The following is a 1,049,215-nucleotide window of genomic DNA, read 5'->3' on the forward strand; positions in this document are numbered from 1 at the left end:
CAAGTGTCAAGTGTCCTTTCTCATCAAGATTGTGCTTCTGTTTGTCGTTCCGCCATACCCTAGCTGCACATTTCCTTTGCCATCTTGGCTCTCGAAAGCCGCTGATTTTTCCTGTCTACCTCTAAGCCTTAGGACACGCTTAAATGAAAGAACAAAGAGCTGTTTGGCTCCAATTATCCTGGGCCTGCAGCTTGGGACATGCACGCATCTGGGGAAATTTAATTATCCTCCTAGAGAGGGACGGTGCTTTTACTGTTGAAGGAAAAAAAAAAAAAACCCGAAGAGCATATCGAATACATCTGTATAAATGGTGCCTGAATCTGGAGGGTTACAGAGCCTGGCAGCAGGGCTGAGGCGGGGGAGTGGAGACCCAGACTGTTAACGGATATGCGCTCCTTAAGGCGAAGGATCTGCCCCTCCTTCCCTCAGTCCCTTGTACTTTGAGAGAATTAAATATAATCCCAATTATGAAGTAAATAACACGTCCCTAAGAAAGCCAGTAACAATAGAATTGTCTGTATTTTGATATTTGTTTCAGATACTGTTGGTTGGCCATTTTCCTTTCCATTTCAATTATATGTAGGTTTAGCCTAACTGAGATTTGCAAGTTTAGGTTCACTCCCCAAACAGCAATTATTTTGGGAATGTGTTTATATTTTAATTGTCCTCTAGAAAAAGGCTTTTATCGAATCATCGTTTCGGTAAGAATTTTCATTTTTTTAATTGGACACTTTCTCTACGACTTGGGAAAATTCAAATATGGCAAGTATGGGTCTCATGGTGAATTCAGCATCGCAGAAGGGAAGGAACCAGAACTTTCTATTTGACCTTTCTGAAATAGAGCAACTTCCAGCAGACTCATTTTTCCTAAAAGTGAAGGAAATATAAGAATGCTTTACCTCTTGGTGGTTTTATCGATATGTGTCTTGAGAGCATATACTGTTAATTTTTAAGTTTGGGAAAAAGGAAACTGCAAAGAAAGCATCCAATTATCTTGAATTAAAGATCACCATATGCAAATCAAATCTTTAACTGTCTTATTAAACTAGTATCTCACTACAGTTGCATTACAGATATAAAAATTCAGAAAGAAACATTGGGGAAACTTCTAAAGAGAGAAATAAGCTTGTCCTAGAAGTTTTTCTTTCCAGAGCCTCCACACCTTCTTAAAAAGGAGAACAATTTTAATTGTGCTTGCTGTTGGAATGATGGGTAATAACACAGCCACTCACGCAGTGCTGTCCAGCTTTCTGCTGGAAACAAAATGATAAAACTATACTTAGCGTATTTGGCTATAATATATATTAAGCCCCTATTATGCATTCTCCAAGCACTGCGCTAAGCGTTCACGTTTAGTATTTCCATTAATCTTCACGAAAGCTAAGGAGTGTGAGTTACTATCTCCATTTTACAGATGAATGAACTGAAGAACAGAGGATAAGGCACGTGACTGACCGCCAACGGCAGAGCTGGGGTTTGAACCCAGGTGGATCTGATCTCCCGAGCCTATCACCTGAGCGAGAGGCACATGCTGTCCCCGCTTACTGCTATGGCTTTCTGTCCCGTGATTCCTATGTGTTAAGAAAAAGGACAGCAAAAGCGTGTTTCTGTCCCCGGCCACCCCTTCCTCTTCCGTGAGCAGGAAGCAGGGTCCCGGGTCTCCTGGTCTCTCGTTTCCCTAGTGCCTGCCTCATAACGAGATCGCAAAGGCTCGGAGTTAGAGATGCGGCTCAGAGTTAGAGATGCGTACTTCACTTGGTGTGTTTCTTTATTCTCATTCCTTTCCTGAAGGGATGTGGAGCTACCTGAAGAGCAAAGGCACAGAAATCATAAAACCGAACGTACCAACACAACTCCAAAAGACCCAGTGGGTTTGGAAGAACTCCATTAGAAAGGCAAGCTAATAGAGAATGTTGGAAACCCCAAATGGCTCTGAGCTTCCAGGCAGCCAAGGAAGGCAAAGAGGGGCAAAGTAGCGTCTACAATTCCTGGAGCTACCTTGGAGATGGGGGGAGCTCCCAGACTCAGGATTTTGCAAGACAGCTTCTGACATTTACTGAAGATCCCGTTGCTGGAAGAAATGAAAGGACCGCCCTGGCCAGAAGCTAAAGCAGCTCAGCACCTCCGTTCTTAATACATCAATTTTACGAGTCCTCTATTACCCAGGAGGCCGAACCATCCAAGCCAACAAGCAAGGCTCACCCCTTTCCCTCCCAGAAACTGCTTTGTGATTCCCCGCTGAGAGAGGCTTCCCCTCACAGGTAAAACATTTCCAAGGCCATTTGAAACACAAAACTGATGATATTTTCGAGAAGAGGTTAAACTTGTGTTTGAATATGGGGGGAAATCAGTAGTTGGTCAGTAGAGGCAAGATTGACATTGAAGGTCGATGAGTCATGATGTGTGTTCAGGGGAGTAAACAAGATCTTTCTATTAGTTGAGTTTTTCATGTTTAGAGCACAAGACATGAAGTTCTCTTGAATATGGATGAGTTGAAACAAATCTTTTAAAAAAAATGTTCTCAGAGAAAATATTTAGGAGGAGAGAGAGAGAGAGAGAGAGAGAGAGAGAGATGATCTTCATGTACCTGGAAAAATGACCTGAACCAGCAGGAAGCCATCCCAGGAGAAACAGTACTGGCCTTAAAGTGACAGCTGCTGGGTTTGACCGGGGGGTCTTGCTAAACTGAGCTGGTGTGCCACCAGCTCTCAGGTTAGAGACACAAGTCAAACAGTCCTCTTTCTTCCTTCTCAACACCTAGTGTCAGAGCAGCCCCCACCATGCTGCTGTGATTCCCATCACTGGCAATGTGGCACAGGCCTCTTGGAGTTGTGCAGTGCACAACCTATGTACCCATACACGGCAGCCCTGAGGGAGAGGAATCTCTTTGGCTTTTGGAAAGTTCCTCTTTCTGTTTTCTGGTCTGCTGGATGGACAAGTACAAAAATATAGAGCCAATGACTTGGACAAATATTTTGATGTGTTTCGCTTTAACCCAAAAAAGGATTGCCGAGTAGGTGAATATAGAATTGGGTTTTTAAACTAATTTAAGATACAGAAAAGGAGTCAGCTGTCTTAAGAAATCCTGTGGTGAATTTTTTCATAAAGAGAGGAAGCCTTTCACCAAGTAAATAATCATCCCATATAATTCGAACATCTTGGATTTCCTTGCCTTTGTTTTGCTTCAAATAAAGTATGTTGAAATGAAGAACATTGATCTGGAATGTGACTTGGGCTGTGGAATTTTTAAAAGATCCCAGGTGATGCTAATGTCCAGACAGATGTCAAAACCACTGGGGTAGTCCAGTTCTCCCCCCTTCTCTAGACAAACCTCTCCTAGGAGAGATCCTTACTGGATTAGAACACAGACAAAAGCTTAGCCATCAAGTCTGTTTTCTTTCACATCCTTGTGTGTTTCACATACTACATCTTGAAACTTTTGGTTGAACCACATTTCATTTTACGTCAAATAATTTTGAACATCTACTCTGCATTAGGCACTTAAAAAAAAAACCCAACTGATATTTCAAATATCAGATCATTGTTTGAGAGAAGATGCGTTCTTAATTTAGCCACTAGATGGCAGGAATTTGTAAATTAAAGTGAACATATACCCAAAGCCCACCCTAAATCAAAGCATTTTTTACTACAAAAGCAAACAAATGCCCCTAGGTAAGGATGGGACAGCCTTAGGTAGTGTTTTAAGGGAAGTGCAATTTATCTCTGATGCCTCTAGAGTTCCCTTTCCCCCACCTGCTTCGGCTCTGCCCGCATTGGGTACTGCCCGGCCCCACGCTGGTGTGTGATCTCCAGGTCTGCTCCTCCTGCTGGGAGCACCATGTCTCCTGGTGATCAGGATGGGATGGGAGAGCCAACCAGGTGGCTAAGGTGGGGCACAGTGAGTTTTGATCTTTTCCCAGTCTATAGTGGCTTCTGGGGGACAATGCAACTGGTAGAGCTGGGATGGAAATGTGGGCACAGGATCCAGGATGCCTGCTGACCCAATCCATGGAGGCCACAGGCCGGTGGAACCCTAGGCAAGCGGGTGTGCTGGCCTGGATGACACCCCCCTGTAGTTGGGATTAGGACTGTCCCCATGTTTAAACGATGACGGAGAAGCCAAAGAAGGGTAGTCTGCTCTATGCCGCACTCTGACCTGTCAGCGCTAGCAGATGGATAAGGCTGTTTCTGCTTTAGTCTGTTTAGCCTCAGACTAGGTAGGCGCTCTCCCACGGTCTGAGTCCTTGCAGAGACAATGTCCTTTTTAAGGCTCAGCTAAAATCCCCACCTACTAATTTTCAGCTACCCAAGTTATAGAATGAAACTGCTCATCTATAGCAATGACTGAGTGCTTTTGACAGTCAGGCGGGACAAAAGAAGCCTGTAGAACACCCATCTGGGGGCACTTGGGTGGCGGGGTCAGCTGAGCATCCAACTCTTGATTTTGGTTCGGGTCATGATCTCAGGGTCCCAGGATCAAACCCTGTGTCAGGCTCTGCACTCGGTGCTGACTCTGCTTCGTTTTCTCTCTCTCCCTCTCCGTCTGCCCTTTCCCCTGCTCATGCTCCCCACCCCCTCTGTCTCTAAATAAAGAAATAAATAAAATATTTTTTTAAAACAACCACATCCACCTGACTCATTTCCACTTTCCAGTGGAGGAAAGATATAAGCAGTAACAAGGGAATCTTGCTTTATAAGTACTTTTGGGCAATAATAACATCTTTAGCAAGAGGAATGGGGAAGACCACCAAAATCCACCTGCTCCTTCACGGGCCCATGGCCACACACGTGAAAAGTCGGAGAAAAACCTACTGAGCATGTGATTTGGAATGGTATCTAAAATATCGCTGTAAAGTAAGTCTGTCCTGTGTTTCCTGGTATTTCAGGTATGTGCAAATTTCCCAGTTGCCTTTGCAGTTAGGGGCGGGCTGGTGGCTGAGTTCTAGCCAGTGGAACTAGAGCAGAAATGATATGGAGCTCCACAGCCTCCCCCATGGCCTTCCTCACTCCGTGCTGGCTTCGGGGGGACCACTGCAGTGTGCCTGGAAGCCTCTGCTGAAGATGGCAGAGCTGCCATCAGCCTGGGACCCTGAGCCACTGTGTGGAGCAGAGCCCCTCCCTTCCCTCTCCCCACCAACCTTGCCCACTGCACCCCACTCCCATCCTGTAAGGACCTATTTAGCAAGAGGATTTCATTCAAGTTAAACTGTCCCTGCTCCCCTTCCCCCAGGGTATTCACTTGAAAACAAGTCCCGGAAACCAGCTCCAGGTAACAAAGCCCAGATACAAGGGTGGGTCAGGCCAGGAGACACCGGATCACTGGACACAGGAGACACTGATCGGAGACACCGATCAGTGGGGGGTTGCATACTGTCTCCCTAGCTACCAAGGAGTATGGGCCCCCGCCCTTTGGGAGCCTTTTGGGCGCCAATTCTGACCAAGGTGTGATAGGCTGGTTCAAATGCCTACTAGGGTAAATGGTAACTCAATTGGTCACCTAGCATCACTGTGGAGTTTCCTGTGTGTGTTACAATCTCATTGGCCACCTGTGTGTGGCCAGGCCCGACCACATGGCCTTTGCCCTTAAAAGCTAGTCTGTGAAACAGAGAAGCGTCGCCCTCTCTTGTAAGAGGCGGGTCCCCGAACGTTCGGTTAGATTCTTGATGCTTGGCGCGAAATAAAGCTTTGCTTGATCTTCGCTTTATATCAGTCTCACTCCTTTAATCACGGACCCATTATTGGGGCATAACACATCCCTCTACTGGGGAGATTATAGGCCCCCAGTTGGCAAAAGCATACCTTGCACCAATAAAATCACTGCCAACAAGCTAGAGGAAGACATCACAGTAGAAGGCAACTGCAAATCACACTCTGGGCATCTCACTTCCCTGGGAGCTGTAGGGCTCTGGCCCTCACTGCAGGATGCCAGACTAGATCACCCCACAAACCCTGGTCACGTGCTCTTTTCGTTCACGAGCCCTTACTCTAGTGGCTTTTTAATGCCCCACCTCGATGGAAAGCCCCTTAAAGCCAATGGTAGATGAGGGGACGATAGCAGCGTGGAGGTAGACACAGGGCTGGGGGGAGGGGAGGGACCAGGGCCTGGAGAAAGATGCAAGGTCCCCCCCCCACCCAGGACCCCCGACAAGCTGTCCACCCCTCGCCCCACCCCCACCCCCGCGCACACCTGTCTCCTCCCTCATGAACAGTACACCTGCCCGTTGTCTCTTCCAGCGCTAACATTTTTAGGATTCTGTCGACATTCAGTTTTGGGGGGGGGTATATTTTTGCTTTTCTTTCATTTAGTTTTTATTCTGATAAACACCGACTTGATAAATTTTTCATTGGCTAATCCCTGCCATCAATATTGTATTGGTTTCAGGTGTAGAAACGCGGATCGTTTAAAACGGGGGTTGGCAAACTTCTTCTGTAAAGAGCCAGATGGTAAATATTTTAGGCTCTGTGGGCCTCGGGGACCCTCCCCCCGCCCCCACCCAAAGACTCCCAGACTTATTCTGCCCTTGTCATGGGAAAGCGGCCAGCAAAGGCAAGCCCGCAAATAGGCGGGATTGTGCGCCAGGAAAACTTCATTTACTGCAATAGGCGGCTGCTTCCCAGCCCCCATGCACCCCGGCCCCTCCCCCCACCCCCCATCCCCCGTGTTTCTGCCGCAGGTACCACGGCTTGCGAACGCCCCATTTCTCCCCTCATTAACCTCGGTAGCTCTCCAAAATATGTACGCACAATAGTTACTGCCCAGGAAGCTTACACTGTCTCAACTAAGCCTCCAGCTGATTTAAGTTCAAGTTGGAGACCCCTGCTCCAGAGGATGTTTTCTGTTGTTATTGCAAATGTATGTAAAACAGCGCTTAAAAATACGTTTGCTTTTCTCTTAAGCCCAGTCCTCCTGTTACTAGCCTCGCCTTTATCATCTCCTCTTTCTTTGAGACTCACTCCCTCCTTTGGGGGTGGGGGTGGGGGAGGGAGCCTGTCTTCCAGTAGCTTCCCGAGCAATAATGCATAGGAAATAAATTTTTTGCAGTTCTGCAAGTCTGAAAATGTCTTCAGCATACATCATTCCCACAACTCCAAGCTTGGATGGCTGCAGAACTCTTAATTGGAAATTGTTTTCTCCCAATATTTTAAAGGTTTCCTTCTATAAACAGTAGTCCCCCTTATCCGTAGGGAATTCATTCCAGAACCTCCGATGGATGCCTGAAACCCCAGCTAGTACCGCAGGCTACATGCCATGTTTTGTCCTATACACACAGACAGGGTTTCATCTATAAATTGGGCACAGTAAGAGATTAACAGCAATAATAATAGAACAGTTATAACGATGTGCTGTAATAAAAAGGCAAATGTGGCCTCTCTCTCTCAAGACACCACATTGCGCTGTACTCACCCTTTTTCTTGGGATGAGGTGACCTGAAGAAACGCCTGCGTGATGAGATGAAGTGCGGTGATGGTCACAGGCACTGTCACACAGCATTAGGCTACCCTTGACCTTCTAAGGAGACGTCAGGAGGAGGAGCATCTGCTTCCCAACAGCAGTTGACTTTGGGTAACCCCAACCACGGAAAGAGGAACAGCAACAGCGGATAAGCGGGACGGCCCTAGTTCTTCCAGCTTCTTTTCTGTTGAGAAACTCAGAGCCTTTCAACTTTTAGAAAAAAAGAAAAGAAAAAAAAAAGCCTTTCAACTTCTGATTTTTGGCACGAGATTGTTTCTTCCCCACTTTCCCTCTGGAAGCATTCCTCTGCAATCTCCACGCCCCCACCACCCGGGCTTTTCCCCTAATTTTAACATCAGAAGATTCCCTTTGATGATAATAATATCACATAATAAAAGCTAACATTTTTATGGCACTTACAGTCTGGCAGAAACTCTTTCAAGCACTTTACACATATGAACTCACTTAATCTTAACATTCCTAAATGCAAGGGGTTATCAGAGATGAGGACACCCGAGGCTCAGATGTCTCAACCTTGGGCTAGTATTTAAGACACGGCACCAAAGAGAGGAGCAGAAACCGTGTACCAGGGAATGGGGCTGGTCAACCAGGGGTTCCACGGAGAGTGATGGAGACATCGGTGACAAGCGGAATAATGGCCCCTAAAGATGTCCTCGTCCTCAGCTCTGGAACCTGAGAAAATCTTGGTCATTAAATTGATAATTTAATGTTTCAACAAAAATGTAGAGAAATGGAAAATGTGAAATTCCGATTTTTTCAAAACTTACCCAGGGTCCTTTGCAAATAAGTCAGATTCGCTACAGTACAGTATATTTTAAGCACGTTAATGAATATACTGGCAGATTTTTGAATTAGCACCAAATCTCTGTATTTGAACGAACTTCCTTGAGGTCTACATAGTAAATGATGGATTCGTGCTAATTATCTGAAAAACGCGTGCTGAGAAAGCGTTGAAATGTTTTCAGCGCCAATTAAATGACCAGGGAAGTGCATTTTGTATTTTATTCATTCTCCCAAGTCCATCAAAGTGATGTTGCTCATAAAGCTAGAATATTCTTAGAGACAGCGGTGAGGTTCTTGTATGGACTAAGCCCTGAGGAGACGGAGGTTTCAAACAATTTTCAGCCCAAACAGCTTCTTTTCCATGCTGTTTGACAGCACCTTTAGGGCCTTCGACGTTTTTCAAAGATCCCAAGTCCTCAGCTGAGAAAAATTCCCACTCCTTCTAGAATAGGCCCCACTGTTTCCCACTTTGCATGGAGTAAATTGATTTCCCATGTAGCTGCAAATAAAGTGCTCCTTCTCTCTCAAATCTCACATCCAGGGTGGGTCACAAACTTAAAACATATTTTAGAATACAGACCTTTACAGGTGACTCTTAAGAGTAGTGGTTCTCGGGGCGCCGGGGTGGCTTAGTGCGTTAAGCCTCTGCCTTCGGCTCAGGCCCTGATCTCAGGGTCCTGGGATCAAGCCCCGCATCGGGCTCTCTGCTCAGCAATGAGCCTGCTTCCTCCTCTCTCTCTGCCTGCCTCTCTGCCTGCTTGTGATCTCTGTCTGTCAAATAAATAAATAAAATCTTACAAAAAAAAAAAAAAGAGTAGTGGTTCTCTGGGCACCCGGAGGGCTCTGTTGGGCGAACGCGTGACTCTAGATCTCAGTGCTGTGAGTTCGAGCCGCAGGCTGGGTGTAGAGATCACCTAAAAATAAAATCTTCAAAAAAAAAAAGAGCGGTGGTTCTCCAAGTGTGGGCCCTGGTCCCACCCAATGTTAATATCACCTGGGAACATGGTAAAAATGCAAATTATTGGGGCCCGTCACAGACCTAGTGAATTGGAAACCCTAGAGATGGGCCCAGAGTGTTAACTAGCCCCCCAGGGGATTGCTTCGAGGACTGGCTTCGAGGACTCTAGGATGAACTACAATTTTAGCAGCTGGTGCCGTGTTAACATCCTGAGGATACTCAATAAATTTTTCAGTGAAGGAACCTAAGAAAGACTCACTTAAGACACCTAATATTGGAAGAGACAGCTAATGGGCATAGTATATCTTTAATCTTTATAAAGGATCAATAGAAGAATCCATCATGCAGGCAGCCAGTGACTCTTACGTAACTGTAGTTAAAGGTGTTGTGTCGACTTTGTGACCAAGTGTCCTTTACTCAATACCGTGCTGTGATAAATGAGCTTACTTTAGGAAAAAAGTTTGTTTCTGAAGAATTTAAAAAAAAAAAATTCATAAGCCAAGGTCCGCCTTTTCGGCTTTGTGGTCCAGAAGCTTAGAGCCGCGAGAGCCTTCTCTGCTCTCTTTGTCACTGGGTCTCTTTATTTTCTCTTTACCCTGTTGTGCCTTTTGCAAGCTCACGGGAGTAGCCTCAAAGCCTTTGGAAAAGGCAGAGTATAGGTTTGAGATAAGAAGGTGCCCGAAGGGCTACAGGTAGCCCCGAGGCCAGGGCCAGCTAGCAGAAACCAGGCTGTAAAGGTGACCTTGATCACAGAGGACAAAGTAGCAGCCTGCACCTGAGAACAGGCTGAAGACTCTGGAACAGGGGAAGACACTCTGGAACTTTTGGCAGGATGGGGGGTGCATCTAAGAGAATGTGAAAAACCCTAAGGGAATGGCAAACAGGAATTTCTGGAAATCACACCCTGAGCTCCTCCTCTCTTTGATCAGCTGGGTGACTTGGGGGAAGATCAAGTTTAATGAAACTTGTCCTTCCAGTTGGGGGCATGCGTGGGCTCCTTCTGGGGGTACTTTGCTCACAGATCTTCTCTATCTTGTAACTATACTGAAGGAACTTGTATCCTTGGCCTAGAATCTTTCCAGCAATTGTATCCTTGCCCTGTTGTGACAACCAAGCAGTAGTTTATAAGTCAAAACCCCTACCCCTAAATGTGATGGTATTAGGAGGTGGGATTTTTTTTTTAAATTTCTTTATTTATTTGACAGAGAGAGAAATCACAAGTAGGCAGAGAGGCAGGCAGAGAGAGAAGGGGAAGCAGGCTCGCCACTGAGCAGAGAGCCTGATGTGGGGCTCGATCCCAGGACCCTGGGATCATGACCTGAGCCGAAGGCAGAGGCTTTAACCCACTGAGCCACCCAGGCACCCCCAAGCGGTAGTTTAAAACAGAAACAACTGTGGGGCACCTGGCCAGCTCGGTCAGTGGGGCCTGTGACTCTGATCTCGGGGTCATGAGCTAGAGTCCCGCGTTGGGTGCAGAGATTACTTGAAAACATAAAAAATAAATAAAATAAAAACGACTGAGATGGGGTGGTCTTAACGTGCCCAGAAATCCTTGGCCTTGGCTCCCATCAAGAGCTGCTGAATACAGGTGGGCCTCCGTCGCACCTGTATGAGAACGCAGCTTCATGGAGGGAGACGCTTTGTGACTTCTGAGGCAAGGTCATCAAAAGTGATGTGAGGGTGGGAGAGGCGAGGCTGCTGGGGCACAGCCGCAGGGAGGAGCCACGGCTGGAAGACCACCGCACTACAGAATGACCTTGGAGGGGGACTCCGCGGCTCCCCGCTCCAGCTGTTTGCATCTGCCCAGCCCACCCGCAGACCAGGGACTGAGGAGCCTTGAGACAACTGCAGCCTCGGCCATCAGCTGACTAGTCACATGGGAAACCCCAAGCCAGCGCCTACTTCGTGGCTCCCCTTCCCAATCCCGTCATGGGCTCTTCCCCTCCCGGCAGTCTCTCAGGTGACTTGCTTCCTCGAGATCCCATCCCCTTCTCTTTCCATTCTTTGACCTTTCCTTGGATAGCAGCACCCCCATTACTCCCATGACCTCAATTTGGGGCGGGAATAGTGGCAGGTGCTGGTGACAGCCAGCCCACCAGCCATGGCGCTGCTGATACAAGAGGGACACGTTCAGGTCTCTGGTGGCGACCCCTGATCTCATCCCCAGCACCAGGGGATGAATCATGATTGGTCTAAATTAACATGGGGGTCTCGTTCCCTTTGACCATTGATTGGTTTGGGGGTGAGCATTTCTTCCAGGGCTGGTAATGAGCTGACAGGGGAAGTTTGCTTGGGAGTTTGCCTTCCCACATAAAAAAACTACAAGAACGTACAAGTTGGCAGGGAGGGACCTTCTGACCATCATCCTTTCCCACGTCCTCCTGCTTGAAACATGAATGTTACGTCCAGAGATGCAGCAGCTTCTCGACCTCTACAGCAAGAAGCCAACAGGCTGGGGAAGGAGCAACCACAGGACAGAAAGCGTTTGGTTTCTCGGGAGCATTACCATCCCCCGATCTCACTCTTCCAACTTCCTCCCTCTGCGTTTTTTGTGGAGGGAGGAAAATCACATGGAGCCCTTAGCGTTCTGCACGAATTTCCTTGGATAGGCTTTCCTGGTTGCGAGGGCTACTTCTCCAGTCTTGGCGCGCGTTGCTTCTAACCGTTCACGCTAGTGACCTGGAGTTCTACCGCCGGGCAACTGGGTCCAAGGCAGCTTTCAGGGGGAGATGTCACAGCACACAGCCTTCTTGGGCAGCCGTAGCCAACGACCTATGGGGATAGAGCTTCGAGACCCAAACTCCTTCTTCTTAAAGTGAAACACCCCAGAGCCCCTCCAGGATCCCAGTGACTAAGGAACGAGGATGAGAGTCAGACCCCAGGCAGTCTTGTCCCCCAGGTCAGAACTCTGTTCTTTTTGAACTCTTGATCACACTCTATTTTTTTTTTTTAAAGATTATTTATTTATTTATTTATTTGACAGAGAGGGATCACAATTAGGCAGAGAGGCAGGCAGAGAGAGAGAGGGAAGCAGGATCTCTGCCGAGCAGAGAACCCGATGCGGGCCTCGATCCCAGGACCCTGAGATCATGACCTGAGCCGAAGGCAGCGGCTTAACCCACTGAGCCACCCAGGCGCCCTCGATCACACTCTATTGAAATAACAGAAATCCCAGAGCAAAAGGGCTCACAGCTCAGTTAGGATTACATTCGTGTTTTCACGTGCCCTATTGCTTTCTAGTTCTTCTCAGTCTGTATATTCAATTTTTATATGTTTGCAATAACATTTTTTATAGCATTTTATGTTTGATGAGTCCCTGTATTACCAGATGCATTCTTTTCCATCTGCTGGTCTTCTGTCCCCAAGCCCTGCTCTGCAAACCTTTCTGCCCTGGCCCTTTCTCCACCTGTCATGAAGACAACTAGTTTTAAGAACCGGTAGAATGATGTAAATGTGAGAACACCAGAATTTGGCTTTGCTCCTTGTGGGTTGTGTGATCGCAGGCATCTTTTGTCATTTCTTTGTGCCTCATTTCCTCATCTGTAATACTGGGATCATAACACAAGGATTTCCCTCCTAGGGTTGTTGGGAGGCTGAAACGGATATTATCTATCCTTGCCCACAGAGTCCCTAGAGCACAGGAAGCGCTCAGCGCACTCTTGAGTTAAATTTCGCACACCTGTTGCTATGTGTATTTCCGCCTGGCAGGTCAAGACAATCCTGGCCGGATATTGGGTTCTTCAACTGCAATTCTTTTTTCTCTATTGTGTATGGATGTCATTCACATCCTTCTAGTTTTTTTTGTTTTGTTTTGTTTTGTTTTTTTGAGAAGGAAGGGACAGGAGGAGGGGCAGAGGGAGAGGGAGAGAGAGAGAGAGGGAGAGAGAGAATCCCAAGCAAGCTCCACACCCAGCACGGAGCCCAATGCAGGGCTTGATCTCATGACCCCAAAATTATGACCTGAGCAGAAATCAAGAATTGGACGCTTAGCCAACTGAGCCCCCCAGGCGCCCCAGGTCCTTCTAATTTTAAATGTTGTTTATGAGAAGTCTGATGGCTGCCTGATTATTCTGCCTTCCTAAGTAATCCATGATTTTCATATGAACAATGCTTATAAGATTGAGTCTGGGGGCACCTGGGGGGCTCAGTGGGTTAAGCCTCTGCCTTTGGCTCAGCCCATGATCTCAGGGTCCTGGGATTGAGCCCCGCATCGGGCTCTCTGCTCAGCAGGGAGCCTGCTTCCCCCGCACCCCTTCTCTGCCTGCCTCTCTACCTACTTGTGATCTCTCTCTCTGTCAAATAAATAAATAAAATAAAATAAAAAAAGATTGTCTCTGTACCTCTGGAACTCAGGAATATCATCAAGACACTGCAAGGCCAGGGACTTTGATTTCCATTAATCTTACCTGGATCTCGGTGGGCCCTTCTGGTCTGCGGCCTTGTCTTTTCTTCAGAACAGGAAAATCATTCTTTTATTATCTCTTTAATTATTCACCTCCCTTTTGTTCTTTTCCTGCTTCCAGAACTCCTGTTACTTACATATTACAGTCCCTGACCTCTTGTCTTCGTGTATCCTATCTTGTTCTTCCTAAATTCTGCTTTGGCAATTTTTCTCTAGAACTTTTTCATCTTCCCAAACAGAAACTTTATGCCCATTAAACAATTCTCCCCCGCCCCAGCCCCCATCACCATTCTATTTTCTGTCTCTATGAATGGGACTATTTTGCATATGTCACAAAAAATTTTTTTTTAATTTTTTTTTTTAAAGAGAGGGGCACCTGGCTGGCTCAGTCAGTGGAGCCTGTGACTCTTGATCTCAGGGTCGGGATTTGAAGCCCCATGTCTGGTGCAGAGTTAACCTAAAAGAAAAAAAGATTAGATATCTCACATTGAGTAGAATCATATAGTAGTTGTCCCTTTGTGCCCGGCTGATTTCAATTAGCATAATGTCCTCGAGGTTCACCCACATCCTAGTAGGTGTCAGGATTTCCTTTCTTTTTTAGGCTGAGTAATATTCCATCGTATGGATGGGCCACACCCTGGTTATACGTTTTCCTGTCGGTGGAGATCTGGGTTGTCGCCATCTCTGAACTACCGTGAATGCTGCTGTTCTGAACACCGGGGTGCACAAGTCTGCTCAAGCCCTCGTTTATTTGGGGGGGTATATGCAGCGGTGGAATCGCCGGGTCTTAGGATAACTCGGTTCCATTCCGGGAGGAGCCATCACACTGCCTTCCACGGTGACTGCTCCATGTCACGATCCCAGCGACAATGCAGAAGGATTTCCCTTTTATCCATGTGCTCGCTAAAACAGTCAGCACAGCAATTCTCCCACCTGTGAGGTAAAGTATCTCCAGGAAGGCGTCTCTTTGTCTAATTTGCACAAAGGTATCCTATGGACTAATGGCAACGTTTTTGGCTGTGGGGTTAATGAACGCTGCCAGCTCTTTCTGCCATCAGCTTCCCAGCTCCGGCCTCTGGCCCGTCCCCCAAACACACTGTTCCTCTGAAAGTGTAGAGTGTAGTGTCCAATCCCACTAAGTTATTTGGTAACCATTTACCGAGGCTCCCCTGGGGGGCGGGCCCAGGGTCCTACTGGGTTGGCCTGCCTATTCTCGAAGGCACGAGTGCACTCCCTGGCAAGGGGGCCCCAGGCAGCTGAGGGAAAGCCTATCAGATGCCTGCCTTCTCCACAATCCCTTGCTTTCAAGGCAATAAAACCCGGAAAATAGCATAACTGGGATTTGAACTCACGTCTGTGTGACTACCCTGACTACAGTTCCCAGGTTCACTGGTCCCTGACAAAACATGACTGTCTCTCTCCTGCATCTGTCAAGGAGGCATCTGGCTTCTTCTCCCAGCTGACTAAGGAGCAGAGCTGGTAGTCTGGTCCTCTGACCACCATTCACCCAGAACGGGAGCAAGCCTTCTAGCAAGTGCCCACAAGATTTAATGCGCCACCGAATGACTGGATTGTTAAAACTGGTAAACAGAAATCTGGTGCTCACAGATTCACAAAAACACATAAATTTCATAGAAAGTTCTGTACTTTTGAAAACAACCTATAAATTAGATTTTCTTCTTCATGACATCCCCGAGTGTTTATGAAAAGAGCCAAGAAATTATAAGCAAAGGCTGATTGAACGATTACTCACGACTAATTTCAAAAGTGAGCGATGAAAACTGTGTCATTCTAAATATACGTTCAGTGTGGGATACGGGTGATTTGTTAACATCTTATTTCCCAACTTCTTACTGTGAAAATTTTCAAATATATACGGAAGTTGAAAACAACAGTGCAGCCACCACCAGACAGCGGTCACCTAAATTCCACAGCGACCCTGTTTTACCGCATTGGCTTTGCTTATCCAGCAACCTGGCTTTACTTTTGCTGAATCTCTTGAAAGCTACAGGTGCTATCACAGATCACATATCTCCTCAAAACAAGGATGTATTTTTTATGATCATAATAACTTCTCACACTTAAGGAAGTAATAATGTCCTCATAGCACATAATAATCCAGTCCCTATTTGAATTGCCATCATCGTTCCCCGCAAATGTTCTCAATGGCCGTGTACCCAACACCCGAAGCCTTGCTCGGTGCTTTCCTACAACAGTCCTCCCCCTAGCTCACCGGCCCCACTGTTTGCTCTGCTGCCCGGGCTCAGCTGAGCACTTCTGGCTTCTGTTGGGTTCTCTCGCTCAGCTCCGCACCGCAGCCGGTCAGCGGGGCTGTTCTGGTCCTGGAGGCTGCCTGGCTATCAGCCGGGGTGTTGGGGGCAACTGAGCCCCATGTCTTTCCCCACTGAGAAGGCTTGTCTGAGGTTTCCCACACGCTAGCGGTGTAGTCTGTAGGCCACAGCCTTCTCGAGGGTCCCAGCTCTCTCCTGGGCTTCCACCCCTGTTTTCCCATTAGCTTCACCTTCTCTTCCTTACCTCAATTAGCCACCATGGCAACACCTTGACTCTGAAAAACAGTTCTGGCTTGCTGGGTGTAGCGTTTTCGGGCAATCTGGGCTTCTAGCTCATTTTCCTGCCTTTGTTTGCCTCTGTCCTTTTTGGCCACTGTTCCTGGCCTTTAGCCATGCAACCACGGGAGGCAGTGCTCCTAACGACGGCAGCCAACCCCGCCTAAGCAACCCCACCAGTGCAGCCGAAGCCCCAGCCTGTGGGCTCTTAAGGCCACCTGCTTCCCCTTAATCTGTGGGGCTCAGACTGACTAGGAGAGTAACTGAAACCACCCCCTTTCATCCTTCATTCCCTTCTGCCCAGCCTGCTTTCCGGATGTTTCTCTCCCCTCCGCCCACCTGCGCTTCCTGCACTCAGGATACCCTTCCGGTGGGAGGCAACCTCGACTCCACAGCCGAGAGAATAGCGGGGGAGTTGCTGGTGGAGTCACGTGAGCGGGCCTGGTCACTCGGCATTTGCGGCGATCTCTAGGACTTAGCTCGTGCAATGGAAGCGTTATACTTCTTCAAAAGCTGCCCATTCGCCCTCTCCCCAGCTCCTGGCAATCACCATTCTGCTTTCTGCTTCTCTGAGCTCGACCACTGTAGAACCCTCATATAAGTGGAATCATGCCACATTTATCCTTCTGCGATTGGCTTATTTTGCTTTGCAAAATGTCCACCAGGTTCATCCATGTTTTTGCGGATGGTGGGACTTCTTTTTGATGGCTGAACATTATTCCAGTGTATGCCTATCACATGTAATGATCTCTATATAATGCATTATATATAAAATGCCTAAATTGGAATAAATATCTTAATAGATATATATAATGCATTATACATAGATGTGTAAAATGCATTTTCTTGATGTAGTCATCTGTCAGTGCACATTCAGGTAGCTTCGGCATCTTGGCTGTTGTGAACAGGGCCGCTGTGAACATGGGGACGCAGATCTCATGAACCATTGAGCCATGGAGAACTAGGAAGAGCCAGGCTTGGATTAGCGCCGTGTCTGAAGCCAGCAGCAAAGCGAGGGGCTCTCGCCGCTGAAGGGTATGGGGGAGGCTCACCTTGGTCTGCAGTCAGGAGAGCGACCCAAACCAGACCCTTTCGGGGCTCTGGATCTGGGTGGGGGAAACATCACCTCTGGCTATGGTTAGAAAGGCCACACCTTCCTCCAAATGTGTTTGGTTTTGGTCACTCTTAAAATAATAAGAGCGAACATTTATTAGGCCTTGTTATATGTCAGACAGTCTCCTAAAGACATTAACTCATGTATTTCTTCTGCAAGCCATATGGCAGGAGCTGTTCTTTTGTTCCGGGAAGCAAATTCAGGCTCAGAGACTGACTTTGTCTTGACCAGTAATTTATTTAACACAGGTTTATTTACTGCGGAAATCTTAGAAGCCAATAGCGCACAGGATAATGTCTCTTAATAAGCCAATAAAGAACGTAGTCCAAACCAACAATAGATTAATCACACCATTGTTCCAGGCAAGGGGAGATGAAAGGAATAAAGTCCAAATTTAGTTGAGGTGTTCTTTCCTCCGAGCTGGTGGCGGATCCCACTCAGCCAGCCCCGAGCCCCGACTCCACCCCGTTGCTAGGGCGCGTTGCTAGGGAACGCGGGCGCTGGAGGCGACTGCAAGAGGGTCGCCTACCCCGTGCGGCCCAGACTGGTGTCGCTGCCGGAAAGAGTGGCTTGAAATGCCCCAGGGTCTTGGGAGCGCTTTGCAGATCAGCAAAGAGCCGCCTTGTCCAAATCCAGCTCCGGCGGGGCCCCTCCGTGCTTCTCAGTGACCACGGGTGAGGGGACGCCATCCCGTCTCAGCTGACTTCACTTTTCCAGCAAAACAACTTTACTCATGAAAACAACTCCATTTTGGTCATACACAAGTGGATTTGAAATCCTATCAAACCAATGTACAACAGCTGTTTTTTAGTGTTTTTTTTTTTTTTAAGTAATCTCTACACCCGAGGTGGGACTCGAACTCACAACCCCGGCATGCTCTACGCACCGAGCCAATCCGCGCCGCACCCCCTCACCCCCACCCCCACCCCCCGCACACACAAGAGCTGTTTTATCCTCGTCTTACAGATAAGAAAACCGAGGCCCATCCATATGAGCGCCTCACCCAAAAGTCACAGCTGGGACACGGCAGGGTTGGGGAAAAAGAGGAATATGGATTTGTCACTCTATTAACCAGAAAAGTGTTTCTAACTAAAAAATAACTTCTAAAATCGAAAAAAACAAACACCTAAGTGCAAAAAGATTTCTTTTATTAATGAAAACTTTTACAGTAATAAAAGCCCTAGTTTATTTATAAAAGCAAGGCCCTGTAGGAAAACTTTTCTTACTAAAGCTCGTGATAAAGAGCGGCAGTAAAAATACTTGCCTGCGAAAATAATTCTATGTATCATTAAATCTGAAAATTAAAAAAAAAATCATTTATAGCTCAGCAACCACGGATTTGTCCCAGGAGAGTCGTATTCGGCATTGAATTATAAGTCTCTCGTTCCCAGTGCTACTTGGTGGGGCATCCCATTCCAGCGATAGTTCAAAGCAGCTAAAATTAGAGAATTAGCATAAAGCCAGGACCTAAAGGGCCATTTGGAGCCCAGGGTTTATTACTTTTATTCATTCAATAGCAAACATTTAATGAGTACCTGCTCTTTGCCAGGGGTATTCTGCGCTTGAAAATAAATAGAAATAAAACTCATCTCTGTCCTCAAGGAATGCAGAGTCTTTTCGTTGAACTAGAGAACCAGACCCACCATGGTACTGCTCGAGGATGAAGGTCGGAATGGGGGAGTTCCGGTGGGTCGGCAGAGTGGGGCTTACAGCAGCTAAGTGTTGAAGTACAGATAGAGAGATTGAGGCTTGGGGAGGTTCAGAATTTCCCAAGGGGATGTAAATTACAGCTTCAAGACCCAGAACTGGAGGCCAGGATTGGAGCCGAAGTGGGGACGAATCTCTAATATTGCGGGCCACCAACTCACTGTCACGTGACCGGTGGTGTTGACGTGCTCCGATCTGTTCCTCTAACATCACCTGTGTGAATGATTGGATTCCGACCATTATGGATGGATTGGTCATTGATTACCATGGTTTCAAGGTGACATTTAGAGCAATGGTTCCCAAAGTGTGGTCCCTGGACCAGGCAACATCAGCCTCACCTGAGAGCTTGTTAGGAATGCAAAGTCCCTAGCCCCACCAGGACTCAACGGAATTTGGAGCCCTGGGTCCTGGGCCCAGCTAGATTCTTGCTACTTCCTGTATTGGCTGGTGGATCAAAAACTCTGCATCACCTGGGAACTTGTTAGAAAGCAGACCCTCAGCCTTACCCCAGGCCTCCTAAGCCGTTTTCTGTATCTTAGCAAATGCCCAGGTGATTTACATGTACGTTAAAACTTATGTCAATACATAAAGAAGGTCCTTGGCATTTCAGTTCACTCTTTAAAAAAAAAAAAAAAGGCATTGGGGCGCCTGGGTGGCTCAGTGGGTTAAGCCTCTGCTTTCGGCTCAGGTCATGATCTCAGGGTCCTGGGATGGAGTCCCGCATCGGGCTCTCTGCTCAGCAGGGAGCCTGCTTCCCCCTGCCTCTCTGCCTACTTGTGATCTTTCTCTCTGTCAAATAAAATCTTTTTTTTAAAAAGGTATTTATTTATCTTTTCTTTTTAAGAAATCTCTACACCCAGTGTGGGGTTCGAATTCACGATCCCAAGATCAAGAGTCACATGCTCCCCCACTGAGGCGGCCAGGCACCCTAAAAAAAAAAACCCTTTACAATGGAGCGTGCTATACTCCGGGTACAGTTCAAAGCACCGGGAATACAAATATGAGTAAGAAGCAGGTATTTCCCTAAGCAGAACAGATTAAAAAATGAAACAGTAATAATAATAATAATAATACTGTGTGAGTAATGTGGGGAGTTTGACTCTTGAGTAGGGTTAGATGGCCAATCACAGAGGGCTGTCCGGGGAGGTGACCTCTGAGGTGTGATTTGAAAAACAAATAGGACTTCATTAGTTGGATAAAGCAGAGAAAGGACTTCAAGTTGGAGAGTTATTTTCCTTGGAAAAAGGTCACTTCAAATGATAATTACGAATTCAAGAAGTATTTTTCAAAAATCAATCATTATTATACTCTCATCTGTACTTATTCCCTGTGTTTCCCCAGGCACCTGTGACCTCTACTCTGCCTTCTGTTCTGTATTCTCAAAGACAGATAAAAATGTCTTCCTGAATTTAGTTATTTTTTCCATTATGCTATTTTATTTAAGATACATTTAAGGGTGATTTAGTGATATTTTTACATGATTAAATGTTATAATTATAATGTCTTATTTCATATCCATTTGCCTTTAACAGTATAAATACTGTATAATAGAAAAAGAATTCTAAAACATAGAGTCATTCTTCACTCATAACAACATGAATGGGAGACATATACAGCCTTGGTTTCAAGAATAAAAATTGTTTTCTTTTCGAAGTGCAATTTACTCCCAGGAATGTAATTCTTATTTAATGAACCTGAAAATAAATGGTAGTTTCACCCCACCACACAGTAGAGAATGCAGTTGACATACATTGTTCTATTTCCCCGACTCCATCAACTGTGTGGTTATAGAAGGGATTGACTTAATAGCAATAAACCATAGCTTGGCTGTTCTCGTGCCTACCTAATAATGCAGGACTTTTCTTTCCTGTTAACGTCTTACCCAGTTTCTCCCGGGACATCTTGATGGTACCTCACATGAGTTGACCAACAGTTCTGCCCAGAACTTGGGACATCTGCCATGTTCTTCAGCTTTAGTTCATCCTTGTTGTGATCTGCACCCCTATAAGCGGGTGGGGAGCGCCTCAGTTTTTCCCCAAGCCACTTCACCACAATGGAATCTGTGTCATGGCCAAGGGTGTTCCCTCCAAAGATTTCCAAGCAGACCGGAGGCAGAATGTGTGTAAGTTAGAAGCGATACAAATCACCATCCCCAACCTGTCCACACTTGGCCACCTAAGCCTCGACATATGCTGCTTGTCTCACAGGATCTGGTCAGCGATTTGATGTAGAGGAAATGGTCTACATCTATGGGGAAGAGTAAAAGTAGATTCCTACTTGACTCATAGAAAAAAGTGGATTTCGAATGGATTAAAGACCTACATAGGAATGGAGGAACTATAAAGCAAAGAGAAGAGGAGGCATACATCATATGGTCAAAGATTGGTGGACTTGATTATTTCCAAACTAAGGCTTTCTGTTTTCGAAAGGAAACTATGGACGAAGGTCACAAGTGATGGATTGGGAAAAGATACTTGCAATGTCCCAAGCCAATGAGTGCCTCATATAGAAATACATAAAAAACATCTGTAAATCAACATTGAAAAATAGAAAACTGAAAATTGGGCAAAGGACATAAAAGGAAATTAAAAGAAAAAGAACCCAAATGGTCAATGACCACATGAAGAGAAGGTCAAACCCTTTATCAATCCCAGAATGCAAATTAAAATAACAAAGAAATATAAGTCCATCAAATAGGCAAAGTCAGAAAGCTGGATAATGCACACTGTGGGTGGGATACATCAGTCAAAACCCTGTGGGACTGTAGACAGGTGCCATCATTTTGGTCACATTAACTTTCCCTTGTGATCCAGTATACGTGTGTGTGTGTGTGTGTGTGTGTGTGTGTCTTGTTGCTCCTGTCTCAGAAATCCGGGGAGTACTAAGTCCGATTCAATGAAAGTCTGATTCAATGACATAGCTTTATATAGCTCTGGAAAATCAAGGGAGAGGAAAAAAGGGTCACAGAATCTAGAAGGAAATGAGCCCTGTTTTATATTCATCTCTGTTGGAACCCACATGGAGGAAGCAGCATCCTTTCAGGGCACTCTGGCCAGGAGTTCCAAGTGGGACATGGTGGGGTGTTGAATTTGAATGAGTGGACTCCACCTCCAGCTGAATCACTTAGAACCAAGCAACCTGACTTGACTCATCCCCCTTCTCATAAATACTTGAGAAGGCATGGTTATGCTGGTTAAAGTTTGGCATCTTTAATAATCCATCTGCTGGTTGAATTATGTGATCTAAGCTGATCTTGAAGTCATAACTTGACTCTAAAATGAGTGCAGTGAAAAAAGTCATATTGCCACAGGAAGCTCACCTATGGTCTTAGCGCTAATAAAATTCTGACCTGCACAGGTCAGTACATCATAATTATTGGCATTTGCAGCCAGAGCAACTTGGCCTATTAACAGGGAAATATGTCTGGAGAATGGGCCTGGGCCAGGGCAGAGAAAGCTGAAGGCTGCCTGTCCTGAAGCTCTTTCAAGTCTATATTTCAAGTGTTTACACTATTTCTTCTGTCCAGAGGAGTATTTCATCTGTCGAGTTTGCAGCTGAGGGAAGAGCCTTAGAGGGCATGGTGGACAGACCCTAAAGTGATCCCCCACAATTCCCATTTCCTAGTATTTACACCCCAAGCAGCCCTCACCGCTTGAGTGTGGGCAGAACCTGTGACATGCTTCTAAGTGACAGAGTGTGGCAACCGTGATATAATATTTGGAGATGCACTTACGGTCCCAACTCAGTTAATCTTTTTTTTTTTTTTTAATTTTTCTCTTAAGTAATCTCTATACCCAACGTGGGGCTCAAACCCACAACCCTGAGACTGAGTCTCATGCCCCACCGACTGAGATAGCCAGGCATCCCCCAACACAGTTAACTTTGAATTAATCAAAAGGGAGATTATCCTAACTGGGCTGACTTAATCAGGTGAAACCCATAAAAGAGAGACTGGACCTTCCCTGAGGTCAGAGCTTCTCCTTGTGGACTTGATAAAATAAGGAGCCATGTTGGAGATGCCCCTGTAGCAAGGAACCATGGACAGCCTCTGTGACCCGTGGGCAGCCTCCAGACTCCAGCAGCAAAATACCAGGGCTACTCGCTAGTCATATAGCTGCAAGAAATTGAATTATTTTAACAATCTGAATGAACCTGGAAGCAGATTCATCCCCAGCCGAGCCTTCAATGAGACTGCAGCCCAGCCAAAACCTTGGTTTTAACTTTGTGACACCCTGAGCAAATGACCCAGGTAAGCTGTGCCCAGACTCCTGAGCTCTAGAAACTGTGAGATAATAAATGCACCATTACATTTGTGTTCACTCATTAAACAGCAACATAAAACCAATACAGAGGGTGGGGTGGGGGGTGGGGGGAGATTAGGAGGGGAAAGTAAAGGGAAGAAATAATAGTTAGTGGCGATTAAATTTAAATTGGCTTTCATCAAACTCTGGGCTCACATCTTCCTTTATTCCTAACCCTATGTATATTTTAGACCACAGAATGTACTGGTCGCATCTGAGTGGGCTTGGGTGCAGGCTTGGAACCACACCAAGAAGGAAGCTGGGCCCGAGAACTGGTAGAGAGATCAGGAAAAACAGAGGAAAGTTCCAGCTCTGGGCTAAGGGCTGGTATGGAGTCAGACTGCGTTGGGAAGGACACCTTTTAGGGAACAGACTGCTCATGCTGGCTATTAGATCAATATTTGCCACACTTCCCATGCCCCAGTGCAGCTGTCAGTCATTCACGAACTAATGTGCACTCAACAGCTGATTTTCAGATCTTGGGGAGGAAATATTTATCCATGCAAATCACACATCATCATCCTTGAAGGCACCCAAAGGCTAAGAACAAGTGTGTGTGCATGTGTCTGTGTGTGTAATTGCATTATTCAGGGGGTACTCAGTTGTCTTTTGACCTGGGACTTAGGAAAGGATTTGGATAAGTCAGAGCCCACATCTAATGAGGGAGGGTCTTTATCTGCTACTGTCTCTAATGCATATACCATTTAAATATCTTTAGTGGGGTCTGTGTGAAATGGGGGTCATGTACCAACCGATCAGAGCTGGCTCCTTCGTTCCAAACCTAGACAAAGTCTTGACTTATTTATAGTTCCTTCCTCAGCAGACTATGAATTTCCCTCTTAGAACTTATTGAAATCTGTCATTATTCTGTTTATTTTACTCTTCTTTGCTTGCCCCCAGACCTGCACTTCCCCACTAGACCTCCGTGTGCCACTAGCCACAGGTGGGTTTTAAATTTAAATGAATTAAAGTACATTGACTTCAAGATTCTGTTGCTTTGTCATTCTGGCCTCACTGAACATCCACCACAGCCACGTATGGCTATTTGCTACAATATTGTGCATCACAGATTTGGAAAATGTCCATGACAGCAGGAAATCTTATTGGACAGTGCTGAACACTACCCATTCAGCTATTTTCACCACTGGCTTCAGACCCTTTAAACATTAGTGTCCAGGCAGTTCTCATTCTGCATGGGTCTGATATGCATGAATTTCAGTTACCATGGTTTTACTAAATACCCGTCCCCCAACAACATGGTTTAAACCTCAGTTACCATGGTATGCTAACTGTGAATCATTGCACAAAGTCCAAACTTCGTGATTACCTCTTCAATCCAAAAATCACTGTATAAATAAAAGAGGTGCATGATGATCAGTGACCAATTGTATCACTTCTTCCAACGTCCATTGGTATGGGCTGCCAAGCTTCTGCTATTCAGCTCAGGCACAGACAGCAAAGGATGTAGTTGTGCTGTCTTCTTTTTCCCCCTACCAAATGATAAAGCCACATAACATTTAGTAAAAATGGATGACTGAAAGAGGGAACAGGCCAACAAAGATGAAAGTGCAATAGAGAAACAAACAAACAAAAAAGAGTCACTGATTATGGGAATGCAAACACGGCCTTCCTTTGAGACTGGACATAGGCAGCCAGAGGACGGCAGTGAAGGTGAATTCATTGACATAAGCAAGGAGGGTGGCTGTGATGAAAAGGGTGAAGCTGTCCCAGAGGAAGTAACACTGAAAAAGAAACCCACCTACATTAAAGGAACTCTTGGAGACGTTTCACAACATTGGAAGCACGAACGATAAAATATGCGAAGCCGATCCAAATTTAGAAAGCAGTATGACAATTTGCCAAAGCATAGAAAAGATGCTCCTTCCAGATTATAAGCCAAATGGTGAAAAAAAGAAGACAAACACTGTTCACACTACCCTCTATGAGGCTTTACCAAAAAGGCCCACTTTAATTCTCACAGTTTCTAATGTTTTAAATCACTGTGTACCAAATAAGTATCCGGTTTACTCTATTTTTTCATGTCCCTATATATTTAAAATTGACAGTAAGATAGTAATGTTTTCACAAAAATTTTTATAGGTCATGGAACAATTGTAATTTTTTCCTCACTGTCTATTAAGATCATTTTGCACGTTTCTGGCTGGCTTGGTTATCTTTGAGGGCCTGCGATCTCATGCAAAGTGAAAACTGCCTGCAATGCTCACTTACTCTGAGCCCCTCCTTTCTTGAGGAATGGCCCATTCTAGAATGGGTGCTCCATTTTTGGCAAGGACCATGTCAATCATTCACCATCACGTCCCACCTCCAGCACCTAGCAGTGTTTGCCCAGATTAGGAATGAATGAACGGACTCATCTTGACTCTTTAAGTGGGTGACAGAAAGGAGTATTGGATCGTTCAGTGAAAGGGCAAGACATGCAAAAGGTACTAATCAAAGTGAAAACAGATACATTACTTGGTTGGAGGTTAGCAAGAAGGCTCAGCTTCTCAAATCCCACATACCTCCACTGCCAAAGCTAATTCCCCTAAAGTTGTGAATGACAATGCCGCAAACAAAATTTTGGTCCAGGCTGTGGAGTAGAAAATGAGAATTAATAGGGAGAATGAAAAAACCCCAAAGAAACCCACAAACAACTCAATGCTTTGAGGTGAATGTGTAACAGAAAATTGAGATGCAATCATAAATACAGAGGCAAGATTGGACAAAGTTTAGCTGAAGGCAGGAGGTTAAGCTACGTGGGATAAGTGGCTATCTACTTATTTCAGTGACCCAGGATTTAATTCATTCCATTATTTTCTGCAGCAGAAACACTTGATAAAGATATGGATTTCCTATGTATAGGCTTTGAAATTAAAAAGTGAGTCGGGTAGGCCAGAGAACAGGGAGATAATGAAAAAGTATCCAGCTTATTGATGTTCAAGATCTTATGAATAAAAATTCAGTTCAAAAGGTTAGATTCCAACTCTGATCTTTCAAAGCAGGGAAGCTATCTCTGCAATGTTAACTTTAAAGAAAGATTTGGGAATGTTATACAGAGAACGTTTTATCATAATTTTTGGACTGCCACAGGGGAAACCAGCCCTGGAATCCATAAAACCAAACTGAAAACTAGTCTTACCCTCCCACCCACCCACACAGAGCTCCTCAGACATCTCCCACCTCTAAGCACCCCTCCAGCCCCCAAAATGTGGAAACAAAGTCAGATTAGAGAGAAACAATGTAATATATATATTTTGATCCTTATGAAAATTTCTAAATGTTTGTTTAAAGATAAGGAATCATGCAAACAGAGCCGATTTGCTCATTTTCCAATTTAAAAATCAGTTAACACAATTATGAATGGTAAACAAAAGAGAGTAGATTTCTCCCATTGCCAAACCAAGAGTAATCCAGGAGAAATAAATTAGAGTAATACCCAGAGTAGCTCAGAAGTATCATTCAGAGAGTAACTGGCATTTGGAAATACATGAAAAAGGAACATAAATGAAGACTGTCTTTCTTAAGACAGATCATCATGGAAGATGAAATTCCTAGCAAAAGGAATTGATCCCTTGCAGTATTGCTGTACTGGTCATTCCAATATTTGTTAGTCTTTCTTTTCTGGAAAGTAATTTATTTTGCTATTAGACTGATTGCAGTTGGGCCTAGGGAGTCTGTGTTAATTTCAGTGTTTGAAGCAATTGCACTAGTTGTTGGATGTTACTAGAAGCCTAATGCTGTGGGGTTCATCTTTCTTATTTCATCTTATTCTTTCCACGTCCATCGTACCCCTTCTGGCCAATCTACTTACATAAAGTATGCTGGAATGGGGACGCAGCTAGAAGGGCACTTGCAGTCAGACCAACTCTGAGTCAAATGTTAAACTCACAAACCCAGACAATAATATATACATACATATATATGTTAAGTTGAAAGAAGGTGCCCTAAATTGTTGACAAGGACTGTCTCTGGGGGTTGGGTTTATAGGAATTTTCACTTTCTTCTCTAATATTTACTTGATAACATTAAGAAATTATTGATTTTTAGAAGTGTGAAAATGGCATTGTGGTTATGTTTAAAAGTCACCTGTAAGAAGTTCTTACGAAATGAATTGGTGTGTGAGAAGTACACACGATTCATTATATGACTGTGTCTACTTTTGTGTATGTTTCAAAGCCTCAGAATAAAAAATTAATAGTGACACACTTGGAAAACCAGGCTGAGGACTTCAGTATAAAGGACCACGGGTACAGGGGCACCTGGGTGGCGCAGTCTAACCGACCCCTGGTTTCGGCTCAGGTCATGATCTCAGGGTTCTGGGATAGAGCCCCACGATGGGCTCTGTGCTCAGTGGGGAGTCTGCTTTTCTCTCCCTCTGCCTCTCCTGCCACCCACGCGTGCTCTCCCCCCTTTCTGAAATAAATAAATCTTTAAAAAAAAAAAAAGGACCTGGAGTTACAAGGAAGTTTTATTCTCTGGTTCAGTGGTCTCCTAACTCGTGTGAATGCGACCCTACCTGTGACAAGATTTTTGCATACATGCACCAGGCATATGCTTATTAATTGATTTATTTATTTAAAATGATGTACATACACCACCATACTATTATGCCATTATAAAACATACACAAACATAAAAAAGGCTAGATAAAAATAAACACAAGGATCATTCGAACATGTTCTTCCTACACTCTAGTGGACCTGGACCCCACTCAGGAGCCCCATGTGTAGTGAATTGGGTGGGTGGGTGGGGGCTTCAGGTTTTCAAAGTACTAAAGAGTTTGTAAGAAACAGAAATGGACCAGAGCACCCATAGGTAATGGGAGATGATCTGGAAAGACCCAGAGCTGCTTCACAGAGGCCTCTCAAAGAACTGGAATGGACTGAAAGCTGTTCTAACTGGACAGGATTTGAACAAGGATCACCGCTTCCTTGTATGCTCCTTTTAGACACATGCAACGCACAGAATGTGTCCTGACCGTACAGGCAGGAGACAATATGCAGATAAAGCAAACACCCCGCCCCCCATCAGGTTGGGCGATATATCTGACATAATGACTATGACGAAATTATCTTAACATTAAGTATTTACTCTGCTGGGTAATGCAGTAAAACTTTCACACACGTGATTATACTTAAAAGTCATGACAATCCTATGGAAAGAGATTTTCGTTTTCCTCTAAGGAAATCGAGATTTAGAAAACACAGATTAACTTTCCCAAGATGAAAGGGGTAGAAAATGGCAGAGTCCAAATGTAAATCAAGAAGGTTCTGACCCCAGGCCCCATGTCCTTAACGATTAAACCATATTGCCTCCATAGGGAATTAACAAGTGTCCAAACCATAAGATTGTTGTGATGGTTAAATATATGTGATATGTTCAGCACATTGTCTGACAAAGAACACACATCCTATTAATGTTAGCATTTTAGTACACAGAATATTTACCAAAAGTTTCCACAGTAAACACCATTAATATTGATCAATATCAAACACCAATATTTATAATTATAAGAAAATAATGTTGTATTATTTAAACATTATTTATAATAACACACACCTAAACTCCTTTTGTTTGCTACCATCTAGAAATATGTGTGACTTTTGGGATGGAGTCTCTATGAAACGACTGATGAGAAGAGATAGCGACTACAGACTGTTACGCCTTCTGCCCAGTAGGCTACAAAAATGAAGTATTTGCACCTGGCATACTCCTGTCATCTTTTAAGGAGCCGTCTACACAAACAGGAGTAGGTGGAGCTTGAGCACTAAATGACCCATTAAGTACATATGTACATTTCAATTTTATTTGACAGTTGCAGCTTGCGTCCTTTTGCTTTGACCCAAAGATACATTTGTAGACAGAGGACGGTTCTGAAAACTTCTTTACATTCTATCAGTTTCCCCAAAAGTGGTCAAATTTACCACTTGTTTGTTTTTTTTTACCCCCCAGCTTTCCTATTTCTATCTACTGATCCAAATGAGAACTTCTCCTAAACACTTTGTTGATCATGGCTTCTGTAATAGAGGAGCCATCTCTCCCTGATTTTCTGGAACACTCCGGATTTGAAACTGTCCCGATGTTAGGCTGGGATTCCAAATTTGGTTGGAAACATTGGCCCCTGTCGAGGTGATGCACGGAGCTCTAGGTAGAGCGCTGTGCCTCACAGGCTGGCGTCCCGTCCGCTTTATGGGACTGGATCTGCATGGACTCCGATGATCACTGATTGTTGCTTTTGGTAATTTTGCAAATACTTCACTCAATGTTCTGTCACTCTTAATGGAATTCTAAGTTTCGCAGTTGAGTTGGGGTGGGAAGGAAGATGACGTCTTTGGTTTATATATTTTGACATTAAATCAAAGGAGATCTCTCTTTTCATCAAAAGTTTAATTTTGATATTATTAATTGCTTTCACTTTATGTAACTAGATAATCTCTAACTCTAGGTATTACCTAGGAACCTGCCCATCGTTAGCTCTCTTCTCCTATTTGGGAAGTATTTTAATTATAGAAACAACGTGATGAGCGTTTGTAGGGACACAATAGAATCCACCCCCATCCCGTTTCGAGTCCAAACGGCATAAGCCAAAATTAAATTTCATGTAGGATTCTTGGACGAAAGCATCAGATAACCAAACACTAGGAGCAAAAAATTAAAATTAATTATATATATTCTCTATTAATTCATAATAGCTTCTTGGATTTTAAAGATCTTCTTTGCTATTGCCAATGCTTAAAAATCGTAATTTTAAAATGTAAGTACTATTTTATATACACTGTGATTTCTTTCTCTTTCTCTCTTTCTGTTTTAACTTCTAAGTATGAATGATATGGTCTCCAAGTGTCCGCTTGGAGGGAGAGGGGATAGGATTCATTGTTTTGCTCTAACACGGTAAAATTTAAAACTTCACGTCATTTAACTGGAGTTTCAACTATATGAAAAATAGCCAAATGTCATCACTTGGTTGGATATTTCTTTTTTGTGTGTATATATATGTATAATATAAACAGAATACATCTGATTAGTACATTTCAACATTTCATCAGTGTGACTTTCATCTCCTATTTTATATAAAATAACAAAATATACAGAGAGAAGAAAGGAGACATCTGTTCATCGTACACATAAAGTAAATAAACGTTCACGTATGGCTTTGCAAAGGTAGATTATGATGTGACTTTCATACTTTATTTATTTAAAAGCATCTTGAGAGAACGCGTTAGTGTGCTTACGAGGGCGGCCATGGTGGTTGAATGTCGCGCCGAGAGTCCAACATTAGGATCCCCACTCGTCTTTCCCGTGGCTGCCTCTGCAGCTTTCAGGAGACAAATGTAGTTTATGACCACTTCGTTGATCTTCGCTACGATTTCCTGCCGCTGTGTTTCTGAGTTCACGACTTTAACTAATCGCATGCAAGCTTCCGTTAGGCAACAGAGCACTTGAAAGCTGGAAGTCATGGCTAGGAGCATCTCCTCTGGGCTCTTCTCGGCCATCGCCAGTTTCCTACAGGCACTTCCCAACTGTCTGGACTCGATGGACAACAGTTGCTTGTACTGAGAAAGCGTAAGGTCATATGCTTCCGGGCGTGACTCCTCTCTCTTCCCCTTTGTCGCCCTGACAAGGCAGAGCAGCTCATTGGCATCGTTTTGGGCTGCGAGGAACCCATCAGGCATGGCGTACGTGCTCTCTTTTAGGGCACTGATTCTTGCAATCCGGGCATCGAAGGCCAGGTTGCTAAAGTCCGCATCCTCTGGGCCAGGCAGGTCTTCTGCCCAGACCTTCAGCACTGACGCTCTGGTCAGCTCCCCTCCTTGCTTCTGAATCCCAACAGCCAGAGGCGGACTGATGGGTTCTGGCATGGCTTGAGTCATCTGTGGTCGAAAGAGGCAAGAGACCTGGTGGGTGGCCTCTTCCTCCTCTTCATCCTCATCACCCTCTTCATCCTGCCCTCGGTTCAGGAAGCAGTAGCTGAAAGGTCCCCGGCATCTCCAGTTGCTGCCTTCCAGCTTGCGCAAGGGTAATGTCCTATACAGCTTGGAGTCTTTGTGAGCCACCGGGGACCTTTTGTGACCCTTCCCTTCGGAGCTAAAGAACATCGAGCTTTGGGAAAAGCTTTTGGTGAGCTTCTTCCCCAGGGGGAGTTCTGCTCGCCTTTCCGAACTGGCCTCCTGTGCTTCCGTGATACCCGGACACTTTAAGCTGACCGCACCCTTGGTTCTCTCCTGGAAGGTCTCCAAACCTACAGATCCCAAGAGGATACTGCTGCTACATCCCAGAGCCCTCTGGCTGGGGGGTGTTCCGAGGCTCCCCCCTCTCAGATCCAGTGGCCGCCAGTTCACAGCCTCTCCATATGCCAGATTTGCTTGGGAGAAATCATTAGGGTCTTGATTTGGATTTGGCACCTTTGATTCCGAGTGAAGGTTTGATGGTAGCAGGATGGGATCAGCTTCAGGATGTTGAGACCAAGCTGAAGGCATGCCTCCTCGTCTCTCCTTCCCAGGCTCTGTCAAAGCTACACTAGGGGTAGCAGAGAAACAGAGAGAATCATTAAGCATCTCATGGGTGGTCATTTTCACTCAATCTCTATGTGCTGTTTGTCACTTTCCGAGGATGTACTCTAGAAGGGCCGCGTTTGTCAGGGTCGGCCCCCTTTTCAATGGCTACCCCCTGAGATCTCATCAGATTTCCATTTCAAAACATTTCAAGAAAGACAGGGAATCTGTTATTTCTGAAACTACGGTTTTCTTTGGAATCACAATTATTTTCGGAGACCATGGTGTTTCATGACTTGCCTTGTCCCCCACATTTATCTATTGGCATTTAGACATGTAATTAGAAAACACACACCCTAGATCTTGACTATGCAAACATATTTAGGACATTGAAGTTCCATTCCAAGAGAGTTAGGTTAATCCTGGCATCAGTTATCTTTTTTTTTTTTTTTCCAAGGTGGTCTAATTTAATGAATGCAAAGTAAATAAGGTCAACTTTTCAAGAGAACCCCACTAGGTCTGTCTGGCACTGGGTTTGAAGCAGAGACCCTGGGCGAGTTGCCCAACTTCTCTCAAAAAAGTTGTCACATGAATTTAAGTTTAAAAAAAAAAGTTGTCATGTGAAGAAAATATTCCCGCCTCACAGAATTTTTGTGAGAAGAGGGACGCCAGGGGAAAAGCTCTTGGTAAACCATGAAAGAGTAAACAGCATGCCTGAACTGGAGGTCAAGATGCTAGTGGAGTCATGAGTTAAGGAACATTCATAGACGGGTTTCCCAAGGCGGGTGGTGCCAACGGTGGGTTTGCGAAAGGAGATCATCTTAAAATGGCATGAATGGAGAACCAAGGTAAGCTCTCCCTACCATCTACTGACCTAGGATGGAAGAGATAATTGCTGATATACTTTGATATTTGAGAGTGTGAAAGAACATCGGTTTTTGCCATGTGATGGCTGGCCAAGTAGATTGGTGAGAGGACTATGTGCCCACTGGGTGGCAGAATGGTGAGGGTGGGTGCAGAAGGTGTCCGTGTTCTTGTTTCTACCTGTGCCCCTATTTTATTCTTTGGGGGAAAATGAAGCAGCTCGTCATGCGTACCCCCGGAGCCTTCCTGACCCCAAGGTGTGCCAGATACTTTAGGACACGTGTCTAAGAAAGTCTTACAGAGTAGGTTGGGATGGTAAGTACTAGTGAAGGGCAAATGATCTTCCCTAACCCCTTCGACCTCCCCACTACCCTGCTCTATTAGTCTTCCTTGCCCCTCAATAAGAAATGGCAAAAACAGAAATTCGAGGTCTTGAGATGGACATCAGACTCTTGGGGCTCTACATCATACTGTCTCATAACCAAAAGTCCTGCTGAATGCTGCTAAAAATCCCCATTTAGAATTTAGAAAAAAAAAATGTATTGCTCCCCCACATTTTGGAAACAGGCACAGAACAAGAGTCCAAACAGCAAATGCTATTCCCACTCTTGATCCAGATCCAGAAACTTCAGTGTTCACCGAACACTGGGGGTGGGGGGGTGGGGGGAGGGGAGGATCCATGATCGCTACTTAGCCTTGCCATAGTTTTGCAGCCTTTAAAAAAAAAACCAAAAACCAAAAACAAAAACCCAAAACCCCCTAAGCTGTCCTTTACTTCCAGACTTTGTATTTTTCGGTTTGTCGTAAATCTGGTTTACGTGTTTTGGGCGCATAACGCAAAGCACTAAATCCATCATTGCTGTACCTGTGGTTTCCTTAATCTTGGGGAGTCGATGACATCCATCTCGCAAAGTGCCAAACAGGGGTTCCGCGTTAATAGCTGTGTGCAGGGCGGGCACTGCCATGCGCGGACACATCCCTTCTGCCTGTGGGTGTAATTCCTTAAAGGTGGTTCCGTGGGGGGGCAGCCCAGAGGCTCTCTCCTCGGAGGGAACATAACTCATGCCCTTCCCCGAAGTCTCGGGAATCAGGTGCTTGCCCATGGTGGGGCAGAGTGGGGACTCCACGGGTGTGGCACTCGTGCTGCTGCTGCCCGTGCCACAGCCCGCGTCCACCGACGAGCCTTGAGAGCTCTGCAGAGAAAAATGGCACTCGCTTTGTAACGAGGACATCCGCTTGGCCAAGTGGTAGTCACAAAGGCGGGCCACGCTGTCTTCCGCCTCAGGAAGCTTGGAAGGATGGTCACAGGTAGACGGGTCGGTGTCGTCGGGGTTATCTAAGTCTTTGGCTGAAGATACACAGGTCACGTCCGTTAAGAAGTGATCCCGTTGGCCAAGCGCTGAAACCTCACTGGCTTGTCCGTCAGGAGCCCCTTCAACCTTCTCTTCTGCCTCCCTGGTCCCCAGACCAGAAGCTCTCGGGAATGGGATCCGTGTTGCCGCTTCCAGGCCACTTTTCTGGGCCACCGCCCCGTCAGCGGCCACGTACCAGCTTTGGCTGTCCTTGCGAAAGGCAGTGCTTTCCAGGTTAAAAGTGCTTAGGTGTTGGCTGTCCCTTGAAGACACGGTACCAAATTTACCTTTGGCTTCCTCTTCTGCCTCGGCTGTTTTGGTGCCCTGCTGTTTTTTCCCGGGCAGGTTCGCACTAGGGGGAGCCTTCCCCTCCCCGTCGGCCAGCTTGCTTTTCCTTTTGCTGGTGCAGGAATACACCACCGATCCCATGTGCAGTTTGCTAAAATAGTCAGTGACCGACTTGGTCTCCATGGTTTCGGGCTCCATCTCCATAGGGTCTGGGGGAAGGATCTGCTTGGAAGGCACAACTTTGGGCGGGAGGTCAGTCACGGGGCGGGCAGCCAGGGCGTGGGGGGACTTGGGAGGCAAGCCCCCGGCGGGGGTTCTGGAGGTGGGGAACTCGGTCTGCTCCTCCGCCAGCGGGTGGTAGCCTTCGTGAGTGGCCAAGAACATGCGGGAGAGGCTTTCTGACTGCTTCTGTGCTGCGGCCAGTTCAGAGCTCTCAGTCATTTCAGAAGAGTTAGTCTCATTGCCCGAGTCTGACGAAGACTCGGGACTATAAGCCCGCAAGATGGCTACACCTGCATGCCGTAAAAGACAAGAACCGATTATTGGATGCATCAGAGGCACTAGGAGACACGTAAGGAAATGGGACTCGTTATTACTAAAACAACAACAACAAAAAACAAACAAAAAAAACAAGGTTTTCCCTTTGCAGTGAGGACTCTGAGTTTATTGCACAATTGTTCCAGAAATGAGGAAAAATACATGCCACATATTAAAAAAAAAAACAAAAAAAAAAAACAAAGGAAATCATATACACAAAAAACCCACAATGGTTGTTTCAACGCACTTATGAAACGGGACATGCGTGAAATGGAGAACAGCAGGTAACAGGACTCCGGGGGTAAATGGCTTGAGAGGACGAAATGCACGGTTATCAGTGAATAAATGTAACAATCGTGAAAGAACCTGAATTGTCACTGGTCTGCTGTTCTTCTGACACGGACAGAGCTTCTAGAGCTTCCAGAGTGGAAACGACGGTGTTATCCAGACCCTTCTCGCACTTCCCCTCGGCGCTGGTGGGCACCGCGTCAATGAGGGACACGGGGATCTCATCACCTTGCAGACCTCTGCCTGGCTCCTTGTCCTCGAGGAAGGAGGCTGCCTGGCTCTGAGAGTCCTCCTCATCTGAACTATCTCGAAAGCCAGGTGGGGGTGCAGCGATGGCCATGTTCAAGGAACGCAGCAGGAAGTCATCCTCATTGTCGTCCCCTTCCGGAGGGGGCAGGGACGTGAGGTCAATGATGTCATCGCTTGACCCAGACAGGTTGAGGATGGCCGGCTGGTTCATCTCTCCCACCACGAGGTCCTCCTCACAGCTCACCTCGTCCTCGTCCTCCGCGTCGTCGGTGTTTTCTGCGTAACAGATGTCATGCAGGAGGGGCTCCTCTATGCCCTCGGCAGCCTCGAAGTTCTTCACGTCGCCTATGTTTGCATAAACGGAATTTGCCACAAACTGGATGCTCTCGGGATCCGGAGCGAGATCCAGGCCCTTCATGTCGTTGGCACTGGCCATGTAGAGACTCCTCTGCTTCTCCAGCAGTTCCGGGCTCTCCTCCAACAGTCTTTCGTAGCCGAGAGTCGGGGGATTCACGCCATCATCCAAGGCGAGATCTCCGAAAATAAAGGACACTTTAGCTCCTCTTGGAGACTCCTGTGCTTTCTTCAGTGTTTCTGGTCCTGAGAGGGTCAACAGGGACCGCTGAGCTAGAGTCCTGTAGTCGGCCTCACACGGAGCGTCTCCCGGCTGGGTGAGCGGCTGGTTGAGTTCATCCGGATTATAGGTGTTGTCTAGATACAGGTGCCGGTGGTCTTTGGGACACAAGGTGCCATCTGAAATATCGACTGTCTTCTGCTTTGAATCTATATATGTGATTTGGGCTTCCTGTTCCCCTTCGCCAATGAAGGTGGTCATCTGGGGTATACAGTTCCAGTCGGGGCCAAGGAGGTTATGTTTTCCTTTATTTTCAGTTCCTAAGGAGAAAGAATCATGCAAAGACAAGGTTACTGGGAGGCCTGGTTTCTTAATTTCATGGCTTGTAGTATCACTTTTGGAAATACGGTCATGCAGCTTTCCAGATAGCGAACCAGTCGATGGAGGCTTCAGGTATCAGGCTTTCCTGGTTAGGAGAACTGACCTTAACAAAATCGAGCCTGCACAAAATATAATTGCCATTTGATTTAAAAAAAAAAAAAAAAGAATACCATCTGAGAATAGGGAACTAGAGCTTAACTCCATGTGACCCTTGGTTCTATTATTAGAGGACCTCATTTCCGCCTATGAATGGGAATATACAACACGCCTTTCAAATTCCTTAAAGGCCATAGTCCAATCAGCTGTCATTCTAGAAAATAGATCCCCCTTTTCTCAGTAAAGCAAGCGCTGACATTCCCCACCTTGTGGAAGAAGATGTTGGACTTTTTCCTCACTGAGTTAAGAGAAAGTCTTATATTTTCACCACATATTTTAGGAAATATTGTAGTGATAATATAATAATGTCACAGTAAAAATAATCTAAGACATACATACATAAGAATAGGATAATATTGTAATGAGAACACAAAAACTGCTATCTTCAGTCTTTGTATATCCTAGTGGGTGTTAAGATTTTCACGCATAAAGGTCAGGATGGAAGCCCGTGTGTGTGCGCGTGTGCGCACGTGTACGATTGTGTAAGGTGGACTGCATTACAGGTAACGTACTTCTACGATTTCTTTTCTTTTCTTTTTCCCTCTCTGCTGTTTCCAAGCGTAGTTAACAGTTTGGCTAATTTCAATGGTTATTGGTATCAGGAGAACTCCTGAGGGTTTGTTTGATGTTCCTCATGAATTAAAATCGCAAAACCCTAATTTAAAAATCATTGTTTGGGCTGTTCCTCAAGGGTCTTCCAAGAGGGAATTCTGATGTGGAGATTTTGCTCTGACATTTAACAAGACAAGGCAGGGTGTCATTCTGTCAATATTGCTTTGTAGATTCCAGAGGAAACATTCTGGGGAAATGTTGGGGCCACACATTCTCCCATTTGTGCCCTCAAATTGCCCCTGGGCCTAAGACTGGATAATACTGACATCAGCTGTACAACACATACGGGGAGAAAAAAATCAGTTTTATGGAAGATGTGTTTGCTTCCCCCAAATGGTACACATTAAACTCAATGCTGAACGTTGTTCCAAGTCCTTTTGTTAAATGCATGTATTTTTGCGAGTAGCAAGTAAAGATATAATTTTGAAGACACTGAGCTACTCCACGAGAACCATATTTACATGTTACCTGATGATAAACAGACGTATGGGGGTTCAGCACTGTTTTATGAACAATTTTGATGACGACTGGCTGTGTGTGGGGCGGTGTGTGGGGGGATTGAATTGCTGGAAGACGGAGAGGGGTTTAGCAAAGCTGTGACAGAGCTCTGGGTTTAAACTAGTGGCTGGCAAATTCTTCCTACAAAGGGAGGGCTAGATGGTAGACATTTTAGATTTTGTGGGTCGACTGTTCGGTCAAGCAACCACTCAACTCTGGTCCTCTCCCACGAAAGTAGCCACGGCCGCCACACAAAGACGTGCATGCAATGGGCTGAACAGGGGCCTCTTCAAAAGACAGGTCCGCTCTGTGAATATGACCTTATTTGAAAAAAGAGCATTTGCAAGGATAATTCAGTTATGGCTCTTGAGATGAGTTCATCCGGATTATCCGTGTGGGCCTTAAATCCAACAATCAGTGTCCTCATGGAGGAAAGCAGAGGGAAATATGGGGCCCCACAGAAAAGTGGGGAAGGCGATGCAGAGATCAGAGTCATGCAGCCATAAGGAATGCTGCTGGCCCCTGGAAGTTGGGAGAGGCAAGAAAAGGTTCTCCCCTTGAGCCTGTGGAAGAAGTACGGCCCTGCTGCTGCCTAGATTTTGGACCTGTAGCCACCAAAACTATGAGAGAGTAAGTTCCTGTTACGTTAAGCCTCAGGGTTTGCGATACCCTGGCATGGCAGCCCTAGGAAACAAGTAAAATGTGCACGGCCGAGTGCCAATAAAACTTTATTTACAAGAACAAGATCTGACCCGTCAGCCATCTTTTGCCAACTTCTGGTTTAGAACAACATGAAAGCTGAACAGAGCGGTGGCTAAAACGGTTGATTGATATTTACTCAGCTCCTCCTAATGCTCAGAGGTCATAGCTATGTGGGTTCAGGGATTCTGAAAGTAACTGAAGGTTAGTTTTCAGGATAGGGAAGAAATGGGAGCTTGCTGTTCCTTATTAGAGATCTTGACTAAGGTCTCTGATCAATTTGAGGTAAGAAGAAAATACACACTCAATCTTGGCTTCCTTCCAAAAGGGTGTACTGGCTTGGCTTTTGGAATGATTTTAGAGACACAGAAGGATGTGGGTTAGGAACTGCGGTCTACACCATGGCCTAATCTTGTGGGAAGACAGTGTGGACCAGCGATGAGCTGGTCTAAACAGGCTTTACCCTCCATGCTTCTTGGGTCTCGGAGGGTCACATGACATTGTAAGTCACTATCGAAAGGACAGAATGGAGGCCCTTATTGCTGTGACTGTTGCTGAAATGGTAGGTTTCGTCTTCTAAACACACCTGTACAATCTCAACAGTCTATGGGGAAAAAAGGTTCCATTTTCAAGATCAACTTCAAGATTTGAAAATTAAAAAGCAAAAAATCAGTTCTCCAACTTGAAAGGGTTGTGTTACACTACAGAACCGATCTTTGGAATTTCCTAGGCCGGGGCGAAGTTGTTCAAAATCTCCTAGCTCGAAAACATGTGATCCCACAAATGTTCACCACCAGAGCTGGCGTACCCTTGCCACCGCCTTCTTGTTCCTTAGCTGTTTATTTTTGATCATTTGCGTGTCTCAGGGTCTTCCCTTGCCTTATGTCTGTCTTCCGTTCTTTTCTCCATTTCTGTCACTTTTGTTCTCAAGTTCTCCCACTCCTGCTTCCCTGTCCCTTGTTGACAGAAGTTCTGGGCATCCTTTTAGGTGTTGTACACAAATTCCTTTTGTACCCTTCCCTTGCCCACTAGCTTCTTGGTTCCGATTTTACAAATGAGAAAACCGAAACTCAGAGAAATGGAAACAAGACGCTTCCAGGTGGGGCTGGATCACGTCCAGTTGTAATTCCAAGCTGCCTTCTGGCATGCCTTGGCCATCGCCCTCATTTTCTCTCAGGTTCCCCTTCTTTCTGTGACCACTGCTTTCCCCTCCCCAGCCATCATCATCAGCTGTGCGTGAGCTGTGTGGTTGTGCGCGTCTACAAGTAACAAGATATTTAGGGAGTAACGATTTACGTTTTCTACTAAGTCGGAAAGTGAGAGGATTTTTCTCTCCTGGGCCCCTTTCAGAAATGGTGACAATGGAATTTGTTCTTAAGATTTTCCCTTTAAGAGAAACCCTGATTTCAGAATGCCCCGTGATGATTTGTTCATGGGTCAGCAGCTCTGGCTTGAGTGCTAGTGTCTGTCCATCAGCCACATTTACCGAGTGTCCCCAGTAGATGGAAGAAAATAATCAAACACTAAAGAAAAGAAATTCTAAAGCAAATCAAAACCACCCACTCTCAGAGAAGCTGTTAACACCGCAGTCCTCCTTGTCCCCACTTGGGAACTATCTTGTCCTGTCAAGTGGCTGAACTGGTTGGTTGTCTTTGCCATATCAGTGCTCCCACTACAGAGCTAAGATGGCTGTTGGGGTTCTTTCTAGAGGCCCAAGTCCAAGTACTGGGTGATCCCTAAGTCCTCCAGTGGGTCTTAGAGCTCCCAGAATCCTGGATATAAGTCGGATATAGGAGGAGGTACCCAGACATCTAGGCCTAGGGCCCCTTAAGGAGGGAAAAGCCCTAAGCAGGGTGGGGGGTTGGGGGGGCGGGGGGCCTTACAAGTCCTACTGTGCATTCCATCATTATTTCTCCCCATCCTGAGTTCTGGAAGAGCAAGGCAATAAAAACTCAGTCACGAAGACTGATGCTTACTACCTTCAGAATAAGAAAATCACTCCCTTTGAAACATGTTCAGCATTTCCAAGGGACGAGTAAACACCACTCCCTTTGAAACACCACCATTTCCAAGGGACGAGTAAAACAGGATGGAAAAAATCAATATTTTCATTTAAAAAATAGACCATATCAGAATTATTTGAAGGCTTTTAGATTACATTTGGACACTAGATTTTTGCATGAGCACAATTTTAACTTTTAAAGAAACCTTCTTATTGTCGTCAGGTAAGGCAGGGGGTGGGTAGTGCTTCATGAGTTTAGGAAGAGAATACCTGTTTCCTGGGTCCCTGTATTTTTCTTGTTGGCCATGTTAAATATTGACCTCCTGGAATCCACAAGTAGCCGGTAGTAGCCAGCAGTTAAGCAGGCCAGGTTCATGGCATCTGATGATTCCATCAGGAGTGTGATGGGCTACACAAAAGAGAATATTTTGGTTAAAGCTATTCCTCCTTAATGAGTTCCCTCAGGCTGACAACAGTTGCATTGGTGCTTATGAAATATAACAAAGAAAGTTACTGGGCAACCATTTCATTGGAGAAATACAGAAGGTCAGAAGTAACACCAAGAGCCTTGCTGAAAAACATTTCTGTGACACCATCTTGAAAGCGGAGACATTTTGAATCTTCCCAGGTAATATTGGGATGGGAGAAAAAACAACAACACTGGTTTTGTTTCCAAATAGTTAACATTTTTAAAAAGTGACAATTAAGGGGTCAGTTACCAAATGTGAACCTGTGATCTAAAAAATCACGGGAAGATGAAGTTGGGGTTCATAGTGCAAATTAGTGTTGAAAAGAAGTAAAAATTCCAGTGGAAATTACATCTAAGACCGAATGCAAAGTGTTAAAAAACATCCAGGATGGGCTGCTTGTAAAAGAAATTGTAAATTCACAGGAGAACAAACCAGAGATGGGAGCTAAGAAAATGCCTTGGTAAAACTTTCTGGAAAGAGTGAGGCTAGCATATAATTGGAGACAAGGCTTGGGCATATAGGGAAGAGGTGGTTAGCTGAAGCAATTATTCTCTTGGAATTAGTAAGGGTGGACTGGCTGGTGGATTCTTGGTGAGAGAGACTGAAAACTTGACAGGAATAAGGGAGCAATACGAAAGCAGACACCCAGAGAGGCACAGAAACATCAAGGTGATGAGCTCTTGCTTTCAGTTCAAGGTATAGGACCGTGGCCACGTTTGATGGCCCTGGCTAATGGAATCTACCATTCCACCCAAAGCCCCCATACTACTTGATAACCTGCCTTTTCTTTCCCTTTCAACTGAGGGCTTCCCTCAAAGCACCCCACAATTCTTTCGTTATAGGAAAGCAGGAGACCACCCATAGGGTCTTGCCACCTACTTCCGTTGGGTCGGATCATCCTGTTATCAGGTGTGTGATGACTGCCTCCAATTCAACCTTTCCCCTGCTCTTTCTGTGAGGGGGCCACTGTTGTTAGCATCTCTGCCCACAGAGTGGGCCAGATGTCCCAAGTCTGTTCTTGCACTTGCATTGCCACGAAGTCAACCAGAGGCCCTGGATTCAGCCCACGAACGCCACCAGCTGTGGCCGCCATGTCTGAGCACCATACTCTCCAGTCCACAGTCACTGTTTCCCACTATAGAGGCTTTTCGATTTGTTGTGTAGACAGAACCCTCGCCTGTTCTCAGAGCACTCCTCCTGACTGACACGGCTTCCTTTTCTCCATGGAAACATCTGGCCCCAAACCAATGACTCATCCACTACTAGGACAAGAAGGTAGGTAGAGGGGACCTGGATTATTTCCTGTCAACTTCTGCTTCGGGAGTTGAGTTCTGCCCTTTGAGGACAATGTCAGATTGTTGTTTTAAATGGAATGGCCATGACATTCATAGGGGCCAGCCGTTCAGTCAGTACTAACGGCTATAGCAGATAAAGGCTAACTGACAGAAATGCTTAGCTTTTCCCAAAGAATAAACACATGGGCCAAATGGCCGTTCTAAACAAAGTTGGAAAAATATCCTTGACTCTCTGGACAGGAATATTCTAGAAGGCTAGCAGGGAAAAACCTTCCCACTCTCTCTCTCTATGATTCATGCACTCAGGAGCTACAGAGGACCTTAGAAATGAACTCGTTTGCTTTCCTGTGTACAGATGAAGTGGTCAAACAACTCGTCCCCAGATCACACAGCTCTTTAGGGAGGACCGGAGGCCTCGGCCCGGACATGGGTGGATTTTTCTCTGTACCTCGTCCCATCTCTGATCCTCTGCCCACCATGCAATGTCGACGGCTTTGCAAATAATATTGGTGTTACCACAAACGAGCTTTTCAGATCAAGGTGCCAGGTCAACAGCTGAAAGATTTACCTTCACATCCAGCACGTGCAACTCTACCCGTACCAAGCTGTCCTCCTCGGTAAACATCTCGATTCTGTTGACGTGGCTGAAGTCGGCTAAAAGAGCCACTAGGTTTGTCTTGGTGTTTATGACGTGGCTTATGCCATATCGGGGCCCAACCAGGAGAGTCACTTCCGAGCGCTTTTCCGCCTGCTGAGAGAGAAGGACAAATCCTAAAAATCCTAGACCTCTAAAACACCATGCAGACTTGAGCCTGACAGTCTGTTCTTATAAGATCACATTTTCTTTAGCAAGTATTCCTCGATTATATTGTATTAAATCAACCAGTTAGAAGAACCAAACATTACGATTGCATCGAGGCGCATCAATCATAAATAATGTAGAAAGTAACTATTATCCCAGCACATACATTCATAATCATGAGACACTCTTAGAAATGAGGATTTTTGGGTTTTGTTTTGTTGTTTCTTTTTTAACATGAAAGCAACTTATGGCCCAATGATTTAAAAGAAGGCCATTGTTAGAGCACATCGATGCTCTTGGTTCATCATATTCCTTTTTCTAGGGCATTCGACAGTGGCGTTATCTAGTTTAACATTTCTTCTGATATTTCCAGACTGCGCTGCAGTCGCTTAGAAATGAAGGCTGGAAAAGATTCACAGCTGATTTGCTCTTGTCAAAGGCAGCTCATTCAAGACAGCCTATGGCAATGCTATTTTGCAGGTCTCCGTGGCTCCCAAGAGAAAGCAAAAAAAAAAAAAAAAAAAGAAACCAAAAAACAAACAAAAAAATCCCACCAAAAACCAAAAAGCAATTACCACTAATGTTGCCTTGAACACACGACCCCCATACAGTCGAAGGTCACTGAGGAACTTGAGATAATGGACCTTGGCTTGCAGCGCAGACAGCTGAGGAGAGAAAAGAAACCTCAGGTGTTAATTGCAGTGGGTGTGGCCGGGTTTCTGCCGGAGACCAGCGGAACAACTGGGCGAACTGGGGGGCACGACAAGGAGTCTGAATGAAGAGTCAAAGTAAATTGCTATGTGTTGGGTTTCAGGATAAAGGGCTGCAGTAAGGGATCCAGATGAAAACCTGTTTATTTGGGGGGAAATGTATGGGAGTGGGTGGGTCACAGACATGGATATGCTGGGCCAGGGCACTCAACAAATGAGAACAAGATGGTAAGCTATTCCACTGAAATGTCTGCTTATCGGAGACTCCAAGAGTCGAGTGGTGCTCTCTGATCGCGAGTAGGGACGAAGTGGGCCGTGTACAGGAAACTCACCTACACAGATTTCCTGAGAGCTGTTTTGAACACACACTGGCCATCTACCTACAGCCGGTGAAAGAGGCTCTCCAAGCTTATCTCAAGTTTCCTCCGGCCTTTGTAAGTTTTGGGGCGTGGGTAGACTTTCTGTGCTCCAATCGCTGAGGAAATATTGGAGCTTGCCGGAAGTCCCTGCTTGAATAGTTCAACTCAAGCACCTTTTGAGTTTCGTGAAGGATATTAAAAAAAAAAAAACTTTATCCAGATAAAAGTTATCTTTTAAAGATTTAAAAATGGAGATTCCCACCTCTTAAAAGGAGTCCTTGATTGTTAACTCTGCCTAAACACATTGATAGTGAGCACTGTTCAGCCGTCCTCCTCCTTTCGAAAACCAGGAGCACTTTGCAAATTGATTTGAAAGCAAACTACTCACTGTTGGCTAGAAAAACCGACCTTCAGAGAAAAACAGTGATAGATAGATCCTAGAGCAGTTAAGCCGATTATTACAAAATCAGTGGGCCATGCTTGAAAAAAATCCTATTGAGCCAACCGAAAGAAATTAACTTTGGGCCAATCAGAACCGAAATTGAAAAAAAAAAAGAAAAACTTTTTGTTTTTTTAAAGTTTATTTATTTAAGTAATCTTTACACCCAACGCAGGGCTCAAAATCATGACCACGAGATCAAGAGTTGCACGCTCTACCCACTGAGCCAGCCAGGTGCCCCTATAAAATTTTGATCCCTGATATCCCGTTGGATTTCTGTGAGCTGAATGCTTACAGAAATGAGGAAGTAAGGCAACAGTGGCTAGAGGGTGTCAAACCTGATTTTACATTTGAAAGAGCCATGGGGTGAGGAAGGAATAGTAATAAGTATGTTTTGGCCAGTAAAAATGACTTATAACCCAATACCAAGACCAAAGAATTACCCACATAAACAGTGATTTGTATTAGAGCCGCCCAAGTTTCTATGGCCAATATCAATTGTTAAGTGTACTTGGGCTGTTACACTGCTTTCAACTTTATAGGTCCTGTATTTTTAGGTTCCTCTTTCTGGTTCTTGAAACCCTTTGCTTTTTAGTACCTATACACGTAACTCTCTATTCTGACCCACAATCTATTTTAAAATGTCCTTTCTGTTTCTTCTGATAAAAAAAAAATAAGGGAGACTTTAACACTAACGATGGTGAATGGTAGAGATCATTTTATCTTCCCTTCCAAAGTAAGATTTAATTCAGTGGTTGTCAACCAGGGCTGATTTTGCTCTCCGGGGCCCATTTGGCAGTGTCTGAAGATATTTTTCTATGTCACGATCGAGGGCATCTTGTAGGTAGAGACCAGGGATTTCGCTAAATACCACACAATGCACAAGAGGGCCTCCCTCCCCCCAGCAAAGAATGATTGCAAATGTCAACAGTGGGGAGGCAGAAACCCTGGTTTAAATAATGGGATAGCTGGTTTGCGAGGACCCTTGCTGGCTGCTACGCATTGAAGATGGCACGATGGAAATGTACAACTGTCTCGCAATTCTGTTCTCTGATCACAAGGTCTCGGTGGCTATGCAAGGTTCTCTCGCACACACAGGTGCACACGTGCACACATGCACACTCCATATAATAACTCTATAGCTTACAAGAAATAAATAAGTTTCCGTAAGAACACTGACTTGTCATTAGCCTTAGAAACAGGTTGATAGTGGAAAAAAAAGGGGGAGGGGGTTGGGGTTACACAGTTATTGCCTCTGAAAGTTCGGTGCTTGCTAAGTATTTTATTCATGCACTAATTTTAGGCATTTTTTTTTTTTTTTTTTTTTTTTTTTTTTAAGATTTTATTTATTTATTTGACAGAGAGAAATCACAAGCAGAGAGGCAGGCAGAGAGAGAGGAGGAAGCAGGCTCCCTGCTGAGCAGAAAGCCCGATGTGGGGCTCGAACCCAGGACCTGGGATCATGACCTGAGCCGAAGGCAGCGGCTTAACCCACTGAGCCACCCAGGCGCCCCAATTTTAGGCATTTTTAAAAATGCACACAAGCCTTTCTCTTTAAAATCCATTTTCTATTAAGATGCAAATGTGATACCTTTTTACCCGGTGGTACCAAGTTTTGATTTGCTTTGACAAGGTGTGAAAGTGCTTTCTTTATGTTCTTCTCCTTCATGCTTTGCAGCACAGCAGAGGGAAGGAAAGTCTCTAATCCCCATTCTTTTCTGCAATAAAGAGCATATCTTTAATTTCACAATCTTGTGATGATTAGTTATCTAAGACAAAATGGCGCTCTGATGTTGGTTGGAACAAACGAACTATGAAGAAGTCAGGAAATGGAGGTAGGTCCCCAATTAGTGAGGCAACTTTGAATTTACACTTGGGAAACCTACTATCTGATCGGTAATACATCTGGTTGCATTTTCAAGGAAACACGTTCTTCCCTCTCCAGGGGGAATGCCTTTGGGACCAATGTGAATTGAAGAGACAATTTATCCAACCCACCGCCGAGTCCCATTGAGTTCATTTATGTGTCTGAGTATGTATTTCCAACACAATTTCTCCCAGTTCCTTTGTTTATTGCCATAGTTACTATCCCCCCCCCGTCAGCCCACATGGTCTTTCTCTCTTCACTGAGAAGGGCCTGGGGAACTCCTTCGTTCTCCCAAAGCCATTCTTCCCTTCCCTTCCCTTCCTCCTCCCCAGTGGCTGCTTCGCTAGAAATACACACTTGTCTTCTCTGCCAGCAAGATGATGTCTGTCAAGGTCCTTCAAGCAACATTTCTACCTGGTGTGTGTGCATGCGTGTGTTTGTGTGTGTGTGTGTGTGTGTGTGTGTGTGTGTGTGTGAGGAGTGCTGCTGGTGTGCAATCAGCATGGGGTTCATGACCCCTAAGGATGTATGACACTGATGGGGAAGTGTGAACGTCACCAATAGGTGGCACACAAGAGAAAGAGACAGAGAGGACTGCGTTAATACAGGTTTGCCGAAGGCCCATGTCCCCAGCGACGGCTACAACCCTATCCCAACAATGCTCCATATTTTGAAATCTATGAACTCTACCCTGATTGGCCAGGTGCCCAACCAGTGTCTCCTAAATACTGTAAAGACCGCCAGGATTTGGTCATTTCTCCTATGCCAGATCCTCTCCAAAGAAGGGTAGGGAGACGGCCTTCCCCCCCACTTGACCACCCACGCCACTGCTAGTTATGATGGGGTTTTTCATGATCACCATGTCCTCCTCCTCCTCTACGAGCTCCTATTTCTACCCATTGTCTTGCCCTCCTTACGGGCTGCCTGGTAATTCTACTTGTATCAGTATTTTAAATCATATCTATCTTTTTTTTGAGATTTCATTTATTTGTTTGAGAGGGAGCACACGCATGTGCACAAGCAAGGGGAGGGGAAGAGGGAGAGGGAGAAGCAGGCTCCCTGCTGAGGGGGGAGCCAAAGCAGGATCCCCAGATCACAACCTGAGCTGAAGTCAGATGCTCAACCAACTGAACCATCCTGGCACCCCTCGTATCTTTACAATTGGATCACAAGTCCTTTATGCTTATTTGTACTTTCTGCTGGCCTACCGTGAATCCCACATAAAATGCTCAGTGAACGGGTGAGTAAATTAATTAATGAGGACATTATCATAGACTGTAAGAGTTTTACTCAAGTGAGTCATCTCTGGGAGGTTTCTGACGGTACCATATTCCAACTAGCTGAACGTGGGGACGGACAATAAGAACAGAAATGCATTTTAATGGTCTGAAAACCATGGCAGGTTGCTCAGGCCGCCTTTTCACACAGAGGCCCATTATCATCCGTGCCCAGGAACACACGAAAGGGGAACGGATGAGGGAGCGAGTGTGTCCGACTGAGTGTAAGACCCCTCTGGGAGCTGAGTCTCTCTGAGGTGACACTCACAGCCTGTGTGGCAAGAAAGACATGAGCCATCTGTGAGAAAGAGTGAGCCGAGAACTAAAAGCCCGAGGTTCTCAAATTGTACATGAGGATTTGTCCCTCGGTGTAGATGGGAGAACCGAGAGTTGTGAGACTAGGGGCCTCGGAGTCAGCAACCTGGAGCTCTCACCGTCCCCCACACAGGCTCACGAACTCTGTTGAGAAGAAGTGATTTTATTCCCTGGTGGGTCAACCCGACATGCAGGAGTTTAGAAAGGCTTTACACGCAGCCCCCGGGAAGCTTCTCTGGAAGGAAGGATTTCATGTAGCTTGCCCACCCCTCGTGCACATGGGGAGGGCTCTACGGCCTTATTGTTCCATGGAGATGTGGCTCCTGTCCTGCCATAAACTTTGAAATACGAACAATCATCAGAGCTACCAAGATTAAGGGAGGGGTGGCAGCCTGAACACAGGTGCTTCCACCGATCACACGGACCATAGCAGAAGGTGGAACCCCCGCCCACCCCGCACCGGACCTGGGTTCGAATCCTGAGCCCTCTAGCAAGTAGCCCCCGCACTCAGCCAAAGCCTTTTGTCCTACTGTGCCTGGGTTGGCTCATCTGTAAAATACAGCAAAAAGGCTAGTTCTCTCCCAGGGACGTCATGAGAATTAAAGACCTTCATGCCTGAAAAGCACGGAGACCAAAGCTTGGCTTAGAATCAAGTCCATTCGGGACTTTGAGAACCGACGCTTCATGTGACATCCGATCCTCTGTACCACAATTCGCTAAAGGCGGCTTATGGAAGAAGTGGGTCTCTCCCCCCGCAAAACGGACGCGATGTGCGGTCGCGGTGCCCCTGTTGAACGAACGCCCCGCCGCAAACGACATCAATGTTGGAAACAGAGACAGACGTCAAAAATACCCTTGGCGTTACGGAGGCAGCATCCCTGGGCCTGAATCGCCTCCGAGGCTCAACACTTACTCGATGTACTTGAGGGAGATTTTCTGCGTTTGCTTGGTGGTCACAGTAGCGATGTACATTTGCAAAGCCGCCAGCCGCAGGGCTATGTCGTACTTCAGCTCTGGCCCAAACCGCTCCTGCACCACGTCGTTGCAGCTCTGCAACAGACACCAGCAGAGGGCGCCACGGGTCAAAGAATGGGCCGCCGCGCGCTGCCTCGGGGACAGGTGACAGCCCTTCCCCAAGGAGGCTAAAGGTGCAAACCTTTCCACCAGGCCGCTTGCAACCCGGTCGGAGCTGGACTGCACGCACACAGACACAGAGACCACGCGCAACATGCCACATTCACTGACAAGTGAGCTGCTATTTAACTGTCGAGCGTTTTGTAAGAATAATTAGGAATTTAGGTCGGTCTCCTAATACAGGGGCTACAAAAGAACACGAAAAACACATGTGGCTTCTGCTGAGGTTGGAATCCTGGGTTCGAATCCTATTCCTCCACTACAGAGGGGAGGGCACTTGGGCATGCAACCTAAATGTTCCGTGCCTCAGTTTCCTCTTTTGTAAATTGGGGACAATACTGCTCCCCATTTACAGGGTTACGGTGAGGATTAACTGAGGTAACAAGTCAAGCCCTTAGGGCTCTACCTGGTAGGTTTTGAGTGTTTGGAGGCATACACAGCTGTCATCAGGAACATCTTTAACTTCCTCTTCGCTGTGTAGAGCAGCTTTGGGGAGGTGGAGTTAGCAAGGTGATGGACAGTAGCAGCTCTGGACACACCCTCCCCACCCCTGCGTGCCCCGCCACCCGCCTGCTTCAGAATCCTGGCTTTGCCAATGCCCCCCTGCACACATAACTTCAACCACTTTACTCTTGCAGCCTCAGTTTACTCATCTGTGCAACGGGGATTTGTGCTAACGACCTCACTGGGGGTTGTGCGAAGACTGTGAGAGCTACACATCAAAGCCATGCATTGGTGCGCTCAGTAAAGGGTTGCTATGGAAATCCTTGGTTCATTCCAGTGCTGACCACCCCTGCTGGGGCTCTGAGAGCATCATCTCATATCCCCCGGCCTCAGTTTGCTCATCTGTAAGAGGGAAATGCCTACATCACAGGGTGATGAGGGGCAAACTGAACAGTGGCCGAGAAATGTGCTAAGTTTTTTTTTTTTAACAATTTTATTTCTGTATTTGACACAGAGAGAGCACAAGCAGGGGGAGTGGCAGGCAGAGGGAGAGGGAGAAGCAGGCTCCCTGCTGAGCAGAGAGCCCGATGTGGAGCTCGATCCTAGGACCCTGGGATCATGATCTGAGCCAAAGGCAGTGGCTTATCTGACTGAGTCACCCAGGTGCCCTGAAAGGTGCCAAGTCCACTGGGACCACAGTGACTGGCTTTCTAGTGGTGTGCTCAGTCGTCAAGAGCAGGGCACAGGGCTACACATCACCGGGAAGCACGGTATTGCTTCATTATATCCTGCATATGTGTGCACATGCATTTTTCTGAAAAACTAGGCTAGCTCCTTCTTCCTTGTTTGTCTTGTTCTGAGATTTCAAGGGCAAAATGGTCTCAGAAACTGTGGCTCTTTTCCAAGAAAAGCACATCCGTGACCCCTTCCTATATTGATTTGACTCAGTGGGAACATGTACCACTGTACAGTTTCTGTGCAGAATATTTACCTTTCAAATACTTACCTATGCCCTAGTGGGGTCATACAACGCATGCTCTGTCCCTATGCTCTATGTTTGTGCCTCTCGGCTTATCCCTTCACCCCTAAGAGGGAAGTCCCGTTCTAACCCTGCCTCCATCCTAAGGCCTAAGGGGTGTCCATTAAGGGGCACCATGGGGTGGAACATCACCTTACAGTCTCGTGAAGGGTGACGGTGAGGAAGGCACGGGGCCCAGTGCAAGGCCATCATAAGCCCGTGATGCTTGCTGGTCAATCGTGTCACTGACTGGCTTTCTTCTAGGACTGCTACTGCAGGTCACGTGTGAACCAGGATTTTAGCACAGGACTGAGAGATGAAAGCTTTGATCCCACTGAGTGAAGGACCTCAGATGTGCATTTCATCTCTCAAGCCTGTTTTATTACCTGGAAAGTGGGCTAACTCTCAAGGTTGTTGGCACACCTCTTAAGGATGTTGCATACATTGGAATGTGTTTTATTAGGTTGAGTCACCGCCATCATTTCTCCAAGGAGTTGTGACTGGGACCACTGCTTCCCGTCCCTTTCGTACCCTGTGTTTAACCAGATTTCTGGGTGAGGTTTTTGTCAAGGTGATTAGTCACTTAATTACATTACATAATGAATTCAGACTGACCCTGGAGAATCACCGAGAAGTCTGACGTATATTCGTGTGGGACAGATCATGCTTTTATAACTCATAACTACAGGACTTCAAGGACAGTTCACACAAGCAAACGGTGGGCACGGATGTGCTGTAGCGGTCCTCACAGGCTCTACTCTAGGCTTAAAACAGTTCATTTACAATAGACACATTGGGTATTAAAAAGGAAACCAACGCTGCGCCGAGACAGCCGACAGGAAATTATGAATTACACCTGTCTGAAGGGTTAGGGTTTTCTGTTACTATATATGCTAAAATCTGTAAGATACTTCATGGCCCATTAGCGAGTGGGAGGTTAGCAGAGAGTGCCTCTATTTTCATTGTCATGGTTCATCTAGAGTCAACGGCTGTTGTCCTCCACAGACACCCACTAAGCTGAACGGACTTCGGGCTTTGTCATACGAGCGATAGCACTTTTGCTTACTCTTCTATTCTCTAGGCTAATTTTCCTGTATCCTTGTAGTGCCTTAGAATCGACACTGGCACCCAGCACCATTTGCAGACCCACTGACTTCTGTTAGATAAGTTATCTTAGACGTACCTCACATGCTGCGAGACCCAGGCTGATGCCAGGACATTCTCATTTCCTATTCTTGGTGGCGGACATAGGAGATGACGGTAGCTTAGTTTCAGTCCACCACACGTGGCTTCCCACCTCCTTCCCTCCCTCCACTGGCTACTCCTTGAAGAGCTGACTGGCTGGTCCATCAGCCAAGCAGCAGCCAAGGCGGGAAAGCAGAAACATCATCTGTGATTTTTTCAAGTCCCCAAGCAAGATCCCCAGGCAGGGACAATGGTTTGGAAGCATCCTCTTGTGAATGGAAGGAGTACATAATTATAGAGAATGACAAGTGCATACATCTGTCTATACCAGTGCTCTGACTAGCACCTGTAACTATCTCCTTACAACTAACAAGATTAAAAAAAAAACTAGTGTATCCTCTGAGCTGCTGTGGCAAAGCCCAGGGTTGGGTCTTAACAGAAATGAGGGGGATGAGGCAGTCACATCTGGGTTCTTCGGCTGGCGGGGGGGGGGGGGGGGGAACAGGGGTCCAGGCGACCGAACTGGAACATTTAAAAAACCCAGGTCTTGACAGTTTCGCGTTTCTTGATGAATAGGGCACGCTGAATTGGACTTGGCTTTTCCAAATGACTCAGGGTTATCTTCAGGAACATTAATCATCCTACTGAGCCGGAAGTGGCACAGTCTCTTCCAAAGACCACGGAGGTGGGGGAATGTTTAAGCGGGCCTTGCCCTTAGTGCCCCATCTGCTGGAATGTTCTAGTACACATTCTGCTTGCTTTTTTTTTTAATCCTTCAACTTAATTTCTGTGCTCTAGGGCTTATTGCCACTTTAATTTATGTCACCATTCCTAACCTCTGGCATTTATCTTGTCTAGGTCTCTCTGCCATCTTCTACTGGTTTTCTTTATCCACTCAACTTTTTAAAGACCACAGAAGTTTTGAAATAAACAAGAAAATACTGAGAATAGGAAAACAAAAACCAGAGTATTAACTACCTAGAATTAACAAAGGTTTCTTTTTCTTTTTTTTCCTTTTTCTAACTTTTTTGTTTTTTTATTTCTTGCAGCTCCAGAAATCCTTGCCTTATACAGGTATGCTCAGCCAAAGGGAGCACGTCTTTGGGGGGTTTTTTGGGCCTCGTTTTGGTATTTTCTTTTCTTTTTTTTTTTTTTTTTTTTGGTGCCAGGGGAGGTTACATTTAGGTTTACAATCTCTTTGAGTAGATCTAATGTGAGATGCTTAAACTTCAGGTAAACGGGCTCTTACTGTTTAATGTGATTGTACTGGGAATTTAAGTGAGAGTAATGGGAAGCAGTTACGGAAAAATACAGGAATATCTCCTAAATGTCAAATGAGTAAATTCCCTCTGGGGCAAACTAGCAAAGATTTTCATCTCTTGAAACCTTGTTTTTTGAGAATTGTAACCCAGAATCGGAGATAGTCTGCAAAAGATACTATTTTCACAAAGTCTTGTTGCTTTGAAATTAATTATTCCATTATAAGGAATATCACATTTCAGAACAATTGAAGCACCAAATAAATGAATGAATGGAGTAAAGAAAGGAGAAAGAATAGAAAATATTTTTTATAGTAGAATGCCAATTAATAAATGAAGAAGAAATAGTGGAATTAGAAAAATCATCATTTTGAACCATTGCAGTAATAATGGATTCGGGCAAGAACCATCAGGGAATACTAAAACCAGTAAGTGAAAGGGTATTAAGAAAGTTGCAAGTGCCTCTCCACAAATTACTTATTAATTATAAAAAAATAATAACTTCTCAATGGATAAGTTTGGAGAACATCGCCGTAACCAAGAGTCAAAGTCAACCTCATCATTATGGGGACAAATGGACATCATCTACCCCCCAATGTGGTGCACTAAGGATGACATGAAGTCACGCATGTCTTTCTTCTGCCCAAATGACATAACCTAAACCTTATCAGGAGAAATTTGAGAAAAATGAGAGGTTGCTACAACTGACCTGTACTCCTCAAAACTGTTACGGTGTCAAAAGTCAAAGAAAGGCTGAGGAATATTCTGGACTTAAGGAGCTGAAGTGACACGACAATTAGATGCAAAAATGGGATCCTGGCATGGATCCTATTATAGAAAAAATGGGTTTCTAGAAGAAAAAGGCTATTTGGGGGATAGTAGGCAAAATCTGGGTATAGACTGTACACCAGGATGGAAATGTATCTGTTAAACTTTCTTATTTTGTTAATTGTGCCACAATTATGTAAGAAAAGGCCCTTGTTACTAGGAAATACACACAGAAGTAGTTGGGGTAAATGAGCAGGATTTGGTAAATGACATTCGTGTGGTTTAGAAAAATAACGTGTGTGTGCGTGAGCATGTGCAGGCATCGCAATGCGCAAAGGGGGAATGCGTTCTCACTAAAGTATGGTAAAATGCGAAAACTGGTGAATCTGGGTGAAAATTATCAAAATTCTTTTACAACTCTTGTAACTTAACTATGAAATGATTTCAAAATCAAAAGGGAAAATTTTAAAAAGCACCATGGAATCATTTCACAGCGCATGAAGCTTGGGGTGGGGGACAAAGAGAAAGATCCCAAAGAAAAGAATTTAGGGGCAAAACCCCACATTAATTTATCCCCCAATATTAATACAAAATGTGCTCAAATTCTCACATACCTGGACATAGAGATACTCAAAAGCAACTGGATCTCTCCTTAAAAGGTCAATTGGATCCTTTGGGACGAAGCTAATTCGGAAAAGACACCTCATCTTATGGGAGCTCGGCCGCTGTGTCACCTAGAAGATCAGACCAAACATAAGACTCCTTCACTGCTGGCAGAGGGACACGGAAGCACAGGCAGCTTTGTTTCAACACCAAGGAAGAGTGGTCAAAGTTCTTTTACAATGTCTCCCAGATACCGACTCCCCAAAAACTGCACATATCCTATGTTGTGTTCCCCAGAAGCTAACCCTGAGATAAGGGACCTGCTGAGGAACTGCTCCAGGGAGAGGTTGGTAAGGGAGTCGGGGGAGCAGGTCAGGCAGGAGAGGAGCCAACCAAGGGCATAGTGTGCAGAGGTGGGTAGCTACAGCCTAACCCACAGGGGACTCAGGAGGATTACCTACACCACAGAGCCATGGGAACCTGAGCCAAAGGACCACAGATCAGCCATTGGTTTCAGGCTGTCCCAAGGGGGTGTGAATTTCCAGGTGTGAAGAGAATGGGCGACCGCAGTCTATGGGCAGTCCTCTGAAGATCAGAAGATGCTGGTGCAGGAAGTGATAGCGCACCAAAACTAGGGTGGGGTTGGGGGGTCAAAAAGGGGATCTGGAGGGAGACCACAGAGACTGATTATTGTATGACACGGCTATGGGTTTTTTTTTTTTTTTTCAATGAGACTCCAGACTGACTGCAGCAGGGAAAGCAGGAAAATGTCACCCTTGGATAACAATGCTTTGGAAAGTCAGAAGACAAAAGTTTTGGCCTGAGCACTAAATCTGGAGTCCATGAGTTTCCAAACTACCCCAAACTTTCCATAATGGGACACTTGTTCAAGGGAGTTCAAGGGAGTTGAGAATATAAGTTGTTCAAGGGAGCTTAGAATACACCACAGGTTCTTTAGGGCTAAGGACCATGGATTGTTTGGTTTTCCTCTTTTATAGCACAGCATATGCCAACTATTAAGTGTTAAGTTTCTTAATTCCTTTTGCAACTGAAGGGAATCAGCCAATGTAATAGTAGGTGCTTCATAAACAGCCGAACGAATACAAGATACTGGACTCCAAGGAAGAAGGTAAAAGCTCTTTGATTTCCCTTAAAGAGGTCAACACGATGCACCTGAACCATGCACCACGAACCAACAGTTGCTCTACTTGTAGTTTCATATACTTGTGTGTGCTTTTCTATGTATCTGTACGTAGCTTCATGGCCTTGTAACTCCTTCGTTACAGAGGACAAATCTGGCAAAATAAAAATGTTTGTGAATGGCAATTGAAAATTCAAAATAAAAATAACAATAGCTTTATTGAACACCATGTTGTGTGCATGCGCACACATTCTTCCAGTCGCCATCCCTACTTTTGTTGAGCTGACGAATTTCAATGGGAAAACAGTCCTTTTAAAGGAATAAGGCATCCTGAGAAGCAGTAACACTGACCCAGCTTTCTGGCTGTGGGTGGGATTACAGAGCTGACTGGACTCACCAGCCCATGGGCTGGCGGCTGGCTCTTCACCAGCTGAAGGTCAAGCAAACCAGGAAGAAGAAAATGTGGGAACTCCAAGAGGCTGGAAGCACTGCTCAGGCCTGCTGTGGGGTTGTAAGGTGAGGTCATAGGGTATTTTGTCAGAAGGTCTGGGCTGAGATTAGAAAGTTGGATTATCATTTCAGTACTGGTTAGAATCTATCTTTCTCAAATTTTCCACAAGCGATCTTGAGTCTACTTTTATCATCAGGAGGTTTTTTGAGAAATCATGTAATGCAAAAAAAAGTGCTTCAGACTCATTAGAAAATGCAGTTCCTAAAAAGAACAATCCCTAAAACAAACAAGAAAACAATTTCCTGGAAATTTGCAGTAGTATGTAAATAGACAATAATATTTTGTATGTAAAGTTTAGTTATAAACTGCCAGAAATTCGGAGCTGTTTAAAAGTTCTTTTGGGGGTTCTCACCAAAATGGAATATTTTCAATGATTAATTTAAAGATTTTTTTTTTTTATTGATTTGACAGAGAGAGATCACAAGTAGACAGAGAGGCAGGCAGAGAGAGAGAGAGGGAAGCAGGCTCCCTGCCGAGCAGAGAGCCCGATGCGGGACTCGATCCCAGTACCCTGAGATCATGACCTGAGCCGAAGGCAGTGGCTTAACCCACTGAGCCACCCAGGCGCCCCTCAATGATTAATTTAAATGATTTTTGTTATTAGACACATTTCTTATACTTACTCTCCCTTTCTGCCATGCCTATAAATATTTTGGTGATCGAACCTTTCATATGCAATGACTTGCAAAAGGCATATAGCTGGTTAGTCTCAGGATATTTAAATCAACCAATTTTCCTTCTAGAGAGTATACTTAAAGTTTTAACACTTTGCTTTTAGTTCTGGCTAAACACGAAACAAAGCCTCTTTTAGAAAGATAAGGGAAGAATCAGGGTTAGGGGCTTTTTGTTTCCTTTTAAGATTCGAGTGGAAATTTAATAACTGGAAATCAATCCGGAATGAGAAATTATGTGTACCTAGCACCAAGAGAGACTGAAAAAATCTCTCTCCAGCTAAATCAGCAAGCAGTTTTCCCATGAAGGCTACGCAATAGATAGAAGTTCAGAGGGATAGTCTAACTGCAAATATCAGAAAATTGTGGGAGGTTTCATTAGGCTCATAGCAACTGGCTGTATGCCCATATACCCTTGACATTTACTGCTCCCAGCTGAAGGCTGCTCACTGTAAACACTTGTGACCATAGGCCAGCGCCCGACAACCCTGCACAGCCAGGGAGTGACTGCCCTCAGGAGCAGCCCACCACCGCCACCACCAAGGGACAAATGCCCCCGCACCCCATCCCTTAGGTGGGATACCTCTGCAGCATGTTCTCCGCTGGCTTGCAGTGTTTCCCGGTAGGACCGAGCTCCAGCTGCCCACAGAGGAAACTGGCTCATTACCTTGCTGTCTACTGGCACCCCCATTTTTCCCATTTCCCTTCCTCTTCCTCTCCCATCATTTCCCGATATCGCCTCCCAGTAAACCACCTGCCCCCAAACCCTTGTCTTAAGTCCAGCATCTGGAGGAACTCCAAGCCGAACTCCTTTCACATGGGGGAATTCTGATTATCAGGGCCTGTTCCCCTAGAACAAATTATAAAAGAAGGCCTCTGTTTCCAAGGGACTTTTGGCACAGGTTAATAAACAACATGTGACGCGATTTCAAATATTATAGGTTGATTTAAACCTCATAAAGAGAGGTCAAGTGGAGGGAGAGGGCTATAAATGAAAACCGGTGAGAACTTTGTCACTCATTCCCTGCACTGAGTCGGACCGAATCAAGAGATTTAGGGATACTGTGGGAGCAAACTTTCTGCTAATCCATCCAGCTGGGGGCACCTTGACTCCTTGCTTCTCCTCCTGGTCTTCCCGCGTGTCTCCCTCTCTCCCTAAAGTCCCCTTATCACTGAGCTCTCCTACAGAAAGGCAACTTGTTGAAGTCCCTTATACTTCCAGCAAACACCCAGCTTGTGTCGAATCACAAGAGAAGTCAGGGTGCCACACTGAATTCAGCAGCCAAGCAGCCTACTTGTCTCCCAACAGAACAGATGGGGGTGGCATTTTGGTAAGCAGGAACTGGGACACACTGGCAGATCACATGTTTACAGTGGGCAGCCCTGGGGCAGGGATTTCAAGCTTCCACAAATAGTCACCAGTATGCACCCAGAACTTAAGACAACGAAATATGATATTGGCTTCATTTGAGTAATCGCAGGAGCTGGTTTCTTTTTAACAGTTTCAGGAGATCAACGGTCAAAACAGGTGAGCAAGTCATTTCCCATAATATAAAATATGACCGACGGAGGCACATTCCCAGTGAGTAGCTGCTGAGTCTTTGATAATTCTGGATGTGACACCGACTGACAGTCTATGAGAAATTGACAAAAAGGGAAAACATTACCTTGAGATGTGAAACACATTATGAATGCCAGGGCATTCGTTAGTGGAGATACCCGGGGCTGCAGTGAGCAAATTTAAAGGATTCGAGAGGACAGGGGATTTCTGGGGCCGGGTAGCCTCTGCTCTCACCGGCGGGTGTAATTTCTGCTCTCACCTGGGGGGTGTAATTTCACACACCTGAGTTAGAGTCTCCTGTTCATGAAGCAAGAGCAGCTTGGTTCCGGCCCCTTCTGTCCTCTGCTCCAGCATGAGGGAGAAGTGTTCGATGCCTTTGATGGAAAGCTTTTCTTGAAGAGTCAAGATGACATCCTTATAGAGGAAACATGGACAAGATGCCATCAGGATGGGCAGAGCTCTCTCGCAGAGTTTACCGGGACGGAAAAGGTTGCACAGATGGGCTTCAGGTGTCTGAACTGTGTACCTTTGGTTCATTCCGAAGCCTGAGGCTCCTCTTCCTGACCTCACCCACCACCCCAAATCACTATGGAGCTCAGAAACAGGGAGGCAACAGGTTGATCTAGCTGGAGGAGGTGCTTACTTGACCCACAGAGCTGATCAATCCACGGCGGAGGGGAGAGGGTTCAGGTCCCCTTGCTTCCCAATGGGGTGGTGATCAAACCACTTCATAAAGTGGTCTACCCTCGGGGGGTGGGCGAAATACCCCCTACATGCCAAATCCAGCCCACCACCTGTTTGTTTGTGTAAATAAAGTTTTATTGAAACACAGTCACGCTCATCTGTTTCTGTACTGCCTATGGCTGCTCTTGCCCCTTGCATTGGCAAGAGAGACTGTGTGGTCTGTGAAGCCCAAGATATTTGCTGTCTGGTCGTGTACAGAGAGAGTTTGCTGACCCTTAGTCTATACTTTGGGTTTTTTGTTTTTGCTTTTGTTTTTGAGAGAGAGAGAGCACAAGCTGGGGAGAGGGTGAGGGGAGGGGCAGAGGGAGAGAGAGAATCTTAAGCAGACTTCACACTCAGCATGGAGCCTCACAGGGGGCTCGATCCCACAATTCTGAGATCATGACCTGAGCTAAAATCAAGAGTCGGAGGCGGGGGCGCCTGGGTGGCTCAGTCGGTTAGGCGTCTGCCTTTGTCTCAGGTCACGATCCCAGGGTGCTGGAATCAAGCCCCTAGTTGGGCTCCCTGCTCAGTGGGGAGCCTGCTTCTGCCACTTCCTTTGAGGCTCCCCCTGCTTGTGCTGTCTCACTCTAGCACTCTCTGTCTCAAATAAATAAATAAATAAAATCTTAAAATAATTTTTTAAAAAAGTCAGATGCTTAACCCACTAAGCCACCCAGGCAGCCAGAGTCTCTCCTTCTGGTAAGGGCATGTGGTAGTGGTCAGGAATGTGGGCTCTGGAAATGTGGGCTCTACTCCCAGCTCGACTTCACGGTAGCTGTGCAGCTTAAGGCAAGTTATTTAACTTCTAAGTGTCTTCATGTCCCTGTCTACCAATACCTGCCTCAGAAAAGATGTAAGGACTAAATGAGTTCACACAGAGAACACATTTACTGTAGCACTATTTGATATAGAGGTGGGGGGCTATAACAATACGCACACATTCGCTTTTACTTCACATCCCTGGGGAAAGTAGAAGGAGCAGGCTTTGTTAGCAATCTTTGGCAGGATTAAACATTTATGATGAGGTGGGTGTTCTATACATAAGCACTTGTTTACTGCAGTGCAAAACAGATGTCTTTGAAAATGAAAAAAGAAACACCATTTTTTTCCCCCACATACTTGAAAACTCGTAAATGATCTCTCTTCAGGATGATTTATACTCAGATGCTAAAAATGCCAAGGAGCAGTGCTATTCCAGCCCAGGGCAATTCTACCTCACAGCAATTGGTAATTCCTGGAGACATCTGTGATGGTCACAAGGGGACTGGGGCTGCTCTCAAAACTGAGGGATACAGCTAAGAATCTTACAATACACAGGACATGCCCCACCATAAAGAGTTACCTGGTCCCAAGTACCAACAGTGTCAAGATAGGAAAACCCTGCAATACCTACAGATTTGTTTTGTTTTGTTTTGTTTTAAACTCATCTTTTTGAAATTTTGTTTCTTCCCTGTAGACCTTTCTCAATTTCTTCAGGCCCCTTTAATGGTTGTTTTGCTGTTGTTTATTTTTTGTTATTAAGTAAACGCCACCCCAGTGTAGGGCTTGAACTCACAACTCCAAGATCAAGAGTGGCGTGCCCTACCGACTGAGCCAGCCCGGCGCCCTTCTCCAGGCCCCTTTAAAACAAGGACCCTCGCACCTAATCACCACCTCAGACATCATTCAACAGAAATGCCTTGACTATATATTGAATTTCATAAAAAAAGATTCTCTGTGTCATAAGTTTTGTTCAAGGGCCAGAAAAGAACAAACAAACCAGCCTCTGTGTGGCAACAGATACTTTATAAAAGAGTCTCCTCAAACACCAGGGAGGACAGTGGAAAATCGATAGCAATAGTTTTTCCTCGCCGCGATTCTCTAGCAAGAATTCTGGCAATTTTTATTAACCAGTGTCGTATTCCTTTCATACCTCTACTCCTTCTCTTTTACACCTCCCAACCAACGTCTGCGGCGATAGTAAAGCTGTTAGGTACAAGCACAGTGAGCTTGAACTTGCTGTCCTCTGTCTTCTCGGTGCCGTTCACCACCCTCAGGGAAATCAAACTCACTCACTCTAGTGTGGGTTCCCAAGACAAAGGCCAGAGGGAATTAGCAACAGGACTCTCTTTGAAATCGAGAGGGATTTCGATTAAGGAATGTATTCAAATCTTGACCTATATCTTCCTGACCATGTGGTATCATAGACCAAGCCGCGGTGGCACAGGGAGATCTAATAATGCGGGCCTATGGGTTACCTTGGGGATCTGCAAAAAAACGATGGCCTGGCCCGAGCATTTAAGCTGGCCACGCCCATTCATTTACATATTGTCTGAGTAGGAAAGGAGTGGTCTTGCCCAAAGAAACATTTGACTCTCTGTTCCTGGCTCTTCAGGGGAGTGTCTGTCCACCTGGGAGCCGGACAGACAGCAGAGAGCCTGTGCCCACGACGTGGGGGCCTTGGGCCGAGTGTTTGCAGCGCAACGTCTGGAGGAGCGGGATACTACAGTCAGGCCCACGGGGGCTCAGCTTGTCTATGTGGCCAACCTCGGACAAAAACTCTGAACACCGAGGCTCACTGGAGCCTCCCTGGTTGGCAGTCCCACACCCGTGCTGTTACGTGTGATTGCTGGGAGAACAAGCACGAAGGTGTTGGGAAATTGTAAGCTGGGAAACTCTCCTGCCCTCTGCACCTACGCCCACTGGTGATTTTAACCTGGATCCTCTTGCTGTGATGGAATGCTACTGTGAGGGCGCCTGGGTGGCTCAGTCCGTTAAGCCTCGGCCTTTGGTTTAGGTCACGGTCCCCAGGTCCTGGGATCGAGTCCCGCATTGGGCTCCCTGCTCAGTGGGGAGTCTACTGCTCCCTCTCGCTCTGTGATCTCTCGCTTTCACTCTCTCACAAATAAATAAATAAATAAAATCTTTAAAAAACAAAACAAAACCAAACCCCGTAACTGTGCTTATAACAATTTGTCCTTCAAGTCAATCATGGAACCAGAGGGCAGACTTAAGGACCTCTGGAGCCCACCGTCTATGGCTGCTTTGCTGACACAACAGAACAGAGTAGTTTCAAGGGAGATCAAATAGGCCACAGAGCTGGAAATACTTAATCTCCTTCCAGAAGTCTGCCCACCTCTAGGCTAGCAGATCAATAATAAGAGTAACACGTTGCCATCCACGGATTTTGAGTAGGAATAAAGGAAAAGGACTTTGTCAGTCACCCCCATTTAAAATGAGTGGTCTCGCACACAGGTGATGGTTCAATGTGGAAGGATTTGAGGACGGCTTATACACTCCATCATCAATCTCGAATACTGTGTTCTCTATCACCTGCTACATCGGCACCTAGTTTAAGCACTTCCAAACAGGCTGCTTGTTGGTATCACGGCAATAAGGGAATGGGCGTCTGCAGAAATGCTTCTGCTTATACGGTCTATGCTGACTAATTTACAAAACTGAGAATGAGGGGTTGACTATTGACAGACATTTTTAACACAGACTTGATAGTCTCTTGATACATTGTTGTACAGATCATCACTAGGGACTTTTTTTAAAACCTCCATAAAAATCTCTTTTATTGTGCCATTTGAAGAAAGCTTATTTTAGGCTGCTGGAACATTAGGGAGCAATCAATTTCTGCACACACTTTTCTCCAATAAAAAAGAGAATATGCACTTTTTTTCCCCAGGAAGAAAGCACGGGGGAAAAGAACCCATCTGCTTTGTTCTAATACCCTTTTTGTACAACTTACCTATGGCTCCACAGTAATAGGACTGCTCTGTGACTCTTCCTTTTTTACCCCTTCTCCTAAGAAGCATGCCTTATTTCTTTCTTTTTAGGCATTAATTTTATGAAATTGGTTACGGCATTTAATGTTTTATTTTTTTTTTAAGATTTTATTTATTTATTTGACAGAGAGCGAGAGAGAGATCACAAGTAGGCAGAGAGGCAGGCAGAGAGAGGAGGAAGCAGGCTCCCCGCCGAGCAGAGAGCCCGATGCGGGGCTCGATCCCAGGACCCTGAAATCATGACCTAAGCCGAAGGCAGAGGCTTAACCCACTGAGCCACCCAGGCGCCCCTGGTTACGGCATTTAAAAGTAAATGTTATCTTTATATCATCCTACCCCTTGTTTTTGCTGGACAGCAAAGAAGCAGATATTCAATTAACAGCTAGCGTCTTAATCTTCCTGGGGGCTGACATTGCTAAGAAATTTTAGGCAGGGTGCCAAGCCTTCTTGGGGACCGTTATACTCTTTTAATTAAACCGGAGTTGCATAAAAATAACTAGCCCTAGTGGTTGGTCTCTCACACACACACACACACACACACACACACACACACACACACAGCAGAACCTTCTTAGTTTAAGCTTTTTTTTCTCAGTTTGTTTTTAAGTATTCACACACTATATTTGGAAGCAACCAAAAAAATCTCAGAAAGGAACAGTTCGGCAAGAAGGTGTGGCCACGTCAGGCTGACCGTGGGACTTTCAGGCCACACCTGCCAGTGTCCAGGTGGAGATCAGGGGGTCCGCTTACCTTTATGGAGGTGCTGCCGTCAAAGCGAAATGATTTGGTCTGTCCATTTTCCAGATACACTTTCAAAACATTTGGCATAAAAAGAAGTGAATTATCCTTAACAGTTTCCTGTTTAATGACAGCAACAAATAAGAAGGTCAAATGAGCATTCTGCCCTTTGCAGAAGCAGTATCTATCTACAATGTATTCTAATCCCAACATGAAAAAAAAGTGTGGGGGGGGGGACTCTCTAAGGCTAAAAGCTGTCCCTCCCGAGATATCTGAGTTCAGTTGTTCATAGCAGAACTCTTCTTCTCCAGCTACAAATAACTCAGTTGATGCAAATAAAAGAATTTTTTTTTCCCATCTGAAAATAAATCCGATGAATGTTTTTTAAAAGTCAAGGTTTCCCATCGGAAAACCCAATGAAGGAAATAATTCCTTTGTAATTGAGCTACAGTGCTCAGGACAGCAAGGCCAGACTTTGCAGAGCAGCCTATCTTGAAAAGAACGGGGACCAGCAATGATAATCTTTGATGTGGTACCTTTGGCACCTGGCAGAGCTCATGCAAAGTGAGTAATAAGGAAGAACACGCTTGAAGTATACAGTTGTTTCAGGAAACAATTATTTTTAAGTAGGCTCCATGCTCAATGTGGGGCTTCAACTCATGACCTGGAGAGATCAAGAGTTGCATGCCCCCCCAACTGACTCAGGAAGGTGGAACAATTTTTAACCCATTTAGAAATGTTCCTTAAACTCAAAGGGGACATTTAAGGAATGGATGAGCATGTTAAAGGTTAAAACACTGAGTCTGTAACAAACATTTTAACTCAAAAATAATTCAAGAAGAAATGCTTGGAACATGACCAGAAATGAACAAGAGAAACGTATTCCTTTCAATTTTCTCTTTAACTGAAAGTAGGGAGAGATGGCAGGGGAAGAAAGAAGGCACGTGGGATGCGTTCTGCCAATCCTTTCTCCCTGGTCATGGGATCAAAGAAGCCAAGTGGAACTCAGCAGTCATGAAACTCTATGTCTCTTATTTTACCGATGAAGGAACTAAAGACAAGATGTCCAGAGATGGGCTAATGTCCTACAGATAACCCATGAGAATTCAATCCCTGGGTATTTCTGTAAGAGACTTTGTGCCTTTCACTTTCTGCTCCTTTCTCTGAGTTTCCTCTCTCTCCTTTCCCCTCCTGTGGACTTGACACCTAGCTCCTTGCTACCCAATTCGCATGAAGAGATATGCAGTGACTCAGTAGAGCAAGAGTAGGCTGGACATGAAGATGGTCCCAAAGGTTGAGGAACAGACACGTGAGTGAATGTTCCTGCCACACACAGGCCTGTGGGGAGACAGTGGGGGGGCTGCAGGTGATGACTGACCCCCAGAGCTGTCCTCACACACCAGCTGCCTTGAATGGGCCCTATTATATCCAGGACGGAGTGAGACTGCCATAGCAGCTTCTAGAATCACATTCTCTCTAAAGATACATAAACTGATCGCCCAATCTCATGCTTGGAAGCTTGAAAAAAGATGGGCTAAGGGTGGCCTTCTGTGGTAGTGTGATTCCTCTGTGACTGGAACCTTGCAGCTTTGTCTTATAAGATGCTAACGGATGCTAACTACATCCAGAGGGACAGGGATACACTGTGGTGGGTGGAACAGCGTGAGGTGAATGGGGGCAGAGGAGATGGGGTGGGAGATGGTGATTGGGAAGACAGGGGCCACAGATGAAATGCTCCCAGGGCAGCACAGTGACAGCCCGAGGCCCCTCCCACAAGCATCCCATAGTTGAACAGATTGGCCATCCGACCCCTGGACTCCAAGTGGGGTAGACATAGGTCATCGAGTTTTGACAAGCACACACTTGGACCAGGAGGGCCTTGCTCAGGATGTGCAGGCCCACACCTTCAAATTCAGACCCAGGACCTCAGGGAAGACTTTGTGACCTGTCACAAGCAAGTCATGGATGAGATTTTGTCCTCGTGAGTTCATTTAAACACCGCCACCAGCAACAACATAACCTCGACCACAAAAGCTGGTATTTCAGAGGCCCAAAAATGATTAGTGCCTTACATGACTGCATTCGAAAAACTAAAAACATGAGGCTAGATTTTCTTGGAGAAAAAAATGGAAACTCAACCTCCTATTGATGTGTGCACTATTCATTTAGAAGATGAATTATGTGCCTGGGCAATCGTGATTTCCATCAAGACCTATGGATGAAGATTCAGGCTGTATATGTTCACTTCTGCTGGCATATATGACTCTTTCCCTGCATCTTCACTTCTTTCCCTTTTTTTTTTTAAGTTTTTTTTTAAATTTTTATTTATTTATTTATTTGACAGAGAGAGATCACAAGCAGGCAGAGAGGCAGGCAGAGAGACAGGAGGAAGCAGGCTCCCCGCTGAGCAGAGAGCCCGATGCAGGACTCGATCCCAGGACCCTGAGATCATGACCCGAGCCGAAGGCAGCGGCTCAACCCACTGAGCCACCCAGGCGCCCCACTTCTTTCCCTTTTGATCAGTGAAAAGAAATAGAGACATTTAATTCTGAATAAGGAAAAACGTAGGGGAAGCCTTTCTCAAAATATATAATGGAAGCGTGCTCACTTGGCACAATGGAAAGAAGCATGTGGAAGGTTCAGAGGCCTATTTTACTCAACTTGGGGTGATGCCAGAGATCACAGACCAATCAACTCCTCTGCAATGTAGTGAGGTCTCTAACATTGGAAGCGTTCGAAGAAACACGGGACTACATATTCTGGATACTATAGAGGGAACCCATCAGGTGCAACATAGTCATCTCTCAAGCCCTTTGCAATTCTGAGATTCAGCAGCCCTGTGAAATCCAACCACGAATTCTCTATTGAGCATTCCAGAGGGGCGACTGGCTGTGCTTTGGGCAAAGCCCTTATTTCAGCCACTCTCTCTGAGCTGCAAGCAGGCAACGGTCAACTCACCGATACTTGGCCATTGATGATGACCTCCTCGGAGAACCGCACTTTGACCGGATTGGACTTTAATCTTGCCTTTTTGGCAGCACTAATAAATGCTGACTTGGGAGACTAGAAAAGAGAAAACACTGGGTATGATTATTGGGAACATAGAGCAAACCCTGGAGCAGTTGTTTTCTAGCTTTCTCCTCTCATATATGCAATATTTCTGCTAAAAAGTACGTTTGGTACATGTCCAATTCGAGGATGAAACACAAATCATGGAAGCAATCAAAACCCTGTCATGCTCATAAAGTAGGAGGTTTGATTTAGTCAGCAGACCAGAACTGCAAACAGCGCGTTCTATGTTCTTGCTGAGCACGTTCCCAAGGATCTTCTTATTTTTCTTTTTTTGAGAGGAGAGAGGGAGAAAGAGAGCAGGGGCAGAGGAAGAGGGAGAATCTTAAGCAGGCTGTTTGCTCGGCGCAGAGCCCAACACAGGGCTCATTCTCACAACCCTGAGATGACGGCCCGAGCCGAAATCAAGAGTCTGACGTTCAACCGACTGAGCCACCTGGATGCCCCACTCAAGGATCATTTAAAATAATGCCTGCGAAAGTCACAAACCGTGCTTTGAATACAGAGCTTTGAGCGCAACATGGAAGTGTCGCATTGATCCCTCATTATTTTTAAGAGGTGGAGAAGATTCACTAATAGTACTAAGGTGATCGATAGTCCCACTGTTATTCACATGAAGGGTTTAAGGGTGTGTGAACAGACAAGCATGCACACACACAAAACACACCCACTTTATGTGCCCCAAACTTGAATTTCAGCCTCTTGTGGTAATCTGTCATCCGGGGTTCTTGCAGGATGGGGCAGAGACCACTTTGGCTAACAACTGAATGTTGGCTTCATATTCTGTCTCATTGTAAAGGTTCTTCGTAGAGTTGACCCTTCAACAACATAGGGTCCACTTACATGTGGATTTTGGGGGGAAAGTACAGTACAATATCATAAATGTATTTTCCTTTTAAAAATTTATATTTATTTTATTATTTCTTTAAGTAATCTCGACACCCGACGTGGGGCTCAAACCCACGACCCCAAGATCAACAGTCAGATGCTCTACTGACCGAACCAGCCAGACACACCAACATAGTTCCCTTATGATTTTCTTAATAAAATTTTCTTTTCCATAGCTTGCTTTATTCTAAGAATACAGTATATAATACATCGAACATACAAAATACGTGATTATGTTATCGGTAAGACTTCTGGTCGACCGTGGGCCATCAGCAGTTAAGTTTTGGGGGAGTCAAAAGTTACATGCAGGTGTTTGACTGCATGGGAGTTGGTGTTCCCAACACCCACGTTGTTGGAGGGTCAATTGTACTGTCTTGTATTGGAAAGGAGCTGAGTGACTCAAGTTTTCTTCCTCAGAAACTAAATGTGCAAGACGGAAAGTTGCTCAGAAGTGTACTACGATCCAGAGCGAACTCCTGCTGCACAGTTCACTCCATCTGAGAATCATCCCTGTTGCAGAATTTTAATGAAGCCAGAGGAGAAGGGAACTCATATTGAGGAGGTGTCTACTATGTTGCAGGCACCATTTGTTTATTTTAAAAAGGACCACATTCTCTACTGAATCTAAAAAACAGGTAAATTTTTAGTTTGAATCATGAAATTGCTACTTGATAGATTAAAATTGTCAAGCACTGCAAATTGCAAATTGCAAATTGCAAATTGTCCAACCTAATCGTTTTCGTGGTATGTGGTCCTAAGAGGTTCAGGCTGTTGTGGAAAGAATCCTAGTAATTGACTCTAGAACAAACATAGAGGCTCGACTTTCTGTGCACTGTATTAATCTCAGGGCACAAAAGCCAATTAGGGGGTCCCATACTTTGAATTTTGAGTAAAAATGAAAAAGGTTCCCATCTTTGTCAAATGCAAGTGTACTTGGGATCAATTAAAACAATATGATAAAATGGAGAAATGAAATGACAAATCCATACAATGGAATATTAGTCAGCCATAAAATGTAATGACGTTCTGGTTCGTGCTTCAACATGGATAAACCTCAGGGACATTATGTTGAGTGAAAGAAACCAGACACAAAAGGCCATGTATTGTAGCATTTGACTCCATTTCCATGAACATTCTGGAAGAGGCAAATCCATATAGATGGAAGGTAGAATAGTGGTTACCCCGGGCAGGCAAGGAGAATGGGGAGTGACTAACATCTGCGGGGGTTGATTTCCTTTTGGGGTCATGAAAAGGTTCTGGAACAAGACAGCAGCGTCTATTGAACAAGATGGTGGACACACTTAACGTCCCCGATTTGAACGCTTTAAAATAGTGAAAATGGTAGATTTATGTTATGTGCATCTTCCTGTAAAAAGATAAAATCGCTGTTGGCTCTGTGTGTGCCTGTTCCAGGGAGGAGTTTTGCTTGAATACTGGACAAAATCCTGTTATCTTAAGTTTCCCTCCACACCCATCCCATCCTCTGCGCTCACCCGTGTCTTAGGGGACTGGATGGATGAATGGATGGTTTGGCCACCAGAGCTTTAATTTCCCTATTTATGCAAGATGTTTACAGAGAAGGCTGACCTCTTGGAACACAACAAAAGAAAACAAAACCAAGAACTCAAAGCTCTAAAGAACATGTTGATCACGTTCAACATGACTTTTAAAAGCCCCACTCCAGGGGCGCCTGGCCAGCTCAGTCTGTGGGGCTTGTGCTTCTTGATCTCCGGGTTGGGAGTTCTGAGTCCCATGTTGAGTGTAGAGATTACTAAAAAATAAAATAAAATAAACTGAAAAAAAAAGTCCTACTATAGAGCTTAAGGGATGGGACGGTGGTGTTCTCCTCGGTATCGCTGTAATTATAGGCTGAGTTTGGTAATGATTAACGAACAAATCGTACAGTAGTGAGTTCTTTTGCTTTCGATATGCCACTTTTTAGCTGAAGGGAAAACATTATTTTCTCTTAATGATTTTAGGCAGGCGATACTTACACTGGCACCATGGGTTTCGCACAAAGGGAGTGGGCTGTCAGAAAGCTACCGAGAACAGAAGCTACTAATTAGATAAGGGGCTTGAGCTTTGATGCCCCCCCTCCCCCACCAACCACTGCCGCCTGGGGCTCTAGCATCCTTTATTTATGAAGGCTCTCACGTGTGCTCAACATGCCAGATACAGAGGTTGATTCTCCTGTGCATCTGAATCTTTTAATATAACACTTTGCCACGTTTTCCTGAAATGATCTATGTCACTCATTGCCTCAATAAAAAAGCACTTCACAGGGGCGCCTGGGTGGCTCAGTGGGTTAAGCCTCTGCCTTCAGCTCAGGTCATGATATTGGGATCCTGGGATAGAGCCCCGCGTCGGGGGGGGGGTCCCTGCCCAGTGGGGAGCCTGCTTTCCCCTCTCTCTGCCTGCCTCTCTGCCACTTGCAATCTCTGTCAAATAAATAAATAAAATCTTAAAAAAAAAAAAGCACTTCACAAGGACGCTTGGGTGGTTCAGTTGGCTCAGCATCTGCCTTCAGCTCAGGTCATGATCCCAGGGTCCTGGGATTGAGCCCCACATCTGGCTCCCTGCTCAGCGGGGAGCCTGCTTCTCCCTTTACCCTCTTGTCTCCTCCCCAGATTTATCTGCCCTGCCCTAACCACAAACCTGATGAACGAGGAGAACCAGCCAGGAACTAGATAGCTAAGGGAGTTAAGTAAATACTATTCTATGTGTATTTTGAAGCCAACAGACTTGGGATAAAAGGCCGAAAATTCAGGCCAGGGCATTTTTCTTATTCTGGATTTGCGACTATTTTATGTATTTGATGTATGTTTCAAAAATTCTTTTGGGGACGCCTGGGTGGCTCAGTTGGTTAAGCTGCTGCCTTCGGCTCAGGTCATGATCCCAGCATCCTGGGATCGAGTCCCACATCGGGCTCCTTGCTCAGCGGGAGCCTGCTTCTCCCTCTGCCTCTGCCTGCCTCTCTGTCTGCCTGTGCTCACTCTGACAAATAAATAAATAAAATCTTTAAAAAAATTACTTTTGGATAATAAAAACATAAGCTCCTCAAGTCTGAAGGTTACCGAATTAGAGTCAACAAAATAGTGGCTTATTCCACTGGCTGGAGTTACGTGTGGCATGCGGGGTATGCAATCCCATCACGACTGCGGTTTACACTCTGATCTCCTTTTGCAGCTCAAAAAACATACAACTTACACCCCTCAGAACCTGACGAGTTAATTCTGAGCAACCTGCAGGCCCGTAGGTGCTGATCACAAGCACTTCCTATCCTGTAGTGGAAATGACGAGTGATTACCATTTAAAATAATCAGATTCCCCTGCTGTTAATTAATTTACGATTAGAAGGGCTCTAATCAACGTCTGCCCCTCTTTCCAAATCTGCTGTTGCTAAGGTGGCCAGAGTAGATGTGTGCCATGCTCTTGGGGCTTTTAGAGGCTCAGAAGTCACTAGAACGTCGTTTGGAAAAAAATTACCTAAATAAGATAAAATTTCTGAAAGTAAAGCATAAGGTCTTAAATTTGCAACTCCTGTATGTCTATAGTACTCTGTACGTGGAAGGTGGGCATGGAGTAAGTATGTGGTGAAGTCTGAGTTAGCCCACAGTTATCACCGGGTCACTTAGCGTGGAGTTCCCCCAGAGCAGCACCTAAGACAAGGACTGACAAGCAGGAAGCTGAATGGGAGGCGCTCCCAGGAAACATGCACGGATGAGCAGGAGGAAGGAAGAGTGACCCAATGAAGCATCCTACAAGCCCGAAACTGGGCCGGCATGCTTGGCATGACACACGGCAGGAGGAACTGGTCTGGATTCTGGGACCATCTAACACATGGAGGCTCCCACAAGGAGATAGGTAGCCTCTCTCAGGTGTGTGGAACGTAGTAAAAGTTGGGTAGGAAGGAGAAGCAGGAAAGCAGGTCCCTCAGCTCTTGGGTCCAGAAAAAAGCCGAGTGAATGAAAATCATGATAGCACCAGCCCACAGAATGGACAGTGACTTATTCCAAGTGCCACGGAGCCAGCACTGTGTAATGGGAGGGAATCGAAGACTTTTAACAGTCTGTATCTCAAGCCCCATTAGACTAGGAAGTTCTGGAAGTTCCAGATTTGGGAATGTGGGAGGTGGAGTCAAAGGAAAGGAGGAGGGAGCTATCAAGAAAGCCCTGGAATAAAAAACAGTAAGAGTGCAAGGAAAGAAGATGGTACAAAAGACGGAATAAAATTCACAAGAGACCCAGAAATTTCTTCTTGAGAATGTCATCATAATGGAAGGGGGGAACTTCTCACTAGATACAGATGAAGACTTCTACACAATGGTGTTGCGTGCAGAATTAGAAGGGAAGACCACTGAGGTCAGTATGAGAGGCTTAATAAGAGGGTGTTGGCTAAATAAATCTTGGTTCCACGTAATGCTTTCCAGCCACGCATACGATGCTGATAAAGAATTCTCGATGGTATGAAACCATGTTTATGACAGACTAAGTGAAAGCAGAATAAACTGTATGTCCAAGATCTCCACTAGTGACAAGGCATCTATCACATGACTGGAAGGAACCAGGCCGATTGTTTACACTGCTTGTCTCTGAGGAAAAGATGTGCTGACATATATTTTTTTGCTCTCGTGTGTTTCCTTCTATACTTCCACAATTTTTCTCTAAGAAATAAAGGAAACATGGCGGAAGGGGAGAGCCATCTATAACACTTCAAAAACAAGGTAGAAGCCTGTGAAGAATGACTCCTCTAAAGCCTCAGGAATTTCCACAGCGGGGCTCACTGTGGGGGAGCCCCGGGACCGTGTGGAGTGATGTAAGAAGGGGCGGACACCGGCTCTCTGTCTTGACTGGGCCTTACTAGGCAGAAGAAATACAACATAACAAATGCTGGCCGGCAGGTTACAGAATAAATTAAAATGCTAATTTTTACTATCTGCAATAAAAGCAGAATTTATACACGTTCTTTTGGCCTGGGGGCTCTTCTGTTTCAGGATGCCAATCCTGGCTGCCGAGACAAATGGTCAGCAAGAAGGGTTTGGCTAGGCCGAGGAAGCACTGGGGTGGGATATGTGCTGGGCTTTTCAGGAAGGAGGGCTAATCCAGGGAAGTCAAAGACGAGGATGCCACCCTGTGACCGAGCAGGGAGAAAGTGCTGCGAGGCGCAGAGGCGCGGCTATTGGCCAGAAGAACACACAACACTCGCTCCTGAAGGTTGTGGTCAAATGTTGACTTTCATTATAGCACAAGAGCAACAGCCACCTGAACTCCTGGAAAGTTCCAGATGATCTATTATAGGAAGTTCCATGAATCACTGGTAAGAATGAGGATTCATATGAATAACCAGTCACGCGCTCTCGAAACCAGAAGCAAAGCCACAAGACACAACCCTTAACTTAAATGCCAAACTCCTTGTTCTTTCTCCAAGTCTACTGCCTGGGGTAAAACATTACCTCACATTGCAAAAATAACCTGGTTTGGAATACAATGGTCCTGATCTCGCATGTCTAACAGGTTAAAAAGTGAGAAGAGGTAAGCCAGGAGACACAAGGTGAACCTGAAGTTCCATTAGGAATTTACAGTTGGCCAACCACTCAGTTTTTTGTAGGCATTTCTGCTGGCTTCACTCAACCTATTTGTCCCCTGCAAAGAATGAGGAAACATGGATAGATTTGAAGTGAGTGTGAATGACACTCTCGTTAACAGAAACCGTGTAGCTGTTCTTTCTCTGGAAGGAAGCATGGAATCATGAGATGGCAGAGCAGGGAAGCCCTTGGATGTGAGTCAGTGTGAGATGCGAGACAGATTCGGAAGTCCGAGCAGGTGCGGGACTGACCTGTTCTATTGCCGGGAACTAGATCTCAAATCTCAGTTCTCTTACATCCCGTTGTCTCCTTGGTTTTCAAATCCAGACATGCGTGTGCAGTTGTGGCACACAGAGGGACCACGAGCAACAGTCCGTAGTAAACTAAGTTTTTATTATAAGTAGCAATGTCCCGGATAGCACAGTTTGTTGTCTTGCTTAGTTCTATTTGTCATTGTATCACAATCTGGAACACATTTTTTTTTCCCTGCCTGAAATGCTTAGGCCACAGTGCTTACAAGGAAGATGCTGGGACAGGGGAGAGGAAGAGTTTGGTCAGGAGACGGAGAATGACCCTTAGGAGAGCCTCCAACTCCACGGGGAAGAAAATAGAAGTGTAAACAGTTGGGAATCTCTGCCAAACCCTGCGAAGGCCATGCAAGGTACTGATGATAAACGCTTGGGGGAAAATCTGAAGGACTTTGCCTTGGTATTTTTGAGCTCAACTCCCAATGTACGGACTTTACAAGCGACAGCAAATCTATAGAAATGGACAACCAGTTGTTGCCTGGGATTGCGGGTGGAAAGGGGGTATTCACTGTAAATGGGAATGAGGGATCTCGATGGGCTGAAGGAAGTGTTCTGGAGCCAGATGGTGGTGATGGCTGCATGCCTCAGTAAATTTTATACAGAGCATTGACTTGTATGCTTGAAATGGGTAGATTTTAGGATATACAAATTATACCGTGATAGAGTTGTTAAAAAAAAAAAATCATGGCAACCCAAGGCAGTACTCCCCACCCTCCTGACCAAGGCTGCTGAAATCGAATTCTGACAGCCGCGTCTCCTCCAATAGCCGCCTTTAAGTGTGTGTGTGTGTGGGGGGGGCTCCCTGAAATATCTACCAAAATAATTAGAAAGGAATATGGAAAAGAATTATGTTAGAACACCCTACAATTAAACATTCCCATTCCATTTGTGATTCTCAAGCTAGAAACCATAAGAAAGTCTTGAGTCTTGTGTGATTTCCAGATGTGAGTGCCATAGACTGAGAGCTGGTTTTCAAGATATATAGAAAAGGCGTTACTTTCCTTTCTCGCTGTGAATGGTTTTGCTACCATGGTGCGTAAAACACAAATAATGAAGATTTCTGAACTCATATTGTGAGTGCATGCCATTTTTCTCTGCTGTTAATTCATTGTCACGGTTTCCCCGGACTGGGAGGAGGGGGAGACTGGAATCCTGGGATCTTACAGCGGCACTTTTACTCACAGGACACTTACAGGGTAAGGCTGAATGACAGTGAGAAGTATCGATTCTTTGCAGCTTCTGAAAGAGAAGAAAAACAAACATATTTATGAAATGCGCAGAGGCCAGGCTCTCTATGACAGCGTTCTTTTGAAATGCAACGTGTGATGTGTTGGCGAACATTTCTGGGGCTCTCAGGCGGAGTAAATCAAAAAGCTCAAAAATGGGCTTTCAGGCCTCAGAGAAAACCAAAATCAAGTGTTCACCCAGTGTAACAAACAGCCTGATTGAAAGCTTCCCATGCGGTTTATGTTGGGTGTTATCATCTGTGATGCCAAACAGCAGGGCTTTGAAATAACACTCGCCCAGGGAAGGACTGTTGCAGAAGCCTGGACTCCATCAGTTTCTGTACTTCCCGCTACCCTCCACATTGATTCTCCCCCTTTGATTTTAATTTTCTAGAAAAAGAATTGATTTTTAAAAAATTAGTAACATCGTTATCTGCTCAGGGTCAGCAGCACAAAAGCGAAGTGTCAGTGTGGGTTTCTTATGTGCAAACAGCACCCCGCAAACATCACTTCCCCGCGCCGCGAGGCCCCCTGGGTCCACGGTGACAATGCTCAGGATGTTGGGGTGCGAGCTATTTCAGACGGGCGCTCGCTGGGAAACAGTGTTCCGGATAGGGGATACCTTGTAGCAGAAAGCAGAACAAGGCAATATCATGGTTTATTTAATTTCCCCCAAATAACCCCATCCTGATAAATAACTCAACTCCTCAGGGAAAATCATGCTGTGGGTGTAACAGTTTTCCTTCCTTCCCTTTCCATCCGGAGTACGAGGAAGGTCTGTTGCCACTTTGTGGAGGAGATGTGGACTTCTTACTTCAGGTTTTAATGAACGACCTACTTTTGTGATTTACTGTCCATGTGAATAAAGTAAAGGGAATCCGTGGCAAGGCTGTTCCCTGGAAGAAGCCACGGCAGATGTATTTCCAGCAATCTTTGCGCTGTAGTGGGCACCCTCCCCGCCAAGCTAGTTCGGGACACTGGCCACAGCAGCGCTGGGTGGGGGCTGGGAAGTGGGGAGTGCAGTGGGGGAGGAGAGCAAAACACAGCAGAGAAGGGAGGGATAGAAGTCAAGAAACTCGAAGAAGTATCAGAACATTTCAGATGACAGTAAAGCTGGAGGACCGGCAGCTCCGCCCGTGGGCTCCCACGAGTTCCCAGTTGCCAAGGGTGGGTGGAAAGCTCCAGCACCACGTACGGCAGCCAGAATCGCCATTAGATGGAGAAACAGAGTCACGGCACGCCCACAGCACAGTGCCACAGAAACAGGGAGTGGTCGCGCGTCGCGGCTGGCTGTGTGGACAGGGGTAGTCCTCCCGCCAGGCCTTGTGGCATCACTAGGCAAACCTCAGTGTTACATGCACTATGACCTCAGCCTTTCCACTCTGGTTTAGGTCCCAAAGAAATTCTGCCGCTGGACTTTAAGGGCTGGGGGAGTTGGGGATGTTGCCGGGGTGGGGAGGTGAAAGGCTAGAGAGCAGTTAGGGCTCCAGCCGCAGGAGAGTGGCCGCGGACGTGCGTGGATGGCCAGCACCCAAGGACGGGGCGAGAAGAAGCAGGAGCTTAGCTGCGCTTGGTAACTCCGGCGATGGTGCTTCAAACGCAGGAGAAGAAACCGGACTCGGTGCGCAACAGAATACCGTTGGCAAAAGCGCAAAACACACGCACATACTAAAGGACACACTAAACGCGTTCGAAGGGATCTCTGTCGGGCGAGAGAGAGAGGGCAGGCGTGAAATAAATAAGCAACATCTGGGCGCCTGGGTGGCTCAGTGGGTTAAGCTGCTGCCTTCGGCTCAGGTCACGATCCCAGGTCCTGGGTTCAAGCCCCACATCGGGCTTTCTGCTCAGCAGGGAGCCTGCTTCCTCCTCTTTCTCTGCCTGCCTCTCTGCCTACTTGTGATTTCTCTCTGTCAAATAAATAAATAAAATCTTAAAAAAAATTAAAAAAAATAAATAAGCAACATCAGAGGAGAGGGGCCTTCCGTGGGTCTCTGATGATGCTTTCTAGCCTGAACGGACGAGTTTGATGAAGTCCACTGTCTGCACGTATGGTTTCATAAAGAACTCGCAATTTGGAAGAGGATGAAGAAATGTGGGGGTAGACGTACGTAAGCAAACTCGCGAACTGCTGAAGGGGAGGTGGCTCATGGAGCTTTTTGAAGTAATCCCTCATTTGCTCACCAAGACACCAGAGGACCCACTGTCCAGCTCTTTTGGGGCCGTCCCAAGGCAGGGGACCTAACCCCATCGCCCAGCCCCCACTGTTTCCATACAGGTGTGTGCGTGAGAGGAACACTCAGAAGGCAACACAAATATTGCTTCTCAGCTCTCACTCGAGTTCCTCTTGTTCGAAGGGGCCAAGGAACACCCAGCAGATGAGAGAAAGGATCCAGTTGACCGAAGCCTTTGCGCACACGGCCACCGGGGTAGTGGGCGTGCCCTGCCCAAGGCCCGCCCCCAGGGCCCTCGGGAGCCGTCGCTGGGCCCAGGGATCCGTGCTCAGGGCACAGCTGATTGGACCCAGAGGTTGGAGAGAGCCAATCAGATTTCCTCTCTGCAGGATCGGAACTAAGGCACCCAAGACTCCCAACAGGGAGCTGAGGGTCAGTAATGGCTGAGCAAGAGGGGAGGTGACAGGGGCGAGTCCTCCCCTGTGCAGTTCTGGCTCCCACTGTCTTATTAGAAAGAAAACAATTGATAGGAAAATCTCAATCGAACTATTATCAGCTCTGGGAACGGCCTTTCATTTCTGTGTCCTTTCATCTACAAGTACTTAATTATCCCCTGTCAGACATGAATAATGAACTCCATAGCGCTTTGGGTCCCGTAGGGTTCCTCACTTGGTCCTGTCAGGGGTGAAACGGCAGCAGCAGCAGTCACAAGGCGCCCTCTGGGCTCATGAGTTACAGGAGGCCACGACGGCTGAGGGAGAGCCAGCCGAGGCCTTGTGTCAAAAGACATTGCTCACCTTTGCGCACCAAAGCAAGGTGCCGCAGACCTTTGAAGGAGGTACTAAAAGCCAGGGCTTAGGGCCTGTAACACTGTATGCGCCTGGGAGCCGGACACATTACTTAATGAAAACCAACAACAAAAGGCAACTGGGAGAGTTTGGTGGAAGCAACATAACCCCTAAGAATAGAGATGTTTTCAAAATCCCTACCCTTCCACTGAGGCAGGCCTACAGGATGCAATTCCTGGGGCCAGTATGTGGAAGACACAGTAGAAATGGTACCCTGGGGTCACTGAATAAAGGCGTCTGGCGCATCTGAGCCTCTATAGGGGTGACAGTGCCTGGACAGGGGCAGAGGTGCACGGACAGAGCCAGCCTCTGGGTTCTCTCTGACTCCAGGTGCTGTGGTTGGAGCCACACAACAGAGAAGTCTTCCAGGAATCCACAAACATGTCCACAAGGGAAAGAGTCAACTTTTTTTTTTTTTAAGGTCCTATTTATTTATCTGAGAGAGACCTTGAGCATGAGCAGGGGGAGGGGCAGAGGGAGAGGCAGACTCCCCACTGGGCAGGGAGCCTGACATGGGGCTCGATCCGGGGACCTGGAGTTCATCACCTGAGCCGAAGGCAGCTGCTTAACTGACTGAGCCACCCAGGAGCCAAAAAGTGAATTTGCATTATCCTCCGTAGGTAAGAGGACACCAATGCCAGATGACATTGGTGCCAATCAAGTGAGGACTCTCCTGCTTTCTACTTCACTGTCCTGGTCCCATTCCCATATGGAAGGAGCCAAAGCTAGAGAAGAAGGTTAAGGAATGCCCCTTAGCCCACTGCAGGCATCCCAGGTGCAAAACAGGGGCAAGGAAGGTGTTTGTAGAGCTGGGAGTCTCGATTCTTATGTGACAACTGAGTGTTTCAACTACCAATTACAAGCTGTTGTGATTATGAGTGTACAAGACACTGGAGAATTTCCTTAAACCTGCTTGAGACACGGATGGGGCCTGCCTGAGGCTTTGTGGGGGGCTAAGGAAGAGCGGGCTCTGGCGAGCTGTCGTGAATGGGCAGTGGGGAGGAAGAACCACAGTTGCTGGAAGATTCCACTCTGAGACTCGTTGGCTACACTCCTCTCCAACTTCTCCTTCCTCCAACTGACTTGAGTAGATAGTGTTCTTTGAGTCCAAACAATCCTTGACTGAGGGCTCAGAGCTCTAAGGAAAAAACAATACAAAGGAAAACACAACAGTGAGGGACAGGAGGCGCTGGGACAGGCAGGAGGGGGGATGGGCACACAAGGCTGTGGGAAAAATGCTAATTTCCTCCAGAGCGATGCCCGGTGGCCCATATTCATTTGTTTACTTCTGGAAAGGGAAGCAGATATTCCCAGCTCTGGTGCATCTGTTAGGAGCAGACAAATGCCTGGAGATGCAACTCGTTAAGCATCTCAGATGCTAACTAAGCAAATAACCACAGAAATGGGATTAGCTCCGTATCGCTGCTGTGATAAATAACCACGTATTTAGTGGCTTAAAACAACACAAATTTATTATCTTATAATGGAGGCCCAAAGTCTGAAATGGGCCTCACTGGGCTAAAGTCAAGGTGTCAGCTGGGCTGCACTCATTCTGGGAAATGTTCTAGCTTCTAGAGCCTTCCTGTATTCCTTGACTCATAGCCCTTTCTTCCATCTTCAAAACCAGCAGCATAGCGCCTTCCAGTTTCTCTCTGACTCTCTTGCCTTCTTTCAGTTATAAAGACCCTTCTGATGGCAATGGGTCCACCTGGATAATCCAGGACAATCACCCCATTCTTAATGGAATCACAGGTACAGTCACAGGCTCTAGGGATTAGGTTGTGCACATCTTTGGTGGCTGGCTGGCTGGCTCAGTTGGTTAAGCATCTGCCTTTGGCTCAGGTCAGGATCTCAGGGTTCTGGGATCAAGCCCTGCATCGGGCTCCCTGCACAATGGGAAGTCTGCTTCTCCCTCACCCCTGCCTCCCCGCTCCCATTTGCTCACTCTTGTTTTCTCAAATAAGTAAATAAATAAAATCTTGAAAAAAAATTTTTTTTTCTCACGACACTGTCATCAAAGTGATGCCCAGGGCTGAGGTCTCATCCGAAATCTCAATTGGGAAGGCCCACTCCCAAGCACACTCTGTGGTTTGGGGCAGGATTAAATTATTTTTTGAGATATTGGACCAAGGACCTCTGTTCCTTGCTTGCAGTTGGCTAGAGGTCACCCTTCGTTCCTTGCCACATGGGCCCCTCCGACATGGTAACTAGCTTCAGCAAAACCAGCAAAGGAGAGTTTGCTAGCAAGATGGAAGTTACAATGTTATATAATATAATCACAGAAGTGACATCCCATCACCTTTGCCGTATTCTATTGGTGAGAAGCACATCAAAGATCCCACCCATACTAAAAGAGAGTGGAATACACAACACTATGCATATCCAGAGCGAGGATTATTGGGCCCATGTTGGATTCTGTCCGCCGCACTAACAGAAAGATTCATAACCAAGTAACTGTAAGTATCTGAAAGTGGTCTCTGCCCATGAATTCATCTCACATGAGATTTTTTTTTTTTCATGGTAAGAAACATCAGCAAAAAAGCATTGTTCAGTACACTCAGTTAATTTAAAAAATGGGAAACATTTTTCAAAATATGTCTATTACATTTAAAGTTTTTGTGCCTGGAGTGCCTGGGTAGCTAGTTGGTTAAGCATTTGTGTTCAGCTCATGTCATGATCCCTGAGTCCTGGGATCAAGTCCTGCATTGGGCTCCCTGCACGGCAGGGAGCCTCCTTCTCCCACTCCCTCTACCCACCCACCTTGTGCTCTTTCTCACTCTCTTGCAAATAAATAAAATCTTAAGAAATCTTTGTGCTTGAAGTAACTCTCTGTAAAGTGCCTGAAACACAACCTAGCTTGATTTTAACTTTACCGATTAATGAAAGATGAAGTTATTTAAATTGAAATAAAATATTACAGTATGTTATTTGTCATCCAGACTGGAAATGTGCTTTTCTTCTGTTTTTCTCACCTATAATTATTTCATTATAACCTGCCAGACAATTAACTTCATAATGTTTTAGATCTTTTAGAATTCCTAACCCCAAGACCCTGGCTGGGGGTTGGGGAAATCTAAGCCATTTTAAAATTGCTTCAACAGAAAGATTAGAATGGAGAATGGAAGATGCCACATTCCAGTAAAGCAGGTAACTTCCTTTTATGGAGGTCTGAAACAGCTAGGAATGTTAAAAAAAATACAGTTAGGGGCATGTATAGAGAAGTATTATTTCATAATAAATTCCAAGTGAATCTTCCACTTTTAAAGAATAGTTTCAAAGGGCAGTACCGATAGTTTTGAAATAGTTGAGTTTGTTAAAAACATCATTTAAATCCCTGAATCACAGCGCTGACCTGTGGTGGAAAATAGAGTCTGCCCTCCCCTAAACTGCTCCTATCAAATTTGCCTTTGATTCTTCCACAAAAGTGTCTTATCCGTTTTTGAGGGAGTCCCTTGAAACACATCTGGGACATCTGGCATCAGTGGTCGCAGGTCACGCTTTGGCAACACATCCCATTTGTAAACTTCCCTGGCTGGGATTTCTGCTGCAGCAAGCAAAGTGACCTGAGGGAGAGCTAGGATTCTAATGAGGCTTTCCGCATTACAATCTTTTCCAACAATGCAGCTAAAGCTGATGTGGTCTTTTTTTTTTTTTAGAGCAGCATAGCTTGGTACCTTTCCTCAACTGCCTTTCTCATTCCATATTTACACGAATTTACTGTCGCCATATGTAGTAATGTTGGCTATATTTCCTTCTGCACCAAAGAAATAGATCCCTTGATCAACTCAGAAATTGAGACCGATGTAACAGAGCTTTGAAGAACACTGCGATTTCCTCAGAGATGGGGAAAATGAAACAAAACCAAGCCCAAATAACTAAAATATATAGCAAGATACTTTATGTTAAAATTCAAGAGTCCTGCAAAAAAAAAAAATATGGTCCAAACAAGTTAACTCACTATAAAGTTTTAGACTTCAAAAATGAAGTAAAGAATCAATCCATGAAGGCTGACAGTTTTGGCTACGGGAAGGCAAAATAAAGAGGAAATTTAAGGCTACATATGATTTGGTAAACTGTAACGTGACATTTTAACATGATGCGAGGGACTGATGTGCAGTATTTTTAATTGAAAGGAAAGGTGCTGAGGCACAGAGAAAGGGCATTGGAACTCTCACTTCTAAGGTAAATGCACACACACATCAGATTCTTTCTTCTTGCACTTCAGCGTTCTTTGGCGAGATTAGCAAAACACTTTTTTCTGCAAGCTCACGTGTGCACCTCGGCCCTTAAACTCTCTGCTGGTGGACAGCCGCTGATGAAGGAAATCAGAAGTGATTATAACAGCATTTCTCCAGCGACTCTTCGCTCAGAAGAGCCTTTCTGCAATCCTAGGATGTTGGTATCCCAGTGGCTTCCTTTCTATTTCTTCTTTCTATCTAAACCCAGAGATGTGAAAAGAACATTAAGATTTTTATGATCTGAGAACCAGCCATAACATGGTGCACCTGGTCAATTGCTGGAAAAGCTGAAGGAAATAATGCTGCCCTTCACTTTTAGAAAAGTTGCCATAGGACTACTTAGATTGGCGGTTTAATGCTTCATCTAGTTGACCTTTCCAACACTCTGGAGAGAGACACTAATGATCCATTGTATCAATTCCTAACATGTACTGAAGTTGGAAGAGAATGGAAACAGCTAGCAAATGACTAAGCATTCAAACCAGATCAACACATTAAGGCTAAGTGTGATCTGTCACAGACATTAGGAAACATTAACGCTCTACGCATTGTTGCTGAACCGTGTCTTTACTTCGATAACTGCAAAGAATGGGATTATTTGTCATTTCTCAGTTATGGTCAGGGGAGGCTGGCAAAGAAAATGTACTTAATGAAGCCACCATAGTCATCAGGGAAGCAAACATAGAAGAGAAGGATCAAAGAATTCACTTGTCCGGGAGCACCGGCTTGGCAGCTACTAATTCCACAGTGTCTATCCCAGGACCATTTTATCCTTGAGATAGGGGTTATACTGTTGAGCAAAAAAACCCCACCAGGTTGGTGGCCAATGGGGAAAATGAAGAGAATTTAAGACAAGATCCTTATTAAGCAGGAGGTTAAAGACTGAAAAACCGAAAAAACTAAAAGACTGAAAGAATTTTAGGTTTAGAATTAAATTCTTATATAGAGCCAAGGACTATAAATACAATTGAACTGTTCATCTTTTCCCATCTGAGCTACAGAGGCCCCAGAGATGGACCTCAAGGAATCACAGCTTTTGGTGTCTAGATCTTGTGTAGTCTTCTCCCCTTGAATCTGGGCTACTTCCATGAGTTACTTTTGACAAACAGAAATAGTGTGGAAGGGATACTGCATGACTCCCAGGCCTTGGTTAGAAGAATCGGAGGAAGCCTTGCAGAGACCCATTCCATGGCTATCTTCTGACTGAGAAGCCAGCCACCAGGTGAGAAGGCCAACAACCCTGAGACCACTGTGTTGGGAGAAGGCTGGCCATGTGGAGAAGCACCGTGGAGAGAGGGGGACCTGCTTGGCCAGTCGCACCTGTATCGGCTGCCCAGGTCCAGGCAACAATGCAGGAATGAAGGGGCCACCTGGGATGTCCAGCCCAAACAAGCCTGTATGTGGTTACAGCTCTGGTTGGCCCTTAACAGCAGCCACATGAAAGACACGGAATTATTTTATTATTTTATTAAGCCCTTAATTAAGCCCTTAAATTTGTTATGCAGCAAAAGAAAACTGGACCATCATCTGTCCATAAAGACTTTGAAAACTATGTTTTTAGGGGCACCTGGGTGGCTCAGCCTGTTAGGTGTCCGACTCTCGGTTTCAGCTCAGGTCATGACCTCAGGGGTTGTGAGATGGAGCCCCACATTGGCCTCTGCACTCAGTACAGAGTCAGCTTGGGATTCTCTCCCTCTGCCCCCTCCCTCCCCCACCCCCCCCACTTTCTCACTCACACTCAATAAATAAATAAATAAAAATCTTAAAAAAAGAAGAAAACCTATGTTTTTAAAAGGCAGTCATCAAAGGGGTCAAATGATCTTGAAATAGAACATATCTCCCTTCTCAAAGAAAAGACAATGTCCAATTTAATGGCTCCCCAGAATACGGTGACACAGACTCACATTTAAATACAAAATGTCAGTCCTATACACCGAGGTGGAAATGGCGACAAGGATGCTCTAAATGCTGGAAGTGAGTAGAACACAAGTACAACAATTACACACTTTGGAGACCGGGGTGGAGGAAAAAGAACCAATAAATTCTGAGTCGTGGACTAAAAGTATTTCACTACAAAGAGGAGTTTCGAGGGCACCACTGGCGCATTATTGGGTAGATATTTGAACTTTGCAGAGCAAGGATTAAAGTACATTGTAATTTTAGGCTTAGAATTAAATACTTATATACAGCCAAGGACTATAAACACAAACGTAGGGAGAAACCACAGTTCTTTGCAAAATCTAATTCACATTTTAATGAATGTATTTAAGGCTTAGGCTGGGCTTTTCTTTGTGGAGAATATTAGGTCATTAGGTTAAAATCACATAAATGATGCAGTGATTATCAAAATTAACATTTAAATGAAATCGGCTAATTTGAAGCACTTTATTTTATTGTACTTTTTAAACCGTTGCAGTGAAATTTCAGGTTAGGTGCTCAGAATGTGGAAACCGCTGTCAAGAGTGTTTTATTTGTATGTGATGTTTGTTTTTGGCCTGACCTAAATTGTTTGTCTATTTAATTTATTTTCAGCTGAATGAATGTTGTCTTTCGCCTTTGAACCACTTACCTTTAACTAATGGATGAAACCGGTACTTAGATTTAAGATTCGTAAAGGACAGCAGGAGCCCTTGAGATAAAAATTCAATTGTTTCACACACATGTGTGATACTAAATAGCTCTCTCCTCATTCAATTCTTTAATAGGTGTTTACTGAGTATCTCGTAGTGCCCAGCATTTGAGATACATCGATGGTTCTCAATGGGGAGTGATTCTGCCCCACAGAGGGCATTTGGCAATGACTGGAGACATTTATGGTTATCACAACAACGGGGAAACTACTGGCATCTAGTAGGTAGAGGATAGGGCCACTGCTCAGTGTCCCACAGGGCACTCATGTCTCAGAAGACAAAGGATTTTCAGCCCAAACTGTCAGTAGTGTCCGGACCCAGAGACCTTGGGCTATATCAGACATAACCCTTGGGAATAATCACTACCCTGAGTTCATTCTTCTATTCTTTCTCTCTTTCTGTTCTTCCTTCCTCCCTCCCTCCCTTCCTTTGTATTTTTTTTTCTTAAGAGAAAGAGAGGACAGAGCAGAGGGGCAGAGGGAGAGAGGGAGAGAATCTTAAACAGGCTCCATGCCCAGCACAGAGCCTGCTGCGAGGCTCTGTCTCATGACCTTGAGAACACAACCTGACCCTAAAACCGAGAGTCCAACACTTAACCGACTGCACCACCCAGGTACTCCCTTCCTTATCTTGACTTCTAACACCACAGGATGGTCTACTAACTAATGGACATTTGGGTGGTTTTCAAACTGGAGCTGTAAGCTGGGACTGCTATTATTATTTTCAAAGATGTCTTTTGGTGAACGAGCGTACACAGTTCTGTTTGGCATGTACCTAGGAGTGGGGCTGATAGGTCATGGCGCATGCAGGTGTTCAGGTAAAGACGGTGTTTTATTTGACTATGCCATTCCTTCATGGTCCTGTGACGTGGATACCTCTTTAATATGATGAACTCTACTAGCTTTCCTTGACCTTGTTCTTTTACTCTTCTTGGTGTCTAAGTTCCAAGAATATCTTAAACTTACTCACACACAGTTAAAGCTCCGTCCACTGAGAGAGGGGTGCAAAAAGGTATGAGTGTACAATATTCAACTCATCCCAACTAAATACCACAAACTGTATCAAAATTATTGGGAAGCCCACAGATTTCCAGCTGTGCTCCATGCAACCCTTCTGAGACAAGGACACAGGCCAGTAGGAAGAGTCTTGGACATGCTGTTCATTTTCTCCTTTTTTTAAAATTAATTTTTAAGAGATTTTTTAAAAAGATTTTTTTTATTTATTTGACAGAGATCACAAGTAGGCAGAGAGGTAGGCAGAGAGAGGAGGATGCAGGCTCCCTGCTGAGCAGAGAGCCCAATGTGGGGCTCGATCCCAGGACCCTGGGATCATGACCTGAGCCGAAGGCAGAGGCTTTAACCCACTGAGCCACCCAGGCGCCCCAATTTTTAAGAGTTTTTATCATTTATTTGAGAGAGAGGGATCACATAAGCACGGAAAGGGGCAGAGGGAGAGGGAGAAGCAGGCTCCATCCCAGGACCAGGGATCATGATCTGAACTAAAAGCAGACGCTTAAGCAACTGAGCCACGTAGGCGTCCCCTGTTGCACATTTTCAACCAGAGACTCTCCAGGGCTTTACCCATTGGATTGTGGTTAGTTGTCTGTTGAAGAAAGGGTTCTACTGCTAAAAGCAAATAAGAAAACCAGTGGAGAGAAAGATTGTGATTGGTTCATCAAATTCCAATTGGCCTTAGTGTGCAATTCTAAATCTCGTTCTGAATTTCCATGAAGCTGTCCAGCATCCTCTTCTAACTTTAACTTCCACTCCTCAACAAAAAGGTTTTAAAAAATAATTGGAGGGCGCCTGGGTGGCTCAGTGGGTTAAAGCCTCTGCCTTCAGCTCAGGTCATGATCCCAGGGTCCTGGGATCGAGCCCGGAATCGGGCTCTCCGCTCAGCAGGGAGCCTGCCTCCCCCTCTCTCTGCCTACCTGTGATCTCTGTCAAATAAATAAATAAAATCTTTAAAATATAACTTGAAAAAAGTAAAGTTTTGGTGGATTAGGTTGCTTTTCTACTCTTTACATTTTAAGAACAACAATAATATTGTTTGCTATTTCACATGGCAAATGTAGAGAATTGTGGTAATTGTCACAACACTCTAGAAGATCGGAAAAACTATTATCCCATTTTTATCAATAAGAAAATGAGGCTCGGAAAGGTCACAATGACATTTACTTTCCTGACCTGAGGCTTTGGGCTTGGCCATGACTTGCTGTGGCCAATGGAAGAGGGAAAGGAGTGAAGGCGCACCAGACCACAGCCCACATTTTTGGAGGCCTTAGGTGTTCTCACTTGTCCATTCCTGACTGTACTCTAAGCCAGCTCCCTGGCCCAAGGAGGATGAGGTCCCTGTGTAGAGGACCAGCCCCTTACCTGTAGCTTCTGGGAGAGCTCGGCCAAGATCAGCAGAACCACCCCAACCAGTTTTCAGATGCATGAGAAAGAAATGCTTATTTCTAGACACAAAAGGACAAACATTGTAAGAGTCCACCTATGAAATCTCTGGACTAGGCCGAGTCATAGAGTCAGATGGTAGATTAAAGTTTACTGGGGGACTAGGAGGAACGGGGGATGGAGACGCTTTGCTGAATGGGTACGGAGTTCTGTTTGGGGTGACGCACAATTATTTGGAAACAGTCAGCAGTGATGGCTGTACAACACTCTGAGTGTAATTAATGTCTCTGAGTTGTACCTGTCAAAGTGGTGAAAATGGCAAATTTAACGCTATGTGATATTACTGCCGTCATGAAAAAGAAAACGTGTGTTGTCACAAGGCACTGAGACCTTGTGGTTATTTGTTATGAAGCAATATGGCCCCTAAGCCAACAGTAGGGCCAATGTTCTATAAAGAGAAGAATGAGAATTTGATGGAATGCTGAATATGAGTACGAGGTGAAGAAAGAGGGGGAAAATGTCAGAGTCAACATCTGGTCTGCTGAATAAAATCTCTCCATGGTAAAAATAAATTAGGTCGCTGGCCAAGGAAGGGACTGATGGTTGGGACCATTAAAAGAGACCATTTGGAAGTGGCTCATACCATTTTCAGCGTCATTCCCATGGAGGCAATGCTGCCGTGGAGCGTACAGAATGACAAGCAAAATTCAGGGAGTTGGAAACATTAAAAAATTGGAAGCCAATACAAATTTTGAGCCTGAAAGAATGGGAGAGATCAGAAGGAGACAGGTAGTGTCATCTGCTAAGCTGAAGCTGTTGGAAAGAACAGTTCGCATCCTGAGTGGATTCTTTAAAAAAAAAAAAAAATTAAAAAATAAATCACAATGTTATGCAATTCAAATCAATTTGCCCTGACAGTTGCTTTCCCTTTCTGTCTTAGTTCAGAGGAATTTTATGTGTGATTCTGCCCTCTTTCAGGGCTTACAGCACCTTCTATTCACCAGTCCTGCAGTGCATTCACAATACAGGGATTTAATATATTTTTAAATGATAAAATTAAACAGAAGGCCAGAGACTGTAACGGAATACGTGGCACAATGGCAAATGGGACATGGCAGTAGAAGCCAAGGGACGAACATTGTTCAAGAAATGAGGTGTTGTTGGCCAAAAGTCTCAGCAGCGAGAGATGTGCCCACAAAATGGAAATAATAACAGTAATAATAATAACAGGCCTGTTCAGGGGATTGTTGGGAGGAGGACAAATTATAGATGGTTGAAGTGCTTTTAGTATCTTGGCAGAAAGGTATTATGTAAATTTCATTTCTTTTTCTTTTCATTATTTTTCCTTGAAGACTGCCAAAAAAAAAAAAAAAAAGATCCTAGTGGGTGGATGAGAATGGGGATTGAGGGAGGAAGGGGAGAAAATATATTTCAGAGAAGCAAGTAATAGAGAGAAGTACTTCTTGGCCATTGTGTTTGCATTAATAAACTTCATCTACTTAGGCATGCGGCTATGGAGGGTACAGAGTGTCTGCAGGATTCCATCCCCCTACCCCACCCTTGCCCAGAAGTAAAGTAAAATCATAGATTTTATGGTCATTTTGCTAAAAGGATCCTCTCCATCTTGTTGACACGGCTATTGCCTTCACTTCCAACATTGTGCTTCTGTGTTTTAGGAGTGTCTTCCGCAGGCGACTGACTATAAGTGCCCAGTCCCAAGGGCAGACACTGACACTCCATGTTCTAGGCTCTAGGGCAGGTGCATGCAAAGGCCAGTAAGAGCAATTCTTGTTTTAAATGGAATATTCTGGAAGGCAGGGCTGAAAGTCAGCACGTTGCAATTTGTAGTGAGAGAAATTAAATTCTAATCTTGGACTCCACGGATGTATTTGACGCCGTCAGGTGAGATGATAATAAGACCCGGCTTTCAGATAGCCAATACATGGCTTAGCCTTCAGGTTCATTCACTTCATCAGCATACTTGGAAAAAAATCGCTTCTCTATCAAGAAGTGGAATGCCTCCTGTCTCCTTTCTCTCTGGTCTATTTGGAAGCAATCTGAACCATCTTCCTGAGCTAATATGTTGATCTTACCACTTCCCTTTGCAAAACACTATAATGATTTCCAACTGCATCTTATCTCATGTAGGATTCTTAATCTCTGCCTGCCAGGGGAGGACATCCCTTGCAGCTCTCCACTTAACATTTCAACTTTAAAAATCACTGGAATTCATGGAATAAATGTTTGACAAGCCCCTACTATGCATCAAAGACTCTTCTGGGCTATATGGATACATCAGTGACCCAAACACAAAGTCATCCCTGCTCGCCAGCGGTTGCCATTCTATGTAATCATCTAGAACTTGGACATTGAGCAGGGGATGCCCTAGCTGGGTGGCAGTGGGCCTCAGCGAGCCCCTTATGCCTCTGGCCATTTGTGTTCTCATCCCGAAGATGCAGAAACTGGAAGGAATCTCCACGTCCATGGCTTTCTCCCATGGTGCTGCTTACTCTTCCAGTTCCCAACATTAGGCTTGGTTCAACGTCTTTGACCTAAAACTGCCCGAAATGTCTTCTCTGACTACAAATAACACCCTATCCTCTTTCCTCAGACCACTCTCCAAGAATCACTCCCTCCAAGTCTTCCCAGATTACCGCATCTGTCTTCAAATCTACTGCTGTCCATGGTAACCTTTCAACATTCAGAGACAGCTCGGAAGGGGCAGATGGGAGGAAAGATGGACTCTCCTTAACGGAAAGAGGGAACAAATTGGGGAAAGAGAGAAACGGGTTGCTTGGCTACCTGGAGTCACATGCCGTGGACTGGTTTTATGAAAAGGCTACTGCACACAAGTTTCCAGTGTAGATAGGAATGAGAGATGGTCAGGATCTATGTGGGGCCAACTGGCAACATTCTGAGACCTAGTACAAGTGAGCATTTATTTCACACCTACTGCATGCTAGGGACAGTGCAAAGCACTTCATACCCAATATTTCCCAGGTATTCCCTTCAAGTAAATTAGGAATTAAGCGTTATTATTTTCCATTTAGAGATGAAGATACAGAGGCTCTGAAGATGAAAATACTTTGAACCCAGGTGCCAGATGTTGAAAAAAAAAAATCCTCATTTATCAAAGCTTACCCACTCTTGCTGTCCTGCTGGAGGAAGGTCCTCACTACAAACCCAGTCACAGGCTCACCCCTGGGGCAGAATCTGGGTCACGAGTGGCAGGATTAAGTACGGATAAGGTATGAGAGAGGTATTGCACACGACCCTGACCCATATGTCTTTGTTGTTGTCATTTCAACCACGATTGTTTTTATGATCATTAATGCCTCTCTCCAGAGCCCAGAGGGAGAACATTCTAGAAGATACAGAGGAGAGTGTGTAGCCCAGTGACAGAGTTGCTCATTTCACTGCAACATAAAAATCGCTCTTCCCCGACCAGGCAGGCTGCACGGTCTTTGAGCTTCTATCTCAGCTCACCATCCCTGAGGTTCTGAGAATTCCTGCAGGAGGTGACGGGAGGCTCGAGATTCGTTCTCACCTGTGACTTGGAGAAACCTGGGAGGGTGCTGATTGGCCAGGTAGGTTTCTAAAGCAGGAACCTGACACTCATCCCGGTCGGCAGCCTCCTAAGATGGGACTTAGCCTCTTGGGTGTGACAAACACTTTCTCAGGCCTCGCCCAGTCCCATAACACTGCATGTTGCCTGGGATGTGTGTCCCTGCTGGTATGGTCCATGTAGGAGATGACAAGCAACACTGCAAAGCAGCCGAGTTCAAGACATCACAGCTCTGCCAGCTTCTGTTCATTATTCAACACCGACTGCACCAGGCCTGCCTCAAGCTGCCTGACCCTCATCATCTCCTACCTTTAAAATAACTCTGCAAGATGTTTTTCATTATTTCTGCCCCCACGCCAGAAAACAGGCTCTTTGCAGAGGCTAAGCATCTTGTCCAAGGCAGCGCTGCTCCTGAGAAGGGGAGCCAGTAATCCCATGAGGGCCACGCCTCGCAGTATTCTTTGCCTCTGTCCATGGTAGTCATTATCCACATTCAGAGCGCCCGCATCCTGAAGTTTTACCCAGGACAGCTGCCTAATAAAGATACATGTTGTGTTTATCTTATAGGCCCCAAAGCCTGTTCCCATAGCATTTCTCTGTATTTCCACAATGCTAGTGATAATTAAGGATCGAGTTCTCCATTTCGTAGTTGACTACACTGTGGTGTGGAGAGGCTCATGTTCTGCTGGATGGGAGTGCTTCACCTAGTAGGGAAGGGTTTGGCAGCTATAACGCCGAGGGGTGGAGGGGCAAAGAAAGGATCTTAAGCAAGCTCCACTCTCAGCGAAGAACCCGATGTGGGGCTTGATCTCACGACCATGCGATCACAATCCGAGGAAAATCAAGAGTCGGGATCCTTAATGGGCTGAGTCACCCACACACCCCAGTGAAAACAGTTCCATAGGCAGGAATGCTTTGGGGCTGGTTAGGGAATAGTGCATCTCCAAGCATAACTAGGACACAAGATGGGTAAGTTGCTCTTGAGAGAGAAAAGGCTGAAAAGGAAGCCTGAGAACAGGTGAGGAAGATCCAGTTGAGGCAAAGAGTCCTGATGAGAACCACCCTTCAGTAGCTGAATCATTACTCAATGAGAAGTAGGTGGCAGAAATTATCACGTGTGTTGGAAAGCAAATGGAGTTACAGGTGCACATTTAAATGTATGGGTGCAACTTGGGTTTTTAGTGGGTGTCATACAACAAGGAAAGCCGGGGAACACTTGTTGCCACTATTAGAATCTAGAAGAAATGCATTAATGTTTTCAGAAGGAAGCCAGATGCAAGCATAAAGGTTCCCAAAACCACCCAGCCAAATCTGGATCTCATTCATTCATATACTCATTCATTCATTCAGTAAACATTTACATACCTGGAAGCATGCTAGGCAACAGGGATATGATGAACTTAAGAGTTTTCTGGTCCTCAAGAAGCCCACGGTCCAGACTCACAGATAAATATAACCGTAACAAAAGTGCCATGTAGGAGCGTATATGGGAACATATGCTGGCATGAAGGGGGAGGGGTCAATTCATTCCCCGGTACATGTGAGGAAGGTTACACTCAGGGAGGCATTCACAAAGAAACAGATGCTTCAACTGGTCTTTAGGGATGGAGGAAGAGTGTACCAGATGATCAAGGGGGAAAAAAAAAAAAGGAAATTTCAGGCAGTTGGGATAACAAGTCCAAAAGAAACAGGGTCAGAGAGAACAGGGTACATGTGGGGGCTGCTGGAAATGTGCTCTGCCATATGAGAGCACAGAGAGGATACAAGGCTGAGCAGGAGTGTGGGTCTAATGACAGCACGTCTTGAATTGATGTAAGCAGTGTGTACCTTATCTCAGATGACAGTGACCACGAGATGGCTTCTTTAAGCTGGGGACTGATATAATCAGCTTTTTTTTTTTTTAACTTGTTGTTTAAATTCCAGTTAGTCAACATAGACAATCAGGTTTATTTTTCCAAAGGTTCACTCAGCCCACAGCGCAAGCAAATGTCAGGGGCATAGGGAGAAGGTGACTCAGGGATGAAGCTCTTGCCATGTTCCAGGTGAAGGGGAATGATGACTTAAAGAGGCAGAAAGGGTGACGAGGAAGGGATCTATAAGGACGATTTAGAGGAAACTTGTGTCCAGAGGCCTCACAATGTGAATAGTGTTCAAGAATGAAAAGGTGAGGGGCGCCTGGGTGGCTCAGTGGGTTAACCCTCTGCCTTCGGCTCAGGTCATGATCTCAGGGTCCTGGGATCGAGCCCCGCACTGGGCTCTCTGCTCAGCAGGGAGCCTGCTTTCTCCTCCTCTCTCCCTGCCTGCCTCTCTGCCTTCTTGTGATCTCTCTCTCTGTGTTAAATAAATAAATTTTAAAAAAAATTAAAAAAAAAAAAAAAGAATGAAAAGGTGAAAGGCACTGTTGGAGTTCATGGAATGGAATGTGCGGATAAGGTTGTTCCAGTGCCAGAAGAAGCTGGGGCTTGCAGGTGTGCCTAGGGGTTAATGACCATAGCCACTAACTCCCAATCTACATGAATTGGAGCTATAACCACGTGGAGCTCTATGGGGGTTGAACTTGTGCTTGAATATTAATAAGGCAATGGTAGTCTCTGAACTCTAGTGCCAGTTGGTAACTTTCACATGCATGTCAGTGAACAGGGGGCACGTGTAAGGAGAAAAATACTATTTTTAATGTTGGCAAGGAAAAGAGGTGAGCCCGAAGGAGAAGCTGTAATTCTCAGACGCCACATACAGAGAGTACTTGGAAAAAGCAAGACAGACTCTACCTTCCTGCTAGGAGGAGAAATCGGGTTAAGGAAGCACAGGTACAAAGCACAAATGGCTATCCTGAAACAACGTCCCAGATGTCAGAAAACCTAGCAGTGCCCAAATTCCTTCTAAAAGTTGACAGATTTTCAGTCAACCATGATCATGTTTCACTGATGGCAAGAGTTTGTGGGATTTACACTAAACTTTTGAAGTGCACCCGCCACGTCTGAATTTAGCACCAACCGAAGAAAACTATTTATAAATTAATCCATGGCAAGACAGAGAGAAATCTTGTTTTCCTGTCTATTGGGAAATAACTGCTTTGAACGTGAACTTCACTGCACTAACCTTGCAACTGAATTCTGAGACCTTTCTGCTTTGTATTAATAGGGTTTGTGATCTACATTTGGGCTGATGATATGTAAAAAGAAGGTGTTTCATTCTCAAAGGTATCTAATTACTACATGAAGAATCCTATGAAGATTACTTTTCAAAAGCAGGTATCTGTGGGGTTTAAAAACAAACAGCAAACAAACATAAGTAGTGAAACAACTTCCTTCCTATAGACCCTAAGAGCGTGGTTTAGATCATTTTTCAGCGCATCCCCAATATAGTAAGAGATAGAGATTCAGCAGAACTGCCTTTTTCCACTTTCAAGGCCATTAAGAACAGAGGGTGTGGCTGGTGATTTCCATTCGTAATCATCCTGGACTTTTTATTCCTGCCACCATATGGAAGCGTATCCATAGCCAAAGACAACTCAGAAGGATGCAAGTCAAAGCGTATGTAACAATCTTAAAAATATGAACCAATTTTTGTCTTTTACACTATTTTTTCCCTCGAGTTTCAGTAATGTCCAAGGAACACCAATATTCAGCTAGGTGAAATAGAAAAAAAGCCCCACAGGGTGATGAGGAGGTAAGAAAAGGCGAATATAAAAAACTGAGTTAAATAGCGAGTTTTCAAAATTGCCCATTGCATAATACAAAATAACATGCATAGAAAAACAGTTTGAAATAAAATCCAACAAGGTCTGAATGAATCATAACATGTTGGAAACAATGGTAAGGGATTAGCAGGAAATATAAAATAGGTAGGAAACTACTGCTCTGTGAGTACTGTTTTCAGAAGATGCTGAAGTCTTATTTTTTATATTTGATGAACAGGAGCAACATTAAAAATACCAGGAGACACGATTATACAAACACACATTAGGAGTTCTTTTAAAAAATGCATTTTCTTCGCCCAAATGAGACATTAATAGCTCCTTTGAAACTCATGTAATGTATCATATGAATAGGTCTTTAAACATATGCCCTATAAAACTCTTAGGAGGAAGTCTGAACAGAGCTGGTGAAGTCGTCCATTTGCATAGTCAGTAAGTCACTGTTCACATGCTTTGCTCTTATCCACATGCCGTTTCTCCATGTAGAGGAATTGCTATTCATTCAAAGAAGAGGAAACAAAAGTCCCCTATATAGATCCCCAGAAACTAATTATGTGTGAGCGGTAGTTTGAGCTTGAGTTTGAAACGCGGGCAGCCTGGTCATCCTTCAGCTTCCAAGGTGAGCCAGGTTCTAACCTGGGCCAGGTCTGCTGCTTAAGAAGATGTGGGTGGAAGTACCACGGGGCTTAAACTTCCATTCTACCTGAGGGGAGCCACGAAGCCACCAAGATAGACACCTTACTACCCTCCTAGCTGTCGAGGTGGGAAGAGGAGACAGATGTGCGCAGTCTCTCGTTCAGGTTTGAAGCCCTCAGAGCTACTCCTGGCCAGTCTATGGCTAAGCACAATTCTAGAATCTCCTGATTTTGAGAAAGGACCTGAGAAATGTGAGTGAGGGGATCTCCCACGGCTGTCACAGACACATGTTACAGTGACAAGGACCCCACAAGTATTTTGAATCCTATGCTGTATGTTCTCCAAGATGCTCTCTGCATGGTGTATGTGGGTACATATATAATCCACAACTGAAAGATTTTAATCAATGGTCTGAAATGTTTTTTTTTTAAAAGATGAAGCTCAAAATTAGCTCCTGCTTATGCATAATATAAATTATACAGAAACTCTGTCAAGCCTAAAGACAAGGTCACACAATTACAGGCATATCTGTCTAAACCAGATCACTCTGACCATATCTTTGTGGCTCGATTACACAATCACCCCAAATACCAGCAGAGGAAAGATTTATTGTTCGTGATCTGAAGTCAAAGGTGCGCACTCCACTGAGAGTTAAACCCCTGCAATGGCTCCTATGGAAGACCACATTGCTTATCGGAAAACCATGATGAGTTGGTCTCCCCTGCAGGCTTGGTTGATGCAAGAGCACGGAACCCTGAGCAACTTGAACTTACTTACTCGCCTAAATACTTCTGCCAGCTCCTGTTGGCTTATCTCACGGCCCGGCACCATCATTCACCCACAGCTCGAGCTGGAAATTCGGGACTTACCCTCCATTCTTTCTTGTCTTTCAATCTCTATCAAATATGCCACCAAGTCCTGTCAATCTATTCTTCTTCTATGACACAGCTTTTATGACTCTCGAGGACTACCCTGGGCCAGGTCTCTAGCTGTTATTTCTCACCTGGACTCTTCTAAGACCTTCTAATGGCTTCGCTGTTTCTACTTGTGCCTCTCATATTCCATTCGCCACACAGAGCAGCCAGAGTAAAATTGTAAAAATACAAACCGGTTTATTTTACTCCATTGCTGAAAACCCGTTAGCGGTCCCCTCTCTCCTACAGAATAAAATCCAGACTTTTTTTCATAGTCTACATCAAAGGTCAGCATACTTTTTCGGTAAAGGGCCAGACAGTAAATATTTTAGGCTTTGTGGGCCACACGGCCTCTCGCCACCACCCTCATCTGTAGTCATAGCACAAAGACAATATGTAAATGCGTGGTCGAGGCTATGTTCCAAAAAAAACCCCTTGATTTACAAAAACAAGCGAAGGGCCACATTTGGCCCTTGGGCCACAATGAACTAACCCTACTCTAGAAGGCCCTCCAATGCTCAGTTCCCGTCTCTCTCTCTCTGAGTCTTTTCATACCACGTTTCCTTTCACCGGCCAAGGACAGCCACATGGTGCTATTTTTCTCCCCCAAAAGAAAGCTTTTTTCTTCCCTCCACTCTGCCTGGTTGACTTCTCCCATACTCTTAGGAACAACTTCAACATCACCTCCTCATTTAGGATTTCCCTGAGTCTCCTACTCCTATACCATCATTCTCCCTTTCATTCACCCTAACCGTACTCACCTATGTATTGGCTTGTTTCACTGCTTACTGTCCCTCTTCCTCATGAGACCACATGCTCGAGGAAGGCAGGGACAGGGTCTGTAACCAGTACCCCATAGCCAGCAACTACCCCCAGGCCTAGCACACAGCAGGCACCAAAATATTTATCAAATGAATACATTTCGTTCCTTTGAGTCCTAGATCCCTCACGTCGAGAATGGCCGTAACAATATGCCTGGCCCCTTCGGCTTGTGTCAGAACTGCTGTGTTGACTAAGTATTTCAAGCACCCCAGGGGCAGGCATGCTCAGACTTGGACATTTTCCTTGTATTTGGCTCTCTTCAGCACAGATACAGTTAACGGATAAGATTGTTTGTTTAAAAACCCATCCATTCTCTCAAGTGGCATTCAAGGAGTCGGGGAGTCGTCATGCCAGTCAGGATATTCAAGCTACTTCAGTTGCGGATTTATCATGTGAGTTAAAGATTAGAAAAGCATATTTTCCTTTTTATAGCAGATGTTTTTTCTACTTCAATTAATTCACTCTCAAGTCCTTTTTCTAGAGATATTTGCCAGTAAACATGGAATGTTGGGCTAGAAACAAATGTTGGATTGGGGCAGGTGGTCTCTGATGGTCGATGTGTTTCTAGAAAACACAGCTGAACTTGAATGTCTTATGCACCTCTGCCTGCTCAAGATGCCCATGGGAACTCTAGGATTTGTTGGGGGAAGCAGCTAGAACACATCACGCACACGTAAGGAGCGGAGCGAAAGCACCACAGGCAGTCAGTGTACAGCGCCTATGCTGAGCCCAACAGCTTTTATTACTGTCACCTGGACTTGATGCTGTTCAAGAAATACCCTCAGTGCTGTGGAGTTGGCCATTGCCTCAGAGTATGGAAGGTGCACTAGAGGGAACTTAAATGCCCCAGGGGACAGACCTAACCAGTGACTGTCTTGTGGTGGAGAAGGACCACAAATGTCTCTGATGGGACAACTACTAGGTGTGATGGAGAAGTTACCCAGAAATCCCTTGTGGATTGAGCCAAAGATACCCATTTGGAATATGGTCTTATATGGCATCTTGTTTGGCCTCTTTTTCTTCCAGGTCTGACTTCCCTATTCCCCTATTTAGTTTTCGAGAGAACTCTTCCTTTGAAGTCACTTGCACATGAATCCGCATCTCAGGGTGAGCTTTTGGTAGCCTGACCTATGACAGTGACTAAGCACTTAATGATGAAACACTGGTATTCCCGCTATAAACCGTCATTTCAATTCCACATCTCAGTGGTCATGATTTGGGCAAACGTTTTGTAGAAGGGATACATAGACAAGTCCAGCTTACTTGGAAAGTTGAAATAAACACCGTTCAACAATTTCGGGACTAGAAAGAGTAGAAGAAGAAAACTCAAAGTGTGTAGAGCTGGGAAGTAAATATGCAACACAAACAACCACAATTAAAAGTAAAACCTCCCAAGTCAAGGCCATTCTGGGAGCATTTTCTTCCATCAAAACATATTGAAATAAGTATGATTAATAAAGATCATTCTTTTAAGAGGATGACTGGAAATGTTCTTTTAAACCAGAGATGCCAATCTGCATTAGTCTTACATAAAGATTTCTCTGAGCAAAGAGGTAATTACAGCCTGACAGATGCCTAAAATAGCCTCAATGCTGTGTTTCTTTTTCAATTCAGAGGTGGGCAGAAACCACCCTAGAGCCTCTCTGAATTATAGCTTACAAAACTTGGGAGAAAAAAAATGATATCTATTGAACTGCAATGTTTAGACTACCCAAGACTTTCAAAAGGCTTCTCCTACGCCCTCCTCTCCTCACCATCCTAGAAGCAAATGAGCAGTCTAAGTTCTCTTGTCCGATGGAAACTGTTCGATTGCCTTCTTGTGTTGAAAATGGCACTTCGAGCTTTCTGCACATTCTGGCATGATGGTTCTCCACCTCTGTTTCCCTCAGCAGCCGTGTTTGGCTCTGGGCTCTGCTATTTATTGGCTGCACAACTGCAAGAAAATACTCTGCTCCTCTCGAGCCTCTATAACCTCATTCACAGAATGACGGCAATCTTTGCTATGACACTACTGTTTTGTGAAGGTGAACAGTACCCTTTACTCATATATGTCGATCACGGAAGAACATATAGTAGGAAAATAATACTGGCAGAGGCGATGCCTTCACTGGATTGACTATTTCCCACGCTACTTTACAAGTAGATGCTTTACAGCGCAGGAAGTCAATTTTTAAAATCTATGCTTTGTTCGATGTCCCCAAGTGTAACAGTCTCAACATTTAAACTTCAGATGGCAAATTTCACAAGTACCATAAAAACTGGTCTGCTATTCACTTCTAAGGAAAAAGGAAAACATTGAACCATTTTGTTTTCAACAGAAGAGCTAGGTTTTTTTCCTTCTACCATAAGAGAGGATTACTTCTTCTTTATTAAAAAGAGCTGGACTTGACCTGAACCTACGATCATTGCCATTTGATTATATTTGTTGGCTGGGACTGCAAGAGAATTACTCAAATGAAAGTACTACGTGCCCATAAGAGATACTAAATATTTGTAAATAGTTCTTCGTATGTGAAGCTTTTCAGTAAAATCTGCAGCCATTGGAGGATTAGGTGAAACTGGTGAACCAGTGTTGAGTTGGCCTATAAAAAGAGAGAGAGCAGCTAGGAGAGCAAAGCTCCAAACCCATGACACCAGCCCAGCAAAACTGCATGTGAGGTATCTCCACGGCAGCTACATTGGAGCTGGTGAAGACAGGCCACCAAAGTATCCGTGTGGGAGGACCTGAAGGGAAGGGAGAGGGGCCTCTGATCACTCAGAGAGCAGAGAAACCTTGGAATTACCAACAGGTCCCCCCCAAAAGTGGGAGATTCCCATCCAGGAAGAGCAAAGCACATACTTCCTTGGAGAACTACTGCTCTGATATTCGAAGGGCAACAGGGAGCATCTGTGTTAATTCCATTCTGACGAATGGATGTAGTATATCCATGTAAAAATGGCTGGATAGGGGCACCTGGGTGGCTCAGTGGGTTAAGCATCTGCCTTCGGCTCAGGTCATGATCCCGGGGTCCTGGGATCAAGTCCCTCATTGGGTTCCCTGCCCAGTGGGGAGCCTGCTTCTCCCTCTCCCTCTGCATCTCCCCCTCTCTGTCAAAAAAAATAAATAAAATCTTTTTAAAAAATGGGTGGAAGAAAAGGAAAACTGACCAAGAGCAGAGGTAGGTAGACACTTGCCTTATAGATAATACGAATTGTGAGTATAAAGATAATAGTTCAAATTCAGTGTTCAAGGGGATGGCAAGAAGGACAAAGAGGAGGTTATTTGTTAACTTCAAAAATGTTCAGAGTAGGAAACCATTAGATAATAGCCTGAAATAAAAAACCGTGGGTAGGTGTGTGTGTGGGGAGATGGCCATTATGTAAAGACACCAGTCTAATGACAACCACCTGACCAAAAACAGCTGTCTTCCTAATTACGATGAGTCATCTACAAACACACACACGTGTGTGTAAGAAATATGATGATATGATGTAGTGATCCGTAGGATATACAGTTAAGTGAAAAAAGTATGTCTCATTTACTGCTATTTCTAAGAATGGAGACAAATTGGAGTATGTGCTCATATTAAATAATGGAAGAAAGAACCACAGTATAAAATAAAAAATAAGTGTTACATATCAGGGAAGAAATAGAGAGGGGAGCACAGGGACAGAATTTACACTTCCTTGAACATACATTTTGTAGATTTGACTTGGGAATCATGTAAATAGACATAATTATAAAACACAACTAAATAAAATCCCCAAATATTGCTTTTTTAAAATGAAATAAGGAACCCACGTATCCTGTTGAAGGAATAGTTATAGCTGTGCATAATTTTAAAACAAAATTAAACAAAGGAGCCATCCTAGCAATTTTAAGTAAGATGAAATAATTGTACCTGTGAATCCAGTTAGAGGCAGAGTGACAAAGAGAGGAACTGTCCCAAGTGATTTTAAAACAGCATTTTGAACATCCTTGTAAGGCATGTCAGGAAGACAAAAAGAACTGCAACAAAATGTTCTTAAAATGCAATGGGTAACCAGGTTATTTGTGTTGTTATTCCGAGGCGGGAATATGGGTGGTGTGGGATCAAGCTAGAAGTCATGATACGGTCCCCAAGAATAGGGATTTAGTTTGAGAAAAGGGAGATAAAGATGAAAGATATATGGGGTCATGTAAAAACGTTTTGTCCTGAACTTGAATCAGACATATCAATATCTCCTCATGATGTAGTTCACCTTTAAAAAATGTACACAAATGTTGTAGTTCTATCCATCTCAATGAGCACACCAACATTCAGATTACCAAACACCATTTCCCACTAGAAGCAATCACAGCTCCTTGGAGGAATGACTGATTCCAGATCTGGAGTGACAAACACACGAGCCAAACCTTGAGCATCCTGTCTTATCAGAAAGTCGAGACACTAATACAGACCCTTAGGGTCATGTCACGAGGACTCGATAGCCCACTGCAACAGGCTCCAACTTACCAAAGATGAGACGAGTTGAGCTTTAACAAGAATACCAATGGATTTAGATAATCAAACATACCTAAATCCATGAGTTCAAAATAACATTAAAAAAAAAAGTTTTTGGGAGAAAAGCCAGTGAAACAACTCATTCTGAAATCTGGTTTTGGAAAGCGGAAAACGAAGGGACAGAATCAAATATTTACCCTGCCTTCCATAGGAATCGTTCCTTGGGTAACCAAATTTATTTTCTCTCCAGAGTCGTTCAGCGAATGGGTTCCATGCTAGTCATGGAACATACTCATAAGTAAGTAAGTAAGTAACTAAATAAATTTATTCAGCTAATAACTGAGCAAGAAATAATAGAATTAGTGTATCACTTTGTTACAATCACTAATGAAATGAGAGATTTGGCCAACATTATCAACAGTTGCTTACATTATACAAAGAGACACAACCAGCTCTCATGCACCCCTGGAGATGGAAGGTACGCAGCATCCTCCATAAGGAAGCAAATCCGATTCTTACAGGAAATCAGAGAGGATCATGGGACATGACATCCAGGGATACAGTTGGCAAATTCAGGGTCCAGGATTCTCTATAGGACAAATAACTTTTTTTTTTAAATATAGGTATGTTGTTTTGGAAGATAATTTAAAAAAGAAAGGGAAGGAGAAAGTATAGTTTAGAAGAGTCATGGGATGCCTGGATGGCTCAGTTGGTGAAGCATCTGCCTTTGGCTCAGGTCATGATCCTGGGATCCTAGGATGGAGTCTTACATTGGGCTCCCTGCTCTGTGGAGAGTCTGCTTCTCCCTCTGCATGTCCCCCTGCTCTGCCTGTCCCCCTGCTGGCACTCTCTCTCAAATAAATAAATAAAATCTTGAAAAGTAAAAATAAAAAAGTCTTAAATGACATATGAACAACTCATATTATATGGACTCTATGGGGCTCTTGATTCAAATACACTGTAATAAGAAATTATTTTCTGAGGCCATGGAAGAGATACAAATACTGGGACTATCTGATTACATTGTATACTATAAGGTATAATGCTATGAAGTGTTTTTAATTTTTATAAGGAATACTGATCTCTTAGAGGTACATACTGAATTACTACAGATGAAATGATATGATACGTTGGGGTTTGCTTCAATGTCATGAACAGTAGAGGGTGTCCTGGGGTATGGATGACTGACTGGCCATGAGTGAGAATGGTGGAAACTGGGTGAGGGCAACATATGTTGACTACACTTATTCTCAACACTTATGATCTTTTTCAAGATTTTCCATCATAAAATGTTTCCCAAAAAACCCACAGCCATGACGGACTCATAATGTCAGCAGTGGTTTCTTTGGCTTGACCAGGATTCAGTCCACTCTTCTAGTAATGGCCACCAGATGTCCTTTGCAGAGCCAACCTCTCCAACTCTCAGGCCCTAAAACTCCAGGCAGGGATGATCCCATCTTCATCACATGACCCAGACCTGCCCCCCTCCCAGCCCCCAGGGCACAGTCTTCTCCCAAGCACCAGTAATTTATTTAGGGGTAGACAGTCACCATACTGGGCCAGTAAATGCCCTGTCTGGGAAGGTGGCTTAGATATTTGGGGAAAATGGTGGGTCCTCACCCTCTTGAGTTGTTAAGCTGGTGGCTTGCAAGCCTAGAGGTCTGGTTTAGCCTCACCACTACTTGGAGAGAGCTCTCCTAGAGAAGTGAACACAGGAAAGTGGGCCAAGGCCAAAGATGGTGGACAAAGGACTCCTGTCACCATTGGGTTTCAACACCTGACTTCTCTTAAGCCTGACCAGCTGCACCATCGATCTGTTTGGAGTTCCACCAGTCACTAGATTCATTTTTTTTTTGCTTAAGCCTGTTTGAATTACATTCCACATCTGCCTGAAAGGCTCTTATTAATCACAGCTATGCTATTCTTAAGAACTACCGTATATTTGCAAGACCAAGGAAAGGGACTTCATGGAGAAAAGAAAACAAATTACAGAGGAAGGCCACCCCTAAGGGCCTCCCACGTATTGTATAACTTCGTAAAATAGTGGAAACTGGTACCTCACTATGTGAGACACATAACAGATGCAGGAAATTAAAGGGCGAGAAGTGTGAGTCTTCAAAAAAAATGGTCACATTTCTAGAAGCTTTCCCCAAACTTGGTATGTTTTATTGTAAACCCTGAGAGAGGCTGATTTTGTTACTGTGTTCGGTTATTCAGTTTTGAAATTACCAAGGTCCCAGTCACCCAGACACCCTGAAGTGCTCTATGAGAAAGAACGTTCCCTGTTATTTCCAGAATTCAAAGCGAGCTGATACTGTTGATTGGGTTCAATGAGGAACAGTCTGTTCCACCTCTAATATCCTTGATTTAACATTAAATATAAATGAAAACACCCTGGGGCAGAGTTTCAGAGCGTGTGATGAAAATTCAGCTCTGACATGCTTCTTATAAAAACCCAAGAATGCTCAGCCGATAGAGCAGTCCCATTTATTAGACACAGAGATACAGACTATTTTGTGCATAAATATATAAATAGATAGCAGCAAGGAGGTAAAAGGAAAAGAAGGATGTCTAATAGTGATAAATTCTCATATGGGGGAAACTAACAAATCTTATGCTTTCTGGGTCCTTTATTATTTGATCTAGAATCAGCAATGAATTTTGCCTTGGTTGTTTAAATGGGAGATACTCAGGATACGAGAAAGCAAAGATGTGGAAATAGAAATCTAGTTTAGAATAATAATATATTACACAGGCTGCTGTCAAAATGACAAGATTCATAATTTTTTCTTGGTACTTTTCTGTCTAAACATATGTAACTTACAGAGTAAATGAGCTTATATTTCATCTTTTAAGTTGTAATCAAATGGCTTATTAACTGCTTTTTAATGTCTACTATGTGCTGGCACATAATTTGCTTAACAAAGACTGATTTATAATATACAGGATACTGAGAAGCCAAAATGTTGAAATAAAAGCTGCTTTGAAAGATTTTTTTTTATAATTTATTGGACAGAGACAGAGAGAACACATGCGTGAGCGTGGGCAAGGGGCAGAAGGAAAGGGAGGAGGAGAGGATCCCGTGCAGATTCCCTGCTGAGGACAGAGTTAACATGGGGCTTGATCCCACAACCTTGAGATCATGATCTGAGCCAAAACCAAGAGCAGGATGCTTAGCTGACTGAACCTCCCAGATGCCCCAGTTGCTGATTTGACAGACATAAGCTCGTATGTTTGCACGTGGAATCAAAACGCATTTCAGAGTGGACAAATGGCCTTCAAGAAAGTCTTCCTTTTCCTTGCGTGTGCATTTTGTCCAATGTAAGAAAAAGACTAGGTAGCAGGTACAAAATTTTAACCCCATAACACTAGCTGTAAAAAACATCCTTTAAAAAAAATTATTTCGACTCAATGTATCCCTACTCTGAACTCCTGCCCAGTAGCCTGGTGGGAGACATATTCTTAGTTGTGTCTGGGAAGAGCTACCTTCTTGCCCAGGTCACGCAAGCGTCCTGGAGATGTCACTCGGCTCTCACCATTCAGGACGGGTGCTCTGGTGCTAATCCACATAGCCACCAGAGATGGGTCTGCTCAGGGTTCAAGGGTCCCCCAGACGCCAAGTGACGGATGGAGTAAGGGATGGTACATACCATAGATGGACACAGGACTGACTTCCCGGCTTCATCAAGTATTTCTCAACTGACGTTGAGCAAATCATGGAATTCCGCTAGCATAGCATCGAGCCCAGCAGACACTCAGCATGAGTTGAACCCTGTTTTCTTAACTAGAAAGGAGTCTGATTACTCCCAGTCCCAGAGAAGTGCTAGGATTTGGTGTGTGGGGCCCAGAGGTGGGGTTAATAAATGGTGGTGGCTTCACGTTTCCTTGTTTGAAAAACTGCGGTTCAAGGACCTCTTTCAGTGGTTTTCGTTTGCTTGAAAAAACAAGCAAGCCAGAGTGGCAAGGGAGTACAAAATCTCTCCTTGCATCTTACTTGGGCGAAGAATCCTTTTCTGCCTGAGATTTACAAGCCAATACATTTTTTATAGATCCTATTTATAACAAAAATTCATGGTCTCACCATTTAGTTTATGAACATAGGGTCTCTGCTACCACACCATCTGGACTCCCAGCAGGGAGAGGGTGGCTTTTGATGACTGCTGCCTCCCTGCTCTGCGCTCTGTTGCCTGGGAACAGGGATAGGACTTGCCTCGTTACCTCCCCTCCTCTCTTCCCAACCATTTCATGTATATTTCCCCATCTTTGGACATTCCCACTCACTGGGGAACCATTCACCTGTGGGAATGGGAAATGACACCCTCTTGAGAGAAAGGGGAGAGGTGTCTACTACTGATCACAGCATGTTTAATGTGGCCAAGATTTCATAACTCTCACCTTCAGTGGTCTTCAATGGGGCAAGGACATCCCCAGTCATTGGGGAGCACCACCGGGGTTTAGTGGATGAGGCGCCAGATGTCAAATGTCCTTCCATTCAAGGACAGACCTTGACAACGAAGAACGGTCTCACACACAATAACTACGATCCTCCCTCACAAACTTTTGGAGCTGCAGCATGCCCAGATTTACAGGGCTGGTTGGGAGATGCCTGGGGAAGAACCCCGATCTTCTCTGTCCCCCACACAGGTCGATCTCACACTCCTACGCTCGGCATCTTCAGACCAGGGGGCATGGGAAGATTACACAGCGCCAATGCCAATTCAATGAGGAAGGGAGGAGGTTTACCTGTCGGCTCACATGTAAGCAACGCATGTCTGGCTCAAATAAAACCTTTAAAAGGCCACACTGCGTTTTAGAGAAAAGAGAAGTTTAATGTCCACCAGTGGGCATCTTCAGTATGGGCATAAATGTAACTCTGGTCATGCTGAGTATGGGATCTGACACCACCTTCAGGCCAACGGAAAGTTTAATTCCAGAATGGTAACTTGAACCACTTACTAAATACCCCACTTCTAATCTATGAGCAGAGGCCAAGGTGATACGAAGAGGCTGAGACCAGTGAAGTCAGGAAAAGTGAGGTAGACAGAGATAGGACAATGAGCTGAGCTGGGGAATTATGCGGGCGTTTGGAACACAGGTGTCCAGACTAAAATCAACATGTATGCAAAGGCATGAGACAAACCAGGGACCTGCTTCGGACACGACTGCTGAAAAGCTTAAGAACTTGTTTAGATTTGATCAAAGGAATAATGAAACGGATTGTATGTAATCATGTAAAAGGCAGCTCCACATTAAATCCCCTTACAGAGGACTTCCTGGAAACATTTACTTCTATCAGCCACACGGCTGGACCGCACACCCAGCTCCCCACATGGGGACAGTCACCCATGTGGCTGACTTCCTACCAAAGCGAGGGGAGTGCAAGCTCTGTATACCCCCAACCCCTTCCTTCCAGGCCTGGCCTGGCCAACCCTCCCATGGACCCTTCCAAACTCTTTCCTCTCTGCCATATGACAAGGACAAAGCCACGCAGCATGCTGGAGACGGCAGTCACAGACCACGTGGTGTCTGGGTTGCGTCCCTGGATTTCGGCCCCGCCCAGCGGGCAGGGGAGCTGTCCACCAATCAGGAGCGCTCATTATGGACTTTATGTCATTTACAAATCCCCATTGTGACTGAAGCATGGTATGATTTGGGTTTTGTTACAGCAGCCAGTGTTCTCCTAATCCGGGTCCTTGTCACTAAGAAATACAGACTCATGACAGAGACCAGCAAGTTCACAAATATGGCTAACCTTGGGTGGTATAGATTATAATAAAATCTCTGTACATTTCAGCAGCTCAAGATATGGGAGTAATTAACTTTGGGGGCTGACTGGGGAGGATAAGGGAAAGCAATACAGAAATCTGTGATGTTTATCTGTTTGCTTGTTGCTTTTTTTTTTTTTTTTTGCCATGACTCCACTTTCCAAAAAGGATTTTAGGTTGCCACAGAGTTCATCATATTGGTGTTATCTTTACTATTTTTGCTAGCAAAACAACGACAACAAAAAACACCCAGCACCCTCTGCTTTATTGCTCTGCCTCTCTAGTCCCCTTATCTTCAAAACAGGTCTCAAAGTTTCATTGGTTTAAGTCAGGGGCCAGTAGACAACAGCCTCGGGGCTAAATTCGTCCTTCTCTGTTTCTGTAAACAAAGTTTTACTGGAACCCAGCCACACTCATTTGTTTACATATTATTTATGGCTGCTTCTGTGCTACAATGGCAGAACAGGGTTGTTGTGACAGCGACCATATGGCCCACAAAGCCTAAAATATGTACAACCTGGTCCTTTGCAGAAAACGCTTACCGACCCCTGGTTCAGGTCGTTCCTAACCTAGTCATAACCTCAGCAGGACACATGCCAAGAGCTCCCAGATCTGCCCACACCCCCTTCATCCATATGACATGACACTGAATCCCTCTTGTTCCAGCCACCACCTCATTGCCCTGCTGCACACCTGTGTGAATGCCCGTGTCAAGTTCACTGATCAACATTGCTGGGTTCTAGCGCTCTAGGGCTGAGCCTTGGCTAGCTCTGCCAACAAACCCCGGGGGCCTTCTGGGCTTTTTCATCATTCCTCAAGTTTTCTTCATCCTAAAAGACTAAATTTCTAAACAAAACAAAACAAAACAAAACTCAATTTCTGCTAAGGTTCCTCTCTTTGGTTTTGACTGCATATCTGGATTGTGCTCCAATCTCTTGCTCTGCAATTTCATGAGCATTAATGACAACATGTGACACAACGACCTGCCTGATTAGAAGTCACCAAGTACTCTCGCATACGTGATGTCATTCTGGCTTAGCTAGCTCTCACGACTGTATGAGACAGATATCCATTTTATGGCTCAAGAGACAGGCTTATGTAAATAAAGTCCTTGCCCAACGTTGGACACAGTGAATCCATTTCGGATGTAGCCTTTGAATTCACCTTTTTCTGATTTCTCTGCCACATGAATTTTCATCAGGTAGCAGGAGAGTATTCTGAAATATCCACCAGTGTCCCCTCTCCCCTTCATGCCTTCTCCACTCATTTCTTGGCTCTGCTGGATCCACTCTATCCCTTTGCCCATGTGGTCAGTCAGACCACACACCCATCATACCCCCTGGACAGGGTTATGACAGAAGTAGAAAAAATACCTAGGTCCTAGGAACTGAGGGTAAAAAATAAGGCTAGGAAGGACATTCAACAAAGCAGAGAAAAGCTTACTCTTCTCTGGCATGGGGACTGGTCAGAGGATGGGGAGACAGAGTGAATCTTAGGGCACTTAGAAGAGTACCAAACTGGGGGTGCCTGTGAAAGAGCACACATCATTCCCCTCTTTTCAGAAGCTTATCCTTCAGGAAGATCCCATTGGGAACCCCCAAATAGTTTGGTGGAATGAAACAGTACAATGACCTGTATATCTTCTTGTAGTCAGAACCCTGGGAAGGTGACAAGACCCTGAAGGTAATGAGCCCTAGAGAGGAGTCCATGTCCCAATATGGCACAGGAGGGGCAAGTGTACCCAAGATGGCAGACAGGTGGCTGAGGAAGTACTGACAGCAGTGAACAAGAGACGCCATAGTAGCTCCCAGCCAAGGTGAATGAACGCAGGCAGACCAGATGGGCACAAAGGTATCTCAGCAAATTCTAGCAAATTCTGCTTCGCCTCCCCCAAGCTTCCTCCTGTTCAAGCAACCCGCCCAACAGAGATGCAGCACTGTGGAAAATGGGACAAACTGACCATACCCTAGGATAGGAACTAGGAATAATTTGGATTGTTATATACAATAGATAAATAACGGTACACTTCTGGGGAGCCAGGCTGGCTGAGTCGGGAGAGCATGTGACTCCTGATCTCGGGATTGTGAGTTTAAGTCCCATGTTGGGTATAGAGATTACTTAAAAAAAAAATGGGCTTCTTGGCCATCTGAGCATGTGGCCTGAGATTCTTGCTCACCCACTGTGTTGGCTGTAGAGATAAGTTCAAGTGTTAAGCTCCTGAGATCTTCTATTAAAATCTCTAGGAAACGGGGCTTCTATTTGGTTCTGGGTACGTTCTGACTGTGGGCTCGCTGGGATGTGTTTTTCGTTTTTGTCTTTTCAGCTACTTCTAGAAAGTTTGTGGAATAATTTATCTCAAAGATCAACAGAACATAGCATAGGGCCAATAATCATCTTCTATCATTTTTTCTTCAGGTAGATAAGATGTAAAGACGTTCAGTAGTGTCAACTGTAGATCACCGAAAATATGCCCTAGTTGAAAACTTGCTCCCTATTCTTCAATCTCCGACATTCATTCGCCATCCATGAGTTGCACAAAAGGATACAGAGTAATGGAGAGATCTAGTGAGAGACGAGGAGATGCTCATCAACAAGATATAAGGCACGCTGCAATAATGCAGATGAAACCACTTTTCTTATTAATTCTCATTATAACCCTTATGAACTACGGACTCAAATCACTTTTTTACTTTGTCCTTATTAGAAGGTTTTCCCACACATCCCATTCTCTAGAATCACTGACCTCTCTCCCCCCAGGCTCTGTAATTTGCAAATGCCAGGATATGTGTGCACTGCAAGTGTGTATTTGGTGAGTCTACAATGTGCTGTGTCAGCATACCGAGGGGCTGTTCTTTTCTGTTTTTCACTGAAATTGCTTGCCAGTCTTCCTCTAATAAGGTCTTATTATATCCTACATCATCATGCATATTTTATATGCCTGATGCTCGGTGGCTGCTCTCTGCTTTGTTATTTCACTAAGCAGCATCATGATGCATCTAAGCCCAGCTGAAATGAGACAGAAAGGTGACCCTCCATACAGATTCCTTTGTAGACGCTGTGCCCATGGAACATGATCTGATTTGACTTTCCATTATAATTTTGGCGAGGAGAGCCTGATCAAAAGACAGAGAGGCCGAGATCTGATCTTGTAGATGGGTCCCTTCTAAATGGTTACTTGCCGTCAAGCTCTTGCCAATCTCCCACCAAGGGCAGCGAGGAGGTACTCCTGAGTACTTCCTGCAAAAATCCAACCAGAGCCTTGGGAAACCTGGGGTAGGAGATGGGCTCTGTGAGTATAATTCAAGAACGGAGGTGCTCAGACCCACGATCTCAGGGCCAAATCCAGCTCTGTTGTTGGATGGGCCCACCAAGTGAGGACTTGGTAACTAGACTTGGCCCTGTGTGAACCGACAGGTCCTGGTAATTCCTACTGGCTTCTTCTACCCCCGCTGAATGCCTCCCTACTTGCTCTGAGCAACTGTTTTAACTTCTTTAAGCTCCCTCTTCCAGGCTTTAACAGGGGTACAAGAAGCAATACTTGCTCCTAGGGCTGTCGCAAGAAATACGAGCAGAACAGGTAAAGCGCGGTCACTAAGGAGGCAGACTGCATTTCACTCCACCGCTGACTAGCTAAGGGATCTTTGCGCACATTCCTAACCTTTTTGCACTTTGGGCTCCCCACCTGTAAATCAGAGGTTACCCCTGGGCCCAGGAACCATCGTGAGGACTGAATCAGTTAATATATTAAATGTACACGGGACAGGGTATATAGTGAGCGCAGTGCGAGTATTATCTGGTCTGAATACTAAGGAATGAAAGAGTTTAGCATACGATAAGGACTTGCTCCATGTTAACTCTCTTAGTTGGGATGCGACCCATCACATTTTCTTTTTATCTCCTGAGGGTCAAAAATGTTACCCTTAACAGTGAGTTATACACAAAGCTCTGGCTTCGACTGTGGACATGAGTTGGCTCGCTTGCTGTATCAGCGTCCTGGTTGTAATTGTTGGGATGATCATCCTGGCCTTAGAAAGAAATGTGTACATCGCCTGGCATGTGTTTATACATATTAGTTACTTAGGCAAAAGGAATGTCGCTAAAAATTCGTGTTTGTCCTTCGTGAATTAAAGTGATGATGCGTCACTTTTCATCTATTCGTATTCGTATTCTAGTTACTTATCGGGAAGAAGCCTAATGCTCCCCAGAAAAGCTGTCCAGTCACAGGACATTAGTACAGAAGGGATGACGTGTCTGATAGATGTGGACAATCTTCTCTAGATGTGGCTGGAACTCTAGCACAGTTCATTAATTAGATCAGCAGGCATAATCAGACTAGGCAGTGTGAGGAGACAGATGGAGGGATGGTCAGCAGGGGATGGGAGAAGGGGAACTAGTTTCCAGTTTGACCCTCGTGCCTTCTCATCATGGGGTGGGCTGCCCTCGGCTTTCACTGCCCTGATGGGAAGGGGTAAGACTGAGCTGCTCACATGCCTGGCTCTTCATGTTGCCTTCTGATGGAGACAAAGGGAAAGGATGGGAGCCCACACCTTCAGAATATGCTGCCAGGGCTCTAAAACCGGGATTGGCATCCGGGGATGGGGGCCGAGAAACATTCTGACACTAAAGGCAAAACCGTGTGTGCCCGTGGATGCTTCTGGTTGGAGGCGCAGGTCCACGCTATTCACCCAATTTTCAGATGGGTCCTGACTCCCCAAATGCCTCCAGGCCAACCCAAGCCAGGAGCTCTGTTGCTGCCTTAAAGGGGTGACAGCAGGAAGGCAGGACCAAACTTTGACGTCACGGTTTAGGATGGCCATGAGGGCAATGGATATTTCTCTCTCTGCACGTGGGAAAGTAAGTGTCCATCAGGAGGGTCTGGGGTTTCCAGGTACGAACCAAGATGTATTTGACAAGCCTCTCTCCAGCCATGAACCTGCTCTTCCACTCAGGGTTCACAGCTACACAATGCCACTTCATTACACTCTTCTACATCCCCATCCAACCTCGTCAAACATTCCTTCCAAACACTACCCTCCGCTGCAGCCTTGCAACACTCATAAATACAGGGAAATTAGCTGGACGTCTCCTGAAGGGCAAGAATCATGTCTTTCGTATTTATACATGGCCAGCACCCGCCCCATCGTCTGCTACCTAGTTAATGCTCAGTAATCGTTTGTTGAAGTGAAACGAGTTGACTTGGGTTGGTTAGCCTTGAGGGATGGGGCAGGATTCATGATGTCTATGAGCAATTATACTCCTTAGTTTTCAAAAATAAAATTTTGGAAATTGTTTCAAGTTAATTCGTCTAATTATGAAAAGCCAGGGGAAATTATCCGCGGCTACTTCTAAAGAAGAAAGATATGGTAATTTGCAAAGGGCAAGAATGCTGCAAAGATTTTGCTCCTCGGCCGCTATAAAGTATGAGATCGAGTTAAGAACTTAGAAAACTGTGAAATGAACAGAACTCGTCTAATTTCAGCGCAGCAATTATAGCTCTATCTGAGGACACATGAAAAAAACCCAAATGTGGTTACTATAGTAGTAAATTGGTCTCTAAGAAACTCCTTCATTTTCTCTAGAAAAATAAATAATTTTCTATCATAGAGCAACCAAATGACAAGAAAAATAACCCACAAAGAAACATAAATGTATCTGGAAAGAAGAAAAAGAAGAAGAAGAAAAAAAAAAGATCCGCAAGCAAATGCCGCGATGGGAGAAAAAAGAACAAAACAAGATGAAACCATTTAGGCGAGTGGTGAGTGGATACCAATTTTTAAAGAGCGAATTTTACAGGGTTATTAAAGTGATGAGTGTTTTTCTGAATTTCCTTAGTGGCAAAGAAAATGGGGTATTTTATTAAAGAGAGAGGGAATTTTTTTTTTAAGATTTTTATTTATTTATTTGACAGAGAGAGAGCACAAGCAGGCAGAGAGGCAGGCAGAGAGAGAGAAGGAAGCAGGCTCCCTGCTGAGCAGAGAGCCCAATGCGGGGCTCGATCCCAGGACCCTGAGACCACGACCTGAGCCGAAGGCAGCGGCTTAACCCACTGAGCCACCCAGGCGCCCCGAGAGAGGGAATTTATCTTGTGTAAGACACAGACTTAAAACACGTATTGGCTGAGAAGCCCAGGGATGATGTTACGCGAGCCCCATTTTTAAAGGTTCGTACACATATGGCAGACCGAGGACTAAGCTGATGGGAAGGCACGGGGAAGATTTTTCTAATACTTGAACTCTTTCATTAGCGAGAAATGCGTTATTTCCGAATTCTGGTTTAATGAATTTAATTTAATTTTGAAGGTATCAGCCACAATAGGAACTCGGCGACCAAGTGCATCTCACCTCCGTGCACTGCACCGTGTTATTATTGCACGAGACTTTCTCTGGTTAAAAGAAAGCACCTTGTTACTTTTATTGCAGATAAATGGATTGCACGGAGATGAAAGGGAGCAACCTTGAGGGTTGTGGGACATGTTCATCATCTCAATGGCATCCATGGCCAATGCGTTTTTCTCACTAGCAGTATCCCTTCAAATCCGACAAAACTCCCCCAAGGGTTCGATGTGGGGTCTTGTCTCGAGGAGGTCCGTCCTGAAGGCTTCAAGAACTGTCCGCTCCCCGAGGGCTGGGCGCCGTCTCATCCCGCCCGGTGTCTGGTACCTTCCCTCTGTGTCCCGCGTACACAGTGGCTGCCTGATCAAACACGGGTTTCCTGAGAGGTGGACCCCTTAGCTGACATTCATGCTTGTAGAACTTGAACTGAAGGAGGGGCTGGGGGAAACCATGGCAATTGGGAGCTTTCACAAAGCGCTCTCCAGAGCCCACCCACTCACTCAACGCACGGTCACTGAGCACCTCCTACGTGCCCGGCTTTGGAGCAGGTCATGGGGACACAGAAGGGGACAACACAGACAAGGTCTCTTCTCTCACGGGATGTAGGATCCAGGTCACCTGTTTCCACCACATCCAGCTGCATTCTGGATTTAAACCATGTCCTTGTTACACAGCAGTGGGACACCCATAAAGAGACTCAGACCACATTCCGAAGGGAGCTACAAACAAGTGGGACCCCCCAGAACTTTCTAGAAAGAGGCACCATGGGATCTGCTACTGCCAGCCAGCACCTCTTCCTCCCCTTTCCTCCTCCAGCCCACATAAGGAGTTGAAAGCGGGACCTTTGGTGTTGTCAGAAGGGCTGAGATCTAGGGAGAGGTGACTTCTTGTCCTCTGTGATGGGGTCAAGCAGACAACTTGAAGGGTAGCTGGTCTTTCTGGTGCCAGGCCCCCGTGCACGTGGGATGGCTCCTCAGGATGTGTCCCTTCCTGCCTCCAGAGCCTTCAAGGGTGAGCCTCAGGAGACAGCCAGCTTGTAGGGACCAATGCCACCAAGAGAGCTGACAGCCAGTGCCAGTCAGAGGAGCAGCCCCCACTGACCAAGGGGGGCTCTGACTGCAGGCAGTTTGGCAAGAAGACCTCGGCTCTCACCTATTGCCCTCTGACCTCTGACCCTAGGGTTCGGCCTTGACAGGGGAACGGGAGTTTAGGCACCCGAAGTATTTCATAATGTTTAAAAAGCATACATGCTTTCCATTTCAAACACAACCTCGTGATCAAGTATGCAGGCATGTTGCAGGGATCTGTGGCGAAAATGCCATTAGTTCCTTTACTCTCTCCTGCCAGAGGGACTGACAACATTTTCCTCTCAAGGGCCAGATGGGTGTCGGTCACAAGTACCCAGCTCTGCTACCGTAGGGAGAAAACCCTCTGAGACGACGCATAGAATGGTGGCATGCGACTGTTGGCATGTTATTTATGGACTCTGGAAACTTGCATTTCACATGGAATGCATGTGTCACAAAATATTCTTCTTGTACTTTTTTTTTCCCCAGCCATTTAAAAATGGTACAAACCATTCTTAGCTCATGGGCTGTGCGGAGACAGGTGGCAGGCTGGGTGTGGACCACGAACTGTCATTCATTTAGTCAACACAACTACGCTGGGCCCTGGTACACAGAAAGTTCTCTAGAGACTTTGTTTAAGGTGAGGTCATTTTCTCCCAAACATGTTAAGGCAGAAGGAAACCGTTTTTTGGAAAACCTCTTTCAAGAGGTCCCGTTAGGACTGCTGGGAGATAATCACACTTTCAGACCCTGGTTGCCATGTCTCTGTCCTGCAGCGAGCCAGCCAGTCCCAGCACACCCACAGAGCCGTCTTCGTTCTCCTACCATCCTCCGGGGACACAGGGCAACAGAGCTGATTACGGAAGGGTGTGCCCAGGGGGGTACCAAAGAAGCCCGTGGGCTGCCATCAGGCCTGAACAAGACACTCCAGGATGCAGGCGACATAAGGCTTGGAGCCTGCCTGGACGACACCTGTCCCCGCTGACAACCACAAGCATCTCAAGAGACAAATGGCTCCAAATGACAACACTGCAGCTCCCTCCCTGGGGTTTGACAATACAGAGTCACCCCCAGATTCTTGCATTCCTGGCCCCCAGGAAAATGGGAGGTGTTGCCAGGTCTCACTCCTGATGCACGATGGGATCTAACATGAACCTCAGTGCCTGTTCACAAGGAGGAACCCTTCAGAGATGTGGATGCCCCTTGCAGACTTGGCCAGCCAGTTGCAAAGGCTCTATGCCCCTGGGTCTACACGGAAAAGTAGGGTGGCCGACCCTTCTAGTACTGTGAGGTTGCCCAGGAGGTGGGCCTTGCTGGGCTCAAACTGGAAATGTTGCTCACCCTAAAAGTAAGCGGCCTCTATTTCTATTTCTCTGTCTTCTTACCCCTCTCCCAGTCCTTCCAAGGACTGACAGGACCCTCCAGTGCTTCTCTGTGAAGCAGAAGCTGCAGAACTTGGGAAAGAAACTTTCTCTGGAAAACCCCTGAGACGCTCCACTTAATGCCTTTCCAAAGTACAGATGTACATTTTGTAACGAAAGAGTATCAATGTTAGAAGATCCCCTTCTCAGTTTAAAATGTTCTGATAGCTTTAGCTACTGCTTCAATATTGTTTGGAAACAAAAAATCGGTTTGTAAAAGACAAGTGTCACACACCCATTATCCCTTAACACCCCCGGAGCACACGCGGATCTGCTCAGACAATAGACATAGTTTCATTTCTAACTTCTAATGACCCCTTTTTGCCCTAAGTACGCTGTGGGAGAGGAATTCCAGTGGGCTTCAAGGATCTCTTGACTAATATTTTAACATCACATAAAACAGATTTTCTGGTGCTCCACTAAGACTATCATACAACGAATTATTTACATCGATGATCAAGCTAAGCCAATACACTAAAAGCACATTTTTAAACTGTCACAGCTTTGACCTAACTATCCTTTTGCTTCGGTTGATGCTTTCACAATTCAGTAATGCATCACTCAGTCAAGTATGAAAAATCAGTGAGCTCTGTGTTTGCATATCCATGGGATTATATAAAATTACTCTTCACTTATATGGAATTTGGGTATTGCATTTTGACCTCCTCAATTAGGCAATATCAATGTGTCAGTGAGGCTGGAAGGGGAAAAAATGCAACCTTTGGATATAGCAATGAAAGTAAGAGCCAAAGAACACTCCAGCTGAAGCAAAGGCACCTTGGCAGTTAACAGAGAATGGGCGATTGGGTGTTCGGTGCTTAGGGGGCATGCGTTTTTCGGTTAGAGGTCAGTGTCGCCAGCACCATCAAGGTGAACACGTGGGCTCGTGTTACTGCCCTTCATTGGCTCACAGGAAGCCATTCCTCCACAGGAGGAGGTCTCAGAGCTGCGTATCAGCCCTCGCAGCAGAACAGGGCCCAGGGGAGGGAGTCACTCACCTGACCAGGTCGATGACCCGCTCCCTCGGCGCAGCGCTGACCGGCTCATCGTTAATCATTACAATCTGATCTCCCGGGATCAGCTTGCCTTCAGAGGGGCCACCTGGAGACAAAGGAGAGCGAAGCGCAGGTGAGAAGACCATCGCCAATCCATCCTTGTCCTCCTCGCCCCGTCACGGCTCATCGTCAGCACCTGGCGCTGTCCGCCAAAACAAAACCCAACCCAGGGTTAGAGTTAGAGAGACCTGGGGAGGGGTGCCTGGCCGGTTTGGTCGGTGGAACACGTGAATCTTGGTCTCAGGGTCATGAGATCAAGCCCCATGTTGGGAGTAGAGCTTATTTAAAAAGAGAGAGAGAGAGAGAATGAACTGGGGAGTTCTGGATAAACTCCAGAGGCTCAGGCTACACCCCGGCCAATTAAATCAGAATTGTTGGAGGTGGGAAGCAGGCACTGGCATTTCTCTAGCACTTTCCCGGCAGGCTTGAGACACAGCGGCCTAGGAAAACCGCACACTTGAACGGACACGCGCAAGGCCGGGGACCGTGGCACCCTGCAAGCTGATTCTGTAGATTCGGAGTAGCGACGGGGAGGTAAAGCGCTTCTCACCAGCTCCCAAGGGCTCCAAACACTGCTGGTCAACTGAGTATACTGGTGAGGAAGCCCCGAAAAGGTGTTGCCCCAAAGGGATGGCCACCCATGTGCAGATGGCCTGCAGCCAAAGTACCGGGGCACACAGGGACCTGAACAAAGTTGCATTTACTTACTCAGTCCAACTAGGGAGGCCCCATACTGTCGGCAACCGGGAGGCAGCAAGCCCGTCGGAAGAAGGACTGACAGGATGGGGCCTGTGTTATGTGCTTCTGGGGAGGCTCAAGAAGTGGGGGCATCTTCGTGATTCTTGTCTAAAAGGTGGGGGCAAGGAAGCAGAGCTAAAGCTGGGATTGTTCAGAAAGCAGCAGACAGTCGTATCAGCTGGGGGGTGAGGTCATTTGGTCCCTTCTGTGGCTGGGACCGTGGCAGGGACCGAGCCTGGGTGCATGTGCCCGTGCTCGCCCGAGATGACAGAGGACTCTTGGGTTTGTCTTGGTCCATCATAGTCTTTTCCATTGGTTTTTGCAAGGAGGCAGGGAGCTAATATTTGCTGAGCATTTATTACATACCATTTATTACATTTATTACATACCAAGGGCCTAGCTGCCTTGCCTAGAATCCCAATGACACTTACAAACCCTTTCATGGAATGAGAGGCCCCAGGCTCACACAGGTTGAAGAAATGGCTTAAAGGATAGAGCCCGGCTGCAGCTTAGGTCTGTGGACTTGGTCAAGTTCAGGGTGACCCGCATCTCTTTTGAACTTGTTCCTATAATTGAAAAACTGGTCACTGCCAGGTCTCCTGACATAAACTTAAAGCCACAACTGCAGAAAGCATACATCAGTATCAGATAAAACCTATAAATGAATATTTCAACTACCTCCATGTCTAATGTAATTACCTCCCAAATATTGATAGGGTACTATAATTTTCATTTTACTTCCAGGTCTGTCACTAGGTCATAGGTGCAGCTGAAAGATGATCTCTCAAATATTATTGCGATGACTTTATTCAGTAATTGAAATGAGCACTTCGCAGCCAGAGACGGGATCTCAAAGGAATTCAGATGCTTCCCTCCCACCCCGACACTTGGCATATGTGTCACTGAAGCTGGAGCATAAATGAATCTTCTTTCTGGGTAGTAAAAAAGTAGAGAAAACCTTAATATTTCCTCATATCGTGATAGAAAAATATTCATTTCAAGATGTGGGAACTGAGAATTTAGTGTTTGCACACATAAGAAATTCTGAAAATCACAAGAGAGTTTATAGAACCGTTGGATTATCTGCAAACATTCGCTCAAATTCAGTCCAACAAATGGTTAGAAATCAGATGCTGATCAAATACTGAAAAATGTTCACACAGATTGGCTGATGGACGTTAACTACTTTCCTGCGAAAACCACTTGCCGATTAATAGGCAATATTTTTACATCTGACCCAGGCTTTTTGGCCAAATGGAAATATTCTCGTTTAATCAAGCAACTTAAACAAGAATTTCAGAGGGAAGCAAGACACAGCTCCTTTCAGAGAACTGTTTCGTGCCCCATACTCTGAAGGCTGGAGTGTCTGGTACAGAAAATCTAGTTAAGCCACAGAAATCATCTGAGACCTCAGCAGAGTCATTTTTATGAAAGCCACAATTTATTGGACCACTATTTTCACACCCCAAAATGATCGGAAATGGTAATCTTTGACCTGTTCCACTTTTGTCCACTGTTCTCAAAATTGTCGAAAATGAAGGGTCGATGTCTGACTCAGGAGAGTCAAGGGCAAAGAAGGGAAGAGGTTAAAGGAACGATGAAGCAATATAGGAAAACCTAGAACAACACTCAGATCTCCTGCCTGCTCTGGGGAGGACTCCTCTTTAAGAGAATCTCAGAACCAGAGATGTTAGTGTCCCTCTATCAGAAAGCAGCAGCTCAATGTCACCCCACTCAGGAAAGGATGTGTGCACACACACCTACCCTACATTATATAGCTCATACGTATGACATATAATGTACGCACCCTCATACACAGACTTGTCTACTCTACATACACAATAATGGTTCGCCCTAGGGGCGCCTGGGTGGCTCAGTCATTAAGTGTCTGCCTTTGGCTCAGGTCATGATCCCAGGGTCCTGGAATCGAGCCCCACATTGGGCTCCCTGCTCAGCGGGAAGCCTGTTTCTCCCTCTCCCACTTCCTGTGCTTGTGTTCTCTCTCGCACGGTCTCTTTCTCTTTCTCTAATAAATAAATAAAATCTTAAAAAAAAAAATGGCTCGCCCTGAGTAGTAGGAGCTCAGATGATTCTGTTTTTTTAACTTTCTCCTCTATATGATCTATATTGTATGTTTTTCACAATGCAGGTGTATTATTTTGTTATCACAGTAGGCGACAAATCTCTTTCATTTTAGTAATACAATTCTCAGCCGCGTCAAGCTCAACGATGCCATACAGAGAACTGAGGTAGGACCTACAGCTAAGAAAAGAGGAAGCTAGGGGCACCTGGGTGGCTCAGTGGGTTAAAGCCTCTGCCTTCGGCTCAGGTCATGATCTCAGGGTCCTGGGATCGAGCCCCGCATTGGGCTCTCTGCTCAGCAGGGAGCCTGCTTCCCCCTCTCTCTCTGCCTGCCTCTCTGCCTACTTGTGATCTCTCTCTCCCTGTCAAATAAATGAATAAAAAATAAAAAAAAAAGAAAAGAGGAAGCTTGGCAAACAGGAACAGGTTGTGTGGTGAGGCAGTGGTGGGAGAGAAAAGGAAGCCGATTCTTCTCTGTACGAGTCTGTAAGGTGGTTGACTGTGGTCACAGGGCTTACCCTGGACTATATGATGTCAAAAAAATGAAAAATGCAATCAACTTTTGAGACCTCTACTGCACACTAGATGCCTTTCATTCTCTTTAACTGGCAGACTCAGTAGCCCAAATATTTTAAGAGTTTAGTAATAATAACAATAAATATCTTTGAAATGAGAAGGAGGTACCTGGCGTTCTTTTATGTATTTATTTACTTTTTGAGCTTTTAAAATTTTAATACAGTTCCAATCAGTGTACCAGCTTCATTTTGGCTTCTTCACTGCCAAACCTGGGGACAGGGACAGCGTCACGTGGCTGCCTTCTCTTTGTCTGGGATGACCAGGGTATAAAGGTTTCTGCTGCACTGGACTTTGAACTTCACATGATCCTTATTTTTCTTGATCTTGACAGGTTTGGCATCCTTTTCCCTGGCTAAGAGCAAAGTCCCCGATTCCTTCAATTTCGTGAGGCATGGTGACCAGGGACGCAGGGGCGCTGGTGGCCGGAACGGTAAGCATAAAGATGCAGGGACGGAGAAAAGCTACCTGCACTCTTAGAATGTGTTTCATTCTGTCCCGAGCCCTTGAAGATAGATATGAGCATGAGCCCCATTATCCAGAGGACGCAGAGAAGTGTCCATCAAACTGAAATGCGAGGAATTAACATGGAAGCTCAACACGTCTAACAGGGGCAGAGGTGAGCTCCAAACCCGTCAAACCTGGGCAGTCCGTTGCCAGAGGCTGTGCTCCTCACCACAGGACTGTTCTCCTGAGCTCTGTCCATGATTTGCCAAATCCTGAGGAGGAATAGTATGGAAGGCAATTTCCTTTTGTGTGAAAACAAATCCAATACAAGTCCATTAAGATAAACTCATAAATACATATCATGAAAAAAGAAATCAGTCAAAGAGCCTTGTTTCTAGAAAGGCCAGGGCGGCCCACTTCAGGTAATTGCCTCCTAAGGGCATTATTTTCAACTGTGTGGATGTCGGACATCTGTAGAGTCTAATAAGAAAGCCTGAGGCAGAGGACATTAATGACTGGCTCCTACTGAGGGATGCTGGGAATTGTCCCATTGGTGATCAGTCAGCCATTACTGGATGACGAACTAGTGTCCAATTCAGTAGGCTGTCTGATGGTCACTTCTTCTCGGGCTATGGGCCTTTCGGGTGAGCACAGATGGGCTGAAAAGGTAAGAGCCTCTTGAGGGAAACTCTCCTGCCACTCCCATGACAGAAATCCAATAGAGAAGGTCAACAGTACAAGCACTTGTCAAGCCTCTGAGTGTCATCTCTGCTAATAGGCCGTTGGCCAAAGTCAGCAACCTGGTCCAGCCTGGCAACAGCGGGGTAGAGAACTATATTCCGCAGCCAGTGGGGGGAGAAGAGCACATCCTCAGAACACAATCCAAGCGCTCCGACGACTAAAATCCTTCTGTGACTTCATTCCACTTTCTGCTTTTGTTCACTAAGGAGTTTAATCGTGAACTTACCGAAATACAGCACAGCGCCTGTCTCTTTTGATGTGCATTCATACTTTAAGAAGTAGGTCATTTCCATGGTTACAAATGATAGATCCGTGTTTTCCGAAGTCAAAAGATATGATGCATTTGGCAGTTGAAACCCAGTCTACAGAGCCCTTTGTGTCCCTCTGGCGGTCTGACTCTAGCCCGATGTTGGAAAAACTCCACAAGGCTCCACAGCTCCACGTGGAATGGTATGAAACCTATGGGACTCAGTGACAGTCGCTGGTGCAGGGTGTGGTAGGTGACCCCAGGAGACCGGGAGCGGGCCGGGTGCTTACCTGGTGTTACGGAGCGAACGACCACTGGCTTCTCACTCCCGGCCACGAAACCAAACCCCAGTACAGGGTCCCTCCTCATCTCCACCCTCCGAGGGGCCGGAGGGAGGATCTGGCAGGTCTCCAACCGAGGGTCGTCAAATGGGATGCCCTGCGTCATGTGACTGTGGGAAAAGCACACACAATGGAAAAAAGGTGTTAGTGTAAGTGTTTAGCAATGGCTTGGTAATCATATTCTCCCTCTCTTGAAAACACCAGACCCATTTCAGCATTAGGCTATTGCACTGGCTGTTCCCCCAAGCGGAAATGCTGATCCTACCACTCTGTGGGTGTGGATCCCCCTACCCGCTCTCTGGTCTGCTCAGGTGTGACCCTCTAGCCACATACACCACAAGCCTGGTCCCCCACACCCACAACCCCTTTACCCTCTTCTACATTTTTTTAAAAGATTTTATTTATTTATTTAACAAGCAGGTGGGGGGGTGGGCGGGGAGCATGCTCCCCACTGAGCAGAGCCCGATGCGGGGCTCGATCTCAGGACCCTGAGATCATGACCTGAGTGGAAGGCAGAGGCTTTAATCCACTGAGCCACCCAGGCACCCTCCTCTTCTACATTTTCACTCATAGCACTAATCACTTGCTAATGAGCTATAGAACACACTTTTTAAAAAAAATTGTTTTGCTGTCCACACTCCTAGAGTGGAAGCTCCACAAGGACAAGGAAGTTTGTTTTGTTAACTGACTCATCCCCGCTGCCTAGAGCAGCCGCTGTCACAGAGCGGATTCACGATCAATCACTGAATGAATATGTAGAGAGAGAACTGTCTGCGGAACACTATCGAATTATAACTGATATGCCGAGAAAGAAGCTCAGAAGATTATGGATATTCAATAAGTAGCATCTACGGCTTCTGGCTCCCGTGAAACTGAAGGGATGGGAATCATATGGGTGGTGATAGGTTATTCTGGTGTCGAACACATTTCCCCTTTCCAAAAAAGATGGGAAACTAACTCCTGGCATTTATATTCTGGAGAAATTTTCAACTGATTTAAATGAATCTCTTTGTTCACACCCAACTTCAGAAGTTTTATCAATAATTTAAACTCAAGGGGCGCCTGGGTGGCTCAGCGAATTAAGTGTCTGTCTTCGGCTCCGGTCATGATCCCGGGGTCCTGGGGTGGAGCCCCGTGATGGGCTCCCTGCTCAGCAGGGAGCCTGCTTCTTCCTCTCCCTGTGCCCCTCCCCACCACTTGCGGTCTCTTTCTCTCTCTCCCTCTGTCAAATGGATAAATAAAATCTTTAAAAAAACATCATTTAAACTCAAAATAGGTATGGCATTCAAAAATTTTCAAAATGCATCCACAAGTATCGTATTTGATGCACCAAACGATCTGGGAATAAAGAGGCCGGTGTTACCATCTGCATTATCCAAGGAAGGAAGCCGAAGTCAATAGCGGCTTATTGGCTCCCAGGGCCCACGCCTCATATGCCGGAGTGTTGGGTCAAACCCCAACTCCCCGGACTCTCCATGAAGGCTTCGCTCACAGGCTATAGCCAGTGTAGCCTTTTGTGAGCGAAGAGCTATTAGTCTGAACACCAGCGCCCTCCTGTAAGGAATGCAGGCACTGTTATTTCAATGACGTGGACTTCATTCAATTTTTTTGTTCTCTAATGTTCGATAAGGAAAAGAAGATCATTTTGAAATACCTCGAAAGATGCTATCCTATATGCCATGTGGACAACATATTGTTCAAATGGGGAAAAAAAAAGAAGATTGAGAAGGACGAATTCTGTGGTCCTTTTGTGTAATTAATAAGAGTTGAGAAGAACAAATGGAAACCCTCCAGGATCTGTCCTCTAGGCATGTACCACCAACTAAGAAAATAAAAGTTTAAAATTCCCCTTTACTCAGAAAGGACGCATCTTCGATTTAGCAACTCGCAGTCTGAAAGGCTCAGAAAAAGAGAAATGTTCGTCGAGAGCTAACGTGTTATGTGTTGCACGCTGACACTCATCTGTTACCCGATTTTATCTTCAGAACACCCCACAGGAACGGCAGTTTGACCCCACGACCTCCTCAGTGCAAACGCCAAACACAGAAGAGTAACTGGGTCAAGGTCACACGATTCTCAGAGGTAAGCCAGGTGCGATTCACACCAGGTCTCCTAAGTGTCACACGCTTGACCAGCTACATAATCTGCACTGACAGTGCAAAATCAAAATGCAGACACTGTCACCCAAACCTAATTCAGAACTTTAAGACAGCAGAATGTGAAACCCAGGTCAGGGCCCCGTGTTACTGCCTGGGTCATGCACCCAAGAAACTGGACTTGGTGGTGTCCCATCCCAACGTCCCACCGCCATCCTAGACGTGTGCGGGCTCAGAGTGACTGCATCGTAGGGTCAACGGGGAGGGGCGGTCTCTCTGGACCCAGAGTTTAGATGTGCCTACAAGGGCAGGTCACACATTTGGGATGAAGGGAGGTGGGAGCTGCAGGCAGAGGGGGAAGCAGGCTCCCTACTGAGCAGGGAGCCCGATCCGGGACTCTATCCCGGGACTCCGGGATCATGACTTGAGCCAAAGGCAGACCTTTGATGGACTGAGCCACCCAGGCATCCCTCAGAGCACGCTGTTCTTAGGCTACCTTTGTAAATGGGGCTCTCCTGCTAGCCCCAGATGGAATAATGGGGAAAAAAGGGACGGGAATACCCATAGTTTTAGGGTCTGGCCTTAAGCGAGTCATTTGCACCATAAGCCACAGAAGACATATTCTAAATGAAGAAGGTGGTGGAAGTGAACTGACCTGCTCATGGTCTCCCGTGTTGCAGAACAGAGACCTGGACCCCGGCTGGCCGAACTTCCCGTTCCAAGTGTAGAAAGGGACAGGGGAAAGCTTTTCCCCGTGCCACTGCCAGTCTGTGAAAAGCTTCTGGCACGGGTTCCCAACCTTGGCTGCACATCAGAATCACCCGGAGAGGATTCAAAAGTCCTAATGCCCAGGTTTCCCTCCAGACCAATCATATCAGAATATCTGAGGGTACGAGGCAGGATTAATCTTGAAAGAATCCCCTGGTGATTCCAAAGTGTACCGAGGACTGAGGACCACTTCCTGCTCAGGGAAATGTGGCATCTAGCTCTCCTTCTTCTTCTTCTTTTTTTTTTTTTAAAGATTTTATTTATTTATTTGACAGACAGAGATCACAAGTAGGCAGAGCAGCAGGCAGAGAGAGAGGGGGAAGCAGGCTCCCCGCTGAGCAGAGAGCCCGATGTGGGGCTCGATCCCAGGACCCTGGGATCACGACCTGAGCCGAAGGCAGAGGCTTAACCCACTGAGCCACCCAGGCGCCCCTCTAGCTCTCCTTCTAGGTAGTAGGACAAGGGAGCACAAATGATGCCCCAGACCACCTCCTCCAGCCTCTACTGCAAATGTAAGTTAGGATATTTAAAGCATTTATAACTTGATTATCCTCTTTCCACCGCATGATAAAGTAATAGTCTCCAATTTTTAATTCATCATTCATTCAATAACTCTAATATTATTATCTTATGAATACCTGACATTTATTAAACACTAATTTCATGCTAAGCAATTTTTGAAATTATTTCCATATGTTAGTTCATTTAATTCTCTGAAACAACTCCATAATGCATTCATTTAGTCAACAAATACTTATTGAACGCCCACAGGCTTCTCGCTTCCAGGGATACAATAGGAATCAAAGCCGAATAAAAATAATAAAATGTTCACTCTGGTATTCAGAGACAGAAAATGAGCTAAGAAATTAGTAAAATGTATCGCATATCAGGCCTTTATAAGCATGTGGAGAAAAATAATGCCGGAAGGGGACACTTTGGGCTTCTAGTGGGGGTCGGATAAATATCTGGGGGAGGAGGAGTATTTCAGGGACAGGGACCTCTAGGGGCAAAGGTCCTGAGACAGGCTGTGCCTGGGGAGAGTGTGCCTAAGGGACAGTGGGGAAGCCAGTGGTAGGACGATGGGGAGGTGCTGAGGGACTCAGAGGTAGATAAAGGACCTGTGTGTGTGTGTGTGTGTGTGTGTGACACAGGCTCTTGGAGGGGCTTTGTGTTTTGTGCTGAGTGAAACAGGCAGCCTTTGGAAGGTTACGAATAGAGAAGTGATTGCGAGCGGCCCTTACTGAGAACAGACAGGAGGAGGCTGGGCAGGGCAGGCGGCAGGGAGAGCTTTACAGGGCCCATGGCGTCCATCCTGACAAAATAAGTGGGGGCCTGGACCAGAGTGAGAGCGGCGGGGATGGCAAGAAACCGCTGGGTTTTTAACACATTTGAAGCCCACTTCAACAGGGCTGGGATTCCTATTCTGAAACCCTCCTTCCTGCTCACAGAGGACACTGAAGTGAGGAAGGACATATCAGCACATCATCTAGTGCAACTCTTACGTCCCGATGTGTGCAAATCGCAGGAGCCATTTTGGTTGCGAACGGCTAGCCCTTTATGGTTTCCACAAGAAACACACAAATGTTCCTGCCCAAGTACAGGGCAAGTGCGAGACTGATAGGGTCCTTTGCGGGCAGATTTTGTAGCTGGACTCTCTGAAGCTCAACCCTACAGCTCCCGCCCCCACTTCCTAGCAGTGCGACGTGTAAGAACTACTTCCTGACTCTGTGCCTCAGTTTCTCCATCTGCGTAATAGCAATATGAGCAGTCACCATGGCTTAGGACAGCTGCAAAGATGAAATGAATGAATAGAAGTGAAGCATTTAGCAAAATGCCTGGCATGGGGCGCCTGGATGGCTCAGTGGGTTAAGCCTCTGCCTTCGACTCAGGTCATGATCTCAGGGTCCTGGGATCGAGCCCCACATCGGGCTCTCTGCTCAGTGCAGAGCCTGCTTCTCTCTCTCTCTCTCTCTGCCTGCCTCTCTGCCTACTTGTGATCTCTGTCTGTCAAATAAATAAATAAAATCTTTAAAAAAAAATGTCGGCATGTAATCAGCATTCAACAAGTGATGTGTTGGGCACCTGGTGGCTCAGTCAGTTAAGCATCTGCCTTGGGCTCGGGTCATGATCCCGGGGTCCGGGGATCGAGCCCCACATTGGGCTCCCCATTCAGCAGGGAGCCTGCTTCTCCCTCTGCCTGCTGTTCCTCCTGCTTGTGCTTTCCCTCTCTTTCTCTCTCTGTCAAATAAATAAATAAATAAGTAAAATCTTAAAAAAAAAAAAAAAAAAAAAAGCAATGTGGGGGCGCCTGGGTGGCTCAGTGGGTTAAGCCTCTGCCTTCGGCTCAGGTCATGATCCCAAGGTCCTGGGATCGAGCCCCACATCAGGCTCTCTGCTCGGCAGGGAGCCTGCTTACCCCTCTCTCTCTGCCTGCCTCTCTGCCTACTTGTGATCTCTGTCTGTCAAATAAATAAAATCTTAAAAAAAAAAAGAGATGTGTTATTTTCATCTCTCGAGGTCAATGAATAGAAAGGAATAGATTTCAGATATTATGAACACATTCACTCTTAAAATATGAACATAAACCCAGTATCATTTCAAATGTCGATAGCCCAACGCCCAATGAAATGTCTCACCAAATCGTAGCTAAGCTCTGAGAACTTTCATTTGAAAAATCTTATCACGTGCGATGACACAAAAAACACAAGTATAAGTTGATACACACAAGGCAGTCCTATGCCAGAATACAGACCAAAAAAGAAAAAATAAAATCCAGGCTCTCTAAGGACTGAATCAGTAAATTTTCCTTGGCCATGTTTCTAGAACTCTAAGTGAACATGCAGTCCAGGGCTGGGAAGGAACCCATGTTATGGGGAAAATGAGAAGCACCACTCAAGTTCTAAGGGACAGAGGAGATGGAGATGCTGCCACCAGCTGTGCCCACAGAGAGTGTGACATCGGTCTACATCCCTTCATTGTTCTTTCCCTGTCCAAGTAACATTGAGACCCACAACCGAAAGTGTATTTTGTGGTCGGTGTTTGCTGCAGCATTTTCATTTTTGTTTCTGATGTTGCATTCCTCTTGTTTTGTTTGCACTTGAGGATAACCTTCCAATGGCATTATAATTCTTGTGCAACAGGTGGTATTTTCAGAATAAATTATCTAAAAATAATCAACCTGTCTTTTTTCCAGCAGGAACGGCTCTATACAAAAATGTGCCCCCATGAAACATCATTTGGTGGTTTGGATTAAGGTAAGCATGTTTTTGGCTCTCACCTTGCAGTATTTTTCAAAAAGATGCTTGAGTCCTTTCACAATGAGCTGAGAAAGCAACATCTTTTTTACCTGCTCGACATGCTTCAGTGAATTCTCATGCTAACGCTGCAGAAGACAACTGATGAGCTCCACAACCTTCCAGTCCCAGCCCCCAACCTTCTGCAACACACACACACACACACACACACACACACACACACACACAGGCCAGGAATCAGAGACCTAAAAATCCAGGCTCTGTTAATTGAGATGGAAAACGTGCCCACTGAGATTCAATGAATAATCACCCTGTTCCTGACAGATTCATTTTAAAGGAATGATGGTGATCTTGCTGTCCAACCCCCACCCCATAACAAAAGGAAAGGGCTTTCCTAAAATGTTGGGAGACTTTCTTCCTCCACAGAAGTCAAAGACGGATACACTCAGCATATCACAAGATCTTACTTTGACTGGTAGATAGAATGCTATAAGAAAATCCAAAGTGATTCATTTTTATATGCACTTATTAGAGACAGTGACGTCCTTTTATGGAATATGTGTGGAAAGGAAAGATCCTGGTGGGAAAAACTAAATTTGGAAGTTATTACTTGTGTTGTAAAATTAAAAACTGTAGGAACATGGTGGCACGTCGGACACATGGGTAGGTAAGACTGGAACGAAAAGAAGTATGAATGAGCAGATGTGCCCAAGTTTTACTCGAGAAGGCCATTGTCAGTGTGACTTTGCTGGGATCACGTGATAGCATTACGCGTCAAGATATTCCATGCTCACCTCGCTAGTACTGGTCTCTGTGATCGACTAAATTCTTCTTCATTTGCAGCCCAGGATGTGACTGGTCACCCTACGCCACATGCCTTTCAGAGCCTCCCACTGCACGCAGTGCACATTTCCCTGTCCCTTGACTCGGCTAACACCTCACTGCGCAAAGCGGGCACACGGCGGAGCCCAGGTGTGACAAACAAAAAACACCTTTGTAGCTGGTCTTGTGCTCTTGCTCCTTTATCGTCACCACGCACGTGGAACAAACCAGAGCTGGCAGCTCAGGAAGGAGCCAAGTGGAGCGGAGCTTCCCAGCACCCCCAGCCTAGAGCAGCTGGCCAAATACGAGTTAGTAAGTAATGACGGCGTGACACCGAATTTGGGGGATGCTTGTTAGGCACCAAAAGCTCACTCATATAATCATTACACAGTGATTTCTATTGGTTAAAACCCCTGGAATTCCAGAGTTCGCCGTGGATTCTACCAACCCTATTGTCCATACCATTTATGACCCGATGTTAACATTTCACAAACACGACAGACACTTCCAAAGGAAACTGTCCCTAATCCCCGCCTCATTATCGCAGTTGACATGACATCCACAGGAACGCTATAATCTCTTCTTTATGACTTTCTCATACTCCTGATTGCACATGGGTAGCAGTGCAAGGGTAAAAATTCCTAAGCCCTCCTGTGGCCTGTGAGGGAGCCTAATAAGAAAAGTTCTGAACAAAAGTTCTAAGTTAGGCAAACCAGAATTCCCTAGAACAAGAAGAATGAAGGAAAAAAAAAAAAACCCACAACAACTCAGAAGTATGGGTTATTCAAGTCAACAGATGACAATTGAGGGAGCTCCGGAAGTAGATGAGACCACAGGATAGGTTTTCAACAGGTCCAGATTACAGTGATGTGTGTGTACCAAAGTGACATCCTGAAAAAAGTGTTTGCTGGCTTCTCATTGAGTTTGTTCCTCTACGGGGTCTAATGAAGAAGACAGGCTGGTGACCATCCCTGAGCAACTCCGCTCAGGAGGCAACGGCAAACGGTCCTGTGAGGTGGTAGAAACTTAGGGTATTGGTGCTATGTCTAGCAAAACACCAAGATCCACAGGTTGGGTCTAAAGAAATGGCAGCCCGTGAACTTCAGGGACCTCCTCAGTCTTGGGCAAGGTACCTTGGAGCAGGACTGTGCACTGAAGACCAGAGAGGTCTACTCAGATCTCAACTTGGCACACATCCAGAGGACGTGTGATTATGTTCAAATTGCCAACCAGCAGGAGTGTAATATGATATTCACACGTGATTTTCTTGATTTTCTTTCAACACATGACTACTATGTGCTGTGTGAGGGAACAGAAACTGCGAGTAAACAGAAGCTCTGAGAGGAAGGAGAGAGGAGAACGGGAAGAGCAGTGACTAAGCCTGGAGATAAACCATCCTGAGCAGTTACATCACGCTAGGAGATCTGGGAACTCCTGCTAATACGGATCGAAACTCCCCTGAATCGAGAACGTCCAGGGCTTTCTACCCCTTTCACAATCTATGGATTTTTACACTCAAAACCCATTTTTTGAAAGCAAATCTGGGCAAGCATCTGACCTCAGGGATCAAAAAGGCTCAACCATACGCCACCACTGAAGAGGAGTTAAATTTAATATAAAAGTAAATAACTGTTCATAATGTATTTCCAGCTCACATAACATACTGGGTCTCATGCTTTCTGCCTTCATGAATATTCATACTGTGGGTTCAGAAGAGCTCAACCTTCACTAATCAATTCCACAGGCCACTGTCACTCAATTCCACAACACGGCAGGAGCATTTAAAGATTTCCAACTGTTTAGTCAAGCTTGGAAGCTTACACAGTACTCGTGAAGCTAACAGAATCCCGAATGCTTAACTGAGAAGACACAAACTGTTTAGAAGAATCCTGGAGAATTTTATGAGGGTTTGAAATAAATGGGACTTCCTAATGGGTAGACTAAATTTGAAAATCTCGGCTCTCTTTAAGCTAATTTACAGATTTAATGCCATTCAATAAGGATATCTCAACAGTCCATTTTAAAGAATTCAACAAAGAGAACTCTGAATTTTGTATGATCGTAAAGAAGAACACTTTGAACAAGAAAAACACTGTTGCCGAGCCGACAGGATACCAGACCCTATTAGAAAATGACAATTCTTAGGATGCTCTGATCCTGGCACAAACAGAGAAAACTATAAACTGGCGGAGTCGATGCTCCAACTGGAACAAACAAGGCTTCCAGGTACATTTAGAGATGCCTGCCCTCTGGAAAGAACTGAACGCAAGCCAAGGAACCAAAGAAACCGAAGTGCTTTAGCATGTCAATAAAATGGTTGGTTTTGAACCAAAGCCTTTAAATCTTCTGTCCTTCAGAGGTTGTCTCTTTGGAGTAAAGGAGCTATCAGAATAATGAAGGAGAAAATAACTCCAATTTTAAAAGAAATCTGGGTGTGTGTTAAGAATGCAGGGAAACAGATGTTTAAAAATGATGCTACCATTATGTGCTTGTTTTATTGAAAATTATGCAAATACATATCTATAAAAACAGCAGCCTTTGAAAACCCAGAAATGAATTTTTCCAACCCTTTCAAAAATCCTCAAGTGAAGCATTTCAGTGGCGTGCAAACTCATTTGTTAAATATAATACCATGTAACATCTCCCATTTGGTTTGTGAGAACAGCTGAGGGACAACAAGGAACGTGGAAGCTTTCTGGCCACATCTCAGCAAACTGACTTGCAGAGATGAGAATGGAAAACAGTAAGCAAGCTGGTGAGACGTTCTGTCCTGTTGCCTCTTGATAGGTTTCTGCTTCCGATGACTGTGAGTGAAACCAAGTAAAGTCATAAGTGGAACTTGCAAACAGACCCTCAATTTTTTTTTTAAATTTATTTGACAGTCAGATCACAAGTAGGCAGAGAGGCAGGCAGAGAGAGAGAGAGGAGGAAGCAGGCTCCCCGCTGAGCAGAGAGCCCGATGTGGGGCTCGATCCCAGGACCCCGGGATCATGACCTGAGCCAAAGGCAGAGGCTTAACCCGCTGAGCCACCCAGGCACCCCAGACCCTCAAAATTTTATTCAACGACGTGGTAAACGACGGTGCTCAAAAATAAATAAGCATCCTCAATCACGCTGCTGTCATGAAAATATTACAGAATTTGGAATGCAGCAAAAACAGCATGTTTACAAGTGATTAAAAAATATACCCCATCTTCATCTCATCTCATGTTAACATTCCATTTTAATACCTTTTTCACATGTGCTTCATGCTTTCCATAACATACTCTTTACAGTGGCGTGGGTGTACATATAAATTACATATAAATTAACACATATTCGGAGTTTACATGTTCAAAGCCTTTTTTGGTAATAGGAATAGAGGGCGCCTGGGTGGCTCAGATGGTTAAGGTGAAGCGTCAACCTTTGGCTCTGGTCATGGTCCCAGGGTCCTGGGAGCGAGCCCTGCATCGGGATCTCTGCTCAGCAGGAAGTCTGCTTTTCCCTCTGCCTTCTCCCTGCCCCGCCCCCACTCATGCCTGTGCTCTTCTCTCTCTCTCTCTCTGAAATAAATAAATAAAATCTATAATGGGAATGGAGTACAAAAGCAAAAAATGTGGAGATTTCTGTTCTGTATAATCTGATTTATGGTGTGAGCCCAAAAAGTGTTTTACATATGCAAACATGACAGACAGAATCATGGATATTACAAAGCTCAGCACAGCTCTTAAAAAAAGCCCAGCTCTCACGTTCCAATCTATTCTGAATCAAGTTTAGAAACCTACAAATGAAGTTAACATGCTGATGGGAAATGGTACATTTCATTCTGCTTGTCTAATCCTTGTGAATCCCAGCAAGCGAGATGAAACAGAGTGGCCCCAGGTTTGGGTCAGACAAATTGATGGTTATTACACGTGTTCCTGCTTTGGGCTCCAAAAGACTGAACCTTTAGAGGCTGGAAACCTAACCACTCCAAATCTTTCTAAGTTTCAATTGGTATCTGTCGTTTACAGAGCATAACGAATTACAGGGCAGGGCAGGGCAGGGCAGACCATTCCATCTTGAATGATTACCCTTATTTTTTTTTTAAAGATTTTATTTATTTATTTGACAGAGAGAAATCACAAGTAAGCAGAGAGGCAGGCAGAGAGAGAGGAGGAAGCAGGCTCCCTGCTGAGCAGAAAGCCCGATGTGGGGCTCGAACCCAGGACCTGGGATCATGACCTGAGCCGAAGGCAGCGGCTTAACCCACTGAGCCACCCAGGCGCCCCTGATTACCCTTATTTTTTTGTACCTACACGAAAATCCACTTTTGAACAAAAGACTTGATAACAACGAGTGAAGCCTTTCTCAAACTGTTAAAATCATCACTTTAGGCCTGAAAATTTGTTTGCATCAAAAGTGTGGAGTCTATCCACACTTTAGAGCAGGAGATGGGGGAAGCAGAGGGTTGAAGATGCAGTGGATGCCCCTCCCCCACCCCCAGGGGCTGCTGTATAGATCTCTGTGATTAATGTGTATTCTTTGAAAATTTCTATTATAGTTTTATATTTGGAAAGTGAAAACAATCCCATGGGTTTGTAAATTCCAAATATGAGTTGTGAGAAACCATGACCTAAGATAATATTGAAAAACATGAACTGATTGGGGGCATGCGGCCGGCTTACTTGACAGAGCAGATGACTCTTGATCTCGGGGTTGTGAGTTCAAGCCCCACGTTGGGTGTAGAGTTTATGAAAAATAATTAAATAGATACAGTGTGGAAATATTTAAAAAAAAACATGAACTGATTTTTAAAAAGGACATACTTTTAGAGAGATGATTAGCCACACTTAGTAAATTTCAAGATTTTATAATCTTTATACAAAGGATTTGAAAAAGTGATTAGGCGGTAAGAGTCCCTTGATGACCAAGAACTTTTTCTTTTTTTTAAAGGTTTTATTTATTTATTTGAGAGAGAGAGGGAGAGAGAACGAGCATGTGAGTGGGGAAGGGGCAGGAGAGGGGGAACATCTCAAGGGCACTCCCCGCTGAGCACAGAGCCCCGTGCAGGAGCTTGATCTCATGACCCAGAGATCAAGACCTGAGCCAAAATCATGAGCTGGATGCTTAACCGACTGAGCCACCCAGGCGCCCCTGATGACTGAGAATGTCTGACAGAAGTTAAAAGAAGCTGGCAAAGAAATCACAGAATTAAAGGTTTCAGCTAACGGTTCTATTTTAATCAAGAAATTGTGGTCTCCTGGGGCGCCTAGGTGGCTCAGTCAGTTAAGCATCTGCCTTCAGCTCAGGTCAAGATCTCAGGGTCCTGGGATTGAGCCCTGCATCGGGGGCTCCCTGCTCAGCAGGGAGCCTGCTTCTCCCTCTCCCTTTGTCCCTTCCCCTGCTTCTGCTCTCTCTCAAATAAATAAATCTTTAAAAAATTAAAAAAGAAATTGTGATCTCCTAATCTTTTCTGCATTAAAATAATTGTTCTTAGCCCCTACCTAGAGTAAATTCAGTTTCCTTAGATATCGAACTATGTTACAGCCCAAGGTTCCACACCTTTCCTGCTTTGAGTTTTGTTTGTTTGCTTCATTTTCCCCTCTTTTAAGCTCCATGCACACGAACTCAACCGCTCTGCCTGAGGTCCCAGATCCAGGCCTGCTTCCTTCTCTGCCTGCTCTGTGCGATGGGTGCTTCAGTCCCTGCAGGCGACAGCATGTAGTGGTGCTGTCCCAGGTGCTACTAGTCGGTAGTCCCTGGGTGCCTCAGTGGGACTCACTGATTTCTTTATCTGTGCCTCCATCTATCCATTCTCTCTGCCAGGATTCAACCACACCATCCCTCTCTCCAATGTAGACACCTGCTGAGTCCTAGGAATCACACCCTTGGCAATGACACTGATGAGGAACGTCCTCATCCAGACTCCAATGGAAAAATAGGATTAGAACTTCTGTTCTAACGCTTAGCCAAGAGCAATAAGCATTTCTGCACTGAGAGCAATACTGAGATCAATTATTCAATTAATATCTATTTATAATACATCAACCATACCTATATTTACACCAACAGTTCTTAAAGCACAAACAAATCCCAAATACCTATTAAATAAATACTTTTTTCTGGATGCAATGCATTTTCCACATATAAACCTTTAAATACAATGAAGACTTGAGCTTCCTGGATTGACTGCCATAGAATTCATTTCTAACTGCCTAATTTAAATGTAAAGCAATCTCCTTTTGTCCTAAGTGAAGCATTTTCTCTGGTTGTCTCTGTAGAAGTTCTCAGTAAACTTCTATCTTTGGTCAGTATTACCCACTTACCAGCCATTTTCATGACTTAGAGGAATCAACAGGCTAGCCGGAAGATTTTTTGTCTATCCTTTCCTCCCAGGCTAACAGCCACTGACTTTGCAAATTCAGTCAAAATCAGGCTCTTCTGTTATTTAATTCAACAACTATTTCGTGGAACCTTTCTCTGTGTCTGGTACCCGGATATGGCTGTGATTCAGACCTACAAGCTTCTCTTCTAGCTCAGGTGGCAGCAAACTGTAGCCCATGGGCCAAATCTGGCCTCTGGCTGCTTTAATAAATAATGCTTTATTGGAGCAAAGCCATGCCCTTCTATTTATATATTGTGGTTGTTCTCACGCTACCAAGGCAGCAGTTCTAATGGTGACAGAAGCTTTCTGGCCCACAAAGCCTGAAATATTTCCTACCTGGTCCTTTACAAAAAAAGGTTTGCCGGCCCCTCTTCTAGTGGAGAGACGGAGGTGATAAAAATCAAACATAAACCATATCTCATATTATTGGTGGCTGATATGATTTTATGTAAAAAAAAAAATACAGCAGGATCTAGTGTGAAAGGGGGTGGATGGGTTGCAAGGGAGGGAGCGGAGGCCTCTCCGAGGAGGTAACTTTTGAGACCTGGATGAAGTGAGGAATTCAGCTGGGAGGCTAGCCATGGAGAAGATCCCAGGCAGAGGGAAGAGAGGTAGAATGGTCTTGAGAGAATAGTTTCCCTGCCATTGGTCTACTCATACATTCATTCCTTTATTGAAAAAAGTTGTAGTTCAATAGACTGTGAAGTTCTCCATGGTTCTATGCCCTGAAGGAAATTCCAGTCCAGTAGGAGGAGCTACAGATATAAACATCTGAGTCCAACAGATTGCTGGAGGCAGGTGCCAAGGAAGGATATACGCCATACTCTGGGGGCACATTTCATGGGGGTAGTCAGCCTATGCCAAGGGCAGTCAGGGGGACCAGGAAGGACCTCACAGAGAAGATGACCATGAGAAGAGTCTAGAGATATGAGGAGGTAAATACCAGGTGGATAAGGAAGGAAATTACATTCCAATCCAAGGGAAGAGCAGGCAAAGCCACAGAGACATTAAAGAGACTGGTGTTTGGGACAACTGTACGTGTTACTTGCTGGGTAATAAGGGAGAATGTTTAGGAGAGTGAGCGGTATCAAGGACAAATGAGGTTAAAGAAGAAAACCATTAGCCATGTTAGAAGGCTGCCCTATACCACCCCCAGACCCTTTATGTAAGCAAGAATACATCCTTCCTGCAAAGGTCGGAGGCTCTAAAATCTACCACTTGCATAGGAGCTGGGATACACTGGGTTGGGAAAAGAAAAATCCTGAAATTCTCTCCACGTTCTAGGAGATGAAAGTAGAATATCTTAGAAAAGAAGGTTAATACAGTTCTTAAATATTAACTTGAATGCACACACTATTAATTTTACTTATGAATCAGTAATATTCATTTCGAGGGTTATAGTTCAAAGGACTACACAGTTTAAACAGAACCCAGACAGATACATTTTTCTCGTCATGCCTTCAGCTTTAGCAAATGAGATGCAATAAATGAAGGACCTATTAGGGCTGGTACAAATTCACGTCCAGAAGAGGGTCCATTAATTCATGATCAACTTCATCTTTCAAGGACTTAGTTCTATTTGTCAATACCACTATTGAAAACCATTTCAACAATTAGTCTTTATCAACAGCCAGTTCATCTACCCAGATTTTTATCATCGTTAAAGATGATGAATTCAGCGCCTGCAGAATGCTTATTGACTGTGCCTTATGAATTTAATTGTAGGATCTAAAAGGGCAAAAATGTTTGTCAGTTTCCCTAAAGCTGCAAAATCCCTACAGCTAGGCTGGTAATCAATTACATTAATTGAGTTCAGTTCAATGTGTTTAAGAGATGACTTTTATGTTAATGACACTCTAATGTGTCAGAGGCAATAATAATCAAGTCACATCCTTAGGTTGATTGAGGGGCTCAGCAGAGCTGGTAGTTCTCAACCTCACCTCATACCATCAAGCCAGATAGGCATGACTCCTAAGGAACCTGAGATTGAGATTTATTGGTGATTACTCATTTCAAAGACAGGTAATATAGGAAGGTAGCCACACAATAAATGCTCAGAATCATATGCTTGACAGTAATCTGTATAAACAGTGTGCCATTTGGGTAAGTGTAAGTCAGTGTGAATTGAATTTGAGCCGAGGCTATACAACATTTCGGATACCACGAGGCATAGCTCTTCCTGGAGACTACTTTGGAATAACCATGTTAGAAAAGGATGTAGCAGTAAGCCCAACCTTGTAATTGTCAACCCTGACTTCTGAGCTATTGGATAGGACCCAGAGGTAGGGATCTTCAGAGCACGCCAGTGGTCCTCCCATGACACTTGGTAGGTAGTCCTAAGGTTTGAAGGGTGCACCCAGCAGAATAGAGGAGCTGGCGAGCAAGAGGACAAGTGGACTGGGAAGAAACCAGATGATTTCCTTGTTCTGATTCCAATCAAGAGGGAGGGTGATCAATTTCAGCAGGAAGAAGAGAATCGTCACTGAGAGAATGGCCACTATCTTCCAAGACAATGACTATCCTAACACTGGGCTCCATTTTAGAACAAAACTATGAGGGTACCTGGGTGGCTCAGTGGGTTAAGCCTCTGCCTTTGGCTCAGGTCATGATCTCAGAGTCCTGGGATCAAGCCCTGCATCGGGCTCTCTGCTCAGCAGGGAGCCTGCTTCCCCCTCCCCCTCTACCTGCCTCTCTGCCTACTTGTTCTCTCTCTCTCTGTGTCAAATAAATAAATAAAATCTTAAAAAAATAAAACAAAATAATTAAAGAAAGTACAATACTCTGATATTTTCCATGTCTACTTTAATGCTATTTGCTTAAAATGCTTTCATTTTTCAGACACAATTCAGCTGATAACCTAAATCACACTTCAATTCATCCCATTAGTTAATGTAGCATTAGCCAGGAAACTGTGCTTTTAAAGGCCATTCCAGGGGATTCTGGTGCAAAGCATTGGGTCAGTGGGAGACATCCAAGGAGGGAGCTCAAGAGACGGAAGAGACAGCCAGCCTCCTTATACCTGGTACTCTGCAGCTATGCCTGCCCACAGCTTGCCTCGGTGACAACCTCTGATGTACCACCTGCTTCCCTGGGACCATCTTGAGAATCTGAGTTTCCAGATGGAGAAGCATGGAAGGGAGGCAACAGGAATTCTTGATGATAAACAACTTCATGGCTTGGATACAACAGTTGTCATTATTTTAGCACGAACCCAGGACAGTCTCGAGGATTGAAAAACATACAGATTAGAGGCACACAGCTCAGCCTCTAGTGTATATCGCCCTGTTGAGAACTGGTGTACCATCAGTGACAGGACAAAGGAAACCGCTTTTCATTGTTTTATTTTATTTTATCGTGCTGATCCAACACAGATTGCATCTGATGAGACTTGAAAAAATTACCACCTGAACATCTGGAGTGTAAACCAAGTATCTTTTATGGACCCTTGGCTATAGCAATTTCCATTTCCCTTTCGTCTTATTAAGGGAACTTCGGGAAAAATTTTACTTCATTTCCTATCATTAAGATTCATTTGGATTAAAAAAAATTCATTTGGATAAACTCAGAATAGCTCAAACCTTGAGAGGACATGCGCACTTAAAAGCATACTGAAACTTAAAATTAAAAAAAAATTTTTTTAAGATTTTATTTATTCATTTATTTGTCAGAGGCAGAAAAAGAGAGAGAGTGAGTATGAGTAGGGGGACCAGCAGGCAGAAGGAGAAGCAGGCTCCCCGCTGAGTAAGGAGCCCGATGCGGGGCTCTGTCCCAGGACTTGGGGATCATATGAGCTGAAGGCAGATGCTTAACTGACTGAGCCACCCAGGCATCCCTGCATATGGAAACTTTAAAAGAACTCAATTATTTTAAAAAATAATTAACATGTATCAGCAGTATCCATTCTACAAGATGCAGATTTCTTATGATCATAATTGATGTTTAACAAAACATGAAAGACAGGCATTTTCAATGACATATTTAGCAATTTTATGTATGCCTAATTAACTTGTTACAATAACATTCATTTAACTCAATTTAAGGGCTAAAAAGTATTTTTAGCTTTTATTAGTGTGACACTTATATTCTGGGCCACGTAAATCATGGGGGTAAACAAATCAAAGACAAAGGACGAAACTGGGAGATTTTGCCTCAATCCTTCTTCACCTTTACGAAAGGGCATTAGAACTTCCTGCTCTTCTCTCTTCATCACAGGGAGTTGCCCTTCCCTTCAATACTTTATACTTATTCATCTACTTTTTACATCAGTCTTTTAATCAGGCATTGAGCTAGGCCCTGAAAAAAAAAGAATCATTACCATAAAAGCAGCAGATACTGCGAACAGGCCCGAGCTTGCCAAGTACTTCTGTTGACAATACACTTGCATTGTCACATTCATTCTCACAACAAACCTACTAGCTGGGTAATATTTTCACCATTTATACTTGAGAGTGCAGAGGAACTGAGCGGCCGCATTTAAGTTATGAAAGTACTAGAGGGGTGCCTGGGTGGCTCAGTGGGTTAAAGCCTCTGCCTTCAGCTCAGGTGGTGATCCCAGGGTCCTGGGATCAAGCCCCATGTCCGGCTCTCTGCTCAGCAGGGAGCCTGCTTCCCTTCCTCTCTCTCTGCCTGCCTCTCTGCCTACTTGTGATCTCTGTCTTTCAAATAAACAAATAAAATCTTAAAAAAAAAAAGAAAGTACTAGAATAAAATACTTCTTAAAAAAAGAAACGACAAGCTCCAAATGGAGTCACTTGTGCTAAGCCCCAGATCAGCAAACCAAGACTGAATACAGAACCTTAATGCAGTTCCAGCCTCTTCCAGGATTGTAACCTTCGCACTCAATTTGAAATTACCATCAGCACTAGTGGGGGTAATCTATCTCATAGACCCTGCCTTAGGAAGGAAGCTTTGTCTGCAACAACCAACTCTTTGCTAGAAATTTCTTTTTCCTGCCCCCTTCTTTCCATAAAAGCCTTTCATTTTGTGCAGCTCTTTGGAGTTCCTTTCTATTTGGTGGATGGAGTGCTGCCTGATTCATGAGTCACTGAATAAGGCCAATTAGATCTTCAAATTTACTCAGTTGAATTTTGTTGTTGTTATTGTTGTTGTTTTCCTTCTTAACATACTACAGAATACATCTAGAGTCTTGTGGCAGGAAGGGAATTTCCAAGTATAATGTGAAATCTAAAGCTACAAAGGAAAAGACAAATAGGTTCAACTCCATAGTAATTTAAGAGGGCAAAAGCATAAGCCAAGTTATAAGAGAAAATGCTGGAAGATGTGTGCAACGTAGACAATGGACAAATGTATGAATACGTAATAAATAAAGAGTTTGTACAATTCAAAAACCAAAGATAATCCAGTAAAAAATGGTGACTTATATGATCAGGGACATAGATGAAAATAATACAAATGGCTAATAATGTTCTGAAAGTCCCTCCTTCTCATTGAGAAATGCAAAGTGAAATACTGATATGCCACTTTTCCCCCCTTGAAGTAAAAATATAAGCTGGTGCAACCTGTTTCTGAAGGGCCCTCATGAGCTTCCAGAATTTACATGCACATATTATGTGTCTCAGCAGTATTGGTTCTAGGCCTGTATCCTATAAGATAGCTGGGGAAAGCCGTGTACCCAAGGATGCCCACTGTGGCACTTTATCGAAAACAGAAATACGGAGGGAATACGAGAGCGAGAAAGTGCTCTTGAAAAGTAAATATATACTTTCATATTGAATTCAACAGAAAGCTTGAAGGATACATTTTTAAAAAACCCTTCAGACATCTGAATAACAAGACAAGGTGTTAGAAATATAAAGGAAACCAAAGAAGATTACATATGATCAATTCAGGAAAGCTAATACAAAATTGGTAAGAATTTCTAAAACCAAAAAGTGCAAACAACAGGGAGAAAGGAATCACCAAAGAAATGATTCTGAACAGTCTTTGCGCTGAAGGACCCAGAGAACTTAGCTGAAGAGCCTTTAGCCTGACCATAAAAGTACCTTTCCACCTGGATGCATCATAATGAAATTTTAACACACCAAGTATAAAGAAATGATCTTTAAAGCTACAAGAAGAAAAGATACTTTGAGGATGAAGGAATGTGAATCAGAGCATTATCTTGGTGCAGGACTGGTGGCCTGAAGGCAACGCAGTCGGAATCAAAACCTTCCCGGAAAAATAATTTTCAACCCAGATTTCTATGTCGAGTGTGAGGGCAAAACAAAGACAGGTCCAGAAATGCAAAGATCTAGAAGGTTTACTTCCCACACATCTTCTCTAAGAAAATGATCAGAGGATGGGCTCCAATCAAATCAAGAGAGAGAAAGGCATGAGATCAAGATAACCTTGGCTCCAACACAGGCAACAAGGCAGCAAAGTCCCAAGATGACATTTTGCTGGTGGCTCAGGAAGTCAGCAGTCAAGATTAGAACAGCAGGAGGCATTCAGGAGGGACAGGCTTGGGAAAGAAGGTGCTTCCATAGATGGGCACAAAAGTGTTCAAGACAGAACATGCAAGGGGGAACATGAAAACACAGAACCTGCTAGAAAAACAAAAATTTTAAAGTAGTGGCAATATAACCAGCACTAATTAGTAATACAATGAATACTCTTTTTTATTAATAAAAATTAAAACTCTTCAGTGAGCTTGAAAATTTAGAACCAACCTATAGGTAGGGCCCCAAAGACTCTGTAATGATTACCAGGCAACTGTAAAAGCTTTCAACTTTTGTGATATTAAAGATAAAACATGCAAAACAGAACATGGGAAAGAAGAGGGTAAGGAGAAGCCAGCAAGGGCGCCAGAATTGTATTTTCACCTCACTGAGTGGAAATTACTAGTATTAGGACATGTTGCTTATAGTAGAAGGAAAAAGAAACAAAGGTGTGATCTATCAATTAGAATTGTAAAGTGGCAGTAACTGAACTACCTGGAGAAAAAAGGAGCATTAGGAGAGGTAGGGAATGGTGCCACTCATCTAGGTTTTATCCAGAGTGAGCAACAGCAAATAAGGTCTGAAATTGGTAATCTTAGAAATTACCAGTTTAAGCATAATATTCAGAACAGAAGTTGGCAGGTAGTTTTCTGTAAGGGGCCAGGCGGCAACTATTTTAGACTTTTCGGTCATATGGTCTTGATCACAAATAGTCAACTTTGCTGTTGTAGCACAAAACTTGCCATAAACAAATGTATAAGGAATGAACAGGACTGTGTTACAATAAAACTTTATTTACAAAAACAAGTAAAGGGCCATCTTTGACCCAGGAGCCATAATCTGCTGAGCCCAGATCCAAATGTACATATGAAATCATCATATTACAAAAACCATAGAGGAAGATTTTAAAAATTACCATTAGAGAGATATTGAAGCCAAACACTTACATTTACCTTTCAGCTCCTAGGAGGACTTCTCTTCTTTGATTCTTAAAGTCATGTCAAGAGCAGAAATGCTCTACTAATACTAAACAATTGGTAGCCTTTTCCCAAACGTCATGACAGGAATGGTCAAGACCAAAATGTACCTAAATTTAAGGTTTATTCCAGTATTTGTTTTGGTAAATACTACTAGGTTCCAAACTCCTTGAAAGCTGTGTAATGTCTCTAATTTCAGTCTCTTCCATTGTGTATGGGATATAGTTGATGTGTAAAGCATACTTGGAAAATGCAGATATAACTTAGCAAAACTCCCCTATTCAGTTACTTTAAATTTAATTTGATAATATATCATGATGTTTCCCAAAGAATTCCAGAGATGTTACTCCTCACATGAAGTCTTCGAATCATTGTTTTAATTTTCAACTTTGGATGGTCAGCATTGTTTTTATCTGGTCAGAAGAAACAGAAAGACTATAAAACGAGATGATGAACCAGGGTTAGAAACTTGGGCAAGGTTCATTTCAGGGCTTAGAGCTGCCTGATGAATAACGGGCCTTTTTTTTTTTTTTTTTTTTTAAAGATTTTATTTATTTATTTGTCATAGAGAGAGAAGCGAGAGTGAGCACAGGCAGACAGAGTGGCAGGCAGAGGCAGAGGGAGAAGCAGGCTCGCTGCCAAGCAAGGAGCCCGATGTGGGACTCGATCCCACGACGCTGGGATCATGACCTGAGCCGAAGGCAGCCGCTTAACCAACTGAGCCACCCAGGCGTCCCAATAACGGGCCTTTTTGTATAGGTATTTCCAAAGTTATCATAAAAACTTTAAAAAAACATTTTCAAGGCAAAACTCAAAATTTAATGGTGATGATAAGCACATTCTAAAGTTTGAGAGTAATATCTATTAATGTTGAAGAGGCAATCATTTTCAAGTTTCCAGTTATTTCTCAATTCAAGAAATTGCCTTCTCTCCCGAAAATTAAAAAGGTTCCCACGGGGACTTAAACTGTGTTGGAAATGAATTGCTTGTTTATATTACGCCCCCGTTCCCAACACCAAATGAAAGTTAAAGCAAAGAAATAAAACTTCTGTGATTTTAGTTCACATAAAGCCTTGTCTATACACTGGAGCAAAACCACATTTCATCATTTAATTATAGATAGTCTCACATGATAATTATGCAAAGTAGACTTTCATTATGTCTCAAATTGAGCCCTGAAAAATGTGGATTCTGTGGGTGGAAGGAATCAGCTGATGAATTTTTGCTATGGAGCTTTGCCCCAATAATCACAACCATGAAACTGGGAGTGTAGGGTGACGGGAAGAAAAAAAGAAAATGTTTGGTAGAAACATCTGGAAATAAATCTAACTCCCCTTTTCAGAGAAAGGATGTCTTTGAAATGTTATGGCTATAAATATTATTTTATGGGCATTATAAAGTCATGCACAATTAAGAAACAAATTAAGCATGGAAAGGCCACAATTCACTTTTCAGAGGCCTGTCTTCAGAAGTGTTTAATGATAACAGCGTATGAAAAAAGGAGGTTATGGAGACAAAGAGTTGAAACACTTGTTCTCTGGTCATATCAAATTTAGGGGTTTGTAGAGGATAACAGGAAAATTGCTGGGACTTTTTAGCTTACCTGGGCTACAAAAAAAGATAAACATGTTCACTGTGCTAGGATTACTGTAAAACAGAATGTAACACCTTCTGTATTCAGTTTCAGATTTGTTAAAATCTGAGACTTTTCACACCCGTGTAAGCCTGGGTTTCCCTCCTCACAGTGTTTTCCTTGAATTTGGACAATTTGTTAAGAAGTGGCTGGATGCATAGTGAGGGGTTAGATCTCTGGAAAGACACATGCACTAAGCGTTCATCAATATCATCAACAAACAATCAAGGCTTCAAATGAAACACCTGCTTTGGCCCCAAGGGAAAAGATCAGGTTAGCCATTAGCTCAACTGAAAACACAGTGGATTAAAATTTTCTCAAAGATTCTAAGACTCAAGCCTATTGAAGATCAGTGAACCTAAAACGCCTAGGTCTACATTATGAAAACAATCTAACACACTCAGTAAATAGTCTGAATTATTTCAATATGCCTTCGACCAAATATTTGGATAATATCAACTAGGGACAATCCTCGATCTACTAAAAGCTGGTGATAAATAATGATACCCCAAGATCCTTACACAATACCAAAGAGCATTGCAGACATTGTATTTTTTAGGAATGTTGATGGTTGTCCATAAAAAATTATGTATATATACAGACCTATGCATACACACACATTTGAAACGAGCTGAAAAATCGTTCAAAATAAGATACATTTGAAATATACTGGTAAGCAACTGAATGTTCTGAGCAAAATGACATTAGCTGTGGGCTGGAGATCTCCTTACAAACTAAGTACACCGAATTGGAAAGAGATTGACTTGCCTACATCACGGAGCACCATCTGGCTTACTTTTAGCAGGGAGAGAAAGCAAACCGAAATGGGAAATATTGTCGGGGTGGAGGCGGGGAGGCTGGGGATCCTTACTGCTAATTCGCGTCTCTGATAGAGCAACCACATATGCCCAGGTGTCTCCTACAGCCTGTTCTCTAGCTCCTCGGAAGTGGCATCACCTTCACTTATTTCTGAGGTGAACATAAAGATACTCAATTTTCAATTCAGACACCCACAGCCAGGCACAACCGGGTCTGATGGCTGAGAGCAGAGGAGGGTACATGACACGGCATGTACTACACTCTTGTTTTACACCCAAAGGCAGGAAATCCTGGGTCTTAACACTTGGCACTTCACATTTCAGTCATTTCAGTGCACAATTCTCTTAATTATGGTCTTTTATCTATCCCTGAATTCAAAGTAAAGATACAAGCATTCTACATACCAGGCCACAGTGGATTTGAAAACGGCACGAAATATGGCGGTTGACCAGTAAGTTAAACACAGAGACTGCATATAACTCTGCAATTCGTCTCCTAGATATGTACCAGAGTTTCTAGGTGAGTGGACAGAGCTTTTAGGTGGGTTTGTAGCTCTTTTAATATCTACCCGAAAGAAAACTGAAAACGAGTGTTAAAGAATTGCACATAAAATGTGTATAGCATCACCATTCGTGATATATCCATTTTTCTGGACATTTGGGTTGTTAACACTTTTTGGCTATCATGAACAGGGTTGCTATACACATATATACATACATATATAGTGGAACATTATTCAGCCATGAAAACCAATGAATGCTACAACGTGGACAAACCTCACAAACATGATGTAGAAATGAAAGAAAGCCAGACAAAAACGCCACACGGAACAGAAATAGAGCAAGGAAGCTCCATGGTCTTTCCCCAGTCCTGACTCTACATCTCCTTCGTCTGGCTGTTCTTGAGTCTTGCTCTTTTATCATAATCTGGTGATCTAGTAAGTAAAATGTTCCTCTCAGTTCCGTGAGCTGCTTCAGCAAATTAATCAGACATAAGGAGCGGACACGGCAGAGAGGTTGTTTAGAAGCCCAGGTTACAATGGCCCAAGCGATCGGCCTCTGAAGTTGGGTGGATGGGGAGAACACTTAGGAAACCAAGCGCTTAAACTACAGAATGGGATGATAGCTCCAGGTAGAATCGAGCTGAGGACACCCAGCAGGTGTCAGAGAACTGCTTGGTGGTGCGGGAAATACTCACACCCTGGAATTCAGAGCAGAATCATAGCTGTTCATATTATGAAGGTACAAATGTCCCTAACAGTAAATTTTAGGTTAAGGGTATTTTACCACAATAAGAAAAAGCACTAAAGTATTTCCTTTCAAGGGGCTAATTTTCTCCCTGAATCTGCCTTGTTCCCTTCAATGCTCCCATGGGAGAGTGCCTGGGACTAGGGATAATACGAAAAAGAAATGACAGTTCTCGGGCGCCTGGGTGGCTCAGTGGGTTGGGCCGCTGCCTTCGGCTCAGGTCATGATCCCAGGTCCTGGGTTCGAGCCCCACATCGGGCTCTCTGCTCGGCGGGGAGCCTGCTTCCTCCTCTCTCTCTGCCTGCCTCTCTGCCTACTTGTGATCTCCGTCTGTCAAATCAATAAATAAAATCTTTAAAAAGAAAAAAAAGAAATGACAGTTCTCTTGCCATTCAATTTCCTGAAACATGATTCATAGGATTTTCTTCTAAGGAAGGGAATGGGGAGAGTCGGAGAGGGGGAGGGTATTTGCGAAGGAACAGTCTGAAAGAGAAGACCCAATGGGTCCTACCTGGTAGCGGAGGGTTCTACAATCATGTTTGGGCAGGTTCCTGGTCTGGTACATGGGGTTTCGGATTCCGAGCAGGAGATTCACAGGATGGACTGCTGTGGAATTAGCTTCTGGTACTCACGCTTCCTGTGTGTCAATGAGTGAGCTGGGACAGCTAAGGCTATGTCTGTACCGTCTGGTTAGTAACGTCAATAGCTAAATTTAAGAGGGTAGACCACTGCTCCAGGCCAACCTTGCAGTGGGTAACCAGCACTGAAGAGTGTTTCACTGCAGAAAAAATGAACAGCATTCAAAGAGGGGCCAAGACACAAACACCAGCTAAGAAAGATGTCCCTTTTTTTGAGGAACCCAGAGCCTATGATCGCTTTGGCATCAGAACCCTACTTTCTGTGTTTACAGAAAGTGAAGAGTAAGCTTTGAGAGTGGTTAAGACGGAAAGTTGACTGTTCTGAAACCAGTAGAGGCTGGCAGTTTCTAGGTGAGTGGACATAGCTTCTAGGTGGGTTTGTAGGTCTTTTAATATGTACCCGAAGCTACTTCTCCAGTATTTAATCAATTCTTGCCTCTAGCAACAAGGTCCCAATATGCAGTGTGAGGGGACTTGGCTGTGTTCCTCACTACTGAAAGCTTACAGTTTCACTTTCCATAATACAGCAAATATTTCTTGAATGCCTCTAATGTACAAGAGAGTGTAACAGGCACTTCCTGAAGTACAAAGATACAAGAATATATTAATGATCTATTTCAAGAGTCTCCTATGGACCAGGCACTGAACACACATTAATTCTAGTTTTTGCAACCTTGGAGAGTTTAATATTTCCAATTTTCAGAAGACATAGGTAGAGTTGAGAAAGCAAATTATTCTTATGCTAAGTTTGCAGTCCGGTGAATGCTGGCAAATCTATTCATAATTTTAACATACAGGAATATTGTAAGTCACAGAATCAGAGAAGTCTTGCCCTAGGAGGGATTTGAGTGGCCAGACTGCAAACCCTTGACAGATGAGTAATTGGACACAATGATTTCTCCAAAGACAAATAGCAATTCTGTGTCAGAGGTAGGGGCGGACCCCAAGGTCAAGACAATAATGAGGGGTCACAAGAATGAGAGTGCCGTGAGGTTCTGGGACCCAGGAAAAGCTTGACCGAGAAGGTAGCAGAGGATATCAGTCTTAAAATGTGGGTAAATATGGAAGGAGAGAGGGCAAGGCAGGCGGAGTGTAACCAAAGAGTAGTGAGAATAAGGGTAAAATGGCGGCAGATGTTGGCAGTGTTCCATGGTCTGTATTCCTAGAATCCACTGAGCATTTCCTTACATCCTCTCTCCAGATACTTTCTTTCCCAAGAGCTAGCATCCTGTCTCTTGGTTGGCAGACAGCACCAGGCCACCAGAGCCGGTCTTGCCTCTGCTCAGAGAGAGCCAGAAACAATTTTACAATGAAGGGAGAGGAGCCTGAAGGTATACTGGGGTAGAGTTACTCGGGCTCCTTGTCCCAACAGTGTAGACAACTCTGGAGATGTTAACTTAATTGTCCACAGTGCTCCCCTGTAGGGCTGGACAAAGACTGCCATCCTTCCCTGTGACTGTCTGGATGTTGCCACCTGGCTCAGCCTCCTTCCCTTCCCTGTCCTCCACTTCCTGTCCCACACACGGGGGTTTTCCTGTGAAGCGTTCCAATAACTCGCTTCACCAGAAACCCTGGTCTCAGGTTTTACCCCTAGAGATGCCACCTAAGGCAACGGCCATACCACAGATCCTTGAATAATAGGATGTGAGACACATTCTTAATTTATTGGCGGGGGCGCGGGGGGCTGGGTAGGCAAGTTTTCAAGCTTTGGAAAATGAACTGGTTACTGACACGGACGGCATGAAGAAAATGGAGAGATTTTCATCAGGCAGTCATCGCTGACTTAATCACCACAAACTCATCCAATTCCCCTCCATTTATATGTATTTTCTGACTCAAAAAGAAACCAAGGCAGAGAGATCTTGCTTTCCTCTAGGATCTACTTGAATACCTCCCATTCTGTCAGGGGCAGACAGTGAAAGTATGGCAATCAATTCATGATTATAATATGTGGCACAAGGAGATAGAAAAAGGTCCTTCAGTCCTTCATGCACTTCATGAATATTTTTAACAAGCTACTCCATGCCCAGCTCTGTTCTAAGAACTGCAGAGATAGCAGATAGCAAACAAAGGTCTCTGCATTCAGGGAGCCTACATTCTGGGGAAACAGACAATACAATATGGAAATGAACAATACATAAGGTGAGAGGCTAATAAGCGGTATGGAGAAAACAAAAAACAGGAAATGGGTTATAAAAAGTGTCAGGAGGCAGAGGTGAGAAAGGTCTCCTTGAAATAACAGAGTTCCAGGAAGAATCTGAAGGAGCAGAGGGAGTGAGTCATGTGGCTTCCTGGGGGAAGGGCATTTTGGGCAGAGGGAACTACACATGAAAAAGCCATAGGCTGGAGGGTGCCCAGCATATTCCAAGAATCCCAGGCAGGCACTGGCCTGAAGGGGGATGGGCTGTCCTCTAGTCCATAGGCAGACAGGTGGAGCGGACCAATCACACAGGGATAGTAAGGCTTTTCCCTTATTCGTTGGGTCAGCAGATACTTGACCTCACGGTGAGTCCTGGGGGCGCCCTTCCAGGCCCGGGAGCTCCAAGGTCTGCCGGCACCCTGCTTGTTCATGCTTCCCTACCTTGACCTGGAAAGCTTTTCCTTCCTCTTAACTATTTGCTAATGCTTCCTTCTCTCTCGGCTCCATTCAGTTACCACATTTGTTAAGAAATCTTCATTGGCTACCTCTATCCCAGGCCAAATTAGGGGACTGCCCTCAATGTCCACTTCCTTGCCAAACTCAGGTATAAAAGGGACTATTTCCAACTCCACTATTCATTCGGGGTTCTGCGGTCAACTCTTAATCCTGCAAGAGGGTCCATGACAATTTCCCAGATCACTGTCTCATGGGAGACAGGAATTTACTCCAGGCTAGGTCAGAATAAGGACTTAGACCTAGAAACATTAGTCTCAGCGCCTGCCCCATTCACAGTTCTCTCTAAGGCATACCACCATGCCTAAATTCCCTGAACCATGTCACCCCCATTCTACCACTGGGCCACATCTAACTGGACAAGGACAGAGTCCTAATACAAGGCAAGTCAATTCATAGGCTGACCACTGGACCTGTGATTTGGCTCAGCAGCAAAAGATGAGCTGGGCTAAACAGTGTGTCTGCTGCAACAGAAACTGGGAGACTGTATCTCCTCGCAAGCAAGCTATACCCAGATAACCAGTCAATAACCACACACCTCTGGAGTATCCCATCTCTAGAGGCGAAGGAGAATTCACATATTTCTCTTCAGTTGATGCTGTGGGGTTCTTGGATTAAAAAAAAAAAAAATCAGTACAGCAAGTCTTATTGTCCACACAAATGAAAGATGGGAAGAAAATAATCCATTGTTGAGTAGTAACAATTCATAGGTACATTATACCAATTTTTGTCCTGCTCAAAAATTGTAATAACTTGGACATAGGTTAGACCAAGCTTGTTACTGTACTCTACGAAAAACAAAAGAGATGTAAGAAACAATTAGTGAACAATAAAAGATTGCATAAGGGAGCACCTGCATGGCTCAGTTGTTAAGCATTGGCCTTTGGCTCAGGTCATGATCCCAGGGTCCTGGGATCGAGCCCCGCATCGGGCTCCCTGCTCAGCAGGAAGCCTGCTTCTCCCTCTCCCACTCACCCCTGCTTGTGTTCCCTCTCTCGCTGTCTCTCTGTCAAATAAATAAATAAAATCTTTAAAAAAAAAAGATTGCAGAAGATCTTTTAGTCTTTTCTTAAAACTTTAGACACCACCTTGGTGTAATATATATACTAAAAATTCTCAAGCAGGCTACAAATGACTGGTGGCTGTTATTAAAGCAAGAGTTCTTGACAATTTATCTGGCACTAGTATATATTATTATATAAAACTTAAAATAATTGTACTCTACTGACTTTTCAGATATCACATTTTTCAATTCTATAACTTCCTTTTTTTTTTTTTTAATGGATTCTAGTTCTCTGCTAAGATTTCCAAGCTTGGTTTTGCTCATCCGCATCATCAATACTGGTCTCTATTGATTGTCTTTTTTTAAAAGAATGATTCACATTGGGGTGCCTGGGTGGCTCAGTCGGTGAAACGACTGCCTTCAGCTTAGGTCATGATCCCAAGGTCCTGGGATCGAGCCTTGCATCGGGCTCCCTGCTCAGCGGGAAGCCAGCTTCTCCTTCTCCCTCTTCTACTACTTCTACATGTGCGCGCTCTCTCTCTCTCTCTCTCTCTCAAATAAATAAAATCTTAAAAAGAAAAAATGATTCACATTTTTGGGGTGCCTGGGTTGGCTCAGTCAATTGAGGATCTGCCTTTGGCTCAGGTCATAATCCCATAAAAACTGGCAAACCTATCCTGCAATTCCTTTTCTCCAAGGGTCAATGCCACTCCAGAATGTTTTTACCTTTGTTAATTTTCCAGTGTCTGCGGTAGGTGTTGCAATTTTTTTTTCCCTATCATGTTCAGAGTTTATAATTATTGTATAGAAGAGAATCAGTCTCTCAGGAGTTTCTGTGGCCATACTGGTAACGGAACCCCATTTTTATTTTAAATAATTCTGAAATGTGGACGTGTCACCCATTTCAATAACTTTCCCTCTCATGCAATGAAGTTTGCTTTTATTTTCCAAAGACATTTTATCTCTCGTTTCAACATCTTTTTCTTTCGACCTCAATTTTTCTAAGCCCCAGAACAAGGAAGCGTTTTGAGTTTTATTTTGCTTACTGGGAGTATTTTTGAACTGCAGTGAAGCATTCGCGAGAGGAACTAGATTTAACTTCTCTGTCCCATACCCATTTCAAGTAGGCACTAGATAATTAGCTCCTGATGGATTAAAACAGATTTTTGTCCATAAAAATCCATAGATTTTTAAAAATAAAATATCCAAAGCATTATTAGGTAATGATGAATAACGTTAAGGCTGAATGTTGGCTGCGCGGTTGAACGGGCACTCTCAGCCGCTCCGTGCCTCGTGATCACCGCACGTGGGCTCCACTGGGGACCTACAGGACTTGAGACAAGGTCAACAAGCAGCTGCCCCTGAAGCTGCAATTCATCAGACAACACATAACGGATCTGCTGGGGTAACTCTCCTCTGTAGATCGCTCTGCGGTGTGTCCCCGATGATATTAGAATGGGCAGTCTGATCCAATTAAGAAAACGAAGACGGATCTCAAGGGCCATCAACAACTGAACTGCATGGTAACAAGTAGGAGACAACGGCTGCATTATCATCAGATTGGAAGGGTGCTCTGAAGGGTGTCTAGAAACAGCAGAGTGGAAAAAAGACTTTGAAAATTCATTCAGCATGCTCGATGAGACAGCAATATTTTATACATTGCAGAGTTCAAACTGTTTTTTTTTTTTTTGCTAACATATGATTTTATATGTTAAGAGTGAGGGATAGTTCATCAGGTGTTTCTATACCTTGGAATGAAATTACTTTGCACAACTACCCACATTACTTTCTTTGGCATAATCGTCTTCAGGCACTCTTTTCTCCTGCCCTCCGCACCCCCACTTCCGTTTTCCTGGTAGGTGGCTGGAAGGTGGGAATGTTCGATCGTTTGGGAGGTAACATTTTCCACTGTGAATGAATCAGCAACGTCTGATTTGGTTTCCTAACTCTTGTGCAATAAGGTAACACACAAATGACGACATGTGCGCACACATGTTATGTATTCTCAGGAGGCGTGGTATCGCTTCCCAGGGGGTGGAAATTGGCTCTTAAGAGGCAAAAATCTTTCTCTTTTTATATATAAAGCACAGATATACACACAGTACATAAACACCCATGTTATTTTTATTTTTTTTAAAGCTTTTATTTATTTATTTATTTGACAGAAAGAGAGACAGCGAGAGAGGGAACACAAGCAAGCAGTGCGAGAGGGAGAAGCAGGCTTCCCGCTGAGCAGGGAGCCCAATGTGGGGCTCAATCCCAGGACCCCGGGATCATGACCTGAGCCGAAGGCAGATGCTTAATGACTGAGCCACCCCGTGCTTCCAATACCTGTGTTATTAAATGAAGGGGCGATTAGGAAAAAAATTGTTAGATTGTTGAAAAAAGCTTCTTCTCCTTGGTAGGAAATAATTGAGAAAACAACTGGGAAACATGGACATAAGCCAACACACACACGGGTATCTCAGAATACTCATTAGGTATAGACAATTATAACAGATAGCTAAATAGATATAGATTTTATATCTAGAACTTTCTTTATATCATTTGGGGGTTTTGTGTGAGTCTGTCAGCTTAATATGATTGTCTCAGAAGCTATGTATGCCCCAACCTACGTCTGATAATCACCACTTCCCACAGTGGATAAAAAAACACACAAGACTAGTCACTAAGGCCCGTCCTGGGCAGGGCTCAGCACATCTCATATCAACTACAACAGCCAAGTGTAGGCAGCCCATGCCTCAATTCAAGCTGCCCTCTTATGTTCTACTGAAGTTAAGTGCCTAGTAACTCCTTCCCCCTCTCCCATCTGGGCACGTCAGCTTTGGCCAAGCCTGAGGGCTTCAGGTCCCCCATACTCTCTCATCACTGCCCAAGGCTGTACACACTTCTTTCACACGAAGATGGCGGCCAAACAGAAGGTCTTGGCCGCCATCTTCGTGTGAAATAAAATCCTGCAGACTCCACCAACCAACTCAGAGTCTCTTCCCCCAAACCTGCCTAAGCCTCACTCTGGAAATAATGCCTCCCAGGCCCACAAGCCCCACCATCCCGCCGTCCTTGGCCTTGTTTCTGCTTCTCCAATGACACTTCTCTGATTTGGCTCCCATGACAGCTGTCTGCATGAGTGTCTTCTCTCTTCCACTGAGGTGTGGCCTTCTCCAGGAGAGAAGGTGGCTTTGGGGAGATTTATTTCAGAAATACAGAGCACCTAACACAAGGCCTGGAAGGAATAAACAGCTGGGGATTAAGACCCACCTGTCATCTCTCCCGGGTGAGTAATAAGCTTTTACTGAACACCCACTATGAATGAGGGAGAGATGATGAGATGGGATTCTTTTCCTCAGGGGTCTTAGAATTCAGGAGGGATCCTAAGACAAGTTCATGGATTTACAGTTTAACAGAAATCAAAGAGGCTTCAAGTGACAGCTATCATGGGCTTCAGGCGTCTCTGTCCCTTAAAGACCTTTGGCCAGCCCAAATGACAGACACAGCACATTAAGCCGGCCTCGGAGTGAACACCCACGCCTACACATTTTCTTACTAGAGACAGAAAGTGGCTAAAAAGTGACGAAGCCTTCAAGTGAAAGGATCTCACTTTCCTTTTCAGATTCCAAACAAGATTTCTGAGATTTGTGACATGACACATGTGGCAGTGGGCTGCCATGGGGTCAGGCAGGAGCAACCCCCCCAACCCGTGGCACCCCAGGACACCTCCTAGAAGGTTCCCTCCATTCATTTCCTATTGCCAGGACAAAGCCAGCCTCCTACAACCTTGAGAACGGGTTTGTTTTTCTCACTCAGATTCCCACGAGAGTGCCCGAGGGTGCTGCTGTGAAGGAAGGGACTGACAGCTTTCCAGATTCACAAACTGTCTCCTGCAGGCCTGCAGCGGCTGAAAACACACTAGGATAAAAAGCAAAGTCCCCCGGATCGATGAACCGCGTCAGGAGACCTTGCAGGCCCGGACACCCTCAGAGCGTGCATTCCTGTGGGCTCTGTTCGCAGCAGGAATCTTTTTCACGGTCCCTCCCCAAATTCAGCATGATTCATTCACAACCAGAAATGAACCTCTTTTTCTGATTTTGAAGGTAAAGCCCTTATTTTGATGAGAAGCACATACAACCAGCTCATTTTAACTGTGAACTTGGCTGTGGATGAGAAGGCAGGGGGTTAGATCCCACGGCTAGCCACAAATGACACTGGGGAACGCACCATGGGGTCATGGCCTGGGGAGAGGCCTCCTCCACCAGAACTGTACCCAGAGCTGGGCACGTGGGCATGGCTGTACACGGTCCGGTTTCCCACGGGTGCTGTGACCAGTTGTCACAGGTTCCAACCAACATGAATTTATGATTTTATAGTTCTGGAGCCAGAAGTCTGCAATGGGGCTCACTGAGGTAAAATCAAAGTGTCTGCTAGGGCTGGTTCCTATCTATCTGGAGGGCTCCTGAAGAAAGCCCATTTCTCGGCCTTTGCCTACATTCCTTGGCTTGTGGCCTCCTTCTGTTTTCAGTCAGAAATGCCAGTCAATTCTTCCTCATGTTCCGTCACTCGGAGGCTCACCCTTTTGTTTCCCCCTTGCTCATTCAGTGGGCCTTGTGACCATGGTGGGCCCCCCTGAAAGAGTGAGGCCCACCTCCCTATTTTAAGGTCAGCTGATGAGAACACCTTGATTTCACCTGCAACCAAGATCCCTCCTTTGCCATTTTCGGTAACGTATTTACAGATTCTGGGGAATGAGGGCATAAAACTCTTTGGGGGGCCCTTATTCTGCCTACCAAATGTATTTTTCAGGGGGAAAGGTTTACCAGCTGTGAAAAGATCCTCAAAGGGTGACGTTAAGAGGCAACAGGTTCAGAGCTAAAAGGTTTCTTGAAATGCGAACACAGCTCGAGGTTAAGAATGTTACCGACCTGCTGTGTGTTCCAAGGTAAAGGATTTCAGCTCCCCCATCTCGGCCTCAACTTGATGGGAATGAAGGACAGAGACGGTCACAAGAGACAGAAGACACACTGTTGAAAGTCTAGGTCTTTAAGTGTAAAAATTAATTTACAGCTTCCTTTTTAGCCCATCAGGAAACAAAGTTTTTTGGCTGGTTTTTATAACCTACTTAACCAATGTGGGGGTGGGGGTTGCGATTGGGGGGCGGGGGGTAAAGAGAGGAGAGATTCCTGGGAAGACAGACAGATAAGCCCGATGATCCAGGCTAATGTGGGCCTTCTGGGTTTTTTCCCCCCATGAATTTAAATAATTGTGCACAGTTCTCCACGAACGGCAAGCATCATTTGCGGGACCTCCTTGGTCGGTCACTTCCAGGAAGGAACAACGGACTGGGCGGAGAGGACAACCAGACAGCCGAAGGACCTGTGTTCCCTCTTGTGAGATCGGCGCTTCTCTTTATGAGTTAGTAGAAGGTGAAGATGATGCGAACGCCGTCAGGAAGGAGGCTCATTTTATTGATCTTCCTGTTTAATGAGTGCCCTCAGGAGATAGGAGAGTGTCAGAAGAGAAACCTGATTTTTAATGGGGTATTTTATTGGGTTGAAGATGTTAATGAATCCCAGCCCTGGGACTTGAAACTACCTTTCAGTGTGTATTTAAAATGCTCCCCCGTGCTACCGGCTCCTTTGAGTTTAGTCTTATGTTTCCCTGTCCACGCACACCCACCCAACAGAATATTCTCGTTCTCTAGCACAGTCCTTAAACTCTTGGACACAGCACCCGTTTTTCTCTACCCATGAATTGCTGGGGAACCTCAGAGAACTTTCATTTAGATGGTTGAAATCTACTGATCTTCACCATGTTGGAAATAAAAACCGTGAAAACCTGTTAATACTTATTAATATACTGGAGCACCTGGGGGGTACAGTCTGTCAAGCGTCCAACTCTTGGTTTCAGCTTGGGTCGTGATCTCAGGGTCATGAGACCTGGCCCAGCACTGGGTTCCATGTTCAGCTCAGAGTCTGCTTGGAATTCTCTCTCTCTCTCTGTCCCCACGTCTGCCCACCCCCGACCCATGCTCTCTCTCTGAACTAAATAAATCTATAAAAAACAAAGAAGTACTTATTAATATATTAAAATAATAAACCTATGTATTGTAACACAACATATTTATAAAATGCAACTGTTTCACAAACAAGAACAATTAGTGAGTAGAGCACGATCGCGTTCCATTTTCATAAATCTCTGTGATGTCTGGTTTAGCACAAGACAGCTCGTTGCTCATCTCGACTTCCTTACTGCATCTCGTGTAAGATCACACGTACCGCAAACGCCACTGTGTCCTTGTGACAGACTGAGATGGAAACGAGCAACTAAAATCCCAGCATTATTATGCAAATCGTTTCAATATCGCGGACCCCCGGATGGGTCTTCCAAATTCGCCAGGGTCCTGAGAGCACACTTCGAGAGCCACTGCTCTTCGTGGTTTGCCCCAGGCGGTTAGTGCCATATGGGCCCCTGATCAGTAGTAAACGTACGGGATGCCGGGAATACGGGCTGGAGCTGAATCCGAGAAAGCCCGTGTTAAATAGTGAAGTTTTGTTCTAGGAGTCCAGGTCACCACTGCAAATGAGTTTAGAATTTTTTTTTTAAGTAGTCTGGACACCAAACGAGGGGTTCGAACACAGGATCCCAAGATCGGGGGTCTCACACTCCACCGACTGAACCAGCCAGGTGCCCCTGAATTTAGTTTTAAAACTACGAGAAGCAGGAAGAGTTTTGGGGAGTCCGGCCACCCACCAAGTCTCTGGTGGGGGGGGAAGGGCTGTCCTACCGGCTGTTCTCTAACCTGCCCTCTACAGAGCTGGTCGAGTTGTTATCCTTCTTTGGCTTCCGAGATTTTTTGCAGCTGGCAATTTTTTTTTAAAGATTTTATTTAATTATTTGACAGAGATCACAGGCAGAGAGAGAGGAGGAAGCATGCCCCCCGCTGAGCAGAGAGCCCGATGTGGGGCTTGATCCCAGGACCCTGGGATCATGACCTGAGCTGAAGGCAGAGGCTTTAACCCACTGAGCCTCCCACGTGCCCCTCATCTGGCAATTTTGAAGCGTCGTTTCACCAGTGATCTACCAACAAAAGCAGACTGTCTTTTAAGTCCCCTTTGGTCACTACGACGGGTGGAGCACTGTTATGCTTTAAAGGTATAAAACCAAAGCACTGGATTAGGGTTGTCTTTGGAGATCTCCTGGCCTTACTTCTCTCAGTTATACTAAGCAAGTAACTTCAGATGTTTTCTTTGGTTCCACCTTAAATATTAGATATTGCCGGAAGGGAGCAAGTTACATTTTGAGCAACTTGGAATAGTCCACGTGGAAAGGAACTGGTGCCTATCCACTGTTAGGGAGCTCTAAGGCAGCTGCTCCCGAACGCGGCAGTCTGGCCCCCTGGTGCGCCTCTGCCAGTTGGGAAGACTTTTCTGGCTGTCCCAGCTGGGGATGGGAGGGACTCCCAGCCTCTAGTGGTCCAGCCCAGGGGTGCGGCTTCAACTCCTACAGCTGCAGCCCCCCACTCTGGCAAAGGAGCATCTGGCCTTCAATGTCAATAGTACCCCAACTGCGAAGCCGAGCTATACACGATGACTTTATCTTTCATTTTCATCTTAGAACAAGGGCAAGTCTTTTCCTAAAAGCAACATGTATTTTGCTCTCGTCAATGAGACCCTAATCACCCCTCCTTTGAGCATGCCTTTTAAGGAGTTTCTGGAACCCTAGTATGATGAACTTAGAATGTATATGATAAGATCTGAAAATGTTTGAGTGCATTCTAAGCTCCCTTCAACATGGGAGGGTCTCACAGTTATCTGGAGACAACGTATCCATCTAAGCTGGAAAAAGTAAGAGTAAACTAAATGAGGTTTGCTGCTGCAAGAATCATTAGAGACTTTTAAAGTCCAAAACACACTGTGGGGGTGCCTGGGTGTCTCAGCCGGTTGAGACGTTGCCCTGGGCTCAAGTCAAGATTCCAGGACCCTGGGATTGAGCCCCGCATTGGGGGGAGGGTGTCCCTGCTCACTGGGGAGCCTGCTTCTCCCTCTCCCTCTGCCACTCCCCCTGCTTGTGTTCTCTTGCTCTCTCTCTCAAATAAATAAATAAAATCTTAAAAAGAAAAAACACAACACACTGTGAACCTCAAAAATCAGTATATCCTTTGGGGCACCTGGGTGGCTCAGAGGGTTAAAGCCTCTGCCTTGGGCTCGGGTCATGATCCCAGGGTCCTGGGATCGAGCCCCGTATCGGGCTCTCTGGTCAGCAGAGAGCCTGCTTCCTCCTCTCTCTCTGCCTGCCTCTCTGCCTACTTGTGATCTCTTTCTGTCCAATAAATAAATAAAATCTTAAAAAAAAAATCAGTATATCCTGCATGTCATTTTGGGGAACATGGACTCCTTTCTTTAGGGAGCCCTTTCAGTGGGAGTATCTGAGCAACATTTGGAATAACTGTGAAGACAAGGCAAATCGTTTCAGAATTTTCTATACGTGACGTGAAAAAGCTCACGAAGCTTATAAATTTTTTTCTTGCTGTTTTCTTCAATTTCGAAAATACTGCCTTTGTTTAAGAGAAAGAGAAATCAAATCGCAATTACTCTACCCGGAGGTTCACTGCTGACCACACAAAATAACCCTAGTGGAAGCAAATGAAAGTTTTGGCGACCTTGTGATTAGCCGAGCATAGCTTTAGAGCTAGGGAATTTTCAGTCATGTGACCAACAGTAATTCGGCAATTCTCGTCAAAGTTCCCAGGATTTGAGAGGACTTCTCACCCCACCTAACTGGAGACACAATCATTCAGATGGCGAAGAGGCGGAGACGGAGGCTTGCCCGGAAGGGTAGGAAGAGCGGGCTGGGATGCTCTAACGGAGCACCCCAGCAATGCCAGGACATGGCCTGACTATTGCCAATTACAAAGGGGAATGAAAATTGATCATCTACAATTATGAGACAGAATGACAGTTCTGAGCTGTTCATCACAATAGAAAGCCTGAAGTGGCTGGGGCGAGAAGAAACAGGCAGGAAAGGAAAGGGGCAAACCTACTTCAAACTCTACTTCTCATTAAGCCACTGCCACGTTCAATGTCCCACAAATGCATACTCGAAAGAAATTACGCAAGACCCATACCTACCTCGTGTGCCACCTGTTCAAAAATTAAGAAACAAATTGTTTCCATAGCAAAAGCTATCTGTAAACAGCACAAATATATTTTATATGCAAGTTAATAAGGGTTTTCTTAGGATCGTTTGTGCGGTTTTCATTTAATTAATTCACAGGCATGCTTGGCTAAAGAGTGAATTATTCATTATGGGAGAAGAGAGCTCAGGAGTTCAATAAACGAAGGTCAGGCTTAACGATTGGGGAGAGAATCTTGACCTGAGAGTTTAGATTTGGATGCGGGTTACTTTGAGACATTCGAAACAAAAATGACATTTAGTGTTCCTTACTGAGATAACAGTATTTCTGCGGTTCATACTGCGGTGCTGCGGCGGGGAAACGCTGAAGGCAGATGCCGGTTCGGTGGTGAAGGTCGGGGGAGCCAAGGTCTACCTTGTCTGGCAGGTGGCAGCAGTGGTGGGAATGGCTACCATTTACCAGGAGATGCCCTGGGCGGAAATCTGAGTCCTGCCTAAGGCAAGCGTCTTCACCTCCTGGCAACTCTTGGGAAATACACATGGACCCACGATAACAACGTAAAAACAACTATGAAGTGTTATTCGATTTTCCAAAGTGAAACAAACCAGGAGGAGTATACAGCAAGAGGGTAAGGCCGACACACGACCAGAGGGTAATGGAAGCAATTTAAATTAAACTCAGCGCATATCTGTGACCCAGAAATGAGCTCCTTTTAAGACACAGGGTGGCAGCTCAGTGTCGGGGGCTGGAACACAGCACTGCAGGGGAGTGGCTGGATTTCCACGTGGAAAGGAAAGGATGTCGGGAAGGGAGAGAGATTATTTATGCCCATCAGTAGACATGGAATCCTCCTGAACGATCTGTTGGGAGGCGGTGGGACACCTTTGTGTCTTTCCTTCAAGGGAGCATGTTACGAGGAGGGGAGCGCATCTCCAAGACTGACTTAGCTGCCCTCCCCAACCAAGGGACAGGAAATTCTGTGTGTTGCTTCAAGATCATTCTCTTTGGAGACAGGGGAGAGCAAAGGAGAAGCGGCTGCAAAAAGGAGTCCCAGAGAGGTAAGAAGAGGTTCTGGGAGGCCCAGGGGCTTCAGCTGAGTGGGCATGCTAGGCGGGAGGGAAAGGACTTTGAACTGCCCTGTAGGCACTCAGGGAGAGGCCCGTAGGCCCAGAGAGGCTCTCCAGGGGAGGGCCGAGGAGGAAAAAGAGCCCAGAGTGACAAAGTTGGAAAGAACTTGAAAGGCCACACGACAAGCTGGTGCGGAACACTGAGCCATTTGGGGATGTGGGAGGGTGCCTGCAGGTGGGCTAGGAAGGAGACTCCTTCAGGCAAAAACAAACAGCTCTGAAATCAGCCAAACCTGGATGGCAACCCCGACGACCGGCTACGTGATCTACATCTAGATCAATTAAAAAAAAAAAAAAATCAGTGGGGTGGGAACCTGTACTTCAGTGGAAAAAACATTACCCAGAACACATCATTCCCAATTACCTGATTCTACGGTGGTTATTTTACAACTATTTAAATCATGGATAATGGATAGCAATGGAAAAATCATTCCTGCCCAGAGACAGATGCGCAAATTCCACCCTAGAAGGCCAGGGATTTGTGCAAGCTGATTTTGCCTCCATTTGCATATTTATATAAATATTCCTGATCTGCATGGGTATCTGTTCTTGGATTCTCCTTTGGAGTAGTTGTAACATCACAGCACTTTCCAAATTAATGAGTTAAATGAAATCTATTACACAGGTTAGTTTTAAATCTGTATAAGAGTAGGGGTGCCTGGGTGGCTCAGTCATTGGGCGGCTGCCTTCGGCTCAGGTCATGATCTCATGGTCCTGTGACAGAGTCCCCGCATCAGGCTCTCTGCTCAACGGGGAGCCAGCTTCCCCCTCTCCCTCTTCCCCCACTAGTGCTCTTGCTCTCTTTCTAGGGCTCTCGCTCTCTCAAATAAATACAATCTTTTAAAAATAAATAAATAAATAAGTCTGTATGAGAGTCATGCTATTCTCTTGTTTTGAAAATTACCTTTAATGGGTAATGATTAAGTAACTACTAATACGTCTAATGCTGTACCAGGTAGTGCTGTAGATATATGAATATGTTATATTAGTTCTGAACTTAAGGCTTTTAGTTCCAGAGTGAACCATCAAAACTAATTTCTACAATATCTCTGATTTAAGCGCATTTACTCTTGCTCATTTCCTTCCATTGACATATATTGTGTTTTTAAGCTGTATTCCCAGGTTGCTAGACCAAGAGAAAAAAAAAATCAGAATTAAATGTTATTTTACCAATACAAACGGAGTAAAAAACTAACAGTAGGAAACAGAAAGTTAGGAATCTGTTCTTTTAAAATCCTTTTCTTCAAGTTTCTACCTGAATTTCTTAGACTTTAAGTCTTGGGTAAAAAAATGTTGGTTTCCCACTGATACGTGTGGATACAATCATTCCCATTCTGCTTACTGATAACCTGTGGTGGGGAGAAGAAAATACCTTAATATTTTATTCTCTCTATATTTGTAATGTCTTATTATATGATGAATGCCTCAATCAAGAGAGAAATTTTACACTGTGAATCTGACTTACAGCTTAAAACTATTTGAATACAAACTTGCATTAGCATCACTAGTTTTCTTTACCACAATTCAGTTTACCTCTAATGTTCACTTGCCATACCCTAAATTTCACTCTCAAGGAACTTCTTTGGTATTTGAAATTTAGATGTGATTTTTGTAGACCATGTAACTCTGAAATGTCCATCTTGTTTGTACGCCAACCGCATTAAATTGTCTACATCATGGACTGGGGAGCATGTTCCAATTTAAAATCCTAGCCTGGCTTTCTAAAATGATAAAAGTAAAACCTGCTTTAGGAGAAAAATTCACATAGTACAGAAGAGTATAAGATGAAAAATATGGACCTTGCCCCAGTTCCTCAGATCCCAGCCCAATGCCCAGGAGACATCATTACTAACGATTTCTAGTGTACCTTCGAAAAAAAATTGTAATGATACACAAAATTCACATAAAATGGACTTCTATGTAGCATTTTAAAAAAGACTTATTATCTTAGAGATGAAGAGCGCTCAGAAGCAGAGAGGAGAGGCAAGAGGGAGAGAATCTCAAGCAGACTCCCTGCTGAGCAAAGAGCATGACATGGGACTTGATCTCATAACCCAGAGATCCTGAGTTGAAACCAAGAGCCAGATGCCATCCAGGCATCCCTCTGTGTAGCATTTAAAAAGGACCAGAGAGGGGAACCTCGGTGGCTCAGTGGGTTAGGTGGCTGCCTTCAGCTTAGGTCATGACCTAAGGGAACTGGGACCGAGCCCCAAGTTGGGCTCCCTGCTCACCAGGGAGTCTGCTTCTCCCTCTCCCTCTGCAATTTCCCTCTTCCTTTGTGATCTCACATAAATAAAATCTTTCAAAAATAAAAGAAAAGAAAAAGGATGAGAGAGGTATATGGAAAATATCAAGATGTATTAATTTAGGGGCACCTGGTGGCTCAGTGGGTTAAGACTTTGCCTTCGCCTCAGGTCATGATCTCAGGGTCCCGGGATGGAGCCCCGCATCGGGCTCTCTGCTCAGCAGGGAGCCTGCTTCCCCATCCCCCACCTGCTGCTCTGCCTACTTGTGATCTCTCTCTTTCTCTGTCAAATAAATAAATAAAATCTTTAAAAAAAGAGATGTATTAATTTAGCCTTTTATTAATCATATGCGAGGCAAATGTTTTCCCAGTTGGCCTTTTAAACTTGTTGTGGTATTTGATCCTTAATCTATTTAAATATTGAAAAAATTATTGTTAAGTGCAATTAACAGCTAATGTTTCTAAAGCATGACCCTTAGATAAATAAAGTAGGCTGGAAAATTATTTGAACTACAAAACTTAAAGTCCAAAGATTTCGAAATGCAAGGAATTACCAATACCAGATAGTACCTGTCTTGACTGAGTTTCCATTCCAGCTGCTATACATTAATCTGGTTATCTGAAACTTTCCCAAATGCCAATATTTTTCTTTCTAAACAAAATGAAGTGTGATGCAGACGCAAATTAATTTCTCAAAAGGCACTGAGCCCTAGTGGCCTCTAGAGGGCAGCAAAGAGGCCTCTCCATTTTGTGGCTGTCATTAGGAGATTTATTTTTTAGACCTTCTTTCTAGAACTGTTGATAATGCTTTGAATACACATAATTGGGTCGTTCTCAAAACAGTCAAAGATATGAAGAACATTATTATACACCGAGACTATCTATGCTATAGGAACCTCTATTGGTTCACAATCCGTAGAGGAAAAGTCCAGTGTCTTTCGGGTAGTAAACCTAGCTCTTCAGAACCTGTCTTCAGGGGTACCCGGGTAGCTCAGCTGGTTAAGCACCTGACTTCAGCTCTGGTCACGATCCAGGGGTCCTGGGATCAAGCCCCATGTCAGGCTCCCTGCTCAGTGGGGAGCCTGCTTCTCCCTCTCCCTCTGCTGTTCCCCTCCCGACTTGTGCTCTCTATCAAATAAATAAAATATTAAAATTAAAAAAAAAAAAAAGAACCTGCCTCAAACTGTGCTCTCCACGAAAGTCTGGCATGGCACCTCCCTAAAATCCAGGGACACTGATTCCAGCATAGTGAACACGTAAATCGTGTCAGGGGCCCAACAGTCCATGCTAACTCCCTCTTTCCCCAAAGTTCAAGGCTTATCTACAGGAGAACTCGCGCTCATCATATGTACATCATCTCATCTACTCAAACCTTCTCCAGTTGTAGTCATTTTTGGGGTTTGGCACTGGCCACATTGTATGGCGATCATCTTCTTACAGGATGCTGAGTCCCTCCGTGAAATAGTAAAGTCTTCCGTGTAGGGCCCCTTGGTTTATTCACTTCGTAATCCCAACGCACAGTAGCCACCAAGTGTTTAAGGAATGGACAAGTGCACACACGTGTGTGTGTGTGCAGGAATGAATGGTTAGAGGGAGCAAGGAATTTTAGATTCTATTTTCCTAGAAATATCAATTCTATGTCCCAGAAACATCACAAAGAGACAGAGATATTTCACTTCAAATAAAACCCTTATCTTAAATCGAAATGGCTCCAGGACAACCAGCAGTGGAGGGCTGCTGGAAGAGGTCTATTATACAAATCTTTGACCTTTGAAGCCTGAGGTAGCAGAAGTCCACCTTCCTCAGAAACCCAGAACAGTAAGAATACAGTTTTTTATTATAACTTTGACAATGGAAATCACCTGCAGTTTCGAATGTGTCTGTGGGTGACAGAGCTAGCTGAGGGAGAATTTAGTGAAGAAGAAAAAAATTGTTTCCTTTTAAATCTAGGACAAAGAGGAAAATGTCTGATGGCTAGGCTTACCTGTCTTTGTAGGAAGAATATACCGAAATGAAAGGGAGGAAATCAGCATCAATTCCTATTTTCTGTGAGTAAACTTCGGTTTAGAGCCAAGATTATAATGAAGGATGTTTATATCGCAAGGGAGAAAAGAAAGTTAGCTTTCTCACTACAGAGAGCTAAGTGAGAACGCTGGCTTAGGGTGTGATCTGGGGGAAAAGTTTCTGCCATTTTTTAAATGATTCCCAAATACTTAATACTTCTCAAATAAGAGTCAATTCCTAAATCCAAAGAACAGTGAGCAGTTATTAATACGATCTGCTGTGGAAAAAATCCCACCCTCCCACCTCAAGAGAAAGGTGAAATAAAGATGTTAGATTAAGTAATTTCTTACTCACTCTTACTCCTTCAAATTTTAGAAAATAAAATAAATAAAAATTTACAGCTGCTGCTTTTTTGGCAGTCTTGAAATTCCATGGGGAAAATGGATTTTTCCTTCATTTCTTTTGTCTTGATGAAAACAATCACACAATAAAACAATACATACATATAGACATACACATGTACATATTATGATATTGAGTTGCCTGTGATTTTTTTTGAAGTGAATTCTTTTTGTAAGAACAAAATAAGCATGTGAATTTTGAGTATTCAGGAGGGAGTTACTGTGGTACGATTAGAAAGCATATATAGAAAACAAAAGGCCTGGTGTCAAGAATTTTAGAATTATTTGAAAAACAGGAGTCTTCTCTAGGGTTTGCAGGAGATTGGGAGTGGACGAAGTCAAGCAAAGGCGTGAAGCCGACCGCCATCTTGGAGGCCTCATGCCTGATACAAATCCTTTGCACACTTGGCCGCATTGCATTTCCTGGAGATTTCAAGGCCCCGTTGTAGTCTCATTTATCACCTATGGAATTCTATTCTGATTCTCTTGCTAGCTGACATGCTTTGTAAGACTCTGGGTCGAGACACAGGAGACGGTTTTCAGTCCCTGGCTTGTAGGTTCTCAGCTCTTAGGCCTTCATGACTGCTTGACTTTGACCCTATTCCCCGGACCCTCTAGTTCGTACACCATTATCATTGTCTGCGATGGCTCAACGGCCTTCCTCAGGAATGACTGATCTGATCAAGGCTGTGTTTCAGATTCACAGGTTCAAGTTTCACTCCATCATTTCAAGACGTTTTGTACTTCGGAAACATTTTAGATTTGCAGAAAAGTTGCAAAGATAGCCCAGAGAGTTCCATTTTACCCCTCACCATTTCCCCCATTTTCACAGCTAAGAAACCTACAGTGGTATGTTCCTATTAACCAAACCCTGGGCTTTATTTGGATTTCTCAAGTTTTCCCATTACTGTTTTCTTTCTGTTCCCTGGGATGCATTTGGGGGTACTCCATTATGTTCAGTTGTCACATCTCTTTTAGTCTCCTCTGGTCTGTGACAGCTCCTCAGTCCTTCCTTATTTTTCATGACCTTGACAGTCTTGAGGAGTACTGGTCCGGTATTTGATCAAGTGTCTCAAGAATTGGGTTGGTCTGACATTTTTTTTCATGATTAGACTAGGTTATGGATTTTTAGAAAGAACATCACTGTGGTGATACGCTTTTCTTATTACATTATGTCAGCGGTACCTGCTCTGGACTGGACTTATGGCTGCTGATACTAACCTTGATCACCTGGTTTAGTGGTGCTTGCCAAGGTTTGCTTTTTCTTCCTCTTACTCAACTCTTTGGCAGCAAGTCACAACTCGCAGCATATATGCCAGTAAAGGGGGTGGGGGGAGGGGGCTAAGCTCCACCACCTGGGGGGAAGAGTCACAGAAATTAATCGGCATTCCTTTGTAAGGCAGATTTGTCTCCTTTCTCATTAATTTATTTCTTGAATTGTACATTTATTTCAGTTATTTATGTCTATGTTTGTTTATGTCTATTCATGTTTACCTTGGGTGGCAAGATAATACTACACTATTATCTTGTCACTGAAATTGTCCGGGTTTGGCCCTTGGGTGCCCTGTAAGGTCCGCCGCTCCTGTGTTCCTCTGATTTGGCTTCATTTATTTTTTTTAAAACGTTTCCGAACCTTCCAGCACAAGATGCTGTAGGCTCATCTTGCATTTTCCCATTTCGGGTCCCCAAATCACCATTTCTCCAAGGAACCCTGCTTCCTTTTACTGGAAAATTGTATAATTCTTTCAGTTGATGCAGGCCCTCATAAGAGTCACGTGCCTTAACCCATCTTGATCTACTTATTGATTCCAATGATGGCTTATTGTATATAAAATTCGTTTACCACACTAAGTACCTGCTTAGTAAAATTAAATATTAAACTGTGAAACTGCAGGTTTGGACAAGACCCATGTTGGGAAATCATTGCATCTATATATAGCAGTAGCACTTAAAATTAAATAGTCTTTGATGAGGGAGCAGAAAGCAAGCTGACATCCCTAAGTGCGCCCCCCATGCCCCCCAACTCCAAGGTGGGATATGGGAGACATTCCTCAGGCACTCCTGGCTCCCCTAAAGATAAGGGAAGGAAAAAAACCAAATGGTTAAACTAACAGAGATCACAGTCTAGCAAGACATGAGTCTTCCTCAGTTTACAAACGTCTTAGTGATTTACAAGAAAAAAAGCATTCTTATCAATAACCTAACTCCCAGAAGGAAACTCCCAAGTGTCTTACCCTTATCGCTTTACTAGAGGGAAAAACAACTTTAACTTGACAATGGCAAGGCCTAAAATATCTTGTAGCACATAAAAATTTTCTTGAAAAATTTTTTGAAAATTCTTTAGCATACAATAATTCTTTTGAAAAACTCCCTTTTCCTACCCTCCAATTCCCAAGTATAGAATCAGTCACCCCCTCACAAGCCCAGTAGTGAGCTCCTTCTGCCCACTGGTCCTGTCCCCGCGCTTTAATAAAACCACTGTTTTGCACCACAGACATTTTAAGAATTCTTCCTTGGTCGTCGGCTCTGGACCCCACCAACCTCATCTATGTTCAAAAAAAAATCACCTTCGCACAGTAACACAGAAGAATTTCATTTTGACAGATGGAATAAAGTCAATCAACGCATGTTTTATCTTTTGTTATGATTTTACCATAAAATAGAAACCTGTGCCATCCGGGTTACAAAATTTACCCAGTTACACTCAGGTTCTCTAACTGTGTTAATCAGCACACCTATTCCAGTCTGGAAGTCATTTAAAGGAATCTCCAGGAATGGGAAGTCAAGTTCCCTGCGATTTCCGTGACGCAGTTCAAGTACATCAAAACCCAACTCTCCACAAGTATTTTCATGTTTCGGGATGGTCAAGGCTTACTCGGAAAACAGCAATGGCACCTGGTTTAAAGGATAACTGAATAGCAACCTGAGGGATGGAAGGACTGAGGCCTCCCTAATGACAAAGTCCCCAGTAGGCCCGGGGCCCTGTGCTTCCATTCCACAGTGGTCAAGTGCGGACGGCTGCCTCCTCTCCCCGCGGGGATTGTCTACGTATCAGAGTGATGAACTCCTCTCTCTCTAGAGAGAAGAATGGATAGATGTATCCGCAGTTCCTATATTAGCTCTGGGGTTCATAATTCTGGAATTCTTCTCCTGTGTTGGCAAGCTTCGACACACAGCTAGATGCATTTACTGAGTTGCCCTCTGAGAACTAGAGCTCTGGATGCGTGTGTGTGGATGTGTATAAACATATAATGGTGAGAGGCTGATTTGTTAGTCTGAGAATAACATTTTAGACACCTCGCTGTTTCAGACTCAACAGTGAGCACAAACACCCCCAGGAAACTGGGATGTGTTTCCATAGGCACCCCTTGGTCTGGCGATAAGATGGCATTGTTGACAGGGATCTCCCCTCATTTCTCTGTCCATTCTATAAATGCTGGGAAAATATTTTGAATATCACCCATGATGAGAAACACCACACATGTAAGCTCCAAAGCTTCACCTGGGAAAAATGTCTTTACTTCAGCACATGGGAACAGAAAGGGCAGGCCAAGATTTCCTTCTGCCCAGACAGGCTGCGCGACACATTTTCGCCAAATCTGGTCTTTCAGTGGTTTTTCACTCCAGGTCTCAGCATGCAAGGGCAATTCACAGAGGGTGTGTTTATGTGAATTTTCAACTCAATTTCCTGTCTTTATTTTGTTTCATCTTTCAACTAACACCACTGAAAAAGAATAAAAGAATTAATCATAACACTTTGTACTTCTTTTGCACATTTTTTCCTCCTGAGGAGATGATAGGACCTCACACTGAGTTTCACAGAGATGGAGAAAGAACTCTGTGAGGTAGAGAGATCGCGAGTATTTTCATAATTGTCCACATGAAGGGAATGGAGCTAGAGAGGGATTGCTATGGCCGATACTGGGAAGCGGCAACGTGGGTTTCTTTCCTGGCTGTCGGAGTACGCGATAGTCACAAGTTTGATGAGATCATTTGAGTTAGGCAGCTCTTCATAAACCAGTAAGAGGAAATCCCCCAAAGAAGACAGAACCTTAAGAAAATAATACTTTCAAGTTATAGAAGGATTATCATTTATTGTCAGACCTTCCTGGGAAATAACTCACCCCATACACAGATAGGTTCATATAAGCCTGAGATGGTTTTTTAAACCCAAATCGTGTATATTAAACTAATAAAAAATGAACTAGAATTCCTTGAACAAATTTGTTCCGCTTAAAGAGCCTGAACTGGTCTTAGGTAGCATGCGATAACTGTACGCAGGATGGGTATGTGACTTGGGTTGGCTGATGTCCAACAGACAAAAAATTATCTTCCCAGTTTCAATATACCTACTACAATTAGGGACATGGACTCACCCTTTTGGCTTGATGGTTGCATGATACCTAATTTCATCTAGCCAGCGAGAACTTTCTTTTTTCTTAAAGAGATACTCAGGGCACCTGGATGGCTCAGTGGGTTAAGCGTCTGACTGCTCAGGTCATGATCTCAGGGTCTTGGGATTGAGCTGTGGGGAGTCTGCTTCTCCCTCTCCCTCTGTCCCTCCCCCTGCTCGTGTGCAAATGTGCTCTCTCTCTCTCTCTCAAATAAATTCTTTAAAAAGAGAGAGAGAGAGATGGGGTGCCTGGGTGGCTCAGTTGGTTAAGCGTCTGACTTTGGCTCAGCTCTTGATCCCACTGGGCTCCCTGCTCAGCGGGGATCCTGCCTTTCTCTCTCTCCCTCTGCCTCTCCCCCAGCTTGGGCTCTCTCTCTCTCAAATAAATAAATAAAATCTTAAAATCTTAAAAAAATATATATATATGTATATGTATATATATATATATATAAACATTTGCTTCTTTAAAAAAAGAGAATGCTATTAATTTCGACTTTTATTAAAATAATAAAAATAAATAAAAGATAACCTCTGTGAACATTAAAAAAAAGAGAGAGAGAGAGATGGAGAGATAATCACAGAGCCACAGCCATCTTCACTTTTTTCTTCCTTTCAAATATAATGTGCCATATTTTCCTTTTACTTCCTATCATTATTGTTTATCACATCAAGGTTAATCTTCAAAATAACCATTTCCTGTGGCTCACAAAATGAGCTGCAGTAGAATGCTCTGAGAGCCAGGGAAGAGTCATTGTTTTGCTCCATGAGTTCAAGTTCATTGTTGTCACGGGAAACCAACCTGGTGCCTACAGCTTTAGCGGGGAATGTATGAATCTGTAAAATAATATGCACAATTTTGTGTATGTATTATCTAGGAGCAGGTTCATTACTGTCATCAGATTCTCCAAAAGTATCTGGGACCCAAATTAAGAAGCCATGTTTGTCAACCTTCCTTTCTCTTTAGACAGTTTTCCTAATAGACCCCTGCCCTCACGTGAAATTTCATCAAAGATTTATTTAAATTGTTTACGTACTATATTCGTATCTGTGCTTTATACAAGAAAAGAATAAAAGGCTTTTGTCTCGAAGAAGCAATTTTTGCCCAGGCTGGAGTGGTATCAGCCACCACTGAGAATGCCTGGTTCACAGGGTCACAACCAAATCCCTCTATCTGGTTCACGAGCTGCTTCTTCTGCTCCTCCCAGCACCAACCAAGCCCAAGCTGGTGGTTTCCAGCCTATAATCCACTCGCACAGCCGTATATTTCACTCGTCCAGCAACTCCACGAAGTTCATATTAGATGCTTGAACTTACTCTTCCTCCAAACACCTAAAAGTACTTCCGTCTTAACGATTTGTTCTTGGCGTCATCAACTTTGGTCTGTTTGTCTTTTCTCTTTGGAAATCTCCTTTTCTCCCATGACACAGAGCAGGAAAATATATACTAGAAGCATATGGCATCATTTTTGTGTTTGTTTTAGATAGCAGGCAGTCTTGGCCCACCATTAGTAGGTATCCAATTTTGAATAATGGTGATTAAAAAAATGTTTATTCAGCAGACAGCTAATTGACTTTGCCAGGCATTTTCCTCCTGCTCAAAAGTTTTCCTCTGAAAAACCAGTTGCTACCCCTTTAACCCATGTCTTTGTTGAGGTGACCCCAAAAATCGGGATCCTGCACTAGTCACACGATGTAGTCTAGACAACAATTGCATCCCAGCAGGACCAGTGACATAATTTGTGGGATGCGGTTTATTATTTTTTAAGATTTATTTATTTATTTGAAAGAGAGTGTGCACAATCACACGCAAGCAGGGAGAGGGGCAGAGAGAGGGGGAGACAAGAAGACTCCCCACTGAGCCCACTCCATCATGTCCTGAGCTGAATTCAAGGGTCAGCTGCTCAATAGACTGAGCCACCCAGGCAATCCCATGCTATGCAGTTTAAAATGAAAATACGGGGTGCTTGGCTGCCTCAGTTGGAATAATACACAAATCTCGATCTCAGGGTTACAAGTTCGAGCCCCACATTCGGAATAGAGATTACTCAAAAAAATAAAATGAAAATGGAGGACTCCTTGTTCAAAAATTAATACTAATTTCAATGTAGTAGAGGATAAGAGCAAGCATGGGGCCCTTCTAAGTGCAGGGTCCCGCGTGACCACACAGATTGCACGCGTAAGGAGTGGGCCCTGCTTCACATGCTTCCTGCCACAGTTAATGGTTCAGGAATGGATATAAAAGAAATCAAGGTTGTTAGTATACTTTGTGGGACTCAGAAAGAGAAACACTCTAGCTGCCGGATCCAAAGTTTGCAACAAATATCCCTGAAAAGGGTGGTGGTCCAGAGAATTGGCCTGAATATGAAGCCAGGACAGAGGGCAACTCAAGTGGGAGAAAGGAAAGATACCGAGTCCTGGTAACACTGCTGGAGCCCCTGAATCCAGACCTACCACTGTAAATGAGTCACCAGAACCCTCTTTGTTCTCAAAGCACTTTGAATTGGAATTTCTGAACCTTGCAACCGGAAGAGGCTTGACTAACAAAAAACCTATGTTTTAGGGCAGTAGGTGGATAGAATTAACATGGTACGGGGATCAGATAAATATTAGCTGCTATAATTAGAATGATTGATACGTCAAACTCTGAAAACACTGCCAATCTTCTCAACTTGTAATCCATCACTACTTTATAGTGTTGATTTAGGTCTATGACAACCACATTTAAAGCTTTTTGAGAATACAGGATATTTTGGAAAATATTTCATAAAACCTTGACTTGAATGGGAAAGATAAACTGCTAAGTATGTCAATACGTTTGTGTTGAAATATGACGCAAATTGATTCCTAATTTAGCAACCTGGAGGAAAATTAAATATAGATAAGAGTGTTTACAATATGTGATTTCATTTGACAGAAGCAGAAAATTCTCTGAGGTGCAACACAAAATTTGTGAAGTTTCTAATTTATTATGACTTGTAGCAAAGGTTCTATTCCAGGAAATTTACATCCCTTGGGAATATGAGATTGAACAGGAAAATATGTTTTAACCTATTTATATATTTGTGTGAAAAATTATTTCAATCATGAATGTTACATTGAATCATTGTAGTCTTCAATTAATTAAAAAAGGAGAATATCTGTAGATTTTTAGACACTGAGACTTACAAATTTCCTGAAGGCCATGAAAAGTAAAAGTAGGTAAAAGCAATATTCACATTTTCCATTTGACTGAGAAATTAATGGCAGAGCTGTCAAAAAAGATAAGGGAAGCTGTAAACACTGGGGAGAACTGCTACTCTCAGATGTTGGGATGGTACAAAACTATATACACACCAATTACTGTCCAGACACTTGTCATGTCAAATTGATAAAAATACAGCAAGACTGTATTGAGAATCATTGCACATAATAAATATTTGCTGCTAATGCAACCAAATTGTGTTAGTTCCAAAACTTAATTGCCTTGTTATTCTTAGCAGGATTTTTAAAAATTTACATCAGAGCTTTTTTGTGTTCTTCAAGAAACCATGGGCTATTCACATTTTTTCTTACAATTAAGAGTCCCTGTTATGAAGTCAAAATAGTGTCTAGTTGATATCCCTCCTTTGAGGTCCTTCAGTAGATGTGGGTTTATTTTGGTTCCTTCTTAAGTTCCCTCTTGCTGCCTGTCCTTTTCCTCCATCAATCCAGGCTGCTTCTCTTTGTATGTCCACAAGATTTCACCCCTCTTACATGTCTTATATGTGGTTTTGGCAACTCTAAAACAAACGAACTTCGGGTAAGAAAACACAACCATATATTTGAATACCGATTTTGACAAGGGAAAAATATTAATTACCAAAATCACAGGCCTTTGTATTTAAAGGGGAACAGTTCCCACCTGGGCATATATTGCCTATTCTTTTATTGTCAGAGTTAAATCAATGTTTTCATCAGTGGAGTTTGAAAAAAGTCCTGTGAATTGTTAGTTAATAAATTTTGTCACTTCCTAACTCAATAAAAGATCTCTTTGAATGCACTGTAATTACAATGCACTTCTAAAAGAAAACTCTGTTTTCTCTCTGAACTAGATCTTGGGTTTACTGCACTGAAAACAGGAAGGGCATATCGAAAATAGAAGAGATGTTTTTATTCTTCCGAGAACAATATCTAATTTGAACACATCAGCTTTCTCTTCCCCAAACTTAAAATTTAAAATAATTGCTCAACCAAGCAAGTCACAAGTGCCCGACACTGTATGAGTTTCTGTAACTAAATGTTTGTTTGAGGAAGGTAGTTTTGCCACTTTTCCAAACCTCCTTACTCTTGCTTATTTTCCATTTTACCTACCCATTTCTATAAGTAATTCTTTCCACTCCACCACGATTTCTCTTTTGCTTTTATTTTCTCAAACATACTACTGATATGCTAGAAGGTATGTTTATTACTTACTTAGTTAACCAATAAACCATTTCTCTCAACCCAAATCTGGCAGGGTATCAGATATGCGGCCCAAATGGCTTTTCTGTGCTTTAGAATTATCTTGGATATTGGACAGGCAAATTTTGTCGGCTTCCAAATTGAAAATCCTCTTGGCTCCAATCCAGAGGCCAATATAAAATTCGAGAATAAAATCTATAAAGTAGTACTGAAGAGGTTCAAAGAATCTCTAAAAAATTGTGTCCCTTTGGCATGAGGAATATTTTCAGCTGAAGGCAATTGGGACCCTAGGGGCCAAGCACAAACTTCTGCCCCTCCCTTGACAACCTGGAAAAATCTAAATTGGGGTCCTTTGATTATCAGAGTTACCTTTTATCTGAGTGACCCGTCTGTATGGAAGGGCAAACGTGAATTACCACACACCTGCTCCTCTTCTCCCCGCTGAAGCACCAGGCTCCCATCCTATTGCTTAGTTCCAGATGGCACTGATACTTCATTGTACATTTCTGTCATTGAACCTCTCAAATTTGAGGGGCTCCTGTATGAATGAAATTATATTTGACTTTCTCAAGTTAATCTGTCTCATGTCAATTTAGTTGCAGACCAGCTGGAAAAACCTTTGCACGGTAGAGGAAATTTCTTCCTCCCCAGCCTTCTCATGCCCTGAACTTACTTCTTTTCATTTTGGGAGGGGATTTTAATGCTGTTCTTATTTGAATCAATCCATTTAATAACTAAGGCTACTGTTTCCCAAAAGTCATTACTTTTGCTTAGCCTTATATGTAAGGGAAAAGAACTGTATGCATTTTATCTGCTATCTCCTATTGAAGAAAATTGGCATGTATCATGCTGTAACAGGTATCGTTTAGCAAAAAATAATTTCTATTTTAAAGGCAGATAACTTCCTGAGGATGTCTTGAATTAAAAACACAAGATGTCTGGTTTTTCATTATAACCTTATACTTGCAGAGACAGATTAACCATGTTGCTATTGCTCTGTTTACAAAACAACAAGGATGGTCATCTAAATGTCTGAAGGCCATTTTCTTTTCTCCTTATTATCGAGTCATTGATAATAAGGCAGGAACCTATTGCTGTTCCCTTCCAGATTATGTACTTTCAACTTTATTTAAGGGGACAGCACAGGACAGTTTTGCATGATCAATCAGCCTTGTGAGAGCAAATGCAGTGCATACAGGTTAATTGCAACCCATGAAGGAATGTACAAACAGCAGGCATTATTGTCACTCGTGAATGGTTTAGTTAGTGACTTTGGGGAAGAATATGCAAAGTTTGACATCCTGTTCATCTATATTTATACCATGTGGTAGCAAAAGACTGGCTTTTTGGTATCTTTCAGACTAAGGACAGAGTAAAAAGATGATGTTAAGTATATGTCTTTGGTTGACTTCATCTCCTTGAGACTATTGTTGGTCTCATTCCCAAAAAGGGGGAAAATAATGCCTAATCCAGGGGTGCCTGGGTGGCTCAGTCAGTTAGGCATCTACCTTCAGCTCGAGTCATGATCCCAGGGTCCTGGGATGGAGCCCCACATTGGGCTCCCCCCTCAACAGGGAGTGTGCTTCTCCCTCTCCCTCTGCCTGCTGCTCCCCCTGCTGTGCGCACTGTCAAGTAAGTAAATGAAATCTTAAAAAATAAAATAAAATGCAACTTAAAACAAAATAATGCCTAATCTAGAAGATGCTGATTAAAATTAAGTGAGTTTACCGAATATTACAGAACTTGATCCATAGAAGGTTTCTAATACTGATTTATCATCTCCTACAAGCTCTAGCTCCCCCCAGCTTTTAAAAATATTTACTTATTTTAGAGAGAGCATGAGTAGGAGGGGCAGAGGAACAGGGAATCCCAAGCCAACTTCCGGCTGAGCCCCAATGTGGGGTTCGATCTCACAACCCTGAGATCATGACCTGAGCGGAAACCAAGAGTCAGACACTTAACCAATGGCGCCACCCAGGCACCCCTTATTGTGCTTATGTCTTATCACACTTCCTTGAGGCACTGATGAGGGTGTTTTGCAATGACGGGTTACAATCCAACCATCAGATCTGAAAAGCCCTGATATCAATGGAATGTATTGATGACCACACCCCACAAGCCCTTTCCCTGCCCAAGATTAAGGGCTGAACACATACTGACCCACCACCCCACCACCACGACCTGCTCCCCGCCTGCACTGAGGGCCCTGAAGTTTTCCTATACAACTCCAGTTGTCGGTCTTGCAGGCGGAGAAGTTAGCTGTTAAGGCCTGAGCCTGCCACCTCCCAAGACACAGACACCCGAAATTAATCTCTGGCTTTCTCTCTTCCCAACCTCATTTCTTGAGTTATTGGCTTCTCTTAGGACAGATATATTTGGCGACTCTGTTGGCAAACCCACCCAGGGTCTATGCTTTCGAATTGTCTAGGCCTTTCGGGATCCCCAGGGACACAGCAACTCACCGAGGCAGCTACAGGGTTCATCAAACCAATTCCAGTTCCTAAATTAGCAGCTGTGATAGATCATTCCACAACAAATGGAGTTCAAGAGGAGTTCAAGAGTTACTAAACCGCCAAAGCTACGATTTGAAAAACAATGACCCCTTTGTTAATCTTTTCTTTGCATATGAACCACCAAAGTCCGCATTGAGGCAGTGCCGGAAAACAGTAGGGGGCCTTCCGTTGGAGATTAGCTCCTCCTGGAATCCAAAAAACACACCTCTAGAGCCTATCTCATTTGTCAAAGATGTGAGTTAAAGAAATGTTTGTTCGGAACCAACATTTACATAAAATACCCTATTACACCTGGGCAGAATTTCCTAGATCATATTTTTGATATGAAAATAAACACAAGTTAAAATATAGCATTAAATATAAACATACATATAGATATTTCTGACAGGTGTTACATTTTTTTAAAGTAGAGTTAACTACTTGCCCACTTCTAAAACACGGATATGTCTCTTAGTATGTTCTTTGATGTCTAAATACACAAAGGAAAGCACAAACTCATGAAAACACCCCAAAGATGACTACTTTATCCCCCCTTCTAAGGCCTCTGAGGTTCCTGACATATATTTTTTCAATATAAAAGCCCCAACCCCACAGCATTAAAGGTCAGGTGATGATTTTTTTGGAATCCCCTCAAAATGTCATCACTATAGAGAAATACACTTTACAGGACATTGGAAAGCTGCAAGTCAGATACATTTTTCAAGGGCACTGATGTTTGTAAACATCCTTTTAAATGGAATAACAAGATATATTTGCATATGTCCTCCTAGAATACTGACAAGGCCAGGATACAAAATGGGAGTTTGGCAGTAAGACTTGGGCTTCGCAGAACTAGAATTACTTGACATTTTAAAAAACTATGTTTACCATAATACTGATTTTTTATTTTTTATTTTATTTTTTTTTAAGATTTTATTTATTTATTTGTCAGAGAGAGAGAGGGAGAGAGAGCAAGCACAGGCAGACAGAGTGGCAGACAGAGGCAGAGGGACAAGCAGGCTCCCTGCCAAGCAAGGAGCCCGATGCGGGACTCGATCCCAGGACGCTGGGATCATGACCTGAGCCGAAGGCAGCTGCTTAACCAACTGAGCCACCCAGGCGTCCCAATACTGATTTTTTAAAAAATTTCACTTAATAAAGGAGGAAAATACAGTCATGCAGTTTTATATATTGCTGAGTGGGTCATAAATTAGGCCCTAAACTTGGGAGGGAAATCTAGACAACTCATGGTGTCTACAAGACAAAACTAACAGCATTTAAAAGAGGCACAGCTATTTTTTTTTTAAATTTTAAAGATTTTATTTACTTATTTGACAGAGAGACACAACCAGAGAGAGGACACAAGCAGGGGCAGGCTTTCCACTCAGCAGGGAGCCCCATGTGGTGCTGGATCCCAGGATCCAGGTATCCTGACCTGACCTGAAGGCATTCTCGAAATGGCTGCGCCCCTCAGGCGCCCGGTAGCACAGCTAGTTAAAATACTTAAATGAGATACGTGTTTCTCCTGAAACGCTTCTTCATGAAAGATAATGGAAACAGCAAAGACTCCAGCTTTCTTGGACCTAGTCATTAATTTAACAGGATGTGGGCCCGTGAGTTCAGTGCCGACTACAGTTTTGGAGAGTTTGTGTAAAGACCTGTGGTTCTGGGACACCTGGGTGGCTCAGTAGGTTGAGCATCTGCCTTCGGCTCAGGTCACGATCCTGGAGTCTTGGGATCGAGTCCCGCATCGGGCTCCCTGCTTGGTGGGGAGCCTGTTTCTCCCTCTGCCTGCTCTTCTCTCTTTCCCGCTCTCTGACAAATAGATAAATAAAATATTTTTTTAAAAATGAAAAAAGACCTGGGGTACTGGGTAAGGAGCAATGATGTAGGTAAAAATAGAGGACTAGATGTATTATTTTGGAATATGGAAAAATGTTGCAAAGTTAGTGTGTTCTTTGTAGTAGGACAAAACTAGAACTAACCCAAATGTCCATTAATATTGTCTGCAGTTGCAAACGAGAGCAAGGACTGCTTCTGTATTTCTCCAGGGAGCTATCTCCAGAATGTAAGGTTAAGTGCAAATCATGGTGGAACAAAGCATGATTAGTATGCTATTGTTTATTTTAAAACCAAAGATGGGTGTTAAATGAATGAAACAAAGAGGTCATTAGACTAGCCTGGCTTGAATTCCAAGGTGGCCCACTTGAGCAAACTGAAATCTAAGCCTTTAAATGCCGGAAGTTGATAAAATCAAAACACTAGGAACAATCAAACACAAAGAGCCACTGGACTCTTTCATACAGCCAATCAATCATTTCTTTACTTTGCTTCTGCCTTTTGTCTAGAAGTCTTTGCCCAGCGCCCCTCACTGGAGTGTTCCTAACAACTCCAGGTTTGGTACTGCCCAACTGGAATCGATTTTTGCTAAAATCAGCTCAAAATTGTTCATCTGCCTTAGTTTATCCTTAATCAAAGGATGGAATACAAACCAGAAAAAAGTAAAACATTACCTCTGAGGGAGAGACAGAAGAAGGTGGAATGGACAGAGAGAAAATTTCATCTTTGAATACCATTTTAGAGATTGCGTACTGGGACCAGGTATGGGTTTTAAATACTTGTAGAATTTACAAGTATTTAATCAAGTATCTACAAGAAATACTTGTAGATTGAATTTTAAAAAGAACTTTTATAAATAAAAGCAAAGTGAAAGTAAAGAACACAACTGTGAATTGGGTTGGTGACTAAGTGTAAAGAAAGGAAACATTTCAATTAAATTTAAAACACAGAAATGTAACTAAACATCTCTAGTCATTCCCTAGGACAGGGCAAAATAAAAAAAATATATATATATTCACAAAAACACATATGCAGATGATGTATATATATGAAAAATGGAATCCACTACTATATAAGTATATGGGATTATATATACTATTTCATATATATTACACTCACTATGAAGGAGAATATCTACGCACAGAGAAAGAAAGATATGCATATGAGCATGCATATGGGGGGGCATTATGTGAATCAAGAACGATTAATGTTCTATGAATTGAGGAGTATTATAAAATCAATCTTCCTCACCCAAGGACCAAAAGGAAAAAAAAAAAAGGCTGGGTATATACGGAGAACATTTTTTTTTTTTTTTTTGCTACATCATTTGACTCTGAAAATGAATACTCCTTAACAAATGGGTTGGAAAACTACATTCAAAGTTGAAGCTGCAAACACAGTACTGTGGCTCTTGCACTTGGACTTGGCAATACCACAGTGAATCCCAAATAAATCATTCTACTCTTGCCTGTGGAAAAATAGCAAATAGAATGCTCTTGTTTATTTTATTTGTATGAGCTTTACATCTTCAAGTAAGATGCGACCTTCAAGGTCATTATGTGTGAGTCTAGTCCAGGAATTTGAGCTTGGTTAGGTCCTACACCTCACATAGAACTCCACCTTAGAACTTAAATAGAACTAACTGTCCATTGATAGCAGAGATTTTAATTATGGCTTGAAAAACTCAGAAGTCTGAAAGCTCCACTATATACACCTGTCACTTTCTAACGTGCTAGACCTCCTCCCTGTTGGAAAAGTATCTCCCCGACTTCCAAAATGCTCGCTCTATTTTAAAAAGGCATAAATGCGATTTCTAACTAAAGTCGACCCTGTCACATTGAAGCTAGGATCACAAAAATTTATACCTTCTCAGGTTAAGAGATGTAAATCTCACTGCATTATTGCCCTCATTGCTATTCTGGTGAACTCATCATGGCTCAGGGAGTAATTATGGGTACAACTACCAAAAAAGGTGGGGGGTGGGCTTCCTGAGGTTCAAAGGATTGGGAAAATGCAGGGTTGAAGGGCGTGAAAGGGATTTCTTTATTCAGAACATATAAAGCTATGGGGTATTATGATTCTCCAAAAAAGGCAGGAAAGTGAGGCAGAGTTTCTAAACTTCTATTCCTTGGAAGCCTTTGCTTTCAGACTTTTGTTGAACCAGTGTTCAGTGAACCACAGTCTGGGAAATGCTGGCATATTGGCCGGGGCTACTGCCAACAGTAGGTGCTGAGGTCTAGCAGCATGGAGCCTATCAAATCTTTTTTGTAGTTCTAACTCAGAATCAAATGCAGAGGCTGGCAAATTTTGTAAAGATAAATAAGTCCTTCTCCAAAGACACATCCTGGGCTTTTGGATTAAAATGACCTTCTACAAAGTACAAAATTTGTAGGAATTAATTAAGAAAATGAGGCTTAATATGTAGCTATAGAATACAAATGAAAAAGAGCTATAATTTGACTAATCTAAATTAATGGAAAATAAAAATTAGCTAACATTATATAAGAAACAGAATTTTGAAATCGGATTATAGGAATCAGATTTGTGAAATAAATGCCATTTTTTTTTTCTTCTCAGAATCTTCCAAAGAGGAGGCTGGGTTGTTAGTGGCTGTGGGCTCACCTAGGAGAAGAACGCTATGGGGCAAGGCTGGGGGTTGGGGGGATAGGAGGTAGCACCTACAACTCCTTGAGGTCCTCACCCCCAACAGACACAAAACAACCTGTGGAATTCCTACTACTACGGCTAGAAGTGATGCTTTTTATTTTATCTTTTTAAATTTTATTTATTTTAAAGATTTTATTTATTTATTTGACAGAGATCACAAGTAGGCGGAGAAGCAGGCAGAGAGAGAGGAGGAAGCAGGCTCCCCACTGAGCAGAAAGCCCGATGCAGGGCTCGATTCCAGGACCCTGGGATCATGACCTGAGCTGAAGGCAGAGGCTTTAACCCACTGAGCCACCCAGGCGCCCCGATGCTTTTTAAAATCTGATAATCTGGGGACCTTTTGCTAGCTGCAGCTCTATCCTCCCCGTGCTGCTTATGAAATCCCTGAGCACAGAGGCCAAAACAGGAAGTTTTTGAAAGAAGTCAAACTTTTGCAAAAAGAAAAAAAAAAAATTAAGCTGGAACTCCAAGGAAGGCAGTCTCCTACAAACCTTCCCAGGGCAGGGCACTATCCATGGTTCTGATCTACCTCCACAGGAAACTCCAAATGAAGAGTCAAGCCCCTGAGCTGGGCGGTCGGGGGCCTCACTTGCTTTCATTACCAGTCTCATTTTTGCTTCTCAGAAACGGATTAGCTAACCACTTTCCAGACCCATGCCTTCCTTACAATGACGAAAACCTACATCTTCTGCCTGGCCTGATCAGAAAAGACTGTCTACTATAAACTGTTGGTAGCTTGTCTCCCGTCCATTCAACTGTTGACTGTACGCCACGCTTTAGACTAGCTGCCCAAGTCCCTACAGGTTCCTGTTAGGTTACTGCTCATTCAAGCAGTCCACAGAGAGGTGGAGAAACTACCGGACAAGGAAGCCATAACGGACTGACACTCTCTAATGAGAACCAAAGGACAGTATAGGGTAGAATTCACTGCAGTTACACTAGATGTCATCATGATGGCACGTGGCCAAAATGGGTGAAATGCACATTTTCCACAGAACTGGACAGGACTGCAGACTGTAGCATTCTGCAGCTCCATGACTTTGGGCAAGTCAGCTTTCCTGAGGTTCAAATTCCAAGAAAGCATTAAACCGCAATATTGTAATAACTGAATGACATGAGGCGGGAATGCGTAACCCGGAGAGCTGGATGAGTAAAATACTCAAAGGTCCTCTTTAGAGTTATAACACCCGTTATAAAATCCTTTTCATTTAAACTCATCTTTTTTTTCCTGTTTTACAATGCCCAGGTATCAATGAGATAGCTTCACTGTTAGCGATCTCTTTTGACACCTTCAATTTCAATAATAATAATATAGAGCAGCAGTACATCCAATGGGGCAAAATTTTCTTTTCAGGATAATCATGTTAAGAAGTTGACTAAAGATGAAACAAACAGAATCTTAAGGTCTACATTTCCCCCTATTTTAAAATTAATAAGGATATATATAGAAACTAAAGATACTTAGAAGTATATAAAGATCATACTTGTGAATGTGTCATTTAAAATTCTTGTACTGAAAAAGGGTGTGTGACTGGCTTACTCAGTAGAGCTTGCCACTCTCAATGCCAGGGTCACGAGTTCAAGCCCCATGATGGCTTCAGAGATCACTTCCAAGAAATACAATAAAACAAAACAAAAGTAAATAAATAAAACACAATTCTCGTAATGAAAGAAAAATTCTTGGAATGTAGTTTTGGTGATTTTTAATCCCTGAGAAGTGATTTACACCTAGAGGCTATTAAAATGGAAGAGGTACAGTTAGAAACTTTGATCCCACAGTCCTTTGTTCAAGAACTACGTGTTTTTGTCATTGATACTTTCTTTTATTCTTTGATAAATTAACTTACCCTGTGCTAACCTACTTAATTCTTGAGGTTCACACTGTTATTGCAAAAGCCATACCTGATCACTGGAGAGAAGGCAGAAAAGGTAGATTTAAGAAAAAAAAAAAATCACACCTAATTCTATACTCCAGTGTTAATGTTTTAGTAGATCTTCCCATGTATTTTCTATTTTTACTCTATTTTTCCACTATTTTCTGTTTAAACGTTTTATATGAATTAGTGGGACCATACTTCCTATTATACTTTTTTATCCCTTATCACTATGCCATAAAGCTTTTGTCATATTCAAAATTCTTTATAACAATAATTTCAGTGGTTGAAAAATAGCTTGTAATATGTCTAGCACACATTTATTTAATGTTTACTGTACTGTTGGGTATTAAGGTTGCTTTCCATTTACTCTAGTATAAAAATCATCCCCCAGACTATTTTTATATATAAATCATTTCTACGTTCATAATTATATCCAAAGGCCAGTAGCCCTGAAGTAGTTCTACTGGGCCAAAGGAAATAATTTTTTTTTCAATTACTTGTATCATTTACAGTACTATAACAGTAATTTTAGACCAAAAGATTTTCAAAAACCCTTAATAAGCGACTTATAAATCGTAACTCCATAGAAATTGACTTAATCTGTTTACTTTGACTTCAGGTTTTCAAAAACGTTGATCTCAGAGGGCACACCAAAGAGCAGCAAGGGTCAGGTGACATCGGACCTCAAATTTCACTGTGCTAAGTTTTATTGGGAATGCCAGTGTTTAGAGGCGTGGGGGTGTAGAGAATCGAGCCCTCTGTGTGAGAGCAGAGACTCGGGTGACCTAGGCATCCTCTTGGTCACCACTGAGCGGAGGTGCAGGGAAATGTCATCGCTGCCTCGGCTGGGGCGACAGGGAACTGAACGTCGACACTCCACCATGGACCCGGGCATTCAACCTGAAGTGTTTAATACTTTCTGCCTAAGAAAAAGTTCTTCTGGCAACAGTGCTGCCTCAGCCTGAGAAATAATTGGCAAGGTGTTCATGCTTCCAAGCAGTTATCCTTCCATCAGGGATAATAACCATGGATGTCTGCCCCCCAGTTGGCTGGCTCTAGAGTTCCCCAGAGGAGGACAGAGCCCGCAGGAGCTAGGTATCTGATAATGGATCTTCTGCGGACTGTCTTCCCTGTGCGCATGCGCATATCTGGGTAGGGGGAGGAGGAAGAGAGAACACGATCGAATTCTTTCTTAACCTATCAACTGAGTAAAGATTTGAGAAGAACATTAAAGATTTTATTTATTTATTTGACAGAGATCGTAAGTAGGCAGAGAGGCAGGCAGAGAGAGAGGAAGGGAAGAGGGCTCCTTGCTGAGCAGAGAGCCGATGTGGGACTCGATCCCAGAACCCTGGGATCATGACCTGAGCCGAAGGCAGAGGCTTTAACCCACTGAGCCACCCAGGTGCCCTTATTTATTTACTTGACAGAGAGACCGAGAGAGCACAAGCAGGGGGAACAGTAGAGCAAGAGGGAGAAGCAGGCTCTCCACTGAGCAGGGAGCCTGATGTGGAACTCGACGGAGCCTGATGTGGAACTCGATCCCAGAACCCCGGGATCATGACCAGAACCAAAGGCAGACGCTTAACTGACTGAGCCACCCAGGCAGCCCTGCTCTGGATATTTTTGTACAATCTCTTAATATACATTTGCAAGAACCTCTCACTACTAAATACTTCGGCTGCATGTTAAATTCCTCAGTTACAGAAAGTACATTCCTACAGGCTGGGGAGGTACACTCTGCTTAGGAATGGATCCGTAGTGTCCCTTCCTGTCAATACCTTAAGCCTCTCCCAGGCAGCTGGATTTGGGGTCCCTCTAGTCCCCCAGAAGTTCCCTTTGGTCTTCCTGGAGCTCTCCTGCCTAATGGGCCACCAGTGAATAGGTCTTAAGAACCGTTGGGGCAACAAGACAAAAAAACCTCAAGATCAAAGCCTTTGAGAGACCCTTGACATTGGAAACCAGTGGGGACTTGCAAGGAGGTGCGGTCACCAGGGTCCTGAAACTGGGGATTGGGCCGTCTGGCATCTTCTGAATGGGAGAACCCTGTGCACTAGCTCTAGCAATGGGAGGGAGACAAAATTGTTTTTTCAAAATGTCAATATTTACCAAGGATTCATAATAACATAGACATAGGGCCCGAAAGCTTTTCAGGCACTACAGCAGAGACTGGCAAGCTTCCGGAAAAGGTCCAGATAATATTTTAAGCTCTATAGGCAACAGGGTCACAACTACTTAATTTTCCTATTCTGGCCCCAAAGCAGCTAGAGACGATATATACATGAATAGGTATGGGCTGTGTTCCGGCGGCTGGGTTCCTACATGAAAACAGGAAATTCTATTTCATATCATTTTCACATGTCACACAATATTCCTCTTCACCCCTCCCAACCCTTTACAAAACCATTTTTTGCCCCAGCGCCCCACAGTAAGAGACAGTGCACCCAAGTTGGCGGACCACAGCACTAAAGCAACCAGGAGCACTGGGCCCAAAGCTAGACCACTTGCGATTCAATTGGTTCAGCTGCCTGAGAGCTCCATGACCTCGCACAAGTTACTGGACATTTTTGTGCTTCAGTTCCTCACCGGAAATGGAGAAGTAGCACCGCTCTGTAGGATGGTCGTAAGGGTGATGGGATCAGTGACGGATGCATAATAAACATTTAATAAACAGTAACTTCCTATTATTGCTCTTGTCATATTTAATGATTTTTTAAAAAGATTTTGTTTATGTATTTGACAGAGAGAGACAGCGAGAGAGGGAACACAAGCAGGGGGAGTGGGAGAGGGAGAAGCAGGCTTCCCGCCAAGCAGGGAGCCTGATGTGGGGCTCGATCCCAGGACTCTGAGATCATGACCTGAGTGGAGGGCAGACGCTTAAGCGACTGAGCCACCCAGGCCCTCCTTGCTCTTGTCATATTTACAGGTAAACACAAGCAAAATCATACAAGCCAGATACCAGTGTTTCAGTGGAGGATAAGGTCAGTGGAAGGTCAAGGCTCAGCTGGATTCAGCTCTGAGGTTTTTCCTGGATGGACTCATCTGCCACGTCTGCCCCGGGGCGGGGGGGGGGGGGGGGCGTGGTGCAGAGAGCTGAAATGAATGGACCATGCTACAGTGCCGCGTGGGGAAAATATGGGGAAAAGATTCCATAATCCCAAATACAGCTAAATTATATTTTAACTAAGTACCTTTTGTTGGCTAGCCTGGAATGTTGCCATCATTTTTAACATGATTTTACAGAAAATTACATTCCACCTTCCAATCTGAGGCTTACAAACCACTAATTGGAAAACATTCCGGTAATAAGGACACACTGTAATAGAGCTGCCTATGGGCTACTGAGAAGAGGAAGAAAGGCAGTTGGCACAAAGGAAAGGGCTCACGATTTAGGATACAGTATCTTTTATAAAATGATGGCTGGTATAAAAGTAACATTCATTAGGAAACACGATGCAAACATCTGGACAACTCTTATTGACATATTGCAACTGGGGCTCCACCCGAGGCCTCGAAATGACATTTCTCCTGAAACCATTCTTTCAGCTGTTTCTAGCATGGCTTTTAAAGCAGACCAGCTAACTGTTGGACAATAAAGATAAGTAAAGGGGCTAACTGACAATTAGGGAATTCTCAGCCCTGCTTTCGAGATCTGGCACTGGCTCGAACTCGTCTTTATTTTTTTTAATTTTCCTTGGGCTGTGGAGCCCTAAACTGGAAAAGATATTTTAATAAAGCGTTGGCCCGTCCATTAAAGTACAGAAAGATTACTCCATACTATTTTCCCCTCCTCCTGGCCTATCCCCTTGCAGTTTATTGCTAAACATCATTACCTTGATCCTTAAACTAAGCCTCATTACGGAAGTCTGCAGCCTAGACAAGTCCATAGAAATTGACTGGATCGAACAGGGAAAAAAAAAAAAAAAAGGCACAGACAGCCCATTCCCCCCCAACCTGGCAGAGTGTGCGAACCACCTTCCAAATGAGTTATGCCCATCTGAATTATTTTTGGAAGTCTCGGGGGTTTATACTTTTTATAAGTTGTTCGCAGTGACTGCCCTAGGGCTCACAGCATCCAGGGAGACTTTCATGTATCTTACACTTTGGTCCTGATGACAGGAAGACAAATGAGAAAACTGCTTATTCCACAGCACACCCAAAGGGAATGAATGGCTGAGTTTGAAGGAGCAGAGGAGAAGGATTCTAGAATCAACAAAATTCTATTATTCGATATGCTAATATGAGAGCCTCAGGAGTTTTGGTGACAGGCTAGGTGGCAGGGTAGAGAATTCAACAGGATCAGATTTCAAAATCCAAGAACCTGGTGGGTGCTGAGAATATAAAAGAGGCACTATTTTGCCCCCAGTTCAAAAATCCTCCAATTACACACAAAGGGCATTTACGCTTACATAGTGGCAAAACTATGCGAATTCCAATCGAGTGGATTAAACTGGGTGGGATCTACGTGTTCTTGGAGAAGAAAGGACTAGGTCTTGTATGTGATTCAGCTGCAGGGATCTGGGCTGCCTGACCACACCCCTAGAAAGCCCTGGGCTCCCCAACATCCCCCAGGAGGAGAGGGATAGCACAACACATGAGGATTCCTCACAAGGAGCTGCTGAGGTCCTGGGCTGAGACGGCTTGTTGTTCAAAATTTTCAGGAAGCTCAGAAGGCAACCCCCAGATTTCATGGGACAATACAGTAGTCTGCATGAAAACAATCATCTTGGATGTGTTGAAATCACGCATCAAAAGTCATGTCAGAAACAGACACTCTGTTTGACTTGCTATGTGCAAAGGCATCTTTAAAATCTGGGAAGGTGGGGCACCCTGGGTGGCTCAGTCGTTAAGCGTCTGCCTTCGGCTCAGGTCAAGATCCCGGGTCCTAGGATGGAGCCTCACATCGGGCTCCCTTCTCGGCGGGGAGTCTGCTTCTCCCTCTCCCACTCCCCCTGCTTGTGCTCCCTCTCACTGTGTCTCTCTCTGTCAAATAAATAAAATCTCAAAAATAAAAAAAGATAAAATCTGGGAGGGTTTAGAACTCAAAAGAGAAATAACAGAGAGACTGAAAACCACCATATTAATATTTCTTGGTGAGAGCATCTGCACAAATTTGGTGTGGAATAGTCTTATAATAGTTAAAAGAATTTGATCTATTAAGATAAATGTATTTTTTAAAGATTTTATTTATTTATTTGACAGACAGAGATCACAAGTAGGCAGAGAGAGAGGGGGAAGCAGGCTCCCTGCCGAGCAGAGAGCCTGATGCGGGGCTTGATCCTAGGACCCTGAGATCATGACCTGAGCCGAAGGCAGAGGCTTAACCCACTGAGCCACCCAGGCGCCCAAGATAAATTTTCATTTAAAATTGAACTCTAAATAAATTTATTTCCAGTTTTAAAGCATTGAATGATGATTATTTGAACCAAACAAGCCCCAGAAGAGTCGCTGCTGTGAATCAAAGCTCCCACGAGACCAAAAAAGATCTGCTAGCAACAAGTGGAAGGTGACAAAAATCCAATTAAGTGGCTCAGTGTGGATCCAGCAATGAGCTAAATCTTTCGGCGCAGTGTCTGTCCCTCTATCCTCACAGCTATATACTAAGTAAGCATCAAACAAAGTTGTTCTGAGAAAGGACAGATGGTAAATATTTTGGGGACTGTGGGCTACAGGCTCCGTGTTGTAACCAAACTCTGCCATTCGGAGGTAGAAGCAGACATGGATACCACGTAAATGAATGGGCATGGACTGTGTTGCAATAAAACTTCGAGGACAAAAACAGGCTACAGGTTCTATGTGGCCAATCGGCCCCAGTTTGCTGACTCTGGGTGAAGGACAATTTTATACATCTTATAAATGAGAAAACTGATTCCAAGATGCTATGGTCTGAATGGTTGTATCTCCCCAAATTCCGTATGTGGAATCCAAACCCCTTAATGGATGGGATTATGAGGCAGGACCTTTGGAAACGGATTAGGTCAGGAGGGTGGGGTCCTCATGACTGGGATTAGTGCCCATCTGAAAGAGGCCACAAGGAATAGACATTTTTCTTCTACAATGCTCAGCACAAAACTAGAAGGTATACACTGTCTATGAACCAAAAAATGGGTTCTAACCAGACACCCAAACCGCCAGTGCCTTCATCTTGGGCTTCAAAGTCTCCAGAAGTTTGGAAAATAAACTTCTGTTTTCAAGCCAGCCAGTCTCTAGTGGTTTGTTGTAGGGGCCCAAAGGTGCTAAGACAAAGACAATGAAAATGCTTTGAGCCAAGTCCCTCCCATAAGCTGTATGGCTGGAGTAGGCCCTTGAACCTTATCTTATTCCAGGGTGTCAGGCTACCTTGCGAATCTTGAATCAGGTAGTCGAGCTACAGTTGAGAGGTCTACGAACTGAAAGATCTGAATCCAGGTGATGTCTACTCTCTCCTTTAACCTATTTTGTGCCATATTTTGTGCCACCCCTATGAGACTCTTCAAAGAACCAAGTGCATAAAGGCATAAAATAAAATACACAGGATTACAAAGGCAATTAATTATACTAAAATATAGTTATCATAATTTTTTTTAAAAAACCTAAAGCAGGCCTCTCAGTCGCAGCACTACAGAAATTTGGGACTGGATGATTCTTTCTACTAAGGGGACTGTCTTGTGCATTTTTGGATATTCAGCGGACTCCTTGGCCTCCATGACTACCCAGATGTCAATAAAACTTCCTCTCCTCGTAGAAACAATCAAAAATGTCTCTGTACCTTGTGAAATGTGACTCGTGAGGCAAAAACTTCCCCTATTGACAAATGTGCCTATGGGAATGGATACGCCTCTTCGTTACTGAGTTCAATGAGAAGAGGGAGAAGGTCTAAGAAGCTCCAAAACGTTGACTTAGCAGCAAATACCCTGACATTTTGATAGCCCCAAACCTGTCCTGTGACATCAAATACACTTGTGTTTTCTACTGGTGACAAAGTTACACATTGCAAATACTCTTGTAGTTTGTCATTTATACTCCTGATTAAGGAAAATGCTCACTGACAGCCAGAGGGCAGTGGAAGTAAAAATAGAATTCCATACACCTCCTCCCCAGCGAATCAAGGTTCATGGACTCTCTGACTTCTACTGACAGAGTTCTTGTGGAGATCTATGAACCTCATGTTAGGAAACTCTCCTTTACTTAGACACATCAGGAGGAGATGAGGCTCAGTCAGCCACTAGGTAATCAATTTTAACAGACCACAGAGGATCATTTAAATTTAATGTACTATTTTATAACCAACAAAACGTTGGCTCAGGAAGGGTAAGCGATTTCCTCAAGGTCATGTAATTGTTTAGCATAAAGGTGGAGACTAGGGCTGCCTTATTTTGAGCTAAACCAGCATTCCCTAGTAACCAAGGAGGACTGCTTTACTGCTTTGTTTTTGTCATCCACAATGCTGACCTCCTCAAGACTGCAAGTGATGGGATCCCAAATTCTTACTTAAAAAGGGGACTAGGTCCCTGACCTCTGAACCTTCATTGATTGTGCCCCTTTGAAGACTTTCACGAAGAGGAGACGGAAGACTAAATCTAGGGACTGGAAACAAAGCATTCAGGTAAGAAATGGTGCGGGAAAGTGGAGGGAGAGGGGAGGTCAGCTTTGACAGCTTCACTAAGGATCTGGAGGAAGGTAAAGACAGCAGGCAGGAGCTATCCTCACATATTAGCATGAAGCTGGATGAACTAGGAGCATCAGGGAAGGGATAGATAATAAAAATTCACACAGGGAGGCTATGAGCAATGGCAGGAGGTAAATGAAATTATGCGTTGAAAGGCAGCTTGCAACTTGACTGTGTCACCAAAAATAGAGGATGTCAGCCAAGTCACCAATAGTGAATGGTAGCTTACCATCCTGGGCATTCAAAGGGTGATCCGGGGATCAGCAGTGTTAGAAATGTCTGGAAGCTTGTTAGGAAAAGAAGACTGCCAAGCCCCAGCTCAGACCTCAAAGTCGGACTTCACATTTTAACTAGATCACTAGATGATGCACTTCAAAGTGTGAGAAGTGCTATCTGAGAAGATATGATGTCCAAGAAGCCTGAAAATTCCCAAGAAGTATGGTTATGTCAGGGATAGAAAATTAAAAGTAAGAAGAGTGGTGTAGGATAGGAAGAGAAACTTTTGATTTGAGTTTCTGGAAACATTTTTTTCAATGTTCCTATGTCCCTTACTAAAATTATAGAGATGCTAAATGGCACCAGTCACCAGACTGGTAGTTGCTTTGCATGTTTAGAATACAGTGCTGAGAAAGTTAACAGGTTTCCAAGATGTTCATACGATCTGCCTAAAGAGTTTGGTTTTCTAAGGAAACTGTTCTTTCCTAAAATTTGTAGAAGCAGATGGAATAACAAATTCTTGATGAAAACTAGGAAAGCAGGGATTAACATAAAGAAGAAACATGGGTTAGTTTTCTAATTGCTCTCCTAAATCTTTCCACTGTCACTTTAGCCATCTGAAGTTCTTACTACTACTTTCTATGCATTTCCTTATATATCCCCCAAACTGATTTCTCTACTGTGTTCCCTTGGAAGTTCAACAACACCATCAATAGACCTGAGCCACCCATCCATCCATCCAACATACATCATCTACTCATCTGTCAACCCGCCGACTGCCAACATTCACCTACCAGGCACCATTAGAATATTGAGATTCGGGGCGCCTGGGTGGCTCACTGGGTTAAGCCACTGCCTTCGGCTCAGGTCATGATCTCAGGGTCCTGGGATCAAGCCCCACATCGGGCTCTCTGCTCAGCCGGGAGCCTGCTTTCCCCTCTCTCTCTGCCTGCCTCTCTGCCTACTTGTGATCTCTCTCTCTGTCACATAAAAAAAAAAAAATTTAAATTAAAAAAAAAAAGAATATTGAGATTCTGTTATCAAATAAGACATGTTTCCTCTTCTTAGAGGCTTTTATTCTCTTAAAATAGAAATTCCATAGAAATCCTTGGCTCTTCCATATCCCTCCCTCACTCCTAATAACTCTTGCTTGAATCTGGCAATACTGTCAACTCCGGTCCTGAAACAATGCCTAATTTTGACCACTCCATTTCCACGGCCTTCTTTTTTCTCTATCTTATTTTACATCATCACCCAACTCTCCTTGGAATATTAACTTTTCTTCTTTTATCTAATATCTCCAGCAAACACTCAGTCTTCCCCCCCATAGTTCATTTCTAAGGCATCTATCTCAGCACATAATTCTACTAATTGCAGAACATCGCTGGCACTCTGCTTTCTATATGCTAAAGCCCACAGCCCATGTTATAGCACTCAAGTTCTCTTTCCTATAACCACACTTCATATTTGCAGACATATTTTATGCCATTAATAACTCCCCTTCCCTAAACATACTCCCAACATTCTAGCCATATTGGAAATTCCATTGTTCCTGGAAGGTGTCAAATCACACCATCTCTCCATGCCTTTCATTGTGCTAGTGGAAAGCCACTCCTACCTACTTGGTTTTGTAACAATAATCCCTGAAAAGTTAACTCTTTTCAGAGTTAGGCTGGGGAGAAAGAGTAGTATTAGAGAAAGTTCCACAGAAAAAGTGACAGCATGTTTATTTAGAACTGTGAGAGAAACTGGGAGTCTCATGGTGGGCTCAAACATGAACAAAGCCATCCTTCTTTTCCATATGCTCATTGGGTTTTGAACTTGATTTTAGTGTAACATATTCCAAGTTAAAGTTAGAGGTTAACATGCTCATGTTTATGAGTCAATTGTGAAATACTTGAGGGCAAAGGCTACTTATGATCCAGGTTGCACCCTAGTGGTGACATGGATGAATGATAAGAGTTTGCTAAATGAAATCATCACAGATCTGATTTCTAAGAGATGTCTGCAAACACACTCTCCCTCTTGGTATTGACTGCCTTGCATAATCTCCTCGCTCTGAGGAAACTGTTTCTATATAAGAGAATATGCAATGCTCAGGAGATACGATGGTTGTGATTAGATTGTACAAATTATTATTTCCATCTTGCTAGCAGCCTGTCTCTATGGCCTTCCTGGATGGGACGTTACGATGAAGTGAGCAGTTCTGCTAGAGAGGCCTACATGGCAAGCAGCTGCGGACGGCCTCTCAGGTCCAACAGCCAGTGAGGAACTGAGACATTCAGCCAATCAAAAGTGAAGGAAGTGGATCTGTCGATAATCACGAAGTGGGTCAGGAAGTGCCCCCTTCCCCACTCCACGTTTCACATAAAACCCCAGGCATCAGCCAAGTTCTGGAGTGCGGCCTACTGAGAACTCTGGGGGAAAGGAACAACCTTAGCCACATCCAAAGTGCTGACCCACAGAAACTGCGAGAAAATAAATGCGTGTTGTTTTAAGCCACAATGTCTTGGGATTATCCATTATGGCAGCAAGGGTAACCAATGCAAAGAGAATACCACTCTGGGTGGGTTGATTAATAATCATGATTCAAGGATAGTTACAGGGGATCGTGGATGCTGGGTTAAACAGGAGTATGAAAAAAGAGTCTTTGGAAGGTGAGATATACTCAAGGAATCCCGATGCTGGATTTTCATACACTATGCATCTACGCTGTAAAGAATTATGCCTTGGAGCAAAGGTTAAGATGCGTCGAAGAACAGACGGCCACTTAGCAGCGCCGCTATCCTTCTTCTCATCATGGCAAGTATTTGTAATGTGAGGAACCCGGTACCGACAAGGTCAGGTCAGGGAGGCTCAGCAGTCACGTCAGAAGTGAAAGAAGTCACCAGAAGATTGGCTATTAAGAGGGAGATAAAGCGTTCTGCCAGCTACTTCCTCCTGGAGGCTCTGTGCTCTCTGATCTACTGCACCGAGCTCTTATACACAGTATGCTTATTTGGCCTCAACTAACTTATGTGTCTGACACATACTGGGTGTTTAATAAACATTCGTAAAACGAATAAACAAATAGATGAACAAACTGGGGCTCCTTGAAACCAGGGCAACATTTTGTATTTTTTCCTATTTCCTAACACATCGCTTGGCATGCAGTGATGGTTCAATATATTCATGGTGATTAACTGGTTGATGGATAACACATAACGTTTTTAAAATGCCAACAGTGATAACATGAGAAAATATTTCAATTTCCCCACTAAGCCAAAAGCTTTTCCTAGGCTTGCACATTATAGTGGGATGAATATTTGAGACGCCTCATCTAAATACCTTAGGAGAAATTTCAACCATGGCATCTCCGTGCTCTAAGTAAACTTTCCTAGTAGAATAAATGAATGTAGCACAGGCATCATGGGGGGTGGTGCTCACTTCCAGATGGTTAGAAACGAAAACATTGCATAGGTGTTTCACGTATGGTGACATAATTCCAAGTGGGACTGTGTGTATACATTTTATTGCTATCCAGATGATGGTTAAGATGGGAAAAGGGTCATTTTGTTGATTGGAGGAGTGCTCAGAAATGCAAAGCCAACTGAACCAACACGCCAACAATAAAAACAAACAAACAAACAAAAAAAATCCGCTTTCCAAGGAGGGTGATTTGCTTCTGGTCGACAAAGAGGGAAGTCAAAACAACAAACTGTGACTCAGATCTCTGAGGCTGGGTAAGGGCCAATTAATATCGCAAGCCCTAAGACTAAAAGATTAACAAGGATCTCTTAGAGTAACAGAAGCAGGGCCAACAAAATAGACAGAAATGTACACTAACAGGGGAAGAAATGAAGCCACATAGCAGGCGACAGAAGACTAAACACTTCTAGGTGTGGACACAGGTGGAAAGATGTCATTTCCCTGTCATTTTCCAGGAAGTAAAAAATCAGTAACAGCTTTAATGAAGCACTGTGAGGTATGTGCGTTCATGTGGTTCCCCAACTGGTATCCAGCTCTCAGGAGACACACTGATAGTGAGTTCACAACTAAAAAAAAAAAATACACACACAAACATATACATACATATATACATACACATACATACACACACACTAAGGCCATTATTTTCTTCAGGGATCACTTTACTAATTTTTTTGAACTTCCCCCAAATTTTATCTCAGTTATATGAGAACCCATGAAACTAACTGGATGTCGCAAATGAAGACTGACCATAGGTGAGAAGGACCATTCTTCCTTGTTTTTTGATCTAATTCTTTGACCGGTCCTCCTGGGAGTCTGAGGAGGGGCACTTACAACTTAATGTGTTGCAAAAGACGAGGAATTTAACAAGTTCCCGATGCAAGTAATTCCTCTTCCTGTATGTATGCTGATGTGCGCACGAGACAAGATTATTTTAAAGCATAAGAAATCCTTCTGCCTTAGTGGAAAATCAGACCGTTTTCCCGGATAATTTCTTCTCGAAATTGAAAACTTTTCTGTTGTCGCCCACCAATGATCTCGCTGGGAAACCCAAGATGCTTCACGAGCGCACAATTCCACAATGCTGTCAAAGGCACTTCCCATGCACATCTGACCACCAGATGGCCGAGGCTCGCGCGAGAACAAGATTTAGAGACACTGTTATGAAGGTTGGCACTGGAGGGCAAAGGGAAAAGGATGCAGAGGGAGACAAGTGGCGAGGGGAGCTGACATTAGGATTCCTCTCAAGTCCTTTAGAAATGGACTTCTTAGCAGTCAGCAGTATATGCAGTCCTCTACTGGGCTGCAAACAGCGCGCTTGCCCCCAAGGGGCTCGTGGTAAATGAACAGCAAACCTGTGCATGTATTAAGAATGATGCACCAGGCAAAGAGCTCATTAAGGGCTCCTGTCACTCTGGCTGCGAGCAAACACGAAGACCGAAGGTGACTAAAATTAAAATTCAGAGCAGATGACGGCTAATGTGAGACCCAGCTCTTGCTTTTGGGAGACTGACACAGACAAACTCCACTTTGATGAGCCGGTCCCACCGAGGGAACAGAACCAGCTGGGGAGAGTCTGCAGATGGCTTATGTGCTTGTGGGAATTGTTAATCAGTGCTGCACCTATAAGGAGGTACTGTGAAGGCCTGGGAAATTTAAACCGCCTCACTGGTAGCACTCCCAGACGGAGAAAAATTTATTACAAAATGTTTCAGGAAATAAAAACAGAGGTTTTCTCCTGAATAGATGAAAAACCCTTACAACTCATTCAGACGAACATTTTGAGATCCCACTTAAAAATGGGTAAAAGATTTGAATAGGTATTTCTCCAGAAAAGATGGGCAAATGGACACAAAGCATTGAGGAAGACACTCCATATCAAGAATCATCAAGAAAATACAAATCAAAACAATAATGAGCGGGCGCCTGGGTGGCTCAGTGGGTTAAGCCTCTGCCTTCAGCTCACGTCATGATCCGGGTGTTCTGGGATCAAGCCCCGAATTGGGCTCTCTGCTCAGCAGGGAGCCTGCTTCCCCCTCTCTCTCTGCCTGCCTCTCTGCCTACTTGTGATCTCTGCCAAATAAATAAATTAAATATTTTAATAAAAAAAAACAAATAATGAGCTAGCACTTCCATCCACGAGGATGGCTGTATTTAAAAACAGAGATAGTCACAAGTATTGGTGAGGATATATAAAGAGAAAACAATTGGTAGTTTCCCTAAAAGTTAAACAGACTTAACATATGATCCAGTAATTCCACCCCTGGTAATCCACCAAGAGAAATGAAATCATATGTTCACAGACAAAGACTTGTGCATGAACGCTCAAACGCTGGAAGGAACCCAAGCGTCCATCATGTAGCAGGCAAACAAAATGTGAAATATCCATACGATGGAATGGTATTCAGCCACAAAAAGGAATAGGATATTGACACTGGTACCAATATGGACGGAACATAAAAACGTTGTGCAAAGTGAACGAAGCGAGGCACAATGGATCGTATGTTAGAGGATTCTATTTACAGGACATGTCCAGAAAAAGCAAACTCACACAGACAAAAAGCAGAATAGTGGATGTCCGAAGGTTGATGGTGAGAACAGGGAGTAACTGCAAATGGGCACAGAATTATTTTGGGAGTGGTAAAAATGTGCTAAAATTAGATCGTGGTAACAGCTGCGCAACTGCTACTTTGCTAAAAGGCGTTGAGTTGTACACTCAAAATAAGTCAATGTTACGGAATGTAAGTTACATTTAAAGAACAGAAAAGAAAGACATCTCTTCTAGGTGTACCTATCCACAGTCAGGTATCCTTTAGCAACCTGTTTTCCCATTCAACATTCTATTTGAGATATGTTAATGTTGATATGTTAGAACTTGTAAACTCTACCAGATGCTTTGACTCTGTATTGAATCGATTATCACCATTTCCATATGATGGTTTCCATTTCCCAAAAGCATTAATTAATGTACTTAAAAGTGTCTACTACATTTAATACCTTGGTGAAGGCAGTTCATTGGGGAAATTGGGCCAGGCTCTAGTGGGTTCAGTAACACAGAGCGGGGTGAAGGGGGAGACAGCAGAGTGATCTCTTCAGTGATTTTATGTACAGAGAGAAAGTGAAGCTATAGGTACAAAGCAGGTTGTGAGGGAAAAGCGGTTTTGTTTTATCGTATTTTAAATTTTATAATATATTAACTTCTGCATACTTAGATACTGATCTGAGGGTTGCCTGGGTGGGTCAGGGGGTTAAACGTCCAACTCCTGATTTCGTCAGGTCATGAGCACAGGGTTGTGAGATCCAGCCCAGTGTCAGGCTCACGCACTTGGCATGGAGCCTGCTTAAGATTCTCGCTCTCCCTCCCTCTCCCTTGAGAACTCCCCAACCCCTTTCTGACCCTCTCTTAAAAATCAATAAATCAGGGGTGCCTGGGTGGCTCAGTTCGTTAACTATCTGCCTTCCGCTCTGGCCATGATCCCAGGGTCCTGAGATGGAGCCCTGTGTCTAGCTCCCTGCTCGGCAGGGAGTCTGCTTGTCTCTGTCCTTCTGCTCCTCCCCTAGATTCTGTGCTCTCTCTTGCTCTCAAATAAATAAAGTCTTTTAAAAATCAATCAATCAGTCGATCAACCAATCCTGATGTGAAGTTGCCTGGATCATAGATACTAAACATTAAGCAAAGAGATGGCATGAGAGAGGAAATCAGGTTCCAAAGATGGTAGCAGGGTTTACATCATGGGACTGAAAATCATCTGGGTCTGATGAACAGGGGTTTCCTCTCTATTACAATGAAGAGACCAACGTGGGTGAGCAATGATAAGAATGTGTCTATGTGTAGTAAAAGGTAGTAGGGAGGTCATTGACACCAAAACTTTCACTATTAGGTTTAATTCTACGGTTAAAGACACTTACCCTTAATAAAATGCCAGCAGCCCTGGGAAACACTATTACACTGGATTCTCAGTACTTCAGATGCTAATATGGCCAGCTCTATTACGTGCATTCCCTACTGAAGGTTCTTCTTCCCTTCTATATTTTAAAATATGTTCCTTTATTTTCCTTAAAGACTTTATATATTTATTTGGCAGAGAGAGAGAGAGAGACAGTGAGAGACGGAACACAAGGAGAGGGAGAGGGAGAAGCAGGCCTCCCGCCGAGCAGGGAGCCCAATGTGGGGCTCGATCCCAGGACCCTGGGATCATGACCTGAGCCGAAGGCAGACAGTTAACCACTGAGCCACCCAGGTGCCCCTAAATACGTTCCTTTTTAAATTTTTTCTTTTAAAACACATACCACACGATGATTTGAGAAACATTCACATTGTGAAATTATTGCCACAATCATGTTAATTAATGCATAAATAACCTCACATAGTTACCATTTTGTGCGGGCGTGGGAAGATGGATAAGAACAAATGAGAACTTCTCTTCATGAATTTCAAATAGATAACACTGTGTTATTAACTACAATGACAGTGCTTATGTTACATACCCAGAACCTACTCATCTCAAAACTGAAAGCTCGTAACATTTCACCAACACTTCCCCATTTCTAACCCAAACTCTGGCAACCACCAATTTACTCTATTTTGAGAGTTTGACTTTTTCTGATTCCACATATACTGAGATCATAAACTATTTGTCTTTCTCTGTTTTGCTTATTAAATTTAAAATACTGACCTCTAAGTTTATCCAGGCTGTCATAAATAGCAAGATTTCCTTTTTTATTACGGCTGAATAATATTCCATCGTATACATAAACCACATCTTCATTCATGTATCCCTCAACGGACACTTTTGATTGTTTCTCTGATTTTGATTACTGTGAATAATGTTCCGATGAACAAGGGAGTACACATATGTCTTGAAGAATCTAATTTAATTTCCTTTGGCTACATAACCACAAGTGGGGTGGCTGTGTCATATGGTGGTTCTATTTTTAATTTCTGAGGAACCTCCATAGGGTTTCCAACAGTAGCTGTAGCAGTCTGCATTCTGACCAACCACGCACGAGGGTTCCCCTTAGTCACATGCTCACCAACAGTTCGCTCTCTTTTTATAATAGTCATTTGGACAGGTGTGTGGATATCTCACTGCAGTTTTGATTTGAATTTCCCTGATGATTAGTGATTTAATATACTGGTTTGTTATTTGTATGCCTTTGAGAAAAGGATGGCGTCCATTTTCAATCAGGTTATTTCAATTTTTAAAAAAGATTTTATTTATTTATGTGAGAGAGAGAGACAGAGACAGTGCCAGAGACAGTGAGAGAGAGCACAAGCAGGCAGGAGAGGGAGAAGCAGGCTCCCCTCTGAGCAGAGAGCCTGATGAGGGGCTGGATCCCAAGACCCTGAGATCAAGACCTGAGCTGAAGCCAGATGCTTCACTGACTGAGCCACCTAGGTGCCCCAGGTTATTTCAATTCTTGATATTGAGTTGTACAAATTACTTATACATTTTATTTATTTAAAAAATATTTTATTTATTTATTTGACGAAGAGAGAGAGACCACAAGTAGGCAGAGAGGCAGGCAGAAAGAGAGAGGGAAGCAGGCTCCCCGCTGTACAGGGAGCCTGATGTGGGACTCAATCCTAGGACCCTCAGATCATGACCTGAGTCAAAGGCAGAGGCTTAACCCACTGAGCCACCCAGGTGCCCTACTTATATATTTTAAATATTAAACCATTATCAGATATAAGGTTTACAAGTACTTCTCCCCATTCTAGAGGTTGAAATTTTACTGTTTCCTTTGGTATATAGAAGCTCCTAAGTTTAATGCAGACTCACTTATTTATTTTTGCTTTTGTTGCCTGTGTCTTTGGTGTCATATCCAAAAAATTACTGAGAATACCAGTGTCAAGGAGTATTTTTTCTTTGTGTTATCTACTAGAAATTTTATGGATTCAGGGATTACATTTAAGTATTTAGTCCATATTGAGTTAATTTTCATGTATGGTGAAGGACCCAATTTCACTCTTCTGCATATACATATCCTTTTCCCACACCATTTATTAGAGACATAATGCTTTCCCTATTGTAAATTCTTACTTACTTATATATTTATTTGAGAGAGAAGGAGAAGCAGATTCCCAGCAGGGATCAGCAATCAGGGAGCCTGATATGGGACTCTATGCCAGGATCCTGAGATCATGACCTGAGCCGAAGGCAGACACATAACCTAAAGAGCCACCCAGCGGCCCACCCCGACACTGTAAATTCTTGATGCTCTTGTCAAACATTATCGGACCAAATAAACATGGGTTCATTTCTGGGCTCACCATTCTGTTCCATTTGTTTATAGGTCTGTTTTCATGCTAGTACTATAGGGTTTTAATCATTAGAGCGTTACGATACAGTTTCAAATCAATAACGGCGAAGCCTCTACCTTGATTCCTCCTTCTGAAGATTGCTTTGACTTATTTTGGTGGGTTTTATAATTCCACACAAATTGGAGGATTGATTTTTCTACTCAGATGAAAAAATGCCATGTGAATTTTGATAGGAATTGCAGCAAATTTGTAGATTGCTTTGGGTAGCATGGACACTCAAACAACATTAACTATTCCAATTGATAAACAGCATCTATATTACATTTGTGTCTTCTTCAATATCGTTAATCAAAGCATTAATAGTTTTGACTGTACAGATTTTTTACCTCCTTGGATAAATTTATTCCCAAGTTTTTTTTATTCTTTTCGATGCTTTTGTAAAGGGCACAGTATACTTAGTAGTTTTTCAGATGGTTTATATTTTGTATTTTTTTTAAAGATTATTTATTTGTCAGAGGGAGAGAGAGTAGAAGCAGAGGGAGTGGCAGGCAGAGCAGATAGAGGGAGGAGCAGGCTCCCTGTTGAGGAGGGAGCCCAATGTGGGGCTCAATCCCAGGACCCTGGGACCATGACCGGAGCCAAAGGCAGACGCTTAACCAACTGAGCCACCCAGGCATCCCTCAGATGGTTTATCTTTAGTGTATAGAAATACAACTGATTTTATGTATTGACCTTTTTTCTACAACTTTACTGAAAACATTTATTCTAACAGTTCTTATTGGGGTGTGTGTGTGTGTGTGTAGTGTTTTCTATATGTAAGATCCCATCATCCACAAACACAGACAAATTAACTTCTTTTCCAAATTGGATACCATTTATTTCTTGCTCTTGCCTAACTACTATGGCCAGAACATTCAACATTATGTTGAATAGGAGTAGTGAGATTAGGCACATTTGTCTCATTCCTAATTTAGAGGAAAATCTTTCAGCTTTTCATCATCGAGTGTGAGGTTAGCTGTGAGTTTGTCATTATGGGCTCTGTCATGTTAAAGTACATTCATTCTGTATGTAACTTGTTGAGAGCTTTTATCATGAAAGAATGCTGAATTCTATAAATGTTTTTTCATCCATCTATTGGGTTGATCATATGATTCTTATTATTACTCTGTTACTGTGGTGTATTATGTTTATTTGTGGCTATTAAACCATCCTTGCATTCACAGATAAATCTTACTTGGTCACAGTGCATAAGCTTATCAATGTGCTTAAATGGGATGTTTTCTTAATTTCAGTTACAGATAAATCATGGTGTAAAAAAAAGTAATTCATTTTTGCATACTACTTTTGTGCAGTTTCCTGATGTGCAGTTAAATTAGATTTGTAAGAATTTTCTTGAGGATTTTTGTATGTCTGTAGTTATATTCGTCACTTGTAGTGTTCTTTTTTTTTAAGATTTTATTTATCTATCTATTTATTTATTTTTTAGAGATTTTATTTATTTATTTGACAGAGATCACAAGTAGGCAGAGAGGCAGGCAGAGAGAGGAGGAAGCAGTCTCCCTGCTAAGCAGAGAGCCCAATGTGGGGCTCAATCCCAGGTCCCTGAGATCATGACCTGAGCCAAAGGCAGAGGCTTTAACCCGCTCAGTCACCTAGGCACTCCAAGATTTTATTTATTTGACAGAAAGAGAGGGTTCAAGCAGGGGGAGCAGCAGGCAGAGGGAGAGGGAGAAGCAGACTCCCCACTTGAGCAGGGAGTCCGATGTGGGGCTCAGTCCCAGGACCTGGAGATCATGACCTGAGCCAAATGCAGACGCTTAACCGACTGAGCCACTCAGGTGTCCCTCTTGTAGTGTTTATATCTGGCTTTGGTATGAGGGTAGTGTCGGCCTCGTAAAATGAGTCTGGAAGTGTTCCCTCGTGTTCAATTTTTGGAAAAATTTGAAAAGGATTCAAATTAATTTTTCTTTAAATACTTGGTAGAATCGATCCATAAAGCCATCTGGTCCTGGACTTTTCTTTTTGTTGGGAAGTTCTGAATTCTTTTGTAGTCTCATTCTCATCATTTCCTATTCAGATTTTTTTATTTCTTGATGATCGTCCTGGCAGGCTGTGTGTTTCTACCCACATGTTCTACAGCATCCAGTTCACTGGTGTATAAATGGTCATAGTAGTCTCTTATAATCCTCTATGCCTCTGTGGTTATCAGGTGCAATGTCCCATATTTATTCATTATTTTATTCACTTAAGTTTACTCTCTTGGTCTTTTGGTTATTCTAGCTAAAGCTTTCTCAATTCTGTCCATCCTTCCAAAAAACAAAGGCCCAGCTTTGTTGATTCTATCTACTGTCTCTCTAGTCTCCATTACACTTATCTCAACTCTAGTCTTTACCATCTCCCTGCCTCTGCGAAACCTTTGCCCAGCCCACTCTTCTTCCTCAGCTGGGTTGCCTCACTGAGACATTCCTTTTTTCTTAACAAAGGCACTTATTGTTATAAACTTCCCTCTTTGAAGAGCCTTTGCTGCATCCCACAAGTTCTGTCATCTTGTGTTTCCATTTCCATCTATCTCAAAATACATTCATCTCGCCCTGTTGATTTCTTCACTGACTGATTGGCCATCCATGAGTGTGCACACATTTTCCAGACATTTGTGAATTTCCCATGTTCCTTTGCTACTGATTTCTAGTTTCATACCATTCTGTCTGGGAAAGACAGTAGATATAAATTCAAACTTTCCAAATTGAACAAGACATGTACCCAAGTCCAACTTCTGATCCATCCTGGAAAATGCTCCAAGCGTGCCTGAGAAGAACACGTTCTCTGCTGCTGCTGGAAGGAACACACTGCACATGTCTGTTAGGTGCGCTGGTCCACGGTGTTATTGAAGACCACTATTTCCCCATTAATCACGTGGCTGCTTAATCCATCCACTGGTGAAAGTAGGGTATTACAGTCCTCTACTATCATCGCATTTTTGTTAAGTTTCTCCCTTGAGCTCTGCTCATTTTATGTCATCTGCACTGGCCGAAGACATGCCCAGATACCTGCTAAAACATTATGTCCAGGTATGTCTTTGTGGATGTTTCCAGATGAGATTACCATTTCAGTTGGGAGACTGCATAAACAAAAACACTCTAACCAATGTATGTAGGCATTTTCCAATCCCCTGAGGGCCTGAACAGAACAAACAGAAGACTAATGGGCAAACTGGCTGACTGGTTGAGCTGGAACATCCATCTCGCTCTTCTCCTCTTCTAGGAAATCGGCGTTCTGGAATCCCAGGCCTTAAGACTCAGACACGTACAAACAAAATTGATGCAGTTTGATATGGACTGAAATTATACCACGGCTTTCTGGCGTCTCCTTTTAGATAACAGATCATGGGACTTCTCAGTCTTCTTAATCACAAGAGCCAATCACTCAAAACAAATCTCTCTCTTTTTTTTTAAAGATTTATTTATTTGTCAGAGAGAGCGAGCACAAGCAGGCAGAGTGGCAGGCAGAGGCAGAGAGAGAAGCAGGCTCCCTACTGAGCAAGGAGCCCGATATGGGACTCGAACCCAGGACCCTGGGATCATGACCTGAGCGGAAGGCAGCTGCTTAACCAACTGAGCCACCCAGGTATCCCAACAAATCTCTTTCTATATCTCTGTATATATCCTACGGGTTCTTATTTTCTGTAGAATGCTAATATACCTTACTAATATAATGCTTTCTTTACAAGTATATTTATTTCAAAACAGACAGGGATTAGAAAAGAAAAGCACACATCAGATGCCTCAAGACATCATTCCCAGTGACGATATTTAACTTGATATCTGTAGAGAGAGTGTGCTTCCTTACTTTTTCTACAACTCGATCAGTGACCAATGGAAATAATGATGATGATGCTGCTTGAATGTTTACTGTTCTTAACACATAACATGAATAAGGCATCTAACACTCTTAAAATTCAATGAAATACGAGCTACTATTATGCCCTTTCGACAGATGACTAAAAGAAGACAGAGAATGATTAGGTATCTTGTCCAACATCAGATAAGCAGAAAATGAAATATTCAAAGCCAGGCAGCCTAACTGTAGAGCTTGCATTCATAACCACCAAGATTTCCTCCACCTTAGCTTTTTTTGCACAAATAATAAAAACACTAAATAAGAACACTGTTTATAAGTCACTTTCTTATAAATGCAGTTATTTGGAATACAAAAATCAAGAATTGGAAAGGATGTGGGTGATGTAAACCTAAAGACTATTTGAACAGAAGAAGGAGATACAAGCGACCTTACCACGAAAATTGTCTCTTTCTTTTCCTGAGAGTCCATAAGGATCTTGCTTAGAGACTATTAACTTTTAATTTCTTTATAATTCTACCAACCCCAAACAAATGCTTTCCTAGTCATTATGAGATTATAGAGTATAAATTAAAAGGGAGTTATGCCATAGGATAATTGAGGGAGGACCTACTATTAGGGGACACATTTATTTAAATATTTATTTTACATATTTTATTTATATACTTGACAGAGAGAGAGAGAGATCACAAGTAGGCAGAGAGGCAGGCAGAAGGAGAGGGAGAAGCAGGCTCCCCACTGAGCAGGGAGCCCCATGCGGGGCTTGATTCCAGGACCCTGGGATCATGAAGGCAGACGCTTAAGTGACTGAGCCACCCAGCTTCTCCAGAAGGCACATTTGAAGATGAAACTTGTGTCACCATGTAAGGCAGGAATCCTCCAATTTAGAAATTAAAAAGAAGGTAAAGAAAAATGCAACAACAAGGCTAGAGAAAACAGAAAATCAGCAAAACTATCCTGGAAACGCTTAGATTTTGGATCTAAATTAACACTCTCTACTTTCCTTTTCTCATCATGGAGGCTCCAGAGAGCTTGAAAGGAGGTACTGAACACTATTCACAGGGAAATGTTCCTGTTTGAGCAACTGCTAGAATAAAATTCTGCAGTTTGTACTATTAATGTGTTGGTATTAGACCAAGTAAGCTCTGTGAGGAGCTACACAGTTAAATCTCAATTTGATACATACATTATCATCAATGCATGCAAACCGCACCTAGCCCTTCACCGTCCTGTCCCCTAAGTGGCCTTTTGACCCTGTCTGAAAATCACACCTGGGAAACGACTATTAAGAGGACTGCCACCCAGTTAGTATCTTTGAGCATGACCCATCTCGAACTCAGGGCCCTGCCACTGAAGCATGGCCCAAGAGCTAAATTGCGATTGAAATCTAACCTCACAGGGCCCCGAAAACCTTGAATAATATCAAAAAGATGCCACAAACTGGTACACAAGATTCCAAGCGCCGTGCCATTTTAATTCAAATCGAGAGCTCCAAAAATGAGTTGAGGCTCGCATTTTTTTTTTTTTAGAAGTAGGAGGTCCATACAGAGTGAACAAATTTAAAAAGTCATTATATGTGCTAAAGTATTTGGACAACAATTCAAAGGCTGCCAAAACACATTTGACCAAATCATTCCATGGTTGCCAATTTTCGTTTTAAAACAGATCATTGCCCTCCCACAGCACCAAGCTATTCCCATGAAGTTTGCTTTCTCCCAAACCTGTTTTCTTTTCATCTTCCTCCAGAGATCCTGCCAAACTCTCCCCCTGTAGGAAATTAAAAGCTTCCTTGACTTTATTCTTCCTCTGCTCCATTCTGTTGAACTCCAGCTCTAATTCCCCTCTCTCCAGGATCACCCTCTGACACTAAAGATCCTGAAACCCACATTTTGACTACTCACTTCAATCATTTACATAATGGCGCTCTGATCAATGGCTGGAAAATAAACCTATGAAGAAACAGATCTTTCTGAGGACTGTTTTAGTCTAATAAATATTTAAGACAGACAAAAGGACCTGAGGGTAAGTCAACAACAATAGGAGAAAAATTGCATTGTAACACAACAGTTTAAACCTAAGTCAGTTCATCATGCCTGCGGATTTGAAGGTATCTCTTTTTTCCACTCACAGTAGAGAAGAGTCATGATCTCTAATATTTAACAGTACGCTGCCCTGCGTGTGCAGAGTGTTGTCCTGTGGCAACCAAGGAATTATGACAATTCAGCACACAAGGGGAAAGGGAAAGAGATCGCACGACCTTCCAAACGCTTTGTTGCAACTCAGACACAAATGCCTCTTTCAGGAGCTAAAAGGCATTTGGACGGATTATCTTGAACAGGGAATCTGCAAACTGCTGTCTATGGGCCAAATCCTACCCGCCATCTGTGAGCTGAGATGGTTTTACATTTTTAAATGGTTAAGAAAAAACAAAGTAAGGATGACATTTCATGATAGATGAAATTATATGAAATCCAAGTTTGAGTATCTGTAAAGTTCTGCTGGAATGCAGCCACATTCCCTTATTTAAGGTCTCCGGCTGTTCTCACGCTACAACTGCAGAGATTAATAGCTACAGTGGAAACCATATATGACCCACAAAGGAAAAATATTGAGAATATAGCCCAATACAAAAGTCTGCTGATGCCTGGTGTGAAAACGACCTCTCTCTCAAGTGGTAAGGCAAGGATTGATTTTGACTTGCATTTTTCAGGGTAAGCCCTGTTCGTTTCAGGTCAGCCAACATTTCCCGTATGTCCAAGCGTGGCGATTTGTTGAAGCTAGGGGTATATGGCCTATGCACGGGGAATGCTGGGAGGCTGCTTATCTCTCATGCCAATGATGACTGCAAGAAAGGGCAGGATTGCATTCATGAGGCATGAAACTGGAGAGTGAAGGCGGAACAGCGAGAATCCAGAGACAGGGAGAAAAGCTCTGATGACCTTGGGTGCCCTTGAAACCTCTTCTGAAACTGGGTGCTAGTTCTGTGTATGTGTGTGTATATGTGTGTGTGTGTGTGTGTGTGTGTGTGTGTGTATTTATCAGAGTGAAAAACACATATCTTAAAATGTTCCCTCTTCAACATCTTAAAGTGCACAATTCACTAGTGTTACGTTCCATTACATTGTTGTGAATCATTTCCAGGATCGAGACTGTTCAGACCCAAAACTTTATCCTTATTAAACAACAACATTCTGTTCTTACCGCAGACACTAGTAAACACTATTTGACACATATATAGATATATGTATGTATGAATGGAATCTTTCAGTACGTTTTAAGACTGGCTCATTTTACAAGCTTGATTTCCTCAAGGCTCTTTCATGTAGTGTGCCACAGGATTTCCTTCCTTTTAAAGGCTACATATTGTATCACTATAAGTATTTACCATATTTTGTGTGTCTATCCATCCATCAATGGACTTTTGGGCTGTTGGCACTTCTTGTTTTGGGAAGGCTGTTGGGATGAACTTGGGTATGAAACTATCTTTGAGACTCTGCTTTCAGCTCTTTTGGAAATACACCCAAAAGTGGGATTGCTAGATCATACATTACTTCTACTCTTAATTATTTAAGGAATCAATATGCTGTGTTCCATAGTGCTTACACCATTTTATAATACTAGCAACAATGTGCAAAGATTCCCTTTTTTCCTGCATCCTTGCCAACAATTCTTATATTTGTTTTCTTGATAATAATCGCCCCAATGAATGTGATATTTGTGGATTTGGTTTTCATATTCCTAATTATTAAGGATACTTGTCATATTTTAATCTAATTGTTTGGGCCATTCATATATCATCTGTGGAGAAATGTTAAGTCTTCGCCCATTTACCAAATTTACTGACAAAATTTTTTTGTTTGATTTTTAAGTATTTTCTGCCATTCCTTAGGTCATCTGTTCACTATGTTATTACTGTCATTTGATGCACAAAAGACTTTAAGTGTGATGTAGTCCAGTTTCTCTGTTTTCCAACCTGGTTGTCCATGCCTTTGGTGTCATATCTAAGAAATCATTGCCTACTCCAATATTATAGTCTTTTGGAAATTTATACTTTTCCATCTTTAGTTCAGGTCTTTAACTTATTTTTTAATTTTAATATATGGTTTAAGATCAGGTTGAAGTTCCTTATTTTCTCTGGGAGTACACAATTTTTCAACACTGTATGTAGAATTCTGCGTGATCTTGGCACCCTTATCAAATCATTTAGTTCAATACACAAAGGTTTATTTCTTTACTTTTTTAAAAAGACTTTATTTATTTATTTATTTATTTGAGAGGGAGAAAGAGAGTGAGGAGGAATAGGGAGAGGGAGAAGCAGACTCCCCACTGAGCAGGGAACCTGATGCAGGACTCGATCCCAGGACCCTGGGATCATGACCTGAGCCGAAGGCAGATGCTTAATAGATTGAGCCCCCCAGGGGCCCCTGTTTATTTCTTTTCTGTGTCACTGGTTTAGAAGTCTATTTTGATACTAGTGCCATACTGTTTTCATTCCTTTATCTTTATAATATAAAGAGTTTTGAAATCAGGAAGTGATTACTAGAGCTGTCTGCTGCTTTTTGAAAAATCTTGACTATTCAGGGTTCATTGAGATTATATATGAATTTTGGGATATTTTTGTTTTTTCATAATCTCTGTGCCCAAACTGGGGTTTGAACTCATGACCTTGAGATCAAGAATCCCATGCTGTACTGACTGAGCCAGCTAGGTGCCCCTAGGATGATATTTTTCCATTTTCCCCTAGGATGATATTTTTCTATTTCCACAAAAAAAGGCCATGAGAATGTTGATAGGGATTGAGTTAAATCTGCAGATCACTTTGGGTATTACTGATATCTTAATAATATTATATGTGCCAACTCATGAACCTACGTTATCTTTGCATTTTTTTGTGTCTTCCTTAATTTCTTTCAGCAATGTTTTGTAGATTACAGTATACATGGCATACTGTATACTTTCACCTACTTGGTTAGGTTCATTCTAAAAATATTTTTTTGATGCAGTCGTAAACAGAATTATTTTTTTAACTTCCTTATTCAATTGTTCATTAAAAGGATATAAAAACATAATAGATCGTTCTATGTGGATTTTATATCATGCAACTTTAATGAGTATATTTACTAGTCCAAGCTTTATTACGATTTTTTCTTCTTTTAATTTTCTTTTTTTCTGTGTGTAGAATCTTTAGTATTTTCTCAATATGACATAACGTAATCTGAACAGAGATAATTTTATTTTATTTTTTTCCAACTGGGAAGTCTTGTATTTCTTTCTCTTGGTCAATTACTCTGGCTGGGATTTCCAACATGACAATCATTAGAAGCATTGAGAGCAGACATGCTTTCTTGTTCCTTATAATAGAGGAAAACCTTTAAGGTTCTAACCACTGAGAGTGATGTTACATGTGGCCTTTATTACGTTGAAGTCATACAGTTTTATTCAAAGCTTATTGAGTGTTTCTGTCATCAAAGGGTGTTGAATACTGTCATATGCTTTTTCCTCAATCGATTGACATGATCATGTCGATTTTCCCATAATTCTCCAAATGTGGTGTATTATACATTACTTGAATTCCATATGTTGAGGCATCCTTACATTTTAGGAAAAAAATATCACTAATTCATTATATATAAAGATATTAAGAGGCTGTTGAATTTACAATGCTAGTATTCTGTTGGGGGATTTGGGGATCAATAGTCATCAAGGGTATTTGTATTTTTCATCTGTTTGTCTGGATTTCATATCAGGTTAATGCCACCCTCATATAAAGAGATTGTTAAGTGCCACCTGATATTCAATCATTTGGAAGAGTTTAGGAGGATTGATATTACTTCTTCAAGTGTTTAGTATCACTCTCCAATGAAGTCAACCAGTCCTTGACTTTTTGTTAAAAGGTTTTTGAATACTGATCCAATCTCCTTATTAGCAACTATCCTGTTCAGATTTTTTTATTACTTCATGATTCGGTATTGGTAAGGCTCTGTGTTTCTAAGAATTTACCATTTCCTCTGTTACTCAATTTGTTGGCATACATTTGTTTAAAGTATACTCTAATATTCCTTTTAATTTCTGTGACCCTGATTCTAATGAAATCACTTTCATTTCTGAGTTTAGATACTGAAGGCTTCTCTCCTTTTTCTTTTCTTTTTTTAAGATTTTATTCATCTACATGACAGAGAGACAGAGAGGGAACACAAGCAGCAGGAGTGGGAAAGGAGGAACAGGCTTCCCACTGAGCAGGGAGGTCGATTTCATATGACCCCAGGTGAAGGCAGACACTTAACAACTAAGCCACCCAGGTGCCCCTTCTCTCCTTTTTCTTAAACAAGATAATAGCTTGCCAATGATTTTGATCTTTTCAAAAAACCACAGCTTTGGTTTTATTGAATTTTGTCTCTTGCTTTACAATTTTCCATTTCATTAATTTGAGCACTCATCTTTATTATTGCACTTATCTTTATTATTTCCTTCCTTTGGCTAGCTTTAGGATTAATTTGTTCACGTTTTTCTAGCTTGAGGTGTAAACGTAGCTTGTAGATTCCAGAAAGTTTTCTTTTGTACATTTTGAAGCTACAAACTTCCCTCTTAGGTCTGATTTCAATGCGTCTCCAAATTTTAATATGTTGAGCTTTCATATTCATTTCTCACAAGATAGTTTATAATTTCCCTTGATACATTTTCTTTGACCAGTTTGTAGGTGAAGTGCATCCTTAAATTTTTACATATTCATTAGTCTCCCGCTTTTCCTTCTTCTGTTGACTTCTAGTTCCATTGCAATTTAATCCAAACGGAGATTTTGAATAATTTCACACTTTCAAATTTGCCGAGACTTCTCTTAGGGCCTAACCTGTATCTATCTTGGACGATGTTGGAAAGGCTCCTTGAGAAGAATGTATATTGTGTTGTTATCTGGTACAGAATTCTGTATATGACTTCTAGGTGCAATTAATCTATTTCCTGATTTATCTTCTTTCTCTTTTATCCACAGTTGAAGTGGGCTATTGGAAGTCTCTATCACTGTGTTGCTGTATCTTTCTTGAAATCTGTCAATATTTGCTTTATATATTTAGGAGTTTAGTATGTTTGTTGTATGAATATTTATAATGATTATGTCTTCTTGGTGAATTGTCATTTTATCATAATAGAACATCTTCCTTTGTCTCTCGAAATAGTTTTTGATTGAAGAACGATTTTGGGAATGCCCCGCTGGCTCAGTCGGTTAAGCGTCTGCCTTGGGCTCAGGTCATGATCCCAGGGTGCTGGGACTGAGCCCCACATTGGGCTCCCTGCTCAGTGGGGAGCCTGCTTCTCCCTCTACCCCTCCCCCTGCTCATGCTCTCTCTCCCTCAAATAAATAAATTTTTTAAAAATCTAAAATAAATAAATAAATAATAAATAAATAAATGAAACAATACATAAAATTGATTTTTGTCTGATATTAGCATAGCCACTCCTTGGCTCTTTTGGTTACCATTTAAATGTAATTTCCCCCATATTTTCACATTGATTGTTGTGAAATCAAAAGTGAGTTTCTTATACAGAGTATATAGTCCGAGTCTGTGTCTCTATAATACTTTCTTACTCTGTGTTTTGATTGGGGAGTTTAATCTATTTGTACTTCAAGTAATTACTGATACAGCAGAACATACTCTTGCTACTTAAATTGTATCTTTATGTCCAGCCCTCCCTCTATTACCACCTTCCTTTGTGTTTCATTGGTTTTTTTTGTACTGACATACTTTCATTCCCTTCTCATTCCATTTTTCTTCTCTTTTATAGATAATTTCTTTGTGACTATCATTACAATTACATAAAACAGTGTAATATTATACCATTCTATTTCAAACAGATTAAAAACTTAATTTCAATTGCATACAAAAACCACTCAGAGAGTTCTACCCTCCCCGGCACATTACGTTACTGATGTCACAAATTGCATCTTTAAATATCATATACTCATTTTCATTATTTACATTATTTTTCAATGTTTTTATCATTTAAATTCTATATAGGAATTAAAACTGAATTGATACATGGAGATTCTATTAAGAGAAGAGGCTATTTTTGTCAATATACTTAGTTTTATCAGAGAACTTTATAATTTCATTTGATTTTGCATTAGGGTTTCTCTCATCTTAAAGTTAGACTCCTTTGACCATTTCTTAAAGAACTTCCCTTAGCATATCTTAATTTCTTCATTTATGAAGGACAGTTTTCCTAGACATATTATTCTTGGTTGAAAATTGTTTTTTATTTCAGCAGTTTGAATATATCGTCTCACTCATTGTAGTCTACAATGTTTTTGCAGAGAAATCCACTCATAACCTTATATAAACTCCCTTGTATGTGATGGGTTGTTTTTCTCTTCCTGTCAAAGATTTTCCCTTTGCTTCAACTTTCACAGTTTGATTATCATCTCACTGATTGGGTGTCTTTTTGGGTTTATCCTGAATTATGCTATTTGAGTTTAGTTTCTTCAATTACTGTGTATATTTCTTTCCTCAAATTTGGGAAGTTTCCACTGCTACTTATTCAAATAATGTTTATGCCCAGTTCTGACCCTCTTCTCTCTTTGGCCTTCCCTAAATTGATACAATGTTGATTCGTATCTCTAAGGCTCTCTTTGTTTTTCTTCTTACTACTTTTCTTTTTGCTCCTTTGACTTCACCATTTCAAATGACCAGTCTTCAATTTCACGTGTTTTTTTTTTCTTTTTTCTACCTTATCGACTCTGCTGTAAACTCCTCTAGTGTACCTTTCTTTTCAACCCCAGCACTTCCACTTGGGGTGTTTTATAATTTACACCTCCTTCTTGAAATTCTCATTTTGTTCATGCATTGTTTTCCTTATTTTGTTTAGTTTCTAGCTCTGTTCTCATTTAGCTCAATGAGCTTTTTCATGACTGGACTGACATGTGAAACAAAGCTATGCACATGGATATGTATCACATTAGAGTCCACTTCAAGCATTTAATTTTGTTACTTTGCTTGGCCCATGTTTCCTTGTTTCTTACTATGCCACAATTTTTTGCTATTGTTGAGACTTGGGCATTGGAGGGAAAAAAAAAATTATCTCTTCCAGCCTTTATATGCTGGCATTATTAGAGAAATACTTCACTGATCAGCCCAGACAGGGATCCTAGGACGTTTCAAACATTTTCTGAGGATTTTTCTTCTTCAGATTTGTGCGTACGATTTTAGTAATTTTAAATTCATTGGGCAGCTTATTCCTACTTCTTCTTGGAACCCCATGGTCTCTTATTCCTCCTGACACCAGCCATGGGAACTGTAGTTCTAATAAGATACCATAGCCATACCATCTGGTGTCAGCAGCTTCCAAATAATACTTTTAGTCTGATCAGCACTCCATGACAAGTAAGACAGATTACAGTCCCTGAGGGAGCCCCCAAACTAGCTAGAACATTGGGTGCATGATATATGCTCAATTGTTTGTGTCCTGAACATGAATCTTTGGCGTAGGAGGTTATCTTCCTAGTCGCACCATGGTAGGTCACATAGGGGGAGGAACATGGCCAAGGATATAAGAACACAAGAATTTAACAAACCCAGTTACTGGAATTCTTTGTCTTACACTGGGTAGGGTACTATTACTTATTAATTTGTCTCTAGAACTCTCACAAAGGTATTTTGCTCCGCACAGAAACACAGTGTCTACATGGCAGAGTGAAGTTCTAAAGCTTCTTGGACTGTAATCTTGCTGCTATCCTGCCACTTTGAGTATTTCTTACATCCAAACTATTTTAGAACACTTGTACAGTTATAGAAAACTACATAGTTCCCATTCATCTGGCATTCAGTTTTGACTAATGTTAACATCTTACATTAGCGTGGTAAATTTGTCACAGCCAGTGAACCAATACTGATACATTATTAGTAATTAAAGTTCATATTTCATTCAGGTTCCCTTAGGTTCTACACCTAATGTCATTGATCTGTTTTAGAATGCTATCCAGGAGATTATATCACATTTAGTGCTCCTACCTTCTTGGGCTCCTCTAGATTATATGAGTGTTTTACCACTACATTTGAGTGATATAAACCAAAAAATTCGGTTCATAGTCAAAGCCAAATTTGTTAAGAATTTTCTGTTGCTTGGAACTCACTAGATTACCAAACGATACTGTTTTCTAGTTCAAACACACTATTTTATAATGATAAATGTAAGGCCAGGCCCACAGTATCCAAATGATTACCCACCATTACATAACTAGTACTGAGAAGAACCAGGATCTTAGCCCAAGAATTTTTAGTTTTTACCATCCAATTTCTGCCCTTTACAGTGTAACTACATTACCCCAGAAATTCACCTTCATTACATCCTGAATACCATCCAATTTCTGCCCTTTACAGTGTAACTACATTACCCCAGAAATTCACCTTCATTACATCCTGAATTTTGAACAGCCAATAGACAAGCATAATAAGATATGAATTAGTGACAAGGATGTGATGATTTTTCAATTTCTCAAGGTTTTATTAGGAAATATGTGCTTTATCAATGTGCTCAAATTCTGTTAGTGAAATTCCTAAAGCAGAAAGTTCACAGGTGATCATATTAAGTCACTGACTTATCGATCATCATTTTTTCTAACAATTTACTGAATATATTGCTTCAGAAATAGTTCTATTCATGTATCCATTACTTCATCCATCCATCTACTCATATCTACATACACCTGAAGATTTTTATAACAAAGATTTATTAACCATCTACTATTGCCCAGAAAATATTCCGGGCAGTGATAACCAACACTGATTAATCTCCTGGAGAGGAACAGTCATGAGTTTTCTGGAATTTTTTGGACTGAAATTAAATGGTATCAATATAATGAAATTAATAAGTCCATTTAACTTTTTGTAAGATCTAAGTAGAAATGTAGGTTTAATAATGTGGGAAACTGAATTTTAATCACTGAACTAAAGAATAGGAACTAGCTGAGGAGAAAAGAGAAGGAGTGAGTTTGGAGAAAAAGAAGGGGGTGGTATCACAGAAGCCAGGAGAATAACTTAGACCAGAACATCACCAGAAATGAATTGGGGACTTTTATTTGGGAGCTTTATAAAATTCCCCCATAAAATGAGTAGTATTACTTCAAAACACTATGGACAATTAACTTTTTCAAAGTACAATGGGGCTGTTTCTCTGTAGACCACTGGTGACAACAAGTTGCTATGTAATTTTCACATCCCTAATAATTATTTGCACTTGCATTTGGCATTCCATTGTGACTGGGTTTTATGTTGCTATTGTTGCTCCCCCTTCAACCCCTCCCACAAAGGTGCTGGATGTTGGTGGGAGCAGCTGCATGCCCCATGATCAGCAGATTCCTCTCCCTCAGTCCCCATCACAAGGGAGGGGGGAGTCATGATATTCTCACAGTGAAGGTTTTACTTCTCTGTTGACTTTTGATGATGTTAACCCTACAACACTCTTTAGAGGTAGATATTGGTTGTTAGAGCTGTGCAACAAGTTCCTGCTGACAGCAGATGCACCACAGAAGTTGGCTTTGCTCACAGTACAACCTAAGAAAACACACTTTACCGACGTCTAAGCTAATTTCCGTCATACATAAAACTAATGGCAACTTCCCATCTCATGGGAGGGTTTTATAAATTTATCAGACAGTGAAACAGAAATACAAGAATGGGGTCAAATGCAAGATATTCTAGAGTAAGGTTTGGAAAACAATTACATCCCATAGGACAAAGTTGGCCTGCAGTTTCTTTTTGTAAATAAAGTTTTATTGGAATACAACCACATCCATTTATTTGCATATTTCCTATAGCTGCATTCACACTACAGTGGCAGAGTTGCCATGATCATTGTCAACTGCTTTCAGTTGTGACCAAGACCATATTACTTCCAAAGCCTAGAATATTTACTATGTGCCCTCTTACAGAAAAAAGTTTGCTGACTTGGCCTACAGAAAAAAAGGCTAAGAGTGGAGGAAGAAAATTATGTATCTTTTGGTGAGAAAACCCATCCATAACAGGGCAAAGAGAAGACTTTCTGAGAGAGTCGAGAGCTAAAAGCAACCTGTCCTCTTTCCTAGGCCTTTATTGAAAATGCCACATGAAAAAAATTATAAGAAAGAAATCAGGAGGTGAGATTGGGAGGTGAGGTGTGAAGGCTAATCAGTCTTTAGCATTTATAGCCTTCTAAGAAATAAGAGTGAATGAACAATCCTGTCATATCCTTTCTGACTTGTCTTCTTTCCCTATATTGGCCATCAACCTACGGAAAATGATGACAGAGAAGGAAAGGGCAAGATAGGACCCTTTCCTTGCAATTTTACTATGGTCAACAGCAAGCCAAAAGTAGGTAGAGTGTGCTCACACCGAGAAGTAAAATAAAAACCGTTAAATTATTTTTGTGTACCATTTCGACTTTTGGGGTTGGAATGAAATACGTATAGAGGTATAAGCTATGAAATACAAATTGTGCCATTTCACTGATTCTGCACAGAGGGCAAAGCTCCCATGTTTGCATATAAAGCTCACTTTGCATCATCGAAGGATCATCAGTAATATTCATGCTAATAAATTAAAACTTTTAATTTTACCTTAATGAGAATGGTGATAAAAGGCAAATAAACAATTATGAAATATTGACAGACCACAAAAGGAAGGGAAACCCTGTAGATTTTTAGTGTATTTGTCTTGCTCCTTTTTTTTCTTTTTCTCCTCTTTTTTATCTTGCTCCTTGAGGAAGGGGACACTTGTTTTCATTTTGCAATGGGTGCTAACAATTAAGGGGCTGGCCCCGTGCACTGACCAACACCCTTTCAGATCGACTTGTCTGCTTAGAGAGTGTCTCCTAGCCATCACAGCCTGAGCTTCTATGGCCAACAGCAATGGAGTGACATGCCTACTTGCGACTCAGGCTGATCCGTGTGTCCACTGGCACAAAAGAGCAGTGCCACTTCTCATCAGCTTTGCGATGGAAGAGACTCCTCTCCAGAAAGTGGCCATTGCCAACAAGGTTTTATTCAGGCTGTGAGAGGCAAGAGAGGACAAGGGCTCGGCAGGGAGCATGGTCCCCGACCCCTGGGGGACCACAGCGAGGCACTGTATATCCAGCCCTCCTCTCCTCTGCTGCGGGGGTGCAGACAATCATGAAAGGACACCTGCCACAAAAGTGATACCATGTCCTCTTAAGTTCAGTCGATTTATTTGGCAAAAACACCCACACCCGCCAGTTGGCACTTGGCACCGGCCAGAATTTCCTGCCTGTGTCCCAGCCTTAGGCGAGGACATCAAAATTGCTCTCTGCAAGGGTTGGCTCAAGCCAGAAAGAAGGGCTCCAAAGGCCACTCAAAAGAATCGAGAGGTGGTAGCAGCCTCAAGCTACTATTTCAATTACAGGCTGTGACAGAAACCTGGTCACCCAGGTGCTTCTGCTTTTCACAGTTTGGCTGTCCCTGTGATCCTGAATGGCCTTTGTGACCCACTTCGTGTACATCCCTAGAGGGTGCTAAAAAATGGAAAAAATGAGAAAAAAAAATAAGGAGAAGAAAGAACCAATCCTGATCATCACCGAACCGGCTGTCTACAGCTCTGCTTGCCATGCGTGTCCCAACTCTTTGTCACTAAGTGGCCCAAGGTAATTCAGGTAATTACCAAACCTTCAGCTCTGTCGGCTTCCTGGACAAAAAAAGCCAGGAGAGTTTGAGGGACTGATGCAAGAGAGATGGACCGGCTATGTGAACCCGCCACATTTCGAGAACAAACGCCCAAGATGGGAACAGGCGCTGATATAGGCGAAGACTGCGTTGCATCGTCCTTTCCACCACATGCCAAGTTAGAGCCGGAATGACAGAGTCGTTTCCAAAGCCTTACTTTTCAAAGGGGCTCCGGCAACTCTGCGGACTCCCATGCTAGCTGGGAGGAGTAATTATCAACTCAGCAGATAGGTGCTCTGTCGGATATGAAAGAAAACAAACCTGCTTCAGTGAAGGGAATAAACAGCCCCCGATGTTCAGCCAGGGAAGCTTGTGCGCTGACAGGACGTAATTACCTTTCATTGCATGTAATGATATTATCATTTTTACTTTGTTCCTCCAATTCCAAAATTATAATATACCTCCCTCGCTTAAGTGGATGCTTGGGTTCCTTGGGAACTCATTTAACTCAACGGCATTTGCTCTTGCCATGAGGCAATTATTTGCATTTGGGGAAGAATTCACTGTGTGTCCTCGGAAGCGGGATGTTTAAGTGTTCTTCATCACAAACACCAAAACACGAGGCAAACCACCTTTTTTCTAACATAATGCCGATTTGTAACTCTTTCAACAGTTAAAAAGTCACAAAATAATACGGCAACCCAGCTCAAATAATCTCTCCTATTTCCATCCTTGTCACACCTTCCAGTTTCCACAAAGAAACTTTGGTATTTCATTCCCAGAATCAAAAGGTAACAACGTACGTAATCGCTCAGATCCATTTGTCCTTTGTTGGATGCTGGTTAATAATGTCGGATTAATGAAGTAGGAAATGGATGTACCATTTTGAATATGAAAATAATACAGGGGATGGTGGGGGCTACCACAGTATCCAAATCCAGCTTTACAACTTTAAATTTTTAGAAAAGGAAAACATTAAAAGAACTCATGAAACGGAACAAATGAAGGGACTGATCCACAGAATATGAGCCAGACTCTCCTCTGTAATCTTGGGGTAAAAGCAAAGGAAAAAAACACCCCAAGAATAACCCTCTTGGGGACATACGAGGTAAAGCCCAGGGGAACTACTTGGGGGCTCAAACTTAAGGATGAAGTAAGGGTTTGCTGTTTCTATTTCCATGATGACAACAACAAAATTCTATCACAGTGACTTGACAATTCTGCGGGGTTAACAAAACGGGGATGTGGGACCCACATGCTGCTTGCATTTCCTCGGATGATTCTTTCCTGGAGCTAGAGAAGTCAAAAATACCTTTCACACTGACTATGGAACTGACTGGCAGGTGGGAATGGCTAGACTTCTCCCACGATGGGCAATGTCCATCCTGGAGAATAGAGTGGAAGTTTCCACATCTCATTATAAATTTCCACTATTCAGGTTTCAGGATTGAACCCTCTTGCACTCAGAAGATAGTGACTCGGTTTAATTGCCCACCATGGGAATTGCTGGCAGAGTAACAGAATAGTATGTCTTGTCCAATAAGCATGCAGAGCTACTTTTCGTAGGCTTACAGAAGAAGATGACGAAGATGAAGATGAAGAAGAAAGAGGAGGAGAAGGAGAAGAGGAGGAGGAGCAGCAAGTCTTTCAAATGCAGAACTTGAAAATGAGGGCATGTATTTTTGCAATGACCCTCCCGTCTCCTTCCCACCTGCAATTGCTATCCCTAGACTCCAACTGGGCTGGCTCTTCATTAACAGCGATCTTGCCAACAAGTGCTCTAATATTAATTTTGACCATGTTTTAATTTTTCTTTCAATCTTCAGAAGCCAAAGTTTCAAATTCATGAAGGATATTTCTTCTTTTGTATTAACCCTCCCGACCCGCAAAGTCCAACCAGAGTGTTTTTACTGTTTAACGAAGAAATGGGATATTAGGAACTCGCTGCTCCCTATTCTCTAGGAAATGTATTATATGTCTCTAAGGAAGTAAAACAGATCTTGCACAGTTGAGAATGACTGCAGGCCTATCACTTCCACTGTACTCTAAGATCATGGAAGGTAGGACATTGTCTTACTAATCTTGGTATCTTCAGCATATACTCATGTTCAATAATGTTTGGTGGGTGTATGCTGGGTGGGCCAAGGAGTGCTTTTAAAGGAAGCACATGACCAGACCACCCGGCGGATGGGCCATTTCTAAAGATGCTGAATGGGGAGGGTAAGCCAGGGAAAGGTGGTGGTGAGCGTGTAGGGCTGCGTGGTCACGGGGGTGGTGATTAAGGCTATGGAATATAGGGGGCATAGCATGCATTAGACTCCATTACAAAGCCAAAACAACTGAGGCTTTATATTCTGATGATGAGGAAGAAATGCTAGTCTGACTACACAGAGGATGTGGCAATGCCCAGTCCTGGGGAGCCTCACCTTCTCCCCAAAAAGTAGATTCCTCACTGTAGCTCACTATCTCCCCGGTCAGTTGTCAAGGTTTAATGAAATCTTTGGTCTCGCAAGAATTTTCTGAACTTGCTTTATCTAAATCAGATCACATTAAGAGCCAAAAGAGGTGCTGTCCGTAATTATGTCAGAACGATACTCATAAACCAGGACACTCACTTCTGGGCAGACAGGGTTACACGCCTCTATCTGCACTTCTCTATATGCACACATATGATCTATATCTATATCATCTATATCTATATGCTATATCCTTTTATAACTATATCCACAACTACACGTGTATCTGAATCAAGAGCTCTGTTGATATCTACATTTCTATCTACAACTGTATCTAAGCTTTATGCATCCTGATTCACAACCACACGGACATCTGTTATTTATGGATGCTGTTCTTAGAGCAAACATCTCAGAGGGCCTCAAACTCGCTATAATTCTTACTTTCTCTTACCTTCCATTTCTCCCTTTCTCACCCCTTTCTTAAAAGGACACTCTTTCCTGAGAGTCATTCCTTCAAGTTCCAGTTTCTCTCTTCCCGTCTAACTGTCTCACTTCCCCTACTTACATGGTAATAACAGGAAACTGACAAACTCTTCCTCTACATCTCCCATGTTTCGTAAACAATATTTGCTGTTGCTCAAACACATATATTTCCTGTTTTTCTGACAATAGTAACAAAAGTTGTCCTTTTCTAATGCAGAGTTGGGTGTATTTGACCAGGTACATGAGTAGACATTTGGAAAACCATTTGATGAATCTGAGTCTCACTTTTCTCATCCAGAAATAAGATCAATATTTCATTAATTAAATAAGGGAAAATGCAATGGGGCAGCTGCCAGTCCTGGGGAGGAGAACCTGAAACTATTTCTTGGCTCTACCCAAGATCCAGGGTATTCACTGAACATGTGTGTTCCTCTAAAATCCATTTGTTCAAACCCTAATCCCCAGAATGATGGTATTTGGAGGTGGGGCTATTGGGGGGAGGATGGTAATTAGGCCACGAGGGTAGAGCCCACATGATAAAATTAGGGAACTTCTAAGAAGAGACCTAGAGATACGATCCCTCTCTCTGTGTGTCATGTCAAGGTACAGAGAAAAGACAACCACCTCAAGCCAAGAAGAGGGCCCTCACCAAGAATCCAGGCTTGCTAGCACACTGATTGTTGATTTCTCAGACTCTATAACTGTTGAGAAATAAAGTTCTGTATTTCAGCCACCCACTCTTTCAGAGTTTATTATAAACCCCCAAAAGACTAAGACAACCAGCCATCAGGATTTTTTACCATTCCTGACCCTACTTCAAAGTGCAGCGAACACTGATAACCAGTGGTCTACTGTCTATATAATGTTATATAAGTGTTCATTAATATGTGTGTAATGGCATTAATTTTTTTTATCCTATGCATTACCAGCTTTTTTTTATAAAATTTAAGGTATTGGTTTCACTCTAAATAATTGGGGATGGGAAAAGGAACACGAAATTTGAACACATTTAACTACCGTGGGCTGTGTTCTGAAGGACTCATCAAGATAGAATTAGCTCATTATTGAGCTAGAAGACTCTAACTTTGAACATGGGAAGCCTGGATCTTCCCATAGCTTCATTAATAACTTGAAAGTAGTTGTACCACCATCAAAACCAATTGTATGATTTGGGATATCATTTGGATCCTATGACAAGATAAAAAAAGGAGACATCTAACATCTTTCAAAGAGAATATGTAAAAGAGTAAGAAATTAAATGCAAAGGTGCTAATTACTAGCCACAGCTTAATTTTCAAATTGTTCTTTTAACATACAAAACTAATGAGCAGAGATATACTCCACATTGCAAACCAGAGGTCGACAGAAACTTGAGTAATTAGAGTATTGCTTTGTAATGGAGGGAACTCAGTAGATAAGGAAAAAACCCCACCGGAATGATTCTCATTTATAAAACCCACTAGGGATAAAGAACAAACACCTTTGAAATCAGGTACTTGTTCTTCACATCTGAAAACAATGAGTCTGAGAGAGCTTTGAAAACTTAACTTTTCCAATAAAAAAATCCTACAGATTCAGTGGCTCCATAGGTTGAGAGGCCAACTCTTGATTTCTGCTCATGTCATGATCTTGGGGCTCTGAGATCGAGCCTGGTATTGGGCTCTGGGCTCAGCAGGGAGTCTGCCTGAGATCCTCTCCCTCTCCCAGCTTGGGCGCATGAGCATGCGCACCCATGTGCACGCTCTGTATTTCTCTCTCTCGAGTAAATAAATAAAATCTTAAAAAAAAAAAAAAAAACCTATCTTACAGATTGGGAAAAGTGACACGGGTGGCATTCGTTTTTAATGTTGCTATTTAGAGATCAGTGCAGGTTTCTCTATGAAGTTGCTGATTTACTCTTAACAGGTTTTAACAGCTGGCAGTAGGCCAGGGTAAATGTTACATTCACACGTGGCCTTGCCCTTAAAAATGTCAAGGACACGAAGCAAAATGCACGTGGCTCAAGTTAGCTGGGATTCTATGACCAACCAACATGCCTTGGTTTGTGTTTCCATCTAATTAACTGGCTTGGAAAGCACAGGAGCCCAAATCTGACAAGGAAACAGAAAAATCCATTTTCCTTGGTAAAGTCTAAGATATACCTCCATAAATTTATAATCTGAATCTTTTAGAAAGTACATTTCTTTGGCAGAAATTCTTTTTGTTTTGAGTTAAAGCATCTAGGCAAGCTCAACTGAGCCAATTACATGAATTCATAATGATGTTACAAAATAGATAGCACAATGTAATCTGACAAAATATCATCTTTTCAGCAATATAAAGCACTTGGGTAAACTATGAAATGAACAACTCTAGGGTATAAGCAGAATTGTTGGTCTTTCTTCCAGTCTTTGTGCTTTCTGGGAGATTCTACTCCCATGGCCAATTCCAGTGCAGTTCCTATGGTAGGGCACCCTCAAGAAAGCCTTGAAGAGCCAAAGGACCACTGCCCACAGGCTCCCTTGAAACTTCCCAGAAGGCCAGGCCCTCAAGAATGAATTGTACTCTGAAGAGAGCTGCTCTCTCCTTTGCAGGAAATTCAAGAAAGAGGGGAGACTTGGGCCGCAAAGACTGAAATCTGACCATAACGTTCATATGTTTCTTGCATAGATAGCCTCCCATAATCACCTGGAGGTGCTGGGCTGTGCAAAGATCAAATCCCCAAAAACAATCGTTTAAGAAAGATTTTTTATCTTTATAAACATGATTCCCCCACCTCACCGTGACCCTGTCTGCTCATCAGTCCACAGTCAGATTGACAAGAACAAAGAAATGCTGCCTGTAGTCTGAAAAATGCTTCTGTTGGCATCCAGTCTCAACTCAATTTCTTCGGTTAGGATCAAACATGCTTACTGATCTAAAATGTATTTTATTTTATTTTTTAAAGATTTTATTTATTTATTTGAGAGAGAGAGAGTGTGCATAAGCAGGGGGAGCAGCAGAGGGAGAGGAAGAAGCAGGATCCCTGCTGAGCAGGGAGCCCAACATGGGGATGGGTCCTAGGACCCTGGCATCATGACCTGAGCCGAAGACAGATGTTTAACCAACTGAGCTACCCAGGTGCCCCTAAAATTTATTTTAAATATTCTCATACTTAAGAATGCTGCACATAGCTTGTAAAAGAAAGCAGGATGGGCCCTTGTTTTTTGATAAGTGCAGTAGGAAAACTTATCTCATACAATTGCAAAATACCAGAGAACTACAGCTACTGATTGCTCCAAAATTCTTTGGTGGTTCCCTCCAAAAGGTAAACATAGAATTATCTTATGATCCAGTGAGTACAATGCTAGGATATATCCACAAGAATTGCAAGCAGGGACCCATACAGATACTTATGAAGCACTAGCCACAGCAGCATTATTCCTAAGATCCAAAAAGTGCAGACGACCCACATTTCCAATGACAGAAGAATGGTTAAACAAACAAGGTTATCCGTAAAATGGATTGTGTACAATGGAACATTATTCAGTCCTGAAAAGGAATGAAATTGTTATATATTCCATGCCATGGAAGAAACACTGAGGACATTACACTAAGTGAAACGAGCTATACACAGAAAAACAAATACTTTATGATTTCACTTATACGAGATATCTACAATAGGCAGATTCATAGAGAAAGAAAGTAAAATAGAGCTTACCAGAGGGAGGAGGGGGAATGGGAAGTTATTTTTTAATGAGTACAGAGTTTCTGTTGGGCATGATGATGATAAAGTTCTAGAAATGGACAGTGGCTAATGGCTGTACAATGTTCTGAATGTACTTAAATGTCACAGAATTGTACACCCCAGAATGTTAAAATTTTTTAAAAATTTACCTTTATGCTATATACATTTTAGCGCATTAAAAAAAAAAAAAGTCCAAAATCTTAGGCAGTGTCAGCGAGAGGAACACATATAATTCTGTTAGCTCATGTTTTTCATTACGAATAACCCAGTAACATTTCTATCTTGACCAATTCTACAAAGCAATGGAAATTGTTAAACTTTAGTTCTAGCCTCAGACAGTGGGTACAACTGGCCTTGGATATACTAAAGAACACTTTCACTCTTTCCCAGAATGACCTTACAATGTCCCGACAATTATCAGCCTAACATGGCAGATGACCAACTATGAAGCAACTGCATGTCACAAGACATAGAAGACAGAGAAGATTAAGCAGCTTGACTGATGGCCTCCAAATGTCTATGAGTCCCAAATGGAGGCACGCTAATTCTGAGTCAAGGCTGGAAGTAGAGACAAAGAACAGGTAGAAGATTCCACACAGTTCAAGCCATCAGTTCTACCTACTTGATGAAGCAGTCTCGGCCATCCCGGTTCGCAGTCATCTCCCATCCATAGGGTGGCACCTGGTTCAAGCCCCAGGTGCCCGAGGGAGGTGGCCAGCCAGAAGACTTCGTCCTGTGGCTAGGGAAAAAAAAAGAGAGAGAGAGAGAAAAAGAAAAGCATCATTACACCTGACTCTTAAACATTTCTTCTGAGATAAACACCAGAAGGAGCATGGGATTTGCTCTTCTCAACTGTGGGCTACATGCTCAGCTGATTAAATGAATAAATACAATGAGTGATTTTACAGTAGGTACCATGCTCATTAGTTCTCCTTACACTATCTTCCTTCCTGAGGTAAGCACATATATTCCTTTACACATATTCCATTTCACAGATGAGGAAACAACGAATGGCTCAGAAAGATTAAGTAACATTGTTCAGGACACGTTATCCATTTTAAACAAAATTTTTGCACAAATTTTGCAATGGCATCATTGCACTACGCTTCCTGACCCCAGACATCAGGAAGTGTGGCAGATAGGTATTGCATGCCATATCAACACATATATGTAAACATTGTTTTTATGGATATGAAGCAAATAATTGGAAGCTACAATTTCCTGGCCTCCCCTGACCCAAGCATAACATTTCCATTATATTATCCACATTCCTGTCAAAGTGAGCTATAGCCCAGAGACAAACTCTCCGTTTAAGTTGCAGAGAAAATCTATACATTTGCTTTTATACTTGCAATTCAAATCCTGAATCTCAATCATCAGCAAAAGGGAAGGGTAGGCTACGGAGAATTTTCTAGAATCCGGCCCTCCCAAGAGCAAGAGGAAAGGTGAAGTAATTGCACGTGACAAGCAACTGGGACAGGCAGGGCGGCACAGTCACTATCTCCAACCAGAGGCCAAAGCCCACGTCCTGGAGCGTGGCTGGGTCCTGGCCACTCCTCTCCACCAAGGACCTCCAGAACTTCCACCATTTGCTCAACAACACTGAAAATTGCTTCAGAGCAAAATCACAAGAGGAAATACCAAGTGCCGTTTTTGGATCAGCCAACATCCTTCATTGTTTGGTCTACCCACACCACGTGAATTTCTGGATGGCCTTGGAGATCTTCCAGGCACTTGCAGATTGCAAACTGGGGTCCAAACGACGTGGCGGGGGTTGGGGAAGCAGGGCTCACATTTCGGGGGCCTCATGCTCAGCATCTGAGTAGAGCACCAGGGAGCCTCTGACAGGGCCCCAGGGACCACACGCACAAGGTGTACAACTCTGTGTGGGCGGCCGTCCAAAGCCAGCAGCACCCCCCCCCCCCCACAGCAAGCATCCAAGGACAGGGTGTCATCGTTTCTGAAAGGAGGCACCTCTGAATCCCCCAGAACACAGGGCAACTCACCCCCACCTCACAGCCAACGCACACATTTGATCAGAACCCAACGCTTCCCTGCAGGTTAAACAAGCCCATTTCCAGTACGACTTCTAGACAGGAAGGATCTCGCAACATTTAAACCACCTCTGCTGCTGTTTTTTAAACTTCCTTGCAGGTTTCCCACATCCTTCATGAAGTGTGGTGAGCAAAGGTCACAAATGTAAAGCAGGGCTGGCGGATTTAAAATCCCACCACCGGAGCCTTTCTTGCCCCTAGACTATTAAAATACAAGACAAGGGCAACAGTTTCTGTTCCTCTTCTTCGCACGAAAGTCAGCAGGGGCAGTTTCCTCTGGAGGTTTTATAAGAATGGGCTGCTTCCCCACAGTTGGAGAACCCATGAATTTGCCATCCCGTGGAAAAAAAAAAATAAACACCAATTTCTCCCAAGTAGCAGAGAATACATGTGGAGAGCTTCCTAAGACTGAACCAAGGACACAAGCCCTTAGGCAGGTGAACAGAGCATATCCTGCTGTTAAAAAGTGTTCCAAAAGCAATAGTACAGTAAGAAGTAACACAAGGAATACTCGAGCAAAAGACTATTCATGTAGAGAATGCAACTATTTACACTAGATGACTAAATGAGGGCCTGCATCAGAACGTTAATCATGACCAGAGAGGGCTACCTTACTGAAAACGGACTCTCTCTTCTTTTCAGTATTTCTTTCACCGGCCACAGCCACCAATGTCCAAATCACTCAAAGAAAGACACAGGCTTCCTAATGTAACTGCCATGTGAAATATGGTATCAGTAGGACCGAATTTTGTTATAAAGTACATTCTGTCCTGTACAGTATGGTCTGAAAGCAGAAAACAGCACTTCATGACGATGTTTTCCAGTGAAGACTTTTGTCATGAAACACCCAATGAAGTGCAAATACTAGACACGTTTACGAATGCTAATTTAATACTTCCCTTCCAGGACATTGTTTGATATAAAAAAACTGAATAATTAAAATCAGTTATGTCTATATGTCTGTTAATGTGTTGTCATATGTGGGTTGGAAAGGAATTAATGCAATTTAGCAAATTAAAATGCTCAAAGAACAAAAAAATAACACCCTAAATATCTAAACCTAAGAGTCTTAAGACTCAAGGACAAGGGTCATAACTATGGAAGGATTTGGTTCCTGCTTCTATGAGTGGAATTGCTGGAGGTCCATCCAACAATATGTGGCCGTATAAGCTGATTGTTTGGTCTCCCTTTTTCTAGGCACCTCCGTTCCTGGCTCCATCCTCCGTGTCTTCACCAAACCCTCCAAATTGGCCCATACCAGAACTACTGGGAGACATAGTCTTTTCCACCAGGAATGCAAGAGTTAGCATCTTACAGAGCGTAGATGGGGCTAGTGCTTATAAAAGTAGAGATCACTTACTGATGTGTACCAGAAGCCTCTCTGATTCAGATATTCTACCACTGCTGACAAGAGTTCTGTGCCCAACTCCTCATGTTTGGAAAAAATGCTGACTCTGGGTCCCAGTGTGAGATGCGCACCCTTTATATACCCCAATCTCCCAAAGAGTCCATTCAGAGTTCCTAGGCAGTCTTCCCGAGCACTGACACCTTTGGTATTTCTCCTCTTAGAAGGAGGTCTTACTTTTCTTTCTTTTTTTTTTTTAAAGATTTATTTATTTATTTATTTGACAGACAGAGATCACAAGTAGGCAGAGAGGTAGGCAGAGAGAGAGGGGGGAAGCAGGCTCCCCGCTGAGCAGAGAGCCCGATGCAGGGCTCTATCCCAAGACCCTGAGATCATGACCTGAGCCGAAGGCAGAGGCTTTAACCCACTGAGCCACCGAGGTGCCCCAGGTCTTACTTTTCTTGTCCAAGTTCCTATTAGCCTCTGAGTTGCTCTGACCACTTCCATGGAGAACAAAGACTATTCTGTAAGTAGGAACCTGCAGTGCTGCTCAGGAGCCAGCAGGACTGAGGATGGTAAGCAGGCTGGCCCCACTGAGATCATTTCTAGAATGTTCTCCAGCCTAGGGTTGCCAGATTTGCCAACTGTAAATACAGGACATCAAGTTCAATGTGAATTTCGTATAAACAACATTTTTTTTTCTTTGCATCAGAAGATCTCACATAATATTCGGGCATTACATATACTAAAAAATGCATTCATCATTTATGTGAATTTCAAATTTGACAAGACATCCTGTGTTTTATTTGCAAACTCAACATTAGCACCTTAAATAATCGAATACTCAGATTCTCTTCCACAATCAAAAAAGGCAGCTTTTCTACAGAACTAAAATATCATAGCCCAGAATTCTTAAGACTTACCCTCACCTAATCGTGGGACCAAATACTACTCTCACAGAGTCTATGATGTGATAAGAAGCACCCTCAGCTCCCGGACTAGCTTCAAACCAAAGTATACCCTCCTAACATGTCTGTGGGAATAACAGGGGGATTACAAGCAGTCATGAGCTAGGCGTTGATCTATTTCTCAAATTTAGCTTGCAAGAATCACCTCACATTGTTCAATAACTATAAAGATAACTAGACCCTAGAAATTATGATTTAGCAGGTCTGGGTTAGAACTAGGAATCTATGAGTGAGAGAATGAGGGTGTGTTTGCTGAAACCAGCAATTCACATAATTCTCTTTTGAATAGGATTGCTAAATTTACCAGTCCAAATGAAACAAAAGAAAACAAGAATGCCCACGTCAACTGAATTTCCAATACACGGTGAATAATTTTTAGTGTAAGGATGACCCATGCAATATTAGGAAATACTGATTTTAAAAAACCATCCAGATTCAACCAGACATCCTATATTTTATACAGGAGGCATGGGGTTTGGAGAACACTAGTCCATGTTCGTGTGGCAACACAACAGCATTAGAATCTACTGGGTTGTTGGCATGACGTGAAATCTGCATTTTGTCAAGATCCCCAAGTGATTTCCAAATACATTCAAGTTTTCTAACCACAGCCCAAATGGGTGATTCCCAACGTGAAGCCTTGCAGCAGGATGGAATCAGGTGATGAAACTTGTTAAGTCCAACTGCCCGGGATGGAGGCCAAGCCACTGGAGTCTGATTCCCTGAGGGTGAAGCCTAGGCATTGGTATTTCACCCCAAGATGGCCACCCACCAGTCAAAGTCATTTTATATTTGTTTTCGAGCTGATTGAATCAGAGCAGCCTGCTGTGGCGCTCAAGAGCCTGTTCTCTAAGCGTGGCCCCGGGGACAGCAGGGGTGCCACCAAGGCGTACATATCACCCCAGACCTACCAAAACATAAAACACTCAAGTGACAGGGCTGACCAAGCAATTTCTGTTTAAAGGGCCTACAGGCAAGGCTGGGGCCCACTCAACTTCGCTAACCACTGAGTTCGAATCAGACTCCCTTTAATCCAAGCTCTGCCATTTCTTTTCCACAATCTTCAACAAGTTCTTCAACCTCTAACCCACTTGGTCCCAGCTACTCCTCTATAAACGCTGGTAAGAGGACCAGGTCCTCAGAACAATATTAAATTAGTTTTGGAGGTCATTTCATACCATATGTGCTAAAAAGTCTCTGCTAAATAAATCTCAACTGAACACCGGAGACAATAAGGGATTTGGGGGTAAGGCAGGCATAGGTGTCTCTACTCGTTCTCAAAGTGTTAGAAGGGTGAATGTGTCAGCAAGAGCAGGGTGAAAAGGGCCTGAATCAAGCCAGGTTATACCTTCTTCCCAGGTCACAAGTAGAGTTCAGCTGTTCCGAAAGCAGAGGAAAACATAAGAAAATCGGGCCCGGGAACCAGTAACCCCAGCTGTGTGTGTGATCCCCGGTAGAGAGGCCAATTTCCACGGTTCTCAGGCCCCACCTTGAAACTGCCTGCGACCGCGGGTTCCGTCACTGCAGCCCGAGATCACGGTCGTGCGAACCACTTTCAAACACTTAGCTCAGCCTTCAAAATAGCGACCTACATTGCCAGGGCTATTTCAGTCATTCCAGAAATTCCCGGCCGCTTGACTGAACTGCTTTGCAATGCTGTGCTTTCTCACATCTATTGTTTGCAACAGATCGAAGAGGCCTGGACAGAAAAGATCTTCAGACACGAGATGAAGCGAGAGCAGCCAGGAAGTGGAGGGGTAGAGCTGCGACACTAGCAGCATTGGGACTGGTGGTGGAAGCCACGCCCCGTTTCCGCCCGTGGGCCCGCCTCTAAGTCCCGGACCCAATCCGGAGGCCAATCTACCCGGGAGAAGGCGGGCTCTTAGAAAACAGGGGCAGGCCAGGACAGTGACCTGGGGGGCTAGAAACACAACTCAGGAGGAGAGAAGGACAGTGAGTGAGGTCCGGTTCCACAATCCTGAACAAACACATTCAAATGCTGTCCCAAACGAGCTTTGTGACCCCAAATTCTAAACGCGCCCTACTTAATTTTCATCACTTGTAAGAGTGACTTAGTCTGTCTCAATGGTTCTCACCTGCGGGGTGGAGGGTGGGGGTTGCTACCAGGAAGACACTGGTTTTGGAGACCCGTGAGGTGGTCCCAAAAGGAGCGAGGGGAGACACTTCAGGCACTTAGTGGGTACAAGGCATGGATGCTGCCACACATCCCCTGGGACACAAGTCACTTCCAACACAGACACAGAACGACATCAGTGCCCCTGCTCAGCACCTAAAGCTGCCCTGAGAAAGAAACAGAAGGAAGAACACACGGTTCCGACCACTTTCCTTGATGGAGACTTGGGGCTCAAAACATTTTGGTTGAAAACAAACACACAAGACACCCCGCAATTGCTCAAAGTTTGCACTGAAACCTGAATTCAGATAAGCAAAATCGATCTTTCCATCACAATGCAAGAGTTCAAAACCCAGGTTTGCCACTGAAACCTTCAAACTTTACCCAAATGATTTGGGTAAATCATTTGGCCTCTCAGAGTTTTAGTCCTATGGGTAAAAATAAAAACACCAACATCCGCTCTCAGGGATGTTCTGCAGATAAATAATACGTGCCAAGAACCAAGGTCCAGTATTTGACTCACTGAGAACAGTCTCATCAAACGCTCTTGTGTTAGAAGTGGTTATCGTAATGAAGGTAATTTTAGTATTTGACCTCATAGATTAAACACCACTTCTACATACAGAATTTCTTTTGATGCAAAGTCAGCTTCATCATGGAACAAAATGTCTGCTAAAGCATTCATGGTTTTGTTTTAAAGATGCAGAAATGGAACTCAGAGAGAGAGTATAATTTACCCCATAGCCAATGGAGGTACCATATTGGCCTCACTGGAGGGAAACAAGGGCAGCCATGGACTTGGACTAGAAGACCACATGTTGTGGCAGGCACTGTGTGTTTCATGGATTGTACTAGGGATGGAAATGGTGGGGAAGAAGTTACAGCCTCTGAAAAATCTCCCCATGCACACATCCTACTGCTGCGACACAGCTAGTTAGGAGAATGTCCAAAACAAATCCACAGCCTCCGACCCTAAATTCCTCTTACTTACACAGCACCATTATGAAGTGTGACTTCAACATATAGGTTTATTTAGATACCTGGTAATATTTTGGATGACTAACCAGAATTAACATGCATGATTTGAAAACTGGTATTGAGAAAGAAGCTCTTATATGCATTTCAGATATGGTAAAACCTAAGCCACGTCTCTTCAGTTAACTCATCCCGGACATACAATGCACTTACAAATCCAACCAAATCCAATTCTTTCCCAGATTTTGACCATCCTTATCTCTTTGGACTCACAGAGATTATTTTCAGAATACCCCAAGGTTATATAGTGTTACAGATGATGCTACAAAATGTAAAACATGTTCTCATTTGTATTGCTCTAAGTGGTGACAGGATTACAGTATCCAAAATTCTGCAAGAATGCCTAAGGTCACACAATATATAAGCGGGTGATATATAAAGTATCTGGTAGGTTGAATGGCCTTTTGGTTTAAGGTAAAGGAATTAGAGAGGGATTGAGACAAATAAATAAAGAATGCTTTCAAGGGCATCTGGGTGGCTCAGTGGTTGAAGCATCTTGATTTTGGCTCAGGGTCCTGGGATCAGTTCCCAGGTCAGGCTCCTCACTCAGTGAGGAGTTTTCTTGAGATTCTTTCTCTCCCTCTTCTTTGTCCGTCAACCCCGCTAGTATGCTCTCTATCAATCTCTCTATAAAATAAATCAATAAATCTTAAAAAACAAAACAAAACAAAACATAAAGGATGTTCTGGATGAATTCAAAAAGCTCCATGATTAGTGGCAGCCTTGTTTCTATGATGACCACCTCTCTGAGCCTCAGCTGGATGAGAAGGGTTCCATTGCTACAAAGTTTCGGGTCTCCAGGGATTAGGGAGGAATTGACTGGCTAAGTCTTTTGGCTCCAGTAAAATCATGCTATTGACACAAAGACACATCTTAAATCAGCTGCATTGTGTTGTCTCAGAATATAACTCTCTGCCTTCAATTCAGCTGTAGTCACAGTATGTCAATCTCACTCAGGAAGCAACAGCTTTCTATCCAACTACCCTTTATTAGACACATTAAGGTCAAGTGCATGTGCAGAAAGCTCAATTGGAGAGAAGAATAATATCAAAGCCATAGACAGAAGTAAAAATCATCCAACCAATTATTTATAAGATTTCACTTCTCTTTTAACAGGAAATACAAAAAAAGTACTGTAAAAGGGGAATCGCAGTTAGTTAAAAAACTCATATGAATATGACTGACATATTGCACAAATGCAAACGGTATATACATTCCAAAGTCATTAGACTCAAACAAAAATGTATTATTAATCAAGAGTTTAAAAAGACATCTGGGGGCACCTGGGTGGTTCAGTGGGTTAAGCCTCTGCCTTCGGCTCAGGTCATGATCCCAGGGTCCTGGGATTGAGCCCCACATCGGGTTCTCTGCTCAGCGGGGAGCCTGCTCCCCCCTTCTCTCTGCCTGCCTCTCTGCCTACTTGTGATCTCTCTCTCTCTCTGTTAAATAAATAAATAAAATCTTTAAAATAAAAATATATCTGGATATAATTTTAATAACCAAATTTAAAGATTTTTCTGGTTGCTGCGACACAGCTAGTTAGGAGAATGTCCATTTGCTTTCTATACCAAGAATCCCGAAACATTGTACACAGTGCTGGCCATTAGTGACAGATGAAGTTTTGCCTTAAACTGAACTTTTGTTTTTTGCAAAGTGCATTTGTACGTATTAGCTGGCTGAACTCTCTTATTCTGTGAATGAAGAAGGACAATTATGATTAGCCCTGTAGTATGCAAAATAAGATAAGAGACTAGACACAGTAGCCAAGGATTCCCAGAAAGGCAATACAGAGCTCTACATCTGAACATTCACTCAACCAAGGGTGCATCCACCTTAGCTGGAAAGCTGTTGAACTACTCCAGGGTTCACAGTCCTGTCTCCCAGGTGACCACATGATGTCAACTTGGTATGCTAAGCTGGGCACACGCCTGTGACAAGGGTCTTCTTCACCCTTATACTCTATTATTCGCAATAGTATCTAGCACATAAGTGATAGTCAGTGTGAATTGAATTAATAAAGGAAACCAAGGTACAAGATGCTAGTCACACAGAATCATAGGCATTAAAACTGTGGCTTCCTGCCTTTGGGCATTTAACAGTCCGTGAGAGGAAGAGGGCGAGATAATGAGATTAATAAATGCTATTAGGCAGGAACCATTCTAGGAACTTTCATAGGTTATTTCTTTTTAAATCTCATGACAGGTGAAAAAGGGAGCCTGGTTGTCACCATGATGGCTAATCCAACAATGGATACCATTCAGCCAAAAACCCAAATGGTACTGATTGCTATAAGATTTACAATTCAATGAACAAAACTGGTTACAAGAGGAGTGACCTCAGCATGATCGACTATGTAAAAGGAAAAGGCTATGTACACAGGCATAACAAAGCTGTATGAGGGAGGGATCCAAAGTCACCCTCCATCAGTTATGGGATCGAGGTGGGTTTTTTTTTGGGGGGGGTGGTTTTCAGTGTGATTTTTATCTTTCCTTATATCCTATGAAAAAAATGTATTACTTTTGTAAATAAAATTTTATTTTAAACAGAAGAAACAGATAGGATTCCATATGGATTTCTGGTGGATTCACTGGAGAAATTGTCAAAAGGCAGTACTGAAAATCTGAAAACAAGGTGTCAAAGAGGCTGTAAGGAAATACGCATTATAATATACTGCTCAGAGTTCATTTCAACGGTCCCCTATGGAGAACAATCTAGCAGTTTCTATCCAAATGGCAAATGTGGATACCCTCTGAGACCCAATTGGTATGAGATGGATTAAATAAACTATGACACAAACATGCAGTAAGATAGCAGGCACCTATAAAAAAAGGACTGCAGATCTGCTTTGTTTACAGATTTATGAAGACCCTAAAGTGAAAAAAACAAAAAAAACCCACACATGATAAAGAAACGTGGACAGCCATCTACCATTTCATGAATATCAGGAAGTAAAAAACTCCACAAAAGACAAACCCATAGAATCTAGATTTAGACAGAGCAACGACATTGAACATTGGATGGAAAACTTAGCCGGTTCCTTTTCCTTCCCGAAACATCAGCATTATCTTCTGAAAGCTAAGGCTAATACAACCAGCTTGCCAGGACTATTGTGAGGAGTGAAATGATTAATTGTAAAAATGAAATACTATTGTTATAGCTTGTACATATTAATGCAAAAACTAGTATTGATCGAGTACACAGTCAGTAGATGCCACAGGCTGTTCAAGGGGTGGCAACGCACCAGTGAACAAAAGAGATGCTGAAAATAAGACTCATGAACACAGGAAATAAACACCCCCATCATCTGAACCAACCCCCCCTTTTTTTTGGTAACCTAGCATCACACTCACTTTACACATGCTTCTAATGCGATGGCCTCTGGCTAAAACACACTTCTTCCTCCATTCCAAACCCTCCTACCTCTACATAACTGTAAAACTTGACCCATGCTCCAAAACTCATTGCAAATGCGACTACGTGCATAAAGGAGTCCCTGAACAGCCCTACTCTAAGATGATTACCTCACTTGCCCATAATGTTTGGAAATGATGGATTGCACTATGGAGGTAGCATCTACGTTATGTAATTAACGTAGGACATGTCTTCCTAGATTATAAGATCCTGAGAGTTCATACAATTAAAAAAAATCAAATATTTGCATGTTCATATACTTAGGGCAGCTTGAAATCGGCTCATTTGCCTTGCCGCCTTGAACGGGAATTATCTCTTATTTATCTGTTATACTGCAGAGCCAGTTCTGACTTTCAGAAGGTCGGGGGTGAATCTCCTTCATCTTTCCATCCCTGGAATTCACACAGTACTTGGCAATGATAGCTGCGTGATAACGTACTGTGTGTTCAATGAGCTGATACAGAAACTGTCTTGCTATGGTTGGTTTAGTAAAGGCCTCGAAATTGCACAGAAATGGGAATTTTAGCTATTGCTTTTGGAGGGGAGATCTAAACACATGAAAGCAGTAACCTAACTTCTTCAAATTGCCTTCTATTGTTGAATGGCCAGGTAGATGTATCTGTGCTTGATGAGAACGTACAGACAGGGGATTCATGGAACTCCTAGGCCAACAACGCTCACCTCTCTGATCAGCCACAGCCACCAAGCCCAGTATGCAAATCCACGACCTCTCCTTACATAAGTATTCAGTGCATAAACTGGCACATGGAAACCATTTTATAACAGGATTTCTTTAAATAAATGAATGAATGAATAGCAGTCAACTCTGTAGCATCCTCCAAAATGAGCACAGTGATGGTGCATGCTTGGGTCAAGGATTACAAGCAATGGACGCTACAGCCAGGAAGAGAACGCCATATAATCAACAGCATCCTCCTACCCTGGGATTCTGGAAAGACCCATGTTTTCTTATAAAGACAACATTGCAACTCAGAGGACCCAAATGGATTAAATATAAACTTAATGATGTTAAATTATCAAGCCTTGATGAGTTTCATTGATATAAGCTTGTTTCTTGATCTTTATCAGATCAAGGATCCGGAGGTAGGAAATGGCTCTTCATTGATGGTGAGCTCATAGCCACAACAATGACTATATCCCTGACTGACCATTCTGAGAAAGTTCAATCACACAGAAAAGTTGAAAGAGTACACCAACCATCCATTTGGCAATCTTCTAGAGCAGTGGTTCTCAACGAGAGATGATTTTGCCCCCCAGTGGACATTTGACAACATCTAGAGACATTTTTGTCACAACAACTGGGGGTGGTGGAATGCTACTGGCATCTAGTGGGTAGAGACCGTGGATGCTGTTAGAGTGCCCAGGACAGGCCCACAGCAAAAAACAACTGGATCCCAAATGTCAGTAGTGTGGAGGCTGAGAAACACTGGCCGAGGTTTACCAATGATTTCTAGTTGGCAACATTTTCCAATTTCTTCTCTCTCTCTTTCCGAATTTGAAGTATTTATTTCAATCATCTGATAGGTACTAATGGCTGTTATGTTCTAAGGGACATGAGGACACTTCCCCCGAAAATTGTACAGAATCTATCACTTAAGAAAAAAAACATACTCCTATATAATCATAATACCATATCACAGTAAAACTTAATATTTATACAATATTGCATAGAATCCATATCTAAATTTCCCCCAAGGATACAACTACCTTTAAGGGTTTTTTTGGGTGTGATTCAGTATCCAAACAAGCTCTATGTGCCTTGCATTTAGTCATGCTGTCTCTTTATTAAACACTCATTTAAGGAGGCAAAGTAATCATAAAAATTAGGCAAGGAAGTATGATGCCACCTCAACCCCGCCCCCAAGACACAATGATGACCAATATTTGTAAATGACACGACAGACTCTATATGGGACTCCTAGGGTTCGCAAAGTGCCTAGCAATTCTAGTTGCCCAGGGCTAACACACAAGTTGTTAGAAGCTATCCCGCAACACTCTGATACTAGTGGGAGTTTGGGACAAGGTAGAAAGGGCCCCAAAGAATCCTAAAATTTCTCAAAAGCAGAATTCAAGATGACAACATAATGTATCAACTTGTGAACAAACAGAAGGCAAGACCACAAGTTTCCAATGATTTATAATGAGGAAACTGAACAGGTACCAGAGGCTCCGACATTTTGCAAGGCAAGAAAGGCATATAAAAAAGAGAGGCAACAGCAGCCAGAAGAGGGGTCTGAAATCAGACAAATTTCTGCCTCAACAAGAAGGCCCTCACAGACCTCTTCATGTGCAACGAGTCCAGTGCACGGGAAGACCAGGCTGCTTACATTTTCTGAGGAATGCAGACACTTAGCTATCCCTCTTGTCCTTCCTCGTCCATTCAAGGATCTGAGATGACAAAATAATCTTTCAGAAGGACAATGAAGAGTTTGGTTTACCTGATGACTTGGGGAGAGACTTGTCAATCTGGATTACCAGAAAATTCAGAGTGGAAACACGCGGCCTAAGATGAGCTAAGCCTCTACACATAGAGGGAATTCCAGACAGTCAATGACCATTCATTGTATCCACTCTTTTCCGCAAGATTCTGGTCCCCTGTGTGCAAAATATAGCAACCCTATGATACGCAGTTCCTACTCTCTGGGTTATAAGGTAGTCTACATGACTGTTTTCTGTTTCAGGCAGCTAGTGCCCTTATGACACTAAATTGATTCCCTCAATCATTTAAAACATTTTATTGCGGAATTTCAAGGCATTTGTTGTATGGGACTGGAGCTTTGATAAGCAGATAGGACGCCTGCCCTCTTGGAATTGATAACACTGCCAACCTAGACAAGCAGGAGAACATCTCACCTAACTTCCCCAGGGTACAAGCTCTGGGTTGCTCCACGCCCACTAAACGTTCAGTGAAACTTGGCAGGTAGGAGTGCCATGCCAGGGAAGTCAATCATCAGGGGACAAGGAACTCTTCCTTATGCCCCTCAATTAGCCCACAGGACAACTATTTCAACCATACTGAAAATTAAATAAATTGTTCCTCCTTCGTCTAAGGTTAGTCCTCTTCTCTCGCTTGTAATATGGAAGCTGAAAATGCTCTGAGGACCCACCAAATGCACTGTCATAGAACTTGACAGTGATGATAAAATAAATAAAACCCAACATCGACAAAATCTGCCAAATGGCCTAAGGTAATTTTCCAAGGTGTTGTTAAAACGCTTCTGCAAAGATTCATCATTTTGAGAGGCCAATTCATGTTCACATTTGACTTTTTAATAGATGACTCATAAGCTGATATCGCTACTCACCAAGCTTAGCCAAATCCAATTGGCTTCCCATTAAATGTCCTCATGAACTGTATATGAAAACTTCAAACATTTCCCAAGTTAGCTAGTGAAAGTTATATTTTCATTGCTGGTTGAGGATACCCCGTATCTTCACGTTTATGAATTATCATATAAAGTATTTGCTCTTAAAGATTGTAGTTTTCTTTACCTTCTTAGCGTCTTTTTAGGACTTTCAGCATGGTACGTTAAACGTAGATCCCTTAGCTAAGCAATCTCCCATTCCACTGAGGTTTTTCAAACATTTCTTGGGAAGGTAATAAAGTATTATTTAAAAATTATCCTCACTTTGAAATAAAAAGGAAGAGATCACTAAAAAGAAGAAAGCGGAGAGACAATGGCAGGAACTGATAGGACTGTATGTGTACCTTTTGTGAATTCAAAGTAAGAAAGAATATAAATGGAAGACTACTAGCGGAAGGCCAGAAAGTTCTATACAGGTGACTGACGAGCAAACTTTCATGTAAAGAGACAGGAAATAAATATTTTCAGCTTTAAGGGTCAGATGGTAACTGGGTTTAAGGTAGAGAACTCTACCATTGCATCAATGTAGCCACACAATATGGAAACTAACAGAAAGGGCTGTATTCCAATAAAACTTTATTTAGAAAATAAAGACTTGACATTTGGCACATGGGCCAGTTTGCTGATCTTACAGTGACACTATGGAAAAGTCATTTATACTTCTGTGCCTCACTTTTCTTATTCAAAAATAACAGTGCTGACCTACATGATATTTGAGGCTCCATTAAAATTCAAAATATTCACCTTCAAAAACTAAATAGGTCTCTTTTCAAAGGCCATAATCTTTAACAGAATTATAAAAGACCCAAGTAGACAAATTCTGCAAAAACTATTTTTCCACAGAGATATCAGTTTGACAGTCAAAAATAGTGAACAAGATTCCTATTTTTTTTTTAATTTTGTTAATAGATTTATTTATTTGAGAGAGAGAGAGAGAGTAGAAGTGGAGGGGCAGAGTGAGAGAGAGAAGGAGGCTCCCCGCTGATCAGGAAGCCAGACAGAGGGCTGAATCCAAGGACTTGGTGACCATGCCCTGAGCCCAAGTCAGAGGCTTAATCCAATGGGCCACCCAGGTACCCCAAGATTCCGATTTTAAACAGCATTTGAGCCAAGGATAAAAATATTACACTTCAATCCATCACATACCTGAATATTTATGGGGAGTTTTAAATCTCTGAACCATTTATCTTGTCTTATAAATAGGACCGCTATCTGGGTGAATAGTATTTCAAATACGTAATATGTAGGCAGTCTAAAACCAAAATGAGAAAACTCACTCTAGTGGTTGCATTCCAGAATTCAAATAAAGATTCTTTTTGGCTTAAATAAACAGTATCACAAGCTGATTGTTTAAGAGTTTTCAAATGTGAGGTTCGAAGGTGGTTTTAATACCAAATAGTATGATGCCTAATAACATAACCATGACTTTATCCTCATTCATATATTCTAAACAACCAAAGGGCATTGATCTTACAAGCTATAATGAGTCTATTTTCAATCAAAAACATGCCTGACTTTGGTTTGCTATGTCCAAGTCTGCTGGGGACTTCTTTATTTATGGCTGAATTATAATCCCTGAAGAACAGGTGTTTCTAGGACACCTGCTGACATCTTTAACAAGCTAAGACAGAATGTTACAGTCAGTATATGTAAGTACACTGACACACTAAAATGTGTCGTCTGGCTTCATTCCCCAGAGTTAGACTGCGTTTGCAATGTTGTTAATGGGTTATTTACAATATAAACAAAACACATCAACCTAGTGTTACTTTATTTTTATCTAACTTCAGGAAGATTTCTTATGGCTTTTCATTTAGAGTCACTTAATACAGAGATTCCGGGCTTTGTTCCTGCATTTACATAACTGTTGCCAGTCCCCATCACAACCCTGAATTCATCATGCATTTCCAAGGCTTCTCTTCATTTTTGAAACGATTAACATAGACGCAACAAATGGGCATGTGAGGCTAAGCGCAGAAAATTAAAATTATTTCATTAACATGCCGCCTAGATAACAAATGGGAATACATTATGTCACTAGATTTCTCAGTATCGGCTCACCGCCAAGGCCACTGAAAATGTATGAGAATCGAAAGCACAAAAGCCTCAGAGGAGATATAAACACATACATTTAAAAATACCTATCTACCCTCAGGGCCTCCCCTGCCACTTTTTGTGGCAAGGGGGGGCGGTTCTTTAAACAACTGGGAAGATCAAAGGGAGAAAATGTAAGCTAAGGATGAAGAGAGAAATTTCTGGTAATATTTTATGGACCTTACTCATATTTCTTTTGGTTCTGTACCTTCCAAATTGCTTTTAATAAGCACCACTGTATGGGGAGAACTGCGACAGAGGAAGATGATAGAACACTGTCTTCAAAAAACCCACAATATAATAAAAAATAGAGAAAGGACAAGGAGATCCTGAGCACAGGCTTAAAAACCCAAGCAGGAGGTCACCAGAACGAACGTGGGGAAACCGCAATGATCATTTATGTGCTGGAAAGTCTCTGAGTCAACCTGAAACCCAGGGGAAAGGAAGGACATATATGTATTGAAGAATTATCAGCATTTCCCTTCCTACCTTCATATTTTCATGACAGTTTGGATAACAATTATATTTATCATGAATATTATAATAAAAACTCTCAAAGTTAAATGGTGCCATTACTAAAATAATCAGATCCTTAGTTTTCCCCCATTTTTTCCAGTTTCCATTTGGCATTCATTCATGCTTTTCATTCCAACTGTTCCTAATATAAGTAAATTAACTCTGAACAGAAGGAAAGATCCAGAAATTCCCGGTCCCAGCTCAAGTGAAACACACAAGTAGACTCTGCTACCTTCTTATGTGCTGCCATAGTATCATTTTAGGAATCAAGACAAAAATCATCATGACATTTCCCTAAGAGGTGTTATAGAGAAGAAAGCACATGAAACAGGGGAAAGGCTGTGAGCTCTGAATAGTGTTACATCATGGGGTATCCACTTCCACAGTAAGAAAGATATTTACTTACAAAGTGTGCAGACTTACAAATTATTGGAAAGCGCAATATTGGAAGCAAGCGCGACATGCTAAGTTTTTATGAGAAAAGTACTGAAAATTTGTCCTTTTTTCTTTTTAAAGATTTTATTCATTCGTTTGAGAGAGCACAAGCAGAGGCGGGGTGGGGGACACGGGGAGAGGGAGAGGCAGAGGGAGAGGGAGAAGCAGACTCCCCGCTGAGCTGGGAGCCCAACATGGGGCTTGATTCCAGGACTCGAGATCATGACCTGAGCAGAGGGCAGATACTTAGCCATCTGAGCCACCCAGGTGCCCAGAAAATCTGCTCTTCTGATAATGATAATATATACTACAACTGATAATATCTCTAGGAAAGATATTAGCAACTACATGATACATGCGTACATATTAGCCAAACATCTTATTAAAAGACAGGTTCAGATTCATTAAGTGTACATTGGTGCTCAATTTCCAAAACCTCCCAGGTGGTGGTGATGGTGCTGGTCCAAGGGACGCAACTTGAGTAGCAGACTTAAACGTGTTTGGAAAACAGAAAGCAAACTATCACAGCTAGACTTGGGACTCCCAGTCAAATAGTTTCAAAGGTTTCTCTGAATCCATCCAGGCTGGCCTGGCAGGTATTTGGAAGGATAGAAGTCAATACCTAGTCTTCCCCTGACACTGACCTTGGCAGACCCAGGATAACTGATTTGAATAAGGAAAAGAAAAGGAAACAAAAGTATGTCTCATGAATAATAGTGGCAGTTCATGGTCATGGTTATCTTACATTTAATATATGAGCATGGTGAGCAAGCATTAAATGGAGCACTAGGAAATTACAGAGCCTGATGTACATTCTAGATTCAAAGGATTCACTTACCCAGCCAAGATTCTGGAGTAAGTGTCTAACTTAGAAGGTCTATCAGCATCCCCAATTATAGAGAAAGTACATAAGACATGGCGGGGCCCTCAGCTTTGGCAGTTGCTTTGGTTCCTTAGCACAATAACGATTCAGCACTCTGGGAAACTTTCCTTAAAGACCCTATCCTACTACTCTTGACACGAATTTATCAAACACTTATTGTATTGTGCAACTTAACTAAACTGCTTAAGACCACAGACTGATGACCTGGTCTCCATTCGCAGAAAACATGTACAAAAGCTGATGAGAGGAGCGCCAGGGGTGCTCAGTGGGTTAAAGCCTCTGCCTTCGGCTGAGGTCATGATTCTAGGGCCCTGGGATCGAGCCCCACATTGGGCTCTCTGCTCAGCAGGGAGCCTGCTTCCTCCTCTCTGCCTGCCTCTCTGCCCACTTGTGATCTCTGTCTGTCAAATAAATAAATAAAATCTAAAAAGAAAAAAAAAGCTGATGAGAGGTTAACTACTATACAGAACATTATTTGAGAACATCAAAGAATAAGATAGATAGAAAATCCCTACAAAAATGTTAGATGTCCAAGGAGGACCATTTCTTGTACTACGTCCTTCACAAAGGCTTAAAATTGGGTGTAGTTGATAGTTTCTCCCCACTATTCCACAGAGCACTGAACAGCAAACTACAGGCCATGGATTTGGATCACCACCCGCTTTTTTGTGAATACAACTTTATTGGAATATGGCCATGCCCATTGATTTTAGGATAGCATATGGCTGCTCGTTCGAGAAAAATGGCAGAGTTGAATAATGTGGAAGAATCCAACTGAACAGCCTGCAAAGGCTAAAGTATTCACTATCTAGATCTTTACAGAAAGACTTTGCCAATCCATAATCTAGACTAATGATTAATCACCATCCTGACAACACTTCGATTTCGTCTTGTATTACAGTCCACCCAAGATAGGGTTGGAGGGAAGGCGAGAGAGAGAGAGAGAAACACAGACAGAGAGAAAAAGGATAGGGAGCGAGTGAGAACCAGGCAGGTGCACAAGCTCAGGGGACATGATGACTCATGCTATGTCCCGAGCGAGTCTGTATCCTGCAGGCTTGCAGTTCTCCTAAAGGTTCTGAAGCCCCTGTATCCGAGTAAGTTGGAGATGACCAGCATGAGGGTTTGCCTAAACATAGAGCTCAATGACTCTAGGTGACTGAAAGTAAACTAGAGTTTTTCTAGGGTACAACTAAAGCTGTGACATTTAGGATGGCGAAATGCCTGAGAGCAGTAAGCAAGCATCCAATTATACCTGCAACTCAATTAACAGAAACCAAATGGTGCTTTTGGCAGCTCTGTAAGAGCCATTTTCATTCACAGGGATTTTCAAGAGGTTCTATAATGAATTGCAGCCATAAAATACTTAATATTATTAGCACTACCGATCTACGGTGAATCTTCAAAGCCATAGCAGAGATAAAGAACACGGTCTGCCCTTTGCAATGCAAACAACCCAGGGGCTCAGCCATGGCCATGCTGCTTTATGGGCTGTGTACTTCTCCTTCTGTTCCAGCACCCCCATTCATCTGTTACTTCACAATCTTAGCTGGGCTCCAAGGACCAGTAGGAAGACAAGGCGGTAACTATACTTTGTAAGCAATTAACTTTTTTCTTCCTTTGAACATTTACTCCTTTATGTTCATCAATTCTTAAGAACGAAACAAAAACATACACCTTCTGTCATTGCCACTGGAAAGACGATTAAATGTAATCTTGGCCAAATTACTGTATGTGTTCAGCGTTTCATTCATTTACTGTCATTCTTTTTTTGTTTTTAAATATTTTATTTATTTATTTGACAGACAGAGATCACACGTAGGCAGAGAGGCAGGCAGAGAGAGAGAGAGGGAGAAGCAGGCTCCCCGCTGAACAGAGAGCCTGATATGGGGCTCGATCCCAGGACCCTGAGATCATGACCTGAGCTGAAGGCAGAGGCTTTAACTGAGCCAGCCAGGCGCCCCATTTACTGTCATTCTACAAGTCCAACAGATTCCACACTTGGACAATTCTGAGTGCCGTGATCCACACAAGTACTGCTAGTCACAAATATCCTGAAGCAAAAGGGTTCCCAAGATGGTGTTGGCTTTTTCTAATTTAATATAAATTTATTTATTTAAAGTCAATATTTATGGACAAAGCATGCTGTTTCATTGTTGTTCCCCCATTAAAAAAACCAACAAAATTAAATTTTCTCACCCCCAGATTCTATACCATAACATAATACATACGAGCCACTGACTTTTCTATTCGTAGAGCATGCAAGTCTTGATTTCAGGGTTGTAAGTTCAAGGCCCACTATGAGTGTACAGATTCCTTAAAAATAAAATCTTTAAAGGAAAAAAGAAGGGGACGCCTGGGTGGCACAGCCGGTTAAGCATCTGCCTTCAGCTCAGGTCAAGATCTTGGGGCCCTGGGATCGAGTCCCGTATTGGGCTCCCTGCTCAGCGGGGAGCCTGCTTCTCTCTCTCCTGAGCTCTCTCTCTCTGTGTCAAATAAATATATAAAATCTTTGAAAAAAAGGACATACTCTTTAAAAAAAGGAAAAATGAGTTACTATATAAACTTAGAAAAATATTTTTTAAACTTAGAAACAATTTGGATAGAAAAGATCAGTAGGTATGGTGCTTAATTTTTTTTTAAATAAGCTCACGACCAACTCAGGACCCTTAGATCAAGAGTCACATGCCCCAAGGACTGAGCCAATGAGATGCCCCAGTACGATGCATAAATTTAATTTACTTCATGCAGGCATGGAAGAAAAAAATTACACCGTAAAAACTAAACATTTATGTAAAAGAACTTGCCTATTAACATAAAATGTATAAAATTCCACTGAAGGAAACAAAATGGGTCTTCATTTCATGAAGGACTAGAATATAAATATTGCAGTTAAAGATCTGGCATCCTATATCCAAATGTCATTCTACCATAACAAGAAACCCCAACTTTAGGGGTACCTGGGTGGCTCAGTGGGTTAAAGCCTCTGCCTTTGGCTTGGGTCATGATCCCAGGGTCCTGGGATGGAGCCCCCAGTTGGGCTCTCTGCTCAGCAGGGAGCCTGCTTCCCCCTCTCTCTCTGCCTGCCTCTCTGCCTACTTGTGATCTCTGTCTGTCAAATAAATAAATAAAATGTTTAAGAAAAAAAAAGAAACCCCAACTTTATTTGTAGAAAATAATGAGGCATGAATGATACATTCCAAAGTGGTCAACATAAACTGTTCATGGTTCACATAACTAACTTTGCTTCTCTGCAGGGAACAGGAAAAACTAAGAACTCAGTGGAACCCACACTATTCTGTAGGGTAAATGGCATCGGCTCTACCCACACTTGAAAATGCTGTAAAATTCTCCCCTCCCTGAAGCTTCTTTACTCTACTCAATACACACTGAACTCTCCAAATTCCCATACTTCTGATCATCTCACCTCTCAACTTGGTCACCCACAGGGTGGGTATCAAATTCAATACATCCAAACGTACTTTCCCTCCCACCTGCTCCTCTACCTAATAACCCCATTTGGAAAAATGGCAACCCTTGTCCCCCAAGAGAGGCTACAATGAATTTCATGTAGTTCTTGGAAGACGCCTACCTTCTCTTTCCTTTGAGTGTCGAAAGTTTCTAACTCCTCAAGCAGAGAAGCATTCTCCAAGGCTCCCACTGCCATTCTCCCAAATGACCAAAGCCTAATGGTTCATCCTCCAAGGAACATTCTGTCAACCTGGTTCACCCAATATGGAAACCACACGTCACATACAGGTCTTTTCATTTAAAAGATTTTATATTGAAGTAACAACACTCGACATGGGACTGGAACTGACAACCCCAAGATCAAGAGTGCAATGTTCTCCCGACTGAGCCCGCCAGGCAATCACACAATATATAGTAACTGAACACAGCAAATGTGGCGAGCGCAAACTGAGATGTGCTCTGTGTGTAAAATACACAGATTTCAAAGACTTAATAGGAAAACAGAACAAAATATCCCCTGAACTATTTACACACTGATTATATATTGAAACAAGGCTATTTTGCATATATATGGGGTATAGTAAAAATCTATTACTCAAGTTAATTTCACCAGCTCCTTTTTATTTTTAAAATATGGCTGGCAGAAAAATTCAAATAACACACATGGCTCAGATTATTATTGGACTACGCTGCTCTAGATTATTGGGGGAGGGTCAGTGATCCTCTGACAGATTCCTTTACATCTCCCAGTCTTTCTCTTAATTTACCCGGTGGCTTGTGGGTCTTTTCTGCGTGCTGCTAGCTGCTGAAGCATGGACCTTGTTCTCCTGATCAGGACGCCACCCACAGCTGACCCACAGAAGACCTCCACATATGTTCTCTGAATACCAAGAACCACATTAGGAATCAGGAACTGCTGTCACGTTGTCCTCCTAGGTCATGAGTACTGAAGGATTAGCATACATTATCTCCACCAGCCCTCTGACATCCATGGACGGAGATGTCTATCACGGACTTGTACCAGACCGTTGTTTTCTTCTGATATTTAGATCTTTCCCCCAAAATGCCTTGTTTTGTTATCTTTCACAAGACGCAGTAAAGGCTGATACCTGGAAAGTAAATATCAATTCAACAAATAGTAAGCTAAACTTTTTTACAAGTTCTGCAGGGCGGGTCTGCTGTAGAAGAAGTGCTGAGATGGGCAGGACCCCTTCAATCGGCCACACATGTGGAATCTCTGTCCCGGGAGCAGGGAGGCTAAGCTCAGGGCTTGGGGGCACTAGTAGGCCAAGGGGGGGGGGTGGGGAGTACAAGAGGCACGCACCGCAGGCTCGGAGACCTCCACAAGTCACTTGTGCAAATTCCCCGTTCCCCGCACACACCTGAAAGAGCCAGTATGCAGGAAGGGCTGCTTCCAGGGACTCAGCCTCTCTCCTACCTCATCCCCTGGACAGTAAGGAGCAAGGAAGAAGTAGTGCCCTGAAGGTTTTCTAAATTACTGCCCGAGTGATCTACCTTGCCCTGGAAGGGTGTCTTGAGACCCCAGATCAACTCTTCTTCGCAGCGCACGATGCTTTCTGGTAGAAATAGACAAATTTAATTCACATTACAACAAGCAAGAACACAACTGAACAACTGCAAGGATTATTTAATGAAAACAGCCACATCAGAACATATGTTTGTTCTAAGGCTTTTTTTTAAAAGGAAGCTTGGAAGCCGGCTGTCCAATCCGTCATTATTGACAGGCTCGCAGTCTCTGTTAGCTCCGCCGCTGTGATGAACGCTTCTGATGAGGGGTCCCAGAGTCATTAAGATCATTTCCTTTATTCACGCAAAGCATGCCAGCCATCGATCATGACTCCGAAGACAAAGTGATAACGGCCAATCGCGCTGTAGCAGAAAGAAGCAAACCGAAAGTAGCTTTCCCGAGAATACAGGCGAAGGACTTGAAAAAGAAGAAACTCGGCAAACAAGAAACTTCTTCATAAACTGTACAAACCCTAATTCCTAATTATGTACCGTAGGAGTCTGGGTGCGTGTCTCCCATTGATACCCAGGATCTTATGACAGAAAACTCTTTTCGGAGAGATAAAGGAATCAAAGATGCAAAAGGGAAATTGGAAATTTTCCTATCCCACTTTCATTTCTTTTTCTTTTTGAATGTAGCCTACCGGAAGCTTCTATTCTCAAAACTCTCTGATCACCACTGGAGAATTCGACATTCGAACTCTCAAAGGTTTTTTGTTTTTTGTTGTGTGTTTCTCCAAACACAGCGTCTGCCTTCCTCCAGTTCTGGGATTTTGGCCATGTGTCCTTGAAGCCAGTCTCTGTTTATGTAATTGTTCTAATTTCTTTCCTGCAATTACTTTTCTGTTCTTTTTTTCCCCAAAATCTCACCCTTCGTTCCATTTCTTTTTCATCTCTTGCCCTAGGAAATTTCACTTTCTGGCAGGCTCCTCTTGTTCTCTTTGGCAGTATTTCACACAGGCACGAATAGTCGTGATGATCAAAATGTGCACAGGGAAAGGGGGCCTCACCCAGGAGCCGAGGCCACTCATCAGACTTATCTCATCATTCTGCCCTCTACTCTGCAAATTAGGACCTATTTCCCAGTAGACAAAGTGGAGGGTAGAGACAGCTGCTTTTTTAGACTTAACAGAACCAGGAAGGGACAGAAACTCATTTACATCACATTAGGCCTCATTACCTTACTTCTCTCTACCTTTCCTGCCAGTCTCATCCTTCACTGTTTCCCCAACACAAAAGGGGGACTCATTCCCTGAGACTAACATCTTATTGTATATGTACTTAATAATCTCCTGCTGTTCCCTGTTGTAGAGGCACAAAGGGGAAGAAACCTAAGTGTGGTTTCTTTGTTTATTTATTTATTTGTTAACTTATTTATGTATTTAAAAGTAATCAGTACGCCCAACAGAAGGGCTCAATCTCAGGAGGCCAAGATCAAGATTCGAATGCTCTAGCAAACGAATGAGCCCTCAGACCCATTCACTTTGCTCTTGGTGTCACAGGCTTTCCTGGTTCCTTGGACAGCTCTGCAACCATCCCACTTCTTCCACTTCTGTATTATTACATTTTACTGACATTTCATCAGTACTGTTTATTTTATTTTTTTAAAAAGATTATTTATTTATTTATTTGACAGAGAGATCACAAGTAGGCAGAGAAACAGGCAGAGAGAGAGAGAGGAGGAAGCAGGCTTCCCGCTGAGCAGAGAGCCTGATGCGGGGCTCGATCCCAGGACCCCGAGATCATGACTTGAGCCGAAGGCAGAGGCTTTAACCCACCGAGCCCCCCAGGCGCCCCTCGTCAGTACAGTTCAAGAACGTGAAAAGAGGGGCGCCTCTGGCACAATCAGTTAAGCGTCAAAGTCTTGCTTTGGCTCAGCTTATGATCTCAGGATCCAGAGACCAGAGCCCCTGATGAGCCCTGCATAGGCTCCCCAGTGAGCCCGGAGTCCCCTTGGATTCTCTCTCCCTCTGCCCCTTCCCCCCTCTCTAAAAAATAAGTAAATCTTAAGGAAAAAAAGAAAAGAACTTTATAAAGAAAACCCTTTCAGGGGCACCTGGGTGGCTCAGTCATTGGGCGTCTGCCTTTGGCTCAGGTCCTGATCACAGGGTCCTGGGATCGAGCCCAGCATTGGGCACCCTGCTTGGGGGAAAGCTTACTTCTTCCTCTCCCACACCCCCTGCTTGTGTTCCTGCTCTCACTGTCTCTGTGTGTCAAATAAATAAAATCTTAAAAAAAAAAAAAGAAAGAAAAACCTTTCAGCCACACACCATGTTCCTCCCCACCCACAGTGATTAATGGGGCAAAAGGTTCTGACAAATTCAAAGATCTGAGCAGTTTGGAGGAGTGTCCAATGTAGCTACATTAGTGAAGGCTTCAGGTTTGTGGTCAACACTTTTATTCATTTTACAGCACAGTATAACAATCATTGTTTTTAATTATATCAATAGTGCTATAATGTCATTATTCCTATTCTGGTTCCACAGACAAAGAAAGATGGTGGAGCCCAAATTTCAACCCAGGTTTGTCTCACTGAAAGCCAGGGTGCCTACTCTTTTGTGTTCAACTACACCATTCTTGTCAAGTCAAAGAACCAGATCACCTCCCCCTCACAACCACCTTCACCAAGGTTTGGCAGGGCGTGACCTGACTAGCCATTCCCTGAATTTGGAATGGTCTCTTCGGGTGAAGCAACAGCTCGTCGAATGTAGACTGCCAGCCCCTGTGAATGGAAGATGCTGGCCAAGGACACGCAGAGCTTATCATTTTCTTTGAGACTTGAAATATTAGTCCCTGAGAGGCAAGATAGTTTTGCCTGCTAATGCGTTCTTAGACAAGTGTTTCCTAGGACACAGGGAAGTTAAGAGCTTGGGAACATGCTCCTGGGCCTCCTGTCCCTATTTAACCACAGGCAGTTGAGTGCTCCAAACTGTCAGGGGGTCCCCAGGGCAGAAACTCTGAAATTATTCCAGCTTTCTAAAGGAGGCAAAAAATGTAGTGTTTTTCTTTGTTTGTTTGTTTTTTTAACATGTTTCTGCTTGGAGATAGGAAAAACAAAGAAAATGCTACAAGTACCTTAAGGTGGTTTTTGGCCCTTATAATCTATAAACACATGCCCCTTCAGGCACACCCATTTGTTCGTGTAAAATTTTAGATTATACATTGCGTCACCATAAACAAGAGATGGGCAATAATCAGTAACAAAGCGTCAAAAAGGGAAATGTGTAAGTGTGCAAAGCTTTCAGATCATTTTAAAAAGCGTAAAAAGAAAGAAACATGGCTTCCCTACTGATCTAATTATCTCATCTTCCAACCTCTCCTGGAACTGGAATTATCTGCAAAGGCAATATTCCCTGAAAGACTGAAAAACACGATCATTAGAGATGGTTAGGTTGGCCAGGAGAAAGAATGGCACGAAATCGTGTCTTCCTCAATGCAAGCTCTCCGCCAGCATTCAACGGCTGTGAGATTAAGATTTTATTTACTTATTTGACAGAGATCACAAGTACGCAGATGCAGGCAGAGAGAGAGAGAGGAGGAAGCACGGTCCCGACTGAGCAGAGAGCCCGATGTGGGGCTCGATCCCAGGACCCTGAGATCATGACCTGAGCCGAAGGCAGAAGCTTAACCCACTGAGCCACCCGGACACCCTCAACGGCTGTGAGTTTAGAACATTGCCGAGGAGAGGGCGAGCGCAGTATTTTAGAGAACTTTGAAACCGAGTGAATGACAGTCATTGGAGCATAGAGCTAATACTCTTTTCCAGTCTGCAGAAGGGCCCTCGAGATAGCACCAAAAGGGACCGGAAACTAAACAAGACAAGTCGTGCTTTCTAGGGCTGCGTCCTAGAGCCCTATAACCGTCTAATTACCCTGTGCTGATATGAGCAAACACAATTAAGATCCAAGATTAATGAGGGGTTTTCCTGTTGAAAATTGCTTTTAAGAGCTTACCTATTTTATGATTCAAGCCACATATTGTACCCATACTAGGGGTGGAAACACATGCACGTTCTTGTGGTGTGCGTGTATTGGGTGGGATTCCAATGACTGAGCGAGTCTCCCAGACTTCAGGCCACATGGGTCATTATATGTGGCAAATTCTATATAGCAGAAGTGGGACTGGATTCGAATGATGTGACGTTCTAGAGTTGGGGCAACCATCTTCCTAATTATTTTTTTTAAATACCCTACAAACTCTATTTTTGCCTATTACCACAAAAGCAATACGAAAACTTTTGAGGCTAACTAAAGAAATAATCATGATGGTTAATAGCTACATACACCCATCGGAGTATTCTCTTTCTATATAACAAGGGCTGAATATTTGTCAACAAATGACTGCGATACCATCTCATCTATTGCTAATTATGAGTTATGCTTCTTAATAACCCCCCTGTGTCGAACACATGGCCCTATTCTCAAGGAGCTTTCAATGTTTGCAATTGGAGTTTGTATTCAATGAGGCAGCTGGAAGGGACCCAGCTGAAAATACCGATGTCTACCCAGCAGTTTGCTCACGCTCCCAGCATGGCGAGGCTTCTGAATGATTTATGGCAAAAGCAACAGCTTCTTAAATTCTATGCAGGTAAAAACCCAGGATAACCCTTCGCAATGAAGGGCTCCATAATGAGGGTTCTCAGGCTCTATGCTGCCCTCACACAACACATACTGTACTGGAAATAATGCTTCTTTTAATAGTACTTCCATGTTATAAACATCATGTTTGCACAAAAAAACCTGGGTGATTGCTTTAAAAATTAAAGCTTGTACAAACTTGCATTCTCTTGAGTGTGGCTAAAGCTGGGAGAATAAAAGCTCATGGGAAACACTGCAAAACTCTTCCATTATTCTGGAACAATATTTTTTTAAGGAGGGACACTTTTGCTTACACTTGTTTGTCTGCTCCACTCACCTGGGGGATGCTTGCCAATTTCTGGAAAGATTTTTGATCGTCACAAACTGGGGGTGGGGGGTGGGGGTGACTACTACTAGCAGCTAGCGGGTAAAGGCCAGAGGTGTTGCTCAGCATCCCACAGTGGACAAGACAGATGGACAAGATGGAGTAGCCAGCTCTAGGGATGGATGGAGGGGTTGGAAGTGAGGTTGAGTCTGGGCTCTGTTGTGGCAAATAATTCAGCATCAGTGTCCCTTTGTAACATGAAAACTATATTCTCATTTGCTTGGAGGTAAATTAAGTGAGTTAATGAATGCCAAAGACAGAGTTCAGTGTCCTTCCATCTTGATGGTGGGTGAAACCACAAGAGTGAGTCTTCAGCTCTGTGCGGGGCCACCTACAACTTCCCACGATTGTGGTGATAACAAATAGGGGATGGGCACTATTCTCCTTAATGAAAGGCCAAAGAGGAGCACCACAAACTCAACAACACAAATCTCCCTATCAACTGTGAGGCAATTATTCTCTCCACGTTTGTGCTTCTGACGATGGTTGATCTCTCACTCGTGCATAAAAATGGCCAAATCAAATCTGCCCTCACCCTTACCATCCTAAACCCAGCAATGCCATCCAGCTACGAGGCTCTTCTGATAAGTTCCTGAAGGCCATCTCCTGAATTCCTGATAAAAAACAATTCTGTGAATGATACTAAAGTTCTTTAAAACTGGATTATTTTCACTTCGGATATCCTCTGTGAGAGTATTTTAGGTGTTTCTCTTTCTCATTATATTTATTCTTGCTCCAGTAGTCATAACCTGCTTAAATGGTTTTGTGCTCCTTATTTCTTGAGCATCTCTTCTTGGGTGAAATTTACTTTGTTGCAAAGTGACTCCTTGTGTGAAGCCCCTCTTCTCATATCAGCGAGGTCAAAACTGACATGGGTCGTGGGGCGCCTGGGTGGCTCAGTGGGTTAAGCCTCTGCCTTCAGCTCAGGTCATGATCTCAGGGTCCTGGGATCGAGCCCCGCACCGGACTCTCTGCTCAGCAGGGACCCTGCCTCCACCTCTCTCTCTGCCTGCCTCTCTGCCTACTTGTGATCTCTGTCTGTCAAATAAATAAATAAAATCTTTAAAAAGAAAAAAAAAATTCACATGGGTCACGAACTATTGGCCTACCCACGCAAACCTGGAAAGACAAGGTGAGGAGCAAATTTGTTAAGGTCCAGGTGCTGATTTGAATGGTAGACGTGAGAAAAATGGCAGCTGCATTAATTAGATGAACAGGGGAAAAGTTTCCATGAAGAAAGCACCAATAGAAAGAGTCCTTAAACTAGGGTCTTTGAAAGGATCTAGTAAAAGACATCATATGCTAAATAAATATGTGTTGCTTGGATGGATGGATGGATGGATGGATGGACACACATATAAGAGTGGTAAACAATGAAGGGATGTGAAGCATAGAGCTAGGTTTCTGAATTAGTTTCCAACAGAAACAGTGAGATACTAAAAGATTTCGATAAAGAAGACCTACTTAACATGACATGCAGAGAAGATACATAGAAATGCCGTCAGCAAGGGACATCTGACTTAGACACCTGATTATACCAACGTGATCTAAGAAAAGAGATAATACAGTTTTCCCAAAGGAATTTTGGAGACAGTTTTCTAATACATTGGTTTTGTATTGTATTTCAAATAAACACAAATAATTATGATACCAGAAATAATTACTCGATGTTTAGCATGTGTGAGCCTAACCACAAGGACATCAGGCCATTCTATCTTTGTTGCTGGAAAGAAACCATCATAGTTATTGTAGTCAACCAACAATGTTAATGAACAATTCATTTCTTTGCTACGCGACAGTAATTTAATGAATGGGGTCATACAGAAGAACCGGGTCTTACACATTCCCCAGGGGTGGGGGCATCAATGGCTGTAAGTATATTTATTTATTCTGAATATAATGCCATTTGATCATTAGTTAGATGGTTATTACACTGGAAGAAAAGAAAGAATATATATCTGTTAAACCAGTTTCCAACTATGTTTAAATAGAAAGAGAGCCTAAGAATCCCATCTTCTTAGAGATAATGATTTTTACTAGTCCCTCAGTGATCCTGAAAGGAAGGGTTTTTTACTCAGTACTGCCCTGGTTTTCCATGAGATTTCATTGTGATTGGCTCAGGACTGGATTTCACAGTAAGGTCACATTTGTATTCAATGCCGACATAAATATATAAAACTCTCTCTACAAAACACGGAATGCACATATGCTGTCGATAATCATGACATGAATATCCTGAATCACAGCTTTTCCTTTAAAACGTATTTCACACCTGCCATTTCATCTGACCCTAACTATAGGAGCACGGAGGGTGAAAATCTGCCAAAGTAAATAGCATAGAGTTTCGCAGCCAAGTTCAGCAATGCTCACACTATTTTAGGTTAACTACTTGAAAAACTACACTCCCAGTAGTAGGTCAGGTCAGACATTACTGGTTATTTTTACTTAATGGATGACTTCTTATTTCTCTGCATACATTACCCAATGATAAGCTGAAAATGGATAATTAATTTGAAAGAAGTTCAAATATTTTCAACTCCTCATCCATCATATTTAAAAGCTGAGATCTTCATCACCTTGCTTCTGAGTATTGGCCAGTGCTTAGCTTTTAAAAAGGTAATTATAACAGCCGATCTACCTCAACCTGAATTATAATGACCCCAGTGAAAAACAATTTATTCCTGAAGAGATAGTTTGCCAAGATAATTTAAAAAAAGGAAAGCCAAGAAGAACAGATAAAAAGGAGAAGGGAGGGTGGGCAGGAGAGAACAGAGGAAAGTAAGAAAGACAGAAGGCAAAAATGAATCTATGTGAGATCAAAATGACCAAATTATTAAGCTCTACTTCCTAAAGTCCCACAGAATGTTCGCTATAGTTCTACATTTGGAATACTAAACCAACTGTCCAGGTCATTCTAAGCGAATGGTATGACTCAATAATTTTAACATGAGAAACAACAACAATAAGTCACATTCAAAATGGACATTTCACTAAACAGCCAAGGCACTGGTTTTCCCTTCTCCAAATTTGCTTGACGGTTTTCATTAGGATGTAGCAAATATTTGGCTTCAGGACTCAGATTTGGCCACGCTAACCCAAGAGTGTGGATCAGAGTTAGACGTATGTTTCTAAAGCACTCTTCCCTGTAAGATCACGGAGTGTTTTTAGGACATTTCATTCCCTATGAACATCACCAGGAATTTCCATAGCATCATCAAGGTAATGAAAGATCACTTATCTTCTTAGTATAGGATTTCCAGGTGACTTGTGGGTCCCCCGTTAGGTGGGTAAAAATATGGATAGAATATTCTCTTCATTTGGGTCCCATTTGGGGCCCGTCTGCCACTTATAATCCTCAAGTCAGGCACACACAACAACAAACAAGGAGTTTTTGAGAATTCAGTGGATTCACCCAAATGAACTATTTCTTTTCTGTAGAAGCGGCCAACACCGTGATTCTTCACAGCGCCTGAACACAGACATTTGATAAAGCTCTGAGTATCAGGTGACATAAATGTGGCTCATAAAAGGCGCAAAGGCAGGACTAATGAGAAACAGGATGCCTCCCTGTTCCTGTTAAATGTTCACTGTATGCATGATTGCTTTTGCCACCATTGGAAAAAATACCTTTTGTGTTCTCTTGAAAGACACCATTTAAAAGCATCGTTTCTTCTAGTGCTTTAATGCTATCTCAAGTAGATACAGGTGGGACCAAACCCTTATTTATTCATGACCAAAAACTGATGCACGATTGCCACAAATGAAATGAGGAAAATGCTCCTTCAACGCTTTAATGGCACCGAGATAAAATTCATACACAGCCCAAAAGGCAGCTGTCACGTGCGGGGGTAATGGAAGTAAAAGGGATTTCTGGGTAATTGACAAAAAGTCACAAACTTGTACAAAATCACTGACTCACACCTCCAATTATTTAGATCATTCCATTTTCTGTCTTAACTGTCACTTGTTACTCTGTGCCCTGAGTAACTCCGAGACTTCCAAGAAAAAACAGGACAAGTACATTAGTACTTTGTAGGACAGCAGCGGTAAATTAGACACTGTTGTCTTGCAAGCATGATGAACACAAAAGACTCTGGACTCTTGGACTCTGGATATGGACTTTTACTTATGGTAGCTCTGATTTGGTGTCATGTGCTGTAAAACCAAATCCCTCAATAAGGCATTACCCATAGAAAGGAGTTTTACAGAACACCAGGCAAGTCGGCCTTCCCCCTTGTTTGCATTACACTGGAATGGATTGACAATGATGCAGGACAATCAGTGCCCTGTCATCTTAATTAAAAGGTAGAAGTGTTGTATCTTTTGGCTGAAACTCACCAAGCACTTTTCATTTCTTAAAATGAAAACAGATCATTTCTCCTGATGGCTCATAGGCTCGAATTTCATCTCAATCTATTTTGCTATGTCGGACCAGGCACACTCGTGCTCGGAAACCAGCACCGTATCACGTGCGAATCAAGCCTGGACATTTTCACCATCACCCAGGACGGGGGCTCCTCCAATAGGGACAGGCAATGACAATGTCCATCAGGGTGGGCCGCTACTAGGATGTAAAGGCACAACTGTCGGGAAATGAACACTTTTTTGAGGAGACCCCACATACTGCTATTCCCTATCAAAGAAAGGACTGTGAGTTTGGCTCAATGAGCCTCTGAACCTGAAGTGAAATGCCGTGTCTGGCATAAAGGGAAAACATGATGGAAATTTGATTAACCAGATAGACTGATTGCAGCACACAAGTTGGCCTGTTTCAATGGAGCCTGTGTTGGGGGGGATGCTCTCTTGCACGTTCTTCAACTGGGGAAGGACTGTGTATGCCAACTACTTCTGTTTTGTTATCCAGAGCATATGGACAGACAGCTTAGGTGTCTGCTCACTGATATTCGCAAAAACTACCTTAGAGCAGCACAATTAGCATTCCTGAGCAAGCAGTCAAACACGCACTCGTGGAATGGGCACACGGTGAATTTTCTATAGCAACAGAAGCACGCGTGCACGCGCTGAATGTGCTCCGTTATTGGAGACGAACGCAATTCTAAGTACAGAAGAAGAAAGGGTTCGAAGCCAACCACAACTCTCCCAAAATGAGCTCATTGGAATACATCAAGGCTGGTAAAAAATACATGTTGGTTCTCCTTAAATGGGATTCCACCCTTCCCAAGATGCCCGCCAAGTTCAGTCTCGCACAACTCTGACCATTCCTTCCAGGGCTATTTATCAGTTGAGGAGGATGGAAACAGCTCTGCACAGTGATTTAGAGCTCCCTGTACATTCCCTGAAGCACCGTCTTCAGGCAGCTGCAAAACAATTTTTTTTCTATGACCCTCACTAATAGGGCTTCTTGTTTACTTCCTGTCTTCCTCTGTGATTTGAAGACAGCAGGCATTCAAAAATGGAAGTTTTTTTTGCACATGTTCTAAAAAACAACAACGCAATACCCCCAATGTGTTCACAGGCCATAGAAGATCAAGAACAGAGGATAGGAAAAAAAAAATTGGGTGATTGGAAATCAAAACGAAAACCAAGAACATCTCCATTAGGCTTAGGGAGTGAACACCATGACTTTATTTGCAAAGAAAAAAAGAGTTTCTTAATCACAGGGCTTAGAAGTATGATCTTCATCTCTTATTTCTTTTCTTTTTTAAAAGATTTTATTTATTTGACAGACAGAGATCACAAGTAGGCAGAAAGGCAGGCAGAGGTGGGGGGGTGGAGCAGACTCCTTGCTGAGCAAAGAGCCCTATGTGGGGCTCAATCCCAGGACCCTGAGATCATGACCTGAGCCGAAGGCAGAGGCTTAACCCACTGAGTCACCCAGGCGCCCCTCTTATTTCTTTTCATTGCAGGCAATTTTGAGGGGATCAAACAACACCGTGAAGAATGTTAAACTATGCTCTTTCCTGGTCAAACATTTTGTTTGCCTGTTTAGTCCCACATGGAATGCTGGGAAGGCAAATCAAAAAAGCTCATTCTCAGAAAAAGAGTTCCAGTCCCCCTGCTAGTGCTCCATTTCTGTTGAAGGGATTGATAATGATAAATCTAAGAATATTCAGACTGGAAATCCCCTGTCATCATTTTACCTTCTCCCCCACACCCCCACAAGTTTGAAATATAGTCACCATCTCACTTGGGAACAAAATTCAAAAAGTCCAATGTAGAATCTAATTTAAACATGTTTATAAATACCGACGACCTGTTAGGAAGAAAATACAACTGAAGGAAGAAAATGCAACTGAACGCTGTTTCTCCGCAGGAAGAAAGAGGGCATGAGGTAGGAACTCTATGCTTCAACCAACCCACGGACTCCATGGGGGCAAACTAACAGCAAAAAACATCCATCTTCTGTGTCATTTCTACATTTCCAAGGAGATGTGGTAAATACCGTATGACTGTCAGAGGTTGTTTTTTTACATGAAACACGAAATCCTTATTTTGACATGTTATCAATAATACCTACAACCAGCAATAATTGTACAATTGAGGTACCACATTTATTTCTTAAACTCCCCTCTGCTTAACCTTACAATTCACAACTCGTAAGCAAACGCTTATTCAATACTACGCCTTCAAATATAAGAAGTACGGCATCAAAGAAGATAAATAGAACTTCTAGAACCCAACTGAAACCCAACAAAGCATTCATGTTCAGGCACGGACGACAGTGAAAACCTGTGTTTTCTGAGTAATGGGATGCAATATTCATACCAGGTTCGGGGAAGGATTCTACTCTAGATTATTTTATGTAAAATAAAGCCTCATTGATGTTGTGTGGAAAAAAAAACATTCAGCCCAAGTATTATTGGGCTGGGATCTTTGACAAGAACCCATCAAGCAACGTACAGTCAGGGACAATTTTACCGGACCTTTTCTTTCAATGATTGATCCCAAGAGTGGAAACAATGCCTAGTTGGGGAATAGGTATTTTCAAAACCAATGACATTTTGTTTCTCCTATACCATTAAGTCATGGGGACACTGATCAAAAAATTAACACCTTCAACCTCCTAGGCTGTGATCAACCACTAGAATTAGAGTAGATAAGTTGCTCCTGGGAAGTAATGTTTGAGTATGTAACAGCCCCACTCACTGTAGCTTCCTCAAGATCTGTCTCCTATTTTTTGAAGAGGCAGTCACTTAAAAGTATTGCTATGCATATAGGTTCAAAATGTTCTCTACTGCAAAATATATATTATATTTTATGAAATGACTGGTTATTACTTATAGCAGATGATATGTAGAAGAAATCATTGGCCATAAACTCTCCCTTGGGATGATGTTAAATGAGGGGGTTCCATTTCATAAAATTCACCTTCGGTTTGCCATCTTGCACCATTGCTTTGCTACTCAAAATCGGTCCCTCTATTTTTAGTCCCAGAGCGGCACGGCAGCACCTAAACCACCCGTAATTCTTATATAATCCAACTCCAAAGTATCTCTTCATGGGAATATGGCAGGTGTTAGTTTTGTACATAATTGTGGATAATGAGCATCGCAAGCAACCTCAAACAGAAAATTGTTCTTCTAGGAGAAATTCCGCTCCATAGAGCTTGCCCTTGTTGTCAGGCACATGCATTATTTAGAAGCTATCTGTTGGACAGGGGCTCCTGTCAGCTCTGTCCCTTAGTCTGTGACAATGAATATAATTCCAGCTTCGTCAAACTGTCTAGTTTATTTTACAAAATTACTTTCAAAAAAACCCCTGAAGGCCACACGTATATGCAAACATACTCACACAACTACCATTTGAAAATGAGATATCTATGATAGCCAGAATGTTCTGAACGATGGTAAAGGAAACGCAACGTTTTTGTGGATCAAATAAGTACAAATGTTGGTGGGTGAGAAAAAGCTAATCTTTGCAAAATAACGGCATTACGACAGCTGGTTTGAAAGCCTATAGGGGAGCTGTGGTAGACAATTCTAGGTCCAGTGGTGGTCTCACTTCAAGGATGTTCGCTTAATGACCACTGCAATTTTCTGTCTCAAAGCTTTCATTTCAGTTCTTTAAATGCACTTCATCTAATGGTGAGAAAAACTCTTGGCTTATTGGAAGGGTTCAGTGAATACCTACCCTATTTTTGCCTTTCAGAAGGTCAAGTTGGAGATAAGTTCTGCCCCAGGGGTCAGCAAACTTTTGCAGGGCTGACCCAAATATTTTTAGGTACTCTTAGACGTTTTAAGCCACATGATCTCTATCACATATACTCAACTCCTTCACCGGGGCACAAAAACAGCCCAAGTCCTAATGTACACAAATGCATATGGCGGCATGCCAATAAAACCTATTTACAAAAAGCCAGTCAGGTTGAGCCCACCACATGTCATTAGTTGCCTTCTGTTCTATAGGACTCCTTGGAAATTCCCCATCGGTTTGGGCCTCAGATACCCACACTGCCAACCTATCGCACTCCTCTGGTTTTTGATTTCTTCTATCACTCTCACATTTTCCCCACTAACCTAACAGAAACAACTTCCTGCCTCCTAGAATAACCTTCCAAATAAACTATTTACTTGCATGTTTGTCTCTCAAGCAACAGGCACAGGCAACTACTCAGTGTCTATTAACAGAAGTAATGGAGGGAGCACCCAAGCGCAAATGCGGACAGCCATTGTACAGCGGCTGTGGTAAAAATGGCTGCTTCCCAGGAGGTGGCCATTAAGATCAAACAGCACCATAGGACCAAGGCTTGTTCTAGAATGGGAGTAAACTGAATCACCTTTATATGCTGTATCCCATACTCATCATTTACTTAATGGCAAGGTATGACAGGGGAACAAGGCTGGTTCATGCACGACTCCAGAACAGGACAAAGAACGCTGGCTCATACGTCAGTGTTGACAAAATGGCCCTGGCGAGGACGGCAAACCGGATGCTTTTCAGGCAGTTTTCCAAAACCCTGCTAAGACCTAGTCTATCCACCCTCTCCCAGAATATAGTGAACATGAACCACAGGTGGGGATCCCTGCTAAAAACAAGGCAACCAGGAGATGGAAGCCTTTTAATGGCCTCTACGATCATTTTTTTTGTTAATCAAATTCTTAGAATGTACTTTTTTTGCTGCTTTTCATGGATGGAGTGGGCTTTCGGTTTCAGCCCTATCCACCATCTCTTAGATTACAATAGCGATAAAAAAATCGAGCATTCTTCCTTCGGTAAAATGGTTAAATATGACCTTAATAGTAACTTGATTTACTAATAGCTGTAGACTTAAATTAACCATGTCCCTCACTGAAACCTAGATGTGACAGCGGACTGACTAAATGCCACTTTAGGAGAGTGCTTTTGTCTATTTAGGTTTATTGAATAATGCAAATATGGAAAGTGGGCAAATATTTAACCATTTTCCATAAGGGCTTAAAGGACTGTATGAAGTCGGTAATGATAAGTGACTAATCTCACAGTCAAATACAAGGATCTCAACCACAGTGGAGCCCATAAATTCCCAACGGGTTCAGTGCTTAAGGTTCCACCTCAAATAATTTTAAAAATACGTCATATCCATTGTGTTCTCCCTTCCTCTATAAAACAATCACCTGTTTCAATGTTCGATGGCTGATGGGCCTATATTGTTTCTTATTTCCTTCTCATTCTTCTCCATTTCTTGCCTGCATGCTCTTCATTCATTCACAAAATAAGAAAATACAGTTAACCCTTGAACACCATTGGTCCATTTATACAGGGATTTTTTTCCAATAAATACAGCATAATGCTATAAATGTACTTTCTTTTTCTTATGGTTCTCTTAAAAACATTTTCTTTTTTCGAGCCTATTTTATTGTATGAACACAATACATACTACCTTGAACATACAAAATATGTGTTCAGGGACTATTTATGTTATTGATAAAGTTTCCAGTGAACGATAGGCTACAGGGCGATACATTTCCAGAGTCAGCCCTTGAAATTTGAATTGCTTAAAAGTGAAATATAGATATTATCTACCAAACCACAGAAGGTGATTTGGAACACCATATTCAATGTCTTTTCCTAGAGCCAGATGTATCTGCTCACCCCACTGAAGCCGGGCTTACACAACTGACTTTCTTTGGCCAATAAAATATGAGTACACGTGATTAAACACTTTTTACTAAAAATCCCTAAGAACAATCAGGTTGCTCTACCTTCCATTCCATTTTAGCTGGTTCCAAAATAATGGTAGCATGGCAGACAGCAAGCCAGTAACAATTATTCTAATATATGTTGTGAGTTGGGAATAAGGGAGATGTTTAAGAACACGACTGTCAGATTTAGAGAGCCCAGGTTGGTAATACCCTGTTGCTTATAAGTTGAGCTAATGTACACAAATAATTTAACCTGAGACATACAAATATAGCTTTAAAAAAAAAAAGATTTATTTATTTATTTGATACAGAGAGACACCAAGAGAACACGAGTGGCAGGGGCAGAGGGAGGAGGAGAGAATCTCAAGCAAACTCCACTCTGAGTGTGGAGTCCAATGCAGGGCTCGACCTCAGGACCCTGAAATCATGACCTGAACTGAAACTGAGAGTCAGAAACCGAACCTACTGCACCACCCAGGCACCTCTAAAAATATAGTTCTTAACTTGCTCGGTTGGTGTAAGGAATAATGGGATTGTATTACCTATTGTACAGAAGGAAACAAGATAGTTTGAACAAAGTAAGTGCTCCACCCAATCTGTGGACAATTCAAAGCTATTTAAGGGAACTCAGCATAACACTGAGGGACTTTCAATGGCCAAGAGATTTTTACAACTTATTTCTCTAATGACCTTGAAGTAATTGTTCACCATATAACAAGACAATGTGTGTTGTGTCTTAAGAGCCGGTATCAACCCTATGAAATTGGTAAGTTACTAATACTTCATTGAAAAGATAAGGAAGTTGTGACTTCTTGAAGTTTACTCCAATGGGTAGAGCTAACACAAAACCTTACTTAATTCCAAATCGTATGCTTTCTTAAAACTCATCTAACCCTGCTGTCTCTGAAAAAAAGGATTTCCCATTATAGTGGATAGATCAACTAAGAGAAATGGATTGATATTTATCCCTAATAAGCTGCAACAAAGCTCCAAATCTATGTTGCCTTACAACCCACCACCAATACGTCTAGAAAATCTCTGCTCACATGAGGTTGCAGCTCCCTTTTTGTTATAAAACTATGCTCGCAGAACTGGTCTTGATCATCAAAAAGGTCATTTTCCTTTACAAAATCTCCCTCCAGCCATTCTTTGACATTTAATATTCTCTGCAGTCCATGATCATGTGATGATTCTTAATTGCATTGCAGAATTGTACAGTATCGTGGAGTGCTTCCAGAAATCTCATTGTGTTCAATGCACACATGACTTTTAGAAGTGATTATAGAGCAAGAAAAGTCGTCTTAGCTTAGAAAATAGGAATTTGTCATGCAAAAGTCACCTACCCACATTCTAGGAGAAATATGTTATCAACCCAAATCTCTAAAGCCTCACTGAATTCAGGAAAATAAAAAATTCAGCACTTGAGGTTGTATCACTGAAATTTTACAAAAAAGAGAAGCTTATTCAGAACTTCTCTGTTGTGTTCTGGAAATACAACTTCTTTAGAATGTCAGTATTCAAACAAACATATGCATCTGAAGAAAAATGCTTAGCTAACTCACCAGTAATGTACACTTCGAATATTCTCAAAAGTCATAATGAAGATACTTTTCGGGGGCAACTGTGTGTTACATTGGCTAAGCACATGACTTTTGACATCAGTCATGATCATGGGGACCTGGAATCTAGCCGCTGGACAGGCTCCTCCATCAGTAGGGAGTCTGCTTCTCCCTTTCCATCTCCCTCCTCCTGCCTCTCCCCCCACCTTGCTCACTCTCTCTGAAATGAATAAAATCTTTAAAAAAAAAAGAGAGTGAGAGATTATTTTTCATCTGCTTTAAAAAAAGAAATTCTTGAACAAAAACGAAATCTATTCATGACCAAAGAATTACTTTACCATATGTCTTTCATTGCTATTATTGAAACATAAGAAACATAAATAACAAGACTTTATGATAATACAGAGGAATAAAATTTGAAAAGATATGACTGGCTCAGTATATTGATAGGCTAGCTAGAGGAGCTGGGAAACATTAAAGTATAGGACAGAGATTCACTATGGTACACTAAAATCAAGATATATTTTTACATTATTCTGTAACATACACATGGTTAAACTGTGGTTCTAAATCACTGAAAAAATAATGATAGGACTTGGTGATGACCTTTTTCAGGTGGCAAACCCAAACTTCCTATAACCTACCCAAGGTAATGGACATTGATATCATTCAGAATGGATTTGGAAGGATGATACTTAAACCAAGGAACCCATGGTCCTAAGGTTATAGTTTTACTCCCACTGACAACATAAAGCAACACTACCTCAGAATTAAGAGGGAAGATTTTCATTCCTACTAGAAGAAATCAATAAAGGAACCAAGTAAACTGTTACCTTCAAAAGTAAATAAAGTCAAGGACAAACACAAAATGGAAGCTAAACAGAAAGGGAACTCAGGCACCCTATTATGAACATAGACTTTCTAGGGGAGCCTGGTTGGATCAATGGGCAGGGGATGTAAATCTTGATCTCAGGGTGGAGAGTTGCACACCATGTTGGGTACAGAGATTACGTAAAAAAAAACTAAAACAAACTTCCATAGCTACTTTGTTTTACAAGTGTATCTTCTTCTTCTTCTTTTTTTTTTTTAACATTTATTTATTTATTTGAGAGAGTGAGAGAGGGAGCATGAGCGGGGGAGAGGTGGAGGGAGAAAGAAAAGGAGAAGCAGGCTCGTCACTGAACAGGGAGCCTGATGTGGGGCTCGATTCCAGGACTCTGGGATCATGACCTGAGATGAAGGCAGACACTTAACCGACTGAGCCACCCAGGTGCCCCACCAGTGTATCTTATTTTCCAGCCGGAGAACATCTTACAGTTTGAATGATTATCAAGGCCTGACTCTCTCCTATATTTTCTTAATTTGTTCCACACAAAGTAGGAACTTTGTAAACGCACAGGAGATAAAAGAAGATCTCACAAGGGGCAACAAAACAGAACACAACCATTTACGAGAACATCTTACAGTTTGAATGATTATCAAGGCCCGACTCTCTCCTATATTTTCTTAATTTGTTCCACACAAAGTAGGAACTTTGTAAACGCACAGGAGATAAAAGAAGATCTTATAAGGGGCAACAAAACAGAACACAACCATTTACGAGTGCCATGCTCCTCAAATCTTAAGAAACAATGAAAAATATATATTTGATTATATTTAAGTAATGAGAACCACCTGATATAATTACACTTTTTGAACACAACTGTACCTTCTGTAGTCCAAATCAAAAGTAGCAATAATTATGTCCCTGCTGGGCCGGAAGACTGGCCTTGCCATTCGGAGCACCAGGACAGCAGCCAGCAGGCATTCATCAGGTCTGACCGGACGGTGGGAGCAACTAGTATGGCAGTTTGGAGGTAGTAATTCAGAGAACTACAGGAAGCCCTCACAGCAGTACATCTTAAGAACTAGCAATTTTAGCCTCATCAGTGGTAATTTACAAGTGATTTAATGGACCTGAATCATGGGCCTATTTTGACATTTATGAGTGGACATAAAAAGTTATGATAATTTGACATTACAAAATGAATATTAATATTAAAAATAGGCTTGGCTCTCAACCAATATTCCATGTCTGAGATATTTCGCTTTTCAGGGTGTTTTTTTCCATATATATAAACATGTATATATTCATTGTATATATGTATACCTTAAAACACAGGTACCAGAGGACACAGATGGCAGTGGCTGACACAGAACAGAAAAAGAGAAGAAGCAGGGCACTGACAATGAAGACAACCACCATGATGAGAAAGTGACATTTTCCTGATAACAGCTGTTTTTTGTGTGATATGGCACAGTTTTATATTCGCTGCTCCTTGCTCTCCTCATCTAGTTGTTTGAAAAAAAAAAAAAAAAAACAAAAACAACGCGATAGGGCCATGAATATGCTGTAAATATTATAGAGATATTCTATACATGATAATGAAATGCACTACAAAGTGGGTGTACATGAAACTGCATCTGTATGTCACATTTTTGATTACAAGTTATAATAAATTGCTTTTGAAAAACGGTTGAAATTACCACTCATCCGCAAGTAACAATTTAAATGAGAGAATTTGCACAAATAAGCTTTTCGTATTTGTTCGTACAGATACAGAGATTTTCTTGTCTGGGCCATGTGGTCAGATACGGCAGCACTTACTGATCTTAGTTTTGCAATTTAGGGGCTGATTTTCACTGACAATTATCGTTGTAAATGAGCCAAAGGACGTAGCGGACGAGAGGATATCCAGCTGAGAAAATTATATGACATTAGGTCTGATCGCATTCCTACAGAGTCTCTTGCTATAACTGCAGAAAGAAGGTAGGAGACCAGGAGGAAAAGAAGAGAAGAAGGAATGGAGCAGTGGTAAATATTGCAGAGGAGGAGAAACACTCCAGAAAACATAAACAAGTTAACTCGTGAGTCAGGACACTGAGAATAATATGGAGAATTTATGCAATATGTTAAAGACTTGTTGCTCACGTAAGAGTGGAAAGGAGAAAAGCAAAGAGAATTCACACTCAGGCACACATGCAGAGACACACACATCACGGAAGCTACCAACAGTAGGAAGCTATAAGGGATATGTTGTGTGAAAACAGTATTTTACAACAAAAACTAAAAATTGAAGGGAAAACAGTCTTAAACATTAGATAAAAAGACATTACGTATTTAAGTAGACTTTTCCCTTGGTTTCATCCCATGAGTCTAATTGTATATACATAGAAATAGGTATTAGCCAAAATTAGTGACACTGATGCCATTTTAGTCCCTGTCCTTTAAGGACACGCTCTCTGTGAAATTCCTCTCTCGCCCTTCTCAACGAAATGGGTGGGGAAATCATCTCATGTAAAGAAAAAATTACTGCACCAAAGCAGGTTCTTGGCCCATTTTGCAAACACAATCTGAAAAAAGGCAAAGTGCTGTCACTTAATTCTTTTATGAGGAATGGAACACAATGAAGAAAAGTCAGCATTCCGCGACCTCTAGATCAAGGTAGAGTAACAGTTCTGATACCCAATTACACTGTGGGCTGGAACAGAGGGCCACTCCAACAAGCAATTTTCCCACACCAGCTGGATATCCTAGACCTCAACCCAATTCTGTCACCATCTACCAGAAGACAGCATCTGATTCCAAAGCTTGAGGGCGGAGTCCCACGAGATTGCCTACTCCTTGCCCATTTCAGATGCCACAGGCAAGCCCAAGTTGTCATCTGTGCCTCTCACCAGCTGTAGATCTGGGGTTCCAAAAACCACCAGCTTGGATCTGATTAATTTGCTGGAGCAAGACACACAACTCAGAGAAACATTTTACTTACTTGATTACCAATTAATTATAACAGGATATGACTCAGGAACAGCCCCACTAAAGACATACAGGGCAAGGCCTCAGGAGAGTACTCTGGGCATCCACGCCCTCTCCAGACCATGCCTATCCCTGGATATCCACTTATTCACTGGCACGGGAGCTTTCCAAACACCGCCTCTGCTTTTTTTGGAGTTGAGGGAGGCTTCCTTACATAGACATGACAGATTAAATAATTGGCCATCAAACTCAACCTCCAGCCTTCTGCCCTCACTGGAGGTCAGGAAGATGGCACTGCAAGTGCAACCCTTCCTAGAGGGGGGTGGGGGGATGGGCAAAAGAGGTGATGGAGTGCACCTGTCCTGGTGAGCATCAGGTGATGGCTGGAAGTGCTGAATCACTATAGTGTACACCTGAAACTACTATTACACTGCCTGTTGACTAAATGCAATTTACATAAAAACTTAAAATTTAAAAAAAAAGCGCAACCCTCTAATTCCATGGTTGGGCCACTTGACAACTAGCACTCATCTTTAGGTGCTTTCTAAAATGGATACATTAACATAAAGAGAAAATTTCATGTCTTCTACAAAGAGTTTTACAAGCTCTATGACAGAATGGGAGATGAAGACCAAATATTTTATATATATATAATATATATATATATACATATGTATATATATGTATATATAAAATATATACTATATATATATTTTAGAAATTTTATTTATTTATTTGAGCAAGAGAGAGAACAAGAGAGAGAGAACATGAGCAGGGGAGAGGGGTGGAAGGAGAGGGAGAAGCAGACTCCCTTGCTGAGCAGGGATCTGATGTGGGACTCGATCCCAGGAGCCCTGGGGTCATGACTCTAGCCAAAAGCAGACGCTTAACCAACTGAGCCACCTACATGCCCCAGAATATATATTTCTATCTATAAATCATAATATAACAATAGGTTTTACTAAAAAAAGAAATTTGAGGAAAGGCTTGAAGGATGAAAAGGAATGAAGGAAGCAGGTCCCGAGGAAACATTTCAGTCCCAGTGGAGCAGGCAGGGTGCATATCCTAAGGCAGACACCTGCTTAGTAGGTTCAAGGTTACCATATCTGAAATAGAATGAGCAGGAGGGGATGTAACAGACCATTTCGTGGAGGGCCATCTCCATTTGTCATTTTAAGGACTTTGACTTTTGCACTGAGGTGAATAGCCATTCGCTTAATGTACTTTCTTCGTTTATATAGATCCTTAACTTAGATAAATTTTACAGCATTGAGTCCAAAACAAAGGTAGATGATTTCATTGCCTTCATGGGAATTACTAAGGGCAACAAAATCCCCCTCAAACATTTTATCTCCATTAAACGGAGTGTAATTTATGCAGGGGAAAGTATGGCAGATTCTGCTTCCCGATAGGAACTTTCCCTTCTCACACTGTAAAATAATCCCTCTTGAATTCATCTGTAACATGTGCACCAAGAAAACCACATGTCTAGCTCCAGAATTTGTTGAGGCCATGTGGTTACGTTCTGGCCAATGGGATTGGGGGGAAGTATTGAGTGGGATTTCCCAGAAACATAGGGGAAGCTGGGAGGTGCATCCCATCTGCACTTCCTTACTCCTCTCTCCATCCGTCTTCTCCTCGCTGGAGAGCAGAGGTCATGGTGCTCAGATCCCAGGACATCTGAGCACATCAAATAAACTTGAGATTTATTAGAACATCAGGTGAACTTCAGATTAAGACCAAATCACTGCCAGGGCAGAATGAAAGGCTGAAGCACACAGGATCTCATAGGGACTGTGTTGTCCACCCAAACCTCGTGCTACCAAATGTGAACAGGTGAGGCAGACTCATACCTTCTTACACGCCTGTTTGATAACTACTGATCTCCTATTACATGCAATGGACCCAAATTCAAACAGCTTCCATATTTTAGTCTCCTGTCTTTGGCTCCAATTTTTCATTTTTTTAAAGCCATTCCTTTGGATTTAAAATAATACATCCGTCTCTCCCCCAAAATAACTACCACGAATTTAGAAAATCTATTCACAGGGGAAAAGAGTGCCAGATCAAATAAACAGCACTGCCTATAATTAAGGACACGGAGTAGTGAACCATTGAAGTCGACTCCAAGAAAAGACCAGACACTAATTGGCAGAACTACATGGAGACTCACTGAGTGGTCAGTACACGGGATGCCTGTAAGAAGGCCGTGAACATTGTTCAAATTAATGCAGCAGGCAGAAGCAGCCACACCCACTGGAACAACACACCAAACATGTCACCAAGTATAGGGAAAATTACTCAATGTAAACTTCTTCCCCAATTCCCTCCTCTTAAAATATATGCCAAAGTGTTCAAATTTTAGCACTATATGGAATACTAATAAGTATTTCATGCTCCTCTGACAAGCCTAAACTCTGATGCAATAAAAATGATAAACATATCGTCACTTCAGGCATGACACACAGCAGGTGCTTAATAAATGTTCATTGAGATTTCTCCATTATAGCCCCAGTTTATGTCATCGGTGCCACTTTTATTTCATTAGTCAAACTTGACCAAATATAATCTCCTAATATTTTCACAGGACTGTGAGAATCACAGGAAATAATAGGTATGGAAGCCATATAAATAAATGAGTAGCACTGTTATTGGTACTTGTACGATTTATGTCAGTATTATATTTTCATTAGATTACAAAATATATTTATGGTTCATTCCACAGGTCTAGCCATTCTTATAACACAATTTCAATTACTAAGAAATGACAGTATTATCTTTTATGTTGAGATGGATGGCTGTTGCGAATATGTATAATATGCAAATACAGAGCAGTTAAAATGGTTACTCTCTCTTAACTGAGGACAGGGAGGATTACACAGTTCAAGCAGCTGGTACAAAGCTACTCAATTGGGAAGGGAGTACGGAAGTTTTAGATGAGAGTCTTGTGGATACAAAATCCAGTGTACTCTTTTAATCCCATAGTTAATCTCTGCAAAATGATTCCCAGAGAGCACGAGGATGACCACAATCCATTTGGCTAGAAGAGGTTAAAATCACTTCGCTAAGAAATTCAAATAGCAGAGTCCACCAATGTATCCTTGCATATGTGAATAGCTCAAGCAAATGCAAAAGGGTCAGATAATTAGTTCCTTTAAGTGTTGCACACACACTGCCTGGCCATTGGAGAGACAAGATTTCTGGACGGAGGAGGGATGTTCAGAATCGGATGTGTGGAACAGAGCAGAGTGTAACTCTAAACCCGGTAGACATGGAGAGCCGGGTAGGGTATCTCTTGGGCCAGTAGTGGCGCTATTCTGGAAAATACTGTTTTTGAGATCAGGTCTACCTTCCACCACTCATGTCATCAGGAGATGTTTACTCTTCAACATATCACTTAACTTCAAAACAAATCTACAAATGTTGACTATACGAAATAGAAATTCAATCATTTCAGTGTGAGCGATCTCTGATCCCTGTATTTTCACGAACAAAGCAATAATTCTTATCAATCTTTCTTACATTAAAAAGAAAAAAATGGAAACTCTTGTGAACTATACTGGAAATTACCTGAGTGGTACGATCGGTTTAGCAGCCAACACTTGGTTTGGACTGAGCTCAGGACTTCAGGGTCATGTGGTTGAACCCCCAATGGGCTCTGTCCTCAGTGTGGAGTCTGCTTGAGATTCTCTGTCCCTCTCCCTAGGCCTCCCACCCACCCCCCTGCTCTGACCCTCTCTCTTGCTCAAATAAATAACTCATTTTTTTAAAAAAAGACTTAATAGAAAAAATAAGCAAACCCATTTATCTGAATAATTTAATATTTCTCAGGCATCTATCAGAAATATTATTTACTTTCCACCCCACGCTATCTTAAGGTTTGGCACAAATAATAAAATTCACAAAGAATAAAACCGAATTGATTGGTTGAATTTGCCGAGACTACAAAACACATTTTACCAATGTTTATTTAAACTAATGGTTCCATTTTATTTATTGAAGTGTTTCTGAGCCAAGAATTAGGTAGGTTTTTTTCTTCATTACTTCTTATAAATGCTCTCATCTTCTTATTGACCAATAACATGAATTCTAAAGGACAAACTTCTATTATTCTCGGCTTGAAATATAGTTGCCATTAAAACAGAGAACAAAGTTCTCACAAATGCATAGATCATTTCATTTATCGGGAGCAGCAACACTCAATTAATAAATTTGAAGAGAAGCTTGTTTAATTTGGAAGCAAGACACTTCCACTTTGATTAACCGAGTACACAAATACTCCATCATTCCCTAGATGTGCACAGTCAGTGGATTCTAAAAACATTCCTGCAATATTTGTTTTATGCAATTAATTACCATCCTGTAAATACTGCCTTTGTAAAACAAGGACAGTTATCACCATTGTTACCTAAACCTGAATTATACTTCCCAGAAGTGGGAATCTCCTGGGGAGGACAGATCTACATTGCAAATGCAAACATTTAAAGGCAATACTACATTTAGTTTGGTGAAATAAAATAGAACATAAACAAATGAAGAAAGGTGAGAATCTAGTAAACACCACAGGGAAGATGCCTATTTTTTTAAGGATGTTGATTGGAAAATACTTGCAAATAGGCCTTAGCCTTACACGTCAGCAAGTGTCTTTGTTCCTTCAGATGAGATACCACCAGGAACTGATGCAGACCGCAATTTCCATCTTTATTCTACATCTAAGTAAACAGAGTAAACCCCTGGATATATGATGCAGGTAAGCTGGAAAACGATCAGTTATCCTCCTATGAGCCAGAGACATAGGAGAAGAATAGCAAGCATTACCCGCCTCACTCTCTAGATGATCGAGGAACCCTGATGTTCTGGTTCTATGGAGACGTGATATCCTCCTAGAGCACGGAGGGATTTGACCTTCTTTCTTTCTTAGACATCACATTAAATCTTGTTGTCACAAACAGTTCACCATAGAAGGTATAGGAAATAAGATTCTGGGGGAAAGAGAAAAAAGTATTAGCACTTTGCCCTTTACCAAGGTTTCTCAGTGACGCAGAAGAGTTACAGGAGGAGACAGCCTTGTACTTGGCATGCCAAGTGTGAACTCCCTCTACTTGCATGCGACTGATTTTAAAAGCAGTCTTGGGTTCTCCTTATTAGACAAGTGGTCTTTAACAAGGGTGACATTGCCCTCCGGGGGCAGATAGTCAGACTTATAAAGATTTGTTTAAAGATTTATTTCTTAATTTTAGACACAGAGAAAGAGAGAGGCGAGTGGGAGGTGGGGAAGGGCAGAGGGAGAGGGAGGGAAAAACTCAAGCAGACTCCCCGCTGGGCATCAAGCACAAATCAGGGCTGGAGCTTACAGCCCTGAGATCAGAATCCGAGCTGAAATCAAGAGTCAGACGCTTAACTGAATGAGCGACCAGAAGCCCCTGTTTATATTTTTGATTGTCACAGGTTGGGTGAGGAAGGCAGTGCTAAAGACATCTAAATTCAAGGCCAGGGAATCTGCAAAGCGCTCTCCATTGCAAAGAGCAGCTCCCAGAACACAGAATTCTCTCTCCAAATGTTAAGAAATTCCACCTTGCTCGTCCCTGCTGCTCCCGTCCTGGCTCTCCTTCTATCCCTAAATTAGGAGTGGGTTGTTAAATTTAGGAATTTAAAACAACAGGAGCCTAGCTCAAAGACACCCTCAGATTTAGTCTTTGTTTTGGTAATGTCCTACTCCCTGGGGGACCAGGCTTTCCTGTTGGCAATGAAATGCCCAAGGCAAGTTTGGCAAGAAAACCCCTGCTGGGACGCACTGCCCCATACTCCTCTCACGTCAACATCTCCGCCCACCAGTTCTTCCCAAATGCCCTTGAAAAGAACAGAAACGTACCACGTGGGGAAGAACTTGAACATCTCCTTACTACCTACAGTTGTGAACTTCCAAAGCCTCAATGAAGGGCTTTGGGAACCAGAATCTACTCTTTCCAATCAATTTCAGCACCGCTGGTTCTCTTCTTCACATCTGAATAACATTCACTGTCTATGCCACGTACATGAAGCACCTTAGGTCACCTAAAAATGTGTGCTGTCCACACTGCTTTATATATTGCAATATTCTCAACATTGCCATGTAGTTGCTGGTTAGTGGAATGCTGAATCATTATAGTGGGTGGTGGATAACATTAAAAAATAGCAAACTGCACAGTCCATCACACATATAAACCAAAGTATCTGTCTTCTGCACTTCTGGTTGTTTTGTAAACATGTCCGGAAATTTATATCCTCAAATGTACAGCAAACTGCATTTCCAATGAGGAGCCTTGCTTTTTTTTTTTTTTAACTTGTTTGTTTGTTTTTAAAGATTTTGCATTACTTATTTGAGTGACAGAGCGCATGAGGGCATGAGGGGGGCAGAGGGAGAGGGAGAAGCAGACTCCCCGTTGAGCAGGGAGCGGAAGGCAGATGCTTAACCAATTGACCCACCCAGGGGCCCCTCCAACAAGGAGACCAAGAGATCTTCAAGCCACTGATCTATACCAACTGTCCTCTCAGATCCCTTCTGAGTTCCAGAGACTGACACTACTTCTTTCTCTCTCTCTCTCCCCTCCCCCATTACCTCACTCAACCTTGGGAACAAAGACCTTGTCACATTACCAGCAACAAGCCCATTCCATTAAAGAACCCTCATAATAAACCATCACTCATTTTCCTGTTCAAACGAGATGCCATTAAATGTAAGAACACATGATATCAGTACAAACTTGCCTTCTTTACTACAACTGGAAAATCCTTTTGGCAAAGTGCTACATACACAAGTAGAAAAAAAGCTGGAAATGCTATGCCATCAATCAACTCTTCATAATACAAAACAAAATGACAACAACACTCACTCACCAGGAGCTCACTACTTACACGCTACTATACCTTGCTGGACTGAGCAAGTGAACTCAGCTGAACTCAACTCTAATTTCAGTGCCAACTCATATCACCAGTTAAAGGGGCACAGATTACTTATCCTCTTGGAATAACTATTTCTTTAGTTATAGAGAAGGGCTATAAAAGGATATCTACCCCCAAACTTTCACATATGCTAAGACTGGAGAGAATGGATGGAAAAGGTGTGGGAAGACTGTCTTCCACATCATAGGTTTTCAACGAATGATTCAGTATCTTAAAATCTCTATCAACATAGCGTTGCTCTACTTCTGCTATTGAAACCTTGTCAAACTAGAGTTTCCCCACTATTTCACTGCTATTTATTTTTCAAGTCCCTCAGATGGAGCAGAAGATGATATACCCATAGGATCAAATGCTGAATATCAGCATTCTCAAATGTAAGCATACATGGCAATCACAAGAAGGACGGCTGCTTAACACACAATTCCTAAAGAAACAGATCTTTGGGGCCCTGAAGTTTTCATTTCCCCCTATTTTCCAAGTGTGATGGATGAGCTCTTTCCCATGTTCCAGGACCACTGATCTATGTGGACTCTTGAGGACAAATGCAGCCACTGGTCACACCACACCCGCCAGGAAAGGACTGGAAGGAGTTAACCTGAGCCCAAGTAAGGTCAGGACACTTACTCCTAGAATAAGGGGAACACAAACTAGTAAAAGACAGTAATAAGGTAAAAAGCTTGTCCTCAAGTCCCCAGAATGTCAATGTCCAGGAACAAACCCCAAAACACTGTGTCTCCATTTCTAGATTAAGTAACAAGCATCCATCCATTCCCAGGCTCCTAAGCCACTGACCTAGGCACTGTTGTTCGAGGTTCTGAGAGTAACTTACCACCCCTTTATTCCCAGCTGTCAACACCAACACACACTGAAAAAATTAATGACGGACCTACTTCTGCTTTTATTTGGGCAAGAATTTTCCTTTCGCAACCTTTTATTCCTAGCATTAGAAATTCTCCACTTTGGGAAAGAGAGCAGAGTCCCCACAGGTTATTTTTTCCCTTTCTCTGTTTCACAAATAGCCCCTGGGTCACACCACAGGATATTGAAAATCCTGTGTCTCTCACAAATTAGGGGATAAGCAGAATAACATACAGGGAGTTGAGATGTATTCTGTGCACCACTGATCGGGTAGGAGGGCATCAAAGCCACCAGAGGGACAGAAAATCGGAAATTGCGAAATCAAGTTTCCAAGTGGAGTTAGTGCAGAGATGAGCGTTAGGCCCATTTTTAAAAAAATGGGGGGAACTGAGGCAAATGACATGAAACCTTGAAGCTCTTCAAAGAAAGCAAACTCGCCCCGTGGCGGGGCAAAGCTAATCTGGAATACCAGAATATAAATGGGAATGGAGTCGGTTGCGAGCTGTGGGGTTGCTATTTTCCTTCACGAGCAAAAACATCTGCGTCCCACATTCATTTTGGAGGCCATAACAGATAGTGCTAGAAGTTACAAACAAGCTGGCCCTAAGAATACAAAAAAACCAATGAAATCATGCTTTTATCTGCTTCCGCTCAAACCAAGATCCCACAGTAGCTGAGGATACTTGGGCCTTCTGATGTAACCTCATTACACAGACCACACACAAGCCTGAAATAAACAGCGGTGAGTGACCATTAGCAAGGTTCACACTCACCACCGCAGGGGCCACAGGTCTCATGTGACACTCGAGTCTTTCAAATGGGGGTGAGTGTGCATTGACTGGTCCTTGGGAATCTATAATCCAAACTGGACTTTTAATACGATGGTACAAGGACATGAATATAAAGTGCTTTGCTAGTTTCAGAAATATTGATGGATGTTGACATAGCATGTTGGACAAATTAAGTAAAATAGATTCAATTATTAAAATTATTTACACCTGTTTCATTTGACCTCCCTTAATGTATGATAAAAATTTATACTTATGTATGTGGCTTCCATTTTATATACGTGTAAGACACATTACTGATACCATTCGCATACCATAAAATCCCACCTTTAACATGGACAAGGGAGTGCTTTTTAGTATGTTAATGGAGTTCTGTAATCATTGCCGCTGGCTATTTTTATTTATTTTTATTTATTTATTTTTTTTTTTAAGATTTTATTTATTTATTTGACAGAGATCACAAGTAGGCAGAGAGACAGGCAGAGAGAGGAGGAAGCAGGCTCCCTGCGGAGCAGAGAGCCCGATGCGGGGCTCGATCCCAGGACCCCGGGATCATGACCTGAGCCGAAGGCAGAGGCTTTAACCCACTGAGCCACCCAGGCGCCCCAGCCGCTGGCTATTTTTAGAACATTCTCACCACCCTCCATAATACCCCTGTGCCCGTTAACACGCCTTCCCCAGGATGCTGCTCTGGGGCTGCTGGAAACAACTCATATACTTCCTGTCTCTAAGGCTTTGCCCATGGTAGACATCTTGGATACATAACATCACACAACGTGTCACCTTTTACAACTGGCTATCTTCAGTTCTGACCACGTTCCCTAGGTCCATCCAAGCTGAAGCTTGTAATGGTAGTTCATCCCTTTTCATGGCCAAAAAATATTCCATGGTAGGGATAAACCACAGTTAGTGTAACCATACTTCATTTGACAGACGTCTGTGCTATTGCCACACGTTGGCTTTCATGAAGACCGTTGTGATGAACATTCACGTGAGTGTCCACGTGTCTTCTTTTCACGTGCGGTACAGGGAGGAGGGGAAATTCCTGGGTCATGTGGTCATACTATGTTTCATACTTCCGGGAACTTACATTTGACTTTGAAAACAGCCCCACGGTTTTCTACTTCCACCAGCAGCGTGTGAGGGTGGAAATAACCCCAGATCATCATGAAAATCTGTCTTTACGGAACTTGGTCGTGTCCGGGAACCCAAGCAAGGCAAAGTAGTAGGTCATTGTATAGTCATTCCCACTATATATTCCTCACCCAGTGCCAGGTGAGATGGGATCTGAAAGAGCCACAAGAGCTTCCATGTGTCAAATGTGCATTCACCAGTTCGGTTCACTTGGATTCTTGATGTTAATTTCCTGTCTCCTGGCTTCTCCTCCAACCTAAAAATCCACACGTCTCCACGGCAGACTTTATAATCACGCTGTGCTCAGTGAGCAGAGGTACCATGACAAATAGAGCGAGTATTAATAATTATGCTGACACTGCAGGCATAAACAAAAAGCGTCCCGGCAAACGGTGACATACGATCACCCTACTTATAGCCCACTTGTGGCACACTGGTTGGTAAGCTTGCTCTAGAAAGCTCTGCCGCTCTGTAATGAGTTTATTGCAGAAACACCTGAAGCAAAGGAATCAAGGAGCTATGTATTCCCTAACCATTTTGTAGCAAAATGCTACCAGTGGATCAGTTTCAAATAATCATCTCCACAGAGGCCCTGGTGGTTGGTAATACTTCTGCATTGAGCTGGAAGACCCCGTTCTGTGGTTTGTTCCTACCAAGTTCATTTTCAGCCTAAACACTCAGATACCAAAAATCAATCTCCCACATGCCTTGCCAAAGATTCTTGACCTCTTCCATCTGCAACACCATTTTTTCCCATTTGCCTCTAAAGAAGGCACAAGGCTGGGGCAAAATGCCCTCCCCAAGAGCCAATCATTTTGGGACCTTCGAGTCTCACATTTGAGTGTAAGGGAGTGGGGATTCTATTAGAGTATCCCTTTGTTGTGAAGGTGTTATTGGAAGGGAAGAGAAGAGGCAAAAAAACAAACCAAATAAAATAATGATTTTCATACACATTTTCTTTTCCACTCCCATAGTAAGCAATTTTTAATTCCAATGTTGATTTTTATGGGCCAAGCAAAGCACACAGTATCCTGGGAAGAGTTCCTCAAAATTACAGGGTCTTAATGTGCAATTTGGGCATCGGTTTATGGCCATTCAACTTCTCGTCACGGTTGTTCACACAAAGCCATGTAACACTTCATGGACTTGCAAATGATGCCCTGTAATCCCCCCATGAGATGCCCCTTCATGGGTTGTAGATTGCATGTTTATACTCGTCTCCAGCTGGGCTTTCAATACCGCAGTAAGTAGGAGGCTGTTCCTCTTGGATTCAAGGAATGCTTGCTCATTTTTTTTTCAGTTGCGTACAAATAAAATAGAGAAGAGATACTATTCAATGTCTTAAATGAGTGGGATGATGGGAGAAAAAAACTGTCCATACAATTTGGACCCTGATCTATGGGGGAGAAAAGTCCTCCAGCACTTCGGGTTGTTAGGGTTGGAGGGGTTGTGCCCTACCCTCCCAATTTGTTCGCTGAAATCCTAACCCTTAATGTGGTGGTATTAGCAGGTGGGGCCTCAGGAATGAGATTTATGTCCAGAAGGTGAAGCCCGATGATGGCATTACTGCCCTTGTGTAACAGGCTCCAGAAAGCTGTCTTGTCCTTCCATCACGTGAGGATGCAATGAGAAGACAGGTGTCCATGAACCATTAAGCATGATCTCACCATGCATTGAATCTGCTTCTCACCTTGATTATGGACTTCCAGACTTCAAATCTCTGAGAAAAAAATTTTTATTATTTATCAGCTACCTAGGCTATGGTCTCCTATTACAGCAGCATGAACAAAATAAGACCATTTTTTATAAATTTTTAAAAATTTTTTTAAAAATTTATTTATTTTGGAGAGGGAGAAGCAGACTCCACACTGAGCAGGGAGCCTGATGCAGGGCTTGATCTCAGGACCCTAAGATCCTGACCGGAGCCGAATGCAGATACTTAACCAACTGAGCCACCCAGGCACCCCAATAGGACCATTTCTTAACTGAATCTAGTTTCCCATTTTCCTTCAATCTGTTGATACAGACCACTCATGGTATTCTGTAGTTTCTACAGCTGTGTCCTGCACGCTGCTGAATGTCTTCCAGGGAAGAAGTGCTTAATAAACCACCTGACCAGGGGCGCCTGGGTGGCTCAGTGGGTTAAACCTCTGCCTTCGGTTCAGATCATGATCTCAGGGTCCTGGGATTGAGCCTCATATCGGGTCTCTGCTCAGCAGAGAGAGCCCCCATATCGGGCTCTCTGCTTCCCCTCCTCTCTCTCTCCCTGCCTCTCTGCCTCCTTGTGATCTCTGCCTGTCAAATCAATAAATAAAATCTTTAAAAAAAATAATAAACCACCTGAACAGAAATCAGGTCAGGGTTGATTTAATATATGAATTATCTGTCTATAGGGCTGCGAATAAAATACAGGATACCAAATTAAAATTGAATTTGAGTTACACAGCCACTGAGTTAGTGTATGTCACATGCATATCTGTGACATACTAATACTAAACAGTTATTTGAAATTCAAATACAACTGGGCAAACAGTATTTTTACACAGTAAATCTGGCATCCTTTTCAAATAGACCCTCATAGGAACACATTAAAATGATGATTACCATTTATCAGATTAGAAAATAAAGCTTTGAGAATTTTACTGACTTCCCAAATGTCAAAAAGGAGTTTGCAGTTTTCTGGCTCCTATGTGGGAATTCTTTCTGCCTTGTTCCATCATCTCGTTTTCTTAAAATTCTGCACTCTTCAACTTCCATATTGGAAAAGGAAACTTGGCAAACCAATTAAAATTAAGGTTCCAATGGCTAATAACCACTTGGTGTGTTGAACCAACTGAGAATATGCATTTAAACAAACAATGCCTTAATTAGAAAATGTGGACTATTCACAATGGAAACATCTTGTCAGCTTACAGGTGACATTGGCCCACTCCTCATACATTGTCAGTGACCCATTTCCTAGGCCTCTGAATCAGGCTGGATAGAATCGAAAGCATTATAATAGAGAATGAAATGAGGTCTGGACTTGATCCATTCAGAGTGCAGTAATAAAGCAATTTTAGATACATAATGGGCTCTCGCTGAGATTATTCCTGCCTATTTTCACGTGAACAAGTACAAAGCAGAATTTCAGGCGCTTTGGCTCTAAGGTTCATTGCACATGGGTTCAAAGCCCACTACTCTCTAGCAAGATGATTTCGACTGTTCCAAAGCTTTACGAACTGTGGAAGGGCAGAGATTTAACTCTCCCAGCAAGGTAATGGGTTAGTTGGGTACATTGTCATATTTCCTTGCACAAGACACTAGACAGTTGGGGCAAAAATAAAAAGAATTTCTTACTAACAGGTATAGCAACAGCCAGAGTGCCACCATTTGTGCAGTTGTATACCCTAAATCTCAGTCTCTTGTGTCTCTCAGGAGACACAAAGGGATCAAATGATACTTGCACATAATTCCTTATAGAACAGGGACACCAAATGTAGGGAACTTGAATCTTTTATAATGGACAGTAAAGACTTTCTGATCTTGCCCAGGAGGGAACTATTATCTTTAATCGTGATAATCAATAAGACACAAATCTATCTCTACTCCATTTGGAGTCACTGCCCTGTTGTCCAAGTTTCTTCTCTATACAAACAATCTTGTAAGTGTATTTTATAAAACGGTTACTCAGTGTCTCTGGTCGAAAGGTGATGTAGGAAGGTGAGAGATAGAAAGAGAATTGTCTCTCCAACTAAGATTATGCTTCCTTATTTGTACATGGGGAAAAAATAGTTTCTACTTCATTGAATTTCTCTTCACCTTTTATTTAGTAAAGCTCCTTTATGTGGACAAATTCTGATTCTTGGCTCCTCCAAACCAGTCGTATAAGGGCATATAACTGAATATATTTGAGAAGGCAGAAAGTGCCTTAGGTTTTAGTAACAGAATCCCCATCACCCACTCCTTAAGCAGATACAGTTAAGATCCTACCACTGACAAGTCTTTGTGATGTTCTAGATTAAACCCAGGGTGTGGGGCTTTATCCAACAACTCTTATCGGACAGAGAATCTGAATCTTTCCGAGGCTTCCTTCTGTCTCAAATAGGAAAATCTTCACTTTGTCCATAGCCTCATTAGGAATCATGAGCATATAAATCTATAAATCTATTATTGCCCAAAATTTATTAAAGGGCTAGCATATATTAATGACCAAGGAGATAGAACAATTTCATATAGAATCTGAAACGGCATGAAGGATGACAGAGAAAGAAAGACCACTTCATTGATATTCTGTTCTTGGATTTCTCATTTCACCATATTTTGGTGCTGGGTCTGTTTAAAATGACTTATGTAACTTTCTTCAAAGAGTGGGGATAATTTTAGTCATAAGTTCGTCTCAAAATCTTTTATGGATAGGTTTCCTGATATTATCAGTTGTTAAATAATATAGTTGCCTATAAGCCAGAGATTTTAATTCTTTTTAAAGCTGGCAAATCACTAGATAATAAATCTGAAAAGGCAAGAGGAAGCATTGATTTATCTATTTCTATCCCTTATTTTCAAGATTCGGTAAAAGATTGATGGAGGTAATCTCACATCATTTTTAATCAATAAATTTTCATCCTGGATTTTGAACAGAACTCACAGAACAAACTCCGATTCTAATTTCTAATTATAGGTAACCAATGGCTGTTGAGAGCATAATGTAGACTAGTTCCACAGTGAACCGCAAGAAAAGAATAAAGTGTATAAACTCGTAGGCAAAGATCACTTGAGTCTGAGAGACTTCATACCAAAACTCCACAAAATCAAGTGGAATGATAGCATCATGAATGGAAAAGAGGCAAAGGCTGGTTAGTCGTGACACACAAATGGATGCAGACCACATTCGAGAACACAACGGAGTAATATTGTTAATGAACTTACTACACAGAAAGTCCAGGAAGGGAAGAAACCCAGAAGCCAAAACCATCATTCAAAAATAAGTATGAAAGAAAGACATTTTCAGACACAGTAAACCTCAAAAAGTTTTAAACTGATAATCCCAACCATAAGGGCAGAATATAAGAACTGAGGCCAAGATGCCTTAAATTCATAAAAGGCGGGCAGAAATGGGCGGTCCATACATGAAGAAAAAAGGATAAGCGAAAATAAATTCTTCAGATTAAATAAATACTACTTGAAATATAAGTGTGAAAATGTGTATCTGTGTGCTTGTGAGTAAAATAATAATTTGCAAAGAAAATTCTAGACTCAAAGTAGTATTATTTAGGGAGTTGAGAGTAGATTCTGGATTGGGAAAACAAACACAAACTAAAGTGTCTTGTTTGAGAGAACAAATACTGAGTATGCTTAGATTTTAATAAAAACAATCAAAGTGTGTTTGCTAATTATTAAAAAAATAAGCACAGATAATAAAAATGTAATTCATAGCTTCCAAACATTTAAAAAGGAACAAAAATATACAATCAAACCATAGAAATCAGAAAATAAAAAAACAGAAAGATACCATTACAACCAAAGAAGGCAAGATATCTCAGTACACTAAAAAATATGGATCAGTTCAGCTCATCTACTAAAGTCAGATATTCAGATTTTAAGAAAATCATCTATGTTTTAGGACAAATAACTCCCTCTTGATGTCAAATATTTGATGTCCTACTGCCCATAACCGGTCATCACAATGCAACAGATAAAAAATACTTCAATTTCCAAATATTTTAAGACAAAAATATATGTCTTGGGGGGCCTGGGTGGCTGAGCAGTTTAAAGCCTCTGCCTTAAGCTCAGGTCATGATCCCAGGGTCCTGGGATCGAGCCCTGCGTCCGGCTCTCTGCTCAGCAGGGAGCCTGCTTCCTCCTCTCTCTCTGCCTGCCTCTCCGCCTACTTGTGATCTCTGTCTGTCAAATAAATAAATAAAATATTAAAAAAAATATATATATATACATGTCTAAATAATTCATAATTAAAGATGAATGAGAAAAATATTATATAAAATATAGAGGGGAATTTAGGTGAAAATCAGTCTAGGTTGAAATTAGCCAGATAAACTAAAACAGCAAATAAATATTGGTATGTCTTTTAAAAAAGAGAAAAAGGAAAAATAAATGAAGTGATCAACTGTTAAAGCTAGAAAACGCCAAATGGAGCCAAAACAAGAAGATGAAAGGCGACAAAAGATATAATGGAAAATAAAAAACAACTGATTCCCCACAGATCAATGAATCTAATATTGGTTCTATGAAAATGTAATGAAACACATAAATATCTCCAAAGAGGGGGGAAAAAAACCCACCAGAGTACACAAAAATAATAATATTAAAAATAAAGGGCATAACTACAGATGTTATAGTGATTTCAGAAATCATTACAAAACACAATTACACAAATTTAAGCCAAAAAAATATAAAATCAAGGACATAAATTTCTACAAAGAAAGATTTAATGGAGGAGCAAACATAAAAGCAATTAAATCGGGAATACAAATTCGGACAAAAACTCCAACTAAGCCTGGTGATTTTACAGGACAGAGACTCAACTTCTACTAAATTCATTCCTTTCTTAGAATAACTTTGCTTTCTAGCAGTCAAAAGATGTCAAGGCTATCACCTTGTATCAAGAGGCTAGCATACCTATGAAACATAACTAAAGAAAAGTAACAGAAAAAAATATTTAAAAATTTATTTATGAATTCTGATGTAATAATAATCATAATCAAAGTGATAAGAGAATATGGTATAATTTAATACCAATTCATAATGAAAATTTGTAATGAACAATTAAAGAAAGAATTCTCCTATGTCAATAAATGGGTGTACACTAAAAAGGAACAGAAAAAAACCAACTCTGTAGTTATATTTAAGATGAATTACTGTGAATATCCAGATAGAGCAGAAAATCTCCCTGCCAGCATATAGTCCACACTTAGGCAACATTGTATAAGACATTCTACCAAGCAAAGTGATTTTTTAAAAGAGTAAGAGGTTTTTTTTTTTTTTTTAAAGATTTTATTCATTTATTTGACAGACAGAGATCACAAGTAGACAGAGAGGCAGGCAGAGAGAGAGAGAGAGAAAGAAGCAGGCTCCCTGCTGAGCAGAGAGCCCGATGTGGGACTCGATCCCAGGACCCTGAGATCATGACTGAGCCGAAGGCAGCGGCTTAAACCACTGAGCCACCCAGGCGCCCCAAGAGTAAGAGGTTTGAGAATTATAAAGTACGGGACAAAATTTTCATTACCTAAGGATAACACATTAGTCAAGGTAATCAATGCATAATTATGATTTATATGAGAATTGGGCAGGAGCCTAGGGACAAGATTAACCTACAACCATCAGTAAGACCTCAAATGCCTCAAATACAGCATTCTAACCAGTTAGAATATGTAATAGAAAACGAAATCCTATTTCCAGGAGCTACTAATACTATAAAATATCTTCGCATGGATCTAATGAAATCATTCCAGAAGAACCAACTATGAATAAAAGTTTAACAGGTTAACAGAAATTAAGAGACCAGAGTAGTAGGGAAGAGTAGGATAAAATCTCCGCTGAGGGTCAATTCTGCTCTTACTTTAATTAAATTTTTTTCAACGTCTGGAAAAGACTTACAATGGCACTTAACTAAAAGTTCCTGAAATTATGGGGCGCCTGGGTGGCTCAATGGGTTAAGCCTCTGCCTTTGGCTCAGGTCATGGTCTCAGGGTCCTGGGATTGAGCCCCGTGTCAGGCACTCTGCTTGGCAGGGAGCCTGCTTCCCCCTCTCTCTCTGCCTGCCTCTCTGCCTACTTGTGCTCTCTCTCTCTGTCAAATAAATAAATAAAATCTTAAACGAATAAATAAATAGATAATAAAATTTCCTAAAATTCACACGGAGGAGGGACTATGCAAGCACAGCAAAGATGGTTTATAAATGCAAACTTTGTATATTAAGTTCTACATTTGTACCACAGTTAAACCACGAATACTTGGACCTGTGGTTTTCTCAAACACCCCTTCCAACCCTGCACTGACCAACTACCATGTGCCAGTCGAACGCCAAGGATGGCCAAGAGTGATTAAGATCCATCAAGTCCGGACCAAGACTCCCAAGGGAATGTGGTTTCAAAAGCAAAGCCTCAGCCAGTCAAGCTATGGCATTTCTAGTCTGACAGAAGATGATTCAGGAAAGGGTCTATGACATGATTCAGATCCAGGAGGCTGTAGGGAAACATCCCTGGGTGCTGCTGCTGCTGCTTCTTCTTCTTCTTTTAAGATTTTATTTATATATGTGAGAGAGAGATAGAGATAGAGAGAGAGACACACACACACACATCGAGAGGGAACACAAGCACAGGGAGTGGGAGAGGGTGAAGCAGGCTTCCCGCAGAGCAGGGAGCCCAACTCAGGGCTCGATCCCAGGACCCCAGGATCATGACCTGAGCTGAAGGCAGACGCTTAACGACTGAGCCACCCAGGCGCCCCATCCCTGGGTGCTTCTTGAAGGAATAAAATACCCTAAGAGTTAAATACACCATGCATTCCCTTACTTTGATGTTCTGTAGCACGGGGAAGCAAAAGGTATGCAGCCAGCATCTTGAAATCGGCACAAGGTGGGAGCTAGGACTGAGAGGAAAGGAGTAGAGAAACACAGGGAAATAGAGTCACAGGCACTAGGTCAAGCCAACCAGGAGACCCTCGTAACAATTTCTGGTTTTGTAAATTTACAAACTTCTTTTCCTGAAGAGGGTGAGAGTTAAGTACTCGACACAGGGTCTCCCCAGACAGCAAAACTCATGGGGCCTTCAAAACACAGCTCAGTTGGTGTAAATGAGCACACAAGCAAAGAAGGAAGAGCAACAAGGAAGAGACAGGGCAGAAGAGAAGGTGGCCTGAGGAGAACAGATCTTTCATGAACTTGAGGGCTTTTCTGCAAGTCAGGCCCAACAAGCATTCTCGAATATTCTTTTTCTCCTTCCACATAAAGCTTCTCTGCTCTTGAGCCCATTTTCCATTGTCTCACAAACAAGCTTCTAAATAAATGTAGGCGATCCTACTGTCTAGGAAGGTCCCCAACCACCTCCCCTACACATTCATCTTCCTCTTGAAAACCCAGCTGAGACGGTCACTCCCAGCGAGCAGCTGCCTGCCTTCTGTTCAGTCTGAAATCACCAGGTTGGCAATTAAAGTTGTATTTCCACGCGATCTCTTGTGCTCCTGCAAAGATCCCTTAAGGTTCAACTTTTCAAATACTTGCCTTCTTTCCAAATACATTGTAACCTACTTGAGAATAAGAGTAAGTCCAACTTTAATGTTCCCTTATACTTTGAACATACAAAGCTTCTAGAAAATATTGTTGATAGAATTGGGCTTCTGGAGTCCCGCTGTTTGGAACACCGTCATTCTCACTAGATTCTCCTTGCCACTCCATTTCTTCGAGCCGGATTTCATTTGCGGTTGCCATTACCTTGCCTCTAACTTGTAGAACTTGCTCACTCCCCTTTGATCACTTAACTCGGAAGACATAACTATGAATTCTGGCTAACCTCTCCAGACTATCTCCCCAGCAGCAAGAGGCCAATTCAATCTCCACAATTTCAGACCCTGGGAAATCATTTGTACCTTGGGGCACTGTTGTGTCCAGGGAGGAGAGGAGATGACAATCCCTGGGCTTAATCCTATTTATCTCCTTTCCAAGGCAGCAGAAACAGATTGCTTTTTACTCTGCTCTGTTCTGTGCTGCCCAGGACTTCATTTACAAAAACAAACTGAAAGATAATGAACTCTTTCCTTGCTCCTGAAAGCTTAGCTAGGTGCTTGACATTTTTTTTTTTTTTAACAATGACGATTATCAGAAGTCAAAAGTTCACCAGTGAAACTTGTAAGAAGTCAGGATGCCTGATTATATTAATGACGCACACACTTATCTTGAAATCTCCCTTTTTGAAACATTGTTTTCTCAACCCTCTGTGGCTGATTGTCAAATCACACCGCAGAAAAATGCAGTTAACTTTCTATATATGAAACTGTTAATTACCATTAGTTATCAGTTAACTTAAACCAGAGCTGATAAAGGCTGACTTAAATCGTACTTAAGCATACCAGCGCATGTACCCACCAGGCAACCGAGGATGTGATTAAATGAATTAAAAGACGACTTTAAATTTTCATTCACAAAATGTATCACATGTGCAAATGTGCTTTATTGAATATGTAGGGATTTGACTATATTGTTATCGAAGGGTCACAAACTTTCTATTGTGGGATGCAAAAAAACCGGAGCATGAAGCCTCATGTTAAAAGAGGGGAAAGATGACCAATTATTCTCGCGCAGTGCTTCTCACCTGTAGACTACTTTGCCCACTTAATCCTGTCCAGGGACATCTGTCAATACCTGGAAGCAATTTTCATTACTGGGAGAAAAATGGGTTGTTAACCAGCATCTGTTAAGTAAAGACGGGAAATGTTGAACAGGCTACAATTCGCCGGGCAGCCTGCTCCTGCCACATCATTGCTATCCCCTCCCTGAGTGAATAGTGTCAGCTTTGCGAACTCCTACCTAGAAGGCAAGAATAAAGAAAAATCACTCTAAATGTAAAGAAAACAAGTGAAAATATATGTTCATGGTGAGGAGCTTAGTATATATGCAAGAGAATATATTTGAAGAAAAAAAAGGACTAATACATTTGTCAGGATGAAAATTGAATGGCTTTCATATCAAAACATAATAAAGGGGCACCTGGGTGGCACAGTTGGTTTACAGTCTGACTCTTGGCTTCTGCTTGGATTATGATCTCATGGGTCTAGGGATTTAGACCCACGTGGGGCTCTGTGATCAGCACAGTTCTCCTTAAGACTCCCTCAGCTCGGGGCACCTGGGTGGCTCAGTGGGTTAAAGCCTCTGCCTTCGGCTCAAGTCATGGTCTCAGGGTCCTGGGATCGAGCCCCACATCGGGCTCTCTGCTCAGCGGGGAGCCTGCTTTCTCCTCTCTCTCTCTGCCTGCCTCTCTACTTGTGATCTTTGTCTGTCAAATAAATAAAATCCTTAAAAGAAAAAAAAAAGACTCCCTCAGCTCCTGCCCACCTGTACACCTGTGCATGTGCTCTCTCTAAAATAAAAAAATAAATCTTAAAAAAAAAAAAACCAATAGGGGCGCCTGGGTGGCTCAGTGGGTTAAGCCGCTGCCTTCGGCTCAGGTCATGATCCCAGGTCCTGGGTTCGAGCCCCACATCGGGCTCTCTGCTCAGCAGGGAGCCTGCTTCCTCCTCTCTCTCTGCCTGCCTCTCTGCTTACTTGTGATTTCTCTCTGTCAAATAAATAAATAAAATCTTTAAAAAAAAAAACCAATAAAGAAGATACAAAAATCTGTGACAAACCGGGATAAGCTAATGGTACCAAATATTGGCAATACAGAATGGATTCCATAATATAAAAAGAATGCTTACAAATCAATATTAAAAAAGGCTACCACCCCCCCAACTAAAAACAATCATCGTGAAATGAACTCTGACTCACAAGACAACAAAATATGAATATATGATAAACACATGAAAACGAGTCATTCTCAGTGAGGACCAAATTTGAATTTATCAAGCTAGAAAACCCTACAAAGATAATACTACATACTGCTGACTATGGAAATGTAAGTGAGATAGATAGTAGATCAAGAACATATAATTTAGCATAGCACAGTTTGCTAATTGGGCTCAGGAATTTTTAATATGGACAAAGCATTAAACTCTGAAGTATCATTTCAAAGAAATTACTAAGAGAGAATAAGGAAATATAGGTTAATAATTTCTAATGATTGACAGTTATAATTGATAACAGAAAACAAAAAATGTATCTCCAAAAGTCAGGTAAGGAAATGATGCTACTTCTTAAAATAACATAAGGGAACAAGAGATGTGAGATGGGGAAAAAAAGGGAAAACTCCTATAAGACACTCTTCTGGAAAGGCTAGTTCAATTAGTATCCTTAAAATAATCAAGTTAAGTGTCAACGGATACTCAGTGTATGAATAAACAACAAAAAGATTAAGCATATTATCTCAAGATTCATAGATATAGATAAAGGAATGGAAGACATACCTCTAACTAGTTTGGGAACAAGAGAATTTTCAATGAGGAATTTGTTCCTGTGAAGATTCAGGTATAAAACTATAGTACGATGGAAGAACTGAAGTTCCACATGGCTAAGGATTGGAATGCCGAAAAGGATTAGTATGGGGGGTAGGGGGGGAAAGAGATCCAAGAAGTTATTAGTGAGCATCAGTTTGTTTCAGAAGAAGGATGCAGTGCTGTAGAGTAAACATTGAGAAAAATTATACTAACATTAATCTCAAAAAACTCCTTTATTTTGGGACACCCGGGTGGCTCAGATGATTAAGTGTCTGCCTTCGGCTCAGGTCATGATCCCAGGGTCCTGGGATGGAGCATCGGGTTCCCTACTCAAGGGGAAGTCTGTTTCTCCCTCTCCCACACATCTCCTTGTATTCCATCTCTTGCTGTCTCTCTCTCTGTGTCAAATAAATAAATAAAATCTTTAACACAAAAAACCAAAAAACCCCCACTTCCTTTATTTTATAAAATGCAACAATCAACAAATACCCATTGGATTTCCCTACATTTCCGGAGCTATAGAGACTCACCAGTGAGCATAACAGGCAAACTGCCAGCGCGGCTCCATGAGTTTATATTTTGGTTTCTGGAGGTGAAGATGTAAAATAATTAATATAAGGCATGTAGTTGGTATTCTTCTAAGATGGCCACCAATAATTTTTACCTCCAACATGATTATAGTCCATGTCCTTGGGAAATCCACAATCCCAGAGTGTGGACAAGACTAGAGACTTTCTTATGATAGAATTCAATGAAAGCGCTAGGATTTTTTTTTTTTTTTAAAGATTTTATTTATTTATTTGACAGAGAGAGATCACAAGTAGATGGAGAGGCAGGCAGAGAGAGAGAGAGGGAAGCAGGATCTCCGCCGAGCAGAGAACCCGATGCGGGACTCGATCCCAGGACCCTGAGATCATGACCTGAGCTGAAGGCAGCGGCTTAACCCACTGAGCCACCCAGGCACCCAGAAAGCGCTAGGATTTTACTTTTGAGATGAGCTTTTAAGAAAATTACAGCCTCGGGGCGCCTGGGTGGCTCAATGAGTTAAGCCGCTGCCTTCGGCTCAGGTCATGATCTCAGGGTCCTGGGATCGAGTCCCGCATCGGGTTCTCTGCTCGGCGGAGATCCTGCTTCCCTCTCTCTCTCTCTGCCTGCCTCTCCATCTACTTGTGATCTCTCTCTGTCAAATAAATAAATAAAATCTTTAAAAAAAAAGAATAAATATTGGCTGTTCTCAAGTACAAGATTTTAGGATGATTCGTTATGTAACAATGGATCACTAAGGCAGAATATTTGGGGGGTTCACTACAATGGATAAAGAGTTTAAGAGATGCTGAAGAGGAACTTGCCTCCTGGTTTGTTTAGAAGTGATCAGTGACAGACTCTGAGGAAACACTTTAGTGTAGAGCTGAAAAGAGTGTAGCTTTAGGTCATGGTCAAATCTCAAGAAAGTGCTTTCTAGAAAAAGGGAACAGGTTCACAAGTCCGAGTTAGACATAGGTTTCAATGTCCAATTCTGACAAAGATCAATCTAAATTAAATTTAGAACCCTGAGTTAAGGAGTACAGAGAGGGGGCTACCAGTGCTGGCCCTCCCTGTTCTCCCCATAAGTGGACCTTGTGCCTGTTAGGTCTTCCTTACCTTGAGGTAAACATTCTTATTTTTTTTTTAAGATTTTATTTATTTATTTGGCAGAGAGAGAGAGGGAGAATATGCACAAGCAGGGGAAGCGGCAGAGTGAGAGGGAGAAGCAGGCTCCCCACTGAGCTCGGAGACAGACTTGGGGCTTGATCCCTGGACCCTGGGATCCTGACCTGAGCCAAAGGCAGACGCTTAAATGACTGAGCCACCCAAGCGTCCCATAAACAGACATTCTTTTGCAAAATTTGAATGCTCAGTAAGAAGAAAATGTCACACCAGATAAGGGACCAAAGGTATTATTTTTCTGTGCTTCAAATGATGTGCTATGAATAAGAATAAATAAAAATGCTTCCTATACCAAGAAAGAAATTTAGCACAAGAGGCAAATGTAACATAAAGCCAAAACTATCTATCATGCAGTTTGTGAGGGATGATCTTTGGTACAACAATCAGGGATTGCCACTCCTCAGTGTGCTAAAACTTAATAACCACTTCAAAAGGACCAAAGGACCCTCTACTCCAGATTCTGAACAGACCTTGGAGATAACACAAAGCTCCATGGAATGGAAGTAAATGGAAAATTCCAACCATTCCTATTTACCTACTATGTTCCCTGTATGCTGTTTTAAATATCAAAGCAAGGGGCTCAGGGGTGGTTCAGTGGGTTAAGCCTCTTCCTTCTACTCAAGTCACGATCTCAGGGTCCTGGGATCCAGCCCCACATTGAGCTCTCTGCTCATCAGGGAGCCTGCTTCCCCCTCTTTCTCTGCCTGCCTACTTGTGATCTCTCTCTCTCTTTGTGAAATAAATAAATAAAATCTTTAAAAACTATATCAAAGCAAACTCATGTTACCAGTTTTATTCGGTATGTGTAAACATTGGGACTCTCACCCAGTATACATTAAGTAGTCCATAAGTGCTTGATGGATCATAATCTAAATCTCACGTGAACAGATTCGCATTTATGGTGTTATTTAAAAACTTGTTGAGAGTAACAAGATTACCTTTTTCCTCTTTATGGAAGCTCAGTCATCAGAAATCCCACTTCTGTCCTTTTACACTGGTGTCATGAACCATTATATATTCAGATGGGATGCATTGTATTTTGCTTATAAATTATGGCTTTTTTCACCCCAGAACTCCTTAGGAACAGCGAACATATCTTATTTCTATATGCATACCTAAAGCCCCAAACTTGCTCGACTCATAATAGTTTTCAATAAATGTTTGCATAAATGAATGAATAAACGGATTGAAGATATGTTCCTAAAAGCCAAAATTGAAAGCTATGTCTCTCTTAAATATAATATTTAAGATGCAATTTGATTTGTAAGTCAAGGATAAGAATGAATTTCTATGTGCAATTTGAATATAAATACTCTTCTGAACCCTGAATGTTATGGAAATATTGTTCTGGAAAACTAACAGCAGCAGTTAAATGCTTGGGTGAATGTTTTTCATCTAAAGCAGACTGCAATAATGCCATTTTTTCCCCCCGAAAGACAGAGCTATGTCTATCTGAGAGATGTGAGAAAATAATGTTTAAAATGCTTAACAATTTAAAGATCAAAAAGAAAGGATGAGGGCACCTGGGTGGCTCAGTCGGTCAAGCATCTGCCTTTGGCTCAGGTGATGATTTTGAGGTCCTGGGATCAAGCCCCATATGTTGGGGGCGGAGGGGGGATTTGTGCTCAGCCGGAGCCTGTCTCTCCCTTTCCCTCTGCTCTGCCATCCACTTGTGCTCTCTGTCTCTCAAATAAATAAATAAAATCTTTTTTTTTTTTTAAAGGAAAGGTTGAGTAAAAAACGATTAGTGATGAAACAAAGCTACGAAAAAACAAACGTGAAACTCGGACAGTTAGTTCATTCATCAGATGAACGATCCAACAACAACTTCTCCCCATTCTCATAATCTCATTTCCCTCATTTAGAACATTTAGAACAGACATTGGGATCAGAACAGACCAATCCAGACAATAAGATCGTGGCGGTCTTCGTCTTTTAGTTATCATCCTAAATCATCCTAAAGTTAGCATCCTAAAGTAACAGCCTTCATCCGTGCATTGAACATATATGAAATGAGCACCTCCTATAAGCAAGGAACTGTGTAGTCACCGAAGATTCACAGATAAATAAATGAAATGATGTCTCTCCCTCCAGCAGTTCTGGAGACCGATGTGTAAACCAGCCGTGGGATTGAAGAGAAGACAAGACTAACCTCGAAGAGTTAACACTATTCAAGACAAGAAACAAAGACGTAGATCTTCTCATGAAAGTCACATTTAGTACCTGTTTTCCTTGAGCTCTGACAGTGAACGGCAATGAATGGTAAATGGTTTCATAAGGAAAGACCACGGAATTTATTAGGATAGAATTGAGGGAAATGAGATTATGAGAACAAACTTTAGTTTTGTTACAAATCACTCTGGTCTGGTAATGGAGCCCTATGAGGCGGATGCTAGACAACTCTTACCAACCGGAAGTCAGGATGCACAAAACGGCATCCAACTCATATTTTCCAGATGGAAGAGGAAAGACATTACACATAGTACCTTTGACAAAACAGGGAAAATCTCACGGCAGCAACTAAATCCCAAATTACAGAAATCAAACTGGAGGAAAGCATAATGAACTTGGCAGAGAGGAAAAAAATCGAAGCTAGGTACTTTGGTGAAGAGTTAGAGTGCAAATAATAGAAGCAAGTGCTCTCCTTCCTCAGAACGCCCAAGAGTTTGAATAATCAGAGACACAGATTACAGTGGAAAGAAGGGTGAGGCAACTGTCCATGAAAAGATCCCTTGATTGATGATCGATAGACACAGCTTCACTCACCTAGGTTTGTGACCCCACTGAAGAAACCAGCTGTCCTCAACCAATGGACAAGCCAGGAGGTTTGGCCATAGTAAAAACAGAATCCCAAGCAGAGCTGAACTTGCACTTAAAGTCTCTAAGAAGTAGGAGAAGGTATTACAGCCAAACTCCCTTTCATAGAGAAATAACGGAGGATAGGCTCTATCAGAGGGAGTAAGCCTAGGCGGAAATAACAAGGGCTTCAAAAGAAAGAGATTCAAGCAGCAGTGAAAGAAATAATGAAAATTTATAGGAAGGTACAATGGAAACGTAAGACCCCACTTAAAAAGAAAGCTTCAGAGTCCGCCATAGGAGAGGATGCCCAAGATTGGTGGAGGTGAGAGGGGGAAAAAATAAACACAGACCAATTATCTATCCTCCTGGACCCTAAGGAAAACTGTGTTGAGAGGTAGTTTTAGGAATTCTTATGGGCAAGTGAAGACTTTTCCAGATGATTAAAAAAGAAACAAACCAAAGCAATTGTAAAAAATCAAATCAATTCTTCAAGAAAAGGAAATGTACAAGGGATACGTAGCTTAGGACAGAACAGGATTTAAATGAACATCATAATGAAACTCTCCCTGTGGATTTAACAAGAAGTAAAGATGGGTGGTAAAAATCTGTCAGAATGAAAAGCAAGAGGATAACAACTGAACCTGGATGAATAAAACAGAGAGCAATTCATGCATTCCGATAAAAAAATATACTTCTAATTCACAGAGTAAATAAGCCTTGTTAGATGAATTTGCTTCAGGGGAGGAGGGCAGAGCAGGGGATAGGAGGGAACAGACTTTGGAGTCATCTCATAAGCAATTTACAATAACTGGCCTTTTAAAATTATTGCTAAGTAAAACTGTGATTCAAAGTAGAATAAACAGCATCTTTTACAAAACAGAGAGTGACACAAACCACACTTTTTGGCATGGGCAACCGACACGGGCGACTGGAGAAAGCACCTGGGTGGGGGTGGCTTCAGCCAGAGGTGCGGGCAAAGCCATCGGTCTTGTCCCAGGACACCATCACCATCTTTCTTTGCTTTCTCTGGTTTATTCCGCACTCCGCGGCCAAAAGAGACAGACCTAGGGCTTGCTTCCTTTCACTCTTACACCAAGACATTATTTTCCTAGTGTCTCTACACCCTGTACTCTCCCTGTCACTCAGAAACTCATCTGGGACACGTAGCCGGAGGTCAATGAACTGACCTAACCCAGACACAATAAGTATGCGCTGGCTTGTGTCTTGGTTTCAGCCAGCAACATGCTGACTGCTTGATGGTGGCCTTGTTTTGACAGGAAGGATGGAGTAAGGAGACAACTGGAGGAAAAACAGGGCTCACTACAGATATAACCTGTTGTATGAAGGACAGCAAACATTCTTAAATGGGCAATGATACAGCCCCAGAAAAGGTGTTTCAAAAGCAATTCATTATCTTTACATCAAAACAAAATTCAGTACTAAGGTGTAGACACTGAAGTCAGTTTCTCTATATACACATGATCATGATAGCTAATGTTTATATTGTGCTTATAACGTGTTGGACATTGTCTTAAAGAGTTGACATACATTCGTTGAGCTAATCATCACCATCCCATATACAAAGTACTGGCTGTTATTATGTTCATTTTCAGCGAGATTAGGCACAGAGAGGTTCTAAAACGTACCTGAAGTCACATAGCAGGTGACAGCCAGGAGGATAACCCACTTGAAAAACACTGAACTCCACAGCTAGGTGCCCAAGCAATAGACACAAGCCTGAGAGTATTTGGTTTTTAAGGGCCAAGAGGCTCTGAAATCACTCCTTTTATTTTCCTCACATTCTGAGATTTTTGTTTCTTAGTCTTGTTTCTTCGTTTGTGGCGACGGGAACGCAGATTATTATTCACGGGCGCCTTCAGTAAGGACCACTAAAGTAGAGACACGGGAGTGGCCTACAGAGGTCTGTGAGAGGGTTAGCAACTCAGATGAAAAATGATAAAAAGAGCAATTGCAAACAAAACTTGTCCATATTGGCTTAAATTAGGTCACTGATTTCAGGCCTCAGCCTTTGCTTTATATAATCTCGCTACAGTTTCCGTGGATAACAGTGGCTGGCTGCCAGCAGGAGTCTCCAGAGTGAGGGGCTGGTCAAGCCTGTTCACCCCGGGGCAGGGGAAGACTCTGGGAACACTGGCACGAAGGTTGCCCACTTTGTCCGCGGGCACCGAGGATGAATGAGATTCAGAAGGACTTAGCTTGTCTCCACGCTGAATGTGTCCGCGAGCCCCATTAGCAATACTTGGCCAGAAATAGGGAGCGTATCCTGGAGCCAGGGGGAACCTGGTCTTTCTTAAGGGGTAGTTAAACCAACATTTATTTCTGAATAAATATGCTCAAATGAAAGTGGCACAATACTCCTGATTTGAAAAAGAAATGAATGAAATGTTTAATGGTTTCGTATATATAGACATATTCTGGTGTTGAGAACATAAAAAAAAAAATCCTGGTCACAAACCATAGCAAAATGTGAAAAAGGATCCAATTTCGCTGACAAACAATATACACACAATTCTTGATTATCTAATGTGAATTGCCGGGATAACATCCTCACACAGCCAAACAAGTAGGCAACACTATATCAAATAACAATAAACCAGGGTTTCTCACCCTTGTCACATGTGACACTGAAGTTCAAATTATTCTCTGTTGCGGGAAACTGTGCCACACATTGTGGACTATTTCACAACATCCCTGACCTTGACCCCCAGGAAGTCAGCAACCCTCACCCACCCTCAGTCCTACCCAGGGTCCCCCTGAGAGCCAAACTGTCATGCCCAAGGCCTGTGATTTACCACTGTCAGGGACACAAGAATTTATCAGGTATTATCAAGAAACTATTAAATTCAGATTTTAATTTGTATTACTTTTTGGACCACAAATTATTCTCTATCTAAAATATATGCTCACAGATTCCTTAAGCAGAGAACAGGGAGCACGGTTTAGACAGCACAGAGCTCTAAGAAAACCTAAGAGAAGTACCTTTTTACATGTAATTTTTATCTGCTTTCTATTCTGTATCAGTAATGAGAAGGAATAAAAATACAGCTTGGGATTACTGGCCGTTTCTAAAAACTCTGAAAGTTGTTCTGCCAAAGTACACAGAAGAACATTGTGAAAGGCAAAGCTAAAACACTAAACAGAAGAACGTTGGCATTTCTTTGAGGAATGTGGTCTAACCAAATAGAAGCACTGGGAAAAAACAAAAAACCAAAAACAAAAAACGAGCTAAGCGTAAACCCAAGCTCAGAATATATGCGTCTTCAGCCAAGAAGACAAGGTTCTAGCTGACTCTTCCTTGTTTTGTCTTTGTAAGTGATAGCACAAGTGACTACTTAGCTAATAAGGAAGGATTTCTTTTGTTTTTAATAAAGAATTATTTATTTTTAGAGAGAGACAGAGAGAGTGAGAACAGGGGGAGAGGCAAAGGGAGAGGGAGAAAATCCTGAAGCAGACTCTGGGCTGAGTCTGCGGAGTCCAACTCAGGACTCGATACCAGGACCCTAGGATCATGCCCTAAGCTGAAATCAAGAGTCTGTTGCTTAAGCAACTGAGCCAGCCAGGCGCCCCGGGAAGGACTTCTTTAGAGCTGTTTAGGAATCTTTTTCAAAGAGGGACTTCACATATTCAACCTATAAAAGTCTTCCTTTGCTATATTAGTCACCTTGCACTGATATAACAAAATATCCTACACTGTGAGGCTTTAGCAACAGACATTTATTTCTCAGAGTGCTGGGGCCTGCAAAGTACAAGTTCAAGGTCTCAGTAGATTCAATACCTGGTGAGAATGATTTTCAAGCCTTCAGAAAGCCAATGAGGCAGGAAGAGAGAGAAATCTGGTGTCTCCTGCTCTTCTTATAAAGACGCTAATCCCATCCTATGTACTCAATTCATGATCTCATCGCTACCTACTCACCTCCCCAGCGTCCCCCACCAAGTCCCATCATGTTAGAGGTTAGGGCTTCAACCTCTGAATTTTGAAAAGCCAAGAACATTCAGTTCCCAACATGTGGGAAAAATTAGAACTGAGTTATGGAGAGATTTGTTCTAAGAGGAAGGCCTGTCTTTGAGAACACCAAAGCATTACATAAATAACACTGCCTTGATCCAAGACAGAGTAAATATGAAATTATAATCTTTACTTACAATTCAGGTAGCATTTGCAAATCACATGACCAGAAATGGTTCGAATAAGTCAAAATTTGTTAGGAGTGTTCATATTTTCATGATGTGACAATGTAACTTTTCCCAGACAGAAAGACATCAGGGGGATACACACTCACTTCTTGTGTATGTTGAGACTAAGCTGGAAACTGAACGGAACTTCAAACTTGGACTTCAACCTTACTTCTCACATTGTGATCAGTGGACTGACATTATTAGCATCACCAAGGAGCTCATAAGAACCAAAAAATCTAAAAAAAATAAAAATAAAAAAACCCAAAAACCAAAAAAATCTCAGTACCTGACCAAGATATATTTAATCAGAATCTGCATTTTGACAACATAACAAGGTAATAATCACACTCACTGAAGTTTGAAAAGCCCTGCTCTAGAGAATTCAATTTTATCATTTAGGATCGAATTGTACAAAACCTTTTGTGCTAACCAAGACAAATATTTTTTTCAAAATGGTCTTTTTAGAACTTTGTGGAATATATGAAAAAAATTCTTTAAAGACCTTGTGATTTTCCGGGAATAATATATTGTATTGAAAATACAAGAATAGATTGCATGGAGCACTGGGTGTGGTGCAAAAACAAGGAATATGTTATGCTGGAAAAAAAATTAAATTAAAAAAAAAAGAAAATACAAGAATAGAAAACAAAATAAATGTAACTAGTAAAACGATGACTAAGCTCATCATTTATTGTGGATGTTTTCAAAGACAGGTTATTCTGATTGAATTCAACAAGGGCCATGCTTCAAGCTCTAAATAGAACCTACTCTCTGACCAATTACTGTACCCACATTGGATACTCCCCATCATTTCTTACCGGTCACAGATTCTGGTTCTTCCCCACAAACATAGAAAAAGCTATGTTATTACTAACAAGAAAATAAAACAGTTATTAAAAACTTTTGGCCAGGGGCACCTGGGTGGCTCAGTGGGTTAAAGCCTCTACCTTCAGCTCAGGTCATGAACCCAGGGTCCCTGGATCGAGCCCCGAATCGGGCTCTCTGCTCGGCAGGGAGCCTGTTTCCTCCTCCTCTCTCTCTCTGCCTGCCTCTCTGCCTGCTTGTGAGCTCTCTCTGTCAAGTAAATGAATAAAATCTTAAAAAAAAAAAAACAAAAAAAAAACCTTTTGGCCAAAGACTAGAATGCAGTTTATTTTGAAAGCTTCCCTTTCTTTCTTTCACCTAATCTTCCTTCCCCTTCCCTTCTTTCTCTCTTTTTTGCTTAAGAGTTTAAGATAACAGGTGTCATTCATTACCAACAGCTGACCAGACTTTGTGATCTCGGCCACTGAGTGCTTTTGAAACGTCTGAGACGGGGAGATCTGGGGAAAAGTCTTGGCAAAAGATCTTGGCAAAAGTCCCCCCACACCAACCCCAGTGGTTAACACTGGCTCTTCTTTTAAAATGATAAGCAAGGCTCAAAGCACAAGATTAAAGAACATCAATAAATAGCAGGCAATTAGTTCAATAAATGAAAAACGATCTCATGTAATTAAAAAGCAATTATAAAAATCTTTTAAAAAATGAAATAAAATTAAACTCAGCCACTGAACTGTAGACAAAGACATTTCGGGTACATTGAAGGGGTTCATTTGGCTCAGCAGCATTTTTATTCCCCGACTCAGAGAACAATAATACTGAAACAGGAAATATGTCAAAAAGGTGGAAGATTAGAAGCTTAAAGCCCATAATCCTTGTGGTGGCAGCCAAAAACATCATTAAGGAGGAACACTCATTTATGTTTCCATTCTTTTCCAAACCTAATCTTGCTTTTTTTTTTTCAGGACCTCCGGAAGGAACAACAATTGGGGGTCAACGTTTGAACAGTGTTAGATGACTGCTTCTTGGACCCAATGACCTCACTCAGAATGAGATTGCAGGAGTAGGAATTTTGAAAAAGATATTTGTCTCTTTCAAAGCTGGAAAAGTCATCCTTCTGAAGAAGAATGCTGGGAACACTAGGGTGTTGGCTCTAGAGTTTGCTTTGGGAAACCTCCTGGCATTCCACAGGGAGGATGGAAGACACTCAGCTGTCAGGGAAAGCTTTGCCCTCAACATCTCAGCTCACTGTATACAGTAACAATCTCCATAAGCCTATTGTCCTCCCAAGCCTTGCAAAAAACATCAGCTCTAAACAAAATGTCGCATCTTTCCCATTTCTGGTCCTCTCCTGCCTTTCTACAGGGCCAAGCAAGCAGAAAATAACAAACCCCAAGGACTAGCCACTCAAGTCTGGGCAGTTGATCACCTTCATAAATATTAGACAAAACCAAAGAGCAAGAATACTCATTTTAGAGAGATATGAGCGTAATTTTTTCCCACAACTATGAACGCAGATTTCCTCATTTGTTTCTCCATTATCTATATATTACACTCCTTCTGGAAGCAAAACATTTCTTTCTAGCTTACTTTGGAATCCCAGGGAATCTCTTGGGATCTCTCATTATCTTGCTCATAAGGCCATTATTTCCTGAGTTCCGCCTCTATGCCAGGCACTGAAATAGTCACTTAATGGACTTCACCTAATTTACTTTTTTTTTTTTTAAGATTTTATATATTTATTTGACAGAGAGAGACACAACGAGAGAGGGAACAGAAGCAGAGGGAGTAGGAGAGGGAGAAGCAGGCTTCCCGCTGAGGAGGGAGCCCGATGCGGGGCTCAATCCCAGGACCCTGGGATCATGACCTGAGCCGAAGGCAGAGGCTTAACCCACTGAGCCACCCAGACATCCCCCCCCCAATTTACTTCTTAATGTACTTCTGAAAAATGGGGAAAATGATTCTTCCCCATTCTTTTCAGAAGAAGAAAGTTGGACTGGAGGAAGTGAAGGTAATTACAATAAAAACTCCACTGACCAGGTTTTGTTTTTTTTTTTAATATTTTATATATTTATTTGACAGAGACCGAGAGAGCACAAACAGCAGGCGCAACAGGGGGAGAGGGAGAAGCAGGCTCCCACTGCGCGGGGACTAAGCCACCCAGGCACCCTCTTCTAAGCAGGTTTTAGACACCAAAGGTGATGGCGTGTGGTCTATCCTCAGCATCTGACACGAAGTCTTTCTGGAAGACTGCCAATAAATATTTGTCCCACTGAAGAGATTTGAAGAGAAAGGGCTTCACTCATTAGATAAGGAGGCAGGTCCTCCAAGAGAAACGTATCAGGCAAGAGAAAAGGAGCTGGTGGTCATAAGCAGCAAACTCAAGGCCATAATCATTTATAAATTCCAAGATCAATCACCTAAACTTATAATACTGGAAGGAAACGCTTTATAAACAAACCTTAATTTCAAAGAATCAAAAATAGTGGACATAAACGTCTTAAGTGTTTATGACTTAAAGTAAAGGAAGGGCTGCTGAGTTGCCCACAATACTGGAAATAAAATGAAAAGGGCGAGAGAATGGAAAGAAAGAAGTTGAACAAAGCAGGAACCCGAATGCCCTGGTGACATGGTCTAGCTTTAAATCAACTTAGTGTCTTCCGGGATGGACTAGAGATTATATAGAGTTCTATGAAAAATACAGATGAAAAAACCATTTTACCTCTTTTCCAAATATTTTACTTCCTCCGAAACCCAAAGGTAGCATGGACGTATTTTTTCCCTCAGGTGTCCTAACCTACCAGATTAACATTTATGTAGGGCTTATCTCCCGTGATGAATTGTAGAGTTTCATTTTTCACCTTCGTGATAGAACAGTTTTAAAGAAAGTCACCATGTTTATATTTAGGGGTTTTATAATTTAAAGACATTTGGGGAAAGAAGAAAAACAATGGGATTGGTTTTGTGACAGGCTCATCTCAATGTTTTTACCAGATCCTCAATGACTACAAGCACCTTCCTATGTTCCAGTTGAAGTTCTGAACCCGGTCGCCATGCTGCCACCTCCGATTTCCACCCCAGCACATCAGTATTCTTTCTTAGATCTGCCCTGTGGGTGGTAGATGAAATTATACCCATGCTGGTTTGGGGAAACCATGAATCGTGTATTTGTAAATTCTGAAATCACTGCTATTCTGTGCTCAAGGCATTCTATGATTGCTTGAAAATTGAAAATCATTGAAATCACTGCACCTTTCAAGGAAAAAAATAATTTTAAAAATATATGAACATGGGACGCCTGGGTGGCTCAGTTGGTTAAGCGGCTGCCTTCAGCTCAGGTCATGATTCCAGCGTCCTGGGATCGAGTCCCGCATCGGGCTCCTTGCTCAGCAGGAGCCTGCTTCTCCCTCTGCCTCTGCCTGCCATTCTGTCTGCCTGTGCTCGCTCGCTCTCCTCTCTCTCTGACAAATAAATAAAATCTTTAAAAAATATATATATGAACATCCTCACTCGAGAAGTAGGTACTGAGAATTTCTGGTGAGATTGCAAATGCTTCCAGGATCCAAAGACAAATAAGACAAGTGAGCTTGCTGGCCTCCTACCGTTCCCATCACACAAGCGATTATATCAGTGGATTGACAGATGCCATAGCAGAGCACTTAGGGCTCTATGGAGGCTCTGACAAAGGACAGGATGTGGTCAAGGAAAGGCTCGCTTGGGGAAGAAGGTTTACTCTAGAAAACAAAGGACAGAGATGGAGTTAGTGAGAACAGCATGCACTTGAGGGGGAAAAGATGCAGGTGGAGGGGCCGTGTGAAAGAAAAGGAGGCATGCAGGACCAGAACAGGGAGAACACAACCACATCAAAGCTCTTCCGGGTAGCACGGGATGAGCCAGAGAAGATGAGAGAAGCAGCAGCTGATGTGACCGGAGACAGATGATCAAGACTGTTGAGGAAATACTGACTGGTGACATGTGGGTCGTGGGGGGTGGTGTGGGCAGGAGACCTGTGGCACTGTGGAGAGTAACTGAGGAGCCAGCTGGATCTTTGCAGGCACTCAGAGCAGAGACCATGGGGATGAGGGCAGGGCATGAATACAAATTAGAGATGGAGGGATGGTTTTGAGGATGGAGGACCTGGGTGACCTAGACCTTGGATATTGTGAGGGATGTTGAGGGCTCAGTAAAAAATAAATCATCAAGAATTGTTGGGGCGCCTGGGTGGCTCAGTGGGTTAAGCTGCTGCCTTCAGCTCAGGTCATGATCTCAGAGTCCTGGGATCGAGCCCCGCATCGGGCTCTCTGCTCAGCAGGGAGCCTGCTTCCTCCTCTCTCTCTGCCTGCCTCTCTGCCTACTTGTGATCTCTCTGTCAAATAAATAAATACAATCTTTAAAAAAAAAGAATTGTTTCCGAACTTCTGGATGGAGCGACTCCATGGAAGATGGATGAAGGAAAGACAAATTAAGGAGCCATTGTGGTGGTGACATGGTAAGTTCCATTCATGACATATTAAAATGCAGGTACCGGTGGGAGATCCAAGTATTGGTATTTCAGCAAGCTGTTTAATACTGGGGTCCAAAGAGTGGGGATAAAGGCATAAAGGGATCAAATCAAGGCTTTCATCAAACCAGAGATGGTAACTGCAAACAGTGAAGCAATGAGGATGTTCAGGGAGCATGGAAGGAAGCCAGATCCCCAAGGGTCACTTACCTTTACGAGAGGTAACAGAAAAGGAAGCACAAGAAGGAGATAGAGGAGATGGAATGGGAGGGACAGGAGGAACACCAAGAGTGGGCTTGGCTCCTCTCTTGACTACCTTGAGTCAATATAAAGGCATTTCCAGAAAATAGGGGTGGAAGCCACATGAGACTGGCTCGCAGAGTGGAACATTGGGGAAGAAACTGCTCCCTAAGGGTAAGCCAAGAAGAGCACTTCTCAAACGATCTGGCCTCTTGACACCTGTATGCTGCCAAACATGACTAATGAGCCATCCAGAACACTTGCTTTCATGTTGTTCACATGCGTTGATTAAAATGCACTGTTGGGGCACCTGCGGGCTGAGTCAGTTAAGTGTCCTATTCCTGGATTCAGCTCAGTTCAGGAAGTCAGGGTTGGAGGATCAAGCCCCGAGATCAGAATGGAGTCACCTTCCCCTCTCTGTCCCCAGCTCCCACTTGCTCTCTCTTGTTCCCTCTCTAGAATAAATAAGCAAATCTTTAAAAAAAAAAAAACTGCAGTGGAAGCTAAAAGTGGAAAATGATCCAAATATTTATTCATTAATTAAAAACAACAATAACTCCATTAACAAGTACTATATTTTTAACAATATAACTATATTTTCCCAAAAAAAGCATGTGGTCAGAAGAGTATCTTTTCATGTTTCCAGATACAACACAATATACACCTTAGTGAATGAAAATGGGTCTCCCCCATTCCTCTCTACTCCTGGATGCAATTTGTAGCAATATTATAACAAACAGGACATAAGACAGAAAGTCCTCCTTCCCTTCAAACAGGAGAAAAAACTAACTTCCCTTTCATTGCAACGAGGGCAAGGAGGCAATTTTGGGTGTGGATTTAAGTAAAAGAACAGGTTTTGAGGCAGGAGAATGAGGGACTTTTCAAACAGTAGGTCGTACTTTCCCAAATATAGGATCATGATGCAGTGAAATGAGAGAACAAAAATTTGAAAAGCGTAGAGAATATCTAAGTAGAAATACTCAAGTGACCCTTTCTTCTCATGAAACCCACAGGATAGATCTCCTCTGAAAAACGCACATGAAATACCACAAAAGGTATTTGCATTCATTGAGAAATTCGTGAAACTAAAATTCATGACAAAAGGTTTTAGAAGAAACAATGCAAGAAATGCAACATCACTGGCCCTTCTGGAGAAAAGTCGAGAATGTGGTGGCTGTTTTCAGCTTTTTGTAGACTAGCAATATGGTATTATCGTGCAATAGAACAGGAGAGTAACATGATGATGTCTGACGCAATACCATTGTTCTTCTGTGCATTATCTCAACCATGTCACAGAGAAACAAATGTTGTTTATAAATAGAAACACTGATAGAAGCTTAAATCCAATAGGCATCAGCTAGACTAGAAACATCCCAGAGTCAACCAACCTCTGCTCTTCTCTGCACCCATGAAAATCCAAAAACCCTCTCCAGAATAATGATAAGAGAATCAGTCAATGACTAAGATGACGGCCAGCGCAAGGGCACATTAAACCATCCCCTCAAACGTCACTGAAGTGCCTTTAACTTCTGGAACATGCTGTTCCATTAGAGGCTCTTAACCTTTCCTAGGAAACAAGCTCCTTTCCTAGTCTGCTGAAGCCTCAGACTCTGCAAAAACAGTGTTGTAAAGGCATAAAATAAAATAATTAGAACTGGAATTTAAAACTGATTTTATAATATAGAAAAATGCATGCGTCAGTTACCACCTTCCATAGAGACATCTAGCACTATTTTTATGACCTAGTTGTGTCACAAATATCCAATGTGAGGGGGACTGCTAGCAACATAAACAGTAGTTTACAGCCTAATGGGAAGGCAAACCTATAAAGAGATAAATTGAATAGATTGAAGAAATATTAAGGTAGTGGACACACTCGAGGAATTCGATACAGAGGACGGTCTCTTAGTTTCCAGGAGGAGATGCTATCTGAGCTGAGCCCTTAGGTCATGAAGATTTTATCCTTATCTATAAATTAAGCAAACAAATTTTTCAATTAAGTAAGGGTAGTCTCTGGATGACTATGGAAAGAGATTATGCAAAAATGAGATGAAACCTCAAAAACTTTTTAGCAGGGTTTCAAAAACAAAGGATTTTAAACAAAGATGGAAAAAACATATAATATTAGCAACTTCTTTTGTAAAGGCGCTCAAGCCTCTAGATCTACTTTCCATGGCCCTAGAGCAAGTATCAGATGGAAAAAGCCAGATACCTTTTAATTATTTCCTTTGCCCATAAAGCAAAAAACAAAAAACAAAAAATGAAAAAAAAGAAACCCAAAACCCCAACTATTATCATATGTCTCATCTCCAAAGAGGCAAAAAGGGTTAACAAAGGAGTCATAAGACACCAGTTAAAAGATCCTCTCACCACATGAATTTTTTATTTAAAAATCAGAAACTAGAATTTAGTCCCATGAAAATTTACCTTTAAAGAGTGCCAACCAAGGTTATAAGCGTAATAAGAACTTATACAAATCTAAAGGGGATTGATGATCAAGACTGTAATTTGAGAAATATGAATCCGAGTTTGAGAAAACCTCCAGGCCTTCAAAGAGTACATCATACAAGGTGTTGACAGCCATGTCTGTGGTGTCTTCCCACACCAGGCGTGGAAGGGGAAAGTGATGGCCAGTGATGGACACCAGGCGAAAATGTGTGGAGAAGGAGATACACCGACACCACTCCAAGAACTGATCTTGTCAGACAGACAGACAGAAAACCAGAAAGACACAGAAAAAGAGAGAGAAGGGAGGAAAGCAGGGAGCTAGAGACCACAGAAAACACTTATAAACAATACATTTACAATTGCTTAATAAATGCTAGCATTTCCTAATAGCACTTCAGCATTTAACACAAGATGGACAAGTTCTTTCCCTTTGACATTAGATACGTTACCCAAAGGGCTGTAAGTTTCTTCTTACGTTTGTGAAGAATTCTAAAAAACCAGCAAATTTCCAGAAAGCTCAGTGTCCACGGGCTGCAGTAAATATGCTAAGGGACAATGACCTTGAAATGATCACAGTCACAGGTAAACAACAGTGTTACAAAACATATTTCAAAGGGAAAGTCCGGTAGATTTTCAGGAGATAATAAGCAGCTCTTCTCTCAATCATGACCATTCGTAAACAGCAGGTTTTGCTACATGAGCAAAAGACCATGAAGAGTTCAAATACATCCACATTCAAAATTAACTGCAGAAAAGAGTTAATTTCAAATATCGACCTATATATCTCTAACTATATATACTTATAGATATATATAAACATATATAGATATATAACATATATTATATATATGAATGTATATATATTCATAATATGTAAATGGCAGCTGGGGGCTAGTCAGGACATTTTAGTAATGGTAGGAGCCCGAGGAATCAATCATATCCCCTTCTAATTGTAGTGAAAACAAGAAGGAGGAAAGGAAATAGAAAAACCTAAAGTCGCATTTCACCTACTTCTGAATTCTGCTCTTGAAGAGCCCAGGAACTTTCATTTTACTGAATTCCTAGGGGGAAAGTCTACAGTCACTGTTGTCTGGTAGCCCATTATTCCCCCAAGAGGAACCCATATATCTCCCTCCTTCAGACTCACTTCCGGCATTCATGCTGTGTGCTGGGGCAGGTGGTGGTGGTGGTAAGAAAAACAAACAAACAAACAAAAAAAACCCTTTTGTTAAAATATCTACCTGAAAATAACATATGAAAATAGGTTAAATAGAAGATTGAGTTGATGGGGCGAAAGGGGTGTTAGTAGAGGAATTTTTTTTTAAAGATTTTTAAAAATTTATTTATTTGACAGGCAGAGATCACAAGTAGGCAGAGAGGCAGGCAGAGAGAGAGAGGAGGAAGCAGGCTCCCTGCTGAGCGGAGAGCCTGATGTGGGGCTCGATCCCAGGGCCCTGGGATCATGACCTGAGCTGAAGGCAGAGGCTTTAACCCACTGAGCCACCCAGGTGCCCAGTAGAGGAATATTGATAGAAAATCTTTTCAGCACGTTTCTCCAAATACACTAGATCAATAAGACAGTTTTGTTCACACCAAAGATGAAAGAGATGAGAATGTTCAGCTGGGGAGAAAAGAATGAATGAAGAAGGTGAGGGTTGCAAGTCTCAGAACTATCTCCACGAAAGTCACGCATATTGTCCAACAACATTATTTCTCTGGAGAAAGGGGGGGCCAACCTAAGATGCTCGGTGTGGCTGTACTTGTAATTCAGACATGTTATTCTCAGGTTTCAGGTGTGTCCAATGATTCCAATGGGAGACATCCCATCCAAGCAGCATTCTGCTGTCAAAATAGAACATGGGTAAACCAGGATCATATGTGCCATTTAGAATGGCTAATAGAACAGTGGGGACCACAAATGGATTCACAATGCTTTCCCAGGCTCTCCACATCCTCCTTAACTTTTTAATGTTCACCATCTAAATGAAATATCTAGAAATACACTGAAATTCAGGCACTTGCCCTCATAACGTCATAGAAGAGATCCCCACCAAAAGCCTACAAAATTCCATGCATCCAAAAACCAAAGAAATCTACCATGTAGCATGAAGGGTTTCAACACCATCTGCTAATGATGTATGGAAAAAGAAGTGTGGAACCAGACCTGTTGTTGAAGAACCCAAAGGTCTCACCGGTATGATCATGAACCTGGGAAAATAACTTACTCGCTTTCTGGTTTAAGATAAAAGGAAGAGGGGCGCCTGGGTGGCTCAGTGGGTTAAAGCCTCTGCCTTCGGCTCAGGTCATGATCCCAGGGTCCTGGGATCGAGCCCCGCATTAGGCTCTCTGCTCAGCAGCAAGCCTGCTTCCCTTCCTCTCTCTCTGCCTGCCTCTCTGCCTATTTGTGATCTCTGTCTGTCAAATAAATAATAAAAATAAAATCTTTAAAAAAAAAGATAAAAGGAAGAGACATGTAAAGCATGACGGTAAGGCGATGAACAAAATGCTTTCTTAATAAATGCTAGGTCCTACCATTATTGGACATTCCCCTTCACTGATTTTGCGTTCCCTCTTCTTGAACATTCTACCACGTGACAAAAGCATTCATGTTGTCCATACACTGACCAAGCTTCAACACCTGAGAGAAGCAGAATCTGGGGTTCCAGAATTCCATACTACTTTGTGACTGGGAAATATAGAATACATATCCCATGACTCTCTGTGCCGATGCAAAGTATTTCAAGGATGTTATCGTTGATTAAATTGAGAGGGAACAAGTAACAAAACTATTTACACTACAAAACAACAACTTTTTCAACACATAAAAGGCTTTTGAAGTAATTCAAATACATCTTTGACAAATAAAACTTCAAGCCAAATCAATGATACACCTTTTCAACTATAATCTAAAAGAAATGAGATAATCCAACACTTGAAATCAGGCAGTTAAAAGTTACACTGACAGGAATTGGTTAATGAATTATGGTGTCTTATATGGGAAGGATTAGCAAAGCACTATTTGAATTACCAAATGGAGATATTAATATAGAAGGTAGAAGCAACACGTATTAACTCATCACTAAGTATTATTACATGAAGTCTTTGTGGCAATAACTTTTTAATTCCTTTTCACTTAGCCAAGATATACTCCTATAAAACCACCAAAACTCTTATTTATTGTCACACTGACCAACGTTAATTTAACAGTGAAAGTCACCATTGCACAAACAGTAAATCCATAGCCCTATAAGATTTAATTAAAAGACATTTATCATCCAGACACTAAGAGAGTGGAAGGAAATAAAAGACAAAAACATCACCTTCTGGATTGCTGACAACTATGGTGAGTTTTTGGCTGGGAGAGCTGAACATCCACGAAATAGGAACTGATTTAAAATCAACGCTCTAAGGAGGTTGATTGGTGGAAACACCAGATCCCCAAAAACTAGAGTTTGCCCATTTAAAGACTGCTAAGAAATGTTCAAGGAACCAAGTCATAAATACAAGAGTCTACAACACACACTTCACATGAGACCACATATTTTTGCATTGGAAATGTAACTAAATCTACAGTCTCTAAGCAATTGCTTTTCTATCTGATCAGCACCTCCACTTGCTAGAAAATTCTCTACACTGCTTTGTTTAGCTGATGTTGCATTTCTTTTGTGTACCTAGAAATCTGTCTATGAATCCAGACTTTTTGAGTCATAGATGGCCCCCCTCTGACATTTCCCTTACTTCTTTTTGTTTCAGTTTCCAGGTTTCTAAAATTAATGAAATACCATGACCGAATAAACAGGGCTGATATTAATATTTATCTCAGTTTGGAATTCCCACAAAGTAGATCCCCAGACAAATATTGTACTGCAAAGCAGGAGAAGCTATAATGTGAAGGGAGAGAGCTTAATAAACAAGGTATCATACTACAAGCTCCACAGTGGGTCATGGTAGCTTAATCCTAACAGGAAATTCTGAAAGCAGTGGAAAACCTCCATCCCTGAAATACCGCTTCTGAGGAGCAAGGGAACCGGGGTATTTATATACCAACTCTTGTCAGTCATTTCTGAAACACTCCTGGACAAAAGTAAAGCAGCAAAAACAGGCCCAGGAAAATATCTCAGCCACGGAGATTCAGATATGGGCTACTGGGAGTCCTCTAATACACAGTGACATGGTATGATACAAGAGATATGAGTGGGTTGGGTGTATTACTGTACATAAGATGCCCAGAACCGTATAGAGGAGATGGAAAGCGTTCCATAAATGTCACTTACCATTACAGTCAGGATTATTAGTATTGGTAGCGAGGAGGCATTGGACAAGCTACCCAGTATTGATGTCAATGTCCTGCTACCAGGAAGCCAGTTCAGTTCCCCAGCAGAATAGCTATTTCAAAACATGTAATGATCATCAATATGCTGATTGTCATTCAACTAGAGGTTCATGCTGAACAACAGGGTGTCAGTTGCTTTTGTGCACTTATAAATCTATGACAAGAGAACATGTACCAACAATGGCCAACCCAATACACGAAGTCCTCCTCCAAGAACTACTTAGTCTTTCTCCCCCAAATCCACGGCCTCTGCCTTCGCTTCCATTTTCAGGCATGACTCCAAAAATCTCATGACAGGTTGTAGCTGGTTTTCTTCATTCTCAGTGCTATGGAAATGCCTGACCCAGAACAGAGGCCGACCACAACATGGATTCAATTTTCACAAAGGACATAAACAAACACTAAGTATTTCCTCTTTGTAAGCTGTTGCATTTACTAAATTCCTTATGGACTCGTTTTTTTTTTTTTTTTAAGTATATGTGCTGCCGAAGCGAGCACCCTTATGGACTCAAATAGGGAAACTCAAACACCAAATCAGCTGGAAGCAGCAAACACTAATCCAGGCCACTGAAACCAGATGATACCAAACCCACAGATGGAGCATTTGTTGCGTGAAAGTGAATTTGGACCCTGGGCAGCCAGGTGGGAGGTGGGGTGAGACAGGTGACTATGATGGAGGAGACAGGTCCGCAGCCTCATTAGGCAGAAGTGGTAGAGCCACACAAAATAGCAATTATCACAGATATGCTTATTTTAAACTGAATATTATGGTGAGAAAGAAATCTTAAGATTTGTCATCAGGCATTACACGCTGAACTGTCCTCTGATTCAAAGTAGCCTGAAGTGGGCTGTCAGTCAGGGTGCATGGGGAGTGCACCTTTCAAAATGCTCTCATTATCCTTTGTCTCCTCTAATAGAAACACCCCAATTTGTTCCCACAGTTAAACGTGTCCAGATAAAACCCCATTTTCCTAGCCAACCTCTTTTTCAGATATATGCATCCAATGAGTTGTGTATCCTTGGCTTTGGGTCCTTTCAGACTTTCTTCTCTGACTGGAGCCAACAAACTCCTTATGCATCCTACAGTCAGTCACCTTGACATTGGAAACAAAGTTGTAAGATTGTGACAGCAGATGACAGGGACCTACATTCACTGATGGACGATGAAGGTACCATATTGAATTTTTAGTACCTACCTCTTAACAAGTCTTATAGAAAATGTACATTTTTCACACTTTAACATTTTAAAAAATGGGATGAGAATTACACTTGATGGTGTTTCAAATTGTGAGCGATCAAGTCATAGTGGTTTGTCCCGCTTATGTTTGAAAGATGCACTCATAGCTACTTATATGGAATTATGTCTAGTGTTGATGCCACTCCTGTTAAGTTTAAATGCCACATAAAATGTCTTCCAAAAGACACTATGATTCAATATTGAAATTGAAATTTGCTGGCACATAAAAAGACTTTTCAACTATGCAACAGAACTATGCAACTATTCAACAGTGCAACAGGCCATGAATTCGGTATTAGAAAAACAAATATTCACTTTTGAAGAAGTGAACACGTTGTCACAACTTCTGGCAAAACAACAAATGAATTCAGGACCACACAAGTAGATGAAGCTGTGTTATACTGTGCTATCAAAATACTCATGAAACTATTACCTCTTCCACACCCAATAAGAAAAACTCCAATGTTAAAATTTGCAGTGTGGGTTTTGGGAATTTGGGGGAAAAAAAATCTCACATAATAGTGGAGCTTGCTACAAAACATAATAGATGGCACAAAGGAAAATACTGGATGAACGACAGTTGGCATCAGTGATTCTCAAACAGGCATCCAAAGGGGGTGATGAACAGCAAAAACTTTAAGGAATATCTTAACCAATATATTTTGATTCGATGTTCTTTTTTATTTTTATTTTTTTAATATTTTATTTATTTATTTGACAGAGATCACAAGTAGGCAGAGAGGCAGGCAGAGAGAGAGAGGGAAGCAGGCTCCCTGCCGAGCAGAGAGCCTGATGTGGGGCTCGATCCCAGGACCTTGGGATCATGACCTGAGCCGAAGGCAGAGGCTTTAACCCACCGAGCCACCCGGGCGCCCCACTATGTTCTTTTTTAAATATATGTTCCAGGGTGATACAAGAGAAAAACTCTAAGACTAAAAGATGGCAAAATATAAAAGGGACAGGTAGACACAAAGGCCAGTTCAGACACCATTTCCCAATGTCGGTAACACGAAAGGAGCCTAATACAACTCATTAGGAGGGAATGGTAACCACTTAAAACTTGATATTTAAATGGTCTTTAGAACACTTAACTGCCTCACCAAAATTATAACCTTGGAAGAATTTAGGAAAGCTTGGGGATTCAGAGATTTTTCTTCTACGGAATTGAAAGCAAGAACATTTTCATGGGTTGTGGGAAGGATCAGTTTTGAGGGACCTGAAATTGACATTTTAAGTGCTATTCACAGCTAGTAGCTTTTCCTTTCATTACACTTTTATGACTCCGTAATAAAAGGGGCAAAGGCAGAACTACAAGTAACTAGTGTAGAGTGACTCTATCTCAAAAACCAAGATGTCTGCATACCACAAAACATTATGTGGTATTTAGAAAAAATAACAGATTAGAAGTATACAAGGCAGAAGTATACAGAAATAGTATAAACATCTTCAAATACCAAGTCTCAGAAAATACAAACAGTGATATTTAACTCAATAAACTTTATGCAAATTGAAGAGTGTATGTAAAACAATAACATTCATTTGCAAAAATAAAAGCATACAAAAAGATCTACAATAAACTCAGTAGAATTACCTGTGTATGTAAATCATGATGGCCTAGAGAAAGGAAAATGAAGGATTTCTTCTTTAACAACATGAAGGAGTCTAATTATCACAGATGATAATGTGTTCAGAAACTGATAAAAGCATTAACTCAATCTGATATGCCCACATTAAATAAAGTTCCATCTTCAATTAAAAGTTCAAATACAGACTGACATAAAGTTTCCATAAGATATTTTAAAGCCCAATTCTCCTAAAATTTAGAAGAGAGAAGAAGGGGTGCCATTTACAGGTTGTGAAACTATTATACACTTAAGAAGGAAAGGAGTTGAAATGTTTTGTGAACACCAATGAACATACGGACTTTTTCTCCCATCCAAAAATAGTCACTGAAATCCCATTCTATCCAGGAATTTTTGCATGGAATAATTCCCTTAGCGATACTGAAAAACATACAACTGATTCTTTATCAATGAACCTATTTTAAAATCTTTTCCATTTTGAACCACAGTTAGGTAGAAATAAAAGTGGCACGTTCAAGTCCACTAGAGAACAAGCATTGTGACAAACTAGTTTCATCAGTGCTGCATCAACCACAGTGAGTACTTTCTCATGCTACTGTATTCCAGAGGTCTTCAAGGAGAAGCCCAGCAACCACAACAATGAAACAACAAGAACCAGCTCTGGAGAGAGAACTGCATGGTCTGCTAACTCCTCCTTCTAATAAGCACCTAATTTTTTTCCTTGATGACAAACATTCCCCATTAGTCACACTGAGGATGAGGCTTGGAGGCCAAGGTGTCCCACTCTCAATGGGCCTTGGAATGTACAATCTGTCTCTGAGAAAAAAAAAAAAATAGCAACTGTCATTCATCTACCTAAAGAATCCTTGAAAATCCCTCCTGATCACTGCGCATCTGATACCGGGAAGCTGACCAAATTTTGATCCTTTCTAGTACTTATCTTCCTGGAGTTCCCTGAGAGTCCACTCTATCTTACTTCTAATTTCCAATTTTTTTTTTTTTAAAGATTTTATTTATTTATTTGACAGAGAGAGATCACAAGTAGGCAGAGAGGCAGGCAGAGAGAGAGAGAGGAGGAAGCAGGCTCCCTGCAGAGCAGAGAGCCCGATGCGGGGCTCGATCCCAGGACCCTGGGATCATGACCTGAGCCGAAGGCAGCAGCTTTAACCCACTGAGCCACCCAGGTGCCCCTAATTTCCAATTTTGACTACATTAGCCAGTTCGGAATTTTACTGCTGCCAAGCAAAGGACCCAAATGATCAACGATGATTGACTGGGCTTAATCATGGCCTGGGCGTTGTGCTAATGGTCTGTAATAGGTTCCCTACTCCTACTCAGGAGATGCGGATCTTGCTCGCGCCCAGGATAAGACAGGCCCTACTCATGGATGGGGAAATAGAAACAGGGACATGGAGCTTTTTCATTCAGCTTACCAGGATCATCCGGAGCAAAGAATTTTAAAAATCAAATGCCTAGGCCTTGCCCCCAGAGAATCTGACCCAATTTGGTTGAGGTGGGGGCTGAGAACGATCCATTCTTTCCCAAAAGCAGTGTCAGATTCTTGCTATGAACAAGGCAGTAACCATGGACACTTAATCTGAAATCAGGTGTGGAAAAATAAGCGAAATTATATCTTTTAATTAGAAACAAAAAAACCTGAAAATGTCAGGTGGTACTGTTATCATGGTTAAAAAGTTCTTCAGGAGACACCAATAATGTAGCTTGGGTTGAATCCTGCTATTCTAGACTAGGGATTGGCCAACTATGACCTGTACATGCCAAATCCACCATGCTGACAGCCTTTAAAAATCAAGTTTTATTGGGAAGCAGCCACATCAATTCATTTACATATTCTCTGTAGCTACTTATATAACATTTTAAATGTTGAAAAGTTGTGACAGAAACTGCCTTGTTGTAACGCCAAAAATGTTTACTATGTGGCTCCTTACAGAAAAGTCAGCTGACCTGTCAAGTCTTTTGTTTAGTCCTCTTCACAGCTAAGGTATATTGAACAATTATTATGAGTGAGGGGTTACACATACTACTATGAGTTCGTTACTTCCTTTACAGCCTGCAACAACAGTCCTACCAAGTAGATACTGGAATGCCAATTTAGAGACAGGGAAACTGAGGCAAGTTGAAGTAACTTTCCTTTATCCACAAAGCTAAAAGATTGGGGAGCCAGTGTAAGAATTCAGAATCTATCTCTGTGTAGTACAAATAAATTATGTGACCAACTGACACCATATTTGGCAACCTTAAAGCTAAGGTAGGCAGAATAATGGCGCCCAAAGATATTGATGTTCTAATCTCATGGCTTACAAATACATTACATATCAAAAAGGACTTTGTTACAGTAATCAAGGTTAAGATCTTGAGATAGTTACTGAATACCAGATAATCCATGGGTCTAATGTAATCACAAGATCCTGATAATGGAAAGAAGAAGACACCAGAGGCATTGAGAGAATACATGATGATGGACTCAAAGCCAAAAAGTTTGTGGTCATTTGTTTTTACATCACCCACAGGAAATGAAAACACAAGCCTTGTTTTCCTCTCTTGAGCCACACTTTACTATATACCAAATGGCAGCAATAGAAGAACTTACTTGAAATCAGACGAATGGTTGATCATTCACAGAGCATCCATCTGCAAAATTACATGGGGTTACAGTTGATAAATAAATATGGGGATAAAGAAATACCTAGAAAACCCAAAGGAAGAATTGAGAGATTGACTCCCCATATAATAACACTGATTTCAGCATATCTAACTAACTAACCTACTTAGTTGCTAGGTGGAAATGGGGATGGGGGCAGGGGTAGGGGGGATTATTATAGGTAGCTAGAGAGAGAACGAAAGCAAGCTTTGGCAAGAGCTGAATTGTTCCATGGTCGAGACATATGATGAGGAATTCTTTGTTATAGGAGCAGGACTTCTTCTAACATGATTTTTTCTTTCTAGCATCCAAAAGCAAACTTCCTGATAACTAGATCTATTAATGCCACAGCCCTCAACTTTATTAAAAGCTATCATTGTGATTTCAGAGGTTATTACAAATTTGACCTATGAGGATAATACTTTAAGTACTCCTTAAAACACCAGGCAAAAATTTTCCCTAAAGGCAGTATGTCTGATTATATTAGAATACTCCAGTGTGTCACAGGCATGGGTCTACTGACATTTAGGACCAAACAGTTCAATGTGGTGGTGCTGTCCTGTGGATTGTTCCGGGCTTAACGGCGTCTCTGCCCACCTTTGCCGGTAGCACCAGGACCAGTCATAGCAAACAAACAAACAAACAAGCAAAAACCTGTTTCTACACATTGCTAAATGTCCCTTAAGGAACCAAATCTCCCCTTGTTGAAAACCACCACAATGGCGGACAGCCCCCCCGCTTTTAACATTATGTAATTATAACTCCCTATTATGTATGTATACAAATCTCACCACTGCTGAAAAGCTTCACTAATCAAACATAAATAAAAGAACCAGTGGCACCAGGGAAATATTAAGAGAATTAATTCAGAATTAGCACACAGAACTTAACCCATTGTCTCTGCATTGTTTCTTAAGTACCAGATTTTTATTTTCAATTTGCTTAAAAAAAAAAAAACAACCCTGAGATCGAAGTAAATATAATGTAAATATTCACTTGCTTTTTGTTGTTGATATACCAATTCCAGAAGAGTAGGATAATGACAACGTGGAAATGAACAAAGTCTACTGGAAATGGGACTTAATTCTTCATTCTACTTCTGATGTCAACATCAGCCAGGGAGACGGGACTTCTGAGAAATTAGACAAGGGACGGCTACAGTATTTGCACAAAACTAAACCTATTCAGCACTCAAGGATGTCTCCAATGGAACAATCTAGAGAAACTTTTCTGGTGCCCCATTCTTTCTTTAGATGGGCTACTGCCCCTTGTTCTTTGACAATTATTTAACGAGGGTTTCTATTAGACTTACTTGTTCACATGCCCATCTGTTTCACCTTGTGTCTTTGTATTCCTTCTCTCTAGTGGGGATAACGCCCTTTAAACCAGGGGTTTTCAACAATATCTACACACTGAAGTTAACATAGAGAGCTTTTTGAAATAACAGTGAAGCAACAGTACCTCTCATTACTGGTGGGAATACAAAATAATAGACACTTTGGAATAGCCTGGCGATTTCTTACAAAGTCAATCATCCTCTGACCATATGATCCAAAGCTTGCGCAATGCGGTATTTATTAGAAGGAGTTGACAACGTACATTCACACAAAAACTTTAGCGTGGATGTCTACAGCATTTTTATTCATAATTGAAAACAACCAAGACATGTGAAGGGTTAAATAAAGTGGTGAAGGGTAGTGAAGGGTTAAATAAAGTGTGTTACACCCAGACAGGAGAGTAGTATTTAGTGCTAAAAAGAAGCGAGCTATAAAGCCATGAAAAGAAACACTGGGAACTCAAATACATATTAACAAGTCAAACAAGCCAACATGAGAAGGGTACATACCTCAGAATATTCTGGAAAAAGCGAAACGGTGGAGATAGTAAAATGATCAGAGAAGACAAGACTTAGAGGGAGAGAGGGATGAGGAGGTGGAGCACAGAGGATTCCTGGAGGAGGGAAACTATTCCATGTAATACTAAATAGTACATACATGCCATTATACATTTGTCCAAAGACACAGAGTGTACAACACTGAGTGTGAACTATAATTTTATCTAAACTATGGACACCAGACGATTATGACGGGTCAATGTAGGTTCATCGATCCTAACAAATATACCGCTCTGATAGGGAATGATGCTAATGAGGGAGGCTTGTATTAGTGGGGACAGGGGATATTTGGAAAATCTCTGGACAGTTCCCTTAACTTTGCTGTAAAACTTAAAGTGCTCTACGAAATAAACTCTTAAAACACAATCAAATTCCTGTCAAGGCCCTAGCCCCTGAGATGAAGACTTAACTGATTTTTGGCGGTGGGGTGGGGAATATGGAGAGGGGGTGTGGTGCACTGACATCAGTATTTTTTAATACTCTTCAAGTGTTATTAATGGCCTAGGCTGAACACCTATATTTAAACAAGGAGGGAACATACAAGAACATGCAAGCCAGTTCTACGAGCCACCTACCATTGTAAATGAAGTTTTATTGGAATACACCCATATTCATTTGTTTACATATTATCTATAGCTACACTCATGGCCTAATAGTAAACAAGGACTTTCCGGATGCCAAAGTTGAAATTGTTTTTGACCTGGTCCTTTACTGAAACAGCTTCTGAACATTGCTTTAAATGATTGATGCTAAGAGAGGAATAGCTTAAGAAGAAAAGTCTATTTACCCCACAGATTCTTGGCTGATTCTAAGAAGAAGCAGAGGAAAGAAGGACCTAGGTTTCATCCCCAGCACCCAATAGTAGAACAAAGACAAATTGTGTTCACCCAGATGGAATGTCCACAAGATGTAATACCAACAACATGCTTTATGGCAACCTTCCCAAACTTTGAACTTCACTCAGACCTTTACTTGTAATTTTCCATAACAGAAATTATAGATGATAAGAGGAAACGTTAAACAAAACTACAACAAAGCAATTTTCCAGATCGTGAAATGAGATATGCCACGGGACAGGACTTCTTCCACCACATTGATTAAACAAAAGGCAGGCAGTTAGTCTACATGAATGAGAACCTAGACATGGGGGCCACTACTGGATGCGAGTTAACCATGTATTTGGGGGACAACTGAGAAAAGCTGAATACAATCTGGGGATTACATGATTTGAAGGCAGTATGTGCTATGCTGTATACATAAGCAAATATATTTGTTGAAGGTACAGGCTGAAGCATGTGCAGTATATAATCATGATTTCTGCCATTTCTTTTAAAATCCTTCTTCCAAATCAAGCGCAGATAGAGCAAAACCTTAATGATTCTTATATCTACGTGATAAAAAGATGAGGAAGGTGCTGAGGTGTCATTGTACCATTCTCTGGGCCTTTTTCTGTATTAGAAATATTCTTAATTAAAGATATAGGGCGCCTGGGTGGCTCAGTCGGTTAAGCATCTCCCTTCAGCTCAGGTCATGATCTCCGAGTCTCAGGATCGAGTCCCGTGTCAGGCTCCCTGCTCAGCGGCGAGTTTACTTCTCCCTCTGGCCCTCCCCCATCTCATTCTCTTTCTCTCTCAAACAAATAAAGAAAAATCTTAAAAAAAAAAAAATCTAAGAAAGGTGACACCTGGTCATATCCGCAACACAAATAGTAGGTCAGGCTGGTAAAAGCATCCTGACGCACGGGCATCAAACTCAGCGTGCCAACACACTCAAAAAATAGGCCAACATCATGAACTCACTGAAGAGAAGATATAGCAACACAGGAAGAGGAGGGAGATTGAATTTCCCAGAGATGAAGGCCGAAGAAGAACCAGTAAGGAGTAGACAGCACCCATGCGTGAGGACACCATCGTGCGCATGTGTGGCTGGGACCTGTGTCGCTCCTCTAGTCAACATGAATTCCCTAAGTGCTCAGGTCCTATTTAAATGCTGGAGAGACAGCGATTCACAGGATAGGCAGGGCTCACAGGATATTCCACCCTTAGGAGCAGTGGAGGGGACATAGGAGGAGTGATAAATAAGGAAAATGACAAACGCAAATGTCTAAGATCCTAAAAGCCACCTAGAAACCAAAGCGAGGAGATGGGATAGCATGGAAAGAGTAGAAAGGGGGAGCTACTTAAGATGGAGTGTCAGGACACTCAGGCCTTTTCTCAGGAGACCGGAGTACGAAGATCTGAGGAAATAAAACATTGTAAGAGGAGACACAGGATATAGGAACTCTGAAAAAGGAAGAAAGTGGATGGGTTATAAAACAAAGAATAGCAAGTAGGAGCAGTGCGAAACGGGGGGGTCGGGGAGGCCTGATCCGCAAGTAGGAAGGACTGGGAGGCAGGGCAAGCTTAGCACAACCATGTGGGACCTGAAGAGGATTTGAGAGTCGATTTTTGGTGCAGTGGGAAGACACTAGTGCATTCAGAGCAGGGGCTTAACAGGATCAAGGCGTGTCCTTGAAAGAACTTTCTGGCTGCACCATAAAGAACAATAGCAAAAGGGGAAGAATGCAAGCAAGAAGGGCGATAAAGAACCAGGTGAAGTGACACAGGTGAGTTTTGAAGGCGGACCTTCCTGAAAAATTGTAGGGAGCAAACAAAAGGGGCAAATTCCAGAATCGAGTCAACACATGGGATGTGGAGAGATTAGTGAGGGGGGCAGAGGAAGCAGGGATCACTGTGGCATTTCACGGGAGTGTCTGCAATGATGAAATTTACTGAGACAGGGAAATTCTCTTCATCTTACAAGCAATTAGTTTTCTTTCTGGAACACCTGAAGCTTTATTCTCACTCAAAGTCATTAGATTTCTCTTCCCTCTTCCCAGAACATTTCTTCCCTCAGATCTCACATGTAGAGTCACATGTAATCCAAGAAGCCACATTCACACAGAATACTGTTCCTGATTACTCTGCCTTAAATAGGATGGGAAGCAGTAGGGACTGGAGAGTACTAACTGGCTTTAATGGAGAAAGCCAGGATTACAAAGGATGTGAGAGGTGGTACGGGGTCCATCTCACCAAAAGTAGGCATGACAATGTCAAAATACTGGTTGCATACTAGGGTCTTCCTCCTCCTTTACCTTTGCTTCCTCTTCTTCTTGACAACCTTGAGAATCAAGGCTGTCACTTCCCTAAGACAGGCCAAGATGCCATGGGTTTCACCTCAGAGCACACAAGCAGTTATGGCCACCAACCCACAATGGCCCAAAATGGCCTCATTCTCATCCTCTAGGACCATGCCTACCTAAAGTGTAACTTGACTTTCTGGAAAAAAACTGCACCTGTGCTCACCTCTACACTTGTTCCTCATCTCTGCATGAGAGGACAGCAGCTCTGACTATCTTTGCTCTCCCAAGGCACCCAGTACATTACTTTGTACATGAATAAATTAGCAATACTTTGCACTAATTTGCAAATAAACTATTTGTGGAATGAATGAATCTGTAACTATTGGAAACAGGAGCCTTCAGATCTCTTACAGTATCACATAAATCCTTATTATATCTAAGAAATATCCATATGATCATATTTCTAAAGGCCAATTAACTGTATAAAACCAATATTCCTTAATTATTATCTGTGCCAAATTAACTAACACATCCAACTTATGTTAGATATTTACTCCTCTTTACTTATTTCCACATTTATCTCTGGCACATTTGGTCCTCCAGAGACAGGGAGGGTGTTGGGGGATAAGAATAACAAGGAAAATCTGGAACATAAGAAAGACCTGAAATGAGGATTAATATAAGCCAAAAACTCTTAGAAGCAAGTGTCCTCAGAATGTCACTCAGCCTGCCATGAGCTGCTGAAATAGGCCAACATTCCCATGAACATTTCTATTTGTATAGATGGAGAATAATATTTTCCAGAGAGGAAAAAATGAAAGAGAGAGAGAGAAAAGAGAGAGGAGGGATGAAATTAATTTGCTGTTTGAGACTGACCAACATTGAAGGTTGCAATTGATTTCAACTATGTTTAAGTTATCCATTTTTCTACTAAAAAATTAAATGGACATGTAACAGGAACATTAGATTTCCCGTTAAAGACAGATTTTCTTCCGTGAAGATCTAGCTTAAGCTGAGGGCTATGCAATTTAATTATATTCTAACAAAACATGAGAATTAATCCTTTCTATGAGACTTACTAAAATGGGAATTAGGAGATTTTTAGCTTCAGGATTCTGTGTCCTTTTCATTCTAGGTTAGAACATAACTTCCAAATATTCTCTTAACATGAGGGTTATCACAAAATCTTTCCTGCCCTTAAACTATCAAAACAGGAACAGTAATAAAACAAACTGTACTTCAAAATGATGAAACGCTTTGGTAATCCTGACATTTGGCCACAACTTATTTGCAAACCCAGCTGGAAATCAAACTGAAAAGGTATAAAAGTTATATAAATCAGAGTGGTGGTTTGGCATGCATCTTAGGTGGAAAAGGACACTAATAATACCAAGATAGGAGTAGAAAATGCAGAAAAGTAATGTCCACAAAATCACACTTTATAGTTGTGAAATGACGATGATTAATGTCACTCGCCTTTACACCAAATGAACTTGATCCGCATAGGTGACGGAGCTTGCTGCATTCAAACATGTAGTGACATCCAAGGTAGGGACCATTAGAACAAATACTCCTCCAATTATTTTATGCTCTGCACTCTGTCACTTGGCGTTTCCTCTCTGCTTTCAGCAGATTTCCCAAAAGGATGCGATGTTTGCCCATTTTCTAATCAAAAAGCTATCGTGGTGAATTAAATATGACAAATATGAAGAAGCAGATGGTTAAACGTACTTTCTAAAAACCTCACGGAAGGTTAATGCTACTAATTATTTTACATGGACTTAATTTCACCTCAGTATGGGGGCAGAACACTGCTATACACTCAAGAAAAGGGGTTTATTAATAAATGTACTCTGGGCAGAACGCCTCTGTCAAATTCCCCATGTAAGGAATTAGAAGCATGAGCAAATAGCAGCATTGATTTCCTTCTAAGGCTATTTTGCCAAAAAATACCTTTCAGATGAAGATTTAAGAAACCAATACGGGCCAACATTATCATACCTAAGGAATATCCACAAAAGCTTATGTTCCAGAACAAATAAAAACCGAAGTGGACTGTTACAGCATAAATATTTGGGACAAAGCTTCAGTGTCCACACTGTGTTGATATTTAGGGGCCTTGAGGAACTCATAAGATGCTGTTATTGAAAAACAATCTAGGGGCATCTGGGGGGGGCTCAGTCGGTGAAGCCGCTGCCTTAGGCTCAGGTCATGATCTCAGGGGCCTGGGATCGAGTCCCACATCAGGATCCACGTTCAGTGGGGAGCCTGCTTCTCCCTCTCCCTCTGGCTGCTGCTCCCCCTGCTTGTGCTCTCTCCCTTTCCCTCTCTCTCTCTCTGACAAATAATTAACTAAAATCTTTTAAAAAAAATTAAAATAAAAAAAATCTCTATATCAAATATCTACAACTCTATCTCCGTCTCCACCCCCAACAGCATGCCTTTATTTACATACATGTCATCGACAAGATAGAAACTCCTGAGTGCCCCAAACATGCACCAGTGAAGCAGGTAGACTGGAACCTTCCTCAGGGACCCTGCTGCCTAGAGGGCGGTGCAACATCGTTTCATGAGCACTCAAGTGCCAGCAGGCGCAGAACTCTGGAGACTCCCTTAAACTAGCTGCTACGTCAGGCTGAGAGGCCAAGGAAGGACAGGGGCTTTGCGGCTCACTGGACTGCCTTGTGCACCTGAGTCCTGATACGATGTTGAGGCAGGTCCCCAGATATGTTTGAAATCACTATCAGCCTACTGTAGAAAGTACTGTAATACACAGGACAATCGGGGCACAAAAGACGAAAACAGTATCACTGTTGTCACATGTAAAATGATTACAGCCAAAGAGATAGCTGCAGATTTCCTTGCAAAGGAGTTACTGCAAATAAGCCAAACTCATTTGTGGGGATGAGTTCTCTTTCCCCTTATTTTGTCATACTGTTACTTCCTCCTTGGTAATTCCTTATAAAGTGAATGAGCATGTTGGACCTCCTCTCACTTTAAAAACAATGGCGAAGAGGGGCGCCTGAGTGGCTCAGTCTGTTAGGCATCTACCTCTAGATTTCAGCTCAGGTCATGATCTTGGGATCCTGGGATCCAGCCCCACTTCCAGGCTCCCTGCTCAGCACAGACTCTGCCTGAGATTCGTTCTCCGTCTCTTCCTCTGCCCCTCCCCCTGCGCTCTGTCTCTCTCTCTTGAAATAAATGCATAAAATCGTTAAATAAAACGGAAATCATAATTTAGGACTGACTAACATGACCTTGTAGCCCTGTAATTGTCATGGTCACCACATCCTCCAAACAGAAGGATGTCCCAGGTTGGAGGAATAATATTGTCCAGCCAGGAAGAACAAAAAGAACAAAAATAATTGAAGTTATTATTATAACATGGAACTCTCCCAGCCAAGGACTTAGAACCACACCGTACAGAGAAGCTAGTCAGGATCACTGCTGCTAACCCCTAAAGCCAGGTATAGGCGTCACCCTTTCCTCTGGAAGCCAGGGGGAGGAGCTTGCCTACGACCACAGAAGTCACAACCTAACAAACATGGCCGGAAAACGTAGGTATGTAAGAAAGCAAAACTATTACCTCCCTTACTGAGACATATTCTATTTCATATCTTTGGTTTCAACAAAAAACAGGACTTCTTGATCCATTTTCCAAAACTGTATGGCTTGAAACACTGGAATCTATTCTTCTATGGTCATTTGAAATCACTTGAACCTGCTCACTTAATCTCCACATGTAATCTTCCTCTGTCACTTACACTGCTTAAACACCACCTGTATACTCCTGCCCATTGTTATCACACAGTGTGTGTTTCCCAAAACTTGTGCCACACACAGAATGCTACTTCCAAGAGATGTAATTTTGTTTATAAATTTGTGGGGGTTTTGGAATAAAAAAATTCTGAAAAACACGGGAAATCCTTCACTCCTGCTGACCCAGGTTAGAGAGTTGTTACCCAAGTCTGGGGTCCTAGAACACTCACTCAGATTCTGCTCTATCTTGAGGACAGTGAGTTTGGTTGTGTGAAGAGTGAGAGACCAAAGACCATCTTTTTCTCTAAAAATCAAGGTTTGGTTGGGGAGACGGGTCATGGGAATGCGTCCTAGGACTGTCCTGCTCAACACATTTCATGGATATGGGCCCCAGAACTCAACACAGCCAGCACTGGGCTGGGCTCCTCACTTCCTGGGAAATAACTCTTGTGTAATTTATGAGCATATTCCTAAGACACATTGAAATTGACTTAGGAAGCAAAAAAACAGGGGTGCCTGGATGGCTCAGTAGGTTAAGAGACCACTTTCAGTTCAGGACATGATCTCTGGGCCCTGGGATCAAGTCCCGCATCAGGCTCCCTCTGCCCCTCACCCTGCCCATGCTTGCATGTTCTCTCTCTCTCAAATAAATAAATAAATAAATAAAATCTAAACAACAACAACAAAACAAGAAAATCACCAAATGATTCGACTGCTAGTAAAAGAGAAATGGATCACAATGAGGCGATTTTCTTTTCAAATTAATAAAGATGCAAAACACAATGTTGGTAAGGAGGTGGGTACAAAAAAACCTCTTACAAGTTGATTTTAGGAGTGGAAGCACAGAAACTCCTTACACAATAACATGAAGAGAGGCACTTGCAAACACACACGTACACACACACGACATAAAGTTGTAATTATGGTTTCAGGGTGAATAAAGTTTTCTTTAAAAAATCTCCAAACCAGGACAGATGCGAGGCAAGAAGCGTACCAATGACAAACACTCAGACAATCGGACTTGTAGCTTAATGTTCTCCTCACTCCTTCTCTCTCTGTATTTCTATGTTGTTGTGACTTCATTAATGGGCACCAATTTTCCTGAAGGATAATAGTAAGTATTTATATTTCATAGGGTTCCTGAGTCCACCAGCCACGCATGTCTGCATGCCAGTACAACCTAACAGCAGTTCCTAAGAAGACATGTGGAGAGTAGAGATGATATGGCTAAACCAGAAAACACCAAGCATTAGGAAGTTATCAACCAGACATCAGGGAAAATCACATGCCAGTTTTTACTATCATAAATAGGGTTTCTCATAAACGATTTACGTGAAAGATGGCTAGCTGTCTACCCATTCTCCAGGGTCCTTCCACACCACGGACATTGCTGAGATCGATCCAGCCGGCCCTCCAGGGACAATGTTTTCCGGCCTCCCTTATTTCTAAGAAAGAGCTGGAAACACACACTGGGCAATGGAATGTGGGTACAATCAGGTCGGTCCCTTCCACACCTGCCCATTAAAATGGGCAAGTGTCCATGCTTTCTCTTTCCACATCTGTCGGCTGACGATCAAGGTCCAAGGCAACCCCAGAAACGCCATGTTTGGAAGAGAGCAAAGTTGCCCCCAGCTTTGGTGATTGAATGACCGAATCCAGGAGAAGATTTACCCCCCACCAGGCCCTGACACTGACTGGGCTTTGTTGTATTTGTTGAGACCAAGATTTCTATGATTTTAGGACTGGATGATGAGCATCACAGCCACCCACATTATCCTAAGTCACAGTAAAAACTGCCATGAACCCATCCAAAATGCTTGCATTCCCTTGTACTCCTTACATAGTAGGACATCATACTATGGGGGCGCCTGGGGGGCTCAGTCGGTTAAGCATCTGCCTTCTGCTCAGGTCCTGATCTCATGGTCCTGGGATCGAGTCCAGAATCCAGCTCCCTGCTCCACAGGGAGCCTGCTTCTCCCTCTCCTTTTGCTCCTCACCCCTGCTTGTGCTCTCTAACTCATCTCTCTCTCACTCTCTATCGAATAAACAAATAAAATCTTTTTTTAAAGGGTATCATACCATGAGACTAAAACTGAATATGTTCTAATAGATGAAAATTGCAAAAAAAAAAAAAAAAAAGGTGGTATAAACTAAAACTGAAAAACTGTTTACCTTCAGGGAGCTCTGAAATCTTTCACCTTTCTCTAATCTGTAAGGTTACACGTTATTTCCAAAACAGTAATCACTCAGCCCAGTTGAAAGCACTATTAAACTGTATATAGACATTCAGTAAAATATACACTCAAAATGACAACCGACTTAAAGAAAGGTCTCCAGAGCCCCAAATAAGGTTTCAAGGGAAAATACATCAAGGAACCGTAGATAGAAATAACTTTGATATTTTCCAGGTAATGTGAATGAACCACCTATTAATAACATCCGTATAAAAATTTTAAAGATGTAATATATTCATCCATAATTAGAAGAGGAACTGGAAACAAATTTGCAAGTTACTTTTGTGAAAACTTGTTAGTTTGTAAAATAAAATATAGTACATATCATAATCTTTGTGGGAAGAAACCCAAATAAGAGAGGGGTCAATTTGATGCCTTTTATATCCTCAAAGGAACTCCTTTTAATTCTCCAAGTCAAACCGGCCCTAAGAAAAGGTTTGCTTGTAGGCCTAATTAACTTCCATTCCATGACCACCCAGTTTTCCAAGGAAGCCACAAGGAACTAATTAATCAACTAGTGTGCCTATCAACAGAGCTTAACTAAGTCTGCCTGGTGCCTCACAGGAAAGGTACAGAGCTATAATTGCTATTGGTCAGTGCCCAACACCTACACCAACAGATGTCTGTTAGTTAAATTTGTCAACACAACCAAATAACTAGGGAATTTCATGCTTCAAATGAGACAAGCTGGACCCAGGCTTCTCTGAACCCAGGAATTGCCCACCAAGAATATGCTGGAAGCACAAGGACATGCATGAAAATCTCATTCATCTGCACCACATGGTGTGCAAAAATGATGCAACGCCTGAGTGCAACATCCCGCCGAAATCTTCATAACGAAGTATTCTGCAGTGTGCGAATTCCACGGATGAGCATTTTGAGTCAGGTCACAAGTAAATCCAAACATGGGGATTAAAAAAAGAATCTACTGCAAGTTTGCACGGTGGTGCCATGTTATGCATTAGTGACCCAACAAATGACATTTTCCCTACCAAAGCAAAGGAAAGAAGGAAGGAAGGGAGGGAGGGAGGAAGGAAGGAAGGAAGGAAAACAAAGGAGGGAGGCAGGGAGGGAAGGAGGAAGGAAGGGAGAGAGAACATAACCGCTGACTCCCATTAGTTGCCCACAGGAGAATTTTTCAATTGGTGGCCTAGGTACAACTGATACCATTTGAAACCATTTATGCGAAGGATAATTTTTTTTTTTTTTTTTAGAATATAACTACAGGGGTGCCTGGGTGGCTCAGGTGGTTAAGCATTTTTGGCTCCAGTAATGATCTCAAGGGTCCAGAGCTGGGAGTCTTGCAAGGAACTCCACCCTCATTTGGGACTCTGCTTGGGATCCTTTCCCTAAGCCACTGGCCCAACAATGTGTTTGCTTATTCTCTAGCTCTCTAAAATAATAATAATAATAATAATAAATTAATTTGAGGAAAGAAAGAAAGAAAAAGAAAAGAAGGAAGGAAGGAAAATGCAAATAAAGCAATACCTAAATGAGAAATGACAAGTGCAAGAAAGAAGAAACTTGTAACAGGGTAAAGGTAAAAACAAATTCCATTTGTCAGTTGGCCTTGAAAAGGAACAACGATTCTCTTTCACCATCCTACATACTTTATTTTATTTTAAAAGATTTTATTTATTTATTTGACACAGAGAGAGAGATCACAAGTAGGCAGAGAGGCAGGCAGAGAGAGGGGGGAATCAGGCTCCCCACTCAGCAGAGAGCCCGATGCGGGGCTCGATCCCAGGACTCTGAGATCATGACCTGAGCCGAAGGCAGAGGCTTAACCCACTGAGCCACCCAGGCGCCCCCATACTTATTTTAAAATTCCCACATTCCACCATCTCTCAGCTTCAGCACGGAGACATGTGGTTCTTTCTCAGCATTAAGTTCTAGCAGTCCACCATGATTCTGTCCTCCTTCAATGGTTTTTCTTTTTGTTTTGACAACCATCACTCAATGGCAGCAAAATGAATAAGTCATGACATTTCCATGTGGATGTCAACAATATCGCCTGTTCTTATTATCACACACAAAACGTGATTTCACATAAAGTTTACACAATGGGCATAGATGCTTATTTTCCATAAGTTGTCAAGCAGCTAAGATTTTTTTTAAAAGCTCTGATGTTTCAAAATGTGTCTTGTAGAGCTGTACTAAAATATTTCATTACCTTCTACTCCCTCAGGGGTGAAAATGCTATCCTGTCAGCCGCATTACTTGAGAAAAATTACGTGCAAATTCTCAACCTTCTTGGAGACAGACATTACTCAAAAGCAATGTAATCTTCAGTAATTCTTCATGAAAACTCAGTATATTGATTCAAAAAATATCAACAAAACAAAAAATGCTCTTGCTTTAAAAAAGAAGTGATCAGTAGTTTGGCTATTTTCAAAATGAGGCCTGTAAACATGTAAACAATTTAGAATGGATATTAATGAAATACAATGACTCCTTAGAATTCATACTTCAGTTCAATACCTACTTAATTCTCTTACAGACAATTAAGAGATAAGCCAAGCCAATCTTAATTTAGATTAATCATGTGTCTTTTTAAAAAATTACCTCTCTACATAAGGAAATCCTATTAGGGAATTGTTCATTTTTTAATTTATTCTTAAAGATTCATTCATTTATTTGAGAGAGAGAGAGAGACTTAGCCAAGGAGTAGAGGGAGGGGCAGAGAGAATCTTCCAGCAGACTCCCTGTTCAGCACAGGAGCCTGAGGCAGGGCTCCATCTGAGGGTCCAAGAGATAGGACCCGAGCAGAAACCAAAAGTCAGAAGCTTAATGTACTGAGCCACCCAGGATCCCCTCTATTAGGGAACTATGAATGAAGGGGAAAAAAAGATAATGGAAATTTACATAAGAATTTTTTCCAACTTATTCCTTTCTCCTTGAAGAAACAGAAAGAAATAAAAACACACACAAGTTGGTGCAGCCAATCTGGAAAACAGTGTGGAGATTCCTTCAGAAACTAAAAATAGAGCTTCCCTATGACCCTGCAATTGCACTACTGGGTATTTACCCCAAAGATACAGATGTAGTGAAAAGAGGGGCCATATGCACCCCAGTGTTCATAGCAGCAATGGCCACGGTCGCCAAACTGTGGAAAGAACCAAGATGCCCTTCAACGGACGAATGGATAAGGAAGATGTGGTCCATATACACTATGGGGTATGAGGCCTCCATCAGAAAGGATGAATCCCCAACTTTTGTAGCAACATGGACGGGACTGGAAGAGATTATGCTGAGTGAAATAAGTCAAGCAGAGAGAGTCAATTATCATATGGTTTTGCTTACTGGTGGCACATAAGGAATAACACAGAGGACATGGGGAGATGGAGAGAAGTGAGTTGGGAGAAATCGGAGGGGGAGGCGAACCATGAGAGACTGTGGACTCTTGAGAAATGGACTGAGGGTTTTGGAGGGGAGGGGGGTGAGGGTTTGGGTGAGCATGGTGGTGGGTATTGAGGAGGGCACATATTGCATGGAGCACTGGGTGTGGTGCATAAACAATGAATTCTGGAACACTGAAAAGAAATTTAAAAAATAATTAAAATTTAAAAAAAGAAATAAAAACACAGAAAAAATGCTTTCAGAATGCCCAATAATAAGTTTACCAGGAAAATACAAAATACTCAATTAGAACTGAATCTCAGATAAACATGCAAACCATTGCCTATTATTATTTATATAATATAGAAACATTAATTATTTATTACATAAATCTGGCAACTTTACAAGTCATCCTTTATTTCTTAAGAACTAGGGATATTGAGGCAAGAATCATAGACACATAAGACACAGAAAAGAAAGTGCCAAAACTTGAAAACTGGATTTGCATTCCCTGTCAGCCAGACCACTGATGTAAACAGTTCACATCTTCTCTATCAACCTTTCAAAAGTGGATAGATAGAAAATGATGTTTTGTTTTGTTTTTTTTAAAGATTTTATTTATTTATTTGACAGACAGAGATCACAGTAGGCAGAGAGGCAGGCAGAGAGAGAGGAGGAAGCAGGCTCCCTGCTGAGCAGAGAGCCCGATGTGGGACTCGATCCCAGGACCCTGAGATCATGACCTGAGCCGAAGGCAGAGACTTAACCCACTGAGCCACCCAGGCGCCCCAGAAAATGATGTTTTAATGAATCTAGACATATTTTAAAATAAATGGCATGCTTTGTGGGGCGCCCGAGTGGCTCAACTGGTTAGGCGTCCAACTCTTGATTTCGGCTCAGGTCATGATCTCGGGGTCATCAGATCAATCCTGGCATGGGGCTCTGCGCTCGGTGGAGAGTCGGCTTGTGACTCTCTCTCCCTCTCTGATAAACAAATAAAATCTTGAAAAATAAAATAAGATAAATAAAATAAAATAGAAGATATGCTTTTATCTCCCGGATATGGGGAGGAAAAGGAAAGTAATGGAGTCACTTTGATCTCATTTGGAAAATGGTAGACAAAGGCAGAAAGAGTTTGTGTCCAAGACTCCAGCTCGTAGGCACATGTGGCTCTTTATTTTTAGATTAATTAAAATTAAATTAAATAGAAAACATAGTTCTAAACTCTCGATTTCAAGCACGGAGTGGCCACATATGGCCATGATCATAGATTTTTGCCATTGCAGGAAGTTGTGTTGGACAAGGTGGGCTAAGACCCCTGTAAGGCCCTACTTAGCAGAGGCTGGCATTTCTGTTGGGCTGATAACGGAGGTAGCAGAAGCAAGTACTCACTAAGCACCCAGCCTCAAGGTGCAGTCCTATCATGGGTGGGGCCCTATGGTCCTACTCTACCCAGATGCTCTCCACGCCTCCTTCAGGAGCCTCAAGCAACAGCATTTTCAGCATTTTACCCTGTGGTAAGGTTACTCCAGGGAGGACAGAGCCCTGGGGCAGGAGTCAGGAGTCTGAGAACCTGGCTTCAGAGTCAACTTTCTGGCCTCTAGTAAGTTCCATTCCTTCACTGTACTGTCACTTCCTCATTTCCAAAGTGAGGGCCAGAAAAGGGCTGATTGCTACCAGCTGCTCTGGCTCTCCGATGCCATGATGGGATGAGCCCCTGGCACTGAGACGGGAGACCCAGGGAGCAGGAGCAAATCGAGAGGATAACCAGAAATGCAGCTTGCCTAATTTGCTTCCAGCCATCACAGAAGCAGGGCGAGTTCTCCAAGGACAGCGCACCATGCTGGGGATTCATTATTCATACATGTCTGCAGGTAGCAATAACTTCTGTTCAAACTGTCGCCCCTGGAGAAGCTCCCTGTCTCCTTCTTGACAAACTAAAGACTCGAAATGTCAATAGTCTGATTTGTATTATTCTGCTCTCCCCTTCCCAATTTTAATCATGTAAATAAGGGCGGGAGGTGGGGAGCGGGGATAACCAGTGACTGCGCAGTAAGGATTATCATTATCTTTAAGGAATTTTGCTTATTAAAAAAATTCAAAACATTTCTCTAAAGAAGCAGTCTGTGAGATGTCTACGACTCCAAGTTTCAGATGGTCTCACTCTCTAAGGTAAGGGAATTCGAAGGAGCATCTCTTACAAGCCTTGTGCTCCACAAGGCCGACTCTGTCAAGGACCACTACTTTTTTCCATGCCTTTCCAGAAACCTCAGAGATTCTGATACACAGTGAACTTGCTGAGACAAAAGGGGGAATGAATTTACATTCGATTTCCATCCACATGCTCTTGGTGACATTTTTAAAGGACCTCTTGAGCCCTTAGGGTGATATCAGATATCTATCAGAGGAAAGCTAACAGGAGACGATTTCCGAAAGAAAGAAAGACCCAAGAAATTCCGGAAGTCCACATAACTTGTGAGAAACATTGTAAGTAATTCATTTGAGACTTCCCTTCATCATCACTGAGCAGCTTAGCCAAAAGAAAAAAACACCCTACTGAACACCTATTCCCAGCCACTTCTGAAGTCAGAGGGTCCCAAATGTGATCTCTAGGGACCCAGTCCCATTGAACGATTCTGACATTTTAGGGGTAAAGACAAAGGGAATCTGAAAGTGAAGCTGTGCTCCTTTGTTGCATTATCTAGGAATACCAAACATCCTGGAGAGCACAAGTAATGCAGATTAAACACTGTGCAAAAATCTGCACTTTCATTAGAGGGAAAAGAATTGACAAAGTAACCATCCCTCAAAGATGTGGTATAAACTGGAGCTTTCGAGAAAACTCCACGAAGGTAAAAAGTGGTCATGACTCAAGTAAAGAGAAAAACTTCACCTGTTCATTGTTTACAAACAATTTTATTTCTATTTCATTGAGTTTTCCGTTCTTCTTAATTTTTAAACATACACAATTTATACTCTCCCTTGCATGTGAATGACAGATTGAATCCTTGGACCAAAACAAACTTAAACAGCAGTGGCCCTGGGTTTTGGTAAGCTACCTTTGATTCCTACAACACGTTATTCCCCCTTCACAAAACTAAAGTTTAGTATCAGAGTCTGGGGGACGCCTAGGTGGCTCAGTTGGTTGAGCAGCTGCCTTCGGCTCAGGTCATGATCCCGGCGTCCTGGGATCGAGTCCCACGTCGGGCTCCTTGCTCGGCGGGTGGCCTGCTTCTCCCTCTGCCTCTGCTGCCACTCGGCCTGCCTGTGCTCGCTCACTCTCTCACTCTCTCTGGCAAATAAATAAATAAAATCTCTAAAAAAATATATCAGAGCCTGGTACTTAAGTTAGCTGCATGGGGGAATATTCTAGAAAGACTAGAAATGACAACAATCAAAGCTAATAATTTATGAGACCATTTTCAGATTGCTTTCTACCACAGTCACAATTTCAGTATCTCCTCCAGTAGACCTGGAGTGAATTAAATCTGGGGTTAAAACTTGGCACAGTCCTGCTTGGGAGCTACCTGACAGCCAACAGTGAACATTCCTGGAGGCGATATATAAAATGGGAATGGGAAATGGGAGATGAGGAAACATATGGGAAGTTTGATGGAGAGTCTCTGCTAACATTACTAATTATACAAAATAAAACTCTAGTCACAATTCAGAACTTCTCTTCCTTAAGAGAAAGTAAAGTAAAGTCTTCTGTACATTCACAAGAATGCATCTCAGGATCAAATGTGTGATAAGTTTTATACATTTTGTCACTGAAGTCTAACATATATAATACATAAATCTTTTTTTTAAGATTTTATTCATTAACTTGATAGAGAGAGACACAGCGAGATAGGGAGCACAAGCAGGGGGAGTGGGAGAGGGAGAAGCAGGGTCCCTGCTGAGCCAGGAGCCCGACGCGGGGCTCGATCCCAGGACCCCAGAATCATGACCTGAGCTGAAGGCAGACACCTAACAACTGAGCCACCCAGGCGCCTCACAATAGATAAACCTTAAGTGTATAGCTGAGTTTGTCTGTATGTATGTACCCACACAGCCAACACCCATGCCAAGATACAGTTCAGCACCCAGATGTCTGTGTCCTATCCAAACCTAGTCATTATCCACCTGGCACCTAGCGCTAATCCCTTGTGTGACTTGTATCACTGTACATTACCTGAACCTGTTTTTATTCATCGTCTCAATGGAATCGCGCAGAGTACAAATTTTGATCTGGCTTCCTTCACTCAAACACTATGTCCCTATGACAGTAGCTGGTTCATCGCATCGCTGTATACTGATTTCATTGTTGAACTAAACCACTATCTGATAGAGGGCAAGGGGGCCCGATACTCCAGAAGTAATGTAAAGCAATGAAAGAATCGTCACAATGACAACTGAGGTGATCAGTAGATCGTGACACCACGGTTGGACGTGGACACTGGCTTTCAGCCCAATGAAGACCACAAGTGAGCCAGACCGACCAATTGTATGAGGAGGAAGGGAAGGGGAAAGTAGGGGCAAAAAGTTCCAGATGATCTCAGGATTTGTTTCCTGTCATACCATTCTACTCCTTTGGTGCTCACACACTGGTTTTACAAAAAAAAAAAACACAAAAGTTCCTGAAGTGATACAAGTACATCAAATTAGGAAAAGTAAGACTATTAATATAATTTTTATTAAATCCCATAAACAAGAGAGATTTCCAACAAGATGTTGATGCATGATTAATTCATTTTAATTATGTTTTTCTTATTTACCTGATTTAAAGTTCTCTCTTCAATCATGCCATGTTATTAAAAAGGTGTCTTCATAGACATAACTTTCCTTCCGCAATCTTCCTGTCTCTGAGTGAGATTCATTTCACTTTATAATCAATAAGCCTTGTGTTCCATTGTGCCTCCTTCAGCCGGCTGCTTTCACATTATTTAATCTGCCTTAGCGATTCCTAGGGGCTTAGAGATTTAATGTCGTAAAATAGAAATGAACAGTCTTTAATCACCAGGTTTGCCAGAAATGGTGTTAACCCAAGTTTAACGTCCCTGTGTCCCAAGGGAACGTTCGCAGGCTCCAAAACAGTGAAAAATATTTTTCACGCTTTCATTGCAAATTTTCGGAGTAAAATGCTTGCTCACATCATTAGATATTCGTCTCACATGGACACAAACAATGGATGGCTTCCCTATTGTTTTACAATATTCTTAACCTGGTAGTTCCCGGAATGGTGCAAGTCCATAAACACATACTCAAAATGAACACATACTTAAAACAAAATACAGCAGAGAAAAATAGCCAACAACAAAACCAAAGAATCTTTGCTTTCTGTCTTGTTTGCCAATAATTGCATGTTTTGATTCCTTTCTGGTATAACTGCAAAATGTTAACCAAATGTTTGTCTCCCGATATGAATAATTAGCACAAAAACACAAACTTTCCATAATGATTCTTAAGGAGGAGGCTGTGCACCACCCCCACCCCCCCAAGAATAGCCATAGTTCTTTAGTAAAATTCCGTTTTCAATAGTGAGTTCTCTGCCCTTTCATCTCTTAACCTCCATCACCATTCACTCCTCTTGCCTAAACAACAACTCTTGTCCCCTGAGCTCTGCCTCAGTTCCTCACTAGCACCTCCACTTAGCCTGGGACAAACAGAGAGCAGCGCCCGAGGCATTTCCATGCAGACACCATGAGTTGGCCACTAGAAGCAGAGGATTCACTGGGGTTCTTTTTCTTTCCTCAAAGCCTACAAAATGGGTAAAGTCTGTACCTAGTGAATGAGCAGTCAGCCATGATGCGCACGCTCTGAGAGGGCTGGGAAGACCCCAAAATGATCTGAGGAGCCCATTTATCAAACTCAAGGCTGAGGCGTGAAAATTAGAAAAAGTGCCCCCCATCAATCTATCCACGCATCTTTGTCCTTGGGTGCTCACAGATTTCCCTGCGCTCCCTCGCGGCATCAACCGTTCAGTCTATATTTGGGTGCCAACCTTCCCACGCGTCCCCCCTCACAGAATTTGCCATGGAAATGGCTTGTTGCTTTACACTACATCATGGGAGATGGTTATTTCACACGGTGGAAATTTTGGCTGCACTGAGATCCTTCCAGATGTGAGGAGATTGAATGCAGAAGACATAATTTCACTATGAAGAGCTAGAATCTGTTTCAAATCAAGAGACAGATATTTGTGTTCCTCATGTGATCCCCCAACTAACAAGGTTTGGATCATGGTGAACTTGAATGTCCCTCAAGTTCAGTGAAGAGAAGCAAGAGGGGAGCCAACTCCAACTCACATGAAAGCAAAGGGTCCTTATTCTGCATACCTTTAAACTTGCTACATTTCTGAAAATATTGCCAATAGGATAGTTCTAAAGGCCTTGGGTTACCATTAAAAGGAAATTTGAGAGGAACACAAGGTAATATTTTAAGCTTCCTTAGACAGCTTTTGGAAATAATACTACCTCATTTTCTTTGAACTACTCTTCGGGTAGGATCAGGTGCAGATTTTTTTTTTTTTAAAGATTTTATTTATTTATTTGACAGACAGAGATCACAAGTAGGCAGAGAGGCAGAGAGAAAGTGGGGGGAGCAGGCTCCCTGCTGAGCAGAGAGCCCGATGCGGGGCTTGATCCCAGGACCCTGGGATCATGACCTGAGCCGAAGGCAGAGGCTTAACCAACTGAGCCACCCAGGCGCCCCCAGGTGCAGATTTTTATCTATCATTTAGCTCCATGCCAATCTAGATGATTCTTAGAAGCTCTAGGACTCTCCTTTATCACTCTTCTTGAATCCATGCTATTTTCCTTTTGGTAAATTCACCAAAGGCTCTTATGGTAAACATTTCTGTGCAACACGCACTTTCTGATGAGCTCCAATTCACTGTATAAAACGCGCTCCGTACAGGGCCGAGTTTGTGTGGTGTTATTGTAAATACAAGTCGATTTAAATATTAACCTTGTGACACTCATGTAAAATATAGGCTTATACTAATTATCCAAACACAAAATAGAAAATATAAAAAATACTAGGCCTACTGTCTCCCCTCAACACATTCAAACTCCCCATGTGACTGTCTTCAAAATCACTGATAACCAACTAAATGACAACTGACTTGCTAAGGCAACATGGTCTCATGTCCAACCCAGGGTCTTCCTGCACGACAAGGCTTCAGTACATACCGATTTCTCTGAGACTGGGCTCACAAACGACTCTCTTAAACCTTGGCTTGGAACTGGGAAACCTACTGTGAGAAACAGAATATACCAAGGCAACATACTTTGGCTGGTTTTTCAAAAAGATATGAGGAATGGGGAGCAGGGGAGCAAACATGGGCCATTCTAAAGTCTACCAGAAAGTCCCTCTGGGGGTAACTAGGTGGCTCAGTTGGTTAAGTGTCTGCCTTCGGCTCAGGTCATGATCCCAAGGTCCTGGGATCGAGCCCCACATCGGGCTCCCTCCTCAGGGGGGAGCCTGCTTCTCCCTCTCCCTCTCCTCATCTCCCTACTTGTGTTGTCTCTCTCTGTCAAATAAATAAATAAAATCTTTTTAAAAGAATCCCTCTGAACCCTAAGCTGTCCCGACACATTTCTGTCAATTATATAGAGAGCTGAGGTAGCACAGTATTTTTCAAGCTGTATTCAGAGGACCACTGATAGGGTAATATAAATGATCTCCCACTTGGTGAGCAGGACGGGAGTCACGTACTGAAGGACGTTCTTGGAGAAGTAGACCAGAGAGGAAAACCTCGGAGGCATCCTTCTACACACATACCTGCTTCTATTTGTTTACCGTTGCATTTTCTAAATTTATCTGACCACATAACCCTGCTTTCGTGTAATAGATTCTGCAAATAATATTTCCTTTAGGAAAGTCTCGTATAGTGAAGAGCACAGAATGGAGAGCCCCACCGCCCCTTTCTGGGACTCTGGATAAAGCTCCTGACACCTGCGCCCCCCAAACTTACTCCTCTCCAGAATGCAGGAGATTTACAGCATTTTCTTGAGCCCTAATACTCCATTATTTTAACCTCTGTATTAATAAAAATAACGAGCACATTAGTTTAAGGTCAAATTCTACAATGCCATAGAGATGGGATTTTTATGTTTCACATTCAATACTGCATTGGGGTGTCGCTTTATCTCGTCATTAAAAGCAATTTGTTGTGCCAAGTTTTAATCAGGCTGATATACCGGCATAATGAAGACGTACCAAGACTAAGAGCTCGAAACCATTCCTCTCTTGCTTCTGCCGTTTACCTGTGAGAACTTAAGTGAGTCATTTCACATGCCTGGATTTCAAATTCCTTGCTTCACTTGGATTTAAGACTGCTGGAATGGATGAGCCCTCTAATCCCCTTCGCAGCTAATATTCCACGACCCGAAGCACTGTGACCGTCTTAAATGGAGACATAAAGTGTGCTGCTGCAAATCTGCTTGTACACCCTGAACTTGACCCTACTGATTACTTCCTGTGGAGGCCTTATGAGAAATGCTTGTTTCTAATGGTAATGATGTTCCAAAGATAATACTGGAGCATCCCTTTTTTTTTTTTTTTTTAAAGATGTCATTACTCTCCATTCATTCATTGGTTAAACTGTTATTTATTAAATGGCTGATATATGCCAGGTGCTCTCAACTGGGGGGGCACAAACATGCGTCAGACTGCCACCCACAAGTGGCGTTTAATGACAAACACGCGCACATGGGAATTATCATAAAGGTTCTAGTTTAAATCAGGGCTTCTCAGCTTCAGTGTTATTGACATCTGGGGTCAGCTGACTCTCTTTGGACTGTTGTGCCGTGCACTGCTGCATGTTCTCTGGGCTTTATCCACTAGATGCCAGCAGCACACCCCTCCGACCACCAGATGGGACAACAACACTGTCTCCAGACATTTCCAAGTATCTACTGGTGAGAGAGGAGCAAAATTACCCTTATTTGATGAGCACTGGTTTATTTCTTTGTTTTTATTTTATTTATTTATTTGAGAGAGAGAGTGTGTGTGTGTGTGAGTGGAGGGAGCAGCAGACGGAGAGGGAGAGAGAGGGAATCTTCAAGTTGACGCTGCGCTGAGCAGGGAGCCCAACCAGGGGCTCGATCCCAGGACCTGAGATCACGACCTGAGCCAAAATCAAGAGTTAGATGACTGAGCCACCCAGGTGCCCCGACAAACACTGATTTAACTCTATCCTTTTATTTCCTGAGAATTTTCCATCTGTGTGCCATGCTCTAAGGGATTCTGACTATAAAATTCTAAGGATGACAATCCTATCCTATTTTTATTGCTGTAATTTCAATTTTATAATTATTTATCAAGTGCCGCTGCAAGTGTAAGGGGCTATCCTATTCACGAGAGGCCTTTAAAAAATTAGGATAACATAATTATCTGCCCTCAAAGGTTTACCATCTTGTCTGGGAGAGTGATCGGAACACAGAACATCTCCGGTAACAGTCAGGTGGGACAAGTGCCAGATGGGGCTAAAAATAAATGAATAAGGAACAAGTCATTTATTCCACTAACATTTCCTATGATGTTAGTGCCTCGGCTTTGGGCTCTAGGGAGGAAACAGTAAACAAGATAGATCATTGCTACCAGAATGGAGCCTCCATTCTAGTGTTCACAGGAAAGACAGTCCTTTCTCCCCCATTTTCCCAAGGCACCTCTTTTTCCTGGAGCTTTTAAAATTGACATATGAGGATCCTTTATTTATTTATTTATTTTTTAAGCTTTTATCTCTTTATTTGACAGAAGGAGAGAGAGCACAAGCAGGGCGAGCAGCAGCAGAGGGGGAGGGAGAAGCAGGCTTCCCACTGAGCTGGGAGCCCAACACGGGGCTCAATCCCAGGACCCTGGGATTATGACCTGAGCCTAAGGCAGACGTTTAATGGACTGAGCCACCCAGGTGCTTCCACCAGGGTCCATTATGTTCTGTTCTCAGAAATTCTCTTGCATCACAACAGCCTTCTCACTATGGTAGCAAAGAGCCAGGTTCCCTGTTGGCCTTCAGGATTCCGTCCCTAACTGCCTGTACCAGGGTCAGTCTGAATCCTCTGGGTTTCTTCAACCTCCACTGGACCTTGTTCTTCCCCCTTCATTTGGTCTCCCCTCCTGCTGGGAAAGCCTTTTCAGGACTTGTCAGCTCTTCATGGGGTTTCTAGGCTGTTTGTGGTTTCACTTTGTTTCTGGCTGCATCCCTCCATTTGGGGCACCCCTCCCCCTCTCAGATGTGCACCTAGCAAGGGACAGTGCTATGTGGTTCCAGTCCAAGGTTAAGGTGGGTTATTCTATCAAATTGCCCTATTACTAGTTCCTCCGTTTCGCAGAACATTCTCCTAGCCTCCATCTGCCCTAGTCCGCCACTGGATGACGTTATCAGTCGTGCGTTTTTCAATCTGTGCATAGGCAGGACAGTCTCTACTTGTAACGGTCTGTAAAGTCCTTGCCTTGTCTTTCACATGTTTGTGAATCTAAATGACAGACCAAGTACCAACTGCTGATGTGCTTATTTCTATACTGAAATCATACCAAAAAATTCAGGACAGACATAACTTCTTTATCCGTGATATCATTTTCTTATCTGATAACAGGGACATAGCTCCATCTAGAATAACCACTTCATAGAGTAGGAAAGAAAAAGAATACACTGTTCATGAGTGCATGCAAACAATTTTTTATCTAATAACTCAATGATTTTAACTCAACTTTGAGCAAGCTTGGCCTGCCTTAGTGCCGAAAAGCTGAAACACCAAAAGAAGTGTGTTTCCTGACTGTCATTTTTTGGGTTCATGTATCAAGGAAGTCAACTCTTTTCAACTCTAAACATTGGGTAAATGTCCTGTCTATGTCCTGTTGCTTTCTGCATTGGTTGTAAAGACCTCTGGTGACATCGGTTCGTTTTGCCACCCCACAAGTCTGTCCTCCAGGGCTTCCATTCCATTTGGCCATCACAGATTTCAGAGAGATCAGTGGGACCCTACAATCACAAAATGGAAGCTGTTCCTCTTGAGCTCAGGAACCATGGGTGCGCACTGACAGCCAGCCGGTCAGATAACATGATCGCAGAGGCAAAAGGTGCCCAGACCCAACCACCAAGCTCATGTTGGGTCACCATTTCCGAGCTAGATGTCAGTGTTTTTCTGAATCATCTTTGAAAATTACTCTACCTATCGGTCCATCTACAGTCTCACCTGTAGAACAGAGATAGCATGAGCTCATTCACTGTGGCATTCTCATCATCAGAGTATGTCCCCAATACACTGAGCTCTTCACAACAGGCTGGTCTGTAAATATAAGACAATCAAAACTGCTTTGATAAATCACTCCAGGATAGAAATCAAGCACAGACATTCCTGACTTCCAGAGTCATAGAACTCTTCTTGTCTGTTTCAACAAGTCCAGGTTGGACCCTCCAATAAATGAACAGTGCAAGAAGATTTGGTGCCAATGAGATTTTGGACACTGTTCTTCAATGGATCAGACACTTGCTTTTGTTCAAGGAAAACAGTCCACAGAACAAAAACTCTGCTCGTCTATACTGGCTGAAATATTCTAGAATATAGGCCCAGCAGGCTGTCCCGATTTTCTACTTTTACACAGCTCTACATTCACTAATTAAAGGCATTAAGATAACAAAATTTAAATACCAATTGCAACTGAAGAGAAACTGATAGGCTCTCTCCTACCCTAGGCTCCTACATCGTGCCCTTTTCTAAACTCAGTAGCCATTACTCAAAACTATTTCTCAGAAATTTAGTAACTTCTCTTTTCTAACATCTTTGCTTTTCACATGGACATGTTCCTTTAAAATATTCTATAAACCTCATATTTATACCTTTACAAACCCAAGAAAAAGGTACTGGAAAAATCTGACACCTTAAATAAGAAATCCAATGAATAAAACAAGAGTGGTAAAGATAGTTTCATAGGCTTCAAAGGATGAAGCAGCTACCAACGATCAAAACTGGTTTTCCTATGATGTCACCATAGAGTTGATCCCTGTGTTAGCATGGACACATCTAGAAGCTACTATACTGCTTCCAATACCAATTTCCCCCAAAGACATTGAACCCTTTCTCTTACTCTTTCCCCTTTCCCTATCCTTGCATCCTCCAATGAGATGTGCGCTTTCTGGTATAGAAACCAGGATCTACACACCATAGCACAAGGAATCCCTGGGTAATCACCAGCACTGTTTCTACAGTCGTGTACCAACAGATGAATAGTTGAGCAGACCCCATATTTATATGCCAAGAATGCTTTACTCTCCTCCATGCCTTTTAACTCTGCTACTGGCCAATTCTATTTCCCCCAGTCTAATCATTTGAACAAAATCTTCTTAGAGGTACATATAATGCACATGCACACATATATAAGGGACTTCCTATCAATGATACACACACACACACACACACACACATATGGATAAAAAATGGGCATGCATATACGATAACACAAATTACATTATGTGTTTATAAACATCTGAGTGTTAATTGAAACTGATAGTCACTTCTGTGGGATGGTAAAACAAAAAAACAAAAAACCAAAAAAAAACCCTCAAAGATCTAAAGGGTAGCAGTCTGATTTTAAAATTGCAACATATATGACCAGTCTCTTAAACATGAGAGAATCCCATGACACATGCCCACATAACTGCATTTCAGCTCCCTAGGCTCAAATATAATGCATAATTTAATTACAATTTCAACCTTGTATTTTTCATGCACCTTGTAAAAGAGATCAAAGAGCTGGCCAGGAGATTTACTGGGCACAAGCTATGTTTAAAGTAAAAAAACTTACCGTGAACTTGGTCTGAACATGCACTGCTAAGAGATAGTGTTTACTTCACAGTCTTAATATACAGCCAACACGTGCAAGAATGATTTACAATAAACAATACTAACTTGCACCGAGCAGACGACATGCTTTGACTTAGAACTTCAGCCACCCACCCGTACTCTCCCTAAGGGATTACGGTAACCACACACACCTTTAGGAACAAACCTGAGCTAAATGTGAAGTTTCCCAGTCTGTCTGTGTCTCTGAAAGCTATTTCTTAACAGGTTTAGGAAAAACAAACAGAGCCACTCGATAGAAATAAAACAACCAAGTGAATCCCAAAGATTTCACCTTAAAAAAAAGAGAACCGAAGAGTGCCCTTCCATTTCCATGGCGACAACTTTACTTCTACCCAGGTTCCTACCGACAATACTCCTGTCTCAAGGACAGAAGTCCTGTACAGTTCTGAGTGCTCGGGGACAAGAAGAGTCCAGCAGCATGTGGGAACGTCGGGATCATACTACACTCTAAGTCTACAGCAAGTTGCAATTCTCCCCTTCTTCTTCTGCTCCGCCGGCAATAAAATCTAGGAACGTATCATTCCAAACAAAATGAAACAAGTCCCTCTTTGCCCATGCATTCCCCCTCAGCCCGTATTTCCTACACAGAGCCCACATTTCATGCTTTACCTTTTAATTACCGGATTCTGTCAAGGGCTCTTCCTACGATATCCAGCAGGAACGCAAGTTGATGCGTGTAGTTCACCCCCGAGTGGCATTTGACTCCACTCTATGCAATCCCTCTATACAGTATGGATGAACGGGCCAAGTTCAGGTTCACCGCCCTACAGTGTCTTTATTCCTCACAGCACAAGACTAGAGAGCAAGCAAGCCGTTGCTGCCGGTGATGCTCCGCTCCTGTGAAACCTAATGGAAAAAGGCTTTTTACAGGCTCGCTCTCCTCACTCTCGCTGTGCCAAACTTAAAGCTGGAACACTGATAAAGAAGAACAAAAGAGAGGGGAAAAAAAAAAACCCAAAAACCAATACAAACTGCCCCCTCTGGAGGAGCTTTGTCTTCCAGCCAAACATTACCCACGCCAGGCTTGGGCACAACAGATGAAGCCACGTATGAAGCCTTGAACTTTATTACCCAGAAGAGTCCGGCCAGAATCGCCTGGATGCCTGAGCCGAGCAGGCATCAGTCTGCCCAGCGCTGCCTCTTTGCAACGTGCATGGAGTGTGCAAAGGAGAGCAAATAAACGCCCAATAAACAACAGAGAACGCAGCCAGCAGCTTGACCTTGCTCCCGCCTTCACAAACGCCAGACTGCTCTGTTCGCTCGGGACTCTCCTTTTACCTACATTCAATTTGAATGAGCCGGTGTGAACGCACGGCCCCTCCGCTCCTGAGAACAGGATGCATTTATGTGAAACACGAGGAGCATGCCTAATGCCCAGGCATCCTGTGCATTCCCAGGAGATTTTATTACACGGCGAGCTTCCATTTCACGGCTGAACCCCTGCCAACACCCATCACACTCCTGCAGCCGCCCTGCCTCCCAGCCACACGCGCTCCCGTGCACCTGACACGTGGTGACGTCCTGCGCGAGGAGAAGCACCTTTTTGCAAGCTGCTGCCGTGCGCACCCAGGGGTGCAGGGGGGCATGGAAGTGTTGCCCGGCATCGCCTTTCTCTTTTAATCAGCAACTTTCAAGACGGGGAGAAAATGGGTAGCTGATGAACTGTGGAGTGTCGGCTTTATCCTGACAAGTAACTGCTCTGTGGGCCGTTATTAGAAACGGATTCATGAACACAGACCACCCTGGCTTTAATCCTTCTGTGATAGGTAACATTAAATACAAGCTTAATAAAAACCCACTGTACAAAAAGCGCATGATGTCCTAGAACATAAGAACGCGTGCCTACCAGGCCACGGCCAGCATCCCATTTGATTAAAACGACCTGCTACCAGCAGTGATGGAAAGCCAGTCTGCTTGGTACATTTAATTTTACATGTCCCCCTCATGTATAGCTCATAATTGATTGAGCGGAGAAGACACTATGATCACACTGCTCATTTTTCTTCCTCCAAATTGCCCCCACTGTACAGCATGGTTTGAGGAGGAAATGTGGATGGCTGCCTATTATGGGGGCTTTTGTGCCCAGGCCTTCAGGACAGTGTGTCCTGACAGGGACTTTCCTGAACCTTCTTTGGGACCTCTGCATTTGGGGAACACACATTTGGATGAAGCAGGGAGGTTTTCCGTGACTCTCATTCTAAGAGCTGAGATGACGGACGCTGCCAGACACGCCAGGAGGTGGCAAGCTCCCCATCGGGAGGAAACAGTTTGGATCTTGAGCAATATTTCACAGGGAATGCTGAGTAGATGCCACGGTGATCCAAGAAATTCTCTAATCCGCACGTCAAGACACTATTTGGTCACTGGACCGAGGGCTTCTGCACGTCTCTGGAATGTCATGCTAATCCCACTCTTGAGACAATGATGTATAAAACAGATGTTAATTTATGAAGTATAATTCACCCAATAAATAATGTATGACAAAAATCAATGTTTTTCTGATGACCAGAATTTTCACATCGACCCATCAAGCTTGAATCAACTCTGTGTTTTCTCGTAGATTCAGGTACCTAGGACCTGGGTTAATATGATTATTTGGGATTTCTGTTGCATAGAATGACCTTTTTGAAACAGAAAGAAAAAAGAAATCTAGTACAAAACCTAGCATAAGATTTGGTACAGGGCGACATTACCTTCTATGAGTGTTTCTTTGAAGCTACAGCCTATTTGCCCTCCAGGGATTAATAAAACATTTGTTCAGGTGAGTGCGTGCGTGCGTGCATGCGTGTGTGAGCGCGTGCGTGTGCGTGCACTGATGTCATGGGAATAAATACCAAGCGATGTCAGTCTCACCCTTTAAGTAAATCAGAACTTAAAAGTATCCTTAAGAGATTTTTTTCAACAAATAGTTAATAAATGCCTAACTTAAAGTAAAATGTAGTGGCTCCTTAGAGTTAATAGGCCGAAGTATACGGATTCAATTTCTAATCCTGGCACAGATACTCAAAACCATTAGCGTAAGACGGGGAGGCAGGAGTGGTGAGGCAGAGGAGACAGAGATGCACAGGTTAGCGTCAATGACTAGGGAAGGACATTTTCAGGCAAATATCCCAACCCACTTTCTGAAAAGGTACTTATGATAATGATTGCTCACACATAGCCTGGAAAATCAGAGGATGCCTTCCAATGTGTGGGCGCGCACGGAAACAGCTGTTGGGAAATGATGACTACCTATATCTGTTCAAAAATAGCAGTTCTATCACTTGGTAGAAGATTCTCAGGATTGATCAATTCATTTATCCATTCATTTCTTCACAGCAGCCTTTCCAGATTGCCTCCCATGGCCCAGATTCCAGGCTGCCCATCAGGGGACACGGAAATGAGTAACAGATCATTCCTCCAGACCAGATGGGGCTCATGTTCTTAGAATCGAGGATGTCTTTCCTTATTTCCCAAAGGAATACCTCAGCCAAAATCCCACAACATGACATTGCAGGACTTGACGAGAGGGACGTCAGACCCATCAGGAATATCCTGGGGCTTCTTAACACATGAGCCCAATCTTCCCAAACACCTTAGGGAGAGAATCTGAGGAAACACCAAAGATGACGGGCAGAGACTGCAAACAACCGACTGACTCCCATGACCTTCACCTTCTGCTCTCTGACTGGGGCTTCCGTAGGTAGCCAAAAGCGACACTGTAGATGTAAGTGCAGTAAGGTAACGAAGGTAAGGTGACTCATGAGCTGGCCTTACACTAGGAAGGTTATCCTACATGGCCCCAATGGGTCCAGTGGAATGACATAAGCACTGACGGCCAAAGGAGAAGGTCGAAGAGGAAGTCAGAGCCCGGAAGCCTGAAGGAGATGCGGTGTGCCATTGTTGGCTTGAAGATGGAGGAAACACAAGTTGGGGACATGGATACCTCTGTCCTACAGATGCGAGGGACGGACTTCTGCCCACAAACAGGAAGCTTGAAGCAGCCCCCAAGCTCTATAGGCTGCGGGTCACAGTCCTGGCGGATACCTTGAATTTAGCCACGTGAGACCCTCAGCAGAAAATCGAGCCATCCCACGCAGGACTTCTGACCCGAAAGAGTTGTGAGCGAATATGTGAGTCCTGATGACGTCACTAAGTTAGTTGCAATCTCTTCCACAGCAGACCTCTGACGAGCCAGCAAGGCAGGTGGCCTAGGTGGGTGATCTATGAACCCATCAATCATCTTGGCAGATTTTCTCCTTTCTTTGGCTCCTCCCAGAGGAGAGTAAGCCCTACCACAGCCACAGATGCCACTGGATAGAAAAGCCAAGCCCAGAAAGACGTGAGGTCAACACAGGAACGCCCAAAGGCAGGGCACATGATTGTAGGCCAGACAGAGCGGAGGGGAAATGGCAGTACAAGAAGTGCTGGACACAGTGTTAGTTTCGGGGGATTCCGAGGCAAGGAAGGCAAGATCTTTGTCTTCAAGGGTGTTAGAATATAGCGAAGGAGTTGAGGCAACTCAGGGAAAGAAAACCAAGAACAGAGATGCCGGGAGCAGAGAATAACGTCATCTCTTCTATTCAGAGGAAGGGGGTTGGGAGGTGGGGGGCCCTGAGCCACAGACGGTATGAAAACCAAGCTGCCACTTCTCCACAGATGCCATACACCAAGAAAAAAGATTGATGACTATCAAAATCTAAACATTTTCTCTCTTTCTTTCTCTCTCACAGACTGTCTCCAACCCTCCACGTGCATGACCCTATCTCACCTCCCCATTGTCCCAGCCACACCAGATTCTGTATTTAAAATAGCGAGAGTCTGGGGTGCCTGGGTGGCTCAGTGGGTTAAGCCTCTGTCTTCAGCCCAGGTCATGATCTCAGCGTCCTGGGATCGAGCCCCACATCAGGCTCTCTGCTCAGCAGGAAGCCTGCTTCCCCCTCTCTCTCTGCCTGCCTCTCTGCCTACTTGTGATCTCTCTCTCTGTCAAATAAATAAATAAAATTTTAAAAAAATGAAATAAAATAGCGAGAGTTTGATTTCCGTGTGAACTTCAGCTTTCTTATTCCGGACCAAGACGAACACCTCTCTCACTTCTATCTAGTCTCAGAGTGAAGTCCACGATTCTTATCTTTCCAAAGATTGAGAAATGCTCACCTTGATTTTCTGGATGACTAGTCAAGGGATTAATCTACTTTCCTGTGAAATTAGAATAATTTCTTGCCAAAAATTTCCAGAGTTCCCCTTATGGAACTCCAACACAACTATAAAGAAACTTGAACTGAATGTAAAGCTATCGGTAAATTCAGGGACAGCAAAATCACAGTTTTTCTGCATTCGGAGCATAATGAGGTCGATCTGCTTGTCCACGTTCATGCAGATGGTAACGTGGGTCGCCCGAACCACCAGCTGACCGGCGTGTCGAGGTTACCCGGTGAACACAGAACTCTCTGTTTCTCCTTTGAAGCATTGCCGCCTTTGTGGGCTTCATTTTCTGCTTTAATAAAAGGAAAACGGAGCCACAAAATGGTGCTCAAAGGGAACTCTTGAGTTTCCCAGTGGCCGACTTCATATTTAATTGTATCATTTTTACAATAAGGAGGAATCTTTTCCTCTCAAGTTCTAAAAATAGCGGGAGACCACACAGTTTCAGCTTTGGATTATCGACAGAACAATTTGTTCCATTGGCTTTTTGACTTTGTTTAGTTGGGAGATATTATTTTATTGTCAGGTTGATGTGGGTTCCTTCTAGCTGTGAGTGGGCTTAACACAAAAGGTGTTCTCAGGGCCAATTTAAACCAGCAGGTAGAAATTGTTACACCTCTGAATCAAAATAGAGAGGAAAAGTATACACCACTTGCTTTGATAAACTCCCACCATTTATTAGATGGGACTGAGGTTTTTAAAATCAAACACTTTGTAGAGTTTAAGCAATCAGTATCTGATTAGTACTCAATGACTGATCTCTCTTAAAGGCTCCACTTTCATTAAAATGCAAAGAAGGCCACAGAATATCTTGAGAATTTACATTTTTAAATACCCAGGTTAAAGTTATATACCTGGTCCCTGCCAAGGCATATGAAACACTCTCTCTAAAAAATGAACTATTTTCTTTCTACTAGGCAATCGGTTACAAACTCCAATACTTCGGCAGAACATACAGGGAAGTGGTTGAGTCAACCTGCCCACAGAAAACAAACATATTGCGATTACACACTTGACTTTACAAATCCAGGGCTAACTTGGGCTTTTCCAACCTGAGGACTATCCAAACCAAATGGAAGTGTCCCGTAACTATAGAAGCATCTGGTGAGGCAGCAGCAGGCGCTCCCTCAGCAGGACTGGTTCCCAAAGTTCTAAAGTGCATCTCTGCTCCATCAGGGACCTCATGGCCACGGGTGGGGGTCTTTGAGCCCCTGGTTCTCCTGGAAACCTTCCCAGATGGTACCAAGGCCCTGTAGTACTCCAGGACTGATGTCACTATTTATTCAGTCATGGACATTTTCTATATCTGAACTCACTTTCCTTCTCTAAGGGCCTCAAACATTACTGAAAAGAAGGGCAGCTCTATCAGTGTGGGACAAAAAGGGAAAATGCCCTGGACCTTCTTAGGAGCCTTTTCCAAATTCATTAACAGTGTGTGGGCCCAAGATGTACAACCTAGAGTAAAAGGCAATGGTCTAACCTAGACAGAGTGCTAGGAGAACCCAACACACCCACTTTGCAACTGCAGAAGGTGACAGATACAGATGGCTGGATGAACTCAGGATGGAACCAGAAAGCCGAGGCAAGAAACAATGGAGAAAGGGTTAGAAGGTGGTGACATCCTTGCATTAGGGCCAAGCATTACAGGGGGCCCGTGAGCCAAGCAGAGGGGTCCCATCCCAGGTGATGCATTGGAATCATGCAGGAAGCATTAAGAATACTTATGCCTTGGGGCCGCCTGGGTGGCTCAGTGGGTTAAGCGTCTGCCTTTGGCTCAGGTCATGATCCCAGGATTCTGGGATAGAGACCCACATCCCTGCTCAGCAGAGAGCCTGTTTCTCCCTCTCCCTCTGTCTGCTGCTACCCTTGCTTGCGCTCTCTCTCTGTGTGTCAAATAAATAAATAAAATCTTAAAAAAAAAAAAAAAAAAAAGAACAACACTCATGCCTTTTCCCACCCAAGAGATACTGACATAATTGGTCTAGGCTGGGACCAGGGTATCAGGACTTCTGAAAGACCCTCATGTGGGATTCTCTCTTTCTTTCACTCCCTGCCCCACTCCCAAATCAATAAATAAAAATCTTTAAAAGATCCTCAGGTACTACTAACATTCAGACAAGGTTGAGAAGCACCACTGTAAGGCTCACAGGTATTCAGCAATTTCCAAACGTTACCATAGGTCAAATACCGAGAGGCTGCCCATGATGGAGGTGATCTAAGCAAAGAGACAGGAGATCCCAATAAAATGAAGAAACTGAGGGAATTCAGGCTTCTCACGGGTCAGCACAAGAGACACGGAGTGGCTGAGCCTTCTGCACAGAGAAGCAGAGCTGTTTCTAGAAGCATTTCAAGCACTTATCCCAGGCAACCACTCTGCCCGTTATTCTGATTTGGGATTGCATGATGGGATACAGAAGGCTCGCCTACGTACGGTACTTATTGTTGAACTGAGAAGGTTTTAGCATATCTCCCAAATAATGCATGGATAATACTCTTTGGTATAAATATTTCCCAAATATTGCATGGGTCATACTATGCTAAAAAGAATTATTTGTTGTTTATCTGAAATTCAATTTCACTGAGCAGCCTGTAATTTTATTCACTACATCAGGGCCCGGGATGCCTATTTACTCTTTGCTGCCATCATAAGAATATATATTGATCTCACGTGCCAGCCACTGTGCTAAGCACTGAGCTTATGCTTCCTCTTCCCAGAAACCACATGTGAGGACTGAGCTCGGAAGTTCTCTTTGTCTGAAGGTGGGAGAGTTCTTCCCCACCACCCCTCCCGCGGAGTAAGTGGAGGTAAATTGTGGGGTGTGCACCAAGGCATGCAGACCCACTCAGGCACCTCCTTGCACCTTGTGGCAAATAATGGAGCCTTTCTTAGCCCCAGTTCCCCGCTAAACAGGGGCTTTCTTGTGGATTCTATGGAGAATCAAGAACTCTGCAAAGCGGGAATCCCAGTGTTTGGCATATAAATGCTTGTAATCATGGTGATCATGACTTCCTAACAAGTTGATGTCACTGAGCTCTTTGACATACCAATTTTAAAAATGGAACCAAAAGAAACTCTTAATAGAGGAATTTCAGGCTTGATTCTTTAAGCAACAAGTAAGTTAATTTAGAAAATCCCGTTTAATTAGGGACACGTTTCTCGTTGACTTCCTATGCTTCTGCCCCTTCTTGTCATTACAACCTGCCTCTCAAATGTGTCACCCTGTCCACCGTAAGCCCTGGATGTAACCATCACCGTATGATCTGGATGTGACTTGGTGGGGACAGGGGACATGAAGCAATGGGATATGGGGAACTAATTCTTCGTTATACATATCCGCAATCCACATGTTACTGAGATGACATATACAAAGAACCAACAATCCTACGAAAACACTGCTATAGGTATAAAAGTACGAAAATTCTGCCTGCTTGTGATCTCTCTCTGTCAAATAAATAAATAAATACATAAAATCTTTAAAAAAAAAAAAGTACAAAAATTCAAATAAAAGGAAAGGATATCGTTTTACAAGAAAACCTAAACTGAAGACCACTATGGCAATCCAGTGTAACAGGGCCCTGAAGCCGAGGTCAAAAGGGACACATAATCTATCACTGAGTTACCTGTCTCATGACCACCAACACACTTTCCTAGGAGAGAGAACTTCCTCCTGGCAATAATACTCATATGCCCTCTGGCTCCCAGACCATACAGTAGCCTGGCTCTATTTTTGTATTTCCCTAAACATACAGCAGCATTCTGGGTTCCAAACATTTTTTTTTTTAAGATTTTATTGGGGCACCTGGGTGGCTCAGTGGGTTAAAGCTTCTGCTTTCGGCTCAGGTCATGATCCCAGGGTCCTGGGATAGAGTCCTGGGATTGAGCCCCGCATCGGGCTCTGCTCGGCGGGGAGCCTGCTTCCCCCTCTCTCTCTCTGCCTGCCTCTCTGCCTACTTGTGATCTCGGTCTGTCAAATAAATAAGTAAATAATCTTTAAAAAAAAAGATTTTATTTATTTATTTGATAAACACACAGCAAGAGAGGGAACACAAGCACAGGGAGTGGGGAGGGAGAAGCAGGCTTCCCGCCGAGCAAGGAGCTGGATGTGGGACTGGATCCCAGGACCCTGGGATCATGAACTGAGCCAGAGGCAGACGCTTAACGACTGAGCCACCCAGGCACCCCAGTTCCAAATATTCTTAAGGATATGATATCCCCAAACATGAAGCAATCAAGAAACATATTACAAATATGTTTCCGGAAAAACTTTGGGTTCGTGCAATTGTAGAAATGACCGGCTCACCGGCTGAACAAACTGGACGATTTCTGATTACAGCCCAAGGTTCGCAGGAAACTTCCCTTATTCTCGCCAAATCCCTTTGTCTTTAAGACACTTGTAACATCTTGCAGGAATCTTCCAGAACCCTTACCTGTTCCCAAGATATTTTCTAGGAACGGCGGGGGCGGGGGGGGGAAGGGCAGTACACTGGGATGCCACAGAGACCTGCCACCTGGGGCTACCCTGGGAGCTCCCAGCAAAGCCTCTGCAGCACATTCTCCTGATCCCAGCAGGGGCTCCTGCCTCCACAGGGTCAAACTCAAGGGCAGAGAGGCCCTGAGCTCTGGAACTACTGATGGGAGCTTCCAGGGTTGAAATTGCTAGAAAAACTCCCAACCCATTCGGCTTTTTGGTCGCTTTTCTTCATCGACTTCTCCAGTTCAGAATCTATGAATAAAGGCACCGATGTGAAGCAAATTCCCTGTGGACACGTGAATTATGTTACTGTGGAACAGTATAGATTTTTTTTTTCCTTTTAAACAGGAACATTATAGGGAGAGAAAGAGCATTTGCTCAATACTAGGAAACTCTTTGACAAGCAAAAGTTCAAGCCAACCCAAAATAGACCCATTAAGTCTTACAAAGGAGGCAAAAATTATATATTATATAAAATGCAGGAGGAGAATCAATACTCTGAATTGATTATTTAGATGGTGACAACGACTGAGACTAAACTCTTTAGCATAGTAACAAGGCCTGTTGGAATTTGCCCTTAACCCTCCTCACTGATCAGCACTCAGGCTCCATGAAATCATTTCCTTGAAAACAACGGGCATTTTAAGGGTAGGCTTTCCATTTCCTATTTCTCTCCAACTATCGAACTGCTAGGTATTTCTCTTTCAATGCCACCTCCTCCTTGCAGCCACCCCAGAATGCCACAGACCAGGTACTTGGCCAGCCTTGCATTTTACAGGCACACTCGTCGTGTAGCATAATTACACATTTGAATCCACTTCCCACCCTCCCTTGCACAAGCGCCATTGTGATTTCCTCGTCTTTGTGTCGAGACAGCACCAAACCCAAGCAGACATGTTGAATTTGAAATCAACTCACACAAAAAGGAGGCCCAAAATAATGACGTGATATCACTCGTGCTCCAAAATACTGTTTCGTGAGAATGGCGTAGAGACAGACCAGTGTGATTCCAAATACACGCATGATTTCATGAATTTAAAAAAGGTCAAAATGAAACTTTGAGTTTAATTTTCAAATGCCCTTACATAGACCAGAGTGTGCCCTCAAAGTGCCAAAAGTACAGAATGCAAACTCTCTACAATACCACAAAGTTCAGTTTTCTAGGGCTAATTTCTAAAGAAGGGTGCGTGGAGGGAGGGAGAGGGAAAGAGAGCCACAGAAGAGGCAGAAGACATTTAAATTCAGTCGGAATTTATCCTATACTTTTTGTAAATTGGGTGTTAACTTATAGCTTTTCCTACACATCATCTTGTTTTTAGAGAACAGGTTGTGTTTAAATGATTCTAATCTACTGACGAGCAAAATCAACAACAAAACAACAACAAATACCAGAAAACGTAAAACATGTTCCCTCACTGGCTAGTACTCCGCAAACCTCTCTTTGGTACTGTTTTTCTTTTCTTAGGTTGCAACTGGCCTTCCTGTTCTTTGAAAACAACATGGCACGTAGAGCTCGTGCTAGCTGATTCTGCTGCCTTCGCGGGCACCTTGCATTCAGCCTTTTTTTTTTTTTTTTTTTTTCTTTTTTCCTTCCCTCATAACATTAGCTCTTGTACACAGGCTCATATCCAGCTCCCCAGAAAGGTAAAGGCTTAAGCACTGGGCTGCAAGGTCTCCGTTCTATATACTGCACTTCTTCTTCTTTTTTTTTTTTTTTAAATTTTATTTATTTGAGAGACAGAGCATGAAACGGGCGAGGGGCGGAGGGAAAAGCCGGATCCCTGACGGGCAGAGGGTCTGATGTGGGACTTGATTCTGGGACTCCAGGATCATGACCTGAGCCGAAGGCAGTCACTTAACCAACTGAGCCACCCAGGTGCTCTATATACTGCACTTCTGTGAGTGCCTGCCTCCAGGCTTGTGGCAGGGAGGGAAACTGAGGCATGGAGATGTAGCCACTATCTCTAGCCCAGGGGCCTGGCACCTAACCACCATTATAACCAACCCCTCAGCTAAGCTCTGGCCTGTGCCAGGAGGAGAAAGTGTCTGGCCTGGATCGGCAGTTCAAGGTCAATGCCCTGGCGATGGCATCAGCGTGGCAGCTCAAGTCAAGTAGGAGGCTGAGTGGGGGAGGGGCTGTGGGCGCAAGTGAAGGTCTGAGGGTGTCAGTGAGAAGAGGAAGCAGGTGTCAGGGGACAAGAACGTCCTAAGAGGAATAGTTGGCTTTGATTTTTATTATTATTATTATTATTATTTATTTAGTCAGAGAAAGAGAGAGAGAGAGAGCAAGATGGGGACGGCGTCACTGCCACTGCAGTTGGATTTTCCTAATGTAATCCGGTCTAGTTTTCCCCCTTGCACAATCCTACCCAGTGCCAGTGGCCTTCAGTATACAGTTCGAGTCCCCGATTACACTGCTTGAGATCCTCCACTGCGCGGCCTCCGCTTTGGGTCACGAGCCTGGGTCCCGCCGTAAGTCTACCTTCACTACCTTCTATGAACCTTACAAGGCTGGACATAACCTTTGCCTTGATAGAAACCTCCTCACCTCCCTTCTTAACCTGGCAAACCCCTCTGGAGCCTTGCAGGCCCAGTGCAATAGTTCTGGGGGCCCATGCTTTCCTGAAATGCGGGGCCAAGTTAGTAGCGCCCCGCGCTGATTCTCTATAATTCTCTCGTGCAAGAGCAAGAAAGACCATTACTTATATATTTGCAACTCTGAGCTTTGGAGGGCGGGAGAGCGGTTATTTATCTGTCTATCTCCAGTAACGGGAGGAGCCTGCCGCATGGGCCTATTGAATGAATGAGTGAGTGCGCAAATGAAAAACAGGAATGACTTAGGGAGGAGGAAATGTAGCAGAAAATAAGAAAATGAAGCAGAAAATAATGCAGCAGAAAATAAGACAGGGCAGAGGCAAGATGGAAGTGGTGGAAAGCTTCATAAAAAGACCCTAAAACACCAAGTTCTCTCCTTCCCACGTCCTCAGCTCTCATGGCTGCCAGCCCCTTCCCTGAGCTGGCACAGGCAGCCACCCCCCCACCCCCCATCTGGGATCGACTCATGGAACGGGGTCAAGCCCGGTGAACTATTAAGGATGGAGGAGGGGGAGGACATATATGGGCCAAGAACTTGTGGAAGTACACAGCGTGGCCTCTCCCCAAAGAGGCCCCCACAGAGGATGGCAGGAAAGCCCAGAACCCAGGAAAGAGCCTAGGAATGGAAGAAAAGCAGGAGCAAAATGAAAGCCGTGTGGGCTGAAAACAAACTCACGATTTCACGGCCACCATAGGCTCTACTACCGTGGAGCCAGGAACCAAAGCCAAGAAAGACAGGACTAGATCTCTGGCTTCATGGCAAAACCATTGCCCAAAACACCTCATCAACCCCTCCTCTGTGCCCCACCGTCTCACACATTTCAGAGCTGCAAGACCCAAGGCCCAGAGACACGTCTTGTCCAAGGCCCTGCTGAACAAAGCTGTAGGGCTCAGACTGGATTCTAGGCCTTCTGACTCAAATGTCGGGCTTCTTTTACCCCATAAATTCTCCCACAAAAAGTCTCCACATTCAGAAGCCGCAGAGAAGGCAAAGAACCTTCATTCACCCCATGCAGGTGTTTCAAGTTGGCCACCATCGACGGGCTTCCGCTCGCTGTCTACCCTCCCCAGCTGCGTCTAGAGGAAGCAAGCCCACGATCTGTTGTCACATGGGCTGTTTGCCATGATACAGACTCACAATAAAGGTCCCATCTTAGGAGAACACCTGCTGGATGTGAGGGGCCTCTAGACCAGGGCTAGCGAGCTGAAAGCCTGCCCCAAGTACAGCTCCCTTGCCTGGTGTGGCAGAGAGAAGGGGAGGGAGGAAGAACCAGCCAATCCATGAGGATCTCTATACTCAGATAGTCTTTAAGCAGTGAAAGTACTAGGAACCTCTCCAGGCCAGGCTGCTGCCTTGTCATGGAGGCATGGAGGGTTCAAACTGGGTTCCCACTTTTGGACGAGAACTTTTGATAACATTGCAAGTGTATGTGTATTAGCCATGTTTCTAGGTTCTGGAAAACTGATGCCTTACCATCTCCCCTACATACATAAGCCAGACACTCCTTGACAGGAGCTAGACAAAGAGCGCTATCCAGGACTGACCATGCCTCAGCCCTCTTCCTCCCTCATGGTCTGTAATTCCTCGAAGGGCTCCCCTGGCAGGCGGCATGCTTCTCAAATGCAAAGCGACCCAAACAGGACCCTCACCCTTAACCACGCCTGTTATCTGACTCTCCCACACTAGGCCATTATTCTCTTCCCATAACCACTCCCAGGGTGACAAAGGAGAAAACTAGGGACAACCTCTATGTACCAAAACAGACTGCAAGTAACCAAATTTGCCAGTCCTAAGCTCACTGGCTGGCCTCGGCCATTCCTTCCTAGGAAGACCACAATAGAGGCTCTGGCCACAGTTGGCCTCTTCTTTCCACCTCGTGACCCTCCCTGTTGCCCCTCAAAAGGCAGGGCGGGGCCCTTTCTACTTATAAACATGGAGTCATAAAGTATCTGCTCAAAGTCAATCATCTCCTGATCAATTAGCCTTAATATACCTCAAATTCTCTACTGATCTGACTACATTTTAGTAAGGGGGTGAGGGAGTACGTGTGGTGGACGATCTAATTGGGGATAACTGGGGAGTTATCTTGAGGGAAAATGAAGGTTTCATTTTTCGCTTGATATGAGAACATCCAAGTTTCCGACACCGAGTACACGCCAAATATGAACAAATGAAACTTCTAGGATATAATGAACCAGTGACAGATATCTGAATGGAACTTAGGAGTCGGCTGACCTCATTCCAAGTGCTCTCTATCACCTGATATGCTCTCAGCGTCTACACATGTGGAGCAAAGGCCAAGGGCATCACCTTCCTCTCCACTTGTGAGACGTCACTTTCTAGGCTGTCATGCTGACAACCTGTCACTTCCCTCCCCAAAGAAGCTGTCAAGTTCTGCTTTAGAAAACACACCACAACAATGGAATGAACCACCTCACAGTGACTCAAACTTCGGCCGTCGGGGTAGTTTCATGGGCCAGATGATGGCAATGACAGATAACCACAGTCGCAGCTGGGGTGGGTTCCGGATGGTGCAGTGCAGCCTTGAGGGGGTGTGAGCCCCTCAGGTACCTGACTAGGACTTCCACAGTCTGACATGTGGTCCCTGCTAATTCCTACGTCCTTGGAGCCCTGGATATCCCCGGACTCAAAGAGAATTGCAAATATTTAGCTAGTACTTGCACAGTACCTGTACTACTATATCATTCCAACAAGGCAAGTATTTTGAAAGAATCAGATATTCTGGGGCGCCTGGGTGGCTCAGTCAATTGAGCACCTGCCTTCAACTCAGGTCATGATCTCAGGGTCCTGGGATCGAGCCCAGCATGGGGCTCTCTGCTCTCTCACTCTCCCTCTGTGCTCTCTCTCCGTCAAATAAATACATAAAATCTTTTATTAAAAATAATATATTCTACTAAAAGAAATGTAGTTTAGAATTATAAGAGACTGTAAGTTAGGATGAAGAAGGTCGCCAGATGATACACTTTCCTGGGAATATTTTCAGAGACCTGGAGAAGATTAAGATTGACTACATGAACAGGACAAAAATAAACAGACAGATTTCTACTAAATACTAATTTAATCGACTCTCCTTTGCTCTGTCCAGTGGGTTGAAATGTGACCCTCCCAAGAAAGATAAAAGTCCCAATTCCTAGTAACCATGATGGGGAGCTTACTCGAAAGAGGGGTTTTTGAGATAATTATACCTAATCTCAAGATGGGAAAATCCTGGATTAACAGAGCGGGCCCTAAATTTTGTGACAAGTGTCCTTAAAAAGAAGAGGAGGCAGAGACAGGAAAAACACACAGGACAAGGGCATGTAGAAGACAGAGGCAGAAACTGGAGTCGTGTTTACAAAAGGCAATCATACCTGGAGCCCTCATGATAAGGAAGAAGCATGGCAGGATTTGCACCTAGAACCTTCACAGGGAGAATACACCTGCCAACGTCTTGATTCTGGACTTAAGCCCTCCAGAATTGTGAGCAAATACTCCGCTCTTATTTTAACCTAACCAGCAATCATAGTACACTCATACTCTATCACATGTACATCCAATGTCCCCGAGGCCCAAATAACAATCCAAAAATGTGTCACTGGATAAAAATAATTGAAAATCACTGTGTTCAAAGATTGCATCTAGCTCTTTCCCCTACAAACAGGAAAAGCTAAAGGTTCAGATCTTCTGAGACACCAAAGAGAAAGACAGGACCAGTGTTCCCAGGAAAGCTTCGTGTTTCATCTGCGCGCTCTACTGCACAAAGGAAGGCCTGTCCCTGTGATTTCTAAACTATCACACAGAGGTGATGTCAAGATCGGCCTGGAATCCTTCCAGAGCCATCAAGCCCATCATTCTCCATGACAATTTTATGCTACTGCTTATAGATCATATAGGAAAGATGTCCTTAATATCCCAACTGAACGTTCATTGCTCTGGCTGTTTGTTAAAAGCCATCTCTTAAGCAATACATAAATATTCTTTACAATTACCTTACATGTGAGAGTCAGAAAAATGCAACGCCAGGATCGCAGTCTCAAAGAGTTCAAGAAAAAGCTGATTTCCATTATTTGGTAAGATAAGGTCATTAAACTCAACCATTCCATCACATTAGTTTTTTTTTTTTCCTTTTTTTTCAGAGAAATTCCACGTTCCTTTAAATCACTTGGAGGTAACAAAACAAGAGTATGTTTCAGTACTTTGGTGATCCTTCTCCAAAAGCTCAGAGCTCCACGTAGGTCTGCAGACTTCAAAATACTTACCAATTTCTTTGTTCTATAATTTAAGATGTGAGCAACAGATGCATGGAGCACAAGCTGCCCCAGATATCTCTGTTACCCCCTAATGATTAGGGAAATAAGAACACAAAAGGCAGAACTATCAGGAAAAAAACAGAACAAAACAAAAAACAAACCTACATTGCCTGAGGAATAAATTACTTCTTAAATACACTTATTTCTTAAAATTGTGGTATGAAGTTGTGATCACCTTCTCCATGGAACATGTACCATGTCTAAATTTCTGGCAATCAACTGGTTTTTAACTACTAAAGAAATGTCAGGAATTACCCCGAGCATGATGACGATATAGGACCTTTTAGTCTGTGGGAAGGTAAAAAGGAATTTCTCTCAGTTGGCCAACATGACTACTCTTCCCACGTCCCCCCACCTCCACTGGGATCTAATTAATAATTTGTGACCACACTGAACAGCTAAAAATATGGGCGACTGACAGTGATCAACACATGTTCAGAATTGGAATTTGTAGAAATGGGTGATGGATGACACAGGAATCTTTTTTCCTTCATTTGTTTTCCCTACATGTTTAATTTTAACATACAAAGTAAGATTGAAAACACTGGGCTTGCCAGCGTACATACATGGATGGTTGCCCTCCATGAAACCATCCCCATATGTCCAAATAGACCATATGGTTTTGTTCACCCAACTCAACTCACAGAGTGGGCCAATCTTTCGTGAAATGTCATAGCAATTGGAATTTGGTCTCAACGCCCCTTAATCCTAATCACATTCAGAATAAAATCACATGAACTCATTCCCACTTGAGGCCCGAATAGCTGATATAATTTAATTGAGTACATATCTAAAATATTCAATTCTTTAAAGATCAACTGCTACTGGTATGGTATATACTTAGACCATTATTTTTTTTTACAACTTTTGCCAGGTAAGCCTGCCAGAGACATAAAAATAAAAGCAAAAGCAAAAGAAACCTTGAATTGACAAAACGCATTACTTAAGTATAGAAAAGTAGCATTATATCTAAACATAAGTATCAGAAGGGGCAGCTAAGGGCCTGGAAAGTCCAATGTGGTCATCGAAACAGTAAGTGGAGACACTGATGTAAGATAAAGAGACTGGGGTCCAGCCTTGCCCCAGAAGCATGGACTAGAACCAACTGAAGAAGCAGGAGAGGACCAAGAAGCACAGTGCCCCCTCTACTTCCTGCCCTCCAGCATAAAGGTGACATAACAATGGCTTTTTGTAAACAAACAAATGGTGGGAAGATGAGAATAATGACATCTACAAGATTTCTTCCTTTCAATCAGATTAACTTCAAAGTAATGTTTATATTCTCGAATGGTCTGATGACAAAATACAAATTTATGTATACACACACACACACTTATTTAAATTTACGCCTTCAAATACAATATGCTACATATTCATGAGAAAAGATTGTCAAGTGCCCTGGATTTCCTTCAGTTCATTTTGGTCATCTCCATTTTTATAGAGCTTCTTTAATTTCACAAGTCCAAGGTCAAAAATCAACTCTGAGCTATTAATAGATCTACCAGCAATCACATTTGCAGCATCATGGAAACAGACATCACATTCTCTCCATCGAACATTGATGATAGCTTCCAGCATTCTGTACCCTTGTTAAAAAAATTTTTTTTTTCTACAGGCAGTCGTTCCCTTCAGGGCAAGCTTTGCAACATATTTTGCAATATTGTTGAAGTTAGAGAAGTAGTGTCTATCTAGATATCCAGTTAAAAGTCATTAGGAATGGCACATTGAAGGAGGCAAAAAATCAAATTATTTAAAAAAAGAAAAGAAAAAAATCCAGAACAAGCCCGGGACACCTGCCTTCTGAACATTTTTAGTACCCACTTATTCTCATAGACATGCAGCACTTTTGAAGCCATCCTTTTCTGCTTTGAAACTATAATTAAATCATCTTTCTCTACATTTCACAATTTATTGCCTCCTTGAATTTCAATTATGGTATGGAAAGACTGCTCTCAGAGGCTCCCAATGACTGAACTCTACAATTAATTATCGAAGGGAGGGATGTAGAAATGATGAGTAAAACAACTCTGAGAACTACGATTTGGGAGTCTTCAGGAAGAATTATGAAGTCTACGTAAGTGACAAACTGTGGGGTTGGCAAGATGAATGCCCTTACAGGACAATCCTGGGAAATGGATACATGCAGCCAACAATATAGAAAATACTGTATTTCCATTGTCAACAAATAGCACAGAAAAATATACAACATAATGCAGTCATTGTTCCAAATGTGTAAGCCCTTTGACCTTAGAATCCAAGAGACCTGGAGTTTTACTCAAAAGTCATTTTATCCAGGCAAGAGAGCTTCCTGCTGGTCTTAGTGGGGGGGAGGGGGTACTCTGTTTAGTCCTCATCCACACACAGGTGTGGGGGATAGGGAGAGGCTTATGAGAGAAATGAGAGGTCAGGTACTAATCACATCATCTGGTAAGTAGTAGTAAGTTAAAATCATCGTAGCAGAACTATTACTACAACCCAGAAAAATGGAAACAACACACATATTCATTCAGTGGATAATGGATCAACAAACTGTGGTATGACCATTCAGTGGAATGTGGCTCGGCTGTAAAAAAAAAAAAAAAAAACAAACAAACAACCAAAACCAAGTGCTGATACACATTACAGCATGTATCAACCTCCAAAACATTACGCTGTGTGAAAGAAGGCAGTCATAAAGGACACCCTGTATGGTCCTATTTACAAAAACTTTTCAGAAAAAGTTTAAACCTACAGAGACAGAAAGGAGAACAGCACTTGCCAACACTACACATGGGGACAGGGAGTGACGGTAAATGCACAAGAGATCCTAATATGAATTATGGTGATGGGCTCAATACGTTCTTTAAAAACCCACTGACTGGGGTGCCTGGGTGGCTCAGTTGGTTGAGCAACTGCCTTCAGCTCAGGTCATGATCCCGGACTTCCAGGATCGAGTCCCGCATCGGGCTCCCAGCTCCTTGGGGAGCCTGCTTCTCCCTCTGACCTTCTCCTCTCTCATGCTCTCTCTCACTCATTCTCCCTCAAATAAATAAATAAAATCTTTAAAAAATAAAAAAATAAAAAAATAAAAAATAAAATTAAGGAAAGCTATGAAATTAAAAAAAAAACAAAACCCACTGACTGATATACTAACAAGGGGTGAACTGTACAGTTTGCAAATTACACCTAAATAATGTCATTAAAAAACAAAACAAAACAATGAGAGTCCACTCCAATGTAGTGGAGCACTGGAGCTCCACTCCATTCCTCCAATGGAGTGGGGCAAAGCCATTAAGAAATAAGACAGGCTACACATGCCTCTTCAAGTTCTCCTTCCCTGAGAGCCTGCCTTCAGAGATCAGGATGTTCACATCAGGTCCTAAAATACAGTTCCATCCAATGCCATGGCCAGCTCTCCCGGATGTGGGTAACCTAGACCAATATCTGACTCAAAGACATTTATAATTGAGACCATAGATGTTCAAGATCATGTTCCAGTTAACATTTGTCAAGAAAAGAAGATAATAGTACCTACCCAACAGAGCTGTCAGGATTAAATGAAGTACCACATGTATAGTACTTACTTGCCAAGGCCTGGAAAACAGACCTCGTTCAATATGTCAGTTACTGATTACTCTGCCCCTTGGGTAAAGCTAAATAACTCTTGAAAAAAAAATTTTTTAAGATTTTTATTTCTTTATTTGACAGAGAGAAAGATAGCCAAGAGAAAGAACACAAGCAGGAGGAGTGGGAGAGGGAAAAGCAGACTCCCCACTAAGCAGGGAGCCCGATGCAGGGTTCGATCCCAGGACCCTGTAGCCAAAGGCAGATGCTCAATGACTGAGCCCCCAAGGCGCCCTAATTTTTGAAATGATAAGACCTCTTTTTTTTTCAATGAAAATTAGATGATTTTTGCCCATGACATAAGATAATTTCTCAAATCCATTATTGGAAATGTACCTACTAATTTATTCAACATCACTGGAATTCCTTTTTCAAATGAATAAAAAATTATGGAAAAAATAAAACAAAAATCATTATGTACATCATGCCTGGTATGCTACTGAATTGAATGAGAAAAATAATGGCATGGGGCCCATGGCTGGCTCAGTCAGTAGAGCACATGACTCGTAAGCTCGGAGGGACTAGTTCAAGCATATTCAGTTATATAATCGCTTTTTAGTGACATGAGTGAGCTTTTCAAGTACAGAGACATTATATCTTAAAGCAGTTTTAGGTTCACAGTGAAACAGAAGGAAAGAGGCGAAGATAGCACTATGCTTTCCTCCAGCCCCTGGCCAGCCTCGTCATCACCAACGTCCTGAAGCAGAGTGCTACATTGCATGTGATCAATGACCCAACACTAATACATCGTTATTAAACCACGTACAAATTAACACGAGAGATGAATCCTTACGTTGCACATTCTATGGATTTTCGCAAATGTATATTGTCATATATCTACCATGGAAGTATCACACAAATAATATCGCTGACCTAAAAATCCCCTGAACTCCACCTATCCACCTCTCTCTCACCGTCCATAACCAATGATCATTTGAATCTCTCCACAGTCTTGTCTTTTCCAGAATGTCATATAACCAGAATCATACAGGATGTAGCCTTTTCGACTTTGCTTCTTTCTCTCGGCCAGATCCATTTGAGAAGGGGCGCCTGGGTGGCTCAGTGGGTAAAGCCTCTGCCTTCGGCTCAGGTCATGATCTCAGGGTCTTGGGATCGAGCCCCGCATCGAGCTCTCTGCTCAGTGGGGAGACTGCTTCCCTCTCTCTCTCTCTCTCTCTCTCTCTCTCTGCTTGCCTCTCTGCCTACTTGTGATCTCTCTGTCAAATAAATAAATAAAATCTTGAAAAAAAAAAGATCCATTTGAGTTTCCTCCCTGTCATTTCACAGAATGAATTTGTAGGTGTCCACTAACAATATTTCCTTAGAATGAGGTTATTTACAAAATTAGTCCTGAACGAAATTAAAATTTTATGTATCTTCAAAAATCAATCAATCACAGTGGAGTCAGTATTACCTTTGGATTATCTAGATGTTTTGAGGTCTACAGAGATAGTAAGTCGGTGTTTTCTCATTCTGGCAGAGCTGCTAAAGATAAGATCGGGACATTTTAACAGAAATGATATCCTTCCTGGCCATGGCTTGAGAGAACAAGAATGTGGCCTAAGCCTTCGAGATAGTCACATGAACATACCTTGGAACAAAAGGAAAGAGACATGTAAATCATTAGAATGGTAATAGGTCTAATTTAAATAAAGTCCAAGTGTCCTTTACTGGGATGAAATTTGTTTTCTCTAGCAATATCTCACAAAGGAAATATACAAAGATCCCAAGGAAAATTTCAAAAATCAGAAGAGTTGAAGAAATAGATGGTGGGGAAGAAAACAATTTCTTTCCCACAGAGATTCTGAGAAGAATGTTATTAGAGCTGAACAAGCCTTATAGATGATTTCAGAACTGTCATTTCAGCAAATGCACATGCGTGGCAGTAGAGACAAGGAAAGGACTGTGGAGAGAAGCCCGGATGATACCATGAGAACCTATTATCTGTAAAACAGTGTTTTCTATACTGAGGAGTGCTGCCCAGTAGAGACTCCTGAGGTGACAGGGAGAGTTCTGTATCTCTTCTGTCAAATATAATAGTCACTAAACACATATAAACATTTTCGTTAATAAACAATTCTATAGTATTTGTGTAAATTAAAAGGTATTTGCATAGAAAACAACAACATACTTGACAGTTACCTATGTTTAAACAACTTTACTTCATATCTTTTTTTTTTTTTAAGATGTAAGGATCCATGCACTTTGTAACTTCTTTTTTTTTTTTTAAGATTTTATTTATTTATTTGACAGACAGAGATCACAAGTAGGCAGAGAGGCAGGCAGAGAGAGAGAGGAAGGGAAGCAGGCTCCCTGCTGAGCAGAGAGCCCGATGCGGGACTCGATCCCAGGACCCTGGGATCATGACCTGAGCCGAAGGCAGCGGCTTAACCCACTGAGCCACCCAGGCGCCCTTTACTTCATATCTTTATGGAGATATAATTCATATACCATAAAGTTAGTGGGCTGAGTGGTGTTTTTATATTCATAAGGTCGTGAAAGTAATCACCATTAATTCCAGAACATTCTCAGCACCCCACCAGCAACCACATATCCATTAATAGTCACTCCCCATTCTCCCTTCCCCCCAGCCTTAGACCATCACTAATCTAGTTCCTGTCTCTATGGATTTGCCTATTATGGGCATTTCATACAAATGGATTCCTACAATGTGGTATGTTGTGCCTGGCTTCCTTCACATAGGATAGTATTTTCAAGGTTCAATCCAGTCATGCATGTATCAATGCTTTATGACTTTTGATGGAATAATAATATTCCATTATATAAATAGAACAAGGTTTTGTATCCATTAATCAGCTAATGGAATTTATTGCTAACAATCATTTGAAATATGCCTAGTGCAACTGATTATTCCTTTTCTTTCACTTTAATCAACTTACATTTCAATATCCCTTATCTCTAAAGACTACCACACTGAAGCCCTATTCTGGAGCTTCAAGAAAGGCTGCAAACACCATCTTGATTACCTGGAGAACCACTCCTGTGGCACAAAAGCTCCCCTACCTATTGTTGTTTGTCCAGAATCTACACTTCATCGCATACGTCTTGGGGTGCCCAGGAGACTCCAGGAACCAACATGCTAAGCCAAGCATTAAAGTCAACGTCGCTACTGATGACTCTGGCTTTCGGGCTCTTCAAGGTATCTCTCTCATGTTAAAATTTTGGTATTCCCTCTCCAAAACTCCCCAAGGCAAAGCAGCTAGGAATGACTATTAAGCTAAGCACATCGAGGACTCTTGTGTGTGTGGGTGCTACTGTTGCAAAATGCATATAACATAAAATTTACCATTTGAAATGTATTAAGTGTTCAATCCTGTGCCACTTAAGTACACTCACATTGCTGGGCAACCACTAACACCATGCATTTTTTAATCATTCAGAAACCTCAGCTCCATAACCACTAAACAGTAACTCCCTGCTGCTGCCTTTTCCCAGCCCTCGGCAACCACTTCGCTATTTTCTCTATGAATTGAAGGACTCTAGGCATCCCTCGAAAGTGGAATTAGACAATATTTGTCCATCTGTGACTGGCTTATTTCACGTGTCATTAATGTCTTGGAGGTAGAGCGAGGTTGTGTCAGACACTCACTCATTAAGCTGAAACAATGTATTTCGTTGCATGCAAATATCACGTGTTGTTTATTGCCGTTCAACTGTCCCCGAACCCATGGGTTGTCTTCACCTTTCGTTGCTTTTAAAATGGGTTCTCTCTTTTGAGTGTCTGCTCTCGTTTCCTTGGGTGAGTGTACCTGAAAGTGCAATGGCTGTGTTGTGTGGCAATTCTAGGTTTAATTCTTTGAGGAATAAGAAACCCATTTACACAAAACGGCACAACTTCCCATTTACACCAGCAGTGCACGTGGTCCCAGTTTCCTAATGGGTGTGAAGCGGTAACTCGTTGTGGTTTAGATTTACATTGGCCAAATGGTAGTGATGTTGAGCATCTTTTCCCATGACTACTGGCCCTATGTGCATCCTCTTTGGTTCAATCGAAATTCTGGATTACAATCTCTAATCAGATATAAGCTATGCAAGTATTTTTCTCCCATTCTGGAGGTTGACTTTCCACCCTTCAAATAACATCTTGGATACAAAAAGAAATTTTTAATGTTGATCAAGGCCAACTTATCTGTTTTCCTTTTGTTGCCTGTCAACCACTTTTATAGGTTAAGAAAATGGAATTTTTTTCCTTGAAATTAAAAGATAATAAAAAATAACAATTAATAACACCACCCCTGATTAGACTAACAAGTGAGAGTTTCTGATGGGTGAACAGGTTTCAAGTACGTCAGATACTGCTAGCTCCACGCTGTTTAACAATGTGGAAAGGGAGTATGTGACTCACGCACGGTCAAACACATCCTATAGCTCATATTATGCTCAAGGACTCTCAGGCCAAGGATTTTTCTCCTCTGCCCCATTCTTTATAGTAGCTTTGATTGTGCTAACTTTTGCATTAAATGCACAAAACTAATATGAAATGCACAATTTTCTGCCTCTTACAAGGAAACTACAATCCTACTCCAAAAGAGGAATGGAGAGGAGGAGTCAAATCATTCACCTACCCACATTCACCTGGAAAATGTCTTTCATTCTGAAGGAAGAAAATTCACTGATATGTTCCACTTGTCCCATTTCCTACTATAATAAAATTTGCCATTTGCCATACTTTTATTAAAACTTTGCAGCTACTTCGAGAGCTGTAAAATATGCTTTAAGTACATATGGAAATGCCTGAATTTTAAAGAAGGCTTTAAACTTTTAACTGTTTAAAGTAGTAACCCACGAATATTAGAATATCGCAGGTGCAAACATCAGTGCTCAAGATATATCCGAAATAGGCTAAGAGGACACTGAATTCCCAGGAAGGAAATCTGTCCCATCACATCTAGTTTAGAGGAACTACCATCCTATCGTTACCGAATGTTTTCCGAATCGCTTTTTCATTCACACACATTAAATCCACGTGTATTATATCAAGAAAAAATGAACTGAGAAACCTACCATAAGTGAAAATTACACACATACAGTGAGATTTGGTGATATTCCCCCCCAAACATCTTTCATCTCACTACATTTTTTAAAGACTTTATTTATTTGACACAGAGAGAGAGAGAGCACAAGCAGGGGGAGCAGCAGGGAGAGGGAGATGGAGAAGCAGGCCCCCTGCAGAGTGGGGACCCTGACTCGGGACTCGATCCCAGGACCCCGGGATCATGACCTGAGCGGAAGGCAATCACTTAACCAACTGAGCCACCCAGGCACCCATCTCACTACATTTTAATTCCCATTCCTTCAGAAGGAAAACAAAAACAAAAACACAAAAAAACAGGCAATGACATTTGACAGTGTTACTGGACGCCCATGGATAGATTTTATAGTTCTGGTCAGACTCCCTTTGCATCGTTTAATGTGCTCTTCAGCAAGTAGATTTACATCAGTGATCATTCAGCTACTTAAAAAACATTGACAATGCCCTAAATATTTGAAAGGTCTAAATTATCAGTAGTAGTATCTGATTTGGGTCTACAAAGCCGGGAATGTTTTTCATTAAGAAGCAAAGGAATAAAATCTTAGCCCAAAGCCAAAGCTCAAGACTAACCCTCCACGGTCCTAGAGTGCAAAATCTTTGGCAGAACCGAATACAATGGGAAAGACAGTTAAGACTATGGGCATGACCGCAGTGTGGTTCAGGTTTTCCAGGAGCCGTGTTTTCCATTCTTGTCAAAGTGTGCATGGAGGTTGCCCCCTCGGGCTGCAGGCCCATCCGCCAATCCCCAGGGGGGCAGCCATGCTCACCTTCAGAAATCAAGGCAGACGGGGATTCTGGCTCACCTGTTCTTTTTTCTAAATGATTTTATTTATTTATTTACTTGAGAAAGTGAGAGCGAGAACTTGGGGAGGAGACAGGGAGGCAGAGAGACTCTGAGGCAGGCCCATGCTAAGCCCCATGTGGGGTTCGATCTCACAAACCTGAGACCGTGACCTGAGTGGAAACGGAAGAGTCAGATGACCCTTCACCAACTGCCACCCAGGCGCCCCCTGACTCACCTGTCTTTAAGTTTTATCCTCCACGTGAAAATGGTTGATGTTCCATGGCAACATCCTCCCTGTTTTAGAGGACTCATCGGAGAACATGGCCTTGCATGCCAAGAACTGGGTGAGACATAGTTATTTCGCAATAGAGAACATGCTTCCTTGGCAACTAGAAACAATACTGGGTGTCCTTATGAATACGTTCCATGTTTTCAGTGGGTCTGAGATACGAAATCATTTCAATGTTATAGTAATTATTAATGTAAGCCCAGTGCCCTGGCAATACCACTATTTAGATATGAGTCCTTGGCAAATCCTTTCCAATGTGACAAAAATGAGCGTGTGTCCCCAGAGCACCGTGAATGTGAAATGAAATCCAGCACGGGCTAGCACGGAGCACAAAATGAGCGCTCGGCAAAGAGTGACCAGTGTTCTCATTCACCAAAAACCACTTCACAATTCATTGCAGCATTCGACCACTAAGACCCCTTAGCCCTATTTGAATTCCCAAGTGACTGGCCAATGGCAAAAGAAAATAAAGTAAGAACTAAAACAAAATTTAATAACCGAGCAACATGCCAGACAGCAGATGCCTGCTTCCTTTCCATGTCTTGTGGGATCGGAGGATTAGCCCATTTGGTTGGGGCTGCCCGAAGAGTGAGCATCTGAAATTAGATACAGAATCTTATATGGAGCCCATGCGGCGAAAAGCTGTGAAGCTTACGAGTGGGCAAACTCACAGTAAATTTGTCCTCACACAACTTGCTGGTGAGCGCCCCACATGTTTGGAGTTTCAGCTGGCGAGTCGAGCCTGATTGGTTTCTAGCCACAAGGCAGAAGTCACTCTACTGCGAAGAATGTCATGCGGATGGGTAAAAATAGGACTCCGAAGCAGATGTTAAGTGATGAGCTAAAATGACACGACCCGAGGCAGGGAGAGAAAAGGGCCCGCATGATCAAATGCCACCTCTAGAATTAGTTAGATGCATTGTTTCTGAAGGCCAGTCTGTGCACGTGTGTTGATCACTGGCAAGCACTTTACTGGTTCCGGGATGCATGTGAGACCTATTTCTGTTGAGGCTGGTGGGTCCAGGTCAGAGCAACATCCTCTCCCCGAGCCAGTGCAATCAGGACGTGCGCACTGGGCGCCCTTTCTCTGGTCCCAAGTCTCCACTCACAGGGCTCTAACGAAAGAACCATAGCATAATCACTCATTCTGGGCCAAAAGGTTCTTCCTCATTTTGTGCTTTTATTTTGGGCACATCTAGCTCTATCATGATAAATCCTCCACCAAGAATTTTAACGACACTCATTCTGGAAGAACTGTCCTTGGACCTTCGTCCACTGAGATTTTCTTTGCTCACCTCCAGGTTTCATTTCCTGTCTCTTGACCTGCTTTTAACTTATTACAAAGTTAATCCGAAATGTCTAACCTTATTCACCATACAGTTCTTATCAAGGTAGTTTTAATCAAAAAGACGTTGAAAATTTAATTAGATAGGAGACAGTTCATCTCTACCCACTATTGTGGGTCCAAAACCACTTTCATTTGCAATAAAGATGAGGTCACAATGACAGGGGTAGAATCTGGCCCCTGTAAACGATTCTCACATGTGAATCTGGAGGTTCATCTACTGAAATCTAGCAAAGAGAATAATGCAGAAAATTTACACTTGGAAAACAATTAATACAGCCATTAATGCAAATTTGGAATTTGAAGACTGGAAAAAAATATTGCCTGATTTTTTATAAACAATAATAATAAAATAGCCCCACGATACTAACACATAAAACTAGAAATCAAAGCCTACAGCATAAAGGGGATATGGAACAAAAGGAAAAGTGCATTAACCTCTGTCTTTTACCACACTCCAACTCATACAGCTTCAACACTCTTGGTGTATGCTCTTTATTGGTTGCCTTTATTTTATATATTCAAACATTGGTTTCATGCATTACTAACCTCACATGGGGAGATAAACTATCAAGTCGAAGAGAAATGAATGCATGCACACTTCTTCCTAACTTCCCTCCTTGCTCCACTAGAAAATTTTGATGTTATGTTATGATTTTGGTTCCTCTAGAAAAGTATCGTCGTATTTTTATTTATTTATTTATTTATTTATTAAGTATGTTTTATGATTGAGCCTATTGATTTTGGTTCTTCTACTGGTTATCTTTGTACTCTTATTTTATTCTACTAAGTAGTTAATTATTTAATTAATTTTCAGTAGGCTCCAGCCTAGCGAAGAACCCAACACGGGACTTGAACTCACAATGCTGAGATCAAGACCTGAGCTGAGAACGAGTGGGACGCTTAACTGACCAAAACACCCAGGCACCCCTCTTTCTACTTTTAAACAATACTTTTATAATTTAAGCCTCTATTGCTGAATTTATTCATTCTAGGTAGTATCTTTTTACCGCTGCCTATGAATCATGAGGAAATACACCCCAGAAACTTCTCCAACATTCTAGCCAGCTATGAATTTTTACCCATTAAGTTAAATAATTTAAATTAATGATCCATTAGGAAGATATAAAACATTGGCATTCTCTTCCAGATCCTTAATTGCCATAATTATTTATATATTTCTACTGAAATGGACTTACTACTCATTTCAGCATTTCTGTTAATTCCTAGTTAAGGAAATCTCTACATTTTCTGTTTCAAGATGAGCAAACAGATGTCATAAGCACTAACATGTTCAAAACTGTCTCTCTTTTGGTGAAACATCTGACTCTTGGTTTTTGACTCAGGCGAGGATCTCAGGGTCCTGGAATTGAGGACCGCATCGGGCTCTTCGCTAAGCAAGGAGTCTTCGCTAAGCAAAGACTCTCTCCCTCCGCTCATCCTCTTTCTCTCAAATAAATAAAAACTTTAAAAAAAAATCTCTCTTTTACCTTTATACCTGATTCTTGGCTTTCCCTGTCTTCCTGACACTAATATTGTAGGTATCAGGCAACCTTGAGACTGAGCTTAGCTATGGAAAATTCTGGGGGAAGCCTTACCACAAGACCCTGATAGGGACTCCTAACAAGGTGACTTGCTTGCCTGAAGGAGGGCTGATTAGGAGTCTTTATCCTACTTACCAATTTCTAGGCAAACAAAAGGTCTGTAAATGCCATGCAGGGAAGCCCTGTATGTCTTGTTTCTATGTATTTGTGGTGATTACAAGTTTTAAAATTTATTTATGTGTCTTTGAGATTAGCTGCTATAAAGCTGACTAATGCCCAGCATCTATCCTTCATCAAGCCACTATTTGAGTTAACCTACCTCATACTTTGGTCCCTGAGAGGGACAGGAGTCACCCAGGCACCTAGTCCTCAACTATGATAGACATTACTGGTGCTTTCAAACATGCCTTCCCCATGTATGAGGAGCACCCTTCTTTAAGATGTTTTGTCTTCTCTAGAGGGCCCCTTCGATTTAGGTGAATTCCCTGTGGAAATCAGCTGTCATGATTGGTTTGTTTCACAAACTTTCATAGCTTGCTTCTTTGATGTCATCAAAGATAGAGTATTCTTCTCAGTTTAGATTTCTTGTTTTTCCATAGTTTATGCGAGGATAGCTGGGATCAGAACACCCAAATTCTGACATCCTAAAGCATATTTCTCCATTATTCCATTTAGAAAAGCAGTGAAGTCAGTCAAATGGGACCCAGGCTTAGCCTGGACAATACGGATCCTTCAGTTCACTCCACAGTCTAAGTTTTGGCGGCCATCTGGAGCAAATACTCATTCAAGGCCAACTTCTTTCTGAAAGAATTAACCTTAGCCTTTGCTGATTGGAACAGGGAGACTCTGGGTATGTATCTTCAGGTCTCACTCCAGAAAGGGATGAGAAACACTTGCTTCTTCCTGATTCCTCTACCTTGCGTTCGGACTGGAATTCCTGGGGATCTCCATTTCCATTGCTCCCTCCTAGCTTGACAAGTACTTCCCTCTTACTCATGGAAATATGGGAAATTCGGGTGCATTGTCTTAGATTTTTCTTTGTCAGAGGTCAACATTAGTAGATGGAGAGTCCCAGCTAGATACAGAGATAGGTTCATAAGCTGATTGAAAAGAACACTTCATCTATATAAAATCTACAAGGTATTTTTAACTTGGGTTCATCGTTAAAATTAGGTACTACCCATGCAATGTAAGGGCCTATAAAAATTTTTAAATGACTATCAAGCAATAATTTATATTACCAGCCTGAACTAAGTTAATTAGGTAAAATCTATCCTTAATATTCAAATTTTTTTCTAAATAAGTATTCATAAAATATATTGTCACAGCAGAAACTAAGAGTCAAATGTGCATGCCCTAATTTAGGAATATACTAAATGAAAATTGATGGTATTAATTTTTTTTAAGATTTTATTTATTTATTTGACAGAGAGAGAGATCACAAGTAGGCAGAGAGAGGGGGGGGAAGCAGGCTCTCTGCTGAGCAGAGAGCCGGATGCAGGGCTCAATCCCAGGACCCTGAGATCACGACCTGAGCTGAAGGCAGAGGCTTTAACCCACTGAGCCACCCATGTGTCCCAGATTTAATATTTTGAAACTTCTATAAAATAATGAGGAAAACAGAAATTCTATTATCTACTATTTATTTATTTCTTCTCAAAAATAATCCTCTGTAATTTTGTATATCTAATGAAACTAATTAGGGGTGAAATTTTTATAATAAGTTTTCTTTTTAAATTCCAAATTATTTTACTTTATTTATTAATTATTTTTATTTTATTTTACACTTATTTTATTGTATTTTGCAACATTAAACTTATTTATTTTGGTGGGAGACGGAGAGAATGAGCAAGGGGAAGGGCAGAGGGAGAGGGAGGGAAACACACAGAACCGGCAAACTCCAAGCTGAGCACAGAGTCTGAAACGGATCTGGATCCCAAACCCCGAGATCATGACCCTGGCCAAAATCAAGAATTGCACACCCAACTGACTGAGACACCCAGGCACCCCTAATTCTAGCTTTTAAAAGGAGATAAATCATCCAGAATTTTTATAAAATATGGCCATGGAAAAGACTAAATATATAAAATAGTAAAGGCATATTTTCAAGAAAGGGAATATGTTCCAGAAGAAATATCAAATGTACCCAGCCTGCATTCCTATGCCCAAATCGAGAGAAAGCAGCTTTTCCTCAATCGGATTATGTGACTTAACAGAATATTCCTAACTAGGCTGAATCACTGTATTATCACAAATACCCCCAATTAATTACATAAAAAGAAAATTATATAACCACTTTGAGACAGTGAAAAACATTACTTATGTTAACTACTTGTCTCAGAATATTGGATAATAGAACCCACATAATTTCACATCCAATTTTCAAATGCCACTTCTACTAGTAAGATTTAATGAAAAAGTCTCTTTAAGATTTAAGAGAGTAAGACAATCTTTCTTAACAGAAGGGTATATTACTATATTATTCAAGATAATAAAGCAAATATCCATCTGATTCACTAAAAATTGTGATTAAAAAAAATCTCTAAACAAAAGAAGGAAAACTATCAAGGAATCGGTACTCTCTCTCAACAAATAAAAAGACAAAATAAGAAGGTGAATGGAAAATATTTTAAAATTCATATCCCAAGGCACCTAGGTAGCACAGGTGGTCAAGGGTCTGAGACTTGGTTTCTGCTCCTGTCCTTGTCCAGGGTCCTGATCTCAGAATGGTGAGACCCAGCCCCATGTTATTCCTCCACAATCAGGGAGAGTGTGCTTAAGACTCTCTCTCCCCCTCCCTCTGCCCCTACCCACTGCAGCCCTTAGCTTTCTGTCTCACTCGCAAATAAATAAAATCTTTTAAAAAAAAAAATGCATATTCCGTTTTTGCCAAAACTAGGAAGCAATTTTCGGAAGAAGGTATTATTTTGCCAATTTTACAGATATGGAAATCCAGGCAAAGAAATCACATAATTTTGCCAAGGTTTCGGCAGGAATCAGTGAGAGAGATATCTGACCGGGAACTCACTTCTGAGCTATCATGCTTGAGTTTTGTAAAAAACTGGTAATCCCCAAATACAACAATTTCAGACTGGGCACTGCCCTTTTGGCCCTTTATTTACATAATCTCAGCGCAACCTAATTTTGTTATTGCAAAACTTGACCTTCCCAAGAAAGCCTTTCCATTCCTTCCTTGGTGAGCCATAATAGATAATTCATTAATGTTAACATTCAATGCACCATCAATTTGCCATCCCAAAGACATATGAATATATTTGCTTACTCATTTGTTTTTCCACAATTAGCTTCACAATTGCGAGTAATTCAATTACACTAATCTTTAGTGAGCATTTACCTTTAACTACACATTCCTTAAAATTGAGATATTTTTAAAATTCTGATGAAAAAGTGTATTTCTTTTTTTTTTTTAAAGATTTTATTTATTTATTTGACAGAGAGATCACAAGCAGGCAGAGAGGCAGGCAGAGAGAGAGGAGGAAGCAGGCTCCCTGCTGAGCAGAGAGCCCGATGTGGGGCTCGATCCCAGGACTCTGAGATCATGACCTGAGCCGAAGGCAGCGGCTTAACCCACTGAGCCACCCAGGCGCCCGAAAAAGTGTATTTCAAAGACAAAACTGACTTCTGAGGTTTAAGACAGATGATTCCTTTTCTTTTTCATTATTGATTTCTAGTTCGGAAAGTAGCTTAACTAATGCTTTTCATAAATTCAGAGAAAAAATATTTCTGGGCTCTTTGTCAAGTTTGTATGCCTTAAGCACATCATATATTGTTGTATTTTTAAGAGCTAGAGAGATTACCAATGTTTTATAACATGAGAGTAGATTTAGTGTTCAATAAAGTACGGAATTAATAGGATTGAACTAAATTGGCTAAATTAGAAACAGATTAGATTTTGCTACCATTCCTCCCAGCCTCCTGATATACCACAAATCATGAATCCATATGACAAAATGTAGGCTTATCCACCAGGAAACCAGCAGGGAGAAATACATCTCAGCAACATTAAGGAATTGAAAAGGTCCCTGAATTCTCCAAGAATTCAATGTCAATAACCTTGGTTCACAGTTCATAATTCTATGAATGGAAAGCTTAGGTCTACCATTCATTGGTCCTGGGTCTTTGGAAAACTTATTCAGCCTTCCTAAAATGGGTGGGAAAAGGGCGAGAGGAGCAACTGCTAGATGAAATGGACAGGAATTCTTTTGTTTTTTTTTTTTAAGATTTTATTTATTTGACAGACAGAGATCACAAGTAGGCAGAGAGGTAGGCAGAGAGAGAGGGAAAAGCAGACTCCCTGCTGAGCAGAGAGCCGGATGTGGGGCTCAATTCCAGGACCCTGAGATCATGACCTGAGCTGAAGGCAGAGGCTTAACCCACTCAGCCACCCAGGTACCCCTGGACAGGAATTCTTGAACTGATGCTAAACAGGTCTGAAGTGCAAACTCAAATACATTCATAACCAGACCATACACATCCACTCACTTCTCGCATGAAAGGAGAGGAAACACCTCCATTCACACATTCTGTCCATCTATCTCTCCATTCATCAGTCTTCTATCATCAGTCCACATACCCACTCTCCATCCACCTACTCTTCTAACCACCTGCTCATCCATCCACCAACCACCATCCTCCATCCACCCATCCACCTGCCTACCCATCCATCTGTCCATCTGTCCATCTGAATGTCCTCCATTCACCAATCCACTAATCTATCCACCCATCCAATATCCTCCATCCATCCATCCATTCATCAGTCCAACCAACCCCCATTACCCATCTAGCCAGTGACTGCCTACTGGGATGATACCAAGATTTGCATTTGTTCATTAGTAACACAGTTTAATTTGTATTTTAAAACAGACAAGAAACATGGAAGGCATTTCAATGACTTTTTTTTTTCCTGCCATGTGTGTCCTGAGGGAGGGGTCAAAGGAGAATTTCAATGTTAGATTTTCCTGCCCCTGCCTCCTGCCCAGCAGTCGTAGGCATAAGGAGGTTTATAAACACTTGGTACATTTAGCACCTGCCATCTACTGAAGCCTTAGGGGAAAAACAAACAAACAAAAAACAAAAAACAAACAAAAAAAAAACTTGAACTGAGAAACAGAATTCAAAGGCAGTCAACAACACCTGTCTGCAAAGTTCAGCAAAATCAGACTCAAGTCCAAAGACGCAAATGCTCTTCGACTATGAATCCACTGTACACAATTTATTGACCGTGGCTCAGTTCTATTTCAATAATTAGCTTGATACAATTACCATTGGCATTTCCATTCCTCCTCCCCTACCTCCTAATGATGATAAATAATAACAAGAAAGCACTAGTTTGAACAAGGGCTCCAAGTGGACATGCAAAGGAGGACACAGAGAGGAGGTTTAGATTAAGTGTCCTCAGACTATAACGTGAGCAAGGCCATGCTACCAGGGGGACAGAAGAGAGAAGTAGAGGGGGAACGAGAACATTGCTGACAGGAGAGGGAGATGGGAAAGAGAAGGACACCATGGGAATTTGGGGGAACTTTGCAGGGAGCTGTGATGTCCCAACATCCCACACATTCATGTCCTTGGGATAACCAGCAAGGACCTTAATACTGTCAGGTTTCCTGAGGTAGCGTTTGTTTCTTAGGAAGTCCCAGCCTGCTGAGGTAAGCCATGAGATGAGGACGGGCAGGTGAGATAGACATCAGTGATGCATCTACCTAAGGCCTTTTGGGCAAAAATCCAGAATGGCACTAACAGAAGAAATTCAAAGATCATTGCCGAAATTTGTGACTTGGGGCAATGGCTCCTCAAAACACCTTTAACCCCACACTGCATTTTGGCATCCCAAACTTCAATTAACTTAATTTAATTAACAGAATAAAAGCATTAACAAACAGCCACCATAATTTCACCGGCAACACATGATGCCCCCTAGAAAAGGAAAGGACTTTGGGATATCAAGAGTGAAAATATTTGAGTCAAATACACAACAATTAAACATTTTTCAAAATTAAAAAAAAAATTTTAATAGATAAGTAATCCCGAAAACAAGAAAAAGAAGGAAAAGAAGTGTGAATGGAAGACCTGATTTCAGGTTCTGAGTGTGTATTTAGTAAGTATGAGGCTGCGGTGGTCATGCTGCTGAAGAGATTTCATGCAAAGAAATAGCAAATGTAGAGACCAATAAAGCAGGGTCATTAGAGCTTGAACCCTCAAACTCATAAGGGATCCCAAGAAGACACAAAACCAAGATGGCAGGAAAGAGAGCAGCCAGAGCTTCACATCTCAAGAACGACGGGAACTATGGAAGAAGGTATCTAGAAAACTGAAAGGGGCTCCCGGGCACCTGCTTCTCATCCTGACCTGTTCTCTGGAGGAGGCATGAGGGCTCCCCCCGCCCTCCATCCTCTCAACCCTCTGCTCATCCCCACTAAAGCAATTTCAATGGGCACATCCCTGGAGGGGCCCCCTGAGTCCATTCAGGGTCCTGATGGCTTTGATCTGAGTTGGAGATGCAGATTTCCAACTGACTCAGTGGTATGGCCAGATGGGTGGCCTGAAGAGACCTTACAATCAGCTGAACCAAAATGGAATTAATTCCCCCAACTCTGATGCATTTACCACTCTGTGAATGAGCAAATCGAAGCAGAGAGGTTCATCCACAAACCCAAGGAAGGGCACGGCCAAAATTCCTACTTAGAACTCTTACTTCCAGACCCTAAGCCAACCTCACTAATCTCTCTGACCTCACACATGTTTTCATTGCTAGTCACCTCCAGAGACACTGAGTGCCACCGAGGCGGAGCACAACAGGAACCTCAGTGGGCCTCTCCATCCCTACTCACTCACCTTTCCGTTCCAATCTTCCCTATTTTTCAGGTCCTCCATTGGGGTCATGAATCCAATGGCATCACTCCACTTCTTAGTAACACCTAGGGCCACACCACAGTTAAAATCATGCTTTCTGGAACCACATTCCCTCAACTGGAATCCCAGCTCTAGCTCTTACTAGTTATGTCATGTTGGGCAAGTTTATCTTTGTGTAGGCCTTGTTGCGTTGTGTGTGAGATGAGAATGGTTATGATAACACAGTGGCTCCTTATGAGGAAAACAGGACTTAAGGCAGTAAGTGGACACATGGTCAGGTCTTTTTAAGGGTTGGCTACTTTTTCAGATAGTTGGGCCGTGCCGACCTCTACAAACTGACGCTCACCCACTGATCGGCCACACCACTTCACGTACAGGGTATTCCTAACCAGGTTGACTGCTTCAGACATTTTCTTCTGACTTTGCCCACCTCTGTTATTTTACAAATGTTTCCTCAGGTTGGCGCTCCCTTTCCATCCCCACTGAATCCAGAGGGCAAGTGTGAACTAGCCAATCACACCCAAGCTCCAAAGTTCTCTCCTGCGGTTCACCACACCCACCAATGTCCCCATTTAGGGTACAAGTTTGGGGTCATCCAGCCTCATCTGAAGCTCTTCTCTTCCCCTAGTATTTCTGTGACCCTGGGCAAGTCATTTAAACTCCTTGGGCCTCAATGTCTTCCTCAAATATAAAATGGTAATTACAAGAGCACCTTCTTTATAAGTCCGTGCCCACTGTGTGAGATAATGTTCCTGGCTCAGAAGAACATTCCATAAGTACTACGATTTTAGAAATATGCCTATGGGATTTCATATGCGTCTCCCACTTTTAGAGTGTGAAAGCCTACAAACGCTTGTGAATTCCTTTTGCCATGCCTTGCTCCAGATCTAGCTCTGAGAAGATGCCCCCCAAACAAAGTGTCTGTAAAATGAATGAGTACCAATCGGTCAGTTCACCTGCATTTGTAGTTCAAGTACAGCCAATGTGTGGGTCAGGTTCACAAATCTGAATCCTTCTCCTGCACTGAATATCAATTACTAAAGATACAAGATATCTGGCAAACTCCAGAGACAAAAATCAATAGATTGTTAATGAAATATTTTCTTTCCAATTACCCTTTAAAAAAGTTTCCCTATAGGACTGGTGCACAAAGCAATTCTACCGGAGCTTCCAGCTCCATTTAATTATGGTGCCCCAGGACGTTTTGAATTTTAATTCCGAGAGCAATGGAAATATCTGAACAGAGGACTTTGTTAAAAGTTCCTTGGCTCAAAGATGGTTCATCCAGTTTGTTAGGATATAAAACTCTGTGTGACACGCAGAGTCAACCAGCAAAAAGTCAAATAGAGCAGAAAAAAGCTCTACAAAAGCTCACAGTTTTGGGACATAGGGACAGTCTTAAATCAGTCACTTGCCAGCTGTGTGACCTTATGAAACTGATTGCTTTGTGCCTCAGTTTCTTAGTAAAACTAAAACACTACAAACTGTCCTGCAAAACAGCAGAGAGGCTGAAATGTAAACACTCTTTAAATGGTACGTGCGAGGAGTGCCTGGGTAGCTTAGTCGTTGAGCATCTGCCTTTGGTTCAGGTCACGATCCTGTGGTCCTGGGATCAAGCCCTACAACGGGCTCCCTGCTCAGTAGGAAGCCTGCTTCTCCCTCTCCCACTCTCTCTGCTTGTGTTCCCTCTCTTGCTGTCTCTCTCTCTCTGTGTCAAATAAATAAACAAAATCTTTAAAAAGATAAAAATAAACAAATGAATTGTATGTGTCAATAAAAATACCAATGACTCAATTATAATAATTGAGAAAACAAATTGGTCCTGTCCTCTCAAATCAGTAATCAGGATACAAAATTTCCCATGAGGGGCACCCAGGTGGCACACTCAGCTGGGCGTCCCACTCTTGAATTCCATTCAGGTCCTGATCTCAGGGTCCTGAGACCGAGATCTATCTTTGACCAGGGTCTGCTTTAAATTCTCTCTTCCTCTCCCTCTGCCCCTCCTGTTTATGCTCTCTCTCTCTCAAATAAATAAATAATTCTTAAAAAAAAAAAAGTTCTCATGAATTAAACAACAATTAGTTTGGGCTCACCAATTGGGTTCTAATAAAATCAGTAACCTAGCCATAAAGAAAAAACACAAATTGTTCAATATGCTTCCCCTTCTTCCACCATTACTTTCTGATCAAGGTTTTAGATTCATTTTCTAAAATGATGTGATTATGAGAGATTATTTCATGGCCGAAGATAAAGGGAAACACTCTGGCAAGCAAGTCTTCATGAAAAATGGTCCTAGGCACAGAATCCAAGGCTCAAAGAACTTGAAATATCACAGCCATAAGCTCAGTATTTTTTTTTAAGATTTTATTTATTTATTTGACAGAGATCACAAGTAGGCAGAGAGGCAGGCAGAGAGAGATGGGGAAGCAGGCTCCCTGCTGAGCAGAGAGCCCGATGTGGGGTTAGATCCCAGGACCCGGGGATCATGACCTGAGCAGAAGGCAGAGAGGCTTTAACCCACTGAGCCACCCAGGCACCCCAGGCACAGCATTTTAAAAAATCCCCCAAAAGTGTGTGAATTCTTCCAGTTAAGAGAATGTTTTATCTACCTTTAGTACTTGTATTACATGAAACAAACATGGTACATAGTAGGTGTTCAATCAATGCTACAACAGGAACTCAAAAAATGTTTACTGAGTGAATGGACCGTAAGATGAATAATATAGATGGCTCTCTTCAGTCACAGGCAAGGTCAAACGCAAATTTATACAAATAATATGCTAATCCCCTTTAAACCTGCTTTTTATCTTCCTTGTCTGTAGAGCTATATGCTGTCTAGGACACCTATCAATGATTAAGACACTTTTCACCTTATGAGTAGATACCTCTTTTTTTCTTTAGGTTTCTAAGTCCAATCCAAAAATGTAGAATAAAATACTACTATGCTTTATAAAGACATTTTCATCATTATGGTAGGACATGATAAATTAATAATAAACCAAATAACCATATAAAAGAAGTATTTTCACCCATTACCTCTTCTCAAACTATTAATCTTCCTCAACATTCATTCTGCAAAGCCGCAACTGACCTTAAAACCCACTCCGAGTACAGTATAAATCACTCTCTCAAAGAAGGGATACTATCTTAGACTCAACGGGGACTCAGTTATCAGAACATCTACTAAGGAAAACAGTAGCCCCTGACAGTGTCTTTCCTTCATGTTGTCAAGAAAGTTTATAATAGTGGATCTCGTTAACTCAAACACAAATCACAAACAAATTCCATGAACAGGACATGTAAAAATATTGCACAGCATACTGCTAGAATGTATGTGCCTTCCTTAAAACCCTAACCGAGGGGCGCCTGAGTGACTCAGTCAGTTAATCATCTGCCTTCAGCTCAGGTTATGATGCCAGGGTCCTGGGATAGAGCCCCGCATCAGGCTCCTTGCTCAGTGGAAGACCTGCTTCTCCCTCTCTCTCTGCCCCTCTGCCCACTCGAGCTAATTCAAATAAATAAATAAATAAAATCTTTTAAAAAATTAAAACAGGGGCGCCTGGGTGGCTCAGTGGGTTAAGCCGCTGCCTTCGGCTCAGGTCATGATCCCGGGGTCCTGGGATCGAGTCCCGCATCGGGCTCGCTGCTCAGCAGGGAGCCTGCTTCCCTTCCTCTCTCTCTGCCTGCCTCTCTGCCTACTTGTGATCTCTCTGTGTCAAATAAATAAATAAAATCTTTAAAAAAAATAAATAAAATAAAAAATTAAAAGCAAAGCCTAACTGATTTGTTTCTAGTCAGGTACACTGAATCTCTCTCAGGATCCTCAATTAACAATTCTAAAGAGCCCCATGTTCTAGAACAAAGGGAAGAATGATAATTTTTTATCTCATTTTTGCAATTAAAAAGATATTGAACTAATAAATAAACGTAAAAGTCTCATAATGAATACATGCCTCCAAAAAGATCATATTTAATTCTGTTACTAATCATAAGGCAAGGAATATATACCATGTGGACCGGAGGATAATTTTTGGTTGAGTTTGAATTGCTGTAATTGTTCTCCAGTTGGATCAATGTCACCCAGATTTTCATCCTTCAGTATGTTCTGCAATCCCAACCCCTTAAAACTTAACCTTCTCTCCGTTTCCCACTTAGCTGTCCTATCACACACAAACCTGAACCAACTTTTAGCGTTTTCCGAATGCAATCAGCATAGCGGCGACTAACTCACCACTCATACCTGCTGCTCCCCCCGGTTTATCCTCCTGGTTCAGTCCACTGCTACTTACTATCAAAACCTCACAGCCCTCCAGAACACTGCTCACCTTCTCAAACCTCCTTTCCTATGCTTGAAGTAGAAGGGAAAGGCCTGATGTTGAAATTGGACATTTTTCCTGGACCAGCTGCGTGACCTTTCAGGCCCAGCATGGGCCTAGTTTGTTCAGCAAAATCCAAAACCGTTTTTAAAAGTCCGTAATGGGGGAGCGCCTGGGTCGCTCAGTGGGTTAAGCCTCTGCCTTCGGCTCAAGTCATGATCTCAGGGTCCTGGGATAAAGCCCTGCATCCGCTCTCAGCTCAGCAGGGAGCCTGCTTCCCTCTCTCTCTCTGCCTGCCTCTGCCTACTTGTGATCTCTCTCTCTGTCAAATAAATAAATGAAATCTCTAAAATAAAATAAAATAAATAAAAAGTCCATAAGGGATTTTCCAGGGAAAGATCCTCTGGCCTTTCTGCCAAGATAAGCTTTCCTGCGTGAGATGTTAGAGTTCTGTAAACAATATCGGTGATGCCTGCTGACCCAGGTCCCGTCAGGAACCAGCCACATGCCAGGCACCACTCTTATGCCCCGATTTAGGGAAAGATGGATCTGACTCCTGAAACCAGTATTTACTATGTTTTAACTAACTACATTTTTTTTAACATTTTATTTTTTTATTTATTTGACTGAGAGAGGGAGATCACAAGCAGGCAGAGAGGCAGGCAGAGAGAGAGGGGGAAGCAGGCTCCCCGCTGAGCAGAGAGCCCGATGCGGGACTCGATCCCAGGACCCTGAGATCATGACCTGAGCTGAAGGCAGAGGATCAACCCACTGAGCCACTCAGGTGCCCCAACTAACTACATTTTAACTAAAAATTTGAAACAAACAAACCAACCCCCAACAGAATGAAAGGTTTCCCTGTCTTGCCCTCCCCTACACCTCCTGAGGGGACACGTCAGGGACCACAGTGCCGACATTCAGCTCTCTGGGTCCCACACCCGATGAGGCCCCACAAGTCACCTAAGGAGAAAAAATCCTCCCGGCCCAAGGCTACCACGTTGAGCATTGGCAAAGCCGTGGCTAATGCTAACATTCAGATCTCAGTGAAAACCTATGCGAGCTGCTGGATACGAAGAATTTCTGAAGCCCCAATAATTTTCCATTTTGTACTAGGCCGTGAAACAGTTTGTGTTCAACTTGTGTCCTCTAAACTGTAAACATTGTCAAGAACATCTCGGAGGTAGCTAAAGGGAGATGCCGAGAAAGCGGGTCCTTGGGGCGCCTGGGTGGCTCAGTGGGTTAAGCCTCTGCCTTGGGCTCAGGTTATGATCTCAGGGTCCTGGGCTCGAGCCTCTCCTCGGGCTCTCTGCTCAGCGGGGAGCCTGCTTCTCCCTCTCTCTGCCTGCCTCTCTGCCTACTTGTGATCTCCGTCTGTCAAATAAATAAAGTCTTAAAAAAAAAAAAAAAAAGAAAGCAGGTCCTTATTCTCTCAGTCCTCAAACCTGGTGATGCGCTCAGCCTGACTGTAACGAAAAATGGCCATCTCTCTCTCCTTTATAACAGCAAAAAAGTAAATTTCGAAACTGAGGAAATTCACCTCCTTAAAGTAGTTCACGCACAGAGAAATCATGTTATATGCTGAGATAGAAGGCTTTGCGTTGAGAACCCCAACCAGGCCGACTCAAGCACCAAGAATGAACATTAAAGTGAGTCCTTCTGTTCTTTTCAAGAGACACAGTGCAGGGCTTTGTGCAAATGAGAGTTACAAGTGAGGTGACAGAAAAACAAAAAAACAAAAAAACAAAACTATGGTATTGTCACAGCTGATGGCAGTGGAAGCTAATCACTCTACAGGAAGCCACATTCCTCCTCGGGAGAGAGGGGAGAGAGCAAAGTCTTTGGGGAAAATCCCTTAATGGAGGGCTCGATGCAAAACCCAGCTTCCCTTTGAAGCTGTGGGGAGGCTGACAGAAAGGACAGGAAATGTGCCCCGCAGGAACAGGTAAGGAGATCCCCCGTTATCCATCTGGTAGAAACTGGAGTTTGAGGGTCCTGGAGGAAGGAGAAGAGAGTTGATGGTAGAAGAGTCTCAGAGGGGAGAAAAATGGCCCCAGAAAATGAGCGGATAATGCACACAGAGTCCAAGAAGGGAGATGCCCGTCATAGATCCCTTGCATTGGGGAAGGGGCGACATATCATTTTAAACAGCATTATTGGACAAAACCAAAACAGCTTTATGAAGAGTCCGAAAGTTAAGGAGGTGGTGCTGAACTAGCACAACCCTGAATGCCGAAGCACCGCCCTTCCACGGGAAAATGGCAAACCAACATCTCCCGAGATACGGTCCCGGTCCTGAGTGAAGCAAGCACGCAAATAGGTGAATTTCATAGTGTTATTTAGCCCCAGTTGTATCATCTGACAATGGGACAATAAACCTTAGTGTTACTCTGCAGGTTAACCGGCGTATGATACGTCCAGGGCTCAGAACAGCACCTGATGACCATGAAAAGCACTTCATGTTAGCAGGTAAGTCCTAGTAACTGGATTTGCTCTCTGAGGGCATGTTTGGGTCTCTTTCCTTTTGCAACTTACGAGCTCCGTGGGGCGGGGGCTATGTGCCGTCCAGCCTCACACTACAGCTGGCACACACAGGTGCACAATGTGTCCCGAATTGAACTGAAACAATTAAAACTGTCGCTATGTATCCGCAAGGGCCACAATACCTCTTCTAGCTACCTAGTACATAAATTCTCTAACTTATCAATGAATACAGTTCCATAAATGTCATACTTATTTATAGGGAGGAAGGGAGAAGAGGCTTAACAATTTAGCCGGTATGGAAACTTCCTCATTTCCTAAGAACGGATGCCTTTTTATGAAGGTCACATTTACAATGAGTCTGCATAGCACTCAGCTCTTGTCCTTGGCCTTGACTTGTCAGATCCACTGATTTCTCGGTGGAGGCCTCACTACCTAGCTACTGAGGCAGATCCTTGAGCAAGAGAAGGTTTCCAGCACCAGACAGATAGATGGTCTGCACCTAACACAAATCCAAGAAAGAAAACTAAAAATAAGAAACAGAGGAGAGGGGCCACCTGGGTGGCTCAGTGGGTTAAAGCCTCTGCCTTAGGCTCAGGTCATGATCCCAGGGTCCTGGGATCTAGCCCCTCATCGGGCTCTCGGCTCAGCAGGGAGCCTGCTTCCCTTCCTCTCTCTCTGCCTGCCTCTCTGCCTACTTGTGATCTCTGCCTGTCAAATAAATAAATAAAATCTTTAAAAAAAAAAAAAAGAAAAGAAAAGAAACAGAGGAGAATGGGAAAATTTAAAAAAGGAAAAAAGAAGAAACCAAGGGTCTAAGGCTGTGTGATTTGCATGCAAATTGAGTAAGGAGGGGACGCCTGGATGGCTCAGTGGGGAAACCTATTTATTACCTATACCTCACGCACATATGTTCTAGCAAGTGGACACTACTCTGGTTTTTTGACCCAAAAGAAAACAATTTGGAGATAATCACAACAATAAAAAGTTACCTACCTGACTGTTTCTTCCAGCAAAGTGAATACATGATTTCTATATAAATTAGGTGGAATATTGGAAAGGCTCCCCGGTTTCCATTAAACCGTACCCACAAATATTGGTTGTTTGGCTATAGTTAAATACAAAGGGGATGATCTTGTTTCTAATCATTGGTTGAAAAAGTTATGTTTACAAGTTTACTTCACTTGACATCATAGACAACACAGATTTATAATTTCTCAGAAATTATAAAGTACAACTGTACTAATCTATAGTGCAGATTTTAACAAGTGAGAACATAGCCCAGGTTCCATAGCATCCTCTGACTTTTTTCCTTTTCTGGTTAACTATTAAGAATGAGTATTCAGGGTGCCTGGGTGGCTCAGTGGGTTAAAGCCTCTGCCTTCAGCTCAGGTCATGATCCCAGAGTCCTAGGGTCGAGCCCCGCATCGGGCTCTCTGCTCCTCGAGAGCCTGCTTCCTCCTCTCTCTTTGCCTGCCTCTCTGCCTACTTGTAATCTCTGTCAAATAAATAAATAAAATCTTTAAAAAAAAAAAAAAGAATAAGTATTCAGGGGCGCCTGGGTGGCTTGGTGGGTTGCGCCTCTGCCTTCAGCTCAGGTCATTATCTCAGGGTCCTGGGATCAAGCTCCATATTGGGCTCTCTGCTTGGCAGGGAGCCTGCTTCCCCCTCTCTCTCTGCCTGCCTCTCTGCCTACTTGTGATCTCTCAAATCAATGAATAAAATCTTAAAAAAAAAAAAAAGAATAAGTATTCATTTTTGAAGCTACCATAGGTGGCCATCATAATTCTTTTTTCATAAACGTAAGCAAATTTCAGTGACCTTTATCATGTCCAATCTCTGTAACTATGTGTTCACTAACAAAAAAATAAATAAATAAAAGAATATTCCCTAGTGGCTGTCTTTGTACAAAAACATTCCAAATGCAAAAAATACTCAGTGTGCATTAGGTAATGAATCATATGTGGTTGCAAAATTTCAAGCACATAATTGCCTGTCCATGATAATTTTTGAAAATCAGCCCATTTCTAGAGTGAGTGCATATGGCCCACAAAACGTGTCACTTTTTCTATGACTCATAGCCTTTATACCAATTTTAAGGCAGATGTTTATATTTAAATGGGGTAGAAAAATATAACACCTTAAAAACTTAGGCTACGTTTATTATGGTAAAAAATGGCTAACATCTGCAGTTAGGAAAAATATAGTAGACTGTTCTAGTCCTATGGGAAACCACAAATTAAGGGTTGACAAGTTGCAGGTCTTTAAAATGTCTGGCTATATTGCCATTCCATATAAAATACCGAGTTTAATCGGGATTATATTTACTCTGCCCATATGTTGTTTTCAGAATGCAAGGGCACCTTGCTTACCGATGCAGTATTTTTAGTGTGAACTCTTCAAGAGGAAAGAATAAACAATATAGTGGACTTATTAGTTGAAAATTTAAATTATGTTGCTAGGCAATTAGAAAATTCTACTTTCTAAAAATGCCAGGGTGGGTACCTAATTCAGGATTAATAATCAACCCGTGAACCTACTATCTTAAGTATTATTATTAGTTCCAGTTCAAGTCTGGGTGAAAATAAGTAAATGACAATTTATCTGTTTCCTGAAAGAAAATAAATTCCAACTTAAATATTGAAGTAATCTAGAAAACACTCTTCATTTAATCAGACTTTTGTCTAAGTATTCACATTTCAACGACTTATTGTGTATCCAAAGACCACACTTAATCAACTCACTTGTTCCCTTAGATTTAGATTTCATGATGCTATTGTTTCTATATACTGGCAGTTTTGAAAACAGGGAAAATAAAATTGTGAGCATAAAGCAATTAAACTCTTTGCCCAATAAAAGTTTTACTTTAAAAAACAAAATGCCAACCTTTCAAGGTCTGTCCATATATAAAATTCCATTTTGTGTGTGTGTATGTGTGTGTGTGTGTGTGTGTGTGTGTGTGTGTATACACACACACACAGACATATATATAATTGTTTCAAAGGGGAAATCAAATGTTAGCTAAGAATGGCACCAGGCAACCAAAATTTTTCAATCATCCCTTTATTCTCCTTACTTATACTCATAGGTGTTTCAAAAGTGACATCCAGAGCCTGAATGGCTCAGTAGGTTAAGCATCTGACTTTTGCTTTCAGCTCAGATCAGGATCTCAGGGTCATGGGATCGAGCCCTCCATTAGGCTCCACCCTCAGCAGGGAGTCTGCTGGAGACTCTGACTCCTTCTCTCTCTGCCCCTGCCCCCCCAATCTCACTCATAAATAAAGAAACAAACAAATAAGTAAAGTGACATCCCAACTTAAGAGTCTCTAGTAGTGAAAACTCACTCATGACCAGTGGTTCATGGACTACAATGAAGCCCCAACACCAAGGGCACCAAAAAAGGTATTTGCTCTGTGATGTCCAGATTTTCAATCCCAAGTTTCTCAACCCTCTTGCCTATACCTCAAGCCTTCGTTGGTTCACTGGCTCTCTGAGATCTGCCTACTAGGTTATTCACATAATTATTGTACTACCCCTTCAGAAGTAGGAATAAATAAGAAATTTCTCCAGCTTTTCTACCCACTAGATGCTAACCTGCTCGAACAAATGATAACATAAGGGCTCTCTTAGTTGGGTTTTCAGACATCGGTTCAACGGACAGCATGCATAACATCATTAGAGAAGGGGACTGCCCTGATCATATGAGGAAACCAAGGCCCAGGTGGCTGAGGTGCTGTGTCGAAGGTCACACCGCCGGAATTCCATTCCTGATGCCCAACTGAGTGTTTTTTGTTTAATTAGCATCCATATTTTTGAGTGTTTATCAAGTTGCAGACACTTGTAAAAAAGGATTCTACACGAATCATGTCCTACAAATCTCAGCAATCCTATTAAAAGGTTCCTAAGTAATTCCATTTTCCAAATGAGCAAACAGAGGCAGTGAAGATGGAAGAGATTTACACCTGGAAGGGAAAGCTCCCATTAATCTCCGAGGATGGGCAATGGCTGACTTTTGACGCCTGCCCAAGATAAGGATTAAAAGCGTATTTTTTTATGCTTTGACACTCCCGTGGTCACCTTCCTTATTGAGCATTTACAACTACCCTAACTAGTTGGAAGAACCTCGCTGGATTATGACCAAGAGGATTTAGAAGCGCTGTGTGCTGAGAGGGACTCTGAGCTGTTTCTAGGCCAAGATCAGTCACTCAGATCTTGGTTCTTCAGCCAATGACTGAATATAGGCCTGGGTGCTCCAAGAAAAGGGCGCCGGAGAGTATGGATGGTTGGAATGGGTCTCAAAGTCCAATGTGTGCCCACACCTGCTTCTCTACCTTGCAGCACCTTACCTGTCACCTCTAAACAAAAGCTTCCTGTGAATTATTTCTGGTACCACCGAGGACTTCCATGCATCCAAACGTGGGAAAGCAATAGAGAGAACAATAGAGACCGTGTTCCCTCCTGAGATCACAAGCCTTCCCTGTATGTGAGCCTAGAGTGAGGTCTAGCTCTAGCTGACTCTGGAGTTCACGGCTACTCCTTCCAACTGTGAGTGCCGTGACCGTGCATAAGGAAACCCGAGGGAGGAAGAGGGTCTACTTTGGAAATGTCGTGTCAGAATAAGGGTGCCATTATCTGACTCATGCACCCCTAGGGATATGTTTCCCCGAATCCCACTTTTAATGATCTTTCCCTAGAGAGCACATCATCCCAAATTTATGTTTTTATTTTTTTAAAGATTTTATTTATTTATTTGACAGAGAGAGAGACAGCGAGAGGGGGAACACAAGCAGGGGGAGTGGGAGAGGGAGAAGCAGGCCTCCTGCTAAGCAGGGAGCCTGATGCGGGGCTCGATCCCCGGACCCTGGGACCACGACCTGAGCCAAAGGCAGACACTTAACGATTGAACCACCGAGGTGCCCCACATTTATGTTTTTAAAGATTTTATTTATGTATTTGCGATAGAAAGAGAAAGAGGGCACAAGCGAGGGGGAGGAACGGAGGGAGAAGCAGACTGTGCATAGAGCAGGGAGCCGGACCAGGACCTGAGCAGAAGGTAACCGCTTAACCAACGGAGCCACCCAGGTGCCCCTCATCATCCCACATTTAGAGGCTGAAAACAACAACTACATATCACAACTCCACAAGTTGGCAGTTGAACTGGGTTCAGCTAGGCACATCTGTCTTCAGCTGGGATAGCTTCTGTCTGTCCCACGGGGTCTATCATCTTCCAGCACTCTACTCTGGCTTATTCTCATGGGAGTTGGGCAGGGTCCCAAAACAAAGACAGATGTGCAGGAAATCTTAGGGACTTGGCTGAGAACAGGCGTGTCATTACTGCACCTGCATTCCAAGCAAGGCAAAAGAACATCCCTCACTCAACGGGAGAAGAAATAAGACTCCAACTAACTGATGCGAACATCTGAAAAGTCATTGTGCGAGGCACATGGATGGAACCAATGTCGCGATCAATCCAGGATATTCACAAAGGCGCAGTATGTACTGACAGGAGCAGTGGTCTAGATGTAATCATTCCTTTCTCTTTGGGAAATGCTTAAATACCCAGATGAGACTATAAATCAGATCTGCCAGGCAGGACTTTCATCCCGGGCGGTACACGAAAGTCAGTCCTCTGGCTGCCCCAGACTAACTCCTTCTGGTAAGCGTTATTGCCGTCAATTGAATCAACTACAAATTTGCATACCACAGCTTCCGGAAATAACCAAATAGAAAATAAAGTTCAATATTTGGAAACTTAATATTTTAATCACTGCATAATACCAAGTGACTTTTTTTTTACAGGAGTAAATGACTTAGGCTTAATCACATTGGGAAGGTTTCCTGAGGGCCATCATTACTCACACGGAACTGAGCAAATGCCGGCTTTCTTCCTCAGAAATAATAGTCCTATTACTAGCCGAACGTGTGATGAGCCTGTCAAGGAAACCAGCTACACAATTTAAGACATTTGATGATGATTTTGTAAAATGCACTATAGAGATGAATGGACCACATAATGAACACTAAGCAATAGCCAATTTCTAATTTGAATGAAAATTCCTAAACCATGAGAATCAAGTTGTTTTATAGATTATGAGGAGAGACTCCAGCTCCAAATGCCGGAGAGACAATACATATTTATGTCTTTTCCCACTTGACATTCTTTAAAGCAACTCTAAAGACACAAAAGGATCTAGAACTGAAAGGAAGAGAACAGGAAAGAGGACAATAGGTGGGCAGCTGAGGGAGGCCAAGCGTGGGAAGGATGAGGAGCTGATGGAGAAGCAGGGCCCGGGCAGGGGGGCGAGGCAGGGCTAGGGGGCTTCCCTAACTCTTCATTTCATGACTCACATGGCAAGCAAACAACATCATCATGCCGCACCGGATGAACACAGAGAATGTTCGAGCCTGGAGGGTAATGTCCAGGGCCTCTGGCAGCACCTATAGCGTGCAGGAAGGCAGTTCTTTCTCAGCATTCCTGTGACTCAGTGGTTCTCCGTGAGGGGCAATTTTGTCCCACAAAGCACAGTTAGCCACGCTGGGCATCATTTCAGGGCATCACAACTGGAGAGGCTAATGAGGGGACTGATGCCGTCTAACGAGAAGAAGCAGGGATGGTGCCGAACACCTTACAAGGCACAGGGAGGCCCCCAACACAACGAAAAATCTGACCCCAAATGGCACTAAAGTGAAGGCTGAGAACCCTCATGGTAAGCCGTCCATTTGTGGCCCAGTCCCAGAGGCTGGGAAGCTTAGATACGCTCAGAGGGATCCATGGATAGGAAAGTGGATCTGGCTGAAAAGAAGACAGAAAGGTTGGGATGTAGAAATGCCAAGTACAGAACTGGCTGAAGTGAGGCCTGACAGAAAACAGAAGGAAACGTCAACATCTGTACGCAAAATCAATCACCACACTGAATCTTGTGGAGGCCGAGAAAATTAAGGCCATCCCACTTCAAGTTTAGCTGATGTGGGAAACAGAGGCAGAAGAAAATCATTAAAATTCCTCACCTACTGACAAGCCCTTGAAACAGACAGAGTGGCTCTCCCCTGGGGACTCGACTGCCCTCACCTTGAGGTTTTGCTAAGGACAATCCTAGCCTGACCGACCCCCTACCCCGACAGGTCCGACCAGGATCCTGTAAGTCTACTTTAACAATTCCTTTAGGAAACTTTATCTCTAAACCTCCAAGATAGTGTCGAGAATCATTCCCAAGCATATGGCCCACTGATATACATCTAAAGGATCTCACGAGAAGATTCTTATTATTGGTAATAAATAACCTCTCTCCCAACAATAGCTTGCCCCTCAAGGTCCTGGAGACCTTGCTTCTGAAAGTCCTTGGAGACTTACATCATCCATAATCCCCTTTGTCCTCCCCCACCGCTGAGGCCACCCCCTAATCTGCCTTTAAAAACTCTGACTATAATCTGGTTCAGGGTCCAAGTCCCTACTCCGCTGTGCCGGGTATACTTGGGCCCAAGCTTAAGCTTGTCAAATAAACCCTCGTGTGATTGCATCGGTGCTTGGCTCCTTGGTGGTCTCTCGGACGCAAAAACTCGGGCATAACAATCTCTCTCATGCAAAAGTGCCTAAAGCTCTTCCTGAGAAATGAGGTGAACCATGCGAAAATATCTAAGGCAGAAAGTGGGAGGTTACTTGTGTCCCATAAAAAGATCTCCATATTCTAGCTTCATATTCTAGAAGTCCACAGCGAAACATCTAGCTCCCTACCCACTCAGCCTACTAGAAAGCCACTCACAACACTGATTCCCTTCACAGATCTTCCTCAGGAGCTACTCTGGCTTCTCTCTGAAGAGCCAGTAGGCCAATGGCTCTTCCAACTTTGAGAAGATCTTATTAAATATAGATTCTGGGGGCGCCTGGGTGGCTCAGTGGGTTAAGCCGCTGCCTTCGGCTCAGGTCATGATCTCAGGGTCCTGGGATCGAGTCCCGCATCAGGTTCTCTGCTCGGCAGAGATCCTGCTTCCCTCTCTCTCTCTCTCTGCCTGCCTCTCCATCTACTTGTGATCTCTCTCTGTCAAATAAATAAAATAAAATCTTTAAAAAAAAATATAGATTCTGATTCAGGACTGAGGTGGGGTCTGATAATCTGAATTTTAAGGAGTCTCGGGCAACACTGACATTCCAAGCAGGTGGACTCTTCATTGCATGACAAGGATTTGAAGAAGCTGGCAAACCAGGAATGGGCCAAACGTGGCCTTAAACCTGTTTTTGTAAATAAAGTTTTATTGGAACATAGCCACATCCATTTGTTTACATCGTATCTATGGCTGATTTTACACTACAGGGCAGAGGTTCATAGTTGCCACAGAGACCACATGGTCTGCAAAAGCAATGATTCTAAATGCTAGAATTACTGGGCAGGAAAGCAAAACATTCGATAGTAAGATGACTTTCTGGGAATGCAGTACGTACCTACATAATTCTAATGGTGCATCTGGGGCAGCCTGGGTCCTGGGATCCAGCCCCACTTGGAGCCCCGTGTTGGGCTCCAATCTCAGGGCAGAGTTCGCTTGTCCCTTTCTCTCCCCCTGTTCCTTGCAAGCGTGCATGCTGTCTCTCTCTCTCGCTAAATTAATTAAATAAATCTTTAAAAAAAATAAATCCTAATAATGCATCTGAATTGCAATTTCTATAAAAGACAGCAAGTAGTGTTGACTTACTCTCTTCAAAGTAAAAACTGCATCGAAGTGACTGGAGTTAATCAGCTCAGACAGGTCTCAGTCACCTAGAATTAGACTGTATGTCTTGAGAATACATCAAACAACATTTCCTTAAAACATATACTATACAGGAGTCCAGTATTGTTTTTAAAAATTCAAAATACTATATGAAACTGTGATGTATTTTACAACAAATACTACTTTTCCAGAGTAGAAAATGGAGAACAAACTAGATCAATTTAAAATATTTCCCTCTTTGGGGCGCCTGGGTGGCTCAGTGGGTTAAAGCCTCTGCTTTCGGCTCAGGTCATGATCCCAGGGTCCTGGGATCGAGCCCCGCATCGGGCTCTCTGCTCAGCAGGGAGCCTGCTTCCTCCTCTTTCTCTCTGCCTGCCTCTCTGCCTACTTGTGATCTCTGTCTGTCAAATGAAATGAATAAAATCTTTAGAAAAAAAATAAAATAAAATAAAATAAAATATTTCCCTCTTCTGTCATATTTTAATTTGTGTTTTGGGTATGGGAAACACCATAAAAATAAAAACAAACTGAATTGAGATTACATTAAATAACTTACAGCTTTGACAAAGCATCAAACCAAATTGTTTTCTGTCCTCACAGAATTTTATTGAATACGTAGAACCATTTCTTGTCATCCAAATATTAAAAGACAATAAAATACCAGGTTCTGCTGGGTAAAGGTCTATTCTGGGGAGAAAAAAAAAATCCATATCCATTATCTTACTTAATTAGAAAGTATATTAGTAATACCAATTGCTTTCTAAATATACTGACCAAGGAGAAGGTAATTCATTTGTATGCATCAACATATCTATTTATGAATACATAGTCTGCCAGTAAAAAGAGAAGTGAAATAACTTAAGAACTTAACATTTAAGGACATAAAACAGTCCATTTGTTATAGATAAGCCAAAATAACAAATAAATTAGGAAAAGTTCATTGTCACATTGTTTATTTTTAAACTGCCATTTAGGTAACTGGCAACTTCTGTTTTGTAATACATTAAAATGGCAGTTTCTCTTCATAATGCATTAAAATTATGTTTACAAACCATAACATTTATCCTAGAGAACAATGAGCAAGCACAAGCGAAATGTGTCACTTTGTCAAGCTCATGAAATACCCTTTCATGTTGTAAAGCCTAGCCATAAGGGCAGAAGCTATAGTCTGAATGAAAAATTCAATGAAAAACAAATTATCACATGCTAATTTACTCATCCTGGGTAGCCTTCAGCAATTTGATTAATTTTAGTCATCATCTGCTGACAACTAATAAAGGGCCTATTTTGTAGTACATGTTTGAAGATGGTATGCGATGACTAAATTCAGTTCCTTGGGAAAAGGTTACACAACTTGAACTACACATCATCAGAATGCTGAAAAGATAGTTCTTTGTTCCCTCTTCCTGTCTACATCAGAGAAATGAAGATACGCTTTCACCAGACAGAACTTGGAGAGGAGGAAAAAAAAAAAAAAAGCACATGTCTTTACTTCCAAGGCAAGACAACACAGATACTGATGTCATCCTTCTACTGCTTGGTTCAAACCACCTGTGGTCATTTGCATACCTTCCAGTTATTTCCAGCCTCTCCTGAGGTAAGCTATGATTCCAGACAAGACATTCCTCCCCCTCCTTAAACCAAATGACCTACCTCAGAGGCTCCATAGTGCCTTTAAAGGAACTGAAGTCAGATATGCGCGGATGGTATTTACCTAAGTCCAACTCAACAGTGCGGGATTCTAGTCGCCCTTGCTTCAGGAACAGCCTGGGCCTGGCTTCCATTTAGTTCCAGGAACCCAGTCCCCCAACCTTAGACTCCCAAAGCACAGTCAGGCAGGATCTCTCCCCGAACACACTCTACCTAGGTAATACGTTAGAAGATGTCAGTGAGACACCCATGCAAAGAAGAAACAGTGAACAAGCCACGTGCTGGTTCTGGATGAGAAGGAGACAAACAGAGGACCCCAGTGAAGGCAACTGCCCCCTCCTCCTCCTGAGGCTGGCTCTCCAGTGTGACAGGCTGTGTGCCCCATGCATCGTGAGGGGGCTTGCACATTGGTCCCCCACAATCCTTGTCTTGGTAAAAGCTAAAGTCGGTCTTCATTCCTGCTGATTTCCCAACCAGTGCATGGTGCTAGGAACACCCCCAAGCCCTGTGAACTCATGGGCTCCCTTTGTCCATTGGGCAACCTCCCCTGACATTTAGTTGTCAAAGCTTAAGTCTGTTGGTCTGAATGCGCTCATCTGATACAGTTAGACTGAGAAACAACTGTATTTGCTTTTATCTCCTCTGAAGAGCCCCACAGAGGATGGGAACGTCCCATTTTACTTGGTTTTCGACTTCCCTTGGGCTACCGCAAACTTGCAAACCACTCACTGGGGCTCTAGAAGTAAAGTACTGTGACTCACAGTTAGAAATAAATATTGGGAAAAAATAGAAAGAAAGGAAGGAAGGAAGAGAGGGAGGGAGGAAGGTTACATAGCAACCTACTTCACACGTGCATCTCTAAAACATTTATACCATATTTCATCAACCAGTCACATCATTGACCATGAGACCCACCATGATTTTAGAAGAGAGGTCCAAAATGGAAAAACGTACACTCAATATAAAGGAAATATTAAAACAAATGTTTCATGAAACAGGGGTGCCTGGGTGGCTCAGTTGGTTAAGCAACAACTTCAGCTCAGGTCATGACCTTGGGGTCCTCCGATGGAGTCCTGCATCTGGCTCCATGTGCAATGGGGTCTGCTTGTCATTCCTCCCTCTGCCCCTCTCCCCGCTGGTGCTCTTCCTCTCTCCCTCTCAAATAAAAAATAAATAAAACCTTAAAAAGAGTTTTATGAAATACTCACTATAGTATATACAAGGCAGTCTCATAGTTTCTAGTTTCAGTATTTAAAAGTTGTACTGTGACCAGCTAAATTGATTGATTTATCCACTGCCTGGCTAGAAGACAGACTGAAAACGCAGAAGGCCCCCAGAGCACTTCCCATCTTACTTCTGGAACGGGCCTAATCCAGGCCCCTCATGGCCCGATTCCTGCAAATCCCGAACTTGGCCTACCTCCCTGTTCATCCATGATTGGCCCACTTCCCCCAGCCACCTCCCTGCTCGCTCATGATTAGCCCGTCTCCCCCTTACCCCCTCCCTGCTCGCTCATGATTGGCCCACCCCCCCCCCACCGCCCATCCTTCTTGAGGTCCCCCGAACACAGCGGGCTCTTCGCCCACCTCACAGTGTCCTCTCTCAACGTGCCCTTCCAAACTTACTCCTATCATTTGCTCTTCTCTGTGTCAGCTCTAAGTTTGGCTCCCTTCTCTCTGACACCTTTGAAACTGCTTCTATCACAGTACCTCACATCCAGGCTGGGAGGTAATACAGGTGTATCTGCACATCTTCTCAGTCAAGGGTACCAAGAGCTCTGTCCAAGGATGCTTGGAAAGCAAACAGGCTGGAAGCTACATTTAGGAGAGCCCTGGCTCAGATTTGTTTCCCGAACAAGTCAGAGAAGCCCAACCTCCCCGTCCTGATCCTCCACATACTCTGAGGTATTAGAGGATTGGAAAGTCTCCCTCTCTCGCCAGAGAAGATCTGCTCAGCTTCCGGGCTGATAAAGGGAATCTGTTAGAAGGGAGGACGGGCAGGTTGGCTTCTGTATTGGTTATAATTTGGGAGTTTCCTAAGCTCTGTGGTTTCTGAACCGAGACACAAATTTACAACGTGCCCAGCATCTACCTAGAACCTTCCATCCGCATCACCCTGTAGAACACAGGAGGCAAGGTAACCAAGGAGAACCTGCTGTGTCCAGACTAGTAACTGTGTAAAACCATTTGGGCTCCTTGGTTCCTTACAGATCAAATTTATGTAAGTGTGAAACCCAGCCTAGCAGTCCGCGGCCTCTTGCAGGCTGCTCAATGCGGGTCGACAGCATTACCCCCAGCGGGACTTCCTGCTTTTATTCTCCGCTTATGGCCAAACTCTACCCCACCCACCTCCCACGCCACTGGAACCCTCATGTGGACAAAGATCAAGTCATAGTAAAAGCGTTAATTAAATGTTTACCTCTAGCCATCAAGTTAATAATTTACAGCTGCTACAATGTACTTCTTTATCCAGATAAGCCACAGCTGTAGAAACTCTTAGACATCCTATTAGTGGACAAAAAGGTCTCATTATTATCTCAAGCAAGACTTGGCTTGAGATAATAAATACTTAGAGTTGGAGACACAGATAAAGCATCAAAAAAATAATCTCGATCTATGAGAGTTCTTGGTGAATAAACATGGTTTAGCCATGGTTACGGAATATTTTTGACAATTTAAAAAATTTATTCTGTTGCCTTAGAAAGTACAGAGAGACAAGTGAATCTTGTTTGATAATTCAGTGTACTGCTTTTCCTCAGGGTCATTGCCATGAATATTAAACATGATTCCATGGTACAGAAAGAGGTTCTCCAATGGAACTTAGTCTAGAAATTAAAATTTTTAATAAACTAACAAGGACTGTTTTTTCAATGTTTAATTCTTTCCAGATACCGTAAAGTTGGGAAAATTTCTATTTATCTTCTGTTCTGGCTAATCAAGTTTCTGCAGTACCTTTTTAAAAGCATTCTAAATGAAATAAACAGCACAAGCAAATGCTAAATCACACCATTGAGAAAACATAGCACTGGTTATCACCTTCTCCTATAGAACATTGGTAGCATTAATTCACAACTGCTGGGGAGAGTACACTACCTATCTTGAGTCCCTGGTTTCATTTTAAAAAGCAAAATGTCGGTTTCTCGAAGGATCTATTTGTATTTATGCCTTTCCAAATTTGAAGAAGTTTTTCTTAAGGCAAGAGCAGAGATTTGGTCCTGTGTTTTACTACAAAAGCATCTGCTGGGGTTGCTTTGTATTCAGGGAGGATGTAGACCAAGAGGGCTTTATCACAGTCCAGCAGTGGAGGAAACCAGTGGATGAGGGATGGGGACCTTGAGCTCTGGGTCTCCAATGGCCCCTCCTTGAGGCATGTCCTTGAGGAAGTCCCCTGTCCTCATTCCATCTCCCCATTTTAAAAATAAGAATACTACCTGTCAGTGTGAATTAACTAACTAATCAATTTTTTTAAAGATTTTATTTATTTATTTGACAGACAGCAAGAGAGGGAACACAAGCAGGGGGAGTGGGAGAGGAGAAGCAGACTTCCCATTGAGCAGGGAGCTCGATGCAGGGCTCGATTCCAGGACCGTGGGATCATGACCTGAGCCGAAGGCAACCGCCTAACTGACTGAGCCACCCAGGAGTCCCTAACCATAACCAATCAATTTAAATGGCTAAGATAAAAGTGTTTTAGACTCCAAAGCCTTTTTTTTTTTTTTGACAGATGGAGATCACAAGTAGGCAGAGAGTCAGGCAAAGAGAGAGGAGGAAGTAGGCTCCCTGCTGAGCAGAGAGCCCGAAGCGGGGCTCGATTCCAGGACCCTGAGATCATGACCTGAGCCGAAAGCAGAGGCTTTAACCTACTGAGCCACCCAGGTGCCCCTCAAAAGCCATTTTATAGGATGTAACCTACTTGCTTCCCAATACTCCATATGTGCCACTCTATCAAGCTAAAGAAAACAAACAACAAAACAGTGTTTTCACAGCAAATTATATTAAGTGCTTTATAAATTCCAGAGGCAACTGCTGATAAAGGTTCTAGAAACAGTGTTTACAAGGACAGCCATGCACAGAGCTACAAAATAACATTATGTGGCAGGCATTCAGAAATAGGCTTATTTCCAAAATAATCCTTAGTTTCTAAACCATGCAGAAAAGAAATCGATCATGTCCAAACTTCTAGAACTTCAGCTCGTCTTCCACTGACATGTGAAAGGAAGATAACTACCAGGAGCACTGCCAACAGAATTTCTTTGTTCAGTGGTAAAAATAGGCACCAGAGGGCCAAGGAAACACTGAAAAAAGGAGACAATAGAAGTCCTTGGGTTTTATGTTATAATGAAGTCTGAAGAATCTCAATCTACTTTCTTCTTGCCATAACCCCCAGAAGTTTGAAGATCCCCTATGGGTCCCCAAACTGTCCTCATCCTACCTAATGTGGGGACATTTCACCTTGGGCCCTAGTTAGCTAGAATACGCAGGCCAGAATGGCTCCGGTCATGCTACTCAGGGGCGGCTTGAACCTGCAGAGAGAAATTTCCCTCCCATCAAGGAGTGTCCAGCACCAACAGGCAGTGGTTCCCAAGCTGGACTGCACATGACGTTCCGATGTTGGGCTTTTAAACATCCTGGTGTCCAGGTCCTACCCCTACTAGTTACAACAGAATCCCTGCACATGCGTGGGGAGGGGGTGGGGTGCAGCTAGCAATATATATATTTTTTAGGATTTATTTATTGATTTGAGAGAGAGAGAGAGAGACAGAGAGAGAAAGTGGAAGCGCAGAGGGAAAAGGAAAGACACTCCCGCAGACTCCCCTTCTGAGTTTGGGGCAGGAAGCAGGGCTTGATCTCAGGACCCTGAGATAATGACCCGAGCCCAAATCAAGACTCAAATGCGCTACCTGCTTAGCCACCCAGGTGCCCCAGGCGTCAGTATTGTTTCCAACCACCACAGTGTGCAGCCGGATATGAGAAGCAGTACAACTAGGCATTCTAAACGGTATTAACGGAATGAAAGACCGGGCAGAGCTTCTCTTCCCCATTGTTGCCTTATTAACCTCCACCAAGGGTCTGACAAATGTCTGTAAAAGGCCAGATTCTGAACACGTTCATCTTTGCAGACCACGCAGTCTCTGTGGCAACCACTCATCTCAGTTTCTAATCCAAAAAGCAGCCATAGGCAATATGTAAATTCGGAGGCACCAGGTCACTTTGAACAAGTGAGTCTTCTTTTGCTGGCCCCTGACCTAGTCTAGCCCAAACTATTTATCCAGCTCACAGTAACAATGCTATTCACATTATAAAACATGCTCAAATGACAATTTTCAATGGACATAATAGATGTATCGTTAACTATGTGTTTTATTATGAATAGTACAGAATGTGCTGTTCTGGAATTATTCCTAACAGTTTTTATGGAGAGCAATTCATTTACAAATGCTTAATTAATTTTGAAAAATTTCGTTTCATACTCCATGATACAGCAATCTAAAGGACTGGCACGAACTTCGTTGTCAAACTTGCATCGGTGGCTCTCAGACTGGCAGACAACCTTGCCAGAGTTATGTTGGCCGAAATGCTGACTACCTGAATTTTCCAGCTCATGACGCTTAGTTTTCAACCATGCCCATCAACCAGGCCATTGTTTCTATTGAACCTCTGGCAGTAAATGTCCATCTTCCCCAGCAACTTGCCCTAGAATCTAACTGGCACCTGTTTATTTTCCATATTTTTAATACATAATGTCAGAACCCAGTGAAACCTTCAGTCTAGAAGCTTTGTTTAAACTGGGTTGGAGAAGTCTGTCCCTATGGCTGACTCTTGGTTTCAGTTCAGGACATTATCTCAGGGTCCTGGGATTGAGCCCCACATCAGGCCTCCCGCTCAGTGGGGAGTTTGCTTGAGTTTCTCTCCCTCTCCTTCTGCCCCTCACCCTGCTCTCCTGTGCTCTCTCTAAGTAAATAAATCTTTTTTTTTTTTTTTTTAATTTACGTGACAGAGAGCGACACAGTGAGGGGGGAACACAAGCAGAAGGAGTGGGAGAGGGAGAAGTAGGCTTCCCGCTGATCAGGGAGCCCAACACGGGGCTCGATCATAGGACCCCCGGGATCATGACCCTAGCCGAAGGCAGACACTTAACGACTGAGCCACCCGGGTGCCTCATAAATAAATAAATCTTAAAAAAGAAAAAAAAAAAGTCTGTCCCCCAAGGATTTTCACCAAGTAGCTATGAATGTGGATAGGTAATACTCATCATTTTCATACACAATATATATTCATTTAAGAATGCATAACAATGGAAACGTTTACAAGTATCCATTTGCAAAATGGTCCAGAATTTCAAACATATTTCTCTTACAAAGCAGTTAATTGCTTGTTCATTGTATACTTCTTTTTCTGAAAATAACAGACAAAATGTCTCCAAAAAGACTACTAGATAGTATACCCTCCTGACTTACTGGGAAAATAAATTTTGTAAAACAAAAAGTGACACTTTAAATTTGAGAACATTATTAAGAAGTATTTTGCAATGAGATAAGATGCAAGCCTCTGCAGAAATCAAAAGAGTTTCATGGCTGTGTTCCATCTCATTACCAAGAACAGTAAAGCATCAACTATTTAAAGGTATGTTTTTATTTGTTTAATGTCTATATTAGTGCTACACCCAAAGAGGGACTTGATCTCACGACCACGGGATCAAAACTCACATGCTCTACCAAATGAGCCAGCTAGGCGCCCTTACCGCTGTTTTAATTAAACTAGCAACACTACTGCCAACCCGGAGGATGTCTGTGGCGACACATTACAGAACACCAACATCCCAACATCCCGCTTGCCAATAGGGTGCGAAAGTACAGTTAACAACTCCTTCAGATCAGAAAACTGCTACGTTTATGACCTGACAGACACATGATCACACATGAAACATGAACACAAAATGATGTGGCGATGCTGGGGTATAGAGCAAACGGTCAAGAAAGAACTAATTCTTGACACATCTTCAATGCAAAAAGCATGGGGACAGACCTGTGGGCAGAAAGAGCTCCACTGGGGTTGTCTGGGGGACTGATCATATACGTTCAAGTTGGGAGGGGGTTAGGGAGAGCATTAAATCTCTAAGGAATCTTGGAAGCAAGGTATCCAGGATCTTGAGGAGACAAGTTATTTTTTGGAAAAGGTCATTTATTACTGTCTAATGAAATCTTACTCAGGACAACCTTCAGATGTATATCAGGGGGCCATAAGCTTTGGAGGATGATTGCTAGCACATATCTTGGAGTAGTGACGATAAAGGAAGTTTCCAAAGGAATTTTTTTCCCCTTAGATTTTATTTATTTATTTATTTGACAGAGAGAGAGGGATCACAAGTAGGCACAGAGGCAGGCAGAGACAGAGGGGGAAGCAGGCTCCCTGCTGAGCAGAGAGCCCCAAGTGGAGCTGGATCCCAGGATCCTGAGATCATGACCTGAGCTGAAGGCAGAGGCTTAACCCATGGAGCCACTCAGGCGCCCCTCCAAAGGAATTTCTATTTATTAAAGTAGAATCACAGGATCCTGGAGGTCAGGCTAATATTGTCTTTTGCCCTTCGCCAAGTGTCAATATCGAGGCAGCTAAACTCCCAGAGAAATGTCACTGCCTGTTTCAAGGACTTGTCATGGACTTACGGCTCAAGTAGTAGGAGATTTAATTTTTTCCTTTTGCCTTTCTTACCCATATCAATTACACTAACATGAAACCACGTATATTACAGAAGTTTTTAATAAAAAAAAGCAAATATAATTCTCCACTCCAAATCAACAAAAAAAGCAAATATCATTCTCCACTCCGAATCAACACGCTGCACTCTTAGACTGGTAGTCGAGTGCTGAAGAGGGGCTTAGTAAGGCCAGTCATTGCATGGTATGAACACCAACACCCTCCGTTCTGACGCCAGCAGCAGACAATGCAAATCAATCACCATGCTTCTAAGCCTCTAGGACTCCAAGGCCCCAAATACCAATACCAAATAGTCAGGCAGTGACATGAAATCCGTCTTCTTATTTTGCATGTAGGTTAGAAGGCACGGTTTATGATTTAGGGAAACTTACAGAGACATTGCATTCTCATCCCAAGCAACTATAGGAACAAAACGGTCAAGACACTCCCCCAAATTACAATTTTCAACTTGTCATTTCCCCTACATATTCTTATCATTTTTCCCTACATTCTCATCAAAACAAAACAGAATAAAGGAAGTAGGTTTATTAGTGGCAAGGAAACATATAAGTCGTTTCCATTTACTTGAAATTCACTTTATGCAGCTCAAAATGAGCAGAATATGTGACCCCAAAATATGGCTCTTCGGCACAAGGATAATTGTAAAATGGTTTTTTTTAAAGGATTTTATTTATTGATTTGACAGAAAGAGACGTAGCGAGAGAGGGAACACAAGCGGGGGGGGGGGGTTGGAGCGGGAGAAGCAAGCTTCCTGCTGAGCAGGGAGCCTGACATGGGGCTTGATCCCAGGATCCCAGGATCCCGGGATCATGACCTGAGCTGAAGGCAAACACTCAGCCACGCAGGCACCCCTAAAATGGTTACTTTTAAGAAACTAGAGACAACTGAGAAGCTCTAAAAATTGGTATAAGTTACCCTTTTGCTTAAGAGACATTTGCATTTATAAGGAAAATCTCTATTTGTAATGGGGTCTCCTACAGTGTACCAGAAAAATGGCCAAGACCAAATCTCTTCAAATCTGCATAACAATTCTACCCGTGTTTACCTTGCTTTGCCGGATACCCTCCCGGAACGGACTCTGCACCCCCAAAATCTTGTCTTTAGCTGAAGATGGTATTTAGGGTAATGGTTGTGGCCAAATCAGGGTGTTATCTCAAGATTTCTAGGGTTTCTCCCACATATACAAGAAGTATACATGTGATCAAACTTCTGTTTAGCTCCTGTTAATCTTTCTTTTATTACAGGTTGGTCTCAGCAAAGAAACAAGAAGGGTAGAGGGTAAACTTTTTTCCCTCCCCCACAGACATCAAAGACCTTAAAATTCAAATGACTGCTATACTGAGATCTTAAAAAACCAATAAAGGAAGTTCCGGAAATGAGAACTACACATTCTTCAGTGAATATGAATTTTAACAATTTTAGCAACATTAAAAAATGCAAAATTGTACATGCCATTTTCAATCATAATCCCCGTAACTATAAAAGATTTTTTTTTCCTTCCAAACCAGACAATGTGATCGGTACATTCTGGCAGTTATATGCCTGTCTTTAAAGCAAGCTTTGTAATGTAAAAGAAATGCCAGAGAACCTTGGAGGATTTTTATGACACTCTTTGTAATGCTAAAAGCAAGCTGTGGATTTACCTGGATACCTTTGTGAAGGAATACATTTCATAAGTGGGTCTAAAACAATAAGAAAAGGGAAATGTGAAAACTATCCACAAAACTGATTATCTATGATAAGAAATAAGTAGTCCCCCCTTTATCCACGATTTTGTTTCCCTGTTTCAGGTAGCCATGATCAATGGCGGACAAGAGCAGATTATCCTGTTTCTGATGAATAATCAGAAGGTTAATGGTAGCCTTCTGCTCAGCCACAATGCCTCCATTATTCCCCTCACTTCATCTCATCCCCCGGTCATTTTATCTTCCCCCATCATCGCAAGGGTGAGTACAGGAAACTAAGATGTGTTGAGAGATCACATTCACATAATTTTTATTATAGTATACTGTGATAATTGTTCTATTTTATTATTAGTTATTGTTGTCTTTCTATGATGATTAATTTATAAGTTAATCTTTATCATAGGTATTTATGTATAGAAAAAAAACACATAGTATATACAAAGGGTTCAATACTATCCATGGTTGAAAGCACCCACGGGGGGTCTTGGAAGGTATCAGCTGCGGCTAAGGCAGAACTATTATACATAAGTATTCAGCTGAATTTAATAAAAGCTACCATAGGGGAGCAAATTTTCTAACCCCAAGGCATACTGATTACTTAGCTGATTATTTTTAAGAAACTACGAACACAAGAGAAGCTCTAAAACCCGAGTAAAGCTACTCCTCCTAGAATTTACAAGTATAAGGAAAATCTCCCGCTGTAAGGGTGTCCAAGGGTGTCCCCCTGGGTTGTACCAGGAAGAGGGGGTTGACTCTGAATCTCTAGAAACTGTTATCAGTGAAGAAGCCAACTTCTAAAATCTTCATCCCGACCAAGGACCCTTATTCATTGTGCTTTTCCTGGTAAGGGGCCAAAACTGACTCCTGGCATCCAACATCTTTTCTCCTTAGTTCCAGAAGGTATTCTGGCCGTTCCCTAAGAGGCCTCACTCAGTTTTCTTGGGTGTCTCTCAAGTAGACTGGAGGTACACATATTTTTAAACTTTGCTAATCTGTCTCATGTCAATTTGATTCTTAGAGCAGCTAGGAGAACCTTAAGGACAGCAATGTTTTTTGCCTAACACTATTATAGTTATATAATCCTCAAATACTCAATGGTTGAGAATCTTTTTAATTTTGTGTTGCTCTCCTGAGTTGAGATCATGCAGTTACCTCTGAAGATATTGCCCTTAAGTTTCCTAAACCAAACCTGGCATTTGAGACCTGTGCATACCTTCAGTACCACCTTGTGTCCTGCCATCTCATTAGCTATGGAGAGTGGATTCTCATTGTCCACACAGTTGATATTTGGGGCCAGATAATTCTCTAGTGTGGGGGTCGCCCTGTGCTCTGGGGGAGGTTTAGCGGTCTCCATGGAGTCTACCCACTACAAGCCAATAGCAACTCCCCTTCCGTCCCGATCTTGACCATCAGGACATGCTACCAAATGTTCCCTGGATGACAGATGTCCCCTGATTGAGAACCTCTGGTACACCTATCAAGCTTAACTGACAAGATATGTTTTTTGGGTGCCTAGCTCTGATTCTCATCCACCTATCAGGAATCCTGCCTTTTCCCTTGCTCTGGGCTTTGCAAAGGAAGCCTTGGATATGTCTTACCTACTTCATCCTTGCGATCTACCTTGTTTTGTTTTGTTTTAAGATCATTTATTTATTTATTTATTTGACAGAGAGACAGCGAGAGAGGGAGCACAAGCAGAGGGGGTGGGAGAGGGAGAAGCAGGCTTCTGACGCAGGGCTCGATCCCGGGATCCCAGGACCCCAGGATCATGACCCAGGGTGAAGGCAGACACCTAACACCTAATGACTGAGCCACCCAGGCACCCTAAGATCTGCCTAGTTTTAATCCATGCCTTGCCCTTGTAAGGGCCTATTTAGCTAGAGCAGCTCCATCCCGTTAAACAGTGATTTTGTTGTTTATGCAGTAAAACTTAAACTGTCCCTACCTCCATTCTCCCCAGGGGACTTACTTAAAAACAAGTCCCAGAAACTAGTCTCAGGTAACAAAGCCCAAATACAAGGGTGGGTCAGGCCAGGTGGAGGTATTCAATCAGTGGGGGTGCATACTGTCTTCCTAGCTACCAAGGAGTATGGCCCCCCCCCCCTTTGGGTGCCAATTCTGACCAAGGTGATAGGCTGGTTCAAATATCTACTATAGCGTTAAATTGTAATTCAATTGGCCACCCGTGTGTGACCTTGCATGATTGTGCAGCTTTCTCTGTGTTACAATCTCATTGGTCACCTGTGCGTGGCCAGGCCCAACCACATGGCCTTTGCCCTTAAAAGCTAGTCTGTAAGGCAGAGAGAGGTCGCCTCTTTGCAAGAGATGGCCCTGGCCGGTCAGTTTGATTCTCGATGCTTGGCGTGAAATAAAGCTTTGCTTGACCTTCGCTTTGTATCTGTCTCGCTCCTTTGATTACAGACCCAACACCCTCCTTATTCCAGCCACCTAAGGATCACCAGCTGGTTTTCACAGGCTAGTCACTGCCGCTGGGTCTTCCCTCTCTGTTCCTTCTGCCAAATCCACCAATTTCTGTATAGGAGACAATGTTGCTGGGGCTCAGGACACATGACGCAAAATATGGTTCCTTGGCATATCGAATACTTTAAGTTGAAGGAATTTGAGAAACATGAGGCTCAGGAAGGACTCTCTGACATCCTACTTTTCCTCTGGGATAGGTCAGAATTCCTTCAAGTAAAACACGCCGTTCCAATAACTGGAAGAAAGAAGCATCTTTATGACTGAAAATGGATCCCTGCTGAAAGGAATGTGTGAATAAGCCTTGCTACGTTTGCTCTAATTTGCTACTCTTACCTCAGAGTCTTTGTCCTATGACACTTTTCAGTGGCATTGCACACCTCAACAAACCTAGTATAAAAATGCTTAGACTGGGGCACCAGGGTGGCTCCGTCACTTCAGTGTCTGACTTTGGCTCAGGTCCTGAACCCAGGGTTCGGCTTAGCGGGAAGTCTGATTCTCCCTCTCCTCCCCATTTGTGCTCTCTCCGGCTATCTCTCTTGTCTCTCTCTCTCAAATAAATAAATATAATCTTAAAAAGAAAGGGAGGGGGTGGGTCCTGGGATCAAGCCCTGTGTCAGGATCCCTGCCGGGAGCCTGCTTCTCCCTCTTCCTCTCCTGCTCCCCCTGCCTGTGCCCTCTCTCTCTGTCAGATAAATAAAATTAAAAAAAAAAAAAAAATCCTTAGACTGAACTCTTTCTCTGAGTCCTCATTTCCTTGTGAAGGCTCTCCTATCACATAAAACTTTCATTAAATAAATTTGAATGCCGTTCTCTTATAAATCTGTCTTTTGTCAGTCCCATTCACATGGCCCTAACTACAGCACCTGGGAGAGAGAAGAAAAAAAGAATTTCTTCCTCCCCTACCTTATGAGATTGTCCGGGGAATGTTGTTATTTAATTCATATTTGTCAACATATTGGTGTAAGTGGTCAATGAACAAATATCACTGCGCTCATTTCAAAACAACAAAAGGGAAGATTAACCCCAAACATTTATACAAGAAAAAAAAAATCCCGTTGTTTGCAATACTAAAATGAAATGAGTTTTCCAGCTTGCTGTTTGAAAAGAAAATGAAATTCATTTTAACGGTCTTTAGCCAAATTTTCTGGCAAGCAAACTCAAAACTTAATCACACAAGACATTAAATAGTATATTAGTCACTCGACGCAAGTTAAATTTATAACTGTTAAATTAAGAAAGCCATAATCAGAGAAAGTACTGAATATCTAAAGTATAAGTAGTAACACCGACTAATAAATATGACATGCAAAATGTTAGCTATAGAAATCGCTGATCCACGGTATTTACTGAAATGCCTGCACATTAAAGATAAAGCTTTTCTCCTTCCTTTAAGAATGCACTAATTGTGGTGCATTTGTGTTTCTTCAGGCAACCCAGCAGCTGTGGTTCCAAACATGAGCCTTTGAGAAATACATTTAAATGAATATTTATAAACTTTTCTCTGGCAATTATATTTAGCAACTGTAGCAGATGCCTCCGCTTTCACAGTGTTCACTGTGTCACTAATTACAGCCCCTCTCTAATCCTGCTGTCCCCCGGTCACTTGTCTCTTCCGTGGACCACACCACGTCGAGAAGGAGACACACAGAGGTGTAACAAGTTTATTGCCAAGTTTTCAAAAAAACGCTCATAAAAATGTGCATAAACCATAGGCACTGAGTGTGCATAACCTCAGATTCTCCCCCAAGCAACTATAGGACCATTTGAAATTGAGATTTTTATCTCTTGAGCATCTCAATAGGATATTAGCTCAAGTAATGCCAGATAACCTCCCTGCATCCTTTACGGCCCATCTGCCTCGGTGTAGGGGCCACAGACCACCGGGCCAAAACCACGCAGAATCCTCAGATTTACTCCTAAAGCTGATCTTGAAGATCGGGGAGGAGTCTGGATATGCTCTGTTTTTCTTCCGGTGTGCTTAAGTTTGCAAAGTACAGCTTCTAAAGCTTCTAAACGGTTCAGGTACAACCTCTCCAGGAACCCTGCTCGAAAACTCTCGAAGCTGGCGTACAAACATCCATCTTTTGTATTTCCAAGGAGCCCTGAGCACTCTTATTGTCACAGCTCTTAACTATCTCTAGTGGAACAGGTTCCTTCGTTTCTTCCCTAACCCTCGCAAATAACTGAAGAGATTGTCTTAGACTTACTGGCTTCTGCACGCCCAGTGGATGGGAGGCAATTAGTAATTGCTTGACTCAGTAAACACTTTCAGCTTTCTGCTACTGAGAGTTATGTTTTAATGTCTCGGGTGTCAGCGTGAATTCCAGAAATATTCACCCACTTTGAACCCTACAGCAGCTTTAACATAGCTTCCAGATACAATATTTATAGCCGTGTTTTATTCTTTGGTCTTGATTTCCATTTTGTAATTTACTGCACTTAACATTACACTACAGACATTACACTCATTAGGATTCACCACACACGTTACAATCGATTTTGGAGAAGATCCATTTAAACCTTTGAAGCCAGAGGAATTCTGAAAAATTGGGGGGAAAGAGTACAGCTACAATGAGAGGGAAAACACAGAAGTAAAAAACAACAGAAAGCTCAAGTCAGGAAATAGATATACACAACAAGAATGAAACTATCCACTCTTCAAGATTATTAACAGCAGGGGCGCCTGGGTGGCCTAGTAGGTTAAGCCTCTGCCTTCGGCTCGGGTCACGGTCTCAGGGTTCTGGGATCGAGCCCCACATGGGGCTCTCTGCTCAGCAGGGAGCCTGCTTCCCCCTCTCTCTCTGCCTGCCTGTCTGCCTACTTGTGATCTCTCTCTGTCAAATAAATAAATAAAATCTTAAAAAAAAAAAAAAAAAAAGATTATTAACAGCAGCCAGTTAGAAAGATAAAAGAAGTGGGGAAAAGAACTCGCAAAGCCTTACTCCTTCAAAAGGATGGGATTTTTCCACTTCCTGGCTGTTTTACATTACAAGGAGATGGAGATCTCTGGACATTGGTCAAAAGCCCTCTCAACACTCCTACTTCTCAATTTCAAGTTTTGGTCCACCCATTCATCTCTTTCTGTCTTGCATGTTTAGTGACTGAGAGCAAATTCTAACTCCTTCAAGGCTGAACTTTTCCCCAGCTTCCACATCCTGCTCCCTTTACCAACTCTCCCACTATGACCTTCAGCCTTTCCCCTCCAATTTTCCCTAAGAATTTGCCTAAAAACAAAACAAAACAAACAAGCAGAACTTGACTCCTTTTGGGTCACAAACTCCCTTTGGGGTCCACAAACATCTGTGAAGAGCCAGATAGTAAATAATTTTTGCTTTGTGTGTCATGCAATCTGTTGCAACTACTCAACTTTTCTATAGACAGTAGGTTTTTTTTTTAAATTTTTAGAGATTTTATTTTTTTATTTGACAGAGAGAGATCACAAGTCGGCAGAGAGACAGGCAGAGAGTGGGGGTGGGGAAGCAGGCTCCCCGCCGAGCAGAGAGCCCGATGTGGGGCTCGGGCCCAGGACCCTGGGATCATGACCTGAGCCAAAGGCAGAGGCTTTAACCCACTGAGCCATCCAGGCGCCCCTAGACAATAGGTTTAAAAGAAAAAAATGGGCAGAGCTACATTCCAATAAAACCTTATTTCCAAAGCAGACAACCAGCTAGATTTGGCTGGCGGGCCATGGTTCCCCAAAGCTTGAGGCCATCTCCATAAGTGCAACCAGGCCCCATAGGGTTAATGAGGTCCAAATGACCAGAAAATTTAAAACTGGTTTCTCAGAGAACTGTTTCTCTCTAATCAGCTACTGTTTCTTTGCAGACCCCACTAAAAACCCACTAGCTGTTGTCATTAGAAGCCTGGACTCCAAGTGAACTGACACCGTTCCAGCCTATGATACAAGCAAAGCCTTGCATTTCTCACTGAGTAAGGAGCCCAAGACCCCATCCAGTTTACACAGGTTCTCCATCACCGCCCATAGGCTCCTCTCCGTAACCCCTGTTGACGTCAGGGGCTGAAGTTGGCTTTTTTCTCGTGCTAAGTCTCCAGCCCAGAGTGAACATGGGATGTATGTTACATATATTTGCTTGCTGCGCATGTTCCATTGTCCCTCATGAATAGTCATAAACTTCCCTGCCCTTTTCATCAATATGTATGTAATCTCAACCCCTGTGATTATAAAAAAAAATGTTCTCTTCCCCTTCAGGGAGACAGATTTGAAGCTTGCCCTCCAGCCTCCTCGTTTGGCTGCCTCTCAATTAACCCTTTCCCTCGCTGCATACCTGACGTCTCAGTGTTTGACTTTGAATGCACCAGATTGGGCGGTGGGGGGTGGGGGGTGGGTGGGGGTGTTCAGTGACGAAAGTGCTTCTCGTGGTTCCAGTTCTTCAACTATAAATCCTCCATCATGTTACTACCCATGATCACAGCAGTCCAGACTTCCACCTACCAATGCGGAAATTGTTCTCACAAAGGTCATCAATGACCACCCAACTGCCCGATCACATTCCCTGTTGGCCTGTTTCACTATTAACTTTCTCAGGTTTAAAACCAGCCCCTACTTCCCAGGAAGCCCAGCTCCACTAGCCTTCTGATTTTTAAATAGTACTTCTCAAAGTCTTCTTGGTCCCTTTTTCTTCCACCTCACCCAAAAACTATAAAGATTTTCCAGACTTGGTCTTTCCCTTTTCTTTAGGGACATGTGATCAAATTCATCCTTCATCCATCACTCCCCAAGAGAATCTGCCCTGCCAAGGCTCTGGGCTTCCTCTTTGTTCCCCCACTGCACCGTGGGTGCATACTGAATTATTATTGATGGTTTCTTGGCCTACTATCCCACAGTGTAATGAGGGCAGGGAATGGTTGTCAGTTCACAGAGGAAGCCCGCCTTAAGAAAATACGTGATCTTTTAAAAGAGGTAATTTATACTTGCAGTGAGTCTGTGATTCAGATGATGAAATCAAGTATTTCAGGATGCTGTCTCCCAAAACAGGAGAAAGAATGCCTGAAGCAAGGGTATCCAGGTTCCAGTAATGAGAAGTTTAATTATTTGCATCAGTCTATCTAGATGAGAACAACTGAAAAAGGACAAACATAAATAATAAACACCATGTGAAATCTACAAGGAACAGTAAACTATACAGAGCAATGAAGCAGACTGAAAAAAGAAACAACTAGAAATTACACAAATGAGAATACAAAAGCTAAGTTTAAAAACTCAGTGGATAGGAGTGCCTGGGTGGCTCAGTGGGTTAAGCTGCTGCCTTCGGCTTGGGTCATGATCTCAGGGTCCTGGGATCGAGTCCCGCATCGGGTTCTCTGCTCGGCAGCGATCCTGCTTCCCTCTCTCTCTCTCTGCCTGCCTCTCCATCTACTTGTGATCTCTCTCTGTCAAATAAATAAATAAAATCTTTAAAAAAACAAACAAACAAAAAAAACTCAGTGGATAGGTCTAACAGAAAATCAGACAAAGCTGAGAAAAGAATTAGTGAACTGGAAGATAAATAAGATGTAATTATTCAGAATGCAACAGAGAGAGAAAACACATTGGTAAAAACAGGAGAGGGTACAAGATCCACAGCATCTATCTACCCTTCGATAGGCCTTAGAAGGCCTGACCTACATTGGTAAGAGTACTGCAGAGAAGTGATATCTGAAGAGATCATAACTGAGAAAGTAACAGTCCAGGGGCGCCTGGGGGGCTGGATCCATTGAGAGTCTGATCTTGGTTTAGTTCAGGTCATGATCTCCTTCCTTCCTGATCTCTAGGTCCTGGGATTGAGTAACACCCCCCACCTAGGGCTCCCAGGGAGCCTGCCTGCTGGTGTGTTCTCTCCCTTGTACGTGCTCTTGCTCTAATGAAGAAATAAATCTTAAAAAAAAAAAAAAGAAAGAAAGAAAAGTAATAGTCCACAGTTCCAAGAAACACCCCCCAAATTATCAAAGATAAAATTTGAAAAATGCACACCAAGAAATGCATAGATCATAAAAAAGAGAGACTGTCTTCAAAAGAGTTACATAAGAATTATCAAGAACAATGAAAGTTCCAAGAAAGTAGAATAATACCCTTAATGCACTGAGAGGAAATAATTTCTACCCTAGAATAATATACACAACAAAAATACCTTTCAAGAATAAAAACAAAATAAATACATTTTTAGCCAGATGAAAATAGTTAACCACCAACAGAGCCACTCAAAATGAAATTCTGAAGCATGTACCATCAACCAAAAAAAAGAGAACAGATGCCAGAAGAAATTTATAAGATACAGAAAGAAAAGAAGAGCACAGAAAGTAGTATTTGGTTAACTCTAAACAAACAGTGAGTGTATCAAGCAAAATTCATCTTATTTTGTGGGATAAGTTAAAATACATAGTCACAATAATGGCATATATGTTTATAAGGAAAAGAGCGAGCAAATGGAGTTTAAATATTCTTGTTAGTCCATAGGAAGGATAAAATATTAACTTCAGACTTTGAGAGCTAAAAATTCACGTTTTCCCCGCTATGGTAACAACTAATAGGATCAAAACCTGCCAAATCATCTAACCCCGGAAATGGACGGCAGTGGACGGTCACACCCAAGCCCAGCCTTCCCGTCAATATATGGTGGGAAGAAGGGCTTTACGTTAGTAAGCCCAGATCCCACCCCTCCTTCAAAAAAAAATAAGACAAGAAAAAATAACCAAAGATCACAGAATCATTGTGACAAATACAAAGTACAAAATTAGGTGGTGGATTTAAATCTTTGCACATAAATATGTATAATTACACTACATGTAAATGAAGTAAATGCTCAAGTTAAAGGATAAAAATCAGATTGAATATTTCAAAATTTCAACTTCATGCCAGGCATAAGACACATGAACTTTAAGACTACAGAGAAAAGTTAGAGGATAAATAGAGCATGAGGAAATCGAGAGAGGAACATCTACCTACTAGCAGAAATAGAGTAGAAAATGTAAACTAATTATTGATCTTCCCTGCTGGGCAGATAAGGATTTCTGGTTATATTAGGGTACGCTACTACTCAGGTTGAAAATAGTTACCCATTATGACCAACTTCTCAAATTAAGTAAACCTAGCTGCATTGGCTGGGGGATAATATAGCTTTACAAGCAGTCACTCCTTCTTCTTTGCCCCACATGGATGCTACTTTATGTGGGATATACAAGAAAAACTACTGATTTCATTTAATGACAATGATATCTGTTCATTAGAGAGAAGATAGGAAACTGGACTGTTGATGGTTTCTGAATTTTCTTTTCACATCCTGCCTTCCTTTTTACCGTGGGGATGAACTAGGACTAAGACCAGTAAAGACTTATGTTGACGATGTTCAGCTCATGAGGCCGGAAGGACAGTGCTCAAGAACGCAAATGAGCAGAATCCAATCTTCGGGGACCAGTTAGTTTTGCTCCTGCACAAGCACAGATGTCCTTTCTAATCCAATCAGCAACTCTTACACCGGGGGGATCAGCAAGACTGTGTCAACAGAGCAGAGCAAATCAGGAACACCACAACACAAAGCAAGGATACCCTGCCGAAGGCTGCTCCCAGACTTCATCTGAGGACAGCCTGTTTTGTGCACAGGAATTGTATCATAGCCATTTGCTTCCAAAATAAATATTCCAAAACATCAGACAATCCGGTCTGCATTCCCCATTCCTTAGTTCTTTCTACACCCACCCCTTAATTCCTTTATTTTGCGCCTGTGATAGGTATACGGTGTTTAGTGAAGAAGACGGTCTCTATCATCCTGGTGTACACAGCTTAGATAATGATCACATTGTCTTATTCTTATAAAACAATGTCTCACTTCCCAAAACAAATTTAATTACTATTATGTAGTGCAGACAAAGGTTCAAGGGCTTTAAAGTCATCTGGTGCTGCTGTTCTACCAGGCAAAAACACGGCTGGTTTCAAGAATTCCCACACTGTGTTTTTGAATCATTTTCCATCAGTGATTTAAATTTTAACCCCTAACCAATGAGAGGTAACTTTCTAGGTGTCTCTCAGACACAACTCGATGTAGACCAACTTCCCACATTTTAGTAGCAGCACGAAGACACAGAATTTAATACAGTGTCTCACAGAACCTGGCTCTGAGCATGCTCCTAGAGCAGGGGTTGGCAAACGACAGCCCACAAGCAAAATCTCACAGCCATTTATTTTTAAAAATAATGTCTGACTGGAATAGAGCCTTGCTCATTCATTTATGTATAGACTACGGCATACGCCATGTTGGAACAGCAGAGCTGAGCGGCTGCAACAGCGATCATATAGACCTCAGAGCCAGACATACCTACTGTGTGCTCCAAAAGGACAAGTTGGCTCTAGGCAGAATCCAGGGAGGGATGTTGGACAGCCGGGGGGAAAAGCCCCATTCAGCAGCTAGTAGACACCCACAAAGCTGGCTTTGTAGAGTTGGCTAGGCGGTTATTGAATAAAGACCCCTATTAAAACAAAACACTTACCTCCATGTGATGAAGCCTAGCCTACCTTGCTTCCTTAACAAATGCTAACAGGGCAGCCGGGCTACCTCAACTGCGTCGGTGAGCCAGGATCAGAGCAGGTCTCCAAAGAGCCCAAGTCGTTCCCAATTGTTCTGAATGTGACTGCCTTCCTGTGAACGCCTGGTGTCTTTGTCATCCAGCCTCCAGTGCCTGGCATGGTGCTCTCTGCTGGTTCATCAGAGAGCCCCCAACTCCTCCCAGGACAGTGGCTTCTTCAAAAACTTCCTGTTCAATTCAAATTCACAGGCCCCAAACACGGCTAATTGGCCATGCGTGAAGCCCAATCCCCATTTCTCCAGGGCCCAGCTGTACACACAGAAATGAACAGACAGGAAGAGGCAGTGCATATTCATGGCCTCTTTCTGCGGTTGCCCAGACAGAATCCAAGTACCCTCTGCAAACTGGCTACGGAGCATCAAAATTTCTCCGTCATGGGGACCCTGAAAAGACAAAGCTTCCTCTAAGTGCAAGCTGCAGAATCTTCCGGATCTGGTGTGGTTTCTGTGTAAGTGTTACAGTAAACTTAGCGAGACAACTTCTAACGGACTCAGAGTGAACGGAGGCTCCATACGTAATACAAGGTGAATGGTAATGAGATGCAGAGGCTCATGGAATGTGAAGGACCCCCAGGGAGTCCTGTTTCTACAGATGGAAACAAAGGGAACAGAAGCAAGCCAGGATATGCTAGGACCTTGGAGCCAAGGGAAATGCTGTCCAGGCTTGCAGAGGTAATGAAAATCTAAAGGTCACCCTGGCTATATGATACCTAACACCATGGACATCCCACATTTTTAGTTGCTAAGGCAACATGCAGGCAGGCGTTCATGCATAAGTACGCACGTGTGCGCGCACACACTTACGTTGATGTTAACCTACCCCTGAAAACTTCAATGCCCACTTACACTCCTCTCCCTTCTCTGAGTCCGCATTCCAAGGGTTTGGCAAGCCCAGGGCTCTGCCGGCCTCATAAGCACCGTACCATTTAGCTCTTGTCATTGACCTCAACTTCAGGCCCCTTCCCTTCCACAAAACTGTTACACTGGTTTTCCTTCATCCTATCTCTTATTTTTCCTTTATTCTAGGTTTGATTGTTTCATTGTTTCATTCCATGCCTCTGGAATGGATTTTTCCCTATATGGATGTGCTCATGTGTACATACCTCCAGTACCTGAGAAGACCTCCTCGCGTGTTTCCTCTGTCAATACCCGTCTCAAAGGCAAACACTATTCTGATGGCTCCCGCCAGAGAGTCATTTGGCCTATGTTTAAATTTCATACGAATGGAATGATTTGTGATGGCTTCTTTGCTCAACACTGGTCTACGAGATTCATCCAAGTTGAGGCGTGTAGTGACGATGCGTTCTTTCTTCATCGTGGTATTTTCCTACCACAGGCCACTATATGACAACGTCTTCACCTGATTTTACCACTGATGGACATCGAAGCTGTTTGCAGTTCAGGGCTATGATGGATAAAGCCTGAAGCGGTCCTTTATTAGTCTGACTCCCAGGCTCTTGCCCATCACTGGATCTTGCACAAACAGCCACATTTATTACTCTCACAGCCAGGCTTCCATAATAGGACTCCACAGCATGCCAATTACCAATGGCTTCTCATTGGCTTTCTCAATAAAAACTGTCTCCTCATTCTAGCATTCAACAGCTTCTGCTACTGCATTTGATTTACCGTCCAGCCTCTGTGGCCCATCTCTGCCATCCATGTTTGTGTTCTTTCAGACAAATTCTCAACCAGTGCAAAAGCACACCCTGCTCACATTCCCACTCGGGGGCCTTTGTTTTTGCAGTGGCTTGGGCAGTGGAGGTCCCCCTCCCTACTACACTCGCTTATGCCTATAGGAACCATGCATAGCTTTCTAGGCCCATATAAAAATGACAGCTCATCCAAAAAGTTTTGAGAAAACTTCATATCTTCCTGTTTAGAAGACTGTAACACCTGAATATTCTCTAACAATTCCCATGGCTAGTAGTGATAATGAGAGCGACTTCCTCATAACAATTATGTGGAGGACAGAATGGAACGGAGGGTCAGTTATTTTCAAACTTCTGATGCTACTTATACCAGACTCCTATGGACAGCCTTTTGGGCTTACTGGAATTCCATTCAGCAAGTAAATATTCAGATTAATGATTTAATCACTTAAGCAGTAGGTGATCTGAGCAAGTGAATTAGTCAATGGGTTGCATGTTATTCTGTTTTTGGTTAATTTTAATAAAATAAGACTCTAAAAGACATTGATTTTTGTGGGCATAATAAAAGAAAGAAAAGAACTAACAGAAAAGGATCGCTGGTTATATTCAGTCTGCAATCTCATAAGGGATATCCATTCCTTCCTCTTTTCCTACATAGTGACCACAGCAAAGCCCTGCGCTGGGAGCTGGGTGGGGTGCGGGGAGGGGAGACCGCAAACCTTACCCAAGAATTGCACATTCCATGGAGGAAAACAAAAAGGATAATAATAGGCTAAGCACTAGAAATATTGTGTTTGGAAAATCTTCAGAGCAAATAGAAAGCACATAAGGAAAGCTTTTTGAGACCAATGAAAAAGAAATACAATCAGCATTTCTGGTTGTGCCAAGACTTTCCGTACAAAGAGCCAATGTCAATTGAGAACCCATGCTGACACATTATCAGCGAACTTCCCTGGGGTGAGGCTTTTGGGGGATTTTTAAAGCACAGAGTAAGTCTGTAAAATTAATGACCAAAATTTCCTGCAAAACTATAAAATGGAAATCCAGCTCGGGTGCCTATTAGGGACTCAATTTTGCATCTAGTCACTCTTGGAACTTTTTAGAATAGCCCAGAAGATAGTCATTATGGCTTTGTCTAGTGATCCTGTGCAGAAATTGCAAAGATGACTCTACAAAGAACTATGGAGAGATGTCAGTCATTAAACCCTTTAAATGTTTTGCTGCCTAAGACACTTCAGTGCCTTTAGGAAGATCTCCAAAACAGACTTTTAGCTGTGTGTCGCTACCATTTGGCCCCCTGAGGATAATTTCAGGATTCTAACTTTTCCCTGGTCAGTGGGTCTCCGCGGCCACTTGTCTGCCCCGAGAGAACTCAGTTCTCGGTCAGTTGTGGAAGAACTTTGAAGGCCACTCACCTAGTCTTTCTAGAGTCTTCTCCAACTCACAGAATGTTCCGTTTCCTGACCCGACAGTGGGCACATGCTAACTGGTGGGGCACTGGCCAGCAGGATCGCTGGGACAATGTCGTCCGCGCCTGTCCTCCACACTTGGCCTCCCCTCCTCCACCCACCTGACTCCTCACTGTATACAGCTGAGTTGAGGAAGTTAAAAGTGCCTATGATGTCACCTCGGCGCATAAAGGTGGTGAAAAATCCTTATGAAGATGGCTTCCTCCTGAGGAGTTATCTTTGAGACAGGGTATGCACAGAACTTTTTCTCATCAGTCATGCTTCATAATTTCTAGGTTTGAATCATCCTTACCCATAATGTTGCATTGGGCTGTAACTAATTGGTAAAATGGCGGAGTCAAATCTGACCTACAATGTTCATATTTTATTGATAGTCACCCAATTAATAAGGTTCTCTATGGCATATTGTTCTACAATAGATTGTATCATGTCTTCGTCATAAATAATTCATGTCACATGATACGCATCAACTCTAAATTCAAACTCATGCACAAGGAATCTATATTTTATAATTGATGATAAAATAAAAATTTTCCCAGGGTGCCTTCCACCTCCAGAGAATGAATGAGGGATGGAAGGGGCTGCCTGACGTCAGGTCCACTGGGCAGAGACAGCCAGGGAAGCCGCTCTGTCTCCACTCGTAAAGAACACTGATGGGAACTCTCGACCTCCAGGGGCTCATCACCAACTTAGTTTCTGACTTTCTATTATCTTAAGACTTAGAGGAAGGTATAGGTTGTATTATTAGAGGTTTACTATAATGCAGTGGTTTTCAACCACACATAATTTTGCTCCCCATCGGACATTAGGCAACATCTGCAGAAACATTAGCTGCTTGTCTTTGGCGGACTGAGGGTACTGGCATCTAGTAGGTCACGATCAAGCATGCTGCTAAGCATTTGACCATGTACAAGACAGACACTCAAAAGACAAAGAGTTATCAGGCCTCAAATGGCAACAGTGCAAAGGTTAAGACACCCTATTTTAACATCGTGTTACCACGTTAATTGTGCAAGGCTTTTGGGTAACGGGCCCCAAATTACTCCTTAGTATCTCATTATTAGAATCGGCAACCAAGGACAGAGTATATGGGAGATGATATTTGGGACTAACCTTTGGAAATTGGCATCACGACTTTTATTGTGCACACATATAAATAAATATGTCATGTCATTTTCCGAGAAAGAAACCTCCTGGTTGTATGTGTAGTGAATTTCCCTGCACCCGCTTAGGTACCAACAATTGAGATCAGTCCTACCTGCTGCATAAAAGCTTCTTCCTCAGAGTGCGCGGTCCACCTTGGCAAGTTCTCAAGTCGGACACATTAGATTGACGTTGACATGAATGCAGAGCTTGCTCTTAACCTTTTAGACTGCTGGTGCAAAGGAAGTTTTCCTTTGACTTTAGTCTTCTCTGTGTCTAAAATCTGCTTTTCCTTCACAGTGACCATAGCATTTGGCCTTTCAAAGCTTCATTTTTATGAGGGGTCCACCCCATATGGCCACCATCAGCCTAACTTATCAATGGACAAATTCCACACTCTATTTTCCTTTTTAACTCTTGTTTTCCTCATTTGGATGATTTCCATTAATCCAAATAATAAAGGACTAAATAACATTTCCCAAAACACTGTGATGTAATACATCTACGGGATACTGGTTAAAATGACAAATCGATCTTATATATAAGTGTATATAGAAGTCAAACATTCTGTAAGATTATAATCTTTTTTCTATATTCTGAATTTACTATTACAAGTTCATTTATCTTTTAACTGAGATGGTTAATGAGAAATAAAGCAAACATACGCTTTTTCTTTCCAGTTAAATCTCAATGTGATTGTTATTATAACTGATTAATTTTACCCTCCTTCATCTACTTTATCTGACCTGCCCAAAATCAAACTTTCATTTTATTTCTTTATTTAAAGCTTGTGGGAAAGGATCTTACATTCCATTTTCAGTGTAAATTGTATACTCAGATTTTATCCCATTTAAAGATTCTTCTGGGGTGCCTGGGTGGCTCAGCTGGTTGGGTGATTGCCTTTGGCTTAGGTCATGATCCTGGAGCCCTGGGAACCAGTCCCATATAGGGCTCCCTACTCAGCGGGGAGTCTGCTTCTCCCTCTGATCCTCCTCTCCCCCCCTTGTGCTTTCTCTCTCTCAAATAAATAAATAAATAAAATCTTTAAAAAATAATAAAAATAAAAACAAAGATTCTTCTTGGATTAACATTTCACTGTTAACATTGAGCAACAAGATTCAAATTCATTAGAAGAGCCTACATGTTGGCAACCCCATACTCTTGGGAATCTGTGAGTTGATTCCAGCAAAAGCAGTTGAGGAGACACATGCCTCCCACTCCTAATGACCCACTGGGCCCTGTACCTCCTTCCCTTCCTGAACATCCACCAGTTTATTCCATTGGGGCTATTTGAAAGCTTTGACTAAAAGGCACCTACACTACGTGTTCCATTTACCAGCTTGCGCACATACCTAATGCTTGGTCCTCGCACAGGATGTGTCCAAAAGCTGTACCTAGTAATCACATTAAATTATATATTTTGCTGGAAAATTTGAATTTGTATAGATTTTTGTGTCCTGTTTGCTTCTAAAATGCCTAGCAAAAAAATAAGAATAAAAGTTTGAGTTTTTTAAAAAGATCTTACTTATTTGTTTGAGAGAGCATAAGAGAGAAAAAGAGAGCAAAACAGAGAGACCATGAGCAGGGGGAAAGGGCAGAAGCAGACTCCCCACTGAGCAGGGAGCCCTATGTGGGGACTCTCCCCCTGGACCCTGAGATCAGGACCTAAGCCACAGGTGGACACTTAAATGAGTGAGCCACCCAGGAGCCCCAATTATAAGTTTTTAAAAATTTATTAATAATATGAGAGTTGGGGGGGGGGTCTTCCTAACCTTTTTTTTTCTTTTTTTTTTTTTTTTTTGGTTAAACTAAGATTTTATACTAAGAAAGTTCTTCAGGTAATAGCAACCAGTGCTAAGCTTAGTAGAAGTGAGGCAACAAATGACCTAAGCCTTAGAAATTGGGTTTCTGGGGTGCCTGGGTGGCTCAGTGGGTTAAGGCCTCTGCCTTTGGCTCAGGTCATGATCCCAGGGTCCTGGGATTGAGCCCCGCATGGGGCTCTCTGCTCAGCGGAGCGCCTGCTTCCTCCTATCTCTCTGCCTGCCTCTCTGCCTACTTGTGATCTCTGTCTGTCAAATAAATAATCTTAAAAAAAAAAAAAGAAATTGGGGTTTTTTCTCAAGAGGGGTCATGATAACCTCAGGGAAGTGTTATTGGCATCAGAGAACAAGACTGTCATCTCAGTCTCTGGCCAGGTTGAGCTGAGGATGGGATGGGCTTCTCTAGGGAAATCTCACTTAGTATTTCTTTGCCTCTAATAGAATCCTAATGACAGTAATTCCTCAGAAAATTATGACGAGCATTAGGACTATTAAATACAATACTGCATGCTATGTGCTTGATAGTACCTCACACATAGTAGACAGTTAATAAAGAACTATAATAATAAATTATCTAATATCTAAGAATTATCTGATAATTCGTGTAGTTTCGGGGGAAAAATGAAACTGACGTTTGGGAGGAGTGGAATTCACAAGCAACAGACTAGAGTGAAAATTTCCAATGTGTATTTCAAATATCAAGGCAGTTCGCGGGGGGGCTAAAGAGGCAGTACAAGGAGGGAAACAGCCCAGGGAGGGCAGAGTGACTCCCACCCCCACAGCATACTCGGCTTAGTTTACCCCAAGGCAGTGTATTGCTGCCCGAGCCCAGAGGAACAGGCGGCCTCCTCTGCTAAAGCGGTAGTCCTGAGACTAAGATAGGGGTGCCTCCAGGGCTGTTCTCACTTTTTCTTTCCAGCGTCTTTGATTTTGCTCACGTTAGTAAAGGCAGGGAGGCATCCAGAGAGCCAAAACTACTTTGCTACATATGGAGGGAAAGCCCAGAGATACAAACACCACAGAGTAAACACAGAGATGCTTCTTGTTTTATAAATTGTCATGATGAAGCCTGGCTTCGTTTATCATATCCTTAAACGTCTGCTTCTCTGGATTTTACTCCAAGGTCAAAAGGCTCACACTGAGCTTCCATTATAAACTACGATGTGGTGTCTGGCACTTACTAAAGGTTTTGGAAAAGTTAGCTGATTTTGATTTTGATTTTGATCTTGAATAAATACTCACTGGACATCTACTGTATGGTAAGCACCGTATTAGCCAGACGCCGGGTTCCTTGGCAAGTAAAATAAATGAAACTAACAGATAAGGATGTACAATGCTGCTTTTGATTTTTATAAGATCCACGTGTCAAGGGAACAAAGAAATTACAGGTACTATATTGCCTTTGGGGAGCCCTGGTGAGTGTTTTTGGAGAAGCTGATGTTCAGGTTGAGTCTTGCACGACAGACCACAATGGGAAGAAGGAGAAGAAAGAAAACCCAAAGAAGACCCTGGGATAAGACACAACAGAATGGGGGTGGTTGAGTGTCCGACTCTTGGTTTCAGCTCGGGTCATGATCTAGTGGTCACAGGATCGAGCCCCGTGTCAGGCTCCACTCTTAGTACAAAGTCCGCTTGGGATTCTTGCTCTCCCTTGTGCATGGGCCACGTACTCTCTCAAATAAATAAAAAGATAAAATCCTCTTTCATAAAAGTTAAAAAGAAAAAAAAGACATAGAGCAGAATATCTGTGGTTTAGGGACAGTGTGGAGGGCTGGTATGTTCATGGGGTCTAGAAGAAGGGGCAGGAGGGAAAGGAATGCAAGTAGGTCCATTGGAGACACGAAAAGGTGGAGCGCCCTGCAGGACAGAGAGGCACGGGACAGTGGAAATGCTCACGGCTTCTATGGAACCCTAGAACCCACTCGCGTGCTCCAAGCCAAAACTTGTCCCCTTTCCCTCCCGCCTCGGAAGCCTACCAGGTGCCGCCCTGGTTGTGCGGGGCCCTGTGGCTGCCAGTCCAACGGGCACGTGGATCGCTCTCGGTCCCAGAACACTGTGCCTGCCTTCCGTTGTCTTCCTTCTTGGCCTTTACAGTGGAGTCACTGCCACACTGAAATCTTCATCAGCACCCCGGGGCCCATGTCAGGGAATCCAAACACCTTGGCCTCTAAGATCTGAACCCCACTTGGCTTTTCACATGCATCTACACTGATGTCCCCCTCCCCATCCTCCCGACCCCTCCTACCTGCCAGTCCTTGCATGTAGGCCCTGTCTCACCTCTGTCCTTTGTGTTCGTTTTCACACTGCTTCCTTCAATTCAATGCTGTGAGCTTTCATTTTTTTAATTTTCAATAAAAAAATTTTCTTAGTAATCTCTACACCCATTGTGTGCCTCGAACTCACGACCCAAAATCAAGAGTCACATGCTCCACCAACTGAGCTGGCCAAGCACACCTTCATTTTTTTTTTTTTTACCTTCAAATATATGTACTATTGTCCCAGGTCAATCTCAATTACCTCGGTTGAGAAACCTTTCCTTCCTTTTGCTTTGGGTGTAGTCTCATAATTGACTTGTCGAATCTAATTACCTTAGATTCTTGCCTTGGCCTGGGTTCCAATAGCATTTTATTCCCATTCTTACACACCATCTATCACCAACATGATTTACTTTTGTTTCCTACAACCTTAAAAGTTAGTATAGGGCAGGGACTATATTTTGTTCCTTTTTCCCATTTCTCTTGGCCCATGAATATTTGATTGTTGACTAAAACTGAAATGACCAATCCTAATCATACACTAGGAGTCCTAAAAAGGTTGAGTGTTGGGAGAACCAAGTGTTTTGAATTAGACTGCATTTTTTGGTCATTTTTAGCCAGAAAACAAAAACCACAACGTCCCAGATCTGCCAGGAATGGACTGGGCAGATAGGTGGCCTTATAGGCTTCTGTGGACTGGCAGGGTAGGAGAGGACCTGAAAGGGGTCAGCGGAGAGCAGAAGGGTTTTGGTTAGGTGACTGGTCAGGAAGGAGCATACATGGCAAGGCCAAAACTCAAGAGCATGGCCCTACTGGAGAGACAGAGCCCAGAGGGTCATAGTATGTTGTATCTCTTCCATGGTATGTCTTATCTCCCACCATGCTTTCTTTTTACTTACAAAGCTCTGTTTCCTCTCAAAATTACCTATTCTTTCCCATAATCCTCCCTTCTGTCACAAAACTCAACTTATTTCTTCCAATTCCCCATTTGATCCCAAGATCCTCCACTGATCCCACAATCTTTGTTCTTTCTCGCTATTCCCTCTTCCTCAATCTCCATTCTTTCCCACAATTCCTTGTTTCACCCACAATTCTATTCTCTCGCTCAGCTCCTCATTCTCTCCCATAATTATGTCCTTCAATGTCTACTTGTCTTGCCTGCCTAAGAGGTTTCTGAAGTCTAAAGTATTTCTTAAGTGTTTATCCTGTATACATGTTAAACATCAGCAGCGTTCGCTTCACACAACACACTCCCCGTCGTGGTCACGCTTACCTGAGCTTTTTCCCTGAGTGCGAACCTCACGGCTCACCCCTGGACAACTCACTGATTCCTTTATGCCTCCCATACCTGCTCACTGGCTGCTTCAATGACTGTCTTTTTGTACACCGGGAATGAAGCGACAGAGGACGGTCCCACTCCAGTGCCACGGTCCAACCCGAGATAAGCAACTTGTTCTAGACTGCCAAACTAGTATAGCACTAAGCACGGTGTTTAATTCAGATGATTTTTTTCCATAGCGAAACTTTCCTGGTTAAAGAATCTGCTGTTTTCCTTTGTTGGGCCAGCTCATCATCGCACTGTTCCTCAAAAATAGAGATATTGTTGGTGGCTCTGATTTCCTCTGGAATGAAGCAGTAAATGCCACTCTCAGATTAGTGGCAAGTTATTAAAATTAATGCTAGTGCCCTTCCCTCTCACGTATTTTTCCTGGGAAAATCTGAGAAATACAGAAAGATAATGAAGACGTGAACACCATTAATGGGCAATATTTCCTCTAGGATAGAGATTTTCAACAAGGGATAATCATGACCGCCAGGGGACCTTTGGCAATGTCTAGAGAGAGCTTTGGCTGTCGTAACTGGGGGAGGGGCATGTTACTGGCTTCGAGCGGGTAGAAGCCCGGGATGCTGCTCAAACATTCTACAATATACAGGACAGTCACCACAACAAACAATGATCCATCCCCAAATTCTAACCCAAACATCATTAAGGCTGGCTCTAAAGATTTTTTTTCTCTTTTTTAAGGCTACAGTTCATTCAACTCATTTAAACAATAAATGTTTATTAAATACCCAGTAGGTACCTTACAAAGAAAGCTTATGCCATGTGATCCTCACAAAAATTTTATGAGGTTATTACTGTTATAAGAAAGAGATCTTTCTCGAAGGCAGACCATAGCACAGACCATACACACAGTGGCTAGAAGAGACAGGCTCCCTCCACACCAACCAAATACCCTTTTCCTGATCACTTGTCTAGAACTAGAAGAACCTAATGCAATTACACAACCCACTGACATCACGCACAACCCCTATTCGGATTCCAGTCTCGACGAAGTGATGTTTTAATAATTTGGTTTCTCCTGTCAATTCTCAGTAAGGAAAGATTGAGCAGATCAAGCTGACATGAACCTCCAGTTGACTCAAAGGAACTCATTACTTTGATGAATCTGGAAGTCTGATTTTAAGCTAACTTATCACAAGCACTACTGCATGGAAGGAAGGTAGGTACGGACATGAGAAAATGAATATTCTGGTCTGTTTGAGAATTGTATTTCCTTCTCATGATAGAGTCATACATTAACATTTCAACAGGAGAAACATATTTTAAATATGTATATATGTATGTGTATATAATATCTGGTATTTACATACATAAATGAAATATGTAAATTTATATGGTGAATCTATAAAACTGACTAATAGGATTCCATCTGATTATCCTTCAGAGGCCAATTTATACCCAGTATGAGAACAAATTCTGACTCCCAAGCTATACATCTGAAGACCAGTTTGACCATCAGGGTTATCACCTGGCCTTCTGAATGTAGTTACTCATTTAATAGGGATAACTAGGCAGAGAGCCCTCCTCTAGTGGGAGAGGCCCCAACCTTATCAGTGACCTTTTAGAAATTAGATCAAAGAGGTCTCTGAAAAGATCATACACCATATACAGAAATCGCTATGGCATATTACGTGACATCTGAGGCAGCACCTTGGTTACATAGATTTGATTTAACTGCTACATACCAAACACAAGCACACCACATTACAAAGGGGTATGTGTGGGGGTGTGGGGGGGTATGCACATGAGCACACGACTATGTGTGTGTTTACAGCTATGGGTTTATGGCCCTGTTTTCTAAAGTGTTTACTATTCACATAGTGTTTCAAATACTTCCTTTGATGAGCAAATTTAATTACTTTGATCTCATGGTTCATCTTCTAACTCCTTTTGCACTTCATATATATATGTTCCCTGTTGGTTTACATTTCTTGCTGCCACAACAAACATTAGCTTTTCAACATGCGGAGCAGAGTCTTGACACCTTATTCGAAGTGCTTTCAGAGCTCTAAGAACACCCTTCAGAGCCACGTGGGCAGACCAAGAGCCTTCGTGAATCTCACTAACGGCCTTCCTTACAAAAGCACCTTGGTACTATATCTTGTTTGGAAAGCAGATTCTGAAAGAATCTGAACAAAGAAGAAAGGGATTTATACCAAATACTGATGTAGACCAGAAACTAGAGTTCAAAGGCCTCCGTCTCAAACTCTGTTTTCAGCACCTAATCCCCATCTTAGACCAGTGAGTACCCAGAAAATATTTCCTGCCTCAGGCCTCTATTCTTTCTGTAAGTATAATACACTGCTCTGAGGGCTCCGCTATTATTCTTGGTCAAAGATACCATTAATGAAAACTAAACTTAAGGACATACGTAAACTATTTAATCAGCTTTATGTGTTGAAAAAGAGCAGGGTTTGTAAAATCATTCCTACGTTGAGTAATATACGATCGTATGCAACTGAAGGACAAAAGTAGAAATGTTTAGTTCACAGCACAATTGATACTAAAGTGCTAGATAATATTTAAAACACACTGCCACCTGAATTCTACCGCTGATTAATACCTGAAAATCACCACAGCTGACTTGGACTAAATTCAAGCAAAATTACCTAATAATATTCATTCCAAAGTCAGTGGCATTGTCTTATGCAATACAAGTCTGTCGATCTTCATTCATTAGTCTCTCTCGTACAACAGTGCGCAACCATTGCAACAAGAATCATTTAAGGGAAGGCAACGAGCAAATTAATGTAGAAAGAATCCAATGCTTCTCTAAGAATTAAAATGGACAGTGACACCACAAGTGAATTAAGGTATAAGTCTTTCTGGCTATTTCAAAGAATGGAACAATTTGCATATTTATTCTCTGCTGTTGGGTTTCAAATTGTTCCCCCTCTCCAGGCAATGATGTCCATCGCGGAGCAATGTAACACTGCAAATGGACTCCCCTGAGATAAATCTATTTGCCAGATCTGATCTCTTTCTGCAACATAATTCTTAGTATTCTTTTCCCAAGCCCTGCTTTCGACAATTCTATACTCTTATTATTAGCTGCTAACTTATCCTTCTAGCTGCAAAGTTCTGCAAGTACGTATATGATTCAGCCCCCAGTTCGCTGAAATTTTCCTAACAACAGACCAGTCACTGAACATTAACAATCTGCAGGGTGACGGACAGAACAAAAATGCAGCCACGATTACAATCAAATATCCATTTTAAAAATCCATATTCTGTATTCATAGAAGAATATTAAAATGTGCATATGTGCCCGTGTGAACGGACCCATACATCCAAAGCTTTTATACTTGAATTAGGTTCACTGAAGAGATCCAGCATTTGGCTCCGTTTTCTCAGTTAGGCTCCAAGATAATAGAATGACTGAGATCATTCACTATTTTCCCTAATGCCAGTCAGGAGATTTCACAACCTGGGTAGCATGGTTTGAATGGAATAATGCATATGGAAAAGTTGTCATGTAAACTGACATATTCCGTGTGGAAAACACTGAATCACGTATGCTTAGACGCTGGTTCAATTTTTTTGAGTGGGATCATGAGCAGACCAGCTAAGGACTTCACACTTATATCCTCCTCTACAAACGGGGGTTGAAAAGAATTAGCTTCTATTGTCCTGAATCTGAGTCACATAATGAACTCACAAGTGCTTCACACTGAAAAGAAATATATAAACACAGAATATTTAGTCTACCATTTTGTGGGCCAGGCACTGAATTCATTATGAAAACACCGTTAAAGCAACAATCAAAATGGGAAATGTAGGGGCTAAGGGCAGGCCACCCCAAAATGTGCCACGGTGGGATACTGATTATTTCAAATAAAAGTTACAGAAGAAAATAACCAGGTACACAAGGACACTCAGACCCTCTTCCACCCCCCTGATATCAGGAAAGAAACCTTCCGGGATGAAAGTACTCTCCCTATACCCAGAGGGAAAAAGAGCTCATCTCGGGAAATGGCAACTTTATAGCCAAGAAATCTGAAAGAAACAATCCTTGAACCTTTATAACTGATCTACCACCACAGAACAAATTCTGTTTAAAATTCCTAGTTAAAAATGCCAAATATCTGTTGACTTTTTCCTGTCAATTCTTCAAAAATAAGTTGTCTCTTAGACAAAGTACAAAAACTACCTGCCGTGGTCATTTTTTTAGGTCTTTTTAATCTCAATAGTGGGCCTCAATACATGTGTGATTACACTTTTTTTTTTCTCCTATCTCATGTAAATTTAATTTTGAGATCAGCTGAAAGACCCTGGAAGGGCAGAGAATTTTTTCTTCCCTATACAGCGACACTGCCCCAAGGCCCCACCACCACCCAAAATAACAATTGGTAACACTTGTCATTTACTATGACTCTAAGCACTTAGCACATATACCCCCACAACACTTCCGGGTGAGGGCTACTATTATTTTTATTTAACAAAGAAGCAAACTGAGGAAGGTAAAGGTTAAGAAACTGGCTCAAAGGTGTACAGGTGGCAGGTTATTCATGGGGGAAGGGAGACTCCAACATACTACATACACGGCAAGGTAGGAAGGGCCATCACAGAGCTCTGCTCAGGAGGAAACTCTTGATGATTCTGTATTTTCCAGCCAGAAGTATAAGAGCTATAATCAGGGTCTGTGTCCAGAAAAGGCCGACAGCTGAATGGCAAGAAACGTCTTGGCATGGTTAAGAAAACTCGGAGACTTTCAGTGTGGCAAAAACAGCAAAGCACTAAGAACAGTAGGAGCAAGTGGGAGAGTGTGGGTCAAGGATGGAGAAGTCTAGAGAGCCCCACTGGAACCAGAGAGTCACGTGCAGGAAAAGACATCTGGGCCCCAGGGAGAATTTCCTATGAGCACTTTCAGACCATCGACATCACACAGAGCCACTCTGTGACCCATCAGGGCAGAAACAAGGGCTTCCTGGAATTACGTCTGTAAACAGACAAAACGAGAACATTGTCCAAACCACAGAGATGGCCAAACATCACTAGCTCGGCTAGTAAGAATGACCGCTGCTTCGGGGCACCTGGGTGGCTCAGTCGGCTGGGCATCTGCCTTCCTTTCAGGTCATGATCCCGGAATCCTGCAATCGAGTCCTGCATCGGGTTCCCCCACTCAGAGGGGAGTCTGCTTCTGCCTCTGACCCTCTCCCCCTCTCATACATTCTCTCTTTCCCTCTTGCTCTCTCTCAAATAAACAAAATCTTTAAAAGAAAAAAGAGTGACTGCTGCTTCTTCACTAATGTAAGCCTCCACTATTCCTTCTCCTCATGCTTCTGATTTCTAGATCCAGTTTGTTACTCCTACCTAGACTTTGAGAATTGGCCCTGCTTCTGAAGCATCCGATACAGAGCAGTCCTATTTCTCTGAAAATCCCCCAAATCCTACCACTAGCACAATCCTACAGTGCACCCTTCCTCATACTCCCACACAGATGCCACAAGGTTCCCCACAGTGTACATTATCCCTCGTTGCAGTGGGCAATACATCCAACTTGTACGACTGCAGGGGTGTTCCTGGCGGTCAACATCTGAAAAGCATCTTTTTGCCAGGTATAAACCTCTGCGTTTTTAATCCCTAGGCAACAGAGAGCAAAGAAGAAGCTTCTAGGCAGAAAGTGAAATGAAAAGTACCGTTTAGGAAACTCACTCTTAAGTAATGTGACCATGAACTGAACAGGGAAGAAGTTGGTGGAATGAAGACTGAGTAGGAAACAATGACTCTAGTAGAGTTGATGAGGATAAGACAAAGTCAATGAGTGCCGTTACGAGGAAAGGAGACTACACTCGCGACACATGTCCAAGATAGAACTAAGAAAGGACCCAGGACAAAGAACCGAGTATAAAGATGGCTTTTAGAGCCCTCTCTGGAAACACTGTATTGATCAGGATGTCATGAGTGGTCTTGGCCGATGGCTCCAGTACTCCTACACTGGCAAAAACTCATTGGGCAGGGCGCCTGGGTGGCTCAGTGGGTTGAGCCTCTGCCTTCGGCTCAGGTCATGATCCCAGGCTCTTGGGATCAAGCCCCTCATTGGGCTCCCTGCTCACTGGGGAGCCTGCTTGTCCCTCTCCTCTTGCTCCCCTCCACCACTCGTGCTCTCTCTGTCAAATAAATAAATAAAAGTCTTTAAAAAAAAAAGAGTAAAAAAGGCAAGACAAGCAATCATCAAGAATGGCACATTCCAACAGAATTTTCAGGAATGATGCAGACATTCTCACCAAATTTTTCAGCAAGAAGGCCACTAGCTAAAGGTTCATCTTGAGTATGGAGTTGTGGCTAGTGCAACAGAGGAACACAATTTTTATTTTATTTCTTTAAGTTTGTTTAATTTTTTTAGTAATCTCTACACCGAATGCCCGGCTTGATCTCAAGACCATGAGAACAAGAGTTGCATGGTCTCCTGACCCAGCCAGCCAGGCACCCCAGGGACATATTTTTAAATTTTGTTTAGTGTTATTATCATATCATTTTGGTAGCTGCACATAGGCTAGTAACTTTCATATTTGAGATCAGAATGCAGTGTAAACAGCAAATGGCTCAATTCCAATGATAAACAGAAAAAAAAAAACGAGGCAAATGGGGAAAAAGTCAAAAAGCTTGTTTTTTGACAAAAAAGAGAGCAAATAACAACACTAACATTTGGGGTTTTTTTGTTTTTGTTTTTAACACTAACATATTTTAAACCCTTTCTGGTGAGGCTGGCATTCATTCATTCATTCATTCGTTTATTTATTTATTTTAAAGATTTTATTTTTTAACTAATTTCTATACCCAACGTGGGCCTCAAACTTACAACCCTGAGATCAAGAGTCACATGTTCCCCCTACTGGGCCAGGAGGCTGGCATTTAAAAACTAGACCAGGGCAGCTGGCTGGCTCACTGCATGGAACATGAGACTCTCTATGTTGGGGTTGTGGCTTCGAGGCCCATACTGGATACAGAGATTACTTAAAAATAAGATCTTAAAAAAACTAAAATAAGACAAAGCTGAAGAAGAATAAGTAAGAAGTGAGGTGAAGTGCAGACAAATCCAAGGAATGGAAACTTCATGGGAGGGAGACAAAGAGGGGAATAAAGACCAAGAAAAAAAGGAAGAAGACAGTAAGGTATAAACCACTGCCTCTCTCCCACACAACTTTTACTCAGAAAACTAGGTAAATAAATGAATGCATCAGGAAAATCATCATCTTCTGAGCTCATCCTAGCACTATGCTCTGTTAATGCCTCTCCCAATACACCTGGGGGGCAGGACCTATTATTAGCCTGGTTTCATACACAGCCAGTGAGACACTGCCCTCTCACCATGCCAAGAGGAAATCATGCATCGTATTGGTTAACATGTGCTCATGCCTTCCCTGAAGATTCACAGCCAGATCTGAGTATGTGAATAAAAATTTGTAATAAATAACAAATCATCAAAGCACTTTTTTCAAAAGGAGGAATAAATACCATTTACTGCTCAATTCAGTTAGGGAATAGCACTATTCCAAGCCAAAGGATAAAGCAGAACATATTTGCCCTAAGATCATAGCTCATTGATCACCAAGAGAAGGCCGGTCTGGAATGAACAGGAGATGCAAAAATTCTAAAAGAATAGGGCCATAAGATTCGGTACAAAATTAAAATGATATGATAAATTTAGAGAGTAGGAAGTGTAATTTCTCCAGGGCACTGAAGCTTTCACCTTTCTTCTATCGGGTACCAGTGAAAATTCAAATTCTGTATCTCTGTAATATCGCTCAGCTAAGATGGGCATACCCAAACCCCACTCATTATGCCTGAAAACTAGCATTTATTAAAAAACAGTTTGGGTGGAGATACTGGTTAGAGATGAACAGGTGAGATTTTCTTTATTGGTTTTTAGTGCACACGACTTTAAGCCACTCTACTTCTCTGGTTGACGATCACTAATAGTTTTGGAATACTATGTTGGTATTCTTTACCAGCAGCCAAACTATGGCTCCCCCACAACAATGTCATACTTATTATTTAGCAGTAAAATATTATCTTTCAGTCTCTACCCTGATCTAAGCCTTTAGTGGCTCTTGAATTGATCCTTCTATACAATCTGTAACAAAACTTAAGGCATCACCACATCTGTCCTAGAAGACTTGGATCAAACAAACAAACTCAACACTTGGTTCAGTGTTTCTAAACCTTGGTCTAAATTAAAAAATGGCCTTTTTCTGTCTTAAAATCTTCCACTGTCTCCTAACTACCATCCAGCTAAAATCCAAACTCCTTGCCAGGTACTGAAAAGTCCTCCATGATCGGGCCCTTGATGGCCTCCAGCAGAGCCTCTTGCTGCTGTCACTCTTCCAAGGCTCTGAAATGTGCCATGGTCATCTTTGTTTCCACTTCTTGTCCTACAGTTCTGAACTTGTCTTCCAGTTCTGATCCTACCTCTAACCCCCCACTGGGCATAACCCCTTCCTGGGCCATGGGACTCAACTCTGTGACTAGTCCCACTAAAAAGGAAGTCTTCTAGACCAACTGGGTCCTGGTTTAGCTGTCCCTCTTAGGGACTCCCACTTCATACTATTCTTCCTTTAACTTTACAATTGTGTACTTACTTGTCTTCTCCCAATCCCTCCACCCACAACACAATTATCTCCCAAAGGGCAAACACTTAGCCTTGCTTTGTCGCAGTATCTCCAGCACCTACACAGAGCCAAGAACATAACTGAAATTCTTTACATGAGCAATACTGAATGAGCGTATGAACGGATGGATGCTCTTTCACCTCCGGCCTCAACTGTGAATCAATAAAGATACCACAAGGGATTGACCCATCCTCCCAAGTGTTCATGACTTCTGCAGATTCAAAGTTCCTGAAGGCCAAGTACACTCCAGCTGTGAAATGCAGCAAATGGTCCTATTACTTTCATTTCTGCACTGGCTATAATGAGGGGGAAAAAAAAAATCAATGGACCATTTTTTTTTCATTCTTTAGAGGGCATCAAAATGTCATGCACTTGACTCTCTTAAATCTCTACATTCTTCAGCTTTCTGAACAGCTCTCTATTGTCTACACAATGACAAATGAGGCCCCTACAGTCTATCACAAGATATAATTCTCCACTCAGTCTATGACAAATTTTATCAAGTCTATAATGATATTGACATCCCCATAAGACACAGAAAGCAGAGGGTTCTGTGTGCACATTCCCATATTCTGGCAATCACAAAATTGCAATATAATATGTGAAACTTTCTCAAAGCCCAAGTGTGTGTTTCATAAATTTCATTAACGAGCCATAGAAATCATAGAGTTCAAAGCGATCTTCCAGATTGCCCAATTCAGTGCCACAAATTCAAGGTATATTGCACTGCCAATACCATTCACATCATAGCAGGGGTCCTGCTCCCATTATAGATGACGAAATCAGGCTGCACTTACAATACGTAACTTTATATATACTGGGAGGGTTCAGCATTAAGGGGAAACGGATAGCAAGATCTTTCCGCTGAAACCCAAATCCTTCCAGAATGCAAATAATCACCCCAAAATTCATCTGTCAAGTATAGTTATGTGTCTGCATATGCGTGCCTGTGGGGGAAGGGGGAACACTCTACAACACATTAAAATGTTACCTTTACCTACTTTGTCTTCTTTAGGAGGCACTGGCGTGTATACAAAAGGTATTTTGCTCATGAAATGGCAAGCTCCATCGGTGAAGAAATAGGCTATTATTTCCTGCTGATGCTGGATGTGGTGAAAATGGGATGTGTCACAACACACTCGACTAACAGGGAAATTTCCCGCACGCTCCTCCATTTACTCCGCTATCGGGTAGAACACCCAAACCAGGAAATTTCTGAGGTCAGATCCATCTGTCCACAGAATTTCCCTAAATCTGAGTATATGTAAGTGGGTTACAGGAGATTTATCATCTGGTAAGAGCAACCCATATGCATTTAGTCCTCAGATACACCTGGCATCTCTGTTGCTGAGTGCTGGACTTCTAGAAGAAGTGTAGCAGGAGAAAGTTCTTCTGAGAAGAGAAAAAAAAAGCAAGAGAGTATTAAATGTTCCTCCACAATCTTTCTCCAGAGTCCGATTAGAGGATCCCTTATTTAAAATATTTGGGTCATCTGGGGCACCTGCATGTCTCAGTGGGTTAAGCCTCTACCTTCAGCTCAGGTCATGATCTCAGGGTCCTGGGATCGAGCCCCGCATCGGGCTCTCTGCTCAGTGGAGAGCCTGCTTCCTCCTCTCTCTCTCTCTGCCTGCCTCTCTGCCTACACGTGATCTCTGTCAAATAAATAAGTAAAATCTTTAAAAAATAAAATAAAATAAAATATTTGGGTCATCAACAGCCTGAAGAACCCGTTTAACCTTTCGAACTCCAGACTGGCCCTTTCCGTCCTGGCTTACTTCACACCATGGTCTCCAACCTGCCCACCCCTTCTCTCCTGTCCTCACCTATATGCGATGCCTCAGCTGCACACACAGACACCCATCAAATTCCCTGCCTCGGTTTCCTCAAACATATCATACACATCACTATGGGTTTGCTCATCTCCTTTTTTCTGCTCTTAAGCTCGTCCATGACATCTCAGAGCATAAAATGGCAAATAACAGGCCCGGATTTTCCCAGACGATTCTGACACTCATTCCTGCCTCACCATAAGAAGCACTGATCTAAGATAATCCATTGTTAACAATCGTTACATTTGATGAAATCCTCCTTGTTCCTTGGGAACAAGACAGAACCATGTGTGTTAGAAGAAGTACTGAAGATTTCTAGCCTGATGAACGGCCAAGCTCAAAGGGGGCTGAACAATGATTAGGCCTCCCATCACCCACCCAGGCAGCAGCCCAGAGTGGAAAGTCAAATACTCCCCCAAGCCCACCCCCATGCAGGACTTGGGCTACCAACTAGAATGTGGATAGAAATAGAAACCTGGTCAAACGTAAAGCGGGTGAAAAGGAAGGACGGCTGAATTCATTTATCAAAGGTCAAGCCTGAAATAATACTAGTAAGCACCTTACTTATCACCTACTGCAAAGCCCTCTCTCCTACTCTGGTCAGGTTACAAAAGGAAATGTTTCTTGTCACGAGGGGAAACCAAACCAGTCACTATCCAGGGAACAATGAGAGTGTGAGGGGATAAGAAGGTAATCTGTCTGGCACCCAGGGTACTTTACACAAGGAATGTCTTATATAACGGAAAATTCCAAGCTGGGGGTGCCTACTGCAGACGAGGCTGTGAAAAGCAGCAGCAGACCTCATGAGTTTGTCTGGAGGCTCATACTCTATCTCCGAAGTTTCAGGAAATAACACTAACATGCTATTCAAGGACTTGCAGAAGGGGTGACTTGTAACCAACGAAATGGAAGAAAAGCCATAGATCATCTTCAATAGACTTATTTATTACAAACTATTAGATTCATGTGCAGTGCTTACCACACTAATTCTTCACTTTTTCTGAAAACCCGTCATCATGGCTCAAGACACAGAGGGGTACCTCGAAGCACAGTCTGCAGAAATGTGTGGTGATATAATGAACTACAAGATTTAGTTCCTGGGCTGCATATACATCAAAGGCTAGTAATAATTTGTTTCTAAGGGCACCTGGGTGGCTCAGTCGGTTAAGCACCCAACTCTTGATTTCAGCTCAGCTGGTGATCTCAGGGTCCTGGGATCAAGTCCCACATTGGGCTCCCTGCTCAGCGGGGTGTCTGCTTCTCCCTCTCCCTCTGCTGGTGCTCTCTCTCTCCCTCTCCCTCTCAAATACATAAATAAAGTCTTTTTAAAAAATTGTTTCCATTCAAACAGATTTTTCAGAATTTCTTAAATTTATGTTCTACGACTATTAGAAACAAGAGTCTTAAGAAACACACAAATATTCTAGGTGAACGTATGGATCTGCCTGAGGTGTTATTCCTTGTTTCTCTGTGCGGGCTGGTAAACGGATGTGAGAACAAGTACCAGCAATGAAAAAAACAATTATTCATGTACTTACAGAGGAATCCAATGTATCTTATATGCTAATTACTTAGGCAACTGAAACTCTGAAAACTCAATTGAAATAAAATGTTTACTAGAGAAAACGATAGTCCCACTAAAAACTCATTAATTAAGAGCCCATCCATTTAGCACGTACCGCCATGTGACCCCGCCGAGCCGAAATGTATGTGCACTGCGAAGCTTGCGTTCATCAGCTCGAGGGCACAAATGAGATTTCCAAAGACGGGCTGAATTTGCCCACGAGAGCAAAATGATCTCAAGGACTTGAAAAGCACTCACTTAGAGCTAACGACAGAACTGACCGCAAATCGTTCCTATCTTTTTCATTCACCAGGCATGCCTACTTACTTGGTTTTCCACGTGGCCTCCTCCCTGAAATGCGGGACCCTGACAGCAACAGACAGAACTTTGCAAAAGCGGCACCGACACCAGCCTAAACGAGACTGGGTAGCCTGGGGTTCCTTCTCTGCAGGGTCTGGGACTTAAGAGTTTGCTCCTGGAAAACCACGACACCAGTCCCCTTACAAAAGCTTGCAGTACAGTTTCTAGATCAGCACCGTCTAACACAACTTTCTACGCTGATGGGACCGCTCTGTATCTGCACCATCCGATAGGTAGCCCCTGGCTGCAATTAAAATGTGCCAGTGTAGGTCAGCACCTGGGTGTCGCAGTTGGTTAAGCCTCGAACTCTTCATTTCGGCTCAGGTCATCATCTCAGGGTCACGGAATCAAGGCAAGCCTAGGGTTCATGCCCAGGGCTGCCTGAGATTCTCCCTCTCCCTCTGTTCCTCCCCACCCCCATGCTCATGTGCACTCTTGCTCTTGCTCTCTCACAAATAAATGAATGAATGAATGAATGAAGTGGCAGTAGATATTTTTACGTATAAAAATATAATCTTTGGGCACCTGGGTGGCTCAGTTGGTTAAGCGGCTGCCTTCAGCTCAGGTCGTGATCCTGGAGTCCCAGGATCGAGTCCCACATAGGGCTCCCAGCTCCTTGGGGAGTCTGCTTCTCCCTCTGACCTTCTCCCCTCTCATGCTCTCTCTCTCTCAAATAAATAAATAAAATCTTTTAAAAAATATATAATCTTTAATTATACTCCATTTGAATTAAGTTTAAACTTCATTAGCCACACGGGGCTGCTGGCTCTGTGTTGGACAGAGCAGGTATAGACAGTGGACAATTTCTGAGCCTCCCCACCGGACACATGTCCTGACAATGGGTGCCCATTGGCCCTGTAGAACTTCCGCAGAGCTCGTGGGGCTAACTGGTCAACCCAAGAGTAAGCTGATGGGAGGCCGCAGAGGTAGCTCCAACACGACAAAGCCCCTTCTCTCCTCGACGGTTCTAATTTCCTTTAGTTTTGCAGATGACCAATTGCTGCTGTTACCCTGTCACTTTATGACAGTTTTGAGCTTCTCCAAGCCCAGCCTCAGGATAGTTCAAATGCCCATAAAGCCTTTAAGATAGTACAACTAGATTTGCATGAAGCTGGTTTGTGCTTCAAGCTTTGGTTTCGGTTGCCATGTGCCACGTCAGTTTCCAGGGGCGCAAGGCACTTTTCCTTTCGCCTTTGTGCACCCTTAAGCCATAAAAAAGTTATAAAAAACAATATTGTATAACTATATTGGTAGAAAGATTTCAAATATATTAATATCATATATTCAAATATTTTCTTTGACCTACAAATCTTTTCTTTGACCTGCACATTTTTTTGGACTGTTTAAAAGAATGCCAAATGCAATGGTCCTTTAGCCCTGTGCCTGATGGGGAAGTTGGCCTTGCCTTCCTGTCGTGATCCCTTGCCTGGGCCTAGGCCTCCAGTTTACAAAGATCTGTGACTTTCTGTGGGGCCTTTTAGCAGGTGAAAAGTCTGTGGGTCAGGGAAGGGGTGAGGGCCTCACAATGCAGGAACCATCACATAGTTAGCCTGGGCATAAATTCCATATTGGTGACATCTGAGTCATCTGTTTTCGAATTTCTTCTCGAACAATGAAAGGATAGCCTAGAGAGTTCCCTCAGGCTTCTTCATTTGTGATGGCATCAGTACCAACAGTCCATTAACAACCGCTTCCTAGGAAACAGGATGCCTATTAATCAAACTACAGAACTTGCTGGTACCTACAGGGTGAGTGGGGAGAGAATCTCAGATCAACGCCATATAGGCTTTGGAATCTCATTATTTCAGATTTAAATCCTGGGTCTACTGCTAACACTGACCTTGGGAATGTTAATTAATATCTTTGAATCCCAATTTTCAAATGACTCACGGAAACAAAGTAATATCTACCTGACCAGATTGTGATGACAATTAAATAAGATAATTATCTGCGAAGCACAATGTCTCTCATGAAATAAATCCCGGTACTAATATTAAAATTAACAAAAAATGACAAAAGTTTGCTGCACTGGAGAGATTTTTTAATAAAGATTCAAAGGGTGAGGAATTCTTAGCTTTGAAATCTTACTTCATGTGAATCATGGTAGATTCCCTATTTTTTTTTAATCTAATTCTTTTGCTTGGGAGATGAAATTCCATAAGAAAGGAAATTGTACTTCAGCCTAACATTCTGTGGAAATTTATTATTTTATTGTGTCTTATTTTGATTGCAGTATGATTAACATGAAGCGAAATACGAGTTTCAGGTGTACAATATAGTGACTCGACACGTCCACACATCCCCCACGCTCATCACGATAAATTCACTCCTTCATCCCCGTCACCTACCTCACCCATCCCATCCCCCACCACCCTCCCACCGCCCCCCCACCCCCTGTGGAAAGTGCCACAGAGAATGGGAAAAGGGAAAGTTGTTCTACTGTCATTGGAAGTTCCCTGCCCCCCTGGGGTGGGTGATCAGCACTCACTACAGAAAACAAAGCAGAGGCTGGCTTTTTGTTTTCCCGGGTGTTCTTTTACTTCTTTCCTCATCATCCCTGGGGCTTCTTTTACTTTCCTCCAAGAAATGGAAGACAGAATCAAAGGAAAAACATCCGTAGAAGCTGAGACGGGACCGTGAGCAAGCAGTATGTGGGCAGGCCTCGGGTGCTTCCAGAAAGGAGCCGGTCATGAGAGCAGAAGGACTCGGCATTTTGATACAGCAGGCCTGCCAAGAATCTGACAGTGGGACTCTGGTGATGGCGGGGTCTCCAGTTTGCAGGTGACCAGATTGAGTGGTAGAGAAAGAGAGCCGTTCTTAAGTCATGGCTAGTGAGTGGGAAGGCTGGGACAGAGGAAGGGAAGATTGTCAGAGGACATCGAACTCTGTAGGCAGCAGCATGGAAGGTTTGCCCTCCCAGCAGCCTGGCAGCATTTCTCCCCTGAGGGAATGGGGACTTTAAGGTATGTGAACAGTCACCATCCTCAGGCTTATTATGGCTCGGATGAAGTAAACGGACTTTTTCTGTGGAGTAACACTCTTTACTAAACAGCAGGCCCCAAATGGTTACCAGGAGGGAGCGGTCTGGCTCTCAGGGATGGCAGAGGTGCTCCTCCTTGTTCCAGATGGCAGCTCAAGTCCAAGGAACTGAACCTGAAATCCAGTCCCCACCTTCCCTGACCAGTGTGGCCAGCAAATAACCTGGGTCTTCACAACAGAGCCGCCTTTGATTCAACATTTATACTACAGAGGTGTTCCTTTGAAAAGCTCTCTTTTTTTCTTCTAAGCTTGGTTTTATTCTCTCTCTCTTTTTTTTTTATAGCAGTTTTACTAAATATGAAGCACTGAGAACAGAAGCTTAGACCAGAAACCTGAAGCAATTAAGGCCATTTTTTCCCAGTGATTTATTTATTCCTTGCAAGAGAGAGTCGTGAGCATCAGTGGGTGATGGAAGAGGGCGAGGGAGCAGCAGGCTCCCTGCTGAACGTGGAGCCCGAACCGGGGCTCCGATCCCAAGACCCTGAGACCAAGACCTGAGATAAAGTCGGACACTCCACTGACTGAGCCACCCGGGTTCCCCATTTAAAATTACTCTTTACCTCTAGGTTGTGTGTTAGTGTATCTGAGACTCAAGGGTGGGTGTGTATGAAAGTGTGTATGCGTGTGCATTCATGTGTGCTAAATAAGAAGGCAACGGTGTGCCTGCGCACAGCACATTTTACACGGGTAACCTCAGTTAATCTTCCTGACAACCCTACAAGGTGAGTCACGTGATTATCCTCATTTCGTAAATATGGGAACTGAGGCACAGAGGGGCCTTGGGTCTTCTGCCAGCAAGTGACGGAGCATGGATTGGAGCCCAAGCAGTCTGGTTCCATCCAGAGTATGTGTCTGGGTCACTGTGCTCTTCGGCTGGACCCGCCAGCCTGCCCAGAGAAGCATGGCATCTCTGCACCTGGGAACGTCTGGGAGCAAAGGGGAAAGAGGATGTTGCATTCCCCGGGACGTCACAATGTGGAGTGAGGAAATCCCCCGGGATGTTAAAGCAGGCCTGGGGACAGCTAGGGCCTCACAGGGAAAAGGACTGAGAAATGGAACACTCTTTTCAGAGGAGATCCACGGCAAGGTCCGGAGGAAACTACCCGCCCTGGCTGGAGAGGAACCTGCGGGGAATGGCCACCATGCATGAGCCCGCACGAGGTGGCCCTGAAGAGAGATCGAGACCCCGCTCGCTGAAAGACTAGAAAAACCACTGCTCTACCTGAAAACAAGTCACCTTCTGTGCTTGGAAAAGGAAACCTCGAGCAGCCCCGAGCACCCAGGCGAGCAGGGGAATAGCAGATGCTGTGCTGCCGTGAACCAGACGAGGCCAAGATGGCAGCAGCTGCATGAGTGACGGCCAGGGGAAGGTTTGGTCCACCAAGGAGAATACGAGCTCCATCCCCGGGTGCTGCTGGAAAGATAAAGGATGGGACAGACAGGTCTTGGAACTCTCAGTAGTACACTGGAGCCACTGCGAACCTGAGACCAATGTGTATGCAGAGATTTGGTGAAAACACTTGATCTGTGAGATGGTTCCAGAAGTTCTGATATAAAGAGCAGGGACGTGAAAGGGAAGGCAAGGAGAGGAGTGTTGATCACAAGTGAGTGCTGTGGGTGACTGGAACTCAGTCCTGATGGGCACCCCTGGGAGACTCTGTAGACCACGCTTCGTGGTGATTCTACCCGAGGAGGAAGGAGCTGGGATATTTACACTCCAAGTCCCAGAGGTCATTAGATGAGGACCGCTCTCAGAAATACCAACCCTCTATAGCACTTTTGACTTACCCCAGGGAAGAGCAAAACAGCGTTTTCACACAGTGAATCCCGGGTGCTTCCCACAGGGAGCCCTCAGCCCGCGCAGGTACAGGGAGTGTGCAGGGTTTCCTGTGGAGCCCTAAAAGAATTTGCTGTACCATGTCATCTAGGTAATATGGAAAAACAAGACACTGTAGAGCCCCCTTGCAGCTTTTTCCTTCCACTTCCGCTCTAATCTGAGAGGAGTATCTTCTCTATCTCCTTATTTTCCCCTTAGGAGTTAAGCTGCGGGCTAAATGAATTGATGTGCTGTTTTTTGCTTTTAGAATTAGATTTGGAAATCATGCCCGTGACTTTTTCTTCCTGGCTGCATGTGGACAAAGCTTTTCAGACTGAATGGGCTTAATAAATGAGTGATAGCTGGAATCTGTTTTGCCAGTATCAAAACAAATGGGAAGCCAGTTGGGAAAAGAATATATTCAGAGAACAGGTGGCTGGGAGCATTTGTGACCAGAAGCAGCAGCTGAAATGGGTAAAAATCCAGCAAGAGCTGGAAAAAAACAATCATTCCCGGGTGTTTCCTGTCAGAAAATAAACTTGGTACTTCTTTGGACTAGGGGAGGCAGGGTGGGGATGGGGGACACACTTATTTGTTAATAATAACCCTAAGTTTTAGGTGGGATCATTTTTATTAAGAAAAGGCACTACCTTCTGAGACTTGAGACCTAAGCAGAGCCCCCATCGGGATTTCTAACTGGAGAATAATAAGTAGGATTCTACGTTTCACACAAAGGGCTGACTTTGGGGACATTTATTCAGTTATTTCTTGCAATTCCTAATACTAGCTACATCGGCCAAAAGTAAGACTGATTAGAATGTGAAACGCCAAATGAAAAATTCAGAAATCTCCTTTTTTTTCTTTTAAAGATTGTATTTATTTATTTGACAGAGAGACACAGCGAGAGAGGGAACACAAGCAGATGGGAGTGGGAGAGGGAGAGGCAGGCTCTCCGCCAAGCAGGGAGCCTGATGCGGGGCTCAATCTCAGGACCCTGAGATCATGACCTGAGCCGAAGGCAGATGCTTAATGTCTGAGCCACCCAGTGGTCCCCAGAAATCTTCTTTTAAACCTTAGTCTAAAGCTTTCTATCTGGGCACCTAGATGGTTCAGATGGTTAAGCATCTGCCTTTGGCTCAGGTCATGATCCTGGAGTCCAGGGATAAAGCCCGAAGTTGGGCTCCCCGCTCAGCAGGGGGGCCTGCTTCTCCCTCTCCTCCCAGTTCATGCTGTCTCTATCTCTGTCGCTATCTCTCTCTCTCTCTCTCAAATAAATAAAATCTTAAAAAACTAAAAATTAAATAAAAAAAACAGTAAAATGTCTTAATGATACTTTTTACATTGATCACACATTGAAATGATCATTTTCTAGATCTTTTGGGTTAAGTCAAGTACGTTATTAAAATCAATTGCACCATTTGTAACTTTTTTTAGTATGACCACTGGGAAATTTTTAACTTCTTACACATCTTGTTTCTATCAGATAGTGCTACTTTGTGTAAAAAAAATACCTTGAAAATTGGTTTATGATCAATCAAATATCTGATATTTTAGCTAACCATAAGTTTTATCTTATTCCTTTCCACCTCTACCATGCCATAGGGAGGGGAAAGGTTTTTGTGAATCAAGTTATAGGACTGGAGGGGCGCCTGGCTGGCTCAATCGGTAGAGTATGTGACTCTTGATCTCGGGGCCATGAGCTGAAGACCTACACACGGCGTAGAACTAACTTGAAAAAAGAAAAAAGTTATACGGCTATTGATCTTGACCCATAATGTCTTGGTGGCAAGAAGGAAACATTGTCTATCTAGAGACCAAGGTTGACTCCCTAGTTCACTCTGTGGCCTTGACAAGTCGCTGCCCCTCCTGGGTCCAAGTTTACTCATCAGTTAAGTCAAGGGGCTAAGCTAAACTCACCTCCAAATCACCCAAATACCATCAATTACTCTTCCTCAAAGGTTCTGGTCACTTCCAATTCCATCTTCTTCATGAGCTTCCCATTACCCACTCCACAAAAGGACAATTCCCCCCAACCCCGCTAGCTGTCCAGGGAGGGGACTCCTTTCCGACTTCTGCTCTCTCTCCCTGCGTTTCTGTCTCAAGGAGCTGGCCTCGTGCCCTTCCCTCCTCTGAGACTTGTATCAAGTCCTCTGGAATCCTGCTGAAATCCTGTTTTGCCACATCCCCACACCTTCAAATGTCACCCGTCAATCAAAGTCGTGCTGAAATGTTACCTTTCTGGGAGAGCTTGTATTTCCTCAGCTGGCAGTTATCTTAGCTCTCCCGGGTTCCTGTAACACCATGTCTCACTGCTGCCTTCTGAAAAGGAAACGTACCCTATCCTGGGCAATGGTTATTTATGTGCGCGTCTCCTCTCCAGAACTCGAAGCTGAAAAGCCAGGGTCATCTTGGGATCCCGGTGGAGCGAGCATATAGACCCGGAAGGCAGAAAAGCCACAGCCAGGCCCCCTGCTGCCTTCCTGGCCCTAACTCCCCCTCCAGAAACAAATCCTCCAGAAGGAATAGATGCAACAAATGAAGGCCACGCTCAGTGGATGACTTGGCTGCTGACATAAGCTATAAAACTCAATCATGTTGTTTCTTTGCTTTATTGTTCTCTCGGTGCTATCTCCTTTTTACAGAAGTGTAAGAATGAACATGCGCTTGGTCAGAGTGGAGTGGCCCGTTTTCACTCCGAAGAGGATCGACTAAGAGGCTAATGACATCTCCGTTTAAAGGCCCTAATTGCGCAGCTCCTCGCGGAGGCTCCGGGCACAGTTCTGCCAATTTGTATTCATAATTTTGGATTATTCTTCCCAAAGAGGGCTTTTCATAATATAACAGCTTCTGGCTGCACAAAAACTGGATCTGTGCCTGATTTTAGTTCTCTTTTAATTTTTAACTGGAAAGAGCAAATACCAAGCCTATACTTTTTCAATCTTAAATATATATATTTTCATATATATATATTTTTTCATATATATATATTTTTTCATATATATATAGAGAGAGAGAGAGAGGATATATATGTTAGGATATATATATATATATGACATACATGTTAGTATGCGTATATAGGATATATATATTAGGATATGTATATCCTAATGGCCACTGAGGGGTCCCCAAACCCATGGGAATATGTTGACCCCACATTCTGTTCTCGTAGTAGGTCTCCCCTTCCGCACGTGAAAGACTCATGACTTACTGACTCGGAGAATCGATCAATAAATAACTATGTGAATTAATATATGGGTGAAATGTTGTGATGTCATAATCTCCCATAATAAGTAAAGAGAAACAAAGTGCAGGGGACAACCCAGTAAAAAAATACTTTAGTCAAGGATGCAAATGAAATCACAGGCATTTTTATACCCAGAAATGCCGATGTACTACAAAAAGCAAAGTTTCCCCAACGAATTCTCTGTAGACAAAGCAGAAAAAAGCCACATAGACTTTCATCCTCTCATCAAGGCATAGACACAGCAAGAGCAAAACATGCAAATTAACATTAATCACAAGCACTATATACTCTAGTAGGTGCCTACTAAAATCCCCTCTACCCTATCCCGCCCCAGGAGACTGGCACTGCAAAGAACCAGAAGCTTCTATAAACTAAGAGCATGCTATCATTTTAGTATATCATATGATTAAACCCTACATTGACACAAACCATTATTTATATCCGTTTCAATTTTTTTAATTCATGATATGATCTGTATTTGGAAAACAAATCTATACCACCTTTTATGCTTGAAAAATTTGTGGTGTCTCTGAATGTGTGTGATTTGAAAGCTAAATTACCCTAAGTGCAAAAAACATGTCATACGGTACTTTGGCAAAAAATATAAATTACAAGCAAATTGAGTAAAATGGACAGGAACCTTCTTTTTTAACAATTTCAGGCATTTACCTAATACTTTCAGAATGTCATGTTCCTAGCATTTTCTAAATGCTTTTGACCCAAGTTCATTTTGTAAAACAAAAACAAACAAAATATACCTACTATTCCATAAAGTCATCTTTATCTAGAAGAAGAAGACCACAGCTGGCAGGGGCATGAGCTGGATTTTATTGAAAGACTAAGTGGGCACGTCTGTAGCACTGGTAACTAAAATGACAGGAGTTTTTCTTCTCTTAGGTTGTGGTTTCATGCAAGAATTGTGTTTTCTTTTAAAAATACCTTGAGTATGACGTTTATTTTCCACCTTGACTTATTCCTCTACAAGCTAGCTACTAATTACCAGCTAAGAACTGTTACAGATTTCAAATAGGCCAAGGTTCAATGTTCAAACATTGACATCAGATGATCTAGAAAGAAGATGAATCAAAAGTCCTACAAACTGCCACTTTGACAAGTCGTCCTAAACCCAACCACCCAATCATTTATTTCATCAGGGCCTTGCTCACATATCAAGAGCCTACACTCTCACTGCTTACAAGATTCCAACCACTGCCCTGCCACTGATCTGACTCTGGGTACTGCAGCACTGCCCGTGCCTTCACGACGCCCATCCCAATCCAAATGCCAAGACTGAACTCTAGCCTCAACACTTCTCCCAGAAATACCTACGGACCCACCTAGAAAGCCAAATGGTTACTAGTTTAGTGTCAGTGATTGACAGACTATTGCCAACTGCCCAGGCAACTGACTGATGAAGATGACCTTTACTGAGTACTGACTATGCCGGGCACTGCTGGAAGCACTTCCCATGTATGGTATCATTCAGTCCTCACAAAACCCTGCTATGGGGATGCCTGGGTGGCTCAGTCAGTTAAGCATCCAACTCTTGATTTCAGCTCAGGTCATGATCTCAAGGTTGTGAGATCGAGCCCTATGTCAGACTCCGCGAGGAGCATGAGACCTGCCTGGGAATCTCTCTCTTTGTCTGCCCTTCCCCAGCCCACTCTCTTTCCCTCTCTAAAAACAAAACAAAAGAAAACAAACAAACGAACGAAAACCTGCTATGACAGCTCCCCCCAGGACAGATGCATAAACTGAAGCAGAGAACTATTAGGAAAGTTACTCGATGTCCATGGATATATGGCAGAACAAGGATTTGAATCTGGACAATCTGGCCCAAGCCCCTGATGTCAACCATCACATAGCGCCACCCCGGTTATAAGATAATGTCTACATTATTGTATTATAATAGCGTCGTACGGTGACGATGGGAGCTACACTTGTGGTGAGCACAGCATAACGTATAAGCTTCTTAAATCTCTCCATTGTACACCTGAAACTAATGTAACATTGTGTTTCAACTATAATCACATGGAAGGAAGGGAAGGGAACGAAGGAAGGAACCAAGGAAGGTAGGTAGGAAGGAAAGGAAGGAGGGAGGGAGGGAGGGCGGGAATGTCTACATCAATGTGGTCCTTGTACCCACTGCATCAGTATCGGGGGAGGAGCTTGGTAGAAATAAATGCAGAATCCACAACTCAACCAAACACCTACAGCATGAGAATCCGCATTTCAAGGAGATCCCCAGGAGAGTCAGATGCTCACAACCTTTGACTTGTATTTGTCTAAGAGCTCATTAATGACAAAAGATGCAGTACTGACTTCTTGTTACCATGCAAAAACCTCACTTTCACCTAAATAAAGGCTCCTACTCTTATCTTAAAATGACATGCAGAAGCTATAACTTAAGTTCTAAAATTAAGGAGAACCTGGGGTACCCAACCCTATTGAAGCTCAGCTGGCACAGGTAAATGGCAGAGAAGAGATCGAGGGCAGCTCTCTGCACGTGGTGTCAGAACGGAAACCTCTCAGCTGAGCAGCACACACCCCGCCTGCTAATATGTGCTGGACCCACGTCTCTCTCCGGGTAGAAGATGTGAGACGCTTGAAATTTCACTAGACCAAAGTTAGAAAGTGTTAAAGCTAATCTATAGTACCAAAGGCAGGATATGGGTTAACCTTGGCAAGGGCGGGGTCCACTTAGGGATTGAGGGGGTGGGGATGGTGGTGGCCCTGGGTGTTGGTCATAATCCAGTCCTGATCTGGGTGCCCATGCCATGAGTGTGTCCAATTCATGAACACTCACTAGCTGTGGACTTGAGATTTCTGAGTGCATCTGATATGTTGACAAAAGTTTACATGAAAGAAATTACTATTTCTATAACATAGTTTCACTAATTCACAGATGCAACATAATAGTGTTTATAACTGAGTGTTAGGAATCACATAGTACATGTGGGAGTATTATTACATTTTCTGACAAAAAAGCAAGGTGTGCTCTCTTTTTAGGAAAACTATTTATATGTTTTTACTGTTGGAAGCAGGAACACCATCCTAGTCGTTTTGATTTTAACATCTTGTTTTAGACTCACAAAAAACTGCAAAAAATAATAGACAGCTACCATGTACCCTTCACCCAGCTTCTCTGAATGCTAACTTAATCTTCCCTAACCATACTGTATTGTCAAAGCCCGGAAATTGACATTGGCACAATACCACTTACTACAGACGCTATTGAGATTTCAGCAGTATCAACATTCTGCCTTGGCTTGCAAAGTCATACCTTGTGGCCCCCTCATAGAGTTACAAAAGAAACAATGATGCATAAAGGAATACTGCAAAGTAACTTTCCCTGTTCATGACATTGTCATGTAACTTGATCTTAATCATTTGATCCCACAACTTACCCAACCGCAATACCGGGATGGCTCTGTATCTGCTCCCCTCTCACAGTTCCTTAGGTGAAACTAATACACAGATTTATTACAGGAGTTATCAGGAGTTACGAATCAACCAGATGGTCAGAGAATTTTAAGAGAATAGAAAAATATTGGACATGTGGCTCAGGTACGCAGTTCATGCAAAACAAACCAAGAAAGATATTTTTTTAGAGCTTTTATTTTTATTATTATTATTTTTTTGAGGGGGGGGACACAATGGCATTCATCATGCTAACTGCTACTCCTCACCAAAATGATACAAAGAATTGTTAGAAGCACGTGGGCATTTCTGCATCCGGAAGTTCTCTCTGAAGCATCCAGGAATCTGCAATTTCACCAGCGAGAACTTCCTACAAGTCCATTAGCACTTTGGGAATTAAATGTTACCAAATCCAGGGGCGCCTGGATGGTTCAGTTGGTTACGAGGCTGACCCTCGATCTAGGCTCATTTCATGATCTCAGGGTCCTGGAGATTCTCTCCCTCTGCCCCTCCCTCTGCTCATATGGGCGCTCTCGCTCTAAGTAAATAAATCTTTAAACTAAATAAATAAGTAAATGTTACCAAATCCAAGTACGTGATTTTGAGGGACATCTTCTCACTCTTCCCTGTATTTCTCCCTCCCCTCATCTGTCCACGCCGAATTCTAAGTTACACGTGGTTCAAAAAAATACCCACTTCCTCCTCAACCTGCCTCCCCTTATCCCAAAGGCACAACGCTGGAGGATTTGAGTCTCCACCTTCTGCGTTAAATTCCAAGTTCCTCAGACTCAGCAGTATTGACATCTGGAGGCAAGAACTCTTTGCTACGGAAGGGGTGGGGTGGGGGCATCCTGTGCCCTTTGGGGGCGGGGCAGCCTCCCTGGCCTCGGCCCGCCAGATGCCAATAGCACCCCACTCAGACGTGACAACCAAAAATGTCTCCAGACACTAGAAGCATCTGTTGGAGGGGAGGAGGCAAACCTACCACAGCTAAATGTGGCCCACCTCAATGCACCTTCGAAGAAAAATCCGTCCGTTCAACAATACACTAGAAATACGGTGAAATGACTAGAAATAGTATCTATCACTAACTTGAGTAGACCCCAAAAACATCCTAAGTTTTCCATTCCAGCACTAAAACACTGTTTCCCTCCCTTGCCAGTCAACCGATATATATAATAGAGTCTATAACTGGAAGGCTTAAGAGCTTCAAAGAGGACTAACTTTTTATTTTCTTAATTAACACACTGAGGCCCTCTGAGAATGTAAGCAGTTTTCCGCAATCACCCAACCAGCCAAGCCGTGTGGTTTCTAGTCCAGTTACCCTGGAGGGTCTCCTTGGCTTCTCCCACACTCTCATTCACATACTTTAACAGCTAAACGCTTTACAGCTAGGTAACCATGCATTACCTATTTATGGGCTATGAAGCCACAGCCCCAGTCTTCCATACTGGTAAGCAATAGTGCAAAATCAAAATAATAATACCACAATATAAAAAATGGCAACAGAACCAAAGCTAACAGTCAAATTTCACTCCAGGGCAGGTCAGGGCCCAACTGGCAGTGGAAGGAAGGAACTGCGGACTGTTTCTAGAAGAAAAGGGAATTATGAAGACTCTCGAAGACAATTTCAATAAGGAGGTCATGCTCAGATTGGTGTTTCTATCAAAAGTCCATCAGTAGTGCAGTTAGGGCCCCTGAATTCTGAACTCCTTGAGCTCCTTGTAAAGGCTGTACCCCCTAAGGAACTAACGTGCTACTCTCATCAATGAAATGGAAAACTTTTATTTGGAAAAGCGAGTCACAGAAAGGCAATTACAGGCTATGCCTAGCCCTGTGCAAGGGACTGTAGAACACAAGAGAAAGATGATACTTCCCAAGTAATTTCCCAAGTGCTGGGTGGTCCTTTGACCCTCGTCTTCATAGGGAAACTAATGAGGAATGAAGCCCTAACTATGAGTGGGTGCGGAGCTGGGTCCGGAACCCAGTTTCCCTGCTGGGAAGCCCGCCGCTCTCGGCGCTACACCTCAACTGCCTCTACAGGTAGGCTACAGTCGTACTCCCAAAACCCTCCTGTCCGAGGCTACGGAGGAGCCTGCTACAGCTCTGGGATTTGCTTTCTCCTCTTCTTCTTTCCGCAAGGCTAGGTTTTTCAGCCCTCTTTTTAGCTGGCCATGGCTGTGTGATAAACTCTGGCCACAGCAATCAAAGTGAATGTGCTAGTCCCAAATCTGGTCAACTGAAAGTCCCACGTAGGGGCCTCACTCTTTTAACCCACTCTACTAGCTTAATGGAGACTCTACAGATCTACGGAAAGGCGGAGCCACCAGACGGAAGGAGGCAGGATTCCTGAATGACCATGTAGAGCTGGGCCGTCCCCATCCAGAATGTGCCGGCTAGGGATGTGAGCAAGGAATAAACTGTGACTGTATGAACAGCTTCTGGGGGTTCAGCCCATAGAAGGGTGATATAGACATTCTCTGTAGATTCCCAAGTACAGTGTCTGGCTTGTGTGGGGAAATTCAGCAGGCTGGAATGGAGGATCAGAAAGCCTTTCTACCTCCGCTCAAAGAGTTCACTGGCCAAGGGCTTTCTTGCTAGGCTCCTCTTTGACGACACTCCTAGTGAGAGCGGACATTGAGGCAATAAAGACTAGCTTTGCCTCACAAAACTATGGAAGACCCCATGATACCCAAGGGAACGCCTATTCCCACACATTTTCCATGCGGAAGAATACATGTAAACCAACAAGATAAGTAACACCTTATCATCACTCTGCCAACAGTGGTAACCCAAAAGTGAACCAATAATTTGTTGCTGAATTTATCAGTAACTCACACTAATAACCATGCTTCAAGATTGCACTTCCAAGCTTCCCATCTGTCTTAGGAAGAAGAAGAAGCTATTTGTAGCACTACACACTTTTTTTATATCGTAAAGGGGGGAAAATAACCAAGTGAAATTACCAGTACTTAGTATTCTGGAAGAAATTTTGGAAAATTACAAGGTGCTTTTAAAGTCATGCTTGAAATATTTTTTTCGTCTAAATAGGTAAGACCTATGGTGTGCAGAAAGAGGGCCAGCGGTTAATTATATAGCCATCAAATTCAGTCTCGCAAATCGGCCTTAGGCCACTCGAAACATAATATCACAGGAAATGCATCTCCCATGTCATTTCCAGAGCAAAGGATAAAACATGAAAACATGCGTGGACTTTATTTCCAAGTTTTAAATACATCTACAGAAGTCTTCTAATTAAGCAGAACCCATGCGAACACAGAAGACTCTTAGGACACTTCCTGGGCCGTTTTCCCCTTCTAACAACAGGCTTTGGTGACTATACCTTCACTGTTGTGGCGCCTGGGTGGCTCAGTCAGTTAAGCGACGGACTCTTGATTTTGGCTCAGATGGTGATCTCAGGGTCCTGGGATGGAGCCCCTGCCTTGGGCTCAGGACTTAGTACAGAGTCTGCTTGAGATTCTCTCCTTCTCCCTCTCCTTCTTGCTCCCTGCCTGCCCTGCCCCACACATGCATGCGTTCTCTGACTCTCTCAAATAAATAAAGTCTTAAGAAAAAAAAAAAAAAACACCTCAATGTTGATGGACCAGTAAAACACAGAAGAACCTGTTCTGGACCAGAGGTTCTCTGATTTGGTGGCACATTATAATCACCTCAGGAGACTAAAAATCTCCTATGGCCCAGGTACCACCCTGGACCAACTAGGCCACAGTACTGGGAGCACGCCCAGGTATTTTTCAAGTCCCCAGATGATGGCAACGTGTGGCCAAGGCAGAGAACTACTTCGCCCCCGATGACTCGTACAGGCGGAAACCAAAACACGGGTGATCCAAGCTCTTCCACTCAGACGAAATCAACAAGGGAACCTTTTCTTCTCCTGAAATATTTAGCCTGGTACCGTGACGCACCGGGCCTTGCTTTGCCCCACAGCAGCTCAGCCCAAGCTTATTTAGATGGAGGGAGGGGAACAGCTCATTTCCCTCATAGATCTCACAGTAGAAACTAGGCTTAATACAACCCAACTGCGTCTTTTCCCATCTCCATTTCCCCAATTCAGAACAATTTAAAATAACTGTCTCTGGAAAATTAGTAAAAGAATGCTTTTAAATCAACCCAACAGTAGCTTTAGGCATTCTTCAAGAACTATGGCATAATGAACCATCTCCTGAGATTCAAAAATTTGCTTTGTTAAACTAATAGATAAACTCATTAAAGTCTTGTGGGAAAACAAACATACGGTAGCCCACACTTACACCTCACTTAATTCCAATCAACACCTGTTGTGGGAGATGGATTTATTATCACACTGAATTTTTAGGCCCATTAATACAGGACAGAATTGGAATAAAATGTTTGTGGGAAGCAGCTGTGGTGTGAAACAGCCACCCCCATCACGAACTGAGAGCCTGGGGAACGTCTTGAGTCCCCGTGGCAACACACAGGCCAGTCCTCTCTTCCGAACCCCCTACGTAACACTCCCACTTGCATTTCAAACAGTTACCTCCTTCTTGACCCCTGAACCTTCCCTTTCAAACGCTGTTCCTCTCAGTCTCCGTTAATGGTCTTTTTCTCCTTTGTGTAACTCAGGACAAAAGCTCACGAGTCACCCAGAATCCCACCACCTCTCACAGATGCGGCGACCTCGCCTTTAGCCTGAGCCAATGTTAGGAGTCAGACAGTTAGGGAGACAGGGCCAGGGTCATATGGAAGGGAGGGCCAGAAAATATGGAGTCAGGGCAGCGGAGATCAAACAGCAGTGACATCCTGTTTCTTGCAGCTTAGACAGGACCACACGAACATTCTGCTTTGCAGAAATCACTTCTGCAAAAAGTCTTAAAATAAAATAATGAACCACAAAGCATTTGTCACCATTACAGGCAAGGGGCAGTTAAGACTAGACCCTCAAAGGTCAGGGGAAAAAAAAAAAACCATCCACACATGGACATGACCCTAATAGGTAGACAGATCCAATTGGCACAACTGGTTTGCACGACTCTGATTGGCACGACTCAGCACACAGTGTTTGCTTATGATAGTTCCACAAAAAGAGTCCATAAAACCCCCTAAACTTAGAAACTCAATGGCAACCCTCTGGGGTTCCCTCCCTCTCAGGGAGATTTGGACCCTCGCTCCATAAACTCTGCTTCGCTGCCCATCACTGTTCATCTGGTCTACCTCTTCATTCTTCAAGCAGCGTGTCTAAGAACTGGGAGAACTAAAGGCAGAGAAATCCTGCCATTCCAACAACGTCCTGGATCCTGAATCAAGATGGTAGCTTCTCCCAGTGAGCAAGGAAAGGGTTAAGATGTAGGCAGGGAGAGACAGGAGGCCCCTGACTCCCCGGAGGAGGCTCACAGCAATCCCAACTGTGGAGAAATGCTGAGGCGTACAAAACCAGGGATGAGGGAACAGACTGGTCCACCTGGCCCTGGATGTTAGGGAATTGGGTTTTGTTTTGGTTTGGTTTTTTGCCAGCTACACTGTAACTACAGAAAATGGCCAGACCTCAAAGATAAAGTCTGTCACTAAGGGTGTTATCGATTGTCCCTGCTCGAACCAAGACAGCACCAGAATCTCAAGGCCACAAGCTTCCTGGTCAGTTCCCAACAAAAGACCGCCAGTGACAGCTGCGCCCCCCCCTCCCACTGTGGCAACCCATTGGGGACCCCTCTCCCTCTAGAGAGCTCTTTGCTTTCCTTTCTGCTCTCACCTTCACTTCATAAACTTTCACTTCACTTCACCCTTTTGTGTCTGAGAGGGTCATTCTTCGACTCCGTGAGACAGAACCCTGCGATCCTGTAACACCAGCTACTTTAAGCTTTAGCCGAGCTGCTGTCGTCCCAAGCCTAGGTCACTCTAGGACTTCCCAAATTGCTTTCCTGCTTCTGTCTTGGCTCTCTCTGCGACTCTCAAAAGAGAAACCAGCATGGGCCTTCACTAAGAGACATCAACGCATGTCACTCCAATGCCAACCGCCCACGGCCTGCCTTCCACTCCAAGTCAAAGAAGCCAGTCCTCAAAATGCTGACAAGGCCCTAAGGCTTCTGCTGCCCCCACCACACGTGTCTGCTCGCTGATCTATGCCAGGCGCACTCTTGCCCGTAAGATCACCAACATCCGGGTCTACAGGGAACCGAGAAGTTTGCTAGGATGCAGGACCTTCAGTGCTATATACCAGTAAGGGCTGGCCAAACCGGGGCACCCTCTCTCTCCCACTCCCAGACACCCTCGCTGGCGTGCTTCTTCCCTCCTGCTAGGTTAGCACGCTACCTGGATCTGGATGGAAAACGGACTCCTTCCCCCCTCCCCCATCCCTCTCCTATCTTCTTGCTTCCTTTTCATCGGAGACCTTCCATCATCAACTACCATGCTCCACATTTATTTATGGAACTTCATTTCTGACTCCCTCCAACAGAAGATAAGCCCATGAGGGCTGTTTTTACATGCTGCTGTATTCCCAGAACTTAGAACCGTGCCTGGCACACAGTAGATGCTCCGTAATTATTTCCTGAATGAGATATTTGTTTATACTATAGAATACCGTGTTCCAGGGAATCGTCACAATCCAAGATGACAGTATTGTATCTAGAGGACAATCCTGGATCAGTGCTATTCTTTAGTGATATTGTCAAGACTATAATTGGAAAGATTAGAAAAATCCAGGGCACGTATGAAGTTTAATGATTGTGGGAGAGAAGAGACTTAAAATTTGAGCCGAAGTCTACCTAGAAAGAACGGACTAAAAGGTAGGCATTTAATGTGACATTAAGTGCATTTTGCTATTTGTTCTTGCATTTAGATGACTTAAAATCCATTTCTGAAAAGCACATGGAGATTTTTGTCCAAGTGTAATATAAATTATTATAATCTCTTCACCAACAACATCCTAATGATAACAACCCATCCAAGCAGGAGGAAGACGGAGAAGACATTTTATTTTCATTAAAGACCAGTAGAATATCAGGTACACCACCTAGGAGAAGCCACAATCACCTCATTTCACCCACAACTGGTTTCATAAGCAAATTTATTTTATTGCAAGGATATACTGACAGAGTCTGTATTCCTCCCAAATAAATATCTCATTTTAAGAGGCAAATGTTTACTTCATGAAGATAAATGGGAACATTCCTAACAGCTTTCTTTTTTTCTGCCCTGTTATGAATATTGGCTTTGATTTCACCTTCTGGATGTATTTTTCAATCAAGCATTTGAGATGTAAAATTCAGGGCACGTGCCACTCATTAAGCAGCACACCAGCTCGCAGTGAGCACTATCGAGCTCCTTCCACGACAGCGCGTGTGCAATTGCTCTCCCGGCCACCGGGTCCTGCAGCCCGGGGCTCCCTGAAGCAGCCCATGTTTCTGCGGTGCAGACCATAATCTGATTCACAACATCTACAGAAGAATGGTAATCAAGCCCCCATTCTGCTCAGAACAGAGACTCAAACAATCCTAAGCTAGCATTTCCAGTGCCAGCATTGTCAAAATCTGTGTTCTAAAGCTTGTTTTGAATCTATCTGTAAACTTCCACGGAGGGGTACGTACCTCCCCGTGCAGTCTGGAGGGGCAGCACCTTGTGTTAAAAGCAAATGTCCTTGTGTTAAAAGCAAACGTACAGGGGCGCCTGGGTGGCTCATCGGTTAAGTATCTGACTGACTCTTGGATGCAGCTCAGGTCATGATCTCAGGATCCTGGGACTGAGCCGCTGTGTCAGGCTCCCTGCTCAGTGAGGATTCTGTGTGAGGAGTCTGCTTGAGATTCCCTCTCCCTCTGCCCCTCCACTCGTGCTCTTCCCTGCTCTCTAAAATAAATGAATAATTCTTTAAAAAAGGGGAGTCCGGGATGGCTTAGTCTTTAAGCATCTGCCTTCGGCTCAGGTCGTGATCCCAGGATCCTGGGATCGAGCCCCGCTTTGGGCTCCCTGCTCAGTGGCAAGCCTTCTTCTCCCTCTTCCACTCCCCCTGCTGTGTTCCTCTCTGTCAAATAAATAAATAAAATCTTAAAAAATAAAAAAAAAGAGCAAATGTACAAACTGACTACCCAGGTTTATACATCAGTCTCGTGATCTGTTCAAGAGGGAGGAGCTCACTCTTGGAGAAATAACAAAATTCAGATCCTAGACCTTCACAGCTGAGGCCTAGACTCTGAACTGTAGTAAATTAATCAAGATTTAGACTATTACCCCAGGAAGTCTCGAGGGCCTGCCGGCCAGATCTCTGCAAGAATCCAGGTGCCCGGTACCTCCGTGCAAGAGAGAAGAGCTGCAGAAACACACTAACAGCAGCGGCCCCGGCTCCTGAGCCTTTGGCAGGTTCCAAGACTTTGTTGACTTCATTCCTTCTAACAGTCTCACAGCGAGGGAACTAATTATCGCCCTTTCGCAGATACAGAAACTGGCTTGGCCAGAATAAGTTGCTTCCTCCATTCCTAAGAGGCACACCGGCATCTTGAAGCCCACGGGTTTGCGGGGCCTCCAGCAGGACCACCGCGTCGCCAACAGTACTGGTAATGGTCACTAGGACAAAGCTAACAGTACTTACCGGGGGCCAAAGCGCCTCCCGAGTATTCCCCTGTGTTTCAACTCTTGGGCTCCTCAAAACAACCCCAGAAGTTAGAGACTTTTCACTTCTATATATAGAATATTAAATTGTCTCAAAGAGATTAAGTGACTCATCTAAGGGCCCATGGGTGATAAGAGGAAGCTTCTACACTAAGATAGAGGTTGTCAAACTTTATCTGTAAAGAGACCGACAGAAAATGTCTTAGGCTTCATGGGACATATAATCTGTGACAAATAGCCCACTGTGGCCCTGTCACCCAAGAGCAGCCACAGACGTTACACAAATGCAAGGGGACGGCTATGTTCCAATAACACTTTATTTTCAAACACAGGCAGGGGCCACATTTGGTCCACGGGTTGGTGTAGACTTGGCTCTTACTCTAAACCACTATACCGAAGTTCTTCCTGAAACAATTTAAAAGTGGATATAATATCATTCACAGGAGCACCGATTATTTCTCTGAGGTTTTTTGGGCCACATTTTATTAAGTAAACTAGACTGAAAAAAAAAAAAAAAAACCCAAGTAAGTTAAACTGCTACAATTCAAAAGAACAACAATCTATACATATCTATATATTTATTTGGTATTTATGGTATTATTAATTGATGATGGAACTCTTTTTCACCTAGGTATATTGGCCTTGTCACTTCTGAATATAAACAAATGAAAGCCACAACTTTACCACAGAAGAAAAACTGGGGGAATGGCAAATGCCTAGGTATACAGATGATTCAGAAAAGGCAGAATGTTGATCATGGCTTGGGAAGGGCTGTTCTGCTCTTCTGTTTACTTTAGGCATGTCCCAAATGTTCTTAATAAAGAGTTAAAATCATGAAAACCTTACTTATTGTTAAAGACGTGCACATAGTACCCAAAGTTCCTTGGGTGGGGGCGCTCCTTGGCTTCTGACAGCCTCTCTCCTAAATGTCAAGTCCTGCGGGTAGGCACTTGGGCAGGAAAGATGCACTGGTGGCATTTCAACAGGATGCAAATCACCAGCTTTTTGAAGTCCAAAGTTCTACAAATCTCAAAACAAAGTTCCCTTGCTTTTCCCTTAAATCAATAAAACCCAAAGAATCAGACAGAACTTAGAGCTGGTGTATTTTGCATTCTGTGCGTGTCATCTTTAATGATTCTGTAATGCAGTTTTCATGGATTTCTATGGAGTAAGGCATCTTTTTTCTCCTTTGGGGTGTGAGGGCGACCAACCATCATCTGTGGTCCTGTCCAGGCTCCAAATCTCTATCCAGGTCCTCGGCAAGAAGCTCAGCTCCAATGAGCAAATATTTACTCAGCATCTATTATGCTCCAAAACCGAACACGTCAGGTCCCAGGATGTGCTTCTCGGCCCTCAGGGAACCAACTCTTGGCAGCAGACACATAAAGAGGGATTGTGTGTACCACTGTAAGCTCCAAGAGAGGGAGAAGCCCAGGCTGTTGAGTAGAGCCCAGAGGAGAGAGAGCAACTTGAGCCAAGCTTACAGGCATTGTAAGAACAGACTCCTGAGTTGCCTAAAAGCCTAAGAGGAGCAAGTTCCATGCAGGAAAGAGCAAAGGGCATCTAGGGAGACGCACCAGCTTTGGCGAAGGCATAGAGGAGTGAAACAGCATGGCATAGTAGGAGAAGAGCTGTTTGTTAGCACTAGGGCATAAAAGGCAGCACTAAGGGGTGGAGAGAGAGGTCATTCATAGCCTTCCTGGCCACACTAAGGAGCTCACATCAGTATAGTAAGGGGTCACTGGTGAGGGAATAGGGAACCAGTGCACACAACCAGCATTTCAACTAGAACATTCTACTACCGGTGTGGATAATGGATTCGAAGGAGGCAAGACTAACAGTGAGAACATCAAAAATCTCCTGAAATCAAATCCAGTGAGGAATACCGAGACAGAACTGGCCAGTGGGTGGTCAGAAGTCGAGAGAGCTCATTTCAAGTTATATAGATGGGAGTGCCTGGGGGGCTCAGTCGGAGAAGTGTCTGCCTTCAGCTCAGGGCATGGTCCCAGGGTCCTGGGATCGAACCCTGCATCAGGCTCCTTGCTCAGTGGGGAGTCTGCTTCTCCCTCTGCCTGCCACTCTCCCTGCTTGTGCGCTCTGTGTGTATATCAAATAAATAAATAAAATCTTAAAAAATATTTAAAGTTGTACAGATCGGGTAACTAGCAATGGTCAAAGGAGCCACAAGAATTGATGGTTACCACCAGTTTTCTGTTGTGAGTGACTGGGTGGTGTCACCTACTGTGAGAATACAGAAGGAAGGAAATTCTTAGGATGAAATTGCAGAGGTACCTTTTGGGACAGGTTGAGTTTTAGGTACGTGGGATATATACACCAGGCACCTGAATTTAACATTCTGCAGCTCAGGTGTGGGGAGTTAGATTTTGGAGTCATCAACATACAGGAGCAGGTAAAGGCTGAGGTCATTGAGGGAATGCACGTTGACTAAGGATAAAAAGCCAAGGTCACAGCCAAGAAACCCCCAAATCCAAGACACAGATATGAGAAGAACCTACAAGAGTACAAAGATTCCACATCGAAGTGTGATCCTATGGTACTTATCTTTCTCTGACTAGATTCACGCAACATATTACCCTCTAGGTCCACTCATGTTGTTGCAAATGGCAAGATCGTATTCCATTTTTTGAATGGCTGTGGAATATTCTATTGTATATACACACCGCATCTTCTTTACCTATTCCTCTATCAATGGACACTTAAGTTGTTTCCGTATCTTCGCTATTGTAAATAACGCTTCAATAAGCAAAGGGGGCATAAATCTTTTAGAATTAGTATTTTCATTTTCTTTGGGTAAATACCCAGTGGGGTGGGGGGGGTAGGTGGGGTAGAAATGTCCAAGATAGGAGAAGGAGATTAAGAGGTATAAAATTCTCATTATAGGGGCGCCTGGGTGGGTCAGTTGGTTAAGCAACTGCCTTCGGCTCAGGTCATGGTCCTGGAGTCCCAGGATCGAGTCCCACATTGGGCTCCCTGCTTGGCAGGGAGTCTGCTTCTCCCGCTGACCTTTCTCCTCTCATGCTCTCTCTCTCTCAAATAAATAAATAAAATCTTTAAAAAAAATAAAATTCTCGGGGCGCCTGGGTGGCTCAGTGGTTAAAGCCTCTGCCTTCGGCTCAGGTCATGATCCCAGGGTTCTGGGATCGAGCCTCACATCGGGCTCTCTGCTCAGCAGGGAGCCTGCCTCCTCCTCCTCTCTCCTTCTGCCTGCCTCTGTGCCTACTTGTGATCTGTCAAATAAATAAAAATCTTTAAAAAAAAAAAAGAAAAAAAAATAAATAAAATTCTCATTATTAAATAAAGCGCAGGGATAAAAACACAGCATAGAGAATATAGTGAATAATAGTGTAGTAACACTATATGGTGACAGATGGTGACTACCCTAACGGCAGGGAGCACTGTGTAGCATGTAGAATTGTCAGATCACAATGTTGTGCACCTGAAACTAACACAACACTCGATGGCACTTCAATAATAATAAAAACCTTTTTTTAAAAAGAGTAACAAAGAAGCAGTACTCAGAGATGAATACTGAATAGTAAAAACTCATTTCTCCTTTGTGTCTCCCCTTAGGTCTCACGCTACTGCCACACTTAGAATACTTCTGACACGAGACGAGTGGGGCCTTTGCCCCATCGAGCGATTCAATGCCAACTGTGCGTCCTACAATTTCACTCAAATCCAATACTATCTATCCGGAGATGGCATCAGATCGCACAGGTTAAGACTCAAAGACTGCCCCTGACCTGACAGATCAGAGGTTCCCATGAACCCCTCCCTCAGGTTTGATGAACCAACTGGAGGGCCTCACAGAGCCCAGGCAAACAGTTTACTTACCACATTACCAGTTTTCTAATAAAAGGATACAACTCAGAAACGGCCAAATGGAAGGGACGAAGAGGACAAAGCCTGTGGGAAGGGTTCTTTCCTTCTTCCACATGCGCCACTCTCCCTGCTCCTCCATGTGTCCGCTGACCTGGAAGATCCCCCACCTCTTACTTCTGAGACTTTTCTGGAAGCTTCAGCATGTAGCTGTATCAATCATTCACACAACGTGCAGCCTCTACACAGAGAACGCGGAATAGGGCTGACAATTCCAAAACTTCTAATCATGTCTTCATGTTTCTTGTGACAGTCGCCATCCAGTAGCCCACCAAGAGTCACCTCATTAGAATAAGAAACATTCCAATCACCCGGGAAATTCCAAGGGATTTAGGGGCTTGGTGCTGGAAGCAGGGACAAACATCAATGTATACGTTATCTATTATTTCACAGAAACCCAAGAGAGTGAGGCAGGGGCACAGAAACAAAATGAATTGAGCTGCAGGGAGGGGGTCATGTGATCAGAGACAATAAGTCCTCCTTTGGGGAGCTGTTGTGAGAGAGTCTGAGGTAACGAGTATGAAGCTCGCTGCCCCGGAAGGGACTCAAAACTGGAAGCCACCATCCTCCATGTCCTCATCGACATCAAGACCCTGGAGAAGGTGAGAGCGCATGCAGTGAGGAATAGAGAAGGAGGGGTAACTTCCACAAGGGAAGGGACCCCTTCTCTGAAACTGAGGGAAGCATAGATGGAGGTTTTTCGAAGCAGAAAAGATCACAAGAGTGTAACAACAACCACTGACATCTATTACGGTCACTAGCACAGGGCAAGAGAATTCCGAGTGTTTTTTCACGTACTCCTTAAAATAGTTCTCCAAGGTACATGAAGCAAGCATTAGGATTTCCTTTGTTTCAGGTGAAGAAATGACTCAGAGCCCAAGTTCTTTTTCCAGGTCATAAAGTTAACAAATAGGCAAGTCAAGACCAGAACCCAGGTTCATTTCGCCAAAAAATAAGAACAAAATCTCATGTTCTTTCTAACACACCTGGTAGATTAGAGGGGCCTTCTCACCTAATTTTGTTGACCCTGACGCTTCTCCTGCTTCAATGGGCAAAAACCAGAAGAAGAAAAAATATATCAAAGCAAATGAAAGATTTATTCTGACTTCCATGAAGCTGGAAGTAGCAAGATAATGAAATAACAAGGAAAGTCTCTGGCCTCAAGCATCAATACATTGAAAATGATTCAAGAATCAAAGCATGATCCCTTGTTTTGGTGTTAGGAGGCCCAAGAAGGTGTAAATCACATGCCTAGAATTTGTAAGGTGGTAGAAAAGGGGGAAAATAACCCAAAACAAAACAGAAACCACAAATGTGATAGAACCTAAAATAATATTTTCAACCTAGAAACCGCCCTCATCTAGGCACCCGGGTCTTGAGGATTTGCAAAGAAAGGTCATAAAGCCAAGTGTTGGTGAAACAGAATGACTCGTAAGCACCAAACAATTATAGCATAAAGAAAACGAAAATGTTGACAAGAGACACCTTGGCAGTAAAACCGCGTAAGAAACATCTACGATGAGGAGTCATTTCGAGTAGCATGATAATTAAAATTTAAATGAGAAACCGGATGGTATTTCTAACACTTGGCAGTGAACATCTTTTCTGGGAAATATTTTTAAAGAGTTGCCACACCACGGTCATTAAATAAACGAGAACACGGAGATAACAATTTGATTTCATCAACAAAGATACAGGGAATTAGGAAGAATTGCGGGATAACCTACAATATCAAAGGACACTGGTGTGCCATGAAAGGGTTGTAAGTATGTGGAGGTATTTAACTGGAGATGCTTTTAAGATTTTATTTATTTACTTAAGAGAGAGCAAGAGCAAGAGAGAGAGCACAGAGGGAGAGGGAGAAGCGGACTCCCACTGGGCAGGGAGCCCGATGTGGGGTTCGATCGCAGAACCTAGAGATCATGACATGTGCTGAAGGCAGACCCTTAACTGACCGAACCATGCAGGCGCCCCTTAACTGGGGATTCTTAACCAGATTTTTCACCAGAAGAAGTGGCCTAGGACAGTCAGCCGCTAGGTCTGTATCTTCTGCCACAAATAAGCTCACCGCATTACTAGATTCTGCATTGGTCATGACATAAAAAGGCTCGAAGTACTGACGTATAAACAAATAGAGGTGTCGACTTTATGAACAGGCCACGTTCACAGGACCTACTTAGGACTGTTTACTGGTCATAGGCCTTTGAGATCATCCCAACGACAAGGTTAATCAAGAACACCTGCCACGAGGGCCCAAGGCTTACAGTCACTCGGTCACACTTGATTCAGTACAGACCTTGGCCTCACCCCCCCAGGTAGCCATGAGCACTGTTCCTGGTCACCTGCCCATGGACCTAACGAGTGTACAGGAAATCCTGGCTGGATTCCTGGGGCATAGGTTCTAGCTGTGTGTTGCTGGTGATATGTGGGCCTATCATCTTAGGTCCTCCCTTCCTCTCCTTTTTCTGGGGAAGGGGACTGGCCTGGGCAGTGACATCTCTGGGTGAAACATGGCAAGCATCTGAGACTCTGTGCAGCCAACATCCCTGTGGAGCTTGTTAAGGAGCACCGTAGGGGTTTGGGTGAGAAATCCACCTCGGAAATCTCACACTGATCATCCGCCCACATTTCATCCCAGGGGGGTTCCCTGTAGCGTGATGATCAAGCACACGTGAAGATAACTGGCCACCTGGCCTTGGTATTGGCATCCGACCTCTAGACCTAGCCTGTGGAGATGTCAGGTTGGTGATCCGGCCTACGAGGACAGGACTCGGCTTTCAGCATTAAGAAGCAAGTCCCCACAACATGGGCAAGGCCTGGACTAGTACCACTGCCCATGGCTTTGCCCTGTATCCAGCCCTCTGCGTCCATCTCACAAAATAAAAAAATCAACAGGATAAACACCCATGTGCAGCCCGGCCACTCTGATGGACACCAAAGCAAGAAAGAGACGCCTTTCCTCTATCTACAAACCTGTGACCTTGATGAACAGGCATTCACTTGCATGGCCAAATTCTCCCTTTTAGCTAGACTGAATAACATCTCATTTTGCATACCTAAATATTAGAATTTAATTTTTTAACTTACACAGTACTTAAAAACAGAGACAGGATAATTATACATCCATCGAATATCTGAATTCTTCAAAGAAAAGCCTGCATTATCACAGAAATCCAACTGAAGTGCTTCACAAAATACTGCCTGCGCTCTAATAACAGAGATGATACGGCAGTTGATAAATCATGGCCTATAATCAGACAATATTTCTTCCTAAAGATTCTAACCATGCAGTTGTCCTATGCCCCCCTTTCTCGTGCCACCCCCACATCAGGTTCTCTTGGCAAATATGACTTGGGCCTAAAAATTGCTCCATCTTTTTCCCCTTTTGAAAGATGAGCAGAAAACTCTGACAAGTGTCCTTTGTCCCTCTGTCTTGTGCCTAGATGCCATCCCCTGGCCCAGCCATGCCCCTTTTTGTGACCCGTGTGCTGATCATCCCAAATCTTATCCCTAGTCCCACTTTCTTTTCTGGATTCATAACCCAATGTTTGATGGAAAACGAGTTACTAAACATCAACACTGTGGCTTACTTCTGCCTTATTTTATTTCAAGGAGACAATGAAGCGCTTTCGGCTCCATCCCAAGAAGGACAATGCTGAAAACTGCACGCGTGAAGCCGTCCATGGCTGGAGCAGGACGCCCTGGCTCTCCATGCAGGGGAAGCTACTGGAGAGTCTTGGGAACGGTAAGAGTGAGGACGGAGCTGAAAGTACCGTGGTGGGCTGGCTCAGCCAGTAGACTCTTGATCTTAGGGTTGCGGGTTTGAGCCCCACGTTGGGTGTAGAGGGCACTTAAAAATAATAAAATTTAAAAAGTAAATATATTTTAAAAAATGAAAGTACTGTGATGTATGGAGTGCAGCGAACTGACTCCCAGAGGAGTCTGCAGGAAGGATCTAGAAAACAGTGGCAGAAAGGGTCTTGAGGAAGAAAGACATGGCTGACTCATCTGGCAGGAAGGCAGAAAAACAAGGGGGTTAGAAAGATCTACCTTCAAGTTTGCTAAATAAATGTCTTGCATAAGTAATTATTGTTGATGTTATCAATAAAGTGGGACTCTCTTCCACACTTGAGAACACACAGAAGAGGAGGAATACAGCACACAAAGACAAGGAGACAATCACCCTCTTGAACGAATTAAGCAGAAGCAGAAATTCAGACCGAGATGAACACAACACAATTTGCATGCCTGCCCCCCTACCACCACAGTCCTGCCATCAGGAATCCCAGGCACTGGGAGGGCGCTGGCCTCCAACTGGGTGTTAATTCAGGTCCCACATAATTTCATCTGGATCCCAAAAGTGAGTTGCCTCAAGGGCCTTCCACGCTGTTCCACTGCCCACTGGACATCTTCACCCAATGCCTCACAGACACGCATCTTGTCATCAGTCTCAGAACTAAACTAATGATCTTGTCCCTAAGCCTGTTTCCTGTCTTGCTAAAAGGCACCAACAGGTATCTTCCTAGGTGCTCATCAGGGCCTCCTGGCCAGAATTTCCCTCTTCACATCTTGTTAAGTTTAAGAGTTCCGTCAATTCTAGCATTTTGTTTCTCTACTTTCTGTACTTCTCTTCCTCCCAAACCTAAATAATTTCTACAAACCTACAACCTGGCTCTCTACCAGCCCCTGCTGCCTTGGCCCAATCTAATCTTTTCCAAGAAAAATGTCACCAGCACATTTTCTATATTGTGTCTATACATTCAATAGATTGTATCCATGTATTATGTGTATGCATGTATATATATGTGTGTGTGTGTGTGTATAGATACAATATAGAAACTATTATATACTTTATAGAACACACACATATAGATACAAGATAAAAACTATTATATTCAATATAGAACGCACACATATACATCCTGACTGCACCCATAACACTGACTGATAGGGCACCGGAACTTAGTCCTTCATGGTGAACTTTCCTCTCTGGAGAAAGGTTGGAGGGGACTTATTCATATGCTCTCCTGAGAATATCACCTTGTTCCCATAGTACACTCCCTAGTTATGATCTCCTAGTAGAAAATCTCTTGTGTTTTGTTTACTGGGGAAAGATCTTTTACTTCAACCCATCCTTGTAAAAGTGTTTCTGGACATAATTATTGGTATGGAGTGCCTCCCTCTCTCCGTCTGTCTCTCCCCCCACAAGCACTCAGAAGATATTATTACACTATACACACATGTTCCAATTACTTTAACTAAAAATATGCTTGGAATAATTCTGTCCATTTGAAAAAAGATCATCTTCATTTTTATAGGAGAAGTAGCATCAATAATTAATATCCATTGCTTTTAGTAGAGGGTAATGACATTATACGTGGTATATTTGACTTCAAGACACAGCTTCTTAACTAGGCTCGTAGAAATCACAAGGGTATAAAATTCATGACACTTTAAAAATATCTTATTAAGAACATTGACTATGTTTTAATTATAAGGACCACAAATGATTATGAAAATTAAAATGAAATATTCATAGCAGTCAGGGAAAGTCAGAACTTACCCAAAGCTTTCTACAGTATCTTTGCTAAGTGGGAAACACCTCTAGTGATGGACAACCCTCTCGCTGTTTGCAGCTGAGCTGGAAGACAGCGCCTTTTCAGGTCACCTCACTGTGACTCTCCCTCCTCTGATTTCTGTTCTACCTTCTAGAAGTCCCAGCTAGAAGCCTCCACCCCCACCTTCATCCAGATCATAACCCTCTCAGTCCTGGAAGAACATTCCCATACTGCCAAGTGTCTTGTTTGTATCTGCACTTCGCCTCAAACAAACAAAGAATGGAGACCCCTTTCTTTTTTTTTTTTTTTTAAAGATTTTATTTATTTATTTGACAGACAGAGATCACAAGTAGGCAGAGAGGCAGGCAGAGAGAGAGGAAGGGAAGCAGGCTCCCTGCTGAGCAGAGAGCCCGATGCGGGGCTCGATCCCAGGACCCTGAGATCATGACCTGAGCCGAAGGCAGCGGCTTAACCCACTGAGCCACCCAGGCGCCCTGGAGACCCCTTTCTTAACAGGACATTACTCTGTATCTTTCCCGCTCCAGCTGTTCTGTCCTCTGCATGCTCTCATAGACAGCTGAAGTCTCTCAGATCTGGCAGCCTTAAGCCCTCCAGGAATCTCAAATATAATTTGAAGTCCTTTATATATTATTCAAAGTCCTATTTATAAATAGATTCCCTACCCTTGAACGCCCTCCCTAATCTAGTGAGGTGCAGTCACTTTCTCTCTGTCATCCATTAAACACTTGACTCATACATGCCCTCCAACATCAGTCTGACCAGGTGAGATTTCTGTGCTTTGATACACTGAACACACCTGAGTTTTTTTCCTCCCAGTACATATGCTTTTCCATATGTCTGATCTTAATTTCTTTGGGAGTAATTAACACATACATAAATTCAATCATATGTAAATTTATGCACATGACCTTCACATTTTCCATGTGACATTTTCAAATTCACAGATTCAAGAGCTTTTGCGAACACCATCATCTAAAATCTCCTTCATTTCCTCTCCCTAAGGTAGAAGAATCAATACCAGAGATTGGAATCATTTGAAATGAAGAGAGTCTCATCTATTGAAATATTATTCCTCGTGGCATTCAGAGAATACTTAGGGGATACACTCTTACTGTGTTCGTCTTCCTTTATCTTACACCTCCTTCCTTAGTAACAGACTATTTCTCATTGCTCAAAATCTCATGTCCGTTTTCATACACAGGATCCAATGTACTCAATGGTTCAAGCAAACCCATTTCCCAAATGTCAGGCCACTGGATGCCTAAAGGTTCTGTGTACCCAGACAAAACGGTGCCCTGCTAGTCCAGATCCCAGGGTCTGAGTCACAGACCACAGCAAACCATACTTCACACACAGTCACTGACTTTTCTGAGTGTGTGTGCTTACCTACAAAACGAGTAGACGTATTGCTGTGTTGCTCTCTCTCGGGAAGCTTCTGACTCACGCTAGAGAGAATTATCTGAACTTCTGGACTCCTCTGAATCTTAAGAACAGGGTTTTCTACAGAGCTCACATTTACTGAGGGTCTGGTATGTGCCACGAACCAATGTTTTTGAGCATGATTTCTTTTAAGCTTCACACCAACTTTATTAGTTTGCTCTATTTCTCCTCCACTTGGCAATGAAAGTGAAGCTCAGAGAGGTTAGCCATTTTGCCTGACGTTCCACAGTTAACAAAGGAAAAGCTGGGAGTGCAATCAAGGATTCTAGTTTATAGCTTCTGCTCTTACCGTTAGCCGCATAGCCACATGAACTTGGAGTTGTTGGCGTTGGTGCTCATTAGCTTAGTCCCCAGACATATGTGCCGACCGGCTATCTTCATCCACGTCCTCCAGAAACAAACACCAAAAGGAGGGCTTCCATACCTGTGACCAGATTGGCACTACTCCCACGGAAGGGTTGGCGAAGAGGGAGGAGGAGTAGCCCAGGGAAGGGCAGGAAGCCGAGAAGGGCAGGACAGCCCCCAGGAGAGGTAATCACAGGTAACTTCTGCCTGAATCCCACAAGGAACTCTGCAGCATGAGCTACACCCACCAGCTAGTCATTGGTCAAGAGCTACACGTTTGTGTATAGGCCATGCGGCCAGGGGCATGAACTCCCAGGTGCTCCCAGCTTCCTATTCAATCAAGCCAAGCACGTTCAAAGTGGGTCCTAGGGCTCAAGAGAAAATCACCAACGAAGGGTTAAAGGAGGGGCACCTGGTTGGCTCAGCTAGCACAGTGTGTGACTCTTGATCTCAGGGATGTGAGTTCAAGCCCCATGTTGGGTATAGAGTACTTTGAAAAGAAAGGAAGGAAGGAGGGAGGGAGGGAAGAAAAGGAGAGAGAGAAAGAAAGAGGAGCGCTTGGGTGGCTCAGTCAGTTAAGCATCTGCCTTCAGCTCAGGTCATGATCCCAGGTCCTGGGATCCAGTCCCATGTTAGGCTTCTTGCTCCGTCTGCTTCTGCCTCTGCCTGCCACTCCCCACCTGTGCTCTCTCTCTCTGATAAATAAATAAACCTTTTTTTTTTTAAAAAAAAAAAGGGAAAAAAGAAAGGAAAGAGAGAAGGAGAGGGAGGAAAGAAAGGGTTAAAGGAGGGCACAAACACAGTGAACAGTCTATGAAGGGGCCAGGCTGACCCTGACATTGTCTGTCCTACCTGGAACCACGGGGAACCACGGACCGCTTTCCCAGCTTCCCTGTGGATGACACCTGCTCCTAGTTCTGTCATCGGTTGGGTCTCCTCGGTCTTCAAGGGAACTGACAGAGACTGTGACTCATTAAAGGGTATTTCAGAACATCAGGCAATTTTACCCCATCTTAAATGCCATTAGTAATGTTTGGGATTATTCTTTTCATGGCAGATCTGCACTCACAGTGAGGCCAGTTTTAAACGGGAACAGCAAAACTGCAGTTTTGGTGCTTTGTGCTTTTTTGTCGTCTTTTGTGTAGTTTTGGTACTTTGGTGTCCAGCATAAGACAGTGGGAGGGTCGGCCTGGAGTCTAGCTGGAGTCTCCAGGAGCAAGAGAACAGAAGGGTGAAGGTCAAGGGGCCAACACAGGTCTAAGAGGGGGATTTCTGACCTGAAGCATGAACTAGATGCACCATACACTTTCCGGATTCTCCCTCTGCAGTTCCACAACGCTGACACGAGGGGCGCTGCTTCATCACCCTCCTACTTGGATTTTTCTTAATGTTTTGTTTTCTTTTTTAAGTAGTCTCCACTCCCAACGTGGAGCCTTAACTCGTGACCCTGAGATCAAGATCTAAGCTGAGATCAAGAGTCAGATGCTTAACCGACTGAGCCACCCAGGTGCCTCGAGACTTTTTTTTTTTCTTAATTAAGGCAAAAAACACTTTGGCCTGTGGACGAACTGGCAGGACCATTTGCATGAAAAACTGGGGAGCAAAAGTTTGTATTTGTGTTTTTTTAGTACTGATCTCTCTTTTTAATAGCAGTTCTATGCCGAAGTAAAACTTTGACAGCATAAGGACACTAAATTAATTTCAGGGAATTTTCATTTTCACTATACTTTAGTGAAATCTTAATTTTCTTTCTCTAGGGTACTCAGTTTGACTCATAGAGAAACTATCTACTTAAGAGATTTCTATATTGTGCTTTCTTCTTTTTTTAAAGATTTTATTTATTTGGCAGAAAGAGCAAGCAGGGGGAGTGGGAGAGGGAGAAACAGGCTCCCCACTGAGCAGGGAGCCCGATGCAAGGCTTGATCCCAGGACCCTGAGATCGTGACCTGAGCTGAAGGCAGCCGCTTAACCGAAAGAGCTACCCAGGTGTGCCATATATTATGCTTTCTACTATGAAATTAATTCTATAATATGCCCCACAACCTCCCCAAGGATATATTCCCTTTCCAGCGTGCATCAGCAGTGAATCCTGCCAAAGAAACTTCTAGTCAAACCTGGAAATCTGATTTTTATAGTGAAGTACTCACATATGGTATTCTCAAGAAAAGTACCTTAAGAATTCCTAAGATGTTATAACCTACTCATTAGAAGTTGAGATACGTCTGGTGATCACATTAGTCTATTTTGCTGTGAAAATAATCACTGCCAAATGAAAATGTTAAGAAAAACAACTCTCAAACCTCATTTAGGGATGGCAGAGGACATGGGTAAATGCCCAATTATAATTCGCTCCATGGACAAACAGCTTCCAGTTGGTATCACAGTGTGTTCTTGTAAATTAAGTCACTAAGCAAACCTCCCCCAGAATAACATCACAAGGGACCATTAGCAAACCAAAAAAAAAAAAAAAAAAAAATCCTCTTACGCCTTTCATACCTACTATATTTAAAATTTTGAGCAGAAAGATGGAATTCATATATATAACAATAAATAAGACCAAAACAAAATAAGCTCAAACATGGGTACTCTGCCCAATAAAAATTATTTTCAAAACTCCATCCTACAAAATGAGCAGACTGATTCCACAAGGGGATCAGCAGATCGATATTCATTATATACAGTTCTGCAAAATGCGACCTGACTGGTGTTGGGGTTTTGTGTCCTAAAATTAACATACCCATTTTTTTAAAGATTTTATTCATTTATTTGACAGAGAGAGACAGCGCGAAAGGGAACGCAAGTAGTAGGGAGTGGGAGAGGGGAAGCAGGCTTCCCGCTGAACAGGGAGCCTGATGCGGGGTTCAATCCCAGGACCCTGGGCTCATGACCTGAGCTGAAGGCAGAGGCTTAACCCACTGAGCCACCCAGGCGCCCCTAACATATCCATTTTAACCACCATTAAATAACTCAGTAATACCTTTTTTTGTCTTCTGATAATTTAGGAAAGTTTTCGAGGGAATGATTAGGACGTAAGTCTCTAAAAACTGCCCAAATGCTCTTTCTCTCTCAATACACTTCCAGTTATTAAGCAGACACTTTCAAATGCATCCCACTTGTCCTGGAGGTCCACCGAACAGAGAAAACAGTCAGTCAATGTGTGTTGCGGTGGGGCTTCGGGCCCCAACAAGCATCATTAAGTAGCGAGCAAATCTCTCCTCCCCTCACCTCTCCATCCAGCTGCTGCTCCAGGCACCAAGGCCCAGCAATGGCCCCAGGAAACAGGAGCTCATCTTTTCTTGGGTTATCCTTCCTCCTATTAACTGTTCCTGACTTTGCTACAGTACAATTACAAAAAGAGTAAATTTTTCATAGTAATTTCATAGCTGTTCAACAGAACAGACATGACCCTTAACAACTTCTCCCAGATTTTGGAAGGCAGCCAATATGTAACAGAATCCATTTGCATTTCCACAAACCAAGAAATCAGTTACCAGGTTAGTCAACTGGACTCTGCGAGGACCAACGTCACGGTAGCTCTTGTAGAAAGCGCTATGGCAAGAGCATATGTGACGGTGAATATGTCACGATCTCCTGTAACAGGAGTACGAAGAGCTTGTTTGGGGGGTTTTTTGCAGTATGTGAAGCTTGAAACTGCAAGGAGATGCCTATAATGAAAATTACTGAGTGTCAGCACAGCTGGAATGATTATACTTGTATTATCACCACTGAACGGCGATAAAGCTGAAATTGACAAAGCTCAGTTTCTTAGAATTTCACTGTTTTTGTGACTTACGCAGAACACTACATGCACAAAAGACGACGTCTTTCTGTGCCAGGTGGCAGGTAGAGAAGGAAAGGTATTAGCGATCACATGGGGCAGTTGGGAGCAACTAGGACGCTCTTGACATTCCGCAATACCTTGAACACCAGGCTACAATCCAAGAGACCACAATGGCATTTCTGTGTGATCTTGTTCAAGTTACATAATCTTCCTGATGTCTCCATTTCCTCCTCCATAACCTTACCTATTGGAGAAAATTCCTGTAAGTCTCAAAAAAAGACTAAGTGATGAACAGTAATGCTATAAATGGCCTCTTATTTTATATATATATATATATATATATATATATATATATATTTTACTGATCAGACATTTAACAAGCTCCTCTTCTATTAAAATGCAGTACGTTGAGGGGTGCCTGTGGGGTTCAGTCAGTTGAGCCTCCAGCTGGTAAGTACAGCTCAGGTCATGATCTCCTGGGTGATCTCCAGGCTGGTGGGGGGTGGGGGGCATTGTCTGCTGGAGATTCTCTCCCTCTGCCCTTCCCCCAACTCGCTCTCTCGCTCATAAATAAATAAATCTTTTTAAAAATGCCGTAGGGGGGGCACCTGGGTGGCTCAGTGGGTTAAAGCCCCTGCCTTCGGCTCAGGTCATGATCCCAGGGTCCTGGGATTGAGCCCCACATTGGGCTCTCTGCTCAGCAGGAAGCCTGCTTCCCTCTCTCTCTCTGCCTGCCTCTCTGCCTACTTGTGATCTCTGTCTGTCAAATAAATAAATAAAATCTTTTAAAAAACAAAATAAATAAATAATAAATAAAAATGCAGTAGGGGCACCCGGGTGGCTCAGTCAGTTAAGCGTCTGCCTTCAGCTCCGGTCATGATCCCAGAGTCCTGGGATGGAGTCCCACATTGGACACCCTGCTCAGCAGGGAGCCTGCTTCTCTCTCTCCCACTCTCCCTACTTGATCTCTCTGTGTGTGTGTGTCAAATAAATAAATAAAATCTTAAAAAAATAAATAAATAAAATGCAGTATGTTGGTCTGAGTTCAGCCCATGACACATTCATGGAATAGTGTGAACCGCTTAAAACAGGTGACCAATCACACCCTTTTCCATGTAGGTCAGGGCTTAGTGGGGAAAGAACAAGAGTGTGGAGCATGCGTGTTCCAGAGGGGTCACTGGGAGATGGGTCGCCAGTTCAGAACTCCAGAAGGTAGCATGGAGTACCTGGGTGACTGGAAGCCGTTAGAGAAGTTCTCAACCAGAAAGGATTCCACTCCACTTCCCCAGGGAACATCTAATAATGTCTGGAGACATTTTTGGTTATCATTAACTGGGAGAGGATCCCACTGACAGCTAGTAGGTAGAAACCAGGGAAGCTACTAACCAGCCTACCATATACCAGAGAGCCACAGCAACCACAAGCAAACCTGCCCTGAACGTCACCAGTGCTGAGGTTGAAAATCCCTGCTCTGGAGACAAGGAAGTGGGGAAAGAAAGAGCGAGGCAGGAAAAACCTAATTTCACCTCCTCTGCTAATCCCCTCGGGAGTCCAGTTGGCACCAGGGGCTGGTCCTTTCGACCAAAAACTTTTCTCCTAGACTTAGGAGTCGCCAACACTTCTAGTTTGAAATCACAGACTTAGGGTGATAGAAATCTGGTTTCTCAGTTTTTCATCTCCTCCTTTTAAAATTATAAGAACCCCATCTGTTGGCAGACATAACGGTGCCCTACTGACCATCACATTAAGGGAAAGTGAGACCTTAATTTTAAGGTGTCTGGGAAAGATTATACGAAAATGTGCTCAGAAAAAAAAATGCTAAACTGACTCAGATATCTCATATAATATGCATCTACTTTTGTCTGCACTACTTCTTATCAGCAGGAAAAAAAGAACAGAAATCGTAAGAATCATGCAAAGAAAAATGTGGTTTTTTCCAATGACTCTAAGTGGTTTAGCAGCATTATCAGAGAATGTGAAAAATATATCCTGAAAAATGACCTCATAGCCAGTCTCCTTTCAATTTAAGGAAGCAGACACTGAAAAGCCTGAGGAAAATAATGGGTTCACCTTGGACGTCACAGTGGCTCTGTAGCAGGTGACCGTACCCTGGACCATTGGTGAAGAAATGATGCCAGGAGCTGAATAATCCTACCAGTCTCTTTCGACCACCTTAGTGTTTTGTCTGCTAAGAGGCAGAGAAATGTAACCTCTACAGATCAAAGATGGAGGGGTCTGAAACTCTTCATTTCAGTCAAGCGAGTGCAGAGTCAGCTTTTAGAAAGAGGAGGACGGGTCACCTCATTTTGATGCAATGTGAACGAGACTTCTCTTTTAACAGAGCAGCAATCAGAGTGTGAAGCCTTCTTTTCAGTACCCCCGTGGGGTCCAGGGTTCAGTAATTCCAAGGAAATAAATCACAAGCAGCAATCGTGAGCTGTCAAAACATCTGTTTGCAAAGCCCAAGGGGCAAAGAACAGTATCAGAAGGTACTGGGACTGCATTTCTGTCCAGGCAGTTCCGCAGCAACCTCCCCACAGTGACTGTACCTGGACAGACTCTACCGAACGGAGCCAAGAAGCTGGGGAAAGGAAAGATCGGTGTGTGAGCAAGGAGACAGGATTGGAAAGAGAGGCTGAGTGGGCCGTCTCAATCACTACTGCTTGGGATGAAGACATAGTGAATACTGGCAGTTAACAAAAGACCTACTGGTACTTCTCAGCCCTTGGGATCTCTTCCCCCTTGACAAGAAATTAATGGGCTTCACGAACCTCAGGGCTGGTCACAGACACAGTTCTTGAGTGAGGGAAGAATCCCGCCCCACCGTTGTCCCTGCTTTATCATCTCAGGGCACAGTTCCATTAAAAGGCAGGCAGGGTCAGATTAAAGGGTGCGTGAGTCAGGAACCACCTCCCCAAGTACACGAGTGCCTCTAGCCCTCTTCGGGGGGCAGGCTCATCCTCAACATCCACCAGGCTGGGCAAGAACAGAACTAGAACCCCCCATACCACACGTCTATGGATATAGAAGTTCCAAACTGAGCTACTAATCTGTTAAGTCAAGTCCATGTTTTATCCTCCTAATTTGACAAATGTCCTTTGATAACAACACGTAATAAGAGGCACATTTTCCAATTTGTAACTTGTAGACTTCTCAGAGTCCCACCCCACAACGTGGTGTCAAGGAGACAGCACTCACAGGGGCTGGATCCCATCTCTCTTCCCCACTCATGCTCAGGCTCACACCTGAGCCCACATACATCACCTCTGTCCTTCTCGTTTGCCATCAGCCACATCTGACTATTCCTTGGTGGGGCCCTACCCTTCGGATCCTGGAAGCAGGCTCAGGAGTATTGGGGCAAGGAATTCCAAGGTCCCAGATGCCCAAAACACCGGTCTAAAGCAGAAGCTGGTCACTGTGTTCTGTAAAATGCCTGTTTTTTGAGCCGGTACTTTAGGCATTCCAGTCCACACTCTCTCTGCCACAGCTACTGAGTGCAAACAGTCATAGATAATACCTAAATGAATGACTGTGGCTGTGTTCCCCAGAAAACTTTAATTTACAAACGTAGGCCATGGGCCAGAGGCCACCGTTTGCTGGTGCCTGGTGTAGGAGGCAGGAGGGAATGGGCTGAGGAAGACACATCCCCTTGGACTTGCACATGCCCTGAAGCATGGAAAGAGGAGTGCCTAGAGGAGAACCAGAGTGGGCCCTCTGGAACAGTCCAGTACTGGAGCCACCAGCCACACATGGCAACGGAACACGTAAGATGTGGTGGCTGGCCCAAACTGAGATGGGCTCGACATGCAAAACACACAAGACTTCAAAAAGTAATGGACATGCCCAAAGGTCTGCAGCCAGGCAATATTGACTTGCTAATCCACACATACCTCTGCCTCCCACCCTCCATGCAACTGTGATTTTCCCAAAGCCCTCCAAGAACTCTTACAGACCCAATGCTGACTGCACAAAAGTGACCCACCTGGACAAGGTCGGAGACAGTCCCGTTCCAGTTTGAAGCCCAAACAGAAAAATCTCCAGAATTTTATAAAACTCCAGTCTATATACCACCTTTGGTGTAACTGATACATCATTGTAATTTCTCTTTCTGCTGGCTTTTTACAAATTATTTCTGATGTCAGAAAATTCCCAAGAACCCAAAAAAATTAAGTATCCTCTCGGGTTTTATTAAGAAAGTTCTCCCTTTAGAAATACAAAACTCTGATTGCTGTATTCGTGTTGTCTCTTTCTTCTGTCTTAAAAGAAAAATCTGGCTGATCATAGTCTTTGAATTTATAGGACCTTCTACTCTCACATGAAATTTACACTCCAATGAAACATTACCCTTTGGGAAGGTGCCCATTTGACAATAATTCACAAACATCAGCAGCTGCAATCGGACCAAAAAGAAAGACAACAGGATCCAGAAAAATAAAACATGGCTTTGATCGATATTTCAAACACCTATTGCATGACTAGTTCAGTAAATACACAAATGAGCCTGTCAAACCCAGTTCAATTATTGGACACCCCTGCTGTTTTCAACACATTGCTCACGTTGATCTTTAAAAAAAAAAAAAAAAAAGGAAGAAGAAGAAAAACGAAAGAAAAAAAATCCAGAAACAAAGAAACAATCTTTCATTTTGCGAAGACGGACGTTGAGGAAGTAAAGTGTGATGAGCTGAAATAATGACAGCGTGCAGAGGGGAAATGAAAGAGCTCAAGCCTTTGTAAAAACTTCCAATCAGGTGAAGTCAGAGTTGAGGCCAAGGTTCGAGAAGGAGACTATAGAAAAAAACATTTTTCATATAAAATGGCAGACATTGACAGTTGTCCAGTAACATCTGTGTTCTCTCTTCCATGGCACTTTGCTAGACCTCATGTTCCAGCCTCCCTCGCAGGGACTGGGGACACATTCGTGTGGTGGCCAGTTGCATAGGCAGAGCCATGGGCTACCACCTTACCCAGAAACTTCTAGCAAGTTCCGCCAGGCTCCCTCTCTTCTCTCTGCAGTGGGGATACTATGAGACTCCAGAAGATGATCAAGCCCATAGACCAGGAGTTGCCAAACTCTTCTATCAAGGGCAGATAGAACATATTTAGACTTCGCAGGCCACATGCTCTCAGTCATAAAAACTCAACCTGCCATCATAGAAAGCAGCCACGGACCCTAAGTAAACAAATGAGTCTGGCTATGTCCTAATCAAACCATGAATGATGGACACAGAAACTTGAGTTGTGTATGATTTTCATGTGTCACAGGACACCTGAGTGACTCAGTCACTAAGCGTCTGCCTTTGGCTCTGGTCATGATCCCAGGGTCCGGGGATCCAGTCCCGCATCGGGCTCCCTGCTCAGCGGGGAGCCTGCTTCTCCCTCTCCCTCTGCCCCTCCCGCTGCTTATGCATGCTCTCACTCTCTCAAATAAATAAATAAAATCTTTTTTTTAAAAAAATGTCACGTGTCACAAGGTATTACTCTTTTATTATTTTTAAACCATTTAAACATGAGAAAAATATAGAAACTGTGCTTGGCCCCGCTAGACTGAAACGACCAGGTAGGGGCCCCTGGAAGCCCGTGTGGAGACGTTTCTCTGTCAACCCCACACTCCCGCCATCGCACAGTGGCAGGAGTTAAGAAACGGGTTTTCTTGTGGGAGGTCTCGGAGCCTCTTGCAGTACCGTGACTGATACATAAGTAATTGCAGAATCTTGACCATCGAGAAAAGAACAGATACCATACAAGCTGTTTCAAAACGGAATAAAGGCTTTCCTTGGAGAAGCACACATGTCCCCACCCGGGTCCTTGGGAGAAACTTCAACATCCAGATTTTCCTGAATATAAAGCCTGTTTACAATTTTTAAGCAGGCAGTTGCTTTCTTTGTCTGTCTCCTGCTTCTTCTCCTTCCCCTTTTTAATATGTGGTGAGGATAATCTGGGAGGACACCTCCCCCAGGTGTTTTTGAGACAAATCCTACCAGCGACCGATTTCAAAATGACAGATACCTAAGAACAGAGATGGTACTCATCTAAAACAGAGAAGGTACAAGTGCATTCTCGGCGATGGCGTCAATTCTGACCTAACGTGATATACAGATGCCACAGAATTCAGTTTTAATAACATACAATAAGTCAGTTTCTTTTCTGCAGAGAGAACCACAAAAGAGACCATTTTATGCAATTTGGAAAATCCTGTTCCTAAAAGCATTATTATTCCAACATCGAAAAACTACTCAGAAAAGACACTGAAATTAGGTCCTCTAGCATTCCTCATTTTACAGTCTATAACTGCCTGGCTCATGTTAAAGGGACTATTTAAGGACAGTAAAAGTGGACAGAAAAGATTAATTAATAAAATTATTTATAGTCAGTCTGAAGGCTATAGACTATGTTATCTGAGAGCACAGTTTTCCTAAGAGGAATTCTTTTTAGGAAATGTGAATGACTTTATTATATTGATTTTTTTTTAATACATAAACTTTTTCCATTTGAGAGGTAAAGAGATATGAAGGTAACTTTAGGATGATAAAGCACAAATATATCACGGCCAAATAATGATCATACTTTTAAATTATATATTGTGACAGATAATAAAGGACAGTTAACCTTTTTTAGAAAAACTTTACCCACAGTTTATAGCAGACTACAGATCACCTTTTTTTTCTTTTAAAGGCCTAACCGAGGGGCACCTGGGTGGCTCAGTTAGTTAAGGGTCCGACCCTTAATCTCAGCTCAGGTCATGATCTCAAGGTTCTGGGATCAAGCCCCACAAGGGCTCTGCATTCGGTCTAGAGTCGGCACGAGATTCTTCCTCTTCATCTCTGCCCCTCCTCCTGCCTGGACTCTACCTCTCTTTCAAGAATAAATAAATGAAATCTTTTAAAAATAAAACAGGGGCACCTGAGTGGCTCAGTCATCATTAAGCGTCTACCTTTGGCTCAGGTCATGATCCCAGGGTTCCAGAATCGAGTCCCGCATGGGGCTCCCTGTTCAGTGGGGAGCCTGCTTCTCCCTCTGCCACTCCCCTTGCTTGTGTTCCCTCTCTCCGTCTCTCTCTCTCTGTCAAATAGATAAAATCTTTAAAAAATAATAAAATAAAAAATTAAATTAAATTAAAAAAATAAAATAAAAGGGCTAAACTTGAGGGGGCCTGGCTGGCCTGTTCAATGGAACACAGCAACTCCTGAATCCAAGGTCATGAGTTTGAACCCCACATTGAGCATAGAGCCTACTTTAAAAAATTAAAATAAAAGGCGTAACCTTTCCTACTAGGGTTGGCAAGCCTTTTTTTTTTTTTTTTCTTTTTTAAGGCTACATAGTAAACAGTTTTAGCCTTGTGGGCCACTGTATCTATCCCTGTGGCAGCTGCTGGCATCTGCTATTACTAGGCGAGAGCAACCACAGGCAGTGTTAGGCTGCGTGCCTGTGGCTATGGGCCAATAAAACTTGATTTACAAAAACAGGCCCCTGCCCCCGCTACAGTCTATCAACTCCTGTTGCACTGATCCCCAGTGGTAACCTAAAAGCCTATATTAAGAAAGTAGTTGTCTTGGGGCGCCTGCGTGGCTCAGTCGTTAAGCGACTGCCTCCGGCTCGGGTCCTGGGATCGAGCCCCGCATGGAGCTTGCTGCTCCACGGGGAGCTCTCGCTGTGTCTCTCTGTCATATAAATAACTAAAATCCTTAAAACACACACACACACACACACACAAACCAGGAGAATGGTTTTTCCGTCTCAATTTTAACTTTAAGAGAATGGTTTTTCCGTCTCGATTTTAACTTTAAGAGTAAATGATGTCTTGATTCAACTATCAATTTCCAGGAAATACAAAGAACAAAGAAACTGTTAGGCCCTGCCGTGGAATTGAATCAGCAAACTCCAGAATGAGTAGAAATTCTACAGGACAAATGACCCAGCTTCTTAAAAAAACACATCATAAGAAAATAGGAGAGATGGGGAAACCTATAGATTAAAATAAACTTTAGAGGCCTATCAATAACTTATAGCGGTAGACCTTATTTGGATTCTCATTCAAATGAACAAGTTACAAAATAGTTGAAACGATTCTACTTAGAATCAAGCAAAGAAACAAAAACCAAGAGGACTGTTGAGAACTAGATCAGGGTTAAGTAAAAAAACATCAAGGAGAAAGCAGTAGTAGAAAATACGGAAAATTTTCCAGAAATCCTCAAGGTTAGTATCTAAATGTAGCCTCTTTTTTTGGAATTTATCAAGTATGAAATTCATAACACAAAAAGTACATAAAATATGTTGACACCAAGAAATGAAATAGAATTTAATAGGCAATGTCTTTGTAAACTTCCCTCCCCACAAATATGGAAGATACTTGTTCAAATGCTAAGAACACTCCTAGAACAGAGCAAGACTAATGGCCAAAATCAAACACGGCAAGAAATGATCTTTTTCTGGCAGCCATTTCATTCATGACCAGGATGAATGGAGCATGTCTGAACACGCCGTGATCATCTATTTTTTGACACAGGTGCAAAGCACATAGGAAAAACAGAACATAGGCTAGAAAACTTTGATGTATACCCCCGAAAAAATGGTGCAAAACCGAATTTCTTAGATGTAAAGACAAAATTCTAAACATATTTTTGTTCTATCAAACACAGTGCATTATTATTAAAAGAAAAACTCTGCCTAAGGAATGTCCACATATATATTCATTTTAGGAAATAAATTTAAACCCTGTTCTTTTGTGTAGTTGGAGATCTCTCAGCCTCGGCACCGTTCACCTTTGGGGACAGGTAATTCCTTGTTGTGGAGGCTGCCGTGTGTATTGTAGGATATGTGGTAGGATCCCCCGGCCTTTGCTTCCTAGATCCCAGGAGCAATACCCTTGTGCCAACTGTGACAACCCAAAAGGTCTCCAGGAATGGCCAAGTGGGGGCAAAATCATCCCCAACTGAAATCAAATGATAGATCAATTCATGTTCTAACATCCAAGAGAAATAAGCATCCCTTAACACCGCAATAAGCTCGGACCTCCAGACTTACAGGAACGCATGGAGTTCCTAAGCCATGACCAGGACAAGGCATTCAGAGCTCAGATTTCTGGTGTATATATCTAAGCTCGCTGTCAAGCCTTCTTTCTGATCAGATTGGCACATATGTAATTTGGGAGTTATCTCAGGCTGCAGCGGTACCAGTCAGTGAGAACCAAAAGCTCCTCAAAAATGTGGATTTCATTTGGTCAAACATTCCATTTACGGAAAAACACATCGGCAAGACAAGGGCAGCAGTGTCTCCAATGTGTTTCATGAAAAAAAAAATCTTCATAAAGTGCCCAAGAAGATGACTGGAAATGCTCCTTTTCCTTTCTTTTCCTTTTTTTCATTTCTTAAAAGCTACTTGCTCTGGGACGCCTGGGTGGCTCAGTTAAATGTCCAACTCAGTTTTGGTTCGGGTCTGATTTTGGCTCAGGTCATGATTTCAGGGTCATGAGATCAAGACCCGTGTCAGGGCTCCACACTCAGTGGGAAGCCCACTTGAGATTCTCTCCCTCTGCCCCTCCCCCCTACACATGCTCACATGGCTCTCTCTCTCTCTAAAATAAAAATAAATCTTTAAAAAATATAAATTATAATTTTGGTTACGATTCATGATTTTTTTTAAGGTTTTATTTTTAATTAGTCTCTGCACCCAATGTGGGGCTCGAACCTACAACCTAGATCAAGAGTCTCATGCTTCCCAGGTACCCTAGGATTCACAAATTAAATTTAAAGCACTTTTCCAATGAAAGTATTTCAAATAATACATGAATTATTATATATGATATATAAATTATATATCTAGGGGCGCCTGGGTGGCTCAGTGGGTTAAGCCGCTGCCTTCGGCTCAGGTCATGATCTCAGGGTCCTGGGATCGAGCCCCGCATCGGGCTCTCTGCTCAGCAGGGAGCCTGCTTCCTCCTCTCTCTCTGCCTGCTTCTCTGCCTGCTTGTGATCTCTGTCTGTCAAATAAATAAATAAAATCTTTTAAATAAATAAATAAATTATATATCTATAAAATAATTCCAGTGAAATAATATTTTCATTGTAATTTTCTATAGAAAAATATAGAAGCTATATCTGTGGAGGGTTTCTTTTGGTGTCTAATTTTCAGATGCAAAAATTACTTTTGAATTAGCTCTCCTTTCATTTCTATTGATTTGTTTTTAAACTTCGCTCTATCACTTTCGTAGTAGGATTAGAAAAGTACACATACATGAGTTGTGGGTACATGGCTGTGTGTTGTTTCATTCTTCACACTTGAACCACATTTGAAAATATCCTTACTGAGTTATTTAAATAAAATAATTTTTAAAAAATAGGCACACATCTACTCTTAGTGCCATAGTTTTTCTTCTTGTTTGTCTATTTCTGATAAAAAGCCATGGGCCTTCTATGCCTGTACTCTGACTTTCAAATATACGTGTTCAGTAATGGCTCTACATAAATACAATACTGGGTAAAAAGTACAATACTGGATATAATATACTACACTGAAACCTAAACACTGTCCTTTAATTTATACTTACTTTCATAATTACTGATGGTTTAATCTTCTAAAGCAGCTTAATAGTACTAATTACCTCATTAGTTATGCATGCCAAAAATTGTTCCCTTTTCTCTGGTACAGAAAAAGCATGAATTTTTATCTTAAAAAAAAATGTCTTAGAGGACAAGAGTCAGAATCTGTTTAGAAGCCCAGAGTGAGAAGTCTCTCCAGGATACGTGGGTAGGGGATTAGCTGGTTGGGATTTGGAGAGACTAACAACGGACACGTGGAAGGATGGTCAACCCCCGAAGCAACAGTCAATGATGTAAGTGTGGAGAATGTCACATGAGAAATGAATTTAAATCCAGAGATCCAATTACATGCAGAGTATGTGGATGCAGCATTATGTACTTTGAAGGACTATAAAACTGGTGGGGTTTGATGCTTGATGAAACACAGAATTCAGAGGATTATCTTTGCTTATATTCGGATTTGCTGTGAATGTTGTATAGCTTTTTTTTTTAAGATTTTATTTTTTTAATATTTTACTTATCGATTAGAGAGAGAGAGAGAGCCAGAGCAGGAGGAGTAGAGGGAGAGGGAGAAGCAGACTCCCCGTTGAGCAGGGCCTCGATCCCAGGACCCTGGGATCATGACCTGAGCCAAGGGCAGTCACTTAACCCACTGAGCCACCCAGGTGCCCAATATTGTATAGCTTTTTTTTTTTTTCTTTTTAAGATTTTATTTATTTATTGTAGAGAATGGGGAGGGGCAGAGGGAGACAGCGAACCTCAGGCAGACTCCACGATGAGCGTGGAGCCTGATGCAGGGCTTGCTCTCCCAACCCCAAGATCATGACCTGGGTGGAAATGAAGAGTCACACACTTAATGGACTGAGCCATCCAGCCACCCCGTTGCACAGCTTCTGATTTGTGTGCTCATCTTTACGGTCACAAGTACACACCCATGATTTCATTTTAAAATCCATATTTAAAATCATTTAAAATTGTATTTAGCATCAACTAATAGTTTATATAAAGGAAACGTTATTGCTCAATTAAAAATTTTTCTTTAAATAAAAGAAAAAGTTTAGTTATCGGATGGTCAATCAAAAACCAGATCACCTAAAATCTTCAGTAACCCTGGCCCCTATTTTGGTGGAAGGCCTCTCTTCCCACAGCAAAGTCATGGGGAAAGTCAGCTGCTATTAACCACAATTAAATTTAGTCTGTAAAAGGAGAGAACATTTCATTCTGTCTTTTCTCCTTGCTTTACCCTAATTTGTCCTTCAAGTCAGAACATATTATTTCATTCTCAAAGCCATTACCATCCTTATCTTCCCCAAAGGGATGTGTAGCACCGAGCACATTTGGGCTCTCCATGGTCACCATTGGATGAGCTCTTCGAATTGGATGCTCTGATGCTACACCCTCTGCCCACCTTCCAGTAGAGGGAGGACAGTGTTTGCAGGTGGAATGGCAATATGGGGATGTTCAAAGAACCCACTCGAACCCATCCTTTGTGTTATTAAGCCTACTGTTCAGCACAGAGCACACAAAGGAAGAAGGAATGACTGAATCACAAGCAAATAATCAAAATCAGATAACACCAGGGCAAGTCATTCTGCAGATGGCATTTCAAACAAGAAGAGTGATGAATTCCCAGGAATTTGATTAAAGCTAAAGGTAGTTCTATTCCCCGTTTCTAGCTCTTCCCCAAGCAGGGTCCAATCCATCAGCAAGGTGTTAGCATGTTTTGTGGTTCTGTTTTGTTTTTTTCTTTCCAACGTTGTAATTGCTACTCCATTGCTTGGTTTGGTTTTCTAACACCCAATCCCACTGCTCCTCAGTGTTATATATATATAATTGCATTTTAAATGACAGTGAATTTATTTTAATTTTGTTTTGGATATTTCTTAACACCCCTGGAGGTGGCTGGCAACATGCCAGGACGCTGAAAATCAGAGTCGCCAGAAAGTGCAGTTGGAGGAAAACCAAGAATGTTGCCAAGTAGAATCATCTCTGGGTGGTATTTACGCACCTCTCTGCTCAAGCCAGAGCAAACGCTCAACAACCTGCTACACAAACTTGTCTCGAACACTGGGTCATTTCTCACCTTCAGAACTGACTTTGGCTCATTTTGTAATGAATGTCGAAGGTCCTAACGTAAGTTTTATATTGTAAACTGCCAACACAGCGATCTATCTCTCGCATGGGGCTCACACTCTCTGTCTCTTTACAAGCACAAACACACCCTCACATTCAACCCTAATGCTAAAAGGCGTCCTCTGCCTAGCTTGGCTGACCACCCAGCCTACCAATCCATTCTTGCTCATACTGCTTCTTTTGCTGAACCCCACGGGGCCATTCACAAACTTCAATAAGAGAAGCGCATATGTGCAGGAGCCAGCTAAGAAATAAATTAGCCAAGTATTTCATCTCCTAGTGGATTACACAGAAGGAAAAAAAAAAATCAGAAGATAGCCCCTTGGACGAGGTAATTTAATACCAAATATTTGAATAGTTACTACATGCAAGAACAAGTTTCCCTGCCTTGTATACATGGCCACAGCTGTCACTCTCCATTTCCAAATCTACCCCTGGTCCTGGTCCTGGTCCTGCTCTACTTAGCTCCAGCCACTGACTGCCTTCCCTAGAAGTTTTAGTAAAGCCACACTGTTTATAGGTGCAAGGCAACTGCACACACTTGAACCTGGACTTTCCATTCAGTAACTTCACTGTTCACTCCCACTCATCACAGTGATCTCTGTATCTGAGTCCTGAACTATAGTAGGAATAAATAATGGTTTTTGAGAAAATGAAAGGAAATAATCCCATGGTGGGACCTGGGTAGGGCTATGGTTATAAAAATGACCAAATCAGAATTCCAGGAAGTTTCAAAACACAGCTCTTCAAGTATGTAGGGTTGCCAGATAAAAATATAGAATACCCAGTTAAATTTGAATCTCAGATAAACAATGAATGTATTTTAGTATAAGTATATCCCAAATACTGCAGGAGACATACTCTTAGTAAAAAGAGATACTGTTCACTGTTTACCTGAAATTCAAATTTAACTGAGCATCTTTTGTATTTTTATTTGTTAAATCTGACGTTACAAATATACCCTTTTGAGAATCATTTGGATGCTCATACCCTCCTATCAATTATTTTATTTTTTAAAGTTTTATTTAAGTAATCTCTACCCCCAACGTGGGGTCAAACTCACCCCAAGGTTAAGAGGGGCATGCCCAGGGCACCTGGGTGGCTCAGTGAGTTAAGCCTCTGCATTCTGCTGGGGTCATGGTCCCGGAGTCCTGTGATCGAGCCCCTCATCGGGCTCTCTACTCCGCGGGGAGCCTGCTTCCCTTCCTTCTCGCTCTGCCTGCCTCTCTGCTTACTTGTGATCTCTGTCAAATGAATAAATAAAATCTTTAAAAAAGAATTTTTAAAAAGAGGGGCATGCCCTTCGGACTGAGCCAGCCAGGTGCTCCTCCTCCTATCAATTATTTTAAACAGTCCTTACCGTGCATTAATGTCCTCAGAAAACTGGCTTTGTGCTTGCCAGGCTGGCTCAGTCAGTGGAGCATGCTACTCTCGATCTTGGGGTTTTGAGTTCAAGCCCAACGTTGGGTGTAGAGATTACCTAAATAACTAGATATTTTTTTAAAAAAAGAAAATTGGATTTGTGAACAGGAACGAGAGATAGCCTAGGAGAATTTAGAGCTTGACGCATTGGTATCCTTACCACCGGGTAGGAAGGCTACATAGAATTTAGGATCACAAAACACATTCAGGGCCCCGCCCCCTTTGGGCTGCGGGCGCTTAGAGACCTACCTTCTCTAGGCTGCTGCTGTAGGGTGTGGTAGGGCTCGAGAACGCGCAAGGAGCGCGCTCTCAAGCGTCGGGGGCGGCCATTGCGGTGCGCACTCCCGAGTCTGAAGTGACCCTTGAAAGGCGCGCTCTTGAGCTGCCAACGCGACGGCTGAACGGCACGTTCTCGAGTTTCCAAGGCGACCGCTGAACGGCGCGTTCTCGAGCTTCCAAGGCGACCGTTGAACGGCGCGTTCTCGAGCTTCCAACGTGACGGTTGAACGGCGCGTTCTCGAGCTTCCAAGGCGACCGTTGAACGGCGCGCTCTCGAGAGGCGACTGTTAAAAGGCGCGCCCTCGAGCGTCCCAGGCGACCACCGAGGGGCACACTTTCGAGAGGCGGCGGCGGCCCGGCGTGTCCCGTAGGTGTCGCGGCGCTCGTGCTGGAGCCAGGGCCGGGGCCGGCTCCGGGAAGAGGTGGCGGCGACGGCTGGGCGCGTCTGAGCCTCGAGCCGGGGTGTGAGGCACAGCGTCCGCCTCCAGAGATGATGCGCCAGTGTCCGGCGGCCTTACCTCCCAGAGCGGCGATGTGTAACCCGTCCCAGAGGGTGCCCTACCTGGCCGGCACGACCGTGCCCAACAGCGACTTGGCGAGCCTTTTCGAGTGTCCAGTGTGCTTCGACTATGTGCTGCCCCCCATTCTTCAGTGTCACAGCGGCCATCTCGTGTGCAGCACCTGCCGCCCGAAGCTCAGCTGCTGCCCGACGTGCCGCGGGCCGCTGGCGTCCATTCGCAACCTGGCCATGGAGAAGGTGGCCAACTCCGTCCTGTTCCCGTGCAAGTACGCGGCCACCGGCTGCTGGCTAGCCTTGCGTCACACCGAGAAGGCCGAGCACGAAGAGATGTGCGAGTTCCGCCCGTACGTGTGCCCGTGCCCCGGTGCGCTCTGTAAATGGCAAGGCTCGCTGGAGGCCGTGATGCCGCACCTGATGCACCAGCACGAGTCCATCACCACGCTGCAGGGCGAAGACATCGTGTTCCTGGCGACCGACATTAACCTCCCCGGCGCCGTGGACTGGGTGATGACGCAGTCCTGCTTCGGCGTCCACTTCATGCTCGTCCTGGAGAAACAGGAGAAGTTCCACGGGCACCAGTTCTTCGCCATCGTCCAGCTGATAGGAACGCACAAGCAGGCCGAGAACTTCGCCTACCGTCTGGAGCTGAACGGCCACCGGCGCCGGCTGACCTGGGAGGCGACCCCGCGCTCCATTCACGAGGGAATCGCCACCGCCATCAGGAACAGCGACTGCCTCGTCTTCGACACCCGCATGGCGCAGCTCTTTGCAGAAAACGGCAACCTGGGCATCAACGTAACGATCTCCATGTGTTAAAACGGCAGGCCCGCGGCTTTCCGACCGCGGCCGAAAACCCTCATGCTCAAGTTCCCGGAGAACAAGGCACCCATGTTAGCCCGTCAACCTGAACTTTTGAGAGGTCTAGACACACGAGGTAAATAAAAGGAAAGGCTGTTAAATACAGGAAACAGCTGCATGTAGTTACACTAATATATTTAAAAATAAGTCAACAGTAAATTATATAAATTATATAAAATTATAAATTATATAAATTATAAAATTATAAAAAATTATAAATTATATAAATTATAAATTATATAAAATTATAAAAATTATATATTGCGCACACACACACACACAACACACCCAGCATGGGCATCTCTTGTATTAAGAAAGGGAGCATTGTTAAAAAAAAATTATGAATTTGTGTTGCAGATTGAGTGTACTGTTCAAAAATACATACTGGGTTTTTGTTTTGTGTGTTTGTGCCCCAGAGCTAGTGTGTATGGGGCATGGGGGGAGGGTGTTTTCTTCCTAACCAATAAGCCATGTTGAGTGCTCTTGGACCACTGTTTTTTTCCCTTTGTGGGTCAACACACAGTGCTGCTGTGTGTGTATATTTTGTGTGTGAGTATTTGCTAATTCTTATTAATTCTAGTTTTTCATTAAATTTGACTTTCTTTTCTGTAATTCAGGTTTTTCCTCACCTTTTTTGGGTACCTTTTTAAAGTTAGTGTCTTTCTGATACGCATAGTTTATGATAAACCTTATACATAGGTACTCAATACATATTTCCTTTTCCCCCATTAATGAGTTCATTACAAATATTTTAGGCAGCAGCTCTTTCTGCCCACGGGTCCTGTCCCCGTGTTTTAATAAAACCACCATTTTGCACCAGAAATAAAAGAAAACAACAACAACAACAACAAAATGAATAAATAAAAAAAGAACAAATACGAAAAAAAGAAAAAACAAATATTTTACATTCAAGTCTTTTGAGAAAGGAAAGTTCCAGAAAGGAAAGATAACAGCAGAATTATCAGAAGCTATTTAAAGCAGCTATAAGATGGTCTCTATCTGTCTGTCTGTCTCTCTTTTTCTCCAGTTGACTCATACCTTTGAATTTATTATTTGGAAGGTTAAGGAATACTGATTTTTTTTTTTTAAAATACCAGAAAAAATTTGTCCCCCCCCCCAAGATATCTTGGACAAATCACATGTTTAAAATTTGTTCTTGGGGTGCCTGGGTGGCTCAGTAGGTTAAGCATTCAGCTCCAGTGGCGATCCCAGCATCCTGGGATTGAGTCCTGCATCGGGATCCAGCCGTATATCGAGATCCATTCCCGCATCGGGATCCAGTCCTGCGTCGGGATCCAGCCCTGCGTCGGGATCCAGCCCTGCGTCGGGATCCAGCCCTGCATTGGGATCTAGCCCTCCATCGGGATCCAGTCCTCCATCGGGATCCAGCCCTGCATCAGGATCCAGCCCTGCATCGAGATCCAGTCCTCCATTGGGATCCAGCCCTGCATCGAGATCCAGTCCTCCATCGGGATCCAGTCCTCCATCGGGATCCAGCCCTCCATCGAGATCCAGTCCTCCATCGGGATCCAGTCCTCCATCGGGATCCAGCCCTGCATCGGGATCCAGCCCTGCATTGGGATCCTTGCCCAGCAGGGAGCCTGCTTCTCCCTCTGCCTGCTGCTTCCCCCAACCAAAATAAATAAAATACTTAAAAAAATAAAATAAAATTTGTTCTTGTATTTATTGGTTTTGCAGAAGAAGGCATCATCTTACACATTATTTATAATCAAAAGCAAATCATGTTTTAAAAAGGCAGTTTGCAAAAAAAAAGTTTTTGTTCTTTTATAATTCTCGTTAAGACTATCTGGCAAATTGAAAAACACACACACATTCAGAAAGTAAAAGTGGGCCACTGAAAGTAAAAGAAATAGGAGAAACTGGGAAACAATGGAGCATTTTGGTGAGGTTCCTGGTAGTGGCTCGGGTCCAGTTGAATATTATTTCTGAGTTTACGTGGATTCCCTGCAACATGTGAAACTGCATTTTTTTCTGAAAGAAACCTAGACTTAACTTCACACAGTATTTGAATGGCTGGTGCCCTCACTTATACTTCCTACTATACCATTAGCTCCATGAAGGCAAGAAATCTTTTATTCTGGTGTTCCAGGGCCCAGCTCATCCCCATTTCTATGGTGGGTGAGCATAAATATTTACTCCCTCTTGTGGTTGACTGAGTTGATATATCTGGATTTAATTCAAAGGCTGCACAGCTCAACATAGTCTAGTTCACAGATCATTCCAACATTGTTCCCTCCCTGCCCCAATCCCACTGAACAGTGGTGTTTGCCAATCTAATCTCCCTATGTTCCCATGGGTGCCAAATAAAGTATCAGTAAAGAGAGAGAAGCAGAAAAAAAAAAAAAAAAAAAGGCAGATCTACTCCCATGTGACCTTCTTCAATGGCTTTTCCTCTCGTTAATCTCTCTGTTTTGACTTATGGGTGACCATAGAGCCCTGTTTGCTTGGGACAACTCTGGTTTATGTCTGTTGTCTCAGGGTAATTATTAATGGCCCCCCTTTCCCTCTCAGAAGTGTCCTGGACTGGAGGGTCACCCCACTCACGACACTCAAGAACTCATGGTAAGTAGGAAGGTGTTATAGAAATAACCAATAGAGCACACAAATGTTTGTCCTCAGAATGGCCATGACAAAGACATTCACACCGGTTAATGTGCTCTACTCAAGAACTAGAAACCAGAATTAACAGACTCGTAAGGTGGGCAGTGCTGGGGTTTTTAATCTCATCTGTTGGCTCTCAGTGCTGGTGAAAAGCCTAGCTGCACAGAAGAATCACTTAGGCTCCAGGAGCTTTCAAAGCACACAGAATGACATTCCTCGCCCTACACGAGGAGGTTCTTACCTAGCAAATCTGGGGAGGGCTAAGGAATCTATATTTTTTTAAAGCTCATCCGAATGAGTCTTCCGGAAACTGAGGCTCATAAATATTAAGTAAGTTTCTACGGCGGCCTCGAGATTGAAACAGAAACCTCCCTATCTCCCTGACTTGAATGCATGATAAAACAGAAAAGGGAAATATGTTACCAGGGGAAAAAACTTATCCACATCACAATTTTAGCTACTGTGACATTAATCACAATATCCCATGTGATTATGTGATAGCTCTTGCCGGAATACCTCCTACCAATTCCACCAGCTTGGTCTTATCTCACTTCCTGTTTAAGAGATAACTTCAAAAGGAGCAGCTGTCAAGCATAAAATTTGAGATGATTTATGCAAACAAGAGATAAAAAACTAATTTATCTTCCACTAAACATAATGAAAAACACCCCATAAATCCACCAATTGCTCCAGCTTTCTGAACACGAAAACCAAGGCTACTCTCCAAGTCTTAACTACATCCTTAATATTTTACCTGGCAACAAAGACAACCTAAGAAAAAACCCCACAGATCCAAGAAAAAAGGCGGTCTTATCCAATGGTGACCAACCTTGTGTCCCACACAGGCAAGGAAGTCACAAATGACTGTCAAACAAGTTTTAATATTCCATAAACCTATTGTAAAAATGGGAGTGTACCCCAATAAGGCCGCTCAAGCTCTATGAAAGGCCAAGCATGTTTGCTTTCACCAGAAGCCTATCAACTCAATGTGTTAACGGTGGCTTCTTCAAAGTTCCAATGAGCTTCTCGTGTCACTATCAGAAATTGAACATCATGTCTGATGGACCAGAGCTGCTCACTAGCGAGGATTACAATGCAGTGCAAGAACAGGAAGAGTTTAAGTTTGCAAATGACCTTAGTTAGATACAAGCAACAAGTGTTAACAACAGGCATTGCTGAAAAGCTCGTAAATAACCTGAATGTTTCCTTTATTATTTATCACTACTTCAACTGTGACAGCGCTATCATGTTACTATAAAGCAGTCTCTGGGATGTGCTCTCCCAAACATTAGTGCCATGAGATTTTAGGTTGGTTTTCGTTTGTTTGTTTGCTTGTTTAATTTTATTTATTTATTTGACCCAGAGAGAGCACAAGCAGGTGGAGTAGCAGGCAGAGGGAGAGGGAGAAGCAGGCTCGCTGCTGAGCAAGGAGCCTGACACGGGGCTTGATCCCAGGACCCCGGGATCATGACCTGAGCTGAAGGCAGTTGCTTAACCAATTGAGCCACTCAGGCACCCCGGTGCCATGAAATTTTTGTGCATGTTATGCAAAAAGAGGATTCTGTGATCAGGTGAGTGTAGCAAAAGTTGGTTTAAATGAAGTTCAAGAGCATCCTTAAAGGCAGGATAACCAAAGAGTCTTTAATATGTTTTTGTGAAGTATAAATCCCCAAGAGGTAAGGGTATAATATTCAGCATTTTCAAAATGAATTTGGCCAAAGGTTTTCTTCTGTAGTGTAACCGGAGGAATATCCTGGGGTACCCCAAAATATATTTGGGGAGCACTGAAACAATTGATAGTTACACATCATTGATAAAATCTGGACCAGAAACAAATCAGAAAACCAGTGGACCTGGGTAAATCAATCTGACTGTGTCACTTCCTCATTACTGTTTATTTTTTTCTTATCAAATTAACATTTCTACACACGAATCGACACACCATAGTAATTAGTCTTTTAAATCGGAAGTAGTAGAAGCCCTTCTCCATCTAACGTGTGTTCTGCTGCATCTCACTTCCCCAAACTGTTGGGAAGCCTACAGTTCCTTATAGAGCTGCCTCCCTTGCTTCTAGACCCCTCAACAAACGCCGAAAGGCTCTTGAGTAATTCCTGTTTGTCCTTAAGAATTTCTACCACGTACTCCTCCCTTGGCTGCACATCCGTGTAGAGATCCCTCCTCAGGGCCTTCCAAGGCCATGAAGGAGCTGCTTCCCATGGGGTTCCATTGACGCCACCGTCAAGTACCACCACCTCCAGAATCACCAAGGGACAAGTGCCACCAAACCCCGATAACACCGTCCTTGAAATGCCACGTGTGCTTTGGAGTCATTAATGTGCCGTAGCTACGCTCTCCCTTTCTTGGTCACATAGGACATCAAGGCAACGTTCCTTTGCACCCTTCCCTATCTTCCAATATAAACACAGCTTCCAGATTTACTGTCAGAAAGCAACTTCTCATGGGCCGCTCCCCTATCTACACATCCTTCCGGTGGAGGCCCTGACTGCCTTCTGCCTCGGACTAATTTTTCAAAGATGTCTATACAGGGAACAGACTTCGAAGATCTAGGGCTTCCCTCCTTCCCTCCAAGCAAAGGGCAGGAACGCTTGCTGCGTAGGTAGAGACCGCTCCCGCCTTCGGAGCAAAGGGTACACGTGATTACTGTCCCCTCGAAGAGACTGGGACTCTCTAAGCTCAGGGCTCCTTTCCTGCAATGGAGACCACCGCTCCTCTCCATGTTGCCGCATGGGCACAGGCACTCAGAACAGACACAAAAGCTGATACTCTGCTTGCTGCGAGCGGTAAGCTGGCTATGGTCTCCGATAAGGGTGTTGCGTCTTCCTTCTGTCAGCATCCACGAAGCTGCAGCAGGCTATCTTCTTAGCTTGCAGGTAAGGAAAAAGAAGATTTCTGACCCCCATTGGACACAATGGGGGATGGGCATGGGGGATGGGTACCTGGCTGGCTCAGTAGAAGAGCACGTGACCCTTGATCTCAAGGTCTTAAGTTCGAGCCCCATGCTGGGTGTAGCAATTACTAAAAAAATAGAAACTTAAAAACAAAAAAAAGCTCACATCTTAAAAATCTCCAACCCCTCACAGATCTTGACACTTATATTTAGGAAACTTTTGTCTGGAATTAAGATCTAAAAGCAGATTTGGGGGAAGCCTGGGTGGCTCAGTTGGTTGAGCATCTCTTTGTTTCGGCTTGGGTCGCAGGATGGAGCCTTGTGTGGGGCTCCATGGTCAGTGGAGCACCTTCCTCAGATGATGCGCGCGCGCTCTCTCTCTCTCTCTCTCGCCCTAATATAAATAAATCTTTAAGAAAAATAAATGCAGAGGCGCCTGGGTGGCTCAGTGGGTTAAAGCCTCTGCCTTGGGCTCAGGTCGTGATCCCAGGGTTCTGGATCGAGCCCCGCATCGGGCTCCCTGCTCTGCGGGAAGCCTGCTTCTCTCTCTCTCTCTACCCCCCTCTCTGCCTACTTGTGATCTCTGCCTGTCAAATAAATAAGTAAAATCTTTTAAAAAAAAAAAAAAGAAAGAAATGCAGATTTTGGAACTAAACTAGAAAAAAATCCAACAGTAACATATACTTGTGCCAGATACTGATCTTTTCATTTAACGCTGACAACATCCCTAGGAGGCGGTCACTACGATTCCCTCCCGGGCTGGCTGATGCCATCGGTAATGCAACGGGCCCACTACCCTACGTGCCCTGGGCCCAGAGACAGCACACCACTTCGGGCCAGCCAGGTTTCTTCTTCATTTGCCATTCCTCTTGCTTATGAGATGTTACAGGTTGCTATAATACTCACTCCGAGCAAGAGAGCAAGGTTCTTCCTTGTCCGACTGTCTTCAAGTCGACTGTCTTCAACTCCAGAGAATTCCAGCCCCTGAAAGGTTGCTAGCTCTGTATGAATGAAGCCCAGCTGTCATAGCCCGGCTTCTCGTTCGTGACAAAGCTACATCTGCGATACTTCTGTTGTTCCATTTGCAGTTAGGCAGAAGGGCAAGAAAGACTTTCCGTTCGGTCCCGAATTACATCAGGATTTTAGAGCACACAGAGCCCTTAGAGAAAGTCACTGCTGATTGATTGGCTTCACTGTTACGTAAAGCGCCATCTATCCTTCCTTAGTTTTGGTTAAACAATTTTGGGCCAATTTAAAGATGAACAGTGAAACAGTTCTGCCCTCATCTTATTTGCCATAATCGCTCCTTCTATTTCCTATTCCCTTGGGTCCATTAGTGCTCACTTATACACACAACCTTGCTGTTAATAAAAAAGATTTATGTGCCAAGTAAGATTTTATTCCTTCCATCAAATGTTTACTTAAGGAGGCTTTATTGCATAAAATACTATCCTTACTCAGTGCACAACCAGATTTATCTTTCTAAACCCATTTCCTTTCTTTCCATACTTCAATCTTAATCTGTTGTGGGGATTTTATTTAGCTCTAGAATTCTGACTTAGCATATTGTTTGTTTCATATATAGGAGCTTCAAGAAAAGAGAAGTTATTACTGTTACTGTTAAAAACTTGCAAACTGGCACAGCGGCTTCCCCAAGATGCGCAGAAAAGACGGTTTAGTCAAAGACTATCTTTGGTACAGCAGGGCCCATACAGATGGGAAATGGACATTTCCTAACTGGTCCACATTTAGAAAACAAAGAGGTAATATATATTACAATGAATTTCAAACCTTAGGTCCTTTCTGCTAGTAATACTATTCAGAGATATTCATCCCAGGAAAGTAATTCCAAATAAGAACAATAAAAACCATCTCAACAGAGCACACCGAAAGGCTGAACTTGAGAATACGAAATCAGAGCCAAACTCAATCACCAAAGGCATCTGCAGTCCCCCACTTACCAACAGAGACTTTTGGATAAAGATCAGAAGGAAACGCAAGAAAGGAAATTACACTGCTGTCAGGATGGTGAAGAAACAGAATATACAGATGACCCTTATGCAACACAGGTTTGAACTGCGTGGGTCTACTTATATATGGATTTTTTTTTCGTAAATACAGTACTGTAAATGTATTTTTTCTACCATGCGATTTTAATAACATTTTCTTCTCTCTCGCTTATCTTAAGAATACAGTATATAATACATATCACATACAAAATAGTGTTAACTGGCTGCTTATGTCATTGGTAAGTCTTCTGGCCAACAGCAGGCTATTAGATTTTGGGGGGAGTCCACTAAGGTAGACAAGGGCACCTGATGGCTCTGTCGGAGGAGTAGGGGACTCTTGATCTCAGGGTTGTGAGTTCTAGTCCATACAAAGACTCTGATGCCCATGTACATAGTTACCTTTATTTGTAATAGGTGATCCCTGAAAACAATTCCACTGTCAAATACCTGGCGAGTCAGCAAAATGTTAATACATCCCTACAACAGAATACTACTAAGCAATAAGAAGGAAAACACTTATATGTGAAACAACATAGCTGACCACCAAGTGATTAATGAGTAAGCTTAAGGGTTGCGAAAGATTAGAAAGACAACTACCAACTTCAAATGTCAAAGAGCTTTGGTTAAGAAAGAAAGCCAAGCAGAGACATTTATCTTATGATCTAAAGACACAACTAGTGCACACCTGGACATTCTTCAGGATCCCAGAACCCATCAGGATTAATTAATATTGTCTATGGTATTCGGGACAGGTTTGACAAACGAGTTGTCCCCAGAAGTTCACGTTATTTTTACCTTCTCTAAATTGCCAGCCATCCACAACTCCATCTAACAGTATTCAAGTAATCATTAACTTAAATATATATCTATTTGGGAATGAATGTAATTTCTAAAGAAAATTAAATAAAAGATAAAGAAAAAAGAAGAGTTAAGTTAAAAGGTATGTAAGCTTTTGGGGCACCTGGCTGGCTCAGTCATGTGACTGAGCGTGTGACTCTCGATCCTGGGTACAGAGATTACTTAAAATCTTTAAGAAAGGAGGAAAGCAAGCAAGCTTTTATTTAATCTGCCACACCTGTAGATACGCATAGAAAGTATCATTATTTGGACCATGAGATTATATTCTAGATTATAAATTTAACTATGATAGAGAAAATATTACGTTAACCACACCAATTCACTTCCTGGAAACACAGGACACATTTCCCAGTACCCTTTACAGTTAGGCTGAGGTCCACATGTCATCGTTCTAACCAATGGAATGTGGCAGAAAGACAGTTAAGCTACTTCTAAACCTGGAGCGCCTGAGTGACTCAGTCGGCTGGGCCGCTGCCCTCAGCCGGGGTCATGACCCTGGGTTCCTGGGATCAAGCCCCACTGCCGACTCCCTCCCAGCTCAGTGTGAGACTGCTTCTCCCTATCCTTCTGCTGCTCCTCCTGCTTGTGCACTCTCACGCTCTCTCTTTCCCTGTCAAATAAATAAATGGAATCTTAAAAAAAAAAAAAGAAAGAAAAAAGAAAACAAAACAAAAACAAAACGCCCTGGTGGTGGGTATTAAGGAGGGCACGCATTGCATGGAGCACTGGGTGTGATGCATAAACAATGAATCTTGGAACACTGAAAGAATAAAATAAAGTTTAACAACACACACACACACACACACACAAACACAAATGCTAGTTCCAAACCTGAACTCAGAAAAACCCTATATGTTAGGGTGCCTGGCTGGCTCAGTCAGTGGAAACTCTTGATCTTGGGGTTGTGGGTTGAGCCCCACAATGGGTGTAGAGGTTACTTAAAAAACAAAACAAAATCTTAAAAAACATATATCCCATGTGCCAGCTACACTTCCTGGGGATGGGGTGGATAAAAGGCTGGAAAAGGAAACAAAATGTGTGCTTTAAGCTCGGTTTCTTGATCGGGCTGGTTAAAAGGTTGTGCTCAGTGGTAACAACCCATTCAGCTGCACACTCGTGATGGTGCTTCTCTCTCTGTGTTTGTTACAGTCCAGTAACAAATTCACGGAACATGATTTTACATGCCTCTTCCTCTTCCATGGCCACTTGGGGCACCACCTGTTTTTGATGACCAAGTCGCAGGACAGCCACAGTCTCAGTAGAATGCCAGTAATGAGGTTGGTCCCTTCCTGCAGCACAGGACTAATGTCATTTACCTGGGTGGCAGTTCGCCTCCAAGGAGGGCACGGTACCAAAGAATACTAGTTCTGGTGGCCTTCAAGATAACAACCCCAGAGCTTTATGACAGTGGGTTTTAAACAATGGTGCATGGACCATTGCATCGGAAGCATCCAGGATGTTTGATTAAAATCCAGATATTCCACAGCAGAATTTCTAAGAAGGATCAATGGGAAACTGATTTTTTTTATACTGTGCTCCCCCAGGTGATTATTATGCATACAAAAACTTGAGAACTATTATTATAGTGTGATGACAAAGGTCACAATAGCTGATAAATACTAAACTATTGTTTTAATACCCTTAAATAAGGGTATTAAAAATACAAAGGCTTACCCTTTTGTCTCAGTGGATTAAGGCATGGGAGTCAGCTCCTCCTCGTTATAGAATCCTAGATAAAAGCCCTTGATTGAGCACAAAAGAGCTAGATGCTGAGGGCAACCCTACTCTAATTCTCCGCCTGAGCCAGGTGAACTCACCCACACTGTGGCCGCCGCTGCAGGTTCTCCATCTGCAAAATTTGAAGAGCTCCCCTAGGATCTATGGTTTCAAAACATTTTACTAAAAACTACTCCTATAGCAAATCTCGTGTGCAAGGCAGTACATGGAAAATAGAAGCAACAGCTTGTTTCGGTTGGAAGGAGAGGGAGCAACACTGAACCACCCCCGAGCCTCCAAATGCAAGGACCCCTGTGGGTGCCCCAGAGAAGCTACAGAACCACAGACCGAGGAGCAGAGTTCAAAGTCTCCGGTCTAGGGGGCACCTGCGTGGCTTAGTCAGTTAAGCATCCAGCTTCGGCTCAGGTCATGATCTCAGGTCCTGGGATCGGACCCTAGAGCGGGCTCTCGACTCAGTGGGGAGTCTGCTTGTCCCCCTACCCCCTCCACCTACCCTCCACTAGGGTGTGTGTGGTGTGTGTGTGTGTGTGTGTGTGTGTCTCAAATAAATAAAATCTTAAAAAAAATCTTTGGTCTAACTCATAGCTTAGCCTCCTTTTATTTGGAAATTCTGACAGTCATGATTATGACCCTAAAAACTCTTTAATTAAAGTCACCTCTACCATTTTCCTATGTTTAGAGCGGACTTTTTTCCACTACTCCCAGCTGGAGGAGAGGGCAGGTTAAGCTAGGAAGGGAGAAAAACCGATTCCAGAGATCTACGAACCCTGATGATGAATTCTATGAACTCCCATAACTAAATTCTCAGACAACTTTGTGTTCTTTGACTAGGAAGATTTCTGTCCTTCTTTGAGTACAGTCCACAGATGCTAGCCTCTCCTTCCCAGCACGTCTGGCCCGTGTGGCGCTTCCTATGATCAACCGGCGCTATCCGTACGCGACCGAATATTCTGTCCTTAACGGCAAGGACTCGAGCTACAGCAGCCATTCCGGAAAGTAAGTGGAAATCGCTCCACAAATTTTTTCGAACCAAATATCATTGTACATTAATAGGATGTTACTAATAATTGCTTTTTCTAAAGAGTTCATTCCCTAGATTCCTAGCATCTTGTCTTGACCTCTTATTTTGATCTCATTAATTCTTTTAAAATTTTTTTAAAAATTAAGGATGTGAACGAACACTTAAGACTACATTCCTTTTTTAGAGAGGTTATTTCTCAGGTCCAATCAGACAAGTACCAAAATGAAGAGGTATCTTGATTTCTCTGGTACCTTTATACAGTCTAAATACATAATTCAGTTTCAGGTTAAATATAACCTAACTAAAATTTGCCGTGTGATTGATTCACTGTATTAGCTGACAACTAAATGGAAAAATAGATGTACAGTATTCGTTCAAGTGGCAACATTATGTTTTGCGGCAGCAAATGTTTTCTTTTTTTTAAGTTTTTTTTTTTTTTTAAGATGTTATTTATTTATTTGACAGACAGAGATCACAAGTAGGCAGAGAGGCAGGCAGAGAGAGAGGAAGAGAAGCAGGCTCCCCGCTGAGCAAAGAGCCTGATGCGGGGCTCGATCCTAGGATCCTGGGATCATGACCTGAGCCGAAGGCAGAGGCTTTAACCCACTGAGCCACCCAGGCGCCCCAAATGTTTTCTGTAAATGTGCGGAGAGGAAATATTTTGCCTTGCAGACCATATGATCTCCCTCACGAGTGCTCAGTCCTGTCACTGTAGTGTGAAAGCAACCGAACACAACATGCCAGTGAATGGGCTGGACTGAGTTCCACTAAAACTTTACTTACAAAAACAGGAGGAGGGCTAGATGCTGCCAGTAGGCTAGTCTGCTGACCCCTGGGACTTAGGCGGAAAATTTTATAAGGGGTGGAAAATCATAACCACGGTATTATTTCCTGAGATGAACTGTAATGACTATCCAGTCTGCCAAATGAAAGTCTCATTCAAGCTTATTACCCCAAGAACATATGTGGTAGAACATTGAAAGGTCATTTCCTGCTATTCTACCTTTATTTTTTTTTTAATTCATTTAAACAACAAAGGAAAGTTTTGTTTTTTTCTACTACCTATTGAAGGCTTCGCTAGAAGACCAACAAGAAGGAAGGATTCTGGATGTACTTTCTAACTTTCTTTTTACCTTTCCCTTTCTTTTGGTAAATCTCAAAGGAACCCTGCAGAGCCTACCTCCCCAAAGACCATGAAAAATTACACCTGGCAAAGAGGTTAGTTCAAACATAAGGAAGTCAGTAGCAGAACCAAAGCACGACATAGAGACATCAAGGCCACCACCCACAATCTCTTTTTAATACTGTCCATTGACTATCCTTAGTTGTGTGTGAGATACACATTCATTTTCAAGACAAGTGTCCTGGTCCCCTACCAAATACACATTTCACATCATCTGAGTGGTCAGGTGCACCCCTTTTAATTCTGCAGACCCCAGAAAGGTATAATGAATATTTTAAACTTAGGGCAGAGCAGAGGCCTTGCTTAGGCACAGGGAGGAAATGCAGTCACTTCCAGACTTTAGGATTTGATTCTGACTCAGAGAAACAAACAAACTGATCATTAACACACATAAAAAGAACAGAGTTAGAGGCTGGGAGTAATCCTCAGGGTTTAGATTAAGATTTTACTATTATTTGGGTTCTGGGACCCGATTTCAATGGGGGGGGGGGTCCCCACACCAGCAAGCAATCCTTGGACACCACCTGGATCTCCTACAATTCAACTCAATTCTGACACTATGCAGAAAAGCATCAGATCCTACAGGTTAAAAGGTCAACGTTATAAAACTGCCCCCCCAACCAGATTTCTGAGGCCAAGTGCAAGTCCAAGTTCTCACCTGGCTTCTGATAACCAGCTATAAATCAGATTCCCACAACCCTCTCCTTGGGTTCTATTAATTTGTTAGATTGGCTCACAGAACTCAGAAACCAGAGATACATTTGACTTACTAGATCACTGGGCAGAACTCAGAAACAGCCAAAGGGAAGAGCTGCATAGGACAAGGGATAGCTAGGGAAAGAGCGTGTAGCCTCCATGGCTCTCCAGGCCCGCCACTTCACCACATCTCCATGTGGTCTCCATCCCGGAAGCTCTCAGAGTGCCATCCTTCTGGGTTTTATGGAGGCTTCATTACATAGACGTGATTGATTAAATCACTGACCGTTGGTAATTGGTTCAGCCTCTAGCAAACCCCTCCTTTCCCCGCCCGGAAATCGAGGGGTGGGACTGATAGTTTCAACCCTTTATTCAAAGTTGGTTCCCCCAGCAACCAGCCCCTCTCCTTAGGTGTTTTCCAAAACTCACCTCATTAACATAAACCCCATTGTGGTGGAAAGGGGCTTATTATGAATAACAAGATACTCATTACACCTTTCAGGCTCTGAAGCGATTTCAGAAACTGAGGACAGGAGAGGCGATATTATAACAAAAGATGCTCTTATCACTCAGGAAATGCCAAGGGTTTTGGGAGCTGTGAGCCAGGAACCACGGATGAAGACCAAATATATATATAAGAAATAAATACTGGTCATACGCATGACCAAAATATGTTTTTATAAATCATAACACCGCAGGTGTTTTCTACTGACAGGGGATAGGGAAACAATGAACATGACTTCCACCTACAAAGACGAGTGAAGGTTTTTAGAGGAGGTAGCACATGCAGATTTGTTAGCCTAGGACCCTAAATGATGTCGCTGTTGAGGGCCACAGGGATACTGTGATGTCTAGAGTTAAAGACAGGTAGGCGGGTGGTGGTGGTACTTTCATATTCCAGACCCAGTCACAGCCTCATGCGCTTCAACAACTGGACATCAACACCCTCCCACTGAGAGGCGACACTTGTATTTTGTCCGTTTGACCGGGAGTGGCTCCTTGTGACGGCTTTGACCCACGGAACAGAGGGCAGTGGCACTGTGCGACTTGCCAGACTTGTCAGAAAAGGTGGGACAGCTTCCATCTCTCTCTCTCTCTCGATGCACACACTGGGAAGCTTGAGCTACTCTGTCAGAGGTCTGGAGGACTGGCACAGCCAAGCTGGAGAGAGCGTGGTAGGAGAGCACGCAGGGCTAGGGAGTGAGGCCAGTGGGGAACTGTGGCGCCCTGTGGGGATTCCTGATGCACGGAATCCATGAGCGTGGTAAGTGGTGATTTCTATACCGCTGGGATTTGGAGTAATTATTACCCAGTAACTGGAATAGTTGGATCTACAAACTGTATTTTAGACCAGGGGTCAGCAAACTTCTTTAAAGAACAAAACGGTAGAAATATACAAGGCTTTGCAGGCGCCGTGGTCTGCGTCACAGCGGCTCAAGTCCGCCGCTGTGCTGGGAAAGCAGCCAGGCAGTATGTTAATGACCAGGCGGGACTAGGTTCCAATAAAACTTTATTTACAAAACCAGGCCTGGTGTGTGATGTGGGAAACAAAGGTAAAACAAAAAGTATCAAATGTCCTTACTACCTACAGCCCACTGACAAGTCCTTGAAACAGGCAGAGTGATTTTCCTCTGAGGACTCAGCTGCCTCGATGTTACGACTTTGCTAAGGACAAAAGGCAACCTTAGCCCAACTCCCGGGATCCTGTAAGTCTACTTGAACATATAAAAATGGCTTTGGGAAAAAAAAAATTGCTTTGGAGAGACGCCTGGGTGGCTCAGTTGGTTAAGTGTCTACCTCTAGTTTAGGTCATGATCTCGGGGTCCTAGTATCCAGCCATCGTCCCCACCGCCACCCCCTCCATCAGGCTCCATGCTCAGTGGGGAGCCTGCTTCTCCCTCTCAGTCTGCCCCTCCCCCTCCTCATGCTCTCTCCCTGACAAATAAGTAAAATCTTTTTTTTTTTTAAGATTTTATTTATTTATTTGACAGAAAAAGAGAGAGACAGCAAGAGAGAGAACACAAGCAGGGAGAGTGGGAAAGGGAGAAGAAGGCTTCCTGTCGAGTAGGGAACCTGATGTAGGGCTCGATCCCAGGACCCTGGAATTGTGACCTGAGCCAAAGGCAAGTACTCAACAACTGAGCCACCCAGGCGTCCCAAATGAGTAAAATCTTAAAAAATAAAAAATAAAAATAAATAAAAATTCCTTTGGAATATTTAAAATAAAATAAAAAATTAGGGCGCCTGGGTGGCTCAGTGGGTTAAGCCGCTGCCTTCGGCTCAGGTCATGATCTCAGGGTCCTGGGATCGAGTCCCGCATCGGGCTCTCTGCTCAGCAGGAAGCCTGCTTCCCTCTCTCTCTCTCTCTCTCTCTCTCTCTGCCTGCCTCTCCGTCTACTTGTGATCTCTCTCTGTCAAATAAATAAATAAAAAATCTTTAAAAAAAAAAATTTAAAATAAAAAATTAAACAAAATAAAATAAAAACAAAAATTCCTTTGGAAATTTCCTTTATTTCTATCCTCCAAGCATATGGCCCACCAACATACATCTGAAGGGTCTCATGACTCAGGTTTTATTAGACAGTAATAAATGACCCTTTCCCAACACCAGCTAGCCCCCTCCAGGTCCCGGACACCTTGCTCCCAAAATTCCTTAGAGACTACACGCTCTCCCTAACCCCTCCCAACTTGAAAGTATATAATGGGCCACTTCTTCGTGACCCCAATGCAGCTCTTTCTGCCCACGGTTCCTGTTCCTGTGCTTTAAGAAAACCACCTTTTCGCACCAAAGTTGTCTCAATAATTCACTCTTGGCTGTCCGCTTCGAACTCTAATGTCTCTCCTACATCAGTGGGGAGCAGACGAGGACAGATCTGGTCTATAGTACACAGCTTGCTGACCCCTATTCTAGGCAAAGAAAGAAACCTGACATTAGGCCCAGAGGCAGAAATGTGGCTGTTTGTTCTAGAAATTACAGAAACTACCCTGGAGGCAAAATAAGGTACTTACAGATCACAACAGTTTGGTAATTCAGGACATGGCCTCTGGATCCAGATTACCTCTTGCCAAGCCACTTACCCTCAGTTTTGTCACCTCATCTTAAAATGGGAATGATGATACTATCTACCTCTTGGGTTGCTATATGTGACCTTGGATGACATATATGGGCCTTACAGCAGTGCCTGGCCCATAACAAGCACTACTTAAATTCCTGCTGCTATTTCTATTGTGGTTACCTAGGGAAGAAGCTATAGAAAGAGAGAGGAGGACACAAACATGAGAAATATGGCAGAAGAGGGGCAACTGGGTGGCTCAGACTAAGGGAAGATAATATTTTACCTGCAAATGTTAACTTACGTGTAATTACAAATTAAATATTCCTAACATTTTTTATATTTGATAATTACTATGTATAAAGGAGTGATACAAATATATATACCAAAATTATAGGTTACATATTTATCTATGTATCGGTTTTTTACTTAAACATGATTTCTTGAGCATCTTCTCATAAAATTAAGGTGAGTTTTATAAAAAGGTTTTTTTTTTAAGATTTTATTTATTTATTTGAGAGAGAGAAAGCACAAGTGCGGGGAGAGACAGGGGGAGAGGGAGAAGCAGACTCCTCGCTGAGCAGGGAGCTGACCCTGGTGGAGCTTGATGACCTGAGCCGAAGGCAGCCGCTTAACCGACTGAGCAACCCGAGTGTCCCTATAAAAGGATTTTTAACAAAGGGTGCTTACTAATCCATCTACTCGTGACTGTAGGAGACATACATTGCCATACGCAGCCCAATAGCATTCATATGAAGATGTGGCCAATACTTCCTAAGGGATCTCTACTATGACATGATGCTCTACTGAAAAGGTGACATTGGTGTTCTAGAGCCCTATTTGTCCAAAATCATTCTTTGCCCTGAGGTTTCTTTTAACTCTTTCCCACAAACAAGCAATACATTTTATATTCTGCTTTTAGCTGTGAGTCATTGGTCATTAGTAAGTTGATCTACAACAGGGTATAAATCATAGCAGATAAAAAAAATATATGTATAAATTGAGTTTCAGTTAAAACTAAATTCCAACTTATCCCTAGTCTGCAATGTGGGATCCTGTCGAGCTAAGTGACACCAGACTTTAAATGGAAAATAATAGGGGTGCCTCGGTAGCTCAGTTGGCTGAGCCTCTGCCTTTGGCTCAGGTCATGATCTCAGGGTCCTGGGACCGAGCCCCGCATTGGGTTCCCTGCTCAGGCGGAGCCTGCTTCCCCCCCCCTCCCTGTCAAATAAATAAAATCTTTTTTAAAAAAAAGGGAAAATATTATGTATCTAACGGCAAGAGAATATCTTACTGCATAAAGCTTGCACTCCTTAAATTTATCTGGTATTTGTAAAGGTCAATAATCAGGAACAAGCTACTTCAAAAATGCCAATTGCTAAGAAAAAATACATATAGAAAGAAAAACTTCAACCATTCATACTGCTAGAAAGCTTTTATTTTTAATTAACTTCAAACTTAATGAAGAACTTAATAAATGATTATCATTAATATAACATGACAACCAGGAAAATATTTGAAATGTGTTATAATAGTCCCTTAAATTTTAATATTCCAAAATCAAATAGCTACAGATTCTCAATAAACATTTCTAACTCCATTTGAAGTATCAATGTGATTTGACTTATTATTTTTTTTAAGTAGGCTCTATCCCCAACGTGGGGCTCAAATTCAGACCCTGAGATCAGGAGTCACACACTCTACCAACTGAGCCGGTCAAGTGCTCCCCTAACCCCACTTTCGACTAGATTTTAAAAACATGTGTCCCAAAGGCAAGTCAAATAAATGTACCAAGAGATATGCACTCTTTGATATATGCCTACCTTAGTAAGACAAAGGTTTTTGTTTTTTTTTTTAAATTTTTTAATTTTTTTATAAACATACAATGTATTATTAGCCCCAGGGGTACAGGTCTGTGAATCGCCAGGTTTACACACTTCACAGCACTCACCATAGCACATACCCTCCCCAATGTCCATAACCCCACCACCCTCTCCCTACCCACCTCCCCCCGGCCACCCTCAGTTTGTTTTGTGACATTAAGAGTCTCTTATGGTTTAAGACAAAGGTTTTAAAGCCACTACATGAAACAAGTCACTGAGGACCAACACTTAAAACGCCATTTTCAGTTTCATAAACAATATGAGAAGTCTCCTGGGCAGAATTTGGTGAAGCCATCCTTTTTACCCTTTCTCATTTTCCACAAAGGAAGGAAAGCATCCTGAGATTGCAAGTAAAAAGGAACACATAAGGGGCGCCTGGGTGGTTCAGTGGGTTAAGCCTCTGCCTTCAGCTCAGGTCATGATCTCAGGATCCTGGGATAGAGCCCCACATCGGGCTCTCTGCACAGCAGGGAGCCTGCCTCCCTATCTCTCTTTCTGCCTGCCTCTTTGCCTACTTGTGATCTCCGTCTGTTGAATAAATAAAGAAAAAATCTTTATTAAAAAAAAAGGAACACATGAAATCTTCTCCAAATATGTAAAGCCCACACTCTGAAAATTGAGATGCAAGTCATTTTGAAGGTACTCAGTAAGTACACAGCCAACAAGAACCTCAACTAGAAAACACGCATCAAACAAAACTGATGAAATTCCCATCCATCCTTTAGAACTTACAGCAAAAATCGGGCCACTCAAGGAAAGTACTCTCAGGGGTTCAATTCCTCTTTTGAAGAAAATGTGTCCCAGCTTTGTGACAAAACATTTTCCATAAATTCTAGATGCTTTCTACCCTTCAACTTTTATGTGTGAAGAGACCAATTAATTCCGGCAAAATACATTTATATTGTACAATTTTATTTTTTTAAGTCTGGCGATGAGAAGTGTCACCAAAAATTACGCCTTTATTCTAATTTTCAAAAGCACAGGGAGTAAGAGAATTAACATCTATGAAGTTTCTGCTATGTCCCAGGTACTTCGTCAGAAAGCGGGCCATATCACCGAATGAAGACATGAAGGTAGATTCCATTTTGGAAGGAACCTGGCAAAGGGAAGCCAGAGCTCTAGAGCCTGAGAAGTCAGAGCAGGTTATCAAAACTGAAGGTCAAAAACACAGGAGCCAGGAAGAAAGGCAGCTGTGGCCGTGGCCTCTACCAGTCAGACACTGGGTCTGAGGAAGAAGGCAGTAAGGGAGACTTGATAGAGGGCCTTAAGGGTAGAGTCCCAGTGTCTTTCCTGCCTCACATGGAGGCTGCTTTTAGGCAGCAGGATTGGGTAATGAAAATGTGATTGAGGCAAAAGGGCCACACTGACCACTGAGCTGACGCAAACAGGCTCATTAGCCAATCCACCTGAAATAACCATAGGTCCTAACTAACCAGTCACAACCGGGCACAGTTCCTAAGATTACCAAAAAAGGGGAAATTCCATATGTTCCCATACTCCCTTGCTCCCTCTATAACTGTGGCCCCTTACCACCGCCATCTCCTGGCAGACAGTCTCTCCTCTGCTGTCCTGCCTGCCACTCCCATGAAGTGTATGTAATAAACTTCTCTCTCTTTTGTTCTACCCGGGGGTGGTGGGGAGTGTGGGGGGGAGTTCTTTTGCTGCCCAAACCGCCAGCCTCCACCCAATTGGGTCGCCGGAGCACCCCACACCTCAGGTCACAATTTATAACAGAAGGTTCAAGGATCCACGTGTCCTCACACACAAACAGCCCTGCCTTCCTAAAAGAAACCAGCCAAACAACCAAACACCCAAAACAAGACCCCAGAACAGTGTCATTGGGACGTTCTTCCCCAAATGGCCCCTTGTCCAACATGGGGCTTGAACTCAGGATCCCGAAATCAAGGATCACATGCTCTACTGACTGAGCCAGCCAAGCACCCCAATGTCATTAGAATTTCTAAGAAACTATAAAGAGAATTTAAAAATCCAGTAAGGGGCACCTAGATGTCTCAGTCGGTTAAACACCTGCCTTCAGCTCAGGTCATGATCTCAGGATCCTGGAATCAGTCCCTTATTGGGCTCCCCGCTCAGTGGGGAGCCTGCTTCTCCCTCTCCCCTCCCCCACTCATGTTCACACTCACACACGCTCTCTCTCTCTCTCTCTCTCTCGCTCTCACTCTCTCCCTAACAAAATCTTTAAGAAAATAAAATAAAATAATAAAACTCCAATGAAATAGCATTAAAATTTCTGTACATCTAGGTCAGGAATGCAGGATTTTATCATGAAAATGAGGAAAAGATAAAAGCGATTAGCAATTACTAAAGAACTAGTTAATTTTAATGACAACCATAATGTGATTATGAACTTTTGACTCACTAACTTGAGATCCCTTGGGTTATGAAATCTGTCCCCTTGAAAATGGATTAGTTCAAAAATAGATTTGGCTTCAGGTTATAGTGACATCAACCGGAGAGAAATTTACTTTTCTCTCCCATCTAAGGCTAGGCTGGTGTGTCAACACTCTTCTGTGAGTTGTGGGAGTGTTACAGCGTCACATGGTCCCATGGGGTCTACCTCCTTTCCTCTAGACACTCTGCCAACCCTGCCATGCTGTCCTGGACCACTGGGCCAAGATGGTGCACCACTAAGTCTGTATTCTAATCCAAAGGAAAGAGGACAGAAATTAATCTTGCCTATCTACAAGGAGTCTGGGAAATGTGTACCCCTAAAAAAATATCTCTACACCCAACATGGAGCTCAAACTTACAACCCCAACATCAAGAGTTGCACATTCCTTGGACTGAGCCTGGCAAGTGCCCTGAAAATTTCTTTGCTTAGGGGTGCCTGCCTGGTCTAGCATGTGACTCTTAATCTCAGGGTCATGAGTTCAAGCCCCACCTTGGGCGTAGAGTTTACATAAAAATAAATAAATAAATAAATAACAGGGGGTCAACAAACTCCAACTCACAGACCAAATTCAGCCCACCGTGTTTTTACAGCCAGAGGGTTAAGAATGGTTTTCACATTTTTCTTTTAAAGATTTTTATTTATTTATTTGAGAGTATGTGTATGCATGCACACGAGAGAGAGAGAGAGAGAGAGAGAGAGAGAGAGAGAGGGCACACTCATGAGCAGGGGGAGGAGCAGAGGGAGGAAGATAAGCAGGCTCCCCATTAAGCAAGGAGCCAGATGCGGAGACCCAAAGACATGGGTCTTGATCCCAGGACCCTCGGATCATGCCCTGAGCCGAAGGCAAATGCTTAACTGACTGAGCCACCCAGGCGCCCCAAGAATGGTTTTCACATTTTTAAATGGTTGTTGAAAAGAGAAAGAAAGAAAAAAAGATAATTGTGACAGAGGCTTGTGTGGTCCACAAAGCCTAAAAAATTTACTATCTGGCCTTGCACAAAAAAAGTTCACTAATGCCTGTTAGAGAGGGAAGGAATATAAGATATAGGAGAGAAACTGGAAGTTTCTGCCACAGTGGCAAGCGTCTTTTCAGCTTTGGGAATATTTAGAATTAAGTAAACAACTGAAACCACACAGTGTCATACAATTTGTATTTTTTAGTAAATTTTATGAACAGCCTGCATTTGTTATATAAGCGATTTAAGAAACTCCAACATATTTGCCTTTCCATTTTAAGCTGAAAAGAGTAAGAAAATTGATATTTTTAAACAGAATTCGAACATTTCACAGAGGTTGTTTGCTCTATAAGTTTAATGTATTATAAGAGCCATTTTAAGTGCTTGGAAGGCTTTTGATCGTTTGCACATCAAGTTGTCCTGTCAGTCACTGGAAACACTTTGAAGAAAAATATAACATATTAAATGCATAATAGCAGTGTAAAACATTCGAAGGCATTCAATGAACTACCTTCGAAAATGGCTCTGATTATTTAGATAAGTTATCATTTGCTTGACATGAATTCATGAAATATTAGTTCAAGAAACTACCAAGGTGATTGTCCTTCTTTTACTAGTTTTAAAAATGGATTAATAAGATTGATTCCCTGAGGTTCAAAACACAAGAAAAACTAGAATTTTCGCAAGTGTAACTGCAGTAAAGTAAATATGAAGTGAAAACCAGTTACTGTCAATAATCCTTTCCATACACACAGGCTTCCCTCCGACATCAAAGAGCTCATGGGCTGGTAAGCAGATCTGTAAGCCAAGTGGAGCAAAAGGGGGAGAGGGGTTGGCAACTAGAGCAGGAGGAAGCAGGAGACACAGTCCAAGTCTAGAGAAGATGCCGCCGCTTTAGCCAATCCTACGTTCCACCGTTTCTTGCCAGAGTCCCTCCTGTAGTGGCTTATCAAAGAAAATTCGAGTATAGCCAGAAGCTCAAGCAACCCACACCATTCGTCTTGGTGGATTCAATCCTGTTAACGAGAACTGCAAAAATGCCAGTCATTCCAACTCTGCCATAGTCCGAGAAGCTGTTCTCTCCCGGGTCCTTGCTGAGAACGTAAAGTAAATGCCAGAGCGACCCCAACAATCACCCGCTGAAATCGAACACTTTGATTTTAACAAAAGTACCTTTCAGAAAGATAGCCTATTTCAGTTTGTCATTTGGAAATTACAGCTGTGGAATTTCTTTCTTTCTTCCTTTCTTTTTTAATGCCTAGTTTTGACATTTTAAAACCTTCCTATTTCTGAAAGTCTAACATTTCGCCATTTGATATTTTAAATACAACTTACCATTTAATGTTGTCTCTTTAAATCTGGCGAACGTTAAGGCTGTCACTTTCTCTCGAACATCTAAATTCAAACTGCAGGTTGTCTGGTTTTCTTTCCCCCTTTTTGAGTGTGTGTGTGTTGGTGTGCGAGAGGGCAGGGTTCCAACAGTGACACACGATGACTGCCTACAGAGTTTCCAGAACATCAGACTGTGCTCATTGGGAGCACTGCCAAGCTCTTTGTAAATGTGTGTCAAGAAGCTACACCCCCTTGTCTTTTAGGAAAGATGAGGACATCCTTGTCTACCCTTCTTGCTTCCCCCCTTCAGAAAGTCGTCCTTGCAAGCCCACACTCCCTATCAGATTGGGGCCCATATTTAAACTGGTGATTTCAGGCTCCAGCAGAATCATTCAGTGCAAATCTAAAGTCCTCAAATATGTGGATTTCTCTTTGCCAAATACTCCAATCATTTACAGATTAACACATGACAGCATGAAGGCAGGTTCCCTGGGTACCCTTGGCCTCCCTTAGTAGATCACTTGTCACACTGCGGGTCATGGCTGACTTCTCTGGAAGACGGTCGTCTTCCTCGGAGGAAAGCTTCCTCCCGACGCTGCGTCCCCTGTGCCCAGAAGAGCAGCTGGCACCCCAAGGTTCAGGAAATACTTAGACAAGGAAGAATGGAAAGGAGGGAAGGAGACTGTGGAGGGAAGTGGCAGAAGCGGGGTAGGACAGACTCCCGGGATTCCAGAAGGAGAAGGTATGGACGCGCCCTTGTTCTCTGTCCCAGGAGCTCTCCATGCGAACAGAAGCCAGAAGCTCTCCACCATCTGGGGGAAGGAGGCCTCCCTCCTGTGCTTCTAACCAGGTCACCCTGGCTTGTGCTAGCCGGAGCCGGCTGCTGCTCATTCAAGCTGGACTCTGCAGATTCAAGCTAGTTTTGCTAACCTGCATTCTTTCCCACTCTAACTCCACTAACTGCTCCCTTCGTGCTGATTACTGGGAAGATCGGTCCCATTTTGAGTTGTGCATCGGGCAAAAGTGAGGTCGCCTAAGGCACGTGTTTCATGTACTAACATTTCGTTTCTTTTTTTTTTTTTTAAGATTTTTATTTATTTATTTGACAGACAGAGATCACAAGTAGGCAGAGAGGCAGGCAGAGAGAGAGGAGGAAGCAGGCTCCCCGCCGAGCAGAGAGCCCGATGCCGGGCTCCATCCCAGGACCCTGAGATCATGACCTGAGCCGAAGGCAGAGGCTTTAACCCACTGATCCACCCAGGCGCCCCCCAACATTTGGTTTCAAATCATCCTTTTTTTTTTTTTTTTGATCTAAGTTTCTTGTATACTTGCTTTTATCACATACTTTACGTGCTCTCTTATTGTTTTGGGCAGGGATTTAAGAATGGCTTTAAACCTTTTCTTGAATAAGGTGGAGCATAAATACCTTGGTATGCTCAAAGTCACAGGGCCGATCATTCTTCCCAAAGGCACTACCGCAGAAAGAAAACCAAGCAACCGTCACTTAAGGGGAACCTATGAGAGTATGGCAACAGCTTTCCTATTTTACAAAAGTAACATTTGATACCGATGTATCATCTCAGCTTTTCAAATGTGAAATGATTCTAAGAAATAACCAAATGAATATTCCTTTAAATTGAGTTCTTTTTGTCAATTATTAAAAGTTAGGAGCAGGGGCACCTGGGTGGCTCAGTGGGTTAAGCCGCTGCCTTCGGCTCAGGTCATGATCTCGGAGTCCTGGGATCGAGCCCCGCATCGGGCTCTCTGCTCGGCGGGGAGCCTGCTTCCTCCTCTCTCTCTGCCTGCCTCTCTGCCTGCTTGTGATCTCTCTGTCAAATAAATAAATAAAATCTTTAAAAAATAAATAAATAAAATAAAATAAAAGTTAGGAGCAATGAGGAAATGAAAGAGATTCACCACTGTCAATACTGAAAAAAGATTATGGGTAAGAATTCTTATTCTTTTTGGAATCAAGGACAGAATTGATCATTATCTGAAAGTTACAAATCCTCTTCACAGAAAAGGACCAACGTGTACAGACAGATAAATTTTTGCAAACACAGTCAAGGGACTCACAGACTTACCCACTCCCACCCACCACACCCACCCACTACACTGAAGCCCATCACACACCGCAGCAGGGGTCTGCAAATGGTAAGCTGCAGATTTGGGTTAAGTGAGGAGGTGTTCAATATTCTGCAGTAGAAAAAGAAAAATGAGGTCTATGTGGTGTATACAGAAATAGATGTGACTGTAAAACGTCTTAAAGTTCTTGCTTATGGAGGATTTCAGTTTCTCTTGTTATTATGCTTTCCTCAATTAATTTTTGATTCTGTTATATCTTTTATGAAATGAAGATAGGACATGGTATTGGTTTTTGGTTTGCTCTTTCAAATATCCAACCTGAAATTCACAAAAAACATTCAGAGTTAATCTCAAAAAATAGACTTTTTAATATATTACTCTGTAAAATCTAAAAGATACAGGGATGTCTGCTCTTAGTTTTATGACAAGCAGATGAAAACCCCCATACTACATTATAGATAATTAAGGAAATATTTTATGATTGGAAATAATTTATGTATTGATGTAAGATACACTGGGCCAATTCATAAGAGGGCTGAAAATAAAAAACATACTGTAGCAACTACGTCAATTTAAAATGACAAAAGTCTGGGGCACCTGGGTAGCTCAGTCAGTTATGCGACCAGCTCTTGGTTTAGGCTCAGGTCATGATCTCAGGATCATGAGATTGAGTCCTGCATCAGGCTCTACGCTCAGCACAGTGTTTCTTTGAGGTTCTTTTCCTCTCCCTCTCCCTCCCTTTCTGCCCCTCCCTCTGCTTGCTCAAGTGCTGCATGTGCTCTCTCTCTAAAATAAATAAATAAATCTTTAAAATGACAAAAGTCCATTAGAGTTTAGTTGTGTTGGGTTTTAAGATCCCTACTGTCACAAATAGTTTTTATATCTGATGATTAAAATCAATAAATTAAACACCTCTTGAAAGCTAACTTACTTCAGTTGGCTAATTCTGGATAGGCAAAACCACCCTACCAAAATGATTCATAATCATTGTTGTAGTTTTTTCTAATTATTTCATAATTTTGTCAAAGATGTCTCAAATAGAGTTTTTCTGTAATTTTACTCTTCACATTTTAAATATGGGTGGTAAAGGGGCGCCTGGGTGGCTCAGTCAGGTGGGCATCCCACTCTTGATTTTGGCTGAGGTCATGATCTCCGGGTTGTGGGTCATGGATACATCACATGGACTCCATGCTCAGCAGGGAGTCTGCTTCTCTCCCTCTCACTCTGTCCCTCCCCTTACTCACAAGCTGGCTCTCTCTCTCTAAAATAAATTTTAAAATCTTTGAAAATAAATAAGTACATACCTACATATGGTAAATGCAATAGATGATTGTATTAAATTGGGTAGAGTGGCTTAATTGAAATAATTTCTTCAACTGTATTCAAAAATCACCTAGATACATTACTATATTAATTTATTATAAACTTATATGATACTATAGTAAGGTATCATCTGCCAATTTTATATGGGCTAAAGAAAGAAACCTAAATTAATGGGTTTAAAGAAATTTATCTTAAATATAATTAATAATTAGCTATGCATAAACAAATCTACTTGGTATAAAGGCTTTGTAAACGATATCAAAATGAATAGCATAACAAATATATACTATTATTTCCCTCCTCTAGGATTTTTATTCAGCTCTTTTTTTTTTAAGTTTCCTTCACTCTACTGAAATTCTGCATCTTTTTACCCATTGTACCCATCTTTTCCTATAATTTTTTTTATCCTATAATTTTTTAAACACAGTGGTGTGCTGGGTGGCTTGGGTGGTTAAGCATTCGCCTTCAACTCAGGTCATGATCTCGGGGTCCTGGGATTGAGCCCTACGTTGGGCTCTCTGCTCAGTGGGGAGTCTGCTTCTCACTCTCCCTCTGTGTGCTCTCTCTTTCAAATAAATAAATAAAATCTTAAAAAAAATTTAAACACATTATAGTAATTATTTTAAAGCCCTTGTTGGTTAATTCCAACATCTGGGTGATGTGTGGATCTTCAGCTATTGACTTTTTTTTCCCCTCTTGATCATGGGTTACATTTTCCTAGCTCTTACATGCCTAGTAATTTGTAATTACGTACCAACATTACTGACAAAATGTTGTATACAGTCTGGATTCTGTTATCTTCCTTTTAAGAGTGTTAATTTTTGTCATAGCAGGCAATTACTAGAGGATCACTTTAATTCTATAGAGGACTGGTTTTAGGTCTCTTAGGATAGGTCTATTTCAAGTTTGTCCTTATTTCAAGAGCATAGTCCTCATTCCTGAACACAGTCCCTACTCCTCAGGTGGCTTCTCTAGGCCTCCAATGAAAACCTTTAAGTGTTTCTCAAACTCCTACCACTTGGCAGGACTTGTTCTCCAATCTCTGTTTTCCCAGCACCAGGCAGCTGGTAAAATCTTTGCTCAGTTCTTTAACTTCCCAGCTACTGTTTTCTGTTGTGTTTCTTGGAGACACACATGTGCATGCACAGTTTAGGATCCAACAAGAGATTTGTATGTAGATTTTGATGTTCCACCTTTCCAGGATTCCCTCTCAATTTCCAGGTGTTTCAGCAGCCCTGAACTCTCACCCCTGAGTCCTCCACTTAATTAGAATGTCACTTTCTGCTTGAGGTCTATCCCTGTGTGCTACATGAATGGGGAAGTATAGTCCACTGAAAAGAATTAAGTATGCATCTCAGTGAAGGGTCATATGCCCTGCAGTTCCTGCTTGCTTCTGTTGTTCTCCAGATGGCTTTCAAATAATTGTTTTTTAGTTTATGATTTTGAATTTATAATTGTTATTAGCAAAATGGTTAGTTCAATAATAGCATAATACACTGTCAGTGCATTATAAGACAATACCTTGGAAATTTATTTTTTATTAACTGTTTGTTGTTGTTTAATTTTTTTTTAATGTAAGTTCTATGCCCATTGTAGGTCTTGCAAGATCAAGAGTTGAGTGCTCTACTGACTGAGCCAGCAGCAAGTGCCCCTGTTGTTGTTGTTTTTTAATTAAAGAGGTACTCTTTTTTTCTAACTCACAGCTTTGGTTAAAATATTGAAAAATTTCTATCTACAGCAAAGAGCTTTGGGCTTAATAGTCAGGTTTTAAAATAGAATATTGATGAAGAGTAGTGAGGCATTGCTTTTCATGCCAAAAACAGAAAGTCACAACTGTTTTTTCTCTGCATATGGCATTGTAGGTTTTGGCAATTCTACAAGGTCTATCTCCCTGTCATGTTGATCTAGCATCAAAAGAATGGAAACTCTGGGACACTGTTAGTTTTCTAATAAGAAATGACACGTAACAATAAAGAAACATATAGAAGGGTTGAAAAGTGAAAATGCAAATTAACTGAGAAAGGATGGTCTTAAGGATCCATTTAATATAGAATGGAACAGTCTTTCCCTCTTTGATAGCATATAAGAGATCACTGCATAACCAAAAAACTTATTACGACGATTATAACAATATTTTTATTAGTCCAGTTCAAGTTGTGAGTATGGGAAACAAGATGTGGGTAACATAAGCTCGGTGGGGAGGGGCGCCTGGCTGGCTCAGTCAGAAGAGCATGTAACTCTTGATGTTGGGGTTGTGAGTTCAAGCCCTACACTGGGTATAGAGATTACTTGAATAAATAAATAAACTTAAAAAAAAATAAACTCAAGGGGCACCTGGGTGGTTCAGTGGGTTAAAGCCTCTGCCTTCAGCTCAGGTCATGATCTCAGGGTCCTGGGATCGAGCCCGGCATCGGGCTCTCTGCTCAGCAGGGAGCCTGCTTCCCCCTCTCTCTCTGCCTGCTTCTCTGCCTACTTGTGATCTCTGTCTGTCAAATAAATAAATAAAATCTTTTAAAAAAAAGAACTCAAAGGGATTAATGAAAGGAAATATGGTTGTTCACGAAGGCTGTTCACGAAGGTCTTGAGACCAAGGGCTGGAGGCAATGCCCGCAGGGTCAACATTAAAAGTCACCTCACAGGGGCGCCTGGGCGGCTCAGTCGTTAAGCGTCTGCCTTCGGCTCAGGTCATGATCCCTGGGTCCTGAGATTGAGTCCTGCATCGTACTCCCTGCTCAGTGGGGAGTCTGTTTCTCCCTCCTCCACTGGCCCTGCTCCTGCTCTCTCTCACTCACTTGCTCTCAAACAAATAAATGAATAAATCTTTTTTTTTAAAGATTTCATTTATTTATTTGACAGAGAGAGACACAGTGAGAGAGGGAACACAAGCAGGGGAGAGGGAGAAGCAGACCTCCCTCTGAGCAGGGAGCCCGATGTAGTAATCGATCCCAGGACCCCGGGATCATGACCTGAGCTGAAGGCAGACACTTAACGACTGAGCCACCCAGGCGCCCCAATTAAAAAAAAAAATCTTTTTTTTTTTTTTTAAAGATTTTATTTATTTATTTGTCAGAGAGAGAGAGGGAGAGAGAGCGAGCACAGGCAGACAGAATGGCAGGCAGAGGCAGAGGGAGAAGCAGGCTCCCTGACGAGCAAGGAGCCCGATGTGGGACTCGATCCCAGGACGCTGGGATCATGACCTGAGCCGAAGGCAGCTGCTTAACCAACTGAGCCACCCAGGCGTCCCAAAAAAAAAAAAAAAAAAAAAAAAATCTTAAAAAAAATAGTCACATCACAGATCAAAACACTAATGACACCGCTACTGCCACCACTAAGGACAGATACCGAAACTTGCACAGTGGACACCACCAGCGTGGACTTGAGCCGCCTTTGCCAGAACTACAGCCATTGAGACCTCTAACGACCACACCGACTACAACCGAAATGACGTAGTATCAGAATGGATTCTTGTGGCCCCTGCTTCTCCAAACCAAGAGCCACTAATTCAAGGACAGGCGTGGGTGCGCCTGGTTAGCCATATGTCCGACCACCGGCTGCCGAAGGAAGCTGGAAAGGGGAGTCTCTGGCATCTTCCGATTTTATGGTAGGGTGGACTCTGCCTCGTGACTTGGGAGGGTGCCCACATGCAGGAAGGTAGTTTTGAAACCAGGAGGAGACCTGCTCCCCCTCAAGAAAAGGATAAAAGTCCTTTATGATACTTTTGAATCATCAAACAGAGAAAACAGAAACGACATTTATGAAGTACCTCTCCAGTATCAGGCCCTTTGCTTAGCACTTTTAAAGCCAGTTATCTCATTTAATTTAATTTAACTTAACTTAATTTGATCTAATTTAATCATCACGATGATCTTTAAGGCACATAGGATTTCTTTCCGTTTGCAAGGGTAGGTTCTGAGGCTCCAGAGATCACACAGGCACGATGACCAGATTTGTCACCAGGTGCATCTTGGTTCAAAGGCATATGTTCTTGAAGAATGCTGAAAAGCATCCTTACTAGAAAGTTCTATACGAAATGTTTCCCATTTTACTTTGTGCCTCCTGCTACACAGAGCCCATAGGCCTTTCCCGAGCTCCCTTATTTACATGTCTAAATTCCCTGCTCGACTCTCTAAAGCCCCTTCCAGGTCAAGACAGCCTCTTCTCCAATTCTATAATTAGCCCACACGGTGCCCGAGCACACAAGAGAAGCTCAACCCTTGTTTGCTGCATAAACTGCACAAATCTCGAAAATTCATTTCCACGCCAAAAGGGGAAATGCTGAGGTAGACAGAAGTGCCCTCTGAAGTCGCATAATTTAACAGCTGCCCTGGAGGAAGTTATGAAGGAAACAGCACAATGCACCATCTTAATACAAAAGGAGAGATGACGTCTTTGGAGGAATAAACACCCCAATACGTGAGTCATCTTGAAGGAACTCTGGGCATTCGAAGTCAGCTGTGCGGGAACACCCTGAGAGTAAAGAAAAAGAATTAAACTCTTTTTCTTACCTCATTCAATCTATCATCTTTTCAAGCTACTCATGTATTCTGAATTCCAATCCCGTTTGCCAAAAGCCCTAGCTTAGCAATTTCTCCGGATAAAAATAAAATCCTCTTAACTTGAAGGGACACAGTACTGTCTAAATTTCTTATATATAAAGAAAATCTTAACTCCTATTTCAAAGCGTATTACTCTATATTTTTCCACAACGTTGATTCCTTAAGAGGCCGGAGATGTAGGTTTGATAGACGCCAGCACTCAGAGCCGGCAGTTAAGAGCTGGAACGGCTGTGAAATCTGCCTCTCTGGAACTCTGTGAGAGCGGACAGATCGTCTTCTGCCTTGGATGATGGGATGTGGACCGCCTGCGTGCACTGGGAACACGCTTCGGGGCTTTCCAAGATCCCTCCCAGCCCACATGATCGTCACCTTCACCATCAGACTGTCTTTCTTTAGCATCAGATTAGCCTCGATTTGGGGTCCGGGTTGGTGGCAGAGCACTACGGGGAACCTTGTGTTTGCCCTCGAAGAACTGAGCCTTCAGTAACCCAGAGAAGGGACTTCTCTGGCATGGAGCAAATGAACAAATGAAAACAATTAGCCCAATTCACAAATAGGGCAACTGACAACCTGTGCAAGTTCGGGAGAGCACCCTGGGCATCGGGGACCAAGTGTGTGTGAACGAGCGGGGTGGGAGCGGGCAGAAGGCAGATTGCTACAGCATCGGCTCTTCTCCCGCGGAGGCCGTGAAGATGAGAGCGTTGAAAATGTCAAGACACCCATCATTTGGCAAAGGGCAGGGGTGAAGGGGAGAGCCATAAGGGAAGAGAAGAGAATAAGCCTCTCAGCCCTGTGACGAGACCCCGAGACCCTCCCCAAAACACAGGCAAACGGACAGACAGGCTGTTTCCAGACTGTGGGAGGAAGGAGGCTTTGAAAGAGGGGGGATCCAGAATGGAACCAAACCAAAGAGGGCTTCAGAGGGAGGGGACACACGGCCAGCACGCTGGCTCTGCCCTGGGCGGCCAGGGGCAGACTGCTGGCCTCACCGGTCGGCAGGCTACCTACTTCAGAGCACGGCGAAGGGGTTAAAGCAGGGGACCTTCAGACGACACTGGTGGCAGCAGCACTAAAGATGACCTGAGGTTAGAAAAGGGTCACGATAATAAAGATCTACCTCACCTTTTCCCTCCAGCCACATTTGGGGCTAGATCATTCTTCGCTGCGGGGCTGTCCTATGTGCCCCTGTAGGATGTTTAGCGGCATCCCTGACCTCTAACCACTCAAGGCCAGCAGCAACCCCTCTACTCCGTCGCAAACACCCAAATGTCTCTAGACACCGCACGAGATGTGCCCTGGGAAGACAGCAGGTGAGAGTCGGGGGTGGGCCGTGGGAAGTAAACTTGCCCAACTGATATCCACTACTCAGACCATTTAGAGGAAGCGCACCATTTAACCAGAATAGAATAATGTATTCGAATAAAAACAAAAGGACAGCAACGGAACCAAGCCAAACGGGACCAAAAGCCCGAAGGGCACAGCTTTCCACCTAACGTTGCTTTCCATCTCTGAGGACTCCTCAGAAAACACTGCTATTAGCGTGGCCCTGTTCCAACTAGGTGTCAAATAAATTGATTCACTTCTTTGAATTAAATCTTTGGACTTAGTAAAGCGCAAATAGTTGTGAGAGAACAAACATTTCCAAGTATTATTGGTCCTTAATGCCTTGGTGTAAATGAATAGGTCATCAGAATCCTTCGGAGAAGCAAGTACTTCTGTTCTTGTTTTGAGGGGAACAAAATTAAGATGGGTAAGCGGGATATCCTCTCCTGTGGTTAGTTCTGCCCCTGCCTTACTACACTCTCCATAGGGTCACAGGGCTGGAGGCCTGGAAACTACATTTCCCAGCACCCCCTAGCAGCAAGGCACCATTTACATTCTATCAATGAAAGTCATTCCCAGAGATGTGGTGACAGCAGCAGGAGCAGACGTGTGGGCACGGACAGTTGACAAATGCAGAGTTCTGCTGGGATCTTCCAAGCAGCTTCCTACAAGTCACCCCAGTAAGTGCTGAAAGCCACTGAAATACCAGGTAGTGGTCTCTTGCCTTCACTGTACTTCCCGAGTTCTAGACACTAGAAAGGCTTCCCTGACTTTTGATCCCCAAGCCAATAATTCTCTATATTCAATCCAGTCCCTTCCTGCTCAATATAACTAGAGTGGTTTCTGCTTACCTTATTCAACCTTGACTCATGCATGGGTGAAGCTATAAGATACTGGTGTGAGAGGCCCGGGGAGTGCCAGACACTAAGGAAGAAAGGGGGACATCGCCGGGAAGTAGGGGACACTGTATTAGTTTCTTCGGTTTGTCATAATAAATGACCCAAAACCGGGGCGGGGGGCGGGGCACTTGGAACAACAGACATTTGTTCTCTCACAGACTGGAAGCCAGAAGTCTGAAGTCAGGGTGTTAACGGGGCCATGTTCCCTCTGAAGGCTCCAGGGAAAAAGCCTAGATTAATAATCCTTCCTTGTCCCCTCCCATCTTCTAGTAGTTGCGGGCAATCCCTGGTTTGCAGCAGGATTACTTCCCGTCTCCATCTCTTGTCTCCTTCTCTTGGTGTCTCCATGTCCCTGTCTTCACCGGCCCTCTTTCACTGTCATTACACCAAGCCCGCGCGAAACCCATAGTCCTCCTCTTGCCTTTATTCCATCTGAGAAGAACCTATTTCCAAATAAGGTCACATTCATGGTTACCAGGACATGAATCTTAGGGGGGACACTATTCCACTCAGTAGAGGCATCCAAGACCCTCTTGCTCCTTCTCTCCCAAGGCCAGTCCCACCCCAAGGGCTGGTGCCCTGAGCAGGCCGGGAAGCATGCCCAGCACCATAGCGGATGTGGTGTTTTCACAACGAAACCTCCAAATCAAATGTGAACACCGGTCCCCCAAGTGTTTCCTACAGGTGAAGTCATTCCTTCCGAGAGCAGGATGTTTTCATGGCCTCACACAGGGCTACTCCAGAAAGGTGATACATAGCTTGATATAAGTCAACATTATTCAGCTCATCCATTCAACAAAAATATTTTCGCACCAACAAGCACACAGCTCTGAGCTGAACCAAAGAAGGGCGAGAGACTGTTGTTTAATTATTGACGTGATCTTTATCGTTCTCATACGACGGGCGATGAATATAACCTTCTAGGGTTACCCAAAATGTTCCGTGTGCACCGTCAATGAGATGCATGCTGTATTGTATGTGTGGGCCAGCTTCTCTGCAAATATATCATCAGTCAGAATGAGGATTATAAGGAAAGCCTGGCACCCGGGAGGACATGAGGATGTTAGCCAGAAGCACAAGGCCTGAGAGGGAGGGGGAAAAAAAAAGAAAGAAAACAACGCCTAGAGCAGGGAAAGACAACAAATCTCTGGGCAATAATCGATAGCCCGGCAAATACTTACGAAATAATATAAGCCATCAGCATGTTTATTAGCTCTTTGCAACAACTGGGGAAAGAAACAGCTCTGTTTCATTTTCAAATGAGTTCTATAAATAAGCACATTAACCCGAAGGAGGTTGCCTGAACTCAGAAACATCTCTTCGTTAATAAATGTCATCACACGGTTATGGGAAGCAGCTTCCCTTCCGACACACCACGCGGAGCCACTGTCCTTCTCCCCTCTCCGATCCGGAAGCTGCTCATCAGCAAACGGGGCTCTTCCTGACTCAACAGAAAAGGTTAGCTTCTTGGAGCTTCATTCATCCAGCATGAGAGCTCAAAGCACCTCTCTGACTTGCCCACGCACCTTGGTCGCACCAGCGGCTCTTGCAAGTGGGACTATTCTAGGACTGAACACAAAGCTATCGATGATCGGGCGACCCACCAGAAATAGCAGGTTAGCAAGGGGATTGTGGACCACCACACATTTTCTGCCCCTACTCTCCTGCTGTTATCTTAACCCCAGGACCCTACAGCGAGCTCCTCTGTGGCTCATTCATTGCTTTTGTTGTTGCTGTTGAAGGATTTAGCACAAACAGGGGAGGAGGGTTTCTAGTTGTTGTGCTATACGGAAGTAGGGGTTCCTTTTTTCTGATTATTAAAAAAATATCCCATGCTCTCTTAGAAATACTGTGAAACTACAGAAACACTTAAATGCATAAATTCAAAAGTAATAACAAAATCTTATCACCCATAGATGACAACTTGAAATGCTTCTGTTCTCATTTCAGACTTTAACATATATATGCACACGGGGAAAAGTCATCTTTTAAGAATAAATTAGGCATTGTTTAGGCGCTAAACTTTAGAACACCTTTCTAAGCTGATTCTGACGGTATGGTGGCTCTGTATCTTTTGTTTGAACTATTTGCAAGTCTGGAAGTCATGCGTAACTGGAAGCAATGCAAAATAATACTTTGCTACAGACAAGCAAATGAGGTCTGTAAGGTGCAGGTCCAACTGACTCCCCTTCCCCCTGTTGAAGAAGCCAGTCTCGAAACCCTTGGCAAATTCACTTCACTCTTCCGGATCCATAAACATGCTTGTTCTTTGGATTCTTTCAATTCTCCTTCAAACTGTTCTAACGTCTTATTGATTCCCTCACTCATGATGAGTTGAATAAAATGTTCAACATGTGTTCATTTTATATCTGCACGAGAGTCATTTTACTTGGTTTTGAAAATTTCATACACACATTATTATTATTATTATTTTTTGGCAATAATGTGATCCCACTGTAATGACTTTGTCGTGGCCCACTTTATTCCTTAAACAATGCATCATAGGTCTTTTCCATGATGATAATATGGATTTGTAATGAATACATGAATGTTCCATACTGATGGCTATTTGGGTGGTTTCTAATCTTCAGCGATGGTGAACGATACCACACTGAACTTCCTTGAACGAAATTGCATACCCGTCTGGTAAATACCCTGGGCAGATTTCTAGAAGTGGAATTGCTGGGCGAAAATGCCTGCAAATCTAAACCCAGATACCTAGTGTGGGCGAGCAATACACAAATACACTTCTGCGAACACCCTATGAGGACCTGTTTCTAGTAGGCTAGCAACTGAACAGCCCACAAGGCCAGGCAGTCACCAGAGCTTCGTTACCTAGGCCTCTATGAGACCACAGCGTGATGATCTATGATGGGAAATGAAGTAGCTCAACACCACCAGCATTGACACGCGGGCGAACACACGTATGCATGCACGTGCGAACACACACACTGTTGCGCACATGTTTTCCAAAAATTTAAGTTGCCTAAATCTATCGAGTAAAGAAATGTTAGTGAGAAATTGGGCCTGGAATTAGTTAGTTTAAGTAAAAACTTGCTCTGAGATGGCGCGCTTCTCATTTAACAGACAGAAAAAGTCACCCAGCAAGCCACATTGCCTGACAACCAAATAAGGACTCAGTGGGGAGGGGAGAGCGGGCACAGCCATTATTGTTAAAACAAACCCGCCAAATCCTGCATCTGTATGAAGATCTTCAATCAGTACAAAGTATCTAAAAACAATCTAAAAAATCACTTAGATACAGGAAACAACTTCAAAAAATGCTTTACTTTATATTTATAAAACTCAAGAGAGTTTAAGTTATTACTTTGGCGATTTTACCCCCCACCCCACTCTTTCTAATCTGTTTTTTTTTTTTTCCTAGTGAGTTATTCCTCTCCATTTATTTCAAAACAATTATTTTTTTCCCCTCTAAGTGAGTCAGAGTAATTTTCATCTTCAAGATTCTTTTAATTTTATGCCAACGGAAACACAAAACCTGAAGAAGTCTACAGAATCTAATGGGGCTGGCATTTGAATGTCTTTAAGAGAGTCAAAGAAATGGAAAACCAATCACACTGGGAGGGCAGTTAGATATCTCCGTGGGAGAGGATGTCCTCTGTGCACAGCTGAAAGAAGCATGGAAAATGCCAGTAGAACCATCCCTTTAGGCCTCATCCGGGAGCTGGTGACAAAGGTAGAATCACGGGCTCACCCAGACTTTCAGAACCAAAGGCTTCGGTGTGACAAGACGCCCGGGTGATTCCTGTGTCCATGAAAGATGGAGAAGGAACTAAGTCAGGAACTAAGGCTATTACTAGCAAATGGTATTTCTCATCAGTGGCCCAAGAATGAATAAAGACCAGGCCTGTGCCTCCCCTGGATGAATGAAAAACGGGAGAAATGGAGGGGTGCCTTGGTGGCTCAGTCAGTTGAGTGTCTGCCTTTAGCACAGGTCATGATCCCAGGTCCTGGGACTGAGTCCACCATCAGGTTCCCTGCTCAGCGGAGAGCCTGCTTCTCCCTCTGACTGTTCTACCTGCTCTGTCTGCCACTGCCCCTGCTTGTGCTCTCTCTCTCTCTCTGACAAATATATAAATAAATAAAATCTTAAAAAAAGAAAAGAAAAGAAAAGAAAAACAGGGTGAATGGAGAAGGGAGACCCAACTTGCCTTCATGAGAATGATTTTTTTTTCCCTTATTGGATGTCTTTTAACCCTGGGAAGGTTGAGAATCAAGTGTACAAATGATGGAATAAATCAATCCCACAGCATTAATATCTTTGTATTAAGTTTGGAGTTAATCTGTAAATATTTAACATCATAAGTACTTTTTATTATTTAAGAGAATTTGGCATAGAGATTAGCTAATCTAGTCTCAGAATTCTAATTTAAAATGTGTACTTGAGGTGGCTCAGTCATTAAGTGTCTGCCTTCGGCTCAGGTCATAATTCCAGGGTCCTGGGATCAAGCCCTGCGTCAGGCTCCCTGATCAGTGGGAAGCCTGCTTCTCCCTCTCCCACTCCCCCTATCTGTATTCCCTCTCTCATTGTGTCTTCCTCTGTCAAATAAATAAATAAAATCTTTTAAAAAAAAGAATTATTTAAAAAAATAAATAAATAGAATGTGTACTTGAGAGGCACCTGGCGGGCTCACCTGGAAGAGCATGTGACTCTTGATCTCCAGCTTGTGAGTTCGAGCCCCACACTGGGCACAGGGATGACTTCAATAAATAAACTTTAAAAATAAAATAAAATGTGTCCTTGAGTAACTCATTCAGATTTGGATTTATACGCCAGAAGACAGTAAATGGGGCTGGAACATTTAAGGGTACCAACCACTTGGATCTGTGAATTTAAAACACTAGCTTCATAAGAGTAATTGAAATACTTGGAAGGATTTCTTAGACATCTGAAGGAATGTCAAAGAAATACAGAAATGCCACCTTAAATGTATGAGGGAATTCGATGATAAGTCTTCCTAAAAGTGACTATGGAATTTTGCTACATTTACTTGTTTTTTTTTTTTTTTTCAAAAGGAAGAAACTGGGTTTTGTATACGTAACTTGAATATACCGCTTACCAGGTTAGTCCAAAACCTTGCCCTCAAATAATCTTTTTTAGGTACTAGAGTCGCCCTCAACCCACACACAAGAAAATCACATTTACAGCCAGACGGTGCAGCAGGATCTTTGAGAACCCAGAGTGCCCTCAGCAAGCTTCCCTTCGTTGGCGCCTTACTTCAGCTGCCACTCAACTCATGGGCCCGCTTCTCTTTTCCACCTTCTCCCAGCTTCCGTGGTTCTCCACAGCAAGTGATCAATGGAAATGCAGCAGAAGACCAAGAGCGAACCCATTTTCGGGGGTGTCAAATGTCTAATTGCTAGTGCTATCCCAACGGCAGTAAGCATTTCCGTAGTATTAGCCTTTGGCCGTTGGGAAATGAATCTCTGCTTTGTTGGGTCTGTATAACCCCATTTCGTGGATGAGGAAATGAAAGCTTAAAGCATCATGACTAAGCTCTCTTGGTGTTAACCCTGGCCACCCAGAGTCCTCACATGGTCACTCTGCTGTGCCCCAAGACCCGTTTCAGCAAAGGAGTACAGAGAGGCTCTTCACATTCAGGGAAAACCCCAAGAGTAATCGTTAAGAAAAACGTAAATATACGTATTTGGAAACAGGTGATACATGTGAAACATGCACTTGTGTTAAACTGTAGTATGTGATAAACTAATGTTACACGAATGAGATAAGGAGGCCATTAAACTGAGGTGGGTCTGTGGCCTGTGTCAACAAACCAAACTCTAAGCCTCTACGTCATGAAACTGATACCTAAAGACAACCTTGGGCTTGAAGTAACAGCCAATCAACAAGTTCCTTTCTTAAAAAAAAAAAAAAAAGATAATTTCCTTTCTTTGCTGCCACACCTTTTCTTTTTTTTTTTTTTTTAAGATTTTATTTATTTATTTGACAGACAGAGATCACAAGTAGGCAGAGAGGCAGGCAGAGAGAGACAGGTGGAGGCAGGCTCCCTGCGGAGCAGAGAGCCCGATGTGGGGCTCGATCCCAGGACACTGGGATCATGACCTGAGCTGAAGGCAGAGGCTTAACCCACTGAGCCACCCAGGCGCCCCCTTTTTTTTTTTTTTAAAGAATTTACACACCTTTTCTATATAATTCTTTCCCCCAGCTTCCATCAAGGAATGTTCCTGATCACTTCCAGTTTGGTACTACCCAATCTGAACTTATTTTTCATGTGCCTCAGTTTACCTTTTAACACCCAAATATTCCATTTCACGATGGAGCTCGATAATAGTGTTTCTTACATATCTGTAAAGACAGTTCATAGAAAGTTAAAGAGGCGCCTAACTTCCGTAACAATTCAATTCAATTTTAAGTGTGTTTCTCTTTGCATTCTGGATAAATTCATTTTTTTTAAGATTTTACTTATTTAAGAGAGAGAGTGAGCACAAGCCAATGCTTGTGGTAGAGGGGCAGAGGGAAAAGCAGACTCCCCACTGAGCAGGGAGCCCGACGCAGGACTAGATCCCAGGATCCAGGGGATCATGACCAGAGCAGAAGGCAGATGCTCAACCAACTGAGCCACCCCGGTGCCCCTAGAGAGTTACATTCAAAAGGGTAAAGAAAGAAACACAGATTCTAATGTCTGCTTTTTTTCTATTCAGAGGCTCAGTTTCATAAACATTTTGTACTCCATCCTTAAGTGGCCACACACACTTCCATGCTCCTTTTAATATATATGTGTGTACACATGTGCTTGCACGCATGTGCACATGTGTGCAAGCGCACGCGCGCACACACACACACACACACAGAGCTTCTTTTTGCAGCAACAGAAGTTCTGCATGAGAAGTCTGGACTAAATCTGATTCAGGCTCCTGCCAACAGGCCAGAGCATCTGCCGACCCAGACATGACGGGTCAACAGCCATATCCTCTTCTATTTCCTTTTCTCATCGCTGATGTGATTACTGTGATACTGTGCCCTAAACGGAAGCTTGCCCTGTGATGAGCACCGGCTCCATCCAAAACCGGAGGCTGAATGTGACTGCGACAGGGCCCAGGCCAACGCAGACAGCCCTGTGACCTGCAGAAGCTCTGTCCCCGTTCTCGCCCCCACCCACCCCATGCCTGTGACCAGCGCAACACAACCTGCTCGCAAGTCGGAAAATACACAATGTGCTAAATATTTAGCAGGTAGCTTGGAGAATCTAGGAATGAGGTCACATTCAGATTACTGCGGCCAGACTGCCAGAATTCTGGGCAGAAAATATGAATTTTATCGTCTCTAAATTGTACCTGCAGTTAAATCATACTCTATAAAATAGCCAACTTGTAACTGACACGTGGAACTACAACCCCACTGTCCACTGATGCATCCACTCGTGTTTCCAGAACATCTCCAGGATGTTTCCAGAAACAGTCTTCAGGTTTCTCTTCGGGTCTCTCTGTCATCCCGGGTGCCAGGGAAACATGATAAATAGGCTGGGACATCTGCCCTCAAGATGCTGACAGCCTCATACATTAAGTCAAACAAGCATGCATTTATAGATTGGTATACAAAAGATAATAGCATTTTAAAAAGTATACACCTCTGGAGGAAAGGGTTAACCTAGTCGGCCTGAGCTATTTGTTATCTTAAAGCAGGTCAGCTTGCAGGGTTGGCCTCTGGCTGGCTTCTGGGATCTCAGTTTCAGGAAAGTTCCCTATGCTAGCAGGTTGCTTTGCCCACCTGGGGCTTGAAACACCTGCTTTCCTTGGGGGAATCCTGAATTTCAATAATAGCGGCTGGTCCTTGTGATGACGTGACTAAAATCTCTATGCACTGAGTCTCAAATGGCCTTTCCTAGGCAGGAACACCATACAGGACTTGAGCATTGTCCTGCTGGGGGGAGAGCACTCTGCGTGGGCTCATTCAGGGGCAGCGTAATAAGCTCATCCATGGATTTTTCCAGACTCTGCCCTGTGCCTTTTCCCCTCTCTGGTTCCAGTGCGTATCCTTGCTGTGGCAAAGGAAGGAAAGAAGGACAGGAAGGAAGGAAGGAAGGAAGGAAGGAAGGAAGGAAGGAAGGACAGGAAGGAAGAAATCCATAATACACACACACACACACACACACACACACACACACACACACACAGAGGACTCTACACTGAGTCCCCAGGAGTCCTACAAAACCATCAAACATGCGGGTGGTCTTTTGCCCTTCTTTTTTTTTAAGTAGGGTGGGACTTGAACTCAACGACCCTAAGATCAAGGGTTGCATGCTCTACTGACTGAGCCAGCCGGGTGCCCCCATGCAGGTGGTCTCTTGGACCCCAAAACAATGCCACTGTCCCAACAGTCTATATTCGGATTGGTATTTATACACTAATGCCCTTCTGGAAAATTAGTCGGTGAATTTGAGAATTTAAGATAAAATTTAAAATTAGGTAAAATAAATCTCTTTTCCAAGTTCATTTTAATTTTGACTCACCTGCCTGTATAGTCAGTCTTTTTTAAAAACCAGAAAATCTATACAGTATTTCACAAACACACAAATATGTACATGGACACACAGACACATGTATGTGGCCATGACATTGAATTTAAAAGTTGGAGCTGCCCACCAAATGGCATAAAGAGAAAGGACAGAATTAAGCCAAGGGCAACATGACTTCTATTAACCTTTCAGCCTCTGTCTTTCATTCAAGTTTATTGGCAAATTAAATGATCTCGGACAAAGGGGAAAGCCAGCATTGGGAACTTCATTTCATGTTGTCATTGTTTTCAAGGATTAAACGCAGGGCTTGCTATCAGCACTGCCCAAGTGCTGTGCTCGGAATAGGAAAGTGTGAAAAGAAACAACATTCCCTCTGAAAAAGATCCATCCGGCTTTTTCAGCATGGCTTTGCTGTTGTTAGCTTTTTTTGCTCCCTCCCTTAGAGAATCTAAAATCCTGGGTCTTCATGATGGAATTTAAAAACACTAACATTGGGGCACCTGGCTGGCTCAGTCGGTAGAGTATGTGACTGACTCTTGACCTTGGGGTCTTGAGTATGAGCGCCACGTTGGGGATAGCGTTTACTTAAAAAAAAATAAAATAAAAATCACTAAGATCACTTCTCGGGGCTCCTGAGCAGCTCAGTCAGTTGAGCGTCCGACTCCTGGTTTCGGCTCAGGTCATGGTCTTGTGGTCATGGGATGGAGTCCTGCGTTGGGCTCTGTGCTCAGGGCAGAGTCTGCTTCAGATTCTCTCTCCTTCTCTCTCCCTCCCATTCACACACACACTCTCTCTAATAAAAAAAAATTTTTTTAAAAGATTGCTTTTATAAGGTTTGCTTAAATACTAACCTAAATCATACACAAAACATCCAGATTTTATATGGAACACTAGTGTTCAGGGAACACTAATAGTCCCCAGACTTCTTTCTTAACCTCCAACACCTACACCATGCACGCTAGATAGTGGGGCAGCCCTCCCCAAATTGTTTTAAGTCTCTCTGTGGTTCCACTGTAAACCTGACACCTCACCTCATCTAGCTCTGTTTTATAACTGGAACAAAACAGTGATATGTATATGGGTACATAAGTTAATTTTAACCCATATCCTGAAGCTAATTAGGTCAGATTTAAGAGCCCCTAATCAGGAATTCACACTTCCCGAGGCAGCGAAGGCAAGCACTTCAACCGTGTTATCTAAATCGGCACCACAGGCTCGTTCGTTGGCATAAGTGGGCATAATTTCTTCGTTCTCCGAAGAAATGGTAGAAATACGTTCTACTGTATTGCAGAAATATGGTAGCTAGGAAGACGATGGAGGCCCCACTGCCCTTGCATGAGACAAGAATCGGCAGTGGGCAAAACCAGCAGCCATGAGCAAGCGACACTCTCACTTCTGCCAGGCCATCTGGTCTTGTGCCCACCCCTCACCCTCACCCACTACCCACTTGACCGAGGACTTGGTGCCCAATCCGGCTGCACACCTGACACCAGGTCTGTTTCCAGGCGAACTCTTCAGGCAGGTAGTGCTCAGGGATGTCACTAACCGCACAAGGAACAAGTAGCCAATCTGTTCTTTCTTTCCTTTCCTTTCTTTTTGCCAGCCCACTAATTAACATCTATACAGACCCTGATCTGAGACATGCTTTCACTCTAACACTGTAACATACCACCCGCCTGCCGGGTTATGGGAAAAAGAGATGTAGATCTCACCTGCCTCTATTTGTCAGCCTTTTACCAAAGACACAAACACTTTTCAAATGATCCAATTAGCATAAATCCCTGGACAACTACTCCTTCAGCTGCTACTTCACACCGGCCGGGGCCCCTGAAGACAGAGATGTCCGATGCAATAACTGAATGTACGGGACCCAGATATTTTTGACATTAAAGGAATGTTTGATAACATTCTGTAGGGAAAAAAAGGAATTAATTACCAACAATTCAAGAAAGTCATCAGGCCATATTCAGAAAATAACAGGGGTGCCTGGCTGCCTCAGTCGGTGGAACATGCTTTTCTGGATCTCAGGGTGGTGGGTTCGAGCCCCACATTGAGTGTAGACATGACTTAAAAATAAAATCTTAAAAGAAAGAAAGAAAATGGGGCGCCTGGGTGGCTCAGTGGGTTAAGCCACTGCCTTCGGCTCGGGTCATGATCTCAGGGTCCTGGGATCAAGCCCCGTGTCGGTCTCTCTGCTCAGCAGGGAGCCTGCTTCCCCCTCTCTCTCTGCCTGCCTCTCTGCATACTTGTGATCTCTGTCTGTCAAATAAATGAATAAAATCTTTAAAAAAAAGAAAGAAAGAAAGAAAGAAAATGACAAAGTTTTTGAAGTCAATAGATTTATTCAAGAAGCTGATTATGTGTAGCATAAAATCTGTAGCACCACTGAGAAAACCAGCTAGAAACTAGCAATCCTGAGACAAACGAATAGGTGAAAAACAGAACTGATTTGGGAGCCAGACACCCAAAGTTCCCGTTTGTCATATTTGACATCGCTCTCCACCTTCTGCTGGCTCTTTGTTCTCATTTCATGCCATTTTTGCTAATGACTTAAAAGAAAGGGGCACACTCTATTTTTTTTAATCTGGAACACTCATTGTATTTTCTTTCAAGACAAAATGTTCTGAGCTATTTGTCCATTAATAAAAGGTCAGATATACACGTATGCTACTTCCTGGTGTCTTCACACCTTCTACTGAGAAGGTGAACCTTCTAGAGCAGAAGTTCTTTCTAAGATTTTAATTTTTTAAGTCATCTCTATACCCAACATGGGGCTTGAACCCACAACCCCAGGATCAAGAGGCCCATGCTCCTGCGACTGAGCCCACCAGGTGCCCCATGGAGAAGCTCTTAAGGTGTAGTCCCTAGACCAGCAGCATCAGCATCGTGTGGAAACTTGTTAAAGATACAAATTCTCGGGGCACCTGGGTGGCTCAGTGGATTAAAGCCTCTGCCTTCGGCTCAGGTCATGATCCAGGGATCCTGGGATTGAGCCCCGCATCAGGCTCTCTGCTTGGCAGGGATCCTGCTTCCTCCTCTCTCTCTGCCTGCCTTTCTGCCTACTTGTGATCTTTGTCTATTAAATAAATAAACAAAATCTTTTAAAAAAAAAAAAAAAGATACAAATTCTCTGGCCTAACCCCAGCCCTAATCAATCAGATGCTCTGGGGATGGCCCAGGATCCAATGATAGGAAGCTTTGCAGGTGATTCAGATGAACGCTAAGGTCTGGAAATCACTGTTTGACATTTGGCATATGCCTTGTTCAACTTGGAAACACTTACTACAGATGTTCCCAAATCGTCATCTTTACAGGGAGGGGAAACAGATGATGAGGCGGGTGGTCGTCTGTCAAGCTTGACTGACAGGTGAAAGAGAAGCGATCATGCAGAATTCACAATATCCTTCCTTCCACCGTATCAGACCTGGCTTTGGCGTCTAGTGCAGCTGCCATCTTTGCACACACTCCCCACTTACCAACCACCTACAGCTACAGCTTGCTACAGGCAAAGCTTCAATATGCCTGTTGGTACCTAAGGAAAACGGCCTCTCTATACCTCTACAGAAATAACAAAGGCAACTTAATTAAATCATCACGGATGTCCAGGTCACATGGTATCCAGTGGCGTGGAGGCCAGTCACAGCACTGCCACCACAGGGCTCTGAGCCCCAGTTTGAAGAATGTGCCCAGAAATTTTGGTTGTGTTTCAAAATGTGATAAAGTTGCTTCAACCAGCAGAGAAGAGACAGTCATTCAAACCAAACCCAAAGAAGACTAATGCCTTGAGGGGAAAGCTCTCTAATAAGAAAACAGTTGGTTCATAAAGCAATTTTTGGTTTAATCAATTTTTAATAGCCTTTATTTTTAATTTTTTTATTTTTTAAATAAGACATGGCTTTTTTTTTTAACGTTTATTGATTTATTAGAGAGAGAGAAAAAGAGAGAGCAAGCACTGCACGCATGTGCCGGAATCATGGCAGGGGAAGAGGGAGAGAATCTTCCAGCAGACTTCCCACTGAGACTCAAAGCTCAAACCCACTGAGCCATCAAGGCACCCCAATAATCTTCAGTTTTTAGTTTTCAGTTCACAGCAAAATTGAATGGAATGTACGGAGAGTTGCCATCTAAATGGGTGTTGGATTTTGTTAAATGCTTTTTCTGAATCTATTGAAACAATCATGTGATTTTTCTTTTTCAGCCTGTTGAAGTGATTGATTACACTGACTTTCAAACACCGAAGCAGCCTTGCTTACCTGGGATAAATCCCATTTGGTCACGGTGTATAATTCTTTTTATACATTGTTAGATTCAATTTGCTGATACTTCGTTGAGGATTTTTGCATCTATGTTCATGAGAGTTATTGGGCTATAGTTTTCTTATAATGTCTTTGGTTTTTTGTTTGTTTTTGTGGGTTGCTAGTTTTTTTCCCCCCCCTTGGTCTGGTTTTTGTAGTAGGGTAATGTTGGCCCCAGAAACAGAAAGTATTCCCGCTGTTTCTATCTTCTGAAAGAGATTATAGAGAATTAGTATCATGTCTTCCTTAAACGCTTGGTAGTAGGACACACCATTCATCTGGACCTGGGACTTCCTATTTAGGAAGGTTATTAATTATTGATTCAATGTCTCTACTAGTTACAGGCCTATTCAAGAGCACCAGGGTGGCTCAGTCGGTTAAGCGTCAGACCCTTGATTTTTGGTTCAGGTCATGATCTCAGGATCATGAAATCGAGCCCCACATCTGGCTCCACGCTCAGAATGGAGTCCGCTTGAGATTTTCTCTCTCCTTCTCCCTCTACCCATCTCCCCCGACTCGAACATGCACGCTCATGCTCTCTTTCTCTCAAATAAATAAATGATTTTTAAAAATTAGTTATAGGCCTGTTCAGATTATTTCTTCTTGTGTGAGATTTGGCAGATTGTGTTCTTCAAGGAATTGGTCAATTTCACAGCTGTAACAACAGAGATTTTTGTACTTTTTTTTTATTATTCTTTTAATGTCTGTGGATCTGTAGTGATGTGTCCTCTTTCAATTCTGACTTTGGTAATTTGTGTCTTCTCTCTTTTTTCCTTAGTTAGCCTAGCTAGAGGCTTGTTGATTTTATTGATGTTTTCAAAGAACCAACTTTTGGTTTTTGGTTTTTTTGTGGAAATGAAAGTAAATTTCATCCACTTGTTTAAAGACTGACTTGGAGACAACTAAAATACAGTATGATATGGTCAATAATGTAAAATATTTATGAAGGGATAGGGAGAAGCAGGAGAAGGCCCTATGAAAAACAAGGGAATGTGGTTGAGAAGGACAGATAGGAATGGTGGCAAATGGACACGTGCATTCAAGGCATATGGACGGGGGTATACATCTTGTTTATTATTAGGTGGCCAGTGTCTTCCAAAACAGTTCCTCCAAAAATCCTATTTATTTACAATACTGCCACCTTTTCCACTCTATTATCTTCTTTCAATAATCGGAGAAGAGAAAATCATGCTGCATTTTCATATACAATACAGGTAAGACGTTCAGATTTTCTAGATGACCTGCACAGAACCTCCTTAATTTAGCTCCCTTATACCTGCTGCTGTGCATGGTCTTTGAGGAGATACACATGAGAGATTACAGGGAAAATATGAAGATGTATTGAGGCATTTGTGGATATACCTTTCTCCCAAAAAATAGTTGGAGAAAAAGATACTGTTGGAGAAAAAAGATACTGTGCAATGGTGCAAGTAGAGATAGTGGGAAAAGACCATATAAAAAGACATTATAATGGTTCTATTTCCTTCTCAGAATTCACAGCCCAGGGGTGCCTGCGTGGCTCAGTCAGTTAAGTGTCTGCCTTCGGCTCAGGCCCTGGCATTAAGCCCCATGTCAGGCTCCTGGCTCAGTGGGGAGTCTGCTTCTCCCTTTCTCCTGCCCCGCCTCGTGCTCTCTCTCTCTCATAAATAAACAAATAAATCTTTAAAAAAAAGAATTCACAGCCCAGTTTTCATTTTATGAACAGAAACGTATTATTTATTTTCCTCTTAATAAAATTCTCTCTCTATCCTCATGTCACATACCAAAGACATATTTGAGCCTTGGCTTTATTTTAGTATTTTGTTGTTAGGAAGTCACTGTTACCGATTTTGAATAGCCAAGGTACCAAAATATACTATGACTGTCATCGCCAAAAATTATTTAAGTCTTTTCTTTGGGATACTGTCATACTGTTACGTGACATCCAGTAAGTAAAACAGAAAACAGCACCAACAAGCACTTTGGGAAATTCCATTTAAAGATTTTATTTTTAAGTAATCTCTGCACCCAGCGTGGGGTTCAAACTTACAACCCCAAGATCAAGAGTCACATGCTCTACAAAGCAAGCCAGCCGGGAGGCCAGGAGATTCTATTTAAAAAATAATAATAATTACATGGAGCTATTTTTTAAAACCAAAGATCCCAGCCATTCTCAAGTACTATAAAAGTATGACAGTAGTAAGGAAGACCGGACTACCCCTGCTTTCTTGCTTGAAGGGAATGCTGTGCTTCGCAAGACACAGGCATTCTAGATTATTAGCAGCGAGGACTCGAGTCTTTTGGTCATGGAGTGCACTGCTGGTGAGATTTTTAGCAGGCGTTTATATGAAGTACAGAGTTGAAATGCCTCGGGGCAAAGGCAATGCAAGGAACTGTATGCAAACAGTAAAAGACATGAAAAATACAGATTACTCTCCTTTAAAATCATTTATGGTGTGGGGGCCCTGGAATTGTACCTATGGCTTTCCTTTTATAATCACTTAATCATCTTTCGAATGGGAAGTAATGGGCAGCCAAAAACATCATCTGCAAGGCTGCAGATCACCTGTCATTCCATTTAATCAGACTGGACTTAACAGCTGTGATTTCTTATTAGACGGAATTTTATGGCCAGAGGTAACATAATTCAAAAACTACCAAAATGTAATGATTTCTGGTGAATATGCAATAAAGTTATAGTGGGATTTGATAAATGGAGCCCTGGGAATAAACTGAGTTCCTTAAACTATCACCACCATTAGCACTCCATTTTTTCCCTTTGTTACTTATGGAGGCCAGAATTGCTTCCATTTGCAATGACATTGTATTTTTTTAATTTTTTTTTTTTAAAGATGGATTTGGCAGATTGTGTCCTTCGAGGAATTGGTCAGTATTCAGTATTTATTTATTTGAGAGAGAGAGAGAGCATACACATGCAGGAGTTTTGGTGGGGGAGAGGCAAAGGGAGAGGGAAAGGGAGTGAAGCAGACTCCCCGCTGGGCATGGAGCCTGAAGCGGGGCTCAATCTGATGATCCTGAGATCATGGCCTGAGCTGAATTCAAGAGTGGGATACTCAACTGACTGAGCCACCCAGGAGCCCCTGTAATGCCATTTTAAAAATGAATCAGTAAACAGGTTGCCCCTTTGAGGTGTTTTCCATTCCAGGAATTGTGAGAGTGTGTGAGTCGAGGGGGAAAGACAGACGGGGTGGGGGTGGGCAGGGTGGGCGATTACAGGTATGGAAGGACTGCTGGAAGAGTCAGACTGGGCATGAGGTCTAATGGCACAAGAGAAGCTTCTCGGTTTCATGTTGTTCTGCTAATTCTTAATGTGATTCACTTGTAGGGTGTTAATTCTCTACCCGTGTCAGAACACCATCCCCAGAATTCTGATTTGGTGGGTGGGGAGTGGGGCCTGGGCATACTTTATAAAATCTCCACATGGGGCACCCGGGTGGCTCATTCGGTTAGGCGTCTGCCTTCGGTTCGGGTCATGGTCCCAGGGTCCTGGGATCGAGCCCCGCATTGGGCTCCCTGCTGAGTGGGGAACCTGCTTCTCCCTCTCCCACTCCCCCTGCTTGTGTTCCCTCTCTCGCTGTGTCTCTCCGTCAAATAAATAAAAAAAATCTTCTTTAATTTTATTTATCTGACACAGAGAGATAGCGACAGAGTGGTCAATAACCGCTTCCATGGCGACTATGCCCATCCTCTACCTTTGAAGTAGGAGCTGAGGAATTGCGTGTTGCCTTGCCTGTTCACCATGAGACATCCTTAGATGACACAAACCTTGGTTTTTACCTGAGGACTTATGGGGACGATTTATGCGATGTTGGTGCCCTCGGTGCCTTTCAGAAGGAAAATGGATTGGCAGAACCCTTACTGTAATTTTTTGTAGCTACGGGTGATGGTTTTCATTACAATTTGTTTCAAGGCCAGACATGTAGTGGGGGTATTTATCCCTTTCAATATGTGAGCGGCCGCTGGAGACAATGACTTGAACTTTGAAATCAAACTCAATGATAGTGTCCTACGCAGTGTAGGAATTCACGGAACACTCAGGGCCATCTCTGTAGGTCTAGTCAGGCAAATATTTTTCAAAAGGCTGCTTCCAAATGTTCACCTCTTTGATGTTCAGGATTTTTATTCCTGTTTCCTAAAGCTGTGGTATGTTTTAAATCGGTGTAGTTCTGTTAGCAAAGATACGAAAGTAGCTTGGGACTTCTAAAAAAAAACCCAACTGTGCCACTGACTGCTTTTGAGTGAATTCGCACATAAATGTTTCTTTCCTTCTTTTCTTTCTTTCACGTGTCTCCTTTATCTACCCAGGTGATGTGTTCCATTTTCAATATGCAGTTCTAGTGAAGAATAATTAAAGATTATCAGAAAATTGTTGCCCTTCTGATTTTCAGGGAATTTAAAGAGAACATTTCCTTGATTTGTCCCAGGAGACCTGCCATTTCGGAGAAAACACTACAAGACTTAATGAGCCCAAACAGGCACCTCAGCCTAACTTTAATTTCTAACTTAGTTCAGGGAAGTCAATTTAGAAAGCTCCAAGTGTGTTTTCAATGCTTCTATTTATATTCTGAAGAGCCCTAGACTGGTGTGCTTGTCTTAAAAAGCCGCGGACTCTGAGTGCCTATCCGTGGGGAGAAATGTTAAAGTGACCTCCTTGGAAAATAGAAGGAAGGGATTAAGCCCTACTTTACAATTTATATTAAAAATCTTTAAGACCAACCAAAGCTAAGCACAGACCTGTACAGTGGGAAAAAATCTGAATATTTGGGGAGAAAATTATTTGATGTAATTATTAGGCCAGATTTCAATGTCTAGGTTAAAGAACAGAAAATTAAGTCTTCCTTGAAATAGCTCTTCTTTTCCCAAAAGCTTTAGGACTTCTCTATTCTAGTGAGGATCTTTGAAATAGGAAGAAGGAGGCAAAAAGACTGTCATCTTGAACTTTCAATTAATGTAGATTTATGCCTCATGGATTTGGGGAGGGTGAGCTCTGCTGGTTAGGGAACGATGCTGGGCTGAAGTCAGCCACTGTAAATGTATGCCACTGTCTGCTTAGCCAAGCATATGACTAATTGATAACTTGTTTACATTAACAGGAACTCAAGGCATTCCCATTTCATTTTCTATGCTAGCATCCTAGTTGAATGACCCAGAAAAATGAATCCGATGAATCAGCAGGTGTGGTGGACCACTATTTTTTTTTTGAGATTTTATTTATTTATTTGAGAGAAAGTGAGAGAGCAAGAGCAAGCTGGGGGAGTGGGACGGGCAGAGGGAGAGGGAGAAGCAGACTTCCCAGTGAGCAGAGAGCCTGACGTGGGAGAAATGTTAAAGCAGGGCTCGATCCCAGGACCCTGAGATCATGACCTGAGATAGCAACAATGACATTTCTACAAACAAGAGAAAGCCAGCTCAGAGAGGCAAACTGACCCAAGGAAACCCAGCTTGTGAGTGGCAGGACCAGGCCTCAAGCCCCCAGAGGCCCAGCTGCAGACGCCTTCTGTTGAACTTCTGCCTCGGTGCAGCTGACGTCAGAAAAGGGTTCTCCATGAGCCAACGCGGAGCTATGGCCGGAGCAGACTGAATCAACCACCCCCCCGCCTTCCCGGATAAACTGATCGAAATACAATTGTCAAGTCAGATGCCCCAAAGTGTCAGATATGACAAGAAAAATAAGGTCAGATGCCACTAGATTAGAAGGGATATCCTGGCTGAGCTGATTGGCGTGTGTAGTGATTCCATTACAACAACCATTCTACACGCTACCTTCATTCTCTTCACCTTTCCAGGCATCAGACTCATGATTTCACTAAAATGTCAAGTTTTGAGTAGAACATGTTAAACCACATGCTGGTTCAGCAGCACGACTGACCAATACAGAAAGTAATAACTAACACACACACACGTACGTATATTTCCTCTCCGAAGAAACTCTCCTCCTAAGCAACAAAGTTTTGAATGAAAGATGGGTCTGACAAATATAATAGAGTTCCAGGGAATATTCTTCTTTGATTAAAATAATTTCAAGGCAGGGCAATAAGTGTTGGATCTCAGAATCTTGACAGAGAGTCTTTAAAGTAAGAATAAGGCTAAGAACACAAATGTTTTACTGAATATACATGAGACAGGAAAAATCTTGCTTGCATACCTGAGGAAACAGAATTTAAAATTTAGCAAACTCTTTAGAGGGAAAGGAATCTGTTCAGTTATTGGGAAAATTTCTGAATTAAGACTTCCTCTGACTTTGAGTCCCCTCGTTATTGCTCACGATTGTTTACTAACCAGAGTAGACATTTATTATTGGACTACTCTGTATGCCTTACCCCTTCTCCAGGCAACTGTTCCATGTTTTTCATTCTGGAACTATCACTTCTCTCGTGCTCCTTATGGTTTGAGTAGTGCTGACTCTGTTCTCAGCTTCGGGGGTACACAGGTCACCCAGTTCTGGGCAAAGGGAGCAACACCATGTGTTCGAAATCAGGGATAAGAAAAGTTTATTTGAAATTGTCTGGTATCTGCTGCTATTACCAGGGGAGAGGAACACTCTTTAGCAGCTTAAAAAAAAAAATACAAGCCTTGAGCTGCCAGTGAACAAAGGCTGCTGAAAAATGGGACTAACCTACAGAAAACCAGAGGCAAGAGGCAAAGATGGAAGAGACCACGACCTGGAGAAGGGGCCCACAGCCTGTGAAGTTTCATGGAGGCTTCCGTTTGGAAGGGCCCCACCCTTGACTTAAGGCTATGCTGTCACCATTTTGATATTCTTATTTTTTGACCAAGGGACCCTGCTTTTCTATTCTGTACTAGGCCCCACAAATTATGCAGCCAGTCTGATCGAAAGACTTTGGTAAGACCTCTAGACCCAGCCATGTCTGAAGTCAGACCTATCCTGGGACCTTTTAGTTGTATAAGCCAAAAGACTTTTCTTTTAAGGATTTTATTTATTTTTTTAAGAGAGAGTGTGTGAGCAGGGGGAAGAAGAGAGGGAGAGGGACAAGGAGACTTCACGCTGAGCGTGGAGCCCGATCCCACAACCCTGAGATCATGACCGGAGCTGAAACCAAGAGCTAGACACTTAACGGACCGAGCCACCCAGGCACCCCTAGATTTCCTTTTTTCTTTAAGCTACTTAGGGTTGGGATTTCTCTACAAGCAATTTCGTTCTAATCTGATAGTAGAACAATTTAGAAGATTATCTTTATAAACTTCCACCCATTTTTAGAACAAATTCTTCAATCAACTCACAGATAACAATACATCCCTTTTCTGAAGCCGTTTGGTTGTGAAACACTACTTTGTGAGGTAGCCCATTTGGAAACAAACCCTTATTCTTTATCCACATCATGGGGATCTAACCTAGGCCCTACCTGTTTTATTCTTTTTTTTTTTTTTAAGATTTTATTTATTTATTTGAGAAAGAGAACACAAGCGGGGGGAGAGGCAGAGGGAGAGAGAAAGGGAGAAGCAGACTCTCTGCTGAGCAGGGAGCCCAATCCCGGGCTCGATCCCAGGACCCTGAGATCATGACCTGAGCTGAAGACAGACGCTTAACTGACTGAGCCACCCAGGCATCCCATGTGTTTTATTCTTAATTGGACAAGACATATTAGAAAGGTGCTGTCAGATAGAACTTTCCATATTGATGGAAAATGTTTTACATCGGCACTGTCCAAAATGGCACCAACTGGTCACATGTAGCTATACTGAGCACTTGAAACATAACTGGTACAGGGGCAACTAGCTATCTCAGTCAGTGGAGCATGGGGCTTTTTTTTTTTTTTTTTAAGATTTATTTAATGAGAGAGAGAGAGAGCACGCGGGGGGGTGGGTGTCAGAGGTAGAGGGAAAACCAACTCTAAGCAGATTGTGCTGAACACGGAGCCCCACACAGAGTTCAAGCTCAGGACCCAGAGACCATGACCTGAGCCGAAACCAAGAGCTGGCTGCCTTAACCGACTGCACCACCCAGCACCCCTGGAGAACGCAACTCAATCTCAGGGTTGTGAGTTCAAGATCCACACTGAGTGTCGAGCCTACTTAAAAAAAAAAAAAAGAATGAAAAAGAAATATGACTGGTACAAATGAGAAACTCAATTTTTCATTTTACGTAACATAATGAATTTAAGACTAATATGAATACACACATGTGGCTAGTGGCTACTGTTGGACAGGACGGCATTAGGGAGCGAAGAACACTAAGATATAGTAAAGTTCCATTTCCTCTAAGCAACATTTTCTTGTTCAGGGCTCTTTTGCACTCTCCTCTAACTACCTCAAGAGAATTCCCTCATTTCTCTGGTATCCAGCACCAACAGACGACTAGCAGGGTGAAGTCCATCTTGTCCATGATAATTAATGGCAAATGAGGGCTCTGAACACATCTTGTGTCTGAATGAATTCTGGGAAGGAAACAAATACACCAACTTTTTTTTTTTTTAAAGGTCGAGGTTAGCAAGACAGCATGTAAACTAGAACACTATAGAAGCTATTTAGGAATTCATGAAGTTTTAATTTTATTACAATTTCTTTACTGAACACAATAAATCCTCGTATGGGCAATGAATGTTGTGGTTAGGACTAGGGATAAAAGCCAATTTGCTAACCTAGTTTCCATAGAATCACCACAGGAAGTGAGACTGGATTCTTTACTTGTTGATATCTGTTAAGCTTCATTTTTCTGTGAAGTCCTGTGTTCTCCCACCCAACATTTTGGGGCATCTCTCCCTCTCTCTTTTTTTTTTAAGTAAGCTCTATGCCCAATGTGGGGCTTGAACTCAGAGCTGACCTGATACCAAAAGCCATATGCTCTACCACTGAGCCAGCCAGATGCCCCAAGGGGGACATCGCTTTCTTACATAACGATCGCCGTTATTGGGGTTCCTGGCTGGCTCAGTCTGTTAAGCGTTTGACTCTTGATTTCAGCTCAGGTCTTGATCTCACAGTCATGAGTTCAAGCCCCATGGTGGGCTCCAAGCATAGCATGGAGTCTACTTAAAAAAAAAAGAAAAGAAAAAAAAGAACCACCATTATTGCACAAGGAGCTATGGAAAACCGCTCTGTTCCTGCGGCCAGGATTTAGAAACCTTTCATTTGTACAGCGATAACTTCCAAATCTCTATCTTCGATCCGAATCACTTGAGCCTCGGAAGCATCTCGGCCACCATGACAGATTATAAAATGTGGCCATGACTTCTTCCCGTCCTGTGTGCAAAGACCCTTTGCAAGGTGCCTTTGCTGCTCCTCCCTGTAAGAAAATGAATCTATTTCCCAATCCCTCAAAGCTGGGCTAGTCTTGAAAACTGCTTGTAGCAACAATCACATATTTGCCTTCCAAAGCTGGGCCTAACTAAGCCTTGCCACTTCTGCTTCCACAGCCTTGGAAGGTGGCTCAGAGACCGTGAAAGGAAGAAAGCCAATCTGGTGTCCCGCAGGATCAGAGACCACAAGGAGGCGAACCGGGCTACCCCAGCCAAGCTGAGAGCCACTGCCAAACAAGCATGTGAGGCTCTATTGGACCTTCCAGACTAGCTGTCGTCCTGGATGAATGCAGCCATATGAGTGAGCTCAAGCAAAATCAGCAGTGGAACTGTCCAGAAAACCCAATGAATTGTGAGAAATAATGCACTGTTGTTATTTTAAGCCATTAAGTTTTGGGGTGGTTTGTTATGCAGTGAGAGACAAATGCCAGCTATCTCCAGGATGTTTCCACTGGTACATCTCAGAAGCATGTCAAATGTTACAAGTCCACAGTGAACGGCGCCCTCATCCGCTTCCAGATTCCACACCCTTCCCTAATGCCCCCAGCCACTGTCTGGTGAGGTGCCTTTGCCAATGCTTCTCTGTCTAGCACAGGGTATTACAAACTCCTGTACTTTCCCCAGCTGTCAGGGCGCACATTGGATTTGCGTTTTATATCCTGTATCCTCTAGCTCCTAGAACAGTATTTGGCACACAGTATGTGCTTAGTAACTATTTATTAAATGCCAAATGAATGACTCACACATCTAAGGACCTCAGCTATCTAGAAACACAAAAATAATTGGGGGACGGGGGTGGAGAAGACAGCAAGGCAAAGAAGCAAGAGCCACTCATCCACCACTCAGGAATTTACTCAAAGCCTAGTGTGTCTCATTTTTAACACATTTATAACAAATCTAGTGATCATCTCGCGCAGACTGCAATAGCAATGACCCAAATACTAGGCAGGAAAGTCGAAATCAACTAACTAAAAGAAAAAAAAGCAGTGCCTGGGTGGCTCAGTCATTAAGTGTCTGCTTTCTGCTCAGGTCATGATCCCAGGGTCCTGGGATTGAGCCCCACATAGGGCTCCCGGCTCAGCAGGAAGCCTGCTTCTCCCTCTTCCATTCCCCCTGCTTGTGTTCCCTCTTTCACTGTGTCTCTCTCTGTCAAATAAATAAAATCTTAAAATAATAATAATAATAAAAAAAGAAAAGAAAAAAAATTGTAGTAGGCTGAGAGGTAACAAAAGCGACATGTCGGAAAGAGAAATGAGATGAATGAAATTAACTACAAATAACAGACAAAAGAGCCGGGAAAAGTATAGGACTCTGGAGCTATTTGGTGTATCTTCTTACTCAAAGTTCTCATCTAACCCCATCTAAGCATCCCAACAGCCAGTAGAATAAAAGTGCCATGAGGGTGGGGGTTCTTGTCTCCTTTGTTCATTCAACAGTACAGACCCAGTCCCTAACCCAACTTCAGTGCTCAGTAAATATTTGTTGACTGAATGAACGACCTTCAAGGCAATCACGGTAGATAGCACTGAACTGTCTGAAGTGAGAATGGACCTGGGTTATCAAAACAAGGTAAAAATATATTTATTATTCCCAGTTTAAGAACACAGGGCAGGAAGGAATATTTGGGGGAAAATTCTACAAAAATTGCTCTCCAAAGTTTGCATATATAAGCGATAACCTTCAGTCATCTGAAAAATGTATGAATGTGGACCACCAGGCAAGTGAGTTAGAATGTGTCTTTATTGTCTCTTGCTCTTTCTACATTTTCCACTCTGCCTAGCACACCAGGTAAAAACTATAAAACTGAAATGAATATTTTAAACCTTTTATCATGGAAAATTTCAAACATACATAAAAAGTGGAGAATCATTTAATGAATCTCCATGTGACTATCACTCTGCTTCAATAATCATCCACTCTTGGTCAAGCTCATCTCCCGAAAACCACATCCACCTTCCCTGCCCCCATACTACGTGAGCATTTTGGAATGAGTAATTGGTTCCAGCTCCAATTCGTCACTATAACCTATAATCCAGTAGGCAAGGTGTCCAGATTTATTTGTAGTTAATGGACATTCATTAATAGCATCTTTTCATTAGTGGGGAGTTCATCTAAGTATGTGAAGAATAACCCATGCCTCGTGGCTTTTTATTTTTATTCATCCACAGAAAACCAAATGTCACACTAGAATAAATTATTCATCTTTATTTTAATCAATTATATATTTGTTGCTCTTATGAAGCCATTTTTCTTCCAGAGGAGCCGAGAAATTGCATTTTTCAAACATGACTATGACAAGCCACATAAAAGAAAATCACCTTATGGTTTATCTTTTTTACTAGTATTAGATTTTTCAAAATGCCACGTCTTTATATTCCCTGTGCCTTTTAGTCACATTCTATACTATAGTTTATTCTAATGTTTAGAATATAAAACATTGCTGTTTTCCTTAAGCTTAGAATATTTGAAACTGGTTTTATTTTATTAATTTTTTTTAAGATTTATTTATTTATTAGAGAGAGAGAGTGAGCACATGCGAGCAAGCACTGGAGGGAAGAGCAGAGGGAAGGGAGAGAGAAACTCAAGAAGAATCCTCACTGAGACCAACTCGGAGCTTGATCTCATGACCCTGAGATCACGATGTGAGCCAAAACCAAGAGTGGACACTTAACCAACTGCGCCACCCAGGCGCCCCTGAAACTGGTCTTAAAACAGCGATAACATCAATCATGGTCTTAAAATCTACCTGTATGGCGAGGAAAAAATTCTCTTGTCTAAAACCTAATATTTGGTGACCAAAAGATTTGATTTAAATTACTGAATGTAAACTAAATTTGATTGTAGTTATACAGGTGTTCTACATCACATTTAGTCTTATATTTACACAAAAATTTTTTGAGAAGAAAATTTGCAGAAATACATAACATTTTACATAGTTTTGATTCTTGGTTTGAAAACCAGTGGCTTCCCTATAGAACTTGCTCCTGTCATGGTATGGAAAAGATGAAATAGGAAAAGCAGGAAGTATTTTGCCCACAACTGGATGAGAGGAATTCAATTCCCTACTTTATTTCGCACGTACCCCACCGCTGTTGAGTGCAAAATGTGCTTCACACTGGAATCACCTGCGGCATTTCTGAAACCATCCTGATGCCCAGGTCACAACCCGGACTGATTAAGCTGGAGCTCTGTGGATGGAACCAATGTGGGCTGAAGCCATCTTGCTCTTAGTAGCTCCCAAGAGCCAGTAGCCTAAGAGTGGCAACGGTGGGAGTATTTATACCACGGAAATGGGCACATGCTATAAGTCAGGGCTCTTCACCTTACAAGGAGCCTGTTGTTCAACGCTTACCAGCACATCGCTGGACTGGGGACGTGGACATAGGCATCAGTATTTTTTTTTTTAAAGAATTTTATTTATTTATTTGACAGACGGAGATCACAAGTAGGCAGAGACGCAGGCAGAGAGAGAGAGGAGGAAGCAGGCTCCCCGCTGAGCAGAGAGCCCGATGCGGGGCTCGATCCCAGGACCCTGGGACCATGACCTGAGCCGAAGGCAGAAGCTTTAACCCGCTGAGCCACCCAGGCGCCCCGGCATCAGTATTTTTTAAAGCTCTCTAGATGGTTTCAATGGGCAGCCAAATCTGAGAACCGGCTATCCAGACATGGTGGTCCTTAAACCTGGGGGCTCATCAGAATCACTTGGAGGACTTGCCATAGAACACTGATGGTGTTTCTGACTCAGGGAAGCTGGGTGCAGCTGCCAAAGGTGCATTTTTAACAGACGATGACACTGGTTCAGGGACCGCATTTTTTTTTTTTAAAGATTTTATTTATTTATTTGACAGACAGAGATCACAAGTAGCCAGAGAGGCAGGCAGAGAGAGAGAGAGAGAGGGAAGCAGGCTCCCTGCTGAGCAGAGAGCCCGATGCGGGACTCGATCCCAGGACCCTGAGATCATGACCTGAGCCGAAGGCAGCGGCTTAACCCACTGAGCCACCCAGCCGCCCCAGGGACCGCATTTTAAGAACCGCTAGCCCAGGTCATTCAATGAGTGTGAACTGACAAGAAGACCCCAGACATTGAGAGGAAGCAAAATAAACCCACACAGATCACTGCTCATGGTAAAAGCTGGGGAACAAGACCTAAATACTAGTAATCTCTATTTATTCACACCTTTCATCTCCTGCCATGCCTGATCACTTGCCCTCCATTCTCTGGGTGTTTTCATTCATTCATTCATTCATCCCACCATCTGTTAGTGACTCTATATTATGTCTAGTATGATACAAGGTTAGACATATGAGATAAAAAAAAAAAAAAAAGAAAGAAAGAATGAAAGAAAAGATCAAAGGAGACCCGGTCCAGTCTAGAAGCTTAGTACCGGTTGGGAAGATAAGCAACTACCCATTCAATCAAAGTAAGGCCTGGTAATTGCGCCATCAAAAAGTTATACGCAGCTTGCTTTAAGAGCTCAAAATAAGACAGGGGTCAGGGAGTCTGCCCAGAGGCACTACCAGTTGACATGTTTTTACAAGATAAGAGTAGGTAATGCAGACCAGAGGAAGGATGGATCTAAACCATTCCAGGCAAAGCAAATAGCTGGTTTAAGAGCCGGACGGGATAAAAACACGGAAGCCAGGGGGAGTCTCAAAATCGGGGGAGCATCAGAATCACTTGGGGAACTTGATCAAATGCTCTGTGTTCTTTACTGATTCTCCAGGTGATTCTGCTATACACCAGAGTTGGAGGGCCGCCGACTCAGCATCCTGACCAGACGGGATATGCTAGTGCAGCACCAAGGGTCCGAAGGAAGGAGGAGCTGGAGTAGAGAGCGGGCCGGGACCAAAGCGTGAAGTGTGATTTGAAATTACGTTCGAAAACAAAAACTGGGGGGCTGGCCGTCTCAGTAGGTAGAATGTATGACTCTCGATCTCGGGGTTGTGGGTTCAAGTCCCACACTGGGTATAAAAATAACTTAAAAATCAAATCCTAGGGGAGCCCGGTGGCTCCATTGGTTGAGCATCTGACTCTTGATTTCAGCTCAGGCCATAGGCTCAGGGTCGTGGGATCAAGCCCCACATCAGGCTCTGCAATCAGTGGGGAGTCGACTTGGGCTTCTCTCCCTCTCCCTCTGCTCCTCCCCCAACTCTTGCACGCATTTGCCTGATTGCGCACGTGCACACGCACACCCACTCTCTCTGAAATAAATAAATCTTTTTAAAAAATCTTAAAAAACAAAACAAGACAAAAGCAAATAAGACCCCAAACTGAGGCATTGTTTATATCTTCTCCTGACCACCCGGGAATCCACTGCCACTGAGGAAAGACAAAAAGCTTTGGTTTTCTAAAGCATGGGTCAGCAAACTGCAGTCTACCGGCCAGATGGGGTTCTGTCCATAACAAAGGTTTACCGAACACCCAAACTCATCATTACCAGTTGTCTGTGGCTGCTTTCATGTGACAATGGCAGAGCTAAATAATTGTGCCAGAGACCACGGTCAGCAAAGCCGGTCCTTTATAGAACAGCTGGCTGCAGTTGGCTGATCCTCACTTGAAAGTCTAAGCCTGTGAAGGTCTGGAGCTGGAGAAGACTCTAACGGGTGAGGGAGAAGGAAGTTAGGGTCCCCCGACCTGGGCCAGCCAGCTGGTGGTTTCCATGCACAACAGAGCCCTTCGAGACCCAGACACGTGGTCACAGCCCCAGTCTAGGCCCCAAAGGCAGTAGATGTTTTCTAGGACCATCTGGTCAAGGGCTTAGACAATGACCACCAAGATCTTCGGCCTTGTGAGCTGCAGAAAAGGTGCAGAGGCCAACCTTACGGGGAGGGAAAGCAGGCCATCAGCCAAGGCACCCACCTTCCGACACGGTCTAGGACCCGTAGCATCTACAGCGGCCATGATGAATACGGACGAGAGGCGCCACTTGCACGGTCCTAAGAAGCCCCAGTGTGGGAGCAGGGACTCCGCCCCCTGCACATTCCTCCCCTCAGGCAGGTGGTGGCTAAGCCACGTCGAAGAGCTTGATTTAGGAAAAAGAGGAATGTGGCATTTCCTGATTACACCCTCGTTTCCCAACACTCGGCTCAGATTTCAGATGACCTTCTCTTCAGCTGGCTCTCCTTGAATCTGAATATGAAAAGCCATTTTTCTTTCTGGCCTTACTGACACACAGCCAGAGGGGAAAGCTGGTGATCCCTGGAGCAAGAGTATGAGCACACCTGTGGCCCCGGCCTCAGCGCCCCACCCCACCTCTGCTGGTTGCAAGGAGGCTATGCCTTGCTCCAAATATATCTGCTGGAGAACAGCCCAGATTTAATTTACTACTACACTCTGGGTGCAGGATCTCTTAATATCTTCCAATTACCTGCCTCACACAACCATAGCTATTTTAAGCAGAAGTCACTGAAGGCTTCCTCATCATAGAAAACCTTCCCATTTCCAGAAACTTCTGGTCAGAAAAAAGGTCAGAGACCTTGAGCTTGGGCTCGGCCCAAAGTTTGCATTTTATATCTCTGGAACCGAAAGCTGCGGCGGTTTGGGGGTTCTTCTGGGCAGAGAGCGATATACGCTTTGGAGAAACGACTGTGTTATTTGGCAAAAGCTGCTTGAATGGACCGCTTAGTTAAGCAAATGGAAAGTGGAGACTATAATTAGTAAAAGAGAGGCTTGAAATGCTAAAACTGCATTAGTGGTGGCCGAGGTAATGGCTGTAGGCACAGTGCGTCCCTGCAGATAATGTGTGTTTTAAAGAAGGATTTCTTGTCTATGATAGATTTGGCTGCTCTGTGTCCACAACTTCTAGATCCCACTTCAGGAGACAATCGGGACTTGTGGTCCGAGCCAAGCAGCGGGGGAAGCTCTGAGGCCAGCCTCTCGGGCTCTGAGAATGGCCCTAGCCAAGAGCCAGGCTGGGCTTCAGAAACGTTAGTCCCTTCCTTCCTCCCCAAGTCTCTGGTTAACTGTTGCTATGACCTTCTTTGCCTCCACAAGTCAAAGAACCCAAGAAATCTGTGGGTCAGCAGAGTCGTGGGTGACTGGGAGGCGCGAAGGCCCACGCGCCATCGGCCTGCAGGGAGAACAGCTCAACCAGGTTTTGGCTTCTCAGTCAGGGACAGCTTTTGCTTCATTATGTTGGGCTCTAGAAAAAATGAATCTGCAAGCACTGCAATCCTCCAACACTGCCTTTTATCTCCAGTATCTTGCCAAGTTGTAAGGGAGCTCTTCAACCTGAGCAAGTTAGAAACACACACACCGAGCTCTAAAGTACCACCGATTTCTCTGTTGTTCATTTGCTGTGGGAAACAGCCTCCGCTCTTTGAAAGGCCTTGAGGAGCCTACAGAAGCAAAGCATAGGAAAAGCGAAGGCTTTATTTCTCATTTTGAAAGCTGCTCACATAACCATATCTGGCATAAAGAAAAAAAAAATAGAACTTACAGCCCACACTGGGCCGTACAATCGGTAGAAAGGTCCTAGCATCAAGCCCGGGTCCTCACCTGGCACGTCTGAAGGCTGGCTCCTCCCGCTAGGCTCCCCGTGGGTTTGAATCCTTTGCCTTTTCAGTGTGCAGGATCTCCTCTACAGGGAAAAGTTCTGGAAATTAGTAGCCCTCCCTCCACTGTACTTGGGGTTACCTAGTATTATGACCCCAACTGTCAGGGAAATTAAAAAGGGGTTTCTAGGCCCCAAATGCTGGGGTGTCCTGAGACTGAGAAAAACAGGTCCACTTAACAGACCCTCAGAAGCTTTCTAACGTTCACTATAAACAACTTCTCTGAAGTGCGACACCAGCAGCTAGAAATCGGGAGGAGTGCAAACACCTGCGTGTTAGGCACAACTTTTTTTAAACACACCAATGAATGGAAAGCCACTCAAAGAATGACCTCATCCCATTAACCCAACAAGGGATTTCTAGACTTCCACAGGACACCGACGACGTTCCACACAGGAAAGCGGAGAGGGCTTAGTTAAATTGCAAAGTGTTTACACCAGATCCTGCAGCGGCCCAGGCAGGAGCCACCAAGCCTCCTGAGTGGAGGGACTGAGCCCCCCTCGCAGACCCAAGCACCACGGCCATCACCGGGAGTCGCTGTGGGGCCCCGGGAGAGTGGGGCAGCTGCAAATCTAGAGACTCTGGAAGAATGTCCATTTCCATGAGGTTTCACTTTGAGCCTTGGTAGGAAGACTGTTTAGCTTGACAAAATAAAGCAAAGAATGAACAGAAAATCTCAAGTATACGAGTAGTGCTTGGCTTACAAAAGACTGGCAGAACCTGAAACTGGATCCTTTTTTCCTTCCCTCCCCTCAATTAACCAGAAACTAAACCACTGGCCACCTGAGGGGAAAAAACCAAGCTACTGTATTTCTTGAATTCTAAGAAGCACATGCCTTTCACATCTTACAGTCTCCAGGATCATCTTACAACGAATGGCATTTCTGAAGCCTGGCCTTCCAGAACATGCACAGTCGATTGGTTACTTCTGGAGTCATGATCGGACAACCGCGATCCCTCCCTGATTCAGCCAACAGACTAAAGACTGTTTGAGGACGGAATGGGAGACCTGGTTGTCCCTGAAAAAAAAAAAATTCTTTTGAAAACTTCTGGGAAAATCAAGAAAGTATCTGCATCAAAGCATGTAGGATGGGTTTCAGCATCTTGGAAGAACATCTTAGAGGCAATAATGAAGTACCCATTCAAGAAATGCTGCACCACTGACACTTCCCACGGCACCGGGGGAATTATTTTGTGGAAAATCATGGATACTGCTTACTGCATTGAAATGTGATTCAAATGGATTGAGCTCCATATGTTATATCTACGAAAGGTTGAGGAACACCTTAACTAAGTCGTTTGCTTATACTTCAGTTTCTGTATGCTCAAGAGCATTATTTGATTAAAATTGATGCCTAAGTCTAAAAGTTAGTTCAAGAAATATAAAACAAAAGTGTAAGGGGTTGCCAAACTTTTTCTGTAAATGACCATACAGTAAAGAATTTGGGCTCTGTAGGTCCTACAATCTCTCTTGCTGCTACTTAATTCTGTCATTGTTACCCAAAAAGAAGCCCTAGACAATTTACATAAATGAATGGGTGTGGCCGCGTGCCCAAAAATTTTATTTATAAAAACAGGCAGTAGCCCAGATTTGGCCTACAGGCCAATCTGTCAGCCTACGATCAAAGTCATAAAGCATTATGTCTTAATTTTCCAGTGGTACACACCAAAAGATGCCTAGCAATTGAGGGATGCGTAGATTCCATAAAATCTGATATGTATGCCAATGTCACCAATTGTGGCTAGTCAAGGAAAAAAATCCTAAGTCCTTGCTTCCCACCACCACTTTCCTTCCTATTTAGGGGAAACATACATAGAAAGTGTTTCCTCTTCTCTTCTGGATTTCACTAATCACTGCTTTAGCAATCATCTTTGCACATATACGCACTCCTAGCCTCTTTCTTTATTACTCTGTCTTCTAAACTTCTTGTCTAGTGGCATTAGAAAGCTACCTCTGTATGAGTCAAAATGCGGGGCGTCATCATGAATAATAACTTTAATAGCTGTATTAGGATGTGTTATGTCAAACAAGATGAAAGAAACACTCCGAAGTGAGATAAGGTAATAAAAAGTCAATGTCCTCCTTCTGATCTCGAAAGGGCGCAAAATAACTTTCAGAAACTTACATTTCCTTATTCGCTAATAAAATTGATTTCCCCTGCTTCACACAAGGGCATTCTTTTACTCTTTTGTTTTTGAGGGCTTGACAACAAGGTGGTGCACTGTTCATTTAAGTTGCATGCACATGGCATTCTGATCGCACTACACATTAGAGAGAATATTCTTTTTTTTCAACCAGGCTTTGAATTTCCATTAGCAGGAGAGGCTACTTGCCACCACAAAACAAGCCCACAGTGTCCGTGGTTGAACTCCGTAGAAGTTAGTTTTCACTACCCTAGTCCAGTGAAAGTACGGAGAGGTAAGGCAAGGAGTGTGGCCTTGTTTTGCACTACAAAGTTGCTCAGGGTCCCAGGCATCTTCCATCTGTGGTATCTGCCTCCTCTAAACCTTTAGACCAGGATTTCTTAATATTGGCAGGGCTGACTTTTGGGATCAGGTCATTCTTTGCTGTAGGGGGATGTCCCCGGCATTGTAAGAAGTTTAGGAGTAACCCTGGCCTCTGTCTGCTGGATACCAATAGCACACCTCCCCTAGGGTATGACAAGGAAAAATGGTATCTCTCAATATTGGTAAATATTTCCTGGGGGCACAAGTCTTCCCCTCCCCCACAACCTAACAGTGAGAACCCCTGACTTACTCAAAAACAATATTATCACCCATCAGAGATTATGTGTTCCATTGATTCCCAGACTAGTAATGTGTTAATTTAATTTTTTTTTCATATTAAATCGGGTTATCTTTGGTCATGTAGTACATGTGACACATGATTTCAAAGGCCGTTGGGCACAATGTGCTCAGCTGGAAAGCCCATTATATTATCATCTTCCCATAAGAAGCAGGGGTCCTTCTGGGGTGCCTAGGTGGCTCAGTCAGTTGAGCATCGGCCTTCGGCTCAGGTCATGATCTCAGGGTCCTGGAATCGAGCCCCGAGTCGGGCTCCCTGCTCAGCGGGGAGCCTGCTTCTCCCTCCCTCTCCTTCTCTCTCTAATAAATAAATAATCTTAAAAAAAAAAAAAAAGGCAAGGGTCTTTTCTTCCTGCCTCGAATTACTTCACAAGCATTTCAGGAACAACTTCTATCCATGAATCCCAGAGAAAGTCTCTCAAAGTCAGAGTAAAATGGATCCCCATGATTGTTTTTCCAGACCTCAGTGAGTACCACTTGATATTCATTCCTCTTCCCTTTAGAAAGCTTCTTCCCTTCTATGAGCTTCTCTCCAATGGAAGGCCATAATCCATGCACAAAACCACTTCTGTGAGTGAGACCAAATCCCATGAGCATGTCAAAATGGCTCTTAGAAGCCAAACGTTGCAGCCCCTAATAACTACTTCTGTGATCCTCATTCCCTTGAAACTGTCCTACCTCTCACTCTTGCTGAGGCAAAGCTGCTAAAAGCAATCAAAGACAGGGCTGTATCTTCTGTATGTTCCCATCAACATTTAGTGGTTGCTTAGGAAAGAGTCATATAATTAAACTGCTGATGTTCTGCCTACATCGGTCACATGCTACAGCCCGTGATGTCATTCACTGGAAACCTCGGAGGCGAAAGGCATACTGACTGCACTGGTACGTGTAAACATGGCCTGGCTGGCACTGAAACCCTGCGGGCTACAATTCACCTCACTCAGTTGACTTAGAACAAAGGCTACCCACAAAACCGAACTTTGAAATCCCAAGGTCTCGCATACCACTTTTTTTTTTCCCCCACAAAGGTCACTGGAACAAATACACCCAACTGGGACCATCAAGAAGGATCCAATAATAGTGAACATATAAATGAAAATAATAACAGAAATAATGTTAGGCCCAAAGAGTAGGAAACACAGGGAGAAACACCACTCCAGAGAAAGAGCAGGAATAATTGGAATAGTTTATCTTGCTCCAAGTCCTGGGAAAAATGTCACCAACAAATATCCTTAGATCTTGGCTATCTCTGTGGTGGGTTTACCCATGCGCTGGGGAGGTTAGAATCCCTAATTGGAGCATAATAGCTCCATCTATCATTTGGAAACCATCTTCTGACCATCATCTATTTCATTTTTACCTGTGCACAAAAAAATGTGCTGTCTCTTCCCTCCTTCCTCCCCCTTTCACGATGTGACCTAAGGAGGAGGCATCAAAATATGTTGAATGAGCTATTCACAAGAAGAGGATGGAGAAGGCTCACTTTCAATCAATCTGGACATTTTAATAACAGAGAAATTCACAAAAGTTGAAGAATGTAGTTGAAGAAGGTCTGTGGCTAATCATAACATTTGAAATTAGAGGGAAAAGAAATCTATCAAATTGCATCATTTTTGTAACATAAGTATCAGCTCGTGTGTTGGGTCAAGAAGGAATATCCCTGACCTGAAAAGGCCACAGTTCACCCCAGGGAAAGGGACATGCCACCTGCTAGGGGTAGGAGCAGAAGAGTCTTCCCAAGTTTGCCTGGGCTCAATCCCAGATGCCGCTGTCAGGGCGTCTGTGGGGGGCAGTGAATCCCAAAGCATATGCTAGCATCGCTGTGACTCATTGCTACACACACTAACTTTTCCTGGCACTCGTGGTCCTCAGTTTCAAGGGCACTGGTTGTAAATGTCATTGAAAATGATAAACAGGAAGCAAGTCACCAAAAAAAAAAAAAAATCATCTCCTTATAAAACAGTCTGGATTCAATTTACTATTGCATTCCGAGTGGGGAACCTGGTCTTCCCACTAACACTCCTCATGCAACCACATCTGTTCCAAGAAGTTGCTGCAGTAATTTCGAAGCCTCTCTTCCTTCACGGCTCTTTATCTTGTTCTTAAAAACCACCAGCAACTTGATATGGTGCTGCCCAAAAGGGACCGCACAACCGCACCTGATTAATTCTGAATTCTACATTGTTCCCAACTGGATAAACACTGCTAAGGCTGAGGAGCCTGGTCCCACCCAGAGGTTAATACACATGCTGCTAGGCATTCTTAATCAGACCCTCCAACCATGACTCCAGGAGGAAAGGAGCTAGGTTTACCTATGGTTTCAGATTACCTCCACGACGCAGACCTCTTTACATTCTCTGACATCTCACGACAGCTATGGTTCTTTTAAGTAGACTGCGCTCATCTAATTCAGAAACAAAATGTACAAAAGCAGGATAGGTTCAAAAGAAAGTAGGGAATATGCAAGGACATGTTTATCTATAAAGAGGGTTACTCGGCATTTGTGAAATGCCTAACTGCTCTGTGTCCTTTGGTGGTAATGATAACCATTCTGCTTTAAAAGAGAGGGAAGAAACCATTTTCAGTAATGCCACATTGTTGGAAATAAGACTATTAGAGTTTGAGTCCATAGCTCTGAAAAGATATAAAATACAACGAAGAACATATTCTCTTTGCCATAATGTGGTATTATCTAAAAAGACATCTCCATGTGATCACAGGAGGCAAATGAGAAACACATCAAAGTCGCATTCATTTACTCAGTATGCATGGCGGTTTCAAGTAGGGACTCTGCAGCAGTGGTCAGATCCTGATGATGGGGGACAGAAGCAGAAAAATGTCCCCTCTTAGCCCAGAAGGCTGACTGATGACCAGCATAGTTCCAGTAAGGATCGAACACAGACTGCTCACTGCTTGCTTGCTTGCTTGCTTGCTTGCTTTTTTAAAGTTTTATTTTTACACCCAACATGGGGCTTGAACTCACGACCCTGAGATCAAGAGCCACATGCTCTTCTGATGGAGCCAGCCAGGCGCCCCAGTTGCTCCATTCTTAAAGGATCTCATGAGTGCCTGTAAATTTCACCAATGGTGAATACCGAACTGAATGATAAGCACCAGAGAAGTCTTACAGAAGTGCTTTATGAGTAGAAATCTGAAGACATTAATGATCAATACTCCCCACACGTCCCCTCTCCCTTGAGCACTAAGCATTTAACCACCAGCATCATACAGTGAAAGTGCAGCTCTTTCTGCCCCCCGGGTCCTGTCCCTATGCTACGTAAATAAACTTACAAAGTTACACCAAAGTTACTTTTTTCCTTGGCTAAGTCAGTGAGTTACCTTCTCTGTCCCTCAGTGTCCTCCTCTGCAAAATGGGAATAATCACAGCACCTATCTCACCGAGTTGTGGTGAAGATTAAATACTTGAGCGGTTGTGGATAAAATGCTTATCAATGTACCTGAGACGTAATCAGCCATCGGTACATTGTAGGTAGTCACGGTAGTAGCAGACGGCGGCCGGAGTAGCAGTAGTAGTCGGTAGCAGTTAGGAGTATTATTGCTCATAGGTTTTAATTAATCTGAATAGTAAAAAGTACCATCAGTAGTAAATAAAACTGCAGAACTAAGTAACAATAGTAATGCTAATATTAATAGTAGTAACACGCTCATTAATGCTAATAGTAGTATTTCTAATAATATCATTGGTGATTGATAACACAAAGAGCACTAAAACTACCACTACTAGGCCCTGAAATCATTGCAGAGTCAATAAAAATAATGCGATATGAAATTGACCTGTTTCGTACCGAAGATTATCATTTATTTTGAACACAGGGGTATTCTAAAGAGTACCTTCTGCCTTCCCTTCAAAGAAGATAATTGTATCTTGGAGCAGTATTAGGAAAACAGAGAGCAATCTTCATATAGGTAAAAGGGAATGAAAGCCACACAGGAACCATTAAAGTAAGGGTTATTTATGAGTTGTGTTGATTACCAATGAGGCGAAAACATCACTCTGAAAAGAATATAGAGAAACACACCTGAAAGGAAGAAATTAGCATATTCCTTTAGCAACAAGTTTCCAAACTACGATTCTTGATTACTTAGAAATGAGCCACCTGGTTTGAGGACGATGCCAGTCAAAAACATTCTGCAGGGGCGCCTGGGTGGCTCAGTCAGGGAAGCATCCAGGGTCGAGGGATTGAACCCCGGGGCCAGCTCTACGCTCAGTGCCGAGTCGGCTTGGAGATTTTCTCCCTCTGCTCCACCCCCACCCCCAAAGTACACAAACAAACAAATAAATAAAATCTTTTTTAAAAAATTCGACAAAAAATGCACGTATAAGAAGATGTGTACTAACAGGAACTGTACTGCAATGAATAGAGGCCACTTTATGTCTACTCGTAACCCCCCACGCCATCCGGGGTGACTCAGCTCTGCTACAGCACTTGTTTGTAAGTGTGAATTTGTTTCAGTGGGACTGATACAGCAGGGAGGGATTTGAGGACGGTACAGATTTCCTGTTTGCTGAAGAACAATTTCATCGAGAAGAAGCACTTCAAACTTGGAAAATCGCATCCAGCCCGACAGTGCCCCACCCCGCCCCCCTCAGTATCTAAGACTCCTTCAAATCACACCTACTGTGACAACCTCCCTCTGACCTGTGATCACCCTCCTCCACCCCTTCCCAGTAGCACGAAAGCTGCGACCCTCCCTATTCCCACTTCCATGAGCTCACTTCCGGACTTCGGGAGGGAACGTGAACTGTGTATCATAGTAGTCCTGTAACTCTTAACCCTTAACTTGTGTAGAACTGTGCTATCATTTTTATTGGGTTCTCATCTTTTAATCTTTTAATCATCTTTTAATGGTGTCACTAGAGGCGCCTGGGTGGCTCAGTCCGTTATGCCTCTGCCTTCGGCTCAGGTCATGATCTCAGGGTCCTGGGATCGAGCCCCATGTCGGGCTCCCTGCTCGGCAGGGAGTCTGCTTCTCCCTGCTTCCGCACACACTCTCTCTATTTCAAATAAATAAATAAAATCTTAGGAAAAAGTTGTGTCACTAATGTTCTTTAATATTTTCAGTGCCATGTCCTTCACCCATTTTTCCTACAAGCCTTGGCGGTGTTATTACTGGACTTTGCAATCATGCTACAATTTCAAGAATGCCTATGTTGCATTATAACAGAACTGACCGAATCTATCTTCCAAATCTTCCCCAGCTTTGAACTGAGATGTTACTGCCAACCTTCCGTGCGAGAATATAGAGCATGGAGACCGGCTATGGTGGCCTACAGCAACCATCAGGGGAAAGCCTATTAGCCCTCAAGACAGAGAATTTTCTCACTCTGCAGAGGACAGAGTATGGGGAAGGCGACAAGCTCTCAGATAAGTGTGAAAGGACTCTGACCGAGACTGGCCTGCTGGTCCCCAGAGCAGGTTGTCTGATTGAGGACATCCATTAGACTATGATGCCCAGTGTCTCCCAGCATCTGGTGTGGTTAGATCAGCCTAAGAACAAGTTCTCAGTAATGGATGAAAGCAGAAGCGAAACTTGTGCCTTCCTGTCTGCCCTGTCCTCCTTTCCAAATTGGCCTGCTTTATGCAAACAAGCACAATGTCTTGGAAGCTGCCTACCAAAGACGACGGAGCCACAGACAGAAGGAATTTAGGTCCCTGTATCACCACTCCGAGGGGACCTTCTGAGAGCAAGACAAACGATTCTGGTATTGGGCACTACGCATCTGGATTTATTTTGCCATAGCGGCTTGACCTCAACATATTAAATCCAGATGGGCTAGCCGACAGCGCCGGCCTGCGCGCTTGTGTCTTACCCAGCCGAAATGTTAAAGAGTTAATGCAGGAGCCTCTCGGGAGTGTTCGAGAAGTCTGTGCACTTTCCGTGCAATAGCTTCTCTGCTACGTGTAGGGGTCAGACGACGGTGAATAAGACATCTCTCCATGAAAGGACTTTACAGTCTAGCGAGAGCAGAAACGTGAGTAACTCCAAAGGACAGGCACAGAACCAACAGTTCCACTCCTAGGAATATGCAAAATGGAAATACAGTTGACCCTTGAACGACCTGGGTTTGAACCGCACAGGTCCAGTCATGTGCAGATTTTTTTTTTTTAAATAAATGCAGTACATAGTACTACAAATGTATTTTCCTCATGATTTTCTTTCTTTTTTTTTCTTAAGTAGGCTCCATGCCAACATGGGGCTTGAACTCCTGACCGTGAGATCAAGACCTGAGCTGAGATGGAGAGTGGGACACTTAACTGACAGCTGTCCAGGCGCACTCCCTCTTATTATTTCCTTAATAATCTTTTTTCCTTTTTTAAAAAAAATAAAAAATAATAAAAATATTTATTTGAGGGAGAGAAAGAGAGAAGGAGAGCAAGCGGCAGAAGTGGAAGGGCAGACAGAGAGAGAGAGAATCTCATGTAGGCTCCCCACCAAGTGCAGAGCCTGACACCGGGCTCGATCTCACGACACTGAGATCATGACCTGAGTCAGACCCTCAAGCGACCGAGCCCCCTAGGTGTCCCAATAACATTTTTTCTCTAGCTTACTTTGTTATAAGAATACAGTATATAATATATAGAACATACAAAATATGTGTTAATTAATTGTTTATGTTCTCGGTAAGTCTTCTGGTCAACAGTAGGTATTAGTAGTTAAGTGTCGGGGGAGTCAAAAGTTATAGGCACGTTTTCGACTGCATGGGGGCCATCGCCACTAACTTCTGCATTGTTTAAATGTCAACTGTACTTCCGTGAGCTGCAATCAGCAGAATAAAAAAATTAAAAAATGATAGAACAGAACAGAATCAGATTGTGTCCAAATCATTACTTTGTGAAACCTGCTTCCATTGTGCATGTAGGTGTTTGTGCACACGTGTGTGGTATTTGTGTGCACTGGGTAACCATGGCAAATGGATTTCTTACTGTGAGTTTTGGCTAAAATAACTAAGACTACTACAATATTCTAGGCTATCATCAAACATCAGATTTGTTTAACATGTATGCACATCACCTTCCCATTCATGGGAATCCTCCGATATGTTTCCTCTCTCTCTCCATGCCTTCAAATAATGTGATTATGGCTATAGATACAGAAGAAGGTACAGCTGAGACATTTTTATTATGTACTCTTACACCTTATTCAATCAATGAGAAAACGATGAGCATGAAGAAATGCACCATTATAAATTTCTTTTCAATGAAAATGGCCTAATACATTAATTGGTTTTATCATAAAGGCCAAGAAAAATTATTTTAAATTACTTATTTATAATTGTCTTTTAAACCTTACTTTCAGTCATATGGCTCACACATTCTTGTTGGAAATAATTTGTTCGTTACAGAACAGCTTGAGAGAAAAGGCCTTTGCGCTGCATGTAAATTCCAACGCCGTAGTAGCTGCAACACAGGAAAGCACGTTTCCCATGGATGTAAAACTCCAGCGCCATGAGCCGCTCCCCATCAGGGCCCCCTCTGTCCTCAGCCGATGAGTCAGTCCATAATTATCAGGTACCCATGCAACCATCCCTTTCTGGATATCAATTTAGCAAATCCTCTCTGCTCTCCACAGCCAGCACTTTTGGTTGCATAACCAACAATTTCCTCTCCTTCTTTCCTCCCCATCTCCATTTTGCAGAGGTATCAGACGGCCGTCTACTGGGTTGGGTGTAAGATGGGGACAGCAGGAGCTGAAGCCCTCTCCCATGCCAGAAAGTGACTCTTAATTAATATTAAGTCAATGTTTGTCAATGTGAAGGTACCCCTGCTGTTTTGAGTGGGACAACCCTTCATATTTTGTTCATGTCAGGATGCTCAGTATCCCTGGTCCCGTCCCACTATATGCCCTATATGCCCATAGGACCCCCCCCCCCGCCACACACACACACATCATAAACAACTAGAACACTCAGAAGCATTGCCCAATACCTGTTCCCCATTTGAGAACCTTTGATTCTCTAAACCAGGGGTCAGCAACCTTCTCCTATAAAGGGTCAGATAGCAAATCTTGTGAACTTTATGGGTCCTATGGTCTCTGTGGCAACTACTCAACTCAATTGTTGTAGTGCAAAGGTAGCCATAAATTTTAAGTATACAAATGGGCATGGCCGTACTCTAGTAAGTCTCTATTTACAAAAACAGGTGATGGGCTGTATTTGCTCCACAGATCACAGTGTGCCAATGTCTGCAAGCCTAAACTGGCCACAGTGATTCCCTTTGTTGCGGGGGAAGACGTGAGACACAATGATAGTCTTAGACAATGGAAGAGCAAGGGAGTCTGTGATGAGGTTTCTGGCAGATGTCCTCACACTCTCAAAAAGAGAGGCATAGAAATAACATATTCTGCTCCCCTCTCATTTTTTGTAAGATTTTACTTTTTATTTTATTTTTATTTTTTTCTTTTCAGCGTAACAGTATTCATTGTTTTTGCACCACACCCAGTGCTCCATGCAATCCGTGCCCTCTCTAATACCCACCACCTGGCTCCCCCAACCTCCCACCCCCCACCCCTTCAAAACCCTCAGGTTGTTTTTCAGAGTCCATAGTCTCTCATGGTTCACCTCCCCTTCCAATTTCCCTCAACTCCCTTCTCCTCTCCATCTCCCCCATGTCCTCCATGCTATTTGTTATGCTCCGCAAATCAGTGAAACCATATGATAACTGACTCTCTCTGCTTGACTTATTTTACTCAGCATCATCTCTTCCAGTCCCGTCCATGTTGCTACAAAAGTTGGGGATTCATCCTTTCTGACGGAGGCATCATACTCCATGGTGTATATGGACCACATCTTCCTTATCCATTCGTCCGTTGAAGGGCATCTTGGTTCTTTCCACAGTTTGGCGACCGTGGCCATTGCTGCTATAAACATTGGGGTGCAGATGGCCCTTCTTTTCACTACATCTATATCTTTGGGGTAAATATCCAGTAAGATTTTATTTTTAAGTGATCTCTACACCCAACGTGGGGCTTGAACTCACAACTCCGAGATCAAGAGGCGCTTGCCCCACCAACTGAGCCAGGCAGGTGCCCCATCAGCTTTGAGTGTGTGTATGTGTGTGTGTGTGTGAAGATGTGATAGCTGGAGATACTGCAGTCACTTTGTGACCACAAGAGGTTCAGGCCACATGCTGACACGGTGCATGAAAAAGATGACAAAACCCTCAAATCCAATTAACCAACCCTAAAATGGCTCTACCTCTGGATTTTTTCTTTTCCTTTTTTACCCCCAAATTTTATTTATTTGAGAGAGAGAGCACACACTTGTGCAAGCAGGGGGAGAAACAGAGGGAGAGAGAGAAGCAGACTCCTTGCTGAGCAGGGAGCCCGAGGAGGAGCTCGATCTCAGGACCCCGGGACCATGACCTGAGCCAAAGCAGACGCTTAACAACTAAGCCACCCAGACGCCCCTGTAGTTGTTGTTCTTCTGCTACCTGCTGCTGACAGCCTCCTAAATAACAAACTTACCATTTGATCACAGAGCAATAAAGGTCACATAATTCTACCAAAATATGAGTATAGTATCTGAATGGACATTTGATAGCTACCTCCCAAATTCAAGTGCTTCTTCTGCAAACAATAGCTTTGTTGCTGTTCTCCAAAAGTGCAGCTCTGAATAAAAGAGAAAATATTAAAGAAGAATAGCATGTTGACTGCTTTCTCATCTCTTCTTTTCTTCTTCTATGCTAGTAGAACTCTGATGCTGAGTGTTACAATCTCTGGAGAGGTGAGTCAGAAATGACAATCTGATTGCCCTTTGCCAGGGGTGGCCATGAGACCCATTCTGGTCAAGGATACTGTAAGGGAAGAGTCTCGGCTTTTGCAAAAGATGTTCTTCCATGATAAAAGAGAGAGACAAGGAAAATGCTCACCATGCTCCAGCCACCCAGCTTCCTGGCTCTGAACCCAGTCATATGATGATATGATGCCTGGAGCTGTGGCAGCCACTTTACAAGCATAAGGTAACAAGCATAAAGCTGGTGCAGGAGAAATAGAGAACGAGCCTGGGTCAATGAAGCCCAATCCAGGAACCACCTACCCCTAGAAATATATTGTGTAAGCTACTTTTAGGAAAGCTTTCCTTTACTTGCAACTAAAATATCCTGATACACACAATAAGAAAGCACAATGAGGATGACATTTTTAACCTTTAAACATAGAAGCTGTTTACGTTATACAGGAACTACTAAGTACTGGTGTCCCTGAATAAACGACCCATGTTGTTGTGGAGTTCTGATGTACACTTCCTTGGAAGTAGACATGGTCAGATAAGCAAGTAGGGATGGCCCGGTGGGTGGGTGGTGGGGGTCGGGGGGCACACCCTTTTCTACTTCTTCTATCCTCCCACACCTACTTTTCCAGTGTGGTTTCCACACTTTCCTTCAAAGCATCCACCTGTCATAGCAAAACAACCAGTGGGCAAAGGGAAAACAGTTGTCAGCTTTTTTGCTTCGAACCCTTTACTGCATAGCGTGTGTGGGTTATTACATCTTCCTTGTGGGAAAGCAAGCTCAGTGGGAGGATTTAACCATTTACAGGATGATTTCTCTCTCGCTCCCTCTCTTTCTTTTTTCTTTTCTTTTTTTTTGATTTTAAAATATTTTTTTAAGTAATCTCTACACCCAACGTGGGGCTCAAACTCAGGACCCCAGGGTCAAGAGATGAATGTTCTTCCAACTGAGCCAGCCAGGCACCCCTACTAGATGATTTCTATTCAAGTTGTTTAAAATCTACTGGAGAAGAGACAGGATTGTTCACAGTAAGAACAATTATACAGAGAATCATCTGTAAGTGCAAAGTGATACTGTCTAGCATCCCATTTATGCAGAATTTCCAAAAACCCAAAACGATAAAAATATTTATATATCTAAATCTGTATCTACATATTTATTTTTAATTCCCTTCTCACCAAGCACCACTTGATATTTGATGACATAGGACAAGCCTCAGCAGACTTTCTGTACGGGGGAGATATTTTAGGCTTTGTGGACCATCTATTTTCCATAGCAACCATTCAGCTCTGCCATTGGATCAAGCAAGCAGCCACAGACAATACATAATGGGCATGGCTATGTGCCAATAAAACTTTATTTATGGATACTTACATTTCATTCTCACATAAATTTCACATGTCATGAAATATTCTTCTTCTTTTGGTTTGGGGGAATCATTTAAAGCTGTAATGGCCATTCTTGGCTTTATACAAACACAGGCAACAGGTTGTACTTGGTGCATAGGTTATAGTCTGCCATCCCCCGATCCCCAGCTAGGACACAGGAAAAAAATCAGAAATGACCTCTAGGTCAGAAATAAAACTATGGGGACTCCTGGGTGACTCAGTCAGTTGAGTGTCTGCCTTCAGCTCAGCTCATAATCCTGGAGTCCTGGAACCGAGTCCCACATGGGGCTCCTTGCTCAGCCGAGAGCCTGCTTCTCCCTCTGCCTGCCAATCCCCCCACTTGCTCAGTGTCTGTCATTTTCTCCCTGACAGATAAATAAATAAAATCTTTTTAAAAAAAAGATTTAAAACTATGAATTATACCCCAGTATCGTTTTATGCATGTATCTTCTTGTGTTGATATCTTCAACAAATGTTAACACGTATAACAGATGGTTTGATCGAACACATCACTATATTCTAGATAAATGGAAGTTTAGGTAGTTACATATGAACACAATAGTACTAAAGTGAGGTCAACTAAAGAATTAACCAGTAGAGAAGAATTAGGCACTTTATTGCCTCCTGCATGTGTTCCACCAACTTAGTTAAACAGCATTCTATTCTTCAGCCTGTCAACATGATCTCAACCGGAAAGCCAAATTATGAACTAATGGCATCATAATCAAATTACATTCCTAAAGGAAACATCCATCAATACATCCCCAGAATGTGGTTCTCCAAAACACACCAGGTTGTCCCCTTTGATGAGCGGAAGATTATAGGAAGATAGGGGTTTTAGTATTGCTGTTAAAAATGAAAAAAAATTTAAGTTTAAAAACATATAAAATAAGCATTCCTTGTTGGGAGGTAGGGAAGAAAAGAAAAATATTTTTCTGTTTATACTCCTATCAGAGAAAAGCTGATCTAGATAGAGAAACTGAAGAAATTTTTCTTCAGAGTACTCAATTCTATACAAAAAGATATCACTTTTTAAATAAGACCATCTTCCAGCTTTATCTGAATTTGCTAATGAAAATTACCAGGAAAATTTTATAGATCTGAAATTTCTATTATACTTTTCAGATCTATATCCTTAATATATTGAATTATCTCTTATATCATTAGTTCAAAGTAGAGAAAACGAGGAACTTATAAGTTAGAATGGCCTGACTTAGCAATTCATATTTTCATCCAGAGTAAATTTTTCAACATTTTAATATATTTGGGGGGATCATATTTACCCAATTTATTTCTCTTCTCTAAGTAAATATTCTTCCCCCATCTCCCCCATTCTGGTTTTTTTTTTTTTAAGATTTTATTTATTCATTTGGCAGAGAGAGAGAGAGAGAGAGAGAGATCACAAGTAGGCAGAGAGGCAGGCAGAGAGAGAGGGGGAAGCAGGCTCCCTGCCGAGCAGAGAGCCCAATGCGGGGCTCGATCCCAGGACCCTGGGATCATGACCTGAGCCAAAGGCAGTGGCTTAACGCACTGAGCCACCCAGGCGCGCCCCCCATTCTGTTTTTTAAAAGTAAGCTCTATGTTCAATGTGAGGCTTAAACTCGGGACCCTGAGATCAAGAGTCCCATGTCCTACTGACACCATCAGCCAGGTGCCTCTACACCTCACTCTAAGAACATTTTTATTATTTTCTTCTGTTTCCTCACAGATTTTTATATGAATACAAGCATGCTTACTGTTGTGTCATTTATTATTTTCCCTTAATATATTCTGGAGATCATTTAAAAAAATTATTTATTTATTTTTAAAGATTTTATTTATTTGATATACAGAGAGAGACAGCTAGAGAGGGAATGCAAGCATGGGGTAGTGGGAGAGCTAGAAGCAGGCTCCCTACTCAGCGGGGTTCAATCCCAGGACGCTGGGATCATGACCTGAGCCAAAGGCAGACGCTTAACCAACTGAACCACCAAGGCGCCCCTGGAGATCATTTTAAATCACTGCATGGAATGTTCTTTTTTTCTTTATTTTTTACAACTGCATAGGGTTTCATGCTATTTTAATCTAAGTTCTCATAGATGTGTTTTTTAGAATCTGCTTATTCTATGGAAAAATGATGGCATTTTAGAAATAGAATTAAATTTAGAGAGACTATCACACAATTTCTCCACTGTACAATTTGGGGAAACAAAGGCTTGACTTGCTCAAAATCAACCTGAAGTCCCAACCATCACTACTCAAGCTTGCCCCATCACCAACTGCTTCAAGTCTTGTCATGAGGCTCACGTCCAGGACAGATTCTGCTTGTCCATTCTAATATCTATGAGGAACTAGAATGCCCACAATTTTAGCATAAAATCTGAATATCACTTAATGGCATCTCAAACTACCTTCAGACTTTAATGAGTTTTGAAATACTCAGCAGTTATTATTAATGTCATTAAAAATGCTGATAATCCAAAGACTTGGCTGTAAAGATGTTTATTGCATCACAGTGTTCATAAGGCAAAACACTAGAAATGATCCAAATATTAATTAAATAAGAGGTCATTCACTAAACTGTAGCATGTGTTGCTATGGATTTTATTTATAAGGAATTTTTTAAAAGATTTTATTTATTTGAGAGAGACAGCAAGAGAGAGAGAACACATGTGGGTTGCAGGGCAGAGGGAGAGGGAGAAGCAGACTCCCTGCGGAGCAGGGAACCCAAACTGGGGCTTGATCTCAGGACCCTGGGATCATGACCTGAGCCGAAGGAGGAGGTTTAACCAACTGAGACACTCGGGCGCCCTTATTTATAAAGAATGTTTAATGAGGGGTCCCTGGGTGGCTCAGTTGTTTAAGCATCCCAAAGGCAGACGCCTTCGGTTTAAGTCATAATCCCAAAGGCAGGCGCCCACCCAGCTGAGCCACCCAGGTGTCCAGCTATCTATTTTCTTTAACCTTTCCAATTATTTTACATAGTATCATATATACACAAGTCTATACAAACATTTTTACAAAATGTTTTCATATCATTAAAAATTCTTTTTTAAAAAATATTTTATTTCTTTATTTGAGAGAGAGAGAGAGTGAGCAAGAGAAAGAGCATGAGCAGGGGCAGAGGGAGAAGGAGAGGGAGAAACAGACTCCCCTGCTGACAAGGGAGCCCAATGCGGGGCTCGATCCCAGGACCCTGAGATTATGACCTGAGCCGAAGGCAGACGCCCAATCAACAGAGCCACCGAGGTGCCCCCGGTGTGACATTTTAAAAGGCAATATAAAAACTAAGTCCAGGTCAAATATGTGCACTTTATTTAAAAAAAATTTTTTTTGAGATTTTTAGGTACTCTCTATATCCAACATGCGGCTGGAACTCCCAACCCTGAGATCAGGAGTCACATGCTCCGCCCACTGAGTCAGCAGGGCGTCCCTAGATAGGTGCCACGTTAGCAAGACAGTGCCTGTCATTTAGTATAGTGAGTAGTTCACTTCCCAGTTATTTCAATTATTCAGTGTCCTGTATGCAAGATATCCCGATCATCGATTCTTTACTAGGACATTTAAGTACACAAAAGTCTCATTATCCAATCTTTAAGGACGTTACAGACAGCATGGAAATTCTCCTGTGGTGGCAGAGCGATAATGTGTGTAATTGGAGGCTAGGACTCTCAGGACTGGAGCGGAGGGAAAGGAAACAAGCATCAGAAGGAGAGGTTCTGGCTGCAGCCGCCGTGACAGGCCGTGGTTCCCTGCCTAGTGTCCCATGGGCACAAGTCCTGGAGGCAGATCCCCCAGATCAGGAGCTGTCGATCTGCCGAATGGAGGCGACAGCAGCCAGAGCTGGGATAGTCAACACCGGATGGCACGTGCCATGCAGCGTGGTTTCCCTCCGCTTCATTCCTAAAGCACCCAATCCTTAGTATCTACTCTGAACCAAGGAGGGGGTCCCAGAAAGAAGCTCAAATAATGCAAAATTAGGACTGAATTATAATACACTGTGTCCTGGTCAACTACCGCCACAATAATGCTGTATAACAAACCACCCAAAGCTCCGAGCCAGCCAGCGGACGGTGTTTTCCCGCCCACGGTCTGCAGGATGGTGCTGCACCATGTGACATCTAGCTTCTGCGACCAACACACTACCCCAGGCTGTTCTTGCTACAGCGATGCTAGAAGCAAAAAAGAAATGCACGCTGCCTCTTAAGGCCTTCTGGCAAAACGGATACTCTGTGACCCCGGCCCACCTTCTGCTGGCCAAAGCAAGTCCTCAGCCCCGCAACAATGAGGCAGGGAAGGTCACTCCCCCTCCGGCAGGAGGAACTGCTATGCCACACAGAAGAGGCCCGGATTCAGGAAGGGTTCAGGAATCGGGAACGAAGAGCCATTGAGCACATAGCGCATAACTTGGTGCGATGAAGTCAGGACCCAGGATGTGCCGCGGAGAGGGCGCACAGCTGGATTAAATTTCCCAGGGATCCCTGCAGTGAGACGTAACCAGGGTCCTGGTCAACGGAGCGTGGGCAGAATGACAGACTCAGTTCCAGACCTTGCTTTCCAAAACCTCCCAGCCAACCTCCCCTATTTCCTGCCCCTCATCTGTCAGCGGAATATGGATGGGCAGGGCCACCCGGACTCTCCGGCTGAGGAGGAGAGAGCTTGCATCTCGCAGGTTCTCTGAGCATGTCTCAGAGTTGCTTCATCAGGAACACCTGTTTGGGGCTCCAAGTCAGCAGAGATAAGCCGCTAACTGAGGGGCTGATCCTCTGAAGCAGTTAGACTATCTAAACTAACGGAAGATGCTAGTCAGCCATTCCACCCAGGAGTGGAAAGTTGGGAGAAGGAAATTGGAACAACCTCAGATCGAAAACTCAAACATACAAAAACAAACCAAAAATCCCTCTACAACATAAAAGACAAACAGGACTTTTTCCGGTGAAAAGGAGGCAAGGTAAAGAGTGCTTCAGACAGAATGAAGGCACAGAGGTGTGACATCATTTAGGACTTATAAAAAGTTTAACATTTGGACAGCTGGGTAGCTCAGTCAGTTGAGTATCTGCCTTTGCCTCAGGTCATGATCCTTAGGTCGTGGGATCGAGTCCCACATCGGGCTCCTTGCTCAGTAGGGAGTCTGCTTCTCCCTCTGCCTGCTGCTCTTCCTGATTGTGTGCTGTCTCTCTCTGACAAATAAATGGAGTCTTTAGGGGGGAAAAAAAAAGGTCAACATAAAAAACAAATACATTAAAAAAAATAAATGAAAATTTCAACACAGCTAGGGGTAGGGGTGTGTGTACTTGTGTGCTTGTATGTAAAATGTGTGCACATGCATGTTTGGGGGTTGAGTAGGAGTTAAGGCTGTGAAAGAAAAAATCACAAATGTCCAGAAATAAGGTGGCCAAAGAAGACAGGGCCAACTCCAACAGGCTGAGCTAAAGAATGGGGATTTTGTCCCCCTTAAGGACATTAAGGAGTACAGAGATCAGCTTCACGCTTTAGAAAACTTCTAGAAGCCCCTGGGTGGCTCAGTCAGTTAAGTGTCTGACTTCAGCTCAAGTTATGATCTTGGGGTCCTGGGACAGAGTGGGCTTCCCACTCGGCAGGAAGTTTGCTTGTCCCTCTCCTTCTGCCCCTTCCCCTGCTAGTGCTCTTGCCCCCTCTCTCTCTCCAGTAAATAAATAAAATCTTTACAAGAAAAGAAAATTAAATTCACCTTCAAGTGGTATGATGAGTGCTAAGAGGTAACCCCCCCCACCGAGAAAAGATGGCCAGAATGGCTGGGGGTGGGGTGCCCCCCATCCATATTCCACCCCTCCCCATCCCAGCAAAACGGGCAGACATCCAGGGAACACCACTCTAGCCCCAAAGGGGAATCTGAGTACTGAGTTCGAGGAAGAACAGTAAAATACTCCTGTTGAGGGCAGAGAGTGAATACTGTAGGCCTTGCAAGCCATGTGGTCTCTGTCACCGCTATTCAGCCCTGCCACAAGCCACCACAGACAGTCTACAGCCAAATGAGCACCACTGTGTTCCCATAAAACTTTGTTTACAAAATCTGGCAGCAAAGCTCTGAGAAAATAAGCACATAAAAATAAAAGCAAGGTAAACAAGTTGGGTGGCCCAGGCAGGCCACAGAGGGGAACACTGCCCTGTGCCACGATTCAGTTGGACACCTAAAGGACTTGCGACGAGGACTACGAAGTTAGACGGGCGGTTGTAAAGTCGCCCCGGTTAGCTGTCCGATCTGATGCAGAACCAGCACAGCAGCCCCGAATTAGCCAGATGGCCTCACGTTCTCCACCAGAGCAGTCCTCCTCCGCTAGTCCAAGGCCGTGCCGGCTAAGTCTGGAAATGCCTTCCTTCCTACATGCGCTGCGCCAAGTTTCCCAATTTTATGAACTTCCGCCTCTTTTCTTTAAAGCTCATCTTTGTCAGAAGACGATCACATCCTCATTTTCCTTAAGCAAACCTCACATGATTTATGGAACATAGGAAAATGACCACAGTAAAAAAGTAAAACCCTCTCATAAACCGTAACTGTAGGAAAATCACTTTTCCTTCTCAAACTTGACAAACATTTCTTTCATAGAAACGATAGTATTTTCCTATCGTTCAAAAAGGAGTTCCCGAAATAAAAACTTCCTGACATCTATAAAAACCCATTTAGCACAAACCTAAGTTTGCTCGTGGAGCTCATAGCAGTAATTCACAGATTTCTTAGAAGTCCCTGTTGGTGGCTTTTTAACCACCAATCACAGAAAAAATAAATGCTCCAAAGGTCGAAACAGAAATAAAAGTTTATTCTCCACGACCCAGTCCCAAAGCAGGCCATTTGTTTTTAACACATGTACTCCTTTTCATTTCCGAGTTACTGATCATGATAATTGCTCAGCTAAACAAATGATGAGAATTTATTTGCAAGAGGTATGAGAACTTTACTCACTCATTATTTAGTACAAAGTATTTATTGTATGCCAAATCCTGTAAGTTATACTTGAAAATATATTTCTGAAAGAAGAATTCAGGCTGGAAAACCTTCTTATCTCTTTGCCAGGAAAAAAATGGGAATGTTAACTTTGTTATCTAAAACTCAGGCTTAGATTTCTTGTAGATAGTTTTCGCAGCTTTAGTACATAATGACCTCAATTGCTCAGAAGCAAGGCAGCATATTTTGAGATGTTTTTGCTGGGCTGAACTAAAGGTAGCCTCTGGTTTTTCATTACAATGCTCTCAATCAAATCATAAGAAAGTTGAGTTGAACTCCAACTCCAAATTAATACAGCCTACATCCAGTCCTCCGCCCACGACTAAACCCACTTATCTAGTTTTCTTTCCATTTGGAAAAAGATTAATGAAGGTCATCAGCCATTAGCACCAGATGGCTCAAGTGTACTGTAAGGAAATACCAGGCATTCTCCCATGGACTTATCAGCTTGTGGGCACATGTTGGTTGAGGCTGTACAAATATGACTGCCCACTCTTTTTCCATCCATGTGAAGCTAGGAGTTTAAAGGCCTGTGGGAGGCAAGCCTCACTCTCACGAGTAACTAACTCCCCAACACAAAGACAGCAGGCCCACCTAGTGACCAAAGAAGAAGTACTCCGAATTGTCCCCAGTGCATCCAACACCCGTAGAGCAATTACGTTCACTTCTCATGGTTGACGTCCAACAGTTAAATAAGTAATCTGAGATCAGAAGTTTAAAAAAAGATAAGTCTACATGAATTGTGAATGTACATTAGGGAATTCATGCACTCAATATGCTACATTTTATATTGGCAAAGTTTCTCTCCTTAACCAAACTCTTGCCAGGTTCCTTTGAGCCCTTTCTCGACTTGGCCTCAACCTTGGTCTACCAGGACTTGAACAAATACTAACTCAGTTTCTAACAGCTCAAGGCCACGCATCCCTAGGATGACTCCAACCTCCCAACCCCGCGCCCCTAAAGGGCCTGCCTGAGAAAATTCAAGACTGCTAAAAGAATTTACTGTTTGTTCCAGCCAACACCTGAAGACAGGGCCCCTATCCCCCAGCTTCAGTGGGAGGGTAGGAGCCTACCTTGGATAAGTGCCCGTTAGCAAACTCGGATGGGATTCACATGAACCAACCTCCTCCTTGGTTTTGGTACTTTTTTTCACTTCCCTGCCTCTACCAAGCTCCAGCTGATCCCCTTCCCTAGGCCCTCACTGTCCCTTTAAAATGCCCAGTCCCCCCTGTACACATCGAAGTTGTGTTGAGTTTACACTGGACTCTTTTCCCTCTTAAAATACTGTGGTACCGATGAAAATCTGTCCTTACTGCTTTAAGTAATGTCTGGCTTCACTGTTCTTTGACAGTGTGTAATTGGTTGTACTTGTACCCACACACGTGTGTCAGCCATGTAAAGAAGAAAAAAATACGAAAAGGTATTGTTTAACACCGAGGTTAGTAAACTTTCTATGAAAGACCAGATAGTAAGTCTTTTAGGCCTTGTGGGCCATAAGGTCTTGTCAGTATCTATTAAACTTTGGTGCTGTACAGTAAATGTAGTCCCCAACAATATGGAATGCATGAGCTTAGCTGTGTTTTCTTTTTTAAAGATTTTATTTATTTATTCATGAGAGACAGAGAGAGAGAGAGGCAGAGGCAGAGGGAGAAGCAGGCTCCTTGCTGAGCAGGGAGCCTGATGCAGGGACCGATCCCAGGACCCTGAGATCACGACCTAAGCTGAAGGCAGACGCTTGACCGGCTGAGCCACCCAGGCACCCAGCCCAGCTGTGTTTTAATAAAACTTTATTTACAAACACTGACACTTTAATTCCATACTATTCTTCTTTTGATTTTTTCTTAACCACTAAAACAATTTTTAATTTTAAAAACCATTCTTAGCTCACATTCTATACCAAAACAGTCAGCAAGCCAGATTTGGCCCACAGGCCATAGTTTGCCAACTCCTACTTTAACCTATTTACATACTTCTCTTTCCTTGCTATGATTAGCTCCCAAAGTTCAAGATCATTTGATGGTAAGGTTAGTAGATTTGGGGGTCATATTCTCAAAAACTCGAAAATGCTCTCAATTTTCCTTATTGAGACAAGTATGAAATCAGTGATTTTAAGTCAATTCTTCTTTTTTAAAAAAGATTTTATGTATTTATTTGTGAGAGAGAGAGAGTGAGCATGAGCAGGGGAGGAGCAGAGGGAGAGGAAGAAGCAGACTCCCCGCTGAGAAGAGAGCCCGATGTGGGGCCGGATCCCAGGACCCCGGGATCACAACCCGAGCCAGAAGTAGATGCTTAACCAACTGAGCCACCCAGGTGCCCCTGTTGTCAATTCTTAAAGATAAACTCCTAGCTCATCAATTACATATATTTTCTCATAGGTAAACTCCCACGGCAAATGCCAAATGGAATAATAAAGTAATAAAATTGAACAGTACGTGTGTGTGTGTGTGTGTGTGTGTGTGTGTGTGTGTGTGTGTGTAAAGAGAGAATGAATAGCTGTTAAGGTCCATAAGCAGAAAGTGAAAATTTTGACGTCATGCATTTAAAGTACAAGAAAATTTCACTGCAGGTGACTATCCATATGAAATTCTGATAGCAAGCAGGTGAAATTCACTTGCCCCAAAGAGAGAAAGGGAGAAAGAGACAGAGAAGGAGAGGGAGAGGGGAGGGAGGAAGAAAGAGAGAGAGACTTGAAATGGTATAGAGCCTGAATTAGACATCTTCCCTCCAGAACTGCTAACAACTAGACTTTCACAGCTGCAAACTAGCAACCCCTGGGAAACTAGAGTTAAATATTCCTAAAACAGGAATCTAGTTCTGTTATGAAACTGTTCATCATTTCACCTCCTGACAGCCACAAAAATCAGCAGAACTCAGAAAGGACTCGGATGACGAGCAAGTAGCATTTTTAATAAAATTCAAATCCAGAGTCTTTGGGGGGGGGGTTTGGTTGCTAGCCTTGAGAGCTCACTATTATCGGCAATATTGATGCAATTATTCAGGTAAAAAGAGAGGAGATGCGAAAAATAGGACCTTTCGCATTGCTTCCTTAACTCCCCTTCTCCCCCAGGGAATATTTAATTCTGAACAAGGGAAAGGTGAGAAACAGAAGTTTAGTAGTCTCTAGAGGGGTTTTATGGAAGAGTCTGAGGAAGCTCTAAATATATAGTTTTATTCTTCCTCAAGCGTATGACACTTGTAACAAAATTATTATTACAGATATCAGTCACCATTCTTTGCCACAAAACAGCCCATGCAACCACATGATGATGTGAAACAGAGCAGCCTCCAAATTTACCTACCACTATAAGGAATAATCTTCGTATTAACAGCTGGGACCCAATCATTATCTCAAAGTGTGCCGTTTTGCATCAAGAAGAGACATGAAGTTAAGCTATTCAATATTCCCCAAAAGTGGCCCTCAGTTTAATAACACCCCTGTGAGTTTCGGGTTTCACATCACTTCCCTCAGGCGAAGGGGGCAGAATCATATGTTATTCTACTGAACTGCATTCTCCTATAAACATTTCAAAGAGTGCATCTGGTTTACAAATGAAATCGTCGATACGAAGAGCAGTAACAATAGAAATATATGCCTATTTTTCTACTATTACTGGTTTATAAGGCAATCATCTGTAATGCTCTCATATACCAGGATGAAAAATGATATATAAGTGTTACCAAGGAAACCAGGAAGTAAAATTGCATGTAAACTATCAAACAGTTTAATAACCAGAAAATTAGAAGAACAAGAACAAACATCTCCAGATAGAACCGCCATACATTGCACCACCCACGACGGGTGCCATCAAGGGTCACAACCAGCCAGCTCTTCCGGTGCTCAGCAGCATTGGTTTAAAACGATGACCCTAAGGTGGTACTGAATTCCTAAAGGGGAATTTGAATTCTGCTTTTTTTTTTTCCACGTGAATGAAAGGACAGAGATCCTGGGAACAAGTGGTTAAAAGTGGGTACTTTGAGAAGTCAAAATACTCTGTTAATTCCAGCATGGACTCGTACTCGCTCAATAATTCTCTGTAATTACCAGTGTCTTTACTCACAAACAGGACATTCAGCAAATAGCAGGTATGCTCTCCCCAGCAAATGCTTTCCAAATCGACATTTAGAAACTCAAGTTCTTGGGAACCAAAGACAAGGCGCAGGCCCGGGGTAACTGTGTGTGTTCACCCCTAAACCACGAGAATTTTAAGCACTCAAGTAACCATGCTGATCAAAGCTAAATCCTTTAGGAAGATTATCCATTCTGAAATCAGGAAAATCCTGCAGTGTAAGCACTTTTACACTGCACCTTTGAGAAAAGAACTTGATTTCTGAAACAGTGTTTAAAACACATGCACAAGACTATTCCTACAAGGGCAGGGAGCAGCAGCTGTAAACATGTGTTTCTGCGGGCTGGTGACCCCCTCCACCAGCTACTTCAGCTTGGGGTCGTACCTGGGGAAGTTCTGCTACTTCAGCTTGGGGACCATCACTGAGCTCACACGGAGCCACAGGAAGAATGCCTATGGATGGAAGATTTCTTAATGGGCACATAAGCTCAGAACATGTGCAGCTTCTCTCTTTAGAATAAACACTCTATTTGGATCATGTTAAGGACAGAAAGTGAAATTCACACTCATTTACTAAATTTTAACCTCTCTTTAAAATAAGATACTAATCCCCCACAGCCTGGCTTGGTTTTTGCAAAAACTCAGATTTGTGAATATCACGAAGGCATCCCGGAATTTAGTAAAATGAATATAAACCATCTTTTCACTGACATACAGTACTGTCCTCTCCCAGACTCCAAAGTTTGAGGACTAAATCCAGGCTCTAGATTATTTGTGTTTTCTTTTTAACACTGATCACTTTTAGCATTTGAGGCCACCAAAATCCATATCTTGGTTACTCTCAACGATGCCGGTGAACTTGTCTCTCCCTTGGGCAATCTCTGTCCATCACACAGACGGCACCAGGCAATCACTAAACTGTTGCTCACAGCCGTTTACCGGCCACGGTTTGTGATTCGACAGCTGTTTATAAACCCGCCAGAGGCAGAAGCATGCACGAAGTTAACAGAACGGAGGTGTGAAGCCACGGCCCTCTATGATATTGACGTGAAACCAAACCATCTGCCACACTACAATCCTGCACCGTTTGACGTATCCGTCTTCTGACGTGCGGGGCAACACCTCTTCGTGGGCTGCTCCAAGACATATATGCCCATCAGCCGTATAGCTCACGTCTACCCAGACTAAGTCACGGTGGGGTCCTCTCCCCAGAAACTCTGCCATGACGTGAAGACTGACTCACGTGAACAGAGAGGGAAGGTGGACATGGGCCAGAGGAGCAGAGGAAGACCTGTGGATGCCGGTGAAAGGCATAGCTGAAAGGCAACACGCAGACCCAACTGATCTGAAATGGCCCGGATGGAAGGGAGCCGGTCGAAGCCCACGGGCATTTCTGATTGTGGCTCTCTGAGACCGTCCTGCTGCGAGCCAACAGCCCACCCTGACCCTGAGGAAGAAAGGCAACCCTGGGATTATTCTCTTGCAATTGCAAGAAGTCTAAACATCCTGGAAAACTCCTGAGGCGGTGGTGGTAACTGGTACGGGGAGAGCCAAGCTCAAGGGGCAGGAGGCTCATCCTTCCACAGACGTGGGTGAAGGACGTAGAGCGTGGGGGCTTCTGAGATTTCTCCCACCAGGCGCCTGCCGGTTAATGCCGCGCTGGCAGAAACACAGACCTGCGTCCCGAGCCCCGAAGATTTTGGAAGCATAAGCAGGGCAGAAAACCTAAGGCGAATGCTCTGACCAGGTAATACCTAGGCAGCCACAGAGTGGAAATATGCTTCCTCGAACAGCCCTGCCGGAGGAATCCGCCTGAATGGATGACTCTTTTTCTGTTTCGACAACATGGCCACTTGGCAGCCAATTTCTAAATCTTTCAAGGCTTGGGGACTACACAGTTACCCAAAGACAGGCGAAAGGTCTCTCTCTTCCGGCTCCCCGCCTTCGGCATCTAGGTCACTGCTAGGAACACGGGACAACTTCCCAGGTCAGCGTACAAGCTGAGTTTTCGGGGTGTGGAGGTCTAATTTAGGGGGTGGAGGCCAGGGGCCACTTCTGGTCACTGCTGCTTGGGAAGCAGGGACCAAACTCTAAGCACTTCTGGCTTTCCCTAGCAGTAGCAATTACAACCACCTTCTCCTGGCCCTGAATTATACATGTGACCCCAAGCACCACTGGGGCTTTTCCTAAGGGAAAACAAACTGTCATGAATATTGGTGTGTGCCTGAGGGTGTGTGTGTGTGGTCTCCAGCCGCGGATACACAAGCCCCACCAGCCAGTGGGAGATAAGTTGAACGCAGCAGCCCCTGGCCAGCAGTAGCCCCTGGCCACCTCGTTTCAGTCCTTTCTTAAGCCCCGCCGCTCTCTCCAGCTTTTGCTTCTCCCCAAGCCTCCCGAAAAATAAAGCACCAAGTTGCCGGCTGCAGCGGCCCCGGGTGCAAAGGAACCGGCGCAGCCCCTACCTCGAGAGCTTTGCAATCTTCACAAAGCTGAAGACATCCATGCAGGCAGCCGGGCACCCCGAGCTCGGAGGCTGCGGCGCCCCTTCTCACGCCAGCAACGGCAGCCCCATGGCCGGCCGGGACCTCAGCGCGCCCCGGGGCTCGAGTGGCGGCGACAGCGGGTGGCGGCGGCGGACCTGGAGAGCCCGCACCTGGAGGCGGTGGCTGCTACCCCCCTCCGGCCGTGAGCTGCGTGTGCATCCCCGAGCAGGACCATTGACGGGCGCCCGTGTTGGAAAACTCAATGGAGAAGGGGGGGCCAGGGAGGGTGCGAGGGGCGGGGGTGGGAGCGTGGCCCCGGGTGGTGCGCCCTGGTCTGGGGGACTGCCGGGCGCCCCGGGGAGGCGAGGCCCGGGCGAGGGGCGCTGCTCCGGCTCCCCAGCCCGCCGGCCCGGCTGCCCCGCGTGCGGAGGAGCGCAGACTGAGCCGGGAGGCGGCGGGCGAGCCTGGCACAGGCGCACGCACCCCTCGCGGCACTGCAGCTGCCTCCCTGCCTCCTTCCCCAAGCTGAGTCCCTTCTCCTTTCCCCACCCCCACCCGCGGGGAGGGGGGGCTCTCCTGTCACCAGCTGCGTGTGCCTCCAGATCTGAAAGATTGATCTAACAGTCTCGGGCACACCGGGGACGGTGAACGCTACCCCCTCCCTTCCCAAACCGAAGGAGAGCCGTGCAACTGCAGGTTGCCCAAAGCCTTGGTATGTTCCATAAACCAAACTAGCGATTGGGAAGGAGCAGGGATGATCCCGGCTGGGTGGTTTGTCAAGGGGAAGGGGAGGGAGATGCCCAGCACGGGGGGCTCGGTTTGGAGAGCACAGAGGTCCCACCGCTTCCCCCCAACCACTGGAGCTAGACGCGACAGCTGGGCTGCCTGGGAAGGTGTGTCTTTGGACAGCAGCACCGGGGAGCGTTGGAGAAATAAGAAAATAAGAACGGGAGGCAGTCGGAGGGGCGGGGGTACGCCCGGCTGCTTGTCACTACAGGGGTTCGGAGATGGGGGTCCCAGACGCCAGTAGCGGGGAGAGGATTATGAATGGGCTTCAGAATCTAAAGGAAGAGAAGGGATGAGAATGGGGTTCTGGAAGGCAGAGCTGAGATGCTTTCTCCAATGGAGCAGCCAGTACAGAAGGGAAAAAAAAAACAAACCAACAACAAAAAACAAAGCCAAAAAAACCTTACTCATAAAAACAAAACCACAGAAACATAAACACTCACCTTAGGCAGAGTAAACTCCAAGTTGCAGCCATGTAGAACTCCTACCCTTCTCTTTTACATAATTATCTCGGGTAATCAGCCCTCTTCATTAACTCAGTTCTCCCTCCCCGGAGCCTCAGGCTTCTCCGGGCCTCTTTTTCTTCTTCTTTCTCTTGGAGTCTCCAGGCCTCTTCTCCCTAATCCTTTAAAATCTCTCCCCAGACTCTCTGAAGGTCAGATGGCTGCCCAAAGTGTGTGCTCTCCCACCCAGAAACGTTCACCTGATGGCAGGGCCACTGCGAAGAACAGATACCACCCCCGAAATGTTGGAGGATCTGGCCAGTGCGCTTCTAGCTCTCGGAGGGGATTAGGGAAAAGGAAATAGGTTTAAAGTTCCCAGACTTCTGCTCCTCGCCGGGTCTGTTGCTGTTTTTCAAGTCTCCAGTATGGGAGCCTAATACCTGCACTTTGTTGTTTTAAAGGCATTTCTTTCCAAAAGGAAACATAAAATCGCTAGCAATCAGGAAAAAAATCTAAATGATGTGAAACCCGGGCATAAAATTACATGATTTAAAAAATAAATAGGATCAATTTTCCTTCAGCTCCTTGCAGACAGGCTAGTTTCATCTCACGGATGGGGTCACCCCGAATCATCGGAGGAGGCAAGAGGGACCTGGGCTTGTGAACCCCCCACTGTCTGTGCAAAATAGCTAGTTTCGGTCTGTACTGTCCTGTACCTTTTTTAAAGCATTTTTGCATTTGAGTCTCATAGCAACCCTGTCATATAAGTAAGGCAATGCATTGAAAAAAGAGAAATCTTTTCTTTTTATGCCACCATCTCTACTCCACGTACGCGATGGAGAGATGCATTTTAAATGTGTGTCGGGCAAGGTTACTCCAACTGCAACTCCACGAAAGCTCTCCGTTCCCCTTTGAGCGGAAGTTGGTGCTCCTCCGTGACCGTGACCAAGAAGGCCCTCGATGCCTAGCCCTTGAGCTCTCTGACCTATCTCTTCCTCCCCGCCTCACTCTCGCCCATGACTACTCCCTTCAACAATAACTGAGCCCCGGCAACACCAGCCTCCTTGCTAGTCTTCAAACTCCGCAGGTAGCCTCCCAGCTTTGGCTCTTTGCAATAGTTGTTGCCTCAGCCTGGAATGTTCTGCCCTCAGATGCTGGCATGAACAGCTCCTTCACCACATCGAGCGTTTGCACAAATACCACCTCCACCCGGCCACCTCTGAAAAGCCTATTTAAAATTGCAAGGCCCCCCTGTCCGGGATTCCAGGGCCCATTAGTGTTTTTTGTGGGGGGGGGGTTCTTGTTTCCATAGTACTTATTACCCACTAATGCTTTATAGAATTTATTTTTATGTCTACTGCTCCTTACTTCCTGTCCGATGCTCTTGCTGAAATAAAGGCTCCACAAGGGCTGGGGTGTCTTGGCTTTGTTTGCTTGCTTGCTTATTTTCATGGATGGATCCCAGATGCCTCGAATAGCTCCTTGGAAGTAGAAGGACCTCACTACGTCTGCGTTGAATGAATGCATTTTATGCTGGTGAGATTCACAGTCAAACCAATGCTGGTCAAGCGTCCCCAGTGGGTACTGTTCCGTCTCTGGCCTCCTCACTGGCATCTGTCTGTCTCCCCGGCATTCCTCCATCCCCGACATCCTTCCTCCTCCTTCCCATTGCCCATGAGCACAAGGAAGGCCCTCTCCCGTTCGCGGCTATTTCACCCCTTCACATGTTCTACCTTTCCCACAGAGGGCCTCCAGCACAGTCCCTCATCTCTGTGTCCACATCTGGCAGCACAAGACCAGCTCTTGATGGGGAAAGGGACATAAAGCAATGCCTTCGGAGAACGTGTTTTCAAAAAGTACTTCCTTCTGAGAACAGTTTGGCTATCCTTCTTAAAAAGATAACGCTATTGGGGCGCCTGGGTGACTCACCTGGTGAAGCCTCTGCCTTCAGCTCAAGTCATGATCTCAGGGTCCTGGGATCAGGCCCCGCACTGGGCTCCCTGCTCAATGGGGAGTCTGCTTCTCCCTCTCCCTCTGTTCCTTCCCCTTGCTTGTGCTTGCTCTCACTTGCTCTCTCTCTCAAATAAATAAATAAATAATCTTTAAAAAAAAAAAAGATAATGCTATCAATCAAAAATTATTGCAGTTATCAAAGACCTAGTTATTCAACAGTGAAAATGACAGGAAACAGGCATGGTGTTTACTTGTAGAAAGACAGCCTCCCTTTAAGACATCTGGTCTACCTGGAACAGCTTGCTGCTTGGGCTTCGGTCTGTGCCAATTTGTGCACCACAGTTATGAATGGTGCGTTGCCGACTCTCCACAGCCTAACAGCTACCAGGAGAGGCAACTGGCTCCTCCTGCTCTTCAGACACCTCTGACCGTTCATTACCTCTTATGTTTTCTAATGGTCTCTTTTTAAGGCAGAGAGATTCCTCCTCTCCTTTGTTTTTCATTAACATACAACTGGCAGAGTCTACTCCCTTGAAACATGCTAACACAGCCCAGTTTATACCTTTAAGTCTGGGCAGGGAGGCAAAGATTTGAGTGGCTGGTCTCCCAGCTCTGCTCCCTCTCTGTGCCTGGTGTGTGCGGCAGAGGTTGGGATACATTTCTTATCTAGCATGGAACGGATCTGCCTAAACAAACAAAAAACAACGAATGGCATTTGAGTACATATGTGATCTTCTTAAGTTTTATTTTCAGCCTGGAGAACCTCTAGGGCCCCTTCCAGAACTTGTAGAGATTTACTCATTGGAAACTGTATTATCTAGCCTTGAGAATCTGTTTAATTTGCTTCACTTGGATCCAACTGACATTTGGTCATTTCCGAAAACCAAACATAGTTTCAAACACTGTTGAATGTATTCATGAATAAGAGAGTCAAGGGCATGACATCCAGAGCAAGTCATTGAACTTCTCTGAGACTCAGTTTCCCCACCTATGAAATAGAAATGGCAATCCACTCCTACCTGACATAGAATGAGCCCTTGAGGTTGAACACCAGTGAAGAGCTGTACTGTGAATTGAGACACGTGGATATTGACTATTTTCACAGCTGTCTTGAGCTACCTACCAAGCATCCTAACTTGGTCTCCCTTAAACGTGCTCAGAATATTTACATTAGCTGACAGCTGGGCAAAATCATCTCATGTAAGGCCTATTTTATAATAAAATGTGGAGTAGCTCATGTAATTTATTAAAGACTGTACTGAGAGTGACAAAGAGACTGGTTGTCTGGGGACAGAATGGCTGTCAGAGTATCACTTATTGACCTCATGATTGCGTGGCTGACTGGGAGCTGTGGCTCACTGTCCCCGCCCAGCATTGCAAGAGAGGACTCTACCACATACCGCTAGCCCAGGAAAAGATCAAAATTCAAAGTACAGTTTGTATTAAATGTGTATCATTTCTGCACCATTGTAAAGTTGAAAAATCCCAAGTCAAGCTATCGTAAGTCAGGGACCATCTGTACCGTTAGGAAAAGTTTCAGCTGCTAAGAACACTACTTCGAACATGAAAACATTTGCTTTGGTTGATCAGAGGTCTGGTGTTCTGCCTAAAAATCAACCTTATTGTTGCCTGGTCAGTCACCAAAGCCCTAAGCAGTAGTAACATTTATGCTCTGTGGGCTCAGGGTAAAGAGGGAGGAATTTCTTCCTCACCAGTAAGGCCTTATCTCAGGCTGGTGTCAGGAATTTGCTACTGGGCCAGATGTTCTATACAGGATGGCAGCTTGGACTTCGGCTGCTGCCAGTTGCAGGAGCTAGAGCCTCATGCATTTCTCAGATGGACTGCAGCATCCTGACCATCTGATTGCAGCTTTGAAAACAGAAGTGACTGAACAAAAGGAAGGTATCTGTCAAGTCAACGAGTGTTTAAGAAATTTCTCTTATGAGAGGCACCTTGGTGGCTCAGTCATTTAAGCATCAGACTCTTGATGTCATAACTAGGTGCTTATTTATGGTCCAACGGTCAAGGCAGACCTCTCTATGTAGGTGACATTTTTTACAAAGATTTTATTTTCAAGTAATCTCTATACCCAACATGGGACTTGAACTCACGACCCCGAGATCAAGAGTTGCATGCTCTACCAACTGAGTGAGCCAGGTGTCCCTCTATGTGGGTGACATTTAAAATGAGATATGAGGAACAGGAAGGAGACCGCCACTCAACATTTACACGGAAAAGCATTCCACACAGAAGGATCAGCAAGGACAAAACAATAACAGAGTCCCTGAGTCGGGAATAACTATTGTTGAAGGCAGTCAGTGTGCCTGAAGGGTATTCTGTCAAGTGGAGTGAGAGTGGGTGAATTTGCAGGGGTAGACAGGGCCGTGATCACATGGGGCAGAGAATGCCATAACCATCTACCTTCTGTTGTGGAATAGGGATCCGTAAGAGGGTCTTCAGCATGAAGTGGCAAAATCGGATTTATATTTTGCACAACCATTTCTTTTTTTTTTTTTTTAAGATTTTATTTATTTATTTGTCAGAGAGAGAAAGCACAAGCAGGGAGAGTGGCAGATAACGGGAGAAGCAGGCTCCCCACTGAATAGGAAACCCAATGTAGGACTTGATCCTGGGACCCTGGGATCATGACCTGAGCCAAAGGCAGACGGTTAACCGACTGAGCCACCCAGGGGCTCCTTGAATGACCATTCTTCAGGGAAGTGAGCATGGAGACAGAAAGACAACTTAGAAGCCTATTGCAATAATCCAGGCAAGAGATGGCAGTGCCTCAGAAAAGAACATGACGAGGATACGGTGAAAAGTAGCCAGGCTCAGAATATGTTGATGGATTGGATGTGGGAGGTGAGGACAGAGAGGAATCAAGAATGACTCCGTGATGAAGACTATTTTAAAAATACGGCTTCACTTCACCAGGTATTGACTATGTAAAAACCGGAAGAATTTCTCTGCCTCTGTGCTCACGTACTCTGCCTTCCCTCCTGTTCCTCTCAATAAACTGCCATGCTATGGAGGCCGACCCACCGGGTGTGTATCCTCGCCTTCCTTGCCTTCCCAAGGTCCTCCCTCCAGCACGTACATCGGAGTTTCTTGCTGATCGACTGGATCATTCCCATGGGCACACAGACACACTGTAATTTATCCCGTCCTTCAAACAGATCTCTTAACACCTACCTCCAGCCCCTTTCAGCTAAGTCTCATTCTTCTGCTCATCCTTATGGCAAAAGTCCTCCAAAAACCTGTCTCTCTTTGCTATCTCTCAGTGCATTCTGAATCTACTCCACCTGCATTTGCTCACCACCCTTACGATCACCAGTCCATGGAAACGATTCTTCTTAAGGTAACCAGGGACATCGGCGGAGCTCAATCCAAAGACCAGGAGCTCAGTGCTTGTGCTGGATTCAGTTGACCATTCCCTCTTTCTGGAAACTTTTTCTTCGCTTGGCTTTGGGGATATCACACTCTCCTGGTTTTCTTTCTTCCTTGCTGCTTACTCTTCTGTCACGGTGCCGCATCTTGCCAAACTCTAAACATTGGAATGTCCCAGGATTCAGCCCTAGACCTTCTTCTCTTTGAATGTCTATACTTACTTCCTAAGTAATTGCATTGAGTTTTATGATGTCTTATGCTATCTATATGTTGACAACTCCCACATTTGTATCTCTGGCCTGGATCCCTCAGCTCCAGACCACATACTTAACATCTCTATCCAGTGTCTATGAGGCACCTTGAACTGAACATATCTGAAAACTGATTCCTATAGAGGATACTCCTCCTTACAGTCATTCCCATGTCAGTGAATGTCAACTCTATTTTTTCTAGTTGCTTAGTTCTAAATTCCTGGTACTACCTTTGCCTTTTTGCCCCTCTTAAACTTCACATAAAACCCATATCTTTCAATTCTACCTTCAAGAAAGATCCACACATTGGGACATCTGGATGGCTCAGTCAGTTGAGTGTCCAACCCTTGATTTTGGCTCAGGTCATGATCTCAGGATCATGAGATTGAGGCCTAGCATTGTGCTCTGTGCTCGGCGGGGAGACTGCTTGAGACTCTCTCCCTCTCCCTCTGTCCCTCTTCCCTGTTCACATGCACTCTGTCTCTCTCTCAAATGAATAAATAAATCTTTTTTAAAAATGCACACTATTTACACATCTGACCAATTCCATCACAACCACCCAAGTCCAAGCCATCATCACTCTCCTGGATAATCACAATGGCCTATCAGCTGGTCTCCTTTTCCCCCCAGAGCCCCCACACTCAATAATGAACAGGCTTCTCTCTCTTTTTTTTTTAACATTTTTTTTTAAGATTTTATTTATTTATTTGACAGACAGAGATCACAAGCAGGCAGAGAGGCAGGCAGAGAGAGAGAAGGGAGGGGTAAGCAGGCTCACCGCCGAGCAGAGAGCCCGATGCGGGGCTCAATCCCAGGACCCCGGGATCATGACCTGAGCTGAAGGCAGAGGCTTTAACCCACTGAGCCACCCAGGTGCCCCTGAACAGGCTTCTCTTAAAACTGCAAGCAGATCATGCCTTTTCTCTGTTTAAAACTTCTAGCAATCAGTTAAGCCGCTGCCTTCGGCTCAGGTCATGATCTCGGAGTCCTGGGATCGAGCCCCACATCGGGCTCTCTGTTCTCTCGGAGAGCCTGCTTCCTCCTCTCTCTCTGCCTGCCTCTCTGCCTGCTTGTGATCTCTCTGTAAAAAAAAAAAAAAAAAAAAAAAAAAAAAAAAAAAAAAAAAAAAACTTCTAGCAATTTACCCTTCTCACTCACAAGGCCATAGGTGATATGGCTCCTTGGTCCTTTCTGACTTCATAAATTGCCCCCCTCTCCCTTGCTCATATCAGCCACTTGGTTGCTCCACTAGTTGGCCATGAGGCCTTTGCACTTGTTCTCTCTGCCAGGAAAGTTCTTCTCCCAGATATCAGAAAAGGTCTTTCTTCTATAACATTCCATTTCAAATAGAAATACCCTACCCTCTAGACTCCTTACTCCTCTTTGCTTTATTTTTCTCCATAGTGCTTCATACCCTAGGATAATTTTAATGTGTTTTTAATTTCTTATTTCCCCTATCAGAATATAAGGTCCATAAAGGTGAGGAAGGGGATCGACAAACATTGTTGGATGAAGGAATGAATGAATGACTGATTGAATCAACTATATTTCACATAGGTGAAATTATTTAGAGCCACACATATAGTTAGTAGCAGAGTGAAGATCAGAAGAACCCAGTGTGCTTTGCAATATACCATCTAACATCTCTTATGTCTGACCTAGCCCGTAATGGAGAGCAGATTGTCAGGCAGAGAAAGTGCAACGGGGGGTAAAGAGGGAATGCTTCTCAAAAATGGTAATACTGTGCCTTAAAAGGTACATGAGGGTTGCATGGATGGCTCAGTCGGTTAAGCGTCTGACTCTTGGTTTTGCCTCAGGTTATGATCTCAGGGTCATGAGATTGAGCTCTGTGTTGGACTCTGTACTGAGCAGGGAATCTACTTCTTTCCCTCTCCCTCTGCTCTGCACCCTCCCCTCCCCTTGCATGTGTGCTCTCTGTCTCTCAAAAAAATTAAAAATCATGTATCTTTTTAAAAAAACTTATATGAAGGCGCACCTGGGTGGCTCAGTCGGTTGGGCATCTGCCTTCAACTCAGATCATGATCCCGCAGTCCAGGGATCAAGCCCTGCATCGGGCTCCCTGCTCTGCCAGGAGCCTGCTTCTCTCTCTGCCCCTCCCCCTTGCTTGTGTTCGTGCTCTGTCCCTCTCTCCCTCTCTGTCTGAAATAAATAAATCTTTAAAAAAATAAAAATAAAAAAAGTTATATGAAATTTAGTTTCCCTAAAGGTAGTAATTTGAGTAGGTACAGAGGGCTTACATGGTGGAGGGCACACCATTATAAAACAGGCATGACATGGTGTTGTAAATGCAGGTAGTGTGGCTTGATTTTACAGTGAGGAAAAGGGAGAGGAGAGATATAAAGCTTGAGAAGCAGGCAAGGGTAGGGTCAGAGACTAGACCTTATGGTCAGTGGGTTTCCAACTTTATAGCAAAATGTTTTATCCCAACGCAATTACTTCCAAGAACCTCTCTGCAGAAAGCAAATATGGAGTGGGATTTCCTTGTCTGAAGTGGGAACGTAGAACCCAGCCCAAATAGCATCCCCTTCATTTTCTTCCTTCTTTCCAACTAAGGCATTCCCATAGCTCCATATGAACTCAGTTTGAGAACCATGGTGCCACTGATGGGAGTCACTAACTGGCATGAAGCAGATGATCTGATCAGATGGTTATTCTAATTGGATCCTTCTTAAGGCTATGAGGAGAGAAATGGACATAAGAAGGCCAATTAGGGGAATATACAAGGAGTCTATGGTCAAAGGTGAAAGGATGGAGAATTGTGTTAGGGGAAAAAACTCAGGAATACATATTTGATAACATATGGGAGTAGGAAGTTGTGGAGGGTCAAGGAACTCTCCAGGTGTCTAATGGATGTATCTAATGGATGTATCTGCCATTGGAGATGCCCCCGAGATAAGGGGTATCTGAGAAACAGTTTTGAAGGGAAAGATGATGAGTTCACTTTGGGACATGTTGAATTTGAATGAGTGATGTCCACAGGATGTCGTATGTACATGCCTGAAACTAAAGAGCAGGTGTGATATGTCAGTGGGCCACCAACATTTTCACACTGGGTGTGAATAACAGAGCAATATTCTCAGAGATGGACTGGCCATCTAAAGACAGTGGGATACTTGTGGTGGAGGTGGGGAAATGAATGAAATGGGTGAAGATATGAAGAGATACAAACTTCCATTATAAAATAAATAAGTCACAGAGATGAAAATACCAATAGGGAATATGGTGAATAATATTGTAATAACATTGTATGGTGACAGACGGTGATTACACTTACTGTACTGAGCACTGAGCAATGTACAGAATTGTCGAATCACTGTGCTGTATAACTGAAACTAATATATGTCAACTATACTTTAAGAATAATAAAAAATAAATAAAAGGCAAAAACATAAAGATGATGGGATTCTTGAGAAATGAGGTTAAAAAAACTAATAAAAGTAGTAAAAGAAGGATTATTCTAATTTTCTTTCTTTTCTTTCTTTGTTTCTTTCCATTTTTTACTTTATACCTTGCTTACATATCTCAGTATCCTATAGGGGTGGGGTAGGACTAGAGGTTGGAAGCCAGGACAAGCTGGTTTTAAACTTTACTATGCTTGGAACACCTGGCTGGCTCAGTTGGCAGAGCCTGTGATTCTTGATCTCTGGGTTTAAGTTCAAGCCCCATGTTGGGTATTATTTAATTAAGAAGACTTTTAAAAAAGATTATTTTGCTTATTAGTATTAAATAAGGAGATGAATCATGCTGTACATTTGTAGGCTTTCATTTTTCTAAATGCTTTCATTCCATCAGTCCTTGAAATAGCCCTACAAGTTACACAAGAAAGTTACTATTATTCCATTTTAGTGATGACAAAAGGTGAGATCAGAAAAGCTCAGTGATGACAATAATTTCTACAAACTATGAGGACTAGTATAAGAAGCATTGGTTCCTGAGGATAAGTCTAGCATCAGTAGGTAGTTAAAAAAAAAAAAGAAAGATTTGTGGAATAAAAATTGCTCAATTCACAGTGCCTGGGTGGCTCAGTAGGTTACGCGTCTGACTTCAGCTCAGGTCATGATCCCAGGAGTCCTGGGATTAAGGCCTATGTGAGGCTCCAAGCTCAGTAGGGAGCCTGTCTCTCCCCCTCCCCCTGCTCGTGCTCTCTCTCAAGTAAATAAATCAAATCTGTAATATAAATAAATACAAATTGCTCAAGTTCTATCAATATAATTCTTTTTTTTCCTCCCATATCTTATTGTCTTACATGAGACTCAAAAATTAAAGGTGCTATATGGGGCATTAGAAAAGACAACCAAGGCATTAGGACTTCTTGGTTCCATTCCCAAGTCTGTAAATAGAAGTGACCCTTGAGATATCACTTAACTTTTCTTAATGTTAACTCCCTCATTTGTAGGATTCGTGAGTTAGAATAAGTTTGTATTTCCCATTTTCTTCCCCCCCTCATGCAATATAGATAGACAAGAGAGTCTTCCTAAAAGCCAAGAGATGGGAGATATTTTGAAATATCATGTATTCTCCTAATTGTGTAATCAAGAAGAGATAGGGCAGCGGTGTATTCATTGCAGAATTATTTACAGTAGCCAAGATGTGGAAACAACCTTAGTGTCCATTGATGGGTGAATGGGTAAAGAAAATGTGGTGTACACATATATGGAATGGAATATTATTCAGTCATAAAAAAGAAGGAAATCCTGCCATTTGCCAGAACGTGGATGGACCTTGAAGGCATTATGGTAAGTGAAATAATTCAAACAGAGAAACACAAGTACTCTATGATCTCGCTTATATGTGGAATCTTAAAAAAACAAAAAAAAAAAAACAAACACCCAGTGGCACCTGGGTAGCGCAGTCGGTTAAGCAGAGTTCCCAGCTCTTGGTTTCGGCTCAGGTCATGATCTCGGGGTTGTGAGACTGAGCCACACAACAGGCTCCATGCTCAGTGTGGAGTCTGTTTGAGACTCTCTCTCCCTCTGCCCCTCCCACTCACGTGTGCTCTGTCTCTCTCTCTCCCAAATAAATACATGAATCTAAAAAAAGAGACAACCACCCCCAAAAACCCAAAGCTAAACTAAGGCATAGATACCTAAGGCATAGAGAACAGATTGGCAGTTCGGGCTGGTGTTGGGGGTGGGTGAAGTGGGTAAAGGGCACCAGAAGGCACAGACTTTCAGTTATAAGATAACTAAGTTCTAGGAACATAATGTACACTATTATAGTTCTAGTTAACAATACTGTAATTTATACTGGAAAGTTACTAGAAGAATAGATCCTAAAAGATTTTATTACACAAGAAATTGCAACTATATATGGTGATCCACGTTAACTAAACTTTTTGTGGTGATTATTTCACAATATATAGACATATCAAATCATTACAAAAAAAAAAACTAACACAATGTCCTCTGTCAATTATATCTCAATTTTTTTTAAGATAAAATTTTTTTTAATAAATTAAAAAAAAGAAGGCTAGGTTTTACAGGAACAAATTCAAGATCAGAGACTTTTACTAGTCAATTGTATATCAATAAAATAGAAAATTATTAGTCTATCCTCCTTTTAGCTTAACTCTATTCAAGGGTAAGAACCACATTTGCTACATGTACCTTTTACTAGGCCATATTAGGTCACCTAATTTCCTTTATGTCTTTATCCCCACCCTCTGTCACCATTTTGCTCAGGCATACATGAAACGTCTGTCAATGTGGGAAGGATTATAATTACTGCTTTCCCACTGAATCTCCTCTTGTCTGATGAGGTATTGAAAGGCAAAGGGGGAGGTCATTTAAAAGATTCTGCTGGTGCATAATTTTCAGAATATAAATTCTTACTGTGATATACCCTGTAACAATATTTTGAATTCCTATGCAACAATGTATAAAAAGAAAACCATAAAGGTTCATATTGTCTGAGACATATTTTAATATTTCAGACTCATTTTAAACCTCTCAGATCCAGACTCACTTTCATGCTGTCTTTCTAACATAATGTTCCCACATCTTAGCCCCTGACTAGACAAAAACTAATCAAATCACTTTGAATAACAGCACTTCTACTTGAAGGATAAATTGCTCTAATCCTGAAGGCTATTAGGAGGGTGAACTTTAAGGAAGATGTATGCACAAAAATGGCTGGGTCGAGACCAGTTATTTCAGGTTTTTGAATTCTCATTCATGTATTGATTATTTATTAATTTGTTCAATTAATATTTATTGAACACCTACCATATGCCACCTACCATATACGAGGCACTGTAGAGAGGAATTCAGATGAACAAGGGTTGATTCCTGTCTCCCAAGGCTGTTAGTAGACAAGTTGCCCACTCAACAGGCAGGCTCTCTTTTCACATGGAAATGGAGTCCATCTTGCAGTCCACCTCTAACCTGGTACTCTCCCCATCCCCATCCCCACACTCCTTCCTGTTTCCAAATGAGGTCATCAAGCTTCCAGTCTCCCTCTGCCTGCAGCTCCCCCTGCTTGTGCTCTCCTTCCCTCTCTCTCTCTTTGACAAATAAATAAATAAAATATAGTTTTTAAGATTTTATTTATTTATTTTTGCAAGAGAGAGAGTGAGCACAAGCGGGGTGGGGGTGTGGGGGGGAGGTGGAGGAGGGAAGGGCAGAGAGAGAAACCGACTTCCCGCTAAGCAGGGAGCCTGATGGCAGACTGGATCCCAGGACCTCGGGATCACCACTCAAGCCGAAGGCAGATGCTTAACAGGCTGAGCCACCCACGCACCCAATAAATAAAATATTTTTTTTAATATTTTATTTATTTGACAGAGAGAGAGAGAGATCACAAGTAGGTAGAAAGGCAGGAAGAGAGAGAGAGGGAGAAGCAGGCTTCCCGCTGAGCAGAGAGCCCGATGCGGGGCTCGATCCCAGAACCCTGAGATCATGACCTGAGCTGAAGGCAGAGGCTTAACCCACCGAGCCACCCAGGTGCCCCAAATAAAATATTTTTTTAAAAGTTTCTCAAATAACTATAGTATGAAAGATATAATAAGGCAACTATATGAATAACTGGAAGATAAATCATGATGATATCCCACATTGGTAAAATGCTTTCCAGTCTAGAAAAGGTTTCCATCCATATCGTGGCATCTACAACAATCCTATGAGGCAGAGATCCTTACCTCCCGTCAGTAGATGATGATACTGAGGTTCTAGGTGGCAAAGCCATTTGCCAGAGATAGCACGGTAAGCAAACTAGAAGCAGCAGCTCTCAAACAGGTGGGTCCACATTTGTGTCCACCTAAGCTCTCAGCTGTAGGGGAACAACCTCAGACAGCACAGTGGCTCTGGGGCCTGGGGCACCCCTATGGGTGGGGCTTTAGACGGAGGTGAGGGGCGAACAGTATTGAGAGGAGGGAAATCTATCAGGGGGTGAAACAGAGAAGCGTCGTAAAGAAGAGATGCCTTCTGAGCTGGGCCTTAAAGGATGGCTCGGAACTCAGGAGAAGGTCAGAGGCAAGATGCGTCCAAAGAAAGAATATCACCACGATGAAAACAGAAATATGCAGAATATACTGAGCAAGTATTTCAACGGGGGTACAAGCACTGAGTTAGAGAGAAACGAAAGACACAAGGGACATGAGAATTCCGAAGCCGGGTCTTAGACGTCATGCCAAGGACTCTATTTCAGTAAGGCAGTGGGGCTCCGTCCGCAATGCCAGAAGAGAGACTGTGGGGCAGTCACAACAGGAAACCGGGTTCTTCCCACACAGCTCTAGGTGTATGGTGGAGAGAAGAGAACTCAGAGCAGAAACCAGGAAGGGGGGTGCGGGGACTCTGGTGGGGAGACCAGAGAAGAGAGTGCGTGACCAGCTAAACCGGAGCTAGGACATCCACAGTGGGAGAGATGGGTTGGAATTGGGCTGGTGGCCTGACTTGCCTATTGGGTATAGGAGATGGTGTGGAACAGATGAACCAAATGAGACTTCAAAAAACTGCCACAGAGGTGGGTTTATGGAAATGGCAGAGAGAGCCGCCCGATGGACCAAATGGTCCGGTTTGCCTGCGATGTGGAACCTCCTGCTCACACCGCCCAAGATCACGGCCAGAATTTCAGCTCCATCCTTAACTGTATGGCTGGTTTGGGGAGAGGCGAAACTCTGCCTCACACCCTAACCTTCAGAGCAGGAGATTGGAGGGAGGTCCGTGACCCGAGGCAAGAGCTTTGTCTCTGATCAAGAAATGTGATCAGCTCGTCTCTATGGCTTTTTGTTACAGTTGTTATTATGTTATTCCTTGTGGCTTTCCTTGGGATCCTCCTCATCCTTCGTCAGACAGATGTCCTTCTCTACGGTTCCACCTATGTCCTGCTGTGTCACTGGCTAGCGACAAGCAGGGTCTGAGTTGTCAGCTCCCTAGTTACAGGATAGTCTAATTACAGACGTGTTACACTTGCAAGGTATCATTACTGAGGCCTTGTCTGTCATCGCCTAGAAGTAATCTAGTGAAATGTCATCACAACTGTTAGGGAACTGGTATAAGGAACGATGTAAATTCTCCCGTGCACGCTTGGTCCTGGGAATGCCCTTGGATTCGGGGCCGGGATCTGCTGAGAGAGCTGAGGAAAATACTCGGTAAGAGGGGAGAGCTGAGAGAACAGGAGGGTGGGGAATGAAGACGGGCCACTAAGCTGGATTCTCCCGGGCTGTTTAGTTGTGGCGTGGCAGTTTTCTGTGTCCCTCCCCCTAGTCAATCCTTGCCCTTCTCACTCTGAGAAAACTTTGTATCTGTTTTCTAAAGCTTAATAACATTTGTATTCTAGGGGTGCCTGGGTGGCTCAGTTGGTTAAGCGTTCAGCTCAGGTCATGATCTCAGAGTCCTGGGTTCGAGCCTCGTATTGGGCTCCTTGCTCAGTCAGGAGTCTGCTCCTCCCTCTCCCATTGTCCCTACTCCCTGCTCACTCCTCTCCCTCTCTCTCTGTCTCAAATGAATGAATACAATCTTTAAAAAAAAAGTAATATTTGTATTCTTGTTATGAGGGGCTATCAATGGTAGCAAGTGGAGAGTTTACGTTTTGATTGTTCTACAAAGATGTAAATCTATTCCTGTAAAGGATTTCACCTCTGGAGGGACATGTTGGTTCCCTTCCAGAAGAGAGCTAGGAGAGACAGCTTCTACCCACCTGATCCCAATGTGTTTGCCAGGAAGGCTCCAGAAAGGAATGAGGGATAGAAGAATTAAGAGAAGGGATACCAGGGAGGGAAAAGGTCCCAAGTGCCTATCAGAGGGTGACTACCAAGCTGGAAAGATTCCTCAATGAGAAAATTAATAGGCACTGTCCTCCGGACTTCCTGTGTATTTGAGATTAGCCAATAATGAGATTACTTTCTTTCTGAACACAGCCATGGAAAGCCTTCCAGATATGATTTCCTTCCAGTGTTGTACAACCTAACGGATATCCTTCTAACTCCAGATGTCTGATATCTCAGGATGACTAGGCTCCAGGAGAATCTTCTGGGAAATTGGTATGACCTACACTGGCTCACAAACAAAAGCTTTGGCCATATCAGAGGGTATTACCACAGTGGAGGAGAGTTTTGGACCCTCAGCATGGACTCATTGGAAGAGCTGACATAGCTTTGATAAAACCCTGGGGCCCCAAGTATGGTCTGAAGATCACTGACAATATCATTTACATGATGATTAAAGAAGCCGGCGAGGCTGTGGGACTGTTCGAGTAGGTCACTATGTCTCAACGGCAAAGAGGGCAGAAAGGTTTTCAGGTGATGTGCAGGTTGGGAAACAAACTATGCAATGCAGAAATCCCAAACCCAAAGCAGTGGGTTTTGACAGTAGAGAACATTCATTGATTCGTGGATTCACTCGTTCTTTTGTTCAGTAATATTTAGCGAGCAATTACTACACAGAAAGCATTGGGTAAGACAATGTGGCTCTAACCGGGAGCTAAACAGACGCCGCTTCTAGGACTTTCACCCTCTAGGCTGCCACCGTCACCTCACAGTATATCAAGAATATTAAAACACAGCCCCATCATGCATTAAGTAGACGTTCCTATACAATTCTTTTTTTTTTTTTTAAAGATTTTATTTATTTATTTGACAGAGAGAGATCACAAGCAGGCAGAGAGGCAGGCAGAGAGAGAGAGAAGCAGGCTCCCTGTTGAGCAGAGAGCCCGATGCGGGACTCGATCCCAGGACCCTGAGATCATGACCTGAGCCGAAGGCAGCGGCTTAACCCACTGAGCCACCCAGGCGCCCCTGTTCCTATACAATTCTTAAAAGGATTTTCAAAATACTTGTATTGAATTTTGTTCAGAGTAAAACATTCAATTTGTTACTGTGCTTTAAGTTTCATTTGTAGATATAACACTATATACATAAAGACTATATGCATATACATACACAGCTGGGCTGACTTGTAAGGACTAAAGTGTAAAGGCAGGCGATTCTTACACAGTTGTGCAGGCTGTGCACAGTGCAGTGGTACAGGGCACCATTCATATTATATTAATTATAGATTTGCATGTTTGCTCCAACAATTTTCTGGAACATAGGACTGAGGTGTCTTAGGAAAATAAGGTATTTTTCTAACTTTCACTAAGATGTTATATGGGCAGCTTAGCATTAGCTATCATACTAAAGTTTTTTGATGACTAACTCCAGGCCTGTATATATTTATATTTTAGGACCTAGGCACTGGAGGCCTTAAAGAAAAAATCTTTCATGTTGGGGGCACAGAATTATTGGTAGGCCTCCTAAAGCATCTGTTGACCTGTGATCTCAGACCTGGCAATATTCCTGGAGTTTCCACATTACTACTTAGCATAAAATTCTTCAGAATGCTCATGTAATGATGGGCTTAATTCTTTCCTTTTCCTTGTGTGCAGCTAGACTCTATTTCCCAGCATCCCTCACCACTGGGTGTAGCCCTCTGAGTGATTCAAGGCCATGAAATATTAGTGGAGGTGCTGGCTTGGCCTATAAAATTCTCCTATGGGAAGTTTCCCGTCCTTTATTTTCCCATCAACTGCCTGAAGATAGAAAACTCCAAGGGCCTGCAGATAAATGGAGCCGCAAGATAGAAAGTTCCTGGGTCTCTAAGTGACCAAATGGAGCCCTCACCAACCCATTTTGCACTGGAACACGAAGGAACAACTCTTATATCAGTCTTCTGTAAACTTTAGTTTGGGTGTTAGAGCAGTTAGCCTACCCTTCCTAGTTCATTGCTAAGGGGGTCCTATATGGCCATCAAATCTGTAGGGAGGGTAATAAAATACAGTGCTCAATGCCATAAACCAGGAGCCAGAATACCTATGTCTGAATCCAACTCCTGCTCTTTTCTAGCTGTGAGACTTTGGGCAAACTTACTTAAATGTTTGCCTCCACTTCTTCGTACATAAAATTGGGATAATAATTATACTTAACTGCTAAGTGTGTTGTAAGATTTAATACATGTAAGTTGCCTAGACCCATGTCTCAAATGGCACAAGGGTCCAGAACAGCTATTCCGAGGCTGATACTCAAACATTCTGATGACACATATGCTCAAAGACGTGCAGATGAAGACCGCCAATGTTCCAGGACCAGGCCTGTCACCAAGTCCAGATCTTCCCCAAGATCCTTCCTTTACTCTAAAATGCCATCGATTTCTGTCTCCCAGAAGAGAGTAACCTTGCAGAACCCCTATAGCTCAGGAAAGGGTATGTTGTGAGGTCTGGATAGGATGGGGTTGCCTAGGGAACCAAGCACAGAGTTTGCTTCATTTTGTGTCTGTTGGAGAGGGATCCCGAACATATGCACTCTCTGAGGGGTTCTCCTGGGGGTCCCACCGGCCATCAGAGGACCATGGGAGGAGGAGAGAAAGTTAGAATGTGTACAGATCACGCCGTGCAAGGTCACTTTGCAGGGTGAAGGAGCAGACCAGTGGTTCGCCAACAATTTCACTTCAAGATCCCTATCACACTCTTAAAAGTAATAGAAGACCTCAAAAAAATTTTTTTTGCATAAGGCTTATCTATTGATATTTACCAGGTTAGAAATTAAACTGAAAATGTTTAAATGTTTATGAGTTATTTGGAACTAAGAATAAACCCCTACATGTTAACATAAGTTAAAACTTCTAATGAAAAATAACTATACATTCAAAAATAAAAAATTAATAAGTAGACTGGCACTGCTTTATACTTTTGAAAATTTCTTTAAGATCTAGCTTAAAGAGGCCAGCTGGATTCTCGTATCTGCGTCTGCATTCAATCTGTTGAGATATCATTCACCATCATTCTTCAGCCTCCAGAAAACTCCACCAGGCATTCATGAGAGAATACGATTGAAAAGAAAAAAAAAAGTCTTCATATTATTATAAAAGTAATTTTGCCCTTGTGGCACCCTCCCTTGAATGAGTTTTAGGGATCCCAGGATCCCAGACCACACTTCAAGTAGAAACGGTAGAGCGTGTAACAGTGCCCAGTGCTTGCTCATTTCTGAATGGTTCTCCCTGTTGGGCAGGACTTGGGATACTAATGGCCTGGGTTTTATTCGGAGTGATCATGCCTTAGTGTATCCTGAGGAGGATGTGCTACATGCGTTATTTTAATTTGAAGAAGAAATTAGGCATGAAGAGTTTACTGGTTTCACCCAAGGTCATATAATACAATGCTCTGGAATCCCAATCTTGGGTTTTCTTCCACCCAATCAAACTTCTTACTTGGCCCAGATACTACACTGGAGTATCAACATAGTCCACTATTAAGTTATTAAATACAGATAAAGTGACTATAGTACACTTTCCACAAGAGACCTCAGCTCTCGTCCAATCCCACCTTGAGGCTATACTCAGCATTTTCTATGCTTCTTAACACAGACTCAACTCCACGATTCAATAACCAGAGACAAACATTTTACAATGAGTTTATGGTAGAGGAGTACAGAAAGATGATCTATACCACACACTACTTTCAAGAAAGTATGGAAATGTCCACCATCTTTTCCCCATTTCTGGTCACTCCATCTCTCCTGTCTCTCTTCTCACAGAGTCACTTACAATCCCACTTTATTATGGAGGAAAATGTAGCTTTCCCCTTTAGTTTATAACTCCCACTCTACCAAAGAAAACCCAGCGATCGGTGACGACTGCTGGCGCCTATGACTGCCCCTCAGAGAGCACAACTCATTTGATCATGCTTAGAATAACGGATTAAGAAAAATGTGATTACAAAAATTCTTTACTTCTTTCTTACGTTTCTACTAAAGTATCATAGAAGTGACCTCAGCCACATGGAGCTTGAGGCAATCTCAACAAAGTTGTCTGATTTATACTCCTGTGACTATGATACCACATTCTGCTCCAACATATATATTTATACGTCTTATAGATAAAGGGAGTCTGTGAATTTCTCTACACGTAGCATTGCAGTCTGAAAGGTTGAGTTTATGCTGTCATTAAAATCTATATTCTGTTGTATATTAGATCAAGGCAAGAGAGGAGCTCAATATATTCCTGCTTCACCTTCATATGTTTGGGGAAATTCTCACATCATTACTCTGTCTTCTCTTCTCCAGGCTAAATAAGCCTATCATCTTCCTTAATTTGAAAATCACATTTTATTTTCTTTCATCTTTCCCTTAGCTTTCCATAGACCCCCCTCCAATTCTTCCATCTGTTCTTTTAAATTTGCAGGCCCAAATTGTACCCAGCCTCTAATAAGTTAGATTTTTAACCATGTAACATATAGCATATGTGATTATAAGAATTAATTCTTAATTTTTTCATTTCATACTGATGACATCACTCATCAGTCACATGTTAATTTTAAGATTAAATTGACAATTCCTCTCCTACATCATAGTGAACTAGCTACTAAAATTGGAAGAAAGCAAAGAAATAGCCATAGGGTGTTAAAGAAATTATTCTTTAATATTACTCAATGGGAAATCTCAAAAACATATACCACACTGAAATTTTTGTAGTGGAAGCTTCAGAACCTATGTGTGATTCCATTCAAATCCCCCTTGAAAGGACAAGACCAAGTGTTCATTTTTATAATATGTGGCCCCGATCCTAAATAGTGCTATGGACCAATGATGACCACTTGACCTAAGGTCAACCACCACTGGCAAACCAAAGATTAGCCAGATTCTTTCACTTGAAAATTTGAACTCAGAGTCACAAAAATGAAGTCAGCCAATGGTGATGGAGCTGTAAGGTCATGTAACTTGGGCCCTTTTGAGCCTTTAACAAATGATCGACATTGTTGGAGAGCAGAGACCAAGAGAAGCAACAATGGAAGAGATCCTGTGATTGCTAACAGAGTTCAAGAGGGACAAAAAAAGTCAGTCCCAGCACCTTACCTTCTCCCACTCTCAGGAAGATTGCCACCTTTTGATTCCCATGTCTGAATGACTGCATAGTGTAAATATACTACAACTCCTTTCCATGAACTAGTTTGAGCAGATTTCTAACCCTTGCAATCAAATGATTCCAAGCTAAGACCATCTTCACCACCAGACAACTTAGGTATGAGAAGCATGATGCTCCAAGTCCGAAACAGTCCAGGACATCCAACGCAACCCTGGCTCAACTTCCACTCTTCAGTGGCAGAAGATGTTCTCATTGAGTCTCCTAGACACACACAGAAGGCCTTCCGGCTTCCATTGACAATGCCAAGGACCCAGCAATGACTTGAAAATGGTTTGCCTGTTACTTGGTTTCTTAATAGTCAGCAGTGATCTGTTGTGGACTTTTACTTATTTATTTATTTATTTATTTAAAAAAATGTATAGTAATCCCAGGGCACCTGAGTGGCTCAGTAAGTTAAGCGTCCAACTTTTGGTTCCAGTTCAGGTCGTGATCTCAGGGTCACAGAATTAAGCCCCAGGTTGGTCTCCACACTCAGTTCAGAGTCTGATTCTCCCTCTCCTGCTCCTCCCCCTGCTCTCTCTCTCTCTCTCAAATAAATAAATAAATAAAATCTTTAAAAAAAAATATAGTAATCCCCACTTATATATGGGGATACATTCCAAGACTCCCAGTAAGTACCTAAAACCACAGATAGTACCGAACCCTATAAAACACCATGTTTTTTTTCCCTATCCATTCGTACCTTTGATAGAGTTTATCAATTAGGCACAATAAGAGATTAACAACAATAATAATTAAATGGAACAATTATAACAATATACTGTAAAAAAAAGTTATGTGAAGATGATCTCTCTCTTTCAAAATATCTTACTGCCCTATACTCAACCCTTTTTTCTGTGATGATACGAGATAAGATGTCTGTGTGATGAGGTGAAGTGAGAGGAATGACACAGGCATGTGACAAAGCACTGGGCTACTGCTGACCTTCTTTGAATTCATCAGAAGGAGGATCATCTGCTTCCAGACCATGGTTCACTGTGGGTAAGTGAAACGGCAGAAAGCAAAAACACTGATAAGGGTGAACTACTATATTTAGCAATTTGGTATAAAAAAGAAAAGAAACTGGGGTAAGAGTACTTCTAAATACTTTACAAAAAGTCTCTTCTTTACTGTCCACTTAAGTACATACTTAACAGGTTAATTAATGGTTCTTGATGAAGAAAGTTCCAGTGGATAATTTCACTTACCAGTATGTAGATAAGGCAATAATAGAGTATAAGAAATAAAATTAGTATTTATTTATTTTATTTATTTATTTTTTTAGAGAAAGAGAAAGAGAGAGAGAGCATGAGCAGGATGGGGGTGAGGGGAAGGGGGCAGAGGAAGAGGGGGAGAGAGAAATTTAAGTAGGCTCCATGCCCAGCACAGAGCCCCATGTGGGGTTCAGTATCAAGACCATGAGATCATGGCCTGAGCAGAAATCAAGAGTCAGATGCTTAACTCACTGAGCACCCGGGTGCCCCAACAATATTTAAATTGAAGAGAGTTAAGTAGGCTTTTGGAAGGAGGTAGATTTTGATGTGGTACTAAGGTATTTTAGAAGGCAGTAAGGATTTTTTTTTTAAGATTTTATTTATTTATTTGACAGACAGAGATCACAAGTAGGCAGAGAGGCAGGCAGAGAGAGGAGGAAGCAGTCTCCCTGCGGAGCAGAGAGCCCGATGTAGGGCTCGATCCCAGGACCCTGGGACCATGACCCGAGCTGAAGGCAGAGGCTTTAACCTCTGTGATAGATTTTTTAAAAGCCAATAATATAGGTTGCAGAAAAGAAGGAATGGTATGTATAGCATAAGTAAAAGAGAATTCACAGAAGAGAAACAGCTCAGAGTGGAGTGAAGGATATTAATAATATGGGGCTGAATCATAGGACACCTTGAGTGCCAGACCTATGAGTTTCAACATAATGTGAAAGCCAGTTGGTATGACATTTGGAAGAGAAATGATATTATATCCTTTTATTTTGGGGAAAAATTGACATGGGTTCAGCATCATTGAAGGGGAGGGAGTGAAAGAGGTAAATGGTGGCATCAGGAGACGACCGCAGAAATGTGGGCCAACACAAGAAACACCTAGACAAGGATGGTGGTAGTAGAAACAAAAAGAAAAAGTAGACTCTGAATGACAATGTAAATAAAGATTGATGTAGGGCGCCTGGGTGGCTCAGTGGGTTAAGCCGCTGCCTTCGGCTCAGGTCATGATCTCAGGGTCCTGGGATCGAGTCCCACATCGGGCTCTCTGCTCAGCAAGAAGCCTGCTTCCCTCTCTCTCTCTCTCTCTGCCTGCCTCTCCGTCTACTTGTGATCTCTCTGTCAAATAAATAAATAAAATCTTTAAAAAAAAAAAAGATTGATGTGTGTGGTGACTGATTTGGCATAGGGAAAAATGAAAATGAAGGAATTCCAAAGTTTATCTAATTATTCAATAAACACATATAGCCACAAACATATATTCTCTGATGCTGCTGTATCAGAAGAGGGTCATATCTGTTAGCAACCCAAACTGAATCTAGTTAACTTAGGCATAAAGGGAATTCATGCTAATACCAGGTGCTCACGCCATCAGTGAAAGCTGGGAGGGCCAGGCTTAAAAAGATGATCGATCCAAAATGCGCCATTGCAATGTTTCCAAACTGAGTTCCTTGAGAAAATTAAGCCCCACCACCCTATAGCAGACGCTACATATAATGACATCACTCCTCTCCTATGCATCTAAAATGGTACTGGTTGGGACACCTGGCTGTCTCAGTCAGTAGAGCATGTGACTCTTGATTTCAGGATTGTAAGTTTGTATCCCAAGTTGGGTGAAGAGATTACTTAAAAATGAAATCTTAAAAAAAAAAAAGAAAGAAAGAAAAAGAGTAAAATGGTACTGGTTATGTGCCATCTCTGGCAGGATTGAGAAAATTGTCACTCAAATCATTTTCTGTTTCTGTGGCTTAGATGAAGCACCTCAGTTGAAAAAGCTGTCTGGGGGCTGAGCAGAAGGCACCAGAACAAGATGGTCTCGACCACCCACTACTCACTCACTGCTTTTGTTCTGAAATTATTGCTTCGCTTGCTCAAGATTTAAAGTCCCAGGAGCTTGGGAAGAGTTCATGTATCTGGGAAGGCTTTAAACAGAGATGCTTCAAAATGGGTCTTAAGAAAAAAAAAATCAGGGAATTTTGCAAGTTCAGCAAAAAAGAGATCATCATGGGTACACCTGGCTGGCTCAGTCAGTAGAGCATGAAACTCTTGATCTCAGTGTCATGAGTTTGAGCCCTATGTTGGGGGTAGAGTTTACCTATAAAAAATGAGAGATCATCCTGTGCAAAGACAGAGGTTGGAAGTGAGGGGCTTGGCCTGTTTGGGAAATGGTGAGAAGAGTGCTGGGGCTGGGGATAGTGAGTCTGAGAGCTGAGGGCAGAAGATGAGGTAGGAAATGTGAACAGGCCATGAAGGGCTTGATATGTTCTCACAGAGTTTAGACCTCATCCTCTAGATCCAGGAAAATCACTGAAGTTAGTAAAGTTTGAGAGCGACATGATCCGACTTGTTTGTCACAACAGGAATACTGATGGGGGATGAGTTATAAGAGGGAAAGACTAGAAGAGTAGGGAAACAACGGTATATATGATATGCCAGGGGCAATGAGCTATTCATCCATGACTCTATGTACATAAATCAAGACTCAAAAATGTTAAGTGACTAGTGTAGACAAGCATAGCTTGCAAGGGAAGAGGGAAGATTGAAACCACCAGGAAGCAAGGAAACCATCCAGAAATGAATTTAAATCACTCAGGTGATAAATGATAAGGTCTTGAAAAAAGGGAATGGTAGTAGCAGTGGGAAGAAGGAGACATTGTGGGAATGATAATAAGGCTGAGGAAGGGGTTGTGAGTCACTCTCAGATCCTATAGAATTATCTCAATATGTGTGACATAAAGGCATAGTCTGAAGTAAATGAGGAAGAGAATGTAGAGGCCAGCATTGCGGGATCCTCGGAGTTAGGGGATGAAGTGAGGAAAGGAGCCAGCAGAGGCTGAAGAGGAGCAGGAAGAGTATCAATGATGCAATACATGGCGGGGTGGGGTGGGGCATACAACACTGGAGAAAAGAGACACTTAAAAAAAGAAACCGTGGGGACGCCTGGCTGACTCAGTAGAGCATGTGACCCTTGATCTTGGAGTTGTAAGTTTGAGCCCCATGTTGGGTATACAGATTACTTAAAAATAAAATCTTTAAAAAAGGAGGGGGGGCACTTGGGTGGTTCAGTTGGTTAAGCATCCGACTCTTGATATCAGCTCAGGTCTTGATCTCAAGGTTGTGAGTTCGAGCCCCATAATGGGCTCCACATGGGTGTGGAGCCTACTTAAAAAAGAGAGAGAGAGAGAAAGAGAAATTAATCACAAAGACCAGAAACATCCTCTCAAGGAGATACATGTTATTTCTTTTCCCTCAAATCCCTCAGATCCTAGTCTCATTTAAAAAGAAAGAACAAACACTTCTAATATTGTTCATATGACAAAGAACAACCTCATCTCCTTGCTTCTTTGTGTAGGCTTGATTCCATCAAAATCTCATTTACTCTCTGGGGTATTTATTCTGACAGCATTAAAAGTCTACTAGAGGGGCGCCTGGGTGGCTCAGTGGGTTAAACCGCTGCCTTCGGCTCAGGTCATGATCTCAGGGTCCTGGGATCGAGCCCCGCATCGGGCTCTCTGCTCAGCAGGGAGCCTGCTTCCTCCTCTCTCTCTGCCTGCCTCTCTGCCTGCTTGTGATCTCTCTGTCAAATAAATAAAATCTTAAAAAATAAAATCTTAAATAAATAAAATCTTAAAAAAAAAAGAGTCTACTAGAGATAATTAGTTATGACCATATTGCTTGGCCTGGTCCACTACCTTTAGGAATATATGCCAAGGAATTACTTAAAAACGTATTTAAGACTGGTTATAGCTGTATTGTTCATTGTATAAACAAACAAAGCAGCAGGGGAAAAAAACAGCAGAAAAGATACTGAACAAGTGAGCAAAGCTGGGATATGATTACATGTAATATGTATAACAATATACTGCATTGCGCATCAAGGAGATACACAAAAACATTTACATGGATTAAGGAAAAAGGAAGAAAAATAAAACCATGAATGTACCAGAACAAGAACTGGAAAGCAGTCATAGAATCATACAGATAAATAAGATCACATTTAAAACTTGTTTTGGGGGCACCTGGGTGGCTCAGTCAGTTAAGTATCTGCTTTTGGCTCAGGGCATGAGCCCAGGGTCCTGGGATTGAGCCCCATGAGCAGGGAGCCCGCATCTCCCTCTCCTCCCCACTCATGCTCTCTCTTGCTATCTCTGTGTCTGTCTCGCAAATAAATAAATTAATAAAATCTTAAAAAAAAAAACTTGTTTTGTATTTTTGTTGTCTACGACATAGTTATTTATATGTTTATTTTAAAGATGGCTAAATGGGGAATAAAAATAAAATATACAATAGTTATTTCTTCCATGTTAGTACAACGAGAAAAGAAACTCCATTTGTTGGATTAAACTGCCATAGTTAAATTGCACTGTGTAAATAAGGAGCTTGTGCAATGTATTTGATGGTGTTCAGGACATGTCCCTCAAAATATGGCACCTGGGCATACTACAGGTTTTAAGCTGAGAGAGTTTAAGTACACAGCAGAAGCAGAAGATCAGTCTGACCTCCTCCCCTCCATGCCCTTCTCCCCTACAACAGGCCCTGAGACTGTTGGGTAAGAGGGGCCCTCCCTATATCTGGAGGAAAGGAGCATCCCGATGTGCAAAGACAAAGGGGCACCAAGAAGAATCCCAACAAACAAGCCTCGCTGTTTCCCCCAATTTACTACACTTCCCTCGTATTCCTTAACCTAGCCTATTCTTCCACAACTACCCACTCTTTCAAACCAGCATTAAAATACACAGATCTAACTTTCTTTGAAGCTTCACTTCTTTATAAAGTCTCCCATGTCATGTAAAATTTAGATTAAATCAATTTGTATGATTTTCTCCTCATAATCTGTCTTTGTCAGTTGACTTTCCAGACCCAGTCAGGAACCCCAAAAGGCTCAAGGAAAAATTCTTCTTCCCTTACATATTCTTATGAGCAAAAAGTCAAAATGGCCTGGTAAAATAATATTTCAATTAAAAATAGATGCAATTGCAATATGCATGAGTAAAGACTAAAAATATGATTTTATAAGCTTTTCAGGAAAGTAATACAGGGCTATATTATTTACATAGAAACAGCAAAGAATAAGAACAATTTTGGAAGAAAAAGATTTATTTATTCATTTATTGTGAAATGGGAATTCATGTTTATTTGATACCAGCCAAGAGAATTATCATAAAACATTCTTTAGAACAACCGAAGCACACAATTTTCTTTAAAAAAAAGGGAAAAAAAGGTTTGAGCCTATTTCCCACCCTCAAGGACATACAGAAAAAAATAAAAATAAAAATAAATATTCACAGAAACAGTAAATAAGGGAAAACAGTTTAAATTTAAGAAAGAAGAAGATGAATATTCTGAAAAATGAGAGAAGTGACAGGTGAAAAGGAAAGAGGAAAATGGAGAACAAGAGGAAAACATATTTCAGAAAGGCTCTGTAGCATATAACAAGCTATAGGAAGCAAGATATTTGAAAGGTGAACTTGAGTGAGAACAAGAGCATGTGAAAAAAATTCCCAGTTGGTAGCATAAAAGAACTGAAAAATCTGGTTAAAAAAGATATAAAGAGATTAAAGGACAGGAAAATACTGGAGCCATTTAAAGTTATAATTTAATGTTCTCTGTGCAATTCTTTCATCTTTCCAGGAAAAAAAAATGCTTCATAACTCCAAATATCTATATAAATGGCCTTAAATTGCCCCAATATCTCATTTCCTTTTCTTTTTTTTTTTTCTTTTTGGGTGGGGGAGATAGAGAGAGAAATAGAGAGAAAGGAGGAGCAGAGGGAGAGGGAGAGAGAATTTTAAGCAGTCTCCATGTCCAGCAGGAGCCTGACACAGGGCTCGATCTTACAACCCTAAGATCATAACCTGAGCTGAAATCAAGTCAGGCGCTTAACCGACTGAGCCATCCGGGCGCCCCTCATTTTCTTTAATACAGGATTTTTTTTAAGACTCTTGATTGCCAATGACAGTGTTCCAACTCAGACCAGCTTGAACTAAAAAGGAATGAATTTATTTATTGTGCTAAGTCCCCAAAGGTGTCCATGTCCTAATCCCCAGAACCTGAAAATATGCTTCCTTATATGCAAAAGAGACATTTGCTGATATGATTAGGTTAAGGGTTTGTGAGATAAGATGATTCTCTTGGATTATCTGGGCAGGTCCACTAATCACTAGGCGTCTTATAAAGGAAAGGAGGGAGGTGAGCAAGAAAGTCAGAGACAGAGAAAGAGAAAGATGTTATGTTAGAAGCAGAGGTCAGAGCGACGAGGAGCCAAGGACTGTGGGCAGCCCCTAGGAGGTGTAAATGACGAGGAAATGGATTCTCCTCGAGCCCTGCAGACCCATTTGAGCCTTCTGACTTCCAACCTACAAGATAATGAGTATGTGCTGTCTGAAGTCATTAAGTGAATGATGACTTGTTATAGTAGCAATAGCAAATTCATTCACTTGTGTAACCAGGAAGTTCAAGAACTCTAACCAACTTCCAACCCATTTGAATCCAGTGGTTCAGCTGATGTTGTGAACCTGTCCATTACAATAATCTCTAAACAATGCTTTCCTCTATGCCAGTCTCATTTTCAGGTAGTTCCTCTCCATGTCATAGAAAAGATAAACACAGGTAGTTCAAGGCTTGCCTTGTCCTTAATTAATGGAGATTCCTTGAGCTATACTGTGTGGTGGCCCTTCTAAAACCTGGCAACCCCAGAAGAATATCAAGAGCTTTCCCCCACTATACTCTAGAAAAGCCCAGGCAGGAATCTGACTGGCTTAGAAGAGGTCACTCTTTTTCCTCGAACCAATTATTTAGTTAGGGAAATGAGGTATTTTAATTTGCCAGGTCTTGTTCCTCTTACCCTTGTGTTCGGAACAAGGGGAATGGGGAAGGGTCAGCCCCATAGAAACCACATAGACATGGGTCCCCACAAGAAGGAAGGGTGCTGTTACCAGAAGAGGGGAAAGGAAAGGATATTGAGTAAATAGGAATCACAGCTACCACTGGAAACAAACATACTATTTCAAAAGGATGTATTCAATATTTGATAAAAAATTCAGGGCGCCTGGGTGGCTCAGTGGGTTAAAGCCTCTGCCTTCGGCTCAGGTCATGATCTCAGGGTCCTGGGATCGAGCTCTGCATCGGGCTCTCTGCTCAGCAGGGAGCCCGCTTCCTCCTCTCTCTCTGCCTGCCTCTCTGCCTACTTGTGATCTCCGTCTGTCAAATAAATAAATAAAATCTTTAAAAAAAATTCAAAATTAATGTACTTCCTTGGCTACTGACTATATATACATACATATATATATATATAAATTTTTTTAAAGTAACCTCTACTCCTATCATGGGGCTTGAACTCATCATGACTCCAAAATCAAGAGTTGCATGGTCTACTGATTGAGTCAGCCAGGTGCCCTGATTATCAATTTTTTTTTAAAAGATTTTATTTATTTATTTGACAGAGAGAGATCACAAGCAGGCAGAGAGGCAGGCAGAGAGAGAGGAGGAAGCGGGCTCCCTGCCGAGCAGAGAGCCCGATGCGGGGCTCGATCCCAGGACCCTGAGATCATGACCTGAGCCAAAGGCAGCGGCTTAACCCACTGAGCCACCCAGGCGCCCCCTGATTATCAATTTTTAAAAACATTATTATAATATGAAAACGACATGCCAGATTTTGATTGCATGGGTGGTTTCATTAATGCCCTTGATCCACCACCACCCATCATCCCCATTATGGATACAGCTCCTAAGATATTGGCCTATTCTACATTAATAAATGAATTTGGTAGTTCAGCCATAAAAAGGACAATTATTACATAAATAACAGATAAAACCAAAGTAAAACGCAGTATCTAAGTGGCATTGATTTCTCTTTCTTTCTTTCTTTCTTTTTTTTTTTTTTTTAGAGACAGAGCACACATGGGCAAGGGGAGGGGCAGAGGGAGAGGGAGAGAATCTTAAGAAGGTCTATACCCAGTGCGGAGCCTAACTGGGGGTTCGATCTCACCACCCTGAGATCATGACCTAAGCTGAAATCAAGAGTTGGACACTTAACCGAGTCCCCCAGGAAGCCCTAAGTGGCCTTGTTTTTGATCCAAGGTGGGACATGGTCACTGTTTCAAGGGCGCTTGGGACACTGGGGTGACCATGATGCTGCAGGTCAGAAATCTGAAGAAGTGATGCTTGGTGGAATCAGATGGGATAGTATCGGGACCCCACCTTCCTTTATTGATCTGTTATCACTGCCACCTCCCTTCCTGCTTTGAAGATCCTGGTCATGCCCAGAAAGTGGTGGTGGTGGTGGTGGTGAAGGTTTCATGGAAGGTGGTGGAGCCCACAGAGATGGAGTGACCCACAGGGTCTAGCTCTCAGAGAAATGTCTCATAAAGCAATTTAAATGTGTTCACTTTTTTCGAGGTGTCTTCACATCTCAGGTGAATGGAACCAACTCTAATGCATCAGTAGGAGCAGGAAAGGATTTGAATTTACTTTAAAGACTTGGGGGTAGCATACAAGTTGATCTATTATCTACAGTACCTTCATATCTCGATCAGCCTACCACAGGTCCTACCACTCAGGAGGAGCTCAATACCCACATACTGAATGAATAAACGGGCTTCAAAGTGTCGCCCTTCCTCGCTTCCTGAATATAAATTTATCTTTAAGGCGATACAAAAAGGCAAAGCTATCCTTTTTCATCCTGGTTCTGCATTTTTATCATCATCAACATTCATCTGGACGCTCGCTTCTTTCTGATATTACATTCATGTTATGAATCTGAAGTCAGGGGTTAAGTGAAAGATTAAAGGAGTTATACAAGCGATGATTCTGGTGTTACTAAAACCACACACACACACACACACACACACACACATGCATATACATACACACACGGAGCGTATTCAAGTTAATGCAAATTCTAAATGCCTAAGATAATGCAGATTGGAATGCAGCCAGCAAAAATGTCATTTTCTGACTTAATGGAGAGATTAATAAATCAAAACCATGAATTATATATGAAGTCTCACCCAGGATCTCAGTTATTTTTAGCACGGGAGAGTAACATGATGCTGCAGGTACGGTTTGTGCCAACACCATAACTGGAAGAAGAAAGTACCAAGGAAAGCAGGGCTGGGATGTCTCAGTCGACAAAAGCAGAGACAAAAAGTCAACATCCTCCCAGAAGAGAGAGACAGCTTTTCTCGTGTGCAAAACCGAATGACAAATGTGATGGAAGGAATCACAAGTGTAAGGAGGGGACTTCACCAGCATACTAATAACTATGCAAATAACTGAACTCTGTCTTAAGTGCATCTCTGCTTGTCAAGTGACAAAGGTAAGCCACAGTTGGAATTTTAACCTCCCCTGCTCTAAAGAAGACCGCCATCTGAAACAAAAATGAAGGGGATACTTAGCACCAGACAAAGCTACAGCAAGTATGCAGAATAAAGACGGGTCCATAGACTCAAGTTCAAATCCTGGTGCTGACCTGGACTTACTCTCGGTGTTGACCTGGACAAGTAATTCAACCTCTAGAAGCCTTAGTCTACTGGTCTGTGAAATGAGAACAGTATGTCTATATCATAAAGTTTGGGGAAGGATCCAATGAAATGACACGTGTATTCAGCATGGTGTCTAGTATACAGCAAGTGCTCAGTAACTAATTCTCAGAAATGTAAGTATGATAAAAACAAAAATAAGTACATGGTGTGCCCCCATCTTAACTTTTAAAATCACAAAGAATTTATTGTATGCCTGTATAAAACTTACGGGATATGGATTAAAAGGTTTTGGCAGATAGGCCACATAGTGACACAAGTCCAGACCCCACAGATGTTAAATAATTCGGAAGCAACTAGCGTGACAATCACCTAAGAAAGTCTGCTATTCAATGAAGAGAGAAGACAGCTCTGAAGAGAGTAAATCTATCATCTTTTAGTTCTCCACCTCTCCCCTGGCCTTTAGTGCCATAGGTACTTGACCCAGATAGTAGCTCCGCCCACTAACTATCATAATTAAACCTTAAGGTTAAGCCAATCACAAATAAACCAAGCTCCCAGAGACCTACAGAGGGAAGGGATTGAGAACATCTTTCTACTAGAAGAATATTCATTGACTAGTCACCAAAATGTAAACTCTGGTTATCTCTGGGGGGGGTGGTAAAGAAAGTGGGGGGAGGGATAGAGGGAGAGAAGCAGAATCCCCACTGAGCACAGAATGTGATCTCATGATCCTGAGATCATGACCTGTGCCAAAATCAAGAGTTGGACACTTAACCAATGAAGCTACCAGGAGCCCCTCAACATTTTTTAATAGCTAAGTTATAAATTTTAATTTATATTTATAACATAACTATATATGTTATATATATTTATAAATAAAATCTTTTTTTAAAAAGAAAGAGTAAAAGAGAGAGAGAAGGAAGGTTGGCTTGTCTTTACTATTAATTTTTTAATCAATTTTATTTATTTATTTCAGAAAGAGAGTGTGAGAGAGAAAGCACAAGCAGGGGGAGCACCAGAGGGAGAGGGAGAAGCAGACTCCCCACTGAGCAGGAAGCCCAGATGCAGGTCTCGATTCCAGAACCCTGAGATCATGACCTGAGCCGAAGACAGACGCTCAATCCGCTGAACCACCCAGGTGCCCCTTTACTGAGTGTTTACTATGTACCAAGCACTCTCCTAAGTGCCTTACATATATTAACTAATTTACTTGTCATGACAGCCCTGAAGCGTAGGTTTATTATTATTGCCATATCATAGATGAGGAGCCAGTGTGACTTGTCCAATGTCATTTATTGAATTTGACAGGAATAGACCCAGGAAATCCAAGCTCCAAACCTGTGCCCTTAACCAAGCAAAGCAGCTCAGCTCTTGAACCAAAAGGTATCCCTGTTGCATGACCCTTATACACCTTAGTCTTCTGCAATTTCGGATTTTATGTTGTGCATTTTTGTCTTGAAAAATATGTCAAGCCTTGGTTTTCCTTAAGACAGAAGTCACCAACTCCTGGCGCACTCATGATGTCTTCCCATAGCTATGTTTTTGGATGGCACAGTGCTTGCAAAAAAACAGAATTTAAATTCCTGGGAGTGGGCATGCCCTCCCCACCCCAGTGCCGTGACTCCTTCCTATCCCATCACAGCCAGCTGCCACTCACCTTCACCTCTCTGCTAGGCCCTGAAAGGCATGTGGGATCGCCAACCCCAGCCAAGACTTTGGTAGAGGAAAGCCTGCTGACGAGTGAGGGGGTTATATGCTGTTATCGTGGTAGAGGTCCTGTCTCGAGCAAAACAGAGATCCCCCTCTGAACAGGAAGGGGTGAGAGTGGGAGAAGAACAAATGTTTGTCTGCAAGTCTGGTCCCCTGGGCAAACTCAGAGATTCCTGTGAGAGAGAAAAGGGAAAGACAGAAAGAAGAGGACACCCTGAGAGGTCCCATGTGGTAGGGTAGGTGGCGGGGGTTGTCACAACGCTTTCAAGATACCTACCTCAAGATACGTCCTGAGAATCTTGGAAATCATTGGGAGGAAAGACTTTGCTGGATGCTGGAAGCACATTCTCATGTACATATTGCTACCTGATACGCCAGGAGACAAGTCATATAAACAAAAAGGCCCTCACCCTGAAAATTTAATGCATTCTCAACTTACACCCTCATCCCAGCCACTGTTCCACTGTGAGGACAGCATCACTCTGAGAAGACCAGCTAAGCCTTTCAGGAAGGTTTCACTAAGCAACCATCATGCACCCTATGAAAATCTGGCAAGGGCCCCATTTCAAGGGAAAAAAACAGTCACACAAAAAATTTGGGTAAAAACTCCAGGGCTTCATAAACCACTGACTCCCAAAATACCCATTGATTCTAAGGCAGCTATAAACCCTTGGTTAAGAACTCTGGCTTGAGAGCATTAAAACACACACACTGTATTTCCTACTTCTTTTGAGCACACAGAATAGCCAGGAATCTGAAATGTGTTATAACACAGCAGAGAAACTGTGCTACTAAATTTTCTAAAAAGCTCACATTTACAGGCATCAAACAGAAAAAGCCAACATCTAAATATATAGTTTACCACCTTGAGGAGGAACAGAGAATAAAATGAAAAGGAGGTATTAAGACCTATTGAAATTCCTTTTTATTATTCGTACAAAGACACACACATATGTGCACACACACATCATGGGACAGCTTGAATGAAACACAGTGATGGCTTTCATTTCAAATGAGCTCATTCTGTCTCCAGTATGCTTTACAGCTTTTACATATATAAACCATCTCCTCTCTTCCCTTTTCTTCCTTCCTTTCATTTGGAGTTCTACATTGTCCAAGTTTTTTAGGATGAATATTCGTCATCTTTGACATCACACACAAAGCTACCTTTGGAACAGAAAGCCATTGATGTACTAGAAAGGATCAATATAAGCTTCCCCCAGAAAACAAAAGGTCAGAATTTTGTCTTACGAGAAACATCGGAAGGATGGTGTGATTTTGATCAGGGAGAAACCACAGGCTCTGGAGAATGAGAAAAGATTCATCAAACACTCTAGAGAAGAACCACAACCACGTAGGGGAGGGACGAATTTTCAGTCTGGGAAGCTCCGGAGAGTCCACCGAGGACCAACACGCAGAAAAGTCAAGGGACAGTCACTGAAGCTCACTAGAGAAAAATACTTTGCCATTATGAAAGTGTGCTAAAAAGCTTGACAGGGCTCCCTCTCTGTGGAGGCGCCCTCCCAGACGACCAGCTACAGAAACGCACCCCCAGGTGTTAGTTAACCATTGGTGGAAACATGCCTCCAGATGCCGGATGACCATCTGTGCGTGTACACGTCCAGATGCCGGACGACTGTACATGGAAACATACATCCAGATGCCAATGGCCATATGAAGAGGCAGACCACAGCCCTCCCCTGCCCCGGCCCCGCCATGCTGGATGTCCTTCTTGGCCACAACCCAGCATAAAAAGTAACCCTGAGGTTGGTTTTCCATCCTTAAAGATATTCCTTAGAGTTGTGAGCTATGTCCTAAAATAATAAGCCACAAAGCCAATTGCCTGTCTTTGGGGGTGGCAGTGTTTCATGACTATGAAGAATGCCTTGGAACCGACAGCACTGGTGACTCTTAGCCTCAGAAGAGCTGTAGGGTAATACTCAGCTGTTCCTTTCAGCCGCCTGCTTTATGGCTTCGCAGATGCAGGAGATACACCCTACCCTCCCTTTCAAAAGGACTCTCAATTAAGAAAGAAAGGGGAGAGCTTCCAGAAGGAAGAAGAAAACACAAGATCAAGGAAAAGGGGAGAAACAAGGGATGATAAGGTATGGAGAACAAGGAACACAGCAACAAATTAATACAAATATAAAAGCTTTTAGAAAACATCTGATGGCAAACATTCAAAATAAATGTACACTCTGGCCTCGGAGGTTTAGTCATTTGCCTAAACAATCAGCTGCTTCAAAAATTGTCCTGCAAAAGGTCTCACCTGATATAAATGGGCTGTTTAAACAGGAGACAAAGAAAAGCCAAAACAGCTGTGATATTTACATTTTCATCACCGATTCTCCTAATTAGCTGTGTGACCCAGAAGAAGTTACTTCATCTCTCTGAAACTCCACTTCTTCATGTACAAAACAAGGATTATGCTCACCTAGGCTGTCGTAAGAATGAACGATCTCCTTACCTGCAGGTACATACTCACAGGTGTTGAATAAATCCTAGCTTTAGGATTACGGTCATTGTTAAAGATCGTTTCTTGGGTCTAGAAGGGAATAGGTTCTAATATTTCTCTGAGAGCCTGTGTGAGATGAGATTTACATACACCAACGTAAGCAGTCCCCATGTGGCTTGTGGGCAGTCTCTGTTGACCTCTGAGCTAGATACAATTCCCAAATTACCAATGAAGAAACTATGGTTCAAAGTGCTCGAGCAACTGTTGTAAGCGACTGCTGCTCCAAGTCACTTGGCTCAGAAGTGGCAGGCCTGGGATTTGAGGACCATAAGTCCCAGAGCTCATGTTCTTTCCTCCATGCTGAGTTGTGTTAATTGGCCTTATACCTTTTGTAGTCATTAAAGTGCAGGATTTATGGTTCAGAGGAGAAATCACACCCACCTAAGTACACAATCGCCACATAACACAAATGGCGCCCAAATAATTCAAGTAGAACATTTCAAGATTCCACGAGGGCCCAAGCTCACTGGGAAATTTATAGCCTCGAAAGGGTTTTCCAGTATGAGTGAGAAGTGCTCTTGCCAAGATCCAGTGAACAATTATTACATGGATGTCAAAAAATAATTTTAACCTGAATTTCCTGGAAAATACAAATAAATGTTTTCTTATTTGGGTTCCAGTAACTGAGAGATTTGTCCCGAACATCCAATGCATTGTCCCAGAGAAAGGCGCTGAATGACTGGTTCTTCACAGAGTAAGAAACAGGAAGAAGAAAATAGCCATTCTTCCAATTATTTACGTGAAACATTAATTTCCTTTAAAGATGGGCCACAGACATTTACAAAATACTTAGCATCGGTGTTTTTCAACTGGGTTGCAAAGGAAAGGAATGGAGAAAGAAACACTTCTTTAACTTAAATTAACTGAATTAACTGGAAATCTCTACCACAAATTCACACAGTCCAGTCTTCACCTCCACCAGCTCAAGATTCAAACACCCTCCCCCAACCCCCAGGGTTGGGTCAGGAAATTACTTGGCATCTGCACTTAGGAAGCCAAATCAGGGGGAAAAAACAGTTAAGAAGTGATTCTAATTATTGGCCCTTCGGGAGCACTGGTTAAAGCAGACTCTCCCCTTCAACCCTACTGACTGACGTTCTGAAGCTGGAGGAGCTCCATCGTGGGAGTCGCCCTGTGCATCGCGGGCCACGGAGCAGCAGCCCTGGCCTCTACCCACTAGATGTCAGTAATATCCCGCCCCCAATCATGACAATAAAAAATGTCTCCAGACAGTGCCCAGTGTTCCCTTGGGCGGCAAAGTTGTCAGGGTCAGAATCAAACTCATCTGATATTGGCTTTACCTTAATGCTCAATCCAAAAAAATGGAGAAGTCCCCGTAAGCTCTAGGTAGAGCACTTCTCTTCTGCCTTATTTAAGGACTATGAGCCCACTCATGGCCCCAGCTTTTAACTGAAGCGGAGCCATGATTTTGTAGCTTGGAAGTCATTGCAAATCTGACATATGCACTAACACGCTTTCTGGATATTTTTTATAGTATCAATTATCACTTGGGCTTCACTGTAATAGGTTTTATGTCAATAAAACTCTGTAGATCAACAGTTTTTCCCTGTTTCTTTTATCTTTTTCATTCTGTTTTGTGGGTTTTTCTTTACACATTTTAAATGATCTTGGAATTCATAATAAGGATCCCTCAAAACTCATGTCACCTCCAGCCTTCCCTAGCTGAAATTAGTTATCTGAAATATGTAATAAAAAGTAACTGGCCGGGGCACCTGGGTGGCTCAGTGGGTTAAGCCTCTGCCTTCGGCTCAGGTCATGATCTCAGGGTTCTGGGATCGAGCCCAGCATCGGGCTCTTTGCTCAGCAGGGAGCCTGCTTCCCCCTCTCTCTCTGCCTGCCTCTCTGCCTACTTGTGATCTCTCTCTCTCTCTCTGTCAAATAAATAAATAAATAAATCTTTAAAAAAAAAGGTAACTGGCCCTCAGATAAATGTCATTCTGGTGTCATTTAAAATAGCACCTAGGTCTAGACAAGAACAAGCATTGGCCAAGATGGAGAAAAATTTGACCTCTCACATATTGCTGGTGGGATGGTAAAATGGTACAGTTACTTTGAAAATAGGTTGGCAGTTTCTTAAAAAGTTAAAACATAATTTCTCATAAGACCAAGCAATTCTACTCTTCGGTATCTACCTAAGAACGAAGACATATGTTCACACAAAGACTTATACCCAAATAACAGCATTATTCATCATAGCCAAAAAGCGAACACAACCCAAATGTTTACTAACTGGTGAATGGATAAACAAAATATGGTCTATTCATATTATGGAATATTCTTCAGCAATAAAAAGAAATGAAGTCCTGACCCAGGATAACCATGGAAGAACACCGAAAACCTAACATTGACTGAAGAAAGCTAGACATGAAGGCCACCTACTTCATGATTCCATTTATATGAAATGTCCAGAATAGGCAAATCTCTAGAGAAAGAAACTAGATTAGCTAGAGCTGGGTATATACGTGACGTGTAGGGATGGGGAGTAACTGCTAATATGTATTAAGATTCTTTTTCAGGTGATGAAAATGTTCTAAAATTAGATCACAGTGGTGGTTTCACAATTCTGTATATAAACGAAAAATTACTAAATTGTATACTTTAAATGGGTGAATTTTATGATATATAATTTATATTTCATTAAAGCTGTCAAAAGTATCTGTTGCACAGGTCTGGATGAAACCTCTCCTGAATGAAAATTGAGGTTTACTTCCCAGACTATCAACTCAGTCTGTGAGCTTCCACTGTCGTTCCATTCATCAGACCTAACTACAGGGTTCAACAAGAAGAGATTTGTCCATGTCTCTCTGTCACCTTCAATTCTAACATTCTCTGCATCCTTAAAATTAATGAGACAGATAAGATATCGAGTTTTACAGGTTCTGATTCCATTGCTGCAGTGACATTATAATGGAATCACAGATCAACTGACTTATACATACGGAAGTGTATCAATTAGTACGCCATCCTTCATTTTGGTAGAGTAGGTGGTAACTACTTTCTGGGTGATTCAGGAGCATTTGAAGTCCTCACGTCCCAGTGTTCCCCTTTCCATTCTGTCCCCAACTCCCATCATTTCGGCTTAGGCATTGATTCTAACAGTTCCTGTCAAATGTATACTAAACAAAGTGCTTTGATTAATGGATTTTGATCAAGCTGGAAGAAAGATTCCAGTGGCTTGCCACAGGACTCTGTTTGTTATCAACATCACTGAAGACAGGGTCCTCTTTCAATTTGTTAGTTATTCAAAAACAGGAGGAACAGAAAATACATTAGCTAATAGAGCTAAGGTTAAAAAGTATCTCAGTAAGCTGGAACAATGTGCTGAAATCAACAAAATAAAATAAAAATTCAATATTAAAGTTCAATAAATCCATTTCACATGAACAGAAGGAAGGAGACCCAGCTTCACAATCACTCATTTAAAAGAAGTCGGTGGGGTATACATGTCAACAATCTCCATATATATTGCCTACATCACTTACTTATAAGACTAATATGGTCATGGGCAGCAGTAACAGAAGTACAAAATTCCAATGACATTTGGAACATTACACCTATTTCTGAATGTGATATTTCGAGAGTTGCATGGCAGAGTAGCGATCCAACAGCCTTCAAAAAATAGTTCAGGTGTCGGTGTTGGACACCATGCTGGGCACTGGGAACCTAGGACAACACAAGGAAACAGAGTCCTTGTCCTTGTGAAGGCGGGTCTTGAGTCAGTCATTACCAGCATGGTGGGTCTTTCAAGGGAAGAGGGCAGAGCTCATGCGAGAGACAAGGGTGCACCTAGCCTAGGTGCTCCTGCGGAGGAAGGTGATCTCGATGGTGAGCGGTCAGGAAAGAGTAAGGCACAGTTGGGAGATGGAGGGATGGATAATTTAGACAAGAGAGGACTGATGGGGGATGGCCGAAGTATTGTTATGTGACTAAAGAATTACCCTTATATTTGTTGTTTTGAAGAAAAGAATTAGGACCAACAAGGAAATATTCCAAGGGGGCAGGCTTTCTGTGTGGGTATTTGTGAGAACTTCCTCGGACCACAAAGGAAGGGGCTTTATAAAGTAGTAAAATGGCCGACATAGAAAGTATTCAAGCTGGTGACCAGTGTGGTAGACTAGATCAGGGGTCGGAAACATTTCTGTAAAGGGCAAAGAGTAAACCTATTAGGCTCGTCAGCATACGCAGTCTCTGTTGCAACGACCTGACCACCACTATATCCAGAAAGAGCTACAGGAAATTCAGACATTAATGAACATGACTGTGTTCCAATAAAACTGCACTTATTGACCCCAAAAGTGGAATTTAATATAATCTTCACGTGTCATGAAATATTCTTTTGATTTTTTTTTTTCCCCAGCAATCACTAGCTTGTGGATTGGCGGTAGGCCAGAGTTGGCCGACAGGTTGTAGTTTGCCAACGCCTGGATTGGATGACGTTGGAGACCGCTTCTACTTCTGTGACTCTGGGTTTGAGGAAAACCTGACAGACAAGGAGCAGCCTTGTATTTTGTAATGCCTTTTTCAAAGCTTTAACTTATTTGTTTTAGAGAGAGAGCGTGAGAAAGCACAAGCAGAGGGCAGGGTGGGGGAGAGGGAGAAAAATCTGAAGCAGGCTTTCCACTGAGCAGAGAGCCCGATGCGGGGCTCAATCCCAGGACCCTGGGATCATGACCAGAGCTGAAGGCAGAAGCTTAACTGACTGAGCCACCCAGGCGTCCCAAGGAGCAGCTTTTTAAAGGTTTATGGGATTCTTTGTTTTTTTGGTTTGTTTTTTAAATTTTTAAGTAATCTCCACAATGAGCGTGGGGCTCAAACTCACAACCCCGAGATCAAGAGTCGCATGCTCCCCCGACTGAGCCAGCGAGGCGGCCCAGGGAGTGTCCTTTTAAACCTGTCTGTCCTTTGCCAATAATTGCAACTATGGGTAACATTCATTGAGACCAAAGCATAGGGAATGTTTCACAGCAACAAAGTGGTGAACAGGGGACTTGAACGCAGGCAGCCAGGCGCCAGAATCATTCTTCTGTATATCCCTTCAGTGAACCTATGCAACAAACCTAGAAGGCGGGCGCGCCACATGCGAAAACTGAGGCACAGGACTCTTAAGTCACCCAGACACACTCTCTAGAGGGCAAGGGTTGGGAGCAGACTTCCGTCTGCCCCCCAGGCCACAAGCTTGACCCACCCCTGAGGGCGCAGAGTAAATGAGTTCCTGCCCATAAACTGCTTGAGGCCTTTAGATGGAACCAAAAAAGTCCAGAAGTCCACAGGGCAGTTGATCTGCATTTATTGTTGCATTTATTAAGTTGTCCACTTCCTGGTCTTCAGGAGGGCGTATGGATAAACACGGGTGCACTCATTATTCTCAGAACTATTCCTAACACCCTGAAAAATCAAGACTAAATGCAAGAGATGAAGGCCACTGCCAATGAGAAGATTCAGAGAGCCAAAAAATCGCCATCCTTGGAATCTCTTGCCTGTCTCCGTCAAGCTACGACTCTGTGGCAGGAGCAACAGGACCAAAGCGGCCCTCGTGCTGCTTTCTTTCTAAGTCACGGGAGCAGGAACGCCCTGCATTTAGGAGTTCTTTGGCATGAATGCAGTCTTCCGCCTTCTAGAAGGCAGTAGGTTGTAGAAGGGCAGGAACTAGACAGATAAGGCAGAAGAGCTGGTTGGGCTGAGGCCCAGTCCAGTATTTAAGCGGGACCCTAATTCTCAGTCACCTCATCTGTGAGGTCTTCCCTGATTTGCAGGCAGGGTTGGTGTCTCTCCTCTGGACCTTGGTAGTACCACGCACACCCCCATCGTACTCCATATGCCTTTTGGAAACTGTTGATTTGCTCAGCTGGCAAACAGGACATCCCTTGATGGCAAGACTTTTTTGTCATGGTGTGTCTGTAGCTAGTGCAAAGCTGGGCAGTGCGGGCTCCCAATAAATGGGCAATAATAATAAACAATAAACTGTCCTTGATTTGCTTATCAGGATAGCAAGGGAACAGGATGAGATGGTCACTGACGCCTCTTCTGGCCTCCTTGAGATTTAGGTAAAGACCATGGCTCTAATTCCCAAGCAGACTCTTAGGTAATTGTGCTTTAGTTTAGGGGAAGAAAAGGGAGGGGGAGAGTCTCCAAGGACAAATACATTTCCATGACTGGATCCCTCTTCCTACAGAATGGACATTCTCTTCTCAAGTTGACGTCCAGAGACATCCATTTTCAAACAGGGAAGCTCTTATCTCTCCCCTGCTCAGAAGCCTGCAGATGATTCCCCACCTTGCCTAGAAAGCTACCATCCCCCCGTGGCCTACAGACGCTGTACTGTCTGGTCTTGTGCCCACCAACCCCCTGACCTTGGTCCGAGGCTCACTGCAGTCCCGCCACGCCAGGCTCCTTAATCCTCCGCCATCTACCACATACCTCCTGCCTTGAGGTGTAAACCCTTGTGGTTTCCTCCTCCTGGAACATCTCCCCCTAGCTACCCCAGAGGCTTGCTTCTTCACCTCCTTCAAATCGGCCGAAAGTCACCTTCACAGACAGACCAATTCTAACCACCACATTGATGGGATGCAGTCTCCCTTCCGGCGTGCCCCGTCCTCCTTGCTGATTTATTTCCCTCCATAATGCTTCTTACCTTTCATTATCCGATAAAGGGGACTTTTACTTTCTAGGCTCCCATAGCTGGCGCTTTCGTCCAGCCCCGATCACTGCTGCGTCGCTGCACCTCTAAGACCGCCAGGCATGCAGCATGGGGCTCAATGGATGTCTGCTGGATAAATGTGTGCAACTAAGGCAGCACAGCAAGGTGAGAGTGAGGCTCAGCTCATGAACCTCAAGCCCCACTGCTTTTCCTGGTTGGCCTTTGGGCTATGGCTCTAATCTCATGTTCATGGCCTCCTCCAGAGTCCACATTTGCTCTGCTCTTCCTGTGAATTTTCCTTTTGTCAACTCTGTTCTCTCTTTCGGGACTGTGGGAGCTCCATCCCGAGGTAAATTAAGCAGGAGGTAAAGTGACCGAAAGGAAAAATGCCTGCATGTACTAATAGAAGGCAAAAGCTATTATCAACAGGGAAGGCATGGGGTTGACCATTGACCTTATTTCTTGATGTGGAAAAAAGAGGCAAACATCAAATTTTAGATCCCAGACTCTCAAAAAAGCTATTTTTGAGCCAATGCTGGCTAGAGATGCAACTTTACAAATAAAACTTGAATACACAAATCTGGCATTCTTTTCTAGGCGTACCTGGTGTTCAAGGAGGTTGACCAAACTTCAAAGGCTTTGTGACCAATGATATAATTCATTATAATAATAGGAAAGGCAGCAGGGTAGAATGGGAAGATGCAGACTTTGGATACAGGCACTTGCACTTCTTCATACAAAGAAACAAAATCTAATACCTGCTTTATGAATCCGTTTTAGAATGAAACAGGATATTTTAAGACTGGGATATTATTATGTACAATTATCCAGTCTATAATGGGCACTCAACAGATGTCAGCCATCTCCACCACCGTCGTCATCATAACTGTCATTTGGAAGGGCTGATCTGCCTCAGAGGCAGTGAGAGAGAAGAGTGCCATCACACAGAGGGAAATAGAGAAGAGGGGACATTTTATAGGCTGAACGAGGAATCTGGTTCAACTGGTCGAGGGTTACTCAAAAGTGGCACAGCTGACATCCAGGACCGTATGACTCTTTGCAGAAGGGTTCCTACCTTGCATACTATAAAATGTTTAATGTTATCCATGGCCTATTCACGCCAGATACAGTAGCAACCCCCCCACCCGCATTGTGATAAATAAAAATGTCTCTAGACATTGCCAAATGTCCCCTGAGAGGTTCCATCACTCCAGGTTGGGAACCAGTGATGTCTGACCAGGAAACAAGAAATAGAAGGCAGTAAAAAACACACCTGACTTAAATCTTTTGCATACACGAGGGGCAATACACCTGTACGCTTTACAGCAGAGGCCGGCAAATCAGGGCACACAGGTCAAATCCATTTCATCACTTGTTTTTGTAAATAAAGTTTTAGTCAAACATAGATAGGCTCTCTGTTTACAGTATGGTCTATGGCTGCTTTCAGATGACAGAGGTAGAACTGAAGAGCTGAGATTGAGTTAGCATGACCCAGCAAGCCTTAAATATTTATGATCAGGCCATTTTAAGCCAAAGGTGTCGATCCTTGGTTTATAGCACAGATAGGATCTGGAGGTAGGCTGCTTCTTTTTTAATCCTAGGTCAGCTGCTTATCACCAATATATTTTGCTGCAATGTCCCTAACCTCCCGGTGCTTTAGCTTCCTAATCTGTCAGTAGGGCTGATGATGATGGTGCTAAAGTCACAAGCAGTCCTGGGCACTCAATACATGTCTGCATTGGTGGCCCTTTTTCAAGGGAAACAAAGAAAACATGGTGATATTACTTATTAGGGGACTGATTTCTATAACTATAAAATCTGCCCAGAAAAGAATAAAATCTCTCACATCTAATCAACCTTATTGGTCTCTCTCCTTTAATCGTCTCTAATTTTTGATGTGCTCATTTCAAAGAAAAAAGGATCAAAAGCCTTTGAAAAATAGGAGTTTAAAGTACCTGATGGAAAACCTGAGAGGAGAAATACAAATTGATAGTGAAACGGATATGGGCTTTATGTACTTTCTGACTGTTTCATATTAAGAAAGGCTGTGCTTTCGTTATTTACTGTCTCATTGGAAAACTCTTACAAAGGAAAGGCTTTCAGGTAATAATGTATGTTTACGTAGGCCTCGATGTGTATAGAGTTGACCCTTGGACAACACAGGTTTGAACCGTGTAGGTCCACTTACACATGGATTTTTTTCTTAATAAATGCAATCCAGTACTGTAAATGTATTTTCTCCTTCTTATGAATCACATTTTCTTTTCTCTAGCTTACTTGAAAGTAATAACACAGTATATAATGCACATATCATACAAAACACGGGCTAATCAACTGTTTATGCTTTCAGGAAGGCTTCCAGTCAACAGTAGACTATTAGTAGTGAAGTTTTTGGAGGGTCAAAAGTGATACGGTGGATTTATGGCTGTGGAAGGCTGGTGCCCCCAAACCCCACATTATTCAAAGGTCAACCATATATCCTCACCACAAATCCCCGACCCTGACTAGACCTGGAGCCTCACCACAGAGGATCAAATTCGATTTTCGCCTGTCTCCTTTGCTTGAGTTGTATCTACTTCTCTAATTCCTATCTATTCTCCGAGTCTCAGCATGGGTACTTTTCTTCCTGTGGCCCTTGTCATGCTCTCTGAACTATTTCTTCAAATTCCAGAAGTACTCAGAGGACTTCAGCTCTCAACAAGACACTGCATCCCACACTCACTAGAGCTCTTATTCAATGGCAGCTCATGCGGCTTCCTTGGCTCCAACCAAATTTTTTTCCAATTTTTAAAGAAGATTTTATTTATTTATTTTAAGACAGAGAGAGAAAGAGAGAGGAGGAGGAGGAAGAGCAGGGGGAGAGGGACAAGCAGACTCCACGCTGAGCACAGAGCCCAATGTGGGGCTGGATCCCACGACCCAATGATCATGACCTGAGCCGAAATCAAGAGTCAGATGCTGACCCAACTGAGCTACCCAGGCGCCCCTCCCAATCAAATTTTAGATGACTCATGGCAAGGACCTAACTTAAGTTTCTCATGTGAATCTCCTGTTGTACTATGCTTAGAGGGGGAGCTCTTAGCAGGCACTGAACACGTAAATTAGTTAAAAGTTACATTGGTTGACATACATCCATACTCAATAAAGGACTCAAATGTATAAATATAGATGTTACTAGTCCTACAAATCAATGAAAAAGCAAATAATATCATAGTTACATGGGTGAAACACTTGAACAGATACTCCACAAAAGAATTTATCCAAATGTCCAACACACATAATGAAAAGATACTCAACTATATTAGTTATCGGGTAATTGCAAATTAAAGCCTTGTGTTGCTATCATTAGACACCTACCACAATGTCTAAAATGACAAAGATGGAGAACACAGACTACAGTAACTGGAATTCTCATACACAACCGATGGGAGCACAGAATGATACAACTACTTGGGAAAACTGTTCAGCAGTATCGACAAAATCTCCATGTAAGCATATCCCATGAAGGAGCAGTTCCACTCCTTGGTTTGTTCTCCACAGAAATGTATATGTATGTTCACTAAAAGTAAAATACCAAACATTCATAGTAATACCATTCGTAATAGCCAAAAATAGGTGGCTTTGTAAAAGCCACCTAAATGCTGATTAGTAGTAGAGTGAGTAAAGAAATACCTATAGTCTTCTAATGGAATATGATACAGCAAAGAACAGGAACAATATACAATATTCCCATCAATATGGATGAATTTTACAAACATGATACTGAGTAAAAGAAGCTAGACAGAAAAGGGTATATAGTGTATGACCCAATTTGTATACAGTACAAAACTTACTGAAAAAACCTATGCTGTTAGAAGTTAAGAACATGGGAGTGCCCAGGGGGCTCAGTCAGTTAAGCCCACATCGGGCTCCCTTCTCCACAGGAAGTCTGCTTCTCCCTCTTCCACTCCCCTGCTTGTGTTATTGCTTTTGCTATCTCTGTCAAACGAATGAATAAAAATCTTTTTAAAAAAGAAGAAGTTAAAAAAATGGGGGTGCCTGGGTGGCTCAGTTGGTTAAGCATCAGCCTTCAGCTCAGGTCATGATCCCGGGGTCCTGAGATCAAGCCCTGTGTCAGGCTCCCTGCTCAGCAGGGAGTCTGCTTCTCCCTCTCCCTCTGCCTGCTGCTCTCCCTGCTTGTGCTCTCGCTCTCTCCGTCAAATTAATAATAAATAAAATCTTTAAAAAAAGAAAGTTAAGAAAATGGTTATTCTTGCAGAGGGGGTATGATGGGTCTCCTCAGAGATAAGAGCTAATGTTCTGTTTTTGTTTTTGTTTTAATCTGAGTGTTGGTTATATGGGCATGTTCAATTTGCGAAAATTTATTGCACTGTACAATTAAAATATGTACCTTCTTCTGTATGTAGACTATTCAATATAAAGTTAAATTATTTCAGTTCATTCAGCAAGGAGTAAATCAGCAATATTCATCTTTACTTCTAGGTACTGCTTTCTGTTTTGCACATAGTATGTAGGTAACAAGGTCACCATTCCCTGGAGAGAACAACCTATCATGTTCCGCTCACGTGGTCACAAAAGCCCTTTCATTAACCAGCACCAGTTCACCACCCCCTATCTTTTGCTAAATACACAGGAACATGTCATTCTTTACCCAGAACTCAGCACTGAAAACTGGAAAGAACTTCATTTTACAGGCCAGAAAACGGACTCTAAGAGTCCACGTTGTTGGTCCGAGACCAAACAGTCAATTCACAGCTGAGATAGAAGTGAGGTCCTAGAACCCCACCTCCAGTTCCACTCTGGTCTCCTGTTTGCCTGGAATTACCAAAACTCCACAGGAAAGGTCCACAGTTTACACCCTCCTGGGGCAACTGATCATCCCTGGAGTACACACAGAAAATATTCTGCCTGCTGCAAAGGTACCAAGAGCTCTCCATCCCCACACTTTTCTAAGAAAACTTGACAGGAATTTAATAGGAGAGGGTACATTTATTAAATTTTGTCTGGGGCCAGTTGTTTCTTGCATGCTACATATATGTGCTAATTTCTGTAGCTAAACAGCAGACTCATAATCTAGTACTTGGGTAATAATGATATGGTACATGGTATTGTGGGGTTTTTCATGCTATGGGGGGGGAGGAAGAGAGAAATCTTACAAGTAGCATGTTTTTGCCTTGTCATTTTGAAGGCAAAAGAAAAAAAAATCCATATTTTGTATTCAAGGAAAACATGTTTTAAATTAATGATGTGAATATATTTTTTGTTTCGCCTTGAACAAGGCTTTTGTATCTCTTCTCTACTTAATGCATACTGATGCCAGAAGGAGGTGAAGCTACAGAAAAGGCCACAGTATTACATAACCCAGTCTGGGAGACTTCCTGAATCTCGATGCTGACCCTGGGTGGTTACCAACAATGAGGAAGGAATTCTAAGAAGAGAGCACTGAGTGCATCAACTGGTACATCAAATATAGGCTGCAGAGCAGGATGGAACTGAATCCAGTTATGAAAGGGGACATGGTCTTAGAAAGCCTGTTGCTGCCCTATTCAGAACTTCTCTCTTCTCTTTGATTTTCCCCTCACCTCCCGGCCCCCGCCTCCTCCCTACCTCCTTCCTCAGCCCCTTGGTGCTTTCACTGGACACGCCCTAAAGTGACCCCTGATGACAGCCTGTGAGACAATGAGCAGAGGACCCAGCTCAGCCCACACCTGGGCTCCCAAGCCACAGAAACTCTAAGACACTAAATGTGTGTTGTTTTAAGCTACTAAGTTTGTGGTAGCTTGTCATGTAGCATCAGAAAATAAATACACAGGAACAGAAAAAAAGCTGGAAGTTTCATAAATATCTGGAGGTTAAATACCATGCTCCTGAACAACCAATGGGTCAAAGAAGATATCCAAAGGGAAATCAAGAAATATCTTGAAACAAATAAAAATGGAAGCACAACATATTAAAACCTATGAGATGCTGCCAAAGGTATTCTACACTTGATCTTAGCCAAAAGGCTGAGAAGTGATATTCTAAAAGAGAAGTTTATAGTGGTAAAGGTCTACATTAAGAAATATATCTAAAAAAAAAAAGAAATACATCTCTATTGAGGAATGAGGGAGTAGTGATAGGATAGAATAAAAAAAATAAAGCAAACCTAATTATGAGAGAAAGGAAGGAAGGAAGGGAGGGAAGGGTGGGGAGGAAGCAAGGAAAGAAGGAAGGAAGAAAGGGAGGGAGGGAAGGGCAGGACGGGAGAAAGGAAGGAAAGAAGGAAGGAAGGAAAGAAGGAAGGAACGAAGGAAGGGGGGCATCTGGGTGGCTCAGTTGGTTAAGTGTCTGTCTTTGGCTCAGGTCATGATCCCAGGGTCCTAGGATCAAGCCCCACGTTGGGCTCCCTGCTCAATGAGGAGCCTGCTCCTCCCTCTCCTACTGCCTGCCCTCCCCCTGATGTGCTCTTTTTCTCTCTGTCAACTAAATAAATAAAAATTTTAAAAAAAGAAATTAAAAAAGGAAGGAAGGGAAGGAATCTCAAATAAACAGCCTAACTTTATACCTCAAGGAACTAGAAAAACAAACTAAATCCAAAGGTAACAGAAGAAATGAAATAACAAAGGTCAGAGCAGAAATAAATGAAATAGAGACCAGAAACACAGTAGATCAATGAAATTAAGAGCTAAGTGTTTGAAGAGATAAATAAAATTGTCAAAACTTTAGCTAGACCAACTCAGAAAAAAGAACTCAAATAAGATCAGAAGTGAAAAAGGAGACACTACAACTGATAAAACTGATACCACAGAAATACAGAGTCATAAGCAGCTACCATGAACAATGATATGGCAACAAACTGGATAAACCAGAAGAAATGAACAAACTCCTAGAAACATACAACCCACTAAGACTAAGTCATAGTAGACAGAAGAGAAAGAAAATCTGCCCAAACCAATACTGAGGAAGTAAACTGAATCAGTAATCAAAAACCTCCCAATTCAAAAAAGCCTAGGACAAAACAGTTTCACTGATGAATTCTACCAAACATTTAAAGAATTAAGGTCAATCCTTCTCAAAGTCTTAAAAAAAAAAAACAACTAAACAAACAAACAAAAAAACAAATAAACTGAAGAAGAGGGAATACTCCCAAACTAATTTTATGAGGCCAACATTTACCTTAATAAGAAAGCCAGATAAGGGCACTACAAGAAAAGAAAATTATAGACAAACACTCCTGATGAATATAGATGTAAAAATTCTCAACAAAATATTAGCAAATTAAATTCAATAGCACATTAAATGGATCATACACCATGATCAAGTGGGATTTTTTTCCCCCCCTGGGAGGCAAGGATGCTTCAACATATACAAATCAATAAATGTGATATATCACATTAGAATGAAATATAAAAATCACATTATCATCTCAATAGAAGCAGAAAATAAATTCAATAAAATTCAATACCTTTCATGATAAAAACTCTCAGCAAACTAGGTATAGAAGGCACATAATAAAGGCCATATATATCAAGCCCACAGCTAAAACCATATTCAGCAGTGAAACACTGAAAACTTTCCTTCTAAGACCAGAAACAACACAAAGGTAGCCACTCTCACCACTCCTATTCAACACAGTACTAGAAGTCCTAGCCAGAGTTATCAGGTAAGAAAAAGAAATAAAAGGTATCCAAATAGGAAAGGAAGAAGTAAAATTGTTTTTGTTTGCATATGATATGACTTTATATATAGAAATTTCTAAAGATTCCACCAAATTGCTGCTAGAACTAATCAACAAATTCAGTAACGTTGCAGGATACACAATCAACATACAGAAAATAGTTGCATTTTTATATACTAATGACAAAATATCTATAAAAGAAATTCTAAAAATCAAGCCTGGGAGGCTCGGTCAATTAAGCACCTGGCTCTTGGTTTTGGCTCAGGTCATGATCTCGAGGAAATGGGATCCAGCCCTGCGTTGGACTCGGTGCTCAGCATGGAGTCTGTTTGTCCCTCTCCCTCTGCTCCTCCCTATGTTCTCTCTCTCCCTCATAAACAAATTAAAAATCTTAAAAAATAATAAAAATCAATTCCATTCACAATATATAGCATCAAAGTGGGGCGCCTGGGTGGCTGAGGTGGTTAAGTGTCTGACTTCAGCTCAGGTCATGAACTCAGGGTTCTGACATAGAGCCCCACATGGGGCTCCATGCTCAATGGGGAGTCTGCCTGTCCCTTTCACTCAGCCCCTCCCTCTGTTTGTGCTCTCTCTTTCTCTCTCTCTGATAAATACACACAATTTAAAAAAAACACAACAAGATAGCACCAAAAATAATAAAATACTTAGGAATAAATTTAGCCAAGGAGATGAAATATCTGCCCACTGAAAACTATAAGACTTTGATGAAAGAAATTGAAAAAGACACAAGTAGATGGAAAGATAACCCATGTTCACAGATCAGAAGAATTAATATTGTTAAGATGTCCATACTACCCAAAGCCATCTACAGATTCAATGCAATCCCTTTCAAAATTTCAATGACATTTTTTACAGAAATAGAATAATCCTAAAATTTGTATGGAGCCCCAAAAGACCCCAAATAGCCAAAGAAGTCCTAAGAAAGAAAAGCAAATCTGGAGGCATCACCCTTCCTGATTTCAAATTATATTACAATGCAACAGTAATCAAAGCACTACGGCACTGGCGTTAAAAACAGACACATAGTACAATGGAATAGAATCGAGAGCCCAGAAATAAATCCTTATGTATGTGGTTAAACAATATTTGACAAGGAGGCCAAAAATACTCAACGGAAAAGGTAGTCTCTTCCACAAATGGTGCTGGGAAAACTGGATATGCAGAAGAATGCAGAAGAATGAAATTGGTCTCCTACCTTACACTTAACTCACAAAAATTAGTTTGAAATAGATATTAAAGACTTAAACCTAAGACCTAAAACCACAGCATTCCTAGAAGAAAACATAGGAGAAAAAGCTTTTTGATATTGGTCTTGGCAGTGAGTTCCTAGATATAACATCCAAAGTACAAGCAACTAAAGCAAAATTAAAGAAGTAGAACCACATCAAACTAAAAAGCTTCTGCACCGGGGCGCCTGGGGGGCTCAGAGGGTTAAGCCTCTGCCTTCAGCTCAGGTCATGGTCTCAGGGTCCTGGGATTGAGCCCCAAGTTGGGCTCTCTGCTCAGCGGGGAACCTGCTGCCCCCTCTCTCTCTCTGCCTGCCTCTCTGCCTACTTGTGAGCTCTCTCTCTCTCTGTCAAATAAATAAATAAAATCTTTTAAAAAAAGCTTCTGCACAATAAAAGAAACCATCAACAAAATAAAAGGCAACCTAAAGAATGGGAGAAATATTGGCCAATCATATTTCTGATAAAGGGTTAATATCCAAAATATGAAAACAACTCAAACCCAATAGCAAAAATACAAACAATCCAATTAAAAACTGGGCAAAGGACCTGAATAGGCATTTTCCCAAAGAAAACATACAATGGCTAAAAGGTACATGAAAAGCTACTTGACAACACTAATCACCAGGGAAATGCAAATCAAAACCACAAGAAGATACCACCTCACACCTGTCAGAATAACTGGTATCAAAAAGACAGAAGAGTGAGGTGGCTCAAAGGGTTAAGCCTCTGCCTTCAGCTTAGGTCATGGTATCAAGGTCCTGGGATCAAGCCCCACATCAGGCTCTCTGCTCTTCATCACTCTTGGAGAATGAAATGATCTGCTATTTCTTTAATTACTCATTGTGAAATATAAGCTTTTTGCAAAAAGAAGTGTGTTTCACTTTTTTTTAAAGATAGATTTATTTATTTATTTATTTATTTATTTATTTATTTATTTGAGAGACGGAGACAGAGATGGGATGAGCAGGGAGAGGGGCAAAGGGAGAAAGAGAGAGAGAATCCTCCAGCAGACACCCCACTGAGCATGGAGCCCCAACATGGGGCTCCATCCCATGACCCTGAAATCATGACCTGAGCCAAAATCAAGAGTAGGCTGCTCAACTGACTGAACCACTCAGGTGCCCCAAGAAGGATACTTTAGAATGCACACACACACACACACACACACACACAAGCACATAGAAATATGATTTGATATTCTCAAAGAAACAAGAAATAATAAGGAATTAACTGCATCTTATATCATCATTCCATTTGGTTAAAACCTTATTTTCTTTAAAAATTAATTAGTCTCCTAAAGAAAATGACTTGTGCTTGATTCCTGGAAGAAACAAACTAAAAATATCATGAGTCGGGCTACACTGGGTAATTTCAAAAGCATAACTCACCAAGTGTCTGAATAATGTCACTGTGAGAGGGAAGAATATTTATGGTGGCTCCTTCCTTGCATCATAAATTTCATAGGAATGAGGAAATTTGTTTCATATACAGCAGAGAATACTGATGAAATTTTTGAAGGTAGGAGCTGTCAATTTTGGTGACATTAGGGGATTTCAAATGTAGTAAAAAATGAAAAGCACAACTCCTACAAGAGTCCATGCTCATATATTTCTCCTTCTCCATTAGAATCTAAAATTATACTGAAAAAATTAAGTAGAAGAAACTGGCATTCTAAAAACAGCAACCCCAGCGTCAACAGGCATGGGAAAGGCTGGGCAGCTTTGTTGTTCCTTTTCATCCCGTTACTAGATCTACGAGCTTCCTTCCTCCCAGTTACGTACTCAGAGTATATAAGACAATGGTCAAATTCACAGCTGAGAAAGCAGCCTGGCAAAAGAGAAACCACGAGTAATGACAAGCTCGCTACTTATAAAACCGTGACCTGAAGACTGCCTGACAAAGACTACTCTGCTCATATTAAACTGTAAGCAAAAATATGTGCCGTCCTCTCACACTGTAGCTTCTGGGAAAATCTCAGCCAAAACAAAGAAAGACACTTTTATCCGAGAGGGGAGGAAAATGTTGTTGCCATTAACCTCCTCCAAGTCATAACACATAAGTTGTTGTATCTATAAGCAAAATAAAAATAAAGCGACAAAGGAAAGTTTCTTTTCATTCTCTGCGGTCTTAGCCCATGGGAGGACCAGGGTTTTGTGCTGGGGGCTGGGCAGCAAGCCACAGTAGAACAGGACAACTTAATTTTTGGTCATGTACACACCACTCTCTCAAAGGTGACTTAGCTCATGAAAAGAACCAAAGTGAGAAAGTTGGGAAAGATTTGCCATGATCAAGTTTCCTGTGGGTAGCTTTGAATATGCAGACATTCATATGGGAAGAAAGGCAGACAAATAGGTAAATAATTCACAGGGGTTGCATCTGATACATTTTCAGAAGATAATAAAATGCAATATTGATGCTTTTATAAAGAAATAATTCAGCTTTGCATTGTTCAGCTGAGTTGCTCAAAAAAAAAAATCTATGATGCTGTTGTATTGACCTTCTACAGTTATCTAGAAAAGCAGCTGTAAGCACTACTGAAAGGGACATGCTCATAAATTCTCTTTGAATCAGAATTCCCAAATAATCACAACATAAATAATTTCTAGAATGCCAGATGCTTTCTTTTATTTTTTCTTCTCAACGATGATCTTCTATTCCTTCTACAGATTCTGATATTTTGTGATGTTTTCAGTGTAGATTTTACTTTTGTTTTCTGCTTCCAACTTTTAGAAGTTCTACTGAGTGCTTTGTGCCCAGCTAATGTCTTCTCACCAGTATCTATGAGTTAGCATCTCTCCCTTTTTTTTAATAGACTTTATTTTATTTTTAGACAGAGAGAGAGAGAGAGAGTGTGTGTGTGTGTGTGTGTGTGTGCGCACACACACGGAAAATGGGGGCAGAGGGAGAGGGAGAGAAAAGAATCCTAAGGAGGCTCCATGCTCAGAGTGGAGCTCGACACAGGGCTCAATCTCATGACCCTTCGACTATGACCCAAGCTGAAAACAAGAGTCAAAGGCTCAACTCACTGAGCCACCCAGGCACCCTTAGCTTTTTTCTTTCTTTTTTAAGATTTTATTTATTTATTTGTCAGACAGAGATCACAAGTAGGCAGAGAGGCAGGCAGAGAGAGTGGGGGGGTGCAGGCTCCCTGCCGAGCAGAGAGCCTGATGTGGGGCTCAATCCCAGGACCCGGGGATCAAGATCTGAGCCGAAGGCAGAGGCTTAACCCACTGAGCCACCCAGGCACCCCAGCTTTTTTCTTTCTTAAAAATCTGCCAGGAGAGGGTGCCTGGGTGGCTCAGTGGGTTAAGCAACTGCCTTCAGCTCAGGTCATGATCCCAGAGTCCTGGGATCAAGTCCCACATCAGGCTCCCAGCTCCACGGAGAGTCTGCTTCTCCCTCTGAATTTCTCCTCTGTCATGCTCTCTCTCACTGTCTCTCTCTCAAATAAATATAAATAAAATCTTTAAAAAAAAAAATCTGCCAGGAGAAAAAAACCTTCTCTAGCTGAGGGATGTAAGCCAGAAACAAGAGCACTGCCTGATGGACCTCTACAGCAATACGTCCCACACGGAACCATGGACCGCTTTCTCTCCAGACTCCCTCAAGAAGTCATGGTTAAAGAGGAGGACCATATATGTCATGGTCCAAACCAAAATGCTTGTGAAAGCAAGTGGAAGTTTTGAAAATATGGACACCCAGAAAACAGATGTAAACCAGGACTGATCTGAGCAAACAGCGATGTATGGACATTCTAAGTATTAAAGTTTGAAATCGCGAATTTGTCCCTGGGAAGCTGAAGTGAGGCAAGAAATAGAATTTGTTTACTTTTGAAGAGTAGACCAGAGAAAGTCATAGCATTGGTAATAATACTATCATTCTCTTCTCTTTGAGCAGGATATCCTCCTTCTACCTGCACTCAGAGAAAAAAGCACATTACTGATTGAAAGGATATGGTACCTGATTTCCACAAGTTTCCAAAAGTTCTAGGTTCAGCAATAATTTTCAAAATGCGAGAACTTCATTTCCATACAAATGTGTAAATGATCCAAACGGCACATTAAGCTATAATATATCTTTGGTTTTACTTCTTATTTAAACTCTGGAATATAAAGAGATATTCGTGTTTCCAGCCAATTTATATTACAGGTTATTAACAGCCCTTCTCTATTTTAAGACCTTGGTTGCAGAATATACTTCAATTAATGCCGCCAATAGCAAAATGACCTGAAGAGATGGGTCAAGACTGCAGATATTTACAAAATAAATGAAATCATCAGGTTATGACTACAGAACTGGCAGGACTTAATACTCACCTCAGCCTGAATGAAAAAATTGCATAATAAAACAAAATAAATGGAAATAATCTTTCACGAGTGCCAATAATTCAGATTTATGGGGTCATCGCTACAAATTGCAATTCCTAATGGATTGCCAAACATGTGTCTGAGGACTTTCATTTCCTGTTTTGTACATTTTATTATCATTTGAAGGGCTAGAAAATTGGAGTCTTAAAGTGCAAAAATGGGGACATAAACAAATGTTTGGAGAATGGATCGTGTGTAGAGATTCAATAAGCAAACTGTATGTTTCACAAGAGTTTTTACTACTGTTTAATTATGTACCTTGTGAAATTTCATTCTTTTCTCAATTAAAAGAAACGTCCTGAGATTGTAAATGGTAAATTCAGATATTCCAACCACCAGGCCCATTGCCAGGGCAGGGGGAATTTCGATAGGTGTGGCAGTACTTTCCAAACCAAAGTATCATTTCTGTGATGACAATACCCTTATTTTATGGAGGTGTATAAAATCTACCTTATTTTACAGGGAAAGTGACCTGGACAGAGAGAACTTACAGTCCAAACTAGCAATGGAACCCTTTAGACCCTACTAGGTTGCCTGAAGCGTGGCTCAAAATTTCCCACTGCCTTATATCATAAGTTGTAATGCAGTTGGGTAGACTCACAGGTGTATTCATACCAATTCCATCCTAATTATGGTTCCATGAAATTACACTGCATGGATTTTATTGCAATCAGGAGATGCCCACTGTCTCCTTCATGGAAACCTGGGAACGACCCTGGCTTAAGGGACCTCAGCTGAGGGTGATTATGCTCTCCTCCCTACACGGGACACTTGGTGATGTCTGGAGACGTTTTTAGTTGATACATCCCAGGAAGGGGGAGGAGGGGCCAGGCATGTCGTTGAAGATCCTACAGTACACAGAACGGTCTCCAACAACAAAGAATTAACCAGCCTCACAAGTCAATAGTGTCACAGTTGAGAAATCCTGTCCTAGACATCAGCACGGTTATTTCCAAGTGATTTAGTTGGACTAGAAACCACCCATTTGATAACTCATCCCACACAGTTGATGTTGATGCCTATGGGCCTTCATAATTAGTTTACAGATTGTGGGAATATACTGCACTGGAAGCTTGATATTCCCCATTCTAAGCATTGCAGGATCTTTAGAAAGTGTTTTGTGGCATAGGAAGGGAGGGAGGAAATTCTGAGGGACTCTGCTAAGAAGATGGCCAGCCTCTTGTTCTTCATATCCTAATGTGACCTCTAGTGAGTCACAACCCTGTAGAGTCCCATCCTCTTATGGATGGCTGGGATCTGTGACTTGCTTCTAGTTGACAGCATTTGGATAAGCTGACGGGATGTTACTCTCACGATTATATTTCGTTATAGAAGATTCAGTCCCAGAAGACCGGAATGAGAAAGTCTGCTGCTGGCCTTGAAGAAATAAGCTACCATGTTGTGAACTGCCTGTGAAGCAGGCCATGTGTCTAGGAAGTATGGGAGACACCCAGGGCCCAAGGGCAGCCTTCAGCTGACTGCCTATAAAAAGCCAGACACCTCAGGCCTAACACCTCAGGAGAGGACCTGTGGGAAAAGCTGAGGAGATTTCTGACGGGGGTCCTTCCCCAGTCAAGCCGTAGCTTGACGGTAGTCCGGGCCGACTCCACAGTTGGCGGTTGTGAGGCCCCAAACAAAGACCTGGTTAAGCTGTGCTCGAACACGGCCCACAGAAACTGTAAGATAGTGTGTTGTTTTAAGCCGCTAAAATCATGTAATTGGTTACGCAGCAACAGGATGAACTCCCCCCGGAAGAGCTGGGTCTGTGGTGCTGAGGAAAAAGTGTGGAGCCGGGGCGCCTGGGTGGCTCAGTGGGTTAAGCCGCTGCCTTCAGCTCAGGTCATGATCTCGGGGTCCTGGGATCGAGTCCCGCATCGGGCTCTCTGCTCAGCAGGGAGCCTGCTTCCCTCTCTCTCTCTGCCTGCCTCTCCGTCTACTTGTGATCTCTCTCTGTCAAATAAACAAATAAAATCTTTAAAAAAAAAAAAAAGTGTGGAGCCACGTGCCACTCTGCTTGATTGCTCCGACTTCCTGACTGAGAGAGAGAAGGTCTGGGGGGGGGGTGTTGCTTGGCCTTAGCATCACTATAAAACAGCATCTGGAGGCCAAGCAGCAGCCGTGGATCAAAGGGAGCTGCATATAGAAAATTCCACTGTTTCACCAAACACAATTACGGAGAACCTCCATATTTCACTCTGGCCCATTTTCTCTCCACTGTGACCAGATCACGCGTAAGTAGGCAGAAGCACTGTGCTGTGGCCTGACACGGGGACCCCCTGGCAGAGGAGTGTCTCCAGGTAGGGAGGGAAATTTCAAGGAGATGAATTCTCCATTTCCAACTGAAAAGCCCCACGCCTTCTCCCTGTTCTTCTAGGAAACGGAAGGACTGGGCAGCGACGAACTAACAGCAGCGCCCAGAGCTCCACGTGGGGCTCCAAGAGGAAGATTCAAATGGGGTTCAGGGAACAGTAGAAGTGATTCAAGGGAGCCCTTGGTGCTGCTCACTGAGGAAAAAGACGGTGGATGCAACTGTCCGAGACCAAAGAGAAGAAGATGCGGGAAGAAAGGTCTATTCAGAGAAGCAGGGAGAAAATGAATATAGACCCATTCTGTGCGATGTGTTTAAGGAGTTCCCAGAACCATGAACAGTCAGGGTTAAGTGCTAAGGGAAGGTCTCAGATGAGTGGACAAAGTGGGGGAAAACTTTCTCTCTGCAGAGGAAGGAAAATTGGAGGGCCTTCGGCTGCACTGCCCTCAGGGACTTTGATCTCTCTGGGCTGCTAAGGGCAAATCTGAGCTTTCCAGATCAAAGTGGGAAGTCCCTAACCTGCAGCCTTCCACCAGGACTCAAGCCGCTAAGAGAGTTCTTACCAACCACCCTTACTTCTAACAAATGGACTTTAATTTGAAGGTAATTTTTAGTCTTTTAGAGAAGATTTCTGCCTCAAGACTATAGGGACTCTAGGCGCTGTTATGAATCCCAGCAACAGGTCAGGGTACTTCTCCACCATGTCACCCCCTTTCTGTCTCTCTCAGGAAAGGATTGAAGCTGCAGTTGATGGGTTCCCCAGTCTTATCCCCTCTAAGGACTACTCATTTGCCAATGGAAAATACCACTTAGTGCTAATCTGTAGCGGTTAAGGGTCAGTGAGAGGGGCCGAATGCTTTATTCATGCATTTGATATGCTTTCATCAACCTCCTCTAGAACGGGCAAATGTTCTTCATTGTTTACCCCAAGTGTCTACTCAGAGTCCAGGGAAGAAAGCATTGAAAATCATTCCATACGGCTGTTTTAAAAGAAGAAAAGGCAAGCAACAATTTCAGAAAGAACTCATGGGATAATTTCCTGAGCTATTTATTATGAAGCAGAGGCCAGAATTTGGGGTTAAGGCATTACTAACAACCGGGTAGGCAAAGAAAAGGATTTGCACAGTAAGGAATGTCTTATTTTGCATTTTCAGATTCACACTCCCAGTACTCTTTGAGCCAAGACTCATGGAAAACTCAGTTCAGTCCAGGCAAACCAAATCAGCAACCACTGTGGTTATTAGCTGCTTTGCTAATTTGCTATTTTAAATAAAGTCTGGAGAGAGACCTGCTGCTTTGTAGCCATCATTAGCTCTGGCCTGGCAAGCTAACTTTCCCACGATGCTGGTTGGCTGGGCAGTGGGGAGAGCCAGGGCACCCGTGTCATGGCCTCGTGCTCACCAAGATACCGGTGCCAGAGCATTTCGGTGTAGACAGACAAGAGCTTAGCTCTCAGAGACGGAGCTCGATCGATGGAAGGCTCTGAGCACCACTCGTTGCGTTTTGTTCATTAAGTTGCTTAAATTGACTAAGCATCTTTTTCCTTGCCTTTCCAGAACAAAGAGGGTCAACTGAACAAGGGATACGGTGATGAGGCACAACTGTACCTGCTTTAAAACACTGTCAGGAACAGTGATTAGCAGAGTGTATGGCACGGCAAGTACCCTCTTATACAAGTTACTGTTACTTCATTATAGATTTTATCACTTACGTTGATAACAAGATGGACCTTTTTTTTTGTTTGTTTATTTATTTATTTAAATAATGTCTACACCTAATGTAGGGCTTGAACTCACCACCCTGAGATCAAGAGTCACATGCTCTATCCATCCAGCCAACCAGGCACCCCAAGACTGACTTTTTAAAAAGAAGACCACCAGAGCTTTCAATCTATCTTCCTAACTTGGCTGTTTTGGTCACTGGCAGGGTCTGTGAGGAAAAAGCCACTTTATCTGTGCGTGTGCATGGTGAAGGTGGGGAGTGGTTTGGAACAGAGGGGCAGGGGAAAATTTGGGGCATTAGAGCCCAATAGCAAGGTCCTCTCACAGCACCTATCCACCAGAATGCCACTATGCGTTTCTTTCTCTCTTTTCTCTTCTAGATTGTGAGTTCACAGAGAGCAGGTGCTAGTCTTCCTCTCCTGGTTTCTTTTCTTTTTTTCTTCCTTTTTAAAAAGGATTTTATTTATTTATTCGAGAGAGAGAGACAGAGACAGGAATAGCAACAGAGAGCACAAGCAGGGGGGGAGAGGGAGAAGCAGAATCCCCGCTGAGCAGGGAGCCTGATGTGGGACTCAAGCCCAGGACCGTGGGACCATGACCTGAGCCAAAGGCAGATGTTTAACTGATTGAGCCACCCAGGTGCCCCTACGTCTCCTGGTTTCTTAACAAGGCTGGCTAGTTGGACTGAATGGGACAAAAACATAATTTTGGTGAAGAACTGTCAAGTCTCGATTTCAAAGTCATATCTAGTAATTGCACTTGTGTTGACCATCCCTTTTCTGAAATGCCCAAGTCACTAATACAGGTCTTATCTTTTGAGACACAGGCATGCTTTATTCAACTCTCAGCACTGTCAATACTATATTTTCTGAGTAACAGTAATATCTTGTTCATCCTCCCCTGGGAGTCATCATTTACCATCACCATTACCATCAACAACCCCACCAGCACCACCACCACTATGAAACGGACATAGACATTAAATCTAAAGAAGGCTAAACGCGTCCATTTTCATCTGTCTGTCTTGTAACATCCACTGCAAGGAAGCATCTCTCTCCTCCCTGGTCCTCATATAGAGTTTTTACTGTGAATATTTGTATCTTGATCAGATCCCTCAGGCCAGGCTGCTGAGCTCACTGTGCTGCCGTCCTCTCCTTCTAGGACTCAGACTGGAGAGTCTTGGTATACTCATTCCCTGAGGTTGCCTGGCGGCATCTAGAATATCCTTGACCCAGGAGGAGAAGTGCTGTTCAGATCTGTATTTTTTCAGATTTCCATTCCTTCTTCCCTCCACTCTGTGGTCCTGAGTCGTTTCATTATTGTTTCCTTATAGGCAAGAAGAAAATTACTTCCAGAGTTCTCTGAAAGGTGCCTTTCATTTCTTCTGAAATCTCACCATCACCATTCCTGTGATCTTTCCAGAAACCTCCAGAGATGCTTCACCATAGCCCATGCCCTCCCAAACGGGGATGGCATTTACTGTACAGTTGGCACAATGTTTTTGATCTCTGGCCTCTTCTCATATGCTCAATGAACACAGGCATATACAAATAATAATTTCTAATCTAAAAAATGAAAGAGCAGGGGCACTTGGGTGGCTCAGTTGGTTGAGTGTCTGACTCTTGATCTCGGCTTAGGTCATGATCTCAGGGTTGTAGCATTGAGACCCATGCTGGGCTCCACACTGGGCATGGAGCCTGCTTGAGATTCTCTCTCTCCCTCTCCCTTCCCCCATCTCCCCAAAAGAAAGACAGATACAAAGAAAGAATGGGCAAGCAAAGTCAATCATTACCTGGTCTGTTCTATGCCCAGGCAAAGCCACTGAATGTTTCCAGGTAGTAGACACTCTCGGTCACCGGGCTCAAGGGTAGATTCAAGTTATAGTGGATTCATAAGCATCAGATCCACTCACTCCTCAATATCTGACATGACCTGTCCAAGGAAACTACCTGCCTCCACCCGCAAGCTTCTGCCTCCGCTTATCATCGGTTACAATCCTCTAACCACCCAGGTTGCAAGATCCTTCTTCCCTTCATAAACACTGAACTTCTCTTTAGAAAGACCATAATTTAAAACATTTGGGGAAAAATGTTTCTGAACACTGCTGTAAGAATTATAGGATAAGAGAGATTATCTTAATTATGTCACTCAACACAGTGCAAACCCATGCAGAGCAAATGTAGTTTCAATCTCTCGTCACTGGAGAAAAGCTAGCAAAACATGTAATACATTTTTGTAACACTTACATTTTTATTATCTCAAATTTTGTCAAATCAATAATATGGCGTGTTGAAGGAATAATCTCACTTATCTTGCAGTGGCAAGGCAGGTCTACTGCAGTCTAACTGGCTTGATTTCAGGGAGTCAAGAAATCCTCTTTTTTTTTTTTAAAGCTGACTGAAGATTGAAATATTACATCAGTCAATTATCCCTTTGGGTGAAGACATTGATCTCTTTGGAAAAATCTCTGAGCAGGTATGTGAGATTTTTATGTCCGTGGGGCCCCGAGAGCAGGACAGAACTGGACACAGAAGAAGGAGAGGAAGGGGCAGTTCTGGAAAAGGAGGCTGGAGGAAGATACAGGAAACAAAGAAAAGTCAGAAGGATGGGCTCACCTAAGATAAGCGTCACCCTGTTTCAATTTTGGAGTGGGGGCTGCAGTAGTTGTTGGTGGTGGTCTTTTAAACAGACAGCAATGATTTTTTAAACGATTTTATTTATTTGTTTATTTGACAGAGAGTGTGCGCAACGGTAGGGGGGTGGTAGGGCAGGGGGAGGCAGAGGGAGAGGGAGAAGCTGGCTCCCCACTGAGCAGGGAGCCCAATGTAGGGCTTGACCCCAAGACCCCAGGATCATGACCAGAGCCGAAGGCAGATGCTTAACTGACTGAGCCACCCAGGTGCCCCAAACAGATAGCAATGATTTTAAAGCCAGTAAATTAATCCGGAAATTTCTTTAAAAAAAAAAAAACAACACAACCTATGAATAAAATATTGATGAATTCCGTATTAACTGTGCTGGTACAACAAAGACATGCCACAAACTCGAGACATTTGCAATATAATGTCTCTTTCAGCCAAAGAATTAGTATGCAGAGTATAGAGACTCCTACAGACTAGCTTTAGAAAAAGGCAAACAACCCCCAAAAAACTTGAAAAGGAAACAGGTAAATCAATAGAAAAAAATAAACTAAGTGATTAATGAACATATGAAATATTACCTAGAAATCCTGATTGAATAAAGAGATGGAAAGGCCAGCTTGTAGAAAACAACTATTAACACCATTTCCCATATATCAGATAGGCAATACAGAAAAAGTCTGATAACAAGTGTAGATGAGGCTATCAGAAAATGTGGATAGCAACAAACTATAGAAATGATCCCTGAAAGTATGGTTTGGTGACTGTGAAGTATATAAACCCGGCGAGTCACAGACCTGTACCCCTGGGGCTAATAATACATTATATGTCAATAAAAAAATTAAAAATTATAAAAAAAAAATCTATTCCGAAAAGTTAAAAAAAAAAGAAAATGTGGATAGCAATATAAAGAGGAATTAATGCACTGATTTTGGAGAGTAATCTGGAGGAATTACACCAGCCATTTGATACAGTAATGCCACTTCGAGATACAGCCCTTAGAGCAAGGGACAGCAAATCATAATTTGGGTCAGATCAGGCCCAGTGCCCATTTTTGTATAGCCCATCCATGAGCTCAAAATATCTCTTAACATGATAAAGTAGCTGAGGAAAAAAAAATAATGCACATGAAAATGATATGAAATTCACATGTCAGTATCCATAAATACAGACTCGTTGCCACACAGCCATGCCCATTTGTTTACATATTGTCTGTGGCTGCTTCATGCTACCAGGGCACAGCTCAGTAGTTGTGACAGAGGCCAGATAGAATTTCAAAGCTGAAAATATTTACTATCTGGCCCTTTACAGAAAAAAAAAATTGCAGAGCTTGGCTCTAGAGAAACACTCACATGTGTGTGCAAAGAGGGTGTGCAAAAGTGTTCATTGGGGTATTGTTTTTATTGGGAAGAAACTAGAAGCAATGTGAATGTTCATTAAGAAGTGACTGCCTAAATTAATCTTAGTATATTCATACAATGAAATATAATAGCTTCTTTTTTTTAAAGATTTTATTTATTTATTTGACAGAGATCACAAGTAGGCAGAGAGGCAGGTGGGGGGACGGGCAGGGGGTGGGGGAAGCAGGCTCCCTGCTGAGCAGACAGCTCGATCCCAGGACCCTGGGATCATGACCTGAGCTGAAGGCAGAGGCTTTAACCCACTGAGCCACCCAGACGCCCTGAAATATAATAGCTTTTAAGTAGTAGAGCTACACATATCAACCTGGATAAGCCTCAAATACTCAATGTTGAATGAACAAAAATATGTTGCCATTATAAAACCATTTACATACATTCTGGAAAACCTAAAATCATATAAAATATGGTATATGGATTATACACAGAATTAAAGCATGAAAATATGGATAGGAATAACACACAAGCTCAGGATGCCTGTTGTTTCTGCAGTGGAGGAGAAGGGAATGGGCTAGAAACCTTCATCTATTGCTTTAAAAAGAAAAAAAAATTACTGGTAGCCAATAAAAAAGAAACAATATGTTTACTATGGGCATATGTGTGTTTACTGCAATGTGGTCTGTATCTTTGAAATGTATAAACTATGTTCACAATTTAAAATATGATCTCTGAATTAGACAATTACCCCACTATTATTTCTGTTGCCTATGTTTTCAGCTGACCACAACCCTGTCTGTGAATGCCCTCTGAATTACATAACACTTGGGGAAGGCAGTCAGGTGGGAGGTTTGGTTAGTGTCAGCCCTGCATTGTTGGATGCTAGGAAATGCGCAGCATGGGCATGACTAATTACATAGTCCGTAAAGCTGTGTTCTCCCACTATCCACCTAATTACTGTGACACCATAGGGTATGGGTGACAAAATAATTGCTGCAACCCCAGACAAATGTTTTATGGATATTGGAACAGAGATGGAAATGGAAGAGAATTCAGGAGCAGTATATTGCACGAGGAGTGCGCATTCCCCAATCACCCTTCTGTTAATAGAGAGTGTACATTTCCCAGACACGGTGAATGAAAAATAGCTTCGTTTCCAACAACGGTATCAGGAAAAGGAAGAGAAATGTGCTCTTCCCGGCTATAAGTCGAGAAGGATGTTGTTATGAAGCATGATTAAATACTAATGAGAATGATGTCAGACGTGGTGGGAAACTTAGACCATCTATTTTAATGCTGGGCGGTTTGAGGTTTGCCGGTGCCAGAAGGGTGTTCGTGGAAACTCACATTCCTGTCTAATCACTCACTGCTGGGTCAAACGCCTGCCGGGCCGGGGCCCTTCCTTTTGCTAGTAAGGGTGGAGGTGGAGCACCGGAAAAGTTTTCACGACTCTAGGGAAAATTTTATGGAGAAAGGGAAGGCGGCAGGCACGGGTGCTTTGGCAGGCTCTATCAGCCTCACGATCCTGCCTGTTTGCCTTCACTAACGAGGAGGAGAGGAGGCCAGGAGGAGCAGAGATTATGCAGCATTAGGGCAAGGATCTTGGAGCCAGGAAACCTGGATTTGGTTATCAGCATTGCCACTTGCTGTCTGTGCAACCCTGGGTGAGCATCTTGACTTCGCCAAGGCCAAATGAATGAAACTGTAAGCTAATAAGGGTGAATATCTATCCTGCAGGACTGTGGAAGGTCTTAAAGGAAAATTTCTGCCAAAATGCTTTATAACGGGTTAAGTTCTGTAAAGGTATTAGCTGTTCTACCAGATGCTTTGTGCAGTGTGCAACTTAGTGAGAATATTTCCACTGATCTGTGTAGTATACGTCATGGTTGGGGGATTTACAAAGGGGAGGGAGGTAGGAGGAGGCAGGAAAGGGGTAGGAGGGAGGGAAGAGGTAGAAGGAAGGGAGAGAAAAGGGGAGGGGAGAGAAAGATGAGGAGGGAGAAAAGCAGGAAGGGAAGGAAGGGGAAGTGGAGAAGGAGGGAGGGAAAAGGCAAGGAGGGAAGGAGAGAGAAGAAAGGGGAAAGCCAAGCTGTCTCCTGCCCCCAAAAGAAAATCATGACGAGGTCTCATCATTACTCAGAGACCCATTCTTATCAGCGCTATTTATGGGCTCTGGGCAGGTAACTCAACCACCTTATTATTGTCACCTGCAGTGTGTAGATAATTTAACCAGTCTCTCAAAAATACTGCAAAGTAATTTTCTTAGACCAAAAATCGACTCTCCAAAACAAACCCAGAGCGCACACTCCCCTGAAAGGTCTTCATGACCAGCACAGCCCCGTGCTTCGCAATGCAAATGTCCCAGAAGCTCTACGGCTCACTCTTTAAATGATTTAGCTCAATTGTATCTCATCTTTGGAAAACGCTGTTTCATTACATTGACAATATCACTTCCACAATATATATCTATTTTTTGGCCCAAAGGGCCATCTTTTATATGAGATAATGATGCTGACACACTATCATTGGAGCTGGGTTTTTTCCAGTAATTTGGAGGATCCTGAGGTGAATCAGCCGGAAGTGCTCAAGCTCCCCCAACCTTCATTCATCTGGCTGGCTTTAGTGCTGCAATCCACAGCTGACCAATTGTTTATCTGCAGGACGACATGGGGTTGGAGCCTTGAACCGTGGCCTCGTGGCCTCGACTTAAGATTCTAACAAAATGAGTTAAACCAGAGACAACTGCCACTCGGTTAGATAGTTGTCGATATATATATCAGTTTCCTCTGAAAGCCCAGGTTTTAAAAAAACATTATGTCCTGCTGTCCCCTCGTAATCAGGACAATTTCCAGAAATTTCTATTTTTCTCTTTTTTGCATCAAAGCTACCTATTTTGAAATGCTTCTCACACTAAAAAGTGGCATTAAAAAAATCCTTTGTTAAAATATAGGGCCCTTATCAATTAATTGCTCAGAAAATACGTGGTCACGTATTTTCACAGGACCCTTGGATCCCACCCCCACTTTTTGATCACTCAAGCAACCTGATGCCTGCCTCTCCCGCATCTTCAATTCCCCACTCTCTATTTGATCATCACTATCCTCATTCAAACATCCCGTAATCTTCCCACTATTAAAAGTAGAAAGTCCTTCAGTGGTCCCCCATCCTCCTCCAGCTACCACCCAACTTTGCATGTATAGCTAAACTTCTAGAAACGTTTGCCTACACTCACTTTCTCCACTTCCTGTCTACCTATTCTCCCTGGACCTACTGCCATCAGGTTTTTTTTCCTCCATTATTCTATCTGAACTGCTCATTCAAGGTCACCAATGACTTCCCAGGGGTCAATTCCCATAACCCATGCTCTGTTCCCATCTGTGTTATTTTATCCACATGTCAAGGGTGTGAGATGAGATTCCTTCCACGCTCCTCACAATACTTTGGGGACTCCACGCTCTGTTCTCTTCCCTGCTGACAGGCAAATCCCTCTGAGTCTCACTTCCTCTACCACCCAACAAGGCGGTGCTCTGGGCCCAGCCCTCTGCAAGCTGCACATTCTTCCCTCAGTATGTTCAGTAAGACTCCTGGATTAAAGCACCATCTACCCACTGACGCTTTCAAAATTTAGGTCTTCAGCCTGGACTTCTTCTCAGAACTCCAGATTCACATCCCATATCTCACATCCAAATCATGAGCAAATCCTATTAGCACTTCCTTAGAAATATATCCAAAATACGGTGACTAGACACCACCTTTGCCAAAGCAGCTGGGCTCTAAACCAGCATCACCTCTTGCCTGGATTCCTATTCTCTCTGTCTCTGGCCTAATCTCCATAGAGCAGCCCGACTGATATTTACAGATTGTCAGATCACCGCACCTCCGGAAGCGTCCCATCCTGTTCAGCGTGAAAGTCAAAGTCCTAACCATGGCCCTCACGAGCGGCCCAGTTTACCTCTCCAAACTCTTCGCCAGCAGTCTGCCACTCATCTGCTGGGCTCCGTGTGTAGGCATCTCTTCCTGTCTCATTGAATATGCCCAGCACCTGCTGGCACAGGCCCTTGCTCTTAGTTGGGTTAGTAGCGCTGCTCACTTCCTCCTTGATTTCTGGTTCTAACTCAAAAAAAAAAAAAAAAAAAAAACCCAATGCCCTCTACTACTCCACAGGCCATTTATTTTCCTTCACAGCACTCATCACTGCTGGGGAAACTGTGTATTTATGGTTTTTTTCTTGTTTCTTTGCTGTCTGTGTATCTCCTCCAAATATAAGAACCTCAGGGTCAGGAACTTTTTAATTTTTTAATTTTTATTAAATTTTTTTAAAGGATTTTATTTATTTGAGAGAGACAGAATGAGAGAGAGCAAGCATGAGAGGGTTAAGGCCAGAGGGAGAAGCAGTCTCCCCGTCGAGCAGGGAGGCCGATGTGGGACTCGATCCCAGGACTCTAGGATCGTGACCTGAGCTAAAGGCAGATGCTTAACCAACTGAGCCACCGAGGCACCCAGGAACTTCTTTTTTATATAGTGCCTAGGATTGAGTCTCACATGCCATGGATACTCAATGAATGTTAAATATTTCATTTCATACTTAATGGATATTTATACGTGACTATGTTCGAATAGCATTTTGTCAACTAGTCAACGAGTTCAGCAATTATTGACCATGTGGACCTACCTACTGTGTGTTAAGAATTTTGCTAAAAGCCAGGAATGAAATGAAAGAAAACAAAGCTCTTAGATCTCATACTTTTTTTTCCCTAAAGATTTTATTTACTCACTTGAGAGAGAGAGAGAGAGAGAGCATGAGCAGAGGGAGAGGTAGAGGAGGAAGGAGAAGCAGACCCCCGTTGAGCTGGGATTCCAAACTTGGGGCTCAACCCCAGGACCTGGAGATCACGATCTGAGCCCAAGGCAGATGCCCAACCATCTGAGCCACCCAGATACCCCTCAGATCTCATATTTAAGGGGAAGTTAGAAAAATAAGCAGTCTAGTTCCATAGTTTATGGCATAATGTGTTCATCAGACTTTGACAGTAAGGAAGGAGGAGTACGGGTTGAAGATCTAAGGGTCCCTACACAGATCAATCTTCAACAAGAAGATTTCTCCCTTTACATTTTCTGAAGAGTAAACATTTTTTAAAAATTGAAGTTTGGAGGGGTGCCTGGGTGGCTCAATGTTTTGGGCCTCTCTGCCTTCCGCTCGGGTCATGATCTCAGAGTCCTGGGATCGAGCCCTCCATCGGGCTCTCTGCTCAGTGAGGAGTCTGCTTCCCCCTCTCTCTCTGCCTGCCTCTCTGCCTACTTGTGATCTCTGTCAAATAAATAAACAAGGGGGGGTGGGAGGTTGGGGGAACCAGGTGGTGGGTATTAGAGAGGGCACAGATTGCATGGAGCACTGGGTGTGGTACAAAAACAATGAATACTGTTATGTTGAAAATAAATTTTAAAAGATGATAAATAAATAAATAAATAAACAAATCTTAAAAAAAAAAAATTGAAGTTTGGGGATGCCTGGGTGGCTCTGTCATTGGGCGTCTGTCTTCAGCTCAGATCATGATCCCAGGGTCCCAGGATTGAGTCCCGGGTCAGGCTCCAGTCCTTCATTGGGCTCTTTGCTCAGTGAGGAGCCTGCCTGCCACTCCTTCCGCTTGTGCTCTCTCTCTCTCTCTCAAATAAATAAAATCTTTTAAAAAATAAAAATATGGGCTCCTGGGTGGCTCAGTTGGTTGAGCAACTGCCTTTGGCTCAGGTCATGATCCCGGAGTCCCAGGATCGAGTCCCACATTGGGGTCCCAGCTCCAAGGGGAGTCTGCTTCTCCCTTTGACCTTCTCCCCTCTCATGCTCTCTCTCACTGTCTCTCTCTCAAATAAATAAATCTTTAAAAAGACAAAAAAATAAAATAAAAGTTGAAGTTTGTTATTACAATCAGAAAAAAAATGTGGTCTGTTTTGAAAAATACAAAATTGTCTTTATATGATTTTCTTATTGCTGCTGTAACACTCAGTGGCTTAAAGCAACGCAAATTTATTCTCTTACATTTTTGGAGGCCACAAGTCCAAAACAGGTCTCACGTGGTTAAAATCAAAGGTCAGCAGCACCATGTTTCCTTTGGGGGTTCCAGGGAACATTTTGCTTCCTTGCCTCTTCCAGCTTCTACAGGCTGCCTACCTCCCTTAGCTTATGGCCACTTCCTCCATCTTCAAAGCCAGCAGAATCACATAGTCAAATCTCTCTTGCTTTCTCTCTCTTTCTCCCTCTCCATCCCCAACTCCTGCTTCTGTCACTCTACTCGCCTTCTCTGACTCTGATCCTCCTGCCTCCCTCTTGTGAGGACCCTTGTGATGACACTGGAACTATCCGCATCATGCAAGATAATCTTCCCATTTCAAAATCCTTAATTTAATCTCATCTGCCTTGTCCCTTTGGTATGTGAATGAAGAGGTTCAGGCCAGATGTCCCCACCCCCACCCCTGAATGTGCCATCTTGGACTATAGATTATATAGAGCTGAAGGCACTAGAGACCCCGCGGGCACAAAAGAAACATTTGCCACTCCCTTAACTACATAGAAGAATCTAAATAGGGCAGTCTTCACAAGAATAAGGGTTATTAGCAGTGATAAATTTTACCTGCGTGATCCATTTGTATGGTAGGGCAAACGTCATTTCTTTCCTCTAAAATCCCAGACCACTCCCCACTTCTTCTTAGTTCAGGATGACATATAGACCTCATGTTGCCTGCCTGTCTTTGGAATTTCCATGTCAATGTGGATTCCCTGTACATATGCCTACTAAATTTGATTTTCTCCTATTAACCTGTCTCATGTCCATTTGATTCTTAGTTCAGCCAGAACCTTTGAGAGGACAGGAATTCTTACTCTGCAACAGGACATAACATTCAGGATTAGGACATGGACATCTTTGGAGGGAGGCCATTATACTGCCTACAGCAGTCATTCAGTGTGAGGCCAGAAGGAAAAGATGTACTATTTTGAGTCACCAGATCAGTAACTTAGGCCTGCCAAATCTGTAGCAGGACTTGAAAATATACAGATTGTTTACATAAAATGTACTCCACTTAGTGTTTGGTTCTGAGTGACCAAGGAGGCCAGAAGGGGTGAGCGCTGACAGCCCTGATTGGCCATAGGCATATCTGGGACCTGGACACTGTCTGCAAGCCAGTGGAGGAGCAGAGATTGGGCCATCTTGTCATTTCCTCATGTGAAAGAGTTCACGGGGCAAGAAACTTCTCATGGAGGTCAGTGCTTCTTTAGAATCTTGGGGCTGCTGCTGTGTTTGTGCTTTAGTTTGTTGTATAGCTTTTATGGTATCTGGAGCTATAAACTATAGGAACTAGGGTTTGAGTTTTATGATAGTGTTCCCCCCCTTCTAAATAATGGCTGCTTTCTTCTGTTTCTGTAAAAATAAAACTATCCAGATATTTTATAAAGTTATAATAAAGCATTATTTCAAGAACTAGTGTGGTCTATAATATATGAATCTCATATCTTTTATTACTCTTTAAGCATCCCAAATACTCAGAAACCTAAATCCTCCATAATTAAAAATTTCTTTCCCCATGAGCAAGTCCAAAGTACTTATATTTGTTAAAGCATAAACAGAACTTAAGTTGTTTAAAAGGCAAAAGGCAGAAAAGAAATGCTGACTGTCTCATCAAATATATTTGCTTAATTGACCCTTCCATTGGTTTCAGTGCACACCATGCTCACAAAAAGGCGCATCTCTGGGAAGTTAAATTTCAAGGGTTCATCTCCAATCATGGACAATTATAGAAAACACAGTCTTAGAATTTGATTTGTTTCCTAGGTAACACCCCATCAAATCTGGTATCCGTGCCTCATCATTTTGCTCCTACACGTGGATAAAGATCCTGAAGCTGCCTAGTCTACATTTCAGGTACAGAAGATGATGTGAGCAGACATCCCAAAAGAAGGATCTGGGGGGAATGTTATTCTCCAGAAAGAAATTTAATTTATTTAAGTTAATAAAAATAACAGGAGAAAGAAAATCGGAAACTTGCTGCAACTTAATTCACTGCTGGATACTGTTATCTAGCAGGTTAATCTTGGGCCCCAACCAAATGATTTAAGTGTCTGAAACACATGAAGTATCTCATAGTTTAACCCAATGGCTGTGACATAATAGAGCTCTCAGGGGAGGAATACAGTTAGATTTATATGTTTAAACAATTGTGGTTGATTTCTGAACCTTAACAATGGGAATGACTAGAAACATAGCATAAATGAGATTTATACAGACTGAAAAAAGAGAATGATTTCCCACAGAGTCCCAAGGTACTAATTTGGATTACTAAACATATAAACATTACAATTGCTTTGATACAAAGAAAGCCATCCCTCAAGGTATAAGAACCAAGGGCAAACCATAAGGTGTGTCTAAGTCCCCAAGTCCTGCTGTAATATTCATATTCAGGGAATATTTTGTTTAAAGTAATTATCAAAGGTAGCCTTGAACCACAAAGCCAAAAGCAGAAATGAGAGCAGCCACCATAGGAATACTGCTGCAGGAATACATGTACAAAGTGAGAAGAGATACTCGCATTCAATATGCAGCCTCAAAAGTTGGTATGGAAATGCAGAAGGAAGAAGGAATAATATAGCTAGCTATCCATCAGCCAGGCTCGGTGCTCCCGATGGTCAACCTAGCTGCCCCTTTGCCCCTTTTGAATGGAACTGTCCTAGGTGCTGAAATGGGCCCTTGAATAATCCTCAGCTCCCCTGGTAGCAATATGAAATTGTCACCACTGTTTGGCATTGGTTGAAGACATACTCTCCTTTTCATGCCTGCAGTACCTGAGACTGACCAGGGACAACTACTCAGAAAGGGAGAAATCAGAATACCTGGAGCCCCCACAGCAATCTGTTGAAAGGTTTAATAATCTATTTCCTTCTAGTATTCACCGGCTTCTTAAAAGTCACAACACCCACTCGATTTGCCAATTGAGAATGATTTAAAATTCAATAGTATTTGCAAATAGGAATCTTTACGTCCTTTTACAAACTACAGAAGCCTAATTACTCTATTTTCATGTTAACTGCCTCCTCTTCATTTAGTAAATGCAGGTTATTAATTATGCACACTGACAATTAAAAACCATATGAATTCTATGTACTTATTATTAGTTTGAAGGATGCAAACCATATAACTTCCTCCACAAATTAGCTCATTTTTGTTAAACCAGATAGAGAATTTTTAGTAATCTTTATTAAAAAGTTACATTAATCCACTGAAATGAACATTTTTTCAATTATTTTTAGGGGTCAATTAATTACCACATCTAGCCCAAGAAAAAATTTTCTCCCAGTATATATTGTCAGGAATTTCTGTGATCTATTTGCTTTTTTTTTTTTTTTTAAGATTTTTACTTATTTATTTGACAGAGAGACACAGTGAGAGAGGGAACACAAGCAGGGGAGTGGGAGAGGAAAAGCAGGCTTCCCGGTGAGCAGGGAGCCCGATGCGGGGATGCCAGGACCCTGGGAGCATAACCTGAGCTGAAGGCAGACGCTTAATGCAGACGCTTAATGACTGAGCTACCCAGATGCCCCCTCCATTTTTTTAAAATAAGCTCTACGCTCAATGTGGGGCTTGAACTCATGATTCTGAGATCAAGAGTCATGTGCTCTACTGACTGAGCCAGACAGGTGCCCCTCTTTACATTATTTTTAAAGCACTGGAGAGAAATCACCTAATATAGTAGATGATGGATTTCTTATTCCTGCATAAGATTAACCTCAGTGTTCCTCATTTTTCATTCTCCTGTACCTCTCTTGTGTGAGTAACAATTCCAAACCTCCACATGTAAGTATTTTCAGTGCTAGACTTATAGCATACTTTGACTCAATTCTAGAAAAAGACATCTGACCAGTAACTCAAACGTCAGACACATTTTTTTTGGCCAGGTACCTCTTAGGCTTGAAATAGACCCAGGGAGGTATATTCTGGGAATACAATGATTTATCTACACCCTGAAAAGGTCTATCACAATTCAAATTTGTGCCAAAGACATGGTTCTTAGGGGTACCAGATTATGCCACCCCAAAATATGCGTCTCTGACATATGGGTTATTTTGAGCTAAGAGCCACTGTGAACCAGCCAGAGCTCTAAAAACAGAGCCCAGGTTTTCCTTTTGTAAAAGAAATTTCCATTCATAGACATGTCTCCCTCTCCTTTACCAGGAAAAGGACTCTTTACAACTCCTATCAATCGAGAAGACTCTGACTTAAATCTGCATCAACAGACTTTTTTTGACAACCCTTGTTTACCATACTTTTCCAGGTCATCTTCCCTTAACTTTCCTCCCCTGCACAGTAGCCCTAAACTCCTTTTCCTTTGTTGGTATTGCGTTGAACCCAAATTCTAACCACCCCTTTGGGTTACTCGTTGCTAATTGCTCCCTTGTGTACACCTCGATGTGTTTGTCAATAAACTTCTGTTTGTCTCTGTCCTGCTAATCTGTCTTTGGCCAGTCTTATTTACAGCTGGAGAACCAAAGATAGGTAAAGGGAAAGATTTTTTCCTCTCATACTGTACGGCCTCATTAATTTTCTCCTGCTGCCACAGAATTTGGTTAAAACCCTAACTCTGCTATAAACTTGTTCTGGAATGTTGAACAAATACAATACCCTCTTAAATCTGCATTTAGGCATGTGTACAATGTAAGTGTTAATATCTATTTTACAGAGTTGTTTAGAAAATTAAGTGAGATTATATACACAGAGCATCTTCCTCAAACAATGCCTGAAAGAAGGAGATGATCGAATAATAATATGTCTGTCAGACAGGTAGAAAATAGGGGGAAAGCGAAGCTCATCCTTCATCCTGATCTTCAATCACTCTCTACAAAAGGATAAGAGTCAATAGCTTGTTGTGCTTCCTAAACTGGGGCTACGATATAAACACTCATCATTATCAAAAACAACAAAAGCACCATGGTTAACAGTCTAGGTGCAATTTGGATATATCTTTTAAAAGAAAAGCAAATCCGTTTAGTTTTTCAATAGATATGGCCCTGATAAATTTGAAAATCTAGATGAATGGAATAGTTTTCTATGAAAATGTAAATTTTTAAAATTAAGTCAAGGAGATACAGATAATAGGAACTGCCTAACAACCACAGAATAATTTGAAGTTAGTCAAAATCAATCTCCACAAAGGCGTAGATGGCTTTATTGAAAAATTCTAACAAACATGCAGAGATCATATATTTCTATTAAGGTAGTCCATCATATAGACAAAAATGAAAATTGCTTTTCTCTTTTTACTAGGCCAAATATCTCTGAAAACTGCACAAAATAAGGAGTACTACAGATCCCTCCCACTTATATACAAAGTCATGAGCTACATATTAGTAAATTTCATTCTGTAGGTTTGGTTTTCGCATAACCATGCAATCAATATTAGGAAGTGTATAAGTGAATTTCACTACATTATTCTGCTACAGCAGAAAAGCATATTATCTTTTCAATACATAATAAAAAGTATTTGGTAAATTTCAATATCTGCTCTTATAAAACTCAGTAATATGGGAATGGCGGGAAATCTTAATTTGAATAAAAATGTCCACCAGAAAATTACAGTAAACTTCATTCTCAGTGGTAAAATATAAGAAGCATTCCCATAAAGCCATGAATAAGGCAATACTCTCGGCTTCTTCAACTTGACTAATCGACATTGGACTGGGAGTCCTATCTAGTGCAAAAGGATATAAGAAGCAAAAATATTGTGAAATGACAGAAAACTCCATCATGCATATTTTTGTTATAATCTTCTGACACAGTATTCTTTTTTTTATACAATTTTCTACCTAGAAAATTCTAGCCTCTATAGCAAAAACAGTAAAAGTAAAACAACAAAAATCAGTAATACGGTGAGATAGAAAAGTTTATAAAATCAAAGTGCCCCTGTATACCACCTATAACCAATTGGAAAATATAATTTAAAAAACAGGCACGGCCTTTTCACAATAATACAAACACATCTATCCACACATCTATCCATCCACTCACCACTCGCCTTTTCATACACCTACATGAACAAAAAGAAGAGACAAATACTAGAAAACTAGGAGTAAACTTAACAAAAAATGTGGAAGACCTAGATGGACCAAATTATAAAATAACACTGAAGTGTTTTGAAAACACTTATAATTAAAGGAAAGGCTGATCATATTCCCGGAAGAGAACACTCAATACTGAAAAGAGTTATTTCTCACCAAAAGAATCTATATTAATAGCTAAATTTTATACATACATATTTTGGAATACCATAAAGCTACAACAAGATGAAACAGATTAACGTGTACTGACAAAGAGAAATAACCATAATGCATTGTGTGGGAGGAAAAATTTTTCTCCACCCTTCAAAATTCTTATAGCTGGTCTAAGAATTAAACTGACATGAAACAGATTAACATGGGGGGAAAAAAAGTTTAATTACATGTGCACAGAAGCCCAATAATAAAATTGAGACCCAAAGAAATGACTAAGGCAGGCAGTCTCTCTCTCTCTCTCTCTCTCTCTCTCTCTCTCTCTCTCTCTCTATATATATATATATATATATATATATATATTTTAGGCTTTTTAAAAAAATTTTTTAGTTATACTATTTAGATGAAGAGATGATAAACCTGTGAGGAACTGGCAGGACAAAGAAAACTTGTGTTTAAGAGCTTCAATTAGTAAGGAATTCTAAAAAGAATTTGGGCTGGGATAATAAGTTAGTAAAAGTACAAGGTTTATTTATATAGCCTTCTCAGCTCTGAATTGTCTATCTCTGGTGATAAGAATGTTTCTTTACCTTCTGGTGCAGGGAGAGTATCTTACACATGGGAGATTTATTTTCCACTTTCTGGAGACAAAGTGGAGGGGGTCAGAATTTTCTTGAGCTGGCTGATTGCTATTTTCTATTGCTATTTCTTACTTCCCTCATCTATAATATGGATATAATGAATTTGTTAATTCAAAATAATAAATTTGCCAAAGTGGCATATTTTGGGAACCCTGCTGTTGGCCCCTACAGATGTCAAGTAAAATAAAGTTAAGTTTCCCAGAATGATTCCATCAATGCCAAAAAAAATTTTTAATGGTGTATGAGTGTTTGTGCATAGATCCAGAGGTTGTACATAAGCAATAATGACATGGGGAGTTAAAGGGGTACGGTAAGGGCAGGGAAGTAGAATTGTATTTTATCCCTATGACTGTACCCTTTGGGTTTTTACAACAAGCTTTATTTTTTCTACCTAGAAAAACTTTAGGGGTATAAAGGATGCCTGGATGGCTCAATCTGTCGAGTGTACAACTCTTGATTTCGGCTCAGGTCATGATGTTAGGGTGGTGAGACTGAGCCCAGTATTGGGCTCCTACTGGGCATAAGCCTGCTTAAGAGTCTCTCTCTCTCTCCCTTTGCCCCTCCTCCAACTCTCTAAAAAATTTAATCGATCTTAAAAACTTTAAAAAGTTTTAAAAAACCTTTAGGGTATTAAAGTCTTAATAGAAATTTATTAGTTTCTTCTAGATGCTTTCAGATACAAATTGTCTATATCTCATCTGAGTATAAGAACGTTAGTGTCCTAAACTTGGCTCAAAATAGGTTTTAATAAAATCTCCCTAATCTTCATGATCCCAGGGTCCTGAGATAGAGCCTGGCTTGGGCTCCCTGCTCAGCAGAGAGTCTGCTTCTACATCTCCCCCTGTCCTTTCCATCACTCACACTTTCTCTCTCTCTCTCTCTCTCTCAAATAAATAAATAAAATCTTTTAAAAAAAATCTCCCTAATCTGTCAGTTCAACACACCTTGATTTATAATAAAGACATGTTAGACTTTGAACTTCTTGGGAAACAAAAATGCTCCTCAATACAATGGAACAGAGACATGCATAAAAACAAACTATTTTTTTTTTTTTAGATTTTATTTTTTAGTGTAAATGCCACCACCAACATGGGGCTCAAAATGACCACAATCAAGAGTCTCATGTCCTACTGACTGAGCCAGCCAGGCACCCACAGTAAACTATTTTTAAATAGATTTTTTAGCACAAACATCCCTATCATTCATTACATTTATTGTTACTATAAAAATGTGAAGTTTTCATTTTCAATTAAAAAAAAAAAACGCTTACTTTTGGTGATCATAAATTAAGCGTAATTTAATTTTTTTTCTGTTTTTATTTGCTACTTTGTGTCTTTTCTCTCAATGGATCCCCATTTGGCCATCCCAGTTACATTATTTCCTAGTTGGTGAACTTGATTTCTTACTTCTATTTCTTACTTTCCTCATCTCTAATATGGGTATAATGACCTTCCCCATCACACAGCAAGATTAAGTGAGGCACATGGAAAATATTATGCATTAAAATATGTCAATTAGGGACGCCTCGGTGGCTCGGTGGGTTAAGGGGCTGCCTTTGGCTCAGGTGGATGATCCCAGCATCCTGGGATCGAGTCCCACATCGGGCTCCTTGCTCAGCAGGGAGCTTGCTTCTCCCTCTGCCTCTGCCTGCCACTTTGCCTGCCTGTGCTCTCTCTCTCTCTCTCTGACAAATACATAAATAAATCTTAAAAAAAAAATATGTGAATTATTATTATTCCCAAATAGCAAGGAGTCAGGAAAATGTGTAGCAGCCAATTTGGATACACAGCACATTAAATTACAAATATAATCATGACTCATTGCTTGTAAATACAAAACCAAAACTATGTATGATAGTCATACGTACAAAATACATTATTTTTAAGTAGATTTTAGATGAACAGAGAAGGGGGAGGAGGGAATACACACGGTAGGTGAAAAGGGGTGGGAAAAAAGAAGTTAGAGTCTTCAAAGATTTACTCTTTCATTCCAGGCCAATAATCCATTTAGCACCAACTGTTATGTAAAATATATTCTCTGTTTAAACTTATAAATAAGGGGAAACAGTTTCATTCCTTAAAGATATAGGCATGGCCTGGAAACTACATCGGTAGACTTTTTTCACTGTACTAGAATATTATTTAATAGAGTTAAGTACTTTCACTTAATCCAAAGTTTCTCAACCCCAGCACTATTGACTGCCACTATCAACCACTGGGTTGGACAATTGTTATGGAGGGCTGTCCTGTGCACTGTGGGATATTTAGCAGTATCTATCATCTCTACCCATTACATGCCGGAGCACCCCTCTCTCTTATTATGACACCAAAAATGTCTCCAGACCTGGCTAAAGACCTCCTGGTAGTAGGGGGAGTGTAGGCAAAGTGGTCCCAGGTTGAAAAATCACTGATTGAGTGAACTGAAGAACATTCTACTTTGTCATGAAATATTCTCAAAAAGCATCTTTTAATGATTTTAAAATCTTACCACATATATTAACTTACTTCAACCATTATATATAATTAGACATTTTAGGGTTTTTTAAAAAAGGATTTTATTTATTTATTTATTTATTTATTTATTTATTTATTTGACAGAGAGAATGGGAGAGCACACGCAGGGGGAGCAGCAGAGGGAGAGGAAGAGGGGGAAGCAGGCTCCCCGCTGAGCAGGGACCTTGATGCAGGGCTCGATCCCAGGAGCCCAAGATCATGACCTGAGCCGAAGGCAGCTGCTTAACTGACTGAGCCATCTAGATGCCCCTAGACATTTTAGCTTTTTCACCTTTTAATTTGTTTCATGGTAAATAAGAAACACAAAATTCTTTGGTTGGATAACTGATGATTTTCTTAGGATAAACTCCCTAGGTTGAACTATTCAATCAAAGGGTGTAAACATTTTTTTAAAATGAATCTGTGGTCCACTCTCCAGAAATGCGTATTCAAAAGACATGTTCTTTTGCAAGGGAAATGTGTGTTTATACCACCAATACTAAGCAACCCCGTATATTATACTTGATAAACATTATGTATGAAACCAGTGCCTGAAAAATGATGTAATACATCATGGTGTACTATTTTTATTTATTAACGTTTCCTTTCTATTTACCCTCCAATGAACTTAAAGTCATTTTATTTGATGATTGAGTCTTGTATGAAATAAAATCCTTCTGTTTTATGACAATATTTCTTGAAGTAATTTCTAATTTCGAATGATAGATGATACCCTTTGTGTTCCCTGTGTAATTTTAATTTACTAGCCCTGACCCCATTGCTTAAGAATTATTTGAAACGGTGTGAGGGGAACAACGTGAAGGGTTTATAGAAGGAAGCAGGCATTCTTTCCTACCAGCCCAGAGCAAGAAGTCTAAGAGATAGCCTAGTAGAAACTCAGGCCTCTGGAAACCAACCCTGAAGCAAAGAGAAAATGGCAGAGGCAGAAGAAGTGATTGTAAGTATAACTCAAAAGCTGTTATCGAATTGTGCTCTAGGACAATTCTAACACCTGTGTAACAACAAGGTACACAAATGGATATTCATGATATTATTTGTGCATTTTCAGAAACACCAAGTGAAGTATAACATGGTCTGTTTGAGAAGGTAGAATTCTAAAGTGGTGGCCTCCATGCTCTCTACCCTCTCAATGACAGCCTTGGGGGGCCCCAAGCAAACCCACACCTAGACTCTGGACCCACAGAAACTGGAAGATTAAATAAATGTGCCTTGTTTTAAGCCATTGTTTGTGATTACTCAGAATGGAAAATGAATACTGTAGGAGTAACTAATACTGATTTAGGATAACTGCTGTGAAAATGGCTAGATGATTTGAGCCCTTGAAAAAGTAAACTTCGATTATTATATCCGGAAGTTCATTCTCTTTGGGTACCTTGGACCCCAACAAGGCTTGGTGAGAAGGAGATAGTTCGCTCTCTTTCACTACCTCTTAAAATATATCACTAATACATAACACAGGACAGCATATCCACATCTAAATTCCTGATCTAAATATTTAAATATAGTCCACTTATGACAAAGAAAAGAAGCAACATGAGAAATAACTAAAATGGTACATTCTGATTTTGATTATTTTCAGTGATGCTGATGAAACTAAATTATGCTCTGTCCAAAAACACCATCACCAGTAATGTAACTAATTGACAAATGAAAGCAGAAGGGACATCTGCCAAAATTGGGGTAATTAAAATAAATGCCGGTCTTCATTGCGTACACATTAAATTTATCACACAATTAGTGTATGGTGCCTATATTCTTTGCTTCAAAGAATTTTACAGGTCAAATTTTTTTTCTAAAAATAAGTACTAGAAGGGCACCTGGCTGGCCCAGTTGGTAGAGTGCACAGCTCTTGATCTTGGTCATGAGTCTAAGCCCCACTTTGGTGTAGAGATTTCTTAAACAAATACACTTCAAAAATAAACATCAAAATAAGTACTAGAAATTAAACTTACACACTGGTTAAAAAAAAGACAAGTAAGAAAACAATGTATTCTCAAATAAGTTTTTCACTATTTTAGGAGTCATTTGAATAGACATAGTTGCATAATTCCTAAAATATATAAGGATGATCATTACATTATTTGTTCTAATAAAACATATAAATACCCCACATACTCATCAAGGGTTGTTGAATAAATTTTGGTATATTCATATCATAAAATGTTATGTGGCCATTAAAAAGAATAAGCTTGTCAGAATGTACTGTCCTGGATATCCATAAGATTTCACTGAATGAAAAAATGTATAATATAATATATATAGTTTGATGACACTTTTATTTTCTGATAACACCTTTATTTTAAAAATATTATGTGCATATCTGCATCTTGTGCATAGAAAAAGTTTAAAATACAAGGTTTGTAACAAATGAAACAACAAAGGGGCACCTGGGTGGCTCAGTCAGATAAACATCTGACTCTTGATTTTGGCTCAGGTCTTGATCTTGGGGTGGGGGGATGGAGCCCTGCATAGGGCTCTGTGCTCAGCATGGAGTCAGCTTGAGATTTTCTCTCCCTCTGCCCCTCCCCTTGCTCATGCATGTTCACTCTCTAAATAAATAAATAAATATGTATGTACATATATATTTATTTATTTTAAAGCAAGAACAAAGATTAAAAAAACAAACAAACTGCTAAGAGAAGATAACATTTGGGGAGAAGGAATGAGGAGAAGGGACTTGGGAAATTTCTCTTTTCTTTTGTTCCCTCTGCCCCCTCTGAGTCCTAAACCCAGGGAGTCCACACAAACAGAATGATCAGTGTTGAAAATGCCTTACTTCCAATCCATCTAATTTCTAAAAATGTCTAATTGCGCATCTTGTAAGCATCACACCAGATTCAAGTCTGAACCCCCAGAGACATGAATGATATTTCTGTCCCATTTTGTCCTAGTCTACTACTCTTCTTCCTGCTCTGTGGTCTTTTATGAACCAACAGCAACCAGGTTGAGACAGATGTTGCTTATTTTACCACATCTGTCCCAGCCCCCAAGCCTCAAGCATAGAGGTCTCGTCTTCCTCTAACTATTCTCTGGTTAAACCCCAAGCCTCCAGGAAACTCTTTGCAAGGAATGCAAACTCCTCTCTTCTTTGAGGAAACTCAGGCAGGGAGATTGGAAACACCTATACATTAATAAATTATGACTTGTCACATCACACTTTTATAATGTTTTAAAAAATATCAGCATATTTTATTCAGGTTAACTTTTTTTCCCCTGATATGTACTTTTTCCCCCTCCATTTGCTTCTTGGGAGCAAGGTCTGTTCCAGTTACAACTTTTCCATTTTCATCTGATCAGATTTAATTAAGTTTAATTCAACAACTCTCTCTTGACCAGTTGGTGACCAAAATGAAGATGGTGACCAGATGAAGACTGATGTTCTTATAAAGATTACATTCTAGGGAGACAAGGGAAATGCTTAAACAACAGACATGATAAATCAATAAATTGTATGGAAGAGAATAAGAAGAGGAAAAAAGGATAATGAAAATGGCCAGGGTAGGGGTGTGTGTGCACATGTCAATCAGGCTTTTAAGAAACTAAACAAACTTATGAGGAACCAGGATGAATCGAAAGCTAACTGAAATGCTGATCACAAGTCCGAATTGCAGAGGGAGAGTACTGGCCTAGGGGAAGGGAGATGTCTGTCTGTCTTCCATTTCCACCAGCTTGTCCTTTAAACCACTGTCTGTGGCTCTGCAAGTGCAGCCAGGCCTCTCACCCCAGAGCCCATAATTGCAATTGAGTGCCGATTCATCTTTGTTTCCCAAATGTCATCATCCAGAGAGTTTGCAGATGCTTACAATTAAGAACTGACCATGGTTCGGTTGTTTACCGAAATATTTTCTTCTCACCTTTTTCAGTAGAGATATGTGGGCCTCGATTGTTTCCCACCTGAATCTGCCCTGTAAGTTCAATTCTTCAGAGTGTTTTATAGGAATCCTGAATATTGCAATGTGTCATAGATTTAACAAGAGAAAATGTGGTCCAAGTTTCGAATACCTTTTCGCTGACTACCCTCATAGACTAATCTTTTCATTTACTCGAAAGACTTCTCTCCTTTCCTGATACCTTGGTTCTTGGCCCTACATACTGCCATATTAGGGTTTTATTAATGTTAATATTAGGGAATTATTGCCAATTTATTATAGGTGCTTTTTTGTTGTTACTTGTTATTTACAATAAGGTAATTGAGAGAATGTCTAAAGTGAGAGACTTGGAAAGGACTCCAAATACTGGGGGAAATCTTGCCTTCATGGTTATTGGATGGCTGTGGACAAAGCAGATAAAAAGACCTAGGACACTCTATGATGGCTTTGGAATGGCTGATTGATTTGCCCAATGTCCCAAAGCGACAGAACTAATGAAAGGATAGAATTCATGTTCCTTGCTTTTCAGTTCAGGGCTTTTCTACCACACCCATTTTGAATGGAAGTCAAAGTATATATTCCTTTGCCCACCCAAACAAACACAAAGGACTGTATTCATGGAAATACTGTAAAGACGTTATCTGAGTACTCAGATGCTCTTTCCTCCCCAACTCCCTACTGATTCTCTCACTGAATGAGATCAAAGATACAACCCCATAAATTTCTTTGATGTGCTGGTTAGACCATCAATACAGCAAGCTAGGCAGAAGACAAAGGGCATTTAATGACCACAAGAAACACTTTTACAATCTTCCCTTCTCTATAAATCTGAGACTGTGATTTATAAAGGACTCATCTGAATCTACCTCCAACAGTAGAAATAACCTCAAGAATGTGGAGCCTGGTAAAAATCTTGATATTCTTATTTAGCACAAGACATCAAAATGGCAGAGCACCAATGGACCAATACCTTTGAGGTACACCATAAAATATGTCTAAATGATTAATGAACAAAATCACTGGCTACATTTAATGAAAAGAATTGTTTTATATTCGCTCTATTCAACACAGCAGAAAACACCTCCACTGATCAAATTATTACTTCCCTCTTCTGTGCTTCTGGAGCATTTGGAATATACCTCTACTCACATGGTGATGTAACTATTTACTTTCTTATGTTGCCTTCTGCTTGACTTGGAGGAAAGGGAACACAGTTTATTTCTTTTTCATTCCTTTAACCATCCCAGTGATTAGTATGATATTGGGCATTTATTCAGTTCATGGCTAGATGGATGGATAGACGGTTGTATGGTCATGTTATCTATAACATGTAACCACAACCACCACAATATAATGTTTTCTCCAAGTTTTCCTTCTCAATTAGCATACACCTGCTATAGTAAGGTTTCCTTTGCTACTCAGTCTAACCAAAAAAGTATGGTATTACAAAAAACACTTTTGTACCCATCTGAATAAAATATTACAAATACATTGAAAGTTCTTTGTGTACACTTCTGCTTACACCCCTTAGAGTTTGCATTATTCTGAATTTGTCGTTCATCCATTTCCACGCCCACTGTTAGACTTTTTACTACAGGGCATGTATGCTGAAACCATAAATAGTATTGTTTTACATGATTTTAAACTTCATATAAATGGTATTATACTATATGTATTATTATGCCATGTGCTTTTTGTCCTTCAACATGAGATTTATTCATGTTAATACATAGAGCTCTAGTTCATTCATATTTCCTGCTGTGTAGAATTCCATTGTAGTAATATGCCACAATTTATTTATCCATTCTCCTCTTGATGGATATTGATGTTGCTTACAGTATTTGGCTCTAACAATGTAGATATGAACATCTTGTATAAGTTTTCTTGTACTTGTGTACAAATGTGAATCACATTCAGTAGTATTAGAATGACTGGGTCATAGGATGTGACTTTACTAGATATTGCCACACTGTTCTCCGAGGTGACTGTACCAATTTATATGTCCACCAGCAATATGGTAAAGTTCTGATCATTCCAAATCCTCACCAATACTTAATATTATCAACTTTTAATTTGTCTTAATCCCAATGATATATACTAGTATCTTATTTTAATTTGCAATTATCTGATTATTAATACAGATAAAGATGTCTGTTGTCCATTTAGCCTTCTTTGTTTGTGAATTGCCTATTTCTACTCTTCGGTTATACTGAATTTACATTATTTGTGGGTTTTTTTCTATTGATATTAATTAATATATTCTAAATAATTTGTTGTCAGTTTTACATATTATAATAAACATCTTTTCCAAATTTGTGGCTTAATTTTTCTCTTTTTTAAACTGTATTTTGATGCATGGAAGATTTTTTTTTTAAGGTCTTTTTTTTTTTTTTTTAGTAATCTCTATACCCAACATGGGGCTTGAACTTTGAACCCTGAGATCAAGAGTCATATACTCCACCAACTGAGCCAGCCAGAAGCCCCATGATGCATAGAAGCTTTTAACACATTTAATGTAGCTAATGTATTTATCTATTCCTTTATGGTTTGTGCTTTTCGTGTCTTATTTAAGAAATCTTTCCCTACACTAAATTCTCAAATTGTGTTCCTATATTTTCTTTAAAATACAGAAGTTTTAAACTTTTAAAAAATCTTTTTATTTTTTTAATTTTCTTAAAAAATTTTATTTATTCACTTAACAGAAAAAGAGAAAGCACAAGCAGGGGGAGCAGCAGGGAGGCAGAGGGAGAAGCAGGCTCCCCACTGAGCAGGGAGCCCCACACGGGACTCAATCCCAGGGCCCTGGGATCATGACCTGAGCCGAAGGTAGATGCTTAAGGACTAAGCCACCAGGTATTCAGAAGTTTTAAATTTTAAAGTTTTGCTTTTTGCCTTATAAAAATTGTTTAATTTTAAATCATGTTTGCTTGCACTTGACCAATCTTGCATGAGTATACAATGTATTCATACATGTACACACACATACACGTGTATATATTTGTATGTGTGTAGACTTCAAAGAATAAAATTTTGCCCAAGTTGAACTACTTTTCTATTGTATCTTTCTTTCCTATTTCATTTCGACTCTTTATTAGTTCTTTCTAATTTTGAGGGGTTTATTCTAATATCTTAACTAAAATGCTTAGCTTTTTAATTTTTAGTTTTCTTTTTATTAACATAAGAATTTAAGATTATTAATTTTCAATGTCCACTTTAGCTACATCCCTCAAGTTATGAAATATAGTATTGTTTTATCGTGGCTTAATTACAAATTTTTTCTAATTTAATTATAATTTTTTCTTTGGTACATGGGTTAACTGAAAATGTGCTCTTAAATTTCCAAGTGTACAGGTACTTCTTGGTTGTATTTTTGTCATTGATCTTTTAACTTCATTGAATCACAGTTGAAGAACTGGGTTGTATGATATCAATATTTGGACATTTGTCGAGACCTATTTCTTGGTCCATTTTTGTAAATGTTCCACTTACTGAGAATAGTTTGTTAAAACCTCCCACTAGGGATTTATTAGTTTCTCCTTGTAATTATGTAAATAGTTGCTTTTTATACATTTAAGATTATGTTCTGACTTTGTCATGAAAGTTTAGAATGGGGGCACCTGGCTGGCTCAGTCGCTAGAGCATGTGACTCTTGATCTCAGGGTTGTGAGTTCAAGCTCCACCCTCGGCATAGAGCTGGCTTTAAAAAAAAAAAAAAAAAGTTTAGAAGGTGTGTATCTCTAGGTTGACATGTAGCTTTCTCTTATTGTGCCATGACCTTCTTTATCCCTAATAGTGATTTTTTTTACTTAAAGCATATTTTGTCACAAATTAATCAACATTCCTCTCTTTTCTCAAGAACACAGGAACCTTAGAACAATTGGGCTCTGCAAATACCCCTCCATTTTGTGTGCCACTGTAACCCATTAATTTATTTTCTCCTTGCGTTTTTGGCCCTAAAATTTGGACATTGACATTATCTCATACAGTCATAATATCACCCTTCTAGTGATATTTTTCCTCCTTAAATCTCAATTCTGAGTTTATTTTCCTTCTTGCCAAGGACCCTTGAAGGTCTATAGACCTGAGTAGAAAAGATAAGACTACAAAAAAGATCCCCATACCATCAAGGCCAACAGGGTAATGTGTCTATCTCAACATGGGCTCCTGTAGGGGGAAAAAAAAAGCAGCAGCAGCAGCTTTTTTCTGGAACTTGAAATCACAGACTAGCCCTCACATGGGTTTAGGGTTCATATGTCCAATGTTGATGTGATCTAGGACCCTCTGAGCCAGGGAGAGGATAATTACAAATCGCTCCCTATTTATAATGCCCCTAGAAATGAAGAAAAAACATCCCTGGAAACCTTAACCTAAGAAAGAAATAATAAAAAGGTGAATTGTAGTAATTCTGGGAGTAAACACAAAACATATTTGGAGACAAATAGCTTCAATCTAGGCCTTAATATGTGTTTAAAATACAATGTGGCAAAATTCTTCTATAAAGGACCAGGTATTAAACATTTAGGCTTTACAGGCCATACAATTTCTGCTGCAACTTCTCATCTTTGCCATTTTTGCATGGACTAAAGCAGCATGGACTCATACTCATCAACAAATGAGTATGGTTGTGTCCCAATAAAACTTTATTAATAAACACTGAAATCTGAATTCTGTATAGTTTCCAAATGTCACTAAATCTTATTTATTTCCCAACATTTAAAAATGTAAAAAACACTGTTAACTCTAGGAAGTCTGAAAACAGGCAGCCAGGCAGATTTGGCCCACAGGCAAAAGTCTGCCAACCCCTGGTGTAGAATATTTTCTAAAACTTAGAAAGCAATGTCTGTGTTTGCTACTATTACTAAACTAAGAGGCATCACTGATCACTAATTTAAAGAGGATACTTTTGTTTTCATAGCAAGTTTCCCAGCAGACGATCTGGCCCAAGGAAACCTCTTATTGTACCACAAAGCAAAGTCAGAGAGCTCAACAGTACATGAGACCACAGTCTCCTGTTTATTGATCTGATGAGATGGTCAGGTCTGCACTGATCTGGGAAAACAGAACATGAGAGCTAGCTGTTGCATAACTGAGACCTGAAATATTTAAGTGACTTGATCATGGCCTGACACTAGGAGTGTGGCACAGAGAACCCTACTCATTATTCAAAATCCAGCTCAGATTGGTCACCACCACCACCCACCCCGCGCCACCCTGAGCCTTCCTCTGGACTGTCCAATGGTAATGTTTCTGTCACCTGCATGCACTTTATTCCTCTGTATACACCCCCTGTAACATTTAGCAGTACACTGCAATTGCTTCTCTCCCTCGCTTGAGTGCTCCTTGTTGGCCTTCGCATCTCTCTTGTCTAGACCCAGGAAGCCGACACCCGGGAATGGCTAATGTAAAGATTATTAAATAAATGAATGTAGTCTCCATAGAGCACGGCTCACGTTATTTCCAGCAGACAGGACCAACTGACAAGCGTAAGGATGATCAGGGCGCTTATCATTACAATACAGGAAGAATGATGTGATCTGTAAATCCCTTGCATCCCCATACAAAGCTCAGGACCTTCCAAATACAAGTGTTGTGATGGCAGCATAATTAAATTCTATGAGGAGGATTCTGGATTGTTGATTATAGAGTCATCTAATCATTGCTAAATTGATTTAACAAAGAAAGATTTAAGAACTGTGGGTGAATTTTGTCCCAAGCCCAAATAAGATTTTATCATTCGGAAAATTGGTAAAAATTAACTCAAATAGCTAAATTACACAGAAGGGAAAGCAGTCATTCATTTTTTCTGTCAGTTGTGTAAAAGCCTTTCTTTATGAAGAACAAACCACATTATAATATCATAAGATGATATTTTCTCCATTTCTTCCATTTCTATTTAAAAACTGAGTGAAATTGAGAAAAGAATTTAACACCTCAGGATTTGCAGTAAAATTTCAACACGCAAGGGAACAACATGCGGTAGACAAATATTAACGTTGCCAAAGGAGAGCATGATATGTCCATCCTTCTACTATCACCATTTCGTAGGAGAGAAATAGGAAAACAACGTTACTTTGTGTAAAATGCAGTCCTTTAAGTCAAATTGATGTAGCTTTATGAAAAGCATGTTAAAAATGTTAGTATATTCTCAATTGTGCTATAGATTAGGGAAGATACTTTCACAGGCCCCAAAGACCCCAAGAATCCCTGGCCCACTGTTTGGGGACTACTTTCTGCGTTAGAAGGTATCCAAGGTCTCTTCTCATGTGAATTTTTTAACATAATTAAATTCTTCTGCATCTTTATTAAATGCCTCTCCCCCTTCTCACAAGCCTCACCACTGATCACCACAGAAAGCTCCTTGAGAAGCTTTTCACTTTTCTTAAACTTGATATTGAATTTGGTTTCTAATTTACATTTTTATCAATTTCAATTATCTTCTTGTCTGATTTATAGCTTTTATCATTACCTCGCTACATTAGCCATACATCATTTCTTTCACCACCAAAAAAAAAAAAAAAAGTCATACATTTGTCATTTAAAACCAGTATAATTGGCAGAGCATCCACCTCTGAGCGAGTGGAGATTCTGGCAAACCCTCTCCTCCAGACACATATAAAGTGGTACAAAATGGTCACGAAGGACCATTTCAGGGCTGCAGCAGCTGACCAAAGGCGAACGCTAGAGAAGCAGAGACTTCCGGCAAGGACTGTGGGGGTCTAGGGCCGCCCCTGTCCGGGAGCCAGCAGTGGGGGCAGTCCGGGGTGGAGCCTGCCGGAAAACCCGCAGCCTCACTCCCTGCCTGAGAGCACGGGCAGCACTGGGAGCAGAGCTGGAAATTACTCCCAGCAGCGTAGTCTGGAAAAGGAGCCGACTCTGCAGGAAACACAAGGAGAAAAGCCACAGCCTGCAGGCGTCGGCTCCCAGGGCAAATGGGAAGCCAGGCAGGAATTTAACAAGGAGCTAGTCCTGGAAATGAGACCACCTTAGACGCGCAAGAGAAGCTCCCCGCACGTCTCGGACCCACTGGGAAAATTACGGGTCTGGGCAGGGACAGTCAACAGGGCTTGGTGGAAAGCCAAAGCCAGGGTCACCTTCCAAATTACCTAAACTTTGAAGGTGCTCCCAACCCACATCCGAGTTCGTCGGCACCTTGAAATGTTTGAACACAGGCTCTGTCCCATCACTGCCTGACTGTGAAGTTATGCACACAGAGCTGTGGCATTAATATAACCAGGATCAAAATCACAATCAGAGAAAACAAATGAGCACAAAGAGCAGTGACCAGCACTATGCACACCTAATTTTACAGAATACTCAAGAGCCGCAGAATACACACTTGTTCTCAAGTACGCATGACGCATTCCTCAGACTAGACCTTATCCCAGACCACACACACACACACACACACACACAACTCAGTAAATTTAGATATATCCAATTGCTTAAAGTATGTTCTCCACCCATGGTGGAATTAAGTTAGAAAACAACAGAATTTAGGAAAGCACTAATTATTGGGAAATTAAACAATACTTTAAAAAATACTATACTTATAGGTAAAGGAGAAATCAGAAAGGAAATTATTAACTCTTTGAACTGAATTAAGACAAAAATCACATATATTAAAATTTATTAGATGTAGTTAATGTAATACTTAGGGATAATTTATAGTTCTAAAAACCTATATTAAAAAAGAAAAGAAAGAATGGTTTTAAGCCAATAATGTTTCCACCCTGAGAAACTAGAAAAAGGGAGAAATTAGTTCCAAAGCTAGCAGGAAAGAAACCATAAAGATTATGAGAAACCAATCAAATGGGAAACAGAAAAACAATAAAGAAAATGAATCAATAAAATTGATAAATTTCTAGTCAACCCGTCCCAAAAAAGAAGAAATAAATGAGCAAACTCAGGGAGTTAAGTGAATTACAAGAAAGCATTATGAACAAAATGATACCAACACATTATGATACCAACTCACTGAAATAGACATATTCTTTTTTCTTTAAGATTTTATTTATTTATTTGAGAGAGAGAGACAGTGAGAGAGAGCATGAGAGGCAAGAAGGTCTGAGGGAGAAACAGACTCCCTGTGGAGCTAGGAGCCTGATGCAGGACTCGATCCCAGGACTCTGGGATCATGACCTGACCCAAAGGCAGTCGCCTAACCAACTGAGCCATCCAGGTGCCCTAGACATATTCTTAAGAAGACATTTTGATGACAGACCCAAATGTAAGAGCTGAAATGAAACCTCCTAGGGGAAAACACAGGAGAATACTTTTGTGAGGTCAAGTTAGGCAATGATTTATTAGATGTAGATGAAAAAAGCACAAACTATAACAAAAGTTGGTAAGTTGGACTTCATCAAATGTCTGCTCTATGAAAGACACTCTTTTCTTAAAAAAAAAAAAAAAAAAGATTTTATTTAGGGTGTCTGGGTGGCAGAGTTGGTTAGGTGTCTGCCTTCAGCTCAGCTCATAATCCCAGTATCCTGGGATCCAGTCCCACATCCGGCTCCCTGCTCAGCGGGGAGTTGGCTTCTCCTTCTGCCCCTCCCCCTGCTTCTGCTTGCACTCTCTCTCTCTCCAAAAATAAAGAAATTAAAAAAAAAGATTTTATTTATTTGAGAGAGAAAGAGAGCATGAGCAGGGGAAGGAGCAAAGGGAGAAGGAGAAGCAGACGGCCCCCTGAGGAAGGAGCCCGATGCAGAGCTCAATCCCAGGACCCTGGGATGATGGCCTGAGCAGAAGGCAGATACTTAACCGACTGAGCCATCCAAGTGCCCTACGAAAGAATACTCTTTCTAGTGACTAGACACTCCACAGATCTGGGAGAAAATATCTTTCAAGACACATATCTCTTAAAGGGTTTGTATGTAGAATACATAAAGAACTATTACCACTCAAATAAAGGAGCTGACAAAAGGACATTTGGATGGAAAATTAAGATCATAGTGTTATACCACTACATATCTCCTAGAATGGCTAAAATGAAAAGGACTGAAAGTACTAAGTGCTAATATGGATATGGAATAATTGGAAATCTCACACATTGTTAGTGGGAATGCAAGGTGGTGTGGCCCCTTTGGGAAATAATTTCCCATGTATTAAAGACTTAAACATAGATCTAATATATATCCCAGAAATCCCACTCCTAGATAATTACCCAAGAGAGATGAAATCATATGTTAAAAAAGACTGGCATATAAAGGTTCATAATAAGCTTATTTACAATCAGTCAAGAACTGGAAATGCAAATATACCATCAATTAATGAATGGATAAACAAATAGTACATCCATGGAAGGAGATACTATTCAGTAAAAAAAAAAAAAAAAAAAAAAAAAGGAGCAACCTACCGATACACACACAACTATGGACAAATTTCAAAAGTCCTATGCTAAGTTGAACAAGCCAACCCCAAAAGGTTACACTCTGAATGATTCCATTTATAACACACCTCGGAACATGCAAAACAATAAGGACAGAAATCAGATCAGGGACCAGGAAACAGGTGTAAAGGAACCTGAGGGAACTTCCTGGCATGATGGAAATGTTCTACATCTTCATTGCGATGGTTACATGACTGTACACCTTTGATGAAAGGCATCTTACATAAGTAAGTACAAAAGGGGAAAAAAGATTATTGGTAAGTATAATCCTCATGTGAAAATTCAGGTGTAGAAGTAGGTCTCCTCATCCTCTCATGCTAAAAACTAAATATTTATCTATAATCCAGCTGAGAACACTGGAGAACTACTTAGAAGTTCCACAGATCTGGGCAGCTGGAATGGCACAGTTGGTTAAGCGTCCGTCTCTTGATTTTGGCTCAGGTCGTGATATTATGGTGATGGTATCAAGCCGTGAGCAGGGCTCTATGCTCAGAGCAGAGTATGCATGAGATTCTCTCTCCCTCTCTCTGCCCCTCCCGCTCATGCTGTCTCTCTTTCCCTCTCTGTAAAATAAATAAATAAATCTGAAGAAGGAGAAGGAGGAGAAGGAGGAGGAGGAGAAGGAGAAGGAGAAGAAAAAGGAGAAGAAGGAGAAGGAGGAGAAGGAGAAAATGAAGGAGGAGAAGGAGAAGTAGTAGTAGTAGTTTCACAAGTCAGTGCACTGCCTGTAAGAGGAGAAAGACATGGTCTAATTTGTCTATATAGTCCCAGTTCCCAGCAAAGGGCCATGATCTCATAACTGCGTAACAAGTACTTGTATAATAAATGGACAGATAAATGGTTTCTAAGATACTTAGCCAAAATCAGATGCTCTTCCAGGTGTGAAGGTGGAATATTAAATGGTGAAATCTGAAAACGGAAGATTCTATAAATTCACCCAATTCCCCACACTACTGTGTCAATGGTGCCTGGGTGGCTCTTCTAGAATCTCAGCACATAACTGTACGGCCGAACCAGCAAACAGAGAAATGGTTTTTTTAAAAAGGATCATATATAAAGAACAAAATTCCTCTCCAGTGACTCACTAGAAGATTAAAACGGATAAACAAATCAAAATAAAGAAACTCTACCCAAATCTTAAAATTCTCTGCAAGTACAATTGATCTAAGTTAGATAATACCTGAGCTGAAACAAGGTTCTGTAATAAATGTTTCCCTTGAAATAGGCAGAATTTCTTATTTTCTTGCATTTTGAAATCATGAAACAGACTCAAAGGCTTCTCTGCAAGCTGTTCATTTCTTAGCTCTAGATTGCTTTCAAAATAACACTCAAATCAATTCATATTATTTCTAAAGAAATGTCAAAACGTTCTCAATTATTTGTAAAGATACTCCTATCTTTTCTTGCCCAACTTTTTATTTTGCAGATTTTCCTAATAACATCCTTTATAGCAATTTTGGTTTTTTGATCCAGATGAAACTCACTGCATCTACTTATCATTCCTCTTCAGACTCCTTCAATCTGGAACAGTTCTTCCGCCTTTCGTCTTTCATGATATTTCCATTTTGAAGAGTATAGGCTAATTTTTTTGTAAAATGCCCCACAGTGTGGGTTTGTCTGATGCTTCTCATGACTAGAGTGCAGTTAAGCATTTTAGGCAGGGGCCGAAAGACGTGAGATCCCGTCCTTCACACTACGTCACATCAGGACCCACACAATGTTTGTTTGTCCTGGTGTCGGGAGTGTTAACTTGGATCATTTGGTGTCGGTGGCATTTGTCAGATTTCTCTATGGTAAAGGGATCTTTCACCCTTTGTAATTGATAAGTAGTCCCTGTGGAAATACTTTGATAGCTCATAATCGAGTTGTATTACATATACCGGAGTATTAAAGTATTATGAAATTACGAAGTATATCTTTGAAAATAAACACATTTGAAAATAACCTCATTTGAAGTAGTTTGAGGATAGAAAAATATGTTTAGGGGCGCCTGGGTGGCTCCGTGGGTTAAAGCCTCTGCCTTCGGCTCAGGTCACGATCCCAGGGTCCTGGGATCAAGCCCCACATCCGACTCTCTGCTCAGCAGGGAGCCCGCTTCCTCCTTTCTCTCTGCCTGCCTCTCTGCCTACTTGTGACCTCTAGTCTGTCAAAGGAATAAATAAAATCTTTTAAAATAAAAAATATGTTTACTTGCTATCGTACATTTCTATTATTTTTGAGGCATAGGTTTAAGTAGATGTTGATAGAAGGGCTCTATAGAAGATGTCTATTTTCTTCCAACGTGAGGCTCATTGCTTATGCTTTGTGCCCATGAGCCCTGTTGGACAGTCGTTTCTTCTGTTTAAAATTCAAGAGCAGTGCTCTTCATTCTGGAGGAAACAGAATGCTCTTCCAATGTACTGAAAAATGTACCATCTCACCAAATATCAAGAAACCCAAGAGGCCAGACTAGATCAATAAATAAACCTTCAGCCCCTGGCCTAAGCTCCAATGATTTAGTCCCATTTATAAAGTGTTAACCTTGAAATATAGTTTGAGATCAAGCTGAAGATACTTTATTACAATACAAACTGGTAGCACACTACAGACTCCACTTGTTCAAGGTTAGCGCTTTATAATAGAAAGATCCCTAGAGTTTACAACAGCCAGTGTTTTTACCTGAAATCCATCACTCTAATGTAGCCTTTGGTAATCCACTTTTCCTTTCTGGAAATCCAGTTACTCCTCTTTAAACTGGGGGCTCACAGTACTGACTCTGTGGGGCTGTCTAAGAAATAAAACATCTCGTGCTCCGAAGAGCTTTGGAAGCCAGAAAGCACTTACAAATGTTAGCCAAAGGGGGGGAATGCTCTCCAAACACCATTATATTGTTATTTCATTTCCCACATGAAAAATCCTTCAACTTAGACTTGATGCCAAATAAAAATCTATTTATTAAAGAATTTTCAATGCTCCAAATGTCTGAAAAGGCAGCATTTTGATTGTACAAATGAAGCAACACTGAATAGAACGGAATTTAAACGATGCCAAGAACCAGGCATAAGCGGCTCGAGAGACTGACTGCTCTCCATGCTCGCTTCATGAAGTAAAGTGCAGAACAGCTGCCAGCTTGGTGGGAAGCCGCCGCGTACCTCTTACAGTAACGCTAGAGCTACCTAAACACACAGTCACAGGAGACACTCAGTCACAGGCTGCTTTTTACCAGCCGCGTGCACATACGCACAGGTGTGCATACACACAGCGGTTCTGGCAAAGAAACAGATCACTGAGCCCCAAACGTGATTCCCTTCCAGTGATGCCTGCATGCCGGTTTATGAGTTCATCGAATCCAATCCTCGAGTGGTTAAACTTCAGGGATGGTGGCTGAGCGGACCTTCCCAGTGAAACACCCAGAAAGGATGGAGGCAAAGGGCCCAGCGGTCTTGGAGCTGGTGCTCTATCAGCAAGGGCTACAGTAAGTGCCGGTGAAGGTTTACACTTCCCCTGAAGCTTCATGGATTATGGACCAGGTGAAAACGTTTTCAGCGAAATCAATTCTCAATGGAAAGAAGCAGCAGGAGGCAAGAGCTAGACGGACTGGAGCTCAGAATGAAGGATAAGCAAGAGGAATACTGAAAGAACTTGCAGGCCTTGTGAACACAGAGAATGTTCAGAAATTACCGTTGAAGTGCAGGAAAGCGAACTGATTGTCTGAATGCTGACCTTGCTTGTATCCATCTCTGTCTCTATTCCAATAACCACAGCCCTAGATCAAAGATCTCATTACTGGGGCACCTGGGTGGCTCAGTGGGTTAAAGCCTCTGCCTTCGGCTCAGGTCATGGTCTCAGGGTCCTGGGATCGAGCTCTGCATTGGGCTCTCTGCTCAGCAGGGAGCCCGCTTCCCCCTCTCTCTTTGCCTGCCCCTCTGCCTACTTGTGATCTCTCTCTCTGTCAAATAAATAAAATCTCAGAAAAAGAAAAAAAGACCTCATTACCTTTTCATCTGAGTTGTGTCTGCCCACTCTGACCAATCCATTTTTTTTTTAAAGATTTTATTTTTAAGTAATCTCTACACCCAATGTGTGCCTTGAACTCACAACCCTGGGATCAAGGGTCATGTTGTATCCACGGAGCCAGCCAGATGCCCCAAACCACTCTGACCGATTCTTACATCCTCTCTCATGTCATCTCCTTAGATATGTTCACAGGGATTTCTCAGGACAGTGAAATAACGGGGTTTTTTCTTCTCTCCCATGTATTCTTCTCAAGTCCATTAAGCAAAAAGATGTCCACATCCCATAGTGTGGTAGAGCAATAGATCTAGGACCTCCTCAGCCTGCAAGGCTTCTTCTGTAGACCACCAATCCTATATCCTGGGTTTGAAGTAGCTCATCAGTCAGGGCGCCTGGGTGACTCAGTCAGATAAGCATCCGACTCTTGGTTTCAGATCAGGTCATGATCTCAGGGTCATGCGATCGAGCACTGCATCAGGCTTTGTGCTTAATGAGGAGACTACTTGAGATTCTCCTCCTTCCCTATGCCCCTCCCCCACTCATGCTCACTCTTTCTCTCTCTTAAATAAATAAAACGTTTTAGAAAAAGTAAAATACTTCATCTGTGGATGACACCCAGCACCACCTTCCCCTCACATCCTCCTTGCCATTACCTTTATTTATTTATTTATTTATTTTAGTTGTACACTTTATTTATTAACTTATTTATTTTTAAAGATTTTATCATATTTGAGAGAGAGAGAGCACAGAGGGAGAGTGAGAGGGAAAGCAGACTCCCTGCTGAGCAGAGAGCCCAATGCGGAGCTTAATTCCAGGACACTGAGATCATGACCAGAGCCGAAGGCAGCACCCAGGCACCCCTATTTATTCATTTTTTAGAGAGGGAGGGGTGCAGGAGGGGCAGAGAGAGAGAATATTAAGCAGGCCCCACACCCAGCATGGAGCCCAACATGGGCTCGATCTCATGACCCTAAGATTAAGAGTCTGACACTTTACCGACTGAGCCACCCAGGTGCCCCACCGTTACCTGTAAGTCTCTTTCCACATTCCATGAAGGCGTTTCTCCTTCAACAATCCATAATGACTACACCTCTCTGGTCCATGTTAATTTGGATACTACATTCAATGACCTTGTCTCTTGAGTCCTTGATTTCCTTACCTACAAATACCTTCACCTTTGCTTCACTTCCGCCTAATCTCAAACTCGGAGAGCTCCCCCTGTAACCGTAGCCCTCACTTCCTCCACCTCTGGTTTCTTCAAGGAGCTATTCTCTCACCTAGAGGGGACCTTGATTTCCTTGGTCATTCTATTGTTTTCTCCTTATCCGCCACTCCCCATCCTGTCTTCACTTCCTTCTCCATTTCACTTGGGTTTATGGACATTTATTCTACAATACCCATTCTTTTTTCTTTTTTTTTTAAAGATTTTATTTATTTATTTGACAGAGATCACAAGTAGACAGAGAGGCAGGCAGAGAGAGAGGAGGAAGCAGGCTCCCTGCTGAGCAGACAGCCCATGTGTGGCTCCATCCCAGGACCCTGGGATCATGACCTGAGCCGAAGACAGAGGCTTAACGCACTGAGCCACTCAGACACCCCCACAATACCCTTTTTTCACTCCTCTTCCCTCAGATCCAGTTGGCCAAACATTAGCACTAATAAACAAAAAACTCTCTACATTGACACTGGCTTCACCAAGATGCTGACGACTGCTGTCGAGAATGTCAAACAGAATGGATTTGTGGCACCATGATGAAGGAAGCCAGACCAAACTGGGCCTCAGAATTCCTTTGATTGGAGAGGCTTTGTGTTTCTTGGGTCATAGCTTTTTTCTAATTCCCACAGCAGCACTTGCCAGATGCAAGTGCTATGTCTGACGTTCCAAGAATATATTTAATGCACAAAATGGCATGAATGCACATTGCTTTGAAGGGACTCACAATAATAACCTACATATAAATAATCCAGGTAGCTTATGTTAAGAAAGATTAGAGAGGTGTCAGGGTGGCTCAGTCAGTTAAGTGTCTGACTTCAGCTCAGGTCATGATCTCAGGGTCGTGCGATCAAGCCCCATGTTGGGTTTTGTGCTGGGGGTGGGGCCTGCTTAACCTTCTCTCTTGACCTCTGCCCCCTCCCCTCCACTCAGGCACATACTTTCTCTTTAAAAAAAAAAAAAAGTGGGGCGCCTGGGTGGCTCAGTGGTTTAAGCCGCTGCCTCCGGCTCAGGTCATGATCTCAGGGTCCTGGGATCGAGTCCCGCATCGGGCTCTCTGCTCGGCAGGGAGCCTGCTTCCCTCCCTCTCTCTGCCTGCCTCTCTGTCTACTTGTGATCTCTCTCTGTCAAATAAATAAATAAAATCTTTAAAAAAAAGAATGATTAGAAACTCTATAAAGCAAGAAAGTTTTTTTCTGATTATGAAAAAATCATATACATGGATATTACATGGGAATATGAGTATACTATTCATATATATGACTATTATATGAATAGTAATTCAATGGAAATGTAAGAAGAAAATCATAACTGAAGAAAAGAAAGATACAAACTATTCTAGCTATCATGTTCAGATGCTCAAAAATCACAAATGAGCTTCAAGTTTGGCCCTGAACCCCCTGGCTACTAAAGCAAGAAAGGGCAAGAAGATCTATGACGCGGCTCTTATTAAACAGGAAATGGATGAACATTCCTCGGCAAAGGGTATTCTTTTTTACCAGCAACAAAATTAACATTAAATGTCTCATGTAGAGCATGAACAGTGTCTTTTTTAGTAAATCATAAATGTCATGGGGCGCCTGGGTGGCTCAGTCAGTTCAGCATCGGACTCTTGGTTTTGGCTCAGGTCATGATCTGAGGGTTGTGAGATCGAGCCCCGCCTCTGGCTCTACTCCTCAGTGCCTAGTCTGCTGGGGAGTCCCTCTCCCTTTCCGTCTGCCCCTCCTACATGTGTGCACACTTGCTGTCTCTCTCTCTTCCTCTCTAATATAAGTAAATAAATCTTTAAAATGAAAGAAAATCATAAATGTCATGTTAAATTTTGTATGTTTATTTTTAGTGGAGGCTTTTGACAAAGGTAAAAAGCAAAACATTCAACTGCATGATTGTATGAGGTGCTAAGCTAGCACCGTTCAAGGAGGTAGCACTTGCCAGTTCAACTTTATCCAATAACAGAATGCAAGTCCCTGGAACAGCGTTTCACACGTTGGCACAACTGACCTTTAGGACCAGAGGGTCCTTTGCTATAGGAGGCTGTCACTGTGGGATGTTGAGCAGCACACCTGACCTCTACCCACCAGATGCCAGTAGTACTGCCTGTCCTCCCCGCAGCTGTGACAATGGAAAGGTCTCGAAACATTGCTGAATGTCGCCTGTGGCCTGCGGACTTGAGTGATAGAAAGCAAATGACTCCTCAGCTTTGACCCTCCCGGTTCCTCATGTACACCCATGATCTCCACCTTGGACCGGCCTCATGAGCAATTCACCACCGGGGACATTATCTCCTGCAACATTTTTGAGCTTTCGTTCTTGACACTCCTCTAGTCCTCCACACTTCCTCTTAACCTGTCAAATATCTCTCGCAGACATAATTTCAGAAGTCTTTAACAAAGAATTCTTTGTTCTGCAGGCCCTGTATTATATGGACACAGATGATACAGGCTTCTCTAGTCATGACAGTTTCTACCAGAAGACTGACCTCCTGAGGGAAAGCGCGGGTACTCCTGTGACTGAAAATTGACCAGGCATGTGGAAACCCGCTTTTCCATATTCATTTCTCCTCTCTCTCCAGTCCTCTCATGAATTACTGTGAACGCTGGTGTCGAGCCCTTAGAGTTGTCTCCTCTAGGGAGACGGCACTGTGGACTCCTCTTACTGTGTCTCTTCAGCTCCTAAAGCTCAGCGTTCACCATGTGCATTTATTATCTGCCAGGCATTATGGGAGGCATTCGAAAGCATTCCTGGGGTCCCTCACCCACACTCTTTCATAGACATATTCCTGGCATCTGTTCGGGAATCTTCGAATAGGAAATGTTCAGTTAGATTTCGGGTAATACTAGGCACTCAGCTTAACAGAAAAATGTCTGCTGTCAGAACGGAGCCTGCATTTCTCACCTTTTTGCTTCGTTTCAACTAACATTCTGTCTCTCCTTATCTCTAATAAGTCAATGGCTAGCTCTAACTTGATTTTTGGTTTCCTTTTCTTTTTTCTCCTTACTAGTGCTAAAGGATAGTATCTTCTCTAACAACATTCATGTCCATTTGTCTTGGAATGGTTCAGATTCCCTGTGTAACTAAGCGATGGTCAGATGTGTGTGGTTCATTGGCCTTCCCAGCTCTGCCAGAGAAAATATATGCCCTTCTTGTGGTCTGTCTTGCCAAATGGTGTTGGATTTGCAGAGATTCCAATTGCCAAGAAATAAGGTCTCACTAAGTAGCTCAGGATGACACTTTCCGTGATGTTGACCATAACCAGGAGACCTCAAACAACCAGAATGGAAGCCAAAAACTAACGGATCTCACTGGGCGAGAAGGTGTCATTTGGAGGTTTACTCCACCATCCTGATGGTGGGTGTTCCTTCTACTTATCATGGGGAACTGTGCTAATGGCAGTGGCACTGACCTGGAAGAGGACCATGAAGGATGTGACAGTGTAGATATTAACTTTTCTGGAAAGCCTGTCCCTTTGAGATGACCAAGAAGACATAATATTTTCCTTCCAAAACGCCAGTGTGCCTCATGAAGTCTGGGAAGCGTCTTATGATTCTATAAACCAGACTAGTTTCTATCTTTGTCATAATAGCATAAAGAGAAACACAGAGCTATTGCTAGGAGTGGGGTCCTAATATCTACAGCAATTCTCGGTTGATGGATGATATAAGTGAAGCTCAGGGGTATTAGGATCAGAAACGGGCAAATGGAAAGTAGTATGCTGAATTCTGACGCGGTCCCCAAAATGCCCACTGCTCCAGGGCACATGCCCTGTGCATCCCCCTCCCTTTAGATGTGGACATGACCTGTGAATATGATGGCACAGTTGCTCCCATGGTTAGGTTACATTATTTGTCAAGGGCAGAGGAATTCTGCAGATATAATTAAAGTCCCTGGTCATTTGACATTAAATTAATCAAAAGAGAGATTGTCCTGGGTGGTTCTGACCTAAACAGGTGAGCCCTATAAAAGAGGTTTTAGAGATCACAGAGATTCTCCTGCTGGCTCTGGAGATGTAAGCTGACATATTGTGAGAAAGTCAAGTGGCAAGGAACTGCAGGGGTCTCCAGAAGCTGTAGCAGCACTTGGCTGACAGCCAAGAGGAAGTGGGGTTGTCAGTCATACAACTGAAAGAAACTGAATTCTGTCAACAACCACATGAACTTGGAAGTGGACCCTGAGCTCTAGGAAGGAACACAGCCCACTCAACATTTTGCTTTCAAATTTGTGAGACGTTGAGCACAGAACCCATTTAAGCTATGCATGGACTCTTGACTCATAGAAACTGTATGTTTTTTAAGTTACTAAGTTTCTGGTGATTTGTAATGCAGCTAATGAAAACCAATGCATCCTGGGCGCCCAACTGGCTCAGTTGGGAGGACATGTGACCTTTGATCTTGAGGTTGTGAGTTTGAGCCCCACATTGGATATACAGACTACTTAAATAAATAAAACTTTTTAAAAAAGAAGAAGAAAACTAATGCATCCTTAATGTTAAAATATGAAATCCAACAGTTGGCAACTGAAGACCAGTGACATATATAACAAATTTGCTTCTTCCATGTTACAGAAATGTCAAAGACATGGGCAATATTTAAACACCAGTAACACAGGGGTGCCTGGGTAGCTCAGTCTGTTAAGCATCTGTCTTCAGCTAAGGTCATGATCTCAGGGTCCTGGGATAGAGTCTTGCATCAGGCTCCCTGCTCAGTGGGGAGTCTGCTTTTCCCTCTCCCTCTCTCCCTGCTTGTGTTCCCTCTCTTGCTGTGTCTTTCTCTAATAAATATATAAACTCTTTAAAAAATAAATAAATAAACACCAGTAATAGAAAAAGATGTTATAGTTTATAAGCAAATGATTCTCATGCATTAAGAGCCTGACCAATGGAGCACGTGGGTGGCTCAGTCAATTAAGCATCTGCCTTCAGCTCAGGTCATGATCCTGGGGTCCAGGGACTGAGCCCCATAGCAAGCTCCTGCTCAGAAGGGAGTCTGCTTCTCCCTCCCCAGCCTGTGCTCTCACTTGTATGCTCTCTCTTTCTCTCAAATGAATAAAAAACCTTTTAAAAAAAAAGGCTACACTGACCATTTATCAGCAATAATTTCATCTGCACAGGTAACATATCCCAGATATTGGCTTTACTTTTGACTAGAAAAAGAAGGTACAATTTAGCTCAAAATATTACATTAGATATTTATAAATGCATCACAAAGTCCAATTTATAGGAAGCAAGGGCTGAGATTTTTTTAAATTAAGACTATCTTTCATACTTATTTACGTCTTATTTATGCCCCCAGGCAAATTTGTTTTCAGAAAGCAAGGACTGAGGAATGAGTGTTGACTTCCATAAACAGTTTTTGCTGATCACTCTGTCACCCTCCATGTAACAGGAAGGAATTGTTGCAAGCTGATTCTAGCTTTCCTCACACAGATTGCTTGCTCACATCAGATGACTGCATCAAATATCTATGTGATTGAGGAAATTATAGTTTCATACAATTCAAGTTCTAAGACTGTTTGTTGCTATAAAGAATCCATTGAAGTGATGTGAGGACATACAAAATTACCTTTGAAGACCTAGAAGTAATAAGCCATCTAAAAAACCTTAGTCAAGAAGGGTAGAAGCTTTTTTATATAAATTTACAGAGCAGCAATGGACCCTAGGTTAGAATCACTCAGTTTTGCTAGAAGTAAACAGGCCCCACAGACATAAATCAAAGTAAAGAAGATTCTGTGGTGCCTGGCTGGCTTAGTTGGTGGAGCGCATGACTCTTGGTCTCAGGGTCATGAGTTCAAGCTCCACATTGGGCACGGAGCCTACTTAAATAAATAAATAAATAATTTTGTAAAAAGGAAAGAAAATTCTAATTAATATAAAAGGTCACAACAATTTCATCTTTGTAACAATTAAATGAGGTGCTTTGTGTGACAACAAGTTGCTAATTACTAGAAATGATTATGCAGCAGCTGGAAGATTGCTGGTTATGAAGACTGTGGGGAAATTTCCACACTATACTGGAGAGTCAGTCCAGTGACCCATAAAGTCCCCATTTGAACTCTAAGAGTTTTTATGATTCTAAAGAAAAATAGATGGGGGCGCCTGGGTGGCTCAGTGGGTTAAACCTCTGCCTTCGGCTCAGGTCATGATCTCAGGGTCCTGGGATCAAGCCCCGCATCGGGCTCTTTGCTCAGCAGGGAGCCTGCTTCCCCCTCTCTCTCTGCCTGCCTCTCTGCCTACTTGTGATCTCTGTCTCTGTCAAATAAATAAATAAATAATCTTAAAAAAAAAAAAAAGAATCCCATGGTCACTTAGAGCCTGCCGGTGTCATGCTGCATAACCTATTTAAAAAAGAAAAATAGATGTAATAATTTAAAGAGATATCCTATACCATTATATGCTTCCATTGGAATACTCATTCATTGTACATTTTCAAGAACAACTTTATGACTTTTTTCCTTAGGTATAATGAAACCTTGATAATTTGCCCTGACTCTTTGACGGGGAAGGTGGGGAAGAACACCCAACCAGAGTTTCTGGTATTTAAGGCCCATCCCTGGAGATTCTTATATGTGGAGTGTAATAAAGAAAGGAAAGAGAATAACTAGTCAGATGATGGAACATAATGCCACATGCATAGCTTTATCAATCACCACTTTCAGCACCATTCTAGAAAATTCTGCCTCGAACAAACAAGTTTGAAAGCCCCTCTGACCAAGAATGATCCTCAATATCAATTTCTTGAGAAATCATAAGCACATTGGGATCTTACTAAAATAGAACCACATATCCCTTCCTCAGAGAATTTTCACATTTCTCAGTTAATCTTATAAGATGTTATCTCCCTTGCAAACTCCATGACTCTTGGGACCATGTTAGGTTTTGATCACCATCCCTACTACCTAAAAGAAGGAGCTCAATAATAAAACTTTATTAAATAGGAAAATATAAATTAACAAGAAAAAAGAGCAGGAGGATAAAATGACCTTAATGTCAAAGACCTGTTCTTCCTCCCTCAAAACAAGAAATGATGATGGCTTGGTCTAGTGTACATCTTTGGAGAAAGAACTTGAGATATTTATGTTAGATTTTGAAGATAGAAGCTACAGGACTAAGAAAGGGATTACTATAGAGGATGAGGAAGAGAAATGAGTCATAAAAGAATCTAGTTTAAAACCTGAGTTATCAAGTGGATGATTTATTGAAATGGGGACTGTTGGAAGGTGAGCACAATTTGTATTAGTTATCTAACACCATTTAACAGATTACTCCAATGCTTAACAGCTAAAAGCAACAAACGTTTATTATCTCATCCTTTCTATAGGTCAGTAATCCCAGCACATCTTGGCTGGATCCTCTGTCTCAGAGTCTCACAAGAGCACAGCTAATGTGTCAGCAATGGCTGTGGCCATCACAAGGCTCAACTGTAGCAGGGACATCTCATGGACTTGTTGATAGAATGCAATTCTCCATTGGTGTTAGGCAGAGACACCTTGTCGTGTAGGCCTCTCCATTGAGCAGCTCACAACCTGACAAATGTCTTCATCAGAGTGAGAAAGCAAGGAGAGCTAGAAAGAATGCAAGCTGTCTTTTATAACCTAATATTGGAAGTGACATCTCGTGTCATGCTTTAGCTCTACTCTACTCTATTCCTTAGAAGTACTCACTAGATCCAGCCCACACTCTGGAGAGGAGATAACACAAAGATGAGACTACCAGGAGGTGGATCCTTGAGCACCATATTAGAAATGCTCTACCATGGGTTTAGATGGAGAATAAAGAGTCTCTCTTTCTTTTTCTTTTTCTTTTTTTCCTTTTCTTTCTTTTTTTTTAGATTTCTCAAGTTTGAACTTGATTGGCCTCTGAGATATCTAAGAAGAGGTGTCAAGCAGACAATCGTCATGATTCATACCTGGAGCTCAGCGGGAAGATGTAGGCAGGAAACAGCACTGTGAGTGTTTAAAATCATGGAAATAGATGACACCATCTAAGAAAAAAATGGGCGGGAGAAAGAAGGGTAAAGGGTCCAATACCACATTTGGGGGAATCCCCCAAATTTCAGGTTAAGTGAAAGGGCAGGAAGGTAAGGAAAACTGAGGAGTCACCAGAGGACATGGAGAAAAACAAAGACTCTTGATGTTGCAGAACAAAGAGAGAAAAATGTAGAAGGATAAAGATGGCTAACTATGGAACATGTTGCTGAGAGGCAGAAACCAATGAAGACTGAAAAGCGACATTATCATTTTCTAAATCAAAATATGGAAACAACCTAATTATATATCAATCGGTGGCCAGGTAAACAAATTGTGGCCTATTCATGCAATAGAATCCCATGAGCAATGAAAAGGAATGAAAGAAACATGGATATCAACATGGAAAAATTCCAAAAAACATAACATTGAGCTAAGCAGAAGCAACTGTTGCAAAGATAGTATCTAAAAACTGTTACAATGACAGATATAAAAAGTATTTTTAATAGATCCATTTGTATATAGGAATAATGTAAAAAAGCAAGCATATGAAATGTTTTTTAAAATTCATGAAAGCAGTTACATCCAGGGAGGGAGAGGGGCAGTGTGATCAGGGAAAAGCATACAATAGGCATCACCTTATCTGTAATGTATTAATCCTTTTAAAAGTTTGAAGACAATATAGGATTATACAGGAGAGTATTCCTGATATTATTTTCTCTTTTTGTTTATATGTTTGAAATGTTTCATAGTAAAAATATTAAAGTAACAGAGATTGGCAAGATTTGGCAATCGCTTAAGAGTGATTTTATCTTAACTATATAGAACCAATGGATGGTTACCAGAGGGTAGGTGGGTGGGGGGTGGGGAAAATAGGTGAAGGGGATTAAGAGTGCACTTACCATGATGAGAAAGCAATGTATAGAGAGAATTGTTGAATCACTATATTGTACACCTGAAACTAAAATGACATTGTATATTACCTATACTGGAGTTAAAAAAAAAAAAAAAAAGAATGAGAGGTGAGGAAGGGTGGGTTCTTCTTTTAAAAAGTTTATTAAAAGAAAGAAATAAAAATTAAAAAAATTTTTAAAAACCTGTAACTTGTTAAAAAAAAAAGAAAAAGAAAGAAAAAGTTTATTTTACCTTCCGAGTGATCTTTTGTTTTGTCTTTTTTTTTTTTTTAAAGATTTTATTTATTTATTTGACAGAGAGAGATCACAAGTAGACGGAGAGGCAGGCAGAGAGAGAGAGAGAGGGAAGCAGGCTTCTTGCTGAGCAGAGAGCCCGATGCGGGACTCGATCCCAGGACCCTAAGATCATGACATGAGCCGAAGGCAGCGGCTTAACCCACTGAGCCACCCAGGCGCCCACTTTTGTTTTGTCTTTTAAAGATTTGTTTGTTTGCAAGAGTGCGCAGGCACATGTGCCTGTGCAAAGTGGGGGGAGGGGCAGAGGGAGAGAAACTTAAAAAAAAAAAAAAAAGATCTTGGTTTGTTTTTTTGTTTTTTTTTTTTAAAGATTTTATTTACTTGACAGACGGAGGTCACAAGTAGGCAGAGAGGCAGGCAGAGAGAGGAGGAAGCAGACTCCCCGCTGAGCAGAGAGCCCGATGCGGGGCTCGATCCCAGAACCCTGGGATCATGACCTGAGCCGAAGGCAGAGGCTTTAACCCACTGAGCCACCCAGGCGCCCCCAAAAAAGATCTTGTTTTGCTGAGCATGGAGCCTGACACAGGGCTTGATCTCACAATCCTGAGATCTTGACCCTGAGATGAAGACCTGAGCTGAAACCAAGAGTTGGATGCTCAACTGACTGAGCCACCTAGGCACCCCCGCCTTCCGAGTGATATTGAAGAAGTTATTTCACCTCTCTGAACCTTAGATTTCTCATCTATAAGGTGGTATTTATGTGTATGTGTGTACATATATATGCACATACGCACATATTCACACATGCAAACACACACGCACAAATGCACATATAGATAAATGTATTGCAGAAAATAAATAAATGAGAGCTATAATTCAACTTTCACAGTGAGGGCTGAAAAAAAGACAATCTTTCAGAGCTTAGCTAGGATACAGATTTCTGATGAAAGAAATGGCAGGGAAAGAAAATGGCAAGGAATACTGCCAAGCCGTGTTCAGATCTGTCTGTATTTGCACAAAGAAATGCGAAGAAAAAACGATCCTCAGAAGCTGGCCAAACTTTGTGGCTGGACTGCAGTTACGTGACTTTCTAAAGAAGGCAGTCTTCTGTCCCTACCCTTTCCACCACTGCCCTGTCCCAAAAAGCCTACAGTTAAAAAGGGAGCGAGCGTCTCTTCAGCAACTGCTCGCCCAAGAAAAGACAGGCTGGGTTTGGAGCCTGAAGGGTATGGCCAATGTAGTTGTGACTTTGGATGAGAAAGGCAGGTGGAGCTCAGAGACTCTGAACAGAAATTTAAAGGGAATTCATGCTGGAAAGGAGAGATGGGGCCGAATTCCTGCAGGGGTTACGGAAGCGGAAGCGACCTCTCCCAAGGGCCACGCGCCCATTACCGCTTGTTTTTCCAGTTTCTACCACACTAGGAAGACGCGGCAGACAAGACAAGGTCACTGCTTTCATGACAGTTGTATTCTGGAGGGAGGACACAGACAATAAACAATGAAAGAAATTATCAGCAATGTTAATTTAGAAAAATAAGGCAGGTGAGCACCCGGGGGAAGGAGAGGAAATTAAAAATCCAGTGAGCAGGAACACAGTCACTGACAAGGTGACATGTGACACAGGTAAGGATGAGAGTCCGGGAGATGAGGGATGACTTGGGGGAGTCTGAACTTCTTGTGACTCCCAGTTCAAACAGGGATAAGCAGAGATTTGATCTCGTGGCTTCAGGGCACATCACTGGTGGCATCAAAGCTGTGAGTGTGGGTGGGGAGGGAAAGGAGGAAGGGAGGGAAGCGGAGTGACTGGACCAGCTACACACTGGCAACAGCCCAGGGGCTTCTTCTCAATGCTGGTTTGCTCTTATAAGTAGTTTGAACCAAATAACCTACTGAAACACTGAACTGACAGGAAGAAATATATTGTTCGTGCTCTACTCTTGCCTGGGCTGGAAGAAGCTATAAAGAATGCTGTGATTAAAGGCATCAGTACAAGAGAGAGCCTGAGTCCTAAGGGAGATGACCAAAGAGACATCTAGATCTGGGCTCTCAGAGACATAATGATGCTGATGATGTCTAATGCATGACTGAGAAGGCCTGGTGCCCCATGTCCCGGCCCAGCTCCACACTGATTTCACAGCCCAGAATGACCCGGGAGGGAGCTTTCCCTGGTAAGGGAGAAGGAAGGGTGCTGAGTGAACCCATGAGTATTTCATCTTCACATATATAAAATTTTTTTAAGAAGATTTTATTTATTTATTTGACACACAGAGACCACAAGTAGGCAGAGAGACAGGCAGAGAGAGAGAAGGAAGCAGGCTCCCCACTGAGCAGAGAGCCCGATGCGGGGCTCGATCCCAGGACCCCGAGATCATGACCTGAGCCGAAGGCAGAGGCCTCAACCCACTGAGCCATCCAGGCGACCCTTCACATATATTTCTGACAGAAATTCTGGTATTGACAACTTTTTTTTGATGTTTTATTTTTAGTGGGTGGGGGAAAAGGGAAAAAAAATATTTTGTTTTTAAGTAATCTCTATAGCCAACATGAGGCTTAAACCTACAATCCCAAGATCAAGAGTCACACGCACTACCAACTGAGTCAGCCAGGTGCCCCTGGTATTGAAGATTTTTGATGTGTGTCTTCTTGGTAAGGAATGAGCAGGCCTAGCTACCAACAAAGGTTCAACTCAGCCACTTACCTGTGCTAGCAAATGTGCAGGGCACGCATACTGCCAGTGGTTCCCATGAATACAGACGGACTGTTCTTCAAAATATTATCAAACAATCGTACAATGCTCACACTGTTCCAGCCCCTTTCCCAAGCACTTTACATGTATTGCTTTACCGACTTCTTTCCATTTACACATTGGAGAAAGGATTAGGACGGGCAGATTTGAATTTGAACTGGCAACAGAGAATCCCGTAATTCATAGTTTCTGTTCCCTGGGAACAACAAAAGCATGGTCAACAGGATAGTCCACACAACAAAGCAATGTACAGAAGACTGCACACCCATCAGAACGGCCAAAATTGGGAAGAGTGACAACACCAGATCCTGACCAGAGTGTGGGTAACAGGAACTCTCCTTCACTGGCAGTAAGAATGCAGAAACACTAGAGCCACTCGGGAAGGCAGTTTGGCAGTTTCTTATCAAACTAAACAGACTCTTACCATCTGATCCAACAATCATTCTTGTTGGTATTTACACAAAGGAGTTGAAAACTTACACACAAAACCTGCACACAGATATTTATAGCTGCTCTATTCATAACTGCCAGACTTGGAAGCAACCAAGATGTCCTTCAGTAGAAAAATGCATAAATTAACTGTGGCCGAGTCAGACGACGGAATATTACTCAGCCCTCAAAGGGAATGAGCTATCAAGCCAGGAAAAGACATCGAGGAACCTTATATGCATGTTACTAAGTGAAAGAAGCCAATGTAAAAGGCTATGTACTATATGATTTTAACTACATGACATTCTGGAAAAGGCAAAACTGTGGAGACAGTAAGATGATCAGTGGTTTCCAGGGGTTACCAGGGGAGGAATGAATAAATGAGCACAAAGGATTTTTAGGGCAATGAAAATACTCTGTATGATATTACAATGATGGATACATGTCATGATACATTGTTTCAAACCACAGGACGTACATCAGTAAGCATGAACCCTTGAGATAAAAGTGTTCCAAAAAAATCACTCATGTGGAATTTAAGAAATAAAACAGATGAACGCAGGGGAAAGGAAAAAGAGAGAGAGAGAGAAGCAAACCATAAGAGACTTAACTACAAAGAACAAACTGAGAGTTGATGGAGGGAGGGAGGTGGGGGAGGGACTAGATGGGGGATGGGCATTAAGGAGGGCACTTGCTGTGATGAGCACTGGGTTATATGTAAGTGATGAATCACTGTTTTCTACTCCTGAAACCAATATTACACTATATGTTAACTAACTAGAATTTAAATAAAAATTTGGAAAGAAAACAAACAAAAAAAGGAATTAATAGCTAAGTGGTTGGAATGTGGACATCTAAAACAAAGGCCCATTCATAAAATCAGATTCCAGGAATTAACAATTTCCTGACTAGCTGAGAAAGGGATTCTAGAAACATGGTCACAGGCATGAAGTCTGGCTCCTATTGTATGGGACCTGTACAGGGTTATGTGCGCATATGAATTTCCTGCCAAGCGGTTCCTCTCTTTCTGCTTGTCTGCATGAGACCCTATAAAAGAGCTCCATGAGTTGCAAGGGCCCAGCCCAGGAACCAGGGAGGAAGATATAGGATGTTAGTGACAGACTGAGCAAATATGGGAAGTCAGAGCAGGAAATGGATGAGAAGCCATACGACGAGCCAGTAAGGAAGCATACACAACCATCTAAGATCAGGACAAGTAAGGATTCCAAAGCTAGGTCAATCAGCAAGAAGTAGGAGTATATAAATAGGACTGGTATATGGGGCAAGCACTATTCTAAGGCAAACAATAGCCCAGCGAAGGGAGAAAATAGAGAAACAGTGTAAAACTCAGGAGGTTAGGTCAGATACAAGTGCTCGAGCGGTGAGACCGGAGTTGGCCTCTAATGAGAGCCTTTAGGCTGCTTCATGGGAAGCTCAGGTCTTTCCCTGTGTGGACAGTCTGATGCCCACGCTTGGGGTCATTTGGGAAAATCTGTCTGGAGGAAGGAATGGGGGGCAGGGGGCCGGGAACTGAAGTGGAGAGAAAGCCCTGTTTTGCCCTCCCTAATATGGACCATGCTTTGGCCTGCAGACCTCAGCTCCCAGAAGCAGTTTTCCATTGATCGGCAGGGTACTCCCAATATTTAAGTATGGGGGGAAAATGTTGACCTAAATGGTTGATTTCATAGGACTAGTGTTCAGTGTAATTTCTCTTTATAGGCTAGCCTTCCTTTGCGTAATGACCAGAAGTATAGTTCCTAAGGTCAAAAAGCACACTAAGTCATCTATGACATATATGAAAGGCACTAGAGAAAATAAACCTCCCTTCCCCAAAAGCTTCCAGAGAAACACATTTGCAGAGTTGCATTACTCATTATTTTTCTAAAAAGATGGCAGAGGATAGTTGTACAAAATCAATTCACTCTACATTTAATGCACTCTGGTTTGCTTAATGTACATAATAACTACCTTAACCTCATAAAGCCTCTCTCCTCCAACCACACATAATAATAACAGGAACATTAGATAAACCACAGACCCTCATAACTTCTCCTCCACTTCCTTTGACGTAACTCGTTCAGGGACTGCTCTTCCCTTCTCGAGTGGGGTGCTTTGTTCTCCACCGACTTCTTTAATCACAAGTTCCCAGGAAGGGTTATAACTCCCCCACATCACTCCTCAGTCTAAGAAAATCTAGCTCTCTTCTCTAGGCAAAATAGTCCCCATATCATTCCTTCTTTGCTTATCCTTCTGTGCCACTAAACAAACAAACAAATAAAACCAGAAAAAAAAAAAACCATGACAATCCCAAGGCGGTTATTTTTCTGATGCTAAAATGAAGTCCCAAGGACTACGGTGGCTCTGGGATAGCACTAGGGGATATCTGCGCTGCATCTCTCTCCTTACTCAGCCTCAGCATACCCTGTGCCTTTCAGCGGATGCTGGTTGACTTATGGGTGCAAAGTGGCGGCTTCTTTTCCAATGTTGAGACTCTGCCTAAAGCAAAAAAAGAGGGAGCACGACAGGCAAAAGCCACCCAAGTCGACTGTGTCTGTTGTCATTTTAAAGAGCATTCCCTGTGAGGCACCTGGGTGACTCAGTCGGTGAAGCGTCTGCCTTTGGCTCAGGTCATGATCCTGGACCCCCGGGATCGAGCCCCACGTTGGGCTCCCTGCTCAGGCGGGGAGTCTGCTTCTCCCCTCTCACCCTGCTCTTTCTCCTTCTCTTGCTCTCTCTCAAATAAATAAAATCTTAAAAAGAAAGAAAGAAAGGAAGAAAGAAGAAAGAATATGCCCTGAAGCCTCACTGTATAATTTTACCAACATCTTAACGGTTTGAATTATGTCACATGACCAGCTATAAATGCATAGGCGCCTAGGAAATGTAGATTTTAGGTAGAAAAATTTCCACCTCAAACAAAAGAGAGTTATTTTAGATAGAATTCAATGGCAATAACACAAGCAGCAAAAGCAAAAGTCAACAAGTAGGGACTACATTAAACCAAAAAGCTGCTACACTGCAAAAGAAGCAATCAGCGGGATGCCTGGGTGGCTCAGTGGCTTAAGCATCCAACTCCTGACTTTGGCTGGGGATATGATCTCAGGATAGTGAGATCGAGCCCAGAGTTGGGCTCCATGCTCAGCAGGGAGTCTGCTGGAGATTCTCTCCCTCCCTCTGTCCCTCACCCCACTCACATAACTCTCTTTCTCCAAAATAAAAAAATAAATCTCAAAAAAAAAAAAAAAAAAAAGGAAAACAAAGGAAGTGGGGCACTTGGTGGCTCAGTTGTTAAGCATCTGCCTTCGGCTCAGGTCATGATCCTAGGGTCCTGGGATCGAGCCCCACATAGGGCTCCCTGCTCCGTGGGGAGTCTGCTTCTCCTTCTCCTCCTCTCCCTGCTTGTGTTCCCTCTCTTGCTATGTCTCTCTGTGTCAGATAAATATATAAAATCTTTAAAAATAAAAAAAGCGATCAACAAATTTAAGAGGTAACCTACAGGGGCGCCTGGGTGGCTTAGTTAAGCATCTGTCTTCAGCTCAGGTCATGATCCCAGGGTTCTGGGATAGAGCCCCATGGAAGGATCCCTGCTCAGCAAGGAGTCTGCTTCTCCCTCTGCCCCTCCTCCCTTCCCTGCCCCAGCTCCTGTGCACACGTGTGGGCTATCTCTCTTTCAAATAAATAAATAAATAAATAGAAATGAGAAGAGAAGGCAACCTACAGAATGGCAGAAAATATTTGCAAAGTATGTATCTGATAAGGCATTAATATCCAAAATATATAAGGAACTCATACAACTCAATACGAAAACAACAAACAATCTGACTCCAAAATGGGCAGAGGATTGGAATAGAGATTTTCCCAAACAAGACATCCAGATGGCCAACAGGCACAAGAAAAGGTGCTCAACATCATTAATCATTAGGGAAATGCCAATGTAAAACCACAATGAGATAGCACCTGACACCCGTTAGGATGGCTATCATCAAACAGACAAAAGGTAACAAGTACTGGCAAGGATGTAGAGAAAAGGGAACCTTGTGCACCAGTGGTGGGAATTTGAATGGTGCAGCCACTGTGGAAAACAGTATGGAGGTTTCTAAAAAACTTAAAAATACCATGTGATCCAGCAATCTCACTTCTGGGTATTTATCCAAAGGAAATAAAAACAGGACACTGAAAAGATATTTGTACTGCCATACTGCAGCATGATTCACAATAGCCAAGATGCAGAAACAAGCTGTCAATGGATAAATGGATAAAAAGATGTCGATATACATGGAATATTATTCAGTCATGAGAAAGGAGGAAATCCTGCCATTTGCTACAACATGGATGGCCCCTGAGGGTGTTATGCTGTAAATCAGGCAAACGTGAGGTAAATCAGAAAAGACAAACACTGTCTGATCTCACTTATATGTGGAATCCAAAAGAGTTGAACTTGTAGAAACAGAAACTAGAACTGTGGTTGCCAGGGGCCGAGGAGGAAGAATTGGGTAGATGTTGGTCAAAGGGTACAAATTTACAGTTGGAAGATTGAGGAAGTTCTGGAGAGTTAATGCAAAACACTGTGAGTATAGTTAAGAGTACTGTATAATGTATTTCAAAGTTGCTATGAGACTAGATTTTAAATGTTCTCACCACAAAAAAAGAAATGGTAATTATGTGACATGATGGAGATGTTACCTAAGGCTAAGGGAGGGGGGCAGTCATACTGCAATATACAAACATATTCAGTCCACACGCTGTATACCTTAAACCTACACAGTGTTATATGTCATTTGTATCTCAATAAAAAAATGGGGGAGGGCAATAGATAACAGCAATCTGGTGATAGACATAAGGAAATAATTATAAAAATACACAGTAACAAGTTTTGATAAATTGTAAGATGAAACAGTACAGGCTGGTGTGAGAGTATATAATGGGGCAATGTGATCTAATGTGGTAAAGATGAGATGGTCACAAAAACCTTACTTCCTTTTTTTAAGATTTTTTGTTATCTATGACAGAGAGAGACAGAGCAAGAGAGGGAATGCAAGCACAGGGGAGCAGGAGAGGGAGAAGCAGGCTTCCTGCTGAGCAGAGAGCCCAATATGGGGCTCGATCCCAGGACCCTGAGCTCATGACCTCAGATGACGGCAGACGCTTAATGACTGAGCCACTCGGGTATCCCCCAAAACCTTATTTCTTTAAAGATTTACCTATTTATTTGAGAAAGAGAGAGAGAGAGAGAGAGCATGAGCTGGGAGAGGGGCAAAGAGAGAGCAGAGAACCTCCAGCAGACTCCCCCTGAGCAGGGAGCCCGACGACATGGGGCTCAATCTCATGACCCTGAGATCGCGACCTGAGCCAAAACCTAGAGTCAGAGGCTTAACTGACTGAGCCACCCAGGCACCCTGATCATAAAAAACTCAAGTGAAACTGGAGAAAGAAATAGGAATTAACTAGGTTGGGGGCAATGTGTTTTCTCCTTGCTACCTTCACACTGGGGAGCTGGCCAACAGGCAAAGTCGGAAAGAAGCTTTTAAAATTTACTATGAAATGAACTCTATAACGTGGCGGGTGTGTATTTTTAAAATTCCTAAACTTGGAGGTAACAATCTCGCCAAAGCTAGTCTACATCGCGATCAATTCCTTTGTCTGACCGCACTCTCAGATTTGGGGAAAAAAGGGAAAAAAAAAAAGCCAAGATTTGTTTTTCGTTTTTTGAGAAAGCCAGCACAGTGCTGCCGATGACAGCAAAGGAACACCCACTCTTGCCCTTCTTTCTATACCCTTGTGTCCAAGCCCAGAGTCCTCGTCAAGCTAACGGATTCGTCCTCTGCTGCCTAGAATGTTATTCTGGAGTGTTCTCTGTTGGGAAATGGAGGGCGATTTGCAATTTAATCATCACAGCTGCACCTCCGCCGCCTTGGATCCCACTTCTCAGAGGCAGCCTGCACTACTCGTATGGCGACTGCTTCCATGGAAGCATCCGCTCTGTGGCATCAAGGAGCTCTTGATGCTGTATGTTCTCAGCAGCTCTTCAGGCGCGACTCTCTCTAGAATTCCTGAAACACGCACCTCCACCCACGCTATACACATGCGTAATCAAGTCTGTATAGATTTCTAGTTTTGTATCGATAGACATTTTTTTTTCTTCTCTTCTTTCCTTTCAAAGCACTGGAAACCCTGGTGCCAGGTTACTATCTTTTGCTTTCCTTCTGACTTTTCCACAAAAACCTGGCCAAATATTCTGCCAAAACAGGCAATGAGCAGACACGGACGGCCATACCCTAGCACGCAAATCAGAACCAGCCAGAGGTCTGAGCTGGTAGAAATAAGCTTCTTGACTCACCAGACAACTGGAATATAACATTAAGAATAATCACTTGTAACTAGTAAGTCAGGCAGCAACGTGTCATTGTAAAATCCAAATGGTACAGAAACAGGTCAATTACTACTCAGGGAACAGAAGGATAAGTGCCATTAGAGGGACGTGTCCCCATTAGGGGGACACTGGTTTGAGGCTCCATGGGCACTAGTTGTCCTTTTTCCAGTTGAGCAGAGAGGGACAGACCTTAAGAAGCTTCTGCCCCATTTTTTTCTTGCTGCTTCCTAGCAGGAATACACCGGGGCACTGCTGACAGGGCTCACATCGCCAAACCTGTCTGGTGTCATCAGGATGAAGGAGTGGTGGAAGGCTCAGCGGACACCTTTCTGCTCTTGACTCAGGGAACGTGTAGGAGAAAAATGAGATCTCAGTCTAGTCAGGCTTTTGATAAGCACATTCCTTGGTTCTCAAAAAAAACTGGGGAAACATAGTTTAACTAATGGGCCTGACTTGAGGATCGTTTTCACAGAAGTACTAATAAGTGATTTGTATTAAGTCAGTTTCATAAGGGTTAGTGCTCAGTAAACCATGATGATTTCATTGTAACTTAGGTAATGGGCTTAAAGAAGAAATTCACACAGTATTTTCTTAATAAGGCTAAGTTGGGGTATGTGGCTGACAGCTACAGAGAAGCAGTTGGAACAATTCTGACAAGCTAGAGAACTGGGAGAGTATGCACCTGCTGCAGGTCAATGACAACATAACGGGGTCAGACCATAAAAGAAGAAAAAAGGAATAGCCCCAGAAATAGGCCTATGTCACATTCACATACTCACAGCAATTGTGAATCGGGCAAAACAAATCCTCAAGAGTTGATTATTGGGGATTGTAAGGTTGTTAGCCACTACCAGTAAAGATGACCCACAAAAGAACAGTTAACAATGGTCTCCATGGGGCAGAGTCAGGGACAGCTCTCACTCCAAAATACTGCCCTTCCTGCTTCTAGATATCTGGATGTTCAGTGTTTGGGAGTCACTACCTGGGATTAGGTATTGTCCACTTGTATGAATGACTGACAGCTGCATAACAAATTACTCCCAAATTTAATGACTTACAAAAACATACACTTATTATCTCATAGTTTCTCTGAGTCAGAGATCTGAATGTGACTGGCCGATTCCTCTGCTTCCTGGTGTCCAAGGAGGCTGAAACCAATGTGTCAGCCCAGGCTCTGGGGATTCGTCTGAAGGCTCAACTAGAGAAGGATCCACTTCCAAGCTCATATGGTTGTTGACAGGATTCCATTCCTTGAATGCTGTTAAATTGAGAGCCTCAGTTACCGACCGGCTCTTGGCCAGAGGCGGCCATCAGTTCCTTGTCATGTGGGTGTCCCCAGCACCGCAGCCTGCCTCACCAAAGCATTCAGTCAAGAAAGCAATAGAACAATGGAATATTATTCAGCCATCACAAAGAACTAAATCTTGGATGCCTGGGTGGCTGAGTCGCTTAAGCCTCTGACTCTTGGTTTCAGCTCAGGTCGTGATCTCGGGGTACTGGGACTGAGCCCCATGTTGGACTCCACGTTCAGCAGGGAGTCTGCTTCTCTACCTCTCTCTCCCTCTCTGTTTGTCCCTATCCCCTGCTCACACACACTCTCTCTCTAAATGATAAATAAATAAATCTTTTTAAAAATAATGAAATCTGGGGTGCCTGAGTGGCTCAGTGGGTTAAAGCCTCTGCCTTCGGCTCAGGTCATGATCTCAGGGTCCTGGGATCGAGCCCCGCATCAGGCTCTCTGCTCAGCAGGGAGCCTGCTTCCTCCTCTCTCTCTGCCTGCCTCTCTGCCTACTTGTGATCTCTGTCTGTCAAATAAATAAATAAAATCTTTAAAAATAAATAAATAAAATAAAATAAAAATAATGAAATCTTACCATTTACAATGACGTGGATGGAATTGGAATGTATTATGCTGAGCAAAGTAAGTCTGTCAGAGAAAGACGAACACCATATGATTTCCCTCGTTCGTGGAATTTAAGAAACAAAACAGATGAACATAGATAAGATAGAAAAATAAGATAAAACAGAGAGAGAGAAGCAAACCATCAGAGACTCTTAACTATAGGGAACAGGTGATGGGTATTAAGGAGGACACTTGATGTAATGAGCACTGGGTATATTACATGGAACTGATGAATCACTGAATTTTACCCCTGAAACAAATAATACACTATATGTTAACTAACTTGAATTTAAATTAAAAAGCAAAAAAAGCAATAGAGTCTCCAGCTAGACATAAGCTACAATCACTTGTAAAGTAACCAAAGAAGTGACATCCCATCACTTTGCTTAATTCTATTCATTAGAAACAAGTCACTAAACCAATTCCACACTCAAAGACTGGGAACCGCACAAGGGCGTGAATACCAGGAGAAAGAATTCACTGCGGGCCGTGTCAGAAGCTGCTTACCACACTACTCCTTGCTCTCCTGGTGTTTTAAAATGTTTGCACTCTGGGGAGACATAACTGTGAGACCACTATTAATAATGGGATTCCAGATCTAGGTTCATTAGATTAAGTTAAAGTTTTATAGGAGGACCTTTGTGGAAAGACTCACACGCTGCCTATTTACGCAGCAAAAACACCTGACTCATATACATTAACTCTGTTCTTGAATATTCCATGATCATTCTACTTCCTTGTCTTTGCTCATGCAGTTTCCCCAATTCTCCCTCCCTTTCCCATGCTTTAGCTTATCCTTTTCAAATCTCCACCTTATATCTCCTAAAACAAATTCCATTGTTTTCCATGTCAAAATAATAAATTTCAGGGGCACCTGGGTGGCTCAGTCGGTTAAGCAGCTGCCTTTGGCTCATGATCTCAGGGTCCTGGGATCAAGTCCCACATCAGGCTCCCTGCAGATCAGGGAGCCTGCTTCTCTCTCTCCCTCTGCCTGCCTCTGTGCCTGCTTGTGTGCTTGCTCTCTCTCTCTCAAATAAATAAAATATTTAATACTATTAACAATAATAATAAATTTCAAACAGTAATGGTATATGGTGCTTCTGCCAAGAGATATGTTTCCCACTGTGGTAGGACATGAGTTCTGCCCTGATTCATTAGGAGTAGCCTTAACATAGATGGCATGGATTTGTTTAACTCATCCATGCACTCCTGTCTGGCCTTCCTAGAAAGGAAATTCTTTAGGGAATGCTAGGTATAACGAGTCACCCAGCTAGTTTCCACTCCCATAAGTAGCTAACAGAGAAAAAAAAAAAAAAAGTAAGCGAAGGAGCTAATAGAAGGTGATAAATAAATGAATTGAATGAACAGAAGGGAGCAAGGACCAACACATCTCCATAATAAAAAATGAAACAAACACTACACTCTAAGAAGGGAACTCCCACCTACAAATAATCCACCGATAACATCATACTCAATGGTGGAAGGCTGACTTTCCATGTAAGATCAGGAATAAGACGTGAATATTGGCTCTAACCACTTCTCTTCAACACTGTACTGTAGATTTTAGCTAGAACAATTAGGCAAGAAAATGAAATAAAAAGGGCCCCTGGGTGGCTCAGTTGGTTAAGCGTCTGCCTTCGGCTCAGGTCAGGATCCTGGATCAGTTAAGCGTCTGCCTTTGGCTTAGGTCATGATCCCAGGGTCCTGGGATTGCATCCACATTGGCACCAGGCTCCCTGCTCAGCTGGGGGTCTGCTTCTCTGCTCCTCCCCTGGCTCGTGCGTGCTCTCTCTCTCTTTCTCTCTCAAATAAATAAATAAAATCTTAAAAAGAAAAGAAAATAAAAAATAAAAGGCATCCTATTGGAAAGGAAAAAGCAAAACTATCTCTATTTGCAAATGAAATAATTTTGTACACAGAAGCAAACATGGAAATTGCCTGAAGATACAGATATGGTATCACTGAAATAATAGTAATGTCTTATATTTATGAAGTATTTCACAGCTTCCAAAGAGCTGTGCATCATTTTGTCTTCATAACCACCTGTAAGATAAGTACTAGTAGGACCCGTATCACAGATAACAAAAACTAATACAATTGACCCTTGAACAACACAGGTTTGAACTGTGCAGGTCCACTTATTTGGGAATTTTGGTTATATATATATATGTATATACATATATATATATAACAGTACTATAAATGTATTATCTCCTCCTTATGATTTTCTTTTTTTTTTTTTTTTTAAAGATTTTATTTGTTTATTTGACAGAGAGATCACAAGTAGACAGAGAGGCAGGCAGAGAGAGAGAGAGAGAAGCAGGCTCCCTGCTGAGCAGAGAGCCCGATGCGGGACTCGATCCCAGGACCCTGAGATCATGACCTGAGCTGAAGGCAGCGGCTTAACCCACTGAGCCACCCAGGCGCCCCCCTTATGATTTTCTTAATAACAGCTTTTGTCTAGCTTATTTCGTTGTAAGAATACAGTATATAAAACATATACAAAATAGGTATTAATCAACTATTTACATTATCTATAAGGCTTCCAGTCAACAATAAGCTATTAGTAGTTAAGTTTGGGGTAATCAAGAGTTATACATGGATTTTTGACTGTGCAGAGGGTTGGTGACCGCAATCCTCACATTATTCCTGGGTCAAGTGTCCTTAGAAAGTGATGTACAGGTATCACCTGTTTTCCAAAAGTTCATGTTAGCCCACTTCCCTTTTATGAAAGACCTCTGTTTATACCTGGTTTTGCTAACCAAAAGAAATCGAAAGAGAATTTTAACTTTTACCAATAAAAGCCATTACTGTGCTAATATAGGTCTTCATACAAGCATAGTAGCCTAATGTGAACTTCTAGAAAGTGGGGGAAGCTCTTTGATTTACACAAGTTTGACTTACAAAAGGTTTCACAGAAATGCTCTACTTTTGGATAGCCAGGGAAACCTGTATCGGTTAATGGCGCCAGCCACTAAATGTCATAACTGTCATCCAAATCTCCAGCCCCAGGACCCTAAGTCAATGCATAACGGTTGCTTGATTTCTTATCTCGTAAGAGCAGCAAGGTCCGATAAAACCTTCTGCAATGGTGAAAATGTTCTATATCTGCATTATTCAGTGTAGTGGCCATCAGATACAAGTGGGGATTGGACACTTTAAATGTGGCTAGTATGACTGAAAAACTAAATTTTTAAATAGCCACATGAGTCTAGTGGCCACCATGTTGGACAGTGTAGCCCCTAGAAAGCTAGTCCCTATTCTGAATCAGACATTCCTTCTCATGGTTCTGTCCTTGGAGTAGTGGACCTACATGCAGTTCCTCATTGATCGATGAGGGGTAGCACCGTGAGATGGACAAACCACCCTTGGGACTAATTACAAGTTGTAGCACATCCTTAGAAGTACCTAAAATGGGGACGCCTGGGTGACTCAGTTAGTTAAGCGTCTGCCTTCAGCTCAGGTCATAATCCCAGTATCCTGGGATCGAGTCCCACATTGGGCTTCCTGCTCAGCAGGGAGCCTGCTTCTCCCTCTGCCTGCCACTCCCCCTGCTTGTGTTCTCTGTCTTTCTCTCTGACAAATAAAAAAATGAAATCTTTAAAAAAAAAAAAAAAAGGAATCACCTAAAATGATTCTGCAACATAGAAACATGTAAGAGATCTAACCAAGCAAAATTACAAGAAATACCTTCCTAACAACTATAGCTTAGTATTCATTATGGAGGTAGTGCGAGGTCAGAAACAATATAGCTTACATTTAAGTGACTACATATGCTTTTCTTCCCTTACACCCACTCCAGTGAATTCTTGCTTCTAACTTTACCCCTATAGTTAGGCCAAACAAATTGCTTGCTCTTCTTTACTTATTTTATTTTTCTAGAGAGAGAGAGAAAGAGTGAGAGAGCGTGGAAGTGTGTGCATGAGTGGGGAGGGGCAGAGGGAGAGGGAGAAAGAGAATTCCAAGCAGGCTCCATGTCCAGCAAGGAGCCCAACGCAGAGCTTGATCTCACAACCCTGAGATCATGACCTGAGCAGAAATCAAGAGTCGGACACTTAACTGACTGAGCCACCCAGGCACCCTTCCTTGCTCTTCTTTTAAATACCTCCTTCTTATTTCCACCGTTACACCTTTCCTTGGACTATCTTTTCTGCTGGGAATGTCCTCCTTCACCTAACAATTCAAACGTGCCCACATTCTTCAAGGCCTAATTCAAGTCTGCAATCTACTAGAAGACTCTGTTGCCTCAGTTGGATGTCCTTGACTCTTCATTTATTTCCTTTGTAGTACTTAGTACTCTGACTGTATATTACAATTATATGTGCACATCATCTCTGATGAGACCCAGGGTCAGCAAACTACAGTCTGTGGACAAAATCTGGCCCACTGCATGTTTTTGTATATAAAGTTTTATTGGAATGTCACCATGTTCAGTACATTACACACTGTCTATGACTGCTTTTGCCCTACAACAGCAGAATTGAGTAACTGTTACAGAGACAATTTGGCCTGCAAATCCTAATATATTTCCTATCTGGCTCTTCACAGAAAGTTTGCTGGTCCTCTGTTACTATAAGCTTCCAGAGTGAACTATAGAATCTACCTGATTTATTTTTTTTAATCTTCACAAAACCTAAAATATTGCCCTACATATAGTAGTAAATCATAAATATTTTACATGAATTTTTTGTTTATAAGGAACAGAAGTACTGCTTATGTATATCAGTTTTCATTTCATAAACATTATCCCATCCAATTTGCCTTTTCCTAGTCAAGACAACTTCCTGACACAGAGAAAGTAGGTCTCATTATCTACATTTTACACTGTGAAAAATTAAGGCATATGGTCACACAACTAGTAAGGAGTTGGAAAACTGGGTCATAAACCCAGATCTTCCCATTTCTGGCTTCAAGCTACCTCATTCTGCCTCTGTGCTTATCTGCTTTCCCTTAAATTGAACTAAGATGCTGATAGAACCCAAAATAACAAAACACTGTATCTATATCTACTTAGTATATTAATAATCATGGCTCAAGTAAACCATGGTTATTTTTAATAGAAATAGAAGTATTTTTGTGAGAACTAGCCAGTTTAAAATATTTTTATGTATTTACATTCAAAAAAATTTTTAAATTAAATTTAAAACTGAATTAAGATGTAAAAAGATTTATATAAAAAAAAACCAATCTTCCCCCCTGACCAAGAAAAATAATAAATGAAGGGACATTTTATTCAAAACTTCAAAAGATACAGAAAATGTACATTTCCTACTCTGGTCACACTGATTCTCCCTGGTCTGTTCTCCTCCTTACAAAGGCAGGTGCTCTCTCTCTCTTTTTTTTTTTTTTTTTTTAGATTTTATTTATTTATTTGACAGGCAGAGATCACAAGTAGGCAGAGAGGCAGGCAGAGAGAGAGGGGGAAACAGGCTCCCTGCCCAGCAGAAAGCCCGATGCGGAGCTCGATCCCAGGACCCTGAGATCATGACCTGAGCCGAAGGCAGAGGCTTAACCCACGGAGCCACCCAGGCGCCCCATGCTCTTTTTCACTCAACATCTTCAAGTTATTGACTTCAAGTAACTATCAGATTAAACCGTTAAGTAAGAATAATACGCCCCCATGGTATGTTCAGTCTGTCCTAGCCAAGTTTATCTAATTCAAGCCCATCATCTGCTCAGCAACACCGCTTTACTATTCAGTATCGACTGTTTACACAGCTGATATGAAACACTGGAAAAAAGCAGAGTGGGGAGAATACAGGACAATTGTTTTATGTCTTCCAGTAAAAACATTCTGACTTTATTCTGAATGTATTAAACACTAAACTCATGAATTTTTAAAAAAATAGTTGTAATGTCTTTGCATTTATATTAGATAACTACATCGTGTTTTGAAACACAAACAGGATTTAAAAAAAAATATGTACCCCTTTCTCTGAAATGGGTCGCATTCTTTACAGTTATGGAGAGTCTACTTATTTCTGCCCGGTGAGAAAGAAGGGATTTGTTTTTTAGCTTCTTTGAGGTGTTAAATTATGCATGCAATTTAATGCAAATGAAAGCTTTCAGTATAAGCAGGTGGCTCTCTGAGCTGGAGGCGACCCTGTTGGCAAAATCCATATCATGAAGTATGCATTTAATTCTCTGTGGGCAACCAATAAATGTTTGCAGACTAAAATAAATCTACATCTATTTTTTTAAAGCAAGAATTAATATTTTTAAAAGTCACTGTAATAAGTGTTATTAGAATGCCTGTAAATTCAGGAACACATGCCTAATGCAAATGTGACCTAGTTTCCTGTTGATCACAGTAAAGGCCAGTAGGCTAACTGGGTGATGGGCTAGGCCCCCAAATCTTCATTCTTAATGCACAAAACTACTCTGTGGTCTTTTACATCAGTTTCTGTAAGATACATTTCCACATTTGTTCATTTTCACCCTCCCTTCTTCTGAGAATAACTTTAAACAGCCTACAAAAGGACATATGATATATCTAAGATTAAAATGTGTTTTTAAAAATATTTTATTTATTTATTTGAGAGAGACAGAGACAGCATGAGTAGTGAGGAGGGGCACAGGGAGAGGGAGAAGCAGACTCCCAACTGAGAAGGGAGCCTGAAGGAGGGCTCTATCCCAGGACCCTGGGATCATGACCTATGCTGAAGGCAGATGCTTAACTGACTGAGCCAACCAGGCACCCTTAAAATGTGAGTTTTGTTTTTTTTTTTTAAGATTTTATTTATTTATTTGACAGAGAGAGAGAGCAAGAGAGCCCAAGAAGGGAGAGTGGCAGGAGAGGGAGAAGCAGGCTCCCTGTTGAGCAGGGAGCCTGACCTGGGATCGTGACCTGACCCGAAGGCAGTTGCTTAACCAACTGAGCCACCCAGGCACCCCTAAAATGTGTTTAAAATAAGAAAAATGAAGCATCTCTTAGCCCGTGTGACATGAGTATGACGTGAACTACAACACGAAGCAAAGACTACAGGTGCACTGGGAACTCGGACTGGGCTCCCTACAGTCTTTGTGCCTAGAGTTCTGGCATCAGGGGTGACAGATGATGAAGCCAGGTCCCCTGGGATTGAATCCTGGTTCTGAATTTGGTGATGCACTGTCATGCTGGGTGGGCCAAATGGCCCCTCCTCCAATGCCTCAATTTCCTCAGACATAAGTCAGGGTACTAGTAACACGCCTTAATTCATACAGGACGTGGAAACATCACCCAGCACCAAGAAAGCCCTAATATGTGATCGTATGGAAGGAGTATTAGTATTAATTACAGTGATGTTTCATCATCAGCCCCGCAGGCAGTGACTCAGGAGTATACTCTCCCTTGGGCAGGGTAAACCACCTAAGTGTATTTTTTACGTAGTCCCCATTTCTTGTCTCTTTTTCAGTATATCTCTGCTTCCTCTTCTCAGTGGCAAGTGCCCTCACCCTCTTAGCATTCTTTGGAGGGCAGGTGCCATCCTGTGGCCACCAATAGGCCAATCTTTGCTCTTGGCTAATAGTCACCAACCCCTGCCCACAATTTAATATCACAGATTTCCCTACACCCTTAAAGGCCTATTTATGTCAACTGGGTGGGGCGGCAGATATAGAAGACTGAGAAGCTTTTCACCTTGATAAAAGTGTTCTATTGCTGTAACTAGCGGTAGGTTCGAAATCTCAGGCTACTTCTTGCTTTTGACCTCAAACACATTACTTGGTTAATCAGTGGGCTCTGAATGAGAGAAAGCAATACTACATGGACGATGGCACTGGGGGAGGGTATGGAGCATTTTAGATTATGGCATTTGCCAGGGAAAAGAACTGGAAGGACACCAGGACATCCGTTCCCAGTGTATCATGGGTTTTGGAAATTCCAGCAGGAGCCTGCCTGAAAAGCTCTGCCATGAGAGCTGTTGCATGGTCTTGGCATTGTCTCAGCATGGAAAAGAGTAGAAAAGTAGAAAAAGGAGATGCTCTTTGTCCTGGATATCTATTGCTATACAGAGAATGGCAATATGAGAATATGACTTCAAAACCCAGCAGTTTAAGATAATGACAATCATTGATGTTGCTCCTGAATCTGCAAGGTGAACAGGGCTTAGCAGGAAGGCTTACCTCTGTACCACACAGTAGCAGCTGGGGCAGTTCTGTTGAAGCTGGAGGCTACGATTCGAACATGGCTTACTCATGTGGAGAGCAAGTTGGTGCTAGCTGAGATCTGGCCTCAGTCCCTCCATGTGGGCCTTTCCACAGAGTTGCTTAGGCTTCCTCACGACATGGAAGCTAGGTTTTAAGAATGGGTTTTCTCTTAAGGTTTGGGCCCAGAAACTGGCACAGCAATATCCCACTGTATTCTATTGCTCAAGCCATCCCAGAGCCCACCAAGATTCAAGTAGAGGGGTCATAGAATCTTTTTTTTTTTTTTTAATTCATTTGAGAGAGAGAGAGAGAGAGCACGCATAAGCAGAAGGGGCAGAGGGGAGGGAGAGAGGGAATCCCAAGCAGACTCCATGTGGAATGTGAAGCCCAATGTGTGGTTCGATCCCATGACCCTGGGATCATGACCTGAGCTGAAACCAAGAGTCAGACACTTAAACAACTGGACCACCCAGGAGCCCCACAGAAGGGTCACAGAATCTTCCAGTGAGAGGTGCATCAAGGAATTTGTGGTCATATTAACTTGCACCCTTTTTAAAAAGATTTTAATTTTAAGTAAACTCTACACCCAACGTGGGACTCGAATTCACAACCCCAAGAACAAGAGTCGCATACCCTTCCAACTGAGCCAGCCATATGCCTCATACCTTGCCATACTTAATTGCCTTAAAGTAGAAGAGAAGGCTGAGACTCAACCTCTCTCTCCTCCTTCTCCATCACCTCAGCAAAACAGAAGAGTGGTGTGGCTCTTCCTCTAGACTCAAGACCACAGAAACTCTTTGGACTTTGGGTTGCCATATTTCAGAATCCCTTCTCTTTGGGTTCCTGGTATCCCTTCACAAAATCCACCTCCCGCTTTCCTGAAATTGATGGTCTCTGTCTCACTCAGTAAGATTAAACTGTAGAAATAAAATGTTACAGCTATGGGGAGGGAGGGAAGGATATAATGAAATGTGCTGTGTTCCTCTCCAGGGATCCTTGGCTTTATCAGCCACCAGGTGATTATGAAATTTTGATATGCTTCAAAATGACGTTCCCAACTCCATATTTACAGATACAGGTTCATTAAAAACAAAAAATTGGCTATTTTAGTGAGCTTTCTGGTAGTAAACCCATTAACACAACATCTAAAAACAAAAACTGGTCATTTTGGCATCCTTCTGGTAGTAAACCCATTAACATGGCATTTATTTAGCCCAAGGCAATGGAAACATGCAAAAAGTTCTTGTAATATAACCCCAAATTTAAAGACATTAGAGAAATCTTGCTTTCAGTTATTTCTGCTTCAATATAGATATCTGTTAAATCCTCCTGTCCTTAAGTGAAAATTTGTACATACCTATGCCAGAGGGCTATTTTGCTAAGAATCAACTTCCATTATGGATTTTATAATGGGTTTAAAGAGCAAATGTTAAGTGTATGATAGAATTAGTTTCTCAAATCCTAGGTTTGAGGGGGCCAGGAAATCAGAAGAGCCAAGGGATTCTCAAAAAAAGCTAAAAAGATAAAGCTGGTTTAGGTGTAGGGACCAGGAGCAGTGACTCCTGTGGGAAGATTGCCTTTGTCTGGAAGAGAGGCAAATAGCTTCATTGTACCAAGGCTATAATCATTTTACCATTTCTTCTAACAGCCTGAAAATTTTCTTAAAAGATCAGGTTCTTAAAATTTACCCAAAGGGAAAAAAGAAGCAGGAGAGAGTCTAATGACTAATGATTTCTTCTCTAAAAATAAATCCCACTTTTGAATGTGGCACCCTGGGAGGAGACAGGCCTGCTCACACAAGCATGGAGGCAGGAGGCTTGAGTAACAGGGTCGCAAGCCACCCTTTCCCCACTTAGCGCTGGCCACAGGGTTTTCTGTCACACTTCTGGGCCAACCCTCAAGTCAGAGTTGCTGTATGATGGGTATACTGAAGCCATCATTTCACATCAGACCCAAAGGCATATCAATTCTCTCTGCAGAGCTCAGAAGAATGACATAATGCATTTAGTGAAGGCTCACATGTCTGTTAAAAGATGATTCATCAGGGTAAAAAGTAGGACAATAAAATTCTACACAATGGTTCTGTATCTCAAGGTACTTAGGGATTAAAGGAAACACTGGAGGTGAAATGGACTCTGTCTAGACTACAAAAATATATATAATGGCAAAATAAAGAGAACCAAGCAAATGATCATCTTGTCACAAGTTCTTTGCACTGGGGAGACTTAGTAACGATCAAGCTGAGGTTCAAAGAGAAACTGTCAACCCGGGATGGGATATCTGTGATTTAGGCCAGTGCTCCTTGAAGTATGGTCCACGGACCAGTAGCAGCAGCATCACCGGGCATGTCGGAAGTGCAAATTCTTGGGACCCATCCCAGAGCGACTCAATCAGAATCTCTTGGGGCGGGGGGGAGTGGGGGGATGTCCAGCCATCTGTGTGTTAAAAGCTTTCCAGATGATTCTTAAGCATGCTAAAATGTGAGAAGCCCCAATTCAGACCGTGGCTATAGACTAATAATAAAATAGACAACTGGTTTACTCAGACTTAATTCTGAAGAATGCATAATAAAATGAGGCATAATTCAGGTGTCATTTAGGTATTTTGAAAATTGCTTAGAGTTTGACAGAATCTGAATGCATGCTAATCGATGAAACCTGACAAGTTCACAGATCAGTTACTAAAAGGATTTGTCCCAAATTATTGATGGTGTATTTTGCATTTCAGGAAATGATGATGAAGGTTATACGTGGGGTGTAAAGATCTGAACAATGGGAAAGAAGCCAGGCAGAGTGCTGGGCCAGCGGAACATGCTTCCTGATACTGGGATGGAGGAGCACCCAGCCCCAGTACAGAGGCCAAGGGGCTGCACTAGGCTGGCAGAACATGGCCTCCTGGCACTGAGAGGATGCAGAGCCCAACAGCTCACATAAACATAAGAGGGCACCGTGGACAGCAAGCACAGATGCTAAACCACAAGGTTAAAATCTAGCCTATTTCAATTTGTTTCCATTTTTACCAAGATGATACATAATATAAGGATTTAGGGGCCTAAGTTTATTAGGCACTGGCTCATAGTGTGATATGGGCCAGGCCAGGCTTCTTGGTGAACACAACCAGACAGGTAGTAGGTGGGCTGCCTGGCAATTAAATGTGATAATGCCAGTCAGAAGCCATGTTCATAATTAAGTACACTGTCGATTTGTCCAAAGCAAGGGAACTCTACTCACTTATTCTCTAGCAACTGAGTAAGCGCCAACAGCCAGCTGAAATCAGGATCCTACTGCTTTAAATTGGAAGCAGTAGTCAACCTGAATCAGACTGGCAGACCCTTGGCCCAGGCAGATGTCTGTCCTCCATCCTACCAAGACCCACATGGAGCTCCGCTTTAGAGCAGCGGTTCTCAGCCTCTGGTGCTTTTAATACATAATGTCGTCCAGGCTCAGATCAATTGTGTAGCTGAAGGTGGGACCCAGAAGCAGTTTTAGAAAGCTTGTCAAATTATTCTATTAGGCAACCAGCACTGAGAACCAAGGGGAGAGGAGAGGAGAAGAAAAGCCAGTCTTGGCCCAGTCTATCTTTTGAGAGGTAGAGGGAGGGAGGGAGGGAAGGAGGGGACAGATTTGTAACAGACCTCAGTTGAGCTAATTATGTTAGAAGCCCATGCGCCTGAAACCCACACTCTATTAGTTGTCTACAACCCGAGATCAAGTGTACTGAAAAAACAAAAACCGAAAAACGGTGCATTTCATAATATTAATGATGTATGTTTGGGTGATGATGGGTAGATAAAAGAGGCACAGCAAGAGGAACAAAAGGAACCAGGTGACAAATGGGGAAAATAACTAACAGTTCCTTAGCAGAACCTCAATAGGGGTGTAAGGCTCAAGGTTCTAGTAAGCTGCAACAGATCCCTTCCCTTGGTGCTGTGACATCTCTATTACCCTTTTATAACATCCTTATTTTACTCCCAAAGAAGTCAATCTTATATAAGTGTAAGATAACTTGCAGAGTGAGCTTTCCAAATCAGTCCCCTCACATCTCAGACTCTTGCACTGTGTCGGACTAGAAGAGGTAGGAATGGCTGGGGGCACCCAGCTCGATGCAGCGGCTGCTCCTGGGTCACTTCACTTGGTGTGTTTGAGTTTGAGTTCCTTAAATCATGGGGACTTGATAAGAGGAGCTTAATGTAAGAGCAGCTTCTAGAATAGATGGTAGACACCTACTCAGCCCCTGCTTCTTTTATTAAAACTCTGCCCAATAATGTCTGAGAGCCTGATTCTTTGAGAGAGAAATTCCCACCCCTTCCTCTATTAGTGGGACTACTGAAATGTATGTCTACCATTGCAACTTTGGTAAATATATTATGTCAGTGCGTCTACATGCTCCAAATCTTACTTCTCTAGGCTTAAAAAACTCAAGCATTACACCCTCAATACCCAATACTAGGAGATAAGTAGTAACTTCTTAATAATGGCCTACTGATGGATGAGCCTGGTGGTGGGTATTAAGGAGGGCATGTATTGCACAGAGCACTGGGTGTTATACATAAACAATGAATCTTGGAACACTACATCAGAAACTAATGATGTACTGTGTGATGACTAACATAACACAATTTTTAAAAAAATGGTCTGTTGAAAGAATGAGTGAAGGAATACATGACTCCTCAGGGATTCCTCCTCCAGTTTCTAAGGGATTTTTTTCATTCATTCAACAAACATTGGGCATCTACACTATACTGTGCACATTCCAGGAAGTAGAGATATAGCGATAAACACAAAGGCTGTCAGTTGTCAATACTATTGCATTCAAATTAAGGCCTTAAAAATTGTGCATAAGGTAGAGAGGAACAAGAATATGGTATGATTGCTTTTGCCTTCTAACATGACTTAATTTTACTTGGCTTTTCTGTTACACACTTGCTTTAAATCAGTCTGTGGCATTGTCCTGTGATTAGAAATGCAATTCTAAGAGCAATGCTGTCGAGTTTCTTCAAATTGCTGACTTGACACACAATCAAAGCCACCTGCCTATGAATAAGCCTAGGAAAATAACGGATTCCTCTACCCGCATGAGCAGAAGCAGCCAGGCTATTACTCCTGTATATCATTCCAGGCACATAAAGGGGAGTGAGGGGTCCAAGAACTCACTAGAGAGAAAGTTAATTAAAACACATCCTTCATTGTCCAGAATTTAGGTAATAAATGCTCTACAGAATGCACTGAGAAGGAAGTCCAATGCTCTGTAGTCACATTTTGCATCTTCCTTTCCAGCATTATGAGAACAAGCCTCTGAGGAGGTGCCTAATTCCGTGTTTAACGTAGAGCTTTGAGTGTCAATGGCTGGTCTGCTGGCCCCAGGAAGAGTGAGAACCACGATTAATATAATTTACTTCCTAGATTCTAGTTATACACAGACATTCATGGCCCACTCTAGATCATATTTTCTTTTAAAGCCTAGGCATTGGTCTTAGTCTGTTAATTATGGGAAGTCCATCTTTATTCAAGACCAATAGTCTTTGGGGAAAAAAATGATGGGGAGAGGATTAATTCCATGGCAATTCTGAAGAATTCATTTATAGGGAACACTTCCAAAAGTCTCGTTTAATTACAAAGATAAAAATGCATCAGTTTTGCGGGTCAAGTCATTCCAGTAAGCCTCTCAGAGGAAAAATTCAAAACTGAAAATTGGTGTTATGAGTGTACTAGATAGGATGACTTCCCCGTCTTCTTCAATAGCTTGATTGCTTTCTTTGTTTTTGTTTTTGTTTTTGTTTTTGTTTTTGTTTTAATGTCAATTTCTCTGTGTTTCTGGCATTCTGGGCTGGAGGAGATAGCTTGGCAACATTGTTCTCTTAAATCACTGTTTGTCCGAGCTCATAAAATATCTGAGAAATAGTCATTCTTCTGGTCCCTTCTTTCCTAATGTAGACTATCAATCACCTATCATCTTCCTCTATTTTCAATTATACTCATGTGATTGTCAAGTAAATCATCGGAAAAGGCAACTCGCTGAAACTCCCGCACTTCTGACTCAGTTCAATTCCATATGGTCCACCTTAAAAGAATATTAGGGATCATATAATGGATGTGGTTGTCTCTCAGTCCTTATTACAGCAGCTGGCACAGCCAACCTTAACTAATGCAAATGCCCACTAAGTGTAGGTACTGTGTCAGGGAACAGTGTGTATGTAGAGAGATCCACCAGCCTCTCTTTGAAACTCTTAGGGTCATACCCATACCCCCAAGTCATCCTTTTCCTTCTGATTTTAGAAAGGTGAGCAATGCACATACCATTTAATACATAACCCACCAGGAGGGTCCGGAATAGCACCAAATACTCCAGCACATTTAGATTTCTGCAGCTACATGCATGAACATTCACACAAGGCATAACAAATAAAGATTTCAAATAGATTCATGTCAGGTTTTATTTGTTTTTCTAATGATTTTACTTATTTATTTGACAGCGAGAGAGAGAAAATAAGCAGGAGCTGGAGGGAGGGGCAGAGAGAGAGGGAGAAGCAGGCCCTCCACTGAGCAGCAAACTGCAGGGCTCGATCCCATAACCCATGACCATGACCTGAGCCGAAGGCAAACACTTAACTGACTGAGCCACCCAGTTGCCTATCATGTTAATTTTTAAAAATGTATCTGATGAGTTACATATTGTATCAAGTAGAAAAGTAAGATCTACAGAAAAAGAACCATTCATTCAGCAAACTTCTGTGGTACTAGGGGTTTGAGAAATAAAAGACACAATTTTGTAGGGAAGGAGCTCACAGATGCATAAAACACAGTAATGTAGTGTGATGGAAGAGCTAGCCAGATGATGCCAGGGTCACAGAGAGAGAAGTCACTAAATATAGTTCGGGGCTTGGGAAGACTTTCCAGGGGAGAACAACGCCAAAGTTCATCTTGAGGAGTCTGAATATAATCTGAAGAAGGGAACAGAGAGGGAAGAATGTTCTCGGCAAGGAAAATACACTCTAATGCAGCTACTGGGGTCAGGAAGGAATGAGCAGAGGATGCTTGGAATAAGCTGAACTCACCATCACATTTGACAATTTCTCTACAAGTAAATCATCTATTTTTTGTCTATTATGATATTGAACTTCTTTGCTCCTACTAAACATTGCTGTATATTTATGTCAAAGTTGCTTTTTGTTAGACTTTTGTCTTTGTTTCTCTTGCATAATTACAGTCACTGTTCTGGGGCTATTTTCTTTTCTCTTTTTTTAAGTAAACTCTACCGCCAATGTGGGGCTCAAACTCATCATCCCAAGACCAAGAGTCACACATTCTACTGACTGAGCCACTCAGACACCCCTGGGGATATTTTTAAATGAGAGTTGAAATCCATGCATGCTCCTTTGGCTTATGTACCACCTTACCTCCAGGTAACTCAAAATCTTCACAGATATTTTCACAGCCCTACTCTATGCCAAATTAATTGGGCAAAAATAATCCAATCTGGTGTTAAAACGTACAGAAAAGATTTAATCCAGTAAGAACAAAGAGAAGGTGGAACAGAGATGACAGAAGAACTCAAGCAGGTAAGATCCAGTAAAGTGGCTTTTTAAAACTACCACCAAAACACGTGATTTTGTGTAATTAAAAAATAATGAATCTGAGAAGGTCTATCATTTTTCCACTTTAAGCTTAATTCTTAAACACGGGCCTTTAAAATATTTGCAAGTTGAGTCCCTTTCTTCAAAGAGTAGATGAGAATTCAAAGCACAGAACATCTCTTCAGGATGTGCTTGGTGCGTTGACGAGGAAAGGCTCATCGTTCCCACTTTCTGAATATCACTGATGGGCTCCAAAGACAGACACAGCCATCAACGGCATGCACAGATGCTCATAATCATTTTAAGAAGAGGCTTTCAGTTGGGGGAGCTGATGCGCTCCATTTGCTAATTGCTTCCTCTGCCTGTTTTTCTGTAATCTCCCATTCAGACTTGCTTTCTGTCTTGTGAGAGTCTCTGATGTGATGAGCAGTGGGAGATACAGACCTAATTCCCATGTGATTGTTACAGGTGCGCACGTCACTTTGCATGAGCTGATTCATCTTGTCGTGGTGAATTTGTCAGTAACTTCTGTAACTTCCCCCACCAAGTTTCAAACATGTTTTAATGACATCTGGAGGAAATCACTGCAATATACCCAATGTTATTTGTCTTAATTGTAGAATCTTTTGTCAGGGTTGTTGAAAAAATTTTATTGCACTTGAAAGTTTTCTGATTTAATTGTTAATGCTACTGTTTCACTATTAAAACTTGATGTTAATTTATGCGGTTGGGCCATTTCTTGGATCTCCACTTTCCTCAGGTTTCTTTAGAACATTAATCGGTGAGAGGTTGTAATTCCATTTCAGCCTGGTATAGTTAGCAATGTCTTTATTACTTCTGGATTGAGTGGCAGGGTCATGGGCAAATACTGCAACTGTCAAGAGAGCCTCGTGGACGTGAACATAGGCAGGATATGGGCACCCAGGATAAAGTGATGAGGCAGGTGGGGGCAGGCCCATTGGCAGCCATCCCCCAAGGCCTTTCTAGGGAGTAGTGCATGGAAGGGCTTCCTAGATGAGATCCATATACACCAGTATTCAGATGATCAACTGTTATATACTGTGTGTCCCATAGACCTATAAAATTATGCAAAGACTGATATCCCATTTAGATAGCAATCCTGAGCTACCCCTGCTCTAAAAAAACCAAAGACAACTTTTTTTTTTAACCAAGCAAAGGAAAAACATCATCCCATACAAACTGAAAAGCACTTAGTCAACTAGTTCTTTTAAGTGACTGTGCAGCTGTTCCTGATGTAAGCTGTTTAGAAATAAAAGTTTTAGAGGTAGGATGTGTCAAGTTGAAACAATCATTTTTCCTCTGAGTATGAACACTCACACATTTTCTATGATTTAGACATGATTTATGGGTTGACTGCCAAAAAAAAAAAAAGTCTTTAAAAAAATTCCCTTTTATGGCAGAACTTTCAAAATTAGGATTTTAGATGACAATTAGACAGAAAAGACTATACCACCATAGTCAAGATTTCAGTACAAGTTTTACTGCAGATGGTGGCCAAACTGGATTTTCTGTTCCAGACCTTTCACCTTCACTCCAGTCCCAGACTTTCAGCTATGGAGAGCCAGTTGGATGTCCTGCCCTCACCTCAAACCCAAAAAGGCCCAAAGGAAGAACTTCATTTTCTTATCCTTCCATCCACCTACCCAACAACAACCAAATAAAAAACAAATCAAAGAGAACCTTTGGTTCTGCTTCCCAAGTTCTCAGTTCCTTCTAAAGGCACCCCCATTATCTTGGGCTTATTCAATCAACACACGCAAGGGAAATATAGATATACAAGCCACATGCCCAACATCCAGGGCACAGCATTAAACTGTGGAAGGTTTTGTGACAGTTATGCAAAAAGTATCATGGAATAAGAATCAGTGGCATTAACAACAGCCTTTCAAGGGGGGGTCAGAAAATCCTGAGAGAATAACACTTAGGTTGAGAACCAAAGGATTCAAAGGAGAGAGGGAATATTCCAGGCAGAAAGGAACAGTGTGTGAACAGGAGGCATGAAATTTCATAGTGAAATGCAAATAGGTCAGTGTGATCAGAGTGAAAGATAGAGGTGGGAGCATGACAGCACAGGGATGGGAATGTGAGTAGATCATGAAGAACTCTATTCGCTAAGAAGTTTGATCTCTACACAAGTAAGGAGCCACGTAAATGATTTTTCCAGATGCATTTCAAAAAGGTTATGCCAGTTTCAAAAGTTAGGGTTGTTGCTCAGAAAATATTCACTTAACTTCCCTTCTATTTGAGTGGGATATATACATCTTTGCCCCATGGACTTGGGCTTTGTCATGTGACTGATTTTGACCAAAGGAATATAACTCAAACAGTAGCTTCAAGTATACTTTGCCCACCTATGATGATCACAAGAAGAGCATATTCTGGATATTCTCTGCCCCTTCAGCCTGAGTCCCATAATGAGACCCAGGCTACAGATATGAAGCCTGGAGTTCAAAGCCTGATTCCTGGATTCCAAAACCTGAAACCAAGCCCCACCAAGTTGCAGCATGAAAAAGAACCACTTTAGCCAACCTAAAGACTTATGAGCAAGAACAGAAAATGCACACTGTTATAAACCACTAAGTTTGGGAGTGATTTGTTACACAGCATTACTGTAGCAATACCTGACTAATACATGCATGTTGGGAAATATGAGAAAAAGTTTTTTAAAGGTTATTTATTGATTTGACAGAGAGGGAGAGAGAGGGAGGGAATGAGCATAAGACAGGGGAAGAGGCAGAGGAAAAAGCAGATTCTCTGCTGAGCAGGAAGCCCAATGCAGGCCTCCATCCCACAACCATGGGATCATGACCTGAGCCAATGGCAGATGCCTAACCGACTGAGCCACCCAGGCATCCTTATGAGAACAGTTTTTAACTCCCATTTAACCTTATACCCCTTCTTCCAAATCCAAAATATCAAGGAGATATTCTTGTAATCCTTCTTTTTTTTAAAGATTTTATTTATTTATTTGACAGACAGATCACAAGTAGGCAGAGAGGCAGGCAGAGAGAGGAAGAGAAGCAGGCTCCCTGCTGAGCAGAGAGTCCAATGTGGGGCTCGATCCCAGGACCCTGGGATCACGACCTGAGCCGAAGGCAGAGGCTCTAACCCACTGAGCCACCCAGGAGCCCCTCTTGTAATCCTTCTTTAGAATTAGATAGAGAACAGCCTCCTGACCAATATTCTTGAGCCTGTTTGCTCAGTTCTCATCCATCCTAGAGTCTAGGTCTCCACTATTCTTCTTCAATACCACTGTCATGTCACATCTCATGTCACCATCTGCAGGGCTTCCCACTGTACAGCATTTCAGATTCAAATTCTGCCTTGTTTCCAAAAACCATGAAGTACTTTAATTTGTTCATGGTTTGCATCCTAGACTAACTCTTTATGCCATATCTCCATATCTTTGTTCAGATAGAAGAACGTCTCTCCCTGAACCCCATTTGGAATATTCATTTCTTCTTTTTAGCCCATCTACAAAGCTTCACTTTAAGCCACCTTTCTTTCATGTAGTAATCATCCTTCCCAGACTTCTTAGAGCTACAAGGACTGTACCATTCCTATGACATTTTCAGTCTCCATCACAGGAGCATCTAGTTACACAGTGACTTTGCATATACATATGTGTGTCTATCTCATCTTCCCAACTACCTTGAAATCTCCTTGAAAGCCAGAACTACATCAAAGTTTACTACATTCTCTGGCTCTCCCCTCAAAGTTTTTTGCAGAATTGCTGGACACAAAAGGGAATGCATATTTGTTTGGTACCCTAAAATAGGCTTTCATTTGCTCAATACATACTGATTAATCACCTACTATGTGCCAGGCACTGATACGTAATGACTGAAAAAGACAAATAAGCTACCGCCTATGGCCTTGAGGGCTTTATAATTTACAGCAACAACAAATAAATACATAAAAGGGAGCATTACTATTTTCCTCTGAAGGAATTTCATTCTATTTTCTGCATATACTTTAAATGTTTCTATCCGTTGCCAAATTAAAAAGATGGAAGCAGAGCACTAGGGATGCATTTCCTGAAGATGTAATCATGTCTCACTCAGAGAATTTTCTTAACCTGCCACCACTCCGGGAATATGATTGTCAATTCTTAACTTATTTTCCTTGCAAAGGCAGTGAGGAGGGGCCAAAAGGGCTTGTGGGGATGGAATTTTCTGCCAAAGCACACTATTTATAGTTTTTCAGTTTACCAGAAACAAATATTTAAATGTATTTTCTTAATTTTCCCCTTTGTCATCTGGCAGAAAGATAGCAACTTCCATAATTTATCAAAGAGGCAGCATATTATGTTACAAAATCAATGCACCAACTAATGGAACTGCATTTTCTACAGACAGTTTCCCCCCCCCCACCGCCTTTTTCTTTTATAAATGGAGAACCGATCTAAATGACTGAAACTTTACACCTGGCACATCTGGGGGAAATTTTAAGTCCTATTGTTGATTATGAAGGAGAACTCAACAACAGAATTTTAAAATAATACTGGCCAAAGATTCTGAAAATTAGCCTTGCCACGTTTACAAAGGTGAAATTTAATTGAAGACCACTTCCAGCCTCTAATACCTCAGTCACACTTAGTGAATATAAGAGTTAGAGCTTAGATATTTCTAACGCAATCTGATATTAACTATGGAAGTGGATGATTTTTGCTCCCACTTTTGGTCCTAGTCCACCACGGTCCCCAGCCACGACAGATGCCAAATTAAAGGGGGGATTGAGGGGCACCTGGGTGGCTCAGTGGGTTAAAGCGTCTGCCTTCAGCTCAGGTCATGATCCCAGGGTCCTGGGATCAAGCCCCCCATCAGGCTCTCTGCTCAGCAGGAGCCTGCTTCCTCCTCTCTCTCTGCTTGCCTCTCTGCCTACTTGTGATCTCTGTCTGTCAAATAAATAAATAAAATCTTTTTTAAAAGGGGGGGATTGATATACCGACTGGGTGAAGGTCTTCAAGTGAACAAGAAGGATGGCATTAATAATTATGGTGCCTTAACAGTGAGATCTTAACAATTTAAATACATTTCTCTTAATACTTTAAGTAACTATGTGCCTAAAAATCTAACTGATGAAAGAGCATCAAAAAATTCATTATCTTCAATTCTCAATCTCTCAATTTTAAGGAGTGTTTTCCAAGGAAAGTAGAGTCTTCCCTTGCGCCTGTTCGTGGGGGATAGAAGTCTGAAATGTGGAAGATTCAACTCTATTTACAGCTCACTGGCAACTAAAATGGGAAACCTGAGAAAATAAAGATAGCAGGACCCAAGCAAGAGTGGAAAAGATGGAATGATAAAATTAAATTTCTCTGGGACCTCCGCCAGCTGATCTGTGACTGAAAAAAATATGAAGTGTTACAGGATGCCACTGTGAAAAACCAGATGTCAGGAAATCCAGACCATAGGGGACTGTGCCTCAAAGATTGACCCTGTGGTGTGACTATCTCCGATCTTCAGATCACTATTGAAAGTTTGTGCCAAAATCTTAATTAAACTTACCTTTCCTTGTACAGAACCACAATTTCCAAATGAGAACCATTTAAGTACACAGGCAAAAACACAGAATCTGGGAGGAACAGAAATGTTTCAAGGACCACAGATTCAAGCTGTTCTGAGAGAAAAAGGAGAGCTGTTGCAAGTATTTTGGAGTCTTCAGTGGAAAAGGGACTGGGGGAAAAAAAGGACTTTCTTTAAGTGATACCAGTATTTCAAATTATTCTAGTCCTACTTCAGAGCACATATGTGGCATTAAATATGCAACAGTGAAAAGAAAGAACATAGAAACAGAGCTAGAATGAAGGACTAAACTGAGAGCTTCTGACAGAATTGATGCCTTGTAGAAGTCTATGAGCAAAATGTAAACTCTGGAGTACTTGAGTTATTGGAATGAGTTGTTTCCGATATCACTCATTAGCTGAAGAATTAGAAAGCATGGAAGATATGGAAAGTTCATTTTATAGGAATCATCTTTTAGATTTAATCTAAAATACAACTCCTCTGCACACGCCCCTGAACATACAGCTTACCATTCTGTGTGTTCATAAACTTTAATAACGCTCTTGAAAACAACCCACCATAAGGAAATGTAACAATACTAAAGTTCAGCCTTACAGATCCCATACCCCTTTCAGCAGCTTCTCCCTCATTTCAAAGACTTCTCCCACCCCCAGATGCACTCCCCAAACACAGTTGTTGTACTTGCTTTATCCTGCAATCTTCTTACCATAAGAGCAAACCGTCTAGAGGGTTCTGACTGTATGTTAGTAACTCGATAGCTTATCTCTCCCAGGACTATCTGCCTTTTAAAAGAAGAGAATGAGAAGTCTGTGCTAGACTCAAAGGAATGAATTTCCCTAGGCTAACAGGGGAAGAATTTTTGCAGCAAAATAGCTGTTCTCTGACCCTCAAGTCACATTGTGTGCTGAGGCCTTCCTTTCTCATATGTATATGCCGGGGTTTCTCAACCTTGGTGCTACTGAAGTCCGGGGCTGGAGAATCCTTTGTCATAGAGGGCTATCCTGGGCACCGCAGAAAGTTGAGAAGTATCCTGGATCCTACCCACCAGAAGCCAATAGCATCATTTCCCTCAGTTCTGAAAATCAGAAATCCCCAGACATTGTCAAATGTCTCCTGGTGGGGGGGGTGCAAAATCACCCAGTTGAGACCTGCTGTCCACGGGAAGACAGGCCTCACTTGCAAACACCAATAATCTTAAATTCATTGCCTCACATTCTGTTTTTTATTCTTGTTCAGTTGCTATTAGCACATAAATCACTCTTTGGAAACAAAACAAAACAAAACAGGAAACCTGTTCATCACAAAATAATTAGCAGAATTGGACTCCAGTCAAGAGCTTTTGTTCTTGTTTGGCTGGAGAAAAATTTACACATGAATAATATTCTCAAGGAAGGACTCACTGAATACATCATTCTTTGCACTCAGCCTGATTTACAAATATCAACTTGAAAATGTACTAAAGGGCAAAAAGTGACTATATTCCTTTAGACTTACTGTAGCCCTTGAAATTACTGTACCACAAAAACTGTTAAAAAGAAAAATAACTTTTAAGAAAATGGGAAGAGGCAAAGCTTTGTTTTTACAAAAGTTCTAATATTAGGGGCGCCTGGGTGGCTCAGTGGTTGGGCCGCTGCCTTCGGCTCAGGTCATGATCTCAGGGTCCTGGGATCGAGCCCCGCATCGGGCTCTCTGCTCTGCGGGGAGCCTGCTTCCTCCCCTCTCTCTGCCTGCCTCTCTGCCTGCTTGTGATCTCTCTCTCTCTGTCAAATAAATAAATAAAATCTTTAAAAAAAAAAAAAAAGTTCTAATATTAGATTCCTGACTTGTACAATACATGTCACTAGCTCAAGTTTGACACAGTAATCTATAAAACATACTGATTTTAAAATGAATGTTTATTTTTGTTTTCTTTTTTGTATTCCCCATCTCCATTCCCTATCGTTTCCTGAGACCAATGGTTCTCAACTGGGGGCAATTGTAATGTTTGTAGACATGTTTTGGTTATCACAGCTCAGAGGCACAGGGTTGGGGAGAGGGTGTGACTAACAGCTAGTGGGTGGAGACCAGAGATATTGCTAAACATCCCACAATGCATAGGGTGGTGCCACAAAGAATTACCCATAGTGCCAAAGCTGAGAAATCCCCGTCTAGACACATAATTAGAACTCCCCCTAATAGCCCCTTTTCTGGTTACAACCTATGGGAAAGGAATGGTACCCACATCTCCTCCATTTGCTTACTGACCACAATGATATATCCACTACAGGTACCTAATGTGACTGTGACCTGAAAAATCCAATATTTTGGAAGAAGACAAAGAAATAGTATTATTCCTTTGGTTAAAACATTCTTGGTAAACCAAAAACTTTAAGTACAGTTGAAATAAAATCCAGTTTTTAAATGAATGAATTACAGCATTTGCCAAAAAAAGCAAAAACCAAGAAAACGAGGACAATAAAGGTCACAAATCTGTTGGTTGTACATTTGAATCTCCAGGGGGTGCTCAAGGCTCTTCTTCAAGCTAGACAGCTACTTCTACCCCCTTGTCCTCCACTAAGAGTAGGCAGCTCCCTAATGGGTAATAATGTTGAAGGGCCTTCTGAGGGCCCAAGGAGGCCACCATGTTGTTGGGGGAGGGGGCAGTGAATGGACAATAAAGAGAACTGGGGGAGGGTAAATAAATATCTTCACCATCTATTTCTCTCTTTGCATCTCTTTGCTGCAATTACAGCTAAAATTGATGAATGAGAACTCTGATCTGACTTAATTTGGGGGGAAATTTATATAAGAGTAAGCCATTGCTCCAAGTTCCCCAAAGGCAGTGGAATTTAAACAACAACAAAGGGCAGTCCGAGTGTTGAGGCACAAACCATGGGTGGCAAAATAGCTCAGGAAATGTTGTCACCTTGCCCTTGGGACTCTGGGTAAGCTACACTAGAGAACAAACCTGAGAGACAACACGTGGCCCCAGCAATACCATGTTGGTTTTTATAATCCTTGAAAATGTAATAAATAGGGGCACCTGGGTGGCTCAGTGGGTTAAAGCCTCTGCCTTTGGCTCGGGTCATGATCCCAGGGACCTGGGATCAAGCCCCGCATCTGGCTCTCTGCTCGATGGGGAGCCTGCTTCCTCCAAACTCTCTCTCTGCCTACTTGTAATTTCTGTCTGTCAAATAAATAAATAAAAATCTAAAAAAAAAAAAAGAAAAAGAAAATGTAATAAATAAACCAAATTGCTGCAAATAGAAATCCCACCAGCTCTTCTTGAGATTAAGAATTTAAAGCACCAATCTTCTCCTGGGCTTGGAGACTTTCAAACAAAAAGTTTTAAGTGGAATTGGAAAATAGTTAAATATTACTGATGCACCCATATTGCTCATGTAATATTTATGAGCCACAGAATGATCATTCTGATTATTCCCAGCTGATTTTAACAAGGGATTTTTCCCCCCCTCTCTTAATTAGGTGTCTGCATGCAAACAAAAGCCTATTATAGCACTCAGAAAGAACACACTGAATAAAATTAGAGTATATCTATCTTCTAAATCACTGGATAGTAGTCTAGATATAAAAATACAACAGTTGCCTGTAATCTGGATGTGAGTGCACTTGCAGTGAAACTTCAATGTGATTTCAATTGCCACTCTTTGCAATTAGGGCAAGTGAACCTAAAATCAACTCTTTCGTGCTCTTATAGTGCATCTCAACTGAAATACAAGCTTTACCAGTGTCAGAGATACTATTGTCTCTTCTTTGGTTTAGAAGAGCAAATGGCTAAATGTTTTCAGGTAACTTCAAGGCAAATGACTAAAATTTTTTTTTTAAACATTTTATTTATTTGACAGAGAGAGAGATCACAAGTAGGCAGAGGCAGGCAGAGAGAGAGGAGGAAGCAGGCTCCCTGCCGAGCAGAGAGCCCGATGTGGAGCTCGATCCCAGGACTCCGGGATCACGACCTGAGCCGAAGGCAGAGGCTTTAACCCACTGAGCCACCCAGGCGCCCCACAAATGACTAAAATTTAAAGGAAATCCAGGGCGCCGGGGTGAATCAGTGGGTTAAGCCTCTGCCTTCGGCTCAGGTCATGATCTCAGTCAGGGTCCTGGGATCAAGCGCATCGGGATCTCTGCTCAGCAGGGAGCCTGCTTCCCCCTCTCTCTCTGCCTACTTATGATCTCTCTCTGTCAAATAAATAAATAAAATTTAAAGGAAATAATTTTTCTTATTGCTCAAAGCACATCAGAAATACTTCAGATTCAAGTAGATGTAAGAAGGGTGGGAGTTTTAGAAGTAATCACTATCCTTAAGCTTGACTTTAAAAGTCTATTCAACTACAATTAGTGTCTAAATTTAAATCCCTGTCTGTTGTTGGAATAGAGGTACAAAGTTAGAAATTCTGCTCCAGTGTACACCTACGTGTCTTTTCTTGAGACATCTTATCATATATGTCTGTTTCCAGAAAAAGACCAAATAGATTCAAAGGCATGGGATCTTTACAGGCAACAGTAAAAGGCTGGCTCCTTGTTTCACATCATAATTAGTTTATGGAAACATAACTTGTGGAGTGTTAATGTCTGAAACATTGGATCTTATTTTAAAATGCTGTTAAGGGGCACCTGTGTGGTTCAGTAGGATAAGTGCCAAACTCTTGATTTTGATTCAGGTCATGATCTGCGGGTCCTGAGATCAAGTCCCACATCAGGCTTCCTGCTCAGTGGGGAGTCCGCTTGAGATTTTCTCTTTCCCTCTCCCTCTGCCTCTTCCCTACTCATGCACATGTGCACTCTCTCTCAAATAATCTTTTAAAAATGAATGAATGAATGAATGAATGAATAGAATGCTTTTAAGCATTAGACACTGCAGCAGACAGACCCTAAGATGGCTCCCAGTGAGTCCCACCTCCTAGTGCTGATATATGCACCATTATCAATTTTCTTTTTTTTAAAGATTTTATTTATTTATTTGAGAGAGAGAATGAGAGAGAGCATGAGAGGGGAGAGGGTCAGAGGGAGAATCAGACTCCTTGCTGAGCAGGGAGTCCGATTTAGGACTCGAAGCGACCCGAGCTGAAGGTAGTCGCCCAACTGGCTGAGCCACCCAGGTGCCCCAATCAATTTTCAAAGACAGCAATAATTACAAAAGTGCTTAATGCTACCATGAATAGGTATTACGGGAATAAAGAGAGACTTATTCTAGAGTAAGTTGTTAGAGTGGAGAGTAGTGGTACAGAGAGAGAAAACCAGAAACACTACCATTCTACATATGCTGGGTTTCAAGAAAAGCACTGGTTCTAATGTGAGTTAAGATCTTTAGGATGCCAAAATATGGAAACAACCTAAGTGCTTGTCAACGGATGAATGGATCAAGGAAATGTACCACACACACACACACACACACACACACACACACACACACAGGAATATTATTCAGCCTTAAAAAAGAAAGAAATCCTGCCACTTATGACAATATTGATGAACATGGAGGACACTACACTAAGTGAAATAAGTCAGACACTGAAAGGCAAATACGGTGTGATCTCACTTATATATAGGATCTTAAAAGGTTAAACTCATAAAAGCAGAAAGTAGAATGATAACTACCAGGGGCCAGGGGAAATGGGGAGATATTGGACAAAGGGTATAAAGTTTCAGTTAGACAGGATGAATAAGTTCTGCAGACCCAATGTACAGCATGCTGACTATAGCTAACAACACTGTATTGTACATTTGAGAACTACACTTGTAGCAAATTTCAAGTGTCCTCACCCTCCCACACACACACACAAACACACACAGAATTATATGAGGTGATGGATATACTAATTGGCTTGACTGCTATAATAATTTCATAATGTGTATATATATATATATATATATATAAACATGTACACCTCAAATATATACAATTTTTATTTGTCTATTACATCTTAATGAAGCTGGGGAAAAAAATAAAAATCTTTAAGATGTTCTTTTCTTTTGTTCCCTAATTTTCTAATTACTTCAAAATAAATTTTTATATTTGTGGGGCATGATTTAGTCTCTACAAGCACACTCTACTCATTAAGATTCCAATTTTCCTACCAGCACTGAATTATAGTGCTCATAATAACCATTTCATTAATACAGTGATTCAGTTTAGATTTCTCATGCAGTAATTACTAGAAGGATTTCTTTTCCGTCCCTTCAAAGATGGGTAACATATATTCTTTGACTTGGTTTTCAATCCCAAGTGTATTTTGTTTTGTCTTTATTTTTTAAACAGGCAAAATGCCCTAGATATGTCAATCTTGCTAAAGTAGATAAGCTGCAGGATACTTAGATCTAGTTCTCACACCTCCAGTTAACACCATTTAACATATTCTAGCCTTTTGAAAGAGGTAACCAACCCCTTTTGAATCACAGGGGATGTCAGTCCTGGAGAGGTGGTTTTTTTTTAGGAGGAAGGACCACTGTGAAGCCCCCACGACATCAGATCGTTTTGAGAACCCATTAGAACACCAGAGAATAAAAGCACATGGGCTGACCAATGCCCTTGACTCAACTTCGCACACAGACTCCATTTCTGAGACCCAGGACCATACTGGAATAATTCTGAAAAGCAAATTTACAGAAATGCAGCCATTTGCTCAGTTTGTTTTCCATCATTTAGCTACTTTTTAAATAAGGAGCAGCAGCAAAATCTATCAATCTAAATGCCTTAAGATGAGAAAAACACTACCTGCTTGGTAGTACAGTTTCCAAATGTTTCCATGAACCAGAACTTATACTTTTATTTGTTTTACAAGAAAAAGCCCTTCTACAATAAATATGATCCTGTGTGACGGAAAATTAAAATAAAAGTCTGATGCAATTTATAAGAAAGGACAAAACAAAGTGAAAATGATCACAGAATTGGTCCCATCAAAGCTGATGAGTCATGGCAAATAAGGAGGAAAGAAAGGAGTCTCATGGAGACTGCTGAATCACAGCCATTCAGGGGCTCTTTTTAAACAAGGTTAATCTCTTAAATTGGCTAGTCACTGGCAATTTGTTTGGCATGAATTCTCATAAGGCAACAACCTGAATAAGGAAGGGCTTGTTTGTGAGAAAACAGAGTGTGGGAGCTGAGGAATCACATTATAATTGATCAATTGATCTAATATTTAAAACTGGGTCTTCCCAATTGCTTTGATGATTGTAATTAACATATTCAAGGGTCAAACAGATTGATGCCCTTGCCAAAAAAGTAGGTTTTCCTTCCCGCTTAAATGAAAATCAATGTACTGATCAAAGCCACAGCTTACCTGAAAATGGATGTGTAACCAAGAGTGTTTGTGTTTTAAAGGGTTTTGTTTTGTTTTGTTTTGTTTTGAAAAGACATCAAAGCGGAACAATTTTTCTTGAAAGAAACAGTAGCTATTAGAGGAAATACTTTTATCTTCCATGAATATCTTCCATGGTTTTCACTATCAAAAGGCCAGTAGACCCTTCTTTTTCTTTTGCTGACTTTTTCATGGCGAATTTATCTTTGTGTGTGTGTGATAAGCTACACATTATTCAGACACTACTGTGGCAGAATCTGAACACTAGGGCCAGAGAACAGCTTGACAAGAATCTACTCCCCACATCAACGTCAGGGAACTTTGGGGTTCATCTGGAAGAAGAGAGGCTCACATTGAAAGAAAATGTTCGGGAGCGCCAAGGACAGGAGCATAAAGGCTCCCTGTCTCCAAACTGTTCTCCAATGGATCCGCCATGGCCTCAAAAATTCGTAGTGAGAGTGTCACTGCTTTGAATGGTGGCATTTTTCTCTGAAGATCTCTGTTAAAATGCAAATGTCTTGTCCAGAAAGGGGAGTGACCTAACTATAACCACCCACCGACTTCAAAAGCAGCTCATCATACACATAATTTAATAATCCACCAAGTAAATAGCAGCTCGTGGACTGATCTAAGCTGAGATGTTGGCCCTCAGTGACAGAGACCTTCAGGGTTAGCACTAAGAGACTCTCACTTTCCTTGAGGCTGGCTGCCCACCAGACAGAGGCTGCCTGTAAATGGCAGCCGTGCCTACGGCTGTGCCGTGTGCACCTTCCAGGTAGAATTCAACCTTTCCTCTGTCAATTCTGTTTGAGACCAAAAATTTCATTTTTCCTCTTCCACTACCCTCCAGAAACAGAGTTATCACCTTCTTCGTGCAGTAAATGCAAAAACAGAAACAGAAACAAAAACAAAACAACAACAAAAACCAATTTGTATGCCTCGAAGACAAAAAGAATATCGCAAGGTCCATAATGAGCACTGGCAGGTAGAAGGCTCAGGCAGCGGGGAGGAAGGCTTCCTCCTCCCCACAGTTATTTAGCTGCATCTTATGGAGCCCCTGTGATGTGTCTGGCGTTCCTGTGTTACATGTTCTACATGCTTGAAGCCTTTGCAACAACCCTGCAGGGAAGATCACGTTTTCTCAACTTTATAGATATGAAAACTAAAGCTCAAACATAATTTTCTATAGCCCCAGTGTATCTGATTGCAGTGCCTCCAAATTTTCATGAGAGCATGCTTTGTCCTCTATTCAAAATGCTATCATTCTCTTTGGATAAAGATTTAGGCAACTGAAAATACTAAACAGAAGTACGAGCTTCACTGGTTTGAGACAGCTTGCTCTCGTTCTCTGCAAGGCGCTGCTGTCCTCTGTGACGGGGTTTCTGCTCTGGGTCATCCGTGCCCGGCGGGCTCTACGTCCAGAACAGAGAACCAACAGGCAGACCTCAGTGTGCCGGGCCAAGCCTCATTTGCCTGACTCTTTGCCTTTCTGACCCGGGCTGACCTTCCATCGTTTTCCTGCCCCAAATGATCCTGCAGAAACTCTCTGCACCTCGGTCAGGCAGAGTAGAGAAACCGGGGCTCCTCCATTAACCTTTCTCACTCTTTGACCTCATGGACTTGATCTCTCCTGCCCAGGCTTGCCCTGCTGCCACCCATGGCACAGAGGTCCACCTGGGTCAACAGCTCCTGGTCAGGAGCTGCCTCTCTCCTCACTCAGCCAGGAGCCCCCACTCTGTAACAACTTCAGATTCCTGGCGAAGCCCATCCGAGGCTCAGCATCCCACACTCACCAACAGCAAACTGTCCATAGGGCTGACATCCCACATCTCTTACTTACCTTTTTCCCAAACTCTTCAATTCCCAAGCGCTTCTGGTTTCTGATTATTGCTTTGAACTTCTGATCTTTCTCTTTGCTCTTTCCTACACCATGTGTGGCTCTGTCTCTTCACTCTGACTTTTTGTCTCCACAAACTCTTCCACTCTGGGTTGACCAGAGTTCACTAGTAACCACTCACTCCTGGTCTCTAGTTAAAGCCTGACTCCCAGCTTCCAGCCCCTCTCGGGACCTGACTCTGGGCCCACACCCTTGAGCTTTGATGAGGGTCTGTTGTCCCTGACCCCCTTTCATCTCAGGGTGCACAGGAAACTTCTATCATTGCCAGCTGCTGCTGGATCCAATCTTGATTCTCCTTAAGACTTAAGTAGAATGAATTAACTGCCATCCTTGAACCTTTTCTGGCCAAAGACGTGTTTCACTGTATGTTTCCTGGTGTTATCACAAGCTGGTCTGCATCAGTGTGGTTGCTTTCTTATAAATGATCAGCTTTCTCTCTTCATGACAAAGGAGAATAATACAAAAGCCCAAAACTAGGAATGAACACTTAGCATAGAGTTACACGAAGCCCTTCTTCCAATCGGAAGACGAGCCTGCCTTCCAGTCTCTTCTACACCCTGGTCCACTTGGGTTTCTGAGACCAGAGCTCCTCCAGCTTCATGGTCATTTGAGGTACCTGTTAACATGCAGATTCTGGCTTGGTAGGTGGGGGAGGGGTGTTGTGTTGTTTGTACTTCCAACAGGCTCCCGTATGACATCCTGGCTACATCAAGGTCAACATTTTCTGCAGCAAAGCCCAGACCTGGGGAGGAATTTAAACCAGGCCTCCTTCTTAAGCAGTACCCACAAAATTAGAGAGCCCTAGTCTCGGATTCAGACCACAGCCCTTTTCTTTGAAACATCACATTTTATAATACATTTAAGAAAAACCAAATGTTTTCAAATTATGATTTCTTTATTCACAGCTATGGGTGGGAGCCTGATTAACAGACACAGAAGCTGTCTCTTTCAACAAAGGGAGGAAAAAGGACAAAGGAAGTATGGATTAGAAAGGAGGCACTGAAGTAGAGGTTACTGGAAAACCAGCCAAAAATAAAGCTACTGAACTCTGCAGCTGAAAGACTAGAAGGCCCACAAAGACATGAGCCCATGAGAGAGGGAGATGAAGTCAAGCCTTCTGCTTCAGAATATTGCACTGGGTTGACTCCAGAGAAGACTTGACTGAATCTAGGCAATTAAGAATCTTATTTGTCTATTATCTATCTTTTTTAAAAAAGATTTTATTTATTTATTCATGACAGAGAAAGAGAGAGGCAGAGGGAGAAGCAGGCTCCCCACAGAGCAGGGAGCCCCACATGGCACTCGATCCCCCGACCCCGGGATCATGACCTGAGCCAAGGCAGAGGCTTAACCATTTGAGCCACCCAGGTGCCCTCTATTATCTATCTTGAGGCCTAGCAGCTTTTACTGGCTCAAAAGTTGTCTTTATTTATTCTGACATACTCATGAGGCTAAGGCCGCCAAACCATGATCTCTTCTAGTTACGGCATATAATTGAAAACGACTTCTAAGTTTTTCCAATATTAAAAATTACCACCCATAAGGCACTCATTATGTCTTTACATGCATCAACCTCACTTAATTCTCTTAACAATACAAAGGGTTAGACCCATTTGGCAGAAGAGGAGAGAGGACAAGGAGAAGCCAGTGAGGTACCTGAGGTCCTAGGAGTGAGCGATAGTTAGGATTTTAACTCAGGATCAGACTCTAGCCCTAAGCTTTCAACCACTTGCTATCCTGCTTCTCTGTTACTTCTTTTGTTTTGTTTTGTTTTCCCCAAACTGGACAATTCTAATTTATTTTCTTACATACCTTCCCTGGAAGACTCATCCGGAATTATGAAAAGGCCTGCAAATGGACTCGAGAACAGGGGCCAGTTGTGGCCTGAAAATTGAGCCAAAGTGAGGACACAGAAGGGATATTTTGCTCCATGGACATGCCATGTTTTCTTTCACATCCCACACAGTGTGTAACAGTTGAGATTTCTTTCCCTATGATTTTAACCGCTGCACAGTGTATGGTCTGTCCTCTTGAGCTCAGTACCCTTTATTAAAAGTCATACCTGACTCAGGATATTTTAGGTTCCAAATTTATTTTCAAAATTTTATTTATGTATTTGACAGAGACAGCAAGAGAGGGGACACAAGGCTGGGCAGGGGGCAGGGAGCGGAGCTGGAGAGGGAGAAAGCAGGCTCTCAGCTGAGCAGGGAGCCTGACAAAGGCCTTGATCCCAGGACCCTGGGATCATGACCGGAGCTGAAGGCAGATGCTTAACGACTGAGCCACCCAGGCACCCCTAGGTTCCAAATTTTAAAATAAAAAACAAACTAGGACTAGCTGAAAAATAAATGTCCTAATACATATAACTACAGAGCTCCCAAGACATGACAGTGTCAAGAACCCGGCTTCCTTTCAGCATTCCACATGGTCATTGCGACCATGAGCCACGACTGAGGCCAGCCCTCCTCAGAGTCATAGGATGTTGGTGGCCAGGAACACTGAGAGCCACCTGCTTCCTCATTTGTACTTGAGAAGGGGGCGTCTCTTCCCCAAACTATCAAACACAAGTTCTGAGCTTCACTCGGAACCAACTCACCACATTCGACCCATTATGAGATGCATACTTTTCGTATTGTAGGAGCTCTGGTATCAAATACATCTCGATGTACTTTGTTACACCTATACATTACATGTTCTGTTACATGTCGATGTATAGTTATGTCAGGGTTTTTCCTCATTTTGTTCTCGGTGGTACCTAAAAGAGTGTGTGCCCTTTCTGGCATCTAAAACTGGGGCAACAGGCCTAGAGCAGTCAAGAATGATCCCTAGAGCTGGAATGGCCCCAATCTGCGCCAAATCCATTACTGCTGTTTCCCATGAGGAAGCTTGGAACAAATGTTGGGAAGACAATCAAAATGTTAAGTTACTAGCCACAAACCGAGGGGGAAAAGCTAACAGTACAAAGTCATTCATTCTTTTATCCATTCACTTATTTATTCATTAAAATGAAAGCATTTATTGAATCCCAGTTATGAGCTGGTCCTCTTCAAGTTGCTAGGATATAAATGGCTAATAAGATACAGACTGTGCCATTGAACAGTTCACACTCTATGCTGTTCTTTACAGTGTTAAATTACACACATACATATATACCTCTCTCTACATAAGTAATAAAATTATAATATGGTGATAACTCCTGAGTCATAGTCTACAAATATCCAAACAATAATGAAATACACAAAATGGCAAGGCCATAGATAATGTGTTATATGGAAGGTTACACCCAAAAAACTTTGCTGCGAGTGAAGGGAAACAGGTTTCCCTGACCCTCACAAAATCTGGTGTGGGTAAGGCAGCAACTCAGATTCTGATTTTGGAATAAGGATGGCCCGCCAGCCCACGGCTAAGACACATCAGTGACTCACAGATTGCAGAAGTCAGGAAATAAAGAAACCCTGGGGGATCAGATCATGACCTGTAGAAATCGAGAAAGCCCAGTGGGAAAACCTCTAACAAATTCAGCCATCGTAAACCATGTGAGACACACAAATGATCTGGAAGAGGGGAAGAACAATTGCCAATTACACATACTGACCACCAGATCAATACTATATTTATTTGTAGGGGAGGCTTAAACCAGGGGATAATCAAATGAAATTGGATTGAACCAAAGGGTGATCATCCAATTTCTATGAGATTCTTGGTGCTGGGAATAAATTCTCTGCCTCAGCTGTGGTAGTATGAGATAAAGACAGGCATTTGTGATGAGAGCCCCAGTGAGGTCAAACCACATTAGCAAAACTAGCAAGTGCTTTAGGCAATCACTGAAACCTTCCGGGAAAAATCATCTCACCCAGCCAAAGTGGCAGAGATTTGCAGTCAGCAGAAATTTTATTCCTGACTTGGCTTAAACACCTACTCTTCCTGTTCCCCTGGTGGTTCTTGGGTAGCTCATATCTATGAAGAGTGGTGATCCAGCTCATTTGCGTGGAGCATTCTTAGTTAATTTTTGTGATTGGGACAGAGCCAGTTAGCGCTAGGATGAAGCTCTTCTCTTCCGTTTTCTAGGTAGAATCAGTGGGATTAGGCATTTCTCCAGACCAGGATGTGGGCAATGAAGAGACAAAAGAATGATCAAGAAGGTCGCACACAATGTGGCAGCATCAGGCTCCATTTGGGAATGCGAGTCTAAGGGCTGCGATCATCTGCTACAAAGTGCCAAGGGCCTGCGAGAAGTAACATCACCAGATGGACTCAGGAAGAGAAGCAGAAGACACCACAAGAAGCTTTACCCTTTAGTCTCCCTTGATAATCACTGCTTATTATGGGATGAAGGTTGTCAGGGTGACAGGAAGGGGCAAAGGTTACTTAGTCGAAAGGGTGCCTTACTAATATACATCTTTGGAAAAGTGTCTCTCTTTGGTCTGGGCAAGAGACCCAAATTGCCTTCTCTCTTGGTGCCAACAGGCATCATAAAATTAGTAAAGCTTCCCAAAATACAACAAATTCTATCTGTCCCTGGTTTTGCTACAGTATCTTAGAAAACCCCCCAAATACCACAGCTCCTGGATCTGAGGGTAGAGGGGGAATGGACTAGCAATAGTTTATGACTGTAACTCCTAACCAGACCTGTGCTTTGGATATTCCAATGAAGATTTGTGCGAGTACAGAGGCAGGAATAAAGGCAGGGAGCAGTTAAATCAACCCTTTCAATCTATTAAACTAATAACCTTATGAGATGTAAGAATGAATTGACATGTTTGTTACATATTTTTACATAGCAAAGAAAATACTCTGTTAAATCATACAGATTCCAAGGTTTCTGCATCTCCCTAATCTCAAATTTAGCCAGACTTTCACAGACCACAACACTTCACATTTAATCAGTGGGTTTATATCAAAATGGCCCTGGGCTCCTAACTCTTTGATCCTGATGATCAATGCCATCAGGGCAACTTTAAACTTGGACCCATTTCCAAGCTGTGATTGCTTTAAGGCCATTTGGAATCTTAACACCTAGGATTCTTTTAGTCCATTATCCAAGTCACTGATGAAAAGCTCCCTATTTTCAGATCTAAGGCCTAAGCCCATGGAAATCCATGGGTGATCCCCCCTGGGATGGCACTGCCCCATCAGTGGCATTCTTGGCAATGTCGCTCCACAGCTCAATTCATCAATATTGATGAGAAAGTTCAGCAACTTGGCCTGGTGTCAGTAAATGGATTGGAGCTGTGCTAGAGGTGTCACCCAAGGCACTCTGCCATCCTGAGAGTGCCGAGAAGAGGTCCCTCTTAGCAGTCCTGTTGCAGAAGAGGAAACGTTGATGAGAAACAGCCTCAGTTTTCAGTCTAATCTCCGTAGGCACGACACAATTGGAGATAAGATCCAATGACCCAGATCGTTCAGGCCAAAATCCACACCGCATCATGACCTGCCTGGCTGTAAGCTTTGCTTTAATAATAGCCTTGCCTAAAACTGTCTCATACACTGTCTTCCCACTTCAGCATCCTGTTAGAAGTTTCTTTACAATCCCAAGGCCACTAAAACTTCCCTAAAATGTGATCCAACTTCTAGGAGACTCTTGGTTGGGGATATACTTCACGGCTTCAGTTATGGTAGTATGAGATAAATGATAGGCAGCTTGGACTAAAACACAGTGACTTCAAAACTAACAAGTGATTTAGGTACCATCAAAACCTTAAGGGAAAAAACATTTCAACAATCCTAAACTTCCTCGAGGGACAACAGATGCTCCCTATCTTCCAAAAGGAATGCTTCTCTGCCCACCAGCAAACTCTTGGTTGTCTTTTCCTCCTCAAGACCACCTATTACCTTTTAAAAACACTTCCCTATAACAACTAAACAATAGCTAACAGCACCTCCACAAAAGTATCGCGTAGAGTAATATTCATGAGGGTAGTATATGGCAGTTCAAAGAATCTCCGGATTGGAATGAAAGTGATCAAGACAGGAGAGAAGACGAACACCTTACTCAGCCTAAATATTTGAAAGCAAACCTTCCACCAATTCCTTATTTTCTCTGACCAGAGAATAAGAAAGAAGTTGAAATGAAAGCAAATGGGATTTTGGTTGGCCTACTCATCAGGTCTCATGTGGTTGTAAGTGGTGGAAGGAAATGGTTTTATTGCCTCCCATAAATGGGAAGGGTGGGGAGAAACGGTGGGGAGCAACTGAGTGACGGCGTGGTTTGTTGGTTGAGAACACAGGTGCTGGAGCCAGGTTGCCTGGATGTGACTCCTCTCTGCCACTCGCTACCCATGTATAACTTTGGGCAAGTTACTTACCCTTTCTGCTTCGGTTGCCTTATCTTAGAAAAAAAAAAATACTAGCATCTCCTCATTGGGCTGTTGAAAATATTAGCACAGGGGCACCTGGGTGGCTCAGTGGGTTAAGTGTCTGCCTTTGGCTCAGGTCATGCTCCCAGGGTCCTGGGATCAGGCTCTGCTGAGCAGGGAGTCTGCTTTTCCCTCTCCCTCTGCCAGCTACTTGGCCTACTTGTGCTATCTCTTTGTCAAATAAATAAAATCTTAAAAGAAGGAAAGAAGGAAAAAAAGAAAGAAAGAAAGAAAGAAGAAAGAAAATATTAACGCAGTGCCTGGCATAAAACAGTAGCTTTTTTTTTTTTTTTAAAGATTTTATTTATTTATTCGACAGAGAGATCACAAGTAGATGGAGAGGCAGGCAGAGAGAGAGAGAGAGAGGGAAGCAGGCTCCCTGCCGAGCAGAGAGCCCGATGCGGGACTCAATCCCAGGACCCCGAGACCACGACCCGAGCCGAAGGCAGCGGCTTAACCCACTGAGCCACCCAGGCGCCCCAAAACAGTAGCTTTTACCATGAGCTAAACCCAAGGCTCAAACAAAGGGGGTTGGGGGTAACAGGCTCCCCAGTTGGTCAATAGAGAAAGGGATGGAAGAGCAAGAGAAGATGGAACAGAAAAAATTGGTGGACCTGTGTGGTCAAACAGAGAAAAGGGGGAATGCAGAACTCTAGATGGTGGCCACGTCCCCCCCTCCGGGATCTTGCATTTCTGCTTCGCAGAGAAAACCCAGGAGGTCAGTGACAGTAGCACCTGCAAGGAACAAGCCCACTCCAGCTGCCATCTCAATCCACTTCTCAGTGTATCTCGGGCTCTGACAGTCTGGGTCTAGACTGAAGGAAGCTGCTGAGCTTCCCCTCCACTCCTGAGTCTGTTAGAACAGGTGTTCATTGTAAAAATGCAAATGATCCGGGCCTAGGGTAAGAGCTCAAGGCATTGAAAATTTACAAATTCAAACGCTTATTGCTTTGAATGCATTGTGCAACTACAAGTCAAGCAGGAACCTGGAAGGCACAGTTCTAATTGAGGCAGTAAATTGTGACTCTCAAGTTAAACTTGACAAAAATGCCTCTATCAGGGTCTCACAGCAAACCATCATGTAACAGCCCTGTCCAGGAAAGACAGTTCATTACTTCATACATTTTCAATAGTATCGGGTGGGAGAGGCAGTGTCTCCAATTTCTGAAGGCAATGAAATGGGGAGAAGCCCCACCATGGATAAGATACATCTTTACATCTAAAGTCTTTGCAATTTCAACTCCAAGATGGCAATAAAATTCTTTGTAAATATTTAAAATATTTTGTATTGCTGTTATCTCTTGCCATGAAAAGCAGAAAAGAAATCCAGATGGGGTGCCTGGGTGGCTCTGTCGGTTAAGTACCTGCCTTCACCTCAGGTCATGATCCCGGGGTCCTGGAATCAAGTCCGTTATCAGGTTCCCTGCTCAGCAGGGGAGTCTGCTTCTCCCTCTCCCTCTGCTCCCGCTGCCCAGCCCCCCAGCTCGTGCTCTCTCTCACTCTCTCAAATAAATACAATCTTTTTTAAAAAGAAAAAAAGAAACCCAGATAAGGGATTAAAACTCAGACCCAAGAGGTACCTGGCTGGCTCAGCTGGTGGAACATGTGACCCTTGATCTTGGGGTTGTGAGTTCAAGCCCCACTTTGGGTACAGAGATTACTTAAAAATAAATACAATCTTTGAAAAAGAAAAATCCACCCAAGCCATTTACTTGTTGATGGCTGAGGAAGTAGGGGCTGAAATTAGGACCATTAGAAGAGGATCCTCCAGTGTAATCAAAATAAGTGTGGCCACTTAGAATGTTTAGTCTGGCCTACTTGAAAAAAAATCAGCTGCATGCATACAAGTTGGACACTTAAAAATAAATGAAACTGGAGATTTAAGAGGTGAAGGCTTCAGGAAGATTTTGAATCGAAGTGAGAATCTGTGTGAATCAAAGGAATTGTCACTTGGGTTACGAAAAAGGTTAAACAGTAGAAAGTGAAATCAACTTAGTTGGTTTTACTCACTGACTTTGCTTTAGAAAAATACCAGATTGGAAAGAAAAATTAAGTCTTGATGGAAGTATTTTGAAATCATAGACGATTGTTACATATCCATGCTCTCTTTTCAATTCTGTGCATGGCAAATTGAGGCTATTACAGCTAAAATAACATTATGATTATTAGAAGCAAACATTCCCATGGCACAGAAAAGGTCCAGTTAATTCTACTCTTTGTACAGAAACTTTTGTTTCCCCAAATTTGTATATATTTCCACTAGATTTTCAGCCGCTTTCAGGTGAGGTTTTGTAAGGACCTATTTTATATTTTTATTTTAGCCAGAGGCTTCCATTGAGGTTAAACAATAACTTTGTTGTTTAACCCTTAAACTGTCCCTGCTCCCCTTCCCCCAGGGGACTTAAAAACAAGTCCCGGAAACCAGCTCCAGGTGTGGAGGCCAAGAAAAACAAGGCTGTACCCCCTCGGGTCTGGCCCTGACATAGTACAGCCATCTCGGCAAAGCAAAAGCCGGCACCTGGCACCGGAAGAGTGCGTTAGCAGAAGAACGGCCATCCTGAAGGCCCGGAAGCCATTTTGCTGAGCGCCCCTAACCAGCCCACAAGGCTTACTGTGACTTGAGATAAGAGGAACTAGCTAAAACCTAGGAAGCAACTTAATCATATTCCACCAGGGCGGTTAGGCGATGACGCCACAGGGACCAGATGTTAAAGAAAACAAATAGTTAACTTGCAGAGATCACAATCCTGCAAGACGGGAGTCTCCCTTGGTTTGCAAATGTCCTGGTGATTTACAACAAAAAGGGCCATCTCTTCAATGGCCCAATTTCCAGAGACAAATGGCTCAGTCCCTCTAGGCCTAAGGTCCCCCTCCCCACCATAAAACTGAGGAAGGATGAGGCAGAAGGAAATGTAGATAAAACTAAATTTCTTCTAAACTAAATCTTGCCTAACCGCCAGGGTGACACCGGGGCGGCAAAAAGTCAAACAAAGTTAAACTGTCAGAGTGGGGCGCAAGAGATGTATGTAGCTATGGGAAAGTGCCTTGAAAATGCTATATAAGCCCTTGGCTTTGAGTGCTCGGGGTCCTTGAAACCCGCTGCGCCGCCGGGCGGATACTTGGACCCCAGCGAGCTGGAAATAAACCTCGCTGTGTGACTTGCATTATCGAGAGTGTTCTCTGTCTAATTGAGGGGTGGTCGACTCTGTACCGTAAAAGTTTGTGTCTTAGAGGTCTTTTTATCAAGCACAGTGCTTTAAAAAAATGCTCCCTGATTGATTCATTAAATTTTAAAATATGGAGTTGAGGAAGTATGACAATATTGTGAGAGATAATCAGAAAACTATTATTTCCCCCTTTTTAGAAAGGAAAGAACTTTCTGATTTGGAGCTTAAGAAGGTTGCTTCTAAATAACAATCAATCAAGACACTATTCAGGTTCCATACTGGGAGGAAAACAGCCAATACCATTTTCTTTTGTATTCATGTATTTGTTTGTTTGTTTGTTTAAGATGTTGAGAGAGTGGGAAGCAACAGACAAGAACGATGTTCTACAGACAAAAGAATGCTGATTTCTGTTCCCAGCAACAGTGACTAAACAGGAAGATGATTGTGCTGGACTCATCCTGCCAGACTCTCCTGGGACTCTTGAAGTGCAACATTTACACCAACTATGAGAGGAGCGTGTGATCTTGGAGAAATGACAACAGCTCTGGGAGCATGTATATTGATCTAAATAAGCAGAAATATTATATCTTTGTGGACACTGAGATGCGTTACAGCCAATCAATGAGTTCTATTCCAGATTACAATGTACTTCCTGAAATTATTCTGGTGTATGAACTAAGTAACATGAAGGAATCATTTTCAGAGAACTAAAACTTGGAACACTAAAACTAAATCATTCAGCATTTACCTCAAATTCATCCAACCATTCAACCATTAATTATTGAATGATTACTTTGGCAAAACACCCTTCTAGTTAAAATAACATGTGGCCCTGTCCTCGTAGGAATCCAATTTGGAAAACAGGACATGAGGTAGGCAGAAGAATTGCCCCCCTTCCTCCAACAATGTCCACACTCTAACCCCCAGAAACTGCAATGATGTTATATTATGTGGCAAAGGGAATGAAGGTTGCAGGGCACTAATTAGTTTACTTTACAACGAGAGAGTGGCCTGGGTTTTCCAGGTGAGCCCCATATACACACAATACAGTAGGACCCCTTCTCCATGGCCAAATGCATGGGGACCACTGGTGGATGCCTGAAGCCACGATAGGACCCTGTACAGATGGTTCCCAGCTTACAATTATACGATTTTTCGACTTTATGATGGTGCAAAAGCAGTATTCATTTGGTAGAAATGGTACTTGGAATTGTGAATTTGGGTTCCTTTCCCGAGCTAGCAACGAGCAGTAGGATCCTCTCTCATGATGCTGGGTAGCAGCAGCGAGCCACAGCTCCGTCAACCATGCGCTCACAAGGGTCAACAACCCATACGCTGAGAACCATTCTGTCCCCAGACAACCATCTGTTTGTCACTTTTGGCACAGTATTCAGTAAATTACACAAGATAGGCAATGCTGTTATAGAATAGGCTTTGTGTCGGAGGAGTTTGCCCAACTCCAGGCTAATGTATGTGTTCTGAGCATATTTAAGGTAGACCAAGCTAGACTATGATGTCTGGTAGGTTCAGTGTACTAAATGCATTTCAAGGAGAACCTGGGTGGCTCAGCAGGTTAAGCGTCTGACTTGTGATTTTGGCCCAGATCATGCTCTCACGGGTCATGGGACTGAGACCCACGTCAGGTTTGATGTTGAGTGGTGAGTCTGCTTGAGTTCTCTCCCTCTGCCCCTATCCTCACTCACAAGCACACACTCACTCTCTCTCACTCTCTCTCTTATATAAGTAAATAAATTGTTTAAAAAATCATTTCAACTTTTGATATCTTCAACATATGATGGATTTATCAGGACATAACCCATCATAAGTCAAGGAAGATCTGTATATAGCATGTTTTTTCCTATACATATGTATATCTATGATAGTTTAGTTTATAAATTAGGCACACTAAGAGATTATTACTAATAATACAATAAAATTATAACAACATACTATAATAAAACTTATGTGAATGTGGTCTCTCAAAATATCTTCCTGTATGGTACTCAACCTTCCTGCGACATGAGATGATCCAAACACCTATATGATAAGATGAAGTGAAGTGAATGACATGGGCATTGTGACACAGCCTTAGGCTACTACTGACCTGCTGATGATGTGTTAGGAGGAGGAACATCTGCTTCCAGGCTTTACTTGACCACAGGTGACTGAACCCGTGGAAAGTGAAACTGCTGGTAAGGAGGGATTACTGTAGTTGTTGTCCCTAAACATGGAATAGGGAGGCAGAGAAGAACTAAAGAAATGGTAGGGTGAGAAGGACTTAGCATGCTGTTTCTAGCTTTGAAGACGGAGGGAGGCAGACCCGGCCAAGAAATAGGGGTTGCCCATTAGAAGCTAGAAAGGACGAGGAGATAAATGCTCTCCTAGAGCCTCCAGAATGGACTAAAGCCCCACCAACACTTTGATTTTTAGCCTCGTGAGAACTATTTCCAATTTCTGACCTCCAGAACTGTAAGATGACAAACTTGCATTCTTTAAACCACTAAGTTCATGGTAATTTGTCACAGCAGCAATGGAAAACTAGTATAAGCGTACTTATAAACAGAACAATAACTATCTGCAGTAGTAATTGCCTAATGCCAAATGGTACGGACCACACATTTCACAGGATATTCGGACTCTGAAGGAAAGGCTGATTCTCCCAAAGGGCCTAGAGTCTTACTGACTAGGTGTCATAGTTACCAGACAGGGTAACATGGGAAACCCTATTGTGTTTGATCTGTAGTACAGGGAAGTGGTCCCAAAGCACAAATATCCTTAGAGCATTCTTCGGGAGCATCTTAAAAATACTGAATTCCAGCCTCACCCCCAAAATTCTGATCCAAGTAGGTCTGAGGTGGGAACCAGGATTTCACATTTTTAAAAAGCTTCCCCCATCTCTCAGGCGAATCTTATGACCCACCAAATTTGGGAAACATCTCCTAGGAGATCTCCCATAGCACATCTAACAAACTCAGAACAACTTGGGGGCAAATCAGGGTAGTCTATTTATCTTTAAAAAGAAGGGTTGGACTACATGATCCCTAGAGACCTAGGGACTGCAAGTCTGGAGCTTAAAGCTGGTTCTGCCTCCTACCATCCCCTACCCTCAAACCTCTCTTAGAAAGCATATGCTGACTTCTGTTAAGAGTCACCAGCTTTGAGGGGCACCTGGGTGGCTCAGTCAGTTAAGTGTCTGCCTTCGGCTCAGGTCATGACCCCAGGGTCCTGGGATGGAACTGCATGTTGGGCTCCCTGCTCAGCTGGGAGCCTGCTTCTCCTTCTCCCTCTGCTTCTCCCACTTATATTTCCCTCTCTCTCTTTCTCTCTCTTTTGTTCACTCTCTAATAGATCAATAAAAATCTTTAAAAGAGAGAGAGAGAGTCACCAGCTTTGGGGCGCCTGGATGGCTCAGTTAGTGAAGTGTCTGCCTTTGATTCAGGTCATGATCCCAGGTTCCTGGGATCCAGTCTGCCTCAGACTCCCTGCTCAGCAGGGAGCCTGCCTCTTCCTCTGCCTGCCACTCCCCCCACCCTCACTCCCTTGACAAACACACACATAAAATCTTAAAAAAAAAAAAAAAGAAAAGAAAAAGAAGGGTCACCAGCTTCCCTCCAGTTCCTTGCCTGAGGCTTACCAATTTTGGCCTGACTCTCCCTACCTTCTTAAGGAAAACAGCAGTCAGATCTGACACAAATGAGCTCGCCCACGCATCTCTGCTCTTTCTAGTTCACTCATCTTCAATCAGCGTAGTTAGGATTCGGTTCCATCTTATTTGCTGGAAAGGAAATGGTCCTTAGAAAGAAAATGTTTGCGGTCCTGCAATCCATTGTCTTTCCTGAAAGAAAGTTTACCTGGATAAATCCCTATGAAAACATGGTATTGACAGACCTCCTGGCAAATTAATGGCTGGTTAGAGATTCCTTATTTATTGAATTCTTTTAGCAAAATATACCTGATCTGCCTAGGATGGTTTATGGCAAACGGGCCTGGACTCTATGGACTTACAGCGTGTGCAATTAAGTAGAAATGTTTTGCGTCCAAGACAGCTTCTACTGTATCATCAATGTAGCAGCATATATACTCTGGAGCCCCACATGTTCAGCCTCTCACACAGCGCCTCCTACACAAGAAGACTCGCAGCGAGTGCCTCCAGCCCTCTCCATGCCTCACAGTTTGTATCTTAGAAATTACTGAGATCTAAATAAAAAAGAACGAACAAAAGAAAGAAAGAAAGAAAAAAGAAATTATTGAGATCTCTGATTCATGTCCAACTTAATTCTATCCTTTCTGTTGTCTCACCAACCCCAGTACAGGTACTGAAAGAAATTAGATAAATTTAAAAAAAGGAAGATAAGGCAAGAAAGAACACTGGCACACACTTTACTTATTAGTGGAGGTAGTGGTGGCAGAGGGAGGGACTGGGAGGGGGGAGATAATGAAGAAACGGAGGCAGCTGGAAGCAGCAAAAGCTATAGAACAGAGTAACAGGAAACAGTAGAGATCATATTTAGAATGAGAGCAGAGAGCTGGATGCGGGGCTCGATCCCAGGACCCTGGGATCATGACCTGAGCTGAAGGCAGAGGCTTCAACCCACTGAGCCACCCTGGCACCCCCAGAAGAGAAATTTTTAAAAGAGGTGTCCCAAAAACAGCTACCTGACCCTTAAGCCCCCCACCCACACAGACTATGGGGGCGGTGGGGTGGCAGTAGTTCTGCTGAGAGCCCTGGCCCCTCGAGGGGGAACGGTGGGGGGACCACAAGCCTCATGAGAGGGGTTTCAAGGGCTGTTTGAAGACACTGTGCTGTTGACATGCTGTGAGTCCAGCCCCACCCCAAGAGCTGCCCGCCAGGAAAGTCTCTGTCATCTGGTTGAAAACCCACTCTTCCCTACGCTGCCCTGTAATGCTAGGTCTCTGGGTCTGTTTCTGCTTCGCCCGCCTCTCCCTGATACGCTCTTTCAGTAGGGGCACTAGAGGGGGGCCGGAAGCCTGGAAGCGGAAGACAAGGATGGGTTTGCTCTCCTGCGTGTTGGCCATGGGCATGCAATTCCCCGGGGCGCCTCGGGAATGCCCCCTCACTGCAGCTACATTTGATCTTGTGGCTGAACGCTGCCCGCCCCAGAGGATGGGCCGCGGGGCCACCTGCTTTATGAGGCTCCCTCTCTTAGTTTTAAACTCCAACAGCTGCAACCTCTTCCTTCTTGTCCCTCAGCCATGGGGGTGGTGGGAGCTCTAGCAAGTGGCGGCCTCTGCTACCTCCCAGTCCCACCTCTTAACCTCTGCGGTACTTAGCACCTGTTTCTCTAGCTAACAATTTCCGTGAAATATTGCCCGTGTGCTTTCCTTCTCCTGACTGGACCTGGCAAATCAGGAGTGACATGTGAAGGGATGCCTCGGGGAAAAGATCATCCAAAGGAGTGGTCGGGGGAATGAAGATGAGGGCCCTCCAGTCCGAGTGTTTGCCTCCGACCTGAAAAGTCTGAAGCATGAAAGGTGAGCTGGCTAGATTCTCTGAAAGTGATGCGTGGTGGAGGGGACCACTGGGCTGGATTTGAACTCTTAGGGTCCATCAGGAAGGATAATGGAGAAGCGCTTCCCAGAGACTAGATGCCAGCTGCTCTATGAGGGTGAGCAGGCGTGGCGTGGCCTTAATCCTGTATAAGATGACCACTGGGAAGGGCAAACACATTTAGCAGTGAAAGCTGGAGATATTTCCAGATTTGTCAGGGCTAAGAAATGGGTAACAAGGACAGATGAAAATGCTCAAGATACTACCAAAAAAAAAAAAAAAAGAGGGAGAGAGAGAGAGAAAGAAATCAACTTTATATCTCTGCCTAGTGAGGACACCAAGACTAGACCTGTCTGGCGGTACCCATCAAGTAAGAAGTTTCCTGAAATACTGGAAGTTGTTCTGTAGATGTTACCTACAAATGTATCATTGTGTCCTTCAGCACAGGCTTCACTCTCCTTCCTAGCTGACAGTTCTTGGCATCTAGAATAGCAGATAAAGACCAATCAAGTTTGTAAGATGTACAGACTTGCATATTTGGTGACCTTAAAGGTAGTGAACAGATTCCCAATCCCACCCAGAGATGAGTTTTAGCTGCAACATGGAACAGCTATACGACTTACTGGGGAAACACACAGATGTGCTGAAAAGCCTGGAAACAGCAAGGTAATTGTAACTTAGGGACATTAAGGACTCTAATTCCTGCATCCCAGGTCTACAGGAAGACCAGAAGCGCCTTTCTATAGGCTGAACCGTCATTGGTACAAGGTGAACAGTCTCCTTTTCAGTAGGAAAAATTCTTCCTTTTGCCTTTATTCTATTCATCAATTTTGACTTTTTAAAATACCTGTGAAAGGGTTAAGAGGGAAATTCTGCTTAAGTATTTGAATCATCTTTAGTAATGATGGTGTATTTATCCCATTTGATCCTTTTTTCAAGTCTTACAAAGTAAACGGTATTACACTCTGAACAAGTAAGTTGCTTCCACACACACAACGTTTTCTTACCTATCCCTGTTCTGTCTCCCTTTCCACGCTGGAGGAATCGGAAACCATGGTTAACAATCTGAGAGGGCAAGAGGAACTTCAGAGGAGAAAAGAGAGGAAAAGCGAGGCAAGCATGGTCTCTGGCCACAGTAGGTTCAAGGTCAGCATGAGTTTGATGGCGCCAGACGTTTGAGTTATTGGATTAAGATGGTATTGTGCAACCAAAAGTGACCGTAGGGCTTTGTCTTATCAAAGAGTCACTAGACAACGTAAAACACAACTCTACAGAGCAGGTTTCGAGGGATAAACGAAGCAAAACTAAAGTGGCTTTAAGATTCCACCCCCAAGTCCTTCTTTGTTCCACATACTGGTTGTAAGTAGGTAATCAAGGGACAGTAAGGTGAGAAGTTAAATAAGGTTTTGACTATCAGGCTAAAGAGTTTGGACTTCATCCTTCAGGCAATAGGGAATACGTTAAATTTAACTCCAACATGTAGTGAGCATTGCGCTAGACACTGCCGATATAAACATGAATACAAGAGGAGGCACCGCCAAAGAGGGAGCGGATATATACACGCCTGAATTTAACGTGCTTCACTACTCTGCGACGAATGCCACGATCGAGATGTGCGGCCAGTGCCGAGCAGGTGACATGCACAAGGCAGAGCTTTAGCAGAGTAAATTGCAGGATTTGACTACAGAACAAAGGCAAAATACATCTGGAAAAAAAAAAAGAGCATATCCATCTTTGTATTATAGGAGATTTAAATCCTCAAGTATTTATGTGGGCATCAAAATTTTTAACCATGCTTAAAGCCATAAATATCTCTAGAAAATTGTGCCAGAAAACTGATAACTAGCCATGGTCCTTAACAATTCCTTGATACGGATCAGTGCATCTCAGTTTCAGACTGCTTCTCAGGGCCTCTTTGGTGGCACTGTGTGGCCTTGCCAATGACAGACTGAATGCAATGACAGCCAGAAGGAGGAAGCAGCAGGTAACTGGTCAACCTCTGGGAAAAAAAGATCTTGACTTACTTCTCAGCCTTTAAAATCCAAATGGTCCCTGGCAACACACACAGACACACAGACACACACGCACACACGCATGCACATGTGCACACACGCATGCACATGTGCACACACACATGGAGGAAGGAAAAGAACAGGGAATGACAGGAAATCCTAAATGCTCCATAAGGAAGCCTCTCCGTATCGACATATTATTCTCCAACAGTATAATAATCAGTGCTATAGTATATGTAATATGCTAGTCCCGTTCTGGGAGGCACACCCCAACTGCTGAAAAGGTTAACACACCTGCTATTTTCTGCACATGTTGTTCCTTTTCAACACTGATGGATTAGGGTTTATTGAATTTGTTGAGTGATGCCCCATCATTTGAGACACTTGAACCTCCAACAGAGCTGCCTGTGGTACCATTGATTGTTGTTTGCGGAGATGAATTTTTTCCCCTATGAGATACAGCATATGGCAATTAAGGTCTTTTATATCCTTTATAGAAAGTACTTGTGTTGAGGGCACCTGGGTGGCTCAGTCGGCTCAGTGGCTGCCTTCAACTCAGGTCATGATCCCAGGGTCCCGGGATTGAGTTCCACATGGACTCCCTGTTCAGTGGGGAGTGTGCTCCTCTCTCTCCCTCTGCCCCTCCCCCAGTTCGTGCTCTCTTGCTCACTCTCTCTCTCAAATAAATAGATAAAACCTTAAAAAAAAAAAAGTACTTGTGTTGAGAACAAAGCGTGTCTACTTCACTTATGGAAATTGTTGAAAGAAATACTATAAAGAAAAAGACACTGGTGTGTCTCCTTTTCTCACCACTCTGAGACAACACCGCTTCACTTCTGACACCGGATGTGTGGGTTTTCCACAGAGCAAGCAAATCTGTGACACTGGCTGAATGTCCTACAATTCAGTTCAGTTCTCACTGATTGGAGGTCTCCATGCTCACAGAACAGAATTCAGTTTTACTAGATTACTGGCTTATTACAAAGGATATTCAAGGACACACGTAACAGCTGGATGAAGAGATATATAGGGGTCAGTCCAGAAAGGTCCCAAGCACAAGAGCTTCTGTTTTCCCGGAGTTTGGGGTGTGTCACCCTTTGACATATGGATGCTTCTTGTACACCAACATGGATGGTCTCTGAACCCCATCCTTTGTGGTGTTTAATGGGGGCTTCATTACACAGCACGACTGGTTAAATCGATAGCTGTTGGTGATTGATTCAACCTCTAGCCCCCTTTTCTCTCCCTGGAGGGGAGAGGCTGAAAACTAAAACCTCAAATCAAGATAGGTTCCCCAGCCAGCCAGCCCCCATCCTTAGGGAACCTGGGGCTTTTCAAAAGTTAACCTCAGTAGCAAACTCAAGGGTGTTTGGAAGGGAATTGTTATGAATAAGAAAAGGCATTTATCACTAAATTACTAGGATTTTAGGAGTTCTGTGCCAGGAACCAGACAAAAACCAAATGTGTATTTCTTATCATAAATTACTGATGGGATCAGAACATGTTGCCCCCAAATATGGCATCTTGGCATAATGAAGCTGAAGGAGTTTGAGAAGACAGCAGAAGCAAGCAAGTCACTCTCAGCACTCCTCTCCCACCTCATTCTGCTCTAAACCAGGTCATAAAACCCTCAAGTGAGAGGGGGCCTCCCATATACATACATACATACATGTGTATATATATATATATATATATATACACACACACACACACGAATATCCTTACCTCTGAAGACAAAGGGAGAAGAATCTGAACAAACAGGTCTTGCTAATTCTCAGTCCCCCGAGAATTAGTTGAACACGCAGGTCTAGTTTCTTTGGTTCTTCAGTTCCTTCTGAGAGCTCCCGAATCACCTATAGCTTACATTAAATACATTTGCCTCCGCTTTTCTCCTGTTGATCTCTTTGTTGGTTTAATTTTCAGACCCAGCCAAGGACGCCAGAGGGTTAAGAAAAACTTTTTCCTCCCCAACATCACAATATCATAATACAACCTACAATAATAGGGCTTTCCATTTAAGATTTCTTTTCAGGACACAAACTACACTTTGATTTTTTTTTAACATGATTTTTTCATAATATCTCTCTCTTTAAAATAAGCTCGAGGCCCAACATGGGGCTTGAACTCTCGACCCTGAGACCAAGAGTCACATGCTTCACCGGCTAAGCCTGCCAGGCACCACTTTTTGCACGATTGTTTTAATGCCGATTAAATTAAACTTAATGGGACTGCTTGGGTGGCTCAGTAGGTGAAGCACCCGCCTTTGGCTCAGGTCATGATCCCAGGGTCCAGGGACTGAGCCCCACATCCATCGGGTTCCCTACTCAGTGGGGAGTCTGCCTCTCTCTCTGCCCCTCTGTCCCCCCTTGTCCTCTCAAATAAAATAAAATATTTTTTAAAAATTAGACTTAATGGAGAGGCACCTGGGTGGCTCCGTGGGTTACGCCTCTAACTTCAGCTCGGGTCATGTCTCAGGATCCTGGGATCGAGCCCCGCATCGGGTTCTCTGTTCACCAGGGAGCCTACTTCCCCCTCCTCTCTCTGCCTGCCTCTCTGCCTGCTTGTGATCTCTCTGTCAAATAAATAAATAAATAAATAAATATTTTTTTAAATTTAAACTTAATGAAGTTTGAAACTAGTCAGTTAATTGTCTGAGTCTTGATCTCAGCTCAGGTCTCAATCTCAGGGTTGTGAGTTCAACTGGGCATGGAGCCTACTTCAAACAAACAAATGAACAAAAAACCTACCGATGATGGAATAGAAGGCAAGGTGAGAACAAAGCAGAAGCAGACACCCCACAAGCCCCCCCCCCATGGTATATACTTGGCATTCCTCATGCACTCCTGGCTGCCCCAAAGCTAAGGAAAGGAAAAACATATAGTTAACTTGTAGAGATGACAATCCTGCAAGACAAGAGTCTCCCTCAGTTTACAAATGTCTTAGCAATTTACAAGAACAAAGCATTTCTCTCAAGAACCTAGCTTCTAAGAAGAAAATGTGGATACAACTAAATGTCCTTATAACCTGTAGCGCATTGACAGATACTTGAAGTGGGCAGAGTATAATGTTCCTCCAGGAAACTCCCAACTATCTTCCTGTTAATGCCTTGCTAGAAGGAAAAACAACCTTGACAGTGGCAGGGCCTCCAGTACCCTAGGAGTCTTCTTTAACATATGAAAATCCTTTTTGAAAACCTCCCTTTTCCTTCCTCCCCCAACTCCCAAGTATATAATCAGCCATCCCCGATGACCCTGGTATAGCAGCTCTTTCTGCCGAGGGGTTCTGTCCCGTGCTTTAATGAAACCAGCATTTTGCACCAAAGACGTGTCAAGAATTCTTCTTGGTCGTTGGCTCTGGACCTCACCCCACCAAACCTCACCTATATTCCAGAACCCCATCACTACCAACCATAACCTTTACTTTCATTGGCTTTTGGTATAAAATAGTATATGGGCAATATAGAGAATTACATTCTATCACAAAATGCAACTTTCTAAAGTATGGTAAATGCTGGAATTCATTCCAGATTGGTAGTAAAGAGAGAAGCTCTACTAACACGAGTGTCTAATGATTTAAATATTATAAAGATGTTCATGAGCCTTACCACCATCCAGGTTGCTTAGTGGCTGGAAGTCATCCTCAACTCATGAAAATTCCTCCTCCTCCCCCATCATCCAGTACAATATTCTTTGGTCACTTAGGTCCTGTCAATTTCTCTTCCAATATCCCTCTAGCCCAAGCCCCCACCTCCCCAATCAAGGCTGGCATTTTTTTCCTTCCAGGACCCTTGGTCGCTAATCCAGAGTATATCCATGGATTCCTAACATGAGCTTTTGTTAAAGACATGTATGTCCCTCAAGAATCAATCCTCAAGAACCTGGATCAGAAAATCCAAAGATAGGCTCCTGGATGGCCCAGTTGGTTAAGCGACTGCCTTCAGCTCAGGGCATGAACCTGGAGTCCCAGGACTGAGTCCCACATCAAGCTCCCTGCTCAGCAGGGCGTCTGCTTCTCCCTCTGACCCTCCCCCTTCTCATGTTCTCTCTCACTCTCTCTCTCTCTCAAATAAATAAATAAAATCTGAAAGAAAGAAAGGAAGGAAGAAAATCCAGATATGGACCTGGCTGACTGTATTTCTGAAAATCCAGCATGATTCTGGTCAAGCAGATTTGGGAATCAAATGTATTAAGTGCTGAATTTCAATTACAGAAAGGGCCAATTGAGGGGTGCTTTAAATACTAAAACCTACTTCCTTAGGGTATATTGCTAAGGGCTCTCAATTGGCCAGTGAAAAAGGGAGGGAAGAAAGGGATCAAGGCCAGGAGAAATCAGTCTTCAATTGCTCTTCAAGATAATGACGGTCAGCACAAGAAGAGGTCAGACAAGTTTATGAGAAAATCTGAAATAAGCAAAAAAGATGACTGGGTATCTCCAAAGGAAAAACTACGGATTGTGTAGAGCACAATCTTCTGGGCTGACTCTAGCCTTTCATTTCCTTGAGCTATTTTACAACTCTATAAATTGTAGGTAATAGCCATGTAAAATAATTCTTGCCTGAGACATGCAAATAAATTGTCTGGTAGCAGTTCAATCGACTCCCTCAACATCACCCACTGTGAAAAACCAGTTTTGTGACCATTTGTAAATTCATTTCAGCATTTCTTCACTTCATATAAATTGTACTTTGAACTGGTCGTAGCATCTTCCTGGTGCCCTCGTTTAATTAATGAGCTACGTAAAATATTTTATGTGTTCATTTTATATTTGTACGAGAGTCATGAGTTTGCCTATTGTTAAAAATTATCCTTTAATAGGTTCTATCAAGGAAGTTAATATTCAAGGGATGTAGAGCGAAAGGAGGCCAGCTAGTGAGTTCATCTAGCTTTTTCTTACTTATTTCATTTCTCTGTTTTTTTCCACAAAACCCATAGCTTTCCTATAAGGAGAAAATGCAATATCAGATATGACAGATATCCTAGTCTTCCTGTACCTCAGGGTACACAAATTCTGACTCTGATGATAAACCAGCCTCTTATGAGTATGGTTAGGCTACATTTAAGGCTGACTGACTCAGTACCACACAATTCCCATTTCTGAAACTCCAAACCTGAGGGCCAAATTCTGGAACATATGTTAGTAGCCTGCCTGCCTCCATTCAGTGACAATTCTATCCCAGTTCTCTGACTTCAACGTGGGGGAAAAAATTCTAATGCTCTTGAAACATTCTGAGTTTATTTTCTGAAAGGCCAAAAACGAAAAAGAACAAAGATGCTATTTAAAACAGATATAAAAGAAGGTTTCAAAGAATTTTCTACACAGAAGGAAGAACTAGGTTACACTAGAGGGTCATTTAAAAAGTGCATCCAGTTATGATGGGACTGTAGCACCAGTGAATCCCACTAAGGGTTTTCTAGGTACTAATAGTGAAGCAGGCTCCTCCTATTACTATATTCAGTGTTGTTACCGTTCTTTTCTTTTCTTATCCTTTTTTTTTTTTTTAAGACAGAGATGTAAGTGGGGGTTGGAGCAGAGGGATAGGGAGAGAATTTTATGCAGGGCTCGATCTCACAACTCTGAGATCAGGACATGAGCCAAAATCAAGAATTGGACACTGGGGCACTTGGGTGGCTCAGTCAGTTAAGCATCTGCCTTTGGCTCAGGTCATGGTTCCAGGGTTGTGGGATCGAGCCCCGAATTGGGCTCCCTAGTCAGCAGGGAGTCTGCTTTTCCCTCTCCTTCTCCCTCTGCCTCTCCCTCCAGCTTGTACTCTCTCTCACTCACTCTCTCTCAAATAAATAAACAAGAGCTTAAAAAAAAAAAACAACGAATCAGACACTTAATCAACTGAGTTACTCAGGCACCACAATATTCAGCATTTTCTAAGGGAATGGCTCTACATTCTATTTGAGCAGCTAATGTTCTCTAAAGCAGTCCTTTCCTCTCTAAGCCTCACACACATCTTTAATTGAATGTATTATAACCCCACCTTTTGGAAAGCAAGAAACAGAGAGCAGAGTGGCCTACAGTCCCAGAGAGGAAAATGGCACGCTAACAAGGAGCCTGAGTGGAACTGGCCAGTGAGTCACAGATGGGGGGTGCCAAGGGCTAGGGCATCGGGAAGGCTCTGGCTCCGAACGTCACACCCTCGGTCAAGCATATGGCAGGCAGTGAGAACCCTAGAGCTCATCTCCCAGAGGGTGTGAGCCATCACGGAGGAGGAAAAAGATCTCTTCCTTCTATCCTTCAAGGTTTTCAGGAGGGACCCCTATAATGAAAGGCAGATTATCAAAAGAAAAGCATCTAAATATATGTAAAACAAGTTTTATGTGGCATGGGATGCTCTATAATGAAACGAAGACCTGAAGGAACCATTATACCTGAGTGTTTTTATGCTCAGTTGAAGAACTGAAAGTCATAGAAAAATGTGATAGGACAGAAGGGTATATAAAAGCTAAGCGTAGTAAACCCAGGGAAGCCTAGCTAGTCCCATTCCTTCATTCTTCTCAGTACCTCTCTGCCTTCAGAGATAAGGATGTTCCTTTCCTCCAGGTAGAAGGAGAGCACCTCTCACAGGGTTCTCTGACCCACTTCAAGGAAAGATCAGAATGCCCTTCCCATGCCTGCCTTTTCTCAAAGTTCTTCAGCTTAAAATATTCAAATGCTGAGGTACCAGATTTGGGGGTAGTGTATCCTGAGCCCCATAACCATTAATATACTGCCCACCGGTGTCTGAACTGATTCTGCAACTTGGCAAAGATGAGCCTAAAAACGCAAATTCACCAAGGCCCACAGCAGGGAGAAGCTGCAAAGAGCAGGCCTACCTCTGCTCACCCCCCTCCATGGCCCCTTACTTGTCCTTCCGAAATATGGGCTCAAAACACCCCTTTCTTTGTCATATATTTTAGAAATTTCCTGTGGTGTCGTAAAAAGACAGAGACTAATCTTTTGGAAATTCAATCTTGCCATCTGTGGAGTAAAATGATACCCACTTAATAAGTTGTGAGGTTTCAATGAAATAAAATGCGTAAACTTCTATTTTCTAGGGTAAGGGAAGCTAGCTGAAGCTGAGTAGGAAGACTGTGATTTATATTGGGTTTCCTTGACAATGAGGTGCTTCCTGTAAGTGCAGGGTGACCTAGGTTTAGATTTGCTTTGTGGGCTGAGTCACTGGGGTGGCCTCCGTTTTGTGAGTCTCAGTATAAGAATTCACTTTATCACCGCCTAAGACAGAATCTGGCTAATTTCTAATAAATGGTTTCCTGGTTCTTGCTGTCATTGTGAATGTTTTAGAGGAATTTTAGGCTAGTCCCTGGTGATAAGACTTTTCTATTCTGCTAAAATGCCCCCAAGGACACCAACAAGATCAAGAACAAATCCTCAGTGAGAAATCAGCAGTTCCTACAATCAATTTATGATCCTATAATGAAAGACAGACTGACAGAGAACGACAATGCAAACTGTAGAACACTAGGGGCAAGACCCCAGGATGAGAGTGGAAAGGATTTGTATTATTTATAGAAGTTGCAGCCGGCTGGTGGTAATCGTGGACCACAGGACTGGAAAATGTGGCGGTAAAAATTTCACCTTTTTTCCTCCCTCACCTTTACTTAAAGATTCTCCTGCTCTTAGTTGTTTTGTTTTAATTATTAAGCTTTCCACATGGAAAAAGCACTTCAGCCATGATTATTATTTTTAGGAGGTGCTAATGGGACAACTTGTGAACACTCTCTTAGCCACACTGTTCTCTTGTTAGTGTAATTAATGACGTCCCTGCATCTCTTTGTTCACCAAAGTCACACATTGTGTAACCAGATTTACTGACATGGGCAAAAAATATGTAGTATATTTTCCAGTTGCAACTCCTGCAACCAGCTTTAAATAGTTCAGTCAATTCTATCCTCAAAGTACTTTCTTTTTTTCCTTTTTCGACAGGGAGAGAGGGGAGGGGAAGGGAGAAAGGGAAAGGGAGAGAAAAAATCTCACCAAAGGGGGCACATGGCTGGCTGGCTGGCTCAGTTGGTGGGGGGGGGTGTGACTCTTGATCTCAGGGTTGTAGGTTTGATCCCTACGCTGGGTGTAGAGGTCATTTTTTTTATCTTTAAAAATAATAATAATTACCACCAAGGAGACATATTGGATGGGATGTGAAAATTCCAGTCACTGATTTTTTTTTTTTTTCCCTGCACAGAACTGAGTGCTTGTTCAAAAGACCATTTTAGGCAGTTGGGGCCCAGGCTGCACTTTTCTCCACCCTCTGATAACACTGTTCAGGGCGATCATGGACCCAGGCTAACTATAGCCCTCGATGAGCCTGTACTTGACCTCAAGTAGACTTCTAATGATATTGGTCTCATTTAAGAATCCAGGAAATCAGTGACATTCTGGATGGGTGAGAAGAGGAAAAAAAAAGACTCTGTTCCCCCTCTAGGTGCACCTCACCAACACATACATAAACCCTTCTGCAGCGCTCTCCCCAGACAAAACTTCAAAACAATCAGATTTGTCTTTGGAAACATGCCACCTTCCGAGAGAGTTCCTAACTTAGATTAGGTATTATGAGCAGCCCTCCTTCCTCTTCTACTTCTGAACAAGTACTCTCTGAGAGTTTCAAATCTCTTTTGTTTTCCCCAGAGGGGCTCCCAGAAAAGGAAACCTTGAAGCACCAACAGTAAGGAAGAGTGAGTATCCTATTGTGAGACCTCATGGGTCAGTCAGTTCACGAGGGGACAGCTTCCTTATATACCCCCCTTATGACCCCGCAACACCTAACACAATTCATAAGCCAGACTGTACTAATGTCACTCAGTGACTTCCCACTTATCACATAAATGGCACCTCAAGAACGGAATCCACCCAATGGCCTTTTCTCAAAGTCTCTAATTTTACCTTAAGTCAGAATACGAATACAGTGTGCCCTTCAGGGCCCCTAATTCATGAGCCAAGGAGGACATTCCAGGAGCTTCAAGTAACATCTCATTAAATTCTAACATAGCAGAACTCTCCTGTGATTAACCTACAAATTTCTAAATCTATTACTTGGTTTTGAGGAGGCAGGGAAAATGTTGTGGGGATCCATATGCTCACGACTGCTAGACCGTTGAATATTTTTTTAAAAATGTTATGTCAAGTGTCTGATAGCCATTTGTATGTCTTCATTGGAGAAGTGTCTGTTCATATCTTCTGCCCATTTTTTGATATGATTATCTGTTTTGTGTGTGTTGAGTTTGAGGAGTTCTTTATAGATCCTGGATATCAATCTTTTGTCTCTACTGTCATTTGCAAATATCTTCTCCCATTCCATGGGTTGCCTCTTTGTTTTCTTGACTGTTTCCTTTGCTGTGCAGAAGCTTTTGATTTTGATGAAGTCCCAAAAGTTTATTTTGGCTTTTGTTTCCTTTGCCTTTGGAGACATATCTTGAAAGAAGTTGCTGCGGCTGATATCGAAGAGATTACTGCCTATGTTCTCCTCTAGGATTCTGATGGATTCCTGTCTCACGTTGAGGTCTTTTATCCATTTTGAGTTTATCTTTGTGTACGGTGACGAATGGATAAGGAAGATGTGGTCCATATACACTATGGAGTATGATGCCTCCATCAGAAAGGATGAATCCCCAACTTTTGTAGCAACATGGACGGGACTGGAAGAGATTATGCTGAGTGGAATAAGTCAAGCAGAGAGAGTCAATTATCATATGGTTTCACTTATTTGTGGAGCATAACAAATAGCATGGAGGACATGGGGAATTAGGAGAAGGGAGTTGGGGGAAATTGGAAGGGGAAGTGAATAATGAGAGACTATGGACTCTGAAAAACAATCTGAAGGGTTTGAAAAGGTGGGGGGGTGGGAGGTTGGGGGAACCAGGTGGTGGGTATTAGAGAGGGCACGGATTGCATGGAGCACTGGGTGTGGTACAAAAACAATGAATACTGTTATGCTGAAAATAAAAAAAAAGATTAAAAAAATAATAAAATAAAAGGAAAAAAAAAGAAAAAAAATGTTATGTCAACATGTGACATTAAAACCTTAATTAGCCAGAAAACCAGAATACTATGAATAACTCATTCATTTATTTTAAAATGAAATTTATCAAAAAGCCTTGGTTTTCACCTCTTGCTGCCAAAGGTCTCTCTAAAACATATCACTCTAATGGCTTTCAACACTGCTGAAAGGATCCATAGGATTCTTCCTTCAAACAAAAAGTCTTCAGTGGAAACTAATCCATGATGGTCGTAAGGCACAGCTGCTGAGCTTGGAGCAGTGATGCTTCAGGCCCTACCCCACCTTGGCCTCCCCAGGGCTCTGAGATTTCCCACCACAGGGCTATTAAGAGGTGCTTCAGGATTTATGGAACACAGTAGAGTACGGTTTAAAAACCAAAGTGTTAGCTAGTTTTCTCCCTCATACCCAGAGTTTCAGAAGGACTGTTACCTATTTCATTCATATTAATAGCCAAAATGACTACAAGTTCACTATAAACCAATTGTGCGCCCAGAGCCTTATTTGTTCTAATTATTTCAGTTCATCTTGGTATCAACACACAAGCATTTACTTACAGCCATTATATGGTCTTTTCCGCACAGGATTTGCTCTGTCTCCAGGTCATTATTTGAACAAGGCAAAATTGCAAAGGAGATGAAAGAGATCACTTCCGCCTTCACCTCCTACATATTCTCAGTTTGCTCTTTGCCCTGGAGCCTCAAGCTCCAGGCACCGTCACTGTGTCACAGATGTTTTCAGTGCCTGTGGACTAAGTGCTCACCCCCCCCCCCCCCCCGTCAGGCACGGAGCCTACCCAGATAAATGAGACAATCTCTGACTTCCAAGAGCTCAGTACAGAGGACATTGCTCAGGACCTAGTTACTCTGCAGGAAATGGCTATGCTCAAAGCCTGGACACAGTTCAGACTTTCTTGGGGGAAAAATGCCAATTTCATATATTTAAATAAAGATCCACAATCTCTTGTCTGCAATCCTTGGCACTGGATCTGTTTCAGAATTCAGAGTCTTTCAGATTTTAGAAAGATAAGGTGGCACTTATCTTCATTTAACTGTCAGAGGAGGTTAGTAGGCTCTAGCAATGAAGATCTGCAAAATCCAGGGTGCTCTGCATCATCTCCAGGTCTCAGGCTGTCAGAGCAAACGTTACCAAAAGCACGGCTGGTCAGAATTCCTGAGGGAGAGACCCTGAAGCTGATTGCACACTGCCTCCTCAAACTTCTGCTTGGAAGTTACATGCATCACACCTGGTCACAATCCATTGGCCAAGTCAAGTCACGTGGCCATACCTAACTTCAAAGGCCAAGGGAATTGCAACCCTACAATGTGCCCAGGGAGTGGAGGGCTGGAGATATCTGGTAGACAGCATGTTGGATCTCCACAGCCATATTCTATGTAACAGCCCTGGCAGAGTCAGCCACAGCAAGGAGTAGTAAAACCCAATAACTATGCGACCAAAATGTGAATGTTTATAGTACAGGGAGCAAGAAGAGATTATGCATTACCTTCCATTTGTTCAGCTCAGTCTTCTAGGCAAATGAAATCGGGGACCAAATTTCAAAACTCTGTTTTTCAAGCCTTGGGCATTTCAAAATTAAGATAATAAAATTATGGAGTTGTGCTATGCTCAAGGATTTATATTTCAGCTCAGTTTTATATTTGTTTTGTTTTAACTTGTTTCTTTTTCATAAAGACATCAACCGTTTACAAAATTAAATGTAGAAGCAGTGTAGCCATGACTTTGAGCCCTGGAGATAGACTCCCAGCTCTGCCACTTATGTCCTGTGTGTAACCTTAGACAAGTAACTTAACCTCCCTGTGCCTCAGTTTCCTTATTGGTAAAAATATGAAAATGATAATGCTTCCCTCATAGGGCTGCTATGAGGATAAAGTGAGACACTATATTGAAAGTGCTCCAAATAGTGCCTAAATTTAAGCTATTATTCATTATTAATTAAATATGACATAATTCTCATATTGTTACATTTTAAAAAATCTTATGTTCTAAAACCAAAATTATACTCAAGAGTTGCTTCACTTCCTCTCCCAAGTCAAAATACTCTTTGGCTCTGTGTCACATGCTGGTGTCAATTTCCTATTGCTGAGGAAAGGAAGCTGGCGGTAAGCAAATGCAGTGCTCCCCCAACCCCACCGCATCCTGGGACATCTCCACTTTTCAATACGATGCAAAGGTTCTCAAAAGCCTCTGTACATGAACCACCTGGAGGGCTTGTTCAAAGTCAAAAAGCTAGGCCCCATTCCAGCTTCTGATTCAGTTGGCTTGGATGGGGCTTAAGATTTTTACATATCTAACAAGTTTCCCGGGGGCCACACTTTGAAAACCACTGCTCTAAAGGAATGCTTGGGACTACAGGAAAAATGGCAGTCACCTGGGGAGACAAACTGCAGCAGAAACATTTCCTAAAAAGGGTGTGCTTTAAAACAGGAGGTTTCAACCTGGCCATGCACTGAAATCACCAGGGCACTTTAAACGAATTTTTTTTTCCTTTCTCCTTTTGATTACTTTGTCTTATTGTGGTAAGACTCTTAACTGGATCTACGCTCTTCACAAGCGTTTAAGTGTACAGCACAGTACTATTGTCTAGAGATCAACAGCAGATCTCTAGAACTCATTCATCTTGCGTAACTGAAATTTTGTACCCACTGAACAACTCCCTATCTCCCCTTTCCCCTGACCCTTGGCAACCACCATTCTACTCTAGGTTTGTTTTTTTTTTTTAATCAGAGAGAGAGAGAGACAGAGAAAGAGCACAAGCAGGAAGAAGGGAGTAGAGGCAGAGGGAGAAGCAGACTCCCCACTGAGCGAGGAGCCCGATGCGGGACTCGATCCCAGGACTCTGGGATCACGACCTGAGCTAAAGGCAGACACCTAACAACTGAGCCACCCAGGTGCCCCCTACCCTCTGTTTCTATGAGTTTAACTATTTTAGAATCCTCATATAAGTAGAATCATGCCATGCCTGTCCTTCTGTGCCTAGCCGATTTCACTTAGCACAATGTCCTCCAGGTTCATCCATGTTGTTTATGGCAGGCTTCTCTTCTTTTACAGGGCTGTATAATATCCCATTGTATATGTATATACTACATTTTCTTTAGGCATTCCCTCATTGATGGACATTTACCTTGTTTCTATATCTTGGCTATTATAAATAATGCTACAATTAACATGGGAATGCAAATATTTCGTTGGGATCTTGATTTCAATTCTTTTAGATATATGCCCAGAAGTGGGATTGCTGAACCATAGGGTAAGTTCCATTTTTTATTTTTTTAAGAAACCTCCATACTGTTTTCCATGGTCGCTGCACCAGTTTCCATTCCCACCCACTCTACACAAGGATCCTGCTTCCTCAAGATCCTTTCCAACACTTGTTATGTTTTATTATTTTTATAACAGCCACCTTAACAAGTGTGAGGTGATATCTCATTGTAGTTCTAATTTGCATTTCCCTGATGAGGGAGATTGAGCACCATTTCATGTACTGCTTTGGTGGCCATTTGTATGTCCTCTTTGTACAAATGTCTATTCAAATCTTCTGCCCACCAGCATGGTGAATGCAGAAATATAAACCAATGGAAAGGAATAGAGAGTTCAAAAATAAACCCATGCATACACAGTCGATTGACTTTTGACAAGGGAGCCAGAAATACGCAATGGAGAAAGGATGGTCTCCTCAACAAATGGTGTTGGGAAAACTGAATATACACGTGCAAAAGAATGAAACTGGATGCTTATCTTACACCATACACAAAAATCTACTCAAAAAGAGTTAAAGATTTAAATGTAAGACCTGAAACTACAGGGGCACCTGGGTGGCTCAGTCAGTTAAGCATCTGACTGTTGGTTTTGGCTCAGGTCATGATTTCAGGGTAATAAGATGGAGCCCTCCAATGGGTTCCATGCTGGGTGTGGAGCCTTCTTAAAGCTTCCTTCTCTCCTTCTCCCTCTGCACCCCCTATTTGCATACACTCTCATTTGATCTCTCTAAAAGAAAAAAAAAAAGACCCGAAACTATAAAACTCCTAGAAGAAAACATAGGGGGAAACTTCATGACATTAGATTTAGAAGTGATTTATTAGAATATGACACCAAAAGTACACACGACAAAAGCAAAATAGACAAGGAGAACTACATCAAACAAAAAAGTTTCTGCACAACGAAGAGAACAATCAACAAAATGAAAAGACAGCTTACAGAATAGGAGAAAATATTTGCACATCCTATCTCTGATAAAGAGCTGCCCCAAATATATAAGGAATGCATGCAGGAGTTTTAAAATGCTAATTCCCAGGTCCTGCCCCCTGAGAGTTTGATGTTAGTAATCTAGGGTGAGCCCTGGGTATTAGGATTTCCAAAGCTCCCCAGGTGTCACCATTGTGCAATCATGGTAGAAAGCCACTGCTCCTGTGGCATTTCCTGCAATATTGAAGGAGGATTCTCTAGTTGGAAAAAACAGTGGATTTATCTTACAGCTTCTCTCCTAGGCCAATAGCACACGGAGAATTTTTTATTTTGTTCTAGGAGAGGAAGGAAGAATTTTGGAGCGTAATCACGGTTCAAAGACATACGTGCTGCTATCCCTAGCTTATTGGGAGGTGTTGGTTCTGAGAGTGGTTTCTTGTCCTATTTGCCACCATGGCTCAACGTTCCGGGGTGCAAGGACTAGCCACTGCTCCTGCTGGCCTCGATTCTACTTCTGGAAGGTGGAAATAGAAGCAGCCATCTCCAGGTTCTCTGAACATATTTGGCTGGTGACAGCCTCTCCTTGGGAGAGCTGTTTTTCTGACCTACCATTTGCAAATTAGCCTCATACATTGACCGTGTTGCCTAAAATCTGTGGTCTATTAATTTTACATGAAATTATAAATGCTAAGATCCTACCAACTGCTGGAAATAGATTGCTTGACAAAGGCTAAAATAAAAGTCAGATTTGTGTCACAAGAAAGGAAAACAAAGATGAAAGAACCTGAACTAGTAGACCCTGCAAAAGGGTAAAACAAGTAAAATAAATTAAACGGCTAGTGTCTGGGTCAAATTACAGAAATAAGTAATGTAAACATCTCACGCTACCCTTTATTAGTTACTGCTTAACCACAGTGTCCAGGTAAAGGTGACAGAAGAAAAAAGATACTTATTTACTTTTGCTCCTGAAACTCCAGGAAAAGGACTGAAAAAGGATTAAAAACATACAATCTCAGAATAAGAATTGGAGGGGAAACAAAGGACAGCAACAAAATTTGGGAAGCTGGTAAGCAGCTGGATGGGAAGCTGATGAGTTAGCAGACCAAAAGAAGACGAAAACCTGAACCAGCAGCAGGGAGAGCCACAACATAGCCCAACTTCCATCACGCACCAGGGGTGAGGAAATATCGGGTGCACGTCCATTCACTTTGGTCTCATCTACGGCTCCTTTCCTGATACAGCAGCAGAGCTGAGCAGCTGAGAGGAGCTGTGATTTGATAGGCAGGCAGCTGCATGGTCCCCAAAGCCTCAAATAGTTACTATCTGATCCTTCAGAGAAAATGTTTGCTGATTCCTGTCTCGGTTACTCCAAAGGCTTGAGAACTGGCAATGTCAATTATGTCAGAGAGATGGGGAGAGGATGGCGTTATTAAAAATAAATAAATAAATAAATAAAGAGGTTGATTAAAAGTATGTTTAAGAAGCAGTTAGATTTCCAGGTTCCCAGATCCTGGGATCTGCACAAAAAAGAACATCCTTTTTGTACAAAAAGGAACATCCTGTACAAAAGGAACATACAAAAGGAAATAGAAAAGGAAGGTTCACAGAAATTAAAAATAAATAGCTCAATGGATGGGTTAGAAGATAAAATTGAGGAAATGTTCCAAAAGTCGAAAGAAAAAAAAAGAGAGAGAGAGAAAGGACCAGACTAGTGGTTCAATATGTGGATATAGTAAGATATGGAGAAAGTAAGAAGAAAACAGGATTTTATTGATATAATTATTTTTTAAATTTTAGGTACTGAAAAGCATGCATGTTGACACTGAATTGGCTCAGTGAGTGCCCAGCAAATTGGATGATCAGACACCCCAACTGAAGCCTGTCATCGTGAAAGACCAGAAGAGAGAAGATCCCTCCTCCAGCTTCTGGAGAGAAAAGCAAGGGATCAAGAACCGAAACGACTTTAGTCTTCTCAACAGCCGTCCTGGGACCAAGAAGATAAAAATGGGAGCAAAACCTTCAAAATTCTAAAGAAAAATGGTGCCATCTGCTTGGCACAGAGAAGTATTAATAAATGTTTATTAAACTGCAACAAAGTACCAACTTGATTCCTGATTTGCATTTTATTTGTTTCCAACTCCACTAGAGGGATGTTACATGGATGGAGTATGAGCAGTGCAAATACGCTGCTTATTCCATTCTGCCTACCAGAGGATTCCACGTATGACTGCTGTATGAATAGATGTATCTTCACTATGTCCAGGCCACCACTTTCTTTCATTTGGACCTTTTCATTACCCTCCCAACTGGCCACCCTGAGTCTGCTCTTTGCCCTTTAATCCTATCTCCTCACAGCAGCAAGAGAAAAAAACAAAACAAAACAAAACACCATTGGCTTAAGTCAACCTCCTACTTGATATTGTCCAATGACTGATCATTCCTTTTATAATAAGTTCTGTACCACAGACTAGAAAGTGCTGCCTGATTGGGCCCTTGGGTACCTCTCCAGCCTCACCTCATTCACTGGGTTTCTGATCTTTTCTTGATAGAATGTGCTACGTGCCTTCTTGCCACAACGCCATTCACAAGGCATTTCTTCTACCTGATCTCTTGTATACCACTTTTCACATGGCTGCCTCCTTTGCAACCTTCAGCTCCCAGCTTGAGTATGACATCCTCAGAGAGGCCATTCCCGAACACTTGGTCTAAAGGCACTTCCCACTTCCATTATTCTCACTCATAATACGGTGTTCTTTTCCTTCAATACTTACAGCGCAGTGCTGCTACTCATTTTACTGTCTTTGCATGAGTGTGGAGTCTGTGAATGTAGAGGTAATGTCTGCTTTGTACATCATAGTTTCCATAGTGTTGACCCTACTATAGGCTCCAAAAAGCTCATTTTTTAAAAAGGGGCACCTGGCTGGCTCAGTCAGTGGAGAGGAGACTGTGACTCTTGATATCAGGGTCGTGAGTTTAAGACCTACGTTAGGCATAGAGCTTACTTTAGAAAAAAGAAATAGAAAGAAAGAAGGAAGGGTGGGAGAGTTAGAGAGAGTGGAGTTCTGAAGTTTAGTAATTTCATATACCAGACTTAGGTCTCTGTAACAATTTGAGATTCTATGGAATTCTGCCCGAATTTCTAGTTTGGGGACATAGGAATTCACCTCAAATTCTACACTTTCATCTATAGTACCTAGGTATTCCAGCATTGGTTTTTGCTCAATTATCAAGATTCTCCAGCTTGTCCTTCACTTCTGGTGTAGCCAGCTGGCAGAAGGAAGGTTTCCAGATTGTAAAATCCAACCATTTGCTCATATCCCACTTATGAAATGATAGCTACTGCTGGCTTGGATTTTCCCCTGTTAAAAAACTGATTCCAGGGGTGCTTGGCTGGCTCTGTTGGTAGAGTGCGTGACTCCTGCTCTTGGGATTATGAGTTTGAGCCCCATGCTGGGTATAAAGATTACTTAAAAATAAAATCTTAAAAAAATTGATCCTATGTATATGAAATACTTAGAATAGGTAAGTACAAAGAGATAGAAAGTATGTTTCCTGATTGCCTAAGTCTGTACTTGGCTATAAGGGCTGGGAGGAGGGAGAAAAAGGAAGTGACTGTTTAATGAGTACAGGGCTTTTTGGAAGGGTGATGAACATGTTTGGGAACTACCTAGTGCTGATGGTTGCATAGCACTGTGAATATACTAAATGCCCCTATATTGTATACTTTAAAATGGTTAAAATGGTGACTTTCATGTGTATTTTACCATGATTAAAAAAATGACCCCACGAGGGCGCCTGGGTGGCTCAGTGGGTTAAGCCGCTGCCTTCGGCTCAGGTCATGATCTCGGGGTCCTGGGATCGAGTCCCGCATCGGGCTCTCTGCTCAGCAGGGAGCCTGCTTCCCTCTCTCTCTCTCTCTGCATGCCTCTCCGTCACATGCCTCTCCTCTCTCTGTCAAATAAATAAATAAAATCTTTAAAAAAAAAAATGACCCCACGTGCTTTCCTTTTACTTATTCTCAAAATAAGAGACCATTATTATGTAAGACAACCTAATCCCTAACACCCGTTTGTCAGACACAAAACCTGGTCCTAAATTTATAATAAATGTTACTTATACTGGGGGGGGAACCTCTGCTTTTTAAAAAATTTTTAATTCTAGTATAGTGTTTTTTCAATTTTAATTCCAGTATCGTTAACACACACTGTTGTAATAGTTTTGATGAAACTCCACTCTCTTATTTCCAGTTGATAAGATGTGAGGGTTATTGTTTCTCCCTTAATTCTACCATAGCCAGAATTTTGCATGTGCTTCCTCTGGCCTATTTTTTATTTGATGCTTTGATTAAAGTAAATGACAGATTTTATCTATATATTTTTTAAGGGTCTTATTTTTAAATAAACTCTACACCCAACACGGGGCTCGAACTTACAACCCCTAGATCGAGTTGTGTGTCCTCTAAGCCAGCCAGGTGCCCCAAAGTAATGACAGATTTTATTTTATTTTTTATTTTTATTTTTTTAAAGATTTTATTTATTTATTTGGCAGACAGAGGTCACAAGTAGGCAAGAGAGACAGGCAGGGAGAGAGAGGAGGAAGCAGCTCTCCGCGGAGCAGAGAGCCCGATATGGGGCTCGATCCCAGGACCCTGGGATCATGACCTGAGCTGAAAGCAGAGGCTTTAACCCACTGAGCCATCCAGGCACCCCGTAATGATAGATTTTAAAATGTATCTTAGGATTAAGTTAATAATCAACATAAATGCCCAGAACACTTCCACAGGGTCAGAGTTTGAAGGAAACTTACTTTTTTTTTTTTTAAGATTTTATTTATTTATTTGACAGAGAGAGATCACAAGCAGGCAGAGAGGCAGGCAGAGAGACAGGAGGAAGCAGGCTCCCTGCTGAGCAGAGAGCCCGATGCGGGACTCGATCCCAGGACTCCGAGATCATGACCCGAGCCGAAGGCAGCGGCCCAACCCACTGAGCCACCCAGGCGCCCCGGAAACTTACTTTTAAAATGCAAAATCTAGCATAAAGTTCTATGAAAGCAGAACTCTTTCAAAAATAGGTTTTCTGGGGCGCCTGGGTGGCTCAGTGGGTTAAGCCGCTGCCTTCGGCTCAGGTCATGATCCCAGGTCCTGGGTTCAAGCCCCTCATCGGGCTTTCTGCTCAGCGGGGAGCCTGCTTCCTCCTCTCTCTCTGCCTGCCTCTCTGCCTACTTGTGATTTCTCTCTGTCAAATAAATAAATAAAATCTTTAAAAAAATAATAATAAAAAAAATAGGTTTTCTGGCAGGGATCAGTAGAGGCCTTTACTTGCTATTTTATATGCATCAAAATCAGAAGCCAATTTGCAAGAATGTTTAGCCTTTGTCCGGTTCAAAGCTTTGGCATTCATATGTATCTGGGTAGTGTGTTTTCTTGACTTCTCCACTGCACAAGTCTTTTCTGAAGCTCCTGGTCACCGATGACAATTGAGGGCTGATAATTATTAACAGGGGCCTCTATTAGTTCACACACACTGTATTAGAATCCAGCATTGCCTTAGGAAGGAGGAAAAAGACCTGTTTTCAGAATAGCAGAGAAAACCTTCTCAACTTGCAGAGTGGTAAATGTGTCCTTCCACGATTTCAATAGTGCTAAAAATAACCTCCGTGCCTTCATCTCCCTTCCCTAAGTCTTTTAAAGTAGGGGATAAATCTAGACGCTTGCTTGAAACCGACTGGATTTCTTCAAACTTTGAACACTGGATTTGTTCCCACAAAGGTGCTGCTCTCTTTAAGCTTTTAAATACTTGAGGCTGAAGTATTTCTTAAATTAAACATTGTACACGCTTCTCAGTTTGGAATGAGTCTTCATATACCGAAGCTGTTTTTCTTTCCCAAGAGGGAGTGATGTGGACAAATTACCTATAGATACGAAGTGGCATATGGCTAACTGTGGGGGAGCAAGGGCAGAATGCTTCTATATTTCACTAAGTGCTGAGGGCATGGGGAATGCAGTTACCAGCAAACACCAGAATGGCCTACAGGTAAACATATGGCATTTCTCATAATAATCATCTCTTAAAACCTCCTGACAATAATGTAAAAAAATTCACCAATAGTTTATTGTACTGCTAGAAATCCAGTATCACAAAAGGCCAAAAGTTTACTGACAGATTGATATATATGAACTTGACCTTCAACATTAACAAGAAAAGACCAATTGCATGTACTGCGTCTTGCTCACAAAAGATGGTGTAGGTTCTTCCTCCTTTATAAACAAATAAAGTCCAACAACAATAACAAAAACAAACTTGGGCAGTAAATGGCTATGAACTTCAAGGATATCATTCATCCCTTCATCATTCAATCTATAAATATTTATGGACACTCTGTCAAGTATCAGACCCTGTCCCAGGCTAGGGATACAGCAGTGAGAGAGATAGACATTGTCCATAAATTTGAAGAGTTTATATTCTCACAGGAATGCAAATATACAAGCAATTAGAAATAAGTAATCATTTTAGAAAAGACAAATGCTTCCTTCCTCAAGTTATCTATCAAAATACTAAATACTACCCATTATGTTTGGCAAGAACACACTACATCTTCGTGTAGAGACACAAAATGCTTCCCCCAAATGCTCCCTTTACATTTATAACAAGGGCCGTCTCTCTTGTGAATTAAGTAAACCACCCTTACCATGGAGACTTTCCTGGGAGTGGCTCTAGTCTAGAAACCACTGTAACCAGAAATCCAAGCAGCCAGAGAGATGTTCTCCATTTCTCAATAACTTTTGTATTGGTGGTGTGCTTGGAGACTTGGGAGTCCGGATGTTCCTTCCGGGCCCTAAACTCCCTGTTTCTATGAAGATCAACTGCCATGCAGGTTGGCAGAACCTTGCTTATGTGAGAACTCGAGCATACTTCACTATTTTAAAAGTTAGAGAGATCCAAGTAAGGCAAACAAATGGACAAAAGCCCAACAACATCAAGTCCTAGCACCAAGTGCAATAAACCAATAAGCATGCAGTGGTCCTCCCATCTAGCCAGTACGGTAAACGAAGTTCACACCACTTGCTTGACATTCTTTGAAACAGATGATCAGATAGTAGACCTGTCCCCTGGCATTATCAAACCACCTTGATAAGCTCATCCACCCTTTAAGTAAGACTAGCAACAGGCCAGGAAAGCTGGGTATACGCCAAGAATGAGCCAGGACTACTTAACTGAAATAAAAATTCCACACCTTAAACTCTCTTCTGAAGAGTTTAATTTTAAAAGAAAATTAGCACAGAGGCAAACATAAATGAAGGAGCAAGGTTTTTGCAAGCTTTTAGCACCAGATTTATCAACAGACTCATAATTAGAAGCTCTGCCACTGAAATAATACAATTTGATGCTACATTTATTCTTGTGAGATATTGATCATCCTTAAAGAAACAAAGTGAACCTCAATACTATCACCAAGTATTTTGGAAACTCAGTTTTGATCCTACAAATGGACACAATTGTTTTCCCCAGTTGGGGGTTGATGGGTACAATTGGTTCCTGAATTAGAATTGACGGTGGTGGAGCACCCGGGTAGCTCAGTGTGTTAAGCATACAACCCTTGATCTCAGGTAAGGTTTTGATCTCCTGGTCATGAGGACAAGTCCTCTGTTGGGCTCCAAGCTGTGGAGCCTACTTTAAAAAAAAAAAAAAAAAAAGATGATGGTGGAAGCACTGAGAAACGGCTAAGTTTTTAATCCTTTGGAATTCCTGGGCACTGCTTTGGGTGTAGGAAGACTTGAAAATCATTGCGCAACAAGAAAATAAAATGTTTGACTTTCTGCTGACTTTTTCCTAGTTTATTGCAACTCCTCCCATCTGGAAAACTTCCACTGATGCAAATGAAAGATATTTCCAAAGAACCATTTGAGGTTGCTGAGGTAGCTTATAGCTTAAATACAGAAAAGGAGGGCAGCTACTGGGGGAAGGTGGGGAAGGCCATGAAAGGCAGGGAACCCACCTTCATGAAGAGCATTACAAGGGTAGGGTTAGTATGAAATGATAAATACTGATGATGATGAGCCATCTTCCAAGGGGAAGAAACAATTCTTTTTTACGCCCCATGAATAGCAAGCCCAATCTGGAACTGGCAGCCTTTTCCACAATTGGTGCAGATGTCTCCACATTAGACTCTAGGGTTGGCACTCCCATTGGCAGTGTTTATCTTTCCTTTTTGTGGAAATGTGTACCTGTCTTAGAAATGTGTGAGCCCTCGACTCCTGTACATTACATTAAGCTGACATTTGGGGACTAGATCTTATGGACAATACACACGTATTTACTGAGCTGCTGCTAGGCACTGTAGGGTGGCAATGGGAAAGGTAGACCTCTGCTCTCAGTGGAGAGGGACAAATTATAAACAACTAATCAACAACTCCATGTATGTGCCTGAAGGAACTGAGAACAGTGGAGATGCTACTTTAATAAGGGTGGTCAGGAAAGGCAGCCCCGGTGAGTGAGGTGGAATTTGAGCAGGCCTTGGAGGGGAGTCAGGGGCAAGTCCTGCCGGACAGGTGAGTTGTAGGCAAAGGAGGATATCGGGAGAGAAGGCTAGAAAAGGCACCAGGAATGTGCTGTTGGGTTCAAAGCATTTTTTAATGTTTCTTAATTTATTCTTTGGTCCTCTTGAAGACCTCCCTTTGTTCAAACAGAATACTAATTGCTTTGTGTATTTAATACCTAGTACACAATTTGAGACACCCAACTCAAAGAAGTAAATGTTAAAGAATTTCTTCTTTACATTATGTAACTGGAGATTTCTCCTTTAAAATGGCACAGCCAAACCTGGTGATTCATAAACCTGTACCCCTAGGGCTAATAATACATTATATGTTAATAAAAAATTTTTAAAAATTAAAAAAACTGAAAAAAAAATGGCACAGCCATTTGGACAGTTGACCAATCTCTTAATTTGAATAACATTTTCAAAAAAACATATTAATATTTTCCCCAGCATTTTGATATACTTTTTGTGAGATGCCTGAATCATTGATATAACCAGTAGTATTTAATTTATAACATTAAAACAAAGATAGTATTTTAAGTTAGAAAATGTATGACTTTCAGAATTCCCATCATAGGAAAGAGAGATGGAAAAGATTAGGAAAAGGTAAGCAAAGGAAATAATATAACTTATGAATGCAGAATTACTCGGTAAAGATGAAATGCATATATTGATTTAAAAGCTTTTTAATTTTTTGAAGTTTTTAAGTGAACAGTTCATCTTTCTTAATTCATGCCTGTAGCAGTTTTATCTGCTAGATTAGAATTCATAAGAAATAAAAAAAAAGAAATGAAATGTCATTAATACTTCTTTGTAACAAGTATCTCGACTAAATGGCTAGGGGCAGACAGCAGTGTCTTCCTGGGGCTTAGCATTGTGGTATATATACACCCTGTAATTAACAACACGATTCATTAATAACACCAGTCCGTGCTGACATTATACTCTTAACCAGACAAGAAGCTTTTCTCTTTTTTCTAATCTAACCCTTAAACAGTATCTCTGGGCAACATCAGTACCATGACCTCACAATTACCCAATTCTCTTTTTAGAGGAATTCAGGTATTCTGAAACATGGATGATTGATGGCATGTGTGTATTCACTCAGGCTCTTCATCAAATAGTCATCGAATACCTACCTACACTGTGCCTCCTCCACCCCCATTTGTTCTGCTGAGGGAAAACAACAAAAGTGCAACTTTTTGTACATAGCCCAGAGATGGCGTTAAAGATGGGTGCCCATTCTCTGTCTTCTCCCATCAAAAGATGGAGGTTATTTCTCCTTCCTTGAATCTACTTTACTGTGATTGCTTTAACCAACAGAATGCAGCAGAAGCCAGGCCTTCCCAGTTTCAGACCTGGCTTTTCAGAGTACTGATAACTACCATTTCCTCCCTCTTGGAACTCTCATATTCAGGACACCAAAACCACCATGTACAAAGCCCCTCTTCCATTCTGCAGACACAGCATGGAGAAGACCTGTGGAGAGGAGAGGTACTGAGACTAGGTGGAGAAGGAGAGAGGTCCAGCCATCCCAGTGTCTCAGGGGAGCCTCCTCATAACTCTAGACCCAGCACTATCTGATTACAACCGTTAAAAAACCCCAAAGAAGGCCACAGAAGAGCTGCAGAGCTGAGCCCAATCAACCCACAGAACTATGCAAGAGGATGAAAGGGCTGTTGTTCTAAGCCACAATGTTTGGGGAATGGGTTATTATATAGCGATGAATAACTAAAGAAAACTCAATGGAATTTGGGGGCTCACCAATGGGGCACTCCCACACATGCAATGCACTCACAATATTTCCGAGGTCAGTTTTCAAGAAGAGGCACTACATAGGCAGATGATTATAACAGTTCTGCTTTTTTCAGAATGGGATCTCTAAAAGGAACTCATTACCCTCCATCCAGTAGTGAACTGGCCATTCTAAGTGAGATAAAGGCAGCCCATTAACTATCCCCTGGGAGGGTGCTGGGGTAACTCACTGGGTAGGAAGAGGCTATAGAACCTCCTGGCCAAGGCACAGCCAGTGTCTCTAGAGGCAGATGGTCAGTTTCAGCTCCACTGCACCTCAGGGCTCACCCATAGCTCATCATCATCCCGCTCCTGAAACACAACTGGACTGATCATAATTGCCCGAGACCCTGCAGAGCTCCCAGAGCTGCCTTTCTTTCTGATGGACAAATCAGACCATATCAGTTCCTTTTTTTTTTTTTTTTTTTTTTTTTTTAGAGAGAGAGAGCACTAGTGGGGAGGGGAATAGGGAGAAGGGGAGAGAATCCCAAGCAGGCTCCACACCCAGCACGGAGCCTAATGCAGGGCTTGGATCATGACCTGCGCTGAAATCAAGAGTCAGACGTTTAACTGACTGTGCCACCTGAGTGTTCCATAACAGTTTCATCTGAAAGATTATCGGTATTGCCCCCTCTGCCCAGCCCCTGCTCTACATTCCTCAGCAAGACATAGAACAGACTCTTCATATCTTCAGGTATTAGTTTCTTGTGGTTATCATAACAAATTACCATAAACTTTATGGCTTGAAACAACAGAAATGTATTCTCTCAGCTTTAGAGGCCAGAAGTCTGAAATAAAGGTGTTTACAAGGCTGTGCTCTCTCCAAAGGCTCTAGGGAAGAATCCTTCCTTGCTTCTTCCAGTCTCTGGTGGCTGCAGGTATCCCTCAGTTTGTGTTATATCATTCCAACACGCACCTCTATCTTCCCACCACCTTCTCTGTGTCTGCGTTCTCTTCTTATAAGAACACTTACCACTGGATGTAGGACCCACCTGGGTAATTCACGATAATCTCATTGGGAATCCCTAGCCTATTTGCATCTGCAAAGATCCCCTTTCCAAATAAGATCATATCTACATGTTCCTGGTGGAAATACCTTCCGGGACGCACCATTTAATCCATTACACCTCACTCCTCCATGTCATCTCTTCCTCCCCATTGTCCCTGGCCCAGTGATGCTGTGATCTGGGCACTCTTTGCCACTTGCACTTCCCATGACACACTGTGCTCATGTGTGTGTCTGTATGAGGACAATCACATGACAGCACCCTTCTGCCATTAGCTATATGTCATGGCAGAACAAAGTCTTTGGGTCCAGTTCAGATGCGCCCTCTTCCATACAACCTTCTTAATACCTCACAGGGAAAATTAGTTGCTTCTCACTTCCCATAGCACATTGTCCAGGGTCTTACACAGGCATGGCTAAGTGCTAAATAGATACTTGCTGAACTAGCTGGTTCAAGTTTGGCTTATGAGCAGATGCATGTATTTTCTATCCCCCTCTATCAGGTAGATTACTGGCATTTTATTCCTTTGGGGTTCACAAGGCTTTCTAATCCTTAAAAGTCCTATGTTAAAACATATGTATCTTGCTGGCTCAGTTTGTAGAGTACAAGACTTTTGGTCTCAGCTTCATGATTCCAAGTCCCATGTTGGTTGTAGAACTTACTGAAAATAAAAAGAAAGAAAAAAAGAAAGGGAAAGAAAACAGATATGTATCTAAAACTCTATGCCACTGCCAGTTAATACTTGGGGTATTATTAACAGCTGGAAGAGAGGATCACTCTCAGGAATTAAACATTGAGGATAGATTGTCATATAGAGGGTGACAAAATGCTCACCTATATTTCCCTCTTTTGGGCATTCTGGAAAAATCTATATTTCTAAGCCCCCCTTACACTTAAGTTTGGACCATGAGATTAATTCTCATCAAAGAAATGGGGCACCTGGTGGGCTCAGTTTGTTAAGCATCTGCCTTCAGCTTAGGTTATGATCCCAGGCCCCTGGGGCTCCAGGGGGCTCCCTGCTCAGCAGGGAGCCTGCTTCTCCTTCTTCCTCTGCCATTCCCCCCACTTGTGCTCTCTAGCTCTATCGCTCTATCAAATAAAAAAATACAATCTTTAAAAAAAAAAAAGGAAGAAAGAAAGAAATGAAGACAGGGTGGGGTACCTGGGTGGCTCAGTCAGTTAAGCATCTGCCTTCAGCTCAGGTCATGGTCTCAGGGTCCTGGGATGGAGCCCTGCATAAGGCTCCCTGCTCAGGGAGTCTGCTTCTCCCTCTCTTGCTACCCCTGCTTGCATGCTTTCTGTCTCTCTCTCAATCTTTGTCAAATAAATAGATAAATAAAATCTTAAAAGAAGAAGAAGAAGAAGAGAAAAGAAAAGGAAAGGAAAGAAAAGAAGACAGAGTGATATACTCCATTTCTAGGTCTGTCTTCTAAAATCTCCCAAGAGATCACTTGCTTTCTCTTGTTTCCATCTATGTGCCTGGAAATGAGGACGTCAAGATCACAGAACCCTACCATGCAAGGAGCCCAGATTCCTGAGTGACTATCAGGAAAGAGAAACAAAAGGAGACATATCCAACCTGCATTAGACTATAACTGAACAAGAAATACATATTTATGTTGTTACACGTATCAGCCAATTTTTGTTAGGTTATGCTGTGGTAACCACTCCCAAAGTCTCAGTAGCTTATGACAACAAAGGTTTATTTATAATTCATATTATATGATAACTGGTTTTTGGCTGTGGCTATGCTCCTTATATATTTTTTTTATTCCAATCCAGGCTGAAGGATCCGTCCCTATTTGGAACATGCTGTTCTCATGGCACAGGAGAACATGAACCACCAGCAGAGCTGCTATGCAAGGCTCTTAAATGTTCTGCTCAGATGGGGCATCTATCACGTTTGCTTACATTCCACTGGCCAAAGCCTGTCATATGACCAAGCCTCAGTTACCAGCGTAGAAACTCTACTTAACCCTCTGTTATGGGCTGAATTATGTTCTCCAAAATTCATAGGCTGAAACCCTAACCACCAACTTGACTATATTTGGAAATCGGGCCTTTAAAGACGTAATTAAGGATAAATGCAATCATAAGGGAGGGGGCCCTAATCTGAAAAGACTGCTGTCCTTATATGAGGAAGAGTCACCGGACTAGGTCATGTGAAGACACAACGAGGACGTGGCCATCCGCAAGCCAAGGGGAGAGGCCTCAGGAGAAATCAAACCTGACAGCACCTTGATCTTGGACTTCCAACCTCCAAAAATGCAAAAAAATAAATTTTTGCTGTTTAAGCCACCCAGTCTGTGGCATTTTATTGTGGCAGCCCTAGCAGACTAATACACCCCCACAAAGAGGCATCACAAGTTACATGGCCATGGATGAGAATGACAGTCTCCTTACCAAGTAGGCTAAATAACTGGGGACAATTAAACCATCTACTACATTATGCCACTGAAGTCAGGGGATCTTTTGTTAAAGCAGTGAGCTAGTGTTACCCTGACTTTACAGATACATCGAGAGAATCTAAATAGACACATGGAGAAAGGTAGTTTGAGGGGCACCAATAGTAAAACACTCTTCTCTTCTCTATTTGTCTAGCACTGACTCTAGGCCCCTAGACCTCACAGAATGCACTGCTTGTTTCAACAGAAGAGATGGATGTCATAGCTGTTGCACTTCGTCCTTGGAAACCGATTTCAACTCTTTGAGTTCTACTGTGTTTGTTGAATAAGAATACTGCTAACCGCTTCCCAGGGTTGCTGTGAAAAGTAAATGAGACAAAAGTCTTGCTACATAGTAGGTTTTCATCAAATATTATTTTGCTCTTCTCCTACATTCTTGTTAGGAACTGAAGAAATTCATCCTGAGGGGAATTTAAAGCTTAGCATGTATCAGTCTTATCAAAAGAGACATTTTCCTTTATTCCATAAATCATTATTTCAAATCAGAGCTCATCTTACAGGACTAATTACCGTACAGAAGATAGTGTGATTAATTGTTTGGGGACTGGAGAGAGTGGAGATGGGAAAGGAAGAATGGAGGCTGTTGGAGGCAACCTGCAGGCAAGAAGAAAGGTTCACTGCATTTATTTAATAGGCTACGATGCAGCTGACTAGAGTTTATTTGTCATAACAACAGTGGCATTTAATAAAAATGTTAGCATTAATCATCAATTGTGGTTAAAGGCCACAGCTATGGCAAAAGCTGAAAACATGCTTGGCTTTTTTTTTCCTCCCTTATTTTCCCACTGGTCTCAGAAATGCAGAATCTCAAATGGTCCAGAAGAAAAATTCTCTATTTTTATTAGAAACAAAATGGGGTGGGGGAAGGCTTTGAAAATTATAGGAATATAGTTTGGTGTGTTTGTGTAAAGGTTCATAAAATGATGCCAGCTGTATTGTTTTTAATTCAGGAATTATAGGGCTAAAAGAGATTTACTCACTATTAAATATCCATTTCCTTATTCTTCAATGCCATATTGTCCTTCAGTAATTCCATACTAATTCCAGAACAGTTTAATATTTACCCAACAGATAGCATGCACTGCGGTCACAGCTCCTAAGTTCCGCACCATTGTAGAAAGAGATAATCTCTGAGGAGGAACAAGGGGGGGCGTGGGAAGACTTTCTAAAAAGATGCTCTCTCTGTTCCAGCTTCAAAACCTTCAGATTTGACTATAGTGATGCAGCTTCGATTAATAGCCTTGAATTAGAAATATGAACCAGTTTTCATGGTAGAATTCCTGATATGGGCAGCATTTTCTCTGAACAGTCATCCCCAAATTCAACTCTTGGAAGTAGGCAGGAATTGTCATCGAATCCCTGTAATAATAACTGCCAAGCATGATTTCTTAGTGCCCACTGTTGGCCCCGACTCCCTAGGAATTCTGTGAAACATTCCTGGTGACCAATCCTCCCTCCATAGCACCCATGATCTCACCCAGCCCCCCTGACCTCTATGCAGAGCCACCTACCTTCCATGGACCCTATTCTCCCCACCAACCAATCTATTAGTCTGATGGATTCTCGTGGACTCATCAGTAATTTATAGCAGATATTTGTGTAGACCTTATTATTTGCTCTTTAGATTTTGACATACAACAGCATTTGCCTAGAACAGTAGTTCTCAACTGGGGAAGAGTTTGCCTCTGAGGAAACATAAGAGAACACCTATTTAAAGGCATTGTAAAAGCGTGCCTGGGTGGCTCAGTCAGTTAAGGGTCTGCCTTTGGCTCAGGTCATGATCCCAGGGTCCTGGGATCTAACCCCACATTGGGCTCTCTGCTCAGTGGGGAGTCTGCTCTCCCTCTCTCTCTGCCTGCAGCTCCCCCTACTTGAACTCTCTCTGTCTGTCAAATAAATAAAAGCTCTAAAAAATAATAATAATAATAAATAAAAAAAAATAAAGGGGATGTAAAAAGTGGGAGGAAGTATGAGGAGAAAGGCAGTTCCATGTTTGGTCCAGGGCCTCAACAATATCAGAGTTCAGAGTCAGCTTCTTTGCTCTTTTAAGATTTGCCTCATTGTGACAATATGGTGGCCACAGCTCTGTTACATTTTCACAGAACAATGTTTTAAGTAGGAAGGGGAGGGAAGCCTCCCATCTTACCTGGTTCCTCTGTCAAGGAAGAAAGTTTTTACCCAAACTCAGCTCTACGAGTTCCCTCAGTTCACAATGGCCAGAACTGTATCACTTGCCCATGCCCATGCCTTAGTGGCAAGGGAGGCTGGAAACACAGATATCTGGCATTTTAGTGGGAGGGTGTGCCTGCAAGCAAAAAAGAGAATGTGGGAGGTTCCACAAGAAGGCACATGACAGTGCATACACTGCCTGGTCCTCTGTTCGTGGAACTCACAACCTACTGCAGAGAGAATCAGATTAGTACCAGGCAGTGCTGGTGGCTAACAGCTGCTGCAATCTAAAGTTAGAATGTAAGGATGAGGGTTCCAGTCCAACATGATGACACAGGAAGGCCCTGAACTCACCTCCCCCACGGAACACACCAAATTACACCTATATATAGAACAATTCCTCCTAAAGAATTAACTAAGGGCCCACTGAACAGCTTCTGAACAACCAAATACAGAACAGCTTCCCAGAAAAACAAATCACTAAACCAGCCTTACAAGAAACGTTAAAGGGACTTCTTAAGTGGAAAAGAAATGTCCATAATTAGACATAAGAAAACTATGAATGAAAACATGTAAAATATGACAACATACACATAAGATGTGGGGAGAAAGTAAAAAGGGATAAGAGAAAGAGAAAAACAAAAAGATTTTTTTCCGTTTTTATGTTCATTAATTTCCTTTTTTAGGATGTCTTTGAACTTAAATGACCATTAAATTAATATCGACTGCTATTGACTTAGGATGTTATATATGAACCTTATGGTAACCATAAATCCAAAACTTATAGTAGGTTCATGAAAAACAAAGAGAAAGAAAGCCAAACATAACACTATAGAAACTCATCAATCACAAAGAAAGAGAGCAAAAAAAGAAAAAAGAAACAAAGGAGAACTATAAAACAAACAGAAAACAAATAACAAAATGGCAATAAGTACACTTATCAATAATTACTTTAAATGTAATTGGCCTAAATGCTCTAATCAAAAGACAAAGGGTGGCAGAATATATTAGAAAACAAGACCCATCTCTATGCTGCCTACAGGAGACTCACCTCAGACCTAATGGCACATACAGACTGAAAGTGAAGGTGAATTAAAAAACATTCACCATGCAAATGGAAGCAAAAAAAAAAAAAAAAAGTCAGGGTGACAATAGACTTTAAAACAAAGACTGTAACAAGAGACAAAAAAGGACATTACATAATGATAAAGGCATTCAATCCAACAAGAGGACATTGTAAATTATAAATACTATACAATTTACGATTGTGAATATCTATGCACCCAACACTGGAACATCTAAATGCATAAAACAAATATTAACAGACATAAAGAGAGAAATTGATAGTAATACAATAACAGTAGGGGACTTTAACATCCCACTTACATTAAGGGTTAAATCATTCAGACAGAAAATCAACAAGGAAAGCAGGTCTTTGAATGACAGTTTGGACCAGAGGGACATAACAGATATATACAGAACATTTCATCCAAAAACAGAATACACATTCTTTTCAAGTGTACATAGAACATCCTTCAGAAGAGATCACATATTAGGCCACAAGACAAGCCTCGGTGAATTTAAGAAGACTGAAATAATATCATACATCTTCTCCAATCATAATGGTATGAAACCACAAATAAATCACAAGATAAAGGTGGAAAAAAACACAAACACATGGAGACTAAGCAACATGACACCAAACAACCAAAGGAACAATGAAGTAATCAAAGAATAAATTAAAAAATACACACAGACAAATGAAAATGGAAACACAACGGTCCAAAATCTTTTGGACACAAAAAAAGAAGTTTTAAGAAGGAAGTATATAGGGATACAGGCTTGCCTCAAAAAACAAGTAAGAGCTCAAATAAACAATCTAACTAACCAGGGCACCTTGGTGGCTCAGTTGTTGAGCGTTTGCCTTCACCTCTGATCATGATCCCAGGGTCCTGGGATAGAGTCCCTCATCAGGCTCCCTGCTCAGTGGGAAGCCTGCTTCTCCCTCTCCCACTCCCCTGTTTGTGTTCTCTTTCTTGCTATGTCTCTGTCAAATAAATAAAATCTTAAAAATAAAAAGACCTAACCTTACACATAAATAAACTAGAAAAAGGACAAACAAAGCCAAGATGAGTAGAAGAAAGGAAATAATAAAGATCAGAGAAATAAATGCTATTGAAGGGGCACCTGGGTGGCTCCGTTGGTTAAGCATGCAGGTCTTGGTCTCAGGGCTGTGAGAGCAAGACCTGCATTTGGCTCCACACTGGGTGCAGAGCCCACTTATAAAGAAGAAAAAAAAAGCAAAAGGAAATAAATGACACTGACACAAAAAAAATTTAAAAATTAATGAAACTTAGTTGAAAAGATAAAATTGACAAACCCTTAGCAAGACTTATTAAGGAGAAAGGACCCTAATAAATAAAATCAGAAATGAGAGAGGAAGTAATAACTGTCATCACAGAAATACAAAGAATTTTAAGAGAATAGTATGAAATATTCAAAAATATTTAAAAAAATAGTATGAAAAATTATATACCAAAAACTGGACAACTTAGAAGAAATAAATTCCTAGAAACATACAATCTTCTAAAAGTGAATCAGAGGGCTGCCTCGGTGGCTCTGTGGGTTAAAGCCTCTGCCTTTGGCTCGGGTCATGATCTCATAGTCCTGGGATGGAGCCCCACATAGAGGTCTCTGCTCAGCGGGGAGCCTGCTTCCCTCTCTCTCTCTGCCTACTTGTGATCTGTCTGTCAAATAAATAAATAAGATCTTTAAAGTAAATAAAAAAAAATAAAAGTGAATCAGAAAAAAAAATCTTAACAGACTGATTGCAAATAATGAAACTGAATTGGTAATCAAATAAGTGCCAAAAAAACAAAAGTCTAGAACCAGATGGATTCATGGGTGAATTCTACCGAACATTTAAAGAAGACTTAATACCCACTCTCCTCAAACTATTCCAAAAAATAGAAAAGGAAAGTTTCCAAGTACATTTGAGGCCAGCATAACTCTGATACCAAAACCAGATAAAGACACCACAAGAAAGGAAGGAAGGAAGGCAGGTAAGAAACTATAGACCAATATCTCTGATGAACATAGATGCAAAATCCTCAGCAGAATATCAGCAAAACACATACACAATACTTTAGAAAGATCATTCACCACGATCAGGTAGGATTTATTCCAGGGCTTCAAAAATGGTTCAATATTCACAAATTAATCAACATGATACACCATATTAACAAAACAAACTATAAACAACATCTATGTTGAATTCATGATAAAAACTTCAACAAAGTAGAATTGGAGGGAATATAGCTCAACATAATAAAGGCAATATATGAAAAACCTATAGCTAACAACATATTCTATGGTAAAAAGCTGAGAGCTTTCTCTTTAAGCTCAGGAGCAAGAAAAGGATGTCCACTCTTGTGACCTTTGTTCAACAGAGTCCTGGAAGTCTTAACCACAGCAATCAGACAAGAAAAAGAAATAAGAGGCAAAGAAGAGGTTAAACTGTCATTATTTGCAGATGATGTGATACTATACATTGAAAATCCTAGATTCTACCCAAAAAACTACTAAAAACAATGAATTTGGTAAAACTGTAGGATACAAAATTAATACTCACAAACTGGTAGTGTTTCTATACACTAATAACAAAGTAGCAGAAAGTGAAATTAAGAAAACAATTCCAGGGGTGCCTGGTTGGCTCAGTTGGAGGAGCATGCAGCTCTTGATCTTGGGTGTTTGAATTCCACATTGGGTGTAGAGATTACCAAAAATAAATAAATAAACTTAAAAAAGAAAAAGAAAGAAAACAAACCCATTTACAATTGCACCAAAAAGAATAAAGTACCTAGGAATAAAAATCAAAGAGGTGAAAGACCTGTACTCCAAAAACTATTATACATTGTTTAAAGAAATAGAAGATGATACAGATAGAAAGATAGTCCATACTCATGGATTGGAAGAATTTATATTGTTAAAGATGCACATCACCCAAAGCAATCTACAGAATCAATGCAACCCCTATCAAAATACCAACAGCATTTTTTAAAGAACTGGAACAAATAATACTAAAATTTGTATGCAACCACAGAAGACCCCAAATAACCAAAGCGATCTTAAGAAAGAAGAACGATGCTGGAGGCATCACAATTCCAGATTTCAATATATACTACATAGGGCACCTGGGTGGCTTGGTCCGTTAAATTAGCAACTCTTGATTTTTCACTCAGGTCATGATCTCAGGGTTGTGGGATCAAGCCCCGCATGGGGCTCCATGCTGTGGGAAGTCTGCTTTAGATTCTCTCCCTTTCCTTCTGCTCCTCCCCCTGCTTGTGCTCGCTCTAAAATAAATAAATAGGGGCACCTGGGTGGCTCAGTCAATTGAGTGTCTGACTCTGGATTTTTGCTCAGGTCATGATCTCAGGATGGTGAGATCAAGCCCCACTTCAGGCTTGCACTCAGCTTGGAGTCTGCTTGAGCTTCTCTCTCCATCTCTCTCTGTCCTTCCCACTCTTGCTCTCTCTCTCTAAATAAATAAATATAAAAAATAAAATAAGTAAATCTTTGACAGTATGGTACTGGTATGAAAATAGACACATTGATCAATGGAACAGATTAAAAAGCCCAGAAAGAAACCCACACTTATATGGTCAATTAATTTATTACTAAGGAGTCAAGGATATACAATGGGGAAAAGACAGTCTCCTCAATAAATAGTACTGGGAAAACTGGACAGCTACATGCAAAAGAATGAAACTGGACCAGTTTCTAACAGTATACCCAAAAATAAACTCAAAATGGATTAATGATCTAAATGTAGGACCCGAAATCATAAAATCCTAGAACAGAAGCAGTAATTTCTCTGATATTGGCTATGGCAACATTTCTCTAGATATGTCTACTAAAGCAAGGGAAATAAAAGCAAAAATAAACTATTAAGACTACCTCAAAATAAAAAGTGTTTGCACAGCAAAGGAAGCCATAAATAAAATAAAAAGACAACCTACTAAAGGGGAGAAGATATTTTCAAATGATATTTGTGATAAGGGTTTAATATCCAAAATACGTAAAGTACTTATACAATCCAACACACACATACACAAAATCTGTTTAAAAAGTGGGCAGAGGACCTGAACAGACGTTTCTCCAAAGAAGACATACGGATGGCCAACAGACACATGAAAAGATGCTCAATCTCATTAATCATCAGGTAAATGCAAATTGAAAATACAATGAGGTATTACCTTAAACATATTAGAAGAGCTACAATAAAAAAGGCAAGAAATAACAAGTATTGGCAAAGATGTGGAAAAAAAGGAACCCTCATGCACTGGTGATGGGAATGTAAGTTGATACAACCACTTTGGATAACAGCATGGAGGTTCCTCAAAAAAATAAAACTAGAAATACCATATAATCCAATAATTCCATTACTGGGTACTTAACCATCCCCCAAAACAAAAATGCTAATTCAAAAAGATATATGCACCCCTATGTTTATTGCCGCATTATTTACAATAGCCAACATTTAAAGTAACTTAAATGTCCATCAATAGATGAATGGATAAGGAAGACGTGGGGTGTGTGTGCATGTGTGTGTGTATACACACATACATTTATACATACATAATGTAATATTACATAGCCATAAAATGGATGTGACCATGCCATTTGTGATGACATGGATGGACCTAGAGGGAATTATGCTAAGTAAAATAAGTCAGACTGAGAAAGCCAAATACAGTATGATTCCACTCATTAGTAGAATCTTAAAAAAAAAGAATCAGATGTATGAATACAGAAACAAACTGATGGTTGCTGGGCGGGGAGGTGTTTTCATCAAAACAGATGAAGAGGAGTGGGAGACACAGGCTTCCAGTTACGGAATGAATAAATCAGGGGACTAAAAGGCATAGCATAAGAAATAGAGTCGATGTTGTAAGAGCAATGTCTCAGGACAGAGGGTAGCTATACTTGTGGTGAATATAGCATGATGTATAAACTTATCAAATCACTAAGCTGTACACCTGAAAATAGTATAACATTGTGTGTCCATTCTACTCAAATAAAAAATGAATAAATAAAGCTAGAATGTAAGACACAAAACAGGAGCTATCCCCACTATCTGGAGAGGTCAGGGAAGGCTTCTCAGAAGATGCATGCCTGATTCTCCTGAAATCCTGCTTCAGTAAGAATATCTCCACCCACATTGGAAGCCCAAGGAATTGTTTTCAAATCCCCCTTTTCCATCTTCCCACATGTGATTCACCTGCATGATTTATCACCATCCCTCTCTCCTTTACTTCCAGACTTTTTGCCTTAGTTCACAATCTCTTCATCCCCCTTTAATCTTTCTGATTGCTGGGCCCTCACCTTAATCCATCTTCCACAATATCACCGTAGTTATCTTTTCAAAACTTAGGTACGATAATGTCAAAATCCTTTGAAGACTCCTTTTTTTTTAAAACATTTTTTTAAAAGATTTTATTTATTTATTTGAGAGAGGGAGAGAGAGCATGAGTGGGAGGGGGAGTGGCTGAGGCAGAGGGAGAAGCAGACACCCTGCTTTGAAGGGAGCCCGATGTGGGGCTCAATATCAGGACCCTGACATCATGACCTGAGCCGAAGGCAGACACTTAACTGACTGAGCCAACCAGGTGTAACCTAATTTATGTTTTATTTTTTATTTTTTTAATAGAATAAAATCTGGCCTCCTTAGTGTGGCATGCAAGGCACACTACAGAGTCTTTCTTCACCTGCCTTCCTGGCTTCACCTTCTGCCTTCCCTTTTTCAACAGACAAGTTGGGCAATTTACCATTACCCAGATGTGGCACATAATTTCATGCCTCCATGCCTCCATGCCTTTGCACAGCCTGAATACCCTACCTCCCCATGTACTTCCCTTCTTTACTTGTTACAATTTATCACTCTGCCCACTTTTTAATCATTCTATCTAGGTCCAACTTAAATGTCACGATTTCCATGAAATTTTCTCAATCTCTGTGTCAAAATTAATTTGCTGACTCTTCTGAGACTTCAGAATGCTCTATAGAACTTTTATTGAGGAATTACCCCCACTGTTTCGATTGTACTTCCTATGGGCCAGATATTTATAAAAGAATTAAATATTATAAACTCATTTAGTCCTTGCAGCAGCCCTCTGATAAGTATCATCCCCACTTTATAGATGGGGAAGCTGGTGCACAGCGATATCAAGGAACTCTTCTTGGTTTCCAGCCCAGTTAGTCTGACTCCAGACACGAGTTCGTGATTTCTATACCAGTGCTGTCCAGTGGAACTTGCGATAATGGACCTGTTGTATAGCTCTACTCGCCAACATGGTAGCCACTAACCACATGTGGCTATTAAGCACTTGTAATGTGGTCATTGTGACGAAAAAACTGGATTCTTAATTTCATTTTATTTTAGTTAGTTTCCTTGAAATGTATATGTGCTGCCGAAGCGAGCACAGTTTCCTTGAAATGTAAACAGCCACATGTGGCTCTTGGCTACCATACTGGACAACACAGTTCTGTACCATCTTCTTCTCCATATGAGGGCAGGGACTACAACTTGCTCATTATCAGACGCCCCCAGAATCCGCTTCCAATGTTTGTTAGATTGAAATAGGCCTATTTCATTTTCAGCCATAAAAAAAAGTAGCCCAGCTTTTCTACCCCTACAACTGACAGACAACACTATTTTCCTGAGTTCCCATTTTGCAGCATATGCTGAACAATCCCATTATTATAAAATCTGGTTAACCGCTCTAACTGAAAATGCTTCTCAAAAGACTGCTTTATTACTTTTGATATTATGACCTCACAAAGTAATCTCATGCAGCTTAGAATCTGACCTCTGTGTTCAGAAATGCAATTGCACTTATTGACAATTCCTAGTTATATTTACAGGTCAACACATAATAACATTTATGAGGTCAGCACACTGCACCCAGGAACAGGAAATAAAAGTTAACTACAGTAAAGATAAGCAAATCCTCAAAGCTATTTGGGTTGTGTTGCTACAAAGCTCTTTTTTTCTTTTATCCCTAAAAATACATATGTCCTATGGAAATTTATGCTTAAGAAATTTTAGCAGTTATCTGTATCAAGAAGTTACATTAATATAAATTTCTGAACACCATTCCCAACTCAGTGTGAAAATATCTAAGTGACAACGGCAATATACGTTTTGCCTACACTGTGTTATTTAACATATACATACAAAAAAAGTTTGTTTTTCTCCCCCATTTGGCACAGTGTGTAGAGAAGAATAATAACCGCAGAAATAATTTTCCCATATGTTTAGCCACCAGCTGCTACAGTTTAAAGAGCACACAGGGTTGTTTCTGTGTTTTGAGTTTTGTTTTCTTTCCCAGGGAGAGAAGAGAACCTGGGAGGAAAGTGGTATATTAAAAGTTGTAAAGAATTTTCAAATAATTCAAGGGATTATTGTCTTAAATCTATACGATGTAAGCCTGCAATGGGATACTAATTGGTTTTGTTTGGATCAGAGGTTGTAAAGTGGTGGCCTTTTATTCCACTCACATAATTTTTTTTATAAATGTATACTTGGATGCTTTCAGATAGGACTTGCATGTTCAAATATTCCATTGTTCTCTTCATCCCTTCTTGTTTTACATCTGCTCCCTTCTCCTGTCTACTGTACCTGCCCAGCCCCCTGTAGACATTGGAATTTGCAACCCCTGGTTAGGGAGTATTCCACTACAGGAACTCAGAGCGCTCAAATGCTTTCCAAAAGTCATATTCTTACCTAGTTATCATTCAAATGATATCATCATTGAAGGACACTGTGCAATGTGACATTCGGATGCAGTGCACTATCAGTTTACCATGGTAGATGGATTACTCCTTTCAACAAAAAGGACAAATTCCTTTTCTGTTCTCTATGAACTTTCTATAAACCTAGAGGAATTAATTCATCTGGGAAATATTCATGGAATACAGAGCTGTAGACTTGTGTTCTTCAAGACACAGAATTCTAGCAGAACTAGAATTCTAGGATGTATTGGCAGCTCTCACCATCTACTGCAGTTAAAATGATTATAATTACCACATCTAAAAATACTGTCATTCTCCTTCCTCCATATCTGTTTCCTCCAGAGTTTGCTGAGCATCCCAATGAAACAGGAAGCTTGACCTAGGTTCACATGCTGCCTCTGTTCACTTATTCTATCTACCATCTTCAGCTTTTGTCCTTCTTCTCCCATTCTATTTCATAGCTTTGAGAACATTCTTGATCTTTATTCTATGGGAAGTGTTGAAACAAAATCAGATTTTACTTGCTGCAATATTGTATTTCTCCTTATTGGCCAAAGAGAAATGATATTTAAATTTTTAATTCCAGAAAGCAACCATATATTAGATACTTGGAAGTTTTACTGAACAATGCATCCAATATCAACTAGTTTTCCTCTAAGACCCAGATATCTGGAAGAGATCTCAAAGGTAGAGTTCATGTATTAGTCAGGATTCTACAGAGAAACAGAACCAATAGGATATAGAGAGATATATACAAGAGGAGATTTATAATAGGAATTGGCTCATGTAGTTATAGAGGTCAAGAATTTGCCCTTCTTCTGCCTTTTTGTTCCATGTGGGCCTTCAGTGGATTAGATGATGCTCACCTACATTGATAAATGCAAATCTTCTTTCCTCAGTCTATTTATTCAAAGCAGATCTCTTCCAGACACTCTCACAGATACAATCCGAAATAATGTTTCATCAGCTACCTAAGCTTAGTCAAGTTGATACATAAAATTAACCATCATAGTCTAATGCCTCATGGAGGAGGAAGGACTGTCAGTTATCATGAAATTACTCAATGATGAAAGTGAGACTAGAAACAGCTAGACCAGAGATTTACAACTCTCACTGTCCATCAGAATGACCATTATCCAGAGGGGACAGGACTTTACTTTTACATACTGGTGCCTGGGCCCTGTTCCAGAGAACCTGGGGTGAGGTGGCAAGCATTGGTATTTTATAAACTTCCCAGCTGATCAATGTGCAGCCAGCATGGAGAACCTCAGGTCCAGACCAGCACTCCTCCAAGTATTGTGTTCAGTTAGGATTACAATCATAAGGAATGCCTGGAAAATGAAAATTTATGACTATACCCCCCCCAAAAGCAATAGAATTAGGATCTCTGGGGCCAGGGTTCAGGAATCTGCATATTCCCAACTCTCTCTGAAATATATAGGTCCAGTAAAGACTATGAGCCACAGGCTAGACAGAAGTAGAGAACTACAAGTTCCACTGGCTTTGGAGGCAGATATGGATATTAACACCAACTTGGCCACTTGAAAGCTGTGGGCTGCCTATAAGAGTCAGTTTCTTCCTTTCCTTTTTTTTTTTTTTCTTTCCTATAAGGGTCAGTCTCATATCCTTTGCCTTAGTTTGTTTATCTCTAAAGTGAGACAATGGTAATAACCTCAGAAATAAATAATAAGAAGTAATAAAAGTAGAGTACCCAGACCCATGTCTGGGACAGATTTGGTGGTCCATAAATTCCCTTCCCCATTTTGCTATTGTCTAAAAGAAGCCTCTTTTTTTAAGTAAACTTTACCCCCCAACATGGGGCTCAAACTCATGACCCCAAGATTCAGAGTTGTATGCTCTACCAATTAAGCCAGCCAGATGCCCCAGAAGCTTCTTTTTTTGGTAATCTCATTTATTCTGCTATATCAGAAAATTAGTAATTTGTTGTCATGTCCTACAATTATCATTGGATAACAGAGTGCTTCCACTTATTAAAATATTACAAGAATTGATGGAGCATATTTTTAAAAAAGATTTATTTATTTATTTTGGAGACAGAGATAGATTGCATGTGTGAGTCATGGGAGGGGTAAGGGAGAGGGAGAGAGAATCTTCCAGCAGACTCCTGGCTGAGCGCAGAGCCCAATGTGGGGCTCGATCTCATGACCCATGAGATCATTACCTGAGCTGAAACTAAGAGCAGGATGCTTAACCAACTGAGCACCCGGGCGCCCTGATGTAGCATTTTAGAGTAGTTTATTTGACCATAAGGAAATCCTCAGGCAGAATCCCAAATCTGGTTTTGTCATCATGTATACATAGGATTTTTTTTTCTCCACAGGTCAAAATAAGTTCACTAGCTTGTCAGGCCAATGGGCTCATCTGTCAAGTGGCATTTTTGTCCTCAGAGGAATCTGAGCCTTTATATTTCTTTTATATGTTATTATCCCAACAAGCCATTTGCTATCTAACTTCCAGGAGCAATAGTAAACTAAAACTATCTGTTCATTGTGTCAATCATTTAGACAGAAGACATGCAGGAAAAGATATTTCTGGTAAGTTATCTCCTTTTTGATATCTGAGAAAAGGAGAATACAATTTGTCCTGTGTTCAGCATGAGTTTCCTTTTCCAAAGGTAACATTCTAAGGCTGAACTACGTATAAAGATGGGAGGCCAACCTGGTTATATTAAAATTTTCAAACTAAGGGGCAAAGAGTAAGACAAGAATCTGGGTGTGGCTCACAGAAACTGACATTCTCCCTAGCTACCAGCTTCAAATGAGAGGACCGAGGGGCATATTCTTCTCCTTCCCTGGTGGTTTCAGAGTAAGAAGTACCAGCCTCTGCAGTCCAAGTAGCCTGTGAAAGTCTTTCCCTCTCTGTACTGTTAATCTCTTCCTGATAACCAGCCAGTCAGTTAAACCCACAAACTGAGCCAGAATGCCATTCTATTCTTCCAACAAAGTACCCCAAGGGCAAGTATATAGCTCTTGCCTGCCCATCTGCTCTTCTCTGGCCAAATCTGGCTGTGGTACCACTTTGCCGCATCTCAACTATTTCCTCTTGTTGCTTAAATATCTTCTGGTTTAATAACACTCACTTAAAAGCAACTGGACTGAAGCCCAGCTCTCTCTCCTACCATTATGATCCCAGTAGCTCTCAGTTCTCAAGAGGATTCTTCCCCGGTGTCCACAAAAATGTCTGCCAGCTATAGTCCATCTCAGATATCTACCCTGTCCTCTGTTCTTGCTCTGGCTAACCTGGTCTCCATCCCCCGTCCACTCAGTCTCCAGAAGCAGCCTCCCAGCTCCCTGCTCAGGCCCCACCAAAATTATACCAGAGTCTCCCCACAGACGCTCTCCAAGGTGCCAGAATGGAATTGGAGTCCACTTAGAGGGACAGAGAAGTTCTTTGCCAGTCCTTTGACAGCCAGCACCACAACGCTTCTGTAATTGTGGTCAGGGTCCCCTAGAGTACTTGAATGATTTTGTTAACCTTGGCATCTACATTGCTTTCACTGTAGGGAATTCCAAAACAGCCCAAATTGCCATTCCAACCTCTTTCATCCTTCTAGCCTTTTATCTATCACCCTCCCTGAACAGGATATCTTCTTACCTTCTCAGTTACCAAATAAATGTATAGAGATAAACAAATGCAGTGTTTGAATTGAGGGAGGGGAAATAGGAGTTACTATGTATAGCAGGGGTTGGCAAACTATGGCCCAACAGGCCAAATCAGGCTCACCACCTGTTTTCCTAAACAAAGTTTTACTGGAACACAGCTATGCTTACTCCTCCTCATGTTGTCTATGGTTGCTTTTTCACTACAACGGCAATTGACTAGTTGAGACAGACTGTGAAGTCTATATACTAGTTGTCCCTTCACAGAAAATGTCTGCTGACCCCTGTGCTAGACTAATAACATGCTAAAGACAAAAATACGTGGTTACAACAGTTAGCAGAATAGATAGTCCCTCTATAGGGGTTCTTGGCAGATTTTATTTTAGGGCTACATTTTCATTTCTCTGTAAGAGCAGAAATAACTACATTCCTTTAAAAATAATGATGAAAACAGTTGATTCTGAAAGTTTCTTGTGATGTTGAGTATTAATTCACAAAAGGCAAATGCTTAAATCCTACCAGGCATTACCCTGTGCCTTGACATGTTGTATAACTCTTTGAAGAAGGCTTGATACTTACAAATGCAAAGTCATGCGTTCTATTACTGTATTATTAAATCTTTATGTTTATGTTATGTTGCAAGGTGGGTTTTAATGAGATAATACATTTATATAGTAGTATATGGCTTATAATGCTTCTTCCTGAATTGTCCATTTCTGTTAATACAACAACCCTCTGAGGTGGGAAAAGAGTATTAGCATTTTAACCATGAAGAAACTGAGTCTCCTGGACTTAAGTGGTTTGTTTATAATGATGTAATTAGTGAATGAAGATTTCTTGAAATGGACAGATCAAAAATTATAGTCGAAAGTTCCAAACTTTTTTCCTCAGGAGTTGAACACGTAAGCAGAAAATCAGTGGTGATGTAAGACTTGACAAACATTATCAACTACCTTGATAATATGATCATTTATAGAATATTTCATTCAACAATAAAAGACTACACATCCTTTTAAAGTATGTATAGAATATTCACCAAAATAGACTATATTCTGGGACACAAGATGTCTCAATATGATGTGGGAAACAAAGGCAGAAGAAAAATTATTAAAATTTCCTTACTACCTATAGCGCATTGACAAGTCCTTGAAACCGGCAGAGTGACATTCCTCTAGGGACTCAACTGCCTTGATGTTAATACTTTGCTAAGGGCAAAAAGCAATCCTAGCCTGAGCCCTCTTTCCCCCAGGATTCTGTAAGGCTACTTTAATGTAGAAAAATTCCTTTGGAAACTTCCTTTATCTCCAAACCCTCAAGATACTTGTTGGCAATCACCCCCAAAGCTTATGGCCCGCTGATATACATCTAAAGGGTCTCATGACTAAGGTTTTATTAGATGGTAATAAATGACCTTTTCCTGACAATAGCTAAGTCCCCTCAAGGCTTTGAAAACTTTGTTGCCAAAATTCCTTAAGACTTACTGCTATCCCTAAACCCCCTCCCAACTTGTAGGTATATAACCACCACCCCTCACTACCCCACTACAGCTCACAGCTCTTTCTGCCCATAGGTACTGTCTCTGTGCTTTAATAAAATCACCTTTTTGCACCAAAAACGTCTCAAAAATTCTTTCTTGGCTGTCAGCTTCAAACCCTAACGTCCTTCCTACATCAAATATATTTCAGATGATTGATTACAAAGATGTTCTCTGACTGTGACAAAACTAAACTAGGAATCAATAAGAGAGAGATACCAGGAAAATCTCTCACATATTTAGTTAGGTAACACAGTCCCAAATAAGTCAGAGGTTGAAGAAAAATCACAATGGATATTAGAAAATATTTTAAACAGAATTTTGAAAGTGAAAACAGAACACATCAAATTTGTGGAATAAAGCTAAAGCAGTGAATTACAGCATTGAGTGAATACATTATAAAAGAAGAAAGATCTCAAAGTCAGTATTCCAAGCTTTCACTCAAGGAAACCTGGAGGGGCCGCGGCGGGGGTGGGGGGAAGCAAATAAAACCCAAAGTAAGTGAAAGGAAATAATAAATTTAAAAAGAGCAGACATCAGTTAAACAGAAAGAAATAAATAAGTTTAATGAAACCATTTTTTAGAAAATAAATAAAAATGAAAGAAACTTAGCCAGACTGATCAAAATAACAAGGAATACAAATATTAACAATATCAGTAATAAAAAAGGAGATATCACCATAGATCCTACAGACATTAAAGGATATTACAGGAATATCACGATCAATGTTATGGCAACACATTTCAAAACTTGGGTAAAACGGAAAAACTCCTCGAAAGACACGAACTACCAAAGCTCATTTAAGAAGAAATAGAATACCGATTTGTAGTTTAAAAACCTTTCCCAAAGAGAAAGCTTCAGAGGAGGGAACTGTATGAACTCAGGTGAGGCTAAGAATTTTGGCATAAAGAATATTTCAAGTTAAAAGGAATCAAAACCCAGCAGATGCAGGAAAAGCTCTCAGCCTCCTTGTCCACTGCCTACATTTACATTGGAAAGGAGAGCCTAGAGCAGGAAGAGAGCTATTAACCAACTCTCCCCTTTACCTAAGGGACTTATCTGCATAACAGGGTGACCTTTGTATTTCAAAACATCTCTCACCATCCTCCAATCCCTTCTCCCCTTCTCCCCCTCAGACCCTACAACTCTCCTTAGCTCATATAAGCCTCATGTTACCTCTTTTCTTTGGAATTTCCTGCCTGTGATTCCCCGCACATACACCTATTTCCAATTTTATTTTCTCTTGCCTTTAAAACAAAACAAACAAGCAAAAAAACAAACAACCCCCCCCCAAAAAAACCTCACTAAAAATAAACCCAGATAACTTCAATGGTGAATTCTACCTAATACTTAAAGAAGAAATAAGACTAATTACACATAGACTCTTCCAGAAACTTGAAATAGGGGAATATTTCTGAATAATTTGTTGAGGTTAACATTACTCTGACACCAAAATCAAAGATAATACAAGAAAAGAAAACTAGAAACAAATATCACTTAGGAACACAAATAGGGAATTCTTAATAAAATGTCAGCAAATCAGATATAGTAATATATAAAAAGCATAACATGTCTTGACCAAGTTGGGTTTATTCTAGGAATATAAGAACTAACATTTAAAAAAACTAATCAATGTAAAAGTAAGACCTTCAGTGATAGCACAGTAAAGCAGTCAGCAAATCTCCTCCCAAAAATCCATTAGGAAACTGGACAATTGCCAAAAACAACTATTTCGAAGTTCTCAAAATCAACCAATGGCAGAAAAAAATCTGAGATGTATTTATTAATAATAACCTGGTAAACTCTGAGTAAAATAATGGGACTCTATGGCACTCTTGCCTGGAACAGATCACACATACCCCAGTCTACTTGATGTGGGAAACAAAGGCAGAAGAAAAATTATTAAATTTCCTTACTACCTACAGCCCTTTGACAAGTCCGTTTTTAAAAAGATTTTATTTATTCATTTGACAGAGAGAGAGAGCAAGCACAAGCAGGGGGAGAAACAGAGGGAGAGGGAGAAGCAGGCTCTCCACTGAGCAGGGAGCCCAATGCCCCAGGATCATGACCTGAGCCAAAGGCAGATGCTTCACCAACTGAGCCCCCCAGGAGCCCCTGACAAGTCCTTTTTAACAGGCAGAGTGACATTCCTCTAGGGACTCAACTGCCTCAATGTTAATACTTTGCTAAGAGCAAAAGGCAATCTTAGACTGACCCACCTCCCCACCCAGCATCCCCAATCCTGTAAAACTACTTTAATGTATAAAAATTCTTTTGGAAACTTCCTTTATCTCTACCCGCCCCCAGATAGGTGTTGGTAATCATCCCCCAAACATATGGCCCACTGATACACATCTGAAGGGTCTCACGACTAAGGTTTTATTAGATGGTAATAAATTACCTTTTCCCAACAATAGCTAAACCCCTCAAGGTCCTGGAAACCTTGCTTCCAAAATTTCTTAGAGACTTGGGCTCTCCCTAACCCCCTCCCCACTTCAAAGTACATAATGGGCCACTCCTTATGACCCCATGGCAGCTCTTTCTGCCCATGGGTCCTGTCCTTGTGCTTTACTAAAATCATCTTTTGCACCAAAGACGTCTCAAGAATTCTTCCTTGGCTGTAGGCTTTGAATCCCAATGTCTTCCCTACATCATTCAGATTCACTCAGATTATTAAGCAAACAGTAATACTTTGTAGTAGTGTCAGGTGGGGCTGATTGTGTAAAACAAAACATTCACTGCTAGATGGGGCTGCCCTGATTTGAAGCAGAAGGTGGAAAAGCCACAACCAGTGGTAGTGTCAGTAAAAATTCCAAGTTTGGTAGGAAACAAAAAAGGAAAGTCCACAGCTGTATTAGCCTAAGGTATAATCCCAGTGGGGGCCAGTGGCAGACCAGCTGGAAAGTGAGAAATTTAATAGGCAGATCCTAAAAATTTAGATGCATAGGAGGGCAAGAAATTCTCTACATCCGTCCTTGGCTAATTGGCTATGTGCAGGCTCAGGGCCAATCTGAGTGGGTCTAAGCTCTCCACAGATTCCTAGATGACTGGGAGGCTGCTTGCACATGCAGAGAAGACCCAAGAGGACCCAGCAAAAAATTGGAGGAGACTGAAAACTGCCTAGATTTTGAAAGTGCTTCCACATGCTTCCACACACATATCCATCAGCAGAAAGTAGAATCCTTATTGACGTAATTTGTTCTAGCATAATTTCTCTCTAATCACTGACTGAAAATCAAGCTATACAGACAAAAGAGTGACCTATAGGAAGACAGGTGAAAAATAAATGGGTGTCTGGGATGTCAGTGGAGCATGGGACTCTTGATCTCCGGGTTGTGAGTTCAAGCTCACACTAAGCATAGAGCTTACTTTAAAAAAAAAAATCAAATCAAATCAAATCAATCAACCAATCAAACTAAGACAAGTGTTAGCAAGGATGTGGAGAAAAAGGAATCTTCCTACACTGTTGATGGGAATGAAAACTGGTACAACCACTGTGGAAGAAAGTATGGAGGTTCCTCAAAAAGTTAAAAATAGAGCTACCCTATGATCCAGTAATCATGCTACTGGCTATTTACCAAAAAACCAGAAAAACATTAATTCAAAGAAATAAATGCACCCCTGTGTTTATAGCAGCATTATTTACAATAGCCAAATTAGGGAAGCAGCCCAAGTCTCCACTGATAGATAAATGGATAAAAAAGACGGCATATATGATGGACTATTATTCAGCCACAAAAAGAATGAAATATTGCGGGCGCCTGGGTGGCTCAGTGGGTTAAGCCGCTGCCTTCGGCTCAGGTCATGATCTCGGGGTCCTGGGATCGAGTCCCGCATCGGGTTCTCTGCTCGGCGGAGATCCTGCTTCCCTCTCTCTCTCTCTCTCTCTGCCTGCCTCTCCATCTGCTTGTGATCTCTCTCTGTCAAATAAATAAATAAAATCTTTAAGAAAAAAAAAAAAAAAGAATGAAATATTGCCATTTGCAATGACATGGATGGAACCAGAGAGTATAACGCTAAACAAAATAAGTCAGAGAAATACAAATACCATATGATCATATAAATCCACTCATATGTAGAATTAAGAAATAAAACAAATGAACAAAAGAAAAAAAGAGAGAGAGAGAGAGAAGCCAAGAAACAGACACTTAACTACAGAAAACAAACTGATGGTTACCAGAGAGGAAGTGGGTTGAGGGGATGGATGAAATAGGTGATAGGGATGAAGAAGCACACTTGTGGTAATGAGCACTGGGCGATACATGGGATGGTTGAATCACTATACTGTACACCTGAAACTAATATAACACTATATGTTAATGGTACTGGAATTAAGATTGTAAAATAACAATAAAAGTAAAACTTAGAAGTGAAAAAAACAAAAGAGACATCACAGCCACAAACATGGGGAATGAGGGAGGGATGGAAGAGATTCCACAGATCAAAGCAAAGAAAGTTACCAAACAAAATAAAACTGAAAAAAGAAAAATTGACAAAAACAACAACTATAAGAGGAAAAAATGCAGAACTTACAGTTTCTACATTATCCAAAACATCTAGGTTTCAATACAGGTTTCAACAACAAAATGACACATATATAGAAATAGAGGGGGCGCCTGGGTGGCTCAGTGGGTTAAGGCCTCTGCCTTGGGCTCAGGTCATGATCTCAAGGTCCTGGGATCGAGCCCCGCGTCGGGCTCTCTGCTCCGTGGGGAGCCTGCTTCCTCCTCTCTCTCTGACTGCCTCTCTGCCTACTTGTGACCTCTGTCAAATGAATAAATAAAATCTTAAAAAAAAAAAAAAGAAATAGGAAAGTATAATCCATACACAGAGAAACAAAAGGAGTTTAAAAAAAAGGTGGGGGGCGGGGAGGGGCTCACAGTGGGTCCAGATGCTGGGTTCAGCAAAGACTTCAAAGCAGTTATTATAAATGTGTTCAATAAATTAAGCAAAACCATGTTTATTTAAAACAATTAAACAAAAATGTAATGATGATGACTGAAGAAATGGGGAATATCAATATATTAATAGAAACTGTAGAGTCAAAAAGTACAATAATGGAAGTGATAAATTTGCTAGATGGCCTTAGCAGCAGACTTGAGATGGCAGAAGAAAACATTAATAAACTTGAAAATACATGAGTAGAATTATCTAATCTGAACAACAGACAAAAAATGGAAGAAAAAATTAATAGAGAATCAGAGATTTGTGGAACAATGTCAAGTGTATCAATTACATGTAATGGGAGTATCAGAAGGAGAAGAGAGAAATAGAAAGAATATTTGAAGAAATAATTGTTGCAACCTTCCCAAATTTGATAATACATACTAACCTATAGACCCAAGAAGCTGAACAAATCCCAAATAGGATACACCCAAAGAGATCTGTACTTAGACACACCATAGTCAAACTGCCAAAGACCATAAAGAAGAAAAATCTTGCAAGCAACAAGAGAAAAACAACTCACTATAGATAGTAGAAAAGAAAACTTAAAAGCTGACTTATCATAAATAATGAAGATAAGAAGGCAGTGAGATGATATATTTAAAGGACAAAAAGAAAAAGAAAACTGTCAACTAAGAATTCAAATTCAGCAAAATTAACCTTCAAAATCAGAGGGAGCTAAACACATTCATTTCACATTCCAGAAAAGGCAAGACTATGCGGACAAATATGAAAGCCGATGTTTGCCAGGATCAGAGGATTCAGGGAGAGGATTAACTGCAAAAGGAACTTTTTGGAGGGATATAAATACTCTGCATCTTGATTTTGATAGCTGTTACATGACTGCACATAAAATTTAAAATTGGTTAAATTTATTGTTTGCAAATTATACGTCAATAAAACTTAATAGGAAAAATCGTCTATTCAAAAGCTTTCTCCCTGCTTTACAAAATGAAGTCCATACCCCCAGTTTCTGCTCTAATAACTTTTAGTTAATACTTCCGTTATCAGGGCGCCTGGGTGGCTCAGTGGTTGAATCCTCTGCCTTCGGCTCAGGTCATGATCTCAGGGTCCTGGGATCGAGTCCCGCATCGGGCTCTCTGCTCAGCAGGGAGCCTGCCTCCTCCTCCTCTCTCTCTCTGCCTGCCTCTCTGCCTACTTGTGGTCTGTCTGTCAAATAAATGAAAAAAAAAAAAAATCTATAAAAAAAAAAATACTTCCGTTATCATACTTGACTCAGTGTATAAAAATTATCTATTTGAAGTCAATATCACCTACTTGTTGTTGTTGGGGCTTTTTTAAAGATTTTATTTATTTGAGAGAGAGTGAGAGCACCCACATAGGGTGAGCGAGAGAGAGAAGCAGACTCTCCAATGAGCAGGGAGCCAGACGCAGGACTCGATCCCATGACCTAAACCAAAGGCAGACGCTTAACCACCTAAGCCACCCAGGTGCCCCAATATCTCCTACTTGTTTCTAAGATCGTTTGGAATGAAGAGCACATATTATCAATCTTAATATTCCAAATATGTAGCACAGAATCTGATGAATACTAGGTATTCAAACCTAAGTGTTCGAAGACTAGAACTCAAGTCTGGGCTAACTCAAGGTTCTTTTCAGTAGGCAAAACTTGTTTCTACAAAGTGGAGTATATGGATGATTTGCCTGAAAAATATAACAGAAGATGAATCAATAAGGCATATTTCTTTTTTTTTTTAAGGATTTATTTATTTATTTTAGAGAGAGAACAGGGAGAGGGGGAAAGGAGAGAGGGAGAGAGGGAAAGGAACAGGGAGAGAAGCAGACTCTCCACTGAGCGCAGAGCCGTGAAGCAGGGCTCCATCTCACAACTTGGAAATCACAACCCTGAGATCAAACCTCAGCCGAAATCAAGAGCTGGATGCTTAATTGACTCAGCCACCCAAGCACCCCAATAAGGAATGGTTCTCACCGAGGAACGGAATTATTAACAACGTAAAAAATAAGCATGCTTTATTGTTTCAAAACAAAAGAAGGGAGTTCCCGGTTCAATGCCTCAGACAAACAAGATCACCAAGCATCGTCCAACCACATTCAAGGCAGGAAGAAGGAAGAAAGGGAGCTGCTGAGGAGGTGTCCTCCGAAACTTGCTTTTTCAGGCAGTAAAATCTCTCCTGGATATCTTTCAGCAGGCTCACCCTTATGTGCCCTTGACCAAAAGTCACATAAGCACCTAGTTTCCAAGAGGGGACAGGAAAGGGAGTTTCAAGGAAAACAGAATGACAGCGCACTTATTTAGACCACTGGTTTAGACTCATCTCTGGGGGGGTGGGGGTGTATACTGCCACCTAAATAAAATTGAGTTCCTGGTGGCGAGGAGAAAGGGGAAGTGTTATTATGGATATAACTAACTTTGCCGCAGAAAGTAATAGAAAAAAACAGTCTTGCCATTTGAGGAGCTACTTCCATTATCGCCAAAAATAGATTTATTCTCTACATGTCAATATTACTTTTGTATCTTTAAAAATAATCATATTATAAAAGCTCCAGAGCTCATGGGGACAAGGTCAAGACTTCGGAGTCCTAATGTTAAAGTGAGAACAGCTATCAAAGGATCAATAACGACTGTCTGAGTATGGTCATTGTTGATATTCCTAAAAGGTGGCTGATGAGTATTGACCTCCCATGGGCCTTGGAAATCAAGGCTGCCGCAGAGTCAATTCCAAGTTGCTTCCTGAGAAGGGTAAAAGTGAGGACCAAGACAGGAAACTCAATATTGACTTCACCTAATCGTGTAAAACCACTTGACTCAATGTTGGTTGGACAAAATTGGATGCTAAAATTAAAACCCAAATCAAGCTCCTGTCTTCCTTGCAGCCCACATTTAACAGTGCCCCTTGCCCTTCAACTAAAAAGGCCAGAGATCAACAGGATTTGATGAAAGCGACAAATACCCTTCCTTCGTCTCAAGCTTAGTGGCAAAGTCTCTCCTTAGTGATTTGAATTCAGTGAGTAAAGCAACACTTTAAGAAGACGAACCTTTCAGGATAGAGGGCTCTGTGTTTTTTCTTGAAAGACACTGGGAAAAAAAAATGACAATGCTTTAAACCAGATGATGACTATTTATAGCCACCTTTTAAAAAAAGAAAGACAGAGGGGATAAATGCGACCATTTCAAAATAATTTAACAATGCTTCTGCAATATCCAGATGTTTCACTTAGTAGTCTCAAAATTAGACTCAAAACAGCAGGATATATTAAAAGTGAAATAGCACAGGATTTAAAATAACAGTAATTGTTAAAAAGACAACCTGTAGGGCTACAAAGAGAAATGTCTATGGAATTTTGGCCAGCAAACATAAACTCTAAATTTACAACTATGATTCAAGTTTTGGGTTTCTAATATAATTTAATGACTTTGAAATTTGTAACTTCAAAATGTCTTGATTTCAAACAAGAAAGCATGGGACTTAAGAAGGTAGAACTTGAAGAAAATGGGATTGTGATTTGGATTTAAATCAGAGAAGAGGAAGTAGGGCCTTAAAGAATCAAGAGGGGATTTCCATGTGGTTTATTAATCGGCTTGATTATTTGCTAGCTACACTAAAGGTTTTGATGTTCTGGTTCGAGGAATTTAGACTATATACAAGTGTGCTTTGCTTTAATTTGCTCTTCAACCAAGATTGTATTCAATTTGTCTTCAATGATAGTATTATATTAGCATAAGTATTAAAGTTGAAAATATTATAGCTTAAAAAACAAGGCAATAGATTCCATTTTGGGGTTGAAGTCTATGTTCGATACTGACATATAAACATACACCACTTACTTTGCCCAGCATTTTTCATTTACTCAAAAGCTCTGGAAAATGGCCAGTGGTAGATCACACTCGGAATCACGCTCGAAGACTGCCGACAACATGAAAACTGGCAGCTGTTCCTGCTCAACGCCACTTTGTTCTTCCACATCCTGCCTTCCTCAGTTTCCCTTCCGCAGGCCTTCAAGAACACCTTGCCTATGGACTTTATTCTTGCAGTAATTCAGGTCACAAACCTCAGAGTTATCCTTGACCCACAGTGTATCTTTATCCCATCAGCAAATCCCATAAGCCTTATATTTAAAACATAGCTAGAATCCATCTCCAGAGAGCTCCACAGCTAGCCCAGTGGTGCCAACCCAACCTCCCTCAGCCCTCTCCTGGGTAACCGCAACAACCTTCCAGCTGGTCTCCCGGCCTTTACCTTTGCCCTTCGCTCAGCCATTCGTTTTCCTTCTGGGAATTCTCCCACACAGTGAGTGGGAGAAGGACATAAGAGGCCACCGCCATCTCCATGCCAATTCCATTCCAGGAGATAATTTCCCATGCCAAGCGTGAGCAGCCACAGAGCAAATTCTTAGCAACTACATTTTTCTGAGGTGAGAGTTACATAACAAAATCTCGCTGAAAGGCAATTTAATAATCTGTCAAATTATTACATCTTTCATATAGTATTGCTTACAACTGGATGAAAAAGCAAAAGAGAGACAGGGACCTCTCAGCTCATGACAGACCTGAAAGAAACTTACCTAAAGAAAATTGTTCAGAAACCTAGACCCCTCAATCAATGAGTATTTTTCCAAAGACCACTCATTTTTTAAAAAGATTTTATTTATTTATTTCAGAGAGAGAGAGAGCACGTGTGCATGCACATGAGTTAGGGGGAGGGGCAGAGGGAGAAGCAGGCTCCCCGCCAAGCAGGGAGCTTGATGTGGGGCTCCATCCCAGGACCCTGGGATCATGACCTGAGCCGAAGGGAGATGCTCAACCAACTGAATCACCCAGGCACCCCAAAGACCATGAATTAGGATAATTCTTTAATATCCAATACTTTTGTATTATTGTGGGATTGTGGTAAGAGCAGAAAATAATTCAGGGAAATACGATGTTATACTGATAGTGAATAACAAATTGATGGGAAGGAAAGAATACTGTCCATTTATTTTTAAGATTTTACTTATTTATTGTCAGAGAGAGCACAAGCAGGGGGAGTGGCAGGCAGAGGAAGAAGCAGGCTCCCCGCAGAACAAGGAGCCCAATGCAGACTCGATCCCAGGACCCTGGGATCATGACCTGAGCTGAAGACAGACACCAACCTGACTGAGGCACCCTGAATACTGTCCATTTAGAATTGTGTACTCTATCGCTGGTACTGATTGACCCAGTAGCCAGCATAAAAATTCTTTCACATAATAGTCCATTTACATGAATGCGTACTTATATTCGAAACTCCTTATAAAAATGAAAGTATTATTGTGTAACTCAACGACCACGGCTAAATAATCTATCATTTAAACCTTATTCCTTAACTCTCATGAAAAGAAAGAGAAAGACGTTGGTGGGGTGAAAAAAAAAAAGTAAAAACGAAGAAAGAAAAGGGGAGGTTGGCAGCACAAAGTGTCAGGTGCAAAGTCAACATCACTCCTGAGTCACAGCAATTGAAAATAAGATTAGGATTGATGTCAGGTTTTAGTCTACGGTAAACCCTTCAGCCATTTTCTTCTATACTAACAAATTATTCTGCAACATTCCCCTTGCTACAGTCACCAGCCACATCCTGCAAAGAAGCAAATTCATTCTCAATTACCCGAGTGCATTCTAGGCATGAAAAATTAGGATGCTACGGAGAGGAAGACGGAGCATATTGCCATTAGCTGCTAGCATCATACGTAGCGCCCTACAAAGTTACAGTTCAGACTTCCTGCATTCCTCAATAACCTCTTCAAATTTGCTTTGACAGAAAAGCCGTTTTGTAGTTTTTATGAAGCTACTGCACAAACATAAGTCTTTAAGGAAGTTAGATGGTATGTTCACGACAGAGTGGAGGGTTATGTCAAGCCACCTTTAAACCCTTACTTAGACACCCAAAGCATTCTTCCCATCTCGAAGGCAACTCTAGCTTTCTATTTACTCAAGCTCTAGCCCTGGAGACAGCTTTCACTCACTGGTACTCTCACAGTCCACGTACAACTGGTCAGGATGTCCTGTCGACTCTACTTCAAATTATTTTCCGGAATCCAACTTCTTTTCTCTACCTTGGGAGCTTCCATCTTGTCTGACTCTCCCATCGTCTCTCGCTTGGATTAGTGATGGAGAACCTCCAAGGCTCCTCCCACGGAAGGCTGATGCTGCTGGTCCTGGGACCAAACTTGGGCAGTGAGGCTCTGGAGTGTGTTTCAAACTGAAGGAAAAATGAGAGGAGCAGAAAGACTAGAAGAAGGAGAGTAGCCTTGGCTGCATCTACATGCAGCGTATGAGAGAAGGCACTGGGGACAGACCAAGCAAGTGAAGTCTCCTGCCAGCCAGCCACCCTTACTTCTACCCTTGCCCCTCTAGAGTCTGGTCTCAAAACAGCAGTCAGGTCCTGCTACTCCCAGTTCAAAACTCTCAGGAGGCTGCCACTTCAAAGTAAAAGTCAGCCATTACAATGGCTCATCTAGACCTGTCACCACCACCATTTCCTTTCTTGCTACGCCCTCCCTCCCCCACACACCACTCAGTCACAAGGGCTTCTTCCTTTCTGCTTGAGCCTCCTGCCTGAGGCCTTCTCAATGCTAGTTCTTAGCCTAGAATGTTCTCTCCCATTATTTACATGGGCTAAATCCCTCACTTCCTTCAGGACGTGAAGCAAATGAAACCTTTTCAGGAAGGCCTACCCCGAACACCCAACTCCTCAATGAGCCCTCACCTGTCCCTCTCACCCTCTCACCCTGCCACCACTTCCAATCCCCTTACTCTCGTCCAGTTTTCCGTAACACTTATGTCTAACATACTCTACAATGTACTTACTTCTTTATCATCTTCATCAGTTACTGCCTGTCTTCTCTACCAGAATGCAAGCAACATGGCTGTAGCAATTTTTTTTCTTTTTCTTTTTTTTAAATTTTATTTTTTATAAACATATAATATATTTTTATCCCCAGGGGTACAGGTCTGTGAATCGCCAGGTCCACACACTTCACAGCACTCACCATAGCACATACCCTCCCCAGTGTCCATAATCCCACCCCCCCTCCCAACCTCCCTCCCCCCATCAACCCTCAGTTTGTTTTGTGAGATTAAGAGTCACTTATGGTTTGTCTCCCTCCCAATTCCATCTTGTTTCATTTACTCTTCTCCTACCCCCTTAACCCCCCATGTTGCATCTCCTCTCCCTCATATCAGGGAGATCATATGATAGTTGTCTTTCTCCGATTGACTTATTTCGCTAAGCATGATACCCTCTAGTTCCATCCACGTTGTCGCAAATGGCAAGATTTCATTTCTTTTGATGGCTGCATAGTATTCCATTGTGTATATATACAACATCTTCTTTATCCATTCATCTGTTGATGGACATCTAGGTTCTTTCCATAGTTTGGCTATTGTAGACATTGCTGCTATAAACATTCAGGTGCACGTGCCCCTTCGGATCACTACGTTCGTATCTTTAGGGTAAATACCCAGCAGTGCAATTGCTGGGTCATAGGGTAGTTCTATTTTCAACATTTTGAGGAACCTCCATGCTGTTTTCCAGAGTGGTTGCACCAGCTTGCATTCCCACCAACAGTGTAGGAGGGTTCCCCTTTCTCCGCATCCTCGCCAGCATCTGTCATTTCCTGACTTGTTAATTTTAGCCATTCTGACTGGTGTGAGGTGATCTCTCATTGTGGTTTTGATTTGTATTTCCCTGATGCCAAGTGATGTGGAGCACTTTTTCATGTGTCTGTTGGCCATCTGGATGTCGTCTTTGCAGAAATGTCTGTTCATGTCCTCTGCCCATTTCTTTTTTTTTTTTTTTTTTTTTTTTTTTTTTTTTTTTTTAAAGATTTTATTTATTTGACAGAGAGAGATCACAAGTAGATGGAGAGGCAGGCAGAGAGAGAGAGAGAGGGAAGCAGGATCTCTGCCGAGCAGAGAACCCGATGCGGGACTCGATCCCAGGACCCTGAGATCATGACCTGAGCCGAAGGCAGCGGCTTAACCCACTGAGCCACCCAGGCGCCCGCTCTGCCCATTTCTTGATTGGATTATTTGTTCTTTGGGTGTTGAGTTTGCTAAGTTCTTTATAGATTTTGGACACTAGCCCTTTATCTGATATGTCATTTGCAAATATCTTCTCCCATTCTGTCAGTTGTCTTTTGGTTTTGTTCACTGTTTCCTTTGCTGTGCAAAAGCTTTTGATCTTGATAAAATCCCAATAGTTCATTTTTGCCCTTGCTTCCCTTGCCTTTGGCGAAGTTCCTAGGAAGATGTTGCTGCGGCTGACGTTGAAGAGGTTGCTGCCTGTGTTCTCCTCAAGGATTTTGATGGATTCCTTTCTCACATTGAGATCCTTCATCCATTTTGAGTCTATTTTCGTGTGTGGTGTAAGGAAATGATCCAATTTCATTTTTCTGCATGTGGCTGTCCAATTTTCCCAACACCATTTATTGAAGAGGCTGTCTTTTTTCCATTGGACATTCTTTCCTGCTTTGTCAAAGATTAGCTGACCATAGAGTTGAGGGTCTATTTCTGGGCTCTCTATTCTGTTCCACTGATCTATGTGTCTGTTTTTGTGCCAGTACCATGCTGTCTTGATGATGACAGCTTTGTAATAGAGCTTGAAGTCCGGAATTGTGATGCCACCAACTTTGGCTTTCTTTTTCAATATTGCTTTGGCTATTCGAGGTCTTTTCTGTCTGGTTCCATATAAATTTTAGGATTATTTGTTCCATTTCTTTGAAAAAAAATGGATGGTACTTTGATAGGAATTGCATTAAATGTGTAGATTGCTTTATGTAGCATAGACATTTTCACAATATTTATTCTTCCAATCCAGGAGCATGGAACATTTTTCCATTTCTTTGTGTCTTCCTCAATTTCTTTCATGAGTACTTTATAGTTTTCTGTGTATAGATTCTTAGTCTCTTTGGTTAGGTTTATTCCTAGGTACCTTATAGTTTTGGGTGCAATTGTAAAAGGGATTGACTCCTTAATTTCTCTTTCTTCTGTCTTGTTGTTGGTGTAGAGAAATGCAACTGATTTCTGTGCATTGATTTTATATCCTGACACTTTACTGAATTCCTGTACAAGTTCTAGCAGTTTTGGAGTGGAGTCTTTTGGGTTTTCCACATATAGTATCATATCATCTGCAAAGAGTGATAGTTTGACTTCTTCTTTGCCGATTTGGATGCCTTTAATTTCCTTTTGTTGTCTGATTGCTGAGGCTAGGACTTCTAGTACTATGTTGAATAGCAGTGGTGATAACGGACATCCCTGCCGTGTTCCTGACCTTAGCGGAAACGCTTTCAGTTTTTCTCCATTGAGAATGATATTTGCCGTGGGTTTTTCATAGATGGCTTTGATAATATTGAGGTATGTGCCCTCTATCCCTACACTTTGAAGAGTTTTGATCAGGAAGGGATGCTGTACTTTGTCAAATGCTTTTTCAGCATCTATGGAGAGTATCATATGGTTCTTGTTCTTTCTTTTATTAATGTGTTGTATCACATTGATTGATTTGTGGATGTTGAACCAACCTTGCAGCCATGGAATAAATCCCACTTGGTCGTGGTGAATAATCCTTTTAATGTACTGTTGAATCCTATTGGCTAGTATTTTGGCGAGAATTTTTGCATCTGTGTTCATCAAGGATATTGGTGCAATTTTTTTTAGTTTCCTTCATTGATATATTCCCATTACCTAGCACAGCACATTGAACATAGCAGGTGTACAATGAATTTACGTTGAATAAACGGAAGTAGTCCTCAGAGATAACATCTCTTACATTTGTAAAAGGCATTCATCATGAGAGGAAACATCTCAACAGAAAATCACCTTAAAAAAAAAAGCAGGGGCGACTGGGTGGCTCAGTGGGTTAAAGCCTCTGCCTTCAGCTTGGGTCATGATCCCAGGTTCCTGGGATGGAGCCCCACATCAGGCTCTCTGCCCAGCGGGGAGCCGAGCCTACTTCCCCTCTCCCCACCCCCGCCTGCCTCTCGGCCTACGTGTGATTTCTGTCAAATAAATAAATAAAATCTTTAAAAAAATTTTTTTTATAATTAAAAAAATTTAAAAATTTTTTTAAAAAAGCATTCTGGTCATATACACACATGAACAAAAGTAGCAAATAATACAATGAAGGCCGCAGACCCAACATGCAGCTTCAATAATGATCAACACATGACCACTCTTGTTTCATATATACCCCGGGGGAACTTGCTAGAAATGCAGAATCCCAGGTCCTATCTCAGACTCACTGAATTGGCATCCACATTTTTAAAAAATCCCCAGGCGATTAGGGAGCAGGAGCAGGTCCAGGTTTTTAAAGCACCTGTTTTCATACTCTTTGGAGAGAAGCTTCGTAATGCAGTCATCAGGCCACACTCTACTATGTGGGTGCTGGGCCAGGACGCAGCTGGAACACAATTCACCGCCACTGCTCCCTTGACATAAACCAAGCAACGACTCCTGGCCTCTTTACAAACACCAGCTTGGCACCAGGCAGTGGAAAGATAAGGAAGGAATACCGCAGGACAAAGCAACTAATGCGGGCATATTTGAATTCCCTTCTTGAAAACGCATATGCCTTTGAGGTTTGGGAAAACTAATTGGATTATCTAAACTCCGATAGCCTATAGAGCTCAAGGAGGATGTCTGTGTAATTACAAAAAGGAAATCATTCAGAATACAATGGCTGGAAGTCCGAAATTGAGAAATCACACTAAAGAGCATCAATTCAGGAATAGTTCCTTAAAAGAGAGACTCCTTCAGCCCTCATGTATCCATCTAAAGCAGAAGGGTAGTTTGATTAGAGAGGATTTAAAAATACTGGGAGGGGCACCTGGGTGGCTCAGTGGGTTAAAGCCTCTGCTTTCAGCTCAGGTCATGATCTCAGGGTCCTGAGATCGAGCCCCGCGTCCATCTGGACTCTCTGCTCAGCGGGGAGCCTGCTTCCCCCTCTCTCTCTCTGCCTGCCTCTCTGCCTACTTGTGATCTCTGTCTGTGAAATGAATAAATAAAATCTTTAAAAAAAAATACTGGGAAAAGCATTCAGGTGCAAATATAAATAGGAACTTTCAAAAGGGCTATCACATCTCAGGGTGCTTACACAGCTCTGTCAGAACCATAAACTGACCAAGCTGCAAGAAGGAAACAACCTGTGTGAGGGGGGCGCTCCCTATTACATGCTGAGAGGTTCCTGGAACTACAAGGCAGACAGGCCCTGGGTAGGCACTAATGGAAGACAAAGAGGCAGAGGACGTTCCCCATGTTAACATAACGCACAATGAACCTACATATTCCAACAGTCTGTCTTCCCCTCCACTGGTGTCTGCAGTGTTGCCGCCAGCAGCAGGACACTCCCCGTTTGCTCTCCTTAAACTGCCTACATTTGCAGTACAGAAAAATTTTTGTTGATTTTAGTAAATTCATGCTTGGCACACTGGATGAACCCAAGTCCCTTTGTTCTTACTTCCTTCTCCTTACCGAATGCTCCCTGTTCTCTGGGGTAGTGACTCGATCCGCCATGCAGTCTTTCTTCCTGAAAGTTTTCAGGAATGCTCCAAATACTTCACCTTGGAACAGTGCAACAGCCTGTGCTAATCCGCAGTCTATTCCCGTGGATCTCAACCAATCAGAGGCGATTTTGTCCCCCAGGGCACATTTGGCAATGCCTGGAGACATTTTTGGTTGTTACAACTGGGGTGGGTGGGGGGCACTGGCACGTGGAGGGTGGAAGCCAGGGCTGCTGCTCATCATCCTACAATGCACAGGACAGCCCCACAGTAAAGCATCACCTGGCCCTAAATATCGATTTGTGCTGCTGTTTAGAAACCATGCCCTACTATAATCTGTCATACAAGCAAGGGCAAGAATCATTTTGTCCAAATCAACCGTTTGGGAATCTTTCCAGTCCTTTGAGTTCCTATTTCTGGGAGGAAGCTCTAAGACCTTTTACCAATGAACCTCCCTGAGCCCCCAGGCCCCACCTCCAGCCAGCTTGGTCTCCACCTCTGCTTGCTTGGTCTCCCCCAGGGCCCTCTCTCACATGCTCTGTATAGACTGCTCCATATCCTGTAATTCACAGCCAAGAATAACCTCCTCTTTTCTGGTCTCTCACCTCCTCTCAGACATCCTTCAGTTGAAGCACACTTAAGAGCCTTGCTCCCCAAATGCGGTCCCTGCACCAGCAATAGCCTAATGGCCCGGGAGGAGCCTCTTCCAGGCACAGAAACTATGTTCCTAACTAAGCGTTCTGAGTTAGAACCCACATTTTAACACCAAGCCCAGGTGAGTCTCACACACATCAAAGTCTGAGACATACTGCTCTGGTCTAGAGCAGTGATTCTAGAATTTGTGCACTAGAGTCATGGGGCGAACTTTACCAACACTGATGTGTGGGCTCCACCTCCACAGAGCCTGATGTAACTGGTCTGGGGTTCACCCCAGGCACTGGGATTTCTATAGCTTCCCGTAAGATTCTACGGTGTGGCCAAGGTTGAGAACTACCACTCTGGATCAATTGTTCTTGTTATGGTTGATACTGGCTTCCTTCGTTTATATATTCCACAGCCTATAGAGGAGTCAGTGTAATAGAGCAGTCAAGAGCCTGGCTTTGGGATTAAATTCCCTGGGTTTGAATTCTAACTGTCATTTACTGATTATGTGATCCTGGACAAGTTATTTAATCTCTCTTTGCTTCAGCTTCTCCAGATGTAAATGGGACTAACTACCTCATATGATAAGGGCTTCCATCAATCAGTCTTCAATCTGAGAAGCAGAGCCAGTAGGGGAGAGAGCGAGCGAGCAAGAGGGAGAGTATTTTACAAGGAAATGGCTTATGTAGTTGTGAAGGTGGCTTACAAAGCCTCAGGTCTCTAGCGCAGGCAGGCAGGAAGGCAGGATCATAAGCACTGCAGGCCCGTGGGCATAAGCATCAGCTTGTCCATAAACATCTCCCTCTTTTTTTTTTTTTTTAAGATTCTGTATTTATTCATTTGAGACAAAGAGAGAGAGAGAGAGAGGGAGACAGATCATGAGCAGGGGGAAGGGTGAGAGAGACAAGCAGACTCCCTGCTGGCAGGGAGCCCGATGCACGGCTCTATCCCAGGATCCTGGGATCATGACCCCAGCCAAAGGCAGATGCTTAACCAACTAAGCCCCTCGAGTGCCCCCCCCAACATCTCTTAACTCAAGGATGCATACATTCTCTTCTAAAGACCTTCTAGTTGACTAGGTCAGGCCAACTCAGGATAACTGTGTTTTGATGAACTTAAAATGAACCGATTATGTGTCTCAATCACACCTGGAAAATCTTTTCATGGCAGCATCTAGACTAGTGTTTGAATAACTGGGATAAGATGTATGTGCTACGGAGTGCCGGGGTGGCTCAGTGGGTTAAGCTTCTGCCTTCAGCTCCGGTCATGATCCCAGGGTCCTGGAATTGAGCCCCACATAGGGCTCTCTGAGCGGTGGGGAGCCTGCTTCTTCCCTTCTCTCTCTGCCTGCCTCTCTGCCTACTTGTGATCTCTGTCTGTCGAATAAATAAATAAAATCTTAAAAAAAAAAAGATGTATGTGCTAGTCATATAGTGATACCCAAAATAGTCACTGTGTCCCTTTCTTCCTATGATCCTCTTGAGAATAACCCTTGTAGCCCACCCTAACCAGAACAGAATTCCCTAGAAGGGAACCACTGGACTCTCGCTGAGCGTAGCCAAGCTGACACATCGAATGCTAGCACAGAGTGAAATGCCTTACCGTATCCAACTCACTAAAGACACTACCTCATCCACAGTCAGCACTCAGTAAATGATTATTGTCTTTATCACCACCATAAAAGTTTTTTTAGCCAAAGATTCTTACACCGAAGTGCTTGGGCATATAATGTGTTTTGACGTGGCTCAATCTCAGTTTCAGCTTTACACTGGCTTCTATTCTAGCCAAAATACGTTTTCATCCCTAACCAAAAATAGGTTATTTGTCACCAAAATGTCACAGATACCTGAGAGGCGGTAAGAAATCTTAATAAAACCTTTAAGAACTCAGGGAAAAGAAAATATATACAAAAAAGAAATGCAAGCCCAAGCACCTATACAGAAAGGACAGCCTCACGGTGGTGCCCTTCAGAATCAGAATGAAACTTGAAAAAAGTAAATATACTCCTGGTCAGGATTCCTCAAGACGATCAAGGTCATGGAGAACAAGGAAAGACAGAGAAACTATTACAGACCAAAGACTGGAGAGACATGACAACTAAACGCAGCGTAGTATGCTGGATGAGATCCTCGAACACAAAAAGGAAGAGCAGAAAGACTGATGAAATCTACATAAAGTCTGGAGTTCAGTTAATAGCGATGTACCCATGCACCATGGAAGTCTAAAAATTGGGTGAAGGTTGCATGCGAACTACCTGGAGTATCTTGGAAACTCTTTTATAAATCTGAACTTATTCTAAAATAAGGAGGGTTATTTAATATTGTGGAGGCCGAGAAAATTAAGGCCATCCCACCTCAAGTTTAGCTGATGTGGGAAACAGAGGCAGAAGAAAATCATTAAAATTCCTCATCTACTGACAAGCCCTTGAAACAGACAGAGTGGCTCTCCCCTGGGGACTCGACTACCCTCACCTTGAGGTTTTGCTAAGGACAATCCTAGCCTGACCGACCCCCTACCCCGACAGGTCCGACCAAGATCCTGTAAGTCTATTTTAACAATTCCTTTAGGAAACTTTATCTCTAAACTTCCAAGATAGTGTCGAGAATTATTCCCAAGCATATGGCCCATTGATATACATCTAATGGGTCTCACAGGAAGATTTTTACTACTGGTAATAAATAAGCTTTCTCCCAACAACAGCTTGCCCCTCAAGGTCCTGAAGACCTTGTTTCCAAAAATCCTTGGAGACTTACATCATCCATAATCCCCTTTGTCCTCACCCACCACCGAGTCCACCCCTACTCTGCCTTTAAAAACTCTGACTGTAATCTGGTTCAGGATCCAAGTCCCTACTCTGCTATGCCGGGTATACTTGGGCCCAAGCTTAAGCTTGTCAAATAAACCCTCGTGTGATTGCATCGGTGTTGGCTCCTTGGTGGGCTCTCGGACGTGAAAACTCGGGCATAACAATACAATAACAAATATTCATTGATTCTGAAGCAAACTCTGGGGTTGAGACCCATTCCAAGCTTCATTTCTAAAAGAATACATTCTATTCTGAATCCTTAATATAAAATCATCCCTCCAGGAAACAGCAGATACCTGAAGAATACGAGAGCAAGCCATGCCCAGCATCCTGGTTGCACTTTCCCGATCCCTGACCAAAAACTGCAGAGCCCAGGGGAATGCAGGTTTAGTCTTCTTTCATTCTTTGCCCTTCCTTTCACAGAGAAAAGTCCCCTCAGTTTCACCATCTGAGAACTTAATTATTGGCAGAGTAAATCCATTCTCCACAAAGCAGATTTTTATGTAGTCATTCTTACGCCTCTGGTTGTATCGTAGTGCACGTGTGTCTCCCTGCTCATCCTGTCTTCCGTCCCACACGTGTGGGAGTGAAGGAGCGGGCGGTAGTCGGAGCATCGTGGCCTTCAATGGGCCAATACTGGGAGGCCACTCACACCCCCGAAGAGGACTGCAAAATGACTGCTCTGGCAGTTGAATTACAACAGTTAAAAAGAAAACCACAGTCCAAAATGGTATGGCTTAGGTTAAGACCCCGAGTCAGTAAACCAAGACTTAATACCTGACCTAACTATAGTTCTACCCACCCCCAGGATGATAACTTTTAACCAGTCAATGGGGAATATCCTGATCAATACTAGGAAAGTTACTGATAGACCCCTTAGGAGGGCAAACTTGCTTAAACAATGCATTCCTTGCTAATACATTTCTTTGTTCCTTTTTTAATGGCCTCTCTCTGCCTTTAGAAAGCCTTCTTTTGTTTAGCTCGGGGGAACTTCCCTCTACTTGCTAAATGGGATGCTGACCAATTCATAAATCGTTCAAGAAAGCAATTAAATCTTCAAATTTACTTATTTGAACTTTGTTAAACACGACAAAAGCAAGTGAGCGCACTGTTGCAAGACCATAGTTAGAGCAGAAAGGCTGTACGGTTTCCCTTGGCAATGTCCCTGGGTCTACTGTGAGTATGAAAGCTGTCTCAGTAGGCTCTGAGGCAGGATTTTAACACCAAAGCCAAAATGTAACGGAATGGAAAGGAAAGGAAGAAAGAGCGCGTGTGAGAGTGAGAGCAGGAGTATGCGAGAGTGTGCAGGCACATGAAGGAAGGAGAAAGGAAGACAGACAGCTCCAGGGAAAAAAGGCGGTGTCATCTCTGACCAACTCAGCAGCATCTGAAAAATCTCTGTCTATCCCTGTCTATGTGCATATGTATACCTCCTGTGTATACATACACACAAACACAATCACACACTCAACGCTCTAAACTTAATGCTGTCAAGTCCTTTGACAAAGCACAAAAAGAACTTCCAGACTACTATAGAGTTTGTATATTAATTCATTCATCAATTCATTCATTCATCAAATAATTAATAAGTACCTACTATGTGCCACAAACTGTTCTGGGAGCTGGGGACGTGCCAGTGAACAAGACAGTTTCTACCCTCAGAAAAATTTTAACATTACTAAATAACATTTATCAAATATGCACTGAATGTCAGTTATTGGTCTATGTAATCCCTTTATTATGTGTATTTTCCCATTTATTCCTCATAGCGATCATATGCGGAGATAAAATTACTACTCCCAATTTCCAGATGAGAACCTTGAGGTTTATCAAGACCAAGTAAGTTACCTAAAGAAAGTGATAGCATGTAGATTTTGATCAAGAGAGGGTAAACCAGTACCGAAGCTAGCTCGTGCGACATGTCGAGTGTCAGATGCCAAGTGTTAACCTATCTAGTGGGGGCAGAAAGTGCTGGCAGAAAGGACCAAAGCAAACATAAATATTGCTCTGTTTACTCCAAGATGGAAAGATTCTGGAGCTTTCTTTCTTGGCCCCCTCTTCCTTCCCTCAGCTCCTGGGTCTAGGAAGAGGAGTGCCCTTGCTCGCACTTGCTCCTCATTCCTCATTCCTTCCTCTCTCATTCCTGGAAAGGGAACAGCAAGGAGGAAATTGCCTTTCCATCCCACGCACAGCTGTTGGAAAGAAGCTCTGGCAGGCGCCAAGCTCTCCCAGAAGCGGGAATCCAGGAGAAGCCGGTCCCTGTTCCCTGCTCCCTGCCTTGGCTCACCCACTTCGGGATGAGCTCTGTCCACATACCAGCTGTTATGTGCAGCTCAAGGTCTGGCACGGGCCGCCAGTCAGAGCCCAACAGTGTTCTCTGTTCCAGGTGGAGACCTAGAAGCAGAGGGAAGGCACATCTAAAAGGGAAAACACTGGACTGCGCTCTCGGAGCAACAGCCCTTGGAGACACTTCAAGAGGCAGCTGCCCAACTGGCAGGGTCTGTATCAGGCAGCTGTGTGCCCAGGAACAGGGAGCAGGGCACATACGGCCGAGCGGGCCCTGCCATCTGTCACAGGCCTGTGCCAGTCTCTGCGTTTTAGGCAAGGTGGGAGTGGGAGGGCATCGGCAGAGAAGCGACCGCTCACCAGGCTGAGCCACATGCCACAGTTCCCCTCAAACAATCTCTTCCTCTAAACATTTGGACTCTTCCACAGCTGCTATGTGGCAGTTGCCAGTGTATATGGTTCTGTAATTAAGGGCATGGAGTTCGGAGTCAGAAAACCCTAGGTTTGAATTTGGGGGTACAAGTGTGGGTCTCGAAGTGTCCGTCTGCTCTTTTGTAAAATATACATTATAATAATGGTAATAATTATTAATAATACAGAAATAATGAAAGCTGCGATGAGGATTAAATTCAGTAATAATTTTAAAGAGCAAAGGGCAGTGCTTCAAAAAATACACAGTAAGTATGAAGTCAAACAAAATGTTTTTCATGCTGAGACAAGTCTCTGATGGTAAAACATTCTTATTTCATAGGTGGTAGGTTTTCTGTCTCAGTTTTGGAAGTAGAAGGAGCAATGGAGCTTTTCGGCACACCATGATGGGCATTCAGAGCCCCTAGGGATCTTGGGAAAAGGCAGATTCTGGTTCAGCAAATCTGGGGTGGAGCCTGAGAGTCTCCATTTCTGGTGAGCTCCCAGTATTGATGCTGCTGGTCCAGGGGCCACACCTGGTGTAGCCAAGTTCTGGAAAACCAGCTGTGGGACCTAGGGCAAGCCATTTCATTTCTCCAGGCTTCAGCTTTCTAAGATGCAAAATTTTTTAAGTTTCTCTAGATCATTTCACATTCCTACCACACTATCATGTTGTGACAGGTTATCCACAAAAATGGCTGCCAACGGTTCCTCCCACCCTACCTGTCCCTCTGCAGTGCGAGTTTGCTGCTCCTCCCATGGAGAAGTGGAGTCCCTCCCCTTAAATCCAGCTTGTCCTGTGACCTGTCTAGACCAGGAGAATATGGCAGAAGTAAAGCTGTGTGATTTCAGGTTTAGGCCTGAGAAGCCTAGCAGCTTCCACTCGGTCTGCTTAGAACTCAGCTGCCATGTAAAAACAAGCCTGAGCCAGACTGCTGAATGAGAAAGGGGGTTAAGGGCTGGCTAGACCTCAGCTCTAGGCACTGGAGCTGAGGGGCCGGACATGTGAGTGCAGCCATGGTGGACATTTCAGCCCTAGCTGACCTTCTTGCTCTCACAAGTGACCCCAGCTGAGAACTCACACAGTATATGAACCACCCTGCTGATCCCAAGCCACAGAAATTACAAAAAATAAGAAGTCTGCTTTAAGCTATTAGGTATTGGGTGGTTCCTTACACAGCAAGTGATAACAGATACACATGTTCTGCTTGCATAGGAGGGAACAGAAATTTTAAAAGCCAAAACACTTGGAAGAACTATATAGAAATATGTCTACCAACTGGAGAGCAGAATATATGCCAAGATCTGACTTATACATTTAGAGCAGATCTTCTTCATAAAGACCTCTCATCTGTATTCGATTCAATTTCATAAGTATTTATTCAGGGCTACTGGGTGATGTAAGAAAAGTTGGAAGCATAATTCTAAGAAATTTGTAATGTATTTGGGAATACTAGTATTTTACAAAGAAAAAAATTAGAAAATATGCTTCAATCAGTAACAGTACACTAAGCACATATCTGAGAATCAGAATATTTTAACATCAAAAACAAAATTCTACGGACACCTAGAAAAAGTTCAGTTAGTGTATTCTAGAGTTATCAGAGAACAGTCCAACAGAGGAGGTATAACTTGAATCTGGATAAATAGAGGAGTAAAAATGAGTATGTAATGATTGAGCCATAATGTTCAAATCTGGTATAGAAAGCTGAAAAAGTCAGCCCTACTGACAAATACATTCTAGAAAGTTCTCAATGTCCTTTATAGAGAGAATGACAATTCTTTTTTTTAAAGTAGGATCGGTGCCCAGCATGGAGCCCAACATGGAACTTGAACTCACGACCCTGAGATCAACACCTGGGCTGAGATCAGGAATCGGACACTTAACTGACTAAGCCACCCAGGTGCCCTGAAATGACAATTTTATTTTGTTTTATTTTTTAAAAATTTTATTTATTTGACAGAGAGAGACAGAGAGAGACAGAGCACACAAGCAGGGGGAATGGCAAGCAGAGGAAGAGGGAGAAGTAGGTTACCCCTTGAGCAAGGAGTCCAATGTGGGGCTTGATCCCAGGACCCTGGGATCATGACCTGAGCCAAAGACAGATATTTAACCAACTGAGCCACCCAGACACCCAAGAATGACAATTTTAAATAGACATGGCATACATAATTTCACTAAACTAGTTAATTGTGAGGATACAAGAATATCATAGAACATATGCTCCAGAAATAGAAACAGAATTGTTGTCATAGAGGTAAAAATTGCGAAGGTGTAGTGTTAAAGCCAAAAAGATGACTAGAGCTTTGAAGACGAAAGGTGTACACAAACTAGTACTGGAAAATAAACATAAAGGATTTGATGAATGCAGTAATCATCTTTAGGCTTCTCATCTACATCTCAGTCATAATGTGCTTTTTGGGAAATATGTTGGACTTAATGGTTGCTACTGGTCACATGAAACCTCAGAATTAAAATTTTCCCATAATATTCTAATAAAATGAGTTTCATATTTAAGATGCAAGAAAATATAAAAAGGTACTTATTTTTCTCAACCTCATAAGCATTTTCTGTAAGGAAATTATGTACTTACAAATCATGTTTTAACTGTACTAGATAATAAATAAATCAATCCACTTTGTTAGAACAGGAAATTAATCTTGTAGGCACCTTTTCAAAACTTCATTTATCTATGTTATCATTTTGCTACCTCTTTCCTCATGAAAACACAGGGAGAAAAAACACAATCCTGACATACTAGTAATGTGAGACCTCAGAATAGTACCCATTTTAGATGAAAGTTTCAACCAAAATTCATAGTTGACCAAAAAAAAAAAAAAAAAATCATAGTCAAGTGTTTGCATACTTACACAGAGACAAAAGATTGGCTCAGTAGTGGTATAATGTTACCCTCCTACTAGCATAGAGCTCAGTGTCAGGTACACTGTTAGTAAGCAGAGTCATTAAATGAATGAATGTCAATGTGGGCAAGCTTTCTCCGGGAAGGAGCCGTTTGAGCAGAGACATGAGTGATAAAACATTCCAGATGCAGGGAATAATTTGCTCAAAATCATGAGTCAGAAGGGAGGGCTGATATTAAGAAATGATTATTGGGGCACCTGGGTGGCTCAGTGGGTTAAAGCCTCTGAGTTAGGTTCTGGTCATGATCCCAGGGTTCTGGGATCGAGTCCCACATCAGGCTCTCTGCTCAGCAGGGAGCCTGCTTCCCTTCCTCTTTCTCTGCCTGCCTCTCTGCCAACTTGGGATCTCTGTCAAATAAATACATAAAATCTTAAAAAAAAAAGAAATGATTATCAGATAACAACAACAATCATACTTTAAAATAGAGAAATAGAATAAATAAAACAGAAGAAGTATGAACAACAAAAAAATGAAAGATGTGATTACTGGAGCTGGTTCGTATGTGCGTGTGCATGCCTATTCCCCCACTTTGAGCTTTTGAGTTTTGTACTGGAAAGGGGACAAGGTATTCCCCCAGCAAATATATTCAAGGCATAGAACTTCCAAACCATTAGCCCCAGTCCCCTGAGAGGATTGTGTTCAACCCCATCAGCAATTATCTGTAATATAGGATAACCATCTTTACCTGAGAGCAGGCTTTGAAAGGGCAAAGCACAGTCCTTGTCAGAGGAGGGTCCTTCAAGTGCATGTTCAATTGCCTAGGGAAAGACCTTCTGACTTCTCTGTGTGCTTTTCAAAGCACTGGGTTTGTCTGTGCTTTGTAACCAGGGCGGGAAAAAAGCGGAGTTGGGGGGTGGGGGATGCCGATGTCTAAATCAATCTCCTTTCTGTAATTCCAACATATCTCCCAGCTGTTTCTTTCTAGAAATCCACTGTACTGAAACAGAAGACTGCCTAATTATCATCTTAAAAAAATCAGAAAACAGAAGTGCATACTGGAGGAAAATTATGAATGGGGAGTACAAAATGGCGGGGTTTGAATCACTGATTATTATCGGATACACCTTCTTGATGTGTGAGAGAAAAGCTGCAAAACTAACAAATACGGTTCCTTGGGGACATGTGCATCTGTAGAATAAGGTGCCCTCTAAGCCAAGCACTTCACAAGGGGACTTTGGCTTTATAAGTATGAGGCCATAAATTCACCACAGCCACTGAAACTACAGATGGAATCATCAATCACATAAACGAGCCTCAACAAGATTTTTTTTTTTAAAGTAGGCTCCATGTCCAATGTGGGCCTCGAACTCAAGACCCTGAGATTAAGCATCTCATGCTCTATCGACTGAGCAGCCAGGCATCCACAATAAGATTTTGTTTTATTTGAGTATATATTCAACTCAAAGCTTTGAAATAATAGTTTTTGTGCATAGTTAATTAAGTTTACTGAATAGAGACAATTAGTTGAGCAGTACTTCTAAGCCTTTTGGGTGAAGAGGGAGTTCATGTGCCTCTTTGAGGAACTCAAGAAAGTGGGGCGCCTGGGTGGCTCAGTGGGTTGAAGCCTCTGCCTTCGGCTCGGGTCATGATTTCAGGGTCCTGGGATCGAGCCCCGCATCGGGCTCTCTGCTCAGCAGGGAGCCTGCTTCCCTTCCTCTCTCTCTCTGCCTTCCTCTCTGACTACTTGTGATCTCTGTCAAATAAGTAAATGAATTCTTAAAAAAAAAGAAAGAAAGAAAGAAAGAAAGAAAGAAAGAAAGAAAGAAAGAAAGAAAGTGATGAGCCCTTTAACCCAGAAGGATACGCCAACAGATAAGAATTTGCATCAAGTATGGAGGAATTCATGGGTCCCCTGGGTCTACTCTTGAAGCCCTCTGCCTTCGAGACACTGGAAGCCAAGAGCAATACCTCAGGTCTGCGTGGCCCTGGAAGCAGAATTTTCATTTTGTAGGTGGTATGCACATCCAGGCAGGCTGTGTTGACATACAACTGTTTGTTTTTTAAATATTTAAAAAAATCTTTTAATTGTGGTAAAATATACGTAACATAAAGTTTACCATCTTAACCATTTTTTAGTGTACAGTTAAGTGTATTGACACTGTTGTGCAACCAATCTCCAGAGCTCTTCTCATCTTGGGAAACTGAAGCTCTACAACAAGTCCCCCCCCCCCAAGTCCCCCGAAGCAACCACCATTTTACTTTGTTTCTATGAATTTAACTACTCTAGGTGCCTGGTATAAGTGGTATATAAGAGAGTATTAGAGGTTTTTATCTGTCTTATTGCACTTTGCACCATGTCTTGAAGGTTCTTTGCCTATGTTGTAGTATTTGTCAGAATTTCCTTTCCTTTTATTTATTTTTTATTTTTTTAGAAAATTTTATTTATTTATTTGACAGCCAGAGATCACAAGTAGGCATAAAGGCAGGCAGAAATGGGGGGAAGCAGGCTCCCCTCTGAGCAGAGAGCCCGATACAGGGCTCGATCCCAGGACCCTGAGATCATGACCTGAGCCAAAGGCAGAGGCTTAACTCACTGAGCCACCCAGGTGCCCCTTCCCTTCCTTTTAAAGACTGAAGAATATTCCTTTGTATGTATAGACCACATTTTGCTTATCCATGTGTCAGTAGACATTTGGGTTGCTTCCACCTCTTAGCTATTATGAATAATTTTGCCATAAACGTGCATGAATGGATATTGTCTCTTCGAGATCCTGCTTTTAATTCTTTTAGATTAATACTCAGAAGTGGAACGACATGATGGTTTTGATACAGTCGTTTTGATGGGTCCCTTTTATGCAAGGAACACCATGACTCAGCAATTCAGAGTCAGGTCCCTTGTCAAAAGGGTCCCTCCCAAAATGTGAAATTGGTGTTTCATCACTAAGTCATGCACATGACAGACTTCTTGATCCTTGAGCTATACTTAGCCCCTCCTCAATTATGTGACTTTTACTTTCAGCTTTATTCCTTTCAGTATTTTTTTTAACTTTTACAAGTATGTATTAAATTTATAATAAAAAGGCAATAAAGATCTTTTAAAATCTGTTAAAACTAAGTATTTAAGGGTATCTTAGCTAACTCTTAAGACACCAATTAGAAATGAATATTAGTAAATGAATTCTATACAGAGAATATATATATTCTAATATAATATACATTAGATCTGTTAGAAATTTATTTGAAGACTTTATGTACAAAATGGAGCCAAGAATAAAGACACATAAATTTTTCCTCCTCTTTACCCTTAGTGTCCAACATAACACTGATGAATAAAACTGAGTATATTCAAGAAGACTTCAAATAACAGAGATGTCTGTCCCTGAATTATCAAATGGAAAAGAAAATAAGTTAAAGTTTTAGTTGAGTAAGTAGAACTCGTTGTTACATGTAAACAAGTAGAGCCATTGTCATTTTAAAAGTGAAATTAAATAACATGAGATGTAGACCATTCAAGATGCCATGGCAGCTCCAAAAATGAGTGGTAACTGAGCTTAGAATGACCAAAAGTCCTTTATAAGCTGATAATGGTTAGCACACGATTCCCTATGGGTAGTTTGCCCACCAGATGGTGCCTGAACCTTTTACCTTCTCACTTTTGACTCCCATCTTGTCCCAAACCCACCACAAGGAGATGAGGCCTCAGGATGGAGAAAGGACATCACTTGTTTATTTCCTGGTTGTCAGGACAGCTAGAATTTTAATGTTTTGGTTGGGGGCGGGGGTTGGTCACATCAACATGGTAGCATCAACAGGAACCTGAGTCACAATAGCTCTGACAACACGTCTGGGTTAAAACCATTTCATTAAAAGAATCTCTTCAAAATATCACATGCCCATTTGTGCTGCCCAAAGTCAAAGCCAAGAACTTGGCCTATGTCATTCCAATTAATGTCAGGTCATCAAAAATTGGTTTCAGAACATACTCCTTTTAGAAATGTCCTTGATGATTGCTTTGCGACTCAGCCTGTGCATATGTACTGCAAGATTCAGTACCCTTAGCAACCTAGAATTTCTACTTATTTGCTTATGGCTGTTCTCAAGCACCACAAACACAAAGGGTAAAGGAGCTAGCTCTCCTTGCGAGACTCTTAAATGTTTTCATAACAGGGACCCGATCTACTCTTTCTTTTCTATCCCCTCCCCACCCTAGAGCTTAGTATAATGCTCTGCATGTCAGAAACATTTGTTAATTTTAACACCATCTCTTCTAGAAAGATTAGAGAACACTTTAGCAGGATGTCAGAAAAAAGGAAACTGGGCAGATAAGCACCCTTGAGATTATAGTGTAAGCTAGATGCATCTCTCCTTCTCACACATATGAACAAATCTTAATGACAATTCACTGAGAATTTTGGTGAAAAATAAATGTTTTTTTTTTTCCAGCTTTACTGACATATAAAAAATAGATTCTTGAACCAATTTCCAAGGCTCTGATTTCTTTGTACCGGTGACTACTTATTTGTATTTTCAGCCCACACTGGTCTTTAAAGGGCCTGTCTACTACGTATTATTACCTCAGAGGCCCTTTACACTTCAAAATTGTCCAAAGCTGAGCTCATTTAGTTCCTAAAATATCAGCTCCACAAGAGCTGGGACTTGGTGTTGTTCATTGTTGGATCCCCAGGACCTAAAATAGTGTCTATCATGCAGGTGGGTGCTCAGTAAAGATTTGTTGAATGAACTGATGAATGAATGAGTGAAAAGGTCTTCCCAGGAGGCCAAGTCTTCCATTACTGCTACACATTGTAAGAGTGTTCTCCAGCACTTGACAACTAAGATCGAACACTATACTTCTTCCCATTATCTCCTCCTTCCAGTCTCCTCTTCTTCCATCAAATCGCACTCTCTGCTGCCTCCTCCCTATCCATCTCTAAATATGCTCAGAATCTAATTATCAAAAAACCGAATGTTCCTTTATTATACAAGGCTATCCAGAAATCTGGTCCCAATCTCAGTTCTCTAGCCCCACCTCACCCTTCATACTCTTGTAATCTTGAAAACCCTAGAGCTCCCAACTTGCATCCCACTCGGCCTCTTCTGTGCCTTTCTCGGGCAAGGTCTGACTTGCCTGCAATGCCTAGCCTTTCTTATCCTTCATTTCCTACTGCAGGCATTACCTCCCTTACGGAGTCTTTCCCAGGACCCTTGTTCTCCCAGACAAGCAAACTGGTCTTCTTCTGTGCTCTTGTAATACCTTAAACTAGGACTTCCCAAGCTTTTTCACATTTTGGTACACACAGAAGAAGATTAAGGGTAAAGGGGCCAGGCTGTTCCTGGCCATAAGCAACTGGCCTGGGTCTCAGGACACCACAGTCCTTGTGCAGCAACATCTGGGTACACTTGTAACCCAGTCATGGCATATCAGCATGACACATCACACTAGTTGACATGCTCTCAGCATGTCACAATCACTGCATTCACCCCACTATGCTATAAATATTTGTGTTTGTCCTTCATTGTACCTGTGAACTCCTCAAGGGCAAGAACCCTGTATTCTCATTTTTCATGTTTTAAATTATCACACGGTAAGGCTGACTTTTTGATGTATAAAGTTCTATAAACGTTATCACATGTATAGATTCCTGTAACGAGGACCACAGTTAGGATGGTGTAGCTCCATTACATAAGGTATTATCACACCCTTCCCTAACCCTCACCCCTGGCACCCACTGATCTGTTCTCTGTCACTATAGTTTTATCTTTTGAAGAATGTCCTATAAATGGAATCATACGGTACATAACCTTTTGAAACTGGCTTCTTTCACTTAGCACAATGCCTTTGACATTTATCCAAAATTGTTGTGTGTATCAATAGCTTGTTCCTTTTTATTGGCGAATCATATTTCATTGTAAGGATTTACCACAGTCTGTTTATCCATGTATCCGTGGAAGGAAGTTTGGGCTATTTCCAGTCTGGGGCAATTTTGAATACAGCTGCTATAAACTTTTGTGAAAGGTTTTTCTGTGAACATGAGTTTTCATTTCTCTGGGGTGAAGACCCAGGAGTGGGACTGTATGGGTTTTACTGCAAACATGTATTTAGCTTTATGAGAAGCTACCAAATAGTCCCCCAAGTGGCTATACCATTTGACTGGTCCACTGTCCTGGCAATCAGTGAGAGTTCTGTTAGTTCCACATCCTGGCTAGCACTTGGCATTGCCAGCAGCTGTCCTTTTTGCCATTCTAGTAGGTGTAGTGCAGCACCCCACTGTAGCCTTGACTTTTATCCTCGTACCCCAGTGCTCAGCACATTGGTAGGTTATCCACAAATATTTGTTAACCAGAAATCAACTCATCCTATTTTTACTTCTATTTTTAACCTCACTAGTGTTTTCATTATACTTCCTACCAAGCTTTGTGTTTAAAAAACCAAAGAAACTGCAGAGAAGTATTACATTCCTTCCTACCCGCCTATACTCACTCCTCCTACCAGGTTCTAAATGAATCATTCTTCCTACTAGAAGACTAGAATATTCCTACCAGAAGATACAGCAACATAACCTATAACTTCCTCTCAAACTTAAGCTGGACCTGAAGGCCTGCGATCCAGATCGCTTCTGAAAGGCTCTGCTATCACTGCTCCTAGCTTACCAGTGAACAGTAAGAATCATCATCAGTAGGTAGATAATTGGATGAGCCAGGCACTGGGAAAGGAGATGTTCCTAATAATAACTAACTTACCCCTCCATCCCCATGAGGTAGGCATGATTCTCATTTTACAGACATGAGGACTGAGACTTACTGAAACTGACAAAGTCACCCAAAGCCATACAGCCAGTAAATGAAGCAGGAGGGTGCACACCCAGGTCAGACTAGTTCTGGAAACTACGGTCCTAACCATTCTGTGGGGCTACTCTACTGGGCAAAGAAACCAGGTGCTCTTCAATCAACAACAAAAACAACCTCAAGTCCCTTTAATTTTGAAGGTTATAAAACTTTAGGAAAGTGAACCATTCCCAGGGACCTCCCAGTCTAGGGAGCCTGTACTGCCTGGCTGGAGGACAGACTAAGGATTTTAGATCTTATTCCTGTAAAAAGTCAGCAGCACGAGTAAGACTCAGTTGAGTGAACGGGACTGGCAGCACTTGCCCCATGAAGATTGCCCCTGCCCATTGAATCCTGAACCCCATTTAGAGTTCTGTGTTCTATACCTGATGGCGTCCTCCACTCTACACACGAGCTGAAGTTATAATAATGGTTTGCTTTTTGTGTTGAGTCATAAAAATAAAATCACATTTTATGTATAAAAAGAAAACTAATAATATACTAACTCGGATCATCTAATGACTAAGCACATCCACGGGTAACACAGAACTTCAGTCTTTGGAAACTTATCTAACAGTAATTCTAATAAAACAAGACACACGAGACTTTTCACTGGATATGTGGAGCTAAAACCATGGCCAATAAACCATCAAACTGGAATTTAGTGGTTTGGCTTTAGTATTTTGATTTACAGTATTTCTTAGCTCTTTCATTACCTACTTTCTCCCCAACCTGTAAACAATACGCTTCAATGAGCTTGGAGCTGAGTCTATTTCTTTTCATGTTACTGATCAGGCAAGCAAGAGACACAAATCTCAGGATCCTAGGGCTTAAGCAGTCATTCTCCTTAATCCAAATACAGTCAGTCATTTCATCTTCAGGTATGAAATCAGGAAGAAAATGTGCGCACTAAAAAGAAAAGTTCTCCAATGAAATGACGTCACAAACAAACAGTAGTTTGGGGACGTCGTAGTTGCCAGTTCTAAAATGTCACAGTCTTATGTATTTTAATCCCATAGAATGACAACCTCAGTTTCTAAATTTTCCCTACAATGAACTACATAACAAAAAGAGGTTTCCTTTGCACCCATGCAAACTGTAAAAATGTTTTAAAACAGAGAGTGCTACCAAGTGACTACTACTATGGAAAATTATGGCAACTCTAAACACGTTTGGCTCAACGTATCAAGTGATAAAAGTCAAGGGTAATGAATTTTATCCATTTGGAGAGATTTCCTTAACCTGTGGCAGTTCTTTTATATGTGGGCCTCCACACAATGTTCTCATTGCAATGCGTAAACACTCAATGATCATAGAATCTGCTGAAAGAATAGCATTTAAACAAATTCCTAAGTGCCAGTGATTAGTGAGAAAGCATTAAATAGCAGAATGACTGGAAACTTTCCAATCAGCATTCCAAAGTGTATGCATTACTGACAAACTTCTCGCATTTGAAACTTCAACAACCTCAAGAAAGACTTACATATTTATATAAACCATAAGCCACTCATCAAGGATCGGGACTTTCTGTAAAAAGTAGTTCTTTCCAAAGGAGAAAAACTTATTTATCAAGACCACTGAAGATAAAGAAGCAATTACATACAAACTAATGTGTATAGCCAATAGAGCAGTTTCTGTTTCAAAATCAAAACTTTTCATCCTGACAGATACATTTGTCACTGAGAGCTACTACTTTTAAAAGAAAATAAACACAGCACAATCCAATTTCCCTTGCAAAAGGCATAGTCCAAAGTTTACTGTGAATGATAACCTATTATAATACCATATTTAAGATGAGCAGCTAAAATCAGTTTCTTTCTTCCCAAAAGTGCCTCTAGACAGTGAGTCTTAAGGAAATAAACAGCCAAAGCAGTGTATGGTTGTTACACTTTTCTTTGACAAGATATTCCTGCCTCACCGCCAATATTTTTTTAAAAATTAGAATTACTGAGACAAAACTCAGAAGGATCCCATCGGTTTTCTACCAAAGGCATTGTTTTTGTATAATTTTGAGACATGGTCTTCAACCCATGTCCAAATAAATTAATCTTACCAAAAAACATAAGCTAATCTCAGAAAGCAATGATAAGACCCCGGATATTTGTACTTGAGGACTAGTACTCACTGGCAGGGATGTTCTCCTTCATCCTCTACTGCCTGGCTGAAGCCCCAGGGAGTGGAAAAAGTCTGCCAAGTCTCTCCTTCAAGATCCTCGTCCATGGTAGGAAGGCAAAACAGCCCACTTTTTCCTAAGGATGGAAAGAAAGAACTTTGCTCTTTATTCTTTTAAAAGAAGAGTGTATCATAGCAAACAACTAACTGCTAGTCAAGAAGAGTGAGAGAGGAAGGAGAGGAGGAATCGATGCTGAGAGGCCAATCATATTTCATCACTCAGCTACTTGGAAACCAGATACGCTCAGACAATCACGTGCTCGGAGAGATTTAAGGATGCGAAAGAGGAGCAGCTCTGTCTTTTGTAAATTATTCACAGGGACTTTTTTTTTCTGACCATGAGCAAAGTTGCACAGGTTACCCATTTAAGAAAAAAGCAATCGGGTTCGGAATAGAGCATATAAACCGACCAGTCCAGAAACGAGATTTCTTCCGATTGAAGTTCTGCCCCTGACCACTATGAATCAAGACAACCCAGTGCCGTTAGAATCAAAGTGGTAGTATACTGGGAATGAACTGGCCCCTTCTGAAGGTCTGAAGAGGTCACAAGTGCAGTTTCAGCGTTTGCCTCTGACGAAAATGAATATTCGCTTCTCGTCTTCTGAGAACTCACTATAGGGTGTTTTGCGCCATGAGCTGGAACGAAGCCACCCGCACGCAGCTCGCACAGCTCTCTCAGATTTCAAAGTGCTGCCTGACTTCTCCCGTGGCTTTCTTGTGTTTCATCCAAATTTGATACGGTAGCATGTCTACCTTAAAGCTATTCAAAAGTTGCCAATTTTTAGGCTAGATCCTACCCAGTAATTTAAACCCAGTGGAAAAACGCCAGTCCGGGAAGCTTTGAGAAAGCATTGGTTTCTCATGGCAAAGATGAGGGATGTCGGGGACACATTGGAATTTGGAATGTTTCTTTTTCTCTAGACCGGGATTTCTCCGCCTCTGCATTACTGACATTTTGGGCCAGGTATTTCTTTGTTGTGGGGGTGCCCTCTACATCAGAAGGTGCCGAGCAGCATCCCTGGCCTTGAACCACTAGATGCCAGCAGCATCTCCCCAGCTGAGACAATAAAAAATGTCTCCAGACCTTGCCAAATATCCCCTCGGAGGTACAATCATGCCCAACTGAACCCACTGTGCTGGACTCATTTCTTTGGTGAAGTTGTTCAAAAGAGGAAGAACGTGATTTACATCTGAGGTAGGCTCCTGCCAAAGACAGGTGGTAGGAAAAGTCAAGGCTGTGGGTGAACCATACGACTGACATGCAGGTGTCCAATTCGATTTGTCAGAATGGAGACATATCGGAGGTGGGGAATACCAACTCTCCATGGAGATTTGCTAAACTGCTCACTACCCGTGATGATGAATTCTGTGTCACCTTGACCAGGCTATGGGGTGCCCAGATTTTTGGTTAAACGTTATCTGGGGTGCACCTGTGAGGGTGCTTCCAAATGGATTAACATTTGAATCCACAGACTCAATAAAACAGACTGCCTTCCCCAATGTGGCTGAGCCTCCTCCAGTCCACTGGAGGTCTGAATAGAACAAAAGGTGGAGTAAGGGGAAATTTGCTCTCTCTGCCTAGTCTTGAGCTGGCCCCTGGGTCTTCTCAGTCACTCCGACTAGAACTTACACCAGTGGCTCCCCTGCGTCTCCAGCTTACAGATGGCGAATCATGGGACTTTTCAGCCTCCAGAATCACACGAGCCAATTCCTTAGAATACACCTCTAGGAACCCTTGTCCCAATATGTGTGTGTGTGTGCACGTGTGTGTATTCTATTGGTTCTGTTTCTTGGAGAGTCCTAACTAATACACTACTACAGTTTGTAAGTCTCCCAAACCTGCCATTTAAAATATGCTAATTTCTCCTTAGTTACACATCCTTCATTTTACCTTGGTTTCTGTCATCCCATTGCAAGTAAGGTTTGCTCTCGCAAACTATTCTGAGCTGATCTTTGACAGCAAAACAAATCAAGGCAGAGATAATGAGGACATAGATTCCCTGCTTCTTCGTGTAACCTTAACTAACCCAGGTTGAGATGTTTCCTTATGAGCCTCAGATTAGTGCAAAAAAAAAAGAAGAAGAAGAAAAAGAAGAAGAAGTCTTTTCAGTTAAATACAATAACAGCAGTCTATTTAAATTCAACACTGGGAAAATGAGGCAGATGGTTTCAAAAGCAAAAGCGCAGTTCGAGGGGCACCTGGGTGGCTCAGTGGGTTAAGCCGCTGCCTTCGGCTCGGGTCATGATCTCAGGGTCCTGGGATCGAGTCCCACATCGGGCTCTCTGCTCAGCAGGGAGCCTGCTTCCCTTCCTCTCTCTCTGCCTGCCTCTCTGCCTACTTGTGATCTCTCTCTGTCAAATAAATAAATAAAATCTTTAAAAAAAAAAAAAAAGCGCAGTTCGAGTCCACAGGTGATGGCAGACATCTTGCCATTAAGAAGGATGGCCCGCCTAAGGGTGCAATCTTGCAGACAGGACGTTGTCTTGGGAGAAGGAACAGCCTTCGGGGCCTCAGAATTTGCTTTCTGAGTAGGAGTGGGTGTGACCCAAAGGAAGGCAAGTTCCTCACATGGTAAACTGTGTCAGTACAGCCGCCTGTCCACTCCAGGGCTTATTCTAGAAATTAGTGTGGAGGGGTCAGTCTCTGAAGGGCTGAGGTTTGTGCTTTCAGGCTCCTCTGAGAAAAGGGTATGGAATAGGCAGAGGAAGAGAGGTGCCTGCTCCATTTGCTTTGGGATAGGAAAGCGAAACGGAGTATTGAAAAGAGCACATTGGCGTCCTGAAATGTGTAAGCCATGTCTTCCTCTATAAACTGGACTGGAGGAGGAGGAAGCTGTCTGCCTTGGGAAATGTCCAGGATGCACAGTGTGGCCTGGATGTAGGGAAGGACCCTCCAGGCAAGTGCTGGGTCCTCGAAGAAACAGCTTCAAGAAATAAATCTATTTCCAGCCTGTTTCCCATGTTGATTCCTTGGCTGTGTGCTGGGGGTTTTTTCTTAACTTGGCAACGCTCATTTCTTAATAATGTCAAGAGCTACCGAGTGAACTGCTGCAGTTCTGCATCGTTGCTGGATAGCAAGGGCTTATTAAACACCTACCAAATGGTCCGCACAATGGCAAATATGAAAGACTTGGATCACGTTTTGCCACCCTCAAAAAGCCTATATTCTAGGATTCTATGGAGAGATGGGAAATATCCAAGAGCAGCACATCTGGAACGTTTCATGTCATGTTCTCATTTGTTTTTACATCAAACTGGGTTGTTTTGCCTACTTCAAAATACTAAGGTACACTTTGAGTGATTTTATTACTTTTTAAGATTTTATTTATGATTTGACACAGAGAGAAAGAGCACAAGGAGGGAGAGGGGCAGAGGCAGAGGGAGAAGCAGGCCCCCTGCTAAGCAGGGAGCCTGATGCGGGGCTCCATCCCAGGACCCTAAGATCATGACCTGAGCCAAAGGCAGATGCTTAACCAACTGAACCACCCAGGTATCCCTCTGAGTGATTTTAAATTACCTATGAACATAATCATCTTTTTTGACTAGTCAACAGGAAAATAAGACTATTCTTTTATAGCTGAGAAGATAATTTTATAACACTTTAAGGAAGGTTTTGAGAATTATTTCAAATTGTTCAGATCAAGTCCTTAATTCTAGGTCTGACATTCAAGGTCTGACATTTCAGTGCCATGATTTTCCATCTCCAAACATTTGTTTTTTCTCTGTCCTCCCATTAGAACGTCAAGTGCCTTCTTCCTGACCAAAATCAATCTTTCCTCAAACGCCTGATTCACAGCTTACCTCCTATGATGCCTTCCACTTTCTCCAAGAGAATTAATCTCACCACCTCAGTACTCGGGAAGGACACAGTACCTCTATAAAGCAGTTATCACATTCTGCCATACATTATAGGTACTTGGGTATAATTTTGCTAGGCTCACTTACTGTTCTAGTAGGCTTCTTGTAGATGCTTTCGCATTTTCTACGTAGATGATCATGTGATCTACAAATGAAATCCATTCTGTTTCTTCCTCTTCCTGTCCTTCTCTCCCCACTTCTCCCCCTTGCCTTAATGTACTGGTTAGGACCCCCAGTACAATGCTGAATAGAAGTGGTGAGCAGGGAGATCTTTGCCCTGGTCCTGATCTTATGGGGAAATCATTCTTAAATAGTGGCAAGAGCTGATAAACTGAACTTTATCAAAATTTTTGAAGTGTGGTATTCAACAGGGTGGGTGCAGAGAAAATATTGTTTGTGTTTCTGCACAGGTGGGGATTTCTGAATAAATTTTGCTGAAAACTTGGGATTCAGAGCCAAGAGCAAGCCTTGGGAAAGTCATGTAGAACAGGATAGATACTGAGAGAACTCTAGAGAGATTCTCCTAACTCTGGAGGTATGTGTTAACATTTCAAGGGAAAAGGAGGCTCAGGGCCTTGGAAAACCAGTCATTCAGGCTTAAGTAGTCATTAAAAAGATACATTCTAAAAGGTTAGAGTGAGGGGCACCTGGGTGGCTCAGTGGGTTAAAGCCTCTGCCTTGAGCTCAGGTCATGATCCCAGGGTCCTGGGATTGAGCAGCAGGTAGCCTGCTTCCCCCCCACCCCTCTGCCTGCCTCTCTGCCTATTTGTGATCTCTGTCAAATTAAAAGAAAAAAAAAAAAAGGTTAGAGTGAGAACCCAAGATCTTTTCACCCCATCCCCAAGAAGCAAAATTTTTATTCCCGCTTTTTAAGAGAACAGGGGAAGACAATTGCCTCTTTCTCTTATACATGAGCAGGGAACATGCATTCTTCTTCATCCCTCACCTATGGATCACCTGGTCCCTCAAAGGAGAGATTTTTTTTCTATCTGACTTTCATTGTGAGACCCCAGGTGGTAAGGGTGGGGGCAAATGGGCCAATGCAATGATTATTAGTTTTTTAATATATTTTTTAATTTTTTTATCAACATATAATGTATTATTAGCCCCAGGGGTACAGGTGTGTGAATCGCCAGGTTTACACACTTCACAGCACTCACCATAGCACACACCCTCCCCAGTGTCCGTCACCCCACCCCCCTCTCCCTACCCACTGCAATGATTATTATGTAAATAACACTACTGATAGTCTGTCTCTGAGTCAGAAACCTCATGGACACAATCATGATAAAATTAATGAGATGAGTATTAAAAACCGAACAAAAAGACTCTATGCTTTGCTTTCTGTCTCTCCTGCTGCAGGAGGCTGTAAAGAATAGGTCTTAATTTTCTGAAAATTGATAAATGCCATTAGGTCAAAGGCAGCTTCTGTGCTCAGTTACCTGTCGGGTTTCTCCTTCATTTTTTTTTTTTCTTTTTTTCCCCCTGTGATTAAATATACATACCATTAAATTTGCCATTTTAACCATTTTTAAATGTACAGTTCAGTGACATTAAGTACACTCACATGCCATGTAACCATCACCTCTATCCATTTCTGGAATTTTTCATCATCCCCAAAAGAAACTCTATACCCCTGAGGTAGTAATTCCCCATAACCCCTTCCCACAGTCCCTGGTAAAATCTATTCTACTTTCTGTCTCCATGAATTTGCCTACTCTAGATACCTCATGTAAGTGAAATCACACAGGATTTGTTCTTTAGTGTTTGGCTTACTTTACTTAACATAATGCTTTCAAAGTTTATCCGTGTTGTTACATGTATGAGAATTTCATCCCTATTTATAGATGAGTTAATATTCCATGGTAATGGATAGACCACATTTTTATCCATTCATCTGCTGATGGACACTTGGGTTGTTTCCACCTTTTGCCTAGAGTGGCAAATGTTGCTATGAATATTGGTGTACAAGTATGTTTGAGTTCCTGCTTTCGATTCTCTTGAAAATACACCTAAGAGTGAAATTGCTGGATCATATGGTATTTCTATGTTTAACTTTTTGAGAAACTGCCAAATTGTTTTCCACAGCAGCTACACCATTTTTCATGCCCACTGCAACGCATAAGGGTTTCGATTCGCCACATCCTCGCCAACGCGTGTTATTTTACATTTTTCTTCACTTTTGTGCTTTTGTCAGCTCTTCGGTAATTTTAAGCTTTATAAAAAATATTTTATCCAGGGAATTGGTCTGAATGACTGACCCTGCCACTCTCAGAAACAGGAGACCTCATTTTACTTCTTCTACATACTTCTGTGACAGTACCACACAGATTTGGTAATAAACCTCAAAGTAACATCATTGGCTCTATTAAATAACAAAAATTCAACAGAGTAAAACCTAGAGACTTAATTGGCTATATTGAATGATTCATGAATTGGGCCTCATCCCATCCAGCAAGTATAAAGGAACCCAAGTTGCTGTGCAAAATGGAAGGCTTTTATAGACAGAAGGCAGCAGAGATAAAGAAAGAGCAGATTACATCATCTCCCTTTGGGGGAGAGAAGAGCGTCTATGTGGCAGATTACCTCACTGGTGCTAACCAGAAAATTCCAGACTGACCCATTAAGACTACATTTCTAGGGAAGTCTGAAACTGCGATTAGGTTAGGGATTAAGCCCTGCTTTGGTGAGGTGGGCCGGATATAAGTGACTCCATTTGGGGTCTATGGTTTTCTTTTTAACAGCTCTATAGCATCAGAGAAAACTTTTACTACTGAGAGAAAAGTTATAACAAATACATCTTTAATTTTAAATTAAGATGTATATTATTTTAAATTCCTAGGTGCATTTTTGGTATTTCTCCATATACAGATTTCTGCCCTTCTCACGTGGTTAACACACTGTTAATGCAGAATGAACTCTAAAGATATATCAGCCATAGAATGAATGATTTAAAGTTGAAACCACCCTTTGGAGACTGGCCTGCTTAGTGTTTCATAAAAAATGTTTTTGTCTAGTAACAATAAAAGGTGACTTTAATGAATATTGAGGACATGTTAATGCTACTCTTCTGTTATCTATATGCATTCATTTATTTTTGTATTTCCTTTTATTTTCTCCATAAAAGAGTTAGGAAATTTCACATAGCTTGCTGAGGATAAAAACCAATCTTTTTCAACTTTGAACTTATAGTTAGAAATAATAAACATAGGATGAGATTCTACCTTCCCTGCAGAAAGAAAAGAAAATGTCATTAAAAATATAAATTGATTACAATCTTCTGAAATTGAATGGGGAATGTTCATCCTAAACTCCCTCTGTCAATCTAAATGCTCCAGTAATATTGTTCGAGGTTCAGATAAGTTGGCTATTAGCTAAATTAGCTTTGAACATACAAGTGGCACTCAAAAACCTGGCTAGCCATGAAAGATTTAAGTTGAATGGTCCCTGCAATGAGAAATGAGGAAAGGGTTAGAGAAGCTCATTACTTAAAATTCACACAGCAATTCATATTTTCTATGCTTCTATAATCAGATGCAAGTCATTGCTCTAAAAGGCCCTGTGCAGTTTTTAGTGGGCAGCATTTTCCATAAAGCTCACAAAAGAGAATTCCCTATTTCCGCCAATCTTCCTTCCCTACCCATTTATTCAGTGTTCACTGAGTACCCAGAGTGAGCCAGGTACTGTGCTAAGCAGCGGGGCTAGAGAAATGAATTAATGTCTGGGCAAGTTCACTGACTTCGGCATCTCTTTCCCCACAATGTTTGAGATGGCTGGTTGCAGTTTTGTTGTACCCGGATTTTGCCTCCTTGCTCAAGTTCTTTGATCGTTCCTCATCCACCACTTTACACCCATCTCCTATTTGGTACTGGACATGTCTTTATCTCTAAAGCATTGCTATTCACTCCCTCTACATTCTACATCTTCTAAGCCAATCCCAATCACCCTCTTTTCCTCAGCTCTGGAACGGGTCTAGCTGCCCAATGAGAGTTGGGATTAAGGATGACAGGTAAAATACAGGACCCCCACCATATCTGAATTTCAAATAAATAATGACTTTTTTAGTATAAGTATATCCCATGTAATATTTGAGATAGGATAAACTTATACTAAACAATTATTTGATATTATCTGAAGTTCAGATATAACTAGGAGTCCTAAATTTTTACTTGCTAAATCTGCTAAGCCTCGTCGGGGTAAATAAGATATATTCCTCAAGGATCTGACCACTGTGATTTAATGCATATGCTACTAGATGAATTACAGTAGGACTGGCTTGGGGCTAGTCTTAGGTTGAGCTCCCCCAGAAGCAGACCCTCAGAGAAGGATGAGTGCAAGTGGCTAATTTGGGAGGTGACATAACAGAGGGAAGAGAAGGAAGTCAATGTGGTGTGCACTAACCAACAAGTTACTGCTGTGGGTAAGGGAGAACCCACTTCAGAGCTGCCTCCCCTAAGGAAAAAACGCTGCAATATCTTTCTTCAGCTCACATTTGGCCTCAGTGGAGGACCACTGCTGGGGATCTGAATTCCCCTGCATTTCCAGCCAAGCATGTCTCAGCAGCCAGATGAAAGCCTCTGGCAGAGTGATAGTGAAAGCCTGCAGAAACGAGGAGTGCCAAGGGGATACGAACAGGCACTGCCGTGACAGCATCTGCTACAGTGATATCTCTGGATCATGAGCCCTGCATAAACTGAGTTAATTTGGGAATCAAGTTTAAGTCCAAAAATCATGGGAAGTAAGAACTGGGAAAGACCTCAAAGATAATCTAGTCCAACTCCCTTGTTATGGCTCAGGGAGTTACTTACCCAAAGGCAAAGAGTTACCTATCGACAGGTCCAAGATGCTATTTCTATTATTATTAGGTCATCGGACACTGACGGATGATGTGCAAAGAATGTTGACGTTTCATGGACACCGGTGTGAGTACTCTACACCCAAGAGAGAAGGAGCTCTTTGAGTTTGGTTAGGAGGGGGGTGTTGGGCAAGCACCAGAGTTATCTGGTAATTATGTAGACCCAGAAGGGACGCTCTCGCTGTGAGCTGAAAATCCAGCCTCCTGCTTGGGTCTGGGAGACAGAGTAGGACATAAACTAGGAAATCATACCTCTTGCATGCAGAGGTTGCCCTGGACGAGTACCATGTCATTGACCTTTCTCTGCTCCCCAACCTCAAGTCAGTGAGGTGCCCAGTGTTCCCCAGTTCACACAGCAAGATCCCATCTTAAAAAACTCACCAGGAGGAGGCCAGAGCAGGCTAGACTCACCGCTCTACTTTATCCACTCCAATATTCCCCCAGAGGGGTCCACACAAACCTTAGGGTTAGACAGAATCCTCGTTCTGATTCCCTCTCAAAGTTTTGTGTGAAAATCGAGCGGGATCATGGTGTGAAATCTCTAAATTTCTATAAATTTCTAGCATTCTATAAAAGATAACATATAACAGATATTTCAGCTCCTGGTGTAGAACTGTCACATAGTAGATGCTCAACAAATGTTTAATGAGTAAGGGATAGAATCCCTGAATTGTAATTCATTGCTTGTCCTCACATAAAAATTCAATGTATTCCATTTATTTTTGTTCAGTTTGTTAGAGACTCCTGACTCCATGATTTGGTTATATTGCTCATCTTCCGTGATCTCTGATATAGGGGGTGGCAATGGAAGTAGGAGTAGCTAAGGACAAAGATGGCAAGAAGAAATATCCAGTGCAAATTCTGTGACCTGAACCAAGGTTTTGCAGATCTAATGATCTTTGAAAGGTATCCATGAGGCTTTTATTTGCTTAAGCATTCGTAATTTAAACCCAAAACAAGAAAACCAATCGAGATAAAGTAATTGATTCTAACTTAATAGACAATTTTTTTCTTCCCAAATGAGAATTTTTCTTCTGGAACATGTAAGCAACTACTAATTTTCTTATCTGGCCCATAAACGGTTTCACAGTAAGTCAAAGAAATTCAGCTGAGATTTTAATGTTATATTTAACATGATTTTTCACTTCTTAATTCAATATACTAGACCCACACCTAAAGCATTATAGATAATAAGCAAACCCACCTTTCAGAGTTTCTTTACAAACTCTTGACTTTCGCTTTAGCAAAGCCTTTGGTAAAAGCAGTGGGAAGGAAGTCAGCAGCACAGTAAGTCTGCTGCTCCAAGCACTTAAACACCAAACCAGAGAAATTAACTCAACCTGGAACGCTCCATACGTCTTTAAGACATATGTGGTAAAATATTTATGTCCATTTAATGAAAACATAGCTTCTTGAAATCTAAGAAAATATTTTCTAAGAAATATTCTAAATATTCTAAAATATTTTCTAAGAAAATAGTGAGGGTAACCTTAAGTCCATATCACTTTGAGTTTCCAAACATAGTCTCTTGGATTCCAGGAAATACAGATGTGAGATCTGAGAAGGACTTCAGACACCACTGAGTCCATTTAACTCATTTTACGAATGACAAAATCAATGCCCTGAGAAGTTAAGTGACATTCTCCAGCCCAGGGGTCAGCAAAATTTTCCTGTAAATATCCAAGTAGTAAATATTTTAGGCTTTGTGGGCTATATGGTCTCTATCACACCCACTCAACTCTGCTGCTGGCATGTGAAAGCAATACTTCAACAAACGAGCATGTCTGTGTTTCAATGAAACTTTGTTTATAAAGACTGGTGGTGGCCCGGACTGTCAGACCCTGATCCACGGTGCACAATTAAATAATGTCAGAGCCAGCCCAGACCTAAATGCCATGACTGACTATGTTTATTTATTTATTCATCAAACTAATACCTATTAAGAGTCTACTGAGTACCACACATAAGGCAGGGTGGTGGTGCATTTAGGTACAGTCGATTAACTCCAAATTCAGAGGGTAATACTTTGTCTACAGGAATAAAATTTAGCAGTCTCTACTAACCGTGTCTCAAGAAAACATCTCCAATTGGAGATCAAATTTCTGATCATGGAAATTACCCATGGACATAAAACTTTGATGTCCTTTAGAGCTAACAGCATAATTCATCGGGAGTTGTAAGTCTCTGTTCTCAAATGCGTAAGTAGAATAATCATTTTATTACCAAAAAATAAACCATCAGGACTTCCAGGACCAGCATCCCTACCCAACCCCTGTCCATGAGCATTTCTTCCAGGGAGTTCTCACCGCATTTGACTTATCCTACAACCACCCACCCTTATTATACAGTGTCTCTGCCAACTGATACCATGGGAAGGAACTGGTTTCAGAGAAAAATGAGGAAACTAGATCCAAAGGCACTGGCTCAAGTGAGGCAGAGGGACAGGAGAAATGTTAAGTCATTTGTTGAATCTCTCCAGAAATATTTACCAGCCCCCCGCAAAACATCCTGGGAATATTGGGGTATACTGTGGAGACAAAATCTCATTTTAGAGGCTCATCTAGACTGCTTAGAGTATGAGAGTGGGATTAAACAGATAGTGATAACTTTTATGAAAACAAATAAATAAAGGAGAATAATGGAATCGAGAGTAACTGAGGGCTGTGGAAAGAGGAGGGGGCTATATGAAATACAATAATCAGGAAGGTCCTCTTCAGGAAGGTATCTTTTGAGCCAAATGCAGCATGATGGCAAAATCTAGACTCAAAGGGATCATATGGGATAGTGAGAAGCACCGATTTAAATGGCCTGAGCAGGAACTTGTTTGGGGTGTTCAATGTGGTCAGGCTAGAGCAGGTACAGTGGTGTGACAGGAGGTCAAAACAGAAGGCAGGGGTGGCCGTGACTAGAGAATGTGTCTACAGAGCAGGGCCCACGCCCCACAGGGCATGACCCAAAACAATCCACCCGGCTGCAAGATAACAGTATCAGCACTTTAATTTAAACGTGTTTTTTGTCTAAAATAGTAAGAAAGAAATTAAGCTTTGCTAACAAATCATATGAAGATCGTCAGTGGTACTCTCTCTCAGTTGGGATATCTGAAGGTAATGAGCCAAGTATGTTACTGGAAATCTCCTGAGGGAAAATAGTTACCAAAGGGTTTGTCAGGCACCTGGAATACTTTTGTTCTGTTGCAGTTGATACTGGCTAAGTGAATTTGCAGACTATATTCTCCACTTGGAACTAAAAGAACACTCACACAACTCATGAATGGCTTAAAAAGCTCTGTGTAAAGGAATCAAGGTCTGACACTAATGGAAATAATGCAAGCACAAGAGAAAAACAAGAAAATGGAGTTTACGTTTCTCCTTCTTCTATTATAACCTCTTGAACAATGACAAGTCCTGGACAAAAACAATAATGATGCAATTCAGTATTTTCAAAAGCATCTGACTACCACATTTCACATCATAATTTTATATTTAGGTATGTATATATAGATGTGTAAGTATATACAGATACAGAGATAGGGGTATATAACCAAAAGAAGAGTTTCTTAAAACAATACTTATTTGTATTGTATCTAACATTTTGTCTTTTATTCTATTAAAAAGTAGTATTAGCTATTATTAATAGTATAATCCACCAATAGGTTATGCTATTAATATTATAATCTACCAATAGGTTATGATATGCAGTACTTGAAAAATACTGATACAATCAGATCCAAGGAGAAATCAGCCACACAACATTGAAATTAAGAAGGCTCCCTAGGTACGGTACTGTTAGCCAGCAATCTCAGCACAAAAGTATATTTCTATTTTAGAAATTGGCTAATGGTAGCACAAAGTCATCAAAATTTGCAAAATATTTTAAAACTAAACATCCAGGGGTACCTCTGCCTTCGCTCAGGTCATGATCTCAGGGTCCCGGGATCGAGCCCCTCATCAGGCTCTCTGCTTGGCAAGGAGCCTGCTTCCCCTTCTCTCTCTGCCTGCCTCTCTGCCTACTTGTGATAAATAAATAAATAAAATAAATAAAATAAAAATAAACATCCAGACTATAGAAACAAACCATTACCATATTTTTCAATAATATTATGAACCTCATGGTTTTATGAGGAAGCAGCCCAAGTGTCCCTTGACTGATGAATGGATAAAGAATATGTTGGGTGTGTGTGAGTGTGTGTGTGTATAATGGAATATTATTCAGTCATAATAAAAGAATGAAATCTTGCCATTTACAATGATATGAATAGTACTAGAGAGTGTTATGCTAAGTGAAATAAGTCAGTCAGAGAAAGACAAATATCATATGACTTCACTCATATGTGGAATTAAAGAAACAAAACAAAATGAGCCAAGACATAAGAGGGAGGGGGAGAGCAAGAGAGGGAGGGAGGGAGAGAGAGAGAGAGAGTGAGAAACCAAGAAACAGACTCTTAACTACAGAGAACAAACTGATGGTTATCAGAGTGGAGGGGGTGGGGGGAATGGGTAAAACAGGTGATGGCAATTAAGGAGTGCACTCGTCATGATGAGCACCTGGTGATGTATGGAAGTGCTGGATCACTGTATTTTATACTTGAAGCTAATATAATGTTGTATGTTAAGAATACTGGAATTAAAACTTCTACAGAAACCACGAGACATATTCAGTCCATTACTTTGCAAAATCTTACTAAACCTGATGTATGTTAAAAGTCTCAGGTCTCACTGAGAGGCACCTGGGTGGCTCAGTCAGTTCAGCATCCGACCCTCGGTTTTGACTCAGGTCATGATCTCTGTGCTCAGTGGGGAGTCTGCCTGAAGAGTCTCTCTCTGCCTCTGCCCCCTCCCCCTGCTCATCAACTCTCTCAAATAAAGAAATCCTTAAAAAAAATAAATAAAACTCTCATTGACAATCTCTTAATATATTAATTTAGTAGTACACTTATCCTCCCTTATCCAAGGGAAATGCATTGCAAGATCCCCAGTGGATGCCTAAAACTACAGGTAGTAACGAACCATATGTATGCTATGTTTTGTCCTAAACATACGTACCTACGATAGAGTTTATAAATTAGGCACAGTAAGAGATAAACAATAATAACTAATAATAAAATAGAACAATTATAACAATATACTATAATAAAGGCTATGTGAATGTGGTCTATCTCCTCAAAATATCATATCGTGGTGTCCTCACCTTTTTTGTGATGACGAGATGACACAATGCCTGCGTGTTGAGATGATGTAAGACTAGTGATATGGGCACTGTGATGGAGCACTGAGCTCCTACTGATCTTCTGATGAAATGTCAGAAGAAGGATCATCTACTTCTGGACAGCAGTTGACCAAGGGTAACTGAAACCGTGGAAAGCAAAACCACGGGTATGAGGGGACTGCTGTGTATGATCTAGAAATACATACACACACACACACGTATTTATGGCCAGTCTCAGCATTTTTTGCTGAGATGATGTGTGAGCAAATACGTTCGGAGATCATCACTACAGCTCACAGAATTTGTCTACCCTGGGCCTTCAGTAGCTGTCTGTGGATTTCTAAGACCCCAGAACTGAGAACTGTGCTTTTACACTGTATTTCCCCTGCTATTGCTTAAACTCAATGTTTGCAGTCCTTTATTACCTGAACTACTTACCTGGAAACTACTACTTGGTGAAGTCCTTCTCCCAAAAGCAAGTAGCTGATGGACATAAGATATCATAAGACCAGGCCACATAGTAGTTCTTCCTATGGCAAAGTCTTGTACAAATCAGAGCATTTTGATTCAGCTTACTCTACAATCTGGATATCCTTTCAGGAGAATCAAATGTGTGAAAGGAGCTGGTGTATTCCCATCAGGACTCATTTTACCACTTATATAATCTGCCTTGGTTAAGAGAATTACCTCTAGAGATAACAAAGTTGGACTAGTCATATTAGATACCTGAACCTCAGCCAATGTCTTAGCCTCTCTATGCCTCCATTTCCATACTCATAAAACACTGAAAATACTTACCTAATGAATCTTATGATAAGGATTCAGTGGAAAACCTATGGAGCGCACCTTAGTACAATGTCCAGCACAGAATGTGTACTCCCTAGGCTGTGGCTATCACTGTTGGCTGTTGTTGGAGTTGTCCTTCCTGTAGAGACTGAGTTCTGTGTAGCCCATCTTCATATGTCCTACACAACTCACAGAGATGTGCTTTAAAAAAATCAAGTCACCTATTTCCACATTCACAAATAAGAAAACAATACCATTCTAATTGTATTTGCAAGAAAACTAAACCAATTTTTGAACCAGATCTGCACTGCTGTCTTGGCCACTTTGTTTTCATAGCCACTAGATCAATTTTTGAAATGATGATGCTCACCTGTGTTTTTCAAAAATGAAGATGAAATGGAAGAGCGGGGTTTTGAATCTTGCATTTTATATTCCATTCTCTGGGTAAAGTTGGGTGATTAAGCCACTTATTTTTTTCTCTTGGTCTCTTTTCCATCCACCTAGAAGATAAATGATATCTGGTTTTGACTTCCTTCTTTGTACAAAATGTGTTATACATTTTTAAAGAACAGTATAATCCACTCAGTTTTACTCACTGCGAGAATTCGTCTCCTGAAAACGTCACAAATAGCTGTTCTTCCAACTTTTCTATCTCTACCACCTTCAATTTAAACTACTCGTTAACAATGAATTATAAAGCCTCGTTCACATTTTTCTGCATAGGAACAAACATTTACTAGAGAAAAATCCATTTTACTGCCCAGGGAAACACTCACATTTTACTATAAACAGAAATTAAGAATCCCAATAAAATCAAAGCATGGGATGGTCAATGGAAAATATCCATTAAATTCTTCAATTCTGGAATGTATCTTTGTTTTTAGGGAATCAGCAGATGACAGGAAGTCTTCAGGGATAAATGAGGCATCAACTCTCTAGAATATTCCCAGAGTGACAAAAGAATGACAGGATGGTTTTGCATATAAAGACAACAGGCTTCGTTGATTTTGCATTTGTTAAATAACCCCTGGGTCACTCAGAAAGAAGTACATGCTTTCCCTAAAGGATACCAAAAGCTCCTAATTGTTCAGTTATGCATGCAAATCAAAACCACTGGCCACTTTCCCCTTCCCTTCTAAGAACCCTGTTCACAGTCTTGCTGATTCCTGTGGGCTCTCACATCCCCTAGCTGGCTTCCTCTGTCCTCCCCCTCTGCTGTGTTTGACCACCCAGTTAGTGCTGCCAATCCAGTGCCCTTCAAGGGCCTTCAGTCCTCAACCAAGCTCCTCTCTTCTTCCTCCCTCATTCCTTGACTTTTGTTAACTTTCTGAGCAGTCTTTGTTTATTTATGGCACATATTCCCAGTAGAAGTTATTTTCACAGACTCATGCGATGTGTGCCACTTGCCAAGGCCACAGGATGTGTGGGAATCCAGTTTTCCCTCCCTCTGCCTCTGCCTGGCAGCCTATTGTCTCCCCCTGTTAGCACCTGCAGGAAAGTCACAGCCCAAAGTTGTGACAGTACCAGGAGATCCAAGGCAACCAAGGGCAAGGTCCTAAACATAGAATTATTTCAATGCAAGACCAAGCTGAACCCAAAGCTGAGTAATAGGTGAACAAGGAGAATGTCTTTATTAATGCTAAACTGACTCAAAATAATTTCTGGCTGTCATAAGAGTTCTCTCACAAATTACACAAAGAAGGGGCACTCTAAATTAAGACATTGTATGGCCATGCCATAATTCCTATTAAAATGTATAAAAGAATACTGAGGGAAGAAAATAATGGAGAAAAGAATTTCTAAGCTGTCTTTGTCAAACACTTAACACAACAGTTCTAAGTCAGAAGCACTGAACTAGAGGCAAAAATGAGTGTTATCATGCAATAACATAGTTTATGACTGAACTATGAAATAATGTTTCATCATTTGTGTAATAAGTCAAAAATATTAAGTGACTCCCCACTACCAATACCCAGGGGAACCTACGGAGGTCCGATAGACCTCTATAATCACCACTAGTTTCACCAAAGTCTCTTCAAATATCCACGTGATCTAAATAAAAGCAGTGTGCCAGCCATACAAACACATCTCCCGAGTCATATACCTCCAACCAGTTTGCTACACTAAACACCTCTTTGGTCCTGGTGCTTTATCTAAGAAGCAGAAGTCAAGACAAGATTAAATATATGAGTATTTTGTTAATAGAAACAGCTATGCAAAAAAGAACTAACAGGGGTCCTGGGTGGCTCAGTCGGTTAGACGTCTGCCTTCATTCAGCTCAGGTCATGATCCCGAAATCCTGGGATCAAGCCCCATGTTGGGCTCCCTGCTCAGTAGGGAGTCTGCTTCTCCCTCTCTCTCTGCCTGCCACTCGCCCTGGTTATGCTCTCTCTCTCTCTCAAATAAATCTTCAAAAAAAAAAAAAGAGAGAGAGAGAAATAACAGATGGGGTGAGGCAAGGTTAAGAGAACTGACAGACCCCCATTTACTTGAAGCATCCTAGACCCCTTAATATCTAAGGAAGGTTCAGCAAAGCTGTCTGGAGTTCTTGAGTCAAGGTCAACCAACAAAGAGTTTGCCTCCTGAATATCCCCCCACTCAGCCATGGCTGGGGAGCAGCCTATGAGAGGCAAGAGACACAATGGAGCCCAGAGGGCAGAGGCTGGGGCTCTGGGACAATTGCTTCCCAGTGTAGGAGGCCTATGAGGTGAATTCTTGGGGAAAACATGCCACTACTACATAAAAATTCAGAAGTTTTTATCTGTGCAATAAGTCTTGAGCTTGGCATCCAAATTTTCCCTGATCTCAACCTAACCCATGTATAACCTTAGTTTCTGGTACTTCCTTTTTGGACACTTTTACATTAGTCTAAGTAATCCCTTGGTCCCCACAGGAGCCCCACAGGTAACTAAAATGCTTTCCCTTATACCATTCCGTCCCTCTAATACTTTCTTCACCTCTAAGCCTCTTTTCAAGCTCCTACCTACTCTGCTGTAAGGTCATTCTGAAATGTCAATCCAACATCAAGACCAAATTCAAACCTTTCACCCACCTGCATCTGCTCAACCCCTACCCTTGCAGAAAGGCTCCTTCTTGCCTTAGAGCACGCAGAGAACTCTGGATACTCTTGTGCTTAGAGTATTAAGCACTTCCTACTTATTTTAGTTCTTACAAGTTCTATCTTCATAGCCAACCCCATGAAGAAAGGTAGACATTTCAAGTGTGTATTCCTGTACAATTGTACAAACAGTGCATTGAAAAAAAAAAAAAAAAACAAATGAACTAATGAAAGAGAGATTCTGGCCCTGTGCATATCTATTGACCCAGGACAAAAAATAAAGCTAAAAGAATTTTTTTTCTTATTTTCTTATTTTCATGTTTGTGTCGTTTAAAAAAGATTTGTAAGATAAATAGGAGGGGCACCTGGGTGGCTCAGTCGGTTAAGTGTCTGCCTTTGGCTCAGGTCATGGTCCCAGGGTCCTGGGATCAAGCCTGCATCAGGCTCCCTGCTCAGTGGAGAGCCTGCTTCTCCCTCTCCCTCTGCCTATAGCTTCTCCTGTTTATGCTTTCTCTCTCTCTCTCTCTCTGTCAAATAAATTAATAAAATCTTTTTAAAAAAGATAAACAGAAACTATCAAACCCAAACGAATATTGATTCTCAAATGCAATGCAAAACCCCCATTGACCTGGGAAAGAACATCACCAGTGCTGCAGTCATAGCAAATCCACACAGTATAATTAGCTGACATAGGAAACTGACCCAATAAATGAATATTCTTCAAGAGATTTAAATATAAAATCCTATTAAATTAAACAAGGAGGCCATTACATTGAGAAGGCTCTAATGCTGTGGAGACCTACAAAAGCAGAGCAAAATCAAAGCCTCTAAATGCCTCAGGGTTACAAAATCAAAATGCTAAGGACAACCAGTCACAAACAGCCAACTAGGCTTGAAGTGATGGCCAATCAATAATTGCCCTACTTTGCTTTCTTGTTTTCTCTATGAAACTCTCTCCCCCAGCTCCTGTGAGGGGAGTGCTCCTAACCATTTCCGGTTGGCAATGCCCAGTTTGAACTGGTATTTTTTTTTTAGAGTTTATTTTGTTCAAATAAACTCAAAAAAAATTTAATATGGGACGCCTGGTGGCTCAGTCAGTTACGCATCTGCCTTCAGTTCAGGTCATGAGTCTAGAGTCCTGGGATTGTGTCCTGCATTGGGGGGTTGGGGAGAGGTCCCTGCTCAGTGGGGAGCCTGCTTCTCCCTTTGCCTGCCACTCCCCATGATTATGCTCTCTCTCTCTCTCTTACTCTCCCTCTCTCTAACAAAATAAATAAATAAAATTTGTATTAAAAAAGAAAATAAAGGGGTGCCTGGGTGGCTTAGTCAGTTAAGCATCTGCCTTTGGCTCAGGTCATGATCCCACGGTCCTAGGATCAAGTCCCACATTAGGCTCCTGCTCAGCAGGGAATCTGCTTCTCCCTCTGCCTGCTGGCCCCCCTGCCTGTGCTCTCTTTCTCTCTCTCTGACAAATAAATAAAATCTTTAAAAAAAAAAAAGTGAATAAAATAAAAATAAAAAAATTTAATATGCCTCAGTCATTTAACAGTTTCAGAGCAATGAGAAACCAAACACAGGTACCTGCTGAGCCCCTTCAGCTCGCTGCTTTCTTGCTGCCTGTGGCAATAGTAGACAAGTCCTACTTGCTTCCTGGATCCTAGTTCCACAGCTTTCCGTTATGAGCTTTCAGACTTTATTTGAACATTTCGTTTTCCGGACTGGGTCCAAAACTGCTAGGAATGGACTGGGTCTGACCGAAAAACTGGACTGGGTCTGGGGTCAGACTAGATCTGACTTTAACTGAATCAGTGCCAATGTGAGGCCTCAGACGAATAAAATTTTGTTTTAAGACTGAACAAGTACGTTAATCTTACCAAAGATAATCTTCAATTACAGTGGCTTCAGTGCAAACTTTTAACCATTTTAGATAATCTTATCAATTTACAAGATGCCCTAGAGAAAGAGGGGTCTCAGCCAGACACTGACTACAAAGGGTAGAGAGAAAATTCTTTTTCTTCCTGTATAGTTTCTGGTGGTCAGGATAAGACTGGCTAGGACATGGGACACCCCGGTTCACTCTGGAGCAGGCAGAAGGCATCCTGGGAAAACTGGCAGAGGCCAGCAAAGGGTAACAACTCTTACCAAAGTCAGCCCTCCCAGACCTCTGTTGCCTGGTGGAGAGAAGGTAAATTTCACATTTTCCTTCCTTTCCAAATTCGGATCGGTGGGGGAAAAAAAAAACAACACCACATTGGTTATCCATCCTTTCTCTCCTAAGGACAGCGATAGCCTTTTTTGTCTCATTTTGCATCTTTGAGAATTTGGCTTGGCAACCATCAAACTGGGGGCCCCCAAGAGATAGCTGAACAGAAATGTGTGTTGTGCCTCCATTCATGGCTAGATAAGCCTGGGCAGAAATGTGGGTTGCATTCCATTTGTGGCGAGGGTCCTACCAACTGTTAAAACTCCTTAGTAATTCCAGGGGCGCCTGGGTGGCTCAGTGGGTTAAGCCGCTGCCTTCGGCTCAGGTCATGATCTCGGAGTCCTGGGATCGAGCCCCGCATCGGGCTCTCTGCTCAGCGGGGAGCCTGCTTCCTCCTCTCTCTCTGCCTGCCTCTCTGCCTGCTTGTGATCTCTCTGTCAAATAAAAAAAAAAAAAAAAAAAAAAAAAAAAACAAACAAACAAAAAAAAACTCCTTAGTAATTCCAGCTCTCAGGGGGAACAGTCTAAGTCTTCTTTCTATTGGTTATCTTTAGGAGTGGCTCTGGATTTGGGAAAAGTATTATCTTTTGCACCTCTTTGAGAACTCCTCTTGGTTCCGTGGCATTGTTCAATATACCAGGAATATTTACTCTTTGCCCCAGCTTAAACTTGACAAGTTACTCAAGAGGACTTTTTTTCTCCCCAAGTAGTTTCATGGCCATAAATTGGGCAGATTGACCCCTGAAACACAAAACCGGGTGGGAACTTGGGTTTTTTTTGTTATTGTTTTTTAAGAGAGGGAGATAGAGGACATATATGTAACTGGAGGAGGGGCAAAGGGAAAGAGAGAGAATCTGAAGCATTTTTAAGTAATCTTAAGTTGTGGATCCCAATATAGGGACTCCATCTCCTAACCCTGAGATCATGTCCTGAGCTAAAACCAAGAGTCAGACACTTAACTGTATGAGCCACCCAGGCACCCCAAAGATTTTTTTTTAAGATTTTATTTATTTATTTGACAGAGAGGGAGAGATCACAAGTAGGCAGAGAGGGAAGCAGGCTCCCTACTGAGTAGAGAGCCTGATGCGGGGCTCGATCCCAGGACCCTGAAATCATGACCTGAGCCGAAGGCAGACATTTAACTGACTGAGCCACCCAGGCATCCCCGAAGATTTTTTTTTTTTAAGATTTTTTATTTATTTATTCGACAGACGGAGATCACAAGTAGGCAGAGAGGCAGGCAGAGAGAGAGGGGGAAGCAGGCTCCGTGCTGAGCAGAGAGCCCGATGCGGGGCTTGATCCCAGGACCCCCGAAGATTTTTTTAAAGTAATCTCTACACCCAAAATGGGGCTTGAACTTACAACCCCAAGATTAAGAGTCAGTCCCATGCTCTACCAAATGAGTCAGCTAGGCATCTCAAAATTTATCTATATTTTTAATTGAAGTATAGTTGATATATAATATTATATTAGTTTCAGGTATACAACTTAGTGATTTGACAATTACTAACATGAAATGCTCACCACAAGAAGTATAGTTACCATCTGTCACTATACAAAATTATTACATTATTGTTGACTATATTCCCTATGACTTATTTATAACTGGAAGCTTTATAATTTGGAAGTTCCCAATCCCATTCACCTATTTTGCCTCTTCTCTTCCCTGCCCTTTGCCAACCACCAGTCTGGTTTCTATATTTATGAATCTGTTTCTATTTTTGTTTTGTTATGTTTATTTCTTTGTTTTGTTTTTTTGGATTCCACACTTAAGTGATATCGTATGATATTTTTCTTTCTCTGACATTTCACACAGCATAATACTTTCTAAGTCTATCCATGTTGTCACCGATGGCAAGGTTTTATTCTTTTTCATGGCTGAGTAATGTTCCATTGTGTGCATAAACCACATCTTCTTTATCCACCTATTTTCACAAGATCTTTATAAAAGTAATCTCTACACCTAATGTGGGGCTCAAACTTACATCCTCGAGATCTGAGTCACATGCTCTACTGACTAAGCCAGCCAGGCACTCCTATTCATCTTTTGATGGACATTTAGATTGCTTCCATATCTTGGCTATTATAACTAATGCTGCAATAAACATAGAGATGTATGTATCTTTTCAAATTAGTGTTTTCATTTTCTTTGGGTAAATACCCAGAAGTGGAATTAGTGGACCATACGGTATTTCTATTTTCGGATTTTTTTGTGGAAATTCCATACTGTTTTTCTAGACTGGCTGTACCAATTTACATTCCAGCAACACAGGATGAGGGTTCCACATCCTTGTCAACATTTGTATTTCTTGCCTTTTTGATACTAGCCATTCTGACTGATGTGAGGTGGTATCTTTTGATTTGCATTTCCCTGATGATGAGTGACGCTGAGCATCTTCTCATGTGTCTGTTGGTCTCATGGCTAAATTTTTGTTTAAGATTTATTTATTTATTTGAGAGAGAGAGAGAGAGAGAGAGAGAGCGAGCACTGTGGTGGGGAGGGGCAAAGGGAGAGGGAGAGAGAGAGAATCAACTCAGGGTTGAGCTCATGGCCCTGAGATCATGACCTGAGCCAAAATCAAGAGTCAGATGCTTAACCAACTGAGCCATTCAGGTCCCTCTAAAAATATAAGATTTCTGCCTGCATTTCTATGTATGTATGTTATAGATGTGTGATATTTTTCTACCTCCAGGTAATATCACCAAAATTAATTTGTAAAGACATCTATTTAATGAGCTTAAGACATAAAAGTATTTACATAAATCAGTATATTTTCAGAAATATAGGAACTAAACCAAATGGTTTTCAAGTTTTTGTGATCTAGAATAATCTCAGTAAATAAAAGCTAGTTTAAGTGTTGTGTTGGTTTAATTATAATGGGCATGTCTTTAGAGTTACCAGCATTAAATATAATACTTTTGTTCTACCTAGGTTTACTAAAAGTGAAATAAGCTCATGTTATCTTCGTTACAGAATATGTCAGCAAAAATGATGCTTAGCTGCTTAATGCCTTATAAAATTTTCACAAGTAATTTCAAGATAATTGTTAAGAACAAGTAAATTAAATATATGTAAGGAACATAGAGGTTTATAAATGCATTTTCAACAATAATTATGCCTAATGGTATATCTACTTAAAAACAGTTTCCAAAATCCAGGGGTTGGGAGGATAGGCAAACTAGGTGAAGGGGATTAAAAGGTATAAACTTCCAGTTATAAAATAAATCACAGGGATGAAAAGTACAGCATAGGAAATATAACCAATAATATTGTAATAACGACATATGGCAATGGAGGGTAACTACACTTGTAGTAAGCATTTTATAATGTTTTTAATTGTTCAATCACTGTTATACACCTGAAACTAATATTATTTATTTATTTGAGAGAGTGTGTATGCACACGAGAAAAAGAGAGAGAGGGAGAGAGAATGAGTGGGGCAGAGGGGCAGAGGGAGAAGGAGAAGGAGGTTCTCCACTGAGTAGGGAGCACAACACAGAACTCAATCCCAGGACCCCAAGATCATAACCTGAGTCGAAGGCAGACATTTAACTAACTGAGCCACTCAGGGGCCCCTCAAATTAATATTATATGTCAACTATACTATAAAATGAAAAAGTTAATGTAAATAACACATCTATACAGTATATTAAGAAAACTTAAAAAATAAAAAGAACTCAAGCCATTTCTACATTATGAATTGTAGCACTGAATCATGTTATGTGTTTTATGTATATATATTTCATTTGCCAAAAATCATCTGTTCTATTATTTGTGTGATGGAAAAGAAATATTTTTAAGATATGAACTAAATATAAAATTATATATATTAATAATATGTGTATTCTCGGTGATCATATATGTATGTTTGTGTATATATATATGTATTTGTATATGTCCATATAATAGTACATGTTTCTTTTTATTTATTTATTTTTTAAGTAGTCTCTGTACCCAACATGGGGCTCAAACTCATGAGCATGAGATCAAGACTCAGATGCTCTATCCATTGAGCCAGACAGGAACCCTTAATAGTACATATTTTATAGGGTCAATAGTAATTGTATTTAATATTAAATACAAAGTGCTTGGAACATAAAAAAACACTATACAGATTTTGTTAATATTATGATTATCAATGAGTTATACATTTTGGGGGGTCAAAAAAGATAGTTGTCAAAATCTCCTTTTTAAATATTTATTTATTTATTTATTTATTTGAGAGATAATGAGTGTGGGGCACTTGGGTGGCTCAGTCAGTTAAATGTCTCCCTTCAGCTCAGGTCATGATCTCGGGGTCCTGGGATCAATCCTTATGTCGGGCTCTCCCCGCAGGGGCAAATCTGCTTCTCCTTCTTCTTCTGTGATCTCTCTTGCTTTCACTCTCTCTCAAATAAATAAATAAATTTTTTTTTAAAAAAAGAGAGGGAGAGTGTGGGTCGGGAGCAGTGTAGGGGCAAAGGGAGAGGGAGAAGAGGAAGCAGACTCTCTCCACTGAGCAGAGAGTCTTAGGCAGGGCTCCTCTGAGATCCTCACCTTAGCTGAGTGAAATCAAGAGGACCCTTAATCAACTAAGCCACCCAGGTGCCCCTCAAAATCTTTTTAGTAACTGGAAACCTCGAAGTTATACTGAGATAAGTTAAATGATGGCTATTCATTGAGTATCTCAATCATTCCAAATAGGATAAAATACTAAAACATTACTGAACACAGCTTTATCCACTTTTGGCTTTCTTTTACAGAGGAACTAAAGATATTTGGATCGATTAGTAGATATCTTTTATAACACATCAAAAATCTAACTGAGGAAGAATATACTTCTAGAAATTGTGAAATATATTTATAAATTTCCCAATCCACAGAATGCTAGTGTAACTGACAGTCGATGTTGCTTACTTCTTAGTTTTCACTAGAAATAAAGGACTCTCCGGGTTAAGAATTCTAATCAACATATGTAATTTAAACTACTTAGGAGGAGGGCCTGGCTGGCTCAGTCAGAGAAGCATGTGACTGTGCTCTCAGGGTCATGAGTTCAAGCCCCACGGGGGGCATTGAGATTCCCTAAATAAATAAAACTTAAAAAAAAAAACCTACTTAGAAATAATAAGGATGAAAGGAAACTACTGTACACTCCTGAAACCAATATTACACTGTATGTTAACTAACTACAATGTAAATAAAAAATGGATACCAAAAAAAAAAAAAAAAAAAGGGAAGGAGGAAACTACTGTGTATCTATTACCTGAACTAGATCCGGAATTCTAGTTTCCTCAAGTGTCTGGCTACAACTCTCCAGGTTAACGTTTCTAATTTTCTCCCACCTTTCTGACTTGGAATCACCAAGAACAAAAGCTGCTCCTGAATCTCCCTGGAAGAAATCATAACCGGTCCTTCTCACTGCCAAGACCACAGCCAGACTTCAGGGACTTGAACTTGGGTCCACTTCTCCCCATGAAAAAGGGCTCCTCCAGACTCTTGGAACGGCATGCCAGCTGGAGATCTAAAATTCAAGTTGACTAGGGAGGTTCCTCCTCAGAAGCAGATGGCATCTTGAGGCGGACAGCTCCCCCAAGATCATGGATCAAGATCTCCAATCTGAACCTTTATTCCTTCTTCTTCTCCTTCTTCTTTATTCCTTCTGCCTTTCCACCACTTGTCTCTTCTCTCTGATAACACACAGGAAAATAACACTCCTTCGCCAGGGCAACTATTGCTGAACTACTGCTCAGGCCATAGCTACACAATTAAGTCTCCAGATGTTCTTGCTAAGATGGTTTCAGATAAGAGAACTGCTTTAGGTGACTTACGGGCTGAACAAGGAGGAGCCGGCGCCACAGCAAATACTTCCTGCAGTACCTGGACCAATACTCTGGTCTCACAGCAAATACAATAAATTAACAAACCAGTCGCTTGGCTAAAACAGGCTGATGTCCCCTCTTTGACTTATTTGAGACCCATTGGCTTGGCTCATGGGGGTTGAGGAGTATACTTCAGTTTGTTAGTGTTATTCTTATAATAAGTCATCATTTTAGTGGTCTGGTATGTTATTTTCTCTTAAAGGTCTTAAGTGCATGTTCACAGCCATCAGCAGCACATCAGATGGTCCCACTGGGCTTGGAGAAACAAAACAAGATGAACAAGATGAACAGCAGAAACATTTCTTCCATGGATCTGACATCATCACCTATGAGGTTCACAGTAAGATAAGAGCAACTTAACTCTGATGGTGACAGAGTGGCACTCATACCAAGGTGCCTGGCTGGCTCAGTCAGTGGAGCATGTGGCTTTTGATCTTGTGGGTTCAAGGCCCACACTGGGCATAGAGTTTACTTAAAAAAAAAAAAAAGTAAAAAACAAAACAAGCAAACAAACAAACAAAAGAGTGCCACTAATACCAAAACATGTTCTATCTGTCACGTATGAGAGGATGACCAAAAGTAGGAACTGTTAAATTAATAAAATAAAGAGGTCATTAGACTGAGGTGGCTGGAATACTGAGGGCAGCCTATATAAGCAAACCCAAATGTAAGCCTGAAATGCCTCAAGGTTACGAAATCAAAACACTATGGACCACCAATCACAAACAGCCAACTAGGCTTTGAGGTACAGCCCTTCAATGATTTCCTATCTTTGCTTCCTCCTTTGCTTTATAGAAGTTTCTCTCCAAGCTCCTGTTGGCGAAAGGCTCCTTACCACTTAAGGTTTGGTACTGCCTAATTCCAACGGTATTTGTTCAAAGTCTTAAAACATGCCTCAGTTTCTCTTTTAACAATCTTAATAAAACCTCTTCAGCTACCTATGTCCTTTTTATCACTGTATCACTTATCACTTATGTCAGATCTCAGTGTCCATCTTCTCTTGGAGCTTTTCGCTCTTGTTCACCTTTGTACCACATACATCCAAAATTAATACAAAGAAATAAAATCAGTAAATGCCTAGAAGTTTCTTAAGACTCTCAAAGCAAAGATTTAACTGCTATTATATTTTTAAAAAATTAAATCTTCTGAGAAAGTGTTTCAGTTGAATTCAAGAGTCTTAGACTAAAAAGACAATCTCCAAATTAACTACTCTTACGTAAAATAGAGAACCTTGTAAACTTCAATAAAAGAACAATCAGTAGCAAATGAAGATCGATCAATCAATCTTTATCTCCAAGGATAACCTGGAATTTGAGGTTTACAGTAAGCCCTTTAAACTCAGCCTGTGTTACCTGAAGCAACAAACAAACCGTGTATTCCTAACTTGGTTTAGGGAAAATCCAACTGGCTTATAAAATTTTTAACTCTTTCATGAGTTCATTTATAATCAGATTTCAAGAACCTCATAAGATGCTTCCAAGGCAGAAACATTTTCTCCAAGACAATTCGTGTTCTCTAAATATTATTAAAGTATGATTGTCACAGAGCCCTCGGGGAGCTGACACCCAGAGGGAAAAGAACACATCACTAATAGCTAGTCAAGTACCAATTGGCTCTAAGCTGCCAACTCCCCTTCCTGGAAAAACCAAGTATATCTGACCAAAAGGAACACTGATGATCATCAGGAAACATCCTCTGGCATCAATATGCGGCTCGGTAAGGGATGAATCAGGATTGCAAATGTCACCTGAGTCACACAGTGGGTTCAAGTACAGAGTCCAGATATATCCCGGAAGAAGCAGAACCTCAGGCCAACATCCCATTGTTGAAAATTCTCAACCAAAAAGTTCTTCTCACATCTCAATCTCAAAAAGGTGATTAACATGAGAAACAGTAACCACATATAATAACTCTGCATACAATAGCCAGCCAAGGACTATAGCAATGCATTTGTAGAAAACAGTAAATTGAGAAACTATTATTTCCAAAATGTATGCCTATTGTCAACGATTTCAAGTGCTCTGGCAAATGTGTTCTTAATTTTATACTGTCCTGAGAAGTAGCCTTACTGCATTTAATTCCTCATTTGACTCATTTAAGTCAACAATAATTCTTGGGAGTTTGCAACACACAAGGCAAAAGTTAAGCAGAGTTAATAGAAATGACAGTCCAAATCCTCAAATATAAAGACCAGAAAAAGCACGTCCAACAACAGGAATATATCCCCAAAGAAAGAGAAGGACACAGGCAGAGTGAAAACATCAGGGAAGAGCAGGGAGCCTTTCCTGTGAAGAGGCAGCAGAAGCTAGCCTAAACTCCAGGGGAAACCAGTTACTGGGAAACCAGTAACAAGAGAGATGTCAGGTGGTAAATAACTCCAAAAGCAAAACTCTTAAAATACGTGGAGAAAACAATTTCAGTAATTCTTCCCTGAACTTCAGCCTCAACGTTATTTCTATAGTAGTGATAAACTGAATAACAAAGCAATCTTAACTATTTACCTTCTACAACACAAAAAGGCAAGAACTCAAAAGTCTTGGAAAAAGGCCTTCCTCACTTTAGGCAAAATGGAGGAATTCTTTTGTCCTAACATGGACTTTATTTTTTTTAATTACCCTAGAAAATGTCCACCTCATCTCAAGATTCTATCTCAAAATGATCAGTTTTAAGTTCGACAGAACAAAATCAAGTATATTTTGCAAAATTTTTATTACGTGAAAACATTAAAAATTTTCTTTTAAAGATTTTATTTATTTATTTGAGAGAGAGCATGGGTGGGGGAAAAGGCAGAGGGAGAAGGAGGTTGCCCACTGAGCAGGGAGCCAACATGGGGCTCAATCCTAGGAACTTGGGATCATGACCTGAGCCCAAGGCAGACACTTAACTGACTGAGCCATCCAGGTTCCCTTTGAAATTTCTTTTTAATACTGCATGACAAAGCTCAAAACATTGCATAATGCTATGCTTTGCCTCTTTGTGCTTCCTACTTTTAGTTATTATCAACTTCATATGCCAGAGAATAAAAATTGATATCCTGGATAATTATGTCCTTAGCAAGTATAGTTCTTCCCATGTGCAGTAAATGAATATGTTTTTAATTAAATAAATGTCAAATAGCTCAGTTCAACCATGGGAATGGTCTTACTAAGCCTCTCTTATGTACATAAATGTTGAAGAACATAGTGAGAAAAAAATATCTTCACACCTTCACCTGTTTATTAAAACCAGTGATAGGAAAAAAAATATTTTGACAGCTACATTTTTGAGGATTTCTGCAAGTATATTTGCTTTCTTAATAATCTGCATCATAAATATGCATCTCCTTGTTAAGTTTACCTTAGGAGAATAGGAAGAAACCTCATTTACATAGTGGTGTCAGAAACTGATTCAAAGTACATTTCACAAGTTACTTTATAGTCAGCATCAACTTCTTCTATGAGAGTCTTCATAGTAAGCATTCTTTTAAAGCACACATGAAACATCCTACAGGATAGGGACGGCTGGGTGGCTCAGTGGGTTAAGCCACTGCCATCGGCTCAGGTCATGATCCCAGGGTCCTGGGATCAAGTCCCACATCGGGTTCCTTGCTCAGCAGGGAGCCTGCTCCTCTCTCTGCCTCTGCCTGCCACTCTGCTTGTACTCTCCTGTCTCTTTCTCTCTCTCGTTCTGACAAATAAACAAATAAATAAAATCTTAAAAAAAAAAAAAAAGAAACATCCTACAGGAGAGACTATAGACTGGGCCACAAGAGAAGTCACAATAAACTTGAAAAGTCTGAAGTCATACAAACAGTGTTGTCACCATAAGGTCTGAGAAGTGTGAGGAGTGAGGTCCATTTTACTGATGGAGCCTGGTGCTGCGTTCCTTCCTGCTCATACATAAGTAATTCCTAAGTAGAAGTTATGACTGTGTGGCCCAGATGACGCGAAATGGACACACAGGAATATCCTGATTCCCCACTTCACTCATCATCCATTTTTCAGGCCAGTGCACTGGTCTCTTATTTTCAGCTAATATGCGGTGAAGAAGGGAATCTTGCCACTGGACCAAAACAACTCTTTTCTTAGTCATACTGGATGAAAGGATTTCATTAGCTTCCTTGTAATAAAGAATTACAAGTTGAGAACAGAACCTTACTGTATATCTGTTAGAATTTGGGTTTTTGTACAAATTTATACCCGTTACTATAGGTAAACTATACATAATTTGCATTCCAAGGTGTGAGTTTGGCTCCTCTTGAAAATTTCTATTGTCATCATACCTAAGCTAAAGCCAGGTACTTCCCAAAATCCTTTGTTAACAAAATCCATAAGAAGAGTTCAAGATTTAAACATTTATTTTTTTAGTTCTTTGTATCCAGAATACATAAAGAACTCCTGTAACTCAACAAAAACACAAGCCAATTTTTAAAATGAGTAGGAGCCATAAATAGTTAATCTTACCAAGAAAGACACACAAATAAATAATAAGCACATGAAAGGATGTACACCATTAGTCATTTGGAGAAACTATTAACACTTACATACTGTTGGTAAGGTTGCAAAATGGTACAGCCCCTTTGTAAAACAGTTTGGCAGTTTCTTTAAAAATTAAATTTATCATACAAACCAGCATGTCTACACCCAGGAACCTACCCAAGAGAAATGAAAGCATATGTCCACACAACACTCGTACGCGAATGTTCACAGCAGCATTCTTTGTAATAGTCAAAGAGTAAAAATGACCTAAACGTCCATCCACAGGTGACTCTAGAAGCACAATGTGACACAGGCATATAACAGAACGTTGCTCAGCAATGAAAACAAACTACTGGTACAGGCTAAGACCTGGAGGAAGCTCAAAAAAGTATGCTAAATAAAAGAAGCGAGATGCAAAAGACTATTATTATACGATTCCGTGTATAGGAAATTGCAGCACAGCAACTCTATTCTTCAGATCGGTGTTTGCCTGGGCCTGGTAGGGATGGGGGTGGGAGAATCAGGCTGGGAATTGTCTACAAATGGGCTCAAGAAAAATTTTGAGGGTAATGGGAAAATCCTAAAACAAGACTGTGATAATGGTTATACAACTCCATAAATGTACTAAAAATTTAAAAAGATAACCACTGGGTTAACTTAATCCAAAATCTTTATTTTACAAGTAAGAAAACTGCCTTTTAAACCCATAAAAATGTCTGAATATCCTTCTAGTACCTTTGGTTTGTATCTCACATTTGAACTTTGACATTGCTTTCTAATTCTTCATGTTGAGGGTCCTATTCCCATGAGATAAAGTAAATAGAAGGCAGGAATTTGTGTTAAATTCTTGATGAGTTAATCTGAACTGAATTTACTTAGTTTAAATTCGTAGGAATAAGCGTGGTGAGCCTGACACATTCTTCTGAATCAGACGGAACATAGTGGCTTTTCTACTCCTTAATTACTCAGGTTGTACTGTTTAAAATTCCCCAAACATACATAGGAATACTCACAACCAGGGACAAACAAAAAGTAGCCTCTAGGATAAAAACAAGAAACAAAAAACAAACCACAAACTGTCATCTCATTGTGGATCAACAGTCATTTCTGCTTCTCATCATTAGCAGTATGGAGAGCTCTACATGCAAAATGAGGGGACGTGCCAGATGAGCTCTAGGATTCCTTCCAGTTCTGGGGCGCCTGGGTGGCTCAGTGGGTTAAGCCTCTACCTTCAGCTCAGGTCATGATCTCAGGGTCCTGGGATTGAGCCCCACATCGGGCTCTCTGCACAGCAGGGACTGCCTGCTTCCCCCTCTCTCTCTGCCTGCTTCTCTGCCTACTTGTGATCTCTCTCTCTCTCTGTTGAATAAATCAATAAAATCTTAAAAAAAAAAAAAAAGATTCCTTCCAGTTCTAACATAAATCATGACCCTCTGTTATTCTGATTATTTATCATTTCTACCCATTATCACCTATTTCTGTAGTAGCTGAGCATAAATCTATTTTTGTCACACTATTCTTTTACCAAGAATAAATCCTTAGGAAAGTAAGATTTTTTTTTTCCAAATTCAGAACAGAAGAAACAAAATCTCAGCTTTTTAAAAACTGAATCCAGGAACGATTCAAAATAGCTTTCTCAAAATCCAACATCGACATAAAGATTTGAGATTCCTAACGTAAAGCATTAACTGGCAGGATTTTTTTTTTTTTTTAATGAAAAAGACGTGTATTGAAATACAACTCTTTTTTTTTCTTTTTCTTTTTTTTTTTTTTTTTTTTTTTTTTTCAGTTTAAAAATGAACTCAAAGAGGGGAGCCTGGGTGGCTCAGTCAGTTAAGTGCCTGCCTTCAGCTCAGGTCATGATCTCAGGGTCCTGGGATGGAGTCCCCAGTCCTTGGGCTCCCTGCTCAGTGAGGAGTCGAATTCTCCTTCTCCTTCCACCCCTCCCCTACTCACTCCTGCCCCCTCACTCTGCTTGTGCTCTCGCTCTCTAATAAATAAAATCTTTTTTAAAAAATGAATTCAAAGATAAACTAAAATATAATTCATAGTCAGAAATATAATTCATCATCAGAAACATATACTCAGGGGCACCTGGGTGGCTCAGTGGGTTAAGCCTCTGCCTTTGGCTCGGGTCATGATCCCAGGGTGATGGGATCGAGCCCTGCATCTGGCTTTCTGCTCAGCGGGGAGCCTGCTTCTCCCTTTCTGTCTGCCTGCCTCTCTGCCTACTTGTGATCTCTTTCTCACCCTCTCTCTCTCTCTGTCAAGTAAATAAATAAATAAAATCTTTTAAAAATTTTTTTTAAAAAAGAAACATATACTCAGTCCAACATGGCCATGGGCAGGCAGGATGCTTAAACTCTGCCCAGAAAGGCTGTAAGAAAAGTGATTTTTTAAAGGATTACATTTAGGAATTGTTAGGCTCATATCCTTTTATTTGATATTTTCTAGCACTAACGAATGTGTAAGGCAATAGAAAAATGGAAAAGTGGCTCTCTCTGGGGAATGGAATGGGGGCTATTATTGAAAACCAGATGCAAGGGGTGCCTGTGTGGCTCAGTCAGTTAAGCCTCTGCCTTCGGCTCAGGGGAGCCTGCTTCCCTCTCTCTCTCTGCCTGCCTCTCTACCTACTTTTGATCTCTCTCTCTCTCTGTCAAATAAATAAATAAAAGCTAAAAAAAAAGAAAGAAAGAAAGAAAGAAAACCAGATGTGGATTTTGACCTTTCACTTTGGTTTTTTTGAACTGTCAGACATTTTTGTCATGAACATATACTTTTTACATTTCAAAACCTAATAAAAATTATTCAAAAACAACACACATCTTTTTCATTTTCTCATATGTATGTCCCTTGAAAGAAAGAAGGGCCATGGCAATAACGAACTTTAAAAAGCCCAATTTCAAATTCCCTAGCACTCCAGGTATGTATGTATGTATGTATGTATATATATATTTTTAATATTTTATTTATCTACTTGAGAGAGAGTGCAAGCATGAGAGGGGAGAGGGTCAGAGGGAGAAGCAGACTCCCCGGGGAGCAGGGAGTCTGATGTGGGACTCAATCCTGAGACTCCAGGATCATGACCTGAGCCGAAGGCAGATGCTTAACTAACTGAGCCATCCAGGCGCCCCCGAGGTATATATTTTTAAGCTTTCACCAGAGCAAAATGGTTAGGTTTCTCTGTCACCTCCCTAAATAGTGACCAACTCTCTCACTCTCTCTTTAAATAAATAAATAAAATCTTTTAAAAGGGGGAGGGGCACGTGGGTGGCTCATTTGGTTAAGGGTCTGCCTAGTGAACAACTTTATAATTGGTTCTCAGTCTCACTGATCACTTTCTCTCTTGTGTCTAACACACTGCTATTCGTCATTCAATAAATGTTCATTAAGCAAAACTAAACCACTGAAGTTTTGCCCTCTGACTCCCATCTTTGTGATCTTTAGTGAGTCAGTTTCCTGCCTTCAAAATAGGCGACAGAACTACCTCACAGGGATGTTAATTAAATGTATAGAAGAACTTAGCACCGTGCCTCGTATGTGGTAGTGTCCACTCCCGTCACCTCTTCTTTTAAGATAAGTTTCTTCTCAGTGGGGAAGAGTAATAACTTTCCCAAGATTAAAAAAAAAAAAATCAGCAGTCGTTTTTCTGACTTTTAAATGCCACTTTAAAGGCTGCAAAGATGAGCCAGGTAAAACGTTAGCTTCGGTATGCGTTTCGGGAATCCTAAGACCACCCATACGTTCAGTGATTTGCTAGAAGGACTCCCGGGATTCAGAAGAAGTCGCACTCAGGGGTACGGCACCTTACGGCAATCACCAAGGGGAAAGGACCCAGCAGGAGGAGTCTAGAGGAATCCATGCCCATATTTCCTGCTCTCTCCCTAGCAGCAGGAAGGAATGTGTTCCTCCAGCAAGAACATGCAGCAACACTTGCGGTGTTCTGCCCGGCGAAGTCTTCCTGAAAACTCAAGAGTTCAGGGTTTTTCTTGGGGGTCTGTCACGTCAGCATCATGACCCTCCACAACGGCCCAGCTGCTGGATCCCCGGGAGGAAGCGGGTTCTCAGTGCCCCGCGTGGGCAAAACAACCTCCCACTGAGAGAGGGTTTGAAAGGCAGAGTTCCCAGGTGCCAACCAGGGACCTCGCAAGAAGGCCTTTTAAAGATAGCAGCCTCGGGCTTCCTGCACACACGGCAAGTGAGAAACTGGGAAAGGAGGGCACAAGTTGCAGAAAGAAGAGTAGTAAGAACTGCGGAAAGCAGAGAAAGGGCAAAATTGCGGAAAAGACAGAGAGAAAGAGGAAGTCAAGGGAAGACAAGGAAAGAAGCTGGGGAAAGGAAGAGGGAGGGCAGGAGGAAGAGGAAATCATCTCCTGGCTGACCCAGCTTGGCTTCTTACTCAGGCCCCCCGCCCCTGCTTTGATGAGGAGATGGAAGGATAAGGGAGGGAAAACCCAACAGTGATGAGATTAAATAGGAAAAGGCATTTGAGCTAAATGAACAAGAGGACAAGAACAGGCTGTCAGAGTCCCTCTGAACTTTGAGAGAAATACATACTCCTTCCGGCTTTCGAAGACAAGAAATACTGGGAAAATACCATGGCAGAATGGATTCTTTTCAATGTACAGTTGACCCCTGAACAACATGGTCATCAGGGGCACCGACTTCTCCCCCGCTCCATGCAAACTTTACTACTAATAGCCTGCCATTGACCCCGAAGCCTTACCGATAATATCAACTGCCGATGAACACAGAGTTTGTATGTTATATGCATTATATGCTGTATTATTACAATAAAGTGAGCTAAAGAAAATGTTTTTAAGAAAATCACAAGGCAAATACATTTACAGTACTGTACTGTGAGACATCCACATACAAGTGGACCCATGCAGCTCAAACTAGAGTTGTTCAAGGGTCGACTGTACTTTTAAATTATAGTGGCCTCCTTGACTTCTAAGAGGTCATTGGTTACTTCTCCCATTTAAATATCTAGAGCAAGTTTATTTTTTTTTTAAGTTAAAAGAGACTAGGGTTTTATTCTTCCAACCTTCTCTCTTTTTTGGACTTTGAGCTCATAAAAAAGAAAAGAAGATAACCGAGCTATTTCTTGCACTAGTGCTTTTGTAATTGAAAAATATAACAGATCCTTTTCTCCTTTTCTCACATTTTGTATTTTAAAAATTGCTGTCAGACTAAAGCTTTGCCAAGTTTCAACCCCAAGTGAAATCTTATCAAGAAAACTGAAAGATATATAAAAAGCAGATGGATTATAGGTATAATCATACAGCCTACACACATGTTGTGGTTTTTTAAAACAAGTTCATCTCTCTTGTGCTAAATGTATAATATTAATTATATTTACATACTGAAATAAATGTCTTTTTACGATTCCATTTTCATATTATCAGGAAGGTTTTACTTGTGTAAAAACCACATATGTATTCATCTGGATAAAGACAAATATCCTAGGTAAGAGAAGAAATTAGAAAAAACATGATAGCTTTCTACCTTCAGTTACCTACAAGTCTACTACATGGATAAAGGAGAAGAAATTTTGACAAGTCCAGAGGATAGAGGTTGAACAAATAGAAGAGTTTTCATGAGGCACATTAAACTCACTTAAGGAAAAACCTGGTATCCTATATCAGTCAGTCCCTTCTAGAAATAGAATGGCTACTTCATTTATAATTGTCAAGTGAGGGGCATTGTCACTGAGAGTACTCAAGACTGGAATGCTGGTATTAGTGAGGCTCTGAGAAATCAGTGGAGAGCCAATGGAAGGACTGGACAGAAGAGTGAACACAGAGATTCCCACAGAGGCCAGAGACAAAGATGGGCTTCCAAGAATGAATTGGGAGACTGGGAACCTTACTGACATAGGGCAGATTCCAAAAGCCTTGTGAGATGGGTCACATGGCCAAACATAGCTAAAGAGGTGTGAAGTTGAAGTTTAGCACAAGCACAGAAGGGAATTCCAACTGGATAGAGAGAAAAGGATTGAGCTCCAAGAGGAAACCTAAGGGTCAGCAAAGAGAGATCTGGTTAGGCTAGACAACGTGGAGGTAACAAATTAACCCTGGAATCTCAGTGGTTTAACACAACAAAGTTTATTTGTGCTCAAAAGACCTGTTTCAAAGTAGGTAGGGAGGGAGCTCTGTTTCACAGCTATTCTGAGGTCTGAGCTCATAGAAGTCGGGTGCTTTACAGCTGCTTCATCTGTATCACATGGGCTCAAGTCCTCTGAACATACAAAACAGGAAAAGGCAGGAGCACTCAGACTCTTAAGGGACTCAGAAGTATAGTGAAGCTTCACCTCTCACATTCCCATTGGCCAAGTTGATGATGATGATGAGTTGATGTGAGTTCAGTCACATTGCCCCCGCCCAACTACAAGGGAGGCTAGGACACGTAGGGAAGGGAACTGCCATTCAGTGAGCTCAGTTGCCAGAGGACGCACAGCCCAGATTGAACCCTTTCCAGGCAGAGATGCTATACACAATCTCTATCTCAGCTTACTACTCTATAAGGCCTTCCTTGCCCAGCCATTAAACAAGTTCTGAATTTCTGACATGGTGGGTTACCATTGTTCAAGCATTCAAACAGAAGCTGGGGAACGGCCAAAATCCAAAAACACTGACAACACCACATGTGGGCAAGGATGTGGAGCAACAGGAACGCTCTCATTCATTGCTGGTGGGAACACAAAACGGTATAGCCACTTTGGAATACAGTTTGGCAGTCTCCTGCTGAATTATAAATACTCTTACCATATGATCCAGCGATTGCACTCCTTGGTGTTTACCCAAATGAACTGAAAACTTATGTCCATACAAAAACCTTAACAGAGATGTTTATAGCAGCTTTATTTAAAATTGCCAAAATTGGAAGCAACCAAGATGTCCTTCTCTAGGTGAATGGATAAATAAACAGTGGCCCATCCAGACAGTGGACTATTATTCAGTACTATGAAGAAATGAGCTATCGAGCCATAAAAAGCCAGGGAGGAACCTTGGACACATATTAGTAAGAGAAAGAAGTCAATCTGAAAAGGCCACATATCATATGATTCCAACTTTATGACATTTTAGAAAAGACAAAACTATAAAGACAGTAAAAAGATTATGGTTGACGGGGCTTGGGGGGAGAGAGGGATGAATAGGCAGAATATAGAGGATTTTTAGCATAGTTTAACTATTCTGTATGATACTACTGTGGTAGACATATACATAGACATTATATATAGACATTATATATTTGTCAAAACCTATGGAGTGTGTGCACACACACAACCCTAATGTAAACTACAGAGTTTGGGTGATAAGATTGTGTCAATGTAGGTTTATAAACTGTAACAAACGTACCACTCTAGTGAGGCATGTTGATAGTGGGTAAGGTTGTATAAGTGTGGGGGTGGGGGGTATAGAGGTACTCTCCATGCTTTCCCCTCAATTTTGCTGCGAATCTAAAAGGCTCTAAAAAAAAAGTTTATTAATAAAAAAAGTAGGGATGTTCCTCTTCAATAAGGCAGTAGAAGGGATGTATTTATTTGGTATGAAGTGAATCAGATGACCTCTTAAAGTCCCTTCCAACCCTGAGCTTCCCTGATTTCTATGCTCTGTTTGGTGTTGAGAGACCACTGAGTTCTTAGGACAAGAAGGGATTTTAAAGGTCATCCAGTGGATGAATTCTTTTCTCCGCAGCAGGACTGCTGAAAGGTCATCTGGTCTATGCTGGAAGATCTTCAGAGAATGGAAATTTGGTGCCTCCTCGATTAACTCTTTCAACACCTCCTTGAATCACCTTGTCTGAGAGTCATCCTTACACTGAGCCAACCTATAGCTCCATAATGCCCACCATGTTGGTATATCAGTGGGCATCAGAAAGATACCAGCAAGTGTTTGGAGACAAATCTAATATCTATTCAACAGAAATCCCACCAAAAAATTGAAGCCGTTGCCTTATAGGTAGGCTTTGCAGGAAAATGAAACAGGGATCAGGGACAATCAGATAGCAAACCAGACTCAGAGTGACCCTGAAGTCCTGAAGGACAGAGGCAGGGGCTCAGTTTAGATGCTTGTGAGGTTATCACGGTGTGGGGCCACATGCAAATCTGGGCAAAGAGCACAATCATTTGCTTTGGAGAGGGTCATCATCCTACTGATGAATATTGAGTTTATTTCAACTAAACCTTCCTATACCATACCTTCTCCAAAAGCTTCCTTTAAATTGATTGTAGACAGAAGGATCTATCTTAAGAAGTTCACAGCCTTGTTTAGGAAATATAAAAGAATTGTGCCAAATCAACTGGATACTGTTCATTCCTTATTTTGCTTGGTATTCCTTAGATATCTAACACTACTAAATACTCTTTCTTTAACACTTCCCTCTTCCTTGGCTTAGACCTTCTTTGTCTTGGGCCTATTTTGTCTCAACCTCCTTCATTGGATTCACTCACCCTCCTTCTAACAGTAGTGGTTTCCCCAAAGCCCAATCCCCAGCCTTGTTAGTAACACACCTCTACTGGGCAATCTATTCACTCCTATGGCTATATCTACACTCATATGTTGATGGATCCCAAATGTGTATTTCCCCAGGAGCCTCTCTCCTGTACCCCCAATTTACCTCACTTTAACAGGGCACAGATGCCGAGAGTATGGGTGTTCACAATGGATCCCATTGTCATTTACTCCCCTGTTCATGCATTTCCAACTTGGCACCATATTTATCCAGTCTCCAAAGTTGGGAAACCAGAAGTCATCCTGTACTCTTCCTTCCCCATGAACTTCCATAATCCAGGCGTGAAGCCCCATCAGTTCTATCTCCAGGCAGCTCTAAAGTCTACCTCTTCCTTCCACCCTCATCACCAATGACATGGTTTATTGTCTCTCATCTGGACTGTTGTAACACCCAGCTTTAACATATTCCATTTTCCTGCATTATAGTTTAAGTGATTTTATAATGAACAACAAATTTCTTTTAAAGATTTTTAAAGTTTGGGGCGCCTGGGTGGCTCATGGGTTAAGCCGCTACCTTCGGCTTAGGTCATGATCCCAGGTCCTGGGTTCGAGCCCCACATCGGGCTTTCTGCTCAGCAGGGAGCCTGCTTCCTTCTCTCTCTCTGCCTGCCTCTCTGCCTGCTTGTGATCTCTCTCTGTCAAATAAATAAATAAAATCTTAAAAAAAAAAGATTTTTAAAGTTTATTTAAGCAATCTCTACACTCAATGTGGGCCTTGAACCCACGACCCTGAGATCAAGAGCTGCATGCTCTACTGACTGTGCCAGCCAGACGCCCCGAACAACAAATTTCTTGACTCGAACTTATCCTGTTCCGGTCTAGCTCCCCACAAGCCACTAACTGAAACTATTACACATATTTGATCATCTAGTAGTCGACACAGTATCTCTAGATAGTACGCTTTATGTCACAATTTCTTGGTGTATCAAAATCAAATTTCTATTAATTTTCTGCTACTGTAGATGAGATTTAACCTATCTCTCTCACCCCCAAACTTCCAGTAGCCCTTCTTCCCAAAATTCTGTATTTATCCAAATATAAGGCAAGATTTTTCATCAAAATCATCCCATCATTAATAAAGTTCTAACAAAATAAAATAAAGTCTTTATTAAGATTTTCATATTACAAACAGTAGGCATTCTCCCAACTACGTAATTTTGAACAACAAAGTGCTATTTGGGGAAGACACATTAACCTGAAATGACCTCAATCAAACTCAGCTTGAATGCTTATAGAGGTCACTTGACATGATGGGGGAAGGTAAATAAATTTAACACAGATCGAGTCACCATTTCTGGAGAAAGGACTTCAAACTGCAGCTCACGGAGCCACTGCATACAAGTTGTTTTTTTTTTTTTTTAAATCAATTTATTATAATACATTAAATACGTACGTTGTGGAGCTTACAGCAAAGCAATGGGCATATGTGAATCATGGTAAAATTTCTAATGGCAGTACCATGCTGAGAATAAAAAAGTGCTACAATCAACTTCATGGAAGTGAATATGGCACTGTCTTCAAGTGGCTCTTGATGGAGGAGAAATGAATGTCAATGTGCACATGTGGAGTTTGAAAAAAAATTGGTTCATGAAACGTGAGGGTAAAAAAGAGCAGTTTTGCATAACTATATTTTATGTCACATGAGATTTAAAACATGTCGATATAATTAAAGTTCAAGTTAGGGGTGCCTGGGTGACCTATATGGTTAAGCGTCTGACTTCAGCTCAGGTCAAGATCCCAGGGTCCTGGGATTGAGTTCCTCATCGGGCTCCCTGCTCAGTGAGGAGTCTGCTTCTCTCTCTACCCTCCCCCTGACTTGTGCACACACGCTCTCTCTCTCTGAAATAAATAAAATCTTTTTAAAAAAGTAATTCGAGTTCAAGTTCAGTATTATAGGTAGACATTTGGCTATTTCAACTTTTTCCCTAAATATTATATATTTAAGTTCAAAAAAAGAGATGTTGTTTTCAACTCTCATTTGGGAAAGGGATGCTTTCACTTATATTCAGGGTCCACTTATGCTTGGGCATATATTCTGGTTATAGCTCCAGATCAAGACCTCCACTGGGGGGCGCCTGGGTGGCTCAGTGGGTTAAAGCCTCTGCCTTCAGCTCAGGTCATGATCCCAGATTCCTGGGAGCGAGCCCAGAGTCCTGGAATCGAGCCCCGCATTGGTCTCTCTGCTTGGCAGGGAGCCTGCTTCCCCCTCTCTCTCTGCCTGCCTCTCTGCCTACTTGTGGTTTCTGTCTGTCAAATAAATAAATAAAACCTTTAAAAAAAAAAAAAGACCTCCACTGGTCAATACTGCTACTAAGTACACTTTTGTTTCTCTATTTCATGTTTCCTCCATCAGAGGCACCGTGGCCGTCTCTTGGTCCTTCATTCTGTGAGGGGAAGCAGTAATACTCTGTCCTTTCTCTTTACTGCTCCTTCCCTGTCCCTACCAGCCTGATTCTGTAACAAAACTCATCTGTGATGTGCCCAGCAAGGGTCGCAAACTGTCAGCTCCTGGGTGAACAATGACATAAATGTTTTTTGTTTAATTTAAATAGAAATTTCTATGTTAAATTAGCTTCCCAGTATTTTAAACTGAGAAATGTCATCTGTAACTGAAGTACTCTTTTCTTATTTCTTTTGTGCTTCATTCTTTTGCCTTCTCAATTTTATGACCTTCACCCTAACGTCTGGTCATCCAGCTGCCTGGAGAGAGACTGGAATTCATTAAAGAAAAAAAAAATCTGAAGAGAAAACCCAAGGAAATATTAATCTCCAGGTCTTTAAAATCAGGTTTATAGAGCAGAGCACTAATCCTCCAAAACTAACTTATTGCTTGAGAGAGGATTTTTGCAATTACTTTATGTCCCTCTTAAGTTTGCCAAGGAACAAGCTTTGAGGACCCGGCCTCATAGATTTCCACAGTACCCTGACAGTAGCTAATCCATCTCTGCCAGCTGGACACATGTTATGACAGACAGAGAATATCCCATGTAGGCTCACTATACAGCCTGGTCTGACTTGTATGGTCCCGTTTTACACGTGTTGTCCCTTCAGCCCCTCCAGGTAACACCTCCTTTCAGCTCTCAAATGCATTCCAGGTCACAGGATCTATTTTATGGGTCACCCTAGCTATGATGGAAGCTAAGCAGCAGCCCTCTGTGATGGTTAATTTTATGTATGAACTTACCACGCCACACAGTGCTCAGATATTTGGTCAAACACTCTTCTCAGTATTTCTGTGAAGGTGTTTTTGAGTGAGATGGAAACTTAAACTGGTGCACTAGGTAAAGCAGATTGCCCTCCCTAACTTGGTTGGGCCTTGTTCAATCACTTGAAGGCTTAAATAGAACAAAAAGGCTGACCCGGGGGCGCCTGGGTGGCTCAGTGGGTTAAGCCGCTGCCTTCGGCTCGGGTCATGATCTCAGAGTCCTGGGATTGAGCCCCGCATCGGGCTCTCTGCTTGGCAGGGAGCCTGCTTCCTCCTCTCTCTCTCTGCCTGCCTCTCTGCCTACTTGTGATCTCTCTGTCAAATAAATAAATAAAATCTTTAAAAAAAAAAAAAAAGGCTGACCCATTCCCAAGTAAGAGGAGAACTCATCCTGCCTAATAGCTTTCAAACTCGTACACTGGCTTTTCCCACCTTGGGATTCTAACTGAAACATTGGCTCTTCCTGGGTCTTGAGCCTGCTGGCCTTCAGACTGGAATGACACTACTGGCTCTCCTGATTCTCAGTCCTTTGGATTCAGACTTGAACTATACTGTCGTCTCTCCTGAGTCTCCAGCCTGCTGAGTCACCCTACAGATCTTAGGACTTGTCAGTCTCCATGATAACATGAGACAATTCCTTCTAATAAATATCTTTAGACACACACACACACACACACACACACACACATACACACACACACACACACATTGGTTCTGTTTTCCTGAAGAACCCTATTACACCCTCCTGTCTTCTGATCTGAGGAACTCTCAGAAAGAGAGAGAAAAGCAGAAGAGCATAGTAGAGAGTTGGGCCTCCTGATTTCTTTTCCTTAGCTTGTGCCTGGCAAAGGAGAGACATCACGGACAAAAGCAGGAGAACACAATCTGCAACAGATGAAGATCTCATATGTCTCTGAAGTGCAATCATATACCTTGCTTGACAAGCAGGTCATGCAGGAGGAGACCCTCAAATTCAGCTTGCTCAGACTACCCTGCTTTCCACTATGGAAAACAGCTGAGCTTCTGAATGTAGAATTTGCTAAAGAGAATGGCCATGGTGGTGGTAAGGTGGCATCCACTGAAGTTTCTATAGAAGACCACTTAAATCAAGACTGCTATGCTCTCAATGTTTTTGACCTACTCCCCCCAAATCATATGTTGAAATCCCAACCCCCAAAGGTGATGGTATTAGTAGGTGATTAGGTCATAAGGGTGGAGACTTTATGAATGAGATTAGTGCTCTTATAAAAGAGAGCCCACAGATCTCCCTAGCCTTTTCTGCCATGTGAGGATACAATAAGAGGTCTGTGACTCAGAAGAAGGCTCTCACTCTGATCTTGGACTTCCAGCTCCCAGAATTGTGAGAAACACATTTTTGTTGTTACTAGATACCCAATCTTTGGTATTTTATTAGAGCAACCAAATGAAAGTCTGGGTCAGACCTCAGAGGAATGTGAAGTGACAAGAGAAAGATCTGAGGCCAAAGAAGCCACTGCAACACAAGACCCTCGCAAAGCCAAGAGTGGCCATATCACTGCTTCCCCCATCAAAGATGTGAGTCACAAATGCCTGCCAAGATAGTAGCACCCAAGGGAACGAGTAATAATGCTTCCAGAACCCAGAAGGTAACCCAAAGAGCTGGACTCTTTCCACCTGCCACGAGGTTACAAAAGATACACCCTACCCCACACACATCAATGCTCTTCTAGGGAGAAAAGCAGTAGGAAACTGGGTATTTTTATACTAGTTTGAACCATATTAGTCAGCAATTTTCAACCATTTGTTGAAATGGTTGAAATGACCTCCAATATGACTGTAACATATAAAAAGGTTGTGTGGGTGGCTCAGTCAGTTAAACGTCTGCCTTTGGCTCAGGTCATGATCCTGGGGTCCTGGGATCAAACCCACATTGGACTCCCTGCTCGGTGAGGAGTCTGCTCCTCTCTCTCCCTCTGCCCCTCCCCCTTGCTTTTGCTCTCTCTCACTCTCTGTCAAACAAACATATAAATAAAAACAATATGAAAAGCTTACAACTCAGTAATAAAAAGATATAACTTATTTTTTAATGTAAAGGATTTAAATCAACATTTCTCCAAAGTAGATCTACAAATGGCCAACGTGTATATGAAAAGATGTTCAACAGTATTAGTCATTAAGGAAAAAAATCAAAACCACAGTGATATAGCACTTCATACCCACTAGGATGGCTATAATCAAAAAGACAGACAATGACAAGAGTTGGCAAGAGGTGGAGAAACTGGAACTCTCACTCACTGCTGGTGGGAGTGGAAATTGGTACAGCCACTTTGGAAAGCAGTTGGACAGTTCCTCAGAAAGTTAAACACAAAGCTCCTATTTGACCCAGCAATTTCACTCCTAGGCATATACCTAAAAGAAGTGAAAACATACGTCTACAAAAAGACTTGTACACAAATGTTCATAGCACATTATCCATAATAACCAAAAAGTGGAGACAACTCAAGATGTCCAACAACTCACAGATAAACAGGTTGTGGTCTATGCATACAATGGAAACTATTCAGACATACAAAGGAATGAAGTACTGATACATGTTACACAGGGATAAACCCTAAAAACATTATATTAAATGAAAAAAAGCCAGTCACAAAGAGCCACGTATTACATGATTCCATTTATATGACATCTCTAGAGTGGGCAAATTCACAGAGACAGGAAGTAGGTTAGTGGTGGCCAGGGGCTGGGGGGAGGGGAGTGACCACTAATGGGTATGGGTTTTGGGGGTTCCTTGAGGTGATGAATGTTCTGGAGTTAGATAGTGGCAATTGTACAACTTTGTGAATATTCTAAAAACTACTGAATTATAAACTTCTGAAGGTGAATTTTATGGTATTTGAATTATACCTTAATAATTTAGAAAAGAGGAAAACATTTCCTGGAACTTCAGAGTGGAGTAACATTTAAACAAGTTTGACTTTTAGGTGTTGCTTGTGTCTTCTTATGTTTTTCCTCTAGCCAGAGGAAGGGAGATTGGGAGAGGCCAAAATTACAGACTGAATAATAGAATGAACTCGTTTTCTTCATATCTAGAATGTGGTATGAAAAGGATTTTCTTACCCTATTATATGCATAAAGATCCACCTTTCTGGGGCACCAGGCTGGCTCACTCTGTGGAGTGTGTGACTCTTGATCTCAGGGTTGTGAGTTCAAGCCCCACCGTGGGTGTCGAGGTTACTTAACAGTAAAATCTTTTTTTTTTTTTTTAAGATCTAGTTTTCTTGTTCTTTTTAAATGTTTTTATCTGGTAATAGGGGCTGGTCATTCTGTATGAAAATAACTCTCTCAGTCCACCAGCAGCAGTGGCGGACCACTTTGGATGGGTCATACACTCTCCAGGTTGTCATGGCCCCTTCCTCAACCAGCATCGTTCACTCACACTGCCTCTCTAGTTCTGAATATATTTGAATTTGTAATTCCTGGTAAAAAAGAGTCAACTTCAGATCTTAAACATCAATAAGCAGTGTTCGTATTTGTTTCAGTTTGGAATATGTTGAGCTGTGAATAACAAACATCTAGATAACACTACCTTTAACAAATAGGGTTTTTTTTCTTTCATATTTCAAGAAGTTTGGAATCAGGTAGTTATTCAAGTTGGATCAAGAGCCCAGTGATAATAAGATCCTGATGTCGAGAGGGTACTGGCTGTCTACCAAATATCTATTTTCTCTTTTCTGTATTATTTGAAACCTGAGGTTATTTGAAGGGGCAATGTGATGAGCTAAAAACAAAATTTCCTATTTCTCTTACAACTAGGAGTGTTTGAGATAGTCCTGGTCAATGTGATACAGGTAAAAGTCACCAAAGCGGACTTCTAGGAAGGCAATTTTAAGGGGTTAACACAGTGGGCATATACCTTCTTTTCTCTTTGCTCTTCCCCTTCTCTATGGCTAAAATGAAAATAAGATGGCTAGAGCTCTGACAGCCATTTTGAGAACAGGAGGATTCAGATGTCAAAGCACAAAGCCAAAAGGAGTATGGGTCCCTGGTTATATCATGTAATTACTATAGCAGTCTTAGACTACCCACTGTGGACTAATAGAGCCATAATTTAAGCCACCCTTTTATGGGTTTTTATTACTAGCAGCTGAATGCAATTTCTGATTCACATACTGCCAATGTACCTATGGCTCCTTTGGCCTTTTCTTCAAAGTACTAAAATTGATGCTGCCTTGCTTATTACAAGAATATGGAGAGGGGAAAGGGTCTGTCATAGGCACAGCTTTCCTGTTTAGTTATAGGCACGGTAAGCACTGGGGCATTATTCAGAAACTAACTGGATATCTTAAACAGCTGCGGTTGAAATTAGGAATACACAAATTCTTCATTGAGTATGTACTACCACACTTCTTGTTAAGGAAGCTCTGCTGGTTGGATCAAATAAAGATGGCATCTATGCAAAACATCCCCCTGTAACTCAGAATAGGCCACTGATGTTCTAGTTCAGGTTCTCTGAATCCCATATTTCCAACTATGTGTGCTGTGGAATAACTCCGTTTTCTTATCTACTCCCTCTATCCAAACTAAAGCAAAACTCTCGTTTGAACAGTTTATAGATGCAAATGCACTAAAAGCATGTGGACATGGGCATTCAATAAGATAAAGGCTCATCCAATTCACAGTAACAAAGATGTGCAAACAACCTAAATGTCCAAGGGTGGACAATGGATAAAGAAAAAATGTGGCGTATCCATACAATGGAATATTATTCCGCTTTAAAAAAAAAAAAGAAGGAAATTCTGCTATTTGTTACAACATAAATGAACTTGGAGGACATTATGCTAAGTGAAATAAGCCAGTCACAGAAGGCAAATGCTATGTGCTTCCACTTAGATGAGGAACTCAGTGTAGTCAACTTCATAGAAGCAGAGAATAGAATAGTGGTTGCCAGGGGCTGGGAAGAGGGGGGAATGGGGAGACACTACTCAACAGGTTAAGGTTTCAGTTATGCAAGATGAATAAGTTTTAGAGATCTGGCTACAACACTGTGCCTATAGTTAACAATACAGTATTGTGCAGTTTAGAATTTGTTAAGGGTGGGGAGGGTGGTTGGGTGGCTCAGTCAGATAAGCATCTGCCTTTGGCTCAGGTCATGATCCCAGGGTCCTGGGATCGAGTCCCCGCATTGGGCTGCCTACTCCGTGGGAGCCTGCTTCTCCCTCTCCCTCTGCCTGCCCCTCCCCGTGCTTGTGCTCTCCCTCTGTCAAATAAATAAATAAATAAATAAAATCTTTTTTAAAAAAGAATTTGTTAAGAGGGTAGATCTCATGTTAAATGTTCTCTCTACAATAAATTTTTTTGATACACACTCATCCGGATAACTACAAAAAAATAAATATGTGTCATATAATTTCCACCTAATGAAAACACAAAATTCTGGGTTGCCTGGGTGGCTCACTCGGTTAAGCATCAGCCTTCTGTTCAGGTCATGATCTCAGGGTCCTGGGATCGAGCCACTCATCGGGCTCTCTGTTCAGCAGGGAGCCTGCTTCCCACTCTCTCTCTGCCTGCTGCTCTGCCTACTTGTGATCTCTCTCTCTGTGTCAAAGAAATAAACAAAATCTTTAAAAAAAAAAAGAGACAGAAACGAAAACACAAAATTTTTACATTCTTGTAGCAAACAACACACTACAAGAATACATCCTTTTGTAGGCTCAGTTTGAGCCACATTGTCCTAAATAGTTAATGACCTCCCTCTTACTCCTTTCTCTGGAGCTTGTATGTGTTTCTCTGGCTGTGCTTGTCATTTTGTAATACTTTTCTTTGTTTTCTCATCTCTTCCCTACTTGTCTGGGAGCCTCTTAAGGTCAGCAACTGCTCTTCTCTATTTCCTTACAGATAAATCTAATGACTTAACACTGGATAAAATGTTCTATAAATACTAGTTGCTTTGAATGAAGCTCTAGATAAAACTCATCACACTTTGAAGGAGGCCCATCAGTATGACAAATTTGAAATTATCTCTACTTGCAATTTGTACAAACACGGAAAAGGAAAATCCATTAAAAAGTACTCAAGTCTTTAAGAACTTGACTTTGATGGCCAGCAAAGAAGACCAAGGAAAGCATGTTGTTCCCCTTGATAGGTATTTTTTATTTATCCTTCCTATCAGAACTCATAGATTTTGTTTATCCTTCCTGTTCAATGAGCACCAAGAGGTGTAATGGTTGGGAAAGGTCTCTAATGTCTTTGGCACCCTCCCTCCAGCCTCCTATTTTAGGGCAGAACTGATGAGCTCATTTACAGAAAGGCTTGCCAGGCTCTGCATATGGTTTGTAATATAAATAGATCACATCTTAGGCATATCAGCAAGATAGAGGAGGCTTGCCCTCCCCAAAATCTGCTGAAGTAGAAATTCTCACCTAAAAAAGTATGCAAGCCACCTCTACTTTCTACTTCTCAGGGAATTTAAGGATGTGTTGTGTGAAAATTTCTTTGGCAAACTTAGATGAGTCTTGGACGATCCAAAAATAAAATATTCCAAAACTAAAGACTAAATGGTAATCCTGCTTAATTTCAGACTTTCACCTATTGTTGGGTTTCATGACTACGTATTTATTAAGATCAATTTATGATCACAATCTGGGGGTCATAACCTACTGCATTAGCCTAAACATGGAGTGATTTGATTCTACATTCTCACTTACAAATAAAACCTGATAATCTGATTTACTCATGATATGACTCTCCATTAAAATAAAAATGAATCTACAAGGTAGAGTTGACAACAAAACCAAATGATTCAGAGCTATGCAATAGTCACAACGGGTGGGGGGGGGCGCTCTGTGATCTATTTTAACATCTAAGTATTTGTTGTTTTTTTAAGATTTTATTTATTTATTTGACAGACAGAGATCACAGGTAGGCAGAGAAGCAGGAAGAGAGAGGGGATGGGGGGAACCAGGCTCCCTGCTGAGCAGAGGGCCTGATGGACCCTGGGATCATGACCTGAGCCAAAGGCATAGGCTTAACCCACTGAGCCACCCAGGCGCCCCTAAGTATTTGTTTTTAATGTTTTTCTATTTGAAATAGTTTAAGACTCACAAGAAGTTGCAAAAATAATAGAGTTCTCTGTACCTGCACCCAGCTTCCCCAAAGGAGAACATCTTACATAACTATGGTGCACTGTCAAAACCAGAAACTAACATTGATAGAATACTACCAACTCAGCTAATAATCTCATTTGGATTTCACTCTTTTGCTATACTTTTTTGGGGGTGGGGCTTCAGTGTCTAGTTCTATGGAATTTTATTACATGTTGAGACATGTGCAACCACCACCACAAGCAGGATACACACTGGTATTCTTTTTAAACATTTACAGAAGCCCAACTAGGCACTGTTAAGCAGTTTTACATAGTAACCTCATGAGGTAAACTTACTATCTTCATTTCGGAGTGAGAAGACAAATATAAAAAGGAGAAAGTATACATCATGGCTTCTTCCATCCTTTACTATCAGGCATGTGACTAAGAGGAACTCTTGTCTAATGACATCAATTTCAACATGAGGGACTGATTTTCATAGTCTTTATATTGGGCCTTCATTAAGTCATAGCTCTTCATTTTTAAATGCATAGAGTTCACACAAGTTCAAGTTCACATCTCTAGACTTATTTTTTTTTTTTACTATCGTTAGACATGAAGTAAGTGAAGAGACAACAAAACAAAGAAGATCCACCCTGCAGCTCAGAATGGCAAAAGCCCTAGGTCTTGAGTCCCTTTTGCTTTCCCTCAAAACCATAGCAACTCTATTTCTGTTCTAGCTTTTCTCCTGCACCCAGACAATAACATTTTTATCCTCTGAGGATTATTTCTAAAAATAAAATGAAAAAGAAGAAACATGGAACAGCCTCTATCTTTGGTTTGTAAATGTTACTTTTAACCTGCTATCTAGTTTAGTTCCCTACTAGAAAACACTGTCCAATGCACTGTCTTCAGGTGTCATGCAGTTAGAAAACGTATGACCTAATGCTTCATGTGCCTTGCCACCCCTACGACCACTGGGGGTCCGATAAAGGAAACGCAGTGGGGTTCACCGGGGCTCATCCCTGAGCCATGGGCCATTATTTCTTGTCTGACTTCCGCCTCTGCCTTTCCTCAACCATTACACCCAATTCAGCCTAAACCGTTGGGACCTCACAGCTGAGTTTTTCTCCTACTTCAATGGCCACTCCTCTCAGTCCCTTTCCCCATTTCCTCCTCCTCTTTCTGACCTCCAAAGCTTCGGTCCCGAGGCACCATCCTCAGCCTTTTCCCTAAGACAATGATTCTCTCTCAAGCAAGGGCGATTTTCACCCCAGGGGGCATGTGGCAGTGTCTGGAGCTGTTGGGGTTGTGACAACTGGGGGTGGGGTGAGTAGAGGCCAGGGAATGTTGCTAAACACCCTATGAAGTATGCTGTAGGATGGGACAGTCCCCCAACAAAGGATTATCCCCTCAAAAAGAATTAACCCTCCCCAGATGTTAATAGTGCCAAGGTTATGAAATTTTGCCCTAAAAGACCTTATTCAATGCTATGATATACCCAGATTTAGCCTACATGCTGGCCACTTCTAAAGTTTAATCTCTTGTCCAGCCTTCCCCTGCCAACTCCAGGTTTTTAAAAGCAACTGTCTTCATTTATGTCTATTAGGTGCCTCAAACTTAACTTGTTCACAAGCAAACTCTTGCTGTCACCCACAGACCTGCTTCTCCCCCAGCCTTTCCCATGTTAATGATGGCATCGTCCAAGTAATCATCTCAGATTTAAATTCTGATATTATGGAAGTCATTTGGTGCAGGCATACCATGAGTAGAATCAAAGAACAGTAGAGTCGTTAGGGATCGCTCTTAATCTGGAGAAGAGGTAAGCAAGACCCAGAAGTTCTTATGGTGTAACCTAAGCCGATACATTAAAGCTGATGGCACAGCCAAGATGAGGACCATTGTTCCCTACAGCTTCTCTGTCCAAAAGGTTGTGATAACTCTTGCTGTGGATGGCTTGACTCCCTTAGGTAAAATATGCAGCTCGGTTGCTTTCGCTTGTTTCTGTAAGTCATTGTGAGATAGGTGGTTTTGTGGAGGGCATGGGTCAGCCTGTGGGCCAAACCTGGGCTGCCACCTGTTTTTGCATGGCCCAGGAACAGAATGATTTTACCATTTTTTAAATAGTCTGGGGAAAAAATTCCAGAGAACAATGATAACACAAGATATATAAAAAATTATGTAGGGATGCCTGGGTGGCTCAGTTGGTTAAGTGTCTGCCTTTGGCTCATGTCATGATCCCAGGGTCCTGGAAACGAGTCCCACATTGGGCTCCCTGCTCAGTGGGGAGCCTGCTTCTCCCTCTGCCTGCCTCCCTCTGTCTCTGTCTCTGTCTCTTTTTCTCTCTGGCAAATCAATAAATAAAATCTTTTAAAAAAAAAAGAAAATTGTGTTAAAAACAAATTTTAGTGTGTGTAAATAAAGTTTTATTGGAACATAGCCACATCCATTCATTCATTGGTATATTATGTATGGTTACCTATGAGCTACAACAGCTGAAATGAGAAGTTGTGACATATATAACCTGACCAGCAAAAGTGAAAACACTATCTGGTCCTTTACAGAAAGAGTTTGCTGATCCCAGTATCCTAAAAAGAGCTCAAAGTTTAGAGATTAGAAAAAATAAGAGATTTCAACTTTGTCTCAGCTGGCACTGAATCTTTGAGTATGATTCAACATCTATGAGCTTCAAGTTAAATGAGGATGATAATACTTTCCTTGAAGGATGTTAGGAGTATTAAAAGTAATGGCCATAAAGATTTGGAATATAGTAGGAACTCTACAAATACAATAATACTTATTAATATTAGTATTAACACAAACTCTACCCCTCAAAATTTCCCCTTTGATATGCTTTGAGAGTTCCTACGTCAAATGTCTTTTTCTGAAATCCAAGCAAATACACAACTTCAAACGACTGTCCTAGTCCCTTTTATCTATTAGTTGGGTGATGACAGAACAAGTTCTCGTCACATCATGTTTTGACAGCAAACTGGAGGAAGGTTAATATCTTAATAATTCAAATGTCATTGTACCCAGTCGTAAATTCCCTGAGTAATTAGTTTCCTGGAAAACTGTCTCCTGAGTGATAAAGGTGACACTATCTGAAATAGGAAATTATCATGCCCTGCCCAATCCTCTTTCCAACTTTGTCATCCCAAGAATGTCACAATTTAAGTTAACAGTAAATGGGGAACTGACTTTGGGTGAGTAAACAGTATGTAGAAAGAGTCTCTGAGCTACCAGAACCCGATCTTCCAGACCTCCTTGCAGGCCCCTCGGAAGCGCCATGGAAGCAGAGAATGGCCTTGATTTGTGACTGGCATCCCCGCAGGCTTCCAGGGGTAAGAGATGGGAGAACGCATGCCTGACACTCACCTTGCCCGTAGCCTCCATCGGGGCCTTGACCTCAGCCCTGGCCACCTCCAGTCCTTCAGACGATTCTGCCATCCCTGGTGGCTTCTCGGCCTCAGGCTTGTCTCCTGGCTTACAGCTCATTCCTGGAGTGGAAAAGAGGTCAACTCTAGCTCTTTTTCTTTGTGTGACCCCATCCTTTGGCCCTCTTGCATCCTGCCATTTTCTCCTGCTCTCTAAGGTAGTTTCGGCTAGACAGAGAGTCACTTCCAGCCTCCTTAGACTTCCTCTTCCTGCTGAACTCCCCTTTCTATGGTACTTTCTGGGATGATCCACATCTCTCACGAGTGACAAGACGTCATCTTGCTAATTAACATATGGCCTAATTATGGCTGTGTTACACTTTAGAAGACAGAATTAAAGTCTGAAGTGACCTAAGTAATTAGGAGGGGCAGACAGAGACAAATGAAAGCAGCAGCAGTATAGTGGGGGTAGCCACTGACTTGGCCATGTCCTGTGAGGCCGAAAACAACTGGCCGTGACTCAGGTGCATGGGCACCTTAGGATCAGCTCCAAGCAGGCTTCTGTTGGAAAAAAGGGAGCATCCTATATAGGACAAGATAGGATTTTCTTTCTTCCTCCTGCTCTTTATCCTCTCCTCCATCATCCTTGGTGCAGAGGTGACACTCAGTAAGATAGAATATGTGAACGAGAAAAAGTCATGCCCACAAGGTTGAATTTTCAAACAGGGCTGCAGAAGGACAGGACAGAGGGGGTGGGAGGGATGTGACAGTGTAATCGTTGTGCTGATGTTGACCCTGCTAGTAAGTGGACCCTGCTCTGCTAGCCAGTTTGCCCTGGAATTAGGACAAACAAGGACATGATGTGTGCTTTGGTTGGGTTCCCCTGGAATTCCACTTTGGGTCAAGAATGTGCATACAAGTCATTTATTTAGGATATCTAGGAAACACTGGCAGGGAGTGAAAAACTGAGACAGGGGAGTGAAAGAAGTCAACAGAAAGTATGTTAGCAAGCAAGTTAGCACTGGGGAGCTCAACCCAGCCGTGGAACGAAAGGAGACAGAGTACAATAGCGCTCGGCCCAACTTCCCTGTAAGGGCACAGAGTGAATATTTCAGGCTCTGGGGGCCATGTAGTGTTGGTCACAATGGCTCGATTCTGCCACTGTAGAGAAAAAGCAGCCCTGGATAATACATAAATGCATGTGTATGGCTGTGTTCCAATAAAATATTATTTACAAAACCAGGCAGCCAGCCCAAGGGCTGTAGCTTGTCAACCCCTTGCTGGAGAATAGTGCTTCTCAAACTCCCATGATGAACCAGGTCTTTAAAAGTGCCAAATCCACTGCAAAACAAGACTTTTGTAAAAACAACAAAAATCAGTTGCTAGAAAAATGAAATTTAAAAAATAAAAACAAAAATCAGTTGCTAGAAAAATGAAATTTAAAAAAAGACATACAAAAGACACACTTCTTTTTAAATTATTAGAATAAAAAAACACAATGTCTCCGTCCAATTACTAGAAGAGCTTCTAAACATTTACTGTGAAGTTCTGCACCTAACATCACCGACAGCTTGGGCCCTTGACTTCAGACATGGCCATCACCACTATCCACATTTCTTATCAGGTGAGGAGGCTGGAACAGTCATCCACTGACACCCGCCCAGCATAATAAAGGGCTGCCCCCCAGGATATGGACTCCCGGTCTTTCTAGCTTACTGGGCGAACGGCCCAAGCACACCTCTGCGGTGGGAGAAGGTGGAGGACCACACGGGCTCCTGAGAGGAAGCTGTAGGCATATGTGCATGTACGGGAAGAGTGAGAACAAAACACGTTGTGGACAGGGCACTGTTGGTATCGCTCCATTCTGATGGAGTAGAAAGACTGTGGGCTTTGGAGGCAAAGAAATTGAGATGAAAGTCCTGATTCTGCCACTTAACCTCTGTCTCTCTATTTCCTTATTCTAAAAATGAGTATAGTATGGTAAGGGCCAGCTTCAGTTTTGGGGGTTTCCTTTAAAGAATTTTTTTAGAGCAGTTTGAGGTTCACAGCAAAATCGATGGGAAGGTACAAAGAATTCCTTTACATCCTCTGCCCCACACATGCCTAGCCTCCTTTGTTATTAAGATCCCCACCACAGGGGCACCTGGATGGCTAAGTGGGTTGAGCCTCTGACTTCAGCTCAGGTCATGATCTCAGGGTCCTGGGATCGAGTCCCGCATCGGGCTCTCTGCTTGGCAGGGAGCCTGCTTTCTCCTCTCTCTCTCTCTGCCTGCCTATCTACCTACTTGTGATCTCTCTCTGTCAAATAAATAAATAAAATCTTTAAAAAAAAAAAAAAGATCCCCACCACAGTGGGATATTTGTTACAAATGATGAACCTACACTGACACATCACCGTCACCCAAAGTCCATAGTTTACCTTGGGATTCATTCTTGGTGTTGTACATTCTATCATTTTTCACAAATGTACAATGATATGTATCCATTATAGTATCATACAGAGTATTTTCACTATCTTAAAAACCCTCTGTGCTCTGCCTATTCGTTCCGTACCCATTCCACCCCACTGCCTGGCAAACACTAATCTTTTTACTGTCTCTATAGTTTTGCCTTTTCCAGGATGTCATATAGTTGGGGTCATACAGTATGTACCCTGTTCAGATTGGCTTCTTTTACTCAGTAGTATGCACTGAAGGTTCTTCCCTGGCTTTTTATGGCTTGATAGCTCATTTCTTTTCAGTGCTGAATAATATTCTGTTGTCTGGATGGACCACTGTTTATCCATTCACCTACTGAAAGACATCTTGGTTGCTTCCAAGTTTTGGCAATTATGGATAAAGCTGCTATAAACATGTGCGTTCAGAGTTTGTGTGGACAGAAGTTTTGAACTCCACTGGGTAAATACCAAGGAATGCAATTGCTGGATCATATCAAAGGAGTATATTTAGTTTTATAAGAAACCGCTGAACTGTCTTCCAAAGTAGCTATACCATTTTACATTCCTACCAGCAATGAATGAGAGAGTTCCTGTGGCTCCACATCCTTGTCAGCATTTGTTGTCACTGTTTTAGATTTTGCCCAAATTAGGTGTGTAATGGTATCTCATTGTTCTTTTAATTTGTATTTCCCCAATGACATATGATGCACAGCATCTTTTTATATATTTAGTTCACCATTTGTATACATTCTTCAGTGGTGTGTCTTTTAAGGTCTTTGGCCCATTTTTTAATTGGGCTGTTTTCTTATTGTTGAGTTTTAAGAGTTCTTTGTATATTTTGGATAGCAGTCCTTTATCAGATATGCCTTTTGCAAATATTTTCGTGTTCTGGGTTGAGTCTTAAATGGCATGACAAGCCCTAGCATATGTGGAACATTTGGGCATACTAACAAGAGCTCAGTAATAACTCCTTCCCCAGAAAATTCCAAAACTATATAAAAACTTAGAGCTAAGGGACACCTGGATGGCTCCGTGGGTTAAGCATCTGCCTCCAGATCAAGTCATGATCCCAGGGTCCTGGGATCGAGTCCTGCTTCAGGCTCCTTGCTCAGCAGGGAGCCTGTTTCTACCCTCTGCCCAGCACTCTCCCTGCTTGTGCCCTCTCTCTCTCTCTCTGACAAATAAATAAAATCTTTTTTTAAAAAAGGAGTTAACAGGGATCCAATGGATTATCTGCATGAACCTCTGTTTTTCTCCCTTATCCTCCATTTTACATCATTCAATTGTAGTCACTCACCCAGGTTCACGGTGGTAAAGGCGGCAAGAATGAGTCATAAAGGAGACGGGGTGGCAGGAGGCACCTGGGAGAATGAGTGGGATTTTAACAAGACGGAGAGGAAGGAGGAAGTCGAAATAGTAAATGTTTATTAAGCACCTATAATATCCCAGGCTTCATAGGGTATAAATGTAGGAATAAAGAACTGTTCTTATTTTTAAAGAATTTATAGTTTAATGATGATGGTTAAAAGAAGTCATAAGATGAATAATGACATTCATTGATTACCTACTAAGTAACAGGGATCTTGCTAGGTTCTTTGTACATTAGCGATAAACTAGTTGACAACTGTGCAAGGAAGACATTGTTGACTTCATTCTAAAGAGGAAACTGATGCTCAAAGAAGATGAGTGACTCATTCCAGGCCATAGAGCTAGTGAGAAACAGAACTGGGATTCAAACCCAGGGCTGTCTGATTCTAACGCTCACACTCTTCATATACCAAGCTGCTGAGGAAAAGCTTGTAATACAAATCACACATAATTTCACTGTGAAAAATGTAACCTGGACTGGGAAAAGAATACACAAAGACTTAAAATGGAAAACAATCAATACAGAAGATATGAAAGAAATGGCCTAATATAATTTAAGTTTGTGAAAAACAAAAATAGGAAAAGTGGAATCACAAGATTGAGGGCTGTGACTGCAAGTCTATGGGTTTTGAAGGAGTTTGCCAGGGCAATGGACACCAGAAACCCTCAATAGGATTTTTTTAAAGATTTATTTATTGTCAGGGAGAGAGAAAGAGAGAGAGAATGCGCACGCATGCGCACAAGCAGGGGAAGCAGCAAGCAGAGGGAGAAGCAGGTTCCCTGCTGAGCAAGGAGCCTGATGCAAGACTCGATTTCAGGATCCTGGGATCATGACCTCATCTGGAGGCAGATGCTTAACCCACTGAGCCACCCAAGTGTCCCTCAATAGGATCTTTATAGGAGCTAGAAACAATGAATTCAGATTCAGCTGAAAAAAAAAAATCAAACAATCAATCAAATAAGGGGCACTTGAATGGCTCAGTTAAGCAACTGCCTTCGGTTCAGGTCATTTTCTCAGGGTCTTGGGATCAAGTCCCACGTCAGGCTCCCTGCTCAGAGGGAGTCTGCTTTTCCCTCTCCCTCTGCCCTTCCTCCCTGCTCTCTTTGTCTCTCAAATAAATAAATAAAATCTTAAAAGAAAAAAAAATCAAATGAGGGGTGCCTGGCTCGCTCAGTGGGTGGTTGAGTGTACGACTGCTGATTTTGGCTCAGGTCATGATCTCAGGGTCATGAGATTAAGCCCCACAGTGGGCTCCTCACTCGGCGGAGAGTCTGCTTGAAATTCTCTCCCTGTCCCTCAGCTCCCCCCATGGGCACATGCTCTTTCTCTCTAAAATAAATACATAAATCTTTTTTTAAAATTTCATATAGACTGAGGAGATCTTTTTTTATTAAACAGAGAAAAACTGGAAGAAATTTGAAGTCTAAATGTAATTCTGAGAGTATCCTTAGAAAATAATGAAACATGAAAAAAGGAAATGCAGAAGGCAGTTGACACATCTGATACTCAAATGAAGGGATGGCTAAGGAATGACTTAAGCTCCACAGAATACTATATGGCCATTCGAATAATCATAAAAAACTATAGCAACACATAAAAATAGTTAGGCATGATGTAACTATGAGAAGAAATATGGTATATTACTTTTCTATTGCTGCTGCAACACATTACCACAGACTCAGCTGCTTAAAATAACGCACATTTATTATCTTATAATTTTGGAGCTCAGAAGTTCAACACAGGTCTTACTGAGCTGAAATTAAGGTGTCAGCTGGGTGGCATCCTTTTCTGGAGGCTGTACAGGAGAATCCATTTCCTTTCTACAATCTCTAGAGGGCGCCCACACTCCTTGGCCCATAGCCCTGCCCTGTGTCTTCAAAGTCCGCCAGGGCCCGTTGAGTCCTTCTCACATCAACATCACTCTGACTTACCTCCAGTCACATTTCCCTCAGAGTCTTCTGCCTCTCTCTTCCACTTTCAAGGACTCTTATGATTACATTGGGCTCACCCAGATAATCCAGAATAACCTCCAAGAAGCAAGCTTATTGGTCTCTAATAAGCAAACTTCATTCCTTCCGCAATGCTAACTTCCAAATTCTTGTATAACCTAACAAATTACCAGTCTCAAGGAATTAGGATACAAACATCTCTGAGAGTCCATTCTTCTACTATCATATATGGTTTCCAACAGACAGAATAAAATATATAAAAATACAACTATAGGGGCACCTGGGTGGCTCAGTGGGTTAAGCCTCTGCTTTCTGCTCAGGTCACGATCTCAAGGGTCCTGGGATCCAGCCCCACATCCGGCTCTCTGCTCAGCTTCCCCCTCTCTCTCTGTCTGCCTCTCTGCCTACTTGTGATCTCTCTGTCTCTGTCAAATAAATAAATAAAATCTTAAAAATATATATATAACTATATAATACGGCAGTGGGACAGTGAGTAAATATTTGGTACTCTATTTTCCAAACCCTTTGCATTGGTATATTACTTCTGTGATCTTTTGCAGCCAAAAGAGTGGTGGCTGGTGGGGCAAGATATGAGAAAGTTTTGCTCCGTTTCAGCCTATTCCATGCTGGGCTAGCACATTAAGAGCTATTGCATTGCCATTGCCTTTGCTTTCCTTCTGAACATTTTTAGATTCCTCTCATTCCAGGACCGATAGGTGCAGCCCTGACCCATTGTGCTGGTCAGCAATTATTGCCAAATAACCTCTAACCATACCCACCGCACACACGTGACCACCATTCATTTTTCTGGACCTTTAAATACCCAGCTGGAGACTTCCTGTGACAGTGCTCCATAGAGGCGTGCTCTGGCCTTCCACACAAATGCTAGAGGATACTGAACGCAAAGAGCTCACCAGTGTGGGAGTTGAGAGGAGTGAGTGGGAAGCAGGGAAGCAAGAAGGAAAGCAGATGTTTAGGCATTCACCTTCATTACATTTTTCAGAACTAATATTCCAGAGCAGGGCCAAGTAGTATTTCCATTCAGGGAGTATTCAAAGCCGGGGAAGTCACAAGAAGGCAGGGGGCAGCATAGAGGAGGTCACCGACTGGAGGCCACCAGCCAGAAAGTCAAGGCTCAGGGGGAGGCAGCTCCAAAGGCTGCCATCACCTTGACAAGACTGGAACAAGAAAACAACTTCTGGCGACTATCTAGCCCTTGCTATTCAGTTTGTGGTCTGTGGGCCCTGGTGCACTCATGACCTAGCACCATGATAAAATGCAGACTGTGATAGAGAAGGTCTGCTGTGCACCCAAGGACCTGTGAGAGTCCGCACTGTTAACAAACTACAAGCTGATGCCAACACTGCGGGCCCGGGATCGCGGTCTGAGAGGGAAGGGTCACCTGGGAACTTGCAGGAACTGTAAATATTCCTGTCCCATCTCCGACCTAGAGAATCAGGAACACCATGAGGGTTTGGTGGGTTTTGTTTTGGTGACCGGGAACTTTAATTCCCCCAAATCGGAATTCTTAATCATTTACCTTCAGGATTTGTAAGCCCTTTTGTAAGAAAACAAAACAAAACAAAACCAAAATTGCTATGTCTCTACCACATAATGTTGAGCACTAAATATCCATGATGTTTGATACCCGACTACAGAATGTGAAAGGCCTTCCTCAGCTGCGGCTGAGCTTCGTAACTGGCACAGCCATCAGTCTGAAGACCGTGGCAGGTCTTTTATGTGTGTATGTGGTTTCCACGAAGGGATCCCGGTAAAAGATACCTTGCTTAGAAAGAAGTCCAAGCTTTAGCTACCCGGAGGATGCTTTTACTCTGAAAGGGCAGCTGTGGTCCTCCAAGCTTTCTGCCATGCTCACTTAGAACAGTGGTGGGCTGCAGGGGCCGGCATCCGGTAGAAAGGCAGGAGTATCACTGCACCGGCCTGGAGATGCAGAGAGGCAGGAGACACGGGGGTGTCGGGCTTAGGAGGGAAACAGGAGAAATAGGGAAAATTACCCTCGTGCACACAACCTCCTCTCCCCAGAGGAGTGCGATCAACACAAAGATCTTATCTGAAGCGACAGGAATTTCTCGCTTGTTTATGCTCCTTTAATATTTGCCTACACCTCAGTATCTCAGGATTTGCTTACATCTCAGTATTTATCACAAACATGGTCACAAAGTTGGTATGTAGGTATCTGTCTCATCCTCTGGACTCTGAGAACCCACATCCTCAGAATCTTGTACGTGGGGACTCTCTGTATGTATGTCAACCCACAAGATGGGTATTAATAACATTAATTCAGGGGCGCCTGGGTGGCTCAGTGGGTTAAAGCCTCTGCCTTCAGCTCAGGTCATGATCCCAGGAGCCTGGGATGGAGCTCTCATGGGGCTCTCTGCTCAGCGGGGAGCCTGCTTCCTCCTCTCTCTCTGCCTGCCTCTCTGCCTACTTGTGATCTCTATCTGTCAAATAAATAAATAAAATCTTTAAAAAAATAACATTAATTCACACAGGCAAACACATTCTGGGTTAACTTTTCTAAAGACCGTAGAAACTGAGTATATAAGATCCCTCTCACTGAAACCATATTAATTATATTGTCTTTGCACATACTATTTTCTCTGCTACAACAAATGGGGAAAAAACCCCAAGTATTAAAAGTTTACTAATGAAAAATATGCCTCTCTGGATTAGCTTAGACAAGGTGGAAAACCCTGTTACTTGCATGGTTAATCTGCATTACTGTAAATCATAAATTATAAATTGCCTTTGAGCTAATTTGCATTCGGTTATCTGAAGCAAAATCATGGTTTTGGTATTTAGAAGTTTGAGAAGTCTATTTTTACATCCGATAGAGCCAACTGCTGAATATTAAGTTTGTCCCAAACAATACCTCTGTAGAGAATTATTAATTTAAAGTACAATAGAGGGGGTGGGGGGAAGTGATGTGGGGAAGCTGAGGGGCAGGTGGTGCTTTCTGAAGGGGGCGGGGGGAAGGGGAAAGAAAAATAAATAAATAAATAAATAAATAAATAAATAAAGTACAATAAAATCAGGGCCCCTGGGTGGCTCAGTTGGTTAAGCATCTGCTTTTGGCTCAGGTCACGATCCTGGGGTCCTAGAATGGAGCCCCACATCGGGCTCTCTGCTCAGTGACGAGCCTGCTTCTCCCTCTGCTCCTGTTGCTCCCCCTGCTTGTGTTTTCTCTCACTCTCTCTCCTGCTGTCAAATAAATAGATAAAAATCTTTTTTAAAAATTAAGTACTATAAAATGTTTAAAATTCTACGGGGTGCCTGGCTGGCTCAGTTGGTGGGGCATGCACCTCTTGATCTTGGGGTTGTGTGTAGAGATTACTTTAAAACGTAAGATTTTTCTCCTCTCCCTGATAAGAATTTGAGAGGCAACCTGGGGGGTGCAGGATAGGGAAGGAAAAAATGGAACAAGATGGGATCGGGAGGGAAACAAACCATAAGAGACTCTTAATCTGACAAAACAAACTGAGGGTTGCTGGGGGGAGGGGGGTAAGGATAGGGTGTCTGGATGATGGACATTGGGGAGGGTATGTGTTATGGTGAGTGCTGTGAAGTGTGTAAGTCTGGCGATTCACAGACCTGTACCCCTGGGGTTCAAAATAATTTAAAAAAATATATTAAAACTAAAAAAGTAAGATCTTTTCAAAAATCTGTTAAAACGCTTAACAACTTTAAACTACAAAGCTTGTCTTTAAGGTACATCTAATATATACAAATCAGATAATTAACATTCCTTAGTAACAGAGTTAATAACATCATCAAGTGTTCGAATTTAAGGCATGGGAGTTAAATACAAGGGGAAAGACTCCATCATTTTGTGGGAAAATGACTTGTAAGACTTTTAATCTGACTAAAAGTGATCATATTATTTATATTTTGATAGATAGCCACAGGTTTCAACAGCTCAGTTAAGCTGGGAAACACCAATGTGGTCCTGAGAAAATGCACAGGGGGCCTGCACTTGTACCGGTCTTGTTCTTCCCTCCTCCTTCTCCCCCAGCTCAGGAAATGGCAACTCTTCTGTGGTTTAGGACAAAAACCATGCAGTGATAACTGATGCTTTCCTTTCTCTCACATATAAACCTTGAGAAAATTCGGTGAGGTCTGTCTTCAGAATATATCCAGAATGTTCTCCTCAGCTTCCTTGATATCACTCGTGATTTCTAGCTTGGATTATTACAATATTTATAATCCTAACGTGTTCATTCGTTCAACGTGTTCATTCATCCACCCATCCAACAACTACTAATAAACAACCATTTAAATCAGACATTCGGGTACTTTAAGTACACAGAGATTGACCTTGTGGCCTCTACGAAAGGAATACCTCTTACCCATCCTGAATCTTCCTCCGGTGTCTTGTTCTACAGTGAGAAAATGAATGACTAGGTAAGGAGTCGTTTTTCAAGTTGGGATTTCAGTCTTTCGCTTCTAAAGCAGACTAAACTGGAGCACATAACAGATATCTCATTAACAGTATTCCGCAAGACTATAGTTTCAGGGATCATTTCTATAGTTTGTTAACAGTATTCCGCTCGATCACGCTCATGAAATCAGTTTTGGCATAGAACTCAGAAGGAATAAAAAGAACTGAACGACATTACTCCATTAACATTCTTTTTATTCCTCTCAACTTAAATGAGCAGGACGTTTTGGCCTCACGTCTCTAAAAATAAGAGAGAGAAAGAACTGATATTTACCCTCTGTCGCACTCTAGCAGTGAAGAACATCCGTCCATGAAACTTAAGCCAAATGATAGAAAGCCCGATCTCATTAAGAAATACATTTAATAAAATAGTACTTTTATAATGATTCAGAATTTTGATATGTATAATCAGCTATATACTAATAATAGTTGTACAGCTTTCCTCCACCATCGGAAAGCAGAGCATTCCTGTGAAAACTTTTGTAAGCCAAATTGGCATAACGAAGCAATTACAATTAATTTACACTGAAAACTTGTTTGAGGGTTCCCAGACCCAAAAAACCCTATCTCTCTTGGGCTTTTCTGATACCTTAGAACATCTCTCTCCAATAGATGCACAAAATAGATCCAGATAAAACACAGATGCAGTTCAAAAGCTGAGGGCGGCTAGATGCGGAGACGCTGGCTGTAATTCCCGGGGAAGGAGCGTGGTGGCGCCTCCTCGCTTCAGGGCGCACCCTGCTTGCGGCAAAAAGCTGAACACTATTTTTGCTTTGCACGTTTTTTGTAAAAGCGAAAATCCTCTACGAAATTTTTTCAGTTAGCAAAAACAAGTACTAATGTAAGTCTTTCAAAAAGCAAAGTGACATAATGTAAACTTTCAAAAGGCAGAGGATGCCTGTAATGATTTAAGAAAAATGTTTCTCTGGATTGACTGAACATTTAGAACCTCATGATCACAAGATAGTCAATAAATATACACACATTTTTGCTGCAGTAAAGAATGATAACCAATATGACTTTCATTCCTGGGGCGCCTGGGTGGCTCAGTTGGTTGAGCATCTGCCTTCGGCTCAGGTCACGGTCCCAGGGTCCTGGAATCGAGTCCTCCTCCGGCTCCTTGCTCAGCAGGAAGCCTGCTTCTCCCTCTCCCTCTGCCTGCCGCTCTGGCTCTGCCTACTTGTGATCTCTCTGTCAAATAAATAAATAAAATCTTTTTTTAAAAAAAGACTTTCATTCCTAAAACCACACTGAGAGTAGAATTCTGTAGCTCAGGATTTCTCAACAGCACAGCACTACTGACATTTTGGGCTGGTTAATTCCTTGTTGTTGGGGGTTACCTTGTGCACTGTAGGATGTTTTGCAATACCCCTGACCTCTTTCCATGCCAGTGTCCCCCACTCCCTAGTTAGGGCACCAAAAATGTCTCCAGATATTGCCAAATGCCCTCTGGGAACCCCCTGTCCCCAAATCAGAACCACAGAGAATAGCAATATAATGTAAAGTTTTGACTATCAAAGAGCTAGTTCACTTTTTAAAAATGGATGGTAGGTATCAAAAGAATTTAATTCCATTGCATACATTTACACAAGAGTGTAAAATGACATTTTATAATGCACTGGAAATTACATTATTTGCCATTATTTAAACTTATGGGAAGAACTTTAAATGTTAGCTTAAAACCCATTAGCCAAAAGCATTCTGTATTTTATAGGATAGTGGGTAATGTACATTAACATTCACTTGCTGATCTTTTCTGAAACCCTAATACAGTATTTTAAAACACTCTCAAGTTTACCTCCTATAGCTCTAAGCCTTTTTCTGCCCTTGAAGAATATATTAAGATCTCGAAGACTACCTTTCTTGATAAAAATGTAGAAAACTGAACTGAAGAAAAAAATAAGGGCTTTTAAACAAATGTAAAATATTTAGGTACAAAGCCAATATTTTTCAAGATTCAATTTGTATAGACTAGTAACCTTTTTTTTATTTAATTCTTTTCATAGTAACAGAATTCATTGTTTATGCACCACACCCAGTGCTCCATGCAATACGTGCCCTCCATAATACCCACCACCTTTTTTTTACTTCCACTCTCCAAATGATGCCTATACATTTCCAAGGACTTGGAGACTGCAAATAGTTTAAGAATTCTAAAGACCTTTTCCATATACCTTTTCCTTAATCCTTACTATTCCCCTGAATAGTGTCTCACTAAGCCCTATTTCTCTCAGCTCAGTTTACTGAAAAGAATGACAATAGAATCATTCATTCTAACCAAAAAATAATAAAAATGTATGTAGTGCTTTTATTGTTTCAAGGGACTATGGGTTTAATTCCACATAAGTTACTTAGTATTAATTGAACATATCTACAGGACAGGTAGAAAAGATGTTAAGGGTCAGAAATTCCCAGTTTAGTAATAACTTGGCTAGTTTGCAAATTCAGCAGCATTCAGCAGAGCTGACATCTCCAGACCAATTACATCAAACTATTTTCTTACGAAATCCTCATTTGAGATTCTGCTCATAACTTCACCATGTCTGGAGTTTTGAGGTGCTTGAAGGCAAGTTAAATCAAATTATTGCCAAAGGTGGCAGAATGTCCTCAGTTGTAGCAGCCAAGTTTAAGCAGTCACTCTGTACAAGGCTTTGAAGCCTAAATCTTCCCATCTATATTCAGTGTAATATCGCTTAGAAATCACTTTAATAGCAAATATATTATCCAGATGTCCTAAGGTTTTTTCAAAGTTTGAATTGTGACATCACGAAGGACAACACGGTAAGCTCAATAGGTCTTCCCAAAAGGATGACTCTTTTACAATCAAATAGATGTTGAGAATCATACAAATAAAATGATTTTGATAATCCAGTATAGATGCTTCTCATTCAGCCGCAGTAGAGCTGATCTACACGTGCTAGTTACTAGGCTCCTCTAAAAACCGTTGTTCAATCTCTAAAATTAACTCAGTTAAGACCAAGATAATGAATACCGTTAGCAGGAACCACTTGTTCCTCAAAATAACTACTCCTCATTTTAACTATTGTAGCACTAAAACTAACAAAATACACTGCAATAATATATTCGCAGCTGTTGCTAAAGAGTCCAGGTCCCCTAAAATTTATACCAAAACAGGGCGCTGTAGGTCAACATTTCCGAAGTTAGTTTTTGCTTTTTTTTCCCCCCCTCAGTGTGCAGTGACTCTCTGACAACGTGCCCACGTGAAGCGCCAGGCTGCCACGGGTCCCCAAGGCTACTGCCACAAAAACGCTTTCTGGCCCGCCGGGTGGCTGCAGCCCGGGAGGGGGAGGGAGCGGGCACCTGCTGCTCCTCAGGGACCTGCAGTGACCGCGCCGGGAAATTCACGTCGCCGAGGACTAGGAAACCGCTGCAGAGCCGGCCCGGAAAAACAGGCTGCGAGCCAAGCAAACCTACACTTTTTTTTTTCCTGCCCGCTGAAAGAAACTTAAGATGTCTCCACAGATACGTCAGACGCCAAACCGCACGCCTTTCCCACGCTCTGCGCAGGCTCGGCACTGGCTTAGAGACTCCGCCCCGCTCCGCCCCGGGCGCAGGCCGGGATGACGTATTCGGCGCAAGGCGGACGTTCCCCGCCCATGCTGCGCGCGCCGGCGGGAGGGGCGGGGCTGCAAAAGGCTTCCGCCTTTCACTTTCCTTTTCCCCCTTCAGAGGACCCTTTCCACAATGGCGAAAGACAGGCCCTAGTAAAACTTGACTATCGTAGAAGATTAACTATTACTAAGTGTCATTTCGCCACCAGAGCTCGCGAGTATCTCCCTCCCGCAGAAGCGAGCGCTCCGCTCCACGGATCCGCCCCCGAGACAACCCCGCCAATCCGCGCGGACGCTTTCCCGGCAGATCCCAGCGCGCGCTCCGCCCTCCAACCCCCCCCCCCCCCGCCCCGCCTCCGGCCCGGTCTAGTCAGCCCAGCCAGCCACGCCGCCTGGCCACCCACCCTCTTCCTGGAAACCGGCGCGTGGGAACTGGGGCGAGCGGCTTCAGGGAGCGCCGGCACCTTCTGTTTCTCTGGTTCCTACACTGCTGCTACTTTTCGGAGTGAGATCTTCTACCTTCTCTTCTCCTTCCGTGCGTCCCTCCTTTCCTCTCCGTAGAGCGCCGGCTCGCTCAGCAAGCGGTCCCCGCAACTCTCGCGCCCGGCTAATCTGCTGTTTTCTAAACCCGCCGGGTAGTTCTAATGCATGCTCAAGTCTGAGAACCACTGATCTGAGGCCTTTAAGGCTTCTCTACTAATCCACCCCCTGTTTCCCCCATTCATCATCTAGCATGGGATCTTAGGACGGACGCCACTGGCCACATGACTAAAGGGTGGACACGGAGCAAGAGAGGACAAATGAACTTCCCCTTTTATCGCTCAGGGTCAGTTGCTGTTGGAGCAAGAGTTTCAAGCAGCGTTTCCCCCTTCAGCACCCCCACCTACTACTGTGCCACTAAAATATTAGAGCAGTTTCCAAGTAGTTCTGCAAAGCCTCACTCTCCTTCCTCTCATTTTCATATAAATCTGGAGTGGGAGAGAAGTGTGCCATTGCCCACTTCTGCAGAGCATAGGCTGTGTATGTGACATTATGTCACATGGGTGATGTTCCAAGTGCAAGGGGATTGGGAGCCATTGATCCATAGACAGTGATCCTCCAGCAGGACTTAAGCCCTGCAGCAGCTGCTCACACTTCAGTGAGCATGAATCCCCAGGAGACCTTGTGAAAGTACAGATCCCGCTTCAGTAAGTCTGGAGTGGGGCAGGAGAGTCTGGCCTGTAAACAGACTCCCAGAGGAAACTGATACAGCTGGTCCATGGAGCACGTTCGAGAAGCAAGGTATTACAGTACACCCTGTTCCCAGTTCCCCTGGCTTCCAGAAAGATACCCAGGAGGGTATGTAGGATGGCCAACAGTAAAGTTTGCCTGGGATTGAGGGGGTTGCCAGGATGCAGCACTTGCCTTGCTAAAACCAGGAAGAGTTGGTCATCCCACCCAGGTGCCTGTGTCAGAACTGACATTAGAACAAGGCAATTCCTGGCAAGTGTCCTACACTCCCAGTTAATCTCTCACTGATCACGACTCTTTTCACCAACAGAGCCTCGACTTGGGCTCCTTACGATCCTTCTTTTTTTTTTTTTTTTTTAAAGGAACTGATTATTTTTTTTTAAGATTTTATTTATTTATTTGATAGACAGAGACCACAAGTAGGTAGAGGCAGGCAGAGAGAGAGGAGGAAACAGGCTCCCTGCTGAGCAGAGAGCCCGATGTGGGGCTCGATCCCAGGACCCTGGGATCATGACCCGAGCCGAAAGCAGAGGCTTTAACCCACTGAGCCACCCAGGTGCCCCATCCTTACGATCCTTCTTAATGCTGAGTTCCAGCCACCACTACCAATCAATTGACATTGGCAAAGGAAACAGGATCTATTTCCAACTACTAAAAAGAAAACCACCGGCCCAAAATGGAACCACTTAGGCCCAGACACCAAATCAGGGCTTGATATCTAACCTCATTGCAGTTTCCACCTCCTCCAGAAATGTAGTCAGGAACTGGTCAGTCAGGAATTGTCTCATCAGTGCCAGTGAGGCAATCTGTCACTTGGCCCTCTTCATTCCCCAAAGGAAGAGGTCATGTGCATGGTGAGATCTCCTGGCCTTCCTCCGAAGAAAAAGTGACCTTGCCTGGAACAATCCTTCCCACAGAAACCTTCCATTTTGTACACCTCCTCAGAGCTCCCCCTCTACTTGCTAAATGGGATGCTGCCTGATTCGTGAATCACTTAATAAAGCCAACTAGATCTTCAAATTGACTCCACTGAATTTTTGTTCTTTAACACAACTGAAGTTGGAACTAGATGTAAAAGGACAGGCTGCATTGCTTATTGCTCTCTCCACAGAAATGACAGACATCCTGATGACGGTGATAACTCAGCAAGAAATGGTGTGTGTATGAAGGAGGATCATTTTTGACATTTTGTAGCAGTAATTGTCGGTGGGAATAACCCATTCAGGTCACGATGATTAGTTATAAATGCAGCTTGGAATAGTGGAAAATTCATATTGAGGCAAACATAGGTTAGGGTCTGAACAAGTGACATAATTGCCATGAACCTGTCCCATCTGATGGCTCGATGGGGAAGAATCCACTCTTAAGCTCACTCAAGTGGTTGCTCACAAGATTCACTTCCTTCTTGGCAAAATTCACTTCAAGGGCTGTTGGACTGAGACCCTCAGTTCGTCACTGGCAGCTGACCAGAGGCCACCCTCAGTTCCCTGCCATGTTGGCCTCATTCAGTTTGCTTCATCAGAGACAGCCTGTGAGGTGAGTGAGAGAGAGAGTGTAAATATTTTGTAAATAAGTCTAGTGATGTAATACCGGAAGTGACACCCAGTCACTTTTGCTGTATTCTGTTGGTTAGAAGCATATCACTAGGTCCAGCCCACCCTCAAAGGGCAGAGCTTACAGAAAGGCATGACTACCAGAAGCTGAAGATGATTGAAGACATCTTAGAGAACAGCTACTACAGGCATCTCTTATGGAAATTACTGTTTCCCTCCCAGCTTCTAGAAATGGAAGCACAACTATTCCTCTGTCACACCATTCAAGGAATAAAAAGAAAAGATGATGTGTACTTTATTTGTCATGGTACAGTATCAAGACAAAAAGGTTGTTAGAGGGACCACCATGGAAAAATCATAGCCAGTAGGCAGTTTCAGAAAAATTTTGTTAAGTTGGCCTTTTGTCCTTGTTCATGCTCAATCCATGAACCCTAGTGTCCGAAGAGTTCCTCCTCTTAGTTGCTCCCTAGCCCTCTGGACATCCCAAGTTTGCTAAAAATTCAACTCCTCTGAATGTGTTCCAAGATTAACTCTCTCCAGTTCCAACCATTCTATTTATTGAATGACTTCAAATAACTCATGAATAATGCTACATGCATGTCAAGAGTCAGCTGTGTAGCTTGAGAATTCCTCCTCCCCATGAGTGTAAAATATTTCAATATTATGAATCATGTCAACCAAAATCATTGGCATTGAAAATAGAAGCAGACCTGAAAAGGATCTTAGCGATGATCTCTTTTCTAGTTCTCAAACTTAACTGCATATTTGGAATCATGAGGGGGGCTTTTGAAAATCCTGTTGTCCCGGGGCACCTGGGTGGCTCAGTCCGTTAAGCATTCAACTCTTGATTTCTGCTCAGGTCATGATCTCGGGGTCATGAGATCAAGCCCCGCACCAGGACCCCTCCTGGGTACAGAGCCTACTCAAGATTCTCTTCTTCTCCCTCTGCCCCTCCCCACTTCTCTTTCTCTCACTCTCTCTCTCTCTCAAAAAGAAAAGAAAAATCCTGATGTCCAGAGCATCACCCAAAATGGTTGCATTAGAATCTCTGGGGGTAAGACTCAAAAAAATTCGTGTTTTTAAATCTCTGCAGTACTATAGCCAAGATTTAGAACCATTGCTCTATTTTAGAAAATAGATGTTCTGGAGGTAGCTAAACAGTAACAGAACCACCAGCACTGCGCTGTCTTTAGAGCTGGTACTAAACGACTGAATTGTCTGCTGGGTACGATCCAAAGCAGTGGTCCCGATTTTGGCTGTCTAATAGAGGCACATGGAAGCCTGTTAAAATAAATTCCTGCCCCCACCCCAACAGAGATTCTGATTTAAATTTTTTTGAAGCTTGCCAGGGGATTCTAATGTGTAGCTAGGGTTGAGAACTACTACTGTAAAATTTTAGCATATAGCATATGCTGTCTTTCTTAACCACAGACCACAAAGTAGGAGGATGTGTCTCCTTCACGTCCAAGGGGCTTTATCAGAATGAAGTTGTATCAGTAAGTTCTTAATGTCCGGAAGGGAAGCGGAGAATGGACACCATACATTAAAACTACCCCAAAATTACAGGAATTCCTTTCTGGAGAATGAGGAAGATTACCAAAAACATGCTTCATTCTCCCTCTGCCCCTCCCCACTTCTCTTTCTCTCACTCTCTCTCTCTCTCAAAAAGAAAAGAAAAATCCTGATGTCCAGAGCATCACCCAAAATGGTTGCATTAGAATCTCTGGGGGTAGGACTCAAAAAAATTCGTGTTTTTAAATCTCTGCAGTACTATAGCCAAGATTTAGAACCATTGCTCTATTTTAGAAAATAGATGTTCTGGAGGTAGCTAAACAGTAACAGAACCACCAGCACTGCGCTGTCTTTAGAGCTGGTACTAAACGACTGAATTGTCTGCTGGGTACGATCCAAAGCAGTGGTCCCGATTTTGGCTGTCTAATAGAGGCACATGGAAGCCTGTTAAAATAAATTCCTGCCCCCACCCCAACAGAGATTCTGATTTAATACAACATTGATCATGTGAAAATTATGCTACGCAAGGCATGGCATAAGGGAATTTGTGAAACAAATATTATTTTAAATATGAGATGTTCAAAGGTAATGGGAAAAGACAGATATGTTCCTAGGAACCTTGAGTGAGTCAGTGTGAGAAGGATTTATTAAAGAGAGAGGATGTGGAGATGCCCAGACTGGGCTTCAGCCAAGGAAAGTGTATTAAGTATCTATTGCCACATAACAAATTACCCTAAAAATTAGCAGTTTAAAACAACAAACATTTATTATTTTCCAGTTTCTCTGGGTAAGGAACTTGGGAGCAACTTAGGGGACTGGTTCTGGTTCAGGGTCTTTCATGAGATTGAGGTCAAGATGTTAGCTGGGCTACGGTCATCTGAAGGTTTGACTGAGGCTGAAGGATATATTTCCAAAAAGGCTCATACAGTGGACAAGTTGACGCTGGCGATTTGTATGATGCTTCAATTCCTTGCTAGACGAACTTCTTCAAAGGGTTTCAGGTATGCCCTTATGACATGACAGCTGCCTTGCTCCAGAGTGATTGATCCAAAAATGGGCAAGGAGGAAGCCTCATGCCATTTATTTATTTGTCTATTTATTATTGTAATTCCAGTGTTGGTAACATACAGTATTGTATTAATTTCAAGTGTACAATATAGCAATTCAACAATTCCATATATTTCTCCGTGCTCATTATAAGTGTACTTTTTTTTTTTTTTTTTTAAGTAGGCTCTATGCCCACTGTGGGGTTGGAACTCACAACCCCGAGATCAAGAGTCACATGCTCAGGGCACCTGGTTGTCTCAGTTGGTAGAGTATGTGATTCTTTTTTTTTTTTTTTTAAGATTTTATTTATTTATTTGACAGACAGAGATCACAAGTAAGCAGAGAGGCAGGCAGAGAGAGAGGGGGAAGCAGGCTCCCCACCAAGCAGAGAGCCTGATGTGGGGCTTGATCCCAGGACCCTGAGATCATGACCTGAGCCGAAGGCAGAGGCTTTAACCCACTGAGCCACCCAGGTGCCCCAAGCATGTGATTCTTGATCTCGGGGTTGTGAGCTAAAGCACCACATTGGGAGTAGAGTTTACTTAAAAAAAAAAAAATGCTCTACCGACTGAGCCAGCTAGGTGTTTTGATACATTTATTCTTAATCCCCTTCACCTATTTCACCCATCACCCCAATCTCCACTCCTCTGGTAACCATCAGTTTGTTCTCTATAGGTAAGAGTCTCTTTTTTGGTTTCTCTCTCTCTTTTTCCTTTGTTCATTTGTTTTGTTTCTTAAATTTCATATATGAGTGAAATCATACGGTATTTGTTCTTCTCTAAGTGGTTTATTTCACTTAGCAATATACTCTCTAACTCCATCCATGTCATTGCAAATGACAAGATTTCATTCTCTTTTATGGCTGAATTTTATATATATATATAGTCACCTCATCTTTATCCATTCGTCTATCAATGGATTCTTGGGCTGCTTCCATAATTAGGCTGTTATAAATACTGTTGCCATAAACATAGGGCTGCTTATATTCATTCAAATTAGTTTTTAGCATTCTTCGGGTAAATACCCAGTAGTGTGATTAGTGGATCATAGGGTAGTTCTATTTTTTTTTTTTAAGATTTTTTTTTTTTATTTGACAGACAGAGATCACAAGTAGGCAGAGAGGCAGGCAGAGAGAGAGGAAGGGAAGCAGGCTCCCTGCAGAGCAGAGAGCCCGATGTGGGGCTCGATCCCAGGACCCTGAGATCATGACCTGAGCTGAAGGCAGAGGCTCAACCCACTGAGCCACCCAGGCGCCCCGGTAGTTCTATTTTCTGTCTTCCACACTGGCTGCACCAGTTTGCATTTCCACCAGCAGTGCACAAAGGTTCCTTCTCCAAAACCTTGCCAACACTTGGTGTTTCTTGAGCTTTTAATTTTAGCCATTCTGACAGGTGTGAGGTGAGATCTCCTTGTGGTTTGGGTTTGCATTTCCCTGATGATGAGAGATGTTGAGCATCTTTTAGCTACATGCCTTTAATGATGCAGCCTCAGAAGTCGTGTATTATCACTTCCACCTGAGTGTATTAGAAGCAGGACAGTCAAGGCCACACTCAAGGGAAGAAGAAATAGACTTCACTTATTGAAGAATGTGTCAAAGAGTTCATGGACATATTTTAAAACATCACACAAGGCAAGAGAGAATAGACAGAGACCTGAGAGTAGGCTTGTTGGTAAACCTAAGGCAAACTTCATTTCCTGTGAGAAGCTGATGACAAGCAACACAAAATCTTCATCCTTTGACAACTGCCAAGAGGTCCAGGCCTTTGGAACTGGCTAGAAGAGCTGCTGACAGGAAACAGCAACTTCTAGAACTCTATTTCCTCAATCACTACAGTTATTTGTCCTTGCAACTGACCCTGTTGTGTGAGGGCCCTTTTTTGTGATGTTTCTTGTTCACATACATGTGTTAAGAATCATACTCCTTGTGCCGCTCCTGAAAGTAGTAAGGTTAATTACAACATGTCAATAAATGTTTTTTGCTTTTACTGATATCAGCTTTTACATGAACAAAAATAATATGTGAATATAACTTTGATATTCAAAAACAGTTTATTAAAGTTTTCAACTAAAAAACTAGTTCTCAGATTTTTTTACATTCAACTTACTAATCATATTACTGTATCTATTAATTTACCGAATTTTAATAATCACTCTTGCAGGATCTTTAATTAATGTTTCTTCCCATTGCCAGTGTAGTTGATTAGACTCTCTTCAGTATGTGAAACAGCACTTAAAACTTTAATATATTCTATTTCTTTTTTACATGTTTCAATTGTGTAACAAACCTTCCTGAGTACTTAAGTAATATTTACAAATCTACTAGATTAAATTTTAAGTATGTTGATAAACTTAGGTTTTCCTGAATTTTCTAATACTATAAATTTCATAAGATTTCAAGCTACAATCATACATTTAATAACTAAAAACACACTTCGAATTTGTATCATAGAACTGATAGGTTATTTTAATAGGCCACATTCTCTTAAGTGTAATAAAGACTTAAAGTACCAAATATGTATAGGTTTTTAAAATATTTTTGTTTATTTATTTGAGACAGAGAGAACATAGAAGGAGAGTCAGAAGTAGAAGCTGACTCCCTGCTGATCCGAGAGCCTGATGAGGGACTTGATCCCAGGACCTTGAGATCATGATCTGAGCTGAAGACAGATGTTTAACCCACTGAGCCACCCAGGCACCCCTGTATAGGTTATTCTTAAACACAAAGATATTAATGCTACAGTTTTGATTCTCTTAAATTTTTTTCTAAATTCTAACTTTTCCTTGGATTAAAAGATGTTTACCCACTAAGAAACTAACTGTTTCCTTAAGCACTCAGCACCTTGATGTTGTCATTCAAGTACTTATGGCACAATCCCACCCCCCAAGAATGTTGGGCTTATCTTCTAGTTCCCAGTGAAAAAGGCCCATGCCTCAGCCCCTGAGATGCTTACACACAACCCTCAAGGGACACAATGAAATCTCTTCATAGCTGATACATTAATGCTTTCCATACTGGGTGGTCTCACAGTTCAACTCCTTGTAATCTGATTCTGGAGTCTGCCAGTGAAAGCCTGGAATCCCTTCCCCAAATCTAAATGATTAGGTTTTGAGTATATTTGGCTCATGGAAGATGCTGGATACTTTCTCCTCTAGCTCTGAAGACTTGTGTGAACCCTATAGTCCTTTCGCAGCCTTACTATCATTAAAAAACAACATTCAACCGGCACAAGAAAAATTTCCTTACTACTTATAGCCCATTGACAAGTCCTTGAAACAGGCAGAGTGACATTCCTCTAGGGACTCAACTACCTCCCTGTTAATGCTTTGCTAAGGTCAAAAGGCAAGCTTAGCCTAACCCCCAGGGTTCTGTAGGTCTTCTTTAACATATAAAAATTCCTTTGGTAACTTCCTTTATCTCTACCCCCCAAGATATATGTTAGCAATCATCCTCCAAGCATATGATGCACTGATACACATCTAAAGGGTCTCATGACTGAGTTTTTACTAAACAGTAACAAATGACATTTTCCTAACAATATCTAACTCCCCCTACTTTGTGTCCAAAATACTTTGGAAGTTTGTGCTATCCCTAACCACCACAAAATTTGAAAGTATATAATCAATCACCTGTCACAACCCTAGTGCAGCTCTTTCTGCCCATGGGTCCTATCCCGTGCTTTAATAAAACCACCTTTTTACACCAAAGAGGTCTCAAGAATTCTTTCTTTTGTCTCTTCTGGATCCCAGTACTTCACACCACATTACTATGATACTGTGATTTATAATAAGATACTTATCTTTGGTGGGTGCGGACTGAGCCCCAGCACCAAGACAGGAGCAGGAGTATTTTTTTCATCAGACAGCCCAACACTTCGGCTTTATTTCCAGAAGAAAAGAAAAGACTTGGGTTATCTACCACTAGGTATATTTGCTGCCTGGATCTAAAGACCCGTATGCCCCATTTATCATTTCTACAGAAAATAAGCCACAGCTTTATGCCTATGGCAGACATTGTTTATCTTCAGGTAAGCAGGAGTAAGTCTTTTCATTATCAAAGCTTTGAATACATGCAACTCTTTATGCCAAGATATGTGATAAATGGTATTGCTTTTGAGAAACTGGACTTTTTACATAAAATATGTTGGTTCCAAATAATCTAATAGTCAAATATCTGTTCACTCTTATTGTGATGGTTAAATTCTATGTGTCAACTTGTCTAGGCTACTGTTGATTGGCTGACCAAACACTAGTTTAGTGAAGGTATTTGGTATATGTGATTAACATCTACAATCAGTTGTCTTTAAGTAAAGGAGATTACTCTCCATAATGTGGGTGGGTCTTATTCAATCAGTTGAAGGCATTAAGACCAAACACTGAGGTTTCCTGAAGAAGGAATTCTGCCTCAAGACTGTAATAGAGCAGTCTTACCTGCGTTTCTAGACTGCTACCCTGCCCTACATATTTAGAACTTAGAACTACAACATCAACTTCTGAGTTTCCAGCCCACCCTACAGATTTCAGATTCATCAAACCATTTGATCACATGGCCAGTTTCTTTTTTTTTTTTTTTTTTAAGATTTTATTTATTTGACAGAGAGAGATCACAAGTAGAGAGAGAGAGAGGAGGAAGCAGGCTCCCTGCCTAGCAGAGAGCCCGATGTGGGACTCGATCCCAGGACCCTGAGATCATGACCTGAGCTAAAGGCAGAGGCTTAACCCACTGAGCCACCCAGGCAGCCCCATGGCCAGCTTCTTAAAATAAAAATTTTCAAGGTATGTATGCATGTATGTACACGCACATATAGATACTCATACACATACGCATAGATCCTATTGGTTCTGTTTTTCTAGAGAGCCCCGATCAATATTCACATATTCACATTCACACATTCACAATATTCACATATTTCATGTAGGCAAAAATTAAGAAGAAAATTACATTTAACAAACAAGAAGTATCCTTGGTGCTCCTCTAAGTCTGTGTACTGACCCCTGGTACATCACAGGTGCTTCATAAATCTTTGATGAATGGAAGAAGGAAGAATAGAGGAAGGAATTTCCATCTGCGAACCGAACCTTTTCTGGAGTTTCTGCTTGGAAATAGAGAGGGAAGTCCTCTAGAGCAGCTGGCCTTGTTGAAGATAAAGATCATTCTCAGCACCTCTTGGAGGGTTCACCATGTGCCACTCAGAAAAGAAAAGGGCTGATGAGTTCTGCATAGAAGCTGAGGAAAGAGATTTCCAAAACCGGAACTATTTCCAGAGACAATATGCCATTGATAAGAAATTATTTCAAATTGCAAAATGCATCTGTGTAAAAGAAATGCATGTAAAAACCTGCACATTCTTTTGTTAGCAAAACTGAATTCAGCTAGATAGATAATCTTTCCCATATTATTACAAAGCGAGTTTTACATTAATTAGCAAGCTCTCCCAACAGAATGAAAGGCAGCTGATTTTCTAAATCACTTGCTTACTAATACATGATTGCAATTTAATAGGCCACTATGAATAGCTTATTTTTAGGACATATGTTTTGCATGCCATTATTTTCACAAAGAACCATTTTGTCATATAAATTGTTTTTCATGTCCTGAAAGATCTGTATATAAGTAGTAAATAAGAAATACCTTCATAGAATCAGGGGCCTAAATGTAAAAGCAGAAACCATAAAAGTTCTTGAGAAGTCATGGGAAAATATCTTCTTGACCTTGTAGTAAGCAAAGATTTCTTTAAACAGGACCCAAAAAGCGCTAACCAGAAACAGAAAGAGATAAACTGCACTTCATCAAAATTAAATGCTTCTGGTCACCAAAAGATGCCTTTAAGAAAATGAAAAGGCAAGAGGTGCCTGGGTGGCTCAGCTGGTTAAGCATCCAACTCTTGATCTCAGCTCAGGTCTTGATCTCAGGGTCCTGAGTTCAAGCCCCATGTCTGGCTAGGAAAAAATAATGAACAGGCAAACCACAAACTATGATTGGATTTGTAATATACCATGAATGACAAAGTATGTGAATCTACCTGATAAAAAGAGCTACTACAAATCAATAACAAAATGACAGAAAACTTAAAGGGGACTTGAAAAGACACTTCACAAAAGAAGATCTTGATGGCCTTAAATAAGCACATGCAAAAGATACTCAGCGTCGTCATTAGGAAATGCAAATTAAAAGCACGAAGAGAGGTACTTGGGTGGCTTAGTCAGTTAAGCCTTCAGCTCAGGTTATGATCTCAGAGTCCCAGGAGGATCAAGTCTGCATCAGGCTTCCTGTTCGGTGGGGAATCTGCTCCTCCCTCTGACCCTCTCGCTCTCTCACTCTCTCAAATAAATAAATAAATAAAATCTTCAAGGAAATTTTAAAATTTAAATAAAAGCACAAGGAGCTTCTACTAGGAACTCGGTAACATGGTTTAAATGAAAAGATTAGTGTTAATAATAGTGATACCTAGGGGGCGCCTGGGTGGCTCAGTGGGTTAAAGCCTCTGCCTTCGGCTCAGGTCATGGTCTCAGGGTCCTGAGATCGAGCCCCACATTGGGCTCTCTGCTCAATGGGGAGCCTGCTTCCCCCTCTCTCTCTGCCTGCCTCTCTGCCTACTTGTGATCTCTCTCTGTCAAATAAATCAATAAAATCTTTTTAAAAAATAGTGATAGCTAAGAGGTGAAGCAACAGGGATTCTCATACATTGTTAGTGTGGGTGTAAAAGGGTGTGTGATGTATTTGGAAAATGGTTTTGACACTTCCTTCTAAATGTTCCATACTCTCCGTCCTAGGTATTCCACTCCTAGGTAGTTATTCAGCTGAAATGAAAACATATGTTTACACAGAAACTTAGATGTAAAAGTTCATAGGGACTTTATCCATGGTAGCCAAAAACTGGAAACTAACTTCCATCAACAAGTGAGTGGATAATCAAATTGTGGCATATTCACACCATATTATGTTACCCAGCAATAAAGAAGGAACAAACTAATGATACATGTGATGTGAATGACTCTCAAAATTAGTATATTGAGTGAACAAAGCAGACGTGAAAGAGTACATATTGTATCGTTCCCTTTATACTAAGTTCTAGGACGGACAAAGCTTCTGAAGTGAAGAAATCAAATGGTGGGCCAACCGGGGCTGGAGGTAGAAGAGTTGGAGTACATCTGACTGGAAAGGGACATGCAGGAACTTTCTGGGGAGACAGAAAGATTCCATATCTTGATTGAGGATATGGGTATATAGGTGTATTCTTTGGTCAAAACTCACAGAACTGTGCACTTAACATCTTTGCATTAAAAAAAAAAAAGACCTTTGCATTTTTCTGCCTGTACATTATGCCTCAGTAGAAATTTCTTCTTCATGAGTAGCATACATTGTTGCTTCCATGTTTTCCCTACTCCTAAAAATTTTCCAGAATCTTCCAGTTAAGATTATAGAATGTAAGATTTTTTTTTTTAAAGATTTTATTTATTTATTTGACAGAGAGAAATCACAAGTAGGCAGAGAGGCAGGCAGAGAGAGAGGAGGAAGCAGGCTCCCTGCTGAGCAGAAAGCCCGATATGGGGCTTGAACCCAGGACCTGGGATCATGACCTGAGCCGAAGGCAGCGGCTTAACCCACTGAGCCACCCAGGCGCCCCTAGAATGTAAGATTTTTAAAAAAGATTTTATTCATTTACTTGAGAGAGAGAGAGTGAGAGCAAGCAAGACAAAGAGCACAAGTGGGGTGGGAGGGGGAAAGGCAGAGGGAGAGGAAGAAGCAGACTCCTCGCCAATCAAGAAGCCCCATGTGGGGCTCGATCCCAGGACCCCGGGATCATGACTGGAGCCAAAGGCAGATGCTTCACCAACTGAGCCACCAGGCACACCTAGAATCTAAGATTTTTCCCCCCAAAGGCTCCAAAAACAGAGCATGATCCTACGAAACTACAGCAAGTATTCTAACACTGTTACACAAATGTTTACTTTCTATAAAAGAGGCAGAATGGAGCAATGAGAAGCTAGCATTTGACGCTACTTCTGTGGGCTGTACCAGCATGAAGACCAGCAGGAATGAGGTCACACGAGGAAAAGCAAACAGAATTCTACCCAGCGTGGTCTCACTGGCCCCACATGTCGTGACATCTTATGCCATTGCTCTATCATGACCTCTGTGCAGCTCTCAATAATCTGCTGTGGGGCTCTGGGACCAGGGGGCCATGGTCCCCTCTCAAAATGTTGTTGGCTCTGTGGCCCCCAAGCCTCTCCAGGGACCCCTCCACATCCTCTCTCCCCAGGCAATCCCAACACACCACCGGCAGTGCGTGGGTGCCCTCCATTACTTTAAAAAAGACTCTTAATGGGGCCCCCGGGTGGCTCAGTTGTTAAGTGTCTGCCTTCGGCTCCTGTCATGATCCCAGGGTTCTGGGATCCAGCGCCACGTGGGGCTCCCTGCTCAGCGGAAATCTGTTTCTCCTCCTCCCACACCCCCTGCTTGTGTTCCCTCTCTTGCTGTCCCTCTCTCTGTCAAATAATAAATAAAATCTTAAAATAAAAAAAAGAACTCCTACTTTCAGTTCCCTCTCCCTAGAACTGTGGCATTTATCATTTATGTCCATGAACTGGGATGGGCGGATAATTCAAGAGCACGCAAGGAGCTCTTCTATCCTTACTGGGCTCTGAACTCTCACGTCTTCACCTATGCCCGGTCTACTTCTAACTCTTTGGCTCTGCTGTCCAAGGGAAACTTTGAGGAGTTTGGACTTCAGCTGCTTCCTCCGTGGCTTGGACCTTAAATAAACTATCTGGCTCTCAGCATCCCGTGTTCTACCCCCGCAGATTCCAAACCCTGATCCTGATCCAGGCTGGGGGCCATCACCCTGTTATCCTCCACCTCTGTGGGTGGAAGTTGAGAAACGATGTATACCAATTAGGAATATGTTGATAAGAAAGCTAATGTTTGGGAACAGTGTAAAGAACTCAAAGCTTAGCAGGTTTATATTATCCCAAATTTATAAATCACTTTTTCATATTTTGTAGAAGCAGCTGAAAAAATTCCCACCTTTCATAGCACTTTGGGCTGGCAGCTCATACTGGATTCTTGATTCATAGAATTCTTTTTTTCTCTATTTGGTGTTCTGAGGTATACTTCTGAATGGAAATCGTCTTTAAACTGCTGTAATTCTACACACTCAAGCTTACGGGACAAAAATGCATTTTCAGAAATACTGTACCAAACCAGGGAGACGACAAGTTTTTCTGTTAGCTGAGGAAAGTATTTTCCTTTGGATACATTTTTTTTTTAATTTATTTATTTGACAGAGAGAGATCACAAGTAGGCAGAGAGGCAGGCAGAGAGAGAGAGGAAGGGAAGCAGGCTCCCTGCTGAGCAGAGAGCCCGATGCGGGGCTCGATCCCAGGACCTAGGATCATGACCTGAGCCGAAGGCAGCGGCTTAACCCACTGAGCCACCCAGGCGCCCTCCTTTGGATACATTTATTGGCCCTGAACCCACTTATTGTCTAAAAATAAAGAGCCCCTGTTTTGGTCTTCTACCCATCTGGATGCAGGAACTCAGTTGAGTTTATAGCCTAACCCAAGTAGCACATCTTCATTGACTGAAATCAAAAGAATGGTTTCCGCAAAATTAAGTATGCATCACACTTGAAAGCACTGAGGTTGAAGAGAAACTAAGACACTCTAAGGCAAGTCTTTTGTCCCAGGCTGAAACGCAACAGACTGAAGTTCAATTTAGAAGGCCGGAACTCTAATGTATTATTTTTCACCCTAGCCACCGTGCTGTTGAAATGGAAGATGTGGCTAATCAGTTACAGCAGCTGAGGTGGAACACAGTGCAGCGTGTAATCTCTGAAGCTTAAAAGAAAATCCGTTTACAAAAATTCAGAGATACATCAAAATGACAGGGGGAATAAAAGTGCCTTCATTTTCAATTAACACCAGCCAGAGTTTTAGAAAGCCGTAATATCCTTATTCCCCTTTTCTCTACCTCTTCTAACATCTTCCAAGTTGATCATAAACATGTCGCGGAAAGAGAATTGATGGGATATTTACAAAACAGATGTTTTCAAGGGATGCTAATAATATATTTAAGCCCAAGATCTACCTTTCCAGAGGGACATAAATTACAAGTGACAGAATACAAGGTACACAAGAATGCATTAAACTATGTAGCACCGAGCAGACAAAATCACGGGAAATGTCATCTAGTTGGTACCCACCGTATGATAGAAAGTTCCCAAATTCCTCCTGAAGAATTAATATGCTTGCACTCTGTCAAATTATGGACTGTTTAGAAGATGACTCAAAAAGAGAAGCATAATACATCACCATGCTCAGAACCAACAGGGAAAGAAAAGAGAATATTCAGGATACTATCTTCTTACGAATGACTAAATGAAAGCAGAATCATACGTGTGTGTGAGTGTGTACGCATACACACGCATCTTCGTAACAACAAAGTGCTTTTCCTGGACTTCATTACGAAGGAAATAACACTTGTGTCTTCCAGTGGGGAGTGCCCTCAAAAGAGAACTTCGGTTTGGTCCTGGTGTAGCGGTCTGGCTGTTGTTGATGCTTTGGTCGCATTTCCTTCTTTGCTTCTCTGCCTGGACATATGCTTCTCAGACCCAATACAGATTTCGGACCTCTAACTTGGCGCAGAGCAGTAAGGTTATCCACATTGCTCTGGGTAGCCCAACCTCAGCTTCACGATCACCACTCCTTTGGCCACTTAGCGCTTGGTCAGGGCTAACTCTGTACTGTTAGGGACATTTGGCAATGTGTGGAGATATTCTGGATTGACACAACTGGGGGATGGATGCTATTAGCGTTTAGTTGTTAGAGGCTGCAGATGCTGCTAGATATCCTCTGACACATATCACACACACCCCCTGCCCCATGACAAAGAATGTTCTCATCCAAAATGTCAATAGTGCTGAGACTGAGAAACCCTGCTCTAGAGTTGGTGTAACTAGTTAGGTATAACCAGGTCTGCTGTGTGATGGTCTCCCCATGAAGCAGTTTCATTTTGGGATTTCAGAAGCAAAGGGCTGAATTAATCAAATTCCCCACTTGACGGCACATCTTCATCATTGAACTCTATAAGGTCTTCTTTTATTTATTTTCTACCCCCATCCCCCCATTCTAATGCATTTGATGTGTATCCTTTTATTTGTACATGACATTATATAGCATTTAGGAGGGTGTTTGTATATGTGTATTTTATGTTACACGCACAGCCTTGGGATTACACCCAGAACATTCTCTTTCTGACTTTTGTTTTCACACAGTGCTGTTTTTAGGATCTACTCATGTTGCTGTATGCAAATCCAGTGTGCTCCTTCTAACTGTTAACGCATATTCCACAGTATACTTTCATCACAATTTACTAATAACCACCCCCCACTACCAGTGGTGGCATTTCCAATGCTCCACTCCTGTGTCATAATAAATATCTTTGAAAATATTCCTATGTACCTATGCGAGAATTTCCTGAAGCCATATACCCAGGAGAGAGATTACTCAGTGCTATTTCAAATACTATCACAATGGATCTTCCAAGAGATAATGTGAGACAGGCATCACTGTTTTCCATGGTATGGATGGGGAAACCAAAGCTTCCAGGGATTATATAATTTGCCCAAGATTACCCAGCAGAGCTAGCATTCAAATGGCTATATTTCCTGAAGTTCACACCTTACTTTCTCCTCAGAAACCTCTAGATGCAAAAGAGAATGGAGCCCAGAGCAGAACAGGCACTGACAGAAGGGAGACATGGAGGGATTTGTGTGAGTCTGCACTCACATTCTAGAGTCTTCAGCCTTTCCCCAGAAGCATCTTCCTCTCCAGCCTTTTATTATTCCCCAGGAGCTTCGGTAGCAAACCTCAGAAGGGCAACTGGACCCATCACAGGGAGGATAAGGAGGACTGATGATCTGAGGTTCAAGCCCAAAGGAGACTTTGCAGAGAAACCCCCGATTTTTCCTGGCATGTGAATGTCTTCACCATTTATTCTTCCACTCATTTTCTTTTTCTTTTCTTTGTTTTTTTCTTTTGCGGGGGCGGGGGTGGGAGGGCATAAAGAGAGAGAAAAATCTCTTTTTTTTTTTTTTAAGAGAAAGGGATAGAGAGAGAAGGGGGCATGGGCAGAGGGACAGGGAGAGAGAAAGAATCACAAGCAGGCCCCTTGCCCAGCAGACAGCCCAACATGCAGCTTGATCTCATGACCCTGAGATCATGACCTGAGCCAAAATCAAGAGTTGGATGCTTAATCAACTAAACCACCCAGGCATGCATCTTTCATTCATTTTCAATATTAATTGATCAGCTACTATGTGCCAAGCAAAACCTATCATTTGGGGGACTGCGTTCCTATCTGTGACTCTCACATTACAACCAGAGAGTGCTCTTGCTTGGACCACTGTCTGAGCCACCACATACATGGTCTTCAGGGAAATGCCAGATGGCCATGACCTGAAACACAGAGGGGAGGTTTGGCAGCAGAGCTGGGACCGGCTTCTGTCCACGAGACCCCACCGCACAGGAGCTTGCCAGAGACCTCCCCCCGATCTCAGATAGTCACACCTTGGTCTGTAGGGCCTTGCAGCACTCCCCACACACCAAGGATCGCAGGGTGGCTAAGTTTCCTCCACTCAACAGCACAGCTGCTGGGTCCCAGAACAATACTTCAAGGGAGTATGGAACTGAAGCTTAAAAAGTCATCGGAAGTTGGAGGGAGGGTTGCTAACCATCATTATTTTCACATATCTTCCAGCCGAATCATGTTTAGAGGCTTTAAAACTGGATATGACTGTGACTCTTTGGACCCAGGTAGGCATAGGTGGGGGAGAAGGCTAGTAGAAGCAGCCCCGGCTTGGGGTCCAGATACACAGGCCGGGGACCAAGTGTTAATTGATCCTCTGAGCAACTGTTTGCCGCTAACTTCTCTGTGTCTCCCCAACCTCTTCGGGGAAAGAGGTGAGGGTTTAGATTATGTCCTAGCACGCCTTAACAGTCAAGAGAGTCCCTCAAGGGTCCTTTGGGATGAGAGTTTTATACAATGACTTTGCATATAAGACTTCCTCTTTTCACAACAAAGAGGTACAACACTAAAGGAAGATCTTGAAAATGATTGTTCATGATGACTTTAAAACTCTGCTCAAGGGGCGCCTGGGTGGCTCAGTGGGTTAAGGCCTCTGCCTTCAGCTCAGGTCATGATCCTAGGTCCTGGGATCGAGCCCCGCATCGCATCGGGCTCTCTGCTCAGCAGGGAGCCTGCTTCCTCCCCTCTCTCTCTCTGCCTACTTGTGATCTCTCTCTCTCTCTCTCTCTCTCTCTAATAAATAAAATCTTTAAAAAAAAAAACTCTGCTCAAAATAATAAATGAAACAAGATGGGATCAGGAGGGAGACAAACCATAAGAGACTCTTAATCTCATAAAACAAACGGAGGGTTGCGGGGGGAGGGGGGTAGGGAGAGGGTGGTGGGGTTATGGAGACATTGGGGAAGGTTATGAAGTGTGTAAACGTGGCGATTCACATTAACATGCAATGTATTATTAGCCCCAGGGGTAAATAATACATTGTATGTTAATAAAAAATTAAAAAAAAAAAACCAACTCTGCTCAGTGTTAGACATTCTCTGCTGCTGTGACTCATTACACTTCCCTTGACCCGAAAGCTCTGGCTTCCAGGAACTTTCCCTTCTCCTATAAAACAAAAAAAGTTGAAGGAGGAATCATGTTAGAGTAGACCAGAGAAACTTCTCTACTAGGCACAGTAAGTCCAGGTTCCAGGGTGCCTGGGTGGCACAGTTGATTGGGTATCTGCCTTCGGATTTGGTCACGATCCTGGGATCCTGGGATCGAGCCCCATATCGGGCTCCCTCCTCAGCAAGGAGCCTGCTTCTCCCTCTCCCTCTGCCTGCTGTTCCCCTTGCTTGTGCTTGCTCACTGTCTCTCTGTCGAAGAAATAAATAAAATCTTAAAAAAAAGTAAGTCCAGGTCCCACAATATGTTTAGAGGCCCATGAAAATTATTTTAATTTTAATTTCTTTTAAAGTCAGAAGGACACCTGGCTGGCTCAGTCAGCAGAGCATGTGACTCTTGATCTCAGGGTTGTTGAGTTCAAGCCCCACGTGGGGCATGGAGCCCACTTAAAAAAAAAATTGGGGGTCGCTGGGTGGCTCAGTCAGTTAAAAGTCTGACTCTTGATTTTGGCTCAGGTCATGATGTCAGGGTGGTGAGATCCAGCCCTGTGTCAGGCTCCATGCTGGGTGTGGGGCCCATTTAAGATCCTGTCTCTCTTTCCCTCTGCCCAGCCCTCCTCAAAAAAACAAAAACAAAAGACAAAACAAAAAAAAAATTAAAATTTAAACAATTAGAAGAAAAAATATAGTAATCGATATATAATAATTAATCCAGCTTGGATTATATTGTCTTTATGTCAAAATAATGGTAAAATAGAATTTTTAATATCTATGTGTATATATAAATATAATTTTTTTGTGTGTGTGTGGAGAATGGGATCATTCTCACCAGCCCCTATACTAGAAAATACAGTCTTTGGGAGACAAGCAGATCTGGTTCCAATTCCTGCTTTTCTCTTATTAACTGTATGTTACTTACATCTGTGTCTCGGTCTCTTCGTCAGCTAAATGGGACTACAGATCCCTCCAGGAGTTGTTGAAGGCTGAAATGAGCGCATGTATGAAGCTGTGGCCCAGGTGGTGCTAAACTGATGGTGGCTCTCCTCCCCCACCCTCTCCACACGAGCTCCTAGCCGGATGGCATCAGCAGACATGTCAGGGGACACTTTGACAAGATTTGCACCTTCAGTTGCCTCTAAGTATCTAAAAATCTCCTCCCCGCTTTGTTCTTCTGTGTGAGGGATTAAACAGAAATCATATCATGGTCTTAGAATTACCTGGGGCTTTTCTGTGGAAAAATCCCAATTTTGGCTGAAATAAACTAGGGTAAATGAAGAAGCCACAACCTGGACCTCGCCCTCTCTCACTTTCATCCCTAAGAATGGAGAAGTAGCCAGACCTGACAACAGAAATAGAAAACAAACAGAATGTATGGCCCGATTGACATGAAATCTCAATTCCTGGAAAGGTGCAAATAAATCCAGTTTTCAGAGATTGAATCGTGTTTGCCTTTCAAAAACACAAACTTTTACACTTACAGATAATTATTTGCTGTTGAATTAAAAAATAAGAACATAACACTAGCAAAACCATTCCAAGTTAAAAGCATACTAAAAACAAAGCAGAAGTGATGGGATGCTTTAAAGCTATGGAGAGAGCATGAAGAACTGTGTCAGAAAGTGAACTACATTTCTTTGAGAAACTGTGCAGAAGGGGTGTGTGTGTGTAGAGAGAGAGAGAGAGAGAGAGAGAGAAATAAATAAGCACACATGTAACCAGTTAAAAGGAAATTAGGGTACAAGAGTGACCCAGGGGTCCACCCCCATTTGGGTCACTTGGACTAAAACACGGTTGGGATCATGGTTTATGTGAAAAGGATGCTTCTACCCAGCCTCCCAGTGAGAGGGGCCTCAGCTGAACTCAGCTTCCCAGAGGCCCATTGAAGTTCCCATGGACTCCAAAAGCCTTGGGTCCTGGGGGGCTAGCACTTTGACATGTCCTGCAAACATCTGGCAATCAAATCTAGACTCCCCAGAGCCAACCTTCAGATTACTCTACCCTTGACAGTCACTCTCATGCTCTCCTGTAAGAATGGAAATTCATGAGGGGCAGGATAATTCCACTAGAACATGGACCTCTGGTGCATATATACAGCAAAGAGTCCTGACCTGAACACTCCTTTTAGTGGAATATTAGGAGGAAGGTGTGTCCATGCCTCTCATCTCTTGCCAACCCTGGTTTTATGTCTACCCTTTCCCTATAGGAAAAGGAAAAGGTCTGGGTAGCAGGGCTGTGGGCAACAGCTATTTTCTTGCTATTATTCTGACTACTAATTTTCGACCTTACCCTTAGAGTGGAGTCAGGGAGGATAGTTACTGCCAATGAACTTGAAACCACCCAAATGGTAGCCTCTCAAAAGAAACAAATCTACTTGGTGATTTGGTCTGGAATTAACCACTGCTTCCTTGTAATCTATGTGATGCCTACTTTAAGGGAAAGTTAATCTCACTTCCCAATTTATCATCCTAAATGTGGCCAAAAGAGAAACCAGTCCATGTCTCTTTAGTTTAGGTGATGACGGTCTCTGTTACGAACAGTCTTTCTTAGGAAATGTCTTGTAGCCTCTTTACAAGGTTGCTTTCCTTCTAGGACTATCAGGGAAAGCTCTTCTTGTAAGAAATAATAAATCAAGCTAAATAAAATATGGCGTAAAAACAGATTTACACTTGCATTTATGAGAATGGATGGTGGCAGTAGATGAATCAAAGTCGCCTCATTTAATTCATTGTTGTAACAAGGATGGTTACCTGGCTTCCCAGCATAGAAGAAATAAAAGAAGCAAAGTAGGAGATGGACAGAGAGGCAAGGTTCAGAGATGTAGACTGTAAGGCTGCTGGTGGCGAGTGGACAGAAAGAAATGCCTGCTGGACCCAGAGGATAAAAAGAAGAGGGATCAAGAAGTATTTCTAGGGGTGTCTGGGTGGCTCAGTTGGCTGGGTGTCCTGGGACCGAGCCCCCCATCAAGCTCCTTGCTCAGCGGGGAGTCTGCTTCTCCCTCTCCCTCTGCTGCTACCCATGCTTGTGAGCTTTCTCTGTCAAATAAATAAATAAAATCTTTAAACAAAGAGATATTTTTAAAGTAGATATAAAATTTTCAGAATATTTGTGAGGTACTTTTGGACCAGACAATTTTTAAAAAGTCGAGTTTTTTCGCTTTGTGAACAGCACCACACACATAGTAGGCACATTACAAGTGTTTGTTGTATGAATACTGAACGTATAAATAATACAGATCCCTGACAGGAATGCAGAGAAATGACGATGGGACTTGGCTGTTGCCAGGAGAAATTATATTTTCCTTTTGGCAAGTAATTTAGAAAAATACATCAGGCCTTAAACATGCCCATGATTTCGTGTTTAGCAATTGTAGTTTTAGGAATCTGATCTAAAAAAAAATAGTCTTAAAGTCAGAAAAAGCCTTAGTGCAAAAATATTTCCAATGGGTAGGCTATTAGCAATAACACTGTAAAAAAAAATCAAATTCCCAACAAAGAAGAATGGTTGTATAAACCCAGTGGAATATTGCACAACTAGTAACATGATGTTTAGGACATCTAGTAAAAATAATAAGAAAGTGTTCTAAATTCTTTACATTTATCAGTTTATCTATATACATATGCATGTGAATGTATATGTGTACAAAAGCACATATATGGCATGATTATAATTCAGAGTGAAAAGATTAACTATTTTTACCTATACCAACTGTACCACAGAACAAACAAACAGTTGTTGAAGGAAAGTTTCCTCTTTATAGAAGTATTCCAGCTCAGGGATACCTGGGTGGCTCAGTCAGTTAAGCGTCTGCCTTCAGTTCAGGTCCCAATCCCAGGGTCCTGGGTTTGAGTCCCGTGTTGGGCTCCTTGCTCAGTGGGGAACCTGCTTCTCCCTCTGCCTGCTGCTTTCCCTGCTTGTGTCCTATCTCTCTGTCTCTCTCTCTCTGACAAATAAATAAATAAAATCTTTACAAAAATATATTACAGTTCAGAACATGGAGGCTTAATTTGAGTTTCTGCAACTCAATAATTCAGGAGTGGCTAAACTAGGGGTTCTGGGCTCAGGACCTCCCAGGGGGTGGAATCAAGATGCCAGCTGGGGCTGCAGCCATCTGAAGACCCGACTTCTAAGCTCACTCATGGGGCTACTGGCAGAAGCCCTCATTTCCTTTCCACACGGTCCACATGACATGGTGGCAGGCTTTGCTCAAAGTAGGTGACCCCCCCCCCCCCGCAAAAGGGGCAGGGCAGAAGCTACACTGCTTTTACGACCTCACCTCAAAAATGGCATACCACTACTTCTCCAATATTCTCTTGGTCATTCAGACCAACCCTGTTACAATGCAGAAGGACATCACATAGGGGCAGGAATGCAAGGAGGCAGGAAACACTGGGGGCTGTTCTAGAGGCTGGCTACCACAGTCACCATTCTCCAACTGCCACTGAATGAATAGATCTATACTATAATCATCAGTGGCTGCTGCCATCACGAGTGGGACAATCAGACCTAAAGTGCCACTTGATATAAGTAACAATAACAGCTATGAATTAGTCTTGCCAAAAATTTTGAACTTGAATCTGATTAAGCCTGTTGTCGTGTCTACAAATGTAAAGAAACTAGAGGGGACAAAGAACATGTTCAATAGTACCATGCAAATGCAATCAGCAAAGTCCAGCCTGTGAGCAAGTTTACAAGACCAAGAACTAATTTCTTAAAAGAATAAATTGCAAGAGGATTAAAAAAAAAAAGAGGGAAAAAACCTACAGATTAAAGACTGATGGACAGATCAATAATTACAATGGTCAGACATTATTTCTATTTTGATCTGAACAAGTAAGTTGTGAAAAAGAAGACTAATATACAAATATAAAGGAAACACTTTAAAGTAGACAAATACAAAATGCAACATTCTGATATAATTCATTTTCAGGGGGAAGAGAATCTTATACAGCCAGTATCTTAAGAAAACATTATAGTAAAAACATTCATTTATCCATGCAGTTGACAAATGCTTATTGAGCACCCAACATGACCAAGGCATACAGTAATTGCCCTGGACCAAAATAGAAAAGGGTATATTATGCTTAATATCCAGTGTTCAGATGTGCAGAAAGTGAAAACTGATATAAAAAGATTGAGCCTAATAATCCAAAATTTGACTTGGGCAGAAGACATCAATACATTCTCATATCTTCTTTTCATCGATTAATTTTATATCAGATTTTTTAAAATTAAAAAAAAATTTTTTTAAGTAAGCTCCATGCCCAACATGGGGCTTAAAACATGACCCCAAGATCAAGAGTCACATGCTCTACTGAGCCAGTCAGGTGCCCCTATTTTTATACCAGATGTTTTATTTTCCGATATTTTTAAAAAAAATTTTATTCATTTATTTGACAGAGAGACAGCAAGAGAGGGAACACAAGCAGGGGAAGTGGGAGAGGGAGAAGCAGACTCCCTACTGAGCAGGGAGCCCAATGCGGGACTCGATCCCAAGACTCCAGGGTCATGACCTAAGCCGGAGGCAGGCGACTAACGACTGAGCCACCCAGGCGCCCCAGTACCAGATGTTTTGAAACACTTTGCCATTTTCCAATAATGGTTAACATGCCTGCCTTAACCATTTGAGCTTTTAGTGGCAGAGTGGTCCTATCTCCCTTCTTTTGGTATGATTAGATATTCTTATTCCCATAGCACTTTTTTCATGGCAGTTTTTAGATGAAGATACGATTCACACATCATTAAATCCACCCCTTTAAATTGTACAACTCGGCAGTTTTCAGTTTATTCACAAAGTTGTGCAACTGTCACCACTATCCAATTCTAGAACAATTTCATCACCCCCATAAAGAAATCCTGTCCCCATGAGCCTTCCCTCCCCACAGTCCCCACTCTCCGTGGCCTCCTTTCCACCCTAAGCAATCATTAATCTATTTTCTACCTCTCTGGGTTTGCCTATTCTGGACATTTCATATCAACGGAATCATACAATCTTTATGGTCTTTTGTGACTGGTTGTTTTCACACAGTATGTTTTCAAGGCTCATCCACATTGTAGCATCTGTCAGTACTTCATTCCTTTTTTATGGCCAAATAATATTCCATTGTATGGGTAGATTACTTTTGTTTATCTATTCTCCAGCTGATGGACATTTGTGTTGTTTCTGGGTTTTTGGGCTATTATGGATAATGAATGCTGCTATGAACATTTGTGCACAAGTTTTTGTGTGGACATACATTTCCTTTTTTTAATTAAAAAAATTTTTTTTAAGATTTTATTTATTCATTTGAGAGAGAGAGAGAGAGAGAGAGCGCAAGTGAGTGAGAAAAAGCAGGGGGAGCTGGAGAGGGAGAGGGAGAAGCAGGCTCCCCACTGAGCAGGGAGTCCGATGCGGTACTGGATCCCAGGACCCTGTGATCATGACCTGAGCTGAAAGCAGGTGCTTAACTGACTGAGCCACCCAGGCGTCCCAGTGTGGACATACATTTTTAATTCTCCTGGGCATATACCTAGAAGTAGAATTGCTGGGTCATATGATAATTCTATGTTTAATTTTTTTGAGTACCTGCCCCACCCATCTTCTTGGTGTCTAATCCACTCCAGCTCTTATTGGATTGGTTTGCCTCCATCACATGTCCTTCCTGAACCAATCATCATGGTGGCCGAGGGTCTGTGGGGAGCTGACCAGCCAGTATATGTCCTGGGCCCAGCCTTGGAGCTGGAGCGGAAGCCACCCACTTCACATATGAGCCACAGGGACTGGGACTGAGGAAGGGGTGGTTCTCACGGGAAATGTGAGGCAGGCAGAACAAAGAAGAGAGCAAAAAGCAAAAACACCTGCCACACTGGCTTTCCAAGTTCATAGAGCTAGCCCAACCCAAACCAGTCATGGATTGGGAACAAGAAATAATCTAATATCATCTTTCTACCTCCACCTGGAACTTTGTACAATAGCTTGCACATAGTCAAAATCATTTTTAATACTTTCAAAATAATTTCAGAAGCAATAAATTCCATTGCAAGGAATTTGTAAAACAAGGAAACGCACAAAGAAACAAAAGACTCCTACTGTGAGCGACCTTGGCTAAAATTTCAGTGATTGTGTAAATTCTTTTTATATACATATATAAATATGTACATACATAAAATAAATATTTGTTGACCAATTCAAATATTTCAATTTGACTGGCTCTCAAGTTATACCTAATTCATTATTTCATAAAAGTCTGGTTTTCTGCCATATGGCTGACATTTAAATGCCAAACATCACTCCATTTCTTGAATTACATAGACATAAAAGCTCTTGTTACCTATTACCTGTTTATACTTTATTTTGTCCAAAAATTTTTAAAATTTATTTTAAAGATTTACTTATTTATTTAAGTAACCTCTACACCCAACATGGGGCTTGAACTCACCACTCTGAGATCAGGAGTCGCACACTCCACCAACCGAGCCAGGCAGGTGCCCTGTTCAACATTTTCAGATGCTTCTATTCGTAAAGGTACTTTTACATGATACAGTATCTGGAATTTACTTCAGAATAATCTGAGAGCTGTAGAAGTGGGGAAAGGTATGGATAACACAGGACTGGCTCTGAATCAATAATGGTTGAAGTTGATGATCGTACCTGGGGCATCAACATTCTACTGGGTCAACATTTGTATATGTTCAACATTTCCCGTAATAAAAAGTTTAAAAATAAACATATTGTATACATTCCTTTCATAAATTTAAGCCAATTTTTAAAAAAGACTTATTTGACACAGGGAGAGAGATCACAAGTAGGCAGAGAGGCAGGCAGAGAGAGGGAGGGGAAGCAGGCTCCCCGCTGAGCAGAGAGCCTGATGTGGGGCTCCATCCCAGGACCCTGAGATCATGACCTGAGCCGAAGGCAGACGCTTAACTGACTGAGCCACCAAGGCGCCCCAAGTCAATTTTTTTAAAATGCTGAATTTATAGTTTTCATTTTGGTTGAAAAAAATCATTACACCCTCCTTTCCTGTTATAAAACCTGAAATACATTTCATTGGACAAATTTTCTCTTTGTTTTTTGTTCAAGAGGTACTATAAAAAAGATAAATATATATATTTGTGTGTTTTACATTTTGGTTTTAGAGTACATGTGTAAAGGATCTCCCTATAGTGTCGATGGGAAAGGAAAATTACAGAATTCTGTGGCAATGCCTGAGATAAGCCACTTCCTTTAATACACTTGAGAGCTGACTCCATGTTGACAAATGGGCCACAGAAGAGCCAACTATGAAAACCGGTGCTGCAGTCAGAGGGGCCCAGGCAAGTATTGTTGGTCAAGCTGGGCATCTTGTGGCCCGTTAGGAGCAATGGGCCCATCGTGCATGTGATGGCTTTCAAGCCGACGGGAGGCAAGTCTCCAGCAAAAAGCACGTGATTGCCACTAATTACTAGGTATTATCCGTGTAATGCTGTCTTTAAAAAATCCATATTTTAAGCTAACTAAAATATGCCCAGACGCCCTTTGGTTGACTTGATCAAAATACACAACTCAGTCATCAACATGAAAACATAATTTGCATCCCAGCACTCTCCTTGCCTATCCTGATGGCAAGCTAATTTTGTAGCGCATCACAGAAAAAGATACTAGATTTGGTTCACTTAGACAGAAAATCTGGGAAACGGGAAAATGTCCTTAGGAAAAGAATACCTTTTTTTTTTTTTTTTTAAGATCTTATTTATTTATGAGAGAGGGGGCAGAGGGAGAGGGAGACAGAACCTCAAGCCGACTTCCCTGCTGATCCTGAGATCGACTCGGGGCTTGATCTTACCACCCTGAGCTCATGCCGTGAGCCAAAACCAAGTGCCCCAAAGAATGTCCTTCTTAAGATTATTGTTCACAATGAGACCTTAAAGATAAAATTACCAGTTAAGAAGGATTGAACACGCCATTGGAAGAATAATTTCTCAAAATATATACTGTGAAGTGCCCAAGAAAAGCGTGCGCGTTTCTATGAAGAGTAAATGGTAAGTTCTAAAGTGTTCTTTTTGCACCTGCCAAAGCCCGCATCTTTATGAGGTAGCAATTTACACAGTAATCCAGGAAATCAAAATGAAATAACTGTCATTTCTAAGTCTTCAAAAAACTCATTACTGGCACTTTGAAACTACTGTGCGCCTTTTGGAAAACAGAGTAAAAAGAGGATTCTGTTTCAGAGTGGACCCCGGACTGCCCTCTTAATCCTTAAACGCCAACATCAACCAGCAGCCTCAAAATCATAGTTAATGCCTCACTTTTGGGATCTCTAAAAAAGACATTTTAACAGATGGTGGAAAAGGAAATAGGACAAGAATCAAAGGAGATGTCTCCAAAAGGAAGCTTAGAGAAACGAAGCTAACGCATGAAAACTTCGTATGCATTAAAAGAAGTGCCGGTCGGCTGGCCGGTGCATGAAACAGAATAAAGTGCGTGTCTCTCTGTGGACCGATTTTCCTTAAGGAAGCAGAAAAGAGAAACGGCTCCTCCCCGAGACCCAAGACTTCCTGCTGAGTTCTAGAAACTGGTCCCATCAAGCCAAAGGGGAGGAGCCAGGCCCTCAGGCCCAGTGCTCAGAGTTGAAGGGGAAAAAAAAATCAGAAAATGAAAGATCCTACAAAGTAGGTACGGGATGGAGAGGGCTGAAGAGGAAGGCAAAACCCACATCCAAACCAAGATGTTTGGAATGGATTCTATTCATTTTTATTTCGTGTTTGAGGCAGTTCCTGGGGACATTCAGGATGGGGTGGAGGAGCTGAGAGCTGGAACTTTCTGTGGCGGGAGTAGGTGGAGCTCAGGCATCAGCTGTTCTAGTGATGTATACAGTTTCCGGCTATTCTAGTGCTGTATACAGTTTCCGGCTAAAGCGCTTCAGCCGGTGTCCGCGTCAGCCCCCTAGAGCCGGGCGCTATTTGAATCACACATGAGCTACCCGGACAAGGGTACACAAGAGGAGAAGCTAAACACAGCCCCCCACGCTCACAAAACAGACACTCAGAAGCTCAACTCTGCGGGCAGGTGGGACTTTGCCCTTTCCACTGTGCCTCAAGCCCTTTCCTCCGCAGCCTGGAGCCCTGGGGGGAGGGGGCAACTGGGGGCATGGGGGTGGCAGTGGCGACAGCTGGGCCCAGGGGGCAAGCTGGAAAATATGGCAACACAGCCACAAAAGATGGCATTTTCTTATTAGCTCTTACAGGCTGGTAGGGCCTGTCAGTCAGTACCGGCGAAAAGGAAGCGCAGCAAGGGCTTTTGTGTTCTGGTGTCTCCTTTGCAGGCAGAAAATAAACCATGCTCAGGGTACCTGGCTGGCTCAGTTGGTGGAGCATGGGACTCTTGAGCTCTGGGTTACGCGTTCGAGCCCCATGTGGGGTGTAGAGATTACTAAAAAATAAAGAAACTTAAAAGAAACTTAAAACGATGCTAACCAAGGACGGACCTGCGGTATAGTTCCTGAGAGTTGTAAAGGGCAATAATGTTACTACAGTTTTGAAAAACATTTACAGTACTTGCTTTTTAATACATTGCGTATTGCTTGGCTGCCCTATTTGAATTTCAAAAAAGAATACTTCTCCTTGGATTTAACGTAAGGCATACTGTAGCAAAGAAAAGAATGGTATATTTGATTTAGATAATGCATATACATAAAAATGTATGAAAAGTAGTATCTTTGGTGCTGAGGGTGGAAATCATTTTCCCTGGATCTCTTCGACTTTTAAAGATTTTATTTATTTATTTTTAAAGTAGTCTCTACACCGAAGGTGGGGCTTGAACCCATGACCCTGAGATCAAGGGTTGCACGTTCCACCGACTGAGCCCGCCGGTTGCCCCCTCTTGTTCCTTTACATGGAATGCAAACCGATGAGAAACTCTTTGCAATTCCCACCCACATATGGACATGTATGGATGTGAACAAAACCAAGAAACCATGACCTCATAAAGCACTAATGTGTTCTGGATAAAATATGAAATGGTGAGGGTCTACTGCAGAAAAGTGAAGTCAAAAAAAATCGCTCCCTACAAAAATGGTCAGGAGCGTTTTGAAATCACAACTTGCCTTGCCTTTTGCTTCATCACAAAGAACCCAAGAACTCAAATATTCAGTGTCCTGCTAACATAAAGCTAGTAAATGTATTTTGAAGACAGCAACTATCCCACTGTTTGCCTTTTGCTTACCAAACAGGATTTCACATGATCAAATATCCTTTCTCTGAGGATACTGAGGGATTTTACAGAATCTAAAAGGCAATGGTAATCAAGTAAGGAAAAAGGATGTGCTGCCATGTATCGCTCTCAAGTTATAAACGGGTCCACACACGGTACTTAACACTATTAGCATGGCGTGATGTTGACGCCAAAATAACACGTACAAGCTCACAGTAGGTTGATCATCATAGTAACTTTACATGGTTCAGATAGTTTTTGTGGGTATTGTTAGAATCGGAAATCTCCTTCCTACAGAATAATTTTTAAATTCCTGTAGAATGCAGGCGAAGCACTATTTCTCTAGAACAACGGGCAGCAAAGTACAGCCCACAGGACAAATCCTACCCACTAAGCCAGCCCTGCCTATTTTCTAATACATCTTCTGTGGCAGCTTCCACACCATAATGGCAGAGGTTGGGTTGCAACAGAGACTGCCTGGCGCACAAAGCCTACATTATTTATTATCTGGTCCTTTACCAATCAATGCGCTAGACATTTAATTATTTATCCTCATTGTCCCATGGCACAATAAATAGCAGATAGGTAGATTTTCAATATCGAGTATGTTGTTTTCCTGAATGTAATTGATGGGATTTACATTAGGTTTTGGTAGATTCTCCTCGAATGTGGCTGCCAAAGGGTCTTCCCCTCACCATGTTGCATTCTTCTCTCTCCATCAAGACGTAGAGTTTGTCCCCCCCACCCATAGCACAGTATGACAAAAGATGCCTGGAGGCTTTTACTTTGCTCTCCATGCCCTAAGTCACCATGTTGAAAGTCTGTCTCCTCTGCTAAAAAGAGGGGCCCTGCCAGTCCCCAACATAGCAGCTGCCCCAGCCACGGTGCCAGTCATGAGTGGAGCCATCTTGGATGTTCGCACCCCAGATGAGCTCCCAGCTGACTGCAACCACAGAAGGGCTGCCCCCTCATGGAGCGGAATTGCCTAGCTCAGCCTAGGCGACCAACAAGGCAGTGAGAAGGAATTGTCTTAAACTACCAAGCTTTGTCATTATGCAGCAATAAATGAACTCAACTTAAGGTTTTGATGTCCCATTTAGTATTTCAAAACTTTAAGATATTTAAAAACAGTTCTAAAACAAGCCAACCCCATCACCTTCTTTTATAACTTAACAGCAAGAAACACCATTCTGTTCAGATGGCAGTGGGAGCAGGCTAGATGAGAAACGCTTCTACTAAACTATAGGTAAGACGTAAGACATAGAGAATTGTTTAAGAAAGAGCAAAATCATCTGGCAACAGCACAAGACACAAAATACAATCATACTCTAAATCCTGGAAAGATCTTTTTAAAATCTACCAACTCAGTGCCAGGGGTTTCAGAATCTCATCTTTGAAGAAAGCATTTTTCCCCCATCCTGCTTGTCTTATTAGACAGAACACAGGTCAGGAGAAAGAAAGACTTCACAGAAACACAAAACATAGTTGTTGAATCCCTGTCTGCTGATGAGAGGTGATTTTGACTGACTAGTGATAAAAGGATTCATGTGGATCACAACTCCGGGGGGGGGGGGGTGGGGGAAGCTGGTTAAGGAGAGGAAGGCAGGGGCACCTGGGTAGCTCAGTGGGTTAAGCCTCTGCCTCTGGCTCAGGTCATGATCTCAGGGTTGTGGGATCGAGCCCCGCATCAGGCTCCCTGCTCAGCAGGGAGTCTGCTCCCCCCCCCCCACCGCCTGCCTCTCTGCCTACTTGTGATCTCTCTGTCAAATAAATAAATATAATCTTAAAAAAAAAGAGAGAGGAAGGCAGTGAGAGAAGAGAAGACATAGATACGGACACGAAAACAAAAGTCCCCTTGGCGTCACAGAGACCTGGAGCAGGGGATTAGATTCCCCATGGAGTGTGGAAAAGGGGCTCAGGCAAATTGAATTTAAATCTTAGAGGGAAGAGTGGCGTCCCTAGAAATATGTGTGCCTCAAAGAAGAGACGAGAAGGAAAAAATCTCCAACATGGTTATGGCAAGCAGCTATGGTGGTGGGACGGGGATGATTTTTTCCCCCTCCTTTTAATTGTGCTTTGATGTGTCAGTGCCTTTTAGTTTTTAACTCGGTGTTATTTTAGAGGCCGGACACGGTAGTATTCTGGTTTTAAAAGAAATGGAGGTGGGTTGTTTGAATAATAACCCTAACATTTTTAGAAAATGATTTTTTAAAGACTAAGTAATTAGAAGAAAATAAAAGTAAACATATTAGAAAACAAGAATGTATCACTATAAATCCAAGAGCAAATTTCTTAAAAAGGCATAGCAAAGATGACCTTTGACAAATACAATCCATTAATAAGAAAATGCCTCCTAAAGGCCTTCTGAGTGTTGAAATGGACCTTAACAGCCACTGAAAAGTAACTCTGAGAATGTACAAACTGGGCAGCCACAGCTGTCCTGTATCTGGAAATCCAGACCAGGTGTGGCCAACTTGATCTGTAAAGGGACCTGAAAACACGTAGATTTTCAGCTTTGTGGGCCCTACAGGCTCTGCGGTGACCACTCAATTTCTACAGGCCTGTGGGAAGCACTGAATTTAAAAATTAAATGTAAAATTCTGGAAAAGACAATGGAGAGTTCATTAACAATCATGGGAGAGAGCTTTCTAGAAGTATTTTCACACATAGCCAGTGAGAGCGTGGATCCCAGTAACTCCTCTGCAAAGGGAACGCATTGATGCATGGGGATACCTGTGCAGGAGGGAGCGCTTGCTGCCAGGCTGCTGCTGGGGCCAGGGCTGTAGCCAAGGGCCTACTGAGGCAGGGGCACCTCCCAGGATGCTTCTTCTGGAAGGGCTGAGGGGAACTGTGGGCTGCCATAGCGTCCGGGACGGAAGGGCGAGCCAGTCCAGAGGCAGTCGGGCCTCCTCTGCTCTCCAGTGCTGCCTCCCCCGGCAGAAGGGGGGGTGGAGAGACGCTTGCTTCGCCTCAGCGGAGCCTCACGTTCTCAGGAAAAGAGCACAGCCTAGAGCAGTGGATTGGAGCTGCCAGATGATCAATGAAAAACTGGCAACACCTGAAACCTCTTTATAAAATTTCCCTCAAGTGCACAAAATACACAGGCTATTTCCGAAACCCGAGCCTTAAGTCCAAAAATCTTCAAGAACAGAACTAAAAAACTGGCATCAGAGAGGTCAAGTCTAAAAACCTGCATGTTAACATGCCAAGACATGAGATGGTAAACATACCATGGCAGGATCAAGGTCAGGTCAAACAATATTGTCAAACAACGAGATGCTCCTTTTATTATTTTATTACTACCTTTATGTCAGCTCTATGGCTTACGTGGGCTTGAACTCACAAACCCGAGATCAAGAGTCGCGTGCTCTACCGACTGAGCCGGCTGGGCATCCCTAGATGTTCTTTTTAGTGATTTCTGAGGGGTGCCTGGGTGGCTCAGTTGGTTGGGCCTCTGCCTTTGTTTCAGGTAATGATCCCAGGATTATGGGATCAAGTCCCACATGGCGCTCCCCGCTCAGCGGGGAGTGTGCTTCTTCCTCCCTTCCCCTCCACAAATAAATAGATGAATAAATACCTTTGGAGTGATTTCTGGGAGCATGCAGGAGATCATTTAATTACTTTTATCTTATTGCTCATTTTAATCGTGATTTTGTGATCAGCCTGGCTTGGAAGTTTGAGGACAAGGATGTAGTTTTTCTACAGTTTTATTCTCATTTTTCTATACAAAATGCCTGATAGAGTACCACTTCTGCTAATCAGCAATTCTTATTGGCAGTTATAAAAATTTTAAACTAAGAGCAGCTGCATTACAGAGCACCTATAATGGAACGTGACATAAATCGAAAGACCTCAGGCAGCTCTCAGATATGGTTACACATGGAAAGCAATAGGGTGACACTGACATCATCTTCTCTGATCAACTGGTGCACACTGAACCCAAAGGACAAAGGGCACACACGATTTGTTGAGAAGAACATTTATTATGAGAATGGGCTTCTTGTGTACTAATTCATTTTTGACAGGGGATGTGTAAAATCTAAGAACGTTCCACTATTTACTGCTTAAACAAGAATGATTTTCTCTTATTTACAGAGATAATATTGTTTGACCCAACCTTGATCCTGCCATGGTATGTTTACCACCTCATGTCTTGGCATGTTAACATGCAGGTCTAAAAAGACTTGACCTCTCAATTGAGAAAACCCAAAAGACAACTGGTTTGCCTTATTGAATAATGAACCTGAGACCCCTCAAAAATGATCTCATGTGGTACATTTGCCCCACTCAATGAAAGAGTCCTCGGATGACCAATCGACTCCTTTCCACAGTGTCATTAATAGTTGCCCCAGAAATCAATCAGTGAACAAAGCAGCAGGCCATCACCTCCTATCCTGCTTTTTACCACTGTGAAGTTATTTATTTCTAATTTTTATGAGACCACCAAATCATCCCCAATACTGCAGAAAAACACAGGGCAAGGCGAGAGTGGGTGATGTGAGATGAGGTAACATGGAGAATGTTGCAGAGACTTCAAGTTTTCATCCAATTTTTCTTCTTTTCAGCTCCCAGTGTTATAAATGTCCCACAAGACAACAGTCCTGAAACCGAACACCCAGGAAATCTTATAAAGCCAGATCCCCGTCCAACAGGGTTAACTCCAGACTCCAGAAAATGTGAAAAAGCATGTGTCTGACCACCCAGCAATTCTGGGTACGTGACCTACAGAAAGACTGGAATTTGAACACAAGGACCAAAGTACAAGTGCTGTTCTGTGCAGCACTGTTAGTAAAAGGGGAACTTGGAAGCAATCTGACTATCCAACAATGGTAATTAAAACCGGGTATTATATCCATGTGGTAGTCTTACACAGCAGGTAACAAGATTAAACTAAATGTGTGTATGTGTAAAAACACAAACTGATGTGTGTGTATCCATATACACACATATGTACACACACGTTTCTGTTGCACATGCATGTGTATGGGTAAATATGCATCTCTATGTATGTCAGGAACATGATGAAGAATACGAGAGCAAGAAACTCCATGTGCACAATATGAGGCCACACCACACTCGGCTCAGGGTATTATCCCCTCTGGGAGAAGGGCTGGGGATTGAGAACCAGGTAACGATAAAGGCAATTTCAGCCAGATTCAAAATGTTTTCTTCCTTTCTAAAGCAATGGCTGTAAACAATTTGCAACTACGTGGACGGAACTAGAGGGTATTATGCTGAGCGAAATAAGTCGATCAGAGAAAGACAATTATCATATGATCTCCCTGATATGAGGAATTTGAGAGGCAGGGTGGGGGCTCGTGCGGAGAAGGGAGGGAAAAAAAATGAAACAAGATGGGACCGGGGAGGGAGACAAACCATAAGAGACTCTTAATCTCAGGAAACAAAGTGAGGGCTGCTGCAGCGGGGAGGGGAAGGACAGGGTGGCTGGGTGATGGACATTGGGGAGGGTATGTGCTATAGTGAGTGCTGTGAATTGTGTAAGACTGATGATTCACAGACCTGTACCCCTGGGGCAAATAGTACATTATTTGTTAATAAAAAAAATGTATCTTTAAAAAAAAAAACAAAAACAAAATTAAGGGCGCCTGGGTGGCTCAGTGGGTTAAGCCGCTGCCTTCGGCTCAGGTCATGATCCCAGGTCCTGGGTTCGAGCCCCACATCGGGCTCTCTGCTCAGCAGGGAGCCTGCTTCCTCCTCTCTCTCTGCCTGCCTCTCTGCTTACTTGTGATTTCTCTCTGTCAAATAAATAAATAAAATCTTTAAAAAAAATGTAAAAAAGCAAAAAACAATGGCTGGAAACAAATCTTACCAAATAACCATAGTTAATTTTATGATAAAACCATATTTTATATTCTCTTTGGTTTCTGCAAACTAAATTTCTTACAAAATAAAACCCACATAGTGTTAGCTACAAAATCCCAAGGATTTGTCACCGTCTCTACCCATTTTCTTCCTTGTTACCTGAACAGTGGCAGGAGCCCGTACATGGTCCCTTGCTTAGCTGATGGCTTCTGAACAGACCAGAATTTCAGCAATTTCAGCTAAGGCAATGAAGTTTGAGCTGTGCCATGGAACACGATGCAAAACAGAAACACCACAAAGACATATTGTGATGTTAGCTGTTGCTGCATAACAAACCACCCAAAACCACAGTGGCTTAAAACAATAAGCCTTCATTATTGATCAACAACATATGCGTCAACTGGGTGGCTCTAACCTAGGCCAAGTTCGGCAGATTTTGGTTCACTTGAAGTCTGAACTCAGTGGAAGTGGAGAAAAGGAAACTCGGGCTTGTAGGTAGGCTGGGGGTTGGCTGGTCTGAAATGGTTTCTTCCACATGTGGGGCAGTTGGCTGGTAGGTGGTTGGGTGATGAGAATAACTAGGCAACATGTCTCTTATTACCCAGCAGGTTAGCCTGGGGTTGGTTCACATCTCAGCAAGGTTCCAAGGGAGAGAAGGGAAGTGAAGCACTTCTGCCCTATTTTCTTGGCTAAATCAAGTCCCAAAGCCAGACTAATGTGGGTTTCATACTAAGCAGAGCAGTTCCCTTGCTGCGATCTATTGAAAGTCAGCTCTCAGCACAAGAAAAATGAAAGCCAGACCAAAATCAAGGAGAAGGAAAATGGATCCTAACTCTCGATAAGAGAAACTAAAAATTCACATTTGAACTTGATGTAATGAGCACTGGGTGTTATATGCAACTGATAAATCACTAAATTCTACTCCTGAAACTAATAATACAGTATATGTTAACTAAATTGAATTTAAATTAAAAAAACTTCAAAAAAATACACATTTGGGGAAAGATTAGAGACAGGAACATGGGTGTGTGTGTGTGTGTGTGTTTAAAGATTTAGAAGCATTTTGTGTGTAAAGATTTAGAAACATTTTTCAATCCTTCTACCACATCATGGCTTCTTAGGGACCACCAAATTAACAAAAGGGTTCAATGCTATGATTGGTTAAACTTTATGTGCTACAGAATATAAACGCTAAGATGAATAATCACTTATCAAAAGAAATTCTTACTAGGTTGCCCTCCATTTTTGGTTTTCAGACTTTTATGTACTACCCAAACACACTTAAACAGGCTTCCTCCTCTAACACTTATAGGTGTGTTTCTATACAGCTCACAAATCATCTCACCCAAAATCATTTTCTGGTTAATAATAAACAACTAATAGGTGCTGACGACCTGAAATTGTCTCCGAAGTCACCTTTACAATGGTGAAGATTGAGCAGTACATAGAATCAGCAGGCTAGCACAAGGCTAATTTACCTTGTGCCAAAGCAGATCTCCAAAATGACTTACTAAATCATTCCACCGAAAGTTGTAAATCTGAGTGAGAAAAGGACAAATCAATAGAAAAACAAAGTCGAACACTACCTATGACTTTTCATGACCTTCTGGAAGGATAAAGACTGATGTTGTAAAGAAATTCCAAAACATGAAAACTTGTAAACATGACCTGACTATGGTTTGCATTATTCTTAATTCATGCTGTTTTTATAGTCAGTAACTTCTTCTGTTTATTAACTTTCTTTCCTTCTATACTTATTCCTTATGCCCTGCCGTGCAGAATTTGAAAGTCAAGGAGGTTTGAAGATCCGTCAACCCTGTACTTGCTCACAAAGAAAATTGTATGAAGGCACAGCACTGTGTTTTCTGAACTTCAGGTGAAGTCTGAACTCAGCGGAAGTGGAGAAAAGGAAACTCGGCCTGCCTTGGCCAATGGTGCATTAAAAAAGCCATATGTTAAAGGGCGCCTGGGTGGTTCAGTTGGATAAGCGTCTGCCTTCAGCTCAGGTCACGATTCCGAGAGGGGTCCTGGGATGGAGCCCCATGTCTGGCTCCCTGCTCAGCAGGGATCCTGCCGCTCCACCCCACTTCTGCTCTCTTGCTATCTCTGTTGCGGTATTGGATCAAATAGCTTTTCAGGTCTCAAAAGTGCGTTTTCATGGTGTATATTTCTTGAGTTGTAGTTACATCCAATCCCTGGGTCTCCCTGTTTCAATTAAGTTATAATTCACATACTGTAAAATTCACATTTAAAAGCATACAATTCAGTGGTTTTTAGGAAAATCACAGGGTGGCACGTGATCACTAATTCCAGAATATTCCATCAGCCCAAGGAGACCTCAGGCCTCTTAGCAGTCAGTTCCAATTCCCTCCTCTCCTCGTCCTCTAATGACCATTAACCTATTGTCTGTCCCTATGGTTTATCTATTATGGACATTTCATAAAAATGGAATCACAGACTATATGGCCTCTTGTATCTGGCTTCTCCTGGAACTCTTTTGATGAGTTTAAGAACATATCAACCTGATGTCTTCATCTCTTGGGGTGCCCTTGCTCTTATCGCACCTGTAGAGGCCAGTCTCAGCCTGGCAACCCATCTCCAGTAAAGGTTAAAAGTACAAAACTATTTCCTCAAGCACTAAGTGAATGGTCACCATTTTGGCAGAGTTACCTTATAGAACTGAAGGGGAAGAGGCTTAGTGCATGTCACCCAGCAAAAGCACCCCAATCCTTTTCCATTTCTAAAGCAGACCTTTTGTTGTTTTTCTCTCTTTCCTCCTCAGCAATCTCCACTCTCCCCTGAGTGCTCAGCGGACTGTCCACCACCACGTGAACACTTGCTCATTGACCCTCTGATACTAACTGTAGTCCTTCGGCAACATGTATATAATCTTGAGAAGATGGTCCGTGCTAGGGTCCCAAGAGATGCTCCAGTCAACGTGCAGGCCTAGTGGACACTCACAGGGGACGTATATTCTGCTCATCCATCAGAGGAAAAGCTAAGGCAAAGAAACGGTCATTTACAACTTCACTTTGAGCTTAGATGTATTGCACCGAATAGGGAGGCAGAAAGTAGCATTCTCTTTTTACTGGACTAGGTAAAAACAACACAACTCAATCAACTGTCCCAGACGAGCATCGGGAAGAATCTGGCACAAGAATAAGACAAACAGAATTAGAACAAATAGGGTTAGGTGTTAGCTGTTCTCTCCAATTGCGTTGCTTAAAAATTTAATTGGTTATTGAGGAATCTTATCTCGTTGTGAAGTAAACACGATTTCCCCAGATTGCTGCTTTTAATTTTAATCTGTTGAGACTCCCTTCTCCAATGGATATCAAGTCCCTTAACATTATCTTGGCAGGTTTTTCAACTAGCAAAAAGTTAATAATCGAACGTACCTAAGCTGACATCCATACATCAATTAGCAGTATAACTATCCCTTCTCTCTTACACAATAGAAAGCTTAATTTTGGAAAATGCTGCCGTTCATGATTACATTATACTTTTTATAGTTAAGAAGCAGTTAAAATAACACAATTCCTTAATATAGAACTTAAGGAAGACTCAGTCTTAAGTGCTTTCCCCACCAAGGATCATACCTTATTCATCCTTACGTTTCCAATACCTAGCACAGGTTTTGCTGTGCTAAACCACAGTAGGGGGTTGCCAATACGTGCTCAGATAAACTTACTGTTGACAAGCTAAATATTAAGGAGCAGAGGCCACTGAGTTATTAAAACAATGGAAAAACAGGGTAACTGCACTTCCTCAAATTACAGTTATTTGACAGACATTATTACAGAGTTAATAAAATCTAATGACAGATGTCAGCTTTTATAAATTGAGAGTTTAAAAAAGATTCTTTTACGTAGGCTCCACACCCAACATGGGCTTGAACTCACGACTCTTGAGATCAAGAGTCACAGGCTCTATTGACTGAGCTAGCCTGGCGCCTCAGGAAATTTTTCTTTTTGCTTTTTTTGTGAACACTGTACTATGGAATGATCTATAAATCTACTTCTGTTCAGACAAGTGTTTTTTGTTGTTGTTGTTCTTGAATGTTCTTTTCAAAGTCCTAGTACAAGGACCTGCTATACAAGTTATTGAGATATTATTTTCAATATACCTTTAAATGACTTAAAAGGGAAACATTAACATGATAAATATACTTAACTGCAAGGTTTGGCACTTTAGGACTAAAGTAACAATTTAAAAATTGACAAGAGTGGGGCGCCTGGGTGGCTTAGTGGGTTAAAGCCTCTGCCTTCAGCTCAGGTCATGATCCCAGGGTCCTCAGCAGGGAGCCTGCTTCTACCTCTCTCTCTGCCTACTTGTGATCTCTGTCAAATAAATAAATCTTTTAAAAAAATTGACAAGAGGAAGATAGCGTATCATTTTTAGGAGAATGGCCTAGACATTTAAATCATATTTTTAACTGATTTATTATTTGAAAATTTATTAATGATATATAATAAAGGGACACTTGAAGGTCTCTTAATCAACCTAAGCTGTAAATGATTAGCTTAAAGGAAGTTATGATTAGGAAATGCCTTAGGAAGAAAACTTTTCATTATTAGAAAATGAATGAAGGGGTGCCTGGGTGGCTCATCGTTAAAGCGTCTGCCTTGGCTCAGGCCATAATCCCAGGGTCCTGGGATCGAGCCCCAGGTTGGGCTCCCTGCTCTGTGGAAAGCCCGCCTCTCCCTCTCCCACTCCCCCAGCTTGTGTTTCCTCTCTCACTGTCAAATAAATAAAATCTTTAAAAAAAAAAAAAAGGAAATGAATGAATTATGGCTGTCTCTAGAAGAACTCCTGGGGAAAAAGAAACACTGGCAGGGTTTACACAGTGTACCTGGGGTAGAGACAGCGGAGGCAAAGGGGCTTTCCCTGTGTGCTCTTTTGTACCTTTTGGATCTTAAGTGACAAGAATGTATTATCTTTTAAGATACATATAAAGGAAGGGAATGAAAATCTATATGTAGAGACCTGGAGAGATACACAAGATCATGATTAAATGATAAACAGCTGCTAAAAAAAAGAAAATGAATGAATTGTAAACTTAAGGTATGCAACTGTATAAATGTTCCCAGAGATAGTTGGTATCCATTTCACTGGAGACTTTAAACAAGGAGATTCTCATAAGGGAAATTTTTTTCTTCTTTTCTTTTCCAGGCCATGAATAATTACTGATTAAACTTTTTCAGCAATTCAGAGCACACTGCCGGTGCACCAGATTTAATTAAAGAGGCACTGCATGAACCAAATGGAGATGAAACATAGTATGAACTCAGTGCTATACCTGATGAGACACCAAAAACCTGAGTCTCACTTAGCTACTAACCACGCTAAGATGATGTCTACTCTGATTTACAGGCTTTCAATCTCACTGGTCAATACATGCAGAAGTCTCTTTGATGGAACCACTGAACCACTTTAGATTTTAAAAAAATCCCCTGTGGCCTTTGTCATTCATGACCAATAGTCTTTGGAAGTTAAGGTCAACTGAACTGAGCTACAAAAGAAGGCAGGCGCTATGGTCAAGGCTTGTATGGTACTGGGATCCCTTTAACTGAGTTACAACTTTCTTAAAAATCTAGGCCGTTTTCCTAAAAATTATGTTTTCCTCCTCTTGTCAATTTTTAAACTGTTATTTCCCTAAACTACTATACCTTGCAGTTAAGGATCATATTCATCATGTTAATGTTTGCCTTTTAAGCATCGAGGCGGAAAGAAGGCACAGGAGATATTAAAACGAGGATTAGAAGGGTGACCGCAGGGGCACCTTGATGGCTCAGTCGTTGGGCAGCTGCCTTTGGCTCGGGTCATGATCCCGGGGTCCTGGGATCAGCCCCGCATCGGGCTCCCTGCTTAGCAGGAGGCCTGCTTCTCCCTCTCTCACTCCCCCTGCTTCTGTTCCCTCTCTCGCTGTCTCTGTCAAATAAATAAATAAAATCTTAAAAAAAAAAAAAAAGGCTGACTGCAGAGACCATCAGCTGGTAATGGTGCACAAGGATAAATGTGTTGGCACCAGACCACCTCAGAGAGCAGCAGCAAGACAGCAAAAAAGTGCACTGACTCCCAGTAGCCACCTTGTGGTCAAGCCACCAAGTGGGGCAAAATCAAAGAGGGATAGAAAACAAAAGGCCTTAGCAAAAAAGGCACAAAAGTGTAACAAAATAAAACAAGGAGTTATGAGTCAAGAGATTACCTCACTGTTCCTTTGCAACAAAGAAAGAGGACAAGGCCAGAGTGAAAACTGGTTCTTTGCAACAAGATGGGCAACACTTTATTTAGATCACCAAAATAAGGTTTTACAGAAAGGGAACCGTAACATTACACAACAAAGTATAGCTGTAACATCTCAAACAAGAGAGGCAACACTTTATTTAGATCACCAAAAATAAGGTTTTGGAGAAACGGAGCTGTGACAAGCAAATGTGTGACTGCAAAGTTTCTTTTGCCGTCGGTATCAATTCCCTCTAAAATATTTTGGTACTACGTTGTGATTTCCAAGCGAAACTAAAATTTGTTGGACCGAGTTTTTGAGCCTCATCACAAGAATGAAAACAGTTTGGAAAACAATTTCGCTTAATGCTAACAAATAACTAAAAAATGTGGTCATCGCTAACGAATTAACTCCAACAGCTACTGAAACAGCCTGACCTATACATTCTCTCATTAACGCTTCACAGTGACCACAGCTGCTCTTTTTCTGCTGTCACAGATGACATGAACGGTGGCAAGGGTCTCATGCTGGAGGCTGGTCAGGCACCTAGGAAGTAAACCTTAACAGAAATAACTATAGTATGTAAGCAACTCAAACAAATGGGCCCACCTCTGCCAGCGCCCCTAGGGGTGGGTGTCATGCCAGCTCTGTAAAGAAGGTCCACCTTCTCCCTAGATCTTCACTGGGATCCTAGAGCACAAAGCTAGACAGAGAAGTTGTTCTTCTAGAACCATCAAAACTTTAATAAATTGCCCTGGGGTTCTTGGTGCTATAGTGTGCCTCACAGGCAGCAACATAGGCAGACTCTGGAAAGAAGTCATCATGGTATTCTGCCAAAAACCTGGGAAAAGAAGAAAATGGCCCTGATGATCTTTAACAGTGAGGACTGAATACCAGCAAGCAAAATTTTAACTTGCGACCATCCTAACATTTCAGACGTTTTTGGTATTCCGAAGAAAGAAAATGAATAAAATCTTGATTTCTATATACTGATCACTTTCATTGCACATATCTGGCTCCTCTATCAATTACCATTTCATTAGGATCCTTTCACTATCAAGTGTACAAAGAGAAATAGAACTGAAACTCCACTAGGTGGCAACCTTCATTATACAAACATTGAAAAAAAAAAAAAAAAAAGGCGGGGGGGGGGGCCCTCTGACGACTACTCCATTTTCCTGTTATAAAAACAAACTATACTGGGACGCCTGGGTGGCTCGGTTGTTAAGTGTCTGTCTTTGGCTCAGGTCATGATCCCCGGCTCCCACACTGGGCTCCCTGCTAGGGTGGAAAGCCTGCTTCTCCCTCTCCCTCTGCCTGCCATACCCCCTGCTTGTGCACACTTTCTGTCAAATAAAGTCTTAAAAAAATTAAAATAAACTATAAAAAACCATAAACTCAGGGCGCCAGGGTGGCTCAGTGAGTTCAGCATCTGCCTTCCGCTCAGGTCATGATCCCAGGGTCCTGGCATGCAGTCCTACAGCGGCTCCCTGCTCAGTGGGGAGCCTCCTTCTCCTGCCCTTCCCCCTGCCCGTGCTCACTCTCTCAAATAAATAAAATCTTAAAAAAAAAAAAAAAAAAGGCGCCCCGGCCTACACAATCTTTATGCCAAATAGAATTGGGTGTTTGAGGGGGAGGCTGGAAGGGAAGAGTATATTTTTCATAATTGTTTCTAATAACGTGTTATAAACTCTAATTTCACTCACAGACACTTTATTCAAAATGTCTACATAAAAATACCCTTTAAAACTCCAATACCTGGGGCACCTGGGTAGCTCAGTGGGTTAAAGCCTCTGCCTTCGGCTCAGGTCATGATCTCAGGGTCCTGGGATCGAACCCCACATGGGCTCTCTGCTCACCAGGGGAGCCTGCTTCCCTTCCTCTCTGTCTGCCTGCCTCTCTGCCTACTTGTGATCTCTGTCTGTCAAATGGATGAATGGAATCTTTTAAAAAAAAACAAACAAAACTCCAATACCCTTTAAAACAACCTTTAAAAACTCCAAAAACCCATTTCTCTGGCTGGAATACTTTCCACACCAATAAATCCTACTCGTTTAGCTCTTGCAGGTTGGAGCTGACTACAAAAAGAAGGTACCCCCTTACAGAGAAGGAAGAAATCAGATCAGGTAGATACATGAGCTGCGTAAGGCGGTGTGATGAGTAGCCTTGAACATGAAGCAGAGGAACTGGTCAGTAGACATCTGGATGGGACAGAGCTGGGCCACAGGCACAAGTGAGTCTGGGACCCACAGCATGGTACAAGGAGTGGGGGGCAGAGCCTCAGAGCAAATGATCCTAAGATACAATGACTGGCTCTGTCAGATGCAGACAACAATACCTTTCTGTACGCTGACAAACCGTCAGCATGTATCGCTCATTTATCTTAACTCTAAGCACAAAATCCAATCTGTAAATGCTAATATTTAGGTTAGTTTATGTCTATGCAACAAAGAAACGCCTAATGCTTAAGGTACTTCTAAATGAAAAATGTAAAACTAAATTATCAATCTCAATCACTTGTACTATAAAAAATTAATTTTCTATTCAGTTACCCAAATGCAGTCTTCTAGTGACACAAAAAAATTTTACCTTTATACAATAAATTACAGAAGAAGAAAATAGCCAAAAAACCCTGATGTTATGATTACAGTTGGAATCAATCATTCTTAGCTACTACTGCTACTGTTTAAAATACCACAAAGCTAGTTTCCACATCTATTATGGAGAAGTTCAGAAAAGTCATATATAAGGCAGCAGAGTGAGTATTTACAAACAAATTTAAAATACCTAAGAAAGAGATCAAAGTGCTTCAGTAAAGCCTTCAGATTCTTCTCAGAAAAGGACATCTTTCCAAGGATTTCTGGAAGTTTCACTGCATTAAAAATAAAACCAAAACCATTTACAATGGCAGACTCTGGCAATGAGCAGGACACACTGAGGGTCCTTGCTTATCCTATTCAAACTGAAATTAACATCTACATTATCAAACAAAACCAAAACCTCTCACTGAACACAGTGGTACACGTGGTACAAGTACAATTTTTATGAAATTTAAGATTGAGTCAGTGCCTTTTTTAAAAAAAGTTTTTCAATGATTTTTCTTAAGACGCTCAAAATTACCACGAGATGTACATAAAGTAACAAGGGTGTTAAAACCAAAGTGGAGGGGTGCCTGGCTGGCTCAGCTGGAAAAGTGTGACTTCTGACCTCAGGGTTGTAAATTTGAGCCTCACACTGGGTGTAGAGATTACTAAAAAAAAAAGATTAAAAAACCCCTAAAGTGGAAGGGAGCGGGGGCGGTGGAGGAAGAAGAAAGCAGGGACCAGGATTTCTTACCAAACAATCGTAGCAAGTGTTGTGCCCCATAAATGTAAGATGGTGGAGGGGGCTGGTCGCCTGGGGGGTAGCTGTCAGGTACAAGTTTCCAGGAGAGGACCTGAGAAAAGATACAGTGACAAATTGTTCAATGCATGCTTAACACTGTCACCAAGAGATCTCAAAATTTAGAATCCCAGCGGAAATACACTGGCTTTGAGGTTCTCATCTCGAATTGAGTGTCAAATTCTCACTCCCAAGCTTCATGGCCTCCTAGCAACTTAGGAGTTGCTTCACAGCTGGACCCAGAAAATGGCAGTAAACAGTAATGACAAACCACTGTGGAATTCTGAACGCCACTCCTCTAACTTTCCCATGAAGCCCTTTTAAAAAGGGACATGATCTCAGAATATAGGAGTATATTGAATTATGTTGAAAAGGATCAAACTACAAAACAACGAAATTCAATATGATACTTAGAAAAAATACACAATATGATGTGCGTAATTATTATGTAAATACAAAGAAGACCTACCAGGAAGTATATACCAAAAAGTTAAATGTCCATTTCTTACTGGTGAAATAATGATTTAGGAAGTTTGGGAGGATAAGGTATGCATCTTCCATACTGATTATATATCAGCATATATCTAATAGTTCCCTACAACTTTTTCAAAACATTCTTGCCTCTTATATCACATGAGGATCCACCTTCCTTGGCAACATGGAGATACCTCTCATCACCTTAAGAAGTCAAAACAATAAATTGCACGTAGAGGAAAATATAGAAAATATACAGCTCTATGTCAAAATAATAGAAAGCTTATAAAAATTAAAGTGTGGGGCGCCTGGGGGGCAGAGTCATTAAGCATCTGCCTTCAGCTCAGGTCACGATCCCAGGGTCCTGGGATTGAGCCCAGCGTCGGGCCCCTTGCTCTGCGGGAAGCCTGCTTTTCCCTCTCCCACTCTCGCTGTCTCTCTCTGTCAAATTAATAAAATCTTAAAAAAATAAAGTGTGTGTGTAGGGGGAGAGGAGACCTAAAATAAGATTAAGGAAATATCTGATTTCCCAATTCTCGATAGCTATGACCTATAAATTAGCTGTAACTGTTTTGGTCATTTTTGTCCCTTTTCCTTTATTGGAAATCATGCCATATTAGAGAATGTAGTAGCAAAAACTAACCCAAACATGTTTTGAGTAATATTACCATTGTTTTAAGATTCCCTAATCTCCTGATATATTTGATTCACTTTGGAAACTAATCCAAACCACTGGATCAAGTGAAAGCAGACTTCAACCCTGGTAACCAATTTCTTTTCCTTTTTTCTAAATTTCAGAGCTATGGGTGGACTTTGGGCTTTTGTTAAAGTTAAGAGCTGTCTTTAGAAGCTCTCTGACGAGTCTCCACAGAGATATTTCAGCACATTACAGAACTATTTTACCGAGTTGCTGCTTTGCCTTTTGGGATCTGTCAAGTTTAATCTGGAAATAGAGTAGGGCCAAAGAAATCCTCTGTAAGACAAGGCAGAAGGATGCCAAAACCACCCCAGAAAGGCTGATGTACTAAATTGAGTACAAGTGTACACAATGAAACTGTAGGAGTGAGTCTCACCATGGTTCTGTATGGCTCCACGCTGCAAGTCTGGGCTTCAGCCCTGGCCTCACCCGCCCCACCCATCTGGGGTGTAGACCACTGAAGGGAGGGATTTGGTTTCAGCATCTTTATTCCATGCACAGCACCTCAGCCTGTGGCGCGCACAACAGAAGCTTGGCAACTGTTCTGACAGCGATGCTTGAAGTTAACGTAGGGGAAACAGCAATCATTGGAACCATGAGACACGTGTGTGCAAATGCCAGTTATGGGGCTACTCAGCAGGCCAGCCTACCTCACTCATTCCACTCTGCATTGCGATACAGTGTATCACCTTCTATTTATCAAAGATAAATTTCATGGGGAAAAACAGGTTTCTAGCAGAGCGATTCTCACCTGGGGTATACAGACAACCGCCTGCGAATTGTAAATGTGTATATCCAGACTCTACCCCAACGCACTAGGTCAGTGACAGTCTCAGATGATCTGGATGCAGAGCTTTTACTAAAACACACTGAGACAGACTCAGGAAGGTGGCAGTTTCTTAAGATGTCATGAGTCACTGATGAGAGCCTGTCTTACTAGAACTCCTGCTCTACTGGAGCTTGCAGCTGTCCTTGTAACCACTAGATGGTGGGCTCTCGCTGCCAACCTGAGTGGGAATGGCCTTGCCTGAATATTCATGAGCCTCTTAAAAGAAAAAGGGCTCCCCTTAAAACCACCTGCAGGGCCTTGTCTGAAAAACACGACGTTAGGGACTGCTATAATAGGAATTTCCTAACTTTCCCTCAGTGTCACTGTAAAACAAATTAAGTTTTCCAGCTTTTCTATCAGGGGTCAACCAATTAAGGCCTTCTGCGAAATCCAGCCTAACTCCCTTGTGCTAAAAATGACTGTTGTATTTTTAAGTGGTTAATAAAATCACATGAATAAATATTTCATGACATGAAAATCACATGAAAGTCAATTACTAGTGTGCATGAATACATTTTGGGGGGCATAGGGCCACACTCATTCATTTATGAGTAACTCTCACACTACAGCAGAGTTGGATAATCTCCAAAGAGACTATATGGTACACGACCCTGAAAATATTTGCAATCTGACTCTTTACAGAAAAAGTTTGCCAACCCTCATCTTTAAATGTTCTCTCTCCCTAGTAAAGCCATCTCCCCTATGCACAGAAACAGGGAAATCCTACCTCCTAGGTGAGATTCACAGAGTATCCCAGTAGACCAAGACATTTCTTAAACCCCCGGTACACTCACTACCTACACATCAGTTAACTAGCCTTAAAAACAGAATTTTTAAGGTATTTTTTTAAGATTTTATTTATTTATTTGACAGAGAGACACAGTGAGAGAAGGAACACAAGCAGTGGGAGAGGGAGAAGCATGAGAGAGGGAGAAGCAGGCTCCCCGCTGAGTAGGGAGCCCGATGCGGGGCTCGATTCCAGGACCCTGGGATCATGACCTGAGCCAAAGCAGATGCCACTGAGCCACCCAGGCGCCCCCAAAACTGAATTTTTAAATGAAAAGTTTCCCCACTTGTAAAACAGAAACCTGGTGGCAAGGTTGTTCTAGAGAATGTGAGGCGATTTAGGTCAAGTGGCTGGCACAATGCTAACATGTAGCACACCCTCAAAGGGATGGATACTGGTACAACTATTAACAAAGAATTTTATATTTTTAAATAGTTGGAAAAACCCAAAAGAAGAACCGTATTCCACAACACGAAAATTATGATATTCAAATTTCGGTGTCCATAAATCAAGCCTTATTGGAACACAGCATGCCCATTCGTTTACAGAGTGCTTTTGGGATTGGGGAGTCTTGAAGGAGACTGTGTGGTCCACAAGGCCTAAAATATTTACTCTCTGGATCTCTGCAGAACAAGTGTGCCAATGCCTGTTCCATAAAATGAAAATACTCATATATTTCAATACTTGTGCTTACTTAAAAGATGACCATAAGCGCAAGGCTGGAATCCTAGGATTTTCTCATTTTAGAAACCCAAACCAGTATTAAACGTCATCGTATGAAGCATTGTGTTGCTATCCACAGCAAGAGCAACACAGCGTTTCTAAGGAAACCTGATTTCCGCCCACAGGATTTAAGCCCCAAGGAGGCTTAGGGTCCTTTAAGGTCCTTTAAGGAGGACTCACTGCAGACGACCAGCAACAGTAATGCTTTACCTCATTTATTTCATTAGTTCTTCTGCCTTCAAAGCCAGCAAACACGGCACTCCCTTCCTTGCTGGGGGTCAGAGGAACCGGTGAGGATGATCTGCTATGCACAGGTGTCTCTTCAGAAGGAAAAAATGTTAATTATTCGCTTGTGAATCATACAGCAACTGAAGAGTAATAACTCTGCTACTGTTTTAACAGTCATCAGGCAGTCTAAAACAGTGCAGAAGTTATTAATCTTTAATAGTAAGACTTTCCCATCATCAAAGACAATACCTGGATTCTTGGGGGGGAAAAACAGGAAACAAGTACTGACATATGCTACGACACGCTGAACTTTGAAAACATTATGCTAACTGAGAGAAGCCATAGACAAAAGGTCACTTACTGTGTAATTCCACTCACAGGAATTGATGCCTAGAAGAGGCAAATCCATAGAGATAGAAAGTAACTAACTAGTGGTTGCCTAGCAGGATAGATTAGGGCTGGGAGGAGGGAACGCAGAGCTACCGCTACAAGACCCACGAGACAGCTAAACCAGCAGGGCCAAGCATCCAACTGCAGAGCCGAAGGTGTGGGACTCCTCTCTCCAGGCCATAGGGAAAATGCCTCGTGAGTCTTGGTCAGAGCCAAACTCCCGAGTGGATTTCCCACAGCTGAGTGGGTAAATCTGGGTGCGACTGTGCACTCATCCCCATTCTTCTCCCAGCCTCCCCTGTCGGCTGGGCTCCCGTCAGGAGAGCAGTGACTGGCACACGCCAAGCCCAAAGTGAAAGGCTTTCCCACACCTGAAAGTGGACCTACTCTTCTCCAGGTGCAGGAACAGCTTTGGCATGCTGGAGGGTGTGTCCTGCTGCCGGCGCTTGGGCTGAGGTGAGGCGCTGCTCTCAGACAGCCTGTCGCAGTTGGCAGAGTGGCGCGTGGACCGCCTCAGAGACTGCAAGGCTTCTGGTTCAGCTTTGCGCCGTTTGGGGGTAGCTGGCTCCCCCGTGGTGGGCTGACTCTCCGTGGACTGCGGTGTGGATGGATTCAACAAAGGTGGGCTTGGAGAGAGCTCCTCTTGGTTCCTACGGAAGAACAGGAGAGAGCATCACACACACCTGGTCCCAGAATCCCTGCAAAACCTGACGTTCTTAATGTCCTCCTTCAGGCGGAGCAGAAAACACTCTGGACTGCACTCTAGGAGACTTAAAACTTTTTACTTTCACATGTGGCAAAACAAGTGTTTTCTTAAAGAGTAACCATACGTACTCGATCATTTAAATCCTCTTGATAACTCTGCAAGGCATGCTGGCATTAAAGGCTGTGATGCCCCTTTTGTATTTGTCTTTTAGCGATGGTTCTCAATGGGGAGTCACTGTGCCCTGCCCGGGACAACAGCGCTATCTGGAGACAGTGCTGCTTCGCTTGTCACAACTGGCAAAACACTCCTGGCATCTAGTGGGTAGAGGCCAGGACTGCTGCCCGACAACCTACAGCGCCCAGGACGCCCCACCACAAAGAATGATCTCACCCAAAACAGCAACAGGGCTGAGGTTGAGAAACCCCGGTCAAGAGAATAGGATTACTGTTGTAGCTCCATGTGTGGGTAACATAGAGGTCTGTGCAATCACTGTGTCCTAATTCCTAAAGTAAAATAACATTGTGGGGGCCCCTGGGTGGCTCAGTGGGTTAAAGCCTCTGCTTTCGGCTCAGGTCATGATCCCAGGGTCCTGGGATTGAGCCCCGCATTGGGCTCTCTGCTCAGCAAGGAGCCTGCTTTCCTTCCTCTCTCTCTGCCTGCCTCTCTGCCTACCTGTGATCTCTGTCAAATAAATAAAAAAAAAATAAAATAAAATAAATAAAATAAAATAACACTGTGTCAACTATACTTCAGTAAAAGCTATTTTTTTTTTAAATAGAGTAAGAATACCATGTTATCTCACCACAGTGTAACTACTCACAAGACTAGAATGGAGAAGCCACAAGCATCCGCCACGCTTGTGGAACACACAGTCCACCCTGGACACTGGCAACCTTGAGATTGGGAGTAGGGCATGGGAACATCGACACAGGTCCCCAGCGAGTTGCACACGCCTCTCGCATAGGGTGAAACCAATGGGAGAAGCAGGCAGGCAGGCTAAGAGATGATCATGAGGCAGAGAGAGAACCAGGAGCAAGGAGGCATGAAGGGAAGGGACAAGGGGGTGGTGGGGAAAGGTGGCCAAAGCAGAGCATGGCGTGTGACAAGTGGGAAGTTGTTAGTACCCCCCTTGGGGAGCAGAGTTAGCAGGGGCAGTTGGTAGACAACAGCAGAGCGTAAAGTAGGCAGGAAGAGATGAAGAAGTGGAAATCATGAGAACAGGCCATTCTCACCAAGAGGCACAGGAAGACAGGGAAGCAGCTTATACAGGTGAGGGTACAGACTTCAGGTGGGGAATTTCCACCCCTTCCCCCAACCAAACAATAGGGATTTGGGCATGCTTGGTGACTGAGGGAAGAAAGTAGTGATGCAGCAGAGCAGGAAAGGAACTAACCTTTAGTTGAAGGCAAAAGGTGGCCAGCCCTTTGTGAACTTTCTCATTTAATAACTACCCAGGGAGGCAGCTGTCTTTCCATTGTGCAGAGGCAAAGGAAAGAGCCTCAGAAGGAATCTCCTCAAGCCACACAATCAGTAAGCGAAGGAGCTAAATTCAAACCCACTTCTGCCTTTCTCGGTCTGCGCCTTCTTCACCCCATTTGTCTTTAGAAAGACAGGTTAGCTGCTCAAAATCGAACCAAGTTCTCGCACTGGAACCTTCGCTTGGTTCAATCTTTCAGAGCCATCTGAAAGTGAACGATGACTTAGCTTTACCCAGGGAAAAACCCTACTTCTCAATCTCCTCCTCCAAACCTGTCGGCCCCACAGCATTACGTGGAAATCTTCAAAGACAGAGTCAACGTGGTTGCTGACATCTGACAGTCAAACTTCAGACTATCTAACTTACCTGTTACTGTTTGTGGCACTTTCCTTAATTGGAAGGAAAAACTTGGATGAAGTCACCTTTTTATACTGAACTTGTTCATATGGATAGAGTAGAAGCAGTGGCAGCGTGTAATCAAATGTTATCCTTACTCCATCCACCATCTCCTTACAAAGGTCAACACTAGGAGAGTAAGAAGAGATTAGAGATGCAGTAAATACTTTCCAAAGGGTCATAATGAAGTTGCATGTTTTTAATCAGGCAGAGTTTTAAACTTAAACACCATCTATTACACCTACACATTTAAAAAATACAGTGAGTTTGTAGATGTTGCCACCAAAAAATTAAATGAAAATGTTGATCTATAATATAAAGTGAAAAAAGTATACCAGGAATTTTAACTTACTGCACTGAACACAAATGTATACATTCAGTACCACACAAGGAGTCCAAGCAGCCTGTGTTGCAGAACACAGACTACTGGACCACAATGACTGGGAGTGGAAGGGGGCAGACCTAATGAACCATTCCTAATACTTATTTCAAATCAAACAACCTGCCTGTCTGCCTCTAATCCAGCTGGGTAACATGTACAAGGCAGGCTATGAAAACGATTATCCCGGCTAAATAAAAACCTATTTGTAAACAAGCTTTGATAAAATTTTATTTGCCTATTCTGGTGCTTCTCAAGGACAAAGAGTTATCTCTTTGTATCATATCACTGAAAAAAACTGGTCTTGGTGTTGAGGCAGTGCAAACTCAGTATATCCAGACCAGATATCTAAATAGTTACTGAACATTTCGTAAAAGGAACAATATTTTGGTGTTAAATTTCTTACGTAATGAATTATTAGGTTAATCGAGTGATATATTAAATGAATTCCAAGTTACAGAAATAGAATGTCACCTGTTCTAAATGGAAGTCACTTCCCTAATACACAAAGAGAGAGCCATTGAGACACCAATCCCCACCTCCCTCACTACTCACTTCTTTTCTGCTGGGATGTAATGCACATTCATATTGGCATGTGGCATAGCATGATGGTGACGAGGCCTCTCATTGGCTGAAAAGGCTGCATTGATAGCAAAATGTTTCACGTAGGATTCCAAAATAGTTATGATGTTGGTCTGGCATGGAAGTTTCACTAACTGTTAATAAAAATACAGACATGTGATGCGTGCATCTCACTGTATAAACCACGTGTGCCAAGAAACAGTGCTCTTGTCTATATACATTTTTTAACTCAAAAATAAAGCCAATTCTGCTTGAGAATGTTTTAAATATGCTTTGAAGGTCTATGATTGCTTCTACTAATCGTTATCCCCATGAAGACTACAGTATAAATTTTAAAAATAAATGTGACCCGTGATTCACATCTTAATGATCAACTGCAGCTACCTGGGAAGACTATGTCCACTGTCGGCCTCTGACAGATCAATTCTGTCTTAACCTCTTCTTAAAACATTTGAGAGAGAGCGCATCTGTGCACGTGCATAAGGTGGGAGGGGGCAGGAAAGAACGAAGGGAGAGGGAATGAGAGAATCTCAAGCAGACTCCCCACTTAGTGCAGAACCCACTACGGGTCTTGACCTCGGGACCCCGAGATCAAGACCTGAGCTAAAACCCAAGAGTCGGACGGACGCTTAACCAACTGAGCCACCCAGGTGCCCCTTGTCTTAACGTCCTGGATGAAGCCCAGGCATGAGGAATTTGACAAAGCTCCCTAGAGGATTCTAATGGACAGCCAAAGCCGGGAACGACTGTGCATGCTTTAATTCAATCAGCAACAGAAGAGTACTGTCAGAGAACTTTAAAACCTAACTCACCATAAAACTTAAAATATGAATATCATTCTTACAAGGTTCTTAATTATTTGAGTCTGTAACTGTAAAATATGGCAGAATGAATGTTCTATTACAAATCCAGGTTTTATGTATTCTCCCTGCATACCCGTTTCCTCCTGTTGATATAGTAACAATCATCCTCAAGCTTCTTTTTTAGAACTTCAGGGATTTCTATAGTTATTGTTCTTTCTTCCATTTCCCTTTTTGTGTGCAGCTCTGGTTCTTCCTTCTGCAATATCACGATTTCATTTTTAACTAGTTGTCACAGTAACAGAGTCTATATCCAAAGGAAGACTAACACAGAGAGCCTACTATGAAACAAACCCCATTAATCCTCGACATTTCATACCAGAATGCCATATGTCCTACAGAAAAGTACATTAAAGGCCAAAAGTTAATGTATTTTAGGGCACGAACCATGTTGCCGATGCTAATTTTCTTTCTCCCCCTTTTAAGTTTGCCAGTTGTTAACTTTGAAGGCAGGCACAAGATGCCAAACTCTGATACACAACATTTAAAAACTAAACACGACTATAAAAACAAAGTTCATGGACGCAATAGAAAGAACGAATTAACTATGATTTGTGAAAACACTTTACAGGTAAAAACAGCTACCAAGAGGTTCATACAGCGACTATAAATATAATTAAAGGTTATTTTCCCTTAAAGATCAAATAGAGGTTTACAGTATCTGGTTAAAACAATGCATTTTTACAAAATGATCTGCAACTGAAGAATTTTCACATATTTTTACCACTAAATATATACCAAAACCAGCATTTTTACAGTAGAAACTTTATACCACTTCTGTCTTTTCTTCAATATCACTTTCTTCACTTATTTCTTCATCCTTTTCTTCACTACTGTCAGCAGAGGAACTGCTTATTGCTAGAAAAACAAAAATTATCAGGCATAATGGCACCATATACTTCCCTAACCTTTACAATTATAATTATTTTTTTTTAAAGATTTTATCTATTTATTTGACAGAGAGAGACACAGTGAGAGAGGGAACACAAGCAGGGGAAGTGGGAGAGGGATAAGCAGGCTTTTCGCCTAGCAGGGAGCCCAATGCAGGGCTCGATCCCAGGACTCTGGGATCATGACCTGAGCCAAAAGCAGATGCTTAACGACTGAGCCACCCAGGCGCCCCTACAATTATAGTTCTTTAAGGTGAAGCATGTGTCCTACTATTGGCAATAATTAACTGTAGTCCTGCACATATTTTAAATGCCGAACATAAAAACTGTACCTTTCAGAATAGAAATTTATTTTGAGAAATATAACACCAATTTCAATGAGGGCAAAACCCACCCAAGTTAATGATCTGAAAGTGTTTAGTCACTTAGGATTCTATGGTTCTCTGTTGCATTCATAACTGGGGGCAAGGCTCAGGAAGTGTCAAGAAGGAAACATGGGGGGTTAGTACAAATAAAGACCCTGGCTGAAAAGGCAGCAGTCATGAGCAAGACTGATGAAGTGTTATGGACTAACTGACCACTGCTTTAATTGTTGAGAACAAAAGGGGCACATGTTATATGTGGTGAGGTTAAAATGTTTCCTTGTCTGTAACTACAACGACTCCTTACCCCTCAATCCTGTGGTATAAAAGGACTAGGTAAAAGTTCTTTTAGCTGGAGAAAATGACGTCAAACCACTCACAGTTTTCATCATTTTCATCTTTTTCTTCAACAGGGAGGCTTTTTAAGACAGAGTCAACACCAGGCAACCTGCAGCGCTTCTTCTTTCTTCCTGTGCTTCTCCTGAAAGAAAATAAACACAACCAAAATAAAGTTCGATGCTGGCTGATAACGGGTATTGAGGTACAAACAAGATATAACAACGATTCTTAAGAACCTAAAAGTCATTAAATCCCAGAACATAAATGTTAATCTCCACTTCAGAAGATTATACAGTAACCTCTGTGAAAACACGGAATTTAGAATGTAAGAGTAATTCTTCATGAGCACACTTTAAATATATAAAGTTATTAATAAGTCAGGTTTGCCATATTTTTACTTTAATATTTTAAAGGTTCTAAACACAAAGAGAAAACACACTGAATAACAATTATGTCACAATTTTTGTGTTCTTACAGGCGAGCTACAGCTTTTCTTGCCAATTTACGCTGTAATCTCCGATTTTCATCGGTGTCACGAAGGACATGATCTTCAGCTGCCCATCTATCCCAGCTAATCAAACAAAAAAAAGGAAAAGCATGTAAAATTCAGTATTTTAGGTTGATATGAAACAAATGCTACAAGCACCTCACAGAAGCAGAAGTGTCCCAGAAGTACTTATGTTTTAGAAAACTATTTAAACATTTTAAAATCACAAAAAAGATGCAAATAAATTGAAAAAGAAACTCATGCAGACACAGAAAGAACTAGGGTTTCTAGAATTACCCACAGAGAATCCGAATATAATTGACTTAAAAGTAATCCTTCTTCAGAATACGCAAGGTTTGATAAAAAAGCAGAAACAGGAAGTGAAGCTTTTCTACAAGTGTTTCTAAAACTTAAATAAGTTTGCAATGTTCTTGTGCGGCAAAGATGATCAATTTTCAATCCCGTTAAACAAGTACACTCACCTTCTGTTCCAACCATTAAAATGGATCAGATATTCTGGGATCTTTCTGCCTTTTTCGTCTTTCCCAACAATAACATCGACAATCTGAAACCAGGAAATATTGTCCGCAAATGACAGAACATAGAGAATATTGGAAGCTAGATCAGGAAAACTAGATCACAGATCTCTTTTTAAAAGAAAAGAAAGCGTTCTCTCCTTTTTTAGACTGAAAGCTGGGTTGAAACATTTTTCCTTTCAATTCCATTTTTTCCCCCTGAGTGGATGCCTCAAAATAGGAAACATCCCTCCAACCAGCCCGCGATTGGTCTCAGATATTGAGACTGGGTTCAGCTTCTTGAAGCCCATTGGCCGACCGATTTGTCACTAACGAGAGAGTCCAGGCCAGACAAGAGCGCGGAGGCCCTAAGATCTCTGGGAGTTGTAGTATCCCCAGCTTAGCCGCGTCCAGGGTCGGGACGTTTGGCAAATTATGCCATCCCTCCAAGGTGTCCCTAGAGGGAAGAACTGGGGCAAATGAGGCGTGTGACCCCTACGGAGGCTCAAGGCGGGACAGGAGGTGGGATAGCAAGCAGCCGGAGGCTTCGGGGGCGGAGCCCGAAAACACAACTCGCAAAAGCTAGAGGCCTCGGGAAGTCCCCTTAAGGCTAGAGTCGCCCTGAAGCACCTGGGGCCCGAAGCCAGCCCCCAAACCCAAACTGCGGTGCCCACTCCCACTCGTCATCCAGGCCCCAGGAGCTGCGGTTGTGGCTCAGTGCCCCCGTCCCTACCCCCCGTCCCCGAAACTTAGATGGACAGGCACAGGGCGCGACTCGGAGACTGAAAACCTAAATGCTGCAAGACCCCGAGTGACGAAAGCACCGGGTCAACACTGCCCTCGGGTGGGGAGTCGCGGCCTACGGGAGGGACGGGCCCAGACACGATTGGTGCTCCAGAGCAATGACGTCGTGAATCGACGGCCAGTGCTATGGCGCTACGGTTTAGGACCTGGCTCGGTCAGTCAGGGAGTCGCACGGCGGCCCAGGCAACGATGGGCCGCGCAGAATGGTGAAAGATTTAACAAGAAGCTGAAGGCCGCCGGCAAGCGACCTCCTCGACCGTAGCCCTCGCTGGCGTCGCGTACGCAAACCGGCGTCGCAGCCCCAGCCTCGCGACACTGCACGCGCGAGGTTTCCGATGGCGCGTGCGCAGCCCAGCGCCGGGCGGAAGCGGAAGCACCCGGGCCCCGACTCCCCAGCGCCGCGCCCCGAGAGCGCCCCCTGCTGCACGCACGGCGCCTCGCAAGCCGAGGAGCCGCCGGCATGGAGCGCCGGGCCCCGCCACTTCCCCTGCTCCGCGCCGCCGTCCGCACCCGCATCCGCATCCGCCACCCGTCCCGGGGTCCCCGGCCCGCGCCTCCTCCCTGTCCGTCCGCGGCGGCACCTTGGCATCGTACAGCACTCGCGCCTTGGTGGGGTCAGGCTCGAAGCACAGCACTTTCTCCCCTGAGTGGAATTTAAATTTCATGCCCTCGCTCGCGCTCATTTGCTCATCGTGGCGGAGGGCGAGGCTCCGGGGCGGGCGGAGCGCGCGCGGTGGGGGAGGGGGGTGGGGGCGGGGAGGTGGCGCGCAGCGGCGGGGGTGGGGGGAGGGAGCGGGGAATGGCGGAGGCTGCGGCCGCTCCGCCCTCAGTCCCGCCTCGGCCCGCCCCGCGCGGTGGCCAGACCTGGGAGTCGCGGGGCGGGCGCGCTCCCGCCGGGGCGCGTGTCCGCGAGTCCTGCTGGGCTCCGCAAGACAGGCAGGGAATGCTGCCCGTGGCCGCGGTCTTCCGGCAGGACGGCCCCTCCCGCGGTCGTGGGAAAGGTGGCCGGCGCGGGCTGGGCCCGCGGGGTCATCGGGCCGGGCGCGCGCTCTCCGGCCCGGGCTGGGAGGCACCCAGGAGAGGGTCTGTCTGGGGGTGGGCAGTGGCGGCGGGGAGGCCAGCCGGCGGCCGCCCTCTAGCAACCACCGACCGCGCCGCGCGGGCCACCTTAGCAGAGCTGCGCGCCGCCGAGGGTGGCTCCGCGAGGAGGACGTCCGGCTGAAGGCGGGTCTAGGTGGGCGAAGGGTGGTGGGGGAGCGAAGAAAGCCCTGGCGCATACCTGGGCCGGGACCAGCAGGTGACAGGCCTGGAGCCATCCAGTGACGGCGGGTGAGCATTGGGAGTGAGGCTGTGAGGTCCTTAACCAAGTCATTAACATCTTAAGTCTCGGCATGGTTTTCAAACCCCGCACTCAGGAGTTGCTCCGTCAAGGTCTGCTGCAATATGTTGAAAATTCCCCCAAGGGGGAAAGTACTGTGAAGTTGGTACCAGGAGGTACCTGCACCAACGAGGTGCTCAGGAGATCTTGATGAACAAGTGACAAGTGTTGGGAGACCAAGGCCAAACCTCCAGAGACAGGAAAGAAGGTGCCGAATTTTTTGCTTTGTTCTGAGGGATGGAAAGCGTTTGGGTAGTGTAGTGACTGGATTAAGATCGGCCTAGAGCACCTTGGCGGCTCTGAAGTCGTGTTCTATCCTTGCAGCCAGAAATTTGCGCTTGCGCTCCCTTTCACTGGGTTTCTTGCTATACATCCTTCACATTTCAGCTTGGACATTGCCAGGAGAAAAACCCTCAGGCTTCCCCACCTGAATCACATACCCCTCCAATCTTCCCTCCCAGCCTTCTACCTACCTGTTTCTTACATTTACGGTATGCTGCAGTAGAATGGGCTGTTCGTTTCCAAAGTGCTCCCCATAAGATGCTCCGTTCCTTGAAGTTGGGAGGGCAGAGCCGCGGGGAATCTCATCCAGTTCACGGCATAGTCCTGGCACACAATAAATGTTCAGTGAATGAATGAACAGATAACAGATTTATGAAATAGAATCCCCAAAACTCAGTGACCAGTTGGACTTGACAGGGGAAAGGGAAGGAGAAATCTTGAGAGACGTCCAGATTTTCTGGCATAATGAGTTGGGTGAGCAATAGATCCATTGGGCAAAATAAGGGCCATGAGAGGGACAGGTTGGGGGAAGATGGACAGATAGTGAGCTGTGTCTTTGATAATAATACAGTGGTGAAACCGGAACCGGAGCTGTGATCCTTCTGCAGGTTGTGGCTTATGAGGAATGAGCTGTTGATGGTGATGTTCCCCATAAATAGCAGGGGGAGCTCTAAGGCACAAGGAATTGCCTATCATGGCTAAACCACATCAGAATATTAGCATTTTTATTTTTCTTGTTGGAGAATGGAGATTTCCTTTCCAGACTCTAACCTTGCAGGGCAAGACTTTTAGATGCTTTCTTTTGTTTCTCTTCATTTCCACCCCTTCTTATGTGCTTGAGCCACACCTTTTCCTCTGTTGCCCCTAAACAGTCCAAGAATGCAAAAGCCTCCAGTGACAGCACCCCTTGCTGGCCTCCTCTGGATTGGGAACCACTAGAGAGGCCTCCATCTTTAATGTGGGCCGAGCATCCCTTTCCCTCTTATGTGCAAAGGTAGAGAACATAGAGGGCTCTGTCATCCAGTGCCACACTTGTCACTTCTCGTTTGTGACCTTGGACAAATGATTAGTCTCTCTGTGATGCAGTTTCTTCACATTTAAAGATAATAGTGGCTCCAACCTCCTCAGGTTGTTTTAGGAAGAAATCTACTCAGTGTACATGTGTTTGTGTAGTGCCTGGCACATAATAAGTGGTGAGTACATGCTTGCCATTAATATTAGGCGTCCCTTGGTCATTTCTCCTTGACCTCATTCATTCACTAAAAAAAAAAGAAAAAAATATATATGTATATGTATATATATATATTTTTAAGTAATCTCTATGCCCAACACGGGGGCTTGAACTCACAACCCTGAGATCAGGAGTCACCTGCTCTACCCACCAGGCCAACCAGGCACCCTGTTCTACAGATTTTTATTGAGCCTCCAGTGTTCTGGATGCTAGACACACAAGCTAGAACAGAATACAGGTATTACCCTTGGCCTTAAAGAAGAGACATTTCAGGAGGGGCCCAGCAGTGAGCATCATGCATGCTGTCAGAGGGAACAGACAGGTGCTTACATCTCCCCAGGAGGAGGGAGAGTGTCAGAAAAGGCTCCAGAGAGGAAGTCTCTCCTGTTAAATAATAAACTGAAGCATATTAGACATCTTTAAGAATGTGAGCAGATATCAACTGCAGTCAAGTAAACGCCAATGGGAAGTGCTGAGGAGTACTTACTTCAGGGTCAGGAGCCCAGAGAGGGATTTTTTTTTTTTTTTTTTTTTTAGAGAAAAGGCAGAAATAAAGAGGTTCTTGATAGGCTATCATGTAAAGACTGGTTGGCTGTTTGTGACTGGTTACCCTTAGTGTTTTATGTCATGACCTTGAGGCATTTACAGGCTTAGGTTTTAGGCTGCCAAAGCATTAGAGCTACCTCGGTCTAATAGCCTCCTTGTTAAATTAATTTAACAATTCCTCCCTTTTGGTCCTCTTCTTCTACATGAGAGAATGACCAAAATGTTGGTATGAGTGTCACTCTCAGTCATCATGAGAGTTAAGTTGCAGCCGTCTCACTGTGACCCTCATAGGTGATGCTGTCAGATCCGTGGAAGAAATGTTTCTGCTGTTCATCTTGTCCATCTTGTTTCTGTTTCTCCAAGCCCAGTGGGACCATCTGATGTGCTGCTGATGGCTGTGAACATGCGCTTAAGACTTTCGAGGGGCGCCTGGGGGGCTCGTGGGTTAGGCCTCTGCCTTCGGCTCGGGTTTTGATCTCGGCGTCCTGGGATCGAGCCCCGCGTCGGGCTCTCTGCTCAGTGGGGAGCCTGCTTCCCTCTCTCTCTGCCTGCCTCTCTGCCTGCTTGTGATCTGTCAAATAAATAAATAAAATCTTTAAAAAAAAGACTTCCGAGTGAACATACCGTATAAGGGGAATTACAATGACAACTATGAGGAGGATAATATGGAGAGACTTCGCCAGGGCTCCCATGAGACAAGCCAATGGGTCTCAGATAAGTCAAAGAGGGGACATCAGCCTGTTTTAGCCAAGCGACTGGTTTGTTAATTTGCTGTATTTGCTGTGAGACCAAAGTGTTGGTCCAGGTACTGCAGAAAGTATTTGCTGTGGCGCCGGCTCCTCCTTGTTCAGCCCGTAAGTCACCTAAAGCAGTTCTCTTTTCTGAAACTATCTTAGCAAGAACGTCTGGAGACTTAATTGTGTAGCTATGGCCTGAGCAGTAGTTCAGCAATAGTTGCCTTGGTGAAGGAGCGTTATTTTCCTGTGCATTATCAGAGAGAAGAGGCAAGTGGTGGAAAGGCAGAAGGAATAAAGGTTCAGATTGGAGATGAAGATCTTGATCCATGATCTTGGGGGAGCTGTCTGCCTCAAGATGCCATCTGCTTCTGAGGAGGAACCTCCCTAGTCAACTTGAATTTTAGATCTCCAGCTGGCATGCCATTCCAACAGTCTGGAGGAGCCCTTTTTCATGGGGAGAAGTGGACCCAAGTTCAAGTCCCTGAAGTTTGTGGTCTTGGCAGTGAGAAGGACCGGTTATGGTTTCTTCCAGGGAGGTTCAAGAGCAGCTTTTGTTCTTGGTGATTCCAAGTCAGAAAGGTGGGAGAAAATTAGAAACGTTAGCCTGGAGAGTTGTAGCCAGACACTTGAGGAAACTAGAATTCCGGATCTAGTTCAGGTAATAGATACATAGTAGTTTCCTCCTTCCTTTTTTTTTTTGTATCCATTTTTTATTTACACTGTAGTTAGTTAACATACAGTGTAATATTGGTTTCAGGAGTATACAGTAGTTTACTTTCACCCTTATTATTTCTAAGTAGGTTTTTTTTTTTAAGTTTTATTTATTCAGGGTATCTCAATGCCCCCTTGTGGGGCTTGAACTCATGACCCTGAGAGCAGAGTCACATGTTTCTCTGACTGAGTCAGCCAGGCCCCCCTCCTAAGTAGTTTAAATTACATATGTTGATTAGAATTCTTAACCAGGAGAGTCCTTTATTTCTAGTGAAAACTGAGAAGTAAGCAACATCGACTGTTGGTTACACTAACATTCTATGGATTGGGAAATTTATAAATATACTTCACAATTTCTAGAAGTATATTCTTCCTCAGTAAAATTTTTGATGTGTTACAAAAGATGTCTACTAATCGATCCAAATATCTTTAGTTCCTCTGCAAAAGAAAGCCAAAAGTGGATAAAGCTGTGTTCAGTAATGTTTTAGTTATTTTCTCCTATTTGGAATGATTGAGATACTCAATGAATAACCATCATTTAATTTATCTCAGTATAACTAGGGTTTCAAGTTCTCAAAAAATTTTGGGAAAGTGTATTTAAGTAGACATACCATAGAGAATATTTATTATTGAAAATATATAAACTTCTACTGACACTTATTTACTTGTTCTTAACACTTATGTTTAGATTACTCATGAAAATTTCATGAGACATTAAACAGCTAACTGTTCTTGCTGATATATCCTGTAACAGAGATAACATATGTTAGCTTATTTGTCTTTTAAGTAAACCTAGGTAAATTCAAGTATTTTGTTTTAATGCCGGTAATTCTAAAGACATGCCTGTTTTAATTAAACCAACACGTTTAAACTAGATTTTATCTACTGAAGATTATCTTACATGATGTGAACTTGAAAAACATTTGGGTTAGTTTCTATTTCTGAGAGTTTGTTTGATTTATATGAATACTTGTTTGTCTTTAAGCCTATTAAGTAGAAGTTTTTACAAATTAATTTTGGAAATATCATCTGGAGGTAGAAAAATACCACACATATATAACAGACAGACACACATACAAGACACAGAGATCTTATAGCTTTCCATGTTAAAATTTTAGCCATGGGATAGGTATGATAATGCAAAACTCGTTAGTTTAAAAAAGAATGGTTGGGGGGCGCCTGGGTGGCTCAGTGGGTTAAAGCCTCTGCCTTCGGCTCAGGTCATGATCTCAGGGTCCTGGGATGGAGCCCCGCATTGGGCTCTCTGCTCTGTGAGGGGCCTGCTTCTCTCTCTCTCTGCCTGCCTCTCTGCCTACTTGTGATCTTTCTCTGTCAAATAAAATCTTTAAAAAAAAAAAAAAAAGAATGGTTGGGGGCACCTGGGTGGCTCAGTCGTTAAGTGTCTGCCTTTAGCTCAGGTCATGATCCCAGAGTCCTGGGATTGAGCCCCTCATTGGGCTCCCTGCTCTGAGGGAAGCCTGCTTCTTCCTCTCGCACTTCCTCTGCTTGTGTTCCCTCTCTTGCTGTGTCTTCCTCTGTCAAATAAATAAACAAAATCTTTAAAAAAAATGGTTGTATCTAAATTGTGTTTCCGGCAGAGTTAAGTTAGGGTTACCTGCTCAGATGGCTAAAGCTTTTAATAATATTTGTGGAAAAAATTTTAAGATTTTTCATTTAGCCTAATTTCCAAATAGCTTTTTGTTTTTCTTGTAAGAATTATCTTCCTGAAGTTTGCACTTCAAGAGATGGCTCTGGGTTCCTAGAGAAAGCCAGATAGAACGTTTGCATCTCAAAGCCACAGAGAAAGGCTGTTTCTCCAAGAAGAGCTTTTGTTTCCTAAATCCAGATCTTTTACAGTATCTGTGAGCCTTTTGGGATGAATAGGGCAGAGTTTGGGATTGGTAAAAAGGATAGGTGGGCTTTGAATTGTTTTTAGAGCCACATTTCCATTCTTGAAAAGACTCAATTGTAAGGTAATTTTTAATTCCTCAAAGAATTGGGTTGCAGTCTGAACGATTTCTAGCCACTGACCCAGCCATCCAACTACATTATCCTCCATTTGCTTCTTTGTATCAGGGAGAAGATCTGCAATTAAGATGGTTATCAAAAGATTTATATGTTCTAGATTTAGACCTGGGTTCCTTTAATTTTTTTTTTAATTTAAATTCGAATTATTTAACATATAGTGTAGTATTGGTTTCTGGAGTAGAATTTAGTGATTCATCACTTACATGTAACACCCACTGCTCATCCCAACCGGTGCCTGCCTTAATGTCCATCATCCATTTAGTGCATGTCCTCATCCTCCTTCCCTCCAGCAACCCCAGTTAGTTCTCCATAGTTAAGAGTCTCTTATGGTCTGTCTCCTAGAGCTGGGTTTCTTTAAAACATTTTATTTTATTTTAAAGATTTACTTTAGAGAGAGAGTGGGGGGGGGGGAGGAGGGAGGGGCAAAGGGAGAGGGAGACAGACTCTCAAGCAGACTCCTTCCTGAACACGGAGACCATCGGGGGCTGGATCTTATGACCCTGAGATCAGAACCTGAGCCAAAACAAGAGTTGGATACTTAACCAACTGTGCCAGCAGGTTCCCTGTCTTTAGAACATTTTAGTAAATCCTTCCACAGTGGCTTCAGAATGCTTTTCTTTCCTTTTAGCTTAAGGGAGAAGTCCTAAAAAAAAAGTTTTTATCAGGCTGTCAATATCAGGTTCCAATCTGGCCAATTATAACCATAGTGATGCTTTAAAAACTCCTTTGTCAGTATCTTGTCAGGTTTCAGCGGACACAAACAGTCAATATTCCTGGTAGTATTCAACAATCCCATAGAGCCAAGAGGGTTTCTCAAGAGGTGCAAAAGTTATTACCTTCCCAAGATCCAGAGCCACTCCCTAAGATCACCAATCGAAAGAAGACTTGGACAATTCCCCTGAGAGCTGGAATTACTGGGTAATTTTTCTTCCCCTACGGTTTCTGGTGGCCAGGTTAAGACCTGTCGGGACTGGACCCCCCCACCCCGCTCACTCTGGAGTGTGAAGGCATCGTGGGAAAGATGCCTTTGCAGAAACTAGCAAAGGGTAACAATTCTTATCAAATACTATCAGGTCCCACAGTTAGTAGGACTCTAGCCACAAATGGAATGCAATCCACATTTCTGCCCTGGCTTATCTAGCCATGAATGGGGGCGCAACACACATTTCTGTTCAGCTATCTTTTTGGGGTCCCCTGGTCTGATGGTTGCCAAGTCAAGTTCTTAGGATGCAAAATGAGACAAAAAAGAAGGCTATCGCTGTCCTTAGGAGAGAAAGGACAGTTAACCAATTTTTTTTAAGCCGATCCGAATTTGGAAAGGAAGGGAAAATGTGAAATTCACCTTCTCTCCACCAGGTCACAGAGGTCTGGGAGGGCTGACTTTGGTAAGAGTTGTTACCCTTTGCTGGCCTCTGCCAGTTTTCCCAGGATGCCTTCTGCCTGCTCCAGAGTGAGCCGGGGTGTCCCATGTCCCAGCCGGTCTTATCCTGGCCCCCAGAAACTGTACGGGAGGAAAAATAATTTTCTGTCCACCCTTTGTCGTCAGTAGACACTGAGTGACTGAGGGCCGAGACCCCTCTTTCTCTGGGGCACGTCGTAAATTGATAAGGTTACCTAAGATGGTTAAAAGTTCCTCACTGTGGCCGTACTCAATTAATACTTGTGCAGCCTTAAGACAAAATCGTATTCACCTGAGGCCCCACGCAGGCCCCGGTCCACTTTGTAAGTCGGCCCCAGGCCAGCCGCGGACCAGTTTCTAAGGCGGAACCAGTTGGTCCCGGACCCGGTCCGGTTTTTAAGTCGGACACAGCCCCCAGTGCAGCTGCTTTCGGGCCTGTCAGGAGAAAGAAATGCTCAAGTGACGTGAGGAAGCTCAGAACGCAGAGAGCGGCCGGGAAAGCTGCGGAGCGAGAAGGCAGGATCTGAGAGGGACCCGCCCGCCATCTCCACACACAGGGAGAAAGCAGCGAGCTCAAGGAGCTCCGCAGGTACTCGTGCTTGTGGCTCCGTGTCCCTGGGGGCTGTTGGGGGTCTCCCCCGGTTCCCTGTTCTGAGAACTGTTAAACGCTAAGCTGGGGCACATTAAAAATGTTAAGTTTCTTTGAGCGGAAATCAGTTTAAACGTGGAAGCACGGGAACCGGAAGTGGGTGGGCGGGCTCCGCCTACAGGCTCTCAGGCCCGCGATTTCCTAGAGGAAAGGCGGGTGCGGACTAAGGGAATGATTGTCACTTCAGGTGTCCTTGGTTCTTTGTGTTGGTTATTGTTAGTGTGTCGATTTCATAACCTTGAGGCATTTACAGGCAGGTTTTGGTTTGCTTATGTAGGCCGCCATGACATTATAACCAACTCCGTCTAAAAGGCTTTTATGTTTAACAACCGGGACCTAATGTTTATAAGGTATTTTCTTCATTTTCCGGTTTTTGTAGGGGTTACGGATCAACCCCTACACATCTTTTAAGTTTGTCATTATAGGTCACCTAGTGGGTGGCCGGCCTTCACAGACGCCTTCTGTCAGCTATAGCAAGGTGTGTCTACACCGCGGATGTAGTGAGGTGCTCACCTCTGGCCTTAGCTGTTGCCTGCCCCATGGCTGCTGGCAGAGCCCCAAAGCCCATGCGGGGGTGAAACTTGATTAGGCTAATGCAGTAGGGCTAGCTTCTAAGTATACTCTTGGAACAGCTGGGGAACTTTTAAAACCTACTGTTGCTGAGAATTGGAATTTTGTTTCTGTAGCTCTGAGGATTGATTCCTCTGTGTGGGTAACATTGGAAACCTTTCCTCTTGCAGTGATTGGTTTCAGCATGGCCATGTGATACACTCCTTACATAGTGAGGGAAACTTCTGCCTGTGTGTCGGGGGGTGGGGAGTGCTTCTGGCAAAGAAGATTCCCCTACCCCAAGAAGAGATCACTGTGACATAAACTCTCCTCTTCCTCACTGGGCTTTATTCTCTGCGTGGAGATGTGGCAAGTGCTGCAACCATCCCTGATACCTTGACAATAACGGCAAAGAGCTGGGGGTGGGCTCGCCCACCTGGGTCCTGGATACTTTATTGAGCCTCTGACTCACTGGATTAACCAACCCTGCCGCCTAACTCCAATCTTCTTGCTGTGCGGTCTAATAAAGCCCGGGGCAGCCCAAACCACCCTGGTCACACCTCTTCTACATTTGTAGCGAGTTCTTGGCACCAGCATGATTTATACTGCTACTTTTGGTGGTATTGGTGAGATGGACCTCCCACAGTGAGAATGCGTTTTGCATTTTTACCTGGACAAGAAGGCATACGTGCTGGTGCATTTGGAATAGTACTTCACATGTATTCAGGATTAAATAGGCTTTGGGGATGAACAGTAAACCTGATGACCATTTATGATACGGTTTCAGTTAGAAGCTCTGTGTTACAAACAAACCTTAAGTGAATTTCTGGAATAACCCATTTATAAATTAGGAACAGCTAGACACTTTAGAAAAAACTTTAGTCTTGGGGCGCCTGGGTGGCTCAGTGGGTTAAAGCCTCTGCCTTCGGCTCAGGTCATGATCCCAGGGTCCTGGGATCGAGCCCCATATCGGGCTCTCTCCTCAGCGGGAAGCCTGCTTCTCCCTCTCTCTCTCTGCCTGCCTCTCTGCCTACTTGTGATTTCTGTCTGTCAAATAAATAAAATCTTAAAAAAAAAAAAAGAAAAAACTTTAGTCTTGAGTAATATGCAGACCCTGCATTCTACGAATGTGGCTTGTGGTTAATGAAAATTCTGATGCAAAGTTGTAGTGACCCTTTTACAGAAGTTGCAGTGCTTTTTTTTTTTTCTTTTTTTAAAGATCTTGTTTTTAAATAATCTCTACACCCAACGTGGGACTCAAACCCACCACGCTGAGATCAGGAGCCACGCACTCTTCTCACTGAGCCAGCCAGGTGCCCCCCAAAGTTGCAATTTAAGTGACTCAGTGCTTCTTAATCCTTAATCCGTGTTAGTGTTTCTTAAGTGGGGATGACTTTTGCTTTCTGGTTCCTACCTCTGCTTTTTCAAATGATAAACAGATAAAGTTCAAGGTGAAAGCAAGCTTCCTACATTTTAGTTCCAAAACGAAGAAAGGGTTCTGGAACAATACCAGCAATGGCCTCCAGCTGAAGACCATCACGGATACACTCGTTCAGCTTGAGTGGAACAAGGTGGGTCTATTGCAAGCTGCAGCTGGGGAGAAGTACCTTGGGGAGCTGCGGGGCCTCTCAGTGAGGGGGTTAGAAAGGACTTATTAGTGAACTGGACTTGTGTTAGGTAATTTGGGAAGGAGGTAAGGAACTGGTGGTTTGGATTGGATGCTGCTAAGAAGAGGGGATTTTTTATGATTGGGTAGCTGAGTACTTCTTGCCAAGGAGGACACTAGAATGAGACGAAGAAGCAGCAGTCATTCATTTGCTGGGATATTAAATAAAAATATTTAATATTTTGTGGTTTGGACAGTATTCGTGTTTTCTCTGTGTTCAGGCGGGTTTATAGAGTGGGTCACTTGGTGACCACAGTCTCTAAAATGTGCTTGTCTGATATTCTGTGACATTGTTTATGGTCACTAGGAGAATAGCAAGGACCAGCTGTGAAGGCCTGGCCAGCTTCTGGATGTCAGAGCCTACGTTTTTTCCCTCTCAATAGTTAAGACTTATTGTTTGTGTTGTGCTAGGCACTGTGCTAAGTACTTTACATATTCAAATTGAACCATCCTTCCCTTATGAGGTGGCATTATCATTGTCCTTATTTAATAGATGTAGGAACTGGCACCTGCAGCGCTAACCAGTTTGTCCAAGGTTGGGGTTTAAGTTCAGACTGATGCCAGAGACCACAATGTCTTAACCGCTCCTCTCCTCAAAACCATAAGCCTGTGCCTGGGCATTAAGACTCAAGTTAGGGCCGCTTTATAAATAGCAAAGCTATTAATATATGTGGTGCCTAGCTTGAACTAGAAGCCAAGCACGAATCGGAAACAAATTATAACAGCGCACCTATACTATGAAGCCCTTTGAAATTATGTTGTAGAAAGATACTTACTGGCATGCAAAAACTGTTAATGATACAGGAACAACCAAAAGCGTTAGAAAATGGAATCTGGATTTCTGCTCACCTGAGGAACTTTTTAAACCTGAAGTTTAGACCCACTGAGACAAAATACTGATGGTGGGGCTCCAGCATCTGTATTCCCTGGCATTTGAACTCTTCTTGGCACAGGCTAAATGTAGCGTTTCGAGGAGTAAGCTGAGGCTTACTTGTCAGAGTTACTCGTCAGACTTTCCTGTTGTATGATCAAGAACATTGATAGTTCTCAGGAATGCAGAACTGTGGGACACGGCTATTTAACACTCTTTCTGGACATTTTACTTAGCGAGGGTTGGCTGGTGCTCTTGAAGAACCAAATAATAATAGCAACTCTATAGTTCTATAGTTCTATAGTTCAGGGTAGGGGCACCTGTGTGGCTCACTGGGTTAAGCCTCTGCCTTCGGCTCAGGTCATGATCTCAGGGTCCTGGGTTCGAGCCCCGCATCGGGCTTTCTGCTCAGCAGGGAGCCTGCTTCCTCCTCTCTCTCTCTGCCTGCCTCTCTGCCTACTTGTGATTTCTCTCTGTCAAATAAATAAATAAAAATCTTTAAAATAATAAAAAAAAAGCAAGAAAACTAAGACACAGGGACAGTGAGGGACTTGTCCAAGGAGGTATGTCAATAATCTTGTCACTCTGAGTCCAGTTCCCATGTCCTGCTACTTTCTCAGTTTACTTAACATCCCAGCAAGTTTTACAAGCTTTGAAAAAGGCATGCAAAAGTCTAAAGAGGTTTCGAATGTCTGTCTTTATACTACTATGTAATCTTTGCTTTCTGCACCTGTGATATATCAAATTAGCGCCAGCACAGGGAATATCATTTGCATGACAAAAAGACACTGAGCTTACAGTCATAGAATCATTTCAGTCTTCATGATACTGAGAGTCAGATCAGCTACAATAACCAGATTAAAAGTCTCCTTAGAATTGGAATTCCAGAGATATTTACAGAAAAGAGTTTTACACAAGGTCCAAAATATCAAATCAGTTTTTAAAAAAATTTTACTTACATAATAGAGTCCAAATGCCAAGGCCTCTGGAATATTAACACCTAAAGTTTGGTGCAGTAATTTTAAAGGGAGCACTGAATGTCTTATTCATGTCAGATTTGCTTTACTTAAGACTCAGATGACATTTCTAAGTAAAATGACTATATCCCTGGCTAATCTTACATGCAAATGACTTTGTATTTTGAATAATAAAACTACTTTAATTGTATATTTTGAATTATTGGTGAATCTTGACTGAGGAACAAATTCACATAAACTGTACATTTTGCTGTTAAACATATTCTGAAATGGATTAGTTTCTTAATGATTTAAGCATTCACATTTCAGTTAATGAATCTTGCAAACAGTGTTGTTTGGTTATATCATGTTTGAAAAATGGCTTTTTGGTCCCTATAATTTTTTGTTTTTGAAGAAGGACTGATAAAGAGAACTGAGCTACAGTAAATGTTTATTATTAGCTTTCAGTTCTCCCAGGAATCATGGCTAGAGGTATACTTCCTCTTTACTTAAATCTGTCATTAATGTTTATGTCATGATGATGTTGATTTTAAAAAACAGAAGCTCGTGAAAAGAATACCGTGAGTATGTGATTAATGGATCATGAAAAAGATTAGCTCAATCACCAAATTAAAAGTTACTGGTTTAGAGTTTTCTTTTTTTTTTTTTTAGATTTTATTTATTTATTTGACAGAGATCACAAGCAGGCAGAGAGGCAGGTAGAGAGAGAGGAAAGGAAGCAGGCTCCCCACTGAGCGAGCCTGATTCAGGGCTTGATCCCAGGACCCTGGGATCATGACCTGAGCCAAAGGCAGAGGCTTTAACCTACTGAGCCACCCAGGCATCCCTAGATTTTTCTTATACTCGTATTGCATGTAGTAAAATCTAGACTAAAGATGGCGAATTTGAGGCACATCTGGGTGGCTCAGTCAGTTAAGCGTCTGCCTTCTGCTTAGGTGGTTCTGGGATCAAGTCCTGCATCAGGATCCTTGCTCAGTGGGGGGCCTGCTTTCCCTCTGCCTGCCACTCCCCCTGCTTGTGCTTTCTCTCTCTCTCTCTTTCTGTCTTTGACAAATAAATAAATAAATCTTAAAAAAGTAAAGATGGCAAATTTGGTTCAAAAGTAACTGAAAATGATGTTTATATCCTAATTTTTTGGAGATTAATATTTACTACAAATATAATATTTTAGGGATGTTCAGCGACATACAGGCTTCTGTCCCCAGTCTTATTCTGTCTACATACACAATACTTCCCAGTGAGAATGAGAATTAGCATTCACAAGGATGATTCCGAGGTATTGTCACAGGTTTTTCTCATGCCATCCAAAATATAAGATTTTGGGCATCGCCATTGTATGGGTTGTATGGTAATGATTTTATTTGGTAGACCTCAGAAAAATTTGCCGTGTTCTTTATTGTGATAGTAGCTCTCTCCCTCTGGCCCAGGCCTGACCCAATGAAATATCTCTTCTCTCCACCAAACAGAATTATTCCTTGTTCTTGTTACTTGGACATGGAGTAAAAGCAGCTTGAGTGGAAAGGAAGCAGACAAACTCTGACTGGGGTGACATCTTTCCCACCCCACAGAGAGGATGATGTATAATAACAATGTATGAAACTCATAAAGAGAAACAGAAACAAGTTGAAATCCCAGTAGGTAAGGTGTGTTGGTGGTGGTCTTTCCTGATTTCTCAGATTCTGCACCTTTTTCTTAGATTCAGTCAGTGAGCTACCTAAGCTATCAAAGGCAATACGTTCTCTTTTCTTAAGCTGCCTGCAGATGGGCTTTTGTCACTTGCAACCAAGAGTTCTAAAGAATGTAGTCAATGTACTGAGTGCCTGCTCATATGGCCACTATTTTCCATGTAGCAAAAGCAGGAAAGTGAGCCAAGTTATTTTAGACACACTTTAAAAAAAGAAGATCTGTTTATTTTTGAGAGAGAGAGAGAGTGTGGGTGTGGGGAAGGGAGGGACAGAGGGGGAGAGGGAGAGAGAATCTCAAGCAGACTCTCACTGAGCATGGTGTCTGATGTGGGGTTCCTTCCCTCTACCCCTGGATCAGGGTCTGAGCTGAAATCAAGAGTCAATCACCCAATTGACTGAACCACCCAGGCTCCCAGACACACTTTTCTTTTTTCCTTTTCTTCTTCTTCTTCTTTTTTTTTTCTCATCAAGTGCCCTTTTAAATGCTCATCATCCCCTTATCCCATCCCCCCACCCACCTCCCCTCCAGCAACCCTCAGTTTTTTTCCTGTAGTGCCCCTAGACACACTTTTTAACAAGGTCTGAAATAGACAGGATTATAGCTCTGTGCAGTGACGGTATTGTAGCCAATGAGCTTTATCCAAGGTGCAGTTATTGCTAATTGAAAACTTTCCCCAGTATCCTGCTGTGGTAACTAGAAATATAAAAGATTGTACCAGAGGTGGTATTAGAGTGGTACATTGCTCTCCACAAGCCTTATACCAAACTTAATTTTTCATTGTCTTGGCATGCAACTAAAATTTAATAATGAAAAATAAATATTAGGTATAATGATAAATCATATCCCAGGTTTGCACATGGTTTTCTGAGAGTGGTACAAGCCTGGCTTGTGCATATCGTCTCACAAATGTTTGTTGCAGTAAGAGGCTAGAGAGGTTGGAGAAAGATGAGTTCTCATATAGGAAGAGGAACTTTGCAAAAGAGGCCGAAGTGTTAAATTCTTCTGCTTTTCTTTACTCAACACTTGGTTTCCATTGAAGGAAAATAGTGAATCTAATTCTCAGTCACCCTTCCTGGGTTGTAATTAAACTTGGGGAGGTTACACAGACAAGATATGATTTCCTTAGGGGTTAGCATGTAGCTAAAGGAGGTTGGGTTCTAATTAACATAAGAGATGGTGAGACCTGCAACCCTAATTCGTTATGGTGGTACTTCCCCAGAGTCTCATTTCCACCCCACCAGTGGGGCCATCTGTAACCTGCAAAATCATGAATCCCACTGCTTTGTCTCTACTCCACTCTATCCCAGTGTCAGACTCCTGTCTCTAAGCTACCTGCTTGTCTTGTACCATGGAATACTCAAAGTATCTCAATGCAGCGAGTCCAAAATGAAACTCCTCATCTCTCTTCCTAAACTTCCTGCTGTGTCTCTGTGAGTTTCAGTAGCTAAATCATTATGCACTATTTTTCGAGGCATATGTCTGGATACCACCTGTTACTTTTCTGACTCAGTTGGAGCATTCAATCAGTCCTTCCTAAGTAGCTCTTAAGATTTGTGGTCATCCCTGATACCCCCTTTCTCTCTGCCCTCTCAGTAATCCTGCCACAAGTCCTAGCACCTAAATACCTGTCCAACTCATTTATCTTTTACTCTGTCTCTGCTGCTGCTATTGTGTGATGAGCCACTGTCCCCTCCCTCCTGGATCAGCATGGTAACCTCCTAACTGGATGCCTTGCTTCCAGTCTGGACTCTGTACAATCTTTTCACCGTGGTACAGCGGGATGGGCTGTTTAATACGTGGATGTGCCATGATACTCCACTACTTTCGATCTTTCAGGGGCTTCCCTTTGCTCTTAGAAAGAAGGTGTGGTGTGGTCTGGATGGGCATTTCTTATGGCACTCTCCTCCTCCTCCCCTTTTTTATGTTATCTATGCTGATCTTGTCTCTGTTCCCTTAACATCCTATCCAGAATGTTCTTTCATCCCCCTCACTTCTTTTTATTGTAATATAATTAACATACAGTATTATATTTTAGGTATACAGTGTAATGATTCCACATTCTGTACATTACTTGATAAGGAATTAATATCCAGAATATATAAGGAACTTACACAGCTCAACACTGGGGGAAAGAATCCAGTTAAACATGGGCCTCTTTGTGTCAAATAAATAAAATCTTAAAAGATAACAAAACAAAATGGGCAGAGTACTTCTTTTCCAGAGAAGACCTCTAGGTGGCCAACAGACACATGAAGAGATGCTCAACATCACTCAGCATCAGGGACATGCAAATCAAAACCACAATGAGATTATCGCCTCACACCTGTCAGAATGGCTAAAATCAACGCGCAAGAGACAAGCGTTAGTGAGGCTGCGGAGAGAAAGGAACCTTTGCGTACTACCGGTGGGAATGCAAACTGGTGCAGCCGCTATGGAAAATAGTGTGGCGATTTCTCCCAAAATTAGAACTACCCTATGATCCAGTGATTCCATTACCAAGTATTTGCCCAAAGAAAATGAAAATCATAATTCTTTCATCCCTTTGCCAAGTTGCCAGATTAGTCTTCCCAGACCTCAGAATTAGGCTCAGGTGCTCGTATGTCCACTGCTTTATTCCTTTTATCTTAGCACTCCTCTCAGATTATCATTATACATTCATTTGTATAGTTATTTGTCTCTCACTAAATTTTAACTCCTGTGAGATCCAGGTCTATGTTTTCTTTTACAGTGTATTCCCCAGAGCCTTACATTTTTCCTTGACATAATTCATATTACATATTCACTTGACATAATGGTGATTCAGTATATTTCAGTATATTTGAAACAGGACAGTTCATGCTTTACACCATGTGTATTATGCATTAAGTTGGCTTTGGGCGCCAGAGAGTAAACCTAACCGCCATTTATAATATAGTTTGATTTTTAAGCTATTGTTTAAGAACAACCAAACTGTAAATGAATTTCTGAGACCTCCCACTAAAACGTTAGAAACTCTTAAATTAGAGCTATTTAATATACATATTATTAACTTTTGTCGTAGTAATATAACAATGTGCAGACTATATTACCAGAAAGTGTTTAGAAGTTAATGGATATTTAGGAGCGCATGGTGGCTCAGTTGGTTAAGCCTCTACTCAGGTCTTGAGCCCAGGGTCCTGGGATTGAGCCCCATGTTGAGCTGTCTGCTCAGCGGGGAGCCTGCTTCTGCCTCTCCCTCTGCCTGCCAATCTGCCTGCTTGTGCTCTCTCTCTGTCAAATAAAAAAATTAATAAAATCTTGAGAAAAAACAAGTTAATCGATATTTAGATGAAGGTCTTATACGTCATTTTATAAATGCCTCTTCTTTATGTTAGAGCTACTCAGGAGAGCAGAGACTATATCGATTTTTACTTATCAGTACCTTGTGACTAATACAACATCTGTGACATAGGAAAAACTCAGTAAATTTTTGTGGAATGAATGAATGATGCTGTTTAGTTTGCTTACTTTTAGCCCTTTACTCCTGATGCAATATTTCTACTTCTATTCCCCCTTTACTTAACTAACTTATATTTCTCTCTCTCTCTCTCTTTTTTAAAGATTTTATTTATTTATTTATTTATTTGACAGAGATTACAGGTAGGCAGAGAGGCAGGCAGAGAGAGAGAGGAAGGGAAGCAGGCTCCCTGCCGAGCAGAGAACCCGGTGGGTGCGGGGCTCAATCCCAGGACCCTGGGATCACGACACGAGCCGAAGGCAGAAGCTTTAACCCACTGAGCCACCCAGGCGCCCCTGTATTTCTCTTTTAAGCTTCAGTGCAGGCATCACCTCTGCAAAGTCTTCGCAGATGCTGACTGCCCCTCTGTGTGTGATCACGTGCGTGTGTATGTCAGTGAACTTCCCATGCTATATGATCAGTGTCTGGGTTTCCGTCTCTTCCTGTGTAATCAGACCTCTTTGAGGAGAACTCTATATCTCTAGGGCCTTGCACAGTCCCAGGTGTACCATAATTTCTCAAAAAAATTCTTATTAAGTGAAATAAGTAGTTAATTGATGAATGTTCGGCCTTCAAAGGTCCTGGAGCCTAGCATCATTCTTGGTACATTGTAATTGCTCTAAAATTGCTTCTTAAATGAAAGAAATGAATCAGTGGATCTTCAGCCTTCAAAATTTATCTTGATCTCAATTTAAATTAAAAAAATGTAGATAAGAGGAGCACCTACCTGGGTGGTTCAGTCAGTTAAACATTCTACTCTTGATTTCGGCTCAGATCATGGTCTCAGGGTCTTGAGATCGAGCCCAGTGTTGGGCTCCACACTCAGAAGGGAGTCTGCTTGGGATTCTCTCCTTCTCCCTCTGGCCCTCCCCTTTTCCCCCCTTTGGGAAAAAAAAAAAGGTAGATAAGTGACCTGAATATCTTTGATGTAAATCCAGATCTATGTATTTTTATTTTTATTTTATTTCTCAAAATGCAATAAAAAGATAATAGCCAAACAAAAAAATAGAGACAGATCCCTTTATAGATTTTAGTGAAAGCAACATAGCTACCCCAAATGGAAATCATATGCCAGAAATTTATCAAGTATTGACCTTTAAAAAAAAGAAACACAAAGGAGCCTGGGTGACTCAGTCATTTAAACATCCAACTCTTGATTTCAGCTCAGGTCATGATCTCAGGGTTGAGAGATCGAGCCCCACATTGTGCGAGCCCCACATCAGGCTCCTTGCTGAGCATGGAGCCTGCTTAAGATTTGCTTCCTCCCTCTGTCTCTGCCCCTTCCCATTTGCTCGCTCTCTCAAAATCAATCAGTCAAAATAAAAAATTTTAGAAACCCACGGTTACATTTTATATAAAAAAAGAGAGATTCTTAAATGCAGCAAACTACACATATAATGAATATTAAAGATCTAGGGATAAAAAGTCATTGTTGAAAAAAAGTCACTGTAGAACATTGCACTTAGCAGTGAATTATGGAAAGCTTTTCCCCTGAGATTGGGGAATGAGACAAGGATGCCCACTGTACCTCAGTCCTATTCAATACTGAGGTCCTAACCAGAGCAAGAAGGAAACTAAATGTGAAGGGCAAATGATTCAAGGGCAGGAAGTGAAATTATCATTATTCTCAAATGACATCATTGTCTATGTAAAAAAAAAAATCTAAAGCTCTGTCTTTAGGTAAACTATAAGAATTAATAAGTACATTTAGTAAGGTTGTTGCATAGAGATAGTTGTATTTCTGTATGCCAGCAGTAAACAAGTAGAAAATGAAATTTAAAATACCATTTATAGTAGCATCAAAAATGTTAGATACCTAGAATAAATTTGATAAAAGGTACAAAAAGTGCACCATTGCTGAGAGAAATTAAAAAGACCTAAGTAAATGGAGGAATAGCTCATGTTTATGGATTGGGAGAGTCCATGTTGTAATGATACTAGTTCTCCCCAAACTGACCTACAGATTCATTAATAAAGTGCAATCCTGGCAGTTTTTAACCATTGACCAGGAGATTCTAAATTTTGTATGGAAATACAAAGGTCCAGCAATTGTCACGAACACTTTGAAGAGGGGCGCCTGGGTGGCTTAGTGGGTTAAGCCTCTGCCTTCCGCTCAGGTCATGATCTCAGGGTCCTGGGATGGAGCTCCACATTGGGCTCTCTGCTCAGCAGGGAGCCTGCTTTCCCCTCTCTCTCTGCCTGCTTCTCTGCTTACTTGTGCTTTCTCTGTCAAATAAATAAATAAAATCTTAAAAAAGAATACTTTGAAGAACAAGAACAAACCGAGAGGACTTAAAAGATACCATCAGATATCATGACGTTTATAAGCTGTAGCATTTAAGATACTGTGGTATTAGCACAAGAATAGAAAGACAAATTGAACAGAAGAGAGTCCAGAAATAAACACACACATTTCACTTGAATTGTGAACAAGGGGTTTCAGTGTGGTTGGGCAAGGAGGGTCTTTTTAATAAGTGATGCTGAGTCAACTCCATGTCCATATGAAAAAGGTATCTTGACCTGCTAACCCAACCATATGCAAAAATCAATCTCAGATGGATTGTAGCTGTATATGTGAATGGTAAAAACAATAAAACATTTAGAATAAAGCATAAGAGAATGTCTTCATAATTTTGGAGGTATCAAATTATTGGTGCCTAAAAGCACTAATTAAAAAGAAACTGTACTCATTGAAATTAAGAACTTCTGTTCATCAAAGGGCAGCATAAAAATAGTGAAAAAGCAAGTCGGAAGTTACAGTGTGGGAGAGGATATTTGAAAAGTGTTGGACTTCAGCAGGGACATGCACATTGTGAAGATATCATTTCATGCACACCAAAATGCCTTAAATGGAAAAAAACCCCAGTAATACCAAGTTTTGGCAAGGCTGTGAAACAACTGGAGCTCTCGTACCCTGCGGATGGGAGTATGCATTGAAACAACTCTTTTTGAAAATTGTTTGGGAGTCTTTACTAAAGTGGAACATAAAATACCCTATGACCCAGCTGTTGTATTCTAGCTAGGTGCCCTGCAGAAAGGTGTGGGTAAGCTTATTAAAAGGTAAGTACAAAAATGCTCATGCGAGCATTTTGCAATAGTTTCAAGGCTGTCCACTGTCCAAATGGCCATCAACTGTAGACTGGGTACATAAATTATAACATATAAATACAACAGAACACAATATATCAGAACAAACGCAGATGAATCTCTTAATATTATTGAATGGAAGAAGCCACGTAGTAGGCAGTAAATACTTAGTTATTCTACTTACATAAAGTTCAAAAACTGGCAAAAATAATACATAATATTAAGAATTGAGATAGTGTATGCCCTTGTGAGAAGGAACAAACGAGGATACTCTGGGTGCCGGTAATGTCCTATTTTGTGATGTGGCCACTGGTAACCTTTGTGAAAATGTACTGACCTGTGTAATTATGATTTGTGTACATTTCTGTGCATATATGTCAATTAAAAAAATTACTAGGGTACCTGGTGGCTCAGTCATTTAAGCACCTGCCTTCAGCTCAGGTTATGATCTCAGGGTCCTGGGATGAGCCCCTCCTCCGGCTCTCTGCTCAGCAAGGAAGGAGTCTGCTTCTCTCTGCTCCTCCCCAACTTTGTGCTCCCTCCCTCCCTCTCTCTCAAATAAATAAATAAAATCTTAAAAAAAAATACCTAAAGAATTTGCTTACGTGAGAGGAAGAAGATGTCAGAGAAGAATTTTTACAGAATGCTTAGGAATTAGTAAGTAAAAGATTAATGACCTAAAAGAAAAATAGCCAACAATAAATAGGCAGTCACCATGGGAGAAAGTTATGACAGAAGCATTTGAAAACATGTATAACCTCTTCAGTGTTTAGGGAAATAGGTCTTCAAACAACAATACCAATTTCATGTTCTCAAATTGGCAAACATGTAAAGGCTAGATAATGCAAAGTTCTGGTAAAGATACTAGTTGGGGAAAATTCTTATATGCTGTTAGTGGGAGTGCAAATGAGCAAACCCAGTTTGGAGAACAATTTGGCCAGAGATGGTAAAGTTGAAGATGCACTATCCTTTGATTCACCAATTCCATTTTTAGGAAGATATCTATAAAAATTCTTAACCTTATCTAACAGGAGACTAGTAAGAATGTTCTTTGTAGTATTGCTTATTGCAAAAAATTATGAAAATGATCTAAATATAGGACAGATGGAGACTGGATGAAATATGTGTCATGTTTATACAATAGAACACTATACAGCAAATAAAATAACAGAACCATTGTATTAAAGCTGTGAAACATAATTTTTTTTAAAGATTTTATTTATTTGAGGGAGAATGAGTGAGAGAGAGCATGAGAGAGGAGAAGGTCAGAGGGAGAAGCAGACTCCCCAAGGAGCTGGGAGCCCGATGCGGGACTCGATCCTGGAAGTCTGGGATCATGACCTGAGCTGAAGGCAGTTGCTCAACCAACTGAGCCACCCAGGCGCCCTGAAACATAATTTTTTAAAAAGATTTTGTTTATTTGACAGAGATCACAAGTGGGCACAGAGGGGGAAGCAGGTTCCCCACTGAGCAGAGAGATCAATGAGAAACTCCATCCCAGGACCCTGAGATCATGACCTGAGCTGAAGGCAGAGGCTTAACCCACTGAGTCACCCAGGCGCCCCTGTGAAACGTAATTTTAAAAACATGCAAAACAGGAGTGCCTGGGTGGCTCAGTTAAGCCTCTGCCTTTGGCTTAGGTCATGATCTGGGAGTCCTGGGATTGAGCCCTTCCTCGGACTCCCTGCTTAGTGGGGATTCTGCTTTTCCCCTTTCCTCTAGCCCTCCCTCTGCTTGTGTTCTCTCTCTCTCTCAGATAAATAAAATCTAAAATCTTTTCAAAAACACACAAAGCAGTAGTGTCTATGATCTATGCTATCTGTATAAAAATGCACAGAAACAAGGGTACCTGGGTGGCTCAGTGGTTTAAAGCCTCTGCCTTCGGCTCAGATCATGATCCCAGGGTCCTGGGATCGAGCCCTGAATCGGGCTCTCTGCTCCACGGGGAGCCTGCTTCCCTCTCTCTCTCTATGCCTGCCTCTCCGCCTACTTGTAATATCTGTCTGTCAAATAAATAAGTAAAATATTTAAAAAAAAATAAAAATGCACAGAAACAATAAACAATGATCATGATGATGATTGCCCATAAGAAGGAAGACAAACAGGAGGAGGAAAGAGGTACACGTTGGGGAGGGGGGTGTTCCACTTGCATAATAGTAGAACTAATTATTTTTTACTTAAAAATAACTGAGACAGGATACAAGGTAAATAATTGATAAAGCTGTGTAGTAAGTATGCAGATATTATGTTCTTTAACTTTCTTTGTAATCTTTTACAATAAAAAAGATTTAACAGGAATAAAAATTGAAATGCCATGCTGTTTTTCACAAAAGTAGAACCCCCTCAAAGAGAGGTACTTAGGCATGTGTGCTCATGACACTTCACTGGATATATCTTACTGATGAATATTTTGTTCCTGCACTCAAAAATGCATCCAAAAGCATAGGGAGTTGTCTTTAAACAATAATAGCTAACAGTTACATAATGCTTCCTTTGTCATGCCCTTCCTTTCCCGCCCCTCCCTGTGGCTTTCTTTCTCCATCTCTGCCCCCCTTCCTTCCTTTTCTCTTTCAGACTTCTTTTTTAATTGCAAAGTGTTAAGTTCATACAAACACTGCATACAACCTAAACCTATAGCTTACAAATTATTGTAAAATGAATGCTTTGTAAATGCCCCGGGTGAGGAACACAGCCTGGTCAGCCCCCTGGGTCGCCTCTGCTGGATTCTGTTGTAAGAGGCACAGAGAGGCAGCACACAAATGTGCACTCACATTTCCATTTCCACATGTGTCGGTTAAGAGATTCCTATCTGATTCTTTTTTTTTTAAGATTTTATTTATTTATTTGACAGACCGAGATCACAAGTAGGCAGAGAGGCAGGCAGAGAGAGAGGAAGGGAAGCAGGCTCCCTGCGGAGCAGAGAGCCCGATGCGGGCCTCCATCCCAGGACCCTGAGATCATGACCTGAGCCGAAGGCAGCGGCTTAACCCACTGAGCCACCCAGGCGCCCTCCTATCTGATTCTTAACTCCTAGGGTTGCTGAGAAGCTTAAATGAGAACGTATTAGAAAGTACTTAGAAGAGTGTGCCTGGCAAGTAGAATTGTTTGTGTTCCTCTGGTCCTATTTCTCCTCCTCCCCCACCCTCCCGCCTGTCAAATGTAATCCCCAGAGCTCGACAGGAACACCGTTTTCAGGACTTTCCTTTTCAGTAGGAACATATGGGCAGGAAAACTCAAGAAAGATGTGTGAAACGGGATGTGTATTTCCTGCTCTGATACTGAAAGGAACACACAGAAGTTTACAGTGGGCACAATTCAGAAATTGAGAGTCCTAAAGAGACATGTACCCTTTTTACCCAGTGGTACTTTTACATCAAGGAGAAAAGTTTATGTCGTAGTAAATCTGTAATGTGAATTTTGCAGTTTAAGAGGTGTGTCCCAGCAGGAGAAACACAGTGGCTGAGAAGCAACAAGAGTAGTGAAGAGATGATTGTGCATTGTGGTCATGTTGATCATTAAGTCATCCAAAAAGTTTTTTTTTTTTTTTAAGATTTTCTTTATTTGAGAGACAGAGCACAAGCAGGGGGAGTAGTGTTGGGTCCCCCAATAACGGGTCCATGGTCAAAGGAGTGAGACTGATGCAAAGCGAAGGTCAAGCAAAGCTTTATTTCGCACGAAGCATCGAGAATCAAACCAACCGGTAGGGGCCACCCCTTACGGAGAGGGTGACCCCTCCCTGCCTCACAGACTAACTTTTATAGAGCAAAGGCCATGTGGTTGAGCCTGGCCACACACAGGTGGCCAATGAGATTGCAACACACAGAGAAAGCTGCACAGTCATGCTAGGTCACACACGGGTGGCCAATTGAGTTAAAATTCACCCCATAGTAGCTATCTGAACTAGCCTATCACCTTGGTCAGAATTGGCGCCCAAAGGGCAGGGCCCACACTCCTTGGTAGCTAGGGAGACAGTATGCGTACTTTACTGATTGGAAGTCTCCACTTGACCAGACTTATCCCTTCATCCAGCCATTATCTCCACCTGACCTGACCCACCCTTGTATTTGGGCTTTGTTACCTGGGACTGGTTTCCCGGACATGCTTTTAAGTAAGTTCCCCTTGGGGGGTGCAGGGTCAGTTTAAGTTTTACTGCATAAACAACAAAATGGCTGTTCAACCGAGGTGGAGCTGCTCTGGCTGAATAGGCCCTTACAGTAGCAGGCATAGGGAGAAGCAGACTCCCTGCTGAGCAGGGAGCCCAATGCGGGGCTCCATCCTAGGACCCCAGGATCATGACCTGAGCCAAAGACCCACGGTTAACATACTGAGCCACCTAGGCATCCCCCCAAAAGTAGTCTGCCCTAAGACAGTCCGAGGAGGTAACAACTCCAGTGCTTGTTCCTGGCCTCAGGAGACCAGGGATTTGCCTCATGGACAAATTTACAACCTCAGCAAAGAAAAAAAATGTAATGATAAAGCAGGTACAGAGCACTAAAGTTGCAACGAGAAGCAAGCAGTTTCATGTGTGAAGGTCAGGAAAGGGTTTTCTGCGGGGCGGAGGGAGATACTGTGTTGAAAGACAAGGAAGAACTGGAAAGGAAACGTTTGTTGTAGAGCTACACGGGAAAAGCGTGTGCAGAGGTTTGGATGTGAGCGAAGCCTGCTTTCCTTGGAGTCTGCACATTAGGGAGCTTTGGGAGTTGCTTCATGCCGAGGCTAGCCTTTTTGACCACAGCTGACAACAGAAAAAATGTGGTCAATTATGTAATATCAGCTCACTGCGTTTCCTAAATCCTCACGTTGGATTGTGGCTGATCTAAATCACCTATCTTATAAACATCTTTGGGTTTTCTTACTGAGATGGATGATTAATTGTGATAATTTTGCTGTTCACTATATTGAATCTTTTCAACCACTTTTTGTTTACATCCCAAAGGAAAAAATACAAATAATACTGGATTCATCTTATAAACAGAAAGCTCCTAGATTCCCTATAAAGACTGTGTCTCTGCCCAAATAGGTTTGTGTTATCAAACTTCCCTTTTTTGGAAATCTTTAAAAATTTTCATCCAACAGTGTTTAAAAAAGTTTTTAGGATTATCATCAACTGATGTTGTAAAATAGCACTTGGGACAAGTCATGCATTCTTCACTCACTGTTTAAGCTCTGTCATTTCAACTAGACCTACATATTAATTCACTTTATTAGTTTAATAACATTTTCCAGGCGATTTTTTTAATGAGAACTGGTTATTTTGCAGATTGGTCTCTTACAGACTTGAGACCAACAGACCTTCAAAAAGGAGCATGAAAATAATAGAGTGTATAGTATTGTGACTTTTAAGTTCTTTCATAACTGAGGAATGAAATATATGGAATGAAATATATATTACATATATGTTTTTTCAGCTAATATATAATTTAAACCTTATGCTGTCTGCACCACTGAATATCCATATCAGCGCTGTTTTTTTTAAATTTTTTAAGAAAGATTTTATTTTAAGGTAATCTCTACACCCAACATGGTACTTGTGAACCCACAACCCCAGGATCAAGAGTTGCACACTGCACTGACGAAGCCAGCCAGCCACCCCTTTATCAATAATGTTTTTAATTACTTAATTTATTTATTTATTGAGAGCATGCCAGTGGGGGTTGGATGTGGGAGAGGGAGAGAGAATCTTAAGCAGGCTCCATGCTGAGTGTGGAGCATGATGTGGGGCTTAGTCTTACGACCCCAAGGTCATGACCTGAGCTGAAATCAAGAGTTGGACACTTAACCGACTGAGCCCCCTGGGTGCCCTCATCAACATTGTTTATATGAGATTTCAAGATCCAAGAGACAAAAAAATATGGTTAGCAAATTACTCTGAGCTATCTAATTATTCTGGAAGACAAATTAAAGTAGCAGGCTTTAACATGAATTTAGTGGAAGAAAGAAAAAAAATCTCACAACCCATGACACCATTTCCTCCTAATGACCCTTTTTTTAGTCTTGAGAACACTTTAATCCTTTGAATCTCATTTTCCATATGCAAAGTAAAAGTAGCCATCCACATTACCCTACAAATTAGTAGTGATCATCAACCTCTTAAAGACTTTATGAAGACAGTAGTAAAGGACTAGGATTGTAGTTTGGAGATAAGAGGCCAGATCTTACTGGATAACCCAGCTATGTCCTAGGAAGTTATATTAGTGGGGTGTGTTCTAAAGCTCAACTGAATGACTGCTTTGCCTAAGTGACTTCATTTCACTTAGGAAGAAATATACAGACTTTTAGTAATAGCCGTTTATTAGTGTGTATGCACTAGCAGTATGTAGGGGTCTTCAAAATGATTTCAGTCTTTAGAGTCCATCTGAATTGACTCGGCATTTCAACAAGCAGTAGAACTTCGGAAAAAAGGATACTTGTGTCTCTTTGAATCCAATGACCTCTTGGTGTTCTTCAGAGGGATGGAGTGTGCATTCCATTAAAATTTCTTTCACCAAGACCTCTGATGGCCTTGTTCCTATACCAAGTGACAATTCAGTTTTTCAATTTTGCTCTTATTGGTCCTCTCACAGTAATTGGCCCAGTTGATGACTCTTGTTTTCCTTAAATGCTCTACTGCCTTTGCTTTTGTGTCACCATTCTTGCCTGTTCTCAAAGCTTTCTGGCACTCCTCAGGTTTCTGTCTCTGCTTTTCTTCCTTTGTCTGTTGGTGTTCCTTAGGGTTTTCTTCCATGCCGCCTTTTCTTTTTACCCTACCCCTTTCAAATTTCTTTCTTCCATAAACTGTGTGTGTGTGTGTGTGCGTGTGTGTGTGTGTGTGTGTGTGTGTAATATATTTAGTTGGAAAAAATCCCAAGGGTACAAAGGTGATGAATGAAGACTACTTGGCTTTCTACTCCTAGCCACCTGAGTTCTCTTTCTAGGGGAACCTCCATTATGGATTTCTTATGTGTCTTTACAGAGTCATTCTATGCATATACAGACACACAAACATGATGCTGTATAGTACTATATGCAGTATTATTGTGTGTTGTGCTTTTAAAAAATTTATTGAGATATAATTGACATAGTTGAGGTGTACAGCATACCGATGCAACATTGTGTAAATTATGAAATGGTTACCACGATAAACCTAGTTAGCATCTGTCACAAAGTTAATACAATATTATTGACTGTATTTCCCCATTATTGTATTGTATTCCCCATTATTGACTGTACATCCCCATGACTTATTTATTATATGACTATAAGATTGTACTTTTTAATCCCCTTAACCTATTCCCATTCCCCAACCCCTCTGGCAACCACACCAATCTGTTCCCTGTATCTATGAGGTTGAATTTTGTTTTTTTTAGGTTCCATATATAAGTTAAATCATACACTATTTGTCTTTCTCTGACTTATTTCACTTAGTATAATACCCTTAAGGTCCATACATGTTGTTGCAAATGGCAAGATCTCATTCTTTTTATGGCTGATTAATATTACATTGTGTATATATGCCACATCTTCTTATTCATCTCTCAATGGACACAGGTGGTTTCCATATTGTGGCTATTGTAAATAAGGCTGTAGTGAATGTAGGGGTGCATGTATCTTTCCGGATTAGTGTATTTGCTTTCTTCAGATACCCAGTAGTGGAATTGCTAGATCATACGGTGGTCCCATTTCGATTTTTTGGGGACACTCCATACTGTTTTCGATGGTGGCTGTGCTAACTTGCATTCCCACCAACAGTGCATTAGAGTTCCTTTTTGTCTACATTTTCTCCAATGCTTTTTATTTCTTGTCTTCTTGAGTCTAGCCATTCTGACAGGTGTAAGGTGATTCTCACTGTGGTTTTGTTTTGTTTTAAAATTTTCCTCTCATTTCTTTTTTAAGATTTTTAAAATTTATTTTTGCAAGAGAGAGAAAGAGCACACGCGCGAGAGAGACAGAGAATGCATGCACAAGCAGGGAGAGGGGCAGAAGGAGAAGCACACTGTCCTCTGAGTGGGGAACCTGACGAGGAACTCAATTCCAGGACCCTGGGATCATGACTTGAGCCAAAGGCAGATGCTTAACTTTAGACTGAGCCACCCAGGTGCCCTCATTTCTTTTTTTTAAGTGTATTTATTTATTCTTTTAAAATAATCTCTACACCCAACGTGGGGCTTGAACTCACAATCCTGAGATCAAGAGTAGCATGTTCTTCTGACTGAGCCAGCCAGGTGCCCCTCTCATTGTGGTTTTGATTTGCAATTTCCCTGATGATTTGTGATGTTGAGCATTATTTTATGTGCCTGTTGGTCATCTGTATGTTTTTCTTGTAAAAATAATATTCAAATCCTCTGCCCATTTTTTCAAATCAGATTTTTTTGATTGTTACTGAGTTGTATGTGTTCAACATGAATATTTTGGATATTAACTCCTTATCTCTTATATGATTTGCAAATATCTTCTCTCATTCAGTAGCTTCCCTTTTCACTTGATCTTAGCCAAAAGGCCGAGAAGCGATAGTAGCTTCCCTTTTCGATTTGTTGATGGTTTCTTTTGCTGTGCAGTTGTACAGTTTGATATGGTCCCATTTATTTTTGCTTCCATTTTCCTTGCCTTGGGTGTCACATCCAAAAGAACATTAGTAAGGCTAATGTCAAGGAGCTTACCACCTATTTTTTTCTAGGAGTTTTATGGTTTCAGTTCTTACATTCAACTCTGTAATCCATTTTGAATTACTTTTTGTAGTTGATGTAATATAGTGGTTCAGTTTTCCCACCACCACTTATTTTTTTTTAAGATTTTATTATTTGAGAGAGTGAGAGAGAGAACATGAGCCAGGGGAAGGAGCAGAGGGAGAAGTGGACCCCCCACTGAACAGGGAGTCTGACACGAGGCTCAATCCCTGGAGCCTGGGATCATGATCTGAACTGAAGGGAGATGCTTAACCGACTGAACCACCCACCACCACTTATTGAAAAGACTGCTGTTTACCCATTGAATATTCTTTTTTTAAAAAGTAGGCTCTATGCCCAAGGTGGGGCTTGAGCTCACAATCCTGAGATCAAGAGTTGCATGCTCTACTGCCTGAGCCAGCCAGGCACCCTCCCCATTACATATTCTTTTTTTTTTTTTAAGATTTTATTTATTTATTTGACAGAGAGGTCACAAGTAGGCAGAGAGGTAGGCAGAGACAAAGAGGGGAAGCAGGCTCCCTGCTGAGCAGAGAGCCCGATGCAGGCCTCAGTCCCAGGACCCTGAGATCATGACCTGAGCCGAAGGCAGAAGCTTAACCCACTGAGCCACCAGGGCCCCCCCATTACATATTCTTGCCACCTTTGTAGTAAATTAATCGACCAGATATGTGTGGATTTATTACTGGGCTCTCTGTTATGTTCCATAGATCCATGTGTCTGCTTTTTTTTTTTTTAAGATTTTATTTATTTATTTGACAGAGAGAGATCACAAGTAGACGGAGAGGCAGGCAGAGAGAGAGAGAGAGAGAGAGAGGGAAGCAGGCTCCCTGCTGAGCAGAGAGCCCGATGCGGGACTCCATCCCAGGACCCTGAGATCATGACCGGAGCCGAAGGCAGTGGCTTAACCCACTGAGCCACCCAGGCGCCCAATGTGTCTGCTTTTTATGCCAATATCATGCTGTTTTGATTACTATAGCTTTGTAGTATGTTTGAAATTAGGGAGCGTGATACCTCCAGGTTTGTTCTTTCTCAAGATTGTTTTGGCTATTCGGGGTCTTTTGTGGTTCCATACAGATTTTAAAGTTGTTTTAGCTCTGTGAAAAATATCATCGGAATTTTGATAGGGTTGCATGGAATCTGTAGATTGCTTTGGCTAGTATGGACATTTTAACAGTATTCTTCCAGACCATGAACACAGAATATCTTTTCATTTATTTGCGTTTTCTTCAGTTTCTTTCATCAGCGTCTTATAGTTTTTGGCATATAGGTCTTTCACCTAATTTACTTCTAAGTATTTTATTCTTTTTGATGCAATTATAATTGGGATTGTTTTCTCAGTTTCTCTTTCTGATAGTTTATTAGTGTATAGAAATGCAACAGGTTTTTGTGTGTTAATTTTGTATCCTGCAACTTTACTGACTTCTTTATTCTAACAGTTTTTTGGTGGAGTCTTTAGGGTTTTCCATATATATTATATCATCTGCAAATAGTGACAGATTTACTTCTTCCTTTCCAAGTTGTATGCTTTTTATTTCTATCTTTTGGCTAATTGCTGTGGCTAGGACATCCAGTACTATGTTGAACAAAAGTGGGGATAGTAGGCATCCTTGATCTTTGAGGAAAAGCTTTCAGCCTTTCACCATTGAGTATGATATTAGCTGTAGGTTTTTCATATGGCCTTCATTATGTTGAGGTATGTTCCCTCTGTACCCATTTTGTTGAGAATTTTTATCATAAATGTATGTTAAACTTTGTCAAATACTTTTTCTGCATCTATTGAGATCACCATATGATTTTTATCTTTTATTAATGTGGTATGTCATGTTGATTGATTTTGTAGATGTTGAACCATCCTTGCATCCCTGGAATAAATACCACTTGATCATAGTGTATGAGATTTTTTTTTTTTTTAAAGATTTTATTTATTTGACAGAGAGAGAGAGAGATCACAAGTAGGCAGAGAGGCAGGCAGAGAAAGAGAGGGGAGGAAGCAGGCTCCCTGCGGAGCAGAGAGCCCGACACGGGGCTCGATCCCAGGACTCCGGGATCACGACCTGAGCCGAAGGCAGAGGCTTTAACCCACTGAGCCACCCAGGCGCCCCTAGTGTATGAGATTTTTAATGTAATGTTGAATTAGGTTCTCTAATATTTTGTTGAGAATTTTTACATCTATGTTCATCAGGGATATTAACTTATAATTTTCTTTTTTTGTGATACTCTTTTCCAGTTTTGATATCAGAGTAATGCTGGCCTCATAAAATGAGTTTGGAAGCTTTCCCTGCTTTTCAGTTTTTCAGAAGAGTTTGAGAAAGATTAGCCATAATGCTTGTTTAAATGTCTCGTAGAATTCTCCGGTGAAACCATCTGGTTCTGGGCTTTTCTGTGTTGGGAGATTTTTGATGACTGATTTAATTTCCTTACTAGTAATTGGCCTATTCATATCTTCTATTTCTTCATCATTCAGTCTTGGAAGATTATAAATTTATAGGAATGTACTCATTTCTTCTAGGTTGTCCCATTTGTTGGTGTACAATTGCTCATGGTAGTCTCCTATGATCCTTTGTACTTCTGTGGTAGCAGTTGTAAGTTTTCTTTCATTTCTGATTCTATATATTTGAGTCCTCTTTTTTTTTCTTGTATCTAGTTAAAGGTTTGTCAGTTTCTATCTGTTCAAAAAACAAGCTCTTAGTTTCACTGACCTTTTTAAATTGTGTTTTTAGTCTCTATATTATTTATTTCCACTCTGATCTTTATTATTTCCTTCCTTCTATTAACTTTGGGCTTCATTAAAAAAAAAAAGATTTTATTGGGCACCTGGGTGGCTGAGTTCTTAAGCTTCTGCTTTTGGCTCAGGTCGTGATCCCAGGGTCCTGGGATTGAGCCCCGTATCAGGCTCCCTGCTTTGTGGGAAACCTTCTCCCTCTCCCATTCCCTCTGCTTGTGTTCCCTCTCTCACTGTCTCTCTCTGTCAAATAAATAAAATATTTTATTTTATTTTTTTTAAAGGTTTTATTTATTTATTTGACAGACAGAGATCACAAGTAGGCAGAGAGGCAGGCAGGGAGAGAGGAGGAAGCAGGCTCCCTGCTGGGCAGAGAGCCTGATGTGGGGCTCGATCCCAGGACCCTGGGATCATGACCTGAGCTGAAGGCAGAGGCTTAACCCACTGAGCCACCCAGGCGCCCCTAAATAAAATATTTAAAAAAAAGATTTTATTTATTTGAGAGAGAGAAAGAACGTGCATTAGCAAGGGGTGGGGCAGGGAGAGAGGGAGAAACAGACTCTCTGCTGTGCTTGCAGCCTGATGTGGGGCTCTATCCCAGGACCCTGAGATCATGACCTGAGCTAAAATCAGATGCTTGACCGACTGAGCCACCCAGGCACCCTGCGTTTCATTTTTTTTTTTAAATAGCTCCTTTAGGTGCAAAGTTGAATTGTTATAGAGATTTCTCTTGTTTCTTGAGGTAAGCCTGTAGGGCTCTGAATTTCCCTCTTAGAACTGCTTTTGCTGCATTCCATAGATTTTGGTATGTTGTATTTCTGTTTTAGTCTCTTCATATTTATTGATTTCTTCTATTAGCCAGTGTATTTTAGTAACATGTATAATCTTCATGTTTTTATAGTTTTTCCAGTTTTTTTCTTGTAATTGATTTCTAGTTTCATGCTATTGTTGTTGGAAAAGGTGCTTGATAGGATTTCAGTCTTCTTGAATTTATTGAGACTTGTTTTGTGGCCTAACATGTGATCCATCCTGGGGAATGTTCCATATGTATTTGACAAGAATAGGTATTCTGCTGCTTTTGAATGGAATGTTGTGTATATATCTATTAAGTCCATCTGGTCTAATATGTTGTTTAAGGTTGATATTTTTTCTTTTTCTTTTTTAAAGGTCTTATTTATTTGTTTGATGGAGAGAGAGCACAGGCAGGCAGAGAGGCAGGCAGAGGGAGAGGGAGAAGGAGGCTCCTTGTTGAGCAGGGAGCGTGATGTGGGGTTTGATCCTAGCACCCTGGGATCATGACCTGAGCTGAAGGCAGAGGCTTAACCCACTGAGCCACCCAGGCACCACAAGGCTGATGTTTTCTTACTGACATTTCTGTTTGAATGATCTATCTGTTAATGCAAATGGGGTGTTAAAATCCCCTGCTAATATTGTGTTGCAGTGTCCTGATCTTGGACTTCCAACCCCCAGAACTGTGAGAAACAAATTTCTATTGTTTTAAAGCTATCTAGTTTATGGTATTATATTATAGCAATCCAAATGGACTAAGACAGTTGTTTAGTAATATATCATGTAGATTGCTCCCTATATGAACACACAGAGCTGCATATTTTTTTGGGTAGATGCAGAGTACGCCAACATATGGATATACCATAATTAATTTAACTAGCCTCCTTGTATCAGCTAGAATTTAATGTAGAAAGTAGAAATTCACCCTATTTCTGGCATAAATGAAGTTCAGTTAAGGGATTTAGATGATAACGAAGTAATTGAAAGGGGCAAAGGAGTCAAAGTCATGGCGTTGCTGCTGGAATGCTGATTTCCAGGTTTCACAACCATAGCCATGGCACAGAGCTCCAGAAGCTGCTGTTGCCATAGCCACAAGTATCACTGCTGTCTCATACCCATGAAGCTGGAGGGTATACCCTGGAAGATGGAAGCCAGGAGCCGCATCTGCTCATGCCTCTCTGTCTGTAGCCTGCACAGTGTCAGAGAGATGGCCCTTATCTCACTTTTACTTGGATGCTTTCCAGCTTGGATTCACTTTCTTGTTTAAGAGCGACTCAGAGCAGAACCTAAATAAAATAGAAAGGGGAGTGGAAATGCATACCAAGGGCTGATGGGTCAACACTGTCCACCCTTTTGGCTGTTTGGCATAAACACCCAGCCTTCCACCTGTCCCTAAATTGCAGCAACATGGTCGTGCCTTATATAAAGTAATCATACCTTATGCAAGTGAAAATATATTCACCCTTCCTTCATAAAACAGAGAACCAGTTCCATCAGTTGCAGAATGCATCCCTGGGCGATTTTAATACTCTCGATATTAGTCATATTGGAACTTTTATATCCTCTAACCGAAGGACTAAATGATAACAACAACCACTATTTACGTGTCTTGGTATAAAATTAGACTAGAAAGGAGGAGGTAGAAAAGGAATCTGGCTAATTCCTTTATATAGGTATAAACATAAAATGGCAAGGAAAAACATCTATGCCGTTCCTCAATTTGACAACTGACCGTGGTGTTGTACTTGGTATTTACAAATGTTTTTTTTCATTTGGCATTCCATGTTCCTTTTGCCTTTGAATGGTATTTCAGCTAAGTAGGGTGATTTGTACGGTGGGCTGGTAAGAGCCAGTATGGTAACGGAGTTGTCACTCCCTCAAACACCAAACTGGTGAGATGTCTAATCCCAGTCCTCCATCTTAGTACCGTGTACTGCTGTAGTCGCACTTACATGCAGAAACCCAGTGCAACACTCTAGATCATTTCGCGTAGAATGGGACTGACTACAGAAAATCAGGTGCTTGAAAACTCATTGGAAGCAAGTGAGGAATTAAATTCAAGGGGGAGCACTGAGCCGATGGTTTAAAGGTCACACCACACTTGGTGTGGTGACCAAGTCAGGCAACTGCTGTGGCTGCCATCATGGCTGTGGCCAGAGCTGAGCCGCTCACTCCCGGAGCTAGCGAGGAGACCCTGGGGTGAGCTGAGTCCCGCTGCCGCAAATTCTCATGTCTTGTCAGACTTCCCTTTCCAGACTCCACAGCGTCAGGAAGATGTCTCATTTTGATTTTCATTTTCACATAAAAACAGCTCATTGATGATATCTAAATCATGTTCCAAATCCTAGCTGCACGAGAGTCTGGGAAGTGCAGTGTTTAGTTTCTTCACACCCAGCAGATGCAAAGTAGGAAGGAAGAAAGGGTGGGGAAAGTTCTGTGCTAGCACACTTAGAATGATGTTTATGTTGTTTGCTGTTTTTTGTTATTATACCCAGTTTCATAAGGCATTTCTGTGTGCACGCACCTTTCCTACATATGCGGGAAAGTAAGTAGGATAAATTCCTGGAGGTTGTATTGTTGGTTTAAGAGAAAAATTTTCAAAGTGCTACCAAATCACTAGGTTTTATAACAGAGTGTGATCTTTGGACCAGCAGTGTTGCCCTTACCTGGGTTAGAAATACAAAATCTCAGACCTAATCCTTAAGGCCCTGAACCATAATCTGCATTTTCACAAGATCCGCAAGTGATTTGGGTGCACTTGCGGATAAGTGCACTTTCCTTTTGATAAGCCTTGAGCTAGAGGTCGTAGATACTGGATTGCCAGTAGTGGTATCTGTATGATATTCTGTTTGTACCTTCACCGAGACTGTATTCTGTCTTCTTGATATTTTACAATTTAATATTTGAAAATGCATTTCTTTATTATGAAACTGAGTATCTTTTCAGATATTAAAATGCTTTTTAAATCAATTTCTGTGAACTCTTCATATCTTTTAAATTAAGTTTTTATCAACTTAAAAATGTATTTAATACTGAGAAAATTAGCTCTGTCTTTGATGTGAGTTGCAAATATTGACATTTTATCATTTGCCTTGTGATTTTGCTTATGGTTTAATTTCCACATAGAATTCACACATGTCTTCCTATGTGGTTGAATTTATTAGTCTTTTCTTTCATGGGTTGGAGATTTTTGTCTTATGTTTAGAAAGACCTTTATCACCTTGACAGTAATTTTAAAACTCTCTCGTGTTTTCTTTTGTGATGATCAAATCTTTGATCCATCAGAATGTGTTTTGGTGAGAGATGTGAAGAAAGGATCCAACTGAATAATTATCCTAGATGACTATACCCCAGGGGTTCCTAAACTAATGTTCATGAATGCTTATAGAGCCCTTAAACCCCTGAAATTGCATGTGAGGTAGTATATTAATTTTAATTTTTCTCAAAGATGTGTAGTGTAGGGTCCATTAGATTCTCCAAGAGGATTAAGGGTCATTGCCCTATGCGATGTTCTGTCACCCAGTACGGCTTCACTTGCTTTCTGTATCTTCAGTACTCCCAAGTGTCCAGTCAGATCCTTTTCTTGACCTCCAGATTTGGGCACACCAGAGTGGATGGACCCAGTGTTATCCTAAGGATCCTTATAAAAGAGAGGCAAGAGGGACGCCTGGGTGGCTCAGTTGGTTAAGCAGCTGCCTTCGGCTCAGGTCATGATCCCAGCGTTCTGGGATCGAGTCCCACATTGGGCTCCTTGTTCTGTGGGGAGCCTGCTTCTCCCTCTGCCTGCCACTCTGTCTGCCTGTGCTCGCTCGCTCTCTCTCTGACAAATAAATAAATAAAATCTTAAAAAAAAAAAGAGAGGCAAGAAGCAGAGCACTTTGAAGATGGAGAAAGGGGCCAGCGGAGGAATATAGATGGCCTCTAGAAGCTGGTAGAAGCAAGGAAATGGGTTCTCCCCTGGAGCCTACAGAAGAAATTGCCGAAGGGTCTTTGATTTTAGCCCCTTAAAATTCATTTAGGACTTCTGACTTCCAGAACTGTAAGAGGATACATTTGTCTTATTTCTTTTTTTAAAAGATTTTATTTATTTGACAGAAACATAGCAAGAGAGGGAACATAAGCAGTGGGAGAGGGAGAAGCAGGCCTCCTGCTGAGCAGGGAGCCTGATGCGGGGCTCGATCCCAGGACCCTGGGACCATGACCTGAGCCAAAGGCAGACGCCTAAAGACTGAGCCACCCAGGCGCCCCCATTTGTCTTATTTCAAGCCACTAAGTGTTTGGTAATTTGTTACAGTAACAACAGGAAACAAATACGTGGCGTTCCACAGAGAAGGCAGCAACAGTGTAGGTCCAGGAATTTAACAAATTTACTGGTCTTAACCACTGCTGGTATCACAGGTCCAGACAATTCAGTATCCAAGCCCATCTTAATAGGATACATTTTATAAAGTTTTATAAAGTTAAAAAAAAATGGGAGTGCCTGTCTGGGTCAGTTTGAAGAGCATATGACTCTTGATCTCGGGGTTGTGAGTTGGAGCCACACGTTAGGTATAGAGAGTACTAAAAAAATAATAAGAAATAAAATGAAGTTGAAAAGAAAAGAAGAAAACATGACGTACTTGCAGGCCAGTCCTCTTCTATTGCCTTAAAACTGCATCTTATTGCAAGTGACTAGAGCATTATTGAAAGAGGTGGAAGAAACAAGGCTGCTGTTAGAACCTTGGCAGAAAGAGTTGAAACCTCTCGCTCTTTTCTAGCCCAGAATGTGAGAGGAAGAATGCTATGTCCAGGAGGATGTAAGAGTACCCTCGTGCAGGAACGTACGCAGGGGGCAACAGGAAGAGACTGAGTAGCTAGTCCCCCTGCTGTTACCAAGGGGCATATAGCATAGTGACCAACTAGGTGACTGCCTTTCCATGTTCAGAGGGCTGAAGAGCAGTACTTCCTTAAGATTTATTGTACGTGGAAATCAGCTGGGGATCTTGCTGAGTTGAGGATTCCGATTCTGTAGGTCTGCAGTAGAGCCCCTGATTCTGAATTTCTAAGAAGTTCATAGATGTTACTGACATTGTTGCTCCAAGGATCACATTTGAGTAGCGATGGCAAAGAGTTACTTAATGAGAATTCAAACTTGTATATTGGGCATGGGACTCTGTGCTTTTCCTTTGTGTTGTAGAGGAATACCCAAGTTCAAATTCGAGTCTGCCACCTATTTTGTGACCTCAGCCTTTTGAGGCCTATTTCTCTTATTTGTTGAACAGGAACAAAAGCACGTACCTTATAGGATGTTCATGAGAACGGAATAGTTATTGTAATGTGTGATATTTGGTAAGGGCTCAATAATTGTTAGTTAACTCGGAACCAGCCACAGTTGCTAGTATTCCAAGAAGACTCAGAAGTTCTGGCTACATACCACCAAACTATCTAGAAGAAAAATTTTATCAGCCTTCCAGATGGCTGTCGACATGATGCCAAGCATCCAAATGTTTGGACTGCATTCAAAACCTACTCGACAAGCATCTTTCTCCTTTCGGATGGGTGTTTTGGCCTCAAGAAGACCGAGTGAGGGGGTTTTATGTAGAAAGATGTTATCTATCTAACTTCACTGGCTCTTTTGTATACTTTGGAGCAGCTTACAGACACATTGGAAAACAGTAATGCATACAACATGGATAATCTCAATTTTCAGAAAGCCTTTGATACTGTTCCATCTAATGGGCTGCTTAAACCCAAGACAGCAGGGATTCTTGATGGAACCCTGGGAAAAAGGAGAAACTGGCTAGAGAACAAAACAAAAAGTTAGAATGAGACAGAATGGAAAATAGATAGAAGATGGGGTTACATTAAAAGAGCAGGGGAAGAGGTCCAGATGTTACTATTGTGACTGTGACATAGGTTGGTGTGCAAGGCTGAGCCTATGGGAGAAATGGCAATGAGGACCGCAGTTCTCCCATACACGGGCACCCAGCTTGATGGTGATGTAAACTTTGTATGGACAATCTCTTAACATTAGAAGGGCCATGTGTTAGTTAGGCTAGAAAGACTGTCAAGGACACTAAAAATGGTATGAAACTAGTCCTGATTTAAGAATAAAAATATCCAGATGCAGCTCATTTATATATATTTAAAGGAATTTAAAGGAATATATATTCCTTTAAAGCAGCGGTTCTCAGGGTGCTTGGGTGGCTCAGTAGGTTAAGTGTCTGCCTTCGGCTCAGGTCATGATCCCAGGGTCCTGGGATGGAGCCTCACATTGGGACCCCTCCCTCTGCCTCTCTCCCCACTTGTTCTCTCTCTTTCTCTCTCTCTCTCCTCAATAAATAAAATCTTAAAAAAAAGGTTCTCAACTGGGGTCAATTTTTTGCCCCCCCCCCGCCCCCAGGGGATATTTGGTGATGTCTGGAGACATTTTTGGTTGTCCCATCTTGGAGGTGGGCGGTGTGACTGAGAAGAGGCCATGGATGCTGCTGAATGTCCTACAGTGCATAGGACAGCCCATGAACAGAGTTTGGCAGCCCCAGATGTCAACACTGCCAAATTTGAGAAACCCTGTTCTAAATCATTGTACCCTGAAGTGTGAACAGGAGGGAAAACTTCATAAGGTAAGAATGTTCTATAGAAAACACTTGTCTAAAAAAAATAACGATCATTTGTAGAATGAAATATTCATTATCGCTAAACTATAATGTGGTGATCTAAAACTAGAAACAGGAGCAAGGAGGAGAGGCAGGAGAACAACAGAAATTTGAGCAGAAAACGAAAACAGAGGACCAAGACTTTAACCTCTGCTGTGAACTTTTGTGTCCCCCTCAACCCCCTTTCCTCATGAGTCTTCTGCTCAATTCACTTCAAATGAATTGGCCTGGAACTTGCTATAGAACAGGATCCATGAAAAAACATCTGTTCCAGTCTGGCACCCAGATGTTTGAGTCTGCATTTGCCAGCTTGTCACTTTTCAGACAGCATTTTCTTTTAGGGAGAAAAGGTCCAGTGAGAGAATGAGGGATCGTAGTTGAAATAAGGAAAGAATTCCAAAACTTTAAAAAATGCATGAAATTGCTTATCTTCCTTTTCTCCCTGAAAGTCAGAGAAGTAATACTTCTTACTGGGTTTTCCTAGAAGTACATTAAAAATAAAAACAGCCTAGCTTTTGATAACTACATTCTAGGAAGTTGTGGTGTACCTGGTATAGTTTCAGGGGTTCTGGAGAGGCCCCAGGTCCTGTTGTCCACCCTACTTCTTGTCATTTCACAATAATAGCTACTCTCTTCAGAAGTTTAGCCTTGTATTAGGGCACAAACTTTCTATTTAAGGCTCCTTTTTTTTCTTTTAAAGATTTTTTTATTTGAGAGAGAGAGAGGACAAGGGGGAAAGGAGCAGGGGGAGAAGGAGAAGCAGAGTCCCCACTGAGCAGGGACCCCGACTTGGGGCTCGATCCCAGGACCCCGGGATCATGACCTGAGCCGAAAGTAGAAGCTTAACTGACTGAGCCACCCAGGAGCCCCTCCAAGTTCCTTCTTAAGCAACTTAGTTGATTCCATTTATTAGTTTATATGGAAGATGAACCAGAATGGAATGCAGGTCAGAAATTAAAGAATCCCAAGGAGAAAAGAAATCTGGCTGAGATTAGTAGCAGTAAGAGCTGCGTTAGTTTGCATTGTCCTCAAAATTGAGCCTTGTTTGTAGGAAGGCAGGGCCATGAGTCATTTAGAATTCCCTCTAATTTAATGGAAAGCAAAATGTACCTGTGACGGGTCCTTGGCTGTCAAAATGGCACTTATTTGATCTCTGGCTAATTCCACTCAGGAGATTGTAATATACAGCCCAGGAACCTGGTCTGGTCTCCTAAAATGAAAGGGTTCATCAGGAAATTCATGAGTTATGTTGAATAATGTCATGCCAGTGCCGGGGACCCTTGAAGCAGCTTGAACAGGACTCTGCTACTAAGCTCATTTATATGCACAAATATTCTCACAGATGGTATTGTGTTTCAGCACCATTGCCGACATTCTTAGTTGGATCGTTTGAAAAAATTGATAGAATTCTGTAAATTAATCAGTTTAGTTTTTAAATTGATTTGTGAGATGTGTGTGTGTGCATGTTAACATACACGTGCACACGCTGCATACGTGAACAGAGGAATTTGAGCACATTTTCATCTCTTTGTTCATATTCTATTTTTTAAAAGATTTTATTTATTTATTTGACAGAGATCACAAGTAGGTAGAGAGAAGGAAGCAGGCTCCCTGCTGAGCAGAGAGCCCTATGTGGGGCTCAATCCCAGGACTCTGGGATCATGACCTGAGCCGAAGGCAGAGGCTTTAACCCACTGAGCCACCCAGGCGCCCCATGTTCATATTCTATTTTATAGTTTGTGAGGGTGTTAATGAATTTAAAGGTCTGTATTTGATATCAGGTAGGGCCAGGTATACTTTTTTTTTTTTTTTCAGTCCTTACCTGTAGATCCTAGCTCATGACTGAAAAATCTGTATCTTTGTTTACAAATTGAAAGGAGCAAGAAGACAATGGTGAATCAGTGCCACCACTTACCCTCATCTGATCCCTTGGTGACAGGGGTCAGTAAGAGCATTTCTGTACACAAAGGGGAGGACATTTTATATATATTTAACATACCAGAAAGGGTTCTCAAAGGAGATAGATGGTCAGCGTGAGTTTCTAACATTGAGCAGCCAGTCGCTCCTCTAGGTGCTACTCTGTCTTGTAACTGTTTATTTAGGTGCTAGTCTGTCTTGTAACTGCTGCGTGTAGTTTTATCAAAATGGTAGAAGTGAGATTGTGGTGTCCCGAGTATAATGACTGTTCCTCACTGGCTTTCTAAATACCAGTGGTTTGTTCGGAAATCTGTTTTGCATATGCTTTGGGGCCGTTTTCAATTACCTGTAAGGCTTTACTTACCTTCGAGGCTTTATTTACCTGCGAATGCTTAAAGGGGTAATGAGTAACATGGATAACGTGGAAACATCACAAATAGAAGCTGCTCAGTTCACATTACGTTTCAGTGATACGTCATCATTACCATAAAGCATCATAGAAGTTTCATTATGTGAAGACAATAGTTAACTTTCCACATATAAGGGATTGACTCATAATTTAGAGCCAACTATTCAAAGGAAATATAGAATATAGAGAAAACACACAGAATGAAAAAGAACTATAGATTTCAGGCAGCTTAATAAGGAAGATTAAAATTTCTTGGAAGGTTAAATATTTTATGCCATGTTCTTTACCTACAAATAGTACTTTTGTAAATGTGCTATTATCCCTAACCCTTATAAAGTTTTTGGAAGTTGACTTATTTTGCTTAGCATAGTACCCTCTAGTTCAGTCAGGGAAAGACAGTTGTCATGTGATTTCATTCATATGTAGAATTTAAGAAACAAAACAGGATCATAGGGGAAAAGAGGGAAAAGTAAAATCAGACCGAATGAGAGAGGGAGACAAACCATAAGAGACTCTTAACAACCTGCGGGTTCCTGAAGAGGAGGAGGCTGGGGGCCTGGGGTAACTGGGTGATGGGCATTAGGGAGGTCACTTGATATAATGAGCATTGGATGTTATATGAAACTGATGGATCACTAAACTCTACCTTTGAAACTAATAATGTACTATATGTTAATTGACTGAATTTAAATAAAATAAAATTTAAAAAATTTTGAAGTTGATGTATATGTTTTATGGAGGAAAATATCAGGGACCTATACCTGGATCATCCTCTAACATAGTGTACTCTGAGATAAAATCAAAATTGGTGCATCGGTATTACCAAGCAACTACCATGCGTGAAATTCTGACATTAGAGGACACAAAGGTGCCTAAGGAAGAGTCTCTACCCTCAAGGAAATGACGTTAATAATGATGGCAAGAAGACATAGACTTGAATAAGTTAGATGGTAAAAATGTTTTACTTATACACCAAGACATTAATGGCAGATGTGTCATCACTGATAGGTACACCCAGTACTGCTGTGCTGGGCAGAATAATGGCTCCCCAAAGATGTCTGCCTCCTAATCCCTAGAACCTGTCAATATGGTTCCTTGCATGGCAAATCATACTTGGTGAGTGTGATTATGTTAAGGCTCTTAGGACAGATCATCTTGGATGATCTGGGTGGCTCTAGTGTTGTCACAAGTATTTTTTAAAAAAAATTTACTTATTTATTTGAGGGAGAGAGAGAGCATGTCTATGGGTGGGTTGGGGGTAGAGGGAGAGAGAATTTCAGGAAGACTCCCTGCTGAGTGCAGAGCCAGATTCAGGATTCGATCCCATGAACCTGAGATCATGACCTGAGTGGAAACCAAGACTTGGATGCTCAACTGACTGAGGCACCCAGGTGCTCCGCAAGAGTCTTTCAAAGATGGAGGGAGGAGGATCAGAAGCAGAAAAGGAGATAGAAGGAGGGAAGCTGATCAGAGTAAGGCAGGGCCACAAATCAAGGAACTTTGATGGCTTCTAGAACCCTGAAGAGGCAAACAAATTCTCCCCTAGAGCCTCTAGAAAGAAGGAGAGAAGTCCTGCTGACACCATTTTGGACTTCTGAGCTCTACAACTGAATGATAAATTTGTGTTACATCACTGAATTTGCGGTAATTTGTGATGGCAGTCATGGGAAGCTAATGTACTTGCTATCAGAATCCACCTCATGTCAGTGGACTCCAAAGTCACAGCTGTCAGAGGGGGAAGTGAGACTAAATTAGTATTTTGTCATCCCAAATCATACCCTTCACTGATGGAATATGTAAATATGCTGTCTTTCTAGAAGAAGACCGGAACAGAGGAAAAGTAGCAGAAGCTCAGAGGGGATGCGATGGGAGGCACTGCTTGGTTTATTTCTCTGGGCCTCTCCTGGAATGAAGATGGTAGGATTTTAGGTCTTCTCCAGTTTTAACTCTGTACGAGGTGAAGTGAAGCCAGGGAGGATTGTCGCCAAGTCTACCGAAGTCATCGATTCTACCAACACTGGTTCGATAGGTTTGATTTTCAGTAACGAGCAAAAGTTTTTACAGTTTTTTTTTTTTTTTTTTTTTTTACCCAAACAGATGTTCCCATTCTCAACTAAAACTGGGTCTCATGGCACAGATAATTTTTTTTTAATTATCCTTATATGAAATTTTTAGTTTATTTTTTCTTTTTTGAAAATAATACTCTGAATGTTTTTTTCCAAAAATTGCACCAAGATAAAGCTCTAGTTGATGCGGGCTGTTGTTCAGGCGTTAGCAGTACTGCCCTCACCAGGTGCTCATTAAACAGTAGTGCAACCCCAAGAAAAGGATGGTTCAATAGTAATCTCAATGTATAGAAAACATTGGCATTGAGATAGGGGTGGACATGAAGGATCAAAGTAGAGGTGCTAATCTAAGCAATGGCACAGTGAGGGCAGCAAGTTCCTCCCTGTGAATGAAGCATCTTTTTTTGGCTGAAATCCACGAGAACAAGACAAGAGTGGTTATTATCCTAAGCTCCATGAAAAGAAAATAAATAGGAAAGTCCCTTAAGAGTGTGAAACCACTTGGTGTTCAAAGACATCTATTTTTGTTTTTAATTGCTGTCTCAGGGATGGCTAAGTGACATGGGCTTCTCATTTCTTAGAGGTCACAGGAGGCTCTAACTTCAAGACAGAAAGATAACAAAAAGAACTCTATGCACATATGAAATGCCAGATATCCTAGTGGTGTTGGAAGATCCAAATGGAATACCTCCATAATGACACAAGGGCAGTTTTCACTCTGGCCGTGATGGGGATTCTGTGTGAGATGACAGGGAAAGTAAAAAGAACACAAGGTACACCTCCCCCCCCCCCCGCCCCCGCCGCCCGGCCTCTGTGACGAGAGAGAAATTAAAACAAAAATGATCTATATAGGAATATTGTGGAAGAGAAGAAGACCACCTCAAGAACTGAAGTGAGGTCATCCAAGGTGCCACCTTAGCTCCCAAATCAATTCCACACTGTAGCTGAGATCTTTCCTGTGCTTCCCAGTTACAGTAATGGTAACTGCTTAAAAAAACAAACCAGTCCCTGTTTTAAGTCTCCCCTGTCTAGCTGTCACAGTCTTCCTGGGGAAGGTAGATCAACAGATGAGAAAATCAAGGCTTAAGCTATTTGCTCAAGATCTCTGACTGACCACAGAACCGTGATCAACCCCAAATCTGTCTGGTTCCAAAGTCCATGTTTGCAAGTCCCCCTACTACACAAAAATTAAATTTACACATGCCTACAAGAATATTTCCTGGAGGGGCGCCTGGGTGGCTCAGTGGGTTAAAGCCCCTGCCTTCGGCTCAGGTCATGGTCTCAGGGTCCTGGGATCGAGTCCCACATTGGGCTCTGTTCAGCGGGGAGCCTGCTTTCTCCTCTTTCTCTCTGCCTGCCTCTCTGCCTACTTGTGATCTCGATCAAATAAATACAATCTTTAAAAAAAAAATATTTCCTGGGTATATCTCTGCTGTTATCCCTGCAGTTATCGTCGCCTCTCCTGTCCATCCTCCCAGCTATACCTCTATTGATTGTATGTTAGAGCTCACCGTTTCGTCTGTTCCTTATTCCCTGTTGAGCAACCGTGCCTGTCTTTGCCCTTCTGCAGTATAATTTGGTCTTCTCTTTACATCTCTCTTCTAGTTCACAACTCTCTGGTCAGCTGTGTCTACTGTTGAGCTCATTTACTGAATCCTTTATTTTAATGATCAAATATGATTCATCACTCCTTGTTACTGCTCATGGTATTTGATTTCCTCACATGCTTTGTAAAGTTTATCTGTGAGAAAGATAATCTGTTTAGATAAGATAAGATAAAGATAAAGATTATCTGTTTAGAAAGATCCATCTCCTGTAGGGATCCATTACTCAGCCCATTACTTGCTTTTTTCATGGTTGTCTTTGTTGGGGCTCTACAGGGTTTGAGGTTTCAAGAGGGAACATTAGTCTCACTGCCCCGCTTTTCTTTACTGTGTGGAGACAGAAACAAAAGACACCCAGCATGCTAGGCAGTGGATCTCCTTCACAGTCCTCATGACAGAAGGCCATGCATGGGACAGTTTGTGGGCTAGACCAGAAGTCTGAAAACTATGGTCAGTGGGCCAAATCCTGCCTGCTGCCTGTTTTCACAAGGCCTGTGAGCTAAGAATGGTTGTGGCATTGTTAAATGGTTGAAAAACATACAAATAGAGATGCCTCCAGGCTCAGTCAGTGAAGCGTTTGCTTTTGGCTTAGGTCACAATCCTGGAGTCCTGGGATGGAGTCTTGCATTGGGCTCCTTGCTCAGCAGGGAGCCTGCTTCTCCCTCTGCCTGCTGCTCCCCTGCTGGTGCTTGCTGTCTCTCTCTCTCTGACAAATAAATAAAATCTAAAGAAAAAATACAAATAATATTTCATGACGTGAAAATGACATGAAATTCAAATTTCAGTGTCCATAAACAAAGATTTATTGGAACATACCATGCCCATTTGTGTACATATAGTCTGTGGCTGCTCTCATCCTACAGAAGCAGAGTTGAGTAATTGCAACACAGACCATATGGTCCACAAAACCTATAATATTTATTATCTGGCCCTTTACAGAAAAAATTTTCTGGGCTAGATCATCTAATTGAAATAGTTTCTGTTTGAAAGTGAAAGTATACCCCACAGCTGTGTGTCAAAATTCTCCACTGATATAAAGAAAACCTCCAAGCATATGAGGTAAAAAAGAAGGACTGTGATTTTCAGTCCTTAAGATATCAAGGAAATACTTCAAACTCCTCCAGTTTTAATAGAAGGCACAGCATAGGGAATCTAGTGACTAGTACTGTTGTAGCGCTGTATGGTGACCGATGGTAGCACAGTGTAACAGAGAGAGAAGTTGAATCACTGTGTTGTACACCTGACACTAATGTAGCGTTATGTGTCAGCTCTCCTAAAAAAAAAATTTTTTTTTTTTTAAAAACAAAGATCCCCCAGTTTTACAAACTCGCCTGTCATTTTCTTCTCAGGAAAACATGCCACTCCTTACTGTGACCACCAGATGGCGAGCACAATGATGGGTCAAACGTTCCTCAACATTCACATACAGAGATCCCTTAGGCGTAATTTAGAAAGATGAAACTTGGGGCCCTTGGGTACCTCAGGTGGTTGAGCATCTGCCTTCAGCTCAGGTCATGATCCCAGCGTCCTGGGATCAAGCCCAGTGTCGGGCTCCCTGCTCAGCAGAGAGCTTGCTTCTCCTTCCTCTGCTGCTCCCGTTTATGCTCTCTCTGTCAGATAAGTAAAGTATTTTAGGGGTGCCTGGGTGGCTCAGTGGGTTAAGCCACTGCCTTCAGCTCAGGTCATGATCTCAGGGTCCTGGGTTCGAGCCCTGCATCAGGCTCCTTGCTCAGTGGGGAGCCTGCTTCTCTCTCTGCCTCTGCCTGCCTCTCTGCCTACTTATGATCTCTGTCTCTCTCTCTCTCTCTGTCAAATAAATAAATAAATAAAACCTTTAAAAATATATTTAAAAAAAAGACGAATCTTGTGAACAGTCTGTATTTATATATCAGCTAAATCATGTCAAACTCTGAATAGTCTCTTTGGGAAAACAGGCTGAGACCCAAATCTTAGCTTTTGGGGGTGGTGGGGACACCCCAGAAGTAAGTTATATATGCTTGACCTAAGGCAGTGGTCACAAACTATAATGTACAAAGAATAATCTAGAATACTTGCTAAAAGTCATCCTTTACCCCCAAGCCATGCTGTTAGTGAGTCTGCCTTGACAATTTGAAGAGGCTGCTTTAAAAAAAAAACAACAACAACAACAAAAACAAGAAACCAGTACTACATAAATTTCTGATGCAGGTGGTCTGAGGACAACAGATATAAATATCCCGATTTAGGGAGATTTCTTTTCTCTAGGTCTGATGAGAAGGGTGGCTTATTGTCCACATTACAAGGCCCAGTGAGGAGCAAGAACTTTGTGGCCTACTTTGTGGGCAGGGGATCAAACTTATGGGCAGGATGGGCATACTGTTTGATCTCTCTTTGCCTCAGTTTCCTTAGCTACTAATGGCATTCACCTCAGGGGGTTGTTAACATTAAATGAGTTAATGTATGTGAGGTGTTTAGAAGACTGCCTGCTTCTTAGAAAGTTCTGTATAAGAGTTAGCTATTAGTATGAGCCATATTGCTCCCATCACGTGGCCTCCAGGCTAGCCCATGGAAGTTTCAGGCTCTGCTTCCACGCCTTTACTCATGCTGAGCAACTGTGGCAGTTCAAAAGATAAAATGATGTGTATCAGGAATAAGCAATTAAGACGTAGGACAGACTAACAGAGCATATATTGGGTCCATGTCAGGCATGTCAGATGTATCAACCAGCAAAGTGCAGAGTTCCTTTCTAGTTGGGAACAGCCCATACACAGCACCCTGAAGGAGAAACAGTGATGGCCTGTTCTTAGCTCAGGGGGAGCCCGAGAGCAAAGCAGAGTCTCCACAGTTTGGAGACTTCCCTGAGATGACCTGGTGCAAAGGCTTTGCCTCAAAGGACATTGGGAACTAGCTAAGCTGATGAGACTAGCTCTGGGTGAAATCTGGGTTGGGGGTGGGGAATACAGTGAGCATGGGCTGGTCAGGACATGAAGAAAAATGGAGCATTTGGAAGGAGGCAGAGGTGTCTACGGCCATACCACCCAGAACGCGCCCGATCTCATCTGGAAGCAGGTAGCGGTGCCGTGAGGGAGGTGCCATAGAAACCATGGGGAGACCAGAAAGAGAAGCAGGTCCTGGAAGCAGTCTGGAGGCCCTGCAGGGATGAATAGTTCCTGTTCTAATATTGTTTATTGCCTCTTATAGTAACTCTTCCTTTTCCAAAGGAGGCCTTCTTAGAACGAGGCTAAATACAGAGGATAATACATTTTCAAGAAGTTCAAGGAACAGAGATGGAGAAGGACATGCACCGAGATGGGACTTCTTCTCGGAGAGAGGTTGGGTGAGGCCCATGAAATCATGACCAAAGGGCTCTTTTTCTCCAACCAGCTCCCCTCCCCTTTCCTCCACCATCAGCCATGCTTCCTTCAGCAAATACAAAGCAGAGATAACTTCAGAGGCAAATGTAGACAGCTTGTGGGCCCAGGGAGTTTTCGCATGACTTTTTTATACTTTATACAAAGTTTTAAAGGTCAGAAGTCTGAAATTAAGGTGTCTACAGGGCCACCCTCCCTCTGAAGATTCTAGGGGAGGACCCTTCCTTGGCTCTGCTAGCTTCTGGGGTTGCCAGAAATCCATGGTGTGCATTGGCTTGTAGAAGTATTACTCTAGTCTCTGCCTCTCTGGTCACATAGCTGCCTTCTTTCTGTGTCTCTCCTCTTTCCATATGACGCCAGCCACGCTGGATTAAGGGCCCACCCTACTCTAGTATGACCTCATCTTAATTCACTGTATCTGTAATGACATTACTTCTAAATAAGCTATGTTCTGAGGCTCTGGCGCTAGAACTTTGTTATATCTTTGGGGACAAAATTCAATTACTAGGTCTTTTTCCCCCCAAACTGCTTTGAGTTAAAGCAGTGTATTCATTATGGCAGAATGCTGGCTGTCCACCAATAGTTGTGCTCCCCTTCTATCATGAGGTGCAACCACCGAAAGGCAGCTTCCCCGCCCGACACTATGTTTTCCAGCTGCCCTTGCTTCTGATGTGACCATGCCATTAGCTGTCACCAACGAAATGTGGATTGAATTGAGTTTGTCAGTTCGGGTGGGTCTTGGAAGACTGGTACCTTCCTTATTCTCTTTACGCAAGGCCTCGGGGAATGGCAGATCCCTGTAGAGGAAAACTGCCTGTCCAGTGACCAAAAATATCCAAATTGGTCTGTTACAGGAGTGAGAACTAAACTTTTAACCTGTTTAGTGTAGCCATTCAATTTGAGTGGCTTGTTACAGCAGCTACCACCACCCTAGCCAGTTCACTCAAAAGGCATGGTTGGCTTTCTTTTCATTATATTCTCACAGCAGTTGATTCTCTGCCGAATATACCTTTAAGGTGTATAAAGGAAGGAAAGCAAAAAGTTTGAATGAATTCCAGATACATTAGTTATATTAATAATTTAAAACTAATTTTTTGGCCTTTATATTGCTACTAATAGTGAAGTAGCTCACAGTCTTTATATTGCACAGGTAAGGAGAAGATGAAGGGGATGGAGAAGACAGTGGACATTTTATCTTCATGGGTATTTTTTTTTAAGATTTTATTTATTTGACAGACAGAGATCACAAGTAGGCAGAGAGGCAGGCAGAGAGAGTGGGAAGCAGGCTCCCTGCTGAGCAGAGAGCCCGATGCGGGCTCGATCCCAGGTCCCGGAGATTATGACCCGAGCTGAAGGCAGAGGCCCCACCCACTGAGCCACCCAGGCACCCCTCTTTTTATTTTTTTAAGATTTTATTTATTCACTTTGACTGACAGATGGAGAGAGATCACAAGTAGGCAGAGAGGCAGGCAAAGAGAGAGGGGGAAGCAGGCTCCCCGTGGAGCAGAGAGCCTGACTCAGGACTCGATCCCAGGACCCTGAGATCATGACCTTAGCCGAAGGCAGAGGCTCAACCCACTGAGCTATCCAGGTGCCCCGGGTATTCTCTTTTCATTCATCACTCCAGCATCATGTGGTGCTGTCCTGGTTTTTGGATGAGAATGAAAGGATGTTTTAGTTTCCAAATGCATTGACTTTCAGCCAAATATCTTCATTATGTGCCTCTTTGTTCAATCCTATTGGCTCCGACGTCTTTGGTGACTGGTTCTGGCACCATCCACATTTTGAGATCTCAAGGACACGAGGAAGCCTAAGAGATTTCTCAGAAGAAAAGGCAACCTCACCTTATATGTACATTTTCGGATACAACACTCATGCTGAAGGCTTGGAGGTGGCAGAAGGTCTTCATAAAGGAATATCTTTGGTTTGGACCTAGAGGAGTTTTTCAACCTTGGGCAGTTTTGCCTGTCAGGGGGTGGTTGACAGTGTCGGGGGACATGTTTGGTTGTGACAACTGTTGGGGGTGGGGGGAGTGCCGCTGGCATTTAGTAGGTAGAGATGAGGGATGCTGCTAAACATTCTGTAGTGTGTAGGTCAATCCCCAATAGAGAACTATCCGGTTCTAAATTTCAGTTATGCGGGCTTGAGATACCCTGACCTATAGTAGTAACTCATGTGAAAACAATTCATATTTACGTTCTCCTTTTATGAAATTTGCTTTATTCTCAAAGCTGAAGTTTCACATGGAAAAAACGCAAGAAATCTTAGAATAATACTGACTTTCATTGAAATCAGACTGTGTGCCAAGCACCGTGATAACTACTTTCCATAAGCAGGAGAGATTTACATCAGTGATACATAGCAGGAGTGATTTACAAATTCCCCAATCTCAGTTATGTTTTTGATGCAGAAAATAAAGATGAGACTCTAAGACATAGAAAATAGAGGCTTTTTTAAAATAGTAAATTTAGAACTTGATTTAAAAATCGTAGACACACTTAGGGGCGCCTGGGTGGCTCAGTCAGTTAAGCATCCAAATCTTGATTTCGCCTCAGGTCATGATCTCAGGACTGTGAAATTGAACCCCGTTATCAGGCTCCATGCTGGGTGTGGAGCCTGCTTCAGAATCTTTCTCTCCCGCACCCCCACTCACACACACTCTCTCTCTGTTTCAAAAAATCCACCAAAACTGCTTTAAAAAAATCCTGGAAACAATATATCATCAAATAAGCTTAATTCTTTGAGTGCTAATACTTTTAGGAGAAAAGTATAAATACAAGTAAGCATAATATGCCAACATGAGCAAGTTGAGAAATTTTATTTAATTTTTTAAACGATTATTTATTTAAGAGAGAGACAGCATGAGCTAGAGAGGGAGAAGGATAGAGAACCACAAGCAAACTCCATGCTGAGCACAGAGCCCATGCAGGGCTCAGTCCCAGGACCCTGAGATCATGAATGAGTGAAAACCAAGAGCCGTGCACTCAACTGACTGTACCACCCAGGCACCCCATGAATTCTTGATCTCTCTGAAGAATATTTGGTCCTAGGAGAACATGTGCATGATATAATGTTCAACAAAAGATATAACTATAAAATTTAAAAGCATGATCTCAAGTCATACCTATGCTTTTTTGACAAATGAATACATTGACAAAAATTGGTAGAGAAAACACACTGTAATAAATGACATACCTTAAAATATTGTCTGGATTTTGAGATTAGCTGCTTTATTTTGGTTATTTTGTAAGCTCTTTAGTAAGTTTTTCACACTTAGCGTATATTATGCACTATAAAGAGAGGAAGGGAGGAAAGATAAGAGGAAGACACCACGTCCCCTTGGACAGAATATTTTAACATCATCAGTGAATAGAGACACACTTTTGATTGAACTATTTATGACTTAATATTAGCTCCATTAATTGTATAGAATTAGATAATTGTGTGGAATATTAATTGTGTGGGATAGCTCTGGTGGGATAAACAATCCTCTTTACATATTTAAGGAAGTTTAAGGAAAATTAGTTATCAGTTCACCTAACCAAATGTGCTTTGGAACCCTTCATTTTCTTTGTGCTATATTTATGTTTGTTGGGTTTTCTCTTGAAGGCATATGAAAAAGAGAGAAACATTTCACATATTCGCTACAGGTATTTCAAATATTCTAAGGCATTTATCTAAATAGAGAAATAATTCTTATATCTTTAGTATTTTTATTTAATGTTTCCTTTACTAATGAGTCCAAAAACTGATTGTTGAGAGAAACTATTTTCTACTTTCACCTTTCTTTTTTATAAAAAAAAAAAAAAATCCAGTTTGAAAGCTTTCACAACTCAGACATCTTAGAACTCTGGCTTCAACCACAAAAGCGCAAGATAAATAGTATGGAGCAGCTAAAAACCAGAGCTCAGTAGTTTGAGCTTCATACTTGGGAATGCAGCAAGGCACATTCAGATTCAGGAATCTTCCCTCTTCAGTTGCAAGCATAGATGAAAAGACTCTGGCCCAAATATGGGAATGGTCTCCTCAAAGATGAGAAACATGTTTTTTCCCCCATAATGAAGCTGACAGGATTTTGAAACCCAGTTACAGATTTCATGTTGAGTTAGCAGAGAGGCGGTTCCAGTTAGGGATAGTGAAAATGAGGGGCTCGTTTCTCAGTTCTCTTCATTATTATCTACATTTAATTAATACATCACTCATGTGGTGATAGACCAGTGGTTCTCAACCAGAGTGATTTTGGCCCTTGGGACATTTGGCAAAGCCTAGAGACATTTTTTCAGTTGTCCCAACTTGGGCCTGGGGGCACTAAGGGCATCGTGTGGGTAGAGGCCAGAGATGCTGACTTTGAAATGTGTGTTCACTGGATACACATCTCGTTAATATCGACCCTATCTCCGAATTGGATTTAGAAATTTTAGGACATCCCTTACTGAGAACTAGTTGACAGGAATCCTGAAATCATGAATCCAGGACATGAACACATGAACTATGTGACTTAAAATTGTAAAAGCTGATAGATTTCAGAGTTTTAATTTACGTACATTGGTTTTCTTAAATATGAACCTGGGCAGTACTAAGTTAAGAAATAAGCTGATCATCAAGCTCTTGTCTCTCAGCCCAAACCGGGTCTCCTGTACTCTTCTCTCAGATGTTGGCACCGAGAGTCTGCTCCCCGGCTCCCGGCTCCCCGGTTGTGGTCAGACAACGGCCCAGGGGGCGGGGCGGGAGGGAGGCTGCGGGAGGCGGAAGGGGCCTGCTCTTCACGGTTTCTTGTTCATGTCAGTGTTAACCCTGGCCATGGCAGTGGCAGTTGTTTCAAGTTACAGGGTTGCTTTTGGTTTCTCTTTTCATTTTTTTTCGTATTCCCAGAACCATCCTCCGTGCACTGGCTCAGAGACAGCAGCATCAGCCCCTCAGGGCCAGCTCTTCAGGGGCCTTCGTTACACTCTGATGCAGCTCTTCCGACCTGCTCTACCCTGCTAAGCCCACACGCCCTACTTCCTCCGCTCCGGGGCTCCCACGATCTGTTTAAACCAATTCCTTAGGTCACATTCTCTGTTAAAATACCTGGCAAGAGTTTCCTTTTCCTGACTGGACCCTGACTGAAAAGTTACACCTTTCATAAAATATCACCACAGTGTAGTTATTTTTCCTCATCTGAATTATGAAGGAGTATAAAAAAACAATTTTTAAAAAAGATTTTATTTATTTGTCAGGGACAGAGAGCACAAGCAGGGGGAGCAGCAGGCAGAGCAGGCAAAGGGAGAAGCAGACTCCGCACTGAGCAGGGAGCCCGATGCCGGACTTGATCCTAGGACCCTGGGATCATGACCTGAGCTGAAGGCAGCCACCCAACTGACTGAGCCACCCAGGTGTCCCTAAAAAACAATTTTTAAGTGTACTTGAATTTTATTAAAAAACAAAACTACTAAATAATGTTGTAAAAAAAAACTACTGGAAAATTAATCAGAAAGTAGGCAAAGCTATGGGCATCATTTATTTACAGTCTGCTATTTTATACCTGCTTTCTTTAGGCTGACTTAAAACAATGCCACCTCTGTGGAATTACATTCTGTTTGACCAGTGAAAACCTTTGGGCACTCCTTTGGACTGTGTGAACCATTGGACAGTTTTTGGTGGCATTCTCCACGTCCTTTTCAGACTTGCAAACATTCCCTGTGGTTCATAAAAGATAGGAAGCCATAATTATTTTATCCTACATCCCTAGGTGCCTAGTCATTCTTCCCTATTATCTAGGGCAACCAGACATAAAATAAAAACTTATTATCCTCAGGGCAAAGCCCAACACTCCTCCTGAACATCAGGACTTTAGAAAGAGATAGCTAATAAATTCTGGCTCTGGAATCCCTCAAGAAGGGTTGCATCTGTGATGGTGGCATGTTTCTACCAAAGCGGGCGCTGGAGATCTATCATTTGAGTTGGGTCTTAGAGGATGAGAGGAAATGTTTTAGGTGGGACAGGGAACACTGTGAAGAAGAGGCCAGAGGGTTAGATGTGGGGAACCCTATGAGCTTTTGGGAATGCTCTGTGGGCAACTAACTGTATGGGTGGTCCCAGACCCAGGTGAGGGAGTACTGTGATTGCTCTTGCTGGAGATGTGGGCTGTGGCCACTCCTCAACAGGAGTAGGGGGGTCATTCTTTTTCTCTTCTTTCCTTTTTCTCTCCCATGTTTTTTTCTTTTTTCTTTTTTCTTTTTTTTTTGAAATTCACTTTGACATTCTAATTAAAATGTAAACCGTGAAATCCAATAGACTGCAGGGTTTTAGGTGTTTATTATAACGAATATGCAAATTCCCCAGTATGTCATTAGCAGAAGACAATAGAGAAGAGCTTAGTGGCGAAGGCTCAGTGGGAGTGAGCAGGTCTGGAGACAGTGTGTGAATGTGGGCGTGGTGCTTCTGCAGCACCTGAAGGGGTCTCAAAATAATAATAGTAATAATAAAAATAAAAAGAAGAATAAAAAAGAATAAAAATAATAATAGAGAAGGAAAACTAGGAGTATGGAAGTAGAAGTAGATATTGAGCTTAATAGTAGACTGAAGTCTGCTAGAAATCACATTGTGGATGTTCACAAGTGCTATTGTAGCAAGTGCTGTTTAAAAATCTTGTTTTGCTTGGAATTTATGTTTTGCTTGAATACTTTATGATTAAAAAAGCAAATAATGAACTGGAAGAATGGGGAGTGACTGCTAATGCACAGGGTTACTCCAGGGGGTAATGAAGAATTTCTGGAATTAGTGTGATGGTTGCACAATTTGTGAATATACTAAAAAGCACCGAATTGTAAACAAAGAAATTTGAATAGTAGCTTTAGCTCCTGTTTCAGTTGTCATCTTATCTTCTTTTATCCAAATCAGAACACAGTTTCACTTGATTTTTTAAAGAATTTATTTATTTATTTGAGAGAGAGAGAGAGCACATGAGTCGGGGGAGAGGCAGAGGGAGCAGGATGAGCCGACTCCCTGCTGAGTGCAGGGCCAATGTGGGGCTCCATCCCAGGACCTGGGATCATGACCTAAACTGAAGTCAGATGCTTAACTGACTCAGCCACCTAGGCACCCTGATTTTTTTTTAAGTAGGCTCCAGGTCCAACATGGGGCTTGAACTCATGACCCTGAGATCATGAGTCACATGCTCTACTGACTGATCCAGCCAAGTGCCCCATGTTTCACTTGATTTCGAATAGATCTTATTTTATTTCATTATATTTGAATAGCTCATAGATTTACTTGGTTCAAAAAGCAAAATACATTAAACACTATGCCTTGAGAAGTTTTACTCCTATGAATGTTTATTCTTATTTCTCACCTTTTCTTCACAAAAAGTACTATTCTATATGTACTGTTATGTGCCTTGCATTTTTTAATCAAAGTGTGATCTGGGCATCTTCCCCCATTGGAACATAGTGAACTTCCTGACTCTGGGATTTATAGTTGCAGAATATCCACTAGTGGAAGCAAGTGGATTTCTTTAAGCAGGCCCCTGTTTCATCTGATTTTTTTTTAAATGTGAAGATATCTTTAAACAGAATTTCAAAATGTCAGTGCATGAAGAACACACATACATAGCTCACACAGACATATGGTTTCAAATATTTTGACCTACAGAATGAACAGAGAGGGTGCCTGGGTGGCTCAGTTGGTTAAGCGACTGCCTTTGGCTCAGGTCCTGATCCTGGAGTCCCGGGATCGAGTCCCACATCGGGCTCCCTGCTTGGCAGGGAGTCTGCTTCTCCTGCTGACCTTTCTCCACTCATGTTCTCTCTCTCTCAGATAAATAAATGAAATCTTTAAAAAAAGAACAGAGAAAAGAAACATTTTATTTATAGGTTCCAAAATAATCATTGATAGAGAATATCCTATAGAAAACTCATTTGGGGGGCGCCTGGGTGGCTCAGTCGGTTAAGCCTTTGACTCTTGATTTCGGCTCAGGTCATGATCTCTAGATTGTGCGATCCAGCCCAGTGTAGGGCTCTGCACTGGTTATGGAGCCTGCTTAAGATTCTCTCTCTCCCTCTGCTCCTCCCCACAGCCCCCACCACCCCTACCCCTCTCATGCCTGCACTCTCTCTCTCAAAAACAAAACAAAACTCATTTGGAATCAAAATACTCCTGAGTTACAGAAAAGAAAAAAAAATCAGGTATAGAGCAATTGTTTTTCAATATTATAAAGAGGATACATTTCTTTTTAAAGTTTATTAAAAGTTCACATACTGGGGCTACTTCTGTAATTTCACATTTGATAATAAAACAGCTAAAAGCCTTTTGTGGTAGAAAATTTATTTTTTGAAGTCGTTATTCACAGTCATCCTGGGTTTATGTCGAAATTTTGAAAACAGACAACATGCTTTCATAGATTGCAGCAAAGCAGAAATATTTAATATCAGATTAAAGTTCAGATCATGCAAAATGAGCTAATTTTAAAATTTCACATTTAATAGGAAAACAGCAACCTTTTTCCCCCCCTGAGAGACAGAGAGAAAACATGGACGTGTGAGGGTGGCCAGGGCAGAGGGAGAGAGAACACCAGGGCGGCTCCACCACAGAGCCAGACATGGGTCTCAATCTCACAGCCCTGAGGTCATGATGTGAGCCAGAATCAAGAGTCTGATGCTTAACCGACTGACCCACCCGTGAACCCCAAACAAAAACATTTTATGATAGTAAGTTTAAATTTTGAAGTTTTCTTCGAGGGAATTCTAGATTAATCCTAGATCTTAAAAATCCACAATTTTTAAAACAAAATGAATGTTTTTGCCTACATTCAAAAGCTGAGATATAAATGTTGACATTTGCAAGTACACCAAGAGTTTGTAAATCAGCACATGAGATTCTTTTCCTATTCATCTTGATAAAAAGTACTGACTTTGTATCATTTATATTTAGAAATTATACACTGCTGTGTGGGAGATAACAAAATGTGGGGAGCAATCATAAAATTAGATGACATGCCGGAAAGAACAGTTGGTTCAGATATTTGTTAGGTAGCTATTAATGATTTGACCAAGATAACTTTGGGTTTTGAGAACTATTATCTGTAATAAAATACATTTCCTAACAAGCTAATGAGCGAGGTGATCATAAGTAGATCTTTCACAATTTATTGTCTGTTTTCCATGCATTATACATTGGGATGTCTTAAGGGCCAGCCGTGCCATGTTTGACTTTTAAAATCTGATAGTCATGGGAAACAGTCCCATTTAAAAACATGAGTTTTCAATGCGATCAATTTTGCTGCTTCTAGCAAAATGGCATGGGAAGTTACTTTTTAAAGTTTGTTTATTTTAGTAATCTCTACTCCCAACATGGGGCTTAAACTCACGACACAGAGATCAAGAGGTGCATGTTTCTGGGGCGCCTGGATGGTTCAGCCTTTTGAGCATCTGACTCTTGATTGCAGCTCAGATCACAATCTCAGGTTGATGGGATCGAGTCCAGCCTCAGGCTCTGCACTCGTTGGGGATTCTGCTTGGGATTCTCTCTCCCTGTGCTGCTCCTTCCACTTGGGTCTCTCTCTCTCTCTCTAAAGTAAATAAGTAAATCTTAAAAAAGAAGAAAAAGAAGAAGAGTTACATGTTCTTCCAACTGAGTCAGCCAGGCACCCTGAGAAGTTGCTTTTTGTTTTTTATTTTTTTTAAAGATTTTATTTATTTGAGAGAGAGAGAGAACAAGCAGGGAGAGCAGCAGAGGGAAAGGGAGAAGCAGTCTCCCCACTGAGCAGGGAGCTCGATGCGGGGCTCTATCCCAGGAGCCGAGTGGAAGATCATGAGCTGAGTGGAAGGCAGACACGCTCAACTGACTGAGCCACCCAGGCAACCCAAGAAGTTGCTTTTTGAGAAAGTTGTTTTTCATTGTGGCTTTTGAATGAAAATTTATTTTCTATTCCTGGTCTATAGGGTAATACCAGTCGGAAGACAATTCCTCCTTTATTACTCTCAACATTTTCCATATCACAAGAAACTTCCTCAGATCCTTATAACTGTACATTGTAAGTGTTAATTAGCTAATTCAGTTTATTCAATTAATACCTTTAAAAAAAGATCTACTATATGAAAAGCCCTATGCAACTTGCTTTTTGAGAAGTAAAGTGAAAAAACTATAGTTGCCTAGAGCACATGTAGTATAACAACATAGAAACACATGACAGTGTAAGTAGCAGTACCTGAAGCGGGTACTATGATGTATAGCAGTCTAAGAGGAAAGCAGAACACGGGCAGAACATACATGGTCGTGTTAGCTGGTTTGAATAGACACCCTACGGATGCAGAGAAGAGCGTGGTTTGTGTGTGGACAGGAGCAGTTTGAGGGGCTTCACAAAGAAAGAAAGATATCAACAGACCATGGATAGAATTTGGGTGAGCAGAGTGTAGGGAAGGTCCGTAGATGTGGGGGCATTCAGTAAGAACCCTTGGTCAGACAGAAGTCCTCCTGTTCGGGAGCCACTGACAGGGCCAATATGGCTGGGATCCAAAGTGAAAGGAGGGAAAGAGCAAGCCTGGGAAGGTGAAGTTGGAGTCAGGACAGGTCTTGAACGTGAAAATAGAGGTGAGTCTGGAGTTTACCTTTTCTACAGTGGCCATGATGAATTCCTGCAAGTATTTATAGAGTGCCAGGCACCGTCCCAGGGGCTGACCACGCGGCGATGGCTTAGGTGCTCGGAGCTTCTGCTGCCCTGGAGTCTTCACGGTGGAAGGGGAAGGCAGAAGGGAAGCCAGAAAGCAAATTAGCAAGGTCATTTAGAATAATGACAGTCGTGCTGAAAATAATAAAACATGAAGGTGAGAAAGATGATGACTGAGGGCTGGGAACACATTTGGATCGTACTTTTAAAAAAAGATTTTATTCATTGATGTGTCAGAGAAAGAGCGCGAGAGAGAGCGAGCGAGCGAGCACAAGCAGGGTGAGTGGCAGGCGGAGGGAGAGGGAGAAGCAGGCTCCCCGCCGAACATGGGGCCCGATGCAGGGCTCCATCCCAGGACCAGGGATTCATGACCTGAGCGGAAGGTAGATGCTTAACTGCCTGAGCCACTGAGGCATCCCCATTTTTTTTTTAAAGCAAGGAAATAATACTATCAAAATCACATCTTAGGAAGTTCCATTTATCTTGGCATAGTAACTGATCATACCCTATTGAGAAAGAGGAATCTTCTGGCTTTCTCTCCTCTTCTGAGCTTTATAACACATTTACTGTGTTTACTGAGTGGAACTTTTCTGGGGACAATTAATCAGTTTTACTCTATAAGTTAAATAGGAAGATCTCTAATGATAGAGATTTTGATCCAAGTAGAAAAGTGATGAGTTCAAGGCAAGTTATCACCTTCCCCATGTGGGTCAACAGGAAGTTCCTTTTTTGGCTTTTGTTAATGATGATGTTGCTGAAGGAGCCATGACTTTTTGGGAAAAGGGCCTCCCCGATCCATACAGTGTCAGCGACTGTCCATGTTCCCTCATGCTCATTTCTACTGAACATAATCTTTCTTAAGGAAAAATAAATAGGTCCTAAAGCCTGTTGGGTTCATTCTGTGTTTTCCTAGGTTATGTGAATCAACACCATTGTAGGCAGTTCACATTTGCCCAAATGAGGCCCCCTGACCAGATGTGCAATGCTAAGCCAACAACATAGTCAGCAGAACTGCTTATGAATATGAACAAAAATGAGTGTTTCAGATAAGAAATGATCTCCTGGACTTCATGCCAGAAAACAACTGTGTGAGTTTAGAATTCTGGCTGAGGATTTCTGAAGCAAGTCAGTTTCATAGCATTGCTTACTTCTTTATCCTTAACATCTTTAGTTTTTCTTCTGAATTGAGTGTGTGCCTGTCATTTGCCATTCACAATGTAAACTCCATTCTCCCCTGTATTTTCCCATCTTGTTCTCTTTGCCCCCAGGAGCCTTTGATCTCCCTAATCTCCCAAATTCTGCCCGGAGATGCAGACCCTAGCAGTTCATTCTATTGATCCCTCACCATTAAAGCACATCTTCCCTCCCTTCGAAATTTCATTCATTTTCCTCCTCCTTTCAACCTATAGCCAGAAATTCAGTGTAGTATAACAGAAAGGGATGGGGGCTTTGAAGTCTGAAAGACCTAGGTTCAAGAAGCAGCTCTGTCTGAATGGCTCTAGAGATTGTTGCACTTTTTAAAGCCATATTTCCTCATCTGTAACATGCAGATCAATGACTACCATATCTGAGGTTTAAGTAATATAGTGAATATAAACTGCAGTGTGTGTATAAACAAACAAATAAAATGCCTGCCACATAGAAGGTGATATGCAGACAAGTGTTTGAAACTCAGCCCTCTGCTCCTCCTTTTCCCCTATGATTCCTTGTTTGAAAAAAAATTTATGTATGTATGCAGAGTATATTTTTCCTCTTTGTTTCCCTAACATGTCAGAACCATGATTTTCAAACTTTAATGTACATACAAATCACGTGAAGCACTTCTTAAAATGCAGATTCTGATTCAGAGTTTGAGGTGGGCTGAGATTCTGCATTTATTTCCTTTTCGGTTTTTTTTTTTTTTTTAAGATTTTACTTATTAGAGGGAGAGCGCACACATGAGCACAATATAAGGGAAGGGGCAGACAGAGAGGGAGAAGCAGACTCTGGCCTTGCAGGGAGCCCGGGGCGGGGCTTGATCCCAGGACCCCAAGATCAGGACCTGAGCTGAAGGCAGATGCTTAACCGACTGAACCACCCAGGTGCTCTGAGAATCTGTATTTCTAACAAGCTCTCTGGTGGTACTTAGGCTGCTGGTTCATGGACCACGCTTTGAGTAGCAAATTCTTAAAAGGGAGGTTCACAGGTGTAGTGTTTGAAATGCATTTAATTGCCTATAATATAACAGCTAAGAGTGTCTTATCAGGATTTGTCCTTACACATCGAGAAATCTAGAGATGGCAGATGGCCATTAGCATTGGTTTTGTGGCTCCATGATACCAAGCCCAGAATGGCTTGGATTCTTTTGCTCTTTCTTCATACTTGTTGGTAAATGGCCACAAAATACACTTCATATTTAAGTTTAAGGCTGTAAGAAGGGAGAATGCCTGTGCCAGCTGTTTTCTTTAATCATGAGTGCAGAAGCTTTTTCAGAACCCTCTGAAAGCTTTGGCTTATGTTACACATATCATCTTGGTGTCACATGGCCAACATTTGCTCCAAGACAGATTGGGAGAATGAGTCTTCTGGGAAGAATGGAGAGACTGCTTATTGAGTAGGCAGCTAGTAGAGTCTGCTCTATCTAGGTTCATCCTACCTTTGTTGAATAATTTCTATATAGCTTTCCTCTGATACCTAACCTCTTGATATATGCTTAAAAATACCTAGTAACTGCTGTAGACTGGCTGTGTACCCCCCAAATTCTTAAGTTGAAAGCTCACTCCCAATGTGATGGTATTTGGGGGTGTGGGGCCTTTGGGAAGTGATTAGGTCATGAGGACAGAGCTTTTATGAATGAGATTAGTGTTCCTATAAAAGAGACTCCAGAGAGCTTGCCTGTCCCTTCCACCATGTAAGGATACAACAAGAAGACAGCCATTTATGTACAGGAAGCAGGCTCTCCCAAGACAGTGAGCGTGCCGGCATCTTAATCTTGGACTTCCCAGCCCCCAGACCCGTGAGAAATAAATGTCTGTTGTTTGTAAGCTGCCTAGTCTATGGTATTCTGCTATCGTTGCCTAAAAGGACTGAGACAGTAACCCTTTGAAAATTTATGTAGCTACTCCAATGGGTCACTTGCTTTTTAGAGCTTTCATATCACACAAGACTAATATGATATTCAATATTACACAAAACACGATTGTGGGTAAAGTCAGCTTTCAGTTATTTAAGAAAATGTTCAAATTCTTACAAGCACAGATCACATAATTTCACTTAAGTAATTTGGACTCTTAAATACTTTAATTTGCATTTAATTAGGTTTTAGCAAAGGAATTAGCTGTTGGGAATAATAGGTCAAAGGGAACATGGGAATGTTAATCCCCTGACTATAAATAGAAGACTAGTGATACACAGTAAACACAGATCAAAATTAAGTTCAAAAGGCATGCCTGAAATAGACTTTTGCAAATGGGGCTTCTAAGGAGAAATTATTTTAGTAAAAATAACTCTAGCTTCTATTTTAAGAAACCACGCATGTTACAGTAATATATTTAACTAGTGGCAAATAAATTAGTCGATGTCTAATAAAATTGTATGACAGATAATTCTTAACATGATAGAAGCAAATTTACTTTGTAGAAAGGTGAAAGAACTCTTTGGAAATGGGAAAGAAAAAACTTCATATCAATATTAAATTAATATTGATTAATATTAAATATCAAAATCAGATTTCAATTATTCAAGTCTATATTGACATTTTAACCAACTTTAATGAATCAGTCAATATGCATGGGATCTTTCCTTTTCCTTCAAATTTTTATGTAAATTCTAGTTAGTCAGCACACAGTGCAGTATTGGTTTCAGGAGTAGAGCATGGGATCTTTAAATAGCCTACTAGAGGCTGTAAACTAATATTTTAAGTCAACATAATTACCCCTATGTCCTATGATGGCATGAACCAAAGAAAAAATCCGATGTGCAAAGACATGGCTTTGGGTTTAAAACCTCTATCTACCAACTTCAGCTGTCTGACCTCAAATTATTTCCACACCCTACTGCCAAGGGTGTCCACATAGGCTTGTTCTGAGGGTTAAATGAAAGGATGTAGGTAAGGTGTCAAGCATGCAGTAGGCCCTCAAAAACATTTTTTCCTCCATACCTTTCAGAGAATATGCACTCTTCTTTCTGTTGTTGCTTGGTTTTCTGATACTAGAAAGGTGCTTTGAGGGAAAGCATAGTAGGGAAATCCAGGAGATCCTAACAGGTTGATTCCATTGTTTTAAAGTATTTTAAGTCCTTTAAGACATCTGAGATAAAGACTAAAATAATATCTAAAAGCAAATGTACATTAAGTTAGAATGAAAACTTTAAATTAAATTTAAAAAATTAAAAATCAAATTCTTTACTCTTTTATCATGGAACTCTCAAACTTTACCAAACTTTGACATAGTCAGATAGTTAAGAGCTGATGAGTTCCAGAGACTAGATTAGGCTTAGGAATTGCTTGTTTTGCTTCATACTTTAAGAAACATCTTTTTAAAATTCTTATCAATTGGCCTCTGAGTTTAAGTAGTCCTACTGCGGAGAGAACTTGGGCTGCAAAGATCATTTCTAAAGAAAGTGGTATCCCCTGGCCAGACTTATCAAAAATAAAAGAGAAAGGACCCAAATAAAATCATGAGTGAAAGAGGAAATATCACAACCAACACTGAAGAAATACAAACTGAAGAATGTATTATGAGCAACTATATGCCAAAAAAAATTAGGCAATGTGGAAGAAATGGATGCATTCCTAGAGAGGTATAAACTACCAAAACTGAACCAGGAAGAAATAGAAAATGTACACAGACCCATAACTAGCAAGGAAATTGAAGCAGTAATCTCCCAACAAACAAGAGCCCAAGGCTAGATGGCTTCCCAGGGGGATTCTACCAAACATTTAAAGAATAATTAATACCTATTCTTCTGAAACTGTTTCAAAAAGTCAAAATGGAAGGAAAACTTCCAAACTCTTTTTTTATGAGGCCAGCATTACCTTGATCCCAAAACCAAAGACCCCACCAAAAAAGAGAATTGCAGACCAATATGCCTGATGAAAATGGACACAAAAATTCTCACCAAAATATTAGCCAGTAGGATCCATCAGTACATTAAAAGGATTATTTACCATGACCAAGTGGGACTTATTCCTGGGCTACAGGGTTGGTTCAATCTCTGCAAATCAATCACTGCATGAGGTAAATAAAAGAAAGGACAAGAACCACATGATCCTCTCAATAGATTCAGAAAAAGCATTTGACAAAGTACAGCATCCTTTCTTAATTAAAACTCTTCACAGTGTAGGGATAAAGGGTGCATACCTCAATATCATAAAAACCAACAATGAGAAACCCACAGCGAATATCATTCTCGTGGGGAAACACTGAGAACTTCTCACCTAATGTCAGGAATGAACATGGCAGGGATGTCCACTCTCACCACTAATGTTAAACGTAGTCCTAGAAGTCCTAGCCTCAGCAGTCAGACAACAAAAAGAAATAAAAGGCATCCGAATTGACAAAGAAGAAGTCAAACTCTCATTCTTTGCAGATGATGATGCTCTATGTAGAAAACCCGAAAGGCTCCACCCCAAAATTGCTAGAACTCATACAAGAACTCAGTAAAGTGGCTGGATATAAAATCAATGCACAGAAATCCGTTGCATTTCTCTACATCAACAAGGAAACAGAAGAAAGAGAAATTAGGAGTCTATCCCATTTACAATTGTACCCAAAACCGTAAGATACCTAGAAATAAATCTAACCAAAGAGGCTAAGGATCTGTGTTCAATAAACTATAGAACACTCATGAAAGAAATGGAGGAAGACACACAGAAATGGAGAAACATTCCATGCTCATAGATTGGAAGAACAAATATTGTCAAAATGTCTATGCTACCTAGAGCAATCTACACATTCATTGCAAGCCATATCAAAATACCATCAACTTTTTTCACAGAACTGGAACAAATTATCCCAAAATTTGTATGGAACCATAAAAGACCCCTAATAGCCAAAGGAATGTTGAAGAAGAAAATGAAAGGCAGTGGCATCACAATACCGGACTTCAAGCTCTATTACAAAGCTGTAATCATCAAGACAGTATGGGACTGGCACAAAAACAGACACATAGGTCAATGGAACAGAATAGAGAGCCCAGAAATGGACCCTCAGCTCTATGGTCAACTCATCTTCGACAAAACAGGAAAGAATGTCCAATGGAAAAAAGACAGTCTCTTCAACAAATGGTGTTGGGAAAATTGGACAGCCACATACAGAAGAATGAAACTGGACCATTTCCTTATACCACACATAAAAATAGACTCAAAATGGATGACAGACCTAAATGTAAGACAGGAATCCATCAGAATCCTTAAGGAGAACACAGGCAGCAACTTCTGTGATGTGACCTTGGCTGCAGCAACTTCTTGCTAGATACCTCTCCAAAGGCAAAGGAAACAAAGGCAAAAATGAACTATTGGGATTTCATCGAGATAAAAAGCCTTTGCATAGTAAAGGAAACAGTCAACAAAACCAAAAGACAACCAACAGAATGGGAGAAGATATTTGCAAATGACATATCAGATAAAGGGCTAGTATCCCAAATCTATAAAGAACTTACCAAACTCAACACCCAAAACAAATAATCCAATCAAGAAATGGGCAGAAGGCATGAACGGACATTTCTGCAAAGACATCCAAATAGCCAACAGACACATGGAAAATTGCTCAACATCACTCAGCATCAGGGAACTACAAATCAAAACCACGGTGAGATACCACCTCACACAAGTCAGAATGGCTAAAATTAACAAATCAGGAAACAACAGATGTTGGAGAGGATACAGAGAAAGGGGAATCCTCCTACACTGTTGGTGGGAATTCAAGCTGGTGTAGCCAGCTTGGTGTAAAACAGCATGGAGTTTCCTTAAAAAGTTGAAAATGAGTTACCCTATGACCCAGCAATTATACTTGTGGGTATTTTCCCCAAAGATACAAATGTAGTGATCCGTGGGGGCAGCTGTGCCCAAATGTTTATAGCAGCAGTGTTCACAATAGCCAAGCTATGGAAAAAGCCCAGATGTCCATTGATAGATGAATGGATAAAGAAGATGTGATACACACACACACACACACACACACACACACACACACACGATGGAATATTATGCAGCCATCAAAAATGGAATATTGCCGTTTGCAACAACGTGGATGGAACTAGAGGGTATTATGCTAATAAGTGAAATAAGTCAGTCAGAAAAAGATAATTATCATATGATCTCGCTGATATGTGGAATTTAAGAAACAAGGTAGAGGATCATAGGAGACAAGAGAGTAAATGAAACAAGAGGAAACCAGAGAGGGAGACAAACCATAAGAGACTCTTTATCTTAGGAAACAAACTGAGCGTTGCTGGGATGACTGGGTGATGGACATTGGGGAGGGTATGTGTTGTAATGAGCATTAGGTATTATATAAGACTGATGAATCAAACCTGTACCCCTGAAACAATTAATACATTATATGTTAATAAAAAAAGAATCACAATGGACCCTTTAAACCCCCCCCCCCCCCAGGGGCACCTGGGTGGCTCAGTCCTTAAGCGTCTGCCTTCTGCTCAGGTCATGATCCCAGGGTCCTGGGATCAAGCCCCACATCGGGCTCCTTGCTGAGCAGGGAGCCTGCTTCTCCCTCTCCCGTTCCCCCTGCTTCTGTTCCCCCTCTAGCTGTCTCTCTGTCAAATAAATAAAATCTTTAAAAAAAATCCCCCCCAGAAAGAAAAAGAAAGTGGGTGTACCAGTACTGCAGAAGTGAGAAGCAACTTCCTACTTGATATTTTGGAGCAAAATGGGCCCATTGATATTTGACTAATACAGCACTCTCCTGAAGACTGGTTTCTTCTGTGATACAGTCATCATTGTTGCCAATTGTTTTGAAGGTCATAAAAATGATTGATTATATTCTTTTTTATTGAGGTATAATTGACGTATATTAGTTTCAGGTGTACAGCGTAATGACTTGATATTTGCACTGTGAAGTGATCACCACAATAATAATTATAGTTAACATCTGATTGATGATATTTTTGATACAGGATTAAAGCAGGCAGGGGACAGAAGCAGGGACAATTTATTCATTATATCTTATGAGCATATGATTAAGGCTTTGGAGCTTTTCAGGGATTTAAAAAATATTTGAGATTTGAAACTGAATTTATGGGCTCAAAAGTACAAAGTGAAAACTGTAGAATAGAAATGAATAAATGTTTAATTAAATGTCCACAAAGCCTAACATTATGTCAGTTTCAATAATATATTTAGTATCCATAAACATTTCATTACGTTTGAAAACCATCTGTAAGTTGTATTTTCTTACTTTGTGAGAGTTGATGTGTATGTATGATGACTGCTGAGAAATTATAACCAACTCATAAATCAAAAGTTACTTGTAGCTAAATATCATAAAACAGAATTATAAAATCCTTAACTGTTTTTTTTTACAGCAATGAATTATGCTTCCTCTGGGATATGGGTTTGTTTTAATGTTTCGTAGAATGTAGAACGGAGACTACAAAATTAAGGAGCATGTTTCGGCCAGCCCTGGTGGTAAAGACTTGGTTGTATATAAAAAAGTATGAGCTGGTGAGCACCCACCCATCTTATAGAAATCCCAGAACTGAGGAGTATGATTAGTATTTGATATGCAATTATGGCAGTTACTGGTGGAAGCAATCTGTTTTATGCTTTCATGAAAAATGTATCTTTAAAATTCTCATCACCCTTGTCTTCTGTCCAAAGTCCTTAATGATTCCACATTTTAAGACTTTTTAAATAAAAAAATTCTAGTTTTGGTTTCCATGGAGTATCATAATTTACTCCTAATGGACGCAATTCTCTACAACTGTTAAACGCTTTGTCTTGCTGGCATTACCCTTTCCCACTGCCCTTCTCAATAACCCTTCACTGAAATGATGCCCCTTCTCCTTCATTCTCATTCAGTCACAAGTTCATTCAGCGTTTATTGAGGTTACTATGTGCCAGGCATGTGCTGGGTTTGGGGAATGGGAGGGTGAGCGAAACTTGGTCCCTGCCTCGGAGAACTAATAATCCATCACCTTGCTATTCAAATGCGAAGTGTGTAAACCTGGCGATTCACAGACCTGTACCCCTGGGGATAAAAATACATTATATGTTTATAAAAAATTAAAAATTTAATGAAGTAAAAACAAAAAAACAACAAAAAAACCCCAAAAAACAAAGGGTGGTCTTTGGACCAGCAGAGTCAACATCACTGTCACTTTATAGAAATGCAAATCTCAAGTCCCATCCCAGACATGGTGAACCAGAATATGTCCCTTGACAAGACTCCCAGGTGATTCATATTCTGAAAAACCATCGGAGTAAACAATGACAGAGAAATGGCTGATTAAAAGAATGGTACATTTTGCAATAGTTAAATGTGCTATGCAAGTGCTACTCCTTGGGCTCACCTTCTACCTCTCCTATGAAGCCATTCCTGCCTGCTCTAGCTCACATTCATTTCTGAATGTCTGTAGTAACAGCCTTCTACGACCCAGCTTAGCCCTTAATCATAGACCTTTCTCTTGTCTGCTGATGTTTTCAGCATGGGCTGCTCTTTTTCCCAAATGGATTTTCCATTTGCCAAGAGCAGGCATAGGGATTTACATTTCTGTACCACATGAAAGCAGCCAACATTTGCTGAACTATGTAATTAGCAAATACTTCTGCTTCATCAGTTTAGTAAACTAAGATAAAGTAGGCTTCATCTGAGAAATCTAGAGAATATACCAGCTGATAGCCTTCATGGTAGCTAAAATATCCTCAAAAGAGAGATTTAGATTGGACCTACTTATCCATCTGAGTGAAAATGAAGTCAGATATTTCTCTAACTATCTGAATTGCTGTTATGCAAACATGAGCAGCTATCCAAGCAAATATACGCCAGGCCTGCTGGAGAACTGTTCATTGTGGAAAACTCAAGGAAACAGAAGCAGTAACTAGCATGCAGGTCTCTAGGGCAGCGTATAGCAATCTTGCAGGACCAGATATGCCTTAGGAGAAGGGAAAAATAAGGCAGAGAGGAAACTTAATCCAGTGGACAGCAGGAATAGAGAAAAGGGAAACAGAGAAAAGAAAGATTGGGACAAAGGAAAAGCGTACACTAAGTTGGAAAAGTGAACCCAAATAGTTTATAGTGACAATGTTTTTATAGCTTTAATATATATTATATATCGTACAATATATAGTCACAGTAATTTTAACTCGAGTTAAAAAGCAATGACCAGCAGACTGATTTAAAAAAGAACTTTTTCTCTAAGTTATATAAATATAACTTAGAGAAATATATATATATATATCTTAAAATCTTAAAACATATATATGTATATATATGCATATGTATTTTTAAGATTTTATTTTAAAGTAATCTTTACATCCAATGTGGGACTCAAAGTTACAACCCCAAGATCAAGAGTTGTATGCTTTATTGACCGAGGCAGCCAGGTGCCCCACTAAATTATATTGTTTATAACAAATATATCTAAAACAAAAACAGTATAGAAATGTTGAATATAAGATGATTAGAAAGGTTATATCGGACTTTTTTTTTTTTTTTTTTGGTGGGCAGCAAATCAATGTATATTGAGCAATAGCAAAGCGATAGTAAAGAGCTCCCGAGGAGGGAGGGGACCTGAGAGGTTTGCCTATATCAGACAAATATTAAGCAAGAGAAAGTTGGTATATCCATGGTATTATCAGACAAAATAGGCTTTAAGACAAAATATATCACTAAGAAGGCTATTAAATATTAATAAAAGGTTTAGTGCATAAGAAATTTTTTATTTTTTTTGAAGTTTTAAAGTTCTAGTTATACAGTATAATATCAGTTTAATGTGTACAATCTAGTGATTCATAATGGATGAGAAATTTTGGCAATTTAAAACTTAGATTGTCTAATAATATAACTTTACAATCTGTAAAACAGGTATTGATGGGATTATAAAGAGAAATAGCCAACTTATAATCATGGGGATCATTTTCACCTTTCCTTCTCAGTAATTCATAGGTGAAGGAAAGCATTATGATATGGAAGATAATATAAATAATCTTGGCCATATGCATATGTCTCTGTAGGTAGAGACACACATGCACACTATATAGAAGTAGACAATATGTATTCTTTTCAAGCACATGTGGAACTTCACAACAGCTGACTATCTACTGGGATATAAAATAATCTAAACAAAAGTCAAAAAACCATTATTATCTCAACTTTTCTATCACAACTACATTAGAAATCAAGAACAAGCAAGATCATAGAAAACAAAAACCACGTACTCTGGGAAATGAAGAAACATTTAGAGGTATGTACAGTTCAAAGGAGAAAAAACATTGGAAATTGAAAATACTTAAAATTTAAAGACATTAAAGGTAGTACAAAATTTGAGGGATGTAGCTGAAGTGGTATTTGACAGGGAGTTTATAGACTTAGATGCTTATAAGAAGGCCCAAAATAAATGAAACCCCAAATTTAATAAATCAGAAAAGAAACAGAATAAGTTCAAAGAAGTAGAGGCATGAGAATAATAAAAGTAAGTTAAAAGAAAGAGTAGACTAAAATAAAAGCCAAGTTATATTTTTTAAAAAGACTCACAGTAATGACAACTGACAAAACTCATAAAATAGAGAAGGCACGCACACCCACCCATGCACACACACAAACACGCAAACCAACCTCACTATTAGGAGCATAAAAAGGGCTAACTACAGATGCCAGAGATTTCAAAGCTAGTGAGACAATGGATTAGAATGTGGACAGCTCTTTCACAGGAGAGGTTGGAAGGAAGGGTACATGGCTTAGATTTAGTGCTAAGGCAATAGGAAGAAGTCTTGTGACTTTCTAGGTGAAACAGGAAGTAAGGACCTCAGATGAGAATGAGAAGGCAGATAGGGAGTTACACCTCCTTAACGATCCTGAAAATCACAGTAACCTATCTTTTTTTTTAATGTATCCTCTCCAGAATTTTCTCCTGTAAAAGAAGTAAAAGTATTCCCTTGGCAGAGATTTGTGAAGTGTTAAACTTAGCAGTGATGAGGCCTTTTCCCAGAGTACTTGGGTAACCTGTCTTAGGAAATTGTGCTTAGTACAGTAGCAATGAGTACTTTGAGATTATATTTAATTTTTTGACTCAGATAAAAGCCACTTGGATCAACGCTGAAAAGAAAGATGAGTCAAGATGAAAAACATGTATTTGGAATCAAAATAATACATAACTTTAAAGAAACAAGTGTTATTTGATTCTAAATTGACATTGGAGGGGCGCCTGGGTGGCTCAGTGGATTAAAGCCTCTGCTTTCGGCTCAGGTCATGATCCTGGGGTCCTGGGATCGAGCCCCACATCAGGCTCTCTGCTCCGAGGGGAGCCTGCTTTCTCCTCTCTCTCTGTCTGCCTCTCTGCCTACTTGTGATCTTTGTCTGTCAAATAAATAAAATCTTTAAAAAAAATTGACATTGGAGACCCTTTGTATAAGGGATTTTCACATATTTTTAACCAATAATAGCATAATACATACCACCTCCATAGGTGGTTATGCTGGATAACTCACTCAACTGGCATGTTTTTAAAAAGAATTAGGTTACCTTCCTCATGATAATTGTTCTTTTAATATTTGTTGGACTGAGGAAGCTGATTAATAAACCTACTTAGTATGTCAGAGGTGCTCAATAAAGGGTAGTTATTTTATCAGTGTTTAATATTTTTAGTATATCTTATATGTTAAAACATGGTTCCCACAAACATGGTTCCTACTCTGGAAAGTTATTTCTCAGTGATCCATTAAACATATAACAATAGACTGGGATATACACCATTATCTTTAGTTTATTATTTAAGATTTTGTATCAGATATTTCCAGAAATTGCATATACCTATAATAATCATTAAAGATTCTCCATGTCCAATAGATGATTAATTCCTCTATTCTTTATTATGAACTTTTTCTGTGCTTATCTTCCCAGACTAGGGCGATGTCTTGCTGATGAGTTGAATTGACTAAGCTGGGAAATGGGGATTTAGTTTTCCTTATAACTGATGGTAAGCAAGTAATTAACATCAGTGGTAGTAGAGCCATTAGATTTATCTAGTTCAATTTAGGTCAGTACTGTTCCTTTCCAGTACAAAAATCCCTTCTGCCGTTGGACCATGCCTGTGTAAATAGAAAGTAGCAGATTTATTAAGTTTATGACATCATGAGGCTTATGCACAGAAAAAAATGAACAGAACATCACATAACTGTACATTCAGTCTGGAAACTGATCTGTCTAAGCACTGTATGCATGTTGGTAGGATAAACATTTCTATCTCGTTTTCTTCTTTGTGCAGCCAATAGCTCACAGAGCAATGTTTTTCCATTTGGATTCCATCATTTATTTTGTTTATCACTTCCTGGCCATTTCCCACGGGATAGCCCCAAACTGATGACTCAGGTTTCAAAAAGCTGCTCAATAGGGCAAAGATAAAGTTACTTCTCTTCTCTTGCTAGCCCCCTCCTCTTTGCTTGCTGTATCATCATGTAAACAATGTTGAACTCATCACAGCACACACACACTCAACGATAAAATATGAACAGGCTCTTATAATTTTTAAAAAGATTTTATTTATTTGTCAGAAAGAGAGAGAAAGAGAGCGAGCGAGCACAAGCAGGGGGAGCTTCAGGCAGAGAAGGCACAGCAGGCAAAGGGAGAAAGAAGTAGGCTTCCTACTGAGCAAGCAGCCTGATGCAGTACTCATTCCCAGGCTCCTGGGATCATGACCTGAGCTGAAGGTAGATGCTTAACTGACTGAGCCACCCAGGCAGCCCATGAAGAAGCTCTTTTTTTTTTTTTAAATGTTATTAGTATATAATATATTATTTGCTTCAGGGGTACAGGTCTGTGAATCATCAGTCTTACGCAATTCACAGCACTCACCATAGCACATACCCTCCCTAATGTCCATTATCCAGCCACCCTATCCCTCCCCACTACCCCCCAGCAACCCTAAACAAACTATAGTTTGTTTCTTGAGATTAAGAGTCTCTTATGGTTTGTCTCCCTCCCTGGTCCCATCTTGTTTCATTTTTTTTCCCTCCCTTCCCTCCACAATCCCCCGCCCTGCCTCTCAAATTCCTCATATCAGAGAGATCATATGAGAATTGTCTTTCTCTGATTGACTTGTTTCACTTAGCATAATACCTTCTAGTTCCATCCACATCGTTGCAAATGGCAAGATTTTTTTTTTATGGCTGCCGAGTATTCCATTGTATATATAAACCACATTTTCTTTATCCATTCATCTGTTGATGGACATCTAGGTTCTTTCCATAGTTTGCTACTGTGGATATTGCTGCTGTACACATCCAGGTGCATGTGCCCCTTCGGATCCCTACATTTGTAACTTTGGGGTAAATACCCAGTAGTACGATTGCTGGGTCATAGGGTAGCTCTATTTTCACTTTTTGAGGAACCTCTATGCTGTTTTCCAGAGTGGTTGCACCAGCTTGCATTCCCACCAACAGTGTCGGAGGCCACGAACAAGCTGTTTGCAACTTATCCCTTATCTACTGCTACAGAGAACACCACTCTTTCATTTTAGCCCAAAGTCAGGAATTTTTTAAAAAGATTTTATTTATTTGTATGAGAGAGAACAAGAGAGGGAGAGGGAGAAGCAGACTCCCCCCTGAGCAGGAAGCCTGATGCAGGGCTCAGTGGCGGGACCCTGGGATCATGACCTGAGCTGAAGGGAGAGGCTTAATTGACTGAGCGACACAGGCACCTTTACAGTCTGTTTTAAAGTCTGTTTTGTCTAACATAAGTATTGCTACCCTGGCTTTCTTTTCACATCTATTTGCATAAGGGCTTTTCCATCTCTTCACTTCCTCTTATTTAAATTTTATTTATTTATTTAACTGAGAGCACACATGAGTAGAGGTGAGGGACAGAGGGAGAGGGAGAAGCAGACCCCCCGTTGAGCAGGGAGCTGGATGGAGGCTTCCATTGCAGGACCCTGAGACCATGACCTGAGCTAAAGGCAGATACTTAACCAACTGAGCCACCCTGGTGCCCTCCATCCCTTCACTTTCAATCTGCATGTGTCTTTAGGTCTGAAACGAGTCTCTTGTGGGGAGCATGTAGGTGGATCTCGCATTTTTATCCATTACATCACTCTGTGTCTTTTTATTGGAGCATTTCATCCATTTATATTCAATTTAATCATTGGTAGGTATGTATTATTGCCATTTTGTTACTTGTTTTATTGTTGTTTTTGTAGTTCTTTGTTTTTTCTCTTGCTCTCTTCTCTCACAGCATGTTGGTTTTCTTTAGTGATTTACCTGGATTCTTTTTTCTTTATTTTTGCATATGTATTGCTGGTTTTTGATTTGTGGTTACCATTAGGTTTGTATATAACATCTTCTGCATTGGCAGATCTGTATTAAGTTGATGGTCACTTAAATTTGAACCCATTCTTTTTTTTTTAAGATTTTATTTATTTATTTGACAGACAGAGGTCACAAGCAGGCAGAGAGAGAGGTAGAAGCAGGCTCCCCGCCGAGCAGAGAGCCCGATGCGGGGCTGGATCCCAGGACCTGGGACCATGACCTGAGCGAAGGCAGAGGTTTTTTTTTTTTTTTTTTTTTTTTTTAAAGATTTTATTTATTTATTTGTCAGAGAGAGAGAGAGAGCGAGCACAGGCAGACAGAGTGGCAGACAGAGGCAGAGGGAGAAGCAGGCTCCCCACAGAACAAGGAGCCTGATGTGGGACTCGATCCCAGGACGCTGGGATCATGACCTGAGCCGAAGGCAGCTGCTTAACCAACTGAGCCACCCAGGCGTCCCACGAAGGCAGAGGTTTTAACCCACTGAGCCACCCAGGTGCCCCAAACCCATTCTTTACACTTCTCCCCTCCCATGTTTTAGGTATATAGTGTCATACTATACATCCTTTTATTTGTGACTGATTTTTATAGATATACTTTTTCCCCCTGCTTTTGTACTTTTTACTTTTCTTACTCCTACTTCTGGTCTTCCCTTTTCACTCAAAGAGTCTCCTTTAACATCTCTTGTAGGGATGGTTTAGTGGTCATGAATTCCTTTAACTTTTGTTCGTCTTTTTGTTTGTCTCTATTCTGAATGATAGCCTTGCTGGATAGAGTATTCTTGGTTGCAGGTTTTTTCCTTTTAGCGCTCTGACTATATCATGCCACTCTCTTTTGGCCTGCAAAATTTCTGCTGAACAATCAGCTGATAGCCTTATGGTGTTTCCTTCACATGTAACTGTTTTTTCTCCTGCTGCTTTTAAAATTCTCTCTTTATCACTACTTTTTGCCATTTTATTTTTTATGTGTCTTCGTGTGGATCTCCTTGGGTTGATTTTGTTTTGGAGTCCTCTTTCCCTCCTGGATCTGGTTTAGACTTCCTTCCCCAGATTTGGGACATTTTTAGCCGTTATTTCTTCTTTTTCTTTTTTAAAGATTTTATTTATTTATTTGACAGACAGAGATCACAAGTAGGCAGAGAGGCAGGCAGAGAGAGTGCTGGGGAAACAGGCTCCCTGCTGAGCAGAGAGCCCGATGTGGGGCTCAATCCCAGGACCCCGGGATCATGACCTGAGCTGAAGGCAGAGGCTTTAACTCACTGAGCCACCCAGGCACACCTTAGCTATTATTTCTTACAATAAATTTTCTGCCCCCTTTCTCTCTTTTCTTCTTCTGAGATCTGTATAATGCAAATGTCATTACTCTTATTGTTGTCACTGAGTTAACTAAGTCTATATTCGTTTTGTATTATTATTTTTCTCTCATGTTCAGCTTGATTGCTTTCCATTTACTCTGTCCTCCATGTTGCTGATCCAGTCTCCTGATTTCTCCAGTCTGTTCATTTTCTCTAGTGTATTTTTTAAAGTAGGTTCCATGCCTACTGTGGGGATTGAACTCATGACCACAAGATGAAGAGTCACATGCTCTACTGACTGAGCCAGCCAGGTGTCCCTCCAAAGTTAGTGTCAGCAACATGCTGGTTTCTCTTAGGTGCCCATGTATTTATGCTGGGGAACTGGGAGGGAAAGGTACCTGCTATCTCCTTTTTTCTGGAGAAGTTGCCCAATGATCCATACTCCTCCAGCACACTCTGTGAGGTTGGTAAATGAATCTCTCTCCCATATACCCCATGCATTTTCCAAACTGCTGCTTCTATGCTCTATCTCTGTAGGGCTGTTTGTTGTGCTGTCACTTTAAGGGTGAAGACTGTTTCCTCTCACCCTCCTGGCTCTCCCAGAGCCAAGCCTGCTCAGTTTTAAAGTTTCAGGTGTTAAGTCCTGCTGATCATAAGAACTTGTGAAATTTGGCCCCTCTAGTTTTTAAAGCCAAAGTTATGTGGATTCATCCTCCCCTTGTGGGTCCCTGGTGTGAGTCTGTTTCTCTCCCCTCTCCATGCCTATGACACCCCTGTGGGTCTGTTTAGCTCCCCAGCACATCTCCACTCTTCCTACCCTGTTTGATGTGGCCCCTTCTCTACATTTAGCTGTGGAGTTTGTTCTGCCAGTCTTCAGGTCATTTTCTGGGTTATTTACACTGATGTGGGTATTATCTAGTTGTATACATGGGATGAGGTGAGCTTAGGGAAGCTTCCTCTTATTCCATCATTTTCCCTGGAAGTTAAGATCAACCCAGGTTTCTGAGATCATGTCAGAGGCTTGAGTTCTAGGCCCACTCTTAGACTATAAGTCTTGTGAGTAACTTCAACAGTCGGTATCCTCTTTCCTTCAAGACTTTCCCCACTGGTCACTCACCTGTCCAACAGCATGTTATACAGCTGAGTAAGGTATTATGTGACAACAGTGCCAAGTTTCCAGGAAAAAACTACAGAACAGGCTATAGGCAGTGGTAGCTCACGAAAAGACTTTAGTTTAAGTTGTCTTCAGTTTACTTCTGGAAGAGTTCATGTCTTTAACACAGCAGATTCAATTATTAATGGCAAAAAAATTATTCTTTTTGTCAATATAAGTAATTTGGGGATTCTCTTAAAAAGTAATTTCTCACATTTTATAAATATTTGCCTTCAGTCTAAATTGTAAGACATTCTAACTATAAATTGTGTCAAAAGAATAATAATATTTAATAAATTCAGATGGCTGTTTTGTATGAAAGAATGAGGGTTTTCCTTGTTTATGTTAGCAGATGAGTGAAACAGGTGAACTTTGCATTTGGTCCTACAAGTGCAGTTAATGGTTCCTATTTAATCAAAACAGGAAGGAAATTTCAAGGTCATCCCTCTTGCATGGGAACTATCTTATCCTCAGGTCCTTGAAACATAGGCCTCAGGCCGTTATCATGTGACCTCCATCTAACCCTGTTCTTTAGAGATGGAATGGGGGCCAAGGGTTTCCATTAGTTGAGGTCTGCGTCATATTGACCATAGATCCCTAGAATCTGGATGGTCCTCCAAAGACACACAGATGGCTAAGTGATCCTCAACAGATTCCAAGACACAAGCTAACAGACAACAGGTGGGTTCAATGGTTGGGCCACTTCTCTTTAGCACTTACTTTCCCTCCTGAATTTCAATACAGTGGCTGTAGGCTTCTGACAGTGGGGAGCAGGCACTCTTAACCTGGGAGCTGAATTCCCCCCTGCTTAATGTCTTTAATATCTGGAGGGAAATGAGTCATTTGTAAGGTGCAGTCCCTTCTGCTTGCTGTCTCGCCCCCTCTCTGACGAGGCATGGGTATTGTTAGCTGTGTCATTCTGATAAGGAAGCAGCCCAGGAATAGGGGGTGGCCTGTTGGGATCACCTAGCAAGTTCCAGACACAGCAAGAACTTGAATCTTCTGTCAGGTCCTGGCCTGTTCTACATCACTGCTTTCAGAAAGGAGCCACCAGCTAATTTTCAGATGCCAGAATGTGACATCACACCTTACAGATAGATGCTGTGCTGTCCTACACACTCATTGTTTCATGATACCAAACTGAATATTCTCGCATTTCTGTAAGCTTTTAATTTCATTATTTAAACTTAGAGGCACAACTGAGTTACTTATATTGCTGAGCGCATAATAGATTATTACCCTGTACCTTACCCATGTAAAAATTTTTATTTTTCCTCCTCTATTTTCCTCTCATACTACACCAGTTTAATAGGTTCAGTCTACAGTTGATAACACAGTTGATTAATGCATATTTTGTATGTATTATATACTGTGCTAAGAAAATCAGAAGAGAAGAGATATTTGAAGTACTGTAGTATGGTGAAAAAAAATCCATGTATAAGTGGACCCACACAGTTCAAACCCGTGTTGTTCAAGGGCCAACAGGGTCTTTACATTGAAAAAAAAATCCTCTCTCAGAGCCCACTATTATCATTTCAGGCAATGTCTTTCTTCTGTCTTATTTTGTTAATTTTCTTCTTCATTCCGTACCCTGCCTTAGGCCATATACCCAACCATGGTTAATATATGTCTTTGAAAAAGAAAGTATACTGGGAAAATATTCATTGTTGTTTTGTATTTTTATACTTATGATTTTAATTTCCATAAACGCTGTTGTATTCTTGGTCTGATTCTGTTGCTTATATTTTACTTAACTATGTTTTTAAGATCTACCATTTTTATGTACTTCTAGTTCATTGCTTCTGTTCACTACTTTATTTTTGATGGGAGACTTTCATTTTTGGGTTTTTAATTCATTCTGAGGTCACTTTTACACAGTTGTTTGAGATAGCAGTACAAGGTATTTTTCTTCATAGAGTCAATTTTACCAACATTATCCAGGAAACACTGTCATTGATTTGAATGAAATGAGTCAGGGTCCTCTTTCCTCCATTATTTTCCAGAAATGTAAGTTGAAATTAATTTAAAATGCTTGACATAGGGCCTTAAATATCTCCCTACTCAGAGCTAAGTATTGTGCTAAGCAGTAGAAAGCTGAGTTGAATTAAATCAAGTGTTCCTTTTTATTTCACCTTTTACTTCTAGTAGGGAAATCACTTCTGTTAACAACATAATGTGGAAAATGCAATAATGAAAGCACGTACTGAAGATTATGAGAACCAAGAGGGAGACTTCATAAAAGTGATGTTCAGGCTGGGCACTGATTCTTTTTTTTTTTTTTTTTTTTTTTTTAAGTAGGCTCCACACTCAGCATGGAGCCCTTCATGCTCCCCCCCTTTTATCCCTTTAGGAGGCCTTTATTCTTAAAGCAGTTGTGTTAGATAGTTTTAAGAAGTTATAGGTCACATTATAAAAAGGAAAAACCTTCTTTAAGATACCAAGGTGTGAAAAGGGAAAGTGTGTTTTAATAGCAGCCAGACAATGTCATTAGGAGAATGGAAGGGTGTGAGGATGGAGTGCTAAGTTAGGGCTAGACTGTGACAAAATAAGACCACACATGCTCCTGAGAGCTGGTGATGGTGATTGTGGATCTTCACTGGGAGTGTGTACTGATAAAGTTTGAATTCTTGAGACAAAACTTTGATGGCCCGGTGAATGCAACTGGAAGAGGTGGAGGAGGCTAGTGTCAGGGTGACAAGTTTAGGAGGTAATGGTCAGAATCAGGGGGGACATGGTGAGGGCCCAGTTCACAGCAGTGGCAGTGGTGATGCAGAGGAGGGGATGGGAGATTTGTTGGAAAGGTATTAAGGAGACAAAATTAATTTGTAAGCCACCCATGGCTCTACAAGTTGAGCAGAGGGCCTGTGGATTGATGATTCCAATGTGCCTGATTTTTGTTTAATACGGCCACAATCTAAGAAAAATGGTGCTTTGTTTTAAAATTGCAGTCATGTATGTATGCTAAGAGATAAACCTAGAGAAAATAACTTCTCTGTAGCTTAGGAAAACACCAAATGGGTCTCTAGGATCTGCAAAGCTTTGTGCCTGGACCTACTCACACATTAGGTGTTTGGGGAGGATGGAGTTGCCTGCTCTGTACCTTGAAAGAAATAGATGTGAAGTCTTGGAACTGGGGCCAGAGGGGAGGGCTGAGGCCTCTGGAAAGGGAGTCAATACTAGCTTTCTCTGTAATAGCTATAGCTAGAGGAAAGCCAGAAGAGTGTGAATGCCCAGTGCTAAGCGATTGCTGGCACTATAGGGCCATTCCTGTCCCCATTTTTCAATCTTTGGTAGAGTTTGCTATACAACACACAATTCTTTGAGTTACATCTTGACAGTGAAGAAGAGGAGACTTGGTATATCCAACCCAGGGCAAAGTGGTTTGCAGACAAAGTTAGCAAGAAGCCTGGAGAGGTCACTAGGATAGTAGGTATCAGGAGTTCAGGCGTCTGCCACATTGTCCACCACAGTGTAGACACAGCGAGAAATTCTGAAAACTGAGAGTTCTGGAGGAAGTATGAAGTGGAGGACACCTTGGACATGAATTACTTTATTTAGACACCCAGCAGGTCAGTCTTGGGCACTCCACTTGCAGATAAGCAGATCATGTAGACCAGAACCCTGCCTACAAAGTGTTTAAAACCCAGCTCAGGTGACTTGGTGTGGCCTCAGTTTTCTCCGTGACTGAGGGAAGATGGGTCATCCTGGGTCCAAGATAACTTCTGGTTCGAAAATTCTCCTATATGCTAAGCTGAACTGCTTGTTCCGTTCTTTAAGTGCTGACCGACATGGCAAGTCTTGCAAATGGTTTTCAGAGTTTTGTTTTGGTCTACCATATCATACACGAGTGTCAAATGTGTTCTCTTGGTGTTTTTCTTCTCATTCCCTCTTTGATGTTTTTATTTCACTTAAATGCAGGAATGTGCCCAATTAACACCCTGAGTCTTCACTCAGTTCAAATTTTTGTGCAACCACATGAAAGGAAATACTGCATTTTTTAAAACTTCAAAATGGTTTAAATTACTCACTGCATAGCTAGAGGGAATTTAGTTCTCCTTTTGCTGGGGGAGATATGTCTTTTTGTGCAGACCAGACCTTGTAAGTTCTAGATAAAGAGCATACCTCCCGCATCAGTTGCATTTTAAGTGACTCATGCTCCTCTATGACAATCCTGAAATTCCTAAGCACCTTCGTTAGTTTGATCCCTTACTTCCCTGCCATTCCTTTGGGGTCACTGTTTTTTTCCTTCTGATTGTGGACTTCAGATCATTCTCAAAATAACTTTTATTATGAAGCTTAGATCTTTTCTTACTGTGCCAGAAGAAAGACGGGTAAAATATATTCTATTTTTATTTTCTGAAATTAGAAAAAAATAGTTGTAGAGGAAAAGTATTTGCTTATACATTTCCAGCCATTGGCAGAAAGAAAATATAAGTTTATGTGACATCTGTAATTCTCATTGGTGGTTGTATTCCCTAGAATGCTGTATGCACTGATGAGTGGTCAGAGCCCTCCCCCTCCCCGGAGAAAGTAGAAACAATGGGACACATCTAGTCAAAGTTCAAGGTCCAAATCAATCCACTTGCTCCCTGAAGGTGTGGTTTAGAACTTCAGTGGACTGAACGCATTCGCTCTCATTCATATGTTGAAATCTTACCACTAACCGCACTCCCCCACCCCAAACCTGCAGCCACCCACCACCATTGCCATGGTAACAGGAAGACCTTTACGACTGGGATTTGTGCCCTTGTAAAAGAGACCTCAGAATGCACACTTGATTCTTTCTGCGGTTGAGGATACAACAAGGAGACAGCCATCTGCAATCTGGAAGAAGGCCGTTACCAGATGTGACTGCTGGCATCGTGATCTTGGATTTTCAGCTTCTGGAACTTCGAGAAAGAAATTTCTGTTGTTTAGAAGCCACCCAGTCTATGGAACTTGGTATAACAGCCTGAAATAGGGAGGGACAATTGGAATGATTTCTACAAAGAAAAAAAGAGAATGGCAAGCTTGGTCAGGAGCAAGTTAGTGATGATTGGTGCAAGTGTGACCTCCTGTGAGCAAAGGAAGGCTGTTTATTGTGTCCTTGGAAGAGTGTTGCTGGAGAACTTGGTGTCCAGGACCTGTGTGACTTGCTTCTTAGGTTGCATGCATCAGATTCTTGGCCACGTGATTGGGATATAATTGCCTGGAGAAAAATGCATTTTTAACCGTGGGTGTGCGCTAACTCCCAGCAGGGAAATTCACCTTAGGGGGAAGGGCATTTGACTAGCAGGTACACCTTCGCCTGCTTTCTTCCCCACTGTTTATACCAGCTTTCCAAGCACACTTTATAGTTTCTGTAATGTAATATGTTAAAGTATGGTGTGCCTAAGGGGGGAAATGGTAGTTAAATGAGCAATTTTATTTGTAACCTGTTTTAGTGTCTTTTGGCCTTTGGTCTTGATCACTTAACATTTATGTTGGTATTTTATTTTTTTATTTTAAAGATTTTATTTATTTGGGAGAGAGAGAACGAGCATGAACATGGGGGAAGGGGCAGAGGGAGAGGAAGGAGGAGACTGCCTGTTGAGCAGGGAGCCTGATGCAGGACTCCATCCCAGGATCCTGGGATCGTGACCTGAGCTGAAGGGAGATGCTTAATGACTGAGCCACCCAGACACACCTATTTATCTTGTCGATAGTTGAGGAGGAATTTTTAAAGTGCCTGTGTTCAAATTTCTCAGCGCAATTTACCGGAGAGAATTACTTCACCTTGCCAACCATTATGGAAACATTACATATGAAAGAAAGCTAGGTAGGCATATCTGTAACATCTGTGTGTATGCACATGCATATATATGTATGTCTATATGTATACGTGTATGTGTCTGCGTATGTATGTGTATACATGTATATTCATAAAAATAATTGGGACACATTATAGATTATTATGTAGAAAAGAAATCTGTTCTTACTTTTTCCTTTAAATTGCCCAGTAGCCTAGAATTAAATCTACAAGAAATGATTATAGTGAAACAATTATTTTGTTCAGTTCCTTGGCTGAAATTTAGTATACTTGCATTCAAACCACTTTCTTTGGGAGAAAATTGGCATTAAAATATGTTGGAAGAAATAAAATGCATCAAATGTAAATCACTTACAGAATATTCGAACTGAATGTGCAAGAATGCCAGGCAACTAGATAAGAGCAAAGTAGTGTAAGAAACGGAATAAATTCAGAGTAGTATTAACTTGAAACTATCTTTTCTGACATATGAAGAATAGTAAGACAGCTTTTTTACATTTTGCCAAAAACGGTTTTGAGTTAACAAGAGAAGTCTGGCTCCAGCAAGGACCACCAGACTAGAAGCTAAAGGTAGTGCTGAGAACACACTCAGTTCACCCAACTCACATTCTTGTGGTGACCCAGTAACAAAGGGAAAGCTTATGGCATCTTTTATGTTGTTCTTACAAATGGATGTAGGTCTTAGCATTGAGGGCAAAACTCATTTTCCTATATATTCTAAGATCACTGGTGCACATCTTTTGTGGACCAATATATAAATATTTTGGTTTACTTCTCAGAATTTTCCTGCTCTTCTCCATGCCAAGTGTTACTTACATTTTCCACAGAATGAGTGGATTCAACTTCAAAAGCAGCACCATTCATTAGAAAAGTTTCCATAAAATCACAAATGGATTCTTTGAAAGTCTCAGTGTGAAAGAAAGTCAAGGCCGTTCACAGAGAAGAAAAAATCCTCAGTCCCTATAATGCATTGTGTGTACATGCTATGCAGTGTATTAGGTGACCATAATGGACTTAACCAACTTTCTGAAGACCAGCATCATTTCAGAAAAAACATTTTTTGTTTGTGGAGATGTCTGTTAGAGAATTTTTCCAGAACAGTAAAAATCGTAAAAATAAATGGAAATATTATAACAAGGTGCTCTTCATAGACAGAAACTCTTGGAGAGAAATAAATCGAAGTATGAGTTATGAGCAATCAAAAGTACTGCCCATTTTCTATCAGCTGATAAACCTACCAAAACATAGACTAAAGCATTCTAGGTGTAAGCGTACTTACTAGTTCAAAAACTCATTGAGTGTTCTCTGTGTGTCAGGCAGAGGTGTAAGCATTTTGCAAGTAGTAACTCGCTGAATTCTCCTAGTAGCCCGGGAGCGAAGACGGCTATTGTCCCATATTTTCGGGGAGGAGGTGGAGGCGCAGAGCTGGTAAGGGGCGGAGCCTGACTTCCCACCTGGCTCTGATTCCAGCATCCACGCTCTTCAGCCTTGACTCTGTTGCCTCTCGGATTTGCTTTTGCTACTGTCTGATTCGCTGGCTGGTGGCCACTGAGGGATTCGGCGGCCGGTGATGCTTGCGCGGGGAACGGACAGAGCTCTCTCCTTTGTCATCTCCCGTTGCTTCCCTCCGTGCCGCTCCTGAGACGGTGCAGACCCCTTGGCAACCTGTCAGCCTGCGATTTCTGACCCGCCACCCTATTTATTTCCCTCTCTTCCCGGGTTTCTATTCTCAGCAGCCCTCGACCCAGCGCCCAGCGTTCATTCTAAACAGGGATCTTTCTGGGAACTCTTGAGTTTTTCTCTCAATCTCGTAGATGATTGGGCTAAAAAGCCTGGCCCTAATATGACTTGGCTGATAGGCACCCAAGAGCCAGCACCCTACTCAATCTTGCCCATTTCAGCCCCGCTTTTAAAAGCATTCTTCCGTCGTCTCTACAGTGCTGCAGTGCTCAGGAAATTCATTAAAAAGCTGCTATTTTTCCATGTGAGTTATTCCTATAACCGCTTAGCTCTCCTATTTAATTCCCCTTGCGGTTTCTGTGGAAATAATGAGGCAAAAGGCTTAGAAAGCGTGTTCTACAAATTTCCCTTCAAAGCCTAACAGGTAATGAAAGTTACATGTTTAAGCTTTGCTTTGTAAGACACACGTTTATTTTCTTTTAAAAACCGCCTCCATTACTACAGCGTTGGCGTTGCTTCTCACACAGTGCTCAGTCGCGGCAGTCAGATGAATGCAGTGACAGGGCTGACGCGTCCGCGGACTGCTGTGACCTTCCTCGCCAACAGACGAGCAAGCGAAGCGGCTGCAAATATTTAGAAAATTGACCGAAGTACCGTGGTCAGTCGGGAGTCAGGAGCAGTTCCTTAAAATCGTGGAGTCCTGTTAAATTAGCCCATTTACTGCTGATCACTTGAGCCGATGTGGACGTTATGACCAAGAAATCATAACATTGGGGCTGATCTTCAAAGCCCAAGATGAAACAGAGTCCAGAAAATACCTCAGAAGAGTTGGGCAGATAAGGAATTCAGGTAACACTCAGCGAGGTCTCTGTCGTGGATTCCCCCCAAAATAGATACTCCCCTTGAATGTTTGTTTATCTTCCTTCCCCCAAAATAGACTGTTTTATTTTCCCCCAGAGCTGTTGGGAGAATGTAGCTCTGTTGACCTGGCCTCAGAAAACTGGCTTCCATTTCAGCACCAGTTTCTGGCTCTTGTCACGTCTTAGAGTTATTTAAAAGATGATATATTTTGAGGTCAAATTAGTCAAAGCACCAAACTTAGGATTTTGTGAAAGAACAAAAAGAGCACAAGGGCAAAGGTTTGCAAAACCTAACATGAACAGAAATGTTTGTATAAGGTTTTTTAAGAATTAATGGAAACATGGGAGGTCATTGAAACACTGTCCCTGCAGGGCTGTGAACCCGACTGACAGCCGTGTCTGAAAGCATGAGAACTAAAAAGTGAACATAACATACCCTTAAAGGCAAATGTAATGCAGGGAAGTCAGCCAATGGCATGAGTGCTGAAACTATATTTAGTTCTGGAAACTATATTTTGCATGGAAGTGAAGTATTTTTACAAAGACTTCTTCTTTTAAATCACAGAAGTACTGTCTTTTCAGAGAGATGATAGATCTGTGGGTTGGATTAGAACACCCAGCCTCCTAAAGGTAAGAGCCCCAAGGCAAGTGATTGTTTAAAGCTCCGCTCAGGTCTCTTAAGAGAAGCCAGACTTTGGGGCGCCTGGGTGGCTCAGTGGGTTAAGCCGCTGCCTTCGGCTCAGGTCATGATCCCAGGTCCTGGGTTCGAGCCCCACATCGGGCTTTCTGCTCAGCAGGGAGCCTGCTTCCTCCTCTCTCTCTGCCTGCCTCTCTGCTTGTGATTTCTCTCTGTCAAATAAATAAATAAAATCTTTAAAAAAAAAAAAAAAAAAGAGAAGCCAGACTTTGCTTTTCTCACAAGGACAAGGAAGCGGACCTTTGGGAACATTTCAGGGTCATCACCCTTCACATTTGCCTTGGTTGCTCCCCACCCTTTGCCTTTTGGATTATTGTCTTGGTCTGAGTTCTCTACGGACAAATAGAAATCAAATCTGTTACCACCTCCTCAGGAAGGTCTTTTTTCTCTGTAGCCAAAGCAACCCACCAGTCCCCTGATTTCCACTCTACATAGCACATATTATTTCTTAAAAGGATACATTAACTTATTTACGTATTTGTCATGTGCCTCCCTTTACAATTTGGTGAGCTCTTTGGAGGCGGGGACACATTCTTTCTTGTTTACTCCTGTATCTGGCACAGAGGAGAATTTCCAGGGTGTAAGTGGTTGCTCACTAAATGTTCGTTGACCGGCTCTAGAGATAAAGCCAAAATTGCCCATGGCAGGGTGAAACATCTCGAAGGGATACTTGACTTGAAATTGGAGGTTCAAGTGCACCGACTAAAATCTATCTAATTTGAGTCAGGTTAGTTAGAAGATCTGTGGAAAAATTTCTTTCTTTAGAAAGGTGGTGTAGGAAAATTAGTATTTCCAAGGTGTCCTGTGGTTGTCACAGAAAAGGGGATGCATACTGGGAGAACTTTCATTTCCTTTAGCGAGAGAACATAAGAGCCGACCGAAAAAAATAGTACCTTCGTTTGGCTTTCGATCTTACCAGATAAAGTCTCATTGAGATCCTTGCCTTCCTTTAAAAAGCTGGTGATGTTCTGCCTTAGACTAATAATTTGAGCTCCTAGAAGAGAAAGAAGCTGGTTGGCCAGGATTAAATCTTTCCAAATAAGGAGAGGCACCACCAAATAGTCCTTGGGCCCTGGGCTGTAAACTGTCTAGGGCTGGAGAAGGGGGCTCTAGGTCACCTTTATCAATTACTCTGTCCCTCCAGGGTACTTTGGGGTTTTATTTTATCTGGCCCTCTCATTTCCAGTGTTTTTAATTTGCCTTTTAAAACAATAGTAAATGTCAAACCAGGACACTAAAGCAATCTGTGAAAACAAATACTTTATCTTGCTGAAAATCGGTAGTAATAAATCCATCTGGCTTCTCCTTAGAAGTCTTACTCTCTGGATCTGGTCAATCATCTGAAAATCTTATGACTCTCTTTTGGAAGCTCTTTTTTTCAAGCAAGATTCTGACTGAAAATAAGCCATCTCCTCATCATTGTAAGGATTTCTTCACTAAGTTAAAAATATGCAAAATAACTTTTTAGTTTAGCCAATATATATTTTGGAAAATATACTCTTTTTGTTTTACTGAGGTAAAATTGATATGTAGCATTTTATAAGTTTCAGGTATACAGCATTATAATTCGATGTTTGCCCACATTAGAGGGTGAACACCACTGGAAGTCTAGATGTCATCACCACCGTGCAGTTCAGCCCCTTCACCCATTTGGCCATTGCTCTACCCACCTTCCCCCGGCACCCACCAATCCGTTCTCTGTGTTTATGAATTTGTTTTTGTTTTTGTTTTTGTTTTTTAGATTCTACATATAAGTAAAATGTTACAGTGTTTGTCTTTCTTCATCTGACTTATTTCACTTAGCATAATGCTCCTAAGATCCTCCATGTTGTCATAAACGGTAAGCTTTCCCTTTTTTCCCCATGGTTGAGTAGTAGTCGTGTGTGTGTGTGTGTGTGTGTGTGTGTGTGTGTGTGTGTGTGTTACATCTTCATCCATTTATCCGTCATTGGACACTTAGGTGGTTTCCCTATCTTGGCTATTGTAAAGAATGCTGCAGGAAACATAGGGCTGCATACATCTTTTTGGATTCATATTTTTGTATTCTTTGGATGAATACCCAGATGTAGAATGGCTGGCTCATACGGTAATTCTGTTTTCAGTTTTTTGCAGAACCTGCATATGGTCTTGCACAGTGGCTGCACTAGTTTGCATTGTCAGACACACTGCGAGAGGATTCCCTTTTCTCCACATCCTCACCAACACTTGTTATTTCTTGTCTTTTTGATAATAGCCATTCTAACAGGTGTAAGGGGGTGTCTCATTGTGGTTTTTGATTTGCATTTCTCTGATAATTAGTGATGTTGAGCATCTTTTCATGTGCTTGTTGGCCATCTTTATGTCTTCCTTGGAAAAATATCTCTTCAGATCCTCTGCCCATTTTTAATGGGATTGCTTTTGTTGTTGTTAAGTTGTATAAGTTCTTTATATATTTGAGTATTAACCCCTTATTGGTTGTATGATTTGCAAAAATCTTCCTCTATTCAGTGGGTTGCCTTTTTGCTTTCTTGACGATTTTCTTTGCTGTGCAGAAGCTTTTTGGTTTCATGTAGTCCTATTTGTTCATTTTTGCTTCTGTTTCCCTTGCCTCTGGAGTCAGATCCAGAAAAAAAAATCATTAAGACTGATGTCAAGGAGTTTACTGCCCATGTTTTCTCTTAGGAATTTTCTGATTTCAGGTCTTGAAGATTCAAGTCTTTATCCATTTGGAGTTAATGTTTGTGTCAGGTATAAGACAGTGGTCTAGTTTCATTCTCTTGCATCTGGCTGGCCAGTGTTCCCACCACCATTTATTGAGGAGACTGTCCTTTCCCTGTTGTGTAGTCTTGTTTCTTTTGTAGGAAATTAATGACCATAAATGTGTGGGCTTATTTGGGGGCTTTCTGTTCTGTTCCATTGATCTATATGTCTGTTTTTATGCCGATATCATACTGTTTTGATTATGATTGTTTTGTAGTCTAGTTTGACATCAGGGAGTGTGATATCCCCTGCTTTGTTATTCTTTCTCAAGATCACTTTGGCTACTTGGAACCTTCTGTGGTTCAATACACATTTTAGAATTATTTGTTCTTGTTCTGTTAAGAATGCCATTGGGATTTTCATAGGGATTGCATTGAATGTGTAGATTACTTTGGGTAACGTGGACCTTTTAACAATGTTGATTCTTCCAGTCAATGAACTTGGAATGTCTTTCTATTTATTTGTGTTCTTCAATTTCTTTTATCAGTGACCTGTAGTTTTTAGTTTTCATTTCTCAACTGGTGGTCTCAAGGGATGCATTAACAAATTAAGAGATAGATCCCCAAAACTAGTTTTAACTGTGTGTGCTCACCTTGTCTCCTGACAAATCTTGAAGCAGACTTTAAGTAAGTATGTATAATTTAGCACCATTTAGCTAAATGGAGTTAAAGTGAACTGAGCTGAAAATGGGTGAATTTAATGGTATGTGACTTATACCTAGATAACATTATAGAGGGTGACCTCAGCATGTAAGACGGCAAAAATAATTCTAGCTCAGTAATCTCTCATTCATTCACTTTTTTTTTTTTCATTTTAATAAGTGCCTATCTTGTATCAGCCATTGTGGAATATTCTAGGGCTAAAAAAATGAATGGAATATAGTCTCTCATATAATGGGCATGTTACTTGCCATTTCTGTGCCACAGCTTTCTCCGTTTCTCAAGCAGATTAGATGTTGTGTTTCTTCTACTTGTGTGAGTCTCGTTGCTGGTGGAGGCGCTGACAACTAGGGAGAGGGGTGCAGACTTGAGGACATACTGAATGCATAGAAGACTGCCTTTAGCAGGTGCTGAGATGTAAGGGCTTACTATCAATACAGGTTGTGTGTGGGGTTTTTTGTTGTTGTTGTTGTTGTTGTTATTGTTTTTTTTTTTTAAGTTTGGGACTTTTGAATAAAAGGTTTATGTGATCACATTTCTTCTAGTCAGGCTCTCAAGTAGTTTAAACACACTTTTTCCATTATCTTAATGATCCACGTTGTGTCACATGCTTGAGCCAAATAGATACTTTCTTGGCCCTCTGCTTTATCAGATCAATCTCCATTTAGAAAGATACTTTTTGCTACAGCATGCAATTTGGAAATGCCCCAAGGATCATCTGGCTCAAGATACTGACTTTCCATTGATGAGAACTCATTTGGGCAGAAGGAGCTGTTCTGAATAATAAAAGGGAATTTAGCAACTTATTTCTCATAACCCAATTTGGTAGGATTGGTTTCCTTTTACTTTATAGATAACAAGAATTTGATGAACTTATTATCATCCTACACATATCAGGCAGGTCATAAAATGTGAATAAAAGCCTTCTACTCAACTTCTTATTTGGCATACATAAATCAAACTAAACACAGCTTGAATATGTCCCATATAAGAGCACTGTGTCCAGTTTGGGGCTTCACAATTTAAGAGGGATATGCAGTAAGGGAAAAAATGTCCAGAAGAAAATGTTTAAAACAAAGCAGTGATACCAGAAAACAAAAATTTGAAGACTTACCCTGGAGGAAAGAAGGCTAGAACTCCTTTAATAAGTGAAAATATGCATAAGAAACACAGAGCTATCGCTGTCTAATTTCCATCTGCATTTAGAAAGGACAAAGTGTAAGTTCAAGTTAGGGATATGACATTCCCGTTCAGGTTTTATGATGACCATGATCTTTTTAAGCCAGATTCGACATTCATGAAGTGTAGTGGGAAGTGAGTAGGTTTGGATGTTAGACAAATGTGGGTGTAGATCACTGGTTTATGGTGATTTCACCATGGTGGAGATGGGAATAAGAACGTTCACATTTTAGCAAAGTTGTGTAGGAATCATCTTTGCAGAGTTTTTGGCACAGAATAGGTGCTTGGGAAATATTAAGCCTGCCTTCCCCGCTTCTTCCACATCTGACCCCCAGACCCAGATGCCTCCAGTCCTGTGCATGTGGTCTAGATCATGTGAATGGGGACATTAACGTGACCTTTTTAAAATTTGTCACACATATTCCATAGAACATATTTTATAAACCCAGTTAGCATTGTGTGTCTGAGATGAACTTACTGGCTCTGTCATTGATCAGCTATGTTGGGAAAATCTTGGCTTTACCACTTATTAGCTCACTTAGGCAAGTCTGTAACCTCTTAGAGACTCAGTTTCCTCATTGGGCAATGAAGACAATAAATATCTCATCAAGTTGTGAGCATTAAATAAGATAACCCATGTAAAGTACTTGGTGAAGCACTTAATGTGTATGAAGGATTGGCTATTATTACTATTACTGTTATTAGGTGTTTGATTTCATGATGGTACGTAGAGATAGACAAGCCTCGATAAGCCATACTGTATACTTTATAATTCATGCTAGTAAATTTTATTAATAATAGGGAACAGTTATTATGTGTGTGTTCTGTGTTGGAAAATGTAATAAATGGTTTACATCTTAGAGTTATAAACTCCCTGTATCAGAGGAAACATTGAATCTCTGAAGAATTAAATAACTTTACCCAAGGTTGGTTAGTTGGTTTGTCTGTCTGTCTCTGTCTGTCTCTTTCTCTCTCTCTCTCTCTCTCACACACACACACACACAACCCTAGGAGTCAAAGTTGGAGATGTCCAATTTAGAGGCCATGCGTTTAACAAAATAGCAACAGTTTTGATAAAGAGACGCCTACATCATTATTGCTTATTTCTGTCCTTTCACAACAAGTCAGATCAACAGAGATATCTCCCTGTGATGCCCTGAGGATAATTCCAAGTTTTCTGAGACACAGAAGGCAAGAGACAGCAGGGACCCAAAGAGCCAGATCCCAGATGAGGGGACAGGGGCTGATACATGATTATGGATTGAGCCCTTATTCTTACGTGATCTGAGCTGTTTCAGCACTCGGCATACGAGGGAAGACCAATCAGTCATGGCTCCTGCTTCATGAAACTCATGATCTTGGGGCTGTTAGAGCTTGAACATACACGACTGCGCTAATGAATACCATGTAATTACCGTTCTGTTGGCAAGTGCTATGACGAAGGAAAAGTGTGTGAGTCAAAGAGTATGTAACGGGGACCTAACTTAGCTGAGGCAGGAGGAATAGGCAGGGAGAGCTCCTCATGAAGAGTGACTTTGAAGTTGAGACCAGGAAGGCGAATACAGATTTCTCTTGCACAAGGGTAGTTGACTGCTCTAGTTAGTGGCCAATCCTGTACTAAAAGTTAGATCTGGGAAAAGCAGCTGCTTTCCCTCACTGCTGTGTAAACCTTCAGTGACTTCCCGCAGTCTGCATCTGGCAACTCCATAGCTCTGCTTTCTGAAGCCATTTCTATTTTAAAGGGGGAAACCCCTTAAATTTAGCTCCCGGATCCACACCTTGCTTATTACAACCTGTGAGTGTCTTATTTTCGTTCCTGTGTCTTTAAAGGGGGTGGGAGTTCTTTGGTATGTCTCTAATCTGTGTCATGCCACAAAGCAGTGAACTGTGAAAAATACCCAAGGAATTCCCAATAAATCGTACAGAAGGCAAATGAAGGGCATGCAGCTATGAACTTGAGCAGCTCTGCTTTTTTCAACTGGGTCCCTAGAGGTTTTCTCTAGCGAAACCTTACTGGGCACTGGCTCTCCATGCCTGTTGAAGAGTTTGATCAGCTCCCATCTGTCCTTTTAAAGGGCTTTTTTTTTCCAGGCCTCTTCTGGCATTTGAACTTGCTCGGATCCCAGGTTTGTGCTCAGTGCCTTAAATGAAGAGTGCATTAGGCACCAAAGAAGGTAATCGAAAGCCTCATAGCCCTCCAAGTTTGAGTGTCTCTTTTGGGCTTGAGCTAGTGATACACTTCTGTGTGTTGCTGACCAGTTCACAAAACCAAGCCCCAACACCTTTCTTGAAACAAATGCATGGAAGGACAGAAGGTTCCAAAGGGGAAAAGTGAACTGAACTCCATCCTGAAGGAGGGTGAGAACCAGGCATGGGACCCAGCTGCAGCTTAGCTGCTGCTGTGGCAAGGATGTGACTGTACTTGGAACCATTCAGTAGCTCTTCTCTTGCCTTATTTTTAAATTCTCTGTGATTGCTTTTTGTTCAACGAATTTCTTGGTTCTGGGTTTTATTAAATTGTTACAGCGAGAACCAAGCCGTGGCATGCCATGCTTAAGAAATACAACCAATTATTACAAAGTGGGTGGCTTAAAACAACAGAAATTTATTCTCTCACAGTTAAGAAGGCCAGAAGTTTGAAATCAAGGTGTCAGAAGGATTAGTTCCTTCTGGAGTCTCAGAGAATCTGTTTTATGCCTCTCTCCAGCTTCTGGTTGTCTTTGGTGTTTCTTGGCTTGTAGATGTAGCACTCTGATCTGTGCCTCCATTTTCACCTTTTGTGTGTGTGTGTGTGTGTGTATCCAAATCACCCGCTCTTTTCTCTTATAAAGACACCAGTCATTTTAGGTCCCACCCTAATCCAGTCTGACCTAATCTTAACTTGATTGCATCTGCAAGGACCCCATTTCCAGATATGGTCACATTCTCTGGTACCAGGGATTAGGACTTGGACATGTCTTTTGCGGAGACATAATCTGACCCACTACAAGAAGCAAAAAGCTCTGTTCTCTATTTAGCCCTCCCTCCCTCCCTCTATATATTGACTGAAGGCATAATTCAACCATTACATGGTGTAAAATCTAGTTGTCAGTGTTCATGGAACATTAATGAGAACTAACCCAGGAGGTGATGGGAATGTTCTGGACTTGATTGTGCTGGTGGTTTCATAGGTATTTACAGCTGTCAGAACTCATTGGCACAGTTTATTGTATCTAGATTATTCCTCAGTAAAGTAGATGAGAAAAAATATACACCCTAGGCACAGTACCAGCTGTTTTTCTTTTTCCCCTCCCATGCCCCACCCTGTCTTGTCACTAGAAAAAATGTTGGGCAAATAGGTTTTCCTGTTTCCATTCAATGATGAGAAGTCAGGATTCTGGGGAAAATGAAAATTTCAGAGGAAAAAATTTTACATTGTTTACTTTTAAAAATTAAAAATATTGAAAAATGCTTAGATAATGAAAATTTTAGAGTAACAAAATATTAAAAGTCATTTACATTATTACCTAATTTTTAAAAAACATTTTATTTATTTATTTGAGAAACAGAGAGAAAGAGCAGGAACACAAGCCTGGGGCGGGGGTGGGAGGCGGGCAGAGGGAGAGGGAACAGCAGGCTCCCCGCTGAGCTGGGAGCCTGATGGGGGGATGCACGGCTCGATCCCATGACCCTGGGTTCAGGACCTGAGCTGAAGACAGACATTTAACTGACTGAGCTACCCGATTACTTAATTCTTCATCCTCAAAAGTAGTCTAAAACATGCTATGGGAAGATGTTAAAAACTAAGAAAGTAAGTACAGCTGAGCCATATAGCAGGTTTAGGTAAAATTAACTTACTTTGAGACTCCAAGTGCACCTTTACCTGTAAAGACAGGAGAAAGCAAAACAAAGAAGGAATGCTACTGGCACAAAGTGTGTGTTCAAAATGTTTATAAACTGATGAGGTGCCTGGGTGGCACAGTTGGTTAAGCCACCAACTCTTGGTTTCGGCTCAGGTCATGATCTCAGGGTCGTGAGATGGAGCCCAGCATTAGCTCCATGCTCAGCACAGAGTCTGCTTAAGATATTGTCCCTCTCGGGGCGCCTGGGTGGCTCAGTGGGTTAAAGCCTCTGCCTTCGGCTCAGGTCATGATCCCAGGTCCTGGGTTCAAGCCCCACATCGGGCTTTCTGCTCAGCGGGGAGCCTGCTTCCTCCTCTCTCTCTGCCTGCCTCTCTGCCTGCTTGTGATCTCTGTCAAATAAATAAATAAAATCTTAAAACAAACAAATAAAGATTCTGTCCCTCTCCCCCTGCCTGTCCCACCCAAAATAAATTAAAAAATAACATTTTTATAAATTGAAACAGAATTTGGTTGTCAGCCAACTTGTATTATTATTGAAAGTCTCTTGAGATCAAGTTTCAAAGCCAAAACCGAAAGTGCTGATGGTCATACATTTAGGATTTGATGTTGGAAGATTCTTTCAAGTCCATACTGGAACTTGCCTTCTTCTTTTTTTTTGTTTTAAGGTTTATTTACTTATTTTAGGTGGGGGCAGAGGGAGAGGGAGAGAATCTTAAGCAGACTCTGCACTGTTTGGAGCCTGACACAGGACTGCGTCCCAGGATCCTGAGATCATACCTCAAACCTCAGCTGCATGCCTCTTTTAGAGAGAGAGGGTTCATGTTTCTAGTTCTGGGCAATGTGAAGTTGAGCCAAAAAACCTGGCTTTTAGGTATATAAATGTAGTAGGAGGCAAAACATTTCCTACACTCCTCTCTGAATACAGACAATCCCAAATTGTCCTTCATTTAACTCAAGTGCCCTACCATTTTTTTAAAAGTTTTTATTTATTTGACAGACAGAGATCATAAGTAGGCAGGGAGGCAGGTAGAGAGAGAGGAGGGGAAAAAGGCTCCCTGCTGAGCAGAGAGCCCAATGCGGGGCTCGATCCCAGGACCCTGAAATCATGACCTGAGATGAAGGTAGAGGCTTTAACCCACCGAGCCATGCAGGCGCCCCTCAAGTGCCCTACCTTGAAAGGCTATGTTGGTATTGTTTAGTTGGTATTGATAGCACCTCACTAAAACTTGGGGGAGTGGTGAAAATCCCAGCTATGACTATTCAGAGTCAACCACAATTCTTTTTCAAATAATTTTAAATGATTCATTAGCATATTGGAAAGATTTGGATAGGTCTTTTGGGTGTTAGGCCAGGTGAACTCATATTAGAGCTTGTTGGTCATTCAATATATTTGGATTCATAAAGTAATTTAGAATGTATAGATTTTGTATAGATTACAGTTGTAACTCCTGTCGTTGTGCTCCTTCTATCTGGAATGCCCTTTGCTAAGCATGCTGCATACAGTGGTCCCCCGACCCCATTTCTACAGCCTTCCGAAGTAGATGTGATTTTGCAGATGGGGAAGTGAGATCAAGAGCCATGAAATGATGTGCACAAGGTCACACGGCTAGATGGGAAAACAACAAATTGAAATCCATCCAGAAGGGATCTCAAAGCACCTCCAAAATGAAGGGCTTCTTAATCTGCAGTTCTAGTCCTGCAAGAGTTAGAGGTTAAGGTTAGGTGACATGGATCTGAATACTAGCTCTGCCACCTAACCAGGGGGTGACCTGTGGGACTGTTCCAGGTCTTGGTTTTCTTCATTTATAAAATTGGGGGTTAAGTATTCTAACTCTGTGTGTGTGTGTGTGTGTCTGTCTGTCGATTTCAATAGGGCATGCATGATTTCAGCCCAGCACTTGCCATGTAGTAAGTTCCAACAAGTGTTAGTTATTATATTGTTATGATTAAAAAGGTCAGGACCACGCTGTTTGAATAAGTGACCTTGAGTACAACACTAAATTCAAGTTAACAAATGGTATAGATATGTTCAGTGCTCTTTCCCTTTAGTGGTTGTGTGAAGATTTTCCCTCCCTGAATATTTCTTTTGGTGATAGAATATTTTTCTCTAAGCTGGAGAGTGGAACTTATGTCTTAGTCTTCTCACATCATAGTATAGATTATGATTTAAGCTCTCAAATGTCCTTCTACCTTGCAAATCATTAAATTCACCTTCTAGGGAATATTTATGACAATCTTTTCTTTTTTTTTTTTTTTAGAGTTTATTTGAGAGAAAGAGAGAAAGAAAGCACGAGTGGGGGAGCGGCAGAAGCAAAGGGAGAAGCAGATTCCCCACAGAGCAGGGAGCCCAAAGTGGGTTCAGTCCCCAGACCCTGAGATCATGATCTGAGCCAAAGGTAGATGTTTAACCAACTGAGCCACACAGGTGCCCTGACAATATTTTCATGTTTGGAAAATGATCACTCTTCCTCAATGCTGGGTTGATGTTTAAGACAGTGAGTTTTTGCTAATCTTACCCATATGGAATTATCCTGTGCCTCTAGATTTACCTCCACTGACATCCATCAATGGTAGTTTAAGTGACTGGGCAATTATATTCATTCAGGGAGATGCTAGAATAGGACTCAGAAGAAATGGTCTTAGTTCAGCTGCAAAAAATTCCTAGCTTACAATCAAGCAGTTTGAGTATGGAGCAGTCTGGTTATTTAATGTAACTAGCATTCTTAAGTCCTGTAAAGTTCTCATATATTCCACATCACATAGATTAAAAACCTGTCCCCCCTTTCATGTTTCAGGAACTTAGAGACAGAACTCTGGGCTTCCTCTATGAGAAAGTGAGGTGCTGTGAACTGTTTACCCTAGATACCACTAAAAATGTAGAAATGATATCAGAGGGCTCACAATCAGTTTGAGAGTCACAGGCAGAATGAAGCAAAAGTCAGTGATGCTGACTAAGCGTTGGGAGCCAATCATATAGAAATCTGAAATATTATATGGTAATCAATCAGGAAGTTGAATGTGATTTGGGACGATATAAACAATGGGATTATATAACAAACAAGGGCAAAAGAGGATGCCCCAACCTAGAACATTAGACATCAGAACTGAAAAGAAATGAGCAACTGGAGGAAATCCAGAGGAGATCATCTACAATGATGGTTTTACAGCAAAATATGAACTTTATAGTGTAGCCAAACCACAGAGTCAGACCCAAGGGGCATGATAAAAATCTACAAATAGTTTGAGGGTCTAAACACCAAGGGGAAAGAGGAATTTTGGCTGGAGATAAGAAAAATGTCAAGGGATAAAGTTAAGAAAAGGGAAATTTAGGTTTAACAGAATATATCCTTTGGTAGGAAGATGTATGTGTTTGTAGAACAACATCTCAAGGGAACACAAAGGAAACTGATGAGTATTCTAGGGTCCTTGATAATGGGATACCTTGATGTCAGACCAAGGACTCTAGAACTTTCATTAGAATATTCTTGTGCCATGACCAGATGGGATATATTTTTTATACTGAATTTCTAAGATAATTATAATGGGGAATGAAGAGTGAACAGACTGTGCTACCCTTTAATAGCAGGTATCCTAAGGCTTTGATTAACTTTGGTTCTGAGGGAAAGAAATAAACAAACGTGGACACTACTTTTCAATAGCAAATGCCCTCGTAAAGGAGCAAAGTCCTGAGATCTGATTTTTAAAGTATATATATTTAAAAGCCATTTATTTCTACACTACTGGTTATATTGCTTATGAAGCAGGCTGATGAATTGCAAGAAAGATTCTGGGGAGCATGTAACACGACTAGCCATTTTTGAAATTGTTAAATGAAACCCAGATCTTCCTTAATCCAGATGGCAGTCAATCAGAAAGGCCAATGTGAGTTGGGTCTGTATAAGCAAAGGGATTATATAACAAATAAGAGTAAAATCGGATGCCTTAACTAGGAATGAATAAATATGCCACAAACCACAATGACTACAAAATAAACCTAATAGCTAGCAGTCAGGCTGGAAATCAAAATAGTTCAAAAATATTTTAAAAATCCAAATAATTTTCTTATGAATGCTTTCTTTCTACAAGTACCACTACATTTCCCCCCATGTTTTAAAAGCTCACATGCTTAAACTGGGGTTTGAAAAAGGAGCCCAAAGTTAATTTTATGAATATATAAAACAATTTATTCATTGTTTCCCACAGTGAGGCAAGCTTCAGGCTAATAGAGGGTCAAGACCCATTGGAAACAAGATGATGAAAAAAAAAAAAAAAAAGAAACAAGATGATGAATTAACTGGATGTGTCTGCCCCAAGCCCCCAGTACCAGTAGAGGAGTCCTTCCACTCATTGGTTCTCAACATCCATAAGCAGGAATATATATGACTTTGTATCTAGAGCACATTCTTAGAAGCCTGACATAATCATGGCAGGGTTGCATTTTCAATTCCATGGTCATCATACGGGTTTAGAGGAATAGAATATATATGAACCATAAATTACATTTGCTCAACCACCTTGAGTTATAAGAGGTTCTGTGAAGTGGGACTTTGTTAACCATCTACTTCAAATGCCAAGATCCAGTGAGGCATAACCAATTCCATGCAATGGTGTCTGAATGGTAGAGATCGTCAGTGTTTTCATTATTAGTGACAAGTTACAGGGTGTTGTTAAGAAAGGAAAGGGCAGACAAGACCTTCCTTCTTTTACTTCCAATGTGACTTGTTTGAGGGGGGAAGAGAGCAAATGCCAACAATCCCCCAAATGTAATTTGGTGTATGTAGTCAGACAGGGAAGTAAGCGACTTTAAATGCTGTGCTTCTCCATACACACGTCATCATCAGCTAGTGGAAATACTTCAGTCTCAGTGTGCTAAGCGATTGACAGCGGTGAGAGTCCTGGGGAATTTGTAACTCACTGTGCCTTCAGGCAACAGATAGGTCATAAAGTTACCAGAAGACACTCCCTGGATACAGTCTGTCCCACCACATTTACAAAAACCTGTGTAACAGAGATCCTGGGGGCCCAATGAAGCCTTTTGTGGAGGCCTTGGATTCTTCTGTTAGATTTCATGAAGTACCTCTTTCCTAGATAGTCGGATATCTAGGAACACCAAACATACTTTTGAAAAAGACAAAATTTTCC

General features: G+C 42.3%; 3 protein-coding genes, 1 long non-coding RNA gene, 1 other non-coding gene and 2 pseudogenes across 6 annotated transcripts; 3 read left to right on the forward strand and 4 right to left on the reverse strand.

Annotated features, from left to right (window-relative positions):
- Positions 1-27,773: 27,773 nt before the first annotated feature.
- FRMPD4 (FERM and PDZ domain containing 4) lies at positions 27,774-891,016 on the reverse strand. Of its 2 annotated transcripts, XM_047716285.1 has the most exons (21): positions 890,856-891,016; positions 884,858-885,055; positions 877,322-877,443; positions 839,956-840,085; positions 824,835-824,958; positions 225,270-225,386; positions 121,575-121,735; positions 116,400-116,502; positions 74,404-74,449; positions 66,320-66,424; positions 63,374-63,481; positions 58,410-58,541; positions 54,255-54,374; positions 48,746-48,882; positions 45,965-46,091; positions 43,441-43,530; positions 42,632-42,814; positions 40,569-40,707; positions 35,206-36,270; positions 33,528-34,814; positions 27,774-31,818 (listed from the first exon to the last, which is right to left on the reverse strand). In XM_047716285.1, the coding sequence occupies exons 4-21, from the start codon at positions 840,020-840,022 to the stop codon at positions 30,494-30,496; spliced, it is 5,436 nt and encodes a 1,811-aa protein (XP_047572241.1). In that variant the 5' UTR covers positions 840,023-840,085; positions 877,322-877,443; positions 884,858-885,055; positions 890,856-891,016; the 3' UTR covers positions 27,774-30,493. The 2 variants fall into 2 exon arrangements, with proteins under 2 accessions (XP_047572241.1, XP_047572242.1); XM_047716286.1 differs by lacking the exons at positions 824,835-824,958; positions 839,956-840,085; positions 877,322-877,443; positions 884,858-885,055; positions 890,856-891,016 and adding an exon at positions 580,317-580,773.
- On the reverse strand, positions 120,036-120,245 carry LOC125092043 (60S ribosomal protein L38-like; annotated as a pseudogene).
- LOC125092042 (E3 ubiquitin-protein ligase SIAH1A-like) lies at positions 489,476-490,524 on the forward strand. Its single transcript, XM_047716287.1, has one exon. It carries the CDS (start codon positions 489,539-489,541, stop codon positions 490,382-490,384), a length of 846 nt encoding a protein of 281 aa, XP_047572243.1. The 5' UTR covers positions 489,476-489,538; the 3' UTR covers positions 490,385-490,524.
- Positions 891,017-924,902: 33,886 nt separating the features above from the next.
- On the forward strand, positions 924,903-930,065 carry LOC125092449 (uncharacterized). The gene is made up of 3 exons (XR_007124930.1): positions 924,903-926,017; positions 928,907-929,003; positions 929,910-930,065. It is a non-coding gene; the product is annotated as an uncharacterized LOC125092449 (long non-coding RNA).
- Positions 930,066-933,387: 3,322 nt separating this feature from the next.
- MSL3 (MSL complex subunit 3) lies at positions 933,388-949,399 on the reverse strand. The gene is made up of 13 exons (XM_047716217.1): positions 949,241-949,399; positions 947,823-947,905; positions 947,329-947,424; positions 946,895-946,995; positions 946,035-946,120; positions 945,339-945,461; positions 944,376-944,536; positions 943,412-943,570; positions 941,250-941,512; positions 940,455-940,564; positions 936,690-936,789; positions 936,141-936,225; positions 933,388-934,194 (listed from the first exon to the last, which is right to left on the reverse strand). Exons 1-13 carry the CDS (start codon positions 949,340-949,342, stop codon positions 934,095-934,097), a joined length of 1,569 nt encoding a protein of 522 aa, XP_047572173.1. The 5' UTR covers positions 949,343-949,399; the 3' UTR covers positions 933,388-934,094.
- A 14,569-nt stretch (positions 949,400-963,968) lies between these two features.
- On the forward strand, positions 963,969-964,131 carry LOC125092474 (uncharacterized; annotated as a pseudogene).
- Positions 964,132-993,280: 29,149 nt separating this feature from the next.
- Positions 993,281-993,400, reverse strand: LOC125092557 (U4atac minor spliceosomal RNA). The gene has a single exon (XR_007125011.1). It is a non-coding gene; the product is annotated as a U4atac minor spliceosomal RNA (small nuclear RNA).
- Between the last annotated feature and the right edge of the window lie 55,815 nt (positions 993,401-1,049,215).

This window comes from Lutra lutra, chromosome X (assembly GCF_902655055.1).
Source record: "Lutra lutra chromosome X, mLutLut1.2, whole genome shotgun sequence".
Lineage (NCBI taxonomy): Eukaryota > Metazoa > Chordata > Mammalia > Carnivora > Mustelidae > Lutra > Lutra lutra.

Coding starts and splice junctions, on each gene's coding strand:
- LOC125092042 (XM_047716287.1), top strand. CDS start 489,539: ATGATGCGCCAGTGTCCGGCGGCCTTACCTCCCAGAGCGGCGATGTGT.
- FRMPD4 (XM_047716285.1), bottom strand. CDS start 840,022: ATGGAATATAAAATGCAAGATTCAAAACCCCGCTCTTCCATTTCATCT. Junction 63,482..66,319: donor TCATCAATGGCCAAGTATCG/GTGAGTTGACCG, acceptor GTCATTAAACAG/GAAACTGTTAAGGATAATTC. Junction 42,815..43,440: donor TGTTCAAGGCAACATTAGTG/GTAATTGCTTTT, acceptor CTTCTCTCTCAG/CAGGCGGAAAAGCGCTCGGA.
- MSL3 (XM_047716217.1), bottom strand. CDS start 949,342: ATGAGCGCGAGCGAGGGCATGAAATTTAAATTCCACTCAGGGGAGAAA. Junction 943,571..944,375: donor TACATCCCAGCAGAAAAGAA/GTGAGTAGTGAG, acceptor TTACTCTCCTAG/TGTTGACCTTTGTAAGGAGA. Junction 934,195..936,140: donor CACTTTGATCTCTTTCTTAG/GTATTTTAAATT, acceptor TTCTTTTCCCAG/GTTTTTGGCAGAATACCATG.